Genomic DNA, 914,649 nt, shown 5'->3' with positions numbered 1-914,649 from the left:
CCAGGACCTGTTTTCATTTTTTGACTACACTGCCGCGACACGGCCAACATATTAATCCGCTCTGCTGAGCAGCCGGTCGCGTTGGGCGTCCTCACCGGGGTGGGGGAAATGAGAAGCGGCTCCTCGGTGGCCAGGCGCGCAGACTCCGGCCGATTGCATTTCAATCGATGCCCTACCCGAAGTTGGGCGGGGTGGTGGCGCCTGGATGCAGCGTCCTTTGTAGACGCAGCTGGCGCCGAGGCCACCCGCGCCCCCGCTGCCCGCGCCCGCCGCTCACCTGCACATTATCTCGTGGGTCAGCAGCACGCGACACATCTCCGGGTTCTTGTCCTGGCCCTCGTACACGATGGCCTGCGGGGGGGTGGGGGGGGGACAAGCAGAGGCGGGGGTTACCCGGCGCCCGCGGCTTTGGCGCCCAATCGCCCCGGGCGCTGCGGGGCTGGCGGGCGGCAGGTGCACGGTAGGCACCGGGCGGCGTCAGGGCCCAGCCAGGCCACCCGCCCAGGCGGAGTCACCCCGGAGCGGAGCTAGGCCAAGGCAGTCTCCCGTCCCGGGCGCCCGCCAGGCCTGCGCCGGGCCTTGGAGTCCGGAGTGTGCCAGCCGGGCTGGGTCAGAGGCAGGAGGCGGCGGGGGGAGGGGGAGTAATAGAGAAGCCCAGGCCGGGGCGCAGGAAGCGAAGGGGCTCGGGGCTCCCGGGCCCCCTCGGCTGCCCGCGCCAGGCCGTGTCCTTGGGCCATTGTCTCCCCGGAGTTCCAGTCTGCGTGTTGGAAGCAGCCGACCAGAAGGCGCCGCGACTGTAGAAGCGGGGAGGATCCGCCGGGGCAGCAGTGTGCTCGTGCGGAGCCCCGCGCGCCCCGGCTGCTCCGGCCTTCCAGAGCCAGGTGCCTGCGGTGGGCCGCCCGCCCCGGCGCCGCGCGAGCCCGCCGGCCGCCCTGCGAGGCCCTGGGCGGCCGGGCTCCGAACGCGGCCCGGGGCCGGGGTGCTGCAGCCGCACGTGGCCGCGCCAGGCGCCCGCAGGAGTGCTCAGGGCCCCGGGGCGCCCGGGCCCGCGCGGCCACGTGCTCCCCGCCGGATGATATTTGGAAAGAAAGTGCTAATGGCCAATCTGGTGTTTATTTTGAAACTGCTAACAATGATTTTTCTCGGGTAAAAAGGCAGTGTCTGCGCACACGCTCGGGTGGGTTTTGAGCAGAGGCTCCGCCAGATGGTGCGAAGCCCTAGGTGCGCTCACGACCGCGCTCAGCCCGGCTCTGCCGCCCGGAACCCGAGCCGGGGGCCGCGGGCCGCCCGCACCGCCGCCTGCGCCAGCCCCACCGCCGGCCTCGCAGAAAAAGAAAAAAAGGGGGGAAAAGGTCACTGGGGGAGGGGCAGGGGGCGGGAGCCGCAAGTTCCCGGCAGAAAAATTCCACGGAAGGGGGAGGGGAGTCCCCCTCTCCAGTTCCCTCCCCCCACCGAAAATTATCTGGAAATTACTTCCAATCTCCTCGGGCACTTCTAACACTTTCCTCCACTTCCAGGCGGACAAAGCCCTTTCTCCAGAAAGCCTGAGGCTGCCCTCTGGGAAGAGAGAAGGGTCCCAGCGAGCCCCTCTCCCCCAGACTCCCTCCTGATCAGCTCGGAACCACAGAAGTGATGGGTGTCGCCGCAGGCCAACGGGCCGCCTGGGGCTGCTGGGCGCTTGGCCGAGGCGGACACCAGCACTTCTGAGAGCTCGGCTTGTCCTCATATGGATCCCCGTATTTATATTTGATTTATTTTTTATTTTGTAGCACAAACAGAAATCCATAAACTGTCGGTTCAGCACCATTGACTCTTTGATCAGTTACTGGGCTATTTCTTTCCTCCCCCCCCCCCCACCAAATCCCGTCAGTGAGAGGAGATTAAATGCCTTTATTTTCAGCCCTGCTTCTGTTGCAAAGGTACATGGCTAAACGAACAATAAGAGTACACTTAAAACGAAGCCTCCTCCTCTAAGCAACAACAGAGAAACTTAGTGCTGCCTACATCAACCTCTTAATTAGACCACTGCGGCTTCCGACAACATTTAGCCCTTATATACAAAGGAAATAAAAGCACCCTGTCAAGGAGCAGCCCTAGTTCCAGAGGCTTCTATGGATCCGAGTGGAATAATTACTGAAGGGCACACGGCCTCCGTCTTTGTCAGAAACATGGTCGTTTACCTGTAAGATCTGTTTCACTCTGAGAGAAAACCACACTGTTTTACGCCGCAGCCGCAGACACTAAAATCCAACCCGCTTGTTGCCTAGGTAAGGACCAACTTTTTAAAGGGGAAGTAAAATCCAAAAACTAATTGCTGTGCACAGAGTGGGAAGCAAGGGAGCTGGGCTGCAGGAAGCACCAAGGAGTTCTTTTTCACTTGGCTCACAATTCTTAAAGTTAGCATCAAAAATGAAGGTGCTACTTTCATTTCTAAGCCCGAAGCCCACCTTGGAAGTATATGTTAAATCAATCAGTTGGAGTGGGTTTACTGTACACATTGAACTTTCCCCTCCCCCAACACTATTTTAAGAAAATGAGGGGGGGATAAAATTTTACCAGGACTACACAACACACCACCCAGTACAAAACCAGCCAGAGACTGCACAACGTCAAAAAGCAATGAAGCGCTTTTTCTGCACTTAATCACATTACTGATAGCCAATAGTTACCATCGGAAAAGTTGACCAAGACAGGTTAAATAATTTAATAAGGAACTGCTTCTAATTATGTTATTTACAAGGTATGACAGAGGGTGGGAGAGAGAGCAAAAGCTGCTTCCAGAGCAATGGACGGTTGTGGGTGACCTCTGGAGCTGGGAGTTTGAATTATGGAGAGGGGAGGCTGAGAGGTGAAGACGCACTAGCGGAGAACAAGGTGACTTTTCACCCCAACACATTTCACTTTTAAATCCAAATCAACGTCTCGCGTTACTAGACCATCACACTGGAAAGGAGAAAAAAATGAACTAATCAAGTCCAACTCAATGGGCTTTGGAAAGGAGTTAGATGCCTTTGTTATAGAAAAAAAAAAATCAATGAAATGATTCCAAGCAGAGAGAGAAACATTTAAAAAAAATATACAAGAGAGGAAGTATCCTGAAATTTTTCTGTCAAATATTAATTAGCATAACTAATTAAGACAGAATTTTATCCCATCGCACGCCATCTAATGAAAGCATAGATGTCCTGTCCTAACGACAACATAAACTGTTTTACCCAACGCATCATTTATTCCAATAAATATGGAATTCTCATTAGCATGTCAAGGAAACTAGATGGAAAACAACTCCACCAGATCCATTTGTCAGTACCCCCATCTCAACCCCAGGACAAGCCAGCTGAGCAGCGCGGACTAGTGCGGAGGCTTGAACTTTCTCACCTGTTTGGTCATTGAATCTATGAGGCGAACATACAGATCCTGCTCCGTTCTGACTCCTGCAAAAAACAGGGACAAATTCTCATCAGGATTTTAGGGAGGGCACCTGGGGCACAGGAAGTCGGTAAATCAGGACTGCTGTGGGCGGTGAAGCAGCAAAACTTAGGCATGCCCTTTAAAAGGCAAGAAAGAGAACCCCAATCACTTCTCCTTCTCTTGGTTTCTTAATTAAGAACCTCAAGACTCTTAGGTTTGCACTGAAAGGTGCAACAAATTTGCCAGACTGAGAGCAGGCCTGGTTGCCACACCGGTGGGCCTATGTGCTCATTTATTTTTTAGAAAACAGAACACCAAATGACTGAGAGTTTGAACTCTGTCTAATGTCTCTCGAGGATTTTTTTAAAAACTCGTGCACAGGAAGTAAGTTATGCTCCGTTTATGGAGCTTCCCCCATCTCAATAATTAACATTAATTTGCAAAATTGAAAAAAGTCCCTTAAAAGTGATGCTCTGCTGAAGCCCATATCGATCCCCCTTTTTACTTTCTGCTTCAAGCCCCACCGGTTAATCATGTGAAGTGCCATCGACTTATTGATCGTTTATGTTTTGTTTTCCTTCTATGCCATGAGAAGAATTCGTGTTTACATCCATGTCATTTTAATCTCAAAATCTTTATGTCCTTTAGCCGTCTCGGGAAAGGAGCGCGGGCAGGGGCGGGCCGGCGGCGGCAGCCACTTACCATTGCTATACAGCAACTGGAGTTTATAGTGGATGCCGTTGTTTGTTTTCTCGTTGTTGGGCTCCTGAAAGGAACGATAAATAATTGCATTTAGTGTGATCGGTGTCCGGCGCGGCCGCCGTGCTCGGTCCCCCTCCGCGACCGAGGCCCCGTGGCCTCACACATGGCAGGAGTCCTAGCTCGGAGCGGCGCGCTGATGTCACTTTCCTGCTGGAAGCCCAGCGTCCTCCTCGCCCCGAATAAGTCCGGGGGCGCGGAGAAGTTGCGCAGCCCTCGGCGGGCCCTGGCGGCCGCACGTGGCGGCGGCGGGGGCGCCTCGCGGAGCGGTCCTAGCCGCCGAGGGGGGCACTCGGGGCCACCGCGCTTGGGCACCGCCTGCCTCCCATTTCTAGAAAGATGGAGGGTGTGATTGTATGTTTGCACTTACTTTCTCTTTCTCCACAAAGTCCACAAAAGCGGTCCTTTCGATCTCCACCGGCTGCCCCTGCCTGTCGTAGAGCGCCAGCACGAAGTGGAAGAAATTGGACTTCCGGAGGTTGGAGGGCGGCTGCTTCTCGAAGTGCGCCCGCGCCAGCCCCACGCCGCTGCGGGAGGAAAGAGACAGCGGCCCGGTGAGGCGCGCGGCGCCGGCCGGCTGCGGGGACCCGGCCGGGCCGGGGCCAGGGCGCGCGGGGGCGGCCGGTACGTACCTCTGGGCGGCCGTGTTGGCGTCCACCACCCCCGCCGTGTGCATCCACGAGCGCACCGGGTTCATGCCGCTGCCCAGCGGCTCCTCCTTCATGGTCGTCCCCCCGCGCGGAATATTCTCCTGAATCCCAAACATGAAAACTGCTGGCGGCGGCCGCAGCTCCCGGCCGAAAGCGCTTCCGCGAGCAGCGGCGCTCGGGGCTCGGCGGCAGGCGGCTGCCCTGGCCGCGCTCGCCCTGCTCGGCGCCTGCGGTCCGGCCCGCCGCCGGCTTCAGCCCGTCCCGGGCAGGCGCGACATACACCAGCGGCCGGGCGCTCCGGACGGCCGGGGGCGCGGAAGCGGCGGCACCGGCGGCCCCAGCGGCGGCGAGGGCGGCGGCGCTTCGGAGGAGCAGGACGCGGTGGCCGCGGACGCGGTTGTTGTTGTTGTTGTTTGCAGGCGCGCTCAACGTGGTGTCATCCTAGCCAGGCGGCGTCCGCGGCTGCAGGACACTGCGGGATCGCCCGCTTCTGGCGCGGCCCGCCTGCTCCAAAGACAAATAAACGGGGCAGTGAGTGCCGCGGCGCAGTCCCGGGCGCAGGCGGGGCGCGGCGGGGCCTGGAGCGGCGCGCGCAGCGGACGGAGGCGCACAAAACTCAGCCCTCTCTCCCCGAGGAATGGACCCTTTCCCGGGAGCCAAAACTCGAAGCCCCCGGGAGCGGCGCTGTCAGAGGGTGACGTCGGGGGGCGGCGCCTGCGCCATATATGGGAGCGGCCGCCCCTCGCCGCGCCCCTCGCCGCCGCCGCCGCCGCCGCTGCCGCCGCGCTCGCTGACTGACTGCCTGACGGCGCCGCGAGCCGGCCCGAGCCCCGCGAGCCCCGCGAGCCCCGCCGCCACCGAGCGCCACCGAGCGCCGCCGCCGCCGCCCCCAGCCAGGCTCCACGGCTCCTCGCGCCCACCCGCAGCCCAGGAAGTTACTACTCGCCCAAATAAATCTCGAAATGAAACAAACAGCCTCTGCACGATTTTTGCTCGGCCCCCTGAATACCTCCTCCCCAAATCAGCCACACAGTCAAAACACTGTAGGGAGGAGGGGGTAAACTGCCCAGGCGCCCCCAAGTTGCCCAAATGCACGCAACAAACGCAAAGGGCCTCGGCTCGCCCTGGGGCGGCCCAAAGGGGAAAAGTGGGAAGAAGCACGCAGGCCGCAGGGAGGGGGCTGAAGGGGCAAGCAACCGACTGGGGATGGGGAGGGGGGACGGTGGAGGGGGCAGGGCTCCCTCGCCAAGGCGGGGCGCGCAGCCCAGCCTGGTTTCTAAACAGACCTAAGGCAGCTGGGGGGCCGGTCTGCCCTGTTCTGGGCCTCGCCGGGCGCCGGTGTTTTCTGCCCTGGGGGAGGCCACCGAGTGCCGGGCTGAGGACCCACGTCGGAGGCGGGCCCTGCCAGATGCTCTCTCTTTCCCGGTGGCCACGGGAGACCCCGTCCCCCGGCCTGTGCTTAAACGCGGCGAGTGACAAAGAAGGCTCCGGGCTCTCCGGACGGACAGGAAGCGCGCCCGGCCTCTCCGGCGACCCGGAGCCGGGTGTCCGGCTGCGCGCCCTGCTCGGTAGCTAGACCTCCCCGGCGCCAGCCTCTCTAAAAGCCGAGCGGACGCCGCGGGCGCCGGGGTCCTGCCCTCAGTGCCGCCGAGCCCGGGTGAGCGCGCGGCGCGCAGCTTCCCGACCTGGTTTCGAGGAATCGGGAGGGCAGCAGGGCACGGGCAACGCGTGGGCCCGGCGGCAGAGCTCCTGCAGCGGGGACTCGGAACCCAGGCGCGCTGCCCGCCCAAAGGACGTCTGCACGACACGGAGCAGAGACCCAGGGGACGCCCAGGAGCTGTCCCGGCACTTCCCTGCCGAGAGAAAGCAGGCCCTTTCGATTAAAACAAAACCAAAACAGGTTTCAGGGTGCAAGTGTGTCGCAGGGCACCCTTTTCCTGGCCGGTATGGGGTGGCACTCTCTTTTTCCATGAATTGGCAGTGTGTGTACGTTAATATTTTAATTATTCTGGAAAAATCAAAGTCCGATTTACGTTATCTGGGGACCCCCACGCCTCTTGGAAGGGGTGAGAAAAAAAAAAGATGTGTTGGAAAGCAATCTATTTTGCTGGTGTTGGGGGTTAATGACTATTGCCAAAGATAAGTGAATTATCAAAGCTGTTGCGCCAGTCCCATCTCAAAATCCATTACGGTGCCGGCCGTCTAATTAAATACGTAAGTATAATAAAATCATATTTTATGACTATTTGAGGGTAATGAGATTAGTCTTTAGAAGCGATCGCCACATATTAAAGATGCCACTGTCTATAGAATGTTAATAACCTTAAATCAAAGTGTATGGAAACTATTCACGATAAATTAAAAGAAAATTTCTGTATTCCTAGTAAGCCCAGAGCTTTCCACCCACCTCAGACTGAGTGGGGAAAGGACCACTTTCTTCGTGGAGGGACAATGCAAAATAAAGTTGGCCATAGGTGTAGGGTGGGGCTGAGAAATTGCTTTGTGTCTGCGTGTTTAGCTGCTTCGGGGGCTGACACAGGGCGAGCGGCCAGGCAAGCGTTATAGTCAGAATATGCAAAGTGCCTTTTCAGGAAAGAAGAAGTTGGAAATAGGAAACAATGCTTCCTTTGTAGCACACTTCCTAAAATGCCCAGCCCGCCTTGGAGGTGCCCCCTTCCTTGCGCTAACGAAAGTATCATGCTTAAAATCATTTACAGTATCTTTAATTCAGATTACACGCGCCAAGGCGATTTAAATCTGATTACCAAATTAGAAGGTTTAAAAACAAATCCTTCTAAATCTGATACTGTTGACTAAAGAGGGGAAAGAAGTTCTATAAGCCCATCACATAAGGTAACGATCCTGCCCCAGAAAGAAAAGGGGTTTTAAACCTTTTTGACAACAAATGCAGCTGCCCCACTATTTTGGACGATATTAAGCGAAAATGAATGCAAATCTGTGTTCAGCAGCCATCTGGCCCGAAATGGGGGAATCAGCTGCTCTCACAACAGGCTCGGAGGCTGAATCCATTTCAGCTCATTTTCTAGATCATCTGGTCCCGCACCCAAAGCGTGGAAAATACGGTCTTTATCATTCACCAACTTTATCTTTTTTGTCACTCCACTGCTGGCTCTGAGCTGCGGGCACAAGGACTGCCCGACCGGGCCGGGTCTCCACCCGGGCCTGCTGGGGAGCAGCCTGGGAGGGCAAGCCCTCACCCCCCACCTCACCCTACCCCAGATTTTCGCTTTAAGGAAGGGGGAACAGCGGCGGAAAGGAGCCAGGGACAGTGCACCCAGGCTGGGGAGGCGGAAGGGGACTGCAGGTCAATTCCTGGATGCCCTGAGATGCTGGGAGCGCTTCCCAGCACCGGCCTCCTCCCTCTGGAGTCCTGCTCCCGCCTCCCTCCCTTCCTGGGGAACTAGGGGCGCTCAGCGCCCAGGAAGGGGAAGCAGGGGGATGGGGAGTGGAGGGGGGGGCGGAGAGACAGGCTGACACTTTGGAAGTTGCGCAGGCAGGGCCGCTGGTCCAGCCTCCGCTCCCAGAGCGCTCCCAGGGGCCAGACAGACGCCCAGGGGCCGGTCCGGGCGGGGCCTGACCTTCGTTGGGAACCCCGCGGGCCGCGATGGCGAAGGCGACCGCTCAGGGCCCCGCGCTCAACGCGATTTGCACGGGTGGCCCTTGCGCCGCCGCCGCCTCTCCGCCGCCGCCGCCTCCTCCTCGGAGGGTGGGAAGTATTCCTTTTGTGCGGATTTACGGGGAGAGGCTTCAATGAGCCCCCTCACATTTGCATTTAAATAGCGGCATCAAGCGCTTCGCGTGCCACACACCAGTGGGCTCCCAGATGTCACGCCGGAGTCAGTCAGATGGCCAGTGCCCAGCTGTCCTCCCCACGTCGTGCCGGAGCAGGCAGTGACCTTAAAGAGACAGCGCCCGCCGCCCCTGGAGCCCTGTTCGGGGAGCGGCGTGCAGAGCGCAGGGCAGAGGCGGCGCTTGGCCGTTGACCCGCGGCACCACCCGAGGCCCAGCCGGGCGGTACGACCGACCAGGCAGCGTCCGCGCCCAGGCCCAGCCCGGCTTCCCTGCTGGCCGTGCAGCGCCCAGTGCCCCGGCCGCCGCGCGCGCCAAGCCCCTCCGCCCGCGTCCGCTACCCACTCGGGGAGGGCGAGGGGCCTTCCGCGAGCGCCAGGCGTGAGCGTCCCCCTGGTACCTCCCCAGTCCCAGGACCTCCACTGTTGCGTGGTGCAAGGCCTGGAGAGCGGGAGGCGAGCTGGTGCCAGTCTCAGAGTCATCCAGAAACTTGGACCAAGTTGGGGTCCCAGGGAGTGAGGCCAGCCGCGGAGCCCGCACCCGCCCAACGTTCAGCGTACTTTGTGAATACCCCATCTCACTCGCGGCCCACTCCGGGGAGCCAGCTGACCTCCCTACCAGCCTTCCAAAGAGTAATAAACTGCATTTCCGGCGTTGAGAAGCCCGGGCAGGGTGTTCCTGGAAGCCGAGCCCGCTGAGGCAACGGGGGGCGCGCGGGCGCGCCCAGGCGCAGCGCCCTCGAAGGGCTCGTGGTCTCAGGCCCAGGTTGCGCGCCATGACACTCAGCCCTCGAGAAAGGGTGAGAAGCCAATGCGCCAAAGGCCCGCAGTTCGCGTTCCCGCCGCCAGTGCCGAGTTGCAGGAGCGGCCCGCCCCCACGTCCTCCGCGCCCGGAGGTCACGCTCAGACTGCACCCGCTCCCCGGCCTCCAGCCCTACTCCGGCTCCGGCTCAGGACCCGGCGCTGCGCACAGGCAGGGGCCTGGGAAAGAACCCGAAATTGGAGAGCCAGACAGACCTTGGGCCCCGGCGGGAAGGAGGCCACAGGGGCCGGGAGGGCCAGAGAATAGGGAAATCCTGGGAACACACACCGGGAAAGTCCCGTGAACTGCGGGATAGGGTGGAACAGCCACGCACTCGCAGACCCTGCCCACCGCGAGTCAATGTCACGCGGCCCCTGAGTGCGTCCAGGGCTGGAACTTGTGCCGCGGGGTCACGCTCACCGGTGGGCCGCGGGGGACCGGGGAGGCAAGGGCTCCGGTCTCGGGCCACCCCATCCTATTAAACTGCGCACAATGGAGGTCGGGCCAGGTTTGGGTGGGTTTTCCTGGGCCAGAGAGAGCGCCTTCGCCATCTCAGGGCAGAGACAGAAGCCGCGGGGCCCTCAGGAGTCATGTGGAGAACTGAATCCAAGCCAGGCCGCGCATCCCGCCTGCCCTCGGAGGCAAGTAACTGGGCACCTCGCCCAGGACACACGGGGCGCCCCAACGGGCTCCTCTTGCCTCTGCTAGAAGGGGGGAGGCCTGGCTGGATTCACAGGTAAAAAGTGAACACTGAAGGGTCTCAGACCCCGGTTCTCTGCATCACCCTCCCCCCTACCATTCGTCATCCTGTAAGGTTAAGATTGGTGAAGCCCGACCCCTGAGTACCGAAAAAGGCTCAAATCTCCAAGCTAGAATATGCAGGCGCCTCCGAGTGTCTAAGCGGCCAAGTTTGACAAACAGCGCCTCCTGGGGTGGGGAGAGCAGTGTCGCCGCGCAGCCAAGAGCCAAGCCGCCGAGGCTTCCACCTACCCCAGGGCAGGTGGCTGCCGAGCCTCCCTGCCCGGCCTACCAGCTGCACCGCGGCTCCTGCGCATCGCGCCCACCTAGGCCCCGCTGACCCCGTGAACCTAGGAGCGCGCGGAAACGTCCATCCAACGCCTGGTCCTGACTGCCGCCCACGTGTGTCTGCAAAATCCAGGCCGAGCCCGGCACCCGCACCAAGGCCAGGGCAATGAGCGCCGCGCCCACGCCCTTGCTGACGAGAAACGTGCGCTCCAAGTGCCCGGCCCCGCGGGGGACAGCGGACGCGACCCGGAATTCTCTCGACCCTCTCCCTGGAAAACCCAGAGCTCTCCAAGCTGGGCGGAAAACTCCAGGGCGCACCTCGGTTCCTGCTGCGTGCGAAATTAGAAAGGAAACAGTTAATTACTGTCTCCTTGTCCTGACTTTTCTCTGGTTCCTTCGGTCACTTTGGCTGACCCCACCATTCTGAATCTGCCTTGGGGGCTCTTCAGCCACAGCGAGAATCCCAAATGAAACACTCTCATTCTGCGAGCTGGGTTTCTCCCAACGCACCTTGCAATCTTAAAGGTTGCCTCTCCGCAAAAAGCTTGGGAGGAGCACCTGAGCTGGGAAAGACAGCTGGTGCGTGGCGGGGTCCCTCGGACCCGAAAAGGCGCAGCGATTTAACAACGAGCTGGAGTTTCCGGAGCTGCGTTCAGCGGCGCCCTAAGGCAGTCGGGCAGGATGCGCGGGAGCCAGCGCCCAGGACGTGGATTCTGCGCCCACCCGCCCCCGCCAGTTGACAAAGCAAACTTTCCCCTGAGTAGTTTCTAGATCGAACAGCGCACAGAGTGCGCCAATCAACACCTAAACAGACCCAAACTGTAGAAACACGGATCGATCAGATAATTTCAAATATTATAATTGGCTTTAATTAAACACACTGCGTTCTAATTAACTCTGAAATTTTAGCATGCTTTGGGACACTGGTGTCTGATTTGATATTGTCGGTCCAGATGTCCTAATAAAATTCAATTCTCCACTCAAGACTTCAATATTCACTAAGAACAAAATGCAAATTAAATGTAAAACCTAAAGTATCGCCAAAGGTATAATCAAGAAAGGTGTCTCAAAACTTCTCACTTTTTATTACGCAGTAGTTAAAAAATGCAGATTACATCCTAACAAGACCTCTCCAGCACACCATAAATCTTAACTCTTTCCTGGGAGGGGGTGGGGTGCCCTGCCACTGGCTTAAATGTAAAGGAGGGGGATAACCAGACCCCATGAAAGAACTGAACACCTTCATCTGAAAGCTAACGGAGCGCAAAAGTTCGCCAATGAAATTCTGGCTTGAAATGGGTTTGCCAAAACTGGCAAAGGAGTTGGGGTGGTAGAGAGCCAAGGGGTGGGGGTGGGCGGATTGGCATGGGATCGACGTCCTCCTCTGCAGTGACACTCGCCCACTCCTCGGCCGCACCTTAACGGGGTGTGTACACATCCGTTCCTGTGCGCAAAAATGGGTTGGTGGGTGACAGCCGCCTGGCCTGGTCAGTCCGCCCGGGGAATTATCTCAGCTGTAGGGACCGCGACGACGAGGCTGGGAGGGACGGGAGAGCACACTACCCTTGGACAGAAATGTGTCAACCCCTCCTCCCTTCCCGCCTGCACAAACCCTTTCACCCACGTTCGCGCGACTTCTAAGTGATCCAAGCTGGCGGACGGTATCGAGCGGCGCGTGGCAGCGGGATGGCCCCTCCGGGTAAGCCGGGCGCAGGCCATGCGGGGGGTGCGCCTTTGGTGACACATTTGGCAGAGACGTGATTCTTTACCAATCCGAGGGTCTGCTAAATTTACAGCCCAGAATGAGCCCTGTTAAAAGGAAGCTATTCTCACATTAAACATGTGTATGTTTTCCATACTAATGGAGTCACTTAAAGCTGTTGCTAATTTAACTTTTTAAAAAGGCCACACTGTGGAAATTTGCATTTTCTTTAGGATATTGAAATGAAGAGAAAACTGCTGGGCGGCGAGGCTGCCCAGGGCATAGCTAGGGGCCATGCAGAAATAAAAACAGATAAAGAAAAGAAGAAAGAAAGAAACCCGCTTCTCTTCTAGACTATTAATAAGCAATTTGTCCCGCTGAAATTTACATTGCAAAGCGGAGCGCGCCGGCAGCCGAGGCGGCTGGGCTGGCGCAGGCTCAGGCGGTGTACCCCGCGCGGGGCGGGGGCAGCCTCTGGGCCGTCCTGGCCGCCCCCGGGGGTGATCTATGGGCAGCTTGGAACTTGGTGTCCTTGCCGCCGCACGACCGACCCTCGCCCGCATCCACGCGTGTCTGCACGCCAGTGCCCCGCCTGGGCCGCGCGCCCGGAGCGAGGACTGGGGCTGCGCGGTCGCCACCAGGCCCGCCGCAGCCAGACTGGGGTCTCTCGAAGAGAACCCCTCCGCTCGCAGGAACGTCCCGGGCTCACTGACCCCCCATCTGCCCAGGCCTTAAATTTAAAATGCCAACAATAAGCTTCATTTTTTTTCCTGCCGAGCCGTGCTGCCCGGGCCCAAGTCAACTGCAAGTGCGGAGCCCCGAGCTCCGCGCCCGCCCCGCGCCCCCCGCCTGCTCCCCCGCCCGCGCGCGCCCGGCGCAGCGCGGCTCGCGAACCTAGCGTGGGGCCAGGGCGCCATCTACGGGCGCCGCGCGGCTCCGGGCGCCGCCGCTGCCTCCCGCTCGCCTTCCAGAGCCCGCTCCTCCTCCCGCCGCCGCCCGCGCTCGCCCCGCGCCGGCTCAGCCAGGCCTGCCACTTACCGCAATTACGCGACGCTCCCCGCGCCGTCTTGCTTATGAAACATGGATTGCTAGTTATGCGAACTTTTAAGCACTATATTAAACTTTCGAAATGAAGGCGCTCTCCTGCCTCAGATTTTTAGGCACGATTAAAAGATATGAAATGTAAAGATAATGCAATTTGATTTGTTAGTCTAACTCTGCGATTTGAGACTTGATGTCCCCAAAGACCAAGCGAGTTTTCCCCTTTATTTATTTTTATTAAAACATCAATCTACGCTGGAGCTGGGTGAACTCGGTTTCACCTGGAGAACATAAAATTCTCCATACCAGAGAAATAAGCACCTTTCATAAATCAGCGGTATTCCTGACACATCGATCAATTTTTGGTTGTTAATCCGAAAGGAGGAGTTTTAATTGCTTCCTGCGTTCTCTTCCAGGCACCTCGGCATTTCGACCTTTCCCTCCCTCCCTCCAAGGGTCTCACTTTTGTATGAAGGGGAGGGGCGGGGATTGAAAAATCCCGGGTCCTTCTACTAAACCCCCGGAACCCCCAATCTCCGCCTGCGCCCGTGCGCACCTCCCCCGCGCCGAGGGCCCTCAGCCCGCGCTCACCTCCCCGCTGTCGGGCCAGGAGGAGCGCGGGCAGAGCCCCCCCAGAGCCCGAGAGCCTGCCCAGGCAGTGCTCGCCGGCCGACAAAACGCTGCCAGGACGCGGCGCAAAAGTTCACTGCGAGGCCAGGCCCCAGAGCGCCGCCCAAGGTCCTGGGCTCCCGCAGCCCCAACCCCGCCGCGCTTGCCTCCGCCAATGCCCCCGACCGCGCCCCCCACGGGCGAGCAAGAGCGCACCCGGGAGGGGGATGGCGCAGTCGGCGCAGGCTGGCTCCCCTGCGCCCAGCGCCGGGCCCGCGGCGCGCCAAGTTCAACTTTGGTGGCCGGTGGCCTCTGGGGGCCGCAGGCTGGGGCCGGGAGCCCCCGACGGGACCGCGAACAGTCCCCGCGCGCTTACCTGCGCCGCTCATTCGACGGGCGTCGCGGGGCGCCCTGGCCGCGAGGTGGCGGCGGCGCCAGAGGTGGGCCGGGAGGGTGTGCGGCCCGGCGCCTTCCCACGTTCCCACTTCCCACCCTCCCGGGAGAGCCCACGGGCCCGGCCGCGAGCGCGTCAGTGCGCACGCGCCGCGCTGCCTTCCACCGCGGGAGGCGGTGGCGCGGCGGGCGGGCGGGGGCCGGGCGGTGGCGCAAGAAGGTGCCCGCAGGCGGCCCCGTGGCCCGCCCCCGCCGTGCCCCCGGGCCGCAGCTGCGCCCCACTCTCAACACCGTGAGGAGGGACCTCCAGGGCGCCCCCCTGGGCCGGGCGCGGGGCCCCCACGGGGAGGCCCTTCGCTAGGACCGGAGCTCCGCTCCTTCTTCCAGGGCCCAATGGCTTTGGTGACCCCTGGCCAAGAGAGCGCGCCAGACCCAGCGAGTAGACACCTGTCCCTAAGCGCGTATCCCAGGCTCGGGTTGGCCCGAAGCCGTCGGTGTAGAACTCCTGCACTCTCCCAAACAGAGGATGGCACGCGTCCGCCTGGGCCTTTTTGGTAATGCTGGGTGAGGGGACAGCTTCCTTGGAGTCTGGATGCTAATAATCTAGTGGGAAGCGCTCAAATGCCAGGTGGTTACAGTGAAATGGGGCCAGGCAAGAGCTCTCCCACAAAGAGAGGAGGGCTGGGATTCTCCAGATAAAGCCACTGTGCAAGAGAATAGAATTAGATACCTGGTCCCATGAGCTGACTGTGGCGTTCAGGGCAACGTCAGCTGACTCCGCCACCCCCGGGAGAGGATGAGCCCAAGCGGCCTTGACCACCACACTCTGCCTTTGCTGTCACCCAGGAAATGACCAGATGTGAGACCTTTGCCATTAACATCTGGAGCTGCTGCTGAAGGCAAGAACAGGGGTCCCGCAGGCGTGTCCGCAACCCTGACCTGCTGGCTGGCTGGCCCTTGGGTTGGAAGAAGCTGACTTTTAACCAAGGTGGCTGGCTCCAGGCCCTGTGTCCCTACAGTGACTGCTTATTTTTCTAGTATACCCCTTTGCTGAGAACCTAGTACTATCTCCTACTAATTCTTATCTACCTGCTTCCTCAAGACCTAAGTGCAATGTAGATCCCCGGATAAAGACGACTTTCCTGTAGCCAAGTTTGTCTTCAAAAACAGAAAGCACCAGCGGGTCAGAATTGGACTTTCACCATCAACAATGCATTGCTTTTTCTCCCCTGTTTCATGCTCCTAGATTTGTTTTGTTCTCTTTATTTCAACCTTTTGTAGTGAAATTTGAATGTGCTGAATCATGAAATCTTACTGGAAGGGAAAAGTTATTTTTGGCCATTTATTTAGTAAAAAGCACTCTAGAGAATGCAACCCAGAAATGTACTTTATTATGATAGCTTAATGTAAGAAAAGAACTAAATAAGGAATATTTCCCCTTTGTCATCTTCACTTGGGAATCATTTTTAATGTGAGCCAGCATGAAATCATTTAAGCAATATGGAATATTTTAAGATATAAAATTACCCATGTTTTTAATAGCAGCTCACATGTATTGAATGTTATGTGCTGGGCACCCAAGACAGGTGGGAAAGTTAAAGGACATGTCCCGGTCATACTACCAGGAAGCTGGGACTCCAACCCCACTGCTGGACTCCAGAACTGCGGCCATTACGTGGTTCAGCCCCATGTGGCTTCAGAGGCGAAGGATGGGGAGGTTAGATGTCTTAAAGTCACTTTGCATGCATGGAGCCCTGAAATGGCCTTTGCTAACTGTGCCCAGATAGGATGTGGAATGGCAAGAAAGAGGCCAAGGGGATGGGGAGGGTCCCTCTAATGTTGGGTTGGTGAGCCTTGCTTCTCCAACCCTCCTCCTCTGCAATTTTACCTGCCCTCCAAAGGTGCCATCCTGGGCCTCCTTTCTCCAAATGCTCCTAGAGAATGGAGACCTGGCCTTACTCTTGGTAGATCCTTGAGGATTTCTTTTCTTTTCTTTTCTTTTTACGGGAATGAGAAATGAATGGAGAACATTTAGTCACGTAGGTAATTTATTCCTGATCAAAGGCCTGGGAGAGGAATGGCACTGGTCACATAAGTTCATGAAGGAAATGACATAATCAGATGGGACAGTTTGAGAAAACCCATCACTTCTATGGGAAAGAGCTCGGCCATTGACCCGTTGACAGGAGACCCATGACCTCACCTTCATATACAAACAGCGCGGAGTTATTCTGAAGTAGGAATAATCACTGACTTTCTCCCTGCCTCACTTACGGGATACGGTGATTGCTGCCCCCTTCACTGCCCTCCTTTGTCCCGCAAGTATTCATGTAGGCTGGGGCAGGCTGTGCTCAGCAGCGAACAAGGCCCTGCTCTCACGGTGCTTGAGGTCCAGCCCATGGAGTGCGAGGACTCAGCTCTGAGATGTTTGCGACAGGAAAGGCTTCGGTACATCTAACAGGCACATAAAAATCAATGTCCATCTCATCATCTGTCACTGTCCACATGTGTATGATCTGTCACTGGCCTCTGTACCCAGAAACAAATTCACAAACATCAATATTCAAACCTGTTTCAATATTTACTTTTATCTCTTTGTCCATAAGAAGCAATGTGCCTTGTGGTCCCTACTAACCAGCCAACATTTTAAGTGTGAGGTGAGGTGGGACTTTACCAATGCCAAATTAGCACTAGTCCAAGGGTGCAGAGGAATGGAGGGGCCCCATTGCAGAAATTCAGCAGAGGTGAAACTTGGTCACCTAATCCAGGGGTGAGAACTTAATCCTGGGCATTTTCAGAGGACAAAAGGTTTCAGCAATTCTTTGCTTTATTTGCTGACCTATTGTATGAAACACATCTGTACGTGTATTCCCCCTGTGGGAAACTCCTGACCTTGGGACTCACCTGTTCTCTTCATCTGGTTGATGAGTTCTTAGCAAGGAGCTGGACACAGCATGCAGGATCAGCAAATAATTGTTGAATTCATACAGATGTGATTCAACCTTAGAGAGCTGGTACTGTGGAAAGTTTCAAACACACACCCAAGTTGATAGACCAGGAAGACAAAATTGGCTCTTCTGCTCAGAACATTGTAGTCCCTCCACATTTCTTCTTGCCTGTAAGGAAAAAAATATTTTAATTAAAATGGCAACTGATTTGGTCAAATATGCCATGACCTGCTTCATGACATTTTTGCTCTTGCATCCCAGTGGAGTAAACTGGGTGAGAGTAACAAAGGAAACTACCCACTGTCCACAGAAGACAGCCAGGAAAAGCCACTTGTGGGATGCGGGTGGGAAGCGAGACCTGGGCAGTGGTGAGCAGCTGTCCACGTGATAACAAGCCAGGCCAGGGGTGATGGGAACCAGCTTCCTGGGGCCTTTTGTGTTGGCCTGGGATGGTGGTTCCAGGATGAAACCCACCCCTCCAGTTTGTGGAGATGGCAGACTGCTTTCCCGAGACTCGATTCAAGCAACTCGATTCAAGACTGTTTTCAAGGTGTGAAGGGAGGCATTTGGGGTGACTCTGCGAGACACCCTGGCCCTCCACAGCCCCCACCACTGGTGTTCAAGGGAATATGATGGCGGTTCCGTCCTACAATCATTCATGAAGAGAAATTCTAGGGTTGTTCTAGGCCCACAAAACATAATATTTGAGAAAGACTGAGATGCATATGTTGATGGGGGGAAAAACATCCTGTGATCCCTGAGGCCTGTTTTCACCCTAACATATGTATATCCAACTCTTTATGTTTTCAGTATAGGCCTCTATATTTTCATTTCTTATTATTCTATTGACCTAAAGCCTTGAAAGTCAACTCTTTTAAACCTATGACATGTGAATTACACCTCATTTCAGAAGAACACTTTAGTCTAAATACAGCGGCTGGTGCACGAAATGGTTGCCTAAGGCAGGGACTTGCATGCAGGTAGTTCGCCCAGAAGAGCTGGGGAGGGAGTCGGGAGGCAGGGAGGATATGGAGGCTAAGCAGAAGATGGCCTGACTGTGTGACCCTGCAGACCTTCCCATCACAAAGTGGAACCAATCCCCTTGCCCACCCTTTGATTTTGAGTTGGGCTGCATGACTTGCCTTGGCCTCTGGATGTTAGCCATCCTGTGGGATGTCCCCACTTCTGCTTTTTGTGCCTCTGTCTTCACTGTAGGAACAGACCCAACCAGCGACTGTTATGGAATGGACACGTGGCACGGAGCCCAGTGGCCCCGCCAACGCCGTCCTGAACCAGCCGGCAGCCAGCTGACCCACAACAGGGGAGAGAGCCCACCAGGATCAGCAGAGCCATCCAGCCAAACCGCGGCAGGTGGCAGATGTGTGAGAGCCCAACCCACACCAGAGTCACCTCTCTGCTATGGTGTAGGGCGGCTGGTTATGCAGCATTATGTCGCATAACCCAGAAGATGGCTTCAGTCTGGTCCCTCAAGACACTCAGAGTGTAAGTTAGTCTCACAGTTCTCCTGCCCAAGGTGAGGGAGCCGGCCTTTCAGATTCCTGCGGCCAGTCGTCCCTGGCTAAAAGGCTACCTGGGGAGACATGACTTCTCTGACCCTTCCAACCTGCTCGGCCTGTAGCAAAGCTTCATATTCATTTACACTTTGGAGTCCATTGCAAAATCTACTTGGTAAAGAAGCTCAGATGCTCAAGACCTGGGAAATGAACAGAATTTCTAATATCCAGTGATCATGCCAAGATTGGAGATGTAGAGGCAAGCAGTGTTCTAGCTTTCTTTTCCCGTGCCCATTAAGAAGAGAGAACAGGGGCGCCTGGGTGGCTCAGTCAGTTGAGCGTCTGCCTTCAACTCAGGTCATGATCCCAGAGTCCTGGGATCAAGCCCCATGTCGGGTTCTCCACTCAGCCAGGAGCCTGCTTCTCCCTCTCTTCCCTGCTTGTGCTCTCTCTCGCTGTCTCTGTCGCTATCTCTGTCTCTCTCTCTCTCAAATAAACAAGTAAAATGTTAAAAAAAAAAAAAAGAAGAAGAAGAAGAAGAAGAAGAGAGAACAAGCCATGCATCCATGACTCAAAGAAAGTGACATCAGGTGTTCTGGCAAGGACCCAGCCAAGCCCACCCAGATATCTGACCTACAGAACTGTGAGATAGTAAATGGGTGTTTTTTAAAACCACTAAATTCGTGGCAATTTATTACAGCAACAACAGACAAGGAACACACCCACCTTTGCCGCCTGGAGGCCGATGCTCATCGCTTAAGCTGTGTGTCGGTCAGTTTGGCTGCGGTGGTGCTGCTGACCTTCCCCAGTACGGTTACACAGGCAGCAGCCATGCTTCCTCACACGCGCACCTGCAGGTTGGCTGGGGCAGCTGTGTTGGCTGGGCCCTGCTGGTTGCGCACAGCTAGGTGTGGCCCCAGACTGCAAGTTCTGTTCAGGTCAGCTCTTCAGCTCTCTCATCTTCTGGGACCAGCCAGCCCTGGGCATGTGCTTCTCAGGGAAGGGAAGAATTGGGACGGGAACTGACAGTAGAACCCTGAGAAGTGTGTGTGGACCCCCAAGTCCTTTGGTGCTGGAGCCCTGAGAAGGACAGGCACATTCTCCTGGGTCCTGGGCTCCTTTGTCCATCATCCCATACCCTCCAGTAGGCATACAAAGCCAGCTCTGGCTTTCAGAGGGGCCACCCCCCCAAATGTGGTTTGATCTCTAGAGATGGAGGCCCCTGGCTCTGTCCCGCTTGGTCTTGTACCTCCTCTTCCTGCCTGTGACTTCACCCCAGACTTTATTCCTGCACCTTACCTGCAGAGGCCCCCCTCCAGCTGCTAGGCATGCCCCATGAAAGAGAGAAGGACCAGCAAGTGGGCGTGGGGCCAAGGCAGGATGCCCTGCAAGGATGGGCCCCAGAGTAAGCAGGCAGAGCAAAGAGTTTGGCCTCCAAAGAAAGGTCTGGACATTGTCTTGGTGATAGGACAAATTGATAGGAGTGTCTTTGTTACTCATGAGCCCTCACCACATCTGATAGTTTGTGCTAATGGGATGACTAAGGTAGGTGCTGGCTGTGCCAGAAAAAGCAGCCATGGGATTAGAGGGTGGGGGCTGGGGGCCTCAGGGTATCAGCCCAGCCTCTTGGGGGAGGGGAGCTAGAGCTGGAGCTGGAGTTCAACCACATGGGCAAATCAATCAATGGAGCATACCTGTGTAATGAAATCTCAGTAACAGCTCTGGACACTGAACTCGATGGGCTTCCCTGGTTGGCAGTACTCAGTGCTTGTTGTCACACATTGTGACTGGAGGGGTAACACTGTCCAGGACTCCATGGAGAAAGGAAGACCAAAGCTCTGTGTTTGGATGCCTCCCAGATTCCACTGTATGCACCGTCCCCTTTGGCTGGTTCCACTTTGATGCTTTGCCTGTAATAACTATGGGTATGATAGAGGTTACCATGAAATGAGCAGTATCTCTGACCATAAGGGGTCCCCCTTCCTGATCATGATCCAGGCAGGAGCCATAGGCTATCTCAGCAGAACTGCAGATGGGCCGACTTGTTTTCTAGGGGCTCCTTGGCTCCAGGTTGGCCACAGGCTGCAGCAGACCTAGTCTGGAGGTCTGGAGGCACTGCCAATACCTAGGGAAAAGGCTACCCAGCTGCTGAGCCTTACAGTGGGGGAGGAGATGCACATCAGCCCTATCAGGATGCTATGCATGATGAAGAGGTTGCAAAGGTCGAGAGGAAAGACGCCCCCAGCACTCACCCCTATCTGTCCCTCCTGCTGGTTGGAGAACAGCTCCAGACAGGCCCTGTGTGTCTTGTGCTTACTGCCTCCAAACCCCCAACACCTAGCAGAGTGCTGACGGCCTCCAATTCATATACCTTCAATTTAGCAACTCCTGACTACCTTAAAAATCCCAGAGAGAGTTCAGATTGGTCTGGGTTGGCTCACATAACCAGTCACAAACTAAGTATGGTGATGCCAGGAGGATGGGATCCTTTGCCAGGTCAGCATCCATCCCAAAACTGCCTGGTGAGGAGTGGACCCAAAGGAAAGGATGCAGGGCAACGAGATGAGTCCACCACAGCAAATTGGGGGCCTTGCCCCTCGATGAGCCTTGAGGTGTCTTTCAATACAATTCTGTTATTCAGTTCTGGCTACAGCAGCTGCTATGGGGGCATTTTTACTTGTATTTCCAGGAGAGACTCTCCCCTTTCATCCTGGTGTGGCCCTGTCTCTCCATGGAGTGTGAGTAGAGATGATATGTGTATCCTCTGAGTTGAGCTTTTAGGATGATGTATGCCTTCTCCAGTTTCTTTGACCTTCCCCTGGCTGGAATCCAAGGTCTCCATGTCTCAGGGGACAGCAGAGCCACAAGCTGGAAGGAGCCTGGGCCTCTAGGTCACCACATGGAGGAAGTTTCCCCACCAAGCAAACCTTCATTGGACTATTATGTGAGTGAGCAGTAAACTATTTTCAGCTGCTGAAATTTTGGAGCTTATTCATTTATAGCAACTAACTCATTCAATATTCATGGTGATCAGTTTTAATGGCCTAGAGAAAAAGGTGCTACCCTGGGCCAGAAAATTATGCTCTGCAAACCATAATGGCTATCTGTACACTGGGAATGATCCCGTATGTTAACATTACAGTGGTTCCAACCCACAGGGCATAAGGAAAGACTCAGAGGAATGTGTGACTCAGTGTCTATTGGGGGTGGCAGCACAAAGAACAGCAGCTTATTTTTAAAAGTGGAAATTTCTATTGTTTACTTAAAATTACAAATAGTACCTGCGTGTAATTAACAATTTGGGAATTACAAGAAAGTAGGGAGATAAAAAAATGAGGGTTAACTTTCTGGAGTATTTCCATGCAGTCTTTTCAAAAAGACATTTGGAGATATATGCTTTTCTGTGACCAGGTGCATTTTGTGCACCTAAATATTTTTCTTAAAAATAATAACAATAAGAGATTTCTGCTTCTGGGAAGATGGAGTAGATGAACTTTTTTCTTTTCCTCCTGCTAGGTACAACTAAAAACCCTGGACCTTATATGTAAAATATACATGAGAAGACTGAAAAGTGTCAAGGATAGGAAAGACCAGCTAGGGATCTTGAGACCCAGGGAACTACCTGATGGTGATTTTCCTACATTTTCTTTTTGCCTCATACATTCCAGTCTTGGAGCTGATGATGTTGTCAGTCCAGACATGTCAATGGTACAGATTTTGTACTCTGTACAAAAATCCGTGCTCTCTCTAGCCAAAGGACTGGGACAGGAGTATCCTAATAAGACAGAGAACTTTCAGACTCTAATTGCTCTATTCCAACCAAACACCACAGAAAACCTGTGGCCCAACCCCACTCATGCCAGTAAAGACCAAGTGGGGAGCCTAGACTTCTATCCTCAAGAGGCCGTAAGGAGGTGCCCCAACAGGGTGGTGTCAGAGAAAGCCTAGTGGGGATTCAGAGCTTTCACTACCACCCAACAGTAACGAGGCTATGGCCTGCCCCCCATGGTGTAAGTAGAGGCCATGTGGGAAGCAGTAATGAGGCACTGCCACCCATCCAGGGAGGTAGTAGTGGGCAGCCAGAACTCCCACCCCTATCCAGCAGTAATGAGGAGTCCCCCCACTAGCTGTGAATGGAGGCTGAGTGGGAAACAAGGACTTCTACCCCGTACCTGGTAGCAATGAGGTGATATTTACCCTTTCCTCTGCCAGGGCAATGCCAGAGAAAGCCAACTGGAACAGAAAGTTTAAATAAGATGCTCAGAACATAATAACCAAAATGTCCAAGTTTCAACTGAAAGTCACTCATCATACCAAGAACCAGGAATTTCTCAAACTGAATGAAAAGAGACCACCAATAGATGCCAACACTGAGATATGGATATGTTGGAATTATCTGGCAGATATTTTAAAGCAGCCATCATAGGAATGCTTCAAAAAGAAATAATAAATATGCTTGAAACAAATGAAAAGATGGAAAGTATCAGGAAATAAGATAGAAGGTTTCAGCAAAGAAATAGAAGATATAAAGAAGAACCAAATGGGAATTTTAAAAATGAAAATATAACAGATATAAAACACTCAGTGGATGGGCTCTACTGCAGCATGGAGGAGTCAGAGGAAGCAATCCGTGAACTTGAAGATAGAACAATAAAAACTACTCAATCTAAACAGAGGAAAACAAGTTTAGATGAACAGAGCCGCAGGGACATGTGGAATTATAACAAAAGATCTAACATTCATGTTATTGGAGTCCCAGGAGGAAGAGAATGAGGACACAGATGAAAAAGTACTCAGAAAAATAATGGTTGAAAACTCCCCCAAATTTGGCAAAAGACATAAATCTAGATTCAACAAACTTAGTGAGTCTCAAAGAGGATAAACCCAAAGAAATCCACACCAAGGCTCAACACAGTCAAACCTCTGAAAGTTAAAGACTACATATATACATAGTATTTTAGTATATATATGTGTGTGCACATACAAATATATATTTCTACATATATAGATATCTACATACATATCTACATATATATGTACATACATATCTACATCATACATAAATCTACATAAATATCTACATATATATTTTATATATATATACACACACACATATTATAATCTTATATATATAAAAGAGTGAGAGACAGAAGACACCTTGCCTATAGGGGAAAAGTAATTTTAATGACTATGGATTTCTCATCAGAAACCACAAGCCAGAAGAAAGTGGCAAAATTGCTTTAAGTGCTGAAAGAAAAGAACTGTCAAACCAGAATCCTTCATTCAGTAAAAATGTCCTTCGGGAACAAAAGGGAAATAAAGACATTCCTAGAGGAAGACAACCAAGAGAATTTTTCATCCTCACACCTACCCCAAAAGGCTAAATGGCTACAGGAAATTCTCTAAACAAGAAACAATAAAAGAAGGAAATTTAGAAGGTACAAGGATAAACATCTAAACACAACAGTTAACTCAAAATGGAAATTCTAAAATGTGTTCTGATAAAGAACTTATCAAACGCAACACCCAAAAAACAAATTATCCAGTCAAAAAATGGGCAGAAGACATGAACAGATATTTCTCCAAAGAAGACCTACAAATGGCCAACAGACGCATGAAAAAGTGCTCCACATCACTTGGCATCAGGGAAATACAAATCAAAACCACAATGAGATACCACCTTACACCCGTCAGAATGGCTAAAATTAACAAGTCAGGAAATAACAAATGTTGGTGAGGATGCAGAGAAAGGGGAACCCTCTTACACTGTTGGTGAGAATGCAAGCTGGTATGGCCACTCTGGAAAACAGTATGGAGGTTCCTCAAAAAGTTGAAAATAGACCTACCCAGAAATTGCATGACTGGGTATTTACCCCACAGATATAAATGCAGGGATCTGAAGGGAATGTTCATAGCAGCAATGTCCACAATAACCAAACTATGGAAAGAGCTGAGATGTCCATCGACAAATGAATGGATAAAGAAGATGCGGTTCATATATACAATGGAATATTACTCAGCCATCAGAAAGGATGAATATTTACCATCTGCATAGATGTGGATAGAACTGGAGGGTATTATGCTGAATGAAATACGTCAATCAGAGAAGGACAATTATCATATGGTTTCACTCATATGTGGAATATAGGAAACAGCACAGAGGATCAGAGGGGAAGGGAGGGAAAACTGAGTGGGAAGTCATCAAAGAGGGAGAAAAACCATGAGAAACTCTTAACTATAGGAAACAAACAGGGGTGCTGGAGGGGAGGTGGGTGGGGGGATGGGGTAATTGGGCGATGGACATTAAGGAGGGCACATGATGTGATGAGCACTGGGTGTTACACGCAACTGATAAATTGTTGAACACAACATCTGAGACCAATGATGTGCTATATGTTGGCTAATTGAATTTAAATTAAAAAATAAAAAAATGTGTTCCAGTAACCTACAGGAAGACAGAAGATATAAAAAAAGAGAAATAAAAGCACAGGGAATAAATTGAAAACAAAATGTAAAATGACAGACTCAAGCCCTAACATATAAAAAACTACAATAAATGTAAATGCTCTAAATATACCAATAAAAAGATTGACATTATCAAAGTAGATTAAAAACATGACTCAATAATACACCATCTACAAGAAACTCATTTCAACTGAGTAATGATACAGGCAGGTTGAAAGTAAAAGAATAGAAAAAGTTATATCATGTAAACATGAATCTTAAAAAAGCAGAATTTGTTTCACTGAGGTCAGGTAAAGTAGACCTCAGAGCAAAGAAAATTACCAGAGACAGAGAGGGACATTATATGATGACAAAAGAATACATAGCCATGCCAAATGTGTTTGCACCAAAAACAGCCAAAAATAGGTGAAGCCAAGAGTGATAGAACTGAGAGGAAAAAAGAAAAAACCCTACAATTATTGTTGGAGACTTTCTCAACAATTGTTGGAACTCTTAGAAAACCAGCAAAAATCCAGAACTCAGTCACACCATTAACCAACAATTCAGTCCAATTAGGATCTGACATTTATAGAACATTCCACGCAATAATGGCATTATGCACATTCTTTCCAATATCCATGAAATATATGCCAATATAGGCCATATAATCTAGGACATAAAAACAGATATCTGAAAATTTAAAAGAATCAAAATCATACAGCGTGTGTTTTCTGACCACAATGGAATCAATCTAGCGTCCAGGAACAGAAAAATCTTCAAACACTTGAAAATTAAACAAGGCACTTCTAAATAATCCCATGAGTCAAGGAAGTCTTGAGTGAAATAAAAAAGAAGAAATGAACTGAATGAAGACAAAAAGACAACATATCATAATTTGGGGACACAGCTAATGCAGTGCTGGGAGGAAAAGGCATAGCATTAAATGCATAGAGAATAATGCTTTTTCACAGGCAAACAAGTCTCACACGTTATACAAAAATTAATTCAAAATGAATCACGGACTTCATGTGAAATACAGAACTACAAAACTTTTAAGAAAAAAACAAAGGAGAAAATCTTGCGGTTCTATGGCTAGTCAAAGAATTCTTAGACCTCACATAAAAGCACAGTCCATAAGAGGAAAACATGGATAAACTGGGCTTAGCCAAAATATGTTGGGAAAGGCAGTCTTCCACTTGTAGTCTTCAATCCCTGCACTCAGCTGCATAAGCAGGGGCATTGGGCCCGGAACATTTCCTTATTAAGAGGTAAAGAGCCCACACCACCTGTGCTAGACTTGTCCACCTTGTGTGGATAGCTTTCCTTGTTTCAGATTCAATGTGTTCTCCTCTGTTCTGCTTAGGAGTGTCCATCATACAGCACCTGGCCAACCCCTACATGTGGGAGGGGACAGAGTCCATCTGATGCAGCACAGGAGGGATGCATGCAGGCCAATGGCCCTGTACCAACTGCCATGAGGAACCTGCTGGCCATGGGGGAGGGGGCTGATGCCTACTATTGACGCAAATTTCTGTGTGAGGAAAGCCTTGTTTCATCCAGTGCTTGTCTGTGTTCCTTGGCACCTCAGATCCTAAGATGCAGTGGGCAGAAGTGCTCAGACCTCTATTCCTGGTAGTAGGCAACAGATGTCACTGGCTTGACAAAAAGACAAGAAACACTTTGTTTAAACACCTACCTGTTGAAAAACATCGGGGTTGTTTCCTGTTCGGGGCTATTATATGAAGAAAGTTGCTACAAACATTCATGTACAGGTTTTTGTGTGAACATAAATTTTTGCTTTGCAACAGATCCTGGTAAGAAGATGCAAAAATAAGCTACAGACTAGGAGAAAATGTCTGTAAATCAAAAATCTGACAGAGGACTAGTATCTGGACTACATAAAGAACACTCAAAATTCAATAGTAAGAACACAAATAATCTGATTAGGAGATGAACTGATGACATGAAAACCATCTCAGCAGAGATGGCAATGAATCACATAAAAAGATAAAAAAACATACTCATTAAAGAAATGCAGATTAAAGTCACAGTGAGATCCCACTACACTCCTATGGAAATGACTAAAATAAAAAATAGTGCCATCACCAAATGCTGATGCAGACACGGAGAAAATGGATCCTTCATGAACTGCTGGCAGGAATACAAAATGGTTGCAGCCAACTAAACATGCAACCGCTAAACAACCTGGCAACTGCATCCCTGGGCATTATCCCCGAGAAAAAGAAACTTATGTACACACAAAAAATTTGTACACAGATGTTTGTAGCAGCTTTATTCATAATAGCCCAAAATGGGAAACAGCCCAGATGTCCTTCAACAGGCAGGTGCTCAGACCAGCTGTAGCCCATCCATACGTGGAGGCTGCTTAGCAATGGAAAGGAAGGAACTGTCCGTACACGCAACAACCTGGATGGATCTCCAGAGCATTGTGCTAAGTGAAAACCATCCCCAAGTTTACACACCAGATGATTCCATTTATATGGCATTGTCGAAATGACAGAACTATAGAAATAGGTACCATGTGAGTGGTCCCCAGAGTCAGGGCAGGGTGGGGGCGGGAGACCAGTGTGGCTGATTGTTCAGAGTGACAGGAGGGAGCCTTTTGGTGGTGGAAATGCTCTGTGTCCACGCTCCATCACCGTGCCCGAGCCCCCCCTGTGGAGTTGGAGAGGCTACCCTTGGGGGAAACTGGGTAAAGGGATCATGGGTTCTGTCTGTGTTATTGCTCACACCTGCCTGTGCATCTACAATAACCTCACCATTAGATATTGAGTTGGAAAGCAACAAGGATAGGTGATGCTCTCTGAGCGCTTGCCGTGTGCCAGGCATCACCTCCAGCTCCCACCCGAGGCCTGCAAGGTGGTGTTATGGACATCCCATTTTGCAGGTAAGGAAGTGAAGCTCAGAGAGAACAGACAGCTCTCCCAGGGCCACCAGCTACTGGTGTGGAAGCTGGAGTTCAGACACAGGAAACAAGCCTGACTTGCTCGCCACCATCTCCACAGCCCCTGCCCCCTCAGCCTCCCCTTGGCCTTCCCTCTGGGCCCCATGTGGGGTGTCCCCCCTCCCTGGCCCTGTTCCGGGGCCCCCCACAGAATCTCAGGGACCCACACCTCCTTCTCACAGAGGCAGATGCACTCTGCACCCCCAGTACCCCTCGGCTCTTGTATAAGGCAAGTCCTCCTCCCTGGGACGACTCTGGCCACAGGCTGCCTCAGCCTGCACGTGGGACAGACCACAGGAGCTGGGCATTAACACCCCAGAAGTGGCTCTGGCAGGTGTGTATTGGTGGGTAGACACCTGGCTCCACCATGCGGATCCCAGAAAGAATGAACTCTGTGGCCCACCGTGATGACCTGCACACTCACGGGTCCTGTTCTGAGGTACTGCCCTGCCCTGGCTCACTTCCCCACCCTCCTATGGTGCATCCTGGGATCGCCTCCCAAGCAAACGGGTGTGTCAGGGTCCATGTGTGCGGGACCGCCCTGAGATGCTCCTTAGGGTAGTCTCTGCATACATACCACCCCTGCCAAGTACCTCCCGGGGCTGGAAGTCTCCCTACATGGTGTCCCGGGGCTGCCCCAACACATGACCACACACTGGGCGGCTTAAAGCAACACGAATCTATTTTTTTCGTGGCCTGGGGGCCAGAATCCAACATCAGTATCGCTGGGCTGAAGTCACATTGTCAGCAGCACTGCATCTCTGGACGCTCCAGGAAAGGACCTGCTCCTTGCCTCTTCCAGCTTCTGGAGGCTTCCGGCTTCTCTGGCTCCAGTCTCTGCCTCTGCCTTCTGTCTGAATCATGTCTCCCTCTCCCTCCCGTAAAGACACACGATTGCATTTAGGGCCCGCCTGGACACTCCCCCCACCGCCATTTCCAGAGCTTTAATTCAACCACACATGCAAATTCTTCCTTACAGGGCGAGACCACGGGTTGCCAGGGTGTAATTGTGTTATTCAGAGTACCTAGGGCGTCTCTGGGGCAGAGTCAGAGTCCCCCAACCTCCTCCCGACCTCTGTCCTGTCCAGACCTGAGCTCCTCATTCCCATCCTCCACCTGAACTGCCTCGGACATTTTAACCACGGCTGAACTACACATGCTGCGGAACAAGCCAGAAATCAGGGCACCCTCCCACTGCCACCTCCTTCACATGGGCAGGCCCCCAGGCCCGTCCATTTTGGCCCGGAGACCCTAGCACGCTTGTGGGACGCGAGGTCAGTCAGGTCACAGCACGGCCAGGACTCGGGTGCTCCCCTGGGGCTCCTGCTGGGGCTCCTTCGCTGTGGGGTCCCTTGGGCTCTTCTCCCAAAATGCGAGCGGCCTCCGTCTGGAATCCCTGCCTCCCCCATTCTGCTGTCCAGGCACCTGCGTCTGAAGCCATCTCCGAAGAGTTCTCTCTTGTTCCCCAAGACTCGATCCCTGTCTGGGGACCGCTGCAGGTCCCCGGCCAATTCTGAACTGACCAATGGGCTTTTGTCCTGGATGTCACTTGTCACTGGGCCCGTCCAAGTGTACGGCTTCGGTCCCCATCACAGGCCTACTTCTCCTGCTTGTTCTCTGTTCTTTTAAAGCACTGACCAGCGGCCATGTTTGCTGCAGTGTGTGGACCTTCTCTCCATTTAGAGTCTGTCTGTCTTCTCGGCTGGGATATGCTCCACAATAGGGAGTCGTGGTTGTCCTTGGTCTAAGATGCTGCATAGCATATAATAGACAATAAGATCCATTGGCTTTTTCATTTAATGTTTTGTGGGCATTTTGATAATTCACATATCTTAATACGTTAATGTTTACCCAATTCTTTGTGACACAGATGTGCTCTCAGTGAATGCACCCACTGTGCCTAGGTTTCCAGGCTGCACACAAAGCTGCGAGGGAAGCTTTGCTTATGAATTGCTGACTGCACCACCCCTGCTTGCTTCCTTGGGCTAGGTTTCTAGGAAGGCAATTCTTGGCCTGAAGGGCTTTTGGTTCAAACCAGGAGCAGCTCCTTCACTAGCTCAGCCCAGGGTGGAAAGAGCTGGCCATCTGGCCTGAGCCTCTGACCCGAGCACCATCGGCCTGTCCTTCCTCTGGCCCAGGAGGAGCGACGAGAGCTCCCAGGGTCAGGGCCCCGCTCTGCCTGAACGGTGCACTGCAGTGTGATACTGGGATGAGTGTCCAGCGACACTGCAGCTGGCCCTTGTCCTGTCACGAGGATGTGGGCTGCAGCTCTGAGGGTGAGACTCAGGCGGCCCCCAGGCCTCGGCTGTGGCTGACCCCAAGGCTGCAGGACCCAGGCATGGTGGCTGCTTCGGCCCTCTCTACAAGCCGCTGTCCCCCTTCACCCTCATGCCCAATGTCCAGCAACCCTGAGGCCCTGAGGTTTGTCTCAAGTTCATGGTTGGGCTATTGAGATTTCTTTTTTAATTGAAGTAGACTTCACGTAACAGAAAGTTAATCATTTCAACCTTTTAAAGCATACAATTCAGTGCATTTAATAAAGTCAGCACATTCACAGAATTGTGCAACCACTCCGTCCGTCTAGTTGCAAGCACCCCAGAAGGAAACCCTGAGCCCACAGAGCAACTGCCCCCTGCCCTCCTGTTACAGTAATGACACAAGAAGGCCGCTAGGCTGGGTGGCTGTCCTGCCTTCTCTGCCCACACCAGCCGGAGTCCTTCACTCAAGCCTGAGAAGATGAAACTTGAAAACAAACGAGTACAAAAGGCCAACCAGGCTCTCCCAGAGAAGGGAGCCGCTTCCACTATGGCCAATCCAACCCTTCCCTTGCTTCGCTTCCCCAGCTCCTCTACAGAAACCCCTCCCCGAGCTCCTGTCGGGGGAGAGCTCCCAACCACTTTCGGTTTGCTGCTTCCCACTATGAATCGAGGTTTGCTCAAACAAACCCTTGAAAAGCTGCACTGGGCCACATTTTACCTGTCCACACCCCTCCCATCAACTCCTCATCAAGGCCATTCTGCTTTCTCTATGGATTTACCTGTTCTGGACGTTTCAAATAAATGAGATCCTCCACTATGTACCATTGGTGTCTGGCTTCTTCCCTGAACATCACGTTTTCAAAGCTCACCGACATCGTGGCATGGGTCAAGGCTTCATCCCTTTGATGGCTGAGTACTATTCCAGGGTGTAGACTGTGGTGCTCACCTGTGAGGGGCCCACACTCCTCTCAGGTGACAGGAGACTCAGCTCAGGCCCTGAGTCTGCTGGGAAGGTACTGTCACCAATGGGACACCCAGAGGCCTGGGTCCTGGGGAAGATGCAAGACAAGCTCCTTTCAAACAGAACAGCGTCAAACAGGCTCAGGAACACAGGCCCAACTAGGACACTTCCCCTGGCCTATGGAGGAGTGAAGGTTACAGCCACTGTCACAGAAACCACAAGCCTGGGGTTTGTCCCTGGCCTGGGGCTGGCTCCCCTCCTGCCATGAGCCCTGCCAGCCTCACTCTGTGCCCCTGAGCAGGGACACTGCCGTCACCTGCGTACAGATGGGGAGAGGACCAGCTTTTCTGCCAAGAGGTGGTGGCCACACATCTGAGCTGGGAGCCCCAGGGCATCAGCCTGTCCAGAAACCCCATGGCTGAGAGGCGGGCATGTCTGCCCTCTGTGGAGGAGAGGTTGGTACAGGACGGAGGCCAGGCTGTCCTGCCGGGCATGCCAGGCACTGCCAGCACCTGGCCCGACTCTCAGGCCTCGGCTGGATTCTGAGGCTGGGCTGGCCTCCAGACAACTGTGGTTGGCAGCACCGAGCCAGTTAGCTTAGCTGCCTGCAGAGACAGGGCCGGGGCATGGCCCTCCACTGAAGTGTGTGGGAATTTCCTGTCTGCCCTTTGGCCAGGTGGGGCTTGCACCACCAGGCAAGGTGTCCAGCCCACACCCAGGTCCCAGGGGATGACCGGATCCTGTGACACACCCACGCAAACGTGATCCTGACTTCACGGCTGTACATGTGATATCATGGGCCTGACTTCATGGTCTAAGCTCCTTCTTTGTAACAGGCTTGTTAATCAACTGTGGCTGGCTGGCTTGCCTTTAGAACTAGGGTGCCAGACTGCTGACTCTCATTCTGTGGGTGACTGTGCTAGGGTGCTGAGAGCAGGTGAGGGGTGGGGTGAAAGGAGGGGTTCCCTATAAAGAAAAGCTTCACACAGATACAAAAAACAAACAAACAAAACACAACAAAACCAACCAACCAACCAAACAAAAACTAGTTTCCTTGAACTCTATAATTCTCCTTTTATCACAATTCTCCTTTTACCACCTCTCCTGGGAACTGCCAGCCTATCAGCCATTCATACCATAGTATGAAATTGTTTACCCTGTGCACAGCTTCTCTCCCAGCATGGCAGTCAAAGCAACCTGCACTCATGTTTCAGGCCCACCCAACCCTGTTGGTCCTATGAGATCCTGATTCTTCCACCCAGAAAAGGAGACTCAGACTCAGTACCAGCCTTGTGGAATTCTAAGACATCAACGATTAGAGAGAGATCTCTGGAGCATTTAGAGAAGGAAAAGACAAGTTAACCATAGAGAAATGAGGATACAATTGGCAGCAAGTTCATCAGCCACAATGAATGCCAGAAAACAATGGAGCTGATCTTTAGAGTGGTGAGGAGAGTATTATGAGTTCAGAATCTATGCCCAGACAAACGAGCAATTATATTTGGGGATGACTTTCCAGATATGCAAGTTTTGGGGAAATTTACCTCTTGCTTCACCTTTTGTGCTCTTTCTGTAAAAAAACGCTTGAGGATGTACTCCAATTTAGCCAACAACAGCAACAAAAGAACTTTAAGAAAAAGAAAAAGCTAGGATCCAAAAAACAGTTGCCTTAACCCAAGAGTGCAGTATGAAAAGAAATTCTAGTCTGAGAGCTTAGAAAGCGGCTGGTACAAATTAACCATTCAGAACACCGTAATGAAGAAGCTGAATGATCTTCCTAATGTGGTGCGAAAGCATACTTGTACCATCAATATGAAAACATAAAAGCAATTAGCAATCCCAGGATAAACAAAGAGTTATAGAAGAGTGTCATGACATGATTTGAGCAACTGATAGAATGTAAAAAATACATATGCATTTTAACATTGGCTCCTGGATCATCACCCTTGCTGGCAACTATACCTAGCAGTATAAAGTTTCATTTCCTTCCTGAGTACATATTTATGAAGTCATACTATATGTTTACTAGCTTTAGAATTATAGACTAAACATATTGGCATTTACAGAGCAGACACAGTTACAGATTTGGAACAGAGAATAAATGTTATAAATTCTTCCCTGGCCATTTATTGAACTGCAACTCCTCATCTCCCCTCCTTTTTTCCCCATAGCTCTTACCATCTGATACATTGTAGATTTTGTTTATTGCCTTGGTCATTGTCTGTCTCTCCAATAGAAAGTGAGCTCTGTAAGTCTAGGAATTCTGTCAGTGTTGTTTGCTGCCTACAACGGTGCCTGCCATTTAGCAGGTGCTCACTATGTTCTGTGGAGAAACAACATCTAAACAATCTAAATGTAAGGGAATCATTGACACAGGTTGGTGTGAGGGAAGTGACACAGAGCAGAGGAGCCCTCACCTCATCACCTGACAGAGAAGGGGGATGCGAGATCCTGTTCAAGGCTGTTCAAGGCTGTTCAAGATCATGTTCAAGAAAGAGAGATCTGTGCACAATTCTAAGCAATCAACAAAAAATGGAAGAATGAAAAATAATGTAATAAAATTAAAGGGAGAATATAGAAAGTGGAAATGACTTAAACTTCTCTATCACACTGAAAAGTCAAATAGAAATTGTTTAAAACTGACAAATGCAGAAACAGAAGTAGAAGCGTTTTATTTAGAATTACGGTGGTAACAACAAGATCTGAAAACATAAACTGTTAAAATGGTTCTCTCCTGAGAGTGGTAATGGTGTGGGAAACTTTTCTTTTTTATTTAATATCAGTCTACACTGCTTTAATATTTCTGCTTTTTGTCTATTACTTTTATAATTTTAAAAAATGTGGGGAAAAGAGTCATGTACACAGACTTCAATGTCCTTGTTTCCTGTAAAAATGTCTTCACTTATTTATGACTTAGTCTTATGCCACTGGACTTTATAGAGGGTCAACATAAAAAAATGGCCATCTGAAGAGTGTATCTATACTGTTTGAAAACTGCAATAAAAGACATTATGTCTATTATGTCACCGAATGTCCCCAATACAAGGATTCATGCCACAAACTTCTCCTGGAATTTCACACCTGAAAAAAGTTTGCCTCAACCAGGGAAAAATATCTACAACAGGACAAAGGGACTGACCCACTTTTATATAGAGAAAGTTTCTCAAATTAATAAAGAAAACTTCCTAAATACCTCAATAGGGGAAAAGTGGATAAAGGATACAAAGTATCTCACCAAATAAAAAATAGTCAAATGAAACAGTGAATTAATATTTTTACCTCTCAGGCTTGCAAAATTGAGGAAGAAAAAAGAGGAGAAGGAGAAGCAGGAGGAAGGGGAAGGGCAGCAGGTGGGGGAAGGGGAGGGGGGAGGGGAGGAGGAGGGGGAGGGGAGCAGCCAACAATGACGTGGGGGGCCGTGCACGGGGAGTCAGACCCGCTAGGCTCTGCAGTTGGAGGCACAGCTTTCCATGGGCCAACTGGATAACATGATCAAAAGTCCAGCAGTGAACCTGGGCATAGTTGGGTGAGATGCAAAGCTGTATTTCAAACCAATGACTAGTGTCATTACCAGAAGAGAATACAGAGGCAGAGATGGGAGAGATGCAGCTGTAAGCCTAGGAAAGCAGGGAACGTCGGCACTGCCAGAAGCTGCGACAGCGGCCACACGGGATGTCCACACCGGAGCATTCAGAGGGAGGGTGGCTCTGCCAACCAGAGCTGCGGGAGGGCACGTCTCTCTTATTGGAAGCCACCAGTTTGAGGCACCTGGCCACACAGGCCTATGCTCTTGAATGAATGAATGAAATGAATGCTCTTCTGCAAAGGCCCTGAGGCTGAGACAGGCCAACAGTCTCGGGTGGGACAAGGGCACCCAGGCACCACCCTGGTCCAGAGCATCTCCCACCAATGTCCCTGTTTCTGGGTCAGCAGGCAAGGAAGAGGTTGTCTGAGGGGCTGCTTTGTCCATAGGAGCCTACGCAGCAGTGGCACAGTCATGGCTGCCCAGGCTGGGGGACGGGGCCCCGACCACCCCAGCAGCTAGAGGCCTGTGCAAGGCAGCCTCTGCCGGGTAACAGGGTCCCCACTGGGACTTCCCGGCTTCCATTCCAAAAAAAGATGGATCCAGGGGTGGTTTGGGTCATCTTGGTTGCTCCCCTTCCCCATCTGCTCAACCATGGCCCGGATGAAGGCTCCTGGGACCACCCAAGGAGTGGGGCTCATGTCCTTGGAGGAAGGAGGGCTTCCCAGCTCAGCGGTGCAAGTGAGAGGAGAAGCCCAGCAGACAGTGATGCTTCAGATTGTCCTGGCTTATCTTAAAGCCAACACATCTCTTTCCTTCCTTCCTTTTTTTTTTTTTTTTTTTAGATTTTATTTATTTATTTGAGAGAGAGAGAGAGAGATCATGAGCAGGGGAAGAGGCAGACGGAGAAGCAGACTCCCCGCTGAGCAGGGAGCCTGACGTGGAGCTTGATCCCAGGACCCTGAGATCACGACCTGAGCCAAAGGCAGACACTTTTATCAACGGAGCCACCCAGGCACCCTTCTTTTTTTACTTTCTTTTAAAAATGGGTCACATAGGAACTTTATACCATATTTAGAAGGTGATGCATTTCCTCTTAGCGCTGGTGAGAAAGGCAAAATAAAAGACAGACTAGCCGTGTCTAACCAAAAGGCACCGAGGATGCGTGTCCTGGGGTGTCACCACAGCCCAAGTGACACCCAAGGGAGCCCCAGGTGCCATTTGGCAAATCTTCCAGGCTCAGAGGTGAGCACATCCCTTTGACCTTTGTCATGGCCGTGCAAGGGTAGCCGGCATGTTTCACTTCCTGGCAAATACTTTAAGGGCCAAGTTCTAGTGTCATGGGCCATTTGCTTCTCTCTCTGGACCCTGTGGCGCCTGTTGCCAGAGGTGGGCTGGCCTGGGACCCTCTGGAGGATCCGGGTTCGCCTGGACTCAGTGTGAGCAAGAGAGAGCTTGGATTATTTTAAGCCACTATAATTTGTGAGTTGGTGTTATTACCTGGCTCAGCCTAATGACCAATGGGGACAACTACACCTGGATTAGCTGAGGAGTGTCTCAGTGGAGATTGCAGCCCCGTCCATACGGGGCCAGTTGTCCCACACCAGGCAGCGGGCAGGTGACATGGTCAGGAGTGCGGCCACCGATGTGATGGGCAGCGGGCCCTCAGAGCCACTGGGCAGTGTCCAAGGCCGCACAGCCAGGGCATGCGGAGCAGCTACATCCTGTAGCTCTTCCACGGAAGCCAGGCTGCAGATCCCATGTGCTTTCTGACCACCAAGCAAGCAGAACAATACACCGTGGTGGGTCAGACGTGGCAGACAGACCACCAAATGGAACCTGAGCATCACAGAAAGGAAGGTGTGTGCCTAGAGGGGGTGCTCTGGGGCCAGGAGAAAGAATAGGCTCCACCTGCACGTACCAGCATGGTACAGTCCCCACACGCTGCAGGAATGTAGGATCCCATCTAAAGCAAACGTACAGATAAAGAAGTGCGGGTATTTGCACATACGCGATGCATCAACAAACTGGTCTTTCCATTCGACGGCATATTACTCAGCCATGGAAAGGCCTGAAGCCCTGACACGCGCTCTAACATGGATGAACCTCGAAATAGGCTGCTCCGTGAAAGGAGCCAGGCCCCAAAGGTTACAAATTGTATGATTCCGCTGACGTGAAATGTCCAGAGCAGGGGAATCTGTAGACAGAAAGTCGTCCAACAACAGTTTGCTCAGGGATGGCGGATGCGGGGGGCTGGTTGGGGATAACAGCTAAAGGGCACAGGGTTCTCTTTGAGTTGGTAAATGTTCCAAGTTTGATGGAGGTGAGGGTGGCACATCTCTGTGAACGGACTAAAAGCCATGGAATTGAATGCTTTAAATGGGTGAATTGTATCTCGATGAAACTAGCTAAAAAGAGAAATGTGGGTATTTGTGCTGACACGGACACCACCTGCTAAGATAATTGGCTCCGGGGAGTGGGACAGAGGTGGGGGCGGAGAAGGAAGAACGGGAAGTTTTTGCCTTGAACCTTAAACTCTGTTTTATTTCTGAATTGGATGAATTTTTACAATGAGCAATTGTTATTTAGGAACCCATTAAGGAGGAGGAAGAAGGAGGAAAAAAGGAAAGGAACACACAGCCCGTCTCTGCTAGCCCAGTGTGCTTCAAATCCAGACACTCTCTTCCTGCTGTTTAAAAAAGCTCTTTGCTGCTGTGAATAACCTCCGTGTCTGTCCGCCTGGCTGGAAAGGGCAGGGCTCAGAACCATGGCAATCACACTAGTGCACACCCGGAAAAACACACATACATGCCCCTAGGTCCACATGGCCAGCTCAACTCTGAATGGCCCCATATCGATGCTGTCACTACTGAGAGGGTCTGGTTATAGACCTTGTCCTCGGAGAGGGTAATTAAAAGATGGATTAGACAGAGAGCACCGTCACCTGTTCCTGCTGCAGAGAACTCAGAGGCGGGCCTGCAGCTAGGCGGCTCGTCATAAGCATCATGATGTGTGGGTCTTGGCTAGTGTCTTAGGTGAGATGAACATGGCTGGAGCGGAAATTAATTGCACTTCACAAATATTCTGATTTGTTCACTTTTGACAAGACAGACTTTCAGTTCCAAAGCTGGCCAGGGTCTAGAATGTTTCTTAGAAGTGAGACTTCGAGAAAAGCATGACCAGCACAGCCTAGCAGGCCCCAAGGACAGGAATCGGGTCCCAGCCTCCCAGGACAATGTCGGGGCTCAGAGCCAGGTGTGCAGTGAGGAGTGACGTCCCCGTGATTTCACACCCAGGTTTGGAGGCTCAGCCTCATGCAGGCTGAACCGTGACGACCATGGTGTCTGGCCAGGAGCCAGGTGACCCAGTGTCTAATCCCCACTTCACTCTGAGAGGTGGGGAGCAGGGAGAATGGTGCCTCCCAAAAGTGTGTCCATACCCTAATCTCCGGATCCTCAAACGTGACCTTATATGGCAAACAAGCGACTACTACCTTTATGACAAAAGGTCCTAACTTACCGTAAGTTAAGGTTCTTGAGACGAGTTTGGATTATCCTGGTTGGCCCTACACGCCATCGTGTGTCCTTCTCGAGGGACACGGCAGGAGACGAGTACAGTTGCACAGAGGGGGGCAGCAAGTGCTGCTCTGTGGCCACGAGCCGAGGAGCCCCTGGGACTGCCAGCAACCTCCAGAAGCTCCGGGAGGTAGGAAGCACCCTATTCTGGAGCCTGCATGAGGACACGGCCCCGCCACACCTTGATGTCACACTCCTGGCCTCCAGAACTGTGAGGGAAGAAATCTCTGTTGATTTAAAGTGAATTTAAATGAAATAAGTTTGTAGTGAGTCGTTACTGCAGCCCCGGGAAGGCATGCAGGTGGGGTGCTCATCCGGCGATGAGGATTTCCGGCCCACGGACGCTGAGCATCTTGCTGAGGCCGCAGAGCTGGATGCTGGTGGCACCAGGACCCACCCCCCACCCCCCCCACCCCCCCACCGCAACAGGCCTTCCTGAGCCTTCCTGGCTCAGCGGTCACTGCCAGTCACCACCTGTGGTGGCTTCTGCTGCCTCCTTCCCTCCTGGGTCTCCCTGACCTCTGCTGATACAGCGCGGCTAGCGGAGGCCAGAGTGGGCGGAGGGGGGACAGGAGGTGCTGTCTTGGGGTAAAGCAGCCCAAAAGAACAACAAAAGTTCTCCTGGCTTTTTGTGTTGACCTAGTTTTTTTGTTTTCTCCTTGAAATTTCACTGCGTTGTGTCTAGGATGGCCTGACAGAGCCCTGAGACACAGAGTTTTGCAGGTCCCTCCACAGGAGGGATGACCTCGGTCGGGTTTATTACCTGGCCCAGGAGGATGGAGCGTCCACGGGGGAGTCCGGGCAGTGCTGGTGTTCGCAGCAGGGCCCGGGGCTGGGCTGGCAGGATGAAGCCGCAGTGCTGGAGAGGGGGCGCTGGCCTGGGAACACTGGCGTGTCACAAACCTCCAGCCGCTGACCAGCGGTGCGCCCCTCTCCTTGTCGCGGGGGTCAGAGACAACAGCTATGATGATGGTGGTGGTGGTGGTGGTGGTGGTGGCTGTCACTCACGGACGCTCACCGCTCTGCTGCAGCCCTACGAGGTGGACGGACTGTGTCTCCACCTCCAAGCGGCGCGGAGTGGGCACCGCCTGCCCCGGCCATAGCTAGACTGGGCGCCAGCCGAAACTTCGCTCTGGAGCGGGGTTCCCCGGCCCACACTCTCGGCCGCCATCTGGGGCTGTTGCCCTGAGAATTCTGGTGTACTTAGCAGCGGAGGTGCTTCCTCCCAGGGCTTATATTTTATACCCAGGTCCATGTTTTTCCAAGATGTGGTGTGTCCTTAGATGTGAATGAGAGCGTTGCTTCAGACACAAAAGTCATCAGGAAACCTCCGTTTCCCCCTCAAGGGCGGTAATCTCTCGCAGCTGCTGAATCCAGGACTCGGTTGTGGGTGGGCCGGGAACCAGAGCGACACGGGCCCGGGGGTGGCAGGCCCGTGGTCTGGGGTCTGCTGCTGCCATTCCTCCCCTCCAGCGCTGGCCCCGCCCCTGCATCCCTCCGCTGCCCTGGGTCAGAGGACGTGGAAAACCTGGCCAAGGGCACGGCCACCCCTCCTGTGGTGCCATGAGTCTCTCATGCGTGATGATGACCAGAGGGCCCAGGGACCACGAGAGCCAGAGGAGGTGGAAGGGACTGTGGCCTGCGATGCATCCGAGGCTCGCAGGGGCAGACACGGGCGAGGAGTGCATCTGTCACCTGATCCCCGGGGCAGCATCACACCCAGGACCGGGGTGGGGGGCGACGTGGCTGACAGGGTTTCAGGCTGCAACTGCAGCTGGTGTCTTCAAGATTCATCTGCAGCTTTCCTGGGGGCACTTCTGAAAAGGCGCAACAGGAGAGAATTTAGGAACCAGACAGTTCTCATAAAACAAAATAATGAATTCATCCCAAGTATGAGCTACTGATTTAGCATCACCTAAGAAGTCATCCTAACACGCCATGAAGATTGTTTTCAGTTCTAAAATCCTCTAATGGATATGTCAATTTTAACTGATTTTTCCCTGTTAGGTCTAAATCTTTCCTGTGGATTGTGCCATGCGGCTGACAACGGGCACTGATAACATGACAAACGGGGTTAGGATGCACATTTCCATTTTCCAAATGAGCCTATCGGCTGAGGCTGCAGCTGGTCTGCCTCTTCCCAGGGAGGCGAGTGTGAAGGTGTGGGCAGCCAGTGGTGGGGCCCTCCATGTGGGAGGGGGCCCCACTGCAGAACCCCAATGTCACCACGGGCCAGGTGTTGGTTCCACAACTCATCATCATATTTACTGTGTTTATGAGGATGCTGCTATTATTATTAATTGTGCAGATGAGGAATCTGAAGCCCAGAGAGAGCCCAGCAGTGACTTCTCCTGTGGTAGTGACACGTGCCTCCGAGATGTTTCCTCTGTGCCCGACGCCACTCCGAGGCTGCAGCTTACCCCAGGGGGCCCAGGCTCCAGCCTCTTGTGTCGAGAAGCGCAGGCTAGACACTTTCCTGGCAGAGGGTTGTTGGTGGACTCCTGCCCTCCTCGGGTCCCCACCCCAACCCCCCACCTGCCACCCCAGGTGGCTGCTCAGCTGGTGAGGCCCCTCCCACCGTGCATGGGTCCCCCTGAGGCCAGCAGCCGTCACCAGGAAGGTGGGGTCCATCCTGCCACCAAGCTGGGCCCTGGCTGGCTTTTGTCTCTATGGGCACCAATCAGCGAGCCAGCAGTCCCCTGGGCAGGGGGCCTGGGGGCCTCGGAGGCGGCAGGTGTGTGCACCCCCCCACCCCCGAGGCGACCCGGCAATAGCAGGGAGAAACTCCATGTTTTTCATCACATGGGCCACATGGTGGAGATTTTTATTGGTTTTGTGGACTTGCTATGTGAGATTTTCCCCAGAACTTTACCATGATAATGTTTTCTAGTCAGCCTGATGATGTCCCCCTTAAGAGGTATTAATATTCCGGGGCGCCTGGGTGGCTCAGTGGGTTAAGCGACTGCCTTCGGCTCGGGTCATGATCCTGGAGTCCTGGGATTGAGTCCCGCATCGGGCTCCCTGCTTGGTGGGGAGTCTGCTTCTCCCTCTGACCCTCCCCCCTCTCATGTGCTCTCTCTCTCTCTCATTCTGTCTCAAATAAATAAATAAAAAATCTTAAAAAAAAAGAGGTATTAATATTCAAATAAATTGTTCTTAAGGTGCATCTACTTATGGAATAAACTATAATAAGCACACTACAGTGTTCCATGGAGCATAGTAGACTTCATAATATACAGAAGGCTCTTGGGAGATCCATAACTTTGTTTTAACTTTCTGAATCGGTCTACAAGGGATGGATGCCTTTCTAGAACAATCTCTGTTGGAGAGGAAAACTCAGCCAATGCTTCATCTGAAGGAGGTGGAGTGTTGGTCGGGAGCAACCTTGACAGTCAGTTGGGATGGAGGTGGCTTGCAGGGCCCTTCAGGGAGCCCCTGGGGACAGCACAGGAAGCCAGGGTGTAGGAAGCCATCTCCTTCAAGATCTTCATTCCCCATCGGCCCATCTGGAGAGTTCGCTGCCTAAACCCCATAACCACTGCTTGAGGAGGACTTCACTGCATTTGAAGCTCTCTTCTTTAATGGTAAGTGTCAAATGCATCGCCATATCTAAATATTCAATTCATTAAGTATTAAACATCTGTTCTAAATAATGCTGTGAAATGCAAATGGAAGCAGCTGTGTTAGATCTTAATACAAAATTCATTAAATGCATAGCCTCAAACTTTCCAACCTCATTATAAAGCTGTGTGCTCAACCCTTGCTACCAAAGATGTGTCATAGCTCCATAGCCTCTTCTTGAAGCTGCAGTATTCAGGCTGCCGGCATGTCAGAAATATGCCGGGGACGGGGCAGAAAGTACCACTGCTAACCAAGAGAAACAGGAAATAAAGCTTTGCCGGTTCTGTGTGTCCCCAAGAGAAACTATGTGTTCAGTTCAAAGAACTTTCAGGCTTCACTACCAAAGTTAACCCAGACGTGTCCATGCTTGGGGTCACAGTGGCTCCCACAGCAAGGAGCAGGGCACAGTGGACCACTGGCCCAGACTTGTGAGCTTCCCAAGCCATCAGCACCCTGCAGGGCCAACTAGCTACGTGCAGGGAAAAACTGCAGGCAGCAGGGGCACTGGGGAGATGAGTCCCACGGGGGACATGAGCCCCAGGGTTGTGTGGGGACAAAGTAAAGAGGACAGGAGGCTGGTTGGTCTCAGAGCCATTCCTACTACTGCACAGATACCCACAACACTTCCCACGAACCTCTGCTACTCAGCATGAGAGGTAGCTGGGCAGGAAGGGGCTGGGGTGGGGCACACAGGGCTTCTGATAGCACTTGGGCGCTGATGGGTTGGTTGGTTGGTTGGTTGGTTGGTCAACTAATCCGTTGTATGTTCCCTCCTCCCTCTGGATAGCATTGCTAACACCCTGGTATCTCCCTGCAAAGGATCTCCACTCACTGTGGTGCCTTCAGTCCAGTGATGCTCTTTAACCCCCATGCCTAGCAGAACATTCCAGAATTGGCAGCTTCCCTTTGGGCTTCTCCCTCTCCCCATACCCAGTTCGTTCCTCTTCTCTGGTGCTAGCCCGTGTGTGCCTTGCACACGGTAGATGCTCAGTGACTATCTCCTGAATGACTTAAAGAACAAATGAACTTAAGACATGGCTTATGAGGTAATGGATGAGCAAGCCGCATCCCACCTTCCTTCCAGCCAAGGTTAGGATGAAATGGGAACAGAACAGTAAAGGAGGTGCAGTCTTGAAATCCACATGGCTCACCCCACAGAAGGTGTCTGCCTGGCCCAGGCTCGGCAGCCCCAGCTGCTACTGTTCCTGTATGGATCCTAGGTGGTGTGGGTCCCGCTGACTTCAGGGGAAGGTGCATGTGACTCAGCCTCCAGCCCATGGAGGTCTGAGCCCCAAGTGCTTATGGAAGGCTGGGATTCCTCACAGGGTGCACTCCACGTGCCTGGTGCTTCTCGATGCTTTTCACAACCCACAACGGGAAATGTATTTTGCATGGGACCACTACTCACATATTTACACATTACTTATTGTCTATTCTAACCTTCTAGAATCTCTAAAAATGTACTCTTGCAGTCCAAAGCTCCCTGGGCCCTCTGCACATCACCGGGATTGTCCGTCCTATTGGGACCACATGGATTGAATTTCATTTTTGTTAGAATGTCTTCACAGGGAGTTGCTATGATTCCACATTGAAATGAAAGGCTTTTGAGTATGCAGAAAAATGCCAGAGCAGGGCATTAGGTCACAAAAACCAGATTCAATATTAGGGGAGCAAATATTCATCATAGGGAGAATGACCGTGAGGCCACATGCTCGTTTTTTTCCAAAACAACCACCAGGGGTTTCATGAGACTTAAGAAGGGAAGTCTCCCACAAATAGTTGAAGTGGGGTTGTTTGGTGACTGAGACACGTGCAAAAGGAAGGACCAGAATGCACCCAGCCATGCAGCCAAAGGCAGGAGAAATGGCCACATCTCTCAGGATGGAAGAGAAATTCAAAGCACCAAGGAGCTATTGTGACAGATTCTGGTGTTTCAAGAGTCTGCTGTTTGCTGCCATTCATTGTGGTGTGATTGGCTGTGTGTCTTCTTCTTATTCACAAAAATCATAGTACATCTTACAGATCAAGGCACTCCCCGATGCACTAAAGAACGCACAACTGAAACACATTTTGCAAGCCAATACTCATCTGTAGTGTGCAAGGCACTGTAAACATTTTCGATTTTATTCTTCATTTTTTAAACTCTGGCCATGACCTACTACACTGATTTCCTGGCACATTTAACGGACTGTGACCTGCAATTTGAAAGGATGGCGCTAGCAGCCATCTCGTCTGCCACGTGCAGGAAGCCCACCGGAGAGGCGGACAGGAGGCGTGACGTCATCCGTTGTCTAACTCGGTGCCATCTGACAGAAACACAACGCGAGCCGCAGATGCAGTAGACAATTTTCCGGTAGCCATGTGAAAAGTGTAAGAAGCAGAAGGTGAAATTAATTTTAACAGTATGTTTTGTTTAGCCCAACATATTAAAAAATATCATCTTAAGCAATCAATATGCAAAAATTCTCCATGAGCTACTTTACATCCTTTTCTTCATACTGTGCATCGCTTACACTTACAGCCCCTCCTACTTCAGACTAGACCCATTTCATGCATCTAAAAGACAAGAGCCACACATGGCTAGTGGCCACCATATTGGGCAACACAGCTCTAGAGCCAGGATCAGCAAACCTTTTGTGGAAAAGGCCAGATAATAACTATTTTAGGCTCTGCCAGCTGATGGTCTTTGGCAGGACTCCTCAACTCTGCCATTGTGGGAGGGCAGACACAGATAATACTTAAAACAAATGGTTGCGGTTATGTTAGAATAAAAATGCATTTACAAGAACAGGCGGAAGAACAAATCCGGCCCTCAGGCTGAAGTGTGCCACCCTCTGATGTGGGTCATTCCATGCCTGAAGCTATCAATACCTCCAGACCCTCTGGTTCAAGCCAACAAACCCTCTTCTTCAATTCACTTATGATGATTCGAGTAAGATGGCTGCCGTCTGAGGCTCCTGCCCCCACTGAGGGGCGTTGGGCGGCTCTCAGAGGTCCTCTGGGTCCATTTCCACCCAGCCTTCTCGTTCGTTCCTCAGAGAGCACTTCTCAGCCTGCGCTGCCCATCGCTGTCTTTCAGAGAGCCTGGCACCTCCACTCATCTCCCTTTCTCGGCTCTGAGGCGTTGGCTGGGTCCTCTTGCATTTGAAAAGCATGGAGGGATGTGAGGTTGACTTCTGTGACAGCCAGCATTGTCTCTCATGGATTTGGAACCCCCAATCCAGGGAGTAGGGAAAATTGTCAGGCTGGTTCATAGCAAGCTGGCCAGACAGGCGGAAGGGCCCTCCAAGTGCATAGGCTTCCAAGGTCTACAGAAAAGCATCCACTCCTTTCCTCCCTGGTCACCACTGCCTTGAGGCTGCAAGAGAAGCTGGTGGACGCAGGGCCATAGCATCTCTCACAAACACAGCACAGTGTCAGCCAAACGGCGCCAGCATCTGACTTCAGCTCCAGGAGAGGCATTCACCCAGCCCTGCCCAGGAAATGATTTCCAAATGACAAACATTAGCCTAGAGGTTTCCAAATGCCATTCTTGGAGCCAAGTGTTCATTATGGAATTAAGGCATGTAGCAGGCCTCCGCAGGTTTGCCTGCCCATCCCTCGCTCTCCTGCGGGTGATTCCTTGTCCCCAGTTGGTCTCCAATGATTGGGGGACACCAGACCAATGAGCCATTGCTCTGAGGATTCTGGACTTGGAGAAAGCCAATTTGCAGGGAGAGTAAAGGAAGACAGTGGCTGAAACACCAAGTGAAGCCAGTAGGGACACAGCCAGGGGACCCGTGGGCATGCATGTCCCTGGATCTCATAACCAGATCTAGCCCGCTCTTGCTTTCCTAGTGGCTCAGTGGCTCTTAGGGGCAACTCCAAGTCTCTCAATAAGCCCCTTTCTGCTTCAGCGGTTCCTAGTTTGTTCCAACCAGTACAGGCAAATGAGTCCTGCTGAGTCCGACTACATAAGCCTGATCTAACTCAGGTGATCCCGAGTCACAGTGAATGCACTGAGGTGAGAAAGGCAAGGGACACCCGGGGGGCTCAGTCCTGCCGGGGCAGCAGCCTGTCTGAGGCCGGAGGCCTCCAATGGTCCCATTGTCTCAGGGCTTAGTTTAGCTGTGGGTCAGCGCCTCTCCTGCCCAGGGGAGGAAGCCCCTGCTCACCTTCCTGGGTAGGTTGCTCTACCTGCTCCCCTCGGGATGCCCGAGCAAGTCTGCCAGGTGGGGGGAGCAGGAGGTTTGCTGACTCAACCTGAGTAGCCTGTCTGGGAATCTGAGGGCTGGGCCAGCTGGAATGAGATGAGACGTTAACCTGAAGAGAATTCCCTTCCCCGGCACTTTTCCCCAGAAAACACTTGTGACTTGTAAATACCACATGTTGTTTGGGGCATTATAGGCATGACGTGGGGAATGAACAACAAAGTCACAACAATCTGGGACAAATTTCTGGATAGGGTTGAATCGTCCCCCCAGAACTTTGGACTGTGACATGATTTGGACATAGATCTTTGCAGGTGTATTTAGTTAGGACAGGGTTAGGCCAGATTAGTGTGGGTCCCAAATCTAGTGACTGGTGTCCTTATAAGGAGAAGAGAGGACAGAACACACAGGACGATGGTGGAGGCAGAGGTCAGAGGTGTGCAGGTACAAGCCCAAGGCATGCCTGCAAACACCATAAACCAGGGAAAGACAGGGACCCTCCCTCCCAGAGCCTGCAGAGCAAGTACCCTGCCTACACACTGATCTCCAACTTTCAGCCTCCGAAAGAGAATAAATTTCCATTGCTTTAAGCCATCCAAATTTGTAATTTGTTACGGCAGCCCCAAGAAACTAATGCAGCGGGCCACCCAATGGAAAGAAATCCCTTAGTTGGGTGTTCCCCCTCTGTGGGGCCCCAGTGCCCACCCTGCACTCTGGTCTGCTCCTTCCTAGCGGCCACACGAAAGCCTCCCTCGGCCTCATGCTCCACGGGCCCCTCTCTGTCCTGGAGGGGGGCATCCTGCCGGCACCCACAGGCCCAGAGAGCTCCTTCCTCAGGGTTCCCTGTGCCCACACAGAAGGCCCCATCACAATGATCTCAGAGGATGGTGGTGCCTGTGTCTGCAGGGTGCCTCCTTCTGCAGCGAGCTCCTGGAGGCCACCCAGGGCCCCGGCCAACTCCGCGCCAGCCCAGAGAGGCAGTCTGTGGACAGGGTGCCAAGTGCGAGCACTCGGTAGAGACAAACCTTGAATGTGCACAAAGCAGCAGCAGCTGGGGCTTTGCTGGCAGAGCAGGGATTTGAGAACAACAGTTCCTGTTGACCGCGGGCTTGACAGATAGCAACACTGGACCCAACTCTTGCCACCTGCGTGGATCCTTTCTCCTCACAATCCATGGGGGACACACTCGGCTCCCGTTGGATGGGTGAGGTGACTGGGGGTGCTGCGTCCAAGGGCGGCCAGCCTCCCCCTGTGCCACCCGACTCTCAGGTGCACCCCGGCCCTCCCGGGCTGTCTCCCTTGCACCCGCGGGACAAAGCCCATGGTGGTCTCCTCTCTGAGGCACCCAGCCCCACCCTCACTGTGGGAATGGGCAGCTGGAAACGGCCACCCGCATCCGTGACTTCCCTAAATCTGGACAATTATAGATCGTATTTCTGGAGCATACTTAGCTCATAATAGGACCAACTTGTTGCCACTCTTGAAACTCTTGCTCCTGGTGATCGAGGACACACGGAAGAGGTGGCTGGAAGTTCATGGTCTTCTCTATCTGTCGCATAAACGTTGCTAGCGTCTCCCACAGATCAGTGACAAAGGCAAACTGAGATGAGGGGTGCCCACAGAAAGCCCCCTCGCATTGTCACTTAACGCCACCTCCAGGCCCATGAGAGCACCTCACATGTCTCCCCTGCTGGCAGGCCAGGGAGGGCCTCAGCCTGTTGTCTCCAAGCCTGGCACGACTAGCCAGTGCCAGCAAACGGTCTTGCTCCCTGCCCCCTGGTGCTGCCCTCTGTGAACAGGAGCTCACCGCCAGGCTTGCAAAGTGCTGTGAGGATCAAAGATGGGCCGGCACGCAGGCAGCCTCAGAATGGGCTAATCGGTTCCACTCCCTGTCACCGAGTGATGGAGGAAGGCTCTCTTCTCGGGACCTGTGACCAAACCAAAGCACAAACTGTAACCAAAATTCAAGCCCGAAATTCAAGAGTGCGCTGTGGATGGAAATGTGGCCCCCTTATACTGCCCAGGGTGAAGGCCAAGCCCTCATGGGGCTGTCTTTGGAGAACTAAGGTTCTAGGTGGTCAGCAGGACCGGAGTCCTTCCAAGAGAGACAGCAGGGACGCGTGTGCACGGAGCACAAACTACGCGAGGACACAGCGGACAGACGACCATCTGCAAAGCAAGGAAAAAAGAACCAACTCCGCCGACACCTTGATCTTGGGTGTCTAGCCTCCAGGACTGGGAGAAGATAAATTCCTGTTGAAGACCTCCGGTGGGTGGTACTTCATTCAGCTGCCCTAGCAGACAAATATACAGCAAGCATCCCTGATCTTACTTACCGGTTTTTAAAATTCAATTTTTCAAATCGACTCCTTGATCAGTACCCTGCCATGTTCCGAGATAGGCACAAGGGTTTCAGAATCTATGTTTCTAGGGCAGTGGTCTCCATGGACATTTTCAAGAGCCACCCGCAAAGCTGTGAGGATGAGCCTTTCACATTTACAGGTGCCTGGCTCCTCAAGCTCCCGTTCCGGTGGGGTGGTGGGGGGGGGGGTGGTTCAGAGTTAGTGGCATCGGTTTGCACTGGGAAGCTGCTGTGACATCTTTGGCATGGGGGACACTGTGCTGTGTCCAGAGCCTGGTAGGGGATTCCTCACCACACACTGCTTGGACAATGCTACATAGACGGTGCCGACCTCGGAGCTCCTCAAACCCTTCTCCCAGAGCATCTGGGACATGTCCACAGGCCTCAGCAGCATATTCTCCCCTGGGCAATTCCAAGGGATGTGCAGAGGAGATTTTTTCCTCTCTTTTAAAATGCACTTAGGAATGGCTGTGTTGGTAAGCTGGGGATTCCAAGCACTCCCAATTACTGGAATGTTCTCCCTAATTTGAAATGTTTTCCTTTCACAGCTCCCAAAAAATTGCACAAACGATCCCACTGTTCAGGTTTGGATCAGAGCTCCAGCGCTGGCTGTTGCAGCAAGAGGTGGGGCAGGCAATTTAGACACCCCATTAAGGCGATAAAAACCTCTTTCTGCATATTGAAATATACAAAAGGAGCAGGGACTCGGCAGTCAGCAGCATGCAAGCATTTCCTTGTGGGGCACCAATGAGAAATAGGCCTGTTGACCCAGTGGATGCACCAGAGGGGCTGGGCAGGTGACCCAGGGAGCCTGGACTGGGTGCAAGATCCACTGGGTCCCCCACCTCTCCAGCCAACCTCCTGGGCACTGAGAACAGTGCCTGGGGCCTTCTCCACTTCTGATGCTTGTTGGCCACAAAGAAGGTCCAATGAATCCTGAGACCACTGAGTAGGAACAGGTGCCCATGGCCAGGAACCCAGGCCCAAGGTGCTCCAAGGAGCAGAGCCGGCTGTGAGCAACCACCTGGGGGCACGATTTTGGCCAAACACAGCTCCACAGGCTGTGCCTCAGAGCAGCAGAGCGAAAGGACTGGGCACTCTGTGATGGCTCCCAGACCCCGAGGGTCCCGAGTCAGGGGGACCCCCATGCACCCCGGACTCAGGGTCCTGAGAACAACTGCATTTTCACGATGACAGCTGTCTCCTCCTAGGGCCTGACACTTCAGGCACTCTGCCCTGCTCACATGCCATCGTCCGCCTTGACAAGAAGCCGAAACAACGACCCCGGAGCAAAGACTGGGACTCTACCTCCCAGCTGACATGCCAGGAACTCCCTTCCTCGGGCAGACCCTCCCAGCCCCGCTGGGCGCCGCAGCCTCGGCTGGCTGTGCTGTGAGTGTGGGCCATGCGCCGGGCACGCAGGCCGGTCAGCCCTGCCGAGGGGTAGCTCCGCAACCTGCCAGCATCGCCCTCCAGCCCCCCAGACACACCGCCCAGCCGGAGTGAGAGGCGGGTTCTGGGCAAGCCTTGCCAGCCAGGGTGTGGGCCCAGAGGCCACACGGCCACGTCCTGAGGCCTGGGTGACTGCAGGGCTCTGAGGGGGTGCGGCCGTGATGGTATTTATCACAGCAGGTGTGAGGCCCCAGAAGGAGCAGCTCTCAGGGCCTGGGCCAGTGCCCAGGAGGTGAGGGGAGACCCCTCGTGCTTCAGGAGTCTCACGGGGGCAGAATGAATCCAGAGGAGCCCAAGAAGGAAGCAGGTCTGATTCCCGGGGCCCAACTCCTGTCAGTTGGTCCTTTCGCCAAGTGTTCCCTGGAGCCTTTGAGCTCCTGCTTCTGGCTGTAATGGTTCCAAGGACCCACACTCTGGGCGTATTAGTGACCTGCAGCTGCCACAACAGGCTGTCACCAATTGGGTGACTTAAACCAAGAGAAATGGATCCTCTTACAGCTCTGGAGGTCGGAAGTCCAAAACCAAGGTGTCGGCACGGTTGGGTCCTTCCATCACTTTATGACTCCCTCCCAGCTTCTGGCGGCTTCCCACAGTACTTGGCGTCCTGTATTTGCAGATTCTTCCCTCCAAACTCTGTTTCCGTCTTCAGATGGTCTTCTCTGTCTGAGTCCCTACTTGGGTCTGATAACAACCCTCTCCTTGGACTTAGAGCCTGCCTTGATCCAGTTGGATCTCATCTTGATCCTTGATTACATCTGCAAAGACCTCATTTCCAAATAAGGCTGAATCAGAATTCAGGTTCTGAGCACAACGAATTTTTCGGGGAACACTATTCAACCCACTAGAGTGGGTGTGGGGATTGCTTGTCCAGTCCGCAGTGCACAGTACGGACACTGTGTCCACATCCATCCAGGGCTGGGGCAGGGAGGCCATAAGGACATGGATCCAGCTCTCCTCCAAGACAGACCTCCCTTTATTTTCTAACCTCCTTAATTTTTATTTTAATTAAGTCCAATTATTGCAACAACCCTGGTGAACTGAAATCAAGGATTTTTTTAGTTTTCTATTGCCATTGTAATAAATGACCACAAACTTAGTGGCTTAAAACAACCCAAACTATCATACAGTTCTGCAAGTCAGAAGGCCAATGTGGGTCTCAATGGATGACAGTCAAAATATACCTGCAGGGCTGGGCTCCTTTCCAGAGGCTCTAGGGGAGAATCCATGTGTGTGTGTCTTCTCTGGCTGCTCCAGCTGCCCATGATCCCTGGCCGTGGCCTCCTTCCACCATCCTCAAGGCCAGCAAAGGCAGATTGAGTCCCCTTCACATCACATCACTCTGACTTCCTTTTCAGCTTCCCTTTTCTACTTCGCAGGACCTTGGTGAGGATACCAGGCCCACTCAGACAATCCAGGATCATCTCCCTATCCTAAAGTCAGCAGATGAGCAACCGTAATTCCATCTGTAATCTGAATTTCTCTTTTCATGTAACCTAATGTATTCATGGCCCACACTCACAATTCCAGGAATTAGGACATGGACAACTTGGGGTGGTGGGTTTATACATCACTCTGTTTACCACGGGGGTTTTCCTAGATATCTTCCTGCTCTTTATACCTAATCTCACTCCATACTTGTCAGTGTACATCCTCTGCATTAATCCAGTTCCTTAAATTTAGTAAGACTTGTGGAGATGTGGTCCAGTGTGTGGTCATCCATCTTGCAGAACATACCATGTATTCTGAAGTTGCAGGTATGGTAGAAATATCAACTAGATCAAGGTAGTGGATAATGTTCTCATATCACTCATATTTTAACTGAAATTATTTCTCTATTTCTATCAAGTGCTGAGAAATGGCTGTTAAAAGTCTCTAAGATTATAGAATTTTTACTTATTAGGTACATATACATTTATAATTATTATGTTTTCCTGATGAATTGACCATTTTATCACTATGAAATGTCCCTCTTTATCTCAATATTCTCTGTCTGGAGGTCTATTTTGTCTGATTTTAATGTAGCCATTCCAGTGTTCTTATGCTTACTGGTTGCATGATATACCTTTTTTCCAGGTATTTATGCTCAGCCTATCTGGGTTTTCATAAACCCAGATAGGCTGGGTTTATATTTAACTAAAATAGTTAAAATAACTATTTTAAAGTAATATATTTAAAATAACTACTCCAGCTGGGTCTTGCTATTTTTAATTTTTATTTTTAATTGTGGTAAAATACACATAAAATTTACCATCTTAAATGTACCATTACCATCTTTAAGTGTAAATTACCATTTTTAAATATATCTGCATTGTTCTGCAACCAATCTCCAGAATGTTTTCATCTTGCAAAACTGAAATTCTATACCCACTACACAACTCCTATTTCTCCACCCCCACCACTACTTCCAACCCCTTGAAACTACCATTATACTTTCATCTCTATGAGTTTGACTATGCTATGTAACTCACATAAGTGGAATCATCCAGTATTTGTCTTTTTGTGATTGGCTGGCTTACTTCACTTGGCATAATGTCTTTGAGGTTCATACATATTGCAGCCTGCTTCAGAATTTCCTTCCTTTTAAGGCTAATATTCCATTGCATGGATTTACCACATTTTCTGTATCTGTTCATCCACAGATGGACATCTGGATTGCTGCCATGTTTTGGCTACTGTGACTAGTCCTTTAATGAACAGGTGTATGTACAAATGTCTCTTCATGTCCATGCTTTCTTTTTGCTTGCTTTTTCTTTTGGGTATGTTCTCAGAAATGGAATTGCTGGATCATATGGTAATTTTATTTTTTAATTTTTGAGGAATTGTCATACTGGCTTATATGCCAGCTGTACTATTTTATATTCCCACTAATATGTGCAAAGGGTTCCGATTTCTCCACACCTTTGCCAACACATGTTATTTTCGGCTCTTTTTCTTACTGTAGCCTCCTAATGAGTATAAGATGTGGGTTTTGCTTTTCAAAATCCATTCTGACGATCTGTGCCTTGTAAGTGGTATACTCAGTTCACTAATATTTAATGTAATTTGTGATATGGTTGGATTTAGGTATGCTACTTTATTATTTGTTTTCTGTTTGTTCCATCTGTTTCATGCTCCTCTGTTCCTCATTTTCTGCTTTCTTCTGGATTATTTGAATATTGTTTAAAATTCCATTTTAATTAAGCTACTGTGTTTTAGCTATATCTCTTTACATTGTACTATTAGTGGTTGCTTAGGGATTAAAATATCCATAATATACAACGTTACCTTTTCAGTCTACTTAGAGTTGATACTGTTCCATCATATGTAAAATGTAGAAAATCTCTAACTGTATGGGTCCATTTGCTCCCTAGTCCTTCATGCTATGGTTGTCATGGGTATGATATCCACATACATAATAAACTCCAGAAAACAATGTTGTAACTTTTTGTTTTAAACAGTCTTATGTATTTTAAAGAAATTAAGGTTTTTGAAGTCTTTTATGTTTATTCACATATTTCCCAGTTTTGATACTCTTCACTAATCCCTTAAAAACTGAATTTCCAACTGTTATCACCTCCCTTCAAGTAACTTCTTTTAGCATTTCTCATGAATAGCAACACATTTTCTATGTGTTCTTTAATCTGAAAATATTTTCATTTTTGAAGGATACTGTCCCTTATTATAGAATCCTAGGTGGGCAGGTTTTTCTGTAAGCATTTTGGAGATGTTGTTCCACTGCCTTTTGGCCTCCATAGTTTTGGACGAGAAGTCTGCAGTATTTCCAAATCATCTTCCTCCAGGTACAATGTATATAGTTTTTTTCTGACTACCTTAAAGCTTTTCTCTTTCTTTTGATTTTCAGCGGTGTGATTAGGCGGCTTAGATGTGGTTTTATATATATTTATCCTCCTTAGGGTTCACTGAGCTTTTGAAACTCAAATTTATGTGTTCACCAAATTTAGGAAATTTCTTGGCTTCTATATCTTTAGATACTTTTTCTGCTACATTCTCTGTTGCTTCACTTGGGATGCAAATTGCGCATATATTAGAACTTCTGATAGTTTTCCCGACACTCTGTTCATTATTTCCAATCTATTTTCTCTCTCTTCTTCAGATTGGACATTGATACTTTTTATATTCAAGTCGGCTGACTCTTTCATCTGTGGTCTCCATTCTAGTAATAAGCCAATCCACTGAATTTTTAGTTTTAGTGATTACATTTTTTCAGTTCTAGAATTTCTATTTGATTTTTCTCATAATTTCTATTTCTTAGCTGAGATTTCTTCTCTCTTCTTTCACTGCCAGCATATTTTATTTCATCTAATACAATTATAATATCTCCTTAAAACTCCTTGTCTTCTTAATTCCAACATATTGAGATCATCTAGGATTGTTCTCAGTTGACTGACTTTTCTCTTGAGTCTGGATCACATTTTCAAGCAAGTTTAGATTGTATCCTGGAATGTTGTGTATTGGGAATGTTCTGTTGCAGAGATTCTGGGCTGTTTTAATCCTCTAGAGAATGTTGATTTTTTGTTTTAGTAAGCTGTTTTAATCCTCCAGAGAACGTTGATTTTTTTGTTTTGTTTTTGTTTTTGTTTTGACCAAACTTAAACTGCAAACTCTATCTCTTTCATGTCAGATCAAATCATAGTTCAGATCTGCTTTTATTTTAACTGCTCTGAATCTGCCTAAAAGCATGTGTAGTTAGGGGTTGACCAGAGACTTGGGTAGATCTGTTTTTTGTTCGGTTGTTTGTTTTGGTCCAGAGTTTGTAGATTTTATTTACAAGAGGGCTAGGTCCACAGGAGTTTCCCTCATGCTTGTTTCTAACACACCAGTGTTTTGCCCACCTGTCACAAAGCTCAGAGGCCTCTGAGCAGGAATAAAAGACCAACTCTCTCTGGGCTAAGGGCAGAGGCAGCTGTGAGCAAACCTGTCTTCATTAGTTTGCCCAGGATACAATAACAAAATACCACATACTATGTAGCTAAAACAACAGAAATCTAATTTCTCACAGTTGTGGACGGAAGAAGTCCAAACTCAAGGTGTCAGCACATTTGGTTTCTCCTGAGGCCTCTCTCCTTGGTATGTAGATGGCCATTGTTTCCCTATCTCTTCACAGTTTTCCCTCTGTGCCCATGTCCTGATCTCCTATTCTTGTAAGGACAACAGTTACATTGGATTAGGGCCCACCCTATGATCTCATTTAACCTTAATTACCTTTAAAGACTCTATCTCCAAATACAGTCATAATCAGAGGTACTGGAGGTTAGGACGCCAACATATGAATTTGGGAGGAAAATAATCCTGTAACACTGCCCTGTAAAAGCTGAGGACCACCCTCTCTTAAAAGGCTGTGATTAATTCAGTTGATAAACTCAATGGCACCCATGTCATTACCATATTCTGATGAGAAACCTGAGGCTCAGGAAGATATAATCATGGAGCTAAGGAGCAGCATGTCTGATACCAACCTCCAACATCAGGCCCGTCTGACCAGGAACCGACTTTGGGTCTTGGGCTCTGGTCTTCCAAGATCAACAGGTCATGGGCACCACCCACAGACCCCAGGACATCCTGTCACAGGACCATAAGCATCCGTAGGGTCAGTTCCCATACTGGATGGAGGGCACCAGATGGTTTTTGTGGGGCTGGTCTGTGGCTCAGCATCAGCTCCCAGCAGCCCCAAGAGTCTGGCCCTGAGGTGGGCAGTTTCCTCTCCAAGCCCCCCTGACACCCTATCCAGCACTTTACCTGAGGGGTGGCCCCTTTCTCACCATCAGCCTCCCCGTGGCTGTGTGTTGCTGTGAATATGCCACATTTCAATGGTCTTTGATTTGACAATCAAAGGGAGAAACAGACACGGCCCCCTGATTGGTGTAAATCACTACAGAAGGTGTTCTGAGTTCCCGAGGTATGGCTGCACACAGGTACGTGCCTTACCTCAGCGTGTGCTTTCCTTTGTCGTCCTCCACACGGACCAGGGCAGGCTTCCCAGAGAAGGAAGGTGCCTAGCAGAGTCTACAGTTCTGTCCCAGGGCATCCAGCATCCCACACTTGCCTCTCCCCACTGGGGACACACCAGAAATGAAAACTTCTGCAGAGATGTGTCCCACATGAGAGGGGTGGGCTCTTCTGAGGTGCAGCCAGAGGAATAAAGCAGTACCTGGAGTGAACAGAATTGAAATGTTCTGGAATACTTGGCCTCGATGTCATTTTAAAGTGCAGATGATACTGCAGAGCATGGCATGGACCTGCCTTGGGGCCACCAGAAAGTCTGGGTGGAAACGGAAGGGGGCAGGAGTCAGGGCAATGCCATCGGCACCATGGGAGAGGATGGATAGCCAGAGGCGCTGCTGGCTGGTCCAATTCTCCACTGCTCTGTTGCTGGCTCAGTGGCATTTTATGTGTCAGAGATTTTTAACCAAGCTCTGCTACTGTCCCTCAGCTTCATTCATGCAATTATATTCATGCAGTAGATTCACGTACTTTGCCTCAATTATGCTGTCAGGGGAACCACCTGGCAACCCCTTAATCCCCTGGCAAAGTCTCTGAGAGGCAAACAAATTCACAGAAGGATGGCTGACGATACTGACTTTCACCTGCTCCCCTCCTGTGGAAGGTGTCAGGGTACTTGAGCTCCCAGGGAGAAGCAGGTGGCTCAGGTGGCTCTGTCCTATGTTCTACAAGCTCACCCTTGCCACTGTCCAGCTGCTGCCAGTTCATCCCCCCACTCAGGGAGGTGCCATATCACGGTGGGCAAACCCCAGAAAAAAGGGTGCAACGTGCATGCAACATGCCACCCAGTGTAGGGTCACAACAGGAAGATGTGCAATTACAGGGACAAAAATACCCCGAGGAAATCAACACGGGACTTATTAATATCAGATCCATAGGTGACAACTGTCAGACAATCGGTCAACAAGGCCTCGTGTCTGTGTGATCCAGGCTAACCCGTTACGATCTTTATGAAGTGTCCTTCTGGGGGGTCCGGATCTTCAGATATGAGGGGAAGCCCTGCCCTTTTATTAGGAGCTAAGCTCTTTATACTCTGACCATATTGCAGCAGGTTAGAAGTCTAAGCTTTATTGTCTTATGTTATTGAAAATCCAGATTCCGGCAGGCTTCTCCCTCAGGTCACGCTTTGTCTGCGAATACATTCTCATTTCTCCATGTACAGAGACCGTCTGGAGAGAGGCAGAGAAAGATTATGACTGTAATATACTTAAATCCAATTTATTTGCCTGGCAAGAAACTTCCACCCTCCACAATAGCTTCCTACCCGAGATGTTGTCTTTAATTCTTTGGTGACAGGGAGAAACATGCGGCCCCGGCTTCCAGCAGGTATGGGCAGAGCGGGATGACATGGGTCCCCAGATGTCCGGGCCAGCGGGTGGCCGGAGTGCCCCAGGTGGAGGACCAGCACGGACTCAGGTTTCTGGCTCAGAACTTCTCATTTGTTGATTGGGGATAAATCCTCAGTTGCATGTGGTCACGGGAAGAGAAATACATTCACTAGAGAATAACAGGTTTAGGAAAGATCACCGGCCCCTCGACTTTGGCCACAGGCCCCCCCACTTCTGTTCTAAGTCAGTCAGGATCGTGCATCTGCTGGCTGCCATCTCCTGCCCAGGATTCTGCCCCAGCAGGGTGGTCCTTCAAGTCACAGTCAAGGTCTTCATTAGCCCGTGTTAACATTTCCTCCAGACTTGGCCTCTGGACACAGGCATGTAGGCTGGGAGGAAAATGATTCGGGGGGATTATTTTCTTCATTACCATTTGTTCAATTTAAATGATGGGATGCAAAGACCAGCCAGGGCAATCGGGAGGTATGGGCGGGGTCCAGGGCCTGGAGGGTGCCCAGCCACAGCCCCAGTCCCTCCCCGCCCCCCCGCCCTGGCCTCGGACTGCCCAGTTCACAAGGTTGGCACTAGGCTGCCCTCCTGACTATCATCTGCAGGCCCTGCCCGCCGCCCATTCAGTGCTCCTTGGGACACAACCACTGAGCATCAACCATGTGCGCTCTCCCGTGATAGGCCTCCACAGGGGGAGGAGGCCGGTGAGGCAACCCGGAAGGAAGCCATGAACCGCCGGGTTCTGAGCTCGGAGACAGGGTCCCGGCTGGCAGGGAGGACCCAGGAGAAGCCTGGGAGAGGCTGGGCACAGTGAGTAACTGCTGCCAGTTTGCCTGGAACGTCCCCATGTTAGCACCAAAAATCATGTGTCCCTGGAGACCCTCAGTCACAGACAGATTGGGAGAGTTTCTCACCTAGTAGCCAGGAATGGAGACAGAAGCCCCGACCAGTGCTGCTCTGTCCCATATGACTGGGCCCTCAAGGCAGCTTACAACCTGGGCCTGTTGTCTCATTCGTAAACCGCGGACGATAAGGATGCCTCTTTACCTCTAAGAAACCTCATGGCTTCTCATACCCTATTTTGTTTGGGTACAGGAACTTGGGATGACCATGAATTGCTGTCCCCGGAGAGCTAATGGCATGATCCAGTGACAGATGTGGCAAAGTGCACAGCATCGAGAGCATGGGGTTTGGGATAAGAGACTGGCCTGCCAGGGGATGCTGGCTCCAAAGCCAACGGTAGGCTGTGAGGGTGCCCCAGGAAGGAACGCCCGGTCCTCTGCCCCTCTCCCTTCTCCTGGGATGATTATGAGAGTGGACGTGTCTGTGGGGACGCCAGGAGCTGCGGCTGGAGCAGTCTGAGCCTGGGTGCCACCTCTTTAAGGGAATGCTGGGAAATCTGGCTGCCAGCAGCATCAGCAGGCCTGGGGTCAGGGGCCCCAGACCCCACTCCCTATTGGGCTAGAGATGCCCTTGTGCCAGCCAGCAGCTTGCCAAGCAGCCCACAGAGCTCCCATAACTGCATTCTAACATCTGCTTGTCTGCCATGCAAGGCACGTGTGAACATTTGACTCTCTCCAAGGTGAAGGCCATGTCAAGGCCCCTTTGACAAAGCAGCTGAGGCAGTGGGTCATTTGGTTCACGGACACCAAGTAGTGGTGTCAAATTCTTACAATTCTTATTCTTCCAAAGAGAAATAAGACAGCATTAAAGGCCTCTGGTGATTCTCCCCTGCCCCGCCCCGTCCTGCACCTTACTCAAAGGAACAGCATGCAGAGGCCACTGTGGTGAAGCAGGAGGCCCAGCGTTTGGGGGGCACTGAGGGCTAGGGGGGCTTTGGGGAACTGCGCAGGCCCCCTTCCTCAGGGGAACACTCCTGGGCAGGAGCCAACATACAAAAGGATGCTAAGCCTTGGTGAGGACCCCATGGCCACCCCCAGACCTCTGAGGTGGGTGAAAGGTGCTGCACGGACCTAAATGGCATCACCTCCTTCTGACCCCTGAAGGGCAGTCTGCGACATCGGTTTTACTTGGAAAGAGACAGCGCTCCTGAGCTGACATCTTGCCTGGGAGAAGCTGTGCTGGAGACAGAATGTGAAGCAGCAAACCGCTACATGCCGGTGCTCTCACCTCCGAGCACACACGGCTCCACATGCTGAAGCCTCTCGGGACGCCAAAGTTTCCACATACAGAGTCTGGGCTCAGGAGGTCCTTTCGGAGGTCTGGGGAGCAAGGCTCGAAAGGCACCTTTGGGCACAAATCTATACATAGACTCACTTCCCAGGAAAGCCACAAATTAACCAACGAGCAGGAACATTTTACATATTAATAGATTTTGCCAAATTGTCATCCAAAATGATGGTAACACCGTTTACAGCTACCAAGAGTGACTGAGTGCCTTTTCCACATCTTCACCAGCACTAAGTATTATGCTTTTAAAAAAAATTCTTGCTAATTTGATAGTAAGCTATCTAGATTAGATTTGCATACTCTAGCGTATGAATTTTAGCATTTTTGCCATAGGCAAAATTCAAGAGCAACCTCAGTGTCTATCAATAGTATACTGGCTATGAGAATTATTGTTTGTCTTAAAATGATGAGCCAGATCTGCGCTGATGCATACTCACATGCATACACACACACACACACACACACACACACACACACACACCCCACCAGGCAGAGTGTTGTGGGCATCCGGGTAGGGGGTGGGGTGGAGGAAGACATGAGATAGAACACTGCCTGGGTTTCGGGGCCGGACCAGGGTTTGTGCTAAGTCAGACACTGTGTAGTCGCCAGGTCGATGGAAAGATCATTCTGCAAGTCTGCAAGTGTTAGCTACTCAGAGCAGTGTGGATGGAACTACGTTAACTGACCAAGGAAATATATTAGAAAACAAAAACTCTGCTACTTGGGATTGAATCTACATTCTTAGAAGAGTTTTATAAATGGGTTAAGTGCTCTCTTCAGCTCATTTTTTCAGAAGCAAATCTGTGATCCATTTTACTCTCCATTTTCTAGAACAGTCTTGGCCCTGTGTGTCCCAGGGCTGGTGTGTTTCAGGCTGAAGCCTTGGAGCCTCTTGGCACTTCTCCTTGGAGCTGCCCAAGCCGCCCAAACCAGCCCCTCAGCGCGGAGACTCCTTCAGCGTTGGCCCCCCTCCGCCCTCCCCGGGGCTGTGCTGCCCCCTCATCCCAAATGCCTGAAATCCACTCTGTTCTGTATCTGCTCCTGCCTTCTCAGACCCATAACTACTCAGAGGCACACGCCGTCTTCATCACTCCAACCGGATGTAGAAAGCCTACGTCTAACTGGTGTGGCAGGCAGGAAACCAGCCACGGAAGAAGGTCTAGGAAGGAAGGAGGGCAGACCTCATCACCTGGAGGAAAAGTGAGTGTGAATGGTGTCAGATGATACCAGAGGGAGTCACTGTTTTGTGAGATGTAGGGAAGTTAAAAGTGCGGCCAAGATATCCTCACCTGCTAAAGATACATGCTGGAGTCTTTAGGATGACATAAAACAATGCCTTGGTTTTGCTTCATCCCCCCCAAGACAGAAGTCCTCACAGAGAGAGAAGCAGCAAGACGGGCTGAGTCAGCACTTGATGAAGCTGGACGGTGCACGGGGGAGCCCAGTCTCCAGCTCTACATGTAAGCAGATTTGAATCTCGCACAACACAAAGTTTTTGAAAGCACCGCCAATAGTAAAAAATAAATAAACAAGGGAGTTGAGGGGCCAATATACTTAAACCAAAATCAGTTATCATTATAAACATGTTGGTATTCTTAGAAAATCCAGGAGAATTAATTTGTTAAAATATTAAAAACGGGGGGGCACCTGGGCAGCTCAGGTGTCAAACGTCTGCCTTTGGCTCAGGTCATGATCCCAGGGTCCTGGGATCGAGCCCCTCATCGGGCTCCCTGCTCAGTGGGAAGCCTGCTTCTCCCTCTCCCACTCCTCCTGCTTGTTTTCCCTCTCTCGCTGTGTCTCTGTCAAATGAATAAAAAATTAAAAAAATTTTTTTTAAATCTTGAAAAAAAAAGTATTAAAAACGAGTAAGAAGGTGTATCAGGCGGCCAGATCAAACACATCTATAAAGACCTAAAACTCCTCCCAAATACCAGCCACAGGAAATACCACTGGAAAACAGATTTTTAAAAAGATGTCATTTATAACAAGTGCTGGGTCCCATGTGCATGTGGGAGAAAGCCCCTGTGTTGCCCTTTGCTTTCTGGGTCCCTGAGCAGCTGAGACTTGTGATCTTCCAGAAGACCCCACATCTCCTTGCCTCTGAACTAGGGGATGCTTGAGCCCTGCCTCTTCATAACCAGGGCATCCGTCCACCCACAGCTTAAACCAAAAGGAAGGACTGACGCCCCAGGGCAGTGCAGAGCTCAGCCTCCTGCAGGGAGGACCTGCTTGCAGCTTGTAGATGGTGGGCAGTTTTTTAGTTTGCACATGATAGATTTGAAACTCTGAGCGTTGGGGCTCACGGGCACCCAGCCCAGCGGGCCCCCGTAGTCTGTAGCACCCAACGGCACATCAGCCATGTGAGGGGCAGAGCTCCCAGGGCCTCCCGTGACCAGCACCTCTCAGCCTGCAGACGCCAGGCACCCAGCTCTTACCTGCAGCTCTCTCCCCTCAGGAGCTTGAGCTTAGTGGGAGATGGTCACACCTGCTGTGATGATGGCTCCCACAGAGCCACGGCCAGGGCCCGAGGGCCCGTGGAGGTGAATAAGACCCACCCCTGAAGAAAGTTTTGGACTGGACCCAGGGAGTTGGGTTTCCCTGGAGGGCAGGGACCAGCTTGATCTTCGGGCCTAGGCCTGGCCACTGGAGACCATGAAGGTGCTTCCCAGCAGGGCAGGTTTTGGGGGAGGCTTCTTCTGTCCTGCCCGGGGGTTGTTCTGCGGCCTGCTCTCCCATGCTCATCAGAGGACTCCCATCCCAAATCACTACACCTGTCACTGGCCGCCACAACTTTTGAGAACAGAAAGGAAAATCACCATGTGTCACATACTGGCAGGCTGAAACCAGCAGGTAATCAGAAAGGTGGGGGTCCCACATGAGTGTGCTCCGAGATGGGGCCAGCACAGCCCCTGTGCCTCCAACCCTGGATCGGCACCTCTGGGCCTGCCACCCTTGCATGTTTGTTTGCCTAGAAACCATGGCACAGCATTGCTGGTAGCTGTCTAAAGCTTAAGATCTTTAGGGGCGCCTGGGTGGCTCAGTCAGTTAAGCGGCTGCCTTCGGCTCAGGTCATGATCCCAGGGTCCTGGGATCGAGCCCCCCATCGGGCTCCCTGCTCTGCGGGAAGCCTGCTTCTCCCTCTCCCACTCCCCCGCTTGTGTTCCCTCTCTCGCTATGTCTCTGTCAAATAAATAAATAAATAAAATCTTAAAAAAAAAAAGATCTTTAGTCCAGAAATGCTGTTATTCTGTGGCATTTTCATCCGAAGCAGAGGTTTCAAAAAATGAATGCAGACCAGAAATTGTCATTAGGCAGCCACGGCATGTCCAGCCACACCCCACACTAATGGAGATGAAGTCGTGACTCAGAAGGTCACATCCCGTCAAACCAGCGTGCCGCATATCCGTCAGCCGTGGGGTCGGGGATGCAAATTCGAGACAGCCACCCTCTACCTCTCAAAGGTGCTTTCCCATTTCCAAGGCAGACTGACAAAGCAGCCTGATACAAATAAGCTGCAGATTAGATTCTGCAAACACATTTTCCTAGCAAATCCAGTTGCGCCTACTTTGGTGATATGACTGGAAATGCGCATCGGCTGTTTGGGCAGGAGAAGCAGGTGAGATCCTTGGCTGATGTGGGCGGGATGAGGCGGCACTAGGGACGGGCAGGGGGAAGGGTTCCGTCCTGGCTGGGCAGCCCCATCTGTCCCCTCCGCCTGGCGCCTCCCCGACCAGGACCTGTTCCAGAAGCGCCAGCCCGCAGTCCACACCTCTGAAGGAGGCATTTGGTGGTTCTCACTGCAATTCATTTTAATTATGTGTGTCATAAAAAGACCACCTACGGATGAGACAATGATGCTGTAAGAGTCTCAAGGTTACTGTAGGGAATACTTCATAACTGAAGTGTGTTTTCCCCAAGGAGTTCTACTACCATTTGATTTAATTTTTAATTTTTACATTTTAATCAAAAATAGATCAAATGGTGGTGGTCTCTCCGGGGAAACATCCTTCAGATAGGAAGCCGGCCATGCTCCTTTTAAATATGTACAGCTGCCATCTCCGTGTGAGCCACGGGTGGTGCCCACTGCCAGCCCCCACTGCGGGGGGCTGGCCGTGTTTCTGGAGGCACCAGGCCCCACCTGCTCCAGCCCCTCTCATAAGCTTGAAACAATGGCCCCGAGGTGCACTGCGTGGGGCCTAAGGTCTCCCTGAGAGGCAGTTCCATCTCCTAGGGGGTGTCCCCTTACCTTTGCAGGGGCGGGGGGAGGTAGGCCACGTGAGACCCCACCCAGCTGTGTGTCTGTACACCTTAAGGCTCTGCATTCTAAACAACAGGCACTACAGCTTTCTGAGCACAAGGAAAGCCCGCGCATCCTTACCCAGGTGCCTGCACAGAGGAAGGCCACCTGGCTTGTCGCTACGCGACTCTGAAGTCGGCCCAGACTCCAGCTGAGATCCTGGTGGGTGCCGGGAGCAGCCAGTGTGTGCATTCCGCAGCTTCTCTGGCTTGCTGTTCTCATCTGTAAATTGGGGACAAGGCTGGGATGGGCCCGTGGTGTCATCGTGGGGATCAGAGGCCATCAAGGCCATGTGCCAGAGAAATCCTGCTTGCACCTAAGAGCTCACTAGTGATATTTTGTTAACGTCATTACTATTGCATATGGAATAAAGGCATTCGGCTCTCGCTCATCCCGAGTGTTGGCTCAGGATGTCTGAGAGTCTGTCAAGGCACGAAGGGCCTGGGTGCATGACGGGGAAGCAGCCAGACATGGGAGAGACCCAGGGCCTCCAGGAGCCCAGCCCTTCCAAAGACTGCCTTAGTGCTCCAGCAGGGCCCACAGCTCTGCAACCTGTAGTCTTTCTCAAGGACCTTGATCTCCCCTCAATGAGCAACCCAGACACCCAGGCACCCCCACTGCAAAGCCAGCAGATCCCCACAAAGCTGGGGGAGGGCAAAGGGAATGGAGAGAGAGAGAGAGAGACCCACTTTCTCTAACTCCTGTCCCTACATCAGCTGAGATCACTGACACGGTGGCCACATCACCCTGGCTCCTGGAGACATGCCTTCATGCATTCATATTACAACACCCTGGCCTTGGCCTCTGGTGCCCCAAGTCAGGGATGTTCCCCACCGCCCCCCCATAAAGATCCACTGGAAGTATTTTTTCTGATTTAGCTCCAGGGAAATAAGACAGTTTCTCCTAAAACAAGCGTGCTTCCTTCCTCCCGACCATGGGGTTATACATCAAACTGTCCTTGTTGTTGCCTTAGAAGAGCCCAGAAGAGTTTGTGCTCAAGGCTGGTGGCTGGCTTTCTGGTCCCACTGCCTCCCCTCCAGGGCAAAATGATTTGTCTCAATGCCGTAGGACAATGGGGCTGGGTCAGGGCTGGAATGGCTGTGCCCCCGCCCTGGCCCCACCCACCAGTGGCCAGTGGGGCAGGAAGCCCAGCGGGTGGGAGCTCCCTCTCCTCCACACTGTGTTCTGTCTTTGCTGCTTGTTTCTTTCCCAAGTGCTAAGCGTGCCCTCCAGGCCGGGCAGTGACTCCCCGAGCTTGGTCTGCAACACAGCAGGCAGGTCCAGATCTCCCCATGTTGGGGTCAGGGGCCCTGCCCAGGGATCTGCTATTCCCCAGCTCCTGGAAGATGCTCAGGCACCCCGTTGTCACGCAGGCGGGTCCAGGCAGGGAACCTGCAGAGGCATCCCGGCTCACACTGCGGCCAAAGACAGTTTCTTTTTTTTCCTTTTTTTTTTTTTTTAAGATTTATCCATTCATTTGAGAGAGAGAGCAAACATGAGCAGGGAAGGGGCAGAGGGCGAGAGAGCATCTCAGGAGGACTCCCAGCAGAGCCCAAGGCAGGGCCCAATCCCACGAACACAAGATCATGACCTGAACTGAAACCAAGAGTTGGGTGCTCAGACAGCTGAGCCACCCAGGCGCCCCCAAAGACAGTTTCTGACTTAGCAGTCGGCCTTGGTTGTTTAGGTTTTCTGCTGCCAGAGTGACAAGTCTTCCTCAGGCCACATGTAGTACGTGCCATTTCCAATTCTGGGAGGGAGATCATTCCCTCAGCTGGGATGAGTCTGGGTTTTTAGACTTTGAGGACTTTGCTCAGGACCAAAGCTGAGAAAGAGGCAAACATAGCAACACTTAGATAGGGACTATTGGTGATAAAATTAGGGGTGAGTTTAAACCTCATGGTAGGTGTTCTGTGCTTTCTCAGCCTGCACACGAGGCTCTCACCCAGGAGAGAGTCATCACCGGATGACTCATCTCACACAGGAGAGAGTGTCTGAGGAGACACTCAGGGCGGTTCAGAACCAGGAGGTGGGTGGTGGACTCTGAGCTGGGAAAGACGGACCTCTGGAATCTGTGGGCGCAGGGCCCAGGAGCAGGAAGGGGATGCTCAGTGGCCCTCCCAGCCCCTCGGGACCCTCACATACCTCACAGAGCCCGACTGGCCAAGCACATGGCGGCATCATGGTGGCCAGAGCTCCTGAAGCTTTCAAAGGTCATTAAAATCAGTTCAAACTGACCCTGCAGATGCGCCCCAAACCCGTATGGGTGCCAGGGAGTTCTGCCCAGCTCTGGGCACTCTCCCTGTGATGCACCCTCCCTGCCTCCCCTTCAAGCCCAGTGCAAACCTCACTCAGCTACACCATTCGGTTTTAGGACCCACTTCCTCATCTCCAAAATGGATGAGAGCACCTGCCTCAGGGCCATAGGAGGTTAACAGAGCTACCAGCAGCACCCCCTCCAGGGGTCTGGGAGGAGGACCTGTGTAGACAAGGTGGGGGCCGTCCTAGGCAGATGGCTGAGTCAGTGTGACTGGATATGGGGGCAACAGCACAGTGACCTTGTCATCATCGTTGAAACATAAAAGTCACTTCACCCACAAAATAAAGGCAAACTGTGGAAAAGAAAAATGCAATCCTAGTAAAGCTTTGTAACATGTTTTAAAGAAACTTGAAAATCAACACATGACATTTTCTACCTCAAATAACATAGGGGACATCTGAATTAAGTTCAAAGAAGCTACCAAAGAAACATGAGTTAGCACTCAGACTCCATTTTAAAAATTATTCTAAGAGACTGTTTTCAATATAGAGAGCATGAGGCAAGCAAAACTATGTGAACAGGAGCTTCGGAGCCCCTCAGCCAAGGGGCAAGCCCTGCCCTCAGCACCGACCTGCACCGTGGCCTCAGCCAGACACCTGGCCTCCTTGTCTCCAGAGCAGATGACCCTCCCTGCCTCAGGGGACTGTGCGGGGACTCCCTGAGCTGCTCTGCGCAAAGCATCTAGGACTTGCATGGACAGAGCCAGGCACAGCCCTCATTGCAGACCTTGGGTTGTACTATGAAGCCAATGTGCTTCTTATTCAAAGTAATTTGTGAAAGAACATCTTAAGAAATACAAAAAGAGAAAAGAAAAATATAGTGCATCACACACATGCACGTTCTTACCAGAATTAAGTGTTAGCACTGGGTGATATTTGTGTTAGATTTTTAAATTAAGTTAATCATGACAGCAGCAGCTGAGGTTCCTTTAATCACGAGCGCTTGTCCCCTGCTGTCCACCCTCTCGTTGCCTGGCCGCCAGCAACCTTCCCACCCACCAGAACTTGCTCTGTCCTGACCTCCAGCCAGGTCCACTGGGAAGGAGCCCAAGGCAGGGGCACTTGTGCCAGGGAGAGTGGACAGGCCCCTTGGGAGAAACCTGTGGGAGTAGGGGCAGGATGGGAGAAGCCGGGGCAAAGCAGCTGCAGAAGAGGTCAGGGCCTGATCCCACCCAGAGCTCGGGCACCTGCTCTGCAGTCTGAGCACCTGAAGGTGAGGCAGCAGGGATCTGTGGACCCCACAGTCAGTCATTGGCTCTGAGCCCCGGCGGGAGGCAGGAGTACTAGCCACAGCCCCCTGACATCCAGGGCTTCCCCAGGACAGGCAGTAGAAGGAGAAAATGCCCCAGAGGAAGTGACTAAGCACCCAAGCCCCAGGCCTGGCCTCCGGTCTGCACAGTCTCATCAGGCCGGTGTAATCCTAGATACCACCTCCTGTTCCCATATTACGAGTATTCCTACAAGAATACACGATTGAAGTAGGAGTTTAGACCAGGACACCTGAGAATCAGAGGAGTCCCAACAGCCTCATAGATAAATTAAGTATCAGTGGAGTGTTTGAAAATTCTTGCACTAATTTTGAGGAAAGAATACATGTCCTAAGAACGTTTTCCAAGCATGTTTGCTAAAATGCCAGTCAGATATTGGTGGAGATCATTCGTGCAATAAACATTTGCCACCATATCTGAATACCACATCTGGGGGCAAATCATGATCTTACAATTTATACGAATTGCTTCAAAATGTCACTTTTTGTTAAGACCCAAATGTTCTTGGACTGTGCAGAGCAAGACAGCTTGTAAATACTACTCGGCTGCTGTGGGACTTCTGGAGTCTGTGGAGGCCACAACTGCTATTCTTGGGGTTTTCGGGGACACTGAGTCAGATCTTCCGGGTCTAGCCTCTATGTCCAGGGAGGTGTTTTCTAGAATGAGGGCCGGCGCCCGTTGGGGCCTGGTGGGAGCCTCTCCACTCGTGTCAGGACTTTGCTGTGGGACGTGAGGATTAAGGGGACACATGGCCAGCTGCGGGACTCTACAGTCTGGATGGGGCGGCAGCCGACGTGGGCTTCTGTGCAGCCTCAACTCTGGGACCACAGGTCTCCAACGCATCTATCAATTACCCAGGATGCCAGTGAAACCGCGCTGTAAGTGGAACCAGCTGGGCAGACAAAGGGTCTTTGTGAGAAGTCTCCCCCTCTTCTGTTGTCAGGGTGCTGCCCTAACCTCAGGGAGAAGCTGCTGGCCCCAGGGAGTGGGAGAAAACCCTCCAGCAGTGACCATGAAACAGAGGACCCTCCTGGGGCAGCAGCAGTGTCTGGATCTAAAGGGAAAGATGGAGAGGAAGCACAACACTCTCTCCAGAAGGGCTGCTGCCGTGACAGGTCGTTTTTTGGTTTTGGGGTTTTTTTTAATTTTTATTGTGGTAAGAATACTTAACGTGAGCTCTAGCCTTTCAGACGTCCAAGTGTGCAACACGTATTATTGGCTATAGGTACGCCATTCAGAGCAGGGCTCCCCAGTGTATCTGTCTTGCGCAGCTGGAGCTGAACACGCTGAGCGACAGCTCCTCACATCCAAGCACCATTATACCGTTTGCTTCCCAGAGTCTATTGTAGATGCCTCCCTTAAGTGGAATTGTGCAGTATTTGTCCCTCGGTGACTGGCTTGTTTCACTCAGCATAACGTCTTCCAGCTTCTTCCCGGTTGTCAGATAATGCAGGATTTCCTTCTTTTTTAAGGCTGAATAATATTCCACTGCGTGTATGGACCACATTTTCTCTATCCATGTATCTGTTGATGGACATTAGGACTGTTTCCCTGTCTTGTGAGTCATACTGCTATGAATGTGGGAGTGCAAATATCACTTTGGATCCTGATTTCAACTCTTTCGGGCATATACCCAAAAGCGGAGCTGCCAGGTCATGTGGCAGCTCTATTTTTAACTTTTTAAGAACCCTCTGTACTATTCTCCACAGCAGCCACACATTCGCGTCCCCACCCACAGTCCACGAGGGCTCCAGGTGGCTCCACATCCTCACCAGCACTCATTGTCTTCTGTTTTTTTATGAACGGCCATCCCAGCAGGTGTGAGGTGAGATCTCATCGTGGTTTGGGTTTGCATTTCCCTGATGATGAGTGACGTGCAGCACCTTCTCACATGCCCATTGAAAGCATCCCACTTCCTGACTTCGAAATACATTACAAAGCCACAGGCACCAAGGAAGTATGCCCCGGCATACAGACAGACACGGAGACCCATGGGGCAGAACAGAGAGCCAGAAACAAACACATATACGGTCAAGGGGCCTTCACCAGGGGCACCGAGAACACACAACGGGGAAGTCTCTTCAACAAACGGGGCTCAGGGGACTGGAAACCACGGTCAGAAGAATGAAACTGCAGCCCTATCTTACATCACACACAAAAATCCACTCCACATGGACTGGAAACCCAAAGGTAAGGCCTGAAGCTTGAACTTCCAGAGGAGAACACCAGGAAAGCACCGTGACACGGACTCTGGGGATGACATCACGTGGCATGGGCAGGACACCGAGCGTACCGGCAACAGGAGAAAACATCAACAGTGGGAGCACATGAACCTAAACAGCTTCTGCCCAGCAGAGGAAGCCCCGGCACAGCGGAAAGTCATCCTGCAGGATGGCAGGAAACGTTTGCACACCGTCTATCTGATAAGAAGCTAATTTCAAAGATAAGTAAGGAACTCCAGTACCTCACTCAACAGCACAAAGCTAATAACTCAATTTGCAAATGGACTAAGGACTTGAACAGAGACGTCTCCAAAGGAGACGCGCAACTGGCCACAGGTCATTTTTCACAATCGACAACTTTCAGGGACTGGCAAAGGCATTTATGAGCCCTGAGGTGAGATTTCTTTTGCTAATTCAAATTAGTTACTAAGAGGTTTATCAAGAATGTTTTTAAAATTTAAGAGATTTAGCTGGTCACTCAACTGGCTTTCCTGAAACATGACTAAGTGGGTCTCACCAGAAGAATGACCAAAAAGATCACTTTCATTGATACATACGTTTGTGGTTGATGGTTCCATCTTTTCTTATAATTTTACTTTTTTTAATAAAGGTCATAACTAAATGTGATTTAAGTTTGTAATTATTTTCACATAAGTGAATTTAGATGTCACTAACCAAATCTTGTCTGTCCTGAATTTTGGCTAAAAAGTCACTGTGTATTTGTAAATGCACAGTTAACGCTGACTGACCCGAGCAGGCTGTTCTGAGGGCTGCCCCCCAGCCTCCAAAGCTCCCAGACTCTGCTGTCCACCGGGAAGTGGGAGCACTGTCACCAGTAGGACAGGGAGGGCACCCGGGGAGCCACACGTGCACGGCTCAAAAGTGGTAGTTACCCCGCGGGGAGCATTTCGCACAGGCATCCCCCCCGGCGGCTCGCAGCTGACCATGCCTCTGTAAGGAGACGGTAGGCCCAAAATACAGTGGAGGAAAGTGATGGTCAGACAGAAGCCCCTGCTGAGTCCAGGGGAGGTGGGGAGCACAAACTCACACTCTGCATTCCACCCCCATCGGTCGATGAGGGACCCAGTCACCTGCCACCTCCAGTTAGGGAACATGCACACGGCTGCCAAGCAGCCCAGTGCTCGGGCTGCTCAGAAACAGCTCAGTAAATCCAACCTACTTCCCACCCTGGCTCCAGATCCCCAAACGTGGGGATTGAAGACTCATCCCCAACTCTCTCTGACCAGCTGCCCATCGAACCTAGGGTTGGGGGGCTTGCCTGAGTCCCCAAATTATTCCGGGGTTTCCAGTGGCTGGAGGAAGAAGGGGAACTGGAGAATGAGTGATTAGTGTCGGGACCATCCACAGCCAATGATCACAGGAGACGAGAGGAAGGAATGCTTCCATTTCTCACAGAGAGGGAAAAGACTGAGTTGTAAGCCTTGATTGGATTTGTTTCTTTTATTGTGGTAAAATACACAGGACGTAAATTGTGCTATTTTTTAAGCATCCCCATCTGTGGCATGAAGCATGTCCACACTGTTGCACAACCGTAACTCCACTCATCCCCAGAGCTGTTTTATCTTCTCCAACTGGAAGTCTGTCCCCGAGGAGCAACTCCGCGCCCGCCCTGCTGAGCCCTGCTAAGTTTGCACCAGACAGCCCTGCCTTCCTGCCAGGCTGCAGAAGTACAAGATCCTGTGTGATGGCTGGCCGGAAATCCTCAACAAATATGCATAAGGATCTGTAAGGAACTGATGGGCCAGAAGTTTCTAAAGGTGCTTTAAAATGTGCACAGAAATCACGAGTACTAGACATGAGCAGAGGGCAGCGGCCCTGGGATGACATCTGGAATGGTGCTCTCCACACGGCCTGCCCCTGTGGGGGAGGGGGCTTCACCACAGGGTCAAGGTCAACGTCGGAGGCAGAGAGGGCCCAGCTTTATGCTCTGTCACTGACATCCTGGGACCAGGGCGCTGGGCTCCAAGGCCCCATGCACGGGTATGCAGTCGCGGTCACTACTGCCAGGCCCCGTTCAAAGCACCTCAAATGCATCATTCCATCACTCAATGCTCACAGCGGGTTCTGAAGCATTTTCCAGAAGAGGAAACCGAGGCACAGGGTCAGTGATGGGAGAAGTAAGGGAGTCCCAGGCAGGCACCTACCCCTGCCCTGCGATCCACCAGACACCACTACTTCATGTACTGGGTTTGAGGGCTGCCTCGTCTGGCTAAGTAATATTCTAATTCCTCCAGAAAATCGAAGTACTTTCCACATAGAACAAGGGAGCTCCCCGCCCCTCTACAAAGGTCCCATTTTCTCACAACCTCAATGACTCAGGGACGCCCAGATCCTCAGAACGTGGTTGGCGGCATCTCCTGGGAGCTTATCAAAAGGCAGACTTCTGGGACCCTCCCAGACCTAATGTCTCCATGTTAACAAGACCCTCCTACCCCTGAGACCCACATGCAGTTTGAAGAGCATGGGTCTGAAGGGGCAGCTGTTGGGGTCAGAGAAGCCCAGTTTGGACAAGCCTCTGTCCTTAATAGTAGAGTGAGGATAATTATTCCCTCAAAGGGCTTTAGATTGTTAAAGATGATCATTCAGTACACTGACATACAGTGTCACTAAGAACAGAGTAGTTTCCTTCTCATTGCATTTGGGGGAAAAATGTACTATTCAGTTTTAAACAGCAATATTCCAGGAAATGATCTGGTTAAACAGTTATAATCAGAAAATGTAATGGAAAAAAGATACCTAGGGTTGAGCTTCAAGTGCAAGACCTGTCTAACAAAACAAAAACCAAAAGCAGAAAGAAAAGGAAGCCCTTAGATACATAAAAAGTATTTATCATGGTAAAATACCCCATGTCTCTGAGTGGTAAGTCTCAAGACTGGAAAGCTACTGCCTATCCTGCAATTAATCAGTAAATTCAGCAGAAATCTAATCGATGTCTTATGTGGCTTTTATTTTTGAAATCTGATAAAATGATTCTGAGGTTGATTTGCACGAATAAGTGTGTGAAAAAAGCCAGGAGCATTCTGAGAAATAACAGGGGAAGATGGAGAAGTAGGCTGTCCACATGAGGATGTGCACTGGGCCTGGACCCTGACTTTTCACTTTTCTGCATGTGTTATGTTTTAATAAAAAAGCCACATACATGCATGTGCCCCCCTCCCACACACACAGTGCTACAGCCACCAGATGAGAATGACAGATCCAAGAACAGAAAAGAAAGCACAGAAGCAATCCCATATATGGTACAAATGGAATTTACAATCAGTGGAGAAAAATGTGGTTAGAATAACTGGTTAATATCTCAGGAAGAAATCGAGCTAGACATATCATCCTATGCCCCCCAAAATTTTTAGATAGAGCAAAGTTTTAAAATGTTAAGAATGAAATAAAAGTCACGCAAAGTTGAGCATGCATAATTACATATCAATGCAAATACCGTACAGAATTTGAGGGAAAGGAAGGTCTTTCTTGAGTAATTCTCAAGCTAGAAACCAGAGAAAAAGAGGCTGACAGACAGGAAAGTCCTACGTGCAGCTAAAGGGACCATAAGCATCACTGAGAAGAAAGTGAAAAATTATAAAGTGGGAAAAATATTTGTATTTGAGAGAAAAACAGACTTACTAGCCTTTATATATAAAGAAGTCTTAAAAATAAATAACAAAAAGATACAGGTCCCAATAAAAAAATGGGCAAAGACGGGAAGTTCATAAAAGAAAATATGCACATGACCAATAAATGTATAAATAAGAATAAATCAGAAACGGAATGCAGGATACACCCAGATGAAAAGAATGAAGTCAGCAGCAAAGATCAGAAAGGCAAGGATCAAAAAAGAACTTTTGCCAAAAAATCAAAATCGAATCTGATCAAGCTTTGTGATCAACTACCAATTTATAGGAAATACAGAGGTCAGAGGACCAGGTAAAACACAAGAGAGACACCATTAGCAAAATCTTGACACAAACTCTACGAACAAACCAGCTTCTTGAAAATACAGTCCAAGGGGGAAAAAAGTAAGGGAGACCCTCGATCAGAAGAGACAGAACTCATCAGCCCATCGGATATGTAGACCTTATTTGGATCCCAATTTGAAATAAGTCGTATAAAAAACCCAAATCAATCATTTATGAAATTGAAAAAGTATGCAGAAATTTAACCAGAGATTAGAGATTTCATAATAGAATTATTGTAAATGTTTTTTGAAGAGTAACAATCATATTGTGGTTATTCTCTTTAAATGTCTCTGGGAGGGCCACTCGGAAATAATTACGGGTGAACTGACATTACATCTGGGACCTGCTTCCAGTGTGCGGAGCAGGTGGGTAGCCAGAGCTGGCCCCAAGCTGGGCACTGCCGGAGATGAAGGCAGTTGAAGGAGTCCCTTGTACTGTTTCTTCTGCCAACTTTTGGGCATGTTCATAACGTTCCAAGTTTAAAGGAAGAACAGAGCAGGCTCTACCTAGTCTTGGTGAAAGAGAAGGGAGGTGGGCTCTTGGGACCAACTTTCTGGAGGGCAGAAAACCAGAATGTACCCTCCGTCCCACCAGTTCAACTTGTAGAGTGTTCTCTTATGAATTGGAAAACTTTATAAAAACACGTAAGAATGGTTATCCAGCAATTTTTGTAATAGCAGGTAGATGAAACAGATGAAGGAATGAGAAGAACATACACACACATTCCAGAGGGACTGGACAAAGGCACTGGGGCACGTCCGTTCAAGGGGATGATGTGCAGCCATTTAAGGAGAGGACCCCGTACACATTCATGGGCCTGAAAACACGTGCATGATGTTAACATCAGAAGTACACCGTCTTTGGGCATGTGTGCTCACAAAGGAAGTTTTACGGGGACACATGCTGCCATCAGTGGTGGGGCTGGGATGATGGCGTTCTGGGGACCTTCATATTTGTACTTCACTTTCACTGATGTATAGTTTTAAATTTTTTCTGTACTCAATATGGATTTGAGGCATAGTTTTCAATGTTTTAGAAAGAAATTTGTAAATAAACTATATTTTAAAAGGAGACAAAACATTTCCAACGATGTTAATCTCTCTTCCTTAACCGCTTAGTATGCTTTTGAGTTTTCCGAAATGAGTTTTAGAATTTGTCGGTTTTGAAGCAACCATGAACTCATTTTGTGACATGATTAAGAGGCACATGCCGATATTTTTGTCCCTGAACCAAATGCAGACAATGGCGGGTTTCGGGTTAAAGGACACACTGAAAATATCCAACGGCACTGTGCAGACACAAAGCTGGTCGGCTTCCTCGAGGGACAAGGGCAGGTCTTTCCCTCCTCCTTCCACAAGAAAACACAGATGGGGCGCCCGGGGGGCTCAGTCGGTTAAGCGTCTGCCTTCGGCTCAGGTGTGAGCCCAGGGTCCCGGCATCGAGTCCCGCGTCGGGCTCCCCGCTCAGCGGGGAGTCCGCTTCCGTTTCTCCCTCTGCCCCTCCCCCCACTGGTGCGCGCGCTCTCTCTCAAATAAATAAAATCGAAAAAAAGGGAAAACACAGATGAAGCCCTTGAAAGGGAAGAGCGCGATCCGTGGGCCTCACGGGTGGCGTGTGTGCAGGTTTTGCCGGTTAGCCGCCTGCTCCGGGTCCCGGGGCGCTGACCGACTCTCGCGGCCGGAGGCGCGTGGCCCCCCGGGGCAGTCCTCCAGGGAATCCCAGCACCACGTGCGGGCCTCGAGCCTGCCGCGCTGGGCGCCTGGCCTTCGCTTCCGAGGCTGGAAAAGGCACCCCCACACCTACCTACAGACTTTGCTGGCGAAACGGGCCGACTCGGTGCCGGAGCCGACGAGACGAGGGGCCGCGCGCTCCGGGACGGCGTTCCCGCCGCCGCCGCGGGCGACGTTCGCCTGCCGCGAGCAGACCCCGCCCCAGCCCGCCGGGCCCCGCGCCCGCCCGTGGCGTCTGCGAGCGCGGCTCCGCCTCCCGCGTTCCTCCGCGGCCGGCAGGCAGCGCGCCCAGAATCAGGAACCCGCCAAGCCGTCGCGGCCTCTCGTGGATCTCGCGGCCGGGCTCCCAGTGCAGGGCCCGAGGCGGGCGGCCGGGCGGGGGCGGAGTCGGGGGCGTGGGCGGTGGCCGGGCGGGGGCGGAGCCGGGGGCGTGGGCGGTGGCCGGGCGGGGGCGGAGCCGGGGGCGGGGGCGGCGGGGCGGGGGCGGAGCCGGGGGCGTGGGCGGTGGCCAGGCGGGGGCGGAGCCGGGGGCGTGGGCGGTGGCCGGGCGGGGGCGGAGCCGGGGGCGTGGGCGGTGGCCGGGCGGGGGCGGAGCCGGGGGCGGGGGCGGTGGCCGGGCGGGGGCGGAGCCGGGGGCGTGGGCGGTGGCCGGGCGGGGGCGGAGCCGGGGGCGTGGGCGGCGGGGCGGGGGCGGAGCCGGGGGCGTGGGCGGTGGCCGGGCTCCCAGTGCAGGGCCCGAGGCGGGCGGCCGGGCGGGGGCAGAGCCGGGGGCGTGGGCGGCGGGGCGGGGGCAGAGCCGGGGGCGTGGGCGGCGGCCGGGCGGGGGCAGAGCCGGGGGCGTGGGCGGCGGCGGGGCGGGGGCAGAGCCGGGGGCGTGGGCGGCCGGGCGGGGCGGGGGCAGAGCCGGGGGCGTGGGCGGCCGGGCGGGGCGGGGGCAGAGCCGGGGGCGTGGGCGGCCGGGCGGGGCGGGGGCAGAGCCGGGGGCGTGGGCGGCCGGGCGGGGCGGGGGCAGAGCCGGGGGCGTGGGCGGCCGGGCGGGGCGGGGGCAGAGCCGGGGGCGTGGGCGGCCGGGCGGGGCGGGGGCAGAGCCGGGGGGGTGGGCGGTGGCCGGGCTCCCAGTGCAGGGCCCGAGGCGGGCGGCCGGGCGGGGGCAGAGCCGGGGGCGTGGGCGGCGGCGGGGCGGGCGCAGAGCCGGGGGCGTGGGCGGCGGGGCGGCGGCCGGGGGCTGAGCTGGGCTCCGGCTCGGGGACCCCCGGCGGTCTGGCTGCGACCTGGCCTGAGCGGACCACACGCGTTGGGGCAACATGCAAGCCACATCTTGCAAGCGCCCCGCCGACGCGCTCCTCCGTGGTGAGCGTTCCCTCCAGCTCTGAGGACCCGAGGAATTCATGATCGAACTGCTGGCTCCAGCGTCAGCCCCACCTCTGTCCTTGTCACTGCGGCCCTCACCTTTCGTGTCCTTTGGCTTTCCCCGAGGAGTGCCTGCTTTGGGGCTTGAGGGGCTGCACAATCGGGCAGGGGGCAGCCCCCGAGCGCCACCAAGGCCGTCCTTGCACGCCTGCGTGCCTCATGCTCCCCGCAAGCCCCGTGGGCCGTCTCCGGCGTCACAGACGGGACGGGGCTCCAGGACGCCGGGGACTGGGAACGCGGCGAGGCGCTGCGGGGCACATGAGCCCCGCACCCCGTGTGCCCGGCTCCACACGGCGTGCTTCCCGCAGGCGGGGAGAGGCGTGGGGCTTTGTCTCTGCAGAACGAGCTTTCGATGCACTGCGTGGCCGGGCGGCGTGTGTGCTGCTTCCCTCACCACAGTAAGCGAGTCCGTGTGTGGCCACCTCCTCTCCCCGGGCTCGGGGGGGAAGGGTCGAGCTCCCACACGGAAAGAAATGTTGTGAACCTCAGAACTGCCCAGCTCCCAGTTTCTCTGAGAGTGAAGACGTGTCTCCTTTTGGAGAGGAACCCATGAAAGCTCTTTAACAGCACGTACCTAGGGCCACGGACCTCGGCCTGGCTGCTCTGCGCCTTGGCCACCTCGTCTCAGGCAGTCGGTGGCCTGACCCGGGGCTGAACGCCTGGTGACCTCCCAAGATGCCGGGGGCAGAAGAGTCTCTTCTCTCTCCTGCAGCACACCCGTGTGTGCCCTGCGACTCCGGATACTCCGCATCCCGGCTAGTATGCTGCAGGCTTCCAGCACCGGGTCCTCTGCCCTGCCGTGCCACCTGAAGTCCCTCCACGACCACCTGCCGTGGCCACGGGCGGGCTCGCTCTTCAGGCCCTCGGTGCCCCGGGGCGGCCACCGGCAGAGGACAGGGCCCTGGGTGAGTGCGGGGGCCCTGTGCCCCTCCGGCTTTGGAAGGGTAAAGAACCTGGGCGCAGTCCTGTAACCCGGCGGCTTTGTGACGGCCTTGTCTGGTAAGTACCAGGACGGCTCGGGAAACCTTCGGACCCGGGGAGGAGGGCGCCATCAGACGATGCACGGAGAACCCAAGAGAAATGAGAAATTTCCATTTTAATATAAAAGAGGCCCTGTGCCTGATAACTTCATTTGGGGAATGACACAGAACAGATTGGATACCAGCATTTAGTGAAATTCAGTCTAAGATTATAGAGCATTTTAAATATAAAAATAAGTCTTTTAATTAAAAAAGAATACATAAGCAGCCCTGAATCCGTCCACAAAACAACTGGGAAGTGTGAAAACAGGGCCACATCTGGATACATGGTTCCAGAAGCCACACGGTTCTCAAACCTCACAGGAAGTTTGATACTGATGTTTTTTTTTTTTTTTTAACTTTTAAATGACGCAAACGATTTCCCTGTCAAGAAAGATACAGCTGCAGGTGTAGCGGGGGACAACAGCTTGAGGGCTCCTCTGGGGTGACGGGGTCCTCCTGGCTCTTGCGCAGCAGGTGGTAGGATCTCCTGGACAGGGGACACAGGCTGTGATTTGAACAGGTGGGCGCCCAGCTCCATCCTGAGGGCGACCCTCGTTGGCACATGGACGGAACCTTCCAACTTGCACCTTCTATTGGCTCTCAGTGTGGTTAAGATGTCCCTACAATGATACAAAAACATCATGGGAATGGATTTACCGTGGCTGTCTGTTCACCCACACGCGGCACTGCATTTAAAATGACGGGGCCACCACTTGTAAAGACTGTTTTATTTCTGAGGTAAATACACATTTACAGACTATACATAACGTATAATAAAAAAGATATTTAAAGCACTTCCTACAGTGCCTGTTACACAGAATGTTCTCAATAAACATTATTTTTCTTCTCCCCTACAGTGCTATGAGAGGGGAAAAAGAGTGAAAATATAATTTATATATTCATAAAAGAGAATTTTTTAAAATGATGTCTAAATATTGAGTAGGGATCCCACAAAAAGGCACTGTAGCAGCCGCTCTCAGGGGAACCAGGCTCTGGAAGTGACCCAGGTTTGTAACAGTCCAGGGCCTCTGCCGACCTCGCCTCATGCCTCCTCACCTTTACCCACAGAAGGAACTGGGAGGACCAGATGGCTAGGGGCAGACAGGTGGCCAGACACTGAGCCACTGTGAAGTGAGAGGTGATGTCCAGCATCTAGAAACTTTTATCCCACTTGGCCACGATCCCGGCAGAGAGCAGTGGATCTGTGGCCCAGTGGCAGGAGCCAGCAGGGGAGCCCTGCTCTCCAAGACCACATCATGATGCCGGCGGGCTCCCTAGGCTGGTGGAGGCCAGGAAGGCTGGGTTGGGCCAGGCAGCGGTCTGGTCCATGATGGTGTCCGTTCCCTAGAAGGCGGTGCTGTCGTGAGCCATGGGGACCCAGCCTGAGAGACCTGGGACTGGTAAAGAGTCAGGGAGGTGGCACCCAGGCTTGTGAGCACGTGTGTCACAAAGATGAATCATTCAGGTGGACTGGAACGGGATGCTCTGGAGGCTGCTGATTCTACCTAAGCAGGGGTCTGGAAGGCTTCATGTAGGAGAGGTTATCTTGAGTGGACCAAGAAGACAGAACAGAATCTTACAAGGTGGGAGAGAGCCTCCCAGGAATGAGAACAGCAGGTCAGAATGTTCAGAACCAGAGAAGCCATCTGGGATGACAGAAGGCAGGGTTCACGGCACACACAGGCAGGGACAGGGGATCTACTTGGATAGTCAGGCTGTGCCCAGATTGTGAATACAGGTGCTAAATTCATTCAACGGGCCTGGGTTTCCCAAAACAGTCTCAGAAATGCATGTGTAACAGGCATCCCTTCACAAAAGGACGTTTTGCAAACACTGGATTGAACAAAATTAAACGAGTGTCTTTACTGTGATTCTTGGGTTCTTTAATCATCTACTATGCAACAAATCTCCAAAAGGTGGGGAAAAGGACTTAGCACTTCCCAAATGTTTTTGGCCAGGAAGCTCCTGTTGTGAGAGGCTCGGCAGCAGGAGCCTGGGTGAGGGAGCACTGCTCCAGGCACGGGAAGCTGCAGAGATGAGGTCAGACAGAGCCTGGGAAGCTCCCTCTCAGGGGCTGTGGGAGAAGGAATATGCAGTGGACAGGCTCAGGAGGCCAGACTCCAGAGAGGACGGGGCCTCTCTCAGGGGAGGGTCAGTGAGACTGGCTGGTGGGGAGGGGATGGGACAATGCTCTTTATCATCATCATCATCATCATCATCATCATCACTGTTGCCAACAGCACCACCAGCATGTGGCTCAAAAACCAAATTTTCCTTTTAAGGTCTTCACTGAGAGGTCTCCATCTAGCCCCCGTCCCCACCCTCCCCATGCAATGGGGTTATCTGAAGACGTGCTGGAGCCAGAATGACCAGACTCTTAACAATTACGTAGACAGAGCCACGTCAATGTGAAGACTGAGAGCCAGGATCTCAAGCACATAAAGGACCTGCAGAAACTGCTCCTTAAAGCCTGCCCCCCGGTGCCCTGTCAGGTTCCCACACTGTCCTATTCACTCTTCTCGACACCTTGCAGTTTGTCAACATCCCTCCCGCAGCGCAGAGCCACAGTCACACCCAAAGAGGAGCCTGTCTATCCCTGACTGAGAGGTCGGGAGTGCGGTCCCTGGACCCTGCAGTGCCCTGTGGCGCACACCAGCCCCCCGAGGCGTGTGTGACGGCGGGGTCTGGGCACTGACTGCGTCTCCGACTCGACAGGAGCAAAGAGGTTAGTTGTGTCCATGGGCTCATGCTCGCCGATGATGCCCTGTTGCCTGATCAGGCTTGAAAAGTCATCTCGTAAGATACAGTAGGAACACACCACTTTTGATAAAATACACTTCCATCAGTTTTCCACCAAAGAAAGGTATGTTTGGAACACAGCTTTTATTCATTTCTAATATTGGGATCAAAGGGGCCTCAGGCCCAAAGGTGTCCACGTTTGGACACAGCAGAGTAAGTGTCAAAGCTCAGATTCTCTTGGAGGCAGAGGGAGAGAAGTGTTGTGTCGCATACAAGGGATCTTCCAGAAGATTAACAGCCGACTTCCCAACAGAAACACAGATGTCAGGAGGCAGTGAAACGACGTATGCCAAGTGCTGAATGATGGTCCATTGAGTTCTAGATCCAGTCAAACTAGCCCCCAGAAACGAAGGTGCTCCTGAGCCAGCCCAGGTGCACAGAGACAAGCCGTGGCTAGCAGACCTAGCCTGCAACAAGTGCTGAAGGGAATCCTGCAGGCCCAACTGAAAGGATACTGGCCAGGAGCTCAGCGCCAGACCTTCACATTTTTCTGAAAGTGCTAACTTGCCTTTTAACGCAGTTCACCCTCTCCTCGGGGTGGAACAGATTTTACTCTTTGAGAAGCTTTTGTTCTGTTCTTCTAGTCATCTGAAGACTCACTGCTCCTCACATCCGGAAGAAGTATCATAAATGCGACTTGTTTCCTAATTATTACCACTGAGTAGAGTTCATCTCTCTCTCCCTCCATCCAAGCTACCCTTCCAGTGCACCCACAGCCTTGGGCCTCACGCCGCACAGGGCCCCCCTCTGGCCCATTTCGGCTGTACCTCTCCACGGGGTAAAGAATCCGCAGGGCCGATAGGATGTCCCCACCCAAAGCCCCCGTTTCCTCTTCCAGAGCCTACTTCCTGGGGCCAGCCTTTTCTCCAGGTACGTTCTCCTGAGGGCAGACCACCCCACCACTGCCCTACTTCCGGCCTTCCTTCAAGGCTTAACTGTCAGCATGTGTCTGAAGTAGTTGAGGAGAGCAGGGCCCCCATCAAGGCAAAGGACACTTGATTCTTGAGATGACTTTTTTTTTTTCGCCTCTGTTCGATTTTCCCATAGCTCAAAGGCCCTGGAACTTGCCCTAGCCTCATCCATGTAGGACCCTTCTAGGGGGTGGGAGTGGACAACAGGAACGAAGTTCAGTACTTGGTAGTACTCAGTAACAGCTTCAAGCAAGCCACTTAGAACAACAGTGAGCAAACTTTAGAACCTGTTTCCCACTGATTATCTTAGAAGGAACCAAGTTGGAGAAACACTCCATTGAGAGCAGGGGGAAGGGTAAGTGGGTAGGACTGAAGTCAGGGGAGGTGGAGTCGGCCAGGTGGCATCCCATAACCTTGCCCACGTTTCTGAGGTTGAGTTGGGTGCTCACGCTGGGGAAGAAGATCTAGGGCTGAATCCAGGCTGAGGCTCGAGCTGGGCACAGCTCCACCTGCCCGAGCAGGGCAGCTTACAACACTCACATCCCAGATGTGCGAGGATCAGGAGTATCACAGAAGAATACTGTTGAGCTGGACACAAAGAGGTCATTTTAAAAATAGGGTACGTGGAGGAATGTGCATTCTAGGAAAAGCCTGGAGTTTAAAACTAAAAAACAAATTGCACGCACAGCTTTCGTGGACTTTGGAAGCAGGCACTAAGGCCAGACTCTCCAAAATCCAGTTTTCAGGCTGTTCTTTTACATAAAATCGTTTCAGCTCGAACTCATGGATCCGGGCTCTAGTGGAGGGGTATCTGGCGCTCGGAGGGGACGCTGATGTCACAAGCCGGCTCCCCCGGGAGGAGCCTGAGGACTTTAAAGAACCCACTTACCGGGGCTGCGGCTGTCTTTTTAAATTTTTCATTTTCATTTTACACCATTTGACCCCATTTCTCCAGCCCCCTCTCCCCTACCTTTGGCATCCACCCACCTGCTCTCTGTATCTACGAGCCACTTTTTCTTTTTCTAAATAAAAGACCCCACACGTAAGTGGGATCGTACAGTAGGAGTCTTTTTCTGACTCATCTCACTCGGTATAATGCCCTCGAGGTTCATCCATATTGTTGCAAATGGCAGGGTTTCGTTCTTTTTTTATGGCTGAATAACATTCCACTGTATGTACACAGTTTCTCTATCCACTCATCCATCCTATGTTTGAATGTTCATCGTATATCCAACAAGGATGGTGAATATTAGTTCTAGCACTTTATCTGTAGCTTTTCTTGGATTTTCTGTGTAGATAATTCTATCATCTGGAAATAAGTTTATTTTTTCCCTTTCCAATTCTTACACCATTGCTTCTTTTTTCTTATCTTAACACGCCAAAGGTCAAAGATCATCCCTCCCTGGATAGTCAGGCACCCCAGCACATGAGCACACTCTGCGCACTAAACAGAAGTGGAGACAGCAAGCGAACCCGTGCTTCCCTCTTTGTCAATGGAAGTGCTTCCATGAAGTAGGGCAAGCCCCAAACCTCCCCAGGATAAACACTTCTATTTCTGGTTTGCTGAGTTTTTATCATGAGTGGGATTTGGAGTAACTGGATGCTATTTCTGCATCAATTTAGATGATCATTTGGGTTTTTTTTCCTCCTTTGATCAATGTAGGAGTTTTTCTAAAGTTAACTCACCCACGTTTGACTTCACATAGGATTTTTTTTAACCTATAAAGCCACCTGTGGTGGTAGCTTTGGGGTCACTTTCCCAACTCACCTCACTCACCGCTATTACTGGTCCATTTATATTCTCTTCTGGAGTCAGTTTTGGTGGCCACATTTCCTGTACGTGGGGGGCAGGGGGCTCCCATTGGCACTGGTCATCCTAGCCCTGTGCTTTGTACAGCCGGCCCACATGCTCACACAGGCACCGTCCCCTGAGCACATCGAAGATGTCATGCCAAGGTCTTTGGGGTCTGTGGCCAAAGCATCACCCCACCCTGGATAATCCGTCATGTCTCCCCAGCAGCTCCACGGAATTTCCTCTTTACTGTCCTTCCCCTTCACCGTGATGGATTTGCAGAGACATCACGCCCAAGACCCACCCGCCATGATTTCAGGAGAACAAAAAAGCTATAGACAAAAATATAACACACCGCACAGGTTGGGAGAGAGCGCATTTGAGATACGAATGAAACACCCTGCATGTCCTGAGCCCTCACGCACGCCCTAAGGAGAAATAAGCTCATAGTCCTAAACTTGAGGTCTCTCATTGTCAGAACCATCTTTTACTCTTTTAGTTAGTATCAATGTTTTACATGTTTAAAATTGTATCTAAATGGCATCATTCTATACACGGTCTTCTGCAATTTCCTTAATTCATCCATTTTTACTGTGTATATTTCATTGAATATACCCAAACTGACTTATCCATTGTCCTATTGGACAGGTGGGTTGTTTCTGGCTTTTTGCTAAGCCAGCAATGCCACTGTAATTATTTTGTACACATTTCTTTGGACATCTGTTAGGGTGCCTTCTCAGGAAGGAATCTTCTGGGTCACAGGGAACGCCTGCCACCACCCTTAGTAGGTATTTGCTCTGTAAGTCACAGAGCCAAGGTGCACGGCCTCCAACAAGGTGGGCAAATCCTTTCACTCCACATTCTTGCCCACACTTCCATCATCGGCTTCTAATGAGCGACTCAGCACACTGTTCGTACTCAGTCTCCGACGGATCGTCTTTAAAGGGGTCAGGTTTGGCAAACAATTCCTTTCAGATCAGGGGAAGGGATAAGTGGGTAGGACTGAAGTGGGGGGAGGGGGACGAGGGCCAGAGGCTAGAGGATGTCCCATATCCTTCTCCACACTTTGGAGCTTTGTTACTATTTTTTTTTCCTGTTAATTTGATGCTTTCAGTTGATACCCTTGATTACTAGCAAGGCTTAACGTCCATTTACGTTTACTGGCTAGTTTGGTTTCCTCTTCTCTAAATTGCCAATTCATAGACTTTATCCATGTATCTGCTACACTCCATTTGGTATGTCACAAATGTCTCCCCTGCTCTATGGAAGGATCTTCTTCAACAGTGATGAGGAATTCTGGTATGCAATGTGTCTTATGTACACAGTCAAATACATCAATCTTTTCCCTGTGGCTTTATTAGATTTTGTACTTTGCACATTTAGGGTCTTTAACCTTCCCCCCCACCTCCCAGGATTGATTTGTGAGGTAGAGATCTAATCTTATTTTCCCTCATATAGATGGCCACACATCTTAGCACAGTTAGAGGACCCTATCCTTCCCAAATAACTTGCTATACCATCTCTGCAATGCACTGAGCTGCCATATACCCAAGTTTAAAGCCCTCAAATTTATTGCACTGGTCTATTTCCCTATCCCTGGGCCAACAGCACATTGTTGGAATTCTCACAACTTTGTAATGTATCTTGACATCTGACAGGTAATCTCTGTCACCTTGTTCTTCTGCCTCAAAATTGTCTGGCTATACATGTCTTTCTTCAATTCTGGGAAATTCTCAGCCACTATCTTTTCAAAAGCCATAAGTCCTCTCAAGTCAGGTCTTTTCATTATCCTTTCCTCTCCTGTTCTCTAAATTCGTTCCTTCTGGATTCCCTGACAGACCTTCCATTCTTTCTTCTGACTCCCAATCATGGTTTCATACTTTCCGTATCTTTCCATTTCATGCTGTTTTGGATGACTTCCCCAGATAAATCTACTTCACTAATTCTGTCTTTATGTTTCACTTCAATGATTGTTATCATTCACTTTTAGAAGGATTTTTGGTTTTTTTTTTTTAACCTTCTAATTCTTCTTTCACACTGTCCTCTCCTTTCATTACGGCTCTATTTCTTCTATCTTAAATCTTATTATTTTTATTTTGAGAGAGAGAGTCTATGAGCAGGGGAAGGGCAGAGGGAGAGGGAGAGAGAGATTATCTCAAGCTGACTCCTCGTTGAGTGCAGAGCCCAACATGGGGCTCGATCTCACAACCCTGAGATCATGACCTGAGCCGAAACTGAGAGTCAGTCGCTTAACCCACTGTGCCACCCAGATGCCCCTGGCTCTATTTCTTCTTAATCATTTGTTTTTGAAATTAAAATAATTATCTTTATAGTGAACTTCACATAGTGAAGTTCTTTTATAATACATTTCAGAATCGTGGAGATTTATTCTTCTGTTTGTTATAATTCCTGTTGTGCCCCCACCCCCACCGCACCTGCAGTGGTAGATCTGTTATGTTATTTATATTGTTCTGATGTGACATTCTCTGTGCAGACGGTCTCAGCTCTGAATCCCGTGTGCCTTGGACGGTGGAGATGTGCCTGCAAGATGATTCTGCATTTGCCACTGCCCAAGGCCTTAAAGGACTTCAAGAGCCTGTATCTATTTTTATGTTCATGCTTTCCTTTTGGTTCTCATACCACTGGGACAGAATAAACTTGGAGCCCACACCCATGTATGGCCTGGTATTTTAGTTTCTAATGTCCTTTAAGGTACAGGCAGATCTCCCAGACTCAGAACTTTCTGCAAGGGCCCAGATTCTGGCTCCCGTGCCTCCACCGGTCAGTCACATCTGCCTCTGGGCATTAGAATTCCAACCCCTAGGCCCCAGCCCCTCTCCCCAGCCCGTTCCAAGACCAAACCCAACAAAGGAGGACCTCGCCATGGCCACCAGGGATGTGTCTGTACGCACTGCTCTGTGTTCCGTCTGCACTCACAACAGACTGACTGTGTACCTGACACCATGGTCCACCCGCAGCAGAAGGCGGCGAGCGTCCATCCACACAGCTGAGCGGGCTCCCAGCGAGTCTACGTGACGTTTTCCTTAAAGTGCTTTTAATCCACAGCACCATCTCCTCATGGTTTCACTCACTTTATTTATAGAGAATGAAGCATTCGTTTTGTTTTTCTAGTCATCTGAAGGCTCTGTGTTCCTTCAGAGCCTGGAAATTATCTCAATAACATAGTTAAAAAAAAAAGAAAAAACAAAACTATTTTCCTGGTTCCCATACTCTAGAGAAAACATTTACCATCAGAAGCTAAATCTGAAGATTTTGTAAGCAAGTCTATTCAAACGCCTCTATTTTGGGATTCACACTTGGCTGTACTGACACAGCTGGACTCTTCCCTTGGCCAGAGTGTTCTTCCATCTGAGTAATTCAGCACTGTGCCTTCGCCAAGGAGCTCTCCTTATGTCTGGGTGTGATGCCCGCGAAGACCCACACCCTGGCTGCAGCGCCTCACAGCGGCCGCTCGCTGCGCCCAGTGCGGGGCAGGGAGGCTGGCAGTCTGGCTACGAGCATGCAGACCAGCCAAGAGGAGCAAGAGGGCCGGGAACCTGCCCATCAACCATGGCGGACCCGACTCTCCTTATCTGTAAATGGACGGGGTTCAATGAACTCTAGGATCCTTGACAAACCTGGGGAAAACGGACAAGCACAATTTGATTCTGACGGAAGAATCAGTGAAATTTCCCTTGATCCCGCCTGATTGCGTTTTCTCCTCTCAGGACGTAAGAATAAAGGGCTGACAAGGACTAGCTCTTGCTGAAACAGGACACAAAGAACAAACCACTGCACATCGATCTTCCCTAATCTGTGTCAGAACATTACATTTTCATCTCCGCCTTGTCCGCAGCTTGACACCTGGACCACTGAGCTTGACCACAACAGCCATCCCCCTGCTGTGACGCAGGCTGGGGCGGGGGGGGGGGGCAGGCAGACTGGTGCACACCAGCTTCTGGAGGGGTTCCTGCTCCAGGGCTTTGTTTATAGATACTACAGATGCAGGAAGCAATTACCAATAAGACAGACAGGTAAATAAAATAAAACAAATACTTTAAAGGTCATCCATTTGGAGATAAAAAGTGCAAAGAAAACAAATGTATCCCTTTAGAATCAGAATAATCACACGTGGGCTGCCCCTGCTGTCCCTGCGGGGCCACCAGCCAGCAGGCATGGACCAAACCCTGGATGCCCTGCCCTCAATTTCTGCTCCCACCCCTCCTCACCATGGACAGGGAGTGCGTTTCAATGTCAAAAAGTGAGTAGCACAGGGCACCTGGGTGGCTCAGTTGGTTGGGCGACTGCCTCCGGCTCAGGTCATGATCCTGGAGTCCCAGGATCGAGTCCTACATCGGGCTCCCTGCTCCACCGGGAGTCTGCTTCTCCCTCTGACCCTTCCCCCTCTCATGCTCTCTCTCTCAAATAAATAAATAAAATCTAAAAAAAAGAGAAAGTGAGTAGTATAGAGGTTAATTGAGACTTCTCCCTTAGTATTTGCCCTCAACGCTAATGAATGGGCTGCTATCCAAAATTAATTTGTTGGTGTGTGTGTTGTGGGGGGGGTCCATAAACCAAAACATCATGCTTGGCACATTGGCCTTTTTATGGCAATTCACTACCAGTCTGGGTAATAAAACCCAGTTAACCCCAGATAACAGAACAACACACAAGTGAGCAATATGAAAGGGCCTGACTCTTTTTCAATCTAACACCCAGGCTTGCCACACCACCCAGGTGACTCCAAGCTGGGGCAGGTTCTGCCCACACTCCTGAATGCCGAGCCTGCTGGATTCCACCCGGACACCTGAGGGCAAGCAGCGAAGGCCCAGAGGCCCAGGTTGAAAACAGCCATCTCTTTCTTTTTTTTCCCAGGAGGACCTGTCTCTCATTAGGTAATTAAGGCCAAGAGGGTCTGGTCAGAGAGGAATTTAGGTACCTCACACGGAATTTAATGTGGCTTCAAGCACACTAACGATGGAAGAGCAGAAAAGCCACATGGGGGAGGGCAAGGCAACCAGATACTGCGCCCCCTCCCCCCACCCCCCCCCCCGCCCAGGCAGCTGCAGCCTCCCCTGGTGGGGAGGACTGAGGGAGGCAGCAGCATAGCCCAGAGCCTGGGAGCCCGTGCCACCCACAGGAGCTGGCGCCACGGGGGACAACTCTGTAGAAGTTGGCACCTTGGAGGGAGGGGGCAGAGGGAGAGATGCTCTGGCTCCCAGCCCAGCCCCCACCTCACTCCAGCGTCCAGGGTCAGAAACCAGAAGCCAAGGAGTCTCCACAAGACAAGAGCAGAGCAGAGCAACGGTGGGGAACGGAGCTGAGAAAGAAAAGGCAGCTGACCATCATACTGACCCAATAAAACCTGAGGGCGGTGCTGCCCCTGAAGGGCTCCTGCACTGGGCAGTTTTGGTGTCAGAGACCAGACACCACTCGGAAAACAGTGGCGGGAACCCGGCATCTCTGTCTCAGCAAATGAGGGAAATCTGTCCTTCCTAGAGTTTTCTGCCTTATACTGCCCCCCCACCACCACCACCACGGAGCTTCATTCAGTTGCTCATAGAGTTTGTGAAGCCCTGTCAGGTTTCATGTCATGGGTTAGAATCTGCAAAGGATGGCGCGGTCTCCACCCTCCCTGCGGCCGCGGCGGACCCTGTGCCAGGCCGGCTGAGCTGACCCCAGGAAGGAAGCGGCTGGCGAGGCCGGGCCCAGCTGAGCAACCACCTGTGAGGGAAAGGGGGTCCGCGGACGGCGGCCATCAGCCATCTGCACTGCTTCTGGGCTCGCAGCCCTGGACGGCGCAGCAGAGAGGAGCACCACGTCCCACCACAAGGACGGGGACCGTCTCCCTGCAGTTGCCAGTAACCTGAGCAGGACGAAGCAGGGCTAAGAGGAGGCGCCTCTATGGAGCAGCGTGCACCCCGGCAGGGACCTCGCAGCAGGCCGAAGCCTCGGTCACTGCAAAGGCAGCCAGCACAGACCACACCACACGGGGAGGGGGCCACGCGCCAACCTGGAAAACGAGGCGGGGGAGGTCAACTAAAAACGTCCCCGCATACTTGAGAAGCCAAGACCCTGCATGCATGAGAAACGATCCGTGTTAAAAATGAGGAAAAGCTCAGGAGAGACAGCAGGTGCTCACGCACGGAGCTGAAAGCCGTGTAAGGATTCAGAGCAGGACCTGCCGGGTCAGAAGCACACCAGAAAACTAGGTGCAAGGGAGGTGATGGGGGGAGCACCAAGGGAGGCGCTGGGGGGCGGCACCAAGGGAGGCGCTGGGGGGGAGCACCAAGGGAGGCGCTGGGGGGGAGCACCAAGGGAGGCGCTGGGGGGGAGCACCAAGGGAGGCGCTGGGGGGCGGCACCAAGGGAGGCGCTGGGGGGGGCACCAAGGGAGGCGCTGGGGGGCGGCACCAAGGGAGGCGCTGGGGGGGGCACCAAGGGAGGTGCTGGGGGGAGCACCAAGGGAGGTTGTGGTGAGAGAAGCACCAAAGAAGCTGAGACTCATAGGCAAGTCTCCTGTTAGGGCTCCAAAGACCCCTCAATGCAACCTTTGCTTCTCTTTGAGCCCAGGTCACCACCCTGGATCTGCTCTAGGAACAATGGTACAGGACGGGGCACACCAATGCACACAGATGCACATTTGTGAATGGAGCTGTGTGTCTAATAAAGTCTTCTGAAATTTGGAATTGCTGCCCATCGGTGATTTACTGTTAAGTACTTCTCCCTGGGATCTCGCATTTCTAAAAATACTATTTGCTTTTTATTTAGCACTGAACCTTCTGATGTTCCAGAATATAAAAATAGTGTCTTATTATTTTAAAAGCTTAGGAGAGAAACTAGCCATGTTATTAGAAAAAGAAGATATATGCACCTATAGTCTGTTCAAATATCAAGAGGTGTGACTTTTCAAATTCACATTTCAATCTTTATTTACATAAGACTTTTGTAACAGTGGGTGTAAATATTAAATCACCCAAGCTTGGGTGAAATTTTATTGAGAATAACTACAGATAAAGGGAAACTGATTTTTTAAAGTCGGTTTCTGAAATTTAGATGAAAAGAATTTTGAGCACCAAGGAAAAAATGATATATTTACATATCAATATAGGTTCTCTGCTCACAGATTCATTTCCTATGAAACAGAACAGAGGCAAGCTTGGGGAGTTACAAAGGAAGGAAAAATCCTAATCAAATAGAAACTGTTGTTCAAACAAAATATTAGCTAAAATGATCCAATCAGTTGCTTGAGCCAAATTTTTTTCTTTAAGCCATTCATGACAGAACACAACGTCTCGGAGTATTAAGAATCCATATTACGTTCCAAGTGTTTGCCCAGCAGATGGGGGGATTTGAAAGATACAGTCCATGGAAATGGGATGAGAACAAGGAAGGTTACCAGTGAGTCACCAGCACTAACACAATTTAGTCATAATGGGGCCACATTTCTCAGGGTAAACATTATGTATTTGTATTCTAGGGTATAAGTGGCTGTTACAGGAATCAACCTAAAATATAGTAAGTTCCAATTGCTAGATCTTTGACTTCACCGTTGTTCAGGATTACACCATGGAATGCAGCATAACATGCAGAAATTCTCCTGAAGAGTACAAAAAGCACACCTCCATGGAATGAGTCAGACACTAGGCTTTGTTTTTGTATTTCTCCAATGACTTCAGAGAATCAGAGGTTCACGTGGGCAATAACTGACACAGCATTAGGTCTTCATTTAAAACAAAATCATTGCCTCTCATTGTAAAACACAGTAGCCTGCGATATGCCCATTCAAAAACTTAGGATGGATCAACTCAAACTTTTGCTGATCAAAAGCAGAGCAATACGTTTCTCTAACCTCTTTAGAGGGCAACCTAAGAAATACTCACATATACAGAGATACACACACATACTTGGTTTCTAAACACACACACACACATGCACACACACACACACACACACACACTCTCTCCTGGTTTCTATGTGGCAATGAAACATAATTCTATTTTATTGCAATATTAAGATTCTAAATCTAAAATAAAAAAACAAGAATTACAGAGGTTATCAAAGACATTAACTTGTTCTTAGAGTAAGTGCACAGTTAATAACAAAGGTGGTATTATGCCGGTGTATACTTTACGATATTCTGCCCAATATTCTCAGGAAACTGAGAATCTGACTCTGGTCATCTTAGACCTCCTTTACTTTGAATTAATGTTGTGAACACTGCATTTCTCCTGAAATCTGTGGTTTCTGTGAAGTTTATGGGAACACCAAAGAAAGCTTAACCAGGGAAAGGAGAAAACAATGTCCATTCCTATTCGGATAATTAACTGAGGTCAGCGCTTCTCTCCAAGATGTCCTCAAATGATCCCTATTAACCGTATCCGGTAGCCTGTTCCCTCCCCTGAACGCTGTGTTAAGAAAAAATTTTAAGTGTATTTTCATTTCTATTTTCAATCTGAAGCTGGAAACAAATCATTTTGCACCCTAGCACAATGCCAAGAAAAGCTTAAATCAATCTGCATCTTTTTATTTACATCCCTCATTCCTTAGAAATGTAATTGCCGTTTTTATTAACTTTGTTTTATGGATCTAATATTTAAGAGCAAGTCTGTCTTTTATGTCACAGCAAGAAGGTGAATGCACTTACAGACTCCCCCGCAATACATCTCAGGCAAGGCTGGGCTGAGCTCCTTCCACCGTTCTGAGGCATCTATTTAACAAATCACAGCCGCAGATGCATCAGGACAGTCATTATTTACACTTTTTATTAAAATATTTAAATGGGTCACAGCTGGTTTGGTGGGAATGGGAACCTACCCCCACACGTGGCAGCCCCCCGCCACTCCAAGACATCAGGGCGCTGAGCTTCGCGGGGGTGCAGCCCCATTCCGGCCCGGCGGCTTCTACTCTCCTGCATGCCCGTTTCTGAAAGACATGAAACTTCACTGGAGACGGCTCCGGGAGCACAGGACACTAATTGGATTTGCTTTCTGCAAACTTCAGCTGCAAACACAGACCCCTGTAGAGCTGAGTGAGTTTATAGGACGTTTGGGGGGTGACTTTAAACACCGTCTTTCAGGAACACGTTCCATCAATTATATTTAACCTCATTATTTCTAGCACTATTTGGGGTTTACTTGGCTTTATGGATTTAAAATAGACATTTGAAACAATTTTGGCCAAAATTCTTATAATAAACTATTGTGACTGGTTTACTGATATTGAAAATATACAAAATCTATCAATTTTGTTCAGGAAACTAGTTACATGCTTCAACACATTTTGCCTAGTTTCAAGTTTCATACTATCTTAATACAATGTAAATAATTCACATGTGAATAATTCTTTGTCTTACTGACACTGAAGAGCAAATTAACTTTACTTATTTTCAGGTTGCATACATGCTCCATAACTGATAACCTCTGGGAAAGTTAGCATTTGGTTTTTGCTTCCCCATGAACTAAAAAAGATAAATTACAAAAGCAATCCTCTAACGCTAAAGAAAAAAAAATTATTCACTATCAAAATCCCAAGACTTTGTGCATTTTGAAGGGTAACAATGTTTTCAGTGACACAAAGTTGAGAAGCTGGAAGACCTTTGCAAAGGGTCGTGAAGTCCATCCCTTGCTCCCTGGGCCAGCCTGTGGGCCCTGCTGCTGGACAGCTCCCGCCAGGTCAGTAAACGGCCCTTACACTGCGGCTCCCTCCGCCTCTCTGGTCTCTTGCAAACCATCGACATGGTTTCTACGAAATTTGTTCCTTATCTATACTATTACTTATTTGTATTTTCTAAACTGACTTTTTTTTTAAATGGATTTATTCAATATAGAAGCCTTATATCATAGGTTAGAGTGCTAGTTTTACTGTTCTCTAATATGCCTTAAAGATTACATGGAAATTTTAGGATTAAACTGGAAAATGCTGAGCTCCGAGTCCCTCAGCCCACTGAGAAGAATTTCTTGGGTGAGTGCTTGACCTCTGGATGGCTGAAGACAAGGCCGGCTACGCAGTCACTGACTTCCTTATGGTTCCCCAGATGAAACTACAAATTCTACATCAAACCACACCCTGGGCATAACATGAAGCCAGAGAATGTGAAATATGAAGAAAAAGGTAAGAGAAAAGCCACCAGGTCCTGGTGTAGGTCCCTCGTGCCCCTAGCTCACACCTGTCTTCACGAGCTCCAGTGGGCCAGGGCAGAGGGAAAGACCGCAAGACAGAGAGGAGCACAGCAGAAGGGTGAGGAAGTCCATACGAACATGAAGACACTATGACGTGCCTGACTGCCTCTGTCAGGGAAGGGACTTCAAGGCCCACACATGCAGTGTAAGAGGACAGACACCATTTAGAGAGGCATTCCAGGGAAGAAAACAGACAAAAGAGGAAGGGAGAAGCACCCTTCGGCAACTGAGTGGTGAAGCTAAAAGAGAAAGAGGGAAAGTGTAGGGTCCTAGGAGTAAAGAGGAGTATCATTAGATTCACCCTGACCTGTCCTCACCAAAGCCGAGCAGCCAGCCAACAGCTGCCACGGCAGCCCCTGCACTTGGCCAAACCAACCGAAGAGGCTGCCACTAGACGCAATCTTTTAAACACTCAGTACCATAAAAACGTCCTCCTGAAAACTACCACGAGTCAAAAGAAAATTGGAATTTATACTCCCAAAAACATAATTAAATATACCACACTGATTTAGAAACATAGAATTAAAAACAGAAAAGGACAAAAATGGAGAAAGCAGGGGAGAGGTGAGCAGACTCAGGAAAGTTATGGAAGGAAAACAAAATTACCTCAGAAATGAGGAATCAATTACAGAACACCCAAGGAGAATCAATTCAAATGAAAACTAACAAAGGGCACTGAGGACAGCCAGGACCACAACCAAGAGGAGGGCAGCGACACTGAGAAAGACAGGAAAGGGGAGGAAAGCAAGTGGTGGGGAGAGAAGACAAAGGAGTGATGTCCATAAATCTGACTTCGTAAAAGAGGAAAACAAAACAGTAAAGCTAACATGTAACTCTGCAAGAAAATTTCCAGAATGGAGAAAGGCCCAAATCTTCAAAGGAAAGGGCTCACTGGGTACCCAGGAAAAATAACCCAGAAGGATCAACTCTGAGATGCATCCTAATGAAACTATGGGATTTCAAAGGTAAGGACAAAGTCCTCAAGGCCCATGGCACCAATCAATAAATACGCAAAGGAAGTAGACTAACAGACTTTCAAAACCAACACACAAGCAAGGCAACAATGGAGCAACATTATAAATTCAATGAAAGTATGAACCAAGAATTTTAAATCCAGCAAGCCATCATTCAATTACCAAGACTACAGAAAAGCAGTTTTTAACATTCATGAATTTGGAGAATATCACACCCAGTCGGCCCTTCTTGAGGATTCTATGTGAGGGTAAACTTTATCTGCCTACTGACGAATGGGAAAATTTCAGCAAAAGGATTTATGAGACACATCAAAAATATTTAGATGTACATATTAGACCAAAATAAAGGTGCAATTAGGCTGGAAGACTGATGTACAAATATTACATACTGTGACAAAACAGAAATAATTCAACTAAATGTGAGATGAAGGAAGAGGTAAAGAGCAAAAACTCTGATTAATGTATAGGTCATTACTGTGTGAGCAACCGGTGTGCATTAAAGAATACAAGGGAAAAAACCAAATCAGACAATAAAGAGTTTAACAAAACGGGTTACTAAGGACATAAAAAAAGGTTTAAATACATAGGTAATAAATAGAAAATACAAATCTATCTAAATCCAAAATCAAAAATATAAAAGCAAAGAATACAGATCTCCTAAAGGAATGGCAAATACAACAAAATATGCATATCATAAAATATTTTGATAGAGTTACAAGCAAATAAATCAGTCATGTCAATAAATATTAATGGACTTAATTTACTTATTTAAAGAAAAAGGTTTTTAATTGGGTTCACAGAACAAGACCCAACTGTATCCTGTACACAAGAGACATACCTAAAATAAAGTCATTCAGAAAGGCCAAAAAGCAAAAGGCTGGAAAAGGTAAATGAAACAAAAAAAGAGAAGTAGACCAAGTAGAATTCACATCACAAACGGTTAAACACAAGAGGATATATTTAATATTAAAAGCCACAGTCTGCAACGAAGACATAATGCTTATGAACATCTACACACCAAGTAATACAACCACCACCTTGGGGCACCGGGGTGGCTCAGTCAGTTAAGCATCTGCCTTTGGCTCAGGTCATGATCTCAGTGTCCTGAGAGGGAGCTCCACGTCGGGCTCTCTGCTCAACGAGAAGTCAGCTTCTCCCTCTCACTCTCTCTCTGTGCTTCCCCCCCCCCAAATAAATAAAATCTTTAAAAGAAAAATAACCAGCCCCTTTACAAAACAAAAGTGACAGGATATGCAAGGAGATGCACATAGGCACGTACTAAAGATGGGAGATCTAGGGCGCCTGGGTGGCTCAGATGGTTAAGCGTCTGCCTTCGGCTCAGGTCATGATCCCAGGGTCCTGGGATCAAGTCCCGCATCGGGCTCCCTGCTCCTTGGGAGCCTGCTTCTCCCTCTGCCTCTCTCTCTCTCTCTCTCTCTGTCTCTCATGAATAAATAAAAATCTTTAAAAAAATAAAAAATAAAAAAAATAAAAATGGGAGATCTAATACACCATCTCCATACAAGGCAGAGCAAGTACACAAGAAATAAGTAGAGAGAGATCTAAGCAACACCATCAACCAAGGTAGAGCTCACAGATATACAGTGAAGTCCATACCCTGATAATAGAGAATACACATTTTCCTAAAGAGTCTATCACACAGGGGCGCCTGGGTGGCTCAGTCAGTTAAGTGTCTGACTTCGGCTCAGGTCATGATCCCAGGGTCCTGGGATCAAGCCCTGCGTTGGGCTCCCTGCTCAGCAGGGAGACTGCTTCTCCCTCTGCCTCTACCCCTCCCCCAGCTTCTTTTCTCTCTCTTGCCTTGCTTTCAAATAAATAAAATCTTTAAGGAAAAAAAAGAATCTATTGCACATTCCCTACAATGGTCATATATTAGGTCACAAAGAAAACATCAACCATTTCCATAATGTAGAAATACTGCAAACAATACTTTCTGATCACAATGTAATAAAAGTATACATTATCAACAAAAACAAAAACAAAAATGTCATTTCCACTTGGATATTTAAAAAACCTATATTGACTTTTAGTGAAAGAGTAAATACAAACTAAAAGTATAGAATTTGGAGGGCAGAGCAAGATGTCGGAGGAGTAGGAGACCTGGATTTCGTCTGGTCTCAGGAATTCAGCTGAATAGGGATCAAACCATTCTGAACACCTACGAACTCAACAGGAGATCGAAGAAAAGAAGAGCAACAACTCTCTGAACAGAGAGGCAACCACTTTCTGGAAGGTAGGACGTGCGGAGAAGTGAATCCGAGGTGATATTCGGGAAGATAGATGGTGGGGGAGGGGGCCTCCGTCGGCCGCTTCTGGCAAGTGCTAGAGCCGCGGAGCACAAAATCGGACCTTTTAGAAGCCGGCTCCGCGGAGGGACGTCGCTCCAGTGGCTAAGCGGGGGGTGGAATCCTCCCAGGACAGTGTGGTCTCAGGACCCTCGGGGTCACAGAAAGACCAGGGGTGCCTGAGTGCGCCAGAGCTCCCAGGGATCGGAGCGGGGAAGCCGGCTGCAGAGACGGAGCCGAGGCGCGGGCTCTCAGCTCGGGGTGGCCATAAACTGTGATCCGCGGCCCAGTCGGGCCACTGCTCCTCCAGCAGGGACCCAACAAACGGCAGATCCGGGGAGACTCCCCTTCCTCCCCCGGGAGGAGCGGCGCGGGAGCGCACCGCAGGGATCTGCTGGGTTTGGAGACTCTACACGGGGTCGGGGGCCAGAGATAGAAACGCTCGGTCACAGGCCGGGTGAGCACGGAGTGCGGCCGGAGACCGGGGACACGGGAGTGACTGCTCTTCTCTGGGGGCGCACTGAGGAGCGGGGCCCCGAGTTCTCAGCTCCTCCGGGTGGAGATTGGGAGCCAGCATTTTCACCCTGGTCCTCCAAAGCTGTACCGAGAGCTTGCAGGGAACAAAAGCTCCTGAGAGCAAACCCTGAGCAGCTTGCTTAGCCCGGACCGACAAGGGCGGGGCAATTCCGCCTCCGGCAAAGACATTTGGGAACCACGGCAACAGGCCCCTCCCCCAGAAGATCAGCACGAACAGCCAGCGAGCCAAGACCGAGTTTACCGATCAAGGAGAACGGGAGAACCCCAGCGCTAGGGGAATACTGCACATAGAATTCACGGCTTTTTTTACCATGATTCATTAGTCTTTCAAAGTTAATTTTTTTAACTGTCTTTTTTTTTTTTGAATTTTTCTTTTTCCCTTTTTCATCAGACATCATATCAATCCCTTTTTAAAAAATTTTTATTTTTCATTTTAGAGTCATATTCTATCCCTTCATAGTAGTTACCATTATTTTGGGCATATATATATAAGTTGTTCTCCTTTTAAAAATTTTGAGATACAGTTTTCTTCTAACAAATCGAAATATACCCTAAATCACTAGTGTATGGCTCTGTCCTAGTCTCCTGCCTGATCACATTCTCTCCCTTTTTTTTTCTTTTTTTTTTAAATCCTCTTCTTCTTTTTTCAAACAACTTATCAATTCCTTTTATAAAATTTTTTATACTTTTCATCTTTACAATCATAGTCCATCCTATCATCATATCAACCCTTATTTTGTACATACACAAGTCTTTCTTTCTTTAAAATTTTGGGAGGCACTTTCTTCTAACAGACCAAAATAGACCCAAAATCTAATGTGTGGCACTGATCTATGCACCAGCCTGATCATATTCGATCATATTCTGGTTTTTTTGTTTTGTTCTGTTTTTGTTTGTTTTTATCTTTTTCTTTGTTTTTCCACTGTTTTTTCTCTTTCTATTTCTTTTTCCCTGGTTTCAGGTCTTTTCTGATTTGTTTAGAGTATATTTGCTGGGGACGTTGTTACCCTGTTAGCATTTTGTTCTCTCATTCATCTATTCTCCTCTGGACAAAATAACAAGACAGAAAACATCACCTCAACAAAAAGAACAAGAGGTAGTACCGTCTGACAGGGACCTACTCAATACGGACATTAGTACAATGTCGGACCTAGAGTTCAGAATCATGATTTTAAAGATACTAGCTTGAAAAAAGCATGGAAGTTATTAGAGAAACCCTTTCTGGGGAAATAAAAGAACTAAAATCTAACCAAGTCGAAATCAAAAAGCTATTAATGAGGTGCAATCAAAAATGGGGGCACTAACTGCTAAGATAAATGAGGCAGAAGAGAGAATCAGCATTATAGAAGACCAAATGATGGAAAACAAAGCAGCTGAGAAAAAGAGAGATAAACAACGACTGGACCACGAGGGCAGAATTCGAGAGATAAGCAATATCATAAGACAAAACAACATTAAAATAATTGGGACCCCAGAAGAAGAAAGAGATACAGGGGCAGAAGGTATACTGGAGCAAATTATAACAGAGAACCTCCCTAATGTGGGGAGGGGAAGAAGGTATATTGGAGGAAATTATAACAGAGAACTTTGCTAATGTGGGGGAGGAAACAGGCATCAAAATCCAGGAGGCACAGAGAACCCCTCTCAAAATCAATAAAAATAGGTCAACACCCCGACATCTAATAATAAAAATTACCAGTCTTAGAGACAAAGAGAAAATTCTGAAAGCAGCTCAGGAGAAGAAATATGTAACCTATAATGGTAGAAACATTAGATTGGCAACAGACTTATCCACAAAGACCTGGCAGGCCAGAAAGGACTGGCATGATATCTTCAGAGCACTAAACGAGAAAAATATGCAGCCAAGAATACTATATCTACAGAGGCTGTCATTGAAAGTAGAAGGAGAGATAAAAAGCTTCCAGGACAAACAAAAACTAAAGGAATTTGCAAACACAAAACCAGCCCTACAAGAAATATTGAAAGGGGTCCTCTGAGCAAAGAGAGAGCCTAAAAGCGGCATAGACCAGAAAGGAACACAGACAATATACAGTAACAGTCACCTTACAGGCAATACAATGGCGCTAAATTCATATCTTGCAATAGTTACCCTGAATGTAAATGGGCTCAATGCCCCAATCAAAAGACACAGGCTATCAGACTGGATTAAAAAACAAGATCTATCCATATGCTGTCTGCAAGAGACTCATTTTAGACCCAAAGAGACCCCCAGATTGAAAGTGAGGGGGTGGAAAACCATTTACCATGCTAATGGACACCAAAAGAAAGCTGGGGTGGCAATCCTTATATCAGACAAATTAGATTTTAAACCAAAGACTGTAATAAGAGATGAGGAAGGACACTATATCCTACTTAAAGGGTCTAGCCAACAAGAAGATTTAACAATTGTAAATATCTATGCCCCTAACGTGGGAGCAGCCAATTATATAAGGCAATTAATAACAAAAGCAAAGAAACACATTGACTACAATACAATAATAGTGGGGGACTTTAACAGCCCCCTAACTGAAATGGACAGATCATCTAAGCAAAAGATCAACAAGGAAATAAAGACTTTAAATGACACACTGGACCAAATGGACTTCACAGATATATTCAGAACATTCCATCCCAAAGCAACAGAATACACATTCTTCTCTAGTGCCCATGGAACATTCTCCAGAATAGATCACATCCTAGGTCACAAATCAGGTCTCAACCGGTACCAAAAGATTGGGATCATTCCCTGCATATTTTCAGACCACAATGCTTTGAAACTAGAACTCAATCACAAGAGGAAAGTCGGAAAGAACTCAAATACATGGAGGCTAAAGAGCATCCTACTAAAGAATGAATGGGTCAAGCAGGAAATTAAAGAAGAATTTAAAAAATTCATGGAAACCAATGAAAATGAAAACACAACTGTTCAAAATCTTTGGGATGCAGAAAGGCAGTCCTAAGAGGAAAGTATATAGCAATACAAGCCTTTCTCAAGAAACAAGAAAGGTCTCAAATACACAACCTAAGCCTACACCTAAAGGAGCTGCAGAAAGAACAGCAAATAAAGCTTAAACCCAGCAGCAGAAGAGAAATAATAAAGATCAGAGCAGAAATCAATGAACTAGAAACCAAAAGAACAGTAGAACAGATCAACGAAACTAGGAGCTGGTTCTTTGAAAGAATTAACAAGATTGATAAACCCCTAGGCCAGACTTATCAAAAAGAAAAATGACCCAAATCAACAAAATCATGAATGAAAGAGGAGAGATCACAACCAACACCAAAGAAATACAAACAATTATAAGAACATATTATGAGCAACTCTATGCCAGCAAACTAGATAACCTGGAAGAAATGGATGCATTCCTAGAGATGTATCAACGACCAAAACTGAACCAGGAAGAAATAGAAAACCTGAACAGACCTATAACCACAAAGGAAATTGAAGCAGTCATCAAAAAATCTCCCAACAAAAGCCCAGGGCCAGATGGCTTCCCAGGGGAATTCTACCAATCATTTAAAGAATTAATACCTATTCTCCTGAAACTGTTCCAAAAAATAGAAATGGAAGGAAAACTTCCAAATTTGTTTTATGAGGCCACCATTACCTTGATCCCAAAACCAGACAAAGACCCCATCAAAAGGAGAATTACAGACCAATATCCTTGATGAACATGGATGCATGAATGCAAATATTCTCACCAAAATTCTAGCCAATAGGATCCAACAGTACAATAAAAGGATTATTCACCATGACCAAGTGGGATTTATCCCTGGGCTGCAAGGTTGGTTCACCATCTGCAAATCAAACAATGTGATACAATACATTAACAAAACAAGAATCATAGGATCCTCTCAATAGATGCAGAAAAAGCATTTGACAAAGTACAGCATCCTTTCTTGATCAAAACTCTTCAGAGTATAGAGAGAGAGGGTACATACCTCAATATCATAAAAGCCATCTATGAAAAACCTACAGTGAATATCATTCTCAATGGGGAAAAACTAAGAGCTTTCCCCCTGAGGTCAGGAACGCAGCAGGGATGTCCACTATCACCACTGCTACTCAACATAGTATTAGAAGTCCTGGCCACAGCAATCAGACAACAAAAAGATATCAAACACATCCAAATCGGCAAAGAAGAAGTCAAACTCTCACTCTCTGTAGATGATATGATACTTTATGTGGAAAACCCAAAAGACTCCACCCCAAAACTGCTAGAACTCATACAGGAATTCAGTCAAGTAGCAGGATATAAAATCAACGCACAGAAATCGGTGGCATTCCTATACACCAACAAGAAGACAGAAGAGAGAGAAATTAAGGAGTCAATCCCATTTACAATTGCACCCATCACCATAAAATACCTAGGAATAAATCTAACCAAAGAGGCAAAGGATGTGTACTCAGAAAACTATAAAATACTCATGAAAGAAATTGAGGAAGACACAAAGAAATGGAAAAACATTCCATGCTCATGGATTGGGAGAACAAACATTGTGAAGATGTCAATGGTACCTAGAGCAATCTACACATTCAATGCAATCCCCATCAAAATACCATCCACTTTTTTCAAAGAAATGGAACAAATAATCCTAAAATTTGTATGGAACCAGAAAAGACCCCGAATAGCCAGAGGAATGTTGAAAAAGAAAAGCAAGGCTGGCGGCATCACAATTCCGGACTTCCAGCTCTATTACAAAGCTGTCATCAACAAGACAGTATGGTACTGGCACAAAAACAGACACATAGATCAATGGAACAGAATAGAGAGCCCAGAAATGGACCCTCAACTCTATGGTCAACTAATCTTTGACAAAGCAGGAAAGAATGTCCAATGGCAAAAAGACAGTCTCTTCAACAAATGGTGTTGGGAAAATTGGACAGCCACATGCAGAAGAATGAAACTGGACCATTTCCTTATACCACACACAAAAATAGACTCCAAATGGTTGAAAGACCTAAATGTGAGACAGGAGTCCATCAAAATCCTAAAGGAGAACACAGGCAGCAACCTCTTCGACCTCAGTCGCAGCAACTTCTTCCTAGACACATCGCCAAAGGCAAGGGAAGCAAGGGCAAAAATGATTATTGGGACTTCATAAAGATAAAAAGTTTTTGCACAGCAAAAGAAACAGTCAACAAAACCAAAACACAACTGACAGAATGGGAGAAGATATTTGTAAATGACATATCAGATAAAGGTCTAGTATCCAAAATCTATAAAGAACTTATCAAACTCAACACCCAAAGAACAAATGATCCAGTCAAGAAATGGGCAGAAGACATGAGCAGACATTTTTCCAAAGAAGACATCCAAATGGCCAACAGACACATGAAAAAGTGCTCAACATCGCTCGGCATCAGGGAAATCCAAATCAAAACCTCCATGAGATACCACCTCACACCCGTCAGAATGGCTAAAATTAACAAGTCAGGAAACGACAGATGTTGGAGGGGATGCTGACAAAGGGGAACCCTCCTACACTGTTGGTAGGAATGGAAGCTGGTGCAACCCCTCCGGAAAACAGTATGGAGGTTCCTCAAAAAGTTGAAAATAGAGCTACCATATGATCCAGCAATTTCACTACTGGGTATTTACCCCAAAGGTACAAATGTAGGGACCCGAAGGGGTACGTGCACCCCGATGTTTATAGCAGCAATGTCCACAATAGACAAAATGTGGAAATAGCCAAAATATCCATTGACAGATGAATGGATAAAGAAGATGTGGTGTATTTATACAGTGGAATATTATGCAGCCATCAAAAGGACTGAGATCTTGCCATTTGCAATGAAGTGGATGGAACTGGAGGGTGTTATGCTGAGTGAAATAAGTCAATCAGAGAAAGACATGTATCATATGAGCTCACTGATATGAGGAATTCTTAATCTCAGGAAACAAACTGAGGGTTGCTGGAGTGGGGGTGGGGTGGGAGGGACCGGGTGGCTGGGTGATAGACTTTGGGGAGGGTACGTGCTATGGTGAGCGCTGTGATTGTGCAAGACTGTTGAATCACAGATCTGTACCTCTGTAACGAATAATGCAATATATGTTAAGAAAAAAAAAAAAGAAGATAGCAGAAGGGGAAGAATGAATGGGGGGAAATTGGAGGGGCAGACGAACCATCGGGGAGACGAACCAATGGACTTTGAGGGGCAAGCTGAGGGTTCTGGAGGGGAGGGGGGTGGGGGGATGGGTTGGCCTGGTGATGGGTATTGGGGAGGGCACATTCTGCGTGGAGCACTGGGTGTTGTGCGCAAACAATGAATCATGGAACACTACATCAAAAACTAATGACGTAATGTATGGTGATTAACATAACAATAAAAAATTTTAAAGTAAAAGTATAGAATTTTTAAGAAATAATTACACAGAAAACACTATGTATCAGAATCCATGGAATGCATTTAAAGCAGTAATCAGAGAAAAATTCATTATGCTAATATTTTTACCAATAAAAATGAAAAAATAAAATTAATCAATCAATAAATATTATCTTATTAGTAACCCAAATGAAAATGCAAGGAAGAAACAATGGAGGGAAACGCTGACTCATAAGGGGAGGTTTTCCATTAAAAACATCAGAGCTAACCAGTAATTCTAAGTCTTATGGTTTTTTGCAGGGGTGGGGGTAGAAATTAACAAAGTAGACCATCTACCAGCTACTTGATCAAGAGAAAAGGGGAGAAAGCACAGACACAGAAAATAAGAGATAACACATGGGAAGTGACCAGTGAAACAAGAAATTTTAAAAATCCTAAGGGGCTCTTTTATAGACCTCCATGCAAACAGACTTGAACATGTCGCTGGCATGGGCAACTCCCCGAGGAAGCTCAGATGGCCATGACCAAGTCTGACTCCACTGCAGTTAGAGAGCCGAACCAGAGGAGAGTCAGAGAAGACAAAGGTTCCTAAGCAGGCACCTCCCCAAGGAGCACCAGGGCAGACAGCTTCACAGGAGGTTCTACCAAATGCTCAAGACCAGAGAGTTCCAATGCTCTACATAAACTGCTAAAGAACACTGATGAGGATGGAAAAGTCCCCAAGTCCTTTTATGAAGAAGTATAATACTGATACACCAGATAAAGAAGAACAAAGAAAGAAAACCACAGGCCAGTATCCCTCACGAATATCAATGCACAAATATTAAATAAAACATTAACAAGCAGAATCTAACACCACAGGAAGAAGCCACATACCATGACCAAGTAGGATTTTTTCCAGAAATGAAAGTTGGGTTCAATATTAGGAAATCCAGTATCATTCTTCATATTAATAAACCTAAGGAAAAGACATATGATCATCTACCCAGATACTGAAAAATCCTTTGACAAAATTTAAAACCCATTTATAAAAATTACAGAAAACAGAAATTGAGAGATATATTCTTAACATGATAAAATATACATACTTTATTCCCAGTGCAAGTATCTTATTTAATGGGAAAAGACTAGCTGCATTTCCACTAAAATCGAGGCAAGGATGCCCAGTCTCCATTTCTGCTTACCACTGCCCTACCCTAGATGTATTACATTACCCTATGTAATTACAAAAGATAAGTCAAGCAGAGGCATAAGAATGGGTAAGGAAGTAAAACTATCACTATTTGCAGATATCATAATACATATCTCGAAACCCCCAGAGAATCAATGATAAAACTAACCCAAACAATTAAATAATCAATTGAAGAGTAGGACACAAAGTTAACATACAAAAATTGCCTTGACATATAATAATAAGGTGTTAGAGAAAACCCCATTTTAGATCATTGCAACCAGGAAGAGTAAATGTTTAGGAATAAGTTTAATAGTAATTGCACTCAACCTATATACACAAGGATAATGTAAAACATTCTTGCAAGACAACGAAAGCAGAAATGAACAAATGAAAAAGCATCTATTATTGGTTAGGATGACTTAACATTAGAAAGATGACAGTTGCCCCTAAGTTAATTTATAAAGTCAATGTAATGTCAGTAAAAATACTAATAGACCACAGTGTAGACTTGCACAAGTTGACACTAAAGGTCACGTGGAAAAACAAACATGCAAGAATAGCCAAGAAAGCCCTGGGGAGAAAAATCAGCATCTATGGGATGCCTTTAAAGCAGTAATCAGAGAAAAATTCATTAGACTAATATTTTTATCAATAAAGATGAAAAAACAAAATTAAAACCACTGGACATAAAACCATACTATAAAGACTCTATGTAAGAAGGGTGGTGCTGGTAACAGACAAATAGACAAATGGGACTGAATAAAAAGTCCAGAAATAAGCCTGAATATATATGGAAATTTGCCATCACAAGTCACTGGGATAAAGATGGACCTTTTCACACATGGTGCTGGGACAACTGGGTAGCCATCTGGAAAAAGATGAAATCAGATGTGTCTTTTGTATCATATATAAGAATAAACCTCAAATGGATTAAGGATCTAAAAATGTGAGAAAATGAAACTATAGAATTCCTAGAAGAAAACATGGGTGAGCCATTGGTATAGGGAGATTTTCTCCCTATGACTCCACACCCAGAAGTAATGAAACAAAAATTGATGAATTTGACTACATAAAAATAAAAATGTCTGCAGGGTAAAACGAAACAAAACAAAATGGTACCCTAGACAAAACAGAAGATAACTGACAAACTGGAGGAAAATCTCTGCAGCACATACCACAGGAAAAGGGCCACTCCCCTTAATATATGAAACTCTCCTAGAAAATGAGGGACAAAGGACCAAACACACAAAAGAAAAATGGGAAAAAGCCATGTACAGATAATTAACAAAGAAATTTACAAGTTCAAGCTCACTCACACTTAGAGAAGAGCAAACAAAAAGACCCCACAGGGCACTTGGCATCTGTCAGACTGGCAAAATGCTGAGGTGTGATGCAGACTCTGTTGGAGAGGCTGTAGGGAAAAAGGCATCTCCTGGGCTGCAAATTCTGCAGGAAACTTGGTGATACCTAACAAAAGCTATAGAGACTTTTTAACCCAGAAATTATACCTGCAGGAACCTGTTGGGTAGGCATACCTACAACAACATGTGAAAAGAGGCTGCACAAAGGTTACTCCCTGTAGCACTGGTTAAGCTGGAAGATACTGGAAACCACCTAAACAGGCACAGGCTGGTGAGCAGCTGGAGAAGCGCGGCACATCTCAGCAACACAGCTCCAGGCAGCTGTAAAAAACAGGGGAAGACCTGTGTGCATGGGCTCGCAGCGATTCCCAGGACGTACAGTGACAAAGTGCAGAAGAAGATGTGCAATGCAGGAAGGGGGATGAGAACACCCGCACCCGTCTGCTCATCCGCACAAAGGAAATACAGGGAGGAGGCGCCAGTAACTAAAGACGCTGGTTTCCATGGAGAGTGGGTGGGAAAAGGTACGAGAGAAGGGGGACGACAGGTATAAAGTGGAGGCAGACACTTGATGCAAATTCTACAGAAGCTCTAGTCTTAGAACCAGTGACACTTCACATACCCGAAAATAAGGACCAAATTTAAATCAACCAGGACATCAGACCCAAATGGAACACAAATGGTAACAAATGAAACCATTTTACAAACAAGTAACACAGCCACACTGAAATACAGAACGATCCTCAGTAATTCTGGAAAATACGATTTTCACTAGAAACTCTTAAGTCTAAGGACAAAAAAGCTGTATGCAAATACTGACTCTAGTTAGCAAATCTGTTTCTTACAGATTAGCAATTTGAAACTATTTTATTGGTATACTGGGATTGAATAAATAAGTAAACATATTGTAACTAAGAAGAGCCAGGTTTCTCTCTGTGGAAGAGATAAGTTACAAATAAGGGAAGAGAGAAGGCTATTAAAGAACCTAGTGGTGGGGCGCCTGGTGGCTCAGTCGGCTGAGCATCTGACTGCTGAATTTGGCTCAGGTAGTGATCTCAGGGTCGTGAGATCAAGCCCCACATTGGACTCCATGCTGGGTGTGCAGTCTGGTTGAGATTCTCTCTCTCCCTCTCCTCCTTCGCACCTCAAATAAATAAATCCTTAAAAAAAAAAAAAAAGAACCCAGGGGTGCTGGATCAGGACTGGAAGTATTAGCATGAATGCAGTTTTCAATATGTATCCAGACAGCAGCAGAGGAATACATACGGCTGTGTGGATGTGCACATAATAGGAAGCATAAGTACGAATACTTACATTACTAGGATGTATGCATACACCCATACGTACATTTCCTAGCTATGTCTGCTGTCATGGTGACATCCTAGTGGCAGCAAGACTATACCTAGCACGTAGAAACTGCTTTCTAACTACCATTCTCCCGTTGAAGGAATCTAGGCTCCATCGAGAGGCGCTGGTTCAGGCATGGAACAGGGAAAGCATAAGATGAGCCTGAGACATTTTGTGTCACCCAAAGTAAGTTTCTTTAAAAAGGATGAGGACACGTCAAAAAGACAAAGGCACGCCATCCTGAAGGGGTTCCCAGTGGCCAAAGCCAAACAGCTTGGGCAATAAAATGAGTAACAACATCACTGGATTGTAATCCAGAGAATAAAGACCTGGGAGTCTAACCATGACATCAGCAAATGAATACATCATTGAGGGAGAAGAGTTAGTGTTCTCCTTTTCAGCAGAATTCTAATTAACAGGTGTAAAGGAATGAGGAAAATACAAAACCACCATGAAGTAAATGCCACAGTGAAAGTTATTTCAAACAAGACTTACCAGTAGATGCTAAAATCACTAGGCAAAAGTTTAAGGAGAAACAGGATATTGGCACAGCCTCAAAGCATCTCCTCCAAGGTTTTTATTAATTACAAAGAGAAAGAAAGTGGCTTTACAGTGGATGAAATGACCTTCACGGAGGGACAAGGTCAACACCAGCAGTAGTGACTGGCACCGCGCAGCCCTGATCTGATGCACTGAGAAGGCGTAACTTCACCTCTGCGGTCTTCATCTAATCATAGAAAACGTCAGACAACCCAGACTGAGTGACACTCTACAGAGTAACTGACTACCGTTCACTCAAAGTGTCAAGGTCATGAGCACTGCTTAGTGTCACACGCAGACTGAAGAGACCGAGAAGCACACGAACTACGGCAGTGTGGGCCCTGGAGCCCGTCCGGGTCAGAGAAGGGCTGTTAGTGGGAAAACAGGTGAGACAGGAGAAGGTCGAGCAGAGTTAGCAGCGCTTCACCAGGGCTAATTTCACGGTGCACTCACTGTACTATCATCACGTAAGCCGCTTAGCTGATGGTATACCTGAATTCTCTACATTATTTTGGGGGGGGGAACCTTTCTGTAAATCTGTAACTACTTTGAAATAAAGTTTTTGAAGATGAAGAGAAAGCAATCTCTCATACCCCTGGTGGTGCGTATACCATACTTCTAGAAATACTGATTTAAGCCAAATTGCTTTCCCATAATCTCAACCCACTAATTCTAATTTTCCCCTCTTGAGCAACATAAAATAAATAGTCCCTCAAGCAGGAGATAAACATCCTTCCAGATGTTTGCAGATCACGCTCAGGTACTTGTGAGCTTTCCTCTCTCCAACCAACCATTCCTACTGCCTCTCACTATCTCACACCTGAGATGTTTTCCAGACTCTTCCTATCCTTAGACATCCTGCTCCAGAGTTTCTAAACTGTCAATATCCCTCTTAAAATAAACCATAAAAAATACTTGCAAAGCCAAGTGGCCCCCACCGTAGAAAGAATGACCGCCTTCCACGGCTCAGCCAGTGCGTCTACACAGAAGAAACCCACCCTAGTGGAACGGGCGCAGTGGCCACATGGTGTGGCACGTCCAAGAGAGGTGGGCATCCCCCACTGCCCCCGAGTCTTCTCCACGTGAAGCAGCTGCCCCAGCCCTGGTGCTGAGTGTTCGTCTCTGCATGGAAGGGCTCTCCTCAGCGCCCTTGTTAACCTTAATTTGACACCTGTGTGGTTTTCTGGTCTATCGGAGTACATCCAATTCTTCTTCTCCCGGATACTGCAGTAATCCTACTAATCATCTTCAAGACATTTGCAAAGAATGCAGCCTTCTGTGCCTTTGCCCAAGTCAGAGAAAACACCCAAGAAGACCGAGGACCTAGATCTCCAGTTACTCAGGATGTACTCAATCTTTACACTGTCAACACAAGCTCGATGTGTAAAACTGGTTTACTGCCAACTTCCCACAATTTGGGCTAAAGGGAAAAAGTGGAAATATTAAATACGCCCCATGTCATTTTATACACAGGCTTCAAGCTTCCCCCATCAGTTACACCACAGCGGGCTGACAGTGATATTATTTCCCTGCTTGTTTCTGAACAACATCAGATTTGCCAGAAAGGAGAGCAAAAGGGCACGGACGGGTGACTCTGAGCTAGAACCCATACTTTCTGGATGAAACCTAAAACACTGGAAGTGCATTCTAAACCATTTCTGTGTGGAGTCAAATAACATTTGTTACATTTTAAGGTCAGCAGACTTGTGATCATCCACGGCGACAAGCTGACATTCTTTAAGTGGTTCAGGCGGTTAGGGAATTGGGTCCCCGCACCCGGTGGCAGGCGAAAGGGGGAGTCATGCTGGTACCTAGGTGGTCGGTAAGAGCTGGGCTCCTCTAGGGGACATGGGGGTTACCTGCTTGGGGGCTCCCGACCAGCTGAGTGGATTAAATTATTCATGTTTTCTGCTATTCACGGTGGATTATTGAGAGCTGACTGCATATGCCATTGACTTGTATACTTACTTGGCAAATTGTCCAGTTATTATGGATTGGCTTGGACCAAAGGAAAACGAAGCCTGCAGAGACATTTAACTCTAGGATTCTGTTACATGGCTCACTTTTACTCCCTCCTGGAGAGGATATGTCAGCCTTCATAAAGGCAGATGAAGATTTACCACCCAACTAAGAAGACACTTGCACTGTATAAACAAAATTAAAATCCCAAGTATACACAAAGACCCCATTACTTAACAATAATTGAATATCAATCGAATAGCAACCTCACTAGAGAACAGTTGAAACAGAAACACAGTTGGCTAAGAAAAGACACTTGATAAGACACATAAATTAAAGTATAAAATATGTATTGTGTCGCCTCAATGACAGAACAAAACCCCTGGCAGGTCTTGGCAAAGACGAGGTGCCCTCCGCTGAGGAGGCGCGAGCCCACCTTTGTTGCCGCGGACTTTCTCCGTTATTAGAAGCGATGGGGGCCCAGCTGGATAAATGGGGGGAGGGAGGAGTGTTACAGGCTTCACGATTTGGCAGAATTGTAGAAACCAGACTGGGGATGTGTTCATGACGCACCTGGGGCACACTGGTGAGCCAGAAGAGGGGGCACAAGCCCACAGAGCACAGGCCTGGGCCACCTCTGGAAACCTGTTCTCCACTCTATGCCCCAGAGGAGTGTGGAGAAGAAAACAGATGCCAACTTCCTGAACACTTCAACAGAGAAACATCCTATATTCTCTCTAATCTGCACAAGAAAATGGCTTAACTCTTAAAAAATTAAACACCTTGAATTAACCATCTTTAATGCATACACCAGTACACGAGTAGAGCATACATACTCTAGATAAAATACCAATGTAAATCACTAGAACTCGGAATTGCAGTTAATGGTGAGTCTCTCTCTACACACACACACACATCTAACCTTTCATTCTGAAGGTATTATGGGGATTTTTATTGACTAATGGCCTTTTTTTCTAAAGATCAGTTGTATTAGCAGTGTGTAATGCTGGTTAATTGAGTCCTAGTTACCAGAAACAGTTTGCTGAGTGAGGCTGTATAGTTCAGTAAAGACAGTTTACTTTTGGTGGAGAAGCATGTCCACCGGCCCTGAATACAGAACCATTAATGCTGGAACAGCAAGATTAGTAAGGCCCTACAGACTGTCATTTACAGAGAAAACACAGTTTCCATCAAGCACGGAGTCTTCTTCAATAACACTGTGATTTGGAAAACAATCTTGCCCTCTTGGGAGGGTCGCTTTCTTGGGAGGTGAGGACAGTGAAACCTGACACAGTGTCCACTATGGAGACCAGAAGTTAGGATTCCTCCTCTCCACTCCATGCTCTCAGAGCATACTAAAACTTTAACCACATGGATCTTACATCTCGATGCCGTGCTTCACTCAGCTGTTAACCACTTTTTGGAAGATGTGTCAACCTACCGTACATGAGCTCCCCAGCACACCCCCCACCCTGTCTGGCTGGGACACAGGGAGGTTTAGGGAAGAGGAGCAGTCTAAGACCATAGTCAAAAGCAAGAGGGACAACTTAATTCCTGGCGGGCTAGCGACCTAGAGGAAGACAACAGAGCAAAAAAAAAAAAAAGCCACACTCATACTTCCAGTTAAAGTAAAAAACATGAATGAACTTACTAGACTTACTGAGGATCAAGCACAGGCTTGCGAGATTTACGAAGTCCACTATAAACCAAAGTTACACTCCTGATTAAAGTGAAGGATCTTAGGAAAGCAGGTATACAAATTTACTCACCATAAGTGGGGCTAATAAAGGTCACTCACAATGATAAAAACTACAGTTTAGGAGCGTTTCCACACTTGTTACTTCATTTGATCCTTTTAACAACCTCATGACATAGGAAGGGTAAGAAATTTTATTTCTATTTTGTAGATGAGAAAAATGAAATCCAAAAACCTGAACTAACTTGTGTGGAGGCTGGTAATCTGAAATGACAGAGCTGGGTCTTCAGTGGGCTTTCAGTCTAATTGGGGAGACAAGACTGAAAAATACAACCAAAGAAGCACTAAAAACCAAACAATGTATGAAAAAGAATTCGAGGGGCACCTGGGTGGCTCAGTCAGTTAAGAATCTGCCTTCAGCTCGGGTCATGATCTCAGGGTCCTGGGATCGAGCCCCGCATCGGGCTCCCTATTCTGCGGAGAGCCTGCTTCTCCCTCTGCCTCTGCCTCTCTCTCTCTCTCTGTCTCTCATGAATAAATAAATAAAATCTCAAAAAAAAGAGAGAGAAAGATTTCAAAACTTAAAGTAAACTTAAAAAAATCTACAATAATCAAGACGGTGTGGTACTGGCATAGGATAAACATACAGATCAATGGAACAGCACTAAGAATCCAGAAATAAACCCGTACACTTATGGTGAACTGACTTTTGACAAAGGTGCCAAGACAACTCAATGGGGAAAACACAGTCTTCATCAAAAATGGTATGGGCACGATTCAAGGTCCACATGCAAAGGAGAGACTCAGGGCCCTCCCTACACACCATACACAAACATTAACACAAAAGGGATCAGAGAGCTAAATGTAAGTGCTAAAAGCATAACATCTTTAGAGGGCAACATAGGACAAGATCTCTGTGATCTTAGGCAAAGAATTCTAAGATATGACACCAAAAGCATGATCTATAAAGAAACAAAATTGATAAACTGGACTTCATCAATATCCAAAACTCTGGAGCTTCGAAAGGCACCATTAAGAAAGTAAAAAGCCAAGCCACCTTCTTGGAGAAAATGTTTACACATCATCTATATGTTAAAAGACATGTATCCAGATTATATAAAAAAGTCTTTCAATTCAACGAGACAACATAATTTTTTAAGTGGGCAAAGGATTTGAATAGTGATTTCCCCAACAAAGATGTACAAAAGGCCAGTAAGTACATGAAAAGACATTTAACATCATTTGTCATTAGAAAAATGCAAATCAAAAACACAATGGGATAGCAGTTCCCAACCACCAGAATGGCTATAATCAAAAAGAGACAGTAACAAGTGTTGGCAAGGCTGTGGAGAAACTAGAACCCTCATTCCATGTTGGTGGGAACATAAATGGTACAGCTGCTTTGGAAAACAGTTTGGCCATTCCTCAAAATGTTAAGCATCTGGTCACCATATGACCCAGCAATTCCACAACTAAATAACTGCCCAAGAGAAATGAAAACATATGTCCATGCAAACACCTGTACGTGAATGTTCACAGCAGCATTACTTATAAAATCTCAGAAGTACAAACCACCCAAATGTCTATCAACTGAATAACAGATAAACAAAATGTGGTATAGCCATATCATGTCATATTATTTACTAACAGGAAGGAATAAGATACTGATATATGTTTCAACAGGGGTGAACCTCAAAAACATTATTAGGCCAACTGAAAGAAACCAGTCACAAAATACCAAATATTGTGATTCTGTGTATATGAACTGTCTAGAATAGACAAACTGATAGAGATAGAAGGTCAATAGGTAGTTGCTAAGGGCTAGGGGAGGGTGAAAGAGAGTGACTGCCCACGGGAACCAAGTTTCTTTTTGGTCATGAAAATGTTCTTTATTTAGATTATGGAGATATTTACTCAGCTCTGTAAATATATTAAAGCCACTGACCTGTTTACTTTAAAAGAGTGAACTTTATGGTATGTAAATTATAAACAAAGCTGTTTTTAAATATGAGCAGAAGTTTTGAATAATTCACCAAAAAAGTTATGAGTGATAAAAAAGCACATGAAAAGATGTTCAACAGCAAGTCACTAGGGAAATGCAGATTAGAATCCTAGTGAGACCCCCAACTGCATACCTACTAGGACTGTATCAGACAACAGAGAATGCGGATTCACTGGAGCCCTCTACGGGCTGCCAGTGGGGATGCAGAATGTGCCACTGTGGAAAACAGCATGCAGCTCCCCGGGCAACACGCGCCGACAATCCCAGTCCTCCGTGTCTAAGAGAAAGTGAAACCAACATCTGCATGTGACTTTTCCAAATTTTCAGCATTATTCATAATTTATCCAAAAAGGATAAACAACACAATGTCTATCAAATGAAAAATGGATAAACAAAACGTGGTATATTTGTACAATAGGGTATTATTTAGCAATAAAAAGGAACAAGCTACAGATACATGTCCTACCATGGAGGAACCTGGAAAACACACTAAGGGAAAGAAGCCAGCTGCAAGTAAAAGCACATGTGATTCTGTTTATATGAAAAGTCCAGAAAAGGCAAATCTAGAAAAATAAAGATTAGCAGTTGCCTGGAGCTGGGGCGGGGAATGGAGTTACTGCAAAATGGGCACAAATGAGGCAATGGAAGGGCTCTAAAACTGGGGGTTATGGTTGCACAACTGCAAGTTTACCAAAAAATCACTTCTTTGTACGCTTGAAAGAAAAAAAGCAGCTAAGCAACATTGTTTTGATAATGAACACGAGAGAAATTGAAAAGACATGAGCCGCAGTCATGACCATGAGGGTGATGATGGGGCACACTGCTGGGGCTTTGCCAGCTGAGTTATAATTTTCCCTAAACAAATGATACTTTGAAAGCTCCAAGGATTTTATGCATTAGTGTAATCCTCCCTTTGTTTCTTTTCAGTTAGACACACACACACCCTCAACATGTTAATCAGTCAAAAAGTATTTGCTGAACACCTACTATATGCCTTGCTCAACTCTGGGCATCTGATAATTGAAGAAGCAGAAGCCACATCATGGTCCTCCAGCCATGACTGCAGAGCCCAGGAGACACCTGAAAGAGCCCCCCAAGCATGGTCAAGTACCCCCCACTGACCGTTACCTCATTTTGACTTTTCTGTGTTGTATGTAAAGAAATCTGCCAAAAACTAGAAATGATCGAGGCTATATGCAGGTGGCAGTGTGAACATGTGTATTAGAGATATAACCAAAGGTGAATTATTGGTAAGCTTCCCTTCATCTAGATGGGAAGATGGCTGAATACAATTAAACTGAGTAGAACAGACAGTAAAAGTAGCTCAACAGATGAACCTTAAAACTACAAATGAGTGAGAGAATTAAATAACTTGTTTCTTGAGGCACGGGTTGCAATTATCTTGAATGAAAAGAGCGACCACAGAAAGGCAGAGTGAAGGGTTTTGCTGGGGTCGGCACCACCGCCAGTACTCATTAGGTTCTCACAGTTGGGATCTTGCTTAGCAGATGAGCTATAAAAATCTATATCCTACAAGGTGAAACAAGCAAATTTAACTCTGGATTTTCTCTCAAGTTAGACCCCATAGGGTTACTTGAATGGAGTTAAAGCTATCAACATGTCTAAGTGGTTTTGCTGACAAGGACTACTAGCTAAATTTACTGGATAATTTTTCAAGTACTAGCAAAGGCAGGTCTAAAAGTTATAAAACAGAGCAGAGTGGATATAAGATATCCTCAGCCCTTGATTTTAGAGGCAACTATTCATAACACCAAAAATTGGTGAAAATGGTAGATTGGAACTTCATAATTTACTCACATCTAAATTTCCACAGCTGCATCAAAAACATCCATTAAGTCTCAGGATACAAAATTAATATACAGAAATCTGTTGCACTTCTATACACTAATAATGAAGTAGCAGAAAGAGAAATTAAGAAAACAATCCCATTTATAATTGCACCAAAAATAAAAAAATACCTAGGAATAAACTGAACCAAAGAGGTCAAAGACCTGTACTCTGAAAACTATAAAAAACTGATGAAAGAAATTAAGGACACAAACAAATGGAAAGATATTCCATGCTCATGAATTGGAAGAACCAATATTGTTACAATGTCCATACTACCCCAAAGCAATCTATAAATTTAATGCAATCCTTACCAAAATACTAAGAACATTTTTTCCAGACCTAAAACAGATAATATTAAAATTTGTAAGAAACCAAAAAAGACCCCGAATAGCCAAAACAATCTTGAGAAAGAAGAACAAAGCTGGAGCGATCACAACCCCAGATTTCAAGATATTCTACAAAGCTCTAGTCATCAAAACAGCATGGTACTGGCACAAAAACAGAAACAGAGATGAATGGAACAGACTAGAGAACCCAAAAATAAAACTACAGTTGTATGGTCAATTAATCTATGACAAAGGAGGCAAGAATATGCAATGGGGAAAAGACAGCCTCTTCAACAAATGGTGTTGGGAAAACTGGACACCTACATGCAAAACAATGAAACTGGATCACTTCCTGGCATCATACACAAAGATAAATTTAAAATGGATTAAAGATCTAAATGTGAGACCTGAAACCATAAAAATCCTAGAAGCAAACACAGGCAGCAACCTTTTTGACAATGGCCGTAGCAACTTCTTACTAGATATGTCTCCTGAGGCAAGGGTCACAAAAGCAAAAATAACCTACTGAGTCTACATCAAAATAAAAAGCTTTTGCACAGCGAAGGAAACAACCAATAAAACAAAAAGGCAACCTACTGAATGGGAGAAGATATCTGCAAATGATATATACGATAAAGGGTTAACATCCAAACTATACAAAGAACTCATACAACTCAACAACAAAAAACCCAAATAATCCAATTAAATGGGCAGGACATGAATAGACATTTTTCCAAAGAAGACATACAAACAGCCAACAGACACACGAAAAGATGCTCAACATCATTAATCACCACAGAAATGCAAATCAAAACTACAACCTGTCCGAATGGTTAAAATAAAAAATACAAGAAATAACAAGTGTTAGTGCGGGTATGGAGAAAAAGGAACCCTTGTGCACCACTGGTGGGAGCGCAAACTGGTGCAGCCACCGTGGAAGACAGTGTGGGGATGCCACAAAAAATTAAAAATAGAATTAGTATATGATCCAGTAATTCCATGACTGGGTATTTACCCAAAGAAATAAAAAACACCAATGCAAAAAGATACACGCACCCCTACGTTTACAGCAGCATCATCTACAAAAGCCAAGATATGAAAGCAGCCCAAGTGTCCATCCACAGATGAGCGGATAAAGAAGATGTGGTATATATACACAATGGAATACTACTTAGCCACAAAAAAAGAATGAGGTCTTGCCATTTACAACACGGATTGACCTAGAGGATATAATGCTCAGTGAAATAAGTCAGAAGAAGACAAATACCATATGCTTTTGCATATGTGGAATTTAAGAAACAGAGCAAAGGAACAAACAAAAGGAGTCCAAAAAAACCCTCTTAAATAAAGAGAACAAACTGGTGGTTACCACCGGGGAGGTGGGTGGGTGGAAGGGTGAAATAAAGGGTTTAAGAGCACACTTACTGTGATGAGCACTGAGTAATGTACAGAATTGTTGAATAATTATACTGTATATCTGAAACTAATATAACACTGTATGTACATTATACTTCATTAACTAAAAAAAGTACATATCAAAAAAGAAATACTAAGGTGAAAATGTTTTTTAAAAGAAAAAACAAGTGATAAGCAAAAAAGCCTGTCAACAGCCAATTCATTAATGCATCCTGATATGTTATTTTTACAGGATATTGACAAAGATTCAAAGGAAATTACAATAGAGGAAATGGCCACTTATCTCTAGAAATCAAAAGCTGGAAAATGGGATCTTGGATCAACGCAGAGGAAAAGATACCAATTCGACTGTGAGCCCAGACATTGCGGAGTTGCTCTCTCAGAGAACTTGCTTTTTACAGAGGTCGTCTGGAAAGAGCGTCTTCATGGCTGGTACAGGCTGAGTATGGACGCCTCTAGGTGTCCTGGGCATGCGCTTTCCTTCTGGAACATGTAGTGTGGTGACTGTGCCGTGGGCAGGGCCCTGAAAGAGCCAAGCACTGGATGCCCCCAGGTCTCAGGGTCAATCTAACCAAGGATTTCACTTTTGTTTTTGCAGAGCCTAGAATACTGCTTTTGCTACACAAGAGGTGCTCAAACCTTGTCTGCCTAACAGAAATGATAAACCCTACCATACTTCCACATGTCACCACATAAGGTACCCTTCCCACAATCAGGACACTTGGGGATTCCAGCAGGTGGCTGCCTCTGGCTCTGCCTGAGAATCACTTGTGGAGCTATTACAGAGGTGGGTCCTGGCAGCTGCAGTTTCTAAAACTCCACTGGTGGTTCTCATGCACAGGGTGTAGAGTCACTAATCTGTAGGTAGGAAATGGGTTGCACTTTCCATGTACCAAATTCTGGAAGGGGGCGTGTGTGTGTGTGAGAGAGAGAGAGAGAGAGAGAAAGAGAGAGGGAGAGAGAGAGAACGGAAGACTCAGGATTTGGACTTGGACACTTCACTGAACTCAATCTAGATTATTAGATCAAAGACCAAGGCAGAACACAATATAAACACGGACTTTATCAGATTAAGGGCCATACACACCTTGGCAATTAGACACTGAACTCACTACTCCTGGGTAACAGCAGGGAAGTACTGCAGCCTCAAGCTGGGCACTTAAGTTTCAGCACTGCAATCCGAAAGATCACTCAAGGTTTCTCTTCTAAGCCTTTCTTCCTCTCCGATCAATAATGACCTCTGGTGCCTGGCCCCTGACAGCCTGTCGCATCACACTTTTCATCATTTTATGGCCAATTTAGGACTTTGTTGTGAAGCTCCATGCGGGAGGCTACAGAGCCCCATAGCCAAGAGGACAGGCTCTGGACGCAGACGGTGGGGTCTAAGCCCTATTTCCCTACTAGCTATGTATCCTCGAGCCAGCTGATTAACCTCTCTGTACCTCAGCTTCCTCAATTGTAATCTGGGAACAGTAACAGGTTATTGTGAAATTCAGATAATCCACCTGGTAACCACTCAATGCCTAGCAGGATCTGTAACCTCTGTTAAATGTCCCAAAGATGGAAAATGCAGTGTGTCCCAAGCGGAGCTCCTTTTCTCCTGCAGTTCCACACCAATTTTCTCTCAGTAACGGTACTGCTGCCCACCCAGGTGCTCCAGTCACAGCCCTGGGAGCCAGCCCAGACTCCTCCCCTTCCAGGACCTTCCACATCCACTCCATCAGCAAGACCTGTGCATTGTTCCTGCAATATACAGAGCCTTCTGTTGACATTCACTGTCTCACGGTCCTCTCTGTCCAAGCCTGTCACCTCTCGTAATCCAGACACTGCTTGCCTCCCTGCCTCAACTCTGACCACCATACCCTTCATTCTCCCCAGAGTTCCCAGAATAAGCTCTTAAAATGTCAGTATGATCATGTCACTTTACTATTTATTTCCCAGCGTATGGAATGTGAGCAATGTAGTGATGACCTAGCGCTGACCTCGCAAAGAGGACAACACTGGGGACTGCAGGAGCCAGGAGACCGGAGGAATCTGGGTCCCTGGATGTCTCTGCTCTGGCAGCACCAGCCCCATACCTGTACTTAGGGTCCCCGTTCCACTGCTCTGGACTGCTCACCTTCACACATTATGAGCGGCAGCATCAAGCTTCCACCTCGTTGGAGCCAATGTGGTTTGAAGCCTCCGTTACAGAAGCTTAACCTGTGCCCTGGTAACGTGGACCCTGGAAGTGGGGTGCTTCTGTGACAGGGCCTAAGTGACAGCGGCTTCGTGGTCAGGCAGTGGGGGGTGAGGAAGCTCATTCAGGGAAGGAGACTAGCCACTTTTGTTATGCCGTGCAAAACATCTGAGAAAACAGTACCTGCATTAACTCAGGGGGCAGATTCCAGGCTTACCAAGCCTGTAGGCGCAGAAGAAACAGAAGAACTCGATGCTGGGAAGGCTGGCGGCTCCTTGGTGCTCTTAGCAAGGAACCGAGAAATAAAGGAGGTGGGGTGAGAACCAGCCAATTCGCAAGCAGAGGTGGAAGTCACAGAGCGCTGCCCCCCCCCCCGACGGGACTCCCTCCAGCTCCCTAAAAGGCTAAGCGATTCCCGGTCTCCCATCCTGCTTCCCTCCCAGTCTGACGCAGGCCTGACCGCGCAGGTCCAGCTCCCGCCGGACCTTGATCGGGCCCCCCCCCGCCACCAGTCACCTCGCCTCACCGCACCCAGTTCTCTCCGCTCCAAGCACTCCACCCCGGCGCGTCTGCTCACCCCGCAGCCCGACCCCGCCCGGTCCGGCGCCTGCACGCGGGGGCGTGACTCGCGAGCAGCAGCGCGCACACCCCGAGCCCGCTCACGGGTCAGGGACACTGCTAACGACACTGGCTCAGGTCCTTCGCAGAGTGGGGAACAAGAAGAGCCCCGCTCCCGCATCCGCGCGCAGGCGCGGACGGAAGCGGGCGGGGGGGGGGGCAGCGCCGCAGCCGCGCCCCTGACCCCGCCCCCCGGCCCTGGCCCCACCCACCCCGCCAGGAGGGCGCGGGCGTGACCCCGGCCGGGCCTCCTCCCGGGAAGGCCCCCGGGGGGACGCGAGGCCCAGCGGGGCATGCCCAGGGACTCCGCCATCCCGTTCCTCACGCCCAGGCCCCGGGGGACTCACCGCGTCCCCCGGAACCTGAAGCTCCTCCGCCCTCCGCCGTCGCCACCGACCCGGCACCAGGGTGTCCATGCGGCCCCAAGCCCGAGTTCGCGGGCCTCTCATCCCCACCGAACGCCGGACGCGGGCGGAAGCCACTGAGTCCGCGCCTCCTTCCCCACGTGTCCCCGGGGAGCCAATGAAAGACGGGGGCGGGGCGAAGACCGACGGGGCCTGGCCCCGCGGGGGCTGCAGGCCGGCGTAGCGAAGACCAGAGTCTCCTGGCGAGAGGGGGCTTCTGTCCCAGGTCATCATTTCGCGGAGGGCCAGCCGGTCACCTCTCCGACCACTCCGAAGAACCTACTCCGTTAGCGTCCCGCCACGACTCGTCCACAGGCGGTGGATCGCCTGGGGGAAGCTCCCGCCTCCTCGCTCTCGTAATTGGTCGCTGAGCGCCGTCGGCAGCCGTCTTCCTATGGCTGGTGGCTGGTGGCTGATGGATGGCGCAGCGAGCCAGTCCGCGTGGGCGAGCCTGTTGGGGAGCGGGTCTCTGGGAGCTGTAGTCCGCGGAGGTGGCCTCACTTCCGGGAGGCGGCGGCCTTGGGGCGGCCCCGGGTCTCCGGGTCTCCGGCCGGGGGTTGCCCTGGGCGGGGGCTTCCTGGGCAGGCTGGAGGGCTGTGCAGAGGGGAAGTGGAGGCCTCGCCGCCCGTGGCTCCGCTGCGCTCGCGTCCTCAGGGAGCCGGGCCCGGAGCAGGCAGTCCCTGCCCAGACCGGGCCATACGGCACTCCTATTAATGAACACCTGTCTGAGCCGAGCCTTTTGGCAGTGGCTGGCCAGCGGCGGCAGCCCACCGAGCTGTGGCCAGCGGGGAGTAAAGCTGGTCTGCGGAGGGCAGGGCGCCGGGACAGAGCGGTGGACAGAGACAGGGTGCGTGGGCGCTGCGTTCTCTCCTGCCCAAGCGTCAGCTTCCCGGAGCTGCTGCAGCCTTCCTGCCCCCATGAGGACGGCTGGAAAGGAGGAAAGAACCAAGGCCCGAACACTCTGAGCTTCCGAACCAACCCACAACTAAGTGCCCGCCGGTCTCCAGACTTCTGGCTGTGTTTCTGTTACTCGAGTCACCGAGTGTGCTGCTGCAAGTGAAGACGTCCTTGGTTGCTCCGCCCAATTCTGAGCCATTCTGGTGAAACGAGTGAGCCCCCCTCCCTTGGACTACTTGCCCCGCATGATCTTTGGCGAGTTAGGTAGCTCAGCTACCTCAGTTTGCTGAGAGTCGATTTTGAAAGTTCTCAGCATAAAAAAAAATTAACTATTAGTGTGAGGTAACATGTCTTAACTGACCCTATTATGGTAATCATTTTGCAACATAAATATATATCAAATATAATAAATAAATATATATCAAATCATTACAGTTCTACAATGTTCTATGCCAGTTATATCTCAATAAACTTGGGGGGGACCTTGGGGCCAGATGTGTTTTTGGAATTAAGAATCTCTAGGATTTTTTTTTTTTTTTTTTTTTTTTGAAGGGCAGTATATATATCGTGTGAAACACCTTCAGCAGGGCCTGGGATAACATCCTATAATCAAACACAATATTTCTGTGGCAAAATGTGTGAATGTTCACAAATATTCACCCTAAGTGGGATATACAGCAGCTTTAAATAGTCTCATATTTACGTGAGTTTGCGAAAACTTAGGAAGAACGAATTTTTAGAACTGTTTGCATTTCAGAATTGAAAATAAGGTGCTGTCATGAACCTGTATGACGATCTCTACCTTAAAAACTTTTTTTTTTCGGACTTGCAGTTTAGATTAAATGATGTGCTGTGTCGTCTGATTCCAGTACCACTGCTGTTTGTACTTGGTGCTGCTCTTTCAGATGCTGAGTCCACCGTTGGGTCATGAGGGAAAGCTTAGCCTACAATCTAGTGACAGATACTCTCCTTGACCAAACTGCGCTTAGGCTCCCCTGAACTCTCTTCTCAACTAGTCCCTGACTTTTGGGCTTCCATGTTAGTCTCTGCATTGTCCAATTTAAGCAAGAATCCTGCTAAGTCAGTTTGCCAGAATCCCCTATCCTTGAGACCTGATCAGCCTCAGTATCTGATGGGGCTTCTCATTACCCACATTCCGCCAGGTGATGTCTGATCACCCGGCCTGCCTTCAGCAAGAATCCCGTTAGGCTGATTTAGAAAGAATTGTCCCTCACCCCAGACGCCTCCTGCTAGTAATTTTTCACCCACCGACCTTCCCCTGCCCGCATCACCCTCCTCGGCTATGAATTCCCAGTCTGCTTTGTATTGGGAATTGATCTCATTCTTCCTCCCCTACTGCAAAACTCCAATATAGTAGTTCCTATAACTGTCACAATACTATTAGAAGAAAGACTGTCGCAGTGGTCCCCCTGAATAAAGTCTGCCTTACCTTCATGTCAAGTGTCATGAATAATTTTTTCTTTAACACTGTGTACAGAAATAGATATATCTAACAGACTGTAATTTAGTGTAATACACTATTTACCAAACACCAAGCATTTGAGTACCCATTACAAGATGTATACAAAACTCTGCTATTACTTAACTTGGTATATTTGTTTAAATTAATGTCATAAATTTTTTAAACTAAAAGTACTATGGGGCGCCTGGGTGGCTCAGTCGTTGAGCGTCTGCCTTCGGCTCGGGTCATGATCCCAGGGTCCTGGGATCGAGCCCCGCATCGGGCTCCCTGCTCAGTGGGAGGCCTGCTTCTCCCTCTCCCACTCCCCCTGCTTGTGTTCCTTCTCTCACTGTCTCTCTCTCCCTGTCGAATAAATGAATAAAATCTTTAAAAAAATAAAAATACTATAAAACATCTGTTAAATGATGTTCATAGTGCTCATTTTAATATATTAAAGCAAATACATTAACTATTAGAAAAAAACTGGAAAATCCTCATGACATCGGATTCTTGCATATATATGACTCCAAAAGCAGAGTCAACAACAACAAAAATAGATAATTTGGACTATATCAAAATTAAACACTTCTGTGCATCAAAGGACACTATAAACACAGTGATAAGGCAGCCCAAAACATGGATTAAATATTTGCAAATCATATCTCTGATAAGGAGTTAATACATAAAGAACACCTACAACTGGACACCAGAGAAACAACCTGATTAAAAGTGGACAAAGGACTTACATAGACATCTCTTCCAAAATGATATACAGTGGCCAGTAACCACTTGAAGACATGTGCAACATCAACTAGTCATCAGGGAAATGCAAATCAAAACCACAGTGAGATACCACCTCACACCCATTAGGAGGCCTATCATAAAAACACAAGTGTTGGCTAGAATGTGGAGAAATTATAAGCCTTGAGCATTGCTGGTGAGAATGTAAAATGGTGCAGCACTATTAAAAACAGTCTGGCAAAGTAAGTCAGTCAGAGAAAGGCAAATACCATATGATTTCACTGATATGTGGAATTTGAGAAACAAAAGAGATGAACACAGGGGAAGGGGGGAAAAACAGAGAGGAAAACAAGCTATAAGAGACTCTTAGCGCTAAAGAACATACTGAGGGTTGATGGAGGGAGGTGAGTGGGGGATGGGCTAGACGGGGGATGGGCATTGAGGAGGCACTTGTTATGATGAGCCCTGGGGCTTGTATGGAACTGATGAATCACTAAATTCTACTCCTGAAACCAATATTGCACTGTATGTTAACTAACTAGAGTTTAAATAAAAACTTAAAAACATACAAAAAACTATATGGCATTTCCTCAAAAACTTAAGGATAAAATTATGATCCTGCAACTCCACCTCTGGGTATGTAACACAAAATAACTGAAAGCTGGGGCTCGAACACCCATGTTCATTGCAGCACTAGACACAGTAGCCAAAAGGTGGAAAGAACCCAAGTGTTCATAGACAGATGAATGGGTAAATAAAATGTGGTCCGTCCATACAATGGAATATTATTTAGCCTTAAGGAAGGACATTCTGACACCTGCCACAACATGGAATCCTGAAGGCATTATGCTCAATGAAATAAGCCAGTCACAAAAGACAAAGTATAATCCTACTTATATGAAATATTGGAAGAATCAAACTCGCCAAGACAGACAGATGGTGGCTTCCAGGGGCTGGGGGAGGGGACTGGGAAGTTAGTGGCTCATGGGTGGAGACCTTCAGTTTAGAAAGATGTGAAGAGTTCCAGACATGGATGGTGGTGATGGTCGCTTGATGTCACTGAACTGTACACTTAAAAATGTTTAAAATGGTGAATTTTATGTTATGTATATTTTACCACAATAAAAAAGTAAATAAATAATAAAAGGAAAGTGTTTTTCGGTGCACCACTTACCATCACTTGCACACCGCCTTCCAGGGAAATGGCTTTCAGGAGGAAGGTGACCTGAGTTCCAGTTCCACCCTGCTCATCGCCAGCTCCCAGGCAGGCTGCTTTAACCTCTCATTCCCCGTCCCTCTCAGTGTATAAAGTTGGAATGCTAAGAGAGGTGCCTACCTCAATGGAGTGCTGTGAGTTTTGGGTGAGATACTGCCTGCAGAGTGGCGGGCATGATGCAGGATGTGCAGTACATGGTCAGCTCACAGCTCACTGCAGCTGCCTGACCACCTCTGGTCTGTCCCCATCTGAGCGCTGGATGTTTCTGGAGGTTTGGTGTGCTTATGGCTGCAGGACCTAACTAGTGACGTATGCTGGGGCAACTCTTCATTTCTGAGCCTCAGTTTCCCCATCTGTACAGTAGGAATAAAATAACTTGCTCCTGTTCCCTGCCTTCCAGGAAAGAGGGAGCTTCAAGGAGTGGCTGCAGATTGTTTGAAAAACATGCGCGGGGGCGGGGGGGGGCTGGGTGGTTCAGTCTGTTAGGTGTCCGACTCTGGATTTCAGCTCAGGTCATAATCTCAGGGTCATGAGATCGAGCCCCATCGGGCTCTGCGCTGGACATGGAGCCTGCTTGGGATTCTCTCTCTCTCCCTCTCCCTCTGTCCTTCCTCCCACTCACGCACTCTCTCTCTAAAAGTAAATAAATAAAATATATATTAAAAAAAAAAAAGGAAAGGAAAACATGCTCAGCTTAGCCTGGCCAAGGGAGGTGTGTGTGTGTGTGTGTGCGCGCGCGCGCGCGCGGCGTGCGCGCGCGTGTGGGTGGGTGTTGTAGGGAGGGGGTTGAGTAACAGTTTTGTTGCAAAGCTATGCCTGTTTTTCCATTGACTTAAATATCCCCCCCTTCCAAGGTCCCTCCAATGACCTCTTTTAAAAATTACTACCTCTGTTTATCTTGCTGGGATGTAAAGAGGCAAAACATATTAAGCCTCTAGCACAGAGCCTGGCACATAGTAGGCATTTAATAAATGTCCCTTCTTTTACTTCTTGCCCCCTTATTAAAAGAAATTCCTGACACTTCCTTGGGCACTAGTATAGGGTTATGTTTTTTTTCTTGAAATCTGCCGTTTTTAGATATTATTATAACAATAACGGTCATCTTCTTTGCCTGGAAACACTTCCCCCTAATCTGCAATGGCTTGTTTCTTGTTGTTCAGATGTCAACTGAACTGTCTCAGAGGGGCCGCAAGGGGTTAGTTTTCTTTTTTATGGCTGGGGTTCTGTACTCCCCGCCGCGGAGTGCTTGTTCTCCAGGGTCCAGGGACAGGCCTGCAGCTGGACACAGGCGCTGGAGCCTAGAGCAGTCCGTTTGGCATCCCTGATGTCAGTGAGTCCCCACAGCAACACTGCTGGGCCACCTTCGTGTTCAGATAAAGAACCAGGCTCAGACACGTTGCCTGCGGTGCCCAGGGCTACAGAAGGCCCAGGTGGCAGCCCTGAATTCTGACACAGCTCCATCTGGATGGCCTACCCTTTTGCTGCCCTGTACCCTTTCCTTCCTGTGGAAAGCTTCCTTATTAAGCTGCAGGTCTTCCCGAAAACCATGCGAGTTGGATCAAACAAGTAAGAACCCCCCGCCAAGGACTCTAGTCTGCTATTCACCCCAAGGGCCTTGATTTCACAGCCCAGTTTCCAGGCCCCCTGCTGTAAAGTGCAGGCCCCCAGAGGTGGCCTTTGAAGGTGCAGCTCTGTTGTACATCTTTACTCTGCATTCCCACCTGTGTGCTGGAAGTGGCTCGTGCATGGGAGTGTGTGGTCCGGGGCTTCCTCCTCCCTGAGAACCAGGCAGTCCTCTGCCCCACTGTGTCCCGCCTGGGTCCGCCCGGTCCCTTCACTGACCAGGGGCCCTGCGCATGTCTGGCCTCTCTCTCCCCACCTTTCTCTTTCCCCTCGTTCCTCGAGGTACACCTGCTGTCCGTCTCTCCCATGGGCCCTCCCCTCCACCCGGGGGGACCGGCCTGGTCCTCCGCAGAAGCCACCTTCTTTCTGTCATGCTGTGTCCCTATCTTCCCATCTGCGTCCATCTGGACTTGGATGTTTCCTGCATAGAGATGGCATATGACAAATGTTCACGCTTGGTGAGTTAACATGGAATATGTGTGTCATATGGAAGCCTTGACGATGCTTTCCTCTCCGTCCGTGAAAGAAGCCATCTTACAAGTGAGACCATTTTCGGGCACGTCACAAAGTCAGAACTAGAAGGGCAAAGGTTCAGTACTGCTGGGTGACGGAGGCTCGCTTGCCCGTGCACCTGTTCACCCATTCAGAAACATTCCATTGTCTACAAAGTGGAAGGTTCTCTGAGTAGATGTAGATCTGTCATCTGTGGACTCAGTGGCTGACCCTCCGTTCTCTGGAAGCTCTAGGAGCGTGTTTATCTCTATGCCCCCAGCACCCAGCACAGGCAGGACCCAGGGTGGGATTCAGAACAAAGCCAATGAATGAGTGAGTGTGGCAGAGATAGATGTGTTATTTGCTCCAGCCGTGGCCAGGAGGCCTTCAAGAGAGGTGCCATGGCCTCTTGACTTTTCGGGGCTGCTATCAGCTGACGACATTTATTGTTGCTGGGATGTTAAGTGGAATGACAAGCTTTCCTATCTCTTGGCCCTCGTTGTCAGCCTTGGTCTTCAAGTCTACAGTGAACAGGCAACTTGTAAGGGACTCTCACTGTGGACGGGCTGTTTTATTCCTAGAGGATTCAAATCTGAGAGATGCACCTCTCTCCAGAAGATCAGCGCATGTATGTTTTCCTGGGGGTCATGGTTTTGCTCCAGTGCCCTTTTAGCTCAGGCTCTATTTTCTTTTATGGCAAGACTTGGTGTAAGATTTCTCTAAATTCAGTCTTTATAATGATCCAGGAATACTTCATTGAGGCAAAAAAAAAAAAATAACCCACCATACGTCAACTTTCAAAATAATATCTCTACGTGGAGAATTTTGTGATCTAAGCCAGTTCCCTAAATTATTTCCTGGCGTTGTAAATGTGCTCTTCAGGGGTGACCAACAATAGATAATTATTTAATATTGAGGAAGGACTTTATGACCAGTGCATATTAGAGATGTATATGATGCTATATAATGTCTGTGCCCTGATCCATCCATAATGTAAGTGTAAACACTTGCTATGTACAGAAGGCAAGCATTTCATGATCTGTCGTTTTGCATTTTCTTCACAGGTGCTGTAAAAAATAAAAATATTAAAAACCCACAACTGTGCCTTCTAAAATCAATAATAGCTTTCTGTTTGAATGGAAGTATTAATTGTATCTCATCTTAACTTATCTCTGCTCCTTAACACTTGGCAACGTTTGCCAAGCGCCAGACACCAACGTACTTTCTGTGCTACGCCGTCTCAACAATAGATTGAAATTTTAGCATGATGTTTTCTATTTCATCCTAAATTTCTTTTATTTGCGAGTGTATGAAGTCACGTTGGTTATGTTTGATAATCCATTTTTGGCATGTATTTTCATATAAATTATAGGGTGTTTTGGCCTCTCGGCTCTCACGACCTAGCGAGGAGAACCCCCTGCATGTGGAAATATGACTGTGTGTGGGTTGGAAGTAATAAGGGTTATAAATGACTCACTAGGTATAGAAAATAAAGGAAAAGACTTATTGAGGAGAAGTAAAGAAGCTTGCTCTCTTTATGCACCACGAAAGAAGACACCATGAGAGATTTATTACTGTTCCCTTCTTGTTATTTCTAAGGGGGTTTTTATTAACCCCTTTTTATCAATCAAAATAAATTGATTGCCCATGAATGCAATATTTCCTGACTATGTACAATTTGAAATTACAAAACAAAAGCAAAGGCGTGGAAGCTCATATACTACATCTTCCGGTAAATAAGAGACAGACCCTCTCCGAAGAGATTGCTAAATAGTGTTAAAGGTTTGTACCATCGCTTAGAACATTCTCTTTAAGGACATGATTAGGCCTTGGGATTCTTTTGGAATTTGGCTTCATCCTGCCGTGTTAGTGACCAGGTATTCTAGAACACTGTCATTTCATATTTATGTCCCATCATAAAAGGACATATTTCTGTAAGGTAAATACGGTTATGGTCAATAATAACTCAGTCCTGTGGAGGAATGATGATTCAAGGTGGGAGAAAATTGGGTGCCCAGAACCCCACTGTGCATCCTGAAGAGGGGTCCAGTCACTGCTCGTTGTGATTCAGGGACAAAAAAAATGCATGGAAAACTAGAAAATTGGGCTTTCATCCAGATGGTGGAAAGCATCCCTCCTGGTCTGCCCCAGTCCTGAGAGAAAGCCGGAGAGTCAGGGACAATAGGAATAAAACGCAGCAGGATAGAAGGTGGGGCTGACAGTCTCCCCCATGGAGGGGCCAAGGATGTCAGATAGCTCTTTCTCTTCCATCTCAGCCCCTAGGACGGCTGCGGCCGGACCTCTGCCAGGCTCGGTACCTGGCAGAGCTGTCCTTAGGGTCTGCAGAACTGGCCAGATGTGGCTTAGTGGCACCGTCTCCCTCAGATGTGGGGCACCAAGGGCTACTCTTTCCGGGGTCCCATACCTCTTCCTCTTATCATAGGAAGGAGACTTTCACCACTATCTCCTGTTATTCATTCTGTAGTTCAACACAATCGAGCTGAGAAAAGGATGTATGTCTTGGTCGGAGAGTCTAACGGGGGTGTTGGCATTGGAATTTTTAGGTGAGATATTCTGATTAAATAATAAATTAAATAGTTAAATAAGTAATAAATGAACAATAAATTAAATAAGTATTAAAGAAATAATAAAGTGTATTTCATATGAATGAGTAATAGATACTGACTTAATGTAGGCTAATGATGGAGTTACCACCAAGGTTTGCTTTCCCCTGATGGAAGGACACATCCATGGAGGTGTCAACTTAGCTACTTCATCATGAGAACATGAAATACTGACTCATTTATGTTATATACATACTACAGGGCAACAGGGCCCATGCAGCGTTTAAATATCAGTGGTATGCTTTTTTTTCCCCCTTTCTTTTTTTGCTTGTTTGGTTCTGGAGGAAGGAAATTAAATTCAGTAGTGATTTCACAGGAAAACCGTCCCAGCTGTTGAAATCCGACAGGGCCAAGCCAGTTTGGAGACCACCGAACAGGGAATCCCTTCTGGATTTGAAGCAAACCCAGATTTGGTCCCCGCACCCAGAGCTATGTCATTCTTTTGCCACCCCACCTCCCGAAACTGCCCCCGGACTTCCTGGAGAACAGCTGCCCACGGCAGTTGCGGTGGCTCCCGAGTCGGCTGAGTACAGGTGCCTTGAGCATCATACATTTCTGCCCTGACCGGCCCACTGGATCTAGCGGGGGGCCATTGTGCTGGGCCAACATTCACACAGCAACTCTGGAAAAGGTCCAAATACACATTTCAGGTGACAAAACAGAATTCTGGTGTCCCTTTGTCCTGCACCTGGGGGAAAATGTCATTGTTCTGTTTCACAGAATAGAAAGTGCAGGAGAGATTATGGACTCTGAGAAACAAACTGCGGGTTCTAGAGGGGAGGGGGGTGGGGGGATGGGTTAGCCTGGTGATGGGTATTAAAGAGGGCACGTTCTGCGTAGAGCACTGGGTGTTATACGCAAACAGTGAATCGTGGAACACTACATCGAAAACTAATGATGTAATGTATGGTGATTAACATAACATAATAAAAAAAAAAAAAAGAAAGTGCAGGAAGCGTTCAGGCCAACTTTTGAGGAAGTTAGGCAAGGGTAAGATTGTGGTCATTGATTTAACTAAAGCCAAACGGATCAGCTTTTCAGGTTGGGATGGCATCTGACGTGTGTTGAGAACCAGTGACTGTGAGTTGTGCGTCGTGGAGCTGTGTCTTTAAGGAACATGTGTGTGTGTTCCCAGTGTTTCCCAGACCTCTGTACCCTGAATTCTTTCCATGGGCAGGAAGGGCCAGCTCCACTCACAGTGCCCATTGGATGCTCCAGACAGCCATGACATCTCCATGCCAGGGCAGACCACGAGAGAATGCCAAGGTTGGCGGGACAGAGGCCCATGCGTTCAAATGAGACCACACGGGTGGGGAGCCAGTGTCTGGAAGGGTGCTTGCTGAGACGTCAGCTGTGGGAACCACACAGCCTGAGGAGCTCGCCTGGTTAAAACTTCTTAGCTCTCTTAAGAATTATTTTTTGTTTAAGATTATTTATTTGACAGAGAGATAGACACAGCGAGAGAAGGAACACAAGCAAGGGGTGTGGGAGAGGGAGAAGCAGGTTCTCCGTGGAGCAGGGAGCCCGATGCGGGGCTCGATCCCAGGACCCCGGGATCATGACCTGAGCCGAAGGCAGACGCTGAACGACTGAGCCACCCAGGCGCCCCTTAAGAATTACTTCTGATTGAGAAGTGATCTTGTTTGTGACACCAAATCAAGTTCATCTGTGTCCTTAGTTTCTCAAAACTGAAGCAAAATTATAAATAGAAGCAGAGAATTAACACCAAATGGACTTAGAGGATACATGCATAGACACACATGGGCTCACACACAATACTGTAATGTAGAAGGTTGACCCAAGACAATAGGCAGCTGCGTATAGACATACACAGTGATTATGAACACTCATCCTCAAGAGGGTGTGCTGGACTCTGCACCTGCCGTGATCACACCCGCAAGCAAACACGCATGTGAGCGTGCAAGTGACAATGGCGTCCTCTCCCCCCAGCCCTGTACTGGCATGCCTTCCCTGTGCAGTACAGACCTAGTAACCATTACAGAATGTCAACTGAGAAGGGGGGGAAGGTGCTCAACGTTGGCAGGTCAGGGAAAAGCACCTGTTTGGTGGATCAGCAGAGTGTTTACAGATACGAAACCAGTTTGTATAAATTCTGAATTGTGGCCTCTCTGGGTTGCATAAAGAAACCACCAACAAAGGATGCTCCTTGCCCAGCCTGAGGAGGCAGCTGATGCCACCTACAGCCTGCAGACTGGCTCTGCATCCGATCTGGCCACCCTGTCGGCCCTCCGTGGAAGACAGGAGATTAGATTTATGCTGGGCAGGGAAATGGGCAGTCAATGCTCAGGATGAATTTTTTTCCTGATAAATTATAAATAATTAAACACGAGTTTAAAAATTATCTGACTAAAGTGTTTTTGGAGATCTCAGTAATTGCATTAAGATTTGTGAATACATTTCTTATAAATATATTTCTTCTAGAGAGCACCTTATGAGATATGCCCGTGTGTGTGTGTGTGTGTGTGTGTGTGTGTGTGTGTGTGTGTGTGTAGCAAGCCCAAAACATTCAACCCAATTCTGGATTAGGTTAGCGGGTACATGCTTATCCATGTAGTCGTATCTTAGGAGAAACCAGATTGCTGTGGAACCATCAGATAACGCACACTTCTGAAAAGAAATGGAATGTATTTTTATTAGCACAGCCAAGATGAAGTATGTCTTGAAATCTCTTTTACAAATAAACTTGCACATAAATTGTCCATTCACTGCTTCGAAATCTTTTTTTCACGTTTGAGGATCTGTCAGGGGTCCCTAATAAACATGAGTCTTACTTAGTTTACTGGATATGTAATTATTCTTTTCTTTGAAAATAATTATTTTTCAAACAAGTGCAGCAAAAATACAACCAATAAAAATCTGGCTATGACAGCACAAACAACCTTTACAGCCAGCATATACATAGAGTTCTTCCAATAAAAGCAATTTCTGGTAAGGAAAGGGACACAGAAAATTGGCCGACTGGTGCCGAGACCCAAGGCTGGGGTTCCTAAGGGTTGACAGACAGACCCTCAGAGCCCATTCCCATTTCCCCATCGGGATAGCCCCTGACTGTTAGGGACAGTTGGAGCATCCCACCTGCTGGCATATTTCAACTTGGTTTGCGAGATACCCTTCCCAAGGCCCATTCTTGAAGGGGCCACCAAAGCTGATGGACAGTGGGGTGAGAAGTTCCTTGGAGGGCTCTGCAGGGCAGGACACAGACCCCTGCCTTTTGGTTCTCCCTATTCTGCATCCAGCGCTGTGGTCTCTCGAGAGGGCAGTACCAGGGTGATGGCAGGGCAGGGGCACAGGGATTAGGGTGGATTTCGCAGAATCTAGCCCAGGGATTCTGCTCTGGATTTCGGTCATCTCTAGTCCACCTGTCGGGGCTCTCTGGAAGTACCTTATTTGGGTCCTCCCCAGCCCTGCACCCAGTGGTGGTCACTGTGCCCCTGCTTAGGAGCCCTGGCCACCAGTGAGTGTGGACAGAGCGTGAGCCCGTTGGGGGGTGGGGAATGGGCTCCTGGGCATCCCCAGCCAGGTACAGACTCCTCCTGGGGAGCTCCATGTTCACGGGTTCTCAGCAGACGTGCGGGTGTTCATTTATGCTTTTTATAGTAGCTGGAGAAGATGTTATCCCAGCTTGAGAACAGAAATTAAAATATGTATCCTTCAGGTGCAAATCTACTGTACTTACAGTTTTACTGTTTCTCTGCAGGGGGGCTCCATTAATCTTGTAACAGGGAAATTCCTAAGGAAATTAATTCCCTCCAGTTGGGGTTATTCTCAACTGGTCTTCAGGGGCGGAGTAATTGGAATTTAAGAGTCTCTCTTAAAAGAAAGGAAACATTGGCCATTTCACTTGAATAACAACACTTTTTAATGCCATGCTTTGCCCATTAAAAACGCTGGCTCCTTCTCTCCCTCTCAGTACTCCTGTGTCTCTCAGCTCCTCGAGGTGAGGTTTACAAACCCCCTGCCAGGCGGGGTTTCGTTCCCTGTCCTTCACAGTCCTCCTCTATAGTGACTGGGTTTTCCTCTCCACCGTGGCTCATTGGTGTCTGCCTCGCACTCGGCCCTGTGCCCTGCCAGGGAGTGACACTTGGCCCCTGGAAGGAAGGATGTGTCATTAAAAATGCACAGCTAAAATATTTCCTTGCCTATTTAGGAGCAGTAAATGTTAGCTGTCATTACCTGGAAAAATAATTACATCTCCATCTCTCTCTCACACACTCTCTCCTTTAAAATGGGGTCAACTCACTGACACCAGGTGGGTGGAGCTACTTTGCTGCCAGGAAGGCCCCCTGCAGCTCTGTCTGGAGCTTTGGCTCTCCCAGGCCAGGATTTCAGTCTTCACAACCCAGAACCCAAGCATGGGTCCCCATGTGCCAGGTCCCCGAGGTGCCACACAGCACCCTTGGGGAAACCTGACGTCCTTTTCAGGGCTGGCTGTGTTGGGAGAGCTGTTCTGCGTTCCTGACTGAGCAGGGTCTGGAAGCCCAGGAGAAGCTCCTACCCAGGGGACACTTCAGGTAAAATGTCACTGGGTTCCCAAAGGGGATGCCCTAAGGGAATAGCACATGGCTACATGATGCTTACATAGGAGGTCAGCAGAAGGTCAGTGCCTGGGATGAACACACATTGGGGACATTGACCAAAATCAGCCCCAATATCTTGCCTTCCTGTGTCTTTGAGCTTTTGAGCACCAACAGGGGCCTTTGGGAGAGCCAAGTCCAGAGTACTCTGCAACAGGCTACACCAGTTTGATAGATAATGAGTTGTTCCCTTTGGGTGCAACGTGCTTAGAGAGAGGACAGGGTATTAACAGCACCTGGGTGGGGTGGGGTGCCATGGTGGGGCACCGGATGGGTGTGAGGTGGTAAGAGAAAGCCTAGGGAGTCTTGATGCTGCCCCTTCCCTGCTGTGGGTCTGGTTGTTGCCTTAGCTATAAGGTGTAGGTAGGCAGTGATGTTTTTACATAAATACAGACACATGTTGAAGGCTTTGGCAGGCTGAAAATCACCATGGGCACGTATATATGGGTACAGACCTGTAGCTCAGATGCAACAGCCAAATACTGCTTGGGTTCAGGGCCCAGTGGAGTGGTATTTGTGGCCCAAGTCAGAGCATTTTAAAGCTCAGAGGTCAGCTTCCAACCGTTAGGCCTGTTGATGTCAATAGTGAGAGCTGCAGAGAGAGCAGGAGGCAGAAGTGGAAATGTAATCTGGGAGTTTCCCTAACATTCTTTTTTGAAAGTAGATAGGTGCTCTGTAGCTGGTGTGTGCTGCTCTCAGCAAATTCCATTTGAAGGGAAAGTCAGAATTTTTAAAACAGCCACATTAGAGGGAGTGAATACTGCTGCTTTTTGAAAAAGAATCACTATAGCACATTTCTCTAGTGCATTACAATTTCATTATTTTTTTAAATTACAAAGCCAGTCCGTGTTCTTTGAAGAAATGCAAATGATACTAAGAAGTACATGATGTAAAAAGGGAAGATGCTCCCTTTGACTCCCCTCCTTTCTGGGGGCAAGCTCTCCTAATACTTTGGGGCATATCCTTCTGAAGACCTTTTTTTTCAATGCTACGTTCATCTATATAGAGTTATGCTATTTTATTTACCTATAGTTCTGTTTAAAATGGCCATCGGAGTATATACATCCTGTTTTGCAAGGTGCTGTTCCCCCCACCTTCTACTGCATTTTTGTAATCTCTAGGTTTTATTTATTGAAAAAAACTTTTTTTACATTTTAAAATAATTTCGTGTCACGCGCAGTTGTAAGGAATAATACAGAGAGATCCTGCGTACACTCTCCCCCAAAGATGACATCTCGCAAAGCCATAGAACAAAACCACGACCAGGATGTCCACATTCACGCCATCCGCCCCTCTTCTTCAGATTCCCCAGTGTTACTTGAATTCATTTGTGTGTGTGTGTGTGTGTGTGTGTGTGTGTGTGTGCTTTGTCCCACGAATTTTCTGTTTAGATTTGCAGAGGTACCACCACAGCTGGATACAAAACAGTTCCTCGTGGCTCTTACTGCATGTGATTTCCCATTTTCGGTGACATCCCGCCTTTTACTTAATTTCATTTTAGGTGAAAGTGTGATCTTGTTGAGCGTCCAGACCTCGTGACTTCAACTACACTCAGCCACACGCGCGCACCCCGTCTCCCAGCGGCTGTAGTCGCCGCCGACGCGGTGTGGACTCGCGGGTAGGTGCGGAGACCCGGGGAGCCGGGAGCACGCGGGTCCGGCGCGCGGACACTCCCCCGGAAGCCCCGCCCCGCCGCCGCGCTCGCGGCTGGCGCAGGCCCGGGGCGGGGCCGGAGGGCGGGGCTTCCGCGCGCCGCCGCCCGAGGCCCCGCCCCCGCCGGCCGCCCACGCTCGATTGCTCCTGTCTGGCGGCGGCAGCATGGCGGCGGGGGCGGCTGAGGCGGTGGCGGCTGTGGTGGAGGTCGGCTCAGCCCAGCAGTTTGAGGAGCTGCTGCGCCTCAGAGCCAAGTGAGCGGCACGGCGGGCGGCAGGGCTGAGGGGACGCGCGCGGGGAGCGGCGTCTCGGGCGGCGGCGGCGTGCGGCCCGGCTCCCTCGCGCCCCGCCGGCGGGGCCTGGTGGGGCGGCCGACCTGTGGGGCTCCCGGCCTCCGAGCCCGGCCCCCTGGCCCCAGAAGAGGAGCGGGATGCGGGGCCGAGCTCGGCCCCTCGGCCTGGCCCCGGCGGCCCCCGGGGCCCCCGGCGACGCGGTGACTCAGCCCCGGGGCCGGGGGGGAGGGCGCGAGCGGACCCCGCCGGCCCGCGACCCAGGCCCGGCCGCGGCCCGCTCTGTCGGCAGCCCGCGGTTCAGGAAGGCCTCGCTGCTGGGGCCCCTTGCCCGGTTGGCGCCGAGCGTCTGTGGTGCCCGCGGACTCCGGCGGTGCTCACGCTGTGCGGCCCGCGTGCCGGCTGCGCTTGGGCACACGTGCCTCTGGGCCCCGGGCCGCCTTGGACGGGGGGCCCGGGGGCGGGCGCGGGGACCGTGCTGGGGCGGGTGCTCCGGGGCGGGGCGGGGGCGGGCGCGGGGACCGTGCCGGGGCGGGTGCTCCGGGGCGGGGGCGGGGGCGGGCGCGGGGACCCTGCCGGGGCGGGGGCGGGCGCGGGCCAGTGCTCCGGGCGGCGCCGCAGCGCCGAGCCCGCCGGGCCCGGGAGCCCTCCGAGGGCCGGCGGCGAGCTGCAGGGTCCGATTGGCTGCGAGGCGGCCCCCGACCGTGCCCGCAGCCAGACTTGGAACCCCCGGGCAACTTCGGAGCCGGGCCTCGGCTTGCGCGGCGGGGAGACGGATCGGAGCCGCGGCGCCGTCCGGGTGGGGGTGGGGTGCAGGGGGCGGCGCGGGCGCCGAGCGGGCCTGGCGTGCGGGCCCTCGGCCCTCTCGGGGCGGCGCCCCCGGGACCACAGCCAGGGGCGCTTTGCCTGCCGACTTGGGAGTGCAGGCGGGTCGTACCCCCCTGGGAGCGCAGGTGGGGCGCCGAGTGGCGTGTGTCGGGAACGGAGCGGGGCGACAAGGGCGCCGTACTCTGCGTGGCCACGCTTCGCGGAGGTGGCGGAGGAGTTAAGGTGTCAAGCAGCACAGCCCGTTCGACGTTTCAGGTTTACTGCGAACATTGTCTGGGGAGGAAAAAAAAGGGGGGAATGAAACGACCATTACTCATCGATGGCGGCTGGGCTGTGATGCGTCCGGCCCTCGCGTACCCAGGCCGCCCGAGCGGGGACGGGGTGGACTCCCGAAAGGAGCCGGGCTCGCGTGCACCTGCCCTTCCTCAATGTTTGAACTCACCGTCACCTGAAAGACTATTTTGCCTCGTGCGTTGCACATTTTGGTTTTTATGTTTCATTTTTTTAAACCATAAAGATCCCTGAAATAACGCAGTGCGTACGATTTGGATGTATTCTTCCCGGTGGTCTGTACTCGAAGTGATCCAGGAAACAGCAGACCCTTCCCGCGGTGATTAGTTGAAACAGGGCAGCTGGAAATGACGGAGGGCATCTTGGAAGGAATGAATCTCTGCCGATTTGGTGAAAATGAAAGTATTGCAAAATATTAAACGGTACTTGTTGCCGTAACCATTTAGAAATCTACTTCCTAAATACCATTTCTCAGTTTCAAAATTTTACGTGAATTGAAATTTTTGCGGGCACCTGGATGGCTCAGTCGGTTCCACGCCTGCGTTCTGCTCAGGTCACGATTCCCAGGTCCTGGGATCCAGCCCTGTGTCAGGCTCGCGGCTCAGCTGGGCGTCTGCTTCTCTCGCTGCCTCCCCCCCACTTGTGCTCGCGCTCTCCTTCCCTCTCTCTCTCTCTCTCAAATAAGTGGATAACATCTTAAAAAAGAAATTTTTGTTTTGCTTAAATCATCTCAGGTGTTTGTATATCACTGAAATCTCAGCTGGTCTGTACAGTGGGGGTATTCATACCCGTTTGTACAATACTTGAGTCTAGCATGCGATAGTCTTTAACAAACTGCAGCTTCTGTTGTCTGCAGATAAGTACCTGCAGGAGCAGGACACCTAGTGATAACAGCAACAGCTCTTCACTGAGCACTGATTGTTTTGTTGATGTACAACCGATGTTCATGACGTTGTCTAGAATCATGTTAGTTAGGATTTGAACCTGGTCTTTAACGTTTTTCCTCGAACAGTGCACCTTGCAACTTGGGTTATTTCATGCAGACGTGTAACCTAAGAGAGGGGTGGCAGCATTTACCTTTGTTTCAGGTTGATGTCCTTACGCTGCTAGGCAGCGCGTCCGTAGAGAGCTGAGCATCTGAATAGGAGGTTATTGTGGATACTGTAAAATTACTATTTTTATTAACATGCTTTTATTTTTAAATGTTTTTGTATTTTTGTTTGATCTTCCCAATATCCCAGGGTATTATTTCTATTTTATTTTGTTTTATTTTTAAAATATTTTTAGAAGATTTTATTTATTAATTTGACAGAGTGTGAGCACAAGCAGGGGGAGCAGCAGGCAGAGGGAGAGGGAGAAGCAGGCTTCCTGCTGGGCGGAGAGCCCAGTGTGGGGCTCCATCCCAGGACCCTGACCTGGGCGGAAGGCAGACACTCTACTGAGCCACCCAGGCACCCCTAGTTATTATTGCTCTTTTACACCATGGAAGTTAAGATTGTATATTTAAATTACTCTTCAAAACCACGTTAGTAGTAATGGAATTTAAATTGTGTGGGTATACCTTTTTTCCTTTTTTTTTTAAACTGTTAGAGTATAATTAATGCACAATAGTATATTAGTTTCAGGTGTTATCTTTTTTGCATAGGTCAGTTCATACTGTTAAAAAATTTGGTAACATTTAAATTTTAAAAAATATAATATTGTGAGCATTTTCCCATGTCATTAAAATTCTTTGAAATATGATTTTTAATGGCTTGATAATATTTTGTTATAGGACCATTAAAAAAGCTATAGTGTGGTTGAAGAATTGATTCTTCCTGTTATTTGGCTATGTAAGATAATGGGAAGGTGTCTTCACTCCTTAGGATAGATACTTGACCGTGTGTAGGAAATTTCTGAAAGTTTCCAATTTAATTTTTACCAGTAGGATATGGAGCTGCTTGGCTCGTTTCATCTTTTTTTTAATCATGGAATATTATTATTTAAAAAGTCCTTTTTCAGTTTAGTTAAAAGTGGTATCCCAGCTTTTAAAAAAAAAATGAGGCATTACTTACATACCATAATAAAATGCACAGGTTTTGATAGCTAGGTGTGATAAATCTTAACAGTTGTACATACACAAGTAACCACCATTCAAAACAATATAGAGCCCCAGAATGTTCTTTAGCTCCTTTCCCATAATCCCCGCCACTGATCCACTCTCTGTCACTATAGGTTAGTTTTGCCTGTTCTTTGTACTTTATGTAAATGGAGTTACACAGCTCGTGGTCTTGTATGTCTGGGTTGTTTTCTTCATCATCATGTTTTCAAGATGCACATTGTTGCATGCATCTATGGTTGGTTTCGTTTTATTGCCCATTAGTATTCTGTTGTATAAATATACAACAGTTTCTCCAATTTGTAGACATTTGGGTTATTTCCAGTTTTTGGCTGTTGTGTCTGAGGCTGTGAACATTCTTATTTATTTATTTATTTATTTATTTTTTTAATGTTTTGTTTATTTGAGAGAGGAAGAGAGAGCATGAGCAGGGGGAGGGTCAGAGGGTGAAGCCGACTCCCCTCTGAGCAGGAGCCTGATGCAGGAGTCCATCCTGGGACTCCGGGATCATGGTCTGAGCTGAAGGCAGTCGCTTAACCAGTTGAGCCACCCAGGCGCCCCTGCTGTGAATATTCTTGTGCAGGTCCTTTTGTGGGACCTGTAGGCCTTGGGGCTTCCCCAGCATCCTTTGCACATGGCAGAGGATGTTATTTGGCTATGTAAGATAATGGGAAGGTGGCCAGAGCTCAGCTCCAGGGCCCCAACAGCTGCAGGGATGACTGAGCAGTGTCGTCAGTCTGTGTGCCCAGGAGCAGAGGGACACAGCATAGTCTCTGCCATAGACCCTGAGGCCCACCTACCCACACATTGAAGCTTCTGAGTTCTGCTGGACACCAATGAGAACCCATTGATTAGGGACCCACAATATGTCCTTTCCAGCCTTAGGTGGGTCTTTCCTGCTTTCCTCTTGCGTGCCCCTGGGCTGCTCTCCCTTCTTCCTCACTGCTGTCTGTGACTGCAGTCCTCCATTTTCCTTTGTTTCAGCAAATGACCTTGCTTCCTGCCTGGGAAAACGGGACTTCCAGGAGCATCTCCCCCACTCTCCTTCTATTCTCCCCTCCCCCGACATCTGACGTCCCATTCTTGATTCCTTCACTCCTGACCCAGAGGAGGCTGTCCCTTCCCTCATGGTGAATTCTCTGCTCTTAGATTTCCCCTCCTGCCGCCCCCAAAGACCTTTGCATCCTCAGCCTCTCTTGTGTCTTTATCCTTTCCCTTTCCACTTGCACTACCCTCTATGAAACAAACGTAAAGATTTTCTTGTATTAAAAAGAGCGCAAATCCCTTGATCCTGTCTTTCCCTCTGCCTAGGACTCTCTGTTTACAGCCCCATCTCTTCAAGTGTAGATTTCTAGCAGCCTACAGCCTCATCTTAGGTTCGGTCCCCGCATGCTGCCGTCTGACTCAGGCAGAAGAATCTGCCCTGCAGCATTGCTGGGGCCCTTCCAGCTGCATTGGATGGTTGTCACACCTTCCTTCTTGACATCTTTCTCTTGACTTCTGGGAGGCCCTTTAACCTTGCTGTGCTTTTTAGGTTCCATTTTCTGGTCTACTGCCTGGGTTCCTTTTCCTCCATCTGTCCTAGCTTACTGTCGATGAGCCCAGAGGCTCTGACCTCTGTCTTTTATCCTGTAGCGTAAGGAGAGCTTGGTGCCAGCTCCATTTCTTGGATTCCCAAATCTGTCTGCAGATGAAGCACAGACTTCTTTCCTCAGCTCCAGACCATCACTAACAGCCCCCACCCCCCTCAGGCTTCCTTTCCTCTCAGGTTAGCAGCTTCAATACATGATGCGTGGCTCGTGCCACCACTAGTCATCAGTCACTGAGCCAGAAACTTGGAGTTGGCTCTAGACCATGCTTCCAAGGTCACCAAATCCTGCCCCTCCTACCTCTGAAGTCCTCCCTTGGCTGCTCACCAGCGCTGGGTGGGAGCTGTACTGTTTGCCTGGTTTTACAGTTCGCCACTCCTTTCCTTGCCCACAGGTTAGTTGTCCTTAGCTCCTTTCTCTGTGTGACATATTTTTCAGTGTGTTTCCTTCCTGATTTTTCAGATTTTTTTGGTTGGGGATAATTATAGTTTGTACTTAGACTCCTATAGAAGGGTTTTTCAGTTTAAAATGAAGATAGACTTAAAAGATAATCTTAGCCAAGACCATTTTATATGAAAATAGTTGATAAGTACCTACTGAGATGCCTAAGAACTTAGTAATTTATTAATCCACTGTTCTAGTTCATACCATCAATTTTTAGAAAATCTTTTGTGGTAGAATATAAAAAAAGCCTGTCTTTGTGAAAATCAGTTCCATTTTTTCCCTTGTTTTCTGCCTGCGTGCCTTCCATTTTCAACATTTTATTCCTGTTCCTATGGTCACAGTTAGAGCCCAGCATCACAGTACTGTGCTTAAAAAGTGAATACCCCATAGTACCTATGCATCTGTAGCCATTTGTCACAGACATGGTGCCTTGGCTGCAGAAATCTAGTTTCCACCTTTCCTAAGGGTCTGAAAACATAATTGATTTATATGACTATTAGTTGAGATGGATGAATATTTAGAACCACTTCATATGAGCTAAGTCTTCATTCAAGAAATATCATTAACTTGAAAACTCACCCAAAAGATTACCAAGACCTTGTAGTAAGCCTTATATTTCAGTCTGTGTTTAATACGATAGAATTCTAGCAGTAGAAAAACAATTCAGGCAGTTCTTGTAAAGGTTGTTTTGGTAATAGATTTTAATCTCTGTCAGTATTTCCTTATTTCTAAAGATACTGTAACTTTAAAAGATTGCATTTTGATGATTTCCAGGTCCCTCCTTGTGGTCCATTTTTGGGCGCCGTGGGCTCCACAGTGTGCTCAGATGAACGACGTGATGGCAGAATTAGCCAAAGAACAGCCTCAAGTTTCGTTTGTGAAGGTATTATATTTTTGGTGTCACGTCTTTTATGAGGCAGACTGCATTTTATTAACATAAGGGAGGAAGGATTTGGAATTCCACATGTTTATAATTGGTGTTATTTTTTATTATTTTTGCAGTAGATTCTTAAAAAACTTAAAATTGTTCTGCATTTCTCAAGTATGAAATACTGTGACAATAACTACACTTTCCCTAACATGTGTGGTGGGAGGACAGAACCTGTAAATTGCAGGATGGGTAGTGGGGATGTTCGCCAGCAGAAGCAACTAGATCATTCACTGTGGATCATCGTGTTTTGAATATAGTAAAAATATTAACAAAGCTTGCTTCATTGAAGAGCAAGGTGTGATACGGAAAGCGACTGAAGAAAGGGTGTGTGGAGGCTGCTAGGAACCAGGGGAACAGGAAGAAGCAGCTGTCTTGGATCACGTAAATCCAGACCTATAGGAGAAACTGAAAGCTTTTCTGACCTGTTTAGGAAGCAGAGGAGAAAGGAATCGAGCATCTCCCTGCCTTGCCTTGTTTCCACCCGGCTGTGCACACTCTACGTTCCTAGTTTGTCTCTTGGGTGGGCACGTACTAGGAAGGTGGTAGTTGAGGCTGTAGATTAGCTCACTTGGTTTAGCACATTTAATGCTGTCAATTAGGACTTAGTCTTGGTTGAGGCAACAAAGCCCAAATAGGAGTCAAGAATCTTAGAAATGAATTTTTGGGAAGGGAGGCACACCCTGTATTCAAAAACTTGAAATCCTTAGGATTTAAAGAAACAAAAAGTACCAAATCCTTATTTTTTAAAACTATAATTAGTGAGTTCAGAGCACATTTTGGCAAATACACCCATTTATGGGGCTAAAAGTGGTATCTTCTGTACTTTCCACTTTTTATGTAACCTGAAAACAGAATTCTGACAGGCTAATTCATCTGTGTAATAGGCGATGTAATTTTCAGGCAATTTCTATATAGGTAAGTGTGCTTTGAATAGGTATTGCAGTTAGATATCTCAAAATCAGAACAGGGTAAAGGGTGTACAGTGAGAATGCTCCCCCCCCCCCACCTTCCCTGCCAGCCCTGGTGTCCCACCCTGTAAAGAAGGGACTGTTTATATTAATTTTGCATGATTCCTTTCAGTGTTTTTTTTTTTTTATGAAGATAGAGCAAATATAGATGTAATAGCTTCTTAAAATTTAAGGACGCACTTAGAATTCCAATGAAATGTGTAATGTAACCTTAGAATGTAACCCTAAAATGTCCAATATAAATAATAGAAGGAGACATTGAAACTGCATGTTTGGTCACTGATAAAAGATAATGATTACCAGTGAAATGAATGATTAAACATTTCAATCATAAGATTAGTCAAGATGATGGTAATTGTTGCATGTCTGCTTTTATGTGTATAATGTTTCTGGTTTAGATAACACATTGTTCTTAGCTGCCATCTGAATGATTTATTTAAAGCAACTATAGAATTACTTCTCACATTGGTACCACACTTGGCAGTGAGATTTTAAGTTGTTCAAGTGCTTAAGTGTCTGAGTAAGCCAGGGGTTGGGAAGTCCTTATCTGTCGGGGACACCTGAACCTGAGTGCACCTGCTGTTCGTGGAAGGCTGACAGCATGAAGTGGGTAGTTCTTCCAGGAGGCATTGCTTTCTGGAAATTGACTCTGTGGAGTGGTTTTTCTTTTCTTTTTTTTTTTTTTTAGGATTTTATTTATTTTAGAGAGCATGTGAGTGGAGGGAAGCTGCAGAGGGGGAGAGAGAGGGAGGGGGAAAGAATCTCAAAATCTCAAACAGACTCTGCACTGAGCTTGGAGCCTGACACGGGACTTGATCTCACAACCCTGAGATCATGACCTGAGCTGAAGCCAAGAGTCGGATGCTTAAGTGACTGAGCCACCCAGGTGCCCCTGCAGTGTTTCTTTTAAATGGCAAAGATAATTTGCATGGAGTTTGTAAGGTAGGTAATTTAAATGATGAGTAAATAAGTAAAATATTTGAGAGATCTGTTGGCATGCCCCAGTAAGAGAGGTTGCAGTTCGTTTAAAGAGAGCTTTCTTTTGTTAATGAGAGCTTTTGAGCCATCTAGGGTAGGGAACTGATGTCCTGCCACCTCTGTGTCTTTTAATTTGATTTCTTAGTTTTTTTCTTTTTAAAGATATTTATTAGAGAGCATGCATGCACGAGCTGGGGGCGGAGCATAAGGAGAGGGAGAAGCAGACTGCGCTGAGCAGGGAGCCCGACATGGGACTCAATCCCAGGACCCTGAGATCATGACCTGAGCCGAAGGCAGCCGCCTAACTGATTGAGCCACCCAGGTGCCCCTAGTCTGGCATTTTTGACTTGTGAATTATAGAGATCAATTGATTCTATAATTTAAATTTACAAAATCATTATGTAGGTGATCTTAAACATGATGTTTTTAAGAGTTTGTAAAGTTTTGTGACCATAAACAATTTCTTATTTTGTAGATGATGGAAAAGCAATACCTGAGAAAAGTGAGCATACGTTTTGGCCTGAGTAGTTCCTGCTCATTGGAACAGGTTGCTGAAAGGCAGTACTCTTAGGTTTATTGCAGCTGAATGAGCACGCTCTGGCCTGTACTGATGATGTAGTGACAGAGTGCTCGCATGCTTCTTGGCACCACGTCTATGCCTGTGCCTTGCAGGGTGGCCCTCTCCTGCGCTGGCCACCCTGTCTAGACCTACGTGAGGCTCTGGGCCCCACGCGGAGGTTTGCCTGCCTCCAAGGGCTTAGGGGAGATACACAAGTTATTCTTTTTTTTTTTTTTTTTAAAGATTTTATTTATTTATTTGAGAGACAGAGAATGGGAGATAGAGAGCACGAGAGGGAAGAGGGTCAGAGGGAGAAGCAGACTCCCCGCTGAGTGGGGAGCCTGATGTGGGACTCGATCCCGGAACTCCAGGATCATGACCTGAGCCGAAGGCAGTTGCTTAACCAACTGAGCCACCCAGGCGCCCACACAAGTTACTCTTATTGCTAAAAGTCTTATTGAAAACTTAACATTTGTTCAGAATAAAATTAAATGGCTAATTAAAATGTTACATGCCCTTTTCAGATTACATTAAGTCAGTTTGTTAACACTTTATCTTTAACTAAAGTGGGAAAACACATTTATCATTTAATCACTTGTTTGAGAGATAGAATCTTTCAAGGTCTAGTGTCTGGTGGCAAGGTAGGGAGGAGGAAGAGGAGCACAGGACTCTTTGTGGTGGGAAGTTGGGGACTGTCAGTTCTGTTTGAGGTCCAGATCAAACTCATTTTTTTATAGGAGTGGCTGTCCATTTTTACATTACATTTGATTTTATTCTGATTTGATTATTGAAATTTTTATCCAGTTTGTTTTTTATTATTAAATTTATTATTTATTTTTCTTCAAATGGAGGTTGTATGTTTAGGCATACAACATGATGATTCAATTCAAATCCATTTTATATGAAGTTTCCTGTGTACTCCTGTGGCTTTTTTTTCTTTCATCTCCAAACTTTGTGCCATTGGTTCAACTTTTAGAGAATATCTTGTGTTTTTGTCTGTTCTGTCATTTAATTTCCTGTTTTGATTGGCTGTTTTTTTTTCTTTTTTTTTTTTAAAGAGAGAGAGAGCACTTGGGGGGGCAGAGGGGGAGGGAGAGAGAGAATCCCAAGCCGATTCCATGTCCAGCATGGAGCCCAACGTGGGGCTTGATCTCACAACCCTGAGATTGTGATGTGAGCCAAAATCAAGAGTGGGACACCCAACCAACTGACCTACTCAGGCGCCCCTTGATTGGCTTCTTGACTAGACGGTGGGATACTTGAAATAGGGACCTTTACCTTACCTTGTTTTCATTTTTTTTATGGCTTTCCTTTGTGTAGGTGGCTCCCACCCTCTATGTCAGCCTCCCCCACCCCTCTTCCAGCTTGGTATTCTGATCCAGTTAGGCTGTGGTAATCATTTTACCTTATAATGCACTTTAGTACATAAATTCTCAAAGTCAGGCTTATCGGGCCACCTGGTTGGTGAGGTGTGTACCACTGTGTTTTCATTTTGTAGTGATCTTGTTTGTATAGTACCTGCTGTACTTGCATTTTATTATGTCCATTGTAACTTCAGGTATGAAGGCAAAGGTATAGAAGGAGTTATGTATTTAAATTTGTATTTTTTGATTCTCAAAAAATAGGAATTGTTTTAGTTTGATTTATTCTTAAATGTGTAAGCATCTTAAAATACAGTTCATAGTATTTAATTTCTAAGGGTCTATATAATCAGTATAGATAATTTCTATATGGTTATAGAAATGTCTCATTCTAAATGTCTGTACAATTAGCTTGTGAAAACAGACAATGCAGGGCAATCTCCAGAAGGGAACGACCAGCTGTGTAGCTAGGTACCTGGCATGATACTAATGATAGTAATGATGGCACTTAAAGAGAACGTGTGTAGGATTCCATTTTGGGGGAGCTCTATAAATGCCTCTCAGATAATTCAAGTAGAAGCTAAATCTTAAAAATATCCTAGTTTTTATTTATGCTGTCTCGATAATAAAAAAATACTAATAATTAACAAAGTTTATTAGCCATTCCTGGGCTAAGTTTGGCAAAGGTCTTTTAAAAAGCTACCAAAAACATTAAATACCTATTTGGATAAAGAATTTGATTATGAAAAATTTTCCTTTTAGATCGTGTCACAGAGTTAGAAGGAAGCCTCTTAATGAAGTTTAACAAGATGTCTCTGAATGTAAGGTTTAATTGTTCTCAGGGCCACCCTGGCCAGTGGTCATTCCCATTGTAGGCTTAGCAGTAGTGACCAGCATTGTTCAGTATTGTGTCAGAATCTATCTATCTAACATTTATATGCCACCATTATGCTAGTCACTGGGGGTATAGAACAGTAGGGTCATCGAGTCACATATTACCAAGGTAATTTCACATCGTAGTAAGTTCTGAAAAGAAAGAAATAGGTGGTAGAAGAGGAGGACTTGGCGGCGGGTGGCTTCTTTATTCGGGTTGGGCTGGAGAGGTGTGTCTGGTCAGGGAAGGCTGGAAAGTGAAAAGGAATTGTCATTGGGAGAGCTGGGGATGAACTTTTAGGTTGTGGATCAGCAAGTGAACACTGCCGGAGGGCTGGCAGAAGGCCAGTGGAGCTAGTGAAGGAGGAGAGGTTCTGGCAAGAGGTTGGAGAGGGAGGCAACAGCCAGATGACCCTGTGGGCACTGGAAGAGTTTGGGTATTATTACTGTTTTTTTAAGATTTTGTTTATTTATTTGACAGAGAGAGAGATCACAAGTAGGCAGACAGGCAGGCAGAGAGAGAGGGAGAAGCAGGCTCCCCGCTGAGCAGGGAGCCCGATGTGGGGCTCGATCCCAGGACACTGGGATCCTGACATGAGCCGAAGGCTCAGCCAGTTGGCTCAGCCAACTGAGCCACCCAGGTGCCCCGAGTTTGGGTATTATTTTGAGTGCAGTGGAAGTGACACACAATTGGATTTCTCTTGTTAAGTTGATTCCTCCAGCTGTCCTGTGGGGAGTGGTTTGAAGTGGGGGGGGGGGAGAAAGGATGCAGACTAGAAGCAAGTACACTCATTAGGAGGCTATTTCACAGGCGAGGTTAGAGATGCCTTGGACTCTAGTGGAGAGGGAGCATCGAGATGATGCCATCGTCTGATTTGGCTTATATTTTGGAGGGGGAACCTGGAGGACCTGTTGATGGAGTGGATGTCCGGTGAGGGAAATGGATTAATCAAAATTGTCTCCTTTTTGATCTGATCCTCTGGATGGATTATAGAGATCAAGATGCCCTGGGGAGGAACAGGTTTAGTGGGAGATACCTAGTAGAGATCGGAGTGCAGGTGTTGAGTGTGTAGCTTGGAGGTGATGGGGGGAAGGTCTGGCATGGATATTAACTCGGGCATTGTGGCCGTATTGGTGTTACTTAGAGCCACAGGGTTGGATGAGACCACTCAGGGAGAATGAGCATAAATAAGAGAAGTGCACTCAGCATCAAGTCCTGGGGTGTGCCAGCCATGTAGAGGTTGGCCAGATGTGAAGTAAGAAGCCAGAGAGACTGAGTCTCAGAATTGGGGAAAAAGAAAAATCGGGAAGCCAAGTGAAGGCTTGTTGAGAAGGTGGTATGTCGAGAAGGTGGTATCTCGAGAAGGTGGGTGTGGTCACACTGATGATACTGAAAGGTCAGTAAAATGAGGAAAGAGGGGTAGCCATTGGATTTGCTGAAATGGCAGCGTGGTAGTGTAGAGTGCAGCTTGGAGCCACACTGCCCTGCTCCACCAGTGTTGTAATCTTGGCTGACTTACCTAAGCTCGTTAAGTTCCAGTTTCTCCTGAAGTCAGGTGTGATAACAGCATCCATTATCGGGCAGATTAAATGAGTCAGTACACAAAATGCACTTAGAACAGTGTCTGGCCTAGATTAATCATAGCTGTTAGCCATTACTGTCGTAGTGGTCTTTGGTGACCCTGGAGAGAGTGAATTCCCTACCTCTGGATTTACCTTGCTGTGGTAACACTTGCCTGCCTCTCTTCACCCCACTCCACAGACATGCATGCAGCACACTTCAGGGGAAGGGTCTGACTTCGAGAGTCATGGTTCAGCAAGCAAGTGGTTCCCACCAAAGGCATTCATTCTGTCTGAGATTCCATTCTGGAAATGTTCATGTTTGGTGGTTGATAAAGTCATGTATAAATCCTATCTTTGAAATTTAATCTTTCTTTTTGATTGATACAGTAGAAAAAGTATACCACAGTATAGTGAAAAAACAGGTTTTATAGTCAAACAAATTTGGGTTTGTTTCTCAGCTCTACTACTTATTAACTATGTATCTTTGGACAAGTTACATCTTTACTTAGCCACCTGTAAGTTTGAGTTGATTATATACTACCCACCTTTCCAGGTTTTAAGTAGTTTAGGCCATTGTCTGCAAAGGGCCTGTCATGGTTTGTGGCACAGGGTAGGCTTTCCATGAAAGATCGCTCTTACTGATCATCTTTGGTCTTTTCTGAATGCAGATCGGTTTTCAGTATTTTCTATTTTTATTGATAGAACTGTCATGTTGTTTTACATCCAATAAAAATGTTCCCAAAGAATTTCAATGTGCAAAGGTTTTAGGACTCAGATACCCTTGTTCTGGGGGAATGGGTTTGCCTTCAGTGGCGCTCCTGGCCAGTGCTCGGGAGGATTTGTCTGTCAACCACTGCCTTTGTCTTACTAAGATCTCGTCTTCCTGGGAGCTGTTTTGCAAGAGGTGCATGTGGTGATCTTCCAGGCTTTAGGAATTTCAAGAGGATTGTTTGCTTCCTGGAAGAGTTGTCATTAAGGGAGACTGTTGGAAACCAGCAGGAACATGAGAAGAGGTCAACTTTTGGCCACACAGAGGACTGTGTTTTTGAGTCCAGATGCTTCCTGGTTTGGCTTAAGACTATTATCTTGTAGGTTTTTTTTTTTTTTCTTTCTTAGTATTGCCCCCTTTTAAAATTTGTTTTATTTTGCTGTTAGAATCCAGTAGTACCAAAGATAGGGATCGTAACTGAGCCTAATCCAATGCCCACGTGTGGTGGGCACTTGAGAGATTATTTGAAAGAGAGAAAATAATGAACTGCCTTAATCATTGCCCTTTCTGTTCCTCTTTGGTCTGAGTGTGCAATTGTATGAAAGAAAGCAGCACAAAAGTTTTAAAAACTTTTAAAAAGTGTGTTCTAAATAGCTCTCTCCAAATGCTTTTTCTTTTCCTCATTTTTTTCAGGTTTATTGGACAGTTGGTGTTGATTTAAAATGTATATGATTTTCACCTAGTACATTTTGAAAAATGAAAGTAATTGTTTCAAAAGGGTGTTTTAAAGAAAAAAAAATAAAGTAGGAAAAGAGCACCCAGAAAATATATGAGATGGAAGACACAAACCAAAGACAAATGACTCTGCCTCCCACTTACCATCAGGGTTCATTTGGATAGATAGATACCGGATCGGGGAAAGCGCTAGATAAAAATAGTGTTTCAAGCCCAGTGGAAATCCTTCATTCCTGGAAAAATACAGGATATATATTTTTAAATCTTTTAACAATATAATTTATCAATAAATTTTATTTCCTACAGGTATAATGTGAATACAGATTTTTATTGGTTTTAAAAAGTTTATATTAAATTGACAGTCCTATGAGGGAAGGGTATAATATTACGTCTCGGTTTTTCTCAAAGTGTACGGTTTACAAAGTCCTACATAAATAGCTTACGGGAGTTGTGTTCTAATTATTTAGAAACTGAGTTATTAAATACGTTTAAAATTCGTATGTCACATAGCACATTATATCTGGTTGAGGGGCCTCAAGGAAATTATCAAGCAGAATGCAGTCATCTTATTTAAAATGCATTTAAATGTATGAATAGACCCAGGAGCAAATAACCTAGCAAGATATCTGCTTAGTGTCCAGTGGCCCTGCAGGAGTTAACGGTAAAATTTATCAGACATCAATAGTTTATTGAAGAAATACTCCTTTTTGCTTCATAATTTGCAGAAGGCTACAACTGTCAGTCATGATGTACTGCCTCTTGAAATTAGTCAATAGAGCAAACAGCAAGAATTGCTGTGGGCAGAAAATAAACACTGTAATCATGACATAACTGGGGTCAGTGATTTATGGATTTCAATATAGTAGTAGCTGCATATGATTGAAAATTTACTAGGTCACTAGTGCACCAAAAATTTTATTCACAGCCTCCAGGCATCTTTTGAAATGTGCAACAAAATAAAAACCTCTGAACCTGTTTTGACACTGCAGACTCAGTGGATGACACGCCAGCCCAGTGAGTCTCATTTAAATGTAAATGTGTCATAAACTTTTGTACCATACTTTTTAAAAACATCAACTACTTGAAGGGATGATGCATGTGAAGCTGATTTACATATTGAAGTAGTAAGAAAGGACCTTTTTATAATCAAGCTTTAAATTCTTTTATCTTAAAGTTGGAAGCTGAAGCCGTTCCTGAAGTATCTGAAAAATATGAAATTAGTTCTGTTCCCACCTTTCTGTTTTTCAAGGTAAGGATAAAGATGGCCCAAGAGATCCTGCTTCTGTCGTGGGCCATGGGGCTCTGTCTTGGTTCCTTTACCCTCTCCCCTGATCCCTGAACATTTGGCACTTGGTTGTTCCTGGCTTTGCCCTGTCTTCTCATAGTCTCCTTGTTTGCACTGATGCCGAAGCTTGGCCTGGGGATCCTGCAGAAGTGTCATGGGCAATCAGAGTTGGGGCTTCTAGACAATAATCCGGATACTTGGTTATAGACCCAAAATGTTCCCTGAGTGGGGTAAAAGTTGATTGCTTAGGGCATGTGCCTGGGTGTAATGGAACATGTGGCTGGTCCTGGTTTGATTAATGACTCTCTTAGGAAGCAGGTGCAAATCTGTGCTTTAGGGCACCCCTGAGTGTTACCACGGTTCCCCACCAATACCGCATTTATACTTAGTAATAGATTCATCCCCATGAGGGTGGGGAAATCTTTTCTTTTTTTGGTTAGACGCTGATCTGGTTTGAGTTTGAGGTATAGCGATGTTTTCCTAGTGTGTTCCCAAAAAGGGAAACAAAGAAGACCATTACGTATTTCTAAAATTGAGATGCATCGGGCAATTGGTAATCAGGTTTTTAAAAACATATCTTATAATAGTGTTGACCCCTTTACAAATTGGCCAGAGCTATGAGTTCATACTTGTTAAAATTTTGGATCTTAAAAGGGATGATGAAAGAATGCCACACATATTCTAAACAACTTTTTTAACTTCAGAATTCTCAGAAAATTGACCGATTAGATGGTGCACATGCCCCAGAGTTGACCAAAAAAGTTCAGCGCCATGCATCTAGCGGCTCCTTCCCACCCAGTGGTAACGAGCATCCTAAAGAAGATCTCAACCTTCGCCTGAAGAAATTAACTCATGCTGCCCCTTGCATGTTGTTTATGAAAGGAACTCCTCAGGAGCCGCGCTGCGGTAAGAAGCTGCTTTGACAAGGACGCAGACAGAACGGGTGCTTCACCAGTGTGGGGTGCAACTAGGTGCCCATCTCTGTTCCTGCTGTCCGTTCCTCTTACACTTGTGTTGAGATACCTTTAGAAAATCAGGAAGGTCCTAAGTCCCACTGGCATTCTGTCGTGAGGTGATGAGAATTAGGTTGCACCACACACACAGAGAATGTTGGAACCCAGAGGCATCTTAGAAATCATCTGAAGATTTTTGTTTTATATACATAAGTACCCAAAGAGGGGGAGTCTGCTCAGGTCACCTCGGAGTGGAGTTGGGATTAGGTTCCAGCTATCACATTGCTGTCACCTGAATGGGCTTTTGTCTGCTCAGTTCATTTTGCTATTAACAGTTTCCTGTCTTTCTTGGCAGTCTCTCTCGATTCATGTAGTCCAGATTCAGCAGTTTAAAAATTTACAGAATTTTGGTGGCGTTCCTGTGTCTCCCCCTGTGCTTTTGCCTTCCTTCTTGTCCCAACGTCGAATTATGTGACTGCAGTGTTCACCTATTGTTTATAGGTGCTAATAATTGAAAGATTCTGAGTTCTGTGGCTTATAGTCACTCTTATTTTCTGTACATATATGCTTGTAATTTTGTCCTTAAGTGAGTTTTAGAGTTTATTTGGCCCCTCTGGTATTGGGTTTATGTTATTTTCTTTTTACTATGCCTAGTACAACATTATTATGCTTCATAATTGAGCATTTAATGCCTCTTGATGCTGCTGTTGAGAATCTGAGAGTATTTGTTTCAACTATACAGGAGGGAGTTTATTAAGATACGCAGTGTATCCAAGTAAAATGGAGTGTGCTATTGATATGATTACTGCATGTCCAGTGTGACTTTATAAAAATAACCTAGCTTCCAGTGTAAATTTAATTGTAAATTCTTCCCTATATGGTTAGCAAATTACATAGTAGATTATGAAAGTCTAGTTTTAAAAAATAAAGTTTCATGTTGAGTCCTGTCTTAAAAAGGTAAAGAAACGGTTCCTTTTTCTCTCAGTTCTACTTGAAAAATATCCTTGCTAGTATTTACACGTCAGATAATGCCTGCTATTTATATGTTGAAAAACTAACTTGGTCTCTACTAGAGTTAACTCCAGATAGCAACAGCCCACCTCGGTTGTGGTCGTTTGTTTTTAATAGTGGTTACGCCTGGTTTCCTTTCTCCCATCAGGCAGGAAAATCATTTCTGGTACTTTCTGTGGTGACCTGAGAACAGGGACTTACAACATGAGTCTGATGGGTTTTATTCAGGGCCTTCCTTGCAATCTGAAGTGTGGGTGAACTGTTGTCACATGTGGATGAACCTGTAGGAAGGGTTCTACGCAGTAAGCCTACAGTAAAACCAATAGAATACTCTCTTCTTTGGGATGGAACAGGAGCATTCTCTTACTCCTTTCTGAATGAGAACCTAACAAGACTGGCAGGTTTCCAAAGTGCAGCTTGGGAAGGGGTGCTAAGGCAGCAGAGGGGAGGTGGTGCACGGGGAAGCATGGTAGCCAGATGTCATGGCAGGTGAGTCGCATCCCGACACCACCTTATGCTCCTGCCCTGGTGATGTAGGTACAGGTCAGTAACCCTCCCTCTGCACTCAGTCCTTCCTTTGGTGGTGGTGGGGTTAGAGTCAGTCTTGGAGATCCTTTTCAGATCAGATGTTGTATGATTATTCAAGTAAGTTAGAATTACACTTAGAAATAGTCATTTTCCTGCTTACCTTTTTATTAGACTTAATTTATAATGTATTTCTAGCCATTTGTATGTTAACTGGCATTTAGAAGACTATAAATAACAAGGTAGAATAAAAAAGAAGCTTTACAACATGTCAGAACAATCTGAAAAACACAGTATTATAGACATTTAGATAATAAAAGATATAATTAAGGAATTCAAAAGAGATTTTTAGATATATATAATTTAACAGTTACAGTTTCATTCCAAACAAGTACTTTTTTATTCTTTGTATTTTTTTATTTTATTTTATTTTTTCTTAAGATTTTAATCATTTGCGACACAGAGATACAGAGAGAGAGAGAGAGAGAGAGAGAGCATGAGCTGGGGGAGAGACAGAGGGAGAGGGAGAAGCAGGCTCCCTGCTGAGCTAGGAGCCCGACGTGGGGCTCGATCCCAGGACTCCGGGATCACAACCTGAGCCGAAGGTAGATGCCTAACCATCTGAACCACCCAGGTGCCCATGTAATTTTTTAAAAAGATTTTATTTATGTGTTTTAGAGAGAGAGTGAGAGATTGAGTCGGGGGGAGGGGAAGAGAGGATCTCAAGCAGACCCCCCTGCTGAGCGTGGAGCCCGACTCGGGGGCCTGATTCCACGACCCCGAGATCATGACCAGTGCCCAAATCATGAGTCGGGCACTAAACTGACTGAGCCACCCAGGTGCCCCTATTCTTTATGATTTTTAAAAGTACATTTTTAACAGGCTTTTCTGTTTTCTGATATCTTGATTTCTGTAACAGCATGTCTTTCTGTCAGATATAGTAAATATGTGACATACGGTAAATAGATTATTTTAGAATGTAGGTATTCTTTAAAAAAATATTTACTTAAGGATCTTAAGGAAGGATCAAGTAGAAGGTATTTTTTGCTGTGGCTGTGCCCTGCCACTTCCTTCACTGACACACCTCTGGCTCTGTTTCCCCTCCTGTGGTGCCCTGTTACACACACTGTCTGCATCTTTAAACTGTTCTCTTACGTAGGAGCATACCTGACTTTCACCTGCTTCCTTTCTGAGCTACTTAGTGGAAAAGAGGTTTTGCTGTGTCGGCACCTCAGAGACGGGGTGTAGGCAAAGCCTCCTTTATAAAAGCAGTGGCCATTCGTGCTCATGAAAGCGACTGGCTGGTATTTCCATATTTTGTACAGAATTCCCTTGGAAGGCCCTGCCGTTAGTAGCACCCAGTATTCCCCTTGGGCTCCTGTTGTGAAGTGGAGCTATGGTGATTTTTGATTAGCTGGCCCCCACCTTGATTTCAATTAATCAAAAGCCACGAGTGAGTAACATTAAGTTTTCTCTCAAGGAAACCCTGAAAGCCATTTCAGGGTCTGCCGTGGAGCCCGCTGGGTCTCAGCCTGACCCTTGCACACTTCACACTCTGTCTTCGTAGCTTTCACTTTTGGGCTCTCCCGGCAGAAGTGTGTCATGTGTTACGAGCCTGACACGTTGATAGGGTGTCTGTCATCAAAGAATTAGATTATCCTTACTCTGTGTTCCTCAGGAGGACAGGAGAGATGACTCTCATGTTTTAGGCAGATTTTCAAGAAGCACTGAGATGTCCATCTTTTTAAACAGAATGTTAAATCCTCGAACATGCAGGTTAATTAAGTTATTTGGGAATTCTTGTATCCATTTCAGTTAAAGCTTTTAGCAAAGCAAAGGGTATTTGAACCGCGGGACAGACATTTCTTCTGCAGTAAAAGTCTATCTTAGCGGGTTTTTCTTTTTAAATCAGACACAAGCATCGTTGGTTCATAAGTGGGCTTCAGGGTTTTATTGTGACTAGATAGTGATGAAATGGCCCAGTTAGGTGTACTATTCATGCCTCCTGTCATGAGTACAAACGACTGCAGACCAAAATGCTGGTTCTGTAGCCGCTATACGTGGTTTTTCCACTTGTAAACATTTTTAGTGCATGCATGCATTTTTCTTAAAAAAAATAGTGTAAATATTGTGTTATTAGAAGGAAGCCTTCTCACTATTTTATCCTTAAGCATAACATTTCCAGTCTGCCACTTTAACCCTTAAAAATGAAACATTACCCATCAATCTTTCTAGTCTGCATGTAATTGCCTAAAGCTAAAAGAAAGCTTTTCCTCAGCCAGTTACAGTAGAAATGAGTTAATATATTGGCAGCAGAATAACCATCAGCAATCAGCCGTTAGCTGTTTACTAATGAACTCCCAGATGAATGAAAAAAATTTCAGAATCAGTGTTTTACTTCAGGCTGTACATGAACTTAACACTTGAGTTGTAGGAAAAGCAACTTATATGCTGTACAAAGAAATAACCAGTGCTTTATCTCAATAAACTGTAGATCTGAAAAATGTCTGGAGCTCAGTAATACATCCAGGTTTTAAGAGTAAAGGTGCTTTTGCATGGCATCAGGTGAAGCCTATTCTTGCAATTAATCTTATACTGAATTTTATGATTTGATTTTATTTCAAAATGCTGATGCCGTGAAATCCTGCAGGAATTCTGCACCTGAAGAATAGGTCATTTTCCAGTGAATTATGACTGTGTTTGAAAAGAAGGATGGAATGTGAGAGTGGAGTGGTACAAAGTATTGACAAACAATTGGGAAGAATTAGCTTATGGAAAGAAAAATATCCTCTTTTCAGACAAGACTAATAGATTTATAAAAGACTGGTATTCACACTCTTACACTTCAGTACTAATGTCGTAATCAGAAAATGATGTCAAAAAAGTACAGGACAAAAATGTGTCACAAAAGTATAATAAAATCATGGAACATGAGATTGTCACTACAGTGCAGTAAAAAAAATCACATTACATACTTTAGGGAATGTAAATAGTTTTAAAAAAGAGACTGTCAAGTTACGGTACCAGATGAGAAGGAACACTGTCAGTCTCTTGACAGTGCCTATATAACAACAGAGAAGACAGCTTTGAAATTCAATGTACCAGTTTCGACTGAAAGAACACATTCCTCCTTGACTTTTAATTTATTCTGTTAGAGATGGCAAAAGACAGAGAAGTGCTAGACCGAGCGCACAGACCTGATAGAAGGCAACAGAAACCAAACAGTCAGGTTTCCAGTCTGTGTGCGCAAGGAGTGGCTGATGATGGCCGCTCTGGGGCTTTTCCTCCATCCAGTGGTGATTCTTAGAGATTCACAGACAGCAGAGCTGGGAGGGACTGTCTGGGGCATCCGGGTCAGTCCCCTGATGGATGGGGAAGTGCAGGGAGGGGAGGGGGCCTGTCCAGGGCTCAACTGTTCGTCTCCGGGCTGGATGGCGCAGGTGCCAGGGCTTTCTGGCCAGCATTGTTTCTCCTACAACAAAAAATGTGCCTAGTATTAAGAGGAACATTGATAAATATACACAGACTTTTTTAGACTCACGAGTGTGCTAAATGCTAAGCCGTACTTGAACGCGTGGTATAGCCCAACGCCAGATAAGGGGTTCTTGGAATTTGTTTTCTCTTTACGTGCTGTGTAGGTGTACTGAGTAGGTCACGGGCGAAACAGAGGCAGACTCTACGGTCAGTAGCTAATGCGTGCTGTGAAGGAATATGAAATCACGGCTATGAGAGAGAAGCTAAGTTCTTGATTTTCCTTTTCTTACGCAGGTTTCAGCAAGCAGATGGTGGAAATCCTTAACAAACATAGTATTCAGTTTGGCAGTTTTGATGTCTTCTCCGACGCAGAAGTTCGTCAGGGCCTCAAAACCTACTCCAACTGGCCCACCTACCCCCAGCTCTATGTTTCTGGAGAGCTCATAGGAGGACTTGACATAATTAAGGTTAGAACTGAGAAGTCTGCGCCTTGTAAAGAATTTTCATTTAGAACACACTTTTCTAAGTACAGTAATGAATCTAGAGTATAAATTCCTTAAGAATCTTTGCATTTACAAAAATGAACCTGGAATATATATGAAGTATTTCTGATGAGATGCTCGATACTCTGTAATACCATACAACCAAGGAGATTTATGTTGTGAATATTTTTTTTGTGTGTGTGATGCAGTGTTCCATGATTCATTGTTTGTGCATACCACCCAGGGCTCCACGCAGAACGGGCCCTCTTTAATACCCATCACCAGGCTAGCCCATCCCCCCACCCCCTCCCCTCTAGAACCCTCAGTTTGTTTTTCAGAGTCCATCATCTCTCATGGTTCGTCTCCCCCTCCGACTTACTCCCCTTCATTCTTACCCTCCTGCCATCTTCTTCCTCTTTTTTTTCTTAACACATATTGCATTATTTGTTTCAGAGGTACAGATCTGTGATTCAACAGTCTTGCACAATTCACAGCGCTCACCATAGCACATACCCTCCCCAATGTCCATCACCCAGCCACCCCATCCCTCCCATCGCACCCCCACTCCGGCAACCCTCAGTTTGTTTCCTGAGATTAAGAATTCCTCATATCAGTGAGGTCATATGATACATGTCTTTCTCTGATTGATTTATTTTATGTTGTCAATATTTTCTTAAACTTACATACGTGTTGATTTCAGGAGCTTGAAGCATCTGATGAACTAGATACAATTTGCCCTAAAGCTCCCAAATTAGAGGAAAGGTAAGTGTTTTTAAAAGTTTCAAATCGTCTACCATTTAGTACCTTAAAAATATTTAATTCTTGGTTTTTGCATTACTCTTTCCATATAGAAATCAGGGATTTGTTTTTGTGTGCCAAGGTCATAATTGTGTTGTTTGCAGTCAGATTAGCCATGCAAACTTGGGAAGGTCTCATTTGCACTGGGGAAGTTTTTACACCAAATTAATGATTACGTGGAGGATATTCTTTGTTTTTATAGAAATATCATTTTCTCAGTGGCATGACTCAGTTTTACTCTTTCTCTCTGTTTCTGAGCCGGGATCCAGCAGTCCTGGTCCTCAAGTAGCAGTTCCTGCTCGGCATTGTCAGAACACTGAGCGTGAGGGGTGCCTCGGGTGAGGAGTGCAGGCTGTGTGTGTGGTATGTGTGTAAACACTTCGGGCTATCACACTGCTTTTCTAATCACGGTAACTTAGAATTCAAGGAGATTTTGGAGCTGTAAAATTGGTCTTTGTTTTACGAAGGATCTCAATCAGCTTTTAAAGATTTTATCTTATGGAAATTTTGGACTTTGGTCTGTAGGGAGGCTTAAAGGGATTTTTATTGTAATAAATTTGAATTAATGTAGAGGTTTAAAGAAGAATTTATTTTGAAATACATCAGCGTATCAGCCTTTCGTAGTTGGGGCTTGAGTCCGTGAGGTGAAAGTTTCTCTTGTAATTTTCTTGCTATTCAGCATTTTGAGAATTTCTAAAATTGTTTAATAATAAACACCTCATTTATCTGTCCTTGATTAATAAATAGTATCCCATATATGTCCAGCTGACCTGTAAGTGCCACATTTTCTCAAATGATTTGTACCCTTTCCTGCCTTTTTGATAGGACAGTGATGCTCCTAGTCCCTTGTGACTCTGCGCCTCCAGTTGCGTTCTTGGGGGAGGGGCAGAGGGAGAGAGAATCTCATGCAGGCTGTGCACTGAATGGAGAGCCTGATGCGGGGCTCGATCTCACGACCCTGAGATCATGACCTGAGCCGAAATTAAGAGTCAGATGCTCAACCAGCTGAGCCGCCCAGGCGTGCCCCCAGTTGCATTCTTTGCTGTATCCCCTGGGTGGCTCATGGAGGCCGTGCGGCCTCCAAAGTCCTCTGTGCTTGGTGTGTGCTTGCATCTGCTTTCAGTCCATTTTTCTCTGTTGAATACACTCTTGCTATCGTTTGTGTCCCTGTCTTCATCACATCTGCTCTCTCCTTCCTAGTGTGCTGTGTCTATTTCCTGTGGCCTCAGACACCACAATTTAACTGGCTAGTTACAGAGAGATTCTGTAGAGATCTGTATTCATTGTATTTTGAGTGATCCTTTAAAGTGCTGCCAGAGTACAGAGAGCCAGAGCCTGAGTTCCGGGTCTGGCGATGTTCTCTGCATGTGGGACGGAGGGACATATCTGGGTTTCCTGGATCCAGATTGTTGGGTTACTGTAGGTGATGGATGATGATCAGCACCACATTCTTCTTTTTCTGAGAATCAGCCCAGCATCCTCTCTCTGAAGTGGACAGGACTTAGCTGTGAGCATGAGTTGTGTGTTTCATTTGTGATAACTTTGTTCTCTGAGGAGGTGTTGAGCTGTGAGTGACGCAGAGCACCAGTGGGAGGAGGATCCGGTGATGTGACCACCATGGGGCTCAGAGGGTCTTCAGCCCATTCTCATGACACGGACTGTTCTGAGATGGGTGACTGGACCTTAGGCTAGACACAGACGGCGGGCGCCCTTGACAGCAAGTGAGAGCACGGGGTGTGAAATCTTGCAGAAAGTGGGAGACAAAGTTAGGATGGGAGTGTTTGATTTGAGCAGCTGCTGGTGGCTGGTGTTGCAGCCCTGAGCACTTCCCCTCCCAGAGTGACCTTGTGGACGCCAGGGAGTGTGGAGCTGTGTGTGGCCTCGTGGTGGAGAAGGGAGCACACAAGATCTGGTTTTGGAAATTGTGGGTGGGCTCCCTAGACAGGCCCCTTCTCGAACAATTCCTTACTGAGTTAGTTATTATTATTTTTTTAGTGCTGTGAGTTGATGGGCTTGAATTGCAAGTCGAAGGAACATTCATTGCCTTAAAAGCCATATTGTGTTTTATGGTGGCTCAGGGAGGGAATGAAATAAAGGAAAATGTCAATGCATTTGCTTGTTTAATGCCACTCAGAGCTGTGAACTATCATCCTGCTATCCCTCAAATATGCATGTTACTCCTGAAGCGGAGCAAAAGTGGTGTTTAATAATTGAGCTGAGCCATTTTATATCAATTTTCTCTCTTTAGGCTCAAAGTACTGACAAATAAAGCTTCTGTGATGCTCTTTATGAAAGGAAACAAACAGGTAAAGAACTCAAAAATGGTTTTATTTGTAATTTCTTTTGATGTTAACATCTGCAACAAGGGGACACTTAAATCTTTTTTCCTAGCTGTGGCTAATGAAGCTGTAGTGGCATCAGGAAGTTATCCAGGCCTTAATTGGTGCTTATGGAGATCAAACAAAGTAATCTGCATTTTGCTTGACTTTATCATCAGCATCTCAGTGGGGTGCATTTCTTTCTGCTGCCAAACTTGGTCAACACTGTTCACTCTGTCCTGGTTCTGTAAGTTGCTGTCCTGGCACCATTCCAGGCTGTTGGGTTCCTGTAGTGGGCAGCTTGGTCCAGATACTTCCCGAGTACAGGGAGCCTCGAAGCTCTTGGGGTGTGCAGCCCTAGATCACCCTTTAAGAAGTCAGCAATGGAGAAATAAACCCCACAGCATTGTGTGTGGTCAGTACCGTTTGATGAATGGTGAAATAGTTTGGCAGTTCTTATTTATAATGGGATGGTTCCTGTAGCTTTTTGGTTGAAGGTACATATTGGTTGGCATCATTTTGAATATCAAGTTTGATAGATCACTCCCTCCAACAGCTTGAGCAAAACTGATGACCATTTATATTTGGACTAGAACAGAGATCTCTAGACACGGGGTTCTCTTACCTTTCTTTATTCTCAGCCAGTTACGGAGGTGGGCACGGGGGGACAGTGTGGTCTGTTTGGGAGCAGGGGAGGCTAAAGCCCTGAGAGGTGAGGCTGATGGAATGGAGATGACCATTTACGTTCCCCCGGGCCCTGGCGCTGCCCAGGCCTGTGGGCCGCCTGCTTGACCTCCCTGGCTTCACTGCACCATGTGTGAATGGACGGTGCGCCTCATGAGTCATTGAGAATGAGGTTGCGATAACTAGTGTGAGAGTTAATATAACTGATACAGTGAAACCAACTAGTTCGCGTAACTAGTCAGTGTAACTGTTGTAGTGAAGGTGATGACTAGGGAGCTGGTAATAAAGGGTTCAGCATATGGGGGTCACTAGGTTAGGGCCTAGATTCTTCGACTGGCTCACTAATTTTATTAAAACAAAATAGAGGAATTAATACTTCTTAGTAGGATAAAGTTATCTTTTTATGTTTTCTTGGTGATTATTTAAAGCAGATTTTTATTCTCAAAACACAGTTTTTTCTGGAAGCCCAGCCAGTATTGATACGTCTTGGGAGCAGAATCATGTGTGCTGTTAAGAAGTTCGTGTGGTGCCTGGTCTTTTCCCATGGGATTGCTGAGATTTGGGGCCTGACAAAAATGTATCAGTGCCATAACCTCAAAAAAAAAGTCAGTGCTCTGTAATGTAAAGATAAATTTTAAAAAATGGGAGTGACTATTTAGTTGGGAACAGGAAGATGTGATCCCAATCCTTGCAAAAAGGGTAGGTGAGTTGAGGTCATCTGTGAGAGTGAAATGGAGAAGGAACTGAACTCTGTGGAGCGTCGAGGTTCCACTCAGAGGAACGTTTGACCATAGAGCTTGTCAGGTTCCAGGACAGGTGTCCTCTCTGGTGGTCAGAGCCTGAAGTGCACTGTGGCGGGTCCGTGCCATCCTGGTGAGCGATGTTCCGTGGGACCATGCCGGGGGCCTGTGTAGAAAATGTAATACATCTTTACTCATTTCTTTTTTTCTTTTTATAAATTTAGGAAGCAAAATGTGGATTCAGCAAACAAATTCTGGAAATACTAAATAATACTGGGTACGTAAATCCTGATTTCAAATGGTGTGTTTAAGAAATTCCAACTCTTCGGTTCTGCCACTGATGCCTGTCAGTTGTTACATCTAAATCCATATATTTTTTTTATTTTTGCTACAGTGTTTTGTGAATGCTTTAACTGAGACCACAATAGGATTTTCTGGCCAGTGTCAACCGATCGGTAACATAAAGGAGCTTCTTAGAAGGCGATCATTAAAATAACTATTTGTCTACTTTCCCAGAAGAAAGTCCTTAACTGAGATGCGTTAAGATATTTTAAGGAAAGTGTATCAGAGGCTTTTAATTTTCCTTACAAAAATATTCTCATTTCTAAACAGTTTATGAAATGGCTAGAGCACATGTGGAGGTCGTTATGTGCATCTGAGAAGTGGGGGAAATTAAATGGCTGTGTTCATGCTTTTGATCTGCTCAGCGGCGACGCTGCCAGCTAAGAAAACTGCGTTGATTTTTCTGGTTAAAAACAAAACCACTTGTTTGGAGATACTTCACCCATGTTCTGTAGAGTTTATCAAATGTTTTGGCTTTTTTTTTTTTTTTCTTATTTCTTATCTCACCATAGCTTCTTTTTAATATTATAAGTATCCTAGCCGTAGCTTTAAAAAGATTAATGAAACTTATGCAGTTATGGGGAAGGTAATCTTTGAAATATTTAGATATTTATGGGCAGGGTTGAAAGTAGTTGAGTAGCACATGTTAAATACAACTCTAGGGACATAAAAAGCAAAATGATTGATTTCAAAAGCAGATTGTGACATTTTACAGAGGAGAGTCTATAGAGTCTTTTGTAGTCTGGTCTCCTGCCTGCCCCTTGCTCACCCTGCCCGAGGATGTTGGGGAGGCCGGCTTGGTTCTGGTCGTCAGCTTTTACGGCCCCCTTTCCCCATCTTCCCTCTGTCACAGCTCCCTGGCGTGGTACGCTCAGTCTGCCTGTCCCTCGTGACAGTGTGTCCCTCTGCAAGGTTGTGAGGCCAGAACAGCGCAGCATTGGGCTGTCTCAGCCCATGTGTTTGGTGGAAGGTCTCCATAATGTTGCTTTCTGCCCCCATCTGTCTAATGCTGTTTGGATTTGCAAGTCCCTGTTATCCCAGAGCAGAGGGGCTTCTTTGGAGATGGAGCCCTCTCAGCTGCAGACTTGCGATGAGCAGGACTCTTTAGCTTGAACAGACTGTGATCTTGCTGAGAGCCATCAGTCTGTGGAGAAAAAACTGCTGGCTTTGTATTCCTGCCCCTCCACTTTTACACTTTCCTTCACTGGTCTAGCGACACATGCCTCGAGGGGCTGTGTGCCAAGTGTCCATTGAGGTGTGAATGGCCAACGCATCTCTTTACAAGAACTGTTCAGAGATGCATTGGCCATCGTGACTACATGCACACACCTACATATACTCAGGCCCAGGACGTCCTAGGTCCCTCATAGATGGCTCTGTAACTTACTATTTTTATCACACTGTTCTGATTAGGATCTGCTTCCTTTAGCTCACCTTGAAGGGAGACTTCCATTGGGTCTTTTTTTTTTTTTTTTAATATTTTTTTTTTCTCTTTCAGACATTGCTTTTTGGTAGTTGGTGATTTATCCTGTCATCTTATTTTTTTTGACTGTTTTCTGCACCATGGACAATTTTCTTGGAAACTTGTTTACTAAGTGAATAAGATTTCCCTATGAAGGTGGTTTTGGTTTTATGAAAACTGAAATTTATTTTTTACATGTGGCATTTTCTTTGGCCAGTTTTTGGGACTTTACCTATTCCACAGTCTCCCTGTGGGAATCAGTCTGACATTCATACTAATTCCTTGATCACACCTGATAGTGACATCCTTCCAAGTACATGTGGTGGTTCGGTTTCCATGCAGTGATTTTGCGTTCATTATACAAATGGTGTTCATTATGCAGCATGAAGCCACACCACTCTCACTGGTTTATGCATATCGAGAACAGCACGTGTGCTCTGAAATCAGCTTGTTTTCATGTGGGGGGGAAGCACAGCTCCGTAAGGTGGCGTTTGTTGGCAGTGTAGTTGTCCTGCTAGCAAGCCTCCGGTCCAGCTGTGGGTGTCCCTGGGTGTCCATGGGCCTCAGAGCTGCTCCTTCCTGCTCCCTGAGCAGCTTCTAGTAGGTCAGAGGCAGCAGCCCCAGGGATGAGGGCTGGAAACGCAGTATTAAGGACAGACTTAGGTGAACTTTGGATACAAGTCTAATCTGCGGGTTGGCACACTGCAGTTGGCCGCTGACTTCTGTAAATGAAGTTTTATTGGTGCACAGCCACACCCCCTCATGTCTGCCTTGTCAGGCTCCTTCTGTGCTGTGCAGCTGGGTAGAGCATCTGCAGCAGACCGTGGCCTACAGAGCCCACATGTTGACTGTCTTGCCCTTTGAGACAAAGTGTGACGACCCCTCTCTAACCCAATATTGTCTAGAGAAAAATCCAGATAAATTTGTATCTTGGGCTGACTTGTTCTGTGGGGTACCTGACAGATTGAAAAGTAAAGTCATTTCCATTTTTCATCATAAATGTCAGTAGCAACAAAACTGTTAACTTTTCTTGACTGTTTTTAAAACACAAAGTAGGTTTTACAATTTTTTGTTTAATAAAACTATTTCCCATTAAAATGTTTTCTCCTTTTTGTAGTGTTGAATACGAGACATTTGATATATTGGAGGATGAAGAAGTAAGTTCTGTATTTTATGTTTCTCGTCATTTGCTTTAGTTTTACTCATTAGGGTCTTATAGTAAGGTTTCAGAGTTCCTGTTGTTTCCGTAGGTTCGGCAGGGGTTAAAAACTTATTCAAATTGGCCCACGTACCCTCAGCTGTATGTGAAAGGGGAGCTCGTTGGAGGTCTGGATATTGTTAAGGTAAGGTCGGAGTTCGTCTGGTATCCTAAAGACGGAAAATGTTGGCATGTTTGAAAATCATCATTTTATACTGAACAGTAACTATGGGGCTTCTTTGAGTGGCCTCCTGTCTAGTCACTTCTGACCTTGTGTTGCCATTTCTGTGTCTGTAGTACCGTGTCCTCTCACTGCCCCTGGTGGATCAGATTGTTCTCACCCCTTACCTGAGCCAGTCAGATCATCCCCCTACTGTGGGGCCTTCTGCACGACCTCCTTCATCTCCGGAGGGACTGCCCGCTAAGGGCCAAACTGTCACTTGGCATTCTGAGATGCTCTGATTATGGCCAAGCTCAAAATTTGATTTTTACTCCCACTTTGCTAAGTCTTCCTTGTTTTTAGCTTTTCTTTTTCTCATCCGTTCTGCTTTGGATAGCTGGCATGTTCCATACTTAACATGTTTTCTGCGTCCTTCGGGGCCCCTCTTGTTTCTGAATCGTTTATAGAAATGTTTTACTCCTGCTCCTGAAGTTATTCTGTCCTTTTATATTTATTTTGTATTATTTCTCGTGTTCTGTGATTTTGCCTGTGTGCACTTGCGTGGTGGAGTGGAGAGGACCAGGCCGGGGGCAGGCCTGACACCCAGTGCTGCCTGGCCTGCCAGCTGTGTGACAGATCTGAGCCCACGGTCCCCGGTCCCCAGAACAGAGGGAGACTGCGGGGGGCCATCTCCAGGTCCACCTCTGGTCTCAGATGCTGCAGCTCGGTTAGGTCTGTCAGGTTGTAAGCATGTTTGGAGAATACATCTTTGATGATTAACTTCTTTGGTTTACTTTCCATAAACTCTCAGGGAATTTTCAGCGGGCATGACTTTTCTCCAGGCACACCCGCCCAATAGCACCATGGTTCTCTTTCTTAGCCACTCCCTCCAAGCCTCCAGCCCAGCCAGGCACCCTGGTGTTGGAGGAGGGGGGCAGTGGGCGGGGCCAGGACGGGGCCTGAGGAGGAACGTCAGGCTCCACTCGGGAAGCACGGGCCTCCATGGAAGGTGGGGCTGCTCCAATGTCCAGTGCTCGGGCCGGCCTTCCTCTTGCCTTGCTGCTTGGAGAACTTTCTCTGGGCACATGTTTGACTTCATAAGTGGAAAGCAAGTAGTAAGTAGCACTGCTTCTAGTTATGTTTTAAAGTAAGTTTTAGCTCCTATTTTCATATCGTGAGAGGACTCAAGCCCAGTGCTGAGTGACCCCAGCTCTGTGGGCTGGTCGTCTCGTCAGCACTGGCATGAGTGTCCTTCCCTGCAGAGGCTGCTCATTGGCTATTCCCCCACGCAGCTCTTAGCTGCCGCAGTGTTCCCTGTTTGACTTCACACTTCTCAGGACGCAGAGAGGCAGTTTTCCTTGTAAAGTGTCTCATTCCTTGAGGAGAAAACAAGGTTTCACATAGTAGCTCTTGAATAGCCCGGAAGTAACAAAAATACATCTGCATTTGTTACGTTATATATACTTTTTATTTGTTTAAGACCCAGACAGTCTTCAAAGCCCAAACACTCCTGAGCCTGTATTGTGTGAGTGTTTTATAGCCTGTACCTGAGCCATTGCTAACTCTGGAGAAGATAACAATCAATCAGTCTCATTTAATTCTAAAGCTGAGCTTCACGGGCAACTTCGTTGTAGGTCTGTAACGGGATGTTAGAGGACTCTTCTTGTTCACCTGCTAAAAACACGCATTTGGAAAGGTGTGATGCTGGTAACGTTTTCCCCCAAGAAGATAGCCGGGGACAGTTAGGTTGCCACTTTGGTCTGTTTCCTGCAGAGTTCAGTTCTTCATCTTTAGTTCACTGGAAACATCAGTGATGTTCCACTTGGGTTAATTCTGGCTGGCCTTTAAGATCACTGAGAGCCTTTTTTGTTGAATGGTTGAATAAAGAAGTTACCCAGTGATTCAACAACTGAGTCAGTCTAGTGAGCTGAGAAGAACGGCAGCTAATTTGTAGTAGTCAGTGCCTGCTTCAACCCTGCAGATTGTTTGTTCAGAGAGTGGCAATGTTTAGATCAGGTCGGCTCATGCTAGTGCTGGTGACGAGGGTCCCACCATGGGCCGGCCACGCTGCCCCTGTGCTTAGGCCATCCTCACAGCGCCCTGAGATGAGGGGACACCGATGGAGAGAGGTCAGGTGAGCCGTCTGTGACGCCACAACTAGGAAAGCTGTGGCGCCCGGATGCCACCTGCGGGCTGCCAGGCCTCACCATGAGCCGCATGGCCTCCTCCCCTCCCGGTCATGCGTCAGAAAAGTCCTGCCTGCTCCTTTTGTGCGTCGGATGTCTGCTTGTTAGCGGATCGATGGTAGGAGATCCCAAGACGGCACTGAGCGTTGTCTGAGTTTGTATGACGGGATCACACCTGTTAGGGTTTAACCAGAGAGGCGGTGAAATGGATTTCAGTGGTTTTATTAATTGATGTTCATGCTGCTTAGTAATAACCTGAAAACTAACATCAAATTAAATGTTTATCTCAAACTAGAAAATCTCAGTTATCATTTATTGTCACCTTTTAAATTTGATAGCTGTGTTCCAAATTTTAAATTTGAAAGATAGGAGAAAATATTTCTGGATTTTTATGTGTTTTTAGAGGTTTTTGGCCTTTCCGTGTACACTTTGTACTAGTACTGTGGCTTTCCCAGGCTGGGTTGAAATTGTGATCCCGTGTGCTGCCTGTGGGGCTGCGGCTGTCATGTGCATCGCACTTGTGTGGACTCGAACAGCACGTTGCTGCTTTTTTCCACATTTGTGTTTGCACGTTACTCACAGTTCTCCCCCCTATTTATTGCTGTTTAGATAGGAGGCTCTAATTGTTGAGTGCGTTAATGCTGAACAGTCTTGGTTTCTGAATGCCTTTTAACTTCAATTTTGTAATCTGATAGTGCACTCAGTTTTTATGGCGTGATATTTGGTTTCAGTGTATTGGTAGACTGGAGTTTTATTCCAGTCTAGTATTTCTTCTGGTTCTTGGATTCGGGTGCAATCTGGGATGGTTCGGAGGTTTCTATTTTTCATCTCTATGCATACATGTTATTTTTGCTTTCTGTTTTTGTTGTTAGGAACTGAGAGACAATGGTGAGCTGCTGCCAGTGCTGAAAGGAGAGAACTAGGGACTGTTACGCTTGGTGCCTGACTGCTGCAGGAAACCTTCATCACGGCGGGGCCGCTCACGACTCCGTTCTCAGACTGCTGCGCACCCAGTTAGGCTCGGTGTATCCCACCAGCTCGTGCTAAATACATGTATGTTTTGTTTGTTTTTCATCAAACCAGAATGCAATAAACATCTTCAAATCCAATTAAAAGTACTCATGTAAAACTCTTTTTTATAGTGATGTTGAATATATAGTAATTAACCTACTTTAAATTTCTTTTTCATACTCTGTGGGCACCTTGTAGCAGCTAAGAAATAGGCAGGCTTCAGAAGATGCAGAAGGTTGATGGCGTCTGAAATCCACAATCATATTTAGAACAGCTCATATACCAAACCAGTGGCTCCCCTCAATGGCCAAAGATCTCTTTACAGCTTGGAAAAATTCAACTGAAAATGTGTTTCTGACCGCATCCCTGCGCGTGGCTTTGGTGAGATTGCAGAGGCGACATAGGGCTCAGCAGATTCAGAGGCTCGTTTCAGAAGGTACCAGGGGCGTGTTAGCAAGCGGCAGCTCAGAGGAAGATGGGCTCTCCTGAGTGTGTTCCTGCCCTCACGCCCTTCACGACGGAGCAGAACCAGGCATGAGGGTGCTGTCAGTGTGTGTTATGCACCACAATTTATTTTAATCATTCTATCGAAAGCACTGATTTAGCTCTTACATAGGCTGAGAACATCCTGAGGTCCATGAAAATTTCAATAGTAGTTTTGATCCCGAATCTCACATGTTTAAAAAATAGTTGCCCCATTAGGCCTTTGTTGGGTGCACTTTAAGCCTGTGGCTGAATTCGCCTCCACAGTTCTTAGACTTAAGTGCCCATGACACATGTTCCCCTCGTTAGGTTCTCCCAGCTTGTTGTTCTGGGCGGTTGAGGCTCCACAGAAGTGTCTGGCAGTAGAGTAAGGAAAGGGGTGCAAAAGTCAGCAGTTTCCATGAGAAACCAGAGGGACGTTAGCCTCTCACCGGGGCTCGAGCACCCGGCTGTCCCCTTGCTTCGTTTGATTGTGTGCAGGAGGGTGCTGACTTCTGTTGTGTATATGTGACCAAGGGCAGTCTGCACAAAACCTGAAAGCTGACATGGCCTCATGCTTCCTGTAGTAGGAGGACACCTGTCGTGGGTGGGGGGCTTTCCTTGCCAGTGTGTGTAATTAGATGGGTCTCTTTTGGGCACTGGTCCGTGAATTTCTTTTTTCCATTTAAAACAAATCATTGCATAAGTGAAACCTTTAAAATGTAGATGGAAATGGAATCATAACAAACTCTAGTAAGTCATTGATGGATGCCGTGAACCACAGAGGAGGAGTGCCTAATTTTCTTGTATCCTGTGTCCCACACTGAAATCGTTGCATCCTGCTTTCATGATTTGCTCTCTCTCCAAGTGTGACCTGTCAACAGGCCAGCTTTTAGCTTCACCTTACCCTAAGCAACAGTATCTTTATCATTGCAGATTTGATAAACTAGTTTTTTTCCTTATGCACATTTAAATAAACACAATGCATACATTTTAACAAGTGCCCATCTCCAATTTGGGAACTACTGGTCTAGGGTGGTGGTTCTGATAACGTAAATGCTCGCACATTATAGGATGGCTTTCCCTTCCCGTGGGTGCCTTGCATGATGTGAAACTTTGGTGGTGTAATCCTTGAGTATCACAGGTTGAGTTAGGGTGAGTGTTCAGAGTTTTCGGGGAGTTCTCACTTGGTAAAATTCTGTAAATGGTTGGCTCCAGGAGTGTTGGAGTGGCAGTGGTGCATATTTCTGTCTAATAGGTGTTTCCAGCTAGACATTGGGAAGGTCAGAGATCTCGTTCATGCAAACTGATTTATAGCTCTTCCTAACCTGATTTTATTAGGTATATTTTAGGAGCAAGGCAAGCGATTCTTGGGCCCAGCTGAACTTCAAGTTCCATAGGCAATTCCCAGATCCAGTATTCTAATAAAAATGGAGCCTACCCTGGTAGTAATGTTTTGTTAAAATTGAAGTCCTCTCTCTTTCCCATCTACAAATCCTAGAGAAAGTTGTTCCCAGTGCTTGAGAGACTGTTGAGCCCCCAAGATAAGGTGACCGTGTCATTGGGATGTTGCCCCGTCCAAGCTTTGTTGGGAGCTTGTGGGAGGGACTCCAGGTAGGTGCTGTGGGAGGGTTTTAGTGAGTTTGGATGTTTTGGAGGAGTAGGGCTGTGCGTCTGGGTAGTAGGGTCCTCTGCACATCCCAGCCCTACCTGTTAAGCTGCCTCCCTGTGCTTGAGTTTCCTTATAAAATGGAACTCATCACAGGGGCTGTGGCAGGTGGTTAAATCTGCAGGGTGCAAGGGGGAGCTGGTGTGGCTGGCCTGTTCGGCCCATCCTCAGGATTGCATGTCCAGAAAGGCCTGGAGGAAGGGCAGGTAACTCCTCTTGTCTGTCCAGGCTGGAGGTAACTTCCTTTCAAGGGAAGCGTTCTTAGGGACTTGGTATCCACCTGGGAAGATAAGCCTGCAGGAAGGGACCCCCCCAGTTTTTAAACTCTTGATTTTGTTTCATAACCAAAAATGGGGTAAGAAAAACAATGAGAGGAGTTGGGAATTCTGTGCAGGGAGGAATGCAGGAAGGTCCAAACTTGCTCAAGGGCGTAGCCGTGGGGTTGGAGCTGGGGTCCCCCTCCAGGATTGTGTGTCTCCCCAAGGCTTCTGAAGCCCACTGCTGCCATGAGGCCTCCCCAGTGAGGGTGTGCAACTAAACTGCCTTTATGTGCCTGGGAGGGATGCTGGCTGCTCTCACTGGAGCTGCCCTTCTGCTGGGCAGTCCTTCCTCCCCGCTGCACCGAGCGACTCTGAAGTCTGAGGACTGACTTGAAGGAGGCCTAGTAGGCAAATGTGTTGAAAGTTGCTATAATAATGTAAATGTGCCTTGTGAAGAGAACAGGACGGAGGGTTGGCTCTGCCCATGTGGCAGCTTAGACGTTTTCGTGTCATGTGGGACAGCTGAGCCTTGTGGAGTCAGGAACCCAAGGCCCCATCCATCTTGACTGATGGCTGACTTGCTCAAGAAGGATGAAAACAGTGGTTTTCCATGTTCAATAAATCTAATTGAGTTGGGAAATTGAGATGGATTTTTTTATCTATATTTTTTATTTGAGACTGATTTTTAAAAGTAGCATGTTTTTATAAATAGAAAAATTTCATTTTGATAACTTAAAACTACATTGTAGTCATGAAAAGTCTAATTGATCAGTAAAACAATTGCGGTACATTTGAAGCGCCTGACTTAGGTCATCATCCCTTGTCTCCCTGAAAAGCATCATACAGACTGACCTGTCCTGTGGTCAGAGGAGAAGTTAAAAGCTTAAGATTGAAATATGAAACATGATTTCTGATTTAATTTTTAATTAAAATCCGTTTTCTTAAATTTGACAATTGGTACTTGTTACCAAAATCCAAACTTTTTTTTTTCCCCCCTAAGGAAAAGTAATTTGGTTCTTTGCAGATAAATTCATTTTTTTATACCTGTTTCAGATGTTGGGTTCTGGGAATGGACAGAAGTTGAAATAACTTAGCGACGCGCCACTCACTGGAATGGGTAGTTCCAAAGACAAGGTTTCATTACTGGATCCCTGCCCTGGAGCTCTGCCACCACAGGTGTTCAGATTCAAAGGATAGGACTTCAGTTGCCCTCGGGGACAGGGAGGCACCCAACCAGGAGGGTGACCGGGGACGCCCGTGCGCTGGGGGTGAGGCTCAGCGCCTCCTCTCGGGCTGAGCATCCTCTGTGGGAGGACTCCTGTGTGTTGACGTTGCTGCGGTCTTCCAGGGCCAGGAGCTAGAATTTGAACCAGGACCTGGATCCCAGCCCCGAGGCTGTGCTTTCCGCAGGCCACACGTCACGGGAAGCCATGCCAGCGAGTCTCCTTGCAGAAGTCTGGCTTCTGAAATGACAGTGCAGTTTTACATCCATTTTAGGAGGATTGTGGCTCTTTAAAAATTGTCAGGACTCAGCAAATTGTGACCGTAAAAGGCTTCTATACCCCCGCAGCTTTATCTAAATGGTTATCATTTGTAGATCATATTATTTAATCTTCCTTGAAACGCCGAATTTTATCTGAGGAAGTTACAGGTCTCTCACAGGAACTCCTACAGGGAGAGCCTGCCTTCTCCGGGGGTCACCAGGGGGACGCCTGCCTTGTGGTCCTGGTAAGGATTCCTCTGGGAGCATGTGTTCCCCTCAGACAACAGTCTAGCCTCTCAACAAGGCCTTGGACCTGGATGTGGACATCTGTTCAGGAAGAAGGGACGCGTGGCATTTTTACAGGAGTTAATTTTACTGTTTTATACTATCGTTCTGTGTGTTGTGTTTTACAAAAAGGACCATGACATAATGAAACAGGGAAGGAGGTTGCATATTCTCAAAGAGCCCCTCCCTCCCGAAGGAGAGCTGGAGGTGGTTGCCCTTGGGCATAGTGCTGGGGTTTCCAGGTCAGCCTCTGTGCCACACAACTTGGCTCTCCATTCCCAAGAGAGCACATTGCTGTTGAGTAAGAGAATTCTTACTCAACAGCATTGAGTCCTGCCCCTGGGAAGGAGCCCGCTGCATCACTTGGGTGGGGCCTGAGCACTGGGCCAGCTGCGTAATTCCCAGAGCCCCCTGCAGAATGAAAACTTGGGCCCCTCGTTCAAAAAGCAGGAAAGGGGTGCCTGGGTAGCTCAGTTGGTTAAGTGGCTGCCTTCAGCTCAGGTCATGATCTCAGGGTCCTGGGATTGAGCCCCTCCCCCTGTGGCAGGGCTCAGCAGAGAGTCGGCTTCTCCCTCTGCCCCTCCCCCTGCTTGTGCTCTCTCTCTCTCTCTTAAATAAATAAAATCTTAAAAAATAAACCTAAAATAAAAAGGAAAAAAGTGCCCTTAGAGGTGCTAAAATATAAAGCTTTTTTAGTTTTTAGTTTTTAAAATTTGCAATTTAATGTTCTAGGTAAAGTTAAAATTATTAGCACGAATCCATTTTTCTTTATATCATGCGACGGTGCTTTTAAATGCAAATGCAGGAGCATTTGACATGTATGTGGCATATACCTGACATCATGGTTTGTTTCCCATAGCTCGTGCATGCGTGTGTGTGTTGTTACTAGAACGTTGGAAATGCTGCACGGTACCAAACTTTCTATTTCACTTCTTGATTGGGGCAGCGTGCTTCCCGCTACTCCGTAATAGGAGTCACAAGCTCTGTACTTGCTCTGAGTCCTGCTGACCTCCTGCGCTAGGGCCGCTGGGATCCTGGGCTCACCGGGCATCAGGCATGCTGTGTGTGGGTGGGTGGCGGGGAAAACAGGTGGACCTGCATAGCATCACATGTGTCTCTTCTCACGGGCACGCTCCATTATCCCATTACACTTCACATACAAAACACAAGTGCAAAGGTAAAATCAGAAAGAACTTCCGGGCGATAGAGCATGAAGCTAGCGTGGGCCCTTCTGAGTGCAGGGCTGTGCCAGGCCCACGCGGACTGCCCTGCTTCAGAGCGGCGGTCTGAGCAGTGACAGGGGTGGGGATCAACCCTTGACTGCCTGCCCTGTCCTGGAGATGCTGTTCAAGAGCCACTCAGTGTACCCACTGCCCTGCTAAGGAACCTTCTCTCTGAACTTGATCAAAACTGTTCACTGGAGAAACGAAACGTCCCCATCACCCCCAACGAGGTCGCACTATCCTCCGTGTGAATTCCTGCGTTAATGGTTCCGTGAACAACAGCGAACTCTTACCTGGTGTGAAAGTGTCAGCTATTGCCCTAAATTACTGAGGCGGTCAACCACTGAGTTCTCATACCGGCCCCAACCGGTGGGCATTGTCAACCCCGGTTTGCAGACGGGGAAACTGAGGTGAAAGAACTGGTCCAGGTCCCATGGTACCAGGTGGACCTGGGATATGCACGCTGCCCCAAGCAACCCTGCTTTCCGTTCAAACCAGCACTTGCTTTGTGCACAGAAAGAAGGCAACAGCGGTCTAAGAAATAGACGACCAAGGAACTCTGTCCCTTCTGACTTGTCACCTCTGTGCTAGCCAGCCACGTATGGTGAGCCTGACGGGGTAAAGAAGGGCACCCCACTCCTCCTCCTCCCTCATCACACACTGAAGGTGGAGCATCGAGAGAAGGCGCCCCAATCAAGAAGTGAAATAGAAAGTTTGGGACCGTGCAGCATTTCCAACGTTCTAGTAACAACACACACGCATGCACGAGCTATGGGAAACAAACCTGGTTCCAGAGTCCAGCTTCGGCTTGCGGAGACACTGAATAGGCCCCGCCCTCCCTGGGTTGGGGGGCCGGAGGGCGCTGGGCAGGGCGGAGGGCTGGCCTGCGCGCGGGCCAGGGACGGTCCGAACGCGTCCAGAGCTGGTTCAGGAGGTCGGGGAAAGGACTGGCTTCCCCCGCTTCCATCAGGAGGGAGAACTGATTATCACAGGAGCTGCCCTCATGGAAGGCCAGGCGCTGCTGGACGCACAGCCCGTACCATTGAGAAACTGCTGAGGACCCAGCACAACGGGTATCAAAAAACATCATTCCCCATGTTTTTTGCCGTGGGGAAACAGGTTCAGAAATTTGCCGAAGTCGGTGACTAGAGAATGGTTGAGCCAGGGTTCAAATCAGGCTCCATCCCTGCCCCTCCTGGACACAGTGAGCGGTCCTCCTCCTTAGCAAGTGTTACGCTCAGGGCAGGGATGGGGGACCAGAGCCTCGCTGAGGCTAAGTCCTGGCAAACGGCTGCCCTAGCGCGTGTGGTCAGAGGGAGCCCCTCGGCTCAGGGCAAGCCCCGTCCCGCCTCGGGCGGGAGCTCCTGGGTCCCGGACGGGCAAGGCCCCTGGGGCAGCCTGGGGAGCCGGCCGGCACTTTGGGAGCAAACCTCTAACCCTGTGCGCAAACGGAAGTCCTAAATCAAGTGAAAGAAACGTTACGATGAATGCCGTCCTCTTATCTTGACAAATACCACCCGCTAGGACCTGGAGGACTACAGTTGAATTTAGAATCGTCAGTGCTGGGAGGGACGCCCTGGGTCCGCCCCCACCCTTCCCACCTGCAATTTCCGTCGGCGCCTCCGGGGCCGGCGCACACGTGTGCGCCCCAGCCAGACCGCCGAGCTCTGTGCGCAGGCTCCGGGTCCGAGTGTGGAGGGAGTGCGCAGGCTCCCGCCCCCCCTCCCTACCCGCCCCCCACAGGCTCGATCCAGGCGCGCCAACTTTCTTGAGGGGTCGGCTCCGGGCACGCCCCACTTCTGGAGGGGTCGGTTCCAGTGCGAGCACCTCCTGGGGAGGTAAGTCCCACTGCGCCTCCCTCCCTAAGGGTCGGTGAGTGCGCCCCACCTGCCGCGGGGTCCGAACCGGCGCGTCCCCCCCGCCATCGGGTCTTGCGCATGTGTGCGACTGGCCCGCAGGCTCCGCCCAGGGCAGCGCGCCGCCCGCCGGTACCTGGAACCAGATGTCAGGGTCGGAGCGGGTCGCGAGCCTTGCCCATGTGGGGTCCCTGCCCCTGACCCCAGCGTGCCGCGGTTGCAGGGTCTCCAGGGGCGCCCGTATGCCTCCAGCCCCAGGGAGGGTGACGGCGGGCGGTGATGCTGAGCTTTCCAGCCCGCGCGCCCGGGCAGTGGCCCTGGGTGACCTCGGAGGGACCGGGCCGGGGCGCGAACTGCCCCGTCCGGAGAGAGTCAGAACCTCTCAAGCCTCAATTCCCGCGAGTGCAGAACGGCCCGGCCAGTGCTCCCGCTCCCTGGCTGTTGCTGGGTCGGAGCGGTCAGCGCGAGGTCAGCCCCGGGGGGGGCCTCCACGCGGGCCGCGGACCTCCGGGCGGGCGGAGGCGGCACGTGTCCACGCGGGGGCGCTGTGCACCACGCTCCGAACCGGCCCGCGCCGCCTGCGGGGCGGCTACCAGGCACCAGGGGGCGTGCGAGGACCGAGGAGCGCGCCGCAGCAGCCGGCCTCCGGAGCCCGGAGCGCGCCGCGCCGCGCCGTGAGCGCGCCTGTGGGACCGGAGTCCGGGGCCTCCCTGGCGTCCCGGGAGCGCGCCGCGCGCCCCTGTGCGGAGGTCCTCGGTGGCTCCCGCCGGGGCCCGGCCCGGGAGCAGCTGGGCCCTGGAGGCCGCCGGGGGTCGGGGCGGCAGGGGAGCCCCGCAGGGCGGGCGCTCTAGACCTCGGCCTGCCGGCTCCTCGGGTGCCCCGCCTCCCGCGGGGTGTGCGTTTGTGCGGGCGAGACGCCTGCGGCCCCTCGTGGCCCCGGCGGCGGCCGCCCGCGGACCGTGCGCTGTGTCCCGACAGCCCACCCGGCGCCCCCCACGCCCCCGCAGAGGGGACAGTGCCGCGCTCAGGACGCGAGCCCCAGGCCGCCGTGAGCTGGGCTCCCTGCATGGGGCTTCCTGTTGCTAAGCCCCCTGAAACCTTCAGTGGCCCCCAAAGCGGGGAGCCGAGGGGACCATCTGAGTTTAGATTTTTATTATTTTTTTATTTTTAAAAAAGGCACTTTAAAAAAAAAGATTTTATTTATTTATTTTTAAGAGAGAGAGGGAGAACATAAGCAGGGGGAGCAGGGAGCCGGATGCGGGGCTCGATCCCAGGACCCTGAGATCATGACCTGAGCTGAAGGCAGACGCTTAACCGACTGAGCCACCCGGGCGCCCCGAGTCTATATTCTTAAAATTAGCGTTTATTTTCTAGACTAGTTTCAGATTTATGGAAACATGGAGCAGGTAGACCGGAGGGGGCCGGTGTCTACACCCTGTCTCCCCTGTGTTACTGTGTCTAAACCATACCTACCCTGTGTTTCCTATTATTTGTGTGGTTCATTTCTTATCATTAATGAGCCAATATTGATACATCATTATTAGCTGAAGTCCATACTTTTGCAGATTCCCTTAGTTTTTACCTCATGTCCTTTTTCTGCCCCAGGATCCCACGTAGCACTTCGTTGTCCTGTCTCCTAGGCACCTCCTGTCTGTGACAGCCTCTCAGACTGGCTTGTTTTTCTTTCTTCTTTTTTTTTAAATTAATTTTATTTTATTAGGTTAGTCACCATACATTACATCATTAGTTTTTGATGTCGTGTTCCATGATTCATTGTTTGCGTATAACACCCAGTGCTCCACGCAGAACGTGCCCTCCTTAATACCCATCACCAGGCTAACCCATCCCCCCACCCCCTCCCCTCTAGAACCCTCAGTTTGTTTTCAGAGTCCATCATCTCTCCTGGTTCGTCTCCCCCTCCGATTTCCCCCCCTTCTTTTTTCCCTTCCTACTTTTTTTTTTTAAAAACATATAATGTATTATTTGTTTCATGGGTACAGATCTGTGATTCATCAGTCTTACACAATTCACAGTGCAAACCATAGCACATACCCTCCCCAATGTCTATCACCCAGCCACCCCATCCCTCCCACCCCCCACCACTCCAGCAACCCTCAGTTTGTTTCCTGAGATTAAGAGTCCCTTATGGTTTGTCTCCCTCTCTGGTTTCATCTTTTTCCTCCCCTCCGCTATGATCCTATGTCTTGTTTCTCAAATTCATATCAGTGAGGTCATATGATACTTGTTCTCTGATTGACTTATTTCACCTAGCATAATACCCTCTAGTTCCATCCATGTCGTTGCAAATGACAAGGTTTCATGTTTTTTGATGGCTGCATAATATTCCATTGTGTATATATACCACACCTTCTTTATCCATTCATCTGTCGATGGACATCTTGGCTCTTTCCACAGTTTGGCTATTGTGGACATTGCTGCTATAAACATTGGGGTGCACATACCCCTTCGGATCCCTACATTTGTATCTTTGTGGTAAATACCCAGTAGTGCAATTGCTGGGTCATAGGGTAGCTCTATTTTCAACATTTTGAGGAACCTCCATACTGTTTTCCAGAGGGGTTGCACCAGCTTGCATTCCCACCAACGGTGTAGGAGGGTTCCCCTTTCTCTGCATCCTCGTCAACATCTGTCATTTCCTGACTTGTTAATTTTAGCCATTCTGACTGGTGTGAGGTGGTATCTCATGGAGGTTTTGATTTGGATTTCCCTGATGCCGAGTGTTCTTGAGCGCTTTTTCATGTGTCTGTTGGCCATTTGGATGTCTTCTTTGCAGAAATGTCTATTCACGTCTTCTGCCCATTTCTTGATTGGATTATTTGTTCTTTGGGTGTTGAGTTTGATAAGTTCTTTGTGGATTTTGGATACTAGCCCCTTATCTGATGTCATTTGCAAATATCTTCTCCCATTCTGCCGGTTGTCTTCTGGTTTTGTGGACTGTTTCTTTTGCTGTGCAAAAGCTTTTTATCTTAAGGAAGTCCCAATAGTTCATTTTTCCCTTGCTTCCCTTGCCTTTGGCGATGTGTCTAGGAAGAAGTTGCTGCGGCTGAGGTCGAAGAGGTTGCTTCCTGTGTTCTCCTTTAGGATTTTGATGGATTCCTGTCTCACATTTAGGTCTTTCATCCATTTTGAGTCTCTTTTTGTGTGTGGTGTTAAGAAAATGGTCTAGTTTCATTCTTCTGCATGTGGCTGTCCAATTTTCCCAGCACCATTTGTTGAAGAGACTGTCTTTTTTCCATTGGACATTCTTTCCTGCTTTGTCAAAGATTAGTTGACCATACAGTTGAGGGACCATTTCTGGACTCTCTGTTCTGTTCCATTGATCTATGTGTCTGTTTTTGTGCCAGTACCATACTGTCTTGATGATGACAGCTTTGTAATAGAGCTGGAAGTCCGGAATTGTGATGCCGCCAGCTTTGCTTTTCTTTTTCAACATTCCTCTGGCTAATTCGGGGTCTCTTCTGGTTCCATACAAATTTTAGGATTATTTGTTCCATTTCCTTGAAAAAAGTGGATGGTATTTTGAGGGGGATTGCATTAAATGTGTAGATTGCTCTAGATAGCATTGACATCTTCACAATGTTGGTTCTCCCAATCCATGAGCATGGAACGTTTTTCCATTTCTTTGTGTCTTCCTTAATTTCTTTCATGAGTATTTTATAGTTTTCTGAGTACAGATCCTTTGCCTCTTTGGTTAAATTTATTCCTAGGTATCTTATGGTTTTGGGTACAATTGTAAATGGGATCGACTCCTTGATTTGTCTCTCTTCTGTCTTGTTGGTGTATAGGAATGCCACCGATTTCTGTGCATTGATTTTATATCCTGCTACTTGACTGAATTCCTGTATGAGTTCTAGCAGTTTTGGGGTGGAGTCTTTTGGGTTTTACACATAAAGTATCATATCATCTGCAAAGAGTGAGAGTTTGGCTTCTTCTTTGCCGATTCAGATGCCTTTGATATCTTTTTGTTGTCTGATTGCTGTGGCTAGGACTTCTAATACTACGTTGAATAGCAGTGGTGAGAGTGGACATCCCTGCCGTGTTCCTGACCTTAGGGGAAAAGCTCTCAGCTTTTCCCCATTGAGAATGATCTTCGCTGTGGGTCTTTCATAGACAGCTTTTATGATATTGAGGTATGTACCCTCTATCCCTACACTCAGAAGAGTTTTAATCAAGAAAGGATGCTGTACTTTGTCAGATGCTTTTTCTGCATCTATTGAGAGGATCATATGATTCTTGTTCTTTCTTTTGTTAATGTATTGTATCACATTGTTTGATTGGTAGATTTTTGAACCAACCTTGCAGCCCAGAAATAAATCCCACTTGGTTGTGGTGAATAATCCTTTTAACGTAGTGTTGGATCCTATTGGCTAGTATTTTGGTGAGAATTTTTGCATCCATGTTCATGAGGGCTATTGGTCTGTAAATCTTTTTGATGGGGTCTTTCTCTGGTTTTGGGATGAAGGTAATGCTGACCTTTTAAATGAGTTTGGAAGTTTTCCTTCCATTTCTATTTTTTGGAACAGTTTTGTAAGAATAGGTATTAATTCTTCTTTAAATATTTGGTAGAATTCCCCTGGGAAGCCATCTGGCCCTGGGCTTTTGTTGGGAGATTTTTGAATACTGCTTCAATTTCCTTACTGGTTATGGGTCTGTTCAGGTTTTCTATTTCTTCCTGGTTCAGTTTTGGTAGTTTATACGTTTCTAGGAATGCATCCATTTCTTCCAGATTGTCAAATTTTCTGGCATACAGTTGCTCATAATATGTTCTTATAATTGTTTGAATTTCTTTGGTGTTGGTTGTGATCTCTCCTCTTTCATTCATGATTTTATTTATTTGGGTCGTTTCTCTTTTCTTTTTGGTAAGTCTGGCCAGGGGTTTATCAGTCTTATTAATTCTTTCAAAGAACCAGCCCCTAGTTTCGTTGATGTGTTCTACTGTTCTTTTGGTTTCTATTTCATTGCTTTCTGCTCTGACCTTTATTATTTCTCTTCTCCTGCTGGGTTTTGCTTTATTTGCTCTTCTTTCTGCAGCTCCTTTAGGTGTAGGGTTAGGTTGTGTTTTTGAGACCTTTCTTGTTTCTTGAGAAAGGCTTGTATCGCTATATACTTTCCTCTTAGGACCGCCTTTGCTACATCCCAAAGATTTTGAAGAGTTGTATTTTCATTTTCTTTTGTTTCCATGAATTTTTTTAAATCTTCTTTAATTTCCTGGTTGACCCATTCATTCTTTAGTAGGATGCTCTTTAGCTTCCATGTATTTGAGTTCTTTCCGACTTTCCTCTTGTGATTGAGTTCTAGTTTCAAAGCATTGTGGTCTGAAAATATGCAGGGAATGATCCCAATCTTTTGGTACCAGTTGAGACCTGATTTGTGACCTAGGATGCGATCTATTCTGGAGACTGTTCCATGGGCACTAGAGAAGAATATGTATTCTGCTTTGGGATGGAATGTTCTGAATATATCTGTGAAGTCTATTTGGTCCAGTGTATCATTTTTTTCCTTTATTTCCTTGTTGGTCTTTTGCTTAGACGATCTGTCCATTTCAGTCAGGGGGGTGTTAAAGTCCCCCACTATTATTGTATTGTTGTCAGTGTGTTTCTTTGCTTTTGTTATTAATTCTCTTATATAATTGGCTGCTCCCATGTTAGGGGCATAGATATTTACAATTGTTAGATCTTCTTGTTGGACAGACCCTTTAAGTATGATATAGTGTCCTTCCTCATCTCTTATTACAGTCTTTGTTTTAAAATCTAATTTGTCTGATATAAGGATTGCCACCCCAGCTTTCTTTTGGTGTCCATTAGCATGGTAAATGGTTTTCCACCCCCTCACTTTCAATCTGGGGGTGTCTTTGGGTCTAAAATGAGTCTCTTGCAGACAGCATATCGATGGGTCTTGTTTTTTTATCCAATCTGATAGCCTGTGTCTTTTGATTGGGGCATTGAGCCCATTTACATTCAGGGTAACTATTGCAAGATATGAATTTAGCGCCATTGTATTGCCTATAAGGTGACTGTTACTGTATATTGTCTGTGTTCCTTTCTGGTGTATGTTACTTTGAGGCTCTCTCTTTGCTTAGAGAACCCCTTTCAATATTTCCTGGAGGGCTGGTTTCGTCTTTGCAAATTCCTTCAGTTTTTGTTTATCCTGGAAGCTTTTTATCTCTCCTTCAATTTTCAATGATAGCCTAGCTGGATATAGTATTCTTGGCTGCATATTTTTGTTGTTTAGTGCTCTGAAGATATCATGCCAGTCCTTTCTGGCCTGCCAGGTCTTTGTGGATAAGTCTGTTGCCAATCTAATATTTCTACCATTATAGTTTACATATCACTTCTCCTGAGCTGCTTTCAGGATTTTCTCTTTGTCTCTGAGACTTGTAGGTTTTGCTCTTAGATGTCTGGGTGTTGACCTATTTTTATTGATTTTGAGAGGGGTTCTCTGTGCCTCCTGGATCTTGATGCGTGTTTCCTTCCCCACATTAGGGAAGTTCTCTGCTATAATTTGCTCCAATATACCTTCTGCCCCTCTCTCTCTTTCTTCTTCTGGGATCCCAATTATTCTAATGTTGTTTTATCTTATCGTATCACTTATCTCTCGAATTCTGCCCTCGTGATCCAGTAGTTGTTTCTCTCTTTTTCTCAGCCTCTTTATTTTCCATCATTTGGTCTTCTATATCGCTGATTCTCTCTTCTGCCTCATTTATCCTAGCAGTTAGTGCCCCCCATTTTTGATTGCACCTCATTAATAGCCTTTTTGATTTCGTCTGGGTTAGGTTTTAGTTCTTTTATTTCTCCGGAAAGCGATTCTCTAGTATCTTCCAGGCTTTTTTTAAGCCCAGCTAGTATCTTTGTAATCATCTTTGTAATCATCATTCTGAACTCTTGTTCTGATATTTTACTAAGGTCCGTATTGAGTAGGTCCCTGGCAGATGGTACTACCTCTTGTTCTTTTTTTTCCTGAGGTGAGTTTTTTTGTCTTGTCATTTTGTCCAGAGGAGAATAGATGAATGAGAGAACAAAATGTTACCAGGGTAACAATGACCCCAGAAAAATATACACTAAACAAATAGACCCGAAGCGGGGGGGGCGGGGGGAAGAAAGGGAGAGAAAAAAAAAGAATATGATCTGGCTGGTGAATAGATCAGAGCCACACACTAGATTTGGGGCATGTTTTGGTCTGTTAGAAGAAACTGCCTCCCAAAGTTTTACAGAAAGAAAAACTTATGTATGTACAAAAATAAGGGTATATATGATGAATGGATGGAATATGAATGTAAAGATGAAAATTATAAAAGATTTTATAAAAGAGATTGATAAGAAGTTGGTTGAAAAAAGGAGAAAATTTTAAAAAGGGGGGGAGAATGTGATCAGGCAGGAGACTAGAACAAAGCCATACACTAGAGATTTAAAGTATATTTTGGTCTGTTAGAAGAAACTGTATCCCAAAATTTTAAAGAGAGAAAAACTATGTATATATATATGTATACACACACACACACACACACACAAAATAAGGTTAACTACAATGAAGGGATAGAATGTGACTCTAAAAATGAAAATTAAAAAAGATAAAAAAATAAAGAATAGAGAAGATAAGATGTTGGTTGAAAAAGCAAAAAAGAAAAATTAAAAAAAATTAAAAAAATAAAGAAAATTTAAAAAATTAGCTTTGAACGACTAAAGAATCATGGTAAAAAAGCCATGAATTCTATGTGCAGTATTCCCCTAGCGCTGGAGTTCTCCCGTTCTCCTTGATCGGTAAACTTGGTCTTGGCTTGCTGGCTGTTCGTGCTGATCTTCTGGGGGAGGGGCCTGTTGCCGTGGTTCCCAAATGTCTTTGCCGGAGGCGGAATTGCCCCGCCCTTGTCGGTCCAGCCTAAGCAAGCTGCTGGGGTTTGCTCTCCGGAGCTTTTGTTCCCTGCAAGCTCTCGGTACAGCCTTGGAGGACCAGGGTGAAAATGGTGGCCTCCCCATCTCCACCCGGAGGAGCTGAACTCGGGCCCCGCTCCTCAGTGCGCCCCCAGAGAAAAGCAGTCACTCCCGTGTCCCCGGTCTCCGGCCGCACTCCGTGCTCACCCGGCCTGTGACCAGCGTTTCTATCTCTGGCCCCCGACCCCGTGTGGAGTCTCCAAACCCAGCAGATCCCTGCGGTGCGCTCCCGCGCCGCTCCTCCCGGGGGAGGAAGGGGAGTCTCCCCGGCTCTGCCACTTGTTGGGTCCCTGCTGGAGGCGCAGTGGCCCGACTGGGCCGCGGATCACAGTTTATGGCCACCCCGAGCTGAGAGCCCGCGCCTCGGCTCCGTCTCTGCAGCCGGCTTCCCCGCTCCGGTACCTGGGAGCTCTGTCACACTCAGGCACCCCCGGTCTTTCTGTGACCCCGAGGGTCCTGAGACCACACTGTCCCGCGAGGGTTCCACCCCCCGCTTAGCCACTGGAGCGACGTCCCTCCGCGGAGCCGGCTTCCAAAAGGTCCGATTTTGTGCTCCGCGGCTCTAGCACTTGCCAGCAGCGGCCGACGGAGGCCCCTCCGCCGCCGTCTATCCTCCCGAATATCGCCTCGGATTCACGTCTCCGCACGTCCTACCTTCCAGTAGGTGGTCGCTTCTCTGTTCAGAGAGTTGTTGCTACTCTCTTCTTTGATCTCCTGAGTATCCAGGTTGAAGATTTACCCAGGTCTCTCCTGCTTCCTGTCTTTTATTTTTTTATTTTTTTAAAGATTTTTATTTATTTATCTGACAGAGAGACACAGTGAGAGGGAACACAAGCAGGGGGAGTGGGAGAGGGAGAAGCAGGCTTCCCGCGGAGCAGGGAGCCCGATGCGGGGCTCGATCCCAGGACCCTGGGTTCATGACCTGAGCCGAAGGCAGACGCTTAACGACTGAGCCACCCACGTGCCCTGTGCTTCGTCTTTTAGACATATTTCTCATTAATGTCTCCAGCGAATGTGAACCTCTGTGAACGCGGAGGTGACACAACTACAGTTCCCAGCATGCTTCTCTTTCCCACCGCCGCCCTCTCCCACCCTGCTCCTGGGTTCCTGCTGGTGGGGACTTGTAGTCCCAGCCCACAGCTGCGGGTGGCTCGGAAGCACTCTAAAAAGAGGTTTTTCCCATTAGTGGGCCTTGAGCCCACAAATTCCAACTAAAATCTTATGTGACTATTATGTTTACCCTGTTCAGAGATGAATTCCCGCCTTCCAGACCTCCTCAGATCTACTTACAGCTTGTTTTTGATGACCTTGGCAGTCTGAAGGCTCTGGTCAGGTATTTTGGAAGATTTCGCTCTGTTGTGATTTGTCTGAGGTTTTTGTCATGATTAGATTGGGGCAGTAGATTTGGGGGAGGGAATCACAAAGGTAAAGTGCGCTTCTCTCATTGTGGTGAGTGTCCTTGCTGTCTACCTGACTTATCACAGCTGACCTTCACCTTGATCACCTGACTGAGGTCATGATTGTCTCCACTGTTGAGATACTGATTTGTACCCCTGTCCATACTGACTGCTTCTTTGGAAGGAAGTCACCATGCACAACCCACACTGCAGGGCCGTCTTCTGGGGGAGTATCAAATACACTGCTTGGAGTTCTTCTACCTGGAAATTTTGGGAGATTTTTCTTTTCTTCCCATTTGTCTATTTATCCAATCACTTGTGTATGCCAATGTGGACTCATGGGTATTTATTTTAGACTTAAAGCCTGGTGGTGGTTACATGGCTTTTGTTATGTGGATCTCTATTCTCGTCTGTGTTTGGAGTATTTCAAATGAAGTGAAAAAAATGGGATTAGGGCCATCCCTCAGGGCTGAACCAAGCATGTGGACAGTTCCCATGGCACCCTGTGGTGGGGATGGGCTGCCGCTCTGGATATTTCTGACTTTGTCTCTGACCTAGCTCCCTGTCTGGGGTACATCCAGGGCTCCTGGGGCACAGGCCCAGCTTCTGCTGGCATCCCAAAGCTGCCATATTCAGTGCTCTTGCTCAGCTGACACAGACCGAAGCAAGTCTCAGACCTGCTGGACCAGAGCCCTGTGCTCCCAGATGGCCTCCTCCATCAGGCATGCACTCTGTCTCTTACTGGCCAGCAATGTGGGCACCATGGAGGAAAAGGTGACTTTGCAAAGTTCTGGGCTAGAGGACACTGTGCCCCCTGGGTCCCACAGGGATCCTCAGACACATCCACAATTTGTGCCCGGTTTTGGGGATGCTCACAGCCCCAGGGAGGCGTGTCTGTGGGGGCCTGGCCCCCTCTCCTGAGCTCCCCCAGCCTGCTTGGACCACATCCCACCCGGGCCAGTGGATGTGGGTTCACTATCTTGTCTGTCTTGGGGAATTGGGGAACAGTATTGGCTTGGCAGTTAATAAAGGATTTTATTTAAAGAGGGAAGAATCATTCTGGCGAAGTAGACTTGTTCTCAAACTCAAATGACCTATCAAAATTATAAGTTTGGTTTATTTCCATACGACTCTGCAGTTTTGGGGGAATTCACTCTGGAGCCCGGGGAGATGCTGGGCATCCTGGGGGGAAACCTTTTTTCTCTTTCTTCCCTCCTACCAAACCCGGGCAGCCCCCCTGATCCTCGCCTTCAGGCTGCCCCCTCCTGCCACCCCCAGAACCCCCAGTAGGTCCAGATGTGCGCTCTCTTTCTGTATCTCTGCTTCCCCAGGGTATGGTTTCCCACAGGAGCTGCTCTGTGTGCTGTTTGGGCTGCTCCATCCTGTTCCTGGCCAGTGGGACTTTGAGAAAACTCGAGGTAATTGTAGGTTCACATGCAATTGTGAGAAGTAACAGGGAGAAATGCTGGTACCCCCACCTAGTTCCCTATCATAAGGGGCATCATGCAGTTTAATAACATACCATGTTGATACCGATATGATCCACCAACCCTGATTGGACTTCACCAGCTCTGTTTCAAAGCTGTGCCCGGACAGGTGGCCCTTACCTGATTATCGCAGGAGGATTCCGTTTTCCAGAGTGGGGGAGCCAGGCCAGTGCCTGCCTGTGCAGCCTGGCGATTTGATTAGACACACGTCTTTCTGGGAGTGCCCGGTATTAATTATGCTTTCGTGTAAATAGGACAGTGTTTTTCAACTGTCTGTGGCCACAATAACAGCACTGTGTCCCTTCACGTTCCCTCTCTGGCCTATCTGCACCCTCGTGGGTCTGCTACCAGCTGGGGTGTAGGGGGTCTCACGTACATGGGATATGTGGGCGGGGAGGGGGCCGGCTGACCTGGCTGGGCTCTGCGGGGCCTCTCATCACCCCCTCCCCGGCCAGCCTGGGCCTGATCTCACGGTGGCGTGGTGTCCAAGAAAGGGAGTGGGTGTGTGCAGTGCCTCTGGAGCCCTGGCGAGAGCTGATACCCTGAGCTTTACTTTGCGTCTGCAGAGCTACCCCGGTCCCAGGGGCAGAGGGAGACTGTGCTCTGGCTGCAGGGGTGCATTGAGCGGGGCCAGGGTGCGGGGAGGGAGAGCTGCGATCTCTGCTGCGCTGAGCTGCAGGGACATTGGCTGGCGCGGGGGTCCCGGGCAGAGTCCGGGAGGAGAGGCTGGTGTGGGGGTGCGTGCGTGGGTGTGCATGTGTGTGAGGCTGGTGTGGGGGTGCGTGCGTGGGCGTGCATGTGTGTGAGGCTGGTGTGGGGGTGCGTGCGTGGGCGAGCTCACATGAGTGCGCATGGGGAGATACAAGCCCATTTCCAACGTGTCTCGTTTGCGCTCCTGTCAACAACCCTGGGATGCCTCGCAGAAGGCCAGCATCTGAGTCCAGACGGGAGTTGGGGCAGGAGCTCCGGCCCAAAGTCTGCAGTGCTCAGCTGAGTGTGTGTGGCCCAGTGTGCTGTGCAGGAGAGACCCCAAGACGCCTGCACAGAGGCTTGTAGAGTGTTGCTGGGAGCATGTGTGGTTCAGTCCCCACTCTGGAGTGACTGTTCTCCGTGACGGGATCCTATGAGGAGCCGTGGGCACAGTGGGCCACAGTGGGCAACCCAGTCCCCACTCCTTAGACGTGGCCAAGGTCAGTGACCAGCTGCTCCCATCCACCCCACTGGACGCTCCCGACTGAGGGAGGTCTGCAGGGCATCTGGGCCTGCCCTCCTGGGGACAGCGGCTCCTGGCTGATGCTCACCAAGCTGCCCCTCCCCAGGCTGAGGGTCTCAGCCCCCCACGTTCCTGTCTGCTCCAAATCCTCTGCGTTAGCTGGACCCAGTCAGATTCCATGGAGATTTCTTCTCCAAGCACGAAGCAGTTTGCGCCAAGAGAATCTTTTATTAGCAGATAAAAAGTGGGGACTGATTTCTTTTAGTGCTTATGGCTGAGACCCTCGACCCAGAAGATGATTCTGTGGGGAAAGGGATCGTGATGCTACCAGTTTCTCATGAACCCCGATGACCTAACCGTTGTGTGTTAGGGTGCTGAGCAGACGCCGCGGAGAAGGCAGCAGGTGCGTGGACCGCCCCCTGCGCCCGGTGTGGTGGGACATCCTTCTATTTTATGCACCAGCGTGGACACAGCGATGGAGCAACCTGCTCATTGACGGTTTTGCAGGGAACGTGTCTGGCTAACTGTGCAAACGTGTGAATAATGGATTCCAAACATAGATCGAAGTAGAAATTGTGAAAAAGACACCAGATGTTCAGGCAGTTGAAATTTGTGCTTTCTCACAGCCCTTGGATCTCTGTGAGAAGTGTGTCCTCTTCTGTCCTCAGGCTGGAGAAGGGGCGAGGCAATCCCACCTGGAGCTTTCCTGGCACACCTGGGTGAATTGTAACAGCACCCGCCTCAGTCGCGGCCTAGGGAGCTGGCATGTCAGTCAGCTCTCCGGCTTTCAGTGACGTCTGGGTTGCAGAACATGGAGAAAGCAACTTAGAGTGAACATTAATATAAACGTCCGGTTACTGCCCAAAACACCCTCTAACCTTTACTTATTATTTCCGGAAGCCCAGGTGACGATGAGGCATCCCTGCCCAAGGACCCCAGTCCAGGTTGAGTCCCGGCCTCCCCTCCCCAGCTCCAGAGGCGCCATCCCGAGCAACGGTGGCTTCATTCTTGAAGCTTGCTTTCTAAAATGTGCTGCCTTTTAGTGTGGACTTACTTAGAAATGAGACTTTAGAGCTTTATAAAAGTCACAGGCCTGGCTTGGAAGATTTACAAGAACTGGCTGGAAGGGGGAAATCAGTGATACTTGGCTTTCATCAGGTTTTAGTTGCCGTGTGCCTAGAGGGATGTCAGATTTCAAGATATTTGCGTATAGCTCGCTGGCCTTTCTGTGATGTTAATCCTCTGTGTCTGCTCTCCTTGGATCTCCGGCCCCCCATCCCAGCGGGAGTCTGCCTTTAGTGGCTGCCGCCTGGGGAATCCTGCGCTGGGAAGGGAGGCCTCCCCCATTCCCCTGGGCTCTTTGTCCATCCCCACCCCCACAGGAGGGGGGATGGCCTTGCGGGGGAAGGACCCTGGTTTGGGGGGCAGGGGGAGGTGGGTGAGGAAGCTGGACTGGGAGAAGGAGAGGAGACAACTGTCTCCCCCCCAGTGGGTTTCTCCCTGGCTGGGGGAGCACAGAGAGCCCCGGGGTCTCCCCAGGTGGGGGTGGGACAGCAGGAGGGGCCAGCACTTGGGGAGGGGGTGGAGGGAGGTGGCCCTGCTAGACCCTGGACACGAGGCTCCCTTGGGGCAGGGTGGGAATGCCCCCAGCGGGGCTGTGACCCTGGCCTCCCCCCACCCCTATGTCTGGGCATCAAGCCACAGCGAGGCCCCAGGAGTGACATAGGAACCCCGTCCCTCTGATTGAAAGAGAAGGTAGGAAGTACTGTTTCTGGAACGTGTGCTCTGGGAGACTTGCCCCCATTCCTGCTGGCCGAGGCAGCTCCCACCCCAGCCCCATCTGTGAACGTGGACGTGCTCAGGCTTGTCCTTCCTGTGCCGCCCTGGTGGTCACCGACACTGCTCTGCCTCAGTTTGCTCTTCTGTGCGCGGGGCTGGCAGGGAGGGTGTGGGGGCCCCCAGCGGTCACTCACAGGGTGGTACTGCGCCAGCAGTGAGTCCGGGCCTAGAAGGGCAGCTAGTTGTGTGCTGGAGGCAAGGAGGTGCCGGCCTAAAAAGCCGCAAGGGAGGCAGGAGGGGCTGGGGGCAGCAGTGTGGTGCCCGGTCCCCGAGAACAGCATCAGGAGGTGTTGTTGGGTGAGGGTCCTTGTGAGGGAGTGAGGGAGCCAGCAGCAGGAAGTGGCAGAGGGGTGCGGGCAGGGGTCGGTGGGCCAGGGCCAGCCTCACTCTTCAGTCGCTGTTGCACGCACTGAGCCCTAACGGGCTGCTGAGGCCTGTGCAGTGGAGTGAGGGCAGCCCGTGTGGGGGTCCCTAAAATGTGTTAGGGGGATGAGCCAGAAGCATGTAATGTGCTGACCGATGGCATGCAGACAGGATGCCCTGGGCCACAAGGAGCAGGTGTCCCTGGGGTTGGTGACCCTACAGCCTCCTGTGTCCCTGGGACCGGGCCCTCCCCTGCCTTGTGCTGCCAGCCTCACCGTCCCAGGATGTTCGCAGGATGGCGGTGGAGCTGGGCCTGTCTTCCTGTGGCTGGGTTCCAGGTAGGCAGGCAGACAGGGTGCAGGGGCTCCTTCCACTTCAGAGGGACCCCCCTGCAGCCAGGCAGCTCCTCTGCAGGAGATCCCAGGGCTCTGGCAGCAGGCAGGGGGGCTGGCCCGAGAGAGCCCAGGGCCAGCTCCCCTGCCCTGCCCGCCAGCATGGTCCTCGGTCAGTGCCCGCTCAGCCAGGCCCCTGGAGCGATGCCGTTCCCCTTGAAGGGGTAGCCACAGATTAGCGCCATATTTCAGAATTAACGTTTCCTTCAAGCGAACATCAGAAGTCCCATAATTTCATTAGGAGCCATCTAAAACTCCATTTGGCTTTTATTAGTCTGGAAGCTGATCGCGGAGTGGCCCAGAGGGCTGGGTGGCTCGAGAGACAGGAGGAGACTCCTCCCCGAGGGTCACGGCCCTGACCCACAGCCCTGCTCACTGACCAGCCTCTCCTCTCCATGGCTGGCCTTGGGGCTCCCTTGGAGCCTGAGGACTGCTTTCTGTTTTTAACCCCCACGCCCACCTGCAGTGGGACGTTATTTAATGTTAGGAGGTGGTGTGGTGAGTGCTGACGCGGGCCGCAGGTGCACCCGGGACCCTGCGGAGCTCAGCCGGTCAAGGAACAAGTGTGGCAGGATTCCACTCACACCAAGTATCTGAAACAGCCACCATAGACAGGAAGTAGACGGTGGTGGCCAGGGTGAAACTCATGTTTCACAGGGACAGAGTTTCCGTTGGGAAGATGAGACCATCCTGGAGACAGACGGTGGTGATGGCTGCACCCCAGGGTGATGAATTTCATGCCGCTGAACTGTGCACTGAGAAAAATGGCTAAAATGGTAACTTTTATGTTCTGTGTATTTTACCACAACTTAAAAAATAAAAAAATTATGTTTGGCGGGCCCTGGTCAGCTTTGCATTAACAAAGACCCTTGAACCCTCAGTAAACCTGGATCACCAGCCCCGGAGAGGTCAGGCTGCCGGCCATTTGCGCAGGGATGGGGGATGCATGTGGCAGACACGTCCTGGGTGCTGGCTGTCCATGAATTTGGGCATGACCCTTTGACCCTTGCTTCTCCTTTGGTGAATGGGGTTGGCACCCTCAGCATCTCGGGAACCATGGCAGCTGGGGGACAACGAGAGATATGCTGAGGAATGGCTCTGGCCAGTGAGTGTGGTGGCTGCAGTTGAGTGTTTTGTTCTGTCCCAGGGTGAGGTCTCTGTAACTAGGGTGACCACATGCCCCCACTTGGCTGGCTCATCTCAGTTCATGCCAGCACCGTTCCTAAGGCCTTCTGTCCATTCTCCACAGTGTCTCCTTGTGAGGGTGACTCATAGGGCCCTCCTTCGTAGAAGATGCCCTGCTGTGCCCAGCTCCTGTTCTGGTGGAAAGGTTTATGCCCCCAGCTGCGGGGGGCTGTTGTCAGCAGGCCCAAGGTCATGCCCCTTCCCAGAGTGTCAGCCTGAAGCATCCAGCCCAGGTGCCCCTCTGGAGGGCATCCCAGTGGCAGAGCTCCCTACGGGTGGGCTGAGGCCTTTGTGGGGACCAAAGGAAGCCCGGCTCGCCCCCCCCTCGCTGCTCCCCTCCCCCAGAGGGTCCTGCTCAGAGGGTCCCTAGAAACCTCCTGCACAGTAGTCTCCAGGTCAGAGTGGGTCCCTCTGGGCTGGCTTCTGAAGGCAGACCCTGGGGTGAGATTTGGGAGCAGGTGTTGAGGACCGGCCTCTGGAGGGGCGGGAGCCTGGCCTGGCCCGGCCCAAGGTCACTTCTCAGAACTTTGAGCAGCAGTGGGGAGCTGCCCTCGTGGCTGGTTAAAGGGGCAGCCCATGGCGCTGGAGGAACGTGGGGCTCGTAATGACAAGGAGGGCGGGGGCACAGCACTTGGGGCAGTGGATGTTCCCGAGGGAGGCCCCTTGGCAGGAGCTAGAGCCCCCACCCCCACAGCGGGGGCAGAGGAGGCTTCACCTGACCAGAGCTCAGCCTCAGCAGGGGAAGCGAAAGGACCTGAGATGTGGGATGGGGTCCCCAGGGGTCCTGGGATCCTCTGATTCTGTGGCAGAAGGGGCCGGTCCTCCCATTACCGGCTAGTGCTCCGCGCCGCCCCCCCCCCCACTTCCCCGGGCTTGAAAACTGCAGACTTCTGCCCTGCAGGCCCAGGCCTCCCCTGCTGGCCACAGGTCAAGGCCTCTCCCCAGTTTGGGCCTGCAGAGGGCTCACCCCTAAAATGATCCTTGCCTCAGGCTGTAGGACCCTCCGGCCTGTCCAGTCAGGGGTGGGAGAGTATGTTAGGGCTTGATGTAGTTTTTGGAGTAGAGTTGTTGTTGGGGTTCAGAGCCAATAGCTGAGAAAGAGTTCTTTTATGAAAGCTAGGGGAAAGGACCCGTGGGCAGAAGGAGCTGCTGCCCGCTCCCGGGACTGTGAGGAGCAGCTGATTATATGCTTTGGGGTTGGGGGAAGTAAGAGAAGGGAAGCTCCAAAGGACTTTCATCGGCTAAAGGGGACCCATGGGACCCCCCGAGCCTGGCTGTTGTCAGAGGAGGTTGTTTTTCCCTCTCGCGAGGCGCTAACATTAGGCGGTTGGGAGCTTCCTGGAGGGAGGTTATACTCTGTCTGCCTCAAGGACTTGTCGATGGGCTGCGGGTTATAAAGGACATTTAATTTTTTTTTTTAAAGATTGTATTTTTTTATTCACGAGAGACAGAGAGAGAGGGGCAGAGGCAGAGGGAGAAGCAGGCTGCCCGCCGAGCAGGGAGCCCGATGCGGGACTCGATCCCAGGACCCTGGGACCATGACCTGAGCCGAAGGCAGACGCTTAACTGACTGAGCCACCCAGGCGCCCCAAGGACATTTAATTTTTTTTAAAGATTTTATTTATTTACTTGAGATAGAGAAAGAGCACAAGCAGGGGGAGTGGGAGAGGGAGAAGCAGGCTCCCCGCCGAGCAGGGAGCCCGATGCGGGACTTGCTCCCAGGACGCCGGGATCCTGACCTGAGCTGAAGGCAGATGCTTAACGACTGAGGCCCCCAGGTGCCCAGGGACATTTAATTTGATCTCCATTCCCTTCTGCCTTTGTTTCCCACCTGGGGCTGACCCTCAGCAGTAGCCCATCAGGGTAGAAAAGGGGATTTGGGACGTGGGAGGACTTCCCCAGGATTCGGAAGTTGACGCGCTGGCAGGACCTTGGGGAGTGGTGGCCCCCAGAAGCTCTGGGGGAGCTGAGTGAGGGGAAATGCTGGATGTCCCCCCACCCCAGGGTATGTGCTTGGGAGAGGCTGGAGGTACGGGGCACCTGTGCGGGGCTCCAGCACCCCTGAGGAGCTCCCCAGCCCGGAGGAGCTCCCTGGTGGCCTTTCCCGCGGGGGCAGGTGGGGACCCCACACAGCAGGGGTGGGGGGTGTCGCAGAGGGAGGCCCAGGTCTGGCAGTGAGCAGCTGGAGGGGGGCTGCTCTGGACCCTGGAGCTCTGTGCAGATGTCCATGTGAGGATGCGGCAACCCCAGGGCAGAGCCAGCAAGATGCCGCAGCAGAGTCTGTTCACTGTCCACAGCCGGGGCAGTCCGGAGTCTGGGGTGGCACCCAGGACAGGGCACAGCCTGGCCAGATTGTGGGGCCTGAGCCGCTTTTCCCACCGGAACCCCTGACTCAGGGAAGCCTGGTGTCCTGGAGGAAGGACAGGGTTGGGGGATGCTGGCGCCCATGTGGCCTCAGCGCACGCAGGTTGGGGGGGAATGGGGGGCAGGGACAGGTCTCCCTGACAGAGGGCTGCCACCCCCAGGACAGAGCCCCGAGCCTCCTTGCTGAGCTGGGGGGTTGGCCTAATGTCCGGGAGCTGTATCTGGCTGAAGGCCATGAGCAGTCCCTGGGAGAGGAACAGCCCGGGCTGGGGGACCACGTTTGTCTCGTAGCTGGGGACCCCAGGAGCAGGGAGAAGACCGTGGAGGTGCCAGGGCCAACCTGAGGGAGTGCAGACCCGGAAAGGTCTGGTGAGCCAGGAGGGGTGATCCCCCAGCCAGGGAGGGCCCAGGGTGGCGAGGAGGCTCAGTTCACCACTGCTTGCTCCTAAAGCTTTCAAAAAACCTGTTCATCTACGTGATTATGGCAAAATAAACACAACGTGAAATTTACTACTTTCTCCATTTTAACTGTCCAGTCGGCTGGTGCTACCCGTGTCCCCGTTGTTGATGGGCCCCTGCCCGCAGTCTGCGGCACCCCCGGCCCCCAGAGCCCGTTTTTCTTGGAACTAACAAATGATCCCTCTTTGCTGGTGGTTAACGATCCAGAGAACACCCCGAGCTCCTGGCTTCTCCCAGTCTCTAGGATCACCGCTTTCCCCTGAGAACCCACAGAGCATTCTTTCCTGTCTTCCTGGGTTTTTAACATCAGAAAGCATTTTACCCTCCAGAGAGGAAGTAGCCTTTTAAGAGAGTTTCTTGAAAGTCAAAATAATTCCCACAGGTTATTTTTAATGCTCTTGTTATATGAATTACCCACAAAATAGTTTCTCTCCTATAAGCTTCCCCTGCTGTGTATCTGCCCAGAAAGCCCTGCTTGCCCTTCCTCCCTCCCTCCTCATGCCTCCCTCCTTCTCCCTCCCCTCCCTCCTCCTCCTTCCTAGTCCTCCCCCTCCCCCTCCTCTGCCTCCCCCTCCCTCTCTTCTCCCAGCCCTCCTCCCTCTCCTCCACCCTCCCCTCCTTCCCCTCCCACTCTCCCTCTGCCTCCACTTCCCCCCTTCTGTTTTCCCACCCCCTCCCCTCACACACTCCCTCCCTCCCTTCATGCCCCTCCCCACCTCCCTCCCCATTCTACCCCCCTCTTAGGTGGCTGGGTGACTTGCAGGTGTCAGGCTGATAACACGGGAACTCTTGAGGGGTAGAGGATCTGAGGGGTAGAGGATCACTAAATGCCCGCTGTGATCCTCAAGTTTGCTGGTGGGTGCTCTGCCTTCTTGTGCCCCCCACAAGGCCCAGGGGCACACCTGTGCCTTGGCAGCAACTCTCAGCTTGCCAAGCTCTCTCAGAGATGGTGGCTGGTAAAGGATCTCTGTCTAACTACAGCGGCCCGAAAGCCCAGGGTCGTTGGCTCAGCCCAGGGTTCAGCTGATTTTCTGGGTGATTGGCTCCTTCATGTTCAGGGAGGCAGTGCCCTCCACATCTCTGACCACAGTGGGCAATGCGCAGGGCAGGAGGCGTCCTTTTTGTGAAGCTGGGTGGTCATGGGCACCGGCTGTTGGACAGCCCGGGGCTCCTGGCTGGTGTCCTGTGCTTTCTGAACCCCAGGTGGGCGCGCTTGGGGGTTCTGCCCCCACCCCACCCACAGATGAATGTGGACGAGCGCAATGCTCCTGGCTGCCTGTCTTTCTGACCTTAGCAGCCAAGGCTATGAAAACCCATTGAGAATCTGATAGTATGGATTCCTTAAATGCTGTTATTTCATGTCAAAAGTGCTGCCCAGGACACTTCACCACATTCTTAAAGTTCACAAAGGGTGTATGAAGCCAGTTTAAAGGGTGCTTGTTGTGAACACAAACTTCTGGACATTTTTTTGTTTCTTGTGGGTTTTCACTGTTCAGTGGGCAATGAGATTTATCTCATGCATTTGTTCTCATTTTCCTCCAAAGATAATTATACATGATACACTCTGGCATGCTGAGTTCCCCTTTCTGTGTTCCTTGACTTTGAAAATGTGAAGGTATTATAAATTGTGCAATAAAAAGCTGATTCTGTATCAAATGAGACAAAAAGGCTCTCTTTCTAATTGCATGTGTTAATCTTGTACACATCTTCATTAGGGGCGTTAGTATATTAGAAAGATGCATCAAAGTTGGCAAGTAAGAAAGCTTCCTCATCAAACACAGGTTAATACATTTTTCTCTGTTGAGAGCCGAGGGTAAGGATGTATCCACAATGGGGCTCAGGTCTGCACGTGGGACCCTGCCTCTTCTGCATCCTTGGGCTGCACACAGACTCGGTAATGGGGCTGTATCAGGGCGGGAGTGTTTAGGGCACTGAGCTAGGCCCTTTACTCACAGCGGAGCCTCACAGCCAAACCGAATAGTGACTGAGACCCCATTTTGCAGGCAGGAAACAGGTTCAGAGAGGTGAGGACAGGTGCAGGGTGCATGGCAGGATTTGAGCCTAGGTCTGTGGGTCTGGGCCCAAAGCTCCAACTTTTCCCCTCAACCATGGGTCTCCCTGAATCTGTGGGGCCTGCTGGTTGGGGATGGCGTGGGGGGAGGCAGCACGTGCGCTGACAGGAAGGTAGTCCTGTCTTCCCAGTGAGGACTCACTCACATCCCAGAGCTGTCTCTGGCCACCAGCTGGTCGAAGGGGAGCATGGCCTCCCCCCAGGTCTTGGTCCCTCAGGTGCCCTCTCCAGCACCATGGACAGAGGACAGCCCGCTGGAGAAGCAAAGGGAAAGGACAGAGCACCAAGGAGTTAAAACCTTCATCCCTGCCTAGTTAGGCTTCTAAATGTAGGCCTCTGGCTTCAGAGCTGAGAGTGAAGGATTAGGAAAACTTTTAAGCAAAAACCAACCAAACAAAAACACTTAAGTAGCTGTTTATTGGTCTAGTCTCGGAAAGAATTATGGAATTTATTTTCCAAAGGAAGGGGCTATTTAATCAGACACTAAGTAGGTCTGCTGGCACCTTAGACTTTTGAAGGGCTTTATTTTCCTCTTGCTGCTGCCATGGAGAGCGGCATTAGCTTGTTTTGTTTTCACCATTGTTTTCATTCTCTTAATTAACTCAGCTAGCCAGCATTTGTAAGAGTCATCAGGAATATTCTGTGCAGAAACCCGTTCACCTGAGGAGGAGCTTCACTGGGAGCCAGGCAGCGGGCGATTTGCTTTGAGAGGCGGCTCTGAAGGGCCCCACATGTCCGCTGTCTGCGCCTGGCCCCCAGGAGGGCCCTGGGCCCGAAGGACAGAGGCCAGGGCTCCCCTGAGGGAGGCTCGTCTTCCTCTGGCAGGTGGGCGGGCAGAGCAGACATGGCAGATGTTCACCAACAGAAGGAAGCTTCTAGATGGAACCTCACTGGTCTAGGCATCTCTGGTGGAACAGTCGGAGCAGATGGGGGTTGCCGGGGGGCTGGGGTGTCAGTTCCCGGTGTGTCACTCAACAGCAACTGCTCTTCTGAGGTGTGGACACCTGCCACCCCAACCAGGCAGTCCAGGTACAACTGTGAGAAAGCATGAACACGTACGCTGAGTCTTTAAGCACTTCTGTGTGGCCCGCATTGCTAAGTCTTCCCGTTCCTGTAATTCTCACGTAACCCTCACAGCAGCCTGTGAGGTATTTTCGTTTGAAAGGTGAGAAAATGGACACAGGGAATCTAAGGATCTTGATCCAAGCCACATAACTTATATATCACAGACTCAGGAATAGCAAGGGCTCCAGATACCTGGCTTAACACATAATGTATATGACTGTGGATCTGGAATGCATTTTAGAACATTCTAGAATGGGAGTTTATTGAGTCTTTTCTGCTGTCAGGCACTGTGCCGACTTCATGAGAAAAAGCAAGCGAGACCTAGTCGCCTTGGCCTTCAGGGCTCATGTAGGACCAGGGTATATGTGTGCCAGCCAGAGCTTTGGGGCCGCCCCATGAAGGTGGGGGCAGCTGCTGGACACTGCCACCTGTTCCCCAGCATTGTCTGCCCAAGTTCAGGCTGAAGAAGCCCTTGGCAGGGCAGGCGTTGAGTGTGCAGGCTCTGGGTTGGACCCCGGCATGCTCGTCCTGGCCAGCACTGTTCTTGCTGTGTGGCCTGGGAAAATTACCTGACCTCTCTGTGCTTCTGCCTTCTCATCTGTTAAAGGATGTGGTGGCAGAGGCTTGCTTTGAGGCTCAGTAAGCGTGGGCACGTGGTGCTCTTAGCACAGGTCTACAGACAGCAAATACTCACATGGGCTAGGAGAACTATTTTTCATTTGCACGTGGCTTTGGAAAATATGTTTTCCTTTTTTCTTTTACAAAAGTTGTATATGTTCACAGTAGAAGTTCAAACAATGTAGAAGTATTTAGTTATAAAACAAACAGAAAACCTGCTTCATGCTTTGCCCTGCGCCTTTCTAGTCTCCTCCCGACAGGGAGCCACTGTCCACTGCCGGCAGCAACCACCCAGATTTTTTTCCTAGGTATTTACAAATACGGACAAATATATATGCTTTTATTCATTTATTTACATATTTAAACCAGTTACTGCTCATTATACTGTCCCCCTCCCCCACCCCCACCATAACAGTGTGTCCCGGACAATTTGTGGCTTTAGACACACAATGTCAGCATTTACAGATTTCGTCTCCCTCTGGGCATGATTTACGTCAGTTTACTTAATCCCTCCCTTACTTCATGAGTGTTTGGGTGTCTGGCCTGCACCCCTCTCCCCCAGCTTTCAATGAGAAGGACGGTTGCATCCATGTCCTTGTACATTCATTCATCTTCTTGAAGGAAGATTTGGATTCAATGAAAGGACCAACACACCCAGTGTCTGCCCAGTGGTCTGAGAACCGGCTGGTGACTCTGTGTTCTCCGTGTCTAGAATTTTCCAGGAAAGGCAGGCTGGCCGTCTATCAGGGATGTCCTGGTGGGATTGCCGAGCCGTGGGTGCATAACTCTTTGCACACAGAAGGATTCTGGCAGTGAAATTACAGTCTAAGTAGACTTGTCAATGGCAAAATGAAATGGTGGGAATTAAGAAAATTTTATTAAGAGAATTAAATATTAATTGACACGTGGGAGTGCATCCAGGGAAGGATTTCTAGGGAGTAAAAGTTTTCAGAACTGTGTTTTAGACAGCACAGGGATGTTTAGCCTGAAAAGGCATATGGGAACTGCCATCAGTGACCACCTATTGGCAGGACATCAGAAGAAGGGAATCTTCTCTAGGTGTCTTCAGAGGATGAACAGAGACTAATACACACAACATAGAGGAGGCAGATTTAGACTCAGAATGCAGAAGGGCCTTTGAACACGTGGATTTGTCTGCTGAAGAGCTGGGCGGGACTTCCAAGGCAAGGTGGGGGAGTGGATCCTCCCTTCTCTGCTCCTGACGCAAGTGATAAGCAAACTTTGAAATGCACAAATACATAAATAGAAGAAGCCAGGTTCAAGAGGAAAACACCCAGGCCCAGGACTGGAGAAAAGGATGGAGGGCAAACAGAGACCAAAGGGAGGTCCAGGAAAGGTGGCGGCCAGATGGAGTGGTGAGAACAAGGCTTTTCCAGCCCCAAATTCTTGTTGTAAAATTGCTTTAACCCTGTAGGGCCAGTCTGAGGCAATTGCAAAATCAGGTAAGAGGGAAAATGTCCACGGGAAAAGTTGCAAACAAAAATGACAAATCACAGTAAGAAACTCGTAGCCCAGGGGCGCCTGGCTGGCTCAGCTGGTGGAAGGTGTAGCTCTTGATCTGAGGGTTCTGAGACCAAGCCCCACACTGGGTGTAGAAATTACTTGAAAAAAATGAAATCTAAAAAAAAGAAAAAAGAAACTCATAGCCCTGAGAAAGTGAGGAGAGCCCACACAGGAAAATGCGCAAAATAACACAGAGTCTGAAAACAACGTGAAGGTAGGAGAGTTCCGGTTTCTCGAGGAGACTGAAGAGGGAATGGCGTGCTTGAAATGGGGACAGGAGGGGTTCAGCCAGGACGGGTCCAGTTCCTGGGAAGCAGACTCTGAGGCAGAGGTGTTCATGCGGGGAATTTTTCTAAGGGGCTCTTGGAAGGATATCTGCACGTGCCTGGGGGCAGGACAGAGCGAAGGGAGGTGCTGAACACAGTTGCAGCCACAACAGAGGCGGCAGAGCAGCCCACAGGGAGCTCTGGAGCTCGGACGGCCCTCAGAATTGTCTTCAGGGAGGCAGGGGATATACGCTTCCCGCTTCCTGGGCAGGGCAGCTGTGTTCAGCAAGGCTTGGGCCAAGGGCCCGGGTCTAACAGTGATTTGGGGCACACTGCTGCCGCCTCCTCATTTTGTGGACACTTTTGTAAGTTTAGGGAGGCATCCAGGAGGGCAATGTGTCATTTGTTTATTGATTAATACCTTTTCCTGGTTCAGACGTGGTTATCAGATTTGTGCTTTCTGTAAATGTTGTTTCCCATGTGTTAACCTAATCAAGTGGCTCCCAGCTATACAACACTTAGAAGCAGTTATTCTAACCATGAGGAAATTTTTCTAGCTAAAAAGCTGTGCATGGTAATGTTCATGTATATTTCATCACTGCTTTTGTTTGAAATCATTCACATTAAAAAAAAAAAAAAAAAAAAGAAATGTCTTGCTGTGAAAAGGCAGAAGAACCCGAAACCAACAGGAGTCCCAGAAGATGTTTCCCCGGGGGGGCAGTGTTCAGGTCAAGGCACGGCCCAGCGTCATAGATGTTGAGTTGGCCCCTGGTTTCTGGGCAATGGGCGGCCGCTCCGGGGTCAGAGCCAGTGCGCAGCAGGACCGCTGCCTCTCCTCCCCTTGCCCCTTCTGGATTCCCCAAAACAGGCCTCCTGCACACTTCATGATTTTGGGTTGTCTGCCAAATGCTTGTGGCTCTGCAAAGCAGTAATGAAGCCCCGTCCCTGTGCTATGGAAACCCTTCTTCAGAACAAGCAGTTCTGAATACTCAGTGCCAGAATTTCCGAACGAGGCTCCGGTCCTTTACCCCAGAGGAGCTGAGTGTTTAGATCCCTTTGCTTTTACCAGGACCCCTTCTTTTCCCTGACTTGCGCGTGGGTTGCTCCAGGAACCGCTGACGTTTCCCTGGTGGGTCAGTACAGAGAGTTTTCCCTACTGTCTCTCTTTTTTTTTTAAATTTTTTTATTGTTATGTTAATCACCATACATTACATCATTAGTTCTTGATGTAGTGTTCCATGATTCATTGTTTGTGCATAACACCCAGTGCTCCACGCAGACTGTGCCCTCTTTGATACCCATCACCAGGCCAACCCATCCCCCCAACCCCCTACCCTCTAGAACCCTCAGTTTGTTTTTCAGAGTCCATCGTCTCTCATGGTTCGTCTCCCCCTCATTCTTCCCCTCCTGCTATCTTCTTTTTCTTTTTTTTTTAAAGATATTTATTTATTTATTCATGAGAGACAGAGGGAGAGAGCGAGAAAGAGAAGCAGAGGGAGAAGCAGGCTCCCAAGGAGCAGGGAGCCCGATGCGGGACTCGATCCCAGGACCTTGGGGTCATGACCTGAGCTGAGGCAGACGCTTAACCATCTGAGCCACCCAGGCGCCCCTTCTTTTTCTTTTTTCTTAACATATGTTGCATTATTTGTTTCAGAAGTACAGATCTGTGATTCAACAGTCTGGCACAATTCACAGCACTCACCATAGCACATACCCTCCCCAATGTCTGTCACCCAGCCACCCCATCCCTCCCACCCCCCACCACTCCAGCAGCCCTCAGTTTGTTTCCTGAGATTAAGAATTCCTCATATCAGTGAGGTCATAGGATACATGTCTTTCTCTGATTGACTTATTTCACTCAGCATAACACCCTCCAGTTCCATCCACGTCGTTGCAAATGGCAGGATCTCATTCCTTTTGATGGCTGCATAATATTCCATTGTGTATATATACCACCTCTTCTTTATCCATTCATCTGTCGATGGACATCTTGGCTCTTTCCACAGTTTGGCTATTGTGGACATTGCTGCTATAAACATGGGGGTGCACGTACCCCTTCGGGTCCCTACATTTGTATCTTTGGGGTAAATACCCAGCAGTGCAATTGCTGGATCGTATGGTAGCTCTATTTTCAACTGTTTGAGGAACCTCCATACTGTTTTCCAGAGTGGTTGCACGAGCTTGCATTCCCACCAACAGTGTAGGAGGGTTCCCCTTTCTCCGCATCCCCGCCAACATCTGTCGTTTCCCGACTTGTTAATTTTAGCCATTCTGACGGGTGTGAGGTGGTATCTCATGGAGCTTTTGATTTGGATTTCCCTGATGCCGAGTGATGTTGAGCACTTTTTCATGTGTCTGTGGCCATTTGGATGTCTTCTTTGGAAAAATGTCTGTTCGTGTCTTCTGCCCATTTCTTGATTGGATTATTCTTTGGGTGTTGAGTTTGATACGTTCTTTATAGATTTTGGATACTAGCCCTTTATCTGATAGGTCATTTGCAAATATCTTCTCCCATTCTGTCGGTTGTCTTTTGGTTTTGTGGACTGTTTCTTTTGCTGTGCAAAAGCTTTTTATCTTGATGAAATCCCAATAGTTCATTTTTGCCCTTGCTTCCCTTGCCTTTGGCGATGTTTCTAGGAAGAAGTTGCTGCGGCTGAGGTCGAAGAGGTTGCTGCCTGTGTTCTCCTTTAGGATTTTGATGGACTCCTGTCTCACGTTTAGGTCTTTCAACCATTTGGAGCCTATTTTTGTGTGTGGTGTAAGGAAATGGTCCAGTTTCATTCTTCTGCATGTGGCTGTCCAATTTTCCCAACACCATTTGTTGAAGAGACTGTCTTTTTTCCATTGGACATTCTTTCCTGCTTTGTCGAAGATGAGTTGACCATAGAGTGGAGGGACCATTTCTGGACTCTCTGTTCTGTTCCATTGATCTATGTGTCTGTTTTTGTGCCAGTACCATACTGTCTTGATGATGACAGCTTTGTAATAGAGCTGGAAGTCCGGAATTGTGATGCCGCCAGCTTTGCTTTTCTTTTTCAACATCCCTCTGGCTATTCGGGGTCTCTTCTGGTTCCATACAAATTTTAGGATTATTTGTTCCATTTCTTTGAAAAAAGTGGATGGTATTTTGATGGGGATTGCATTGAATGTGTAGATTGCTCTAGGTAGCATTGACATCTTCACAATATTTTTTCTTCCAATCCATGAGAATTGAATGTTTTTCCATTTCTTTGTGTCTTCTTCAATTTCTTTCATGAGTATTTTATAGTTCTCTGAGTACGGATCCTTTGCCTCTTTGGTTAAATTTATTCCTAGGTATCTTATGGTTTTGGTGCAATTGTAAAGGGGATCGACTCCTTGATTTGTCTCTCTTCTGTCTTGTTGTTGGTGTATAGGAATGCCACTGATTTCTGTGCATTGATTTTATATCCTGCTACTTGACTGAATTTCTGTATGAGTTCTAGCAGTTTTGGGGTGGAGTCTTTTGAGTTTTCCACATACAGTATCATATCATCTGCAAAGAGTGGGAGTTTGACTTCCTCTTTGCCGATTTGGATGCCTTTGATTTTGTTTTGTAGTCTGATTGCTGTGGCTAGGACTTCTAATACTATGTTGAATAGCAGTGGTGAGAGTGGACATCCCTGCTGCGTTCCTGACCTTACGGGAAAAGCTCTCAGCTTTTCCCCATTGAGAATGATATTGGCTGTAGGTTTTTCATAGACGGCTTTTATGATATTGAGGTATGTACCCTCTATCCTTAAACTCTGAAGAGTTTTGATCAAGAAAGGATGCTGTACTTTGTCGAATGCTTTTTCTGCATCTATTGAGAGGATCATATGATTCTTGTTCTTTCTTTTGTTAATGTGTTGTATCACGTTGATTGATTTGCGGATGTTGAACCAGCCTTGCAGCCCAGGGATAAATCCCACTTGGTCATGGTGAATAATCCTGTTAATGTACTGTTGGACCCTATTGGGTAGTATTTTAGTGAGAATTTTTGCATCCATGTTCATCAAGGATATTGGTCTGTAATTCTCCTTTTTGATGGGGTCTTTGTCTGGTTTTGGGATCAAGGTAATGGTGGCCTCATAAAATGAGTTTGGAAGTTTTCCTTCCATTTCTATTTTTTGGAACAGTTTCAGGAGAATAGGTATTAATTCTTCTTGAAATGTCTGATAGAATTCCCCTGGGAAGCCATCTGGCCCTGGGCTTTTGTTTCTTGGGAGATTTTTGTTGACTGCTTCAATTTCCTAAGTGGTTATAGGTCTGTTCAGGGTTTCTGTTTCTTCCTGGTTCAATTTTGGTAGTTGATACATCTCTAGGAATGCACCCATTTCATCCAGGTTATCTAATTTGCTGGCATAGAGTTGCTCATAATATGTTCTTATAATTGTTTGTATTTCTTTGGTGTTGGTTGTGATCTCTCCTCTTTCATTCATGATTTTGTTGATTTGGGTCATTTCTCTTTTCTTTTTGATCAGTCTGGCCAGGGGTTTATCAATCTTGTTAATTCTTTCAAAGAACCAGCTCCTAGTTTCGTTGATCTGTTCTACTGTTTTTGGTTTCTATTTCATTGATTTCTGCTCTGACCTTTATTATTTCTCTTCTCCTGCTGTGTTTAGGCTTTATTTGCTGTTCTTTCTCCAGCTCCTTTAGGTGTAGGGTTCGCCTGTGTATTTGAGACCTTTCTTGTTTCTTGAGAAAGGCTTGTATTGCTATATACTTTCCTCTCAGGACTGCCTTTGCTGTATCCCAAAGATTTTGAACAGTTGTGTTTTCATTTTCTTTGGTTTCCATGAATTTTTTTAATTCTTCTTTAATTTCCTGGTTGACCCATTCATTCTTTAGTAGGATGCTCTTTAGCCTCCATGTATTTGAGTTCTTTCCGACTCTCCTCTTGTGATTGAATTCTAGTTTCAAAGCATTGTCGTCTGAAAATATGCAGGGAATGATCCCAATCTTTTGGTACCAGTTGAGACCTGATTTGTGACCTACGATGTGATCAATTCTGGAGAATGTTCCATGGGCACTAGAGAAGAATGTGTATTCTGTTGCTTTGGGATGGAATGTTCTCAATATGTGTATAAAGTCCATTTGGTCCAGTGTGTCATTTAAAGTCTTTATTTCCTTTTTGATCTTTTGCTTAGATGATCTCTCCATTTCAGTTAGGGGGGTGTTAAAGTCCCCCACTATTATTGTATTGCTGTCAATGTGTTTCTTTGTTTTTGTTATTAATTGCCTTATAAAATTGGTTGCTCCCACGTTAGGGGCATAGATATTTACAATTGTTAGATCTTCTTGTTGGATAGACCCTTTAGGTAGGATATAGTGTCCTTCTTCATCTCTTATTACAGTCTTTGTTTTAAAATCTAATTTGTCTGATAGAAGGATTGCCACCCCAGCTTTCTTTTGGTGTCCATTAGCATCGTAAATGGTTTTCCACCCCCTCACTTTCAATCTGGGGCTGTCTTTGGGTCTAAAATGAGTCTCTTGCAGACAGCATATGGATGGGTCTTGTTTTTTAATCCAATCTGATAGCCTGTGTCTTTTGATTGGGGCATTGAGCCCATTTACATTCAGGGTAACTATTGAAAGGTATGAATTTAGTGCCATTGTATTGCCTGTAAGGTGACTGTTACTGTATATTGTCTGTGTTCCTTTTTGATCTATGCTGCTTTTAGGCTTTCTTTTTGCTTAGAGGACCTCTTTCAATATTTCTTGGAGGGCTGGTTTTGTGTTTGCAAATTCCTTCAGGTTTTGTTTGTCCTGGAAGCTTTTTATGTCTCCTTCTATTTTCAATGATAGCCTAGCTGGATATAGTTTTCTTGGTTGCATATTTTTCTCGTTTAGTGCTCTGAAGATATCATGCCAGTCCTTTCTGGCCTGCCAGGTCTCTGTGGATAGGTCTGTTGCCAATCTAATGTTTCTACCATTGTAGGTTACATATCTCTTCTCCCGAGCTGCTTTCAGGATTTTCTCTTTGTCTCTGAGACTCGTAAGTTTTACTATTAGATGTTGGGCTGTTGAGCTATTTTTATTGATTTTTGAGAGGGCTTCTCTGTGCCTCCTGGATTTTGATGGCTGTTTCCTTCCCCACATTAGGGAAGTTCTCTGCTATTATTTGCTCCAATATACCTTCTGCCCCTGTCTCTCTTTCTTCTTCTTCTGGGATCCCAATTATTCTAATGTTGTTTCGTCTTACCGTATCACTTATCTCTCAAATTCTGCTCTCGTGATCCTGTTGTTGTTTATCTCTCTTTTTCTCAGCTTCTTTACTTTCCATCATTTGGTCTTCTATATCGCTGAGTCTCTCTTCTGCCTCATTTATCCTAGCAGTTAGTGCCCCCATTTTTGTTTGCACCTCATTAATAGCCTTTTTGATTTCAACTTGGTTAGATTTTAGTTCTTTTATTTCTCCAGAAAGGGTTTCCCTAATAACTCCACGCTTTTTTCAAGCCCAGCTAGTATCTTTAAAGTCATGATTCTGAACTCTAGGTCTGACATCGTACTAATGTCAGTATTGAGTAGGTCCCTGGCAGATGGTACTATCTCTTGTTCTTTTTGCTGAGGTGATTTTTTTCGTCTTGTCATTTTGTCCAGAGGAGAACAGATGAATGAGAGAACAGAATGCTAACAGGTTAACAACGTCTCCTGTAAATGTACTCTATACAAATCAGAAAAGACCTGAAACCAGGGGACAAGAAAGGGAAAGAAATAAGAAAAAAAAAAAGGAAAAAGAAAAAGATAAAAACAAATAAAAAGAGAACAAAACAAAAAACACAGAATATGATCAAATATGATCAGGCTAGTGCATAGATCAGTGCCACACACTAGCTTTTGGGCATATTTTGGTCTGTTAGAAGAAAGTGCCTGCTAAAATTTTAAAGGAAGAAAGACTTATATATGTACAAAATAAGGGTTGATACAATGAAGGGATGGAAGATGACTCTAAGGATGAAAAGTATAAAAGATTTTATAAAAGGAATTGATAAGAAGTTGTTTTTTAAAAAGAAAGAAGAAGATTTAAAAAGAAAAAAAAAGAAAAAAAAAGGGAGAGAATGTGATCAGGGAGGAGACTAGAACAAAGCCATACACTAGTGATTTAGGGTATATTTTGATCTGTTAGAAGAAATTGTATCTCACAATTTTAAAGAGAGAACAACTTATATATATATATGTCAAAAATAAGGGTAACTACTATGAAGGGATAAAAATATAACTCTAAAAATGAAAAATAAAAAAATGTTTTTTTAAAAAAGGGATTGATAAGATGTTGTTTGAAAAAGGGAAAAAGAAAAATTCAAAAAAAAGTTTAAAAAATTAACTTTGAAAAACTAATGAATTATGGTAAAAAAGCCATGAATTCTATGTGCAGTATTCCCCTAGCGCTGGAGTTCTCCCGTTCTCCTTGATGGGTAAACTCGGTCTTGGCTTGCTGGCTGTTCGTGCTGATCTTCTGGGGGAGGGGCCTGTTGCCGTGGTTCCCAAATGTCTTTGCCGGAGGCGGGATTGCCCCGCCCTTGTCGGTCCGGGCTAAGCAAGCTGCTCGGGTTTGCTCTCAGGAGCTTTTGTTCCCTGCAAGCTCTCGGTACAGCTCTGGAGGACCAGGGTGAAAGTGGTGGCCTCCCAATCTCCACCCGGAGGAGCTGAGAACTCAGGGCCCCGCTCCTCAGTGCGCCCCCAGAGAAAAGCAGTCACTCCCGTGTCCCCGGTCTCCGGCCGCACTCCGTGCTCACCCGGCCTGTGACCGAGCGTTTCTATCTCTGGCACCCGACCCCGTGTGGAGTCTCCAAACCCAGCAGATCCCTGCGGTGCGCTCCCGCACCGCTCCTCCCGGGGGAGGAAGGGGAGTCTCCCCGGATCTGCCGCTTGTTGGGTCCCTGCTGGAGGCGCAGTGGCCCGACTGGGCCGCGGATCACAGTTTATGGCCACCCCGAGCTGAGAGCCCGCGCCTCAGCTCTGTCTCTGCAGCCGGCTTCCCCGCTCCGATCCCTGGGAGCTCTGGTGCACTCAGGCACCCCCGGTCTTTCTTGACCTCGAAGGTCCTGAGACCCCACTGTCCTGCGAGGGTTCCACCCCCGCTTAGCCACTGGAGCGACGTCCCTCCGCGGAGCCGACTTCTCAAAGTTCCGATTTTGTGCTCCGCGGCTCTAGCACTTGCCAGAAGCGGCCGACGGAGGCCCCCTCCCCCGCCGTCTATCCTCCCGAATATCGCCTCGGATTCACTTCTCCGCACGTCCTACCTTCCAGTAAGTGGTCGCTTCTCTGTTCAGAGAGTTGTTGCTACTCTCCTCTTTGATCTCCTGTTGAGTTCGTAGGTGTTCAGAATGGTTCGATCCCTATTCAGCTGAATTCCTGAGACCAGACGAAATCCAGGTCTCCCGCTCCTCCGCCATCTTGCTCCACCTCCCCCTACTGTCTCTTGCGTGTATTTCTTTCCCCAGACGTGTTGTCAGGGCAGAAGTAGGACAGTAGCTCTTTGCCTGCCCACTGGCCATACCGCATGTTTGCCAACTGTATTCGCTACCCTGGGGCGGCGGCAAGTGACCACACACTGGATAACCGGAATCGATCCTCTCACATTCCGGGGGCCAGAAGTCTGAAGTCAAGGTGAGGCAAGGCCACACTCCCTCTGGGGCTTCCTGGGGAATCCTCCTGCCTCTTCAGCTTCGTGGGGGCTACTGGGGCCCTCGGGCTCCTTGGCAGCATCACCTCAATCTGTGTCTCCATCTTCACACGGATGTCCTCTCTGTGTCTTCCCTTCTGTCTCTGTAAAGGACACTTGTCATTGGATTTAAGGACCACCCAGATAATCCAGGATGATTTCCTTACCTTACATCTGTGAGACCCTATTTCCAAAGGAGGTCACATTCCCAGGTTCTGGGTACTAGGGCGTGGACACATCTTTTGAGGCCAGCACACAACCCATCGCCTCACCCAAGATGCATATGAAATTGTGGAACTCTGAGGGGACCCCCAGTATGGGGGAGCCGTCGGTGGGCTTCAGGGCTAGAGGGTGGAAATGAGATGAGCTTCAGTAGAGGCCGCAAGGTCACTCAGGCTGAGTGAGAGAGTGCTGGGGGAGGAGAGGCCTGACTCTGGTCCAAGGGAAGCCGGCGGAGGTGTTTAAGAGAGCCTATCAGCAGTGAGGACCCTAGACGTCCACAGACGTCTATGCCTGCGCCTCCTTCCCCGTTAATGGGGGAGGCCTGCCTTTGGGTATGGCGGGGTTGGGCTCCTCCAAAGGTATTTGTGTGCACAGTTCCTTCCCTTTTCCTTGTAGGATCTAGCCTCGAGTGGCTGAGCTGAGGGGCCTTTTCTGCGGAGACATTGTCCCTTGTGGGTGGCTGCCAAAGCAGCGTGGGGTCTTGCGGGGCTGACAGGGGTGGGCACAGGGTGGGGGCTCAGGGGGTGATGGCCCTGGTGGCAGTACAGAGCTGGCTAACTGCTCTGTGTGAATATGTCAGTTGTGTGGATGAGGGGAGGGCAAGGTCAGTGGTTTGCTGCACGGGGTGGGAAGACGGCACTGCTCACCCCCAAACCCCCACCCCTGTGGGTTGCTCTGCTCCCCATCCGCCTGGAGCTGGCCCTCCTGCCCTTTGGGCTCACTCCCCCTCACCGTGTGCCTCCATGCCAGATGTCACCTGCCACCCTGAGGAGGGTCTGTGCCGCAGCCCCCTGCTTGCTTGACCATAGCCTCTCGCTCTGCCAGAGGCCCCTCCCTGCCTGCTCCCTGCCCCCTCCTCTGCCCTCTCCTCCCAGGTCCTCTGGCCCTTCTCCAGGGCCAGGTTATGACTTTCCAGGTCCGGGGCACTTTGGCCTTCTGCCATAAAAACATATTAAATGTTGTATTTTATGACTGCATTGTGGAAAGATGAACAGAATGCTAAGTTATGAACTTGCTTGTGGTGAGAAATGAAGCGTTTCTGTGGGTCCTGGCCCAGAGCCTGCTGTGCCCGCTCCCCGCCCACCATGGGACCCCTGCCTCCCGTGGGCCCCCCCGGTACCTGTGGTTTCCTCACTCGCAAAGAAAAGCCCTGCTGACCTTCAGGGGCGGGGCGGTGGGCGGTGCTCACATTTGTTTTAGCCCCGCGTACCCTCACCCGCAGCTTGGGTCGCGCACCCCAACAACACTGCACTTCCAAATAAGCCCGTGTCAGACGTGGTTCGGCCGCACTGTCCGGGGCTCCCAGCTGCCCTCAGTCCAGCGGTTCTGTTGCTCTGGGACTCTGCCCCTACCGCAGTGGTTGGGAACTTGGCAGAATTAAGGACTCACACTTAACAACTCAGAGTAAATACTCACCAGTGGAGTAAAACGAGCCAGTCCTGCCGGGGCTCTGGAACAATCTCTCTGTCTGAAAATTTACCCCAACCCTGGGGGAGGTTACAGCGGGTGCTGAGGGGTGACAGCATATCGGGTCAAGCAGTCAGGATCCAGTGTGGTTTCCACAGACACTGGTGCGTGGAGCAGATGGAGCAGGTGCGGGGTAGCTGGGATGGACACGGGCCCTACATTTCAGCTAGAAATACGGCCATGGGAGTGGGCGTTTGCAGCTTCCTGCGTGGGACACTGGAGGGGACCCCAGCTGCAGCCCTGCGGGGTGCTGTTGTGGCAGAGCCAGTCCACTCAGCCTGGGTCCATGCAGAGAGGCGTCGGGGGAGGACACGTTGCCTCCCACTCTGTGGAGGGTCTGCCACCTGGTTTCTCCGGGGCCGGAGTCGGGATCCACAGACAGAGTGGGACATGCACAGAGCCTGCACTATAAAGGAGCTGAGAGCCTCGTTACCGGACGTGTCCCAGCCAGTGCTGGACGGCGACCGCTGGGTTGCTGTAGCGTGTACAGGGGTCGCCCACCTGCTCCCTTTCACTGACACATCCTTACACCTTCCGTGCCTTCTGCGATGGCACTCACATCAGGCTACGGGGGTCATGAAGGGCCCACGCGTGCAGGCAGGGAAGCGCCATTCTCCCTGAACGGAGTTAGCTGCCGGGACCCTAACAAGGACCCCAAGGATGAGCTCTCAGTGTGGGCAGACGGCGCTAAGAGCCCTGGGTTATTGCTGCCTGGTGGGCCCTGTGCCCTGCGGCCGTGAGATGCGCACAGCCCCGCGAGGGCCCTGAATGGACAGTACAGATGGAGTGTTCATTAATAATGTATTCCCGGGGTCAGCTGCGAGGCCATCAATTAAAACAGAATCCCGCTAACTTCTGACACAGAATCAATGGCATCAGCACCAGCAGGGGCAGACCAGGATGGGGTCCTTTGATTTGCTCCTGAGGGCCGGGGCCACGTGGCCGGCCCTGCTCACGGGCAGCTCCGTGCAAACCAGCTCCAGTCCCCATGGGCCGAGAGCTCTGGGGAGGTGGCCGCCATCCCGTGTTCTCTCTGGTCGGGCCTGGGCGCGGCTGTGGGGCATGATTGCGGGTGCAGAGGTACCTCCCCCGGGGCTCAGGTCCCTGATCTGCCGCACTGTGTTTGCACTAAACATTGGCCCCACATGTACAGCCAAATCCCATCGTTTGTTTAGCAAATTTAATCAAGTTGAAGTTGATTTCCCGTTAGGGGTTGTCACTTGACCCCCGTAGAGTGTACTCCAGGGTGGCTTTCTGGAGCGCCTTTTAGCCATGGGCACCAAGGAGCACATGCACACCCCTTGACCTAGCCGGAAACCAGCTGGGAATGTGCTGCGCATGTGCTCGGCTCGGCCATGAGGATCCACAACCTGCAGTGTCCACAGTATCGCAAACTTGGAAGCAGCCCTAATGTGCGCCATGTGAATCAGTTCACTTGAAATGCAGTTGAGCCATCAAGTGCCTGTTCTCCACTTGCTACGTCATTCAAAAAGAAGAGTGAATCATACGGGTTTGGAAGCTTGTAACGGGTAAAGTTTTAAAAAGGCATGAAGAGAGCAGACACAGTAATTTTTTTAAAATTATTTTTTATTAAAGATTTTACTTATTAGAGAGAGAGAGCAAGCACACGTGGGGGGAGGGGCAGAGAGAGAAGCAGGCTTCCCTCTGGGCAGGGAGCCCGATGGGGGGCTCCATCCCAGGACCCTGTGAGTATGACCTGAGCTGAAGGCAGATGCTTAACTGAGCCACCCAGGTGCCCCGTGATTTTTATTTTTGTTAAAGATGAGAAATACAGCATACCTGCACAAGTGTACAGGTGCGTGTGTGCGTGTGCACGCGTATGTGCGTGTGTGCGCGTGCACGTGCGTGTGTGTGCGCGCGCGCATAAGTGGACGCTTCTCTGGACGTGTGTCTGTAGGGGAGGAAGAATCCTATTCTTTGAGTGTCTCGCTGAGCCCAAGATTAAACTGATAGATGACGATTCACGGGAGAAACATTTATTGAATTGTCACATGTATGTGCGAGGCTTCACAGGACAATGAACCCCCAGAGTGAGCAGAGCGGGAAGCTTTTCTGCCTTTTAGACCAAGAAGCCCTGAGTATGTGACGAGCTGGCAAGACTGAGGGGTTTGTGCTGGGCTGGCGAGCTCTCGGGGCGACACTGAGAGGGAAGGGTTCATTGGACAAGGCTCGTGTATACGGGTTTCTTACCCCCATTTCCTGTCTCTTGTGGTAAGAATGGCCTCATTCCTGCTTCAGGGAGGGTACCCTCCACGTGTGGGAGTTTTATCTCCTGCTTCCAGGGAGCAAAGGGAGGGTCAGAGCGTCCTTCTTGCGCAAATGCCTTTAATTCAAAACAAGCAGTGTGCCAGAGGGGCCTATTTTGGGGTGACATATTCTGGTTTCCTTCTGTCTGAAAGTACATATTATATGCCAGGATGTGTGAGAGAGGTCATTTCTGGGTGGCGAGGCTACTCATAGCTTCTGTTTTCTTGTGCGCTTTACGATTTGCTATAATAAAAATGCAGGTTTTAAAACTTGGAGTACAAAACTAGCCCACGGTAGGGGCTGTTTTCTGGAACGCACTTTGTTGTGCAGAGCCGTGGTGTTCAGGGTGCTGGGATCCATGGTTAAGACGCTCTCACCCCGGAGATGCTTTCTGCTGCTGGCAGGGAGGTGGCCAGAGACGCCCCTTCTGGAGTGACCCTCCTGCGTCAGCCGCTTGCTGGTGGCCGTGTGGAGCCGCCATGATGGGACTGAAGTGGTTGTGTTGGCCTTGAGCTTTCCTGCGTGGCTGTGGTCTAGCACCAGCTCTGACTTGGGGCTGCTTCTGCGGTTCCCTGGGGCCCCTGTTGCCGAGGTCCCCCCTGTGGGAACCTGGTGCTTCTCTGGGTCCGCACCTTTCCTGACATCGCTCGCCTGTCTTCCTCCCCTTTGCCCATCTCCTGTGTTTTCTTGTTCTTTCTAACAAAAAAGCTTTTGTTAAAATATAGATAACGTAAAATTTAACCACTAAAAAAATTCAGCTATTTTAAAGTATACCATTCAGTGGCCTGAAGCACATTCATATGGTGTGCCCCTGTCACCTCCATCCATCTCCAGAACAGTGTCATCTGCTCCACGAGACCCTAGCTCCTCGTTCCCCCACCCCCAGTCCCTCGCACCCACCTTCCTGCTTTTGGTCTCAGGATTTCGACGACTCGAGGGACTCGCGAGTAAAACCACACAATATTTGTCCTTCTGTGACTGGCTTATTTGACTGAGCATGATGTCCTTAAGGTTCCATTTTGCAACAGGTGTCAGACTTCCCTTCCTGTTTAAGGCTGAACGAAATTCCCTTTTATGGAGGGACCACAGTTTATCTCTCAGTGTGTCAGCGGACACCTGGTTGCTTCTGCCTTTTGACTCCTGTGAATAATGCTGCTTCGAACACATACCTCTTTGAGTCCCTGTTTTTAGTTCTTTCAGGCAGATACCGAGGAGTGGAATTGCTGGATCATAGGGTCATTCTGTGTTTGATTTTTGAGGAGCCATAACACTGTTTCCACGGTGGCTCATCATTCCCACCGGCCGTGCCCAGTGACTCTGGGGAGGGAAGCACGTTCCTTCACTGGGCACGGCTGCTCTGAAACACGTCCGCCTCGATGTCAAAGTTATTGCCGTGTTCGTCCGTGGTTTGCTTCGCGGGACACGTAGCAGACCTTTGTGGAGGCCCAAGTGAGAATGTGGCCCCAGGAGTAGGTGGGACTTGGTTATGTTCCCTTGATTCAGGGTGTCTGACCTCAAGGACCAGAAACCAAGCACCTGTAGTGACTTTGTGGGACGGCCCCAGGGGGCTGCCGCCCTACCTACCATGGAGCAGCATTAAATCAGGATTGGTTCTGTAATTGGCGGGGCCCAGTGCAAAATGACGTGTGGAACAATTTCAAGACAGAGCATTAGGGCCAGTGTATGGGGGGGCATGAGCCGGCCCTGGCTGCATGCTGGTGGCCGGCTGTGGCTGAAACAGGTCATGCTCTGGCAAACACCAGATTCTGCGTCGTGCTTTATAAAGGATGACCCTCGGGCCACTTGGGAGGTCTGGCAGGTGCCTCCAGCCTCACTGACCACAGGTGGAGGCCAGTGGGGGGCAGGTAGTCCCCAGTCATGCCTGACCTTCATTCATTTGGCTTAAAAAGCAGCAATTCACTTTTTCTCATGATTCTATGGCATGACTGGGTAGCCGCGCTGGTCTGTGTTCATGCACATGCTCTTTGATCTGGTGGGTCAGCTGCTAGCACAGCTTGTCTGGCACAGCCCGCAGAACCTCATCTCGTGTCCGGACCTCAGATGAAGTGGCTGGAACAGGTCAGGTCACCGGGCTGTTCTTTCACTGTCCCTGGGTGGTATCCTTTATTATAAACCAGTAATCTAGTAGGTAAAATGTCTTACTGAGTTCTGTGAGCCCCTCCGGCGAATTGTGGAACCTGAGCAGGGGGTCGTGGGAAGCTCTGATCCAGAGCCAGTCGGCACAGAAGCCCAGGGAACAGCCTGGACTTGCGATCAGCGTTTATGGTGGGTGAGGGGTGGTCTTGTGGGGCTGAGCCCCTGACCTGTGGGGTCTGAGCCATCTCCGGTTGACAGGGTCAGGGTCTGAGCCGAGTTAAACCGTGGGACACCCAGCTGGTGTCTGAGAATTACTTGGTGTGGGATATGCCATCTCTGTCAGAGTGTTGAGTGTGAGCGTGGTGTGGAGACAGAGTTCTTCTGTGTCCCTCGCAAGCTCCCTGCGCTGAGCTGCAGTTGGTGGGGGGGCGTCTGCCATCTGGTCGGGCGGCTGCCCTTCTATATTCACCTGCCCCCAGAAGTGACCATTACCGAGGGGGCCGCTCATGTTACCAGGATGCTGGACTGCCAGGAAGGGCTCTTCTGCTCCGCATGCACGGTCCTTGCAAGTGTTTGGGAGCCACTGGTTGCACACTCAGTGATGCCCCATGTTCTTCAGGACCTCTGGGAGCCCGCAAGCCTCCCCATGCTTGTCCGGAGCTGGCGGAGTGGACAGAGAGTCTGGCGGCTGGGTGCACGGTTGTTCTGCGCTGCCTCTCAGCTCACCTGGGGCCGCAGAGGTCTTTGCTGGTTCCTCCCGTGGCCTCCCTGAGACCCGGCAGGACACACTCTGGGTGCTGGGGGTGGTGCTGCCCGGTGGCCCCTGCCTGGTGCTGCTGTTTCCTGGACACTGGGTCAGGCTTAAATGGCCCAGAAGACTGCCTCAGACTCGGGACTTCTTGGCTCCGAGAGCCTTCTTGGAGGGTCCTTCCCCAGGTGAGCATCGTGTTGGAGTTTCATAAGGAAGCAGCTAAAACCACAGTCCCTCGAGAAGGCTTGTGCCTTCCTGACACCAGGACTTCCATGGTGATCCGCGGGCCCCTCGCTGGTGGTATGCTGGGGCCTTCTTTCTGAACGTGAGCCCTTGACCTTGCCTGCCAGAAGAGTTGTGGCATCTGGATTTTACCCATCTTTGCAGAAAGTAGTTTTATTTTTCCTGAATAAGGTGGATTTAGAGGCAAAAACAGAAGACCTATTCGATCTGACTTATCAAACTGGAAGCTGAAGTGAACCTCAAGTAATTGGACCCAAATCCTCATGTTTCACTGATGAGAAAACAGACACCTATATGGGGTAGGTGGCTCGTCCCAGGTCACCAAACAGTGTTGACAGAATCGGGGCGGCTCCCGTGATGGCTGCACCCTCTGTTCACTGGCCTGCCTCACTGGGGCTTGGGCAGTGTCTGCGCCTGAGGCCGGAAGCAGGAGCAGTGATTGCGGGCGGTTCCCGGGCCTCCCTGTGTGCCGGGCGCCACGCTCAGCTTCACAGCTGCCCCCTGTAGTCACTGGTATGAGCTGCTCCTGACAGATGAGGACACGGAGGCACAGAGAAGTGTGGTTACTTGCTGGAGGTCGCACGGCTGGGGAGTGATGACTCTGTCCTGGCCAGTGGGACAAAATAAAGTTGATTACTTGAGGCACGGCCCACAGGTCACTCTTGGGGCCTCATGTTGGTTTGCATCCTTAAAAGGAGTCTGGGAGAGGAAGATGTGCCCCAGCGAAGTTTGAAGTGATGCAGGGAATAGACAGCACGCGATGCAGAGGGCCCACCCGAGAAGGGACAGGGGTCTACTGGAAAGGCACGTGGCCACTGCTGGCCCTGCCTCCCGGGGCCCTGGGGGGTCATCTGTGGTCAGCTGGGACTTCAGCATCCGGTGTGAGGTCCGTGAGCTAACGCCGTGTGTTGTTGGTGAGGAGCTGTCCACACGAGCGAGGGCAGAGTGTTTTCCACCGTAGCTGGGATTGGTGGGCATCCCAGGCTCAGTGGGAGCATTTATGGGCCTTTGAGAGCCTTTCTGATGGAACGGGGCCAGGGAGGAGTGTGTGGGCAGGCCGAGTTGAGGGCTTTGATTTAGGACGCATTCCCTGTGGTGAGCCTGATGGGGACCTTGGTCATCTATCATCTCTGCAGGGAACTTTCTGAAGCAACTGTCTGTCTTCAAGCAGAGCAACTGTGCACTCCCTGACAGTGTGTAGCCAGGGAGACATTTGTTCAGGGCTTAGAGAATATTCGTGCCATGAACTTTTGGCAAAATCGTGGGGTTGTTATAAACTTACCGTCACAATGTATATCTTTTTAATAACGTGAGGTTTCCAGTGATTCCTCGTCCCTGGCTGTGACGGTGCTGCTGGCTGCATGGGGCTCGGGGCAGGCTCTGCGGGAGGCTGCCCTTCCCGCAGCGGGCAGGTGGCCCTCGCTGCTGTGGACCAGGTCAGCGTTTGAGGAAAACGCCGTCCTTTGTCTAGTGATCACAGCAGAAGCAGAGCCCATTTCCGCCATAGTGGAGGAGGCTATTTGTGCTTAGGTTTTGTTTCATGAGTCATCACAGACGTTGAAACGTGGAAGAAGGTGATGGGCCGGGTCAGCCATGTGGCTTCAAGCTTTGCTTTTTATCCGTCGGTGCTAATGTCTGCAGGACGGCCAGGACATCTTCGTTCCACAGGGCACGTCTGTGGAAGCTCAGCTCCCCTGAGTGCCCGGCCAAGCCACAGACCCCAGTGGGCGTTCGCGGGTTCCTAGCCTTGAGTTGTGGGTGCTTAGGAGGCGTGTGTGTCCACTGTGTGCGCGAGTGTGGATGTGGATGTGTTTCTGTGAGTCAGTTGAATGGACGTTCAACCATGATGAATTTCATGGGCTTCTATCTAAAGTCTACATAAATGGGTATTTTATTCCATTTTATTTATTTTTTCTAAAGATTTATTTATTTGAGAGGGAGAAAGAGAGCGAGCACGTGTGGAGGGAGGGGCAGAGAGCGAGAGAGCACAAGCAGGGGGAGTGGCAGAGGGAGAGAGAGAAGCAGACTCCCCCCTGGGCAGGGAGTCCGAAGTGGGGCTCGATCCCAGGACCCTGAGATCATGACCTGAGCCGAAGGCAGACGCTTAACCGACTGAGCCACCCAGGTGCCCCAAATGTGTATTTTATATTACATTTTAGGTACATTTATTTCCTCTGACTCTAAAATACGATAAACATATTGTGAGAAGTTGGAAAGTAGAGAGGGGTTTGAAGAAGCGAATGAAGTCTCCCCTGAGACCGTGGCCACTTGTAAGGACCCTTCTCGTCTTCTGACGTGTGTGTTGCACTCGTTTGTTCAGATAACATCACGGTGGGGCCTCCGCTGGCCGTGGCTCCTGAAGCCCTGGCGCTCTATGGTCCTCCTTCTTTCTGTGCCTTTTTTGGTGCCCCACAGGCTAGCCCCGGTAGAAGGCATCTCTTGGGCGCCCTTCCCTCACTGGCTAGTTTCCAGTCGGGTTCCGCCAATGATAGCCCAGCAGGGGCCTGCGAGTTGGGGTATCTTTTCCGGCTCCTACTTTGCTTTGGTGCCATTTCTCTGGGGGAGTCTCCCCCAGCACAGCCCAGGGACCAGGTTTTCCCCTTGGCTCTTGGCCCCGGCCCTCGGGGTGATCCTTCAGGCGAAGGGCTGGCTGTGGTCAGTGCCTGGGTGTCTTGGCACCCCCTGTGTGGTTGTTTGACTCTCCGTCTGGACTTTCTAGGGTGAAATCTCTTTCCTGAGGGACACAGCCCTGGATTGCTACAGTGCTGGTAGAGACGCCACAGCCTGGCGGCACAGGGTCATGGACGCGGTCTTTTGCTGCACGGTGTTCATGTGCCGTTAACAAGACAAGGGATTGCACAGCCAAGTTCAAGGGCCGGTCATGGGAGCAGGACCTGACATGCAGGTGGTCTGCCGTGGTGGGAAGCCAGAACTGCAGCTTCAGGTACAGAAACCTGGAAAGATTCCTATGGAGTTTTGACCTTATGGGGCGCCTGTGTGGCTCCGTCGGTTAAGCATCTGACTCTTGATTTCGGGTCAGGTCATGATCTTGGGGTCATGAAATCGAGCCCTGCGTGGGGCTCTGTGCTGGGTGTGGAGCCTGTTTAGGATTCCCTTCCTCTCCCTCTGAAAAAAAAGGTCACGATTCTTAGGTGGCTGACATGTGTACGTCGTACAAAGGAGCACATCTGTGGTGAGTTCTTGGAACCCTCTTGCCCATGGGGGACAACCCTGGCCTTTCTCGGTAAACCCGGAGCCATCGGTGTGACCAGGGCATGGGCTCTCAGCAGGTGCTTGATGTTCTCCTTTCACAAACAAGGAGACGGATGCCCGACTTAAAGTGACACGTTTTAGGGGCGCCTGGGTGGTTCAGTCCGTTGGGCGTCTGCCGCAGTCCTGGGGTCCTGGGATCAAGCCCCGCGTTGGCCTCTCTGCTCAGTGGGGAGCCTGTTTCTCCCTCTCCTCCCCACTCGTTCTCTCTTGAGCTGTCTCTGTCTCTCTCTTTCCAATAAATAAATAAAATCTTTAAAAAAAAATAAAGTGACATGTTTTATAAATAGCCCAAGTGTAATTGGCAACCAGGCAACTTACATTTTATGCCTTTTATTATTTTTTTTTTCATTTTATGTCTTAAAAAAAAATACTCTAGAGCACCAATTATATAGTTGTCTTCAGCTGTCCTCTGGGTCTCGCATCCAACATGACTGTAAATTCTCCACGGATCTCATGGTGTGACAGAAGCATCATGAGAGGAATGGCTTACCTCTCCCCCAGCGCCGTGGTCTCTGTGTGTGCTCTCCCCACCCTGATTCGTATGTTGAAACCTAACCCCCAAGATGATGTATTAGGAGGTGGGTCTTTGGGAGGGGGATTGGCTGTGGGCTCTGGGAATGGGCTTAGTGCCCTCATGGAGGAGACAGAGCTGGCACGCCCCTCCTACCACGTGAGTGTGCAGCAAGAAGGTGGCCGTCCACCACCAGAAGAGGCCCTCACCGGGACTTCACCGCACTGGCACCCTCATCCTGGACTTGCAGCCTCCAGAGCCGTGTGAGATAAATGTCTGCGGCTTCTGAGGCCCCCAGTCCGTGATGTTTTGTTACCATAGCCTGAACAGATTAAGGCACCCATCTTCCCATTTACAAAGATCTACAAGAAGGAGTTAGTCCACTGTGCTGTCACAACTTACCGATTTTAACAGTTGATTTAGTTATTAGAATATTAAAAAAAGGCTTACCTGGTTGCATAATTGGCTTATGGCAGAACCAGTGTCCTGTGTGAACACTGTTTACTGACAACAGACGTGGAGGAGGGGACAGGGTGAGGCTGGGAGGGCTGAGTGGGGAATCTGCTAATTATTCTTTGATTGTCATCAGGGAAAGAAACAGCAAAGGTTCTTACCAAAACTAGCCTTGGCAGAAGTCCCAGGTATGCCACACCCCTGTGCTTGCTTGCTCGCTTGCTTCATTCATTCATTCATTTATAATACCTTTAGTTTTTAAAATTTTTTTAAGTACATTGTACACCCAATGTGGGGCTTGAACTCACAACCCCGAGATCAGGAGATGCACTCTCTACCGGCTGAATCAGCAAGGTGCCCCCGTTTTTTTTTTTTTTTTTTTTTTTTTAAATAAACTTGATTTTGGAATAATGTTAGATTACAGAAAAGTTGCAAAGTTAGTGCAGAGAGGTCCCCTGCACCCTTCACCCTGTTTCCCTTAATGCTAACCTCTTGCCTCTATGGTGTATATACTTGTCAACACCACCTGATCAGCACTGGCACGCCACCATTCACTCAACTCCAGACTTTATCTGGAATTTTCTGGGTTTTTTTTTTTTTTTTTTTTTTTTTTTTGGTGCTGGTCTGTCTTCGCCTCTGGGAGCCAGTTCGGAAAATAACAGTGATATTGCATTTGGTTGTCACGCTGCCTTCACCCACTGTGGTCTGTCACAGTTTCAGATTTTCCTTGTTTTTAATGACCTCAGCAATTGTGAGGCCGTTTGGCATGTGTTTTGTAGAATCTCCCTCGGTTTTTCATGAGCAGGAGCTACCACCCAGTGAAGCACCTTCTCATCCCATTATACAGAGGGTACGTGCTTTTAATGTGACTTCCTGTTGGTGATGTTAACGTGGACACTTTAGGGTACTGTCCACCAGGTTTCTCCACTGTCCAGTCACTGTCCCCCTGTCTAGACTCTGTTCTTGGGAAGCAAGTGACTAAGTCCAGCCTTCCTCAGAGTCAGGAAGGGACTTAAATCCATTTCCTGGAGGGGAAATTTGCTGCATAAATTATTTGGAATTTTTCTATAAGGAGGACTTACCTCTTCTCCCCATTTATTCAAGCATTTACATCAGTAGAGACTCATGCATATTTATTTTATACTTTTGGCTGTATTCCATCCTACATTATTTTTTTGTTTAAGTGATTCCAGTTTGACCATTGGGACCTGCTTGGACATGTTCTTATCCTTTTTGCTTCTTGAGCACTTCTTACTTTCTGACACTGTAAGATGCTCCATTGCACTTTGTGTTTGTTCTGCCCTAACCCTAGAATCAGACATTTCTTCAAGTAGTCCAAGCTCCTTCCTCTGGGGGATGGCATTTAGAAACCAAGATCTGGGCACTGAGTGTGCCCATTGGTACTGGGTGTTGTTCTTCTGGGCCCCTCGGATGACAGCACTAGGGGATGTATGTGTCTGTCCTCACCCATGCGTGTTCAAATACCTATAACTGGTTCTTATCCATCTGTACCTGTATCATATCCTAGCACAAGTTCATACTGATGTTTCAGACTGTAATCCGGGAGCATGTGGTCCATTCTGGTCTTCTCCCTTGCTTATCTATAACTTTCCTCTCTTCCCTGGAGGGCCCTGGTTGCTTCCATCCACCACCTATTTGCCCCACTCCAGCGTACATGAAAAGCCATTTCAGAATCCAGAACTCCTGTGAGAAACAACTTTGCAGAGTAGAGTGTGTATCGTTCCTTTTTGTCTTGAGCCTTATGGTTTCCACTCGAAACACTGCTTCCCAGAGCTGCTTAGGTCAGCTCCGTTTTCCCTTTGGAGATCATGTCTTGTGTAGGCACGCTTTGAAGATATTGCAGGGTCAGTTCCAGATCAGTACCATAAATCAAATTTTACAGTAAGGCGAGTCAGATAAGTTTTTTGATTTCCCACTGCATATATAAGTTTACGCTGTACTGTAGTTTGTAAAGTGTGCGGTAACATAAGGTCCAAAAAACAAAACAATGCACATGCCTTAATTAAAGTACTTAATTGCTAAACAATGATAACCATCGTCTGAAATTTCAGTGAATCAGAATCTTTTTGCTGACGGAGGGTCTGCCTTGATGTTTCTGGCTGCTGACTGATCAGGGTGGTGGATGCTGAAGGTTGGGATGGCCATGGCAATTTCTTAAAATAAGACAGCAAATAAGTTTGTTGCACTGATTATCTCTTCCTTTCATGAATGACTACTCTATAGCCCATGATGCTGCTTGATAGCATTTCACTCACAGTAGGACTTCTTTCAAAATTGTGGAGTCAATCCTCTCAAACCCTGCTACTCTGCTTTATCAAGTAAGTTTATGTAATATTCTAAATTCTTTGTTGTCATTTGGACAGTTTTCACAATATTTTCACCAAGAGAAGTGTCCAGCTCAAGAAACCACTTTCTTTGCTCATCCATAAGAAGCTACTCCTCATCCATTCAAGTTTTGTCACGAGATATTAGCAATTCAGCCACATCTTCAGGCTACACTTCTGATTCTAGTTCTCTTGCTGTTTCCAACCACATCTGTAGTGGCTTCCTCCACTGATGTCTTGAACCCCTCAAAATTGTCCATGAGGGTTGGAATCAACTCCTTCCAAACTCCCACCGATGTTGATACTTTGACCTCTTCCCACGAATCACAAATGTTCTTAATGTCCTCTAGAATGGTGAATCCTTTTCAGAAGGTTTTCAACTTCTGTTGCCCACATCCATCAGAAGAATCACTACCTATGGCATCTGTAGCCCTATGAAATGCATTTCTTAAATAGCAAGACTTGAAAGTCAAAATGACTCCTTGATCTTGGGCTTCAGAACACATACTGTGTTCGTGGACATGAACACATTAATCTCATACATCTCCATCAGAGGGTTGGGTATGACCAGGTACATTGTCAATGAGCAGTAATATTTTGAAGGGAATCTTTTTCTGTGTGGTAGAACTCAACTGTGGGCTTAAAATATTCAGTAAGCCGTGGTGTAAACAGATGTGCTGTCATCCAGGCCTTGTTCCATTGATAGAGACAGGCAGAGTAGATTTAAGCATGATTCTTAAGGACACCAGGGTTTTCAGAATGGTTGATGAGCATTGGCTTCAACTTCAAGTCACCAGCTGCATTAGCCCCTAACAAGAGAGTCAGCCTGGGGGCGCCTGGGTGGCTCAGTCGTTGGGCATCTGCCTTCGGCTGAGGTCATGGTCCCAGGGTCCTGGGATCGAGCCCCGCGTTGGGCTCCCTGCTCGGCGGGAAGCCTGCTTCTCTCTCTCCCACTCCCCCTGCTTGTGTTCCCTCTCTCGCTGTGTCTTTCTCTGTCAAATAAATAAAAAATCTTTAAAAAAAAAAGAGTGTCAGCCCGTCCTTTGAAGCTTTGTAGCCAGACATTGACTTCTCTCTGCCTAAGAAAGCCCAAGATGGCATTTTCTTCCAATAGAAGGCTGTTTCATCTACACTGAACATTTGTTGTTTAGTGTAGCCAGCCACCTTCATGAATTATCTAGCTCGATCTTCCAGAGAACTTGCTGCAGCTTCTCCATCAGCACGTGCTGCTTCACCTTGCACTTTTATTTACAGAGACGGCTTCTTTCCTTAAACCTCATGAGCCCACCTCTGCTAGCTTCAGACTTTTCTCCAGCAGCTTCCTCACCTCTTGGCCTCCATACACTTGAAGAGAGTCTGGGTCTTGCTCTGGATTAGGCTTTGGCTCAAGGGAATATTGTGGCTGGCTGATCTTTTATCCAGAACATTAACGCTTTCTCCACATCAGCAATAAGGCTGTTCCACTTTCTGGTCATTTGTGTGTTTACTTGAATAGCCCTTTTAATTTCCTTCAAGAACTCTTCCTTGGCCCTCACTACTTGGCTCACTCTTTGGTGCAAGAGGCCTAGCTCTCTGCCTGTTCTGGCTTTCAACGTGCCTTTCTCAGTAAACTAAATCATGTGTAGCTTTTGATTTAAATTGAGAGGTGTGTGACTCTTCCTTTCACTCGAATACTTAGAGGCCATTGTAGGGTTATTATAGCTGACCTAACTACTATTGTCAGGGGATAGGGAGAGAGAGAGAGAGACGGGCGAACAGCCAGCTGGTTGAGCAGTCAGAATGCACACAACATTTACTCTGTTTGCGGTCTTATGTTGTTGCAGCCGGTGGTGCCCCCCAAACAATGACGATAGTAGCATCAAAGATCACTGATCACGGGTCACCGTAATAAGTGTAATAGTAATGACAGAGTTTGAAATAGTGGGAGAATTACCAAAATGTGACACAGGGACACCACGTGAGCAGACGCTGCTGGGAAAAATGGGGCTGACAGACTTGGCCAGACTGGGGCTGCCACAAACCTTCGATTTGTACAAGGCACAGTGTCTGTGAATCACAGCAGAATGAAGGACAGGAACACGCGTGTGCCTGTGTCTATAATGGCTTGATGCATTTAGCATAGCTGGCCTTCCACTGGAGTTCTCTATCCTTTTGGTTGATTTTTAGAAAAATTTGCATACATCCGAGTTCACTTTCCATCTCAAATAATTCAGCCCCTTAGAATCCCTCCGTGGACCCCTGTAGTGCCCATTCCCCAGCATCTGGTGTGCTGTTCTGTGCGCCATCCCTGCGTTGTCTGTTCCAGACGTCATGTCGTATGGAGCCTCTTTGGCCTGGCTTCCTCACCGGGGCCTGTGTCATTGAGTGAGTTCATGGCTTGTTCTTTTGGCCCGGAGTAGCATTCTCTGCTGTGGACGTCCCACTGCGGGTTTATCCAGCATGTGTAGAAGGACATCCTAGCAGCCACCAGTTTTTGGCGATTATGATAAAGCTACTAGAAGCTCTCTCCACAGGTTTCTGTACGAAAATAGGCCTTCAACTCTTTGGGATAAATGCCCAGGAGTCCACTTCTGGGCTGTGCCTCGTGGGGGCTGAGGGAGGCTGATGGCACTGGCGAAGTTCTGAGGCAGAAAGAAGAACGACACCGTGGGGGGCCCCGTGCCCCATGCTGGCCCCCATCAGACACCCGGGAGTGTGAGGTGCATGGAGGCTTGTGAAGGGTTATAGGGGCTCACTCCTCGGGGGCCCACCCTGTGAAGAGGAGGCGGCCCTGGGCCATGGGGCAGTGCGGGCACAGTGTTAGCCACTCACCGAGGCCTCGCCGCTGTCCATGGTGGGGCTGGGACTGAGCGGGTAACTTGGTGACTGCTGGCGGTCACCCCCGCCCCCAGTGACATCCCGTTGCCTCCTGGGCCTCTGTGCTGGGCTTGGGAGTCTGGGGGCTTCCCAAGGGCGGTGGGGAGAAGTGTGAATCAGAGCAGGGCACAAACTCCTTGTCCTTCAGAAGGGCACGCTGGCCTCTGGGTGGAAGGACGAGGCGCAGGCTGAGGGTCCGGTGTCGGAGCTGTGGCTGCAGGCCTGCAAAGGGGCTCCGTGGGGGCAGCGTGCCGCAGGTGTGGGTGCTAGCTGGCATGGGGGCCACGAGGTGTCCCCTGGACGACTGCTGCTTTCTAGAGTCACGTTGCAGGCACTGAATTTGCTGTGGGAGTTTGCTTGGGCCCAGAACCAGCACCACAGACCAGACAGATGGTTTCAACAGGAGGAGTTCATCTTCTCCCTGTCCTGGGCATGGACGTCTGAAGTCAAGGTGTCCGTCCACAAGGCTGGTTTCTTTTGGGACTTCACCCGCAGTGTGTGGGCAGCTGTCTTCTCCCTGTGTCCTCACGTGGTCACCCTCTGTGTGCATCTGTGTCCAGATCTCCTCCTCCTTATAAGGACACCTGCCATATTGGATCAGGGTCTACCCTAGTGACCACCTTTTACCTTCGTCACCTCTTTAAAGGCCCTATCTCCAAAGCCCATCACCCTCTGAGGCACCGGGGGCCAGGACTTCAACATCTGAGTTTGGGGGACAAGGCTCAGCCACTGGCAGCCTGTGGGACGCATGAGGAGGAGACATGGACGGTGGCTGATCAGGTCTGGGGTTGAGGGCACAGGTGCTCGCTGGCACTTGGGTGTGGGCAGTTTATGGTCAGAAGGGACCAGAGCTTTGAGCAGATTGTGTTTCCCAGCATGGCCACAGCAAGCTCTCCATTCCACAGGCTCTCCTTATAGCACAAGGTTGATGCCCTGTTGGGAGGCAGAGCTGGGTCCTCTCTCTGGGACCCTGGATGGGACTGTGCTCGTGGAGAAGTGACCATCTGGGAGGTCAGGCTGTGTCATCAAGAGCAGCACAGCATCTCTGGTTCTCTTGGGAAGCTTGTGCTGGGCACCCAGTCATCAGGCTTCGGACACAGGGACAGCAGTTGGAGAGGCCCTCGTGGGTGTCCCTCCAGATGCGTGAGCCTCTGAGCAACAGTCTAGCACCTGGGGGACAGCCGTCAGCCGGCCCCGTCCACCTCCAGACCTCGAGAGGTAATCATAAGACCTTCTTGCTGTCTTGAACCCCCACATTTCGGGGGTGATTTATTGTACAGCAGTACATCCCTAGAACTGCTGCTTTCCCCCCAGCTTCAAGGGATGGAATCAGATGGGCTGTAGGGTGCTTTTCAGTGTGGGCTAAAGCAAGGAGGAGACGAGGTACGGCCAGCTGTGCATGGTCTTCAGGTTCCTGTCGGTCCGGGCGGTGTGCAACACGGAGCCAACGCTGACCCACGTCCGGAAACGGCAGATAAAAAATAATGCTCGTTCATCAAATCTAATGGTCTCTGATGTTTTTATGTGAGTTTCAGAACTCAGTTTTGCTAATTGTCTTCTTTTCAATTTGTGATTCTCCTATGGAAGTTAGTCAGATGGTCTCCCTGTCTGTGATTGAAATGAGACCCTCAGTGTGTAGAGTTTTACGTGTAATTTTAAAAAAAAGCTCACGGAGGGAAGTTTGATTAAATAGACCTTTCTCGCCTTGGTTTTCTAAACAACGGAAGTTAATTACAGCAGCGTGTTTGCGCTTGCACAGAGCCCTTCATCCATGCAATTTGGAGCCGTCTACTAAAACTTGGAATGTTAGTCTTGCATTTATTCAGTATGCAAATAAAGCATAGAAAATATCCCATCAAGCACTTTATATAGTCGACCAAACATATCTTTTTTATTATTAGATTAGAAAACTCAAATAGTTACTCTTTATGGGTTTAATTAACATATTGAAAATACAATTTGGTGTAAACCTATTCTTTTCTCATCAAAGCTTGAAACACCAGCCACTGTTTTGTGGGATTTGAAATTCTATTCTTTAAGGTAAATAGCCGTGTTTTCTATTTAACGCCCTCATTATTTATTTAGACCCAGACAGGAAGGCAGCCATGGGAGGAAAGCCTCATTTGAAGGCTGGTGGTGATTTTCTGTTTGTTTGGTGCCGAACTGAAATTGCCCCACTAAGAAGCTACTTTCATTCTTTCTGTTTTGAGAGAAACCTCCAAAGCTAATTACCATCGGACGTTTCTGTTCTTGAAGGCCGTGGTAGTGCTCTCAAGGTCCTGGTTATGGGAACCCCACAGTGGGTCTGACTTTCCCAGCATGTTAGGCCGCACTGGGGGAGGGGAGGGCATGGCGGGCTCCGTGGAGGGCATTTGGGTCCTGCAGGGAAGAGGGAAGAGGGTATGGGAGCAGAGGGTGAATTGAGGCAGAGGAGGCCCCTCTTGGCCCACAGCCCTTCTCCCTGAGCAGGCCATACCACAAAGGCACAGCCTCAGAGCAGCACCTGACCTTCCCCCATGGGAGATTCATTCTTGAGGCTTGGCCAGCAGCTTTCTCTGGGCCTGTCCCCCAAAGAGTAGGTGCTGTTGTCCAATAGTCCCTGGGCCTGGAGTGGGGAGATTAGAGGTGCTGCTTGCTGAGGGCCGGGCTGGGGGTGCCTGAGGTTCTGGAGGGAGGGTGGGGGGACAGAGCTTGCCAGGCTTGGAGCCGGGCTTACGCAGATGCCCGCGGCTGTGCCTGACTCACCCGTCCCCAGGTGGGGTGGGGGCCTCTGGCTGGGCAGGGTCCCACGATGCTCTGTTCTGACCCACACACTGTCCCTAAAACCCCCTGTCAGGAAGTTTCAGAGTCCACTTCGGGGACATGGCTCTGGGCCCAGAATCCCTGTCCCCCCATGTCCTGCCTTTGCCGGGTTCCCTTAATTGGAAAGGATAGCAGTCGAGCTCAGAAGGGAAGGAGTGACACAGTCTCCAAGGCTGGGGGCACGGACTTGGATGAGGGTCCCCCAAAGCATGGAAGGAGGCTTTGCGCCTTCCTTCCCAGCGGCCTGGGGGAGCCTGGGGGCCTGAGGCTGGGCAGGGCAGGGCACCCAGGGCAGACGCTCCTTCTGCCACCTTGAACCCGCATGTCCTGAGCCCCTGTGGGCGCATCTCCAGGGAAGCTGTGCCTTTGTGGTATGGCCTGTCCCCACAGGGATGCCACGGCCCAGAGCCCTCTGCCCTGCCCCCCCCCCCCGGCCCCCGCATTAGGAGCCCTTCCCCTCCCGCCTCACCCCAGATACCCAATAGCCAAGCCCCCGGTCACATGAGCATTATCAGGGTCCTCTGTCGTGTCCTGCTCAGGCCCCCTCCTGTGTCCCTGTCCTCTCGAGGGAGGGGGTGGCCTGCCATTGCCACAGGGAGCTGAGTTCCTGCCCAGGCTGCGCTCTGTGCACATAACCAGGGCAGCTCAGAGACACTTGTCACCCGGGCCCTGGAGAAGTTCCTCAGCCCCCGGGGCTGGGTAGGAGTCACGGGTAGGCCGGGGTGGGGTGGTGGTGGCGGGCTAGTGGGCAGACCCTCCCGTCCTCGCCACCCCGCAGACCTCCCTGCTCTGCTCCGTGTGCTCACCTGCTCAGACACGTCTGCCCTCCCGCTGGAGCTCACAGCTGAGAGCGACTTTCCACTGATCTTCCTGTGGAAACTTTCATTTAAAGGAATCTTTGCTTGGAAGTATAAACAAATAAGGCAGCGACCAGCAAAACTGCTTTAATCCTGGTGGTGGGGATGCCAGGGGCATGGGAGTACCGGTGCCTGCCCAGACCCTCTCTTCCTCCACGGTGGAAACTAAAGAAGTTTCCAGAAACTCTTGGAGGAGTTTGAAATTGTGAATAAGTTGTAATTTTCTGGGTATTCTGCACGTGCATAACAACTGAGAGTTCCCCAGGACTCTTGGGGATGTGACCTGTCGCATTTCTCTAAATGAATTACATTTGGTTTAGCTCCTAATCACCTGGCTCGTGGTGCGGTCGGGGGATTCTGGAGGCCCCTCCACCCACCCTGGGATCCTACGGGGGCCTGGGTGTGGGCAAGGCCCTCTCCTCTTTATTCTCCTCTGGGATCCTGACCCGCTCACTCTCCAGGCTCCAGGTCAGAGACAGGCCCCTCTGGAGGCATGCCCCTGCTCCCTCCTAGTGACCTTGAGCCAAGGTGACCCTGAGCCAGGGGAACATGCACTGCTCCCACCCCATCAGCCTGTGCCCTCCCAGCTCTGGGACTCTCTCTCTCCACGGAGGGCACGGCCTCTCTGGGTCGGGAGCCACAAGCCTCAACCTTTCCATCCCGGTGGGGGGGCTCCAGCTCTGTCCCTTCCGATGGGTTGGAAACACCAGCACTGGGAGGCTGGTGTCCCTCGGAGAAGCTCGCTGTCTGTTCCCTGCCTACTGAGTTAAGCGAACCATGGCGCTGATTAGTCATTTCAGTTTGCTGTGGTCGTGGTAACAAATCACCATAAACTGAGCGGCCGAGAAAACAACACAAATTATTATCTTGGGGCCCCGAGATGGGTCGGCAGCGCTGCGTTCCTTCTGGAGGGCTCTGGAGACAGTCCGTTCCCTGCCGTTACCAGCTTCTAGAGATGCCCATCCTCCCTGGCCCATAGCCCCACGGCACTGCGGCTGCGGCTTCTGCCCCCACACCTCCTCTGCCTCGGACCCCGGCTCATCCAGGACCACCCCATCTCAGCATCATTGCCTTAGTCACCCCTGCAGAGTCGCTTTTGCCAAATGAGGTCACACATACACAGGACACAGGCATCCTGGTGGAGTCACCGTTCCACCCACTGTGTAGTTTGTCTGAGTCCCTGCCTCCCTGCCTGGCATGCTGGCCTCTACCCTTGGCTTTCCCTCTACTGAGTCTGCACCTTTGGCCTCTCCCTGAGACCTCTTTAGCCCCGATTCCAGGGATGCTCCTGGCCTCCCTCCCTCTCTCTTCTCTCTCTCTCTCTCTCTTTTTTTAAGATTTATTTATTTGAGGCGGGAGGGGCAGAGGGAGAGAATCTCAAGCAGACTTCACTCTGAGCGCAGAGCCCAACACGGGACTCCATCCCAGGACCCAGAGATCATGACCTGAGCCAAAATGAAGAGTCGGCCTCTTAACTGACCGAGCCACCCAGGCAGGCCCCCCCCGCCCCCGCCCCCCCGGCCTCACTTTCTGCGTGGACTGCTTGGCAGGGCCCTTTGGCTGGCTGGGCCTCGCTTGGCTGAGCCCTGACCAGACCCCTAGTTGGCCCCATAGCAGCTGCTGCCTCCTCTCGGGGCCCACGCGGCCGTGCCGTGACCTGGCCCACTGTCCAGCCACTAAGCGCTGGCCTGTGAGCAGCCCCTAACCGGCGGTCTCTCCTAATTCTATTTCAGGGGGACTGGTTTGGGCAGAAGTGTGGCTGGAGAAGCTGAAATTCCTAAAAAGAAATGTGTCGATGCTCAGAAGCGTCTGGCCTTGCGCCCGCATTTTGGGGAGAGGTTGGTCGTCTGTGGGGTCCTCCTGGGATGTGGGGTCCAGTTGGGGCCGGCCATGTGTTCCCGGACCTGGCTGTGCGGCTCTGGGGATCCCGGCCCCCTCTGCTCTCCGCTGCCTGCGGTGGAAGCTGCGGTCCCCGCGGCGTGAGCTTGGACAGGAGGCAAGGCTTGATTAGAGAGGACAGGCTGCAGTTAAGAACTGTGTTTTCTTTCCCCCAGAACACGATTGTCCAATGTTCTCGTGTTGGTGTTGTGTCAGTGAGGCGCTGCATTATTTATCTACCAGTGTTTGATTCTTAATCATCGAAGAAGGATTAACCTGAAATTTTCACCAGGAGTAATTCATTCTGGTTTTCAAATTAAATAAACTTGTCAGCTTCATCCAGGAACCGGGGGTTTGGATGATCTCACCCTGACCATGAGCTTCTGGTTCTCAGGAACCTTGGGTTGGGGCTCATTTGGGGCTGGAGGAGGGATGGGACAACGGCAGGTCCGTGGGGCTCGCCCTCCCCTGGCCCCTCACGCCTGCGGTGTGCTCTTGGCCGAGATGTGCCCAAGACACCTGATGTGCCCACGTCCCCCATCCCTTTGCATCCTTCCGGCCACCGCCTAGTTTTTATAAGTCAGCGCTGCAGCCTGGACACTGTCAGACCCTGTTGGTGAGTGAGTGAGAAACATATGTGTTCAGTAAGTTCTTCCTTTCAGTTAATGTGAAATTGATTTTCGGTGCACAGGTTGCCAATCCGAGCACACACATTACTTTTATTTGGGGCTGAGCTCACTGGAATTGGGATGGACACAGACTGAGAGTCCTTGGCAGGTCCTGGCACGTTTCCCGTTACCAGGCTGCAAGTAGGACCCCCCCACCCCCAGGGGTAAAGGGGTGTTTCCTTACAGGTTTCCCAGACACCCTTGCGTGGTTACTGGTGGCAGGGGGATAACCGATGGGCCAGAGAGATGTTGGATGTCTGTGGGGCTTCTGGGAAGGCTCCTTGTTTTCCCTGAGATGGGGGGACACTGGGCTTTCCTTCTTGCTTCTCTACCTTCAGGGTGATGTGGCAGCCGGAGGGACCCACAGGGGTGCTGCCCCCACGGCGTCCAGCCCTGGCTCTGGTTAGGTTTAAGCCGCTGTGGCTGCATTCCTGTTGGGCCTTCTGTCACTTGGGGCCCTGAGCGTCCCAGGGACAGTGGCTCCAAATCAGCGGTTCTCACTGCTCTGTGGCCGTCCTAGGAGGCATCCCTGGATGTGCTGGTGGGGAGCGAGCTCCTAGGAGGTCGGGGCCCAGTGGGTGCACTCCTGGGGCCGGGACCGGCCATTTCCTCCTGCAGCAGCACCCCGTCATTACCCGGCCATCCCACAGGGGCCTGCTGTTGAGAGTTCCTTGTCGGTTGGCAGAGTCTCACAGTGGCTGGTTCTCTCAGCCACAGACGGACTTGAGTCTCTGTGATTTGACCACTCTCAGGGCTAACTCACCACAGTTAAAAATGTTAGCAAAAGTGGTCACTGAATGAGCGTGGGACCGGAAGGCGGGCCAGGCGAGGGGGTACCCTCGGCACGCCGGGCAGAGGTTGTGGGCCCAGAGCACGAGGGTGACGGTGAGCAGGGCACACGGCCCCCTGCCCTCCCCATCTTGGAGGGGCCTGGCTGGAAGATGGACGACACGGGTGGGACAAAGTGAGGCTGTGGGGCAGGGAGCTGTCCAGAGGGGGGCTGTGGATGGCCAAGTGGACTTGGGAACCACACTCACCGCCCCCAGCAAGGTGAGCTTCTGCGGCCGGTTGTCCGGAAGTTGTTGGCTTGTGTATGGAGGGCGGAGCCAAGGCCCCTTGCCGCTCTCTGGGGCAGAAGATAGGGTGAGTACTGGGGGGTGCTCCCTCGTGCTCCCCACAAGGCTGGATGCAGAGCCGTTTTTGACTGTTGAGTTTTCAGAGGTAGTTTTGGAAGATACAGAGAAAGACCCTGGTCCTTACCCCAGAGAACACCTTGTCGTGGGGAAGAATTGGAGCCCAGCCCCTCTCCTGCCGTCCTGCCCAACAACTCTGCTGACTGCCCAATACCAGGGCTGAGGGGTGGAGGGGGCTCTGCAGGCTGAGGCGCTGGAGCACGGTGGCCCCTCGGGTTCGCTCTGCCAAGTAGTGACTTCGTGATACAGACCGATCTCATTCACGTCTGGTGTCTCGGCTTTCTGGTTTGTTAAAAGGATCAGTGGTCCTACTGGGCAAGGTTATTTAGGCTTAAATGAGGTTTCTGTGCCCCCTGAATGAATGCCCCCACTCCTAAAGCTCCTACAGCTTAAAGTGGAAACAAATGAAATAAAAAATGCACAGAAACCCTGAGTCACCCAACCCCAGTGCACACATGGTCCCCTGGCGTCTGCATCGGGCATGCTGGCCGGCCCGCAGTGGGGGCCGGCGTCTGTGTTTACTTTGTGCGGCATCCCGCGTATTCGGAGGTCTTATAAATGTATGATAGGTATCAGTTAGTTTTCCTGCGTGCATGACTTGTTTACTCTCTCACTGCTCTGTGCTGCATTTACAGTGTCAGCTCCTCTTCTCTTACTTGACATTTGTAGTTTGTTTTCCTAGTGGCTCCAAACCAAACCACCTTTTCCTCCATCATTTGTAATACATTTCTCATGTCGGAGCAGGAACCTCTTCCCGGTGCCGACATGTCTTTGTAATACAAATAGAAGAGCTTTTAAAATTAACAGGACATCAGAGACTGAGGTTTGTTGTAAACTTTCTCCAAGAACACAGGCTGTGCATACCAATGCCCGGGCTCTGGAGTCGGAGTGGCGGCCACGGAGCGGGGCGTTTACCCAGTCTCTCCCTTAGCCCAGTGGGAGTTCAGGCTGGTTGGTGCCACTGTTTGTTTTCTCCGGGGAGCAGGGTAAAAGCCTTGCAGAGAAAGGCAGGCTCGGAGCCAGGCTGGACAGGGGGCCGAGCATCCTCTGAGCAGCACGGGGGCTGGCAAGGCCAGCCGAGTACAGGCAGGTGACAGTGACAACAAGGACTTCACCGAATATTTATCGTGCGCTCACCTCAGTGCCGAGTGCCTCCCTCTGTCCTCTCCTGTGGGGCAGAGGCTGCTCAGGGTGGGCTGTGGGCCCAGCCAGCAGGTCAGGCCAGCGGCAGGAATGATGACGCCGCCCTCAACGCAAGCTGCTGGGAGTAAGGAGGACATTAATGCAGGAGGCACGTGGGTGCTGGAGACTGCAGCCGAATCAGCGGGCAGACGTGGCCGGTGGAGGCACCGGCGGCCTTTGTCAACCGAACCTGGCTGGGGCTCTGCAGACCCGGCCATCTGCGGGTCCTGGAAGGTGTCAGGCACGTCTAAGACACAAATTCAGGGAAAGTGTTTCTGCCCCCCGCAGGCGCTCTGCATGTCACTTACGTCTTATGGGCACTTGGCACCAAGCACTGGCTCCAGGTTTCAGGTAATGAGGTCTGCAGATATCTGTAGCTGCCCCAGACACCTCAGGGTGAACTATTTGGGGACTTCACAATGCACCTTTTCACTTTACTGTAGGTCATTCTAGACAAATGGAAATCAGAGTTGAAGAAAGCACCGTGTAATAACGCGTGCACACCCAGCAGTGGTCAGACTGTAGTATGTGTGCATCCCACGAGTCGAGGAAGGCAGGGTGGCCCCACGTAGAAAGAACAGGAGCCCCTCAGCCACGGTCTCCAGGAGACATCTGGCCTTGTCCCCACATGGTGCAGCTCACAGGCTTGGCACCTTGGCACCCAGGCCTGTGGTGGCTGCCTCCTCCTCGGGGTGACGTGGTTACCCCGTCCCACCATCTCCAGCACGGACCTGGCAGGTTCCCAGATGCTGCTGGGCAGCCTGGGTGTTGTGTAGGACTTTTTGAAAATGAATGAAATGTATTTCTCTGCAGGGTTAGACTTTCTGTAGGGCAGAGGGTTTACAGAGGAAAGATCTGGAATCTTCCCCATCAGTTAAGCTTGGGAAAATGAGGTCTAGAATCTGCACAAGGATGCGGCCAGTTGGAGCTCCGGGAGAGTCCAGGTGGGAAAGGGTGTGTATTTAGTGCAGAGAAAGAGGCTCATAATTAGTGAATGGTAAGTAGACATGCAGTCACTGCGATCCAGCTCGTACAATGCAAGTCAATATGAAATTCTGAAATTCTGGAAGCCTCTACACCAAAACAAGAACGGTGACCGTCTCTGGGTGACAGGTAGAGTTATAAGTGATTGTGTTGCTGCAGTTTATCTGGATTCTTAAGAATTTCTAACACCGGCCTGCATTTAGGAGACACGGGGGAGGCCTGTGAGAACAAGGGTAGCTTGTGGGAAAGTGGATCTCGCTTGCTGAGTCAGGAGGAGGGTGAGCTATGTTTGCCGCAGTGAATGTTGCTTCAGCTCTCCCCTGCCCCAGTGACTTGGTTTCCCCAAGTCTGGTTGTCCAGACTGGCCCCTTGGTGACCCAGCCACTCAGGGGCCACCCCCTGTCCTCGTGTGACCCTACCAGCTGGACTTCATATGACGTATAACTAGGAACCCGCGCATTTCATATTCATGTGCCCTGATGCCTGCCCCGGGGGCAGCCGAGGAAGGATGCATTCACTGAGTAAGGGGAGATCACGACCCCTCTTGGCCAGAGCAGCCACCCCACCTGCAGTTAGGCCTGCAAGCAGATGGCTTTACAGAGCTCTCAGGGTGGACGCCGGGCCCTCCTGCGGCCCCTCTCCACTCCCGTGTCTGCGGACAGGATGGGAGGGCTGACTCCTCTGGCCAGGCGATGTCCTGTGCTACTCTGGGCTGTAATCCACAGAATTTCTGCATTTGCTGTGGGTACAGATTAGCCATGCTAGGCTCTATTCGCTCATTCTGCAGGGTGCTCTCTAGGCTCCATTTCTGTCTTTTCCATGGTCACTTGGGAACCAAGCAGTTGGATTCAGGTGAAGAAATCAAGAGTGGATAACTTTATTACAGGCCGTCTCTGAAGCTCACGTGTGCTGGGCAGCTTTGGAGGGTGTGGACATTCAACTCAGCACAGGCCTGCCCCTCTTCTGTGCTGGATCTCGTGCTAGGCACTGGGGACACTGAAGGCGGGACCGTCCTTCTTGTCTCAGGAGATCACGGTCTGGACGGGAGACTGGTAGCTAAAGCCCTGCCCCTCAGGAAGAGAGGAGGGATGGGGTTCGAGTGTGAGGTGCGTATGTGTCTCTGGCCCTACACTGTGGACCTCGCTGGTCTCTGAGCATAATCAAGGTGACGATCATTGTGAGAACTCACCATCCCTTGGCCCTTTGCTGTGAGCTTAGCCTTGCCTCTGGCTCTTTGCTTTGGCCAATGTCCCCCCTCATTACTTTCCCAGCCCCCCGCATGTCCCAGGGTGCTCCCAAACATTCCTCTGATGCCCTTCTCTGGCTTCCTGTCCCTGGTAGCCTGGAGTTTGCAGAGCCACTCGGGCATGTCACTCCACCTGCTCTGCCCTGGACAGGTGCCCCTGGTCCTCACTGCCAGGTGCTGCCCCCTGGGATCACCCTGAGCCATTGGCCATCCCTGCTGAGGTCAGACGCCTCCCCAATACTCGCGGGGCCCCAGGAGTAAGCCAGTGCTGCAGGAATGGGCAACTGTCACAAACGTGGCCCTGCCCCCTAGAGCTCATGGCCTCAGGGGCCCGTGGCTGGCCCAGAGCTGGCAGCAGAAACCCACATGCGAATCAGCTCAGGCACATGGCCTCCTCTGGCCTGTCCCTTGACCAGGTGGTTCTGACGTCCTGGAGTCCCATGCTGCACACAGCCCAGCTCCAGGTCCACTGCACGGCTTTCCAGGGACCACCTGTTCTGGGCCAGGGGTGCTCCTTCCCTCATGGACACCTGGGCACTGCCTCCTGGCCCCACACTGACCCCAACCTAGGCCCCCCCGCCCCCACTTCAGGGACGTCTGCAGCCTGGTTTCCCTGCAGCTGGGCCTGGCTGCCCTCCCTACCTGTGACACCCGTAGCTCTGAGAAGATGCACAGCCCAGACCAGCATCTGCACCGGAAGAGAGAAAGGCGCCTCTTCAGCTCCGCCTGCTGCACCTGGGCTCTCCTTGGTCGGCCTGTGGTCACCTGGATGCTGGGGGCAGCGTGGCAGCCACTGGGGACAGTCGTTCCAACCAGCAGGAAAGAGGGGATGGGAAGCCGTGGAACACTGCCGCCCTAGAATACCCCTGCCATGTCATCTCCTTCCTTCCCCCACCCCCCTGCACATCATCTCCCCTTCCCCCCACCCCCCTGCACGTCATCTCCCTCCCCCCCACCCCCCTGCACATCATCTCCCTCTTCCCCCACCCCCTGCATATCATCTCCCTTCCCCCCACCCCCCTGCACATCATCTCCCCTTCCCCCCACCCCCTACACGTCATCTCCCTCCTTCCCCCACCCCCCTGCACATCATCTCCCTCCTTCCCCCACCCCCCTGCACATCATCTCCCCTTCCCCCCCACCCCCCTGCACATCATCTCCCTCCTTCCCCCACCCCCCTGCACGTCATCTCCCCTCCCCCCCACCCCCCTGCACATCATCTCCCCTTCCCCCCACCCCCCTGCACATCATCTCCCCTTCCCCCCACCCCCCTGCACATCATCTCCCCCTTCCCCCACCCCCTGCACATCATCTCCCTCCTTCCCCCACCCCCCTGCACATCATCCTCCCTTCCCCCACCCCCCTGCACGTCATCTCCCCTCCCCCCCACCCCCCTGCCCATCATCTCCCTCCTTCCCCCACCCCCCTGCATATCATCTCCCCTTCCCCCCACCCCCTGCACATCATCTCCCCTTCCCCCCACCCCCCTACACGTCATCTCCCTCCTTCCCCCACCCCCCTGCACATCATCTCCCTCCTTCCCCCACCCCCCTGCACATCATCTCCCCTTCCCCCCACCCCCCTGCACATCATCTCCCTCCTTCCCCCACCCCCCTGCACATCATCTCCCTCCTTCCCCCACCCCCCTGCACATCATCTCCCCTTCCCCCCACCCCCCTACATGTCATCTCCCTCCTTCCCCCACCCCCCTGCACATCATCTCCCTCCTTCCCCCACCCCCCTGCACATCTCTCCCCTTCCCCCCACCCCCCTGCACATCATCTCCCTCCTTCCCCCCACCCCCCTACATGTCATCTCCCTCCTTCCCCCCACCCCCCTGCACATCATCTCCCTCCTTCCCCCACCCCCCTGCACATCATCTCCCTCCTTCCCCCCACCCCCCTGCACATCATCTCCCTCCTTCCCCCACCCCCCTGCACATCATCTCCCCTTCCCCCCACCCCCCCTGCACATCATCTCCCCTTCCCCCCACCCCCCTGCACGTCATCTCCCCTTCCCCCCACCCCCCTGCACATCATCTCCCCTTCCCCCCACCCCCCTGCACATCATCTCCCTCCTTCCCCCACCCCCCTGCACATCATCTCCCCTTACCCCCACCCCCCTGCACATCATCTCCCTCCTTCCCCCCACCCCCCTGCACATCATCTCCCTCCTTCCCCCACCCCCCTGCACATCATCTCCCTCCTTCCCCCACCCCCCTGCACATCATCTCCCCTTCCCCCACCCCCCTGCACATCATCTCCCTCCTTCCCCCCACCCCCTGCACATCATCTCCCCTTACCCCCACCCCCCTGCACATCATCTCCCTCCTTCCCCCCACCCCCTGCACATCATCTCCCCTTCCCCCCACCCCCCTGCACATCATCTCCCTCCTTCCCCACCCCCCTGCACATCATCTCCCTCCTTCCCCTACCCCCCTGCACATCATCTCCCTCCTTCCCCTACCCCCCTGCACATCATCTCCCTCCTTCCCCCACTCCCCTACATGTCATCTCCCTCCTTCCCCCCACCCCCTGCACATCATCTCCCTCCTTCCCCCACCCCCCTGCACATCATCTCCCTCCTTCCCCCACCCCCTGCACATCATCTCCCCTTCCCCCTACCCCCCTGCACATCATCTCCCTCCTTCCCCCCACCCCCCTGCACATCATCTCCCTCCTTCCCCCCACCCCCTGCACATCATCTCCCTCCTTCCCCTACCCCCCTACATGTCATCTCCCTCCTTCCCCCGACCCCCCTGCACATCATCTCCCTCCTTCCCCCCACCCCCCTGCACATCATCTCCCTCCTTCCCCTACCCCCCTACATGTCATCTCCCTCCTTCCCCCTACCCCCCTGCACATCATCTCCCTCCTTCCCCCCACCCCCCTACATGTCATCTCCCTCCTTCCCCCACACCCCCCTGCACATCATCTCCCTCCTTCCCCCACCCCCCTGCACATCATCTCCCTCCTTCCCCCACCCCCCTGCACATCATCTCCCTCCTTCCCCCCACCCCCCTGCACATCATCTCCCCTTCCCCCCACCCCCCTGCACATCATCTCCCCTTCCCCCCACCCCCCTGCACATCATCTCCCTCCTTCCCCCCACCCCCCTGCACATCATCTCCCTCCTTCCCCCCACCCCCTGCACATCATCTCCCCTTCCCCCCACCCCCCTGCACATCATCTCCCTCCTTCCCCCACCTCCCTGCACATCATCTCCCTCCTTCCCCCCACCCCCCTGCCATGTCATCTCCTTCCTTCCCCCCACCCCCCTGCACATCATCTCCCCTTCCCCCCACCCCCCTGCACATCATCTCCCCTCTCTTCCCCCACCCCCCTACATGTCATCTCCCTCCTTCCCCCCACCCCCCTGCACATCATCTCCCTCCTTCCCCCACCCCCCTGCACATCATCTCCCTCCTTCCCCACCCCCCTGCACATCATCTCCCTCCTTCCCCCACCCCCCTACATGTCATCTCCCTCCTTCCCCCACCCCCCTGCACATCATCTCCCTCCTTCCCCCACCCCCCTACATGTCATCTCCCTCCTTCCCACCACCCCCCTGCACATCATCTCCCTCCTTCCCCCCACCCCCCTGCACATCATCTCCCTCCTTCCCCCCACCCCCCTACATGTCATCTCCCTCCTTCCCCCCACCCCCCTGCACATCATCTCCCTCCTTCCCCCACCCCCCTGCACATCATCTCCCTCCTTCCCCCACCCCCCTGCACATCATCTCCCTCCTTCCCCCCACCCCCCTGCACATCATCTCCCCTTCCCCCCACCCCCTGCACATCATCTCCTTCCTTCCCCTCCCCTCCCCTGTATATCTCCCCCCCCACACACATCATCTCCCTCCTTCCATGGCTTCCCCACTACAAGTCCTTTCTCTCCTTCACCTGCCATCCCTCACCTTCTCCTGGAAGTCACAACCTCTGGCGAAGCCAAACCTTTGCATTAGTGTTTTGTGGTCTGTATACTCAGCTAGAAGCGGGCATTGTGCCTTGTTACAGTAGCCCAGGGACCTGCATTCTCCGCGTGTACTTGGTCAGACAGAAGACGCAGTGTGGCAGGGGCTTGGTTGGGTTTCAGGTGGAGAAGGGGAAGCAGACCCACCAAGAGGAGGAAGCGGCGGCGGCGGTGGGGGTGGGGGCAGGGCCGGACATCTCCTCCTGAGTCAGGGTGTCCCCTTGGTTGCCCAGAGCTCACCTGCTCCCGGCTCCAGGCCCTGGAGGCTGCTGTGCCTCCTGCTCTGCTCTGTGCACACCCACAGCCTTCTAAGGAATGCCTGTCCTTCAGGCTGACTTGGCTTTGACTCTGGTGGGGGATTCTGTCACTCACCAGCAGGACGGCCCTCACGGATGCACATCTTGGTTGAGGTCTTTTGTCCATGGAGCTTTTTCGAGCTTGCTCCCAGGCACCCCCGAAGGTATTAGGCACTGTCCCAGGTTTTAGCCACTTTCATGACAACCTCTAGAAGGGACTTCCAATTCCTACAGGAAGATGTGGCCCCGCGGTGGGATTTGGAGGTAGGAATAGCATCTTTGGCTAAGAAGAAGTTCTTCGTGCTCCGTGAACCACAACATGAAGGGGTCCAATCAGCCCTGCTCTGAGCTACACATCTCTCAACACGCCCGGCGAGGAGTGCGGGGCGCCATGGAAGTTCCTTGCTTGCGCTGCCCAGTGCACCTGCTGGAGGGATGTCCCTGCCCCCCTCTCCCAGCGTCAGTGCCAGCAGCACTCACCCCCTCAGCTCCCTCACACACTCTCAGTAGTTTTTTCTCCTGGAGGATTTTAGAGCGAATGCCAAACATCATAGGATTTCTCCCACAAATATTCAAATATCTAATTCTAACAGATAAGGACATAAAAACATAACCACAATTCCATTATCACATTGAACAGGATTAACAATGATTTCTTAATCTATACCCAGACTATGTTCAATTTCCCCAAATTCCCTAAGAAAATGTAGTTTTACAGTTGGTTTGTTTTTAATCAGGAGCTAGACATGGTCCCCACGTTGCACTCGTCGGGTAGGTCTGCTGAGTGACTTGGTAAGTGATGGCCCCTGCCCCGCCCTCCCCACCGCTGGCTTATTGGGGGTGCTGGGACGCACGTGTCCCGAAGCATTTCCCACACTCCCCATTTGCAGGTTGTGTTTGTGGTTTTGTTCAGTGTGTTTTTTTACACAGCTTTTTTCCTGTAAGTTGGAAGGGAGACCCAGAGTCTTATCTGGATTCAGCTGCATTTTTGAAGCTTCATTTTGGGGGTGGAGTGTGGATCAACTTCAATCTGCACGTTTCTTCTTGTTCATGTTCTCCATCTCATCTGCCTTTGCTTTCCCTACTTCTCCAGCCTCTTCTTCACTGGCTCCATCTCTTCACCAGCCCTGGAAAGCTTCCCGCAGCGGGGTTTTGCTGACTGCGTGCTGTGTGCACATGTGTGTGATGTTTCCCTTGTAACTGCTCTAAGTCGATAATTAGATCTACCTTCATGCGGATTCAGGGTTGTGGGTTATTGTAGCGAAGAGGCAGAAGTTGTGACCTCCATCCAGAAGCAGTGACGTCTGATTCTTTTTTTAGGGTGTCACTAACCATTGATGACCATTGCCCAAATTCATGACTTTTTTAGGGTTTGACTGCAAACTGGGGATATTATAATTCTTCCTTTATTAGATGTACTACTTCTACAAGAAGGGTCTCACTAAGGATTTCGTTGTCGTAAGATGAGGTTCCTACAGAAAAGGTAGGATAAATGCTTGCATTATATCTTTTTTTACCAGCTTCAAAATAGTGACCTAATCGCTAGCATGCTCCAGTGGTGACCAGTGAGTTTTAGAAAATTATCATTATGAACTCCTGGCTTTGAACAGTTTGATGGGTTTAAATGGTTGCCATTGTTCCCTTTATCGATTCTGAAATTGTCCCATCTTGGGCTTATGGGAGCATCTTCAGATTGGATTCTGAGCCCTTGTGACGTGACCCCAATCTTTGGTAGCATCTTTGCTTTCTGCTAAGACAAAATGTTCCAGGAACATCTTATACGTTTTCTGTCTTAGTGAATCAGACATTTGTCTAAGGAGGGTTGCTTAGTTTTCATGGGACACAGTATTGTAGGAAATAGAGTGGTGGGAATGCTTTTTGCTACTGGATTGGTCATTGTTTTTAGACCTTTTCAGTGGCCAGGTTAGGAAACACACGTATGTAAGAAATTACAGATTCATAGTGACAGTTTCAATTAAAATTAAAGACTACAGAATTTTTGCTTAACTCTTTGGTCTTATATCTGTATCTCTCTTTCTCCGAGGTTGAGAATTCCATTTCCTAATAACATCAACAAATTACTGACTTGCTTCACCTCACAACATGCGTGCACACGCAGCAGCCTCAGAATAATGCCCCCGCATTCACTCTCCCCTCCAACACCGCTGCCATGGCAGACTGCATGCCTCCCGAATTCAGTCAAGAGTCCTTGCAGTTCTTTCTGGTTTAGACTACATCCCATTAGGGATGTATAGGTATCTCGCTGTGATTTAAAATTACTTGAAATAATTCCCCTTTAAGAGGTTATGCCATTAACTCAAAACACAGTCATGTTCATATGGTTCAACTTACTTTGCAATCTGGGGATTGATTTTTAATATAATTTTGTTTCAAGGACATATAAAATATTTACCTGTTTCTGAAGTCGAATCCACAAAACAAGATGTATTCATAAAAATTAGGCTTCTCTCCTTGTTGCCCTTGTTCTGTCTCCCTTCAAAAGTGACCATTAGAAATTCTTTTAATTTAATTAACCTGATACATTTATTTGCCAAATAAATTTAATATTTGCTTTACTTTTATATATTCAAATATATATTCACATGTCTTTAAAATGTCTCTGTCTTTCTTAAAAGAACATACCATATGTATTTTTGTCTACCTAGCTTTTTTTCCTACAAATACTATCCTGGAGATCATTCTATATAAATATATAGGGAAATTCCTCTTTTCTACTTTACAGCTGTGTGGTATCCCATTTTGTGAATATACTATCACTTCCATTGATGAACATTTGAGTTAAGTCTAGTCTTTTCCTGTTACTAATAATACTTCACTGAATAGCTGGGTGCATATGTCTAATATGTATCAGGATAGATTTCTACAGATGCAGTTGTTGGATCACAGAATAATCGCATCAGTAACTTTTTCTAGATACTACCATATTTCCATACTCTCTCTATAATGGTTATAGTAACAGCATGGTAATTTGAAAATTCTGTCATTTCTTTTGTACTTATTAACTGGGCTGTCAATAAGACAGTCTCGCCCCTCATTAACTGTTTGATTCACCTGAAATACAGTCCCTACAACAAAGGCAAGATAGATGCTTTATTCCTTCCCCTTATTTGTTAAAATTCATACGAATGAGTTGGTTTCCCTAGCAATCTTCAGAGGCAGGCAGTGAGCTTTTTCAGGATCCTTATGAACCCACAGATTTATATCTATTGTAATTAAATGGATCATAGTCATTTATATTTAAAATTTTTTTTATTTTGGAATAATTTTAGGCTTACAGGTAAGTTGCCAGGATAGTACAGAATCCATATATACTCTTCACACAGTTTTCCTTATGCTACCAAGGTATATTTGTCAAACTTAAGAAAACAACATTGGTACATAATTATATTAACTAAATTCCAGATTTTATTTGCGTTTCTCCAGTGTTTCCACCATCATACTTTCTCTCAAGAATCCAGAGATACCACTTTGCAATTAACAGTGATCTTTTTGATGTTATTTTTTTTCTTCTTGGGCTAGTGAGAGCCCCATCCACCTGGCTCCCATCCTTTGGATGAAATCTCAGTGGCCTGTGTGTGTGTGTCCGGGCCAACAAGATGTTCTCAAACTCATTTTGAACATTTCTTGCCCCAGATGCGGAATGAGTTATTTTTCTAAAGAACCTTGGTTCTTTTCCGTGAGAAATGGTCTTTAGAATCATAATCTGAGCACTAGTGATGCCCATTGCTACTGGATTGCCATTGATTTTAGGCCTTTTCAATGAGCAGAGTTAAGAAATACATACTTTTTAGATAGGGAGAAAACTATAGGTTTGTACTAATCTACAACTCAAATGAGACATTACAAAATCTTTAACTCAATTACTCTAAGCTAATTATATATTTATTTCTCTTTTGCACTGAAAATCTTGGTTCCTAACAGCACAGGTACCTTGTTCCTCGTTGTGTATAATTATGCTACTTATTACCTAACCAATATTAGTAGAGATAACTTGGGTCACACCGTGAAGCACCCCCAGATCTCAGTGGTTTGCTACGACAAAGGTTTACCGCATGCCCGCATGGTTGGCTGTGGTTCTGATCCTCAGTGTCTTCACTCAGGGTTCCAGGCAGAGGTGGTTTCTCTTTCTGGAGCTTGGTCGATACCTACTTGATTTGCTGGGAAGTTAGTTTCAGTTTGTGTTTTGATTTTTAGTGACTACATTCACTAATTTAGTGACTAATTTCATCCTTTTATTTGTCTTTTTAAAAATTTTTTATTGTTATGTTAATCACCATACATTACATCATTAGCTTTTGATGTAGTGGTCCATGATTCATTGTTTGTGCATAACATCCAGTGCTCCACGCAGAACGTGCCCTCTGTAATACCCATCACCAGGCTAACCCATCCCCCCACGCCCTCACCTCTAGAACCCTGTTTGTTTTTCAGAGTCCATCGTCTCTCATGGTTCGTCTCCCCCTCCGACTTACTCCCCTTCATTCTTCCCCTCCTGCTATCTTCTTCTTCTTTTTTTTTTCCTTAACATATATTGCATTATTTGTTTCAGAGGTACAGATCTGTGATTCAACACTCTTGGACAATTCACAGTGCTCACCATAGCAAATACCTTCCCCAATGTCTATCACCCAGCCACCCCCGCCCGCCCACCCCCCACCACTCTCCAGCAACCCTCAGTTTGTTTCCTGAGATTAAGAATTCCTCATATCAGTGAGGTCATAGGATACATGTCTTTCTCTGATTGACTTATTTCACTCAGCATAACACCCTCCAGTTGCATCCACGTCCTTGCAAATGGCAAGATCTCATTCCTTTTGATGGCTGCATAATATTCCATTGTGTATATATACCACATCTTCTTTATTCATTCATCTGTCGATGGACTACTTGGCTCTTTCCACAGTTTGGCTATTGTGGACATTGCTGCTATAAACATCGGGGTGCACGTACCCCTTCGGATCCCTACATTTGTATCTTTGTGGTAAATACCCAGCAGTGCAATTACTGGATTGTATGGTAGCTCTATTTTCAACTTTTTGAGGAACCTCTATACTGTTTTCCAGAGTGGCTGCACCAGCTTGCATTCCCACCAACAGGGTAGGAGGGTTCCCCTTTCTCCGCATCCCCGCCAACATCTGTCGTTTCCTGACTTGTTCATTTTAGCCATTCTGGCGGGTGTGACATGGTATCTCATTGAGGTTTTGATTTGAATTTCCCGGATGCCGAGCGATGTTGAGCACTTTTTCATGTGTCTGTTGGCCATTTGGATGTCTTCTTTGGAAAAATGTCTGTACATGTCTTCTGCCCATTTCTTGATTAGATTATTTGTTCTTTGGGTGCTGAGTTTGACAAGTTCTTTATAGATTTTGGATACTAGCCCTTTGTCTGATATGTCATTTGCAAATATCTTCTCCCATTCTGTCGGTTGTCTTTTCGTTTTGTGGCTTGTTTCTTTTGCTGTGCAAAAGCTTTTTATCTTGATGAAATCCCAAGAGTTCATTTTTGCCCTTGCTTCCCTTGCTTTTGGCGATGTTTCTAGGAAGAAGTTGCTGCAGCTGAGGTCGAAGAGGTTGCTACCTGTGTTCTCCTTTAGGATTTTGATGGACTCCTGTCTCACGTTTAGGTCTTTCAACCATTTGGAATCTATTTTTGTGTGTGGTGTAAGGAAATGATCCAGTGTCATTCTTCTGCATGTGGCTGTCCAATTTTCCCAGCACCATTTGTTGAAGAGACTGTCTTTTTTCCATTGCACATTCTTTCCTGCTTTGTCGAAGATTAGTTGACCATAGAGTGGAGGGTTCATTTTTGGGCTCTCGATTCTGTTCCATTGATCTATGTGTCTGTTTTTGTGCCAGTACCGTACTGTCTTGATGATGACAGCTTTGTAATAGAGCTGGAAGTCCGGAATTGTGATGCCGCCAGCTTTGCTTTTCTTTTTCAATATTCCTCTGGCTATTCGGGGTCTCTTCTGGTTCCATAGAAATTTTAGGATTATTTGTTCCATTTCTTTGAAAAAAGTGGATGGTATTTTGATGGGGATTGCACTGAATGTGTAGATTGCTCTAGGTAGCATTGACATCTTCACAATGTTTGTTCTTCCAATCCATGAGCATGGAACGTTTTTCCATTTCTTTGTGTCTTCTTCAATTTCTTTCATGAGTATTTTATAGTTTTCCTTAGTACAGGTCCTTGCCTCTTTGGTTAAATTTATTGCTAGCTATCTTATGGTTTTGGGTGCAATTGTAAATGGGGTCGACTCCTTGATTTGTCTCTCTTCTGTCTTGTTGTTGGTGTATAGAAATGCCACTGATTTCTGTGCATTGATTTTATATCCTGCCACTTTACTGAATTCCTGTACGAGTTCTAGCAGTTTTGGGGTGGAGTCTTTTGGGTTTTCCACATACAGTATCATATCATCTGCAAAGAGTGAGAGTTTGACTTCCTCTTTTCCAATTTGGATGCCTTTGATTTCTTTTTGTTGTCTGATTGCTGTGGCTAGGACTTCTAATATTTTGCTGAATAGCAGTGGTGATAGTGGACATCCCTGCTACGTTCCTGACCTTAGGGGAAAAGCTCTCAGCTTTTCCCCATTGAGAATGATATTGGCTGTAGGTTTTTCATAGATGGCTTTTATGATATTGAGGTATGTACCCTCTATCCCTATACTCTGAAGAGTTTTGATCAAGAAAGGATTCTGTACTTTTGTCAAATGGTTTTTAAGCATCTATTGAGAGGATCATATGATTCTTGTTCTTTCTTTTGTTAATGTTTGTATCACGTTGATTGATTTGCGGATGTTGAACCAGCCTTGCAGCCCAGGGATAAATCCCACTCGGTCATGGTGAATAATCCTTTTAATGTACTGTTGGACCCTATTGGCTAGTATTTTGGGAGAATTTTTGCAGCCATGTTCATCAGGGATATTGTTCTGTAATTCTCCTTTTTGATGGGGTCTTCGTCTGGTTTTGGGATCAAGGTAATGGTGGCCTCATAAAATGAGTTTGGAAGTTTTCCTTCCATTTCTATTTTTTGGAACAGTTTCAGGAGAATAGGTATTAATTCTTCTTGAAATGTCTGATAGAATTCCCCTGGGAAGCCATCTGGCCCTGGGCTTTTGTTTCTTGGGAGATTTTTGATGACTGCTTCAATTTCCTTAGTGGTTATAGGTCTGTTCAGGGTTTCTATTTCTTCCTGGTTCAATTTTGGTAGTTGATACATCTCTAGGAATGCACCCATTTCTTCCAGGTTATCCAATTTGCTGGCATAGAGTTGCTCATGATATGTTCTTATAATTGTTTGTATTTCTTTGGTGTTGGTTGTGATCTCTCCTCTTTCATTCATGATTTTGTTGATTTGGGTCATTTCTTTTTTCTTTTTGATAAGTCTGGCAAGGAGTTTATCAATCTTGTTAATTCTTTCAAAGAACCAGCTCCTAGTTTCGTTGATGTGTTCTACTGTTCTTTTGGTTTCTGTTTCATTGATTTCTGCTCTGATCTTTATTATTTCTCTTCTCCTGCTGGGTTTAGGCTTTATTTGCTGTTCTTTCTCCAGCTCCTTTATGTGTAGGGTTAGGTTGTGTAGTTGAGACCTTTCTTGTTTCTTGAGAAAAGCTTATATTGCTATATACTTTCCTCTCAGGACTGCCTTTGCTGTATCCCAAAGATTTTGAACAGTTGTGTTTTCATTTTCATTGGTTTCCATGAAGTTTTTTAATTCTTCTTTAATTTCCTGGTTGACCCATTCATTCTTTAGTAGGATGCTCTTTAGCCTCCATGTATTTGAGTTCTTTCTGACTTTCCTCTTGTGATTGAGTTCTAGTTTCAAAGCATTGTGGTCTGAAAATATGCAGGGAATAATCCCAATCTTTTGGTACCAGTTGAGATCTAATTTGTGACCTAGGATGTGATCCATTCTGGAGAATGTTCCATGGGCACTAGAAAAGGATTTGTATTCCGTTGCTTTGGGATTGAATGTTCTCAATATGTCTCTGAAGTCCATTTGGTCCAGTGTGTCGTTTAAAGTCTTTATTTCCTTGTTGATCTTTTGCTTACATGATCTGTCCATTTCAGTCAGGGGGGTGTTAAAGTCCCCGACTATTATTGAGTTGTTGTCAATGTGTTTCTTTGCTTTTGTTACTAATTTCCTATAAAATTGGCTGCTCCCATGTTAGGGGCATAGATATTTACAATTGTTAGATCTTCTTGTTGGATCGACCCTTTAAGTAGGATACAGTGTTCTTCATCTTTTATTACAGTTTTTTTTTTAAAAATCTAATTTGTCTGATATAATGATTGCCACCCCAGCTTTCTTTTGGTGTCCATTAGCATGGTAAATGGTTTTCCACCCCCTCACTTTCAATCTGGGGGTGTCTTTGGGTCTAAAATGAGTCTCTTGCAGACAGCATATGGATGGGTCTTGTTTTTTAATCCAATCTGATAGCCTGTGTCTTTTGATTGGGGCATTGAGCCCATTTATATTCAGTGTAACTATTGATTGTTATGAATTTAGTGCCATTGTATTGCCTGTAAGGTGACTGTTCCTGTATATTGTCTGTGTTCCTTTTTGATCTATGCTGCTTTTAGGCTCTCTCTTTGCTTAGAGGACCCCTTTCAATATTTCTTGGAGGGCTGGTTTCGTGTTTGCAAATTCCTTTAGTTTTTGTTTGTCCTGGAAGCTTTTTATCTCTCCTTCAATTTTCAGTGATAGCCTAGCTGGATATAGTATTCTTGGTTGCATATTTTTCTTGTTTAGTGCTCTGAAGATATCATGCTAGTCCTTTCTGGCCTGCCAGGTGTCTGTGGATAGATCTGTTGCCGATCTAATGTTTCTACCATTATAGTTTACATATCTCTTCTCCCAAGCTGTTTTCAGGATTTTCTCTTTGTCTCTGAGACTCATAATTTTTACTATTAGATGTTTGGTTGTTGTCCTATTTTTATTGATTTTGAGAGGGGTTCTCTGTGCCTCCTGGATTTTGATGGCTGTTTCCTTCCCCACATTAGGGAAGTTCTCTGCTATTATTTGCTCCAATATACCTTCTGCCCCTCTCTCTCTTTCTTCTTCTTCTGGGATCCCAATTATTCTAATGTTGTTTCGTCTTATCGTATCGCTTCTCTCTTGAATTCTGCCCTCGTGATCCAGTAGTTGTTTATCTCTCTTTTTCACAGCCTCTTTATTTTCCATCATTTGGTCTTCTATATCACTGATTCTCTCTTCTGTCTCATTTATCCTAGCAGTTAGTGCCCCCATTTTTGATTGCACCTCATGAATAGCCGTTTTGATTTCGACTTGGTTAGATTTTAGTTCTCTTATTTCTCCAGAAAGGGTTTCTCTAATAACTTCCATGCTTTTTTCAAGCCCAGCTAGTATCTTTAAAGTCATGATTCTGAACTCTAGGTCTGACATCGTACTAATGTCCGAACTGAGTAGGTCCCTGGCAGACGGTACTGCCTCTTGTTCTTTTTTCTGAGGTGATTTTTTTCTTGTTGTCATTTTGTTCAGAGGAGAATAGATGAATGAGAGAACAGAATGCTAACAGGTTAACAGTGTCCCCAGCAAATATACTCTATACAAATCAGAAAAGCCCTGAAACCGGGGGAGAAGAAAGGTTAAGAAAGAAAAAAGAAAGTGGAAAAAAAAAAAAGAAAAAGACAAAAACAATCAAAAACAGAACAAAAGAAAAAAAAACAGAATATGATCAAATATGATCAGGATAGTGCATAGATCAGTGCCACACACTGGATTTTGGGCGTATTTTGGTCTGTTAGAAGAAGGTGCCTCCTAAAATTTTAAAGGAAGAAAGACTTATATATGTACAAAATAGGGGTTGATACAATGAAGGGATGGAAGATGACTGGAAAGATGAAAATTATAAAAGATTTTATAAAAGGAATTGATAAGATAAGTTGTTTGAAAAAAGAAAGACAAAGATTTAAAAAAAAAAGGGAGAGAATGTGATCAGGCAGGAGACTAGAAGAAAGCCATATACTAGTGATTTAGGGTATATTTTGATCTGTTAGAAGAAACTGTATCTCAAAATTTTAAAGAGAGAACAACATATATATATATGCCAAAAATAAGGGTAACTACTATGAAGGGATAAAATATGACTCTAAAAATGAAAAATAAAAAATGTTTTTTTACAAAAGGGATTGATAAGACATTGGTTGAAAAAGGGAAAAAGCAAAATTCAAGAAAAAAACAACAAAAAACAGTTAAAAAATTAACTTTGAAAAACTAAAGAATCATGGTAAAAAAAGGCATGAATTCTATGTGCAGTATTCCCCTAGCGCTGGAGTTCTCCCGTTCTCCTTGATCGGTAAACTTGGTCTTGGCTTGCTGGCTGTTCGTGCTGATCTTCTGGGGGAGGGGCCTGTTGCCGTGGTTCCCACATGTCTTTGCCGGAGGCGGAATTGCCCCGCCCTTGTCGGTCCGGGCTAAGCAAGCTGCTCGGGTTTGCTCTCAGGAGGTTTTGTTCCCTGCAAGCTCTCGGCACAGCTTTGGAGGACCAGGGCGAAATTGGTGGCCTCCCAGTCTCCACCCGGAGGAGCCGAGAACTCGGGGCCCCGCTCCTCAGTGCGCCCCCAGAGAAAAGCCCTCACTCCTGTGTCCCCGGTCTCCGGCCGCACTCCGTGCTCACCCGGCCTGTGACCGAGCGTTTCTATCTCTGGCACCCGACCCCGTGTGGAGTCTCCAAACCCAGCAGATCCCTGCGGTGCGCTCCCGCGCCGCTCCTCCCGGGGGAGGAAGGGGAGTCTCCCCGGATCTGCCGCCTGTTGGGTCCCTGCTGGAGGAGCCGTGGCCCGACTGGGCCGCGGATCACAGTTTATGGCCACCCCGAGCTGAGAGCCCGCGCCTCAGCTCCGTCTCTGCAGCCGGCTTCCCCGCTCCGATCCCTGGGAGCTCTGGCGCACTCAGGCTCCCCCGGTCTTTCTGTGACCCCGAGGGTCCTGAGACCGCACTGTCCCGCGAGGGTTCCACCCCCCGCTTAGCCACTGGAGCGACGTCCCTCCGCGGAGCCGACTTCTAAAAGGTCCGATTTTGTGCTCCGCGGCTCTAGCACTTGCCAGAAGCAGCCGACGGAGGCCCCCTCCCCCGCCGTCTATCCTCCCAAAGATCGCCTCGGATTCACGTCTCCGCACGTCCTACCTTCCAGTAAGTGGTCCCTTCTCTATTCAGAGAACTGTTGCTACTCTCTTCTTCAGTCTCCTGTTGAGTTTGTAGGTGCTCAGAATGGTTGATCCCCATTCAGCTGAATTCCTGAGACCGGTCGAAATACAGGTCTCCTGTTCCTCCGCCATCTTGCTCCGCCCCCTGTTATTTATTTGTCTTTTTATAGAAAATACGTATATTGTTCCCCGTTCAAATATAAAATCGGGTATATTGAGAGAAGTCACCCTGCCTCCCCGTCTCCTCCTACCTCTACCCTAGAGCTTATGCTTTTTATTAGTGGTAAAATTATTTATATTTTGAAATGTATAATGCATTTTTAACTTATAATGCAGTTAGTAAGCTCATTTATTTGATTTATCATACTTTTGCTTTTATTTTAAAAAGTACATGTAAATATGCATCTATATTTTGTGCAAAAGGATGGGAACCCCAGCTTGGAGGAGATGCTCTGGCCCCCAGCAGTGATCACTTTCAGACAGTAGTGGACTGACTGTCAGCCTCTGAACGTCTCTGCAGGGCTGACTCATATCGTGAGATGTGTGGCCTCTTCCCATTCCTGCAGTGATTGTAGTCTGACTGCCTTTCAGTCAGATCTGGGGACAACCTTGTCGCCAGTCTCCTGGTGACCCTCTCTTTTGCATCTGCTTTGGAGCAGCATTTGCTTTGAGGGGAAGGAGAGGATGTGGGTATGGCCAGTAATCAGAAATAGAGCCTCCTGAACACCTGGCCCTGAGGTCCTACCTGGAACACGATGGGTACAGGGCACAGGCTGGTCTCTCCCCACCAGGTGAGTACACGTTCACTGTGTAAGTGCTCACCCACACCCTCTAAAGTCCTCTGCTCTCACTCCTGGGGCCGGAGGAGCCTCAAGAGCTCTGATTCCTCTGAGACCAAATTAAATGTGTTTACAGGGCTCCAGAGTGGGTTTGGAGGTTGGTGTACACCCAGCTCTAAGAGGGCACTGATGTTGGTAAAATAGTTTGTCATGCTCAGACCTTGCTCTAATAAAGTGCTTGTTACAGCTTATTACTTGTTTCAGTGGGGAGCCCCCCTCACCCCATTCTGTCCTTTCTAGTCTCACCCAGGAGCTGCCTGGGTAATCGAGCATTTGTTCTCCCTGAAGGAAATGTCAATGTGTAGAAGGAGGACCTCGACATTCAGGATGTGCTGAAAGGCAGTGTATGTGGCATCTTTCTTTCTGAGTTTATGAGTCTCAACATGGGCATTCCAACCAACAGCTGACTTTCTTATTAAAACTCAGGGCAAAGCATTACCTGATAATATCTTGTTTGTGTCATGCTCTTTCCTGAAACTAAGGCAGTAATTTATTTTAACCTCTAATGAAAGGGCTTCCTGGAAATGGCAGTTCATTGGGGGCAGAAGGGTTTGCAGGCTTACGGGGTGCTCCGAGGTAAGAGCCTCATGGTCCTGTTGGAAGATTTAATATGGTTCTTATCTCTTTCATTGACGCTGTCCTAAAGAGGCTTAGGTGTCTGCAGTGAGAGAATTAGCTACTTTGGGCACTAAACCATTTTGTACTAAAATGTTGCTGTCCACAAAAATACTGTTTTATATTTGGAGACTCATATACTCCACTCTGCTGAGGATGGATTCTGATCAGAATTTGTGATTATTGGTCACTGACTGACAGTCTCTTCTGGGTTCCAGTGGCCCACGTATTTGCCTTCGTAGAAAAGATCTTAGCTGTGCATTTGCATGATAGTGTGTGACTTCCTCAGATGATGTTTTCTTCTTCCCCATCTGTAAGTTCTGCAAGGGCAGAAGTCATATGTGTTTTTCACTCAGAATCATGCACCCAGTATCCACCATGGTGTCCAACTGTGGGAGATGCTTAAGAACTTCTGTGAATAAATAAAAAACTTCCACCACGATTCTCTAATCCAGAGAGAGCTCCGGGGGCTGACCATTTGTCTGGTGGTTTTACGAAAAGCCCCATGAAGGACTAATTCTAGCAAATGTCTGAGTGACCTAACTGCAAAACTACTTGATACAGGTGAGCGTCAGAGTAAAACTATTAAAATGGGTTCTGTCAGACTCTAAGGAAATTATGGGAAAAATTATTGTAGTTTTAATTCTTCCAAAAGCTTATTTTCTTGTCTTAACATGATCTTTTTCTCCCTTTTTTAAAAAAGAAAAAAACCAACCTACTAAATGTAGCTATGTAAAAATTGCTTGTTCAGAACTTTACAAGCTACAAAATGTATTATTGCAATCTGTAGTTATACAATAAACAGGCATGGAACTATGTAACAATTCCCAGTATGAAATAATCATAAAATCCAATATTACTTTTTCCCTGGTACAGCCTATATTTTTTAATAAACTGTCACTTCTTCTGCTCTCAGCAAACACCAAGTTTCCTTTGCAGCCTGAATTTTGTGCTTTGTCTCATCTTGAACATAACAAGCGTGTGCTGCATCTTATCTTCCCTTGTGAATTGCCCAGGGATTTGCAGCTATAAACAAGTTTGCTTTTAAATCAGCCCGAACCTTTAGGAGCTGTCCAAATGCTGATTGCCTCTGGGGTGGGGAAGGTGCATGGTTATGGCTGCACAGGTAGATCCAGCTACTTTGAAGGGGTCACATGCTGCTGCCTTTTGAAAGCGAACCCGCCTGTCAGTGGCTGGGGTTGTATCCATGGTCTGGGACACCCCCCTGGCTGGAGCCCCCAGTATTTCCAGCACTGCCATCTGAGGCTGCCCCAGTATGCCACAGTGCAGGACTGCCTTTCCAACTTCTCATTTTCTCTGCACCAATTTAGAAAAATAGTTAGGGGTTGAAAAGGGGTATTAAGAAGGGGCTTTCCTGAGATCCCCAAGGCAAGAATGGGTTGATCTTTTGAGGAGGGTGAACTCACCCTAACAGTGAACCCACCCCCTTGGGTTTTCTCCTAGCCCCCGTGTTTATCCTCAGACAGTGGAACAGCAACGATTTCCCCACCTGGGGGCAGCAGGAGTTTAGGATGGAGACTGGCTTTATCTTTTAGGTTTCGATTTTGAATCTTTTTTCCCCCCAAGTCTAAATGTTTGCTTTGCCCAGGGGAGGTATGTTTTCTTGCCAAGAGCCTCCCAATTTGTGCCAATTGCAATTTCTGATGAGACTGGGGGGCTATGGGCTGGTTATGGATGGAGGGTGATAGTGATGTTAATAATAATAGTAAAGAAGTAATAGCTTGAGCCCTGTCCTCAGTGGAGACTGTGATTGACCAGGCAGCCTGGCCTGGGTGGGAGGCACCTGCTTGTGGTGTTTGGGATCAGGAAGCTGGCTGCTGTGGACACCTGAGCCACATTCTCCAAGAGGGACAAGGTAGACATTTGATCTCTCTGCTTACTTCTTTGCCTCCAGATCAGCTCAGGACTCTAGTGGGGCAAATGGTGATTAGTCCCTCAACCCCTAAGTTGAGGGGCCTTCTGGAGACAGTCTCTGAGTCCTCAGTTCAATGGGGGGGGGGCTTGGCGGGTCAGGAAAAGGAGAGTCCTGGGTGGCTGGTGGGGGTCCTGGGGGCTTTGTGGGGAGAGCAGCGTGGATGGATCCTGCAGGACTGGTATGACCTCAGGCAGAGAGCAGACCAGATGAACTTACCCACCCTTTCAAGTGGGAGAAAAATCAAACTCTTGAAAGCTTGAGGCAACAAAACTACAGATTTGCCATGAGATAATTGTCACGAACTGTGCACATCTTTATACACTTACACACTATAACATCCCATCAATGTCAGATTGAAACTTTTTTCTCTAAATATGCATTACTCCAGAGATAAAGCCATATGCACTTTTTCCCTTGCTAGTGAGAGAAGAATGGAGTTGGCTGGATTTTGTCTTTATTCATTTTCCTGACTGGATCTATGCCTCTTGGGCTGGCCCTGCTTGCAGCACATAGAGCTGGCTGGGGAGGGGGCTGTGTTGGTGGGGGCCTTGTTCCCACTAGCCAAATAGCAGTAAGGTTCTTAGAACTTTGGAAACAGGAATAATGTCACAGATGAAATACAGAGTTCTGGTTTGGAAAGACTGGCTACCACTAGTTCCCCTGTGAGGGGGAGGCAGCTCCAAGCCCTGTTGTCTTCAGTACATGCACTGTTTTAAGCACAAGAAGAAGTTTAAGCACAAGAAGGGGCCTGCACGGTGACCTTTCCTGGGAAGGTGGTGAGTCTCCCGAACCCCTCCCTGCTTCCCAGCATGGCAATCCCCATGAGAAGTGAGCACAAGCCGGCAACGACAAAATAGCAACTTCCCAGGCCCTTTCTGTGGACCAGTGGCTGTAGCCACCAGATTTCATGCCGGGCCCCTGACCTTAGCTCCCGACTGTAGTTCCCATTTTGTGCATCATAAGCACTCAGTAATATTTGTTAAAAGAATTAATGTATTTTCTCCAGATTGGTAAACAATTCCCCAGCTGTCAATTTAGGAGTAGACTATAAAGTGTGCTTCCCTCCCTCCTATCGCAGACCTTGAGGGTCCTCCCCAGAGGCAACCCCAGTCTTTGGTTCTTGGGGTGCCATTGCAGAGGAGAGCCCGCAGATGCATGCACGCCCATGTGCGCGTGCGAGAGCTCACCGAAACCGCGGGCATGCGCATCCGGTGCTGTCTCTTGGACCGTTCACCAATGTGTCTTGGAAATTGTTGCACATTAGCTCAGAGATCTACCCCATTCTGTTAACAGGCTGCCTGCAATCACAGTAAATGGAGGGCCTGTAATTTGTTTAATGAGTCCCGCAGGGGTGATTTCCAGTTGCTTGCTGTTTTAAACCATCTTGAAGTCAACACGGTGGGACATACATCGTGATGCCCATACGCTAGCATTTCTGTGACCTTCAGTGCTGGAATTGACATTTCAGAGTCAAAGGGCAGATGCACTGAAAGTACTGAATGAGGTCGCCAAAGTGCTCTGCACGGAGAACGGCCCGGTGTGTGGGTGCTGGCTTTCACCCCTGCGGACATCCTGCTCACGAGAACAAAGCCCCCACCTATGCGGCCACCTCCCCCAGGCTGGCTGCCCAGGCCAGACCGCTCACCGTGCCTCACTGCAGGACCTCAGTAATTAGCTGGTGCTTTCCATGATGGTATGAAAAGTGAGCTTTAAAAACAGTTTGTCTCTGGAAATTCAAATTACCTCCAACTACCGTTGTTTTGTGTGTGTTATGTGACATTTCAGATGAAATAGCAGGTAAGCCCCATGGCTGCTGACTAGCACATAATAAGTATTCAGTAAGTGTTGCTCCTTGTCCCCTTGAAGGATAATTGTCTGTGGCTGTTTTCCAGAAAAAGGGGAAAATTTGGTTGAGGGTGTGTTGGGAAGAGGGGATAGGGTTTGGCTCTAGCTGAGACCCTACTTGGTGGGGGTGCCACATCCTCGGTCCAGGTGACTTTTCCAGCAATGCTTTGGGGGGGGTGGTACCCATGTTTACAGATGAGCAGTGGGGGCCCGGAGAGGTCAAAGTGCTTTCTCAAGGTCACTTGGTTAGGGAGCAGCACAACCAGATTAGGCCCCTGAGCCTGTGGTTTTAGCCTGCTCCATCGACTGTCAAAATCAACTCAGGAAGCAGTGCACTTTTATTTGAAGTGAGGGTTGTGTGGCAGAATGGAAGCGTCTTTGTACACATGCGTGCATGTGTGTGCACGTACGTGTGTATCCACGTGTATGTAGATGGTGCTTGTACATGCAGAGCTGCTCAGTCTGAAATCCGCCCCGTGGAAAAGCTGGGAGACATGTGTGACTTTGTTGTAAGCCGCTACTTACATGTCACTTTTGGAGTGTCCAGTCAAAAGGCTCCAGTGTTATGTCTGGATTATTCAAGTCAGGAAATAAAACTGGGAGGGAAGTCATGTACTTGCCTGATGCATTATTAATAAAGCAGAGGAGAACCAAAAACGCAGTGAGATCTTTGGAAAAGTAATTTTAACTTTGATGTGGCCACGTAGATTTTAGAGGGGAAATAGGGTCATTTATACCAAGTTCCCTGAGCCTTCAAATGAAGCAGAGAAATTTATAATGAAGCCCAAAGGAAATAATTTTGACAGACACAAGCCTGTAGTTTCCCATTATTAAGTGGATGTCTTCCCAAAGAATAAAATATTTGGTAAAGTATTTTCCTTGTACGTGTTCTCAGCAGCATGGGGAATACTTGAATGACAGCTTCGGCCATGCTCTCCGTGCCGCAGGGCAGAGGAAGAAGGCCGGCTCATGCTGTCCCAGGCACAGCTGAGGAGTGTACTGGCTGTCTGTTCCTAAAGAGGATTGGCTTTTGAGGTGCCTACTCTTAGAACACAGTTAATGGTTTGCTTGCTTAATGTAGATCATGTGGCAAGTTTATAGAGGCCTGGTTCGTCCCTTTTGTGTGTACGTGAAATACATATACAGCTTCTCTTTCTGGGGCGGCAGTAACAATGCACCACAAATAGGAGTGGGGTGCTGGAAACACCCAATTTTATCCTGTCACAGTCTGGAGACCAGAAGTCCAAAGTCAAGGTGTCAGCGGGGCTGCATTTCCTCCAGGAGCTCTAGGGGAGGATCCTTCCTGACTCTTCAGTTTCTGGCGGCTCCTGGTGTTTCTTGACTTGTGGCCACATCACCCCTTCCCTGCCTCTGTTGTCATGTGGCCGCTTTCCCTGTGTGTGTCCTGTTCTCTTCTTATAATCTAGTACAACCTCACTTTAACTGAATATCTGCAAAGACCCTATTTCCAGATAATGTCACATTCTGCGGTTCCAGGTGGACATAAATTTGGGGGGGACATTTTTCAGTCCACTACACCCAATAAATAAAATATTTAGCTTAAAGATGGATTAATTAGGATAAACATTTTATATGCAAAATTTCATGAAATAAAGAATTATTAATTGAGTGGGGACCTACCGCCTAACGGGTACGGCAACCCAGCTTCAGCAGACATCGCAAATACATGCAAATGAGGAAGTAGACAGGTTTGGGCGTTGTGAGCACGGAGTCCCATAAATTCCCAATTTCTCTGGTCATTAGAGGCTGCCAGGACTTTGTGCCAATGGAAATAATATTAGACAGGGCCATAGGCATTGGCCCTGTATTGACTTTCTCCTTACCTTATGTTTTTGATTGCTTTTAGTAAGTCTCAAGTATTACCCATTTGAGTCCATTGTGACTATTGAGTCCCTAACAGGGAACAGAGTTTCCAACAGCCTGGGGTCTGGTGGGTGGAGTCAGTCCCCTGCTGACCTTCAGCACCTGGGCATGGTTCTCACAGAGCCCCCAGCCCTGCACCTGCAGGGGGCCTGCTCCTAGCACAGCTCCTGAGTGAGAGCTCCCTGTGTTTTTGGGGTGCCTGAATGGAAGTGTGTCTTAGGAATACAGATTGTTATCAGAATTTAATCCTCGAAGTCCAGAGTCAAGGATTCTTTTTGCTATTTCCCTTTCCTGGTATCTTCTCAATATTATTTTATTTTTGTCTTTATAACCAACTGGGCCTTTTTCTTCAACCAGAGTTTAATAGTACAGAATTGTGATGGTGTGAGTAATATGAAATAGCACATGCCCCAAAGACTATAAAAAGAAAAGCCACGTTTATGAAGACAGGTGGGCAGGAAGCTGGCTCTAGTTTAAAGCTTTGTCCAGGGAGTACACAGAAGAAATGGATCTGGTCAGTGTGGATTTGGGTTTCCACAAGTTCCTCCAGCTCTGAAAGCGATGCCCTGCAGGAATTCTCAAAGCTCTCCCTCTGGACTCACACTCTCTTCCCTCCTGGAAGCAGGGCTGTATTGCCTCCTGTTGCCCCCAGTCAGAGGGCCGGGCTGCTCTCATTTCCCACTGTCACTCGAAGACCCCAAAGAACCCAAGGGTCTGGGGAGGCTTTGCTTTTGAGGTCCATGAGTGAGAATGTTCCAGTATCATTTAGCTCCATTGGAGATTAAACAGTGATGCATCAATTGTGTACAAGTTAAATAAAAATAGTAACAGCTTCTGTTGGTGCTCATATATAAGCATGAAACCAGGAAAAGACTTTCCTTAGGAAAGGGAACTTTAGATTTATCTGTAATGTTTTATTTTTTCAAAAATTTTTTATTTTTTAACCAAGTAATCTAGTAAATATATGCAGTGTGAAAGTCAGTAGCACTACCCTTCTAAGATTCTTGTCCCTAGAGGAAAACCACTGTCACCTTTTAGGTCTTTCTTCTGAAATGTAAGCTGATGTATCTAAACAATGGCATATATTGCTACTTTTGATTGTGCCATTTTGGATTATTTTTGACTTTCCCTTGACTTATGCTATTTGATAATTTTTTCTTTCTTTTTTTTTTTTTTCTGTCCTCTCTTTCTGGAATTCCTATTGTTCAAATATTGGGCCTCTCAGATGAATCACCCAGTTTCTCATTTTTTATCTCCTATTTTCTGTCTCTGCTTTTTTGTGGTTGTTCACCTTCTGGGAGTATGTCCTTAATTTCATCTTTCAAAACTATGGGGATTTTCCCTTAATTCTGCTCTTATGCTTGTAATTTCTAAGCGCGCTTGCTCGTTATCCAGATGTTCTTGTTTTGTGCGCACCTGCTCTTTTGTGGATGCACCATCTCCTCCCTTCTGAGGATACTGATCCTAGGTTATCCCCCACAATATGTCTCTTTGGACCCCCTGCCTTGTGCCTGCCGCCTCTGAGCTCACTTTTCTTTCGCTGGGCTGGTTTCATGCCCAGAGCCTTTTCTCATTGGCCTGGTTTGTGACCACCTGCCCCATTGAAGAGAGAGGCCCCAAGCAGGTGGCACTTTCCCAGGAAGCACCCCACATGGTGCTTCCACGTGGACCATTGCTGGGAGCTGCTCATTTTCCCGGGAATCCGCAGTTGTCAGTGTCTGTGGGTCTTCACTACTGAGCGGATGTTTTCCTAGAGAGGAACCCTTTGTCTCCTGCTTACGGTGTGTATGAGTTTGCTAGAGCTGCTGCAACAAAACATCACAGATGGGCCCAACAACAGACGTTTCTTTCCGTGCAGTCCTAGAGGCTGGAAGTCCAAGATCAAGGTGTCTGCAGGTGGGTTTCTCCTTGGGGCCCTTTCCTCAGCTTGTAGACCTTTCCCTGTGTCCTCACGTGGCCTTTTCTCTGTGTGCCCACATTTCCGGGGTCATTTCCTCCCCTTATGAGGACACAAGTCCTGTCATGCCAGAGCCCCACTCTCACGAGTTCATTTAACCACAGTCGCCCCCGTAAAGGCCCCTCTCCACATGGTCATTGTGAGGATCAGGCTTCGGTGTATGAATTTTGGTGGGACACAGTTCAGTCCATAACATGGGGTGTAAACTGGTTACCTGTGTTCTGTGAGCCTGGGTGGGGGTGCTGGGGGGCCTTGTGCTGAACGTTGACTTTACTTAAAGCCCTGGTTCTGGGTGCCTCACCCCCCCCCCCCGGTTCCAGCTGGGCCACAAATCCTGGAGTCTGGAGCCTGAGTCTTCCTCCCCAAGAGGCATTTCTTGTTTTCTCTTGGGTCGGAGCTGGGGCACTGTCTGAATCTGGGCCTGGAGGGGTCTGGGCTGCTCCTCAGGATGCCCGTCACACCCCTGCCTTCTGCAGGCCCCCCTGTGCTCCTCAGAGTAGTGGGTCTTCCCATTCCCTTTCTCTGGAGTTCCTGGCTCTGCACCCCTTCACCTCCCCAAAAAGGCTTTGATTTCAGCTTCCTCCAGTCTGCAGAGTGAGTTAGCTCTTGCCAGCCTGCCCTCCAGCCCCTCAGTGCTGCTGGCCTCGCCCTTCTGCGGGTGTTTCTGCCTCGTATTTGTCCTTGTGGGGCTATTCCTTTTATTTTATTGTCATTGTCATGGGCTCGGGGCAGGAACAGAGGGAGCAGCGAGTGTTTGATCTCCTGTGTCCAAGCAGAAGTCCCATGTACCTGGGAAGTGACTCCTTACATGTGCAGCGCGTGGTGAGCTCGCCGAAGGGCAGGCTTGTGGACACGGTGCACGTCTCCGTATTACTCTCCACACGCTAGGAGAGTGGGATGGCATGCGTGTGACTTTATCACAGCACAAAGTTCAGGGAGTGACACTGTGTGCTCCTTTTTTCTTGCAGAAAACCCGGAACATTGGGCTCTCAGGACAGGAGCTGATGTTCCAGCAGCATCGTGGGCTGATTTCATTGGGGCCCGGGGAAGACTTTGTGGAAATGAGCGCTGCAGGGAGGTAAGGAGCCGGCTGGGGGGACAGCGTGGCTTCGGCTTAGTTTCCAAGTGAGCGCACCCCAGACAGATCACTCGGAGTTCGCATCACCATCTGCTCGCGTTTTGAGTCTCAAGTCAAAATGTTTTTCCCTTCCTCATGTACATTTCCAAGTGTTTATCATTATCTGATGTGATATTCAAGTCGATATGCTGTTTTGCCTAAAATTCAACAACACTTCTCTTCTTCCTGTTCCTTCCTGTTGTTTCAACTCATATTTTGACCTTAATACCTTGTCTTATCAGTTTTTAAATAATAAAACAACCCAAGTGGGAATCTTCCTAATTATTTCCTTAAACTTTTATGGGTAACGTGTATGAATTTAGCGAAGCCCCATGGGTGAATACCCTTCGCCGTTTCATGTGCTCTGTCCTATGATGAGCAAAATTAATGCCAGAGTCCATAAAAGAGCTGTGTTGTGTGCCTCATAAAACTTGGAGGAGGCATAAAATCCCTCTCGTGCTGTTGGTTGTCATGGTTACTGTTTGGGGAACGCTGTATTATCAAATCTCAACCCCTTCTTTTTCTTACCAGGATAGTAATCTGTAGATTTGTGACTCTCCGCTTGCCCCCGGTGTGTACCTCTCTCTCACCCTATTAAATGCCTGGCCCCGGCATGGGAGTCGGACGCAGGGAGGCCGGGGGGTGGGGTGTGTGGCGGTGGCCCACCCCGTGGCCGTGGGGGCGTGGGGGGATCAGGCTTGTCAGGTGAGTGACAGTGCTTGGGGGAGCCAGTGTTAGACCACAGGCTAGGGATGACTCAGCCGAGCAAAAGAGGGAAAGGAGGACTATGCGTAGTCTGAGGCAACATGTAGCAGACGGGGTGCTGGGGAAGGGTGAAGGGGCGTGCTTTGTGCCCCCGAGACCGAGTGCCCTGGCAGGCCCCTGGGCTGGCTGTGGGGCGCCTGATGCCACCCTGCCCCGGACACCGTTTCTAGTTCTCTGAGCTTCCCTGCGAGGGGACAGCCCCCAGTGCAAGGACGGGGCGACGCAGGGCTGGCGCCGCGAGTGCCTCCTGGCCTGTGAGCGCCTCCTCTGTCTCCCTCGCTCCCCCACGGGCTCTGCTTTCTCCCTGGCTGGCCTCTGCCCGGTGTCCCTCGGGGCCTCTGCTTGGGCACAACTCAGCTTCATGACCAGCCCCCAAGTTGGACGTCGCCCTGACCCCCAGACTCAGAGTCAAGGCAGGGCTGCTGCCATCTGGGGACCGCCGTGCCTCAGACTTACGCCACCGTGTGACTGGAGCTGCGGCTGTGGGGCCCCTCAGCCAGGACCTCCCAGCGCCTGGTCTCCCACCGCTGCCCACCCTTCCCTTCTTCCCCAGCCTCCACGTGGCTGAGGGGCTTGGATTTCTTACTTTTCTTCTTTATCACCTGCCCTATGCTGGTCACGTTGAGGTTTTGTGCATGTGACCCATAAGCAGAAACACTGGAAATCTTTAAAAAAGCCAGGTGGAAAGGGAAATTTGTCGCTGAAGACTAAGCTTGAGGGTGGAGCCCAGTTTCTGGCTGTGGGGCCGAACCTCAGAGCCAACTCCCAAGGCGCACGTGCATGTCGACTTGGTCCCAGGGGAGCCGAGTGCCCGCTGGCACCAGCGCTCTGTTCCTGGTTGGTGTCCTGGTCTAGGTCAGTGGCCTTCTGCCCGAAGGCGGGCAGAACCAGGGGCTGCTGCTTGGCCACAGCCATGGGGGAAGGAAAGCACAGGCTGGGTGGGTTCACAGATCGGAGTTTGGATCCTGGCTCCAGCCCCTGGCAACGCTGGGATCTTGGGCTGGTCTCACTGCCTCTCTGAGCCTCAGGTCGCCGGTCAGATGGAGGTCACCACGTGCTGTGGTCAGAGACAGACAGGGTGACCCGTGGCACCACGCCTGACGCATGGCCAGCTCCCAGTATTATTTGCCGTCATAACTATTACTGGTTTTAACATTGGGATTGCCCCGTAACTGTGAAATTGACTCTGCTCTGCGAGTTGGGGCGACGTTAGCGCTGACGTGTCCTCAGAGCTCCGGAGCCGGAGAGGGGAATGAGGACGCATCGTCGCTGCCCTTCTCCGCGGTGTCAGGGACGGTTAAAGAGACAGGAAAGAGCTTCGAGGGGTCTGACATAAAACATGCCCGTGGAAGGCAAACGCTCCTTGTAGTTACTGGTTCTCGGGGGGCGCGATGAGGCCGGAGCCTTCTCTGGAGCCATGCCCATCGCCATGAGGCTGACACGTCTGGAGGGCAGTCAGCAAGAGGTGAGCATACCCTCTGTGCCCGACTCGCGGATGCATAGCAGGTCCCCGCGGTGCCACCGCCGGGGCAGGGACCCGGAGGGACTCTCTGTTGAGGACGCCTCTCGGCCAGAGGGTTTGGGAGGAGAAATGATGAGAAGAGGGAGCGGCCCGGGCCATGGCCTCGGGACTCTAGCAGGGAACTCCAGAGGCAGTGCAGCGGCACCCAGCCTGTGCCGGCATGGCCAGGCCTTGTGCAGTAATGGCCCGAGCGCCAGACGCAGGCCCTTTACCCTTTAACGCTGGGTGGTGTGGCCGTACTCTGTTCTCCCCATCCGTTCTGCTGTGTGAGTGGCTCTTTCTCCTCACAGTAGAGCGGAGTGAAACAGAACAGAGACAGTGCACAGCAAGGCTGGAGTGCCCGGTTTCTCAAGACAGGTTTTTGAGTCTCTGGGTATTTGCAGCATAGTGCAGTGCTGATCAGTACATTCGACTCGATAGTGTTACCTGGGGGCGTTGCAAGTCTTGACGGTGCCATGGACTGTTCCTGTGTGGAAATCCTAATTCCCAAGGTGAGGGTGGTAGCAGCTGGGGCTTTGGGGGGTGATTAGGTCATGCGGGCGGAGCCCTCATGGATGGGGTTAAGGTCCTTATAAAAGAAAGCTCCCTTACCTTCCCTCTGCCATTCGAGGCTACAGCAAGAAGGTGGTCCTCAGCAACCCAGAAAAGGCCCCTCAGAACCCGACCATGCTGGCTGCCGGATCTTGGATTTCCAGCCTCCAGGAGTGTGAGAAATAAATGTCTGTTATTTATGAGCCCCCCCAGTCTGGGGTAGTTTGTTGTAGTTGCCTGAACTGAGACAGTGATTTCTGAATCACAGAAAGGAGAGTTGGTTATAATCATGGTAGCTGCCATATTTTGTTGTATTTGATTTTTAAGCACTGTGCTTAGAATTTTATGGAGATTATCTGTAATCCTCCCAACGATCTTGAGGTAGGTGATGTTCTTCCCAGTGGATAAGGAAATCCTTCAAGGTGGCTCCATATGCGGTAAGGGGCGGAGCCACTGTGAGCTGCTCATCAGCTCAGCCCCAACAACTTGCTGGAGATTGCACCAGGCAAAAGTGCCCCAGTTCTGTGAGCCTGAACTTCTTCTGCTGAATAACCTGCCCTGCCCATTAGCTGCCAGGCACATGCAGCCACTTAGATCAGTACGGCTTCTCCAGAGAAACAGAACCAGTAGAACATACATATATCTCTATCTCTGTAGGTATAGATACAAAGAAGAAGAGATTTATGCCAGGAATTGGCTCACATGGTTCTGGAGACTGAGAAGTCCCGGGGTCTGCCATCTGTAAGCTGATGGGGGGACTCAGTCGGAGTTGGGAGGCTGAGAACCAGGACCACTGAAGTCCGGGGGCAGAAGATGGACATCCAGCTCTAGAAGAGAGAGCGAATTCATCCTTCCTCTGCCTTTCTATTCTATTCGGGCCCTCACCAGATTGGATGATGCGGCCCACATGGATGAGGGCAGGTCACTTGACTCGGTGACTGAAGTGAATGTTAATCTCAGGCAGAAACACCCTCCCAGACGCACCCAGAAGGAGTGTTTGACCAGCGATCTGGGCTTCCCAGAGCCCAGTCAAGTTGATACATAAAACTAACCGTCACACCATTCAAACTTAAATTAATAAAATTGAGTAAAATATAAAAACCCAGTTCCTCAGTCACACAGGCTACCTCTCGTGGGATGAAAAGCCACGTGTGGTGAGCAGCTGCTGTTTTGAATGGTGCGGAGGTAGAACATTTCCGCCGGGGCAGAAAGTTCCACCAGGCAGCACCAGACGAATTTACATCATTATCTTAAATGGGTTTGTGGGTTTTCAGAGACCCCTCCATTCTTAGAGATGGAAGTTCTTTAAAATAAGTTGGCCGAGGATGTCTGAGTGGCACGGACTGGGCCAGCTCTTGGTGGCCGACTCTTCCTGAGGCCTCTGCCCTGGGCTGGCTGTGTCCACAGGCTCAAGCTGCACAACGTCTGTTTGCCCCCCGTGCTCATCTTAGCGTCCAGGCCTTGGGGTCAGTCCCTCGCAGATTGGAAAGCAGTGTGTAAACTTCTGTTTAAAATCTGGTTTCACGAAATGCAGTCCAACACCAGTAAAAGCAGGGTTAGTATTTCTGTGTCCCTAAAGTTGATGTATGTATGAGTTTCCTACGGTTGCTGTAACAAAAGACCACGGGCTTGGTGGCTCAAAGCAGCACATGTTTATTGTCTTGTAGTTCTGGAGGTCGGAAGTCTGAAATCAGCTTTACTGGACTGAAACAAGGTGTTGGAAGGGCCTCACGGTCCCCAGAGCCCCTAGGGGAGAATGCTTTCCAGCTTCTAGAACTGCACTCCTTACAGACCTTGGTGCATGTCTCTTCCTTCCTCTTCCAAACCAACGGCATAGTGTTTTGCTTCATGTGACAACTGGCCCTCTTCTGTGTCAAATCTCCTCAGTTTCCCGCTTATAAGGACCCTGGTGATTGTATTTATGACCCACCTGGATGATCCTGATGATCACCCCATCTCAAGGTCTCTAACTTAATCATGTCGGTGAGCCCCTTTTGCCATATGAAGAAACATTCACAGGTTCTGGAGAATAAGACCTGGACATCTTTGGGGACCATTATTCAGCTGACCACAGGTCATAAAAAGAGCTCCCTGGGGGGCAGTTTAGAGTGGCAGGCAGGAGCTCTATTGCTCTCTAACCAACCATCCCAAACGTGGTAGCTGAACAAAACTAGTTATTTCTCATGCGTCTGCAGGTCAATGGGGTCATTTTGCTTCCCCTGGGCCAGGTTTGGCTGGTCTTGGTTGGGATGCTCATGTGTCTGTGATCAGCTGGAGGGTTGGTGGGACTAAAACAGCCTTGGCCAGGACTGCCAGCCCCCCTGTGATTCTAGCTCACGCCCCTCCAGTTCACCAGCCCACACATCCTCAGGCTGATGTGGCCTTGAGCTCATGGTGATTGTAGGGAAGCAAGAGAGGGAGGAGGGTCACATGAGCCCTTTGTGACCTTTCTTCCTGATGTCAAGTTTGTTACTATCCCCGCGGTCCGAGCAAGTCACGTGGCCCAGAATCGGAATGGAGGAGACTACAAAGTTATGGGGCAAAGGTGAGGATCCAGGGAGACCCTTAATGAGAGCCATCAATCAATCAACCTGCCACTTTGGACGTTGGAGTTAGGGGGGTGGCTTTCAGTTGCTTGCTGTGTGACTGCAGGCAAGTTACCTATCCTCCCGAGTCTCCATTTTGTCATTTAACAGGGTACTAAATGCGTATAATAGAGGTGTCGTAAGGATTGTGTGAAATCATGTATTCAGAATGCACAGCCAGATTCTAGGAGTGTGGTTAAGTCAATATTAGCTACTGTTCTCTCCCGAGGTAATTGTTGTGATAAGAGTAGCAATTATTATTTTATTTGTGGTCACCATTGGGGCCATTTTGTGTCCCATGTCACAGCTTTCTGTCCTGTCTCCTTATGAGGGCAGAGGGCACATCAGACTCTGAACTCGGGAAGCCTTCCACCTGAAATGTTCATGCAATCCAACCCAAGCGGAAGTGAACGGAGATTTGTGTACAGAGCAGTGTAAATGAGTTTGTGCAGTTCTAAGAGGATGTGAGTGTACTCTGTCTTTAAAATGAAATCTAATTTTGTTCTTCATGCTTCAAAGTGGAATTAGTGTGATTTTAATAGCAAATTTGTAATTGGCTTTAACTATTAGTTTTTAAAAGTGATCATTTTTAATGTTGACATGTAAAATGGGAATGCATAAAGTCAGGCTTGAAGAGTTACAGGACTTTACTTTCTTGTTCTTGGGCAAGCAGCTGCCCGTTAAAAACGGAAGGCGAGGTGTTACGAAGTTGGAAGCTGCTCAGAGTTTAAATGAGCAGAACAAAAACCTTGTGAATAATGAAGGTTTTTGAACTTCAGTTTAGCATTAAATTACTCAGACGAAATATCCAAAATAAAGAGGCCTTTTTGGGGGCAGGGGGAATTCTATTGTTTCCAAACTCAGAGAAAAAGTAGGATGAATATGCATGAAACTGATGAGAGAGCCACAGTTCGGATTTTAATTTCCCAGCCACTAAGTGTTTTCAAAATAGTATTTCTGAAAACTGATTTTAGTTTAATGGTCTTGTTGCCGGTATAGCTGCTGTTGCAAGAACACCCCATATTTTGGAATTGCCTATGGATTCAATTTGCTCTGGACCCTGATGTATTGCTGAGCAGAAGCATCTCCCTTCTCTTGACATCTCTCCCCTGACCCTCAGGGGCTTCCTCGAGAAAGCCTGAAGGTACTAATTGACAGCCTTAAATCACTTTTATTTCTGTGACATACGGGCTTGATGGTTTCCAAGAGAAATACTTGGAAATACAAATGCTTTCCCCAAATCCCCCAAATCCATGGTTTTGCCACGTCTTTACAAAGAGTGACAGGCAATGCAATTGTGCTCAGGGTCTCAGATATCGGGGTGCTTGACTCTTGGGGTCATCCCTGGAAAAATAGGAATCCTAATGTCAAGATGGTTTATTTTTAAAAATGACAAGTGTTGGCTACTTTTAACGCAGTTATCCTGATCATTTAAGTCTCGAAGGCTGAGTGGCTGCCAATTGATATTGAACACTGACACCTGTTCATGTCCCAGCTTTATTGGGATATAATTGACACATAACACTGTGTAAATTTAAGGTGGGCAGTGTATTGATTGACACATACATATCGCAGGACGATTGCCACAGCTAATGCCTGTGTCACATCACATAGGTACCATTTTCTTTCATTGTGAGAACACATCTCTCTTAGCAATTTCCAAGTAGATAATACAATATTTTATACTATAATCGTCATGCTGTACATGAGATCCCCAGTGCTTATGCATCTTATAGCTGGAAGTTTGTACCAGTGTTCCCCACCACCAGCCCCTGATAAGCACCATTCTTCTTGCTGTTTCTATGATTTCAGCTTTTTAGGGTTCTACATATAAGTGATATTGTACAGTATCGTCTTCCTCTGTCTGACTCATGCTGGGCTGGTTCCTCAACCTCTGAGCCTTGGTCTTCTGGGCTGGAAGGTGGTGGGGAGAATGGTGCCGGCTCCGTAGGTGTGTCAGGGTTGGCCAGGTGAGCCCTTAGGAAATGCTGAAACGTGTGCTGCTTTTGAAGCCAGTTGCTTGATGGGGTGCCTGGGTGGCTCAGTTGGTTAAGCATCTGCCCCACATCGGGTTCCATGCTCAGTAGGGAGCCTGCTTCTCCCTTTCCCTCTACCTGCCTCTCCCCCTGCTTGTGCTCTCTCTCTCTTTCTCTCTCTGTCTCTGTCAAATAAATAAATAAAATCTTAAAAAAATAAAGCCAGTTGCTTGATATTCTTTGTTTGTTAATGAATACACAAATTCGGACTTTCATTTAACATTAACTCCATTTTAAGCGAAAGCAGAATGTGTCTGTTTTCCTAATGCTGCATACATTACATCTCATTTTCTAATAGATTGGATGTTCTGAACATATTTTACGCCGTTACACATTTTATACTTTTATGTAATTAGGAAAGTGATTGCTCTGTTAATTTAAAGCAAATTTAGTAGGAGCCAACTGCACAGTTTGCCAGAGCACCTCCTGCCCCTCCGCATGAGTCCCCAAGGTTACCTGTTGCAAGTGGGTGGGACCCAGTCTGGAATGCACAGTGTCCAGCCCAGTGTCTGTCACATAGAAATTGCTTAATATGTGTCTGCTGATTGGCTGAAAAAGAAGCTGCAAATGGAATCCTTCCAGTGATGAGAATGAACCCTCTGGACCCTGTCAGTGAGGATGTACTTTGAGTACGGTGCACATTCCATGAGGTACCATGTGCAGGGTCCTGCGCTCCTGATGCAGGTGCTAAGACAGTTTAACGTGCTGGAAGGGGAAGTAGGTTTGGGCAGAGGGTGGAGTGGGGCTGCACCTGAGCCTCCCTGGCAGGGAGCACTGAAGCAGTATCACCCATCAGAGGTGTCCTGCTTCTGCCTGACATGACCCAGGCCCTGATGCTGGCTTCTCCAGGAAGGCTGTTCTGGGAAATGTTTAACTGCTTGGGGAAAAAAAGCCAGCCATGATTGTGGCATTTGCCAAGTCCCATGGTGTAAATACCGTTGGGGCTGATTTCTGGCTACCAGTGTGCCTGTCACTGACCACAGATTTGGGGAGAGATGTATACATTTGGTTCCCATGAGTCAGAGCGAGCTTGCTCTGGCGTGTAACTGGATGGGCAGGGCCTCAGGCAGGTGGCTCTCTGCAGCTGAGGCAGGCTCAGGGGAGCTGGCAGCTGGAGCCTGGGTGCTGACCTCAGTCTGCACAGCTGGGCAAGTCCTTCTGGAAGGAGAATCGGCACATCACCACGACTGCTGTAGTTTCCCCCCTTGTGTGTCTTGGATGCACTTCTCCATATGTATGGGGGAGCAGCTACTGCGGAATTTCAGACGGCCTTTTTTCTTGGAAGAGGGAGGTGGGTGGGATCAGTGACAGTGTCCAGCATTGCACTTGGTCTCAGGGCCACGACGAGCTCATTGTCTCTCTTTGGTGCCCATTCTAGAAGGTTCTGGTCCTGAGCGGGCATGTATGCTTTCTTCAGGGCTTGCACGGTGCACGCCAGACCTCCCTCCCGAGGAGTCTGGGCCCTGGTCACCAGGCGCTCCCAGGCCGTGGGAGCTGCATTTCTCCATTTACTATGACAGTCCTTCCATCGTGGTGGAGTGTCCTCCCAGGGGTCTGCAGGAGGGGACACATGTGGATCTCCTTATCCATGAGGACATTCAGTGTCAGGACTCCCCTCCACCCTTCCAAAGCGGTGATGTCACTGCTCTTTCCCCACGACCCACCAGACCAGCGTTCCTTCCGTTTTTTCGGCCTCCCATCTCATTCCCTCCTGCCACGAATGACGAATACCTGTTCTCCAACTTCCGATTCCCCCTCCAGATTTCAAGAGTTTTCTATCACTTTAAAACAATTTGTTACACCATCTTGAAAGCAGCCGGCAAAGAGGTTTTTCCAAGAATGGAATAAAAACAGGTCCTTTCTTGGATGGGCAAATTTGACCTATTTGGTGAAATAACCAGTCACACGATCTAGAATTACATGTCACATGTGACCTTTTTCTTCCAAAGGAGACTTTTGGGAATCACATTGAGCTTTCGTAAGAAATATGATTTTTCTTCACAAGAGCTTGTCTTTTGTGTTTGACAAAAAAAATCCACCCATCCTTGTGTGGACAGAAAAAGCTGCACCATTTTGCAGAACCCCTGGAGAAAAGCACCGAACTCATAAAATCAAAATTCCAGGGACCACATTCTCCACACCTGGATCTGCAAGAGTGTGTGGAACCTTAAAATGCAAATGTAGCAGAATCTATGTTTTTTTGAAAATGTATAATATGGAGAGTGGGTGCTGTCGATGCAGCATGATTACCTGAGTCCTGTGGGAGCAGGAATCACTTTGATGAGAACTGACTGTGGCCGAATGGAAGGAAGCCCACCCGTGAACATGCCGCGGAGGGACCCTTGCACATTCTTGCCTGGCTTTTCATGATGTTGGCGGTCCTTCCACCAAAACTCCCAGAATTGTTCTCCGTCCCAAACACAGAGAGTGGGACCATGTGCCATTGCCCAAGAATCATAGCGAGTTTCATTATTTTCACTTTGGATTCTTACTTGGAAACCAAGCTTAAGAGTGGTTTGGGCTCAAGTATATTTCTTTGTGATTCCTTCATTTTATGGATAATTTGGACTATCATCTGAAAGATGCCTGTTTTCATGGAGGGGGAGATAGTGTTGTTTTTAGATCATTCAAATTCAACAAAACATGACTTCTAAAGAGATGTTGGTGAACTTGAGCCTTTGGGCGCTCATGTTCAAACTGCTTTACATTCTGTTTTCCATTCCCTTGAAGGGTTCAAAGAAGTCCTTGCTCTTTGTAGATGCACTGAGCAGCAGAGATAAAAGTTAGGACTCGCAGGAATGCTTTTCTCAGTGTGGTGTCTGTTACCCTAGGAACCCCTGGCACCCAGATGGACCACACTGCCCCTGGCTTCATGATCATGGGATTGGTCATGACGCTGCTATGTGTCCTCCATCCTTACTTGCTATGCCTATTGGTCCACTCGTGGCTTTCATGTGCCATTACCATGTCTTCTTTCTCTGAAACAAAAATATATCCCCTGGTATAGAAGAACTCATTCCCCATGCCCCCTTGCTCTTCAGGAAGGAGGCTTCACATTTTCAAATGATCTCCATGCTAGGAGCTGGCTTAGAGACATCTCAAAGACAGAGTCCAACTGCCACAGGGTCCCTGGGCCCAGCTGTTTTCCCAAATCAAAACTCTCTGCCCTTTGAGCCTTCAAGGTCTTTAGGTGATAGGAAAAGGATTTTGCCAAACATGGCTTTTTTCTTTAAATCCTGGGGTTTTCAATTTAATAGCTCCTTGTTTGTAACTGTCAGCTTCTGAAGAAAGAGGTCAATCACTGAGCCGTGCAACTCCCATCTTTTAGTCAATAACAAAATCCATATATATTGGGTTTTCCAGAGTCCCAAAGGGAATCATTATTGGAGTAATCATTTAAAGGCATTTTTTTGCAGCATTTTCCCAGAAATGGAATGTTAGAGCTCTACCTCCTGTATTGGTTTTCCAGGGCTGCTGTAACAAGTGACCACATATCCAGGGGGCTGAAGCCACAGAAATGTTTTCTCTTACAATTCTGGAGGTCAGAAGTCCAAAATCAAGGTGTCAGCATGGCTGTGCTTGCTCCAGAGGCTCCAATGGGGAACCCTTCCTTGCCTCTTCTGCTTCTGGTGGTTCCAGGCAATCCTCGGCATTTCTTGGCTTGTAGACGCATCACCCCAGCCTCTGTCTCTGTCTTCACTGGTCTTCCTCCGTGTGTCTGTGCCCTCTCTTCCTCTGTCTCTTATAAGGACACTCGTCGTAGACCTAAGGCCCACCCTAAATCCAGGATGATCTCACCTTGAGATCTTTAATCCTTTCCATCAGCAAAGGTCCTTTTTCTAAATAAGGTCACATTCACGGGTTCTGGGGTTAGGACAAGGGCACATCTTCTTGGGGCCACCATTCAACCTCGCAAACCTCCTCTGTGTTTTGTGATGGGATTGTATGCCCCGTGAATGGTGCAGGCCACCCAGGAGCTTCCTTCATCTGTAGCTGCTCTTCCTGCTTTTCCAGGGACTCCCCATAATCTGGGTTTCCGGGGCCACTGTGACCTCTGCTCAAGCTCTTGCCTCCATTTCATCAAGAGATGTTTAATCTCCTGTCCTTTAATGGGCCCATTTCCTTTTTGAAGTAGACCTCCAAACTTGAAAGTAACAGCCACATGAATACATGGCTGATAATGAGCACGCTCTACTCTCCCCGACAGATGCCAGCTCACCTTGTGAAGCTTGGAACAGAGAAACAAAAACAGCTAGAGAGCATCTGGATGAGAACTGGAAACATGGATTTGGATATGGAGCTAAAGCTCTTTTCGCAGATATTAGGCTAATATTTACCTTAAATTATAAGGATGGGATAACCATGAAATATGTTTGCTCATGCTTGAAGAGGGGCTGGGGATCAACCTTCTCCTTTTGGGGCGTGTTTGCTCATCGGCACTAATTTCGTGATCCAAATAGAGACTGCTTTCTTCTACAGTAACTCACCGCTGCTGGAAAGGCAAACCCCTGACACGGTTGGGCCAGTCCTTGCACACGTCCAGCCAGTGTCTAAGCATTGGGTTGCACCCCATTTCCGGTCACCGTGCCCTACACCTTCCATTGTGAGGCATCCTCCGAGGTGGAGAGCTCTGGACAGAGATGTAGGTTGTAAGGCTGTGTCCGATCTCCCAGGTCCTGCCAGACCGCTAGATGGATGTGTGGCACATGCCGTGGTTGGCTCTGCCTCCCTGAGTCAGGCTGGAGCAGTGACTCTCCTCTCAGGGACTTCCCTGTAGAAAAACCTGCATGTAGCTCTGGGAAGCTCTCATTTTCCATTGCGTTTAAGGGGGGTTTTTTAATGCAAATAATCCTGTTTCTAGGAATTCATCCTAGGGGAATATTTATATTTAAAAAAGCATATAGACGTATGCACAAAGTTACTCATTTGCTGTAATCTGGATGCCCCTCAGCAGGACAGGGGTGTTGTAAGTTAGCGCCCACACTAACAGAGAACAGATCCACAGCCCTTCGGAGGATGGAGCTGGTTCTTGAAGGACCCTCTCTGGCCCCGAGAGGCAGGGGAGGGCGGTGGCCAAGAGTCGTGGCTGTGGGGCCTGAGCACCTGCTCTCACACTGCGTGCTATCACTTGCTGCCCGTGGCCTTGGGTGAATTACCAGGTGCTCCGGGCTCGCCTTCCTCCTCCGTGAAGTGGGAGGGTCACACGGCGTGGCTCAGAGGGTGGCATGGGGTTAAATGAGTTCATGAAGGCAGAGCGCTCAGAGCAGGGAAGAACTCATGAGGGTTAGCTATTATTTAGGACGTGCCCTTAAGTGAATAAAACACGATGCAGACAAGGATCCTAATTTCTGTTCTGTATGTGCTGCGATTGGTGCTGGTGCATTAACACATCTGTTGGAGGAGCTTGGGATTTCAGGTGATTTTATGAAATCATTTGTTCAGTCAAGGCCTTGACTTTGCTGTTCCACTTCGGCTTCTTTCACTCCTTCACTGAACAATATCCATTGGGCGGGCCTTGGCAGTGGAGAGCAGGATGGGCGGTAAGGTCCCAGACACGATGCCTCCTGGAGGGAGGAGCTAGAATCCCACAGGTACAGAATTAATCTCTCCACCCAAGTGTGGTGAGAGCCAGAGAGGGTGGTCCAGCTTCCTCCTCGTGGGGCCTGGCCTGGTGCCCAGGCCTGGAGGCCCTTGGAAGACATCCTGCTGGGGCTGATCTCTGGAGGATGAGCCGGATTCCCAGAGGAAAAGGGGGGATTCTGGCAAAGGTGGCCACAGGGAGGAAGGCCTGGGAGCTGGGAGGGGAACCGGTGGCAGGGGAAATCCTTTCTGGAAGCGAAGAGCCTTGTGGAAAACAACCAGCCAGATAAGGGCTTTAGAAGTGGGGAGATGTGATTGAATGCGGGGTTTAAAAACATCCCCCCAGCTGCCCAGTGGAGAGGGGGCTACTTGCACTCCCTGCCGCAGAGACATCCTGGGGAGAGGGGAGGGTGCCTGGGTGGGGGGCTCTGGACGCGGGGATGAATTGATTGCCCTGAAAGAGGATCTAATTTAAATTCAGAGAATCTCCGAGTTTAACCTCATTAAAGAGGAATGCAGTTCGCCCCGGGAGAGCTTGGTAAATTAACACATGAATTGCTGGGAATATAAGCAGCCTGGATTAAAACCTTTTAAAAGCAAATAAATATCCTGTGGGACAGGACACACTGCCTAGCTCACTTAGCTGTACGTGGGGGGCCCAGGGCCAGGGAGCGGCCAGGGGATGTGTGCTCTGCTCTGCCAGCGAGGCTGGGCACCCTTCGGTGCTCTGTTCCCTGGGACACCGGGGTGGGCTCAGAGGCCCAGGTCTGAGACAAAGGCTGGCCGCCTTCCCAGTCTGTTCCCAGATTTCCTGCGGCACTGCCAACAGGGAGTGCTGGCTGGATGTGAAGGGAATGAAAAACAGAGGGAGCTTGGCAGGCTCTTCGAAGGCTAGGCCTCTGAGGCCAGTGCCCCACCAGGGTTCAGGCCTGAGGCCTGGTGATGCCTGCCTGACAGCACTTCTCACCGTGCTAGCGACAGGCCGAGGCCACCAGCGACCCCACCGTCTGTCCGCGGGGGACAGACAGCTGCCTGAAGCAAGGCTCTGGCAGGGCCATCTCCCCAGGACACCCCTTCAGTGCCCACCGATTAGCGACGGGAAGGAGGGCAGTGAGGTCATTTCCTCTGGCCCTTCAGCCTGCCCCTGAAGGGAGACCCAGGCGCTTTGGCGAGCAGGGTGTTTGGCAGAGCTTCCTGTGTGGCCGTGTCCCTATGAGGCTTTTAGAATGCTCGATGGAAGTGTTTTGGGTCCTGTGCTTTGCACCCCTGGCTTTCAACCTGACGGGTCTGCAGCATGGGAAGGCTTCTGGGCAGTCGGTCGGGTGCCGGGCTCTGAGCTCAGCACTCGGCATGGGACAGCCAAGGCTCTGAGCTCAGCTGCTGTGGTGCAGAGCGTGCTGGCTCCTGGGTGCCTGGCCGGGGCTGTCAAACTGGAACAGGAAACCGGCCTCTGCTGTGATATCCTGCACAGGGCAGAGACACGGAGGCCTCTGGGCCTCCAATAGCACGTGCTCAGCAGGACATCAGAAAGCTCTAGGTTCTACAACCCACGGACTCAGACAAAATTGGGTCCTTTCCCAGTGACCATGGTGAAAACAAGGCATGACGTCAGCTAATTCTGGAACGTGGGAAGAGGGTGGATGCATGGATCTGCTGAGCATCACGGAGGGTGACAGGACCTGGAGATGCTGGAAACCCAAGTTTGGTTTTGGACTTGAAGTTTCTGTGGGGAAACCACCATTGCAGAGGGCAAGTATGGGAGCTCAGAATCAGGAGGGGGCCACGGTTGGGCGGTCACTCTGCATACCCGTGGGCAGGCTTCCCTGCCACAGTTTGCACATTGTCTGTCTTGGGGGGCGGATGACCCAATTCCAGCCAGCCCCAGCAGTAAAAAGATGTATGGGCTCCCATGTCTGGACAGTCCTGGGGGCCAGGCTGCTGTGACAGTCCCAGGATCAGAGTTCCCGCTCACACTCTCAGCTCTGCTTCTGGCGTGGCCTTCCCTCCTTGGGGCAGAAAGGGCTACTTCACCTTCTTGTTCTCATTTCCCTGGAGAGACCAAGGAACTGAGTCTCCTTGGCCATGATCGACCTGTCCTGTGACCTGGGCTGACTGAGCCCTACACCGAGCACCACGACCAAAAAAGTGGGCTCCGAGGAGGAGTTCCAGGCCTGGGGTTGGAGTCCCTTGGAAGTATGTGAGGTGGGAATGGGAATGGGGGACAGTCAGTCTGCTCATCACCCCCACCATATCACCTGCATTTGGGTATTTTAAGTCCATCTTTCTAGGGACCTCTTCTTTTTCCTCAAAGTACATTTTCATTTCTGAGACTTCTGAACAGAGTCATTTATAGCATAGTGGCTTACAGCTGTAATTGCCAAAAAAAAAAAAAAAAAGCCCGGGGCAGAAAAGGGGATTTGGGGTTTTGTTGGCTCGTGTCAATGGACCTGCAGAATGAGAATGTTGATTTCCTGTCAGTGATGAACGCGATGCTGTCCTGCTGTAGCAACTGGTGTCCCCGTGGCCGCGGTTTTGGGTGTCGAAGATGCTTCCCTCTGCATGGTCCTCACTCCCTTGTGCCGCTGTGGCCCTTTCCCTCCCCGGATGTCCCACGTGGAGATCCGTGGGACAGGGGCCAGGGCTCACTGGGCCTTGGAGAGGACTCCCCTCCATAGGGGAGGGGCCGGAGGTGCCTCCCACCGTCTGCAGCTCCGCACAGGGGCACGGCAACAGAAACGGCCCGCGGCTCGGCAAGTCCCGAGCAAGCACCTTCTCGTGCTCCCGCTGCCGACGGCACAGAGCCGCGATCCCATTGCTGTGGTTGCTGGGCATCAGTTCCTTTTAAAGACATTAGTGCCGACGAACATAGTTGCGGTTTCTGGACATAATATTTAGTTCTAGTGACTCGTCCTTTCCCTGAGTGAATCCGGCACCTAACATGAACGCATCTCGTGAGAAGGGCCAAGGGCTCTGTTTTCCTGTGGACATCCAGTTGTTCCAACACAGTTTCTTGTAAAGACTCCTTCTTCTGTTACGTTGCTTCTGCGCCTTTGTTGAATCTGTTTTGCTGTTTTTGCTGCCTGTTCTGTTGCACTGATATATTTGTTGGGGTTTTATGCCGATGTCACACTGCCTTGATTACTGTAGCTTTGTAGTGAGTCTTCAAGTCAGGGACTGTAGTCCTCCACATTATTCTTCTTTTCTAAAATTGTTTTGGCAGTTTTAGGTAGCTTGCATTTCCATACAAATTTTGGAACCAGCTTGTGAATTTCTACATAAAAGCCAGCTGTGCTTTTGATTGGGATTGTGTTAAATTTATAGAGAAATTTTGGGGGAATTGACATCCTAACAATATTGAGTCTTCAAAGCCAGGAGCGTGGGATGTCTCTTCATTTATTTAGGTCTAATTTAATGTCTCTCAGTAACATTTTATGGCTTCTAGTGAACAGGTATTGCGTGTGTTTATTGAATTTTTACTAAGTATTTTATTTTTTGATTCTACTGCAAGAGGAATTCTAAAACTTTCATTTTCCAATTGTTTGTTGCTAGGATGTAAAATTACAATCTATTGTTGTATTTTAAACTGTGTTCTGTGACCTTATTAGTTCTAATAGTTGTTTCATAAATTCCTTAGGATTTTCTATGTGAACAGTGGTGTTATCTGCACATGGATAATATTACTGCTCCTTTTCTAATCTCTGTTCTGTTTGTTGCTTTTTCTTGCCGTATTATAATGGTGAGGACTTCCAGTGTAATATGGAATATAAATAAGGAGAGTAGACATCATCACATCAGTCTTAATAGTAAAGGGGAGCGTGCAATCTTTTTCAACTTTCAGTGTAACTTTAGCTTAGGTTTGTGTGTGGGTATCTTTGGTAGATTGAAAGTGTTCCTTTCTAGTCCTGGTTTGCCAAGATTTTAAAAATGAGTGGCTGTTGAATTTTGTCAAATTGCCAAGTGCTTTTTTGATGACTGTCGAAACAATCATATAATTTTCTTTTATTCTGTTAATAGCACAATTTATATTTAGTGCTTTTTGAATGTTAAGCTCGCCTTGTATTCCTGGGATAATTCTCACATGCTCCCATGATATTATTCTCTTTCTATGTGACCGGATTATATTTGCTCAAGTTGGTTAAGGACATTTGTGTCTATGTCCACGAGGCATATTTTCCTGTGATTTTCAGTTTATTGTGTTAGAATTATGCTGGATTCAATGGATCAGCAAAAGTTCCCTCCTCCCTTGTTCTTTTTTTTTTTAAAGATTTTATTCATTTATTTGACAGAGAGAGACACAGCGAGAGAGGGAACACAAGCAGGGGGAGTGGGAGAGGGAGAAGCAGGCTTCCCGCGGAGCAGGGAGCCTGATGCGGGGCTCGATCCCAGGACCCTGGGACCATGACCTGAGCTGAAGGCAGATGCTTAACCACCTGAGCCACCCAGGCGCCCCCTCCCTTACTTTCTGGAAGAGTTTGTAGAAGAGGGGTGTTATTTTCTTCTTTAACAGATACAGGGCTGTTGAGAGTTTCTGTTTCATTTTGTGTCAGATTTGGTAAGCTGTGTATTTTTCAGGAAATCTGTCCATTTCATATAAGTTGTTCTATTTGTAGGTGCATAGTTATTCAAATACTCCCTTATTTTCCTTTTAAAATCTGTGGGTCCTTTGGCGATAATCCCTCCTTCATTTCTGATATTGATAATTATCTTCCTTTTCTTTACCAATACAGCTAGGGATTTATAAATTTTCTTGCTCTTTTTTTTCCCCCATTTCATTGATTTAATGTCTTATCTTCATCATTTCCTTCCTTTGTTTAATTTAGGATTACTTTGCTCTTCTTTTACTGGGTTTTTGAGTCATACACTAGTTCATTATTTTTGAACTGCCTTTTTTCTAATATGAATATTTAAAGTTGTAAATTTCATCTGAAGCAAATCCCAAAATGATAGTAGTATTATTTTTATTATCATTCAATTAGAATATTTTCTAAATTTCCCTTGTGTTTTCTTTTATGAAACATGGATTATTTACAAGCAGGTTGTTTAATTTTCACACATTAACAGTATTTTGATATAGCGTATTGTTAATTTCTAATTTAATTCCACTTTGGTCAGAGAATATACTTTGCATGGTTTTATTCCTTTTATATTTAATAAGTCTTATTCTATTGGCCTGTATACAGCACACCTTGGTGAACATGCTCTGTGGACTTGCCAGGAATGTCTATTATGCAGCTTTTGGGCAGAGTAAAGAGCAAAACTGTAGCTTCACTCATTTTTAATCTGTTTATTTTGTTAATTTATGAGGGATGCTTGTAGAATAGTCTATCCTTTTATTTTTATTTATTTTAAAAAAATATTTATTTGAGAAAAAGAGAGAGAGCATGAACAGGGGGAGGGGCAGAGGGACAAGCAGACTCCCTGCCGAGCAGGGAGCCCGATGCGGGGCCCGATCCCAGGACCCCGAGATCATGACCTGAGCCGAAGGCAGACGCTTAACTGACTGAGCCACCCAGGCGCTCTTGTCTATTGTTTAATTGAATCTTTGCTTTATAGAGTTTGAAGTTCTATTGGGTGTATGCACACATGTGATTGTTTAGTTTTGCTGTTTTTCAAATACCATGCATGGGTGACCCTCAAACAACATGGGTTTGAATTGCATGATCCACCTATATGAGGATTTTTTTAGGTAAATACAGTACAGTGCTGCAAATGGGTTTTCTCTTCTTTACGATTTCCTTAATAACATTTTCTTTCCTCTAGCTTACTTTACTCTAAGAATACAGTATGTGATACTTATACAAAATATGCGTTAATCGACTATTTATGTTATCGGTAGGACTTAGGGTGAACAGTAGGGTTTTTGTCGTTACATTTTTGGGGAGTCAGTCCATACATGGAATTTTGACTGCACTGGAGGTCGGTGCCCCTGGCCCCTGCACTGTTCCTGGGTCGACTGTGGTTTCTTCATGTATTCAATACCTTACGAGTGATATGTTGTAGAGACTCTGGATTCTGTTCTGTGCCTCCAGAGACTACTGATTTTCTTTTCTAAGCAGGCAGTATATGTGGCTTTGAGTTCAAACTTGAGATCCCTTCTCTTGCAGTGAATAGCTCATGTCTAATTAAGTTCTTTTACCCTTCAGGCTGTGAGGAGCCTGCCCTGCATAGGTGTTGTTGAGTGGCCAGCCAGATACCTGGGTTGAGTTCATGTGCAGAGTCACATCTCTTGTTCTGCTCTCCCCTCTCCAGTTGCCCCCGTTTCCTCCCCAGTGGTATAGTTTCCCTGAGCTCTCTCCTCTGATGCTAGAAGCAAGAGAGACTGCTGGTTTGCTCTTAAAATTTAGCTGCTCTGGATGTCTCAGATGTGGGTCTGTTCTTAGACTCAAAGTCGTGACAGTGGGAAAATTGCCCCATGCTTTTCCCTTCTTCCGAATGTCTACTGCCCTCCAGCGTCTGCCTTCTGTTGATCACTCTCCAGTGCCCTCAGCTTTAAAAAAAAACATCCTGAAGATTTTAGTTGTTATCTGTAGGAGGGTTGGCCCAACAGGAGCTATTTGTCCATCACCAGAAGTGAAATGGTCCACCTGGTTTTTATTTTCCAAGACGTTGTTGCTGTTGACGTATGTACTTTGATTCTGTCCTCCTGAACTTATGTTATTTTATCCTTTTGCTTTTATTCCAATGGGGGCTCTTGTAGGTAGCAACTATACATGAGGTTATTCAAACTACCATGTTTAATCCAAAATCTAGAGTGTTTTCTTTATTTGAATTATTTCCAAAAAATTTCTGGGTTGAAGGACATAAACACTTCCAAAGCTTATGGTAAGTTGACATGTCTTAAGTTGTGGTTTTATCCATTTGCTCCCTGTCCAGCAGGAATGGACCTGGTCTGCAGGACTACCCCCACCCCAACTTCTCTTTGTTCTGACAGTAGGAGAAACCCATAGTTATGCTGGGAGCTGCAGCCGAGACCAGAGAGTTGCTGGGCAGAACACCCAGAAGGAAGGCTTTTTTCCAACACAAGAACCAAATCCCTAACTTTGTTGACTGATCTAAGGTGGTATATCCTTGGAAATAGTTAAATTCTCACTGGGTTGGGTTTACATTTTTACCATCTCTACCTCTGCTCATCTAATCATCTTGCCCCAAGTTAGGATTGTGGCTTTATCATGAAATTAACTCCTGGCCAGTTAGAGAACCAGGGTGGCAGGGAGCCGTAGAGGAAAGTGTTAGGAGGTCTTATGTCAGGTGGTGTTTGACTCGACCCTGGAGACTCTGCAATACTTAGGCCGGTTCTCAGAGGTGGACATAAACCAGCAGCTTCATGGTTGACCCGGGGAGAAGCCGGCAGCTTGATGATGTTATCGACCTGGTGCTGTCCCAGTGCACCGGGTCGTCTCCTCTGTAGCCACGGTCAGAATCTTGGGGGCTCAACCACGGCTGCCTTGCCTTCTTATCTTTTCTTTGGCTGCTTTATGACACTCTCTGTGGACAGGGAGTCTCAGTTCTGCTCAGCCTATCAGACTGCTGGAGACGGAGGACAGATTTGCTGCAGAGAGAATGTTGGTGTCCGCCAGGCAGAGAACAGCCATGGTTTCAGGAGGGCTCCTGGTTGGCGGAAAGCTGACGGTTCAAAAAGTCCTAGGTGAGCTGTTCTTGCAGGAATGCACCTGAGCCTTGAACTGTTGTTTTGGGGGGGAAGGGAGGCATTGAGGAGGACACTGTCTACTCAAAGTGTGATCCGTGGCCCAGAAGCATCAGGATCACCTGGGAACCTGCTGGTCCCGCCCCAGAGCTACGGATCTGCATTTTAACCAGACCCTCACCCCAGCTGATTTCTATGCACCTTAATACTGGGGAGGTACTGATCTAGGAAGGCACTTCATGTGTGAGGATGCTCACCCGAGAAATGCACTCAGGCTTTCTTAGGCTGAAAGGAATGCTCCAGGGTAGAGGCTGACCTGGTGAAGCAAAGATGAAGAGCATTTCCCAGCCAGAAGACTCGCACTTGGGACAGCTCTGCGTCTGCTCCATAACATTGGGAAGCACTGACATCACATTACTTGATTTTTCTGGGTTGGTTTAAAGCCCACCTGTAAGCCCTTGTTCGGCATCATCGCGACATGACTGGCATGGACACTTACCAGCACACCTGTCCCGTGCCTGGGGCCTGTGCCCCCCACAGGGCCCTGCTGCCTGCTCTCCCTGCTGGGGATCATCGGGAGAGACATCTGAGCTTCACAGAGAACCCCACATTTGCTGGCATTCCTTTTCTTCATGGAGGGAGAAGGGACTCCTTGCTCAGATAAAGCATGTTTACAGATCATCTGTGCTATACTAGGAAATGCTTTTAGAATCTATTTCTGAATTTCATTTTAATCTCACCAAGAACAGTCTCTCTGATGACACAGGACTTGCAGGATGGGCCCGCTCTCTCTGGGTCATCACCACCAGTGCCATGGGGCAGACGGGATGGGGGGCCCCGAGATATCGGTGAGGACAGCCTACCAGGGGGTTTGTGATCACACTGGATCACACTGGATCACTCTGAGGCCCATGGAATTCTCTTGACTCATATGCGGGTGTGATAAAGACTTGGCTCTTTCTGGGGAAGTCGGAGGGAGACTGAGCTGAGTGCTTAGGTACGGTTAGAAGCACTTTGCGATTTTCATCGAGTTGCACATTTCAGAGACTTTTCAGCCGAGGCTGGCCTCCAGGCAAGGCAGCACCCCGAGCTGGTTTCCCAGGGGCCTTCCCTGTTTTTTGACCACATTTCCCTATCAGAGCCTGGACTAGGAAGGACCTGTTGGGGGATGGGCTTTTCTTTTCCTGCCAAGCCTTGGGTGCTGGGCCTGCAGCAGAAGCTTCTTCCCAAGCACGTGGAGAGACAGAGAGGCTTCTGAAGGTGATGATGAGGCTTACCATAATAGTGGGGTGATGAGCATCCCCCAAGAGATATGGCCAGGTCCTAACACCTAGTACTTGTGAATGTGACCTTATTTAGAAATAGGGACTTTCCTTTGTAGATGAAATCAAGATAAGGATCTCGAGATGGGATCATCCTGCATTAGGGTGGCCAAAGTCCAACGACAGATGTCCTCAGAGGGGCAGGAGTGGAGAGGAAACACAGAGACCCCAGGAGAGGCCATGTGAAGGGATGATGTGGCTGCAAAGCCAAGGGATGCCTTGGGCCGTCGGGAGCAGGGTGAGGCAAAGAAGGGTTCTCCCCAGAGTCCCTGGAGGGAGCACAGCCCTGCTGACACCTTGCGTCCTGACTTCTGGCCTCCAGGACCGTGAGAGAATGCATCCCATTGTTTGAAGTCATCCCACTTGTGGTCATTGGTTTGAGCAGCTCCAGGACCAGCGCCCCTCCCTTCTCAGGAACCAGCAGCCCAGCCCGGTCCTGGCAGCGCTCTGCCCTTGGCAGTGGTCTTCTCCTCTTGCCAGTCCCACTCCCGTGTCCAGCAGGGCCAGTCTGGGCTCTGATGGGCTGCGTGCCCCTGGCTGGTCTTTTTGGCCGTAGCCCCAGTTTTCTCGATGTTCACAAGTGGGGAGGACGTTTCTGCTGCCGGGGCTTCAAGTCTTTGCCGGGTGCCCCGCAGTTGGTCTCGTTCTTTTTGTATCTTTACAGCCTTTACTCCAGAGGAACTGGGTACAAATCGTTCTCTGCAGTTTGTGTCAGAAGGAGGCGGGTGTCCACTGTGAAAGGTCTGGCTGTACCCCACAGATGTTCAGATGTCACAGTGGGCTCAGTCCTGGGCTCTTTTCCACCTTGTGCCGAGTTCCTGGCGGGGGTGGACGCTTGTCGCTTCTGCTGCCCTGCGTTCAGTCCGTGGTTTTTCTTTGTGGGGAGGAGGCTTTCCCAGCCCCCAGCCCACTTAGCAGGGCCCAGTGAGAGGATATCCTGACATTTCTGCGTGGACTACTAGGGAGGGAGACTTCTGTCACCGTGAGGGGAAAGCCTGCCTAAGCATGGAGGCAACACTGGGGGAGGGAGAGGCCCGTGGGGCAGATGGGGGACAGAATTTTTTTTAAAAGATTTTATTTATTTATTAGAGAGGGGAGGGACTGGGTGGAGGGGCAGAGGGAGAGCATCTTCAAGCAGATTCTCCGCTGATCAGGGAGCCTGCTGCAGGGCTCCATCCCATGACCCGTGAGCTGAAATCAGAGTTAGATGCTCAACCGACTGAGCCAGGGCTATGGAATTTAAGGAGCTGTCACTCAGGGTGGTGAAGCACAGGTTGGCCCTGGACACACCACTGAAAGCAGAGCTGAGATAGGGAATTCAAGAATTCCTCATGACACTGTCTGAACGTCGGGATCCAGCTCTGCCTGAAGCTGTTGACCCCTGAGTTCTTCAGAGTGTGAGCCTTTATGTTTTCTTTTGCTCAAGCGATTTTGCATTACATTTCCTATCTCTAGCAACCAGCTGAGTCCTTATAATGTACTTCCCTCCCCCCCACCGTGTTACTCCCCACCAAGGTTGCAAGAGGGTTCTGGATCCTTTCCCAGGGTCTGCCTGAGGGTCTACCATGGATGTCCCACCATCAGAACACAAATCTCCACGATCTCTCTTTGGTTTTTCCAAGAGGCTTACTACATCTCTGCGCAAATGGACCTTCTTTCACTCTCCTTTGAGATTCCCACCCCTTCAGGTGGGGGACTCTCCTGTGAGTGGGCTTATCCTGGGACCCTCACCCTCCATGAACAGCCAGCAGAAAGAGCTGGGAGATCCTGGAAGAGGCATTGGGTCAAGGAGTGCTGTTTTAACTTCAGAGAAACCTCGAGCAGTGAGTGTTGAAAGGTGATTGTCAGGAAAATGGGTCTGGTGGTCTCAAGCCCTAGATGGGCAGATGGTCCAGGACTATAAAAGGAAATTAAGTTTTCAGAGAGCTGAGGCGGCTCTTGGGGGCACATCCTCATAATATTAGTGGGGTCTCTGGGCAACGATATCAGGGTTCAGCCTCGCTGCCCGTTCTGCCTCAGACGCTCTGCTCCCAGGTGACGCAAGCCAGGGGTGGCCTGGGTGGAGGACACTTCCCATAGTTAGTCTGCCCTTTCCCTATTCCCCCTCTTCTGTGCTCATAGCCAGTACATTTAAAATGAAAGGTTGTGACTTGACGAATATGCAAGAGCATTCATAAACCATCCCATGTGGTAGAATTACAGAGAAAACCAGTTTTGTGTGAGACACAATTATGGCCCCTAAAGATGTCCATGTCTGCATCCCCGAGGCTGTTAATATGTGACCTTGCCCAGCAAAGGGAACTCTGCAGATGTGATTAAATTAAGGACCTGGGATGGGGGATGATTCTGGGTTATCTGCGTGGATCCGGTGTAATCTCAAGGGTCCTTATAGGAGGGGGCAGGAGGACCAGGGTCTGATGACAGGCAGAGATTGGAGCGGGTCAGGATGGGCCCAGCAGCCAGGAGTGCAGGAGGCCTCTAGAAGCTGGAAAAGCCAAGACACGGTTGTCTCCCTGAAGACTCCAGAAGAACGTAGCACTGCTAACAGCTTGCGCGGAGGGCTTCTGGCTTTAGGACTATAGAAGAATACACTTGCTGTGAGCCACCAGGCCTGTGGTATCTGGTTGCCACAGCCCCAGGAAGCTCAGACCTTTGCCTGGCCTGGTAAATAAGGAGGCTGAGAGGTGCAGGAGATGCTCGGCACCATGGGGCCTCGGGGGCTGGGACCCGGCCACGGTCCATCCTGCAGAGGCCACTGGGGGCCGCTGGGGACCACTGGCCGAAGGGGCCGCATAGGCCGGTGGCAGGAAGGCACAAGGCCCCTCCTGGCTCTGAATTGGGGTTTGAGACATCACACGGGAGGATTCTCCCTCTTCAGACGAAGCGGTCTCTGATGCTTCGGGAGCCTTCTGGTTAAAATATTACATTCGAAATGCAAAAGATCTCTGAGGCACATTACAGGTAACACTGGGAGTCCTGACTTGCAATTGAGAACGCAGAGGGCGGGAGCCCAGCCTCGGGGCCCTAAAATTCTACTTCACTGCCTTGCTGTCGACGCGTCCCCCTGTGCTGACTTAAACTGGCAGGACTTACTTCTCCTTGCTCAAACCTTCCTGAGAAGGAGGAACCTTCCGCCGACGCCCTCTGCCATCCCAGAGACGTGGGAATCGCAATGAACAGGTTTTGTGCAATCTCTTTATGCGGAACACTGAATTTATTGCTCACAGAGATTGAAATCTGCAACAAACACTTGCTTTGCTGGTCTGCTGAGCAGCACGTGGGGAAAATACGCACTTAATGATACAGTATAAACTATAGAGAGCTCAGCTTTTATAATAATTTTGTTATGGTCAGTCTAAGCCTAATATCCTCTCTTCCATAGCGTTTGCTGCCATCCTGAATCTTTTCTCTGAAAAGCAATAATAGGAAGGCCATCAGCAGAGCTTATGAGAAAATGATCGTGCTTAAAATAACCCCGGCTGCTGGCCGACAACACCGCAGCCTCATTGGGAACGACCCCCGGTCTGCAGCCCGGGAGGGACCTGCCCAGCGCCATCTGTGAGGCCGGCTAGCACCGACCTGCCACCCTCCTGGCATCCCTGACACTCCTGTTCTGTCTGCACGAAAGGCCACTGGCTTCCGGGAGTGGACGGCGGCTTGTCCACGCCCGCCCACCTCTCCCTTGGCTGCCAGGACGAGCTCCCAAGGGGGCAGAGTGCCCCTCCCAGAAGCCTTTGCTGGAGGTCAGGCTTGTGGCCGGGGGTGGGAGGTGAGGCACCTGCCATGTGGTGGCTTCCACAAAACCCCTGGCACTTGTCTGTCCATCCCGTGAGGTTTCCAGAGTGGCAACAGAGGCCTGGACCTGTGCTCCCTAGCACGCTGGACTCTGCAGGCCTTATCTTCCAGAACTTTCCAGCAGCTGACCAAGTAAGGAGCTCCACCTTGTGCCATGTGCAGGCAGACAGGTTCCCTTTGCCTGAGGATCAGCCGGAGGTCTCGGGATCCTGCTGTTAACAATGGAAGGCCTGCTTGCGCACTAGTTCTGTTTTCCAGGAGCCCTGGTAGAACTCCACCATGGAGAAAGGCATCCTGTGATGGTCTTGTGCCCACTGAAAAGTGATGCCCCCGAGACAGTGACCGTGGGACCCACAGATGCTCCCCCACTCTCAGCCCCTCCCCCTTTGGAAAAGTGACTTTACAAGCCCCGCAGGCTGCATTCCCGGGACGCCATGGTCCTCTTTCCTGTCGGCTCCTCTGTATCCAGGCTCTCTCTCTGATACCCGATGTCGGCTTTCCTTCTCTCGAGCCCGTGTTCATTTCTCTGACGCTGAGACTCAAGACCCCGGTGTTGGGCGTCCGGTGACATGTGGGGGCTGCTGCAGTTCGTGGGGCCAGTGTCCGTGCCATGGCGCACAGGACAGCCCCTGTCCCCCAGGCTTCCCAGGGCGCGTGACTCCCTTGCCTGCCGTTCTGTGCCTTCCTCACAGACCACGTGTGGACACGGGCTGTGAGCCTGCCTCGGAGACACTTGGGACCAGGGAGGTGACAAAGGGCAGAAGGTAACAGGAGCCTCGGCACAAAGCACCCTCTGCGTGGCCTTAACCAGTGGTGTTTGTCCTCTTATGGTCCAGAGGCCCCAAGCCCACCATCCACGTGTGGGCGGGGGTTTCTCCAGAGGCCTCCCTCCTTGGCTTGTTGACGGCACCTTCCCACCGTGTCCTCATGGGGCCTTCCCTCTGTGTGTGCACACCCCCCAGTGTCCCAATTCCCTGTTGTAGGGACACGGGTCCTGTTGCATCAGGGCCCACCCTAACGGCCTCATTTTACCTTAATCACCTCTCTGAAGGCCCTGTCTTTAAATGCAGTCACATTCGGAGGTACTGGGGTTAGCATTTCAACTCACAAATCTTGGGGGGGACATAATTCAGCCCATAGCGTCCATATCTGTCGGCTATTATTATAACAACGTGGAGCAAACCACCTCAAAGCAACGCCTAGCATTCTTTTCTCCTTGACACCTGCAGGGTGTGGCAATAGGCTGCTTTGGGGCAGATCGGGGCCAGGGAGGAGGGGGAGCAGCACCAGGCTGGCTGGGTCCTACCCCCAGTCCCCACTGGCCAAGGCCAGTCTCGGGCCAAGATTGTAAGATGTTATTTAAAAAAACCTGCAACCTTTTCATTTCCATCACACAATACTCATTTTTGTTAAACTTCTCTTAAATCACAGCTCATCACAGAGTCTTTTGTCTCATTTTCCAGTTGGCCTGTTGTGTTCCCCATGAAACTCTCCCCTGTTCTGGTTCCCAATGCAGTCCCACCACACACGCGGGTCTAACGTGATGCCGGGTGGGGGGGGGGGCGTACAACTCTGCAGGTGCGACAGAGAACTGATTAGTGAACAGGGAAAACGTGTGAACCGATGATGTCACACATGAACACTGACTTTTCGATTGCCATTAAATTTAGCAAAACACAACATAGTGGATCGTTGGGCTTTGTTAGCATTATGGAATCCAAACTCTGAGTTTAAGATTTGGTGTGTGGATATGTGCTTAATTAGCATTTTTCTTGTTAGTAAAAATGCATCTAGTATATTTTCTAGGAATGCATACTTTCTCCTTAAGCCTTCTTTAGTTTTAAGAGTAAATCTTATATCGTATTATGGTTTGTTACATGGTTCAAAAGCAGATGCAGTTTTTCTTCCTAAGCCATCCTGGGTACCCAGAATTTTCCAGCTCCCCAGTTGGTGTCCTACTGGCATTTTAGGGACACTTGAGTCTGGAGTTGGTCTCACTTCACTAGTCCTTGGATCCAAGATTAGAGTGAGTCATCTTTTTTTTATTTATTTTATCTTGGCAAAATATATGTAACACAAAATTTTACCATCTTAACCATTTTTAAGTGTCCAGTTCAGTGACATTAAATATACTCCCAATGTTGTGTTCATCTCCAAAACTTTTCATCTTTCCAAACAGAAACTCCAGACCCTCTGAGGAAAGAGAAACTGAGGCATATTAAACATTTTGAGTTTATCTGAGCAAAAATTGATTCAATTCAGGCAGCATCCAGTCTAGCAGAAAGGAACTGAGGAGCTGGACAAAATGGGCAACTTCCATGGGTGGGAGGGAGCGGGCAGTAAAGCGGGTCGGCTCTTGGAAGGTCCCTTTCCTTCAGGGGATGGATGGAGGACCTTCTTAGGTGCCGATCACCTGGTTCTGGTCTGAAAGGTTTAAGATTCTGTTTCTGGGAGAGCTGAAACTGAAGCCAACTTAAGTCTTGGTTTGGTGATGCAGGGCTTAGCATACGCGGCTCGATTTTGGACCTGCCATCTTGTTTTTAATACCATCAAACAGTAATTCCCTATTCCCCTGCATCATCTTTTTAGGATAAAAGGCCACAAATCATTTGCCCGTCACAGGTCCTTCGTACGGTCGGTAGTGTGTGAACACATGCTTTCATTGGCAGCAAGCCTGGAAATGGTGCATGATCGTCCGGGGGCATGAGGACGCCAGCGGCCTGGGCTGTGAGGCTGGGCAAGGCTCTGGAGCAGACGCCAGGGCCGCCCCTGTCCCCCAGTGGTACCTAGCTTGTCTGCACTCTGGGCAGTGGAGCTGCTGCTAAGAATCTTCCTCCTGGGGAGAGTGGAGATCAAACTGTCTCGCCATCTGGGTTTGCATATAAGAGCTCAGTACCTGAGTAAGGAAGTGTATGCAAAAGGCAGAGCTGTGCAGATTGAGAAGGTGTGTTCTTCACTGGCATGTTGGGGCCCAGTCCCTGAGCACTCAGGGCGGTGACTGTCCCCAAGATGACTCCTGGGCACTGTCCTTCAGGCACGGGGGACCAGGGCGTCCACTCAGTCCTCAGTCCAAGGGGCTTTTCTGGCTCCTCCCGTCAGCAGACTACCAGCTCCTGCCTTCAAGACCCGGGGATGAAGCTGCCTCCTTCCCACACGGGTCCCTGCTGACCCAGATGATGAATGGGGTAGGCTGGCCCTGAGCCAGGGCAGGTAATGGGTAGGTGACCCGCCCAGCTTTGCTGCACTGGGAGCAAATGGATCTTTAAATTGAGGTTTTTAAAAAAAACTTAAAATTGGGTGATTTGACCTTTGGTTCTAGAATTTGCTGCCATAACCTTTATTATCCTCCGAGGCAGCTGTGCTCTGGGCTGGCCCTGGCTGACGGATGGGATGGAGGGAATGAGAGCTTGGTCTCCACCGAGGCACAGGACGTGCAGACACAGCGGGTCTGACCTGGGGCATTAAACATGCTGTCCTCAGACAGCAGGGGTGGGTGGGGAACAACTATGGATTCCAATGAAATGGATGAAGAGGCCCTGATACAAAGACCTTTTAAGGGAGAATTACCATGTGGACTTCAGGCTCCTGACTGCCAAATGCAGGGTCTCTGACCTTTTCAATGCAGGGTCTCTGACCTTTTCATAAGAAAGCGCCCTGCTTATTTACCCATTCCACGTGGTTCACACTCTGGGCGGTTTTATTGGCCACCTCCCCTGCAAGTGCACACACACACACACACACACACACACACACACACCCCCCCCCGCCTACAGGTCGTAATCCCTCTGCCAGTCAGGAGCCCCTCGGACTTCCAGCCCCCATCGCCGTCGGCCACAACCAGCCTGCCGGTCACTGGCATCTCGTCAAAGGAGCTGGGGGCTTTCTGTGCCCACAGGACTGCCGTGGGCTCTCCGCACCCCTGAAGGGGACATGCCGGCCCTGTTCTTTTGTTTAGGAGCTGAGAACCCCAGGCGGGAACCTGGGTTAGGTGGTCTCCATGCTCGAATGGCAGATTTAGCAGATAAAAATCGAAGACTCAGTCTTTGCAAGGGCATGCTTACACAAAAAGATTATTTGTTGCTTGTCTAAAATTCAGATTCAAGTGGGTGTCCTGCATTTTATCTGGTGACCTTACGTGGAGCCCCACCTATGTGTCATCCTGTGACGCCTTGGTCTGTGCAGAAGCTCAGGAAAGAGGCTGGGGACACTGTGAGTGATAAATGACACAAAGGCCCAAGCCGAGGAGGGGCTGGGAATGGGTATCCTCTCTGTCGCAGCCTGGGCGGGCATGGCTAGCGAGGACTGGGGGGCCCACAGCCCACTGTTCCCTGCATAGTGCTGGGGCTCCCCGGCTTGCGGGATCCTCGGGCCTGATCAGGAGACCCAGGAAGAGGCTGACGCTGGGGCACGAGCAGAGGACCGCACGGGAGGCAGGAGGACAGGGCCGGTGTGAAAGGGCATCAAGGGAGGGAGCAGGACCGCACGGGAGGCGGGAGGACAGGGCCGGGGTGAAAGGGCATCAAGGGAGGGAGCAGGACCGCACGGGAGGCGGGAGGACAGGGCCGGGGTGAAAGGGCATCAAGGGAGGGAGCAGGACCGCACGGGAGGCAGGAGGACAGGACCCCTGTGAAAGGGCATCAAGGGAGGGAGCAGGACCGCACGGGAGGCAGGAGGACAGGGCCGGGGTGAAAGGGCATCAAGGGAGCGCAGAGCCTCCGCCAGTCCCACCCCCATGTCGTGCGTTGTCCCCCTCTGTTCGTGCCAGATCACCTGTTCTCATGGGCTTCTGGGCTCTCGGTGAATTCTCCAGACAAAAGTCACTGCCCTTCCAATTGGCTGTGCCCCTAAGCAGGTCACACAGACTCTAGGGAGCACAGTGTGCCCATCTGGGAAATGGCTCAACCACAGGACGTACTGTGCCTTGTAATTTGCCCACAAAAATAGAAAGCGAACAACAAAGAGATAGCACTGTGCACCTCTTAGGATGGCCCAAATCCAGAACCCTGGCAACACCAAAGGCTGACGAGGATATGGAGCAAAATGAGTGCTCGTCGGTCACAGGTGGGGATGCAGGATGGTGCGGCCACTTGGGAAGAGAGTTTGGTGGTAACTTGTTTATTGTGATTTATCATTGATCGATACTTGGTCTTGGTCTCCACTTCTAGCACAGAGCTCCTGAGTGCTGAGAGCCACGGAGGTCTCTTCTGTTATATTACTAAGGTGGCCTTTGGAAGGATGGGCCAGGTGGCCTTTCAGCCCCACCTCCTGGCCTCTGGGGTGGGGAGGGGCTGGAGGTTGAATCCATGAGCGCTAACGACTGTATCAACAAGCCTCCCTAAAAACCCACAAGGATGGGATTCGGAAGCTTCTGGGTTGGCGAACACGTAGAGCCTGGGGACAGTGGCCCCCGGGCGAGGGCGTGGCAGCTCCTCACCCACTCCCCACGCCTCGCCCATGCATCTCTTCCATCTGGCTGTTCTCAAGTTGTATCCTTCCATTACAAACCGGTAATCTAGCAAGGAAAATGTTTCTTAGAGTCCTGCGAGCCGCTCTAGCAGAGGATGGGGTGAGTCATGGAACCTCTGATCTACGGCCGGTAGGACGGAAGGAGCACAGGGGACAGCCTGGACTTGCCATCGGCGTCCGAAGTGGGGGAGGGGCAGTCAGGGGTCTGATGGCGCCTCCGGGTAGATAACGTCGGAATAGAGTTAAGCTGTAGGACACCCAGCGGGTGTCAGAGACTGGCCTGGTGCTGTGGGAACCCCTCTGCCCCCACACACTGGAACTCACCCTCCAGGGCACATTACTCTGAGCCTACGATCCAGCAGTTACACTGTTTGGTGTTTACCCAAAGGAATTGAAAACTTACGTCCACAACCTGGATGTGTTTTGTTTCTTTTTAAAGATATTTATTTATTTAATGACAGAGCGTGAGCAGGGTGGGCGGGGAGGGGCAGAAGGAGAGGGAGAATCTCAAGCAGACTCCCTGCTGAGTGTGGAGCCCGAGGGGGGTCGATCTCACGACCCTGAGATCATGACCTGAGCTGAATTCAAGAGTCGGACGCTCAACTGACTGAGCCACCCAGGCGTCCCCACAACCTGGATGTTAAAAACAAGGGTGTTTACAGCAGTTTTATTTGTAATTGTCAAAACTTAGACGTAACCAAGATGTCCTTCAGTACCTGAATGGGTAAATACACCGTGGGCCATCCAGACAATGCGATATTATACATTCTGAAAAGAATTGAGCTTTTAAGCTATGAAAAAACAAGTAGGAAGCTTAAATGCATTATTCTAAAGTGAAAGAAACCAATCTGAAAGGCTACATGATTGTAGGATTCCAACTACATGACGTTCTGGAAAAGGCAAAACCATGGAGACAGTAAAGAGATCAGCAGTTGCCAGGGATTAAGGGGGAAGGAGGAGCGAGTAGAGGAGCACGGATGATTTTAGGGCAAATTCATCCAAACCCACAGAACGTACACCACCAGGAGGGAACCTCACAGAGGCTCTGTGCTTTGGGTGGTAGTGATGTGTTCATGGAGGTTCGTCAGGTGTCATGAACGCACGGCTCTGGTGGGGGCTGTGCACGTGTGGGGGCCGGGGACCTCTCTGTACCTTCCAGTCAGTTTTGCTGTGAAGCTAAAACTGCTCTAAAAAAGAAAGTTTATTTAAAACAAAGTTAAAAGCAGTTGCATTTTAGTCAGGATCCTGGAGACGCAGAACCGCTAGGACGTATATGTGAAGAAAGAGATTAATCTGAGGGAACTGTCTCATGTGATTGTGGGGGCTGCAGGCTCGAGACCCCGGGAAGTGCTGACTGTGCAGCTCGAGTCTGAAGGCCGCCTGCGTCTGCGGGCAGAGCTCCCTCGGGCTCCAGGCACCTAGTCTTTTTCTCTTAAGGCCTGTTTGGATGAGGCCCACCCACAGGATGGAGGGTTATTTGCTTTACTCAAAGTCTGCTGATTTAAAATGTTAATCTCATCTAGAAAATACCTTAACGGTGACCTCCACTGGCATTTGACCCAATATCTGGGTCCATAGCCCAGCCAGGTTGACAGAGAAAGTGAACCATAACAGCAGGTTACAAATGTACTGTCATCTCCAAGTTATGGCTTGAGTTTCAAAAAGTAAGGAAGTTACCTTTGTGATCTTTTTTCAGTGAAAACTTCTTTTTTATGATCTTAAAGATAATGCACCCTCATGTTTTGAACCGTGAAGTACAGTAAAGAATAGAGAGTAAATAAAAAGCTAGTCCCGTATTTCTGCCTCCAGAGGAGCGCCTATTCACATCTGTCCTAAGCAACTGCATGCACACCCGCATACTCACATATCTCATGTATGCACACACTTACATATGCACAACACGTGCACCCCATACGCACACACTCACATATGCACACACGCTCACATGTGAACAACACGTGCCCCCACGCACACACACATGCACACATGCTCACATACGCACACACGCTCACATATGCACATGTGCCCCCCCACACTCACATATGCACACATGCTCACATATGCATACACACTCAAATATGCACATGTGCCCCCCACATGCACACACTCACATATGCACACACACTCACATATGCACACATGCTCACATATGCACAACACATGCCCCCCCACACTCACATATGCACACACGCTCACATATGCACACACACTCACATATGCGCGCACGCTCACATATGCATGCACGCTCACATATGCACACACACTCACATATGCATGCACGCTCACATATGCACAACACGTGCCCCCCACTCACATATGCACGCATGCACAACACTCAGACATGCACAGTGTATACACATGCACATGTGTGCACACACATGCACAGGTCACACATATGTGCATCACAGGCATGCATGCTCACATGCACACACATGCTCACACATGCACACATTCGCACATGCACACACTTAACATGTGCACACGTGTATACAGGTGCACAAATTTATTTTTTTTTATTTTTTAAAGTATTTATTTATTTGACAGAGCGAGACACAGCAAGAGAGAGAACACAAGCAGGGGGAGTGGGAGAGGGAGAAGCAGGCTTCCTGCCGAGCAGAGAGCCTGATATGGGGCTTGATCCCAGGACCCCAGGACATGACCTGAGCCAAAGGCAGACGCTTAACGACTGAGCCACCCAGGCGCCCCCAGGTGCACAAATTTATAGAAACAGGACAGTGTTGCGCACATTGTAAGCTCGTCTTCACTCAGCAGCACCATGAACCCGCATGAAGGACTGTGGGTGCAGGTCATTCTCATTGACAGCTGCATTGGTTCCCATTAAATCCATGTATCATCACCATGTCACCAACATCATGATCGTGGGTGTTGGGTTGTTTCACTGTGATTTAAATATACATATATTTTTGCATGGTTGTATAGTGATCTGCTTGGGACAGATTCCGAGGACAGAAGTTTCTGAGCTCAAGGGAACATGGTTAGATTTGGATTCCTGTTGTTCCCCTGGCCTGTGGTGTGCATGTCAAATTCCTAGTCCTGCTAGTTGCACGCTCTCAAATATTTGCCCATCTCATATGTGGGAAGGGATCTCCACCCTTGTTTTTGCACTTGAGTCCTTGAAACATATCTGTTATTCTCTGCATGATTTTAAACCCATCTCCTCTGTCCCGCCGACTGTCATGGGTAGAACAGAAGGTATTCCTTTATCAGAATCAAGGAAAGACATTCCTTCGATACTAATAGCTCTATATTCAGAAGCATAGGCCTTGTTGACAGTGACTCAGGCACCCCAAGGAAGGTGTAGAGAGAACCACAGTGATGAGATCTTTAACTGTCAACACCAAGATGTTGGAAATCATTGCAGAAATGAAAATGGGATGATTAATAATCCCTCTTCAATCAAGAGCGTGTCTGCAATATGGTGCAAAGAAATATGAAGAATAGCCAGCAGTGGATTTTGATGATAAATGGGCAGAAAAGATTTATGATCTCTCAGTCCTGGGTAGAGCAAGGAGGCCATGAATAAGGGAGTGAAGGGCATTTAATTTAAAAAGAATTCTCCTTGCCAGTTTCGAATTCCCTGTGTGCTGAGAAGTCCCTGGTCCCACAGAGAGAAAGCCCCTGTGCGAGCCTGAATCTTGTGTTGGCGAATTTGCTTCCGTGGGATCCTCTTCTTAAACGGTCCTCACATCAGCAGGGACGGAAGTACTCTGCAGAGGGACGCAAGTGGGCGTGGACACCCCTTGGGAGAGTGGGTGGGAGGCCATGTCTGCCTCCTGCCCGTGGGGCCTGGGTCACCCTGGCACAGCTGCTCCCCTTAATGGGGAGGCTCATTCACTCCTGTAGCCTCTCTGCTTTTTGCCTCTTTTCTCTGGCCGGCTTCATCCTGCTGGCGGTCAGGGTCGATAGAGGTCTGCCCTGCAGGAGACTCGCCCTTAGGTTTGCTGAGTGCACTTTCCCGCTGATGGGGTCTGCACGGGGTCACTGGTGGGGACAAGGCAGAGCGACTGTCCGTTCACATGACGCATGAGCCCCTGACCCTTGGTGGGCACTGGCTACGATGGAAGGGTTACCAGCTGCGTTCCAGATTTCCGAGGGAGGCGAGTGGGCAGGACTGCAGGGGGGCTGGGTCTCCACTCTGCCCTTTCAGGAGAGCAACACCATGCACAGCCTCTCTCCACACCTAAGCTTTTAACCCCAGAAACTCCAACGGCTGAACCCCACGAGGATACCCCTGGAACAGGCCTGGCCTGCTGCCCCTTGGTGCCTCTGGGGCTAGCCCAGAGGACTCTCTGCCCTCTCCCTGCTTGTGGCCCTTCCGTACCTGGCCACTGGGGCGCAGAGCCTTCTTACTGCCGTGGCAGCAGCCTGATCAGATAAGAAGGGGGCGTTTCCCGAGAGAATCATCCACAGGGTGCGCATCAGATCGACGGGCCTTGCAGGTGCCCAGGCCCTCGGTAACTATCAAGGCCTTCCCTCTTACCTTCACGAAGGGTTTGGGATCCACTACCGCTGGGGCATTTGTGTTTGAACATACTGATGCGGGTCCCATCCCCCAGATCTGGAGCCTGGCCAGTGGGGATGCAGCTCCCCGGAAGCAGGCCCCCCAGCATCTAGCCTGGCATCCCGGTCCTGCTGAGGGAGCCAGCCCTGGGCTCCAGCTGCCAGAGGACTGCATCCCTGTCTGTTCTGCGGTCAGATGTGTGGAGGCAGGTGAAGAAACAGTCTCCTGCCTGGCTTGGTATCCAAAAGAACTGTGGAATCATCATTAAGGTCCAATAGGACCACGATGGCCATGGAACAGAGCCATCTTTCATGCTGGGAGAGAAGGTAAACTAGTTTCTCTGATGAGCTGGAGGTTGGAGGAGGTTGGACGAGGGTGGTGTAGTGGTGACGGAGGCAGAAAAATGCCCCCCACCCCCTGGGGGGCTGTGAGCCATGCGTGCAGAGGAATGCCAACAGCCGACCTCTGATTCCAGAGCCGCGTTCTGGGCATTTCACCCACCCCCAAAGCCCAGCACGTCCAGGCTTGCCTTTTGCCTCCAGGCTGCGTTTGTCGTCATTCGCTGCCTGTACCTGCAGGAAATGAGCAAGGCTGTGCCGTTTCTCAGACTGGGGTTCCAATTCTGGTTCTGCTATGGTACAGTACGTGATCCGGGGCAGGCTGCTCCTTCTGTCTGAGCCTCAATTTTCCAGATCTGTTGGATGGGACAGTGCCTTGTGGATCTACAATCAGGTTCATGGGCTGAATTGTGTTCCCCCAAATTCAAATGTTGAGTCCTAACCCCCAGTCCCTCACACTCTGACCTTATTTGGAGATAGTATCTTCACAGGGGTAGTCAAGTGACAGTGAGGTCATTAGGGTGGGTCCTAATCCCATATGACTGTGTGTTTATAAAAAGGGAGATTTGGACACAGGCATGCATGCAAGGAGAATGTTGTATGCATGTGAGGATGGCCATCCCTGAGCTAGGGAGAGAGGCCTGGACAGATCCTTCCCCCATGACCTTAGAAAGAATCAGCCACATTGACACCTTAGCGTTAGACTTCTGGACTCCAGGGCCGTGAGACAATCGCTTTTTGGGATTTAAGCCATCCAGTTTACAGTGCTTTGTATGGCAGCCAGAGAGAACTAATACAAGCCGTAAATGGGATAATTCTGTAAGTACCCTGGCACACAGTGAGAGCTCGGTAAGTGTTGGTGAATTAGCTGTGGTGGTCCAGGAAGTGTAGCCTTGGCCCTCACCCCTCCCTCTCCCTTCCGCCCCTCTTCCCCCCTCCCTACCCCCCCCTTCTCTCTCTCCCTCTCTTTCAACTCTGGGGTTGGTGAGCCTGGGCAATGCAGTGCAGAATGTAAATGAGTCGACGATGCCATGTTGCTGTGGCTTCCCAGGAAGGAGGCTCTGGGATGTGGGATTGAAATAAAGCAAAGCCAGGGGTGACCCGAACTGCGACTTACTTAACCCAATTGACTGATGTGGATTTCAGCGTCTTATCACAGGCGGATCCAGCGGCCTGATGTGTTTTCACTATAACACTGACCAGGAACATTGATAGGAGAGTCATGATTCTTGGAGGGCACTGTTCTTGCACAAAATTAAGCCCTGCTCCCACGGCCTGCAAAGAGCCTCCCCCTGTCCTCCTGGGGTTCTTTCAACTCTGCCCACACACGCCATTGCTGTTCTTGTGGGCACCTCATTGTCCCCCCCCACACCCCCATCCCTTGCCTTCCCATGCCCCTTCCCTTGAGACTTGGATCCAAGGCCACCTCCCCCATGCTGCCCTCCCAGATCATCATGCCTAGGCTTTCAGAGGTTCTGGTGGAGGTTTATCTGCTCTACAAGGCTTGAGGCAGGACCAGCCTCTGGTTCATCTCGTCCCACATTCCGGGCTACACCTAGCAGAACTTCTTGCATGTGTTTGTGCTCAACTTCTACTTTCTGCATGGGTGCTGTGTTAAGAGTATTGCTAATGCAATGTATGCAGCTCATAATTTTAATTCGTACCTAACTTGCTCCCTGCAATGTGAGACCATTCACCAATCCTGGGAGACTCAGGCAGGCTTCAAGGTCGGCCCGTGGCTGTCCCCACTCCTGGCACTGGTCACCCATTTTTGGTTATTTTTAGCCCTCCTGATAGCCTGGTGTCCGTGTAGGCAGGGTTGTAGCTTTTTACCAGAGTAGTGGACAGATGAGTGTGTCCTGTAACATATTTTCTCTTAATATTCTCTCAGAGGCATTTTACACGAATTTATAAATTCTTCCCTGATGTCATTTTTAGTGGTCACATAATATCTTGCCTTATGGATGTGATGGAATCCATGATTTCCTTTTTCTTGTGGATATTTAATATGTTTCCAGGCGTTAGACATTTACGACACACTGTGGTGGGTCCGGGCATGTCCACCTATCCCTTTGCAGCCCGGGCTCCCCAGGAAAGAGTCACGGAGGTCACATTGCTGGGTCGGCCCCGAGGCTCTCCGTCCGTCCTCACAGCAGGCGGGGTCGCTGTCTGGAAGCTGGAGCAGTTGACATCACGCCTGACCCCCTGACCCGGCCGTGGTGCCGAGATGTGAGTCTCGTTAGCTTCGGGAACTGCAGGGCTGGTCGCTGACGTGTCTGCTTTGTCGTATCAGCTCTTTACCCGTCCTGGCCCAGCGCCATCAGCAGATCTAATAAAGGTCAAGAAGCAGGTCAGGCCGCCAGCGTGGACGGACCTCTCACCACAAAGCCCACACAGCATATAGCTCTTCTTTAGACTGTCCTCACCTGATGTTGTACAGGTGCGGCTCACTGGCCGCTGGGGCCCACATGGCGTCTGTGTCCTCGATGGACACATTAAGCATGAGGCTCCTGGCTTCCCTGGGCGGCAGACCCCAACCTGAGGGCAGGCCTGGGCTGGGCTGGTCTGTCCGGGCTGCTTCCCGTGTGTGGCCTGATTGGGCAGGGATTGGCTGGATCTGAGCTCAGCCCTGACCCCCAGCCCCGCCCCTGGCACAGGATGCCTGGGGCGAGGGATCTGTCCGGGAGTCATTCTCTGTGCCAGACAGACAGCCTAGTGCCAGCCCTTGGCATGTGAGTACCAGCATGTAAGGTGGGTGTGAGTGTGCGCATGTGTGTGTGTGTTTGTGTACACAGTACAGCTGAGAGCAGCCTTGCTGTTCCCGTGATCTGGTTGGTAACTTAGACCCCAACAACCCTCCCTGAACTAGGATGGAGCCAGATGGGTTTGGAAGCCCCTTGATTCCTGGTGGCCCGGGTGTGTCCAGATTCTGACCCCACCAAAGAATCCTGCCCGTAGTTCTGGAAGACGAGAAACCCAAGACTCTGAGAGCACTTAGTGTCCCAGCTGTGTTGGGGTGTGCATGAGGCCCTCAGGGCAGCCCTGACTCAGGAGGACCAACAATCAAGGGTCTGGTCAGAGGAGGGCGTCCTGGAGTCCACGGCTAGACCACGGTCAAGGGCCTGGCCCTTAACCCACAACTCAGTGGCCCCCCAACCCCGTAGAGTTACCGGCAGAAGTCATGGGATACAGACTGGGGGTGAGTGGTGGAGTGAGACCGGGGTGTCCGAGTGGGTACATGTTGCGAGCACTTTGAAAATTCCCTCTTTGCGCATCAGATACGCTAACATGTCCGATGAGGACACATCTCCTCCCACCCTGAGGGTGTCAGCAGGGGCAGGGGTCCCCACTGTCCCTGGAGGTTGAGCCACTTGCACGGGGAGACAGGATGAGTGCTGAGAGGGAAGGGGCTGGGGGGAATCGTGGACCCTGCCATGGATGGTCTCCACATGGGTCTTCATCTGTTGGGGTTCAACCTTTGTGCGGAGCTGAATGTCGGAGGCTTTCCATGGCGTCTTTCTTTCAGTGCTGACTGTGGCAGAAATCACCTTGCCTTTTAATGATGGATTATTCCTTCAGGAATGTGGCCTTCCTTGTTGGTTAACTGAGTGTCACTGGTTTTTCGGAAAAATAACTTAAAAAAAATTGTGGCGTTCTGTTTAGTTTGTCAACAGATTGCCTGAAATATCTTTCAAAGGTGTTTAAAGTTAATAGATTGAAAATGTTGGCCCCTGGGATGATCTCTTTTCTGCAGATATGATTTTAATTACCCTGGAAAACTTAGAAACTCTCCCACATGGAGGTTATGTTAGCGTTTTTGTCTTACTGTGTGTGACGCATGTCAGTAGGGACTGGCACGAGAGACCGGCTGGGGTTAGTGTCCTTCCCGTGGACCCACACGTTGGAGAGTGGGTTCCGCCCAGTCAGCACAGCTGTACCGCCCAAACCCGGGGGCCCGGCCATGGCAGAAGCCAGGAGTAAGGATGGGACTCCCAAACCTGTCTGGACTCACCTCAATGCAGCCCCTAATAATAATAATTCACTCAAAATAAAAAATGCTGGGACAAAAGTCAAACTGGATGGGACTGGATTAGCGGCTATGGCCGGGCTCTCCAGGGCAGAGCGGGACGTGGGCTGGGGGCCGCGGTCCTGCCCCCACGAGTAGAGGAGCCCCACAGTGCCCCCGAGTCACCTGCCTGCAGGCAGGTGGAACTGGCCCCAGGCCTGCCGAAGGCTCTGCCAGGGGAGGGTCCTCCTGCGGGTGTGAGATGGGGGGAGGCCACGCGTCCTTCGTTTGCTGCTCCACACGCAGTACAGTGGCGTCCCTGTTCTTTGGCCATTGCGAACATGTCCAGTTGTCTCCTCGGACTTTCTAGAAATGAAGTGGCTGCTGCACGAGCTGGCCCAGGGAGACAGGGGACGCGCCCGCCTGGGGAGGCAGGGGATGCGCCCACCCAGGGACTGTCCGGTGTGTCCTTCCCTGGCAACTGGCTCCAGCACGGCCCGTTCCAGAGGTGAGATCAGTGCGTACTTCATGTTCCGCGTGGTCCCCATTCGAACCCGTGTTAGCTTCTCAGGGCTACCCTAACAGGTTACCACAAACTAGTGGCTTCTACGCGCAGGGACGCCTTCTCCTCCTACTGGGGAAGGCTAAGCCTCCCTGCCGGAGTCCCCGCGCCCCTCCTCCTAAGCCCTGCCCAAGGTGCCTTGGTCCAGCCTGTTGGCTGGGGTTCCGTCTGAGTACCTTCATCCCTGGGGACAGTTTTCTAGGACGAGGGACAAACACACAACAGCAGAACCAGTTTTTGCTTTTGTTTCTAGATGTGACATCAGCAAAATTGAGAAAGTTAAACTGCAGCCTGCATGGGGCGGGGCTGGTGACAGGGCTTTGTGTGTCTGTGGGGCTGGACGGCCTGGGTTAGCTCCACACTGAGGCTGCTCTGCAGCCTGGGCTCCTGCCATCAGCAAGCACCACTCCATCCGCTAGGAGGCCCTCTGGCTTTGTTAACATCCACCCCTAAGGGGCCAGGAAACCAACTAGGAATACACCTGGGGAGCACAGCGTCTCCCAAGGATCTTTCTGTGGCATTCTCTTGGACACACAATGGAAACTTACAAGCCATAGGATTCCCCTTTGTCGAGTGCCCTTGTCATATAGCCGCAAAGTGGAGCTCACGGCGAAGCCAGATGCACTCTAAAGTGCTCTCCGGGTTGCTGGGGGTGAGGATGCAGTGACAGTGGATGGCAGGCCTCCGTGATGAGGGTGGGGTGATGTGGGGTTCTCAGAAAAATGTGGGCTTTCTGCTCGAGTCTTGCTTGTTCTCTGCAGGATTCCCTTTTCTGTACCCAGCACCCCTCTGGCTTCAAGAATGAGGTTCTGTTGGAATAGAAAGTTGGACAAAACAATAGAGGCAAACCTCTGCCTGTTCCAGGCGTCCCTGCCCCTGCCTGTGGGGGCATAAGGACCAAATTGAGGTTGAAACTCTCCTGGCTTCCTCCTGCCGGCTGCTATAAGGAGGAGAATCAGGTGTCCCCAAGAGGGGCAGGGGCTGGGGGCTGCTGAGCTCTGATGGAGGAGTCCAGGCTACGCTCATCTAGGCTACAGACACAGCAGTGGTGTGACTGTGGTGTGTGTGCACGAGAGGACAACAGAGGAGAGGAGAATGGGCAAGAACATTGCAGGCCCTCCTTTCTCACCTGGCTCCTTCCTAGCTCCAGGGGCTCATCTGCAAATAAAAATCATGTTTGTTCTCCTGCCTTCCTCCTATGGCTGAGGGAAGGTGAGTGCGTAAAGTAATGCCGGTGAAGGTGCTCGGACAACCGAACGTCTCGTGCAGAATCGCAAAGGTGCTCTGAGCTGAGGTTCCCTGATGCTTGTCATTCAGAGCCAGACTGTCTGGCAACAGCCCACCACATCACCGTGGGCTTGGTGTGTATCTTGACTATCTCAAGACCAAGTCGCCTTCCAGTTAATGAAATAGTCGAGCAGCCGAGCTTTCTCCTGCCACTGGGCGTGGCCTCATTTTCACCCTCCGTACTCCTCTGCCTCCCTGAGTCTGTCCACCCTCCAAGGCTGAGGTCTGCAGGGCGGGGGCTGGGAAGAAAATGTAGATGATCACATCTTAGATCAGTGAAGTGTTGTAATTATTTTCCGTTTAAAATAAGAAAATGGATTAATATTTACCAACAAGGATCAAGACGGACCCTCGCCCTGGTCTCTAGGTCAGACAATGACACTTTACTCACACTTACAAGGTGGGAATGCCCTGACCCAGAGAGCGAGGCAGGGCGACCCTCAGCTGAGGTTTGCTCCCTGCAGACTGGGGAGTATTGTATTTACATGGACCAGGTCAGTGGACTTACTGATCACTTCATCCAGATCTAAGGAGCTCATCTCCCTCAAAAAAGGGGGGGGGGGTGTACACAGTCCTGAAAATAAATGTTGGATGGAAGATGTTACCGATAACCCAAACACAAGCTAGCAGCAAAAAGTGACAGACCTTGCGTGTCCAGGACAAGCTTTCACCAGCTGCATTAAGTAGTGAAACAACCAACAAAATCAGAGAGGATCTAATTGGATTTGATAAGCAGCTGGGCAAAAAGATTTACAATGAATAAGAAGGCTATATGAGATGTAGGTTTACATTCCCTATGATTTTTGAAAAATTAATTAAATTCCAAGATCATCTCCATAGAAGGGCACGCACCTATTCTAGTGATCAGTAGATGTGTTTGACAGCAGTTCGCCCTGTAATCACCACCGAGATTAAGATCCCGGATTCCGTCACCCTGGACAGTTCCCACCGCCTCCTTGTCTTTCCCACTTTGGGCTCCAGGCAAACACTCATCTGCTTTCTGTTACTACAGATGAAGTTCCTACAAAATGGAATTACTCAATTTGTCCTCCTTAGTGTCTGGCTTCTTTGCTCAGCATAATGATTCTGACAGTTGCTCATGTTGTATATATATAAGTAGATAAATTATATTTTTATTGTTAAACAGTATTCTAGTGTATGACTCTGCCACAATTTTCATCTATTCATCTGTTGGTACAAATTTGAGTTGTATCCATGTAAAGAAAGATGCCTCTGCTTTTCTCTGCCACAACACTCTGTTTCACTTCTGCCATGACCTGCTGTGGGTCTTCCCACCCCAAGCCTTCCGTGACACCAGCTGGGTGCCCTGCAGGCGAACTCTGACCCTGTCTACCTGGAGACGGCTCAGGCCCCCCACGCAGCTCGAGGGCTCCATGCCCGAGACCGCCCCCTCCCCGCTGGAGACACCAATCTCAAGTCCAGGCTGTCCCCCCTGCTTGCGTCCGACTGGCTATAGATCCGGGGTTCCCGCGACCCCCTCCTCCGGCTGGATTAATTTGCTAGAGTGGCTCATGGAAAACATTTTATTTACTAGATTACCGGTTTATTATAAAAGGATACAACGTGGGAACAGCCAGATGGACGAGAAGCATGGGCGAGGTGTGGGGAGTGGGTGAGGAGCTTCCACACCCTCCCCAGGCTCCATGGGATCAGCAACTGAGAAGCTCTCTGATCCCCCCTCTTTTGGGGTTTTCATGGAGGCTTCATCCTGTAGGCATGAATGACAAAATCATTGGCCGTTGTTGATGGATTCAACCCCCAGCCCCGACTCCCATCCCAAGAGGTGAGAGAGGGTGGGGGGGTTGAAATTTCCAACCCTCTAGTCACATGGCTGGTTCTCCTGGCCTCCTGCCCCCATCCTGAGGCTATCCAGGAACCCCCAGCCACCAGTCATCTCATTAGGCTACAAAAAGACACTACTCCAGAGATTACAAGGATTTTCGAATGGCTCCGTGTCTTTCTAAAAATTAAAGTTTAATCTCTGAGGAAATTCAATTTTCATCTCTTTTTGGTTCATGCTTTTGAAAACTTTGCATATCCCAAGATCTCAAAGATTTTCACCTAGGGGGTTTATAATTCTGGCTTTTACATTTATGACCATCTTCTCTGCATATGTTTCTTTCATTTTTTGAGGTTCATGGTTTATTAAAACATGAAGATCTCCAAGGAAGAGTAAAAAAAATTGTAGGATATTTTACATGTTGACGTTAAAGAAAGTAATGCTGTAACATAGAGAAAAGTAATAACATTCTTCTTTTCCCCACGTAATTACAAGACTTATAAAAATATATATATATTAAGTAATAGTTTGCTCCAGGCAGTATAGATTGGGAAAGAGACACAAATTTAAAATTATTCTGTGATCATCTTCTACCAATACTGCTATTTTCTCTCTGACAGTTTGTGTAACCCTGGGTATTGTCAAAACTTGCGATGTGCAAAAAAGTCTAGGGTATAAACCATAGGTTTGCCTACTCCCACTCCTGCCCCCACCTTTTTCTTTTAGACAAAAGCTTCCCAGGGCCTGATAAGATTGTTGGTGGAGGGTTTTTTTTCGTTTGCTTGATTTGGTTTGGTTTTTATTTTTAAATTAAGTTTTTACTTTGAGGTGATTAATGCAGAGAAATAATGCAGAGAGGCCTCATGTACCTTTTGCCCAAAGGTAACGTTTTACAGAAGTGTAGTATAGTGTCACAACCAGAAGTACTGACATGATACAGCCAAGACGCACGACACTCCCATTTCCCCCAGGGACCTCTGTTCTTTCCAAAGCCACACCCACCTCCCTCCTGCAGGTCCCTCCTTAACCCCAGGTGACCACGAATCCGTTCTCCACCTCCATAGTTTTGTCATCTGAAGAATATGATATAAATGGAATCTTACGTCATGAAACGTTCTGGGATTTGATTTTTCAATGAGTGTAATTCTCTGGAGATCGTTGCAGGTTGTAGCATGCATCAGTGGGCTGCTCCTGTGTACTGCTAAGTAGTATTCTGTGTTACGGAGGCACCACATTTCTTGTTTGTTTGTCTTTCACACCATTCATCCATTGAAGGACAATCTGAGTTGTTTCCAGTGTTTGCCTATTATGAATAAAGGTGCTATAAACATTCATGTACAGGTTTCCATCTGAACATAAGTCTTCGCTTCTCTGGGATAGTGACCAGGAGTTCAATTGCTAGGTTGTGTTGAGTTTCCATGGAAACTGCCAAACTGTTTGCCAGAGTGGCTTTGCCATTTTACAGTGGTCCAGTTTCCCTGAGTTCTGGCCAGCATTGGGTGGTGTCATTATTTTTAACTTTAGCCACTCCAGTAGGTATGCAGGAACACCAAATTGTGGTTTTCATCTGCATTCCTCCAGAGGCTAGTGATGGGGAGCATCGCCTGCTTATGTGCCATCTGTATACCCCCTTAGGTGAAATGCCTCTTCATGTCTTCTGCTCATTTTCTAATTCGATTGTTTGCTTTGTTATTGTTGGGTCTGATGGTTCTTTATATATTCTAAATGTCTCAGTCCTTTGTCAGATACCCTCTCCAGGTCTGTAGCTTGTCTTTTCATCCTGGGAACAGGCTCATATGCAGGGCAGCGGTTTTAATTCTGATGAAGTCCAATTTGTCTGTTGTTATTTTTGTGGATTGTATTTTTGGTATCAAGTTTAAGACCTCTGCCTAGTCTTAGATTATAAAGATTTTCTCACATGCTTCATTTTCTTACCTTTTATTGTTTTTTATGTTTAAGTTTGTGATCTATTGCAGTTAAATTTTGTATAAGGTGCAATACACAGGTCAATGTACACTCTTTAATGTTTTTGTCTCTGCTTGTTCACCTGCTCTAGCCCCATTTGTTGAAAAGGCCATCTTTCCTTCCCTGAATTGTTTTTTGCATACTTGTCAAAAATCAGTCCTGGATAAAGTGTCCAGCACTGTGTTGGGGAGTGGTGAGAACAGGCATCCTGGCCTGCTTCTCGGATCCTCCTGAGAAACTGCTCCCGCTTTCATCATTAGGTGTGACGTTAACAGGAGGCTTGTTGTAAGTACTCGTGTCAGGTTGAGGGAAATCCCCTCTTTTACGGTTTATCTGGGAGTTTTAAATAATTACAGAGGGGTGTTGAACTTTGTTAAATTCTTTTTCTGTATTGATTGATAGGGTCATGAGCATTTTCTTCTTTAGCCTGTTAACATGGTAGATTACATTCATTGATTTTCAAATACTGAACCAGCCTTGCATCCCTGGAAGAAAACTTATTTGGTCATGGTGGATAATTGTTTTTATATATAGTTGAGTTCTATGTGATGATATTTTGTTAAGGATTTCTGCATCTTTATTCATGAGGGGCATTGGTCTGTAGGTTGCTTTTTAAAAATTTTCTTTGTCTGGTTTTGGTATCAGGGGTAACGTTAACGTCCTAAAACGGAGTTTGAGATTTTCCTGTTTGTTACGGTGAACGGATATCTATTGAAAAATGGACACATTTTTAATGTCACGAGTCTTTGTATCATATTAAACTTTCTGTTTTAACTGTCTTTTTAAAAAAAATCCTGCTCCCACAGGGTAAGGAGGAGGTGCTGCCTCATTACTGCCAGGTGAATGTAGAAATTCCAGTTCCCCACTTGGCTTCCCTTGACATCGAGGGGTGTGGTGAGGGTGACCTGGTTATGCTGTGCCATGGTGGAAGTCCCCACTGTCCTCTAAGCCTCCTGTGACCGCCCCGCTCATGGAGGGACACCTCATTACTGCTCAGTGAGGTGGAGGTCCAGGCTCCGCACATGGTCTCCACTGACGCTGCACGGAGATACAGGTGCCTCGTTTCCAGCTGGTGAGAATGGAAGTTCCGGTCTGAACCATCCCAGGAGGAGTTTTTAGATGCTTTGTCACAACATCATAAGGGTTGAAGTACAGGGTCCCCATGTGGCCTTTCCTGATGTGGGTAAGTTTCTCCAGTGGTGTTTGGTTGGCGCAGAACAGTTATTGTCTGGATTTTTTTCTGTCTTGCTAGGATACTCCTTTCTTCATCCCTTGCAGAGAAAGAGTAGGTTTTTGTTGGGCGTTTTGTTTGTTTGTTTGCACCCTTTGGCATTTCCAGGCTGCTGGCTTTGTCAGCTTTTGGGATATACGAAACCAAAAGAAAACCCGGGGGACTCACCACCCTGTCATTCCTTGGGTCCAAGATCCCTGGCTGGTCCGCATCCTTCTCTCCACCTGTCAGAGTCCTCATACATTTGTTTTATGTATCATGTCCCGTGAGTGTGGTTGGACTCAGCAGGAGGGAGTAGGGAAAATGACATCTCCATTCTCTTGGAAGCATGAGTCCCTCATGAGCTATTTTTTAGATAATTTTATGTATGATCTGAGCGAGAAGTTGAGGTTCATTTTTTTCCCTCACACGAGTATATGTGTATGTCCCCAGCATCCTTTCTTTTCCTGTCATATTACTTTGGCATCTATGTTGTCTTTTTTTCCTGACACCAGCTGGGTGTCCACCAGTGCAGTTCAGTTCTGACACTAGCTCCCACTTCCAACGTCAGGAGCGGCGCGGTCGCCTAGGCTAACCACACTTCTACCTGGCTGACTCCAAATTTGAAAGTTCCCACCACTTTCTCTCAGGTTCTAACTTCTACAAGATCTCACATGCTTTAGGAGAGCCCTTTACTTATGCTGACCAGTTTATTACGAAGGATACAACCCAGGCACAGCCAGACGGAAAAGATGTGGAAGGCAAGGTCTAGGAGGTTGGGGAAGATGCATGGGAGTTTCCATTCCCTTTCTGTGCATGCCACCCTCCCAGTCCGTGATGTTTCACCAGCCCAGAGGCTCTTTGCACCCCATTGTTTAAGGGTGTTTGTAGACAAGATTGATCAAATCATTGACCATTCATTGTTGAACTCAATCTCCAGCCCCTCTCTCTTCCCCAGAGTTTGCGGGCTAGAGCTCAAAGTTCCAACCCTCTAATCATAGCTTGATGTTTCTGGTGACCAGCCTCCATCCTGAAGCTACCTAGGGGAGACACGAGTCACCTCAATAGCTTAAACTCAGACATAGACCAAAGGGGCTTGTTATGAATTACAAAAGATGCTCCTATATCTTGTCACCAGGAAATACTGAGGGTTTTAAGAGTTCACTGCTCCAGGAGCAAAGGCCAAATATCTGTTTCCCATTATACAACACATTTTTATCAAAGATCAATTGACCTTTTATAAGAGGGTCTATTTCTATTTCAAAAATTTTTATTGCTATTTATTTTAATTCCAGTAGAGTTAACATAGAGCGTTATATTAGTTTCAGGTGTATAATATAGTGATTCAACGATTCTATATTTCTAGGTTCTCTATTCAGTTTTACTGACTTATATGTATATCACACCAATATCACACTCTTAATTATAGTACCTTTATAGTAAGTTTTGGAATCAGGTGCTGTAAGTTCGATTTTGTTCTTTAAAAAAAAATGTGTGTGTGGTTATTTTAGGTCCATTGCATTTCCATATATATTCAGAACTAGCTTTTCATTTTTTACAGAAAAATCCTGTTGGAATTTTGATTTTGATTGCGTTGGATCTATAGATCAATTTGGGAGAAATTAAGGTCTTAATAATATTGAGTCTTCCAATCTATGAATATGGATTCATTCTCATGTTCATATCTCAAAGATTAAAAATAATCTTTAACCTCTCAGCATATTTTTTTCTTTTTTATTGTTATGTTAATCACCATAGATTACATCATTAGTTTTTGATGTAGTGTTCCATGATTCATTGTTTGTGCATAACACCCAGTGCTCCACGCAGAACGTGCCCTCTTTAATACCCATCACCAGGCTAACCCATCCCCCCACCCCCTCCCCTCTAGAACCCTCAGTTTGTTTTTCAGAGTCCATCCTCTCTCATGGTTCGTCACCCCCTCTGACTTATTCCCCTTCATTCTTCCCCTTCTGCTATCTTCTTCTCTTTCTTTTTTCTTAACATATGTTGCATTATTTGTTTCAGAAGTACAGATCTGTGATTCAACAGTCTGGCACAATTCACAGCGCTCACCATAGCACATACCCTCCCCAATGTCTAACACCCAGCCACCCCATCCCTCCCACCCCCCACCACTTCAGCAACCCTCAGTTTGTTTCCTGAGATTAAGAATTCCTCATATCAGTGAGGTCATATGATACATGTCTTTCTCTGATTGACCTGTTTCACTCAGCATAACACCCTCCAGTTCCATCCACGTCGTTGCAAATGGCAAGATCTCATTCCTTTTGATGGCTGCATAATATATTCCATTGTGTATATATACCACACCTTCTTTATCCATTCATCTGTCGATGGACATCTTGGCTCTTTCCACAGTTTGGCTATTGTGCACATTGCTGCTATAAACATCGGGGTGCACATACCCCTTCAGATCCCTACATTTGTATCTTTGGGGTAAATACCCAGTAGTGCAATTGCTGGATCGTATGGTAGCTCTATTTTCAACTGTTTGAGGAACCTCCATACTGGTTTCCAGAGTGGTTGCACCAGCTTGCATTCCCACCAACAGTGTAGGAGGGTTCCCCTTTCTCCACATCCCCGCCAACATCTGTCGTTTCCTGACTTGTTAATTTTAGCCATTCTGACGGGTGTGAGGTGGTATCTCATGGAGGTTTTGATTTGGATTTCCCTGATGCTGAGCGATGTTGAGCACTTTTTCATGTGTCTGTTGGCCATTTGGATGTCTTCTTTGGAAAAATGTCTGTTCCTGTCTTCTGCCCATTTCTTGATTGGATTATTTGTTCTTTGGGTGTTGAGTTTGATAAGTTCATTATAGATTTTGGATACTAGCCCTTGATCTGATATGTCATTTGCAAATATCTTCTCCCATTCTGTTGGTTGTCTTTTGGTTTTGTGGACTGTTTCTTTTGCTATGCAAAAGCTTTTTATCTTGATGAAATCCCAATCGTTCATTTTTGCCCTTGCTTCCCTTGCCTTTGGCGACGTTTCTAGGAAGAACTTGCTGCGGCTGAGGTCGAAGAGGTTGCTGCCTGTGTTCTCCTTTAGGATTTTGATGGACTCCTGTCTCACATTTAGGTCTTTCAACCATTTGGAGTCTATTTTTGTGTGTTCTGTAAGGAAATGGTCCAGTTTCATTCTACTGCCTGTGGCTGTCCAATTTTCCCAACACCATTTGTTGAAGAGACTGTCTTTTTGCCATTGGACATTCTTTCCTGCTTTGTCGAAGATTAGTTGACCATAGAGTTGAGGGTCCATTTCTGGGCTCTCTATTCTGTTCCACTGATCTATGTGTCTGTTTCTGTGCCAGTACCATACTGTCTTGATGATGACAGCTTTGTAATAGAGCTGGAAGTCCGGAATTGTGATGCCGCCAGCTTTGCTTTTCTTTTTCAACATTCCTCCGACTATTTGGGGTCTCCTCTGGTTCCATAGAAATTTTAGGATTATTTGTCCCAGTTCTTTGAAAAAAGTGGATGGTATTTTGATGGGGATTGCATTGAATGTGTAGATTGCTCTAGGTAGCATTGACATCTTCACAATGTTGGTTCTTCCAATCCATGAGCATGGAACATTTTCCATTTCTTTGTGTCTTCCTCAATTTCTTTCATGAATATTTTATAGTTCTCTGAGTACAGATCCTTTGCCTCTTTGGTTAGATTTATTCGTAGGTATCTTATGGTTTTGGGTGCACTTGTAAATGGGATCGACTCCTTAATTTGTCTCTCTTCTGTCTTGTTGTTGGTGTATAGGAATGCCACTGATTTCTGTGCATTGATTTTATATCCTGCCACTTTACTGAATTCCTGTATGAGTTCTAGCAGTTTTGGGGTGGAGTCTTTTGGGTTTTCCATATACAGTATCATATCATCTGCAAAGAGTGAGAGTTTGGCTTCCTCTTTGCCGATTTGGATGCCTTTGATTTCTTTTTGTTGTCTGATTGCTGAGGCTAGGACTTCTAATACTATGTTGAATAGCAGTGGTGAGAGTGGACATCCCTGCCGCGTTCCTGACCTTAGGGGGAAAGCTCGCAGCCTTTCCCCATTGAGAATGATATTGGCTGTAGGTTTTTCATAGATGGCTTTTATGATATTGAGGTATGTACCCTCTATCCCTATACTCTGAAGAGTTTTGATCAAGAAAGGATGCTGTACTTTGTCAAATGCTTTTTCTGCATCTTGAGAGGATCCTATGATTCTTGTTCTTTCTTTTGTTAATGTATTGTATCACATTGATTGATTTGCGGATGTTGAACCAACCTTGCAGCCCAGGGATAAATCCCACTCGGTTGTGGTGAATAATCCTCTTAATGTACTGTTGGATCCTATTGGCTAGTATTTTGGTGAGAATTTTTGCATCCATGTTCATCAGGGATGTTGTTCTGTAATTCTCCTTTTTGATGGGGTCTTTGTCTCGTTTTGGGATCAAGGTAATGGTGGCCTCATAAAATGAGTTTGGAAGTTTTCCTTCCATTTCTATTTTTTAAACAGTTTCAGGAGAATAGGTATTAATTCTTCTTGAAATGTCTGATAGAATTCCCCTGGGAAGCCATCTGGCCCTGGGCTTTTGTTTGTTGGGAGATTTTTGATGACTGCTTCAATTTCCTTAGTGGCTATAGGTCTGTTCAGGTCTTCTATTTCTTCCTGGTTCAATTTTGGTAGTTGATACATCTCTAGGAATGCACCCATTTGTTCCAGGTTATCCAATGTGCTGGCATAGAGTTGCTCATAATATGTTCTTATAATTGTTTGTATGTCTTTGGTGTTGGTTGTGATCTCTCCTCTTTCATTCATGATTTTGTTGATTTGGGGTCATTTCTCTTTTCCTTTTGATAAGTCTCGCCAGGGGTTTATCAATCTTGTTAGTTCTTTCAAAGAACCAGCTCCTAGTTTCATTGATCTGTTCTACTGTTCTTTTGGTTTCCATTTCTTTGATTTCTGCTCTGATCTTTATTATTTCTCTTCTCCTGCTGGGTTTAGGCTTTCTTTGCTGTTTTTTCTCCAGCTCCTTTAGGTGTAGGGTTAGGTTGTGTATTTGAGACCTTTCTTGTTTCTTGAGGAAGTCTTGTATTGCTATATACTTTCCTCTCAGGACTGCCTTTGCTGTATCCCAAAGATTTTGAACAGTTGTGTTTTCATTTTCATTGGTTTCCATGAAGTTTTTTAATTCTTCTTTAATTTCCTGGTTGACCCATTCATGCTTTAGTAGGATGCTCTTTAGCCTCCATGTATTTGAGTTCTTTCCGACTTTCCTCTTGTGATTGAGTTCTAGTTTCAAAGCATTGTGGTCTGAAAATATGCAGGGAATGATCCCAGTGTTTTGGTACCGGTTGAGACCTGACTTGTGACCTAGGATGTGATCTATTCTGAGAATGTTCCATGGACACTAGAGAAGAATGTGTATTCCGTTGCTTTGGGATGGAATGTTCTGAATATGTCTATGAAGTCCATTTGGTCCAGTGTGTCATTTGAAGTCTTTATTTCCTTGTTGATCTTTTGCTTTGATGATCTGTCCATTTCAGTGAGAGAGGTATTAAAGTCCCCCACTATTATTGTATTGTTGTTAATGTTTTTCTTTGCCTTTGTTATTAATTGCCTTATATAATTGGCTGCTCCCTTGTTAGGGGCATAGATATCTAAAATTGTTAGATCTTCTTGTTGGATAGACCCTTTAAATAGGATATAGTGTCCTTCCTCATCTCTTATTACAGTTTTCATTTTAAAATCTCATTTGTCTGATATAAGGATTGCCACCCCAGGTTTCTTTTGGTGTCCATTAGCATGGTAAATGGTTTTCCACCCTCTCACTTTCAATCTGGGGGTGTCTTTGGGTCTAAAATGAGTCTCTTGTAGACAGCATATGGATGGGTCTTGTTTTTTAATCCAATCTGATAGCCTGTGTCTTTTGATTGGGGCGTTTAGCCCATTTACATTCAGGGTAACTAGTGAAAGATATTTATTTAGTGCCATTGTGTTGCTTGTAAGGTGATTGTTACTGTATATTGTCTGTGTTCCTTTCTGGTCTATGCTGCTTTTAGGCTCTCTCTTTGCTCAGAGGACCCCTTTCAATATTTCTTGTAGGGCTGGTTTCGTGTTTGCAAATTCCTTTGGTTTTTGTTTGTCCTGGAAGCTTTTTATCTCTCCTTCTATTTTCAATGATAGCCTAGCTGGATATAGTATTCTTGGCTGCATATTTTTCTCGTTTAGTGCTCCAAAGATATTATGCCAGTCCTTTCTGACCTGCCAGGTCTCTGTGGATAAGTATGTTGCCAATCTAATGTTTCTGCCATTTTAGGTTACAGATCTCTTCTCCCGAGCTGCTTTCAAGATTTTCTCTTTGTCTCTGAGACTCGTAAGTTTTACTATTAGATGTCGGGGTGTTGTCCTATTTTTATTGATTTTGAGAGGGGTTCTCTGTGCCTCCTGGATTTTGATGCCTGTTTCCTTCCCCACATTAGGGAAGTTCTCTCCTATAATTTGCTCCAGTATACCTTCTGCCCCTCTCTGTCTTTCTTCTTCTTTTGGGATCCCAATTATTCTCATGTTGTTTCGTCTTATCGTATCACTGATCTCTTGAATTCTGCTCTCGTGATCCAATAGTTGTTTATCTCCCTTTTTCTCAGTTTCTTTATTTTCCATCATTTGGTCTTCTATATCACTGATTCTCTCTTCTGCCTCATTTATCCTAGCAGTTAGTGCCCCCATGTTTGATTGCCCCTCATTAATAGCCTTTTTGATTTCGACTTGGTTAGATTTTAGTTCTTTTATTTCTCCAGAAAGGGTTTCTCTAATAACTTCCATGCTTTTTTCAAGCCCAGCTATTATTTTTAAAATCATGATTCTGAACTCTAGGTCCGACATCGTACTAATGTCCGTATTGAGTAGGTCCCTGGCAGACAGAACTACCTCTTGTTCTTTTTTCTGAGGTCATTTTTTTCGTCTTGTCATTTTGTCCAGAGGAGAATAGATGAATGAGAGAACAAAATGCTAACAGATTAACAATGTCCCCAGAAAATATACTCTAAACAAATCAGAAAAGACCTGAAACCAGGGGAAAAGTATGAGGAAAAAAAAAAAGGAAAAGATAAAAACAAACAAAAACAGAACAAAACAAAAAACACAGAATATGATCAAATATGATGAGGCTAGTGCATAGATCAGTGCCACACACTAGATTTTGGGCGTATTTTGGTCTGTTAGAAGAAGGTGCCTCCTAAAATTTTAAAGAAAGAAAGACTTATATATGTACAAAATAAGGGTTGATACAATGTAGGGATGGAAGATGAGTGTAAAGATGAAAATTATAAAAGATTTTATAAACTGGATTGATAAGATAAGTTGTTTGAAAAAAGAATGAAGATTTAAAAAAAAGAAAAAAAAAGAGAATGTGATCAGGCAGGAGAGTAGATCAAAGGCATACACTAGTGATTTAGGGTATATTTTGATTTGTTAGAATAAACTGTATCTCAAAATTTTAAAGAGAGAACAACTTATATATATATGCCCAAAATATGGGTGACTGCTATGAAGGGATAAAATATGAGTCTAAAACTGAAAAATAAAAATGTTTTTTTAAAAAAGGGATTGATAAGATTTTGGTTGAAAAGGGGAAAAAGAAAAAAAAACAGTTAAAAAAATTAACTTTGAAAGACTAAGGAATCATGGTAAAAAAGGCATGAATTCTATGTGCAGTATTCCCCTAGCGCTGGAGTTCTCCCGTTCTCCTTGATCGGTAAACTTGGTCTGGGCTCGCTGGCTGTTCGTGCTGATCTTCTGGGGGAGGGGCCTGTTGCCGTGGTTCCCAAAGGTCTTTGCCGGAGGCGGAATTGCCCCGCCCTTGTCGGTCCGGGCTAAGCAAGCTGCCCCGGTTTGCTCTCAGGAGCTTTTGTTCCCTGCAAGCTCTCGGTACAGCCTTGGAGGACCAGGGTGAAAATGGTGGCCTCCCCATCTCTGCCCGGAGGAGCTGAGAACTCGGGGCCCCACTCCTCAGTGCGCCCCCAGAGAAAAGCAGTCACTCCCGTGTCCCCGGTCTCCGGCCGCACTCCGTGCTCACCCGGCCTGTGACCGAGCGTTTCTATCTCTGGCCCCCGACCCCGTGTGGAGTCTCCAAACCCAGCAGATCCCTGCGGTGCGCTCCCGCGCCGCTCCTCCCGGGGGAGGAAGGGGAGTCTCCTCGGCTCTGCCGCTTGTGGGGTCCCTGCTGGAGGAGCAGTGGCCCGACTGTCACTGATTATTTTATGGCAACCCTGAGCTGAGAGCCCGCGCCTCGGCTCCATCTTTGCAGCCGGCTTCCCCGCTCTGATACCTGGGTTCTCTGCTGCACTCAGGCACCCCCGGTATTGCTAGTTTCACAAAATGGTTTAGGAAGGGGTCTCATTTTATATTTTCCCCAACTTTTTTGGGCAAGGTTTGTGTTATCTTCCTTGCCATGTTTGATAGAACTCTTTAACGGAGGTGTCTAATACTAGCATTTTCTTTATGGGAGATATTCTTGTATGAGTTGAATTTCTTTAATATATATAGGACTATTGACATTTTCCATTTTTTCTTGAGCCAGTTTGGTAATTTTTATCTTTTAAGGGACTTGTCTATTTTGTCTAAGTTTTTGGTGTTTTGGCATCAAGTGGTATGTATTATTACTTTATTGTCCTTATAATATTTACAGGCTTTGTGGTGATGGCTATGTACTGTCTTTTATTCCTGCTAATGGTAATTTGGGTCCTTTTAAGTGGTCCTTTTTAAAAGATTTTCTTTTTTATCTCCAGTTTATTTGTTTGTTTCCTTTGGAATTTGAATATTGTGTGTTTTAGCTTATTTTTTTGTGTTTGTGTGTTTTTATCCTTTGTTTTTTTGAAGAGTTTGTTTCATTGAGATTCTTGGATCCATGCATTTGTTGTTTTCATCAAATTTCCACACTATTCAACCACTCTTTGTTTAAATAATCTTTTCTGTCTTCCATCTTAGATCTCCTGATATTGTCCCAAAAGTTCCTAAGGCTCAGTTTATTTTGTTTGCTTGATTTTTTTCATCCTGCTTCAGTTTGTACGGTTTCTACTGGTGTATCTTCAAGTTTACTGATATTGTCCTCAGTACTTCCCAATTTGCTCCAGCTAATGAATATTTATTTATGTATTTATTTATTTATTTAACTTACTGTATGTTTTAGCTTTGAATTTTTATTTTGTTCCTTTTCATATCTTCTTACTATGTTTATATTTTCCCCTTTTTATGTCTGTATTTTCATTTCAGTGCCTGATCCTATTTATAATAGGATTTATAGGTTTTACTGCTAATTCCACCATCTCTGTCCTTTCTTGGTCTGTGTCTATTCACTGATCTCCACTTAGAAATGGGGTAGATTATTCTGCTTCTTCGCTATCTAGTAACTCTTTGAATACTTGGCAATTTAAGTATCACATTGTTGAGTGCTGATTTTGTTGTTTCCTTTAAAGAGTGTTGGGCTATTTTCTGGCAATTAAGTTACTTTTCAGTCAGTGTTATTCTTTCAAAGCTCATGTTTAAGCATGTTGGGGTGGGTTTAGAGTAGACTTGACTCTGGGGCCAGGTCAGCCCTGCAACTGAGGCATGACCCGTATTTGGATTTACCAGGTGTCCAGTGAGGTCTCTCCACTCTGGCTCTTTAGAACTTGAGTGGCTCCTAGCTCCTTGTGGACTCTGAGAAGACTTCATCTTACAGCTGTCCTGTCTTTCTTTTCCCAGCTTTGTGGAGTTTTACTGTGTCTATGCTGTTTGCTATTCTGCCCCAGACTCAAGAAGTCCTGGCTTGTGGTCCAGAAGAGCCTGGCCTGTAGTCCAGAAAACAGTTGTTCCATATATCATGTCCGGTTTTCTAGCTGGGTGTGGGAGGGCAGCCGTCATATCTGCTTCCCGGTCATGGCAACAAGTGCAGTTCCACATCTGCTATTCTTAGTGATATTTTCTTACCTGACCTGAATTTTATGTCTTCATACATCAATAATTGATGGAATAAAGCACAAGACACACCAGCAATTTAAAACCTAAGCTTTAAGACTAGGAAGGAATTCTAGAAAATTAAAGATTTTCATATAATACAACACTCTTATATTTACATAATTTTACTAAACTTACTTCTTTAAAATATTTTATTTATTTATTTGACAGAGAGAGAGAGAAAGAGGGAGGACAGAAGGCGAGGGAGATGCAGACTCCCCGCTGAGCAGGGAGCCAGATTGGGGCTCGATCCCAGGACCCTGGGATCATGACCTGAGCCGCAGGCAGACGCTTAACCGACTGAGCCACCCAAGTGTCCCTAATTTTGCTAAACCTATTGATATATATTTAGAAGCTTGTTTGGTGGCTTTGTGGTAATAGGCAATAATTCATGATACTCCCGAGGAACGTTTGTTCTTCCCACGGAGGTGAAATGCCTGAAACAATTCTCCTAAAACAATACAGTGACAACCCAAAATGCATCTTTGTTGGAAAATACTATTGGAAAGTACATAGGTGACTCTGATGAATATTTGAACAAACAAGAATTGGAATAAATTACACATTTTGTTGGAGGTGTGCTATGCAGGTACATAAAACATGGATGATTCTTGTGTATATTGAGCTATGATATTTGCTACTTTCTGTTTTAATTTAGAAATACAGGAAGAACTCATTCTCTTGAATCAAATAGAAGAAAGATGTTTAGGAGAAGGTGTGTATTCAGTAAGCATCTTTTAATAAAAGTAACATTTTAGGAAAATCCGTGTAATTATAGCCCCAGACGGAGTGGGAACTTGGACTAGTAACCAGCAGCAGGGGATCCTGTTCCAAGCTATGGAGATTGGGGCATGTTGTGAGTGCATCTTCTACATCATTAGAAGTCGAAATAGTGCAGCAAAAAAAGTTGGGAGTGGAAGTGTACAAAGTGTCATGGAAACTCAGTTGTATGACTAATTTTATCAAAGTAAGAACTTCGGAGTATAGTAGAAACTCTGTAACACTTTGTAATGGACGGGAATGTGATCATGAAAATATTTTGTGGTTAAAAGACTTGTGAAGCTTCAACATATTTTTTTTTTCTTTTGTAAAAGAATGTTGTAAATTTGCTGACCTTCTCTGCAATGGGTCTTAGAGCATGCCACCTAGAATGTATTTCTGGGGAAAAAAAATACAGACATTTAATCAGAACCTTCAAAGTAAGGATGCTGTGGAACCAGCCAGTGAGAAGGTACTTTTTGAAAGAAATTATTTGTGGAGGAAGCATTAGAGAAAAGCTGTTGTTTGATGTGATTTGATCTTATTCCAGCTGCACTAATAGGCCATCCTCTCGTCTCTGCACAGTTTAAATGTTTGGAAGCAGAATTTTCTATCATGCCGTTTTCCAGATGAGGATTTTGATAGGTTTTGTGAGAAGTATAAGGTGACACCCTTAGCATTTGGCTTATGAGAATAACTGGTTGATTTTAGGGAAGCAGAAGTTCATTCATTCTTTCTGCTCGGAGCTATTTGTGGGGCATCCGGACACAGATGCTGGGGCACTTGCCTTTTTGTTTAATGGATGTCAGATTCCATACATCAATTCAGTTCAAGTAAATGGTTCCTCAGTGTTCACGCTGTGAGCATCTGGGCTGGGTGGTGGAGAGACACCTGGGAAGGCGTAGTTCTTACCTGCAAGGAGCTCGTAGGAAGGAATCTGTATAATCCATGGGATGTTGGCTCTGTAGACAGGTGGCCTGGGCTGCTGGATGAGCTCAGAGGGCGCCTCTCATTCAGGATGCAGCCCTGGGGCTGAAAGGCGGTCGGAATTGACCAAGGGGTGTGAGCTGGGGCCTGAGAGGTACAGGCCAGGTGTGTTGGGGTGCCTGGATGGCTGCAGGTCAGGACACACATGGAGGAGCAGGGATGAATCTTGGGGAGCCATCGGTGGGCCAGGGCCCAAGGAGGCTCGTTTGCTGCATGGGTTTCCTTCTGGAGTTGGGGGGACAGGGATGTGTAAGAGTGGACCAAACATGTCTTTTCTAGAAGGATCTCTCTGTGTGGGTGGGGGTCAGTGCTGCAGCCTGGGAGCAGTCCTGGGGCATAGAGGGAGGGGACAGACTAAGACATAGTTGGCAGGTGGGATATGGTCTGTGGATCTTTTTTAAAAGATTTTATTTATTTATTAGAGAGAGAGAGAGAGAGAGAGGGAACAGAAGCAGGGGGAGAGGCAGAGGGAGAGGGAGAAGCAGGCTTCCCCCTGAGCAGGGAGCCCAGGACCCTGGGATCATGACCTGAGCCCAAGGCAGACACTTAACTGACTGAGCCACCCAGGGGCCCTGGTTCATGGATCTTTAAGGATGTTATGGGTGGAATTGTGACTCCCAAAAGAGGCTGAAGTCCTAAACCCCACTACCTGTGAATGGGATTTTATTTGGAAATAGGGTTTTTACAGTTGATCGAGTTAAAATGAGGTCATCAGGGTGGGCCCTAACCCAATCTTCCCCATACAAAGGAGAAATTTGGTCACACAGACAAACACATAGAGGGAAGGTGATGTAAAGAAAGGCAACTAGAAGCCAAGGAACACCTGAGGCCACCAGAAGCAGGTGGGGGCCTGGGACAGTTCTCCTCACAGCCCTAGAAGGAGCCAATCCTGCCGACAGCCTCCTGTCTGACCTCCGTTCTCCAGCATGTCTGTTGCAGAAGCCCCCAGACTCCGCTGTTTGTTACGGTAGCTGAGCTGACTCATACTAATGTACGAAGGGTGTATTTGTCGTCAAGCCAAGGGGTCAAGCCGGGTGGAGGGCAGTGGCCCTGGCGGAGATGGGGAACAGAAAGAGCAGGTGGGGGTGGCGCTGAGCTCCATCTGTGGCAGCGCCACGTTGAGAGCGTCACTGAGCAGAGATCTGCACTGGTGCTGGCTGCACAGCTTTGGAGACAGGACTGGGACATGATGGACCTGGAGGGGTCCCTGCCAGGGGCTGGCCTTGGGGATTGTGCAGAGTGGGGGGGGGCCAGGTTGGGATAAACTGAGCAGCACCCTCGAGAGAGGGGCAGGGAGCCCCGTGGAGGGGTTGGGAGGGTGAGATGGGGGAGGGGAGAGCATGGCGTGCTGAGAAGAGCGAGGGGTCAGGTGCTGCGGGTCTAAGTGAAAAGCATCCAGTTTCCGCTGGCCGTGCCTTTGGGAGGTTATGTGAGCAGCTGAGTGAAGAGCTGGGACCCAGAGCAGCCTGCTGGCTAACGGCATCCGTTCCCTCAAGCCAGACTCACGGGACAGGAGGCCGGGACCCTCAGAGCCCAGGCAGCCGGCCGCGGTCTGTCCCAGCCTGTCTGGTCCCCGTGAGATAGGGTGTGGGGACCGGGCCGGGCCTCCTGCTGGACCTGCTCAGACTGGACCCTTGGCTTCTACGTGCGAGTTCGTACGTGTAGGATTGAGCATGTCCTGCCGACTTGGACAGGAGGCTGGGCCCGCCATGGAAACGCCCAGAATCTGGGGGGTGGGGCAGCCCTCGGCAGAGATGTCCATGGCGGTGCCAATCCAGAAGGTAAATCCGGGAGCTCTTGCCCCTTCCCGGGCGATGGGCGACAGCCGTGGGCCAGCCCCGTCGCACGGTTGCTGTGTGCCTTCCTGGGCCGACGCTGCCCTGTGCTATCCCGCAGGTCCTCTGGACTTGACACCCCGTGAGCACAGCCTGTGCGGAGTGATGGCCATGGCAGTCTTGCTGGGACAGGCGCCAGTCACGCCACCTTCCAATCTCCTTTCTCTGTACGCTTCAGTCTTGCCTGTGGCGCCCGCATGGGGCTCATCACAGGCAGAGAAAACTAGCTGGTGCGGCAGCTGGAGAGTAAAACCCAGGCACAGAAATAATGGGGCCCCACAGACAGGAGCCTGGGGAAGACTGAGGGCTGGAGGAACGTTCTTTAGCTGACAGCTTTTAGGGGAAGTGGGAATTGAGGCGGGCAAGAGCGCAGAGCGTGGAAGGGAGCCCGTTCCTGGTGCTGGGGGCTTCTTGGTTAGGGGGGAGCAAAGCCCTCCTGCAGGGAACCCCAGACAGGGTCCTCTGCCGGTCTCCCCTCCCCTCCCGCCCCCCTGCTCCTCGGCGGCTGTCGGGGCTGGAGCAGCATGGACGGCAGACCCTTCCCCGGCTCTGTGCAGCGCTCCGGCCTGGCCAGCATCGAATGCCTGAGTCCCTGTGGGCTTTCCCTTTTCAAGGACTGGCCTCCCCCTTCTTCCCAGCTGGCAGAGCCCTGCTTTGGGAAGTGGCCCCTGTGAGTGACTCACAACACTCCTTTAGCTACTGTTCTCCACTATGATAGCAGAATTTTAAAAATGTGTGTAAGATTAATATTTTTATCTGAAAAGTAAAGGTCTTTTCTTTTCCTGGAAAACAAATTTCATTATGGCAGTAGAAAAAAACTATTTCAAAAGCATTTTAGAAACCCTGTTTTGTCTTATTTTTCTCAACTGAAAATGAGTTTATAATGAAAACATTTTTGGAAGGGACACAGCCTGGGTGGTTGTATGTTACTCAGAAGGGAGCAGAATTAGAGGAGAATATGGTTATTGATTTGGGGCTCCTGTGACCACATTATTATTTTGATTAAATGATTAATGGCATGAACTTTAAAAATTGATCTATTGATGGTCTACCTTCTTTTGGATTCTGCAAATATTTGTACAATCAATAGGTTGACAGAAATCCTGATTTTCATGTTCCAGCGGACATTGTGTATGACCGTGCCAGGATTTGGGAGAAACCATTTTATTTTGTGAAAAGTGTAGTTTCCAGCTGATGGAGGGCCCCCTAGCCCTATATTTGTTTTAATTAATATTAACAAAGGTCGGTAATTAATGTGTGGCTTGGAATACAGAGGAATGTGGGCTACTTAGACCGACGGAGTATTTAACAATCTGTAAAGTCAGGGACATGGATGGCTGTGTGCTCTGGGAAACCAGCAAATGTGGAAGACAAGAGACAGCGTTTGCTCCCTGACAACCCGAGCGCCGTGTCCCAGGTCTGGCTTGTTCACCACTGGTGGCTGCGTCCATCTGGGAGTACAAGGGACAGCCCAGCAGTTAACAGCACGGTGCCGTCCTGCCTCAGAGCGCTCGATGCCATACCAGGAGAGGAAATGTGTTTCCTGGTCTGCATCTCTTTCAGAGGGCTTAGGTGGCTTGCCCGGGTGGGTGGCGGGGCCACGGTGACAGTGAGGCATGTGGTCCCCACGAGCTGCAACCCCCCCCCCGCTCATGCTTCTCCCTGGCCACTGTCCCTTCAGAAAGCAGAAAGCCTGCAGTCCCCTCCCTGCAGGGGTGAGCGTCCATAATGAGGATAGCACACTTCTGGCCCTCAGGCTAACACCGAGAATTCTGAGGCACAGCAGACTCTGGGTTGATAGAACTAATTAGCTTTAATTAACAAATTTCAGGAAAAACTATCAGAAAACCCCGTGGGCTTGAGAGGAAAGCATGGAAGTTTGCCACATAGCTGGTTTGTCACAGGTAGATTATTAATGTCTTTTATCACTTAGATAATAGAATCTTGTCTCCTTGGCTGTGTTGTCCTTTGATCATTGAAAGGAAGCTTTGATCCTGTGTTTCACTTATCACTGAAACAAGTCCTTGGACCTTTAATGCCAGAAGGTAGATACCTTCAAAGGGTCCTGCTTTTAGGGCAGGTTCCCCGAAGAAAGCTGAAGGTGGGTTGTGCCGTGGAGGCGGTTGCGCTCTGGACGGGGGTCTGGCTGCCCCCGGAGGCTGGGAGCTGCTGTGGGGGCGCGGGGGCGACCTGCCTCCTGCTGGGGCTTCACCTTACAGCTGTGATTCCGGGCAGCTCTCCAACACCTATGGGGTTTCACGGTCCAGCTCCGCACTGACTCCCTGCAGTCAGCACAGACCCCACAAGGTAGAGAGAAAGGTCCCACGAGACAGCCCTGCCCTGAGTATCAGCCCCTGTGGGGTTCCCCAGGCCATCCCCATGGCTGTCCGACTTGGTCATGAATTCAGGGGCTCTGATAACACTCCTCAGCTTCCATAATCCATTAGCATGACTCCTAGAACTCAGGGCAGCACTATGCTTATGATGGCTACTGAATTATGAAGGTACGAATGATCAGCCAGATGGGGAGGTATTTACGGTGAGGGCTAGAGGGGTCCAGGTACATCCGTAGGTTCACCAACCAGGAAACTTTTCCCCATCCGCATTATGCAGAGTTTATTGGTGCCACTGTGAGGGCAGGATTGAGTGAACCACTGGCCACATGACTGAGCTCAGCCTGCAGCCGCTCCCCTCCCTGGAGACTGGCAGCTGGAAGCCTGGGTTCCCTTTCTGGAGACCAGCCCCACCAGAAGCTCCTGAGTCCTCTTCTGAATCACCTCACTAGCATGACCAAGACTCCTATCACTCAAGACACCTCAACGGATTTTGAAGCTCTTTGCTAGAAATTGACAGCAAATACCAAATACTTTTTATTATACTACTGCAGGCTTGGGCAAAGTGGCCGGAGCTCAGTCTCAGTGCATCCGTACCTGATGGCCACACCTTGGCCAGAAATGGCCAGCTCCAGTGACCCCAGGGGAGGCCACTCCCCTGATCCTGCTCAGTGCTGTGCTCAGGGGCCATGACCCCTTCCCTACTTCGTCCCAGAACGTGGCTCTGGAACTGAGTCTGGAGGCTGAGGTCCAGTCTGTGCCCCCCTCCCAGGATGTGGCTCTGGAACCGCGTCTGGAGGCCCAGGTCTAGTCTGTGTCCCCCACCTCAGTCTCCAGAGGAGGCTTCATGCTTCAATTCATGCTTCACACGCCCAGATGTAAAACAGAGCAAACAAGAAATGGAAACACAAGAATGAATTTTCTAGATCTGGCCTTAGAGGAGATTTGGGGGGAGGGGAGGGGATCTTTATCTGCTTCATGATTTACACTTTGCTTTTGTCATCCGAACATCACCAGGGGATGTTCCCTGACTTTCAAATGGAATTGCTAGACCAGCCCCACACCGCACACGGGCACCTCCCCACCTTACCTTGTGTGGCCAAATCCGGCATCCCTCCCGTCTCTCGAAGGTAGGGTCAGCACCCCTATTTTTATAGGAAGTAAATGGGAACAAAGCCGTATGGGCCGTGCGTGTGTCGAGGCGGCTATTGGGATGTGAGGGTGGAGTCAAGCCGAGACGCCTCCAGGCCGCCGTCGTCCGCAGATGTTCTCGGCTGCCCCGCAGCAGACCCCCAGCGCTGGCCAGTGTCCTGAAAGCAGCGACCTGGCCCTCCGTTCGTGGCGCCGTGTCCTGCGGACTCTGCCCTGTGACCTTTCTCTCTAAAGGCAGCGCTGCTTACCCGCATGTTGTGCTTATATGCGCAGCCTGCTCTGAAGAACAGCTGTGTCAGTCCCTCCAGAGGAGGGGACCTGGCTGTCAGTTTGGGCTAAAATTGCATTTATTTCCTTTCCATTACACCTGCGATGAAGGTGAGCTCCTGGCGGGGGTGGGGGCGGGGGCGCCCTGGTTGAGTCTCCAGTGAGACAGGTGGCTCGTCCAGAGTCACGCTCACCTGGGACACCAGGGGCTCCCCAAGATCTGACGTCCTCTCTTTCAAAACGAGGAGGCGGTGGCCTGCGAATAGGTTCAAGGAGCCGCGAAGGCGTGGGGATCATTTAACCAGCAGTTTCCTGAGTTCGCATTGCCCCCATTCTTGCTCGGTGGTCCTGCACGGCTGGCCAGACCCTCCTGGCCCTCCCTCCCTGTGTCCTCCCAGGCCGCTGATCCCCGCCCTCCTTCGGTGACCCTTTCCTGAGTCCTCAGAGTTGTGTCCTCTGTGCTTGCTGAGACCCAGTTACCCACTGTGCTCAGGACCCCGACTGTCACCCCACAGAAGCGAGAGGAGCAGGAGACTTCAGAGCCTGTCCCTGCTTTGGCGCATGTGAAACCCGTCCATCTTAGGTCTTGGTCTTCGGAAACTATGGCTCAGTTTCCTTCTGATTTTACTAGATTTTGGTTTTAGCTAAAATTGAAAGTTGGTCCCTGCCTTACCTTCTCTGGAAGGATTTGATTTCCTCTGGCTGAGGCCAGGGCCATGAGCAGGATCGCTCCCTCCGCCATCGGTCCTGCCCAAGCCAGGGAAGGAGTGCCAATGCCTGTTAGCCCAGAGGTGGAGTCACGGGGGCACCTGGTATTCACGCTGGGGCACTTGGGGTGGGGAGGGCCCAGGCAAGCACCTGCCAGCATGCTCCCAGGCTCTTAGGCTCTCAGGCTCCCAGGCTCTGAGCATCCCTCTTGACCCTTGATGCAAACCCCCTGGGTGATCGCAGGCTCACTTGGCCAAGCTCCTCCCCACCCCCTTCAGCCCCATCTCTCCCAGTGGTCATGCTGCATGCCATCCCTGTTCGGTCCCTCTGCCTCCATCCTTTCTGTCTTTAGGCATCTCGCCGGCCCGACATCCATTTATTGGACCAGGAGGGTGGTGCTCCTTCTAAGCAGCTGCACAGAGCCCCCGTGGGTGTTGTTCCTTACAGACTCTCCTGCGAGGCACGTCACCTTCCATGTAATGTGACCTAACAAAATGCCTGTCTCAGAATAATAAACTTCTCTCTGCCCACCACTACCCCTTAGGGTTCCAAATCAAACTCACCATAACTGAACCCAAGACCTTTTTTTAAAAAAAGGAACACAGTGAGATTTTTTTTTAAAGATTATTTATTTATTTATTTGAGAGAGAGAGAATGGTAGAGAGAGAGCACATGAGAGGGAAGAGGGTCAGAGGGGAGAAGCAGACTCCCCGCTGAGCAGGGAGCCCGATGTGGGACTCGATCCTGGGGCTCCAGGATCATGACCTGAGCTGAAGGCAGTCGCTTAACCAACTGAGCCACCCAGGCGCCCCACAGTGAGATTTTTGATAAATGGACAGTTTTCCACAGTTACAGTGCTCTGGAATTTTGTGGTCCAGGATTGGATTCTTGTTTGGGCCTTAGCTGAAGGTGGGACTGAAGTGAAGCCAAGTCCCTCTGCAGGCTGAGATCTGAGAGCCCACATGTCCCGAGGGCCTCCGGACCGTGTGCAGTCTCCTCTGTGCTCTGTTTTCTCCTCTTATCGTCCCCTTTGAGCGTCCAGCCTCAGGCCTCACCTGCTTCCTTTGCTTCTGGGCCCACTGCTCCATCCCCAGCAGTGGCCTAAGACAAGGCAGCTTGGCTGTACCTCTTGGTAGGCATGGGGGGACACGTGCTAGGGCTGCCCCACCCCAGGACCCTGGCCTCCCTCCCTGAAACATAGTTCTGGATTCTTCCAGGTGGGCATGAGCAGGAGTGTGAGGCCCGTGATGGGCTTGGAAGGAAGGGAATGGTGGGCTACGGTGGGTCTCTCCCGTCACAGCAAGCTCTGACCCAGAACAGCCTGCCGTTACCCAGGGCTGGGGCATGGGCTGGGCCGGGGTTTCCCTTCGTGGATCACTGGGGTGGCTGCCGAGGAGTGGGGGTGCCGCCGGCAAGGCAGTTCTCCTCGTGGAAGGCGGTTTCTGCAGACCCCGCGGAGGGCAGTTTCTGCAGACCCCGCGGAGGGCAGTCTGACGTGTGTCCTCGGCGTGAGCAGATGCCGCACACGCCCTGGACGTGGCTTATTCCGTCTCTTCACAGGCTTTGATGGGGCACCTGCCGTCTGCCAGGCGCTGAGCTCAGCCCTAGAGTGAGTGAGCGAGCAAGCGAGTGAGGGGGACAGGCTGCTGACCGCCCTGACAAGGCTGCGTTTTTGCAGAGAAAAGGCAGAGAGAAAGGAGGAGGAGGGGGTGGGAAGGAAGGAGAGAGGGAGAGGGAGAGAGGGAACATGTACGTGATCTAAACTGGATGCCTTCCGGCGGGCCGGCAAAGACAGACATGTGCTGAGACCCACTCCGTCCTCTGCTGCGGGAAATCGGTTTTTCGGCAATAACTTTGTGTGCTGTCTATGCTTCTGATTTTTTTTTTTTTTTTTACCAGCTTTTAGAGTTGTGTGCCAACTTTATGAAGATGTGAAATATGTCACGTGTAGACACAAGCTTAATAATACAGCCTAGTCACCGTCACGGGAGATGCACTCAGAGCACGCGGATCTATGTTTTAGATGCCTGCTGGCTGGTTGCTGGAGTCCCCGGGTCTGTCTGCAGGCCAGGGTAGCTGCAGCAGTCACAGGGAGCAGGGAGGCCTCCCAGTAATGAGGGTAGTGAGTGGAAACAGGCCCCGTCCTGTTGTGCGTCAAATGGCGGGGAGGGGAGCGCCCAACACTCTCTGCGTCCAGGAGCACCCTGCTCTCCCAGGCCCTGGGTTCATGTCCTCACCAGGTGGCTCTTTCTACCTCAAAGCAATGCAAAGCCACCCAGCACCCAGTGTTCATCACTTGGTTCCAGCGTAAATCACCTGATTCGTGTGGCTCTAGGCGCAGAGTTCATCGATAAGCTTGAGGGCCTGCTCCCAGGCAGGGCACAGAACTGTTCTGGAGGCTGCTCTCCAGGCCGGCGGGTCCTCTGCCTCCAGAAGCCGTGCATCCTGGGAACGCGATGGGGAGGCCGTCGCCACCGTGGAGACAGAATCCCCATTCTGCCATCCGGGGCGAACATTAGACCTAGCTGGCTGGGGGCCCTTGTGGCACCGAGAGGGCAGAGTCTGCCTGGTGTGGTCTGCGTGGTCTTCTCATGGAAGATCTATGTCTTGGGTTGCTGGTTCTTGGCTCCTGATGAGCTCCATGCGCGTGAGCAAGCGGCACCTTGGTTGGGCTCTGCTCCTGGTGGGCCGGGGTGCAGGGGCTTGGGACAGGCGGTGGGAGGGGGCGGCGTCAGGACTCGGGCGTGGGCTCTGTACTCCTTTGTTAGCCATCACTGAGCCATGATTTAGAGTTTGGAAAGTGGGGAACATGTGTTCCCCGGGCTCTGGCCGACACCCTGGTGGCCGTGGCTCCCGCAGGTGTCTCCCCTGCTCTCCCTGCTCATAGGGTCGGTGCCAGTGACAGGTGGTGGCCTGAGCTTCATGTTCTGGGGCCTTCTCGGAAAGCCTTTGCTCTCTGATACAAAGGCAAGAGAAGCAGGAGAAGGCCTCTGTCATCCCTGGCTGCCTCTTGCTTCGTGTCTCTGATGTGGGTTGGATCACCGGGAGATGCATCATACCCACGCGTGAAGCCAGGTTTGCAGGGAGAGGCGTCCTGACGGTGCTCGGCAGCACGGCTCAGGGGCCCAGGCTTGGGTTTGAACCCTGTGGCTACTCCTGACCTCAGGTGAGATCCTTGGTCACTGTGTGCCTCAGTTTCCCCAGCTGATAGGGTGGCGATAGTACCTACCTTATAGAGTTGTTGTAAGTAGTCCCTAAGAGTCTGCTGCTGTCATTTTATTATTTTGTAGGTAAAAAAGTTAACTACATGTACAGTACGTGAATACGTGTTTGTTCTAAAAATTTAAACAATGTAGAAAGATGTACAGAAAAATGTCAATCCTGCTTAATCCCCACCCTGACCCACTGTCTCCCCACCCCCACCCGCACTGTGAATATCACTCTCCTCCAGGGGTGATCACTTTTTAACAGCTGGGTATTTTTTCTTTCAGAACTTTTTCTGGGCATACCGTCTTACACAGGGCGACCACACTGTACGGATGGTTGGGGATCTTGCTGCTTGCACTTGGTAGGTGTATCCTCTTGCTACTGTGACAAATTAGCCTACAGTTAGCAGCTTAAAGCGATACCTGTTGCTTACGCCCAGCTCCGGAGGTCAGAACCTGGCACAGCTTCTGTCTGCGTCTTGCTGGTTCTCTGCTTAGAGGCTCGCAGGATGAATTTGGGGTGTTGTTAGGGCCCTGCTTCTTGCGGGAGGCTCAGGGATGAATCGCTTCCAAGGTCAGTTGGTGGGGTCCGCGTTCCCACGCAGGCTGTCGGCTGGGTGACCCTCAGGTCTAGACAGCCCCTCTCCGTGGCTCCTGGTCCCCACCCTCCAGCGTCAGGCCAGCGCATAGGGGGTCCCTCTCCTGCTTGGGTATCTCTGTGCTCCCCGCTGCCATGTCTCTCTCATTGGTGCTTGTGAGGGCTCCTGGGAAACACACTGAGCCCATTCCATAATCCAGGATGCTCTCCCTGTGTTAAGGTCAGCCGATCAGGAACCCTAATACCATCTGCACTGTCCCTTCCCAGCTAGAGTGGGGTGAATAGTGTCTCCCCAAAATTCATATCCACCCAGAACCACACAGTATGACTTTATTTAGAAATAAGGTCATAGTAGTTATAATTAGCTAAGGATTGAGATCAGTCTGGATGAGGATGCACCCTAAATCCAACAACTGATGTCCTCCTAAGACAAGAGGAAGAGACAGCCTCTGGGACAGGGAGCAGACAGCACCATGAGGCTGGAGCAGGGAGTGGACGGACATGTCTGCAGGCCCAGGAATGCCGAGCACTGCAGGGGCCTCCAGAACCTGGAAGAGCCCAGGAAGGATTATTCCTGAGACCGGTCAGAGGGAGTGGCTCTAATGGCAGCTTGGTTTCCACGTCTAGTCTCTAGAACTAGGAGAAAATAGATTTTTCTGTTGCATTAAGAAATCACCCAGCTTGTGGTATGGTGTTATGCAGACAGAGGGCAGTATCTAGATTAGTGCTTGATGGGAAACCAGGCTGGGAATCTGGGGGCACCTTCAGAATTCTGCCTACCACAATGTATTGTGCATTTGTTTGCAAATGTTATGTAAATGTGTGTAAGTGCTTTCCACGTTTAGGAAGACACTCTTTGCTTGTGAGAGGCCAACATCAGGACAGAATGATTTAGTTGATAGAGACAGCTCTTCAAACTTTGATTCTATAGTTAACAGTTTGGGTATTAAAAACCAGAATAAATAAATCAAGCACATTTATGGCCATGGGGTGATGCAACAAGGACATTTGATTTATTCTGAAATCAATCTGGACAGGCAGAGAGAGGTCGAGGCAGAGTTAAGGATTAAATCTGGTCATTAATTAAATCTGATGAAGCCAGTAATGCTACCAAAAGAGAAGAAGGAAGGAACTTATGGGTCGTAAACGCCTTTCCACTTCTGACCCCCAAGAGTCTGCTGTTTTTCTCTCTCCTTCAGACTTTTTATGGATTTGTCTCTGATAAAAGGATTAATGGCAGGTGGGAAAAAATCATTATGGATATCCTGAAGCTAGAATATGAAGGAGGTATGAACATTTCCCTAAAACAGGACATTACATTGGTATTAAGGGTTTCTGAGTCATATTGCTTCATGTCATGAGGCTTCAGCCTGTTAATTTTGTGACAATCTGTATATACTTACCTACAGCCCCTTAATTGTATGTGTGGGTATACAAATATGCGTATATCTGGCCCCCAAACACCTGGATGTTGGAAAAAAAAAAGACATTTTACTTCTTCTATGGGACAAAGGAAAGCCAACCAAGGACATCGGGGCTTGGGTGCTGACTTGTGGGGATGTATTAAGGCCAGGTACCAGCAAGGTGCCTACCCTACTTTTCCATCAGACAGTGGTGGGCCTCTACTCCCTAGTGTCCTCACTCAGGGACCCAGGCTCCACCTTCTGTAGTAGCTGCTGTCGCAGCAGCTGGGGAAACAAGAGCAGGGGCATCCGGCACTGGGGATCAAAGGCCTTGGCTGAGAAGTGGCTCACATTTTTCTGGGGGTACAGTTGCCCCCTTGCTTCAGGGGAAGGAGGGCAGCCAGTCCTCCTTATGCCCTTACCTGTGGGGCATTGGAGAGGGGTGGACGTCAGGAAGACCCACGTGGAGGCTAGGGGAGGCCCTGGCTCTCACCTTCTGTACTGAGCCCAAAGCAGACACAGGACCATTGTGGCTTTATGAAGCAGGTTACCATGTCATGTCATCAACCAGCACATGGGGCGCACGTGAAGTTTTGAGGGGCAGAGGGCGGACTGTAATTGGTTGGATAATGGCCCCCAGCAGACACATCTGCCTGGAACCTGAGAATGTAACCTTATTTGAAATAAGGGTCTGGGGTGCCTGGGTGGCTCAGTCATTGGGCGTCTGCCTTTGGCTCAGGTTGTGATCTCAGGGTCCTGGGGTCGAGCCCCATGTCGGGCTCCCTGCTCAGCAGGAAGCCTGCTTCTCCCTCTCCCACTCCCCCTGCTTGTGTTCCCTCTCTCGCTGTCTCTCTCTCTGTCAAAATAAGTAAATAAAATCTTAAAAAAATAAGGGTCTTTGCAGGTTAAGGTAAAGATCTCCACATGAGATCATAGTGGATTAAGGTTAGGGTCCTTAATCCAAAGACAAGTTCTTCTAAGAAAAGAGAAGTGGGAATAGATGCAAAGACACAAAGGGAAAGACCATGTGATGCTGCAGGCAGCAGCTGTCCTGATGTGACCACAAACCAAGGACAGCCAAGGACTGCTAGCACCACTGGGGTCGGGAGAGGCAAGCCAGGCTGCCCTCCTGGAGCCTTCAGGGGAAGTGCAGTCCTAGCATCGACTCTGGACCTCTGGCTTCCAGAACTAGGAGAGAATTCATTTCTGGTGATTTGTTACAGCAGCCCCAGGAAGCTAAGACGGACTGCCCCTGCAAGATAGTTTTTGAGAAAATGATATATTTCTCCCTTTGTTGTCTCTTTTCCCTTCCCTGGTTCAGGCTGGTAGCGAGGGTCCATGCTTCTTGACCCCTCTCTTCCCTTCTCTTGTCTCTGGTAAGGAGCTAATGGCATTTTCCCGAGACAGGGGAGGGTATAGAGACCGTGGGGTCTGGGGGCCGTGTGGATGTAGATGGGATCCTAGTTTGGTGCCTGAAGGGGCTGCTCTCGGCTGAGATAGGGGTTTAGGAGATGGAGGTACAGATGGGGCCATGGGAATTGCTGGCCAGGTTTCAGGCATGAATCTCCCTGCAGGGTTGGGCTGCAGGCACCTGGAGACATTGTCTGAAGCTGGGATCCACCTAGTGGGTCTGAGCCACCAACATCCAAACCTCGATGAAGTGCTGAAAGCCTGCCTTTTCAAATAGGCATCCCGGCTTAAAAATCTGCCTAAAACCAATTTATTTTGACTAGAAATTGGTATTAAATTGATTTGGGTTGATTATGTGTCTAAAGGCCAAATACTGAGGAAATCCATATCAGAAAAGATCCTTTGGCAGATCCACGTGTCTCTTTGTACTAAATACACTTGCGCCTCAGAAAGTTGAAGCCAGCTCTTGTTGATTTATTAGTCTTGCTCGAGAAGGTCAAACATCCGAAGAAGTAAATCTGATCTCCGATTTGTCATGTTGTGCGCTCATTCATTCAGCAGATAGCGAGGCACTGCTGTGGGTGTTTGGGGTACGTCCATGAGGAAGCCAGCCTGGGGGGCGGCTCCTGGCACGGAAGGTGCTGTGTGCAGCGTTCGACAGTGTGGTCAGCAGACACCACTGAGAAAGTGACATCTGTCATCTGGGCACGGACTTGGGGAGATAAGGAGGTGGCCATACAGAGACCTGGGAAAAGGCCGTTTCTGGAGGGGGACCCACACCGCTCATCCTCTGGCATGTCTTGGGAGCAGCGAGAGGTCAGGGTGGAGGGGGTAAGGGAGATCAGGTCTGTGGGCCTTGCGGCCACAGTGAGGATTTTGCATTCCATTCTCTTGGGGGGCTGCTGAAGTGGGGCGTCATGACCTGACAGTTCCAGATGACCTTCAGGCCGCTGAGTGGGGAATGAACGGCACAGGGCACGGAGGCAATGGGGAGCCACTTAGGGGGCTGCCGCACCAGTGCAGGGCAGATGTGGCCACGTCCTGGGCCGGTGACGCGGAGAGTGGGGAAGACCGGCTGCGGGTGCAGGTGAAGAGAGGACCCAGCTGACCCGCGAAGCCAGGTGGCAGACGGGAGAGTCTCAGGAAGTGGGCTGAGGTGATCTCACACAAATGCAGGTTGACCCCTGGCCACATACATGGTTCCGTGGTTCTTGTGTCTTGTGGACAAGGGCCGAGATTCTAGCACTGTCCGGCAGCATCGGGGCAGTGTCTCCACCCATCCCCGCCCCCGGGAAGGTCTGGCCGTGCCCACTCGCTGTGGCTCCCATGCTGGGAAGCGGGGGGAGGAAGAGTGACCACCTTTTTAACACCACATTAGCGCTCCCATCCCTGGAGGTAAGACCAGTGGGTTACAGTGGGTTATCTGGCTCCCCTGCACCTCGGGTCCTGGAGCTTGGGGCCATCATGAGGGTGGGCAGGGGGCTGGAAGGGGTGCGGAGGGGACTTTGGAGCCCCACAAGGGCCTGGCGCTAAGATCTGAGACTCAGCGATGAATGGGGAGACATTTGCCCACAGGTCTCAGCCCTGGGTGCCTGGCTGGCCGTTTTGGAAAATCGCTCACTGCTCCATGTTTTGGTTCTCTCTCCTGTGAAATGGGGAGAGTAGCCATGGAGATGAGAATAGTGCACATCAAGAGTCTAGCTGGGAGCCGCTGCCTAGAAGGGCCTCCTGAGAGAGGTGGGGGAGGAGGGGGGGAGCCCTGGGGCGGGGTGTGCCAGGAGGGAGCAGGGTGGGACACGCCCTCCTTGGCCTCCCCAGAGGCGGACTGCAAGGCCCAGCCACCAGCTCCTGGGGGGCGGGCAGGGGTGGCACTCGGAGGTCAGCTCTGCTGTCTCCTGAGCTGGGAGGACCATGCTCGCCGGGCACAGGGCCTCGAGGATGGCTGGGATCCAGTTGCCCTGAGCTGCCCTAAAGATGATAACTTTGGCAGAGCCCACCTGGCCTAAGGCTGCCTGAAGATGCTATGCAAATTTATGCATTTATGCAAATCACAGCAACCCAGACTCCTGGCAGTAGAGACCTCTGCTGCCTCCCTCTCTCTGGAGAGCTGGGGGGGCCTTGGGGCTCCAACATGCCTCCTCCCCCCTGCAGCCAGAGGGGAGATTGACAGCCCTGCGCTGTGTCTCCCCTTGGCTTCCTGAGGCTGATCCCTGCCTGGCTTATAGACCCTGAGAAAAAACCTGTTCAGCAGGTTAAACCCTCTTTTCATTTCAAGGCTCTGCTAGTCTCTCAACAATTAGTGGATTGATCTCGATTCTTGACGCAGAGTCAAGCAAGTTCTCAGTTGACTGTAGTTCAGCAAACAAAGTGGCTTCCCGGGAGGTGTCTTTGTTTGGTTAATAAGAGCAGTTCTTGGTCATTTATGATGCCTCTCGGCAATGCCGCTGTCAAGCTGCTTATCAATTCTCAGGGCACCCCGTGATAGGCAGACGGCGAGTCCTGGATTCTGGTCTGCAGATGGGGAGCTGCCCGGCTCCTGCAGGAGGAGCGGGTGAGCTGGAAGAATGGGCAGGGCCCCGTGGGCTGCCCCCAGAGCCTCGGTGCCAGTCTGATCTGCACCATCATCCCCAGACCCCCCTTCTCAGCAGCTCCTCCCGCCTCCTGAAAGTGGGGAGCCAGGCCTGGGAAAGAGAGAACACTGCCCGAGTCACCATTTGTCATCGTCACAGAGTTTGTTGTCTTCCTGCTCCTTGGACCCTGGGCTGGTCTGCATGTGAATACAGCTTGGACCGCTCCTCCAGGATGTGCTGTAACTGGAGGTACCTGGTGCCTTCCCCCAAGCCTGGGAATGATGAAGGTATATGGCTCTGCCCCCCTCTTCAACACTCAGCTGGGGATGGCTGCCCTCTCTGTGTTCACACTGAGCCGCAGGCTTTGTGCTATTCATTAAGGTGTTAATGTGGACAGGAAATAGAAATTTCAAGGGTTTGATGAAATTAAGACTTACCTGTTAGCTGGCAAAACTCAGGAGGGGGTAGAAACACATCAACCTATATGTTTGAAGACTAGGAAGCAGAAAAGCATGTAGTCTGAGCTAAGGGGACTTTGAGGCATAATATAATTTAAAATCAGCCAGTTTACTGTGATGTCTCTGCTAAAACATGCTTCACCCCGGCTAATGAAATCAGGACTCCTGCTCTCACAAATCTCTCTGTTCTGATTAGAATACTCCTACACTCTCCCTAGGAGCAGGTCAACCCACAACTGTGACAGTGAACCAAAGTTGGGTCATGCTAACCAGATGTTCGTGTCTGCCCAGATAATCAATACCCACAGAGCTCAGAGCCCCTGGAATGAAAGGTCCTTGTTGAGACATGGGCTGGGTGGCGCAGGCTTCCACAGGGGGTTAGGGACCCTCGCACAGCTGCAGGAGACAGTGCTGCTTCTGAGTGCTCTTCCCCAGGCTGTATGCCGGGTTCCGAGTCCTGCCTGTTCCCCGGGGAATTTATCTTAGCATTGCAGAAACATCCAGGCTACTGCTTCTCTTTGACTTCTACTGGAGATTTAAATGAACAGACAGCCTTCATCATAATGCTGGCAGGTCAGGTCCGGGGACCCAGAGGGGGTCGTACAGGACCAGCCAAGAGGGTCCCTGGCTGCACACAGGGTAGCTACTAATGCGAGCCAGCAGGAGGTGAAAGCCATGGATCGAGGGCAGAGAGAGTGCAGGTACTGACAGAGTGTCGGGAGACATGGAAAGGAAAGAGTCCCATCTTTGTTTGGGGCCTGGGGTTTTTCTTGAGGATTGTGGTCCAGCGTATGAGTGCTCTTAGGCATCCAGGGCCCCGTTAGAACAAAAGACGAGAGCCCACATGTCATTCCTTGGAGCCTGGGGGTCTTGAGATGTCTGGGGCCCGTGGTCTGGAATACACACATGGTGGCTTTGTCTAAAGAAGCAGTAGCCTGGATGTTTCTGCAATGCTAAGATAAATTCCCCGGGGAACAGCCTGGACTCGGAACCCGGCATACAGCCTGGGGAAGAGCACTCAGAAGCAGCACTGTCTCCTGCAGCTGTGCGAGGGTCCCTAACCCCCTGTGGAAGCCTGCGCCACCCAGCCCATGTCTCAACAAGGACCTTTCATTCCAGGGGCTCTGAGCTCTGTGGGTATTGATTATCTGGGCAGACACGAACATCTGGTTAGCATGACCCAACTTTGGTTCACTGTCATTCTCACCTGGTCCTTCCTTAGTTATCTGTCCTGGAGAAACCATTAACTCCTGTCCCTTGCAAGGAGGATGTACACTATTGCAAGGTGTGTGTGAAGTGCGAGCGCAGGTCCCAGCAAGAACAGAAGCCGGATGAGGAGCAACAAGCAGATTGTTATGGGCTCCTTCGGTTTCCTAATTTCTGTTGGTGAGGGGTCTAATCCAGAGATGAAACAATTAGGCAAGAGGCAAAAAAGCTAACAGTAGGAAATTGTCCAGAGTGGGAACATTCAAGCAGTAGTTCCTGGGTATCACTGTGTGTTGCAGAGTGCTCTTTGCATGGCCAAGAGCAACCAAGAGTAGGGACGCGTCCATGAGGCTGGCCAGCAGAGAACTCAGTACACACACTCCGCTCTCATGAGTCCATACAGGGGACCCAGGCTGCCCAGACGGATGTGCGTGGCCAGGGATTGGGCAGCCTGGACAATCCTGTCAGGCCACCACTAGCTGGCTTCAAGGCCCGACTCTCTCTCAGGCTGCTGTGAATCCAGCTTAGACCTCTGTACTGGGAAGCGGTGTGAACCAGAGGCTATGCCACCAACCCAGGCCACGGGGCATTTGCAGTATTCGGGGAGTCAGTGCAGCTGACTGGTCAGAGCGTGGCCTTCTGGACACACCTGGCCTGCCTCTGAGCTCTGGTTTCTCCGCTCACTCGTTCCCGTCCTCAACGTCTTCATCTGCAAGGACAGCCACTCGTGTGTGCATCCCACGTGTGAGTCCGGTGAGCTCACATGCTCCGAATGTTTACCTTGGCGTTTGGTTCTACATGGCAGAGCTGAGACCCAGTGGCTCTGTTAGTTTTCTCTAGCTATGGTAACAAATCATCAGTCTTAGCAGCTGAACGCAACACCGATCTACTATCTCACAGTCTCTGGAGCCCACAGGTGGGACGTGTGGTCTCACCAGGCATCAGCAAGCCTGCACTCCCTTCTGGGCTCCAGGGGGGTAGCCACCTCCGGGGCATTATGGGTAATTGAATTCGGTTCCTCACGTGGTAGGTTGAGGTTGCATTTCATGCTGGCTGTCAGCGGGGAGCTGCCTTTAACTCCCAGAGGCCTCTCTTGGGCCCTTGTGCCTGGGTCCCTGCCTCAGAGCCAGCCACAGTGCACCGAATCCTCATGCTTGAAATCTTTCTGAATTAACCTTTCTGCTGCATCTCTCTTGCTTCAGCCGGAGAAAGTTCTTTGCTTTCTTAAGCTCACCTGATTTGATCATAGAGGATAATCTCCCTATTTAAGACCCACAGCCTTACTTACATCGGCACAATCCTGTTTGGCATGTGATGTCACATATTCACAGATTCCTGGGACCTTTTTGGGGCCATTCTGTCTCCCACACTGGCCTTTCAAGGTACATTCAAGGTGCTGGGCTGCTCTGTGGGGGAGGAGTGAACTCCGCAAGCGTGATCATCTGCACGAGTGCTGAGCTGACCCAGGTGTCAGGTGCTGTGCTGGGAGCTCTGCACAGATGGTCTCATTTGATTGCACAAGAACTCTACAACACCAGTGCTATTTAGTACCCAGAATTTAAAGATGTTTGAAACGGATGCTTAGTGAGGCCAGTGACTTGCCCGGATACTTAGGTGGTGGCTCCCAGAGCTGGTATCAAGCCCACGTGGCCAGTCCCCAAAGGGAGAACTGTCGTTGGTGTTTTTTTTTTTTTTAAAGGCAGTATTAAGGTGTAATTATCAAAATTAAATAATAAAAATGCCCTCGGTGCTGGGCATCCCTAGGTGATGCTTTGAAGTGGCGAAGCCCAGGCATGGGCGACAGATCAGACCATTGTTCAGTAGCCACTAACTCCCTGTCCCCGTCACCTGTGTGGTCCCCGTCACCTGTGCATTTCCTCCCCATCCTCCAGGCCTGCTTTGATGTTGGGCTCAGCTGTGTGACTTGCTTTGGCCAGTGTGGGAGGGGTAACAGTGTGCCAGCTCTGAGCCCAGCCCCTGGGAGGCATTGGAGGTTTCTACTTACCCCTCAGGGAACTTCTCTCATTTGCCAGGAGCTCATGCCCCAGGTGGCTGCCCCTTCAGAGGGGGACACAGAGAGCTGCCTGAGCATCACCCCAGGACAAAGCAGAGCCCCCCGCTGTGCCACGTTCTTGTTAGTGAGAAATAAAGCCTTATTGCTATAGTCTTCTGAGGCAGTTGTTTGTTACACAGTGAACTTGACTGATACACCTGGGAACCAAGTACTTGGCATAGTAGCAGTTGAGTTGTTTCAGGGGCAGTGCGCTAAGGCTCATCAGAAATTAGTATAATTATTTGTTCTAAACTTCCTGAGTCCTGGTCTGTAAGTGGTACCTGGCCGTCTCAGGTGCTCTGAGTTCCCTGCTGAGGGAGCCCTGTTGCGTTCCTGCTGGAGGGTGCTATCAGGACCTGCCCTATACCTGGGCATGACCTGGGACAGGACCTGTGGTCACACCCTAACTCCCTGCAGAGACTTCCCTTCTCACCAGATCATCGTGTCGTCTGGTCTCCTGGTGATTGCCCCTGAGACAAGGAGAGCATATAGAGTCTCTATTTTGGCTTCATTCATTCACTCGTCTGTTTGTTCATTCGACAAAGTTCATGGGCACCTGCTGGGCTCAGAAACCTGATGAGGGACCCTTGTCCTCCCAGCTGGGATCGTTTCGAGTGGGTTTGCTCAGAAGTGATGCCAAGGTGAGAGACACCAAAGACATCCCCAGAGTCCAGAGGAGATCGAGTGCCTTCCACTGGCAGTGCTGGGCAGGCTGCATGATGTGGTACCATTCGAACCCAAGGAGTAGTACTTGGTCATCGTTTCACTCACCCAGAAATGTTCTACTGCCCATCTACTAAGAGGCAGGCACTGGGCTCTACGCCAGAGACATGAGAGTAAACACACCAGGCCATGCCCTCTCTTCATGGGGCACAGGGAGAGAGGTGGAGGGATGCTTCAGGAAAGGGAACAGCACAAGAAAAGTCCTATTTTAAAGGATTTGGGGAAACACTGGAAAACAAAAAATGGTTTGGATTGAAGAGTGTGCCATGACAAATCAAAAAGTCTCAAAGCAGTTTGTCCTTGGCACCTCTGCCATGCTTGCTGAAAGCAACAATGGGAAGACACAACAGAAAAACCTATCACTTACAGGGAACAGCATCAGTGAAAGCTAATGTCGCCTGAGACCCATGATTAGGAGGGAAAACTCTGAGTGACTCTGTTCATCATAATGAGATGTCCATGAACTATGTGTAAGTGTCTGATCTTGAGAACACACCAGTCCTACACACCTGGATGGAACGTGCAGCGTAATGATGACCAGGTGGGATTTGGAGAAGAGCATTAGGGTCTGGAAAATTGAAACTTACATGAAAGGTCTAGGCGTGAAAAGTCTCACTGATCCAGAGCAAAGCATGCCTTTCACAGGGTCAGAGAGCTGCTCAGGATCAGAGGCCCTGCTTCATCCCCTGAAGGTACAGCTGATCTCTGTCCTGGCCAAGACCGGATTCTAACCAGCAGCTCAGAGCCTGCAGCCTGGGCAGGACTGAAATGGTCTTCCCATTCTTCGTTTTGGGTCTTAAATCTAGGAAGGTAGAGAAATAAGCCGTCTTGTAAGATTACTGTAACAGTGCCAAGATTCCAACCACATACAACACAGTAAATTAAATCCATGCTGTAATATTTAGACTGGGATTCAGTGAATGCAGTAATAACTTGTATGATCATCTTATTTATGATTTTTTTTTGCCATTTACATGCTTGAAGGCTTCAAAACAGTCTGTCATATTTGTAGATATGGTTGAAATTATTTAAGGGAATTGAATTAATTATATTTATAAACATCATGTAGAATAAGTTTTGTTTGTAAGGTATTAGGTTCAATACATTAAGAATTACATTTTAAGGAGGGTGAGTGCGCCCTCCAGCTACAAAAGGAGACATTAAAGATCCTGGAGCACATGGGTTCTCTCTTCTAGAGGGGGAGATGAACCAGGAGAGATGATGGACTCTGAAAAACAAACTGAGGGTTCTAGAGGGGAGGGTGTAGGGGGATGTGTTAGCCTGGTGATGGGTATTAAAGAGGGCACGTTCTGCGTGGAGCACTGGGTGTTATGCACAAACAATGAATCATGGCACACTACATCAAGAACTAATGATGTAATGTATGGTGATTAACATAACAATAAAAAATTAAAAAAAAAGAAAAAAAAAGAAGGTAAGTTAGGTTAAATTTCCTAATGTTGTACTATTAATTCACTTATTACTTCAACCAATTACAATGACTGTGTCCTATATAGAGAAGCCCCTGGCTGGCTCTCATGAAGCTTAGTGTCTGGACCACTGGTTCTCAAAATGCATCACCTTCGAACTTGCTAGAAAGCCCAATTTTGGAAGCCCCCCCCCCCACCTGCCCACAGACCTCTTGAATCAGAAACTCTGGGGCTGGGCTCAGCCATCTCTGTTTTAACTAGCCTTCCAGGTGGTTCTGATGCTTACTCAGGTTGGAGAACCACTGGTTTGGGTTTCTATGTCTTCTTAGGTCAGTTTTGTAAATTGTATTTGCTTAGAAAACTGCCCATTGAATCCAGGCTTTCAAATATATTATGGAGTTGTGAACATATTTATTAAGAATTTTAAAAAGTTGGTTCCTGCAGGTGTTTTCTGTTAGACTGTGTACTCCATTGTCTTCCCACATTCCTGCTTTTCTCCAGCTGATATATGAGAATTTTGCAGCAGATCATTCCCGTGATTTCGTTTGGGCGACACTCACACAGGTGTGGATTCTGTTTGTCTAGGACATCAGTTCCACAGGTGCAGAGGTTTAAAATGGCAGCAGGACCCTGGCCTGCCCTGCTGATGGGGTCTTCTGAGCTCATTCTGGAGATGGATTTGTTGGCTGGGAATCGTGTGGCTCTCATCTTCTGCCAGACAGACACCTGTAAATCCTGGTGAGGGGGTGTGGCCTTTCCACTCCTTTCTTCATCTTCTTGGTTCCAGAACGGTGCCAGGACGGAGTGAACTGGGCCAGAGCAACATTGTCGGCAGGAGTGATGGACTGTGAGTCACTTGGGCATGACTTGTCTCAGGAGTCTTGTTGATGGCAGGGCTCCTGTCTTGGTTTTTCCAGATGCCCTTTATAGGGCCTTTCTCTGAGGCCCCCATGCCCCCACCAGTATCTGCATGCTGTCTGTGTTCACACTTAGGAAATATCTCTTAGAGCCTTGATTCATATCAAAGTGCAAAATGGATGTTCTAGATGCACTTATGTTAATCAGACAACTTGGGCTGAGGGCTCAGTGCCATGCTTTTAACCCTTGATAAGTGCTGGGTTAATAATATGCTGGCAAAGGCATTTTCTGTGAGTGAAGTCTTTACTAAAGAGATGGCTATCTAATGGTGAGAGTTCATGGTTGGCCCGCCCTTGTCTTTGCTGGCACGGTTTTTATAAATGCAGGTTGTAGTGGGTTAAAAAGTATCCCCTCAAAAGGTACACCAAAGTGTTAACCCCCCATACCTATGAGTATAACCTTATTTGAAAATAGTCTTTGAAGATGTAATTAAGTTAAGGATCTCCAGATGAGATCATAGTGGATTTTCTGTGGGCCCTGCCTCCAAACACTGGTGTCCTTATGAGAAGAAAACACACACAGGAGAGATGCGGGAAGTTGTAGCGGAGATCGGAGGAATGTGGCCGGCCACAAGCCTAGGGACGCCGAGAACTGCTGGCCTGTTCCAGGTCCCTCTGCTGCTGGTCATTACCTGTGTATGCTCCGCTCTGACTCCTCACTGACCGTTGGCTGACCCTTCCCGCCCTGGGGCCCCGGTGCTGCCGGTCCCCAGGGAAGGAGAGCACGCATTGCTGTGCACGCCCCCGCACTGTTGGTTACCTGGGTGTCACCTGGCCTCTGTTGCTACTGACCCTGAGGGGTGGGGCGGCCGCTTCGCTCAGACATTCAGGGAAGCCTGCTGGGCGTGGGGCCAGCCGTGAGGGTTGACCCGGCAGGCAGGATGCTGCCACCTGCCGCAGCCTGGACCAACGCCTGTGGGCAGCTCGCCAGGAGTGGCCACACTCCTGATTTCTAGGAAAGGGATCATCTGTTTTTGCCCAGTGGAGGCCGGAGTCCAAAACAAAGCCAGGACCTTCCAGGCTCTGTGTGTGGCTTCAGCGGGTTTTCAGAGTGAAGCATGAGGTGTGGTGTTAGGTGTGAACAGCAGATGATGGCAGTTGAGACAAGACATCAGAATTTCATGAAGGTGTCCCAGCGGCTTGCAGCACCTATCAGCAGAGACCAGTAGACACCCCCGGCAGGGTCCAGGTGGCTGTGGGGAAGCCGCTGCCCAAATCCAAACCCAACGGGCCCCGACCAGGCCTGGGCCGGGGGAGGACCCTTGGAAGCACAGCCAGAAGAGCAGAGGGAAAACGCTGTCTTGTGTCTCACCGTTGGAATACGAAGATTTTATTTCCAAGATTATTGTTGTGTGAAAATATTTAGGGATGCCAATCCAATAAGGTTCATTTTGGGGCAGGAGGGTGCGTGTGAGGCAGGAGGCCTTTAAGTACTTAAACACAGATTCCGTGTCGAAATTTGTGAAAGGAAGGCTGCCCTGCCTGCAGGCCTTCTCAGAGACTTTACAAAATGTGGATGTGCTTTGGAATTGCTAATAGGTAAAACATTTGGCAACTTCTAAGTTCTAGAATTCTTCTAACAGAATTCTTTCTTTGAGGTGTACCTGTGGACAGACCCAGGCCAGGGGGGACACAGGGCAGCCCATGGCTGCTGGGAGTGGGTGTGAGCGGGGCCCCAGCGACAAGAGCACAGGTGTGGAGAGCTGTGCTTGCTTTGCCCTCCTGTCGCTGCAAAGTCCATTTAGCGCGCAAACGTCTCCTTGGGGAACTTATGGTTGCAAAGCCTCCTCTCAGTTTGACCCCACCCCTGCTTCCCTCCCTCGCTCGGTCACACAGCACAGGAAGTGGCTCCAAAACCCTGGGGAAGCCTAGGGGAGGCTGCTGACACCCACCTCTTCAGACTCCATCCTGAGTGTGAAGCTGCCCTCCACCTCGGCTGGTCCAGAGCAGAGGGCTCCCTTCCTGGGATGCACCAATGAGGGGCGCCGTCCATGCCCCTCATGCCCAGCTGGGAGTGAGCGCTCAGCTCGTCCCCTGGCAGGGCCCACAGAACCTTCTAGCCTTTAGTCTCCAGAGGAGTCAAGGTTGGAGCTGGGTGCTTCTGCCTCTCTCTCTCTGCCCCCCAAAATTTCAAATGAAAGAGAAGTCTGGGGGGTCTTGTCCTGTAGGGGTTCAGACAACTTACAGTTTGGGTTCCTCAGCTCAACTCAAAAACCTTGCGAGGTGCTGGGGCTCGGAGCTCAGCTGTCAGAGGCTAAGAGTGGCTGCCTTGTGGGGCAGGGGAGGAGGAGGTGGGGTTCTAGGGCCCGGTCAGCTCTGGGACAAACGCAGATTATCTGCCGCCTGGAGGTCACTGCAGCAAACCAGCCAGCCCGAAACCCAGCAGCTCCCCAGAGGTAGCCATCTGCTGTCCTTTCACAAGAGAACTGGTGTTCGCCACCAAACAAGTACAGCGAGGCAGCCAATTTGGGAGGTTGGAGATCCTCCGGGCGTCCGCCACTCCTTTATGAGGCCGCGTGGATGATTTGGATCTCTGTGCCGCAGGGTGAGTTTCACTGTGGCTCCGTCTTGCTGTGTTGTGGGATTCCTCTTCCGATATCCATGGCACTTAAGGCTGTCCATAACAGTCTGTTTAAGTTGAAAATGGGGTTTTGTCTTAGGAGACATATTTCACGAGAATCCAGTGCTAATTCCCGCACAATTAAACACGGGTTTCTCCTGGACTGGGAAGAGGCCCATTTTCCCTGCTCTGTGTCGCGGGCTTCAGAGACGAGGCTCTTAGTAAACGGGAGGTGACCCTCCTCTTCCCATTATCCCAATGTCCTTTAATTTGCAAAGTTTCCACTCCCTGGCGGCAAGGAAACAATTTGCTTAAGTATCTCATTAGCAGCTCTCTCCTTTGGGCTGGATGTTCCCGCTTCTGGCGCAGCCTCCGGGGCTCAGTTTTCTGTCACACGGGACTTCTCGCTGCCACGTTTTAAACCCCCACAAATCCCGCTGCCACGTTTTAAACCCCCACGAATCTTGTGATTCATTGGAACTCAAAATTCTTCCCTTCTCCCTTCACCACAGCTTCGGCAAAGATCTCAGAAGAAACTGAAGATGGGCAGATGGGTTGTTCTGTGGATGCTTTAAGCTTTCCCCCTAATGAAATGTGTTCATTTTGTTATGATTTCTGTTTCATGGTGTTCGGTCTCTCGTCAGATGTGATACACAATGGAATGAATAGGTTTTATATTAGCCTTTCATCACGCGCTGGACAATTTTAGTCTCTCATAGCCTCGGTTATGGTGTCTTGGTGTTTCATTTAGCTGAAATGTGACGACACGGGAGACTGTTTGTGACCCATCGACACTATATAACACTGTCGTGAAGATGGGTTTGCTTCTAAATGATTCACTGGGCGCTTTCAGGTAGTTTCCTCGCTCACGGGGCCCTTTAGTTAATTGCTGTTTTAACTTCATCTGTCTGGCTTCCAGGCGGGTCCCATGCTCCCATTACTCTTCCTAATCTGCCCCCATGCTCTGCTGCCTTGTCATCCCCCATCATAGCTCCAACCCCGAGCTGCCATCTTGTTCTGTTCTGTTTCAGCATTGATTTCAAATGCGTTAGGCCTCTCTACCTTAGATACTTTTGGATGTATTTTCAAACCAAACTGTTTGACCTATCTGTGGCATTTACATACCGAATTAGTCAAATCGACTTAAAAATCTAGGAAATATTTTCATATCTAAAAATAACCTTAGCAAGATTTTCCAGGTCTGCATTCTGAGTGTTTTGATTTCTCTTGACGTTGATGAACTGTCTGTGACTCATTCCCCGGGGGGAGCTGAGAAAAGGTTGAGGGAATGTGGGGTGGATCTGAGGGGAGGTTGTCTTGGATCCATTCTGATCTACTTGCTGGACATATTTAACAAAGATAATTCAAAAATACTAATCTCACCATTTTACCCTCTTTTCTGGACCATATGCCTTTTTATCAGGGACTCCTAGATATAATTTTTTTGACACTTAGACATCTCCTTCCTCTCCTGGAAATTGGTGTTGACATTTTTCTATAAAGACATTGAACTTTGATGCTCTTCATACGAAACTCAATTCAGCTCTTCAGAAAACTCATTCATTTTCTTTTGGCTTATCAGATGGGAACACAGGGGTGAACTTATCAATTTATCCATGGAAAGTAGAACTTGGAGAGATTTCAGAAAAGTCAGGATTTGAAGATACCTAATATATTCCTTTGGTGGACCTCCATAAGGAAGTGACTTATGCCTGGTTTTATGCATTTGAAATGCTTCTTAAATACACTTGTGCAGGGCTAACGAGGGAGGTCTGCAGATGGTGTAACAGCATGATAGATTCTGATGATTTGCCTCAGAGAGATGCTCTGCGCAAGATATTTTTACCAGGGCTGTTCTGGAGGAATATTAATGCAGAGGCCATTGTAAAGTAAAAATGGCCGTAATGTGTGCAAGGTAAATGATGCTTTGTTCCGAAACTTGAATAGCAATTCTTAGGGTTTTAGGCAAACCTTTCTTCCAGTGCCATGTTGTCATAGAACATGTGTTAGAGAAAGTGTTTTCTTAAAAGGGGCTCCTTGCGGAGGAGAGTCCACTGGCTTCCAGACTGCCCCTCACGGAGCAGCCAGAACACCCACGCAGGGAGTCCAGACGAAAGGATGCTCACAGGTGTTGACAGCCCTCAGTCACCTTCTTCACATTCCTTTTAGGAGAGTTGCCTGTCACCCCTCCGCCCTGTGTTGTGGGTTAAACTGGTTCCCCCCAAAACATCTGTTGAAGCCCCAAGCCCCAGTACCTGTGCATGTGGCCTATTTGGAAATAGGGTCTTTGCAGATGTAATGAACAGTAAAGGTAGGGCGCGGTCCTCCTGGAGCAGGGCCCTTTGATGCGACGCGGGTTCCTGGAGGAAGAGTGTGCATGTGGGCAGACGCTCAGGGAAGACGCTCCCGCTCAGGTGGAGGCAGTCGTGGCCAGGATGGGATGCCGACCGCCACAGCAGCCGAGGGGCAGGGATCGGCCTCCTCTGGACCCTTCAGAGACAGCATGGCCTGCCGGGCCTCTCCTTCCGACTTTCCATCTCCAGAACTGGGAGGGAACAGCCTGTTGTCTTAAGCCACTCAGTCACAGCAGCCGCAAGAAGCTCATATGCCCTCCCCCACCCTCTTTAAAGCCCGAGGTGGAGTGGGAGCAGGGGCTCTCTGAGCGACAGGGCTGACTCGGGTTCATTCCTTGAGCTTGGGGGTGGGGTCCTGGCACCCTCATGGGAGGCCATTGTCTTCCTTCTCTTGAGGTCCCTGCTTCTATCCAGACAACCTCTCTGCAAGATTCTGCCCTTCTGGGTTTGGGGTCCACTTTCCCCCTCTTCCGTTTGAGCCTAGGGGTGGTCACTACACTTAGCCCTGAGTCAATGATATCCTTTGTCACTCTGCTACCCCTGCCCGCACCCTTATAAATAGTACTAATCTCTAAACTTACTAACCTCTTATTGAGTTGTCCTAATTGTGTGAGGCATATGCCTCTTGTTGGGACCCTGTGACAAAGGGACCCTTTAGACAATGTGGTCAGGGTGTAGGGAAGCCACAAGGCATGGACAGCATTGCAGGGCTCTATAGAGAGAACCTGGGGTCAGGGGAAGGATGCACCCAGGTCATGACATTCCCCAGAGAGGGAGCTGGGAAGTAAGTATTCTGACCTCGTGGTGGCCAGACCATGGAACCAGACCCAATGGAAACCAGAGTATGGGGGGCCGTAAGTGTGGTCCATGCTGGACAGTGTTCCAGGTGCAGAGCCAGAAGGGTGGACCATAGGTCTGTAGGAGTCCATTAATGACACCCAGCACATACATTATGTGCTAATTTGCTCATGGATGTATATTAGTATATAAGTAAATCAACATGTACTAGGAGAGTATGCTCATTTCTTTTTAATGGATAGGAGTGAAATACCAAAACATTTTGGAAACCACCACCTTGGAAGATGACTTTCAAATACTTAGATCTCGGGACAGAATGTTAACACTTTATCAGTCATCGATAGTTATTTGGTGAAGACATTTGAAACCATAGGGCCTAGAAATCGATTGCTTAGACCTGCTGAAGATGCTAGGGGATGTGTTGGGTCCAGTGAGATGCAGAGCAGGAGAATGAGAACCCACGGGTCCATCAGCAGCAGTCTCCGCTGGCTCTGGAAGGGGTGGCTGGGACAAGCCCAGTGGGAGACACTGGGGGCTTGGACCAGGGTGGCGGCAGCGAGGGTAGTGAGGACTGGGCATATTCAAATTTCATTGTGCAGATGCAACCTACAGATCTCGCTGCTGGATTGACTTGAGGTGTGAGTGAGTAACGTGAGAGTCGAGAGTAATACTGGGGTCCCTGAACAGAAAAGCCTTCACTAGGGCGCCTGGGTGGCTCAGTCAGTTAAGCAGCTGCCTTCGGCTCAGGTCATGATCTCAGGGTCCTGGGATTCGAGCCCCGCATCGCGCTCCCTGCTCCGCGGGGGGCCTGCTTCTCCGTCTGCTTCTATCCCTCTGCTCTCCTTGCTTGTGCTCTCTCTCTGTCAAATAAATAAAGAAAAGAAAAGAGGCTTCACTGATGTGGTGGAGAAGCTGCCAGAGGGCGGATTGGGGTAAGTACCAGAGCTCTGTTTTAGACACAGCAGGACATGTGGGACACAATGCCGTGGCTGCTTCCCGGCAGCCGTGCCCCTCTGCAATGGGACTTTGCTACTCCTTCCATCAAGAGGTGGAGTCTGTCTTCCAACCCTTGAGTGTGGCTTGTCTTGAGACGTGCTTTGGTCGACAAAAGGGAGAAGTGATGTTGTGTGGCTTCTGAGTCTTGGCCTCAAGAGGCTTTGCAGCTCCTGCTGTCTTGATCTTAGAACGTCCCCCGAGATGGCCGTCAGAAGCCCAGGGTAGCTCACTGGTGGAGCAGCGTAGGGCCGTCCTGGCCGAGGCCCCTGCCCCGTCAGCAGCAGCCTGTACCGAGTGCCTGGCATGAACAGGACGTCTTGGGCTGTCCACCCATTAAGCTGCTGGACAGTGGTACCTACATGGATGAGCCAGCAGGTGAACTGCCCAGCTGAGCCCAGCTCAAATCACTCGTCCATAGGAGCATGGCACCCAGAGTTGTTAGGTCCTTAAGATTTGGGGAGTGGGTGGCAAAGCAGCACAGATGACTGATGAAGGTGTTGACGTTCAGAGCAGATTCTTTAAAAATGCAGGTTTTGTTATTAAACTGGGTTTGTCCGGCTCTGACAGCTCTTTGACGTTCCAGCCGGAACCTTCCCTTGAGCCCCAGACCCCAGGTCTGGTAAGGCCAAAAGGTGGGGATTATCAATGAAAAGACAGTGTGTGACTCACGGTTCCCAAGAACGGGGGGCACCCCAGGCCACGGGGGCCTGTGGGAAGCACCAGGGCCGGGCGGGGGGCAGGGCGGGAGTGAGGGCAGGAGTCTTTACTGTGATTTCCCTGAGAAGAGATGGGCAAGGGAAAGCAAACAGGCTCAGCCTGGTCCTTGAACAATTTCAGTGGCCTCTGGGTCTGCTCCCCTCTCCTGAGGCGATTAGGGCGGGGCGGTAGTGCCCCAGTGTGTAAGAGCCAGCTGGGGGGGGGGTTGGGGGCGTGGACTCTGGATGGGTTGGTTTTCATAAGAAAGATGCCTTGAGTCATTCGGTGTCCCTCGGAATGGGGCAGTCCTGGGAGGGGCGACCCCTCCAGGGGCAGCCAGTGACAGGTGTCATGGAACCATCAGCTCTGGGGGTCTGGGGCTCAAGGGAAGGTTCTGGCTGGAACATCAATGAGCTGTCAGAGCCGGACGAGCCCCAGTTAGTGAGTGAGTGAAGCTGGAAGGCGAAGTGGTCAGCGGCAGAGCCCGGAAGGATCTCCAGCACGCAGGTGCCATGGCGAGGAGCAGGGACCCAAAAAAGAGACTCCCATGAAGGAGCCACCAGGATGAGGAGGGGGACCAACTGACCATGCCGAGGGCCACGGATTGATCTAGGGAGAACAGGGTTGGGGCTCAGCTCCAAAGGGGTTCCAGAGGGAGCTGCCCAGTCTGCTCGCACATCCCAGCCTCCTGGCTTCATCCTTTTTTTTTTTTTTAACATTTTTTTAAAAGATTTTGTTTATTTATTTGAGAGAAAGAATGAGAAAGAGAGAGAGCATGAGAGGGGGGAGGGCCAGAGGGAGAAGCAGACCCCTCGCTGAGCAGGGAGCCCGATGTGGGACTCGATCCCGGGACTCCAGGATCATGACCTGAGCCGAAGGCAGTCGCTTAACCAACTGAGCCACCCAGGCGCCCCCGGCTCCATCCTTTTAAGGGTCTTCTCCCTCATTGCTCTCCTATCATGCACCTGCTCTACTGTAACACCTGAACTACTAATTTCTCTTGGGTGATGTCCATTCTCTCATTGCACTACACTCTGGCAGGAGGTGGATTCTGCTACTGAACCCCAAGACCTGAGAGCAGAGCCTGGCAGTCAGTGCTCTGCAAACCCTGGAGGGGATGAATGAGTGAAAGGGAACTTGCACGTCAGCAGACCCGTGCTTCTCAGATGCAGGTAAATAAATGGAGTGTCAGTGTGGAGGGGCCCGCCCCAGTGGCCAGCAGCCCTGCTGAGCATGCACACTCCTCCCTGGATCCAGCCGCTGCTCTGTGTTAGCATCCCTCCTGCTCAGTTTCAGGCTCAGATCACATTTTCTCAGTGCCTGACACAGAGTAGGCACTTACTAGTCACTGAATGAACAGATAAATAAAATGATAATCCATAAGCTTGATACTCAAAGAGTTTGAATTTTTGTGTTAGTTACTAATCCACATCTGACGTTTCTCACAGCTACCCCAGAAAAAAGCCCAAATGTCCACTAATGAAAGCACTTAGTGCAATTTTATCCCCCACAAAAGTGAGCTATTTAAGGGAAAGCTTTTAGCAAATACCTCTCAAGAGTAAAAATTAAAGTTTAATTTTTTTTTTTTTGCTATTGTTTGCAGTTTAATTATGCAGCATCCCTTTGCAAGACATGCGTTCGTCTGGGGCAATTTAACATTTATAAATGTGTTCTTTATTGATTTTGGAACAGCGATTTTAGACAGGGTGATTATCAGTGATCAGTGATTATCAGCAGGGAGGGAGCCAGGCTCCCAAAAACACTGAAATTCATGTTCAGAGGCATGATGGGGGAAAAATGCAGGAGGGGTCCTTGGAGAGCGGGGAGCTACCTGCTCCTGGCAGCCAGGAAGAGATGATCTTTGTCAGTGGCTGACATAGTGGAAGGCAGGGACAATTTGTGATCCCTGTCAAGCCAGTCTTTCCAGAGACATGGAAGCCCTTTTCGGGATGGCTGGCCAGCTCTCTGGGAGGACGGTCTGCAGGCACATCTGTGTGGCCCGGGTGGCCGCAGATGGCTAACATCAGGTCAGAGCCGTGCGAGGACAGGCAAGGTCACCAGCACCCTCGGTCCTCAGTGGGTCAGTTCCGTGCCTGCTTATCTCTCGTGGGGGTGGGCTGGGGGTGGGGGCAGTGGACGCTCAGGGATCCAGAGTGACTCAGACTCCACCGTCCTCGGGCATTACAGCTTCAACACGAGACATCAGCAGCAGGAGGACGTGGGGCGTCCAGCCCTGAGATTTTCTGTGCAGACCTGGTTGCATCCTTTGTCATGGTGGAGGCGAGCCAGGGTCATGTCTGTGCTTGGGCTGGGGAAGAGGGAGCTTCCCTGAGTGCAAGGAGTGGGAGCTAGAATTTCCGGTGAGTGTGGCTGGACACGAGGCCGGGGCCTGGTGTGGGCATGAGATGCCCAGCGAGGGCACAGAGTCCCAGATTCACAGGGGCGGGGGGGGTGGCGCTGGAGGAGGCCGCTGGTGAAGCTGTGCTGAGAGCTGGGGTCCACGGCCGGGCCTGGACGGGAGGGCTCTCGGGCTTCCAACAGCACATGGCTCCTGCTAGGACTGCGGTCAGTGGGGTGGAGAACAGGTACTGTGTCCCACCACCCTTCTCCCGCCTCTCTGTCTCCTCCCCTGCAGTGGAAAATCTGGCCTTTCTGTGCCCTGCCTCAGGGGAGACGTAAGAGCAGATGGGTTGTTCCGGAGGGGGGGTGTCATGGGACAGAGCAGGGCTCCTGGCCTCCCTGGCCAGGCCCAGAGACACAGGGAAGAGGCTCAAGGATGGAGGATGGCAGGGCTTGAGGAGGAGCCTGCAGAGGACAGGCTGATCTTGGTCACGGACCCCGTGCTGGCCCCGGGGCTGGCCAACTGTGGGACCCAAGGCCCCCCCTCGCTCTTCTTCCATCAGCTCCCGGAGAGGAACGTCCTTCCGCAGGGCTGGCAGGCCATCTGTCCCCGAGCTCGGCGCAGTTCCCCCTGACACCCTCCATGTGGGAGCTCCTGCTGTGGACTCTGCGGGGGAGCTGGGAGTCCGGGGGGGTGGGGCTCTGCACACCTCGTGGGGACGCGGAGGCCCGTAAGAGGAAGCCCCTGGCCACAGCACTAGAAGAGGCATTACCTGCACTCTCCCCGAACTTACTCCATGGAGCAAACCCTGGTTCCGGAAGCATCTCTGCCTGTGTGGAAATCATCCTGGGGAGGGCCTCCCGGTGGGAGTGGTGACCTGTAGTTACCTGAAGAGCTTTTATTTTATTTTATTTTATTTTATTTTTTGTTTTGTTTTTAAGATTTTACTGTATTTTTCTAAGTACTCTCCACTCCCAATGTGGGGCTCGAACTCACAACCCTGCGATCAAAAGTCATATGCTCCACCGACTGAGCTAGTCAGGTTCCCACCTGAAGAGCTTCTAAAATGCCCCGTGTCTGGGCCTGCCGCAAACGGAATAAATCGGAACCCCTGGGGCTGGGACCCCACACCTGGAGTCTGGACTCAGGGGACCCTAATGTGCAGCGGGGTGAAGAGCCAGCGGGGCAGCTGCAGGGGAGTGGCCTGGGCACCGCGACGCCGCGTGTCTCAGCACTCCCATGGTCTCAGGTCTCTGGGGACACTAGGTTCCCCCTTCTACAGGAAGGAGCCTCCCCTCAGGGCCACTCGGTGGGGGCCACCATGGTGGCCTGGACTAGGCATGGACCCAGCTGCCCCAGGCTGTCCCAGAGAGGTGACGCAGGTCTCTCTGCTCTGGGGCCAGTGGGCACCACCTGACCCTTCCTAGGAGCACAGGGCATCTGCCCATGGGCACGTGCCCCCAGGCTTCTTACAAGTGATGCTGAGGCCTAGCCAAGATGCACGTCCTTGCTGTGTGAATTCCACATTCAAAGGCTGTCATAACTCATAGCCAGGGTACCCAGCTGCCCAGCCTTCCCTGCCTTTCGGGGAGAGTCTAGTGACCCAAGTGGACTCTATTGAGCGGTATTGTTTGTGGGGCTCTAGGCTGATCCTTGCTAACGCAGGGCTTTTTTTTTTTCTTTTTTCTTTTAATGAATGGAGAGTAGCTAAAACCACCAGATTCTGTTGGGTGGGGTGGTCCAGGGAGTTTCTATGAGTCCCCCTAAATGGGGGCCCCCTAAATAGAGGCCCTTTGGTCTGCATATGTCCTGGTGATATAGGAGAGATGTTAGGGTTCAGGGCCAATGGCCAAGAAAGAATTCTTGAGACATGTTTGGTGCAAAAACGTGGTTGTATTAAAGCATGGGGGACAGGACCTGTGGACAGAAGGAGCCGCACTGGGGTCATGAGGAGGGGCCTGTTATATACTCTCAGGTTGGGAGGGGCTTAGGGAGAGCGTAAGTCTCTAAGGAATTTTGGAAGCAGGGTTTCCAGGACCTTGAGGAGGCTAGCTATTGTTGGGAAAAGGTCATTTATTACCGTCTAATAAAACCTGACGCGTGAGACCCTTCAGATAAATATTGGTGGGCCGTATGCTTGGGGGATGATTGCCAACAGGTATCTCGGGGGGTTTAGGGATAAAGGAAGCTTCCAAAGGAATTTTTGTATGTTTAAGTAGACTCACAGGATCCTGGGGTGCTTGGGATAATGTCAGGCTAAGATTGCCTTTGGCCCTTAGCAAAGTATTAACATCGGGGCAGCTGAGCGCCTAGGGGGATGTCACTCTGCCTGTTTCAAGGACCTACCAGTGGGCTGTAGGGAGTAAGGACATTTAGTTTTTCTTTTGCCTGTGTTTCCCATATCACTGGGACTCTTGTCCAGATCATTCCTGAGCCCTAGGACCACACGGACCTGGGGCCAGGCCCCTCACCCGCATCAAGGCCAGCTGCCAGCCAGCCAACCACGGAGGGGGGTCTCCTTGGAAGGGGCCTTGAGGGGCTGTTGTTCTAAAGAAGAAAAAGAACAAAAACAAAGCAAAAACAAAACCCCTAGGAGAGCAAGTAAGAAGGTCTGTGGGGAAACCTCCCTGAAATGCAGGCGGGGGCCAGATTCCCTCAGGGACTAATTAAGGCTTCCTGCTTAAGGGCCCCGGGAGGCTTCAGGAGACCTTCCCCCTCACTAGCCTTTCTAAGTGCCTTTGTCTTTCCTTCCTGACTAATTGCTGTTTAAACCAAGTGTTGTCAGATAAACGCTTTCTCATTCAAATAGCCAGCTCTCTTCTGGAGCTCCCGAGGCCTGCCCACCTTGGGCTGGGAGCTCAGTGCCCTTGGTTTTCCCATCTCTGCTTGGGCAATTTAGCAACTGCTGGTTGAGAGATGCTAAATTAATTAAAGAGGTAATGGTAACGTGGAGCAGGGCTGAACATCGAAAATCAGCTTTTAATTGAAAAATGAAACGCTTCTTCCCAGAGTCAGACGCTGGCTCTGGAATGTGGGAGTCTCATTAGCCAGTGCTCGATGGTTAAGACTAATAAAGTAGAGGACGTGGGGGAGGCCGCAGAACTGCCTTACGTGACACTTCATTTATGAACAGGTGTGGTTATTCATGCCCTTCGGCTTAAAGGTGGCCTTGGGCCTTGGACAGCAGTCTCCAGGGTGCCCTGAACCTTCACACCATAGAAGGCAGGACTGTGATCTCCAACAAGTTCCTAAGAGCCCTCAAACCCAGGTCCTGAGTCCCAGTTGGGGTGGGAGCCCTTTTAGCCAGCCTGCTGACTGCTGACCCTTTGCCTGATGCCCACTCCGCTCTCCTTTGAGAGTATTCCTTTTTGGGGGACCCACCAACCCCTTTGGCAAAGTCTGGTGGGACGTGGGTGGAGGGGCCCAGAGTCTTCCCCTCCAAGGAGAAGGCCGCCCGACATTCCTCTGTAGACTGGATCCTGACCAGTCTGGGCACAAAAAGGTTGAACGCGGTTGGAGGTGCTTGACCCCGGTGGGAGCATGGGGCATGTCCATTTTGCAATTCCCTGGGTTTCTGTGGGGCTGCCTGTGTTCCCGCCCTTTCTGGGCCTGGTTCCTTGGCCTTTTCTTTGATTCTGCGGACTTCTTTCATGTCCTTCTAATGAATTCTCGAATGGCTTGGACTTTCCAGATTGATTGGTGTTGCTAGCAACCAATGGCCCCCACTGGTGGCAGGAATTGGACCCCAGATCTGGAGCATTTCCGGTGGGGCTGTGCCCTCCCAAGGCCTCAAGTCACACTACTGCAGATGCCAGCACCCTGCTCTTTGCAGCCCGCTTTCCCTTTCACTGAAGGAGCCTGGTGAGGGAGTGCATTAAAAGCTACTGGAATTCAGCCCCCCAGGCAAACTCTGAAGCTCCTCTTGAGCTTCCCCAGCCGAGCCTTGGGTAGCAGAGACAAGAGATTCTCTGAGCCTGGCCGTGGACCTTTTTCTGGTCTCAGTCCACGTCCTGGGTGAGCGTTGAGTCTGGGTGGCCCTCCTTCGAGCTGGCTGCAGTGTCCTCTCTCACTGTCATCACCCTTCATGGTAGGTGCCCCCCATCCCGGATCCTCCTCCCTGGTGGCGCTGGCCTGGAGGAGCCGGGCAGGTAGCACGAGGGGCCGTCCTGAGACTGGCACCGTGGGCTGCCGCATCTCGTTCCAGAAGAGGAGCGAGCTTTTCTGCTGTGTGCCGGCTCAGCTGGATAACCACGTGAAAATGTTCCTCGTTTCCGCAAAGATCTGTTACCTGCCACCTACTGTCAGGTAACAACTGCTGTTTTATAGAAAAACAGAACGAATTCAGGTGAAAATAAGCAAAAGGAGAATTTATTAGAAGAACAGTGTGGCTGACAAACAGGAGTACAAATGGAAATATCAGGGTTGGGGGAACAGGAGTCTGGCTGCCCTGAGAAGCCAGGTGGAATGGTCTCAGGCCCTGCAGTGGGCAGGAGCTTCCAGAAAGAGCACCTCACTGGCCTGGTGCCTGCCTGTGGCCGGCGCCTGGCCATGTGGGTGCGTGGCCCTGTCATCCGCTATGAATGTGGGTTCTCACCTCAGTGTAGGAGCACAGGAACCTGAGCTGCTTCCTGGCTTCTTCCAAGCCCTGCCGATCAGGGAGAGGGACTCAGGTGATTCCAGAGACTTGGCAGAACATCTGGGCATGACCGGGAGGGCTGGATTCAGGGATGTGTGTTGATGGCATCGTTGTTGGGAAATCCTGGGATTGGAGTTTTATCAGAATATTGGACACAATGTTGCTGTGTGATTGAGAAGCAGAGCATTTGAGAAGTCTGCTCATCCTCTTAGATGTTCAGAGTGATGGATCATATTCTTCATGAGACTGGGCCGGTGCATTATTGACGCTCCATACCCTCTATTGTTAAGGTAAAGATATTTATTTTTAGATGCTCTGTAGAGCTTCACAATTGCTCAGTGATCCTTGCAACCAAGTAGAAAGAACATGTCTTGGCTGATTAATTAAAAGTCGGGAAATGATCTTTTTCCTTGTCTTTGAGAATTTTATTCACCTTTTGAATAGTCAGACCACGTGAGCATTATTATGCAAGTCTGAGCTCGACTGACGTTGGAAATGGATAGAACTAGCCTGATTCATCCTTGAAGATCCTGCTGTGCAACGAAGCAGAGCCCATCGCTGTTCCTCGGGACAGGGATGACGGATGCACTGCTGCGCTTTGGGCAGAGATGGAGCAATTAGGGGCTTCCCATTGTGGTCTCACGAGAAGCAACAGAGAGGGGCCAGGAAGGAGACCTTCTGCATGGATGCTGTTCCGCCGGGTCCCGTCCAGCCTGCCGTGTGGGGCTGCCCTGGGGAAGGCCTGGTGAGGTGGGGCGGGCTGTGGCCAGCCCTGGAAGCCTCACTCTGTCCCTTTGTTGCTGGGGATGTGCTGCCATCATAACTAATAAGCCACTTGTAGAGATAAAGTGAAATCGTAAAGAGTACTCAAATAGTTCAGAAATAGTTAGGAAAAGGAAATACGTAGCAAAGTGATAGATTTATAAAGTGATACGTAGTACTTCAGCTCATTAACTCTGTTAAATGTATTGAATATAATGTGTAAGTATATACTTTTATACCTTGTGTTCTTATTTTCATTCAATGGAAAATAATTCCCTTGTCCTTTGTGCCTTCCTCTTGGACCCATGGCTTGTTTAGAAGCATGCCTTTTGGTTTCCAAATTTGGGGAAATTGTAAATATTTTCAAGGTGTTGAAGTTCGTTTTATGGCCCCGAATATGGTCTGTGCTGGTGAATATTTCATGTGCCCTTGGCGGGAACGTACGTTCTGTTCTTGTTGGGTGAACTGCTCTGTGTTAATTAGACCAAGCTGGTAGACCACTGTTCCGGTCTGGTGTATCGTACGGATTTTCTGTTCACCCGTTCCATTGATTACAAAGAGAGAAGTATCATAGTTTCCAGCTATAATTACGGATTTATCTATTTTTCTTTTCAACCCAATCAGCTTTTGCTTCACAGATTTTATTTATTTATTTATTTATTTTAAAAGATTTTATTTATTTATTGGACAGAGAGAGACACAGCGAGAGAGGGAACACAAGCAGGGGGAGTTGGGGAGGGAGAAGCAGGCTCCCCGTGGAGCAGGGAGCCCGACGCGGGGCTCGATCCCAGGACCCTGGGACCATGGCCTGAGCCGAAGGCAGACGCTCAACGACTGAGCCACCCAGGCGCCCCTTGCTTCACAGATTTTCGAGCTCTTTCATTAGCTGCATACACACTCAGGATCATGTCTCTTGATTAATTGACCCCCTATCTTTGTGTGTTGTCCTTCTTCATCCCTGGTAATATGGCTTGTTCTGAAGTCTCCTCTGACTGATACAAATATGTTCATTCCAGCTTACCTTCAATTAGTGTTTGTACGGTACGGCTTCTTCCATCTTTGTATTTTTACCCTATGTATGTCTTCATATTTAAGTGGGTTTCTTAGAATGGCATATTGCTGGGTCTTGCTTCTTTTATCTGTTATTCTGATATTCTGAATCAGATATTCTCTGATTTTAAATTGAATGCGTTAAATCATTCGATCACAAATTATGAACAGCTTTCCATACACGAAAATTCTTTCAAAATATTATCTTTAATGTCTGAAGAATATTCTATACAATTATTTTTTTAAAAGATTTATTTAGTTAATTTATTTGAGAGAGGGAGACCGTGTGCCAGGGGAGGAGCAGAGGCAGAGGGACAAGCAGACTCCCTGCTGAGCAGGGAGCTCGACATAGGACTTGATCCCACGACCGTGAAATCATGACCTGAACCGAAGGCAGATGCTTAACTGACTGAGCCACCCAGGCGCCCCTGAAGAATATTCTGTGTAACAGATATTTCCAAATATATCCTCAATATCTTCTTGTTTTGGGACAGTTTCTATTAAAATTAAAGCTTCAGTAAATATTCCCATAGCTAAATCCTTGGGCATATCCTTGATCATTTTCTAGAAGTACCATTATTGAGTCATGGGACATGTTTATTTTAAGATGTTGATATTAATAGCCAAATCAGCTCCTAAAATGATTGTGTGGTAGTAAACACTAGCTTTGGATCTCCATCTTTCTGGAATCTCAGCGCCTAGGACTGTCGTAGGCTTGGGGACACAGGCTCACTCAGTCCGCTCAGTCAGTGGTCTGGGGAACGCATGACTTCAGCTCTGGGAGTCCCCGAGGACGTAAGGCTTTGTCCCGGTAAGCTGACATCTGCCTAAGGGGACCTGCCTCTGGTTGAGGGCTGAGTGTTCTCGGGCCCCCTGATACCCCAGCTTGGCTGGTCCTCCACGCTCTTGCTCGCCTGTCTCCTTCTCAGTGCTCAGCTCTGTGTCCAAAGCCACCTCCTTGCGGGGTACCCTGGCTATGTGATTGACAACCTCCTCCCCCCAATTCCTGTCATAATTTAGATTCATGGGAAGGCAGAACCTAGAGCTCAGGCTGAGTCTCTGTTCGGACTGTGAGCAAATCTGATGTTGGTCACTTTCCGACTGAAGCCCCTCGGAGCTGTGGTCCTGCTGGTCTCTCTAACCTGCCTCCACAGTGTTGGAGAACATGCGTTCAGCTGGCGGAGCTACAAGACGGAGGGGGTACCTGGTCCTCAGTGAATTTACGAGTGAGAAATAAAGCTTGTTCCTTAAGCCACAGAGACTGTAGATTTGCCTGTTTTGAGAATGAACTTTCCTCTCCTGACTAGTTTGGGTGGAGAGTTTGACCTTGTTTGTGGAATAGAAAAAGGGACTGTGTGGTGGGAATGTGGTGACCGAGGAGGGTGGCGCATGCTGGGGTCGTCGGTCTGGGGGGGCGGGAAGGCCTTTATCAGCACAGGGTCAGGATGACATTGCAGGCACACCGTGCTGCTGGCTGGGGCTTGGCGTGGTGGGAGGGAGGAACAGGTGGATCCAGTTCGCAGTTTGGAGGCAGGGAAGACCACACTTGACCAAAGGTTCGAGGTTGGGGTTAAGGAAAGAGAAGCCAAAGATCAGGGCTCCCCGTTCTGTCCCATCCATTGCATGAAGTGTGGGGCCTATCTTTGCAACAAGAAGACGCGGTGAAAAGCAGTTTGGTGAGGAATTCCCAGGCTCTGTTTGGGCATCTTAAGTTTGCGATGCCCATTAGAGTCAAGAGGAAAGAGTAATGTGCTGTTTGAGTGGGTGTGATCAGGTGCGGAGCGTGTGTCTTGAGCATGGCGCCCCCAGGTTTGTGAACCATGGGGCCTTGACCCCATACACATTTTGTGGGGTGTGTTAGGTCTGTAGTGTCCTGGAAGGACAGCAAATGGCCAGTTTATATTCGAATCTCTGCAGATTTCTTGTGGACAGGGGAGTGCCTTCACTGTGTGCAGGAGAGTCCTTGTAGCGCCAATTTCTCGGCAGCTAGTGGTTTGCATTTAAAGCAGTCCACTTGGTCTGCATAATTGTTTGATGCACACACACAGTTTTATGCCAAGTCAGACTGCCACATGGTGCCTCGAGGAGCAGCATTTCAATTTCTGCAGTTTGGTGGTGCATGATGGAATGCTGTTTGGTGGTGCATGATGGAATGCTGTTCTCAGCGGACCCTGTGGCGCTGAAGGCTTGCATTCACAGTTTCCCTCCCTCCCTCCTTGAGAACAGCAACTCAGGGCTGAAATGGAGTCCAGGCTTTGCTAACTTGTCAGGAGCCCCCAGCAGTGATGGTGCATCATTACGTTTCCTTCCAACGGAGTTACATTTAGTAGACATGTTTGTCCCTGCAAATCCAAGCCCAGCTTCTGGTAGTGGGGAAAGGGTGTGTAAAGATGAGCAAGGCACGGTCCAAGGGCAAGGAGTTCACGTTACATGAGGATGGATACACATGCTGACTTGACCACAGCCGAAGGTTTATTGAAGCGAGTCCTCAGGGAGTGAATGGGCATCGTGCTCCCGGAATGTCAGGGGAGATAACACCATCTGGGGTTCAGGGAGGCTTCTTGGGTGGTGGGGCTGTAGCTGAGTTCCAAAGCGGGGACAGCCAAATGCCAGGTCGGAGTGCTAGCACAAAAGCCCCAGAAGGAGGAGACTGCACTTCTTCTTTATTCCAGGGACAGAAACCTACTAATTCGAGCCCCTGGGAGAACTGCCGGCCTGGGTAACTGGTGTGGCCGGATCTGGGCGTTGGGTTGATACAGTCAAGAATGTGTCTCATGTCTCAGCCATCTTCCTCCTGGTCGTCTCCATTCTCAGCAGACCCTCCCACCTGCAGATAGCGTTAGCCGCTGAGAGTTCCAGTGCGCATCCCGCTGGCTGAGCCCCTTGCAGAAGTCCATGTGGCCTGTGGCCGTTCCTGAACCCGCCACCGCCCAGGGGGAGATGTGTCTGCATTCGACCACTGCAGGCCCTGGGGCCGCCCTGGCTGCTGCTGGGCGTGCGTGGTAGCCTCTCCTGACGTGTGGATGGAAGGTGAGGGAGGGGTGCTTTTCCACAGCAAAATCGAGGTGCTGCTACCAGAGGAAAGGGAATGGTACCCAACCCTCCAGCCTCTAAGACCGTGAATTGAATGTGTGCCTTTCCTCGGCCCCTGTAACAAATCATCACACATTTAGTGGCCTAATATAAGACGCACGATTCGCCTACAATTTTGGAGGTCAGAAGTCTGAGACTGGGTGACGTGAAGGTGTCGGGGGGCTGGGTCCTTCTGAGCTCCAAAGGAGAATCGATTACTTGCCTTTCCAGCTTCTAGAGGTGCCCACGTGGCTGGGTTCCTGGCCCTTCCTCTGTCTTCGAGCCAGCAATGTTGGACTGGATCTTTCTCACTCTGCCGTCTGGTGGGTTTGCTGTCTTTGGTCTGCACCTTCCAGGTGTAAAGACCCTGTGATGACTTGGGGCCCAGCAGCACGGTCCAGAATCACCTTACCACGTCCGTGCGTTATCTGGTTTCTCTTCAGCACCATCACAGAACGATAGTCTCCCTTTTCCAAGCAAGGAAACGCTATCGAGGTAACAAGAGGTTAAGCAGAGCATACGGTGTTTATGCTCTTGTGTTTCCACTGGAGAGAATGTTTTGGAGGCCCTTGGGTTAGAAATAGTGTTTGCCTGGGTGCCCAGGCGGTGGCGTGAGGCCCTGTTCTGCAACTGGCTGGGAGCCTGGAGGCCTGGTTCTCCCGTTTGCTCTACCAGTGAAAGACACTGTGCACTCAGACGGATGCCTGGGGCTTTGAGTGTCTTCCAGATGAAAGGAAGGGGGGAGACTTCTCAGCCGGGGTGCCTGTGGTGGGCCCTGCAGAGGGTCCATGAGAACCTATGGCATTTCCGCTGCCCCAGGGGCTTTTAGGTCTGCAGGCTGTGGGGCTTGGAGTCCTGTTAGGGCAGGGGTGTGTACATGAGCCAGGCTCCACCTCTCTGCAGGGCAGCCTGGCAGGCACTGAACTTGGCCTCACAGCTGTGTCTGGTCTGTCTGGAGCTGCCTCCAGCCAGGTTCCTTCAGGAAGGGAAGGAAAATAGGGGCACCCACCCGAGGTGTTGTGATGGACATACGTCTGCTCTTCCTGCACCTCCTCGCATCCGCCTTTGTCCCCCACACTGACCTCATGGCAGTTTTCTGGAGCGCAGTTCGGATGAGGCTGTGACTCTCCTCCCTTGCTTTGCCATCTTATGTCTTTTTAGTGTCGGTTTTTTTGTTTGTTTGTTTGTTTTTGAGGAGGGCAGAAATTAAAATACGAGAACAGTTCATTTTTTTGCATAGCCTATTTTTTCCCGCATGGAATTAAAGGAAAATGACCATGATATTGTGACTAATTTTCTAGTTCTCCTGGAGAACGTTCCACCCAGTGGTGTGTGTTCCCAAGTTCCTGGGCATCTCCTACAGAAACGGTACTGGGCTTTGTGCTGGGGAGGGACTTGCCACCAGGAAGCTTGCTGTTTGTATCGGGTTCCCACAGCTACTTTAACAAATCACTGCAGACACAGTGGTTTAAAACAACACACATTAGGGGCGCCTGGGTGGCTCAGTTGGTTAAACGACTGCCTTCAGCTCGGGTCATGATCCCGGAGTCCCGGGATCGAGTCCCGCATCGGGCTCCCTGCTCGGCGGGGAGTCTGCTTCTCCCTCTGACCCTCTTCCCTCTCGTGCTCTCTGTCTCTCATTCTCTCTCTCTCAAATAAATAAAATCTTTAAAAAAAAATGATTACAGACTATAAACTGCATACATAAATTATTTTCCATAACTTATACTGAAAATTACGAAGGCAATAAAATAAATAAAATCTTTAAAAAAAATAAAAACACACACACATTAGTTGTCCTTTCACTCTGGGGGTTGCAGTTCCTAAAATCAAGGTGACAGCAGGGCTGCATTCATTCAGGAAGCCTCAAGGGAAAACCCCACTAACTTGCCTCTTTTTCAGTTTGAAGAGCCACCCACACTCCTTTTGGAGCCGGTTCCTTGTACCTGTCCCGCTCATACTGTCATGTGTCTTCCTGCTGGCTCTGATGCCCTTGCCTTCCCCTTCGAGGGACTCTGGTGAATCATGTTGGGCTCACTGGGTAATCCGGGGTAACCTATCTCACAAGTGAGTTTAATCACATCTGCAAAGTTCCTTTTGCCACACTAGGTCACGTGTGCACAGGTTCTGGGGATTAGGATCTGGACATCTTTGTGGGGCCATCATGCCACCTGCCAAGAGTCGTGTGTTATGTAGTGGTCAAATACTTGAGGATTTTCTAGATATCTTTGTTGTTGATTTATAATGTAATTTTATTCTGACCAGAGAGCAGACTAGATGTATGTATGAATCCTATTCAGTTTTTAGAGACTCATTTTATGGTTCCAGCTGTGGTCTGAGGAAATGTTTCATGTGGATCTAAGAAAAATACGAATTCTGCTGCTGTTGGGCAGGGTGTTGAATCATTGTGAATTAGGTGAACTTGCTTGGTAGTGTGGTTCAGGTCTTCCAAATCTTTACTGATTTCCGTTTTTTTTAAAAAATTTTTTATTTATTTGTTGGAGAGAGAGAGAGAGAGTGCACAAGCAGGGGGAGTGGCAGAGGGAGAAGCAGGCTCCCTGCTGAAGGAGAGCCCAACATGGCGCTCGATCCCAGGACTCTGGGATCATGACCTGAGTGAAAGGCAGGTGCTTAACTTACTGAGCCACCCAGGCACCCCATCTTTACCGATTTTTGATTTACTTTTTAGGTCAGTCTGTGAGAGAGAGGCACTGAAATCTCTGACTGTAATTATGCATTTGTTTATATCTCTTTGCAGATCTGTTTCTGCTTTATGCACTTTCAGCTCTGCCATTAGATCACAAATACTTAGGATTGTTTTATCTTCTTATCTCATATTTTCAGGAACTGATCTTTTCATCATTATGGAATGAACTTGCTAATTTTCTTTGCTTTAAAATCTACTTTATATGATATTAACCTATCTTTTCTTCTTTATTTTCTACAGGCTTGGAATGATCTATCTTCTCCTATCATTTTACCTTTAAACATTTATATTTTTATATTTAAAACAGGTTTCTTGTAGGCAGCATATCATTCAGTCTTTCTTTTTAAAAAAATCTATCCTGACAGTCTCTGCCTTTTAATTGAGGTGTTTGGCCCATTTATAGTTAATGAGATGCAGATACGGTTGTTTTTAAATCTGCTATCTTCCTATTTGTTTCATATTTATTCCTTTTGTTGTTTATTCCTGTTTCTTCTTTTTCTGATTCCCTTTGGATTACTTGTATATTCATGATTCCACTTTATCTCTTTTATTGGCTATAACTTTTTGTTTTGTTATTGTAATGGTTGCTTTATTTTTATTTTATTTTTTTAAAAGATTTTATTTATTTATTTCAAAGAGAGAGAGAATGAGAGATAGAGAGCACGAGAGGGAAGAGGGTCAGAGGGAGAAGCAGACTCCCTGCTGAGCAGGGAGCCCGATGCGGGACTCGATCCCGGGACTCCAGGATCATGACCTGAGCCGAAGGCAGTCGCTTAACCAACTGAGCCACCCAGGCGCCCTTTATACATCTTTAATGTGTCACAGTCAACTTCCAAGTGATATTCCCTGGCTGTGTGTATAGTGCAAGAGCCTTACAATAATATACATACCTGTCTCCCCTCCTTACTCTATCATTTCCATACCTTTTACTTCTATATATGTTATAAACTGGGCAATGCATTTTTACTAATTTTGGTTTAAACAGTCAACTCTATTTTAAAGTGATTTAAATAATAACTGTCTTCATATTTACCCCGTATAGTTACTATTTCTGGTATTCTTTATTATTTTGTGTAGATACAGATAATCCATCTGCTCTCATTTTCCTTTTGACTTCCTTTCATGCAGTGCAGTTTTACTGGTGATAATAGTTTTCAGCATTTTTGTGTCTGAAAAAATTGCCTTAGTTTTTGAAGCTATTTTTATGGAGTTAAGAGGATTCTAGGATTCTAGGTTGACAGTGTTTTTCAATAATTTAAAGTTGAGCTTTTGTCCTTCAGCTGGAATGACAACATCCCTTTGCTGTTATGCTTATCTCTAGCCCTCTGCAGCTAATGCAACACTTTTATCTGGCTTCCTTTAATATTTTTTTTCTTTATCATTGAAAAATTTGACTATAATGTGCCTTTGTGTAGTTTTCTTCATGTTTATTGTGCTTTAGGTTTGTTGAGTATTTATTTCTGACCTATGGGTTCATGTTTCCATCAAATTTAGAAGATTTTTGCTGTGCTACATCCAACCTCTCTTCCTCCAGGAGCTGTTATTGTGTGTATATTTGGCCACTTAATGTTGTTCTACAGCACCTGATGCTCTGCATTTGTTTGAGCTATTTTCCCTCTGCATTTAATTTCACCTGTGTCTTCAAGTTCAGTAATCTTCCCTTCTGCAATGTTTAATATGCTTTTACTTCTATCCATCATATTTCTTTAATCTCATACCTTATTGTTTTCATTTCTAGAACTTCCTTTTGGGTGTTTTTAAATGTCTTCCTAACATGTATAGTCCTTCCTCTATCTTCCGGAATATAGAAAATAGTTTTAACAACTGTTTTGGTTCTTTTCTACTAACTTTGTCATCTGTGTGAATGCTGGGTCAGTTTTGATGGATTGCTTTTTTCTCCTCATAATAGGTATTATTTTCTTATTTCTTTATATTCCTGATAGTCTTTGATTGAATGCCAGACATTGGGAGTTTCCCCTTGTTGTATGCTGGATATTTTTCTATTCCTGTTCCTAAATATTTTTGAGCTTTGTTGTGTACCATGGCTGAGTTCCATGGAAACAATTTGATCCTGTCAGATTTTGATTTTACGTTTCTTATGAGGGAGCAGAACAAATTTTAACCTAGGGTTAATTTATTCCACTACTGAAACAAAATTCTTTCAAGTGCTCTGCCCTATCCACTGTAACTTAAAATTTCCCCACTCTGGCTGCTGGAAATAGGTCCTGTTCAGGCTTTGTGTGAGCTCCATTGCTGTTCCCTTTAATTCTCTTGTGTGGTCCTGTTCCTGGTCTTGGGTATTGGGTAGCTTTTTCACATGCACGCACTGGCCATATTTGCCAACCACTTGAGGGGAGCCCTCTGCAGGTCTCCAGAGTTCTCACCATGTGCAGCCCTCTCCCTGCTGGCACTCTGTGACCTCTAGCCTCTTTGTCTCTTGTGGACTCCCACTTTGTCTCCTCAACTCAAGGAGACCACTGTGTTCTGTCTAGAGTATATTTCAGTGAAATACAGACTTATTAAGGCAGACACAGGAGACCGCTTGCTAGGCCTTCTCTCTATAGCTTTTCATCACTTTTGGAATTGCAGCTCCAAGTAGCTGACCTGTTAAAATGGCTTGTTCCATGCCTGAGCAGCTATGTGTGCAGAAAGCTCCTCCTAGCTTTTGTCAGTTTTACTGATTAGTTCCAGTGCCGCCGCTGTGACATGCATCCAAATCCTGTGACCAACCTTCCTCTTATCTCTCAGGGCCTAACTTCAGTCCCTAACCCATGTAGGTTGTTCTCCTCGATTTTCTCTTTTTTTTTTCCAAGTGAGGGGCTCATATTTAAATATGACACTCCAGGCAAGTTCCAATTATAGGGTAAGGTTATTACCTCCTGCTTCCTTGATATTATGACTGTTATTGTAGCTCAAGATTGCTTTGGCCTTTTTTGATGTCTGGGTTATTCTGTTGTCTGACAGTGAACTTAAAATTGTTGGAAACCCCCAAATCCTGTTTACATACATGATTGTTAAGGTACGATAAGCATGGTATTTCTTTGTTTCAGTATTGGTTTTTGAGGGATAAATTTTTGAGGTTTTTTGAGGCAACTGTGTGTTAAAGATGTATTAGGAAGGAGTAGAACACAGGTGCAGGATCCAGGTTTGCAGTGGGTGAGTCCTCAACATGCACACACTACTTATATCTTTAGTGAAACCACATTAGGTGAAGCCTCGTTAGAAGAGGGTGCATGCTCGAAGGACAGCTGAACATTTGGTTACCTGAGGATTCTGATGTTTTACAGAAGTCTTAAATTTGGCAGATTTCAGTATTTCAAGCCAGACTGTCTTTTGAATTGGTTCTGATTCATTAAACCACACTTTAGAGAACACTTATTTAACCGGTAACACTTATGGTGTTGAAGTTTATGAAGTAACAAATGACATGTGCTATTGACTTAATGCCGAAATAAAGATGAGCCATTGATATTTGATTAAGATAACAGCTGTTATAGAAGTGCTATACCCTAATGCAAAGAACACTGTTATTATACAGTAGGATAAAATAGTTACTGCAAAGCACCCCAATTTAGGAAATAAAGGTTACATGAGAGCATGAAATTATTCTAAGTTAATTTTGCACTCTGCTCTTGAAGCTGATTAGTATAAAATGTAATGAAATGCAATTTTTGCTAAACAGCTGAGCCAGGAGGGTAGCCCAGAAACCTGCAATTAGCACTGATTGGTACTGAGCCTTTTGTGTGTCAGAGAAGATCTGAGTGCACAATGCTAGTTAACAAGGTGACCCCTACCAAGACTGGTTACTCTGGCCTCTGGAAAGTGGACTGACATCAGACTGTTATTTTTGTGATTGTCTTTTGGGGACCATGGGGGACACCACAGTCACTTCCAATTTCCCTGGTGCAGGAGGAAGGTGACGTGGGAGGTCTTGAAGCCATTGTGTATGTGCCTAGGTAGGGGAGGGGGTTGCTTCTGGTCCCCTGGAGTGAGGCCAGGTCCAGTATATTGCTCAGGTCCTGCCCTTCCCCCCATCTCTGGCTAATGGTGGTACATACAGTCCTAATAATGAGCTTTGGCTAACAAACCACACCATTTGGGCATTCAGAAAGTAGTCCTTCCCCAAGGTCTTAGAACGAAGTTCTTTCTTTTCTGGATGCAATGTGTGGTTCTGACCCAGCCACCTGGTACCTTGGGTTGCTCTAAAAAAGTTGATGTGTGTGTGTGTGTGTGTGTGTGTGTGTGTGTGTGTGTGTGTGCAAATTAATAGAACTCTCCCTGGTGCTGGCCTATGGGGGTAAAAGCGGTAAGAGCTGAGCCTGACGTGGGAGGAAGAGGTGTCCTTCCCCTAATGTGGAGAAACTCCACCACGGTTTTGGAGCCATGGTGAGACTTGGCTTGTTGACCTTGCTGGGCAGAATTCACGCTGAAGAATTGGACTAGTGGCTTTGTCGTGTGGCTGCATCAGCCACCACAGCCATGGGCCTCCTGGGCTTCTCACCTGCTTTGTAGTGGGCTGAGTGCACCCATGCAGTGACGGAGGTTTTGGGAAAAGGAGATCCCAAGCTGAAGGAAGGAAAGCATTCTTACAAGTGCAGTTTGGACACATGGAATTATTAATTTGACTATTAAAAGTTGTGTGAGCTCATTATGTAGTCTGGGCCAATGGAGGGGACAATATCAGTTACACGCCTGTGAAATTAAGTATGGGTTAGATGCTTATGTCCTTAAAGACTTCAAGGCAGGCATAAAGAGGATTTCAGCCTACTCTGGGCCTTCATTTTCTCTTTCCTGATTTTTACCGATGTTCATGTTGAATAGAGTGATCTCTTATATCCTGTTACATCAGTGAAATGGGAGACAGTATAAGAAAATCAGATCAACAACCTATAAGAGTGATGGTCATAGCTGGTGTGCAGGAAACATACATGTTTCAAGATAAATAGGTATAAAATTGAGCAGAAGTGATGTGGGCTAGATCCAGGGGTCAGTGGGCACCATATTCTTTATCCAGATCCCAGATGCTCTTCCTGGCAGTAGGTCTTATTTTCCTCAGCATCTCCTCATTCTGAGGTGGTGAGGGAGTGCACTCATGACTTTGGCCTGGGCATTACTTACCCTCTTGCTCTGTGACCAAGAGCCAGCCACGTGACACCCACATGACCTCCTTGTCTGAAGGGAATGGGAGTGGTCCCCAGTGTCTCATATTGATGTGGTGCAGAATGGAAGGTCCATTTGTCTTATTCTTTGAAGTCAGCTCCATTTAGCCCAACAAAGGCCCATGCTGAAGGATTTCTGGGTACCTGGCACAAAGGTTGGGTTCTTTGGGTTGCCAGTGGCAGACACCCTTCTCTCCATGGCAAAGAGGACCTATATAGAATCAACAGTGCTGGTGCTCTCTGCTTCCATCTGTGTTGCCTTGGCTCTTGGTGGGTCCCCGTGAGCTGGCCTCAGTGGTCCAGCACCAGCAATTTTCACGTGAAACTCCACTGGGAAGGGAGAGTCTCTGCCTGATGGTTCCAAAATTGGAGTACTGGGATTTCTGTAATTAGGTGATCTTGGGTCACATGCCCAGGCCTAAATCAATTCCTGTGGCCACAGGATCGGGGTGTGGATTTGCCAGGCCTGGGTCACATGCTTACCCTGAACTGTGGGGTGCAAGGGAGGTGGGGTCCATCCTGGCTAAACCACGCAGATGGAGAACGCGGGGGAGCTGGCCTCCAGAGAAAGTCAGGGTACCATGGTGCTCAGTAAGTATTTGTTAAATCACTGACTGATAATGGTGCAAAGATAGTGTATCAGTCAGGGTTCTCCAGAGAAACAGAACCACCAGAATCCTGGGTCACATGATAATGGAGGCTGGCAAGTCCAAAGATCTGCTGCCTGAGCTGGAAACCAGGAGAGTCAGTGTAAATGCCGGGAAATGCCAGTCCAAAGCTGGCAGGCCCAAGACCCAGAAAGAGCCAAGGTTTCCGTTCGAGTCCCAAGACAGGGCAAAACCAGTGTCCCAGCTCAAGGCAGTCAGGCAGGAGAAAATGTTCCCTTACTTGTGGGTGGGTCAGCCCTTTTGCTCTAGGAGGCCTTCAACTGATTGGAGGGGGCCCACCACCATAGGGCAGGAACTCTGCTTCAGTCAGTCTGTGGATCCAAATGTTAATCTCATCCAGAAGCAGCTTCACAGACACACCCACAAGAGTGACCCAGTGTCAGGGCCACCTGTGCCCCAGTCAATGTGGCACATAATGCTTTGACTTCCAATCCACTATGTTTTGTTGGGAAACTCTCCTAGTTTGAGGAGAGTCTTTGTTTTTGCCTCTGATCAGTGGTAACAGCCAACGAATAACTTGCCTCTAATGGTGGAGAAGTTTGGGAATAATAAGGTACCATAGTCCTATTTTGGGGTGTGCCTGTGAGAACTGTAAGATTTTTGAGATGTAAATATCTCCTCTCACCCACAAGATGTACCCCTGATGGGTTTGTTTCTCCCCCAGTACCCAAGGTAATTGCATTTTTAATGTTGTATTCTGTACCTGTCAGGAGTTAAATAAAGCCAGTAAACTCAGGTTAGTTTCTAACGACATTTATGTCATTTCTAAAGATGAAGATAACTTATTAGGCATGCAGTTTTACACTAAAGGAGGTGTGGGTGTGGCCTGGAAACTTCCATACTGGAAGGGACCCTGGTCCCAGACGTGTGGGGACCCTTGCACATCAGCGTTCGTGGGTCTGGGGACTAAGACACATTCTGTGCTTCCCAGTCTTCTGACACTTGCTCTAATGGGTCCCCAAAGCAGGTGGGTAACAAGCAGTGCCCGGGGCTGGTCATGGCCAAACGCCATCATTTATACTTGAGGTTCTCGGAGACACCTAAAGCCCCGGGCACAGCTGGGTCAGGGGGATTCCAGTCTGGTGGGTGGGGGTGTGTCCCAGCTGCCTACTCCAGGTACAAGGGCTTGAACAAGCTGGAGCAAGAGGGGCAGGGGTGCAGACCCCCTGGGCTAACAGTAACTCCCCTAAGACATCATGGGCCCCCCGTTCCCAGCCCACCTGAGAAGTGAAGGCTCTCATGAAGCCAGCTCAACCTAGGCTACGGAGGCTGTGGCTCTCATCTCCTTCCCTTGCCCCCACTGAGGCAGGTGGCCTCCGCCTGGTCTGTCTGCCTCGAGCTGCTGTGCTCTGACCTTTCTCAGGATCTTTGTTTTCACCTCCTATCACAGATTGAGTTGTGTCCCTCCAGAATTCGTGTGTTGAAATCCTAACTTGACACTCAGAATATGACTTTATTTGGAGATAGGGTCTTTACACATGTAAGCAAGATAGAATGTGGTCATTCAGGTGGGACCTGATCCAGTGTGCCTGGTGATCTTAGGAAAGGGAGACTTTGGACACCGAGACAGCACACGGGGGGAAGATGATGTGAAAACTCAGGAGCCATGCAGGCAGAGGGCGGGAGCGATGCCTCTGCAAGTCAAGGAGCACCGAAGATGCTGCCACCCCACCAGCGGTTTGGAGAGGAGCCTAGGGGAGATCGCCCCTGCGATTTCACCTGGAGGGAAGTGTGAGTAGGAGCGAGTGCCTGGCTTCCCCAGCTGTCTGGGGCTCTACCCAGTGTAGACTCGCCCAGAATGCTGCAGGGATCAGCATGGCTGAGTGGTTGGGAGAAGCTGGTAGCTCAGCAGCGGGGCTTGGAACTCATCAAAGGAAAGCTACTCACTGCCTCAGGGGTCATCCCGCTAATCAGGAAGCCCACCCTGGCCGCTGGGGCACCTCACCTGCAGAATGCCTCCCTGGCCCACGGACAAGGGTAACGAAGACCACAACTGGCCCAGTGTTTCCTGTGGCGCCCGCCCCCGTGGCTGGCTCCCTGTGTGCATGCTGTGGGCGGCAGGAGCCGGAATTTGCTGAACTCTAGGGGGCGCGCACAGAAAGCCGCCTGCAGGATGGAGAGAAGGTTCACAGGTTATTTCAGGACATTGCACTGGGAGAACAAAGAGGAGGCTCTCAGCACCGGGCTTGGCCTTTTGGGAAAGAGAGAAGGCCTGCAACTTCACAGATTCCCCAGGCGGGAATTAGACGTGTGGAGGGGGCGTATCTGCAGTAAAAGTCCGAGAAAGCCTCAAGCTACAGCCGGAGCAACTTTGCATCCTGTCTCCACCCCACTGCACATTGCGCACCTGTACTTTAGCCACCTGGGGTGATCCCTGGGTTTCTCGTGCATGCCCTGCACTTCCCCATCTTCCTGCTTTCACTCAGTTCATCCTTCCGGAATGTTCTCCTGTCTACCTGAAGTCCGTTTCAGGCAGTGCTCCTCCTGTGAGGCGGGCAGAGAACTCGATGTGGGCTCTCTCCTCATTGTGGGGGCTGCTCAGGGTCAGACCCTTCAGACCAGCTGCTGCAGTGTGTGGGCCCGGATGGAAGGGTGTGCAGTGTTCCCGGACAAGCCCCGTGCCGCGTACCAGCATCTTCTGGGGTGAGGACCGTTTTCAGGGACGACCAGCTCACCACCCGGAAGCCATCCTGCTTGGAAGAACAGTGGCTGTCAGTGGTCCTGTGGATGGGGAGCGTGCCGATGGAGCGCCTTCGCTGTCAGTGGTCCTGGGGGCGGGGAGCATGCCGATGGAGCACCTTCACTCTTCTGAGGGAGAAGGACAAAGATGGGACACGGTTCCGAGGACGGAGGGAGCATCCCTGGTGTCTGCTCTGCTGAACACCCTACAGCCCGCAGGCAGCCTTGAAGATGCCTTGCTGGACGCACCACGGTCCTCTTAGTGGGGAGAACATGTGGCTCTGGCCCCTTGGCTGGACCTCGAGGCCCTCGCTGCCTGTCCTGGGTTGAATGGGGTCCCTCACCCCCCAAAATTCATGTCCACCCAGAACTGCAGAATGTCACCTTATTTGGAGAGAGAGTCTTTGCAGGTGTGACTTACTAAATCAAGAGGAAGTTACACTGGGCTAGGGTGTGGCCTGGGGTGTGCCCAAAGCCCAGTGACTGGCACCCTTATTAGAAGATGAGAGGACACAGGAGAGCAGTGTGTGATGACAGAGACAGGGACTGGAGGGACACAGCCACAAGCCAAGGAGTGGCCAGGCTTGCCGTCAGCCCCCGCGGGCTGGGGGAGGGGCTCCCTCACAGCCCCCAGAAGAACCAGCCAGGCACAACTCGATTTTGGACTTCTGGCCTCCAGAACTTTGAGAGGATGGACTTCTGTTGTTCTAAGCTACCAAATCCGTGGGAATTTGTTACGGCAGCTCCAGGAAGCTCACACGCTGCTGGGCTCGCCTTGCGCCGCGAGAAGGAGAGCGTCGTGTCTGCCTCACCTGCCTCTGTAACACCCCCCACACCCCCTGTTTGTTCCTCTCAAACCCCCACACACCCTAACCTTTTTGATAGGTCAGTATGTCAGCCTATAGGCTCTGGCAGGATTGATTATAACCTGCAGTTTGAAGTTCTTTAACCAGCAAAATGTTTGTGTTTGCATGCTTTTTTATTTTTAATTAACTGTTTGGCACATAGCATGCTTTTTAATGCTTTCAGTTACCACATATAATTATTTAGATGTAAATTTTAGAAATGTCAAGTGACTGGTTTCTTGGCAGAGGTAGTTTGAAAGCTATAAACCTCCCACATCTGATACTCTGTTCCCATGAGCCTGAGCCTTGCAGACCACAGCGGGCATGCCCCTGGGTAGGCTGAGGGGTGGGTGATGAGCCACAGGAGCAACATTTGTGATGGATTTTACTGAGGAGCAGTAATTTAAATCGTGTTTACGGTAAACCCTCTTCCACTTACCGGGCACATTTTGGATAGGATGCAGAATTCCCATGGATTTTCATTCAGTTCAAGCCTTGCATCACTAGTCTCTGGGGATGTATTTAAGAAAGATATCCTTTCCACCCCTGTTTATTGCAGCATTATTTACAATAACCAAACAATGGAAGGAACCCAAGTGTCCATCGACTGATGAATGGATAAAGAAGATGTGGTCTATATATATATACAATGGAATATCCGCCATAAAAATGAGATCTTGCCATTTGCAACAAAATGGATGGTGCTAGGGGTTATTATGCTAAGTGAAATTAGTCAGTCAGACAAAGACAAATACCATAGAATCTCACTCGTATGTGGAATTTAAGAAACAAAACAAACAAGCAAAGGGAAAAAAAAAGAGAGACAAACCGAGAAACAGCTCTTAACTCTAGAGAACACACTGATGTTTCCAAGAGGGGAGATGGATGGGGGGATGTGTTTTATAAGGGATGGAGATTCAAGAGTACACTTATCATGATGAAAAAAAATTTAAAAAGCAAGATATCTTTTCGGTGTGAGATAGGGCCATCCATTCCTTTGCTGACTTTTCTTGGGCATCTTGCTTGTGCCAGGTGGTATAGGAGCTGAGGTTGGAGTGTGACCAGGTGGGTATAGGAGCTGAGGATGGAGCGTGACTAGCTGTGTCTCTGGACCTCGGGGAGCTTCCATCCGCTGATGTTCCTGCCTGGCTGGGTGGTTCGGGGACGGGATGTCTTCCTGCCATTAGTGGAAATGATTGGGAAAGAGTTTCTTAGTACAGCCTCCCTCCTCTGTTTTTTTTTTTTTTTAAAGATTTTATTTATTTATTTGACAGAGAGAGACACAGCGAGAGAGGGAACACAAGCAGGGGGAGTGGGAGAGGGAGAAGCAGGCTTCCCGCTGAGCTGGGAGCCCGATGCGGGGCTCGATCTCTTGACCTGGGATCATGACCTGAGCTGAAGGCAGACGCTTAACGACTGAGCCACCAAGCGCCCTCCCTCCTCTGGTTTTTGATACCATTTTGAAAATGAATGTTTTATAAGACAACTAGAATGTGATACAACAATTAAAATGCTTCCATTTGAGAATTCAAGGGAATGCTGATCTTTAATAGCCACAGATCTTGTTCCAAATATCTTCTGTGTGTGTGTGTGTGTGTGTGTGTGTGTGTGGTATGTGTGAGTGTGACATGCACTTGCTAGGGATTTCCTCTCTCCGCCGGGGAGGTGGGTCTAGGGTGGAGCCAAGACCAGAGGCCTGGAGGCCAGTGAGTTCTCTGTGGTCCTGCTGCCGGCAGTGGGGGTCACCCAGCATGGAGTCCTCAGCCGCTTAAAGAAGGGACTGTGGACAGCCTCTTAGGACCTGTGCTTGGGTGTTCTTAGAGGCTCTTACTGGGTACAGAGCTCATTGCTGTTGTTCTTTCAAGAAGTTAGCCAGAATAAGGATCAAAGGCTTCCTGAAAACACCTCATTATTTGCCTTTATCCCTGGAAGGCTGCCTCTGGGGAAGGGGTAGCAGCCCTGTGACCACATCTATGGCCCTACCTGCAGGTAGCAGATGGGGTCCAGGCCTGTGGCCTGAAGCTCGGCTCCCCATCCCTGTGGGGGACCCTGTTAACATGTTGGGGACCTTGGCCTCACATTGCCTGCAGGGGTCCCTTTGGCAGACGTGTCCAGGAGTAAATGTTGTTCCCTGAGATCCAGATCACAAGCCAAAGTGGTTTTTCCTAAACTATTCAAAGTTCAACTTAACACTTTCAATGTCAACGGCACAAGCTGTTCCTGCCCCTGAGTATTTGTGCAGATCCTGGTGGAATCTAACCCGCCTTGTGTGGTACTTTTTCTCACCAAACCATGGTCTCCTGGAGGGCAGGGCCCCCCCCGTTCTGACTGTCCCTTGTCCCCGGCGCCTGCACGGTCTCTTCACCATGGGGCTAAGTGCTTATCAGATGTTGGTTGATGAGTATAAGTCATGAGATACACTGATGGGAGATCTGCTCCAAATTAAGCTCAAGGAAAACAATTTGGAATTGTAATATTGACTCCGTTTTGTATCTTTTGTACTTTGTTGACAATATTGAACAAAGTTGTGTCCTACTTTAGTAGAAAATAGAAGTTTTCCATGGTACTGATTTTCTGGAAATCCAGTTCTGTCATTTAATGTAATGAATGAGATCACTCTCCTTATCCTCCCAGATGTGATGTGTCATAGTCTTAGTGATGGTAGCTGTAATCGGGGCTGAAAGTGGCTCTATGGCTTTACCACCAGTGTGTAAATCCCTGTGGCTGGCACCTTGTTGGTGTGCGTGAGTGGAAAGGTTTTCCAGCCAGACTGGAAGGTGAATCAAGCCACAGGAAGGAGGCTGTTCGCTTGAGGTTAGGACTCAAGCCCAAAGGCCCCCCACACAGGCGGCCTGTGTAGGAACACACACGGGGCAGCAGGGCAGGTGGAGGTCCACGTGGGTCGGAATGTGTTTGGGGTGACCTCAGAGCAGGGCCTCCGCTGAGCTCTGGGTTGGTGATCCTGGCACCCAGGCCCCAAGTGCCTGGGGGATTCAGAGGAAAATCAACGTGAGCTGGTCAGGAAGGTGAACATAATATTTGACTTGGGTTGAAAAGGGTACCTCAGGGGCTGCAGGGATGCGGGAAGAGTGAACTGCTTCAAACACTGAAACAAGTTTCCTTCTTTCATTTGAACGTTCAGTTTTGTTTGAGGAGCATACTGTTTCAGGAACTGTCCGGGAAGGCCTTAGTGGCTTTCCCTCTCAGCAGATTGTTTGCTTCTAGAATGGCCTGGACTCCCAGCCCAAGGCTCCAGAACCTTCTGTGGTTTATTACACTGGTGTCCACTCTCCACTTACTTGGTCAAATGCTCACTCAGGATGTTGTGTGCGTGTGCTGGTCGGGTCCATATGATATCTGAAGACAGAATAATCTTCTAATTTTTTCTGTCGGTTTTGATACATAAACAGTGTCAGGCTGGGACCAGCCTTTTAATAGATGACACTTGTGAGGCCAAATGAAAATTTAATCTCAGATACATCAGGAAAGGGCTGCGTGCGGAACTTCAGCTGCAAGATTCACAGGCACATTCGTGATTGGAAGACTTGATTACACTGGACTCATTAAGTAGAGGCTGTGCCTGGTATTTGTGATCTGCATTTATTTGTAAAACAGCAGTAGGTGTTTTAAATGGAACACAAATGGCACTTAAGCTTTCTGTAAATGCGGGTGTCACCGTCAGGTCCCTTGGAGCACCCCGATTCCTCCCATGTGAGGACAAAGCCAACTGTGCACCGTGAGCCCGCTTCACCGTCACCATGCCCAGAACTAAGCTGGCTGGGTCCACCACTGATTCGCCGCCGGGCTCCCAGACCCCTCGAGGCCCCTCGCCGCCCACTCCATCCATCACTGCCGGGCTCCGTTGGGTTTTCCCTCTGCCGCTGCTCACGCTGCCCTTTCTCACCCATTGCTCCAGTTGAGACCCTCTCTGCCTCTCTGGCTTCTTCTTCCTTTAAATTCAAACTCCAAATCTGGGGTCCATACTGGCCGGAATGCACTTGAATATCTCTTTGCAAAGTGACTTGGTTTTTATGCCAGTGGTGATGTAGTGAACTGTTGCATTATATTTCAGCATCCTGTTCTGCATCCTCGGCCGACCCCACCCTCCACCCCTCTGAACAGGCAGAATTTTAGTGACTTGCTGTCTTTGAATCTCAAAGTCAACTAGAAATCCTAGGAACCAAATGGATTCTCGCCAAAGATAAGGTCCCTTACAGGTAAACATCAGGAACCTCCTACCCCTCTTGTTAGGTGGACATGGGGAGGCAGAACTGAGAGGTAACTGGACAAGAATCATTGCATGAGGACCCACACAATATTCCTGGGGGTAAATGCACAGGACTCATGCCAGCCACGGTTGCTCATGGGGTGTATCTTGGGTCATGCAGCTGATGACATTTCTTACATTTCCCCCCGAACAATCTCCATCTTGTTGTTTGGGAGCCTAAGGGGCCATATTTTAAGCTTTCAGTGATTTCTAGGTTTCTTTCTTTCTTTTTTTTAAGATCTTATTTATTCATTTGGGAGAGAGAGAGAGAGAGTGCATGAGCAGTAGGGGGGTGGTGAGTCAGAGGGCAAGGGAAAGCAGACTCCCTGCTGAGCAGGGAGCTAGCCAGATACAGGGCTCGATCCCAGGATGCTGAGATCATGACCTGAGCTGAAGGCAGACACTCAACTGACTGAGCCACCCAGGTGCCCCATGATTTCTAGGTTTCTCGAAACAGAATTTTTCCTCTACCTGGAATCCATCTCCTTTCCCTCCCATCTGGTTGCCATCCTGCCCTCCTTGGAAGCCCAGGTCAGGCCACCTCCCCCCAAATCCCGAAGCCCTGCCCACCCCCCTCCAGGCATGGGGATGCCCATCACACTTGGAGCCTGGCCCCCGCCACCTGCCGGGGCAGTGAAGTGCCACATTCACCTTTGATCCACAGCCTCCGGGAAGCTGGCCCTGCACAGAGTCTGCTGCCGCAGCGTGTTTCTAGGGGGAGAGAGGCTGGTCTGGTGGCTAGAGACTCAAGCACCCTGCTCTTTGGATGCCCTAAAGATTTTGTGTAAAGAGTTCCTTTTCTTGTTAATCCCTGGGTGTTAGATGAGCAGAGATATGAGACTCAATACAAATAAAGCCAGAAGCATCTTTCTTAATTAAATTTGAAATGCTAGTAGTTATCCACGTTATTAAGGCAGATTGAATCTACCTTATTGCTGCTGACATGACAGGAGGCTGGTACCTCCTCACTCACGATGGTTCTTAAACAATTAAAAAAAAAATTCCAGCCCAAATGACAATATCCACTCTCTTCTGAGCGTTCACTGGCCGGAGGTGCCTCCTTCCAAGGAGGGACTGAGAAGTGTTTTACCAGCTTGACACATGAATGCCGCCTCCCCTGGATGGCAGGTGTCTGCACCTGAGCTTGCAGGAGTGCGGAACTGTGGTTTGGGTCGGGGTCAGAGGATGCCTGCAGGGTGTGAGCAGCAGGAGTGGGCACTGCCTGCTGTGGGCTGGCAGAGCAGGTGTCCAACAGCTGGTGCCGTACCCGTGGAGGGTCGGTGTGATGCCTCCCAAGCCCTGCTCCTGGGTCTGTCACATGGAAGCAGGTGTGAGTGAGGCAGAGCCTTGTACCCTCAGAGCCAAACCCCATGGGAAAGCTGGGGGTGGGTGTTTGGAAATGCCGATGTTTGCTCACTCAAGCCTGTCCAATTTCGAAGGGAATTCGAAAGCTGAGATTAACCTGATGGTTCGGGCCCGAAAGGGAAGTAATGACACCTACATGCAGGGAATGGAGAGAACTTGTTTGTTTGTTTAATCTTTGGACTTGAATCCCTGGATCATCTCTTCAGTTTTTCAGTTGCTGTGTGAGTCCATGTACATGCATGTGCATGCGTGTGCATGCCTGTCAATGTCTCTGTGTGCATGCATATGCATGCATGTGCGTATGTGCGCACACGTGATATGTGTCCATGTACATGCGTGTGCATGCCCGTGAATGTCTCTGTGTGCATGCACGTGCATATGTGCGCACATGTGCATGCATATATGTGTCCACGGACATGTGTGTGCATCTATGTGTGCAAAGGCGTCCATCTGTGTCACATGCATGTCCACGCATGTGTGCATGCGCACACGTGTGCATGTGTCCATGAATATACATTCGTATGCGTGCATGTGTCCATGTGTGTATGTGTCCATGTTCATGTGTACATACGTGTGTGTGTGTGCGTGCATGTGGGTGTGTCTATAATTATCTGGAAAGCCTGTAAAAACCAATGTAATTCTGGTAAAATACTTCTAAAATCTTTTTGTTGTCAGTAAATTTTATGTTTTCTTTATAAAGAGCAGGCACATTCTTGATTAAATAAATATATTTGATATATTTTTAGTTTTTAAGAGCCTTCTCAGGGTTAAGCATCATTTGGGTGAGAGTACCCGATGTCTGACAAAAGAAAAGAAAACTCACAGTTTATAAAGTTCTCAGGAAGCACATCGATCTAAACAACACTTTCTTTAAGCTCAGTGAATTAATTTCAGTGTGTTATACCAAAATGTGGCTTTCTCCAGCTAATGACTAAGCGATTCGGTTCACAGTCTGGGGCAAAGCCCTCTGAGGATGCACGGGTGCTCAAAGGCACAGTTGGTGCTGAGTTAGGAAGAACACATTCGTGACTGCCCCCTCTTGCATCTCTGTCTCTGCGGAGGTCCTGGGGAGTGAGGATGCCAAAAGGAAGTGTGAAGCTCAATTCTGGGCTGCGAGCTGACCCCCTGCCCCCTTTGTTCCTGACTCCCAGGCTGTTTCTCCGGACACACAGAGGCTGGCTCCATGCTTGACTGCCTTGGGGAGGAGGCGGGTGGGGGAAGCCCGGAAGCTTTCTTGTCTTTGGTTTTGCTTCCAGCAGATGGAGGGGAAGGGTCTGTGGGAGGCAGAGGAACATCTCCTAGACCAGCACAGGAGGTACTCGGAGCGGGAGTGGGGACACTGAGGCTTTGGGAAGGATGGCCTGGCTGTGGCCCCCTGGAGACACTTCACCAAATCACAGGATCCTGGAGAGGGATGGCTTTGGGCACTTCTGGGTGATGGAGAGGGGCTGGTGTCCCTGGCCTTGCAGAAGATTCCTCTATTCCACCTAAGACATGGGAGTGGCAGGAGCCACCAGCCTTGTGGGGTCTTGGTGATGGGGACAGTGGGTCTGTCAGTGATGCCCTGACATGCAGAGACCAGAGCTCTTGCTCGACTGCGCAGAGGCTTGAACTGCGTCCCCCAAACTATTCGTGTCCCAAACCCCGGGAGTCAGAATGTGACCTTATTTGGAAATAGGGTCTTTGTGGGTGTAATTAGTTGAGGTCATCTGGATTAAGGTGGGCCCTGAATTCAATAAACGGTGTCCTTGTAGGAAGAGAGGAGACACACAGAGAAACAGAGCACAGAGGAGAAGAGTCCGCGGGAAGTCAGGTGGAGATTGGAGCGATGCAGCCGCAAGTCGAGGCATGCCTGCAACCACGAGGGCCGGCAGAGGCAGGGAGGCTCTCCCCCTCCAGCCTTCGGAAGGAGCCTGGCCCTGCACACAGCTCGGTTCCGGACTTCGGCCTCGGCAACTGTGAGAGAGGACACGTCTGTCATTTGGAGGACTTTGTGATGGGCGTCCTGGGAACCTAGCTCCTGCCATGCCTGGCACTGATGAAGCTCCTGGAGCCCTAGCACCAGGTGTCTGGAGGAAGAAAAGAGCCCCCAGAACCTGACCGAGGTGCCCCTGGGGCCTCAGAATTACTTCTGCTTCCTTTCAATCTCCGGGACTCTCCTTGGCCATGTCTGCTCACTGCCCCCTGCTGCCCACCTGGGACATGGCGCTGGGAAGGAGCCTGGTCCCTGGGCCCAAAGCCGGCTCCCCACTGCACTGCCCAGCCATCATCTCTGCAGGGACCCCCAGGAAGCAAACTCTGCCACCAGCACAGCTTGGAAAACAGAGCGTGCCAGGAGGAGGTGAATTTCGATTAAAAGTCCTTCTTACCATCCTTATGGGGGGAGACCTGTTTCCTCCGCCGGGCCCAGATTTCTTTCTCCTGTCTTGGCCTGATGCCCCTGGAGGTCCTGGGAGGCAGCCATTCTTACGGTGACCGTGATGCCTGTTGTGTGGAGTCAACGGGCAGAGTGACAGTTTGTCTCAGTCCCTTTGCATGGAGCCTATTCATGAGGCCTTGAGGGAGCTCATTCCGCCTGAGCCCCAGGGTTCAGGGGTCCCTGCGGTGGCTTCCCCTGGACCACGTGGACCGACCTGCAGGGTGTTCCTCTTGGGCGGGGGAGCCCCTCCCACGATACCCCTGTTTATGCCTCACCAGCTCGGTGTTGGGCAGGGAGGAATTTATTTGTTCATGCCTCTCTCTCAGTGACAGTATTTAATGAAGAGACATTCAAGGCATCTTCTGAACTTGTGAATTTTGAGACAAGAATCATAGCTTCACAAAATCATTTGTAGGAACAATTCCAAACTGCAATTTACTTTGCTTAATGAAAAGAAACCAAGAAGCGTGGCCTTACTGCTCAGCTGGATATTTTCTTTAGGCACGTCTCAGCCTGTACATGTAGCGAGCCCCCAGGCCTCTGAAGCAAGAGCCTTCAGGCTCCAGCAGATCGAAGGCTGTGTGTGGAGAGTCCTGGAGGGGGCTCGTGTTGGGATTCCAAAGTAGGGAGTCCTGACTTTGTGTCCGAGGGGCCCGCCGCGCCTGCCCATGCCTTGTGACTCATCACAGCAGGTGCCTCTGATCATTGTGACCTGAGTTAGAATTTTCCAACAGAGTCCATCAGTGATGTGTGATGTGAAGTCCGGAATAGTCTGGTTTCTAGAATGACCCATCTGGAAGACCGCTGGGCCCCTGTCCACCCCTGCGTGTGTCCGTGACCGTGAGACGTTCAGGAGCACGTAACTGAAGGAGACAGTTTTAGTTTTCGCAAGGGAGCACCCCCTTGGAAGCGTGTGTGAGGTCCAGGTGGGAGGAAAGGGGTGCTGAGTCCTGAGTGTCCTGGCCACGCAGGCATTCCCAAGTCCTGGCCTCGGCTCCACTGGGCCTCCCTGAAGTCCAGAGTCCCTCCTGAGAATGAAGGCTTTGCCACGAATTACGTTCGGCTTTGAATCCAACGGCTCACCTTAGTATCGACTGAATTTTCTCCAGTCTCCATCCTGATTTTCCACTGACACAATTGTGTAATTGCCTGCAGCCTGGTAATTAATTGTTAGCTCTGGTTGCATGTTTGGTCCTCATGAGCATGAGGCCCCGGTGCTGGGAAGGTCTCTGAATTGGATTTTCATCTGTTCAGCACTGTCATTGTTAATTATGAGAGTAGGAGTGAGGCCATTTTGGAAATGAAAACGCATTGCCCTGATTTCCACTGGATCCTGTTACTTTTCTCTCTCAGCTGCCTTGCAGACACATACAGATAGAAGCTTCAGATTCCATCTTTAGATTTACAGACAGATATGATTGTGGCCTTGGAGGCTGCTTCTCTTCTCCTGACAAGGGTACACAGGAGGGATGCATATTTATGGATTTTGCTGTGCTCAGTTTAATCTGGCAGTTCTACCCTTTGAAAAACAAAAGAGCAGCAAACCCCAAGAAGCTGGACATAGCTTCAGTGTTAAGCACGTGGTGGGTGGTGTTGGCAGAAGTGCCCCTCACAGTAGGGCCTATTTGAAACTGGGTTTGAGTGTCCCCTCGGCTCCCACCCTCAGGATGCCTCCTTTTCTGGGTTCCTCGAGCACATTTGCTGATGGCCACATGGTTTACCAATGGCTTCTGTCATGTGTCACTTTACCTGCCTGTCACCACCTACAGGAAGGACAGAAATCCCCGGCACCACACGCTGCACCTCCCCCAAACATGTCCGTATCCTAGCCCCTGAAACCTGTGAATATGTCCCCTTGCCTGGTGAAAGGGACTTGGTAGTTGTGGTGAAATGAAATAGCTTGAAATGGGGAGATTATCCCGAATCACCCGGGCTAAACCCGGTGTAATCACAAGGTTCCCTCACGAGGAGGGCAAGGTCAAAGCAGAGAAGGGAGACACAGTGAGTGAGCCCTGTCCACTGTAGGTTGGAGTCGTGTGCTGCGGAGGTGGAGGATGGGGTCCCGGGCCGGGGAAGGCGGGCTCCTCCAGAAGCTGGGAGAGGCCAGCAAACAGATTCTCCCTGGGAGCCTCCTGAAGGGCCATAACTCAGCCGGCCCCTGGATTTTAGAGTTCTGACCTTCAGATGTGGAAGATGAATCTGTGGGCTTTCGTCTGCACCACTGCATTTGTGGCCATGTTTTGCGCTGCAGCCATGGGAAACGGGTGCAGAACCCGGTCCTCACCAGGGGCTGGGCGGTTGCTGAGTGAGGGATCCCGCGGGCAAACGTGAAGCCCCAGAAGTGTGGCATACGTGGGAAATCCGTTTCAGCGTGAGCGCCGGCCCTCACCGTCCCCTCACTCTGCTGTGCGGGGAAAACCGCAGCTTGCCCTCTGATTCACGGGGCTGCAAATTCACCTGCACAGAGCCGTGTTGGGGAGAGCAGCCTGCCACCAGCAAGGCGGTGCCGCATGAAACACCCGCTAAGTGGGAACTTAGAGGTTTCCATTTAAATTCCTTTCATGAAGTTTCCATGATGTGTTTAAAGTAAAAATTGTGAGCATGTCACCCTATCATCTTTTTCAAAGCTGCAGGAAAAAGGTAAGGAGAAAAAAAAAAAAGGGAAGCAAAGCAGTATTTTGAACTTTTGAAAGCATCATTTTCGAGTCCTCAAATTCCCGGTGGAAGACAGAACACATACCTTTGGCTTAAAAGGCGACTTTGTAGATCTGTGTTTCTTTTGTCCTATTTAGTTTATATCTCAGCACCTTTCCTTATTTATGGTCAGCGCGTTGCCTCCATTTCAATTAACTAGATGCCATCAGGAAGGTTTCAGAGAGCAAGCAAGGGACAGCAAGTCACAGAGGGGGTGTCCTGGCCTGGCCAGTGAGCGGCCTGCGACCTGAGTCAGCCACTTCCCGGGCCAGACTTTGGTTTCCTCTTCTGCGATGTGAGTGGTCTGCTTAGGGATTCCCCAGGCCCACCGCCCTCTGAATCCTGGTACCTGGTACCATTTCGAGAACTAACTGAAGGGGATGCACATCAGTTTTCCTCAGCTAGAGATTTCCAACCAAAAAGTCTTTACAGGTATACTGACCTTCCAGGTTTCTTCTCTTGAGAAACACAAAAACAACAAATACATTCCTAAACATGTTAATAAGCTAACCAAAGACTACCATTCATCATTCTGATTGAAACCTTTTAAACTGCATAATTGTGCTCTGTTTTTCTCAGTTATGCCTTAATGAAGTAGCTTTTGGGGCAAAGCATGATTAACTACAGGCTTGATACAGTAGGATGCATTTGTCTTTAGGTGTCTGCTTTCTTTTTTGGTTTTACATTTATCTTAACTCTGTATGAGAAGTGAATTTGCTAGGATGGTAAGAGTGCCGCAGAGATGACAGTGATCACCTCCTTCATTTCATCCAAAAGAAGCCAGTGGGGATGAAGTGCGTATTTTCCCCTTAAATATGGCGCCCCCCCCCCCCCCCGCCCCACCTCCGTGAAAGCTCACACCTTGCTGCTGCTTTACGAGCTGGCTGTGCTTTCCAGTGAATTCTACAACCATGTAAATGCATATTTTTCTTTAAAAAAAAAAAGAGTTAATATATGGCTTTTTAAAAGATTTATGAGGTTCTGTAACTAGATTTTGTATTAAGAAAGTATGGATCCTAAATTTTATGTTTTAATAAGATCAGAGGGACTGATTCATTGGCTTTGTGGTACTTTATAAAAAGTCGGTAAGTACAGTTCCTTGACTCTTGTGGCACTGCCGGGTGGTTTGGTCTTCCACTGGAGCTCGCTTGTACATTACAGGCTAGGGTTCCTTGTGGAAATGACTCAGAAAATGCCTCATTTGATAACCTGAACTGGAAGTCCTTGGGATAATCCACCCTGCTCAGAGGTGAACAATATGCCACCCCCTTGACTTCCCAGCCTGAGAACACCGTTTCCAGTTCCACAGGTCAAAGAGTTGTTTTTAGTCCCTTAACAGTGAGTCGTAAAGGGAAAGATGTAGAAATAATTGCTTATGGCTTCAAGAAGTCTATGAAATCATGCTGATCCAGATGAAATAAATAGGTTATGAGATCTAAGAATTATCTGCTCTAGTAAACACAAAGTGGCCATAACTCAGCGGTGTGATAGCGTCTCCTGATCCACACAGACGGTGGGGAGGGACACGGGCCGCCAACGTGGGCGGCAATAAAAGGGCTTTCTTTGTTCTTTGCCATAAAACTGACATCCTGCTTAACGACATGACCTCGAAGCCAGGAGCCAGTGAGTTACCCCAAGGTTGCTAAGAACGATCCCTGGCTTCAAGGAGCGTGTGAGCATTAATTCAGGGGGCAGTTTTCTCTCACCGGCTGAGGACCTGGGGGGCGCCCTGCACCCGCAACCCCTTCTCCTCTCCCTGTGATCAAGTGCAAGCAAATGGCATTCCAGATCTTTATAAGCCTTCTTTTGACAGTTTTCATGAAGAACACACAAGTCATTCAAGTTCATCATAGAATTCAAGAAAACAAGAACATACAGCTATTTTAAAATGAATGAAGATCGCTCATAGACCTCGTACCTGGAGTTGGTGTAACACTGATGTTTTAATGTATACCTCCTATAGACTTTTTTTTTAAAAAAAGATTTTATTTATTTGGGGGGGGCATGAGCAAGGGGGAGGGGCAGAGGCAGAGGGACAGACAGACTCCACAACGAGCAGGGAGGCAGACATGGGGCTCGATCCCAGGACCCCGGGATCATGACCTGAGCCGAAGGCAGATGCTTCACTGACTGAGCCACCCAGGTGCCCCACCTCTTCTAGACTTTTTATACATGTCTACGTGTGTGTATTATACGCTTATGATAATGGATTGCACTTCACATTCTTTTAAAAGAAGCATTTTCTTCATGTTAACATATCCAATTTATCAAGTTTTTTTTTTTTTTTTTTTTTTTATGTTAGTGCTTTTTGTCACATAAGAAAATATTTCTCTACCCGGGGCACCTGGGTGGCTCCGTCAGTTGAACATCCAGCTCTTGATTTCAGCTCAGGTCTTCATCTCAGCCCCATGTTGGGCTCCATGCTGGGCATGGAGCCTACTTAAAAAAAATTCCCTACTTAATAGGATGAAAATATGTCCCCATTTTAAAAGTTTTGTTGTTTTAGTATTTGCATTTAGATTGATAATAAGTCTTGAATTAATTTTTGGATTTGGGTTGAAGTTGGATAAAAGCTGTTGGGTTTTTCCCCATAAGGATATTCAGTGGCTTCATTACCCTCTCTTGAGGAGCCTGTCCTATCTCCTCTGAATTTTGGTGCCTCTTTTTCATAAAGCAAGTGGCCATACATTCTTGTGTATTTCTGTATTTTCTATTTTCTATGGTCGTCTGTTTATCCATCATGCAGAGATATCACATTGCCCTAATTCCTTCTGCTAAGTCTTGTTGGCTGATAGTTTGTCTCACAGCTCTTTTGTTCTTCCTCAAGACTGCCTTGAGTATTCTACATTTATTTATTTATTTATTTATTTATTTATTTATTTATTTATTTATTTATTGTATTTTTGTACGAATTTTAGAATCAGCTGTCAACTGACAGAAAAATACCTTCTGGGGTTTGGATTGGGTTTGCACTGAATCAGGAGATCAATATGAGAAGACTGACATTTTTTAAATAATGATTTTTGTAATCCATAAGTAAAGAATCTCTTTCCCTTTACTTAGGTCTTTAATTTATTTCAGTAATGTCTTGCAGTTTTTCATGTAGAGGTCTTGCACTGGAAAAAAAATCATTCATAGATATTTGTTGTTTTTTTGATGCTATATTAAACTGTATTTGAAATTTTTTTTCTAATTTTTGTTGCTAGTTTACAAAAACAAAATGGGCTTTTCACAGTGATCATGTTTCCAGTGGTGCTAATCTATTAATTCTAAGTTTATTTGTAGATTATTTTAAATTTCTATAAATGCAATTATGTCATTTGTGAATCTTGACATTTTTATTTTTGTATCATCTATTCATCCATCCATCATCCATCCATCCATCCATTTATCATCTATCATCTATCTGTCATCCATCCATCCATAATCCATCCATTTATCCAGTTATTATCTATCTACCTATCATTTGTCTATTTTTACATCATCTGTCTATTTGTTTATCTATCATCCATCCATCCATCATCTATCTTTCTTTGCCTCGTTACTCTGGCACAATATCTCTAGTACAATATCTTTCTTTTTCTGAGATTTTTTTTTTTAAAGATTTTGTTTATTTGACAGAGAAAGATACAGTGAGAGAGGGAACACAAGCAGGGGGAGTGGGAGAGGGAGAAGCAGGCTTCCCACAGAGCAGGGAGCCCAACGCGGGGCTCAAGAGACTGAGAGAGAGCACATGAGAGGGGTTAGGGTCAGAGAGAGAAGCAGACCCCCTGCTGAGCAGGGAGCCCCATGCAGGACTGGATCCCGGGACTCCAGGATCATGACCTGAGCCGAAGGCAGTCGCTTAACCAACTGAGCCACCCAGGCGCCCTCTAGCACAATATCTAATAGAAGTGATGATAATGAGCATCCTGAACCCACAGAGAAGGTGTTTACTATTTTAATATCAAGTATGCTATTGGCTGTGTGGTTTTTTTCCCCCAATAGCTACTCTTATCACATTTAGGAAGACCTGTTCTGTTCCCAGTTTTCTGAGCAATTTTTTTAAAGATTTTATTTATTTTTTTGTCAGATAGATAGAGCAAACGAGTACAAGCAGGGGAAGCTGTAGGCAGAGGGAGAAGCAGGCTCCCCGCGGAGCAGGGAGCCTGTTGTGGGACTCGATCCCAGGACCCTGGGATCATGACCTGAGCCGAAGGCAGACACTTAATTGGCTGAGCCACCCAGGTGCCCCTTTCTGAGCATTTTTATCATATTAGGTATTGAATGTTATCAAGTGTTTTCCTTCATCTTTTGAGATAATTCTATGGTTTTGTCCCTTACTCGGTTAGTGTGGTGAATAAATTTTTTTTTTTTTGGTGTTTGAATGTTAATATTGCATTCCTGGAGTAAACTCCATTTGTTCTTGATATACTTTTACAATCCTTGGATTCAAATATCCGATGTTTTGTTTAGGATTGTTGTGTTACGGGGGGGAAGGAAAGATGGCGGAGGAGTAGGGGACCCTATTTCAGTTGGTCCCCGGAATTGAGCTGGAATCTACCAGACCACTCTGAGCACCCACGAAACCAGCCTGAGATGTAATAAGGTCTGGATCTCTGCAAACAGAATATTGCAGGTGGTTGGTTTCGAGGTACGAAGCGGGGAGCTCTGATTCCGCGGGCAGATGTTGGAGGATAAACGGCAGCGGGAGGGAGCCTGGCCGAGGGGATCCTGCACCGCCGCTGAGCGACAGCCTCGCGCACGGGGGACGGGCGCAGACTCGCAGACCAGTAGCCGTGGGGAAAGGACTTTAGGGCAGCGCCTGGGGCAGAAACCGGGAGCGGCAGGGTCACGTATGCGATCTGGGGGCGGCTGGCGGTTTTAGAAGCACAAAGGGCAGAGACGTGCTCCGACCTGGAGGCAGGACTGGGGGCGCTGCGGAGGGGTGCACAACCCAGGCCGCTACAGTTTATAGCAGCACAGACAGAAACGGTGATGGTGTGGCCTGGAGAGCTCACTGAAGAACAGACTGCGGTCTCTCTGCCCTGAGACAGAGGGTTGGAAATGGTCTCTTCTGCTCTGGCTCGCGGAAGAGATGCAGAAAGCCGCCAAGGAAACCGCCAGAGTACAAAAGCCCCAAAAACTGATTCGCACTGAGCCCATCCCCCGCCACAGGGGGGCAGGGCAACTCCGCCCAAACAGGGTTGCCGGAGTAACAGTGGGGGCAGGCCCCTCCCGCAGAAGACAGGCTGGGAAAACAAGAGGCCAGCAACCCTAGGGTCCCAAGAAAACAGGTGCATCTTGCTTGGGTTCTGGTCAATGATTTGGACTCTATACATTCCCTCAAACACCCATCAACAGAATGACTAGGAGGAGGAACCCCCAAAATAGAAAAGACTCAGAGATCATGACTTATGTTTCAGATTTACAGATGGATGCAGATATAACCAAGATGTCGGAGATGGAATTCAGGCTAGCAATTGTGAAGACAATGGCAGGAATGGAGAAATCAATTAGTGGCAACCTAGAGTCTCTAAGGGCAGAAATGAAAGCTGAATTGGCAGAACTTAAAAATGCTGTCAATGAGATCCAATCCAATCTATATAATCTAACAGCTAGGGTAACTGAGGCAGAAGAACAAATAAGCGACCTGAAAGACAATAATAGATAAAAAGGGAAAAGAGGAGGCCAGGGAAAAACAACTCAGAATCCATGAAAATAGAATCAGAGAAAAAAGTGACACCGTGAAGCGTTCCAATGTCAGAATAATTGGAATCCCGGAGGGAGTGGAGAGAGAGAGAGGACTAGAAGATGTATTTGAGCAAATTGTAGCTGAGAACTTCCCTAATCTGGGGAATGAAACAAACATTCCCATCCTAGAGGCAGAGAGGACCCCTCCCAAGATCAAGGAAAACAGGCCAACACCCCGGCATGTAATAGTAAAACTTGCAAGTCTTAGAACCAAGGAAACCATCTTAAGGGCAGTTAGGGGGAAAAGATTCCTTACGTGTAGAGGGAGGAACATCAGAATAATGTCAGACCTAGCCACAGAGACCTGGCAAGCCAGAAAGGCCTGGCAAGACATATTCAGGGTACTAAACGAGAAGAACATGCAGCCAAGGATACTTTATCCAGCAAGGCTGTCATTCAGAATGGATGGAGAGATGCAGAGCTTCCACGACCGGCAGAAACTGAAAGAATATGTGACCACTAAGCCAGCCCTGCAAGAAATATTAAGGGGGGTTCTATAAAAGGAGAAAGACCCCGAGAGTGATATACAACAGAAATTTACAAGGACAATCTATAAAAATAACGTCTTCACAGGCAACATGATGACAATTAATTCATATCTTTCAATAATCACTCTCAATGTGACTGGCCTAAATGCTCCCATAAAATGGCACAGGGTTGCAGATTGGATAAAAAGCCAGGACCCATCCATATGCTGCCTACAGGAGACTCATTTTTAACCTAAAGATACATCCAGACTGAAAGTGAGGGCATGGAGATCCATCTTCCATGCCAGCGGACCATAAAAGAAAGCTGGGGTAGCAATTCTTATATCAGACAAATTAGATTTTAAACTAAAGTCTGTAATTAGAGACACAGAAGGACACTATGCCATTCTTAAAGGGTCTACACAACAAGAAGATCTAACAATTGTAAATATCTATGCCCCCAACATGGGAGCAGCCATCTACATAAGCCAGCTGTTAACCAAAATAGTCATATTGATAACAATACGTTAATTGTAGGAGACTTCAACACTCCACTCTCAGCAATGGACAGATCATCTAAGCAGAAAATCAACAAGGAAATAAGAGCTTTGAATGATACACTAGACCATATGGACCTCATGGATATTTACAGAACATTCCACCCTAAAACAACAGAATACTCATTCTTCTCAAGCGCACATGGAACTTTCTCCAGAATAGACCACATACTGGGTCACAAATCAGGTCTCAACCGATACCAAAAGATTGAGATTATTCCCTGCATATTCTCAGACCACAATGCTTTAAAACTGGAACTCAATCACAAGAAAAAAATTGGCTGAAATTCAAACACTTGGAGGCTAAAGACCACTCTGCTCAAGAATGTTTGGGTCAACCAGGAAATCAAAGAAGAACTTAAACAATTTGTGGAAACCCATGAGAACAAAAACACATTGGTCCAAAACCTATGGGATACTGCAAAGGCGGTCCTAAGGGGGAAATACGTAGCCATCCAAGCCTCACTCAAAAAAATAGAAAAATCCCGAATTCACCAACTAAATCTACACCTTAAAGAACTAGAGAAAAAGCAACAAACGATGCCTAAGCCATGCATTAGAGGAGGAAATAATTAAAATCAAAGCAGAGATCAATGAATTAAAAACCAGAAACACAGTAGATCAGATCAACAAAACTAGAAGTTGGTTCTTTGAAAGAATTAATAAGATCGATAAACCACTGGCCAGACTTATCCAAAAGAAAACAGCAAGGACCCAAATTAATAAAATTATGAATGAAAGGGGAGAGATCAGGACTAACACGAAGGAAATAGAAACAGTTATTAGAAATTATTATCAACAACTATATGGCCAATAAACTGAGCAATCTGGATGAAATGGAGGCCTTCCTGGAAACCTATAGGCTGCCAAGACTGAAACGAAAAGAAATTGACAACCTGAATAGGCCAATAACCAGTAACGAGATTGAAGCAGTGATCAAAAACCTCCCAAGAAACAAGAGTCCAGGGCCTGATGGATTCCCTGGGGAATTCTACCGCACATTCAAAGAAGAAATAATAACTATTCTACTGAAGCTGTTTCGAAAAATAGAAACAGAAGGAAAACTTCCAAACTCATTCTATGAGGCCAGCATTACCTTAATGCCCAAACCAGGCAAAGACCCCGTCAAAAAGGAGAATTTCAGACCGATATCCCTGATGAATATGGATTCCAAAATCCTCAACAAAATCCTAGCTAATAGGATCCAGCAACACATTAAAAGGATCATCCACCACGACCAAGTGGGATTTATCCCCGGGATGCAAGGGTGGTTCAACATTCGCAAATCAATCAATGTGATAGAACACATTAATAGAAGAACCATATGGTCCTCTCAGTTGATGCAGAAAAAGCATTTGACAAAATACAACATCCTTTCCTGATTAAAACTCTTCAGAGTATAGGGATAGAGGGAACATTCCTCAAGTTCATAAAATCCATCTATGAAAAACCCACAGCGAATATCATCCTCAATGGGGAAAACCTGAGAGCCTTTCCCTTAAGATCAGGAACACGTCAAGGATGCCCACTCTCGCCACTCTTCTTCAACAGTCCTAGCAACAGCAAGCAGACAACAAAAAGAAATAAAAGGTATTGAAATTGGCAAAGAAGAAGTCAAACTCTCTCTTTTTGCAGATGACATGATACTTTATGTGGACAGTCCAAAAGACTCCACCCCCAAATTACTAGAACTCATACAGCAATTCAGTAATGTGGCAGGATAGAAAATCAATGCACAGAAATCAGCTGCTTTCTTATACACTAACAACGCAACTATAGAAAGAGAAATTAGAGAAACGATTCCATTTACAATAGCACCAAAAACCATAAGATACCTCGGAATAAATCTAACCAAAGAGGTAAAGGATCTATACTCTAGGAACTACAAAACACTCATGGAAGAGATTGAAGAAGACACAAAAAGATGGAAAAACATTCCATGCTCATGTGTCGGAAGAATAAACATTGTTAAAATGTCTGTGCTACCCAGAGCAATCTATACCTTCAATGCCATCCCGATCAAAATTCCAATGACATTTTTCAAAGTGCTGGAACAAACAATCCTAAAATTTGTATGGAATCAGAAAAGACCCTGAATTGCCAAGGAAATGTTGAAAAAGAAGAACAAAGCTGGGGGCATCACGTTCCCCAATTTCAAGCTCTATTACAAAGCTGTGATCACCAAGACAGCATGGTACTGGCACAAAAACAGACATATAGACCAATGGAACAGAATAGAGAACCCAGATATGGACCCTCAACTCTGTGGTCAAATTATCTTTGACAAAGCAGGAAAAAACATGCAATGGAAAAAAGACAGTCTCTTCAATAAATGGTGCTGGGAAAATTGGACAGCCACATGCAGAAGAATGAAACTCGACCATTCTCTAACACCATTCACAAAGCTAAACTCAAAGCGGATGAAAGACCTCAATGTGAGACAGGAATCCATCAAAATCCCAGAGGAGAACGTAGGCAGTAACCTCTTTGACATCACCCACCACAACATATTTCAAGATACATCTCCAGGGCGCCTGGGTAGCTTAGTTGGTTAAGCGACTGCCTTTGGCTCAGGTCATGATCCTGGAGTTCCTGGATCGAGTCCTGCATCGGGCTCCCTGCTGAGCAGGGAGTCTGCTTCTTCCTCTGACCCTCCCCCCTCTCATGTGCTCGCTCTCTCTCACATAAATAAATAAATAAAAATAAAATCTTTTTTAAAAAAAGATACATCTCCAAAAGCTAGTGAAACAAAAGCAAACATGAACTTTTGGGACCTCATCAAGATAAAAAGCTTCTGCACAGCAAAGGAAACAGTCAGCAAAACAAAGAGGCAACCCACAGAATGGGAAAAGATATTTGCAAATGACACTACAGATAAAGGGCTGGTATCCAAGATCTATAAAGAACTTCTCAAACTCGACACCCAAAAAACAAATAATCAAGTCAAAAAGTGGGCAGAAGATATGAAAAGACACTTCTCTGAAGAAGACATACAAATGGCTAACAGACACATGAAAAAATGTTCATCATCATTAGCCATCAGGGAAATTCAAATCAAAACCACATTGAGATACCACCTTACACCAGTTAGAATGGCAAAAACGGACAGGGAAAGAAACAAATGTTGGAGAGGTTGTGGAGAAAGGGGAACCCTCTTACACTGTTGGTGGGAATGCAAGTTGGTACAGCCACTTTGGAAAACAGTGTGGAGGTTCCTCAAAAATTTAAAAATAGAGTTACCCTATGACCCAGCAATTGCACTCCTGGGTATTTACCCCAAAGACACAGATGTAGTGAAAAGAAGGGCCTTATGCACCCCAATGTTCATAGCAGCAATGTCCGCAATAGCCAAACTGTGGAAAGAGCTGAGATGCCCTTCAACAGACGAATGGATAAAGAAGGTGTGGTCCATAGATACAATGGAATATTACTCAGCCGTCAGAAAGGATGAATACCCAACTTTTACATCCACATGGATGGGACTGGAGGGGATTATGCTCAGTGAAATAAGTCAAGCAGAGAAAGTCAATTATCATATGGTTTCACTTATTTGTGGAACATAAGGAATAGCAAGGAGGACATTAGGAGAAGGAAGGGAAAAATGAAGGGGGGAAATCGGAGGGAGAGATGAACCATGAGAGACTATGGACTCTGAGAAACAAACTGTTTTAGAGGGGAGGGGGGGATGGGTGAGCCCGGTGATGGGTAGTAAGGAGGGCACGTACTGCTTGGAGCACTGGGTGTTATACGAAAACAATGGATCGTGGACCACCACAGCAAAAACTAATGATTTTATTGTATGGTGACTAACATAACATAATAAAATTAAAAAAAAAAAAGGATTGTTGTGTTACACTCATAAACATTTTTTGGTATCAGGGCCATGTCATACTCACAAAATTAATTGGTAAGTGTTCCCCTTTCTTCTCTTCTCTGAAAGAATATTTTTTAGGTGGATATTATTGTTTTTAAAGGTTTGGGAAATTAATCAGTGAATCCATCTGGGAATCGAGTTTTCTTTATGAGAAGGTTTCTCACTGTTGATCCAATTTTTAAACAGATGTAGGGTTATTTAAATGCTCTATTTTTCCTCGTGCCAGCTTTTTAGGTTGTGTTCTTCAACAGGTTTGTTCCTTTCATCTAAGTTTACAAATTCCTTAGCATAAGATTTTTCATAATGCCTTTTATTTTTTTCTCCCAGTCTGTAAAGTCCTAGCAATGTCTGTTTTCCGTTCATGATAGTGGTAACTTTTCCCTCTTTTTGCCTCATAATTCTGGTGAGGTAATTTTAAATTTTATTAATGTTTTTTAATTATTTATTTTAGAGAGAGGGAGAGAGCATGCAGTGGGGAGGGGCAGAGGGAGAGGGAGAGAGAGTCTGAAGCCGACTCTGTGCTGAGTGTGGAGTCCTACAGGGGCTCCATCTCACGACCCTGAGATCACGACCCGAGCTGAAATCAAGAGTCAGACACTGAACTGACTGCATCACCCAGGTGCCCCTAATTTTATTAATGTTTTACAACGACATAATTTGGCTTTGGTCTTCTGTGTTATACGTCTGCTTTCTCCTTCCCTGATGCTTGCTCTTGTCCTTGGTATTTATTTTCTTCAACTTTCCTTTGCTCTTCTAGATTCTTGAGATGGAAGTTTAATGAGTGTTAACCGTTTCTCCCTCTGTTCTTTCCGTGTATGCATTCGAGGCCATGAATCCCCACGAAGCACGATTTCATCCCACAGATTTTAATATCCACACTTTCATTACTGTGTGGGTCAAAATATTTTTCTTTGTAATTTCATCTTCCGCCATGGGTTTTGGTTGTTTAATTTCCCAACATTTGTGTGCTTTCTACTATCTTCCTGTTACTTATTTTTAGTCTGTTTCATTTTTGTTAGAGAACGTGCTCTGTGTGATTTGAATTATTTGAAATTTGTTGAGCTTTGCTTTATGACCCAGCAGATGGCCTGATTTGGGTAGCTGTTGCATGTCCACTTACCAGGATGTGTCACAGCTGTGCACAGTGTCCTGTATGTGTCAGTCAACTGCTATTCATAAAACACATTCACATCTTCTATTTTCTTTACTGGTGTTTTTCTTGTTTAATTAGCATCCTTTCCTCTTTGGCCTGAAGAATCCCCTTTAGCATTTCTTCTAAGACAGGTCTAGTGCTATGAACTCCCTCAGCTTTTATTTGTCTCAGAAAATCTTTATTTCTCCTTCATTTCTGAAGGACAGCTTTGCCAGGTAGAGTGTTCTTGCTTGGAGGTTTCTTTTTTTCAGCATTTTGACTGTATCAAGGTTTCTGCTGAGAAACCCACTGATAGCCTAATGGGGGTTCCCTTGTAGGTGAGGAATTTGTTTTTTTCTCTTGCTGCTTTTAAAATTCTCTTTGTCTTTGATTTTAGACAGTTTTATTATAATGTGTCTTAGAGAAGATCTTTTTGAGTTGAAAATTTGGGGGAACCTAGGAGATTTATGAACTTTGTTGCCCAAATCTCTCTACAGATTTGGGCAACTCTCAGCCATTATTTCTTTATTTTTTTTAAAAGATTTATTTATTGTAGAGAGGGAAAAAGAGAGCACAAATGGGAGGTGCAGGGGGAGAGAGAATCTCAAGCCGACTCTGTGCTGAGCTTGGAGTCTGATGTGGGACTTGATCTCACAACCCTGAGACCATGACTTGAGCTGAAACAAAGAGTTGGACGCTTAACTGATTGTGCCATCCAGGCACCTCAGTCATTATTTCTTTAAAAAGCTTTTAGCCCCTTTCTCCCTCTCTCCTTCTGAGTCTCCAGTAACACATAGATTGTTCCTCTTAACAGTATCCCATAGTTCAAGTAGGCTTTCTTCACTCTTTTTCATTCTTATTTCTTCTCTGACTGGGTACTTTCAAGTGACCTGTCTTTGAGTTCACGGATTATTTCTTCTGCTTGATCAGCCTGCTGTTGATGCTCTCCACTACATTTTTCATTTCATTCATTGTATTCCTCAGCTCCAGAGTTTCTTTTGACTCATTTTTATGATTTCTCTCTCTGTTAAAGCTTCTCATTTGGTTCATTTATTGTTTTCCTGATTTTGTTGAATTGTCTTTCTCTGTTTTCTTGTGGATCATTGAGCACCCTTAAAACAACTGTTTTTGATTCTTTATTAGGCAGATTGCAGATTCCATTTCTTTGGGCTTTGCTGCTGGAAAATTATCATGTTATTTTGCCGGTGTCTTTTTTCTTTGGTTTCTCCTGTTCCTTTAAGTCTTGTGTTGCTGTCTTCATGTTTGAAGAAACAGTCACCTCCTCCAGTCTCTCCTGATTGGCTGCAGGAGAGAAACACCTTTCATCAGCCCTGCTGGAGATTCTGAAACTTTCTGAGTACACCTGTGGGTACTCTGGGTGCACCTGCTACACGATTTCTATTCCTTTATGGGAGGCGGGGAATTCTTAAGATTGTATATATGCCTCCTCTTGATCTTGAAAGACCGGGTCAGGTGTGGACCGCCTCCCGTTGGCTCTCTCTAGGGTAAAGCTGTTACGCCTTCCTGTTGAAGTCTTTTTATCATCATTAGCTAGTCCCAATTTCCTGTCATAATATAGAAAGTGTTACATAATCTGACATCAATAAAATGAAATCAGTTTCTTTTGGTTAGTGTTTGCATAGTGTGCATTTCCCAGTATTTTTACTTTTGCCTTGTGCCCTTAAATTTAAAGTGTGTCTCTTGTAAAAAGCACATAATTGGATTTAATCTTCTTATGTAGCCTGACGATATTTGTCTATTAATTGAAGTGTTTATTCTATTTATATTTAAAGTAAGTACTGATTTAGTTGGGTTTAAGCCTATCATTTTATGATTTGTTTCCAATTTGTTCTACTTTTGTTTGTTCTTTCTTTCTTGCCTTGTTTGGGATTAATGAAGTATTTTCTCTTATTCCATGTTCTCTTTCTACATTGTTCTTTTTGTTGGTACTTTCTTAGTGGTTACTCTAGAGCCCGCAGTATGCATGATGCAGCTATAGCAACCCATCTTCCCTACCGATGCATGAGCCCTACAATGCTTTAGCTCCATTTACCATTTTCCCATGCTTTGTGCAATTATTGTCACATATTTTACTTCTACATACATTGTAAACCCAGTCATTGTTATTACTGTTGTATTATTAGTTAATATCCTGTGTACTCACTCACCCTGGGTGGTGCCCTTCATTCCTTAATGCATGTCTGTGCTTGCATCAGGGATCATTTCCTTGCTGCAGTTAAGAACTTCCTTTGGAATGTCTTGTAGTGTGGGCCTTCTAGCAACAAATGCTGCTTGCGCTGGTTTGAAAAGTCTTTCTTTACCATTTAATTTTGAAGGACCTTTCCCTGGGTATAAAATTTTTTAGTTGGGATTCATTTTTCTTTCAGCATTTACCAGTGTCACTCCCTTGTCTCCAGGTTTTCACATTTTCTTTTAAAAAGCCGTGTGTTAGTTGTGTTATTACTCTTTTAAGTTCATACGACTTTTTTCCCTCTGGCTAGACTTGCTCTTTATTTTCAGTTTTCAGGAGAGTCTGCTGTAATGTTTTTAGGTATAGTCTTCTTTGTATGTATCCTTCAGGGCTTCGCTGAGGTTCTCAAATCTGTGGGTTATGGGCCTTCCTCAGTTCTGTGTAATTCTTAGCTTTTCTCTGTTCAAATATTGTTTCTGCCTCATCACCTGTCTTCTTTCACTTGAGACTCTACTTGCATGTGCTGGTCCACATGCCTCACATGCTCTGCTCTGTCCTTGTCACAACGTCCCTTCTGGTGCTTTGGTGTAGACCCATTTTAACTGATATTTCTGTGAGCTCCCCGTTGTCTTCTGTGTACAGCCTGTTTTCAATGCCTCTGCTGCATTTTAGTTTCCAATATTGTAATTTTGGTTTTAGAATGTCTATTTGATTTGATTCTTTTTATAACTTTAAGCATTCTTAGTCTTTTCATTCTTTTATCCACTTTTAAAATTGTCTTTAACATATTATGCACAGTTATTCAAAAATCTTTGTGTGCTAACTCCAACATATGGGCAATCTGTGAATCTGCTTATACAGTCTTATTTTTATTTTCTTGATTTTTGGTCACCTTATTCTGCCTCTTCATTTGTCTCATAATTTTGACAGTGTGCCAGACATTGTGAATGAAAGAACCATAAAGGCTACCGATGGTGTTGATTTCCTCTGGAAAGGATCATCTTCTTCTTACATAGTTTTTTTGTTTGTTTGTCTGTTTAAGTTTGAGCAGCTGATTAGTCAAGAGTTAAGGTGGGTTGCTGTTTTTGTAAGATTCAGCCTAACTCAGTCCCCTCTCTTTCTCTTGGACATGGTCCTCCTTGGTTATTGATCTGGAGACTGACAGGCACCTGCCTCCTCAGCTCTGAAATGTTGTGGGACATTCGCCTCTGTTTTCATATGTTCGATCTTAGGTCTTTTGCTTCTCACTTCCTTCAGCTTCCAGTTCAATTTTGCTGAGCAGGATACTGGCTCTGTGTTTTATGCAGCCCCCGTTCCTCCTGGAAATTTGTCTTTTAAATGCTTTTAATAGCAGATATTTCATCTGCCCAGTAGAGGTGTCTGACTCTAGCCACACTCCCTCCCAACCTCCATTGTTACCCTAGAACTTAGCAAATGTCCTGAGGATTTAAATTGGTGTTTTGTTTTTTTGTTTTTTTGTTTTGTTATTTGTTTCCCCTTTTTCTGGTTTTCAATCCATCATGGCAGTTTATGTGACTATCAGAAGCTCTGCTGGTGGTTCTTTCTTCCACTAGAATCCTTCTGTGTTGGCCAAGCCAAATCCTCATATGGTACCTCAGATGTCCAAATATCCTCATAAGAGAAAGTTTCTGGCAATCATCAGCTCTAAGAATCCTTCCCTCCCTGGGATATTTGCTCATCCAGGCACTATTGCTACCACAACTCTTTGATGTTTTAAAAATATGGCTCTTGGTCCTTATGTATTTATATTTTATTTGTTGTAGTGGGACCATCAGCTGGCTACAACCTATTATAGGCTACTTTGGCACAAAAGTTCTACATCTTGTTATTATAATCTGTTTTTTCTATTAATATGTTATGAACTAATTTCCTTTTAATAAATGTATGTCAGTAAGTATATTTCTATAACTTTATTTACACTAATCCCTCATGGTTGAGTAGATTATTTATTAAGTTATATTGTAGCTGATCTTATGTCCTTATGACTAATCCTTAGAGATAGAATAAGAAAATAGTGAATATGAAATGCTTTTTCATCATCTTTTCTTCTAAGAGAGTGTTTAGGCTAGCTAATACCATCCTAAAGTCCTTTGCCTTAATTTATCAAACAAGCCTTAGATATTTTCCTTCTTTTTAAAAAAGATTTTATTTATTTGAGAGAGACAAACAGACAGAGAGAGCAAGCAAGAGCATGAGTGGGGGAGAGGTGGAGGGAGAGGGAGAAGCAGACTCCCCGCTGGGCAGGGAGCCTGATGCGGGGCTCGATCCCAGGACCCCGGGATCATGACCTGAGCTGAAGGCAGACGCTTCACTGACTGAGCCACCCAGGCGCCCCAGATATTTTCCTTCTTTATGGCAAGCTTGTTGTCCTATCTTGTAAAATGTTGACACCACTAATGATTGAGAATGATGCCTGTGTGGGTGAATATTGTTTACATGGGCATCAATAGCCAACAGTCCTTTCAGTTGTGACCACTGCATTTGTACAGCAGAAGAGACATTTCTCTTTTTTATTGGTTGGCTGGCTGCTTTCACTGCCCTGTGAAGCAATACTTGAGCAATTACCTGCTCTGTCCCTCTTATCCTTACTCTTGCCTCCCCACTTCCACTGATGATAAAACTCAAAGGGCTGATGAGAGAGAGAGAGAGAGGAGTAGAGCGGGTTCTCCTCAAACTAGATGATGGTTCCTAGGATAGCTTCTTTCATATGAAGATTGCCTCAGTCTCTTCATTGGTAAAATGGGGCACGTAAAGGATTTAGAACAGTGCCTAGCACACAGAAAATTAATAAGCAGTGCTGGCTGCTGTCATTGTCATAGTTGTTTTTGTTGTCACTATCATTGTACCATCACCACCACCATCACTGTCATCGTTGCCATTATCATTATCAACACCATCATCATCATCACTGTCATCACCATCATCATCATTACCATCAACATCACCACCATCACCACCGTCACCATCACCACCATCACCACCATCCCTGTCATTGTTGCCATTATCATTATCAACACCACCATCATCATCACTGTCATCACCATCATCATCATTACCATCAACATCACCACCATCACCACCATCACTGTCATCGTTGCCATTATCATTATCAACACCATCATCATCATCATTACCATCACCACCATCATCACTGTCATCGTTGCCATTATCATTATCAACACCATCATCATCATCACTGTCATCACCATCATCATCATTACCATCAACATCACCACCATCACCACCGTCACCATCACCACCATCACCACCATCACTGTCATCGTTGCCATTATCATTATCAACACCATCATCATCACCACCACCACCACCATCACCATCATCATCATCATCACTATCACCATCATCATCATCACCATCACCACCATCACCATCACCATCATCATCACCACCATCACCATCATCATCATTACCATCACCATCATCATCACTGTCATTGTTGCCATTATCATTACCAACACCATCATTACCATCACCTTCATTATCACTCTCATCATTGCCATTATTACCAACACCATCATCACCATCATTACCACTCTCATCATTGCCATTATCATTACCAACAACATCATCATCATCATCACCATCATCATCATCATCACTGTCATCACCACCACCACCATCATCACCATCACCTCCATCATCATTACCATCATCACCATCATCATTACCATCACCATCATCATATTCATCAACATGGCCATCACCATCCTCACCATCACCTTCATCACCATCATTACCATCATCACCATCATCACTATCATCAACATCTACTATGGAATCAAAATCTTCAAGGATGAAACTGAAAGTCTGTATTTTGAATTCATGCCCCAAGCTGTTCTCACATTGGCACTGGTCCTTAATTAATATTTGCTAACAACCATTGGCCTAGAAAGTGTTTTAATCATCTCTTCCTTTTGTATTAGTTGATTTCTACTTTTGATTCACCAGATTTTCTGGAAGCATGCCCATACTGTGAGTTTTGTTTCATAGAGGAATGCCCTAAAACTGTTGATTATTATGTTCACCTCATTGTGCAAAGACTGAGGTGTAAGTGTCCATGGAAAGAATATTCCTGCATCATTTGGAAACCCATTAATGATGGTCCTGCTCACATGTTCCTTGGACTTCACATAAAGGACTTTATATTTTGGAATTTGGGGTGTGTTTTTTTTCCTCTCCCATTATCCAGTGTTTCTGTAGTATTGATATTTAAATCTCAGAACAAAAATTTTAATAAAGCAATATACATGCGGTGGACCGTTCTCAGGGTTCAGGCTGAGGGAGGTATTCTCAAGCAGATATGTATCTGGCAGATAATGAAGTTTTTGTTGTTGTCTTCATGTCCAGGAAACTCAGAATTAGATGTCATGCTCCATTTTGCTCTGTTTGTTGATACATTGCTGTCCATCCTTCTCCGTTCCTCCCTTTCTTATTCTTGTGGTAAATTTTGACTGTATGTGGGCCTCTTATCATGAATGGTTTCAAACCTTCTCTGGCATTTGTTGGTGGTGTAGGTAATACATTCGTTATAGATTCACGATCTCTAACTGCAACGGGGCCGGCAGTGCTGCCCGATGACGTTGCAAGTCTCCAGCCAGTTTACTCTCTTATCCTCCGCAATGGCTTTTTCAAATCCTCTCCAGCCTCCCCCTTTCTCTGACCTGTCCAGCCTCCACATTTACTCATAGCCGAATTATTGCTCCCCACTAATCACAGAAAGTAGAAGCTGCCATCTGGAACGCCCTCTTTTCCTACAAATGGGTCGGCTCCCCCATGTGTCTCTTCTCTTTCTTTGCTGTCGGAATGCAGGAGGCACTCTCTTCTGTCTGAGGCGGGTGTCCCAGATTGGTCTGCATTCTGTCCCACCTACCCAATGCCCTGTTCTCTCTGCCACAGCTCTGAGTCCCCTTCTCCCCCCAGGCCGTGCCCTCAGCGTGTAAACATGCTTAGTCAGATACACTGAAATGGAAGCTCCTTCCCAGCCCCACTTCACCCAGTCTCTGCTTCTTCATCACTGTCTGGTTTCTTGGACAAGTTCTGTGCTTCTTTCCCTCACTGAGCTGCTCAGCCCACCTCCTGCCCTCAGCTCCCGCACGGTCACCAGTGAATGGGAGTGTCCACTGGGGGGCATGTGGGCTTTCAGCTTCTATGGAGGCTGCTCCGCACAGTGACCAGGAGCACAGTGAGCTCTGGGGCTGGGCACCTGGTGCACAATCCAGTGTGGCCCGGTCCACGCCGGCTGGTGATATATGGCAAGCTGACCTCTCCAGCCTCAATCTCCTTTGCTGTGGAATGGGAACCTGACTGGTGGGGGTCCTCAGTGTGGGGTGGCTGTGAGCAGTGAGAGAGAAGGCACTGAAGCAGTGAGTGCTGCGACAGGGGCAGAGCCGCCTTCCCCAAGCCCCTGGGGATCCCCCCTGCACTGCCTGTGCCGAGGCTGTTGCCATCAGGTGGGCTCTGCGCAGCAGGGACGCGGCTTCCAGCTAGCACGTCCTCTTGATCTGTTCCTTGGTGGTTGCGGTCTCGGTGCTGGGCCGGGCCGGAGGGGAGCCCTGGTGCCCCAGCACCCCCAGTGCTCCTGTCTTGCTGTCACCCTGCTCCACGAGCCGCAGACGGATGGCGGGCTGTTGGTGTAGGAGCGGCTGTGTCTCCTGTGTTGTTGGTCTGCCACAGCCCCTGCAGATAGAAGTGCCGGCTGGATGTTGGTGCCACAGTGGTCTGCTCTGCAGGGGGCCGCTGTGACCGGGGTGCCAGGCCGCTGCGCCACCAGAGGTCAGTCAGCACAACCTCAACGTGATGACCCATGGCTTTACCAGCACCCCCGCCTGGACTCCCGGCTCCATCTGCTTGGCTTGTATTCAGATATTCATATATTCCAAAAGGGACACATCTAAATGAATTATGTTTGCAAGGCTGACTCTAGAATCTGCAGGGTTAGTCTTGCTTGGGGGCAGGCATGGGGGTTCCTCTCATTTCCTAGGGGAGCCCCTCTTCATCCTCCACTCATTCTTGTGGGTGCCCCAGACTCCCCTCCCCCTCCTGGAGCTCTGAGTTCATCATGTTCGTCTTTATTGGAGCCTGTCTGCCCAAGGCAGATGAGACCTCAATGCTGACCCCAGGAGGGGCAGTGCATCCCTCTTGGAAAGCATTTTGCACCAACCGAAGGCTGCAGAAGGCTTTCCGGCATGGGAGTCCCCACACACAGGGCACAGCTCCGTAGTGATGTGGCAGTCAAACCTACCGGGGCTCTTAAATCTAATTTAAATTTTTCTTTTGAAGTAGCAGCATTGGACCCACCCCCAATGGCAGCTCTTGTGTGCATCATTGGGGGGTCTCAGTGTGTGAAGGGGAGGTGGTGAGGGGGTTGAGATCCTGCTCTGACAACCCCAAAGCCAGGCACACAGGTTTCTAAGAACCAGCTCCCGACTCCCCTCACCCAGCAGATTGGGCCATGGAACGTTTTTGCTTCAAAGTGCGGTGCTGCACTTGTGGGAATTGACATAAATGTTCAGAGAGTGAGGGACTTATTCTCTGAAGGCTGCACAGTCCTTCAGGCGCTTGAGGCAACTCATGAAAGCTGCAGAGTGCCCCGAGTGTTCTTACCGCTGCCCCTGGGTCCGTTAGCGTGTCTGCCCAGCTGGTGCGGGCACCTGGCCTTGACCCCGAGGCTGAAGCCGGCTTCCCTCTGGAGCGTCACTCAGATCTGCAGTAGCTGCTTTGGAATGGCTTCTGTGGTGGGTTTGGTGGAACTGAAGGCCCGTGTGGGGTGAGGGGCTCTGCGTGGAGGGTCCTTAGCTCTAGGACGGGCAGCATGTTTCCTGAACTGACCCCAGCCTGCCCCGGACACCTCAGGACCGCTTCCCCCTTCTTTACCAGGACCAGTTTGGTACTGGACCTCCTTTCTGTGACCAGAGAGCCAGGAGTGTGCTCTTCAGTGCTTACTTAGCTTCACTATCTCAGTCATGAGTGAGGTCTCCGCGGAGCTGGGCCTTGTTCTTCTTTGTATTATGTTTAGGATGTGCTTGGTAGGCGAGTAGGGAAGTCAGCCTCAAAAAGCCATAATCAATGGACAGTGCTGTGGAGGGTGCCTTCCCCCCTGCCCCGCCCCCGATTTCAGCCCAGCTACTATGGGCAGTCCTGGGAGAGCTCAGACCCTCCTGGTGCTGGCCATGCCCCCCCGCCCCCCGCCACCAGAGCATGTGCTGCTCGCGAGGCCACAGCTGCCACCCGGAACTGTGGGAGGGGGAATGTCGCGGCGAGGAAGGGGAGCCAGGGGGTGCTTGCTGGCTGCACCCATCCTCTGGGTGGGCGGTTCCGGGGGGACCTGGGGACTGTCCCTGCTGGCTTGTCCCCCTTCCTGGTCCTGTTCCCACTGCCCACTCCTTGTCCTAGGATGGGCTCCCAGGTGCTCCTCACTGTTGCCCTTTTCAGGGGAACCCAAACTGGGATATAGGCTCACACGAATACCCAGGTGGAAGGGACTCATTGGGCTGTCTTGGAACCCAGGGCACTCGGGGAGTTTTCTGAGGGGCCCGGGGGTCCAGGTTCAGGAGCAGGTGGGATGCCTTCTAGCATTGGGGAATCCTCCCTGGTCGGGACTGGGCACCCAGCTTAGGCGTTTGGCCTCAAGGTTCTGTTCATGCAACAGCTCCTGAGGAAGGGGCTCCTGGCCATCTCCCTTCCCTATTGCTCCTCCTTGAGCCAAAACACACATGGTTTCTACGCTTGGACAGCGTCCCTGAGGTGGGAGAACCCCAGAGGTCAGGTCTGTCTCCGGTACCTGTGGTCTCATGAGCCTCCCCGCTTGGCCTTCATCTTGCAGTGTGCTGCTGAAGAAGAGCCCAGAGGAGGCCCCCCTCCTTCGGGTTCCTGGTTCTTCCTGCACAAACTGTGGAGGAGAAATACATGTTTGTTTCCAAGGTTTAAGTTAATAAATAATACATGACAGAGGCAGCTCTTAGGAAGTCATATTTGCAACACCTCTGACTGAGGCCCCATCATTACCAGCCCGGGTCCCGAGCCAGGCCACGTGGCGTGGAAACAGCTGTGGCTTCTGAAGTGCCCTGGGTTCGTGGTGCTTTGTGTTTTCACTTCTGCACGAAGCTGTGCTTCCCCCCGGAGAAGCTAAATAATGGAACACTGCGAGCTTTTGCGTGATCCTTAATAGTCACATCTCAATGGGGTTTCCTAAGTGCCGAGTTGATATTTTTGTGCAGCGGCAAAAGAACAAAGCCATGTTAAATTCTAAGATGTTTGCTAAAATGCCATAGGGTTTGTCATTTTGTTGATGCCTTAACATTTTTGTTGTTTGAGTGTGCCTGAGTGAAAATTACATGTCCTGTGGTGGGGAAGAGATTAAAAACGGTTCATGTTGTGTGGCATTAGGACAAACCATGCCTCTCCATCATGGAGGCTGCTTGATGCTGACCTCCCTCCTGGGCTGGGGTGGTCCACCTTGCACTGTCCTTTTGGTAGATTCCCAGAGAGCAAGCATTAAGGTTTAGCACAGTAGATTTAAGACTTACTTTGCCACTCTTGCTTCTGGAAATGCTCCATGCTCTAGACACTGAATTGGCCAATGTGAGCAAGAATGATCCTTGTTAGCAGATGTGCTTCCTCGAGAATCTGATGGACTTTTGAGACCTCCATCCCAGGAAATATGCATATTTTATATGCATGTCGAGAATGATTACAAGGGGTCATGTACCAGCCGAAAGCCACTCATTTGCCCCAGATGAAAAACAAATTTCTAATCTGTGGGAAGGAAGCCTACTGGCTGGATATTTGAGAATCATGGTTTGTCTTTCGAGAAACAGGGCAGTAGACTCCAGGCCAAGTGTAAACTCACAGATAAGTAGGTCAACGCAGATTGTAGGGCTCTATTTAAAACACCGGCTGTTGGGAGAAAGATGGTATATATTCTCTGCAGCATCAAGAAATAAATTTGCATATTATGGGATTAGTATGTGCTTTCTGGTCACATTGCTTTTTGTGATTTTCTGTGGGAATAAAATCAGGGCCATTCTATAGCATCAAGGCTGCAAGTAAAAAAAAAAAAAAAAAGGAAAGGAAAGGAAAGAGAAAGGGAAAAGCACCTATCCACCATTTAAAAAATTCAGGTGGAAGGTGTAATTGAGGAATTGGTGGGGCTGAATGTGCTTGTTTGGATTGGTAACTTTGTAACAAGAGGGCAGCCGTTGGGATGGTCCTTGGGGAACCAGGAGGAGCCGGGGAGGCTCTCCAGGGGGATTTCCCGAAGTTAGTAACTTGAAGCAACCCTAGTAACCCTCTCAGCTGTTCTCAGCAGGTGCCGCCAAGCCCACACCTGGGGTGGCATCACTGGGGCGGAGAGAGCTCTCTGGACAGACAGTCCGTAATCCCGCACAAACCACAGAACTGCCAAGCTTCTGGAAATGGGAATTGATGAAGGCAGCAGCTGGGTCAAAGACTGCTCTCACAGAGCGACCTCTCCCCGTCTCTTACCAAGGGCATCTTGAGGGAAAAAAATAGAGTTTCACGTGTGCCAGTCACTTCATTTTTTTTGTGAAAGAGCCTCCCTTCTGCATCCCAGGGACTTGTCCAAGCTGATTGAGTTTGTTTTTCTTTCAGTAGTGATCAGAGCAAAGAGCCCCAAGAATAATTTTCTCTTTGGAAGTTTCCCTCTAAGGGAAAAATTAAAAACATTCTATCAAGACATGCAACCTTGTTTGTTTTGGAGGAAAAAAGTGTTAATTTTATTTTTTCCATTTTGAAACTTTTTAAAAGCTAAGTGTGAATGTGTAGCTTGTCCAACAGGACATTTGAATGTTGTCTAAATATATGCATCATTAAAAATGCGTATTTTGATATTTCTAAGATAATGCATGTTTTTTCCCCCAAATATGAAATTGAAATGGTCTAGAGAAAATGTAATGAGCATATTAACCAACTTCCATGTTTCCAGAGCAGTGTGATTTAGAAAAGCCATCCTTGTTGGCCTGGAACCAAGCATGATGTAAGAGGAGGCTAACATGTACTTGGTGAGGGCTGTGGAAGGTCCCCCTGGACGCTGGAGGACTTGGGGAAGGGGTATCTCCATTTGCTCCCTCGCTTGCTCTTCTGCTCACCTTAGAAATGTGCTCTGAAGCTTCTCCCGGTTTCTGCGGGCTCTGAGCTGAGAAAGGGGGCTGGCCATCTCCCTTTCCTTTTCTACAATAAAAAATGGTTTAAAAGATACTTGCACTTACAAATTCAAAACATTTCAGAATGTGGAGGGATATCCCCCAAGGAGGTAGGAATTTCAATCTTATAAAAAGGGAGTTAAGATAGAGAGTAGCCCTCGAGGAGGCACAAGGAAAAGCTCCAAGCGCTGGGTTTGGGAGCCTTCTGCTGCTCGCTGCCACCAAGCTCGAGGGGGGTGGGAGGCTGGTGGGAGGGGGTGCACGCACTCTTGGGGTTGGGACAGCTGAGCCAAGCCCAGGGCGCAGACCTGGTGCCTATCCCTGTGTGTCCTCGAACAAGAGGGAGTGTGCAGCACCCACCTGAATGCTCCCAAGCCCAGCCAAGCTCAGGGGGCAGCCAGAAGGGTAGGGGGCAGAGGCTGGTGAGACACAGAGGAAGGGAGAATGTTCTCTAGCCCCAGCGGGGTTTTCCCACTGAGTCAGGTGCATGCTGTGAAGGAAGCTGATCCCCTGAAGGGGAAGCCCGTGGCTCCTTCCCGAAGCAGGTGGAGAGCAGGCGGGTCGTTCTGGACTTTCTGTCCCAGGACTTCTAGCCCTCGCAGCGCCGACGGTGGGATGGCCTGTGAGCGGGGGCGTCCTCGAGTCTTTGGTATGTAGCGGCGGTGGTGGCTTTCGGGCCCAAATGCATCTTGGGTGTGAACCCGCTCAGCAGGTGGTCATGACCTCAGTGGGTAGTCCTTCCTTTGGCGCTCCGCTGCCCCACACGATGGGGCTTTCATTGCTGCCAGGCTCCCGAGCAAATGGCAAACAGGAAGCACGTCCATCCTGGGAGGGCCTGGTAGGGCCGCTGAGAGCCTCACATTGGGAGTTAGGAACCCTGTTTCCATCCAAGAGGACATCGTGGGCCTGTTTGGCTGGGTTGGACCTTGGCAAAAGTACCCACACTTGGTGTTTCATTGCATCCTATCTACTAATTAACCCTGTTGGATTTTATGTCTGTCATTCATTGTGGTTCCGTCATTAGAGAATGAAAAATGAGGGGTGCAAGAATGGTATATTTTTTTTTTTTTAAAGATTTTATTTATTTATTTGAGAGAGAGAGAATGAGAGATAGAGAGCACGAGAGGGAAGAGGGTCAGAGGGAGGAGCAGACTCCCTGCCGAGCAGGGAGCCCGATGTGGGACTCGATCCCGGGACTCCGGGATCAAGACCTGAGCCGAAGGCAGTCGCTTAACCAACTGAGCCACCCAGGCGCCCAAGAATGGTATATTTTATTCCATGTAATTATTTGGGTGTTTTGCACATTTTAAAGGGATGTAACATTCTGAAGTTTCTTTAGCAGTTTCTATAAGAAAAATAAGAATACACCTGCACTTGGGTTGTTGGGAGCTGTGTAAATGTTGTATGAACAAAGACCACAGATGTGACAATAAAAATATGTTGCAGCCTCTTTTATGAACCAGTCCTCATGGAACCCAGTAACTGTGCAAATGATATATGGTCCTGTAGAGATATTTCCTCTTCTTGCATGTTTTTGGTAAAGCTTAAAAAATCTCTCATAGATTCATGGCATTAGCTTGTGGTATTTTCTGACAGTGTGAATTTTCTTCTTCTTTCTTTTTTTATTTATCCAAAATATGTCCTTCTTTACCGTCACTGTATCTTTTTTTCAATTTTTAACATCGTGGTCAAACACACGTAACGAAATATATCACCTTAGCCCTTTGTAAGCGCACAGCGGGTGGCACAAGCTACATGGGTAATGTGCTCCAATGGTGCCGTGCATCCCCAGAGCTTGTCATCTTGTGAAACCGGCACCCTGTCACCAGGAGGCACGAATTCCCACAGCAGCTGGCAACCACCGTTCTACTCTGTCTCCGTGATTTTGACGACTCTAAGTACTTCACGTAAGAGGAATCAGACAGTATTTGTCTTTTAGTGACTGGCTTATTTCACTGAGCGTGATGTCCTCAAGGTTCACCCAAGAGTCCGTTTTCTTTTGAGATGATGGACTGGTCAAATGTTTGTATTTATTCAACAGCCAAAAGAAATTGGAGTCCACACCAACCTGCCCATGACGAAAGGTATGTAACGATATTGCTGCTCATGACCATGGGGAGTCAGCAGGAAATGCTGTGTTGCAGTGCTTCGGTCTCTCCCGTTGCTTCCTGGCTGCATGAAGGATGGTCCCTGGAGAGGTGGGGATGGCTTCCCTTTCCATTGGAGCTGGAGTTATGGTCATGGGGGCTGGTCTCCAAAGTTCAGGCCAGGGTGCTTGGCCCACGCATCCAAGAGAGAGAAGACAGTGGAGCCTTGCACGGTTTCTGGCTTCCAGGAGTGTAAACCCTGTTTGCAGCGAGGCTCTATAGGATTGGGCATCCTATATCCAGTCAAACCAGTGAGCGAGATGAAGACTGGGCAGTCCAAGCAGAGGGGAGAGGTGAGGGCGCCCTCACGTGTGCTCAGTAAGGGCAGGGGAAACTGAAGGCGTCACTGGGGGCTTAACCCTCTCTGCCGTGTGCTGCATCCCCCGGGAGCTCAGGCCCGGGCTTCTCATGCTGTTCTCCACCACAGGGAGCCAGGCTACTCTGAGTGCAACACATTCCATGTTTGGAGCAAGAACTCCAGACGGACCTGGAATGTCTTGTTGTGAGAAAACAAAGAGATACTCCAGTACTGGAGGAGGTGTGACTATGGAGCCAGATTAGAGGGGACACCCCTGGCTACAGTCCGAGCTCAGAAGCAGGTTGGTGATGACAGCCCCAGTGACTATAGCTGAGTTCCTAAGGGGTGTCCCTCCAAATACAGGATGACCCTCCAAAGGGGCAAAACATACAACACATGTTAGAAAAAGTTTATAGGAACCACTGGGAATCATTGGTTGGTTCCGAATCATGGAAACTATGCATGTATGACCAGCTCCTTGACATAGACATAGAATTCCATCGAGTCTGGGAGGATGCAGGGAGGGATTTGTGAATGTGGTCTTGGTGACAATTCACTATTAAACCACCAGCTATCGACTATGAATGAGGTGCTAGGACCCCTGGGGCCCAGTGGGCTTTCTGAGATGCTAGGAATCTGAGGTGCTCTTTCAAGATGCCTGGGGGCTGACACTGCTGCCTGGTCCCCAAGAAGTGACACAGACTCGATGAACCTTGAGAACATGATGATACCTGATGTGTGTAACGACTTCCCATGAAGGGCAAAGGCGGTTTGCCTAAGTCCTGCATGATTAAGGATGTAAACCCCACAGCATAAAAGAATCTTGGTACAAGAAGAATTAGCTTCTCTGTTAAGACCCTAATTTGCTAATTTGTAGAGATAGTACCAACACCAGCTGTTGCCCCCTGAAGTCCACAGTTAGGGGCCTCAGCATTCTGGAAAGATTCTCTGTCTGCTCACGCTCTGTGCAGCACTGTTTTCTTATCAGGAGCTTGATCTCACTGTAACGTGTGTATGGGTGAGTGACTGTGAGTGCGCGTGAATGTGTGAGTTCTTGGTCCCGGTGGGATGATGGGTGGATGGTGAGGATGACTTGCAGGTTTGGGGAAGAAGGGGTTATCTTTAGACAAGGTGAGTTTGAGACACCTGTGTAACATCCAAAAGGTGACTGGAAATATCCTGTGGAAAGGTCAGGATTAAAAGTGGCTCGTTGGGAGGTATTGGCATAGGGGTGGGTCGGTGAGGTCACCTGGACGTGGCTGACAGAGCAGGGTGAAGGTCAAGGCTCTGTGCAGTCCCAGTGGCCCGTGGATGGGAACTTCGGAGAGGCCAAGTCATGCACCCCGGTCCTCCGTGGAGAGGGAAGCCAGGAGTGGTGCCAGCCTCCCTGGCTCCCTGGTGATGGCTCCATACTCGGGACTCTGGGTGTTAGAAGGGACCCTAAACGTCACCTGGTCAGAACCCTGGCTCTGATAGATGCTAGCTGCATGACATCAGACAAGGGGCTGACCCTGTCTCATTCTCCATATCTGTGAAGACCACAGCGGTGCCCTCCCCCGGCCCAAGTGGTGAGGCTTCCACGAGATGATGTGTGTACAGTGCCTATAGTACAGTGACTGGCACATAGTAAGCACTCAGAAGGGCTTGTAGTTCGTACTAATCAGGATGCCTTCCAGCTACTTTGCAAACAATGCATGACAGAAGGACTTAGCTTAGATCATCCCTCTGGTGGGCTCCTCAGACTGTCAGCAGGAGTCTCTTCAGTAGATGAACCAAGTGGATGGTTAAGATACCGTTGTCTGCTTCTGGAGGGAAAAGCGTCTACATCTTTCTGGAGCCCTTGGAATGTGACACTCACCTGCTCACTTTTCCTCTGTGGTGATGGAGGGGTGGAGGGCTTCCCTGTGGTGGGGGTGGCCCAGAGAGAAAGGGGGTGAAGGATTTTTATTTATCTCAAATAAAATGTTCCATCTGCTCTCCATCTGTGTTGATAACCCCATATCATGTGGGGCTGGGCCAGCAGACACTACTGAGTTTACGGGGCCACCTGCCAAGCAGCTAAAGACCTTCCTTCTGGATCTAAAGTTCTTAGGAAAAAAAATATGTTGAGTTTCATATTGAACTCTAAGTAAAATCTGGTTTGAGTTATTTTTAGGTACAGATTTATGAAATTGTAATGAACTAATAATGTAAGGAGAGCCACTGATCCTGGATGTATATTAACACTAGAACAAGATAATACAGCAAATATTTCCAATACGTATGTTTTTGAAAAGTACAATCTAGCATTTTGAACATGTCAAAGTGATCAATACCCTTTGTTAGCTCAGACCAGTCAGCACTTTGTTATTCAGGAATTGGGTAACGTCCCCTTTCGATTGAAGTCCCGATCCTTATGAGTTACAATGAAAGCATATTGTTCTTCCTTTTTGCCTGTTTTCTGCAAAGGCTGTTCTTAGTGCCCTGCTACCCTGAGCAGGGTGCTGTGTAGGGTGGTTTTGTATTGAACTCTTTCCGAATCCAGCTGAATCCTGGGAGGGCATGCCCACAAGGACAGCACCTCCACTCCCTCTTCTGTTCCCCCCATCAGGCCCCAGCCTGCGGAGCCTGCAATTCAAGAGGGGAGGGCTGAGGGGGCCCCGGGGAACCATGCCGTGGAGGTTTTCCAGGGAGTAGGAAAGCAGAAAGCTCTGGGCTTGAGGCCTAAATGGGTTTGCCTCTGACCCCTCAGTGTTTCCAAAATGTCTGGCTTCCATTTCTTCATCAAAAGGTACAACGTTACATTGGGGATCTGTGTGCTTGGCTATATGCATGTATTCTGACAGTGGGACTGTGAGTTCAGATATATGATTTTCAGCTTCCACCGTGGTCCAGAGAGATTTAAAACGTCTCAGTTGATATTTCTCTCTAAACCCTGAAACATTGCTTTGGCTCCTACTTCCGCTGCAGGAATACAAATTAAGACACATCTCTTCCATCCCATTAGACGGAAGAGAACACATTAGTTCTCAGAGCAGGCTGGAGACAGGGAAGCCAGTGGGGCTCACCCCTTCCTCACCTCTTCCTCTCGCCCTGGACCTGGCGGCAGGTCACTTGATCCTGAAGTGGTGCCTTTGCTACCGAGGCTGAGGGCCAGTCGGTGGGGGCAGGGGGCTGGGGGAGCCTGCCAGGTGGCCTGACGGAGGGGGTCCTGCCCAGGGCTGGGGGATTCTGGTGGAGGAAGAGACACCTCTGGAGGTCTGACTCCTTCAAACTTGGCTTTTCTTCAAAGATGTGTCCCTTGAAATGTAATAAAACAAATGTCACTGTGGATTCAGTAACCTTGGCTCTAAGCTAAGTGGTTTCCTTCTCAACAAATAGGTCCCATTGTTGGCAGATGTCTGATACCAGCTAGTGGAAGCTAAGAACAACTAACTTTTGACCAAGTGAAGTTTTCTTTACAATTAAACGGCTCTTCTCTTCCTTTTCCCTTCAGCTTTTAGTGTCTTTCCTCTGTGAACTACTTGTGGTTATTAAGAAGTCTGACAGGGGTGCCTGCCTGAGTGGCTCAGTTGGTGGAGCATCCAGCTTTTGATTCCAGCTCAGGTCATGATCTCAGGGTCATGAGATCAAGCCCTGCATTGGGCTCCGCACTGGGCATGGAATCTGCTTGAAATTCTCTCTCTCCCTCTACCCCCGCCCCCTAGTATGCATGCTCTCTCTCTCTCAAAAAGAAAAAACAAAAGTCCGATGTGGGTTTGCTGTCTCAGGTCATACGAAGGCATTGCGACACACCAGCGCATGCCAGTGTCTCCAAGGTCTGCACCCTCTGCTGTGCGTAGGGAACTCACTGCAGGGTCTGGGGTCAACATTTCTGCATGTGTCAAATGGTGCTCGGTCTAACTTCCTCCACCACCAAAATAAACAAACTGAAAAAAAGCCTTAGATCATTCAGCTAAATACGCGTTTGACTGAGATAAGAAACTCACCCACAAAAGTGAACTGTTGCTTCCGGTAGAAACAGCCCCTGCATCTCCTTGTGCATCTAGCTCATGGCAGCCCTCTGCTGCACCATACCAGCAGGTTCTGGGGGTGTTAGAGTTGATTTTTCAAATGTGATGCCATTACATATACTTTTCTTTGACCCAAAGGTCTTGGTATGGTATGAGGTGAATTACTGAAAGCTACTGTCTTGGTTTCCTTACAGGAATTGCTGCACTGTGGCTTATTTATGGGTACTGCTTATTGGATTTAAGAAGATACATAAATGATTATTTGCAGGTGCAGTTCTCCCAAGTATGGGAATGAAAGCTTTCTGCAGTATTGCTTGGGAGCCTAGTTTAGGGGTTGCTGGAGCTCTGTCCAGCTCCGGTCCTCTCCTTGGCCTTTCCAACACGGAGTCTCATCTTGAAGGTCCTTAGGGTTGCAGTATGAGCTGGTGGCTGGACGGGATACCACTTGCCCTGTTATACTATCAGGAGGCAGAAGTTGAGGGCGTGACACAGAGCAGAACTCACAGGCATGGAGAGCGACGCACGGACTCAGGGGAGTTTTTGTTGGCTTGGTGCCTGTTTGGTGGTGGTGGGAGAGATAAAAAGGGATCCTCCAGAATGGATGGAGGCTGGTGGGAGCCCAGGAAGAGGCTGAGGAGGAAGGTGATGCACACACATTTGGACGGGTTGGGTTTGAGGGCCTGGATGACCTCCAGGCTCAGTTCAGGGGAGACAGTGGGGCTGCAAGCACAGCTCTGTGTCCTGAAGTCAGCAGGTGTAGAGGGAAGAGATCACTGATCTTTAATGCTTCATTCCTTCTCCTTGTGTTCAGCTGTTCTTTTTCTGTTTTAAGACCTTTCTTCTTTTCTAATATGAGAGCTTAATGTTAGAAATCATTCCATAAGCACTGCCTTTGCTGCATCCCACACATTTTGACCTGTCGTGTTTTCATTTTCATTCATTTAAAAATATTTCCTAATTTCCCCTCTTACCTCCTCTCTGATCTATGGATTCTTTAGAAATGTGTTGTTTAATTCAGCATTTGGGGGCATTTTTCAGATCTCTTTCTGTTATTTTCAGTTTAATTTCATTTGGGTCAGAGAACCTACTTTGTAGGGCTTAAATTGTTTTATATTTGCTGAGGTTTGTTATAAGACCCAGATTGTGGCCTATCCTAGTGAATATTTAATTTACTCTTGAAAAGCATGTGCCCTTGTATGGAGTGTCCTACAAATGTCAGTTAGGTCTCACTGGTTCAAAGTGTTCTTTTACATTTCCCACATCCTTCCTGACTTTCTGTCTACTCGTTCTTTCAATTTCTCAGAGACAACTGTTGAAGTTCCTGACTGTATTTATAGCTTTGTCTGCTTCTGCCTTCAGTCCCATTAGTAGTACGACTTCATGTATTTTGAAGCTCTGTTAGGTGCATGGACATTTAGGACTGTTATATCTCCTCGGTGACTTACATCATGTCCATCTGTATCCCAGATAGTGTTCCTTGTTCTGCAGTCTGCTTTCTCTGATGTTAGTATAGCCACTCCAGCTTTCTTTCTTTTCATTAGTGTTTATACATTATATCTTTTTCCATCCTTTTGCTTTTAGCATGTGTGTGTGTATAAACCCACTTAATCTATAAGCCATATCTACATATAGAGATGAGATATAGATATGTCTTTATATTTAAGATATGTTTCTTATAGACAGCATATATATTGGTCATGCTTCTTTATTCAATCTGGTCATCTTTGTTTTCTAATTGATTTTTAAAAGACCATTTACATTTAGTGTAATTATCCATAATGTTGAATTTAAAACTGCCATATTGCACCTTGTTTCTTTTTCTCCTCTGATTATCTTAGTGTGCTATTTTCTTAAAGGTTTTACCTCTTTTCCTCTATAAATTCTTTCCAATTCCAACCTGCTGTGTGTTTTTTTCTTCAAAGAACTTATTCTTTCTTTCTTTCCTTTTTTTTTTTTTTAAGATTTTACTTATTTATTTGAGAGAGAGAGAGAACACAATAGAAATAGTACAAGTGGGGTGGAGGGGCAAAGGGAGAAGGAGAGGCAGACTCCCCACTGAGCAGGGAGCCTGACTTGGGGCTCCATCCCAGGACCCCGGGGTCATGACCTGAACTGAAGGCAGACACTTAACTGACTGAGCCACCTAGGCGCCCCCAAAGAACTTATTCTTAGCATGCTCTAGAATATGCTCCATGCCCTTGTTATCAATACATTTAATGTTTGCAAGTCTTATGTCCAATCTGAGGGTGGATCCTCAAGCTGAGAGACCATACCTTTATATCTTCTGTGTTCCTCCCAGCATCTAGCAGAATAGGAGTCTAGAGAAGGAGCTTATTACCCAGCTAGGGTCACCCGTTCATTTGGTTTCTTCATTCACTGAAGATGCTGAATGGTACTGGAGGGAAATTAGGTGATTGTCATACAAATGCATGACATCAGGCCACACTAACTCTCTTTAGCTAAAGCCCTCAACTCCCCCTCGTATTTTTGATGAAATTTTTCTTGCTTTTCAGCTTCTCAGCCCCTCCCCACCCTTCTCTCTCAGTGCTCAAGGGATGTTGCTCCATGGAACTCTAGCCACAGTCCACTTCCTCCTTTGCACCCTCTCCTCTGCTGATCCCAGTCAGTTATGCCACCCCACGCTGAGCTCCAACAGAGATTTGTCTCCCATGTCCTGGCTCGCATTCCTATCTGTACCCTGCCCATACCCCAAACTCTGTGTTTCCCATTCCAACCTTTCTCTCTGACTTTCTGTTTTTGACGAAAGACTCACTTCCATGTAAGACCCAACCTCAAAGCTCTCCTCTCTCATGTGTTCCCTTCCCATCCAGCTGGCCATCAGATCCTGACCTTCTCCTGACGTTCTCTCCTGCTGTGTCTCCCGACACCACTGACAGGTGCCTCTGGCACTGGAATAGTGACCTGGACCTGAACTGTCTGTGCCTGTGGGACTCCTTCCTTGCCCACACCGACTTCCCAACTTAATCTGCTGCACTTTCCATTCTCTCTGGGCCTCGGCACCCTGCTCAGCCTTCGCTCTGACTTAAGTTGGATGGCCGTGCTCTGTCCCATCATTCCACACTCCTGTTTCCATCCTTCTCTCTCCTGCTCCCCCCAAGTGTTAATGGAACCTCATGTCAACACGTACACCGCTCTGTCTCATGTTGCCCTGGACCTGCTTCCTCCCTTAACGTCGAACCTTTTTGTGGGCAGGGCCCCCCTCCCATCTGTCCTTGTAACCACAGCGCCTGTGCACACAGCTGTTCAGTAAATGCTTACACTGAGCAGGTCTTTTGTCTGGAGCCTATCAGCTCGCCCTGGTTGAGAGAGTCTCACTGGCAATGGTGATTGACCAGCTTGCATTTCTGTTTCTGCCCCAGGTAATTCTGGAGACCCCAGTTTCACCTTTTTTATTTGGTTTACTTTCCTCCCTAAAATCAGGGCCACAGTTACTCCAAAAAAAAAAAGGTGACATCTGAAATAAGAAACAAGGAATTCACGAGGGGCCTATGGCTGTCAGGAGCTCCTTTAGTGGGCTTACCTCTGCAATATTTACCTTAATCTCAATCTGGAAAAGGAACGCAAACAAATAAATGGAAAGGAAGGAGGGCAAGCGTTTGGTCACCACAGAGCCACAGCGGGGTTTGAGCCTGCCGTATTGTTGTGAAGCCACTTCACTGCAAGTGCCGTCTTTCCTTGCGAAAATGAACCTCAGACACAGAAGACAATGTTTGTTTTACCCCCATTTAATACTTATTTTCCAGTGGACTGACTCACTCCATGGAGTCAAGTCTCTTGCATTTGCCTAGCAGCTTTTTTTGGGGAAGAAAATAGCCTTGTCATGTCATATTAACAGCAACAGAACATTCCATCTGGCGGCTGCTCAGCCCTGCTGCTGTGCTGACCTGTGTGCAGAAAATCAGTGCCGGCTCCCCAAAGTGCTCTTGATTTCTTGATTTGGCCATTTGTCAGGTTTCCATCATTTGTGCCCCTGGGTGATGCTCTCGGAGGATAGGGGAGCCTTTAAAGGGATAGAAAGTTTATCCATTGTTGCAAAACATGAGTAGCTGCACTGCCAGGCGTGGGACTGGAGTGGAGAGCTTGTGAGGACCGTGCCTTCTGGGAGGAGTTGGGACCTGGTATGCTGTCAGCAGTCTTGGGTTCAGCAGAGATGCTGGCTGAAGACCGCGGAGCAGTGCCGCAAGACTGGCCTCATCCTGGTGCTCTAGAGAGACCAATCTGGGGATGACAACCTTTGGTCCCTTTGAATGTTTAGATTGCAGCATTTATGAGAAAATATTAACTATAATAGATGCGAATTTTCTAACCTGTTTTTAAGTGAATAATGTAGAAAAAGAGACATGATGTCTGGTTCTGTAGCAGGTGTTTTGTATGCATTATCTCAGATCGGGGAGTGATCCTGATGTCCCTTCATGCACGACAAGTCTGTGGACAGGTCATTTATTCTCCATCCATGTGTGTGTACATGCGTGTCTCTGTGTGTGCATGTGCGTGTATGCGAGCATGTGTGCATGTGATAGACAGGGAGGGTCCAGCAGTCCACTGAGTAGGACTATCTTCTGAAGCTTGATGCTCTCTGGGCTCTCAGGAGCACAGAGTTGCCTTTGCTGGCTTGTGGTGAAGCCAATGAATCTGGTGTGAGTTTGCTCACACAATTTATGGGCCTTGTCTCCTTTGGTTTGTGCTGTTCACAAGAAACCAGTAAATGGAGAGTCTGGCTCAGCTGCTGTAGAATCTGGGGTAGTTTTTCATCAGGTTGACATGCCAATGTGTATAAAACACTTGAGACATGTGTGACTGAGGGGGTTGGAGTTTCTTCTGGAAGCAGTCATTGTTGGGGTCCATCCCCTCTCTGTGGGGTGGTCACCGAGATGCCCAGGCCTCGCCAAGAGCAGCCGTCACCCAGGGAACTGGCGAGGCCTTTCTGTCCTCTGGCCTCAGTTGGGGAAGCAAGGGGAGCCAGCAGCTGGTGTGAGGGTTCTGAAGGGCCGGGTCCCAGTGGGGCAGTGCCGGAGACTTCTCTGGCTGTTTCCAAGCACGAAGCAGCCTCCCCAAGGCGACAGGGACCTAAATGGGGACAATTAAGCTGGACTGAATGACTCATTAAACGTCTCATCCACGAAAGCCAAAGAAGCGAGAGCAGAGCCAGGCGTGATCAGTGAGAGCAGCCCAGAGGGAGGCAGAGCTGAAGATGCCCCTTTCTGGCAGCCAGGCCTACTTCCTACCCTGCCCTCTGCCTGTTTAACAACAAACCAGGTTTGTCGAATGAGATGAACACATGAGGCGGTGGCCTACCAGGTGACAGGTGAGGAATGCACACACTTGGTTTGGCCTCCATTATCTTCCTGTCCTCAGGTGACGCTCCTGCAGGTGTAGCCTACGTCCATGCACAGGCCCCCCACCCCGACACTCCTTTTTTATTTTCTTTATACTGTCAGCACACCAAAATTTCTTGGTCATTGATGACATCTCATACTATACAAAATGGAGGGCTGACCGGTGTTAAAATTTGGAGATATCCAGGTGTATTCAATGCTTGAAAAGGAAGGCCTGCTTCGGTCCTATCACTGAACAGCAGCGGCCGCCCCCATTTGCTCATCGCAGTGCCTCACACATCCCTGGCCCCATGGGTTTTCCAGTAAAGACAACTGGGACTCCTTGGAGGGCAGCTGATTTTATTTTGATCTTGAAGCAGGAAAAGATCAGGGTGGCTTTAGAACACGCTCTAGTACCAGAGAGAGATTTCTCTCGTGAGCGGCCGGAGGGGAGTTGGCAGGAGGGAGGATCCAGCTAGGGGAACGTCGCTGGCCCCGGTGCTGAAATGCAAAGTCCCAAAGAGAATGCTTGTGGTTAATGGAGACGCGAAGAACCTGTGGAGGAACCCGTGGCAGGCCGCGAGCTTGTTGTGATGCTCAAGGGAAAAGTTGACACATACGATGCAAAGGTAGTCCTCAAAGCAGACAAGAGTGAATAGTGCAGTTAGTAGGGTGTTTAGTGTCTTCTCATAATTATCTTCCTATCGCTGAAGGATGGAGATGTGCTTGTTCTTGAGGAAGCAGGAAAGAAGTTTTGTAGGAACATGTGAGAGAGTCCAGCAGCCCTGGGTCAGGTGTGGAGCATCTGGAGAACAAGAAGGACCAGCCCACAGAGGAGGCCGCGTGTCCTCATGAGGAGGGAACAGGAGGGTCTGTTGAACATCGGATGACCTCAGGTGGTCACACAGCAACCATATGCGGAGAGAGTCATGGTGTTTTGGGAATACAAATGATCCCACTTGTCTAGAAGAGAGAGCCAACCAACTGGATTTAATCCCTCCCTTCTAGACCAAAGTTCTTCACAGTGTTTTGGCCTGACCCATAGCAAACAGTGCATTTTACATCAGAGTCTAGAGCATGTGCACGCACGCACATACTTCATAGAATAGCAGATATGTAGGACTTACACTACATAATAGATACATGCACATAGCTCTCTACCTGTCTGGGAGGGAAAGTCCATGGAGCTTCACTTGTCCTTCCACGCAGGAGACAGCCATACTCGTTGGGCACCCTCACTGCCTGAGCAGCCAAGGGGAGTCCAGCAGAGAAAGATGATGTGGATACTGTTGAGTTATGGGGCCACCTCCAGTCCCAGAGCCAGCCTGCTGGGGACTGGCAGAATCGGGGCCTTGGGTATTTTGGGGGGGGCAACAGGGGAGACCAGGCCTGGGAATTATCAGCATATATTCTTTGAGGGCCACCATGCAGGACAAGTCTTGCCAGCAAGTTACCTTGGAGCATGGACAGCTCCTCAGTGGTAGATGGGATCAAAGAAGGGAGAACGCCACTCTCATCTTCGAGAGAAATTCTGACTTTAGCAGGAGATCTCAAATATAAGGGTTACCATTTTATTTTAAGTTGAAGATAATGTCTCCTCCTTGTTAATTGAGCATTTACTCTGTGCCTGACTCTGTGCTAAATACTTGAATACTCCATTTGAGGAGGCCCTGCAGTGGGGACTTGTCCCTCTCCTACAGCAGAGGTGGCTGAGGCTGCCCCTAATCAGTGGAGGGGTCTGGATCTGCATCCAAATCTCTAACTGCAGACACATTATTTTCTCATAATGGCTTCTGTGTCGAATCTTTATATGTTTCTTAAGTGACTTGGAGGGGGATAATCACATTTCATTCTAAAGGAATAATTGCTTGATTATTTTGTGCTGTTTAATATTCATAAATACCTTCCAATCTAAGAATGTAACTTTTAGTGAAATAATACAGTGATCCCATGTAGTTAGGCTCAGTTGACCTTTCCCTCCTAAATCATGGTAGACATAATAACACATCTGCTTTCAACACCAGAGTCAGTAAACATGTCATCCTAATTCATTAGGTTCCACCCCTGTATCTGGACCCGTCAGAGATCATAAATGATCAGTTTGTGAATTCTGAAATTCATAAACATAGAATACTTACATTGTAATATTGAAATAGGTACTTAATATGGAAACAACCATTATTTCCCCCTTATTATTATTTCTAGCTTTAACTCCTCTGTGGTTTATCTTGGTTATTGTTCTGGGGGGGACAACGGAATCACCCATGACCCTGAACCTCATTAAAGCCACTCTTTCAAGTTCCTCCACCCAATTTTTATGGCAGGTGTGGGGGGTAATCGATTTGGTTTTGCATTTCACCTTTTTCTCCTCTTCTCTTCCTTTTGTCCCTGCTAACAAGCAGTGAAACGGACAAAGAAGGAGAAGACAGAATTGCAGAGCATGGGAAATTCAGCTTGTGAAATCCTTGTCTGGAGACTGCTGCTAGTTCATTTGGCCTAAATTTCAATGTTATAAATAGAGTCTGCAAGCAAAGTCATACTGCCTTTTTTTAAAAAAAAATTATTTTATTTTATTATGTTATGTTAATCACCATACATTACATCATTAGGTTTTGATGTAGTGTTCCATGGCTCATTGTTTTCGTATAACACCCAGTGCTCCATGCAGCACGTGCCCTCCTTAATACCCATCACCGGGCTCACCAATTCTCCCTCCCCCCTCCGCTCTAAAACCCTGTTTGTTTCTCAGAGTCCATAGTCTCTCATGGTTCATCTCTCCCTCCGATTCCCCCCCTTCATTTTTCCTTCCTTCTCCTAATGTCCTCCCTGCTATTCCTTATGTTCCACAAATAAGTGAAACCATATGATAATTGACTTTCTCTGCTTGACTTACTTCACTTAGCACCATCCCCTCCAGTCCCTTCCATGTTGGTGTAAAAGTTGGGTATTCATCCTTTCTGACGGCTGAGGAATATTCCATTGTATCTATGGACCACACCTTCTTTATCCATTCGTCTGTTGAAGGGCATCTCGGCTCTTTCCACAGGTTGGCCAAAGGGCCATATGCACCCTGATACCCCACTGTCTTTTGAAAGGTGATCCCCCCCCCTAGGCTTCTCTAATCCATCAGGCGAAATGCTTGGAAGTTCTTGCCTTAAGAATGAGCTGCCACAAAATGCCCATCCCCAGCTGGTCCAGAACCCTTGGCATCATTGCACTCCTCTTGATGAATCACCCAAAGATTTGGCCTTGGCATGCCGTTTCTGGAAGGATCATGGTACTTCTCTCTTCTCACCTGCTGGGTCTTCTTCAAATGCATATGGAACACAAAGAACCTTAAGGGTAAATGTTTCATTGTATTTGCTTTGAAATTCCTACTTTGGTGAAATTGGATGTTGGAGGTAACTCCCCCATCCACCCCTGTTTGGGCTGTAGCCCCCTTTGGAGGTCCTTCATAATGGGAGGCTGTCAATATTATGTTCAGCTGGGGCTTGAGCCTCTCCCCGTGCCTTCTATAATCATGAGACGGAATATTCTATGTACTTGATGGATACTTTTTCTGCTACCGATACTTTCACTGCAGGCTAATTGGAGGTAGGATCCCCATTTTGTGAGTGGGGTCTCCTTCTAGGTTAATTTTTTTTTTGATTGACATGTTTCTGAGGTTTTAGAAAAGTACCAACATTGTTATCAAGAATTTCACTAAATGTCATAGAAAACTTTTCTCTGAAACTCTGAAAATGGGGATTCTAACGGGAATGTAGGATGTTCTCATAATCTCATATTGTCAGAAGGGAGGAGCCTGAGGGATGTGGTATTGGCATTCCCATGGGAACTCGGGGAACATGGCCCACATTCAGTTTCTGATGACACCTGGTGTCCTGGGCAGGCATTTAGGGACATGTTCTCTGTCCGGGGTCGTGGTGGGGTGGCATCCGCGTGTCATGCTGCAGCAGGAGGCATGGCCCCCAGTCTGCAGCTCTTCTCGGCAGGCTGGGTGGGCAGGGCCGTGCTGACCTCAGGCTGGATTAGCCAGCTGGCATTCCAGATCTCAGCTGACTGAGGTAACAGCACCAGGCTGTGGGCAAATGTGCGCTTGGGTTTACTGACCAGTTAACCAGTGAACAAGTATCACACGAATCTCGTGTTCATGGGCTTTGTGTTCATACAGCATTTGTTCCTACCGGTGAGAGAGATCAGTCCTCTGCCCTCTAGGCCAATGTCCTCTCTCCTGCTGCAGCCGCACCCCCCTGGTTCCCCCGCATCCTTGCTCCCCTGTCCCCTTCTTGACATTCCCCCTGGGCTCACTGCTCTCAGTGCCCCGCATTTCCTCAGGGGGCCGATTTCAGCTTCTGTTTCTGGCCTGTCTTGGGCCATCTGGGGTGCTGTAACGGATGACCACTGACTGCGTGGCTCATAAGCACTCGCGCTTCTTTCTTAACAGTTCTGGAGGCTGGGGGTGTGAGATCTGGGAGCCGGCAGGGTCTGGCTCTGGCCAGGACTCTCTTCCAGGTTGCAGATGGCCATCTTCTGTCCTTGTCCTGACATGGTGGGAGGGGTGAGGGTGCTCTCTGAGATCCCTTCTTCCAAGGGCACTAACCCCATTCACCAGGGCTCTGCTCTCATGACCTAATCACCTGCTAGAGGCCTCACTTCCAAACTGTCCTGTTGAAGTTAGGCTTCAACACAGCACTTTGGGGGGACACAAAACTTCATCCGCAGCACCCCCTAACTGCTTAGCGTGCCTTCTGTTGCTAGGATCCTTACTCTTACCTTGAGTTCTCTTTTTCTGCATTCTGTCACACGCTCAAAGGCAAAAATGGTGTGCCAGCCCCGGTTGGCTTCTGGGGAGGAAGCCACGTCCCTCCTCCGAGTGAGGGGCTACATGTCAGCTCCTGGGAACGAGGGGGCTTTGCCTCTTCCACTGGGAGCCTTTGGAGGGCTGGCTTTGCCAGGATGCCTGACGGTTCTCCTCCATGATGGGATTAGGGGGAGTGCCCAGCATAGGCCGGCTCCAGGGCACAGCAGGCTCGAGCCGGTGGGAACAGCATAAAACATACTGTTTGTGCAAACAAGCAGTTCAGGTGATGGACCCCACCCCTACCACGGAATCCAGGTGCCCTGATAGCAGCAGAGAGATACTCAACCCCTTCCTGCACTGGGACATTTGTTGTTTCCCACGGAGCTTAATCTCCTTGGAAAACAGCTTCTTTAAAAAAAAAAAAAAAAAAGTGTGGCCAGCATCTTTATCTTTCTACAGATTGATGGTTGGCTCTAAACTGTCCCCAGCAACTATCTCGATTTCAAACCCAATAAGCATGTGACTGGCTCTGTGATGAGCCAGAACCAGTATCTGCACAGGGCATGAAATTCCAGTGCAGATCTGAAATTTCATTCAGATGCACCAGTAAAACTGTAGAGCATTCAAAGTCAAATTTAATCCCTTGCCCTTAGAATCAATACAGTTATAGTGAGATGATGGTTATTGATGATCCCTTTTAGTGCTTGCGAGTTCTCAGAGTTGAAAACATCAAGGTGTGGGATGCAGTTGGGACTGTGCCCAGACAAGCCTTTAAAAACCTATAACCTGGGGCTGGGAGTGCATGAGACCCTTCTTCCCTTATAAGAGAAACTGGCCCCAGTCAGCAATGTTTAACTGAGAGAAAAACAATAAAACTGAATAATGCAATTGACTTGGCATAGACTTGGTTGTTACAGTGCTTGAGGTTAGTGGCATGGTGATGGTTTTAAGGAGAACCCAAATTTAAAATACATAGTTATTTTCCTCATTACAGACCCTGTCGCACGGACTGCTTTTCCCTGAAGTGATATTCTGAGAGAATCTGTCTCAAAGTCACATTCAGTGGCCTGGGGCCTGTTTCTGCCACCCTTGGGCTCGTGGATAAAGCTTCCAGTGAGGCCCTTAGGGACCGCCTGGGCCCCAGAGTGCACCACCTTCCCATGAGACAGGCATGAAACTGGAGCTACATTTTGGAGACTGACCCACTGGTACCTCTGATGTGGCAGCCAAACTTGGGAGGGGGCGTAGCCTTAGCCCAAGGAGCTCCGAAGAATCAGCTGCTGTGAGCGAACCTCCCCAGGGAGGGGGCTGGGGTCAGGAGGGTGCCTTGGCGCTCCTGCTCTGGAGCCTCAGGGAATGCGGTCTGGGACACGCTGGCCTGATCCTCCTGTGTCCGGGGTCCAGCCGCCCCCAGTTTCCAGAGGAGCTTTCATGCCGGGACTCCTGTTCCCCTGGAACAGTATTTCCATTTAACATCGGCAGGAGCAGGGGTGGGGGGGGTGATGGGTTTTTACAATCGGAAGAGTGTGCATTCTCCTCTACCAGTTGCTAAGGGGGGACCCTGGGTGCTGTGTCCTCGTGGGATACTGGGAGCACCCGTGGCATCTCGGTGGAAGATGGTCAGAGGAGTCTTCTCTGCACGGGGAGGTGTGAAGGAGGTGGGGGAGGGACGGCTGTGTGTGACCCTGGCTTGTATCTCAGCTGCAGGAGGAGCGCCTCGTCACAGGGTGGCTCTGAGCTGCTATCCGTCCGTGTCCTAAAACCCTTCTTCTCTTGGTTCCTGATGTGAACTACAGTAAGACCGCCACTTAAAATTTTAATTGCTTGAGAATAATTGGGGGGAGGGGAGCTGAGTTGTATCAGAATACCCATTAAGTACATAAAAGATTAATTTTCATTATGACTGCCAGTTAGTAAATATTATCTTTTATATCAGCCTGAGAAATAATATGAGTAATGGGAACTATTTAATTTATTTTAGTTTAATTTTAAAACTTTAATTATGGCAATACTTTGCATTTTTATTAGCATTATAAGAGGATTGAAGAAAATAATTTTTGGTGGTTGATTTATTGAGACAGTTTCTACTGGATCACTGGAGGTGGACATCAACTCCTGGGAACAGGTGTACAGGTGGGAGGCAACGGGGCCCAGCGGGGGAGGGATGAGCTCCAGGGATGCTGGCTTAGTGCAGGGGGAGTCTCTGGAGGGTAGTAGCGTCCTGATGAAGAAGGTGCGATTGTTCAGCTTGTTCACTTGTTCCTTCCTCCCTTCCCCCTCCCCCTTCTCCCTCCCTCCCCGCTGCCTTCCTCCCTTCCCCCTCCCCCTTCTCCCTCCCTCCCCGCTGCCTTCCTCCCTTCCCCCTCCCCCTTCTCCCTCCCTCCCCGCTGCCTTCCTCCCTTCCCCCTCCCCCCTTCTCCCTCCCTCCCCGCTGCCTTCCTCCCTTCCCCCTCCCCCCTTCTCCCTCCCTCCCCGCTGCCTTCCTCCCTTCCCCCTCCCCCTTCTCCCTCCCTCCCCGCTGCCTTCCTCCCTTCCCCCTCCCCCTTCTCCCTCCCTCCCCGCTGCCTTCCTCCCTTCCCCCTCCCCCTTCTCCCTCCCTCCCCGCTGCCTTCCTCCTTTCCCCCTCCCCCCTTCTCCCTCCCTCCCCGCTGCCTTCCTCCCTTCCCCCTCCCCCTTCTCCCTCCCTCCCCGCTGCCTTCCTCCCTTCCCCCTCCCCCCTTCTCCCTCCCTCCCCGCTGCCTTCCTCCCTTCCCCCTCCCCCTTCTCCCTCCCTCCCCGCTGCCTTCCTCCCTTCCCCCTCCCCCCTTCTCCCTCCCTCCCTCTCTTCTTTCCTTTCTTCTGTGAATACCTACGCAGGCTGATGTATTCTTTGGTTTGGTCATACTCATTTTTAAAAATTTGATTTTATGGTAAGAATTATACATATTTAGGCTGTCTACCATGATGATTGGATATACATATACACAGCGAAAAGATTACTACAGTCAAGGTCATTAACAGATCCCCTCCTCACATAGTTACTGTCTTGTGTGTGTGGTGAGTGACTGTCTTGGCAGATTTCTAGCATTCAGCACCCTACCGTTAGCTGTCATCATTGCGGCGGGCGTCACATTCCTAGACCTGTTCGTCCTACATAATTGCCTCTTCACACCCTTTGAACAATATTTCCCCCACCTCCCCGCTCCTGTCACCCCTGTCCTACCCTCTGCTTCTATGAATTTGACTTGTTTAGATTCTACATATAAGTCAGATCCTTTCTGTGTCTGGCTTCTTTCACTTGGCCTAATGTCCTCCAGGTTCATCCAAGTTTGTCGTAAATGGCAGGATGTCTGTTTCTCCTGGCCTACTCCATTGTGTAGACACGGCACATGCTCTTCGCGCACTCTTCCATCAGTGGACGTGAATTCGCGTCCCTGCTGTGGTTCGTGTAAATCATGCTGCAGTCAGCGTGGGAGTGCAGCGATCTCTTCCAGGTACTCATCTCCTTTCCTTTGGAAATGTACCCAGAGAGGGATTTCTGGATCCTATGGTACTTCTATTCTTATTTTCTTGAGGAACTTCTGGACTGTACTAACACACGCCAACCATGGTTGGGTATGAGCAGTCTTCGTGCTCTTGGGCTTAGAGCCTCACGTGGACAGCAGCCTCCTTCTAGCTCCGGAGCGTGGCTGTGGAGAGAATGCATTCCTGATCTGGTTCAGACAAGAGTCTGGCACGTCTGTCCCCCTGATGAGCAGATGCGAGGCTGCTCTGGGGGACGGACACAGGAAACCACCAACGCCCACCAAGCTCTCATGACTGGGGTTGCTGCTGCTGATTACAGCTCTTGGGTTCTATCGCCACCTCGAAATCTCATTCAGAAAATCTCTATTTAAGTGAAGTTACTTTGCCTGGGAAGAGCCAGGAGGAGTAGCAGATGATGTTAGTGTTGTCCAGTGTCTCTTTCCCTGATGCTGAATTTAGAGCACAGCCTTGTGCTAGTCCCTTCCTCTAATTGCTTGCCATGTGTGTCCGTCATGCTTCTCCTCTATGCTGTCATCATACTTATGATAATAATCAATCATAATTATGCTCATAATCATGAGAATAAATCCATGTGGACTTAACCTGATGTGGCAAAAGGATCGGGGTTTGGCTCTGGAGTGGCCTTGACTCAGTTCTGGCTGTGTGACCTGGAAAGTCACTGGTCCACTTTGAGCCTCAGAATCTTCATCCGTGGAGCATGTCAAGAATGGGCTCATGGAGGGTGGTGATGGTTAGCCAGCAGCTGGTGTGGGTGCCCCCCCGCCAGTGTGCTCACAGAGAGAACGCCCTTTGGACGGTAGCGGTGAGATGCTACGTATCACATCTGTGATTGAACATCTCAGCCCACAGTGAAGCGCCGACACCTGTCTGGGTTCTTGACTTCTCATAGAGCTGAGTAGGGAGAAAGCATTGCACTCACATCTGACTGGCTGTGGAAGGAAGTCACAGAACCACCCAGTCCTCTGGCCTCATTTCACGTTTTCAGAGTGGGAAGCCAGGCAGGAAAAGTGACTCATCCCAGGTGATCTCGTTACTGGGCAGGCGCCCCAAGTCTCTGACTCTGGGTCTAGCCTGTTCCCACCTGGCTCCCCGGTCTGTGTCTTTTTTCCTTCCCACCTTTGTCCCAAATGCAGGATTGTCACAGACCTTTGTATGCATTGTCGCCACATTGTCCTGATGAGGAGTGAGGCCGGCGGTGAGGAAGGGAGGGCCCCTGGACACATCACTGGGGATATCGTTCCCGCTTCAAGAACGGCGAGCAGGCCCGATAGAATCAGGGATTGGTCTTGTAGAAACAGTGACTGGAGGGGCGCCTGGGAGGCTCAGTCAGTTAGCATCTGGCTCTTGATCTCAGCTCAGCCCAAGATCTCAGGGTCATGAGTTTAAGCCCCACATTGTGCTCCACCATGGAGCCTGCTTAAAAAAAAAAAGTGACTGAAGTAGAAAAAATTAAAGTATTTAGGGAGAAAAGAGGAAGAGTTGTAAACCCCGGCTGAAAGCATCCTGCCATCCCAGGCCACGGAAGGTGCAATGGTGACAAATCTGTGTCTTCGGGAACAGGGATTAATCAGCATGATCAGCCACTCTCAGGGCCCGTGGGCGCCAGGCTGGCAGCCAAGGCTTGTCCCGCGACACCTTCTTGGAGGGTCGCCTCGCTGTTCTTCATGGCCCCGCCAGATGCTCCCACCTTCAGATGCAGTCTGCTTCTCCTCTGGAGGATTTGCTGGAGAGCACACAGCTGCCTTAAGTGCTGCCCCAAACACATTAGGACCCTGTGGTTTCAGGCACTGCCGAGTTGGGGGAGGGTGGCCCGACCTGGGGGCCACGGGCCATGCCAACCTTGAGAACTCTGCCTGGCTGGCCCAACGGTGGGTGCTTTGGAATGCTCCAGGTGAACACCACCTTCCACCTCCTGCCAGGCCCGGGATCAGGTGACTACTGGCCCCCCATCTTCAGGCCCCTGTCTGCTGGGGGACAAGCCCCCCCCTTCTGCAGGCCCCCCTGTCTGCTGGAAGCTGCTTTTGTTACTTATGCATGAGTGTACTTTGTACCGGCTCATTTCTTCCACAGGTCCCTGTTTACGGGGGATCTGTTGATATTGGCTGTAAGAGGTTGTCCTGAGGAACTGGGGCTCCAGCAAATGGGATCCAGCCCTGAGTGGAGGCCCAGCCTGCACAGGGACACGGGCACTGTGCCTGGCTATCCAGGGAGGCTCTGTATTAGCTCACTTGCAGAGGATCGGTCTTTATTTCCTCCTGGTTCTCTGTGTGCCTTGATATCTGACCACCTCTTAGTGTCTGATCTGTAGAGGCAGGGTAGCATGCCCTGGGCTGATGCCCAGGAGCTACCTCCTCCTTCAGAAAGGCAGCATGCAGCTCAGTAATGGTTCCAGAGCCATGCAGAACCATGGGCATCACAGGCCGAGAGAGAACCTGATGCGAGTGGCATCTCCTGCTGGGAGTTATGTGGTTGCAAGGGACAGAAACCCACGTAGGCAGCCCATGGAAAGGAGGGTTTGCTCTAAGGCTGCAGATATTCCCCCATCAGGGCCCAGTAGAGCAGGGCTGGCTCTGCTCTGAAGGAAGACCTCAGCAGACACATCTGTCGCCTCACTCTGGAGCTGGTAACCCAGGGGACTCAGCCCCTCTCCCTGCACGGCTCCCCTCTGCCTCCCAGAGCCTCCCTGGGCTCTTCCGCATCCCAGTCCCAGATCCTGGGTGAGGAATCCGATTGGCCTCGCTGCAGTCAGGCCTCCCAGGTCCAGTCGGCTTGTCCGGGAGAACTAGCACCTGGTCCATATGGGGTGGGCGGCCTGCCGCACTGAACCAAGTAAATGCCTCGCATTTACTAAACTAAGCAATAATCCATTCAGCTGCGCCCCCAGCACCTGTACAAGTCAGAGTGTAGGCTTAGGAGTATGTTCAGGAGGGCACTGTCACAGGAGCCCACAGTACCAGGTGGGCTGCAGGGCAGACAGTGCTCGGCAGTGCCAAGTGCCCCTCCCCCCAGTACAGAGTGGCCCTCTGAGAGAGGACCCCAAACTTGAAGGCCTGTTGGTGGAGGAGCTACTGCCCAAGCCCCTGCCCCCAACTCTTGGGTCTCTCAGTCAGGTGCAGGGCTGAGGGGCCTGGGGAGGGTCTGCTGCCTCTGAGCACCCAGGGGAGGGGGCAGAGAGGGCCGTGCCCAGCTCCCACCATGGAGCCAGGCCGGCCCCTGGGGTGGGCATGGCATTCACATCAGACGGAGATGTGGGTTTTGAAGGAGTCTGGCCGGTGATGGGATTTGATAGGGGAACATGCCGGGAAAGTTCTAGAACGTGTCCTGGAGGTTGAGCTGAGTGAGAAGGGAGCTGAAGGCACAGTAGTGATAGGAGGGGCAGGAGGTGGTTCATGTCAGCTGTCCACCACATTCAGACTCTCCCCTCTGCCCCCACACTCAGGGCAGTCTCCCACAAATCCTTCTCTCCACAGGTCTCCCCGTAGATTAGTGTCACAGGGCTGCCTTACCAAGCATCACAAACCGGGGGCTCAGAACCCCGACACATACTCTCTCACATCCAGGAGGTCGGAAGTCTGAGATCCTGCAGCCAGAGCTCCCTCAGAAAGCTGTAGGGGGTCCTTCCTGCCTCCTCTGGCTTCTTTCTGGAAGCTTCTACAGCCCTCCCGTCAGGGTCTCTGGTATCACGTGGCCTTTCCCTTGTGTCTCTCCTCTCTTCTTCTTACAAGGACAACAGTGTTTGGATTTAGGGACGACCCTAGTACAGGATGACCTCACCCCAACTCATTACAGCACATCTGCAAAGAGCCTATTTCCAGATAAGGTCACACTCTGAGGTTCTGGGAGGACACGAGCTTTGTGGAGGACACCATCCAACCCAGTATGGAGGAAATATTCCAGAACTTGTAAATGAGACTCTGCCCTCCTACCCCCTCCCAGCGTCCTAGGCCAGATTGCTTCCATTTCCACCCCAGCCAGCCCTTTAGCCATGCTCTCCAGAGCCTTACCTGTCTCAGGTATGAAAGCACAGTGCCAGGTGGGCTGCAGGGCAGACAGTGCTCGGCAGTGCCAAGTGCCCCTCCCCCCAGTACAGAATGGCCCTCTGAGAGAGGACCCTGAACTTGAAGGCCTGTTGGTAGAGGAGCCACTGCCGAAGCCCCTGCCCAAGCCCCTGCCTCCAACTCTTGGGTCTGTGATTTCCAGGACATCATGGTACCTCCCTTGGCTCTAGGTCTTTCCAGAACTGTGTTCTGAGCCTGGACTTGGATCTAGACAGTTGAGAGAGAGAGACGATCCCAGGATGCAGCCACAACTTGGACTGTCCCCCTGCATCTTACCAGAATCGGGGTGTACCAAGTACTGCTTGGGGAAACAGTGGACTATCAGCTTTTCACGGTCATGCCATGAACAAGAAGAGGCTTTGCTCTGAGTCCTGTGCATGTATGGCATCCTGTTCTTGCTCCTCATGGTCTGTCTTTTCTGAGAGATGACAGGGTCTGGAGAGCAGGACACCGCCACTAAGGGCTGGCTGGGGTGGAAATGGAAGCAATCTGGCCTAGGACACTGGGAGGGGGTAGGAGGGCAAAGTCTCATTTACAAGTTCTGGAATACTTCCTCGGTAGTGGGTTGGACTGTGTCCTCCCCTTGTGCTCATGTGCACATTTATTTTTTCTGTTGGAAACTTTTCCTCCATTAAAAAGAACAAAAAACCTGAGCAAGCATTTACTGTGTCAATTTTATGTTTTGAATTTGACTAGAAAATAATTTCAGCTATATTGTTATATTTATGGGCATGAAGTTTTCATAATATCACCTTATATATATATATTTTTAGCAACTTTCACTAAGGCATCCAGTATGTGCCAACTGCTTTTCTTGGTATCTGGGATAGAGAGAGAGCACCTCCATTGTTAGGGAGTGTGGGAAAAGGTGTCAGATTCCACCACCAGCCTTTGCTCCCTGAGCCCGGGCACAGTTGGGGTTCCATAGCTCATCCCCCCAGGACTCACTGTTTGAGGGAAGTGGAAGGAAGGTGCAGACTGAGGGGGAGACCGTGGGTTCAAGGGGCCTCAGGGAGGCATGGGAAGAGGCTCAGCTTGGAGACAAATGGAACCACACTTGGCAATTGGGATTTAATAGTTGTTGTCTTTATGGGAAACCTTTAAGAATTTTTTTTAAATTTACTTCTCTGGTTTTGGAACCATGGTATATAGTCTTCTAGAAAGGTATGCAACGAACAGGCCATATATAAGGAAGTGAAAAAAAAGGCACTGACTCAGTTGCCCATTACCTGAGGATACTGGTGGACATTTGCACAGGTACACATGGAAGGAAGGAGGACGTGTGTTCAGTCAAGTGACTGGTGCAGGGAGCTCTCTGTAAGTTGAGATTATACTGTATATGCTATCTTTGAGAATGTGTATGAAATTTAATTTTGCATGAAGATAAAAAATGCAAGTAAACTTGAAGAGACTGCTGACTTCAGATATTTCGAACTAAAAGAGATATTGGTGACACAGTGATGCCTCAAAGATTATGAAGATAGTTGTGTGGGATGACCAGGTTGGAGAGGAGTCATATTGTCTAACCTACATGTTTTCATTTCCCAGTTATTGGTTGCTTCTGTATTAGGAGAGATACGGAGATATGCCTCCTCTCCCCTTCAAGCTTTTGTCAGTTGTGATTTTATATGTCACAGCTGCCAACACATGTGTTCAGCTTGTAGCTAATTCCCACACATGTTTGGTCTTGGTTCTATGTTCAGTGGGCTGACCCTTGACCTCCAATCCTTTTAGCAAAGGCTGCTTTGTTTCTAGATTGTTTCTCTTCATTTCCTCATTGACTAGATTTGTTGCCAGTGATTTTTCCTAGACAAAACCAGTTGCCATGTTCCTGGAGGCTGTGGGAGCCTGAGGATATCTATCCCTCCCTTTACTCTGCACACTCCTTTCTTCTCCTAAGGATGCCATGGAGTTCCCCTACTGCCTTCTGGTGTCTAGTGTGGGGGCAGTGCCAAGACTTTCTTTCCCATTGGCTGGATTTTGTGACTGAACAATAGCTCGTGCAGTCCTGAGGTCTTTCATGTTTGTGAGCATCTGTCTGTTGTCTTTACAGCTGAAGGACAGTGTGGCTGGAGCCACGGTTCTCTTCCTCAGAACTTGGGGGCCAGTGCCCCATTGTTTCTGCAGCGCTGACTTTGGCAGGTGAATTCTTTATTTACTTGGATGACCCAAGAATCATTTCCTTAAATTTAAATCAGTGCCTTAACCAGGATGTCTTTTTGTGATTGTTCTCTATAATTTTATCCTGAAACATGGTATGAGATTTGGAGCTGTAGATTCACAGACTGTTTTTATGAAATTTTCCTTCTATCTTTGAGCCCTTGGGCTCCACATGTTGGTTGAACTCTCTGTTTTGGGGGAGCCAGTTTCCCCTGCATTTGATTACTGCTGCCCACAACCTGCCTCTCATCCTTTGCTCCGTCCTGCACCTCCTCTGCCTCCCTGGCGCTCGCAGCCTTTCTTCACGCCGCTCCTGTGGGTTGTGCGTTGCTTCTCTCTTGATGTTTCGACTTCACACAGTATTTCTGTCACGATGGTGTTTTGGTCAATTTGTTTCCCGGAGTCTGCAGTTTCCATTCTCATCTTATTTTGTTTTATAATCTTGCCTTTGAGTGACTATTTTTTATTGAATTTCTGTTCTTATTATGTCCTTCTCAGTCATGAAGCACACACAGGACATTTTCTTCTGTCCCTCAGCGGATGTGTTTTGTGGTCTAGGCTGTTTATCTGTCCTTCACAAGCCGTTCCCTCCTTCCCCGCTTCTCCCCCTTCCCTCCTCGCTCTCTACCACGGTCCCTTTCCCTTTCCCTTTGGCTGGCTTGGTGTCCCAGGGACATCCCCAACAAAGGACTTCGCACCTTGGCTGCATGTTTGAATTACAGGCTGAAGCCAGCCACGCCCTGGACCAACTAAGTCAGAACCTCTGGGGGTGAGACCCAGGCATCTGGATTTCTAAATCTCTCCGGCTGATTCCAGCGTGCAGCTGAGGCTGAGAACCATGGCTCCAATGTCTCAGATTACCTAGGGAAATAAGAAAAGAACCAATCACAGGAGTTTAACCTGCTATAGAAAAGGAATAACCATGTAGGAACTGGGGCATTGTCTATAGGGGCACATAAATATCCTGCATTCAGAGGTGAGGACACGGCCTGGATATTCTGCTCCCTCTCAGTGCCCCTAATTAACCCTGGCTCGGCCTATTTGGATCTTGCTGAGGGCAGTTCCACTGGAAGCAAGAGGCATTTGCTTTGCATTATACCTCACTTTGCTTTCGGAACAGTTATTCATCTGGAGAGAAAGGTCTTTTCTCAAGTCAGCCTGGGGTGCATTTTCTAGCGTCTACCCACAAGGCTTTAAAACCAAGCTGTGAATTGCTCATTCCTCACTAATTCCCAAATGGAAATCACAGTTTTTGTTTACTTACCTAAAAAATTCACATGTAACCTAAGGCTCAACTGAAGGAATTTTAAACACTCTTTGAAAGCTGTAAAAAGATGAGTTGGGACCGAAATGACCACTCACCTTTAATTCAAGCTGCCATTTTTTAGAGCCTGTCATGAACTAAAGGGGCACAGTCAAGATGGAGGAAGGTGCTCCAGCCATGGGGAGAATGTGCATTTCACAGGACCCATTGCTGAAAAAGAACCTGTGGCTAAGGAACAGTTTTTTTTTTTTTTTAAGATTTTATTTATTTATTTGAGAGAGAGAATGAGAGAGAGAGAGAGAGAGCACATGAGAGGGGGGAGGGTCAGAGGGAGAAGCAGACTCCCCACTGAGCAGGGAGCCCGATGCGGGACTCGATCCCGGGACTCCAGGATCATGACCTGAGCTGAAGGCAGTCGCTTAACCAACTGAGCTACCCAGGTGCCCTAAAGAACAGTTTTTGAGCCAGGTAGAACCCCACTAGGTGAATGACATTATGATTCAGTGCACCCTGTGTTTACGGAATATTTTATTTGGCTGGAGAATTGTGCTAAGTGCCAGGCACCTGCTCCCCCACAGAATTCCAGCTACTGCTGGGTGGGAAGCCAGGCAGACCACGTGCCAAAGCATTTTCTAAGGTAAATCAGTGCGGACAACAAACACCCTCCCTGCTCATGCCTGAAGAATGCTCACTCTAGAGCTGGAAACACCAAATTATGATTCATTTAGTTTAATACGGAAGCATCGAGCCTCCCTGCCCCTCCTCTCGCCCCATGTCCCAGCCACTCTGTAGTAATTTTCCCAACTATCCACACGAACAAAACGTGAAAGGCTTGAGCTTGGAGGAGGAGGAGCAGGGGAGGGTGGAGGGCACAGCCCGCTGAGTTTAGACATCATCTTTGGGAAATTTGTCAAGTCTGCCCCTTGTTGTCTGGCTCTGGATGGCCTGTGTGAATGGGGCATGGGACAGGGGTGTGGGAGGGGGGTGTGGGGCTGGGGGTGTGGGGCAGTGGGAGATGAGGGTCTAATCCCCCTCTTCCTCTGTTCCTTGTGGGTGCTGTACTTTCCCCAGCTCAGGTTTGATCCGTAGAAGAAGTCACTCTCTGCTCCGCCACCAGCACCCGGGGGACTGGGGACAGGTGTGTGGCCCTACCTAGAGAGTCCCAGGATGCTGTGCTTTGTGCGGTGCCTCTCAGGGGTCTCTGTGGACCTCCCCCTTCCCCGTGTGCATCAGCACTGGAGGCGGCTGCTCGAAGGGAGCAGCTCTGACCTGCTCTGCGCAGGAAGAGCATCAGCAGACCTGTGAGAATGGACTCGAAGTGGAGAGAGCGGACTGCAGGTGACACTTGGGAGTGTTTGAGCGCTTGGCTTTTTGAGACTCTCTTTCGAAGCCCAGCAGCCTTTCCTCCTCCTACGCCCCTCTCCACCGTGTTCGGGAAGCGGGCAGGGAGTCAGGCAGTGCTTTGTGCACAGAGCGCCCGCGTGGCAAGAACTGACGCACGTGGGAGCCGGGGCGCGAGCCAAGTGCAGCACCCTGGCTTCAAACTCTAAGAAACAAAGTCCTGTCCTTGAGTTAAAGGCAGAGTTAAAAAAAAGATTGGAAAAAGGAGACGTTCAGACTTAATGGAAGGCATTTCTCAGACCTGTGCTTGCTAGACTCACAAAAATGATGCCTCAGGAATGTTCCTCTGGTTTTCGGTGTGATGTTGTGGAGTTCCAATACCAGTGAGTCTGTGTCCTAGGCTCCCGTGACACCAGGTGGCAGGAGGGTGTTCGAGGCCCATGAAGCTGCCTTGTTGGGTTCAGGGGGGTCAGAGGGTGAGAGGCAGAGCCTGGGGCCAGCCCATTAGCCTCCACCTGCTCATGACCTGGGGCAGCTCCTTCTTGCCCTGTTTGCTGTTCCAAAGTTCATGTGAAAGAGAGTCAGGGGTTATTAGTTAATCATTACTGCGAATTCAGAGCTTACGAGGGGCCAGATGCTGTTGGGCCCTCACGTCTCACTCCCACTGCCCACCCAGCCCAGGGGAAGGGGAGGACGTGGGGCAGGCGGGACACTGGGTGATGGGTCCATGGGGATCGTTAGATGGCTTACTCTCTTTCACGCGTGTTTGAACGTTTCTACAGGAAGCAAAGTTGAGATATATTACCATATAGATGGAGAAATAAAAGCTGGCCTAGAGATAAAAACAAGTGCGTTTTCCAGTTTGAATCAAACCGTGGGCCACTTTCCTCTCCGGCGCGTGGCGGGGAGGAGGAGGGCTGGCTTCAGGGCTCTGCTGGAGGTCAGGGGGTCGGTGCTAACCCAGGGCGTTGTCTGGTTGTGGCAACCAGCCTCCCCTCGCGTGGGAACAGTGGCAGCCCAGAGCCGGGTCAGTCTTAGCAATCATGCCACGAGCGGGCACTTTTGCCGGAAGCTTTTGTGTGTGTGTGTGTGTGTGTGTGTGTGTGTGTGTGTGTGTGTCCATTAGTGCGCATGCCTGTACTAGCACACACGTGTCTGAATTTGCAAGTGTATGGGTGCACGTGTGCATTCACATCAGCATATGTTCATGTACACATGCCTGTGCCTGTGTATTCACATGTATTCCCACGTGCACACAATTAGGTAGGCACTGTGTGCATACATGTGTGCATCTTGTGTGTGCACATCTGTGTGGTGCCTGTGCACGCAGGCGTATCTGCGCATGTCTGCGTGCGTACAGGTCTGTATCTGCATGCATGCATATTTATATGCATATGTGCATATTGTATGCACATATGTGTGCACATGTGTTTGTGTGTCTGTGCATGTGGATTTGTGGCTTTGTGCACATAGGTGTGTGTACATGTAGAATGATAATTTCTCTTCAGTGCTTAGCAAAGAGCTAGCCCAGTATGTGGTATGCGTTGGTGCTCCATAAATATAAAAAATATAGTTATAATACTGAATGAAGGTGCTTTTCTGTAAAATAGTGGCTGAACAGTTAAACATTGTAGATGATGGTTTGTGATTATCATTCATCTCTTTACATTTCATTCCCTTTGTTACATTAAACATGAAGTAGAAGTAAGCCCAAGCCCCTGGCTCTGACATTGCCACAGCCTGGGGTGGGTGGTTTGTGGCAGTTAATGTTTCTTGAGCACCTGCTATGAATCCAGGAGTAAGCCAGCTGCATAGTGCCCACCTTGCTTCAGAAGGGCAAACGAAAGCCTTGCGGAGACCGAGTGTGCTGTGCTTCCTGGGGTCTCCTTCCCGTGCAGCACTGTGGGGACCCACTGTGGGAAATACACAGCTTTTCCCATCAGGACCAGCGAGAAGGCGAGATGACACATGCAGGTGGCTGGGGGCAGGAGTGCATCCCATGGCAGGGACAGAGCTGGCCGGGCTTTGGTCCTGGAGCAGCCCCTCGTGGGTGGAGAGGCTCCCGCTGTGCCTTTTCTCCTGGTGCCGTGTCTCTTAGCAGTCTTTCCCATGGGAGAGCCACCTGGGTACCTCACGTGGTTGTCTGGGGAAAGTGGTTGAGCTGCCAACATTTTGTACCAAGACCTTTTAGGAAAGTGGCCCCAGGGGAGCCTTTTCCTTCATCTTCAGGATTCAGAGTCCAGATCATCCATCAGCTGTCAGGAATCCTATGGGCACAGGGTGGGAACACGCATTCTTGCTGCTCCCAGCTAGACGGAGCAGTGCGTGTGGGGGAGCGCTATGGTAGGGGAGGGGGTGAGCATGTGCCTTCCTCTCCCGCAGGATCCGAGCAGACATGGGATGCCCTGGGCGAGAGGGTTGGGACCGGGGATTGCTCAGAGAAAGCCTGTCCCAGCTCCGAAGAGCAGTCCCTCGGGGAGGCCCCACCCAGGACGGTGCAGGCAGCCCCGCTCTGGCCAGAAAACGATGTGCGCAGGAAACCCTCCATCTTTGCCTTGACATAATGCACCTGATAGCTGTAGGGTGTCTGCTATGCCATAAATAATTTATTGCTGTTCTGAGCTTGGAAGTTTCGTGAGGAAACGTGATCACCACTAACCATTCGGTTCTGCAGGTCCTCTTGCCCCAACATCAACAGTTTCCAGGACGTGCTCGGGGGTGGCTCTGAGAGCTGCTTCCCGGCACGGTGGCCCCCCAGGTCAGGGACAGCACTGCCCCTTCCCTGGTGCTTGGAGGAGACGGCATGACCACAGGGCCTTGCTGCGGACCTTGTCGGCACTGACCAGCCTGGCAGCCCCGGCGTCGGCTGCCGCGTCCGCATTTACCACATGCACACTTGCGCCTGGGGCCTGTCTCACGAGGCTGATTGCTTTCAGGTGAGCCTGTTGACAGGCGCTGAACCCCCTCCCCACGCACAATTCATGATCAAAGGAGGGTAAAGATGGAGCAGAGTGTCTTCTACAGATTCATTTGGAAAATAACTTTTGGAATCATGGCTTCACGAGTCCTCAGATGGCGGAGAGGGATTTGAAAGATCAATTTGCAACCTTCCAGCGTCCGTCTCACAGGAATGAAGATCCCCAGGCAGGGAAAACTTCCTCCCAGGACTTCCCCCAGAGCTTCCTTAGACTCGGGGACAGGAATTAAAACAATCATGTTGTATTGTACAATATGCGTTTTGTGTATTATTGATGGTCTCCTAAAAAGTAAGTGCATCACTCGCACATCGCGCAATCCAACACTGTCAGGCTATTAACATTTTATAGCTGGCGGGGACCACTCGCTGGCTGTTTGAACTCTATGATAGATCCCAAAGGGCAGGAGAGTGTGCTGAAAATGCAGGAAATTTAGCTCTCCATAAACATATTAAATTGTTACAGTTTGTTTATGATAGCGGTTCACTTGGACTGTAAGATGATTTTCTCTTTACTTCTGCAGAGCTCCTAGATGTCTCCCATGGGTCTCACAGCGGGCTGCACAGACATGTGACACTGTGAGTGTGGAAAACCCGTTCGAAGTGTCTACTCTTCCTGGGCAACTAGAGAACGTTTTCTGAAGTGCAGGTGATGCCCGTCCACTTCAAAAGGCTGGAGGCGGAAGTGGGGCCCAGGGCACAGAACCAGGGGCTTTCCCTCTGTCTGCAAGTCTCCCTCCCTCCCCAGCGGCTCAGACAGGCCCAGGAAGCGGGGGGCTTGAGCGGCCATCTCCTGCCAGGGCTCCTCTGGTGCGGATCTGGCCCTGTAGGGCTGTGGTGGGTGTGCACAGGGGTGTGGAGGGCACGGAGGGACGTCCGCCGGTGAGAACTCTCAGGGAACAGGTGCAGGGGTCTGCTTGGGTTTTCTGAGTAGAAGCATTCAGACTACCCCCGGGGGCACAGCATAGGCCTGGGCTCCACGTGGGTGGCGGTGACGTGGGGGCAGACACAGCAGGAGGATGGGGAGGCCGCCTTCGGAGCCCCAGGCAGGGTCCGGCTGGAGCTGGACAGAGACTCGGGGCCACGGAGGGCTCTGCCGGCGCTGTGTCTGCTGCAGCCCTGCTGGACAGCCTGGGCCGTCCCCACACTGACACTTTGTTCTCAATTTCTCTTGAGAACTTGGAGAACTTGTCCATTGTGATCCCCGCTTTTCTCCATCAGCTGCGTAGCCATTTTGCTCGTACAGCAAGAGTAGAACCAGATCCCGTTTTTATCCATGTTAAAGGAAACTACCTCCTCTGTGCCAAGACTGAGCTCTGGAAGGTCACGAACGAGTGAGAGAGGTTATAGCTCTGGAGAAGGATTGGCGTCATAGAGAGACAAAGCCACAGGTGGTTAAAACACGGCGAGTGGCTCAGTGATTCCGTGTGTGCCCGGAGGCCCAGGACCTGGCCCCACACATCCAGGGTGACATTTTCTGGGAGGGTTATGAATGCGTGTGTGCTGCAGGGGCGGGGGGCTCTCACTGAGGACGTTCTCTGAGTGGAAGGACCCAGGATGCAGTGGCAGCCTTGGGGCTGGATCGGGAAGGTGCTGAGTCTGGTCATGACTCAGACTCTAGCAGGGGACGGTTCAGTCTGAGACCTTGGTGTCGTGGCTTCAAGGACACCAGCACCACGCCGGCTCTGGGCATGACCGCCCCTCCCATCGCTGTGGCTGGCCGAGGCCCAGCACCCAAGGCCTTCCTGGAAGGTGCTGGGCTATTTCAGGGTTTGGGCCGCAGACAGTGCGCGTTAAACCTGTGAGTGGTCAGGGCCAATGGCCATGGTTCAAAACTTGGTTCTGCCACCTGAGCAGCTACTCCAGGCCACCGTGCCTCTGTTGCCCCCCTGTAAAATGGGAATGTCCGTGATAGCTGCCTCATGGACTTTTCGTGAGCATTAATTGAGATGAATTACACAACACATTTTAAGCACTTGCAGGCGCGTAGTGAGGGCCCAGTGAATCGTTGCTACTCTTGGCCTTCCCCTCTTTCTAATCTATTTTACTGGATAAAATAATCTTCTCTGACACAGGTATAATCTCTGGGGACGTAATTTCCATATTTGTAAGCCATTGTATCTCTCTTCTGCTACTCTTTTCTTTAAGCAGGTCATAATCAGACTATGTAGCAAGCGTAAACACCAAAATCCCACTAATGGCCTCAGGATGCCGTTGTGGGCATGGGGTGCTCCAAGACCGTCCGGTATGGCTGCTCAGACGCAGTCATCCGTCACTGTTACATCCTCACAGCCTCGTGCACAGTCCTGGGCAAGTCACAGTGACACTTAGCACTCCAGCGACGAGCTTGCGTAGATTCGATTATAGGGGCTGCCCAAGGGGCTGGGCCCATCTGGTCTCCTCGGAAGAGGAGATGCGACACCACGTCTCTCTGGAAAGTGTTTTCCTTCAGTACCCGAAGTCGTGGTCACCAGGAACTCGTCCCCATGAAATGGAACATACCATCCGACCTCTGCTAACCGACAGTGACTTTGGGCCCAAGAAACCCACCTTTGAGGGAGAGAGTGATTTTGATTGCAGGCCTGCCCGGGTCCTGAAACCAGAATTCCTGGTGGGAATCCTTCCTGATGACTCTCAGAAAGGATCCTTGCTCTGTGGGGTTAGACGGATGCTCAGACCGGGCAGGTTTTAGGTCCAGGATTGGCCCCTGCTCTCTCCTAAGCAGTGTCTAGACAAGGGAGCCCCTTGACAATTGTATGTGTGTAAAGTCATGGACTTTCTGGTCAAAATCAATGACAAAGGACAAAATAGAATCTTTTATTGTAATTCCCTCACTTACGCCCCCAGACCCCAGAGCTGAGTGTCATCACTTTCATATTAGGAGCTGTGCCGCCCGGGCAGGGGCATGTGGGGTCCCAGCCGACCCCTGCACCACTCTGCTCTCCTCCTGAGGGAGCGCCCCCAACACCCACCAGCCACCCTCACGTCTCGAAGTTTGGCTGCAGGTTCAGCACCGGCGGTTTGCTGATACTTTACGACCTGCAGTCCAGCCTGACATAATCGCTCAGCCACACAAGCTGCCTGGACTGGTCGCAGCTGGAGCCCATGTGCGCGTTCAGTCCTTCCAGGGCACGGGCGTCTGGGGAGCAGACCGGTGGGCCTGGGAGGCTCTGCTCTCCTGGTTCATGTGGTTGGGTTGGGGGAGGGCCTAGATGGAGTCCCGGGCAGCTGGCCCTGGGGTGGCACATCCGGACCCCGTTCTCAGAGGCCCCCCACCACTTGCAAGCTCTACGTCAGGGTCTGGCCCTTTGGCTCTTTGTGCCTGGGGTCTGTAAGTCCTGGTACCTGGTTGTGGAGCGTCCTTACCTGGTTTGCTTTGGGAGCGCGGTGGCCCTTCTGCTGTGGGTCCTGGAGGAAAACAGACTGAGTAATGTGAGGGGAGTTTAGCAGCAGGATAACATAATGTGGGCAGAGTATGGGGAAAACCCAAGGATGCTGCAGTGCTCTGGAGCTGGGGCTGTGAGGCTTGTCTGCACTCTAGGGTGAGGAGACAAGAAGAGCGAACACAGTGAGTGGAAAGGAAAGAGGGAGAGAGAGAGACCGAGGGAGCGGGAGGGAGGGAGGGAGAGGGAGGGAGAGGGAGAGGGAGGGAGGGAGAGGGAGGGAGAGGGAGGGAGGGAGAGGGAGGGAGAGGGAGGGAGGGAGAGGGAGGGAGAGGGAGGGAGGGAGAGGGAGGGAGAGGGAGGGAGGGAGAGGGGCAGATAGGGAGAGGGAGCGGGGGGGGGAGGGAGAGCGAGAACTCAGGAACAGAGTCCACCCCCCCCCCAGGAGAGCATTCAGCCCGAGGGATCCCGTAGGGAGAGAGCAGGGTGGGGAGAGGGGATAAACACCCAGCCTCACTCCTCTCCCTCCCCCCCATCTCCTGCCCGGGGTTCCAGTGAGTGGCTGAGCCCTCCGGGAGCCAGGGGCGGGAGCCCAGCTACAGGGAGCCTGCCGAGAAGGGACGGGGTGGGTCTGGGGGAACCGAAGCCCCTGTACCCAACACTGAGGCGGCAGTGTGCCCGGTGTCCTGAGCTTGCGGCCCCTTCTCACCAGCCGTGGGCTCTCGGTGTCCTTGGGAAGCAAGTTGTGGCATCAGCCTCTCTGGCTCGTCCTAAGACCGTGCACTGGCTGACGCTGGAAGACTCAGGCTCAGTGAGCAGTTGGGAAGCGCAGAGCTTCGGGACCCTGCGTGCTGCTCGCAGGAATCTGCTGGGCAGCATCGGACACCGACTGTGGTGCACACTCCTGATTCATGGTGCATTTACTCCTGGGTCTCATACCGGTCATGGAAATAGCAGGGTCACGCCAGGAAGGTTCCAGACGCTCTGTCTGCAAGTGGCCACAGATTGACGAGATTTGAGAGGAAGAGTTTGCCTAACAAGGTGGAGACCTGGCTCAAACCAGGACTCGATGCCCGGGAAGCATCTGGTAATGGCAGTGATTGCCAGGCTGCAGGGCCATGTGGAGGATCGGAGCCCGAGTCCATGGCCGGGGTCAGCGTGGCAGACACCCTGCTGAAGGGTGAGCACCAGCATCCCGGAAGGGGAGCCAGATCCAGGAGCTGGCAGGGCTGGGCACGCGGCTGGAAACGGGACAGTCGGACAGGGATTGCTGCCCACCGGCTCCAGGCTGCCTTTGAGGGGCCAGGTGTGGCCTTCCAGGGCCCCTGGCATCTGATACGCACGGGGGGCTCACCAGACCTGGTGTGGCCCTCGTCGAGGTTTGCTGACATTCATTCATTCATTCGTTCATTCATTCATCAGTATTGCCTGAGCACTGCCGTTCGCCAGACGCTGTTCTGGACAGCATGTGGGCTACCAGATGTCCCATGAGTCGGTCGGCGTCTTCGAGGGTATTTACATCTAACAGGGAAGATTAGAGGCATTTACTCATATATGCAGGAGAAGCCAAAACATGGAGTTTCGAACATGCGCTCAGGGCTTATTGCAGAGTAAGGGCCATTGGTGGTGGGGTTGATGGCGGAGGGGGGACAGCATTTAAGCTGCTGCCTGGAAGGACAGGAGGGAGTGAGCAGTTTCTTTTTATTTTAAAATATACACACACAGCACGATCTAAATCATATATGCCCAGTGTATCAGCTTCCTCTGCTGCTGCAGCCAATGGCTACTAACTAGGAGAACCTTAAAACAACAGAAGTCAAGGTGTCAGCCTCCCTCTGAGGCTCCGGGGCAGGATCCTTCCTGCCTCCTCACGTTCCCATAGCCCTGGGTGGGGGGCCAGCCTCTGCCTCATCTCCTCTTCTGTCTCTTCCAGGGACACTTGTCATCGCATTTAGAGCTCACCTGGCTAGTCCCGGACGATGTCATCTTGGGACCCTTTGTTTATTTACATCTCAAAGACCCTTTCTCCAAATAAGGTCAGATTCCCAGGTACTGGGTGTTAAGACTTGGACACATCTTTTTTTTGAGGGGGGGCACCATTTAACCTTCTACACCCAGTTAAGAAAATCACGATGAAACGAAGCACACGCAGGGTCAAGTCAGAATATTCTGGCACCTTAGATGTTCTCAGCGTCTGTTTGCTCAAGACTTCCTGCTAAATCATTTAAGTTTTTCTCTGCTCGAAGTTAGAAATGGGATTATACAGTCTGGAGGTTGTTTATTTCTTTGATTGGTGTTGTGATTTTGAGGTTCATTTACATCCCTGCGTCTGGCTGGTCTGTTTTTACTGCTGGGTAATACTCCCTGTCTGGGCGGACCACTCACTGTCACTGGAGCATCGGGCATGTCAGCCCTTGTGAGCGAGGCTGCCACTGGCTCTGGCGTTCTTGTGCTTCTCCCTTGCGTGGGGCAGCAGTTTCTCAAGGATGGACCCCGAGGGCCCATTTTCTGGGGGGCTTTGACCAGCACACGTACAACTTATTAGGTGATGCCAGGCTTCCTGGAAAGTGGATGCCGTTGTTTGCACTCTGCCCCGCGGGGCTGGGGCTGGGTGGGTGGGCATCTTCCTCACCCCCAGGTCCTCCAACATGTTCAGTTCCTTCCCCAAAGACAGGATGCTTGTAGGGTCATGATACGTTTTGATATCGGGTCAAGGAAGTCCTCGATCTACCCCTGCTACCGCGTTACCCTTTTCTGGGAGCGTTTTGGCTATCCTTAGTCATTTATTCTTCCATAGACCACTTAGAATAATCTGCAGGTTCCATACAGAAAATGAATGTGTTGGGGTTTTAGCTGGACTTGTACGGAAGTTGTAGATCCATTTGAGGAGAGATAATCACCTCGGGATCTTGAGGTTCTCTAAGAGTCTGGCTTATATCTCTGCTTCTCTGGATCGTCTTTACCGTCTCTCTGTAAAGTTTCTAACTTTCTACACAAGAGGCTTGTGAATATTTTGTTACATTTATGTTACTACTTCGTAATTTTGTTGCTCTTATCTGTGACATTGTGGTGGTCCTAAGACATATCTGGATTCTTTGCTACTTGTCCCTTGGAGAGGTGGAGCTCGATTGTCTTCCCCTTGAGAGGAGGCTGGGCTTCTTCATTTGCTTCGATGACTAGGTTACAGCTGGAGGCGGGTGCACGGCTCTAGGGGGTGTGCTGTGTTGTTACTGCTGGGAGAGGGTGAGCCCCAGATTCCCGGTATATGTCCACTGGCCCCCTCAAGGGGGTGGTCCCCAGGAGAGAGGAGGGGTGGCCTTGTTCCGGCTGGATGCTGCACAGAGTCCTGACTCTCTGCCGGGTCTGGTCTGACACCCCCAGTGGGGGTGGACATCCCGGCTCCCCCCAGGCCTTTGCTGGTTGGGTGGAGGTGCGACCCCACACTGTTCCCTGTGGTTGGAGGAAAGCCATTTTGTCTATCGGTTTTCCGTTTGGATGGAGACCTCCCTCGTTGTTCTGTGACTGGCAAGAGCAGCTTCTCTTGGGCTTCCTGTGTTCTCCTGCTGGTGTGTCCCAGGGGCTGGCTTACTCGGCTTCGCACCCGGGAGAAGGGGAACCCAGAGTTCTCCTTCGGCTCTTCAGGGCCCTGTCAGGCTGCCTTCTCCCCACCCTCCGGAGTCCTCCTGTACTGGCTTATGGATAATGGTGGGGTTTGGGGGTAATGACACTTCACAGGAGGAATGGCACATCTGCTCCATCTTTCTGGACGTGGAGATCAAGGACTTTTTAATTTTAGTCATCATATTTTTCGTATCTAGAAATTCTGTTTTTTTAACTCTGCTGTTTGCTCCCATATTTCCCTTCCATTTCTCTAAAGTATCCATCATAAGCTTTTCCTGCCTGCTTCTGTCGCTTTTGCCACTTCTCACTCACGGGGATTTATTTCCTTAGTTGGAAGATGAGCTGCTCCCTTCCCTTAACTTTGTGGGATCCTTTGAGAGGGGCGTTGAGATCGATTTCCTCCAGAGAAGCTCCACATTTACCTCTTCCTTCCATCCTGGGCACCAACTTAATTCAAATTTCCTGCCTGACGTTTGTGGATTAGGAACAGTGTGAATTCCGACAGCAGACTTGCATGGGGACAGGCTTGTAGGGTTCAGGACAATTTTTCCTCCTTCCCCTGTGTTAGGCTTGAGAGAATGCAAACCCTCTGCAGTCCCATCTTTACGTGGGGAGACCCCCTTACGTTCCCTCCCTGGGGCTGTCCGTGGGGGTTCGTGTTCAAGCAACATCCATCTTATGCACTATTTTAATTGCTTTCCATTCAGGTGTCTGTCCTGCCATGGTACTGGAAAGGGGATGGTGGGCGGGACTTCCTCCGGCGGGCATCAGAGGCAGGCTTTCAGGCAGCGGGGCATGGAGGGGAGGCGGAGGGGGCTGCGCATGCAGACCAAGTGGGGCAGTCCAGGGCAGAGAGTGGGGAGACCTCCTCGGGGTTGTTCTGAGAGTCTTGAAAGCTAGGCTGGGGAGTCTGGAGCCCTTTCATGGGGAATGATATTTGTAGTTATTAGGAGGATCCGGTGGGTGTGGGCTGGGCAGATGAGGACGGGAAATGCAGAGGTTGGGAAAATCCCTTGAGTGGGAGCAGGTGAGGCACGGACGGAACAGGTAGGAGACATTGAGCAGACTCAGGAATGTCAGGGCTTAGCACACGGTGAATTATGTGGGCGAAGTTGATGGTGCAGTCAGAGGTGGCACTGAGAGTCTGACAAGCATCCAGCAGAGGCGTGGGGCCCCAGGGAGGAGACACTAGGTGGGAGTGAGTGAGAGGCATCCTTTAGGGTGTGCCTTTGGGGTTTCACTAGGCAGGCAGGGATGTTCCAGAGCTGGGGAGTGCCGAGGAGTGGAGTGCTGGCTTGAGAGTTGTCTCGGGATTTCCCATCTCTGTGACGGGTTGGGACAGGGTGCCCCAGTCTCCAAGGGGGAGCACCTTCCTCAGGGACCACACAGTGAGGCTTACAGACTCCTCCTCCGGCCCTCTGAGCAGGGGCAGGTGCAGGGTCAGCAGAGGACGTGGCTCTGGACGCCACCTCCTCTGCCCACACCCGTCTATATAAGTCAGTACATGCCTGAGACGTGGCCAGGAACGCCCCCTGATTTCCTCTGTTGGACCTTGGGTCCAGATTTCCTCTCTCTGTTGTGGGAGAGCTCCTCACCCTGAAACCCGAGTTCTTCTCCTCCCTTTGCAGGATGTCAGGAAACCTAGAGGCCTGGGGAGGCTGGGAATGGGCCGTGTCCTCCAGGAGTGAGGGGGTGTGTGATGTAGCCGCAGGAGAGGGACAGGATTTGAGCAGGACCAGGCAGGCTCTTCCCTCTCCCGGTGCTCTCAGGGCTGGGGCCTCTTGCATGGGGATGTGGGCTTCTCCCTGTCCCCTCAGTGCCCATCACGTTGGTGTGGCAGGAAACCTTCCTAAATGCTGGATGAAGACCGGTCTCCGTAAGGAGGGGTGACACTTTCTAAAAGCACGATGGCCTGACTGGGACCGACCCGCCTGCGTTCCAGCTAATCCAGCTCCTCATTGCCCACACGTGTCTCGTGGGCATCTGCTCCCAGCCTGGCCATCTGTGTGGTGCATGCCCAGCCGCCGGTGCCTGCGGTGACCGGCTGCCACGGGCCCTGCGTGACCAGCAATGGTCCACTCTGTTTGCTGTGGTGATGTGAGCATCTGGGAGACATTCCTGCTTGGGAGTTGGGGTAATGTTTCACAATGATGGATCGTTTCCAGAGTTGGTGATGAAATGGGCTTCCAGCTCTCCACCCAGAAATGGTGGAAAAATTATTTGGATCCTGTGGCAAAAACAGCATTTTCTGTCTGGGGCGGGGAAGCGGTTTGTTCTGTTTTCCTAGAATCTCAGCACTGAACCTCTTCTCTGTGTTCCAGAATCTTGCCCTCGAAGGGGGAGATGGGGAAGGAAGAATCAAGTTTTATATTTTCCAGTATTGTGCTCATTTAGTGCTGGGAAATATTTATATAGGGTAGGAATGCATGAATTCCAGTGTGGACCGCTGGCCCCATGGGCATGTCGCCTCCTCGTCTGTCATTCCCATGCTCTCTCCTGGTTGCTCTGGTCCCCTCTGCCACTGGCAACGTGCTGTCAAAAGGTAAAATGTGGCCCAGTGCAGCTTTTCAAGGGTTTGTTTGAGCAAACCTCGATTCATAGTGGGAAGCAGCAAACCGAAAGTGGTTGGGAGCTCTCCCCCGACAGGAGCTCGGGGAGGGGTTTCTGTAGAGGAGCTGGGGAAGCGAAGCAAGGGAAGGGTTGGATTGGCCATAGTGGAAGCGGCTGCCTTCTCTGGGAGAGCCTGTTGGCAGTTTGTGGTTCAGACTATGTAGAAGCTTAGATAAACCTAAGAGGAAATCTACTGCAGGAATCGGCTCACTCTATAAAGGAGGCCGGGAAGCCCTCCGCCCCCCCCACCCCGATCTGCCATCTGCATGCTAGAGACCTGGGAAGGCTGGTGGGGTAGTTCTGTCTGAGTCTGGTTGCCTGAGAACCCAGGGTGGCAGCACCGTGAGTTCTAGTCTGTGTCCAAAGGCAAGGGAGTCAGGGGCGCGCTGATGTCCAAGTGCAGAAGATGAATGTCCCTGCCCAAATGAAGGGAGCACATTTACATGTCCTCCATTTTGTTCTAGATGGACCCTCAGTGCATTGGATGATGCCATCCACATCAGGGAAGAGCGTATTTTTTACTTGGTCTGATCAATCAAATGCTAATCTCTTTCAGAAACACCCTCATAGACACACCCAGAAATTATGTTTTACCAACAATCTGGGCATCCCTTGGCTCAATCAAGTTGACACATAAAATTAACCATCACAGACGGGAACCTCCTTAGCAGTGTATTCTAAAGTGTGTGTGGGGGCGGGGAGGGGGTCAGCAGTCAAATGCAGATTTCCAGCCCCCCTCTGGATGCCACCGAATCCGAACTCGGGCAGACGGGTACTCGAATAGGCAGTGCTCAGCAGCACTGTGGCTGAGGCTGAGATCCCGAGCCTTAGAAATCCGGCCGGTCTAGTCCCTCCTCCTGCTGCAGTGGGGAGGGCTGGAGCTGGGGCTGAAGCTGGGTGCTGCTGAGCCACGTCCCGGAGGGCTGTGTACTGAAATCACCTGCGGGACTGTGAAAGGCCACGGATGCCTGGGCCCCACCCCGGAGATGCGGGGTGTGCTGATCTGGGACGGGCCCTGTAAAGCTTTCCCTGTACCACTAACAGGTGGTTGGTGTTGAGAACTGCATGTCTCTGTATCAGGTTTTGGGGTCCATCACTGGGTAAAGACAAAGGCAAGTGGTGTGCTTAGTATTATTCAGGATTCTGTGTCCTTTGGGAGACCTTCCAGGCAGGAAATATCCTTGTTCCCTTGAAATCAGGCTTGGCCATGTGACCAGTTCTGGCCAGTGGGTTGACAGAAGTGATGTCATTTCTGGGCGGGGAATGGGTGGGTCCAGGTGCAGGTGCGAGCGGCTCGTGCTGCCCCTTGGCCACACTGGACCACACAGGATGCGCAGTGTGAATGAGAAAGACCATCTTGCTGTTTGTACTCGCCGAGGGTCTGAGCCCGTTTGAATCTGGGTTACACCCTGGCTTCTCCCAATAGACACATCTATAGAACATTATAAAAAAGGACTAAAACTAACAGGAGTTCCGTATCATAAGTGCCTTCTTCATTACCTTAATTGGACAGGTAAACTGGGTCTTTGTCTAGATTTTCCTCCTCCTTTGTTTTTAAAATGTCACTCATTGATAGATGAAGCCAGCCTTTGATGCTAAAATGTTTTCCATTGCCTTCTCAAGGTAGTGTGCTGTAAAATGTATTCAGTTCATGGAACTTGCGTATTTAGTTTTTCCCTAGGAAACAAGTGTGATGTCATGCAAAAAATCCAAAATGATTATAGCGAGGATGGTCTTTTCTCACGGAGAAAAATGCCTCCAGAAAATTGATTGATCCTTTAGTGATATGCACGCTGGAAGTCTGTTCTCTTGACTTTTACCAAGGGAAATCTCAAGTTAGGGAGAAGGAAGAAAATACACCACTTACTTAAAAATGCATTTTTTTCCAGGAGAAAATTTAGCGGCTGTGATGGTTATAGTGCTTTTTTGTAAGAAAATTTTTTTCAATGTATAGTACATTAGAATACCATAAGCTTTCCGCCAAGGTGAGAGCTTGCATTAAACAAGCGGTGGTTCTTACTTGATTTAATTCTTGAGCAGAGTGATGGCCAGGCCTAGGGAAGGAATAGAAGGATAATAGAAATGAATTTATTGAGTTCAAGTGTCCTGACATTCACATTTTGTGAAATTTTTGTTCCCGCTTCAGGGAGAAATAATTTTAATATACCAGTAAAAGTAAGCAGACTCTAGAAAAATTCAATACATACTTTAAAGTTATTTTTCTAGCTCTGAACTGCTATTTAGGGTTGAATTATCATATGACATTTTTCAAGCCAAAATTCGGTTAACAAGGGGCAATTTGATTTTTCTGAAATATTTTATATATGAAGGTAAGAATCTTAGAGATACCCCAAACCTCTGACAATATAGGGAGAGAGAATGATGATAATGACTTGCTCTTTCTGTAGCACCACTGAGAGAAGCATTTGGAATATGCTATTTTGTGCTCTAGAGGGGCTTCCACATCCAGGGCAGCGTGGGTCCTCAGAGTGAGAAGGGATGGAGGGGAGGGGTGCATGGAGCTCTGGTCCTGTGTGTTTGCATGTTGTCTGGGGCGGCCCAGCAGCCGCCTTCATTCTTGAGAAAGCTTGAAAAGCAGAGAGAGCTATTTTTGATAAGATTCCTGGGATGACGCTTACAAGGAAATAAAGTTGCACCTATGAAGCTGTAATTTTTCTTTTCTTTTTTAAAGATTTTATTTATCAGACAGAGAGAGCGCATGAGCAGGGGGAGGGGCAGAGGGAGAAGCAGGCTCCCCACTGAGCAGGGAGACTGACATGGGGCTTGATCCAAGACCCTGAGATCATGACCTGAGCCAAAGGCGGACGCTTCATGGACTGAGCCACCCAGGCACCTCGCAGGTGTGATTTTTCAAATCAACACTGTTGCAAGGACGTGTTTGCACATTTACCCAGGACTCTGACCTCCTGGGGAGCAGGTTTTTGGTGTGGTTGCTAGACTGGCTTTAGCCACCTGGAAACTCCTGTTGGGCTACCTGCCTCTCTTCCTCCTAGGACCACACTCTCTAGGAGAGAGTAAGTGGTGTGTAAGAGGGAAGTACTGGTCAGATGCTCATCCTGGGGGAGGCTGGAGCCAAGCTGAGGACATGGACTCTCGCTGGCTGGCTGCCTCTGTGGGCACCAGCCTGGTCTCATGGTGCCACTTGGAATCTCTAGCTCTGGGAAACTCAGATGAAGTCCCGCTTTCGTCCTGGGTCATGCTCATCCTCGGCTGCTTTGAGCTGCTGACAGCCTTGTGGAAGCCATGGGCACAGCTAACCAACGGGGGTTTGTATACCTGTGGGAATAAAAATAAGCTGACTCAGCGGGTGCATTGCTCTAGGCTTATGGTCCAGTGGGGTCCCGAATCCTCTCCGCAAGGAAGGAGTATCCAAGGGTGAGGAAGCAAATCCACCCCAACTGGGGAGGGAGCTGGTGCTGCCCTTCATGAAACTTCCCCTGTGGTTCTCCTTCCTCGCACTGAGGGGGAAAATGGAGGGAAGCTCCCAGAGGACAGAGCTGGGGAGGACATGACCGAAAGAGGGAGGGCTCTCTAGACCGTGGCCTGCTGGCTGTCTTTGGCAGGTGAACTCAGCTCTGCAGGTGCCACTGGGGTGGAATCTGGAGGCATCTGCTTTCCCTTCCTCAGGAGGTAGACTTCTAACCCTCAGGGGCGCCTCACAGCCCCCTCTCCTAGGAAGTTGAGCCCCAGCTCTCCGCTTGACCTCACTGTGCACAAAGCTGCCTTTTGCCCCTGGGCCTGGTCACACAGACGCCTCCCTGAGAGGTGTCTGACCAGGAGCCAAACTGTTGGCCTGAGAAACAGTGGAAGAGCATTGCTCTCTGGATAGGGCAAAATTCCTTCCAGAATAGGTTTCTAAGGGCTTTTCAGAAATGGACCATTATGATTAGAATAAAATAGGGAAAACAGTTGCTATTCTTTTAAAAGGCTGTGTAATTGTATTAGTCATACTGTTTATTGACATCGGAAAATGAAAAACATGCAAGCGTTTCATTAAATCAAGGCTCCTACGTCGGTTATTTCAATTTTCATTTTCAATGCAGCTTTTATTCTTTTATTCGAGCAGCAACACTGCTTTGAGCTCTCAGCCGAGGGTGGCACGTGGCAGGTGGTGGTCACTGGACCCACCGTGGACACAGCTGCATTAGAACTATTAGCAATTCAAATAGCGGCACTCCCTTGAGGCCCAAGCTTTACATGTGTATCTGCATAACTGTGGGTGTTTTGCACAAAAGCAAAGATGCCCACTGGGGTGTAATTTCCCAAGTAATCACTCAGGCTACCTCGGGTCTGGGATAGGAAAACCGGGAGATTTTGAAAGCATTGGCAAGATAGCGTGGGAAAGCAAATGTCAGGTCCGAAGTCCCCGGGCCGTGGTGGGGTTCTGGGTCTTTCCTGAAGGTGGGCTCCTTTGCATGTTGTGAGCAGCTGACTCTGCTAGCAGGGGAGGCTGGGACCTGGCTGCTGACCCTCCAGGTCCCCCACGGCCTGCAGGCTTCCTGGGAGGAGGCAGTCATACTGCACACCACCGTCACAGGAGCTGGGGCAACCAAGAGGAGTCAGGGTAATCAGCCGCCCATGTTGTATGTACAGGGAAATGTCATAGAACTCATTTCCGGATTGTTCATTTTGGTAAAAAAGTTGGATTTGACTCCATCTCAGTTTATGGCACTTTTGGGGAGATTTGAAATGGGATTTTCAAGATGGCCGTGATGATTTCCTTGCTAATGTCCTTTCCCCTGTCCATGGGCTTACCTTCTTCTTGGAACCTGAGTCATTCTAGGTTATGTCCTGGCTTGGAGGCTGGGAGCAAGCCTCTCGTGTGCTGACGTGGGTTCCTGCTGGCACGGCACGCAGCTCCTCGCCACCTGGGCTTGCAGTCAAAGTGGGAGGATGCAGCGAGGCCATCTGGGGGCACCTGCCCCCCAGGACATCTGCTGTTGCTGCTGGGACCCTGGGAAACGGAGCCAGCCAAGATGTCAGATGACCGCGGTGAGCCTTCGCTGGCTCTCTCCCTGTGCCAGCTGGGTCCCCTCCCTCCTTCTGTGGATCCTCTTCTTCCCTTGTGGATAACAGAAGAAAAGACGCTCTGTGAACCCTGCCCCCAGGGGCATGTGGTTTTGTAACTGGAGGGGCTTGCATCATCCTCCTGAGAATATTATTGGAATTAAACCCAGATAAATATGGTTTTATTGCTCTCAAGAGTATAGCTGTTGAACTCTCCCACGGCATTTCTAGAATTCAGAGTTTCAGTATGTTTAGAAAAGTATCCTTCTTATTAATGTGCATTTTTGCTGTTCTGGTTAGAGGCTGCTCATCAAAACACCTTCTCTCCCCATGTTCTGGCTCTTTCCCTCTGGCAAGTGCATTGGTTTAAGTCTGTTAACTTCATGCTGCCATCTACCTTACCATCCGAGGGTCTGTGGTTTTTCAAAAATGTTTAACTGTTTCCCAGCCAACCAGTGTAGTGTAGTGGTTGAGAGATGAGACTCTGAGCTCAGACCCTGCAGGTTCCTTCCCACCACTGCCCAGCCATGTCATATGGCATTGGCAGGTTCTCTGTGCATCAAGTTTATGACTTGTATAGTAAGCTGATAACAATACTCCCAACTCAAAGCCTTATTGTGGGACTAAGTACTTAGGCCGGTGTCAAACATAGTAAGAATTTAGTTATAATTCTTGGATATTATGATGTAGGTCCAAAGTCCTCCATGATAAATATTCTGTATACTGGCATCTGAAAACAAAAAACTGGAGGTGAACGAAGGGTCAATCCAAGTGATGACTACCTAGTTTCCACACAGGGTGATGGCAGCCTAGGTCTGGACCAACCCTCCCCCTGGGAAAGGCTAGAGGAGCTGGAGAAAGAAGCTGAAAATTCTCTTTGAAAGCACTGGAGAACTATGGAATTTTGGGGGTGGAGAGAGAGACACAGAAGGCTGAGTCTGTCCTCGGGACAGATCTTACCCTAGCGATGTCCATGGGTTTCTGAAAGTGGCAGCTCAGAGGCTGTTTTCAGTAGGTGCTGGGGTCGGAGAAGCCAAAATGTGGAGTCAGACTTTGGTAACTCGGGGGTGCCAATTGTGATCTCCAGGACAAGCATGGAGAGCATTGCAAAAGAATAATTAAGCAACAAGCCAACAGGTAACAAGTAGAATAATGAAAGTATTTGATGAATCTGAAAGTTGGCAAGAAAGAGATACAGGAACACAGAAGAGGAAGGGCGGATAGAAAGCAAATTGTAAGATTGTGCATTCATTTCAAGTGTGTCAGCAACCCCGAGGCTTTGGTTTGGGACCTCAAAAGTTTACAGCTTGAGAGAAAGGATACACCAGAAGTAGGGGAGCCCACACAGACTAGCATTCAGTCCCTCAACCCCGATTGGATTAAGGTGATTTGTGAGTACTAGTGACATCATAGCAAAACTGCTGAAACCACAGGCAAAGAGAACATCTTAAAAAGAGCCAAAAGCAAGCAAAAAAAAAAAAAAAAGAAGAAGAAGCCCACATACTACTTTGGGAGAAGCAACAAGTCTGACAGCTGACTTTTCAACAGAACGATGAAGCTCAGCAGGTAGTGCACGCAGGTCTGAAGGTCTAGGGAAGACAGGGGACTTCCTGCACTCGCACACGCTGTGATGGTAGCTCTCAGACAGGAGCCCAATAAAGACAAACAAGACACAAACAAGAATCATCAAAGACAGGAGCAAAGTAAATACCAATGAATTTTATCCACGCAGAAGAAAAATGATTCCAGATGGAAGCTCAGGGAAACAGAAAGGAATTAAGAGCAGAGGGAGGGGTAAATAGGAGGGTGTATTTAAAAGCATGTTGTAATAATAACATCTTATGTGTTTTTAATATAGAGTCTTAAAATACAAGAGCATATAAATTGGGAGGTGGTTAATGGAGCTAAATTGTTCTTTTTTTTTTAAAGATGTGTTTATTTACTTAAGAGAGCATGTGTGTGCATGAGTGTGGGGAGGGTGAGGAGGAGAGAGATTTCCAAGCAGACTCCCTGCTGGGCGCGGGGTCCAACAGGGGGCTTGATCTCATGACCCTGAGATCATGACCTGAGCTAAAACCAAGAGTTGGGCGCTTCACCGTCCAGGTGCCCCTGGAGCTAAATTGTTCTAATTAGAAGGAAATGTAGCCTTAAATGTATATATTAGAATAAAAGTTAATAATGAATCATCAAAGAATCTGACCTAAACAAGCAAATTAAATACAAAGAAAGTAAGATGATGGAAATAAATATAAGAATATAAAGTAATGAAATAGAAAATAAATATATAATCTGGAGATCTAACAAAGCCAAAGCTGGTTCTTTGAAAAGAATCTTTCAGGGGAGCCTGGGTGGCTCAGTTGTTGAGTGTTTGACTCTTGATTTAGGCTTAGGTCATGGTCTCAGTGTCATGAGACCGAGCCCCGTGTTGGGCTCTGCACTCAGTGGGGAGTCCGCTTCTCTCCCTCTCCCTCTACCCTCCCTGTTCTCACCAGCGCATTCTCTTTGTCTGTCTCAAATAAATAAATATATCTTAAAAAAAAAAGAAAAGAATCTTTGAAAATTGATAAATCCCTGATGACATCAGGAAAATATCAGGACCCAAGAGGAGGGGATATTGCTAAATATATTGCAATCGCTACAAAGATCATAAGAGGAAAACCATTATGAACAATTTTATGGAAATAAATTTGAACATTTAGGTGAAATTACCAAAATCCTGGAAACACAAGTTAAAAAATGCCCCAAGAAAAAGCAGAAAATCTGAATATTCTTATTAAATATTCTTATCAGAGTTAAATGTCAAATTTATAATTGTATTTTTACACACAAGCACACAGGATATGCTCTATGTTCATAGTTTTACCAGCAAATTCGATCAAACTCTTTTGGACCAAGTCACACAAACCCTACATGAAATCTTCCAGAGAATAGAAAAAGAAGAAACACTTCCCAATTTCTTTCAGAGAAGTCAAATAATGTGAAAAATTGAAATTTGACAGAGACATTGTAAGAACAGAAAAATTGAGTTCAACCTCATTCACAAAAGTCGATTTTAAAACCCCAAAGTATTAGCAGACCAAATCCAGCGATGCATACAAAAGGTAATGTGTCATGTCCAAGTGATGTTTATTTTAAAACACAGGATTGATTTAACATTTGAAAGTCAACTAATGTAATTCAGCATATTATCAGAGTAAAAGAGAAAACTCATGATGGTTTACCAGATGGGGGAAAAAGCATTTAATAGAACTCTTAGGAAACAAGGAAATAAAAGTATATATAGTTTAACCTGATAAAGGGGCCAGAAATCACCCCCTCTACACATACACACCATTGTATTAGAGGGTGAGATAGCCAATTCTTCACATAAGGCTGGGAACAGAGAACAGACCAGAGTGTCCTCTTACTACTTCTGGAAAATGCTAGAGTTCCTAACCAGTGCACTAAGAAAGAAGAAGAAATAAAATTTATAGTAATTGGAAAGTAAGAAATAAAACCACCGCTATTTGGAGATGGTGTATTTATGTGCATAAAATTCCTAAAAATTATATAGAGAAATTACTGGATTTAATCTACTCATTCAGCAATGACACTGAATTCAATGTCAACTGTATTTCTATACACTACCAACCAATACCAGAAAATGAAATCGAAAAGCTTTGCCCTTAATAACAGTGTCAGATGGACTACAGGAATAGCGTAGAGTCTTGATGCAAAATTAAGCATATGTATGAACACTTGATTTAATTTAATGGTGGTGCTGGAGGCAGATAGAAAGCTGGCTTTTTTCAATAAGTGATGCTGGATCAACTGGATATCCATGTGGGCAAAAAATGAATTTCAGTATTGCCTCACCACATAAACAAAACAAATGCCAATCTGCTGGTACAATGTAAAAGGAAAAATGAAAATGAAAGTTCTGTCCATCAGGGATAAGATTTAGAAATCGGACTGTGTTAAAATAAAGAAGTTATGTCCATCAAAGGAAACCATCAAGAGGCAGATTCCAAACAGAGTGGGAGATATTTGTAATACAATAACCACAGATGGAGCCTATACAGATCTCTGTCTTAACGATCTATCTATCCATCCATCCATCCACCTACTTACCTATCATCCATCCATCCATCACCTCTCTATCTTTCCATCATCTTATCTCCTTTTTTCTCTAGACACTGAGATCTTAGTGTCCAACTCTGGTGACCTTGCCGTTTTTTGGTGTTCTGCTATCAAAAGCCACCATGACCTAGAGACGTATTCAAATTTGTCACCCTGAAGTAGTCCACTCATCTTTCCTTTGCTGAGCTTGCAAGCAGAGCGTGATTCTGTTAAATCAAAACAAGCAGACCCATAGCCTAAGATCTATTTGTCCTCTGCTAGGGCTGCTTCCTGAGACCTCACCTGTGTCGTCTTTTCTGACCATGTTCAGCAAGATGGATGGGGGAGTAAAGCCACTGTCTGTCTACACAGGTAAGGTACTCTTTAGCTGTCCCCACTCCCATACCAGCTGCCCATGCTAAAGACTTCTTTCTTTTATGGGCGATTAAGTTAACCTTTGCCTTCAATCCTTCAGCTTGGCTAGGGCAGTCAGCTCCACTTCTTGCCCATCTACAAAATCTTACAGAAGATGCTCATGAGCTCAGGAACAAAGTGGCTGCTCGGTGGAGGGTCATGCATGAACCCAGTATGTGCTCGGGACGTGCTTTTAGTGCAGTGACTCCTACATGTGCCTGCCTGAGTTAGGGGATCTTTCCCCGATGGCAACTTCTTCTGAGAGATTCTCCAGATCGCCACAAAGCCTGATGTCCTACAGCATTTGGATTGTGTCTCTCATTGACCTCCGTCAGATCCTGTGAACCACTTGTTTTCATGCTGCTTCATGAAATCCAGACATTGTGTTGAGGAATAGAAGAAGCACATGGGAATAGAGAGAGTCATAAATGAAATCACAGCCTCCTGAAAAGAGACCCCACCATACGCATGATGATATGTGTTTAGGGAAGCACAATCAGTAACATATAAATCTTACTTGATGGTAGTGGTTGTATGATTTGAATTTATGTGAGAGTTTGAGTCAAGACTATTCTGGTTAGGGGTGCCTGGGTGGCTCAGTCATTAAGTGTCTGCCTTCGGCTCAGGTCATGGTCCCAGGGTCCTGGGATCGAGCCCCGCATCGGGCTCCCTGCACCGCGGGAAGCCTGCTTCTCCCTCTCCCGCTCCCCCTGCTTGTGTCCCCTCTCTCACTCTGTCAAATAAATAAATAAATAAAATCTTTAAAAAAAAAAAGACTATTCTGGTTATAATTGAAAAGTGCTGATAGAACTTCCTGAATATAATGTTTTGGATTTTCTTTTCTTTCTTATATTTTTTCTTATATTAGTTTCAGCAACCCTTAGTTACATCAGTTTCATATCTGCCCACTCCTGGGATCCCAGTGAATGTTCTGGTCAGAAACATACCCTTCAAAGAAGTTCCTGGGCGGGAGAGGTAACGTGGATGAAGGGTAATCTTCATTTTCCCTTAGGTGCTAGGATCCTTAAGTGCTATCCCGAAGCTGTTAAACTTTATAACGAGTAATTCTGTTTCTATGGAAAGCTTTTAGATATATGACATATATGTATTCATACAGGTAAGGCGCACTACAACATTTTCTATACTTAAAGTGTAATACAGGTAAAGAGCAAACTGTCACCCCAACCACTGAAAAGGAGGAAGGAACCAAAATGAAGTTTTTTTTATTCTTTTCAATGGAAGTCCAATTTCTTAAGTTCCTGCCTCATCTTCTGTGCCTAGCCATTCATTGCCTGGTCATAAACTCCTCTACAGGAAGGGCTTGTGACATAAAATAGGCTGGGTCTCCCACCCACAGGGAACCCCCCCCCCCAGGTGGTATGAGGCTGGGCACAGGAAGTGATGCTGCCTCTCCCTTGGCCCCCACACCTGGCGCACATGGCTCCATCTGCACACCTTCATGAGTGCACCATGACCAAGACCAGCTGATGGCCTTGGTGGTGCTCCACAAGGGGTCAAGGGGTACAGGGTAGTGATCAGGAGGTCCCAGCAGAGGCGAGAAGCTGGGGGACCTAGCTGTAGCAGCGGGTGGGCATTGCTTGGGCTGGAACGAGAGCTTGGATCTGAAGCCCTGTGGGCTTCAAATTTATCATCTCCGAGGTGAGGGGACTGGACACATGCTTGCCCAGGCCTCTTCTAGCTCTGACATTCTAGGATTCCTTCTATATGCACAACACAAGGTGCCTTTCCAATTGGGATGGCTCCCGGGGAGGCTGAGCTAGGCCACATGGTCAGTTGTCTACAGGGGTTTTCAGCTGTTATTAGGTAAGGGTTTAAAAATGTCCCCATAATCTGTTTAGAAATCATATGCTGGTAAACTCAGGAAAATTTTTATTCAAAGGAAACTGTTTTTGCTCAGCATGTCTCCGAGTCATGTACTTACCTGGTCTAGTATTGAGGTCAGCCAGCTCTGAATCAAAGATGCCTTCATACTGGGATTGCTCATGGATGGGAGACATGGGCCAGCTTGGATGTCTGGCACAACTCGTGGCAGTGCCCTTGCTTATGCTGTGGATGCTCACCATCTGCTTCCTTCTTTCCTCTGTCCTTCCCTTGTCTCAGAGATAGTTACTGCTTTTGTACTAACATTCATGCCCTGTGCTCATGGACAGCAGGGCAGGAGGTTTGGAAAGACCCACAACCACTGGTGGAAGTGGGCACATCATTCAGGAAGGTGGCGTCACATACAGCGGTCATCCTGAATGTTCACCAGTGTTGGTTCTTTCCTGGCTGTTCGGGGGCAGCAGGGAAGGAGCTTATTTCAAGAGCACGTGTTGAGTACTGATTGTGTGCTAAGTGGTTGGGTGTCAAACTTAGGCAAAACAGCGTGGTCGTAAGACAAATGATTATCCTCAAGGAAGAGATGAAATAAACTCTCTAAAAAATAACACTCAAAGTTGCAGAGGGAATTCCCTAGGAGAGGACATCCCAGATGGTTCTCAGGGAGGGCTTTACAGAGGATGTGGCCACTAAGGAGGACCTCGAAAGGCAAACTTGGCTTTAAGAGGTGTGGATGGGGTGGGGGGAGGGCATTAAGGGAACGAGAACCGTGGAAGGGTGGGCGGGGTTTCCCAGTGTGGAGCTGGAGGGATGATTTTAAGTGATGCACAAGACAAAATTTTTTATTTTAAGAGTCTTGAGTATAGTCCTATATATTGGACAAATGCGTGTATTTCTTTTCCATTATAAGCTGGAGTTTTAAAAAATAAGTACGTTTATTGGGAATTCCGGGTAGTGGAGGCAGTGGTGACTGTGTGAATCTGAAACATACAGTGCATCCCCTAAGTAAAATAAAGAGGAATAAGGAAAACAATAAAACCTTGCAAAACCAATGTCCTCAGCATAACTGGAAGACACAGAATGATTCCCCCCCAAAAAAAATCTCTGTAATTAAGAACAGAAGCCCCAAATGCAAAGAGTGGGCCCCTCCCCCCAGCTTCAGTCTTTGCATAGAAAATGTGCAGTTCACAAGGGCAGAGGGGACCTCGTGGTGGTTCTGAAGTTGACCTGAAGTCACTGCTGGAAAGAGAAAGGCACCCTCAGTATGAAAATACAAAGTTCTTTGGTGGATCAAAGTACCCGCTATAGAGAGGATGCTTAAAACTGAGCTCTGGATGCGAGGAAGCCACCTTGAGAAGGTGATGCTCTGGGAAGAACTGGGGCAACAAAAAAGGAGAGGTGAATGTTATACCACGAAGGGAAAAAGAAGCGAGGGCATATGGGACCCCAGAAGGAAAGCAAAGTCAAGGTACTGCCTCCCTTCATGGCCACTGCCAAGTGAGGATGCTGATCCGTTCGGTAGGGACTCACACCTCACTGTGCCGGGAGAGAACAGAAAGGGGTAATTTGAACCAAGTGTCTCATAAACCCCACAGAGTCCCCAGCTTTGTCTATATAAATGCAGAAGCACAGACTGTTTTTATCTGCACAAAAGTACTATGAAAGGGACATTTAAAAACAGGACTTGAAACAATTCAATGAGAATAAGACAATTTAAAAAGGTGTGAATACAAACAAGACATCCAGAACAAAAATATGAACTGTCATCCATACCAAAATAAATAAAATTGAAATAAAAAAGCAAAGAAAACACATCACTTAAACAGCAAAACAACAAAAATATACCACACAATAATTATGATGCCCAAATAATATATTGTTTCAACAAATGGTGCTCAGACGTTCACGAAGACAAATTTAGACCCCTTTGTCACACCAGTCACAAAGAGTAATTCAAAATGGATCATAGATCTGAGTGTAAGATCTAAAACTATAAAATCTTTTTTTTAAAAAAGATTTATTAGGAGAGAGAGCAGGAGGAGGGGCAGAGGGAATGAGAGACTCCCAAGCAGACTCCTTGCTGAGCACAGCCTGACATGGGGCTCCACCCAGGACCCTAAGAGCATGACCTGAGCCAAAATCAACAGTCAGATGCTTAACCTACTGAGCCACTCAGGTGTCCCAAACTGTAAAATCTTTAAAAGAAATTTTAAAGGGAAACGCCTTCGTGGTTTTGAGTTAGGCAAAGATATCTTAGATAAAACACCACACACATTCATGAAGGAAAAAAAATGATAAATAGGACTTCATTAAAATTAAACATTTTGGCATGTCAAAACACACCATTAAGAAAATAAAAAGACAATCAAAAATGTTTGCAACTCATATATTTGACAAAAGCTTTATATCCAAAATGTCTAAAGAACTCTTACAACTCAATAATAAGACAAAAAAAAATTAAAAGTGAATAAAAGGCTTGAATAATTTCTCCAAAGTAGACATATGAATGGCCAGTAATCACATAAAAAAGACAATGAATGCGTTAGTCATTAGTGAAATGCAAATTAAGATCACAGCGAGGCACCCTTTAACACACGCACTCACTAAAATGGCTCCAAATCCAAAAGGTGGTAGGAACAGGAGTTGGTGAGGTGTCTCTGGAGACACAGGAGAGGGGACTTCCTCTGCTGGTGGGAGTGTCACTGGTGTAAGTGACTCCGGAATGGGGTTTTGCAGTGGCTTAAAACGTTAAACATGTATTCACTACAAGACCCCAAAATTGTACTCAGAGATACCGAAGAGAGATGAAGACATATTTGCACACAGAGTCTTTCATGTGGATGCTTCTAGCAGCATCACTCATAATAGCCAGAACGTGGAAAGAACCCACGTTTGCATCAACTAGTGAGTAAATACATACGCTGTGGTCTGTCTGTACAATGGAACACTGTTCACAAAGACAAAAGATAGAGTAGTATTTGCCACAATACGATGAACTAAAAAACATGATTCTGAGTGAAAGAAACCAGGCAAATAATACCAAATATTGTGTGATCCCACGTATATGAAATATCCAGAAAAGGTAAATCTGTAGAGACATGAAGTAGAGTTACCTGTGCCTGTGTTGAGGACAGGAAGGGGGATCAACTTCAGAAGGCCGTGCGGTTATTTTTTAGGGGTGATGGAAATGTTCTAGAATTGGATTGTGGTGTTGATTATACAGCTCTGTAAATTTACTAAAATATCAGTGGATTTTATACTTAGAGTAGGTAAATTTTATGATGTGTAAATTATATTTCAGTAAAGCTGTTAAAAAAATAACAGGGTTGAAACCGAACGTATCAGTCTTATCAATACAGGTGAATGGGTTTAACCCACTGTGTAAGAGAAAACTATTTCCAGTTTGCTTCAGAAAGGAAGTCTCAGAAGTGTTCTGCATGCGGCAGACTCACCTACCACAGAAAGGTTCAAGGGTGGTGAAAGTAAACCCATGTGCAGAGACGTGCTATGTGTTGAAATGAAGGTCAGGTAGTGGTACTTTCACTGGACCAGTAAACGCCAAACACAAAGCAGTAATACCTGCAACAAAGAAGGATACCCTTTACGGCTAAAAGCCACAATTCACAAAGAGGTTCTAATAATTATGAATATTCATATACCACATGGCAAAAGAACCAACATTGAAAGGCAAAGACTACCCCTTCTGGGTGCTTCTGGCCGGACTTACACAGACATGGAGTCTTTAGGACCTTGCTCTCATATAGGACAGAGAAAGAGCTCAAAACATCAGTTAGAATATGGAAGATGTAAAAGACATAATAAGGTAGATTTTTGGAAATGTTATAATTTACACTCTAATAATTAGCGCTATTCACATAAAACACACAGGAAATGTTAACAAAAACTGACTACTTGTCAGGTGGCAAAGAAAACAATATTAAGTTTAATGGGGTAGGAATTTTTCAGAGAACACTTTTGGATCAAAGTGCAATGAAGGCAGAAAGCATTAACGAAATAAAAAAGCCCTTCCATCAAAACTTTAAAACCCTATCAACTCCTGAATGAAGGGAGAATACAAACCCAAATTACAGAATTCACAAAAAATAATGACAATGAAAATACTGTGTTGGGGAGCAAGAACCCCCGTCCCTTTCCGGGTGCTTCTGGCTGGACTAAGAGTCACACGGACATGAGCCAGATTCACGGGAGGAAGTCGAATGTAATGGGGTGCGTGCAGGGAACCCCCCCACACGTGGAGGTTCCAGAGACCCTCGGGCACAAGGAGGTCCCCGTGTCATCGTGAACTCAGGAGAAGGGGCCGGGGGTCTGGGACGTCAGAGGGAAGGAATGCGATGCCCAGGAGGGTGAGAAAGTCAGTGTTTGGTTCACAGACGTCTGCTGCCGCCGGGACGTGGTGGGCCGCTGGGAATCTGACAGGCCCTGCTCGGGCCCCCCCCCCCCCCACCGCCCGTCCACCTGACCTGGTTCCCCTCAGTGCGGTCACCCACGCCGGCCGCGCTCCTCCTGGAGCAGGTCCTCATCGGGATTCTTCTTAGGCGGTCGCAGGGGAAGGAAAGAGCTGGTCCTGAGGCTGCTGGGTAGTCTTCCTGTGGAAGCGGCCCGTCCTGGGGCTGCCCACGGGGGCCCCTACAACCTCGTATCAGAATCCGTGGTATGTATTTAAAACCATTGTCAGAGAAAAACTTAAAGCTTAAATGTCTTTATAAATAAAAGTAAAAGAATAAAAAAGAATGAATGAATTCTCTTTCTCAAAAAAGCTAGAAAAAGAACCATGAAGCAAACCAAAAGGATTCATAAGGAAGGAAATAATAAAGACAGAAGCAGAAATAAGCAGAGTCTAATACAACTTTAAGAAAATGACATCCCACACGAAGTAAGATTTTTTGTTCTATTAGTGCAATTTTGGTTTAATATTAGTGAATCCATGGACAGAATGCAATATATATTAATAGATCTAAGGGAAAACCCCATGGTTTTGAAGGAGTCACTTACAAAATTTAATAATTAGTTACAAAAATACTCAAGAACGTAGTTGTTGATAGACACTTGACTACCATGCTGACATGCGGACGCTTGGGTCCCACAGCCTGCTACTTACGGACGCGGGAGACGTGTTCCGAGACAGTCAGGAGCCCGTCCCGGGGGCCCACAGTGTGCAGCGCCACCCCTCGCATGTGACAGTGGAGCGGGGGCTGAGCGCTGCCTTTCAAGGTATGAAAAGATTCAACCTTATAATGAAATAAATGCAAATTGAAAGTTCACTGACATGACATTTCTCACTTCACCGACTGACAGAAGTGTTAAATTCCCCACTCTGTTGGCGTGGCTTTGGGGAAACAGGCACCCTCGCTCGCTGCCGGAAGGAATGCAAATTGTTACAACCCTATGGAACGGGATTTGGCAATGGCTGGAAAAACCGCATTTGTGTTCTCCTTTTGGATTTCAGTTCTAGAAAGTCACGCTGATGATACACTTCCAAACATATAAAAATACACACTTGCAAGGTTATTATTGCAACGCCGTCTATGATTATACAATATTGGAAACAATCTATATGCTCATATGCAGGAGGGTAGCTGAATCGCCCCGGACACATCCAAACCATGACGTATACACCTGTACCTGGTGGGATGTTGTATTTTGGTTATACTTCAATAACAAAAACCAATGAAAAACTTCCTATAAAGGGATTGGAGCGATCGCCAGGGGGTGTTATTAAGTAAAAAACAAAGCAAAGTGAAGAAGGTGCTGTGCTATTTTGTGTAAGTAAAATAGGGGAGTAAGAAAATATATATGCTTTTGTTTATTTGTGAAACAAACTGCACACAAGGGATAACCAGGGACCAACGGAATTGGTGCCTACGTGGGGTGCAGGGGATGGGGTAAAAGACTAGAGGTGTGGGAGGGGCTGTGCCTGTCTTACCGTGATGGGAGGGATAACCTAGGGTGCAACACGGAAAGAAAATAAAGCTAATTTTTTTTTTTCCCGAAAATGAAGGACATAATCACCCTGAGGTGGGGGGTGGGGCACACAGCCAGGGAACTAACCCAGGTACTTCTGCACACAGGACCAAGATTCTGCATCCTTGGGCTGCAGACAAAAATAACTTTAAACACATTTCAAATCTAATTTTGGGCTTATTTCTCACGGAAGTATGGATTAGCAATTCTGAAACTTTTTTTTTTTTAATTCTAGGGTCAAGCAAATCAGTCAATCTGGGGATCACGGAACAGAAGAGTATTACAAATATAGAAGGAGAGGAGGGTGGGAGAAGCCTGTGGTGTGGGTGGAAGGTGGGGAGATGTGTGTGAATACAGACAGGTCTGTTTGGAGCGGAGACGCTGCCGTCTGCCCTCTGGGAGTCACGGCTGAGGTACCCCACAGCCTCTCACAGGGGAAGGGGGCAAGCCCTGTCACATGAAACAGGGTGGAGGCACTGGTCCCCACTGTCCATGGTCTGGATCACATGTACGGGAGCTCAGAGTGCTTATAAGGGCACAGATGTGGGAATCAGGTTCCCGCGGTCCCAGTCCTGACTCCCCACTGGCTGCCGCTAACGTCAACATTCCCATGCCTCAGTTTCCCTGTCTGTGTTCTGGAGACCCAGCTAGCAAACGGTGAGGGAAAATGAGCTGACACATCCGAGGGACTCTGCCTGGTGTCTGTCCCGCATGAAGTTCTTCATCAGTGAGTCTTATCACTTTCCCTTTTTTTGTCTTTGGAAAATCAGTGTGTTTTTCTTATTCGAGAGCAGAAACAAGTGCTTGTGTTGCTGGGTGGAAAACCATCTTTGGGATGGTGGAAATGTTTTGTCCTGGTTTTCTTTACAAACTGCTCTCTCTGGGCACCTCATGGGCCCTGTCCCAGGGTTCTAGGAAGACTTGGGAGAGGTGTTCGTGGGAGTCTGAAATCAGTCTCGGGGGGAAGGTGTTTTTGAGGGCATGCCTCTGTTTTCCTCGAGGGTGTCAGTCACAGTCACTGCAGGTGCTGATTGAGACCACAGGCCTGTGGGTAGCTGGGGTCCCAGGCCTGCATCTGACCGGCACCTTGGGAGCCTGCTGGGGCTGCGGCAGAGAGAAGCAGACTGGACACAGTGGCCGGACCAGGTGGAGGCAGCCTGGGCAGGTTTTCTCAGCTCAAAGGAAAAGGAGGGAAGGCTGATGCTTTTCTGTGCTCTGAGCATCGCTGCTTCAGGAACGTGCTCCTGCCCACACCTCAACCCTGCCCTTCTGGTTTCAGATGAAAACACGCCTTTCCCCCCTACCTTTTCTCTCCTGAGAAGCAGGCCGGTCTGTGGGGACTCAAAGAGCCATAGAGAAAGGACCAAACATGTAGGGAGATGCCGTCCACAGCCTCACCACATGCAGAAACACTGTCCACGTCTTCCGATTTTTCAGTCATTTCTTTTTCTACATAAAGCTGCTTTTTAAAATTACATAAAATATCCAAACTTTATGTAACATGTCGATATCTGTTTCTTTCTCGTAACATTTTACAATGCTGTTGCAGAGTTTGCAAGACTTATTTACAAAATAACATTTATTCTTTTCATAAGCATTGTTGAACAGCTTTGTCCAGGTATCACTGATATGCCATAAATGGCCACATTCACAGTGTGCAGCGTTGTGTGTTGTGGTGTGTGTGTGAGCTTGTGAGACCGTCACCACAATCAGGACAATGAACAAGTCCAGCACTTTTGAAAGCTTCCCCTCGCCCACGGAGCTCAATCTCACGACCCTGAGATCATGACCTGAGCCGAAACCAAGAGTCAGATCCTTAACCAACTGAGCCACCCAGGTGCTCCTGTCTGTATTCTTTGGAGAAATGTCTGTTCATGTCTTCTGCCATTTTTAAACTGGGTTATTTATGTTTTTTTGGTGTTGAGTTGTTCATTCTTATTGCCAAGTAGTGTTCCCATGGACTAGATATATCACAGTTAGTTCATCCACTTACCTGCTAAGGAACATTTGGGTTGTTTCCAGTGTTTGGCTATTGTAAATAAAACTGCTCTGAAAAATCATGTACAAGTCTTTGTATGGATGTGTGCTTTCATTTCTTATGAGAATTACCTGCGAGGGGAGCAGCTGGACCCCATGGTACTACACGTGCCACATTTTAAGAGACTGCCAAACGGTTTTCGAAATGGTTATCCCATTTTTCATTCCCAGCAGTGATGTATAAGAATTCCCGTTTCTCCAGTCTCTCCAATGCTTGGCCAGTCATTAAGGTGTCAGTCATTAATTTTAGCCTTTCTATTAGGTACAGGTGGTTTCTCACTGTGGTTTTCATTTGCATTTGTCCAGTAACTAATGATGCCCAGTAAGATGATGTTATACATCTTTTAGTGTGCTAATTTGCCATCTGTATATCTTCCTTGGTGAAATGTGGGCATATTTTTGTACCCACTTTTTTTTCTACCTTTTTTTGATTGTTATGTTTTGAGAGTTCTCTATACATTCTGGATATGAGTTCTTTTTTCAGATATATACTTTGCAAATATTTTCTCCAAGTCTGTCTTTTAATTTTCTTAACAGTGTCTATTGAATAGCAGAGGCTTTAAGTTTTGATGAGGTCCTATTTTTAAATTTATTCTTTTATGCATTGTGCTGGGAGTGTCGTGTCTGAGAAATCTTTGTCTAACTCAAAATCACAAGGATTTTTATCTTATGTTTTCCTTTGAAGTTTTGTAATTTTAGGTTTTATATTTAGGTCTGTTATCCACTTTTAGTTAATTTTTGTATACATTATGATGTATGGCTTGTAGTTCTTTTTATTTTTTGCATATGAATATCCAGTTATTCTACAACCATTTTTTGAAAAGACTACCGTTTTTTTACTTTATTGCCTTTGTATCTTTGTCAGAACTCACTTGCGTTGTCCATATATATGTAGATCTATTTCTGGAGTCTGTTTTGTTCAATTGATCTAATTCTTTATGCCAATATTACACTATTTTAATTACTATAACTTTATAATGTCTTGAAATCAGGTAGTGATAGCCTCCAGTCTTGTTCTTTGTTATAATTTTTTTCATCCCTTTACTTTTAACTTATGTGTCTTTATATTTAAAGTGTGTTTCTTGTCCTCATTGTACAGTTGGCTCTTGCCTTTTTAATCCAGTCTGTCAAAATATTTTAAAATAGATATTTTCACCTTTAATGTGAGTACTGATATAGTTAGATTTTAGACTATCATATTGCTATTTGTATCATTTGTTGGCTAATTAGCTGTAAGTCTTTGGTTTTTTTTTTTTTCTGTTAGTGGTTGCCTTAGGGTTTGTAGTATGTCTCATTAACTTATCACGGTCCCTCTTCAAGTGAAGCTGTACCACGTTATAGAGCATGGGAACCTTACCATAGCACATGTCCATTTCTTCACTCCTGGCTTTTATGCTGTTCTGTCATACACTTGAGTGATTCATATGTTATAAACCCCACAATACAGGCTTTTGTCAAAATAGTTAATTATCTTTCGAAGAGATTTAAATAACAAGAAAAACTCTTCTATACTTCCTGAGCTGGTTACCATGTGCAGTCTTCTTCATCCCTTTCTGTGGGTCTTTATTTCTGTTGTCATTTTCCTTCTGCCTGAATTTGTTGTAGCATCAGTTTGCTGGTGATGAATTCTTTCAACTTCTGTGTGTCTGCAAACCTTTCAATTTTGCCTTGGTTTCTGCCTTTGGGTTTGCTGGGCATAGAATCCTTGGTTGACGGCTTTACTTTTCCCTTTATGCCTTTTATTGGTGTCGCTGTGCTGTCTTCTCTCTCGCATTGCTTTTGACAAGAAATCTGCCATTGTCCTTATATTCATTTTTCAGTGCATAATGTGCCCTTTCCCTCTGGTTGTTTTTAAGATTTTCTCTTAATTACTGGTTTTGAGCAGTTTAATTATATATACCTTGGCGTACTTTTCTTCATGTTCCTTTTGATTGTGGTTTCGTTGGGCTTTTTGGATTAATAGGGTTATAGTTTTCATCAAATTTGGAAAGTTTTCAGCCATTTTTCTTCAAATATTTTTGCTGTTCCCCACCCCAGTCTACTTAGGGAACTCCGAAAACATATATATTAGGCTGCTCGAGTTGTTCCATAGCTCATTGGTGCTCTGTTGATTTTTTTTTCTTTTCTTTCTTTCAAAAACCAGCATCATTTCTAACAATCACGTAATATTATATCCTATGTATGTTTTCTAATTTGGTTAACTATTTTTCCTTTTAATCAGACATATGATTTGTGTTTATGCTTAATTTTTCTACTATAAATATGGCTGAGAGGAGTATTTTTTCCAATTTTCTGGAAGTAGAAACCATGAGATAGCTGGGTATTAAAGTTCCTTTTACATACTCACGGATTATTTTATGAAAGGGTTTGCTTGTTTACCCTCCCATGTAATGTCTGAGAATGTCCATTTCTTTGTAAACATTAATAACATTGGGGGTTTTAAAAGTTATGTTATTCAAAAATAATTTCCCCATAGGAATAAATGTGAGTGTGTGTATGTGTGTGTGTGTGTGTGCGCACGTGTGTGCACATGCACACATGTGCTGTTGTATGAATGAATGTGCATGCTATGAAAATGAAAAGTTCTTTGCTTATTTTTAATTTTAAAGCTTCAACTTAAGTACAATAAATATAATGAGATATTTGAATAACCATAGCATTTTACCAGATCTTACTTTTGTCCCAAATGTACTGATTTTGACTTGTATTATTTGGCACTTACACTACCATTTTAATAATACCTGGGTGACACTGTTTTAGGATATAAAAATTTAATATTTTAGATCAAAATATTACTAAGCATTAAATTGGAAAAATCCACTTATAAAACCTACACATAAGCACACTTCTCATGTTACTGAAAAATGACGGGCTTTTCTTTATCAGCTAATGTAAAATTTCTGTATTTTCTGATAAAACTTCTTGGTTTTGCAAGATTATTTTATTAATATCCTGTTGATTATTTTGTTTGTTTTGCTAATGTCTTCCAGTGATTTTTATTTTTATTTTTATTTTATTATTATTATTTTTAGAGACAGTTTGCATGTGAGCAGGGAAGGGGCAGAGGGAGAGAGAGAATCTCAAGCAGACTCCACAACCAGTGCAGAGCCCAGCGCGGGGCTCGATCTCATGACCCCGAGATCATGACCTAAGCCAAAATCAAGAGCTGGACGCTTAACTAACTGTGTCACCCAGGTGCCCCTTTACTTTTATTTTTAAATATGTCGTTTCCCGGGGCGCCTGGGTGGCTCAGTCATTAAGCGTCTGCCTTTCGCTCAGGTCATGATCTCAGGGTCCTGGGATCAAGCCCTACATCGGGCTCCCAGCTCAGCGGGAAGCCTGCTTCTCCCTCTCCCACTTCCCTTGCTTGTGTTCCCTCTCTCGCTGTGTCTCTCTCTGTAAAATAAGTGAATAAAATCTTTAAAAAAAAATAAATATGTAGTTTCCCCTTCTCTTTGTCAGTTTTTGACATTAGGGTTGTATTCACTTTCTCCAACAAATCTAGCACTTTCTCAGATTTTTGTGTGCTGTAGACCCATGAGTAGGAAATAAATGTTTGATATAGTAAGCCACTGAAATTTTGTGTTTGTTACCTACACAGTGTGAACAGAGAAAAAGCTGATTAATACATTTGCCAAATTGGTAGTTGATAAAATAGAATTTATCATTAGTTATATGCAAAGCAAAACATTTAGCAATTTTGCTTTGTCTGACTTACTTACCAATTTTTATTAATTTAATATAGTATTTTAATTCTTTATAATATTCCCTAGTTAACAAAGGCCTTTTTTTCCATGCATTCATTAAATAACTACAAAACTAGTCACTTCATAGTTACAACTACTTAATTTTGATGCTTATCACGTGTTCTTTAATCTCTCCATTTTTATGTCCTTCATTTTGACTTAGCCCTCGGTCATGAACATGGCGGGATGAGGTTCCTGGTCACAGTGTAAGGGTAGTACATCTTCTGAGGATCCTGCATGTTGAGGATACTGTTCCATTTGCCTCCCTGGGGACAGCAGAGTGACTCTGGGAGCAACGTGGGCAGGTGTGGTGTGTGTGGCCAGCACCTCCGGCCAGGAGGGCACCCGTGTAACCTGACCCTATTTCTGCTCCTTTCTCTTTTCTTTTTGGGAAACCAAAAGTGGTCGTTTTTCTCTGCTTCTCATTCTTACCCTCACCGTGGAGTGTTCTATGTCTCTTCTCCTGTCGTCATTTCTGCTGCGCCATTGCAGACTTTAATTTGCTGTTTCTGCTTTCCTTGCAGTGTCTTCTCAGGTCTGCCTGCTCTCCGCTCTTTATTGTAATACCCTCTTGAATATTATTGGAAGCCTGAATCTGATGTTTTATGAAATATTCTTTTGTCATAAACGTGGTCCAGCAGACTTTTTCTTCCAAATCCCTGGGATATTATTCTTATTCTTTCCGGCCGTGGGATTTCATCGTGAGGCACACGTTAAAGCATTTTCTGTGTTTCTTAAAGAGAGACTGACCCAGGCTTGGCTCTGAAAAGGCGAGGGCCGCAGGGGGTAAGCTTCAGTCCTTAGCCCCTGATCTCGGAAGTGTGCTGGTGAGCCTGGAGCACCCCCCGCACGCCAGCTCCCCCCCAGGGCAGTCTCAGGTCCTGGTTTGTAAACTGAATCCGCGGATCCCCAGAGGTTCTGGAAGGCCTCCCAGGGGCCCTCATCGTCTTCATTTTCCCCACAGCAGTCCATGATATGGAGAAGCTTTTATCTAAAACCCAGCTTAGAAAGTTTGAGACCCACCGCCCCAGACTCCTTGGGCCTGGACGTGAGGGGACATCGCTGTGTCCTTCACGCCGCTGGCAGACGGCAACCCTCCCACGTCGCAGCTGTGTCTGGAGCTCACTCTGATGTCCCTGCCCCGGTGAGCACGGCTTCTTTGACAGAGGCTCTCTCGCTCTGGGGACCAACAGGTGCTGTTGGAGATGAAGGAAATCAGCCAGGCACCCTTGAGACGAAATCCTGCTAACCACCCATTTCTCAGAGAGGCACGCTTGCCTTGTGTGTGTGCGGTGGGTGACCTGCTGGGAGAGCGGAGGCAGCCACTGTCTTGTCCTACTTTCGGATGTTTGGGCTCAGAAGGTGGCAGGGCAGGTGGACCCGAATGTCACTTCTTTTTGACATTCCCTCTTGGCGGAATGCATGGCCCCTAAGTTACATTAGTTATACAAACAACATCCATGTGTTAACAGCCCCCTTGAAGTGGGGTCGGTACCGGCACGTCCCATACATTCTGTCTGCCCCCCCTCTGAGGGTGGGGGGCCGGGGCTCCTGCTGGGATGTAATTCTGGCTTCCGAAGCCTGGGTTCTTTTCACTAAATGCCTCCTTAGTTCTACAGTAGAAGCACATTTTTTTTTTCCATTTGTGTGTTTTCATAGTTACTTAAGGGAAATTAAGAAATCTCGTTTAAAAGGGACGCCTGGGTGGCTCAGTCGGTTAAGCATCTGCCTTCAGCTCCGGTCATGGTCTCAGGGTCCTGGGATCGAGTCCCACATTGGGCTCCCTGCTCAGCGGGGAGTCTGCTTCACTCTTTCCTTCTGTGATCTCTCTTGCTCTCTCTGAAATAAATAAAAAATAAAATCTTTAAAAAAAGAAATCTGTTTTAATACATTTACTCAATATTCTTCACGTGGGTTTTTTAAAACTCAGAATGCTTTTAATGTGGGGAAGAGTTTTTTAAAGCATCTTTGATATCTCTTGGGGATGGGGATGTTCTTGGATGTGTCAGTCTTGGGCTGGGAGGTCAGCTGTTGCCTAGGAAGCTGACTTGCAAGGTCACACACATGGCTAAATGTCTGATGTATGCTCGATTCTAGGGGGATGAGGACACGCATGAGGCCAGTGGGGCACCTCTGCCGAGGTGACAGTCCCCATGCAGCCAAGCCAATCAGGGATTCTTGTGGTGCCGCATCTCTTCCTTCTGGGCTGTGTGACCATGGGCGCTTCAGCATCCTCTGTTCGGATGGCAGGGGAATCGTGTGGGCTGGCCAGTGAGATTGTGAGTGGCTGTGGGGCTGCAGGACAGGTGGAGGAGGGAGGCGTGGGGCCACTAGAGTGGCAGGGGCCCCCAGGTTTGGCACCATGTTTGGTGGGCCTCCTGGGAGAGCCCCCCGCCACAGAAACACCAGCACTGCTTACTGGGCACCATGTCCCCGCCATCCGGGTTCCTTCTCCTAGCGCCCTGGCAGGTAGATGCCATGCTGTCCTTGTCTTTGGGATAAAGAAAGTGGGGATTCAGGTTGCTGAGGTCAGTGGGGGCTGGTCAGTGGGGGTTGATCTGAGGACGGGGCTCTAAGGCCAGCACCTGGTTACTGTGGTTGTCCGGGACCAAGGAGGGCCTAAGCAGACACTACCCCTATTGAAGATCAGGAAACCAAGAGAGCAGTTGTTTTTTCCCTCCAGCAAAATGACGGAAACGCTTCCAGTGTGCGCACAAGGGGTGGCACAGTTGTGTGATATGCAGACGCAATGCAGGCCAGGGGCCACCCTGAAGCTAAAATCTCATTTCTTAGTCAAAATGTCTCTTCCATCCATTTCTTTTTTTTTTTAACTTTATTATGTTATGTTAGTCACCATACAATACATCATTAGTTTTTGATGTGGTGATCCATTCATTTCTTGACATGATAGTGCTGGGACCACCAGTTAATTTCTCTCAACCTTGTTCTTTTAAAAAGCCCTCGCTTTTATTCAAAGTAAAATAAGAAGTGTTCCTTTGTTTAACCACCTGAGATCAAAAGCCAGCACTTGGAGGAGGCCAACCCCAGCCTCTGGGGAATCATATTCCAAAGGAGAGAGAACTGATTTTCCGGCCCAAGGAGGAACTGGAGTGTCAAACTTTTACCTCCACTCTTTGCGATAGCGGCCCAATGTTAAAGGGGTCCCCTGTTGTCCTTGGTAAGGATGAGGACACCCACCATCTCCTTTAATGAGTGGTTGCCCTTTGCATCTGCTGTATATTGAAATAAACTGTTTTTTTCTGTGCATATGCATGCACTTTTATGTCGGAGCCCACGTGGAAAAGCATGGAACTTCTGCTGTAGAGTATTGAAGATGTCAGCGCTGGGAGGCTATTGAGATACATTGTTGAAAAAATGTGTGCTGTGTGAAACATATTGTCAAGGCTTGCTTTAAATAATTGCTGTTGTCAAGGTCAAATGGGATTTCACTTAAATTAATTAAAGCTGCAGGAACAAGGCTGGATGTGATAAAATTAGTATGCTCTTACCTTAGCAGTTCTGTATAGGCGTAGAGAGACGCCAATTAGAGCGGCAGTGAGAGGAGGGATGTGTGTCTGTTGAAATTAAGATTGCATAGAACTGGACAAAACATCTGTTAAATTGTGATTAGCCAAATTTCCCAAATTTCGTTTGGATGGGTGCTAAAAGGACACATTTGCTAAATAATGAACAAGACAGATGCTCCAATTACATGATCATATTCGCAAAAACAGTTTATGTAAAGTCAGAATATATTAGATAATATGAAAACTAAGTGGCACATAGCCCCATTTTTCACCTAAGTAAGAGGATCGGGGACGTGGTTGCCTCAGGGCGTGTTGTGCTTTCTGGTCTGAACAGGGTGTTTTCATTGCTAACCATGTTTTTGACCAAATCTCTCCATTGCCACAGATCTGACGGGTCATGTGAAACAAACCATCGCGAGTCTCCCTAACACTTAAGCGTAACACTTGAATTAACATCCTAGTTCCATGAAATGAGCATAACGAGAGAGCCTGGCAGTTCATGTTGCCAACACTTTTGCTCAGAACTACAAGCGTGTGGCGTGGGCAGTGTGCCGATGAACAGTGGCACGTTCCTGCAAAGGTGACACCACCACAGGACTTAGAAAGGACCCTTTCAAATGGGGTGGGTGGGTTTGATGCCATTTGTCTCTTGACCCCACCATCTGTGGGCCGGGGGGATGGGGTGAGGTCACAAGTGGCTTAGTGGCTCCCACGCTTGGAGAGGGAGCCCTGGGGCCATTCTTGGGGGGGGGTCTCTGGAGCTTGCTCTTCTGCCTCTGATGTGTCCCCTCCAGGGATGCTGGGGAGGTCGATGCATTCCCTGAACCAGTCAACAGGTTTCAGGCCCAGATGTGGACGCTGGCAGGTAATGGGCTGATTCAGGAACAGAAGCTTGCAGGCTCTTCATTTTCAGAAACTGCACTTGCCTGGAGTGCCTCTTCCTTCTGCTCTGTTGTCCACTGATTCATTGCCCGCCTCCAGCCACATGCAGAAGGTGGCATGGGATGCTCCCAGTCATAACCCACAAGCTTCAAGCAGGAAGCAGAAGGCAGGAAAAATGGCACACTGGGGTGTGCATCTGAAAAAAAGGCCTGTTCCGACAGAGCGCCTGTGGTCTTCCATATGCACGTGGAGTTGCGGACTGAACATTCGCTTAGTTTTATTGGTAAATTGTGGCTAATATAGTTACAAATTAAATTTAAGAGAAGTCACTGGTCTTGTGCCTCAGTGAATGAATTTTAAAAATTGTTGCTTAGGATTATAAAACTAATATATGCTTATTGTGGAAAATAGCATAAAACTTAATTTTAAAAATAGCCTTAAAAATAGTAAATATTCATAGGCACCCCCCTTGCATCTGCTACTCTGTCGCTGGAGTATGGTGCTGTTGGTATTATCTTTATTCTTTGCTTTAAAGTAAACACAGCCCACATTATGGTAACAGATGCCTTCTGTGGGCTCTGCTTTGATCCCCTGCAGCCCAGAGCAGGAAGGACCCTGGGGGACAGTCTCCTGCAGCCCTCTACACTGGGGGTGCAGTGACTTGCCCAGGGTCACAGTGCCCGGGGCTCAGGTGGGGACCCGCGTGCGGGCCTCCTCACTCCCACGCCAGCCTCTCTCTCCTCCATCCTGACACACAGTCTCATCCAAAAGCAGCAGGGTACCACTCAGACCCCCTTTCTCTGTCTTTAAAACCAAGAGGTGTGGGCGCCTGGGTGGTTCGGTCAGTGAAGCGCCTGATTCTTGGTTTCGGCTCTGGTCGTGCTCTCAGGATGGTGAGATTGAGCTCGGTGTCTGCTAACATTTCTCTCTCCCTCCCGCTTTGTCCCGCCCTGCACCATCCCTCCTCCCAGCCCCCCCCCCCAGTGCTCACATGCTGTCTCTCTCTCTCTTTCTCTAAAATAAATAAAATAAATCTTTTAAAAAAAATAAAAACTAAAACTAAGAGGTGAGTCTCTGTTTCCAGAAGAGGGGCAGAAGGAAGGAGCATGTTTTCTAGCGGCGGACAGAACCCGAAAGACAAGAACAGCCTTGTCCAGGGGACCGAGGTGAAATGTCCCAGGCTGACTGCACACTGGCAGCGCCCTTCCTGCCAGGTGCTGCCCCTGCGTCCATCAGTCTCATCCCCATCATGGGACCAGTCGCTGCAGAGGCAGGACGAGCCCAGGACTGCCGGAGTCTCTTTCTGCTGGGCCAGTCTGCATTACTAAGCCTGGTGGGTCCTTTTTGGGAGGTTTCTTCTTCTTGGCTTTTGTTACCTGACCCAGTGACCATGTGCTAACAGGCTGAGAAAACCGAGATGTGTGTGTCATAACACCTGCCCTCCTCGAGCTCACAGCTAAGGGGGTGACAGGTGCACCGGCAGTAACCATAAAGAATGTTCATAGAGCACTTTACAGGCGTACCTTGTTTTAGTGCAGTTCACTTTATTGCGCGCTGCAGATACTGTGCTTGTAACACCTTGAAGGTTTGTGGTGACCCCGCATTGGGCAAATCTACCGGCACCATCTTTCCAACAGCATTTGTGCATTTGGGGTCTCCGTGTCACACTTCGGTAATTCTTGAAACATTTCAAACTCTTTCATTATTATTACATTTGTTATTCTGATCTGTGATCAGTTATTACCACTAGCTGGAGGCTCAGATAATGGTTAGTATTTTCAGCAATGAAGTCTTTTTTACTTAAGGTGTGTCCATAGACATAATGCTGTTGCACACTTAGCAGACTGCGGTATAGCGTACACGTAACGATTAGATGCACTGGGAAACCAGAAATTCAGTTGACTAGCTTTATTGCAATATTTGCTTTGTTGTGGTGGTCTGGAACAAAACTTACGATATCTCTGAATTATGCCCGTATATTTCCCAAAGCATTTTCCTGTTACGGGGTAGACAGCACTCTCTCAGAAAGATGGGGCTATAGGGAGACTACTTGTGACTGGGGAGGATCGGGAAGGCTTCCTGGATGAAATGCCCCCTGAGCTTCGTCTCAGGTGTCTTCCCTGTTTTCTAGAGGGCTCAGGAGTCATGGCTTTTCTTTCCCTCTGAGATACTAGGATTAGATTCTGGCTCAAGTTTGTCTCTTAAAATATAATTTATTATAAAATAATTTCAGCGGCTATGTTTTCATTAAGGACCTTTGACAACTTTTCAGGGCATGAGAAATAAAGTAGGTGCTCCATTTGAGCGCACGTGGCTAAGCGAGACAATCCTAGCTTTGTGCAGTTTGTACAAAGAGCTTCCATGATGCCTCAGCTTTACTTGGAGGGATTGAGAGCTTCTGTGTTAATGGGAGTGAGTCCCAGGCCGCGTTCACAGGTAATTAGATGGAGAGAAATTACCCAGGCTATTTTGGTGTCGGCCAAATATTTTGAATATGTGTTAAGCAGTGATAATCAACTTTATCTTAATTGCCTTGCAGTAAGTTAACAGGTGATTAATATGATGAGTATAAACTTTTGCTTGGTGAAGGATTGTGATAATGAGGATTTAAGGAATTCTGAGTCAGGCAGGAGGAATAGAGAACTGTACTCTCGGAGGCTCCTTTTCATTATTCTTGCCACTCAGTTCTCCGTGAAGTTTTATTCCTTATTTTGTCCCCAGTCTCAGACGGCTCCTGGGCATCCGTGCCTGAGGTTCTCGTTCTGAGCTGCTCCCCACGGGGGCCCTTCCCTTCCATTGCCCCCACCCTACCCCAAATCGGTGCCCTGCCTCTCTTGTCCCCTGACATTCCACAAAGCCTTCTTCTTTCCATGGCCCTGGTCAGGGACACCACCTCCTCCATGCCGTGGTACCAGGAGGGTTCCTCATCTCCTTGTGCACAGAATGACGGGGACCAGTGAGCCCGCAGCACCCAGTTAGAAGTGCGTGCCATCAGGACAAAGCACGTGTGTGCCTCTGAAATTTGTTCTGCCGTCTCCTGGTTGGAAGAGCATGGCTGTCGTGGGTCAGGGAATGTTTCCACCCTCATTTCTCCGTGGAAGTGTCCCTCCTTCGGCCTCCCGAGGAGGATCCGAGTGGGACCGGAATATCACCAGAGCAGGACATCACGCGGGGTGCTGGGGATTTTCTTCTTTGTCTGGGGTTGTTTGGAGTGCTTGGTGGCTCAGGCTGCTGGCCAGATTGAGCCCTCCCCGGGCCAGACGTTCTTCCGTGCACCCCCCTGTGCACAGGCGGCTCTGGTCGGGCATACCCCCATGGCACTTCCTGCATTGGGCACATTTATGGTGGGCCGCCCACCTCCCCCATTAAGAGTGACCTTCGCGACCACAGGGGTATGGTCTGGTCTGATCGCTGCTGGCTTTGGGGCCTCTAGACCACTTCCCGACACACAGTGATCAGCCCACAAAGTCATAAGACATCATTTTATAAGATGGAGCCCATCACTTCTGTTCTGCCACCCAGTCCCGCTCAACTCTTTCCAGGTGGCGTTGGAGCCCAGGCCACTGCGGAGAAGCCGTGTCTAACTGGTCACTCTGGGGAGAGGCCGGCTTCATGGCAGACGAGCACTCGCTTTGTGTGGGGCGTCCGGCTGCCTCCGCAGTCCCAGCTGGCCCAGGCAGGAGCACCTCGTGAGCTGCCGAGTACCCGGGAGCACCTGCGCACCTGACGTGTCCACCCCGGTCCTCTGCCCAGGAGCTCGGTCCACGCTCCACGAACCACAAGACCCTGCTGGGGAAGACCAGGAACGGTGGGAGCCGGGTCCCTGAGGCCCCATCTTGTGCTGTCTGAACAGGGGAGCCGTCTGAAGGCTCCTCTGTCCCACGGAGCCCTGTGTCATGACTGCATGCAGAAACTGTGTCACACGGTTCATTTGACAAGCCGCCGCTTCTGTGACAAGGACACATTTTGTGATGTCCTCACCTTTCTCCCCTGCCATCTGCTGGATCTGCCTGTTTTTGCCATCCCCCCCCCCCCCCAAGGACAGCCCTGGCCATATGTCCACGTGGGGCCCTTCCAGGTGGGGCCCTTCATGCTGGATCCCTTGTGAGTGGCGCCCCTGGTGTTGTTCCAGGAAGCCATGTTGACTCTACTCTGTGCTTGAGAGGAAATGGGGGATGGGGACCAGCTTCATTTGTCACTTGTCACTCGACCATTGCTGACCATGGCTGGAGCCCACCGTTGTGTCCTGGACCAAGCAGAGCTTTCTCCAGGTGACTGGGGGCCAGAGCAGCTGCCCCAGGGCTGGGGGGCGGAGAGGGGGCCGACCAAGGGCACATGGGTCTTTAAGACATAAGCAGGCACTTGGGTATTTTCGAATCATGCTAGTTTCCTGGGCTGTGTTCTACTCACTCTGTTCCGGTTCTGCACCCACTCTCGTGGGCTGTGTTGCTCTGGGAGGGCTCCGATTTGGGCATCGTGTGGCCCAGTTCACCGAAGGTGTCTCCCAGCACGGAGCGTGGGGCGCACCCCTGCAGTCCTCACCTTCCAGTATCGTCAGAGGCCCTTCGGTGAAAACCAACTGCAGCAAAATGCCTCTGTGTTGCAGCAGAGGCAGGCCGCTCAGCCTGTGTTCTCCTGCAGGCACCCGTGGCTCCCCGCAGGCCGACTTTCAAACTCAGTGGCCACGTTGTGTGGAAAGTCTCCTGCGTCAATACCTGCCCCTCCAATCATGGGCTGGCTGAGAGCAGAGTTTGCTGCCAATTAATGCATAATATAAAATACTTGGTATGCAAATCTAATTTCTTAACTGTCAGCTTTTATTTGCCAATATGGCAAGCCTTTATTTATTTCTATTATAAAACCAAATCCCTAAAACTCTTAAGTTCTTAATATTTTGAAATTTCAATTATCCTCCACAACTGTATCTCTATTTCCAGACACATTTGCATGCAGTAGGAGCTGGTGATAAACAAGGGCGCCTTCTGAAGGGAGGAGAGCTATTTGAACCTGCGGCGAGAGCGGGCACCATGATTGGCTTGAGGAAAATCCTTTTCTTTCTACAAGCCGGGGGGCGGTTGGACGCCACGGCACTCTGGGGAGCCCGACTGGCTGTCGGGGCAAGAGCCCAGCTCTGGTCACGGGCCTGTGCTCGGTCGTGGCGTTCTGCAAGCCCCGGGAGTCCGGGTGGGACTTGGCCACAGGCAGCCCACTCCAGGGAGCTTTAGAGGGAGGTTGGTGCCTGTGAGTCGAGCCAGGGGCTAGTCAGTGACCCACTGGATCTTCAGAATCGTGCCCGGGGTACTGTCATAGTCTAGAAAATATGCGGGTGTCTTGAAATGCCGAGAAGTGAGGGGATCTGGACCTTCGCTCAGTGGATGTTTATTAAGCACTCTTTTCGGGTAATGAGGGCCCAGCCACAGGCCTGACGGAAGCCTGGTGGACGTGGACCCACAGACTGCTGGCCGTCAGCATATCCTGTGCCAGATGCCAGGGAGGGTCTGCAGCAGGGTCAGCAGCGGGTGGGTGCACGGATGAGGAGCTGCTCTTTCCATCTTCGGCATGGACAGGGAGGCTTCCTGATAAAGCGATCTCGGAGCATCTATTTGGATAGATGTTTGCAGATTTTAGGGGCTACCCTTCAGCCAAATAAGTGCACTTATCTAAACACTATGTCAAAGCTGTTAGAGTAGTCAGAGCTTGTTTCTGGAAGGGTTGAGCATGATTTTGGCACCCCTGGTTTTTATTCCTCTGGCCTCCACCCTCGGGACACACACGAGGTGTCAAACTGCTTACTCGGGGGATGGAGGTGAAGGCCCGCAGTGGGGCAGCACCAACGCTGCTGGAGGTGGGGGCGCTGCCCTTGAGGACAGTCCCATGTGGACGACGGGAGCCCCAAGGCCGGATCAGCGTCTGCTGATGGAGGGACCTGCAAGGGTCCTCTGGGCTGGGCTCCCCGCTGCCTCCCCCTCCCCGTGCCCCTGGCACTGGCCGCCTGAGCTGATTTATCAGGTGTCACTGCCAAGTGGTGAGGACCTGGGAAGGGAGGGGAGGGGCAGGACTGTGCAGGGGGAGCCTGTGGGCGGAGTCTTCCAGCAGAAGGGCCTTGGGACACTGCCCGGCTCGGGGTGTCCTCCCTGTGAACGCAGGACTCACGTTCTTGGGAGTCAGGGAGGTGACGTGTCCACTATCAGACAGCTGAGGGGAGGAGGAAAACTCCAGATCTTTGCATTTTCTTCTAGAATTCAGACTGACAGTTGGCCAAAGAGCAGAGAGCAGTCCCCTGCAGGAGTGAAGAAGGAGGAGCACACACCGCCTCCATAGGGCCCCGTGTCCCGTCAGGCCGAGCAGAGAGGGGTGTGCAGGGAGGGGCCTGGCGTGTCCCTGAAGATGGAGCTTTTATCCTATCGATAGAGTGACTGCGTGCCACTGTTCCTTTGCTGCGCGTGTTTGTTCGGTTATTTGAAATTTTCTTTAGCGATTTACCAGGCCTGGTATATTTCTTTGTTTCCCTCTTTTTCCTCTGCGCATAGATTACATGTTTTCAGTAGCATCTGCTGTGAATTTTAATTATGATGTTCGACTCCAAGGGAGTGCATGGCACTCAGCGTGGTTAGCAGTCCAGACCCGTGTTGATGGCACAGAAGGAGGACTGCAAAGTGTGTCGGGAGATGCGGACACCAGACAAAGGAAATAGAACCCAACGCTTCTCCTAGTGCACCCCCTGCCCTCCTTTCTAAGAGACCTCTGTAGCAAGGGACCAATACGCATAACATTATTTTTTGCTTTTTTTGTTGTTTCGTTTTTTTGCCCGTAATTGTTCTTTGGTTCTTTAAGGCAGTATCACAAAGCCTCTGCAGCCTTTAAAGTGGCAGTTATGGGATTTGGAGCTTGACTAAAATGGAAAATGCAATTCAGTGTTCTGCTACTTCAAATTGCACAAATAAGCTTATAGGACTTCATAAACCCCGGGCTGCTATTACTTATCAGCCTGAGAAGACGGTCCAGGATCCAGGGCCATGCACGTGCACCGAGTCCCCAAGGTCTGTGCAACCGCTGTCAGTGGTGTCACATGATGCTGGAGGACCCATCAGCCCCCTGGAGAAGGCCAGCCTGTCTGCGTTGCCCCAGGGCCTGTGAGGGGCCTGTCCTCCGGCAGGACACGGGCCACGCATCCTGTGTGTGTCGGGCACGGTCCTGGCAGATGAGACCATGTCTGCTTCTCTGCCACAGGAAGTCAGCACCATGCCGGCCTTTTGTTTCAGAAGCAAAACTACTGACCATAAACTGTAATTATGTGCTAATTATTTTACCGCACTAAGTGAGGGGGAGCCGAGCGCTAGGCGTTGAGAACACTTGCTCTTGGAGCCATCTGTGTGGTCGAGCTGAAATCCGAGGCTTGTCCCGTGGGAGTGTCCTGGGGTGGCCCAGCACGGCCTCCTCCGCTGGGGTGGAGGCCATCCTCCGGAGCTGGGTGCCACAGCAGCTCAGGGTGCGGCTACCCCTGGGCCCCGCCTCCAGGGCCTGCAGAAGGCATTTGCCCCGGGGCCTGGGACTTGCCAGTCCACACCAGAGCCTCTGCCCAGAGCAGGGGTTGCATGTGACTCTGCTGTGTTCTCAGCTGGGTCATCCAGGCGGCCCAGGGTCTGCTCTCGGCGAGAATTCGGTGCCGAGGATACTGGTGTCAGCGTGTCAGCCAGGGGAGACCTGGGCGGTGCTGACCCCCAGCCAGTGCCAGAGGGGCACGCCTCTGACTGCGCGTCCGCACACCCATCTGAGGGGGTTCCCTGCTGAAGAAGGCCACGTGGGAGGCCCTGTCATTCACGGACGATCACACTAGGCTCGGAGGGGTTAGGTGATTCGCCTTCAGCTCAGAGCTGGGACCGGAGTCCTGGACTCGGGGTGGTGACATTTCCTGCTCTGCCCCCCACGCGGCCTGGGACCATCGGAACCAGCCTCACACCCCTCCATGGAGGCCCCCGCGCTTTCCCCACCTCCTTCCTCGCTTGGCCCCCTGGGCTGTGAGTCCCAGGCCATCCTGACCCTTGGCCTTGCCTGCAGCCTGGGGCCTGTGGGAGAGCGTTCTGGAGATCCAGAGATGCTAGGTTCTTTCCTTCCTGACCTCTGCAGCTCCAGATGTGCCCAGAGATGTCCTGGCTCCTTGCAGTCAGGAGTTCTCTGGAATTCCTTCACCGTCTTTCTAGGCCATGGCCTTACTTCCTCAGGAGCCCGCCCTCTTTTCGCGCTGGAGGCTGACTCACCCTCCTCTCTTTGGGCAGCAGAGGGAAGCCGACATGTGAGGGTCACCTTGGCTTCTGGGAGAGCACTTTGTGGAGTGGCAGTGAACAGCCTCAGGGTGGCCCCCTTGGTGTGGAGAAATGAGGGAGGCAGCATTCAGGTCTACGCCTGGGCAGCTGGGAGACATGAGGACCGGTGCGTTGACAGGGGCCGAGGACGGGCTGGCTCCCGGGTGAGCTGCGCTGCCTGCTTGGAGGGGCTGTTTCAGAGTGGGGGGTGCCTCCCAGCATTGGCCAGCTCTAGCCACCAAGACTTGTCCGGGAGTGTCCAGCCACTTGAGAGATGGGCATCCCAGGTCAGAATGGAAGAGCCAGTCGCTTTTCTTCTCGATGGCGTAGATGTCGGCTCCTGGGGGTTCACCCCACAAATGGCACTGCAGGAAAGTTCACTGCAGGCCTTGGGAGGTGTTAGCTTCCTGCAAAACAGCAGCTCAGCCCACCGACAGTGTGCTCCTGGGTCCCTGTCCTCCAAGGGTCTGCGTGCTCCTGGGTGCTTCTGTCCCTGGATTCCATGGACTCCTGAGGGCATTATGCTCCTGAGGTCCGTCAATTCTTAGTGTCTGTGTGCTTCTGGGGCTCAGGCAGACTGTTCAGGAGTGTGTCTGTGAACATGAGACACTTTGGGGAAATCATATACTCCGTATACTCTACTTCCTAAACTTGACCCGGCTGGCCTCCGCCGGATGCCCTGCTGTTCCCTGCCACGCCTGCCCTGCTCCCCACTTGCACAGTGAAGGCAGGTAAAGACCGTTGCCCTCTGGTCGCACTGTGGTGCACGCCCAGGTATGAAGACTGGCAGCAGTCGGGGTAACCGGAGATCTTGCTGATTGCGTTGGGGAAACAAAAGTGAGCCGGGTTCATCATGCAAGTCTACTGCTCCCAGTACCTGGGTTTCAAGACAGAACTGAACAAGGGCCTGGTCTAGTAGTTAACCTGGTGGATGATCACAGCTCAGCCACACGGGGGCTCTGCACGTACCCTGGAAGAAGTTCACAGCTGTGCGTGTCACACCCATCACAAAACTCCGTTTTCATCGACACACGTTAGGGGAAGCTTCCTCAGTTCCTACATCTACAAGAAATAAATGGAAATAGAATCCATCCTTGACCCCAGTCCCAATCCAGCAATAAGTAATGGAATCACTGCAGGATAAATGAACCGTTTGGAAAAACCAGCCCATCCATTTCATCAAATGATGAACTTCTACTAACATTTTATTTTTATGCTTAATATGTGTCTATCGAAATACAGATAACATTTATGTTGTTTTGATTTGTTATGCTAGTAACAATGTAGAAAACTCCAATCCAGAAGAAGATTATTTTTAACACTTAGAGTCCATGGTCACTGGCAATAAAGAGCAGGTCTATATTTCATATCAATATTCCTGAGCAGAGAAGTGTGATTGGGAGGTGAATAGCAGAATCTTAAGTGTAAATATCGATCCCTTCGGGACAAAATTCTGTGGGAGAAGGGCCTTGGAAATACAGGTTTAAGTGGAAGAAGAGAGGAGTGTGTAAGACTTTCAGCTATTAAAGGGCCTGTCCGTGAATGTTTGCAGTGTGACCCTGGGTACGGAATCCCTCACTACTGAGATCCCATTGGATGCCCTGAATAATGACACGGTTTTATTTTACAACAGTAATATTTACAATATGCCAGAACTTACATCCTATTCCACTATTTGAACTTATAACAAACACGTCACCGTGCAAACTCCAGGGGGTGTATGAGCAAAAGCGGATGAGGCCTGCAGGGCCTGTGCCTCGCAGTGCGAGCCTGGAGGCGGAGGACGCAGGGTCTGCATGCTGGACGCACACAGCCCTTCCGGCAGCATCCACGGCAAACTTGGTCACCATCATATTGTAATTTTTATACACTTTTTATTTCAGCGCAGTTTTAGATTTACAGACAAGCTGCAAAGGTACACGGAGTGTTCCAGCACGTGCACGCTCCGTGTCCGCGACGGCTGAGTTGGACCTGCTACGTCCACGCGTCACGATGGGCCCACTGCACAGATGTGTTAGGAGTGATGAAAGTGCACACTTTCTTCTTAGTTTTGCCTTGTGTCCGTTTCCTGTCCCGAGATGCGGCCCCGGGTGTCCCCTCCCACTTAGTCCTGAGGCTCTTTGTGGCCGGGACAGTTTTTGTCTTCCTTTGTCTGTGACGACCTTGTGACAACCTTGACAGTTTAAGGGCTCCAGTTGAGCAATCTGGACACAGTCCCTCCATGGTCGAGCCGGGATGACGTGTTTTTAGAAGGAAGAGCAGAGCGAAGTGCTCTCTCACCACATCATAGCCACGGGCCGCCCTGTCCACGCCACCGGCCAGTCTGACACTGGCCTCCCTCCCCTAGCTGAGGCTGCATCCGCCAGGCCCTCCCAGGCTGCTCTCGCCTCCCTCGCGAGCTCTTGGGAGGAAGTCACCAAGCAGCCCACACTTAGGGCTGGGGTTCTCCTCCTCCCGGGGAAGGGGACCGTGGATGTCGCTGGGAATAATGTTTTCTTTTGAGTTTCCTCATGGTTCCAGAACATGATCATGTGTATGTGGTGTGTGTATGTGTCACATGTATGTCGTATTGTGTGTGTTCCCGTAGGTTGTGCGTTGTGTATACGTTGTGTTATGTATACACGTGTTGTGTGCGTGTGTGCATGTTGCGGTATGTGTGGTGTGTGCGCACACGCGTGTGCACGTGGGGGATGAGTGAGGAGGCCGCACCCTGTGGTGGGTCTCAGGGCCTGGCTTTTCCCCTCCGAGGCCTCACCATTTAACTACCTGTATCCAGCAGACTCATCAGCCTTTTCCAGTAAAGGAAATTCTCTGGGGGAGAAATCAGACGAAAGGTGGTTTGTTGCCCTTTAGACCCGAAGACTTAGGGGATGCTGGGGGGCAAATGCAGAGCAGCCCCTTGTCCTTGTGACTGCCACCTCCTGGGAAGGTGCCTGATGGCTGCCCTGCAGCTCACCTGGGCTCTCTGCACCCCTGCACCCCGCCCCGCGCTCCTGGCCTCCTGCCAGCCGCATCCCCCCAGCAGCAAGCCCGGGGAAGTCGGCTGGCTCCATGTGGTTATGGGGGGGCCCAGGACCTTGTGGGGCTGCCGTGCCCTGCATTGCAACCTTCGTGCGTGGCTGTCGCTAGGGGAGCCCGACACCTGACCGGGCCCACAGCCTGCCTCTGAGGCTGGGGCCCGGCACGCCCACCGTCCCCCTGCTCCTGCCTCAGAGTGCCCCCAGACTCAGGCCCTGGCTCTCCCTGACCCCGGGACCCCAACCACGCCGGGTCTGGCTTGCTTGGGGCCCCTGCGCTCCTGAACCCCGCCTGGGCCACAGACGCCCGTGTGGTATGCAAGGCAGTAGACCAGGACTTGTCGAAGGCCCGGGGGCCACCCTGTTTCATCATCTCCTGGCAGAACGCTCTGTGGCTACTCCAGTAATGGCCTTTGAATTCATGACAGAATATCCACTCACCCTGTGGGTTTTGTGAGATTCTGCTCCCGTGCTGTGTTGGGACGGCTGTGCCTGCTCCTGGACTGTGTTCCCGGGGCACAGGGCAGAGGGGCCAGCCAGCAACTCCCGGGTCTTGGATTTCCAGCCAAGCCCTGTTTAAAGGGCCTGCTCACCCTTGAGTTTGTTTGGTGTGATGAGGAATGTTCTCCAAGCCACCGTGAGGCTCCCCACTGCTGAAGGCTGGGCCCCATCAATCTGCCTTGGTTCATAGGAACAGGGGCTTCCGGTAGAGTGAGGGAGTGCCAGATGGGGAGCTGCTGGTGACCTCCCCCCTAAAATCGCTGCACACTCTCACCCAGAGTATTGCAGGAATCCACTTGGGAAGCAACTTCGATTTGAAGTTCTCTTTGGCGTGTGCACACGTGTGAGAGAGAGAGAGAGAGAGAGAGAGAGAGCTCTGTGAGTGAGTGCAGACAAGGCTTCAGCCCACTGTTTCCTCCTGACCCTGGACAAAACAAGGCTATATTCATCAAATGTCCTGGAGGCTTTACAGCTAAGAGGGTTTTGAATTTTGAACGAGGCAGCTCATTCTACAAATGTCTTTCTGGAATGACCTTCAGAGGGATTTAAAGCCTATCCAGCTCGGCCTCCATAACTCACATGCATTCATTGTTGACACGGGCATCACTCTCCCTCATGCCCTCATGCCCAGCCGGCCTCCGCCCTGGAGCGCCAGGCCCCCGCCCCCACCCCGGGCCACCATCCACATGCAGTAAGGGCAGGACCGTGGCTTCCCAGACGACCACATCAATCGTTTGGGAAAGAGCATCCGAGCAGGTTTGTGAAGAATCAGTCATCTTTGTTGCTGTATTTCACCTTAATTATGGTAATTTTTTGCCACGTGTGGGGTGCACAGAATAGATTCACTGCGATGTGGCTGAAAAGACAAGGCTTGTCACTGATGAAAGAACAAACCATCCTGGCACAGGGGGGTGGGGGCTGCCAGGGTGCCAGAGAGGAAGCGTAGGGAAGGCGGGCAAGGAGCCCAGGCCATCCTCAGGGTGCTTTCTTGGGCTCGTGGAAAATACTTAGAAGCCTGGAAATAATGTAATTCCACAGAACTCCATTGTGGATGTTGACTTTATGATAAGTTATTACCATTCTCCTCTCCGTGGTGTATTCGTGTCTTATCTGTGTTGCAGCATCAGTAAAATTTGAAAACCCCCAAACAGGTGCCCCACGCACAGCCCGGCCAGAGGCCCATGCCTGTGACACACGCTGGTGCCCGCGTGGGGAGTGTGATGTCTCGGCTCCGTCCAAGCGTCTTCCAGGAATAGGCTCCGGCTGGTGAACAGCTGGAATTGTTTCCTTGGTCCCGCAGGAGAATGGATCACAGTATTTTATGGTTATTAACCTCCTGTTAGTAACTTCTCCATACTGTTGTGCTACCAGTGCTGTGCTTTCTTACTTGTGAATATTAAGTGTCGTTCTTACGGAGGACATATTTTTCTCTTTACGAGCATTATGGAATCGCACGTCCTAAGCAGCTGGGTGAGTGCAAGTGGCATGTGGGGAGGGGCCGGCATGATCTGTCAGCTCTGCAGAGAGGGGAGCAAAGCCCAAGGCTTTCTGCCATCCCTGCGGTTCCTGTCGACTGGACAGCAGGGATCCCTCCGGGAGGTGGGGGTGCAAGCGCGGGGAGCAGTGACGGGAGGGGGCACAAACAAGGAAGGGCGTAAGAAGCAGGTGCATGGTGACAGGAGGACGACGCTGCCTGCTCCAGGGCCCTGCAGCAGGGACTTCCTCCATGCAACAAGAGTGTACCAGATCCCTGCTTTTGAGCCCTTCCTGCCACCCCCAGGCATGTGGGAGGCATTCAGGGACAGTCAGCTCACATTTGCAGGCATCCGTCTTTTGCCAAAGCTGAAGAGCGTTCCCTGTGTGCCTTTCAAGACTAAGGCATCACATGTGGGCGAATTACCTGCCAATACTCTGAGGATGGAGAGCAGTTTCCAACTCATTCAGAGGGGATACTTTCCCTGGTTTTGAGATCTCTGGGAAACGACCTTTTCTCTTTTGAGGAAAGAAATTAGCATTTTACTTTCTATGTCAGTGACAGAAGGTCTTTCTGCATTTTTCAGTTGCTAAGCTGTAAATCTTATAATCCGCACACAAACAGGTGACCTCCCCACTGTTCTGTAACCAGGAGCGAGCACCCAGCCTTGGTGTGTGCAGTGCATGTGTTCTCTGTGGAGGGGGGTGGCAGGGGGCCTGGGCAAGTCAGAGTCAGTCGTTGGGTGCTGGCCCGGGCCGGCCAGCACACCTCCCAGCCCACACAGAGGACCAGGGAGCAGGGTGTGTGGGCCAGGATGAGTCTGGGGCTCACAGTCCTGGGCCTCGTAGGGGTCCATTGGCTGTGGGACCCAAACACATTGGGCTGTAAGAGGAGTCCATTGGGATCCTGTTCTGATAAGCAAGCCTGTGCCAGAGAGGAGGGGCCTGGCTTCTTCCAGTTCTTTCTGGAAGCTCCAGCAGTTTTCTTCAAAACGGAATGCCCCAAACAAAGAGAAAATAGATGTCACCGTAGAACATCAGTTCGTTGATTTATCGATTCATTCATTCACCAGCTATTCACTGAATGTCTCCTTGATGTCAGACACAGTGCTCATCGGCTTGAGGATAATGGGATTAAAGAGACAGATAGGTCCCTGGTATAACAGACCTTCATCTGATGGGAAAGACAGACATTAATCAAATAATTATATAAGCCGTAGTTTAATTATAGTTGTGAGAGGTGCGACAGAGGAAAATACCATGAAGATATAGTGGGGAACCTAGGACATCATTCTGACTTAAAATGGAGAGCCCTGCGCCAGGCACGCATCCCCAGCAGGACTGGGCTGGGCACGGCACCCCGACACCTGACAGCAGGTCCATCCAGGGTGCGGAGGGTCGCCTTTGCCTGGTCCTCCTGTACCACGGCAGAGAGGCAGACGGTGGGGAGGGTCTGACTTGGGAGGTGAGGTGGCAGCCTGTGGCTCCTCCTCTGCACGCTGTCACCGGGACGGTGTTTTGCGTGCTTGCAAACATCGTGCTTGGGGATTTCCCTAGCGAGCGGCACATCGAGTTTTGTTGAATTTCCAATCGGGTTAAGTAGGAGAGGTGGCTCCTCTAGGTAAATCATACCATCACTACATTGAAGTTGAACGCGTCTCCTCAGAGGGTACAAGGTACTTAGAAAATAGCATCCAGTCCAAGCTGTTCTCCTAAAATAAATACAAACTGATTACCACCTGCTTCGGAATCAAAGTTGATAAAGGTACAGCAGGAAGAGCATTTATTTCCATACTAATTTCTTTTGGAAAATAATTCGGGAAGATCCTGATCCTATAGATCTTAGCGAAAAACAGGACTCTGAATTTGCTAGACGAGCACATCAGTGGGAAAGTGATGCCAGCCCCCAAAGCCCAGAAGCCATGGACAGGTTGGTTTGTCCCCACAGGGGATGCACAGCAGCGGGGCCCTGGGGGCTGGGGGCTGGGGGCTGCTGACACCTTCCCTGATGGAGAAGCCAGTGCTTTGTAGGGAGAGAAGGTGGCCCTTAAGCTATAGCCACTCCTCCAAAGTGACTGAGAATTGCTTTTTCTGGAAAAACGTGGTGCATTTTAACCCACACTTAGAGTTGACAAAGGAATTGCATTTCCATTTTGGAGAGGAGCATGGTCACAGGGAATTTTTGAAAGCTGGGAAGGATGGCGATGATCACCTGCATGTCCCTGCTTGTCCACGTGTCTTAGCCGAGAGGGTGCGGGAGGAGGAGGCTTGTGAGTGGCCGAGGGCGGCCGTTCCGGGCTCCTTGGCTCTCCACCCCTCCACTGTGCCCCGGTATCTTTTGTCGTTTCCTTTGAAAAACCCCTTTCCCTTTTTTAAAGTGAAGCTTAATCAGAATTTTCTGCAGGGACAAGCAGAGTGGTTTGAGGCATAGGTCTGGGGGTGTTCAGGGAAGCCCCCCATCCTGGGTCCCCACCATCCCTCTGACGACCCCTGCTGGTGCACCCGTGTTAATGCCTGGCTCTGCACGGACACCAGGAGTGCAGGGGCGCTCAGGGGCCCTTGGCAGCCGTTTTGTCCGCTGACCCAGAGAGAGGATTCCAGAACTGTGTTACCTGGGAGGGCACACTGAGCATTGTGAGCAGACAGCAAGACTTCTGTGTTTGTCTCTGTCACCTGGAGGTGGTGCCTCAGGCCCAGCGTCGGATGGCAGCCCCGGGGGCCGTTCCCCGCTGCTTGCGACCACGAGGGGCTCCTTGCTACCCAAGTCTGCACTTCACCCTCTGCCTGACCTGAATGAGTTTATGTAGTGTGAGACACCATGTTTATGCAAGAGGACCTTCCCCCTGAATTTCTTATGTGGAAAAAGCTCTGGAAAAGACAATAGGTCTCCGTGAATTTCCATCAGCTGACTCAGTCAGTGATACTGAAATCAGAATCTCAAGAGATAGTAACTGACACTTTAAAATATTCTGCAGTGGGCAGAGGGGGGACACCCTCTGGGGATCCATTTCCAATCAGGCTTTGAAAATAGGGCTCTTTCTATTTCACTGCTAGTGTGGCTCCTCGTCGGGCCCCCACTGACCCTCTGGGAGCTGAGGTTGGTTCTTTGGTGTACCTCCTTCTTGGGACCCACAGTCTTGCAAAATCTGATGGTTACATCTGTACATTGTTTGCTCTTTTTAGTTAAATATGTGATAGAAAAATGAGGTGGACTTTAAAATCTATTTTATGTTCTTTGGGCCATTCCAATTCAGTAAATATCTTGTGTGTTGACTGTGAGCCCAAGTGGGACCTGTGAACAGAGAAAGTCCCACAGAGCAGAGGGTCAAAGCACACACTTAGCCCTGGGGTCCAGAAGTGGTTCTCAGCCAGGAGAGGGGCTTTAGCATTACTGACCAGTGAACTCAGTCAACTGGACTCATCTTGAGTCAGACATCGGATGACCTAATGGCAGGATCCCCTCATAAAAGCCTCTGAGCTATGAGATGGTGGATGTGGTTGGTCATGCATGCATCCATCCAATTTTTAAAAAACTACTACTGATTTACTTTCCATCCAGCTTTTATCAAGCACCTCCGTGCCCACACTTTCTGCCTTGTGAGTGAAGAATGCCATGAATTAGGACTTAAGGAATACGGTTGTGGCATTGCCTGGTTAATTCTCCTACCCTAAAACTTTATCTTCTCTTGAAGTTAGAAATAGTGACCTCTTTCTCTTTTCAAGGCTAACATCCCACATGTGAAGCATCTGACCCTCTCCCTCCATGGTGGGTTCTCTGTAGAAGTGCTAATTCTTCCTGTTCTCCTGGCAGGAGCTGCCAGAGACTAATTCTTCCTGTTCTCCTGGCAGGAGCTGCCAGAGACTTCTTCTAGATGTCCATCTACCCTCCCAAGGGCTGTGTCCCCCTGGATCTCATTTACTGAGCTGGTAAAACCTGCCCTCCCTGGACAGCAATGCCTGTTCTCTGCATTGTCACACCACTCTTACCCTAGACATGTGCTGTTTCTTTCTTGTTGCTGAATTTTGGGGGGGGGCTATATTCAACAGGATCTTATGTCTTAGTTCTTCCCCTTATCACCCAGCAAGACATTGAATGCCAAATATCAGCGTTGTAAGTTTCTGAGGCTAATTTACCAAGAACAAGCCTCCTTCAGGAAGCTTCCGTTGGTTGATGAAGCATGGCTCACTCCATCCAGCCTCCATCCACATGTCCTTAGCTGAGCTCCTTCCGTCTCAACTCCAAGAAACTCTGGGTCTTCTCTGCATTTCCCCATCTTGCACTTCATATTCTCATTAGAGTGGTCTGTGTTCGACCCACCATGACATTTTCTGCTCACAGGACTTCGATATTTCCTCCCGACCTCCTGAAGTTAGTAGAAGAGTTTGAGTGTGGCAGTGAGTCTCTCCAGTCTAGACTCAATCTGCACGTCTGGCCTCACCTTCCATGCAGTGACACGGCTTGCTGTTTCTTTTGGGTCAGATGCCCCATTTCTCCCCTGCTCCTACATACACCCCCGTTGGAACTGTAACTATCTCCGGGGCTTTCTCCCCGAGGCACACATTTCTACTCAGTCTCATGCCCTTCCAGCCTGCACACCTGGTTTTGATCTCTTCCTATTCTGAGCCTCCCCAGAAAGGCATTCATTCATCTATTGATCCATCAAACATTTATATACCTCATATCACGTGCTTCGGACTTTGATAGCAACATAGAGATTAAAAGTTACGGTCCCTGTCCTCAGGCAGATTCATTGCTGCCAAAAGATTTGGAGGAGAGTCATCAATATAGTCCGCCCTTTCTTTCCTCCCACCCTCTGCTCTGTGCTCCCCAGCGGCCTTCTACCTCCTCTGTATTTCTACCGCTTCACCAAAACGTCCTTCTTAAGGTAGCCACTGTGCTCCATGTTGCAAAATCCAACAGAAAAGCTTAGTCTTTATCTTACTTGACTTTTGATCACCTTGGACGCAGCTGACTCTGTCTCACCTGTGACACTGCACTATCTGTGTGGGTGGAAATCCCTTAGAGGCAGGACATGTGGCATGCATTGTTAGGAGACCAGCGGGTCAGATGTGATTCTGTTGGTCTGGGAGGGAATTGTGGAGGCAGTAGATTAGGAGAGTCTCTCTCTCCTCCTCCTATAGAATGGCTCATATCAGTAAAGACACCATGGAGCACCATCACGGAGACCAGAAACCATCCCCCCACAGCTGATGGTCTATTTCCAGATCCTGGGAGTCTTTATACAACCCCACCCCGACTCCAACCTTGCCTCATTTCCTGCCTGGGCCGTTGCTCTCATTTCCTGTCTGCTGTCTTCCTGTCCACCTTGGCCCGTGGACACCTCAGTAGAGTGGTCTCTAAGGACGCACACATTCTCTAGGATACACTGATGCAGAATTTCCTCGGGTGTTTCAGCAGCTGTCGTCAATAAGGGGAACTCTTTTTCTGTACAAGTATTTACACCCCCTCTGCCTCACTTTCTGGGTCGTAGACTTGTGTGAAGGGGTGTGTGAGGTCGATTACTCATGTGTTGCAAGTCCGGGGCTGTGCTGGACATAGGAGCCAGACAACGGAAAGGTGGACAGTTTGAAGGAGGTCCCCTCCAACATGTCCTCACTGTCCTCGGTGTATTCTGCTGCACACCACACGTCGGGATGGTGTCCTCCTTCCCACTCCCTCACTGCTCATCTGCTTCCTCAAGCTTGCCTCGCCCACAGAAGGAGAGTGAAGGGGAGTAGTTTGATGGATTGGCATCTCCACATAATGACCTTTAGTACAGCTTTGAGGATTTGGCAGGCCTTTGCAGTTGTGATCAGATTTCATCAAATGTGCCATTCACTTCTCTTTTCTCCCGGTGACCATCAGAAAGAGAGTTTTCTTTTTAAAGTTTATGGCCTCAGTGGTTTGCTTGCAGTTATAGTGCCCCTAACAGCTGTTACTCCTTGCAACAGTGGATCAGAAATGAAGCTGAGCTTGGGCGTAATGGAAATTGTCCCTTGAAAGGTTTGAATTTGGAACATTTATTCTCCATTAATTTCAAGTAGACTCTAAATTGAGCAAAACATTCTCTGTCTTTCCTCTTGGTTGCAGGTTTTAGCTGACAAATGGATGCCAGGGTTGTCTGACTCAATTGCAGGCATTGAAACATGTAGATTTCAAGAAATGTGCTCATCTACCCAACTTAGAGCATTCCAGTTGGGTTCTGGAGCCCACCGCATTTGTCAGGGCTGGACCATCAGGTATATTGTGACGTCCCGAGTGGAGTTAGATGCTGGAGTGTTGAGTGTATTGCGATGCCCTGTTGAGATGAAGTGGGCAGCACCCTTTAATTGCTTGCGAAGACTCTGAGAGAGACAGAGATGAACACTGGGGAGAGGCCAACAGATTCTGGCCTGAATGGGAAAGCGGTGGCCAAAACATACCCCCTCCTGTCCCTTACCCCTTTCTACAAACGGGGCTCTCCCACAGTGTACATGGGCTTTGGGACAAGTGGCAGCTCCAGGATCTCTCTGCAGCATCTGGCTGGTATTCCAGTTGGGAGTGGGGGCTTGAAGCTGTGTTTGCATCACACTTCATATGAGGTTGAGAAAAATGCCAACCAGGGCTTCATCATCAAAGAACACAGGGGGAAGAGTGTTGACATGGATCCTGTCCAAGACCACCCTGAATCGATAGTGGACATGATTTAAAATGCTGCCCTCTGGCTCCAGAAACATGCCTTATTCTCTGTATCATCTTGCCTCCAAACTCTTAGACAAACTAGAGTGTAGTAGCCAGGCACATGTAAGGAGAACCTTACTCATCTGGAACTTGTGAGACTTGATGTGAATATATCTTAAATCTGTCCTTTGTCGTATCAATGGAAAGTCAAAACCAGACAGTGGTGTGTGACTGACTTCAAGGTATTATACTTAGAAGAAAATAGACATAATTGTAAGCTGCTTATATGATAGTTTATTGTTTATAAGGAAATTTTACACATCACTTGATGTCTTTGTGCCCACCTGGGCTTTCAGCTTTGCTGGAAAAAACCTTACAGTTCTGTGATTGGTGTTCCTACTGTTTCATGGGCTCTTGACACAGGTAGACTTTCCTCTACTTGTCCATCTTCATTTTTTTTCCATTCCCATTCACCAATGATTCAAACACTAATATTTGACTTACCAGTGCAGGGTACAGACATAAGTGATTCTAATATTTTCTACGAACTCTCTTCAGCTGTGTGTTGCAGCCTGTTTGTGCCTCCTACTGTCATCTTGGCAGGATTCCATAGAGTTCTGGTCACTTTTCCTTATTGAAAAGCCCAAGTGTGTCTAACTTGAACTCCAATCTTACCTACTTCCCTCCTGAGGCTCCGGCACCCTGCAGTGGGAAGGAGGTGTGATGCAGTCCCTCCTCTTCCTGGGTCCTTGTCTCCAGAGTATGTCAGGGTGGAGAGGGACACATGTCCTCAGTGGCCCAACTGCTTTGAAAGTACTGTGTGCGTCAATGCTGCTTCTCAGCACGTGCTCTCTGAATGGCAGATAGCCAGCGCTGCTCTCCAGCAGGTGCCTCCGTGAACTCCCTGGAAGGGCCACGCCAGGGCCCCTGCAGGCTTCCTTCCCTGTTGTTGGAGGGCCACTCAGCTCTCCCTCTTCCTCTGTCTCTCACCTACCTCTGAGCCCCTTGCCCTTGGATCCTTTTGCCCGGTGTGCCACGTACTTGAGTGGGGTAGCAAGACTGCTCCAGCCTAGCACTGCTGCACTGTCCACTGGACATAAGGGTGGCAGGGCAGGGGACTTCACTGACCACCACACTCTCTCTCTGCTCAAAGAAGAGCAGGAGGCAGTGAGCCAGGCCCAGGCTAGCCCTCATTTATGTTCCTCATGCAGAGCCAGGTTCTCTTGCACTCTCTTTGCTCTGGGCAGGCAGGGCACCCCGCCGTCCCCAGGGGCGCAGAGGGCACGGGCTCTGAAGTCCCAGCTGCCCTCCCCCCGCATCTCTGGGCTGCTGCATCAGTGGGCTTGGGCAGGGGCGGCTGGGTGAGGAGAAGGGGCAGAGTTGGTGCAATCCCTTCGATCTGCTTAGAGAACGTGAAGTATTCCATGTCTTCGGTAGTTCTTCGTCCCCGGCTTTGGGTGGGTTCTGAGAGCCAAATTCAGTATAGCAGGTGAAAGGGCACTGATCCTGAGCCCCCCGGCACCCTCTCAACCGCTACTGCACGTTCCTCTCCAGCAGGGACTGCGCCCCTGCTACGTGTCTCTCTGCCCTTCGGCTGCAAGGAAGGTGGCCCAACCTCTTCCCCTCCCGGGGTGAGGCCTCACCCCTCCCTTCTCCCCGGGACACTTGTTCCGTCCTGCGCTTTCTCTTCCTCTGCCCCCGGGATCATCCCTGGGACTCATCAGACTGTTTCATCAGGGGATACCACTTTAATCATCGGAAAGTGGGCCATATTTTTCAAGTCTGAGAAGCTAATGTATCTTGGTAGCCGAGAGCCCAGAAGACTTGAGTATAACCGGAGACTGGAGATGTGTTGTTTTTTTTTTTTAAGGTAATTATTGAAAACATTCCCTAGTTATTGGACTATTTGACTTTTGGAGGCTATTTTATCCTCTGTACTTTCCAAGTAGAATTTTTCATGGCTCTTTGGTAATATTTTATCAGACTGTGGACATGGAACTCAGCCGTTGAGGCTCTTCTGCTGTGCACTTGACTTTGGTGCTTGGATTCACTCTTGTCCTCTCAGAAGCTGGAAGGGGCCAGCTTTGTGTTCAAGCATGACGCTTCGGGAAGCTGAAATATTGTGTTCTACAGGACTCTAAGTAAAGGGCACCTGTGGGAAGAAAACCCTCACACACCATCTAAATTCTTAGAAAGATTGACTTTTTAGTGATTTGCCTCTTCTAAAAAACAAAAAAGTCACCACATTTGTATATTTAAAGTGGGGATATATTTAAATGATTACAAACCAGACCCATTTGCAAACCTTTCAAGAGTAATAGCTCCATCAAGAAAGTGCTTAAATAAAAAATAAATTACTGCAATTTTCAGGTTGAGAAATATAGTCTGTGTAATTGGAGTGGCTAATATATGCATTTAATGAAGTATATCTATCTTTTTGAAGGAGCACCACCAATCAATTTGTGATGAAGTCAGTGTAATGAGCAAACAAACACTGTTTCCTATGCTTTAAAATCCCCACGTGTCTAATAATACCTTACATTAATCAGCAATAGTTAGTGTCCTCTGTTTGTCGATTCTTTGCTAAGTACCATGGGATTGGTCGCCAGCCGAGTCCGGTTTTGCCCCCAGGAGCCTGCAGTCTGGTCGGCGGAGGGAGGCTGACCTCCCCAGAGCTGATATCACAAACACCAAGTCCTGGGGTGGACACGGAGGGCTTTGAAGTCAGACAGTCCTGGGCTTGAATTTCTGCTTCTCTTCATTGCTGGCAGATGTGAGGAAATGTCATAAACTTTCTGCATTTTGATTTTCCCATATAATAAATAGCAATACTAATGATTTACTAATGATTTTCAAGGCACTTGAAATATTCATTGCAGTGATGATGATGATGATACCAGCCAGTTATTTCACCATTAAGGGGTACCACTCACCCATGACTCAGGGTCCCCAGGCCATAGACGCAGTTGGGGAAGAGGAGGTGACCCTTGAGGAGGGCTTTGGAGCTTGGTCAGATTCAAAATGGGGAAACAGGGCATTTTATGCCCGATATGTCCAGAACCTGTGATCCAGTCCCCTAACTTGATTCCCAGGTCAGTTCGTTTAATCTTCTAACTGTTGGAATTATTTTCACAACGCTAGGTGCACTGTCTTATAAGACTGGTTACCTATAACCTAACGATGTCATGTCCACACAGCAGTTCCGGCTCACTCTTGAAAATATATTTCCAAATATTTCAGTTCCTTAACTTGCTTTTTTCAGAATTCTCTTCTCTCTCCGCGGTTTCTTTACATGCCCGCTTGCTTCCAGACATCTCAAAACCTGGACGATCTCCTCCCTGAAGGCTGCCCAGCACATCTCTTATCCCCTCCCCATCTCCCTACCCTGACTCGGCTTCCGAGGCCCTGGCGAGGAGAGTGGACCAGACGGTAGGAGACAGTCAGGGAACAACTCTCTGGGTGGCGGGCAAGGGGGGGGCAGGTGGAGGCGGCGAGGTCTGCCTGTCCGTGGAGGCCGTGTGTGCACCTTCTAATCCCCGTCCCTAGCAGCGCCTGGTATCCTGGCTGTTCACAGAAGGCACCGGCCCTCGCAGACACCCTACACGGCCATGCCTTCAGGGACGGCAAGGGCTGCTTGTGTTGGTCGCTGCAGTGAGAGGGCCCCACGTCCCCAGCAGTGGTGGTACAGAGTGCGGCAGCTTCCACTGACACACAGCGAAGCCTCAGGGGCCCAGGTGCTCTGCAGAGCCAGCCCATCCCAGACGCCACCTGTCCTGCTCCGCTCTGCCTCCCTCCCGAGGTCAGCGAGTAGAACGTGACGAAGTGTCCTCACCGCCTCCCTTGCTCTGCGCCGCGCCTCTCCTTGTCCAGTCTTCCCTTCCCTCCTCCGCTCTTACATTTCCCTTGTCTGCCCCCTTCCTTCTGGAGCCCATAGCTGTTGCAGTGACGAGGATGAAGAGTGCAGTTTTGCCAGGTGGTCGGGACTTATACACAAACTTGGAATCTTGGGCCATTTTTATTCCTAACATTATTGCACCCACCACAGTCTCTGAGGTTCTGAGAGCTTCCAGGCAGTTGAGGGTCTCGGGTGCGCTGTGAAGAAATGAGTCAGTTGCTGACCTCTGCCTTATGGCTGCAAACGTTTCTGACCTTCAGTGATTGAAGAGTCCAGTGATGAGTTGGAGACAGGCATGGATGGGAGAGCCACAGAGGATGTGAGGTGTGTTATCAGAGGTCAGTCTTGAGATCTTTCTAGGTGTCTGGTATCCTATTAGCTTAATGAAAGAGTCAAATGGGAGTGAACGACACCCAGAGAGACCCATAATCAGATGTTCTTAACGCTACTCTATGCATCATTTCACATGCATGACCTTTCTGTTATCGGTTTTGGCAGCAGGTGTGACCCGCGCCGCTGGGGAGGGGTGTGACAGCGCTGTGTTGGCTGAGGGTAACTGCGAGGTACCCACAGGTGAGCGGGAGAAGCAAACAGGCACTGGAGAGCCGAGGGCCGGGCACACCCATGGTCCAGGGAAGGGCGGTAGTGGAGGAAAGATCCCGGGGGTAATTTGGGACTAAGAGAAGCAGAGTCCCACAGCACAGTGGGTAAGTTTTATAAAATACTGCATTTTGGACAAGATTATATGTGACCTGTATGAAGTAATGCTAATGAACCAAACACCCATATGCGCACCACCCAACTAATGAAAGAGAATATTAGCGAGCCTTTGAAGCCCCCCGTGGGCCTCTCGCTGATAGCATCACCCTCCCTTCCTCCCGAGATCTTCACCAAGCCGAGTGTTGTGGTTGCCATCCTTGCTTCTCTTAATTTTTTATGACGTGTGCCATAGACAATATTTTACTGAGCTTCACAAAACTGTGGGCTCTATATAATCGTAATACAGTGTAAGCTGTGTGCATTCTTCTGTAGTTTGCCTTTTTATTTAATATTATGTTTGTGAGATTCATCCACCATCATGAATGGAAGGAGCCATAGTTCGTTCATTTTCACTGCTTTAGAGCGTTCTGTTAACAGAAGATGGAATTATTTATCTATTCTACTGTCAGTGGATTATGTTCAGGTTTTTGCTATTATAAAACACTGCTATATATATGCTTGAATTTGTCTCCTGGTATGTAAAGCAACGTGTTCATATACATACATATCTTTTGGGACATAGGTGTTAGGCACATCTTTCCATTTAATGAGGTAATGTCCATTTGTTTTTTCCCCCAACTTTGTTGAACTATGATGGACACATAGCATTATGTAAGTTCAAAGTGTACAATGTGTTAATCTGATGCACTTATATATTGCACAGTGATTACCACCATAGTGTTAGGTAACACCTCCATCCTGTCACAAATTACCATTTCTTTTTAGTGGTGAGAACCTTTAAGATCTATTTTCTGAGTAACTTTCAAGTATGTACTACAGCGTTATTAGCTAAATCCACATGCTGAGGATTAGATCACCAGAACTTTTTCTGCTGTGATTCTCAGAGTCCACAGTCTCTCATGGTTCGTCTCTCCGATTCCCCCCTTCAGTTTTCCCTTCCTTCTCCTAATGTCCTCCAAGCTATTCCTCATGTTCCACAAATAAGTGAAACCATATGGTAATTGACTTTCTCTGCTTGACTTATTTCACTTAGCATCATCTCCTCCAGTCCCATCCATGTGGATGTAAAAGTTGGGTATTCATCCTTTCTGACGGCTGAGTAATATTCCATTGTATCTGTGGACCACACCTTCTTTATCCATTCGTCTGTTGAAGGGCATCTCGGCTCTTTCCACAGTTTGGCTATTGAGGACATTGCTGCTATGAGCATTGGGGTGCATATGGCCCTTCTTTTCACTACATCTGTGTCTTTTGGGTAAGTATCCAGTAGTGCTGGGCCATAGGGTAGCTTTATTTTTAACTTTCTGAGGAACCTCCATACTGTTTTCCAGAGTGGTTGCACCAACTTACGTTCCCACCAACAGTGTAAGAGGGTTCCCCTTTCTCCACATCCCCGCCAACATTTGTTGTTTCCTGTCTTGTTAGTTTTTGTGAGACTGTGGAGTCTGGGAAACAAACTGAGTGTTTCAGAGGGGAGGGGGGTGGGGGGATGGGTTAGCCTGGTGATGGGTATTAAAGAGGGCACATTCTGCATGGAGCCCTGGGTGTTATACGCAAACAATGAATCATGGAACACTACATCAAAAACTAATGAAGTACTGTATGGTGACTAACATAATTAAAAAAAGATAACTTTTTCTGCTGTGAAACCGATGACACCATTTTACATTCCCACCGAAAATTCAATTGCTCGCCCTTCCTGTTAGAGGTTGCTGCTGTAAGATTTTTCCATGTTTCCTCAACTGGTAGGCGTGAAAAGGTGTCTCATTGTGATTCTAGCTACAATTTCCATGATTATTAGTGAGGCTGGTAACCTTTTCATATGTTTATGAAACTTCTGTTCGAGATTTTTGCCTATTTTTCTCTTGAGTTGATTGTGTGTTTTTTAAAATAGATCCAAAAAGTTCTTTACACATTCTGTATGCTAACATTGTGTTGTTCTTAAAAAATTATTGTAAATAATGATCACCACATGCTTTATGATGTGTTTTATGAGTAGCTATTTTTTATTTTAACATAACGAAATTTATCCACATTTCCTTTATGTTTGTGCTTATTTCCCTTGTTTAAAAATCATTTCCTACTTGAAATGCATGAAGATATTTTCTCCATTCTCTTCTCAAGGTTTATAGTTTTGCCTTTCACATTTGAGTCTATAATCATCAGGAACTACCTTGTGATAAAGGTCAGTACGATTCAATTTGTAGAGTATAACTAGAGTATAATTTATTCATTTCATAGTTCATTATATAAATAGGCCACAATTTCTGTACTCATATTCCGTTGAAAGACACTTGAGTGTCTTTCTAGTTTTGGACTATGTTGAATCATGTGCCAGTGAACATTCTTACACTGTGTGTGTGTGTGCATGCGCGTGTGTGTGTGGTTCCTGTGCATGCATATTTATTGGAGGCTGGGAAGTCAGAGATCAAGGTGCTAGCAGCCCCACTTTGGTGTCTGGTGAGGACCCACTTTCTGGCTCATAGATAGCAGTCTTTTCTCAGGGTCCTCACATGGTGGAGAGAGGGTTGAGGGTGCTCCCTAGGATCTCTGTTATAATGGCACAAATCCCATCCCTGGGGCATCACTCTCATGATGTAATCACCTCCCAAAGGCCCACCTCCAAATACCATCCACTTGGGGGTCAGGATTTCAACATATGAATGTTGAGGGGACACATTCAGTCAATAACATTTATGTATATGTAAATATCTTCTCCTACCCAATTGGCTTGCTTTTCCACTGCCCTAATGATGAGTTTTAATAAACGTAAATTCATAATTTTAATATAGTCAAGTGTATCAATTAATATTTTTTGTTCATAATTTTTATTTCCTGTTTAAAGAAATTTTCCTTATTTCAAGTCATAAGTGGGATTTATTCCTAGGATGCAAGGGTGGTTCAATACTCACGAATCAATTAACATGGTAAGTCACATCAACAAGAGAAAGGGTAAGAACCATATGATCCTTTCAATAGTTGCAGAAAAAGCACTTGACAAACATCAACACCCATTCATGATAAAAACTCTCAACAAAGTAGGTTTAGAGGAAACATACCTCAATATAATAAAGGCCGTATGTGAAAAACCCACCGTTAACATCATCCTCAATGATGAAAAACTGAGAGCTTTTCCTCTAAGATCAAGGACAATACAAGGATATCCACTCTCACCACTTTTATTCAACACAGTACTGGAAGTCCTAGCTGCAGCAATCAGACAAGAAAAAGAAATAAAAGCATCCAAATTGGTAAGGAAGAAGTAAAATTTTCACTACAGATGACATGACCTATATATAGAAAACCCTAAAGACTCCACCAAAAAAAAAAAAAAAAAAAAACGCTTAGACCTGATAAATGAATTCAGTAAGGTTTAAGGATAAAAAATCAGTATACAGAGATCTGTTGCATTTCTATACACTAATAATGAAGTAGCAGAAAGAGAAAGTAAGGAATCATTTTATTTTCTAGAAGTTTTACTGTCCTTCCTTTCACACTGAGGTCTACATTCCAACCAACCCCGCATCACTTATTGAGAATATCATCTTTTCCTCACTGCTCTGCAGTGGTATATTGTCATAAAGCAGGTGTCTGGATATGTGTGGGTCTGTTTCTGGGCTCTCTACTCTGTCCCACTGGTATGTGTATAGACTTGTGTCAGTTCCAGCCTGTGTTACTTACTTTAGCTTCATAATCAATCTTGAATCAAGGAGAGCAAGCTGTCCCAACTTGTTCTTCAAGAATGCCTTGCCTATTCTGGGTCCTTTGCATTCCATTTAATTTTAGACTAAGTTTGTGAAGCTCAACAGATCGGGATTTTGATTGGTATTATTTTGAATCAATTTGCAAAAAATTGACATTTTATAAAGTCTTTAAATCAAATGCACATGGCTTATTCCTCCATTTATTTAGGGTTGTCTTAGCTTTTCTTAATAATATTTTCCCCCTGCATAGAGATCTTGCAATATTGTGAGATTTATTCATTGGTACTTGTTATATTTGACCCTATTGTAAATGGCATCTTTATAAACTGTACTTTTTAATTTAATGGCATATAGGAGGATAATTGATTTCCATGGATCAAATTTGCATGCAGCAACTTTTCAAAACTCTCTCTGATGATTTATGTGTACATTCCTTTGGATTTCATGCATACACAATCATGTCATCTGTGGATAATAACAGTTAAATTTCTTACTTTCAGTTTTGCCATAAACATTTTATCAAAACAGAAAAATTATATCAAGTAAAGGTAGTTTCCTGTTCTTTCTGTTTTGCTAAGATTTATTTTTGCCATCATCCTGCCTGCTGTCAAAGGAATTGATCATTTTGTTAGCTTCATTCTCTGGATTGGATATGAGCCCAATGGGAAAGAGGGTCCTGAAGCAGGACTCACCTCCCTGGGTCCCTTTCTTCCTCTGATCTTTCTGGATATCCAGTGTCTTTAATGGATTTTTAAAATATATTCTATCCTCAGTGAAGTGTTGGTTTAGATTTCCTAATCTGTCATCTCCAGAAGTGGAATCCCAGATTCACAAATTCGTATTGATATCATTTTTTAAGAATACAGTTAATGCTTGTTTAAATTTATTCATATTTACCATTTTTCTTTTTCAATCTCAGAAATTCCTCCTTAGAATAATTTCCTTTTTCTTCCCCAAATTTATCCATGAGATGTCCCCATTGTGAGGTTCTGTTGTCAGTAAATTCAAGATTTGTTGGTCTAAAATATCTTTGTTTCTCCCTCCTTCTTGAAGTTTGGTTGGGTGCACCTCTTTAGACTGAGGATGATGTCCTCTTGGGACTATTTCCTGGCCACAGTTGCTAATGAGCAGACCACCCACTGTAGATTACCTTTCTTTTCCTCTGGCTGCTTTTAAGATTTTTTATTTTAATGTCCTATAACTTCTCTGTGATATGCTGTAATGTGTATTCCATTTTGTTTATTCTTTGGGGTTCATTGTTTTGTGATCCTGAGGATTTATATCTTTCCTGGGTATGGAAGCATCTCCCACATTATCCCCAAATAATTGCCTCTGCCCCAGTCTTTCGATTCCTTTCTGAAATGTCCACTAGACATATGTCACTTTCCCCATCTGTCCTCCCTTCCTTTGTCCCTCTGTCATGCTCCTGGCACTTCCTTCAGATCTGCCTCCCCATTCACCAGTCCTTTCTGCATCTGGTTTAATCTTTTCTTTCATCTCATGCATTTTAATTTTAATATAGCTTTTTGATTTAAGGGTTTTCCTGTTTATTTTTAAATCTGCATAATCATTCATCTCTTGTTCTTTGCTAATATTTTGTGTCTCTCTTTTGTTTGTTCATAATGCACATAATTATTTTGAATCTAATATTCTAATATCTGGGTCTTTTTGAATCTGATTCTGCTGCTGATTACTTCTAACTGATGCTTATGTGCCTCATTTCCTTTGTTGTTTTTGTTTGGTTAGTTTGTTTCCTGATGTGTGGGACTTTTGGGGAAGTTTTTGGATTTGCTTCTTCCAGGAAACCCAGGGTCTCTTGACTAAGTATCTTGGACCACTTTAATCTAAATTCTCAGCTTGCATTGTATGGATCTTGCAGATGGTGGGGTGGTGGCTCTCAAACCCATGAGTGTGGGACGACGTGTTACTGTCACTCCTTGTCACTCTTTGTTGCACCCAGAGTGAGGGCATGAGAGCCAAGTGTCATTGATAATCTTGTGGGCAAGTTAGAATTTGTGTTTGTGTTCTGGGAGGGTGCCCTGCAGAAGTTCTGGCTTCACATGCTGTCACGCTGCAGGGATGGTCAGAGGAAGTGCCAGGTCACTGCAGATGAGTCCTGGACCCCAGGTAGACCCCAGATTTGGTACTCACCTAATTTCATATGTTAATCTTGTTTGTAGCCTCTGAGTGCTTTTGCAATTTCTTTTAAGCTCAGTCATGTTCCTAAAGTAGTGTCCTTATATTTGAAGTTCCAATACGCATCTCATCCTTTCTCATTAACATTTCTCCCCCAAGCCTGCTTGCCTCCAGGCACAGGGTTCTAGTCACCCTCATTCAGCATGATCTCTGACTACTTCCTGTTGGTGGGCAACCCTGCGAAGTGTGTGGTTTACACCCAAGCTCCATTATTTCTTACTCATTTTAACCTTAAACATTATCTCAAATGATGTCATTGGTATTGGCTGTATTTCAGACAAATGTAAGGGAATGATCTCTCCCTAGCCCTGTGAATGACAGTTAATGAATAAAAACTGAAAAAGACCTATTTCTACCAGGCGAAAACATACTGCTTAAAACCCATTGTGGTTCCAAGGTAATGAAGAACAAAATCCAAATGTTAATGATCTCAAGAAAGTTTCTGAGGAAGGATTGCATTAGGGCATGATTAAGGGGAAATTTAAAAGGAAGTTGAAGTGGCAAATTCTTTTCTAGAGATCTAAGCAAGAAATTGTCAGGAAGGTGAATGCCCTTCAGACAAGCTCGTATAAGCCTTGATACTGCAAAAAAATTATATTTGACTCATATAGTGTATTTGTCTTGGAACAAGACATTTTGTCAAAATCAGATACAGGATTGGCATATACATCATTTTCTCTTAAACTCCACGTTGGAGTTTTCAGGTGTCACTCACCTACAATTGGCAGATGGCTCTGCTTTTCAAACAACGAAGTGAGTTCAGTTACCTGCTGAATGGTTTTTGGCACAGAACATCAGCACTGTCGTATTTCCAACTTGTCACATTACTAGGAGATGCTGTGATAGGAAACAGAGTTTTACTGCATAAGGAGTATGATTTGGAAATCTATATCAGCATTTGTCAAGTGTCACAGCCAAGATCACCAGGAGTCGGGCCTTACCTGACAGCCTTCCTTATCTCTGATTCTGCCTGATTTGGTGAAATTATTTTCCTTGGAGGGAGCTGTTTAAGAAGCAAAGAGAGCCTTTTTTTTTTAATATATTATTATGTTATGTTAGTCACCATACAATACATTATTAGTTTTTGATGTAGTGATCCACGATCCATTGATTTCATATAACACCCAGTGCTCCATGCAGTATGTGCCCTCCTTAATACCCATCACTGGGCTAACCCATCCACCCCCCCCCCTTCCCCTATAAAACCCTGTTTGGGCAACATGGAGGAGTAGGAGACCTAGATTTTGTCTGGTCTCAGGAATTCAGCTGAATAGGGATCAAACCATTCTGAACACCTACGAACTCAACAGGAGATCGAAGAGGAGAGTAGCAACAACTCTCTGAACAGAGAAGCGACCACTTACTGGAAGGTAGGACGTGCGGAGAAGTGAATCCGAGGCAATATTCGGGAGGAGAGACGGCGGGGGAGGGGGCCTCCGTCGGCCGCTTCTGGCAAGTGCTAGAGCCGCGGAGCACAAAATCGGACCTTTTAGAAGTTGGCTCCGCTGAGGGACGTCGCTCCAGTGGCTAAGCGGGGGGTGGAACCCTCGCGGGACAGTGTGGTCTCAGGACCCTTGGGGTCACAGAAAGACCGGGGGTGCCTGAGTGCGGCAGAGCTCCCAGGGATCCGAGTGGGGAAGCCGGCCGCAGAGACGGAGCCGAGGCGCGGGCTCTCAGCTCGGGGTGGCCATAAACTGTGATCTGCGGCCCAGTCGGGCCACTGCTCCTCCAGCAGGGACCCAACAAGCGGCAGATCCGGGGAGACTCCCCTTCCTCCCCTAGGAGGACCGGCGCGGGAGCGCACCGCAGGGATCTGCTGGGTTTGGAGACTCCACATCAATGACAACCTAGCTGGATATAGTATTCTTGGCTGCATATTTTTCTCGTTTAGTGCTCTGAAGATATCATGCCAGTCCTTTCTGGCCTGCCTGGTGTCTGTGGATAGGTCTGTGGCCAATCTAATGTTTCTACCATTGTGGGTTACATATCTCTTCTCCCGAGCTGCTTTCAGGATTTTCTCTTTGTCTCTGAGACTCGTAAATTTTACTGTTAGACGTCGGGGTGTTGACCTATTATTATTGATTTTGAGAGGGGTTCTCTCTCTCTACAAACGCTCGGTCACAGGCCAGGTGAGCACGGAGTACGGCCGGAGACCAGGGAGACGGGAGTGACTGCTTTTCTCTGGGGGTGCACTGAGGAGTGGGGCCCCGAGTTCTCAGCTCCTCCGGGTGGAGATTGGGAGGCCACCATTTTCGCCCTGGTCCTCCAAAGCTGTACCGAGAGCTTGCAGGGAACAAAAGCTCCTGAGAGTAAACCCGAGCAGCTTGCTTAGCCCAGACCGACAAGGGCGGGGCAATTCAGCCTCCAGCAAAGACATTTGGGAACCACGGCAACAGGCCCCTCCCCCAGAAGGTCAGCACGAACAGCCAGCAAGCCAAGACCAAGTTTACCGATCAAGGAGAACGGGAGAACTCCAGCGCTAGGGGAATACTGCACATAGAATTCATGGCTTTTTTTTTTTTTTACCATGATTCATTAGTTCATCAAAGTTAATTTTTTAACTGTTTTTTTTTAATTTTTCTTTTTCCCTTTTTCAACCAACATCTTATCAATCTCTTTTTAAAAAAAAAAAAACCGCTTTTATTTTTCATTTTTAGAGTCATATTCTATTCCTTCATAGTAGTTACCCTTATTTTTTGCATATATATATATATAAGTTGTTCTCGCTTTATAATTTTGAGATACAGTTTCTTCTAACAGATCAAAATATACCCTAAATCACTAGTGTATGGCTTTGTTCTAGTCTCCTGCCTGATCACATTCTCTCCCTTGTTTCTTTTTTTTTTAAATCTTCTTTCTTTTTTCAAACAACTTATCAATTCCTTTTATAAAATCTTTTATACTTTTCATCTTTACAGTCATCTTCCATCCCTTCATTGTATCAACCCTTATTTTGTACATATATGTCTTTCTTCCTTTAAAATTTTAGGAGGCACTTTTTTCTAACAGACCAAAATACGCCCAAAATCTAGTGTGTAGCACTGATCTATGCCCTAGCCTGATCATATTTGATCATATTCTGCTTTTTTTGTATTCTATTTTTGTTATCTTTTTTTTTCTCTTTCTTTTTTCTTTCCTTCCCTTTCTTTTCCCCTGGTTTCAGGTCTTTTCTGATTTGTATACAGTATATTTGCTGGGGACATTGTTAACCTGTTAGCATTTTGTTCTCTCATTCATCTATTCTCCTCTGGACAAAATGACAAGACAAAAAAAATCACCTCAGCAAAAAGAACAAGAGGTAGTACCGTCAGCCAGGGACCTACGCAATACGGACATTAGTACGATGTCGGACCTAGAATTCAGAATCATGACTTTAAAGATACTAGCTGAGCTTGAAAAAAGCGTGGAAGTTATTAGAGAAACCCTTTCTGGAGAAATAAAAGAACTAAAATCTAACCAAGTTGAAATCAAAAAGGCTATTGATGAGGTGCAATCAAAAATGGGGTCACTAACTGCTAGGATAAATGAGGCAGAAGAGAGAATCAGCGATATAGAAGACCAAATGATGGAAAATAAAGAGGCTGAGAAAAAGAGAGATAAACAACTACAGGATCACGAGGGCAGAATTCGAGAGATAAGTGATACGATAAGAGGAAACAACATTAGAATAATAGGGATCCCAGAAGAAGAAGAAAGAGAGAGAGGGTCAGAAGGTATATTGGAGCAAATAATAGCAGAGAACTTCCCTAATGTGAGGAAGGAAACAGGCATCAAAATCCAGGAGGCACAGAGATCCCCTCTCAAAATCAATAATAATAGGTCAACACCCCGACATCTAACAGTAAAACTTACGAGTCTCAGAGACAAAGAGAAAATCCTGAAAGCAGCTCGGGAGAAGAGATATGTAACCTACAATGGTAGAAACATTAGATTGGCAACAGACCTATCCACAGAGACCTGGCAGGCCAGAAGGGACTGGCATGATATCTTCAGAGCACTAAATGAGAAAAATATGCAGCCAAGAATACTATATCCAGCTAGGTTGTCATTGAAAATAGAAGGAGAGATAAAAAGCTTCCAGGACAAACAAAAACTAAAGGAATTTGCAAACACGAAACCAGCCCTCCACGCAATATTGAAAGGGGTCCTCTAAGCAAAGAGAGAGCCTAAAAGCAGCATAGATCAGAAAGGAACACAGATGATATACAGTAACAGTCACCTTACAGGCAATACAATGGCACTAAATTCATACCTTTCAATAGTCACCCTGAATGTAAATGGGCTCAATGCCCCAATCAAAAGACACAGGCTATCACATTGGATTAAAAAACGAGACCCATCAATATGCTGTCTGCAAGAGACTCATTTTACACCCAAAGACACCCCCACATTGAAAGTGAGGGGGTGGAAAACCATTTACCATGCTAGTGGACACCAAAAGAAAGCTGGGGTGGCAATCCTTCTATCAGACAAATTAGATTTTAAAACAAAGACTGTAATAAGAGATGAAGAAGGACACTATATCCTACTTAAAGGGTCTATCCAACAAGAAGATCTAACAATTGTAAATATCTATGCCCCTAACGTGGGAGCAGCCAATTATATAACGCAATTAATAACAAAAGCAAAGAAACACATTGACTACAATACAAAAATAGTGGGGGACTTTAACACCCCCCTGACTGAAATGGACAGAGCATCTAAGCAAAAGATCAACAAGGAAATAAAGATTTTAAATGACACACTGGACTAAATGGACTTCAGAGACATATTGAGAACATTCCATCCCAAAGCAACAGAATACACATACTTCTCTAGTGCCCATGGAACATTCTCCAGAATTGATCACATCCTAGGTCACAAATCAGGTCTCGACCGGTACCAAAAGATGGGGATTATTCCCTGCATATTTTCAGACCACAATGCTTTGAAACTAGAACTCAATCACAAGAGGAAAGTCGGAAAGAACTCAAATACATGGAAGCTAAAGAGCATCCTACTAAAGAATGAATGGGTCAACCAGGAAATTAAAGAAGAATTAAAAAAATTCATGGAAACCAATGAAAATGAAAACACAACTGTTCAAAATCTTTGGGATACAGCAAAGGCAGTCCTGAGAGGAAAGTATATAGCAATACAAGCCTTTCTCAAGAAACAAGAAAGGTCTCAAATACACAACCTAACCCTACACCTAAAGGAGCTGGAGAAAAAACAGCAAATAAAGCCTAAGCCCAGCAGGAGAAGAGAAATAATAAAGATCAGAGCAGAAAGCAATGAACTAGAAACCAAAAGAACAGTAGAACAGATCAACGAAACTAGGAGCTGGTTCTTTGAAAGAATTAACAAGATTGATAAACCCCTGGCCAGACAGATCAAAAAGAAAAGAGAAATGACCCAAATCAACAAAATCATGAATGAAAGAGGAGAGATCACAACCAACACCAAAGAAATACAAACAACCATAAGAACATATTATGAGCAACTCTATGCCAGCAAATTAGATAACCTGGAAGAAATGGGTGCATTCCTAGAGATGTATCAACTACCAAAATTGAACCAGGAAGAAATAGAAACCCTGAACAGACCTATAACCACTAAGGAAATTGAAGCAGTCATCAAAAATCTCCCAACAAACAAAAGCCCAGGGCCAGATGGCTTCCCAGGGGAATTCTATCAGACATTTAAAGAAGAATTAATACCTATTCTCCTGAAACTGTTCCAAAAAATAGAAATGGAAGGAAAACTTCCAAACTCATTTTATGAGGCACCATTGCCTTGATCCCAAAACCAGACAAAGACCCCATCAAAAAGGAGAACTACAGACCAATATTCTTGATGAACATGGATGCAAAAATTCTCACCAAAATACTAGCCAATAGGATCCAACAGTACATTAAAAGGATTATTCACCACGAGCAAGTGGGATTTATCCCTGGGCTGCAAGGCTGGTTCAACATCTACAAATCAATCAACGTGATACAATACATTAACAAAAGAAAGAACAAGAATCATAGGATCCTCTCAATAGATGCAGAAAAAGCATTTGACAAAGTACAGCATCCTTTCTTGATCAAAACTCTTCAGAGTATAGGGATAGAGGGTACATACCTCAATATCATAAAAGCCATCTATGAAAAACCTACAGCGAATATCATTCTCAATTGGGAAAAGCTGAGAGCTTTTCCCCTAAGGTCAGGAACGCGGCAGGGATGTCCACTCTCACCTCTGCTATTCAACATAGTATTAGAAGTCCTAGCCACAGCAATCAGACAACAAAAAGAAATCAAAGGCATCCAAATCTGCAAAGAGGAAGTCAAACTCTCACTCTTTGCAGATGATATGGTACTGTATGTGGAAAACCCAAAAGACTCCACCCCAAAACCGCTAGAACTCATACAGGAATTCAGTCAAGTAGCAGGCTATAAAATCAATGCACAGAAATCAGTGGCATTCCTATACACCAACAACAAGACAGAAGAGAGACAAATCAAGGAGTCGATCCCATTCACAATTGCACCCAAAAGCATAAGATACCTAGGAATAAATTTAACCAAAGAGGCAAAGGATCTGTACTCAGAACACTATAAAATACTCAGGAAAGAAATTGAAGAAGACACAAAGAAATGGAAAGACGTTCCATGCTCATGGATTGGAAGAACCAACATTGTGAAGATGTCAATGCTACCTAGAGCAATCTACACATTCAATGCAATCCCCATCAAAATACCATCGACTTTTTTCAAAGAAATGGAACAAATAATCCTAAAATTTGTATGGAACCAGAAGAGACCCCGAATAGCCAGAGGAATGTTGAAAAAGAAAAGCAAAGCTGGCGGCATCACAATTCCGGACTTCCAGCTCTATTACAAAGCTGTCATCATCAACACAGTATGGTACTGGCACAAAAACAGACACATAGATCAATGGAACAGAATAGAGAGCCCAGAAATGGACACTTCACTCTATGGTCAACTCATCTTCGACAAAGCAGGAAAGAATGTCCAATGGAAGAAAGACAGTCTCTTCAACAAATGGTGTTGGGAAAATTGGACAGCCACATGCAGAAGAATGAAACTGGGCCATTTCCTTACACCACACACAAAAATAGACTCCAAATGGTTGAAAGACCTAAACGTGAGACAGGAGTTCATCAAAATCCTAAAGGAGAACACAGGCAGCAACCTCTTCGACCTCAGCCGCAGCAACTTCTTCCTAGAAACATCGCCAAAGGCAAGGGAATCTAGGGCAAAAATTAACTCTTGGGATTTCATCAAGATAAAAAGCTTTTGCACAGCAAAAGAAACAGTCCACAAAACCAAAAGACAACCGACAGAATGGGAGAAGATATTTGCAAATGACCTATCAGATAAAGGGCTAGTATCCAAAATCTATAAAGAACTTATCAAACTGAACACCCAAAGAACAAATAATCCAATCAAGAAATGGGCAGAAGACATGAACAGACATTTTTCCAAAGAAGACATCCAAATGGCCAAGAGACACATGAAAAAGTGCTCAACATCGCTTGGCATCAGGGAAATCCAAATCAAAACCTCAATGAGATACCACCTCACACCAGGCAGAATGGCTAAAATTAACAAGTCAGGAAATGACAGATGTTGGCGGGGATGCGGAGAAAGGGGAACCCTCCTACACTGTTGGTGGGAATGCAAGCTGGTGCAGCCACTCTGGAAAACAGTATAGAGGTTCCTCAAAAAGTTGAAAATAGAGCTACCATACGATCCAGCAATTGCACTGCTGGGTATTTACCACAAAGATACAAATGTAGGGATGCGAAGGGGTACGGGCACCCCAATGTTTATAGCAGCAATGTCCACAATAGCCAAACTGTGGAAAGAGCCAAGTAGTCCATCGACAGATGAATGAATAAAGAAGATGTGGTATATATACACAATGGAATATTATGCAGCCATAAAAAGGAATGAGATCTTGCCATTTGCAATGACGTGGATGGAACTGGAGGGTGTTATGCTGAGTGAAATAAGTCAATCAGAGAAAGACATGTATCATATGACCTCACTGATATGAGGAATTCTTAATCTCAGGAAACAAACTGAGTGTTGCTGGAGCGGTGGGGGTTGGGAGGGATGGGGTGGCTGGGTGACAGACATTGGGGAGGGTATGTGCTATGGTGAGTGCTGTGAATTGTGCCAGACTGTTGAATCACAGATCTGTACTTCTGAAACAAATAATGCAACATATGTTAAGAAAAAAGAAAGAGAAGAAAATAGCAGAAGGGGAAGAATGAAGGGGAGTAAGTCAGAGGGGGTGAGGAACCATGAGAGAGGATGGACTCTGAAAAACAAACTGAGGGTTCTAGAGGGAAGGAGGGTGGGGGGATGGGTTAGCCTGGTGATGGGTATTAAAGAGGGCACATTCTGCGTGGAGCACTGGGTGTTATGCAGAAACAATGAATCATGGAACACTACATCAAAAACTAATGATGTAATATATGGTGATTAACATAACAATAAAAAATTAAAAAAAATCACCTGTTTGTTTCTCATAGTCCATCGTCTCTCATGGTTCATCTCTCCCTCCGATTCCCCCCCTTCAGTTTTCCCTTCCTTCTCCTAATGTCCTCTGAGCTATTCCTTATGTTCCACAAATAAGTGAAACCATATCATAATTGACTTTCTCTGCTTGACTTATTTCACTTAGCATAATCTCCTCCAGTCCCATCCATGTTGATGTAAAAGTTGGGTATTCATCCTTTCTGACGGCTGAGTAATATTCCATTGTATCTGTGGACCACACCTTCTTTATCCATTCGTCTGTTGAAGGGCATCTCGGCTCTTTCCACAGTTTGGCCATTGTGGACATTGCTGCTATGAACATTGGGGCACAAATGGCCCTTCTTTTCACTACATCTGTGTCTTTGGGGTAAATACCAATAGTGCAATTGCTGGGTCATAGGGTAGCTCTATTTTTAATTTTTTGAGGAACCTCCACACTGTTTTCCAAAGTGGCTGTACCAACTTTGCTTTCCCACCAACAGTGTAATAGGGTTCCTCTTTCTCCACAACCTCTCCAACATTTGTTGTTTCTTTCCCTGTCCATTTGTGCAGACAGTTTTATCTTCTCTATTGCACAAGCTTTTGAAATGGGCCTTGGTTCACCTCGGATATTTAAACCATAATATGTGTTTCACTGCATCCTCCTCTGATCTGTCCTTTATGTAACTATAGGAGCTATCTTCCTAGAATCCAGGTTGGATCTTCTTAAAATATAGTTTTGACCATGAATCCTCAAAAATTTCAGGGACAGCCTTCACACTTCTTTTTTAAAAAACGACTTTCTTTTTTTAAAATCTTGATTGAGGCATATTTTGTATATCATATATATCACCCTTTTTAAGTGTGATTTTTTAATGTAAATTTATTTTTTTAATTTCTTTTAGTACATTGACCAAGTTGGGTTACCATCACCATAGATCAGTTTTAGAACATTTTCATTCCTCCAGTATAATTCCTTGTGAACATTTATCTGCTCTAGGCAACCACTCATCTACTTTTGTAGATTAAAGCTACTTTGTGGCTATGCCTTTTCTGAATATTTCTTAAAAATCAACCTATGCAGTATGTGGTTTCTTGTGTCTGGGTTCTTTCATGGAACATAATGTTTTTGAGATGCATCCAGGTTGTAGAGTGTACCTGTGGGTTTTCCCTTTTACTGCAAAGTAGTATTCAAATTCCATTGTCCACTTCCCAGCTGATGGGCGTTTAGGTTGTTACCAAATTGGGGATATTATGAGTAAATATTCATAATATGCAAGAAAGATATATGCAAAAGTTCTTGTGTGGGCATGTATTTTTACTTCTCTTGGGTGGATACTTAAGAGTGGAATTGCTGCGTCATATGGTAAATTTATGTTTTACTTTTTAAGAAACTGCCAAACATTGTGGAAGTGGCTGCGCCATTTTGGATTCCTACCAACCGTGCACATGGGATCCAGTTTTCTACATCCTCGCCAGCATTGGTTGTTGTCTGCTTTTTTTTATTGCATCTGTTCAATTAAGTGTGCAATGACACCTCATTGTTGTTTTAATTACCGTGTTCCTAATGACTAATGTGTTGAGCATTTTTTCATGTACTTACTAGCCATTTGTCTGTTCTATATGGAGAAATATCTATTTAAAATTTTGTGCTAACATTTTGATTGGGTTGCTTGTCTTTTATTCTTGAGTTGTAAGAGTCTTTTGGGTTTGTTTGTTTGTTTTGGTGTGTATATTCTAGACAAAAGTTCTTTATGAGATGTGTCATTTGCAAATATTTTCTCTCAACCTGTTGCTTGTATTTTCATTTTCTTTTCAGTGTCTTTTGAATTGCCAAAGTTTTGAATTTTAATGAGGTCCAATTTTTATCAGTTTTTTTTTCTTTTATGGACCACGGCAGGATCATATGTTAAATGTATGTTTAAGTGTTCGAAAAACTGCTCTCTGAGAAGTTCCAGTTCCCCCATAGAATCACCAATACTTGGCATGCTCATTCTTGTCTGTTTTTGCAACCCTAATAGGTATGTAGTGACATCTCACTGCGGTTTTAATCTGCATTTCCTTACTGACACATGCTATTGAGGATATTTTATTAGATTACGTGCTGTGCATACAGCTTCTTTGGTGAAGTGTTCAAATCTTGTCCCTATTTTTAAAATTGGGTTATTATGTTTAATTGCATTTTGAGAGTTCTCTATAGATTCTGGATACAAATCCTTGATCAGATTTGTGATTTCAAATATTTTCTCCAACCTCTGTTCATTCTCTTAGAGGGTCTTTTGAAGAGTGGAAAATTACAGTTTTCATGAATTCCAGTTTATTATTATCATTGTTTTCTTCTATGGATGGTGCTTTGGGTATGGTACCTAAGGACTCTGCTCCTCGGTTAAGATCACAAGTATTTCCTTTCACTTTTATTTTCTTCTAGAAGCTTATTAGGTTTCATTTTGAGGTCTGTGAAACATTTTGAGTTAAATTTTATATATGATCTGAGAATATATTATGTGTACGGTATATTTGTAGGAGGTATTGCTTGTACATAGTTGATTTTCCCAGCACATTTGTTGAGGAGACTGAATTGTCTCTCTTCCTTTGTCAAAAGTGAGGGTCCACACTTGTGTGTCTGCTGTGGGATCTCTGCCTTCTTCCTTCAACCTATTTGTTTATTTTGGAAATAATGGCGCCCTGTTTGATTACTCTACCATCACAATAAGCCATCAAGCAAGGTGGTGCTGTCCTCCCAATGTTGTGCTTCTTTTTCAAATCTCCTTTCATTATTCTAGGGCCTTTTGCAATTCCATGTGAATTTTAGATCACTTTCTCAATTTCAACCAAAAACTCGGACAGACTTCTGTTTGGGTAGCGCTGGATCTCTACATCAGTTTGGGGGAACTGAGGTCAGTACTCCTGGGGCTCCTGACCTATGAACAAAACTGTATCTCCAGTCGTGAAGTCTTTAATTTCTCCTAGCAAAATTCTGTTGACTTTCAGAGGGGGAGACGAACCATGAGAGAGGATGGACTCTGATAAACAAACTGAGGGTTCTAGAGGGGAGGAGGGTAGGGGGATGGGTTAGCCTGGTGATGGGTATTAAAGAGGGTACATTCTGCATGGAGCACTGGGTGTTATGCACAAACAATGAATCATGGAACACTACATCAAAAACTAATGATGTAATATATGGTGATTAACATAACAATAAAAAAATTAAAAAAAATTCTGTAGACTTTAGTTTAAACACACATTTTGTTGAGTGCATACCTCGTCCATATTTTTAATGCTATAGTAAATAGCTTTTGAATTTTTTATTGTTTTCTGATATAGGAATAAAATTGATTTTTGGGTACTGGTGTTATTTCTACACTGCAGCCTTTTTAAACTCATTCACTTGTCCTAGTAGCTTTTATTGAATTTTTGTCATTAATGACCATGTCATCTTAGAATAAAAACAGTTTTACTTTATTCTTGCCCATCGGTTTGCTTTTTATTTCTTTTTCTGGTGTGAGTGCACTGGACAGAAGCTTCACTACAGTATTGATAGACATGGTGAGGGCAGACATCCTTGTCTTGTTCCTGATCTTAGGGGAAATCATTTATCATTGTGTATGACATCAGCTATAGTTTCTCACTGATACTCCTTATCAAGTTGAGGGAGTTCACGTTTATTTCTTGTTTTGTGAGAGTTTCAAAGGAGAGCAGATGTCAGGTTTTATAAAATGCCTTTTTCTGTTCTGTTGAGATGATCGTATAGTTTTTATTTTTTAGTTTGGCAATATGGTGAATTATATTGATTAATTTTCAAATGTTAAGCAACCTTACTTTTCTGGAATAAAACTTACTTGGTCATGCTATATTATTCTTTTAATATATTGGTGGATAATTTGCTAAAATAAAATTTTGTTTAGATTTTTTTATTTTGGTCTACATTTATGAGGGATATTGGTCTCTAGTCTTTCTGATAATGTCTTTGATTTTGGAATCTGGGTAATGCTGGTCTCAAAAATGAATTTGGAACTGTTTTTTCCTATCCAATCTTATGGATGTGTTTGTGGTGAATTCATATGTTTTTTCCTGAAATGTTTGGTATAGTTCACAAATAAAGCCATATGGTTCTAGAATTTGTTTTTTTGGGGAGGTGGTGGTAGGCATTAGGTGCGGGTGAAGACTTGTAGCTGTAAATTCCATTTCTTTAATAGATATAAGGCTATTAACATTATTTTTCTGGTAGTTTGTATCTTTCAAGAAATCTTTCATAGCATCTATGTTTTTGAAAGTAGGCTTCAAGTTGTTCATAATATTCCCTTATTATCCTTGTAATAACTTTTGAATCTATAGTGGTGTCACTTTTCTCATTCCTAATGTTGATAATTTGTATTTTCTGTTTGTTTCTTGATCACTCTATCAATTGTGTTGATCTATTCAAAGAACCAAATTTTTGATTTTATTCATTTCTGTTTTCTTTTTTGTTGGCTTCCATTTTGAGCTTTATTATTTTCTGTATTCTGCTAACATTGGGTTTAATGTGTTATTCTTTTTCTAGCTCCTCCAAGAGGAAGTTGAGGCCCTTATTTGCGATCTTTCTTTTTTTCTAATGTAGGCATTTGGTACTATAAATTCCTCCCTGATTACTAATCACACATTCTAATATGATGTGTTTTTCATTCAGTTTAAAATACTTTCTAATTTCCCTTTGTTTTTTCTTTGACCCATGGATTATTTAGAAATACATCATTTTTGTTTTCAAATATCTGGTCATGTTCAAGATTGCTCTTAATTTGTAATTAAATTCCATTTTGGTCAGAGCACATACTTTTATGACTTGAATCTTTTGAAGTTTATTTAGACTTAAATTATGGTCCAGGGCATCGTCTCTCTTGATAAATTTTATGTATACACTCGAAGAGAATGTTCATTCTGCTTTTTGGGGGGCAGTGTTCTGTGTCAGCCAAGTTTGTTGATAGTGTTAATTGAAGTATACAGTATCCTTGCTGGATTTCTCTCTCTGTTTCTTCAACAAGGTCCGGGGAAAGCTACCATGATTTTATTTTCTTTGCTTTACTTTTCAGTTGTATCTGTTTTACTTACTGTATGGAGAAGCGCTGTTATTGGGTTCATAAATGTTTAAAATTATTTGAGCATCTTGATCAGTTGAGCCCCTTCTCCTTATGAAGTGACTTTCTAGATTTTGGCTAATAATTTTTCTTCTGGGATAAAATAGTCAGTCCAACCTTCCAACTAGTGTTGGACATTCTGACATTCCCTTCATCTTAATTGGAAGGTTAGTCAAATTACACTTAATGGAAATATTGGTTTGATTATGTTTAAGTCCATAAGCTTGTTCTTTGTCTTCTACTTTTTCCATCTCTTCCTTGCTCCTTTTTCCTGTTTTTCTGCTTTCTTTTGAATTGTCGGTATATGTTTTGTGATGTTATTTATATCTTTTTTTTTTTTTTGGCTTATTAGCTATAATGCTTTCTTTTATAAAAACTAGTGTGACTTTAGGATATATGGCATACATCTTTAGCTTATCACAGCCAGTCTTTACAGGATACTGTACTACTTTGCATATAGTTTAAGAACTACACGCCAGCATACCACCATTTCTCTCCTCCTGACCTTTAAGCTGTTGTCATATATTTTACTAATGTGTGTGCTACAAATTCCACAATACATTGTTATCATTATTTTTTAGCAATTATATATTTTTTTTTAATTTTTTTATTGTTATGTTAATCACCATATATTACATCATTAGTTTTTGGTGCAGTGTTCCATGATTCATTGTTTGTTCATAACACCCAGTGCTCCATGCAGAACGTGCCCTCCTCAATACCCATCACCAGGCTAACCCATCCCCCTACCCCCCTCCCCTCTAGAACCCTCAGTTTGTTTTTCAGAGTCCATCATCTCTCATGGTTCGTCTCCCCCTCTGACATACTCCCCTTTTCTTCCTCTCCTGTTATCTTCTTCTTTTTCTTTTTTCTTAAAATATGTTGCATTATTTGTTTCAGAAGTACAGATCTGTGATTTAACAGTCTTGCACAATTCACAGCGCTCCCCGTAGCACATACCCTCCCCAATATCTATCACCCAGCCACCCCATCCCTCCCACCCCCAACCACTCCAGTAACACTCAGTTTGTTTCCTGAGATTAAGAATTCCTCATATCAGTGAGGTCATGTGATACATGTCTTTCTCTGATTGACTTATTTCACTCAGCATAACACCCTCCAGTTCCATCCACGTCGTTGCAAATGGCAAGATCTCATTCCTTTTGATGGCTGCATAATATTCCATTGTGTATATATACCACCTCTTCTTTATCCATTCATCTGTCGATGGGCATCTTGGCTCTTTCCACAGTTTGGCTATGGTGGACATTGCTGCTATAAACATTGGGGTACACGTACCCCTTCGGGTCCCTACATTTGTATCTTTATGGTAAATACCCAGTAGTGCAATTGCTGGATCGAACGGTAGCTCTAATTTCAACTGTTTGAGGAACCTCCATACTGTTTTCCAGAGGGGTTGCACCAGCTTGCATTCCCACCAACAGTGTAGGAGGGTTCCCCTTTCTCCACATCCCCGCCAACATCTGTCGTTTCCTGACTTATTAATTTTAGCCATTCTGACGGGTGTGAGGTGGTATCTCATTGAGGTTTTGATTTGGATTTCCCTGATGCCAAGCGATGTTGAGCACTTTTTCATGTGCCTGTTGGCCATTTGGATGTCTTCTTTGGAGAAATGTCTGTTCATGTCTTCTGCCCATTTCTTGATTGGATTATTTGTTCTTTGGGTGTTGAGTTTGATAAGTTCTTTATAGATTTTGGATACTAGCCCTTTATCTGATATGTCATTTGCAAATATTTTCTCCCATTCTGTCGGTTGTCTTTTGGTTTTGTGGACTGTTTCTTTTGCTGTGCAGAAGCTTTTTATCTTGATGAAATCCCAATAGTTCATTTTTGCCCTGGCTTCCCGTGCCTTTGGCGATGTTTCTAGGAAGAAGTTGCTGCGCCTGAGGTCGAAGAGGTTGCTACCTGTGTTCTCCTTTAGGATTTGGATGGACTCCTGTCTCACGTTTAGGTCTTTCAACCATTTGGAGTCTATTTTTGTGTGTGGTGTAAGGAAATGGTCCAGTTTCATTCTTCTGCATGTGGCTGTCCAATTTTCCCAACACCATTTGTTGAAGAGACTGTCTTTTTGCCATTGGACATTCTTTCCTGCTTTGTCAAAAATAAGTTGACCATAGAGTTGAGGGTCCATTTCTGGGCTCTCAATTCTGTTCCATTGATCTATGTGTCTGTTTTTGTGCCAGTACCATACTGTCTTGATGATGACAGCTTTGTAATAGAGCTGGAAGTCCGGAATTGTGATGCCGCCAGCTTTGCTTTTCTTTTTCAGTATTCCTCTGGCTATTCTGGGTCTCTTCTGGTTCCATACAAATTTTAGGATTATTTGTTCCATTTCTTTGAAAAAAGTCGATGGTATTTTGATGGGGATTGCATTGAATGTGTAGATTGCTCTAGGTAGCATTGACATCTTCACAATGTTGATTCTCCCAATCCATGAGCATGGAACGTTTTTCCATTTCTTTGTGTCTTCTTCAGTTTCTTTCCTGAGTATTTTATAGTTTTCTGAGTACAGATCCTTTGCCTCTTTGGTTAGATTTATTCCTAGGTATCTTATGGTTTTGGGTGCAATTGTAAATGGGATCGACTCCTTGATTTGTCTCTCTTCTGTCTTGTTGTTGGTGTATAGGAATGCCACTGATTTCTGTGCATTGATTTTATATCCTGCTACTTTACTGAATTCCTGTATGAGTGCTAGCAGTTTTGGGGTGGAGTCTTTTGGGTTTTCCACATACAGTATCATATCATCTGCAAAGAGTGAGAGTTTGACTTCCTCTTTGCCGATTTGGATGCCTTTGATTTCTTTTTGTTGTCTGATTGCTGTGGCTAGGACTTCTAATACTATGTTGAATAGCAGTGGTGAGAGTGGACATCCCTGCCGCGTTCCTGACCTTAGGGGAAAAGCTCTCAGCCTTTCCCCATTGAGAATGATATTCGCTGTAGGTTTTTCATAGATGGCTTTTATGATATTGAGGTATGTACCCTCTATCCCTATACTCTGAAGAGTTTTGATCAAGAAAGGATGTTGTACTTTGTCAAATGCTTTTTCTGCATCTATTGAGAGGATCATATGATTCTTGGTCTTTCTTTTGTTAATGTATTGTATCACGTTGATTGATTTGCGGATGTTGAACCAGCCTTGCAGCCCAGGAATAAATCCCACTTGGTCGTGGTGAATAATCCTTTTAATGTACTGTTGGATCCTATTGGCTAGTATTTTGGTGAGAATTTTTGCATCCATGTTCATCAAGGATATTGGTCTGTAATTCTCTTTTTTGATGGGGTCTTTGTCTGGTTTTGGGATCAAGGTAATGCTGGCCTCATAAAATGAGTTTGGAAGTTTCCCTTCCATTTCTATTTTTTGGAACAGTTTCAGGAGGATAGGTATTAATTCTTCTTGAAATGTCTGATAGAATTCCCCTGGGAAGCCATCTGGCCCTGGGCTTTTGTTTCTTGGGAGATTTTTGATGACTGTTTCAATTTCCTTAGTGGTTATAGGTCTGTTCAGGTTTTCTATTTCTTCCTGGTTCAATTTTGGTAGTTGATACATCTCTAGGAATGCACCCATTTCTTCCAGGTTATCTAATTTGCTGGCATAGAGGTGCTCATAGTATGTTCTTATAATTGTTTGTATTTCTTTGGTGTTGCTTGTGATCTCTCCTCTTTCATTCATGATTTTGTTGATTTGGGTCATTTCTCTTTTCTTTTTGATCAGTCTGGCCAGGGGTTTATCAATCTTGTTAATTCTTTCAAAGAACCAGCTCCTAGTTTCGTTGATCTGTTCTACTGTTCTTTTGGTTTCTAGTTCATTGATTTCTGCTCTGATCTTTATGATTTCTCTTCTCCTGCTGGGTTTAGGCTTTCTTTGCTGTTCTTTCTCCAGCTCCTTTAGGTGTAGGGTTAGGTTGTGTATTTGAGACCTTTCTTGTTTCTTGAGAAAGGCTTGTATTGCTATATACTTTCCTCTCAGGACTGCCTTTGCTGTATCCCAAAGATTTTGAACAGTTGTGTTTTCATTTTCATTGGTTTCCATGAATTTTTTTAATTCTTCTTTAATTTCTTGGTTGACCCATTCATTCTTTAGTAGGATGCTCTTTAGCCTCCATGTATTTGAGTTCTTTCCGACTTTCCTCTTGTGGTTGAGTTCTAGTTTCAAAGCATTGTGGTCTGAAAATATGCAGGGAATGATCCCAATCTTTTGGTACCGATTGAGACCTGATTTGTGACCTAGGATGTGATCAATTCTGGAGAATGTTCCATGGGCACTAGAGAAGAATGTGTATTCTGTTGCTTTGGGATGGAATGTTCTGAATATGTCTGTGAAGTCCATTTGGTCCAGTGTGTCATTTAAAGTCTTTATTTCCTTGTTGATCTTTTGCTTAGATGATCTGTCCATTTCAGTCAGGGGGGTGTTAAAGTCCCCCACTATTATTGTATTGTTGTCAATGTGTTTCTTTGCTTTTGTTATTAATTGCCTTATATCATTGGCTGCTCCCATGTTCGGGGCATAGATATTTACAATTGTTAGATCTTCTTGTTGGATAGACCCTTTAAGTAGGATATAGTGTCCTTCCTCATCTCTTATTACAGTCTTTGTTTTAAAATCTAGTTTGTCTGATATAAGGATTGCCACCCCAGCTTTCTTTTGGTGTCCATTAGCATGGTAAATGGTTTTCCACCCCCTCACTTTCAATCTGGGGGTGTCTTTGGGTGTAAAATGAGTCTCTTGCAGACAGCATATTGATGGGTCTTGTTTTTTAATCCAATCTGATAACCTGTGTCTTTTGATTGGGGCATTTAGCCCATTTACATTCAGGGTGACTATTGAAAGGTATGAATTTAGTTCCATTGTATTACCTGTAAGGTGACTGTTGACTGTCTGTTGTCTGTGTTCGTTTCTGCTCTTTGCTGCTTTTAGGTTCTCTCTTTGCTTAGAGGACCCCTCTCAATATTTCTTGGAGGGCTGGTTTCGTGTTTGCAAATTCCTTTAGTTTTTGTTTGTTCTGGAAGCTTTTTATCTCTCCTTCTATTTTCAATGATAGCCTAGCGGGATATAGTATTCTTGGCTGCATATTTTTCTCGTTTAGTGCTCTGAAGATATCTTGCCAGTCCTTTCTGGCCTGCCAGGTCTCTGTGGATAGGTCTGTTGACAATCTAATGTTTCTACCATTGTAGGTTACATATCTCTTCTCCCGAGCTGCTTTCAGGATTTTCTCTTTGTCTCTGAGACTCGTAAGTTTTACTATTAGATGTCGGGGTGTTGACCTATTTTTATTGATTTTGAGAGGGGTTCTCTGTGCCTCCTGGATTTTAATGCCTGTTTCCTTCCTCACATTAGGGAAGTTCTCTGCTATAATTTGCTCCAATATACCTTCTGCCCCTCTCTCTCTCTCTTCTTCTTCTGGGATCCCAATTATTCTAATGTTGTTTTGTCTTATCGTATCACTTATCTCTCGAATTCTGCCCTCGTGATCCTGTAGTTGTTTCTCTCTCTTTTTCTCAGCCTCTTTATTTTCCATCATTTGGTCTTCTATATCGCTGATTCTCTCTTCTGCCTCATTTATCCTAGCATTTAGTGCCCCCATTTTTGATTGCACCTCATCAATAGCCTTTTTGATTTCGATTTGGTTAGATTTTAGTTCTTTTATTTCTCCAGAAAGGGTTTCTCTAATAACTTCCACGCTTTTTTCAAGCCCAGCTAGTATCTTTAAAGTCATGATTCTGAACTCTAGGTCCGACATCATACTCATGTCCGTATTGAGTAGGTCCCTGGCTGACGGTACTACCTCTTGTTCTTTTTGCTGAGGTGATTTCTTTCGTCTTGTCATTTTGTCCAGAGGAGAATAGATGAATGAGAGAACAAAAGGCTAACAGGTTTACAACGTCCCCAGCAAATATACTGTATACAAATCAGAAAAGACCTGAAACCAGGGGAAAAGAAAGGGAAAGAAAGAAAAAAGAAAGAGAAAAAGAAAAAAAAAAGAAAAAAAAGATAAAAACAAAAACAAAACAATTCAAAAAAGGCAGAATATGATCAAATATGATCAGGCTAGTGCATAGATCAGTGCCACACACTAGATTTTGGGCGTATTTTGGTCTGTTAGAAAAAAGTGCCTCCTAAAATTTTAAAGGAAGAAAGACATATATGTACAAAATAAGGGTTGATACAATGAAGGGATGGAAGATGACTGTACAGATGAAAATTATAAAAGATTTTATAAAAGGACTTGGTAAGATAAGTTGTTTGAAAAAAGAAAGAAGATTTAAGGGAAAAAAAAAAGGAAAAAGGGAGAGAATGTGATCAGGCAGGAGACTAGAACAAAGCCATACACTAGTGGTTTAGGGTATATTTTGATCTGTTAGAAGAAACTGTACCTCAAAATTTTAAAGAGAGAACAACTTATATATATATGCCAAAAACAAGGATAACTACTATGAAGGGATAAAATATGACTCTAAAAATGAAAAAAAAATAAAATGTTTTTTTTTAAAAAAAGGGATTTATAAGATGTTGGTTGAAAAAGGGAAAAAGAAAAATAAAAAAAGTCAACAAAAATTAACTTTGATGAAATAATGAATCATGGTAAAAAAAAAAAAAAAAAGAAGCCATGAATCTATGTGCAGTATTCCCCTAGCGCTGGAGTTCTCCTATTCTCCTTGATCGGTAAACTTGGTCTTGGCTTGCTGGCTGTTCGTGCTGATCTTCTGGGGGAGGGGCCTGTTGCCGTGGTTTCCAAAAGTCTTTGCCGGAGGCGGAATTGCCCCGCCCTTGTCGGTCCGGGCTAAGGAAGCTGCTCCGGTTTGCTCTCAGGAGCTTTTGTTCCCTGCAAGCTCTCGGTACAGCTTTGGAGGACCAGGGTGAAAATGGCGGCCTCCCAGTCTCCACCCGGAGGAGCCGAGAACTCGGGGCCCCACTCCTCAGTGCGCCCCCAGAGAAAAGCAGTCACTCCCGTGTCCCCGGTCTCCGGCCGCACTCCGTGCTCACCCGGCCTGTGACCGAGCGTTTCTATCTCTGGCACCCGACCCCGTGTGGAGTCTCCAAACCCAGCAGATCCCTGCCGTGCGCTCCCGCGCCGCTCCTCCCGGGGGAGGAAGGGGAGTCTCCCCGGATCTGCCGCTTGTTGGGTCCCTGCTGGAGGCGCAGTGGCCCGACTGGGCCGCGGATCACAGTTTATGGCCACCCCGAGCTGAGAGCCCGCGCCTCGGCTCCGTCTCTGCAGCCGGCTTCCCCGCTCCGATCCCTGGGAGCTCTGCCACACTCAGGCACCCCCGGTCTTTCTGTGACCCCGAGGGTCCTGAGACCACACTGTCCCGGGAGGATTCCACCCCCCGCTTAGCCACTGCAGCAATGTCCCTCCACCGAGCCAACTTTTAAAAGGTCCGATTTTGTGCTCCGCGGCTCTAGCACTTGCCAGAAGCGGCCGACGGAGGCCCCCTCCCCCGCCGTCTATCCTCCCGAATATCGCCTCGGATTCACTTCTCCGCACGTCCTACCTTCCAGTAAGTGGTCGCTTCTCTGTTCAGAGAGTTGTTGCTACTCTCCTGTTCGATCTCCTGTTGAGTTCGTAGATGTTCAGAATGGTTTGATCCCTATTCAGCTGAATTCCTGAGACCAGACAAAATCTAGGTCTCCTACTCCTCCGCCATCTTGCTCCACCCCCAGCAATTATATTTTAATGAAATTTAAACAACAGGGAAAAATCTTATATATTTACCAATGTAAGTACCATTTTCAGTGCTCTTCATTCTCCTCTGGAGAGCTGTATCTCCATCTGGTATCACTTCATTTCTGTAGAGAGGACTCCCTTTCATGTTCTTGTAGTGTAGGACTTCTTGTTATAAATTCTTTCAGCTTTGTCATTTCTGCAAATGTCTTCATTTTGCCTTTGTTTTTGAGAGTTTTTGTCTGGGTATAGAATTCCAGGTTGATGGGTTTTCTTGCAGTCACTGAAAGAGGTTGTTCTACTGTCTTGTTGTCTTGTTTCTGATGAGCAATACACTGTCATCCTTATCTTTGTTTGTTTTTTTTTATAAAATGTGTTTTTTCTGTTTTTAAGATTTCCCTTTATTACAGGATTTCACCACTTTTAATTATGATATGCTGTGGGATTCATTAAGTTTCTTCAATCTATGGATTTATTGTTTTATCAAATTGAAGACTTTTCTGCAACTATTTTCTCAATTCTTTCTCTGCCCTCTCCTCCATCCCTTGGTACTCAAATCACACATATACTGTAGCTCTTGAGGTTGTCCCACAAACGACCAAAGGTTGGCTTATTTTTCTTTATTATTTTATCTCTTTGTGTTTTATTTTACATAGTTTCTGTTGCTATGTCTTCAGCTTTACTGTTTTTTCTTCTGCAGTGTCTGATTTCCATCCAGTATAATTTTCATTTCAGATCTGTTGTTCTTATCTTTAGAGTTTCTGTTGTATTCTTTATTTCATGTCTTTCATGCCTGCAAGAAACTTGAACATATGGGATACGCTTGTAATAAATTTTAATGTTTTTATTGGCGGATTCTAACATCTGTGTCAGTTCTGGGTTGGCTTGATTGATTAAGCAACTCTCCTCCTTATGAGTTATGTTTCCCTGTCCCTTCATTTATCTGTTCATTTCTGATTGAATGTCAGACATCATGTATTTTATGTAGGTGCTGGATATTTTTGTAATCCCATAAATGTTATTGGATTTTGTTCTGGGACACGGTCAAGTTAATAGGAGACAGTCTGATTCTTTCATGTCTTGTTCTTCTGATCTGTTAGGTGGTTCCATAAGAGTATACCATCCAAACTATGGCCACTACTGAGGCAAGATCTTCCTGCATATTTACCCAATGCACCCTGAGTTTTGAGATTTTGCAATCTATTGGTGAAAACAAGCACCGTTTCTGGTCTTATGTGAAGCACAGCTTTCTAATCTTTTGGGTAATTTCCCCCTGTCTCATGTAGATCCTCCCACCTGTGACATATGCTAGCATGGAGTTTGCTCTACCTTGCTGAATATCACAGGACATCCTTTTGCAAAAATGGGTTCTCCCTGTGAGCAGTTCCCTCCATCAGCCCTCTGCTGTGCAAACTCTCACCAGCTTGGTGCCCTGGAATCTCTGTCCTGTCTCCTGGGTTCCCATTCCCACACTGTGGCTCTCAAGGCAGTGAGGGGGCAATGATGGGGCTCATGTGGTTTGTTTCCTTCTCTCACAGATCACTGTTCTTCATTGTCTGATGTCCAGCATCTGAGAACTGCTGTTTCTTATGGTTTGTCTGCTTTTCTATTTTGATTGCTTCAGATGGGGCAGTAAATCCTGTCCCTGTCACTCTCCTGGGGTGGTAGCAGAAGTTCTTGCCTCCCAACCACCTAATCTGACATTCAAGGCCTTCTAGGACTGACCTCAACCTGCCTTTCCAATGGAATTTCTCACTATATGCTTATCTTTTGAAATTTCCAATAAAAGCCACATTTTTCTGCATTGCTATGGTCTGAATGTTTGTGTCTCCTCCCGAATTCATATGTTGAGATCCTAATGCCTAATACGGTGATTTTAGTAGGTGAGGCTTTTCAGAGTTGCTTAAGTCATGAGGGTGGAGCCCTCATGAGTGGAATTAGCGCTTTACAAAAGAGACTCCAGAGAGATCACCACCCGTTCCACCACTGAGGACACAGTGAGAAGGTGCCTGTGAACCAGGAAGCAGAACCCCACAGGAGGTGGCCATGTTGACAGCTTGAGCTTGGATTTTCCAGCCTCCAGAATTGTGAGCAATACATTTCTGCTATTTGTGAGCCACCGGGTCTGTGGTCATTTGTTATAGCTGCCTGGATGGGCTGTTGAATGCCCCTTCCCACTATCTTCTAGTTGTCAGTTATTGATGCTTCACAGACAGGACAGTGTAAAGACTTTCCTTCCTCATCTCATCCATATATATGTACTGAGCCCCTGCTGTGGGCCAGGCAAGGTGCTGGATGCTGGAGATGATGATGGTGGCCCGAGGAGACACTGTCTGTGCCCTCTCAGAGCCCCAGTCTAGCTGACAGGCACTTGTAATATGGTGTAGGGAGTCACTTGATAAGTCAAGAGCTGGGGGTATGGTGGACAGAAGCAGGAAGCCACGCAACCCAGATGTGGGGTCACAGAGGAAGTGATCTCCACGATGAGACAGGAAGAAGATGCTATGGGATGGAGTGGAGCCAGGGGGTGAGGTAGGGTAGAGTGTTCTAGAACAAGCAGGGCTCATGCAAAGAGCTGAGTGATGCTAAAGATTTAGACATGAGCAAGGAGAGAAAAGAGAGACTTTACCAGCTTCTTAAGAACTGTGGACTTAATGTTAAGGGCAATATGGAGCCACTGAAGGTTTTAGTCCAGATACTGACATGGCCAAAACTTGTGTTTTTTTGTAAAATGTACTCCAGCTTTGGTGTGGTCAGGGGAACAAGACTGGAGGCAGGGGCCCAGTCCATGTGGGAGGTGATGGAAACCAAAAGTAGACCAGTGGTGATGGGGTGGAGAGGGGTGTGGGGGGGCAGTGACAAACCAGCGTGAGGCTGGTGGGCAGGGGATGTCTAGGATGGAGCCCTGGGCTCTGCCCAGGCTGCTGGTGGACACCATGCAGGGAGGTTGTGAAGAACAGTGTTGGAGAGAAATGCTACCTGCTCCCTCCACCCAGATCTTCCTTCAGAGCTCCCTTTTTTTTCACAGTTAATTGCTACCTTTCCTTGGCGTCCATAATTTTCCACATAATCTTTAAGGCATTTACCTGGTACTGGAGTTTAGTGAAGTTTAATCTTTCATGGGCTTCTCCTGCTGGCCTGTGATGGCCGGGAGAGACGAGGTTGCATGTTAATTCCTCTCTGTATTCCAGCGCTACCATCATCCCCGGACAATGCCTCACACACAACAAGTGATTAATAAATTTTGGTGACTTAGATTAACAAAGGAGCTTATTTTCATGTGACGTAATATATGCACGATTGAATGCTTTTTTAGCATGAAATGTAGCGCTGTGGTGTCCTTTGCCATATTCTCGAGGACTTTGTAGGTATGCAGTTTGAATTCCGAAATCTAAATAGATGCATCAACAGTGTGAGGTCACCCAAGAAATTCTCAGCTTGGTTTCTTTTTTTTTTTCATTGTCATAACATTTATGATCCTGTAGAACCGCAAGTAATTTCCTCCGTCAAGAAGGAAAGAAATGAACAGGCATACAGGATGATAATACTGCTGCCCACGGTACATGGGCAGACCTGGTCTTTGTCGGTTTGATGCTAATAAGGGTCAGGGAGCAGGAGGTAGCCTTGCAACACATTCTGTGGAAGTAAGTCTTCAACAGGCATGGAGCTGAGTGCTGCTGCCGTGCAGAGGCTCGGCTGAAAGGTGTCTGGAATCACAATCCAGGCACAGAGCTGGGAGGCAATTTCTATTAGCTGGGGATGCGCCTGCAGTTTATTGCTCCTGATAGAGTCAGTGCCCAGCGAGGTACCTGTTGATCTTGTGTCAGGACTTCAGTGCGGAAATATCAGCTCCTGGAGGAAAGCCTTTCAGCAAAGATATGAGAGACTCAGAAAAATCAATGCCCCTAATACAGAGATATTTCTGGAGGTGATCCTTTTAGAATGAAGAGACACCAAGCTCTTGCCAATACTTCGGATCTTAGAAACAATATTTCTTTTTTAAAGAATCTGGATCTAAAACACAGGGTGGCCTAAAGAAATACAAACAAAATCACTTACCTCTTGTCAAGGGAGCTCTTAGGGTAGTTTCAAGCCCATGCCAGGGCCCCAGGACCGAGCCTCCTGGGTCTCCTTTTTGGGCCGTTCTGCACATCTCTGAACCGTGGTGACACCACCAGAGCAAGATCCGCTTACACCCACCATTGTGATTCACAGCCCAGCTCTGAATGTAGAGGGGGGAGGGTGTTTGATATTTCCAGCGATTTCTAGAACTTTGACTAATCCGTGTTTGCTTCTCCAAAACTTAACCAACAGTGGCTCCTGTTCGCGCTCCTACTTCCATTTGTATTCCTTCACTGTTCATGTTCACTTTTATATATCTTTTCCTGATTTTTGGAACACTTCATTCATTAAATACAGTAACTGATTTACTTTGCTAGTGGTTTCTGTGAGTTAGCTGGTCAAGCAAGTTGTCCCAAGCCCCATGAGATGGGCTTTATTATTGTTTCCATGTTGAAAATGGGGAAGAATTGTCATTTTGAGGTCTATTTTATCTTCATTCGATAATATGTTTTCAGCTTGCAGGTTGGGGAGGTACTTGGTGGTCTCACCCAGCAAGAAGGATGGACTGGGAGTCCCAGCAGGGAGACATCCGTTCTTCCTGGCATGTGGCCTCCATCCTCCTGATGTTCCAGACACATTGAAATGTTGAGTAACTTGCCTGAAGCCCCCTAGGGTTTTCCTGATGCTGGAGATCTGCCTTGACCACTGGGCACACTGTCTCTTCTGAGCCTCTTTGGGAGCATTTTCCACCGTGAGAGAAGACAGTCTCTCTAGCACCTTCCAGATGTTCTTGTTAATACATTTTCCATTTAAATCTTTGACTCAGAGGTGATTAATACTGTGTTTTGCTTGAAAAAGAGAGACAGTACTCATTCAATTACCAATTTCTCCAGAGCTATTTGCTGAGTAAACCATCTATCCCTGATACTCTAAATGACACCTACCATGTTCTAAATTCTTACCTGTTTTGAGCTCCTCATTATGTGTCATTGGCCTGTGGTTTCTTCTGCATCAGTGCATGCTTGGATGTCCCCCAAGTGTCTGCTCCATGGAGAACCTCCCCATCCTGCCCTAGAAAAGGCAGCGGGTTCTCACAGTCCCTCTCGATTTTGGCTTTATCTTTCTTGTAATACTGCTCACACTCTGAAATTATCTTACCCATTTATTAGTATTTATTTATTGCCTATATTAGGGTTCTCCAGAGAAACATAAACATTTCTTATAAAGAATTGAGTACCACAGTTTTGGAGACTGACTCGTCCCAAGGTCTGAAGTCAGCAAGCTAGAGACCCAGGAGAGCAGATGGCTTAGTTCCAGTCTGAGTCCAAAAGCCTGAGACCCACAGAGCTGATGGTGTCACTCCAGTCCAAAAGCTGCAGGTTTAAGACCCAGGAAGGACTGATGTTTCAAGGGAGGGTCAACTTTTTAATCTACTCAGACCTTCAACTGATTGGATGAGGCCCACCACATTGGGGAGGGCTATCTGCCTTAGTCGGTCTCCGGCTTCAAATGTTACTCTCATCCAGAAGCACCCTCTCATCCAGAATGTTACTCTCATCCAGAAGCACCCTCTCATCCAGAATGTTACTCTCATCCAGAAGCACCCTCTCATCCAGAATGTTACTCTCATCCAGAAGCACCCTCACATCCAGAATGTTACTCTCATCCAGAAGCACCCTCTCATCCAGAATGTTACTCTCATCCAGAAGCACCCTCACAGACACACCTATGATAATGCTTGACTAAATGTCTGGGCACCCGTGGCCCAAACTGACATTAAATTCACTATCGCATTGCCTATCACCCCTCTAGACTGTAAGCTCTATGGATTCATCCCCAGAAATCAGAACAGTGCCTTGCATATGGCAGCGGCCAAAAATGTACCTGTTCAATAATGAACTCTACTGGTTTTAAATTATCATGTTTTTAGGATACGTCTTAACATCCAGCAAGTGTAGATTCCCTCTCAGTATGACTGTAATACTGAAAAAATTAAAAAATACATATTCTTATGCTCCCCTGGTACTTAGAATAAAGAGGAACCTCCTCATATGATGCTTCTGGCCCTGCCTCCTCCCCAGGTATTCACGCACTTGGCCCTGGTACAGCAGTCCCAGCCACCTGCCTTTCTTTCTGGTCCTCACGGCACAACTTCCTTCCTGCCTCAGGTCTGTTCCCCATACTCTTCCTTCCAGGCTGTCTTTCCATTTCTTTAAAACTTTATGTACAGTATTCATAGTGGTGGTTATTTTTCTTTTGTTTTGTGAACTAAGACACGCATAAAAGTGGGAAACGAGATGGGTGTACAGATTAACAAATTACAGTAGGGTGCGCCCGGGTGGTTCAGCAGGGTGAGCGTCCAACTCTGGATTTCAGCTCAGATCATGATCTCAGGGTTGTGAGGTGGAACCCCATGTTGGGCTCCATGCTCAGTGGGCAGGTTGCTTGAGATTCTGTCTCTCCCTCTGCCCCTCCCCCCACCAGTCTCTCTCTCTCTAAAAACAACAACACCCAACAAATTACAGTAAAAGAAACCCTTTTATTGTCTCTACCTAGGGCAAGACTAAAACTTTCTCAGTGTTCCAGAATCCCTAAACGTACTCTTACCACGTAGCTGCTATTTGAATGTTATGGTATTCCCTTGATTGGTTTTCTTTATAGGTTTTCTACCTACTTATGCATCCCTGATAGAGAGTTTAATTTCTCCTGGCTTTGAACATTATGTCAATGGAATGCTATAATTTGTGTTCATTTGTGTCTGGCTTCTTTTGCTCCAAATGACGTCTTCGAGATTTATCTATGCTCACTGTACTCCAGTTGTGTGCGTTTTTATTGCTATGTAGCAGAGCATTGTATAACTGTGCCACCATTTGAAGGTTTCTTTTAGTCTAGTGTCAGTGGACGTTGGGTCGTTTATAGATTGGGCTATTGTTAATAATACTGCTATGAATGTTCTTGTACATATATCTTAGTGTGTGTGGGTATACCTCTCTCAAGGGTAACTATCTATGTGTGGATTTGCTGATTCATAGGGTTTATGTATCTTCTGCTTTCTTTTGTACTTCCAGATATTCTTCCAATTAATTGAACCAATTAATGCTGCCATCAGCAACGATTGTGAGTTCCAGTTGCTCCCTACCTTCATCAATGCTTGATGTTATCAGTCTTTCTAATTTTGGCCATTCTGTAGGGTGCTTTTCAGGAGCATTTCCCTGACTACCAGTGAAATGCCATGCCTTTTCATTTGTCTGTTTGCTAGTTGGATACTCTGTGAAGTGCTTGCCAGTTCCACACATAGGGGTTTTGATTTGCATTGTACTGAACTAATAAATTAGTTTGGAGTGAACTGTCAACTTTATAACATCTTTTCATTGACTTTTCTTACTTATCTTTAAAGCTTTATTTTTCTCCATTGAGTTCTGACACACCTTTTGTTGGATTTATTCTGATACCGTTCCTGATAATTTTTAGTACCATTATTATTTTCAAATATTCATGTCACATCCTTTTGTTATTGGAATAGAGAAATACAATTGATATGATACAACCTTGAGTTGGAAAAGCCTCCTACTAATTTTTATAATTCAGGTGTAGGTTGTTTTGGATTTTTCATACACACAATCATATCATCTCCAAAACATAACAGTTTTTACCTCTTTCCATCTCCAGCCTTTACCTCACTAACCCGGCACGTACTCTTCAGGTCAGAGCCTGTTTGTTGTTTCCACAGAGCGGTCTTCTCCGACCCTCCTGTATAATTCTGTGCTTCTCATCATTTTCTCGCTGCACCTGTTCTTTGGTATTAAATATAATCTGTGCTTGTTTCAGTGATGTCCCACTCTCTTAGTAACACCTTGAAGGAAGAAACTGTATCTGTGTCACTCATTGATACACACCCAAGCCCAGGACAGTGCCTGGCACATTGTGGATACAGAAATATATTTCTTGAATAAATGAACAGAGGAGTTTGTTGAAACAAATTTTGAAATCTGCTGCTAAATTCACTTCAAAAACTCTGGTTAGTTCTTTGATTTGAATCTCATTATATTTTTAGTTAATTTTGAGGAGCTATAATAAAAGGAGAAATCAAAGAGCTATAGTAATGATGAAATTATATGCATGTTAACAGCATAGATTCAAAATAAAAAGGGCACACATGGGAAGGATTAGGAGGAAAACTGGTATAAGCCCGGCATCTCACTAACAGTGCACGGGACTAAGAAACTTCTTTTAGCATTGGACCAACCAGACAAAAACTTGGAGAATCAATTAAATTTTTGATGTTACAGACACAGAGATGTTTACATTCTCCACATAGGAAGCCATATCCTTTTCTTTACCCAAAGTACATTTACAATAATTGGTCAGGAGCCATGGAACAAAAGAGACCCATTACAATTCCAAAGAATTGTAAATACACATAAAGCGTTCTCTGCTTTTACGATAATACATTAGGAATCTGGAAATAAAAAGATGTAAGAAAAAGAATGTTCTTATGATTGGAAACTAAACTGTAATTCGTGGTAATTATAAAGTACTTAGAAATTTATATCCCTGGCATCCAGAAGGATGCCTGATGCATAGTTGGTGCTCAGTGAATCTATGTTGGATGGATAAACAATAATGTTCACATTAGATAGGAAACCCTATAGGACATAGCAAAGTCATTTCTTGCAGTAGATTTGGTGCTAGTGCATATATTAGACTCAAGAAAAAAGAGTTTTAAGTAAATATTGTGGGTTAAATATCTACATTTTCCTCTCTTCCATCTGTAAACTCCACCAAGCCTCATTGGTACTAATTCTGGAGGTTCAGGTCAAACAGTGAGATGCCATTTTACACCCAGGAGACCAGAAGTACTTGATAGGGCTAAGTGTGGGTGCAGACATGGTGAGGGGACAGTATTTTTGGGTGTGAGCCCCTATAACCACCTGCAGAGCAGTGTGGTGATTTCTAGGGACTGTGGACGGGCGTTACCCAATGTCCCCTCTCTGGGCACTTGCAGCCTAAGATGTGCACAGTGTTTCTGGCTGCAGCCTTGTTTGTAGCAATAAATCTGGAAAACAATCTAAATGTCCACTGACAGCAAAACTAATACAGACAGCAGAATTGACAGCAGAATTACTACGGGCCATTGGTGCACTTATGATATAGATTACTATACAGAAATAACGATTGAACCCAATCAACACTGTATTAATTTGACAGATCATGAAAGCAATAAATTGAATAAAAAAGCAAGTTGTAGAATGAAAGTAGAGTTTGTCATTTGTATGTTCTTAAAAAAAAACACACAAACTATCATTTGCAGGTTTATGGTTATGTGTAGTTAAGACAGTAAGACATGAACAAAAGGATAAACATAAAATTCCTATTTGTTGTTGCCTATGGGAAGGCGGGGGAAGGAATGGGACCAGGGAGCATTACAGAGGGGATTTTATTATATCTGTAATATTTTTGTCTCACACTGGATTTTCTAGAGTAGCAGGAAATCAGAGAGGAAGAACGGGAGGGGGGTGGTCTGCAGGACTTCTGTGGGGACTGCTCCTGGGGTCATGACCATGGCCGAGGAAGAAGTGAGCTGTGATGTGAGCCCAGCAAAGACCCAGATGCCTCCTGGGGCATCGTTGGAACTGGGACACCCTTCAGGGTTGCCCTGAGTACGGTCTTTTTATCCCCTCATCATCAGCCATTGGCCCGGGCTTTCCCGGGAAGGAGGTGTGACCCAGGGACTGGGCAGTTCTCTTCAGGTGAGGCAGTGCACCCCCAGAGCTGAGAGCTGAGGGTGGTCTTCAGGCAGTTCTGCTATCAATCCTGGATTCCTGAAAGGGTATTGTCCTAAAACAAGAAACAAAGAAGAAACATAGGGAATATTCTAAAATTCTGGGTGGCAGTTCATGGATATTTTTGCCGTATTATTTTTCATAATTTTTATGTATTTTTAAAGATTTACAAATATTTACAAAAAGGGGGGGCTGCATGATGGTCGCAGAGAACAAACTTTGCCCCCCCCCAGGGAGACAGCCCGTGCCTGGCAGGGGTTCTGCTATGCAGTCTTTGGTCTGGGGGAGGTTCTGAGTTTCCAAATCGTGGGGCAATGACCTTCCAGCCATTCCATGGGGGTCGGGGGTGAAGTCTGCTCCTGTTGTGAGGAAAAGTCAGGTGAAATTTTCTTGTAGAACATCTTCCCATAGGAGAGCTAGGAAATTCCCCAGCCTGACTTTTCCTGGCCTTTTGGGCACTCATCGCTCTGTCCTTATGATGATTTCAGGAGGAATCGAAGGGTGGGCTGTATCTGCGGCTTCTCTCCAGATGCCCTCTTAAACCCAAAGACTAAGAAATTCAGCTTAGTGAGCACAGCTCCCACGGCAGGCAAGTCCTCTGTCCTCTTGAGGCTCGAAGGCCACAGGGAGCGGGCCTTCTCGTGTGGGAGGAGGATTTTTCTAAACGGCTCTTACTGCTTCCAGCAGCCCACTTTTCATCATACCCCCAAGCCTGTGTCCATTTAGGACCACACAGAACTCCTTTGGCAGATCTTTAGAAGCACTCACACATTCTTCTCTTCTTTCTTTGTTTAACTTCATTTATTTTTGATAAATTAATTTAAAGATTCAGGACTCAAAGGATTCGAAGCGCTATCCAATGAAATGTCCCCAACCCCCCTTTCCCAATCGGTTTCTTTTGTAAACTTTCTAGAGGTCATCAAACGTCGCACAAACAAACTTGACCTTCACCCCTTGGGAAGTAGGAGCTGGGGGGCATATTTGTGCTGGGGAGAACCATTGAGTGTGCTTGGGGTGAGAAGGTTGGGTAGTGTGAAGGTGGGTTGGATGGAAGGGGCAGGAAGCTGTGACATCATGTGTCAGACTCGTCTGTGGTCTGAGCGAGGGTGACCAGGGAGGCCTTTGTCCTTGGGCCCCAGGGGTCCACCAGGTGGAGATGCGTGTGCAGAACCTGGCGTGGTGATGGGTGTGTGCTAACGCTGGTGTCACTCTCTTCTCTTCTCACAACACGCTACGCTGGATTTGGAACTGCTTTGCTCTTGTACCACCATTCAAAAAATGTATCTGGAGAAGCCCATTTCTGGGGCGCCTGGGTGGCTCAGTCATTAAGCGTCTGCCTTCAGCTTCGTGATCCCAGGGTCCTGGGCTCCCTGCTGGGGGGGGTGGAGCCTGTTCTCCCTCTCCCACTCCCCTTGCTTGTGTTCCCTCTCTCGCTGTGTCTCTCAATGTCAAATAGATAAATAAAATCTTAAAAACAAAGAAAAGCCCATTTCTCAGGGTACTGTTCAAGCTCTCTGACTTTCCTGAGATGCTATTAAGCCAATAAGATCTGTGGGTTCTTCTGGGAAAACCTGGGATATAAATTGCCAAGTAAATCCCATTTAATTATAGAAGCGAAATACAGCACCATTAGAACAAACTGATGGGGCACATTCATTATAAATGAGATTGTTCACTGGCTGATAGGGAGGAAAACATCCTCCTTTTTAGCTTTCACCACCACTGCAGTGAAATAACCAGCTGTGTACTTGCTTGTTTACTGTCCAGCGCCTTTGCCAGGCTGGAAACTCCGTGAGAGCAGGGCCCCGGGCTTGTCTTGGTCAATGTTTCATTGCGTGACCCAGCACAGCGCCGAAATGTCAGGGCACATGAAACAACAGACAGACAGAGCGGGGGTAAGAACACACGAGGATCCCTGAGATGGGATGAGTGTGCGTGTGTGAGAGTGTATTTGTGTCTACGTGTGTGCACACGCACGTGGGCATGGGGCAGGGTGGAGGGACTCGGAAACGTGTTTCACTGCGCCAAGGAGAATAGAGAGCTTATTTAGGTCTGAGAAGACATGGCCCACAGTGGGTGATTTAAATTTCCGTGAAAATACCACCCGAGAGGAGGATGATTCGGCCTTTTCACTGCTGCTGACGACAGAATAAAAAATGCCTGTAGGTGGCTGAGAGGAGGCGGTGTCTGAGCGGGAGGGCCGGGGGGCGGCTGGGGCTCCCGTGGGGTGTGGGGCGTGGGGCGTGGCAGGTGCCGGCAAGCCCCCTCTCCAGGCGGCTTTGCTCTTTCTTTCATGGTCGAGCGCAAACATTCCTGGAGACAAGGGGGCGGAAGAGGCCAGCGTTCTTCCAGAATGAAGCTGAGTTCTGTGACTCGTCCATGTTTTGTACACATTCTGGGCCAAGTTGGGAGGAAATGGCAGTGGGAAGAATTTGGGGAGATGACAGGAGGAACAGGGCCTGGCTGTGTTCAGGGAGGACTAGGGGACTCAGGGGTAAAAGGGTGTTTCCCTGGCGTTTGCCCTGTAGACGGGCCTTGGTCACACCTCGTTATGCCTGTAGAGGTATTCACCAGGTGTTTGTCCCCAAGTCTCTCCATGCTCTCCAGAGAAGCAGCCAGTTTTGGGGAGCACACCCTTGCCAGGGCACTAGCACTATGGGCCACACTGTGGCCTGGTGAAGATGAGGGACCCCTACCATGATGTCCACCTGCCGTGAGGCCCAGGAGCCTTGTGGCTCTTGCCTTGGGGCCAGGATGAAACTGGTGGTTGTTGCTGGAGAGACCGGCAAGGGTAGGGGAGCCCCACCTTGAAGCTATATTTGCCACGCTCTGAAGTGGGGGGATGTGAGCAGGGCTGTGTGGGGCGCGCCAGGTCCTTGGAGGGAGCTGGCCATTCCTCAGAAGCTCCGCTTGGCCTCTGGGTGGCTGGCCTCGCTCTGGAACAGCTCTTGCGCCTGCTCGTTCATCACGGGGTCATTCACTCTGCCGTCCGTCCCTCTCTCCGCCGTCTCACTGCTGGCCTGGTGCCAGCCCTGGGGTTCCAGCCCACTCCCACGGGCCTGTCGGTTTTCCGGGGGCCATGGTCTTGGCCACCACTGCAAGTGGGTGCCACGCTGAGCCGCCCCATCTACAGGTCACGAGCTCCTGAAAATGCTGTTTCTTTCTTTCTTCCTTCACTTCTGCTCATCAGGCCGTGTCTCGGGCTCAAGGATCTGAGCTGAGCTCCAGGCCGTGCCTTGTCCTCTCGCTGCCTCAGCCCCTTTCACCCTGACACTCAGGGCTGCTCGTGGGCACCGGGGACCAAGTTCTGCCCATCACCTGCGTGTCAGCCGAGTGTGGGCTGCCAGCGCCAGGGAGCCCTTCAGACTGGCTTGTTTGTTGTGATTGCTGTCACCTCCGTGGGCACAGGGCCCTCATTTGTAACTTTTTTTTTTTTTTTTTTGCATTTGCTTTATTCTTTGAAGGCAGTGAAGACACTTGGGCCACCTAAATAAAGGGGTATCGCGTTTTGGTTTTAACATTCCCATTTATTCACAATGGGAAAACACGACTTGTAGCCAAGGGAACGTGGATGGGGGGACCCTCCGGGGCTCCAGACCCATGCCATCCCGGGGTTCAGCACATTTCATCACGAATGCCATTTTATTATTTCAGAAAAAGCCCTCTTCTGTTGTTCAGTGAGTCCTACCATAGCCCCTCATTTCTTTCCCTTTTGAAATCATGAAGATATAAAACTGCATCTCCCCACAATATACACGTCTTTGAGCAAAGTGTAGAAGTACTTGTTAGCATCCCTCTGCAAACTCAACCCAGAAGAGAAGACGAACTATATCTTCCACTTAAACATTTCATACTTATTTGCCATGATTTACGACACTTTCTGGCGTGGCAGACAAGAAATGGTCTTCTAGAGGCAAAAATCCAGTGACACGGGGGTGTCTGCGTCCATCAGCAAACTGGCCTGAGGTGGGAGCTGCTCCTTGCCCCGCCTGTCCCCAGGCCCTGGCTCCCCGCTTCCTGCCCTACAGCCTCTCCTCTATCCATGGGCCAGTCCTCTCTGGATGCACCCTCCCTCAGAAGGAAGAATGTCCGTGCACCTGTGTGAGCCCGTGTAGACCCGTAGACATCCATTTTGTTATTACAGACCATCCATACACATCTTCCCTGAGTGTCTGATGATTTTCTTAACTGTTGACTTATCTGTAAGTATTTATTTCCCCAATTTCTGCTATTACAGAGCCAGGGCACTGACGACTTTGCTTTTATTTATTTATTTATTTTTTGCTTTAGCACAGATGTTCAAAAATGGGATTTCACCATTAGGTTAAAAGTTAGGATCACTTTGAAGGCATTTGATGAATATCTTCAAATTGATTTCCAAATGGGTTGTGGGAAGTTTTATATGTGACATCCATGGATGGGAGGGCCAGTTTCGTGCCCACGGTGTTCATGGCACCTGCTCTCACGGCCTCCAGAGCCAGTGTCTCCCCGACCCGTCTTTATGGGGTACCCTGGAAGCTTGAGCCTGGTCGCGGTGGGGGTATTTACACCGTGTGAATCAGCACAGCCAGACACCAGGCTATCCCCCACGCCTCTGCCCCAACAACCCTGAACTGGTTGTTAAACTTCTGCCTCCATACCACTGCGGTTGATAATTGAACAAAGAAACAACACAAAACCAGTTTGGGAAGGTTTAATCAATGGACACCGTCTTTCCCCTGGAGCCGAGTTGGGAGAGGGGAGCCAGGAGGCTCCACCAGGCCCTGTCTGCTTCCCATGGGCCCCTCGTCCTCGGTGCCACGTGGATGGTGCTCAGCAGCCCCGGCCAGAGTGTAAGCGTCTGCTGTCCTGTGGCCTTTCGGCGTCTTGGGAGACTGGCTGCCCGTTAGCAGGTGTCCCCTGTGGCCCCAGCAGGAGGCCTGGCATCCTGTGGTGAGGGCACCAGCTGGCTTGTGATGGGGAAGCCCTACAGACCCTCCTGGGCAGCCTCCTGCCCCATTGCTGGGGGGGAGGTCAGGGTCCTTTCCGCTGCAGCGCCCGTAGGAGTGACAGGGTGGCCCTGCCTCCATGCTGCGGGCTTCATTTCACTCTGACAGCCTCCAGTCTCATCCTTGCGAAGGCTGACGCTCCAGATGGTGCAGCCCTCCCTCGGAGTGGAGGAGGGCGCTCCCTGCCTCTGGGTAGCTGCTCCAGCCCACCAGCCCAGCGACCTGTTCCTTTCCTCCCCCTGCCAAGGCCACCGAGGTGAGCGGGGCTGTCTGTGCCCACGGGTCCTGCGCCCCGCTCCGTGCACAGTCCTGCAGCCCCTCCTGAGCATGTCCTGCTGCAACCCCCGCTCACGCTGAGGCAAAGATGGACGTGGCAAACTGGAGTGTGCCTGTAATTATAGCAGGAACACAGGTGTTTCTATAAAGAGTAATGCGTGCTTAATGAAAAAGTCTCAAAGAGTAAGGAAAATAGAAGGACAAAAATGAGTGTGAGCACCAATCAGAGAGAAACAGTGTCAACATTTCCATGTGTTCCCTTCCTTCTCCATGTGCATTTTCTAGATAACTTTATTCTGATTTTTGGCAACATATCAAAAGCATTGTCGTGTGTCACTATCACGTTAACACTGAGCCAGACTGAACCACAGGACACGTTCCAGTTGATTAACCACCGTGCTACTGTCGCACGTTTATGTTGGCCCTGCTTTTCTGGAGTTGGCTTTGCTAACAGAGCGTGACACCTCGGGGGTCTTTCCACCTTTCTGCTCTTCTGTCCCCCACCCTCACCCCTATGTGTGGGAATCAAGGGCAGACCCTGCTACCCCAGCAAAGGGTGGGTCACTTTTATGATGTAAGGTCACACTCAGAGGACGCCGGTTGCGGTCCTGGTGCATGTGTGCTTTGCCCTGCCTGGGACCCCATGCTTATACCGGTGCAGTATGGCCCGCAGGTCTGTGCCCGCTGGGTGCGAATCCACACAGCTCTTTCCGTCTCTCACCCACTGGTGTAGGAGGTGCGTCCTGTCCCGCTTGGAGACAGGTCGAGTCAGGACCAGCTCTGCTCCAATCCACAGGTCAAGGGAGTTTTCTCTTTCTCTTTCCTCCCTCATGGCTCAGCGTGGAGAGACCCTGGGCTCCAGGACATAAGGCCGGGTCCTTCCATTCTGCCCCAGATTCCTAGTCCATGTATAATGTTGTAGGTATCGCTTGAAATCATATTCTAAATGAACTTGTTTCCAAGAGCTAACCGCTTACTTCTGCATCTCGTGGTAAGTGCTTCTCTGGCCCAGGCACCTGTGCTGAGTTATGTTACACACAAAGACCATTTGAGGATCTTTTCATTGGATTAAGCTTGGTTGGGGGCCCATATGATACATTTAATTTTGGTAATTTTACAATGATTTTAGAGTTACACAGGGCAGTGTTTGTTCTCTGAATTTTCTTTGTTGTTATGTGTTTTTCTTCCACTCCTTAGAATAATTTTGAGGCAAAGGACCCCCCCCCAAAAAAAACCCATGTTGAGATTTTGCCTGAAATTGGCCTCAACTGATCCAACTTGGTCCTTGCATGCACGCTGCCTGGGTTTGAGCCCCACGTTTGCCAGCTTCCGGGACATGAATGCAGGCAGGTGGCTGGCCCCCTGCAACTCTGACTCCTTGCACTTAAATGGGTAAGTGTACCTACTTCATAGGCTTTGTTAGAAGCATGATCTACTTGCATCTTTTCTAAGAAATCCTTGGCCACCACAGGATGGCAAAGATGTTCTCCTGTGCTTTTTTCTAGAAGTTTTATAACATGAGCTTTTACTGTATAGGTGCTGTGAGCACTTTCAAGCCAATTTTGGTGCATGATGTGACTTTTTACCCCTATATTGACAAGCAGTTTTTCCAGTGCCATTTGTTGAAAATACAGTCCTTTCTCCATTGAATTGCATGGGCACCTTTGTCAAAAATCAATGGAAGATATATGCGCAGGTGGATCTCCGTGCTCTCTATTCTGTTTCGTTGATCTATGTACCTATCCTGTCAACACTACACCGTTCCAACTCCTGTAGCTTTATGGTAAGTCTTGAAATCGATAGTCTAAGTGTGGCGGCCATAGGGATGCAGCTTGGGGGCCTCCAGCCACGGGAACGTGATCGACTGAGGGCCGCAGCTCTGCTCTGAAACCCACACCGCTCCTACCACGTGCTCCCGGATGAGGCTGCGTGACCCAGAAACACAGAGGTGGGCTCTCTACTGGAAGGCCTAGGATGTGTCTCAAGGACCCCTCCAGGCCTTGCACAACTTCTGAGACATCACAGCAGCCTCAGGTGGTTCCATCGGCCATCCTTCCTTCTGCTTCCCCTGGGTCCTTCTTGTTCCACATCCAGTTGTCCCCCAGCTCGGCTTCCAAATTTCCCATCGCCTGCCTCCCTGTTCTCCCCGCCATGGGCATTTCCCCCGACACCATGCTTGTACCGGCTTCTCAGAGCCCGTGGACAAACACAGTCAACTGTCAACTTAGTTTAACTTTTTATAAATATTATTTTGATCCTTCATGTCTTCATACACATTTCTGAATCATCTTACAAATTTCTACAATAAAAACTAGATGGAATTTTGATTAAGTTGGGCTGAATAGAAAAACCAATTAAGGAGAATTAGTATCTTTCCTTGAGTGAATCTACTGATTGATTAATACCTTGTCTCTCTATTTCTTTAAGAGTTAGTGTATTTAGAGAAAGTTTTGTAGTATTTAGTGTAGGAGTCTTACACATATTTTATTTAATTTACCCTTAATTACTTCATATTTGTGCATGCTATTATAAATTAAATTGTAAGTTAAATTTTTACTTCACTTCCAATAGTTTGTTGCCAGTATACGGAAATACAATGGTTTTTCTATACTAACCTCGTTTTAAAGAGCAGTGCTAAATTCACTTCCTTAGTGTTTTCCACTTATACAAAGAAGTCATCGGTGAAAAAATCCAGCTTCAGTTCTTCTTTTCCAATCTGCACACCTTTTATTTTGTTTTCTTGACTTGTGGCATCAGTTACGTTAACCCTAACTGATTTAACCCTAGCCCCCTGTAACCCTAACTCCATAACCCTATAATCCTAATCCTAATCCTATAGCCCTAACATCGGTCTTTCCAGGATGATGTTAGCTGTGGGTTTTGCACAGGTTGTTCTTGACTGAGTGAAGTTGCTTTCTTTCCCCAGTTTGCTCAGATTTTTTTTTTTTATTGTGAATGGCTTTGTTTCATCAAGTAGTCTTTCTGCATCTATTGTGATAATCATGTATGGTTTTCCCTTTCATTTTTTAATATGGTGCATTTTATAATTTGCAAAAAGTAACCTGGCGTTGCTGGGACAAATACTAATTGGCATGTGTTATCCTTGGTACATATTGTTGGATTCAGTTTGCTAATGTTTTGTTAAGAGTTTTCATGTGCCTGCTTCTGAGGGCTACTTGCTGGCACTCCCCTTGCAGTGCCTCTGGCTCTGTTGTCGGAGGGAAAGTGATCTCATCAAAGCCACTGGGCAGTATTCCTCCTCCTCCTGTTTTCTGAAAGGGTTTCTGCAGGGTCGGGGGTATTTTTTCTTTAACGTTTCATTGAATCTGGCAGTGACACATTCTTGGTGCGGAGCTCCCTTTGTAGGTTGGTTTTTCATTTTCTTGGTAGATGCAGGCAGAAATTCAGATGTTTTGTGTCTTCCTGGGTCACTGTGGGTCACTTTTGTCTCTTCTGGTGCTGGTTTTGGTCTTAGGTCAGAGGTATCTTTCAGTCCAAGGTGTCAGGTTTAGTGGAGTAACCTAGTTACTATTTCAGTATCTGTAGAGCTCGTGATAGTCCCCCCTGTTGTTCCTGGTTCCTGTAATTGGATTCTGATTTACTTGTGCAGATTGTTCAACTTTGTAGATCTTTGCAAAGAACCAACTGTCCTTTCCTTGACCTGTTCATTTTCACACTGTATTATTAAATTCCTCTACACGTTTGTCAGACTCCATGGATGTCTATTTATCTGTAGACAGCGTAACCAGTGCTTCCTCTCTGTCACCAGTCTGCTGCTGAGTCCTGAGAATGGCTTTTAAGACCCGCTGCTGGCCTTGTCAGTGCTGGACAAGAAGCTCCACTTCCTGGTTGAGACTTGCTGTCTCCTGTTAGTAAGACCCCCTTCCTTTTTCCCCTTTAATTCTCTTTGCAAGAGCTGCTCTGAAGCCCTTGCTTGCCAAATCCAACACTGGGGCCACCTGTGGTTGGTTCCCAGGGGCTGCCTTTCTTTGCATGGACAGATTACACATTTCTGTTTATTTGTGTGTCTACTAATTTGGGTTTAGAAGCTAGACATTGTAGGTAGTATGATACAGTGATTCTGGAGTCTACTGTGTTCTGAGTGTTTATTTTTCTTGTTCTCACATGTAGTTCAGTTGTGTGGCCTCAAATAGCACACTTTGCTTTCTGTGTTTTATGCAGCTACTGAAATCTCTATTCAGTTTTTGCATATTCCAGGTGCGATCGTGTAGCCTACTTTTGTACATCGAACTTGCTGGTAATTATATTTCCCTGTAATCTTTTAAAGCCAATTCTTCACAGTCTTAACGTATTTGGACAATTAGCCTGTGCCGTGATAGTTTAGCAGCCCATCAAAGATTTGGCCTGAGATTATATTCAGGCTTGGGGGCTCAGCTTCTGCAAAGTTTCCTTGCTCCTAGGGGGTCCCCCTCCCCAGCTTCCAGCGGCTCTGCAGCCTGAGGCTCTGTCCTCTGACATGGCAAGCCCAGGAGGTGTTATCTTTCTGCCCCTTGAACTGCGCATTTGGGGAACACGCTGAGTTAGTTAGCAAAGAAGCAAACACACGAGCACATTGGTACAGCTCTGATTTCATGCACAATCCCTCCTCATCTCTGCAGCATGTCTGTTGAGTCCTTTGTGATATCTTGGCCGTGCAGAGTTTTCTGGCAGCCAGTGATCTGGGTGTGGGTCATATTTGTTCTGTGTCTCACTCCTGCAGTGCTCCAGCTTGCGGGATTTCCCTCAGAAATTCCAGCCACTCTTCCAGTGCTGACTTGGGTCTCCTGCACCTCGAGGTGGCCAGGCTGCCACTCCTGTGGCCACAGCCATGCTGCTGGAAAGCTCCTTGGGCCCCAAATGCCACAAACTTATATTCTCACTTTTCTCAGTTGCTTTTTTTGGTTTTTTGTTTTTTTTAATAACATGAACCCTTCCCTGACCTCTGTCCATTCCTTTCTGCTTTCTCAATGTCTTTAAGTAGTTGCTCTCAGTATTTCATCTAGGTTTTATAATTTCATTTGTGGGAGAGTTTACAAGAACGTTTCACTATGCTGCAGATTTTACCTCCCTCTGATTAAAAAGAACCCTCTCCCTTTAAAGTAAATATACTTTGGTTTTTTTCTGTTTCATGATTTAGTACATAGGCCTCCTGTTCCTTCTGAAAGAATTTAAGTAATTATGGTAAGAGCGAATGTACTGGCTTTTCCTTATCCTTACTAGAACACTTTTAGTCTTTCATTGTTAATTATGATTCTGTATGTAGTAGAAGTACCTGAATATGCCTAGTTTTCCAAAAAAAAATTTTTTTTGGTAAATCAGAAATGGGCATCCAATTGTATCCAATGCATTGTGAGCATTGATTTTTATTTTTATATGTACATTATTTGACTTACTGTTTTTATTAGTAGATTAAAAACATGTGAGCCCAATCTGCTTTGTAACTTGATTTTTGCACTGTTGTTATAGTTTACATTTCCTTGATTGTTCTTGATAGTGAATGTTTTTCATATGTGCAGGAGCTGTGCAAAATTCCTCTTTTGTGAGTTGATTTTGCAGAGGTCCTATTTCACAGTAATATTTTTCTGTGGATTTGCTGTAACTTTTATGCATTAGGGTTACAAACCTTTGCCATACGTGCATCAGGATCTTCCCCAAGGCTTCCTTACTTTCTAATTTTGTTTATGGTGCTTGTAGAATTCTATATTTTTATGTGGTCAAATATAACATTTTTTTTCTTTCATCTGGCATTACATTTAAAATGACCTTTCGCCTACGCACTAGGGTCATCTGCATTGTCTTTCACTGCAATTCTGGCTTACTCTGCATTTACTTTTCAGTTCACCGGAGATGTATTTTGAACGGAAGGTTGGAAAAGAGAGATCTAAATACTATATTTCCACCCAGTTTCCCATTTTCCTCACGTCATTTATTGGATGTCATTTTTTCCCCACTTTGAAATCACAATGTTATATTTTAAGTAGCTGCCTGTACTTGGACTTGTTCCTAAGCTATTTTTATTGTGATCCTCTGCCTTCATGTGTCTGTATGACCTTTGTGTTATTCTAATGAATGTATCAGCAATGTGTGTTTTATATTTTATAGGGTAAGCATCTTTATTACTCTATTTTATGTTTTTTTCCTCTAATTTCTTATACATGTTCCTTTACAAAATAATTTTAGAAACATTTTGTCAAGTCCAACTACCTGTTTGTGGTTTCTATTAAGATTACATTACATCTGTTGAGTAAACGGGTGGAACTATGACATCCTTACAAGTATCAGAAGGTCTCGTATGGAAACATGGCACAACTTCATTTTTAATTTTTATGACTTTCATAATATGTACAGTTTTCTTTCTGCAGATCTTACAACTTCAGGATATTTTTGTCCCTAGAAACATTGTAGTTTTGTTGCTATCATAAATGGGATCTTTTGTATTTTTACGTTACACTTGGTTGTTATTGACTATCATAAAGTTACCAGGTTTGGACGCTACTAAAATTACAAACATTAAAACACTTTGTTCTAATACATTTTGATTTGATTCTCTAAGTGAGATGAACTATAAAAATTTACGATAAAAATTCTTTGTTATACTATGCCCTATTTTTAAGATTTTCATTGACTTCAGAAATAATATCTGAGAATTTTTGCTTTAACAGGAAGGGCTAATAATTTGAGACAAATCTTTTTTATTTTATTCTAAAATATTCTTAAATATTCTTCTATCCTTATTTTATAAATAATTTATAAAAATCAGGAACTAATGCTGAATTTGGCCAAATGGATTTTAAACATTTATTACAATAATCATGTAGTTTGTTTTTATTGGAACTACCCTGGTAAATTATATTAATAAATGTACTAATTTTGTCTAGAATTATACATATTTGGTCTTTTTCTGTTATTTTAGATATATTGATAGATTGGACAGATTTGCAACTCACTTGGACTTTTCAAATATTTATTCATAGCTAAGATTATTGTATAGTTTTATTTTTGTGCTTCTAAAAAGATTTTTGGCCCCAGAGTTATGTGCAATGAACTGGGAAGTTTTCCACATTTCTATGTGCTGAAATAATTTAAATAGCATAAGAATGATCTCTTTTTGAGTTTTGAGTTAACCTACTCATACGAATGCCTGGCCCTGGCATATTTTATGAAGTTAGTTCTTGGGCAACTTTAGACATTTCATCTTTTAAATTAATTTCTAACTACAAGCCATATATGGATAACTTTTTTTATATATAAATTTTTACAAATACAGATAAAGCAAAAGCCTCTTTTAATAATTCCCATGCTGCTCTTCCTGTTCCCATCATCTGAGTGTGGATCCTTACATATTTTCTTCTGTGTATTTAAAGGCATATAAAGCACTCATGGAAATATGCACTTTCCCTCTCTGCTTTATTTTCAGAGAAATTCAGTAGTTCTGAATGTATAACTTATCTGTTTCTTTTAATAATCTTAGAAATCTTTGCGTGTGAACATTATGTGGCAGCTCCATCTGCTTCTGTATTTTACTACTGCCTTTGGTGTTATCTGGTGCAGTTATTGTTTGTTTATGTTTTCCGGTATTTACTTAAACGAGTTTGGGAAATACTTGTTTTCCTCGGATATCTTCTATTTCATCAAGATTTACTTCCTTCTTTTCTCCCTCCACTTACTAAATAGTACATTCATTCATTCAACAAATATCTACTGAAAGCTTGCTGTGTGCCTGGCACTTTTCTAGAGGCTTAACATATATTTGTGGATGGAACAGACCCAAATCCTTGACCTCATGCTGCTACTTATGATGCATATTTTATTTATTTATTTATTTTCTTAAAGAAGATTTATTTATTTTAGAGAGAGGGAGCAGGGGGTGGGGCAAAGGAGAGGGAGAGAGAATTCTCAAGCAGACTCCCCACTGAGCAAGGAATGTGAGTGGGGCTTGATCTCACAACCCTGAGATCATGACCTGAGCAAAAGGAAATCAAGTGTTGGACACTTCACCAACTGAGCCACCCAGACACCCCTATGATGCATGTTTTAAAGTTACAGGTTTGGATTTACTAGAATTATAAACATTAAAATAATTATTGTGACTTTTATAGGGTATTTTCTTATGGTTATCCACTTATGTGAAATTTACTTCCTGTTTGGGATTATCTCTGTTTTTATTCCCTTTTACCCTGTTTGATTAGAATGCATGTGTTTTTCTAATTCATGTATCTTTCTTTATTATCAGTTTTTGTCATGATGATGAGAAGCCCACAAACAAAATTTGTGAGATTTACTACTTTAAAGGGACTTATTTCTTCATTTATCTTTTTAACTGTGTTGATTTATCTTTTCTCTTTAATTTAACTGGTTTCCCCCCTAAATTCTCAGATTACATGCCTAGTTTATTTACTTTGTTTCTTTGTTGTTTAAAAACAAAGGTGTTTCAGGCATTGTGTGCTCCTGTGAAGAAGCGTTGGCATTGACCACGTTTCTTTCTGATGGTTGGTGGCAAATACATTCGTACTGTCTGGGGTGGCTTGTGCTCACCTGCTCTTCTGTCATACTCACAATGGCCCAGGAATCGGTGGAAACCATAGCAAGCCTTCTCCATGTTCTTCCATTGATGAGGAAGCATGTGGCTGAGGACAGGCAGCAAAGACATGGCCCTAGGAGTTGGCCCATCAGGCACATGGCATGGGGGGGACCATGTGGCCTGCTGACTTCAGTCAGGGAGGGCAAGAGAAGAGATGTATTTCCCCCATGAGGAAGAGAAAAAGTCTGAAACCAATGTACTCTTACTCTCTTCTAGTTAAACCATGTATCTGGTTAGAATATTTATAGTAGCTTTATCATGAGTCTCACACTTCAGAAATTTTATGTTATGAAATGTGCATCTCTTTCCCAGTTTTCCATGGTAATTGTTGGACTTTTCTGACATTAATAAAAGCTCTTATCATGCGCTTAGTACATGCCACACAATGTACTGAGGACTCCTTACCTCTTCTGTGCTTGGAATGTGTCCTCCACAAGCAACTCTGCAGTTTGATAGTGTAGACGGAGACCTGCAGGTGGTGAGCTCGCGGGACACGGGGATAGTCAGCGGTATGTCTCTACTTAAACTCCGGGGGCTGCCATTCCAAAGCCTGCACTCTTCACCACTTAGTTTTTAGAGCACATAGGCATTTTATTTTAGTTTCTATTTTACTTCGGCTGCTCTCTTTCTCCCTTTTATCAACAGTCGAGAGAGAAATTCTCCAGCTGGTCATCTAATTCGCAGATGAGATTTTCTCCTGTTCCATTCTGTTCTCTCCCTCCATTGTCCTTTTAAAAATTCAGCAGTCTTGTTTTTTTCAACTGAAAGCAGTATTCCTGATTGCAGAGTGTGCTGTCATCTGAAATTTCATTTAAAAAATTAAAATAGGGAAATAAAAAGTTTTCTTCTGGATAGATATTGCAGTAAGTTCCCTACATGGAGGACATTTCTGACTACACAGATTATTGTTTTTCTTTTAACTACTACATCATTAACTACTACTGCACTACAACTGCAGATTTCTCGTTGTTCATATGGTTATTGGATTTGAGTCAGGTTCTTGCACAGCTTCTCTGGGATTCTGATTCGTGTCCTTCAGAATGAGGGAAAAGCTGGCTTTGCTCTTATTTTATTTTGCCAAATCGAGGGTCAGTTTGTTGAGGGGAGGGCAGGGCCACTGTGGGCAGCAGTGAGCCTCATCACGGTTTGGATGCTTTCTGCTGGTTTGTTGTTTCTCCATATTGGGTCTTCTGTCCTCAGATGCCTCAGCCACCAGCTCCCCCTGAATAATAGGGACAACCTTTCTCTTAGGACCTGCCCGGGGTGCCTGTTCTCATGGCATTCACCTCACCCCTAGGGAAGAGTCCACACTCAAGTGGGCTTTTTACCCATGTACTATGTGCCAATATTCAGAAATATGCAATTTCTGTGTCTGTGACCCTGAGATAGGCCCCACTCTGCCTGGTTTGTGTGTCAGGATTGGCAATGGCCCCAAAGATATGGGGGCCCCTTGGGGACTGTGCACGACGCACGCATGCTCCTGCACTCCGACGATGCTCGGAAGGTTCCAGATATCACCCAGGCCAACCTTCTCCATAGCCACGTTTGAAGTCCCTTTGTCACATGGCATGGGCCACTGTGCCACCGGGACTGAGCCCACATGTCATGTGAAGGGCCCCATTGTGGTTCTGGCATTTTCTCGTCCCAGGAGAGGGTCCAGGTTAATGTGTCTCCCACCATTTCCTGTTCATCTGGTCCCCAACCACTCATTCTCCTCATTCCAGGCGGAGAGTACCCAAAGGCTTGTGAGGAGGGGGCAGCAGGCTCATTCTAAATGGCTCCTGAGAGCAGGGATTTCAAGACTGAGAGGCAGACTTCATGGGGAAATAGATATTAATTATTTTGAGGAGAAGCTTAAGTGTGGAAAATGCCAGAACCATTCCTGTGAGGTGGCTGCCCTTGGCCTCCTCTCACCCCGGGGATCGTGCCAAGCTCCCCGAGGGTCTTCTCTGCTCATGCTAGGCCTCGAGTGTCAGGATTGGGCTTGGCTCTGGCACTGCCTCTTCTTGCTATGGACATCCAGCCACTCCCATGCTGCAGGTGAACTCTGCACACCTCGTCTTAGTCTGCTCAGGCTGCCGGAACAAAAATCCATGGACGGGGTAGTTTCGAAGGGTGGCAGAATGTACCAGCCCAAGATAGGCCACTCTGCCATAATGCTCATTTTGAGCTGAAGACACTTGAGAAACAGCAGGACAAGAAAGACACTGACCCCCCCCCCCCCCCCCCGCCTTTCCTTCCTGAAAACAGAAGATAACACTCTCATGTGGAAGATACCCTCCCTGCCCCTGGAGGGAAGGAACACTCTTATCACCAGAGATGCGGAGAGTCGGGACCAACAGAAGCTTGCCCACACAGACCCCGATCAAAGAGCTCCACCTCCGAGCCCTCTCAGCCTTGTCCCCGTCTCTCCTGCAAGCTGCCACTCTTTGTCCACAGGCACTCAGGCCTGTCTGCTCTCTGAGTCTTCCTTCTCCCGGGCCGCGTGCACCTGCTTTCTCTTGCGAGTCTATCCGAGGCCCCGCTGGCTGCTGGTGACCTAAGAGGATGGAGGCAGAGTTTTGCCTCCCCTATAACTTGAACCACAGGAATTTATTTCTCACAGCCTGGAGGCAGGAAGTCCAATGTCAAGGTGTTGGCAGGTGGGTGCTGTTCTGAGCCTCTTGGCTCCTAGGCAGCTGCCTTCTTGCTGTGTGCTCATGTGGCCTGCCTCCGGGAAGCAGGGAGAGAGTGCCAGCTCTCCGGCGTCTTGTCTTTTGAGGACACAAATCCTGTCATGTCAGGGTTCTACCTTCATGACTCATTTAGCATTAATTACATCCACGGGCACCTTATCTCCATTACAGCCCTGCTGTGGGGAGGGGCGAGGGTGCGGAGACAAGCCTTCTGTCCACAGCACAGATGAAGCACACGTTTCATTTCTATGTTCATCCCGGGTTTTCTCCTGTCCCGGGTGGGTCTCCACCTACCCAGGGTCTGCCTGCGTGGGTGTCCCACGGGCATCTTGAACACACCTGTGCCAGCCTGAACTAGTTCTGTCTACTGCTGCGCTCGACATTCTCCTTCGCCTGTGGTCTCAGAGCCTGCTGTCTCCCTCTGCCCACTGCCTGCCCTGGAAGCTCCAGCCTCCCTCTGTTGACTTCCCAGAGCCTCGTGGTCGCCCTCTGCTTCCTGGTGCTCAGCTTCTCAGCCTGTCCCTCAGATGCCCCCTCAACCCTGTGCTCTGGCTAAGAGAACTGTTCATAGTCTCCAAACAGACCATACTCTGTTTTTGTTTCTAGAATTTAGCATATGATTTTTTTCCTCTAGAATAACCCATCAAAAGAGGATTAGAGATTTAAGAGTACAGGGGAAATTCCAGAAAATGAACCTAAAGAGCTAAGGACGCAGAGGGAGTTTCAGAGCTCCTTATCATAAAACAGGATCCTAAGTTTCCAAAACAGTAAGAGACATGATGCATATCACAGCCTCATTTTAACCAAATGGCCCTGTTGGTCAGCTGGTGCTTGATCCCAGGGCTCCCCCCCCACCAGCCTCCCTCCTGCTCCTCCACCACCCCAGTGACTGGCTCTCATCCTTCTCCAGTGCCGAGCTCAAATATCGCTTCTGTTCATGCACAGCCCGTGGTTGGCCATCTTGCACAGCTCTGTATGGCACGGCCCCTGCCTGTGCCCCCAGTGCCCATGGCAGTGATGGTGGCCACTAGCGTGGATTAGTGAATGACGGTGGAAACACTGATGCTCCACCCAGCATGGACTGGTGGTGTTCTCTCTCTTGAAGGCAAGACACATTGTCACACAGTCACCATCCGGGTGTAGGGGTATGGACTCCACCAAATTCTAGTAAATAATTAAGGAAGAAAAAAAATGACAACCATACACACATTTTCAGAACACAGTAGATAGGAGAACAATTCTTCAGTCATTTTAAGAGCCTAGGATAGCCCTGAGATCAAAACCAGGCAAGGGCATTAAAAGAAAAGAAAACTGTAGAACAATATCCCTATGAATCTAGACACAGACGTTCATAACAAAAGATTAGCAAAGCAAATCCAGCATCGTGCACACACACACACACACACACACACACACATTATACATACATACTACACATACACACAATGAATAATACATGCCTATGTATGTGATGCATACACATGCGTGCACGCATACATCATGGTCAAGCACAGCATATCCCAAAGATGCAAAGTTAGCATTCTTAAATTAGTTAACAATAAGTCACCATATTAACAGGAAAAAGGAAAATTTAGTACTGCAATCATTTCAATAGATGAAAAAATAGCATTTGACAGAATTCAATACCTGTTAATGTTGGGAGTTCTCAGCAAACTCAGAATAGAGAGAAACTTCCTCAGTCTGGTAAAAGACATCTTCAAAAAATACTGTGGCGAATATCACACTTAATGCTGAACAACTCAACGCCCTATCCCAAGATCAGGAACAAGGGAAGGATGTCTGTTGTGGGCACCTTGATTCACCACTGGCCTATCCCGTCCCACCCAGGGCACTATGGCAAGAAAAGTAGATGAGAAGATAATAAAACTCCTCAGTGAACTGACAAACAAAAGAAAGACAAAAGACCAGAAAACAATGGCATGAAAATAATTGCTAAGCCAGCAAGCCTGTCTTTCAAGGATGCAGATTAAGTGGATTCCAGGCAAACATCCCGGAAGGCATGCCCCACAGATGCGCAGTGAAAGCAGTACTAAAGGGCACTAGTAGTGATGTCTGCATGAGAGAGACGAGCAAGAATGAACAGAGAAGCAGTGTATGTGGGAGAATCTAATGAATACTCTCTGTGGGGGAATAATGTGGGCCATCTTCCTGGCTGGTTAACATAAGACGAAAGCTTATTAGACCCTGGGAAGAGGGTGAGCTCATTCCCCACCTTCCTCTGCTCTGCGCTGTCGGCATCTTGAGGATGCCAAGATGGGGCAAAGCATTCTTGAAAACGAGGAACAAGGTAGAAACCCTGCTTTTCCAGATATCAAGACTCCAGTAATTGAGTCCAGGTTGTATTTGCACAAGGATGGACATATAACAAATGTCACAAAATGGGAGTCCAGCAATAAAAGATTTAGTTCCGTCATCACTTGATTGACAATAAGGCTGTGCTGCAAAGTTGGCTCTCTCTATAAAAGGAGGCAAGGATGGTGTTTACAAAAATGTTTGGCGTTAGGCTCATCCTAATTAAAACCACAATGGGATACTGATACCCACTGGCTAAAACGTAACACTAGAAAATATTAGTGTTGACAAGGAGAAGCAGTGGAGACTCTAATGTGCTCGTGGATATGAATGTGGATGGGAGCAACACTTCAGAAAATCGTTCAGCATATCTGTGTGAGATGAACACGCTCAGGCTCCAGCGATCCCACCCTTTAGTAAATACCCAAAGGAAATTCATGCCCTCATGCACTTGGAGAATATATATAAATAAGAATGCCCAGACCTCTGGTCATTTGCAATAGCTAAAAACTGGGAGCAGGGCAAACGTTGAATTGATGCGTAAACTAAGAAAGTACGTCTATCCCCATCAGCATGGTTGAGTCTCACCAGCGTGGTGTGTCGTGTGAAGGAACCCGGACACAGAAGATTGCTTAGAGGATGGCTCCATTTATATAAAGAAAAAGTAAGGCAAACCTGGAACTGCAGTGTTCAGCAATGAATACCCCTGTGGTGCTAATACAGGAAATGTGAGCAACCGACTACGAACCAAATCAGGTAGAGACTGTGACTCAAAGTGAAGGATGGAGGGGCCATGCCTTGAAAGGGCACTCAAGAGGTCCCTGGGATCCTGACAATGTTCTTTTGTATGACTTGGTGCTCACACATTGTTCAACTTATAATAATTCATTAAGTTCACATTGATATTTCTTGTGCATGTAATTAAAAAAATAATAAAATGGTTAAAAATACAACAAAGGCAAGGCGAATGGCCAATCAGAACATTTCACAAGGGACAGGGGAGGAGCAAGATGGCCAGAGCAGTAGGAGACCTAAATTTAGTCTGGTCCCAGGAATTCAGCTGAATAGGGATCAAACCATTCTGAACACCTATGAACTCAATAGGAGATTGAAGAAAAGAATAGCAACAACTCTCTGAACAGAAAAGCGACCACTTTCTGGAAGGTAGGACGTGCTGAGAAGTAAATCTGAGGCGATATTCAGGAAAATAGACAGCGGGGGAGGCGGCCTCCGTCGGCCGCTTCTGGCAGGTGATAGAGCAGCGGAGCACAAAATCGGACCTTTGAGAAGTCGGCTCCGCTGAGGGACGTCGCTCCAGTGGCTAAGCGGGGGGTGGAAGCCTCGCTGGGACAGTGTGGTCTCAGGACCCTCGGGGTCACAGAAAGACCGGGGGTGCCTGAGTGCAACAGAGCTCCCAGGATTCGGAGCAGGGAAGCCGGCTGCAGAGACGGAGCCGAGGCGCGGGCTCTCATCTCGGGGTTGCCATAAGCTGTGATCCGCGACACAGTCGGACCACTGCTCTTCCAGCAGGGACCCAACAGACGGCAGAGCCGGGGACACTCCCCTTCCTCCCCCGGGAGGAGCGGCGCAGGAGCGCACCGCAGGGATCTGCTGGGTTTGGAGACTCCACACGGGGTCGGGTGCCAGAGATAGAAATGCTCGGTTACAGGCCGGGTGAGCACGGAGTGCGGCCGGAGACCGGGGACACGGGAGTGACTGCTTTTCTCTGGGGGCGCACTGAGGAGCGGGGCCCCGAGTTCTTGGCTGCTCCGGGGTGGAGATTGGGAGGCCGCCATTTCACTCTCATCCTCCAAAGCTGGACCGAGAGCTTGCAGGGAACAAAAGCTCCCGAGAGCAAACCCGAGCAGATTATTTAGCCCGGACCGACAAGGGCGGGGCAATTCCGCCTCCGGCAAAGACATTTGGGAACCACGGAAACAGGCCCCTCCCCCAGAAGATCCGCACGAACAGCCAGCAAGCCAAGACCGAGTTTACCGATCAAGGAGAACGGGAGAACTCCAGCGCTAGGGGAATACTGCACATAGAATTCATGGCTTTTTTACCATGATTCTTTAGTCTCTCAAAGTTAATTTTTTTTAACTTTCTTTTTTTTTTTTGAATTTTTCTTTTTCCCTTTGTCAACCAATATCTTATCAATCCCTTTTTTAAAAAATCTCTTTTATTTTTCATTTTTAGAGTCATGTTCTATCCCTTCATAGTAGTTAACCTTATTTTTGGTATATATATGTAAGTTGTTCTCTCTTTAAAATTTTGGCATACAGTTTCTTCTAACAGACCAAAATATACCCTAAATCTCTAGTGTATGCCTTTGTTCTACTCTCCTGCCTGATCACATTCTCTCCCTATTTTTTTTTAATCTTCTTCTTTCTTTTTTCAACCAGCTTCTTATCAATTCCTTTTACAAAATCTTTTATAATTTCCATCTTTACAGTCATACTCCATCCGATCATCGTATTAACCCTTATTTTTGTACATATATAAGTTTTTCTTTCTTTAAAATTCTGAAAGGCACTATCTGCTAACAGACCAAAATACGCCCAAAATCTAGTGTGCGGCACTGATCTATGCACCAGTCTGATCACATTTGATCATATTTTGTTTTTGTTTGTTTGTTTGTTTTTATCTTTTTCTTTTTTCTTTCTTTCCCTTTCTTTTCCCCCAGTTTCACGTCTCTTCTGATTTGTTTAGTGTATATTTTGGGGGGGGCATTGTTACCCTGTTAGCATTTTGTTCTCTCATTCATCTATTCTCCTCTGGACAAAATGACAAGATGGAAAAAATCACCTGAAAAAAAAGAACAAGAGGCAGTACTGACTGCAGGGACCTAATCAATATGGACTTTAGTAAGATGTCAGAATTAGAGTTCAGAATGCTGATTTTAAAGATACTAGATAGGCTTGAATAAAGCATGGAATATATTAGAGAAACCCATTCTGGAGAAATAAAAGAACTAAAATCTAACCAAGACGAAATCAAAAAGGCTATTAATGAGGTGCAATAAAAAATGGAGGCTCTATCTGCTAGGATAAATGAGGCAGAAGAGAGAATTAGAGATATAGAAGACCAAATGATGGAAAATAAAGAAGCTGAGAAAAAAGAGTTAAACAACTACTGGATAACGAAGGCAAAATTCAAGAGATAAGTGATACCATAAGATGAAACAATATTAGAATAATTGGGATCCCAGAAGAAGAAAGAGAGAGGGGGGCAGAAGGTATATTGGAGCAAATTATAGCAGAGAACTTCCCTAATGTGGGGGAGGAAACAGGCATCAAAATCCAGGAGACACAGAGAACCCCTCTCAAAATCAATAAAAATAGGTCATCACCCCGACATCTAATAATAAAACTTACGAGTCTCAGAGACAAAGAGAGAATCCTGAAAGCAGCTTGGGACAAGAGATCTGTAACCTACAATGGTAGAAACGTTACACTGGCAACAGATCTATACACAGAGACCTGGCAGGCCAGAAAGGACTGGCATGATATCTTCAGAGCACTAAATGAGAAAAATATGCAGCCAAGAACACTATATCCAGCTAGGCTGTCATTGAAAATAGAAGGAGAGATAAAAAGCTTCCAGGACAAACAACAACTACAGGAATTTGCAAACAGGAAACCAGCCCTCCAAGAAATATTGAAAGGGGTCCTCTGAGCAAAGAGAGAGCCTAAAAGTAACATAGAACAGAAAGGAACACAGACAATATACAGGAATAGTCACCTTACTGGCAATACAATGGCACTAAATTACTATCTTTCAATAGTTACCCTGAATGTAAATGGGCTAAATGCCCCAATCAAAAGACACAGGCTACCAGATTGGATAAAAAAACGAGACCCACCGATATGCTGTCTGTAAGAGACTCATTTTAGACCCAAAGACACCCCCAGATTGAAAGTGAGGGGGTGGAAAACCATTTACCATGCTAATGGACACCAAAAGAAAGCTGGGGTGGCAATCCTTCTATCAGACAAATTAGATTTTAAAACAAAGACTGTAATAAGAGATGAGGAAGGACATTATATCCTACTTAAAGGGTCTATCCAACAAGAAGATTTAACAATTGTAAATATCTATGCCCCTAACATGGGAGCAGCCAATTATATAAGCCAATTAATAACAAAAGCAAAGAAATACATTGACTACAATACAATAATAGTGGGGGACTTTAACACCGCCCTCACTGAAATGGACAGATCATCTAAGCAAAAGATGAACAACGAAATAAAGATTTTAAATGACACACTGGACCAAATGGACTTCACAGACATATTCAGAATGTTCCATCCCAAAGCAACGGAATACACATTCTTCTCTAGTGCCCATGGAACATTCTCCAGAATCGATCACATCCTAGGTCACAAATCAAGTCTCAACCAGTACCAAAAGATTGGGATCATTCCCTGCATATTTTTGGAACAGAGTGCTTTGAAACTGGAACTCAATCACAAGAGGAAACTCAGAAAGAACTCAAATACATGGAGGCTAAAGAGCATCCTACTAAAGAATGAATGGGTCAACCAGGAAATTAAAGAAGAATTAAAAAAATTCATGGAAACCAATGAAAATGAAAACACAACTGTTCAAAATCTGTGGGATGCAGCAAAGGCAGTCCTGAGAGGAAAGTATATAGCAATACAAGCCTTTCTCAAGAAACAAGAAAGGTCTCAAATACACAACCTAACCCTACACCTAAAGGAGCTGGAGAAAGAACAGCAAATAAAGCCTAAGCCCAGCAGGAGAAGAGAAATAATAAAGATCAGAGCAGAAATCAATGAAATAGAAACCAAAAGAACAGTAGAACAGATCAAGAAAACTAGGAGCTGGTTCTTTGAAAGAATTAACAAGATAGTTAACACCCTGGCCAGACTTACCAAAAAGAAAAGAGAAATGACCCAAATAAATAAAGTCATGAATGAAAGAGGAGAGATCACAACCAACACCAAAGAAATACAAACAATTATAAAGAACATATTATGAGCAACTATATACCAGCAAATTAGATAATCTGGAAGAAATGGATGCATTCCTAGAGATGTATCAACTACCAAAATTGAACCAGGAAGAAGTAGAAAAACTGAACAACCTATAACCACTAAGGAAATTGAAGCAGTCATCAAAAATCTCCCAAGAAACAAAAGCCCAGGGCCAGATGGCTTCCCAGGGGAATTCTACCAAACCTTTAAAAAAGAATTAATACCTATTCTTCTGAAACTGTTCCAAAAAATAGAAATGGAAGGAAAACTTCCAAACTCGTTTTATGAGGCCACCATTACCTTGATCCCCAAACCAGACAAAGACCCCATCAAAAAGGAGAATTACAGACCAATATCCCTGATGAACATGGATGCAAAAATTCTCACCAAAATACTAGCCAAAAGGATCCAACAGTACTTTAAAAGGATTATTCACCACAACTGAGTGGGATTTATCCCTGGGCTACAAGGTTGGTTTAACATCCTCAAATCAATCAATCAATGTGATACAATATATTAATAAAAGAAAGAACAAGAATCATATGATCCTCTCAATAGATGCAGAAAAAGCATTTGACAAAGTACAGCATCCTTTCTTGATCAAAACTCTTCAGAGTATAGGGATAGAGGGTACATACCTCCATCTCATAAATCTATCTATGAAAAACCCACAGCAAATGTCATTCTCAATGGGGAAAAACTGAGAGCTTTCCCACAAAGGTCAGGAACACGGCAGGGATGTCCACTATCACCACTGGTATTCAACATAGTATTAGAAGTGCCAGCCACAGCAATCAGACCACAAAAAATAAATAAATAAATAAAATAAATAAAAGTCATCTGAATCGGCAAAGAAGAAGTCAAAGTCTCAGTCTTTGCAGATGATACGATACTTTATGTGGAAAACCCAAAAGACTTCACCTCAAAACTGCTAAAACTCATACAGGAATTCAGTAAAGTGGCAGGAATAAAATCAATGCACAGATATCAGTGGCGTTCCTATACACCACCAACAAGACAGAAGAATGAGAAATTAAAAAGTCAATCCCATTTACAATTGCACCCAAAACCATAAGATACCTAGGAATAAATCTAACCAAGGAAGCAAAGAATCTGTACTCAGAAAAGTATAAAATACTCATGAAAGAAATTGAGGAAGACACAAAGAAATGGAAAGACGTTCCATGCTCATGGATTGGAAGAACAAATATTGTGAAGATGTCAATGCTACCTAGAGCAATCTACACACTCAATCCAATCCCTATTAAAATACCATCATCTTTTTGCAAAAAAATGGATCAAATAATCCTAAAATTTGTATGGAACTAGAAAAGACCCCGAAAAGCCAGAGGAATGTTGAAAAAGGAAAGGAAAGCTGGTGGCATCACAATTTCGGACTTCCAGCTCTATTACAAAGCTGTCCTCATCAAGACAGTATGGTACTGGCACAAAAACAGACACATAGATCAATGGAACAGAATAGAGAGCCCAGAAATGGACCCTCAACTCTATGGTCAACTCATCTTCGACAAAGCAGGAAAGAATGTCCAATGGCAAAAAGACAGTCTCTTCAACAAATGGTGTTGGGAAAATTGGACAGCCACATGCAGAAGAATGAAACTGGACCATTTCCTTACACCACACAGAAAAATAGACTCCAAATGGTTGAAAGACCCAAATGTGAGACAGGAGTCCAGCAAAATCCTAAAGGAGAACCCAGGCAGCAATCTCGTCGACCTCAGCTTCAGTAACTTCTTACTAGAACCATCACCAAAGTCAAGGGAAGCAAGGGCAAAAATGAACGATTGGGACTTCATCAAGATAAAAAGCTTTTGCACAGAAAAGGAAACAGTCAACAAAACCAAAAGACAACCAACAGAACGGGAGAAGATATTTGCAAATTACATATCAGTTACAGGGTTAGTATCCAAAATCTATAAAGAACTTATCAAACTCAACACCCAAAGAACAAATAATCCAATCAAGAAATGGGCAGAAGACATGAACAGACATTTTTCCAAAGAAGACATCCAAATGGCCAACAGGCACATGAAAAAGTGCTCAACATCGCTCGGCATCAGGGAAATCCAAATCAAAACCTCAATGAAATACCACCTCACACCAGTCAGAATGGCTAAAATTAACAAGTCAGGAAACGACAGATGTTGGTGGGGATGCTGACAAAGGGGAACCCTCCTACACTGTTGGTGGGAATGCAAGCGGTGCAGCCACTCTGGAAAACAGTATGGAGGTTCCTCAAACAGTTGCAAATAGATCTACCATATGATCCAGCAATTGTACTACTGGGTATTTACCCCAAAGATACAAATGTAGGGATCCAAAGGGGTACGTGCACCCCGATGTTTATAGCAGTAATGTCCACAATAGCCAAACTATGGAAAGAACCAAGATGTCCATCAACAGATGAATGGATAAAGAAGAGGTGGTATATATACACAATGGAATATTATGCAGCCATCAAAAGGAATGAGATCTTGCCATTTGCAACGACGTGGATGGAACTGGAGGGTATTTTGCTGGGCAAAATAAGGCAATCAGAGAAAGACATGTATCATATGACCTCACTGATATGAGGAATTCTTAATCTCAGCAAACAAACTGAGGGTTGCTGGAGTGGTGGGGGATGGGAGGGATGGGGTGGCTGGGTGATAGACATTGGGGAGGGTATGTGCTATGGTGAGCACTGTGAATTGTGTGAGACTGTTGAATCACAGACCTGTACCTCTGAAACAAATAATACAGTATAATTGTTTAAAAAAAATTAAGATAGCAGGAGGGGAAGAATGAAGGGGGGAAATCGTAGGGGGAGATGAACCATGAGATACTATGGAGTCTGAGAAACAAACTGCGGGTTCTAGAGGGGAGGGGGTGGGGGGATGGGTTAGCCTGGTGATGGGTATTAAAGAGGGCACGTACTGCATGGAGCACTGGGTGTTATATGCAAATAATGAATCATGGAACGCTACATCAAAAACTAATGATGTAATGTATGGTGATTAACATAACATAATAAAAAAAATAAATTTGGGATTAAAAAAAAAAGAACATTTTACAAGGACCTCATGCAGAGGGCCCTGGCTGGGAGGAGGCTGGCAGCCACATGGAATGGGCCAAATCATACCCAGGGTCCTGGAAACGAAAACTCCCAAGTGTGGAAAGGAAGGTCCAAGGAATAGACCAATCTACGTTCCTGGATGAGGGTTGCATCCCTTTCTTAAAGATTTTATTTAAGTCCTAGCTCCAGAAGACCGAAGGAGTCCCTCCTACAGCCTTTGAAAGACCACTCAAACTCAAACCTGTCGCTTTGGAACCCATGTTACTTTTCTCCGTCCTTATTTCTACTTCCCATCCTCTGTGGTTTACCACCTCTTTGTCCTGTGGTCTGGCTCTCTCTCTTCCTTGGGTGTTAGTAAAGAGGGGGGAAATGATAGTCTGGATACCAAGTTGTAAACTGAATTATGCAAAGGACAAAGCAAGCAAACACACCTTGCTGGAGCGTGATAATTGGAATGGAACCCTCAGTTGTGGGGTTCTCCGTGTGAGGTCAAGTGCATTTTCCCAGCAAACTTTTTCCTCCTTGAAAAGACCATTTAAAAAGTCTTAGAGGGGCACATTACCATTCCCAGAACAAGTGTAATTTTCATGGGTGATTTTGTTTCAAAGAGGAAATATTTTTCTAGCAGGGAACCAAATGCAGAGAGTGGTAGCAAGTTAGGTCTAATGACAAGCAATGTGAACAACATGTATAAATGTCTAATTTTGGCTCAGACATGCCAGATGCAAATTTCCTATGTCCTCAGGCGTGCAAATACTGATCACTTATATGATTACTTTGAAAAACGGTCAACTTTTCATTTAAGAAAACATTGCTGAAATATTAAATATTTATGAAACAGAGTTATTGCAGTAGGAGGCCGAGCCCCACGTGGTGGGGTTCATGGCAAAATCACGGCCACCCACCCCGCGCCGCAACGTGTTCCTGCAGTATTTCTCTACTGGCTGTTGGCGGGGTCAGGAGCAGGACAAGGTCATTCATTCTCCGGGGGAAAACAAAGCCAAATGTGGATTTTCCCTGAATCAATGGAGGCTGCAACAAAAGAATTTAAGTGAAGCATTTGAGCAATGGTGCAGATTGCTTCAATTCGTTTGTTTGTATGAACTTGTGCGGAGGCTCATCATTCCCCTGTGAGAGGAGAGGATCGCAGTGTTCTCTGCAGCTGGTTTGCTCATCAACACCATCAATCTGGCCGAGGAAATCTGTCAACAGTGCACTACGAGACAACTCTAGAAGGCTTCCTCTGCCCCCTTCCTACAGACAGGGAACCTGGAGGCCCCTGGGCCACTCTGCCACATTAGCAAAGAGATTTCGGCTCTACCTCATGATGAATTTGGGAGGGCAAGCCATTACTATTAATTTAAAATGTGCATAAAGGCATCATATAAATAGGCACACACACACATACACACACATATATCTACTTTTACATATGTTTATGTTTATATAGGTATATATACATGTTTACATATATGTATAGTTTATATACACGCATATAAACTTACATATAAACTTACATGTGTGCACATAAAATCTCTATATACTTATATGTGTATACATAATATATACACATAGGCGTATGTGCATATATACATTTTTGCTAAAGGTGTGCGGACACACGCCAGCACACTCGCCCTCCCCTTTGGTTTGGGACACTATGGGTGGATGGAGACACCCTCCAGACAGCGACATTGATGCGATGTTTGCTGTGAATGTCCTGATTCTCACGGAAACCGGGATCCAAGCCCCGCGCTGACCTTGCTCAGAACGTGCACTTCTGTCCATGGTGTTCTGAGTCAGATGAGGAAACCTGGCCTTCCGCACCGTTTAGGTGGTCACTAGCGTCTCTGCCGGGGTTAACAGCTCCAGCCGGGATGATGCAGAGGTCTCCGTGAGGCTCCTCCTTGCTGCTGGCTGTGACATAGGTCTCACGTTTAGGCTCATGGTGGTTAGCGACAGACCAGGTCAGTGGGTTCTGTTGCACGGGCAATGATGCGTGCACACCAGGAAACTCCCAAAACGCAGCTGTGCATCGGCCTCTCCTGGAGGAGTTTAGTAACCTGCTGATGACATGTCCTCTCTCTGAACCATCCTGCCCCTGGTCTCCTGGAAGCTTAGCAGGGGGAGCCACATGGTGTGACCCCCACTCCCTGATGAAGCCGCTCTGCTCCCTGCTGTGCATCCGACACAAGGCATTGTCTTCTGTTTGGAGAATGCTCTGGGGCTCTCCACACAGCCCTGTCCTCCCTTATGCCACTGAGCAAACTGTGCACCTGCTTTTGTCCTCAGAGATGTCCCCACGGTGAGAGACACATGGGGTGAGCTGCCTAGATCCACACGTGTCCCCGTGGGGCGGCTCAGAAGGTCCTTCATCACACAGCTCATCTCGACGTGCTGGGCCTGAGCTTCCTGTGGTGATCTGGGAGATTTGGATGTTTCTGGGGAACTGTTTTGTGAGACTAAGGCTTCTCACCTCCCTCCTAAATGTCTTCATGAAGTTCCTGATCTTCTTCATCCAGGGGTGTGGGATCACCTGCTGGCTTGCTTCTCCTCCCCTCAGACACCTTGTCCCTCACCGCTCTGCCCCCTGGAAGCCCAAGGCCCACTTCCCGTATCCAGGGGTTCTCATAGCTAATGGGGCCATGGCCATGGGCTTGGTTGCTCCTGAATCAGAAGTGGATGGGCTCCATGTCATGGTGAAAGACCGTGGCCCTAAAGCTCACTGGTTTCCTGTGTTTTCATCCCTGTAGAGTCTGATGCCTCTGTGAAAATCTGCTCAACACTCTTCAGTAGAACCGGATAGAAGACTAAACACAGATCCTTAAGAAAACTTAGCTCCTCTCCTGACAGGCAAGCGAGCAGCTGATTGAGGCGACCCCTGGGATGACCAGGTGTGCAATTAGCATCTAAGTGGAGGGAAAGTCTGCTTTCACGGGTGGCTCAGTTATGTCACTGCTAGTCAAAAATCACTCGTAACCAGCGGCTGTCAGTTAGTAGCACTGCCTGGAGGTGGTGGGAATGGGCAGGTGCCTTTGGTTGTCGTAAGACCGAGGACACTACTGGCATATAAAGCCCAGAGGCGGGCACACGAGCTATCCTATAATGCAACAGGACACCCACCCTGTAGGACCCCATCAGCTCTCAGGCTTCTTCCACATGGGCTGCTTCCCGTGATTTTTTTGAGTACCCATGAGTCAGCATCACATTGCTGGACTCCAGACTCCATTTTGTCCTGTCCTCATATGGTTCACAGCCATGGACTTTCTAGAAGGATCTGGTTTTCTCCAGAAAGCCATGGGGTATCTGTGTCTTCCAAGCCTTGGCTGGCATTTCAAGGGCTGGCAAATTCCCTGACTTACCAGTCTTCTCCTGTGTCCCAAACCAGAGTGTATCTTCCTGGCCACAGACGGGTGGAACCCGACGTGCTCTGGTCTCTTCTTGCAGATGTGAAGACTCAAATGCCAACTCACTTGGTTCTTTCATAAATGAAACACTCACTGGGTTTTCACAGAGGGCTCACAATCAAAGCAGATACTGTCATTTCTGCAGGCTGTGTTTCCTTCCCCAACACCGAGTTCAGCCCAAGTTTGGATATATCAAGGAGCTGTATTTACAAGTCCTTTGGCAATTGATACAGCTAGTCCTATATTTAAATAAGATGTGGAATGAGGGAAAGTGTAGTCCAGGTGTTGTGAATAAAACATAGGTTTGATTATAAAACCTCGTAAACACTCTCAGCCCATGAGAAGCAAGAAGCCTTCAAGATGAACAGCTGGAAATGTAAGAGTAAGATGTCCTTATAAAGAACTGTTATAGCATCTGAAAAATGTCAAGTCGGCTTGCCACAGAAGCATACCCCACACCTCACCGTGACATTTTCTGCGATCTTGGTGAGCGCCCACGGAACGCACAGTCCTATGCGACTTGCAAACTTCACTTCTGCGCCGTGGACCCTCATCCTGGGGACTGCTAGTTGACCCCCTTCTGCAAGGTGACGGCCTCCTGCCCAGGCCCCGACATCCCTGGCGCCCTGAGGACCAGGGGCCACCCTTGTGTGGGAGAGAGGGCGACCTTGGTGTGCTCCATGAGGTTCAAAGACATGGAGTTTAAGCACAGCCACAATCCTATAAAAATGCCTTCAGGTTGAGAGTGTGGTGTTCTTCCTTTAATTGGCTTATTGACGAGGACTTCATTTTAATGATCTAAGTGGTTTTAACTTTTAATTTTGAAGTAATTTCAAATTTAAAAAAAGGTTGCAAGAGTAGTACAAAGAACTCCCATCTCACTAATTTTTAAAAGAACTCCCAGATTCACTAATATTTAGTATCTTGTCCTATTTACATTATTAGTCGCTCTTCTCTCCTTATTTTATTAAGAGTCTGTAAGTCCATAGTGATATAGTATTAACAGAATATTTATTATAATGGTATTGATAGGATAATAATGGATTTTAACACTGATTTTTAAAATTAAGTGGCTTGACATACTTTAATATTATCATTGATTTTGATGCTCAAATGGCCTCACATATACTCAGGAGGAGCCCCTCAAGCTGGTTCCTCTGAGCACTGACAGGTTCTTAGTACTTTTTGACCATTCCTTTTTTTTGCACAAAAATATGTTGCAGGCTTAGCTTATATTTTCCTTGGCCCAGCCTAGGAATCCGTTACTTATTTAACTTATCCTGTTAGTGGGAAACCGTGTTTAGAAACCAAGATCTCTATGCTAGATGGTCTCACTACTAATGGGGTGTCATTAATTCTGGATCTCTCAGCCACCAGAGCAGAAACATACACTTGTCTCAGTCACTCTTCCCTCTGTTTCTGCTAAAACCAGGAGTCCATGCTTACACCTTCAGTTCCACCCCTTACAGCCTCCTACATTTCATATTTGTGTCCTCCTTTGCCAACAGGAACTTAGCACCTCATGTCATCATGGTATTTGCTTGGTTGCCCAATCCTACAAATACAGAAAGCATTTTCAGAGTTGCTAATTTATTCCACTTTGGAAAACAAACCTAAGGAGGACTCCTTCCTCCAGTTTGTAAACTAGTGCCCTGAATTACTGGAAAATGATATAAGATATGCAAAACATTTTTTAGCTTCAAGCAGCACAGGGCCAAAATAATACCTGAAGGAAGGGAAACGAACAAAGTTAGCCATACCCTTCCACAGCTTACTGATTAGACATTTCCCAGCTGATGCGCAGAAAAGGGAATACCAGGCAGAACCCAGCAGCCTTGCTGAAATGAGGAGGCAGAGCCTGTAGCTCTGAGAGACAGAGGCCATCAGGATTTGTGGTGCAGACCAGTATCACAGAGCTCCTGAGTCTGCAGGGGTCCTCTGGGGTCTTTGCCTCTGTGTTCAGATGCGACTGTGTGGGGGTACATCTTCACAGGGATGAGTAAAGAGCCGCTGCAAAGCATTAGGACAAAAAATTCCTGGAACTCACACAGATACAGGAAATTTCATATCCCCACTAACAAGTTTGGAGAGGCCTACTAGTACATGGGATATTGGGTAGAGTCCCCAGAGGAATATTGCCTTAGAAGTTAGGATAAGTTAGCTCTAAATGAAAGGCTATTCTGGACTTTCTGCAAAAAAGCTTATACTTAAAAATAATCACTCTTATTTCAAGTAATAGCACTGTGTGCTAGACCAAAATCCATCACTCCTTAAAGCAATACAGCACCCAATGACATTAAAATTCACAATGCCTGGCATCCAACCAAAAGACCAATTATGCAAATAAGCATGAAAATGAAACCCATAACTGGGAGAAAACTCTACTGATAGAAACATTTTCAGAAATGACAGAGATTATGGAATTAGCCGATAAGGGCATTAAAACAGCGTGCGCGCACACACATGCACATGCATTAGTGAGCTTGAAGATGTAGCCATAGAAACTAAACAAAATGAAGCACAAGGAGAAGATAGAAAAATAAAGAGAGCATGAGAACATGTGAGAGAATATCAAGTGGCCTAAAATAATTATAATTTGAACCCTATCCACGGAGAATAGAAAGGGGTGAATAAAAATTATTTGAAGACATAATAGCTGAAAAAATTTTGAAATTTGATGAAAACTATAAACTCACAGATTCAGGGAGCTCATCAGATCTCCAGCAGGAGAAACATAAAACCACACCAGGTCACAAGCTGCTGAAAAGAAGAAATATTAAATGCAGTTTATGTAAGAGAAATGCAGGTACATACTACATAATTATGTAGGACGTACAAAGACAAGAATGGTAACACACTTTGGATCAGAATCACTGCAAGCCAGGAGAAAATGGAGTGATACCCTTAAATACTGAAAGAGAAGTTGACTCAACTGGGGATTTTATACCCAATGAAGACATCTTTCAAAAATGAAGGTGGGCTTCTGCTCCTCAGCATGGTGGACTAAGAACCTAGCAGATAGCCTTCCCCTTCAGAGAACAACTATAATGCAGGACACAACACAAAAAAGGTTATGTCCAAATGTGCTGGGAAGTGGACAGAAGTTAATAGAGTCTAGAGGGGAGGGCCACCTGCTCCAGGAGTAGAGACGTGGGATCATATGAGCAGGTCTCTGTCACTGAGGCTTAGCCCCTGCTCAGTGCAGCCAGCACACAGGTGCAAGGCAACAGTGTCCCCCAGAAAACCTATGATCTTTCTGGCCCTGGGAACCAGAAAGGTCAGACTGAGAAATTACAAACACCCCAGGGATAGGGGGATTATGACAGGGAAGAGCCAGGGGAGGGACCCCCAACTCTGTCTACTGACATCTCTGATTGAGCCTGGAGGCACACAAGTGCAGAACAGACTCAGTGTAGCTCAGCTAAAGGCAACACGCTTGAGCAGAGCTGCCTCCTGGGAGAAAGTTTGCAGTTCAAACCTAGCCAAGGTATGACCTGCTGAGAAAAAGAAAGCATGTCCCAGGATCTCAATGTCTTCACACTCATGATTTCCAAAATGCAATCCAAAATTACAAGATATGTGAAAAAACAAGAAAATGGAATATGTTCTCAAGAAACAGGAAAACAAAATAATTTAACTAGAATCTGGCAAGGGCAAGATGTCAAGACCATATCACAGTGTCCTAAATAAAGTAAAACACATTTTAATTTTACCTTCATTTATTAACTATGTAACACTCTTCCTTTCTTTGTGTAGATCTGAGTTTCTGTTGATTTGGGGTACTTATCATATGCCTGGTGTTCTCTGAGATTCTCAGATCTGTGATTTGGTATCTGTCATTGATTTTGGAAAATTCTCAGCCATCATCCCTCAATTATGGGTCCTTTTCTTTCTCTCTTTCTTTGTATTCAGGTGTCCCTGTTACAAAAACGTTACCCTTTTGTGATTATCTCACAGTTCTTGGATGTTCTGTTTAATCTTTTCCATTGTTTTTTCTCTCTGTCTTTTAGTTTTAGAAGTTTCTATTGATGGATCTTCAAACTTACTGATTCTTTCCCTGGCCACGTCCAGTCTGATGAGCCCATCAGAGGCGTTCTTCATTTCTATTACATTGTTGTTGTTGTTGTTTTTATTTTCAACATTTCCTTTTGAATCTTTCTTACAGCTTATGACTTTGGTTACATCACCTCTCTGTTCCTGCATGCTGTCCACTTTTCATTAGAGCTCTCAGCACATTAATAATAGTTATTTTAAGTTTCTGATAATCTCCTAAATCTCTGCCACACCCAAGTCTGCTTCTGATGCTTGGTTTGTCTCTTTGGTCTGTGTATTTTGCCTCGTGGTAAGCCTTGTAGTGTTTTTGGAAAGCCAGGCACGATGGGAATTGAGGTAGTGTCTGGTTTGTGTTTACCTGGCTAGGAGTCAGAGTGAGTTCACTGTTTGCTATGGCTGTGGTGTCAGAGGTCAGATTTCCTCTAGTGCCCCTGTTCTTGATTTCTCTGCTCTCATTGGGTTTCCCTGGAGATTTTTAAAGCAGGGTCTGGGGCTTTCAGTTCCTTTACCTGTAACCCCTGTGTTACAGAGTAGGGCTGTAGATGTGATGTTGAGGCTGGGGGAGGAAGGTGTTCTGTAGTCCTGTGATTAAGGCCTAGCCCTGAGGTGGATATTTTCTTTTCCCCAGGTGGGTTAGGCTTTGAGGGAATTAGGTTAGGCTCAGCTAAGCAGTTTTCCCTAAGTGCAGGCCTCTTAAGGAGAACAGAATGTCCTGGGCATAATTCAAAATGGACAGCTTTCCCTACCCCCTGTGGGAGGCAGGGAGGGGCTTTTTCTCCCATCTTCATGTTGAGAATCTGGTAGCTAGGGCTCCTGGAGGTAGAACTCACAAAAGTGTGCTCCTCCCAAAACTGGGGCCTCTTTCATGACAATTATTTAAAAAAATTTTTTTTCTTGAAGTATAATTTTGTTTAATTAAGGAAAAGCTCTGCAGAGAACTAGAAAGTCTGTAGTTAAAAGAAATATTCAGGAGATGAGCATAACAGCCCAATGGACGAGACAAGATGGAGCAAGTGAGCTTGAAGATATCAACAGAAATTATTCAAGGGTAGAGCAAACAGTTTTCTGTCTTTTTAAAGACTAAAGCCTGCATGCCTTGTTAGATGAAGGGAAAAGTTTCCCCATACATAACAATTGAATTGCCAGAGGGCGAGAACAGAGAGAATGAGATGCAAATATTAAAAAATTCATTGAAGATGTAATGTCCAAATATTCTACATCTGATGTAAAACAGAGAGATTCTAAATGAATACCAAGAAGAAAAAACACAGAAGTGAGTGCTGAAGCGCATCATTATCAAAGTGTTGAAACCAAGGATAAAGAGCAAATCTTGAAAGCAAGGAGAGAAAAATTGTGTGTTACAGAGGAGGTATGATGTAATTAACGCCTGGCTTCTCATCGCAAACAATGTGGGACGAGGAAACAGAGCAATCTGTATAAAGTGCTGAGAGCAAAAAATAAACTCTATTCAGTGTTCTATTCTTCAAACATCATTCAGTGAAAACATTCTTCAAAATTAAGGTAAAATAAAGACATTTTTTCAACAAAGGAAACTAAAAGAATTTGCTGCCAGGAGACCTTTGCTGTAAGAAATGCTGACCTAAGTTATTCAGTCTGAAAGGAAACGCCACTGGGTAGAAAATTGAATCTTTCAAAAAGAATGAAGAACATCAGAAATGGTAACAATCCTAGGTGTATTTTAAAACCCAAAGAAAGTACACCACAAGCCACACTGAACCTTATGCAAAGTTAGATGATTGACCTAGATACTCGGGACTCCAGGATGGAATACAGACTGACAAACGTGTCTCACCATATTATGAACGTGTCACATGTCCATGCTGAGGGAGGTGGGGAGAGCAGAACTCACCTCCGTAACTTTGGTGTTTGTACCGGATGCTGTAAGCGTCAAGATGGAAAGAACTCGATATAAGCACTGTACTCTGGTGGGCACATTCGTTTCTTATATGAGTCTCGTTTAGCAAGTCTGAGCCAGTTCACATTTTGCTAGGGTTGAACAAATGAGCAAACAAACTGTAGATAAAGGAAGCCAAGTTTCTCAATGTGAGAAAGGAAAATACAACTAGGAGGAAAGGCTACATACAATGAACCCTGTGGTATTGAATGAGAGAGATACAGAGGGCTCGTGTTCATTTTCATGTTTGCGCAGATAAACACAGAGCTAGTGAAGGCCCATGGACTGTTCAAGAAGATAAATCATGGTGTGAGGGTAACTGTTTAATAACTGGCTCTCTGAAGACCTGCTATGTAGGGTTGGCCGGTTTCCATGGTGTTATATTCCCACTGTGGCTAATTTCAAGCTACCATCATGATGTTGCTTGAGCTGTGTTGGGAAGAGAGGTGCACAGTTAACTCTCTTGAGCCAGTAACATTGGTGCCAACTCTCTACTGAAGAATAACCATATCTGAGCGACAAAATTCTCAATAAATTTTAGAGGATTGCAAAGTACGTAGTATGGTTTCTAACACAAGCAAATTGTACAAGTAATCAATAACTGAAGTACATCTGGGAAACTCTCAACATTTTTAGAAATTACACAACATCCTCTTTGTGTGTGGGGGTGGTATCGAGAAAGAAATCACAGAAGAAATAAATAACAGGAAGAAATATATCTAACTCAACTTATGAAGCTGGTGTTACTCTAATACCAAAATCAGAATAACATATATTCACGAGGAAGATTGCTTTGTATCTTTACTTTCTTATAAGTCATACTTTCTCATAAGAAGGTAAAACTACAGAGCAATCTTCCTCATGAACATATATGCAAAAATCCTCTACAAAAAAATAACAAGTTGAAGCCTGCCTTATATCAAAAGATATTTCAGCCTGATCAAGTGAATTTTATTCCACGAATTTAAGGATGGTTTAGCATTGAAAAATTTATCAAGGTAATTCACTGTAATTACAGAGGAAAAATGAAAACCATATGATCATCTTAAAAGATGCAGAAAACACATTTGGCAAAACAACATCCACGCATGATAAATATTCCTAGAAACCTAGAAATAGAAGGGAACTTCTTTGACCCAATTAACAGTGTCTAAACAAAGCTACAGCCAGTATCATCCTTCATGGTAAAAGACTGATTCCACCCCCTGCCCCCAAATTGCTAGTGTAATGAGGAAAGAGAATGAAATAAAATAAGAAATTCATTTACGTTGGAGACCAAGGACTAAAACTCTCTTTATTCACAGAATACATGACTTTTAAAATCTTAATGCATCTACAAAAACATCTACTAAAATTAATGAGTGAATTTAACAAGGTCACAGGATACTAGATCCACATATAAAAAATTAATTGTATTTTTATATTTTACAAATAAACAATTATAAATTAAACTTTAGGGATACTATTTTCTAGAGAATATAAAAAAATGAAGTAAAGTGAGTAAAAATGATGTTTACATTAAACACCCACATACCCACCCATGTACCCCCAAAACATAAAATATTTAAGAATGGATTGAAGAACATACATGCATGGTTTGTAGCTGAAAGCAACAAAATACTCCTGATGGAAATCACAGAAGTCCTACATAAATGGAGAATCGATACCATGTTCATATTACAGAAAGTTCAATGTTGTTAAGATGTCAGTCTCTCCCAAATTGATCTATAGATTCACACAAGCTCAGTTAAAATCCCTTTAGGTTTCATTTCCTACAATTTATGTGGAAAATCAGAGGACTTCCAAAAACTTTAGGACAAAGTAAAACAAAGAGGAATTGTACTACCCGATTTCAAGTTTATTGCCTAAAGCTACAGAGGTCCAGTGTGGTGGTGGCATACAGACAGACTCAAACATTAAAGGGACGAAATGTGTGTATGTTTGCACACAGATACTCATATGTATATGCTTAGTTGATTTTCAGCAAATTTGCCAAGGTAGTGAAAAGCAGGAAAGGATGGGCTTCTCAGCAAATGTGCTAGAGTGTGTGTGTGTGTGTGTGTGAGACAGGCCTCCATGTGAACACTAAATACATAAAAGTTCTTAAGAAAACTTGACGATAATTTTTTGTGACCTTGAGAGTAGACGAAGCTTTATTTCTTAGGACACAGAAAGGAGAAATGATAAGAGAATAAAAAATACATAAATTTGACCTTGTAAAAATTTTTTAAAAATGCTTTTCGAAAGATGTCGTGAGAAAATAAAATGGTGAGCCACATACATGAAGAAAATATTTGCAAAACACATCTGATAAAGGTGTATGTACAATATATAAAGAAATCTTACAACTCAGTAGTAAGACAAAATCCTCATACATGAAGGGCAAACATTAGAACATACACTTTAGCAAAGAAGACACACAAATGGGCACCAAGCACAGGAAAAAAATGCTAACATTAATATTTATTCAGGGAAAGGAAGATTAAACCACAATGAGATACCTTTTCATACAACATTAGATTGGCAACAGACCTATCCACAGAGACCTGGCAGGCCAGAAGGGACTGGCATGATATCTTCAGAGCACTAAATGAGAAAAATATGCAGCCAAGAACACTATATCCAGCTAGGCTATCGTTGAAAATAGAAGGAGAGATAAAAAGCTTCCAGGACAAACAACAACTAGAGGAATTTGCAAACACAAAACCAGCCCTACAAGAAATATTGAAAGAAGTCCTCTAAGCAAGGAGACAGCCTAAAAGCAGCATAGATCAGAAAGGAACATAGACAATATACAGTAACAGTCAGCTTACAGGCAATACAATGGCACTAAATTCATACCTTTCAATAGTTACCTTGAATGTAAATGGGCTCAATGCCCCAATCAAAAGACACAGGCTATCAGATTGGATTAAAAAACAAGACCCATCAATATGCTGTCTGCAAGAGACTCATTTTAGACCCAAAGACACCCCCACATTGAAAGTGAGGGGGGGGAACAATTTACCATGCTAATACACACCAAAAGAAAGCTGGGGTGGCAATCCTTCTATCAGACAAACTAGATTTTAAAACAAAAACTGTAATAAGAGATGAGGAAGGACACTATATCCTACTTAAAGGGTCTATCCAACAAGAAGATCTAACAATTGTAAATATCTGTGCCCCTAATGTGGGAGCAGCCAATTATATAAGGCAATTAATAACAAAAGCAAAGAAACACATTGACAACAATACAATAATAGTGGGGGACTTTAACACCCCCCTCACTGAAAAGGACAGATCATCTAAGCAAAAGATCAACAACGAAATAAAGACTTTAAATGACACACTGGACCAAATGGACTTCACAGACATATTCAGAACATTCCATCCCAAAGCAACGGAATACACATTCTTCTCTAGTGCCCATGGAACATTCTCCAGAATTGATCACATCCTAGGTCACAAATCAGGTCTCAACCAGTACCAAAAGATGGGGATTATTCCCTGCATATTTTCAGACCACAGTGCTTTGAAACTAGAACTCAATCACAAGAGGAAAGTCAGAAAGAACTCAAATACATGGAGGCTAAAGAGCATCCTACTAAAGAATGAATGGGTCAACCAGGAAATTAAAGAAGAATTAAAAAAATTCATGGAAACCAATGAAAATGAAAACACAACTGTTCAAAATCTTTGGGATACAGCAAAGGCAGTCCTGAGAGGAAAGTATATAGCAATACAAGCCTTTCTCAAGAAACAAGGTCTCACATACACAACCTAACCCTACACCTAAAGGAGCTGGAGAAAGAACAGCAAATAAAGCCTAAACCCAGCAGGAGAAGAGAAATAATAAAGATCAGAGCAGAAATCAATGAACTAGAAACCAAAAGAACAGTAGAACAGATCAACGAAACTAGGAGCTGGTTCTTTGAAAGAATTAACAAGATTGATAAGCCCCTGGCCAGACTTATCCAAAAGAAAAGAGAAATGACCCAAATCAACAAAATCATGAATGAAAGAGGAGAGATCACAACCAACACCAAAGAAATACAAACAATTTTAGGAACATATTATGAGCAACTCTATGCCAGCAAATTAGATAAGCTGGACGAAATGGGTGCATTCCTAGAGATGTATCAACTACCAAATTGAACCAGGAAGAAATAGAAAACCTGAACAGACCTATAACCACTAAGGAAATTGAAGCAGTCATCAAAAATCTCCCAAGAAACAAAAGCCCAGGGCCAGATGGCTTCCCAGGGGAATTCTATCAGACATTTCAAGAAGAATTAATACCTATTCTTCTGAAACTGTTCCAAAAAATAGAAATGGAAGGAAAACTTCCAAACTCATTTTATGAGGCCACCATTACCTTGATCCCAAAACCAGACAAAGACCCCATCAAAAAGGAGAATTACAGACCAATATCCCTGATGAACATGGATGCAAAAATTCTCACCAAAATACTAGCCAATAGGATCCAACAGTACATTAAAAGGATTATTCACCATGACCAAGTGGGATTTATCCCTGGGCTGCAAGGCTGGTTCAACATCCGCAAATCAATCAACGTGATACAATACAGTAACAAAAGAAAGAACAAGAATCATAGGATCCTCTCAATAGATGCAGAAAGAGCATTTGACAAAGTACAGCATCCTTTCTTGATCAAAACTCTTCAGAGTATAGGGATAGAGGGTACATACTTCAATATCATAAAAGCCATCTATGAAAACCTACAGCGAATATCATTCTCAATGGGGAAAAACTGAAAGCTTTCCCCCTGAGGTCAGGAACGCGGCAGGGATGTCCACTCTCACAACTGCTATTCAACATAGTATTAGAAGTCCTAGCCACAGCAATCAGACAACACAAAGAAATCAAAGACACCCAAATCGGCAAAGAAGAAGTCAAACTCTCCCTCTTTTCAGATGATATGATACTTTATGTGGAAAACCCAAAAGACTCCACCCCAAAACTGCTAGAACTCATACAGGAATTCAGTCAAGTAGCAGGATATAAAATCAATGCACAGAAATCAGTGGCATTCCTATACACCACCAAGAAGACAAAAGAGAGAGAAATTAAGGAGTCGATCCCATTTACAATTGCACCCAAAACCATAAGATACCTAGGAATAAATCTAACCAAAGAGGCAAAAGATCTGTACTCAGAAAACTATAAAATACTCATGAAAGAAATTGAAGAAGACACAAAGAAATGGAAAAACGTTCCATGCTCATGGATTGGGAGAACCAACATTGTGAAGATGTCAATGCTACCTAGAGCAATCTACACATTCAATGCAATCCCCATCAAAATACCATCCACCTTTTTCAAAGAAATGGAACAAATAATCCTAAAATTTGTATGGAACCAGAAGAGACCCCGAAAAACCAGAGGAATATTGAAAAAGAAAAGCAAAGCTGGCGGCATCACAATTCCGGACTTCCAGCTCTATTACAAAGCTGTCATCATCAAGACAGTATGGCACTGGCACAAAAACAGACACATAGATCAATGGAACAGAATAGAGAGCCCAGAAATGGACCCTCCACTCTATGGTCAACTCATCTTCGACAAAGCAGGAAAGAATGTCCAATGGAAAAAAGACAGTCTCTTCAACAAATGGTGTTGGGAAAATTGGACAGCCACATGCAGAAGAATGAAACTGGACCATTTCCTTACACCACACACAAAAATAGACTCCAAATGGTTGAAAGACCTAAACGTGAGACAGGAGTCCAGCAAAATCCTAAAGGAGAACACAGGCAGCAACCTCTTCGACCTCAGGCGCAGCAACTTCTTCCTAGAAACATCGCCAAAGGCAAGGGAAGCCAGGGCAAAAATGAACTATTGGGATTTCATCAAGATAAAACGCTTTTGCACAGCAAAAGAAACAGTCCACAAAACCAAAAGACAACCGACAGAATGGGAGAAGATATTTGCAAATGACCTATCAGATAAAGGGCTAGTATCCAAAATCTATAAAGAACTTATCAAACTCAACACCCAAAGAACAAATAATCCAATCAAGAAATGGGCAGAAGACATGAACAGACATTTTTCCAAAGGAGACATCCGAATGGCCAAGAGACACATGAAAAAGTGCTCAACATCGCTCGGCATCAGGGAAATCCAAATCAAAACCTCACTGAGATACCACCTCACACCAGTCAGAATGGCTAAAATTAACAAGTCAGGAAACGACAGATGTTGGCGGGAATGTGGAGAAAGGGGAACCCTCCTACACTGTTGGTGGGAATGCAAGCTGGTGCAGCCACTCTGGAAAACAGTATGGAGGCTCCTCAAACAGTTGAAAATAGAGCTACCATACGATCCAGCAATTGCACTACTGGGTATTTACCACAAAGATAGAAATGTGGGGATCCGAAGGGGTACGTGCACCCCAACGTTTATAGCAGCAATGTCCACAATAGCCAAACTGTGGAAAGAGCCAAGATGTCCATCGACAGATGAATGGATAAAGAAGAGGTGGTATATATACACAATGGAGTATTATGCAGCTATCAAAAGGAATGAGATCTTGCCATTTGCAAGGACGTGGATGCAACTGGAGGGTGTTATGCTGAGTGAAATTAGTCAGTCAGAGAAAGACATGTATCATATGACCTCACTGATATGAGGAATTCTTAATCTCAGGAATGAAACTGAGTGTTACTGGAGTGGTGGGGGTTGGGAGGGATGGGGTGGCTGGGTGATAGACATTGGGGAGGGTATGTGCTATGGTGAGCACTGTCAATTGTACAAGACTGATGAATCATGGATCTGTACTTCTGAAACAAATAATGCAATATATGTTAAGAAAAAAAAGAAGAAGAAGATAGCAGGAGGGGAAGAATGAAGGGGAGTAAGTCGGAGGGGGAGACGATCCATTAGAGACGAAGGACTCTGAAAAACAAACTGAGGGTTCTAGAGGGGAGGGGGGTGGGGGGATGGGTTAGCCTGGTGATGGGTATTAAAGAGGGCACGTTTTGCGTGGAGCACTGGGTGTTATGCACAAATAATGAATCATGGAACACTACATCAAAAACTAATGATGTAATGTATGGTGATTAACATAACTAAAAAATTATTAAAGAAAAAAAACAAAAAAAACAAAACTATCTCAAATTCCCCTGCCCTGATTCCTGGGCCCTCCCTCCTTGTCAGCCCCCCAAGAACTGTGGATTTAAGAGATCTTTCTTGCAACATCGCTTCTCTGTTGCTCCCGAGGGACCTTGGTGCACCCTGCATCTCTCTCTGCCGGAGACTTTCTAGGATCAAGAGGCTAGACAGTGTCAAGATTTAACTTGTGAAAGGAAAGCTCCCTGCCCTTCGTCCTCATGGAATGGAGATCCACAGAGCCTCCGGCTGGCACAGGACCCGGGGCGGGGCGGGGTGGGGGGAAGGTGGAAGCCCGGACTGTTTGCCTTGAATCTGAGGCCCCTTTCCCTAACCAACAGTTAGGCTGTTGAACATCCGTGTTGCCTTCACCAAGAGCTGCCACACTTCAGAACGAGATGTGGGTTTAATTGAGCAGTGAGGCCCAGCAGGAGAGTGATCGATTTTATGAAATCCACAGATGCGAGGCACTGACTCTGAAGAATGTGGTATCAGCAGTCAGATGGCTACTCTATCCAGGCTGTGCAAAAGGAAGGGCGAAGAAATAACATTTCTCTGTGGAAATGTCTTTAACAGTTCCATTCTAGAATCAGCCCAGTGATTTCATGTGATGTTAACCAATTAATATTTCTTGAGTCCTCCCCATGTCAGGCACAGCAGGGTTGTGTGCACACATGTGTGCGTGTGTGTGCGCACGTGTGTATGTGTGTGTACAAGTGTGTGTGTGCACGCACATGCTCATGTATGTTGTTTTCAATAACCATGTGGAAAAAATGATCTGTTTAATGCAAAAGCTGACGTTTTTTCCACCCAGAGTAGTATAGTAAGACATTGTGCGGCGCCTGGGTGGCTCAGTTGGTTAAGCGTCTGACTCTTGGTTTCAGCTCAGGTCATCATCTCAGAGTCATGAGATCAAGTGCCGCATCGGCCTCCACGCTCAGGGGGCAGTCTGCTTGAGATTCTCCCTCTCCCTCTGTGCCTCCCCATAATGCGCGCTCTCACTCTCAAATAAATAATTAAATCTTTAAAAAAAAGACACTGTGGCATCAGTGTGGTCAGAGGACACAGTGGTGATGTCATTTGGGATGAGCGATCTACAGCCGCGATTAAAGATGAGACAGCCTGCTCGGTGGGCTCACTTAAGCTCTCGTCCCGATAGACGTGGGTGTCCCCAGGTCACGGCTTCTCATGTCTTGTCTTCTTCCTCTCGGGGAGCATGATCTTGTCACAAGTGGCCAGTGCCTCTGTGTTCCAGACCACGCGCACACACGGGCCTTCTGTGTGGCAGGTTCCGGGTTCAAGGGTAGCCCAGGCGGCTAGCGAGCATCACTGAGGGATGCTCCTCATGGCCATGAGCAGGAGCAGGACACCTCGTTGCACTGCCCCTCATAGACACTGCGTATTTTACAGATCAGAGGTTTGGGGCGACCCCATGTCGGGCAATTCTAAGAGCGCCATTTCTTCAAAGGTGTTTGCTCACTTTGTGTCTCCATGTCACATTCTGGTAATTCTCACAGTATTTCAAACTTTTCATGATTATTATATTTGTTATTCTGACCTGTGATCGCTGACAGCTTGGGTGGTGGTTAGCATTTTCTCTAGCAATGAAGTATTTTTAGATTAAGTTTGTGCACTGTTTTCTTCGATGTAATGCTATTGCACACATAATAGCCAGTAAACGCTATTGTGTGAGCACAACTTTTCAATGCACTGGGAAACTGGAAAGTCCTTTGACTCGCTTTATTGGCACATCTGCGTTGTTGCGGTGGTCTGGAGCCGGACCGCAGGGTCTCCCCATGTGCCTGTGGAGCCTGCCAGGGTGCATGTCCTGCAGGAGGCCCTGTTGCCTTCTGTGTCCCAGGGACTGCTTAGCTAACGTAGACAGTTACTGATCCGGATGTGTGAATGTGAATGAGTGTGAGTGTGCTTGAGAGCAAGTGTGTGAATGTGTGTGATACTGAGGCTGAGTGCCTGACAGCGTGTGTAGGAGTGTGTGTGGGAGTGGGAGTGTGCTTGAGAGCGAGTGTGTGTTTGTGTGATACTGAGAGTGAGTGTGTGACTGTGTGACTATGAGTGTGGAGGAGTGTGTGAGTGTGACTGAGAGCAAGTGTGTGAATGTATAACTGAGAGTGAGTGTGAAAATGTGTGTAGGAGTGTGGGTGCATGTGCTTGAGCAAGTGTGTGATGGTGAGAGTGAGTATGACAGTGTAAGTGTGTAGGAATGTGTGAGTGTGTAGGAGTGAGTGTGCTTGAGAGCAAGTGTGTGACAGTGTGTGGAGTGTGTGTGACTATGAGTGTGTAGGAGTGTGTGAGTGTGACTGAGAGCAAGTGTGTAGGTGTGGCTGAGAGTGAGTGTGTGACTGTGAGTGTGGATGTGTGTGTGAGTGTGTAGGAATGTGCTTGAGAGCGAATGTGTCAGTGTGTGAGTGAGGGGGCAGCAGGGAGCAGCGAGACGTGTGTCTGAGGGCGTCAGGGGCACAGTGAGGGTGCTGAGTGTTGGGGGCGGGAGCTTTGTGCGTCTGAGTTTCGGGGACAGTGGTGTGACAGGTGCTTTCATACTGCAGGCTTTTGAGGACAGACGTTCACATTCACTGATGACGGGTGAACTTGAGGCCTTAAGTCTCTGGGTGAAGACGTGGCTGATGCTTGCAGACTTCAGAATGGAGGTGGGAAGGGTGAGGGGATTGGGGGTGTTAGCGGGGACCCTGCCCAGAGGGCAGCCCGGGTAAGAATATCATGAGAGGACTGAGGAGAGCCACACTCGCTTCTGGAACGAACAAAACGTGGCTTCGCAATGATGGGCTCAGACACTCGACCCCGCCGAGCGGCATCAGCCCCCGTGGTAATTAATGGGTGTGCGTATCAGACAACGGTAGGTTTCATTGTAAATATCGGTTCCGATACCATAAAAATATGGCTTTTGTTCAGAGTGTCATCATAAATTAACCAAAGAAGAGCAGGCGGAATACAAACCACGGCTTCTACTTAGCTGCCCTCCCACAAATCTCGCACGGGTGTGCGGAACACTTTGCACTCGTAGGAGCTGGGGTTTGTCGTCGAAAGGCCAGGTGACATTTCCCTGGAAGCCTCAGGGGTTCCAGGCAGAGCCGGGCTGGCCCCTCCGGCCCCGGGGTCCTATAAGCATGGCGGCCAGGGGGTTGAGGCCCCGCGGCAGCGCGACGTTATGGAAGTCAGCAAGCAGGTGGTCGATGCCAGCACAGGCTGTGAGAGCTGGTTTCTCAGAGGAAGGGGAAGAGAAAATAAGGCGGGCTTTAGAGCCACAATCAGTAACCCATCTGGCAGGTTGATTCAGTCTGAGACTCTTCAGTCTTCTCTGTGAAAAGTGCTTTCTTCACCCACTGAGAACAGACCTGTCTCTGTGCGGCGGGAGGCAGTGGGGCCTGGAAGCGCCAGCAGGGGGAGTGCAGCCTCCGTTCACCCAGGGGCACCTGGGCACCAGGGCCCCTGACTTCAGCTCTGGGCTCCTGCAGCCCCCCATTGCCGGGGACGTGGGGGTTCCAGAGACTAATCCCCACATCCCTGTCCTGGCAGGTACACCGGGGACCATCGGGGATGATGTCTGATCGGATTAGAAGCAAACTCTCAGACCTCAAATAGACATGGCCCCGGGGCGTGGGGGGCATGAATGTGGGGCTTGGGGGCTCAGGGGTCAGGGCTTGGGAGCAGAGGGTTTACTGGGGATGATCCTGGGAAGCAGGTGGGAGGGAGAGAGAGAGTCATGCCAGAGCAAGGAGCATCTCCAAGGCCCCTACTCTGGGTAGGAGGCCCCTGGTTCCTCCAGGACCCCCAGAGAAGCCCCTAGGACCGTCAGCCTGTAGGACAGGGGGCAGGGGCACCTCACAAATGGCCGAGGGAAGCCTCGGGGCCAACGATGCACTCCCGCATCTCTGGGCTCTGCCCGTGGCCATAGCGTCTGTCACCCAGTGAGAAGATGCTGAAGAGCAGGTGACTCTAGGGGACAGCCCCCCTGAGAAGGCAGGCACCCGCGGGGACCTGCTCACTCAGATGCCCACCAGCCTTGGATTCCATGTCTGAGAAAGAGCGTGGAACACGGCGCCTGGGGTGTCTGCTCCCCGGAGCTCCTGGCTTCTCACTGTTGAGGAACAGTTCACCTCCAAAGCGGATCTGCGCTCAAAAGCTTAGAACTACCACAGGGTAGCTGCTGTGTTTTAACCCTTCAGGGTTAACTAGTTAGCTAACTAGCTAACTGTTAACTAGCTAACTAAGTTAAGTTTCTGCCAGAGTTAAATTCTTAAAGCCTGAGCAGATTCTTAGAGACCCCATGAAATGTCTACATGGTCACTATTGGTTGACCCAGAATCCCTTACCTAAGAGCCGCTTTGCCGATTCATTTTAAATGGAGTTTAATTTCTAATTTTCTCCCACACCCCACCACCATAAGTGCTTCCATAAATGAAAATTCACCCCGTCTATGGGGCAGTGCAGAGGACGGATCGTTTTACAAAGTATGTGCCAGGCACAAAACAAGAGTGCAGAGCACTGTGGTTACAAGACAAGGGTTGTCTGCATGTTTAGTGGGATTTGCAAGTGGGATTCCAAGGAAAGAGCCCAGAAATGTCAAAGTCAGCACCTGTCATGGGGGCCCTGTGGGGGCACAGAGGCGATCTGGGGGTCTCGGCCCTCCTGGGTCTCTTGGTGCACCTGGGGGAGCGGTGCAGGCCGGGACAGAGTGCTGGGCACACAGAGTTCCTGGGCCCTATGCCTGGCCCTTGGAGCCCATGAAACCATAAGGGATTTGACAAATAGCCCAAGTAAGAGTCCTGCACCTGGTGGACCAGGTGTGTTCTCATTCCCTTCAATGAGCTAATGTGGGTGAAGCACTTCATAAACTAAATGCTCCACAACAGGAGCTGGTGTTTTGGAGCCTGTTCCATTGGCCAGTGTCCCCCAGTACTTTTGAGGGTTCTGGCACAGTGTGGGGTCTGGAGTCACAGATGTGGCTAAGTCAGGTTTCCACACCTTGGAACAAACAGCAGGGAGACCCTTGAGGAGACCAGGGGCTAGGGGTGACTTGGGGTGGGATCCCGGGGGGAACATACCTGTGCTGAGCAGTACCTCGCTCTGGCATGAGGAGCTGGAGGGACACCCTTCAGAGGAAGCTGGGACTCATCCGTGGGGCTGGACACTGTTTTTCACATTCCCATGACGTGGAGATGCTGTTGCAAGGTGGGACTGGACTAGGAGAGAATGGCAATGTGTTGGTTGTGCAGATGTTTGCTAGAGAAATTGCTCATTTCTGAGGCCAGGCTGCGCACCAGGGCTCAGCCAGGAGGCTGAGGCTGTGCAGAGCTGGTGTGCCCAGGGCCCCTGCCCTCCTGGAAGCTGGGGGTCCCGGAGAAGCCCCACCTTCTGTGGCACGCACTGCAGTGGATGAAGTCGTAGCACATGCCACACAAGACCTGCCCCGAGGGGCCCTTTGGGGAGAAAGGGTTAAAGGTTGGGACACAACTGCATTTCCCTCCCTTCCTGTGTCTTGGGGCACAGCTTCAGCTATACACCGGGAATACCATCCTGGGGAGCACAGACTGGGAGATGCAGGGGCTTCCCAGACGTTCCCAAACACCTGCCTGTCTTTGTTCTGTGAACAGAGCTGTTCCTCTCCCCAGATGTGTGCACTTCATTAGCATGTCAGTCAGGGGTCTCCAGAGAAACAGAACCAATAGGATGTGAATATATACGTATATATATTTCTCTCTATAATACATAATATATAAGAATAACAACATATTATACATATTATAATATACATAACATATAACATATTATATAAAATATATAATATATAATGTGTTAATGTATAATTAATACATAATACAAAATATATATTTTAAAATTTATTTATTTAGGAATTGGCCTACTTGATTATAGGAGCTGATGAGTCGAAAATCAGCAGGTTGGGGACCCAGTGAAGATCAAGTCCAAAGATGGTCTGCTGCAGAGTACCCTCTTGCTCTGGAAAGGTCAGTTTTTTGTTCTAGTCAGGCCTCCACGTGACTGGATGAGGCCCACCACCTACCTGATGGAGGGCATTCTGCTTGACTCAAAATCCATCCATTTAAATGTTAATTTCATTAAAAAACAGCCCCAAAGATAAACCCACAGTAACGTTTGCCCAAGTATCTGGGCACCGCGGTGTAGGTGAGTTGACATAAGATTAACCATCCCGTGAGGAAATTTAACAGGAAGCTTAGGGCACCAGCCTTGAGAATTAATGTCCCCTGGTACCCACATTCTCCTGCTCGCTGAGCTCCCAGCTGTGAGCACTGGGGGAGGGGCCATTGGAAGGGGGCTGGGACGGTCTTTGCAGGTCCCCAGTGCCAAAGGTACCCGCAGGGTTGTCGCAGGAGGCAAAGGGGGGGAGATTGACTCCTTCACCTTGCAGGTCTGCTGAGTTCCAGAAAGAATTGAAATCCCAACACAGGTGCCCACGGAAGGAAGTGATTCCAGTGACTCCCTGATGTGAAGGCACTGGGACGGGTGTCACGGGAACCAGGGTCCTTCTGCGACCTTGGCTGCCTGTTAGAGCCACTGATTTGGGCTCTGTGGTACTGGAGACGCAGGTAGACTGTACCCAGGACATCTGTGCCTTGGAAGGTCTTGGCAGCATCCAGGTGGGGAGGCCCAGGTAAACCGGGGATGTGGACCCAAGGCCAGTTCAGCAGGTGGCCTGATGCTGTTGAACATGCGTGGCATGCTGATGTGCTGTGTCTCTCCCCATTGACCCGTCAGCTGCCTGGGGACTTTGGACCGGTCCTTCCACCTTGCCTTTACCTTCCACTGTAGGGACTGAAACACACACAAGGTTCTTCGGCTGAGATCAATTCTATTAAGTACTTATTGTGCTGCTATGATGGGTAAGGCGGAGTCCTCAGTAGTTGAGTTATTTGCAGGTTCTTATATAATTCATCTAAATGCAGACTGATTGTCAAGGAGAAAGAGTGACCAACAACCCCTCCTTTGCATATACCTACTCCAAGGTGGTAGTTGGTAGACACAGGGCATAGGACAGTTTGAAGTAAGGTGCCACCACCATGGGCTTCTTCCTTCAGGGGCTGGTAGTGTTTGCAGCAAACCCCATCTGAAGCTTCTTCACCACTTTCCTTGGAAATGCAATGCCTTTGTCCCATTAGGTCAGGGGCAGATGTCCTATGGCCCTACCCTTTACATCATTTTCAACACCGCATGGCTGCTTGGGCATGCTACCAATGCTCTCATGTCAAGGATCCCCGGATGCACCAGGAATCACATGGGAACGCTTTAGAAAGGAATGATGTGATTTTCTGGCAGACGACATCCATTGTGAGCCAAAAGCTTGTATTTTTCCACAAGGTAAGAGGTTTTAGTTGTTCACAAATAACCATCTGTATCCATCTTGGAAATGAAGAGGCAGGTACCTCTTAAGAGCAGGGTCTCTCTGGGGTCAGAGAGATCTGAAAGGGAGCACAGCTTCCACCCTTGCTTAGGTTTCTGAACTCGAGTAAGTTCTGTAAGACCTCCTTGTACGCAGAGGTCATACTGTGGACTCTCAGAGTGCTGTGAGAGTGCAGTGAGGTCACGCACGCACGCAGAGCCAGCTCTGCTCGAGCCCGTGTGGTTAATGCTCTGGAAAGGCTGGGATGGGGTGCGTCGTGTTATTCACTGCATCTGAAGTGAATATCTTCAGTGATATCTTCCGATCCTAGAATTCTGGGCCAGTTTAAGCATCTGTAGGTATTGATTTGCCTTTGCTTTTCCAGGGGCGGGGGTGGGTGGTCCCGAGCCAGCACTGAGGCTGCAGGCGGGCACAGACAGGTCTCACAGGGTCCTCTGGGCCAACAACACTACCTTTCAGTTCAGAGCCACTGGAACCTGGGCACGTCCAGACGTTTGGCTAACAGGCATGAGCAGGACATTTATTTCTATGAAACTCTTTGGGGTATGACCCACTAGGGTCACTGTGGAGGTATGCAACTATAAACCCGCACATGGACAAAGCCAGCAAGAGTCCACCCAATGCAGCCATGTTTCCTCGGGGTGAGATTAACCATTTACAGAGTCTGCCACCATCTACTTTCCAGTGGGCTCTGTGAGCTGGACTGGCTGTGGTGACATTTCCAGATCCTGCTTCTTCTTGGGTTGTCCTGTGGGTCAGACTAGGTCAAAGACAGGGCTTAGAACTTATGAAATGGATTAAAATATTTAGCTGACTCTGGTGGTCTAACTTTTGCAATGATTTGGATGAAAATACAGCCAAGACTAAAACAAAGATGTCCTTCAGCAGTGAGGTCTTCCTTCAAAGGGAAAGTCTACCATGTGGACCCTATGTGCAGGTGTCACAGGCTGTGGATGATACCCGTGAGAGCCAAATGCTTCTAGACTACAGGTGGGACTTTACTGATGATAGATCAGAAGCAAGCCTGTCCGCTGCCTCTCTTCCATCTCTGCCCAATGTTCTAGAGCAGGGAGACTTTGTCACCTTCCCAAGTGTGCTTGGTACAGCAGAGAACTGGGTCAGAAAAATGGTAGGGTCTACCATGAGGAAGAGTTAATTCACACCAGAACTTTTTCTGTTAAAATTGGTTTTATTAAAATAGAACTGTATTAATTACTTGTAGAACTTTAAAAAAGAAAAAAAGAAAGAAGTAAACACAGAAACAACCCCAAACAACCTAAGCTGAATTGGTTTGCATGGTATCCTTCCTTCTGAGTGATAGGAAGCAATCAGAATGACCTCCCAGGGCCATCATGGGGGAACATTACAGTCCTAGGGAGGAAACCACAGTTACCTGTTCACTGTTTTGTCCCCGGGGGGCACAGAGCAGACCCTTATCCTGTGAATGAATGAAAAAAACTGACAGGGCAAAAAGGAGAGCTCTTCCATCCCCTGTCTCTCTCCCTGTCCTGTTCCCCTCCCACTTCCTAGTCACAGGTTTCCTTTGTTGCTTTGCCTGGAAACATGAGTTCAAGCAGATGGCGCCAATCGTGGTAATTAAATTATCTGTAGCCTCGCAGTGATTGCACTTGGAGGCAACAAGCAAGATTCATTATGAGGAGCTAAAAGCCCTTTTCTACTTTGATGTGAACCACTTCGTTGACATGAGAAATTTGATTGGGATTCAGATGTAGTTATTCACTGAGAATCTCCAATTTAAGAAAATGTTAAGTTAATTTGCAACTCTAATGTCAAAGACCCACAAGGAAAAAGGATGCTTTAAAAAATTCTGAAAAAGCATTATTATTGAAAATGAAACTGTCCCTTTTTGCTTAGTATTGAGAAAAATTCTCCCATTTTACAAAATTAGTGAAGGGTGTGTAGTGACTTCCCAGAATCCAAAGATCGTGGGTCTGTTATAATCATGCAATATTGATGAGACCATCTGGGATGAATGAAAACAGAGGAGGACAACGTCTGTGCATCGAGGGCAAAGGAGAATTGGCGGGAGGGGGTCGGAGCGTCAGCGAGTCTGTGGGCCTGACTGTTTACCTCTGGTGCCTGGGGGGCTGTGACACAGTAGACACTGTAGACAGACTGACTTGGGCAGAGTCCTGAGGGGTGAGGAGAGCTCTCCAGGAATAGGAGCAGCTACATAATTTGTGGGGTTCAGTGCAAAATACAAAGGCAGAGCCCCTGTTCAGAACTTATTAGGAATTTAAAGATGGTGGCGGGAAAGCATGGAGCCAAGCACAGAGCTGTGTTCTGTCCGGGAGGTAAAGCTCGGGCTGGTCTACATGAGAGAACGGGGTCGTGCGTAGGCAGGGTGGTGAGCTGAGCCAGGGAGGCCATGTGGAGATGCCAGACTCTAGTCCAAGGGTCATTGGAAGTCATGGGGTATCCAGATGGGTGGGGATATGATCAGATTGGCATTTTAAGGGATTTCTCTGACTGCTGTGTGCAGCATGGGTTGGGTTGGCTGCTGATGACCATGGGGGCAGCCATCACCGCTGTTTGGGGGGGGGTGTGGTGGGTGGCCACGGAACACAGGGGAGTGGGCAGGGCAGGAGCTCCTTGGCAGAAGACGTGTTATCGGGGGAGTGAGGGGAGGGAAACCGTGCAGATTTCCAGGGCAGTGGATTGTGCAAGAGAAGCGTTGGAGAGCTGGGGATGGGAGTCAGGGAGGATGCATGAGCCCCGCAGCTCACCCACATCCCACTCTAGGAGAAGTGGATGTGGGTCTGAGCTCAGACATGTGCTGGGGCTGCATGTGCATACGTGGCAGTTGTGGGTGCAGAGTTGGTGACAGCCCCCGGCGGAGAATGCAGGCAGGAAGGAGACCAGGACTGGACCCCCTCAACCTCTGGCCCATGGAGATGGGCTGGCAAAGGAGACTGGGAGCAGGCAGCCAGGGAGAGAGCAAACCAGGGACTCTTTATCTGTGAACGATTTGTGTTGCCTAGTGCCGGATGCAAGAAATGAGCAAAGAGTGGTGGAATCCCAGATGAACAAAGCTTTGCTCCTTGGACATGTTCCAGATTCAGAATGAATGCGTTAGAACTCTGGGGTAACATGGCAAGGGGCCAGCCACATCTGACTGTCTGACTGTCTGCCTCCAGCTTACCTTTGAAATTCTGGAGGTCAGTTATACTGCTCTTGCGATCTTTCCCCTCTTGCTCCTGCTGGTACAGGGTAGGGCTGCATGTCCAGACCAGGCATCCTGAGCAGAGGTCTTGTGTGCCATTGCTGGGCTGGAATGTTTGATGGCCAGGGTGAGACCCTGCAGGGCCCTGTCCCCTCTGAGATGGACTCTGCTCCACTGGATCCATCCTGGATTGAGAACCAGGCCGAGCAAACCCCTCCTTACCACCCCCTCCCCCACCTGACCTTCAGTGAACGTGGGCCGGGAGGGAGAAACAGACCTTCATCGATTTAGACCAGTGAGACTGGGCTTGTTACAAAATGATCTAGACTATCCTGAGTTATTTATAAATACTCATGGGCCTAGGAGAAAAGAGAGAAACGATGCTTGTGTTAGAAGATGTTGCCCTCAGCAAGCGTACTTGATCTTCTAAGCAGTGCGAGATGGCGCTGTTACACAGAAGAAGGTCGCCCGCACCTGAGGCATTAGTCTTGGGGCGAAGCTACCCCCGGCTCGCAGTCTGGGCAGATGTCGAGTTTCCAGGGACGTGCGCGCCAGGAGGACCAACAGCCACAGTCACGCAGGGACTCCTAACAGTGCTGAAATACCAGGGAAGGAGCGGTGCCGAAGACATGGAGGAGAGTGTACCTCCGAGAATTCCTTTCTGGAAACTCTCAGGCTGGAGACATGGGAGGAGAGGGGTAGGCAGCAAGGGCATGGGTTTCGTGGAGGTCAGGAAGGACTGCAGAAGAATCTGCCGTGCGGTTAGTGGAAATAAAAGCAGCACTCGAAGCTGCGAGGGAGAGAAATTCCCAAGCCGAGCACTGAACTAGCAGTACAGGAGAAAAGTTTCAGGGCTCTTTCAGAATCCAGAAGGAAAGGGGAATTATATAATTAAACAATAATCGACCACAACCAATGGTTTATTTTAAAAATAAAAGGTTGATTCAATAATAGAAAACTGATAGACACAATTCATTACATCAGGAGGATAAAATTGGTCATTTCAGAAGAAAAATCATGAAATTAGATTGTGAAAGCTAGAAGGGGCATTGGATAAAATTATTGTTCCTTATATAAAAAAACAGCAATGTCACAAGAATGATGTGGGCTGTGATTCCAAGCATCCTTTCAGAAAATGAGGAAGAGCGGGTAACTCCGACAAGTAGTCCCCTGTGGCCAGTATTGGAGCATCAGAGGAGTTCACACAGCAGGACTGCAACCACCTGGCCGGCGTCCGCCCTGCTTTCCCAACAGGGGACTCCTCCTTAGGGAGCCCAGGAGGGTGGGAGCCCTTCTGCTAACCAGCACTCGCTTTCCTTGCCAGGGCAAGAGGACGACCTGTCAGAATGGGAAAGGGAGTGAGCCCCCGGCCATGCTCTCCCTGACGGTGGGGGAGCTCGGACACGGCTTCTCCCATGCAGACCTTCCTCTGGGCTCTACTCCCTCCGCTCAGGGGTCTGCCTCCCTTGGTTCAGGGCAATTTCTGTGTCCTCTGCCTCTACTGTCAGGATGCCCTGCCCAACACCCTGCCCCCTGCCATTTTTCTTAGTTCTGCCTGTTTATGTTTTGTTGGTTGGAGCCTGTAGGTCATAAGGGAGGAGCGTGAGACTTGGGCTCCAAATCCATGCTGAACCTCTGCCATCTGGGTGCTCAACATGGTGCCTGTGGGATACTTCTGCAGGTGTAGCTTTTGGGGGATCGATGATGCACACCCCTCCGGAGAGGGGCTGATGGTGTGGCTGTGATGTGTGATGTCCCTGGCTGGGCAGCTGGTCTTCCCAGGCAGCTGGTTGCTGGGATTTGTGCAGGGGCCACGGTGGGAGAGGAATCAGAAATCAGACCTCAGTGACATTGAATGCAGTGAAGGTCAACCAAAGCCCTGGAGACCTGAACACTGAGAAAAGGCAGTATGGGGGGGGGAAGCCCATGACGGAGGTAAGAAACCCCAGAAACATATGGCAGGCTTCAAAAGGCCATGGACTTCTAGGAGAGGAAAACACACGGCGACTCACTTAAGCTCTTGATGGATGATTTCTCCTGGCCAAGTTGAAGTTCACAGGTTGTGACCTCCAGACAACAAGCGCAAATTGGCTGGCATTCAGACAAGTCAAAAACCTTTCTTTTGTTTCTCCCATTTTTTTCTCACGTGTTCTCTGCCTTCTTTCCTGGAGCTAGCACTGAGTGTCTGCAGCCAGTATGATGGAATTAGGAGGTGGGGCCTTTTGGAGGTGATTAAGGGTACATGAGGTTGTGAAGGTGGCACCCGCATGCTGCGTTCATGCCCCTGAAAGAAGAGAGATATCAGAGCTTGCTCTCTTTGCCATGTGAGGACACAGTGAGCAGGTGCCACCTGTAAGTGAGGAAGAGGGACCTCACCAAGAACAGAATCTTCCTGAACCTCGATCTTGAACTTCTCAGTCTCCAGAACTGTGATAAGTATATGTCCATTGCTTAAGCCACCCAGTCTATGACATTTTGTTATGGCAGCCCAAGCTGACTAAGCCACCCTCTCTCCAGAGACAGCTACTACCCAGAGGACCACAGAGTAGGGAGTGAAGCCAACAGATCAGGAGAAGGAAAGCCTAGGCTTCTGAGGTGGGCTCATTGGTGTTTCATATTTGAAGAACACATCTCTGACATGGTTTTTGATGGAGAGATTGGAGAGCTTACCTATGACCTCTATCTCCCCTGATTATGTCACCCATTCCCTGTGTCTGGGGGATTCTGCTGTCAGTGTGTTTGAAGGTCCTGACTTACAAACCTCTTCCATTCATTCCTGCCTTGCGTGCACCTTGCATTCCTTCCCTGCATCCCTGACTCTTGATAGAAACCCACGTCGGTGTCAACTGTTCTTCCTCACACAAAGGTAGCAGATGCACTGCTGTCAAAGACAGATTTCATCCGGGTCTGAACCTCCCTCTTCACTTCACAGTGTGCACTATTCCCCTGTCTCTGGGGCTCCGACTCAGTCCCGAGGATGGATGGAACCCCGGCCAGAGAGTGGTTTTGGGGGGAGGCTGCAGGAGCAGGGGTTGAGTGAAGCAATGCTCATCGAGCTGAAACTGGGGAATTACAAAAGAAGAGCAGACAATTCCTAACCTCTAGAAACAGATCCTCTAATGTGCAAATGGAGCCCGAGTTTGGAATCTCCAAAATATAACATGTCTGTGTGCTTCACTGGTTTCTAGAATGCCAAGGGGTGCTCAGAGGTGCTTGAGGGAGAAAAAAATGTTATACAGTTTTGAATATGAATGCCTCGTATGCTTGTTCAAATTAATCATTATGGATTCAGGTTGGGAGACTGAAAAAAAAGAAAAAAATCATAAGTACTAAAATAAGTAAATTAAAAAAAAATAGATGGCCTATGGTGGTACTACCCAGGGGCGTATGCTGTGAACACTTTGAGGTAAGACTTTTTAGCCTATTTTTGTGGCTATAATTTTTATATAAAGAAGGTGTGTGATGACATGTCTGCTTGTTAGATTGGGTAGAAGATACACCAGGAAAATACTAACAAAAAGAAAGCCACTGTGGCTATTTTATCAATATACTAAATTAAATTGCATTTTTTACACCAGCATAAAACATTTGGAAAATATATATAAATACATATCAAGGAATAAATCTAAAGGAGATGTGTAAGAAAAAAAAAATCAAAATGTATTTAAAGAGTCATTGAAGAAGACCTAAGGAAATGGAAAGATTATACGAAGTGCATGGAGGGAGACACAATATCATAAAGAATTCCCCAGAAAATGAATTTATAGATTCAGTGAATTGCGATTTTTTTTCTTGTGTCAAGTAGTATTCTCATATATTATGATTCTAATGAATTCTTTAAAGAATTCTATGGTGTGGACATACCATAATTTACTTAAGCTATCTCTAATTGCTTGACCTTTGGATATTTTCTGTTTTTCATTAATATAAAATGCAGTTTTGAAAACCGTTGAATGCAATTTATCAAGTGTATTTTTTTTTTTATTATGTTCAATTAGCCAACATTTCTAATTATTTACTTGGTATACATTTTTGGAAGTGAGATTGCTAACCCAAAGGACATAGACAGTTTTAATGCTTTTTCCCCCCGATTGGCCCACCAGAAACCCCCGATTTGTTCACCAGAAATACTTTGCTCAATGTTCACTCTTCCTCTAAGCTGACCTATTTTGTCACAACCTCTCTAACTGTGGGGGCCATCACTGCATTAATCTTTGTTAACGGGACAGGCATGATGTACCCCTTCATTCATTGCTGGACCTCGTGCTCCACGGAGCCGAGCAACACCCCAGCACAGTGTCTGGTGCGTATATGGTGCATGGTCAGTGTTTCCGAGGAGAAGAATGAAAGGCTAGTTTAGACTAATACACACTTTGCACTGTGTACCGAGGAAGGGGTAGAAGGCTCTGCAGGGATGGGCCTTCATCCCAGACTGTCCAGATGCCAGCGTAGAGCATGATGAGATATCAAAATGCGCCATGTTCTCTAATGGGAAGCAGCAGAGCATAGTGGAAGGATCGATGAGACAGGATCCCCGTGACCATGGCATGTTGCCTCTGCGGGACTCAGTGTCCTCGGTCTGTGGAGGAATTAAAATCAATGGCCTCCTCGGCCCATGGTGCCTGTAGGGTTCTGTGTGTCATCCCCCTACTTATTCCATCTCATACCAAAACCCAAGGAAAACTGTGAAATCGCAGAACAGTGATCAGGAAAACATTTAAAGACTCAGAACCCCAGTAACTATTGGGCAAGTGCAAATGTGCAAAGCAAGCATTGGACCTGGCTTTTGGATATCAAAAAGAATGGCTAAGGGCCCCAGACAGTTACTGCTGCCTCTGACAGCCACTTGCCCTCTGTTAGGCCTGGATGATGAGTTTTGACAACTGATTCACCCTTTAGAACAAGCACATCTCCCCCCCACTCCCAAGGAATTTTTCTGTTTTGTGAAGTAAGCCATTGGCATTAGGGTGACATCCATGCTTTGCAAAGGACAATAAGTACTGGGTCTAATTTTATGATCGTATCTACTACTGTATGTGTTGTTTACAGAAGGGCAAACATTCCAGATTTATTGCTTCCATTTTCTCTAGCTTCCTTGGCATAAGTTGCAGACACATTTATGTACGTATAGACCGCATGTATCTCAGTTTTAATACATTTTCAAAAATTTGGATCTTTTAAAAGATGAATACCTATTTCTCTCTCTCTTTTTTTTAAACAATTATGATAGTGGTTTATTTTTATATTTTTTAGAGCTAATTTATTTTATTTTATTTTTATTATGCTCAGTTAACCAACATATAGTACATCATTAGTTTTTGATGTAGTGTTCAATGATTTATTAGCTATGTATAACATCCAGTGCTCATCACAACATATGCCCTCCTCAATACCCATCACCTGGCTACCACATCCACCCACCCATCTCCCCTCTGAAACCCTCAGTTTGTTTCCCAGCATCCATAGTCTCTCATGGTTCGTCTCCCTCTCTGATTTCTCCCCCTTCAGTTTTCCATCCCTTCCCCTATGGCCCTCCATCCTATTTTGCTTGATAGCTCATCAATGTCTCGATGTTGGGGAAGTCTCCTGGAGATGCTGAGTGGGATGTATCAACAAATGCTGAAAACTGGGAGACCCTGCTGAGGGGTTAGACAGGAGGCAGTCTGCCTTCAAACCCCCAGGGTGGTTTGAATTGAGCAGACGTTCTTTCTCAAACATATTTCTAGTGACAGTGGAGGGTAATGCATAAAACTCAGGGCAGAGTTTTAATGACATTCTACAAATGTGAAAAAGTTTATTTTTAGTTCTTGCTTCAATTAAGCACATGAATGCAGCCTCTCAATTTAAACCCAGAAAGATATTACAGATTGTTTTAACCAAGACCTTATCTATAGTAGCCCAAACCCAAACTCCCCATATGGGCTCTGCCATCCCTGAGATGGCTCCATTGCATACCAAGTGGCCTCATTTTGCTCATTGGACAGAATTTATGATCAAGTTATTAGCCAGATTAGCAGAATCTGCAGTGATGGGGGGCCGTGCTTAGGCCCACTGAGAAAGCCACAGGGTCAGTCCAAGAGCCACCACGTGGCTTATGAATTCAGCTCCTACTGGCCATGCATGAAGGACAGCACATCTGGATCCCTGCTGAGTGGCCACGTTGGCGAGATGCCACACCATGATGCACTGCTGCTCTAAGGAGATGCAGAAACAGGAACCGACCCGAAACGGGCTGGTGAGGTGCCTGTTTTCCAAGGAATACAGCTTAGCCTTTAAAGAAAGCTTCCACAAATTAAAATGGGATGGGAAACCTCATAAGTAGAGGCCCAAGTCTACAGACTCCTTAGGAATGTCCTCTTTGAACCAAAAGAAATTTCCAGTCCAAGGCAGAATCCTGTCTCTGCTTTTATCCCTTAAAAGAGCATAATCTATGAAAACACTGAAAACTTTAAGAAGTGCCAGATGAAGGGTAATGGATTACTGAGGACTGTGATAACATCACGGATCAATATGGTAATTACAGTTCAATAAAGAAGAAATTGGAAGCTTCCCTCTCTGAGAAATCCCAAGCACTCTTTTCTTGGTGCTGTTCCAGGTATTACAGAAGCTCCTCCTTATGCTGCCCTCAGGGCCACTGGCCTGGAAGATATGCCCACCCCCACTGGCAGGGAGGGTCTGGATGGGGCTTCTGCCGGAACCACATGCACAGCAGAGAGGATCGTTATTCGGGGAACACGGTCCAAGAGCCACACTTGAAAGCACTGTGTCCATTTAATCATTTTCCGATCTGTTTCCCTTGTGAAATTCATTACTTTTCATGGAAACAAATATCTGTCAAAATATCATGTTAGGATGGCATTTGAAGATTCCTATATCCTTAGCAATAACGACTTCACATCCCTTTTTCCTTTGAAGGAGAGCTGATGAGCCTCTCTGAAGATGTCTTCTTGATCCTGGGGCTGTTTTCTTGTCATCAGGTGGTAAATACCCTTAACTGGTTCAGGATGCCCTACCACTGGGCTGTAACCATGCTCAGACAACTAGGGGACCATGCAGAAAATCAGAACAAGCTCACCTGCTTTTTTCAGGGCAAATAAAGTCTTTAGATGAGAGGCAAAATGTCCTATTATCACTCATAAAAAGTGCCAGGTCTTTAATATATGGTTGCACTAACATGTTCATTAGGAGAACTGGCTGTATCGAGTGGCTGAGTCTGAGAGCACAGGCACTTTCTTCTGCCATTTGATATCTGTCTCACATTTTATTAGCTTGAAAGCACAGAAGAAATACAGAGAGTACAATGTGAGGATGGTCTCTATGCCCCTGAACTGCCTCTGCTTTACACACGCCCTGGCATCGGGGTGGGGGCCCGTGGGATCAGTGCCCAGAGGCAGGAACCTGTCACCTCATTCCTGTTCCTGCCCTCATTGCTCCGTCTCCCACCCAGCCTCTCCCACCCTTTCTTACCAGAACGCCCCCTGCATGGAGGAGAAATGATAGGGCAGTGGATGCCCAAAGACTCACAGCCAAGCATCCTGCTTGGTTCTCTAAGACACCTGCCCCCAGAGGGGGCCTTGACTGTGTGTTGATAATATCTAGCCCTTCACAAAGGTGAATGGAAGAATCCTCAACTCAACTAGAGCCCAAATGTGATAAAACCTTTCTGGGCTCAAAGCATGGTGGGTTGTTGGAGTTTCCAGACACCTTTCCTCTGCTACAGTGATCAAGTTCCTGATCCTTCCAGACCTGCCTTTTCTCCTCCCCACTCACACCCCATTGAATCCACCCCTACACCAGCCCAAGCCCTACTCATACTGTTGGACCCCAAATCACTTTCAAGAAAATGGCAGTGGCTTGTCTTCTGAGTCAGCTGTTCCTATGAAAGCAACTGTGGCCATGACCGGACCAATCAATACTTAGACGAAGCCACAGATTTACAGTCAAACTCTTCTATCCTCCTCATAAACGCATTTCAGTTGAAAAGCACAATTTCAGACCTGAGGTGAGGCAAACCATCCAGCTGAACTTAAATGGAAATAAAAAGAAACAAAGCATAATAATTCACTGTGTAATAACAAGACCTCTAAATCCATTCTGGAGTCCAGAGGCAGAGAGTATAATTTATGATGCCGGTGAAGACAGGCACACTTCATGGTCTAAACTGCTGCCATGCAGGATCAGTGTCGGAGGAGGGACTGAAAGCTGGGTTCTCCATAGTCCTCAAGATGGAGGCAGCTTGTTGTGGTCTCGCGAGCTGTAATTCATGATCATGGGTAAGAACAATGCAGAGTTGTTGTGTTTCACAGATACATTGTCCCAACTGCCTTTTGAGTTCCTTCTGTGGGTTGTCTGGCTTGGACCTGGTTCTAGTTTTCAGGGTCAGTGGACTTTCTCTTGGGATGTCCACAGATGAAGCATTTAAAATAATTATTAATTCATTTCTTTATAAGCCTCATTTTCACACTAATTTTGGATGGGGCATAATACAAGCCACAGAGATAAAAGATGAACAAAACAGGCCTTGTGAGGAATAGAGCCTGTGGGCAAAGGCAGCCGGTGGTCCCATCATCACCAAGGCAGCTGTGCCAAGCGCTGTGTTCTTCATGCCATAAGACTGAATCAAGGGAGGTGACCTCCTGGGAGCCGTGACGATGTGCAGGGTCTTATGGCCGAGTAGAGAACTGTGGGCATCGTCCTAAGAACAATTGGAAATAATGTTGATGTCCCTCAAAATGGGAAAGATTTTGGCCAGCAGGGCAACATGATCAGTCGGACTTTTCTAACCCACTCTGTTGGGTTAGAAGGTATAAGAGTGAACATGGATACTCAGATAGGAGTGGACAGAAGTCTTCAGGACAGCCATAATAGCAGCTTGAACAAGACCAATTATGGAGATGTAGAGGAGAGAGATTTAGGAGGTGAAATCTTCAGGGCATGGTGTAGGATGACCTTCAGGTAGGAGGATAAAGAATCGACAGGAGTTTGGGATGGATTTTATTTTTTTTTAATTTATTTTTTAAATGTTTTATTTATTTATTCATGAGAGTCAGAGAGAAAGAGAGAGAGAGAGAGAGGCAGAGGCAGAGGGAGAAGCAGACTCCCTGCCTAGCGGGGAGCCCAATGCGGGGCTCGATCCCAGGACCCTGGGATCATGACCTGAGCCGAAGGCAGACTCTTAACCATCTGAGCCACCCAGGTGCCCCCTGGGATGGATTTTAGAGTTCTGGTTTGTCTAACATCGTTCTAGTTCCTAAGAAAATGGATGTTGAGAGGATCAGCGTTGGAGGAGGTCATGAGTTAATTGCTTGGATATGTTAAACATCCATGACACACGTATGAAGAGATGCCCAGGAGGCTGTTAGGTGTGTATGGGTTTGGAGCACAGAAGGGAAGCCTGGGCTGAGATATAAACTTATGATTAGACTATAGGTGGCAATTAAAGCCGTGAGCACAGAGGAGATTTTCTAGAGAGAGGATATAAATGCAGAGAAGGAGCTTTGAGAGTCTTTCACAGTGAGTGGCCTGATAAAGGAGGGAGGGTCTCTAGATGGTGATGAAGCAGCCAGGAGTTTGTCGGAAGGTGGGCTTTGTTACTTAATCCAGGGAGAGAGTCTCCACATGGAAAGTGCTGCTCTGAGTCCAATGGACACTGAAGAACACTCGTTGGAGCTGTCACTGTCAGTGGTGATTATACCAATGACTGCTTTAAAGGAGCCATGTGGGCACAAGGCTATGGGGGCCAGTTAGGAATGAATGGTGGGTGAACAAATGGAGACAGAGTGGTAAAGATGAATCTATTGGTGTTTGGCTAAATTGAGATGAATAAGACCTAATTTCTATTATCACTTCCGATATAGAAGAATATGGAGCAAAGGTCCTTGGGTTAATCTACCTGGGACAGGTGCTCCCTCCCTCTTAGAAGAGCGGTTCTCCACATGCTGGCATGTGGTCTGGCCATCTGGCACGCATTGTGCTCACTGTGCGAGCAACCATGGGCAGCAAGCATGGTATTAGCAGTGCTCCATGATACAGATGGACAGTCCCAAGAAGCCTGGGCCCTCTGACCTCGGGGCGTGGAGAGTGTTCTTATTTACACCCGTTGCTTCGTTGCCTTCTCTCTTAACTCTGGGCATGAATGGCAAGGTGGAGGATGAATGCTTTCCCTGTGATTTGGGAATGGCAGCTTGGGCACTTTGTGAGTTGTCTCTTGACTGCAGCTTTTCACATCAGGGTGACATGGGGACATTCTGCTCTGATAACAATTGAGCCTCACCACTGCTCTTAATAGGCTTGATTTAATGCAACTTTCACAGAAATTCTGCATCGCCAATTGACACATAAGTAAAGGAATTCCAAAATGAATATACTCTGCTCTGAAGCAAAATGCCTGTCAATACTTGGCCCTGAATCTCAGACATAATCTCTGGAACTTATACAATTTATGAAGGCTGCTCTTATTTCATTTCTTCAGAGTTCCAAGACTTGCAGCTTAATAACACATCACGTCGCCTGTGCCACTGCATAACAGGCTGTGACAGCTCTTGAACACATTTTGGAAGTTTACTTGGTGTGACAAGAATGAATATAAAATTGTTTGCAATAGATACACCAATAGAAATAAAATGTTTATTTCCATCAGGAAAGCTCTCACCCATGGCACTGGCTGTCACTCAGCATGTGGAGATGGTCTGGGCAGGATCTTCCACTCCACCCACAGCACCCCCCACCCCTGGGTCAAGCCTGATCCAGAGCACGACTGTCAGGAGGGTCCCCACTGCTTCCCAGGTCCAATTCTCTCCTTTATTCTTCTTCAGTCATCGAACAAGCATGTTTTGGCTCATAAAGTTTTTTCTCAAATGCCTCTGCCTGTGATGTAGAAACCCTCTTCTGAATGTGGGGGACGCTGCCAGTCCACAGAAGTGGTGGGGAAACACCTGCTGATTTTGTTGGTATAGACTAGTAGCATGTTAGGTGTTCTGCTAGGTCAAGTCTCCTCCTGGGTAATCGGGCTTCACAAGGGCCTGGTTGCCGCATCTGAAATAGGTCACTTCTTTTCACTTTGCTAAAGCACCGATGCTTGGTCTTTTCCCCTTTCTCCCTTAATTCATTCATCAGATATCAGTTTAGCTCATCTCTCTCTGATTCTTTCTGTCTCTCTGTTACTGTCTCTCTCTCCTCTCCTTTCTCTCTCTTTCCTCTCTTCTCCCTCTCCCCCCCATCTCTCACCATACATTTTTTTTATTATTGTGTGTGCTGAATAATGCACGTGCGTGGAGGGGGCGGGGAGGGAGGTGGCCTCAAATAGTTCTAAGGGTGATAACTGGTTGGAAGACCTACAGGGAAGGATATAACTTCTGACGCACAACTTCTGGTTAGCTATGGGTGCATAAAACAACACAAAAAACTTAATGGTGTGAAGTGCAAATCTTTCCTTAGGCTTGTAATTTTGTGGTTCCAGATTTTGGACAGAGCACAGCCCGGCGCCTCACTGGAATGGCTTCAGGGGCTGGAGCTGGCTGGGTCTACTCAACTAGGCTCATGCATCTATGGCCACAGTTCTTCCCCATGTGTGGTGTGTCTGGAGTCACAATGTCAAGATGGTGTCTGGCCCTGAGGCTGGACGGCTAGACTGGCTGGACACTAGCTGGCGTTGCTGTCTCTCCACAAAGCCTCTCCTGGGGCTGATAGGGGCTTCCTCAAGGTGTGGCAGCATAGGGTAGTCGGGCAGCTGGCTCCCCCCGGAGAGAGCATTCCAGTGACAACAAGGGGGCACTGGCCAGTTTCTCATGGCCTGGGCTGGTCCCTTCCATTGCGCTCCATCAGTCACAGCAATGACAGTCCCCAGCTAAGACTCAAGGGGAGGGACTGGAGACCCACATGTCGTGGAGGAAATGTCAAAGAAAATGTGTCTTCTTCAGTCTGCCACAGGAGCTCCTGCTGGGCTGCCACGCAATTCACTGGTTTGCGTGGAGCTCACGGAGATCCGTTTAGGGAGAGCTGAACAGGAAGGAGAGAGGAAGAAGTCTGGATTATCTGTGGGTTAGAACCCCAAGGAAAGCTGCTGAGGGAATAAAAATGAATTACCCTGCACCGATGTCAGAACATTATTAAACAGCAGCTCAGGCACGTGCCCCCAAAACCTGCATGCTGTTTCCAGGATTTCATTTCTTGAAAATCGAGGATAAAAGAACAGTCTCATTGTAGACTACCTCCACATTGTAAAGTTGCCACAGGGAACCTGCAGGAAAATCCCCATCCACGCTCACTCCCAGGAGGGGTGGCCCCTCTTGGTGTCCTCTACTTCCCTTGCTCAGGGCTGAGATCCACGTGGCCTGGCACGAGTCCCCTGTCCCTCGGCTGTCAGGAAGCTCAGGAAGAAGGGCTGGGTCTGGTTGTAGCAGCACTTAGACTGGGTTGTCCCTCCGGCCTCATCACATCGCCCCTCCCACTGCCCTCAGCAGCCACACCCAAGGGCTGGCAGGGGTCTCTGGTCTTTTTATTTTTGTGTAAGTGCATTTTCATTTTATAGCATCAGTGGCTTGGGTATAAGGAAACATGCTACTAATTCAAACTGAAGGATTGTTTCATAGAGGAAGAGGATCTGACAGTGGCCATTTACAAATTCCAGCCGCGGAGCTGAGTTCTGTGGTCAGGTACGTCCCTGGTGATGCCGTGGGACTGAAATGTGAGGCTCGGGCATTTCTGAGGGATTCCCAGAACTGTTGCACCTCCGGGGCCCCCACGGATTACGGTGTCATTTCCGCATTTTCCTTCGCCCTCCACTGGGAGGCATGCAGAATACATCAGGGAGGACAGTCAGTGACTACTGTATGCATGTATAAAATGGTGCCTTTCAGAATGGGTCCACTGGGAACAGCGCCTGTGAACCTGTTCGGAGTCCATCACTGACTGACTGTCTAACGTACAAAGAGGATTACGCGGCTGTCACGGAGGAAGCTGCACCAGGTGAAACGAGCGCTTGAGCCGTCACATTCCATCTAAATCAGTGAGTAAGTGGAAATCACAATCCAGAGGTTTTTCAAGCACGTTTCCCCAAATTTGCATCTGACTATTCTTAATTACGGATACTGTCACAATCCCATCCTTAATAAGATCAGAGAATTTTTCTCTAGGGAGAAATAATTCTTATTACAAACCAGAGTGCCGGCAACGTGAACATCATGGTAGTAAAGGAAAATAGTCATCAAACATGTTTAATCTTGAGTGGCAAATGAGCACCTTCAGCGCCTTCCCTGGGAAGGCTGAGGCAGCCGGCTGGGGAGGAGGGTCTCTGGGTAGTTAGAGGCAACACGGCAGAGTCTAGGCAGCCGCAGAGATGCATGGGAATGATGGACAGAGACCCTGGTGGGCTGTCTCCTTCACTCTCCGTTCCTCAATTCCTGCTCCAAACCCTTGTAATATCTCACTTCAAAGTATAACATAATAAAGAGCAGATCTTCAAAATCCCCTCTTCAGAAGGAGGGAGTCCTGCATTAAAAAGAAATAATTCAGCCCTTCATTTTACCACAGATGAAAAGCTTTACATCTTCTTGGGCAGGGGAGTGGACCTGACCTTTCGGTAGGTTTGCTGGCACCCTGGGCTCTGCCCCCCACCCACTGCTGAGGGGTCTGCCAAAGCCATGTGTGTGGGGAATCCTGGTGGTTTTCCAAGAGGGAGAGAAGCAACGCCCATCTGCTCTTGTGGTTGCACCCTCCCCAACCCCAGACCCCAGCTCAGTGCGTTAGCATCACCTAGATGTAATATAAGAGCACATGGCTGAGATCCTAACCTGGTCTTCTCCCCTCTGGATTGATTGATTGATTGATTGATTTTTAAAGATTTTATTTATCTATTTGACAGAGAGAGACACAGCGAGAGAGGGGACACAAGCAGGGGGAGTGGGAGAGGGAGAAGCAGGTTTCCCGCGGAGCAGGGAGCCCGATGCGGGGCTCGATCCCAGGACCCCGGGATCATGACCTGAGCTGAAGGCAGACGCTTAATGACTGAGCCACCCAGGCGCCCCTCTCCTCTGGATTTAACCCGTCTGCCACCAACTCTGACCTTTGGAGAGCTAAAGCACCTTTCAAGTGCTTCCCTACCTTCACTTGTCCTGTCCAAAGATATTTCTTATCCCTCACCTGGGCCATTTTCTCTGAACTGGTTTCTCTTTCCTCACCTTCCTCCCCAAGCTCCACCTCTAGTCTTCCAGAATTATTTCTTAACAGCAACCCACCTACCTTCCTTCCTTTTCTTTCTCTTTCATCTTTCTTTTTCTTTCCCTTCCTTCCTTCCTTCCTTCCTTCCTTCCTTCCTTCCTTCCTTCCTTCCTTCCTTCCTTTCTTCTTTCTTTCTTTCTTTCTTTTTCTTTCTTTCTTTCTTTCTTTCTTTCTTTCTTTCTTTCTTTCTTTCTTTCTTTCTTTCCTTCTTTCTTTCTTTCTTTTTCTTTCTTTCTTTCTTTCTTTCTTTCTTTCTTTCTTTCTTTCTTCCTTTCTTTCTTCCTTCCTTCCTTCCTTCCTTCCTTCCTTCTTCCTTCTTCCTTCCTTCCTTCCTTCCTTCCTTCCTTCTTTCCTTCTTTCTTTCTTTCTTTCTTTCTTTCTTTCTTTCTTTCTTTCTTTCTTTCTTTCTTCTTTCTTTTTCTTTCTTTCTTCTTTCCATCCATCTGTAATTAGAGTAATGCCACTGTCATATCATATCATAGACATATTCAACTATATACCTTCAGCAAAAATACCCATATACTCATAGGAGAGACAGAACAATTTTAAAATGCCCTGACAAGGAGTATATGGCTCAGAATGCATGATGGACAAGCACACAAGCCTGTTGTCACTCAGTAGGACTTGGCTTCCATATGTCTGGCTCTCACTTAGTGAGCATCTCATCATGATGTGAAACTGCTATTCATGGTGTAACCACCTCTAGGCTCTGCCCAGTGACTCCTGACTCCTGAGGTTCACTTCCTTATGTAATCCCCTCTTCTTGAGTTTGGGCTGCATCTAGTGGCCTACTGATAATTTAGAATATGGCAAAAGTGACAGGCCTTTTATCTCCAAGAATAGTTTGCAAAGAGATCGTGGTATTGGTCTAGTGTGATCTCAGTTGCTGTTTTGAGCAGCCCTGTGGAGAGACCCACATGGGAAAGAGCCAAGGACACCTCTGGCCAATAGCCAGACACGAGCCAAGGCCCTCAGTCAGAAAGCCTGTGAGGAATTGAGTCCTGACAACAATCGTGGGAGTGAGCATAAAACAGATCCCTCTGACCCTAGCCTTCAGATGAGACTGCAGCCCCTGCCAACATCTTGGCTGCAACCGTTATGAGAGACCTTGAGCCAGCCAAAGCACACCCAGATCCCTGACTCCTGAAAAAACAGATAGTAATTATTATTATTGTTTTTAACCACTAAGTCTTGGGATAACTCGTTATATGGCAATAGATAACTAATACACAAGAAAACTAGTAATTTTAGGGATTTTTCAAGAGTAATTGCCTCGCAACAAATTCAGGCTCCACCACTTACTAGCTGTGTGAACTTGGAGAAGCCACTTTACCTCTTTGTCCCTCAGTTTTCTCACCCAGCATATGGGTATGATGGGTTTCCACTTGATAGGTCTGTCATAGGATTAAATGAGATACTACTCTTCAAACACTTAGGGCTGTGCCTAGTATATGGAGAAGTGCTCAACAGATGTTTGCTTTTATTGTCTGATTCTGATTATGTGAAACATCCAGAATAGGCAAATCTTTAGAGACAGAAAGTAGATGAGTGGGTGCCTGGGGTGGGGGTGAGGGGACAGTTGGGGTAATTGCCAATGGACATGCAGTTTCCTGTTGGGGTGATGAAAATGTTCTAAAACTGACTTTGGTAATGGCTCCAAGACTGAGTACACAAAAGCCACTGAATCGTGCACTTTAAACGGGTGAATTTGTGTTATGTGGATTATATCTAAATCAACATGTTAAATTAGGAAAGAAAAGAGTAATTGTAATGCTACATGACTTTTGCTTAATCCCAAGTGCATGAGTTGGGATCTTTCTGTGGCTCCTATGGAACCTTCTCCTATGGTTTCCCATACACAGGCACTCTGGACTCTGGCCAAGCTCGTGTATTCATCGTGACCCAAATGCTCAGCTCTCCTGGCCATCCTGCCATCTTCTTTCTCTGGAGAGCCTTTTGCACTCCTTGCCCTCCCCACAAAGCCCCCATCCATCATTCTGAGTTCTGCTCTGGTGTCTCACCTGAGTAGCCCTGGAATCTTGGTGGTGCTGCCAGGGCAGCTGGGCCTGGTGGCCTCCCCATAACTCAGGGTTGAGGGGAAGTGCTTGTGCCCTGCATCAACAACTGCAGTCACATCCCTCAGGGAACCTGGATCCCTTGGCTCAATAAATTAGGTATAAAGAGCAGTTTGCAAATACGGTGAGCAAGATGTATTGGAGCAACCAAGGTGAAAGTCTGACTTGGTCTTAGAAACCCTCTTTAGTTTCAGCTGGTTTTAAATTCAAGTGATGTGTTAGTGATGGTCAACTGCTGGTTTCATCTTGCCATTATCAGTTTCCTCTTGCTGCATGAAAAACAACTCCACAGCCTCATGGCTTAACGCCACAGCCATTTACTGTTGTAGGGTGGGCTGGGGGTCAGCAGATCTAAGGTAGACATGGCCGATCCTGGCTGGATTTACTATCATCTGTGAATAGGCTCCCTGATGCATCTGTGGGTCAGCTGGGGGCTGCGCTCTACTGTGGGCTGAGCTGGAGAAGCGTGGCTCCACATCCGTCATCATCCCCTTGGTTCTTGAGGACCAGACCAGACATGTGATTCTCATGGTAGCAGTTCAAGCACCACAGTGGAAGCACTCAAGGCCTCTGGGGATCTAGGCTGACTAGTGTGCTGTCTCTTCCGCCTTGATCTTTGGGCTACAGCAAGTCACATGTGGCCCCAGGTTCAAGAGGTGGGGAAATCAAAGCTGCCTTGTTTGTGAAAGTGATCTCAGTGACAAAGAGTGTGGATGCAGGTAGAGGCAAACATCTGAGGACATGAGCACAGAGCCACACACTGCTCTTCCTGGCTCTGCTCTGCACAGAGTAAGCCACGTTGCCAGGATCCCTTGCCTTCCTGCTTCTGGCATAAGTAATGGAGGGGGAGAATGTCCCCTCACTCTGCCTATGGAGGCTTTTCTGGAAATTACTGCATCTCCTTTGTGCCTCCAGCTCCCACTGGACATCCCTCTTGACATGTTCCCAGCTGTCACCAGGACCCCCTCTCCCCATGGTCTAGTTCCCAGCTGAAGGCCCTGGACCCTAGGCCTTGCCATGGCCCTTCAGCCCCTGGGATGCAAGTGGTTCCTGCAGGGCTATTCTCTGCTTTGCCTCATTTACTAATGCAACAATTCCCTCTGTTAAATTCTCTCTATTTAGAGGGCCTAGAGTTTTCTTGGCCAGATCCCAACTTACAGAGTGCTCTGCAGACACCCCACCCTACCCTGATCTCTGTGGGATATCTGTCTTGGGTCAGGTCAGCCTTGTTGCAGGCGGAGAGAGACATGAGAATATTTATTGAACATAGTGACTGATAAAGAAGAAGTCACACTGGTCTTTCCTTTCCCGGGAGCATGAATTTCTGAAGACAGTAAATTAAACACGGATGAAGTAATTCACTCTTTAGTTAAATAGTCTATAACTTTAGACACTTCAGGACACATCACCAGTCTGGCCTTGCATGACCCTGAGTGCCGGGCTGTGCCCTTGGCCATGCTGCTGCTTGCTGCCTTCCAGGACAGCATGGAAACGTGGACAAGTATCCTGCCAGCTTGCTGGGTGGGGGGAGAGGAGCTACTCGGCGTGGGACGGTGAAGAGCTTGGGCAATGTGAAATGGAGCTCCCACATCCAAAATATATTATCTGTATGAAATGGTGCTTTTGGCCACTTTGTTACAATTGAATTTTCCATTTTCTGTTGAAAAGGCAGAGCAAAGCAAACAAGATTTCTACCTTGGAAGAGGGCTTCTTTGCGGTGAAATACCCTCTTGGAATGGAGGTCTGGTCGTGCAGATTGTTAGCTTGGTTGGTGCACATTCCTAGCACTAATAAAATTTAATTTAAAATAGTAAACTCACTGCCTTCTTTTGACATATATATGGGTATTACATAATTATAGAACAAATGGCTTTTCTGGGGAGGTCATGAAAGCCAGTGATTTAGTACGCACGCTGTTGAAGATGTGCAACACTTTCCACTCCTCATTAAAATCTGACAATCTACACAAATCATCCTGCAGTGCAGGCAGCCGCCCCCTCCCTCTCATGCTGATTATCAGAGCAGCTAGGAAGACACGAGCTTCATCTGTTTGACAGATAAGGGATTCTGTTGGGCAGGCTTCTAATGTGACAGAGGCGGTATCTTGAACCACAGGACTGCACAGTCATTTCAGCCTTTATAAAGCCAAGTCTTGGGACGTTAAAGGCTTCAGGCCTCAAAAGATGTGTGAGGACTATTTACTCATCCCCTGTAATCTATACAGCGATTTTTATTAAGAGTCAAGTAGTGTTTCAAGTCCTTTCGAGGTGCTTTTCCTTTTGTTTCTATTTTCCTGTTTCTGTGGTCCATCCATCCCACGCTTTGTCAGAAAAGACTATCCCACTGTCACTACTATTCCAAACAGTCTTTCCTTCTGAGCACGAGTGCTCATGTTAGAGGACTCTTATGGTATTAACACCAAATAGTCCTGTTGCATCTCTTGCCTGTGATGATCAGAACAATTTAGTAAAAAGTTCTCTGTGGATCTTCCCAAGGAAGGGGTAATTGCTCAAACTTGTTGCTGAGGGTCAAAGCCTTATCTATGACCACCTCTGTCACCTGCCACTGAAGGTCCCGCTGGCCCCTTTCTACCTATGTTCAACTTTTATAGTTCTCAGAGGGGGAGTTGTTATAAATCACCTTGTCTACTGTTCCTGGACATGGATTTTGGTCTTCATTTTTGTTAGAATGAGTCATTCCTCTTTCACAGAGTCACCACAGCTGTTTCTGAACACTTATTTTTCACACAAATTATAGATCTGTCTAAATTCTTTAGAAAGAGTAATTGCAAAAGTCGTGGAATAATCTACTGGGATACAGACTAGCATTGTCCTTTCTGTAGTTATTTTGCTGTCTGATTTTGTATTTATCTATGTCATGCAGTTATGTCAAAGGCATAGCCACCCCCATACTCTAGATATGCTTTCCATAACATCCATGGGAGAATTCCTCTCTCTAATAATTTAGATGTCGTACAGTAGGAGAATGACTTTTGCACATGTGCTGTGTTCCTGGCTATCTTGTGAGCTCTTCAAGGACAAGGACCACTGCTACGTATCTTTGCAGCATCACCATCTTATACCATGTGCTGGGGCAGGCTTGTACTGGCTCATGAGAGTGGATTCTACACATCTTTCCCCAACTCTGTGTCCAGTGATGTTGTGTTGCTTCACTGAAATAGAACATGCTTGGAATATTTACACAACAAAGTTGACCAACACCACAACACATCATTTTTTCCCCAGGAGACAGTTTACCCACATAGCATTGGCATGCTTCTTACATATTTGCTAAGTGGCTGAAGACATGTAGCATTTATCTCAAAATGTTGAGGCAAGCTTTTCTGCACAGGGCTATTTTAAGGAATTACTTCTCCCAGGTGGGAAGGAGGGCATGATCTCTAACTGTGCAGATGGAGAACTGCGGGTGAAGAGAGCTGCAGCAAGCACCAGGTCATAGACCTGCAAAACCACGTCTCACCTGACACTTAGCCAAACTGGAAGGGAGTGGAGACTGCACGGTGCCTTGGTGAGTGCTGTTCTAAAGCAATTCCAAGGGCACCTGAGGAGAGTCCTTCATGCTAAGCATGTATTGGCTTCACATGTGGATCTAGAATGGCGGTTGCTTCTCATGCTCTTGTGTTAGCTGGTAATGATGCACACCCACTCTTCTCCAAACAAGTGTTGGGTTGAGTGAGTCTAAATTAAGATATTAACTACTGCCCATATCAGGATCTTCAAGAAATTCTACCTTTCACGCTTCAAGGAAGTGTTGATTAAAGATATATTAAGGTCACATTAGAAGAAAGATGGAGGCAATTCTGGGGCCCTTGCAATGCTCATGAATTACTCCCCTCTATATAGAACTTAATTCTGTCCTTAATTTCATGGTAAGATAATGTGTGTTCTTCCAGAACTACCACCCAAACTGTGTGAGGTTTCTCAGGAAGAGAAGGGTTGATGAGCTTCCACAAATCTTTACTTCTTACCTGGGATTATCTTGATCACAGAAACATTTCAGGTCAATGTGCTGAACATAAAATTATGATTTGTTGATGTCTCACATTTCAGAGAGACATTTTATTTTGGGGGAGCTATTAGAAACAATGACTCCTAGTAAAGACTTTCTTTGGGCATGTGAAACATAATTTTCCTGGTATCTTTAGGACTAGAAATAAAAATGCAGTCCAGTGAGTGATTCCATACAGCCATCTTGGCAAAAGGAAGTTAAAAGAGATAAAAGGTGAAATTGACAGCCTCAACCATGTTATTAATATTCTACAAATAGAAAAATGTATAAAATTCCAACAGTGGGAACCAAATGCAGAAAAATATGCTTCTCAGATCAAGCTGAAAGAAAACGTTTGAGATGAGGTAGATTAAATGAGTCTGAAGCCCCAGGCTTAATTCCCATAGCCCTGTGGATCAACTCCAAAATGATCAATATATTTTATTCAATCTCATATGCTGTCTGGTCTTGGCTGTGAGATGTGAGATGGGTTAATTGATGAGCTGGTCAGCTGTCTAGCTGTTTCCCCTAATTGTTTTATCAAGAAACTAATATGCTTTCTGGCTGCTGCCGCCATGTTCCTGCTATACGTGTGATGAGCCTTGACAGTGGATTCCAGGCAAATATTTCAGACCAAAGTCCCCCACCCTTTGTAACTGCAAAGCAACTGGCTCTATTACTGTCACTTGCTTGGACATTTCTGAACCTGGACTTTTCAGGGAATGGTGTGATGAATGATGTAGTCTAGATGCTTCTCTTGGGATCTGGCCCACTGGTGCTCCTCAAGGCAAAGCAAATCTCCAGCTTCCTTTTGGTTTTTTAGGATTCAGGGCATGCTCTCTGAATGACTGTGAAGCTCTGAGATTTAGCCATGCAGTCTCCTGGTGGCCACTGGAACCACTCACGGGACCCATGCTTGGATGAGGCCTTGAGAATGGGCTGAGCTCCAACAGGAGTGGGGACTTCACATGCCAGCTCCCCAGGTCCTGGCAGCCCTCCTGTGCCTCCTTTTGGCCCCACAGCCTCACACATGGTTGAGGCCATACAGGGGTCCCGGGAAGACTGCTTCTCTGGTCCACAAATGAGTCGAAATTGGGAGGTGGGGGAGATAAGAGTTTACACATGCATGCATATATATATTTCTATGTAATAAACATCTGGATGGTGCTGGTCCAGTACATGCCCAGTGCCCTCTGCACTTTACGGATAGTAACTCTAATACCTCGTGACAATGCCGTCTTATGATGCAGGTTATCCTGAGACTGTCCTATTTTACAGATGAGGGAAGTGGTGTTCCACGACTGTGCTCTGCATTACTAGACCATGCCCTCCTCACGCAGAGTCCCCGGGCCACACAGGAGGGACGGCCTCCCTGGAGGAACAGGGGTTCTCCTTGTTTGCATTCGTCCTGGTCAGGGGTCCCACAAGGAGGCCGTGAGATGAGGATCCAGGTGAAAGTGTCCCTGAAAAAGGAGGTGGGCTGGGGCACAGGGGTCCACCAGGGATGCCTCTGACTGCCAGGAAGGTGGGTGTGGCCCACGGAGCCCCCGCTCCGGCAGGGGCGCGGGAGACAGAGACGGCACACAGACGGGGCAGGGCGCTGGAGCCCGCATCCCCTGCACTTCCTGTCCGGCTGGGGGCTGGCCCGGAAGCACATGCCGGGACTTCCGGCGGCAGGCTGAGGGTGGCCGGCTGGGGCAGAAGCAGCCGGTCCCAGGGAGGTGGCAGGGCCGGGAGGGGAAGGCGCGCCGAGGGCGTCCACTGCTGTGCTTTGTGCCACTTCGGTGTTACACTGGGCAGGCTTTGCTCGTTCAAAAGATGGCCCCGCCCCACCCCTTTCTTTTTTTGAACAGAGGCTTCATTGTCCCCACCGCTCCCTGTCCATCGCGTGTGGGGGCCGCGGCCAGCGTCCGGGGAGTGTGGCCAGTAGAGTCCCTGCCTCCTGGGTTCTCTGGATGTGCAGTGTGGACTCCTGTGGTTCGGGGGCTCAGGGGTCCAGAGCTGGAAGGGGGTCCCCAGCAGGTGGGCAGGCTTGGTGATGTCAGAAGAGCTACAGACCCCTCCTCGCTCTAAAGAGCCCACAGGAAGAGGGAGCTGGTGGCAATCCTCTGACGGGTGATCTCCTGCTGAGTAACCCCGGGGACCTCAGTCCCCACAGGGCACCGCTCACTGTGTGTTGGAGCGTTTGGATCCCCCCCCACCTCCTCACATATTCTTACCCCCACGTTCTCTTCAACTGGCCCAGAGTGAGAGAGGGGAACCCTGAGTCTCCTGGGTGCCCATCACGTGTCTTCCTAGGACTCCTTCCAGTTTCTTTCAACTTTTGTCCTCTTACCTGGTTTCTCAAGGCAACAAGAACAGAGGAATGAAAAGCCTTTTAAAAAAGAGCAAGCAGAGGGCACTCATAAACAGGATGAAAGAGGCACAGAAAGGGGGGGATGTTTCTTTTGAAAGCAGTTATGCAAGTACCATTACAGAGCTAAGACTTTTAAAAATAGACCAGATCAAACATGCATTTGTTTTCTAAAGAGTCAGGGCCTTCAGTGAGATAAAGGCGGCTGTCTCCCGTACAGAGTACCTCCCACTGCCCTGTGCCTCTTGCCTGCACATGAGGGGCTCAGTTTACCGACAGGAACTGTAGCTTTAAATCTGCCAAAGAGATCAAGGATCATTTTCCTATGTAAATAAAATGACGGTGATGAATTATTCAGGAGCTGGGCCCAGTCATTTGCATGCATTCATCATGTACACAGATGTATAATACAGTATGTCTCTCTCAAGATGTTTTCTAATATTTATGAAAACAATTCATAAAATTAAATCCCATTACTTCTAGATTAGTGCTTGACATTCGTCAGACTAATGACTCTTGTTGCTAGAGTGGGTACCCAGAGTCTCAATAACCAGTTAATGGCTTCTTCTTCTGATGACTGCTCAGCAGAATTATCCCTACTTTTCTTTACAGAGATGACTTTGTTCCTATAAAAATATATTTTTATCTAGCGTGTAACTCAAACTTCCCATTTCTGGTGGAAACTGATTCTTTGTTCAGTTTCATATTTAAAAACAATCATGTCAGATGAAGTTTCCTGGAAGACGTTGATAGACGTAATTATGGCCCTTTATCAACTATTGGATTTTTCTGCTTCCCCAGATCACGGTTGGCTTTGAATGTACAATGTCATCAGTGCTGATCTGATTACCTGGCTCAGTGGAGGAGAAGCCTGTGCTTTGATGAGTACATCAGTGTGTCATCATGAGTTCTCCTTGGCTGGTGTCACATCACCTACTCGAGATGATTTCTGAGGAGCCTTTTTCACTTGCATCTTTTAATTCCTTATGCTCACCCTCGATCAGATAGATGTTCCATATTGTTAAGAGGCTCAGATGCCTCTGATGTGATGTGTATTGAATACTGTAGGAGAAGCAGCACTCAAGGTACAGACTGCAGAGTTGAGGGTACCTTCAGGTCTAAAAATATGTGGTCTTAAGGTCAGCAACTCTGGGAATTTGTTTTAATGGCAAACAAATGTATCAGGGTCAGACTGTGTTTCTGCCAGACTAGGTGATGCTAAAGGGATGGTCTCCATCCAAGAATCTCTGTCTCCGAAGTACCCTGGTGTCTCAAATGTCATCAGCAGAGATCAGTTTCTTTAGTCCTGCAGAGTAGGACTGAGTCCAAAGGGCCACTGCCCACCAAGAGGGGGCGAGAGGAGGAAGCAGAACGTGCCGGGGACACAGGTCAGTGGAATAGGAGGAAGAAAGGGTCCCAGCACAGAGGCCATGGCAGGGCTGGGGCCATGTATGTAACAGAGATGGTCATCAACGTCCAGAGAGATGAAGAGAAGTAGCACAGGGCCACACAGCACCGCAAACAGAGCTTCAAGGGACCAAAGTGGGGCCCCTCAGTAGGGGAAGATGGCCTCCACGGGACAGCTAAAGCGAAGCTCAGTGCTTTATAACAGGGCAGGGAACCAGAAGAGCTGAGTGGGCATAGGCAAACAGGAAGGGGGTGGGGTGGGGCTGAGCACAGTGTCACCCGTTGGGCTTTCGGGGAAGATGATTCCAAGAGAGTCACTGTGCAGGACACTTATTGGGAGGGCCCTTAGTAGACCCCATGGGCCCCATCCGAGTTAACTTTTGGGCACAGAGGGCTGGGCCTTTATACTCCATCCTCAGTTGCTCACTGGTGTGGCCACTGCTAAGGACACGACCAGGTCACAGAGGCTGAGGCAGGCCCTGGGGGTTTGGAGCCCTGCAGGTTGTCTACTGACCACACTCCAAGCCAGGCTGGGGACCCACCAGGGCAGCACACACACACATGTATTTCCAGGGTGCTCTGTTGGGATCATGGTCTACACGGAGCACAAATGCTGTTCTGACACAGGCACTGTTTATCAACAGATTCTGGGAAAGGCCAAGAATGTAGGCCTCTTGGCATGTTGTTTTTGCCCTAAAGGGAGAAGTCTTTGAAAGGCCAGAAACAGACCCTTGTGCACAATCAGGGCTGGAAGGATATAGCAGCTGGACTGGCCACCTCTGTCTCGAATCTTCGCTCTCAGCAGAGCCGTTTCTGGGCTTTGGCCCATCCCTGTGGAGGCCGATGGCTGGGGTCCCAGGGACCCATCAGTCTGCCCCTGAGGCCCCTCTCCCTGCTCCTGAAATGCAGCCAGACACCCTGGCCGCCGCCTCTTCTCATGCTGCAGAGCGTGTTCATCATGTCTCCAATGGGATAAAGGCCCTGATGAAATATTTATTGAATTTTAAGTGCTGCACATCTCTTATAAAGTAGTACACTTCTCATTATGTTTCCACTTGTATTTTTGTGTTTCTAGAGACTGGCAATTGTTAACGATCTCAGGACTTTTTGCTTGGTATATCCTCTCCCTCCAGGCTTCTTCATTATAACTTCTTCTATTAATCAGGTTTTGAAGAAGCATTAACAAAATTCACCTATTTGGGAAAAAAATGAACTTTTGAGACAAATAGATACATTAGCCTGGAGGGTGTTCGGAGGCCGTGATCTCTCTTGCTTCCTCCCCTTTCCTTTCTGGGCGAGTTGAATCCGATTCTGGGACCAGGTTCAAGTCTCACCTGTGCTCGCAAAGTCCCGTGTGCTTCTCTATCTACCCTCCGTGTTGCGAGGTCAGCCGCCCTCCCTTCGGTGGTCTCCCCTGCAGCGTGGGGGTGTGTCTGGAGCTGCGCTTCCTGGGGCCCCCTGCCCCAAGTGGTGCCGGTGAGCGCCGCTCACCTGGGGCTCAGGGTGGCCAGGCGGGTCTGCCAGGGTTCCGCCACAGTGCCAAGCAGATGCGCACACAGCCCGCAGCAGGCGGGGGCAGACGGGAGGTCCCGGGAGTTTTCTGGGGTGCTCCATGAGGCGCCCACTTGCTCTGTCGAAGGCCGTGCCTGGCTACTCGGGGCCCTGGACAGTGGTGTTCAGGTGCGCTCTGCCGGGGGCTTCCTGCCGTTTGGTCCTCCGGCCGGGCAAGCCTCTCTGTACTTGGAACACTTCATGGGATGTGATCCTGCTTCCCTGATCCGACCGCAGCGGCGAGTGCTCATATAGGCAGCGAGAAGCGTGGTTCAAACGAACCAGGACACTCCCAGGGTGGCCCAGGGCCTGGAGGAGGAGGCAGAGGGACTGGGGGGAGCTGGAGAAGGAAGCCAAGCAGTATCCCTGAGGAGCATGGCGCAGAGCATCCTCTGGGCCCCACTGGCCATCTGGCTTGAGGCAGGATCAAAGTCACAGGTCGGTCCAGCCTGCCCCACCCCCACGCCCGTACCCTGCCCCCTGCTCCCTGCCCCCAGGGGCAGCCCAGGCCTTCCCTGGGCTTTACAGGGGATGAGGTGGAGCTAATCGGTGGTGGACACAGCCAGGGCTGCACGTCCTCGTCTGAGAGGGCGGGAGTCACTTCTCCCTTCAGTCTGATCGAGGGAAGCATTAGTAATCTGCTACAGAGGTTGCAAAATATCAGTCAGTTTTGTTTTGTCTCGTTCATAGCAGTGTTAAAAAATCACACTTTTCCCCAAGATAGAGAAAATACAAACAGAAAGCAGCACTTGGCACTCACCCCAGTTGCCATCTGCCCACCTAGCGCCCCTTGCCTGCCTGCATGAACCACCTTATTAATTGGGACACTTTCACAACTTGCTTATCTGCTTCCAGTTGCTTGCTGTTTGGGTCATGCTTGCTTGTGGCTTCCTTCCTGGTAACTATGAACCTTTGATATCAAAACAAAAGACTCTGTTCCTTTTTTCCTCCTCAGCGTCAACGCTACTGTTGTGGGGATGGTTAATTACCGCACGGAGACACCGGGATGTTTGGCATCCACCACCTCACCGTGTCCTGTGATTCTTCTCACACCAAGGCACAGAAAAGTGGCAACTTGCTAAGTGTGTGGTGTTCACGAAAGGCAGAGCTGAGGCGGACGGTGATGCTCTGGCTCTGAGCCCTGAGTGGGAGCTACTGGTGCTGCCTCAGCCATTCTGCGAGGCAGTCCTCAAGTCTGTCCCCAGCTCTGTCCCCTCTCTCCCTCTGTCCTTCTGTCCTTACCTCTCCCTCTTTCCCCTCCTTTTTCCCCTGGTCTCCTGGGAAGGTGGGGGCTGCCCCAGAGGCAGACATCAGTAGTCTGTGCAGGTGAGGAGCCCTTGACTTCCAGATCGGGACGTGTCTCCTCGAGCTCCTTGTTCTGTCCGACCACTGGGTAGTTCAGTCATTTGAAGAAGGCAGCTTCTTTCCTTGAAGAGCTAGGCTGTTTCCTGAGTCTTGGGCAACCCAGGGCATTGGGGAAACTGTCCCCTCTTAAATCACACCCCCATACCTCGTGGTATGGTCCCGGTCCTGGTCAGCATGGCCCTACAGCTTTGGGGCCAGGCTTGGGCAGGGAAGTGGGCATCTGTCACCTGGTGGCCCCTTTCCAGGGCCTCTAGGGACCCAGTTTCCCTTTTAGCCCTGACTCTCCCCCACCTGAGGCATGGGTATCCTCAAGTTAGAAACATCTCTACCCCCTCCTCTCTCATCCCTAGAAGCACTGCGGGTACTTCCTTCAGGGAAACTTGGATCTCTCTTGCTCCAAGCCCTCCCATGCATTGACCTTCTCAGCCCAGCTGGATCCATCATTCTCCCCAGTGAGCCTAAATTTAGATATGGCCATAAATACTGCAGTAGGGTGAGTAGGCTGGGGTGGGTATGGTTGGGGGGGGTGGGTTTGGGAATAACTGCAGACAAGTCCTGTGTTGTAGGCTCTGTTCTGTCCCCTTAGCACGAATTCATGCATTCTTTCTGGAAACACTATGGAGCCTTATATATCATGGAGGGTAGGCAAGCCACGGAACAAATAGCCTCCCAAGTATGGAGTGGCTCAAGCTCCTTGGAAGTTGGCTTCTGACTCAGCTAGCCGGACAAGCTGGCTGGCTGGGCAGTGCTGGGCCGTGCTTAGCTCAGGGACCAGGCTGACAAGGCCCTGGCTCCTGCAACACACACAGTTTCCAAGGTTGCCATGGTGATCCTCTTCTCTCTAGCCAGCCAGGGAAGGGAACAGAGGGTGGCAGAGAGCCACTAAGGGTTTTGGGAAGGGAGGCCTTCTACTCACGGTGCATTGGCTGGAGTACTGAGCTAGAACAGGAACAGTGAGGTGTGTTGTGTCATCTCGGGTGGCCTCTTCTGGGGCTCTTCAGGGCATGTGAACAGGACAGAGCCAGAAAAGACAGAGCCTCCAGGGGTGAGGAGATTCTCCTGAGGGCAGACAGTGAATAAAGTGTTAATATCCTCAATCAACAAGAAGCAGAAGTGAGATCTGAACTTGACTCCACTCTTGGAGCAGTTTGGAAGAGCAGAGTCCTTGAGGAACATTGGGCTGGTCTCTCTGGGCTGGCTTAGTTCTTGTGTTACAGGCAGCCACCAGGCAGAGCAGAGGAAGCAGGGCCAGCAGGGGTGTGGCTGGGGTGGGGGCTGGGGACAGTCAGGGCAAGATGCCCACCCCTTCCGTCTCTTTTCCTCTGGAACCCCTATGCCTAAGGAGAGGCGGGCAGGGTCATGCCCGGCAGCCTCCTTTCTTAAGTGTACACGGGAGGACTGGACACTGTGCCCAGGGCCTCCTGGGCCAATGCAGGCAGCAGAATCTGGCAATGGGGGATCCAGAGAAGCAGGAAGGAGGAAAGAGCCTCAGCTTTGAGTCGGACAGGGTGAGGGCACACCCATTTTGCCTCCTACTCTCTGAAGGCTTGGGCAGGTGACGGAGGCTATCCAAGCCATGTTTCCTTAATTGTCTTATGGACATAATGACAGGAGCTACTCCTGAGACAACTGAGGACTAAGCCAGATTCCACACATAAGGGAGCTGGAAATGGTAGCATTCCTTGTGCGGTTATTCTCCATTGCAGCATAAATAGAATGCAAGGAACCCCTGAGGATGAGGATGGGATGGGGAGGGGTTGGGATGGCAGCCTGTGCATCTCTGTACCTTCCTCTACAACCAGGCATGAGCCTCTTCTGTCAGTAATAGCCTCAGTATCTTCTGTTGTTTTTACTGAGGTTAATCGCAGGCTCTATCCACAAGGTGAAGTGATTGCATCAGCAGGGATGCCCTCTAACGGTATAATCGACCCTATTTGTAGCCAGCATGGTAATGTTGAAAAGCACCAGGAGTTTGTGCCTTAGTGTTGTGGAAAAGACATTAAGTGTGCCCTAAGACACAGTTTCCTCTCAGGTAGCACCTGACTTGCCATCAGGGTTGGACCAATTAGAAGATGCAGCACCCATACCTGCATTTGTTCACAACAGCGTCTCATCTACCCCAGAGCAGTTATAATCTGAGCTCTGCTTGGATGTTTCTGTTTTACTTCCCAAGGAACCCATCCACCTGTGACCACAAAGAAACAGAAAGAGACAATGATTTCAACGTTCCTGCAAATCTAGAAGGGGCACCCAGAAAGTGTGGAAGTTCCCCATACCTGCTCCTTCTTTCTGGTTCCTGGGGTCCAGGCTGGAGGGAGATCTCCCTCCAGAAGGTAACAGGAGCAGCATTTAAAAAATGTATTTTTTTATATGTAAGACTGAATTATTTTAGTATAGTTTTAGATTTACAGAGTAATTGAGCAGGTAGTACACACAGTTCCATGGACTGTCCCCACTTCCGCACATAGTGTCCTCTATTATCAATATCTCGTATTTGTGTGGCCCGTTTGTTGCAGTTGATAACCAATATTGATGCCCTATTATTCACTATGGTGCAGAGTTTACATTAAGAATCACTCTGCTGTCTGTGCAGGCCTTGAATTCAACTAATGTGCAATGTCCTATATACCCACCATTACAGTTTCAAACAGAACAGCTTTACCTTCCCCAAAGTCCCCTATGTCGACGAGTGCTGCTCTGAGCTGGAGCCCTGGTGAGGGGCCAGCTGTGCAAGTCCACGCTGACCACGCATGGACATGCTCCCCCAGAAAGCTGGTTGCCTGTGCCCCGGGAGAAAGGAAGGAGTCAGCATTACTGCATTGCATCTCGGTGACTTGGCCTGGACACCTCCTCTTCAGAGTTAATTCTGACCGATGCCCCTCCCTCCTCCCTCTCTGTACAACGTTTTCCACAAAGTGTCCCTGTGGGCAGCCTGGACTGTGCTTGCGGCAGGCATTGAACGTGCCCCACCATCAGGGCTTCTGACCTGGCCCTTGGCCGCCTCTGGTCATCTCTGGGCAGCCACCCACACTTCATGCCCTGGACCCTCAGAATCTCTTTGTTTGGTCCTCTGCTTCCCCTCTAAGCCCTCGGGCCTGGGGCCTGCTTTTCCTCCTAAAACCACCCCTTGCTGACCCAGACCTAATGTCCAAGGAGCCTCCACACGTTCAGAAATGTGTGCTGGGGGAAATAGAGGCAAGCTGGGAAAATGTCCCCGGGGTCCAGGAGCCAGCACATGCTCTCCCCCGTCCCACAGGCGCTGCGGCCCAAAGTCCCTAACCTCCTGGGCAGTGGAGGCAAACCCTGCGGGCCTGGCTGCTGCTGGGAGCCACATGGAGCCAAAGCACTGCTGGGTGACCAGGAGCCCACAGGACCCCTCAGCCTCCCTAAGTGAATGTCCTCCTGCCCCATGGGTGTCAAGTGGGGCCTCATGAACCCCACGGCTGCCCTCCTTGCCCTTGGGGACACAGGCACCATTCCTTGGTCACTGTGGCCGTCAGCTTTCTAGAAACTGACTCTCGAGTAGTCATCACCATGAATGCATCCCTGGGCCGCCTGCCCACCTTAGCGTTTCCTGCTCCTTCCCATGTGGGTGCAGCAGTTTCTAAGGGGCCATTGTTGCCGCTGACTGAGATTTATTTCTAGCAGTTGTACGTGTTTTATTCAACACTGACCCCTGGCCCCTTGTCCATCACAGACACATGTGCTTGTGTGTGTCTGTGTGCCCACAGGACGCACCCCCACATGCGTACAGACACACCGTCCTTGGACTTGCCTTCCCCTTTCCCTAACTCTGCCTGAGGTGTGGGTGTTTGACAGCACCGAGCCACCAGACCCAGCCCAGCATGTGGTCGGCCCCCGGAGGGCAGTGGTGGCAGGTGAACCATTGCTGAGTGCTATCCTCTTAGTGCAGAGCAAGCCGCTGCCCTCAGCTTGCAGCAGCTGACGAGCAACTTGATGTTCTTGAGCAACCAGGTAGGTGTGTGCGGAGGGGCTGGACTAGCTGGGGGCGGGGACACGTTACACTGAAGACGGCAGAGATGCAAGGGTAAGGCTTCAAAGCGGCAACCCCCGTAAGCCCCCGTTACCACCTGACATTCAGTTCACTATCCTTGAGGTGTGGGTTCATAGGGTGTCTCCTGGACAGACGTCCTCGACCACCAGGGAACCAGAGGGAAAGTCAGGCTGTGCATACAGAGGATGCACACACGCACGCTATAACACTGGTGAACCTTAACATTATGCCCAGTGAGAGACCACACACTACATGATTTCATTGATGTGAAATGTCCAGAAAAGGCGTATCTGTAGAGAGCCAGAAGTAGGTTAGTGGTTGCCTAGAGCTGTAAATGTGCATTAGGGCTCTTGCTGGGGAGATGGAGATGTTCTAAAACCGGATCGTGATGATGTTTGCACAACGTGGTAAATTTGCTAAAAATTATTGAAGCGTACGCTTAAAATGCTTGAATTTTATGGTGTGTTATTTATACCTCAATAAAGTTGTTTTAAAAAATTCAGTGCGTGCATAAAATTCCACAGTAGCTACAGAGTGAGATTCCCTGCCTATAAGACATGGAAGAAAATACTCTGGAATTTAGGGAAGTGTAGACAAAGACAATCTGTTGTCTGGTGGGCACTTGACATTAGAGGTGTCTTCTGGCTTTCCACCTGCCTTTCCTCCTAGAAGAGGAGTATTTGGGGAACAGAAATAGGAGCATGAGAAGGATGGATCTTCAGGAAACTCACCTGAGCAATTACTGTGACAGAGCAAGGGGGAGGGGGTCAAGGGTGGGGAGGAGAGAGGAGGAGATGGAGGAGCAGGAGAGAAGGGAAGGGAGATGTGCTTTCTAAGGGAGGTAGGCGAAGATTTTCGTCCTTTTTGGGGTTTTTTTTTTTTTTTTTTGGTGAATCATATACACCATCCCACCAACAAAAATTTCTGATAAAGATCATCCAAAGCAAGACTAAATATAAGAATACCTAAAAAGACATTTATATTGGGATGTGTTGGCAGAGCCCCCTTTCAGGGCTGCTGCTGCCCGTGGAGCATGAGGAAGGCTAGGATGTGTGCGCTCAAGGAAATGTGCCCGGTGAGCAAAGCCAGCCCAGGAGGGAATCTCCCGAGGGCAGCTCGAGAGGCGGACCCGTGACTGTGCCTCGGCTTGAATTTAAGGCCGAAGAGCGTGCCCAGGCATTTCTACTTTCCTTCCTTTGAAATGCAACTGTAGCCCTAGTAACAGACGCACATGTTTTAACTTCTCTAAGTAGGAATTTCCAACTGAATCAAAATAACCCTATAATAGGGCCGACTCCCATCCTGTGCTCAGACAACAGGCAGCACCTGTGACAAAGGAGGACCCTCCCACCCTCCCCCCTTCAGATCGGCATGGATTTCAATCCCGCAGGCACTCGGGAGCGGGCAGCCTTCTGGTCAGGTACGGAAACTCTGACTCTGTCTCTCCTCCCTAAAATGGGGTAATTCCTGCAACTGCCAGATGAGTTGTGAGGATAGAGAGGCTGTCTGGCAGAGTCTTGGTGCACGGACGCATCCAGCTCTGTGTGGTCAGAGCCTCACCAAGAACCCACATGTGGGGGGTGCAGCTTTTGCCTAGAGAGCAGCTCCTTCTCTGGCTCCGAATTGGAGCAGCATCGCCCCGTCTTGGCAATGGGCGCAAATGGAAGCGTTCAGCTTCTCGTGAGTCTGATCATACATGTGTATTTATGTTTTGTGTTTGTTGACATTAGGAATCAGAATAAATATAAGATAGAAACTGATATCAGGTGCAAGCCAATAGAGACCTCTTCTTTTTTTGTTTTACTTTCACTTCCTTTTATGACTTTATCCTGTTGGTGTAGTGAGCTCTGTTCACATCGGTTTTGGCCTCACTCTGGAATCTGGAATTGAACGTGTGTTTCCAGGGACTTTGCAGGGAGCTCGATGAGGAGCTGTACCCCAGCAAGATAACTTCTTGGGCTATTGGCATCGCCCTAATGTGTGGAAAGAAAATCCTTCTTGAAGGTGCAAACAATTACTTAAGCACAAGATACAAATGCAGGGGTATTACTACCTGCTGCTTTGTGAGCACCGATGCAATCGATTGCTGACTGTGATCTGGCACCTGCTGAGCCAGCTCTGAAGACAGGATCACCAACCACTGCCTAATAGCATTTCACACGAAAGACTGCTGAAGGCTTTATTTTTTTTTTTCCAACTAAATCACCATTTGAAGCTAAATATGAGGCTCTAAATAGATACTTGAAAACTTTATTCTCTGGGGTAACTAACTTCACAATGGTGGGTTCTCCTTTTTCTTCCCCCCAATTGATCAGATTCTTTTTTTTTAAAAGATGATACTCACTTTTAAATGATATTCTCTTGACACACAACGGTTTCAGCCACATAATCCAGCGACATTTATGTTGTAGCTTCTAGGAAAAGCCCAACACGCACTCTTCCAGGCAGCAAGGTGTGAGAGAGTTTTTGAAGCCACCGCTATTTGTACGGAGAATTTTATTTTATTTGTTTATTTTTAAAGATTTTATTTATTTGACAGAGAGAGACACAGCGAGAGAGGGAACACAAGCAGGGGGAGTGTGAGAGGGAGAAGCAGACTCCCCGCTGAGCAGGGAGCCCGATGCGGGGCTCGATCCCAGGACCCCGGGATCATGACCTGAGCCAAAGGCAGACGCTTAATGACTGAGCCACCCAGGCGCCCCGTATGGAGAATTTTAAATGCCCATTGCACATGTCAAGGACCTCTGTCCTCAGCCTGCACTGAGGAAGAGTGAGCGTTTGTATTCCAGGGACCTGATCTCTTCCTTCATAGGGCGAAGGGGTTCAGAACATGCCTCCCCAAAATATGACACTGGCATATTTTAAGCTGAAGGCAATTGAAAAATAGCAGACACGGGATGAACGAGGCTGGCTAATCCCCAAGCCTTCTCCTCATCAGCACTGGGGCTTGGACTAAGAGCCTCCACTCTGGCGACGCTGTTCCTTAGCAACTGCAATTCTGGAGGTTGTTTTTTTTTTTTTTTTTTTAACCCCTTTGAACTTCAGATTCTTGTTATATGGAAACAAGGAAATTAGTAGATGCTTTGTGTCAGGATCCAGGAAAGGACTTGGTGAGAAGACACTGGGTAGTTTCTTTCCCAGAGCAAGGACATGGGTTGCCACCCCATCACACACAGGAGGAATCACCTCCATGGGTAACAACAGGCCGGGGAGACGGAGTCCACAGGATCATGGATCGTCACCCACAATCCCAGCAGCAGATCGTCTTTGGGAAAAATGCAGAGGGCCTCCCTCGGCCAGCAGGCAGCCTGGGGAAGCCTGGGCTCCCTGGGCCTGGGCCCGTCCTTACTCTTTGGCAATCCCTGTGGAAAAGCTGTCTGGGGGGGGCTTCTCCAGAGAGGAGTGAAGCTGGTCTCAGCCTTGGTGGCTCTGCCATGGAAAGCTGGGGCCCAGGAGATCCAATCCTGCTGCTCCTGGGGTTGCTGAGGGGGTCCTCCTCCTTGCTGGGGGCAGGTGCAGTGGGGTGGGTGGTGTCCCAGGGGGCGGTGTGCTGATAGCTCAGGTGCTGATGCTTCAGGCCGCCCGCACCTCTGCTTGCATTCACAGCTCACCCGTTGAGGATGGCTCCGCGCAAAACAGAAGCGGTTGTGACCTCGTGGGAAGTGATCAGGGCCTTCTTGTATCCCAGCGAATGCAGCGCTGCCTACAGCCTGGGCCAAGAGAATGACCACAGGCCCCCAGGTGAGTGCTGTACATTTATAACTTTTATGGTGATTTGCTAAGGGGCTTATGACTTCCTGGACAATTTGTCTTTCAGAATAATGAAAATATGTGAAATGAAGTCTCTTCCACAGCACAGCAATTAACATCATTGCTACTTAAAATAGCGGAGGTGATATAGTCCAAGGGTCAAGCTCAGAGAAAGGAGGTAAATTGGAACCAGAGTGTTGTGCCATCGTTCATGGGCTGACGATGTGTGTCCCTGATGGGAAAGGTGCAGCGCGTGGTCATGGTACACCTGATTGCTTTCCCCACAGCAAACTCTCCCGGAGAGCAAGGTGGGCCCAAAAGGAACACAGCAGAGTCTGTCGGGCTCCAAGGGCCAGCCCATGCCTCCATCACCCTGAGCACCTTCCACAACCATGCTCCATACCCATGCCATGAGAACCCTTACTCTCATCCTAGAATGGTGTTCCTGGCTGCCATGTCTTCCAAGTGGCCACTCCAAGGGCGGCTGGAACCTAATCCCATGTATTGGCTTTTTCTCACTCTCCTCTGATGCTCTCAACCTGATCTTTCTCAGCTCAGCCTCCAGCGTGGGGAGGTCTGTCCGATTCCTTGGCCTGAGGCACCAGGTGGGCATGCCCACATTTCAGGTGACGTGGCCCCTGCAGCCCATCAGACAGGCCCAGCTGACAGACGTAGGTGGAGCAGATGTTCCTGCGTGAGCAGTGTCCTGGGAGAACTATCCTGGGGTAACTGGCCCCCCAGTGGATTCAGGCTGTGGCAGGTGCAATCGACTCCACACTCAGCCTACACCTCCTGAGCACTCTGCCCTAAGAAAGGCTCTCCCTGGGGTTCTGTGTCTGAGTCTGGAGTGATCCCCAGAGTCACTAAGAGCCCCGGACCGTCTTGGGTCTATTGACAAAGGATTCAAATGACCTACATTTGAGCCCAAGCTGGACACTGACCTGGGGAGCCTCGAAGTGAGGAGGGATGCTTCCCACTTGTGGTCCCGTGAGATTAAACAGATGGAGCCCCTTGTGGGAATATTGCCTTTCATGATTGGAGCGATCTCTCTTGAATGTCTGCTTTTGGCCGGGATGCTTGTAGACCCTGGGATGGAGCGGGAGTGGGCAGCGTCTCTGCTTGCATGGGGCTGATGTGGGGGGCCCGGTCAGGGTCACAGCTGCTCAGGCCAGGGGTGTGGAACACTGGCCATTTTATGGCCCAATTTGAAAATAATCCCCAAGCTGTGTTTCTGCTTTAAAACCGTTGTAATTTATGCTCTAAATCTGATTTTATCCAAATCTATATCCTTAGAGGCGCGTCCCTCGCCTGAAAGGGAGAAGCAGGATGATTAAGAAATAAGACTGATCTTTTTCCCTTAAAAATGCCTCTACAAATACTTCCTGATGACTCAAGGCACAGGACTGTAGCTCCTAAGTTTTTGTAGGTAACGTGCTCCTCCTTAAAAATAAATTGAATTATAGCTAGCACTCCAGCTTACCAAAACAAATAGACCGCAAAGTTGAACTGCAGTCAGTCATTTGCAAATGAATACTATATTGGAGAGAACCCATCCGTCTCCACTTCCCTGAGACTCGCTGATAAACCATAAATCCATTAAGAGAGTCTTTCCTCTGCCATTTACAGCCGCGGATCTGCAGTGTTGGGGGGATAGCGTTCCCGAGGACATGATCCATGTGGGGTGTATCAGCAGCGGACAGCCGTCTTCAAGTTCCATTTTAATTTCCTTATGATCTCGGTAATATTTATTGTACAAACAAACAGAAACCTGTGCATATTTATGGGAAGTGACGGAGCTTTTCCTATGAGCGGCTGCATAAATCCGTGCCTGCCGAGCGGCAGGAGACAGGCTAAGTCTGGCTAGGCAGGGATCTTAGACATAATTTTCAATTAAAATGGAGTTGAGCAGAGCAGGATTACAATCATTGCTCATTTTTACACCAACTCCTGAGGCAGATAGGGGACTTAAGTTCCCATTCAAGGTCTCATCAGGCTCTTTGCTCAAAGACTCGCAGGCGCGTCCCTTTGGGGAATTTAAGGGAAGCGCATCTTTCCAGGAGCCCTTTGTTTCCAGCGACTGTTGAACACAGAAGGTGGCGTCACCAGAAGAGCTTGTGCAGTTCTCCTGCCGGGATGACGGCCCAGGTCCGCCCCACGTGGCCGTGTGGCCGCTCTTCTGCAAAGCAAGTAAGAGTCGCGGGATGGGGCCTGAGCGGAGGCTTCCCTCTGAAACTGTGCGTGAAATGAAGATGACTGGCATCTTCCATTGGGTTCGTGATCCCTGATCTCACTAATGCAAGGACAACAATTCTTCAGTCTTTCCCCGGTTTCTCTCGTGCAGCAGTGCCCAGTTGTGAAGGCAGTTTCCTGGGAGGTTTCGCTTCAGGAACGTAAGGGCACGCTCGGAGTGGGGCCCCCGTGAATATGCCTCTAGTCTCCATGGCGAGGCCTGGTAGTTAGGGTCACTCACATGGGCCTGGGTTCGGATCCCCGTTCGGCCCCCTGCAGCAGTGGTACCACTGTGGAAAAGGAGAGCAAAAGCTCTAAGACCCAATTTCTCAACGGAAAGAGGAGGTCATGTCCACCCCCACCGGTTTCTGGGATCTGGGAGGATGAAATGGCTGTCCCCAAAGTGGCTCACAAGTGGTCTAAGTGGTGGCGTTCCCTCCATCTGTGTCTCCTGTCTGTCTCCGGGCTTCAGGGACCTTTGTTTCCGACGCAGGCAGAAAGAGGGCCTGGACCCGCACTGCGGGCCAGAGCAGGTACCCTGTGGGGGTTCGGGAGTCCCAGGTGTGCAAAGGTGTGTGTGTGGTGGGGGGAGGCCTGTGTCAGGGAGGGGCCGGGGATGAGGGCCTGGCAAGCGCACTAGGCCAGACCCTGACCCAATGTGTGTCCCCCCAAATCCACACATTGAGACATAACCCCCAAGGTGAATGTGTCAGGAAGTGGGGCCTTTGGGAGGGGATTACGTGAAGAGGGTGGTGGTCCGGGATGGGGATCAGCACCCCAAGAAAAGAGACCTGGAGGGCTCTCTTGGCCTTGCCGCCTGGGAGGGCACAGGAAGGGATGGCCAGGCAAAGGGTTCTTACCAGACACCGAGTCTCCCGGGGCCTTGCTCTTGGGCTTCCAGCCTCCATAATGGTGAGAAATCCACATGTGTTGTTTGTGCTCATCTAGTCCCTGCTGGTTTTCTCACAACAGCCTGAGGCACCGAGGTAGCCAGGGGTTTTCTTAACCCCTCTGAGCCTCCCGGGCGGACGCAGTCCCCGGGGGGATGCAGGCTCTGCTGGCCTGTGGCACCTGGGATACGGTCTTTCTGTTCTCCCCCCTGGCATCCCTGTGACCCTACAGTCTAAAAGCTGGGAGGTTGGGAGGGTCCTGAAGGAGAGGTCTGAGTGGCCTTTGAAGGGCACACAGTAGGCACTTAATAAAGATCCTCCACGGGCCTCTAAGTGCTATTGGTGGCCAGACCTTAGGATGCATTCACTGGCGTGAGCTGACGTCCTACAACCAGGACGAAGCCAAGGTGCACAGAAGGGGTGCCTTTGAGGAAGCAGAGCAGATGGGGCCTCAGAAGGACCCAGAAGTTTGCTGCAAACAAGGCAGGTGTGGACAGCAGGAGGACAGCAGTCCTGTGATCCGCAGGGGCTGTCTGCAGAGAGAGCGGCCTTCTGGGACCAGGACAGCTCTGGGTCGGCTTGCTCAACTTGGGCAGTCAGACACCTCCTAGCACGCTGCAGAGCCATGGGCTACAGGAAACACAGAAATAGTTCCTGCCCTGGGATTCTAATCAACAGGAGAGGGGTCAGGCTCCCCGGACAGCCAGGCATCCTGTGCACAGTACTTTACAGGAATCAGTGGTCAGTTCTTACAGGGGCTCCATGAAATGCATTCACTCCCATTCTGCAGGGAGAACGTTGGCATATGCACCCACTGGAAGACTATAGGGCCATTCTTAGGATTCTAAAGGTTATCCAAAGTCAGACCCCAGGGGCAAAGGGGAAGAGGGGTGTCTGCAGTGCCCTGAGCTATTGGCAGAGCCAGGATGAGGAGGTGTTGGGGGGCAGAGAGCCCATTTTCACGAGTGAAGGAGGGTTTATGTGATAACAAACTGCACACTAATAGGAATGGCTTCTGGGATGAAGTGAGGACCAGAGTCCTGCTTCAGCCATGGGCACAGGGTTGGGACAGTGGGCTCGCATGATCAGGGTGTGGCCTCGGATGGGTAGCCCAAGCTGGGGGCCTGTTTGCATTCGCTTATTGTCACAGAGAGTTCCCCTTTACTCTCCACAAGCTCTTCTCCCAGAGGTGCCCTGAGTTGGCCTGTGAACTCCTCCATTACAGCTGCCCTGGGGAAAACCGAAGAAATTTAAAAAGCAGCAGACCTAGGATACTTCCCCAAAGCTCTCCTTGACTCAGTGTCTTCGGTGTGAGTAGTGCAGCTGGTACCAAGAATGCCTTGGGTCGCTAGTGTCCTGCCAGGCCCTCGGCCATTAAGACACTCCTGTGAGGCTCATGCTGATCCACGTGATAGGGAATTGTCCCTGGAGCCTGTTCACTTGGGCTCGGGCGGTAGCGGAAGACGGCAGGGAGCTGATACTTTCCTAGAAGCATGGAAATGGCCCTCAGGACAGCTGTCCCATCTGCTCGAAGGGAGAGAGACTCCCTAGCTGACCACAGGAGCAATTGGGGCATGAGCATCCCTGCTCAGAAGGTCTTCCTGGGCCACCCATTCTGGAACAGGGTGAGCAAGAGGCCCATGCTTCTCATTCCCTCCCCCCAAAGATCATCTTGGGTTCTTAGAAATGCAGGGCTGGGAATGATGTCCTCTGGGTCATCCCAGATAGAGTAGGTGACCTGCCTGAGCCCACAGAGGCTTCATCTCAGGGCTTGGAGTAGAGCCTACTTGCCTCCTAATCCTACAACCTTGCCACGTTCCCAACATGTTTTTCTAGGGATGTTTTACTGTTGAGGTGACTCACACAGGAGCTGTGCACGTGGGGGAAACACTGCATTGTGTACGGACGCTCGCCATCCGCATCTGAGCATCTCTGGGGAGCAGCATGTCCCCTTGGGCAGCTCCTGTCTCTCCACGGGGGTTCAAGGAGAAGTTGCTCACCTAATACCTCCAGTTCTGCACCCCAGGAATACACCTCAGGACCCACTTCCTGGGCCTGAGCCCCATCTGTCAACACTGGTCCCTGAACTGTGTTCAGGGCTCCCGGTGGAAAGCCTGGAGGAAGTCAGAAGCCTTTGCACAGTGCAAGACTGTTGAGCTGAGGGAAAAGCATAAGAATTACTCAACTCTGAAAACATCACAATGAGACTGGGGAGATTCACTGCATCCTAGAAAACTGAATTAAAAAATATCAAATTTTAACTATAGAAAAGGAAAAAAACTCATTGTTGAATAAATGATACAAGGCAGTACTCTTAATACACAGCACACCTAATTCAACACCCCATGAGCTCTCTGGGAACGAAGGAGGGGCAGCGTTGCACATGCCAAGTGCACGCACACCACAACCTTATTTAAACAGCATTCATCTGGAGGAACAAAGTTGCTGTATTCAGAGGTAATTAATTTAGTAACTAGGAACAGAAACCACAAGCTCCTAGCAATCAAGGGTGTCTGTGCCTTAGGAGAAAATTTTGTGTTCTTATAGAAATGTGTCAAGGAAAAATGGGAAGATATGAGGGCAATTTCCTTTACAGTTATAACTAGAAAATATCTTTAAACTCTTGCAATCATATATATACCCTGAGCATAATGCTCTTTCTGCATGACTGCCTTATCTTGACTTTCTATGATAGGAAAAAGAAAAACTGGTTACAAGGGAATTTCTGTTGATTTGTCTTTTTGAAACTACTGACTGTCATCTTTACTGCACTGAACCTAATGCGTCCCTGTGGGGCAGGAGAGAGACTTATAAGGAAAGGGCGGGTGAGGGTGATGACCGGAAAGAGAGTGCCATCCATTTAGGATGGAAGAGCCTGTCAGCGCTCCCATTAGCTTGCCTGTTTCCCCACACTTAGTACCTGGTATAATACATTTGTCTTGGGCAGGCCTTGCAGTCCCTTTCTCAGAGCATGGGCTCCTGGGCAAAATCCGGTGAGCGAGCCATTCTCACGGCTGTCTTGTGGCCTTGACACATCCATCCAGTGAGACGGTGACATGCATCCTTGTTTTCAGGTGATGGTGAGCCTCACACAGTCAACTTGCAGACAGCAGCACCGGACACACAGTCAGGGCAGTGGACCGCGTGAGGAAGCTTCTGTCAGCCTCAGCCTGGTCTGCCCACCTGGGCAATGGGCGTATTTGCTTCCCTGGCAAACACGTGCAACCTTGACAAAGCACTGAGGAGGAGAGATGGAACTGCGCACGCCCTCCGCACTTGGGTTGAGTTCCTCGGATACCATCCTCTTGTTTGACAACAGGCTTTTAATGAAATAAAGTATACAATGCTTTGCAAGTTGGATTAAAATATTGAGCTTCCATTGCTGTCTGCAAGGCATTATTTGATTAGCGTGATAAAACACAGTACTACTTTAGAGCTGTCAACACACATATTTCTGGGGAAGTAATTACACGGTACCCAAGGATGTAGCTTAGCGCTTAACGCAACTGTTTTTCTAGGTCACGATGAAGACTGTAACATCGATTTGCTGCTCTCCCCATTCATGATGCCAAACAGCATTAAAAAAGAAGTTTGAAAAGTGTTTTAAAAGCATGAATTTTTAAAGAGAGAATAGTACTTTTCAGATGAAAATATAATTGGCCTCTGTTTGACCAGTATAGTATGACACCTAGTAGCTGTGCTTAAAACCATTTGGAGAAAAATTGAAGTGATCTTCCCATGATATGCTTTGTTCCATTAATTTTTTTTTTTTTTTTTTTTTTTTTTTTTGGTGTTTAGACCATTTAGCCAATCTCGAATTTCCCTGCTCCAGGGAGGAAAGAAAATCAAAGTTATGCCCGATTATCTGATGCCACCACTTTTTTTCTCAAGTGATGTCTGTGAAAACAGTCTGGGTTGTAGGGTAGGCAAAATCTAGACCCCCACTTTGCTTTGCCACTGACTAGCTCTGTGTATATGGACAAATTACGCCTCTTTCCATGGTTCAGTTTTCCAACGTGTCAAGTTGCAATATTGTGGCATCACTTTGTGAGATGGCTGTGAGACTTGAGTGAATACATGTGAAACACTTAGCACAGGAACAACACTCTAAAGAAGCATGAGGAATTACTGACAGCATTATGAACTTTTTCAGCCGGTCTGATTGAGCATCTGCTGTGCTGGGCACTGTTGTAGGTGTTAGGGATGCTGTATCCAAGAAGACCACATGGTAGCTGCCCTTGAAGATCTTATGTTCCTCTAAAGATAGGGGAGAAAACAGGAAAAATAAGTAAGGTATTTCTGATGGGAACAAAACTCTAAGGAGAAGGAGAGAGGTGGATGTGGAGGATATTGATGGGCAATGGGTACCCACGGATGAGCAGTCAAGGAAACCTCATAAAGAGGGGACTTTTAAACCAAGACATGAATGATGAGATGGGGCAATGTGACTGAAGGACATTTTGAATAGGAACCCTCAGACCCGAAGGAATTGGGGGTGGGAATGAGTTTGACTTGTTTTGGGAAAGGAGAGAAGGCTTGTGGTGGGGAGATGGAGTTCATTCCAAATGTGATGGGAAGACATTGTGGGGTTTGAATGCATGATTTTGTGCTCAGATTTTTTTAAACTTGGTGTTGCTGCTGTATGAAAGGAGAGGACAAGAGAAGGCAAGCTGAGAGACCAGGGAGGAAGGTGGCACGCCTGGTGGTAGAAGAGAGGACAGAGATTCAGGATTTACTGCGGGCCGGGCAGAACCCGCATGCGCCGCTGATGGGCTTAGACATGGAGCTGAGGGAACCCAGTATGACCCCTGGCTTGGAGTTTAAGCCCTGGGGGGAGGGGTAGCATGCACTGAGACTGGGGGGGCACCTGCTGTTATTGTCTCTTTTCACTTCCTCTGCTTCATCCAGATACATGTAGCATCAGCAGAGTGACGACGGCCAAAACTTTCTTGTATTACGTTCAGAAGAAATTAGAGGCACTGAGGACCGACAGCATTTTTGGAACTGTGCTGTGAAGGGAGGGAGGGAGACGGGGCAGTAGCTGCAGGAGAGTGGAGAGAAGTTTGCTGTTTAGGACTACAGAAGTAGCCGCCTGTTGCTGTGCCGACTGGAAGACCCAGGGCTGAGGGGAAGTCTGGTCAATGCTGAGAGGAGAGAGGCACTGGGGCGGGCGGGGCCTCCATGCGTCAGAGAACGACCTGGGCTTTGCGACTGGAGGGTAGGTAAGGTACGTGGGCACAGACTCAGATGGAGGGTAGATGTGGTGGTGGGAGGCAGTGGAAATCCAATTCTGATTGTTTCTACTTTCTTGGTGCGATAGGAGGCAAGGTCAGCTGGATGTACATACAACAAAGGAGGTGTTGGATATTTCAGGAGGCAAAATGAGTTTTGAGGGAGGCATAGAGTATGCAGGAGAATAATATGCCATGAAAAAAAAAAAAACCACTGAGGATTTCTGGACAGCATCAGGGTGCTTTTGATGGCAGTGAGCTTGAAGTCGGAGCCGGTTAGTGTGGACCCATGTTTTGGACTGTTACACTCAATGATGCTGGCAGTTGGCATCGAGCAGACAGAGAGCTGAACTTACCCTGGTTGTAATTTAGCCAAATAGTCCAGCAAAGGTAGGAGGGACGAGGGAGCTGGGTGTATGCCTCACAGTGACTGTTAAACTTAACCAAGGGCTTTCCTTTGAATAGGAGGCACAGTGTGGACACTCGGATGGGAGATAGCAATGCCGTGGTAACATCAGTGGGCTGAAGATGGCAGTGAGGCAGGGGATTGTTGGAACTGGGGGAATGCAGGGATGAGCTAAAGAGATGGGTCAGATTGATGCTTGAACTTGAAATTACCGAGAGGCTGCAGTGATTGGCGGTGACATGTGCCAGGGGTGCCGGCAAGAGCGTGAAGGCATGCAGGGTCACTGGAGCAGGGGAGGTCTATCCAAAGAAGATGCAGGAAGTTCAGAGTCTGGTGGGAATACTAGAAAAAATGTAAATCAGCCTATACTGGCAGGGTTATCTCAGAACCCATGGAACCCCGCAATGAGGAAACGGGTGCCCCTTCACTGAAAAGTGAGAGCAACAGGGCTCTGGGGTTTGCTCATTAAATGGTGCATCCACACCCATCCCATCCAGCTCCACTGTCTACATCTAGCAGTCCTGGATAATTTCCTCAAACTTGCCACATGCTTCCACATCCTTCTGGAACTTTCCTCCGCGCCTATGTGTGAATGCAGCCAGCCCAGCCCCATTCTCTTCCCGTGAGTGAGGTCATTGTCATGCTGTGAGCTTCTGGGGAATCTAGGACATCAGATTCTTGGGGTAGCTGAGGCATGCTTTCTGGGCTTTGTCCTGATGCTGGCTCCTGTTCACCTATAGCTGATTCTGCCAGCCTTGTTGTTCCTGCTTGGCCAAAACCCCCCAATGGCCTTTCTTCCCCTGTGACAGGACCCAGCACATCAGGGCTTAGCTCATTTCCTAATCACTGCACATCCCAGTATATCTCAGATAACACTGTGCAGCAAATGCCTTGCATCCCTGGAATGCATGCCACTGTCCATAATTCCGTGGCTCTTTTTACCCACTGAAGCTGAGGTGAGTCTTTGGTGGCTTAACTGGAACCACGTGGTATGTTAGTGTCTGACCTGAGACTAGAAATTTATTCTCCCAAATGTGCACCCTAAACCTTGTGTCCTCAACAGGTAGAAAATTGAACATCCAGTCACTTAAATGATGATGGTAAGTATGAATCCTGACACCAAGCAGCATTTTTCTAGGACTTTTTTTATGAACACTTGGGATGTCTGTGAGTGGCATTATGGGTCTCAGCATTTCACACTTAGAACAAAAAATGACAAAGGTAAAATTTGTGCTAATGGATTATTATATTCCACTTACATATCTTTTTCTAATTATTTTATTCATAAAAAATCATCGCTCCAAATAATGACACGAGATTCCTTTCTGGGCAGGCTTGAGCGATTTGCCAAGCCATCTGGGCAATTGATTTAATTAGCACCACAACTCTGACGTTAATGAGGCCAGGGTGGATGGGAGCTCCTCCACCATACTCACTGAATTACCTCCGTGATCCAGCTGTGTTTGCAGGATGAGGGTTTCTAGTAGGAGCCAGAGGCTCTGCGGAGGCTGGTGTATCAGTTGCACAATGGGAGCATTCAGTGCACTGCATGTGGGTGCCCAGAGCAGTCATGAGAGGAGAGAATGTGGGAGGACTGTGGATTGCCCCCCACTTCAGGATTCGGGATTATGACCTCAGGTCAGATGTGCCCTCAGGAGGCAGCAGTATCTGATGGGAAAGGCCCAGTTTTTGAGTTGGACAGATGTGGGTTCAAAGGTTAGCAAATAGGAAGTGGAAGGAGAATCATAATATTGTGTAAAAACAGCAGGGAGTACAGGGGTCTGCTTCTAAAAGACCTATCTCCGATCTAATAGGGAAGGATGTTTCAGAACCATGGACAGCGACCTCACCCTTCTGGTCCCTTAAAGTCTTCGCACGCTGCTTTGGGGGGCGAAGGGGACCTGGGACTCACCAAACATTTGTAGGATGGGTGAATGAATGTGTGAATGAATTAGATACGCTGCGCCACATCTGTATCCAACAAATCATAACCTGAGGAGAAGCAGTGCCTAAAATTTGCCTTTTATGATTAGGAACACCCATAGGAAATGGGTTTATTTATTCATTCAGATGCTCAATGTCCCAAGAAATATGTACTGAGTATCTAGTATGTTAAAGCTCCATTCTATGTGCTGAAAACGCAGAAGAAACAAGAGACCAAGTCTCTGCTCTCATATGGTTTACATGTTTAGTGAATGAGACTGATGATATAAATTGAGGAAGTGGTAACTATATGACAGGCACTGCAAACTGTTTAAAGGAAAAATAAGGCAAAGGCAGGCAGATATAGGAGGGAGCAGTATTTTAAGTAGGGTGTATCAGGCAGGGCCCCAACAGGGTAGATAGGCAGCCTCAGAGGTCTTAACTAAAGACAGCTAGTGAAGGGATTATTTGCAGAGCTATGTGAAGGGTTAAGGGAGCCCAGCAGCAATGACAGAGCTCTTGAGGCTGGAAACAGCATTGAGATATTTACATCTTTAGGGCCAAGGAGGTAAGAGAAAAGAGCAGTGTCTCCAGGACCCGGTGAGAGCTGTAGCCATGGAAGAAAGTTTGCCCAGTGGTGGCAATAGCCACACATCCACTGCAAAAGCCCAAGAGAGGGAACAAGGACCACGGCTATGGAGCTCTGACCTGGCTCTCCTCCCTCTTCGTTTCGTGCTAGTGATCCATTGGTTGAACCCAGCCAGAAGCCAAGTCTTTTGCCTTAAACTGATTGGAAGACTAGAGTCCCTATTTATCAAGTTGGGGAATGTCGCAGGAGAGCTATGAGGACAAATCAAATATTTGAGCACACTCATTTCAAGCTCTCTACTGGGCATATGGGTGGAAATGTTGAGGGCCATCAGGTCCCTGGGAGTAGAGGGTAAGCGAGGGCAGGGCTGGCGTTCTGTGGTACGCAAAGCCATGGCACTCTACGCAGAAATCACGTGGGGCATGAACATAGGCAGAGAAGGAAAGAGGTTCCAGGTGGATCTTGAGAGTCAGCTGGATGGAGAGGGTCCAGCACACAAGGACAGGAGCTGTGCTGCAGGAGAAGGTCCTGAGAAACCTGGAGCTGGGAGCCCATAGCCGAGGCGGGAGGGGAGGAGAAAGTAGCCAAGGCTGGAGGTGTGGGTGGTAGACTGACGAATGAGGTAAGAGCTGAGGAATGAACATGAATTTGGCAACAAGGAAAGGCTCTCCTGAGCTTGGCAAGAGCAGCCAGAATAGCATTTCGTTAACATCTAAAATAACTGCATGACAGAGTAGAAGGGCCCAGAGTCTTTAGGGTGGGTCCCCAAGGGCCTTGTGGAAGGGATCCCTGCCCCTCCACTTGCACAGAGGAGGGCAAGCCGTGCTGAGACTCCCCAGAGCTCCCTGTGTTTCCCTCCCGTGCAGCTGTGCCTTCTGGGGCCACATTCAGAAAGACCAGCAGCCACCTCCCTGGTGTCGACTGAACAAGGCACCTTGTGCCATTTGCTGCTGTCCCAAGTGCAGAAAGCACTGAATCGCCTTTGAAGCTGTGGAATTTATAGCTTTAAATGATGATAATGTATAAGACAATGTCCACTTGCTCCTCATGGAAGTTGCTGGAACCTGTAGACAGACAAGGAGTTTCAGAATGTTAAATATGGCAGCAGGCAGGCACCCATGTCTAAGTCATGTTGTCTCATTTACTAATAAGTCTGTAAACACCTGTGTCCTTGTCCTCACCCGGCTACAACCAGGTAGACAGGTGGAGCTGCACTCCCCACTGCAAAAGACCAGCAGCCGGTGGTGAGGACCAGGGGTCAGCCCTCTTGTAGGTTTCTTCCAAATCTGACAGATGGTGAGATGGGCCATCTGCTTCCTGAAGGGCAATTCCTTCAAGGTCTTAAAATCAGGTGCTAAAATATATGGCAGCTTCTGTCTTCTGCCTAATGAATTGGAGTTCATAAAATTGCCTGGGTAAAAGCAAGCCAGCACTTGTTCAACCACCAGTCATTTTGGCGGTCGAAGACCAGCCAGAGCCAGGGGGTGTGGTCGCCATTTTGAGGGTCAGGGGTCAAGGGAGGGGGGAGAAGAGACACAGGGAAAGCTGAAGATCCGGGCTGCTCCCCGGGATGGCTCCTCCTGCAGAGCAGTGTCCTCCCCAGAGCTTAGGGAGGAGGAGCAAGGATGTCTACCTGGGCAGGAGGCTGGGGACAGGAGCTTGGGCTGGGCCCTTGAGAGGCTGGAAGCCTGGTGAAGCGGTGGACCAGGAAGCCCAGCAGCAGCCTGATGATGCGTCCTGAAAGCATCAGCAGATGCTCACCTGCAAAGCACGCGAAAACTACCCTGTGCTCCTCTTTTTAAAGAGCCTCCAAACCAGCTGTGTGCGGTGAAGACATGGCTGTACTGTTTCTTGCTCTGGACCGAGAGAGAAGTGGGGCTTTGTTGGGCATTCTCCTCTGCCCAGAATTCTGGAAGAATACAAACGTGTTAATTATTGAAGTCATGGAATTCCTCCAGTAATTTCTGGGAAACTTCCCTAAGTCACCACGCATAGTCACTTTTAGAGGCAAGTATGACCTAAAATTTCTGGTTCTTCAAAGACTGAATTAACATTTCCTGCATGGTTTCTTGGCAAGGAAACAAGTAAAATAAATAAAATATCTGGATGAGATTGGCAGCTTGGTGGGTTGAGGAGGAGGTGCTGACGTTGAGGCTAGACCCCTCCAACTGTGTGATTCCACTGGTTGCCGTCAAGAACAAGGGCCTTTTCCCCTCACATGATGCCAACACCTGAGGCCCCGGCAATCTTCGGCCAATGAGAGTAATTGCTGATAAAGGAAACTCTGTGTGTGCGCATCTGTGTGTGTGTTTGTGTGTGCATACAAAAGTCCCAGCCAATGATTTCTAATTTTTCTGGGGCGGGGACCACAGACCTCTTGGAAATTGGATTATAATTGTGGATCTTCTTCCAGCAAGATTGCATGCACACACAGATGTATATCTGGTGTCCACTGGGCCACTTCTGACCCACAGTAAAATTTTCAGAGGTTTCGTTAGTGCTGCTCAGAGAGTTGGGAGGAGACAGAAGCAGCTAAGGGAGGAGAGTCAAGGAGACGCTTATAGACACCAGGCACAGAACGTTCCTGCTGCTGGAACGTCTCCTTCAACACGGGGTGCTTGCTGTGCGGCTTGGTGGGAAGATGTGATTTCACACGCGTGGTCTCCTGGGTGCTCACCACTCACCCTGCGGTCTTCAGCCCATTTCGTGGGCCTGGACGGCACTGGTGGTTTGGGCAGGTCCTGCCCCCGTGCTGGCTCTGAATTCTGTCTCTTCCATTGTTTCATCCTGGGTTCTGGGCCTGGGTTCATCCCAGGCAGGGAGCTTGGAGAGAGCCAGGGAACAGGCTGCAAGAGGTGTACCCCTGACCGCGGTCTGCTGGCATCAGCGACTCCCCCCAGCCCTGGGCCCCTGCCCTGATTCTTCTGGCCCCAGGCCGTCTGGTCTCCTTGTGCCAGACACGGGGCCCCAGGAGATGGCATCTGCTCTGTTGGTCCAGCCATCTCTGGTCTAAGAGATGCCACTTGAAACCACGCGGATTCAGGTCCCAGCCAGGCCGGGCCAGTCTCCGAGGTGCAGAGCGGGGGGCATTGGCCAGAGTCTGTGCCTGCGTCTGTGTCCCTTCATTGTTGATGGAGCCTCCTTAGTTGTCTGCTCACAGGGTGGCCACTCCAGCCGCCTCAGGGCCTGTGTTCCCTGCCTGTTCTGGCCGCCCACATTGGTGGGCACACCTACGGACTGGCAGGATTGTCATGAGGGTCGTTGAGAACTGCAGAGACCTGTGTCATTGTCAGTCAGGCCTCTCTCCTCCGCATGCTCGGAGCAAGAGGAAGGGAGCCCCCAAACTCCTGGGCTCTCTCTTTGGGGGGTCTGCCCGGGCATCTCACTAGCTCTGCTTGGAGGGCTGCCGGGCAAAGCCAGAGGAAAGCAGGTCACAGTTCTCAGCATGGCCCCCTCCCAACTCTACCTGCTCCACCCAGTGCTCAGCCTCCTGCCCCCGGCAGGATTCCCCTGAGGCCATTCTTCCATTCTTCAAAAGTTCCCCCAGCTTCCTCGCCCCAGGCCCACCCCCAGCACCCCCACACTAAGCACTCCGCCCCCTTGCAGAGAAAAGCTAGGCTCTCCATTTTAAACCCTGGTCCCTTGCAGAACCTCATAATCCAGAGGAAAAATTCTCCAACCCATGGGCTTGTGAGGAGCCGAGAAAACCTTAGATCCTTCTGCTTCTGGTTGCCAGACCTTCTCCCCCGTCAGATGGCCCCGTCTACTGGGCAAAGCCCAAGGAGTAGTAGTTGTTGGAAAAGATACCAGGGATCAGAAGAAGCTTGGAGAAATGGAGATATGTTTGTTTTTACTGGTCTCCGAGAAACCCTCAAAGTAGATTGGACCAATCCACATGCACGAGTGCAGTGAAGGTGATGATCTGGGAGACTGCAGACTTACTGAAACCGGGGTGGGATCCTAGCCCATGGGTGTGGCCGGGCCCTCTCAGCTTCCCATGTAATGGCCAGAATCAGAAACGGCCAGGTCGGCAGGGAGAGCTGGAGAGAACAGGCAAAGGGACAACGTAGCAGAATATTGTCAGAAGAGGATACAGAAAAAAAAAAAAACAACACAAAAATCTATAAAACTAGGTCTTCTAAAACATGAGGCCTTCTGGGGATAGCAGACCCTCCCATCACTAGTAAGGACTGTGGAGGCATCTGATGATGTAGAGATGCAGTCCTAGCAAACGGAGTGCCCTGAAAAGCCCAGAAAGGAGCCCAGCAGGACTTAGGCTCGGGGCCTCGGGGCCGGCCTACAGGGCAGTGGGCCATCTCCCGCGGCCCAGCCCTCACCTAACCGACAGCCCAGTAGCCAACAAGCTGTCCTTGGAGGTGGTGCTTTCCCGACCTGGGACAGAGCAATCGGTGACCAGGGACACCAGTGGTGGTGACCCAGGCGGCGGTAGCTGGCACCTTTGGGCTTTAGGAGACTGGCCCTGCTCTGCTGCCCTGTGCCGTCTGTCCCAGGATGGGCACCGTGCAGGACTGGAGCCCCACCTTTCGGCTCCAGTTTTTCCTTGGCTCCCATCTGCCCATGGCTGAGTCTGAGGCAGGAGCTGGTCTTGCTGTGAGGGCCAGCATGGGGGCTGGGGTGCACGGGGTTCAGGGCCGTGCACGTGGCTTGCTGCGACGACAGCTGTGTGCTGCCTATCCCGGGGTCTGGGGGTGACCGGCCCTCGGCTCTGCACCTGTTCCAGCCACGCCCCCCCCGGCCCCCTGCCCGTGGAGGCTTTACTTCTTCCATCTTCCTGGCTCTCCTTCAGGGCCACCTCCTGTCACCTCAGGGACACTCATATGCTGGGAAGGACCTTCCCTCCGAAGAGGCCTCGGAGCCAGGGCCCCACAGGTGGAAGATTGAGCCCAAGTGGGATGTGAAACTCCAGAGCGTCGAGGGATGCTTGGACAGCCTGGCGCACTTCCAGCAAAGGGCAGAGGCATCCTGGCAGTGGGCCTGGCTTTCTGTCCTTGCTCATCCCTGGCTCCTCTGCCCCGATGAAGCCGGGCTGCGTGCCTGGTTGTGTCCAGAGGCTGGGCCAGGAGGCCTGCACACCAGCTCTGTGAGAGCGTCCACTGTGACGGTGGATGAGTGGGCGGAGTCTGCTTCTTCTCTTTCTTAACCTCCTGTCAGCCTCCTGACCATCCTCCCCCGACCACCCCTGCCACCAGCTGCCCAGTGCTCTGCACACTGCTTCCCTAAAACCCTCATCCTGCCCAAGATATAGCTCCAAATGTCCCCTCCCTCCCCCTTGGAGTGCATCCCAAGGTCTCACGAGCCGTACGGCTCAGACAGAACCCAGTAGCTGGAGTAACCAGGGAAACCAGCCCGAGAGATACTTACCTGGGAAAGAGAAGCCTAACACCGTGGTCACCTCCCTCTCTTGCCTTCTGGGTAAGACCTACAGCCTTCGCGGACACCCATGAGGCCTGCTGGATTCGCCCCCACAGGTGCATTGTTACAGCAATTCCTGCCTCTGAAACAACGGTCAACGATGGCCTTCGGTCCTTGCGGCCCGCAGAAACCGGCTCAGCACTACTGTGGCGTGTGGTGGGGCGGGACCAGCACAGGGCGGCCCGGGGCCGAGCCACACCTGCCTCTGTCAGTGAAGTTCTGTGGGAACACGGTCGGCCTGTTGTGTGTGTTGGCTTTCACACGGCAAGGGCAGAGCTGAGTGGTGGTAACAGAGCGAATACAGCCTTCGAAGCCTAGACGAGTTACCATCCAGCCCTTTACAGAAAAAGGTCGCCTACCCTGCCGTTAGGGCAGCGCTCCTCAAACGTAGTGTGCTTACAAAGCATTGGCTTAACCAGGCATGGGAACTCACCCGGAATTGGTATGAAGATTATTTTAAGCTGAAGACATTTGAGAGTCAAGTGAGGCAGAAAAAAGCCTCCTCACATCGTCCCTTATCTGACTAAAATCAGAGACTTCCGGGAGGCTCGCATCAATTCCCTCATCAGGGAGAGAGATCAAGAGTAAGGCCCCCATAAATCCCCTCTCCTGGGGAGGTTCATGGCCATGAAAAGGACAGCAAGACCCCTCACAACTGGATGAAAAAACATTATCACAAAATGTTTTGTTTCTCATTTGTTCTCCTAAAAACCCATTTGTCTTTCCTAAAAAAATCGATTTGTTCTCGCCATAAAAGCCTTTTGCTCTCCCCGCCCTCCCCCCACTAAGTTAGGTATATAAGGCCCCAATTCTGACCCTTTGCAGGACTCATCACTGCACACACCCCCAGCGCGTGTGTAAATAAACCTTTTCTCCTGTTCATCTCCCTTTTGTCAGTTTAATTCCCAGGTCCCAGGTACTGAATGTGAGAGGGCAGAGAAGAAGATTTTCCATCCTCAGCACAGACTTCTGTCTTTCTTCCAGGCCTTGAACTTTGGCCAACACTTGAACACAACCTCTCCTTAATGGCTGCTCACAGGAACATCCCCCGATCAGCTGCCCCTCCACTGTCCTATCACACCATCCTCTACCTACACCAGCTCTTCGTGGCCTTGGTTAATCCTTCCTAGAAAAGAAAATCCGGGGCGCCTGGGTGGCTCAGTCGTTAAGCGTCTGCCTTCGGCTCAAGTCGTGAACCCAGGGTCCTGGAACCGAGCCCCGCATCGGGCTCCCTGCTCCGCGGGGAGCCTGCTTCTCCCTCTGCCTCTGCCCCTCCCCCCACTTGCACGCTCTCACTCACACTTCGCGCTCTCTCTCAAATAAATAAATAAAATCTTAAAAGGAAAAGAAAAGAAAAACCCTTTCTATCTGGTCTTTGAGAGTCCTGCAGATCTCACGGGCTGAGGGTCTCCCCATCTGCCTAACGCCCTTCTGGCTATTGTGATGGCCCACTTCCTTTATTGCGATAATCCTCAGAGCACAGTCCCTCCTTGCCCGAGGGCGGAGCTCGTTCTCTCTGACAGCGGTCAGATGCACGGCCTGGCCTGACCGCCACACCAGTGACGTGGTTGATGTGGCCACGTGGCAGTGCTTTCCCCCGTGTGGTCGGCGTGGTCCTCGGATCTCTGCCAGTACCCCCAGGGCAGGTCATCAATTAGATTGTGCTTAGAAGAATGGGAAAGCCTCAGAACGTCCCCGAATCGGGTAAAACAAGCTAAGCATAATGTTCAGTTATGTCCTCCCGCATCATGTTGCAGAAGCTGGGCCTGCTTGGACTCAGCTCTGCAAAATGTCCACATGAATGCTTCATTAACGTTGACAACCTCAAGCGCCTGGAACCCGGGGCGGCAGGGGGTGCGGCAAGGCTGCTCGACAGGGGCTGCCTCCCCTGAGCTGCACGTGCCTGACACGCGGGAAAGGCACCCATGAGCCTCTTTAATTTCCCCTAAAACACGCGCCCTGTCATCTTGTTTCTGGTCTCTCAGGGGAAGGGCAATTTTGATTTTCTGTTTCTTCTCCTCTTGTACTTCTCACTATTTGTTAGGAAACTCTCCTAGGGCTCGAACAGAAGACTGTTTGAACACAAAAGGAGCGGGCTTTTGTGAGCACATCTTCCAAATTTACATTTTCAAGTTGAGGAGGCCTTGCCATCCCAGCCTTGCGTGGAATTGCGAGAAAGTTGGGGTTCTGCGGTACGAGGTGCCATCCCCTTTGCCGGCCCCTGGGCTGCAGCCTGAGCCCTGGCCGCCTCCCTGGGGTGGGGGCTCCTCCCCGAAACCCCTTCCCAGCTTTATCCAGCTGCCCAAACACTGCGGCGCTCTGAGCGCAGGTTTTAGATTTTCTGTGGTTGAAGAAAACAAAAGCTATAAACAGGGGAGCCTAGCAGACTGTAAAACTCTCCAGCAGAGGCAAACGTTTATTCACTCGGGGTGTCACTGAGGGCACCGCCAGCCCCATCACTTGCCCCAAGAAAGGCGGAGGAAGTCATGACCTGGAGCCCGGGCAGGGAGTGGGCCCCACGTGCCACGGGGTCTTGGCGGCACCCTGCATCCACACCTCCCTGTCCCCACTGCCCTGAACATACTGATGGTGTGACTTCGAAGACAGGTCCGATTAACCAAGGTGATCGAATCTGATCTTCTAAACTGTTGTTCTGGCCTCGATTTGCTTGGGGGGAGAAATATCTCCTACTCATTTAAGCATTAAAGAGCAAATATATCACATTTGATGTCTTTGCAGTTTCAAAATAAACGTGTTTTAAGACACAGAACTTGTCAACCTCAAATGGGAAAAACATTGTTTGTGTATATTACACACACACACAGACACACCGATCTCGAGCCTGTGAGCAAATCAGGTCTTTGTTGATATTCATCTGCTATGATCCTCGCCTGTGATTCTCTGCCGGCTAATAAAGCCACCGGCCCACCAAATGGTCAGAGGGGCATTTCTCACCGGCTGGCTCGGCGGGGTGAAGGTCACGCCACTGTCTGAACACCCACATGGGCCACATGATTTATAGTCCGATGAAAGCTTTCATATCCTTCCAGTTGCCCTATTAAAGTACTGCCTATGGAGTTCAGACTTGTGTCTCAAACACGTTGTTCTGTCTCCAGACTGCGAAAACATAGGACGGACCCTTCCTCTGCAAGAAGTCAGGGAGGTGGCAGCCAGCCGCCCTCCCCGCCGTAGCCCTGCTCTCCCTCCTGGGCTGGGTGGGGCTGCCAGGCCAGTTTCTCACTTGGCAGGCCCCTCCTCCGCTGCTGAGAGCTGCCCGCTGAGGGCCTGGAGGGAGGAAAGGCCAGGCACGGGGTCAGGGTGGCTGGAACGAGGTGGGGCTCAACAGTCGCGGGTGGGGTGGGGTGGGGTGGTAATATTCCCCGTGGCAGATGGGCCAACGAGTCTCAGAACAAACTCTGACCTCACCCGGTTCCCCAGGCTGCTCCCTGCCGTCCCGCCCACGCTCTGCCTCCTCCCCTACCCCGTGCCGTGGCCCTGCCCGCGCTCTGCCCCCTCCCCTACCCCGTGCCGTGGCCCTGCCCGCGCTCTGCCCCCTCCCCTCCCCCGTGCCGTGGCCCTGCCCGCGCTCTGTCCCCCGCCCCCGCCCCCGCTCCACCCTCGCTGCCTGTGCTGGCTTCTCAGGGCCTGCCTGCCGAGCCTTGGGCACGGGCCCCTTACTGGATGAGCCCGGTCTCTGGCTGGCGGCCTTTCTCCCCAGCCCTCTCCATCCCAAAACCTTCCCAAGTGTCACTAGGAGCGCCTGGCCTCTGCTTGTTTGCTATCCAAGTTGGAAGGCCTGAGGAGGGACAGGATTTTGTCTCCAGCTTGGTCCCTTGTCACTCCTACATCTGCAGACGGTCTCCGTTTCCTCTCAGCGAGTAACAAGGCCCCTTCAGAGCCCTGCGCCGGAACAGGTCACAGCTGCGTCCTCCTCTAGCTTGCGCGGGCTCCTTGGGCCCCGACAGACCCACAGAACGTGCCGAAGAGCAGCTTCGTCTTGGTCTCCGGCATCATCGTGCTGACAAGACTAGCCAGCTCAAGTGGAATTCCATTTATCGGGACTGATGGGACGTGCACATCGCATCCCAAACTCAGTCCACAGAAGCCCACAGCATAGCGAGCCAGTAAATGACCATCTTCCGTTTGCTTACATAAAGCAAATGTGCTGTACATTATATTTGCCAAACGACAAATCACGGGCTGCGGTGCACGAGGCAGATGTTCCTCTGGCTCCAAAGTGGGGATGGCTGAGCTGAGCAGGGGAGCTCGGCCGCCGCGGAGCCTCCGGGTGCGGCTCCGCGTTGGCGGGGTCTGGTCCCAGCAGAGACCCGGGGAAGGCCGCCGAAGGAAAGCCAGCTGTTGTGAATGCGGCGGGAGCGAGAAAGTGCAGGGGTGTGTCCGAGGAGGTGGAGCGTGGAGCGGGCACTGTCAGGACCCATGTCGTGCAGGCCCAGTGTGGGCGCGTGGGGGCCTGGAGACGGGATTGGTCCCAGAGCACAGATCACAAAAATGTGGGGATGGATAAAGAAACACATCTTCCTTACAGAAGAATCCCAAATACGGGGTGCATATTCCCACCCCCAGGAGGTGGGGCTGAGTTCTCTCCCTGCCTGGGCCGGGGCATTGGTAACTCCTGGCAGACATCCCCTTTCACAAAGGTCAAGGTGCATAGCACCTGTGTTCGCCTCATGGGTATCACGCCCTCTGATAGGCGGTGGCGAGATGAGCATTGCACCTCCGTGGTGTCCTTCCCCCAAAACAATGACCCCAGATCAATCATCACAGTGACATCAGACGAACCCAAACCAGGGGCAGAGCACGAATGCCCATGAGCACCATTCCAAACTGTTGAAGTCATAAAAACAAGTAATGACTGAGAAGGTGTCACAGATGGAAGATTTAAGACCCTCGGTGGTGACGACATACTGTGGGGTCCTCAGCTGGATCCTGGGACCAGAAAAGGACACAGTGGAAAACTGTCAGTGCAAATAAAGTCTTCATTGTGGTTAATTGTGTTGTACCCCCAGGCAAGAGCAGGGGTGGGGGCAGGGAACACGGTTTCAGGCGACTTTGCATCCCTGCAGGGTCTGCGGGCGGTTCTTAGAGGTTTGGGGTCTGCAGACACAGGTGTGGGAATTTTCCTCTGAGAACAAAGCGGATCTCATCTCTCAGCCCGGATCTCCAAGGGGTGAGCTGGAGGGGCCTCGGGTGCGGGGCTAAAGATGCTGCGAGATGGGGAATGCCTAGTGTGGGGGGGGGGACACATCTAGGAAGGGTGTCCAGGGGTCTGGGCCCTGGTTGAGAGTGGAAAGGCCGCTGGGGCCGTAAGCAAGGGACCCCTGCTGCCAGGCCTCAGCTCCGGCAGGCTCACCGGCGCCTGGTGCTGTGCTGGGTGGGCCTCCCCTGTGTGTGGTGGGTGTGCAGGGGGCTGTGCTCCAGGCAGGGCCCCCAGGGTAAGTGACACCACGGGAGCCCCTGGACGGAGCAGGGGTCCTTCTCATTCTCCCACCAGGCGGGGTCTCCTCTGGCCCCGCCCTCGAGGACCAGGCCCCCAGCAAAGTTCCCATAAAGGCCTGCAGGGTGCCGCCTGTGGATCCTTCCAGATCAGCTATGGAGAGAGCACGGCTTCACTGGAGGGTCACAGAATCGGGGACGAGAGCTCACCCCATGCCTGCAGGCAAGGGCGCTGGGGGCAGCCTCGTCCGGCCGAAGGGAGGATTCACTGCTGGCTGGCCTCTGACTCTTCCCGCCCGGGGCCCAAGGAGCCCGCACCATCTCCTGGATGCCCAGGGGGACGGGCCCCTGCCAGAGAAGCTCCCAGCACCCCACAGTTATGACGTCGACCCAGGCAGGCCGCGGCCTCAGGAGGATGCACCAGGGGAGGAGGGCTCCGTCCTCAGCAACGCTGCGGACCCCCGCGGACTCATTTACGGCCACGTCGCCTGCTGGTGGAGAGCCTGGCTTGGGCTCAGGTGCCATTACCACCCTCTTTACGGCGGCTCGGCCCTTACTCTGGCTTCTATTATCACGGTCTGGAAGCTGCTTCTCTCTGCTCATGACAACAGCACAGACACATGAGGACACGCGGCTGAGCTTGGCTCCCAGCTGTGTCCCACCCGAGCTCTGGGCCTGCACAGGGACACGGGTGCTGCATTCTGGGGGCCCTCCCAGAGGCACGGCATCCAGGCGATCATACCATTCACAGTCCTTTTGGTGGGAGAGGGCCCCGTAACCAACATCCCAGTGGCATGCGTGCCTGGGGTTGCAATCATGCGCGTCTGAGTAATCCAGTCCACTGCAGACTCGGGAGCTCGGAAATGGGCCGTCCCTCTGCTGGGAGCCCGTGGGGTGACAACAGGCACATGGACTTAGTGGGCCCTCCATGCACTCCTGCCCTAGAGGCTTGAATGCCGACCAGTCCTCCGAGGGGAGGGGTGAGCCGGTGAGGGATGCCTGAGTCCCCTGGGGGCTAACCTGGGCTCTGTCCTGTTTCCCGAGCGCCCACACAAACGTATACCCCACCTCATCCCAACACCTAGCTCATGGCACGTACTCAGTAGGAAACCTAAAAGGAATGTTCCCTCCATTCCCAGAGACAAACTCCAGAAACAGGACAAGTAAACTTCGTGGGAAATGCAAAGCGTAAAAGGAAAACCCCACAAAACAGTGCAGGATTCTAAGGAAATGTCTGTATGAACACACGTATGAATGCGTGTGTGAGCGTGCATGTCTGCACGTGTGCACTCACATGGCCCCACGTGTCTGCAGCTTCTTTCTTGGCAGTGGAAGGGGCCCTGGCCTCCTGCCTCCTCTTGTCTCATCCGGTTGCTCACCGCCCCGGCCCCCACGTGGCACTGTCAGTGGGTCCCTGATGGGAGCTTATCAAAATTTGAGTCCAGACTTAACGGATGAGCATATGGAGAGGAAAGGGAAAACGGATTTACCTCATTAAGGCAAACACCAGTTCCATTTTAAAGCCTCTGTGTGGGGTTTTGGGCGTGGAAGAGTCAGGGAGAAGAGCCTAGCATTCACGACCCTTCTAAATGAAGTGCATAAAGCAAATCTAGTTCCAATTATACTAATTATTTTTTAAAGATGGTATGTAACTTCAGGTCAAATAAAATACTCTTGCATTTGGGAAGGTCTTGCCAATTCTCATTCACACTTACCCAGCGTGGGTAGATGTGCAGTGCGTCCTTCCCCAGGGGCACCTGCGAACGTAAGAGTTTATGCAAATCAGTCTCCTTAAATGTTCAGATGTCATTTGCAACAAATGATGTCCAGCTGCCCTTCTGTGGCCCTTGTGTGGCTTTGTCCAGGCTGAAAGCAGGTGGAATGTGGCACGTGTACTACATGTTGTGTAAATAGACTTACTTTGCCTACATGAAATTCATGTATTTGCTCGTTCATTCATTCATTCATTCATTCATTCATTCATCCATCTGCAGGTGCCGTGTTCTCACTGTGATGGTGATAAAGCATCAGTCTGAGGCCACTCCCCTGCGTGGGTCCTTCCCAACATCCTGGGAAGAGCTCTAGCAATACATGTGTCCACATGGTCGTCTCTTTTCCCAAACTTTGCAAAATCAGACGCCGTATGTTGTAACTTCCTCCCCGGCTCACTGGCTCACCGTCTAATCAGGCGCAGAGTGGTGGGCCTTTTGGGGGCTCCCTAAGATGGAGACAGGTTTCTTGGGCTGTGCTGGACCTGACCCACAGCCCCAGGTTTTGTGAGGTCAGACAGCATTGCTCGAACGCCCTCTGCACAGCCTCCGTACGGTAGGGACCCTCCACACGTCTTCGGCCCCTTAATGGAGAGCCTTGCTGGGCCCCGGAGCCGACTGGGGCTCATTCTGGCCTCCCACCTGGCCCACTGCCCACCGTCCCGCCTCTGTGAGCCCTGCGGCTTCTGTAACAAATGACCACACACTGGGAGGCTGTCAGCAACACACATTCACTCTGTTCTGGAGCCTGGAAGTCCCACACTAGTGTCAATGGATGGGATGAAATCAAGGTGGTGTCCTCTGGGCCCTGCTCCCTCTGGAGGCCTTGGGGGGATGCTTCCTTGCCTCTTCTGGCTCCTGGTGGCTCCTGGTGTTCCTTGGTTCCTTGGCTTGTGGCCGCATCACCCCGATCCCTGCCTCCGTGGTTGCATGGCCACTCCTCTGTATGTCAAAACCCCCTCTGCCTCCCTACTATGCAGATACACGAGACTGCACTCAGGGTCCACCCGTGTAATCCTGGGTCACCACCCCATCTCAAGGTCCTGGGCATCAAAGAAGGTAACATTTGTAGGTTCCAGGGATCAGAACCTGATACCTTTGGGGCCATTTCTCAGCCTGCTGCTCTGTCCCCCCTGGCCACACGGGACCTCACCTCCTCTGTCCCCTCCGGAACAGCCTGGCCTGGTCATGTCTGCACAGGTTCTTGGTAGTTTCTTCCTGATTTGATAGGAAATACTGAGAGTGGCAAATAACAGAAAAGTCATAATGCTGCTATCACAATGTCTTAGATATTAGTAAGCCTGGGTAATGGGGAATATTAATTCAAAAAGGATTTTTTTTATTCATGATAAAAGAAAGCTTGAAATGCCCTGACATCTTAAGAAATAAATTTCATGGAGTTTTTTTCTAAATCTAATAGCAACTTTAAACATTTCTGTGGTACCACTCACAAGGATCTATGCAACAGAAGGACAGTCCTAAATAACAGAATTTCAAGTAATGGGAAAACATACTGGAGGAAAATGTTAATTACCTTTCTATTCTATTCATAGGAAAGTGGTATTATAAAATGCTGTCTGTACTAGTCTGCTCAGATGGCCGTAACGGACTGCCCCAGACCCGGGGCTGAAACAGTGGATACTTAGGTCTCACAGTCCTGGAGTCTGGAAGCCCAAGACCGAGGTGCCCGCAGATTGGCTTCAGGTGAGGACCCTCTTTCTGGAGCTGCCTACTTGCCGTGTCCTCACGTGGCCGTTCCTGGGCTCAAGTTCTCTGTCGTGTCTCCGTACAAGGACGCTGATCCTACTGAACCAGGGCTCCACCCTTATGACCTCATTTACCTCAATTACTTCCTTAGAGGCCTCGTGTCCAAACACAGCCACACTGGGGGATTAGAGCTTTAACATACGAATTTCGAGGGACACAAACCTTCCGTCCCTGACACCACCCTGTGAAGAAGCAATGCAACATTATGAACCCACAACGTATGGGGGAAAATATCATAGACAGGTATCAGGGAGCTAATTAGTGCAGATACTGTTTATCTAAGTTTTTGATATTTATATTTGTCAGCTTTGTAACTTATAATTTGTTGTGATTTCTTCTCTCGTGCTAAATAAACATTTGTTTTCATCTGCAGTTTTGAATTTCTAACTGTATTCTTTTTCTGAGAGAAGGCGGGAGCTGCAGAGTCTTGGAGCCGGGGAGTGGGGAGCAGGTGCGGGGAGGTGGGCGGAGCTGGTGTCTGAAGGAGCCGATGATGGTGCTCCAGGAGCCCCCCGCTCAGGGCACGATGTCCCCGCAATGCGACAGTTGTGAGGCCCTGCCTCCTCTGAGCGTCACGGAGGTTCCCTGAGCCCTGAGCTGTGGGGAACGGCCACTAGTGTGTGTGAGGGGGACCTAGGCAGACGTGCTGCTTACGTGCAGGTGCTGGGGGACCACTGAGCTGCCCAGGGTCATCTTAGTCCATCCGTTCCCTGCATGGTGCTCCCGTCCTGCTGAGGGACAGACACTGGGAAGGGACATGCGGGTGACTGTCTCCTGCACTGTGGTGGACGGATGGCTTGTGTGCCCCAGCTGGGACCTGGGGGGGGGCGTCAGAGTAGGGAGGGTCCTGTGCACGTGGGGACCAGGGCCCCAAGACCCAGGCCTGCTACCCAGGGTGAGCTGCTGGGGGCAAGGGGCCATGCAGGGGAGCTCCGGCCCTTTGCTGGGGTCCAGTCTCCCCTTGGAGGCGTGGGCCACGTGGGCCTGGCAGGGACTATCTTTAGGGGCAGTTTCCTGACACGTGAGCAGCTGCAAATGCCCTTGTTGCTCCTAGTAATCCAGGGAGATGCGAAAGGAGGGGTGTGTGTGGTGGAGAAAACACCTGGCTTATGGTCAGGCGGGTGGCAAAGCCCTGGGGCTCATCGCAAAGGTGAGCGTGACAGTCGCCCTCCTTGCTCAGCACCCACCACAGGTACCGACTGTCGGGTGCGTGAGGCGCTGGCGACCTGCTGGGCCACGTGTGCTGGGTAAGGGAATGTCTGCCTGTTCTCAAAGGATGGCTTAGGCTGAACATATCAGGGGATCATGCAGGGTCTCCCTGCTGTTTCCTCTGCCCTTATAGCCCCCTCCTCCTGTCCTCTTCTGAGCTGGGGGCTTGGCTGATGGACGCTGCTGCTCTTCGCCCCTTTGCCTTCACCTGATGGGAGATGCGGCGGAAAACGGGAGGTGGCAGTGCGTTCGCCCGGTGAATGCGGCTTGTGGTTACTTATAGCGCTGCTGCGGAGCGGGGGGAGGGGTGACGGGTGGGTCCCAGTGCGGCCCGCTGCCGTGGCTGAGGGCAACACGGGGTGCCCCGCACCCCGGCTTCTCATCCCTGTCTCCGATTTCTTCACTTCTGTTCGTGCTTGCACCATTTCTTGGGTAACCGAGCTTACGAATGTGATGATGAAATTTGTATCTGTGCATTGTAAATATTATAACTTTAGAATCAGTTGCATAAAATATAAGAAATGTATTTATAGTGGAGCTTGTGTATTACCATTAGACTTCCATTTGGGGAAATAGGTTTAAGCATTATCATCATGAAAAAAATGGATTTCATTTCTCCTTATTTACAGTACACAGTTCATTGGCTTTTTAAAAAAAGAAAAAAAGAAACCATGCTCAAAATGTGGCGTGAATTCAGATCTGTTTACCTCTAGAAACTTATCTTAGACCAAAAAAAAGAAACAAAGCCGCTGCATTGTCAGAAGATGTCAGCAGAAAAGCCCACCGTTGTTTAAATGAATGTTAAGTAAATAAGGAACAGGGTGTTCGCACGTTTATTGACAGCACAATGGATCACGTCATCTATTTAAAAACGTTCGCATGGATTTCACCGAGCCTTTTGATGGGGTGAGGTGGCCATGGCTGTGGCCCGCGGACTGGGGCTCTGGCCTCCGCACCGCAACGGGGCTGCCGGGGCGCCCTGCCCTTCACGCCCACTCCCAGAAACGGCCGCACACCCCCCTCCACCCGGCCTTGTCCTGGCAGCGAGAGAGGGGCTCCTGCCAAGGTGGCCAAATGCAAGGAAACGAGCACGCAGAGTCCGTTGTGACTCCGACTGCCGCGTCCTTGCTCCCACGGGACCCACCTGTCCCTTTCTCGGACATGGGGCCCTTCCGTGGCCACACACGGAGCACATGTTCTTCCAAAGGGTGATTGCAAAGAAACCACACCACTAGCGAGTCCAGTTTAGGCTCGCTGCCTTTACCTGTTTCCCAGAAAGCCAATACGAATATGGCCCAGCACAGCGTGACTGTGACTCAGCGTTTATGAAGCTAATTTTCCAGCATTTCTGTCACTGCACCAACAGCCCCGTGCGGCCGGCGGCTGTACCTGGGCAATGTCCTCGAAGACAGGGCGAGGACAAGCGGGCATCTTTTGTCCTTTGGAAGATTCTAGGCTGCGGCCCAGTGTCTGAGCTCAGCTTGCCGCCCTGTGTTCACGGCTGTTGTGCCTCTGCTAGGCAAGAGATGTGTAGCTGGAGGTTCCAGTCACAGCATCGCCCTTTATGTCCCTCTGCATAATTCCTTTGGCAAGTAGAAACAAGGCCCTTCCATTTTATTATACCTAAACGCATTTTCTTAACAGCTTATTTTCTTATCATCTTCATAATTCTTGCAATGGAGAGAGCTCGCTCCACAATGAGGAGAAATTGCAGCTGTGGGAGCACAGGAAAGGCCATCCTTTCTGTGCCTAATTTGATTGATATCTCAGAGTCCGAAATCCTAGAAGGAAGAGAGGAAATGCTTTCCAGCTGGAGCCCATCACCGCGCTTCTAAAGCATCAGCAGATAACTGGCTCATTGGGCCTTTGGGGGCCAGGCAGGGATGGAAAGGCGGCTCTAGACCAGGTGGGTCCCCATCCTTTAATCGGGAATCTAGTTACAACGAGCTTGCTGTGTGAAGCTCAGCTTGCCCCATCCACACCGAGTATGGGTGGTATGGATGAAGTAAGCCCTGTTTAAGAGCAAAGCCTCCGTGCATTGTAAGAGTAAGGCCCTGGGGTGGCTCGCCCAGGGGTCTGTCTGGACAGGTACCACTGACCCCCCCCATGGTGAGCAGCTTGGGTCTGCGCTGTACCCGACTCAGACGTGGACACATCTGTGTAGGACTCAGCCTGACACCCATCCTACGCCAACCCTATTTGGCAAACCTGCACAAACTCTCATCGGTGACCGTTCCATCCTGGAGAGCACCCAAGTGCAAGGGCCCCCCACCTGGGGCAGCACCAGCAGGCCAGATTGGCCTGAGGAGTGCCCGAGAGGCTTGGCACAGCGGGGTTGAGTGACCTCTGCCTGCCTCTTCTCTCCGGAGCTTTCTGGAACCCCCCCCGCCCCCGGCGTGTTAACCCAGCACGCTGGCTCCTGGCACTCTTCCAGCTGTGCCCCTTGCCTCAGGCCTTCCAGAACAGTCATTGCCCTGGGCCTGCACCTCCACCATTTTGTCGGCTGGGGTCTTCCTGCTCCTGAGTCAGGTGCCTGGTCTTGCAACAGGTGGACTCACGTGGCTGAGGGACCTTCTCGGCAGACCTCCAAACAGAGCAAGAAAACACCACCATCATTTTTGGTTTGGTTTTTCAGGAAAAGAAAAGGATTCGAACACTCTCCATGGGTGAGATCAGAGACCCGTCTTAGAGAGTTAAATGGCTTTTATAATTGCATTTGGGGTTGCGGGCTGGGCATCATGAGTTCTTCCAGGGCTGAGGTTTCTGGAAATCATCACCTGACCTTGCACTTACCACAAGTGTGGATTGGCATGTTTTGGGATTCGCCATGCTTCCTAGGAGGAGCCCCTGATGTTGTGGCCACCTGAGGCCGTCTCCACAGTGGGGCTTGCTTTGTAGACCTCACTTGGAGAGTTGGGTTTGTTATTGACACAGGGTCTGAGGCTGGGAGCCCCAACATGCACCTCGGAACATCAGAGCTGGTCCAGGTCTCAGGGCCAGGCAGGGTGGTGGCTCCAGAGCCCAGGGTGGGATCTGACACCTTGTCCCTGGCTGCCCTGGCCCCCACCATCCTGAGGGCCTGAAGGGACACCTCACCATCTGCAGGTGCACCCGCACCTCCCCAAATGTCTCCATAAGTAAGAAGCAGCTTGCACGCCGACCTCCTCACATTGGGCTGATTCTAGCTGTTGTTTTTCTCCTCTTCAGCTGTATCCACCAAGGGCCCTCAGATAATACACACTTGCTTCCCGGTGATCCTGAGTCCAGTCTTTCCACCTCCTGTGTTGGGAAGATTAATGTCTTAGTGACTACACATCTTTAAAAACTCAGCACAATCAGGTGTGGTTCCACATGACACGTGATAAAGCACAGAGAACGTGGTAGAGGGAAAATACACGTACTTTGCCAAGCAGGATCCCCGAGTGTGCGAGCTGCTGACCACGCCGAGCCCCAGGACAGCAGCCTTGTCTGCTAGCCTGTGGGGCAGGACAAGCCATTTCTGGCTGGCTGAGCCAGCTTCTGCGGCCGCTGGAACACAGTTCCCCAAAGTGGGGACTTAAAACCACCGACATTTATGTTTTCCTCATCCAGAAGCCCGAAGTCCAAAATCAGGGAGCAGAATCCGTACCCAGGGTTTAGGGGTGGACTTGGGGACGAGGCAGAGATTACAGGACTGATTTTGTGCTGAATTGTATTTTTTTACTAAACATTTTCCCCAAGTGATATCATCTAATACTCTGGGCTCAGGAAGCTCGGCAGGCTGGTTACCAGCGGAGATGTTTGATCAGTTTGGGTGGCCACTCTCACCATGTGGTTGGATGTCAGCCCTCGGGGTGAATGGGAGAGGGTCTGCAGGGTCCCGGGTCTCGAATAGTGAGGTGACAGAGCCAGTGTTCCCAAGCCCCTGTGCCAGGCTCAGTGCAAGCTGAGTTGGCCCGAATGGCTTAAAGGCTGTATTTTCCCATGGACATGCCAAGTTCACCGTGTGCACAGAACAGAAGTGAAGCTGGACCCAGACTCAGGCTCAACCCCAGAAATGTCAAGTCAGAGCCCCAAGGGAAATTGGAGGTGATGCCCAGGGCTGGGGAAGAGTCTGTAGGGGCGAGGCGGGCAGGGGGAGGAGGGCAGGGATGGCCAGTGGCTGCCCTGACAACTGGGCAGGCATCCTGTGCTGTCCTGTGGGGCTCGTTCTGGAAGCCCTGCTCTCACCACTGGGATGCATGATCGCAGAAAGGTGCCGACTTGAACGGGTGGCAGGTGTGTCTTCAGGAAGAGGGCTCAGGTAGCACCTAGGAAGTTCCCGCGCCCCAGGACTGGGGTGCAGTGTGGGCCAGGGGCCTTGGTTCCCTCCCGGGACAAATGTCTCCTGAGTGGAGGTGGCAGGAATGCGTCGGAGGGCTCCCTGACAATATTCTGGCCCGAAAACCTGCAGTGAAGAAGCGGTCAGGGAGGAGGCTGATCTTGTGAGATCATCACATCAGCTGGGACACACGGGGACGCAGAGGGCGTAGCTAATCCGCAGAAGGAGGTGAAGGTGCCCAGCCAAGGGCAGGCTGGCCGTCACCCCCAGGCTGGCAGGATCTGTGCAGGAGCCCTCAGCAGGCCACGGTATAATAGGCCAGTTAGCAAAGCCCCAAGGTCCTGGGCCTCTGGGACGAAGGTCTGCAGGGGGGGTGGGCCAGCCTGAGACTGGCCGGCTCCTCTGGGGCCTTCATTCTTGGGGCTGGGCCACGAAGCACAGAAATGGCTTTGCCCTGAGCGAGTGTCAAGGTCTTCAGCCCTAGAGTTGCCCAGTGGGAAAATGCAGAGCCTTGGGTCCACTGGCCAGTCCTCTCCGAGGACCTCAGAGTCTGCATTTTCAAGCAGCTGGGAAGACCCCGTGGCACACCGACATCCAGAGCCAGAGTCGGGCTAAGAGTGCTGGGGTGCTTTTGCCCTTTGGGACTGACATCGCCCTTCCATAGGCTCTGGAAGCATCCGAGGATACTCAGCAGCGGAGAGAGGCCTGATTATGCAGGGGGCCAAAGTGGGGTGGGCATGGCGGGCGTGGGGGGTTCTGAGACGCAGACCAGGTGGGATTCTGCAATGTGCTTGGAAAGGAGGTGGGGGCCAGTTCCCTAAAGTGCTTTGTATCCTCGTACCTGAATTGTAAGGAATGCAAACCTGTGGCACTTAGGGAGCTGGCCGCCTTTATCACATGCCCTTGAACCCTAGAGATTACGTCTCTGTGCAGATGCATCAGCAAGCAGTGGGGGTGAGGAGTTCAGCCTCTGCCCGTGGCTGAAAATTCCATTTACTGGCCTGAGACAGAAGGAATCACTTTGATTCAACTACTTTGGACCTAACAGTGGCAGTTTTGGAGGCCTGAAGTCACTTCACCCCCATGGCCCAGGGAACACCCCACCCCCAGAGATGTCCAGCGTCGGCCTGGGGTGGTGGGTAGGCAGTCAGAGCCAGGCGTGAGCCAATCGTGCCACAGGCCTGGCGCATCGGGAGCACGAAGGGCCCCTGGAAGCCTCAGAGTTCCCCTCAATAAAATGGAGACACTGCGTGTGCCCAACTCCAGTGCTGAGAGCACCAGGCCATGGTGTGTGCAGAGGCCAGTTCCAGCCCACAGTCCGGGAGCTGGACACCCTCAGGGGTGACCCCCTCTACAGCACTGACTTTAGTGTCATCTGTATCCAGACATGGGGGTGACAGGTCCGCTGCCTCGCTGTCCCTCCCCTGGCAGGAGTCCAGGCCCCCGGGAGGGCAGGGGCTGGAGCCCTGCCTCCGTCCTTGGCTCCAAGCAGTGAAACACATGAGCTGCAAGTCTCAGGGCCAACCTGACTCATGATCTCTAGGAAAAAAAGAGCAACTTGGCAGTGGCATTATTTTTAATTGATTCTTTTAGGATAACAGACAAATTGTAATACTCAGGAGTACCACGACCCAGAAACTTCTGTCCTCTACAAAGTGACCATATGGGTCTTTTGTTTCAGACAAATAGGGTTGGCCTGTTCCTCATGATATAGCGGGTTTGTAGAAAGATATTAAAAATATTTTTTCTTAATTTTACATTTGAATGTAATGGCATTTTCAGGCTTAAAAGTAACATTGTTTTTCCCTCTCCTGAGGTCCACATGCCTTCCTTAGGTTAAGATGGAGAGAATTCTACAGATTTATACATTCAACGTTTTTAGTTTTCATTTATGGGGCATACAACACTGACATGGGGGTGAAGTGATTACACTTCTGTGATAAAGAAATGTTTGACCCAATGAAGGTTAAGCCTGAAACCCAAGGCCGTCACCACGAACCTCCATCGTGGAATGGAGGCCACGGGAAGCTTATTCCCTTCGTTACAAAAGCACCTGGTCGCGGATTAACTGCGGAAGCAAGATGCTCCCCTCCTGCAGGCACATCTGCTTCAATGCCGGCCTGGAGACGGGTCCAGAGGCACGCGTGCCACAGATCCTGTGTGCGTGAGCCTTCCTGCACCGCGCGTGCCTCCTCCCCGTTTCCAGGCTCCCGCCCGCGAGTGTTCTCCGCTAAACAACACCTGCTTCTGCTAGTCTCAGCCACACTGACCTCCCGGGAGCCCAGATCTGGGGCTGCTCTCAAGAACGCACATGGTCAGTGACTGACCCGTGCAGGAGAGAAGGACAGCACTTCCAGCACTTCCTGCCTGCCGTTTGCCCCACGCTGCCCCACAGCCGGCCGCTTTCTCCCTCCTTCCTCCTCAGCCTGTTTCCTTCTGTTTGGACCCCCTGGACCTCTGCTCCCTCTGCCTCGTGAACACCCACAAGACTGCCGTCGTCAGCTCAGACACTGCTTCCTCCAGGAAGCCTTCCTGATTGTCCTGACAAGCTGATGTTGTAGTGGATGGTGAGATTTTACCCACCATGACCCAGCTCCTAAAACACTGCCAGACACACAGTAGGGTTCAGTTAATATTTGTTGAATGAATATGGATTGTTGCATTCATACTTTTTATCTTCTGCACTGGGTTGATTCTGCTTTGAAATCTTTAATTTAGTCAGGACTAGTCCCACGGGACAGCCATTCCTTGGCTGCACGTGGCAGGTACTTCTCCCCCCGTGCCCCGGCCGAGCCTGGACCGGCTGCGCTGACTGCGGACCCTCCCCACACGCTCCTGCCTCTGCTCTGCTGTGTTGTGGGGCCTTGGAGTCTGGTCCATCTTTCCTACGGAGGCTCCATAACTGGCCATTCTTTAGGCATGACCCAGAGTGAGTAGGGAAGTGGCTGCGGGTGGGTATGGTTAGAGGCAGGGACAGGAGCAGAGACAGGAACCTCTGCCCTCCCTGATGGGGCTGGCTCGGAGGCCATGGAGGATGCTTTCCCGCGGTGCACTTTCCCCAACGACCACAGCAAGAGGAGAACATCACGGGCACTCAAAAGCGAGGTCAAGATGAGAGCAGAGAGGCAGGGGGCCCGGGTCTGAGGGAGGGACACCTGCTGAGCTGAGGGTGGCTCAGGGCGGTTGAGGAAGATATGACATGGGGGGGGGAACCGCGGGGCAGGCGGGATGCACGTGCCAACCCCAGTGGGGCACCCACCCAGCTTCGCAGATGCAGCCTGGCCTGAAGCTGGGGGCAGCAGGGTGCTCAGTTGAACCCAGCTGGGGGTCAGAGGGCATCTACTGGGCAGGGCGGGTCGGGTGGGGAAACGGAAGAGCAGGGGCACAAAACTTACAAATATTTGGTTTTATGGGTCTCATTTTATTCCACGCTTTGAGAAGAGGAAAGTTTCTTACCATTCATCGAGTGTGTAGGAAGCATATCCCAATGGTCTTTCTAGAATGGATTCTAAAGCATCTATTGCTCCTACTCACAGCCGTTTCTTTGAAATTCAGCCCCTCCCTGCCAGGGGCATCAATTCCTCTCAAAGCCCCAGAACCGGTGCTGCGGGGCCTCCGGACATCTAGTGGTGGGCTCCCGGCGGCGGGGAGGTCAGCCTCTGTGGTGGGGCATCTTCAGGGGCAGCCCACTCACTTTGAACGCGGCCTCTGTGATGGGGCATCTTCAGGGGCAGCCCACTCACTTTGAACACGCAGTGTTTGGCCTTGGCGGCCTCCCCGTCTTGTCCCCGTGCGCCACACAATTGTGAGCTGATCGCAGAGCATGCACGCTATCTGCCAAATTCCAGCTGTCGACAGAAAAACTCTCTTGTCAGCTCTCTCTGTGCCTAGAAATAGACAGCGAGAAAGAGAGCCAGCTGGGGGTATACATCTCGGGCTCCAGGCCGAGGCTCCGCCCAGCTCCAGAACCTTGGACAAATCAAAGCTCTCCCTTTGGCCGGAGACGCTGGGTTTCAGGTACTCCAAGTGGATATTCCCAGCAGAAATGAAGACATGAATAGCCTCATGCCTTCATGCTCCATGGGGGGACTCATGGCTTAGTTTCACCTCGGAATTGGAACATTCCAGGAACCCACCTCCTCTGGCATGAAAATCCTGCACCCTTGATGGGGACGGTGGGCCTGCTGGAATGCGGGGCATCTGCATGAGTGTGCTGGTGATGGGGTGGTCAGTCTTCTCGTGGTCTCCCCACACTTCCCCAACCTTGTATCAGAGACACAGATCAGACTGAGAACCCTAACACCCAGGGAGGTGGGTGTCACCTGTAAATCCACCTTCTTAGGGGCTCTGCAGGATTCTGGGTAACTTTACAGAAAGGTACTTTCAATGCAAACTGGACCTTGCTCTTTTTCACTGTTGGTTAGAAGGATGACGGGTGTCAGCATGACGTCCTCACCTTCAGGGGACGGGGCGGGGCATCTCGCCACTGACAGGCAGTGGGATAGTGTCTCCGTCAGGGCCGACCAGATTAGAACCCTGCTTTCAAGCAACTTTGGATGAGAGGAGGCTGAGCTGGAGGGAAGAGAAAGGGACTGGAGACAGGGAGGCTGGGCTGTCGCCAGACCCAGGCAAGGGGAGACGGAGCTGGGAGCTGCATGGTGCTCTCCGCTCTGCAAGCCGGGGAGAAGCCACAGGGACAGACACATCTGCTGAGGAACTTTGATCCACGCAGAGCGATGACTAATGATGAAGCGTCGCGACTCAGAGCTGAAGGATGAGGAGGGCTGGCAAAACCGATTAGAATTGTACATTAATTTATTGATGTTGCTCAATAAATGGGTTTGCCGGAAAATGGCAAGCACACACCCGTGAGCTCAGGGAAAATCTAGAGTCAATTCCAACTTAGGTGTTTGGACACAGAAGTGTTGAAACATGCAGCATCATCATTCCCTCCGGGAAGCCCACGCTGGGTGGCGGTGGGACATCCTTTCTCCCGCTGGGCTTCCCTGCCATGTAACAGGCTGGTTGGGATGCCCTCACTCCTGGAGATGTGGGGATGGCCCGATAGCTCTGTGCTTCGAGAGCATGGCCTCTAGGGGCTGTGTCAACCAGGCTCCCACCTCCCGTGTCCACTGGGCATCCTGCAGGAGCCGGCAGCGTTGCCCCTGGGAGCCTCCCTCCCCGGGAGCCTGAGCTGGCTGGGGCTGCTTTCCTCCAGCCACGGCCACGGCTCCTGCCGGGCAGCCTCTCCTGCCGCTGCAGCTCCCATGGGCTCTGCAGACAGCTCCTTCCTCAGCCCCGCCCTTTCTGCGGCCTCACCGGTCCCCATGCCTGCGTCCTTGAGTTCCTCTACCTTGCCATCACTTTGCCCTTGAGCTCTTCTTCTGAGTCTCCCCTTGGAGTGCTGACCCCGTTCTCAGCTGGGCTCTGACTCATAGACCCCCCAAGTCCGATGGAGCTCCAGCAGTCGGCGATGGGGATGCCCTGTGCCCTCGAGAGCTTGCAGGTTGTAGCAGCACGTGAAATGATGTTCCCTGACTGAGGAAGATTCCTCTCTGCCTGGGGAATGTGATCCCTGCCCTAAAGCCTCCCTCCAGCAGGGTGTGGGCAGGGAAGAGAACACACAGTCCCTCAGCAGACACCCCGGACCATCCCTGCGGGGCTGCCATCAGAGTGACCACGTACCGAGAGCCGGGAAGGAGGGTGCAGTGGCCTGCATCTCCTTCAGCGGAAAGGGGTTTACCCAGGCTCACCCCTCCCTCCAAAGCCTCCTGGTCCCTGGCTTCATTTTACCCTCAAGAAATGCATAGGAAGCCAGTCGCATTCTGGAAAAACCAAGTTACAAGTGTTACAAGACTTTTCCTACCAAATCTCAAAGCCTTCTGCCAGCCTCAGAAGAAAGAGTCATTTCTTACTAATTATTAGGGCACCGAAGGGAAGGACAGGTATAGCAAAAGCCTGGAGTTCTTTTGAAAGCAAAGGAGCTGAATTGAAAATAGAAGTACACTCTCCACCTGCCTTGTCCGCAGTTTGCAGAAGGAGAAATGCCGAGTGGATTTCATCTAGATGAGCTGGGGCGCGTGCCTGGCAACTTCTCTGTTCACTCGGGGCACAAAAAAGCAGGGTTTTCTGACTCACTTTTGCTGTGCGGATGTGGATTCCACACTGCAAGATAATGCGGTGGTCCTCCTGAAACCCGAACAAAACCCTTCACTTCTCATGATGCGCACGTGTTGTTCTTCTCCCGTGTGAACACAGTCGTGCACGGAAATGCAGCCACCGGGTGGGCTTCTGATGCCACCCTTTAATCTCCCGAGGACACAGCAGGTTTGACTCTAACACCGCGGATGAACAGAGCTGCGTGGGCATTCCAGCTCCAGTGAGAGCCTCTTCTCCCTCCCTGGTGCTCCTTTCCCCAGCGCTGGGTCCTGGCGGCCCTGGCGGGGAAAGGAGGTTTGCAGAACCTGGCTGTGCCTGTTCAGGAAAGGCCGCTGCACCGACTTCACTTGAACATGTGCAGAAGGCAGGGGCTGCATTTCTGCTCAAAAGGCCCTGTTTTATGTCCCTCAACGTAACTTTGAGTTCGCAGAACCTCAGGCATTGGTATTGGGTCCATGGTACAAGGACCCTGCCATCTCCTCCAGAGACAATGACGGGCCACTACCCTGCCTTGCTGACTGTCGGGTCCGAGGGCCCATTTGCTTGGGCTGGTGTTTCTCCTTTCTCTCTTAGGAGGTCCCAAGTCATGCTCCATTGACAGGAGTCCAAGGTGCCATCTTGCCTCACCCTCCGTTTATTTGGGGAAAGTAAATATTTTGGTTATGTTTTTAGCCCTTACTCTGGTTTTCCAAGCCTTACAGCACTCTCTGCATGAGCTCAGCTGACCACCGCGGGTCCCCTCTGATCGGCACGGCGGATTCTCCCGCTCTGGGTTCATGGCTGGTTGGGGTTGGATCGTGAACGTTCAGAAAGACATGTTCAAGTCCTAACTTGTGGTCCCTGTGAGTAGGACCTTACCTGGAAATAGGGTCTTTATTGCCGTCATCAAGTTGAGATGAAAGCACACTGGATTACGGGGACCCTGCTCCAATGACCGGTCCTTACAAGACTAAAACACAGAGACGCACCGAGAAGAAGGCCACGTGGCGAAGGAGCAGAGACTGGGATGATGTGGTCGCAGGCCAGGGGACGCCGGGGGGTCTGGAATCACGACAGGACCCTCCCCCAGCACCTTCGAGAAGAGCGTGGCCCTCCAGACACCTGGCTGTCAGACCTCCAGCCTCCAGAGCTGGGGGAGAAAGGCATTTCTTTTGTTTTAAGCTGATGACTTGTGCTGATCTGTCATGGCAGCCCCGCCCTCAGATGGCACACAGACTCCTCCAAACACCAGGTTCTTGGTCAGGGACCAGGAGGAAGCTTCCCCATCCCAGCGACCACCCAGTCTGCGGCTTGTCTCCACTGCCCTGGCCTCCATGCTGTGGGCCCAGGAGCCCGCCCAGAGAAGCAGGTGAACAGAGCCATGGACGGTTTCCACCCAAAGCCCTGGGGCAGGGGGTTGGCCGTGTGTTTATGGTCATGTGTTTGTTAAAATTTGTAAAAGATACTGTTCTGCTGTGTCTTGGCTCTGGGACCTCCCACGGGTCCCGCTCCCCCTCGGGGAGAAGGCCAGGGAGGGGCTGCAGCACTGGGATTCAGCAAGGGGAGGCTGGGGTGGGGCTGCATTGTCTTCTGCACGGTACCCGTATCCATGGGGTTCAAAGCCCCTTCCATGGAGTAAGTTATTGCTGGAAGCTTCCAGGAGCTGGCAAGGGGCTGAGCCACAGTCACCCCTAGTTGGAGCAGACTGTCATGCTAAGGGTCTTAACACTGTCCTCGATGGCCTTTCTCTGACGGCTGGCTCTCACCAGCCTTAGATTCCTTAGTCGAGAGGCTGCTAGGGCATGGTCCCCCCTGGACACCTCCCGCGGCCCCCTGTCCTCCCCGTTTCCCACACGTGCTCCCGATGGACGCCCACCTCCGCTCCTGCTGTCCCTGGAGCTCATCTGCGGAGGTGCGGTGATTTGTCCTAACCTATTGAGGTGGACAAAGACAGCTCACTCTTAATGCACAGCCGTGTCGAGGACAAGCTATGGGGTGCGGTCATGAAGGGTCTTCTGACGCTGCACCCAAGAACTTGAAGTAACTAAAGATCTTAGCTCTCTCTTCGCAAAAACTCAATACATGTTTTTTTCAGGTTTGACAACAATCTCAAAAAATGACATGACATTACCAATGTTGACATATGAAGAAAGAAACCTTTCTAAGCATCACAATAGTAATAATAATAATAATAGTTCCCCTGAACTGTGCTAGCTTTCCATCATCTCCCTAGAAACTGAGAACATGCCACCAAAAAAGCAGGTGATGGGGGCCTACTAATTAATATAAGAATTACGGTTTTCCTCTGGATTTTATGATGCTGTGCATCCTAGCATTTGTAAATTTAAAGTCTGTTGTACTTTCTTTCTCTTCATATTTACTTTAGCACCCGATTTTGTATTTTTTTCTTACACAGATCTCTCAGCTCCAGGCCCCAGGGCCCGTATGATTCCCGGCTGGTTTACCTGCGTGGGCAGCCCTGCGAGTGCTCCAGGCTTCCCCTCCCGACTGCCCGTCCCTTCTCGGGCCAGGCTGGTCCTTCTCTGGTGGAAATGAGCTGGGACTCTGTGCCACCCTGATCCCATCCCACAGCCTCTCTCCCTGTGGTCTCAGGCTCTGCCGGGTGTTCCTCTGAGGGAGGCTCGGGGAGCCCCAGGGGAGGGGCTCCTGCTCTAGGGTGGTCCTCGGGATTGGAGGGGCTGGAAACCCCTGGCTGCCCTCCACCCGTGTGTCCACTCCTGCCCACCCTACAGAGGACTGGGTGCTTGGCAGGCTCGGGTCATTGCCCAGCGACTGGCGGCCCCTCCGCGTTGGCACCTGTGAGCATGCTGGGCCCCGGGCAGGTGTGGACGACGGGCCACCCTGGTGGCTTCCTGCCCCACGGACCCCCACCCACATCTGGCCCCTCATCTTTATGATCTTTATGATGCTTTCTCCCCCGTGGCCCTCCTGTCTTTCCTGGTCACCCTGACACTCTGCAGCCTCGTCTTGCTGTCACACGAGCCACCAGCCCCTGGGAGCCCTGCCTTTGGACGCAGACCCAGCCTGCAAGCTCTAGGCTCAGGCCTCAGACTCTGTCCCCCACATCCTGGGAAACTGACACCCCTCTATCCCTTAGCCACAGGGTCAGGAGCAGGACACATGTTTGGATTTAGATGTTACCACTTAACGTGGGAAACGGTCAGATGTTTTACCTATCAAGTCTCTCTTCTCACATCTTAAAAACAGATAAATGCACTACCTCATAGAATCGTTAGGACACACGAGGTAAGAGTGCAAAGTGCTCAGGCCAAGACCTGGTGTGCGTGCTGTGCTTGTAAACACAAGTGTGCATGCAGATGTGCACACACACACCAAGACCTGGTGTGCGTGCTGTGCTTGTAAACACAAGTGTGCATGCAGATGTGCACACACACACCCCTTCACATCACATACACACACACACACACACATCCCGAATACTCCTACACATCGCACACACCACACATATCATGCATGCACATAGAAGACACATCAAACATAGTGCACACACGGACACGCACACACACAGAAACACACCACATATGTATATCACATGTCACATCCATGCAGGTATACAACCGCACACACATGCACAGGCAATGCACACTCACATATATGCATGCATCATGTGTGTCACACACACCACACACACACTACAGTTTAACACATCCACGAACACACCCCCTACACACGCACACGTGTGTATATTCGCATACATGTTTGTACCATGTGTCATCCCCACGCATTTGCGCATGCACATGTATACGTCATATGTCACGGACACATCAGCCACCTCCTCCCTGCTCGGCATCGACTCCTGCCCTGCACCTTCCTCCCCTGCTTTCCGTCGGCTCAGACTGTGGAGGTGGAGACCGTCTCTGCTTCCGTCCCGCCCTGGTGGCTGGACTTGGCTGCATGGTGCTGCAGTCACACACCTACTCGAGTGAGGGATGCCACCGAACATTCTGGCTCCAAATCTCAGCAGGGCCTCAAATCTTGGGGCCCCCAGCTCTCCTGGCAGCTTGGAACCTCTCCCGGGTCCTCACCTCCTGCTCCTCATCGGCTCCTGTGGCCTCCCTTCTGGGGGGAGCCCGTCCGCCAAGCCAGCTCTGCCCACGGGCTCAGGGGTCCTGGCCGCCTGTCCTTTTTGCAGTCTCCTCTTCCTCAACTGAACATCCCCCTTGCATCCTCAACCCTGAGCCAGGGCCATCTCCCAGCTCTCGATGTGAGTCATCAGTTCACATCCTCAAGAATCTTCTACCGTGCAGCCCGTTAGCTCCCGCTGAATGCTCTGGGCCGATTTATGCACCCCACAGAGGCTGCCTTCTCCGGCTCACTCACCACGGAGCCGCCTCGGACCGGAGGGGCCTTTTGTGCTCCCGGAGGGGGCCCAGGGTCACCGGGATCCAGCCAGAGCTGAGGCTCCAGGAACTCACCCCAGCATCCCTTGCCCAGGCCCTCGGGTTTCTCCGACCCCGACTCTTCGTCTCCTTCCCTCTCTGGGTCCAGGGTCCCTGGATCCTCCCTGCTTTCACTGCTCGGGGCCCCAGCAGAAGCCCCCTGTGAGCCCTCGCACCATTCTTACAAAGTTCCTTAAATTCACCATTTTTCTACCCTGTGTTCCTGCATATTTGAGGCCCTTCCCGCGGGCCCTGGGAGCAGGGCCCCCAGCTCTCCCCTCCTCTGCTGTGTGCAGGGGCCAGGCCACGGCACGGATGGGAGGCGATAATCAGCAGCCATCCTGTGAAGTTCACGCGTCGAGTGTCTTGCCCAGCGAAGGGGCCCTGGGGGAGTGAGTTGGGGTCACAGAGCCGTCACACTCTGCACTTACTTACATTTCACAGCCCAGATGCAAGGATGGCAACTTGGCATTTAGAGTTCACCCCTCTCATTTCACTAATGGATTTCCTCATCTGTCAGGACCCACCTTGTCATTTCACGTCTGTCTACGCTTCCTGGGCGCAGGGGTGAACACTGTCTCTTGAATTTATGTCTGTCGAGCTGTTCTCCCATGTCCTCGGGGCTGCTTTGGTGCAGGGATGACGCGGTGGAGCAGGCTGGGACACCACACACCCTGTGTCCCCCATGCAGTCTGCAGGGCTGGCATTCCTGGGTCGTCTGCCCCGATGAGAGGCTGGGGGCAGGTGCGGCACACTGTGGTGTGCTGCGGACTCCCATGCATGGGTCCGAGGCCCTGGCGCCATTCCTGTCAATCCTGGCAGAACTCCTGCCCCCACAGATAGGAGCACACTCCTGTCTGGAGGGAACTGGACCAGGAGGCCGAGTCTTCCTCCCGTGCACTCATCCTGGCAAGGCCGGCCCTCCAGTGCCGCCAGCCTCTGGCCATGCCCCGGGTGCTTCACTCGAGAGGTTGTTCTTACAAGAAAACAATCAGAGGAAACACAGAGTCTTCCACGCGCAAACTTACCAGGGAAGGGGGTGCGCAGCTTCTCCCCCACGTCCCTCAGCTCCAAGAAATTTGCCTAAATTCTTTACCAGTCATGATGGCTCTCAGACCTCGAATTCATTCTTTCAATCATTCTTTTTGTGCATATGGGAAAATGCAGGGACACGGAATTGACCATGTTTAACCATTTTTTTAAATGTACGGTTTAACAGCAGGAAGCGCATTCTCAATGTGGGGCCACCAGCACCACAGAGGTCTAGAACGCAATCTGTGTTTTAAGTCTTAGGTGAGAATGTCAGCCTCTCTGTGAAGCACAGAAATGTGAGCCGCATGCATCTTGCTGCCCCTCGGTCTGTTTCAGGCTCTCCCACCGACCCCGCCTGCCATGCCCACGGCCCTGCTGCTCCGGCACCTGCCCATCTCTCTCCTGCACTTGAAACTCTTGCTCTTCACTTTCTCTCCCCGGGGAAGCCCCTCTGTCCTCTGGCCATGCCCACCCGGGGCTGATTAAAATCCACACCAAAGGCTTTTTTCTTACCTCCACTCACTCACTATTCAGTCAGCGATTCAAAAGCCCTGTGCCCGACGTTGTGTTGCACAGCAGGTGGGATGTATGTCGTGGGTTCTCCAGAAAGAGCGAGGGTGGAAGCTCCGGCCTGAGTCTGGGGGCAGGAGAAGAATCAGGCAGGAGGGATTCCTGCTATCCTTCTGCCTTTGTCCTATTCAAGCTTCAACTGATTACATGAGGCCCACCCATACGGGGGAGGACTAGCTGCTTTACTTAGTCCGTTCAGTCGGGCAATGCAAAGGCTAACCTCCTCCAGAAACACCGTCACAGACACACCTGGATCCATGTGACCAAGTATCCAGCCAAGGTGACCCATAAAATAACCATCGCATGTGACCATCGCTCATCTGTGAGTCTCTCAATCTGCTGGGGAAAAAGTAATGTGAGTAGGTGCTCACCATCATACAGGCGCCGTCTGAGGGCAAGGTCTTAGGCCGAGTGGCTGCTCACCGACACGATCCCGTGCCCGTTTCACGAGGGGTGATGTCGCTTGTCGAGGGCCCTCGGTCACCATTGTGATGGGCCTCACGGCAGGTTCACTGGACCCCGAAGCTCCTGTCCTTCCCCGTGTGTGATGCTGACTTGTGTGCAGACAGCTGTATGTTTCCGAAGCTCTGTGTTATCTGCATTTCTCATAATAAACAAATCTTAGCCCTGAAAGCTGCAGTTCTGGGTGGTGCTACTGAAAACTAGACTAGACGCAACAGTGGCTTATCTTCCCTGCAGAAGGGGCAGTCAGGGAAGGCTTCCCACAGGAGGAGGGGTTTCAGAGCATACGAGCAGCAGGGCGCTGGGGCCAGAGCCCCACTCTGAGCCCACGTGGTCCACACTCAGTGGCATAGTAAACACCGGGCTCCAAGCTCCGCTCGATGCGCTGCTCTGTGACCCCATCTCCCCAGCCCTGGTTGCTCCACTATCTTCAGTTTCAGAAAGTCCAGTTCTGGAATGGCTTTGACCCCGCTCTTGGTTTTGGGGTTTCTGAGATTTCTGATACCCCCGAAGTACCAGTCTCAGCTTTGTGACCTGTTCCTTCAGCCCCAAGGTGGCTAGGTGATCCCCATGCATAAACGACACGCCGGCAGACGAGGATTCTCTAGCCCTTGACAGCAACGCAGGTTCCCTCCGTAAGTTAGGGACGTCTGCACCACGGAATCCCGTGCCTCTAGAAACAGACAGACTGCTTTCTACGTACAAGAGTCGTCTCCAAAATGCACTGGTGGAAAAGGCAAGATTATTATAATTTATGCAGCATGGCCCGTTTATTGAAGACAGAGCGGTGTCATGCAGACACGCGTATGAACTTGTGTGCATGGGCTCTCTCTGGGGGACTCCACCCAGTCTGGGGACAATGGTGCCTTTAGGAAAGGGATCTGGGACACTTTTTATTACATATTTCTTTGGAGTGTTTGAATTCTTCCCTGTACTACACTGTATTTTAACATCATAATAAGCTTATATTTTAAGGTTCCTGCTAAACTGCAGGTTGGAGATAAGCAGGTCATACTGTATTTTCACCCCTAATTCTTAAAGACCCCTCCCCAGTCTCCCGGCCGACTCCCCACCTAATCCAGTAAGACCTCTGTCCTCCATACCCGGAACACAGGGATCACTCCATCACCTTCCGGAAAAGAGCGCTGTATGTCTGCCCTCCGAGGGGCCCTCGGTCATCGAGCTTGCTGTGTCTAAGGCAGCGCCTGGTACTCGGAAGCCGGGGTGTTTCCACACCTGCTCAGGTGGACTACCCCGTGACAGGCCTGTTGGCTGGCAGGCCAGAGATTTGTGGAATTTGTGGAAGCCATGCTAGGCCGAGAGGTCTCAAGTCCGGGCTCCACATTGGCTGTTACCGGGTTCAGGAAAATAGACCCACTTTAAGCCCATGCAAATGGATTTTTTTTTTTAAACTAACTGCTTAGAGGTTTGCAGCTGCCCCTTGCAAGCCCTCTGTAACCATCTCAGGAGGAGACAGATGCTTCCAGGGATGCGGGGGGACATGGAAGGAAGGAAGATGCTATTCTGAGAGAGGCAGCCTGTGGGGGCAGCACGGCCTGACTCAGGGGAGCTGCCCGGTCCTGGGCCAGGCGACAGCAAGCCAGGGCCCGTCAGGGGTTGTGCTCCAGCCAGCTCGCCAGCCTCTGGAGCAACCTCCCAGCACGGCACTCGGTGACATCGTGTCAAATGCAAAAGTCAGCCCACCCCGGTGGGTGGTAATGTTACCTGGCACCATGCGGGCCCGTCTCTGCCCCTTCGGGTCACATCCACATTCCTGCACAAGACAGGTGCTGACACCCTCACTGCACCACCGGGCCTACCAGGCTCTGAATGTAATGAACACGCGTGTCTACGCTGGGATCTCCTGCCCCGGGCGGGGGCGCGGGAAAGCATCAAGGACCCTGAGATCTCCTGCCTGGGGCGGGGGCGTCGAGGGCGTGTCACCCTGTCTCTGTTCCCGGTCCTCCCGCGCTCCTCACACACCCTCTGAGAACCGCACGGGGCAGAGGGCCTCCCGGTCACTCTGCATCCTCTGCTGAGCCCCCCGGGGTCCTGCTTCCTGCACCCGTTCTGCCCCGAGGGAGGGAGAAGGGAGCACAGCCGCAGCCCTGCAAGCTCGCATCGGTCCCCGGTGTTGATGCAGCTTCTTTCTCCCGTGCTGGTGGAGTGCTGGCCCCAGAAGGCGTGTGTGCCCGGCCGCCCTCGGTGGGATCAGCCCAGGGCTCGGAGCTGCAACAGATGTGACCACACCCGGATGGCTTCCACTTCCTCCGTGGGGATGTTAGATCTAAACTGTGTTCAGTTAGGAACTCTGCTCTCCTTTGCTGGCACACTGAATTTGCGCCCTCTTTTAAGGCATTTGGGGACGCCAAAAGTGAAGTTGTCAGGTCCTGGCCACAGGTCTGCTCCACAGGCTCTCGCTGGGGTCCTGGTGGAGGTGGAGGCCGGCCTGGGGCTGTTGGACGGCCTCTGGCTGCGGGCGTGGCTGGCTCACACCCTCCCTGCAGCCATTTTGCCCGTGGTCATGTTCATTCCCGCGGGCTTCCGGAGGGCATTCTGCACTGCGGCCACTGAGAAGTGGAAAACAAGGCCCTGGCCATTGGTCGGGGGCCAGAACCATCACGCACTGGTGTTACACGAAACTAATTAAACATTAAACCCTGAATTCAACCTGTCCTGGGGCAGCTGCACCGAGTGGGGACGCGGTGCTGCCCTCTTGGCACGAGCCACACGTGGGAGCATTTGGGCACACAGTCTCCGCTAGAACATGCTAGAAGCCGAGTACCCTGGATTCCGGCCACTCACATCAGTAATGCCTCTGTTCCTGGGGGAGCCAGGGGGGCAGAAGGAAGATGGGCTTTCACTGCCCCGAAAGTGTTCTGAGCCTTCGGAGAAGGGGACACTCAGACTTAAAGTTTCCAGGGAGCCAGTCTGCTCCCAGTCCTCAGCGTGATTTCAGGAGGTGTTGAGAAAGCCGAGAACTGACATTTCCCTGCAGCCGGCATGCTGGGTCCAGGGCTGCGCCCGTGGCTTCTAACCGGCAGGGGTCACATATGCATGTCCCGAATTCCCGAGTTCAAATCCTGGCTCGAGCTCCTGAATCCTCGGCAAATGAACCACACTGCGCTCAGGTTCTTCATCTGCAGAAAGGGGTGAATCACCACAGCTACTCTGTAGGACCCCTGTGAGTTCCAGACGTGGGGGACTGAGATACTAGCGTGTGAGCACGCCACAGGCGTGGGCCCTGCTGCTGTACCCTGGCCTGGCCACCCACACAGGTGAGCGGTGCCGGCGGCGCCTGAGGGCCTGAGTCCTGCCAGGGAAGCTGACCCCCATGCCACGGAGAAGGCTGGCTGGGACGGACACACCTTCCGATTTTATGCACATAAGCATTGGGTGAGCTAAATCTATAAGGCTGCCCATTACTTTTTTGAAAGGAAAGTCTCCTTTAAGGAAGATTCATGCCCCAGGCTTTTCCTCCTTCTCCTCTTTCACCTTCTTTGATCTTTAATCTGCAGAGGGCTTGCCATGGAGGATTTGCAGAGGGTTCGGCAGGCTGGGTGGCGGCCTCCTGAGGGAGCTGAGAGCCACAGCCCCTGACCACCGGCCCCGTGAGCGCCACCACCACGCTCTCTGCATTCATTCGGCTCCCGGGCTACCATGGACTCAGTATTTTCCTATGACTCAATTATCTTTGAAATTAAATGTATTATCTAAATAGTAAAGTGTGTCTCAATAGCTGACATAGAAAGCCATTGTCATTTAACACAAGTGAAAGAAGACCAGGGCTGTACACAGTCCACTTATTCATTCCAGTATTTATATACAGAAATGAGTAAGTGAATAGCATTCATATTCCTGAATGAGTGAATATATGTACACACGCACACACACAATTCTCGAACGCAGAATGGTTGTATACGTAATGCTTAGTTATGTATTTATACACACAACACCCCTCGGTGCTCAGTGCTGGGAACACCAGCAAGGAGGTGGCGTTGGGTCTTACCAGCATGGAGTTGACGTGCCCGAGTGCAAAGCTAGCGTCAAATAGGCGAGCACGTGATTAACAAGGGGGAAAGGCCATCTGCGGTCCTAAGGGGTTGGATCCTTACGAGATGGGCCGTGACGACTGGATCTCATAGCAAACAGGACTGGGCTGTGGCCTGAGTGGCCAGACGTGTGGACTGCGTCCTTTAAAATGGTGGACAGTCGTACACACGCCGGTGGCGCATCCAGTGTCCTGGCCTTCATTTCCGTTCAGGTACACCTGCTCTATCCGGCTGTTTGTGCTCCATTTGCCAACACACCCATGCGTTCGATGCAACTGGAGAGCAGAGGGTCGACATGCAGTGGGCAGACGGGCACCGGCTTCTCCAAACTGCACTGCCGGGGGTCGGGGGCCGGCGTGTGATGAGGAGCAAAGCCCTGTGATCTGGCTTCCTCCTCTGAAGTTTCTGGACTTTGAAATAAGGCAGTACTGAGGTTTGGAGCAATGGGCGATTTTCCTAGCTACGGTGCTGAAGGCCATGGAGCAGGTGCCTGTCCTTCACACATTAACTGAACTTGCAGTTGATTCTTAATTGAAAAAAATCAATACCCCATCAATGGATCCTGAATAGGATTTCACAATATTTTGCCCTTCAGACCGCAGCCTCCTGCAGAGGGTGAATCAACAGGTGCTTGCAAACTGCTGAGACCCCGACCGGAGAGCAGTCCCTCCAGGGAGCAGGAGTGGGAGCCGGGGAGCCGGGGAGGAGGGCCAGCCTTGGGCACTCCATGCCGATGCCTCCCAGCTGGCTCTGAGAGTGGCTCTCAGGCGTGGGACCTACCAGCGGAGCATAGTTTTACACTAGGACGGAAAGTGTGTGTGCAAACCCACAGTCAGAGAGACAGCATCCAAATGGCACCTGCTCGTTTCCATGTGAGACAGTGAACAGAGCTGGAGAGAGAACACCTGGGCACCTGCACACGTTGCCCCTGCCACGGGCAGCCATGGGCAGCTGGCACGTGGATGTGATTCAGAACGTGCCTGCTCCACACGTGGCCACTGGGCTCAGAAGTGGACACACTGAACTTCTGCAGGCAGACAAGTTGAGGACTCGTGCTGAGCAGACATGACCGCACATACTTATCTGCAAGGTTTTAGGGACGGGCCAGAAACCACGTTTGCAAGGACCGTGATGTCTTGGTACGTGTGGGATGAGACGGTGATGGACTCCATGAACAGACGGGGATGAGGTGAAGGCTGTACTGGGCGTGTTTCCAGCAGCGTGAGCCCCAGGGCAAGGCTGGGCCAGGCAGGGGCATGTGGGGGGCCGGGGGGCTCCATGGTTGGGGAGGCAAGACATCCCCTGTGGGGTGTCCCGCAGCCCCCCACCTCTGTCCGGGTGATGGATGGAGGGGAGGCTCCCATGTGGGGAAGGGCTGTGGGGCCCATGGCAGGTGTGGGGTTCAGCAGAGGCGTGAGAACTGCAGAGTCCTAAATACTAAAGTTGATGACTCCTTTGCTCTTGAAAAAGCAGAATCTAATTGCCTTCTTGTCGGTTCTGGTAAAACCACTGAGGAAGAGGAAAGAGAAGGAGCACCAGATGAAAGAGCAAACGTAGGTGCATTTGCTGAAAGCTCAATTTTCTGGTTCTTCCTGGTGGTCATACTTCTTTTTTCTCCAGAGCATTTTGCTTACTTCATTTATAATAAATAACCCCTAAGTACATCCTGTATTTGCTCACAAGACAGAGCCAGAAATCATAAGAAAATACCACAAACAAAAATTTTGTCTCAGGAAAGGAATATATATATATATATATTTTTTTTTTTCCCCCAGAAGCTCGCCTTGACGCTCTCATCACCGGTTCTGGGTGTCATCTGAACTTCCTGGAGGTGTTTGCCTGGTAGACGCCCTCCGGCTTGTTGCCTTGCAACATGTGCGTGCGTGCACATGGACGTGTATCACAAAGGTGGAGTTATTTTATACCAGGAAAGATCTTCCGGCTCGTAAGATTACGCGAGCACATGAGCTCAGGAAATGCTAACAGCTGCATTGCTGCTGCTTCAACCTTAAGATCTTCTGTGGACACACTGTGCGTTGGAAGCCAAGGCTCATCCAGAGCTATTCTGTTTGCCCCCTTGGGGTACACTTAGCCGTAGGATGACCCGGGCATCCAGAACCAGGCCTGTGTGCTCCGGGGGGGTTGCTATTCTAATACCCTCCTGAGGATTTCTTTCCCATATGCCTGGGTTCAGAAATAGAAAAAGAAGTAGAAAAAGAAGATACAGACCCCAAGTGATTTCAACTCCTTTATCAGCGTGAGCTGATCCAGGAGGGTGAGGCCTGCAGGTACGTGTTGAGTGGGATTCTAAGGTGTGGGGCTGGTGGGGGATGCATGCTGGGTCTGTGTGTGCCATTGTGGGGGAGGGGGAGCAGGCGTGGGGTCACGTTTGTCCTTCCTGATGGGCCATGTTGGGTGAGAAGTAGGAGAGAAAATAACGTCTTTAGAAGGCATGAGGGCTGACAGATTCTCCCTCCCTTGTAGAAAGGACATCTTCCATTTGGCAATGGATGCTCGCCCTTGTCTTTGGATGAGCGATGGCCCCGGGTTGGAGCCGTTGGCTTCTGTGTCGTTCCATGGCGGAGCGCGGTTCTGCAGGAGTCCGATTCAGCCCTCACAGCGCCGGGATAGAAAAGGTGAAGTAACAAATCCCAGCCAGCGGGCCCGTGCTCGTGTTAGCGATGTGCAAATAGAAATAGCTCATATTCACGGAAGCATACAGCATGGCGGTCCCCACTCTCAGACATTTGTCTTCAATTTTGTAATTCTCACAAAAGTCCATGAGGTCTGGGCCTTTGTCATCGTCGTGCGACGGGAACGAGGAGATGGAGGCACGTGGGGAGAAATGAAGCGCCTGGGCCACAGCAGCTCGGCGGCCGGGAGCCGGGTGGACCCACGCGGCCTCCCACCAGAGCCCGCCCTCCCTAGCCCTTCCTCCACGAGGGAAGGGTCCGGGTGTTCCTGTTCTCTTTCCACCAAGAGGACCCGCGCAGCCAGTGAGGAGGCCCCAGCACACGGTCACTGAGACTCAGGAACAGGTGGTGCATTTAGAAATCTTCTGGACATCGAGGGAAAGCCGCGACAGGCAGCCCCTGGGACACACGTGCGTGGGACACTCGTCCCTGGACACTGTGGGACACTTGTGGCCACGTGGGAAACCGTGGGTGTGAGGCATTGCTCACAACAAGGTGGGCTTGGCCCCTGTCCCAGCAGCTGCGTCAGTGCTCCTAGGAGACTTGGGCTTCTCTGGGCCAGTGTCTCTGGCTTCTGGGCAACAAGCACCAGACGGTGCCGGTCACCGGGAGGGAAGCATCCATCGTGGGGTCTGGAGCCCAGAGCAGGAGGGTTGCAGAGGCCCCGGGGGCGCTCGACAGGTAACGTGTGCGCACCCCCCGTGTCGACTGTGCGGTCTGCTGGGCCCTCTTCCGTGACCTGCCCCCGTCTGCTCCTGCGATGTCTGGGTCACGGCCATGCCGTCCTTGTCGGTCGTGCGGACCCCCAAGCCGAGGCTCTTCCTTCCTCGGTGGCTGGAGCACCCGCCTGGCGATCGTCCCATGGTCCCTCTCAGATCTGAGGTCTGCGGTCCCTGCGCCCCCTCCCAGCTCCGACCCTGCCGCCCCCTCAAACCTGCAAGGACAGGGGCCGCCACTTGGTGGGGTCCCACTCATGGCAAATCCCCTGTCTCTGGCCCTCTCGGCCCTAATCGTCAGACGGCATGAGAGAACTAAACTGACTGGTCCCAAGCAGGTGAGCCTGCATCCTCCGATGATAAAAAGTCTTCCTCTTCTCTCTCTGTGCAAGTTGTTATTCACGCGGATGTCCATAGAATTTCTTCCCAACAGCTATCCCATGGCTTTGATTTTCCTACTTCTTCGGCTAAATAATGGATCGCTGAGGTGCTTCTCAAACTTCCACAAAGGTAAGAATTTTCTGAGTCATTTGTTTAGTGTGACGATTTCCAGGCCCCACCCAGGCAAAGGATCCGAGGCCGGTGAGCGGACTATTTCCCCTGGGGACACGATCCAGACAATTTGGTGAAGGAGTGGGTGCCCGCGCTCTGTCCCTCCGTGTTCCTTGCTGTGGAAATAAGGTCGCAAATGCAGAACCTGCTGAAGGCAACTCTTGCTGTTACACCGAGGTGAACGTGGTCCTCCTCCCCATCCCTGTCCACCTGCACCCTTGGGATGTGGCCCGATCTGGAGGAGGGTCCTTGCAGATGTCCTTAGTGGTCCTGCTGGAGAAGGGGGGCCTTCACTCCAGTAGGACTGGTGTCCCCATAAGAAGAGGTGACACACACAGACACACGCAAGGGGACACGGCCACGTGCCGTCGGGGCAGAGGCTACAGAGATGAGTCTGCAAGCCCAGGGGTGCCAAGGTTGGCCGGCAGCGCCCGAAGCCAGGAGACGGGCGGGGCCGATTTCAGAGCCTCCAGAAGGGACCAGCTCTGCGGACACCTGGATGCCTGGCGGTGGCCTCCAGAGCCATGAGGGGAAACGTTTCTGAGCGTTTAAGCCGCTCAGTGTGGAAATTTGCTCTTCCAGCCCCTCGGAATCGGAGACCGAGGTTTGCTGAAATTGTGCATTCAGGAAGAAAGGGGGGAGCACCGACCAGCTGGAAGCTGGAAGGCCCCCTGATCTGGATTCCTAACAAACCAGTTTCCATGAGAGACCTTGTTTGCAGGAGGGAATACCCATTCTTCAGCTGAAATAATATTATTATTATTGTTAAACTTTGAAAAGAGGGACATCATAGCCACCAGGGGAAGTACATATTTGAAAAGAGATTTGAGTATGCATTTGAAAACGGGGTGGTAGTAAAGCAAGAAAGCCTGCATCAGAAAAGAAACGCGTCGGTTGGAACACAGAGGGTGTCTGTATTCACTCAGAGTCTGTGCCTTTTAGACTGTGGGGCATGGGGTCCTAACGGGGCAGATTCTCCCCTCCTCCCTGGCTCCCCCCCCCAGCCCGCTTAGACACATGCAACTTCCCTCATCACTTGTAAATAAAATAAAACACACCTGTTTGGGGTCACTTTTGAGAGTGGGAGAGCTGGTGGGTGGTAGCAAGCTGAATGAGGCACATCTGAGTACGAGGCCAGGGCTGGGCTCAGTGGGGGGCTGTGGGTGCCGGGGGTGGTGGGTGCAGGGCGCATGCCTAGGATTATCTCGGCCACCTCACTTGGGGACTCACACTTTGCGTCAAGGACCCTGTTGCTCCTGTCACAGCACGGAGACCTTCCTCTTCTGTCTTGGTGCCTGGGAGGTTTCCAAACTGTTTATATTCAGTACTAACGGCCCTGCTAGAGTTTTGCCTTGGGGGACAATGGCCATTTCGCTGCTATTAGGCTGATAATAACTTTGAGTTCCTAAACCTGAGGCTGTTCTTACGTGCTTCTCCCGAGCTGCTCCAAAGGTCTTTACAGGCGGAAGTGTTTCTCCCCCTGAAACGGGGAATGGACGTACAGGGCAGATCCGTTTTGCTCACAATAATTCACCTGTTATGCCCGCAAACTTACAAGCTGTGATGCGACCCAGCAGCAAGTACGAAGGGGGCCCTGTGAGCCCTCGAGTTTCTCTCACCCTCCAGAATAGTTTGGGGGCGTCTGCCATGCCCATGGAGGCCTTCTGTAAGCGAACCCCTGTTTTTGGCGACAGCTGTCATGTTTACCCCAGAGTGTTGGGTTTCGGGTCCCTGCCAGCCCGTGGGATTATGCCAACAAGCCCGCCCCAGCCTCCTGGGGGCGCCAGGCCACCCACACCCTCACCACAAGGCCTGCCTCTGAAGCCCCTGCTGGTGAGCGGTGTTGACAGGTGCCACCCCAATGCGCCCGTTTGATAAAAGTGCCCATCGGGGCACCCTGCAGCCCTGCCAGTGTCGGCTCATCCAGACGGACCCTTGGCCAGTCTTTGTTCCAACCAAGTAAAACCCCTTTAGGTTTCACTTGGGAAAAAAATAAAAGAGTCAGGTTGGCTTGTCCTTCTGGCTTATGACAAGAACACATTTCAGTGGGAGCCCCCGGCGGCTTGTCTCCCTCTGACTCTTGTCACACTCGGCCCCAGTCGTCAGCCCTGAGCAGGGACGCTGCGCGCACAAATCACACGCACTCTTCCCTCGCTCTCCCTCCGATGCTGCTCGTAAATCCACGCTGCTGTGCGTCTCCTTGAATCCGATGGTGGCCGCAGATGCTGCACCCTGAGAGGGTGCTGAGCGCAGAGCTCACGCTCCTGGCACACGTTCCTAGCTCCTGGCTCGCTCAGCATGGCCCGCGGGGGCGGCCTGCGGCCGTGGGGCTCTCAGGGGCAGGGCTGAGCTCTGCGGCCTGGCACTGCTGCCCAGGTGTTCTGAAGGTTCTGTCCGGGTGGAGTCTGCCGTGGAGATGCCCTTGCCTCCCGGGCTCTGCAGGTCACCCCGAGCACAGGCCGGACTCCTTCCGTGAGGACGGCTCTCCCCTGACACGCAGCAAATGCTCCCGTCGGCTTCTTGACCAGGTTTGCTCGTCTCTGTGCCGGGGGCTCTGTGTTCACCTTTCAGTGACCTGAACGTTCTGTGTTTGTGCTTCTCCCGTGAGGCTTTGTTTTAAAAATTCCTAACGTGGAAGATTTTACTTCCCAGATTTGGCTGCAGCAACATCTCCCATCAAATACGCTCCTCTGTGCTGCGGCTTTGCCCTGCCCCCATCCAGGAGTGGGGTCCGCCGCCCCCCCAGGCCCGGGAACTGGGGCGGGTCCGGCAACCTGCGTGGAACCAACAGAACATGGAGTCAGTTACCATGTAGGAAGCCGGCATCCAAGACAACTGTGCTGCACGAGAGGTTGTGGTCTAACGATGAGACTCCACACGGGAGGGAGGGACAGAGACAGAGAGACAGAGACGGAGACGCACCCAGGGGCCCTGCTCATCGCCCCAGCTGAGACCCCGTGAAGCAGAGGAAAACACCCAGCCAAGCCCTTCCCATAGTCTTGACTCATAAAACTGTGAAAAAGCAGTGGTTGTTTTAAATCCCTAAGTATTAAGATGGTTTCTTACGCAACAATAAATAATTAAAATATATATATACCCACAACAACCACAGATATTTGAAGTTTGAAAATAAATACTAGCATTTCCCCTGCCTCATTCATTTATCCAGGGGAATATTTTTCACAGTCTAGATAACAAGTTTTTCAGAAAGGGAGAACTTCAGAGACAAATGTTCAGTCCACTGGAGGGATGAGGGACGTGATCAAGGACGCAGCGCCGCAGGGCAGGCCATCGCTTCTGGAGCCGGGACATCTTTAGAGACCGTCTGTGGGTTTTGTCAGGTTGGGCCCTGGTCCCTCCCACATCCTCGGAGCCGCCCCAGAGACCGCGGCTCCCACCCGCCCAGCCACACCCATGCCAACCCGGACTTTCTCAGTGCTGCCCTCCACCTCTGCGCACCTTGCCTGTGGGGTCCATGAGAAGTTTTATCTTTCAGCGCTTCTTCCATGAAAAAACGCCCGCAAACCACTGAGCTCATCTCGTGGCCCATGATTCATGGCTAAGCCCTGTTGTACTTCACGTGGGAAAACAGACTCAGTAGTTTGAAAACTTGTCCCGCATGACTGTGTGAGTTCGAGCCAGGGCTCCTGGCCACAATGCCACGTCCCTGAGACCCCTGTGACCACTGAGGGGTGTAGACGTAGGTAGTGTGCCTGCATCCCAGGGGACGTCCAGCCTCCCATGTCATGGAAGACGGTTGTGACACAAGCCCATGCCCACGAGTTAGAGGGCCTTGGTGAAACACCGGATCGTCATCACTTGGCTTCCAGGAACCCAATGCTTCCCACCAATGGAGTCCGGCTATGCCTGAACTGAATTGGGTTTCTTTTTAAGTGACGCATTCTAGCAACAGAACAATGCATTTAGGAAGCTGAGAGGCTAAACGTTGTATATAGGAAAATGCGGTGTGGACATAAGATTTTTATTGATAAGCCCTTTAAAAATCCTCTCTGTGCTTAGTCAGGGTAAGAAAGATGCCACCGAATGGAGTCACAAGCCCATCTGCATCCTAATTGAGTGCAGGCAATTCCATTCCCAGACGTCTCTAGCACCGCATCCGACCTGAAGTCTGGCTGTTCTGTGTCTGGGGGCCTTGCGAGAGCTCACCGCAGGCGGCCTCGCAGATCCTACAACCCAGACCTTGTCACAGTGCTGGCGGCAAGATGGCCTGGCGTGGAGGCCCGCGTGGAGGCCCGCCTTCTGGCTCCACCTGCCTCCAGGGGCTGAAGGTCCCCGGATTTCGGATATGTCTTGACAAAGGAAAGAAGGGCCCATCCGAAAATGAAATTTGGAGACACTCAAACAGGTAACTTAACCGGTCTCCAGGTTAAGAGAAAATACAGAATCATATTCTCCTTCTTCATCATTTCCTTGGACCACAAGTCCACCAGTCGCCACACAAACACTGGCTTTCTCTTGAATACCCCACAGATGCCTCCCCACCACGTAGCGCCGGGCTGACATCATTATGTGGTGCTCCCAAGAAAAAATAAAACATTGTTTGCTAGAAATTGCTTAGGTTATGAAATTTAGTCCAAGTCCTTAGGAAAATAAATTGGGTTACATCTCCAAATTAAAAATGATCAATAGTCCATTTCAAGGGCATATTTAATCAATGCCAACCGGGTTCCGATTAGCTGTGCAGTGTTCATGCGGCCAGGGTCCTGCTCAGACTCCGCAGTCTACAGTGACCACGTTTGTTGTAATTACCTCTGCTTATCCATTAATTAGGTGTCTTTTATATTTATCTTTACATTTAGAAAGTCACATCTCAATGTTGCTACTCGGTAGAAAATAATTTCCCTTTACTTTTCTTTTTAAGCCTGTATTTTCCAAGAAGTCAAACGAGCGAACGTGGGTCATCAGTCTCAATTTACTTTAAAAAACTTTAAACAGCAAGAAATGAAAAGTCATAGATATTGTTTTCACATTAATTTGCATGTAAATGATACTATCAGTTTATCGCTATCATTTAGGGGAATCTTCTAAAAATCAAAGCGGAGTTTATATCAAGGCCAGCCAAGACAAAGCTACTAATAATGTTTTCTGAAGCCTTTTATCATTTGTATTCAAAGATATTATTTATTCCTCATGGAAGCTTGATGAGAGCTGCTGGTCTTTGCAGATTTGTCTGCCTCTGTGGCCCATCCTTCCAGGACCTCTCTGTCCCTGCCCCGGGGACCCCCATGCCCTCGCTCCGGGGACCCCTGTGCCCTCACTCCAGGGAACCCCCCTGCCCTTGCTCCGGGAACCCCGCATTGCCCTCACTCTGGGGAACCCAACCTGCCCTCACTCCGGGGACCCCCCCCGCCCTCGCTCCAGGGACCCCCTGTGCCCTCACTCCGGGGACCCCTCTGCCCTTGCTCCGGGGACCCCCTGTGCCCTCACTCTGCGGACCCCCCCCTGCCCTCACTCTGGGGAACCCACCCTGCCCTCGCTCCAGGGAACTCCCCTGCCCTCGCTCCGGGGACCCCCTGTGCCCTTGCTCTGGGGATGCCCCCTGCCCTCGCTCTGGGGATGCCTGTGCCCTCACTCCGGGGACCCCCTGTGCCCTCGCTCTGGGGATGCCCCCTGCCCTCGCTCTGGGGATGCCTGTGCCCTCACTCTGGGGACCCCTGTGCCCTCGCTTCCAGGATCCCTATGCCCTCACTCTGGGACACCCTCTGTGCCCTCACTCTGGGACACCCCTGCCTGGCTCTGGGGGACCCCCTTGCCCTCACTCCGGGGACCCCTGTTCCCTGGCTCTGGGGACCCCCCTGCCCTTGCTCCAGGGGACCCCCATGTCCTTGCTCCGGGGACTGGCGCCACTCAGGCCCTCGGGTGACCTCCTGCTCGTGGTGGCAGTTCGAGTGTCGTTGCTGTGTCACTGCTGGGCCCACTCACTCCACCCTGCAGCCAGCTGCAGTCAGGAGGTTCATGTTGGAACCCAAGCGGGAGGCACCTGTGGAGGTGGCCCCTGGCCCCTGCGGATCAGAGCTGGCCTGAGGCCACCCCCTCTGCTTGTGGTCCTGCCCATCAGACATGCTTGGGGGCTGCTAGCTAGCTGCACGTCCCAACACCCCCACCATGGCGGCGATGGCTACTGTGTACCGGGCACACCCTGTCGCTGGCTGGTGCCTCGTTACTCAGTGCCCTTAGAGCAGCTCTGGGGGACCCCGTGGTCTCCGTGGAGGAAAGGCAAGGAGGTGTGAGGGGCACAAGGCTGGCGTGGGTCAGAGCGAGGCTCTGTTCCCAGCTTGTCATCCCCAGAAGCATTTCCTGTTAACAGAAGCCGTGTGTTGCAGGTGAGATGCTGGGGTAGGGGTGGCCGCGGGCTGTGAGGCTTGGGGACAGGGTCTGACCCCAAGTGCCTTGCAGGTGGTGTGCAGACAAGCAATGGGTTGGGAACCTGCTGCTGTTTGCTGTTGGGACTTTTGCTCTGGAACCTGCTGTGTCTGTGGCCAACGTTGCAGACTGTTGGCGAATCAGAAGACCCTGCCTCTCCTTAGCCATCACTTGCTGTGAGCTAGGCCCCATGTGGGCACAGGGGGACCAGGTGACTGCTTTCATCATGCCTGATCGGGGCCACATGGATTACCCCGGGCACTTTGCACAGCAGTGGCTCCGTGGGCAGGGCTCCTGTATCTCTGTGCTGGGAGTGAGAAGGCACCGGAAACAGCACGACCTCCGCCCACTTTATGGGGGCCCGTGTCCCTCCACCTGCAATACTCCCAGAGCCCCGATTGCCCCCAGGCCTCCCCTGCAGGCCCAAAGTCTGAGCATCGTCTTCACAAGACCCATTCCTGTGCAGATCATTTCCTGGGGGGATACATTTGTGACAGGAGAACCGTTTTTAATTGAGATGCTTTAAAAAGAAAAAAAGAAAGAAAGAAACATTATGAAAGTAGAACCTAAAAATCGCCTTGCCGCTAGCCAGCATCAAGTCAGGCACGAGCATTTCAGGAGGGCGAGGATGTGAGTTCCAGCGTGGGGCATCAGAAAGACAGATGGGCTTCATGTAGATGTGCCGGCAGCGAGCACATGAACATGTAACCCAGTCTCTGCAGCTCAGATGTGTGTCGCCCACACCGCGGCGGGGAGATGCGATGTGCTCCACGGCTCTGTGCGGGGAGAGAGCCACGGCCACAGAGCCAAACCACAGTTCTGGTGCTTGTTCCAGCCACATTCGGCGGTTGGAGCATCAGAAATGTTCTCGTAAATGCCCAGACTCCCTTCGTTCTGCTTGCGCCCCACACGACCCAGCTGCTTCAATGCAGGAACGCACTGGTGCTGCTGCCTGGGGGGGACCTATCCCATGGCTGAGCAGAGGTGGGGACCTACGGGCGTGCAGGGTGCCGTGGTGAAAGAACCTTACGCCTCTGTGTAAGACCCCCCTTATCCTCCCTGTTCCTGTGCTGTTGACGAGGACCTCAACCTGCTCCCAACACGACAAAGTGCTTGTGCAGACTCGATGTGACTGTGGATCTGCATGGATCCTGTGAGAGACCCATTAGCAGGTGAGGAGTCTGGGGTCAGAGAGGTCAGCACACTCCCTGGACACCGGTGATGCATCGGCAGAGGGGGAGCCCCGTCTGTGGTTTGAGGGCCCAGGCTCAGCCTCCTGCTGCACGGCAGACTTCAGAGGAGGCTCTGAGGATACTGGGGTGGGCTCGGCACTGAGCAGTGACACCTCAGCATGGAGACCTCGGAAGTGCCATCCCAATGGTCAGTGGCCCTGATGGTCAGTGGCCCCGATGGTGAGTGGCCCCGAAGGTCAGTGGCCCCGATGGTGAGTGGCCCGGTTGATAAGTGGCCCAGATGGTCAGTGGCCCCGACGATCAGTGGCCCGGATGGTCAGTGGCCCCGATGGTCAGTGGCAGCTGGGTTGACAAGCCGGCTCGTCAGTGACACTCAAGGTCCTCCACAGCCACTGCGCAGCCCCCGGTCTTCTTGTACACTAACGCTGCATGTGTGAGGGTGTGAGTGTTGCAGAGTGTGAGAGCGAGTGGGGTGAGTGTAAGCGAATGTGTGTGTGTGTGCGTGTGAAGGTCTGGCGTGAGTGAGAGTTGAGCGAATGTGTGAGTGTGCATCCGGTGTGTGTGTGTGTGTGTGTGTGTGTGTGTGTGTGAAGGTCTGAAACATGAGTGTGGGGTTGGAGGTAGGTAGGTCTGAGTGTGTGAATGCGTCAGCACACGTGCACGTGCATCTGGTGTGTAGGCCGTGAGTGTGCCTGTCCCCCACTGGAGGTGAGGCTGCAGGTGAGCACACACCTCACTGTCCCTTAGGGCATCGCTGGTTGCGCTCCCCACGGCCCTGTTCCTAGAAGCATCCGGCGGCCATTTGTTATTTAAAATATACCACCTTTTGCAGAAGGAGTCTAGACTACTTTGTAATGTTTATGTTGAAAAAATACGAAATTTGCCGGTTGCTAAGAAAACAACTTTTCGAAAATTATCAATAAAAGCTGGCGGCCAAAGATTGTGCTCTTTGCTTGGTTGGGAAGTTCCTCCCCCAAACTGGGGGGCAAGCACACACACCAGCACGGACCCCACACTGCACTCCTGTGCAGATGTGCCCATGAGGTCTCTTCGGGTTCCTCAGACGATGTTACACATGTAAGTGGGGAGTATATTTAACCAGGGAGACAAACAGCCGAGCTGCCGTCTCTCATGACCCGATGGCTGTCTCTCTTGCATCCGTGGCCCTGTGCCTCCCGTGGCCCTCGGAGTGCATGCTCACCGGCAACGCTGGCAGGAGTGTCTGGGAGAAGTCACTGTTTGATTCTAAAGCTTACGTGGAAATGCGAAGAAGAAGGAATACACAGGGAAGAAAATAAAGGTATTTTGTGAAAATCTGAGGCATTTTATTCAGGCAGCGTCGAGCTGGGTAACAACGGGGGCACCGCTGGAGAGCCTGGAAGCTGGACGCACCCCTCACTGGGTTCACAACAAAGGTGAAGCTGCAATGTCCTTCTAGAAAACAAGGATGTGTCCGTAACGGGAGATCTCCAACAGGAAAACTGAATCTTAACTCCCACCCCACACACTCCCCAAAAATTAATAAACCCCAAATGATCAGGAATTTACTTGGAATGTGAAAGATCAGGCGAGAAAGACTTTGGAAGGTTCACATCGGGGAAACATGTCAGACCCTGCGGCAGAGGCAGGTGCGTCCCGAACATGGAATGATAGGCACTCACCATAAAGGAAAAACTTGATAAATTAGATTACATTTCAATAAAAAATTTTCATCATTAAAAGGCTCTATTAAGAAAGTGAAAGGCAAGCAGATATTCCCAATACATATAATATGAGACAAAGGATCGTGCTTAGAACATATCGACTCCTTCCAATCAATAAGGAAGAGATAGGCGATAGTCCAATTTTATAAAAATGGGCCAGAAACTTGACCAGGTTATAAAAGTCAGTATCCAAACTGACACTGAATGTGAGAAAGTGTTCAAGGCCAGTGGTCATCAGGAGATGTGCGTGGAAACCCCATGGGGCATCAAGGGACAGGAGGGGGTCAGTGGGTGGGTGGAGGCTGAGCCGTAGCCAGCAGCAGCAGACACGGGAAGTGCTGGGAGCCTCATCAGGGACTGGCCGGGGGGGAAATCGGCACGCCCGCTTTGCAAAACCGTTTTGCGTTGCCTGTGAAAGCTGATCAGGTGCACTGCGTATCATTCAGTGACTCTCTCCTTGGGTATTCAGCCAACAGAAAGGCAGGCATACGCTCACTCCGAGACGTGGACGGGGCCGTGCACGGCAGCCCTCCCCAGCATACCCACGCTGTGTCCCACGTAGGCGGTCATAGAGTGAAGTGTCATAGAGCAAAGAGAAGAAGCCAATTACAGCTTCCCACCAACCCCCGACGGATCTTACAAACAACGTTGAGTGAAGAAGCCAAAATGCACATGCCATGGTAGGTGGCCACACTTGCTCTGATGTGCATCCCCCTAGTGCAGGGTCCACGCCCCTCCCCTTGAATCTCCATGGGCTAGAGATGGTTTCTACCAACGCGGACCGCAGAATTGACATGCAGGACTTTCAAGACTGGGCCACAAAACACAAGCAGCATGTCGTTTGTTCACTGGAGCGCTGGGGCTCCGTCATCCACGGCTGCATAACAAAACGCCCCAACTCAGGGGCGTGACACAACAGCCATGGTGCGTGCTTGTGCAAAAGAGGGTCAGGATTTGGGACACACAGAGTGAAGACGGCTGGTTTCCCTTGGGGAGAGTCCGAGGTCGCTGCGAGCGAGAGACAGAAGCCGGAGCGGCTGGGGCTGCAGGTCCAGTTGCCGGGAGGCTTGTTTGCCCACGCGTGTGCAAAGCTAGGCTCATCAGGGTCTGTCATCCAGATGGCCTCCGCACAGCCTGCAGGCTCGTCTGCCTCGGGGTGGGGGCGGGGGTGGTCAGGCTTCTCACATGCCACAACAGCTAGCTGGAATGATCTGTAATCCCATTTGGATGAAGTTTGACTGCATGCAACATTAATTATGATGACCTGGACGGGGTGACCCCTGTGGGGACGATAGTGACCAGATGGAGTATGACAGGGGCTTCTGGGTTCCGGCAATGTTTTATTTTGTGATCTGAATATTACAGGTTTAATCTAGTTTTGACAATTCTTCATGCTATGCACTTAGGCTTCTTGTGGTCTTCCACGTTCACATGATACTGTCCAGAATATCCCATAAAATAAACAAGCCGCATTTACAGCATGCTTAGTGCACGCTAGACCCTGTGTGGATGCTTTTCCTACATGCCCCCCTTTGATCCTTGCAATGCTTCTGTTACGCAGGAACTATTATCACAGAGAGGCAAAGGAACTGGCCTCCAGCCAGCCCTTAGTGGCATGCGGCTGTTGACAAGGAGTTTGGTTGATCCCAAGCCCTGGCTCCTAACCAGGATTCATATTGTTCTTAAAATGGATGCTCTAAGCCAACCACTAGGCAATCAGCAGAAATCTAATAAACAAAATGGTGAATGAATGCACATTGTCCAAAGTCCAACCTCACCAGAAATAAAAGAAATACAAATTCAAGCTATGAGGACTTATTTTTCTTCTTTATCAAATCGGCAATAATCACGAGCGTGAGATTGGCTATATTTGGAAAGTTTATGGGGAAATTCTTATGCCTTGCTAGTGGGGATGTAAATTGTTCCAAAATTGTAAATTATAAATTGACAAATATGCATTAGATATTTAAATGAACATAGCCTTTAACCTAGCAATTCCAATTCCAGTGATCTCCCCTAAGAATAATGGGGCAGTCACTCAGGATATGGACGGAGAGGTCATTCACCACCAAGTTCAGAGCACACAGACGAGAGAGAGAGGGAGAAAATGGGCGGGCAGGCGGGGGGCACAGAACAGATTGAGACATCCCCAAACATAGGTCATGGAATACGTTATGGAACATTCATTGCACACGTGGAGTGTAGTAGGAATCCCCGTGTCGTGTTGCTTGCACAGTGATCTCTCCCGTGCGTGTGCACACACACATGGGAACATAGCAAACTTTGCAGTACGTGAGCGATACAGCCCAGTCTGTACACGCATGTCATGCTGGTGTGCAGAGCACTGAACAGATTATTCCAAAAAGTAAACAGAGTTTTGGGGAAGGTTAGTAGCATCATGCATCTTTATATTGTGAGAGTTTTGTAGGGGCCCTGTGCTTATACGTGTATACATATATTCTCTCTTCAAACATTTATGAGACTGAAGCCATATGGAAATGTACACAAAACAGTGTTGACTGCAAAACTAAGGCTTATGATCATATGCTCCCCATGATTAAAACCATGTGCGTTCTGACCCAGGGGGAAAAAAAACAACAACAAAAGAAATAGCAACTGCGATGAAAGGATTTTTAACCTGTTTGTGTATTTTGTATGTCCACATTCATTTTGAATACAGAACTGTAACATTACCCCATGACCTCGAAACAGAAGCCATACATTAAAGCTCAGGTACAAGGCCAGTCTCTCCAACAGGAGCTCCCACTGACACAGACACGCGGCTCCAGGCGGAGGGTCAGGGCTGTCCCCTCCGTGACTGGGAGCGGAGCAGACCTGGGATCTCAAGTTGGGGGGTGATGACCCCGCTTGGTGCCGTCCATAGCGGGACCTCAGCTTTCTTCCCAGTAGGGTGGGCTCATGGGTCCTTCTGGCAGGGGGGGTCTGCCGCTAAGGGGCCTCCTCCCCCAACCCCGATTGGACTCCAACGGGCCGCCGCAGTGGCCTCTGAAACTATTAACCCAGTCACCCCAGCCTGTCTCCCCCTGGGGTCCAGTCCACACTCCTGGGCTGACCTCCATCTTGCTCCCATGGCGCCTCCAGCCACTCTGCCCTCTCCAGCCCGTCCCCTTTCCCACAGATCTCAGTCTGTCCCTCCCCTCCTCTCACCAGCTTGCTCTTGCTTATCTGGGCACCACGGGTTCATGTCACTTCCAAAGGAAAGTCTGGTCTCTCTTGCTCTTTCTCTACCTGACCCCAATAAACACACCTGCACAGCACACACACAATCACATGCCTATGTGTGTGCTTTACAGCTGCACAGACTCGCACACACCTTTGTGCACACACCTGTATTCACATGCACGCACACATGCTCACACACCTCCCTACAGGCACACACAGGATCACATGGCACCTAGGGTCTCTCCAGACTGGGGTCCACCATTCTTCCTTGCACGACAGACACCCTGCTTTACTCGATAGTGCTTATCACCTTCGTAACTGATTTTTAAGGGATTAATTAGTGCATGCTTGTCTTTCTGCCTGGACTGGGCACTCAGGCCCACTTCTGTTTTACACGAAGCTGTATTTCTGAACCCAGCAGAGTGCAGGCCCCTGCGAGGTGCTCAGAATCACCTGCCAGCAGAGCAGGTGACCGGCTGGCTGAGCAGCCGGGGTGATGGGTGGCCTGCCGGCATCGGGGCCTTGCATCACGTCGTCCGGGAGGTCGGGGGAGGTGTGTGGGAGGACAGACCGACCCCCTGCCCGCCAGGAGCAGGGAGAAAGTCACCAGCAGCCCATCTGGGTCTTGTCTGTGGAATCAGTGTCCACATGGGCATAGATGCACACGCACACACGCGGGTCCCCTTGCACACGTTCCGCATGTGTGATGATACCATTGCACTCTCTATTTGCTGATCTCTGCACCCTGCTTCCTGCCTCCCCCTGCCTCCGGGGTCCCACCAGAACGTCCCCACAGGGCCTGTGATGCAGCCACTGGGTCCGACACACCGCGATGGCCCTCAGTTTTCAGACCACGTCCTGGAGCCTCCAGTTTCAGGCCCTTCTACTGAGAGGAATGTCCCAGGACGGGGCCCGGCAGCCTCCCCAGTCCCAGCGTGGGCCACGCCTGAGAGTGCGGATGCCGTGGTCGGATGACAGGGGCTGGGGAGACAGCCGCCCCTGGCGGCGCAAATGCTGGGCGCTGCACGGCCATGGAAAGGGCCCGACATTGCAGGGTGCTGGCGAGGTGTGGCCCCTGCCGATCCCCGGACGGAGCTGAGCACGACACCAAGGTTGAGCAGGGCTCGCCGGGGGTGGAAGCATCGCTCCCCCAGCACCAGGCCTGTGGCAGACGCGGCCTCGATGGAGAGCAGCCTCCCCGTCTCGGGCAAGGGGCCTGGCCTCAGGTGCTCTGGCAAACACATGGCAGGAGGAAGCTTCCAGTGCACTATGCTGGCAAGCCGTGAGGGACAGGCGTCTGTAGCGTTCTCTGATTACATAAGGCAATTAGAAATCCAGTCATATTTCTACAATACATTAGGTCAGTTGTGCAAATGAGGCATTAATTTGCGTTTTCTAATATGCTCCTGCCATGCAGGATTAAAACAGTCTCTGGGTGTGACCATAAATTTGGACAGGATTCTAATCGTCTCCCTGTGTACTCGGGGTTTCTTTTTCTGTCAGTAATTGTTTCCTAATTATCTTCCAGTTGCTAAATAACACTTTACTTAGTTTATCAAACAGAATTTTCTAAAGCACCTCCTGAGGGCATTGTCAACATTTGACTCTGATTACCAGGATGCGGCAGAAATGAGCCATCAGCCTCTGTCACTCATGTAGAACATGCCAGACTCAGTAGAGTATCCTCGCAGTGACTCCATGCAGGTGGGAGCCTGGTCCCGTGGTGCCCAGGAGCTGGTGGCCTGCCATCCCTGGCCGCCCCGCAGGAGCGATCCGAAGCAGCACACAGGGACTTGAGTCTGAGCTCTGATGCATGAAGAGGGTGGAAATCATCATTCTGTCCTCACAGCAAGAAAAAGCTGCACCAAGGGAACATCAGAGAACTGAGTTTGCAGGGCACCTGTCCCCAAGGGACACCTGGAAGGATGGATGAGTGCTGGCTCACAGCCAGGATCCACACGCCAGGGCAGAACCCAGGGCAGCCCTAACCAATGGGACATTTTCAGGTGATGCCGGTGATTTGCAGGAGGGCTGCTAGTGTGAGAGATCCCCGGGGCTACCACCTCAGGGGGCTACAGGTTCATGATGTTTTCCTCCAGGAGCTCCACTGGGTTGTCCCAGAGAATGGGTCCTCCCTGTGGCTTGGGTGGGAAAAGTGAGTATGTGACCATCCAGAAAGAAGCCCGATGATCACCACGAAGAAGGGCTGTGCTCAGGAGAAGCTTCACCAGAGCCCCACGCCCAGGGGGGTGAGCAAAACAAGAACAAGAAAACCAAACCAACGTGTGAAGACCAAGCCCAGGGTCGCAGGCCCAGTAAAAGACTTGCATTTAATCCTCAGATTGCAGAATGCTTCCCCATCCCCCACATCAAGCAGGTTCAAGCATAATAATGGTGGATTATTAGAATAGAAAGAGCTGAAAGGCACAGAGGCTATTTAAGTGGGAATTCCTGGGGAAACCCAAACATAACAAGAGACATTTGGAGACGTTACACACAAAGGACATACTAATCTATGTCAATAAATCCCCCAAATATGAAGAAGTAAGCATGCATCCATGATTCCGTATAGATGTGAATGCTTGAGTACATTAATAAATGGGGAGAAGAGACAAATATGCCATGCACAGTAATTCCAAATAATTGACGCAGCATCACTCTCCACCAGCGAAGTGTGAGCTGCGCATAGTGCCTTCCTTAGAACGTGTGCAGGATGGGACGGGGAAGTAGGCATTGCTTGCAGGGAGAAATCCCGGACACATGGCCAAGGTGAAAGTCAACAGTGACACATCATGTTGATGGTATGTACCCTTGTATGATGTGAAGGATGATACCTTACTCTGTGATCCCACAACTCAGGACCAGGCTAACCATAAAACTCTGGAGAGAAATTCCAATAGTGGGACATCCTACAAATGCCTGACCAGTGTTCTTCAAAATATCAAGATCATCAGAAACAAGTAACGTCAGAGAAACAGAGAAAGTCACAGCCAACAAGAGCCAAGGAAACATGATAACTAAATGTAATGTGGTGGGACGCATGGTGGCTCAGTGGGTTACGCATCTGCCTTCGGCTCAGGTCATGATCCCAGGGTCCTGGGATCAGCCCCGCACCGGGCTCCCTGCTCCGTGTGCTTCTCCCTCTCCCTCTGCCCCTGCTCCTGCTTACTCTCTCTCTCTCTCTTTCTCTCTCAAATAAATAAATAAATAAATAAATAAATAAAATCTTTAAAAAAATAAATGTATTATCCCGGATGGAGTTTTGGGAAAGAAAAAAAGGCTTTAGGGAAAATGTGGGTGAACCAGGCACTTTAGTTAATAATCATGTTTCAAAATTATTTTATTAATTATAGCAACCAGACTAAACTCATTTAAGATATTAATAATAGAGGAAACTAGGTGTGGGGTATGTGGAAACCCTGTGCTATCTGCTCACTTTTCCTATAAATCTGAAACTTTTCTAAAACAAGTAACATCTACTTTAAAATGAATATTAAGGACCAGCTACCAGCAATAATATTTTTAGAACATTTATAATATGCCAGATGTTGAGCTGAGCATTTAGTATCTTTTTTTAAGCCCCTGAGAGAGGTGTCAGTACCCTCCCTGTTTCACAGAGGAGAAAACAATTTAAAGAAAGGATGACCCTAAGGTCACAAAGTCAGCTGCTGGTGGACAGGTGACAGCCCGGCTCCTCTGGGCCCGGGCTCCAGCCTCCTGTACGTGGACAGGTGTCAGCCCGGCTCCTCTGGGCCCGGGCTCCAGGCTCCTGTACGTGGACAGGTGTCAGCCCGGCTCCTCTGGGCCCAGGCTCCAGGCTCCTGTGCGTCTTGCTGCACACTGGATGCTGTTGCTTGAACTTAAACGACCCTCCCAGGAAACCGACATGGCTTGGTCTCTGAAGATCATTCTTCCCGTACAGTTTCTCCTTTTCTGAGCCCTGGTCTCAGGTGGAAGACTTCACACACCTCCCCCTTGACACACATCCCCGTGTATGCACACACATGCACGCCTGCACACATATCCCCCAACCCCGAATGCTTTCTTCTACATGTGGCTCAGAGCTTGCATGACATATGGCTGGCCACAGCATCCCTCTTCTTCCATTTGACGCTTCCTGCGTTCACACGTTTTACTCACTGTCTAGACTAAACAAACCCTGGCTCTCAGCATCTGGGAATAACATTCACGCGGGATATGGTTGTCATCATTTGAAAATAAGTTGGTTCCCAAGTTTAGAATCTTAGCGATGGAATAGCACTCATGTGAGTCTGATCAGGTTCTGGCCAGTCTGGGGAAAGGACTATCTAAAGTGTCTGAAGGCTGACGGCCACGCCCCAACACGCACACGCACACACACACGGGCACACGTGCACACATGCTCTCATGCATCCTGTGTGCTCAGTTGCAGAGGCACCAGTAGTCTGAGTGCATGACACACAAGATGACTTCTTTTTTTAAAATGTGAAATGATGAACTTAGGGCATCCTTAATGAACAGGACACCAATAAAAGTCCCTTTTATTTCATCTGGAAGTTGGTACTTTGAACACTGATCTTCTGATGAGGGAGAAGGAACGAGGCAGGTGAGCAACCATGCAGCACTGCTAAGGATGAGCATGAAGAGGACCGCAGAGGCTCCTAACGTTGGAGATGGTGCCACCGATCAAGCAGTTGACTCGGGGACTCTTACAAGCTGTTTCCAGACAGCTGTGCTCTGACAGCTGTGGAGTCTTCTAGAAGGACTGCTCAGCTCACCAGGCTCCGCTCCAAATGGCCCCTCTTCTCTCCCCATTGGGCGGGTGGAACTGATCTGTAGCTACAGAGAAACCATCTTTGGTTGGGAACAAGCCGAGACTGTGGTACAGAAGGTTGCCAATTCCATGTGAAATGTGGAATGAAATTAGCTTCTAAGAAAACAGGAAACACTGCTCCTTCAACATGGAATAACTGCAAACCTACATTTCCCCCCAGAAGTAGTCTGGGAACAGTTTCTGTCAATGGCCAGATGGTTCACTTTAGTCCTACAGGCTCTAGGGTCTTGGTGGCTGCTCTTCAATTTTCTCGTAGCATGAAAGCAGCCACAGACCGTGCCTAAAGAGACTGCCGAGACTGTGTCCCAGTAAAACTTTATTTGAAAACCAGGCAGTGGGCCAGATAGGCTGCAGTGTGCCACCCCCTGGTGGTGTGGAGTATGCCTCAGTTTCCTCACAGAGGGGCAAGGAGTCTGGAGGATTCATCCACCAACTCCTCCCGGTAGGTTTGAGGGCCTCACCTCCCTATGCTTCCTTCTAGTCCACCCTCACCAGAGGACACCCTCAGGGCTCCCGATGGACTGCCTGATCCCAGCTGAGACCCTGCCCCTAGATCCTCTCCATTGCCTATGTGTGCGACCAAGGAACTGAGTTCCTCCCTCGGAGGAAGTCCCCAGCTTGAAGGATCAATGCTTCTCTTTTGAAAGGTGGAAGCCCCATGAGTGTGTTGGCTGCAATTTTTGAGTATGAGATGCTGGGGAAGCCTCATGGTCCGGTGGGTTGAAGGGTGGTCCCCCAAAAGATATGTCCACATCCTAACCCTGGAATCTGTGAATGTGACCTTATTTAGAAAAAGGATCTTTGCAGATGAAATTAGTTAAGGATCGGGCACCTGGATGGCTCAGTCGGTTAAGCATCTGCGTTTGGCTCACGTCTTCATCTCCAGGTCCTGGGATCGAGCCCCACGTCGAGCTCCCTGCTCAGTGGGGACTCCGCTTCTCCCTCTCACTCTGCCTCTCCCCCTGCTTGTGCTCTTTCTGTCTCTCTCTCTCAAATGAATAAATAAAATCTTTTTTAAAAAAGAAATTAGTTAAGGATCTTGAGATGAGAGCATCCTGGATTAGGGGGGCCCTGATTCCAGTGATGGCGTCCTTCTAAGAGACAACAGAGAAGACAGAGACATAGAGAAGCCACATGAAGACAGAGGCAGAGACGGGAGGGCTGCAGCCACAAGCCAAGTAAATGCCCGGAGCCACCAAAGCTGGAAGAGGCAGGAAGGACCCCTGCTCCGCCCCCACCCTGCAGCGCCCAGGGAGAGCACAGCCTGCCACCACCTTGACTCCAGACTGCCAGCTCCAGGGCTGAGAGGGAACATTTCAGTTTTCAGGAATTGGCTACGGCAGTGGCCCCAGGACGCGAATGTTCCAGGCAGCAGCTGGGCCACCTTCTCTGAGCTCTGTGGCAGGACCGCAGCTCAACCAAGAACGGAGACAGCTCTTCCAGACCTGTGCTGGAGTGCCAACAGCCATCCCCAAGCCACGGGCCATGCCCCGTTGGGTGAAAACATTTCCGCTAAAGGACAATCAGCCCCTCAGCCTGGAGACAACGGGCGTTTTTGCGCCTCTGTTGCACTTTCCGTTAGCGTGTATCCACCAGGGACCTTCACGAATAAATCTGCGCCCCTTTTATCATTTCTTTAAAAGTTCTATGTAAGCCTATCTGGGCAGGAGTTTGGAGGAAGAACTTGAAAATAACCTTCTGACTTTGAAATGTGGCCAGGACAAGAATAGACTCTACTTGACGAAGCATCGTGTCAGGGGGAAGCCTCCGTGTCAGTCTCTAGCGGGCGGGTGAATGGCAGGCAGCTATTTCTGAGATGAAGGATGGCAGTAAATCAGACAGCTGACATCTGTAAATACTGCTGAAATTACTTTTTTGAATTGTGTATTTCCAAATTGGTGCCAGGGAACTCCATTTCCCTGCAGGTCAGCCGCGGTCAGATGAGGGTATTGGCCCTTTGTCTCCCAGCCGTCTGCAGTGGGCCATGCGGACAGCTCCCGCAGTGCAGAGAATCTTCTGGAGCTACGAGTGCCTGCGATGTCCGTTCCCTAGCAAGCCCGTCGGGGGTGCACAGGCCATTTCTGGATTCCTCCGCAGGGAGGCCAGCAAGATTCTATCTTCATTTATTCACAATAATTGTGGTTTCCTGTGTGAAATTTCAACACTGTGGGAGCTCTATTCATTCAGAGATCTGTCATTATTTCTATGCGTGACCCTGGGGGCAGATTCACCATCTCTGGGGCTTACTCTTTTATTGTACTTGGGCCTTTTTCATATCAGTATTATTGCCTCCCCAAGGCTCTGAGGCCTCCAAGCAAGGACTGGCCATTCCTTTAATACTTTCCATATTTAAAAGGCAGTGCACATTCATTTCACTCAACAAATGTTTACTGAATGTCTTAGGCTTTGTTTATTCATTCAACAAATATTTATCATTACCTACCATGTGTCAGGCACTGTTCAAGGCTCTAGGGCTCTAGCAGCACATCTAGTGTTTCTTGAACATTCCAATCCAAGAACATTCCTACCCCAGGGCCTTTGCACTTACCTTTCTGCAGGGCTCTCACTTCCCACTTGTCTGCACAATGGCCAATTGCAGTGAAGCCCACCATTCTGCCCTCTTCTTTAGAACTCCTAGTGCCCCCACCTTGGTTGATTTTCCTCAAGAGCATCCATCCTGAGGAAGCACCAAAGGGCTAACACAGGGTAAAAATGGGAAAGTTCCCCGAGCAAGACATGACCGAGTACAGGTCCAGGGCCCGCTCACCAGGGGGACAGTAAAATCTTCTTGGTGACCAGGCTGTGAGCAGGGCCCGCTCTCAGCGTGGTCTGGAGTAGGTTGTGTGGCTCCGGGGCCTCAGGGTCACACTGCGAGTGGATTCGCGTCCGTCAAACATATGTGGGTGTTTCCGCACTGTACCTTCTGTCCTCACCCCTCCCAGGGAGGGCGACAGAAGAGTGGGGTCCTCTGATCTAGACTCTCTCTGACCCTCTCTGTGCGAGCTTCCTAGGGCTGGGCAGCGAAGTCCCATTTGCCAAAGGGTAACATTCGCAGGGATTAGGGCACATTCCGGGGAAGCAATGATCCGCTCGTTGCATCGTCCCCTTCCTTCCCGACCCCCACAGCTGGGGAGGCTCTCCCTGTCCCGTGCACCAGGGCCTGTGCCTCACGCTTGTGTCCTTCCCACACTAGGATTCTCTGCAAAACTCCTCTGTGTGCTTTCCCATGCCCGATTCTTCATACGCTGGGCCGTCCTAGGTCTGGGGGGCCTCACCCCAGAAATTCCTAAAAATGCTCCTCTTTCTTCTTCTTTTTTAAGTTCAATTAGCCAACATATAGCACATCATTTGTTTCAGATGTAGTGTTTAGTAATTCATCAGTTGCATATAACACCCAGTGCTCATTCCATCCCGTGCCGTCCTTAATGCCCATCACCCGCTTACCCCATCCCCCACCCCCTCCTTTCCGTGACCCTCAGTTTGTTTCCCGGAGCCCGGAGTCTCTCATGGTTTGTCTGCCTCTCTGATGACTTCCCATTCAGTTTTCCCTCCCTTTCCCTATGGTCCTCTGCACTATTTCTTATATTCCACATATGAGTGAAACCGTATGATAATTGTCTTTATCTGCTTGACTAATTTCGCTCAGCATAATCCCCTCCAGTCCCATCCATGTTGATGCAAAAGTTGGGTATTCATCCTTTCTGATGGCTGAGTAATCTTCCCTTGTATATATGGACCACATCTTCTTTATCTATTCATCTGCTGAAGGGCATCTCAGCTCCTTCCACAGTTTGGCTATTGCGGACATTGCTGCTATGAACATTGGGGTGCAGGGACCCCTTTGGATCACTACATTTTGATCTTTGGAATACCCTTCTCTTTCAATAAGCTGGGCTTCTAAAAATCAAAATGGTGGTGGATACATGCCATCACACCTCTGTCCAAACCCACAGTGTGTGCAGCAGCAAGAGTGAACCCTATCTACTCGGTTCCTTGATTGTGAGAAATGTGCCACCAGGTGGGGCTGCTGTGGGTGAGCGGGGTTGCGGGCAGCGAGCAATCTGAATCATCCATTCAGTTCTGCTGCGAACCTAAAATTGCTCTAAAAAATAAAGTATATTAATTAAAAAATAAAAGTACTTGTTTTCTAAGCCTTGTCATATTCTTGATTTTTAAAAATGCTCTTAACTCTTGGACACGACTAGGTTCTCGATGGTGGCCATTTCGCCCTGAATCAATGAGTGCATTTGCCACGGGTAATCCAGGAATGTCAGAAGTTGGCGGCATAGAGATGCCTTCATTTAACATTTAAAACATGTGATGCCCTCAGTCAGCCCAGCGAGTCCGCCAGCAGACCACAGGCTCCTGCACTCGCGGCCGGGCTCCGGCTGCCCTGGGTCTGCGTGGCCCCAGCCCGGAGCCTTCAGCTGTGTCAGTGACGACATCTCTGGTTCAGTACCCCTGTGCAGCCCCTGGTGTCTTGTCTTCCCAAGTCGGGGTTCTAGCTCAGGACGTGTTGCTTTATCACTACGGTCCCTGCCAACACGGTGACATGGTTGCATTTGCTGCTTCTGAGCTGTGCTGTGTCGACTCCGAAGAGGGTCATCAGGAACTCTACAGCAGAAATGTGACCGGGTCCAGGCTGGTTTCCAGATGACTTTAAATTTAACCGGAGGAGAAAAGGACTTTGCACGTGATGTCTGAACAGAGGTCCAACTGTTGTCCTCTTGCCTTTCATTTGCAGAAGTGTGAATGACCAGACAAACCTGGTCCAGAAAGAGTTGACCTGCTTAGTGTGCAGGCGCACGTGTCCACACTGCCTGCCCTGCGTGGGGTGTGGGGGACAGCAGGACCTGAGAGCTGCCAGGAGACACAGCCCTGCCGTGTTCCCCCAGCTAGCTAGGAAGCCTGCCTCCTATGCCTCTCCCCGCTTTACCCTTCACATCTCCCAGGAGGGGGCTTTAGTGGCTATCACCCTGGAGCACAGAGATGCCCTGGAGGACTTGCACCTGGCTTCCAGTCCTTTCCTCTGACTCCAGTCTTGTGCTCCTACCCATCCTGACGTTCAGGACCCACTTTCTGGGGACAACCCTGCGTGACACAGGAATTTGTCCCACCTGACACAGGTGGTCCAGACAAGGGGGTTCTAACCCCAACACTGACCTCGAGGGCCCCAGCTGCAGCCAAGAGGGCCCAGGGCAGGAGGGATGGTCTACAGGGAGCCTGTGGTGCTCTGATCTTCAGATAATGGTAAAATCAGCTTTAAAACTGACAATTCCCAATGTACCAGACAAAGTAGCAAGCCCCGGATTCATTCTCAAACAAGGAAACGATTTCAGTATTTTCTTTGACAAACTAACATATATTTTGTAACACTTTCAAGACGTAACATTTAAATTGGAAGAGACTTTTTAAAAATCCTTTTATACATTGCATACACTTCCAAAATAATTTTATATGTTGCATTAACTTCCAAAATAACTCAGCTGCTGAGTTCTTACACTGATGTCATACTTTTTTACAAGAAAATGAATAGGTTCTTCTTTGATAATCAAAGCTCCGTTGTTCACTTTTTAAACTAAAATGCCTATCTTTTTACAGAAATAAGTCCAGGCAGGGACCTTGATAGAATAGCCGAGGCCATAGGTTTTGAGACCCGCCAGGCTCGGCAGAACATTCTCGTGTGAGCATGGCCGTGGGGCCAGGATGAACAGCCTTCACCCCAAGTCTGACGCAGGCTGCAGGGGTGCTCCGGCGCTCCTAGTGAGTTATGGGTGCTCTCTGGCTTTTCATTCCTCAAGCCTGCAGCACTTCTTTTCATAAATTAGATCAAAGCATCTTTCAGAACGTACCGAAAACTGGCACAGAGCTGACAGGCCCCTTTAGAATTGCTTGACTTACTTTCCTGAAATTCAAAGCTGTGAATCAATCCAAGACTTCTATGTGGAAATATCCCCTGGGAGAGTCTCTCATGGATCACTCTCCTCATTATGACTTGCAATTTATGGATTTCACAGTAGATGATTATTTTAAAACAGATTATCATTTGCAGAGATATTTAGACTTAGTGCATAGATCTTCCAAGGCAGCAAGGCTCAGGCTTGATTTAGTTGGTTATTCAGGATACATATTGAGTTTTCCTCAAAATATTTCTATATTTTTAATTTTTTAAAGAAAATTTACAAGTCAAAAAAGACATGCAGTATACCAATAATGTGAAACATTAGCAATAAAAGTCGCCTTGCGCTACTCCATTCTAAGGATGATGATAATCGTATTTCACTGATGATGAGCTTCTGTATATGTCTAGGATCCAAGGCACTTAGTACTTATTGCCAGTCTGCACAACAACCTTCGCTTTTATTAGGTGCATTTTACATGCAAGGCTAGGCTGCGGTGAGGAAGGGACAGAAACAGATTCCGGCACAGGGATCAGTGTGGCTCAGTGCACACTCACTGGGCGCTAGTTGGGACGCACGCCCGAAGCAGGTGCAACTGGGTCACATTTGTCACATTCTTTGGAAAAATGTCTATTCGGGGCCTTTGCCCATTCCTACTTGCATTATGTGGGTTTTTTTTGCTATTGAGTTGTATGTGTTCCTTATATGTTTTCGATATTTACCCTGTATCAAACACTTGGTTTGGAAACACTTTCTCCCACTCTGCCGGATGACTTTTCATCTCATTGATGGTTTCTTTTGCTGTGCAGAAGCTTTTTAGCTTGATGTGGTCCCACTTGTTTATCTTTGCTTTTGTTGCCTCTGCTTTTGGTGTCAGTTACATGTGGAATTTAAAGATGTCAAATTTAGAGAAACAGAGACTAGAACAGGGTTGCCAGGGGCTGGGGGTGGGCGGGGAAAATCGGTCAGGAGATGTCAGTCAAAGGGTACCAACTTTCAGTTATAAGACGAATAAGTTCTGACAATCTATTATACAATATGGTGACTATCACTCATAATAATGTATCATATGCTTGAAATTTGCTAGGAAAGTAGATCTATATATAATTGTTCAATTATATATATATGTGTGTCATATATATAAAACTGAAAGAAAAAAACCAAAATTGGGTCACAAAGGAACAACACATCAGTGATGAGCAGGTGTATTAGTTTGCTAGAGCAGCCAAAACAAAATACCAGACTGGGGTTTAAGCAACAGAAATGTATTACTCCAGGCCTGGAGACTGGAAGTCCACAATCAGGGTGTTGGCAGTATTGGTTTCTGCTGAGGCCTCTCTCCTCGGCTTGTAGACGGCCACCTTCTCCCTGTGTCCTCACATGGTTGTGCCTTTGTGTGTGTCTGTGTCCAAATCTCCTCTTCTTATAATGATACCAGGCACAATGGATTAGTGACTTCAGTTTACCTTAATTACCTCTTTAAAGACCCCGTCCATAAACACAGTCACATTCTGAGGTTCTGGTTGTTACAGCTTCAACATGGGAATTTGGGGGGCATACAATTCAGCCCATAGCAGCAGGAGAGCCAGTTAACATCTTTAGAAGAAGGAACATTTTCTTGTAATTCAACGGTTGACCACGTCACAGCACGCTCAGACAGCGCTGGGGGAGGTCTGAACATCCGGGAATGTCAGACCCGGCAGGGACCTTTGTGATCTGAGCCCAGGCACCTTACTCCAGAGACAGGACGCTGTGTGCCGGGGTCCCAGGGAGGCCAGCTGGCCAGCCCTGGTCACAGAGTGAGACAGCAGCAGAGGGCTTGACTCCTCATCTCCAGTGTCCTGTTTCCAAGGAAAAACCTCCTGGTTCGCCAGGAGGAACCACTGGTCACAAGCACATAGTTACACTGAGTGTTTCCTACATCACAAGCCGATGCCGGGTAGTGGCTGCATCCTACGCTCTCTCTCCGAGGTGATAGCAGCATTCCCTGGACAGTAAGTTCGAGTTCCCTGTCTCACCTCCAAGCAGACACAGAACTGGCTCTGCCCCCCTATTCCCAGAGGAGGACCCCCATTTTTGGAGGGGCACCAGGGCCCTGGAGCAGTGAGCACATGTTGTCAGCCCATGCTGGACTCCCGTGCTGGGAAGACAGTCATAGCCCTCAGACGCACTGCCCGTCCCAGAGGGACGTCCGGTGTGGGGAAGGTGTGTGCTCCTGAGACCCGTCAGGGCCGTCCCGAAGCTGCCTGCAGGTGGGACCCAGGCCCGCTGGAAGCATCTGTCTCTGAATCAGAGCCAACAAGTACCTAATGCTGCTGGGTTTCAGACATTGTTCTAGCAGCTTCTACCATGGTGATTCATTCTCCGTCACAGAAGTCCTATGAGGAAGGTGTCGCTTCAAAGCCAGGCTGTGGGATCACACGTTCGTCTCTGCCTCCCCTGAATTCCTCAGCACAGCCCTTATCCTGGTCATACTGTAGCCATGCATTTCCCCAAACTGCTGCTATATTAGTGAGCTCAGGCTGCCATACAGGACACATCGCGGGCTGGCCACCGAAGCTACAGAGGTCCCTGTTCTCAGTCCTGGAGCTGGGAGTCCAGGGCGGAGGTGCCAGCAAGGCTGGTGTCTGATGAGACCTTGCCCCTTGGCTTGCAGATGGCACAACCTATCTGTGTTCTGTCTCTTTGTGCACGCGGGGAGACAAGTCTCTGGTGTCTCTTCCTCTAATCAGGGGCACCAGTCCTACTGGACCTGTGATGACCCCATTTAACCACATTCACCCCCTTACAGGCCATATCCCAAATGCAGTCACAGGGCGGGTTAGGGCTTCAACATATGGATTTGGGGGAAACACAACTCAGGCCATAAGAGATGCCCAAATCTAGTTAAAGATACCATGATGCTTTCCAAAGCCAAAACAGGATAAATACAAAGAAAATCCCACTGAGGCAAATTATTCTTAAATTGCTGGAAAGCAGAGATGAGAAAAATTTAAAGGCAGGCAGAGGGAAGGGAAAAGCTTCACCTCCTTCAGAGGGTCAACGATGGGATTGAAAGCTGACTTGTCAATGAAGTGAGTGAAGTCCAGGAGATTATGGAATAATACATTTGGGAGACTTTTTTTAAAGATATTATTTATTTATTTGTCCAAGAGAGAGAAAGAGAGAGGGAAGGAGCTCACAAGCAGGGGGAGAGGCAGAGGCAGAGGGAGAAGCAGGCTCCCCGCTGAGCAGGGCGTCCGACTCGGGACTCGATCCCAGGATCCTGGGATCCCGACCTGAGCCAAAGGCAGATGCTTAACCAACAGAGCTGCCCAGGCATCCTGGGGGACTTTTTTTTTTTTTTTTAAAGATTTATTTATTTGAGAGAGCGAGAATGAGAGAGAGAGAGTGTACATGAGAGGGGAGAGGGTCAGAGGGAGAAGCAGGCTCCTCGCCGAGCATGGAGCCCGATGCGGAGCTCGATCCCAGGACCCTGGGATCATAACCTGAGCCGAAGGCAGACACCTAATGACTGAGCCACCCAGGCACCCCTAGAACACATTTTTACTTATTTATTTTTTATTTATTTTTTATTTTTATTTATTTATTTTTTTAAAAGATTTTGTTTATTTGAGAGAGAGAGAGCACGAGAGGGAAGAGGGTCAGAGGGAGAAGCAGACTCCCCGCTGAGCAGGGAGCCCGATGCGGGACTCGATCCCGGGACTCCAGGATCATGACCCGAGCCGAAGGCAGTCGCTTAACCAACTGAGCCACCCAGGCGCCCCTTTGGGAGACTTTTTATTTAGATGAAATTTGAAAGCTAGAAATGGTATAAGAATAAAGTTAGCCCCATGTACATTTCACCCCAACTCCCCCATTTTGTCCGTTTCTCCTTATCTCATGGGTGTGTCTTCTCTCTCCCAAGGATCATACACAACTCGAGTTGTATACAAACACTTTTCCTCATTGAGAAGTCAGCTGCAGACCTGGTGTCCCTTTATCTCTAAACACTTGAGTCTGCGTTTCCTCAGCACAAGGGCACCCTGGTACATAGTAAAATTGTCCAAACGAGGAAACTTTGCCCTGATACACCATTCTTACCTGATTCAAAGTCCTTATTTGGAGTTCTTCAATTGTTCCAATTATGTCCTTTCAACTTGTTGTCTCTTCTGCAGCCTGAGACCCAAGACTGATGCATTTGGGGGCCAGGACTCGGGTTCCTCCTAATCTAGGGCAGCTAGCCCCACTGTTTTACATTCAGCCTTTGATGTCTTTAAAGAGTGTGGGAAAGTTATTTGATAAAATGTTCCTCTGTGTGGGTTTGTCTGATGTTTCCTCATCACTGGATTCAGACCCTGAGTTTCTTGACAGAAGCCACCTGGAAATGATCCGTGTCCTTGTAAGTGGATCTCAGTGCAGTTGGAGACACTCGCACCTCTCACGGTGACTCTCAGGCCAACAGGGTAACCTCAGTTCCCCTTTCTGATTCGAAATCCCCTTCCACCATGGCCCAGAGACATGAACCCACACGCTGAGAAATCAAACTTACTAGAGTTCAGTATTCCTTTAGCCTATTTTTTGGTCTTTGTAATCAGGCTACAGAGTTAAACGATTGTGTTCAAAGGATTTTGGTTTAGTTTTTCTCCCTCTTCAGTCTGTTTGTGTCATTCAATTAAAATAAAATTGTGTTGATTAGTCCCTGCAGCATTCTATTTTAGGGATTCGGGTATGTAAAGTCTTAGCATGGCTCCAAAATTCAAAACTATACTAAAAGCAATACTCCGCGAAGCACCTCCCCCGCCCCCACCTCTAGCCCATGGCCACACATCCCTGCAGGCAATGGATTTTGCCTGGTTTGTTTTATTCTCCCCGTGCTTATGTTTGCAAAACTAAAGATATTCTTACTTCTTCTTTGTACAGACCATATATTTTCAATCCATCCAGTTAGTATCAGTCTCAATAGAACTCCTCCTGAATCTTTGCTGACACCCGCACGATACCGTTTTGTGCGGCCGCCTCATCGAGCGCCTCCTGCGTCCTGCCTTTGTGACAGGGTTGCGCCGTCTCTTCCTCAAAGGGCCTGACGGTCCGGGTTTGCGGCTGGCAGGGGGCTGGGCCTCCACTGCTCTTACCCGGCTCATCCTTCATAGTTCAAAGCAGCCACAGCTCACACTGGAGCTAACAGGCGAGGCCATGCTCCAGCCACACTTTGTCGCCAGAAGCTCTTCCGTTTGCCAACTCCCACACTATCGTTATTGTGCAATTGCAAACATGCTTCCATGAACAGCTTTGTTAATCTACGCCTTGTGCAGTTGATCGAAGCAGGATTGCTGGGCAGGGGTGAGTGCACGTGTGGCCCCCTGCCGCCATCGCCCCCCCCCAGCCGGGGCCGCATCCCCCCACCAGCAGCACCTGCGGATGCCTCCTGTGCGCAGCCTGGCCGTCAGGACGCGGGGGCAAACCCGTTCATTTCCGAAAGTCTGATGGGTGAGAAATGGTCTTGCAGTGTGGTTTTATTTAGCATTCTTCTTTTTTTAAGATTTTTATTTTTATTTGACAAAGAGAGAGAGAGACAGAGCACAAGCGGGGGGAGCAGCAGAGGGAGAAGCAGAAGCAGGCTTCCCGCCGAGCAGGGAGCCCGATGCGGGGCTCGATCCCAGGACCCCGGGACCATGACCTGAGCCGCAGGCAGACGCTTAACGACTGAGCCACCCAGGCGCCCCTTATTTAGCATTCTTCTAACGGCGATTATCTTTCACTGTCTTTATCAGGTTTAAGTGTAAATGTTTCGTTGCTTTATGAAAATAATTAAGCACTTGTCATTTATATATATATATATATATAGTGCTTTTTTTCTCCTTTTCCTAATCAAGGCAGCTAGTTGTTGGTCTACTTTGATAGGAAAAAAATTTTTTTGATTTATTAATCAGAGCTACTATTTTTCTATTCTCTACTACATTAATTCCTTCTTTTATTATCTGTTGCTTTTTTGCGCTTTCTTTTGGCTCACTATTTGCTCTTTTCCTGGCTTTTGCATTTTAGTGTTTATACTGATGTAGGCGCTGAAGGCTACCTCGTTTCCTTTGATTACTGCTTTCAATGAACTCTATAACCATGATCTGTTTTTAGAAATTCTGTAATTTAATTTGCATTTCCCAATTTATCTAAAAGTTGCTTAATTGAAGGTTTTATTTTTTTTTAATTTCCAGGCTGAATTAAATTTTTGTTCTTTATTTCAGGTATTAGCTTTTAGTTTTACTGCATTGCAATCAGAAACAATTATGTGCCATTGTCTACCTTATGGGGTGTATTGATATTTTCTCTGTGAGCTAATAATGATCGATTCAGGGGAAGTGCCATGTGTGCTAAGGAGTGAATTTAAAGTAGTTCAGTAAAATCTGTCTTATTGATTATGTCTTCTAGCTCCCTACTTATTTCTGTTCGCTTCTGTATTTTGTTTTCTATTTATGGAGATTTTTACCGTGTCATTTTCAGCAGGGCGATTCATAGCTGCCATCCACTTATTGTGAATTGTTTTAGTATTAAAACATGTTCTTCTTTGTACTGTTTTCCACACAGGATCAGAACATCTGCCTTCTTACTGTTTTCATTTGCCTTCCATAACTTTGTCATTCTTTATATTTTGAGCCTTTCTGCATCACTCTGTTTTTAGATGTGTCTTGGGCATTTGGCATACGGTGAAATTTTGCTTTCGGAAACCAACTGGAAATTGGAAATAATGTTCTCTTCATAAGTCTGTCAAACTCATATTATTTATATGGCTGCATGTCAGGTCTTAGCAGAACTACATCATTTCTTGTTACGATTGCTAGAGTTTTGTGTGTATTTCTGATTTCCTCTCCTTCCGTGATGGGTCTTCTCCAATCTTATTTCTCTTACTTTCTCCTCTCTCTGGTATTTGCACTGGCTTGTTGTTGTCCAGGTCTGTTCCAGTGATGCCTTATGCCATTTTCAAATCCCCTTGTCTTCTGTGTTCTTTCTTTGTATTTCGCAGCCTGTTTTTTTTTTTTTTTAAGATTTACTTATTTATTTTAGAGAGAGAGAGTGAGCACACACATCGGGGGAGGGGCAGAGGGAGAGGGAGAGAGAATCCCAAGCAGACTCCTTGCTGAGCGCAGAGCCTGACATGGGCTCGATCCCACCACCCTGAGATCATGACTTGAGCCAAAAGCAAGAGTTGGATGCTCAACAGACTGGACCCCCCAGGTGCTCCCCAGTCTGCTGTTTCAAAATCAGTTTTGGTGGTGTTGTTGACAATCCCCTGTGCTCCACAGCACAATCAGGAGGTCTTTCCTGTTCTCTTTCTGCCTTATCTCCCATTTTAGTTTTATTATTTCCATCCTGCCAGATGTGTAACACATGTGTATATCACTCCCCCCCTCCCATCCCCACCTCCAGTATTCTGGCCTCAAACATTCCATTACATGTTCTAAATGATCATCATCAGTCTTTTTGCCCAAGCCTCTCTGGTCCTGTTTTGGATGGATGAAGCTCATCCTCCCACAGATCCCTCAGGAAGCATTCATGAGAGCTGTGTTCTATGGTCAAAGTCGCTGTGAACGAGCCTGGGCATTGGACTGGTTTTGCCAGGATAGTAAATCCTTGGTTTACATATTCTTTCCTCAAATGTATTAAAAATCTTGCATCATTGTTGCCTTGAGATGTCTGATGCCAGCCTAATTTTCTTGCTCTTATAGGTTATTTTTATATTTTTGCCTTGAAGGTTTGTTCACGTTTAGCTTTTAAAGCCTAATGGTTTTACCAGGCTAAGATCTGAGAGTTAATTATTCTGGTTCAATTTTCTCTGGTCTCTGTAGGCCATTGATAAGTGTAGACTTATGTATTGTTTAATTTCTGGAAGTTATCCATCAACTAAGGTTTAAATATCAGTTATGATCCATTGTTTCGTGTTTCTTTTTTGGGAACTCCAATTATACATACACTGGATTTTTTTTCTCCCCATCTTTTATTTCAACTATTTTACCCTGACGCTTTCTACTACTCTCTTTCTTCTATTTTCTCATCCAAGTTATCCTGACTTCCTTCTGTGATGTTTAATAAATTTCAATTAACATCTATTCTTCCTAGGGCAGTTTGTAGGTTTGCCTTCATTTCTGAAATGACAGTATATCTTTCTTCTATTTCTTTCTGAGCTCCACAAACTGTCATTTGATTTCTTTGTTTATTTTTAATTTTAGTTTCTGAATTTCTGATAATCTTCAAATCCTTGCATGAGGACATTTAATTACTCTGGAGGCTGTGTTAACTTCATTCTGCATTCATTGTTTTTTGGTAGGTGGGTTCATCAATTTAAAAGCTTTAACTTAATTTTTTTTGCTTATTCTTTGTATGGGTGAATATACAGCTGCTTCATATAGAGGGATATTGCATATGTCTTTTCACATTGTGACAGTCTGGAGGGTACGTCTATAATCTGAGAGCAACTTCTGTCATTCAAGCCAAATGTAGCTTCTGTAACAGTTTTGATGGGGGGAAGGGCTGTGTGGCCTTCAGTGTTTTGGGATCCATTTAGCTTGCAGGATTCCAAATTTTGCTTCTTGCTTTTCCCTTTTTCCTTCCACCACCCGGTCACCAATGCGTGTCATCTCCTCAACTTTTAACCTCTTGTCTCCAGGGACAATGCTTTCTGAAGTCCCACTTAATTTAAGATCTTCCCTATAGTCAGCACATTGATCTGATAAGGATGCTTCTTAGATTATTCACATTTAGGGTTGACTCTCTTTCAGGGATGTTTTAGTCCTTTGATTTCCTATTTCCTTCCTGCTTATTCCCCACACCCCACTGGATTCCCACAGAGGCTTGCCATGGAAGCCGAAGAGATGTTTCCACCATAGTCTGATCGGTACTTCTTCAGCAGGAAACTGAACTTTGTGGTGTCCTTTTCCATTTTGCTATGTGGAGGATGTTTTATTTCTTTTTGTTTTCCTAGACACTATTTTTGAGACACATTTTTACTCCAGCTGCCTGGAAAGGCTAGGCTGGCATCTACTAAGTGCTGAAGAGAAGAGCCTCCCACCTGGATGTTTACACCCACTTAACTGTTGTTCAAAAGTGAAGGTGTGGAACTGGAGGCAATGCAGATCTACCCGAAGAGGTGAGCGATAAACACATGTTGTCACGTTTGCACGAGGGAGTACCAGGTGCCAATACCATAGAGAAATGACCAGTTCAACCATGATTGGCCTCAAGAGCTGTGTGCTGCGTGCCAAGAGCCAGACACAGAAGAGAGCATGCCGTGTGATCCCAGTTATGAGAAATTCTAGAAGAGATAAAACTAACGTGGTGACGGAAAGCCTGGGGTGGGGTGAATGGTGGCCAGGAAACCAAAGTCAAGGGGGCATGAGAGACTATCTATGGGGCTGGAAATGCTGCATATCTGGATTGTGGTGGTGGTTATGTGGACGGATACTTTCATCAAAACTCATTCAGCCATTCACTTAATACAAGTGCATTTTATTACATGCAAATTATACCTCACAGTTGATCTTTTTAAAAGGTAAAGATGTTTTCAGAAAAAAATGACAGCTGGGAGAATTTATTTCTGTTAGAACAGCATCACAAGCTACACTACAAGTAAAGGGAGATTTCAAGACTCTGGGAAGTTGCCCCATAGAGGAGCCTGCGTGTGTGGGGAGGAATGAAGAGCCTCCCTCTGGGGCCATGGTTCCCTCTGTCCATCACTGAGATGGACCCTTGCAGGACATATGTTCCTCCAGAGCAGATCACGGGAAGAGATGCCTTGGGATGAGCACTTGCCATTTGAGCCGCCTTGGGTGGTACTGGGCATTTGGTCCCATCAGTCACTATGGCAATCCCCAAGCAAGGTTTTTGTCCTAACAGAGTAGACTGGTGGTTATATCGTACTTTGCAAGTTTACCCACTTTTAACTTGTTATGGAACATTTTAGTTGTCAGTTTAAGGAAATAGTGATAAGTGGAGGAAGTATTTGTGAGTGTACATCAGCAAAGGATGTATAGGTGTACAGCATTGAATCACCAGCAGCCGGACCCCAGCAGGAAAGAGCTCAGAGAATATTGTAACTCTATATCCTCTTGAAATATCTACTTGACAATTGAATTTTGAAAACCAGGAGATGAATAAAAATAAAGCCCCCAAGAATGGAAAATCTGTGGTACGAGGGTTTGTGTGAGCACAGACCCGTTTATACAGAGCACCGCCGACTAGTGCCCAGGAGAACTAGCGGCCTCGAGGAGAGTGCTTTACAAAGCTCGGCGGTAACAGTCGGGATAAGACCACTGGGCTCTGACAAGCTGAAAGGAGGCGAGGAGTGAGTGGGGAACCTTCCCTGCCTTTTAGACCTGTGTCTCCAGAAAACGAGTCAACCATTACTGAGCAAAATGAAAACTTTATCTCAACAAAGGACTGAAGCCTCAATCTTTTTCATTATGTTTTTATTCCTTAAATCTCAGAGGGATCTTGTATGGAATGAATATTAAGAGAAAAGAGGTATTTATCTAAAAACCAGCAATTTCCTCAGTTTGACTGCTGTCCTTTCGTGTATTTCTAGTAAAATCAAACCCAATGTGCTTATTAAACACGAAGGTGGATTATGATTCTATTATAGTAAATCTCATTCACCCACACACATTATTTCCATTCTACTTGCATATAGGTAGAAAACTCTGCATTGGTGTGAATATAATATTAATAATGGTTATTATTAGGAAGTAAGATTTGGGGATTTTTTTTTTGTCCTTTAAGTTTTTTTAACAGTAATGAGGCTAATAGCTGAGTTTTGTTTAATGCGCTTTACGCTCCAGGGGATGCTCTGGGCGCTCAGCACCCTTTAGCTGCCTCTACGCTCAGAACAATGCTAGGAAGTGCGCCCCGCTTTATGGATTAGACGTCGAGGGACAGAAAGTTGTGTCACTTTTCCGAGGTCCTCGGCAGAGCCCGTGGACAGGCCCGAGCTCCCACCCACCGGGCTCTACCCTCTCAGCAGCTGTGGTTTTTATAAAGGCTGTTTTCAGGGGGGCAGCAAGGGCTCCAGCTACTAACGCGGGATAACGTGGAGCTGCTTGCTGGGCAGCGGGCCCGCAGAGGACCCTGAAGGGTCACAGGGGCTGTAACGGCTGGAGCAGCCGCCCCAGGAGAACCGAGGGAGAAGCAGGTCATTAAAACTTGGAGTGGAGGAGGTAGGCTCCCACAGAGCTGCCCGCAGACCCCAGGGTGGGAGCTGGCCGGCCGGGGCCAGAGGCTCCGGAGCCGTGGCACACGGGCTTCAACAGAGCAGGGAGGATGGGGATGGCCCCGTCCCAGAGGGTGCACGGGACAGGCGCACTCTCCAGTCCCCGCTCGGGGACCCAACCCTGGGAGGCTGGGCAGGAAACATCACCTCTCTGAGCCTGGTTTCCCAAACTCTGTCCGGGTTCAGGCTGCTGTAAGCAAGAGCACCAGGCCTGGGGGGCTTTGACTCCTGACAGCCCCCTGGCCACAGGCCCGACACCAGGGAGCCCGTGGGGGTGGTCCTCAAGTGGCAGCAGGGGTGAGGGCAGCTCTGGGTAGGCGTCCCCTCACGGGGTTCCTCGCGGCCTCCTGACACCAGCACTTGGGGCAAGATTTCCACCCACGAATGTGGTGCGGTGGGGGACAGGGCACGCGCCTTCAGTCCACAACAAACACCCACTGTTTGGGGTTCTCTGAGTGGTCAGAAATGCCGTGTGCATGACCCTGGTGCCTGGCTCAGAGCAGGGGGTTACCGGTAGCGACACATTGGTGGGGGCACCATGCCGTGTAAACCCTGATGGTTTTTAGTCTTTGTAATGCAATTGCCTGACGCAGGCTTTGTTTGCCAGGCATCCACTGCAAAGACGCACCTGCTTCCACAAAGGAGATCTCAAACAGATGCCTTGCCAGCCACACGGCCAGGTAAAGAGCCAGGCCGCCCCCTGAGGCTCCCTTCGTTTTAGAGAACTCTGCTTGGCTCAGATAACTGACCATTTGGGCTTCCTGTGCTCCCCTTCTTGCACTTGAAATTCCCACTCTTATGTTTTAAATTCACCAAGAACGAGTCACCCGGTCCACACCCTCCAGCCCAATAAAAGCAGAACCCCAAGCCCCCTCTGTCTCTACCTGGGACCCGGTTGTGTAGCTGTGGGCGTGTGTGTAATGTTCAGATCCCGCAAATAAGAAGCCGGTATTTTTGCAAGGTTTCTTGATGGCTCCTGCTGAAGGGCATCTTGCAATCATAGTAAGAAGCACGAGGGCCATCCAGCCACGTGTACGTTATTGAGAGGCTGAGTTGGGCACACAGCAGGCCAGTACCCCGGACCCATGGCCTGGAGTCCCACGTGGCTGTTCGCAGGGAGAGGCTCCGAGGGCCGTGCGGCACCCAGCGTCATCTTGGTCAGTGGAGCCAGGCTGGCAGAGGCTACGACGGCCACCGGGGTCTGTGAACAGGGAGGTTGTCAGTGGACCATCCCCTGCGGCGCGGGCCGGTGATCTGGGCTCTCAGCGAGGCTGTCATCCACACTGCAGCACTGCGTCTGCACCTGCATGAGACAGCGCAGTCGTCAGCAGGGGAGCTCGGAGGGGAGGGTGGCTAGGGGGCAGCAGGCCCTCTGCACCCCCAGCCTCCCCTCTTCCTGGGCTGCCCCTCCTTCACAGGCTGGACCCTGTTTCCAGGCTCAGTCACGCTCATTCCCTGAACTCAGACCTCAGTTTGGCTCATGCCTCTTCAATGCTTGCTTTGCATTTTCCTGCCTCCAACAACTGAAAGCACATTCTTCCATCAAACTGTCCCGCACACCTCCTCCAAGAAGTCTTCCTTGATTGACCTGCCTCCCTTTCACAGTCTGTCACCTCTCCCCGCAGAATATGGCTGTTGGTCGGCCACACTCATGTGCGGTGGCTTTTGTGATGCTTTGCCAGCCTCGTCCCGCCTTTATTCACTTGTCCTCAAGGTTGTCTGGCTGGACTGGCAAATCGGTGAGTGCTGGGGGTCCTCACACGGTATTTATGCCCCCCAAGCAATGGGGGTACAAACAGTGGGGGTGCTGGCGAAGGGATTGGCATTCCTCAGCCACAGGCACGAGGGACGGGACTCAAGCTCTGCAGGGCACTAGGTTCTCGGAGCCGCGTGTGAGGGACGAGCGCCAGGGCTCCCAGGCCTTCGCTGCCATTTGTCACACGCACAGTGATGTCTGCCGTGCAGACGACCGGTCCCAGCAGCCCAAGAAACCTGACTGGCTCTTCTTCCCTCCCTTCAAAGGACTCAGTGCGCTTGCACAAATCCTCCGGTCGGCATGGCCGCAAGGAAGGGTTGTCGGACGCGCTATTTGCTCTGACAGACGCTCGTCCTCTGTTCTTCACAGTGACAGCTCCCAGCAGTGCTGTCTGTGGTGCGCTCAGAGAGCTTTCTCACGGACGGGACCAGCGTTCCCGAGTTGTGGGGTCCCGACGGCTAACTGCCATGCCCCCCCTCGTCCTGCATACAGGACACAGCCTCCCAGGGGAAGGAGCTGGATTCGCCACAACGGGGCGGGGGCTGCATGCTCTTGCAGACGCAGGTGGGCGCATCAGCCCTTGGGTCTGCAGGTGGGACAGGATTCGCCATGTTAGGGCTCCCCACAAGGGGTCACTCTGTTGCATCTCATCTCTGAATTAAATGCCTGGTTTTATTTCTTGGACCTGGTGACTGTAACCCAGGACCAACTACAAACTAGGACCTCAAACAGAGTGGGATTCAAGTCAGCCGGTGGTAGCTGGGTCCAACAGTGCGTGTGGGATCAACACCCTTTCCTCCAACATTCATGCAGCCAGGTCATGCGGGTGGATGGTGGCCTTGTTGTAGACAACAGGGCAGGCCAGATGGCGGGAGACAGACAGTCACACATGTGTGTGCACGTGGGTAGAGGCACAGCCGACGGGGAGCCTCACGATAGTGGTCGCAGGGGCATCAGCCCATTCTGCCTCCAGCAATGACGCCCAGAAAACGGATGGTGGCCAGGCCTCGGCAGGCTGGGAGGCCTCGCCCTTTCTTGATTTCATCCTCCCTGAGCCAAATAACCTACTCCTGAGGCCGCCCAGCCGCCCTCCCCTCCAGCCCTGGGTCGTGCTTCTGTGGCACCCTGGCCCATTCCTGTAGGGCTCGAAGTGGGCACCTGGTGTCTCCAGTAAGAATGACACAGGTGCGAATCTATGGCATTGTACTACAACGTCCATCTGCTGAATTGTGTGGAGATCGAATGGAAACAGATGGTCCCCCATGGGACCCTCAGCTGGAGGGTCCCCAGAAAAGAGCCCGAGGACAGCATGGGGGCGTGGCTGGGCGAGCTGCATGGCAGGCTACCCGAATCCCCGGGCTGCATGGAGTAGTGGGTGAAATGGTGGCCGCCCCGGAGCGAGGCGTGTGCTCGGGTCCTGGCCGTGGTATTGGCTGCTCCCGAGCAAGTCAGCTGTCCGCGCCGCCGTGTTTCCAAGAGCGGGGGTGGGCTTGTCGTGTGGGGCTCTTACTGTCTACACACATTCTGAGCCTCACCTATGAGAGGAATCCACCTTCCCATAGGCTGACTTTCTCTGGCCATCGGCCCAGGAGCCAAAGCCATGCGTGTCCCGGGGGTGAGTGCTACGCGCGTCAGCGTCTTCCCCCCGCAGCGTCCTCTCGTCCTCCGGCCACAGCAGCTCAGCTCAGGCCTTCTAGTGGGGACAGTGCGAACCTCCTCAGATGTGCAGTATGAGTGCAAAGTGAGCCCGGCTGTTGCCACCACTGGCGCCCCCGGGCTCTTGTTACTCACACCAGCTGGACTGTCCTGACGGACACTCCTCTCCTTCCTCAGCAGCGGTGAGACTCCCGTGACCCGCGATCTGAGCTGTGGCAGTTGGGATCCAACCTGTGATTACAGAGGCTCGCACTTTCTCATCTGTTAGGAAAAATAAGTGGAAGTAATCACGTAACTTACGGAGAGAGTACAATTCAGAAGAAATAAAATGATACCGATTTTTTAAAGGTTTGGATGAAATGCAACGTGCTTGTATCTTTTTTTTCCCCCACTATGAATAGAAATTAGACAGCAGACAAGAAAGTTTTACATGGAGGAATAAATAGATTCCTACTGATTGAGGAGGACCACTCATCACAGGTGTAAATGTGTGAAGGAGAAATAAGCTTTCTGCCCAGCAGGACGGGAATGTGTTCTCATTTACATGGCAACAAAGCGACCGGAGGAGTTGCTGTTAATGATCACAACAAAAAGGACATGAGAGGTGACATTCATTCCTCTTGGGGCTCACGTGAACGGCCCTGAGGATCAGGAGGCCCTGGGGGGCTGGAAGGATTGGTGATGTGGGTGTAGGTGAGCGGAGGGTTCAAGACTCAGAACGAGGAGCACAGGGAGGTGGGGAATTGGAAAGGTGAAGCCCCTGGGAGCCCACCTGGGGATGATGTTTGCTTCAGGTTGTCAGGTCCCAGAAACTGACAGGTGAGGAGGGACACTAACCTGGTCGAAACCTCGTGGTAAGAGAAGGGCTCAGACCCAAGGGTTCAGGGTGGAGACCCAGTCTCTGGAATTGGGACTCTTGTTGGCGGCTAATCCAGGGAGAACAAGGCAAGGCCTGGTGCCTGGGACGGGTCGGTGAGGGGACCCCAGCTTGGGGAGCAGGCCATCAGCTGGGCTCTCCTAATGGGGCAGGCACAGGGAAACCCACAGGCAGCCCATGGGGCAGGAGGAAGGCTGGCCGGGAGGAACCGCTGGGGTTCCCCACTCCATCCCGTTTCCCTCACGTGCCACAGGGCAGGAATCTTAGGATAGCTGCAGCCATTAAATGCCCTAGGGCAGAAGTCTGGCAGAAATTGCTCAATAGCAATTAGTCATGATTGCTCGGTGATCCTCATGCTTTGATTCTGACCCTGGTCCTCCAAACTGAGGCAGAGTGTTGGGAGAAGGGACTCAAAACTCATCAGAACACACATTGGTTTGTACCAACATTTTAAGCAGAGGCTTTCTGATCATATATGGACTCTTTGGTACATTTCTAGGCTTCAGTAATCTCCACGTGATATGCACATTCTACTCTGCGCTCAGCATGTGGCATCCAGTCAAATCCAAAAAGCAATGTTTCTTGAAGATCAGAAGTCCTGGGTCCAAATACCAGTTGCACCTCCCACTGGCTGTGTGATCTGAGAGCCATCTAACACCCCCACGCCCCACTGCCCGAGTTGTTAGAAGGGGGCTGGTATTTGTGCCTCCCGCGGGGTAGCGCAGAGTAGAGTGGGACAGTGGATTTGCGGCAGGCTCGTTGCCAGGGCTCAGCATAGGCTAATTTTCACTCTTTTAGCCCCTTCTTTCCATAAAGTAAAAACCTTTGTGCAATGTGGAGAGCTGCCCTAGTGATTTGTTTTTGAATTTAAAAAGGGCTAGTAGAGATAATAGGGAATAATAGTAAGGGCCACCACTTATGGATCCACGAAACGCACAAGCTTCAAACTCATTTCCTTTCCTCCTGAGTGTGACACCCGGGCAGCCCTGGCTCCCCACCCCTCACTTTTGTCATCTATAAAAAATGTAGATCTTGAGAGTTCCCACCTGCTGGAGTGGTTCGACCTTGGACTCAATAATTCGTGCTAAAACCACATCCACAGTAGGTGTCCAGTAAATTATTATTCTTGTAATAATCATGACCTGACTCCTAAATACTGCCTTACACGAAGACACTTCAGTGTTTCCAAAGCAGCGATGAGGTTGTTGGGTCGAGCTCGTTCTAAACGATCATGCTGTCTGACTGATGGCCATCCAGTGCTGGATCCAGATGGGGCTTCCGATGACTCAGTCCAGCTTCGGGAACCCAAACGTGGTAATAAGTATGTGTCAGTTCCTCCAGCCCTGCAGGGTTTGACACTCTGGAAAGATGAGTGATCAAAATGCTATTTTAAAATTAGCCAGCTGATGACCCTTCTAGTCTGTGTGTGCTCGAGATGTCGGCATTAACACAACCATGAGCAGCAACCGTGAGGTTGTTGTCAGGAATGTTAATCCAGCAGGAGCTGGAGATGGGCGGCAGGAGCCCCTACTCGCCGACTCCTGGTGCACCTGTCTGCTGCAGCCCAGGGCTCGTGGTGGGAGGTCCGGCGCTCTGACCCAGGTGGTGGGAGACATGTGCTATGGATGATGGTCATGTCCCCCGGGTCGGCCTCGGGCTCCATGCCCTCCGCAGAGCGGCTCTCCGTCCGTGAGGCTATGGAGAGATGAGCGCCCAGGAGCCATGTGCAGGGCATAAAGGAGAGATTTACACAAGCTGCCTGGGCAGAGGGTGTGACAAGCCCTCCGAATGTGGGCATCAGTCTGTGTTTGATGAAAGTGATCATAGGGCAGCATTATTTCGTGTCAGTCCACACGCTGTGTGCGCGGGTGCGAGCTACACCACAAACAGGCAAGCAAGCCAGGCCCTCCGCTGGGGAAGGAGATGCAGTATAATGTGATTTATTTCCTCCGGTTCAGATCCTGTGCCCTTAACCATATTTTCAGTTTCGTGAGTAAGGATTTAGGGAAGAGGTCCGAATGTGCCGTGTGTCCTGCCCTGCAGGGCGGGCAGTGGTGACCTTCCCAGACGCCCGGAAGCACCAGCTCCCAACCAGCCCAGCCGCCGCCAGACAGCACAGGGCGGGACGACCAGACTCACCGGGCCGAGAGGGAGCCTTCCTAAACCCAGAGGTTTGGTGACAAACACCTTCTGAGCTGTATTTCTTTGCATGCACCGCACATATTTTAAAAAAGAATACAAACACAATTTTACACAGTGTAATGGAGGACATCTGTAGGTTCTTCTCAAGGGTATCATGTGGGACATCCCTCTGCTCTACGGTCACCTTCAGAAGTGTTTACCTTCTCTCACCTGCCCACCCCCCGCCAATCGCTGGTGCAGCCCACATCCCCACGGTGGTCTAACAGGCCCCCAGCTGCTCCTGCCTCCACAGATACAGGCTTCTGCTGGCTCTTTCCGGCCACTCTCCTCAGGGGCGCGCAGAGCGTCCTCGTAACCAGGAGTAGAGCCTCACCAGCACCTGCGTCCACACACAGACCGTCCAAGTCGGCGCCTGCTGCCCTGCTGCTCCTTTTGCCTGGGGGGCTCCCTCTCGCTGGCCGTCCACCTCTCCCTCCCTCTGATCCCCCCCAATCGCCCTGGGGTCCGGCAGCCCCCCCTGCGGCATGGCTCCAGGTGGGTTACCGCAGGCAGCCGACCAGGCGGCGTGCACGGTTGGTTTGGGGGATCCGATGGTCCTGCTGACATCTGAGCCTGGGGGGTCCCCGCTCCTATACCCCACCCCAGTGCCATCCTGTGCCTTTGGGAAGTGCCGCAGGGGCCTCCTAGCCGCTGGCCAGCCCATTCGGTATGGGGCGTTATTCTCCAAGCCGACTCACCGCTGCTCATTGCATCGGTTCCAGGCGGTGCGTGGTGAGGGTCACACTGTGAAAAAAATGCAGCTTGTTCTCTGAGCTTTCCTGCCCAGGGAGGACTGTGCATCTACTGCGTCCTCTGCAGCAGCGGCCACGCTGTTGGGGGCGGGGGGAACAGTAGCCTCACCATGGAGAGAGAGTATGCACCACGCAGGGGCTGGGTCCCTGGCACAAAATGTTGTCTTTATCATAAGTAATGAATTGGGTTTCATTTGTAATCGTGAAAATCGGAAGCAACAGAAATATCCAGCAGCTGACAGCTAACACGAGGGTCCAGCCATGGGAGGGTGCTCGTGGAGGCTGGGAGGTGGTAGAAGCGTTCCCGTTAAGTGAACAAAGCACACTGCACACACTGCTCCAAGTCTGAGCATAAAACAATGCAAGCAAGAACAAACTACAGCTGCCAGTTAATCCTCATGATGTAGAAAACAGTGAGGATTATGCCAGCAGGTTAGCCACTGGGATTGTTTTGATGAAATACAGAGTAGTAGTTTGTTCTACTTTTTCTGGTATGGCTACATGGTTTTCTAGAGGACAAACTATTAGTTTAAAAAATTAAAAAAGAAAAACAAAAAAAGACCCACCCCCACAAACAATTCAATTAAAAAATGGGCAAAGGGTCTGAATAGACATTTCTCCAAAGAAAACATCCAGATGGCCAACAAACACATGAGAAGATGCTCAACATCAGTCGTCATCAGGCAAATGCAAATCAAAACCACAATAAGATGTTACCTAACACCTGTCAGATTGGCTAAAATCAACAACACAGGACACAACAGGTGTTGGTGAGGATGGGGAGGGAAAGGAGCCCTCGTGCACTGCTGGTGGGAATGCAAACTGGTGCAGCCACTGCGGACAACAATATGGAGGTTCCTCAAACAGTTAAATGTAGAATTACCACTGACCCAGAAGTTTCACTTCTGGGTATTTACCAGGTAGTTGAAGCATTAACTCAAAAAGATATATGCACCCCTATATTTATTGCAATGTTATCTACAATAGTCAAGATACGGAAACATGTTAAAGATCCATCCGTAGACAAATGGGTAAAGAAGACGGGATGTGTATACATATACACAACGGAATATCACTCAACCACAAAAAGAACAAAATCTTGCTATTTGCAGCAACATAGGTGGATCTAGAGGGTGTAATGCACAGTGAAATAAGTCAGACGGAGAAAGACAAACACCATCTGTGGAATCTAAACACACACAACCAATCTCATAGGTACAGAGAACACATTGGTTATTGCCAGAGGCAGAAGGTGGGGAGGGGGCAAAATGGGTGAAGGGGGTTCAAAGGTACAAACCTCCAGTTACAAACTAAACAGCCCATGGCATGATGACTGTAGGAATAACACTGTGTTGCATAGTTGAAAGTGGCTAAGAGAGCAAATCTTAAAAGTTCTTATCACAAGAATAAAAACTGTGATTATGTGCGGTGACGGATGCTAACCAGACTCACTGTGGTGGTCACTTCCGAACGTACACAAACACAAATCATGTTGTACACCTGAAACTAGTACAATGTTGCATATAAAGGAAAAGAAAGAAGGTGAATATTCTGCATTCCATAGGGGACATAAAGTGTGACATCATCAGGGAGACCTACGCAGCAGGAGAAACTCCTCCTAACAAGCCACACATCACACCAAATGTTTTCTCAATTTCCTCTTATTTTTAAGTAGAGAATGCTTCAGTAAACCAGTCCAACACAAGGCTTAATTCATACAATAACTATCTATAGTTAACATATAATAACATATACTATCCTATAACCTATAATATATATACCTATAACATAGATAACTGATAAACATACTTAGAGTCATTTAAGAATACATCTATACATACATCTGGTAGGTTGCCGTCATCCAGAATATTCTATTCCATTGTCTAATCCCACCTGACTTCCCCTGAGCGGTGTTTTCACACTTAGACACATTCTGGATCTTTTCCCTTAAGTACAATGTATTTTTTTGCCCAACAAAAGCTCTTGTGTATGTTTTATTTCAGTAAATTATCAGCTGCCAGAGGAAGAGGCTGAGCACTCTCCCCTCTGACCAGTCCCAGCTACGGTCTCGTAATGGGTGTCTGGGCAGGTGGCCGTGGCAGCCGTGGGTCCCTGCCCCCTCTCCGTCCTGGCCCCTGCTCGCTCTCACTTCTGTTCCGTCCCCTTCGCTGGCTCCTCTCAGAGTTACTGCTCCAAGTGAAGGCCGGGGCCCTTGGGCAGCGGAGAAGGAGAAAGCCTGGAGCTGTCTCTCATCCTTCTTGCTCCCTTAGCTTCCGCGTCCGATCAACAAACTCTCCTGGCTAATTTTACTTCCTGAATCGACCCGAACCTCATTGTCTCGTAGCCTCTGTGCTCCACGGTGTTCACGGCACGGCCTCAATCAGTCTCCCTGACTCCAGGCTCTCCAGGCTCCAATCCGTTTTCTGGGCTTTACTCAGGGTGTCTGAAAGAAGGATCGTTTCCCTTCCCGGTCTGCAAGCTGGCACTTCCTCTCCCGCCACAGGATAAGGACCTGTCTTCCCCAGAAGACACATGGACCCTCTGCACCTGACTCCAGCTTGCTTTTTGGTTTCGTCTCTTGCCACCAGAACACACAGGAGCCCCTGCTCTGCAGGCTCAGTAATCCGATTCTTCCCCAGGGCACCTCCCTCGGTCCTTCAAAACACGTGCTCACAGACACACTTGTCCATGGTTCTCTCTGCCTGGAACCCCCTGCTCCCACCTCAGGTCCTAAAAATGTTGATTCATCCTTCGAGACTCAGCTCAGCTGGCACTTCTGCCAGGAAGCCCTCCCGGAAGTCCCCGGAGGAATGTGGTCGGCGGGCCCTTGACTATATTACTTTCTGCCTTCTCTCCAGGCTCCGAGCGACCCAGGGACAGGCCTCACCTGGTTCGCCCTTCCTCTCCACCTCCGAGACTGAACTTGGCACACAGTAGCCCTTCTATAATGTTTTCCTAGATGAAATATGGACAAGAGATTCTCCATTTGGAGAAAATAGGATTGATACCAGGAATACCTGTTTTTCAACTGATTATGTACCTTTCTCAAACATTTGAAAAGACACCTCACCCATCTGATGCACATCTAACACCGGAAAACTAATGTGGACGGAGCTACTCAAACAGTCTTCACTGGAAAGATGGGACTCATAACCTTGGACTGGAATAAAACTAAATTAGAATAAGTATCCATGCGGGACTTAGTCTTTCCAAGAATACAAGTCATGACATGGATGAAAATGAACTCATATCTCTTGGAATAAAAAGCGCTTATCCCTTCAGAGGTGTGGTATGTGTGAGCAGGTGAGCTGCGCCAGGGTAACGCTAATTACAGAATTTTAATTAGTACTCACATAGTGTAGATGAAGGGTGACTTGGGGCTAGGGTCTACCACTTCACGTCATTGTGCCATTTCTGAGAATAGTACCTTAATTTGAGAAGCAAACTGTGATCAAGAAAGGAACATCGAGGGGCGCCTGGGTGGCTCAGTCATTAAGCGTCTGCCTTCGGCTCAGGTCATGGTCCCAGGGTCCTGGGATTGAGCCCCGCGTTGGGCTCCCTGCTCGGCGGGAAGCCTGCTTCTCCCTCTCCCACTCCCCCTGCTTGTGTTCCTGCTCTCGCTGTCTCTCTCTGTCAAATAAATAAATAAAATCTTTTAAAAAAAAGAGAGAAAGGAACATCGACTGTCTTTCCATTTCCAAGTTATTTATACTATTCATCGTTCAGGAAACAGTAACATTTATTCAGCATGTACTACGAGTGGGTACTCTTGAGGCTGGAGGGGAGAAGAAATAGAAAGACAGAAGGCACACATCTCTTTTGTTTAGGTGTATGTGGAATCTGTAATAGATTTTTAGTGCAGTGGAATGTAAATTTCCAAGTATTTGAGGATTGCACAGTCCAGCCAAGAACAGTTTCTGTTTAGTGTTTGATATAGTTCAAAAGCCACCTTTAATTTAAATCCTGGTTTTTACTTCTAAAACGTAAAATCCAGTGGACATGATTTAATATTTTCTGAGGGCTCTGGGTCTCCTACCTGGAGTCATCTGAAATGAGTTATGATGGCATTCTTTCAGGAGACATTCGTTTGTGGAATATTACCATAAATGGAGCACCGCGGCTGCTTGGGATCCAGAGACAGAGGAGGCGGGGGAGAATGTGGCACAAGACGCAAAGCTGGAGAAGGCTCAGGGCTCTGGGAAGACAGTTGCTGATGATGTGAGAACATGTGGGAGCACCAGCTGGGACTTTCTCACTTTTCAAACTCGTGCTGAAGCCTGGGAAGTCACCTTGACCTGACTCACTTGCTCGGACACCTTTCTCCCTGGATCTGAAGGGCTGTCCATTGACACCCTTTCCCCCTATCTGGGCCCTATACTCTGGACCCCATTCCAGCCTAAAAAATGAAATAGTCTCCTCTGATCAAGACTAGTTCAGCAATTTCCTAATAGGTCTCAACCTAGCACACTGTCACTGGACTTATTGTCTAATTTTTTAAAATCTTTTTATTATGTTGGTCACCAAACGGAACATCATCAGTTTTTGATGTAGCGTTCCATGATTCATTGTTTGTGTATAACACCCAGTGCTGCATGCAATACGTGCCCTCCTTAATACCCATCTAGGCCTCCATTCTTCTACTTAACCCCCTGCAACGATTCTCCACTGTCTAGCAGATAATCAAAGCCCCTGAACGTGACACAGGATGCTCCAGATCACCAGGACAATCTTCCGCCACCTTCCCCGACCTCCTCCCTGGTCTATGCCCCGTGACCTTGAACTACTGGCACCTGCATGAGCTGTGCCCTCTGGAAGACCCCCAACTTTGCTCCTGCTATTCCTTCCCCCTCCCCTCAGGGGCCTGGGGCCAGGTGCCACTTCAACCAAATATCTCACCAGTCAGGCAGTTACCAGCTCCTGCCCAGAGATCTGGATCTCAGGGCCAGAGGGACTGACTCCCAAAACATCCAAGCTCTGTCCCCGATTCCTTCTCCACCCCAGGGTGGATGTTGCTCCCTGAAGTTCTGGTTTCTGTGACGCTCAACATTTCCTGTTCGCCTTTCCAGTCCTCTATTACCTGGAAGTCTTCATGTTAGATTCTCTCTGCTGTGGTACCTGTTTCCTGACCAGAACTTGGCTGATTTACAAATTATCACCAGGGGTGGCCTCAGGAAACAGACACTCAAAATGGTATTTGGGGATTCTTTTTATCAGATCAGTCCTTAGATTTGGATGCATGGCTGCATTTCTTGCAAATGGGAAATAGGATCCTCACTCCAAAGCATGTGGTCGCATCATTATTTATTATCAGCTGCAATACATGGATATGAAGTGGTTACTGAAATAGCAAGTGATTTGGGGGACTCTAGCATCATTAAGGGTGTCTACAGGGTGTCTTCCTGAGTACTGGCAAGTGCCGCTAGAAAGCACGTGACAAAGTCTCAGATGAAGTCGTGGTCGGAACTCCCCCGGGAAACGAATAGGAAGCTCCCCCTCCTTGTTGCAGGGCGGACCTCTCTGATAATCAGAGACTATAGGAGCTGTGTAGGCTGCAGAATGACCGAGCAAGTCGAATTCATAGCCTCAGCAAGTCATTCATGTGCAAGTTGGGGCATGGATGAGGCAGAAGCAGACCCCAAGACTGGGAATGGGAGGTGCATGGGCAGACAAAACGCAGCTGAGTAGGTTGAATCCGTAACCTCAAGAATCCTCTGTCAGCAGAAGCGTTCCACCTTTCCTACCACATGTCTAAGATGCCACTATCCTTTGATTAAATACCCTGGAGTATCCTCATCTGGGACAGTTACCAAGAGCCTACCTGGGGGTCCCACCATAACCAGCTCGTGTTGCCCCCAGACTTGTAAGTAGACATGTGCCTGGGGGAGTACACAGCCTGGCTCAGGAAGAGGCAGCTTATCCTCTAAAGGGAAGTTAAATTTGTGTTAATTTATATTACAGAAACCCAAGATATGTGTATAGAAGTGGGTTTTAAGATACTAGCTCAAAGAGGGTGGCCTACCACCCCATAGTGGGCAGATCGTTTTACAGGCTGTTTACCAGAGAGGCTGCCCAGGATGAGTTCGTTTGTGTGGCTGAACATGGCTCAAATAGTTCACCAGTTTATTAACAGAAATGTGAATCAACAGCAGCCTGCATTCAGTGGACGTTAGAACTGCCCTAGTGTTTTCAGGATGCCTGGGTGGCTCAGTTGGTGAAGTGTCCGACTTTTGATTTTCGTTCAACTCATGATCTCAAGGTGATGGGATTGAGCCCTGCCTCGGTCTCCAGGCTCAGCGGGGAGTCTGCTGAAGATTCTCTCTCTCCCTCTCTTCTGCCCCTCACCCCACCCCTCCGCATGTGCACGCACGCACGCACTCGCACACTCTCTCTGTCAAATAAATTAATTAATTAATGAAAAAAAGAACTCTCCTGGTATTTTATATATGCGTATGTGGATCAAAAGTTTTAGAGGGTACAAATGTTGGAAGGGATTTCTTTATGTGCGTTCCGCACAACCATACATGTGGACTAAGCCCTCTGAGAGGACTCTACTAAAGCACTGAGAAATGCCTCCGTGAGGAAAGCAGCATGGTCCAGGCTGTCCTTGTAGGCTGGGAACGACAGTGGGAAGTGTCCTTGAGCCCCGCTCCATTTCTCCCTTGGGGGTGGGGTCCTGAGCAGTGGAGGCCAAGCGCTATGCTGAGCTCCAGAAACGAGGAGGCTGCACCTGCTGGAACAGGCTTCAGGCCCAAAGTGGCTGTCAGAGTGTTTTAACCCACGGGGTGCTTTGGCAGCATCTAATGGTTCGTGGTGTCCCTGGGAATGAAGTAGAGAAGAAGCCCACTGCAATGTTACCTGATTTATACCCACACAACAAGAAGACCCCCAGGCTGGTGGCCCGTAGCCAAGTTGAGCTGGTATATGGAGAGGTACATCCAGTTTCCAGAACTAAACTGGTTCACAGATGCAGCAACATTGAGGATGGGGGGAGTGCACCTGAGGAGGGACCCCGCACGGTGGCCACACGGTTGCCGCCAGAAATCTTCCTCATGGCTTGTCCTACATGGACCCGTAATCCTTAACTAAGGTGACTGTGTTCTGGGGGGAGAATGCCCAGCTGTTTCAGGACTTTCTAGGTGATGTTTAAGAATTCATACCGTTCCTAGACATGCCCTCCTCCCCCACAGAAAAACTCTGGGATCTTACCATGTACAAAGTGGTTAACGGTGGTCATGTGGTAAGCAGTGTTTTGGCCCAAGTTGGAATCCTTATGGGCCCAGTGGATTGTATACCGCCCAGGGTCATTTTCCCAAGTTCTAGAATTTGGAACTGGAACAGACATAATTGACTGGAAGGGTCACCATCCCAGCCCCTGCCCCGTGAAGCCAGGGCGATTATGACAGAGATGGACACGTGGAAGACCCTGAAAATCCCCCGTCTACTAGAATATTAAACAGAAGCAATGAACATCCTTGGGGGGATTATAGCTTAGATCCATCATCTGGGACTTGAGGGATGTGGAGTGGTCCCAGCATCCTGCACTCGTACAACTCTCTGGTGTTGCCTCTGCAGAAGCAGGCAGAGCTCAGAGAATAACCCTGTGTTATTACAGACCCCACCGGACGGTGCCTTGAATCACAGCTACTGCTCAAGGAGGTTCTCTTTCCTGGACGAAACCCACACAGCCTGGAACATGGCTGGTAGTGGTTGTTTTCTCTCTGTACCCGTGTGCAGTTGCACTCCCCCAGAAGGCTTGCCTTACCTGGCAGGGACACCCACACAGCCGGCGAGTCCTGGCTCAGAGCTCCGTCTCTTCTCCTGTTCTCTGCCAGAAGGTCGGCCTTGGCGACCTGATTACCTGACATTCCAAAGGACATCACGCTGCTTCATCAGGTGGTAAAATTACACCAAGGGGACCCGGTGAACAGGAAGAGGTGAATATTTTTGATGCCTCAGGAAGACAAGAGGTGAGGGAAAACCCTGTGGGAGTGTAGAGGAGCACCGCACGCTGAAGTTTCTGGAAGTCTGGAGCATGCACGTAGCCTCCACCAGAAAGGAAGCATGATTCCAGTGAGGCTGCTTTGGATTCTAGAGGCAGTAGCACCACACACAGAAGTGAAATCCACCATACACCCTGCACTCTCAGCCATTCCCTGAACGGCCTGTACGACTGTGTGTCTGAGCGGGAGCAACACAGTGATTTGGAGGAGCATCCAGGCTCTGGCGCAGATCGGGCTGCTGGAAACGGTAAAGCGCAGCGGGTCTGTAGCACACAGGACTGCGATCTAAGACCCTGCCGCACACAGATCAGAGCCTCAGAGCCGGGCGGCTCTAAGGCAGTGTGCAAGTGTGAAAATCACCTAGAAGGTCCTTTTGAACACACGGTGCCTGGGTCCCTCCCCGGAGTTTCTGATTCAGTGATCTTAGGTGGGACCAAGAATTTGCATTTCCCACAAGCTTCCAGAAGCTGCTGCTGCCGCCAGTGCCGGACCCACATGCTGAGACCCCGCTCTGGTGAGGTACAGTAGAGATACTCTTTCTTTTGAAGGTAACTGTTCTCCTTTGGATAAATGCTCTCAGTTTTGTAGGGCTGCCTTAACAAGGGACCACAAACGGGGGGCTTACAACAAGAGGCGTTTATTGACTCATAGTCTGGAGGCCAGAAGTCAGAAATCGAGGCGGCAGGAGGGCTGTCCTCCCTCTGAAACCCACAGAGGAATCCTGCCTGCCTCATCCCAGCTCCAGAACAACACTGCGTGCTCCTTGGCCTGCAGCTGCACGGCCGCAGCCTCAGCCCTCCTTCTCCCTGAGCACCGCTCCCTCCCCACATGGCGGTCTTCTTACCAGGACAGGACAGCAGTGATAGTGGGTTCGGGCCCAGCCCACCCACGCTAGTATGACCGCATCTCAACTGATTACGTCCACTCCTCTGTGTCCAGTGAGGTCACATTCTGACACACTGTGAGTTAAGACTTCAGCACGTCCTTTTGGGGGGAGGAATAATGCAGGGGAAGACAATTCAACCCATGACCTTGCCTCACCATGGGGCATTGAGGGCCATGAGATCTTAGTGGCACGTTTTATGCTATCTGATTCACCACTCTGCTGCAACATGAGAGACGGACATGGGAAACGGGGTCCACGAGACCAAGCTGGTGCAGGTCCAGAAGGTGAGACGAACCTGCATGGAAAGATGGCTCAGGCTCCTTCAATATCTACTCTCGACTGTATTTCTTCTTCTAAGTTGACACAAATAGCTCATGGGAGTAAGTAAGTAAGATCCCAGCCCCACAGAGAGTCCACCCTTAGTTGTTAGGGACTCAGAAGCTCGAGCTCCTGGGGTATCATCACCAGCTGAATGGCACCCGCTCTCTGAATATCATCTCCGGGGACTTCTCCAAAGTTCCGAGTTTGATGAACCCCCCATCTTCCCTTCATTCTCCCAGCTCTTGCTGCCTCTTTAGCCTACGCTCTGCGACACCTCAGTTTCATTTTTGTGTTTTTACTTCTCCAATATCTAGTTTAAAATACTTATTTTATTATTTTTTTAGAGAGAGAAGCGGGGGGCAGAGGAAGAAAGAGGCTCTTCAGCAGACTCCATGCCCAGCACAGAGTCTGACACAGAGCTCAGTCTCACGACCTGAGCTGAAATCAAGAGTCGGATGCTTAACCGACTGAGCCACCCAGGCACCCCTGAAAGTAATTTATCTCTACTAAATAATGGTGCAGCTCCTGTTTTAGGACCGGATCCTAACTGAGACACTCAGTTTTCTGCAGTGTCTGTAGTAATGAGGAAGGTCACTGGCAGAGAGCCCATGGGGATGCTGAGTTGGAACACAATTTTCTAGCAGCATGTCCGTGGCCATGACAGCTGAAGGCTGTTAACAGCTCACGTTCATACTAGAGCTTCAAGTCAACATCAGCCATTGCTAGCACTGCTACCAAAGGGCATGAATCGTGCCTTCACTGGCGGCTGCTCGAGGACCCCAAGCCAACTGCCCATGTGATAAATCCAAGGTACAGTGACGGTCATCCAGGACGCTCACACACACAGCAGACAATTTCATTAAAGGGAATGGGAGACACAGTGCTGCATGAGAGAAGACGTGGAAATTGTCTTTTGTTCAGTCACGACCAAGAGCAGAGTTAGACAGGGACAACCACTCGGTTTTTGTCTCTGAGCTCAGCTGCAGTTTTCAAAACACACTGATACCTAACATAGACCACAGCCAGCATTTCATCCTACAGCAAATGTGTGGCTTCAGTATCCAACAACCCCAAGAAGAATCAGACATTTAGTGCTACTTTCAAAAGCAAAGGAAACTACGTTATTATACGAAACACATTCAGGATTCAACTCTCACCATTTAATAAAATGAAACAATTTCCATTAAGTCACAGGCTGTTGATACCTCATAAATACCCTTACACCTGCCAGATGCAACAATGGATGATCACTTTCTGGGAAGAGATAGAGTGTCTTTGAAAGAACATTTCGTGGGACAAGAACACCCAGGTCCAGTGACACAAACTGTCTGCTGGGTGCAAAGTCTTCAGAGCTGCTTAATATTCTTACAAACTGCAGGAAAGAAAGTCTCCTGAGTCTGTAAGAGATGAACTTGAGAAATTCCCATATTATATCAAAGAAAATGATCCCTTACCTGCTTCAATTGGAGAGGTAGAGAGAAGAATTCTTCGAGTATATGTTTAGTCTCAAGTCATAACTGGATTATTTGTACCAATTTAAACACAGCCTAAAATTTAACACTCCACAGACGCATCCCTTTAGAAATCATTTTTTCTACTTCCGTGAGCATGACATGAGACCGAGCGTATATTAAACGTGTATTCCATTCTCTTCTTCACTTTGATGTTGCTCTGCCCCAGAGAGAAATAGCTCAGTAGATCTGGAGGAGCAGCACAGGGGATGGGCTTCTTGCTAGACCACTGGGCTCATCAATGGGAGTTTTATGTCCTTTGAAAACCGGGCAGCCGATTTCCCTCCATAAACACATATCTACTGCAGATAAGCTTCTCTCTCCAGATGGATGATGTTTTGTCTTTATCTAAACAGTCTCTATTTAGAAATCTCTTTTATTCATTTTATTAAGCCACACAGTGTGACTCCCATGCAGGAATGCCAAAGTAAAACCTGAGGTGGCAAACAGATATCAACGTCCACAGGGACACACTGTGCTAATTGCATTTTGTTGAGAACCTCTGGGAGAGACATGATATTTTACAGAATTACCAACCATTAGTATCATATTAATTAGAAAGTTAAGGTGTGCCCTTGAGTTAGAAAAAATGAGGGTGGTCCTAGACTGAATTCTGATTTGCACATCTGGATGTATCGAGTTCCAAGAGCCACGATTCCTATTCCTACTGACTGGACATTAAACACCGCACCTGCTGTCAGGAATGTCAAACAGCCTTATCCTTTACATCCACAGTGCTCACTTGTCCTCAACCTCCTTGTGACACCGAAGTGCATCTCTGACACTGGGGAGAAGGGTGGAGAGATTTGTAGGGAACGGTCATCATTTACTTGTTCATTTTTTTTCTTTAAATTTTATATTGTTATGTTAATCACCATAGATTACATCATTAGCTTTTGATGTAGTGTTCCATGATTCATTGTTTGTGCATAACACCCAGTGCTCCACGCAGAACGTGCCCTCTTTAATACCCATCACCAGGCTAACCCATCCCCCCACCTCCCTCCCCTCTAGAACCCTCAGTTTGTTTTTCAGAGTCCATCGTCTCTCATGGTTCGTCTCCCCCTCCAACTTACTCCCCTTCATTCTTCCCCTCCTGCTAACTTTTTCTTTTTTCTTTTTCTTAACATATATTTCATTATTTGTTTCAGAAGTACAGATCTGTGATTCAACAGTCTTGCACAATTCACAGCACTCACCATAGCACATACCCCCCCAATGTCTATCACCCAGCCACCCCATCCCTCCCAACCCCCACCACTCCAGCAACCCTCAGTTTGTTTCCTGAGATGAAAAATTCCTCATATCAGTGAGGTCATATGATACATGTCTTCCTCTGATTGACTTATTTCACTCAGCATAACACCCTCCAGTTCCATCCACGTCGTGGCAAATGGCAAGATCTCATTTCTTTTGATGGCTGCATAATATTCCATTGTGTATATATACCACCTCTTCTTTATCCATTCATCTGTCGATGGACATCTTGGCTCTTTCCACAGTTTGGCTATTGTGGACACTGCTGCTATAAACATCGGGGTGCACATACCCCCTCGGATCCCTACATTTGTATCTTTGGGGTAAATACCTGGTAGTGCAATTGCTGGATCATATGGTAGCTCTATTTTCAACTTTTTGAGGAACCTCCATACTGTTTTCCTGAGTGGTTGCACCAGCTTGCATTCCCACCAACAGTGTAGGAGGGCTCCCCTTTCTCCGCATCCCTGCCAACATCTGTCGTTTCCTGACTTGTTAATTTTAGCCATTCTGACGGGTGTGAGGTGGTATCTCATTGAGGTTTTGATTTGGATTTCCCTGATACCGAGTGATGTTGAGCACTTTTTCATGTGTCTGTTGGCCATTTGGATGTCTTCTTTGGAAAAATGTCTGTTCATGTCTTCTGCCCATTTCTTGATTGGATTATTTGTTCTTTGGGTGTTGAGTTTGATAAGTTCTTTATAGATTTTGGATACTAGCCTTTTATCTGATATGTCATTTGCAAATATCTTCTCCCATTCTGTTGCTTGTCTTTTGGTTTTGTGGACTGTTTCTTTTGCTGTGCAAAAGCTTTTTATCTTGATGAAATCCCCATAGTAAATTCTTGCCCTTGCTTCCCTTGCCTTTGGCAATGTTTCTAGGAAGAAGTTGCAGCGGCTGAGGTTGAAGAGGTTGCTGCTGGTGTTCTCCTTGAGGATTTTGATGGACTCCTGTCTCACGTTTAGATCTTTCAACCATTTGGAGTCTATTTTTGTGTGTGGTGTAAGGAAATGGTCCAGTTTCATTCTTCTGCCTGTGGCTCTCCAATTTTTCCAAAACCATTGGTTGAAGAGACTGTCTTTTTTCCATTGGACATTCTTTCCTGCTTTGTCAAAGATGAGTTGACCATAGAGTGGATGGTCCATTTCAGGGCTCTCGATTCTGTTCCATTGATCTATGTGTCTGTTTTTGTGCCAGTACCATACTGTCTTGATGACAGCTTTGTAATAGAGCTGGAAGTCTGGAATTGTGATGCCGCCAACTTTGCTTTCCTTTTTCAATATTCCTCTGGCTATTCAGGGTCTTTTCTGGTTCCATACAAATTTTAGGATTATTTGTTCCATTTCTTTGAAAAAAAGTGGATGGTATTCTGATGGGGATTGCATTGAATGTGTAGATTGCTCTAGGTAGCACTGACATCTTCACAATATTTGTCCTTCCAATCCATGAGCATGGAATGTTTTTCCATTTCTTTGTGCCTTCCTCAATTCCTTTCATGAGTATTTTATAGTTTTCTGAGTACAGACCTTTTGCCTCTTTGCTTAGATTTATTCCTAGGTATCTTATGGTTTTGGGTGCAATTGTAAATAGGATCAACTCCTTAATTTCTCTCTCTTTTGTCTTGTTGTTGGTGTATAGGAATGCCACTGATTTCTGTGCATTGATTTTATAGCCTGCTACTTGACTGGATTCCTGTATGAGTTCTAGCAGTTTTGGGGTGGAGTCTTTTGGGTTTTCCACATAAAGTATCATATCATCTGAAAAGAGGGAGAGTTTGACTTCTTCTTTGCCGATTTGGGTGTCTTTGATTTCTTTGTGTTGTCTGATTGCTGTGGCTAGGACTTCTAATACTATGTTGAATAGCAGTGGTGAGAGTGGACATCCCTGCCGCGTTCCTGACCTCAGGGGGAAAGCTCTCAGTTTTTCCCCATTGAGAATGATATTCGCTGTACGTTTTCATAGATGGCTTTTATGATATTGAAGTATGTACCCTCTATCCCTATACTCTGAAGAGTTTTGATCAAGAAAGGATGCTGTACTTTGTCAAATGCTTTTTCTGCATCTGTTGAGAGGATCCTATGATTCTTGTGCTTTCTTTTGTTAATGTATCGTATCACGTTGATTGATTTGCGGATGTTGAACCAACCTTGCAGCCCAGGGATAAATCCCACTTGGTCATGGTGAATAATCCTTTTAATGTACTGTTGGATCCTATTGGCTAGTATTTTGGTGAGAATTTTTGCATCCATGTTCATCAAGGATATTGGTCTGTAATTCTCCTTTTTGATGGGGTCTTTGTCTGGTTTTGGGATCAAGGTAATGGTGGCCTCAAAAACGAGTTTGGAAGTTTTCCTTCCATTTCTATTTTTTGGAACAGTTTCAGGAGAATAGGTATTAATTCTTCTTGAAATGTTTGGTAGAATTCCTCTGGGAAGCCACCTGGCCCTGGGCTTTTGTTTGTTGGGAGATTTTTGATGACTGCTTCAATTTCCTTAGTGGTTTCAGGTTTGTTCAGGTTTTCTATTTCTTCCTGGTTCAGTTTTGGTAGTTGATACATCTCTAGGAATGCACCCATTTCTTCCAGGTTATCTAATTTGCTGGCATAGAGTTGCTCATAATATGTTCTTAAAATTGTTTGTATTTCTTTGGTGTTGGTTGTGATCTCTCCTCTTTCATTCGTGATTTTGTTGATTTGGGTCATTTCTCTTTTCTTTTGGATAAGTCTGGCTAGGGGTTTATCAATCTTGTTAATTCTTTCAAAGAACCAGCTCCTAGTTTTGTTGATCTGTTCTACTGTTCTTTTGGTTTCTAGTTCATTGATTTCTGCTCTGATCTTTATTATTTCTCTTCTCCTGCTGGGTTTAGGCTTTATTTGCTGTTCTTTCTCCAGCTCCTTTAGGTGTAGGCTTAGGTTGTGTATTTGAGACCTTTCTTGTTTCTTTTTTTTTTTTTTTAGATTTTATTTATTTATTTGAGAGAGAGAGAATGAGAGATAGAGAGCACAGGAGGGAAGAGGGTCAGAGGGAGAAGCAGACTACCTGCTGAGCAGGGAGCCCATGTGGGACTCGATCCGGGGACTCCAAGATCATGACCTGAGCCAAAGGCAGTCGCTTAACCAACTGCGCCACCCAGGCTCTGAAGACCTTTCTTGTTTCTTGAGAAGGGCTTGTATTGCTATATATTTTCCTCTTAGGACTGCCTTTGCTGCCTACCAAAGGTTTTGAACAGTTGTGTTTTCATTTTCATTGGTTTCCATGAATTTTTTTAATTCTTTAATTTCCTGGTGGACCCATTCATTCTTTAGTAGGATGCTCTTTAGCCTCCATGTATTTGAGTTCTTTCCGACTTTCCTCTTGTGATTGAGTTCTAGTTTCAAAGCATTGTGGTCTGAAAACATGCAGGGAATAATCCCCATCTTTTGGTACCGGTTGAGACTTGATTTGTGACCTAGGATGTGATCTAATCTGGAGAATGTTCCATGGGCACTAGAGAAGAATGTGTATTCTGTTGCTTTGGGATGGAATGTTCTGAATATGTCTGTGCAGTCCATTTGGTCCAGTGTGTCATTTAAAGTCTTTATTTCCTTGTTGATCTTTTGCTTAGATGATCTGTCCATTTCAGTTAGGGGACTGTTAAAGTCCCCCACTCTTATTGTATTGTTGTCAATGTGTTTCTTTGCTTTTGTTATTAATTGCCTTATATCATTGGCTGCTCCCTTGTTAGGGGCATAGATATTTGCAATTGTTAGATCTTCTTGTTGGATAGACCCTTTAAGTAGGATATAGTGTCCTTCCTCATCTCTTATTACAGTCTTTGTTTTAAAATCTAATTTGTCTGATGGAAGGATTGCCACCCCAGCTTTCTTTTGGTGTCCATTAGCATGGTAAATGGTTTTCCACCCCCTCACTTTCAATCTGGGGATGCCTTGGGTCTAAAATGAGTCTCTTGCAGACAGCATATAGATGGGTCTTGTTTTTTAATCCAATCTGATAGCCTGTGCCTTTTGATTGGGGCATTGAGCCCATTTACATTCAGGGTAATTATTGAAAGATACAAATTTAGTGCCATTGTATTGCCTGTAAGGTGACAGTTACTGTATATTGTCTGTGTTCCTTTCTGGTCTATGCTGCTTTTAGGCTCTCTCTTTGCTCAGAGGACCCCTTTCAATATTTCTTGGAGGGCTGGTTTCGTGTTTGCAAATTCCTTTAGTTTTTGTTTGTTCTGGAAGCTTTTTATCTCTCCTTCTATTTTCAATGACAACCTAGCTGGATATAGTATTCTTGGCAGCATATTTTTCTCATTTAGTGCTCTGAAGATATCATGCCAGTCCTTTCTAGCCTGCCAGGTCTCTGTGGATAGGTCTTTTGCCCATCTAATATTTCTACCATTATAGGTTACATAGCTCTTCTGAGCTGCTTTCAGGATTTTCTCTCTGTCTCTGAGACTCATAAGTTTTACTATTAGATGTTGGGGTGATGACCTATTTTTATTGATTTTGAGAGGGGTTCTCTGTGCCTCCCGGATTGATGCCTGTTTCCTTCCCCACATTAGGGAAGTTCTCTGCTATAATTTGCTCCAATATACCTTCTGCCCCCCTCTCTCTTTCTTCTTCTTCTGGGATCCCAATTATTCTAATGTTGTTTCGTCTTATCCTACCATTTATCTCTTGAATTCTGCCCTCGTGATCCTGTCGTTGTTTCTCTCTCTTTTTCTCAGCCTCTTTATTTTCCATCATTTGGTCTTCTATATCGCTGATTCTCTCTTCTGCCTCATTTATCCTAGCAGTTAGTGCCCCCATTTTTGATTGCACCTCATTAATAGCCTTTTTGATTTTGACTTGGTTAGATTTTAGTTCTTTTATTTCTCCAGAAAGCGTTTCTCTAATAACTTCCATGCTTTTTTCAAGCCCAGTTAGTATCTTTATAGTCATGATTCTGAATTCTGGGTCTGACATCGTACTAATGTCCGTATTGAGTAGGTCCCTGGCAGATGGTACTACCTCTTGTTCTTTTTGTTGAGGTGATTTTTTCTGTCTTGTTATTTTGTCCAGAGGAGAATAGGTGAATGAGAGAACAAAATGCTAACAGGGTAACAACATTCCCAGAAAATATACTCTAAACAAATCAGAAAAGACCTGAAACCAGGGGAAAGGAAATGTAAAGAAAGAAAAAAGAAAGTGAAAAAAAAAAAGAAAAAGAAAAAGATAAAAACAAACAAAAACAGAACAAAACAAAACAAAAAAGACTATGATCAAATATGATCAGGCTAGTGCATAGATCAGTGTCACACATTAGATTTTGGGTGTATTTTGGTCTGTTAGAAGAAAGTGCCTCCCAAATTTTTAAGGAAAGAAAGTCTTATATATGTACAAAATAAGGGTTGATACGATGAAGGGATGGAATATGAGTGCAAAGATGAAAATTATAAAAAATTCTATAAAAGGAGTTGATAAGAACTTGTTTGAAAAAAGAAAGAAGAGGATATAAAAAAAAAAGAAAAGGGAGAGAATGTGATCAGCCAGGAGCTAGAACAAAGCCATAAAGTAGTGATTTAGGGTATATTTTGATCTGTTAGAAGAAACTGTATCTCAAAATTTTAAAGAGAGAACAACTTATATATATATATACCAAAAATATCGGTAACTGCTATGAAGGGATAGAATATGACTCTAAAAATGAAAAATAAAAAATTTTTTAAAAGGGGTTGATATGATGTTGCTTGAAAAAGGGTAAAAGAAAAATTAAAAAAAATTAACTTTGAAAGACTAAAGAATCATGGTAAAAAAGCCGTGAATTCTATGTGCAGTATTCCCCTAGCGCTGGAGTTCTCCCTTTCTCCTTGATCGGTAAACTTGGTCTTAGCTTGCTGGCTGTTCTTGCTGATCTTCTGGGGGCGGGGCCTGTTGCCGTGGTTCCCAAATGTCTTTGCCGGAGGCGGAATTGCCCCGCTCTTGCCTGTCCGGGGGCTCAGTAATCTGCTCGGGTTTGCTCTCGGGAGCTTTTGTTCCCTGCCAGCTTTCAGTACAGCTTTGGAGGATGAGAGTGAAAATGGCGGCCTCCTAGTCTCCCCCCTGGAGGAGCCGAGAACTCGGGGCCCCACTCCTCAGTGCGCCCCCAGAGAAAAGCAGTGGGTCCCGTCTCCCTGGTCTCCGGCCACACTCCACGCTCACTCGGCCTGTGACCGAGCGTTTCTATCTCTGGCACCCGACCCCGTGTGGAGTCTCCAAACCCAGCAGATCCCTGCGGTGCGCTCCCGCGCCGCTCCTCCCGGGGGGAGGAAGGGGAGTCTCCCCGGCTCTGCCGCTTGTTGGGTCCCTGCTGGAGGAGCCGTGGCCCGACTGGGCCGCGGATCACAGTTTATGGCCACCCCGAGCTGAGAGCCCGCGCCTCGGCTCCGTCTCTGCAGCCGGCTTCCCCGCTCCGATCCCTGGGAGCTCTGCCGCACTCAGGCTCCCCCGGTCTTTCTGTGACCCCGAGGGTCCTGAGACCACACTGTCCCGGGAGGGTTCCCCCCCCCCCCCCCCCCCGCTTAGCCACTGCAGCGACGTCCCTCCGCGGAGCCGGCTTCCAAAAGGTCCGATGTTGTGCTCCGCGGCTCTAGCACTTGCCAGAAGCGGCCGACGGAGGCCCCTCCCCCGCCGTCTATCCTCCCGAATATCGCCTCGGATTCACTTCTCCGCACGTCCTACCTTCCAGTAAGTGGTTGCTTCTCTGTTCAGAGAGTTGTTGCTCTTCTTTTCTTCGATCTCCTGTTGAGTTCGTAGGTGTTCAGAATGGTTTCATCCGCATGCAGCTGAACTCCTGAGACCAGACGAAATCCAGGTCTCCTAGTCCTCCGCCTACTTGTTCATTTTTATAGTTTCTTTAATGAGCACATTGTCTTGGTAATGTTGCCTTGATGTTTTCCTCCCCTGTATGGGAAGCTGTTGTCTTAGATATGAAAACACTGAAGCTGATAAATCTCACTTCACATCTAAAACAATCTAAATTTCTGGCAGAGTGGACATTACTATAATGTTCTTTGCCACAGGCGAAACTGTTTTCTAAGGGATTTGAAGATTCTTTTTTTTCTCCCTGTAATAAAGGAAGTTTTGATACATTTCAAATTATCCTCAACTGAGGCGTCTGACTTCACAATTATTCTGGAAACCTTAGTGTTGTATTACTCCAGCAGGCTGAGTGACTTACCACCTGCTTCTCCACTTAGTCTAGTGCCCTTGGGGTCCTGGTGAGCCAATTCCCCATTTTGACAGAGAAGCATGGCTATCTCAAGCACGGTTGAGCAGAGGTGGGCAAAAGACACGACAGTGTGGGAAAGGCTCCTGGCTTGCATCCCAGCTAATGCTACATTGTCTTTCCACTTGGGCATTTGCTCAGATAATTCCACCGACATCAAGTTTCCAAGGAGAACCTATTTTTAACCACCGTGGACATGAAGAGTTCTTCAATGCACAGTCCTATCCTTTCCCCATGACTGTGTGGTTCTTCACCAACAGCCCCAACCACAATACTTACGGAGTCTACAAGCCCCCACCACTATGCGAGGTGCTACATCCTGGGCCTGTGCTCAAGTCACTGAGTCCCGCACAGGCTTGATTTTCCCGTGGAACGTGCACTGTTGGTAGGATGTGCCCTTTTCCCATGCAGCCGTTGTCCCGGTTCATGGTGACAGCCCTGACTTCCCTCAGGTCCCTTGGTGGTCTACGGACAGTGAGCGAGTCCTGGAGCACATTCCTGGGAGCCAGTGGTTGGACTGAACAAGCACTGCAGCCAGGACCCCAGGGTGCAGAGCAGGGGACCCGGTAAGCAGGTCTTCACGCCACCTCTTCTTGCTGGAAACACTCCATGTTTCCCCACTCCTGAGCCCATCGTCGCCACCCTGAATCCTTTATTTACTGTGCCGTCTGTGTCTCACACACAACAATCTTACTGTTTATTCATCTCTGTAAAGGTGCATCGACTTCTGTGGTGTTTTGTAGATTCTGTTTTAAAAATTATATTTAATCACACTTCAGTATTTTGCCAATGCTGCAACATGGTTCAGATAGATTTGTTTGTTTTCTTTCTGCTCCTAGGCCACTCCCTTCCAAATGAGTGTCGCTAGGATATTGACGCTATTTATTTCTTATAGCTTCCATTTCATCCCCCGAGCATAATGATAATGACCTAATTTTTATCATGAAATTTAGTAGGAAGGAAAAACAAGCTTCAAATTTCACTTACCGCACTTGGAGACAATCATTTGTGACACACTTCTCTACTCACAAATTGTTTTTTTCCTATAATCAAATAGTGAGCAATTTCCCATCCCCAACAGGTTATGAGCAGCAGTACTTCAGCACAGTGAGCAAAGTCATTCAAAGAATCACAGAGTTACAGCCAAACAGCACAGGTGGCCATCCATACCCATCACATCAAGCACATTGTGGACGCGTTTACACGGGCATTACCTCGCTGTCCAAGGGCTCCTTCAGGTTCACAGGACTGTAATGCCTTGAAGGTGCATGCTGTGAGCCATAATCTCTGCCCATCTACTGTCCTACGAAGACCTTCCCTTCTCATCACCTCAAAGAAATAGTATTACAGCCGTGTAATTTTGTTTGCTGAAGCCACTTGTTGGAAAGAGGCACTGAGGAAAATATAAGCTCAGTCATGTGCCCTGGCCCTAATGTTCATCTTAAGGATGCAGGCGGTGAGGGGCAGAGGCGCCCTTGCGTCTTACCTGGACGGACCTTGAACTCAGAGGAGGCCAGAATGGGAGAAGGGGCCTGGCCGAGGTCCTCAGGAGAAGCACAGGGACTGAGGCTGAAAACCTGAGGCCCACTCCCCTCCTGGAGTGGACCCAGGTGGCCCCTGGCCGGCATGGCCCATCTTCCAGGAGTTTGGCCACCAGGAAAACGAGTGCTATAAACTTCTAGATTTCCCAGTTACTCGGGAGCCAGGGGTGGAGGCAGAGGCTGGGGACCTGGGCCTGGCGCTGTCTTGTCGGTGCAGCGTCCGTGCACAGGGCTCTCTCCCCAGGGGAGGGGAGCATGGCCCGTGGGCACCACCCCCACCCGGACACTTGCTGGGATTGGGCATGCAGAGACTGGGGTGGGCACGCCCGCCTTTGCTCTCCAGCCCCCGTGGGTATGGCCAGAGGCAGTGTGAGTGAATGCTGCCGGGCTTCCGGGGGACAAAACGGGCCGCCCAGCAGAGGCTGGGGGCATGGGCTCAGCAGTCAGACCTCAGACGGAGGCCTGTCCCGGCTCCTCTGAGGGGCATCATCTGTGGAACTGAGTTAGGCTCTCAGAGCTTCCTTTCTTGTCTGTCAGGTGCTCAGCATGGGGTCTGGCTAATTAGCTCTCAAACAACATCAATTAGCATGATGATGCTTATGTGGGAGGCTTTTCTGGTGTATTTAGGGTGTTCGGGGATTTTGGTTTTAAGAAATTGTAACGCGGATGTGGAAGGAGGGCGGGGAAGGAGGGGGGGACTGCAGGAGCACAGAGCCGGTGGCAGCCATTCTGTGCCTCCCCTGAGAGCTGTGCTCCTGGGGGAGGACCTCCCCAGGCAGGAGGGGCAGGCTTCAGGGGCTCCCCCAGGGATGCTGCATGCCCCTCCCGCCCACTGGCTCCTCGTGATGGTCCTAGAGAGGAAGGCCAGGGGAGTGTCCCTGGCTCTGTGCCCCTCGTCACCTGCTCTTGGTCCCTGTCCCCCAGGGTGGCCTGGAGCAGGGTCTCCCTGACCTCTGGGTGCCCAGGGCGCTGTGTCAGCCCCTCAGATGCACTGAACGAAGGAAGGAAGAAGTGAATTTGAGTGCCAGTTTCTGACAGGGTAGGGTCACTTGGGACCAGGGGAACTCCTGCTGTTTTCTTATGGGCTGTGTGAGGCCAGCTGGGGAATCAGGAGGATTTTAAAACAAACGCACAAGTAGACGAACAATCTCCAAATCAGTCTGTCCCCGAACCCAGGTCTGTCTGCCGGATACTCAGGGAAGCCCACCCCAGAGACACCAGGGCCGCAGCAAGGGAAGGTCTAGCCTCGAGCAGCAGGACAACGAGGGGGAGGGGGCAAGTGTTCTGCAGTCTCAGGGGCTGGCGTTACAGACGTGTGGAAGGAGGGAGAGAAACAGGACTGTTGGCGAGGGAAGATGGAGGTGCACGCAGCACAAACAGGTATGTAACACGCATCCCGGGTGCACCTCGGTGTGGAGACACCAGCATGAGGCAAATCCCCCCCCGACGAGGAGGTTCCTTAGGACAAGGGAAGGGGCTCCGGCACGCTCCCAGGGCCAGGGGAGCTGGGTGGGGTCTCGGGGTGGCTGCCCTGGGGAAGGAGTGCAGGGCCCCCCGGGCCCCAAGCTGGAAGCCTATCAGCCGACCTCGTGTCCAGGCTTCTGCAGGGACAGCAAGGGCGATTTGAGTGGGGTCTGGAGACACAACAGCTGGTTCAGGGAAAACAGTTCTCTGGAAAACAAGCTTTAATGTTCTGCTAGTTTAAACTTCTTAACCTAATGGGGCTCCCGGCACAAGCCGGGCCCGCTCCAGAGTGGGCCGGCGGGGGTTTGACTCCACTGGTTCCTAACGTTTGGTTTTAATTAATAGGCGAAATCACTAAAATATCCAGTTCTAATAAGGGAGAGAGAAGTTATTATTTGGTTCTTCGGTGGGCACTAAGCTAGGAAATCTAAACGTGTGAACTTAAGAGTCAGAATCGAGGGACGGGGCAGTGGGTAGAACAGAGCTTCCAGATGCAGGGCGTGCGCCCAGGCCCGTGCTCCAAGCCCAGGGGTAGGGCCAGTAGAAGATGGTGCCAGGAGGGACCAAGGACGGAGGCCACTGCTGCTATTTGAACCTATAGTATTTGGGGAAGAGGTATGAACAAAGAGCCCGGGAGTGCAGGGCTGCCGCAGGAAGCCGTGCTCACCCTCTGGGCAGGAGAGGAAGGGAAGGAGGTGGGAGATGATGCTGCGGACCCCCGGAGGAGCGGCCTGCAGAGCTGATGTTCAGACCTCTCCGGAGGGGCGCCGCGCAGGTCTGCGGCGTCCTCGGAGCTCCCGGAGGGCTGTGGGGCAGGGGCCGACCAGGGTTCCCAGGAGGGGTCCAGCCGGCCTGCGCGGGCAATGGTAGGAGAGCAGTGACGCTGGTCCACGGGTGGGGAAGGCTACATCCTGGTGAGCGGCATTCCCAGGCTGAGACCCGGCCATGGGGACGGGGGACGTGGGTCCGCACAGCCCGTGCACAGCGAGAGAGAAGGGGCAGCCAAGCCGAGGGAGGACAGGTGATCATGGGTACGGCCCTCCCGTGAAGTCGCCAGTCTGAACAGTGCCCGGGGTTTCTGACGGCAACGGGCAAATAGCCCTGCGCCCCACGCCCCCACAGCCTCGACTTCTTCACCCCAAAGAAACATCATCCTCCCCTGCTTTCCTTTCTACATAGATTCCGTGCATCTGCACGATACACCTGAAGTATGCTTTTACATGTGTAGTTTGCTTTTATCTTACCGAAGAAGACAAGATTTTGAAAGGAACCTTGAGTTCGGTATTTTAATTCACTATTACCTACAACTCACCTGCGGCTGTTTCTCTTTGGCCACTGCTCACTGCTCATTCCTTGCACCCCTCTGTCACTCTCCCTCTCTGATGAGGGTCCTCTGGTCTCGTCCACTGTCATCCATGAGGCTCTCAGGGCCAGTGTTGACCAAGTGTCCCCAGATGTGCAAGAGCCCCTGGACGCAGGATGCCAGGCGGGAGCACTGCGGGCGGGGTGGCTGGCTGTGCGCTTCAGTTTCAGGAGGTAAGTGCGAGCTGTTTGCAGAGCGGTTGTGCTGACTGGCCCTTCCACCAGCATCCCGGAAGATGACCAGGGGAGCCCCACCGTCTGAAGCTCAGTGTGCTCAGACGCCTCATTTCTGCAGCGGGCTAGGCGGAAAGCCCCATGCCCTGTGGTCTGGTCAGCATCCCCCGACCCAAAGAGGGCAGCAGAGCCTCCGTGATTTGCTCCCACGGGCATTTCCTCTCCTGCTCCGTGTCTGTGCCCACTCTTGTACCGGGCAGGTTGCGCTTTCCTTAGTGATTTGTGGGAGTTCCTGACTTACTCCTGACACCAAGCCTTTGTCAGTGTTGTGAATAATCTCTCCCAGGTTGTAAGCTGTCTTTGCTTTTCCTTATTTCAGAAATCTAAAAATCAATTCCTTGTGCACTATAAATTGTGCAGTGCTCATTTTGCTGGATCCTGGTTCCTGGCAGGAGAGCAGGGCGGCTGTGTGTTTCCCTGCTGCCGCCCGCGAGGTTCAGGAGCACCGGGAGCACCTGGCTCTATCATTTCCCTGTGGGCTCTCTGCCGAGGGTGGGCAGGGTAGGGAGGGGGCAGTGTCAGGTGCAGGGACATGGTGGAGGGCGAGGAGGGCAGCAGGATGGGGTCAGCATCTCAATCTGTCACCTGACGTTACGCCAGGGCCTATATGCTCCCTAGACTGACACTCCAGAAGCTTCCTGGGACCAGGGCGCCTCTGTGCTCACAGGAGGACGCAGGCTGCTTCAGAAGGGACACACGGCCACACACAGGCCCTTCAGGGCTCCTCAACCTGCTCACTGGCCCCAAGGTGGAGCAGGAGGCCTAGGGGTCAGCCTCCTTCTTGGTGGTCTGGGGACAGCATCGGGGAGCCTCCTTGTGGGCTGGGTGCCTCCCTGGAGAGTGTGCCTGTGAGTATGTGTACATGCACGTGTGTGCTCACGTGTGTGTGGGTACACACATGTGCATGTATGCATGTTTGCACACGTGCATGTGTGTGGATGTGCAGGCTGCATGCATGTGTCCATGCATGCACGTGTGTGCATACACGCATGTATGCATACATACCATATGTGTGCGTGTGTGTACATGCATGTGTGTATGCTGCATACAAATGTGTGTGCATGTGTGTGTGCATGCGCAGGCGGGCATGAGAGCGTGTGAATGTGTGTACATGCCTGTGTGAGCATGTCATCCTAGATGGGAGGGGCTCCTGAGGCCAAGCTCGTCCAGTTCCCAAGCGTGAGGAGAAACAGCTGGAATACTCTCAAGCTGACATCGGGGACAGCCCCCAGTCTGGTGACGCTACAGCCCTGGACAGTCCTCACTACTGTTTCCACCTGTTCTGTGAAGCAAGGCAAAACAAGGGCACTTGCCTACAGTGTGCTGAATCCACAGATGAGTGTGGACTCCCAGTGCACCCAGCCTGGGGAGCAGTAGCCCTGGGGAGCACCTGTCCTTGGGAGCACCTACCCTCAGGAGCACTCTCCCTGGGGAGCAGTGGCTTTGGGAAGAACTCACCCTCGGGAGCATCCACCCTCGGGAACACATCCCCTCGGGAACACCTCCCCTTGGGAGCATCCACCTTCAGGAGAACTTGCCCAGGGGAGCACCTGTCCTTGGGAGCACCTGCCCTCAGGAGCACTCTCCCTGGGAAGCAGTGGCCTTGGGAAGAACTCACCCTCGGGAGCATCCACCCTCGGGAACACATCCCCTCGGGAACACCTCCCCTTGGGAGCATCCACCTTCAGGAGAACTTGCCCAGGGGAGCACCTGTCCTTGGGAGCACCTGCCCTCAGGAGCACTCTCCCTGGGGAGCAGTGGCCTTGGAAAGCACTCACCCTCAGGAGCATCCACCCTTGGGACCACATCCCCTCGGGAACACCTCCCCTTGGGAACATCCACCTTCAGGAGAACTTGCCCAGGGGAGCACCTGTCCTTGGGAGCACCTGCCCTCAGGAGCACTCTCCCTGGGGAGCAGTGGCCTTGGAAAGCACTCACCCTCAGGAGCATCCACCCTCGGGAACATATCCCCTTGGGAACACCTCCCCTTGGGAGCATCCACCTTCAGGAGAACTTGCCCAGGGGAGCACCTGTCCTTGGGAGCACCTGCCCTCTGGAGCAGGAACCGCAGATCCTCCTGGGGGCTGAGGAACGCACACCTGGCTGGTGCAGAGGGACTGGCGGCAGTCCTGCCCCTTTCCCCTGGGTCACCTTCTGCAGAGTGCAAGCCCTGGGCTGGTTTCCTTCTGCAGCCAGTGTCCTGGGCAAGGGGATGTGGAGGGAGGGGCTTGGCCCAGAAGCACAAACTGGTGCTTGGATGGATTCTGAGATTTCATAATGAAAATATAAGCCAGCCTTTAACTTGAATATCTGTCTAAATAACAGATTAAAATTATACTAAAGAAGATGTATCTAAATGATTCCTAAGCCATTATAAGTCAAGTAATAACTGTACATTATGCACTGATGGGAAATCGCACAATCCCACACCCGGTGGCTACTGCAGGTTTTCATTTTTCCTTATTATTGCTTCTTGCACGGATAGTTCCCTGTGTATCACGATGGCACCAACCCAGCTGCTGCCTCTGGGCCTAGTCCCCTCCTGGAAACCCAGAAGGCATGCGAGCCGGGGTTGGGGACACCAATTGCCTTCAGTTGGATTGCCTTATGAAGCCAGGAAATGTCCTATTGAACCAAAATGACCCAGGGCCCCACTCTCCACTTGTTTCTCACAGAATTCCTCTTGTCCTTAGCAGTGAGTGAAAGTAGAAAACATCACACTATGCTCCATCACAGTGTGACCAAACCCAGATGGAGGGGGGCAGAGAGCAGGGATGGAGGGGTGGCAGACCCAGGTGAAGGGGGACAGAGAACCAGGGATGGAGAGGGAGGGGGTGGACAGACCAGGTGGAGGGGGACAGAGAACCAGGGAGGGGGTGGGTGGTGAGAAAGGGGGACAAAGGAGCCACTGTAGAGATTCTCTCAGTGTCCCAGGGAGGACTTTGTGAACACAGAAGGAAAGCCCACTTTCTGTGCCCAGTGTGGCTTCCTGTTCTGCCAGTAGGGGTCTGCTTGGCTCACTGTAAGTGGAAAATGTCCTATAAAATGTGGGTCCTGCTTGGCCTGAGTCCGTGTGGAAGCTCCTGACCACAGCATGCCGGCGCTCACATGGCTGTGCATGGTTCGGTGTCTCTGCTCTCAGCCCCACGCTCAGGGTCACCTGCTCGCCTCCTGGAGGGGCCCCTGCCCTGCTGGGTGCCCCTGTGGCCCTGCCAGGCCCTTGGGCAGCAGCACCTAACACTCTTCAGCACCAGTCCTCAACTGACCGTCTACCTTCTCACTGTCAATTAGAAGCTCCACAGGGACGAGGCTCATCACATTAGCTCTGGGGTAGTAGTTCCTAGAATTCTGCTTGGCACATGGTAGGCAACTCAATAAAGCATACTGAATAGATGGGTGAGGGAACGGGTGAATAACTGAACGCACGTTCTTGCCCATATTCTACATGGGGGTGAAGGGACACACACGGTCCCACTGGTGAATTAAAGATGGGGGTCAAGCCAGTTGGAGTCGATGGTGCAGTGCATGGGGCTCTCACCACCTCTGGACCTTCTGCGGGGTTCTCTGCTTCACTGAGCTGTGCTTAGGCAGAGGCCACCCGGGTCAAGTGCAGAATAAAGCACAACATATGGGGTCCTCCCAGAGTGATGGCTTACACCTGCACATTGTTTTCTAGTCGAAGTAGGGAGCTCTCGGGCTCACAGACATTGCCTTCTGATTTAGTATTGGAGTCACGTCCTCAGCTTGGGTGTGGAAGTTTGCACGGTGTCTTTGGGCAGGACTGACCATTCCCAGAGTGCCCAGAAGTAGTGAGGGCTGGAAGGCAGGTGTTACCATCCAGGCCTGGAGAGGCCACAGGTGGGATGGGGGCTCTGGAAGTCCTGCTCCTCTCCACTCTGTGTCCCACCCCCAGCTGGCTCTCCCTTCCTCAGGCTGATGCATAGGTACAGGTGAATGTGAATGTTCCTCCCCCTCAGCTCCCTGAGGGGCCCGTGCCTGCCTGGGACAGTGACAGGTGTCAGAGGTCCGAGTCCTGGGGCCAGCTCTACTACTAAGAACGAGTATGCGGGCCCGGCAGCTGTTGATCGCTCTGCCCATTAGCGTCTGCATTGAAAGGGGCAAATAAGAGCTGAAAGAGGAGGGATTGGTTGGTGTGTCTTCAGTGGATGTCCATGTGAATCCCCGGGGAGGCCCATACGGCCAATGTATTCATTGAACAGATAATAGAAATAATCCTAAATGCGACATGGGACCCTGGACTGGATCTCGGAACAGAAAAAGGACCTTAGTAGACAAACTGACTAAATCCACATCCTATCTGTACTTGAGTAAATGTCAGTGTCAGTGCCAACATCTTAGTTTTGACAGATGTTCTGTGGTCACATTAGTGGTTAGCCTCAGGAGAAGCTGGGCAAGGGTATACCAGAACTCTCTGTATTATGTTTACAATGTTTGTATAAATTCAGAATTACTCCAAAATAAGAACTCTGTTACAAATACAAGAATGTGTGAACGAGTCCATATGGGGTGAGGCCGACAGGGATGGTGGTTTGCACGCTGCTTCTTTTTCTAGATGGAGCCCTTCCACATTGTCACAACAGGCACCTTGAGTCTGATGGCAGCTTTGTCCTGAGCTCCACACCGTGGCTGCTCACTGTCCTGGCTGGGCCAGCCGACCCTTGCTTGTAACCTAAATTGTGCACAGATGCACGTGCCCACACACACGTACACACCTTTGTTCTGGTTCTTCCTGGTACTGGCTGGTGGGAATGCCCTGGAAATGCAGCATCATCGGCAGGAAGAAGCCGTGTCTGCTGGCTCCGCGGCAAACGCACCCAAGTCCCCCAGGGCCCCATACGTCTTGCTAACATCATGTAAGTTCAGGGGCTCAAGGAAAATGGCCTTCAGTTAACACTCTCACCTGAGGAGTCGAGGAAAGCCTGCCACAGCCTGTGGAAGTTAGTTCAGAGCCGATCAACTTAAAATATCCCTATACCAATTTCAGCTAAACCATCATAACTTTTGCAGAAACCAATAGAAATCCCCATCACTCTGTTTAAACTTGGTTTCTACTTATGAGTATTCCAGCTCAGGAATATTACTTCTCATATCTGCCACTGATTAAATAAAGCATTTTTTAAAGCATTTCAGAGTTTTCTTTCAAAGCTGATCTCTGGCTAACGAATGGCTGTGTTTACACAAAGTGACATTTTTGTAGGTCAGTTCTTAAACCGGACAGATGTCCGGTAGTATTGAGAACCAAGTAAATATTTGCATGCTCTGGTTTCTGCAGAAATAGCATGAGCTAAATAAAAAACTGTATCTTGCGGATCCCAGAAAGAGACTCAAACCAAAGCACATTCTCTGCCTTCTCTTTGTCTGCCTCTCCCACTGCCATCAGTCAATCTGGGCCGTTTTTGGAAAAAATAAAAAGCAGAATGGGGGAAGGATATTTTTCTTGGCCAAGAGGACCTGACGGCTGTGTCTCTTTCCTCCCCGATGTTGAGGGCCAGAAGTCCAGGTTTCAGATCACTGACTGACTGTGGAGGCTGGGAAGGAAGGTTTTTGGCTTTGGGTATCAAGGTGACCCCTGGGGGTAGGCAACCACTAGAGGGAAATAGGATTATTGTCACGGCACAGAAAATGTCTTTGTTTTTGCTCACAAGCCGAGATCATGGGGACAGAAAGAAGCCCTCTTCATCCCCTCGGGGCAGATGAAGGAAAGGGAAGGGGACACATAAGCAGAAGGAACTCCCAGAGCATGGCCAAGCGGCCAGAAAAGTCACCTTTGATGGTCACCGTCATCATTTTTGGTCTCGATGTGGTCTGTGGAGATACCAGCAGCTCCAAGAGGGGAGCAATAGATAGGATTACAGATCCAAGAACTGGCAGGCCCCTTGTTGCTGGGGGTCCTGGGGACCTGGACCTTTGTGCTTCCTGCTGCTCCGCGTGCAGGCTTTCCCTCCTGCTCCCCCTCCCCCTTCATTCCTGGGGATCCTGATGGGGCCACTGTCCTCAGCCCGTGTCTCTGCAGCCGTTGTGGCTGCCGGCCCAGGGCTCCGAACCCTCGGGCTATGGATCCATGAGCCCAGGCCCCTGGGGGCCACGTCTTCAATGCCACACTCGGATCATGAATCAGACGGATGGGGATGTTTGGGGACGTTTCCACTTGGCCACGATGACGACAGCTAGAGCTCATCTTCCCCACGTCTCGGGTGGTGACTGCCACCCGCAAGGAAGGACACGCTGGGGAGGGACAGGGCCAGGATCTCCCGTGTGCAATTCTAAGATTCCAAAAGCTAATCTCCTTTTTTGTTGTTGTTCTTCATTATGGCCCAAAACTCATTTGGCAGCAAGACCTGATCTAAGCTGATGTGAAGCCATTTGTAATCCTTACTTGTTCCTCTTAGCGTGAATATTCATGCATTCTCTGCAGATACATCAGTACATCTGACTACACGATGCTCCCCAGACTCTGTTGGAGGTGCTACATGATACACAGAACACGCAACTTTCCCAAATGTGCATCCTGACTCATCCACAGATCAAGAAGCCAGCCTTCCACACTGGCCTGATACATGGTCAATTTTCTTTCTTACTTAAGATGTATATAAGCAATGCAAAAAAAAATTTCCTTACATGGGAAGAGAATATTTTTTTAAAAGTAAGCCAGAGATAAAGATCACAGAATATCCAGCATGGCAGGGCTAAAAATATGGCCCCACCTTAAAGGAAACAAAGGTCTTTGTAAGATTGCATGGCTCCTGGACCGAGTGTGGGGACCACTGCTGGGCCGTCTTTTGTCTCATGGACTCTGCTCATTTGCTCTATCTCGTCCCTCGTGGGGAAGGCACTGAGTCCTTGGTGACAGCCAGTAAACTGTAGATAATTAACTGAGGGATGTTGGAGGAGCAAACGGATCAGGCAGCAGAGAAACGGTGTGGAGGGAAGGTGATTGATACTGTGTTTTCAGTAGCTTAACACCAAGAACCAATTTGCTAGAAAAAAATACTGGGTTATGTAGTGAGAAACAACCTACAACTCGGCACTTGGTTATAAGCCTTCCTTCTCAATAAATACAAGCCAAGTTTCCATGGAATCAAAACTCCTAGCTTTCAGCTCGACACAACTTTTGTATCACCTATTTAAGAAAAAAAAGAAAGATCCCCAGCCCGAACACACCAAAGCAGCTAGTGAGTGTTCACCGGGGTCCCCGTTATTCTGACGGAGCTCGAGGCGCCGTTTGGTGCCACACGTGAAGGTTTGGAGGCCAAGGCCAGCGCCCAGGGAATTAAGAATGCCTGGTGGTGAAACTCAGCGCCTGTCTTTGATGAAAAGACATGTCTTTTCAGAAAATGTATCTCACTCTCAGGAGTGGTCCAGCGCCTTGGACGCATCCTGACTGGATGAGAAACCCAGAGCTGGGTCAAGGCGGGAGAGGTGCGTGTGTTCCGAGAACGTGGGCAAACCCCTCGGGAGCTGGGGCTGGACACCAAGGAGGATGTCCACTCCTCTGCTGCTTACGTTCTCATTCTCTCTCCATCCGAGGCTGTCCCTGTGGACTGTTACCAATTTCAGGCGTGCGGCGCCTGAGACCACGAGTACTCGACGGTGGCTTCACCGTGTTTGCTAAGCACAGCACAGAGGGAGAATCTATCGCTAGCTCCATGACCACAGTTTAGGGGTAATTCTACTGAAGTCCTCTGAAAACAACCAGCCACTCCCTTGGCAGGGGCTCTGTCCACAAACACGTCCCTTCCCTGATGTCCCAGCTGCCTCCTGGGCACCTCCGAGCAGCCTGACGAGAGGACAGCAGGTGCTGCATTCTGACCAGGGGCAGCAGGGGACACACTTCAGGCACAGATGCCAGCGTGAGAACATCCCGGGGATGTGTGCATGGGGTCCACTCGGCACACAGTGGAGCATGTCAGCTGGAGCCCAGGTGTGTGACAAGGAGGGCTGAAGGGGCACTTGGGGAGAGGAACAGAGCCGTCGTATGGAGGGCTGTTCAACTGTCCTTTGCTCACACGGCAATCGGGAGCCACAGGAGAAGCGATGTAGAGGAGCGAGTTGCTTGGGCCCAGCTCTGCATTAGCACACTCCATCTGCTTTCTTGAGACAGTGGCGCATCCGTGCCACCTGCTCTGGGAGGGGCTCAGAGCTGGACCTCCTAGAGCCCAGGTCACTCGCCAGTGCAGAGCCTCTCTGAGGCATTGCTGCTATGTCAAGGTGACCACCACCTCTTGCTGGTCCCTGTACCGGGAAGTCTACACCCAGTGCCATCGGTCCGTCCATTGGGTATACTCCAGTTTACAAGATCTGGAACTCAGAAGCAATTTTTATTTTCAGTCTCGCACATGAGTCCAAGATAAAAGGCCTTCAGTCTTCTGCTCCACCAGCTCAAATGTGATCCAATTTTTTCATTTTTATGTGTGGTGACAAATGCCAATGGTGTGACTTGAGTTACAAAAATGAAGATGTATCCTATTAATTGTAATTACTTATAAGGACAACAAAATCTTAGCACTTTTTGGACGGGTGGTATGGTTGGCATGCAGGGCTTTGGGTTTAGACACGGTTTTTCTCTTTCCTTTCTCTGTCAGGCTCAGGAGCACGGTGAGACTCTCCTGGTCTTCATTAAGTGCCTCCCATTCGCCCCCTCCAGCTCTGGGGAGTGATCATGGCCTGCTCAGGGAGCACACAGCCAGGAGGCCCACCAGGATCCGAGCTGGGGACAGGAGAGCCTCAGACTGGCCACTGACCCACAGATGGCTCTCAAGGGGATGGGGGCCCCGGGAGAGTGAACCGGCATGCAGAGGCCACCATGGGGGGCTGGCTGCAGTGGATCCGAGGTTCACAGGCCAGAGAAGGTCAGTCCACCCACCCTTCAGGCAGAGAAAGACCCAGATATGTCTCGACACGCAGCTGGACTCCCCTGGGGCCACCACCCGCGGTGCATGGGAGCTGTGTGCAGACTAGCAGGTGAGGCCCGGTGTGAAACTATAGTTGGGGCACGTTTCTCACATAACCTCCTGGAGCTGCCTGAGCCCCGTGGGGTCAGAGCCCCGCGGTGCACTCCTGGAGGCAGTCTCTTCCCCAACGCGGGTCTGAACCAACAGCCGGAAGGGAGGAGGCACTGGAAAGAGGCCTGCACACCTGCTCTCTGTTCTCTTCCAGATACTGACCAGCCAGCAAGGGGTCCCAGCCCACAGGACGGGTCTGGTCCAGTGGGGGCTCAGGTCAGTGCAGGGTACCCACCAATGGGGCGTCCTGGTCAGCAGAGGTCCTGGATGGCAGAGGGTTCTGGCCAGCAAGGAGGGTGTGGGGCGACTGTGGACCACCAGCTCAGAGGGGTCTCCCTGGCCCCAAACCAGCAGAGCCTCTCCAGCCCCTGAGGACATATGGCGTCTTCATCAGCTCTCTTCATGACCTGTGGCCAGCTTCCTGCTCACGCGCTAGGGTCAGGCTGTCCCCACAACCCAACCAGCCCCTGATCTTGCCCACTGCAGCCGCCAGGACGAGGGTGGGGCCCACGTGGGGCCGAGCTGAATGAGCAGGCTTGGGGCTCCCCACACGGGCCCCCCATGCCCACGCCCACACCCCCAGGCGCTCTCCGGGCACCCCCACCCCCACTTGGATGCAGGCAGTCCTGACTCTAATCTGCTCCTTGAGAGCCTCCATAACCAATGCATTTCCATTCCCTTTCAGTAATAAATCCTGGGGTCCCACCCATGGGGCCAATACGGTTTCTGTGTTTAGAGTAAGAGGTAAACACATTTGAACAAAGATGTTTCTTTGCTGTTAGGTTTTTAAAACCAGTTTTAGAGCAAAAGTGGTAGGAGTGAGCCTCCTCAAAGGATTTCGAAATTCCAAACACCTTCCGCTCCCAGGGAAGGCCAGCCCTCCTGGGAGCCTGCAGAGCAGGCAGCTTTGTTCTGAAGGGGAGGAGAAGGGCCTCAGGGTATGATTTAAGCCAGGGCTCTCAACTCTGGCTGCACAAGCAAGTCGCCCAGCAGCCTTCAAAAAATACTTGTGCCCACCTCCCACCTCTCTTCCAGGTCAATTAAATCCATCCTTGGGGTGAGGCCTGGGCATCTGGCAATTTAGAAAGCTCCTCAGCTACGTCTAGCGGACAACCTGGGTTAGAACTACAGGAAGGGTAATCTCTCCCCTGGGCCGTGCAGCCTGCCGGCGAGGGAGGCAGGTGAGGTCAGAGGCCACGTCTGGACGACCGGGCTATTCCTCAAGCTCAGATTGCAGGAGGTGATGGAGCACAACGGGATGGGCGTGGAGGCCGGCCCTCCCGCTCAGGGGCTGCCAGACGCTGAGGCCCTTTAGCAAAGTCCCGGGAGCGACAAGGCACAGTGGAGGCTGGTTCAGGAATCGCCGAGGAATGTTTCCAGGCCAAAGACTGAGTTAGTGACCCTCAGCTTCATATCCCCCATGCCTCTGGAGGGAGGGCCTCAGTCTTTCCCACTCCTCACCCCTGCTTGGCAAATGTGGGGGGAGTGGGAGCTGGCCGCCATGGAGAGCAGGGGGAGAGACCGCAGGGCAGCCCTGGCAGGGCCGAGGCTGGCCCTGTGGGCCAGGAACGCTGCTCGCAGGAAAGCACCCTGCCCCGGGGAGAGAGGGGTGCAGTTCTGCACCGAGGCCGAGGGCTGTGCGGACCCCCAGCGGCCCCGCCTCGGTGCTCAGGAGGAACGCATCAGCCCCCACCACGGCCCAGTGCCTGGAACACAGAAGCGATAGCGCTCTAAAGAAGCAGGACCGACCCCAGAGGCACTCTTGCACACCGGGAGAATCCCCAACACCTTTCTTCGGGAAGATTATTTTCCTGTGTGTTCCTCCGTCATTGGCTACAGTGGGGGCTCAGGAGCAAGCTGAGAACAGTTGCAAGAACAGAGGATGGTCCGAGGTCTTTCGCATACCTTCCGTCCCCTCTGCATAGACGGTGTTTCTCACATGAGTTCTGAGGGTCCCGCCCCCCACACCAGCATCAGGGAGCCGCCCAGGTAAATGTGCAGATTCTCAGGGCCAGCCCAGGCCAGGGCGAGGGGGATGGGGTCTGTCACTTACACCTCAACAGGCGTTCAGGTGGGCGGCTTCATATACACGGATGTGTGAGCCCCAAACTGCCGCACACTGCACACACGGGGACGGCTTCCCACACCCCATTGACAGTGCCTGTGCCTGCACTATCAGAATGCTAGCTGGAAGCCGGCATTAATCAGCACTTAGGAAACTCCCCGGGGAGGCTGGTGCGCAGCCAAGGTTTCGAATCAGCGCTCCGATTCGGTGCTGCTCAGATTTAATGTGCGCGCAGAGCCGGCAGGTCCTGATATGACACAGAGCCCAACTCAGCGGGTCTGGATGGGGCCTGAGGATGCTTCTCCCCAAGTGCAGGGCTGCAGCTTCCTCGTGGTAAGGAGGCTGGCGGACCACCCCCTGCACAGTGGGGCCCCAGTCGGCTGGCCCACCGCTTCCGAGAGCGAGCTGTTCAGAGAGCCCCACCGAGGAGCTGATTATGACCCACAGACAGGGACCATCTTTGCAAATAATCAAGGACTAGAGAGATGACAAATCAGGATGAGGTCCTCACGTCTGGGCTGCAGGGTCTGAGACGGGGCCCCCGAAAGGTCATCAGGGTCCATGAGCAGAAGGGCGCACCCACTCCGCACCCTCCTTTGTGTGAGGAACAGACTCTGGGGGCCTGTTGGCAGATGAAGCCGGAACCTGAGACGCCCAGCTGGTGACTATCCACTCCTTCCCAGGATTCCATTCTGAGATTTTCAGGCTCTGAAAAATCTGATTCCTACCGGGAAAGCCATTCGGATTTTAGGAAGGTAGTCAGTGGCCGGTTGTCAGGCTCTGTGTGTGAGGAAACTTGAATTCTCTTCTGTGCTCAGAGACCCTGCAGATGAGGCTGGTGTTTGCACACTCGGCAAGGTCTGTTCGTGGAAGCAGCCGCCTGTGAGCCCTGCAGTGAGTAGACGCACCAGTGACCAGTGCGGGACTGAGGACTCTCAGGGAGCTGGGCACACCGATGTGTTCGTGAGAGAAGAAGGTGCTTCAGGAAACGGCTTCACAGCCCTTTACACTGGCAGGGACTTTTTGAACAAAGGCTAGTTAGACAGAACAATGGATTCCATCTTTTCTGGAAATGTGTTTCATTTTAATGTGACCCTCAAAGATCTGCCCATGGGCCCAAGAGGATTAACTGAGTTAAGACTTCTGCCCCAACGTCATGATACTATCAGGTAAAGTGAAATTATTCTGCAGGCTGGGCTGTGAGGCAAGTGCCTTGGCCTCTCGTCACCTTTCAGAGCTGGCATGGACCCTTCTCCACCCTCGGCTGGGTGAATGGCTTCCTTCGGATTTCTCCTGGCCCCAACTGCTTGTCTTCGGAGGGACTGATCTCTGAGGGATAGCCCAGCCACGTGGAGGAGAATCTTGCCGTGAAGGCTGCATGCCAGATGGTCTCACGGCCGACCTTACAGCCGGTGCAGGCCTGTCTTCAGGGGTGACGCTGGGTCTCCAGGCCTGGCAGGCATTCGCGGAAACCTCTTCTCCGACGTGTGTGTGTGTGTGGGGGGGTGGTCCCACGCTGCCCCCAGGAGAACGGAGCTTCTTCCCAGATTGCGGAGCTTACGGGAAAGCCAGCGGATCTGTGGGCTGGGCTCCACTGACGGTGACTCTGCTGCGAGGGGACCGGTCTTGCTGTCATTGTGCTCCTCTGGTTCTCCCCTTAAATGCTCTCCTTCAGCGGGGAGCACATGGAGGTCGCCTCAAGGACGTCCTCCACGTGAAGCGCGTCCGTGAGGACCAAACGGGAGGCCGTCCCTTGGCCTGTGGCGGGAGTCAGGCCCTCGAGCATGGGGAGCTGGGCGAGAACCGGGAAGAGCTGTGTGTTCCCAATCGCGGCTCCTCCGCGAGCCTGGGGGATCTTCTGGGACTGACGGCCTCCGCACGGTGCCTAGAAGGTCTCTGAGCAGACACCAGGGTGGCTCTGCAGAAGCCCCAGGGCCAGCAGCGCATCTGAGAGCCGGCCAGGTCTGCCTGCGGCCTCTGGGAAAGACTCTTCCTGACCAACCCCGGCTGATGAGCAGCGAAGCCCTGATAGAAATTCTGTAGCTTCTCTCAGGCTGCGACTGCTCTCTGGGTTCAATTCCTCCCTAAGGCCATGTAAGCTCTACATAACGGGGAGACAGAAATGATTTTTCCAAAAGGGCATGTTCCGATTTTCGCAGTCTCTCTAGACTGGCAGAAATGATGGAAACTAAGTATGAAGTAATGATGTATGGAGGACAATGGCTTTATGATTTTGGAGGCAGGGTGCTGGCCTAATCACTTTCCCCTGCAAAGTCACGGACCTGTGACTCCCGTGACACTTACTGACATTTCCCTTATTGGAAGGTACCTTGCTCACAGTCCCTGACCCGGAGGGCACGTACAGACCAGTGGCCGCAGTGTGGGGACCCAGCCCGACCTCCGCCATGCCCTCCCCGTGTTCTCAAGGTTGCATCTTTTGGGGCTCTGCTCTCTGCTTGGATTTCCAGCAGTTTTCCCGGCTTTACCTGAATCAGAAATAGGAAGCAGAGACCACTTTTGGCAGCCGTTTTCTACTGGGGGGTTTAAGTCCTGAACACACCTAAGCCCAAACAAGCCGACCTGTAGTGGGATTTGGGAGATTTGTGAATGTAAGAGTCAGTTGTTTACCCACAAGTTCCTGAGGGCCGACGAACCAGAAAGCATGAAGTCCGCTGAGTTTCATTTTATTGCTTAAAGGGCTGCTTTTCTGACATTGCACCAATGCCGTTCTATTATAAATCAGCTTCGTACACCAGGCAGTGAAGACAGTGTCTTAAGCAACTAAGTGGGGAGGAAATTTGTATACTGAAGAAGGCTTTAACACACACTTTCACAAGACCACTCATCGTCTTTGGTAAGTGATGGTCACTGTCATCCTCCAGGAGCTGATTTGTCCAGATGGCAGAGCCCAGAGGGTGTTGGACGGGGCGCTGCCCCCGTGGAACTCACATCTGATGGGGCAGCAAGGCCCTTGGCCCCCAGACCCCATGGGACACAAGCCTCCTTCATGGGGAGGGCCCCAGGGGACCTGAGAGATACTCGGATGTCACAGGGAGTCTGAGGGACAGCTGAGCCCCTGGAGGTGCCCGGCGCCCCGGATAAGGGCTTCTGCTCTGTTAGGAGCCTGTGCCAGCTTCAGAGCCCGGGACACTGAGAAGTCAGCTTCTGTGCGGACAGATGGTGCGCTTTTACGTCCATAGCTCTGCCCCCGGCTCTCCACATCCTTTAGAGCCAGGCGTAGGCTTGTATTTCTTTCCCTGATGTTGCTAACTCCTCCTGGACGACTTTAAGTGTTTCATCCAGAAGCCAGAGGCATTTTATTGGCACTTTTCATGGTTTCGAAGTAAACTGTTAAACTGGGGACAGAATAGCCTGGGGCAGGGCCGGCTCTCCCGCTGCCCTGGCTCCAAACCCGGAGCAGATGTCTAGCCGCTGGACCACGGGCTCCCTGAGCGGCAGTGGCCACTTCCCAGCCATTCCTCTCCATGGTGACCATGCTGGGCTGCACGCCCTGGGCTCACGGGCTGGGGGACCCCTTTGTTCCATAGAATGTGACCCCCAGCCTGTTCTGTCCCCAGGGAGACTCTCCTGCACGCTGCTCATCCGCAGAGGCCAGAGCAGAGCAGAGCCTGCTCCCCTGCGGATGTCTCCTGAGGACGGAGCTGTGGGGGCCGGGGGGGGGACAGAGGGGGAGCCCCTCCCAGTCTGACTCTAGCGGTGCCTCCTCCTGGCCAGTGAGGCTTCTGCAGCCTGGCCCGGCCCTGCTCGCGGCACCCCCTTCCTCTCTACACTGCGTGCTGCTGCACCTGCCCCCCCTCACCCCTGCTGGGGTGCCCTGGCTGCAGACTCGCCCCGAAGCCGTCCCACGCCATCCACCACGGCTCCTCTGTCTGGCTCGGGGACTCAGCACCACAGGGGGAGTCTGACTGCCGTACCCAGGGACACCTGAGATTCTCTGTACACAGGAAACTGAAGCTCAGAGTAAAATAGGCCCAGGGAATGGCTGACGTCACTTGCGAGACGCAAGCTGACGACAATGCTCTTGTGTCCTCGGGCCTGCGGCTTCTGGAGAAGGACAAACCAGGGTGGGGTGACTTGCCCATGACGTTTCCAACAGTGCCGAGAGTTAGCCGTGGCAGGCACTGCATCCAGGATGTGGAAACAGGAATCCGAGGCCGAGGCTGGGTGGCCCAGGTGTGCAGAGAGTGATGGAGAACGTCTTCCCTGGGCACCTCTGCTCCTCTGTCATCACCACTGGACAACAGGACTGGTGGGCTCTTCCCTTCTGAGTCTTCCGAGGACCCCATGGTCCTCTCTCCCAGGACCACCTGCTCTGACACAGCTCCCACACCCCCAAACCCAGAGTTGCTGGAAGGCCGATGCTTAGATTTGGTGAAAAGGATGCGCGGTGGCCGACCCTGCTCTCTTAGCATGACTTGTCGGTTTGCCTTCCCGTCTGCCAAATGCTTCCTCCTTAGTCGGTGACCCTGTCTCTGCAGACCAGGCTCAGGTCCTGCGCATGGGCTGATGGTGTGCGTGAGCCTCGTGACGCCTCCCCTGGAGATGTCTCTACTTTGGGACGGTTCCAGCTATGGCCACTCTCAGCGGGGTCACAGATCTCATCCTGGGTCACTGTCTTGTCATGGGCCCCCAGACACAGCTGCTGCTGACCGCCCCGGACCCCTCAGACCAGGGCTACTGTGGGTCCCTGGGGGGAGGGTCCTTCTAGAGGCCTGTCCTCCTGGACGCTGTGAAGCCCTCTCCCCTGTAGATGAGACGCAGCTCATGTTATGGACTGCCAAGAGTAAGTCGGAACACCGTGTGTCCATGTGTTCACGTGCGTGTGTACGTGTGTGTGTGTGTGTGTGTAGGACAGACATGGTGTTACGTGTGAGTAGTCCAGGTCATGGAATGTCAGAACTGGCAGAGATCTATGCGATAAACAGGAGTTTTCACAGGAAGGCACCCAGAGGGGCCTGGACAGGGCAAGAGGGACCCCCCCATAGCCACACGGGGAGCCCCTTCCTGTAAAGGGACACGAGGGAGTGCAGACCACAGCTGGAGCTGATTCAGATGCTTTTATTGGTCACAGGCTCCGAGCGTTCAGGACCAGTCCCAGGTGAGTCTGAGGGCCACCCTGTTCCAACGCCCCAGGCCTGACCCTGCCTCCTGCCTCAGGCTCGGTTCTCGGCCGCGCCTCCCGCCCCGGCCACACCAGCCTGGCCTGGCACATGGGGTCTGGCTGCCCCAGGAGCTGGTGAACTTCCCTGGCTCTGAGAATCGCAAAGCCGAGCCCAGGTGGGTCTGTGGTGGACACAGAGTGAGGGAGACCTAAGTTTTTGTTGTTTGAAGCTGCAAGATCTGAACCCCGCTTGTTCCTGCTTCACAATTGGGCCCCTTCTGACTGAGCCCCTCTCCAGACTTGCCCGTCGGGGGCTGGGCTCCTGAACAACTGTCTTCCTCTGAGCTCCCCGGGACAGAGACCCTGAAACCAGCCTGTGAGAGCCTCCTGCGTTGGGCTCGGAAGCCCCAGCCTCGAGCGGCCAAACCAGTGACTGCCCAGAACTTGGCCGGGTTGTTGACCCTTCTTCCGATGGGTACTTTCTTCAACCCATGTGCTGGCAGAGACTAGACTTGTCCTTGGCGTATGGCTGTCAGGCGGGGTGACGCGGTGCTTGGGTTTCGGGAGATTGTCCCCCTCTGCACCTCCCTTTTCTTCACGGGGGAGGGCCTGGCAGTGAGGTGTAGGGCTATCGGACAGACAGACCCAGCCGGCCCCCTCTCCCTCTGCACCCAGTGCATGACCCGTGGGAGTTCCCTCCTGTTACAGGGACGCTGACGCTGCAACCATCCTCACTGTGGTTTTGGCTGAATAATTGGCGCGAAGCCGCCAGTGCTCGGTGAACAGAAGCCAGCCCCTCTCTCCCGCCCGCCCTCCCAGCCGAGCAGCAGTGGGTGCTGAGCTCTGTGCATGCAGCCCTGCAGGCACCCCTGTGGCCCAGAGCCAGCCCCTGACGACGTGTGGGAAAGCGTGCCCAGTGCATTTTAAGGACGGTCTGATCTTCTCAGGTTTCATTTTCACCACGAACGTGCCCTGGGCTCTGCTTGTGAAGCCCGGGAACCGGCCTTTCCTGTCAGACCCTCCTGGGTCTGTGCCTACACTGTCCTGACTCGCTCAATCTTCGTGACGCTGAGGGGGGATCCCCGCTGCTCCACCCCAGCTGATTACTTTAGGAAATCTGTTTTCCAGAAAGTCTGACCCTGAGAAAGGCAGCCAGCTGCCCAGGATTTCCACTTCAACTTTTTGCTGGGTTTCTTCTGTGCCAAGGTTTTATTTGGCCAATCGGCTAGATGAAAAGAATGGTGTTTTATGGGGGTTACATTGCATTTCTTCTTTTTTTTTTTTTCTGGTTAGATCTATTGACATATTCTTTGCATCCAGTCAAATCCACCGTCTGGGGTAGAGGTCCATGAGCGTTCACACGTGCATCCACTCATGGCCACGTGCCCCCAAATCTTCCTCTCTCCCACGTCATCGGCCTCTCTCCTCACGTATCCCCCTGGAAACTACTGATTTCTTTCCTCATGTTCTCCCTTTCTGGAACCACCTATCAACGGAAGTAATATTTTGAGTTTGGCTCCCTTCACTTTGCAAAACGTGCTTGAGTTTCATCCACGTGTTTGGTTCTTCCGCTGGTTCAGTCCTTCTCAGCGGCGAGTGGTGTAGTGTAGGGACAGCCTGTGGCATATGTATCCATCCTTTCGGGCTGTTCCCTGCTTGACGTGATTACAGATAAAACCTCTGGGAACTTCACATACAGGTTTTGTGTGAATGTGTATTTTTCATTTCTCTCGGGTGAACCTCTCCAAGTGGGATTTCTGGGTCACATGGTAAGGGTATGGTTAACTTTGTAAGAAACTGCCATCCACTTCTTTGTATTATAATATTCGCACAAACTTTTAAATTAGACACAAATTTCTCTATAATCAATAAGCTGATTTATCCCTTAAGCATCCAATGTGGGGAGATCAGTGAAGACGTGGCTGTCATCCAGGTTCTACCTTGGAACTGTGTTTTGGTTCATCTTTCTCTCTCCATCCCTGAGGCCCCCCTTCACTCCCAACTGAGCTTCTCTTTCGGTTCCGGCCGGGGACATGCAATCCCAGCCCCCTCCCCTCCTGCACCCGGCAGGCCACGACTCCAGGAAGTCATGAGCTATAGTCTCCCTCTAAACACTACTTTACCCGCACCCCCATGAGTCCCGGCGTGTTATGTTTTCATTCTTACTCACTGCAAAATATTTTCTAATTTCCCATGTGGTTTCTTCCTGACCCACAGGTTATTTATGAATGTGTGACTTAATTCCCACCCCTTTGTAAATTTACTAAATTTTCCTCTGTTATTGATTTCCAAGTGCAGTCTATCGTAGTAGGAAAGCATATTTGTATGATTTAATTCCTTATCAATTTGTTAAGGGTTCTTTTATGTCCTGGCACATACTCTACCTCGGAGAATCTTCCACGTGGACTTGAGATTTAATAAATTTCCTTGGATAGATGTTTCTCCCTTTGCTGTATGCCCCTGGGGCAATTCCCAGAGATTTAAATGGTTATTTTAGAAATGATCTCCCAAATTGTGATTGTCTTACTGGGGAAAGGTTTTTCTGTTGCCCCAAACTCATTGTTTATCATTCTTTGCCATAGGATCTTTCATGGCTTCCCGTTAACTATGGACATTTTAGCATGGCTTTGGACTCAGTTGCTCCTGTTAGACTTTGCTTCCAAACTCCTGATGCTCTAGAAGCATGAGCCTGCCCCATTATACCATTTCTGTAGGTTTCATCGGGTCGCACGCTTTGGGGTTAGTCCCATCTCCTGGCAGTTGACAAGGAAAGCCTGAGGCTGTGCAGCGAGATTCTGCGATCATATTCCCTGTGTCTTGTGTAATTTATTTCCCAAACTGTGGAATAAAGCCTGGCAGAGTTGCAAGAACATAGGGTTGGATGACCAGCTCTGCTCCCAGCTCTTTCCTCTACATCGTGTGTGCCCATGTCCAGCGCACCTGGCCTCCATGGAACGTAAGCTCCACGCAAGAAGGGGTCCGTCTGTTTTGCTGACTGCTATATCTCAACACATTGTGAGTGCCCCTTGAGTAGTGACCATGAGCATGTAGGTATAGACATCATGGCTCATCATTTCAACATCCTAGCCTTTCAAATATTTGAGCCTTGCTGGGTAAATATCACTAGGGCTCTTTGTTCTTTTGTTGCCCAGGAGCCTGAGACTCCACTGACATCACTCTCTGGGAGTTGGCGGCAGCAGAACTCACTCGGACCTGGGTCCCCAGCTCTGAGCCCAGTACCTCCCTCATGGGTTAGCAGCCTCCCACACAGGGACTGTTTGCTTGCTCAACTTCTTCCCTGGATTCTGAGGCCCTCACAATGGGAGCCTCTCATGTGGGTGTGTAAGAGGGAGGTCGGAGAGCATCTGATGGAGACGTGGACTCTTTTTGTGCTTAGTGTTTCCTCCCTACTCCAAACCACCCCTTTCCAGTCACTTCTCCCGTTCCTGCTGCAAATGAGCCCAGATAGAGGGCTCTCAGCATTCTGGGGGGGGGGGGGACACAATAATTGGACCTTGAAGACAAAGGTCCAGGGCTGGAGTGGGCTGTGGGGACGAGCAATTGCCCTGCAGGTCTGCCTCTGCTCTTTCTCTCCTATCGAGGGCACTGTAAGAATCTCTGAGCTGCCTCATTTTATTCCAGCTTCCCAGGTGGCCTTGAATAAAACAAAGTTGGAGTGAATTGTGTGGAAGCTCTTTGTGTTCTTAGTCAGAAACTTACCAAAGGGTTCATTTTTGTTACTGATGAAGTCAAATCGTCCATTCCCGGCCCGTCTCTTCCTGTGAAATACCCTCTCCCTACATCCTTTAGTGACACTTTCCACCCACAGCTTAGTTTTCTTTCACTGTCTTCTCTTTCTGATTATACTGTTTATAGATTTTCTCAAAAATCAAGGCGTGGGCTTGTTTCGGTTTGTGGGAATGTATGCATTCATTTTATTTAATATTTTTGTAAAAGCAGTTCACCTCCTCAACCAGAAAGGTTGGTAAAGACATGCGCCTTGTCTGATTTACCCTCAAGCCCCTAGTTCCTGGGAAGACACCTGGTACATAGTCACACTCCAAGCACAGGAGTCAAATGAATGAACGAGCTAACTAATTACAAGTTGCATGAACATGGCAGCTGGATGTCGGCAGGAGTGACAAGGGGACCTCAAGTTTCATATTGAGAATGGTTGAGGATGCCTACAACTTACACAGATAAATTAGTGCTACAGGCCCTAAAATACCAGGAACTCCTCAGAAGAAAGGACTTCAGAAATGCCAAGCATCAAGACCTGTTCCAGGACAAGCTACCTGAGTGACCTGGGGGGTGGAGACTGTATTGTGGTTAGGGAGACAGGACCTGGAGGTGACCCTGACGTATGGACAGTGGTTCATCATTGGACCTTTGTGCCTATTCTCTCCCTTCTTGAGCTGGGCTGGAGGCTTGTGAGGCCATGGGATTAAGGCACAGTGAACCTTCCTAAAGTTGCCAAAGAATTTGCCTTCAGCACCTAACACTGGGCTCCCAGGATGCTTGATCCAGAGAAAAGTCACAATGAGATCTCAACACCAGCTTTTTGGTCTGTCCAGTGGGTAGCCCTAGTGAAAGAACCATGCACCCAACAGTCAGCATCCACCCCGGACTGGAGTCCATGTAGAAGGTAGTGCAGGATTTGTGAAGGGGATCTGCATGAGTGTTGAGCCCCCTGTGGGCAGACTGGGCAACAAGCAGGGCCCACACTGGTCTGTGGGTCGCTGTATTGTCAGGGCCCCAAGCTCCTCAGAGACCCCCACCGAGGGAGGTTCCCAAACATTCCTACCTTGGATACCTTGAACCAGGTACCCTGGGAGCTGGCCTTGCCCTCCTTGGATGTGAGGTGTGAATGACAACCCAGGCTTCACCACCATCCCCATGCCTACTTTTAGACTGGAGAAAAGTAAACAAATCCATCAGAAACGTTCTCAATGCTCTCCCCCCATCAGTCACGTGAACCCAGAGGCACAACCAACATGATTTATGGTCCAGATCAAATATGGACCTGAAAGCTTTCCATGTAGAAAGGTCTTTTTTGATCAATTACAATGCACCTGCCGCACCATAAAAATACTGTCTCTCCCAACCGTTGAGACGTTTCATCAAAATGGCACAATTTACTTGATTTTTCTCTCATGTGGAAGTTACATCTCTGCCTTCCTGATTTTTTTTTTTTTTTTTTGCCATATTCAACATCATTTTTTCCTCTTTCATTGTTGAGATGGCAGCTCCTTTGGCTCAGGCTCAGGGGGATGCTTATTGAATCGAACTTTTGTGTTTCATCTTCCAGTGGAATTAACCCTCCCCAGACATGTTGCTTTCAGCTGGATGTCCCCCTTGCTTCATTCAACCTAAACATACGGTGGATGGTGGACAGGGCTGTGCCCCTCACTGGACCCTTTGCTCTGTCTGGTCCCACCAAATCCTTTCATTTCCTGGGATCTAGCCAACTCGAGGCTCTCAACCGATGACTCATGAAGGGATAAAGTCAGTGACCCAATGCACGAATACATTAGAGGGAGGAGTCCCTTACATAATGATGACCTGAATACATGGAGTCTTGGGGACGTGTAGCAGAGCAAGGGACCTGGCAGAAAGCCCTGGTGGGTGACTGCGAAAACATCACAAGGAACAACAGAGACCCCTCAGTATGCTGCTTAATTGAGGAGAACCCTGGTGATCCTAATGAAGAAAGAATGTTCAGAACTCTGGCCCAAAACGGTACAGAAGATCTTTCTACCTGCCTGCCTCCTCCCCGGCACACACACGGAGAAGTCACCACCATCCTCAAGGACACCTTCCATCATGTCTCTTAACAGCATGAGGAAAACAGGAAGTCAAGCCAGAGCTTAACCACCTCCCTGCTGCCCCCCTGGCCAGGGCTGGCTCGGATGCATCTTTGTCCTCTGAAGTCATGCAGATAATTGGCTTGTGGCAAATACTGAAGAGACCACATGGCCTACACTGAATTCTCCGAGGTCCAGCTACATATATCAAACTATTTCCAAGCTTCATGATCTTTGTAATGTAAGGAAAACAAAACTATTTGAGATGTATTGAACACATTATATATGCACACATCTGTGCTATGTTCTTCACTTACATTAATTCCCACACCAACTCTGTAACGTTGCATTTCACAGAGAGGCAACCGAGCTTAGAGAAAGCAGGTGTTACACGGCCAGTAGGAGGCCGAGATGGGGTGGGCTTGGAGCCCACCCTTGAGTCTGCTGCGAATAAGCGGACACCCTCCATCGCTCTGAGTTCTGGGTCTCCATCGGCAGAGGTAAGGTTCTTGCACAGAGATGCTTGGAATTGCAGAAGGATGGAGGGAGTCCCGGAGAGTGCACCTGGCTAATTTAGAACATTCTGGAACTCTGAGTGCTGCTCAGTTCTGGATGACCTCGAGGTGACCTAGTCCTGCTTGTAGGACAGGAGGGTTGGTTGCCTGCCTCCAAATCTGACGGGAAAAGAAGAGCTTCACAGCACTAACCATCCCCAAACAGGCTTCCCGTGCTGGGGTGACCCTCAGACAGGCTCAAGCTTTCCAGCTGGTTCCACAACAGTTTCTCTCCCGGCACCATGCACGCTCCAGAAAACAATTCCTACATCCATATCAAATCCCAGAGCTGAGTTGTTTCAGGACAAACTGAAGCAGAAGAAAACCAGGAGGCTTTGCTTCTGAAGAACACCTGAATGACAGCCATCTACTCATGTACCTTCCACCCTGAGAATGAATGAGAACACAGACATGGGTTACTCTGGTGCAGAGGACACAGTTGGTGGGGACTCCTTCCTCGTTTCTGTTAACTTTTTAAATAAGGAAACTTTACTTTGTAAAACAGTTTTAGATTTACAGACAAACCTGAGCCTATCACAGAGTCCCACCCCATACCATGTACACAGGTTCCCCGATTATTAACATCTTGCTTTGGTACAATGCGTTTGTAACAACTAATGAAAACATGTCAAAATTTATTACTAATTAAATTTATTCAGATTTCCCGAGTCTTGGCCTGATGTATGCCATCCATGACTCCATAATCTGCTTTGTTATTGTGTTTGATCTTGACAATTTCGGGGAGTACCGATGAAGTGTTTTTGGTGCGCCCCTCTATTAGAATCTGTCTGGTATTTTTCGTATGATCGGGCTGGGGTGATGAATTTGGCGGGAGATCACGGAGACGAAGTACCACTTTCATCACAGCACGTTAAGAGCACGTACTTTCAGCAGGATCCACGACTGTCGCTGTTGCCTGCTCTCCTGGCTGGGCTCGGGTTCGTCAGACTCCCCACGGTAAAGTCACCTCTCCCTCCCTCTACGCTGTGCTCTTTGGGCAGAAGTCACCACGGGCAGCCTGCACTTGGGGCGGGGGGAGGGGGGTGTGTCCAAGAGAAGGTCAAGTGATGACAGGGCAGAGGCATATTTGCAGGTGCTGGCCTGGAAGGCTGTGGGGAGGCCACTCTCTGGTCACTGGCAGCCACCAGGAGCTGGAGGAGGCTGTCCCTGGAGCTTGCAGAGGGAATGGCCTTACCACACGGTGGTCTCAGCCCAGTGGCACGGATTTCAGACTTCCAGCTTCCAGAACCGTGAGAGAATGCATTTCTCTGTTCTAAGCCACCAAGTTTGTGGTCATTTGTTACAAGGGCTACTGAAAACTGTTAATCACTTATTTACATTGGTATGAACACATGAATATTTTATTTTATATTATGGGTTATAATCCAATACTCCTTAGTTTTGCTGCTTCAATTATTCAGACATTGGACATGGAGACCTCTTTTGCTTGGCACCTGGGTCCCTTTGGCTGACCCCATTGTCTCAGTCCATTCGGGCTGCTCTAACAGGATGGCCATCTGCTGGACAGCTCGAACTGCAGACATTTGTCTCCCACGGTGTTGGAGGCTGTGAGTCCAGGACTCAGGTGCCACACATCCGGTGTCTGATGATGAGCCCCCTTCCTGGTTCATAGATGGTCATCTTGCTGTATCTTCACAGGGTAGAAGGCACTCCACGGTTCCTTCTGTAAGAGCACTTGTCCCATCGTGCGGGCTCCATTCTCATGACCTCATCACTTTCCAAACCCTACCTCCTAATACTATTGTGCTGGGGGTATTTCAATGTGTGGATTTAAGGGGCATACAAGCATTTGGTCCATAACACCAGTCAATGTGAATTTTTCCTGAACCCTTCCTTACATTTGGTACTATAAGATTCTTCAGGCAAGTCCTATCTATTTCTCCAAGGAGCTCTGGTTCTTTTTAATGGATTGTTACTAGAAATACTCAGGTTCTGGGTGTGCTTGCTGCTCCTGGAACGTCATTTCTTTTAGGGCGTCCAGCTGACCAAGCAAGGAAATAGATGAGTGAATACTCACTTACATGTACTCATCTACAAATATTATATACATCTGCATCCATATTATGCTGAACGCGTGTTCCTACTGATGCCTGGAATGCTAGTCCTTTACTTCACCAATCATTCTGGCCCTACCTTTGTTTATCCTCACAGAGAGAAGCCAGGCTCCCACCACTATCATTGATTTACTTAATTGTTCAATCCCACTAGGCACAAGTAACATCGCCTAAATTGTCAGTGAATGTACTTGGGGACACAACCTGTTCAGGTAGAGCACAGAGCTGATGGGCAATTAACTCCTTTGTCCGTGGTCTCACAGACTCCCTCATCCCCCAAGTCGCTTATGTCCACACCTCCCTGCCCACCTTCACAGAGCTCCTTTCCTGTACGTGCAACACAGGTAGACTCTCTTGTCCATCAGTGTCCCTTCCTTGGATCCCCACCTCACGGTTTTAACTTGCACACATTAAGGACACTCTTTGTCCTGTAAAGTTCTGTGAGTTTGGCCCATGTATCTATTAGAGTATCATATAGAATGTTTCACCACCCTCAAAATCCCATGTTTCACTCAGTCTTCTCCCTTTCCCAAACTCTAGCAACCATTGACATTTTTTCCTGTCTCTATAGTCTTGTCTTTTCCAGAATGTCATATAATTGGAATGGTATAATAGGTAGTCTTTTCTTACTGACTTCTTTCACTCAGCAATATGCATTTATGGTTCCTCCATGTCTTTTTTCTGGCTTGCTAGCTCTTTTATTTTTATCTGTGAATAATATTCCATTGTCTGGATGTACATAGTTGGCTTATCCACTCACCTATTGAAAGTACATCTTGGGGCGGAGCAAGATGGCGGAGGAGCAGGAGACCTGGATTTCGTCTGGTCTCAGGAATTCAGCTGAATAGGGATCAAACCATTCTGAACACCTACGAACTCAACAGGAGATCGAAGAGGAGAGTAGCAACAACTCTCTGAACAGAGAAGCGACCACTTTCTGGAAGGTAGGACGTGCGGAGAAGTGAATCCGAGGTGATATTCGGGAGGATAGACGGCGGGGGAGGGGGCCTCCGTCGGCCGCTTCTGGCAAGTGCTAGAGCCGCGGAGCACAAAATCGGACCTTTTAGAAGTCGGCTCCGCGGAGGGACGTCGCTCCCGTGGCTGAGCGGGGGGTGGAACCCTCGCGGGACAGTGTGGTCTCAGGACCCTCGGGGTCACAGAAAGACCGGGGGTGCCTGAGTGCGGCAGAGCTCCCAGGGATCGGAGCGGGGAAGCCGGCTGCAGAGACGGAGCCGAGGCGCAGGCTCTCAGCTCGGGGTGGCCATAAACCGTGATCCGCAGCCCAGTCGGGCCACTGCTCCTGCAGCAGGGACCCAACAAGCGGCAGAGCCGGGGAGACTCCCCTCCCTCCCCCGGGAGGAGCGGTGCGGGAACGCACTGCAGGGATCTGCTGGGTTTGGAGACTCCACACGGGGTCGGGTGCCAGAGATAGAAACGCTCGGTCACAGGCCGGGTGAGCACGGAGTGCGGCCGGAGACCGGGGACACGGGAGTGACTGCTTTTCTCTGGGGGCGCACTGAGGAGTGGGGCCCCGAGTTCTCGGCTCCTCCGGGCGGAGATTGGGAGGCCACCATTTTCGCCCTGGTCCTCCAAAGCTGTACCGAGAGCTTGCAGGGAACAAAAGCTCCTGAGAGCAAACCCGAGCAGCTTGCTTAGCCCGGACCGACAAGGGCGGGGCAATTCCGCCTCCGGCAAAGACATTTGGGAACCACGGCAACAGGCCCCTCCCCCAGAAGATCAGCACGAACAGCCAGCGAGCCAAGACCAAGTTTACCGATCAAGGAGAACGGGAGAACTCCAGCGCTAGGGGAATACTGCACATAGAATTCATGGATTTTTTTTAACATGATTCATTAGTTCATCAAAGTTAATTTTTTTAACTGTTTTTTTTTATTTTTCTTTTTCCCTTTTTCAACCAACATCTTATCAATCCCCTTTTTAAAAAAAACATTTTTTCTTTTTCATTTTTAGAGTCATATTTTATCCCTTCAGTAGTTACCCTTATTTTTGGCATATATATATATAAGTTGTTCTCTCTTTAAAATTTTGAGATACAGTTTCTTCTAACAGATCAAAATATACCCTAAATCACTAGTGTATGGCTTTGTTCTAGTCTCCACCCTGATCACATTCTCTCCCATTTTTCTTTTTTTTTTAAATCTTCTTTCTGTTTTTAAACAACTTATCTTATCAATTCCTTTTATAAAATCTTTTATAATTTTCATCTTTACACTCATTTCCATCCCTTCATTGTATCAACCCTTATTTTATACATATATAAATCTTTCTTCCTTTAAAATTTTAGGAGGCACTTTTTTCTAACAGACCAAAATACGCCCAAAATCTAGTGTGTGGCAATGATCTATACACTAGCCTGATCATATTTGATCATATTCTGCTTTTTTTGTATTGTTCTGTTTTTGTTTTTATATTTTTTCTTCTTTTTTTTTCCCTCTTTCTTCTATCTTTCTTTCCCTTTCTTTTCCCCTGGTTTCAGGTCTTTTCTGATTTGTATACAGTATATTTGCTGGGGATGTTGTTAACCTGTTAGCATTTTCTTCTCTCATTCATCTATTCTCCTCTGGACAAAATGACAAGATGAAAAAAATCACCTCAGCAAAAAGAACAACAGGTAGTAGCATAAGCCAGGGACCTACTCAATACGGACATTAGTACGATGTCAGACCTAGAGTTCAGAATCATGACTTTAAAGATACTAGCTGGGCTTGAAAAAAGCGTGGAAGTTATTAGAGAAACCCTTTCTGGAGAAATAAAAGAACTAAAATCTAACCAAGTCGAAATCAATAAGGCTATTGATGAGGTGCAATCAAAAATGGGGGCACTAACTGCTAGGATAAAGGAGGCAGAAGAGAGAATCAGCGATATAGAAGACCAAATGATGGAAAATAAAGAGGCTGAGAAAAAGAGAGAGAAACAACGACAGGATCACGAGGGCAGAATTCAAGAGATAAGTGATATGATAAGACGAAACAACATTAGAATAATTGGGATCCCAGAAGAAGAAAGAGAGAGAGGGGCAGAAGGTATATTGGAGCAAATAATAGCAGAGAACTTCCCTAATGTGGGGAAGGAAACAGGCATCAAAATCCAGGAGGCACAGAGAACCCCTCTCAAAATCAATAAAAATAGGTCATCACCCCGACATCTAATAGTAAAACTTATGAGTCTCAGAGACAAAGAGAAAATCCTGAAAGCAGCTCGGGAGAAGAGCTATGTAACCTATAATGGTAGAAATATTAGATTGGCAAAAGACCTATCCACAGAGACCTGGCAGGCCAGAAAGGACTGGCATGATATCTTCAGAGCACTAAATGAGAAAAATACGCTGCCAAGAATACTATATCCAGCTAGGCTGTCATTGAAAATAGAAGGAGAGATAAAAAGCTTCCAGGACAAACAAAAACTAAAGGAATTTGCAAACACCAAACCAGCCTTCCAAGAAATATTGAAAGGGGTCCTCTGAGCAAAGAGAGAGCCTAAAAGCAGCATAGACCAGAAAGGAACACAGACAACATACAATAACAGTCACCTTACAGGCAATACAACGGCACTAAATTTGTATCTTTCAATAGTTACCCGGAATGTAAATGGGCTCAATGCCCCAATCAAAAGACACAGGCTATCAGATTGGATTAAAAAACAAGACCCATCTATATGCTGTCTGCAAGAGACTCATTTTTAGACCCAAAGACACCCCCAGATTGAAAGTGAGGGGGTGGAAAACCATTTACGATGCTAATGGACACCAAAAGAAAGCTGGGGTGGCAATCCTTCTATCAGACAAATTAGATTTTAAAACAAAGACTGTAATAAGAGATGAGGAAGGACACTATATCCTACTTAAAGGGTCTATCCAACAAGAAGATCTAACAATTGTAAATATCTATGCCCCTAACATGGGAGCAGCCAATTATATAAGGCAATTAATAACAAAAGCAAAGAAACACATTGACAACAATACATTAAGAGTAGGGGACTTTAACACTCACCTGACTGAAATGGACAGAGCATCTAAGCAAAAGATCAACAAGGAAATAAAGACTTTAAATGACACACTGGACCAAATGGACTTCAGAGACATATTGAGAACATTCCATCCCAAAGCAGCAGAATACACATTCTTCTCTAGTGCCCATGGAACATTCTCCAGAATAGATCACATCCTAGGTCACAAATCCGGTCTCAACCGGTACCAAAAGATGGGGATCATTCCCTGCATGTTTTCAGACCACACTGCTTTGAAACTAGAACTCATTCACAAGAGGAAAGTTGGAAAGAACTCAAATACATGGAGGCTAAAGAGCATCCTACTAAAGAATGAATGGGTCAACCAGGAAATTAAGGAAGAATTAAAAAAATTCATGGAAACCAATGAAAATGAAAACACAACTGTTCAAAATCTTTGGGATACAGCAAAGGCAGTCCTGAGAGGAAATTATATAGCAATACAAGCCTTTCTCAAGAAACAAGAAAGGTCTCAAATACACAACCTAACCCTACACCTAAAGGAGCTGGAGAAAGAACAGCAAATAAAGCCTAAACCCAGCAGGAGAAGAGAAATAATAAAGATCAGAGCAGAAATCAATGAACTAGAAACCAAAAGAACAGTAGAACAGATCAACGAAACTAGGAGCTGGTTCTTTGAAAGAATTAACAAGATTGATAAACCCCTGGCCAGACTGATCAAAAAGAAAAGAGAAATGACCCAAATCAACAAAATCATGAATGAAAGAGGAGAGATCACAACCAACACCAAAGAAATACAAACAACTTTAAGAACATATTATGAGCAACTCTATGCCAGCAAATTAGATAACCTGGAAGAAATGGGTGCATTCCTACAGATGTATCAACTACCAAAATTGAACCAGGAAGAAATAGAAAACCTGAACAGACCTATAGCCACTAAGGAAATTGAAGCAGTCATCAAAAATCTCCCAAGAAACAAAAGCCCAGGGCCAGATGGCTTCCCAGGGGAATTCTATCAGACATTTCAAGAAGAATTAATATCTATTCTCCTGAAACTGTTCCAAAAAATAGAAATGGAAGGAAAACTTCCAAACGCATTTTATGAGGCCACCATTCCCTTGATCCCAAAACCAGACAAAGACCCCATCAAAAAGGGGAATTACAGACCAATATCCTTGATGAACGTGGATGCAAAAATTCTCACCAAAATACTAGCCAATAGGATCCAACAGTACATTAAAAGGATTATTCACCACGAGCAAGTGGGATTTATCCCTGGGCTGCAAGGCTGGTTGAACATCCGCAAATACAGCAACGTGATACAATACATTAACAAAAGAAAGAACAAGAATCATATGATCCTCTCAATAGGTGCAGAAAAAGCATTTGACAAAGTACAGCATCCTTTCTTGATCAAAACTCTTCAGAGTATAGGGATAGAGGGTACATACCTCAATATCATAAAAGCCATCTATGAAAAACCTACAGCGAATATCATCCTCAATGGGGAAAAGCTGAGAGCTTTTCCCCTAAGGTCAGGAACGCGGCAGGGATGTCCACTCTCACCACTGCTATTCAACATAGTATTAGAAGTCCTGGCCACAGCAATCAGACAACAAAACGAAATCAAAGGCATCCAAATCGGCAAAGAGGAAGTCAAACTCTCTCTCTTTGCAGATGATATGATACTGTATGTGGAAAACCCAAAAGACTCCGCCCCAAAACTGCTAGAACTCATACAGGAATTCAGTCAAGTGGCAGGATATAAAATCAATGCACAGAAATCAGTGGCCTTCCTATACACCAACAACAAGACAGAAGAGAGACAAATCAAGGAGTCGATCCCATTTACAATTGCACCCAAAACCATAAGATACCTAGGAATAAATTTAACCAAAGAGGCAAAGGATCTGTACTCAGAAAACTATAAAATACTCATGAAAGAAATTGAAGAAGACACAAAGAAATGGAAAAACGTTCCATGCTCATGGATTGGGAGAACCAACATTGTGAAGATGTCAATGCTACCTAGAGCAATCTACACATTCAATGCAATCCCCATCAAAATAGCATCTACTTTTTTCAAAGAAATGGAACAAATAATCCTAAAATTTGTATGGAACCAGAAGAGACCCCGAATAGCCAGAGGAATATTGAAAAAGAAAAGCAAAGCTGGCGGCATCACAATTCCGGACTTCCAGCCCTATTACAAAGCTGTCATCATCAAGACAATATGGTACTGGCACAAAAACAGACACATAGATCAATGGAACAGAATCGAGAGTCCAGAAATGGACCCTCAACTCTATGGTCAACTCATCTTTGACAAAGCAGGAAAGAATGTCCAATGGCAAAAAGACAGTCTCTTCAACAAATGGTGTTGGAAAAATTGGACAGCTACGTGCAGGAGAATGGAACTGGACCATTTCCTTACACCACAGACAAAAATAGAACTCCAAATGGTTGAAAGACCTAAATGTGAGACAGGAGTCCATCAAAATCCTAAAGGAGAACAGAGGTAGCAACCTCTTCGACCTCAGCCGCAGCAACTTCTTCCTAGAAACATCGCCAAAGGCGAGGGAAGCCAGGGCAAAAATGAACTATTGGGATTTCATCAAGATAGAAAGCTTTTGCACAGCAAAAGAAACAGTCCACAAAACCAAAAGACAACCGACAGAATGGGAGAAGATATTTGCAAATGACATATCAGATAAAGGGCTAGTACTCAAAATCTATAAAGAACTTATCAAACTCAACACTCAAAGAACAAATAATCCAATCAAGAAATGGGCAGAAGACATGAACAGACATTTTCCCAAAGAAGACATCCAAATGGCCAACAGACGCATGAAAAAGTGCTCAACATCGCTCGGCATCAGGGAAATCCAAATCAAAACCTCAATGAGATACCACCTCACACCCGTCAGAATGGCTAAAATTCACAAGTCAGGAAACGACAGATGTTGGCGGGGATGCGGAGAAAGGGGAGCCCTCCTACACTGTTGGTGGGAATGCAAGCTGGTGCAACCACTCTGGAAAACAGTATGGAGGTTCCTCAAAGAGTTGAAAATAGAGCTACCATACGATCCAGCAATTGCACTACTGGATATTTACCACAAAGATACAAATATAGGGATCCGAAGGGGTACGTGCACCCCAATGTTTATAGCAGCAATGACCACAATAGCCAAACTGGGGAAAGAGCCAAGATGTCCATCGACAGATGAATGGATAAAGAAAAGTGGTATATATACACAATGGAATATTATGCAGCCATCAAAAGGAATGAGATCTTGCCGTTTGCAACGATGTGGATGGAACTGGAGGGTGTTATGCTGAGTGAAATAAGTCAATCAGAGAAAGACATGTATCATATGACCTCACTGATATGAGGAATTCTTAATCTCAGGAAACAAACTGAGGGTTGCTGGAGTGGTGGGGGGTGGGAGGGATGGGGTGGCTGGGTGATAGACATTGGGGAGGGTATGTGCTATGGTGAGTGCTGTGAATTGTGCAAGACTGTTGAGTCGCAGATCTGTACTTCTGAAGCAAATAATGCAACATATGTTAAGAATAAAGAAAAAGAAGAAGATAGCAGGAGGGGAAGAATGAAGGGGAGTAAGTCAGAGGGGGAGACGAACCATGAGAGACGATGGACTCTGAAAAACAAACAGGGTTGTAGAGGTGAGGGGGTGGGGGGATGGGTTTGCCTGGTGATGGGTATTAAGGAGGGCACATTCTGCATATGGAGCACTGGGTGTTATGCACAAACAATGAATCATGGAACACTACATCAGAAACTAATGATGTAATATATGGTGATTAACATAACGATAAAAAATTAAAAAAAAGAAAGTACATCTTGATTACTTCCATTTTTTGACAATTATGAATTAACTTGCTATAAACATTCACATTCCTGTTTCATTTGTTTTTTATAGCCATAAACTTTCAAATTAATTGGTAAGTACCTAAAATCATGATTACCAAATTATTTAGCAAGACTGTGTTTCAGCATTGTAAGAAACTGCTCCAGCACCTTCCAACATGACTTCTGGGGTCCCTTCCACATTCCCACCAGTGACAAATGACTTCCTGGTGCTCTGCATCCTTGTCGGCATTGAATGTTGTCAGTTTTGGATATTAGACATTCTAGGTTTAGTGGTACCTCACTGTCGTTTTAACTCGTAATTTACTAATGGTAAGTGATGTGGAACATCTTTTCATTTGCATAGATATTTCCCCCATGATTTGATTGTTTTCTTATTGTTGAATTTTTAGAGTTCTTTGTATATTTTGGACCCCAGTCCTTTAGTAGATATATGTTGCAAATATTTTCTCCCAGTCTGTGGCTTGTCTCTTCATGATCTTAAAAGTGTCTTTCAAAGAACAGAGTTTTTGCATTTTAATAAAGTCTAACTTGTTTACTTTCGTGAGTCATGCTTTTGGTGTTGTCTAAAAACTCACAGCTAAACCGAAGGTTACATAGATTTTCTTATATGTCTTACTTCATATTTTATAGTATTGCCCTTTCTATCTACCTTTATCATGCATTTTGAGTTAATTTTTGTAAAGTCATAAGGTCTACATCTAGATTCTTTTTTTAAGAAAGATTTTATTTATTTATTTGACAGAGAGAGAGACAGAGAGTACAAGCAGGGGGAGTGGCAGGCAGAGGGAGAAGTGACTTCCAGCTGAACAGGGAGCCCAACCTGGGACTCGATCCCAGGACCCCGAGATCATGACCTGAGCCTAAGGCAGACGCTTAACAGACTGAGCCACCCAGGTGCCCCTAGATTCTTTTTTGACGTTTGGTTCCAGCACCGTTTGTTGAGAAAACTACCCTTTCTTTGTTGAATCGTCTTCTCTCCTTTGTCAAAGATAGGTTGACTGTATTTGTGTGGATTTGTTTCTGGGCTTTCCATTCTGTTCTGTGTCTCTGTTTCTTGCCATGCTGTGTTGATTAGTCTTGTCAGATACCTTCCCATTTTCTTCTTCCTCAGCATTGTGTAGACTAGTGTTGATCTTTTAACTTCTCATATAAACTTTAGAACCCGTTCGTCAATATCCACAAAATAACAGGCTGGTGCTCTGAATGAGACTGTGCTTTATCTATAGATCGCTTGGGGACAACAGACTTCATATCCGTATTGAGCCCTCTCATCTATAAACAAGGGGGATGTCTCCACTTATTTCATCTTCTCTGATTTTATTCATCAGTGTTGTTGTTGTCTGCATACAAATGTTGTACACATTTTGTTAACATGATTAACTTTTTGTGGGGTTTGCAACAACACACCATCTGTGCGGGACTCTCGGGGGCGGGTAGCCCAGTCTCCCTCTGCACTCCATCCTGGCTGAGACATCAACACTCTGGACAACCGCCCTCACCTGTAGGGCCTTCCCTTCTGCCCTTAGCACCTGACTCAAACCCCCGGGGGGGCATCTACATGAGAATGTACTTACTTTTGTTTATTTGTCCATCTAAATGATAGCCTTGGGCTTTTTGAGAAGAGGGACTTTGTCAAGTCCATTTCCATGCCCCAGTGACCACATTGATGCAGAGTGGGGGTTCACTCTGCCCTCAACAAATCTCAAAAACCTCTAGAAACTTCTGCTCCCTATCTCAGGCCACCATGGGGCATGTGCAAGAAACTCAACTAGAGCTGCCAAGAACCTCACATGCACCCCATGTCCTGTCTGCAACTGCCTTTGGAGAAAAATGCCTCTCCTTTTATTGCATCTTCCAAATCTCTTGCAGATGTTTCTCTTTGGATGATTCTAGTCCAGGACCCTGCAGAGAAGGAACTCCTGGGATAGTCATGCAGTTTTTGGCTTTGTACTGCATCGCAGAGGCAATCTTTAAGAATGAATGGCAGCAATGTCACCTGGACAAGAGAACCTGCACACTAGGGCCATTCCGTAAAGCCATGGTTGTGTCTCCAGAAGGTCTCTGCTGAAAGGCACACCTGTCACTTGCAAGGAGAGGCACCAAAGACTGGTAGGGCCACCAGAGCTGGGCAGGCTCTGGAAGTGAAGCTTACAGGTTGAAACAAGCTCCTTTTAGCTGCTCTCCGCCATGCATCTTCTTCCTACTATCTGCTCCACAAATGGAAATGCTGGATGGTGACATTTTACATTACGTCGTAAGTGCCGTATTTAATGGCAAAGTTTTTTCCCTGAAAATTATTACTAAAAGCTATGTATGGCACAGGCAGATTTTATGTAGAATTTTCTAAACTATTAGACCATTGGATTTTCAGCAAAAGCAGTGATTTTTAACTCTTACTCCCTTTAGAGAGCAGCATTATTGTCATAAAGAAAAAGAAATCCCACTCGGCTCATGGATATCCCTCCTTTTATTGCCTTTCAGTTTTAATGTAGACACGTTCCTTACCTTCTAACTTGTGTTGGAAATTGAGTGAATATTAGTAGTGCAATACTTGGAAATCAGGATAAAGTTCACCAGGTTCTTGGAAAACATGGTTCCCTCTGCAACACCATCGTCAGTAAGTGAACTCAGACTTCAGAAACATTTAATATTATAAACGTCTCTATGCTGCTTCCTAAGTAGCTGTTCTCTAAGGAAGTCTACACTTGAGATGGAATGTGGGCTCCAGAAAATCCCGTGGAAAATCTACCTACTCTGCATAGTGCACTACGGGGACCTAGATTTCCCCTCCAGATGCACAATGGAGGATGGGGACAGGTGGACACAAACTTCCAGGCACTCTGCTTGGATAGTTATTGTTTTCTGTTTAGAGCTAGGGAGACCAGTAAGGTCCTCTCACGTTGGTTGTACGGGGAAGGCATGTCTATCAGTGGGTTTGGAGGAAGGCTTCCGCCCCTGAGAGCCTCTGGCCTTCCCGTGGCGTACCACAGGTGACACCCGGGACCCCAATAAGCAGAACATCAGAAGCATGTTAGTAAAGTCTGATTTTAAAAATGTTTGTTGAGTTTGGAAGGCTGAGCTCCTGATAACTTGTCCCATTGCACAGGGGGCCCTGATACTAGAGCATGGCCAGTCTGACGGGCATGGGCAGGAGGTCAGCGTGGAGGGTGGCCATGCCCGGGAGGCGTGGCTCCTGGAGAGCCAGCAGGATGCCGTAGATACCGCACAAGGGAGAGGAGAAGGGCCAAGCCAAGAACGGGGCAGGCATGTCCCAGCATGTCCCCTTGGCAGTGCCCTGAGCAGAGAGCTTGCTTCTCACACTCAGCCCCACCACCAGCGGACTGTGCCCTGATTCCTGCTGTTGTCTGGCATGCGGCACCCATGACCCCGTGGCATTGGTGGAAACATCTGGACAGAAAGTCTGCACTAGAAGAGGCACAGGGACAAGCTTCCCAATACCTGGTGGTCCCATACCTGAACCGAGTCCGTTCCTTTTGGGGTTCTCCTCTGAAATCCCCAGTGCAGATAGGATGCAACCATCTGCAGAATGTTGGTTGACAAGACAATGTTTTTGAATAAATCCTCGAATAAATAGAGCGCAGTCCGCTCATTCACAGACTCACTGGCCTCCCCGTGCCCAGATTCATCATGTTCTACGTGGAAACCGCTCTCAGAGTCTGCCCTTGCCGAGACAGACCTCCTGGCTCTGTGACCTGTTGGGGACGTCTTGGTGTGGGGGGTCCCATCTCCCATGGTTTCTGACTTAATGTGACAGAAGCAGATGATAAGTGGGAGGTGTCAGGCCTCGTGAGAGCAAACTGCTGCCCTGATCTCTCACAGCTTCTACAGCTCACACTTCCATACGCAGCTGGGCGGCCTTCCCGAGCGAGGGGTGCTTGCCAAGATCTCTCTCAGACGGAATTTGGTAATGGAGGGCGGCACTGGTGTTGGGGTCTCTGAGCCAGAGACCCCCCAGGATCGTGTTCGCCGCACGTCCTGCGGCTGCTCCATGCCAGCAGCCCTGCTGGCCCTGGGGACCCCGAGGGCCCCACCAGCTGCTTCTTTTCTGGAAGACGCTCTGTGGTTTGAGCCCCACTTCAAGCTGTTTTCCTTCCTCCTTTCACACAGAAGCTATGTTGGGATTTATTGTTTATGGTTCTTGCTCTCTCCTTCCTTACGTATCTAAGGTATCCCACCCACGGGGGAGGGGAGAAAGGCTGGGGATTGCGTTAATCGCTAATGGCCAGTGATCTCATCAGTCACGGCTATGTAATGGAACCTCTGTAATACCCCTAAACAGCAGCATTCAGAGAGTTTCCAGCCTGGTGAACACATGGACGTGTTGGGAAGGAGGTGTGCCCAGAGGGGGCGTGGAAAGTCCTCATACCCTTGCCCTGTGCATCTCTTCCACTTGACTCTTCCTGAATTACATCCTTTCTAAGGAGAGCAGATAAAGTGCTTTCAGATTTGATGAGATGTTCCAGAAAATTATCGCCCCTGAGGAAGCGAGAGTGGGAACTCTCAACTTTGTAACGGGGTGGGTGCTCCGTACGTGTGTTAGGTGTCTGGTGAGGGGCAGTCTTGTGGGGCTGAACATCTGTGAACATCTCAACACACTAATGTTGAGTATTTAGTGTCAGAACTGATTTGAATTGTAGGACCCCCAGTTGGTGTCCATAGAGTTGGAGACCTGGTTGTTGGTGTGGAAAACCCCATATGCTTAGTGTCAGAGGTGTTGTGAGTGGAAGCAGTCCTCAGCAACCCCTGTGCATGCTAGAAGAGGCACAGGGACAAGTGCCTCTTCTAGTGGGAGGGCTGGGATGGAGACACACGGGGGCTGGGGCATGGGCTCTGCCCCAGGCAGGCACCTTCTCCAGAGTCACACCTGCAGCCTCAGCTCTGGAGGAAGGTCTGGGAGAGGAACACCAGGCCCCAGTGTAGACACTGAGGGAAGACACAGGGATCCGGACACAGAGGTGAGCCCAGCACGCAGCTCTGCAGGTCTGGCAGTCATTCTAATTTAGTCATGACATTTCCTAAAATATGAGGCGTGGTGACTCATTTCTGAAATGTAATAAATGCTGTGGAAGTTTTGAACAACATTTCGGCAGCTGCTGACAAGCATGTCCGTCCGGTGCTCCTCCCTCTGGTGATGGGCTGGGTTTGATGGTGGTAGGACAACAGCTGAGGGGGCTCTGGGTGAGTAGGCTGGGTGATTCCTGCCCAAAGAGAAGCTGCCCGGTGCGTTCCTGGGCCTCAGCCAAGTGCTGGTTGTGATCCCCTCTAAGGACGCTTGCAGCTGAGGGCTGGAGGCCACGGAGGGGACAGGTCAGGCAGGCCAGCACCGGGGTGAGTAAAGAATAAGTGGAAGAAACGGGGAAATCACCGTGTGTGAGCTGCTTCATCAGCAAGCACGCTCACAGCTCCTGGGCCTACGAGAGAGACGGAGAGGACGCAGGGTACACACTTCCATCTTGGCTCTAAACCCTGAAGCTCTGCAAGGCAGCTGACAGGCACTAGGGCACAGAGCTCTGTCGCCTAAGCCCAGCCTCGCGCTGCCCTTGAGGGGTCCTGGCGAGAGGAGCTGTCCCTACAGAAGGTGCGGGGAGGCATGACCCCTCACGGCTTAGGCCTCAGGAAGGAGGTGGGGGCTCTGTCCAAGGAACCTCACATTCCACCTGATGGGGCAAGAATACAATCAGTTAATTTCTCCGCGGAGGCCAGACGAGGACACGCACACGGCTGATAACGGTTTTAAAATACAGACTTCAAAAATATGAGTTGCTGGATTTTTCTATAGTTAATCTGTAACTAAGGTTTTCTAGGCATAAAAATAATGCTTCTACTATCACTACAACTTAATTTTACTTATAGCACGTTCGTAATTCCCAGGCATCTTTATAGCATTACTTTTACAAGTCTGCATTCATTTTTACAGCTCTGTGTGAAACTGCTTTGAAGATGGAAAGCACCATATAAGATCTAAGTATTATTATTTTTTCTTTAGAAAAGAAACCTCTAATACTCCCACTTGAGGTGTGGAAGCCTGGAGACCCCCACAGCGAAGGAGTGCCCCGTATGGGGGTCAGCTGCTCTAAGCCGAACGGGAAGGAAAGGAGGCAGGACGTCAAATGCTCACACCGGTCTTGGTCTGAGGTCTAGGTGTCTGCCTGGGCCTCTGGGGGTCCCCACGCCTGCCCCTGGCCTTTTGACTGCAAGGCATGTAAACTGTCAGCGGTCAACCCTCCTGCTCTAAAATGCACATTTCTCTAAATATGAACATTCTGGAAGGTGCTTCCACAGGGTTTGGAGACCCAGCAAGGGAGAAGAGCCTAAATCCCAGCGCGGGGTCCACTGGGATGAACAACACCAGACCCGATGATAAAACCTTGACAATATGAACACTTTGTCTCAACTCACTGGTTGTCTCTGAATTAACCCAGCGCCGCTTAGCAAGACGACACAGCGCGGGAGTCTTCAGGGGGAGTGGAATCAGTTCTCGCGTCCATGGATTGTGGGGGCAGCTGCCGCCTCTCTCCCCAAATGGCTTTGCAGTGTCGATTACTTAGGGTGATCGATACGCCCCCCCCCCACAGGCATCAGCATATAGTGGGTCCGATAAGGCATGGGGCTGTCTGGGTGGGAGTTATTCCAAATCAGCCATAATCTTTTCTAAAAGCAAAGGCACAGCGATTCATTTCTGAAATCTAGTGGAAGACATGGGTGTTTGAATAACTTTTTGGTAACTAATGTGAGTATTAACTGTAGGAACCCACGGTGCATTGGATTTGGTGACAGATATGTTGGGGGGTGGGCATTAGACAAGCCCAAGGTAGCTCCGAGGTCAATAGGCTTGGGGATGATGAGGGCAGGAATGCAGGCAGGAAGACTGGGAAGAGAAAGTCTGTGGAGTCAAGGTCAACATGAACCCGCACATCCTATCATTGGGACACAGAGGGAGCATATGGAGGTTCTGGGCCTGGGGCTCCCATTGGGTCCAAGAGGTTCCAATGGGATTGGGATATCCCGAGGTGGGAAGTGAAGGGGGTCTGGAAAAGCACGGTTTGCATGGGAAGGAATGAGAGGGGGTTCTGTGCAGACTGTGGCATGCTCCCCACAGCGGGCCCTCCGTGACTCAGGGCAGGAGGAGATATCTTTACCAGGGGCTGACAGCCTCTTTGCACAGACCTAGTCTATAATCAAAACAGTATTGCCACATGAGCCCTGACTCCAGGGGCTGACCCCCATCCCGCTCAGATTGCAATCACCTCCGCTGTGGATTGGAGGCAGACTTGTGCCTCCCCTTTCTCCCTGAGAACCGAGCTGGAACATTTCCAGACCCTGGTGCCCATGTGACTGGTTCTCGCTATTGGAGTGTGAATGGACGGGAAGGTGATCTAGTGTGTGCTGAGCTGGTTCAGCACAGGTAGACTTTGTACACCCTCTCTCTGTCCTCACCTGCTGGTGAGCACAGAGGCAGTGGTGGGGATCGCACAGCTCAAGGCCTTGAGAGCACACGTTAGACTGTGGTTTGAGTAGGAACGAAGCCCTGTGGTGTCAGTCACCAGGCTGTGGGGATGCTCATTACTGCACTGAGCCTCTCTGACTAAGGCACAAAGACACGCGTGCACACTGGTGTAGAGCTACCAAATAAAACTGCAGGTCCTGAACAAAAGTGCTCCCAACTTTGAGGAAGACTACTCTTCTTCAGTTCTGCACGGGGACAGACCCTGAAGGAGCATATCATGTGTGATGTCTAGCGAGAGGGGTGTATCTTTGACATGTCAGAGGTGGCGACCACAGGCAGAGGTGGGTGTGAGGGGGAGGAGAGCCAGAAGCTAGTTAAGGGTGCAAAAGACAGACTTCAGTTGGCACTACTGCAACAGGGGAGAGAGGCTTTAGTAGGACTGAGCTCAACTCCGAACACAGGAAACACAGCTGAGGACTGACAGGGGGCCCAGAGTGGGGTCAGTGGATGGAAAACAACTGGGAAGAGCCATCAGGGTGAGGAGAATCTCGCTGAACCAACCTAACAGGACTCTTGCCGGGGGCAGACCATGGGCACCAGGGCTGAGGATGAGGAACCCTGTCAGATGGCAAAGGTAAGCAGACATCTAGAGTGGGGCTTCTCGCTAAATTGACTTAGCAAGATTCTTGCTAAGACAGGACTGTACATGCCAAGGACAGGTCTGAGGACGAGGCCCAGGTGGAAAGAGGGCTCCCAGGAGGCTGTCCAAAGTTTGATCAAGGACAGAGTCTTTGCCATGAAGCAGCCCACATGGAGGTACTCTCCACGGGCAGACTTGTCTCAGGAAAGTGCTGCAGAGGCTTTGCCATCAGACCGCAGAACTTCTAGAGAGAGCTCCTGCAACCCGCTGACAAGTGCTTACCAGCAGAACGGACTACTGTTTGCCATGCAGAGTGCTGAGCCTCTGGGGGATACAGCTTCGAGTTGCAGTACCTCATTTGTGATGTGACTGAAATATGAAAATAATTTTCTCGGCATACATAGCCTCAATATATTGACATTAACTATAAAAACAAATCTCTTCCATAGGCCAAATAAGCAGATGGGTTGTGAGCATTTTAGGAATATAAAGAGGTCACTTAGCACGTGATAGTTCAGATAAGCACCGAGCCCGTCAGGTCGTGGAAGGCAGCCCATGGATGCTTCTCTGCTCCCTGCCCTCCTTCTGTTGCAGGCCCAGGAGCTGAGTCCTCTCTCACCTTCCCTCTGCTTACCTGGGGCCGTGGTCTCAGACCTGCATGTGCATCTGCATCTCCTGGGGACTTGCTATGCCCCACACTGCTGCCCACCTTCCCCAGTTTCTGATGCATCGCTCTGGGGTGGGCCCTGGAATTTGTTTTTCTAACACAGATATACATACACACACATACACACATGTACACACATACACATACATGTGCACACATACACATATAGACAGAAAGACAATACACGCATACACACATGTATGCACACACATTTGCACATATAGACAGAATGACACACATACATGCATGCACAAATGTATGCACACGTATGCACAATTAATGCACATATATGTATACATGCACATATACAAATACATACACAGATATACGTTTACATGTATACACATGTACACACATACACGTGTGCATGCACAGATGCACATACACACAGAGCTACACACATGCGCACATACATATGCATATACACAAATATGCATGCACACAGAGACACACATACACTCATATGTATACACCGACACACACATACACACATGCATATACTCAGAGAGACACATATATACACACATACATATGAATACACATATACATGCAGACATGCAGACACATAGAGACAGACACACACATACACACAGACACACATGTACACACAGATACACACAAACACACATACATACACGTATTCACACATACATGTACACACATAGACATACATAGATACACACAGACACATACACACATGTACACACACAGACTGAATTTTACATGTACTTTCAGGGGTTTGTAAATTTCCTACACCCTAGGGTAACAACTCCTAATATTCTAAAAATAAGCAAACAGGGGAGATGTGAGCGGGTTTCTGAGATAAAAACGCACTAATAATTTGGAAGGGTCTTTACCTTGAAGCTTTTTGGTGTATGTGGCAGATAAGAAGAGAAGTGGTTGGTTTGTGGCTGATGTCGCCCTGTAGTGTGGGCCACGAGGGCTGGGACCGGGGCCCACGGACAGAGTGGAGCAGGTCCCCAGCCGCGGGAGGTCCCAGTGTCCTGAGGTGGGTGTCCACGGGGAGCCTGCAGGCCGGGGCACAGCCGGCTTTCTGCGGTGGCTGCAGCTTTGTCCCTTGCTTCCTCCCCACAGCAAACGTAGAGCTGTGCTCCAACACGGTGGGTCTCGTCCAAAGTCCGCGGACACCCTCCCTGGGCTAGACTGGCTTTCCCGCCCAGTGCCTCCCTTCCTTGTCCAAGCCCCTGCCCCGCACCTGACGTGCCTTCTCCCTGGAGGTCAGAGTGAGGAGACCACCCCTTCTGCTTCCCCTGCCTGCAGCCTTGGGGCCCTACGTGTTCTCTCCTCCTCTGGCCTTGGTAACGGCTGTCTGGGGAAAGGAACAGAGATGCTGAGTGTGCAGCAACTTTCCTATCTCGTCCACCTGCCGAGAGCAGCCTTGCTATTTCTGTGCCTAAGCAAAATCAACAATGGCTTTATCATTCAACAGATCTGAGATAAAATCCCACCTCTGCAAATCACCAGCCATGCGACTGTGAACAAGTTACTCATCCTGTCTGAGAAAGTGGGGGACAAGGCCCTCTCTGAGAGTTCCTGTGAGCATTTGCTAAAATGCAAAGCAAATCACTCATCTCGGGGACTGGCATACAGTAGACGCTTAATGCATGCTCTCTTCCTTCGCCCACTGCTTTGCTCTACATGTTGGGAATAAAGGTAAACAGCTTCGTCATCAGCCACAGCATATGGAGGCCATGGGACTCATCATAAAGCTGTCAGATGAGATGCGTACTGTGGCTCAAATTAAAATATCTCTGTTCACTCGTATCTTTGTGCCGAAGGCATACTCAGTTGACATATGTCTGTGGTACAACATTTGCAAGTAGAATGACACTTTAAAAAACTTTGCAATAAATATTTTGTTTTTTGGTTACTGCACAGGATATATTATTCCCACTCTCTTCTGTCTGTGCTGCATCAATTATCATTAGGACAGTTCACACTAAGTGTTTCATTACACTCCAGAAGCCTTCCACGTATGATGGATGTTCCTCCATTCATTTCAAGCAGGTAAAAGGATCCCCTGTAGCTTTGGGGCCAAGAGGGGGACACTGAGGCAGAGAGGCTAATGGCCATAAATGTTAATTTAACTGCCACTGTGTGTTGGGCACTGTGCAGAACTGGGTGCAGGCTGGAGGCCAAGGAGACAGCCCCTGGCTTCCAGATACTCACAGCTGGTGTCAAAGGGCGCCCCCAAGGTCCCTGACGGAGAGCAGTGAGCATATGATGACCTGGACCAGAGCCCCGCTGGGCACGCTCTTTCCAGGGCCACGATTAGTTGCAGATGGCACAGCCCCGTGACTGTGCTTCCCATGGACGTGTGCTATTCCAGACCCTCGGAGACCACTCCTGATGGTGGGAGGGCAGGGTTTGATCACAGAAGCTGGCCAGGACAGGGCCCTCCATGACAGTAGCCGCAGCTGGGGAGACTGCTCCAGCCTGCGACCCTGCATCTGGTTTGGACCCTAAGTCACTTTAGGTCCTTCAGTGGGCAGTCTGGAAGGAAAGATGGACTGAAATGGGAAAAACGAGGACGAATGAGAACCCATCAGGAAGAACTGGACCCCTCCAGCCTCCATGACACAGGCCCCGGAGGGGAAGCTTGGGCCCTGTGCCGTGGAGCTGCACACATATGCTCCGGGCTCAGAGCAGCTGAGGAAGAGGGTGCGTGGGACTGGAGGGGTGTGTGGGCCAGGTGCTTCCTCCACTGGCACCCCAAGACAGCCTTCCAGGGGCTGACACAGCGGCCTCACTCTGCCTGCGAGGCCTCGTGCAAATTTCTCCTGCGGCCATCCTCACCTAACAACCAGAGAAGGACGTTGTAGAATGCAGTCAGAGGTCAGCACAGGAGACAAACACTGGTCAAACACCGTGAACAGTTCCAAATACAGCTGGGAGTTTAAGTTGATAGCACAGTTTGGAAAATGACTTGAAAACTGGACAAAGAACCTTGGGACGTTTTATACTGCTTTACCAGTTAGTTGTGCTATTGCAAATCCAGGTTAAAGAAATAATTCTAAATAAAGAAAAACACAACTGTTTTATCAGTATCCAATAATGGAAGAACAGTTAAATACATGACTGAATAATGCAATCCACTGCATGAAACAGGAAAGCATTGAACACATTTTTACAGAGTGCAGCGGTATGAACAAAAATGCTTGTTACAGACTGAAGTCATACGCATGCACACACACACACGATCTCATGCAAGGTCTGAACACGGCTCTGTAGGAAAGAAAGTACAAAAAAAAAGGAAGGTGCCTTCTGGTTCCAAAATGATAATAGCAGACGCTTATCCCTGTCCGTGTGCACGCACACCAAATTCCCCCCAGTGCGGGGGAGCTTGGTGGCCCAGTGCCAGCAGGTTGGGGTGGATCACGAGCGAGTCCACAACCTGGTGAGTGTGGAGATAAACACCCACATCCTGGAGCCCTCCCAGAGCGTGCTCGGAGCCAGGTGGACTCTGCTTGGAAGTGACATGGAGAAGCAGGTGCTCCTGCCCTAAGAAAGCCATAGAGGCCCCGGAGCCAACCCGCTGCCCCCGCTTTCCTCCCCGTCCCCCACCCTCCATGCCTCCTGTGAGCCTCAGACACCCTTGGCCAGAAGCTAAGATGCGCCAAACTGAGCAGAAAGGAGTGGATAGCGGGAATACCAGTGAATTGTCTCCAAATCCAAATACACACAGCACAAGAAAGCACACGCCGAGTCAGAATTTCAGAAACTCAGAAGACAGATGGACAAAACCTGGAGATGCATGAAATGAGAGTTGACCTAACATGAGATGCCATTAAAGCGAAGATGAGAGCCGTCTGCCTAACGGTGGAGACAAACTCACAAAAGGCCTGAGAGGAGACGCATTTACTTTAAAAAGTAATAAGTAAGGGGTAATGTGCAAAGTCTTGAAAATAGACAAGAACAGGAATGAAAATGAACAGGAAAAAAGAGAAAAATGTCACAGAAATAAAAGATGAGCAACAAGAAAATGCAACACACGTCTAATTGGAGTTCCTCAAGGTGACACACAACATAAATGCAACAGAACTGACATTTAAGCCAGAGTCGGGACAGGGCTTCCTGCTGTGGGCCCCACCCTGCACGTCCAGGACACTGACTGGAGGCCAGCTCTAGGGCGAGTCTCCGTGGTGCCCTTCCACTTCAAGGAGAAACACACAGCTTCCCAGAGCCTCGGGGCAAGAGGACCAGGGATCTCAACTGTGAAAACAGCCCGGATAGTGACAGAGGCCACCGCTGCACCTCGCGTTTAGGAAAGACGGTGGGGCCATGTGTGCTAAGGTGGTCCCGCCAGCCAGGCACTCGGAGGAGCTTAGGAGACACCGCACCCCCGGCCTCTGGGGGCACCCATTAGGGGAGAGGCTCTACCAGCCAAGTAGTAGCTGGGGGATGACACCGAGGGGCTGACGGGGAGCACTGAGTACGTGTGTACACACCTGAGACCAAGGGCAAAGTGGGGACACTGGTAAAATGGTGGTATATGAATCTTCATGTTCTGGAAACATAGAAATCCTATGGATCAGAAGAGACAAGGGAGAAACGAAAGGGGACATTAAGTTCACTGATTGTCACCAAGGACGTCACTTTGAAAAGTGACCCACCAAATAAAGAAGCCTGTGTGAGGCGAAGGGAGACCATGGGCATTAACAAGGATATTAGGGTAAAGGTTATCTCAGAAGAAAGCACAGACTGTCCTAAATACCAAAATAGGTATATTTCAAATGAAAACAAAAATTGACCACATAAAGAAAGAAACCTGGTAAATACATCATGAGATGCTATTCATGCTTGTGAGATATGATCAAATGTGTCAATCATTCAACAAATGCAGTGGGGATTATTTCATCGACCAAGGACTTTCAAATTGGCCACGAGACAAAAACCCAGCTCTGTGTGGAACATAAACATCTACAACATGACTCAAAAAGGCTGCGCTAACCCCGGCGACAACAGAGCACGGAGAGAGAGGCTCAGAGGCGGTCGGAAATGGGGAGAAGCGGTAAAGCTGGCATTGCGATCCCGGTACTTGACAAGGTAGCAGTGAGGCCCCTGAGTGCACCATCACAGAGAACCTTCCGTGCTGCGAAGCCTGCTATTGCAAATGGGGAGGCAGCGGCTCTCGCACGGAAGGATGGCAGGTGACAGGAAGACAGATGGAAACAAGTCACAGCAGGAACGGGACAGCTCAGTCTCGAGGTCTGTGGACAGAAGGCCAGAAACTGTGCAACAACCAGCGTAACCCACCGGGCAGCGTTCATGAATACACACCCAAATGTACAGCTTGGTAACAAGAGCACATCCTCTCCTCAGCTGCTCCTGGGAGACTGGCGACCCTCGAGCTGACCTCGGGTCACAAAGGAAGCCCCCGGTGGGTCCTTGGGTGAACGATGGCGGCGGCATTCACTGATCACAGTGCGATTCGACCAGGAATGAACGATGCACTTGTCACATGGATCCTTCCTTCTGTGTGCTTTTTAAAGATTACTTACTTATTTATTTGAGAGAAAGAGAGAATGAGACAGAGAGAGTGAGCCTAAGTGGAGGGAGGAGCAGAAGAGGAGAGGGACAAGCAGACTCCACGCTGAGCACGGAGTCCCTGACGGGGGGCTCGATCCCACGACCCAGAGCTCGATCCCACGACCCTGGGATCATGACCTGAGCCAAAACCGAGAGTCGGACGCTTCACTGACTGAGGCACCCAGGTGCCCCATGTTTTTAAACTCTCTATAGAACAATTCCTCGGGGAAGGGAAATACAATCCAAGATTGCAGAACTTCTGAAAAATAAAGACAATAAAATCACAGCATAACAGACTATCTGGACTACAGTTAAAACAATGATCAGAAGAAAATTCATCATCTTCAATGTGAATAATAAAAAAGAACAAAAATAAAATACTGGAAATGGAATGACAAAGCTTACTGAGAGAAGGAAGTAATAAAGATAAAATGACAAATTAATAAAGTAAAAAAACAAAAACATGTAGAATTTATCAATGAAAATGCTAGTTCTTTGAGGAAAGTAACAGATAAATCTACCTGCTTGTTACAGGTAGATAACCTAATTTTAAATTTAACCTAATTTTAAAAACGACAAAGTGAAGATACATGAAGGCAGACAGGCAGAGCTCAGGGCCCCGGGCGCACGGGGGAGCCTGCTGACCTTGCTGGCCGGGGCCCCACTTCCCGAGCCTTGTCCGCACCCGCGCCCGCACCCACAAGCAGCCCAGCTGCCCTGCCCGGGGCTCTTCCCGATGCCCTCCTGCAGGAGCAGAATGAAATGCTTCTGGTCACGTGAGAACGGCAGCTGTTTTGCTCTTCCCGGGCCGAACCGTCAGGACCGAACCGGCCAGAGGTAGAGCGGCTGTCCCTTCTCCCTGCCACCCTGGGCACCTGCACGGTGTGGCCGCAGGTGTGAGGCTCACGTCATCAGCACCTCCTGGCAGTGGCCCCTGAGGCCGTGTGTGCTCCAGACGTATTTGCCCACGTACCGGGGGTTGTGACACACAGACAGTGCATCTCAGCAGGTGCACGTGACCACACTTCCCCACACTGCAGAACGCACAATAAAATACAATCTCCGGATGTTGGTGAGAGGCTGGATGAGGGTGCCCTAGCACACACACACTGCTTTTTGCTACTCCCTTTTTAAAGCTTACAGTATTTTTGAGACTTTCACCCTTATCAAATATATGGAAATAACATGCACCAGGAGTGGTCATTTATGTTGAAAGACTGTTTTACCTTTTAGTGTTTCACTGAATTTTATAGAATCATAGAAATAGGCACAGCAATTATAACTAGTTGCCTGATAACCCATTAAAAATCATCTTTCTACAAGAAAGCAATTAAACCCACTTTACGGGAACATAATCTATGGAGTTTGAGATGTGCTGCATTCTGTCTATATTTCTGGCCACGCAGGTGCTTAGAACACTGGGGGAAGGGGCTGCACACGGAGGAGCCACAGGGACCAGAAGTCAGGGGATGAGGGTCTCATCCCGGTTCCACCAGCAGCTGGTCTCAGCTCCCTGGGCCTCGGCTCTCCAATTACAAAAGAGAGAATCTAGCTAGATTTTCTCCATAAATGTTTCCAGCTCTAATATTCTGTGCTTCTTCAAATCTCAGGGCTACGGAGGATTAGAGTAAAAGCTGGCGACTGACTTAAATAAAAATCCTGCTTTGTGGTTCCAAGCTCTGAGCAGGCAGGCTGGCCTGGAGCCCAGCTTCAGGCTGGGGAGGTGGTGACATGCGGCGTCAGAAACCTTTGGAGAGACTTGGAGACGGTGGGGTGACGTACCTGGCCTCAGCGAGGACAGACCCAGGTACTGGGAGACACCGCGGCACACCAGGATGGTCGTTCCCTGGAGCCCGCTGTGGGGCTCACATGGGTGTGAGCCGGTTCAGTTCCACTGGATGCACATGTGTGAGGCTCCTGCACACCAAGCCCCCCCCCCCCGGAGGTGCACACCTGTGTGGTCACAGCCCTCGGGGGCTTTTAACCCGGGGTAGTCTTCATATTCCCGGACCGGAGAAGCGCCCCTGATGAAGGGTGTGACAAGCCAAGTGGGGCTGCAGACCCTCACCCCGACTATGATGGGGGCTGCACTTTCCCTTGATTAGCAACAGCCGGAAACCCACTGGGATAGCTAAGTCCTGTCTGACCTGCCTTTGGCATGTACCCCACATCTTCACTTCTGCTGTGAAAGCTCAGGTACAGTTTCCTGTCTCCCCGAGACTGGCCCAGGCAGCCTTGGAACCCTGCACTCGGGTTGTCCTCTCACTACACTGCATTGCTCTTATGTAGCAGGAGTCAACATCCCAGGTGACACTCCTGAATATTCAGGAGTGCCGGGGGTGACCCCTGCGCAAGGGACACAGGAAGGAGTGGGAGGGAGAGGACACAGGAAGGAGAGGGAGAGGGAGCGGCCGTGAGGTCCCCACAGAGGTGCAGCCGACCCTCCAGGGAGCTCTGGAGTGGGGGGGCCCTCTGCAGCGGCCGGGCTATGGGGGCTGTCCTGGAGGGAGGTGTCATCTTGGGCCAGGCCGCTGTCTTCAGCCGGGGCAGCCCCTAAATAGAGCTGACAGCTCAGAGTCGTCTACTGTCACCACTGCCCGCAGCCTCGGGAATAAATCTGATTCTCAAGGGAGCTCTGGGTGGCGTGTCACGGCGCCCACTGGAGTTACTTTGTTGAAGCGTGAATCCGATCCTGTGTTCAGCTGAATAGAGCTCAAACTTCATACCACAGCCCACGGGGCTCCCAGTGCCCCAGACCGCTCCTGACGCTCGGGTCTCATCCCGTTCTGCTCTGCACTAATTCTCCAGGCTCTGGCCATACTGCTCACATTTGGGAAAACACAGAATCCATCGTTGCCGTAGAGATTTTGTGCTTGCTGCCCCCTTCACCTGTGTGCGCGGCCAGTCCCATCTGCTTATCTCAAGTGTGTCCCCAGTGAGTTCCCCGAGCAGCCTGCCTGGAGGGGTGTTCTCCCGCACCCTCCACCCCTGCCCCTGCACACTCACCGACTGACGCTACTTTGTGTTTATCACAGGTGCACCCGGGGTTCTGTTCTGGGTTTGTGTCCTCACACAGGGACGTGACTCTAGATTGTGATTGTGGGGGTCTTTTCTGTCTGTTGCAACATTGTGTTCACAGCAGCTGCCCCCATGCTGAGCTGCCGGAGGCTCCCCATAAGCATGAGTTGAATGAAAGAGTTTGCTTAGTCATGTCTCCAATGTGAAAACCTCTTTTCGAAGCCTACTGGGTCAATCGCAATTCCCTTGCCAGGAGAATCTGCTGCCGAGGGCTGGACTAGTTGTGAACCACCTGGTGATACTGTCCAGACCCTATTTGAGGGGACCCTGTCTGTCACCAAGGACTTGACCCATTCAGTACACTGTCGTTTCTGCAGAAATAAGGTTTTATAAATAATGCTTTTGGTTAAGAAGAGCCCAAGACCACCAGGGCCACAAAGCACCCCCAAATGCTCATGATGCCTTCCATAGCTTACAAAACCATTTAGAAGCAGAGCAAAAGGCTCGGTGGGGGGGGGGGGGGGGAGGTGACCACACCATCCACAAGCGCTGAAACCAGGGGTCACAAGAGTGGACGCCCAGCACTAAGGGAGCCCACAGCTGAGCCCCCAGCATCAGGTTCAGGATGTTAAGCCCTATGCTCCAGTGTGAATTACATTCAGGTTTATTAATGGTTAAAATACTTTTAGGTGCTTAATAATGGGATCTGCTTAGTGACTGGACCCTCCTCGTAAGAGGGAAAGGTTGGTAAACACTCCAACCATGCTGAGTGGCTGGGGTTAGACCTCACACTTGGGTCTGCTCTCTTCCTCGGGCCTCAGGCTTGTCCTTGACAGGCAGCATCCTGTCTGAGGTGACCTCACACGTGTCTGAGGTCACCCACCATGGCACCAGCATCAGGAGAGGCGTCCTCTAAAGACCATCCTTGGACCACCATCTTTCTCAGGAGTTCCAGGTTCTTCTTCAAGGCTTTGAATACACTTCCAGTGTAGCTCTTCCCCGTTGGCTGCCTATGCATGAGGACCCGCACGCAGCAGCCCTTGCGTCCATAATCACCTACCACGTGGTAGACATTGTGCTCAAGGTTGAAGAGCCCTAGTTGAATCAGATACACTCTCCTGGCCTTACGAGGAAGAGACATCTCTTCTAGTCTGTTCTCTTCCCCCATATTTGAAAAATCCCCTTTGCCTAAGGGTGAGGGATGAAGAACAACAAAGCTGCCAAGAATGTAAACCCTCTAGAATGCTCTGCCATCTTCTGACTTGCTCCTGTGCTCAGTTACACTGCACAGAATTATCAGACCACATGGCTGCCCATTTCTGTTTCTGCGAAAGCACCGCTTCTTCCCCAGCCTGTTCTGACTCACCTCCATGCACTTTCGATCCCACTTACAGATGCTCACTAATGCTATTCTGTCACAGTGGAAATCAGATGGATGAACTCTGTGGGGGAATGACTTTTCATCATATTTCTTCTGTTTTTTTTTTTTTTTTTTTAGCAATGAAAGTAGTTCCTTTTCTCAATAGAGTAAAATCTGAAAAGTGAGACCATCCAAGAGTGAGTAAATCCAAGGCAGATGAGCGTTCTCTCGCCTCCTCTTCTTTGCTCATGATTCTCACGGATGGGAGATGTTGCATCAGGAATTTGAGGTATTAACTCCAACTCAACTCATTTCACATTGAGAGGACATAGATTTTGGCTGCATGGAATTCTACTGAGCCTTTTTTTTTTTAAATGTGAGAATATTCTTGACAGTAACTTGCTTCATCCAGACATTTGAGAATAGAAACCTACAACAAATGCATTGGTAAGACATTATGTTATAAGAAGATATCCAAAAATGGTAGACACCCTCAACCCAGTGCCAGTTCATTTCAGTATAGACATTGAGCAAGAGTGGCACAAAGTGGGTCTGCCAGGAAAGAGGGATTACAAGCCTAGGTCCCAGGGTGGAATGGGTACATTTCTCATCCACTCCTGGGAGGTCTGCAGGAAAGGCAGCAGTTTGGGAGGGTGCATGACAGATGTGCATGGTGTTGAAGATCAGCTCCCTGTTTCAGAGGAGTCAGGTCCCTCCAAGCCCAAGGGTGGGTGAAGCAGGAGAGCCCAGGATGTGGGCGAGAAGCCTGGCACCAGGGAGCCTTCCCTGAGTTATTGGGGTTGATCCTACTTGAGTCCCCCCGCCACGTTCTCTCCTGCTCATCTCCCAGTTTTGTCAGGTATTTGAACAAAGCATTTTCCTGTTACTGATCTTTTTCAATGAAAAGGGCTTTAATAAACTCCTTCTAACACCACAAGTGAATTTCTGAGAAATGTCAGAACTGATGTATGTGACCATGTATACACGAAAGACAGAACGTGAGTCCCTCTGCATCCCCCACCTTGATGATGAGTGAAGGTGTATTTTGTGAGTACCTCTAACTGTGGATGGTTTTTATTTCTACACTGTGGTATGTTTTTAATAACTTTATCTTACGTTATACCTGTTGGAAGGGTTTGGTCTGAACTATTCCTGCAGTTTGTCCTTAATACAAGCGATTAACAGACAGCCATGAAAACCAAGGCCATGCATCACTGTGCAGAAGGAGGGGCTTGCCCAGCCCCCAAGCCCGGCGTCTCCAGGCATCCATCATTCCAGCGGTGATACGACACCTGCACATCTGGCCTCTCCCTTCTCATTCCTCCCCAGGCACTGCAGTGGGGCTGTGTGGAGTGGGGAGAACAAGCTGGCTCTTGCTCTTCATTCTGGTGAAGGATGTAACAAAACAAAGGTGAGAAGCTGAGCTGTGCCAAGTACATACTCTGTGTTCTGAAGTGCCTAAAAGACGGTCCTCTTTCGAAGGAAAGGGAGACACTGTCTGAAAGTCAACTTTGTGCTGATGCCAGAACGCATTACAGACTTGCCCCCCGTGAAGCCTACCGAGCGTTGTGGGCAGACCACAGAATCTCCACTGCACAAAGGGGACACTGAGGTTTGGAGACGTTCAGAGACATCACTGGATTGGTAGGTGTTAGACATGAAATCCATGAAAATCCATGACATGAAAATCCACGCCCTGGGCGCCTGGGTGGCTCAGTTGGTTAAGGGACTGCCTTCGGCTCAGGTCATGATCCTGGAGTCCTGGGATCGAGTCCCACATCAGGCTCCCTGCTCAGCGGGGAGTCTTCTTCTCCCTCTGACCCTCCCCCGTCTCATGCTCTCTCTCTCTATTTCATTCTCTCTCTCAAATAAATAAAAATCTTAAAAAAAGAAAGAAGGAAAATCCACGCCCTTTCCCCTCTACCCACTGTGATGGGAAAGAGGTTGGAAACAATGTGCTTAAGAAGAGCTAGTAGCCCAGGATGAGCAACCAGGAAGATTAGGAGACACAGCTCCTCCAAAGGAGCTCTATTCTAACCCAGCAGAATCACATCTGCAAAAGTGAGAAAAATTTGAGGAGGTGTGCTTAACATAGAAGATGCTAGAACACTCAAGATGACAAATGCTGTACTGTTGAAAAGGAAAGACTGTCACTGCCAAATGCAATCAGCTGTGTGAGGCCAATATCCATTCTGGGTACTACTCTACAATAAAGTTTTTAAAAGTAAGAGTTGTAATGCCTTATCAAAAAAAGATAAAATGCATTCACTAAATACAAGTCAAACCAGATGTAACTTCTTTCTTGGACAAAACGGCCACTGAACCCCTGGATCCCCAATGCGGACATGGGAGTTTACTTCCCACATACTGGTTGGGCATTGGTCCCCCAGTATCACCAGAATTTTTCCCTCTGAAGAGCAGATGGGGAGGACCAAGTGTGTATAACTAGGAAAGAGACAACTGAGGAAACTCAAAGACCTGATTTCAAAAATTGAAAATGTTGCTATCTGGAAAAAAAAAAAAATCAATTCACCCCTCAGACCCCATTGACCAATGGATGGAAAGGACAGGGAAACAAATTTCTACCTAACTTAAGAAATAGTTTTCTAGCAAACAGCAGTTGTTTCTTGCTAACAAGGAGATTCCCGCCATCACAGGAAATTAGGCAGATTAAAGACCATTGCTTGTCATTGATGCTTGTCAGGGAACCAAATATTTGATGGGATTTTGGCCTAACCTTGAAAAGTCCTTCCAAAATGTGATCTCAGACAAATAGAAGCATCCAAAAAATTACCAAATGTGGGGGAACCATGGGGACTACCTTGAGTTTCTAGGAGGAAGATCGACTAGGCGGATCCAGGTCGGCTTTTGTCTCCGGGTGATGATGATGTTGGGAATGAGACCCTCTTCCTCGTGGATGTAAAGAACGGCAGAGTGTCTGACAATCAGTGAGCTCTTACAGACTGGAAGGGCATTGGGGGTTTAGGGAAAGGCATGAGTGTGGATGAAAGAACTGAAGGTGTAGAGGCATCTTCAGCTGCCAAGATCATGGAGAACCTGCAGGAAATGTGAATGGCACCTGGAAGGTGTGTGGATGGATATGTGCTGTTGCTCATGGAAGAGGCTGAGGCCTGTCCTTAGATGCACTGCCCTTCTCCTAGAAAACGCCCTCACAGAGACTGCCCAGCTGGAGGCTCAGGACAGAACTCAGAAGAGCCATCCGAAGACAGCAGGACCCAGGCTGGAACCCCTGGGACATTCACAGCGGTGACCTCTTGTTGTCCCACAGTCTGCTGGGGTGAGGACCCACCTTCCTTCTGATCAAGGGTAGAAGCTCCTCCCTGGATGCTCCACCCACCCCAGGCCATGCGGTCAGACCTGACTATCCACTCAGCTCTGCCCAGCTGCTCCCAGAACCTGTAGGACTCGCTATGCCTGGGCCTCGCCCTTGCATCATGCTGGATAACATTTCTCCACCTGCTCCCTGGGCTGCACAGGCCATGGTGGTTGCTAGCTGGAGAGGACTTGGGACATTGCTGGGAAAGGCAGGCCTCATCATTGCACATCTACGTGATGAGTCTAAGTGTTGAGTTAGGTCAATGTGTTGTTGGCCTGGAAAGCTCTCCCCCTCCCACTTCCCCAGTCAGTGTCCTTTGGACATTAGTAATGAGTCCTGTGATGTCTTGAATCTTGGGCCTTACTTTTTTACGTTGACAAGCTATACCTATTCACTTGCTCATTCACCCACTTATCCCTCTCCTCCTCATTTGTTTTTTTAATAGCATTTAACCCCTGCCATACTTCATGTTTCACTCACTGGTCCTTACTCTGTTTCCAGTCATACAGAAGCTTCCCCAGGGCAGAATCTCTGTTGATTTGTCAAGTGTGGTCTCCCCAGTGCCAAGAGCAGGGAATGGACCATGGTAGGTCCTCAATAAATCAACAGATGAATAATGGATTCATTGAGAAGCAAAGCGTGTAGAAGTGGGTATAGTATACTATCAGTTGCATCAGAAGAGGGGGATATTTTAATATTTTCTTATATATGCATAACGTCTCTGGAAACATCCTGGAGAGTCATTAGCAGTGGGTGTTAGGGGGGACTTGAGTGGGAGACCCGGTCATCAGAGACAGGGTGGGAGGGAGCCTTCTCCTAACTACATATCCTCTGAGTTTTCATTTTTTGACCATATGAGTCTATGACCTAATCACAAATTTACATATATTTTAAGAAGGAAAAATAAAGCTTGTTTTGGGGAAAATACATGGTTACTGATTAATGAACTATCCATTGCTTGAACGCAGAGAATTTTACAATGATACTGATGTTGACCATTATCCTAATGGCCCTGCTTCTATCAACAAATAGCCTATTAACTTTTTGAGGACAGAGAGCGAGCCCAGAATCTATTTCTCCCAGGACCTAGCATCAAGCCCAGGCTTCTGAAACATTTGTGCTGGTAGTGATTATGATGGCACAAAACAAATTTGTATGAAAAAGTGTACAGCCTCTTATTAGAATGTCTTGGGCTCCGAGCCACAGAACAGGGCTTGGGGCTACAGGTCAGCTGCTCTGGGACAAGCCCACACGCGGGACAGCCGTGGTCTCTGGCTTGCCACCCAGGGGCCTCCCATGCCCTCTGAGGCTGGGATGCAGCTGGCTAGAAACTACGGGATTCACAGAATCTATTGTAACAGAATTCCAGGCACTTCAAGGCACTATCAGTTATAGCCTCCAGATAAAACCAAACCTGGATCAAAATTTATTTTATGTCAAAATTTTATCATACTTATAAACCCTATCAGGGCTTGAAAGCACTGTGACATTAAATTTATCCACACTGCAAGATGGAACATCAAGAAGGGGATGAGTCACATTTGCTGGTTTTATTTTATCACTGGTACACTGAGAAATGAAATAGCCTCCGTTTCCTAAATATGCCAGAATACACGTTTAATTTTGTCCTCTCACCTAGGCCCACCAGGACGGTGAACTTAAATATTTTCCAGAGCATTTTGAGTCATCGTTCAATGGCCTAAACTTTTCTTGGTTTGGATGTTATTTTTAAACGTGAATCCAAATTAAGAGGCTACTGATAAGCCATCTGTCCCTAGAGGATTCTCAGCCCTGGCTACATACGGGGCTTTTAAAGAACTGATGGCTCATTCCCCTCCCTGAGCAGCAGGAATCAGACCTTTCTGATGGGCACCAAGCATGGGGGTTTAAAAACCATCTCCCAAGTGATCCTGCTGCACAGAAAGTCTACCACAACCACAGACCTAAGCCAGTGCTTCTTGCAGAAAATGGGCACACGGGTCATAGGGGGACCTGGTTCCAGGGCACATTCTGGGTCAATAAGTCAGGGTGGGGCTTGAGAGTCTGCATGTCTCCCTAGCCTCCAGGTGATGTCCCTGTGCTCCTCCAGCAAGACGCACTGAGTAGCAAGAGAGGCGTCCGCACTGATGCAGGGTCTCGTCATGCTTCCTGAGGGCACTGGCAGGCCCACATGACCTGCCCTAAGTCCTCCTCTCTCCCCATGGCCCCAGCGTCCTGCAGAGACACCAAGGTTGGGAAGGCGAGGCTCTGACATGCCACAGAGTCCCTGTTTGAGTGTGTGTATTTCAGTGACTTGGGGATCTTGTGTATAACCAGTACACACCAACTGGGAACGCTAAAAGACAGGGTTGAAAAAATATGTAATAATGTTGGTCATGACCCTGTAACATGCTGGACAAGTGAACCCCCCCCCCCCGCCCCACCCCACCGCCCTGGACTTCACCAGGCTCTTCACTGGGACTCTCACACCCTGCACAAAGGACTCCCTCCGCGTAACGAGCAGCTGGATGATCAGTTGAGTACCTGATAAGAAAAATTACATCTTAGAACGCTTCAGCCAACACATAATTACAGGATATTTAACAACTCAGTGGTGCTGATAAAACCAGTAGCCGTGAAGCCAGTTAAACTCTGGTTGCAAGAGCAAGAATGGCTGGATACCATTATATAGAGGAAAACCACGTGTTTTCCAGTCTCACCCCACCCTACAAAGCTTTGCAAACTTCACCAAGTATTTGCAGAAAGCACTTAATTAGATAATCTCGAGAACTTAGCGGCAAAACGGAGGGCAAATAAGATCAGAGCCACTAGCATCTCAGCTGCGTGCTCCAGGGCGGTATGAGTGAGACAGCCCCGGCGTTTCGGCTGAAGACAGACAAGGATGGCGGTTGGAGAGGAGGGGAGGGCACATGTGCCCCGTCCTGGCTCTCCCCTGCGGGTCACACCAGCGGCAGCCATGACCCCATGCTGCTGCGTTGACCTCCGGCTGCCGTAGACATGCAGCCTTCCCATCCAGCTTAAAGGCCACAAAGGGGCTTCCTCCTGCAAGAACCCTCCTCTGATTAGCAACCAACAACCATGTGAGTTTCCAGGGAAGATAGCAATGTCAAAGACAAGGTCTTAAAAAGAGAATCAAGTACTGCAAAAGCTCATTATTTTTTCATAGAAAATGTTCACCTTTTATTTCAACGTTGTCAAGTGATGAATCGCAGCAAAATAAAATAAATAATGATATGAAAATGAAACTCTTACACGCACATCACCAGCATGGCTATCTGGGGAGTGCATCTTCTCCCCTCTGTCTTCTCAGCGAGAAGCCCTGGAGGATGGCGGGGTTGCTGGGTCTCGTCAGGCTTCCTGCAGCCCCGGGGCAGGCATGTGGTCTGGGGCAGGCTGAAGCAGGACAGACAGATCTCTGCCTCCTCCTGGAGAGAAGGGAGCTTTCCCAAGGGCAATGGCACAGGAGAGTCGTGGAAGGTAATGAGGATTTCTCCAGGCATAGAGAAGAGTGAAGTCATTTCCAATTTGGAGCTGTCATCCTGAGGAAGAATCTAGAATAGTGTCAGCATAGAGTAGGTCCTCAGTCAGTGTTTAGGGAAAAATAGAGGAGTCATTATCATCTGGAAAATAATTGGAAGTGTGTATCATGAGCTTTTGATCAAAGAAGTCTATCCAAACAGAGGGGGAATTCCTAAAAGTCAAAGTATTTGATCCATCAAGATGTGGATAAGAGTCTTATTTACGTAGCTAATATTTAAAAATAAATATTTGACAACATATAATGGAAAACACATTCAGTGAAACAGGTATGGTCTTTAATAATGTTGTTTATTGAACATTTCTTATTTTCTGTTGATAAGACTGTAAATTGTGAAAAAACATCAGGAGGGTAATTTGGCAACTGGCATCAAAGAACTTCAAATATGTTCAAAAGCATTTCACTCTTAAGAATCTATCCTAAATATGTGATCAGACAAGGACTTAAGACAATCTGGGCAAGTATGCTGACTACAGAATCATTGATAATTCCAACATTGGTAGAAACTGATGTGCGGGGTGCGTTAGATAGAGAAGCAGCTTCATAGTGAAATGAGGGGCTCTGGATGCAGGCAGCCCTCTGACAGGTTTGAGACCTGGTTGAGGAATATAATGGTGCTGTGTTTCTTGTTCCTCTTCCATGCAATGGGGTTAATGGCAGTGCCTACTTTGCAGTATTGTTATTAGATTTAATGGGGCCATGCATGGCAAGTGCTTAACAAGTGCCTGCCTTCGGGGGTCCTTATAATAGGCTGTTCCTCATCCATAGGAGACAGACAAGGGGTTGAAATCATGCCCATTCTAAAAGAGAATGTACCTTGCAAGAGAGCCCAGCTAGATGTAGGCCGGTGAATAGCTTCTCCTCTTATTCCAAGGCAGACACCAGGCCTACACTTTGCAAATGGTACCTTGGGTAATCTTCACAAGAATTCCTTTACATAGGACTCCATTTCCAGATGAAGACTCTGAGGTCAGGAGAGGTTAAACAGCTCCCTGCATTCACACAGAAGGTGATGATCAGAGCTGGGATCTGAATCCAGGTCAGGATGCATTCATTCCACAAGTATTTACTGAAAAAATGCTTTGTACCAAAGCCTGCTATAAACCCTTGAGAAGCGTGAATGCACCCAATCCTCTAGAGTGCTTATCTCTATCAGAAGACAGATAATGAACAACAAAAACATTAAATATGCAAATTACAAATTATGTTAGAAGGTGACAAATCCTGGGTGGGGAGAAAAACAGAGCAAGAGAGAGAGGTTAAGTAGCAGCATGAAAGTAGACCTCAGCGAGAAGCTGATATTTGAAAAACACTTGATGGTGATAATGAACTGAGCCAAGAAATGCAAAGAGGAAGGTTATCCCAAGCAGAGGGATGCCCAGAGCAAAGGCCAAAGCTGGAGGGAGCCTGGTCTGTTTGAGAAAAAGCAGGAGGTCAATGTGGCCAGAGCCACGTGAGAAATGAGGACAGCAGTGCAGGGGGCAGCAGGGAAGTAATAGATCGCTGAAGGACCTTGTAGATGTTTGCAGACTTTGACCTTCACTTTGAGTAAAGTGAGTAGCTCTTGTAGGGCTTAAGGCATCTTAGTGACATGATTTGACTTTTGTTCAAAATCTTTCTGGCTCCTGTGTAGAGAATATATGACAGAGGGGCAAGCACTAGCAATTGGTGCAGTAAGAAGTGACAGCTTTGTGATACATTTTGAAGAGAGAGCAAGTATAATTTGCTGATGGGTTAGATGTGGGTGTGGGAGAAAGCAAAGGGTCAAAGATGACTGCTAGGTTTTGTTCAGAGCAAGTGGAAGGGTGATGTGGCTGGGCTGAGTTTGAGCTGTCAGACACCCGAGTGGAGATGTTAAGCTGACCCTTGGATGTATGAGTTGGAAGTAGTGTAGATGGAAGAGAGGTCTGAAGACTATGCCCTAGTGCACTCTGGTCTCAGGAGGTCAGGGACCAGAAGAAAAATCAGCAAAAGACACTGGGAGGAAGGAGCAAGGGGGGACATCCAAGCAGAAAGACAAGGTAGCATTATCTGGGATGCAAGCCAGGAGCCTTTCCCACACTGTCGTGTCCTTTGCCCACCTCTGCTCAACCATGCTTGAGATTGCAATGCTTCTCTGTCAAACTGGGGAACTGGCTCACCCAGACCCCAAGGGGACCAGGCAAATTGGGGAGGCAGGTGGTAAGTCCTAAGTCTGCTGGAGTAATATGACACTAAGGTTTCCTGAAAAATTGTGAAGTCAGACACCTCAGTTGAGGATAATTTGAAATGTATCAAAACTTCCTTTTTTACAGGGAGAAAAAAAAAAAAGAATCTTTCAATCCCTTAGAAAAAAGTTTTGCCTGTGGCAAAGAACATTATATAAATCTTCACTCTGCCAGACATTTAAATTGTTTTAAATGTGAAATGCAATTTATCAGCTTCAGTGTTTTCGTATCCAAGACAACAACTTCCAATACAGGAGAGGAAAACATCAAGGCAACATTACCAAGAAAATGTGCTCATTAAAGAAAGCTATAAAAATGAATAAGTAAATAACTATATTAGCTACAAGTCTCTCTACCCTTATCCCCAGCATAGGAAATGCACTTAGGTATGGTAAAGAGGTTGAGTCAAAAAAGAGAAAAAATTAGTCAATGTCCATAAAACAACATGCTTGAATTTGTATTGCAATTGCATTGAATCTATAGCTCAAGTTGGAAGAACTGACATCTTGACAATATCAAGTCTTCCCCTCCATGAACACAGAATCTCTTCCATTTAGTTCTTCTTTGATTTTGTTCATCAGTTTTATAATTTTCCTCATAAAAATTTTGTACATGTTTTGTTAGATTCATACCTAAGTATTTCATTTTTTAAAGTGCCAATGTAAATGTTGTGGTTTTAATTTCAAATTTCACGTATTCATTGATGATATATAGGAAAGAAATTGACTCTTGTATGTTAACTTTGTGTCCTGAAAACATGCCATAATTACTTATTAGTTCCAGGAGGGTTTTTGTTGTTGGTGTTAATTCTTTTGGATTATGTATGTGGACGATCATGTCATCTGCAAATAAAGACAATTTTAGGTCTTCGTTCACAATCTGTATGCTTTTTTATTTCCTTTTCTTGCCTTATTGCATTAACAAGACTTCCAGTATAATGTGGAAAAGCAGTGGTGAGAGGGAGTGTTCCTGATCTTAGTGGGAGAACTCTGAGTTCCTCACCATTAAGTATGATGTTAGCTGTAGGTTGTTTTAGATTTTTTTTTTTATCAGGTTTAGAAAATTCCCCTCTATCCCCAGTTCACTGAGAGCTTTAATAATGAATCGGTGTTAGATTACATGAAATACTTTCTCTGCATTTATTGATAGGATCATGAGCTTTTTCTTTTTTTTACATGTTAATGTGATGGATTATATTTAAATGATTTTTCAGTGTTAACCCAGACCATCATACCTCTGATAAATCACACTTGGTCATGGTGTAGAGTTCTTTTTAGGCATTGTTGGATTTGATTTATTAATATTTGTTGAGGTTTTGTGTCTATGTTCATGAGAGATACTGATCTGTAATTTTCTTGTAATGTCTTTGATTTTAGCATAAGAACAGAATGAGTTAGGTAGTATTCCCTCTGTTTCTAACCTCTAAAACACATTGTAAAGAATTGGTGTAATTTCTTCCTTAGATTTTTGGTAGAATTTACTAGTGAACCAATCTGGGCCTGAAGCTTTCTGTTTTGGAAGGTAATTATTGATTCAATTTCTTTGACAGATATAGGCCCATTTAGATCATCTATTCTTCTTGTGTGAATTTTGCCAGATTGTGCCTTTCAAAAAAATTGCTTCACTTCTAGTAGATTATCAAATTTGTGGGCTAGAATTTTTTATAATATCCCCGCACATCATTTTAATTTCCATGAGCTCTGTAGTGATGCCCTCTCTTTTATTTATTTATTTTTTTAAATTTTTTTAAAAGATTTTATTTATTTATTCATGAGAGACAGAGAGAGAGAGAGAGAGAGGCAGAGGGAGAAGCAGGCTCCCAAGGAGCAGGGAGCCCGATGCGGGACTCGATCCCAGGACCCTGGGATCATGACCTGAGCCGAAGGCAGATGCTTAACTATCTTGAGCCACCCAGGCGCCCTCTCTTTTATTTTTGATATTAGTGATTCATGGCCTCTCTTTTTTTCTTAGCCTGGCTAGAGGGTTATTGATTGTATTGATCTCTTCAATAAACCATGTCTGGTTCAGATGCTTGCTCTGACTCTTCAGATTGTGTTTTTGCTTTCTCCTGTGCCTTGTAATTTTTCTTGATAGCAGAGCATGACGTACTGGGGGGAAAGGAACTGTTGCAAATGGGCTGTTAGTGGTGTGGTGGTGAGACCAGCGGGAGGGAAGTGTTCCATAGCACCATGATTAGGTCTTAGGCTTTAGTGAGTCTCTGCCTCTGGACGGAGACCTTCACAAGTATTTCTAATTGTTTTCTTCTGGGACAGGTTGGCTAGAGTGGGCTGGACTTGGTGATTTCCCTTCTCTGGGTCAGGAAGGCTCTGGTTAACTAGTTTCTCTTGCGAGCAGGTCTTGTGGAGAACATAGTACTCTCACATTTCAGAATGGTTCCTTTTCTCCTCCTGATGCTGGAAGCCTGAGGGGATTTTCTCTGGTATTTACTGTCAGAATATGGTGGGACTCCTGGAGGTAACTTTCACAATATGCAGGGGCCCTCCTAGGACTGGGTCCCCCCGGAGTTCTTCACTTACAGAGTTGTCTGCACTTTGCCTCCAGCAATTCATCAATTACAGTTGAGTTATTGCAGGTAATTTTAAAGTTCTTTTTCTATAATTACTACAAATTTCTTATCTACTACAACGGAAAAATGCTGCAAGCACAAATAAGGCAAAATGTGTTTCTGCCACATGTGATCAGAATATCCTCAGTGGAGGGCGTGGCAGCATGTTGTTGGGGCCCAGATTCTTTCCAGGGAACTGAAGACCTTTGTCCAACATTTCAGACCACTCAGGACAGGAGTGGGGCCATGGCTTGGGTCTTGGGTTGAAAATACCGTGAGATTTAGGCAGCATGAGCTGGGCTGGGCACAATACAATGCGGCTGCAGGAGGTGTGGCTGCAGCAGCATGTCTGGGGCTGTTTTCAGGACCAGGGGCTGGGCCAATAGCTCTGAGGATTTGGGGGAGATGAAGATGGGGGAAAGAGGGACAGTCCTCCCAGGAGGATTCCCTGAGCAGGGCTCACTCCCCCTTGCACTAAAGAAGTCGTAGGCTTTGGGATTTCAAAGTACAATCCAGTTTAAAAAAAAAAAAAACAAAAAACAGTGAGGACCGACGTATTTCCAATGCTTCTGTTAAGTTTCACTGAGAGATGACACTACAAGACAGTGTGCTATTATAGAAAAAATTAGATGCACCATATATGCACAATAAAATATCTCATCACACAAGGCAATTTTATGTATTGGTTTCTTGAAATAACTTTGTCAGGATCTATTTTGGACAGTGAAGCTGGAGTAAAGCTCAAATATCTGATTTCCCTGGCATGTCTGGTCATTAATGTCAAAAACACAGCATCAGGTAGGTTTGTGGAGATGAGTAGAACATCTTTAACCTCATGAGTACTTTTTTCACACACTTTGGAACATACTGATGACCAGGAGATGCTCAGGAACCATAGCTCCCGGGCCTCGGGTAGAAAGTGTAAGGTGCGTTCTACCCCTCTGATCCCCCTGCCCCTTATGGGGCCAGGAACAAGGCCAGGCTTGATCAGCAGGTTGCACATCCAGCTAGAGACAGGAACAACGGACTGGAGAGGAGCCAATGGGACCCACACCCTCTAGACTGTCCCTCTTACTGAGTTGCTCCATGCTGGCCCTGGTCATCCTATATGGAATTGCCAAGACGTATCTGACAAGCACAACCTAGACCAGAGAAACTATGGAAACACTTTTGCCCCTCCGTTGTCAGACACCCCACCCCCAATTCATTTGGGTTTCTTTTATTGTTTTAAACATGCTGATCTTGAATGAACCAACTTTGACGCCCTTGCTGGACGTGAACCTCTGTTACCTATGTGTACATCACCGCACCCAGAAAGATGTTCTGGACATGGACATTGTTCAACAGGAATTTGTGGATTGAATCAAAGAGGTGAGGTTGTTCTTGGCAGCATCAGTCCCTGACCAAACTACCGAGAGGGACATTAACCCAGTATCCTAGCATCAGCACCCACATCTGGTGTCAGAATGTAAAGGAAGAGAAGGCAGATAATACGAAATGGTCTGTAGACCCACCCCAGGGCCATGGAAGTGGGAAACTGCTCAGAGCCCATCCATGTAATGGAAAAGCCCGAGACACCTGCCCAGACAGTAGGTGGCTGTGCCTGCATTGTCCCACGTGGTCGTCAAGACAGCGCCTCTTCCCAGAAGGGACCTCTTAAGCCATTCACTATCCATGCTAAACCCAGGCTGAGTCCCCACCACGCGTCAGAGTGAAGTTCCAGGGAGCTCTCCTGATGCTCCCCAGGCATGCCTCCCTAACTTTTGCAGCTCCCGTCAAAAACAATGAAAGAAAAAAATACTGCCTTATAAATAAATCAGTCAGAAGAATCGCAAGCTCTGTTTCATATTCAAAGAGCTTTCTGCAACTTTTAAAAATAGACTGCTCCCTGTAATAAGAGCAATGACTATTCTACAGAAGGTTAGCAAATCCAGGCCCATAAATCCAGGGACAGCTAACGGCGCCATGGCAAGTCTCCCTCTCAGCGAAAGCTTCCGTTCCCCCATTAGGCCGCTAACTAGGTCCCAAAGTCACCCATCAGCCCCCGCGCCCGCACGCTCGCTGGCTGGATCGGGAGGCCAGGAGCTCGGAATGATCGATAGCACCCCTGCCAGGGGGCTCATCTTCTTTCCTGGGGTGAGTTCTGGGGATGATATCTGGTGAGCCTGCCTAGGCCCACAATAAATAAGCACTTAGTAATTTTCTTTGGAAAGATGGATGTTGTAGATGCCCTTAGAGTTATTGGGGGGGGGCGCTTACGGTGAGCGGTGCTCCATGAATCAGTCATGCCAGGAGACAGGAACAAAGGACAGAGTGATTGCAGCTAATTCCTAATTAAATTAGAGAAGGAAAAATGCAGTTATCCTAATAGTTATTGAACACTGTTTGATGTATCTAACACAGACACACATATGCACACATGCTTCTTAGGAAGCCAGAGGACTCATGGAACCCACTGTCCCACTTTCCTGAGGATCATGTGACACAGGAAGGCTGCACAGGGAAGCTAGCATGGTGCAGGCAGGGAAGTCTCGCAGGGAGAGGTAAACCATCCGAAACCCTTCCATGCGAGCCAATACGTGGGCACCTGTGCTCGGCCAACCTAGTTCCTGCTGTCTAGAGCAGAGAGTTTGCTGATGGGTTCGGGCCAGACCTTGCTCCTGGGTAGAGCTCCTGACCCCTTCCTGACAGTCCAGCTGATGTGGGAAACAAAGGCAGAAGGAAATGGAGATAAAATTAAATGTCCTTTATAACCCGCAGCCCATCGACAAGTCCTTGAGGCAGACAGAGTATAACCTCCCTCCAGGAAGCTCCCAACCGCCTAATGTTAGCGCCTCGCGAGAGGGAAAAACGACCTCCTCTGACAACAGCCAGGCTCGGGGGGTCCCGTGGGTCCCCTTTAGCCGATGAAAGTCCTCTCGGAGCTTCCCTTCTCTTACTTCCCCCAACCCCAAAGCATATAATCAGCTGCTCCTCACAGTCCCGGGAGCGGGCAGCAGCTCCTTCTGCCCACGGGTCCTTTCCCCTAGCTTTCATAAAACCACCTTTTTGCAATAAAGATGTCTCAAGAATTCTTTCTTGGCCGTTGGCTCCTGACCCCAACAACCTCACCTACATTCCCAAAACTATGTCACAACAAGCCCCTCAAACCCAACAAGCCTCTACCACAGAAGGAACCCCCCAGGGCGTGGATTCCTTCCCTTTGCCTTGCCCGTCCCCCCGTTGCCCCCATCGGTGCTGCCGGCTTCCACCGTCCCTCCTCAAAGTGCTCACACCTCCACCCACCCTGTTACTCAAGACCCAACGTTGATGTGTCCTTTGGCTCCTCCCTATATCCAACAGTCCTTCAAATGGAATCAGTTGCCATGTTCTGCCAATTCTTAATCCAAACAGAGGTTCATTCCAGTCCCATCCCCAGTGCAGAATGTGGCCCTGTCTCGGGGGTCGTGGAAGTTGCCACTGCGCTAGTTCCCTCACCCACGCCCGCCGTAGCAGCCTGGGCACACTGAACTATCACCATGGTCACGTTGTCTCCCACACAGGATTCTCTTTACATACCATGAGACAAAGCAAAGCTCCGTGGGCTACAGGGCTGTGCTCACCCCAAAGGTCGACATCTTGGTCATGGTGCATCCTGTGTGGCCACACACTGATGACACTGAGATACACCATCTCATCTAATCTGCATGACCGTCTGGTGAGAGAGGTGCCGATGATGTCACTGTTTGCAGATCAGGAGCCTCAGGATCAGGGAGAGCAACACCATACTGCTCTGACTTTATGGCCATTCTCTGAACCAGAAGGCCCACCTGACCTGCTTCCTGTTCCAGCCTCACGGCAGACATACCTTGCCGTGACTCACCTCGTGCCCACATCACAGCCATCTCCACGGCTGGCTGTGCTCCCTCTGGCTCCTGCAGCTCTGGCCTTGAACTCTGCCCACAATGTCCCCTTGTGTGTTTGCTTGGAGGACCTGTATCTATCCATTTGCTCCCAGCTCGCCATCACCTCCTCCAGGCAGCTTTCCTGGATCCCTTGGCATGCTTCAGTAGCACCACCTGGCACTTGCTGTCATACGACGGGTCACTGCACAGCAGGATTCTTGTCTGTCTTCTGTAAATGCACAGAAAGCCCCAGCAGGTGAGGACTGTCTCATTTGTGAATGGCTATCTTGGCAGACGAGATGAATGGTACTGACAATAATTGGGTCCTCAGCTCAGTTGGTTATGAAAACTCAGATGCACGTCAGATCAGGGCTGTAGGAGGAGGGGGTGCACTGGAGAGGTGGGCAAATCCAGACACGACCCCGCATCCCATAGCATTTCATTAAAATGTGGAGGTTGCGCCAACCGTTAGGGCCTCAGGTGAGTCTCCTCAGTGGCAGGATTGGGTAGGCCTGGCCACCTGCATATGATCCCCTTCCACCTGGGGAGATGCCAAGGGGAGGGATGGGCAGATGCTGTCCTTTGCACATCAAACCTTCTGTACAGGAATTGAACAAAGGCATTTTGCCTGTGGCCCCAGGATGCTTCCAAGGCTGTTCCTCGGGCTTGGCCCTGAGGTTCTGCCCACAGCCTAAAGCCTTGTGTGGCTGAGTGTGGGGACGGCCGTGGACAGGTGCACCAGCTTCTGGGAGGTGTTTAGAGAGCTCACTTATCTTAACTCCCTTTGTGCAGCTCCTGTGTTCTTTCTGGACAGTTCCATCTGACACCAAGCTTCTGCCAAGGTCTAATCTTCCTCCAAAGCCCCCTCCTCTTCTCCAGAATGAGCACCCCCACCGGACTCTCTTCTTTGAGGGCATTCACAGGGAACGTAGCCTGGGCCCCAAAGGACCCAGTGCTGCCCTTCAGCCTGCCATTTGTACGGAAATGCATGAAGCACCTAATGATCAGGTTTTAAATATTCCTAAAGTTGGGGAGCATTTCAAACTTTCCAATGGACCTGCACAGCTGCTGGCAATGGTACTTGGTTCTATCGTGGGCCTTACAGCTCTTCTCCGTATTGTTCAGCAGATGTGAAGTCAACTCAACACATCATGTGCCAGATGCTACACTTCTCCCCTAACATCTCACGCTCATCCATGAGGTGGGAAAGTTGAGGTGGGAGAGAAACCAAATGGTACTTGAAAAGGTTGACTCAAATTTTCCGTGTCAGTGTCTGCTGTCTCTCATCTGCCTTCACCCAAGGCTGCTGGATTGCTCAAACATTTTGGATTTTTACTGCTGTTATTCTGGGACGACCAAAGGGCTCCAAGTCCTATCTTGCTTGCCCTGCCTGACTTCATCTTCTAAGGTGGAGACGTTCAAATGGTAGGAAAACGGAGCTGATGGAAGCCCATGTCTGCAAAGCCCCAGCCCGGCACATTGCTCATGATAGAAGCTGGCTTAGTTTTATTTAAATCACATTTAAAACACCATTTTTGAATTAACTAATTTCAGAAGGAAGAGTGTGACTATGTAGACGATGATTCTAAATACTTCAGTTCTTCAGCATTTATGCAAAATGTTCTCAGACGGTTTGGAAGGTACAGAAATGCTCAAACCACCAAATGTTTTCTGCAAGCATTTTGTTTTCTTACTGTCTCTTTTTCTACCAGAGGGAAATGACAGGGGGCCCAAAACACTTCTTAGAGTGAGCTGGCAATTTTGTACAGTCAAGAAAATACACCTCAGCTATCTAAGGCATGAAGAACAACAGAATTAACAGCAATGTGCCCAGCACCTTGCTTATGGAATAGAAATTTGAGGGCAGCCCCTGACTATCCATCCTTGATCACATCCTTCCTGCCCCCCTGCCTCCCTGAATTTTGTGTTCATCATTCTGTCCATGGCCTTACTAAACACACATCTGTAAGTAAACGATTATTATTTTATAAAGATTTTTATTTTTTTTTTATTTGAGAGAGAGAGAGAGAGAGAGAGAGCACAAGCAGGAGCAGAGGCAGAGGGAGAAGCAGACTCCCCATTGAGCAGGGAGCCCGACATGAGGCTCGATCCCAGACCTGTGGGATCATGACCTGAGCTGAAGGCAGACACTTAACCAACTGAGACCCCTAGGCACCCCTCATAAGTAAAAGATATTGATAATTTTATGGTTTTAAGTTATAACATTGAGTAAACATATAGCTAGTTCCCTGTAATGGCTGAGAGTCAATTTCAACTTTTAAAAACTACGTAGAACCATTTGCTCAGGATCATTGAATGAAAATGGCCATCTTCAGGGCGCCTGGGTAGCTCAGTTGGTGAAGCGTCTGCCTTCGCTCAGGTCATGATCTTGGGGTCCCGGGATCCAGCTCTGCAATGGGCTCCCTGCTCGGAGGGGAGTCTGCTTCTCCCTCTGCACACAACCCCCCATCGTGTTCTCTCTCTCTCTCAAATAAATAAATAAAATCTTAAAAAGAAAAAAAAAAGGAAAATGACCATCTTGTCCCCTGTGGGCTGCAGGGTTTCCGAGGATGTGTGGGTGTGCTTCCAGCCACTTCCTCTCGGGAGCGCCGTCCCTCCGGGGATCAGCTTTTCACTGCCCATTCTCACTGTGTGATAAGACTCCTGCTGTGGGGCTGGACGCCCCATGTGCTTGGTTCTTCTTCGGAGTGCCTTAGCTATTCTTTGCTTTCCCATACGAATTTCAGATTCAGTTTGTGAAGCTCCCTGAAAAATTCCAAGATTTTGATTACAATTGTATCAAAAATTAGATCAGTTTGGGGCAATTTCTCAGTTTGCAACACTGAGTTTTATTATCCATGAACTTGTGATCTCTTCTACTTACTTATGTCTTCTTTATGGCCTTCAAAGCATAGTAGTTTTCTTTTAAATGATGGTTCCTTTCCTTGGTTACCTTAATTCAAGGCATTTTATGGATTTAGTGCTAGTGTAAATAGTATTGGTATTGGTCAGGGCAGTTAAGTTATACTGTATAGAAACAAACAACCCCCAAATCTCTGGGTGGTTGAAAAAAAAAAGGCTTAACTCTCATTCAAATGACATGTGCATAAAAGATTACCTAGGGACTCTTTTCTTTAAAAATACAAATACCCCCTTATAGTTAGTTCTTCGAAGACCTCACACCAGTCTTAACACGGAGCCTTCCGTGGCAGGGTGTCCCCTTGTTCATTCTGAATCAAAAGACCAGAGACTTCAATGTTTTTGTGGGTTTGCTAAGGTAATTCCACCTGAGGCACCAAGAAGACAACCATTTCAATGGACATTTGTTCTTTTCAAAAGCAGCCTATTTGCTGAAACCAGCCCTCACCAGTGGCGTGGAAATACGTATGAGCAGGAGGCCTTCACACACTTTTTGTTTCTCTGTGACCGGTATGGACATAAGGGTCCAGAGGTGCAAAGGGAAACTGAGGCAGAGGGTAGAGAGAGTTTTGACTGAGGTCCTGACAAACCCCTTTGCTAACGATTTTTTCTGGACCCAGGGACCTGGGGTGGGCTTGCCTCGAAATGCCAGTGAATGTCGTCTAGAGAGGGCCCAGCTCCTGCCAGAGTGCTGTCAGTGTGGACCTCAGGGCCAGAAATCCCGTCTCTTCCAGAAAGCCTGTGACGACTCTGGTCTGTGTGAACATGGCCAGGACTGGCCTCCTGAGTGCTAAATGCACTTTCCCCAGAGACAAAGCACCAGAGAATTAGGACATGTACTCCTGCCACCTAGCCCGGTAGATTGTGGCGGCACCAAAAGGAGTTATTAAGGAAAAGAAATCATACAAGTTAAACACAAGGGTACACACAGCCCAGCCGCTTCGCTCCTTGGAACCTGCTGAAGAGAAATGAAAACAGATGTCCACATAAAGGCTTGTACGTGGGTGTGGACGGCAGCATTATTCATAAGAGCACTGGAAGCAATCCAAATGTCCACCAACCGGTGACAGATTATCGAAATCTTCCTAACCATGGAGCCCTACCCCCCAGTAAAAAGGAAAAAAAAGTTCTGGTAAGTGCCACACATGGATGAATTTCAAAAACACCCCACGGGAAGGAAGTCACATGCCAAAGTCACACACGGGATGATGCTCTTTTTAAGGAAGGTCCAGAAAAGGCCCATTACAGACTCAGAGAGCAAAGCCTGTTGCCACGCTCGGGCAGCAGGATCTCACGGGTCGGAGCCCGGACCGTGGGGATGGCGGCATCACCCTCCACCGGCGCGGGCCGCGGCTGCGCGGTCCTCCTGCGCCGGGCGCACTTTACTGTAGGCAAACTCGACCGAAACAAAGCTGTTAAACACGCATACGTACACACAGCCCATCAGTCCACGCCTGTGTAGTTGTCCAGGAGAAATAAAAGGATAGAAAGAAACGTTTATGCAGAGACTCACTTGTGAATGCTTGTAGCAGCTTTATTCACCACAGCCCCGAACTGGGACAACCCAGAGATCCTTGGCGGGGAAACCAGTGACCTGCCGGCACAGGGTCTACTCCTCCACACACGAGTGGCTCTTGCCACAGTACGATGACATCCTGAGCACGAGCCAAGTGCAAGAGCTGCCTAGTGGCCCGGTGTGTGATGCCACCAATGAGCCCTTCTGGGTGGGACCCAGCGCCCCCCCCCCCGAAGCCCCCAGGGAGAGACTCAGTGGGGGTGCAGACAGAGGGGGTCGGGCTGGACGGGCACCTTCTGCGTTTTGTCTGTGCCGGTGGCAGCTCACAGCTGTGTACCTTTGTCCAAACTCCTCTAACTGTGCATTTCAAAGGATGAATTTCAATGTCGATAGCGTGCCCTGAGTAGACCTGACTTTAAAAGCAGAATATGCAGTTATGTTCAAGTGCATCCAAGAGCTTGATGACTGACCCTACAGAGAAAGTTTCCACCCTTGCGGGGGGGGGGGGGGGGGGAGGTTGTCGGTGCAGAGGCTCCCAGGGATGGTGCACAGCCTGGTGCTGCGGGGCCAGGGGCCTTGGTCCCCAGTCTGCTCCGAGTGCTGGCCGCTCCTATTCCGTCTGTGACCTGGAGGCCATGTGTTCTTGCTGGGCTGATGTTCTGTCACCAGCACCAAGGAGCCTGGCAGGACGTGCGCTGGTGGCTGTCAGTCACATGGCGGGGGCAGGGAAGCCCCTCCAACGGGAAAACTTCTTCCTAAGTCACAGCCTCTAGGAGCACTGCTGGCTCCTTCCTGCAGGTGTGGTCCGCCAAGGCACAAGCCAGAGGACCAACGAGGGGCTAGGCTCCCACCAGATGGGGGCAGATGGGGCAAGTCTTCCCGGCCTGTCTGTCCCACTGCGCGAGTCTCGGGCCCCCAGGATGGGCGTGCTGCCTCCTGGCCGGCCAGAGCACGCAGGCGGCCACACTGATCCCACTGGGCCCCAGGAGACCTGCAGCCTCTGCTCTGTCTCACCCTGCGGCGACGCCTGGCCCACGAGCAAGGCCCACGCCAAGGGAGTGCCTTCGAGGACCCCCGACTTCACAGTCACAAAAGCCCCATCTGCAGTCGGGCCCTGCTTGCTTCCTGGCCACAAAACCATGAGTTCTGATAAAATGCCCGGTACTTTCATCCGCTGTGCTTTGAGGGTGGCCTGTGGCCCCAGAACAGGAAGGAATCCCATGTCTTGCCAGCCTGGGGTTCATCCTTCTGCACACACACTGGCTGGTCAGAGCTGGTGCCTCTGAAGGCAGAGGAGGCTGGGCCAGGCCCCTCATGGGCAGGGGAATTGTCAGCCCAGGCAGCCCGGTTGACTCTTGTTTCCCAGTCTAACTATCGAGAGCTCCCTCTTGCACCGTCAGAAGTGCCTGGTGAGTGGTAAGTTACATGATCACCATCCTCGGGGGTCTCAGAGATGTGGGATATGAGCTTCTGTGTACCTTCCAGACGCACGGTCCAGGGCCACTCTGGGAGGACAGCTTCAGCTGCTGTAAGCTGAGCAGTGGCTTTTCCCCCTGGCCGCACCCGGAGGCCAAGGAGGCAGCTCACCCCGCCCTGCAGCCCACTGGCCAGGCCCCTGTAGTGCTGCCCGGGGCCGCCGCAGCCAGGCTGCCCACCCCTGGGTTCCAGGCTCTGGCTCCTGGGGTACCCCCCGCCCCAGAGACCAGAGCTGGCGAGGACCCAGCCTGCCCCCTGCACTGCCCCGTGCATTTCTGGGTTGCTCCTGAGGAAGCTCAGACGCCATTTGACTGGCGACCATCTGCACAGAAGGCACATCAAATCGCAATTTAGTCAAATTTTTCGAGCAGTACCATGTGTTGGGGGGAGGGAGGCAGATGGGCAAGTTTTATGGATCCTCAGTCTGCAGCTGGACCCGTGCAAATGGCAAAAAAAAAAGGGGGGCAGAATAAACGTCACCCTATAAAATAATCTATTGAGCCGTATGTATGCAGCTGCTCAGAAAGAGCTATTGAACTAGGGTCTCCACTCGTACTCTTTCCTCCCAGATGCCTTTGGACACAGAGCCAGCGGGATATAGACACAACTTACCCATAAAATGGGTTCTTTACATGACGGAGCCTCCATTCTGCAGCCACCCAGCCCCTGGGCGAGTGTTTTGGGAAGACCCGGGTCCTGTGTTTTATCGTTTTCTAAAATGAGACATGAGGCATATTGCCGGTTTGTATATGGGAAGATGTGCTTCCCATCTTGGACACACAGGGACAGATGGACATAATTCTGATGCACATAGTGTCACAAGATCGCTTTCAGTGTGAGGAGAGGGACCTGCCTCATGGGCCATCTACGTAGCGCTGAGCAGAGGCCGTCAGGGGCACGCGTCCACCATATTTGTCAGGGCTTCAGGGACGCACACGTCTGTGCAGATTCAACCTCAGTAAAACGTTCATCCAAAGATAAAGTGACAGTACTACATTTATATATTTCTGGATAAAATAAAACTGCACAAACAAAGCTGATGTCTTCACCACATGGTGGTAGTTTTCATCAGGGAAATAAGACATGTTTGGGGTGTTCTTGGAAAATCACACACTAAGCTGTCTCAAACAAGGAGCCAAAAGAATAATTACTTTTCATCCCAAATAAAATACATATCTAACCCTTACTGGTTCAAGTTCTGTTTAACAAACATTTATTTCACAATCACTCGCTCAGTTCAAGGGACTCAGAACCTTAAGTTCTTTTTTTTTTTTTTTTTAATTCAGAAGCTTAAGTTCTTGACATAGACATCCATACTGGTGAATTCTGCCCAACGTCCCAGGAATGAATAATTTGCATCCTGCTTAAAGTTATCCGGAATAGGAATACCATAGAATATTATCTTATCTCTTCTTATGGTTTCAAATTTTATTTATCATCTTACATGTATTTATTGGGAACCTATCATGTGCCAGATATTCTTCTATGCAAGGGATAAAACACAGAACGAGAAGCACAAATCAATGTCCCCATGGAGACTGGTTTCCAGGGGATGGTAGGGGACAGCATCCAATATGTAAATCTGTGTGTCAAATGGTAAGAACTAGGGAGACAAATATGCCGGAAGGATGGCCATGGATGCGGGGGAGTGGGAGCTCTGACTCTGAATCGGAAGATGAAAGAAACATGGAAGTACATGAGAGTCACTGCCATGGATGACTATCAAGGTTAACACGTGTCAGTGTTCAATTTCATTAAGAAAGAAATAGACTGAGTTAAAGCTATTGCCTTCCCCAACCTCTGCCCTCATATTACTTACCTCTCTCCCCTTGGGGCTGGACACTCTGAATTCCTGTGATCTTTTAATACTCTTATTATGGAGGTAGGTATTCATGAAATATGTATAGTCTCTTGCTGAGCATTTAAAACTTTCAGTGTGTTGTTTGATTGCTAAATCATCATTGTATTTTCTATAAACATTTATTAGGATTTAATTTGCATAACATATAGTTCACTCTGAAAGTATACACTTGGATGCCTTTGTAAAGCATATTCAAAGTTATATAACCATCAACTTCAACTACTTCTACAGTTTCATCACCCCAATGAGAAACCCAGTGCCTATCACCCATCACTCCCTAGCCTTTGACAACCATTGACCTAATTTTCATCACAATTCTGAATATTTTGCATAAATAAAATCATACAATATGTGGTCTTCTGTGACTCTTCCTTTACTTAGTATGTTTTCCAAGCTTCTTCCATGTTGCAGCACATGTCAAAACTTCATCCCTTTGCCCTGCTGAATAATATTCCATTGTCTGATGTACTGTACTTGTTTACCCATTCATCAGTTCATGGACATTTGTGCTATTTCCACCTTTGGCTTTTGTAAATCGTGCTGCTGTATATATTCATAGAGTTGACCTTGAACAACGTGGGTTTGAACTGTGTGGGTCCACTTATACCTGGATTTTTTATTGTATGCTACTGTCAGCGTATTTTGTTTTCCTTATGGTTCTCTTTTCTCTAGCTGACTTTGTTGTAAGAATATGGTAAATAATACATGCAACATACAACATATGTGTATGTTAATCACCTGTTTATATTTTTGGTGAGGCTTCTGGTCAACAGTAGGCTGCTAGTAGTTAAGTTTTCGGGGAGTCAAATGTTTTACATGGATCTTTTACTGCCTGGGGATCTATGACCCTAACTCTTGCATTGTTCAAGGATCAACTGTATACAGATTTTTGTGTGGACATGTTTTCATTTCTCTTGGAGAGGTTGCTGGGTCATACTGTAACTCTATGTTTAACATTTTGAGGGGATGCCAGACTGTTTTCCATAGCAGGGGCAACATTTTATATTCCCACCAACAATGCACGAGGGTTCCAGTTTCTCCACACTCTCACCAGTGCTGATTATTGTTTGTCTTTCAGATGGTAGCCATCCTAGTGCCTATGTAGGGGCACCTGCCTGTGCTTTTGGTTTGGATGTTGGGCAATTTGTATGTGATTTTTGGTCATTTCTGTGTCTTATTTGGAGAGAAGTTTACTCAGATTCTGTGATCAATTGTTAATTGTGTTATTTATCTCTTGATTATTGAGTTGTACGAGTTCATTATGTGTTGTGTATATAAATCCTTATCAGAGATATGATTTACTAATTATCTCCCTTTCCATAGGCTGTCTTTTCACTTTCTTGATGATATAATTTTCAGCACACAACTCTTTAATTTTGATGAAGTCCAGTTTGTTTTACCTTCAGGTGCTTCTGGTTTGCTGGCATATTTAAGAGGGTAGGCCTTGGTCCCTTGCAACTCCACAGAAATCAGTTTTTCAATTGCTGCCAAAACATAACAAAAGAAAACAAACAAAGCAAAACAAACCCAGCTAGTATTTTGATAGATATGGTGTTGAATCTATAGTTTAATTTAGAGAATATTGCCTTCTTAACAATATTAAATCTTCCGATCCATGAACATGGGACATCTCTTCATTCATTTAGATAATCTTTAATTTATTTCAAGCATAGTTTTCAGAGTTCATCTTATGCTTAGTTTATTAAATTAATTCCTACTAATATTTTATTCTTTTTCATACTATTATAAATGGAATTGTTTTATTAAACTCATTTTTAATTGCCTGTTGTTAGTGACTAGAAATACAAATAGATCTTGTATATTGCTTTCGTATCCTGCAATGTTGCTAAACTTGTTTATTAGTTTTAATGAGTTTTATTATTAGACCCCTTGGAATTTTTAATATAAATTATCTTATATGAAAATAGTTAGTTTTACAACTTCATTTCCAATATGGATGGCTTTTATTTCATTTTCTTGCATGATTGTCCTGGATAGAACTTGCAATAAAATAGAATAGAACAGAACAAGAGAGGAGAAGCAAGAACAGACTCCCTTGTCTTGTTGAAGGCCTTACAGGAAAAGCATTCTGTCTTTCACCATAAAATACTATGTTAGATGTAGATTTGTTATAGATGTCTTTTATCAGCTGAGGAATTTCCTTTTATTCTTATTTTATCATGTTTTTTTAATCATAGGAAGGTGTGGAATTTTGTCAAATGCTTTTTATGCAATATTGACATGATCATATAGATGTTGTCCTTCATTCTTTTGATATGGGATATCATAGTGATTGATTTTCAGATGTTAAACAAATCTCGAATTCCAGGGACAAATCCCCCTTAGTCATAGTATCTAATTCTTTTTATATGTTGCTAGATTTAGTTTGCTATTACCTTATTACAGATATTTGTATCATTAGTCATAAGGCATATTCAGTATTTTTTGTTCCTTGTCACATGTTTGTCTGGTTTTGGAATGAAGGTCATATTAGCCTTATTGAATGACTTGAGAAGGAGTCCCCTCTTTCCTATTTTTTGGAAGAGTTCATGAGGATTGATGATAATTCTTTAATTATTTGATAAAATTCATTAGTGAGGTCATCTAGGTTGAGGATTTTTCTTTGTGCAAATGTCTCAGTTGCTCATTCAATAATTTAACTGTTACAGGTCTGATCAGATTTTCTCTTCTTCAGTCTGTCTCAGTTTGTATCTTTTTTTAAGTTCCTTCTTATTTTTATTTTTATTTGTTTTAAAGATTTTATTTATTTATTTGACAGAGAGATAGAGAGCACAAGTAGGCAGAGCAGTAGGCAGAGGGAGAGGGAGAAGCAGGCTCTCCGCTGAGCAGGGAGTCTGATGCAGGGCTTGATCCCAGGACCCTGGGATCATGACCTGAGCTGAAGGCAGATGCTTAACTGACTGAGCCACCCAGGCACCCCAAAGTTGCTTCTTATTTTTAAATAGAGGATATCAGCCTCCTTGATCACTTTAGGAAGTGCATTTTATGTTGAGCTTACTTTTTAAAGATTTTTTTTTCATTTTTAAGTAATCTCTACTATATCTTTATAGGAATGCATTTTATCTGAGTTATCTGACTTATTGACATGCAACTTTTCAAAGTCTTTACTTATAATCTTTGTTAGTATTGTGAGGTCACTAATGGAGTTCCTTCTTTCATTCCTGTCTTCTGGACTGCACTCACTCAAGGTAGAGCTTTAATCACACAGGAGGTGAAGTGGATGTGAGTGTGGTTCGAATGCCCTAAACTCACTGTTCACACTGAACCTAGCAGATTTCCTCAAAGAGATGTTCCTCCATTTGCTATATGTTCTTGGGAAATTTCCAGAAACTTTAAATGTTTTTTTTGTTGCTGTTTTTGTTTGGTTTGATTTTTGATTTTTAATATTTTGTAGTCAAATGGCTGTTTCATGGAGAAGGAAGACACTGCATGTCTTCTTGCCATTCTGAAAGTCAAACTTCAGACAACATTATATTTAGAGTTTATTCATTTTGACACATGCAGTTCATTCATTTCAATACTATATAGTATTGCCTTGCTGATAAACACTGAAATTGTGCCCCTTTTTCTCTGTATAGTGGTGCTGTAAATACTCATATGAGTGTCTGGTATATGTCTGAATTTTTCTTAAATACAGACTTAAAGATGAAATTGCTGGAAGTGGAGGATTTGTGTCTTTAACTTGATTAGATATTGCCTGTTTGGTTACACCAGTTTAGCCCATGACTACATTTATTGCTTTACACTTTTATTAACACTTGATAGAGCGAGACCTTAGAGTTTGACAATCTGAGGCCAGTTTTTGTTTTCTTTCTGATTGTAATTGATTGCTAGTGAGATTATGAATCATTTTATATTTTGGGTCTTTGGATTTCCTTTCACATTAATTTCGTGTACATATTATTTGCCTATTTTTCTTTTGTGTTGGTTTTCTTTAAAAAAAAACTTTTGGAAGTTATTTACTTTGGATTCTGTTATCCTATATTTATATATATATTTTCTCAGTCTGTGACATGCCTCTTTGTACACCATTTCTTCCAGATTTTTAAAGATTTTAATGGAATTAAATTAATCCTTTTCAAAGTTTCTGTTCTTTGTGCCTTATTTTTAAAAATTCTTCCCTATTTTTAAATCATAATGGAATTCTACATTTTCTAGCAAAAGTTTTAGTTTCATTTTTCACATTTAGTCTTTAATTTACCTGGAATTTATTTGACCAATTGTCCCTGAATCATTAACTAAACAGTGCATTCTACTCTCACTAATTTTCAAAGTCTTCTTGGCCAGACATGAAAGAATTTGCATTTGGACCTCAGAGATGTCCATGTGATCTATTTGTCTATTTCTGTACCAATATCACATGATTTTAATTATATAAGGTCTCGGTAGCTCCTGGATGGATGTTCTAATCCTTCCTTTATTGTTTGAACTTGTTTTGGCAATTTTTCCCCTTTAAACCTGCATATGAATTTTAGCATTAGTTTGTCTAGATCTGTATCTCTGCCTATTTAAGCTGGCTTTTATATTATTTAAAGAGAGCTTTAATTTTTTTTTCACACGATCTTTTTTGTTAGATTTATTATTAGCTACTTTATTTTCTGTGTTGTTATGTGGCAAGATCATCTTTGAAACTTTTCTTTCTAATTCATGTTGCTGTATCTAGGATAACTTTAGATCTTCGTGTTTTATCTTGTATCTAGTAACCTCAGTGAACTCTCCTATTCATTTGAAAACTTTGTCTACAGAATCTCTTAAATCTACTTTACTGAGAAATGTATTTCATCCTTTATCAAAAGGATAAAAGGCCTTGAAACTTATTTTTCTTACTTCCCTTTCCTCTCTAGAAACTCCAATATAATGCTGAATAGCATTGGGTGATGACAACTATTCTTGTCTTATTCTTGGCTTAAAAAAAGAGAGTATTTTAAGTTTTTAAATGTAATATTTAGTATTTAGTAGATGCTATGTATCATGCATAGCGTCATAGGTTAGAACGATGCTAAGATGGAGTTTTGGTGAGGGATGATTATGAAAGATCATAACCTGTAAAGGGAAGAGAGTAATGACTGGGCAGAGGGAGAAACTGAACTATGATCAGACCCAACAAAGCTTTGTCAGCCTCGTGGGTGAACTCCAGCGTAGGAGATGTTTCTTGTCGGGCCCAGATGGCCAATATGTGAACTGTCCTCCCAGCTCAGTTACCCGATGAGATTTGCCCCAAATTGGTGTAATCTCAGGGAGAGACACCTCTGCTGTCAAGGCTAAATGTGAAGGGCCAGATAGTAGGAGGCTCCAATGCTGACTACTCTTGCAGCCTGGAAGGAATTCTTCCCTTGTAGGAGAGGGACAGGGACACTTCCTACATAGGCACCTCTCCTTCCACCACAATTAGGATGTGTCCTCTTAAACACTTTTCCTGCAGCTATTGAAAAATATCCCCCTGATTTCGTCGGTTGTAACAAATTACATTTCAAAAAATTCAGTGGTACATCATCTCTAAATATGTTGGATAAATTCTACTTGGTTAGGGTGCACCATTTTTTGACATGTATCTTAATGGATTGGGTTTATAATATATTACATATATTTTATAGAAATTCTGACTCCATTCTCACAAATGAAACTGGACTGAATGTTCTCTTTTTTCCTCTTTCTTTTTCTAACTTGATATCTTGGCTCTACCAACATAAAAACAAAACAAAACAAAACCAAAAAACAACAATAACAAAAACTGAGTCAAGTATGTTTCCCTGTTTTATTTATTTGTTTTGTAGACTATGAGTCAATTTATATGAGATAAGGATTATTTTGTTTCTGAAGGTTGGATAGAGCGTTTAAGTAATACCACATGGACCTACCAAAGTTTTCTTTGGTGATAAAGTCATAGTGAAAAACAGAAGAGACCTTTGTTGTATGTTTGACTTAAGATTTCATTTTGTGGTTTTCATTTTGTGGTTCATTTAGTAGTTTTAGGTCTAACTAATGCATCCACCAAACCCCATTCATTCCCTGCACCCTTACCTATTATGTTTGTTGTATATAATTTATCACTGTGCTAAAATTTTATTCATTTTCCTGTTTATTCTCTGAGTTCCCCAACCAGAATATAAGTTAATTAGGGAATTTTCCCATTTGCTACTATATTTCTAAATAATAGAAAAGTCCTACCACATAATAGGCACTCAATGAAAATTTGAATGATTGCATGACACCATGTATTTAGAATATTGAGCTTCTCCTAAGAAAACTGATATCAGTTAATATCCTCCTTTATTGCATAACATTTTTATAACAATAGGAAACATAAGGTCATCTCTATAGAAAACAAAATATATTCAGGTACTAAATATTATTTTCTTAAAATGAACAAAAAATGTTATAAGGGTAGATGCTACCAAGGAATGCAGTGTTGCAAATACAGGCATGGGTATGTTTGTCTTGGATACATAAATATTCTTATAGTGTGAAATTGCTCCAATTCACAAGCTCGCAGCTAGAAGGTGAACATGACCCAATATCTTTGCTTGTGGACTTACAATTAGACACCCACAGCAACCTAAATGAAAACTTTACACAGCAGTATGGCTAGTTCTCTTAAATAAGATGGGACTTGCGGGCCAAGAAAGGTTTTCCTTATTAGGTATCTAAATTCTTAATTAAAGTGTATATCAAATAAAAAATAAAGTATACTTAAGATGATCACTTTTCTATACTGATTTCACAGAGTTATCACACATGAAGATTGAATAAAAGTATAGAGAATGCACTTCCCCTGAATTTATTTGGCTGTGTGACTCCTTTTTATGCAGAATGCCTAGAAAAAATATGTTGCAAAAATGAAGAAGAAATAAATACATTTTCAGACATACAAAAGCTGAAATAATTCAGCACCATAGACCTGAACTCTCAACATAAATCATGCATCACTTCCCTGTTTTAAAGCCATCAGTGGGTTCCCATGACACTAAAAAAAGCAATGGTAAGATAGATGATAGATAGATAGATAGATAGATAGATAGATAGATAGATAGATAGGCAGATGGATTGATAGACAGACCCAAACCTTTAGCATCTGGCCATAATTTTACTGGGTATGGAATTCTAGATTGACAGGTTTTCCTCAACACTACCCCTTTACAGTCCTTTAAAGACGTTGCCCTACTGCTTTCCAGCCTACATTTTTCCAACAGGAAAGCTTCCATCATTGTTATTTTTGTGTTATTTCATTTTATTTTATTCTGGTGCACAGGATGTCTTTTCTTCCATTTCTAGAATCTTCTCTTTATGATTGAATTTGAGCAATTTGATCATGCTGCATTTTGGTGTAGTTCTTGTCACATTTATTGTGCTTGGTGTTTGTTCAGCTTCTTAGATCTATGGGTTTGTAGTTTGTGAAGTTTGGGGCCATTATTTCCTTAAGTATTATTTCTGCCTCACTCCCTCTACTCCCCTTCTGGGCATCCAATTACATGTATATTAAGTTATTGGAAGTTGTCCTATGCCTACTAATGCTCTTTTCATTTTTTTTTTCTGTGTGTGCCTTATTTTTCGTTAATGCTTTCATTATGTCTTCAAGTTAACTGTTCTTTCCTTCTGCAATGTCTAATCTGCCATTAATCCCATCCAGTATATTTTGAACCTCAGACATTGCTGTTTTCATCTCTAGAAGTTTGATTGGAATTTTTTTCTATTATAATGCTTCCACTTAACATGTTCAGTCTTTCCTCTAGCTTTCCAGACATGCAGAACACAGTTACAATAGCTATTTAAAATTTTTACCTATTCAATATTCTGTATCAGTTGTGAGTTAGTTTTGGTTGATTAATTTTTTTTTTTTGTCTATTATGAGCAGGTTGTATTTTCTCGTTTCTTTGTATGCCTTGTAATTTTTGATTGGATGTAGCTATTGCAAAACTGACTGTATTAGGTGTTGATATTTTTGAACTTGGTTCCAGGATGCAGCTAGTTTATTGGAAACGGTGTTTCTCTTGCAGGTCTTGCTCTTTGGCTTTCTTGGTTAAGGTCAGAGCTCCCTGTCATCTAAGGCTAATTATTCCCCATTCCTGAGGCATGAATCTTTTGAATATTCTACCTGTTGCCCGAGGAATTTAAAGTTTTTCCATTCTGGTTGGTTGGGACAGGAACTGAAAATAAAAATTGGGTAAATTTAATGTTCCAGAATTCAAGAGAAGAAAGTGTTTCAAGGAAGAAGAGGTCAACTAGGAAGACTATTGTTGAGATGCTGAGCAAGATGGTGAATGTTCACTGTATTTGTAACCTCCAGTTAGCTGGTGACCCCAGCACATTCACGTCACGGATAAGGCAAGTATCTGGATTACGGTCAGTTGAGAAGAGAATGTGGGAGAAAGAAGTAGAGCTTGTGGCCATCTGTGGCCCTTTCCGAAGCCTTGCTATTGTGGGGGGTCAGACAGATAGAGCAACGGCCCCCTTTGGTGTGGGTGAGAATGAGGGCCAATGTGAATCAAAGAAAAGTGGATGGAGAATATGACAGTTAACTGGGTCTCCAAGAGCAATATGGAGCTTCCTAGACAGAAAGAGCCAGGAGAGGTGACTCTTTCAGGAGGATGGGAGTATGGAGGTGTCTGCGGGATAGGGGTAAAGCAGGGCTGGGTGACGAGCCCATCTGCAGCACTGCGTACAAGTCTAACAGCACAAACTCTATCAGGGACTCTACCATTTTATCCTGTCATTTTCTCTAAGCTAAGTAAAGACCCTGGAGTCTCATTGGGCTCCTTGGGGCCCCCCTTCTGAGCCTTCGTGCCCTACGCACCTGCTCCCCAAACATTTCTAAATGTTCCCCCACAGAAGATTGCCCGGTGTCCTGGAACACGTGGCCACCCCAGCTTCCCTGCTCTGCTCCTGCCTGATGAGGAACGCCCCCAACAAGGAGGCTGTGACAGAGTTCAGGTCCCTTGAGAGAAGATGCTCTGGCTGGCCCTCTCACTCACTGCAGTGCTTTTGCTCACTTCCCAAGCCACTCTCCTCTCTGCCTATCTCTCCCACTGCTGAGGTTTCCACAGGGGTACCTTTCCTGACCACCCTCCAGCCCTGCTCCCTCCCTCCTCTGGATTCTGCTGCTATCCTGAGAAAGCTTTATCCTGCTGCCATGCCTCTTTGACCACAAAACCAAGAGATAAAGACTTCTGGTTTTACTTACGGTGAGATCTCTGTTTCTAGCACAGCCCTTGGCCAATGATAGGCGTTCAGAACACCTGCCTATAAGGCCTGCATTATTGGGAAGCAGAACCCAGCTCTCACCATGCCTTTTTAGAGGTTCAGCACCCAATTATGGGGGCCAGGGGATCAAGAAGAGTGGCTGGGTGTTCATCCCATGCACAGGGAGACACACCTGGGGCCTAGTGGAGGCTGAGCTCGTGGTAGTGATATTGTAAAAGGACCCACGGGCACTCTTCACTTATCCTCCTGGGAAGCCCCTCCTTCCTGCCCTGGGGACAGTGAAGGGCTGGTAAATTACAGGTGGGATGCCACCTGTGCCCTTTAGGATGTCCATGCCATGGTTGTGCTAGGGGAAGGCAAACCATTGGCCTGCTCCCAGACGGGAGCTCCATACTCATCTCTTTCCATGCCTGTTAATTCTGGAGCTTTTAATTGCATTTCAAGTGGCCGAGTCTGGCACTTGATAAATATGTCTTGAAGAATCTTAGAGAAGCCAGAGTGAATAAAACTGATGGGGCATGTGGGGCTTTGGGGTGTTTTTCCAGAGAAGCATTTATCCCGTCAACACGGAGCTCTCATCCTTCCTCCGGACTAGTTGTGTTTAGGGAGCACTGTGCAGCCCCTCTCATTAGCTTCCCACCAAGAAACCACTTGCAATTACTCTGCGTGAGCATGGGAGCCAGCCCCAGCTTCTGTTTTCTTTCATGTGCCTTGAAATCAGGATCTGCCTTCTTACTTGCATGTCAGAGTACACTGCACCATGGCATCTAGATTAAAAGTGAAGACAGCAATCACCTGACTGGTTTGATCTCTCTCTCATGAAATGATGGATTGGCTGTAAGCATTCTTAGCTGAATTATCTCATTTTGGAGAGGGTCTTCCCAGCTGTTCTGGTGTTGTGGCCTGGCAGAGTGGTGCCGGAGATGGGTTTATAATCCTGTTCCAGCCTTCATCCCCGTGACAAATGGGCTGTGTTAGCAGTCCACTGGGGGAAAAAAGGTGATCATATTTCGTCATTTATAGGATACCTGGAGAAAATATGATTCACAGTGGTATGGAATCAAGGAGGATAAAAAAATCAATTTATTATTTCAGTTGTTCCTGAACATCACTTTTTAGCTGTCTTCAGGCCTGTGATATTCTGAGAAGCAGAAGATTGCTCAATAAAAAATCTTAAGACATGCTTTTGCAAAGCGAGGCTTCTCCTCTCCCTCCCCTGGCAAATGATTAGGCCGAACAGCACAGGTGAGGTGGTGAGTGATGGTGTATGAAGCATGCCTCTAATTCAGGCCGGTCTTCCTGGGCACATGCCAGCCTTGCATGTTTATAACCAACGTGCTCCGCCCTCCATGGCGGGCCCTCATGCAGGCGGGGATGTCTGATCCAGGAGGACCCCACAAGAGTTAGGATGCCCGGCCTGGTCTGGCCACAAGCTCAGTCTTCAGAGGGCTCCTAACTGGACTGTGATCAGGAGCTGAGACCAGCCCCTGCCTCACCAGCAAGTTTGGACCAATCAATTCCTCAGAACTGCAGGGTCTCCACAAGCCCTCATGAAGGCAAAACATCACCCTCCCTCCGAGGACCGGGAGCACCAACCTCTGAGTCCAAGACAAGAAAGTCACCTGAACCTCCCAAGCCTTAGGGTAAGGAAGAATCCCAGGACTACTCCCCTGGTCTGGAAAAGCCTTTCCCATTTTGAATTAATGCACCATCTTCTGTCCCGAAGGATCTGCTCTTTGGCATAGACTTTGCATGCCTCCTTTGTGTCCTTTATAAGTCAAGAAAGCATTTTGTGACTTTGTGGCTACTTTCATCTTCCCACAAATGAGATACAGTGCTCTACCCCAGAGCTGCTAGGGAGGGCAGGTGGTTGGAACCAGGTCTGAGAACACCTGAAAAAGACATTTATAGCAGGGAGCTGAGGGCACCCCACACAAGAGCCTCTTGGGGGGACAGCGCCAAGGTCCAAGTGTGCCTGAATGCCCGACCTGCTCCCTCTGGCCACGTTCCTCTGCCCTTCCTTGCCCTGCTGACCCCATTTTCCTTGGAAATCTGCTCCGCCACACGCTGTGCGTTCTCCCTCCTTGTTTCCTTCCCTGCTTCTCCGGCTCTCTGGACTCATGCTCACCGTGAGAGCACCGATAAGCGTTCCTTGTAAAACGCACCTGTATAATCTCGGAGTTCTCAGTGCTGCCCCCTGGGCTCTTCGGCGGCGGCAGTCAGGTCATCCCAAGAGGGCTCAGGAGCAGGTTCCCAGGAGCCTGGGTGGCTCCTGGGGCCGGGGCTGGGGCAGGGCTGGAGCCGAGCCAGCCAAGTGATGCCGATGCCTGAGCGCGGGAGGGGGCCAGAGTTAGGCCACACAGGAACGCCCACAGTGGCCACTTCTGTGGTTTTGTTCATCTATCTCTCCAGCCTTTCTTGTTTCCGTGTGGAAGTCGTCTGGTTGCTATGGAAATGATGGGATCCTATGGACTCGCTTAAGGTTACCCACAAAGGGGGACCGATCTCTCTCCAGGGCGGAAGGCGCAGCCCGGCATTCGTGGTAGGAAATGCACGGGACCACCTGCTCTCTTCTGCTTCACTCTATGTGGCAGGGATGCTGGCCCCCGCGTGGCCAGGAGCTCAGACACTGCACCATGCTGCCCCCCGACTCACAGGCAAGCTTAGAATTGAGGACCCACCTGCACGGTGTTGCAGCTGCAGAGAAACTTTGGCTTTGATTTGTGTCCCCTGTTCCTTGGCCCTCCTGGTGCCCAGTGGGGTATAGCAGCTCTGCTTTGCCCGTTGATGTCACTGGGCCCTTCTTCCCACCTGTGGGCACCTCTGATCCCCTGGCTGGGGAGGCACCATCAGACTCACCTCCATGGCCTCAAACTCTGGCACACTGGGGGCCCTGCCCTTCCGGGGGCCCTCTTTTCCCAGCCCTCGATTCCCTTGGGTGGCCTAACCCCATGGCCCCTTGTGTCCCTGCTCTGAGTCCCCAGGCTGGCTCAGCCACCCCAGGAAAATGTCTTCTTCGGGGAAGTTTCCAAAAGGCTGGTCTGGAGCAGACTTGTCTTCGCAGACACCAGAGAACATGGAGCCACGACCGCCTGGGGCCCCTGCCACCTCTCGGGATTAGGTGAGTCAGTCAGTGTTTTGTCTCCAAAACAGGCTCCGGGGGAGGGTGAGGGAGCAGGCAGAGACCCACATCCTTCTCGGATCACCCCCCACGGATACTGGAGCAACCCTGCTTCCCCAGGGCCTGGGGCTCTTTCTGGCCCTAGCATCTGGATTCTTCGAGCCCCTTCCTGCCACATCCGGCCCTGGCCATCATGGCTCTTCTGGACTCTCCGGGCTCCTGGGCCACAGAAACGCTGGGTGGCCATCAGACACCGACCGGGGATCCTTGCTCTGGCACAAAGAGTGCTGCCTCCCTCCTGCAACCTCCCATCCCCCTCACCAGTGGGCATCCGCCACCCTCAAGATCCAGGCAGCACCCCCATGCCCATCCACTCTCCTGCCCTGGAGAGGCTGACATTTCATCCCAGGGGGTTCCTTTCCTTGAACCCTTACCGTGACACTGGATAACCACGCACAGCAGACTTCTATGACCTGGGGCCTCCAAGCAAGGTGAGCAGAGAGCACACAGAACACAGGCCAGCCTCACCCACATAGATGGGAGGGGCCTGAGCTCCGGGGACGGGGCCCCCACATCTCCCAGGGCAGCTAGAGACTCTTCCGGAAGGATGCAGACCCATCACATGCAGTCTTTTATGATGAAGTGCATAGCAAACTGCAGAGGGCTATATGGGATGACCGTGTGTGTGCACGTGTGTGTGCACGTGTGTGCGTGCATGTGTGTGTACGTGCACGTGTGCGTGTGTGTGCACGGGTGTGTGCACGCTCATGTACACACACGCATGTGTGGAGAGAGAGAGCACATGCACCAAAATGATGATTTGGGGAAGGGCTTTCCATACTCTATAGTCCTTTTCATATATTTCCGTAACGCCTGAAGTTTATATAAGACGCATGGACTATATCTGAAGTCAGGGGAGAACAGCCAGTATACCCCACTTGCAGAAGGGTCTGAGATGGCGAGGCCTGCGTGGAGCGGAGATGCTCACCGCTGCTCTATCTTTCTCCCTCTGTGTGCACACCGTCGGTGCATTCTTGTCCACTCCCAGAAACGACCCCGGCTTGCTGCCTTCGCTGAGCCCCACTGTGTCCCCAGGGTCGCAGGTGCTGAAGGCACACGGGAGGTCCCCGGGCTCCTGGAAAGCTGCTAATGTGGGAAGGGGGGATTGCACACCCAGCCTAATCCCAGAATATGAGTTGTGCATGCTTCCCTGATGGGTTGATGGGTGTGTTCGAGCAAGATAAGGGAAGAGTGTCCAGAGACCCAGGAGCTTGCTGAGTGACTGGCAAGGGCAGGACAGACATGCTGACGAAGGCCCTCGGGGAGCTCCCCGCACAGCCCTGCCCATGCTGCCGCTTCTCAGCTGCCCTCTGGTCACGTGAGCCCGGCGTTCTGCAAAGTTCCGGTCCTCCTCCTTCCCTTTAAAGCCAGACAGTAGAGCCAGAATTCAGTCTACCTGGGAGTACTGTTCTGTGAAATTGTTAGCTGCCTCTGAAGCCAAACAAGTGATACTTCAATCACCCACTGGCCCTGCATTCATGCAGAGAACCTACTGACCGAGTGCTGAGCAGACAGGACTAACAGGTTGGTGGAGAGAGGGGTCCGTGGGCAAGGCTCCATACATGGGAAGGGTGGATTCCAGACACGGGGACCTCCTTGTCCACAGCCCTGGCCGAGCCAAGAGTCAATTCAACTTGCCAATTGGGACCCTGCCCTCAGGGGCCCTGGTGCTGCCGACGTGTCTGCCGCCTCCTTGTTCCAGAATTTCCCTTCACAGTCTGGGCTCTGGACCAGCCAAACCCAGAGCAAGCTGTTTACCAGGCAGAGAAGCTGGTAAACATCCTCCCCCGGCTCACTTAGTGATTTGGGGAGACATTTGCATGAGGCTGTGCATTTGGATGGAATCACAAGCTGCCACTTTGCCAACACGTGGGGCTGTGTTTGTGTGGTCTCGGTGGGCGGGGGAATGCTGGCCCCGAGGGGAGCTGCAGCAGAGCTCAGAGGGGCCTGCCGGCCCATAGAGAGCGGCCCCGGAGGCTCGCCTCACCTCACGGGGGCTTCCTTTCTCCCCTCCCCCGCCACACCCCCGTCACCCCCCCACCCGCAGGACAGATTTTACCAAAAATTTCCTGGCCTGTCAAACCCTGGGGAATGCCTTTTAAAATGGCAAGCTGTTTATCCAAAGACCCGATCCCCAGCTTCTCCCAGCTTTAATTAAAAACATTTGTAAACAAGCTGATGATTGTCACCCAAGTCCCATCTATGAAACAATAAGAACGAGAACAGTCCGCTCAACATATAATTGGGATATCGTTTTCTTTTGAACTTTCCAGATGGGATTGGGACATGCAGTTTAATAGGAGACTCTGGGCTGCGTTACCCACTGAATACACAAATATTTGCCTTCTGTATTCAGAAGGCGCTGTGGGGAGTCATTTTTCAATACTGTCCTACAGCAACTAGTCAGGATCCAGTGCCAACAGATATATAAGCCAATTAATTCTGGACACATTTAAAAAACAAATACCAGCTGACCCCCTGTTTTCTGGTGACAGCTTTATACCACTTCACTGGTTTATAAATAGGCCAGCAAAGCATCTCCAAGATCCTGCACAGAGCAAGGCCAGCTCATTATCCTTCTGGTCCAGCGTCGTCCCCAGGCAAGCGGCCCACACAGGGCTATCAACATAAAGCAATGGCTACCTTTTAAAGCTTTGCCAATTCGGGAGAAACTTCCAGAATGACTTGCTTTCGGTGAACAGAAAGTTTCAGGAAACAAAATCAAAATCAAAAGCTTTTTAAGGAGGGAAAAAAAAATCCCAATACACCAAGAGCCATCCACAGTGGAAGTCATGGTGAAGTTGAAGTTCAAGTCTTTAGAAACAGCACTTGGTTCATGCGGTCCCGCTTGTGACGTTCACAAAGCAGATCTTTCTATTCAAGGTTTACCCAGAAAGGTAAAGATTTCTGTCATCTCAATACAGATGAATACTCGGAACATCAATAGCAGTTGCTACGAAGTCAATTATGTCTGCAAGAAGACAAAGGGATATTCTAGCGCAGATCAGAGTGACCCAGAATGGCTCATCAAACTCGGTCAGAAAATATCCAAGCTCGCATAAAGGGAATGATTCTGTTGATATAAACAGAGAAGAACTGAAATCCCAGGATTGTCTAGTACTTCATGGGACACCTCGGCAGAACCATAAAAGCTAAAATTACGGATATGTTAAACACTTCTCCACGCACCTGCTACGCAATATGCCTCGAGTGGAAATGAGCACACTCCCGGAGGGTCAGATCCCATGGGGCAGGTATCGATGTGTGAGTTAGAAGTGGCTCAAGCCACGTTTCGGCAGGACAATTCCTGTTCCTTATTGTATGTTTAGATGAAATACTGCACGATTGTATGTTTTCTGCCTGTGCATATATAACTGCATATCGGTATATTTGTGCGTGGATGTTTGTATGCGCATATATGTATCTATATACAACTCTGTGTATATATATGCTAATAAATATTAATGCCGTGTATTTGATGCACAGAGAGAGAGGACGCCCTGGGAAATATCACACACATGATTCCTCTGGCCCCAGGAAAGCTGGAGAGGCTACGGCACAGTCCAGTCTGTGTCCTTCACCTTACGGGAACCTGTTTCCAATCCTTTATGAACGAGCAAACTGAGGGACGCGTCCAGGTTGAGCACAGCATAGGCAGGCGGGGAGAGGCGGTGCTCACCTGGGACACCTTCCCCTTGGTTAGCTGGCGGACACTGACCCAGGGGCTAACAGGTAGCCCGTGTGATCCCTTTCCTCTGATCTTAAATCGTCTTTCTTTCTAATGAAACTGATGGCATTTGGGGTGGAGGGCACAGGGTGAATTTGGAGGGTATTTTATGCTTAAACAAGATGCCAAAGACATTTTATATTTAGTACTTTTCTGGTCAAGAAAAAGGCAAATAATACCTTCCCTGCCCATTGCCCCATCTCGGGGACGCTGCTCCACAGTAATGTAGCTGATGGTTTAAAAAATGATGTTTGTTCAGATGACCCGAGCCAACAGTTTTATTATTTTGTCAATTCTATTCCTAGATTTAATGGCCTTGTAAATAGGGGGCGTTCAAGTTCAGCTGCTCACCAAATTATTCTACGCCGTAAAGGGGATTCTTTCCCTTTACATACGACTGTCTGCAAGAAGCTCAAAAGGGAGAGTGGCCCACACTTTACAGAATTCCAGAAGGTGTTTCTTCATTCTAATTTCAGTTAGTATTGGGAAATACATTTTATTCCTTCTAAATGCCCATTAATCATGCTCTTAAACTTCAAGCTTGCTCTCACTTAGAGACTCATCGGATACTTCACACCAGCTCGACCAGTCTTGACGAAGTTACTGGCTCTTACACCCCCGTGGGAGAGCACTTCAAGAACTGGCATTTGCTACTGCATCTGTCATGTGTGGTAAGTGATGCTGTCACCCAAGGCCATCTTCAGATCCTATTGGCTCAAAAGAGCACCTGTGGCTCCCTGTCACCCACATCCATGAGCGATCTGATGGGGCCTCTGCTTGGTGTTGTCTCTGCTTAAATACCCCGGCGGACGAAGGTCCTACCTTCCTGTTTCCCAGTTGTTGAGACAGGAAAAGGGGAAGATGGCAAATTGGCTGCTGGTCCTTAACATTGCTGCCCAGAGATGACATATGTCACTGCTGATCCACCTCATTGGCCAAAGCAAGCTTGAGGTCATGCTTCATGTCTTCAAGGCCAGGAGCCTGGAAGGTAGAGAGCTAGGGGTGTTTGCTGAACTGCGGGTAATGCTGGAGGTTAAAATAGACCCTGCAGATGTGTTTAACCAAGGCCGAGCCCTCCGAAGAGTGAGTCTTCCTCATTCTAGAAGCCAGGCTTCCCCAGATGTTCCTCATTGCCGCCGGAAGTGGACTGCATGGGAGGAAAGCCAGAGCAGGTCACAGCTCCCCCCCCAGATGTCCTCCTCCTCTGGGAGCCACCGGAAATGTCCTGCTCACCACTGTCTGCTTCCCTTGAACCCCCCAGTGCGGGCATTCTGCCAGTCATGGCCTTTGAACCCCCCATTAGACAATACTGGGATGAGTACCCTCTCTGCTGCAGGAGAGGGGCCCCAGAGGTCAGGCTATGCCCCTGATGGCAGAGTTCCTGGCGGAGCTGAGCCTAGTCTCACAAGCTGGGTGGACGCTGCGTCCAAGTCCATTCGGGCCGTGCCAGCATCTGCCGGCCTATGGTGCCCCCAGGCCCATTCTCCTTCCTGGTTCTCCAAGCAACATGGCACACACATCACCCACTCCCAACTCCTCTCTCTCAAGGAGGACCAACTTGTGTTGGATGAACACTTTCTGGTTGTTGGGTTCTAGAAATGCGTTCCACAACATTTGTCCTGATGGGACCTACCCGGGCCCCTGAGGAAGGACTATTTCAGAGACCTCTTCCCTGAAACTCAAGGAAACGAATGACCTGGACAGCCACAGAACCAGGACTGGCGCCGAGGGCCAGGAAGCCCAGGCCGGCCATCACCCTGGGTGAGTCAGCAAAGGTGTTTGCAGGAGTCCAGTGACATGTCCATGCGGTCTAAGGTCCTCTCGGCCTTCATCCTGCCCCTCCAGCAGGGCAACCAGCCTGAACAGCTGTGCTGGGGGAGACGACAGAGAGGGACAGCTGGGTGGGCCTGTCCGCTGGTCTTCAGTTTGCTTGAGGCGATGGGCGTCCATTGGACAAGGAAGCGGGCAGAGCATGGAATGTGAGGGCTGAGCAGGAATGAGAGCTGTGACTGCCCCGTGGTGGGAGGGCAGCTGCCCAGGAGCTGTCCTAGGCAGGGCCTCGGCTGGAGCCCCTGGAGTCCCAGTCTCCTGGGGCTGCCATAACAAAGTGCTGCCCATCGGGGGCCTTGACTCCACACAGATGCATCGTCCCACAGCTCTGGAGGGCAGAAGTCTGAAACCAAGGCATCAGCATGGTCGGTTTCTTCTGGATGCGCTGAGCAAACCCGTTCCATGTCTGTCCCCGGCTCCCCCTGGTGGCTCCGGCCATCCTTGGCGTCCCTTGGGTTGTGGACACATCCCTGTAGTCAGTGCCTCTGTCTTCACCCTCCCACCCCACCTCCCTACCTTGGCTTTCTCTCTGCTATCTCTTGTGGGGACCCCAGTCTTTGGGTTAAGGGGCTGTCCTAATGCAGGCTGATCTCATCTTGTGACCCTTAATTTCATCTGCAAAGACCCTATTTCCAAATAAAGCCACGTTCACGGGCTTGGGGGTTATGAGGCAGGCATATCTTCTGGGATCAATGTTCAGCCCAGTCAACACCCATGCCCTCCAACTGCAGAAGGTGGCTGGGACATGAGGGCTAAGGCCGCCCGTGGCCCCGAGCCTTCGTGAGAGAAGGCAGAAGAGAACTCGCCGAGTCTAGATCCTGGTTAGAGATGGGGAGTTTACCCCCCCGTGGCTGGAGTGAGCCCTGGGCCAGCAGAGAGTCCGCCTTGGCAGTGGGGCGGGGGGAGGGGGGGTTGGGCTGCAGGAAGGGAGGGCCCTCCTCTGAGAGCCCAAGTCAGCGCAGGCGGCTAGGGGCCAGGCGACCGGGAGAAGGGCCGCCCCTGGAAGATGCCCTGTGTGGACACAGCCTGTTGAGGACACACTCTCCCTGAATCCCTCAGTGCTCGCCGGGCTCTAGGATGCCAACAACATGCCTCCCACAAAGGGATGAGCCGCTAAATGAATGCATGAAATCAATAATTTATACTCTGCGGATTTGAGTATTCCACTCAACATCACATTTGTTAAATTTTTAAGTGAGAACAGAACAGCAGAAACGAAACAATTTCCCTGTTCTAACCACAAATAGATGCTCCTCTGTATACCACCTGGTAGAAGGATGGAGAGCGTGTTTTACTGAGGAATCAGGCAATGCTGTTCAGGTGATCAAGCTCACAATTAAGGCACCTGGGAAGGGAAGTAACCTGGGATATGGAAAGCCGGGGGTCATTTCTAGTTAGAACTCTTCCACAGCCTGGCCAAGCGGCATTGTGAGTCGGGGACATTTGCGGTCCCAGCCCCGAGTGGCCAGAGGGCTGCGTCAGCCACGAGTCTCACCGGGGAGACTCCAGACACAGCACTCAGGAGAGATTTAAGGTGCCCGGTGGAAAATGTCTCTAATGAGGTACCAGAGAAGAAACAGGATAAATATTGACAGAGAGCCTACTCTGTATCAGTCCTTGTAATGGAGGCTGTCGTAGGCGTTTCAGCACCTAAAACCACTTTCACCTGTGTTGTCAGCCGGCCGTGGGTTGTGATTGGTCTGGTTCTCTCCTGAGCTCTGCCAATTTTCGTGGCGTGCATTTTGGAGTCCGTCACGAGGCACACGCATTTATAATTGTTAAGTCTTCCTGATGCATTAATCTTTTTATCATGAAATGTTATTTGACCTTCAGTTGTTCTTGTTCTAAGATCTAATTTGCATGATACTGATAATATAGCCCCTTCCACTTTCTTATGATTAGTGTTTGCATTATATATAATGTATAATGTACACATATATAATTTACATGTATAAATTATACATAAACACACATATATGTTTACTTTTTTATTGTGGTAAAATATATATAATATAAAATTCTCCATTTTAACCATTTTCAAGCATACAATTCTGTACTATTAATTACATTTACAAGGTTTTATAGCCATCACCACTACTTCCAAAATTTTTCATCACCCCAAACAAAAAGTGTGTACCCATTAAGCAATAACTCCCCTCCCCCTGGCCGCTGGTAGCCTCTCATCTACTTTCTGACTCTATATTTGCCTAGTCCAGATATTTCATATAAGTGAAATACTAGATATATACCTAAAAGAATTGCAAACCGATTCGAGCAGATACTTGGGCACCCAAGTTCACAGCAGCCAAAAGGTGGAAACAACCCAGGTGTCCACCAACAGGGGATGGATAAACCAAACGTGGTCTCTCCATCCAGTGCAATATGATTCGGTTACAGAAAGGAATGCGTGCTACATATTCTTCCTTCATTTGTTTTTATCCTAATGTTGCCTTTGTTTTTAACATGTATTTTTCCCCCGGGGCCATCTGGTTGGCTCTTTCTTTTAAAACTGAGTCTGACAATCTGCCTTTTAGGCCAAATGTTTATTTACACTTGATGTAATGATTGATATGTTAGACTTAGGCGTGCCAACTTGCTACTTGTTTGCTAATTTTCTTATCTATTTCTGTTCCTCTACTTCTCATTTCCTGCCTGCTTTTGGATTCATGGAATATATTTCGGTATTTCATTTTGATTTCTCTGGTGACTTGGTAGCTTGATCACTATTGTGCGCTATCGTTCAGTGGCTGATCTTCAGATTATAATACGTCTTTAATTTTCCCAGTAGTTAAAATGTACTGCTTCCTAACACCCAAGAACTGCGAAACAATGGGGCTCTGTTCACCTGCCGCTATCCTCATACACGAACCCGCACCACAATGTGCTCCTGCTTTGTGTGCTGTGAGTCCCGTGCATCTGTATAATCGCCGTATCCGGTGCTCTTTGTCATGGTTTCTACTCATATTCCTTTATCCTAAAGACTTTCTTTAGCAGTCTGTTGCTGACAAATTCTTAGTTTTTATTTACCTAAAGTGTCTTCGTTTTACCAGTATGTTTGAAGGGTCATTTCACCGGATATGGAATTCTGGTTTTTTACTCCTTTCAGCATCTGATTGTCCTTCTCACCTTCATTATGTCCGGTGAGAAGTCTGCCTCCATCTGTATAATTGTTTCCCTTATTCCTGGTGTGCTGTGTTTCTTTGGAGACTTCTACCGATTTTCTCTTTATCTTTGGATTGGAGCAATTTGCTGTGATGTGCCTGGGTACAGAGATTGATTGATTGATTGATTGACTGTATTTACCCTGCTTAGCATTTATTGGTCTTCATGGATCTATAAATCAGTGTTTTTCCCTAACTTTTGGGAGATTTTTGGCTATTATTTCCTCATTTTTTCTACCCCATTCTCTTTCTTCTTTTTTTAGAACTTCAATAATATATATGCTAGTATGCTTGATATTTCCATACATGCTTTTGAGAATCTTTTTTATACTTTGTTTTGTTTTGTCTTTATTTCATATTTTTATCTCTTTTGTTTTATTCTTCAGATTGGGCTGTTTCTGCCCATCTAGCTTTAAGTCTGCCCTGTTTTACTCTCCAATCTTATGCCTTCCTTGTAAATTTTTCATTTAATTTCTGTACCTCTTCAGCTCTCACTTTTCCACTTTTTAAAACACTGTCTATACGTCTGCTGAGATTCTCTGTTTATACATTGTGTATATATTTTCCTTCAAGTCTTTGAACATGTCACCATGTTCAAAGTTATTGTCTGCTAATCGTAACATGGGAGCATCTCCATGTCAATTTCTATGGGATCTTTTCTCTCTTGAGGTTGGGTCACAGTTTTTATGTAGTTATTATTATGGTTAGATGCTGGGCATTCATTATTTTGTAGGGACACTGACCTTTATAATGTTACTCTGAAGAGTCAGTCACTTTGTTTTAGTAGATAATTAAACTTACTTGGGATCAAACCACAATCTCTGTTCCCCTATGGTGGGAAAGAGCTGAAATCTCAACCCCATTATCTCAGTTCTTAATCTTTCTTTTCTGCCAATCCCTGCCCCTCCACATGCAGAGGAGTGGTTAGCTTGGTGGTAAGCCAGGGCTTTGGAGGCAGGGGTCCACACTTACCTATGACTCCTTCCCTGCCTGTATTTTCCCAGCACATGTTCTGTTCATAGTCACTGTCTTCTGGGTTTCGTGGTCCCTCTGCCACCCCAGCTGCCACAAATGGTAGCGTTTCCTCAGTCAAAAACCTACAAACTCACAAACCTCACCCATTGCTGTTCAGCATTCAATCATAGATTTCCCTCCACGTTATGCTTGCTTTACCTCTTTCCCCATTGCTTCAAAGAGTTAGATTCTTTAAAGAGTATTTTTAGTCCAAATTTTGTGATTATCATCTGTGAGTGAGTGAGTTTGGGTAATCTAAAATCTCATTAACCTCTAATAGATTTTTGCTCAAGATCTGATTAAGTAACACTGATTCTGGATTCTTAAGAAAGAAGGCTTAACATGTTATATTTTGGATCTAGGAAAAAGCTAGAAACTCAGTGTGATGGATATGATAGACTTAATCATTTCCTCTACTTGTCAGCTTAAAAATCATTTTGTGACTAAATTATGAGCTCTAAAATTGGACTATAATTATTTTACCCACAAAAGATTAAGGTTTTTGTACAGTTCCGTGGGGTTTCAATTAAACTGTGTCAGAGACCATTCAATCCATTATTTTGGTACTTGGGCTCCTTGATATAAGTTACCTAGTGAGCTAGTCAATTGCTCTTAGGGGTCCAGATACTGCCTTCATGAATCACAGGGTGATCCCAAACTGTGCGTGCCTGGGAGCTCCTTCCCAGGACAGCAGAGAACTCTGGGCAACAAGCACCCTCTGTTGGGGTGGGCCAACAGCACGCAATGGCAGGAGGGGCCGCTGTCTGACTTCAGCCAGCTGAGAAGGTGAGCAAACTGCCTACCTAGCTGAGGAGGTGGGATTTCATCCTGATGCTGAGAAACCTCCACCACAGTCAGTGGTAAGGAACAATTGGTGGATGGAAAGATTTGTGTTTTTGTTTGTTTCTTTACTCTCTGTGTCTATCCTTCCAAAGATGGGAAAGATGTTACTTTATATGCTGAGCAGGATGACATGAAAGGAGCATTTAGTGATAAAGGAGGAAACATCGAGACAGGCTCAGGGAAGGGGTTTGGGAGGATGGGATTCAGAACTTGGACAGCACTGACCCCGTAAGCAGGATGAGGGCTTTGCTCCGTTTCAACAGAGGTGGAAGACGGAGGGAGGGATGCAACTGGACACGCTAACAGGTGAGAAGAGGGTCCCTGCTTCGTGTGTGTTTGGCAGCAGCAGGTTCTCAACACGGGCTATTGGGAAGGTCGAGAAGATGTCTGCCCTTGGGCTTTGTGGCTAGAGGTTAGAACAGACCATGAGAAAGGTCCAGAGCAGGTCCCCAAGCTGGAATTAAGGGGTGTAGGAATGCAGTGAGATGTGGTGCAAGGTGATTCAAGGTGCAAGGTAAGTGAACTTAAAGGAAAGAGGGAGACAACCAGACTCTCACAGAACTAGGTCTCTCCCATATTCGGTGGGTGAATGGCATTGTGCCCTATTCGGGCGGGGTTGCCCAAGGTGCACAGTGGTAGTGGGTGCCTGTCTCTGACTGCCAGGGAGCTCAGACCCTGCTCGGTTTGGGCAAAGCTGCACACGGTTCCTTGGAACTGGACTGGGCTTCCAGGCAAGGAGAACTGAACTGAGACAGTAGACGGTCTGTTATGCCGCTGACCCTTTGTTCATGACTCACCTAGAATTCCTTTCCCCTCCAGCAGGCACTTCCTCCGGGCAAGGCTACGCAAGGCTCTGGGGGATTTATCTCAAACAGCTCTGTCACCATGACTCACTTGTAGGCTGTCCCAGGCTCATTCCCAACTGTGTGTGATGCGCCGGACTCTGTCCAGCTGTCCATCTGGGAGCCCTTCACCACCCTCCCTAAATCAGCCCCTCTCTCCACTCAGAGGAAAGTCTGCTGGCCTGCTAGTTCAGGTTTTCTTCCTTCTGGTTGTTCCAATGTCAGCACCAGAACCTAAGGTTATCTCTATTCACACCTGACGCGTGTTACCTTTCCCCACCACTGCTCACCCCCCTTCTCAACGGCAGTCTTCAGTCTCTCCCCTCTCTAAAACCAATGTTCCAAGTCTTTTTCCAGATTCTTTAAAGGAGCACTGTCATTGTCATAGGGACACAAATAAACATTTTCTCTTTTTCCTCTTCCTGAGAGAAGTCTTACAAGGGGTGAGATTCATTTTCAAGGAGACCATGGAAGACATTGTGAAGAGGAACAGGGCTTTGGGGCCAGACAGACAGTGGCAGCGTGATGCTGGGGAGAGTTCTAGAGAAACTGACCCTTGTGCAACGCAGTTCTGCCTTCAAGGTGGGCACTGAAGGTGCCCAGGGGCCTGTGAACGGAAACATGTTTGCCAGGGACGGGATGTGGTTTCTGAGTGAGGACCATGCCCTCTCTCTGTGCCTCGAATTCATCTTTGGTCTGGGCATGGTTAGTGGGATCCTCCCTTTGAAGAGTGGGCAGGTCTGGGCTCCCCCTTTCCCTTCCATCTCCCTCTCCATGTCTTCTCACTGATGTATTTGAGCAGGTGAAGTCCAGCCTTGGGCCCTGGGTCTCTGGCTCTTATTCTCCCGCCTCATGTCCATGCATCATCCTTTGTTCCAATGCTCTGAGCCTTGCCAGTCTCTAGGTCTCCAGATTCCTCTGCTTTCCCCCATTTCAGATGCAGTCCTCACTGGGTCCAAACTTGTTTTCACTTCCTGCCAGGTGGACCTATGGACTCAGACTCATGTTGTGCCAAGCATCCCCACCTGGCAAGACAACCACCTGGGTGGCATTCTCTCTGGTTCAGAGCCATGGTCAGATGCATGGGCAGGCTTCCCTGGTACCCACTGTGAAAGGCGAGGTGCAGGGCAGAACAGGAGTTCTGCTGAGGTGCACCCCCAACCTGGGAACGTGCACACAGGTTTGCTGACTATCCTTTTACTCAGTAATGTTGCACCCTCCTCTCCCAGATTCCTCACCCTGTGGGAGAACCCATATGCCACGTGACTTAGTACTACCTTAAATTGTAGCGCATTGTTCCATAGGTCACTGATAACCAGAATGTCTTCCTAATGAAGCTTTGCCAAGTGTCTAGACCAGTTCAGATGTCGAAGAAGTCAAGTCTTCTGGCCAGTAGTGACATGCTCACCTACACCTTAATTAAAAAACAGAGCTGCCTGCTGGTTTTAGATTGTACATGACCATCAATTCTGACCATGTAAGAAAAATGCTAGAAGCCGTGACATGCCTGTTGCTAAAATATGGAATGCATCTTCATTAACTGGGGAATTAATAGGACCTACCTCTCTCAGCCTCCTGATCCCAAAAGCTAAGGGCTAAGCCAGTGAGACACTTGGCGTGTGTAGGGGGTCCATGTCTAGCTGGTGCATCTCCTGAGTTTCTCTTTCCCCTCACCCTCTGATCATCTCCACGTCTATGTTGACTTGGTAAGAAGTTGCAACATGCAGAAAAGAGGGGTGGGGTGATGGGTTGGGAGGGAGCCTTGTACCTGCAGATAATGTCCCCATGGAGATAAGATGATGTCCAGTGACATGCTGGATGGCTTCATTAATGGGTTCTGTAGGGCTGCATAGTCAGAGAGCCAGGAGGCAGAATGGGAGGAGATAATGCTTTTCCCCCAGGAAGCTACCCCCGCCAATGAATAACTGTTGAGATGGGGATTGGGTGGAAATCGTGCACACCTCTCACCATCCAGGTGCAATCTGAAAGGGCAGCTTTAATCAGTGAACAGACGAGCAGAGAACAAAGGCAGAGTGAGCTCCTTCTTCCTCTCTGTTGACTCGAGTGCCCCTAACGGGCCCCGTGTGAGAGTGACGGGCACAAGCAGTGCTGGGTAAATGGGCAGCAGTCACCCACACAAGACAGCCCTAGACAAAAGGGAAATTACATCCTGAGAGCTTAGGCAACAATCCAGCCCTTAAAATTGTTTGACCACCTCCATTAGACACACACATGCACACGTATGCACATACACACATGTACTCACACAAGCACACACAAAATAGGGATCTTTGAAACAAAAACAGAAGGGGAAAAAACCCTGAGAGACTGCTACTAAATTGCAGAGAAGAGAAAAAAGAGCCAGAGGAAGCATCAGTTTCACACTGAGCAGCAAGATTTACACCCGTGTTGGTGGGACGAGAGCAGCTACCTTGAGAAGCATGAATCACAGTGGCGTGTGTCTGAGACTCTGCTGACAGAGAAGTCATCAGAATCACAAACAAGGGACACGTTCTCAGTGCAAAACACCAGTGTTTGCATGAAGAACTTCATGTGCAAAGCAAATGCAGGAAAGGAGAACTTGATCTAGAAATACTCTGGCTTTTGTGTGTGAGATAAAAAAGACAAAATCCACAGGTTTCTAGATGGGAGTTAAGATGTAAAATCTCAAGAAGCACACTTTGGAGCAATCTTCAGTCTTCTACTTCTCTCTACTCTGCCTGAAGTGAATTCAGATTTTCTACCCAAGTCCATCGGGGAAAAACTCTGTGTCCCACAACCTTGATTTCTAGCTCAGACGTCCTATACACATGAAACAAAGACAGTGCTCAGAAAATAACCCACCAACGTCCTTTGCTTGTAGAATTTACTTGAAAATGTACCCTGGGCAGCTGACAGATGAATCAAGTGTGATGGGCTGATGTGGGTCCAGTTGGGCAAAAGAGCCCACAGGCTCCCCACAACGCCCCTGGCCTCAGCCTCCAGGGCTCAGCTAGATCCTGGGGGTGGACTTTGGGTTCCCTCCTGGGAGCACCTTCCCTCAGTCAGTCCTGTTTGCCTCTGTTTCTTTTTCAGATCCAGGACACCTCCTTCGTAAGGAGCATCGTAGTCCTCGCTTTTATGGGTTCAACTCTCTGCTCATTGGTTTCCCTGTGTAAGTGAGATCCTACAGTATCTGTCTTTGTCTAACATCCTTCATTCCACACAATGCCCTTGGGGTCCATCCATGTCATTGCAAATGGCAAGATTTCCTTTTTTATGGCTGAATAATATTCCATTGTACATAATTACCACTTCTTCTTTATCCATTCAACCATCGATGGACACTTGGGTTGCTTCCACGTCTTTGCTGTTGTCAGTATGCGGTAGTGAACACGGAAGTACAGATATCTCTTCCAGATACGGAATATGTTTCCTTTGGATGTATACCCAGGTGTGAAATTACTGGATCATAGAGTAGATCAATTTTTATTTTTGGAAACTCCATGCTGTTTTGCATATGGTTCTTCCAGGAAATCGGCTTCTAGAGGCTCCTTGTCTATGCCATGACTCAGGTGGACTCCCTCATCTGGCTGGCTGGCTGCTGAAAACAAGAGCTCAGCATATGACCTCATGTTTCTCAGTCTAGGCTACACATTGTCCCCCCTGCCCTGGGACTTTACAAAATTGTGATACCTGGGGCCCTCCAGAGTTTGCCATGCAATTGGTTTGGGGTGCAGTCTTTGGGACATGGTGCACTTTTCAAGGTCCCAGCAGATGTGACCTATTGCCATCCCCTTCTCCTGACTCTAGCTGCAGAACTTCTAGATGCACAAGTTTGATCATTAATCACCGGAGCCCTGTGCACCATCAAAAGGAATCCTGACTTCTGTTGTCCCTTGGCCTTCTGGGGTAGTTCTCATCTCCTCTGTTTTGTGCATAGCAACAAAAGGCTCCCCCTCCTAGAAACTCCTACTTCCCAAAGCATCATAGCAGGGTGTGGTGTCCTCCCCAATAAAGACATGTTTCCCTCCCCTGAAATTACTGTGGCTGGAAAGGTTTTGATGCATCAGTCAAGGCTTTGAAACCTCTGATTTCTGGCTGCCTACAGCGGCCCCTCTGCTTGAATCTTCACATCCTTCCTGAGGCTGCAGGACCCAGCAGCTCAGAACCAGCTGGAGGTGCTTGTGTGGGTGGATGGTGGGGGAGGGCGTCCCTCCCCTACCTCCCAGCCCTGCACTGCCCTGCATGGTGTTGCACAGAGCCCCCTGCGCACAACGCACCTCCATGGGACCCGCAGGGCCCGGTGTGGTGGGGAGAGCACCTCTGTACTCCTCTGAGGGCTCTGGTCCGCGTGGCCCTGGAGTAAACGCCACGCCCCACATGAAGCTTTACTCAGTATTCAGAATATAAAGCCGTATCCTCACTGGCTCTGCAAGGAAAAAAAAAAAAAGGATGATACAAGCGTTCTTGTTTTCACTTCCTGATAAACATTGGCAGGGAGTGAATTCTGGAGAAGCATTTGATGGAAGCACCTATTCCACAGGTGAAGCTATTTGAATACAAGAGATTGACAGCAGTGACTTTTTTCTCTGTCACGAAAGCCTCCAGAAACCCTTTGGGGTGGCCTGGCCACACCACGGCCATTGACATCCTGGCTTTGCAAACTAACGCAATCTGGTGTCACAGTCAAGTTTGAAGGAAGTTCATTCAATGGAAAATCTTTTTAGTCTGAGTAGCCCAGCCAATGGTCACTTAGCTCAGGTGTCCTCATGGTAAAGTGGTGCTGTGGGTACCAGCCCGAGGAAGGGCACATCTCTGCTGCCCCCCACGCCAGGCCCTCCTCCTGGGCTATCTGGTTGTCTCCAGGCCCTATTTGCTGCTAGTTAAGACCTATTAGGAACTTAGAGAGACCCATGCGTGGTGATGGGAAGAAGCTTGAGCACCAAGTGTCAGGACACCCATCACCAAGCCCCTCTTTCTTGCCTGTTCCGTGTGGTCCCAGAAGGTTGACTTTCAGACTGTGTCACTCTGGAGGTGGCCTAAGAGAGTTTCCTAGAGCAACCATCTCGGTTCTTAAGTGGTTCTACATCTTAGTACATCAGCTGGGCCCTGGTTTTGAGGACAATGAGGTCAAGACCAGAGACCCAGGGCTGACAGAAGCCCCTGGATCCTCTGCACTTCCTGTATCCATCATCCATCTCAGAGGATTCTCTCCTAGGGAATTTGTGGTAAAAGATCTTTTTGTTAATACCCTTCTCCTCCTGCTGGGGCCCCATTCTCTGCCAGCCTAACAGGAAATCCCATGCACACGGGCCATCTATCCCAATGAAATAAGAACCTGTTCTGAGAAAGATTGTTTTCTTTGCATTAATCAATATGTTATTTGGTTATGAAGTTAAATTACCTGTACATTGACCTTGAGGTGCTAAAATATGGATAGTTTATATATACTGGAAATCAAACACATACAGACTCACAGAGTAACACGTCTAAATCAAAAGTTTTGTGATAAATGAATAGAACAAAACTAATTCGATATTTATGGCTATTAAGGGTCTGTCTTGTGCTGTCAGTCACGAGGAGGGAAATCAGATTTATGCTCCAGAGAAAGAGCACTGAGCCCCCACCAAGGCCTCAAAGACGTCACGTTCCATTCTTACTGAATGAGGGACTTGCGCAGGTCCAGCGAACAGATATTTCCTGGGGCCCCACGCTCCACCTCCGGAGGAGGGTCTGCTCCAGACCCACAGGGCGCTGGGTGTCAGGGCAAGAGGGCAACAGCAGCTTCATCCAGCCCATGCTCACGCCACGGACCCAAACCTGGTCTTACAAAGTGCCGTGCAAAGCACTGGTTAACTGCACCCTGCACACCGTTCTGTTCCTGTTGACATCAAAGAAGGAAAGGTGTTGGGGGAGGGAGTTACCGTTCACAAAGCACATTGTCCTCCATGACCTCATCTGGTTCTCTTAGCAGCAGGAAGAGCAGAGACGACATGTAGAGAGGGGAAACCGAGGCTGGGAGGTGTTCATAGTTGTGCTCACGCTCACAGAGTGAGCAGAATCACCAGATCATGCAGATCATGCAGACACAGCCTGAGGGTTTGAGGATCTGTCTTAAATCCTGGGAACAACTTCAGAGCTTCGATGCATGGAGAGAATTTGAACTAGATTGTGATGCTGTGGGGGGCGGGGGGAACATTAGGCCTTCACACAGGGCTTAGTGCAAAATTTCATGCACTCTCCATTTTGGGGGTTGCTCAGAACCACTTTAAAAGCCCTTTTTGTTTGCACTGTTGTGCTGCCTCCCAGTGTGCCCGACGGTCATCAGGGCAGTTTTGCCTCCAGAGAGATGCAGAGAGCATGGTCCCTGCCCGCCCTCCGGGATGGGAAAGGCTCCCCAGCTGATAGACACACAGGATGATGCTCCACACCAGGGAAATGCAATAGCAGGTGTGGAAGGAGTTGGGGCCACAGGATTTCCTGTCTTTTGCTGGCAGAGTATTAATTAGTATAATTATTTTGGAAAAAACTTTGGCATTATCTCCTAAAGTCAAACATTCATATGCTCTCCTCCGCAGACACTTTCCTCCTAGATAAATACCCATGGAGAAGTCTGCCTGTGAACACCTGGACACACACATTAGTATGCTCTCAGCAGCACTGTTGACAATCGCAAAAGCCTGCAAATGAGCCACATGCCCATCAGTGGCAAAACGATGAGTAAAGCTGCGGTACAAGCACACAGCAAGACGTTTCCTAGCAGCTGAGGGGAATATGTGCAATGGTACCACCCAGCATGGCTGGGTCTTAGCAGTGCGGTAGTTAGGGAACCATTAAGTCCCAGAAAGTTACATGCAGGAAAATACCGTTTTTATAAAGTTAAAAATAATGAAAACAAGACACATAATTTTGGGGAGAATATATAAATTGGAAAACGAAAGAGTGATGAATTTGGGATTGATGTTTACTTTGGGTGGATGAAGGAAAGGAGGGAATAAAGATGCTTTAGGTCAAACGTGGACTTTTTTGTCAAGATCTTATTTTTTTGTTTGTTTTGAATAGTGGATTTATAGGTGTTTAAAATGCTATAAAACTAAATAAAAATATAACTGAAGGAAAGGGCTATGTGTTCTAATAAAAGCTAACTGTTGTGGAGCCTTGCTTGTACTATGTAAATATGTATAAGCATTAGTTTAGAAATAATGTATTTAATACCACAATTTTCTTAAATGGTGAAAACTCTAAATTCCAGTGAGGAAACAGGACACTGTCTGAACGCAGGCTACCCAGAACACAGGACCTAAGACACAAGGTATGTGCTCCTCCATAGTTGGAGCATCATCCCAGGACAGCAAGAGGGGGAAACTAGCAAACAAGGAAAAGCAACCGACAGAAGGTTCACCACGGCGCTGGCCTTGACGCGGGTGGGTTTTGCGAGCAGGTCCAGCTTAGCTGGTCTCTCCACGGAGAAGGCAGAAAGAACGTGGGGCGGCACTGGGGGTGGACTTAACGCAGGTGGGGAGTTCACAGAGTTAGTAAAGTGGCAGAAGCGGGACTTGAACCCAGACTATCTCAAGAGCCCACAGCTTTCCTGCTCCACCACTTTGCCTCCGGCATGAGATAGGATCTTCATCTCCTGTCAAGTCCATGACTCCATGGGGGTGGGGGGGGGGAGCTGATGGTGTGGCCAGAGAGGTGTAAGGGCCTCTCTGAGGGAGAGTCGTGCCCCTTTCCCTGATTCCTTGGCATGACGGTGTGATAGAGCTCTCCTTGCCAGTGTGATCCTAGCTTTGCTTTGTTTTGCTTTGTTTTCCCAGCACTCGTACACCTTTTTAGCAATCCCAACATAGTACTACAAGGATCTGTTTTTCTGTTTTCTCCAGCAGACCAGACTCCACGGCTCCACTTTACGTGCATGGTGGTGTGTTCATGGGCGAAGAAGAAATGCATGCGAAGTGTCTGGATGAGATCCCGAATAGCAGCAGATCGCAGGGGACAGCGAAGCTTCCAGACACAAGCACTCCAGACACGAGCCACCAAGGAGGCTCGCCGTCCAGCTGCCCAAGAGGTGACGTCTCAGGCTCCTTAAGTCCACACTGAAGAGGACAGGAACACACGGGAGCGCTCACAGGTCCACACGGAATGAGGACCAGCGCGTATGGACGCATCTGGCTGCAGTGGGTAGTCTGGCGATTCTGAACACCTCTTCGATACCACTAACCATGTGGGGCAACAGATAAATCAACAGCTGTTCCCATGCACGTCGCTGGGTTGGCAAAGAAGTAAAGAAAATCCTCAGAGGCAGACACCAAAGGAAGCAGGAAATCAGAGAAACAAGTCAACTTTGAGGTGACAGCTGCCGGGCAACATCGGCCAGCCCTGGTGACCTTGAGCACAGGAGAGGACAGAACGCAGGGCCCAACCCACAGGACCAGTTGGATGGGAGCCTCCTTCAGAAAGCAGGAACTACAAAGGCTATGCACTTCGTGGAAGAATTCACTAGGAAAAAACCAGTCACTCTTACAGGAAAGAATACGAGAACTCTGCAGTGGCCACATTACTTGCACATAAGTTACTGGCCTGAATTTACACTATTAGAGATGGTCCAAAAGATCTCAAGCTAAAAATCTGCTTAAAAGTAATTTCAGGTTAGTGGTGCTCCCAAGTGCCTGTCAGTAACAGACGTGAACTGTCTGGGGCAACGTGCCTTCGATCCCGGCCTCTGGGGATTCTCACTGTAGCCTCCATCAAACACGAATTTATACTAACAAAACAGAAATGATAAACTACATGAAGAAACAAGACGTCAGGAGTGGGAACTCATAAATGAAAAAGATCAGAGAAGTGCATTTGCAAAGCTTGCAGGTGTTGGAATTATCGAAAATGAGGTGAAACTTGATGTGTTTTATTTGTTTAAAATAGTAAAAATAAAGAGAGCAAGTACTAAATATACGAACAAGAAATTGTAAAAAATTAAGAATGACGAGGCAAGTTTGAAAACCAGCTAAACAGGACTTCAGGTGATTTTTTAAAATGCTAAATATTGAAAACTCAGCAAGGGAATTAAACAGTAAAAAGGAAATGACTACAGAGAAAATTTAGTAACCTGGGAAAAGGATCCAAGAAGTTATATGATTGTACATGGGAGACATGGGGCTGGAAAGTATGAAAAGAGGAGACTTGGCATGGGAATTTGGGGTCACCCGAATGCGCTCAGAGATCCGGAAAGCAGGGATTGACAGAATGTGGAAGAGCATTAGGGGAGATAATAGTAATATATCTGTACTGATTAGATAGCAGATAGCAGTTTCTTCAAAGTATTATGAAATCTGGGACTCGCGTATTTTCAAAGCAGGGTAAATGGAAAATTATATATATATAATAGAATAAATATAATATAGTATACTATAATATAATGTAATATACTGTAATATAATATAATGTAATATAATATAATGTAATATAATGTAATGTAATATACTGTAATGTAATGTAATGTAATATAATGTAACATAATGTAATGTAATGTAATATAATATATGTGTCTCCCCATCTGGTCACAGCTGAGCGAAGCCACAGCACAGTAATCAAAGAGCACATCTGAAAAGCAGTCAGAGAAATACTACAAAGGAGAAACAGTAATATTGACATTGCTATTTTCACAATAGCAAAAAATGGAATCCAGAAGACAGTGGGAAATGTCCTCAAAGTGTTGAGGAAAAAAAAAACCCCAGTCAATTAAAAATTGTAGACACAGCGCGCCTGGGTGGCTCAGTTGGTTAAGCGACTGCCTTCGGCTCGGGTCATGATCCTGGAGTCCCAGGATCGAGTCCCGCATCGGGCTCCCCGCTCAGCAGGGAGTCTGCTTCTCCCTCTGACCCTCTTCCCTCTCGTGCTCTCTCTCATTCTCTCTCTCAAATAAATAAATAAATAAATAATCTTTAAAAAATTAAAAAAATAAAAATTGTAGACACAGCAAATTCATTGTTTTGAAAAACCACACTGAAATAACAAGTGTTTTCAGAGGAACAGGACCAGGAAACTCTGCCCCTGCGAGCGGCGCGGTAGGGAATTCTGGGAGAGGTGCTTCAAGGGTGAGGACCGCGTGGCCTCAGAAGGAGGGTCCGGGAAGGAGCAAGCCATGCTGTGCACTAGACCCGTGAATGTGGTTAGAGCTAAATCAACATGAACTGTGTAAAAATCACAGAAGTGCTTGGTTTCTGGCCTGGAGAACTGCAGCAGCATATAAATGGGGCAGTGATCAGAGTTCAAGTGTTTTAAGGACTGCGTGGTTCGGGCAGAAGATAAAACCATTGATTAACTCACGTCCTTGTTCAGTGTGTAAGGTGAGATTTCCTGGACAGCCATGAAGGGACAGCGGTGGAGTGTTGGTGAGGCTGGGGATCAGTGGGGTGGCCCGAGAGCGGGGACCGGGGGGCTGTGCACGCGCAGGTGCCCTGCTCTTCTGAGGACCCCTGCAGAGTGTAGCCGCCGATGGACTGAAGACCCCAGATCAGCCCGGGGTTCTGCATCTTTCAAGCTGTTGGATGAGCAGCTCCCGCACCTGCGAGTGGAGAGCAAGGAGGCCTCAGTGTGTGCCCCGGAGGAAGCCTATGCCCTGGGCACAGGAAGCACGCACCACTCCAGCCAGACACACTTTTGGCATCTCTAAAAGAATGTTTTCTTCACCTTAAGCATACAGCTGGATCTTCTTTTCTCACAGAAGGGTGACGGTGACAGGTGATTCTGTAGCACATCACCAGTCCCTAAGCTCGAAGACAAAGTGCTCCAAAGTCGCAAGTTCTGCTCTCTCACCCCCAAATATACGCAGTGCAGAGCCTCAGTTTCACTTCTGTGTTGGTCATGGACACTGCAGGGAACAGAGTAGGCTTTATATTCTCAGGGCTTGTACACGCCACGGACAGTCTGTCTGTCCTTTGAACCCTTAGCACCGTCAGCAATGAGGAAGAAGAGGGAAGAATTGACACAATGATTATCTCTCCCAGACCATCGATAGCAACGCCGAACAGGGCTTATTTCTGTGGTTGGGTTTTTATTTCTGTCATTGGGATGAGTCTTCTTCAGTGTTTTGGACCCTGAAGCGGTAGGTCAGACCCTTACGATGACGTTCTGGGGAAAGTGAACCTCTCTTTCACATCAAACCAGGAGATAATCCTCTTTAATAATTGTCAAAATTAATTCCCCCCCCCAGGAATATGATTTATTTCTTCATATATCGAGCTGTCAATACAGGCGATTTGGAAACTGGAGGACTCGAGGAGTCTCAGCTTTGAGGGGAGAGAAATGGAGTATTGTGACGGTGGGGTGACTTGTGTGTGTGCGTCAGTGCGTGCATCGAGACGGCAAACAAAATGCGGACAGGTTCCTGAGAAATGCTTTCTATGGTCAGAAATGGTGTTTTTACCTTTGCCTGCTGAGATGCTATCTACAACCACTTACATGTTTGAGAGCAGACTTTTGTGGGTAACAAAAGGGGAGTGCTAGTAACACCCGAGCATGTTGTCCTCGACATGGAATAGCTCAGGTGGAAACGGTGTGGATCCTCACGGGTGAGACTTAGAATCAGTTTGTTCGGAAAATCTTCAACACAGTTATTTTCAGTATCCAAACTCAAGCCTAGTAAGTCTTTGATTTTAACCAGTCGTATGGATCAAGCCATCATTTAGTTCTGAGCAGGGCTTCCTTTGCTCTAGGAGCAAAATCCGTGTGGGTGAACCCTGCTCCTGGGGTCACAGTGGTTGAACTCGACCTGCTGGGCCCTCATGTTTGTGTCCCCTCAAAATCCCTGTGCTGAACCCCTGCCCCCAAAGTGAGGGTGTCAGGAGGTGGGGCCTCTGGGGGTGATTCAGTCATGAGTGAGCGTGGATCCCGAGCGATAGGATAGTGTCATATTTATAAGAGAGGCCCCAGAAGGCTCCCTCAGCTCTCCCTCCACGGCAGGGCTCCGCAAGGAGGGGCCAGCCAGGAATCGGGAAAGGGGTCCTCCCCCGACCATGCCGGTGCCGTGGTCTTTTGCTTCCAGCCTCTGGAACTGGGAACAGTACATTTACGTTGTGTGTAAGGCCCCCAGTCTGTGGTACTTTGCTGTAGCAGCCAGAACAGACTGAACTCCTGCACCTGCTGAAGCTCCCGAGCCTCGTCTCTGTACTGACCCATGTCCGTCTGCTGGCCTGGCCTCCAGAGGCTCCTTCCATCTGGATGCACCACCCCTGGGCTGCCAGCACCTCTCACTTCCACGTCTTGGGACCACAGGGCCGTGCACTCACCCCGATGCTGTTAGCAGGGTGCCTGTCGGTGGCTGTCCCCAAGCAGCTCTGCTCCTGCATCTCATGTTCCTCGGGATCCAGGACAGGATGGATCCAGCGTCTCGGGCCCACCCAGGGGCCCCATCAAGGGAGTGGCCGCCACTACGGGGCAGCGTGGGTCAGTGGCTGCCCTCAGCTCGTCAGCAGGAGATTAATTCAGTCCACTTTATTCTAAAAGCAAATGATACAATTCAATTTTCTTTTCATTTACAAGATGAGTTTTATGTCTTTAAACCACATAATCACTTAAATTCTATTAATTGATTCTACAGACAATTTTATTTTATAAATGTAGCAATTACTTTATACAGAAAAGTCAGGAAGTTTTCTAAAATGATATACATTTAGGAATTACTTACATGGTAAAAGCGAGCCTTTTTAAAGTTCATACTTTACAAATGTTAAAGGGTATGGCCTATCACGTTTTTCTTATTTTAAGGTTTGATTTAACAAATGAGTATTTCAAAAAGGGACTCATTTGGCCGTGGTTCAAGATAATGCAGATGATGGAGAAAGCTCGACAGTGGGGTGAGCTTTTTTTGCTTGGAAGCTTTGGAAACTTCCTCTGGATCACCGAAGAGAAAAGGAAATGTGTAGAGTAGATCCCAGCGGCTCACTGCACGGGCAAAGGACTGACAAAGGCACACAGCCAATTCAGACAAACCATCAGGAACAGGTTGGGATGTAGTAAATGATTCATTCTTCCACAAATTTCAAATATAATTACAAGGTATTATGTGAAAATATGTATATTATAAAATGCATGCTTTTGGCGTAATTATGAAAATCGTTCGGAGTGATGCAATTTTCTTAGTTGTCTGATAATTTTCTTACCTTGGATTGTCATATTCTTCCGTAAATTGTCACCTGGATAATATGGCATTTTGTGAGATTAGAAGACAAATTGCAAATAATTCAACACGATGTTTAGAAGTTGGGAGATAAATTTTGTGAGGACGTCCCTAGAATGAGCACCATTCTTCTGGCATCAAACTATTCAGTTTGTTCAATTGATAGGCGTTTCCTTGGGTGTCCCACCTGCATAGGGGGAGGCAAAGTTTCAATATATTTAGATCCATTTATATGTCCATTCATCTACCTACCTGCCGGCGGTCAACCTCCCTGACTTCTGGGTGACCACCTGTGGGCACCAGACACATACTTGTCAATCCCAAAGCAAGGTGCGCCGAGCAGGTCTCAGGGGCAGAGAAACCTGGCGAACCCGACAGAAGCTGGCAGAAAGCTGGGAGTCCTCTCCTGCGCATGGGCTGGAGCCGATGGAGAGAAGACCTGGGGCTGAAGGACAAAGCATTTGGCCGCGTAGAAGGGAGAAGAGGAAGCAGAGTGTGGGCACCGCGCAACTGTGGCTTTGATGCGTGTGGAAGACAGAGGAGGCCTGTCTGGCTGGAGTCCTGTTTCTAGGTTGACCTCTGATGGGACCCAATCACTTATCTGAAGAGTCCCAGTGGCTCCAACAGGCACACCCCAAAGAGCGTGGAAACTTGCCCAGCTGAGGAGTGTCTGAAAGAGCTTTTGTTTCAGAGATTGGGGCCCAGAAGGAGGGGAAATCAAGGCAAGCACAGCCGTAGGTAGAGCCCCAGAGGCCCAGAGCCATGGTGACATGAAGGCCATGTGGTCCAGCGGCCTCCCTGCCAGAAGGAGGCATTTACGATCCCCTACGATTATTTCTGTGTGTAATCGTACATTTATGAGATTTCTCCAGTGAAAAGTCCGTGTTTACATGATGCGTTCTTTCTCAAAGGTTTCTTTTCCTTAAGTGAGTAACTGCTTCCCCTAAGAAAACATATATGAATGTCCTGACTTTCTATTTGTCGTCCGGTCACAAAACAGTTTCCCACCAGCAGGGACCGGTCAGTCCACCTTCCCCAGTGATGCTCACTGCTCTTTTCCTTCCCCAGTGTTCTTGGGGACGTTTTCTCCCGGGTCTGGTTTTAAGCAAGGGCCCGAGTGAATCTTGGTGGCTGCACCACCACGGCAGCTGCTGTGGGGCGGGAGGGACCGAGGACTGATGCGGCGGTCACGGCAAAGCGCGCCCCGTGACCCAGCGCGAACGGCTCGGCGCAGCGAGTCTACATGCAAACAGCAGACACGACACACCGGAACGAATGTCCTTTGGTAAACTAGCTACAGACAGTAATGTTTCACACTCCTCCTTCTTTTAAAACTAGAGGTCATTCATCAAACGGTGCCCGGAAATTGCTTCGAGGTGTGTGTCTGTACACAGAGGCGCATCTTCTGCAAACATGAAGACATACAGAGAGTTACAAGGTAATGGGCCCTAAGTTCAAAACGTTGAAGCTGGGAGAATTCATGGAAAGCATCTGTCCATCTGTGGCCCCGGCAGGACTGACAGCAAGCAGAGCTCCCCTCACTGCAAGCAAGGAAGCAAGCTCTCCTTTCGCTGAAGCCCCGCTATTTCCGACCCTGGAGCCAATATCCCTGTTTTCACGGGATTGTGCATTGCCAATCCCATGGAAGTGCCCACAGCCCATGGGCTCGGTGGCATCCCCCTCACCATGCCCAGATGTTCTCAGGGGCAAGCCTGATGTCCAGTACAGAGCTGAGCTCAGACCACTCTGAGCAACAGGACACTTCCGAGCAGGAAATGAGGGAGCCCACAGCATCTGCCGCAGACTGGGGGAGTGGGTTTAGACCCCCGGGGTGGCCCCGAGGGCAGTCTGCAGGCCAGGAGTGGGATGCAGCGATGCTCTCCTGGCAGGAAGGGGTGGAGGAGCACCCCACCAACTGATGATAGATGACAGTTCCCTCGTCCCTATTGGCGGCGGCTTAGGCCCGCGGCGGCTCAGGGGCACGGAGTCCAGCGGCCCGAGGGAGGTGGGGGGCGGGAGGCAGCCGATGCTACGGCCCTTTTGGCTACCAGCTTTGCTGGTGGCAGAAACCGCCAAGCAGGGACACCGCCCTTCCAGCAAGATGGTTCACAGTGGAAGGGCTTCCAGAACACTGTGGGGGTGTTGTGAGAAAGGGACAACCCTCTTGGACAGCCAGAAAGGGACAATGTCCAAACTTCTCAAACTGCCACCGTGAACCTAAATGCCTTCAGGGGTTTGTAGGTGCTCATGAACACACCAGATTCTGGACTACCTCTCGAGCCAGTGTCCCCTTTCTGGAGCAGATGGTGTGGCAGGCAGACCCTAGCATGGCCCCGGGACCCTGTCTCCTGCTGCTCCCCCTTGTGTGATCCTTGCCCTGGGGCATGGGCAGGACAGGCGACCTGCTGCTAACCACAGAGTACGGCAAAGGCAGCAGGGATGTGCGTGGGTGACTGGCTGTAGTACCCCTTCCTCCGGGCTCTCTCCCTCGCCGGCTTCAGGCAGACAAGGTGGAGCCACCTGCGGAGTGGGCCATCAGCCAGGAAAGCACTGAGGGCCCGTGGCCACATGGGGACTGAACCCTGCTGACCCACGAAGAGCTCAGAAGCATGTCCTTCCCCAGGCAAGGCACAGATGAGACCCCAGCCCCCCTGGAGGACCCAGCTGAGCTGCCCTCAGATTCCTGGCGCACAGAAACTGGGAGACGATAGTGGGTCCGATCTTCAGCACTGAGGGCATGCAAATGGTAGTGCACGGCAGCAGATCACATACAGTTGGCCGCTCATTTTTCTGTGCTTCAAGTGGAATAACAACATCATAGAACCAGTAGGGTCTCCTGTGTGCCCTTACATTAGCCAGGACTGACTGCTCGGGGCCATCCTTGTCAGGAGGACGTGAAGGTCAGATGAAGCCAGCCGCATGGGGCCCCCACAGGACCCGCCGCGCCGTGCCGTGTGAACATCCAGTCATCCGTGAGGGTGGCTGGAAGCCAAGGGCTCTCAGGCTTAGGGCAGACCGCATGGTTACCTCACTCGTGGTGGGGTTAGCCAGCCTCCTGTTTGTCAACCCCGTCTGAAGACCAGTGTCTATGGAAGAAACAGTTACAGACTTAATGGCAGCAAAAACACCCCAAGCACCCTCCAAATTAAGTATTTATGTGTTATCATGTGCCATAAACTCTCTTACACTTTCAGAGTTCTGCAGGATCTCTCCGGGAAGCCAGTGTGTAGTCGATAAACGGGTCATTTCCGAAATGAGGTGAAGAGTAAGAACCGGCTTTGAAATCGAAGTGACAGAGCAGGTGGGTCATCTGCGGTCCTCGGTCTGCTGCCCCCACCTCCCGGGCGAGGCCTCCTGGCCCAGGCCTGGAGCCTGGCGTGGCTTCAGGCCCAGCACGAAGGCCGTGAAGGTCACAAAGGTCACAGCTCAGAATCCTGCTTCCTGGTTTACAGTTGGTTCTTATTCTAAGTTTCTTTTCTGGGTTGTGAATTTTGGTGAGTTTGTAAGAAGATCCCAACAGTTGAAATGAACAGACAAGCAGGAGCTCACAGCTTTTGGGGATAAGAGCCCCCCAAGGTGGAGAGTGGGGTCCCAGGCCCCTGGCGGTCCTGGCCTAACTGCTGCTGTTCCTTCCACACGGTCCCTTCAGCACTGACCCGGGCCGGCGCTGCAGGCTGCAGGCGTGTCCCCCTAACCTGACTGTGGTCCCAGGCAGTTAGCGGGATGGAGAAGGCGCTCCTGGGGGAAGGGGGGCAGAATTCTCCCCTCCTTTCCCACCGAAAGCTGAACGCCGCTGCGGCGGCCGCCCACAGCCCCAACTCCGTGACGGGTCCACCCCGTGCTTGCTGCTCAGCAAAAAGGCCCCAAATTGTTGCTTTGTCACTTCTCAGACCACAATAGGTTCCTATTTATTGTCCGAGAGATAATGCATATTCCCACTGCCTCCTTTGCGAGGAGTCCCTGAGAGCCCGGGAGCCAGGGCTCAGAAGCGAATGTTTAATTTGCCTCGACAGTGACACTTAGCAAACTGGCACTTATCCTGTGTCCTGGGAGTGGGCCCATGTCTGACCTCCTCTGCCCAGCCAGGCGCTATGTCCCCTCGGTCCCCACGCACACACCGGTCTGCTGAGACTCTGAGGTGCGGCGGCCCAGCAGCCTCAGGCAGGACATTTGAAGATGTGTGGTTCTGTGCAGTCAGCTGGGGCGTGGTGGCCCCGATGGGGACCCAAGACATGCAGGAGAGGCCAAGAATGTCTGTCCCCGTTCTGGAGCTGGTCCAGAGTGGGGGTGGCACACCTGGGTGGGGCGTGGGACGTGGGACGTGGGTCCTGAGGTGGTCCCTGAAGGAAAGGCAGCTCCCTGCCTCGCCTGGATTCCTATTTATGCCTGTAGGGCTTAGGTTGGAACACCCCGCGCACTCAGGCCCCCGTTCCCGACCCCGAGAGGCCCAAAGGGTGTGGCGGTCCTTCAGGAAGGAGCCCCCAGAGCCAGGCTGGCCTCCGAGGGGACGCTGGGTTTATTTGGGTTACTAGAGGAGCACGTGGGGGTCTTTGGGGAAGAGCACAGAGCCCTTGCGACAGTTCACGCTGTTCAGTGATCTTGAATTGGATGATTCTGTCCTCCTGGCTGTTGTGTTACAGAAATAATGGATATATTGCACGATGGCCATTGTCCTCCCATCAGGAAACCCAAGCACCTCCCCTGCATCAGGCTTCCGCTCCCGGGCACACTGTCCACGGCCGCCGCCACGCCTCCCCACGCTGCGTGCTCCCTGTTCTCTCTGCTGTTTCTCCTGGGTCAGGGCAGCTCCTGCGCTTCTGTGGCTGCAGGAATTCGGGTCCCCCCGGGCACTGCCCCCCAGTCCTTGTCCTTGGTCTGGGAGCTACGTGCCACTGTCCTGCCCTGACCGGCTCCACCGCTCAGATGCCCTGCTGCGCTGTCCCGTGAGGTCCTTCACTTTGCCTGTCACTGTTCAAGGACACACTTCAAGTCCCGGAGTGTCTTTGCTTTGCCGTCATGTAACCCTGACGTTGGTCAGCAGGTCCTTGTGTGCCTGAGAATCTCTCCAATTCAGTCTCCTCCCAGCCAAGTAACCATAGGTTTCTCCATCCCTTGTTCATCGTCAGCCCTAGGGAGACGTCTTGGACATTTCCCTGACGGAGCCCCAGAGACGTGATGACAGCACACATGTGGCGCATCTGCACGTGCTCTGGCTGTCTGTGCCACGTGGAAAGAGAGAAGACTTTTCTTCCCCTCAAGACCCTGCCGCCCCCATTGGGAAGGCAGAGTGGGACCAAAGATGGTTTTGGCAACGGGCTGTGTTGATGTGGGCAGATAGGGCTGGTGAGGCCCTGGGAGGTCGTTGGGGCCCTGAGCCCCCTCAGCACGAAGGTACCAGAGGATGTGCCAGGTGACACTGGCCAGGAGAGTGCATCACAGGGATGTGGAGGCCGTCCCCAAACTGACCACCATGAGAACGGCGGCTCAGCAGACTGACCCCGGACACACAGCCAGCTCCCTCCTCTCCCAGCCGGTCCTCTGTCTCCGTTGGACAGGCTGGCCTCCTGCGACTGGAGCCCCACGAGGACAATGGGGGGTGGGCAGGAGGCTCTGCTCCCCGTCATCAGCCAGTTGTGCCCTGCCAGCCCCATTCAGGCCGCCCCGACAAGACAGTCCCTTCTGGTTCCCCATCAGCCACAGTCCATTCATGCCAGTCGGTCGGGGCCACCAGGCCCGTCTGTGCAGGCTCCTGCCACCCGCTCTGGACCTGCCACAGCCCACTCGCTGTGAACACGGCACAGGGAAGCCTCCCCAGTCCCGTCCCTGCTGTATGAGTGCCCTCACCCCCTCTGGGAGTACGCCTTCCTGCAAAGCTCAGCTCCATCTCTGAGTCTGCCTCAGGGGCCGGTTCACAGCGGACCCACTTCACCCTGGTGCTCTGGAATGTTCCTCTTACTGCCCTGCACGTGCTGGGATCTGTGCCCGTCTGGCACCCTGCTCTGTGCTCCCTGCGGTGGGCCGGGGGCTAGGGTGGCCAAACGGAGAGTGTGCACCAGCCTGAGGTGTGGGTGGTGGGATGATAGGGTGGCCCCCACGACCTGTCCCCTGGCAGAGCGCTACTTGCTGCTTTAGGAGACAAACAAGGTACAAGGGGCCCCAGGCAGGAATTACTTGAGTCTACACACAGCACAAATGGTGTGACTTTTGCTCCTCGGCAGCCCAGGGAGCTCAGGCCCAGAGGCCTCGGATCTGGGACCCGACCCCGGCCAGGTGTGTCCCCCTGCATCCCACGCGTGTCTGTCATCTCCGGCTCTGGTGGCGCGAGGTGGGCACATCAGAGGTTTGTTTGCAGAGTGAGTGCTTGGTGCCAACACCGTGCAGACATGGAATTCCCCGGATTCCTCAGGAGCCATCCCATTCTCTTTCTGGACCATGAAGGCTCCATCCTTGACTCTTCGGAGCCTGCATGGGGCAGCCCGAGGGCAACACTTTCCCCTGAGCTGTCCCCTCCGTCAGAGCCAACCCTCAGGGCCTCCCTGTGCTGGAGACACTTGCTTTAGGAGGGTCCTTCTGAAACCAGCACAAACGGCTAGAGCAAAACCATCCAGTTACCAATTGCCTGGATGAGCCCATCTCCCCGCTCCCAAGGAAGAGAAGGAGAGTCTCTGCCGAGCACAGGGTGCTTGCTCGGGGGTTCACCGAGGATGAAGTTGGACATCCCCATGAGACAGAAGGAAGTAGGTGTCATGCAAATCAGTGCACGCATTTCACACAGTGGCCCGTGTGGGAGGACCACCCAGGACAGCACAGCCCGGGCCCCAAGGAGCCATGTGCTTTCAGGAACCTGCAGGTGGGACCCTCGGAGCAGCTCCCCAGGGCAGCTGCAGTGGGCAGTTCTGTCCTGGAGCCCCAGCTGCCCTCCGCCCCGGAGCTGGGGAGCGATTTGCAAAGAATGAGAACGTGTTCCCCAGAAGGTAGATGTCAGTGACCAGGGACCCTGAAACACACTCCGGAGGGCCAGACTGCTGGGAGTCGCACAGGGGCACCGGATAGAGAAAGTGCGGCCATGATTCTTGCCCCCGCATCGCTGTCCCCACAGCTGGATGAGGGCACAGCCCCAGGGCCCGGGGCCACCCTCTGACCATAGGGTTCCGGCCACAGGACGGCCCCTTCCTTGTGCTCAGCTTCATGCTGCTCACCTTCCCTGGGCCCTGGGGGTACAGCAGCCCCAGCCACTGCCCTACGACTCAGAACACTGTATGCAGCACCTGTCAGATCCAACAATTCCTAAGACTCCTTGGATGACACTAATCCCCAAAATGTCATTTTTTAAAACTTGGCACAAAATGCCGTCAATGTCACTGCTTGCGTTCCTCCCCTGCCCACGGCCGATCATTTACCGAGCATTTCAGGGGAAGGATGGGATTCAGACACCCTTGCCTTGCATTAGCGTGATGTTAAAACATGCGCCTTAGTAGCACATAATGGAATACATCCGCCCACGGCGAGGAGACAGAAGCTGAGTGTGCAGCCATCCCCCTGGGAGTGTGCCTGCCCCCCCACGAGCGCGGGTGCTGGGGGGCGGTCACTGGGGGTGGGGGGCTGGGGGGCTGGCCTCACTGCAAGGTGTGGCCTGGCTCCCACCTCGTCGCCTGGGGGTATCTGGAGGACAGTCCAGGTGATCCAGAAGGGATGCGAGACCAGGAGCCACTTGTCCAGGGAGGGCCTGTGACGCCCCTGAGGCGGAACTGACCCCACAGCCACACGGAGAATTTCTCCAACGCCCACCAGCTCAGAACCTCCCAGGAGGGCCGCAGGTGCTCCACGCGGCGCGGACCCCCGTGAACATGGCGTGTGGTGCTCTATCAACTGCTCTTTGGGAACACTGGGGCCGAGGCCGTGCCTGGCCGTTGGGGCAGCCTCGGTTGGGTGGACAGAGAAATCAGCCACACTCTGAATGTTTTCCTCCCGGAGAGACACATCCTATAAACTGATTTGAGAGTCCAGTGCATCAAAATTGGGAAGGCAAATTCAAGCTATCTATAGATTTCTTGTAAGGACGATGGGCTGTAAAGAAAGTGATTTTGGTGGTCGCGATTCAGAGCTGCGTGTCCTGGTCCCGGTCTGCCACAGCCCACCCCACAGGGCCCCCTGCCCCCTGCACCACACACAGGTTCTATGGGCTGGCAGGGCAAAGCAGGGGCCTGGGACCGATCCCGGGGCCAGCTTGGTGTCCACAGCCCTTCGGGATTTTCCACACAGGCTGACTTATGGGAAGCTGTGTGGCAGCAGCCTTTTGGATTTCATTCCCAAACTTTAGAGCTGCCATCTGCCTTGTCTCCAGGCCCCCCGCCCCCAGGATGCTGGAGGGCAGGAGCCACACGTGGGTGGCTGCCCCACCCACCCCAAACCCCAGGCCCCCGCGGCCAGGGCGCAGGCGGGGCTTTACGACAGGCCTGCCACACAGGCTGGCTGAAGGGATGCTCCACCCTCACACCCAGCGTGCAGTCAAATGTTTAGTGTTCCTCTCCCCATGGGGTAGCAACGATGCTCACCTTCTACTCCATTCTGGTCAGGCTCCATGTTCGGGCCTGACATCAAACTGAGTCGGGAGCTGGTGTGGCTGAAAAGGCGAGGTGAGGCGCGAGGGCAGAGGCCACCTGTCCGGACTCCTTCCCACCCCCTCGCGGCTGCTGGACAAGGACAGTTTGTTCTACGCGTATTTACCTTCCCCCGGCGCTCCCACAGTCTGAAGCGATCAGAGCTGTGACCCCTCAGAAGCAGCTTGCCCTTTGTAAGACACCAGTTTCTCCCTTGTGGGTGCTGGCCCGTCGGGCACTCTGACGGGTCACCAGGGGGTCTCTGGCGAGTCTCAGGGACATCTGCGGCCAGGCCGGGGGCGCCACGTGGCTTCTGAGGTTGAGGGGTTTCTCCTGGGAAACAGAAGTGTTACACACGGGAATCCCAGGATGGCCTGGGAACACGGTGGGCCGGCCGGGACCTGGGCTCACCGTCAGGCGTGAAGAGAGCTGACAGTCTTGACTTACTGTTACCTCACTGACTTCGCAAAGCAGCCCCTGGGGGTGGGTATCCCTACCCCCTTCGCAGGGGCACAGAGACAAGTGACCTCCCGAGGACACAGAGCTGGCGTGACCCCAGCCCACCCTGTTCCTCTTCATGGCACAACCGTGGGACCTGAGGTCGCAGGGCATGCCCACACCCCTCCTGGGACAAGTCTAACAGTCAGAGCCGGAGCTGACCGAGGGGGCTTCCCCATGCTTGCCAGGCAGGTGCGGGGCCGGGAGGAGGCCTGGGAGCAGACCAGCCGGGGAGGTCCCTGGCAGGGGCAGGGAGGAGGGGCTGGGCATGGGGAGCAGATGGCCATGAAATACTCCTCCCAAAACACCGAATGTCCGTGCAGCTGGGGCGCAGAAGTGTAAGGGAGGTTTGCAGGTGACAGGTTTTCTCTGCTCCCCCAGATACACCCAGCCACAAAGGACATGGTCAGGATGGGGCAGAACTGTCACTGCCCCACAGTTGCTGGTCACTGAGGTGAGGGGGCCCAGGTAGAGTGGGCCAGCAGCAAGCTACAGCATCGCCCTCCAGGCAGCCCCTCAGGACATGGGTGACAGGGAGGCAGGCTCCTGGGGGAGATGAGCCAGGGTCCTGGGGCTGGGATCCGTCTCCACGGCCGGAGAGGCAACTGAACCTGCGCCCCAGGGCCCTGGGCAGGCGAGAGGCACTGATGGTGGACAGCGCCCGGAGGCTCGGGTCAGACAGAGGCCGGCCCGCGGAAGAGTGCCCAACTGCTTTTGGTCACAGCGCTTAGGCTTGGATGCTTTTATTCAGCTATGAGGTATCTTTAAAATGAATGCAGGAGCATGGAGACCGTCAACTGGAGACATAGGGCCCCATTCCCAGCTCTAACAAATCCTAACCCTTTGGCATCATTTGTTCAGATTTTCTTAAATGTGGGTATCATTGAGGCCCCCGGTCCCCTCCCCACAGCCTCCTTCTACTGTTCCCCTCCCAGGGGCACTGAGGGTCCTGGGTGGTTTCAGACAGGTGTCATCTGAGGTGTGGACAAGGGGCCCACCAGGGCTGAGCAGGGGCCACACGGAGCCTGTGCCTGGGAGCCCAGCACGTCCCCCCAGGTCCAGTGCCACCGGGGGAGCCGCTCCCCGTGGTGGAGGCGCCTTGCTCTATTATCCCAAGTGGTGTTTACCTGGGAACCTTGAGATTTACCCATAAATCCAGAAGAACGTTTACATCCTAAAATTTTATGCAAGTATCAGCCAGCACCTCGGCAGCTTTCTTGGCTCTGGGGAGTCAGCCGGCTGACGTCTGCGGTTCCAGGTCGCTTATGGGCACTGCCGTGTGGTGGGGCATCCTAAGAACCGACCGTGATTTATCGACCTGTTTTCTCATTCATGGAAATTCAATTATTCTCAGTTTTTCACATCATAACACGCGTCCTGATATGTGTCCCCATGTGCATGTGGAAGGGGTTCTTTCTAACAGATATTTGCTCAGAAATACAATTTCGGGGCATCTTCAACTTTCTCAGTTTTTGCTAAGTTGCTCCAAGAGGAGGCTGCACCATCACGCCCCCATCAGCATGTGATGGCTTCTGTCACAGTGCCTTCCTGTCAAAGGTAAATTAGGACTGGCTCAGTCTGGTGGCTTCTTAACTGAGTGTGCACTTCCCTGGTACCTGGGAGGCTCAGAAATTCGTCGGGCTTTTGGCCGCTCATGGTTCCTCATCTGTACATTATCTGTTTGTCCATCAAGATTTGCCCTTTTTTCACACTAAACTGTTGGGCTTTATTTATCTTGGGCATTGATTGCTTGTGTGACAGATACACTCGTGGCTCCTTGCGCTTGAATTTGTTTATGGAATTGTCGATTGTTGGAAACGTAACACTGTGATGCTCCTGCAGCGAACCTTCCCTTCTCTGATTTTTGTTTGGTGTGTCAGATGTAAGAAATCTTTCCCCACCCCAGGTCCAGGATACTCTCCAAAAATCCTTCTATTGCCTTTATAAATCTGTCTGTTTCCGTTCTATCCCCGACACAGAGAAACATTATTAACATCATTTCTGAGCCTTGCTGTGTTTCTCCAGCTTCCTTTCTCCAGGTTGTATGGATCGCCGACGTGCGCGGCAGGAATGCGTGCCCTCGGGACCCGGCAGCCCCTGCCTGTTCAGAAGTTTGATGGAGCCTCCGGAGACTTCAAGGGAGGTGGCGGTGGGGGTCCCCCCTGCCTCAGACAGGGAGCCTTAAACCTACATGCTTCCCTGACCTCTATTCTCATTCTGAAGGTCAGCAGGAGCAGCTGGGTGGCTGCCAAGTGGCCTCTTTCCTCTGCGTGTGGCAATGCAGTGCGTGACCTTTCTCTTGCTGGGGAACCGGCCTCTGTCAGGATGCAGGATTCACAGTGCTGATTTCTCGGCACCCCTTCTTTTAAAGGAAGCTCCAGGGCCCAAAGGCAGGCTGGAGGGGCCCCAAGCAGATGGCCTGTGCTCACTGAGCCTCCCCTGCAGCTTCTGCTGTTCGGGCCTTCGCCGGGTTGATCCCTACCTCCCAAGGTCACTGGCAACACCACGCTCAAAGTCCTGGATCATGTCTTTCAGACACACCCTCGTGTCTGTGCCTGGAGCCCACGGACGTCACACTGGCGATGGCCCTGGCGCTCCGTGCTTGTCCCCAGGAGCGGCCCGCGCTCACTGTGTGTGCCAGGCACGGCCGGGCTGTGGGCGCGGGGTCCTCTTTGACAAGCACTGCACCCAGTGCACCACGGTTTCTCTAAACTCCTCTCCTCAAAGTGGACTGGCATTATATCCTGCTGGGAAGCCCTGTTCCTATCACACCTGAGCTCAGGAAGCCGAGAATGGGGCAAGACAGGGGCATAACTCAGAGCTCACCATGGCCTGGTCTTCAAAGGTGAAGGCAGATGCAGTGACAGTCCTGGCCCCGGATATTTCTGGGTTACCCTGCCCGGCGCTGGTCGACGACCCGGCCTTTCGCGCCAGTGCCGAGTGGACTAGGGGCTTATGATGGTGGTGTCTCCGTAAGTCTATCTGCTTCCCTTCCATCGGGGACCCTCCTTGGTGATGCGTCCCTCAGGTGTCACTGCCCGGTGACGCCCCCATTCCCCCACTCCTAACACGTCAGTCCCATAGCACACTCACCCCCACCTTCCTGTGTGCAGCTCCTCGACCTCTGTCGGTCCTGGTCACACCATCACGGTGCTTATGTGTCTCGCTTGTGGCCCATCTCCACACTAGCACGTGGACTTCATGAAGTCATGCCTCCTTCATGCCTCCGCTTGTCTGTCTCGTTCGCTACACAGTCGCCAACACCTAGCTCAGTGGCTGCCCGTGGAGACAATGCTCAGTAAATCCTGAATGATGCATGGATGTGTGCAGGTGGGTCCTCGAAGGGCCCAGCACATGACTTCGGTCTGTGCGGTGGACGCAAACCAGGCCCTTCGGAGCTCGTGCCGGGGAGTGCAGGGACGCACCCTCTGCCTTGTGGGTCACAGTCCGTAAGGATGCAGACTTTGGGCTGCCAGCAACCACCTTTCCCTCCACGTGGAGAAAGCCCAGCAGTGGCAGAAGCGCTCAGAGATAGCTTGAGGAGAGAAGCAGAACTGAGGATGAAGAGTAGGGAGGAGGAAGAAAGAGACAGAGAGACAGAGACTGTGAGAGAGACAGAGACACACAGAGAGAACATCGTTTGAGCCCCTGAATCCAGCTGTGCCTGAAGCTGCCCTTAGAATTTCGAGTTCCCTGGTTTCCCCCTTGGCTGGGGATTTGGTGTAATGGAGGTCACGGTGGCCTGGCCCCGGGCTGGCTCTAGGGAGCTAACAGAACCCCACTCCAATGGGGGACAAATGCAGAGCTGCACACAATGACCACATTTGTGCTAAAGGAACGACGCCGTTTCAGGCAGACCTCTGCCCCTCCAGAAGGACAGTTAGACCGCTGTGGGCTGCCCCTGTGCCTGGTCCCCAGCCAGCCTTCCCCTTCCATCCACAGAGCTCTGTCTCAGTGTTCCTGCAGCTAAACAACGTGAAGCCCCTGGGCCCCTCTCTCTTGTCACATAACCCTGATGGGGTTCGGACAGCAGCATGCCAGCTTGGAGATCAAACTGGGGTCTGTTCATGTTGATCTGTGGTCTGGTTCCTCTAGCCCTGAGATGGGTCTGAGACAGCATATGACCCAGTTCCAGCAAATGAGAAGCAGAAGTCTGTGGAATGCTATTTTTAAATGTACAGAATTAAATTTTCGAAATAGCTTCAGACTGACACGAAGTTGCCGCAGTCGCACAGTGAGCTCCTGAATACCCTTCCGCAGCCCGTCCCGATGGTGCATCTCACACAGTCATGGTGCATTGGTCAAAACCAGGCCATTGGCATAGGTTTAACACAGTTGACTCAAATACAGTTCTTACATGGGTTTATCGGCTTTTGCCCAGACTCTCCCTTTTTTTAAGTGTTTGGCATATCGTCCTCTGAAGACTTCTCACAGATACAGATTCAAGTCACCATCGGCACAGCCCAGATGCGGAGCTCTTTCCACCACTCCATGGAAGCTCCCCTGAACGGCCACGCTGACCCTGGGCTGCCGCTGTCTGTTCTCTGCCCCTGTACCTCGGTCACCTCTGGAATATTGTAGAAATGGAATTGTATAGTATGCAAGCACTTGAGAAGCCCTTGAGCCCGTCCGTGTTGTTGTGTGTGCGCCATAGTTCGCTCATTCACCTTCATATCGCTGGGTAGCATTCCACTGCACGGATCTACCAGTTTAGTTATCCATTCGCTTCTTGGAGAACGTTTGGGTTGTTTCAAATTTGGGACAACTACTCTATAATGAAGTTTCAGTTCTGAATTCCTCGCCAATTCCTCGACAACTACAAATAAAACTGCTATGAACACGAGCTTTCAATTTTCCAAGGTAAAAACCCAGGCGTGTGATTGCTGGGTCACAAAGCAATGTTGGTCTCCCTTCACAGGAAACCACCAGACAATTTCCAGAACAGAGGCACCATTTGCTCCCCCACCAGCAGCATACGGGAATTCTAGTTTTCCACATCCGTGTCAGCGGGTGCTGTCCTCAGTAGCAGTTGATTTTGTCCGTCCTAGGAGGTGGGAGAGCTCGTTCGTCCTAGAGGTAATTTGCAGATCGCTCATGATTAATCATGTGAAACATGATTAATGTTGAAGGGGTGTCTGTGAGTTTTTGGTCAAGTGTCTGCTCAAGTCTTTTGCCCAATTTCTAATTGGATTGCTTAATTTCTCATTATTGTGTTCAGAGAATTCTTTATATATTCTAGATACAGACTTGTCAGATATGCAACTTGAAAGTGTTTTCTCCCAGCTGTGGCTTCTGTTTTTACTCTCTTAGTAATCTCTCACAGAGCAAACATTTGTGATGAAGTTCCATTTATCAGTTTCTCTATGGATTGTGCCTTCAGGGTCATGCCTAGCGCTGGGTCAAGAAGAATTTCTTTTATATTTTCTTCCAAAAGTGTTACAGTTTTCCATTCTCCATTTAGATCTATGATCCATCTTGAGTGTATTTTTGTATAAGGTGTTTGTTACTGGCTGCTTTTCAGATTTGTCTCCCTGATATATTCAAGAACGACCATTCGATGGCCAGTTCCCACTCTCCTTTCTTTACCAGTTTTGGATATTACTATGAAGATGTGATGGCAGGAGATGTGGCAGCTGTTTGGGGATCATGAGGTGAAACGCTTCATGGAGCAATACTGTGGCAAGAATGGTGGAGGAAAAAAACAGGAAAAGCCACCAAATTCAAACTGGGACCTGGTACCTCCAGATTTCTTGTTAAAGTAAATGTCCTCATAATTTAAGACATTGTTTGAGTTTTCTCCCACTTCCATTTTGACCGATGCCCCATCCTGGCCAGTGAGAGGCTTGGTGCCTGTTGATTAGTCGTCACTTTTCAGTCCAAAAGTTCACATTCATAAGCCCAATGGAAAATGCCTGTCCTAACTAAACCCAGAAGGCGAAAGAATAAAGGAAGGGGTTCGAAGGCTGCAGCAATCAAATGTGAACCTGATACTAGCCAACATTTCACAGATACGCCAAGGGTTGGAGGTAAGATGCTGGAGCTGTGCTTCCAGAGGGACACACAGAGTCCCCTCTAAATGACAAAGCAGAAGCCTGGGGCGGTCCCCTGGGCAGGGCTCCTTCTGTGTACAGCTGAGTTTGACCTTGCCCAGCTGGGCTCTATGATGAAGTTTCAGTTCTGAATTCCTCGCCAGCTCTTCTTGGGAGCAGGATTGTGGTCAACCCTGGGTCACTTTGGTGTCCCCCCAGGGACAAAGCCCACAAACCGAGGTAGATTTTCCTGAGGCGCTGCTGCTGGAGTCCCCACCCACATCTTTCAGGAGTGTATGTATAATAGATTTCAAAGGATCCAGGGTGAGTGCAGTCTTTGTAAACCAGGCCGCAGGTCCAGAAATGCTGATCCGAGTTCACCGTGTGGTTAATTGTGGCTAACAGGAGAGTGGTGGACAGATGCCAGTACTTATGCAAATAGCAAAGCTGCTGGGGGGGTGTGCCTTGGAGACGTTAGCTCAGCATGGCTCTCTTCCAAAAACACAGGCCCTGCTTTCACAGGGCAATTTAGATTACTTTGCAGATTGGATGGAAATGCATTTTGAGTATTAATGGTAATGGTGTCAAAGGCTCATAATCAGACTCCTGGGTCCTAATTTTAGACCCACAGTGTATCCGTGTGAGAGAACAGGTTGGGAGTGTCTCCAGCCACCGTCACGGTGAGGGGGCTAATAGCTCAGCTGTTCGCCTTTCTGGCACCAGGAGAGCTTTGCACGGATCATCGAGATGTGAGAATCTCAAACGCTTACGAGGCAATCGAAGAAATCCTCTAAGTACCCAGAGTCTGTAAACGCCACGTAGCTGCTGACCAGGCCCAGCTCTGGCTCCCGAGAAGCAGCCCTGGAGACGAGATCAGGGTTCAACTGATCTACTGCGCACGTCCCTCTTGAGACATGGGGGTGGGGGTCGGAGGAGAGGGCAGGAGGGACAGTGAGCAAGGCCGGTCTCTGTTGGAGAGCAGCTTCACTGCAGTGAGCCCTAGCAGCAACCAGGGGAGCGTGCCCCTGCCCGGCCTGGCGCCTGGAGCCTGCACTGCGGGCCATGCCCCGCCCTCCCCTCCTCTCACGCCCCCCGTTCCCGCACTGCGGACACAGCTTCTGCAGGATTCCCGCCGGTCACCTTTCAGGGGCTTATTCGGAAGAGCGCTTGAACCAAGGCCGTCATGGGCCCCCCTCATCGCCTGCCCCCACCATCGGGCTCCTCGTTTTCTTGGCTCGCACTCTTCCTGGGGGTTGGCTCGGTGGGGTCACTGGCCGTCATCCCTGAGGGGTCTGAGCCCAGGGTTACCAGGCCTTTCTCAGGCCACGGATGCCGCATTGCCCGTGTAGAGCTCAAAGGGGGCATAGGGTGGGTACGTGCTCCAGGGCTCACCCGCGTGCCAGTGCTTCTCTCTGTTCCCATTGTGGGCTCGGGGGGTGTCTCCAGGATGGCCGGGAAGCGGCTGTCCATGCTGGCTGAAGCCGGCCGTGCCGGAGTGTCTCCTTATTTTAGTGGATTTGCTCCTGCTAGAGGCTGGAAGGGAAACCGGCTTGAAGAGTTTTGAGAAATGACAGCAGGTAAGAAAGACAAACAAATGATTATGACTCATTTTTAATGAGAGAATGAAAAGGGGATTTGAGGGGCTGCAGTGTTCCATGTCCCGGGAGAGCGCTGAAAACCTCACCATCCTGCACACCAGCCTCCCATAAGCCAATGTCCCCCTCGGCGCTCTGGAAGCCTCTTTCAGATCAAGAAAGAGATGGAAAAGCTGTTTCCTGCCTCTCCCTAACATCCAGCCAGCCAGCCAGCCAATGGTGATCCCATTCAGACGTGCTGGGCGATTTGCAGCCCTGTAAGGATGCCTCTGCCTCGTGCTCTTGAGGACGCCTCAGAGGACAGTGGGCTCTGGATGGGCAGATGCAGAGATGGGGAGCAAGGAGCAGGGGGAGGGAAGGTCAGAGCCTGAAGTACGAGGGCAGCATGGCACATGCTCAGGCCCTAGACCTAGGTGACCGCACAGTGACCAAGCTCCTCCAACCCCAGGAACGCCTCACCCACGGGCCACAGCACATTCCAGGCCCGACCGAGCTGGGATGGGTCCTCCCACGCGGCGTGCCAGGAAGCCGCCGCCCCTCACTGGGGTGGGCAGGTGAACTGGAGGCTACTCGCTGTGGCAACATTAGTCCACGAGAAGCTACGGAAGGGTTTTGGTGCAGGAACAGGTGGGGCGGCAGCAGGGAGTGGGGGTAGGAAGAAAGCAGTGAGGGGGGTGGGTTTGTGCGCTTGCACTTGATGGGAAGAGACGTCCATGGGGGCTTTACGCTGTAGCGTGCCCGGCTGCCCAGGCGAGCGGAATCTGGGGTTCTGAAGCTGAGGAGTTCCTCTGAGAAGCAGCTCCGTCCAGTCTCCTTATGTCATTCCACTCCTCTTTTCCAGATGGTTCTGCACAGGGAGTTCATAAAGAGAGGCGAAGCTCCAGTGGATTCTCAAGAATGTCCCGGCCCCACCTGCCGTGTGGTTAATAGCTGTGGGTGGAAGGAGTGCAAGTATGTCCCGTTCTGGCTCCTGGGAATCCCACACTGACTGCCCGAGTGCAGGAACCATCTCTTCTCCCGTTAGAAAGGGCACGTGACGTTTAGAAGGACCGGCAGCATAGTGTTTCTCCTTTTCAGGAGCTGGGGCTGCAAGGCTCACCAGAAGCTTCCTGTCCCCACTGCAGTGTGCCGTCCTGAGAACTGGGGCTCCTCTGACCCCAGGAAATCCTCACCCATGGACCACAGGGCACCCAGTGTCTGCAGGCCAACCCGTGTGGCTTGCAGACTGCCATTGCTGGTGAACCTGGTCACTGTGCCCGTTGGGCGCACTTGCCTTGAGCAGTGCTACAAAGCTGGCTGTCAGGAGCCTCGCGGCGCCCTTCCCAAGACCCTGGGTGTCCCTTGGGTCATGCTCCTGTGGAACGATACTGGTACAGAAGGGACACCGGGCTCCCCAGGGAGTGACCTCAGCCTCCCCCTGTGGCTGCTCCCAGGGCAGGGCTGCACATCCCGCACACTCTGGGCGGAGTCAGGGCGGGCTTGCACCTGTCCCGTGAAGGACAAATACTCCCAGAGATGCCGGGGATCCTTTAGTTTGATACAACACTATGGATATCACTTGAGTGGCAGGAAGACACTGGGGTTTTCTTAGGTGGGGAGGGCCCGCCCTGAAAGCACAGCCATGGGCTTCACACACATGGATCATTCCCTCCGACAGGTCATAGCTCGGTGGCCCCACAGCCAGTGTGGAGTGTGGCCGGGCGGGGGGCTGGAGGAGCTCCTGAGACCCATGAGAGCAGGTGACGTGTCCAGAAGCTGCAGGGTTTGGGTAAGAAAGTCAGTAGTGGAAGCAGGAGTCCTGGTCCGTTTCTGCCCTCCCCTCCGTGGGGCACCAGCCTGGGCAGGTGTTCTGACAACGTCTGTGACAAGCGTGGGCAGTCCTTACCCGAAAGAGTGCAGGTGTCAAGACAGACGTGAGAACAGCTAGCAGAGGGGAGTCCGTGCCCCGCGATGATTAACTAAAGCTCGTGGCTCACCAAGTGTACACACGGACCACGTGGAGGCCAAGGGTCAGTGGGGGCCACTGTGGGGGTGTTGGGTGAGGGGCAACGGGGGGCTCTGCATTTTCTGCTCAGTATCTGTAACATTTAAAACATACTTTTAAAAAGTCTATTAATTAAAAGTCAAAGACTGACCCAATATATTTACAAGCATGTCGAATTTTGTTTCTTATTTTCATTAAAACTGCTATCAGCTCTCTTCCCCTACCTACTATAATTTGTTCTATTTGTGAGTAAATTTTTAAAAAGTTCACCTACATAAAGAGAATACATCCAAGGCAAGGCAAGGCAAGCAAGCAAGCAAGCAAGCAAGCAAGAAAGAAAGAAAGAAAGAAAGAAAGAAAGAAAGAAAGAAGAAAGAAAGAAAAGAAAATAAGAGAAGGGGGAGGGGAGGGGAGGGGAAGGGAAGGGGAAGGAGGGAGAACAAGCTGCACTAAGGAAGAGCCCAGAGGGTTTAATTTGGGGGGATATCCTCCCAATCATTGTGTATATACATCATTTACCCTTTATCTGCATCCAAAAGTTAATTTGCAGTGAATTACAGAAGGGGCCCCAAGCACAGAAAGGCAGTAAGAACAAATGGACAAACAAAGCAATAAAAGCAGGGAGGAAACGCATATTAAACACCTAAGATAATTGGTTATTGTAAATAAGCCCTATATTTTGTCCTGGGTGCTCCAGGGGTTCACGGTCACCCCACCTCCGGGACGGTGTTCAGCTGGGGCTCTGTAAAGGGTCAGCAGTGAAAGTCAATCCAAAGGCTCAGTGATGAGAAAACGCTGTGTGTCACTCTCCACAGATGGAGTGCAAAGCCACGGCCACTGCAATTACGCCTTTGAGTTTTTAGTAACAGGAAACAGATTTATTACAGCGGGTGAAAAAAGATACTTAAAAAAACTAGGTGTGCAGCGTGATTTCAGGTAGATGGAAAGCACAGCCAGTGGAGTGGAGTGGATGACAGAGACAGGCTCTCCCTGCGCTTGGTGGCCTTGCTGGCACAGGGTCTCCAAGGGGCTGCCGCCGCCGGCCTTCCAGCCCCGGCCCCCAGCGCAGGAAGCCTCGGGTCTCGGTGGCTGATTCAGTGTCAGGCGGGAAGGGGGTGCCAGGTCTCTGGCTCAGGATGTGGGAGCCCGGAAGCCAGAGGAAGTCCAGTAGGACATAGAGGTGGTATGAGTCTCAAAGGGACGAAAATGGGAGACTTTGGAACACCTGAGTCTGAGAGGTTGTAGGTGAGGCTACCTGGTCAGTCATTAGAATTTTGGGTCCAGAACAGAGAAAATGGCAGACTCGGTGGCAGGGAAAGCCTGGAGGGCCTCCTGGCGGTGGCCTCGGGACCTCAGGGGATGGCGGGAGGGCCCCGGGGGACATACAGATGACAGTGAGGGGGGCTGGCCGGACATGCGGCAGCGGGACCAGGACGCTGTGGCCTTGTGGCCGTTAGGGGAAGGAGCATCAGAAGGAAAGCTTGGAGATGGTGTCAGATGCCCCAGAAGATGGAGAAGAAATGTCCACACACGGGCTTTCCCCACAGTTGAAGGCTCTTGCAGGCGTCAACGTGAGGCACATGTGGGGACGGACTGCCTAACGCAAGAATTACCTTCTGGGAGGCTTGTTTCTGCAGGAAAGGAGAGGGGCGAGGGGAACCAGAGCAGGGCACCTGCTGTGGGAAAGAACCTGCGGACAGAGGGCAGGAGTGCCGATGGGAAAACACTGCTGCAGAGGGCCGGGGTGCCATCCCTCGAGCAGGATCCAGGTGGGAAGGACGAGGCTCCCCCAGAAGGAGGGGGCAGAGGGTCTGGCAGGAGGGCCTGCAGTTGGATGCCAGGACACTGAGGGTCCCCAGAAGGAGCCCCATGAAGCCACACTTGCTTTTGTCATCCCAGAACCTGGGTGGGGCGGGGAACCCCAGCGATGTGCTCACACACTCACATCCTTTTTGTAAAATTTGTAAAAGTTCTGCCACTCTCCCCCTGGTGTGTGACGGTGGTGGGTCAGATGTGCATATTGTAGGATCCAACTAAGGAAGACTTAAATTGGAATCATTAGCTGAATGAGCCATATTTGTGGACTTACAGTTAGCTTCTGTCCTGGTGCAGGGCTGGCTGTGAGGAAGTCTACCTTCCCACGTGGTGAGTGCTCAGGTGTGCGGACACCAAGGTGCAGGGCCAGGGTTTGGGATGACGTGAACATGGCTCACGGCACCCAGCACTGGCAGAGTCTGGGGAAGAGGAGAAAGCTGGAAATGTACAGAAACGGAAGCTAGTCTGGGGGGGTAATTCCCCAACCATCATATGGGTAAAACTGTAAGACAAGAATCAGCTTTCATGGACACCTAGTAAAGAGGGGAGTTCTGTCCTGTCAGGTTGTCCTCACCGACTGAACACACACAGTAAGAGTGTGCATATATAAGTGCACCAAAGATATATGGTCTCTATGGCTAGACAGATGGATGACAGATGATGGTTGGATAGATGGATAGACAGATGGATGGATGGACGGATAGATGGGTAAATGGATGGCTAGATGGTAGATGTCCATCTATGGATGGACAGATAGACTACATTCACTCTCTGTACATATTCTATTTCATAGAATTTCAATAAAAATTATGTACATAGTAGATATATACAAACCTATGTATGAGTAAAGAAGTGTCTATAATTATTTTTGACTGAAATAACATGATATATAATTTATCGAAATTCCTCTTCTGTAGGACATGAATTAGCAGGACTGCAATCTACTTGTGTAAAGCCTCATTATCAACCGAAAAGATTGTATTCATGCACTCAACATAAAACCACTGGGAAAATAGCTACATTCTCTGCTTATTCGACACGGAACGTTTACACCAGTGAAGAAAACAGAAGACTCCTGCCACAGGAGTCAGTGACACACCAGCCAACAGTGTCGGGGGTACTTGAGATTAGTGGCTGTGTGGGGCATGTGGATGACCCAAAGTACTACCGTCCACATGTGAAAGAAGCCTAAGGAGGCTCCCAAATTGAACAACAGTCCCGAAAATGTACATGGCATTCCCAAGAAGTTGAGAAGCTCAAAGTAATGTTTCTAAACTACCCATTAAAAAAAAAAGAAAAAAACAAGTTTTGATCCACTATGCTAGAGAAAAGACAGATTCATTTTTCTATTCTTCATAGAGAATGTCTTATAAAGCTATGTCAAGTGACATCATGCAAGAGGACACACCAGAAACATAGTAAAAATTAAAAGGACCACGTGGGTGTCTGACAGCTAAGGCATCCAGGATGGGTATTTGGGGGAGAGCGCTCCTGTCTGTGTTGTCATTGTTTTTAGATTTGTAATTTGTTGCGATTTGTCATTATACATACGAACTTCTGCACGCACCTTATATTTGTAGTTTATTGTCTTTCTAAAAGTCCTCTCTTTTTCCTCCCGCCCCACCCCCCACAGTGCCTGGCAGGCGGTGAAGGGGCCAAGAACGGACACAGCTTTTCCTGGGCAGTGAAAGGGCAGGATGCATGGCTCAGACAAAGTGACGTGCTGCTGGTCCCGACCGGGTGGGGAAGAGGTGGACATAAGCAGGGGAAGGGTGGAGGGCCACTGGTACCCGAAGGGAACCAGGAACCGTGGGAACAAGGACAAGCAGACGGAGCCCGCTAGGACCTACAGTGGCATGTCTTAGGCTCAGATTTCCGCGATGCCAGCGCCCGAGACGAGAGCGGGTGCAGGTGGCTCACGCGTGATGGAGGGGACGCGAGCTGGTGGACAAGGCGCTGGGCCAGGGTTAGGGTGGCTCATTCACAGGGACGTGGGTCCCCCGGATAAAGGTCGGGATTATGGCCAAGAAGAACGTCTGCCAAATTCTCAGGTCTTCCAGGTGACTGGGAGGAAGGGTGAAGCTTCTCACGGGAGAACCTGAGATTCAAGCGGGGAGCAGAATTTTGTTGTTGCGCGACGGGGGCAGGTTGTCAGGAAGGAAAGTGACATTCCCTTCCCCCCTCTGAACTTGGAGAAGGAGAGAAGGGCTGTGGGAAATGCACTGGTGTCGAGTCACCTGGGGTGACCTGACCGCGATGTGGGCCCTAGCAGAGGGGAACAGGGGGCGCACACGGCGTGAACACCAGCAGCCAGAGCGCCAGGGGCTCGCTCGCGCCCTGAAGCACCGGGCACCACGGCTGCTGAGGCCCCGGCACCAGGGGGAAACCACCTCCACTCCCCCCGGGAGGGCAAGCCCCGTCTGTGGGGGCCTTCAACCCCTGCACAGGGCCGTGCACTTTAGAACGGACGGAAGTGACAGAAGTGCCACTCCACATCTCCCCATCATGCCCCCGCCCAGGGGCAGACCCTGGAGAGAGAGGGCCCGCAGTCCCAAGGAAGGCTGCAGTGCCTCTGGGCCCCCCTCCGGCATGTGCTCAACAGGAAGGACACACTTTTTACTTTGGGAAAGCAAAGTAGGAAAAGCAAGAACTTTAGATTAAAGGGTAAATTCCCTTCCTGAAGAGTTTGTGTTTTATCTGCTCTATTGGAAAAGACCGGCCTCTGCTCCCAAACTAATGAGGAGTGTTTCCGGCCCACCCCCAGCAATTACTTTAGCATCACAAACACAATAATGAGGCAGCTCGGCCGCCTGGGGCTGCGCCCCACCGAGTTAATCTGCTCTCAGGTCAATACAGGGACACAGCTCAGGGGCCCGGCAGGCACAGGGGAATGATGGTGGGGAATAACCCTGTTTCTCAATTACTTATCCCTTGTGCTTGGATGGCTCCATCTACAGAGACCCCTCTGGGTGCTGCCCTGAGCCTCGTGGGTGCCTGGTCTCCCCCTCCAGGTTTTCCCTCTGGTTCTTCCCTTAGAGCCTCTCCTGGTCTGATTTTTCACAGCACTTCACAGAACAATAAAAATTGAACACAATAGAAACACAGCACAATACCTTGCATTTGGGATGTAATGATGTGTAGGCGTCCCCAGGCAGGTGGCCCCAGGACGGGCCGCTTCCACAGGAAGACTACCCAGCAGCCTCAGGACCAGCTCTTTCCTTCCCCTGCGACCGCCTAAGAAGAATCCCGATGAGGACCTGCTCCAGGAGGAGCGCGGCCGGCGTGGGTGACCGCACTGAGGGGAACCAGGTCAGGTGGACGGGCGGTGGGGGGGGGGGGGCCCGAGCAGGGCCTGTCAGATTCCCAGCGGCCCACCACGTCCCGGCGGCAGCAGACGTCTGTGAACCAAACACTGACTTTCTCACCCTCCTGGGCATCGCGCTCCTTCCCTCTGACGTCCCAGACCCCCGGCCCCTTCTCCTGAGTTCACGATGACACGGGGACCTCCTTGTGCCCGAGGGTCTCTGGAACCTCCACGTGTGGGGGGGTCCCTGCACGCACCCCATTACATTCGACTTCCTCCCGTGAATCTGGCTCATGTCCCTGTGACTCTTAGTCCGTCCAAACGGACCCAGAAGGGGACGGGGGTTCTTGCTCCCTGACAGATACAGCCAGGCATATCATTTTTTTTAACATTTCTAATAGTCACTTAATAAAAGGAGGGGGGTGAGAAAGAAATAATTTCAATAATATTTTATTCATAAATTATTTATAAATAAATATATAAAATATATATGTATATAAAATATTTAAAATATAATATAAATATAATTTATAAGAGTTATAAATAATTTATAAATTATTGAAAGAACAATTTCAATAATATTTTATTTAATCCAGTTTATCTAGAACGTGCTCGTTAAAACATGTAATCAACATAAAAGTCACTAATGAAACACTTTCCATGGTTTTCACAGGGAGCCTTTTTTTTTAAATTAGCATAAAAGGTATTCTTTGTTTCAGAGGTACAGGTCTGTGATCCATCAGTCTTGCAGGATTCACAGCGCTCACCATAGCACATACCCTCCCCGACGCCCATCACTCAGCCACCCCATCCCTCCCGCCCCCCCTCCACTCCCAACAATCCTCCATTGGGAGCCTTTGGACTCTAACATGCGTTTGAATCCCTGGCGCATCTCTGGCTCCTCCCCCTGCCCCATCCACCCCCTGCCCTGCAGCCTCAGGTCTGAGGCCTCCCTCACCACAGTCCTGTCCTCCGGAACCACTGACGCCTCTTTGCCTCCTCAGGGTTCAGAGTGGATCCTGGCGTCAGAGCACCTGGAGTCACACACAGCCTCCCCACCTCTTCATTGGTGGGTGACCTTGGGAAAGCTCCCAGGTTTGGTTTCCTCATCCATAAAAATAATGTCTCAGTAGTATTTCCTTCATGCGCACAGCAGGACATGGTGCTTACTTCTTAGAAGTGCTGAGTAAACGTTCCCGGAGTCCATGGTTTGCGGACATGTCTGGGGGTGGGGACTTCAGAGTCCCCATGGACAGAGCCTCGTCCATCCCCCACATCCTAAACATCAGCACAACCTGCTACTTCTCCCCCGACCCCAGCCACCTTTCCCACCTGCTGGTGTCCTTCTCCACCAACGTGATCTTTCCACTTCTGCCCCAAACCTCCCCTGAGCTTTCTGTCACCATATTGAATTCCTACAATTTTCCTTACTACCTCCTTATTAAGGTGCTCATTATAGCACCAAAAAGATCTTTCTCTTTTCTGAACTGCTCTGAAACTTGTTGATGGGATCCCACCACCATGTATTGAATCATCAGTTCCACATTCTCTGGGAAACATACACATCTATTTCCAACAAGAGTGAAGGGTTTGCTACCTTCCGTATGTTCCAAGGCCTCTAGTGGGTTCCATGTTATCAATTACTGAGTGGCAGAATGGATGATGTACATAGGGCTTGTCATAATGGTGTCCATAAATATTTATTGTTTAGGAGAGATCTGGACCCAGCATTTTAGTCATTTCTGAGCACAAGCAGCTGCATCGTTGGAGACAAAAAGAGTTGCTGGTGGACCCTGCATCGCGGTTCTGGTGCTAACGATCTCGGACTAGTGCAGACACCACGGGTGAAGGGCACAGTCTTCAACAAGAATGCTGTTGCCTCAGGTGCCACCTGCAAGTTCAGAGTCCCCCCAGCCCACCTGCTCTTCCAACTAACTGGCTGTAAATCTGAGTGTTTCATTACCTTCTCTGTTTCAATGATTCACTAGACTGACTGACTCAACTCAAGCAGGTGCCATGCTTATGACTCAGTTTTGTTCTAAAGGATACAAATCAGGACCAGCCTCCTAAAGAGACACATAGACGAGGTCTGGCAAGGCCCTAAACATGGAACTCACCCCATGGAATCGGGACGTACCAGCTTCCTGTCTGGTAATGAGTTCACCAGCCAGGAGACTCACCTGAGCCCAGGTATCCAGAGTTTTCATCGGGCGTTTTGTCACATAGGCATGATTGGTTGAATCACTGGCCACATGACTGAACCCCAGCTCCAGAGCCTCGCCTTCCCCACACATTGGGACAGCTATCACTCGCTAGGAGCCCCAACCCTGTCATCACGTACTTTCCAGCATGGCCAGCCCCACCCTGGGACTCTCCGGGTCCCGCCACGAGTCACCTGGTTAGCACGAGCTCAGATGTAGTCCCAGAGCCACTGTGACTCTCAAAGACGTCCACTCCTCCCGCTCGGGAAACCAAAAGTGTTTGGCGCTCCCTCCCCACACCTGGGGATAAAGAGCAGACACATTATTTATTATGGACAGTCTGTTATTCAAAATGCATTGGAAATTGATTTCTTGTTCACTGTCATTTCTACTAAATCAAGAATTATTAAGTTCTTGGTTCCTTCTAAAATTATGAAATAAGTTTTCCACAGGCACCCACACTTCACACGTACTACCTGGAATACCCCAGAGTCACAGGGAGAGCAACGTCCCCAGAAGGCAATAGAAGGAAAGAACGTTGCACCTCTTAATGTAGATGAAAATAAGGAACTCCACACACACACTTGTTTAAAACAAGCACAATTAATCCGATACAGAAAATTCTCTTCGTGGATATATATTTTTCAGCCTGAAGACAATAATTTTTTCCCCAAACCGTCTGTCAGCCTGTGGAGAAGAAGCATCACGACCCCCAGAAAGTCGCATTGTGTTCTCACGAATTAGTGGGTTAGGTGACGAGTCTTGTGGTCTCTGTGCTGTTTTTCTCACCATGACCACGTTACAAGAAATGAAAATGAGGGAAGAATTTGTGCTGGAAGTCTGCAGTTTTCCCCACAAATTACTGCAATTTAGAGTCTTACTGTTGTTTGTACAGAAGGTTGAATCAAAAATCCTCAATAACTTGGAGCCTTCCTGGCAAGGTGGGAGATTCCAAACTTTATGAGCCTTGATTATGATTAACATGTGAAATGTCTGAAATGCCCCACAACCTCCTTTACTTTTGCCCTAGGCTTCTGTTAGACCACTTCCAGGACAAAACGTGAGGTTTTCAGCTTCTGTGACACAGCCCTCTCTATTTACAACTTTTGCTCTTGAGAGAAGATAAATAAGTCGCTTTCCTGAGGCTCCCGTTGAACTGAGCTCTATTTTAGAGGAAGTTATCTTGATGTAGGAGCATCACTCAGAAGAGGAAAATGAGGGCATCTGGGTGGCTCAGTCGGCTAAGCATCTGCCTTCGGCTCAGGTCATGATCTCAGGGTCCTGGGATCGAGCCCCACTTTGGGCACCAGATGACACTCAAAGCCCACCAGTAACCTGGGAAATGTCTCGTCTGCGACCTTGGAATTTATCACATTCATAAGAGGTAGACTTGAATTACAGCCTTTCAAAAGATTTTTGTTGAGACATGGAGGTAGGATATAAGATGTTTCTCCACGGAAATCCTTCTGCTTCTTGGAGAATCTGTGCTTTCACAGGACGCTTCGTGTCGGGGGAGAAAGAGGCTCAGGCTTCAGGAGCCATCTGACAGGGAAGACGGCCTTCATGGCTCGGCCCCGCCGCTGGATTTCCTGATGTGCAGGCAAGGTGAGCCCTGTGATTAGAAGCCCTACGGCCTCCGTGTTCGATACTGCTGGAAAACTTCCCGGGGTAGAGAGGTTCGTCCTGCTGCGGAAACTTCGGGGCCACCTCTCATACATTCCTGCAGGCAGAGTCCGGTGGAAAACAGTGGAGAGTTCCTTATATTTTTGAAAAGGAATCTGAGGCCTCTTCCAGCAAGACCGAGTAGTCATACTCTTCCCTGTGCATTCTGCAAATACAACTAACAACCCAGACGCTTGTGAGGCTGCCCACACGAGAAGACCCTCCAGGAAAGAGAGGAAGGTGCCCTGGCCAGGCAGCTGGAGACCTAGGAAGCCCTGGGGTTGCTCTCTGCCTCACACACTCCCACTGGGAGCTGTGCCCCCAGGCCGGGTGGGGAGCCTAGACTCGCATCCTCATCTGGCTATAGGGAGGTAGAGAAGGCCAAGTACGGAGCCAGACTTCCAGCTCACGGGGCTGTCCCCAAGCCTGCCCCTCCTCATGGTGTCGGCAGAGGCCGCTCCTGGTCGCACCCCTTCCCGGCCCCTCCTCCCTGGGGTGGTGCGTGAGGAGGTGTGCTGGGGAGTCAGGACTTCAACCCCCACTGCGGTGTGGTCGGTGGAGGTCCCGTGTGGAGCAGTTACACAGGATTCCTCCCATAGTCCCAGCCGCGGAGGAACCGTGGAGGCCCAGCCGGAGCCAGAACCCCACGCCCCCCCAAGCCGTGGTAAGGACCCCACCTTGTGCACTGAGCCCAGTGGGAAATGGACTTCTCCTCGTGAAGGCGAAGCTGGTATCTCCTCCTTCTAAGCTGCCGGAGCGATGTCAGTGGAAGCCAGCCAGCACGGAAGATTTAAATAGTATCTAGAATCTCAAACATAATACCCCAGTGGCCAGGCTCCAGTAGAAAATCATTCATCATACCAAGACCCAGGGATTTCTCAAACTGAATAAAAACACAAAATCAATAGATGCTTAGATTGAGTGGCGTGATGTTAGCATTATCTAAGATTTTCAATCAGCCGTCCCAAAAATGCCTGAATGAGCCATTAGGAACACACCTCAAACAAATGGAAGAAGAGAACATTTCAGCAAAGAAATGGGTGATTTATGGAAGAAACAGAAGGAAATTCTAGGACTGAAAAAATTCCACGACAGAGTGAAACTCTCAGCAGCAGCGTGGAGGGGGCAGAGGGACCAACCAGGTTCTATCGTACCTATAAGGTTCTGCGCAACAGGAAAGCGAAACAATACAATCATCTACGGGGAAGAACAGAGAGAAAAGAGACTTGAGCCTTGGGGCCTCGGGGCGCAAGACAAGAACAAAGCATCAGCATCTGATTCAACAGAGTCCTGGGAGCACCACGGGCAGGGTGAGCCGGAGGGGCGCTCAGAGAAAACAGGGCTGAAACTTCCCAAATCTGTCAAAAGGCAAAACTGGATATTTAAAACCTGAGCACATCTTGAATGGGAAAAACTGAAAGAAATCCACATCGAGACACGTCATCGTCCAACTCAGCAAAACTAAAGGCCGTATTTTGAAAGCAGGTGGACATTTTCATGTGGGGGCGGGTGGGGGGAATGACTGGGGTGGGCAGGTTTTGACTCCGGCAACCACAGGATGTGGGTGTTCAGTTTTCCAAACCCGACAAGAAAGACCGGCCCACCCAGAATCTACTCCCAGCAGAAATGTCCTCCGGGAAGTAAGGGAGATGAGGTCCCGTGCGTCCCAGATGGTGGGACGCGGAAAGAACGTGTCCCCCCTGCTGAAGGATTCAGGGCGTCCTCTAAACAGAAAGGACGACAAGAGAAGAGCGTGGGGCCCGGGCAAGGAGCCAGAACACCACAGGGAATGTATCAGCGCAGACAGTGGACTGTTCGGCAGTTTCTCTACTATAAAAAGGAAAGAAGGAACTGAGTGTGTAGCTCCCACGTGACCCAGTGATTTCTCTCGGGGACATTCATCCCAGAGGTCCCCGTGTCAGCCTGCACATGTGTGGATTCCCCGACACGGGCCCAGACGGGGGGGCAGCCCAGATGTCCTGGGTGGGCGAGCCGTGGACACGCTGTCCCCTCCGCACACCGGGCACGGGCAGCAGGGAGCAAGAATGCACTTTGCTCTGCACCGCGGCCCGCGTGAATCCCTAGAAAGTCCTTCTGTGTGCGAGAAGAACGCCGACCCCAAGGGTAGGTGCTGTGTGATTCAGATTCTGGGCTGGGGGTTGCCAGGGGCTCACGAGGGTCGTGGGCGGTTTGAAAGCATCACGTGAGCTGGGTGTTTGTGGTGCTGGAACCGCTCTGGGTCTCGACTCCATCGATATCAGTATCAGTTTTAATTGCGCAAGATGGTGGCTTTGGGAGAAACAAGCCCTCTGCGTATGGAATCTACAACTACCTCAAAATAGAAAGTGTAACTGCACACAGGGGAGCCTGTGGAGTTCTGCAGAGCTGGGGCGAGGAGGGCCGGCTGGCTCGCGCACCCTCCCTCGGCGGGCACTTCTGAGACGTGGGTCCCCGGCAGCGCACTGGCGAGGGACATGTCCTCACTGGCAGGCTCACTGACTGGTTCCCACAAGGAACTCCAGGAACTCTCTGGCTCCTTGACAACAGACTGTCCTGGAAAATTAAATTCTGGAAGTTCTATGTCCATTGCAAATGGAGGTTTTCGAGAATCAGCGTTTTCAGCATTTACCGCCCCGCCGTAGATGAGAGGCAACATCAGCTGGGCGTCCAAGATGGCAGGTCACAGTGCCCACGTGGGGTCTCGTGTCTGAGCCACGGGGAGCCCAGCCTGGGGCCTTTTCACCCTCACCTCCTGCTGGGCATTCTTAACGCTCGCTTTCTTGTGTTACTGGCCCAAGATTTGTGTCAATTATTTTACGTGAGTTGGAAATCCATTTTTGCATGAGGAAATGAAAGCGAAAGGACAATTCTTACAAAATGTAGTCATGTGTCTTTATTACCCTGTACATTTCCAGTACGATCAAGCACAACTCTGCGCAGACTGCTCTGGGCATGAGTCAGGGGACCAGACGTTCAGCAGGGCCTCAGACGCCCACGCCAAGAAAAAGTGAGTGATGAACCACTGAACTCTGAGGATTGTATGACGTCTATTCTCAAATTTCCAAAAAGGAATTCTTTGTAGAGCCTTTTATACACTTGCCTGAATGTGATGTGCTTAAGAAGGGAAAGAGGGCAAAGTGCTTCTGCCCTCGGAAAACAGAAGCTCTGCGTCGGGTTTGGGGCAAGTTCGTGCCCAGGAGCCCAGGCGTCCTCATTTGCTGTGCCCCTCAGGCGTGGCCCTGCGTCCCAGCACTCTTGCTGGCGACAGGTGCTCTCCGAGACGCCCACGTTAGTCTCCGTGTAAAGCGACCTAGCTGTACAATGATCAGAACTGGAACAGGGTGTCTGGGTTGCGCAGTGGGTTGAGTGCCCGACTCTTGATTTCTGCCCAGATCATGATCCCAGGGTCATGGGATCAAGCCCCACGTCGGGCTCCCTGCTCAGCGGGGAGTCTGTTAGAGATTCTCCCTCTGCCCCTCCAACCCCCCCATTAAAAAAAAGAAAAAAAGAACTGGAAAGCCTCCACTCTGGGTGATAAAGTCCCTCCCCGGCTGTGTGATGAGGCCCTTACCTTCGTCAGCCGTGAAATGGGTGGGGGGAAGGGGTGGGAAGGGACCATGACTAAGGTCCCCAAGTGCTAACACCGGGCTCTCTGAGCAGACCCACAGTATGGCCACAGGGCCATCTGTGGGTATGGGTGCTTGAGGGGGCACCAGGCTGACGCCAGACTCAGGTTTAGAAAATGCCACCATAGGGGACGCCTGGGTGGCTCGGCCAGTTGAGCGTCTGACTCTTGGTTTCAGCTCAGGTCATGATCTCAGGGTCGTGAGACTGAGTCCCGCGCTGGGCTCCGTGCTCAATAGGGAGTCTGGTTGAGATTCTCTCTCCCTCAAATAAATAAATAAATCTTTGGGGGAAAAAAAACAAAACAAGAAAATGCCGCCACACGTCCTCCTGAATGTCTGGACTGTCAAAAGCACGGCAGATGAGCTTGGCGTGTGTCAGCGAGGCCACGCTTGCCCCCGCCAGTGATAACAGGTTCTCCTGGGGGCCAGCATGGCAACCCCTCTCCCTGGGATGCTCTCCCCCGAAGCCCATCGGGAGCGCTGCCCGGCCGCGTGCAGGAGGCTGTGCTGTCCAGGGCAGCCCCTCACCCAGGCCCTGCCACAGAGCTGCAGGGCGGCTTCCCCTCAGACAGGGGACCAGGTGCACAGGCGTTAGCCCCCAGCAGCTAGGATCCAGCCCCTCCACAGGAGGGGACTTTGTAGAGCACTCCACAGGAGGGGACGTGGAGTGCTCTACAAAGGAGGGAGGAAGCAAGAGCGTGGCTGGAAGCCACTGTCCACATCACAGTGGCTAAACACACAGCGGCGGTGGCTGGCCCGGCAACGACACCTCGGCTGGGGACAGTGACCGACGCTTTGGCATCTGGGGGCGCCCTGTGCTGGAGAGTGCACAACCTTGCCCCCACCCCTGGGGTCCGGCAGGACCCCCACCTCCTGCCTCTCAGAGCCACAGTATGGATCACAGCTGTGGGAGGTCCCAGCCCGTGGCCGGCCCCTCCTGGTCGTCCGTCATGGAGCGGAGAGCCATGGGAGGCCCGAGGTGGCAGGGACTGGAACATGGGGTGGAAAACAGCCTGGAAAATGGGGTGCACTGATGGCAGTCCAGCTGAAGGGGTCCAGAAGCAGGGGTGGGCCCCTGGGGGTCAGTTTCTGACCTTCTAGGGAGGTAGCCGGCGAGTCCCCCTCCCTGCTGCCCCCATGCCCCGGTCTTCCGGCAGAGGGCTTGCTGCAGGGTTCAGCTGGCCTGATGACCATGGGGCTCTTTCAGGAGCCAGCACCCAGGGTCCTTGTCCTGAGAGGTGTCTCTCTCTCTCCCAGGGTCATGCAGGGGCCTCCAGACCCAAGGACCCACCTCCCTGGTTACTCAGGGCGGAGCTCCCATCATCCCTCGACCTGATGCGTGTGCCGTGTGTGAGACTCAGCAGGCAGCTTTGATTTTGTTCACAGTAACCTGATTTTGGTCTCCACTGGAGCCGCTGGGCCACCACCTGGAATCCCAGCAGACTCACTTCAGGGTTTCCAAAACGCATCCCAGCCACGACCCAAGTTAATCTTCCTGGTCATTCTATCCACCTCACAGGCAGAAAAGGGGGCTCTCGGCCACTGTCCCGGCCCTCCAACTGGCCGTCCCTAATCTGGATTCAGGCACGGCTGGCAGGTCCACGGAGCATGGGGCTCCGCTCCTCTGAAGGTGCCCAGTCCCTGGGTTCTCGGGAAAGCCCAGCACGAGCCCCCAGAGGACCAGGGTGAAAGTCCCCTCGTGCGACAGGACTGAGTCTCTCCTTCCCTCCAGAATTGTCCCTCGCAGGGTTCCATGGGCCACATCTGCCTAGTGGCTGATAACACTTCATTTCTAAGGAGAAAAATTTAAAACAAAACCCCAAAATTGTGTTTCAATCATAAACATAAAATAAACTGAATAACAATAAGCCCAGAAAGGGGGAAAACAGCCCGGAAAATTAAGATCTATAAATGTGTAATGTTGTATGATGAGATGCTCCTCTAGTCAATAGAAAGCAGAACAGAAATATTTGATTTTTGCAGGAGGCTGATGAAGGCTGCAGCTCTGGGGGAGCCAATTTACAGGGTGACTTTGGGGGTTTGAAACTCAAGCACACTCACTAGCTCAGCTGTGGAACCCCATTCTGCTCGCTATGGGAGGCACTCACTGGCTTTCTCTGCCTTTCTATTATTTTTTGGAAAGTGATACATACTCGTGAGAACATATAAAGAAGAAGCATGTTTTAAAGACCTACGGTGCCATAACCCAGGGGTAAGCACTGTTAAATTCATCTGCATTTTCTTCTGGTCTTATGCACATATGTTTACATAATTGAGATTATTCTGCATGTGCAATTTTATATCCTGATTTTTTTCACTTAATATTGTATAGTAAAATTTTTTATGAGGCGTTGACAATTTCCAAGAATTATTTTAGTGGTTACGTAATTATCTGTTTTATGATCTAGCACACTTTAATTATTCCCTATTGTGGGACATATGATTTTTGCTTTTTTCGATGTTATGGATAATATTGTGATGAGCACCTTGCGAAGAAGTGTTTGAGGGTCACTAAGACTGCTTCCTGAGAACAGATACTGAGACAATGAAACTTGGAGCCACATGATGTAAGTCAAAGAACACGGGCCCATTAGAACTTCCTGCACTCTTCCCAGAGGGGCAATGACTATTCTCATTATTTGTGAACTTTACTAATTTAGTAAGTAACAAATATCTCACTATTGGAAAGAACTGTCTCTCCCTATGCACCAGCAAATTTAAATAGTTTTTATGTTAGTTTATCAATAATCTCCTTGTGTGTAATCTACTCATTTCCTTTGGCTACTTTGCAGTTAAGGAAAATAAAAGACGTCTAATTTGTTAATTGCTCGTGAGTTTTTAACTCTCAGAATTGTGACACTTTGTCTGGCCTTTAGGTAGATCTCCTCCCTGAGCCCTGCCCCCGGGATTGCAAATCATTTAAAATGCTTTTAAAATAATGTTTTAAATATTCATTTAGTCATACCTAGAAGCAAATAATCCTCTTGTGATTTTGTTGTTTGTTTACATATTTCAACCAAACACATATCTAACAACAACTTCCTATCCATCCAGATCTCAAATAATCTCCTTAAATTCCTTCCTTTCTTTTCCTCTGGGCTGTGCATCCACATTTAGCCCCGTGTAGCATTTATGTTATATAACCACATAGTGTAAGAACCCAAAGGCCCTTTGTTCACCCCCTTTTTTCTTTTCTTTTCTTTCTTTTTCTTTCTTCTTTCTTTCTTTCTTTCTTTCTTTCTTTCTTTCTTTCTTTCTTTCTTTCTTTCTTTCTTTCTTTCTTTCTTTCTTTCTTTCTTTCTCTTTCTTTCTTTCTCTTTCTTTCTTTCTTTTTTTTTTGCAAACTAAGGAATTGCTTGGTGGAGTACCTGACAAATGTGTCCCTTCCTTACTGATTGGTGGTTTCCACTGCATCTGGAGCCTGGTGTGGCTGGGTCTTAACCTGTTCCACTGACCTACCAGTTCTTTCAAAAACATCACACTCTGCCAGTCACTATAGGATTATGACATCTGAAGCTCTTTTCCCAACGGTCCAGCTGTTCTCACTTTTGATTGTATTCAAACTCATATTCTCTAGCAACCAGGTCTAAGTAACTATTCGGGGGCAGGAGCAGGGGAGAACAAGAAATGAGCATTGCTCCTCCCCTCACCTGGATGGCACATTACAGTGGACTCCAGCACACGGGAGTGCGATGTTGAAGACAGGTGCATCTGTCCAGTCGTAGACCACTCCCCCCCTTGAGGTTGTAGACTCGCTGTCTGCCCCTCTACCCTCTGCCCCAGAGGGGCCCCGTCTGTGGCCACTCTCTGGGGGGCCCAGGGCTGCTCTCCTCCCCTGGGGCTCCCCACACACACACCTGCCCATGAGCCCTCGAGTGACACGGGGGCAAGTTGATGCCCCCTCCCTGAGGACGTCTCCAAATCTAGGGAACCAGGTCTGAAAAACACAGTTTGTAGGACAGAGTGTGTCCAGGTGTGAGATCTCTGCTGCTGGACAATCCTTTTGCTTCTTGGACCTTTGGTTGTGGGTGCCCGAGGGTGCCTTCCGAGGACGGGAATCATACTTGGAGCACCTTTCTTAATCTAGTCAGTGCACTGTGTGAGTCCGGACAGCGAGAAATGTTATTTCTGATACAGAAAGCAGTAAGAGTGAGTATACGCACATGCAGAAATCATGCTAAGGATTGCTGAAGTGTGGGTTTTCATCGAGAAATGCAGACACTCTCTTAAGAAATCAACAGTGAAATACGCCCTTCCTCTGTGTCCTTTCAGTCATGTAGCTAACACGGTAACACCAATGACTAGCAGACATGCAGATAAAAGGTGGCCAATTTAAAAAAATGGGAAAGAGATTGTGTATCGTACATGTGTCCTTAATTGAGTTCACAAGAGGAAACTTCGGAGTTGACCAGTGATAACTCATGAAGAAACTTTGTTGAGAATTTTAAATGCAAACATTCCGAAAGGAACACAGAAGTAAAAGTGTGTTAGCAACTCAGAATACAACTAAACTCAACTTCCTTCCATGAGGTAGACTGTGACTTTGGCTCAGCCTGGAATCCCGGATTCTGGTGTGTGAAGAATCAGAAAACTGGAGTCCTTATATAATTCAGATCTCCACTGTGTACAGAAGAGGCTTGTTGGTTATTTGCTGGGCTCTCCAGCAGGAAGGGGGGGTGTTTGCTATTCTACACAAGCTAGTGATGGAGAAGCCAACCACAGCCCTGTGAACGACCCCCCAGAACCTCCAGGGCCCACAGGACCCCCCGGACCGCCCTGGGTTGTGGGAAGATCTATCCCCCGATGACACCCGGGAAATGGTTGTCTGGGGGATCAGTGGCCATGTGGAGTTCTCAATACCAGGAATTCCACCTCTCAGTCTCCATAGAGCCATGGGGCCAACCTTGAGGCTCCACCAAGGCAAGTCCCTGACACAGGGCCTCCCTGTGTGTTCTGCCCCTTTTCTCTGAACCACAATGGCTGAGGCCATGTCAGCACAGCAGGGTCAGCGCCTTCTCACCAGGTTTCAGTGGACGGGGATGGTGGTCAGATGAGGAATGGTGCTTCCTGAAAGGTAGCCCAGAAGCTCACAGCCCCAAAGAGCAGGGACACTCTCTGGGTCACCCCCTAACCCACTCTTGCCACCACCTAACCCCTGCTGCAAGAACAGTGGGGTCCAGGACAAAAGGAGAGCTTGCCATAAAATAAAGCCAGCATGCAGCACTGAACCTGGGAATTAATAACATAGCTTTTTAAAGAGCTTAACACTGACCCATCAGTGAATGCAGTTGGTGCTCAGGCTCGGTGGCGGAAGCCTGAGGGGGATGTGCACCAGGGGACATGGTTCATGAGATGTCCTCCCGTCAGAAGTTTCTGTAGGAACTCTGCGTCCATGGGGCCTGTTCCTACCCACGCGTGTCCATGTGAGACAAGACAAGCTGCTGCCTCAATTCCTACGATCCTCTACTGCTCTGGGCCAGGTGGACCCAAGTCCCCCAGGACGAGTTCATGATCGACGCAGCAACAACAGAAACGCTCAATTCAATAGGAATTGCTGGTATTATCCTGACATGATCAAACACCCCATAGTCCCACTGCCAAGCTCAATGAGAGCATCTGCTGAGACAAGTGTGCCCGAGCCTTGCCGGGGGGCCTGGCGCCAGCCCGCAGGTCAGACAGACGAGAACCACAGAAGCGCAGGAAGGATCCTCCGTCTGCAGTGACCAGACAGGATCCCGGCAACCCCAACAGAACCGAGGACGGGGCTAAAATCACTAACACTGAAGCTAAAGCCAAAACGTACAAAAGCAAACAAATTAGTTCAGTGAAGTATAAGGATATAAAACTAAAATAATAAATAGCCTTCACAGATACAACTGAATAGAAAAGATAGTAGATATGAAATCATCATTTAAATTGCAATAAAAAGAGAAAAAAATACATAAAAATAAACTTAACAGAGGAGCAAGATGGCGGAAGAGCAGGAGACCTGGATTTCGTCTGGTCTCAGGAATTCAGCTGAATAGGGATCAAACCATTCTGAACACCTACGAACTCAACAGGAGATCGAAGAGGAGAGTAGCAACAACTCTCTGAACAGAGAAGCGACCACTTACTGGAAGGTAGGATGTGCGGAGAAGTGAATCCGAGGCGATATTCGGGAGGATAGACGGCGGGGGAGGGGGACTCCGTCGGCCGCTTCTGGCAAGTGCTAGAGCCGCGGAGCACAAAATCGGACCTTTTAGAAGCCGGCTCCGCTGAGGGACGTCGCTGCAGTGGCTAAGCGGGGGGTGGAACCCTCGCGGGACAGTGGGGTCTCAGGACCCCCGGGGTCACAGAAAGACCGGGGGAGCCTGAGTGCGGCAGAGCTCCCAGGGATCGGAGCGGGGAAGCCGGCTGCAGAGACGGAGCCGAGGCGCGGGCTCTCAGCTCGGGGTGGCCATAAACTGGGATCCGCGGCCCAGTCGGGCCACTGCTCCTCCAGCAGGGACCCCACAAGCGGCAGAGCCGGGGAGACTCCCCTTCCTCCCCCGGGAGGAGCGGCGCGGGAGCGCACCGCAGGGATCTGCTGGGTTTGGAGACTCCACACGGGGTCGGGTGCCAGAGATAGCAACGCTCGGTCACAGGCCGGGTGAGCACGGAGTGCGGCCGGAGACCGGGGACACGGGAGTGACTGCTTTTCTCCAGGGGCGCACTGAGGAGAGGGGCCCCGAGTTCTCAGCTCCTCCGGGTGGAGATTGGGAGGCCACCATTTTCACCCTGGTCCTCCAAAGCTGTACCGAGAGCTTGCAGGGAACAAAAGCTCCCGAGAGCAAACCCGAGCAGCTTGCTTAGCCCGGACCGACAAGGGCGGGGCAATTCCGCCTCCGGCAAAGACATTTGGGAACCACGGCAACAGGCCCCTCCCCCAGAAGATCAGCACGAACAGCCAGCAAGCCAAGACCAAGTTTACCGATCAAGGAGAACGGGAGAACTCCAGCGCTAGGGGAATACTGCACATAGAATTCATGGCTTTTTTACCATGATTCATTAGTTTTTCAAAGTTAATTTTTTAACTGTTTCTTTTTTTTTAAATTTTTCTTTTTCCCTTTTTCAACCAACATCTTATCAATCCCTTTTTAAAAAAGAAACATTATTTATTTTTCATTTTTGGAGTCATATTTTATCCCTTCATAGTAGTTACCCTTATTTTTGGCATATATATATAAGTTGTTCTCTCTTTAAAATTTTGAGATACAGTTTCTTCTAGCAGATCAAAATATACCCTACATCACTAGTGTATGGCTTTGTTCTAGTCTCCTGCCTGATCACACTCTCTCCCTTTCTTTTTCTTTTCTTTTTTTTAAATCTTCTTCTTTCTTTTTTCAAACAACTTCCTATCTTATCAATTATTTTTATAAAATCTTTTATAATTTTCATCTTTACAGTCATCTTCCATCCCTTCATTGTATCAACCCTTATTTTGTACATATATGTCTTTCTTCCTTTAAAATTTTAGAAGGCTCTTTCTTCTAACAGACCGAAATGTGCCCAAAATCTAGTGTGTGGCACTGATCTATGCACTGGCCTGATCATATTTGATCATATTATGTTTTTTTTGTTTTGTTCTGTTTTTGTTTGTTTTTATCTTTTTCTTTTTCTTTTCTTTTTTTCTCTCTTTTTCTTTTTTCCCTTTTTTTCCCCTAGTTTCAGGTCTTTTCTGAATTGTATAGAGTATATTTGCTGGGGACATTGTTAACCTGTTAGCATTTTATTCTCTCATTCATCTATTCTCCTCTGGACAAAATGGCAAGACAAAAAAAATCACCTCAGCAAAAAGAACAAGAGGTACTACCGTCTGCCAGGGATCTACTCAATACGGACATTAGTACGATGTCGGACCTAGAGTTCAGAATCATGACTTTAAAGGCAATAGCTGGGCTTGAAAAAAGCGTGGAAGTTATTAGAGAAACCCTTTGTGGAGAAATAAAAGAACTAAAATCTAACCAAGTCGAAATCAAAACGGCTATTGATGAGGTGCAATCAAAAATGGGGGCACTAACTGCTAGGATAAAGGAGGCAGAAGAGAGAATCAGCAATATAGAAGACCAAATGATGGAAAATAAAGAGGCGGAGAAAAAGAGAGAGAAACAACTACAGGATCACGAGGGCAGAATTCGAGAGATAAGCAATACGATAAGATGAAACAACATTAGAATAATTGGGATCCCAGAAGAAGAAGAAAGAGAGAGAGGGGCAGAAGGTATACTGGAGCAAATTGTAGCAGAGAACTTCCCTAATGTGGGGAAGGAAACAGGCATCAAAATCCAGGAGGCACAGAGAAGCCCTCTCAAAATCAATAAAAATAGGTCAACACCCCAACATCTAATAGTAAAACTTATGAGTCTCAGAGACAAAGAGAAAATCCTGAAAGGAGCTTTGGAGAAGAGATCTGTAACCTACAATGGTAGAAATATTAGATTGGCAACAGCCCTATCCACAGAGACCTGGCAGGCCAGAAAGGACTGGCATGATATCTTCAGAGCACTAAATGAGAAAAATATGCAGCCAACAATACTATAACCAGCTAGGCTGTCCTTGAAAATAGAGGAGAGATAAAAAGCTTCCAGGATGAACAAAAACTAAAGGAATTTGCAAACATGAAACCAGCCCTCCAAGAACTATTGAAAGGGGTCCTCTAAGCAAAGAGAGAGCTTAAAAGGAACACAGACAAAATACAGTAACAGTCACCTAAAGGCAATACAATGGCACTAAATTCATATCTTGCAATAGTTACCTTGAATGTAAAAGGGCTAAATGCCCCAATCAAAAGACACAGGCTATCAGATTGGATTAAAAAACAAGACCCATCAATATGCTGTCTGCAAGAGACTCATTTTAGACCCAAAGACGCCCCCAGTTTGAAAGTGAGGGGGTGGAAAACCATTTACCATGCTAATGAACACCAAAAGAAAGCTGGGGTGGCAATCCTTCTATCAGACAAATTAGATTTTAAAACAAAGACTGTAATAAGAGATGAGGAAGGACACTATATCCTACTTAAAGGGTCTATCCAACAAGAAGATCTAACAATTGTAAATATCTATGCCCCTAACGTGGGAGCAGCCAATTATATAAGGCAATTAATAACAAAAGCAAAGAAACACATTGACAACAATACAATAATAGTGGGGAACTTTAACACCCCCCTGACTGAAATGGACAGATCATCTAAGCAAAATATCAACTAGGAAATAAAGACTTTAAATGACACACTGGACCAAATGGACTTCACAGACATATTCAGAACATTCCACCCCAAAGCAACGGAATACACATTCCTCTCCTAGTGCCCATGGAACATTCTCCAGAATTGATCACATCCTAGGTCACAAGTCAGGTCTCAACTGGTACCAAAAGATTGGGATTATTCCCTGCATATTTTCAGACCACAATGCTTTGAAACTAGAACTCAATCACAAGAGGAAAGTCGGAAAGAACTCAAATACATGGAGGCTAAAGAGCATCCTACTAAAGAATGAATGGGTCAAGCAGGAAATTAAAGAAGAATTTAAAAAATTCATGGACACCAAAAAAATGAAAACACAACTGTTCAAAATCTTTGGGATGCAGCAAAGGCAGTCCTAAGAGGAAAGTATATAGCAATATAAGCCTTTCTCAAGAAACAAGAAAGGTCTCAAATACACAACCTAACCCTACACCCAAAGGAGCTGGAGACAAAACAGCAAATAAAGCCTAAACCCAGCAGGAGAAGAGAAATAATAAAGATCAGAGCAGAAATCAATGAACTAGAAACCAAAAGAACAGTAGAACAGATCAAGAAAAGTAGGAGCTGGTTCTTTGAAAGAATTAACAAAATTGATAAACCCCTAGCCAGAGTTACCAAAAAGAAAAGAGAAATGACCAACATCAACAAAATCATGAATGAAAGAGGAGAGATCACAACCAACACCAAGGAAATACAAACAATTCTAAGAACATATTATGAGTAACTTTATGCCAGCAAATTAGATAACCTTGAAGAAATGGGTGCATTCCTAGAGATGTATCAACTACCAAAATTGAACCAGGAAGAAATAGAAAACCTGAACAGACCTATAACCACTAAGGAAATTGAAGCAGTCATCAAAAATCTCCCAACAAAGAAAAGCCCAGGGCCAGATGGCTTCCCAGGGGAATTTTACCAAACATTTCAAGAAGAATTAATACCTATTCTCCTGAAACTATTCCAAAAAATAGAAATGGAAGGAAAACTTCCAAACTCATTTTATGAGGCCAGCATTCCCTTGATCCCAAAACCAGACAAAGACCCCATCAAAAAGGAGAATTACAGACCAATATCCTTGATGAACATGGATGCAAAAATTCTCACCAAAATACTAGCCAATAGGATCCAACAGTACATTAAAAGGATTATTCACCACGACCAAGTGGGATTTATCCCTGGGCTGCAAAGTTGGTTCAACATCCGCAAATCAATCAATGTGATACAATACACTAACAAAAAAAGAACAAGAATCATATGATCCTCTCAATAGATGCAGAAAAAGCATTTGACAAAGTACAGCATCCTTTCTTGATCAAAACTCTTCAGAGTATAGGGATAGAGGGTACATACCTCAATATCATAAAAGCCATCTATGAAAAACCTACAGCGAATATCATTCTCAATGGGGAAAAGCTGAGAGCTTTTCCCCTAAGGTCAGGAACGCGGCAGGGATGTCCACTCTCACCACTGCTATTCAACATAGTATTAGAAGTCCTAGCCACAGCAATCAGACAACAAAAAGAAATCAAAGGCATCCAAATCGGCAGAGAGGAAGTCAAACTCTCACTCTTTGCAGACCATATGATACTGTATGTGGAAAACCCAAAAGACTCCACCCCAAAACTGCTAGAACTCGTACAGGAATTCAGTCAAGTAGCAGGCTATAAAATCAATGCACAGAAATCAGTGGCCTTCCTATACACCAACAACAAGACAGAAGAGAGACAAATCAAGGAGTCAATCCCATTTACAATTGCACCCAAAACCATAAGATACCTAGGAATAAATTTAACCAAAGAGGCAAAGGATCTGTACTCAGAAAACTATAAAATACCTATGAAAGAAATTGAAGAAGACACAAAGAAATGGAAAAACGTTCCATGCTCATGGATCGGGAGAACCAACATTGTGAAGATATCAATGCTACCTAGAGCAATCTACACATTCATTGCAATCCCCATCAAAATACCATCCAGTTTTTTCAAAGAAATGGAACAAATAATCCTAAAATTTGTATGGAACAAGAAGAGACCCCGAATAGCCAGAGGAATATTGAAAAAGAAAAGCAAAGCTGGCGGCATCACAATTCCGGACTTCCAGCCCTATTACAAGTTGTCATCATCAAGACAGTATGGTACTGGACAAAAACAGACACATAGATGAATGGAACAGAATAGAGAGCGCAGATATGGACCCTCAACTCTATGGTCAACTAATCTTTGACAAAGCAGGAAAGAATGTCCAATGGAAAAAGACAGTCTCTTCAACAAATGGTGTAGGGATAATTGGACAGCCACATGCAGAAGAATGAAACTGGACCATTTCCTTACACCACACACAAAAATAGACTCCAAATGGTTGAAAAACGAAAACGTGAGACGGGAGTCCATCAAAATCCTAAAGGAGAACACAGGTAGCAACCTCTTCGACCTCAGCCGCAGCAACTTCTTCCTAGAAACTTCGCCAAGGCAAGGAAAGCAAGGGCAAAAATGAACTATTGGGATTTCATCAAGATAAAAAGCTTTTGCACAGCAAAAGAAACAGTCCACAAAATCAAAAGACAACCGACAGAATGGGAGAAGATATTTGCAAATGACATATCGGGTAAAGGGCTAGTATCCAAAATCTATAAAGAACTTATCAAACTCAACACCCAAAGAACAAATAATCCAATCAAGAAATGGGCAGACGACATGAACAGACATTTTCCAAAGAAGACATCCAAATGGCCAACAGACACATGAAAAAGTGCTCAGCATCGCTCGGCATCAGGGAAATCCAAATCAAAACCTCAATCAGATACCACCTCACACGAGTCAGAATGGCTAAAATTAACAAGTCAGGGAACGACAGATGTTGGCGGGGATGCGGAGAAAGGGGAACCCTCCTACACTGTTGGTGGGAATGCAAGCTGGTGCCACCACTCTGGAAAACAGTATGGAGGTTCCTCAAACAGTTGAAAATAGAGCTACCATATGATCCAGCAATTGTACTACTGGGTATTTACCAGAAAGATACAAATGTAGGGATCCGAAGGGGTACGTGCACCCCAAGGTTTATAGCAGCAATGTCCACAATAGCCAAACTGTGGAAAGAGCCAAGATGTCCATTGACAGATGAATGGATAAAGAAGAAGTGGTATATATACACAATGGAATATTATGCAGCCATCAAAAGGAAGGAGTTCTTGCCATTTGCAACAATAGGATGGAACTGGAGGGTGTTATGCTGAGTGAAATAAGTCAGTCAGAGAAAGACATGTATCATATGACCTCACTGATATGAAGAAATCTTAATCTCAGGAAACAAACTGAGGGTTGCTGGAGTGGTTGGGGGTGGGAGGGATGGGGTGGCTGGGTGATGGACATTGGGGAGGGTATGTGCTATGGTGAGTGCTGTTAATTGTGCAAGCCTGTTGAATCACAGATCTGTGCTTCTGAAGCAAATAATGCAATATATGTTAAGAAAAAAAAAAGAAGAAGAAGATAGCAGGAGGGGAAGAATGAAGGGGCGTAAGTCGGAGGGGGAGACGAACCATGAGAGACGATGGACTCTGAAAAACAAACTGAGGGTTCTAGGGGGGAGGGCGGTGGGGGGATGGGTTAGCCTGGTGATGGGTATTAAGGAGGGCACGTTCTGCGTGGAGCACTGGGTGTTATGCACAAACAATGAATCATGGAACACGACATCAAAAACTAATGATGTAATGTATCGTGATTAACATAACAATAAAAAATTTAAAAAAATAACAGAACTGTGAGCTTATAGGAGAAAAACTTTTAAATGTCTCTCAAACAATAAAGTTAGACTTACGCACATAGAGAGGCACCCTTGTTCTCGGGCAGGACTATTCAAAATGATAAAGATGCCCGTTTCCTCAGGTTAACATATAAACGTCTGGGATACCAGTAAAAATGCTAATTAGTTTTTTTTTCTGAAACCCAACAAGTAGATTCTAGACTTCATATGGAAACAAATGCAAAAGATCTGAAAAAAAAATGAAAAGCAGAGCAATGAAGGGAGACTTATTAGGTATTAAAAATATAATAAAGCCTCTGTGATTAAAACAGTGTTAATACTGGGACATAAATCATAGACCAATAGAAGAAAATAGAAATCCATAAATAAACCCAATTACGTGAGCAAATGGAGCATGTATTAAAAGCAGCATCTCCCAAATCTCTGGGGAAAATATAGGTGTTTTTTGTGGCACGAGGATCCTGAGACTCCCTTGGGGAATTGGCCCGTTCCTCCAGGACGATCGACGGTAAAAATGGATACGTGGAGTGTGAGGAGAAAGCGAGGGTGAACTCCTTTTTTACCTGGAGGTGAGAGAAGCTTTTCTACTTGGGAACTCAAAATTTAGAGGCAACAAAATATAAGGTTGATAAATGCACTGGCAGACATTTTTACTGTGTAAAATCACTACAAACGAATTCAAGATAAATAGCAAAGGGCAAGAAAACATTCACAACTTCACTCATAATGGAGAATAACACAGTAAAACCATATGCCGTCCCCATTTGTCACCCCTAAGAGAGAGATGGCGGCTGGAGCAGAGAGTGTGGCCTCCTGGGGGGGGTCACTCACACTTTGGGCAAGGGACGCACGTGTAGGACCAATGTCCTCCCACGCGAGTGGCACCTGCACAAGGTTGGGACTATGGGAGGCATCGCGGAGCCGACGGCCATGCTCAGGGCCCGTGGCACGTAATGGCAGACAGTGACAAGGACCCTCTCTCCACTCATACCAGGGACGACCCGCTTTACTTCTAAGTGAGAAAAACAAAGTGCAGAAGAGTGTGCATGGTATGCAATCGCTTACTCTTAAAGACAGAGCCGCGGGAAGCCTACGGCATGTGGAGTGTGTGGAAATAGGATGGACTGAAGTGGGGCTTCTCTGGCTAATCTGTGTTAGGGTTTTAATTTTGAGCAAATGAGGGGAGGGGCGCCTGGGTGGCTCTGTCCGTTGAGTGTCTGATTCTTGATCTCAGCTCAGGTCTTGATCTCAGGGTTGTGAGTTCGAGCCCTGCGTTGGGTTCCACTTAAAAAAAGAGAGAATGAGGGGAAAAAAAGCAAGCCATAAAATTGGACTCAAAGGGAACCACACTGACCCGAGTGTATATCAATTTCATGACAAAAGTCACACAAAAATGTAACACAAATACCTGTTAAATTGCACGCTCTGTTTGCCCTCAGCGGGACACAGTCTGGGGTTTTAATTAGGTTTATTGTTGAAGAGCCAGTGGTGAGTGCGGCATCGTGTGAGACCTGGGAATGGGGGCGCTCACTGGGGGGAAGGGAGACAAAGCGTGCATGGTGGAGGCATGGGATGAACCTGCCCTTGAAAGAGGGATCAGTGTGGACGATGATTCTAAAGGCATAGTTTTAAATTAAAAATATACATATAAAATACCATAACTAGTTAATGTAATTGCATGTGTGTCTGTATATCTCCTCTATCTGCACATTAAAAGGGATCAGGGTTCTTGACTCCCAGCCCTGCAGAGCCCGGGGTGAAGCCGGGACATCTCATTATTCCCGAAAACCATGAGCACATGGCGAGAGGACATAGATGCCCACCCTGAGAGCCTCCCGCTGGTCAAATCTGGGACAATCTGAGCATCCCAAGGAATACTGGTGACAGTGGGTTGTAACACACCAAAACATCTTTACAAATGACCGTTTTAGAGAAAAGAGGCAGAAAGGGACACTCTCAGGACTTTGGTAGCTGTCTACTTGGTGAAGGGTTGACAGCGCTCGAGGCAGGGTGTCGGGGACCAGGTGAGCGCGTCCCCCGCCGAGCACCCAGCACGCCAAGGAAGGGGTGAGCTGACTGCAGGACCAGCAAAGGGCAGTGAGGTCATGCATGTCCCGTGGGGAGGTGGTGACAGGAGGCCTGCAGCATCTGGGCAGAAATGCAGGAGCAGAGGTGACTCGCTGGGAGGCAGGCTGCTCACCCCCGTGCCGGCGCTGGCCTTCCATTGGACCTGAAGCCACAAGAAACAGACAGAACGGAGGGAAGTGACCTAGCTACTAAATCTAGTGAGTAAAACTTGGTTGGATCCTGGGCAAGAGAAAGTTATATAAAAGATAATTTTGTAAATAAGCAGAACTTGAGTGCGGACGATTAGCTGATGATCGAGTTACTGATGAAGGATCTTAGGCAGACAGTGGGGTCTTGGCTGGGTGGGCGAGAGCCCTTGTTCCTCAGGGAGACACGCTGGAGTATTTAGCGGTAAAAGGTCATGGTGTCTTAAATTCACCGTCAAATAGCTCAGGGGAAAATGTGTGCTTAGAGCTGTGTGTGTACGTGTGTGTATGTATACGCGCCTACGGGGAGAGAGCACACGTATGACATTGTTCAAAACAAATGGATCTGATAGGCCTATCAGTGTTTGTTTCACAAATGTTTACTGTTTTGTGGCTTTAAAGTTTTCAGCGTAGAAGCTGGGGAACAAAGAATGATGATATGTACAGAAATTATCCACGTTCCTCGGTCACTGATGTTGAGAGGTGTGTCCGAGCTGGTTCTGTTCGGAAAGGAAGGAACCCGTCCGAGAGCAGGTGGCTAAGGCCACAGCTGGACAGGCCTGGAGCTGCCCTGGGCTCTGCGGGACCTGCAGGCTCTCCGGGCACATCGCCGAGGGCCGCGTCCTCCGTTGGTCAAGGCAGTGCCTTGTGGCCCCGTCACTCCTGCCCGCCGCCTTGCCGCCTGCTCCCCCTCTGTCCCCGGCCGCGGTTTGTCTTCAGTGCCCAGTAGGAGGTTCTTCAGAAACATTCGCCTCCTAAGCCATGTCCCTTGGAAAAATATGCTTTGTAATATTGTTCAGCATGGATCTACACGCTCTTGATCCCATTTATACAACGGCTACACAATGTTCCATGTTTATGTGCTCATTACAAAAAATTTTATGGCAAAATAACATTAATATTTCAAAAGGACATTATGCATTTAATAATTTCTGTGCCCCAAATGGTCTCACACTTGCATTTTCCAGCGTGTGTAGGTGTGTCGAAGTAGGGTGCACGGGGGCTGTTGTTGCACGGACACACCCCCGGGCCCTGCCGCGCCAGCGCCCACCGCCCAGTCTTGTCACCCAGTCCTGGACAGATCGCCCAGATGGCCCCGATCTTGCAGGAGAGGTCCCAGGGGTGGTGTTCTGGGGAAGGGCGCCCTCAGAGCCCCACGGAGCAGGTGCCCTGGCTATGGCCTCAGCCTCCAGCGACTCTCTTGGAAGGGGAAGGATGTCCCTGTGTGTGTCCCTGAAAGACAAAAGGGACCCCCGTGGCCCCTGAGGACTGGCACCCAGTCTGTCTATACCAAAGGAGGAGGGGGCCCAGAGACAAAGATTCTACTAGAACCAGGCTGGGCCCCTGCTTTTGCTGGGGCCTGAGGCAGCCTCAGAGGCCATGTTGTCCCTGCATGGGACCCCTGTCTCCAGGTCACTCCCTCTGTCTTTACTCCATTCTCAAGGCATTTCCAGCCCCTTCTTCCAGAATTCCACAGCTGGCTTCTGTCCTGACAGGGAGACGACTCTGAGCACTTCACAGGGAGTGAGTGTTGGCGTTACCGCGGATCGCAGAGGCTCCTCCCAGCCAGGGCTGGGCTCCCACCCCCGACAACAGGCAGACACAGCCCTGACCACAGCGCTGGCAACACGTGGGCCCCGGGGTGACCCTGGGAGGCGGCCTCCACTCACGTCCAGGTGCTGGAGTTGCAGGGGGCAGCCCTGTGGACTCTGAAGGGCCGTGACATTATAGGGGCCCAGCAGACCCTGGATGCGGAATAATCTACCCCACAATCCACTGGAGACGCGAGCTTGTGGGGTCGGGGATTTCGGACTCCAATCCTTTCCTGCGTTCCTAACTCTGGGCTGGCCGAGAGAGCTCTCAATGCATTTCTCTTGCAGAAGAAAAAAATTTTTCAATTAATCAATATTTTGTATGATGACTCTGCTGAAGCTATCAATAAGCGTTTCTGAAGATGTGAATTTTGTCCTAATTTCATTATTGGACTTTCATCATAAATTCATATTTTGAGTAGCTGATTCTAAAATCAGGAAAACAACAGGAAGGCAGGCTGACCTTGAGCAGCACAGGCCAGGGCCTCAATACCCGTGGGCACTCATGTGGATGGGCCGCGTCTGCACCTGCTGAATCTTGTCTTCCCAGGGTACCAGGTGGTGGCTCCACACCAGACTCCACCTCGATGACAAGCAGTCTACACCGCACAAGAGATCCACTTGAAGGAAAGGTGAACCAGCCCATGCGTGAGGCCCCGGCCTGCCCAGCATGGTGGGTTTCTGCCGAGCTGCAGAGGACACCAGCACGGAGCAGTCTGGGCTGGGGACAGCGACCACGTGCATGGCTTTGCTGAAAGCTGGTTAGTACCGTGACTTCTCTGAGCGAAGGTGAAGTCTGGGCTTTGGCACCCAGGGCACGACGCCGGTCCCCAGAAGAGCTCCCAGGTCCTGCGGCTACTTGCGGCCAGTGCAACAGGCTGAGGCAGCGGGACCCTCCCCCTTTATGTCAGGCCCCCCGAGGGTGGGCTTCTCCACGCTGAGACTCCAGCAGGCACCAGGGTGCCGGCGCCACGGCCCGGGTCATGCCCCGGAGTGTGACCGTGGCCCCTCGCATGAGCTCGGGGGCACCCCTCTGTTAGCACTGACCCTAGAATCCAAAGGGTGGGGGTCTGAGGTACGGGACTATGTGAGGAGGGGAGCACCCAAGGGACCCAGCTTCAGAGTCTGGTGGCTCCTGATGGAGGTGTGGGCGTCTAGCGGTCATTATTCCCAGTCCAATCTTCCACGTGTTTGAAAAACTCCACGTGAAGACCCTGATTCATCCTGGGCCAGCGTCCCACCTCCCCATCTGAGTACACTGAAGCCTTGTTCGGAGCAGCAGAGGAGAGGGGTTCCTGCATCCTGGTGTGCCTGCCCCTTGCATCCCTCCATCCTGTCTGGCTCCTGCATGAAGCCCCCCAGGGGTGGGCAGCACCTGCCAGAAATGCACGGTCTCAGGGCGGCCCCATCAATCACAGGGCTGGCCCCTTACTGCTCTGTTAGGTGCCAGGACGGCTGGGAAGGTGATTCTTTCATGCAATTTCCAAAAGGCTTCATCAAGACCTGGGGCTGTCGGGGGTGGGGACCTCATCCACTCCCCCAGCGGTGCTGCTCAGAGCCCCACAGACATGCGCCACTGTGCGGCACCCACGAGGACCTTGGGACCTTGGCCACCTGTGGAGCTCCAGGCACAGCTGGGCCTGGCTGTGGACAGTCACCCTGCCTCGCTGGGCCTCCTCTGCAGACCAGGGTAAGGACTAAATCAAAACCAAACCAAACTAAATGAGGGGACAGTGAGGGAGAGGTGGGGCAGCCTCCTCGGGAGGCCCAGAGCTAGGTTGCCATCCAGGGATCTGAGTTTTAGGGCCCGGCGTGGACAGATGTGGGGCAGACAGGGCACATCCGCTCCCAGGCCTGGGGGAGCTCAGGATGGGGCCCGTGCTATGTGGCTGGGACCGTAGATGGCCAGTCCCAGCTGGCTGTGGGGTCAGGCACTGAGGTTTCTGCTGAGCCCCTGTGACACGGGGAGGCCGACGCTGGGGACACGTGTGAGTCAGGCTCAGCCAACGCAGGCAGTGCCCCTGGAAGAGATAGGAGGTTGGCCCCACAGCCTTGAAGGCTGGGCAGCAGGGAAGGGAAGCTGGTCAATGGGGCAAGCAGATCCCCGGCACAGCCCGTCTCTGCACCTCCAAGGCCCCGACCTGGACAACAAGTGAGCACAGGGCGTGGAGAAGCTGAAGGAAGGAGCCCGTGTGAGCTGCCAGAGTCCACAAGGTAAGCCAGCAGGTGCATGACCCCCAAGCTGCTGGGGGCCTGTGTGGGCACCTCCTTCGCTGAGGGGACCCCAGGGAAGCTCTTCCAGTTCAGCCGTTGGCACAGTCACCCACATCACTGGCTTTGACCTTGGCAGAGAATTCTGGAATTCAGAGCAGGAGGGTTAGAAATAAGGGAATCCAAACCCACATCCACTGATGGATGGAAAATCGGAGGCCCGCCAGGCTGGGCCAAGATGAGCCCTCCCAGGAGAATGGGGTGCTGCTGGCCTGTCTGCTGGGGTGCACGGGGGTGAACAGGCCAAGCACACCGCTCTGTCCACAGCCACCAACCCCTCCCATGATTCATGACCTTTAAGGAGCCCACCCTGTCACCAGCCTGCTTGCTCAGTCTGTGGCCAAAAGGGACTTTTAAATCCTAAATATTTTCATGTAAATTTGTCTTTAGACTTATAAAGACAAATTTAAAACACATAAAAACACAATGATGTTGGAAGGCAACACATAGCTAAGAGGCTGATTTTTTTTTCCTGAAGATATTTTCATTATTTGATAAGGATTTAAATGGATTTTAACTACCTCCCCAGATAGTTCTTTTTAAATGTTTTAATTTTAAGACCTTCCTGGCTTAATACATTATATGGTGCATAATCAGGTTATATATTCTCTATCCTATCTCAGCCTGAATAATAGGAAAATGGGATTATAATAATACCTCTGCAGGGGCAATTAAATGCAGCAGTCATGGTGCAAAGCTGGTCTCCTCCCAGCTTGAGCTGGCCAGGGGGGACTCTCTGTCCTCCTGTACTTGCCATCTCCCTGCCTCCCCCATCCCCACCCTTGCCTCCACGGGCCCAGGGCACCGGCCATGCCTGGGGCAGGCCAGACCCGAGAGTCCTTTCCCCGGGACAAGGGCCTCAGGAGCGAACAAACGCTTTCCTGCTGTGCAGGTGGCCCGGCCCGAGCCTGTTGTGTCCAGCCATCCACATTCATTGCTCCTCCTGCCTGCAGGTTCCCACAGGATGGGAGCTGCTGTTTTGCAGTGGTGAGCTTCTGAGAATTTCGACGGCTAGCCCAAGCCCACCTGCTGAGCACCAGACTCCGACCCCACAGGCTCTGTTTAAACAATGCTGACCATCCGTCAGCCCTGGAGGGAAACCGAGGTCAGGTGTGTGCTAGATCTGTGGCTCTGAGCAGGTGACTCCTCCTGCCTGAGCCTCAAAAGGCATCAGAACAGGATATCCCGCAGGTCCGGTGGGTGCTGGAGGAGACATAGAGGGTAGGTACAGTACTTAGCTCAGAGCCTCTGGTGATGTCCCCTGCCATCCTCACTGATAGGGGTCCCATTGAGCAGTGGCTAGACGCTGGGTCTTTGAGGCAGCCTACAAGTGCCTCTGTCCCAGGCCAAGTGCTCACTGCCTCTCTTGGACTCAGTTTGTTCATCTGTAAAATGGGGGCGATGGTCTTGCCTCTCCCGTGGGTCCATGTGAGGATTACGTGAGTTGGGGCCTTGAAGCGAAATGCCTGGCAAGAGTCCGCAGTGAAGACGTCGAAGCTACATTGCTGCTTGAGCGTCCTCCCACACCCCCGAGCTCGCTGCCCCGGGCCAGCCCGGTTAACTTCCCTCTGCTGCCCGAGCACCACCGTGAGCTCCTGAGCAGGCAGGGGCTCCATCTGCCCCACTCTTTCCCCCGGGACATAACCTGGTACGGGCTCAGTATTTGGCGTTCCACATAGCCATGTGTGACCTACTTGTTCTGCCGTCTATGGATGGCGACAAGGGGTGGTGGCGGGGTCTTCAGGCAGCCCGTGACCCCACCTGGACAAGGGACTCCCAAGCCAGGAGCCCAGGGTTTGCTGTCCTGACCTCACCGGAGAGCCCCTTGGCCACCAGGGTTCAGGCAGCTGAGGAAGAGTGAGTTTAATGAATCAGAGGGAGGAACAATTTATTGCAAGCAGCCCGCGCCTGAGGCTGCGAAGCAGAGGCAGAGCGAGTTGGTCCTGCTTCCAAGTCGTCACTGGGCCATGTCGGTGCATTTATAGCGGAATCGCTGGGGCCTTTATGGGCCATTTCCATTTCTAAAATATGGCATAAGTTGCAAAGTGATAATGCATGTGGCAAGAAATATTTATTATGTGTAGGACTGTGATAAATATTTCTTTTATATCCTAAATAAAACCCCCAAATCCGGAGTGTTTTGTGGCCCTCTTTTATGTCTTCCCATTATGGCCCTGGTGCTATGATTTAGCCAAAATTTAGTGGCAGCGAACATGAGCTACGCTGTGCTCTCTCTGACCCTGGCAGTCGTCAGCACTCGATGCCCAGAGCCAGCTCTGCCGCTTTTGTCTGGAAGGAAGCCCGCTCAGATGGGAAAGGGTCAGACACCGTGCAGAGGAGCGGCTTCTCCAAACCCAGGGCACTGGCCATGCTGGGGGACACGCTGCACTCTGCACTTAGAACCCGGCCCAGCAGTACGCCCTTTTCCTGTCGTGGAAGGCAGTATATTAAACGGCAGCGTATAAAGCCGAAGGCAGGTGAGGGCCGTAGGTCTGCAAAGCCATTTGGATCCAGAGAGCCTTTCGACTCTGCTAGTCTGAGCTACAGCAGTGGGGCTGTGGATCCAACGCTGGTATTAAGTGTGGGTATGGGGAGGTCAAGGAAGTCCCGAGGGCAGTAGAAGTGATTCGTTCCTGGACACATCTTGCCAGCAGGTGATTTACTGAAGGAAGCACGTGGGATGCCCACCTTTGGGGACCCGTGGATGGAATCAGAGGCCTAAAAAGGAGACACCCGTCTCAGATGGATGTCCCCATGGACGGCAATGCCACGCTCTCTCTGAACGAATGGGGAAGTCATCTGTCCTCTCCTGGGAACGGCCATGCTGTAATTCTGTCCACTCGAGGTAGAGGTCACCTTCCAAATGACGGTCCACACAGGGCCAAGACCAGGTCCCACATCCAGGGAAGGGCACATGGAAAATCAGAAGTTTGAATGTTCCCCAGCGTTTTTCAAAGACGTTCATGGTCCCGCGGCCTCCGAGGGCAGGACTGTCTGTGCAGGGGTGAGCAGGTGACAGAAGGTGGAAACGAAGGGGGACTCTTTGGGGCTACGCTGTTCACCAAGCACACATGTGTGCGCATGCACGTGCACTCACAGCACACACGCGTGTCCACAGGCACGCCCATCGGTGCCAGCCTCGGTGGGGGCAGGAGGGAGCAGCTGTCCCCGGCGGGCTCATCACCATGTTGCCAAGGCTGTCTGCTCTGTTCCAAACTCCCCCATTGGGCACTGGGCACCCAGAGGGCTCCATCCCAGCCCCTGCCTCAATATCCCTCAAATGCCAGGGGGACATTGCTCTTGAGAATTCAGCCTAACTTGACTGAAGTGAAAACACTCAGAATGGTTTTGCACCCGGCCAACTGGCCCTCACTCTGCGTCCTCCTAGACGTGCACCCCCCTCCCTGTTCCAGGGCACAGGGACAGAACATGGAGGCGGGGGTGAGAAAGTCTTCTCCCGGCACCGAGCTGTGTCCAGTGAACTCCCCTCCTAGAGGGACTAGTCACAGGGAAGGCGGCCGGGCAGCAGAAGCAGAGAAAAGCCAAGGCCACAATGAAAAGACAAGCGTCCCTTCCGAGTGAACACCGTGTTGGCCAATTGGCACTCGGCGTGTTCGCACAGTGCGGGGGGAGCAGGTGTTCACGCACTGATGGAAACACACCCACGGGTAGAAATACTGCCTTAAACCCCCGCCTCTGGGGTTTGAGCAGCGGGCTGCCTCGTCGGATGCAGAGCACTAGGTCTGAGGATGCTCTGCTGCTCCTGAGCTGGGCACGGGGTAGGGCTCTCTGTTCCCATCGTCCCCCTGCCCCGCAGGGACGGGGGGAGCTTTGGAGGAGACAGCGTTTAGTTGGAGAGGAAGGGGATCCGGGCCCAGGAGGAGCTGGGGAAGTGGGCGCTCCGGGCCCTGGAGAGGCAGTGTCCCCCTCGTGAGCCCACGTGCACTGCCGCATCTGGGCCCCTGCTGGGGCTGCCCTGCACTGGCAGGAGCCAGCATGAGGCTTCCCTGTGGACGGGACCTGGAGCCCAGGGTCCCTGGTGAGAGCAGGTGAAGGGGCGCACAGGCTGCTGGCCTCCGTGGGGCAGGAGGGTCACTTGGGCAGTCACCATCCGCTCAGTGGCATGTCTGAAGAGGAAGAGGGCTCAGACGGTATGTTACTCTCTTCTCACTTTCCCTTCCTCCCTACCGCAGCTTGACTAAAAATTTAAGAAACAGCAAATGGCAAAGTTCAGGGTCCCACGAGAGTTCTGGCCACACGGCCCCCGCAGGCCGGTTTATGCCAGTGTGGCTGGCACCTTCCCACGGCGTGGGGTGTGCTGACCTGAGTGTGTCTGCAGCTCCCAGAGGAGGACGGACGGCGTCACCAGCGTCCCCCGATGCCGGCCCAGATGAGGGGTGGGGCCAGCGGAGGAGAGCAGGCCCAGGAGGGCGAGCACGGACGTGCCTGGAGGCCTGACCGCGTGAGCAGACCACCCCGGCGTGAGGCTCTGCCGGCCTGGGACCACGGCCCAGAAGGGGAGCAGGGAGCTCGGCGAAGGAGGGCATTTGGGGATGCCGGGACTGAGGACTGGGGGCCTCACATTCTCCAAGTGTGGCGGCTGCAACCTGACGCGGAGGCCGGTGGCTTGGTCAGGGAGTGGCATCTACGGAGGGCAAGGCTGCAAACGTAACCCTCTGCTATTCTTTGGGCATCGGCCAGCCTGGGAGTAAGTCTGGGAGATTGTAAGGACGGGGGCAAGGTGGAAAAATGCCATTGCTCTGGTTTAGGCCCAACCTGCTAATGCAGGAGCACCCATGTGGCCCCATAGACTGCCTCAGCTCCTCCCATGCGGCCATAACCTGGCTGTTCCTAGAAACGTGTGCTCTGGTTTCAGAGCAGCTGCCGAGAGAGCCCATCCAGGTGAAGCTCTGCTGGGCGGGGGTGGCATGGAGGTGGAGCGCCGTTCCCGTATTTCTGCCCCACTTCTGTCTGCTGACTCCTCCAGCAGCGCCCAGAGCCAAATGCGCGCGCGGGCTTTGAAGAGAATGAGTCGGCAACGGCTTCTGATCACAGACGTTCATGCGTGGAGGAGAGGCCCAGAGCCCGATACCAGCTGTTTACACTTGTGGTTTGCAAACTGGGGTCACAACAGGCTGGAGCATTTGGGCGAGGTGACTGGGCTGTCGGCCGCACTGCAAATCACACACCGCACGACACAAACTGCATCTGAAAAACCCAATGCCCATGCCCGAGGTTGCCGGAGAGGGTCCCGTGAGTGGGCTTCACGTTCCTGCCCTGCCGGGCGCTGGGTTTGCTCAGACCAGGGAAGGAGGGGGGCCGAGCCGTGGCCCACTGCAGGAAATCAACTGATTTAAAGTCACCCGTTGGCTTTCTTGGCTCCGGAGGTGGCTGCCTGCCCCACATGGGGACCCAATCCCGAGAGGTGGAGCGCCGGGCAGAGGCCACATGCAGATGCACTTTCCAAGTTAAATATGCAGCGAATCTACCCCTGTGAGGGGTCGGAGATGACATGTTCAGGGTCACGGCCCGCGAGCGGCCAGTGAGCTGGAAGACTCAGCTCCCGCGTGGTGGAGGCTGTTCATGCTTCTCAAGAACAAGGGCAAAGGTGAGGTTTGGCAGAGCCGGGGAGAAAACAGAGCCAATGTGGACGGTGCTAATTCAACTCCCGTCCAGGATAGAGGCAGAGACCCAGGGCCCGCAGAGGGGGATCCTGTCTCAGAGGTGAGCATGCCGGCCAGCGTCCCCCGGGCTGACCATGCAGCCACAGAGGCACCCTGTACTCCAGGCCACACCTGCCAGAGAGCTCTGGGTTTAGTCTTCCTGAAACATGCCCCGCGGCAGGTGCACCGGTGTCCTGCCCCACAAAGCCCTGGTCCCGGATGTGCCCCCACCCCTTCTTGCGCCTGACGGGGCCCCACCCCTGCAGGCTCTCCTCAGGGGCACACGTCCCCGGACCCTCTGCTCCAGCCACTGTCCCCTCGGTGACACTCCCCAGACTGACCGTGCCATTTGCCTTTCTGCCTCTGCCTTCCCTGCGCCAACGTCAAGCTCTCAGGGCCAAGGACCCATCCGTGTGGCTGCCCGTCTGTGTCCTCTGTGTGGAGGACTGTGTCTGGCACTTCCCGGGAGCTCAGCGCTAGCAGAGGGACGACTGACTGCGATCGTTTACCAATATTACCTCACTCTCCACGACATCTGCCTGACAGCCTTCCCAGACCCCCAGGGCTCTGCGTCACTGTTTCAGTCGCTCGGCGTTGGTGCCTCCAAGGCAGAGCAAGGTGCTGGGTCTTCTCGGGGTAACACGACCCCAGAGGAGGTCACTGTCTGTCAGAATGCTGCTGGACGTTCCCCGGGCACATCTTGCTCCCCATCCTCTGAGCCTCCACGCATACTGTTCCCTCTGCCTGCACAACCCCACGCCCCGGGCCCCCACTCCCGCTCAGCCTCCGGACCTCCCTCCTGCCCCCCTTTTCTCCTCCACCACACTCAGCTGAGTGCTCTGTGGGGGCTCCTCCACCTGCAGTAACAGCTTGATCACTGGGCTGACCTCCCACCCATTGGTGAGCTGCTCATGAGGTTTCCTTCCAGCAGAGCCTGGGCACAGAGCTGAGTCCCACGTGTCCCGGGGGAGCCTCGGGGCGGTGGGGGGGTAGGGCCAGGATGTTTGGAGCACGGATTCTGGAGTCAAACAGACTCTTGTGCGATCCTGGCTGCCCCAGGATCCGGGCGAATTTGAGCAGATTGCTTACACCTCCAGACTTCAGATCCTCTGTGAACTGAGGACAGTAACAAAGCTCCCTTCGGGGATCGTTGGGGACACTCAATGAGGCAAGGAACAGAAGCCTAACATAGAGTGAGCATTCATTAGATTATCTGCTGTAATTAATATTTCCATCACTTACAGATCAAGTAGCACAGTCATTTGGAAAGAGGAGCATGTCCCAGAGTCCAACACTGCAGAGCAAACCCCTCAAACCTGCTGGCCTAGAACAAGGGCACGTTTTGTTCTGCCCATGGGCCTGCAGTTTGGGGAGTTCAGGGTGGAGGGGGCCGAGGTCTGCTCCCCTTGGGGTCCACACTGCCTCTCGAAGCTATGTTGGGCAGTTGATGCTGCTTGTCACCTG

The 914,649-nt window shown here is 48.8% G+C and overlaps 2 protein-coding genes, 3 long non-coding RNA genes and 1 other non-coding gene across 22 annotated transcripts in view; 3 read left to right on the top strand and 3 right to left on the bottom strand.

The window, feature by feature from the left end:
* The window catches only part of EBF3 (EBF transcription factor 3), a 114,947-nt gene extending 110,011 nt beyond the window's left edge, over window positions 1–4,936 (bottom strand). For all 12 annotated transcript variants that reach the window (XM_028119964.1, XM_028119965.1, XM_088020151.1 and 9 more), the window contains exons 1-5: window positions 4,803–4,936; window positions 4,541–4,697; window positions 4,114–4,177; window positions 3,379–3,434; window positions 278–351 (exon numbers count right to left, since the gene is read on the bottom strand). In XM_028119964.1, coding sequence (XP_027975765.1) covers window positions 278–351; window positions 3,379–3,434; window positions 4,114–4,177; window positions 4,541–4,697; window positions 4,803–4,936 — 485 coding nt within the window. The remainder of the gene's footprint in view (window positions 1–277; window positions 352–3,378; window positions 3,435–4,113; window positions 4,178–4,540; window positions 4,698–4,802) is intronic.
* Window positions 4,937–47,948: 43,012 nt separating this feature from the next.
* LOC114221859 (uncharacterized) lies at window positions 47,949–57,128 on the bottom strand. The gene is made up of 3 exons (XR_003611824.2): window positions 57,054–57,128; window positions 55,941–56,163; window positions 47,949–48,129 (listed from the first exon to the last, which is right to left on the bottom strand). It is a non-coding gene; the product is annotated as an uncharacterized LOC114221859 (long non-coding RNA).
* A 34,996-nt stretch (window positions 57,129–92,124) lies between these two features.
* Window positions 92,125–106,461, bottom strand: LOC114221789 (uncharacterized). 2 transcript variants are annotated; one of them, XR_015767150.1, is made up of 3 exons: window positions 106,318–106,461; window positions 104,485–104,566; window positions 92,125–92,207 (listed from the first exon to the last, which is right to left on the bottom strand). It is a non-coding gene; the product is annotated as an uncharacterized LOC114221789 (transcript). The 2 variants fall into 2 exon arrangements; XR_015767151.1 differs by lacking the exon at window positions 92,125–92,207 and adding an exon at window positions 101,031–101,078.
* Window positions 106,462–135,916: 29,455 nt separating this feature from the next.
* On the top strand, window positions 135,917–168,751 carry GLRX3 (glutaredoxin 3). 5 transcript variants are annotated; one of them, XR_015767064.1, is made up of 11 exons: window positions 135,917–136,038; window positions 142,099–142,207; window positions 151,176–151,250; window positions 151,991–152,192; window positions 157,544–157,716; window positions 158,432–158,493; window positions 160,778–160,835; window positions 162,496–162,548; window positions 165,193–165,232; window positions 165,306–165,418; window positions 168,492–168,751. XR_015767064.1 is itself a non-coding variant. In XM_028119930.2 (11 exons), exons 1-11 carry the CDS (start codon window positions 135,950–135,952, stop codon window positions 168,540–168,542), a joined length of 1,005 nt encoding a protein of 334 aa, XP_027975731.1. In that variant the 5' UTR covers window positions 135,917–135,949; the 3' UTR covers window positions 168,543–168,751. The 5 variants fall into 5 exon arrangements, 2 of the variants coding, with proteins under 2 accessions (XP_027975731.1, XP_027975732.1); XM_028119930.2 differs by having other exon boundaries at window positions 165,326–165,418; XM_028119931.2 differs by lacking the exon at window positions 135,917–136,038 and adding an exon at window positions 137,234–137,615 and having other exon boundaries at window positions 165,326–165,418.
* A 7,003-nt stretch (window positions 168,752–175,754) lies between these two features.
* Window positions 175,755–634,714, top strand: LOC114221847 (uncharacterized). Its single transcript, XR_015767110.1, has 4 exons — window positions 175,755–175,850; window positions 261,525–261,634; window positions 628,116–628,250; window positions 634,453–634,714. It is a non-coding gene; the product is annotated as an uncharacterized LOC114221847 (long non-coding RNA).
* LOC114221846 (uncharacterized) lies at window positions 451,684–460,613 on the top strand. The gene is made up of 3 exons (XR_003611819.2): window positions 451,684–455,368; window positions 459,764–459,853; window positions 459,957–460,613. It is a non-coding gene; the product is annotated as an uncharacterized LOC114221846 (long non-coding RNA).
* Window positions 634,715–914,649: the final 279,935 nt, after the last annotated feature.

The sequence above is a fragment of the Eumetopias jubatus genome, unplaced genomic scaffold (genome assembly GCF_037043125.1).
Source record: "Eumetopias jubatus isolate StellerSeaLion01/CBP00866 unplaced genomic scaffold, mEumJub1_p1.0 scaffold_17, whole genome shotgun sequence".
NCBI lineage: Eukaryota > Metazoa > Chordata > Mammalia > Carnivora > Otariidae > Eumetopias > Eumetopias jubatus.
Note: the sequence above shows the minus strand (reverse complement) of the source record. Positions and strands in the feature narration are given on the sequence as shown.

What these genes read in the sequence shown, in the direction of transcription:
- GLRX3 (XM_028119930.2), top strand. Translation starts at nt 135,950, where the DNA reads ATGGCGGCGGGGGCGGCTGAGGCGGTGGCGGCTGTGGTGGAGGTCGGC. An exon ending in CTCAAGTTTCGTTTGTGAAG is followed by an intron (nt 142,208 to 151,175) that starts GTATTATATTTT and finishes TTTATCTTAAAG; the next exon opens with TTGGAAGCTGAAGCCGTTCC. An exon ending in GAGGTCTGGATATTGTTAAG is followed by an intron (nt 165,419 to 168,491) that starts GTAAGGTCGGAG and finishes TTTTGTTGTTAG; the next exon opens with GAACTGAGAGACAATGGTGA.